The 1069880-nt window shown below is 40.7% G+C and overlaps 11 protein-coding genes and 7 long non-coding RNA genes across 47 annotated transcripts; 10 read left to right on the top strand and 8 right to left on the bottom strand.

The window, feature by feature from the left end:
* The first annotated feature begins 14079 nt into the window (after positions 1-14079).
* Positions 14080-17823, top strand: LRRC30 (leucine rich repeat containing 30). Its single transcript, XM_082235327.1, has one exon. It carries the CDS (start codon positions 14525-14527, stop codon positions 15419-15421), a length of 897 nt encoding a protein of 298 aa, XP_082091453.1. The 5' UTR covers positions 14080-14524; the 3' UTR covers positions 15422-17823.
* A 30911-nt stretch (positions 17824-48734) lies between these two features.
* On the bottom strand, positions 48735-61515 carry LOC309539331. The gene is made up of 3 exons (XR_014222825.1): positions 60947-61515; positions 58874-58928; positions 48735-49902 (listed from the first exon to the last, which is right to left on the bottom strand). It is a non-coding gene; the product is annotated as an uncharacterized lncRNA (long non-coding RNA).
* A 63625-nt stretch (positions 61516-125140) lies between these two features.
* LOC309539330 lies at positions 125141-139228 on the bottom strand. Of its 3 annotated transcripts, XR_014222824.1 has the most exons (6): positions 137241-139228; positions 133964-134419; positions 131912-132090; positions 130331-130489; positions 128513-128650; positions 125141-127694 (listed from the first exon to the last, which is right to left on the bottom strand). It is a non-coding gene; the product is annotated as an uncharacterized lncRNA (long non-coding RNA). The 3 variants fall into 3 exon arrangements; XR_014222822.1 differs by having other exon boundaries at positions 130327-130489; positions 131912-134419; XR_014222823.1 differs by having other exon boundaries at positions 131912-134419.
* Positions 139229-154495: 15267 nt separating this feature from the next.
* PTPRM (protein tyrosine phosphatase receptor type M) lies at positions 154496-569568 on the top strand. 4 transcript variants are annotated; one of them, XM_082235318.1, is made up of 34 exons: positions 154496-154871; positions 269188-269310; positions 303756-304024; positions 313165-313243; positions 315306-315421; positions 332011-332185; positions 341921-342214; positions 386084-386392; positions 386778-386887; positions 390232-390433; positions 391671-391773; positions 415722-415995; positions 417051-417087; positions 426307-426381; positions 444498-444630; positions 451624-451653; positions 483078-483229; positions 485790-485864; positions 486356-486382; positions 494573-494760; positions 515684-515771; positions 521446-521522; positions 523947-523983; positions 536831-536928; positions 553964-554080; positions 554407-554561; positions 554942-555077; positions 556047-556196; positions 556419-556592; positions 558307-558438; positions 562846-562971; positions 563977-564140; positions 566821-566956; positions 568770-569568. In XM_082235318.1, the coding sequence occupies exons 1-34, from the start codon at positions 154799-154801 to the stop codon at positions 568821-568823; spliced, it is 4488 nt and encodes a 1495-aa protein (XP_082091444.1). In that variant the 5' UTR covers positions 154496-154798; the 3' UTR covers positions 568824-569568. The 4 variants fall into 4 exon arrangements, with proteins under 4 accessions (XP_082091444.1, XP_082091446.1, XP_082091445.1 ...); XM_082235320.1 differs by lacking the exon at positions 426307-426381 and having other exon boundaries at positions 154498-154871; XM_082235319.1 differs by lacking the exons at positions 451624-451653; positions 486356-486382 and having other exon boundaries at positions 154498-154871.
* Positions 273970-276223, bottom strand: LOC309539864. Its single transcript, XR_014223012.1, has 2 exons — positions 274870-276223; positions 273970-274325 (listed from the first exon to the last, which is right to left on the bottom strand). It is a non-coding gene; the product is annotated as an uncharacterized lncRNA (long non-coding RNA).
* On the bottom strand, positions 355615-358777 carry LOC309539332. The gene is made up of 3 exons (XR_014222826.1): positions 358595-358777; positions 356434-357489; positions 355615-356100 (listed from the first exon to the last, which is right to left on the bottom strand). It is a non-coding gene; the product is annotated as an uncharacterized lncRNA (long non-coding RNA).
* On the bottom strand, positions 556485-604583 carry LOC309539328. The gene is made up of 3 exons (XR_014222820.1): positions 604433-604583; positions 570687-570852; positions 556485-556619 (listed from the first exon to the last, which is right to left on the bottom strand). It is a non-coding gene; the product is annotated as an uncharacterized lncRNA (long non-coding RNA).
* A 3812-nt stretch (positions 604584-608395) lies between these two features.
* On the bottom strand, positions 608396-813522 carry LOC309539329. The gene is made up of 2 exons (XR_014222821.1): positions 810764-813522; positions 608396-609784 (listed from the first exon to the last, which is right to left on the bottom strand). It is a non-coding gene; the product is annotated as an uncharacterized lncRNA (long non-coding RNA).
* Positions 612551-629241, top strand: RAB12 (RAB12, member RAS oncogene family). Its single transcript, XM_082235329.1, has 6 exons — positions 612551-612950; positions 616971-617031; positions 625372-625510; positions 626451-626540; positions 627031-627135; positions 627798-629241. The coding sequence occupies exons 1-6, from the start codon at positions 612710-612712 to the stop codon at positions 627909-627911; spliced, it is 750 nt and encodes a 249-aa protein (XP_082091455.1). The 5' UTR covers positions 612551-612709; the 3' UTR covers positions 627912-629241.
* Positions 650100-746947, top strand: MTCL1 (microtubule crosslinking factor 1). Of its 9 annotated transcripts, XM_082235316.1 has the most exons (17): positions 650100-650796; positions 661221-661445; positions 664272-664430; positions 703372-703431; positions 705513-705590; positions 708720-710045; positions 710984-711139; positions 722444-722566; positions 724008-724238; positions 725591-725773; positions 729896-730063; positions 731626-731874; positions 734077-734367; positions 735608-735639; positions 736188-737742; positions 741215-741272; positions 745764-745870. In XM_082235316.1, the coding sequence occupies exons 2-16, from the start codon at positions 661248-661250 to the stop codon at positions 741251-741253; spliced, it is 4848 nt and encodes a 1615-aa protein (XP_082091442.1). In that variant the 5' UTR covers positions 650100-650796; positions 661221-661247; the 3' UTR covers positions 741254-741272; positions 745764-745870. The 9 variants fall into 9 exon arrangements, with proteins under 9 accessions (XP_082091442.1, XP_082091436.1, XP_082091435.1 ...); XM_082235310.1 differs by lacking the exon at positions 741215-741272 and having other exon boundaries at positions 705516-705590; positions 745764-746947; XM_082235309.1 differs by lacking the exon at positions 741215-741272 and having other exon boundaries at positions 745764-746947.
* Positions 794112-810362, top strand: NDUFV2 (NADH:ubiquinone oxidoreductase core subunit V2). Its single transcript, XM_082235328.1, has 8 exons — positions 794112-794309; positions 798339-798404; positions 800932-800994; positions 801076-801192; positions 803682-803850; positions 807509-807618; positions 808962-809038; positions 810123-810362. The coding sequence occupies exons 1-8, from the start codon at positions 794127-794129 to the stop codon at positions 810214-810216; spliced, it is 879 nt and encodes a 292-aa protein (XP_082091454.1). The 5' UTR covers positions 794112-794126; the 3' UTR covers positions 810217-810362.
* Positions 813523-813642: 120 nt separating the features above from the next.
* ANKRD12 (ankyrin repeat domain 12) lies at positions 813643-861510 on the top strand. Of its 4 annotated transcripts, XM_082235306.1 has the most exons (15): positions 813643-813857; positions 829605-829699; positions 831583-831758; positions 832630-832766; positions 837752-837899; positions 840488-840556; positions 842957-843103; positions 843794-843994; positions 845037-845179; positions 848737-848884; positions 849855-854455; positions 856130-856228; positions 857323-857466; positions 858841-858936; positions 860070-861510. In XM_082235306.1, exons 4-15 carry the CDS (start codon positions 832680-832682, stop codon positions 860253-860255), a joined length of 6069 nt encoding a protein of 2022 aa, XP_082091432.1. In that variant the 5' UTR covers positions 813643-813857; positions 829605-829699; positions 831583-831758; positions 832630-832679; the 3' UTR covers positions 860256-861510. The 4 variants fall into 4 exon arrangements, with proteins under 4 accessions (XP_082091432.1, XP_082091433.1, XP_082091434.1 ...); XM_082235305.1 differs by lacking the exon at positions 831583-831758 and having other exon boundaries at positions 813644-813857; XM_082235307.1 differs by lacking the exons at positions 829605-829699; positions 831583-831758.
* A 4901-nt stretch (positions 861511-866411) lies between these two features.
* On the top strand, positions 866412-900637 carry RALBP1 (ralA binding protein 1). Of its 2 annotated transcripts, XM_082234913.1 has the most exons (10): positions 866412-866691; positions 872494-872790; positions 877638-878096; positions 880765-881114; positions 884565-884726; positions 885315-885446; positions 892027-892134; positions 894756-894877; positions 895687-895807; positions 897857-900637. In XM_082234913.1, the coding sequence occupies exons 2-10, from the start codon at positions 872547-872549 to the stop codon at positions 898145-898147; spliced, it is 1989 nt and encodes a 662-aa protein (XP_082091039.1). In that variant the 5' UTR covers positions 866412-866691; positions 872494-872546; the 3' UTR covers positions 898148-900637. The 2 variants fall into 2 exon arrangements, with proteins under 2 accessions (XP_082091039.1, XP_082091040.1); XM_082234914.1 differs by lacking the exons at positions 866412-866691; positions 872494-872790 and adding an exon at positions 875940-876109.
* A 1854-nt stretch (positions 900638-902491) lies between these two features.
* PPP4R1 (protein phosphatase 4 regulatory subunit 1) lies at positions 902492-938850 on the bottom strand. 10 transcript variants are annotated; one of them, XM_082234903.1, is made up of 21 exons: positions 938757-938850; positions 935806-935858; positions 933132-933176; positions 925905-926040; positions 924976-925082; positions 924145-924287; positions 922907-923053; positions 921475-921582; positions 919302-919367; positions 918650-918808; positions 917378-917508; positions 916299-916810; positions 910945-911120; positions 910683-910781; positions 909666-909851; positions 907506-907667; positions 906755-906855; positions 905758-905878; positions 905529-905663; positions 904924-905065; positions 902492-903591 (listed from the first exon to the last, which is right to left on the bottom strand). In XM_082234903.1, exons 2-21 carry the CDS (start codon positions 935813-935815, stop codon positions 903428-903430), a joined length of 2850 nt encoding a protein of 949 aa, XP_082091029.1. In that variant the 5' UTR covers positions 935816-935858; positions 938757-938850; the 3' UTR covers positions 902492-903427. The 10 variants fall into 10 exon arrangements, with proteins under 10 accessions (XP_082091029.1, XP_082091033.1, XP_082091038.1 ...); XM_082234907.1 differs by having other exon boundaries at positions 925905-925989; positions 938757-938841; XM_082234912.1 differs by lacking the exons at positions 935806-935858; positions 938757-938850 and adding an exon at positions 934871-935040 and having other exon boundaries at positions 925905-925989.
* Positions 938851-948514: 9664 nt separating this feature from the next.
* Positions 948515-986754, top strand: RAB31 (RAB31, member RAS oncogene family). Of its 2 annotated transcripts, none has more exons than XM_082234929.1 (7): positions 948515-948663; positions 961675-961754; positions 963947-964028; positions 971509-971580; positions 975855-975961; positions 977348-977457; positions 984660-986754. In XM_082234929.1, exons 1-7 carry the CDS (start codon positions 948643-948645, stop codon positions 984755-984757), a joined length of 570 nt encoding a protein of 189 aa, XP_082091055.1. In that variant the 5' UTR covers positions 948515-948642; the 3' UTR covers positions 984758-986754. The 2 variants fall into 2 exon arrangements, with proteins under 2 accessions (XP_082091055.1, XP_082091054.1); XM_082234928.1 differs by lacking the exon at positions 948515-948663 and adding an exon at positions 948672-948907.
* An 8851-nt stretch (positions 986755-995605) lies between these two features.
* On the top strand, positions 995606-1025837 carry VAPA (VAMP associated protein A). 3 transcript variants are annotated; one of them, XM_082234922.1, is made up of 7 exons: positions 995606-996190; positions 1013225-1013377; positions 1014682-1014785; positions 1016079-1016159; positions 1018708-1018947; positions 1021245-1021421; positions 1024215-1025837. In XM_082234922.1, the coding sequence occupies exons 1-7, from the start codon at positions 996115-996117 to the stop codon at positions 1024368-1024370; spliced, it is 987 nt and encodes a 328-aa protein (XP_082091048.1). In that variant the 5' UTR covers positions 995606-996114; the 3' UTR covers positions 1024371-1025837. The 3 variants fall into 3 exon arrangements, with proteins under 3 accessions (XP_082091048.1, XP_082091050.1, XP_082091049.1); XM_082234923.1 differs by lacking the exon at positions 995606-996190 and adding an exon at positions 1011379-1011401; XM_082234924.1 differs by lacking the exon at positions 1018708-1018947 and having other exon boundaries at positions 995638-996190.
* Positions 1025838-1029232: 3395 nt separating this feature from the next.
* Positions 1029233-1035249, top strand: LOC309539113. The gene is made up of 2 exons (XR_014222699.1): positions 1029233-1035061; positions 1035129-1035249. It is a non-coding gene; the product is annotated as an uncharacterized lncRNA (long non-coding RNA).
* On the bottom strand, positions 1030768-1068136 carry APCDD1 (APC down-regulated 1). Its single transcript, XM_082234918.1, has 5 exons — positions 1067272-1068136; positions 1059355-1059538; positions 1056416-1056947; positions 1040846-1041167; positions 1030768-1036635 (listed from the first exon to the last, which is right to left on the bottom strand). The coding sequence occupies exons 1-5, from the start codon at positions 1067327-1067329 to the stop codon at positions 1036184-1036186; spliced, it is 1548 nt and encodes a 515-aa protein (XP_082091044.1). The 5' UTR covers positions 1067330-1068136; the 3' UTR covers positions 1030768-1036183.
* Positions 1068137-1069880: the final 1744 nt, after the last annotated feature.

Raw genomic sequence — 1069880 nt, 5'->3', positions numbered from 1 at the left:
ATGCTCTATCCTATCCATGTGAAATGCCCACCCCGGGACATCCTGTGTTACAAAGGAGAAGTGGCTTTTGGTGTTGGAATGACGCTTTGCACAGCCTTAAATCAGGATAAAGCCAGTGAATACATGGGGCGGGAGACAGAGAAGCATCAACATAAAATGTTCATTTAATTCCACTGCGTATCCGAAGCCATAACAGAAAAGTTGCTCTCTCTCACCTTGGAGCTTGATTTGAGCTGCAATTCAGAACCAGAACTTGTTTTCACGTTTGGAAGGATATCCACGACTTTTGAAAAGTGCACTTTTAGGAGTGCTCCCCAACGTTTGCAGTTGCATATCTGACATTAGGGGGCAGAGCTCTGTAGTTCAGCTGGTGGAGTTCTGATGTAGGCTGATGGGCACCAGCACCTCCTTATAAATTAAGCAGCAGGGGCCAAATTTAGGGGCAGGCAGGGGCCAAGTCTGAGGTGCCTGGCTTGGGATCAGGGAGCCTGCCACTCAAATCTCACATATCTAGTGCCAACATTTTATCTTCACATTTAAAGCTGACAACACCTTTTTAAAAAACCTCATTGCCTATGCAATACCTAGTATCATGAGTGATGGTGATCCAGATACATGTATGCAAATATGTTGCCTTCTACAACAAAGTTAAGCCATGCATCATAGTTGTGAAATGGGCTACAACTGTGATAATAAAGAAAATATTCTAAATATATTAAACCAACAGAATGAATGTGATAGATGCTCCTTGCCTAGGATGCTGTTTGATGTAGGGGCAAATCACGGCCACTCCACCCATCGTCGCATGTCCTGATGATGGGCACCCTTAAATTGCCTCTTAAGATTTAGAATGCTTTTCTATGAAAAATTTGAGTTAGGTAGACAGGAAGTAGGTAGTTTACCTGAATACTCATTGAACTTAAAACTAATGTTCCATGTAGATCTTTAGCATGAGATACAGTGGTACCTTGGGTTACATATGCTTCAGGTTACATATGCTTTAGGTTACAGACTCAGCTAACCCAGAAATAGTACCTCAGGTTAAGAACTTTGCTTCAGGATGAGAACAGAAATCGTGTGGCGGCAGCGGGAGGCCCCATTAGCTAAAGTGGTGCTTCAGGTTAAGAACAGTTTCAAGTTAAGAACGGACCTCTAGAACGAATTAAGTACTTAACCCGAAGTACCACTGTAACTATAAAAAGTTGAATCTGAACAGAAACTCAGTGGTTGAAAAAAATCCAATCTAAAACAATAGATGAACCAAGACGAAGCTGCAGAATATGCATTTATAACATGGTTCACGTGTACATGGAAACTGACAGCAAACCACATAAATGTTTCTCCATTTTGTATCGTATTATTAGACAGAGATAGGGAGCAGTGACGAGGTATTGCAAACTGTCCTCTTCCCTCTAAGATAGCTTATTGCTCTCAGATGCAATACTAGATGATGATTCGTTATCACTACAGAAGTACCATTCAAATAGCAGAACATTTAATGGTTTCTGGACATTTAATGGAATCTTATTTTGCATAAGGTGCCAAAATACCTTGCACTGACCCGACTTGTGGTTAAGATGGAAGCTGGTTTTCTGACTGTGTCCCCATTATATTGGGGGTGCTTCAGAATTCTGTCCAAAATGTATTAGGTTGCGATTCTGTTAAAGCATCTGTGACAATAAAATTATAGATTTCTACGTACTTTCTGGTTATGAGTTGAAAGGCATTGTGAATCTAATCTGAAATAATTCTAGAGTTTGCTTTAAGATAATTCCATCACTAAATTTGCCTTAGTGTTTGATGACCTGGTATCTTGCTATCTTGATGAGTAAGAAAAGAGAACGCAGATGTATTCAGTATCAACTGAAGGCTGGGTAAGGGGGATTTAGTAATTTATAAAGATTGTGTTTCTGTGTAAACAAGAGCTGTTGATTAGAGTCATGTTACTAAGAATGAGAAACGTGGAATCAGAACCTAATTAGGAGTCTCAAGAGATAAATTCTCTTGCTGACTTTTATCATCAGTCTCTGCACTGAGACACGTAAAAAAAAAAACTTTTCAGGTGTGCTTGAGTTGCTATCACTGACTCAACATTTTTGCTGTTCATTTACCATGACAATATTCTTCTATCTTTCATCTCCTGCCTAGCGGCTTTGAGTGTGCTTCTATTTAAGTCTTAATTTTAAATGCAGCAGTACCACCCCAACCTCATGTGGAATAGATCAGCCTCATATAACCAATATGTGTATCTCTAATGCATGAGAGGGTTAAGACCATAGAGTAAACTGTCCTGCCAGGTTTAGCTATTTCACACACCCTAACCTTTGGGAGGAAGGGATACTAAGCTATTTGTTATCTCTCATTCCACAGTGTGAATCCTAGCTGTAAGGAGATCTAAGCTGGATGCTCCAAGTTCAGACCATGTGGCTTTAGCAAGCCATCTTTGTGTTTCTATACTAATAATTTAGAAACATTTACCATTTTGCAGCTAAGTTATACTGCCAATCTTTTCTTTCTGCTGTATGGAAAAGCACATGAATCTGACCTTTGAAGAATTTGCAAATAAATCATTTTTAAGTTACCAAACGTGTGGTCTCTTTCTAGTGCTATTTTTCTAGAAAAAGAAGTGCTGGGACTCACAATGAACACCTCCCTTGTTCTCTTATAATGGCAATGGTGCCCACCTGAGAGGTGCCAAAATTGAGGTCCAGTGGGGGGGGGAGCCCTGTTTCTTTCTATGCTAAAGGAAGTAGGGGAGTTTGGAAGCAATTTAGAAGGGGATATTTCAAAGGTCTAACAGTCCATGTTTCCATGTTTTACTTTGCTACTAGTTTCAATGGCTATCAGCCACCACTGCCAACCAGTCGACAGCATAGTATTCTCTAGAATCATAGAATCATAGAATCATAGAGTTGGAAGAGACCACAAGGGCCATCGAGTCCAACCCCCTGCCAAGCAGGAAACCCCAAGGCAGAGGTAAGAAATCTGTGGGCCTCTGGGTGTTGTTGAACTTCAGCTCCAGCCAGCATGGACAACAGTCAGGAATGATAGGAGCCGTAGTTCAATAATATCTGAAGGACCACAGGTCTCCTATCATTAGCATGAAATAAACCAACACATATAGTGTCACGTTTCACTTGTTTAAAGTGATCTGAGACCCAAGGGTCCAGGGGGAATCAAAATTACTGAAAACACTGGGAGGTGATGTCAAAGTCTCTCTCTCTTTCTCTCTCTCTCTCTCTCTCTCTCTCACACACACACACACACACACACGCAAAAGCTCTGTGATGGTTCTCTGTTGATTGACCTTGCATGTGAAGAAGCTCAGGCCTGAAGTGATACAGGACCACTCCAAAGCCAGTGTTGGCCCAGCTCCTGACAGTTAATACCAAAGTGGTCCTTCTGTGAACTCTTTTAGCTGATTAATTCACAAAGAGAACACAACAGGACTTTCTAAATCATTCTCCTTACCAGTGGAACTCATTGTCCAAAATACAGCAAGGTAAACTATTCTTTTCAGTAAATTACTGACAGGTTATTTTGGTTTAAAAACATTCATTACTGTTTTATGTTATATAAAAACTGATATTTTATTAGGTTTGTATGATTTTACTGATTAATATGTATTAAAGTATAACAAGCCATTTAGCACTATCATTTGATTATTGCCTCTCTTTGCATAACCAGCAAAAAAGTGGCTTAATTTCCCTTGCAGATTAAACCGAAATGTTGCTTTTTCTTTAAAATCATTAAAACCAGTTCTATAAAACGCAGTATCTTTATTTTTGTTCTCAAAGTTATTACTTCTACTGAAAGTGTCAGTGTTAGAAAGTTATTTAAAAGCTAGGCATAGAAGATCCCCCCCCCCCCGTACCTTGTTCCATTTAATTGCGGGCTTGCAACAGTTGTATCATATTTCAAACAGGCTCTTGTGAATAAAGTATATTCTTTGAAATTGTTGCTTTATTCAATATTTATTTACTGTGAAAAAATGTATAGTGAAGGGCCAATGCCATTTGGGTGCAGGGTCTATACAGCTCCCATTTTGGCAGTTGCTCAGGAGGTAACAAAATGAAATGAAAATCCTTACCTATTCAAGGTGAAGGCAGGAACCCTCATCCTCACCCATCATTTGACTTCATGATATTATCACACGGTGTGAGTCTCTTGATTCTCTTTGACCTCTCAATGGCACTTGATACCACCAACCGCAGCATTCTTCTGGGACACCTGGCAGAACAGATCCTGGTGGCACTGTACTGAACTGGATCCTATCCTGAGGGGTAGCATCCAGAAGGTGGGTCTGGAGGACTATTTGGATTGTGGTTCACAGGATTCCATTCTATCTCCTATACTGCATTAACATGAAGACATTTGGAGACTGGGCTGTGAAGTCATCAGTACATTGATGAGACCCAGCTGTTTCTCATTTGCATCTGATCCTAGGGAGGCAGTGGAAACACTGCTAGCTATGAAAGTCTGGATGGAATAGCTGAAGCAATCCAGACAAGACAGAAGTACTGTTAGCAGGGGGGCCACCAGAGGGAGGACAATGCTTCTTGCCTTTAGTCTTATTTGGCTTTGTGATGTCAAATCACCAGGAAACTCCTCCTCTCTGGAGAATGATTGCAGGGCCAAAGGACAGGTTAGGGAAACTGTTGATGCACCACCCATTCTGCTGACTAACAACTTCTCTGATAGTGATAGTGGTCCTGGGCAACTTCAACATCCATGCTGAGGATGTCTCAGGCCATAAGATTTCATGGCAAACATGGGACTATCTCAAATGGTCCTCAGTCCAACACCTGCTCAATTTGGCCTTTGCTCCAAATGGGAAGAGGAGTGGTCTGAAAGTAGAAGGGGTAGATACTGCCCCATTGTCATGGTCAGACCAATTTGTGGTGATGTTTGGTCTAGCTTTTCCCACCTCAGAGGTGGGGACCTGTTCAGATGGTCTGCCCTTGGAGGCTGATGGAATTTAATGGATTCCTGATGGCTCAGGAGGACTTCCCAGTGGAGAGAGCAAGTGCTCCCGTTGAAGCTTTTGTCTTACAGCAGAACAGTGAAGTGAGGACAGCAATTGGCACAATCATTTCTAAAGGTTCTCTCTAATGCAGGCATCCCCAACCTTCGGCTCTCCAGATGTTTTGGACTACAATTCCCATCATCCCTGACCACTGGTCCTGTTAGCTAGGGATCATGGGAGTTGTAGGCCAAAACATCTGGAGGCCGCAGGTTGGGGGTGCCTGCTCTAGTGCTATAGAGATTGCATTCCTCCCTGGATTTCAAGTTTGATGAAGCAGACTGTGTGGATTTTTAATGGCTATATAGTAATAATTAATCTGTTAGTTTGTCAGGTATTCAACAAAAAGACAAACATAACAGTATTTGGCAAAGGGTAGATATTTTTTATTCACTGTTCAACCACAATTTAGCATTATATTCATACCTTTTCAGTGCAACTTGTTGACCTCTTGTGGGGTTTGCACTGTATTCCAGTTATAGTTAAAATAACTTTTTCTTTTCCCTTCCTCTACACCCGCGGTTCCCAGTTAGCTAAGTACTGCAGACCCCTTGTTTTTCAAGCCAAGGCAAAAACTTTTGAAAATGTTGATATCTCTTAGGTAGTTTTTGTTACATGAATGGTGCCACAGATCCACTGGGGTTCTCAAACCACAAGTTGGAAACCATTGCTCTACACGATCGTCTCTCAATTCTTTTGGAAGCTTGTTTAAATAATCTTCCTCACGAAATGCTTTGGACTTTTTCTTCTGAATGAAGTGTAGATATCCACTAGATGGCACTGTTTGATTGCACTGTTAAAGCAGCATGTCTCTCAGAGAGATTATATAAACAATTACAATTTGTAGCAAAATATATGGCAGAGGAAAAATTACAGCAACAAATCTACCATGCTCTCAACATTAAATCATCAGGAACATAATATGGCCTATGGCCAATATGGAAATAAAACTGAACCGAACCATTTCTCAAGTAGTGGAAATCATCAGGAACATAATAATGACATACCTGTCGGTAAAATGTTGTCCACAAAATGTGAGAAATATCCAGCTTACTATGAAATATTTCCCCTGCAAAATATGTGTGTGTATACAATATAGAGATTGGCAATTTTCATACTTATAGTACACGGGTGGAAATTGGTACCATGTATGCTGAATAAAGTTGAGTGTGGGTTTTTTACAAGATTTATACCTCAGTAGTGACAGGAAGTGGCCTTGCAGTTATGTGTTCTTTATGATGCTGAAGTTGCTTCCTGGGTCCCAAACCCTTATTTAACAATGAGCTGTGTGAATAGCCTAAATCATTTACTTGACTCAACACCAAAAAATATGAATTATAATACCCCACATCGTGCACCTCCATCAATGGGAAACCCTCCCCTTTGAGGTCTACCATTATTCTCTTGGGGTGGGGGGTGTTGTTTTATGCAAAGCACATTAATGCAAAAGAACCTCAGTCCACAATTATGGAAAACTAAGCACTGGCTCACCCTCAAATGATGCGTGTATGCCAGCAGGGGAATGTCCCCTATGACATGCCATATACAGTGGTGCCCCGCAAGACGAATGCCTCGCAAGACGGAAAACTCGCTAGACGAAAGGGTTTTGCGTTTTTAAGCTGCTTCGCAAGACGAATTTCCCTATGGGCTTGCTTCGCAAGACGAAAAACGAAAACGTCTTGCAAGTTTGTTTCCTTTTTCTTAACACCGTTAATACAGTTGCGACTTGACTTCGAGGAGCAACTCATAGAACGCAGTGTACATAGTAGCCTTTTTTGAGGTTTTTAAAGACTTGGTGATTTTTGAAGCTTTTCCAAACTTCTTTTGCAGCCATTTGGTAAGTTAAGCGTTTAAAACTTTTTTGGGGGGGGTTTGGATTTTGGGTTGGGGTGTTTGGAATTCAAGGACTTGGTGTTGGGAAGGGGTTTGCAAGAATCTGGAAGCTTGTGTTTTTTTTCTGCATTTTTATGATTTTCTGTGACCATTGGGCCACTCTGCTGTTTTTTTAAAAAAAAATTCTGGATTTGAATTTCTGTGTGCTGGGTGGCTGGGGGAACAGTTGGGGAGGGGTTTGCAAGAATCTGGAAGCTTGTGGTTTTTTTCTGCATTTTTATGATTTTCTGTGACCATTGGGCCACTCTGCTGTTTTTTTAAAAAAATTCTGGGTTTGAATTTTGAAATGCTCTTTACAGTATGTGTGACTTTAAAGAGCACTTAATAAACTCTTGTTGTACCAAATTTGGCTTTGTTTGGACTTTTTTTGACCATAGGAACGCATTAATTGTTTTTCAATGCATTCCTATGGGAAACCGTGCTTCGCAAGACGAAAAATTCGCTAGACGAAAAAATTCACGGAACGAATTAATTTCGTCTTGCGAGGCACCACTGTAATTGAATCCAGCCCACTGATATCTTCCTAAACAAGGCACTGTCAACTTTAGCAACTTCACAAGAAACTTCACAATTTCACATGTTAAATGAAATGTTTATTTAGTTTGTCTTGGGGGCATATATGGTTTGACTGGTTCATTTTCCAATTAGTCATCCTAATTATCACCTTTTTCCTTCTCAAATCGATGTTCATCGTCCTCTGAACTTAAGTCCTGGTTACTACAGTTGGGCAGTTTGTACATGAGCCCGTTTTTCATGCACACACATTCTGAAAGCTCACACTTGCAGGATAGTAGACTGAGCACGGTCCCAGGTCCCAGGTCCCTGACAGGCCCTTCATCAAGGGTACAGCTAGGTGTTCAATTGCAGCTCTGACTTCCAACTTCCAGCACCTCCCATTAGGCCTTGGTGTTTTTGAGTCCTGCCCTAAACACCTTTTCCATATTGCAGCCTGATAGTTTGCACATTGGGCATGTTTCACCAAACAATCCCTGCAATCTCTACCTTTCAAGTACAGGTGGTACCTTAGATCACTGACATTAACTCCAGAAAGTTTCAGAGTATAAAGACAACATGCATCTATCTCTAGTTTTTTCCATTATGTCAGCTTACAGATTCCACTCTTCCTCCAACTCATAAAATGTTTTCCAAAATTTTGCAGGGCATTTGACTATTTTTTAACAACAATAATAACAATAACAATAACTTTTTATTTATACCTCGCCCATCTGGTTGGGTTTCCCCAGCCACTCTGGGCGGCTCACAACAGAATATTAAAAACACGATAAAACACCAAACATTAAAAACTTCCCTTCAGATGTCTTTTAAAAGTCAGTTGTTTGTTTCCTTGACACCTGACGGGAGGGCATTCCACAGGGTGGGCACCAAAACAGAGAAGGCCCTCTGTCTGGTTCCCTGTAACCTCGCTTCTCGCAGGGAGGGAACTGCCAGAAGGCTGTCAGAGCTGGGCCTTTACTGGCAAATGCACTTGCATGATCCTATCCAGTGTGTGCATACTTCCTAATCAAAGCCCTACATACATCTCTGCCAAGCCTTGAGGGGGCCACCAGGGGGCGCATTGGAAGATGGCCGACAATAACATCTCTCCGACCCACACGAGGTAAATAAGAGGCTGATATGGGAGTATGCAGCCTCCCTTCGTTGCCCCAAGGGAATGGGGAATGCTGCCTTGCCTGCTGTGTCCATAATTCATCCCCAGATTTGAAAGAATGGGGTGAGGGCACTAGGTACAAAGCCCTCGGGTGGGTCCGGCTCTCCTGGACGCTGTCTCTGATCACGCACTGGTTTGCATCAGCTCGAAATATATAATTGGAAATGAAGCAAATGCACATATTTCAAGTGAAGAATGGGAGTGAAGACTGCTAACTGAAGTGACCTCTGTGAAACGAGAGCAACGGGTTGGACTTAACGAAATTCAACATGAAGAAAATACACCAGGTTCAGTATGCCGGAGCGGGACTGGATGGGGGGGAAACCTTTTTTTTCTTTTCTTCTATGTGATTAATCAATAAACCCTCCTCAAAAAGAACTGTGGCATAACCGACCTAAGCAGGATGATTAAAAACTGTGTGGAAATGATTTACTACCAAAAGTTTGGCTTGTGAGATTGAGAAAAAGAACAAGGGCTTTTGATGGCGCAGCAACAAAAAGGGAGTCGCCATTTTGACAGGTCCTGTCGAAAGATTCATGATCGGGAGGAGGAAGCTTTGTTTTCATACTGGATTCCTGGTAGAACCTCCTCGAGGACTGAGAAAGAGGGACCGAACTGTGAAAAGCTAAGGAGTAGACAGCAAGAATATTTTTCTTTATGGATGCGATGGAATACTGCTGCTGTCTGAAATATGACTCTTGGATGAACGGAAAAAACCACACAGGAATATAAATTTGTTTGAACCCGCTTATGGAGACTATCAGAGGCACAAAGACAAAGAGAAAGGAAAAATATATGAAAACAACTAGAAGAGATGTGGAAAACAGCAAGAAAGGACTGGACAGAATTGTGAACATCATTTGGACAGATTTGTGGACTTTTAAAGCAGCAGCAACAAGAGGATTGGATCCCTTTTGGAACTTGAAATATGGGTACCCCCAACAAAAATTTAAAATTAGGCTCGGTATTTATGTGATTTGATTTGATTTGATTTGATTGGTCTGTTAATAAAAATTATTTTTTTAAAAAAAATACATCTCTGCCAAACCTTGAGGTGATTTTCCCAATGTCAGAGTGCTGCAAGTCGTACCACCTCATTTCAGGAACAATTGTGCCACAATTCTGTCACAAAATTCCAGGCACATAACCAATACATATGTTTCAGCAACGCAGAGCTCTATTCAGTAGCAAGGGATGCATGCAGACATAGCCCTGCATTCCCCTTCTTCATGCATGCACCAGGGAGAAGGCACCTCCTTGCTGCTGTCTTTTTTATTTACAGATTTCCCATTGACTGTCGTGAAGAGCACCTTCTCCCTCAGCTTCTCTCTATAATCTTTTTTCTGCCACTCATCATTTAGGAATGTGATCAGACTGGTATTGATGTTGCTTTCAGACAGAAATTTCTTCCACGGTCTTACAATTTGTGCATTGGTGATACTCTGTAGGCTATGTGCAGCCTCTTCACCTCTAAATGATCTTTCACAGGTTTTGATTGACACTGCCTGGTAAGTGTCAAACACAGCGCCCTTTTACTGTTGCTCTCTTCCCTGATTGCCACTGAAGAAAACTGTTTATGCAACCTCTCCAAAGTCAGCTTTCACCTTCTGCACTAGAGTTGCCTGGTTCATCCTCTTCCTCTGTGGCATTCCTCTTCAGTGAGTAAGCTTTAATAATAATAATAATTTTATAATTTGTACCCTGCCCTTCTGACTGCGATGCCTCAGCCACTCTGGGTGGCTTTGTCTGTCTTTCTATGTAATCCTTCTTCTGTTGACAAACATCATAGCATTGGATCCAAAGGATGAGAGAGGATATCAGCCATCTGCAGATCATAGGCTTGTGCTATCAAAACAATGCTCCCAAATATTAAGACCAGGCAGACCCCCTCATTCAACTTCCCTCCTTGCTGAAATTCCAGTGCATGGCAAAGACATTTTTATTTCAACATTTTTAAGTGTTCTTAGGAAATTATGGTTAATTTGAACTGATTTTCTGCTTTAAGCCTATGGTACACTGCTTAAACACTGTGGCATTAAACAGTATTTCGAAGCTTTAACTTTTGCTTCACTTAATTAAATTTTTGTCCTGTCCTTCCTCCCAAAGAAGCTACAAACAACAAAGTAGTAAAACAATACAATTTAAATTTTATATAGATATATCATTTTAAAAATAATTAGAAACATCTTAAAACATTTTAAAACAGTCCCAGAACCTCACAGATAATAATTCCAAGACTGTCAAACAGTACCTTTTGGCCATCAAATGCCTAGGTGCATAGGAATGTTTTAAATTCCCCCTAAATCTTAATATTGGGGGGGGAGGGAAGGAGGGAGACCAGGGAAGGCATTCCACAACATTCCACCAATGGGGCCTTCCCTGTCAATCATCAGGTCCACGATGCTTGATATTGGTGGGAAGCATTTTGGTACTTCAAGTACTTTGCTCCTGGACTAGGGTTGCCATATTTTTGAAATATACTCAGAGTCGCAAAGTGATTTCATGCTCTTTATTCAGCTCATAGTGGTGAGGAGGAATGAATAAAAGTCCCCTCACAGTATCTGCTTTATATACACTATTTACACAATGGGCTGCACATGATTGGCTAATTCCAGAATTCTACTGTAAGCCAATCAGGTTGTGGATTCACTTCTATCTGGAGCATGATTGGGTGGTTCCTGCCAACCAATCATACTGCTGCATTGTTCTAGGACCAATCAGACTGCTGCATTCTGAATCCTATTGTTCTAGGACTAATCAGACTGCTGCAATTTGGATCCTATTCAACTCAGTACATAACAATTTTGAAAAGTGAAAATCCAGACACAAAAGTTGTTGAGGGTTGTGTTGGTGTTTTTTAAGGAAAACAACACTGCCCATGTGGGTTATCACATGCCAGAAATTTCCCATAGATTTTTGCGATTTCCACCTGGACACTGCTTCCGACTGCAGTATTCCGGCTATATCCGAGAAATTCCAGATGTATGGCAACCCTACACTTAGTTCCATTAGGCTGCTCCAACTCACTAACCAAGCAGCCACATTCTGCACTAGCTGTAGTTTCTGGGTTGTCTAAAAAGGTAGCCCCATATAGAGTGTTTTGCAACAGTCCAGAGCATGGACAACTGAGGTCAGGCTATCACAGTCCACAAACAGCCACAGTTGTAGTTAACACAAATCAGGGCTGTGACCCAAATCTGCCCAAACTGAATCAGAAGAATTTGGCAGGATCCAGACTAAATCAACCCAGGTTGGCTCAGCCCAAGCAGAGTGATCTGGATACAGCCCCTCTTTCTTCCTTTGTTCTCCCCTCCTGAATTACTGTTTAATTAGTAAGGGCCCCTTTAGTGGGTGGAACTCTCCATCCTTGAACAAAATTTCCTTCAGTTCATGGTACAAAAAGTACAACATTGTGCTGCTGGATGGGGTTTCTTATTTTGTATAAGACAGTGGAATAAATGCAGAGAACAGACATAATGAATGCAAAAAGCTGTCTGAACTGCTCATTAAAATATGGTTTCAGATAATCTGTTCAAACTGGAAGGTGCAATATTTGAAACCATGTTTTTCCCACTTGCTGGGCTCCATTCTGCTACAGTTTCTTGTTCTTTTTAATCTACATCTTGGGATCATTCTCAATGAAAAACAGTACGGACAAGAGAAGTAAAGATTTTCTGCCCTTTTCAAATTTTTGCTCTTTTTATTTTTACTTTCTTTTCTAATTACTAGGCTCCTATCTCTCTATGGCTTATCGCCCAGTTCTTCCATTGGCAACTTCTGATCAAAAGAGACTTTTGCTTTATAACTCGGCTCTTCAGAATAGGGCCTGCACTTTTTCCTACCTGACAGAACTGGGCACTAATTAAAGAGAGAGGGAGATAACCAAGGAGAGTGCAACATTATATGACATGATAGACAAACCCTAAAGTGGTGCCTTTAGGAAGTCCGCTATCAGTATTTTTCTTTTTTCCAGAACCAGGGATGCAGACAAACCAGCAAGCTACAGTGACTGGTGGAGGATGAATGCCTTGAAAAATAAGACTTGTTGAGAACTTGTCATATTTTGCTACAGTGGATCACTGGGATTCTCTCATCAATGTGTTATCTTTAGCTGGAGCTACTCAATAGTTTAAATATTAAAGGATGAATTGTCAGTATTCTCTATTCAAGACAAAGCCATAATGGACTAAGTGGGACATGGTTTAATAAAGTCTGCCTGCAGTTTGTTTGTTTTAAATGATATATTGATATTCCAGAGTTTCTTTAACTTCTGCCTGTGAAATTTGTAGAGCAGTCATGAATCTGGGATTAACCCTACGAAGCAGCTTTGGTTACATTACTTCCATGCCTGTTCTTTTCATTCGTTATTTCAATGAACTTGAGACGTAATTGGCTGAATCCACATCCTTTCTGGTCAAATTGATTTGCTCCTTTTTCAAGTTTTTTTGTTTTATGAGGAACAAACATCAAGTCTAGGGTGCTTTCAGTTTAAGAAACATGCAATTGTTTTAAACTTAATACCAGCCAGAATTAGATTGTATTTGCTCAATTAATTTTCAACTTCTCTTTCATTTTCTCTGCCCTCAGGACATCATGGTCCAAAGGAAAGGGATGGGAAGGGAACTGGAAGTCAGAAGTTGGTACTGAATTGTAGTGTGACTCCAGGCAAACTGTTCAGAATGGCTTTGTCTTCCAACCATATAGAAAGAGTTATCACTTGTATACTTATGTGCCTGTATACAATACTTGCCTGTATAAAAGGGTGATTTTGTTTTGTTAAGTGAAAATCTGTTGATAATATATTCTTTTCGCAGAGCATTAGGCTGTGTTTCCTTTTTGGAATAGGAGTTCCAGCTGCATAGCAAAATGTGATTTATCTCTCCATGGTAGTTGCCCGTGGTCAAACACTATCTGAAATAAGCAGGTGCATTCCTGCTTATTTTAATCAAATCGGTCAACTTGATTGTCCTCATTCAGATCTGTACGATCCTTTCAAAGTTAAGCACTTTTATTCCCAAAGGAAGTAATTGCGGGGTTTAACTGTGCTGACTTTTAGAAATTGTTACCAGTGCAATCTTATTCATGTCTATTCAGAAACAAGGTCCATTGAGTGCAGTGAAGCTTATTCCCAGGTAAGTGGGTGTAGGATTGTAGACAGAAAAAAATCCATTTGCAATATCATGAACCCACAAAATCTTGGGAATAAAGATGAAATTTGGGGCACCATACCAGTATACAGTTCTTTCTTGCCATTTTCATGGGGAAGCAGAAGCACACATGTCCTTGAATTCACCTCCGAAAATGGCATCCTGGATTATTTTTGAATTTGAATAAAATTGAATCCGAAAATAAAATTTATGTGTGGAATTCCCTCTTTTTAAAAAATTGCAGCTGCAGATATTAAAGTTATTACGAAAGTTGTTCCTCAGCTGAATAAACAGTACTGAGAGAGGGGAGGGGATCATCCTCTCTCCATGTTTTTTATAGTTACTCTTCCTAATTGTCCTGCTGCTACCTCATGCTCCAGATATCCAAGAAAGCTGACATGGTAAAGTTATATACAGCACTGCAGTGACCTCTTTGCAATGAGGATGCGTATCTCTCCAATAAAGCCCCAGACAAAATGACAGTGACAGCTGCCTCGTGGCATTCAGCTTGAATGGAACAGGTTTGCTCAGAAGTGTCAGTCGCCAGCGTGTCATGACAGCAGATAGCACCAAGGAAAACATCTTTAAGCCCCATCCTGGAAAAGTGAAACTTCTTTCAGCAGCTGCAGAGGCTGTTTAGCAGGAAAGGTGCTCTTCAAAGTCTTTGCACTTCTTCTTGGGTGGATCTTCTTTTATGAACCTCCTGAAAGCTGAAACCTTTTGCCAGGTGTTAGTTGCAGAAGCCCATAAAACAAAACCTCCCTCAGCAGAATCAGCAAAGCTGGAGGTTTTATGGGTGGAAGGAACTCCAAGAACCAAGAGAAGAAAAGCACGATGCTGTTGAAGAGGAGTCAGAAGTTACCTCTGTGGGAAGACGCTCTCCTCTCTGGGAAAGACCCAAGAGCACTCCTGAAGCGTGGACTGCAGTATGTCAGCTTGAGCCTCATCATGAAAGGGATGACAAGGACGCCTGACTTTTTGTGGGGATTGCCACAGGTCCAGAAACTGAACCTCTCCCACAACCAGCTGGTGGTCCTTCCTCCTGCTTTGGCGAAACTTGACAGGCTGGTGGTGCTGAACCTGTGTGGGAATCGCATGAGATCTCTGCCGAAAGAGATTGGTCTACTCAGGAACCTGAAGGTTTTATTTGTCAACATGAATTGCTTGACAGAAGTACCGGCCGAACTCGGACACTGCAAGAAGCTAGAAGTGTTGAGCCTCTCTCACAACTGCATCTCCCATCTCCCTTCGAGCATCACAGACCTGATAAACCTGCGAAAGCTGAACCTCAGCAACAATCGGTTCATTTACATTCCCCTAAGTGTTTTTGCGTTGCGGAATTTAGATTTTCTACATGTAGGCTGCAATAAGCTTGAAAACATTGGAGACAGTATCCAATTTCTAGTCAACCTGCAGATCTTGATTGCTGATTATAACAAGATTCGCAGCTTGCCAAGGTCTATCTGCTCAGTCACTGCTCTTGAACTGCTAAATGTTGATTACAATTCCATTCAAATGCTTCCAGATGAACTCTATTTGCTGCGCCGATTGCCAAAAATTGCTTGGAATCCAATGGATAAGGGGCTACACATTGTGCACAACCCTTTGTCCAAGCCACTGCCACAGATTATAGATGGAGGACTGAATGCGCTCTACAGTTATCTCAAAGATAAAAACGAGCTCCCATAAATGTGCACTTTGCTTGGGATAGACCTGGTGGCCATGTCTCAACTGAGTTCTTTAATATTTCTGATCAGTAGCTTTTACTGCACTCATCAAGAGTTGGAGTACGGTTGCAATATTTTTTCCCCCCGAGCAAGTACATTGACTTTATGTTGACTGTGCAATGGATGTATTTTCCAAATAGTATGTATCCTTGCAGTGCTGAGGTATCCTTTAGGGTGGCAGGGGGTGAGGAGGAACCCCAGGGATTGACATATTTCTCTTTATTTCGCTGTAATCAGATTAATACAGAGCCAACAGCAGTTTCAGGCTTTTCCCACCTGTCAGATTTCAATAACATTAATATAAAGCATATTGATGTGGTGTGGTGTGATGTGATGTGATGGTCTTGTGAAGTTCAGTGGCACTTTAAACTCCTGTTTAGTGTCTTGTACCAAGGGAGGGGGGGATGCTACAGAAATCTGAACCACAAGAAGCTGATCTGATTCCTTAGGAAAAAAGCTTGATCTGGTTACAAAGCAATGTGTTTTTGTTCCGTGACCTATACCGCGTTATCTGTTACTACATTCTGGCTGTGGTTCAGTCCAATTAATTTTCCAGTGTGTTTGATCCCAGACAAGCAAGTTGCTACCTAAAAAGATATTGTAGAAAGAGGTGGTGAATAAATCTTGCAGCAATTGAGAAAAATGTCCAGAATGGAAACGACTAGTACCTCAAAATCTTGAAGCAGGGATTAGGTAACGTACATCGCAACAAGTACTTGATGGAATGTATAGTTGCTTGTGATGTGAGAAGTGGGGGCATGGCCAGAGCCACACCCCTTGTCAATGGGGCTTGTGCATGAGAACCGCCCAGTTTTCTGCCCAGGTGTATAGAAATGGTGAGCCAAATAGCTATTTTTTATGAGGAGAAACCTTCTAAGGCTTGAAGTCATTACTTGCCTCCTTTTCTAAAATTTTGGCCTGGGCACATATCATATGATGCCTGTCTGAGGTGGTTCTACCTAGTGTCCCTGTGGAAATGTATTTCATGAATGTTTTCTAAAGAAGCAATAGGTTACCTGCCTTTCTCATAAATCCAAAATGCAGGGCTATCCCTTCACCTATTGTATGGGCTAGGTCCCTAAATGCTAGAAATAATGGAAAAGGAAAAATCTGGCAATTGACCAGAACTTATCTATCTGGGACAGTTGTGAATGTGAATACAAGCTTTGGGTAACTTTTAAGTTTATGACAGCCATTTAAAAAAGAAAACCTTCACTTCAGAAGCAGGAATTTGTATCTGTGAAATGCACTTTTAAAAACGATGTTGTCAGCAGCTTCTGCAGTTTCGGTGCACAAGATGTAATGATGCAGAACAGGGTATATTGCCTGAGAATGTTGTGCTAATGGAATACCTCAAAAGTGAGCAGGCTGCCCAGATTGTAGAGGATGTAAACTTGATTTGCATCTCACTTTGGAGCTATTTGTGAAGGGAAATTCAGGAGTCCTAAATATACTTCTTCAGCAGTTTCTAGCTCCCTGGATGCAATTAAGGAGAAAGAGAAGGCATATGAGACTGAGGAATAGTCTATGCAAAAAAAGAAAGAAAAAAGTGTCATGTAATTAATCAACTCAGGTTGCAACCCCTTTGCACACTTACTGGGGAATAAGCTGTATTGTACTCAGTGATACTCACATCATACATAGGATTGAATTGTCAATGCCTGATTAATGTAATATACAATACAAAAATCCACTGGGTATTTTGTTATATATTTGGGGCACAATGCCACCAAATTCAGCACTTTGTAAATCCTATTGATTTCAAAGTCAAATATTTCATCACTGTCTCATTGAAATCAGTGGGGCTTAAAATAGTTTATCTTTGATTGGGTGCCCTTAATAGCTCCTTTACATCTCTTCTTACAAAACATATATATAGGGATGTATTTGGGTTTTTATGGCTCTGTATCCTGAAATAAACATAGAGTGAGCTAGTACATTTAATATATAGCAAAGGGGAAACACACAGAGAGACCTAAAGGCTGATGGACTGAGAAATGGATTGAGAAAACTCTTGAGTGTTTTGACAGAGTTTCCTGGTAGCAGTTATGTCAGTGCAACAAATGACAGTGAAGGTGGTGAGTCCTATGGCAAACAAGCCCTATGGGGCACAACTGAAAGAACTGGATACGTTTAGCATGAAAGAGAGAAGCGTAAGGGGAAGCATGAAGAGCAATGCCACATGGAAGAAAGCAAAGACGTGAGTTCTGCTGCCTGAAAGAGACATAGCCAACTTAATGGGCTTATGTTGGGATAGAAGATTTTGGCTAAAGAGAAACATATTGAGAGTAAGAGCAATTCTACAATGGAACCAATTCTCTCTCTGTGTGTGTCTCTCTTTCTCTCTCTCTCTCATTTCACTATCCAGGCCTTTTAATCAGTGGCGTAGCGTGGGTTGTCAGCAAGGCAAGTAATTTGCGCCCCCTAACCCTAACCCCCAGATGTTGCGCCTGGTGCAGCCGGGGCCCCCTGCACCCCCCACGCTACGCCACTGCTTTTAAATCTACTAGTTTCATTTATCTGTATGCTAATGTATGTCCTGCTGCTTATTATTAACGCTGGTTTTATTATGTAAATATGGCTTTTCAATATTTTCATGTAAGATCAGGAGTCTGGCTGAAAAGTGGGGTCACAGCAAGAACATTTTTAAGACTCACATGAGCGTACACTATTTATACATACAAATGGGTTCTAATTTTAAGGATGATAATTGTACTTAAAATATCCATCTCAAATGTCTGAATGTTGGCTCTTGTATGCCATTGTTGACAGTTATATGTTAAGGGTTGTTGTTTTTTACCAAGTAATCCAATCCGTGTCTACTCAGAAGCAAATGCCACTGAGTTCAGAAGGGGCTTGCTCCCAGGTAAGGGAGTTTAGGATTGCATCATTTGTACATTTGATGCTGTCACATTAATCACTGGGCCGGGGAGATATCTGTTTATCAGCTAATAAGGATTAGGCAATAGAAGTTAGTTATGATATGATTTGGCTGTGATATCTCCCCATTGTAATTTGTATGGCAGCTTAAGAGAAATTGGCACTGCAGGAATGTTTAGGGTTCTGTTTCACAAGATGAAAAACAGCAGATGGTACAAGGAAAAGATCCCCAGACAGTAGCTAATCTATTTGAAAAAATCAAAATAGTGAGATGTGTGGATAAAGAAGGGAAGAGGATATAAAGCGGAACACCAGTATTTTGAAAGTGATGATGGTGCAGAATAACAATAATATTTCCCTTGTCCTAATAAAACAGTTTAACTGGATGAAGCACTAAAATATAAACAATCTTCCTGTAAAAGGGGGGCATCCCATAATTATAGCTGCAATACTATACAGAATTACCTGGGAGTGCTCCCTACTGAACACAGCGAGACTTACATCTGTGTAATTATGCATGGGACTGTACTTACTGTTAACAGCAAACCAAATAACTGGAACTGCACATTTGCACGTTCCAGCGCATTCGTAATGAGGCAAATTATCCCTTCACATTAGCATTGAACCCTGCTTCATTTTGTCCACCACCATCCCAACCTCCCGGCAGAGCCAAACTGCATGTTTGCATTGGTCTGGGGCAATACCAGCTTGAGAGCATTCCCAGGAAACAGGACAGAACTGGCCATACATAGGGTTGTGTTTCACTGCAAGGAAGTGATGGGGAACATTTGGCCCTCCACATGTTGTGGGATTCAATTCTCATCAGCACCACCCTGCATGACCAATGGTCAGGAATGATGAAAGATGTAGTACCACAACAACATCTGGAGACCCATGGGTTCTCTTTGCCTAGTTTAAGAAAAGAACTAAAGCAGAACTGGGGAACTGGCACCCTCCTCCCCTGATGTTACTGGACTACAACCCCCATCATCCCTGATCATTGGACATGCTGGCTGATGGGAGTCAGAACCCAACAATAGCTGGAGGGCCAAGGGTTTTCCAACCTGGTTTAATGCCTAAATTTAATTTTAAAAAAAAATCTTCTTATGTTTCTTATTTTTTAGTTCCTCAACCTAATTTTTAAACTAGACATACTATGCATGTTTCACATAGAAAACTACTGAGATTTTGGTATAAATAGTTGTTGGGGGGTTTGAAAGAAGGGCATAAAAATCTCCTGGTATTCATATCAAAATTTCAGTAGTTTCGCAAATGAAATGCGCCTTGTATTTCTAGTTAAAAACACAGATAGTTCCTCATCCTCAGTTTCAAAAATTATAACTGCTACAGGAACATGCAAAACAATGTAGGATAGTGTGCGATACTCTTTGGTTTATGCATATGAACTGCAGTTCTGCTCAATTAATTTTTAATTCCCTTATTTCATTGGGATTTAAGCAACATAACTGCAATCACGATTGCAGCCTTTATAACAGAAGCCTTTTGGCATGCAAACCCACATTGTATTTCCAAATCTTTTGCTTTAACTACTGTCTACGATGCTGAAATCCCCTTTCATGATGAATCCTCTTTTACCCAGGAACAGTAAGCCCAACGTGTTGAATCAATATTTACTCTTCTAATAAGAGAAGAATTAAAAGGAAGAAAGAATGACTGGCAAGCATTTACATGATACTCAGGTAGGCACATTTCATGGGGGGGGGGAGGAACAAGCCTTTTACTGCATCATAATTCTGTATTCCCCATAGCTTGGGAAATGTTGTTTATTATTGTGCTAAAATAATTGTGGAAAATTATATTTGTTCTCCTTAAGGCTATAAACACAGTCTATTAATGCAAATATGCATGATTAGCACGTAAATAATAAAGGAGAAAAGATCATAAATATATACATTTTTCTAAATATGAAGTGCTTCCAGTAATAGAATGAACCCTGGTGTCACAGTGGAAATCTAAGAGCCTCTTCTTTCTAATAGTGTGAAATTTCCATTTATAGCTGTGATAGGGTATGAGATGTTAAGCCCATCCCAGGCACAAGATTAAATGTTCTCAGTGCTGGTTGGAATAGAATGCATGAAAGTGAGATACATTTACCTGCAAGCTCTCTTATGGATGCAAATACATGTTTATTAGTTGGTTCTAAGGAATGACTCTAGGCAGCAAGTGTATTTTAAACCCCAAGAGCAGAGTGATTAGCAAGAAAAGTCAGAATAGAAAAAATGTGCTTTAACGCATCTTATGGGTCGAGTATGCAAGATACACATATAAGTAAAACCATATGGCTGATTTTCCTGTTTTGACTCTGGTGCTGAGTTTTTAAACTCCAAACTCAGGAGGGAAGACAATGCCCAGACAATGGATTTAAACTCTTGTCTCAAATGTATTAAGGATGAACAAAGGAAATTCAAAACAGGGAAAGGCTCAGTGAAAGAACTATTATCACAGGCTCTATGAACTTGTCCAGGTAGATTTGCCACTCAGTTTAATGTGGTGATTAATACTTAGACTAAGTTCACATTAGGGACACAGGTGGCGCTGTGGGTTAAACCACAGAGCCCAGGACTTGCCGATCAGAAGGTCACGGTTTGAATCCCCGTGATGGGGTGAGCTCCCGTTGCTCAGTCCCTGCTCCTGCCAACCTAGCAGTTCGAAAGCATGCCAGTGCAAGTAGATAAATAGGTACCGCTGCGGCAGGAAGGTAAATGGCATTTCCATGCACTGCTCTGGTTCGCCAGAAGCTGCTTAGTCATGCTGGCCACATGACCCGGAAGCTGTACGCCGGCTCCCTTGGCCAATAAAGCGAGATGAGCGCTGCAACCCAGAGTCGTCACGACTGGACCTAATGGTCAGGGGTCTCTTTACCTAAGTTCACATTAGCAGCTTCAAATGCTGCAAGGCAACTTCCCCCCACTGTGTTTCCAAGTCGCTTTCTTTCGCTGATGCTAACCTGAAAGTGGGGACCAGGGTGTCTTCGCCAGGCTATTTATTTCCCTACGAAAGCTCCGATTCAATTTTGTGCAAGGACATTAATCTGCATGTAGCAAAAGCTTCGCGCACCTCAAGGAATTAAGACCTTTCCTGAGTTGGAATGTTCCCCAAAGCCTGGATAATAGGTTGTCAAGTGTGGTGTGAGCCAGTGTGGTGTAGTGGTTAAGAGCGGTAGTCTTGTAATCTGCTGAACCGGGTTCGCGTCTCTGCACCTCCACATGCAGCTGCTGGGTGACCTTGGGCCAGTCACACTTCTTTGAAGTCTCTCCGCCTCACTCACCTCACAGAGTGTTCGTTGTGGGGGAGGAAGGGAAAGGAGAATGTTAGCCACTTTGAGACTCCTTAGGGTAGTGATAAAGTGGGATATCAAATCCAAGCTCTTCTTCTTCTTCAAGGTCAACTAACTTAGTGTTCATGGGAGCCATCTGCTTTCAACAATCCCCTTTTGCTATGCTTTATGATGTGACCTCAGTGGGCTGCATGATGATGGCATTCACATTACAGATAGTCTTCTTAGTGTTGTATTTTTGTATACTCAAACCGTCTCCAGAGACCCCACACATACTGTTTATAGAAAGTCCTGAAATTGTTCGCAAGTAAACAGACTCCCATTCTGAGAGCAGGCTGATATACAGACCTATAAATAGTGTTAGATCATCCCCGATCAAGTGAAAGCATATATAGAAAAATAATCCCTTCACAAATGCAAATTAATTCAGTTTTGATTAAAGTCCTTGTGACCACTAACTACTCATCAGTGCATACCATCTCTGTCCATCTTGAGACGCACCCATAATCCTTTCCCCTTTTGGGAAATAAAAACGTTAGGAATTTATTTTAATACAGCATTAATTCTGTTCAAAAAGAAATGAATCCACAACAGGCTTCAAAAATATTGGAGTCAATTCATTAAAGACCTTCTCTCTGTACCATGTGTGTGTGTGTTTGTGTGCGTGTATTAATCTTTGAGTTTGTTGAAAAGGCTGTGCTGCTGTTTGTAATGCCTTTTCTCATAAATGTAATTGAATATACTAATATAATCTCTTACTGCCATTAAAGGTATGGTAAACCCTACATCTGGGTTAACACTCAACTGTTTAGAGTGCTCAATTCTAATGCAATTGATTGCCTTGCAGATATTGACAATTTTTCTGAATGGGCTTGTATCTTGCTTTTCCAGAAGCACAAAATTAGATCTAGTCAATTATCCCCAGTTATCACACAACTAATTTAGGCCTCTTTTGATCTATCTGAAAGATCTGGCTTAAACAAACACATATTGGCAGGCAATCTGGAGTTTATCTGATATACTTCCCCCACCCTCCAACGCCGCCACCAATACCTGATGCACATTTTAAGTTTTAAAATGTACACCAGGCTGGCTTCGGAAAGGAAACACATGCTTGAAGATGTCTCCCCCCCCCTTTTTTTTTAAAAAAAGTCAAGCTTTATCTATATTTAGCACCAATATTTCTTCCATGTGCTATTTCATCAGCAACCTGTTCTCTCTTCTAGACCCAAAAGTGTCCACATTCACGGAACATAATAGCAACGGGTCATTAGGTCAAGGATAAAGAATGTTGTATTGATAAAGCCCGACGAGAGACAACAGAGTTGAAAATAGAAATTTCTGGATGCCTGCCTCATTGTAACTGACAGAATGGATAAGAGTGCTTTCAAACATACCACAGATACAGTGAAATAACAAAACTCTGCAGTCATCTGTAGGGTTTTTTGTGTGCTTTTCTGCCTTGCATTTCACTTGTTCACAAAATGTTTCTTGGCACTCTGGGCCAGCTAAGCAGTTTTTGTGTTCACATCTGTCAATCACGCATCCACAAAGGAGGTTATAGTGAGCATGCAGGCGGGCTAGTAGGCCAAGACTGGCAACTGAATCCTGTTGTGCTGAATGATTGTAGTCATATTTCTTTAAATATGGAAAAGAATTCAACCCCAGACAAAGAAAGATCATATAGTGCAGGCTTTCTTTCTCAGAAGGCAGATCCTGCTTAACACACAGAGTACAAACTCTTCCACAATCAGTCTACATCCCACAGGTAGAAACAAGGGGTCCCATCCTAAAAGTGTGCTGTTCAACTGATGGTTTGGTAAAATAATCCAAATGGAGGCAAGCCACACAGACAGACTAAAAACAATAAATAGTTGATAGTTAATCCAGTGCAGGGAAACATTCCTTTCCAGTCCTATAACAAAAGCTCTGCATGTAAAGCAAAATCCATCTATCAAACCTTCCTAGGAGATTATTTTCTAGACCCTCTAGAACTTGTTGCTTGACTCCAACTCCCAACAGTCCCAGACCGGATCTAGACACATTAAAAAAAGTGATTCAGTTAAACATAAAGGGAAATCCTGTTGGCCAAAGACGGGACTCCACAGCACCATCTGGTGTCACAGAGTTATAACTCATATAAAGCACTTTTTCTTTACTAATGTAGTCGTCTCCAGTCAGTAATGATAACAGCCATAGTTCCACAATATTTGGATGTCCAAACATGAGCTGCCCCGCTCTCAAATAAGTCCACCAATGTCAACATCTGAGGCAGTCATTGGTGCCTTAGAAGAGGAGGAGGAGGAGGAGGAGGAGGAGGAAGCAGGAGGAGGGTGTACTGGAGCAGGAAACCACCAAAACAGTCAAGGACTCAGCTATACAGCTGCAAATAAAACGTTTTGAATGTGTTGTAAAGTGCAATATACAATTGTGACACTAGGCGGCGACTGTGAGCCATAGCAAATTCAAAACGGTTTTTATTTTCACACATTTTTAACATGTGTGTGGATTCCACCCCAGTCAAATTAACGCCACATCAATTGTCCACTGACAAAACATTCTCAGATAAACATCCACGTTCTCATCCTCACACGTTGTAATAGAAGCAGGATATAGGATAAAAACTCAGAACAATTTTTTAGTTGAGTCTCCTGTTCACACAATAGCAAAAATAAAATAACCACATCTCAAAAACAGGAATTTTGTGTGTGAAATATTCAGGAACTTAAGTGTTATTATATTTTACAGATGGAGAAGTAGAGAACAGGAGAAAAACTGATCCTTATCTCAGGATGCACATCTCTAGGGCTAGTATTCAAAATCACATCCTTAATACCTTTACCTAAATTGTTTTTGAAACCACTGAGGTTGTTTAGTACACCCACTGTTTAACAGTGATTATTCCAGGCTTTTACACTTTAAGGATGCCGTGACTCCTCCAGTTTTGAGACTGAAAGTAAATGCAGTTGTCTCCCAAAATTGGAATTTGGAATGAACTTGGAAACTTTAGTGAATTTGAAGGGGAAAGAATGGATTCTGGGATAGGCATTATGATTCATCCTCTACTCCCCTGAAACCTTTGTAGAAGATTTACACTCCTTGTGATGTACGATCTCAATTTGTAAATGACCTCATACTATTAGATTATTCTATCCACAGCTTTCTGTAACACAAATACAACTGTTTTACTCTGCTCTTTTTGGTTTTAAAAAAATGGGGTGCTGGTACTCCATACTGGTTAGTACTGTCACACAAAACCCCTTTTGTTTTCCTCATTCTGATATCTTTGTAGAGTGTAATAGCTTCTGTGATTGTTCCCTGCAGAAAGATGGACAAAATGTTCAGTGTAATGATTCTTTCAAGACTGATTAGAACTGCTACATCCTCTAAGATCCATGGCCTGAAAGTAAAAGAGAAAACCACAGACAAAATGACAATTTTCACATACAAGGAAGCAATCCTAGGCAAACCATGTATTCAAAAATTATGGAAAATAAGTATCCAAAATAGTTCTTGAATAAATTAATAAACTATATTAAAATTAATAAACTATGTTACAGCAGAAATATGCTAATATTTATTTATTTATTAGATTTATACACACATCTTCCTCCAGAGTAGTCCAGGGCAGTGAATATATCAATACTAATACAGTCGTACCTTGGAAGCTGAATGGAATCCATTCTGGAAGTCCGCTCAACTTCCAAAACATTTGAAAAGCAAATAATGGCTTCTGATTGGCTGCAGGAAGCTCCTTCAGCCAATCGGAATCTGCGGAAGCCCTGTCGGACGTTCGGCTTCCAAAAATAGTTTGCAAATCGGAACAGTCACATCGGAATGAGAATCAAAACGTTCGGGCACTAAGCTGTTCGAAAACCAAGGCACGACTGTACAATTAAACCTTCTAAAGAAAAACGCAATTTAAAACAACCTTCTAAAAAGCAGTTTAAAACTCCTACCATGTGAAGTCAAATAAACAATACATGCAGTAATTCTTCCAGTAATGTGATATGGAATGCATTTCCATGTGTTGGTCCTAGTGAGGTATCCAAATGGCTCAGCACATGACAAAGAGTTACTTGCCTCTCCTTTCCATATGTTACAATAAATCAAAAATGGAAGTTTTCTGGCTGGGGCTGATGGGAGTTGTAGTCCAAAACGTCTGGAGGACAGTAGCTTGCTAAAGGCAAGAGAAGTAATGTGGAGAATTAATGAGAAATACATGTGTCGATTACTGCACATGGCAAGCATGCACATGGAGTTTTCATTCTGCATACATCAGGGCTAGGGAACGTTTCTCAGCCTGAGGGGCACTTTCCCTCATGGACCATCTTCCAGGGGCCACTGGTGTGTAGGGGCAGGGGCAAAACTTGGGGAAGCAATTGTGTGGATTATGCCATGGAGAGCATCCCAAGGTCCACAGAGAGAGGCCTGCAAGGCCACATTTGCCCTTGGACATGAGTTTCCCCACCTCTGATTTGGACGCACTAGGGAAATATAACCAATCATAAGGACTTAAGAGACCCCATTAAACTGAAAATGCAACTCAGCAGATTACCTGCATGAAGATGTGCAAGCAGGAAATGTTACAGTGGAAAGATCCTCTGGCAAGAGTCAACAGGAAACTCATAGAATCATAGAGTTGGAAGAGACCACAAGGGCCATCGAGTCCAACCCCCTGCCAAGCAGGAAACACCATCAGAGCACTCCTGACATATGGTTGTCAAGCCTCTGCTTAAAGACCTCCAAAGAAGGAGACTCCACCACACTCCTTGGCAGCAAATTCCACTGTCAAACAGCTCTTACTGTCAGGAAGTTCTTCCTAATGTTTAGGTGGAATCTTCTTTCTTGTAGTTTGGATCCATTGCTCCGTGTCCGCTTCTCTGGAGCAGCAGAAAACAACCTTTCTCCCTCCTCTATATGACATCCTTTTATATATTTGAACATGGCTATCATATCACCCCTTAACCTCCTCTTCTCCAGGCTAAACATGCCCAGCTCCCTTAGCCGTTCCTCATAAGGCATCATTTCCAGGCCTTTGACCATTTTGGTTGCCCTCCTCTGGACACGTTCCAGTTTGTCAGTGTCCTTCTTGAACTGTGGTGCCCAGAACTGGACACAGTACTCCAGGTGAGGTCTGACCAGAGCAGAATACAGTGGCACTATTACTTCCCTTGATCTAGATGCTATACTCCTATTGATGCAGCCCAGAATTGCATTGGCTTTTTTAGCTGCCGCGTCACACTGTTGGCTCATGTCAAGTTTGTGGTCAACCAAGACTCCTAGATCCTTTTCACATGTACTGCTCTCAAGCCAGGTGTCACCCATCTCAATCAGGCAAGACAGAACTGCTCCTGCTTTGGGAAGGAGACAGATTCTGGTACAATGGTTCAACTTGGTTTTGGTGGGGCCGTTCCTTCCCTATCAGTCTCAGGTTCATTGGTCCCTGATCACCCATATCAGGCTGAGATAGGAACCTGGTCCAGTTCCTCAGGCAGCTTCCAATTCAGTGTCCTGGCCACTACTGAACTCTGAGTCGTGAGACTATTATAGTTTCTCACACTTTTCTTCCTCCACAGGTATCATTCCAAAATACTCTCATTGGGGTAAACAACAGGACTATCCATCAGAACTGCAGGAAGGCTGTGCAAGCCTTTGTTGTTCTTACATGGCTTTTATTTTTACTTCCCCGGTGGTATCTGTCACTTCACTGCTAGCGCCACCCAATTTAACAAATAGTATATTTAGGGATTCCTGGAAAGTGTATAATCTCTCTTCTCATATGTCATTAGCTCAGCACATAACTTCTGGGCATTATGTGCACACAGTGCTTTTGATGAAGTCTCTCGCTGATTAAATACAGCATATCTTGGATGTCCATTTCACATTTCCACAGTGCACTTTCATATCTTCGCAGGAATGAAAAGCTACATGCGGGGAAAGCATTCAGCAAAGCCTGCAGCCTGAATGGACTTTCATAACCGCAGGATCACAGTAGGCCATTTTATCATCATTTCTGTGTGATGGCTCTAAAAGAAAAATACTAGATTCACATTCCCAAACTTTGATAGAAGCAAGCTGTTATCTCCGCTTTAAACACCTCCTTCAATACCTAGAGCCCCTTCTGGTCTTTCTGCACACCACCACTGATCCCATAATCTTCAAGTTACATGTGCACCCCCCTGTCACTGCTCAGGATGGTGTCAGGAAGCAAAACAAAGGGGAAAGTGGCTGATAAAGGTGATCCTGCTGGGATGTAGCTGCTCATCAAACACACTTTCAATTTGTCTTACTTTGGCTGGCCAAATGTGCTTGGACTGGTGAATGCCAACTATGAAACTTGCTAGCATTAGGCGATATCAAGACATTCCTGATGACAGATGCCAACAGCTGATGCACCCGAACCAGCTTCAATCATAGACTGATGAGAGCTTTAGAAAGGGAAATCAGTACTTGCCTACATGTTGGGTTGTTTCAATTACATGTGAGACTGACAAGGCTACAATTTGTTTGTGACAATCCATTTGACAGCCACACATGTGCAGACCACCTGATGGCTCTTCAGCTAGCTGCAACTAACCAATTTTCAACAGGATGTGTGTTAGTCATTTCACCTTGTATCGGTCCCGTACTGTTATATTGCTTCTAGAAAAATCAAACACACAGGGATGACTCCAAAGCTTCAGAAATAAACTTGCACAGTTTGAAGATCTCAGGTCTCTTCCCGCCAAGGCCTTCCAAAGTTTAAGCCCATCTTGTAAAGGTTTCTGCCGTTCTCCTGACCTTCCAGATGTACTCTTCCCCTCTCCCATCCAAACTAACCTAGAAGCTACTACAGAGAGAAGCCAACAACATTGTCTGATCTCCACTGAACCGTTTGAGCTTCCACAGCAATGCCCTGAATGGAAAAAAAATCAATGGAAGGTGGACCTTGACCTCATAGTAGGGTCATCAGTATCTATGGAAACTACCGGTACATTTCCTTTTGTTCTTTTTGCCTTGAATGTTGCTTTTCATGTGCATGATGTCTCAGGTGCAAGGATTCACCAGAAGCCAACATGCTGTCCTGCAGTGAGCCCTCCTTGCAGCAGGTAAGTTTTCACTTAGAATAGAATAGAATAGAATTTATTATTTATACCCCGCCCATCTGGTTGGGTTTTCCCCAGCCACTCTGGGCGGCTTCCAACAGTGTATTAAAATACAGTGGTCTGTTAAACATTAAAAGCTTCCCTTAAGAGAGCTGCCTTCAGATGTCTTCTAAAAGTCTGGTAGTTGTTCTTCTCTTTGACATGTGGTGAGAGGGTGTTCCACAGGGCGGGTGCCACTACCGAGAAGGCCCTCTGCTTGGTTCCCTGTAACTTGGCTTCTCGCAGTGAGGGAACCGCCAGAAGGCCCTCAGCGTTGGACCTCAGTGTCTGGGCTGGATGATGGGGGTGGAGACGCTCCTTCAGGTATATTGGACCAAGGCCGTTTAGGGCTTATTGTGCTGCTATCATAGTTGCTGTAACTATTTATAATAATCATTGTTGTCCTTCATTGGATACACACCACCACTGTTGTCATCAAAAATGTGTGTGAATTCAAGGGCTGAAATTATGCACTCACTGTCTCCCCACAGTGGATACTTGGCCCACTATTTCCCCATACGAGCAATAAATTATATGGTTGTCCTCCTGACTTTCAATAAGAAATATTTGTCCTGATAGTGGTACCAAGATTCCACAGCCAGCACTGAAATTTTCTCAAAATAATTTTGAATAAGGACAAAACATAGGCTGAGATATGTTTCCTCCACCGAATTTACACACTGCAAAGCAAATGGGAGGGGAGTTTTTTAAAAAAGATTTTCCTTGTATCCTTGCAAACATCTTTCTTATCTTTCTTCTCCTTCTTAACCAATAACTTCAGTAGCATTTGTTCAGAAGAAAGCTTACATGGTGGTAGGATGCAGCCTTCTGAAAAGACAGCAGAGGTTTGTTTGATTTTTTCCCCTCCACAAAAATATCACAAAGGTCCCAAGATACAAGATATATGAACAAAGCTTCCCGTTGCTGATTTGGAAGGCTTGAAACATAATAATCTCCCATGCATGTTAAATAATTAATGATGCATCCAGATCTTACAGCTCCTTCAATCTAAAGTAATCTTGCAAAGTACCAGTGAGCCCAAAAAACAGAGAGGGAATTGCAACCTGAGCAAGAGAACAGAAGTCAAAGGAATTCCGTATTTATTTTTGTTATCTATTAGATACACATATTAGAGTTTCAAAGGCACTGCGTGTTCACTATATAGGGGATTGTGGTTAAAAAGGCCTTTCAAAACATGACATGACATGCTTTATGAATTATGCCAAGTCACAATGGGAAAGGCAGGGGAGTGAGAACAGATCTACATTACTCACATTCACCAGTGGCTTCATGAGGCCATTGTAGGACGGAGTGAAGAGGGGGAGGAGAAAGGTATGGATTCTCTACAGGGTGCAAAGCATGCCATAAAACCTGGGGGCGGGGAATGTGATTTAGTTCACATTTAAAAACAAACTTAAAACTAATTCTCATTTTCTGAAGAAGAAAAAAGATGAAACACAAAGCATCCCTCGAAATTCATCAAATTCTGTGTATGTTGTGGTGAAGGGACTCAGCTATACAGCTGCAAATCAAATGTTTTAAGTGTGTTTTAAGTGCAATATACAATGTGCAACTAGGTGGTGATGGTGAGCCTTATGGAAAATTCAATGTATTTTTTAAATGCTTTTAAAAAAAAATTCAGAACAGTTTTAATATGTGTGTAGATTCCACCCATTCTCCAGCCAAGTAAAATGCATATACTAGGACAAAGTCTGCAGATAAATGCACAGATTGCTGAAAAATAACCTACCTAATGCACTATACTTGAGGCAATTGGTTTGCAAAAATGTGTACATTAGCAGAAATTCACACAAAAATGTAATGAATTTTCATGTTTTTATTATTCATCTTTTAAAAACAATAAATAACAAATAAATAAGAAACTGGTGTGGAGAATTGAATTCAATATTGGGAAAGTGAGAGAAACCAAAACTGGCAGATTCACACATACACAAGTGTAACACAAACACAGTCTTGTTTATCCTCAGCTTCACACCATTAGAAGTGTTGTTGAAACGTTGAAAGCGAAATTCTTAATGTTGTCTCAGTATGATAACATAGCATTAAGAATTTCTCTTTCACCTTTTCAGTAACACTTCTAAGTTTCCTGTTTTCATGGAATCACTGGGTGGAAGTCAACATTACACTCTTGAAATTGTTCCATCTGTGCAAGTGTTTCAACTTGTCCCCTGTTCTGGGAGATCTCCAAACATCCCCCCAGACCCAATTTCAGGGGGCATGGGAGGAGAAAGCCCCATTGCATAAGATAAGGTAAAGTACCCCTGGGTGGTTAAGTCCAGTCAAAGGCGACTATGGGGTTGCGGTGCTCATCTCGCTTTCAGGCCGAGAGAGCCGGCGTTTGTCCACAGACATATTTCTGGGTCATGTGGCCAGCATAACTAAACTGCTTCTGGCACAACTGAACACCATGATGGAAACCAAAGTGCACAGAAACGCCATTTACCTTCCCATCGCAGCGGTACCTATTTATTTCTACTTGCACTGGCATGCTTTCAAACTGCCAGGCTGGCAGGAGCTGGGACAGAGCAATAGGAGCTCACCCCGTCAGGGGGATTTGAACTGCCTACCTTCTGATTGGCAAGCCCAGGAGGCTCAGTGGTTTAGACTGCAGCACCACCCACAACAAGTCCTTGCACAGGGCTTCCACTGACAGGTTAAGTGAATCCTGCCCCTTGGGGGCATCCAGTCCAACTTCCCCACATCTTTTGATGCATGGCAAAATCCTAAGTCAGAGAATCTTCCACAGTAAGAAACCACATCATTTCCCCTGCCAGGAGAATTAGCACAGTGTAGTAGTTAACACGTTAGACTAGGACCGGGGAAAACTGGGATCAAATCCACACCCATTATTCATTTAAGTAATTTTATGCCATCTTTCAATCCTATTCCCAAGGAATAAAGCCATGAAACACGAAGCTCATTGAATGATCTTGGAGCAGGCACTGTTTCTCAACTTTAGCCCATCTCACAGGGTTGTTGTGAAAGTAATGTGTGAGAGAACCATTCATTCTCCTCTGGCCACTTTGGAGGACGGGTGAGATAAAAATGCAATAAATAAAACATAGTTCTTGGGCATTCACCAATAACATATCTATCTATAATATTTATATACTTCTTTTGTAAAAACTGACCCCAATTATCTGTGAGTAAGCCCAGCTGAAATCATGGCTAGGATTACAGCTTAAATGCCTAACTAAAATAGCTTAAAAATAAAAACACAATAACAAAAGTGCTATTGTCCCATTAGCCTTCTCTTCTTGGATAGCTCAGTTGGTTAAAGCATGTTGGTAGTCATGCCAAGGTTGCAGGTTTGATCCCCATATGGGACAGCTGCATATTCCTGCATTGCAGGAGTTTGGACTCAATGATCCTCAGACTTTCTTCCAACTCTATGAGTAGTCAGATCCAGATTTGCAAGAGTTAGTCTGAATCTTCTGATTGCTCGTGCACTACAAAAAAAGGTATTGCAACCAGTTCAGTGTGATGGTGGAGGCATTATAAGTTATACAGTGGTACCTCGGGTTACATACCCTTCAGGTTACATACGTTTCAGGTTACACACTCCGCTAACTCAGAAATAGTGCTTCAGGTTAAGAACTTTGCTTCAGGATGAGAACAGAAATCGTGATCCGGCAGCGTGGCAGCAGCAGGAGGTCCCATTAGCTAAAGTGGTGCTTCAGGTTAAAAACAGTTTCAGGTTAAGAATGGACCTCCGGAACGAATTAAGTACTTAACCTGAGGTACCATTGTAGTTTTGTTTGTAGAGGTGTGAGTTCCATATAGTCTTAAGACTGTGTTTCTGTATGTGAACGTTTTGCTACGATCTGGCCAAAAAAACCCCAACCAATTGAAATGGGCAGCAGATGGCGGTGTTGTTCAGGAGACAAGCGCCAGGCTTCTTGTCTCCACTTCTGAGGAGCTGTCATTTTTTTCTCCCCATGGCAAAATTCTCCAATCAGGTTTGTTTTTCTTTTTTTGCTGTTCTGCTCTAATCTGGGATTGTGTGTGCTGTTTATGTTTGTGCATCTGTATAAGGAACACTGCAGAACTGGTGGGTGGTGACAGACATCAGAGTATCAACTCAAAGTACTTGCTTTATGCTGGGCTGAAGGAAAAGCCAAGTGTATTTGCATAATAAGGTAGTCCCTTTGGTTCACACGCATGCCCAGTTTAACGAGCTTGTAACATCTGAGGAACATTTTCTCTGGATTTTCCTAACAGTCTGGGGAAGTTGGGAATGCTTACTGCCATCACCAAATTCTATTTGACATTTATCTGTTTTCGTAAACATATTCCTTCAATATTTTTCTATTTGTATCTTTGCCCATGGTGTCTTGATATTTATTGAGTTGGTTTTGCAGCAGAAAGCACAGAGTTGCTCTTCTGAGATGTGTTGAATTTTCACAGATTCGTAGAGTTGGAAGGGACCCTCAGAGTCATCTAGTCCAGCCCCCTGCAATGCAGAAATCTTTTGCCCCACCTGGGGCTTGAACCCACAACCCTGAGATTAAGAGTCTCAATTACTAATCCAGTTACTAATCCATAAGAAACTTGTTGTATTATCCCATAACTCCTAAGTTTACTCAGGAGTCTTTGGAGATGGCTTTTTGAAAGTCCTAGTTTGCAGTGTCTACTGGAACCCTTCCTTCTGGGTCTCAGTGTCACCCCAAGAAGGGCTTACATTTGGAGGTCACTGCCAGAAGTGCCATCTTCTGAAGAACAGTGAAGGGGCCCAACATGATGCCCTGGTGTCACGCACATGAAGTCCTGACGTCCCTTTGCACCCGGCTCCGCGTTCATCCTCAACAATGAGGGGAAGCCCCCTCAAAAAAAGATTGAGGGGGCCCAAAGAGTCCCCTGGAGCCAACACCTATGGTCACTGCACTTGAAAAGACAGGCCTGAGAATCCCCTTTGACACTGCCCTAATATGAAGATGGATCTATCTGCTTCTCCTGCTCCACAGCCACACAGAAATATGTGACTGTAGAATCAACTATGGATCCTTCAAGGATTTCAGGCAGCTCCCTGAGCAGGTGTAGACACTGGAAGGGCAGGTCCTTCCAGTCTTCTGAAGCTTTTAGATGACCTTGGTCCTTTGCTAAGACAACATATTCCACTGCTCAGCCACAAGAGCTACCCAAGGGTCTGACCTGTCTCGCCTTCATCTCTCCTCGCCCTGCCCAGAAGAAGCTCTGGTAAGCGCCACTAGCCCCCAGCAGAACAAAATACTTGGTCACCGTTTTGAATCCTCCACAATGAAGAAGAAGAAGAAGAGTTTGGATTTGATATCCCGCCTTTCACTCCCTTTAAGGAGTCTCAAAGCGGCTAACAATCTCCTTTCCCTGCCTCCCCCACAACAAACACTCTGTGAGGTGAGTGGGGCTGAGAGACTTCACAGAAGTGTGACTGGCCCAAGGTCACCCAGCAGCTGCAGGTGGAGGAGCGGAGACGCGAACCCGGTTACCCAGATTACGTGACTACCGCTCTTAACCACTGCACCACACTGGCTCTCAATGACTGGATCTTGCATCATTATCGGGCATTGGGAATGGCCAGCCACCACAAAACCTTGTGGAGAATCTTCACAAAGTGGCCTTTTTCTGGAGGGAAGAAAACAGTCTTCTGAGAAATTTCAGCTCACCTTTGGTATTGAGTGTTAGCTTCAAGACACCTAAGCTATTGCAGATGAAGGGGGCTTTTTTACATATACATAAAAACAGTAACGACAACAAAAACTGATTTCTGGCCACTCATGGCTCCAGTTTCCTAGTTAAGAAAACAATGTGTGGTTAGGGTGGAGCTGAACATTTCCAACAAAATGATCGTGTTGGGCTCAGAAATGTGCACATGTTTTGTGAAACATTCTAGAAGAATAATGACGGGCTGATAATTATCAGTTAAATTAAGCTGACATTTGTACTGGATTCTAGATATGCATAAATTAGATACAATTATTCCACCGAGGTGATTCATTTGAATAAAAACCTTACAAGCAGCTTGGCCCAGCCTTGGTGGATGGTCTTGCGGAAGTCACAATATTTCTTGCTCATAACATGTGAATAATCCTTGCCCACCTCCAGGGAGAAATGAAAATGAATGGGCTAAGGAAACGTGACTGTATCATATTCACTAAGAGTTTGCTGTTCAGTTTGTGGATGCAGTGAACACGGGCAGCTTGGCTCACTGGAAGCACAGTGTAAGAGCAGGTGGAGGAGTCTATCCATTTATGTTTTCTCTGCTTAAGAGGGCCCTGCAATGTTCTGGCAGTGTTAGAGATGGAGAAAACTTCCCTTCCTGACCCCACATGCACCCAAGGGTTTAGTGGAGAAAGGGACTAGGACCTGTGAGACCAGGGTTCTCGTTGAGCCAATCACTGCCTCTCAGCCTATTCTACCTCACAGAGTTGTCGTAGGGATGAAATGAAAAGGGCACAGCTTCTTGAATACAATACAACCAGTCAGTCAGTGGGCAATGCGGCACAGAGGTGAATGTACTATGAAACTAATGAAACTAAAGCTTCATAACCCCCAATCCCAGAGGGTCCCCAGAAGTGACTTTAGTGCACATTGCTTTAAAAAAATTGGGTCTAGTAGACTCAGTGCTTTTTTTTTCCTGGGGCAACACAGGGGTACACATACCCCTAATCATTTTGTGAATCTTTGTACTTTTGTCCATTCACTGCATTTATTTTTCCTGATTTGAACTATAAAATGGAGGTTTTCTTGAGTCAAAGTGACGGTACCCCTAAACATTTTTTTAGAAAAAAAAAAGCACTGAGTAAACCCAATTTTTAGTCATTCAACTCAAATTGATTTACAGTGGAACCTTGGTTCTGGAACTTAATCCGTTCGACTCCCAAAACTGTTCGAAAACCAAGGCACGTCTTCCAATTGGCTGCAGGAGCTTCCTGCAATCAATCGGAAGCCACAAAAAGCGTTCGCAAACCGGAACACTTACTTCTGGGTTTTTGGTGTTTGGGAGCCGATTTGTTCAGGAGCCAAGCCTTTCAGGAACCAAGGCACCACTGTCTTTTTGTTCAATATAATTCAGCAATCCCAACGTTTGAAAGTCACAGGCATTGTAAAGGTGTGTTGTGGAACAACCCCAATGAAAAAAGATAACTGTGGGTATCCAGACCTTGTTGCTGGTTGCGAAGGACCCCCATGACAGTTCAAGCTTCAGGTCCCACAAAATGTAGGTCTGATGCTGCATTAGCTATAGAGGAAAGAAGAGGGCAGCCTTCCAAATAAGAACCTGCTCAGTTATTTGTCCCCCCTTCACTTTCCCCCTCCCCAGCCAACCCCAACCTGCCTACATCCTCTGCTCTTGCTTGACCCTTTTGCTGCCCCACAGTGCTTTCCCTCTTGTGTAGGGATACACTGGAGCTTTCTCCTGAATGGTCCTTTCCAGCCTGGAGACACAGTGGGAATAGGCAGGAGAAGGAATGATACAGCATAAAACACCCCATAGGGGATACGTTGCTACTGCTAGAGCGAGCAATAAATCTGAACATTAAAATCAAGCATTCTTTTACCATGTTCCCTGCATCAAGGCAGCTGGAAAACATATGCTAATGGAAAATATATATTGTCTGCTAATCTAATACTCACAAAATTAGCACATCAATCATGAAAATTAGACAATAAAGTCTTACTCTCCCCCCCGCAAAAAAAAAATCCTGCAAAAATATATTGCAAAAATAATTAAGAGATAATGTCATTTGGATAGAGCTTCATCATAAGACAATGAGCTCCATTTGCAAGATTAAAAAAATGACAAATCACAGGCATTTATCAAAAACTATCAAGTCAAAGGCATGTTTTTTCAAAGCAAGAGGCACATATTCGTTGACAACATTTCATTACAATGACACTATTTCTATTAAAGTGTGTGATTGATGGATGCTCAGGGCAATTGAGTGACAATTTGTTCATCTTTTCTCCTTTTTTAAAGCACTGGATTCTGATTAGCTTTAGGAACAAAGCTTCTCTCTGAGCCAATAAATATGAATAAAAATAGATTTTGGTTTTTAAAAAAGGAAACTGTGGATACATGTTAATAAAATGGCCATCAGCTTATATTAAGCAATTAAATGTGACACAACATGATCTGACCAGTTCATCTCCGACTCTCATTTTTTCAAGAATGGTCACTGGATAGTAGCCAACAGCTGAATTGCTTCCAAACTCTTAAAAAGAGATTGGCAGCTTTTGATTACAGGGATGTGTTCCAGATTATTTTTTAAAGACAGCTTGGCTATCTCTTTTGGCAGGAAATGTGGCAATTTCCACAACTCGCAAGTTGTTGTTTTGATAAATCCTTAGCATTTGGCTGGATTAGGTTGCCCATTCTCCATCACCAGCGACCTGAATGCCTGCAAAAATAAAATATGTTAGTTCTGGAGAATTTGCATTGAGTTGGGAGACAATGAGCTTTCAGTTCAGTGTCCTAGTGTGGTACTCAGCCCATCTCACAGTGCCATCCAATACATATACTCAAAGGTAAATTGCACTGCATTCAACGTGGATGGTTTGAGCTGTCATCCAATCTCAGATACAACAAAAATCACACCAACTGTTTTGGGGAGTGCTTTTGGTACCCCAGTGAAATTTGGGGGGGGGGTGATTTTGGACCTCAGAAATTGTGTGCCTTTGCTGTCAGATGAAGTGTGTTTGTCAAAATCAAAATGCCCAGAACCAGTCAACACTTACTCAGAGGAGGTAGAATGATTCTGTGCAGTAAATCATCACTCCTGTCGCTGCATATCAAGTAAACACAATTTCTTTTCCTTTAATAAGCTATGGTTTTTATTCTCTGTTACCAGCAATCAATACTATTGATGAAAATGTTATGAAAATATTGTAATTTGCAGGTGACACAAAACTGAGGGGTAGCTAAGGCTGCAGAAGACAGAATCAAAATTCCAAATGACCTTAACAGATTGGAGAACTGGGCAGAAGCTAACAAAATGAATTTCAGTAGGAACAAATTTAAGGGTCTGCACCTAGGCAGGAAGAACCAGATGCACAAATATAGGATGGGGGACACGTGGCTTACTAGCAGTACGTGTGAAAAGGATCTAGAGGTCTTGGTGGACCACAAGTTTAACATGAGTAAACAGTGTGATGCAGCAGCAAAAAAAAAGTGCATGCTATTCTAGGCCACATCCACAGAAGTATAGTGTCCAGATCAAGGGAAGTAATTGTACCACTCTGTTCTGCCTTGGCCAGACCACACTTGGAATATTGTGTCCAGATCTGGGCACCACAATTTAAGAAGGATGTTGACAAGCTGGAACGTGTGTAGAGGAGGGCAATGAGGATGACCAAAGGGTCTAGAAGCCAAGCCTTATGAGAAACGGTTGAAGGAGCTGGGTATGTTTAGCCTGGAAAAGAGGGGATTGAGAGGCAATATGATGGCCATCTTCAAATATCTAAAGGGCTGTCACATGAAAGATAGAGCAAGCTTGTTTCCTCTTGCCCTGGAAGGTAGGACTCGAACCAGTGGCTTCAAGAAAGGCAATTCTGACTAAACATATAGAAAAATGTTCTGGCAGTAAGAGCTATTCAACAGTGATACAGTCTCCCTCCAGAGGTTGTGGACTCTCCTTCCTTGGAGACTTTTAAGCAGAGGCTGAATGGCTACCTGTATAGATGCTTTAGTTGAGATTCTTTCATTGCAGGGGGTTGGACTAGATGACCCTTGAGTACCTTCTGAATCTAGGATTCTATGGTTTTATGATTCTAGGGCTGCACCTTCACTCTACTCACCAACCCACTAGCCATTCTCCCCATATTAATCCTCTAGAGCTCCCCCTTTCTACTCCCTGCAGCTACCAAGCTTGGTTTTCACTTTCCCAACCCCATTTCTGAAGCCACTTCTCTCATCTATTCTGAATCCCTGCTTTGCACCCCATTTTCACCTTCACAACCATGTCTATGCTTCCCACTCCTTTTGTGCAATTCCCCCTTGCACACCCCCCCATGGTAACTTCCTGCATCTCCCTCATCTCATACACTGCAACTACTTTCATGCCTTTCATGGCCCTGCTTTCATTTTCACATCCAGTCCCATGCCTTGTACTCCCTCCTTCCTTGCAATCCCCTTTGCACTCCCATTTTCTGTGTCTTCAAGACAGGGGTCCTCAAACTTTTTAAACAAAGGGCCAGTTCACTGTCCCTCAGATACTGTTGGGGGCCAGACTAGAGTTTGAAAAAAATATGAACGAATTCCTATGCACACTGCACATGTTTTATTTGTGGTGCACAAAAAACAGGAAAAACAATACAATATTTAAAATGAAAAATGATTTTAATCAACATAAACTTATAAGTATTTCAATGGGAAGTATGGGCATGCTTTTGGCTAATGAGATGGACAATATCTGGTTCCTTATTTGTCACTGCTAGCCGTAGCAAGTGATGCAAGCAGCTTTTGGCTCATTCCATCTGCTCATTACAAGAACTCAGTCATGAAGAAACAGGTTTACTTTTCCACCTCCTCCCTCCCACTCCTTTTTCCTTTAGTGCTGTGTCTTCCCCTTTGTAAGTCTGAGAAGGCGGTTTCTTCACTGACATCTGCAAGCTGCAATGTGACAACACCCCCAACACACAGCACAACTTTTGTGTTTGTGTCGCCTATCAGCAGGATAAAAAACAACCACTTTTTGACTTTGCGGGTTAAAATTAAACTGAAAGTGAATTGGGTAGGCCCCACCTCTGCTTGTTTTCTGCAAAAAGCTAAAACAGCCCATACTGAGCCCTTCCCAAAAACGACATCCACCAGCTAGACCTGCCTAGCTAGAACCCAACATCTAACCAGCAAACAAAGCCTCCCTTCAGCATTCTGGCCCTTACCCCATGGAAGCCGAACCAGTGACCCTCAGGCAGCTCCTGGACTCCATCTCCCATCAGCCCCTGCTACCAGTTCGCAGTGGTGGGGGCTGATGGGAGATGTAGTCCATGAGCGTGCAGGGCGTCGAGTGGAGTGGATGCCTCACTACCTTCCACAAGTGCTGCCTCAGGAAGATTTGGGGTATCACATGGCAGGACAGAGTCTCAAATGTGCTGTCCCAAGCCCACATTCCCAGCATATTCACAGCTCTCAGTGACATATGTTGGCTTGGCCATGTCCACAGAATAGGAGGTGGCAGGATCCCCAAGGGGATGTGTTGTTCTACAGGGACCTGGTTCAGGTACCAGGTCCGTCGGCAGAGCAACTGTGTGTTACAAAGATGTCTGCAGACATGGCATGAAGGCTGGCAACGTCAACCTGGGAATCCCTTGCAGACAACTGAAGTGCCTGGAGACAGACAGGTCACACATCCATAGCAGTGACCAAAGGAAGAACAATGGCTGGGAGGAGCGCAGAGAGAAGAAATGCCATGATGTATCTGCAGCAGCACAACCAGACGCCTTCATCTGCCTCAATTGCAACAAAACATGTCTTTCCCATATTAGTCTCTACAGGTAAAGTAGTGCTGCAACCTTCCAAGAGTTTGACTTCACACACACACACCCCCAAGGCACACTCCTCCATTGTCTCCCAAGACAGATGAATGCCAACAACAGCTCAGCAGAGACTGGGGTTGCTTATAGCTGTATCGAGGATTAAGAGGCAATATGCTAGCTATCTTCGAATATCTGAAGGGCATAACAGATGCACCAGATGATAGGACCCAAAATAATGTGTTCAATAAATAATGCAAGAAAGAGGGTGTAAAGATGTGGTAAAGGTAAAGGTAAAGGGACCCCTGACCATTAGGTCCAGTCGTGGCTGACTCTGGGGTTGCGGCGCTCATCTCGCTTTATTGGCCAAGGGAGCCAGTGTACAGCTTCCGGGTCATGTGACCAACATGACTAAGCCGCTTCTGACGAACCAGAGCAGTGCACGGAAATGCCGTTTACCTTCCCGCCGGAGCAGTACCTATTGATCTACTTGCACTTTGACGTGTTTTTGAACTGCTAGGTTGGCAGGAGCAGGGACCAAGCAACGGGAGCTCACCCCATCACGGGGATTCGAACCGCTGACCTTCTGATCGGCTAGTCCTAGGCTCTGATTTAACCCACAGCGCCACCCGCATCCCAAAGATGTGGTAGGAACATATTAAAAACTTGCCAGGTCCAGTGTGAAGCAGCTCACAGCCTTCAACATTGCCCCTCCCCACCCACCTTACCTAAACTGTAGCAGACTTACCAGGCATGTCGCGTTTCCTTTGATTCCTGATGCTTGCTTGCTTGCTTATTTGTTTATTTATTTATTTTCCTGGGGTTTTTGTTTGCATGTTGATCTCTTGAATGATTAGAACTCAAATGCTCCTGACACGCCACAGTGGAGGGCAATAAGAGGAGTGGATACAATAAAACAAAGCAAAACATTCATCTTTCTTTTTTTTTTTTTAAGGCGGCTAAGTTTCACCTCCGTTATCTGATTCATCCACTGAGAAAATATGTGTGATCAAAATATTGTTTAAAAATATCAGAACCTGTTGTCCTTTCTGCAATATAAATACAAACACCCGCGTTCCGTGTTAAATCTGCCACACATTTTGCAAAAAGTTTGGTTTCACAATCTGACTAGATAGAAATGCTAGCGCTCCCTTTCAGTGAGGATTTTTAAAGAAACAAAATTACAATGGCTTGTTCTCTCCATGTTCAAAAAGCCATTGATGGGGAGAAAAAAATAGCACATAATGCAGGCTTGGAAGACAAATAAATATTTTTTTCCATGACTATTGTTTAGTCAGGAATTTACTTATAAGCCCAGCTCAAGCTACTTATGATTATCTTAGCTAATTTAATGCTTTCCAGAAGGATTGATGCATGCTCATTCTATAGTTGTATCCAACTAAATCACTGCATGTGCAGAATGCATGTGAGCACAAATTATTTTAAAGGAAAATACAAACTCTTCAGTTTGTGGGGTGCTTTTTATCAGCCTAAGAGACACACAGTAACAACTTGTTCCTTCCATATTAATTTAAACAAATGGAAGGGTCATTAGTTTTGAAAGTCAAAAGCACTAAAGGGCTCAAAGGATTTCCTGTATAAAAACAAACTGAAGTCCTTTCCTAATCACATTGCCATACATGCTTATTGCCTAATCATGCAGCCAAATTACACCATGCACACCTGCAGCTAAATGCCAAGAGTAGACTAACATTGCCCAATGAGAACCAAACCCCAATGGTTGATGTTCAAGTATAGACTTTGACAAGCTTTCCTCATTTGCTGGAAACCAAAGAATGGGAAAGTATTGTTGTGCTCAAGTCATGTTTGTGGGTTTCCCACCAGCATCTCTGGTTGGTGACGCTGAAAAGAGTTGATGTCTTTAAGACCACAATTCTGCCTGATTCCCCATTCATCAATCAAAGACTATAATCCTAAACAAATTGACAGGGGAGTAAGCCTCATTGAGCATAATAGGAGTTATTTCCAATTAAACATCTATAGCTGTGCACAGCTAGAAACAACTGAGTATCCTCCCTTCCCAACACAGCCTTTATATGTTAAATATTTCCTTACTACTTTTTCCCACATAGCACATACTAATCAGCCTCACAAATTCACAGTATGTCATTATTACATGTTTACTACAATCCACTCATATTTGAAGCTTTATCAAGACTATTTTGTGCTGTTTATTTGCCCGGCATGAATTCTTGAGTACACAGAAAGCCCACACTTTGTGAATAAATATAGCGCATTGTAGCCTAGATACAGGTAGCGTGAGAGTGTAAGTACATAATAATGATATGCTGCAAACATATAGAATCTATAATTTGCACTTGCTTCTTTGCTAAAGGCCAAGTAAAGCCAGGAGATTTTATAAAGTTTGTGGGAAACAACACAAACTGCAAATAAGCCATTTCAATACATAACAATTTGAGCAATTAGCTAAGCATATGAGACAACTCGCTTAGTACTTTGTAACAGCACAATCATAAGCATGTTTACGCAAATGGAGTCCCACTGAGTTCTATGACACACACCCGCAAATAGCTGGTTTTGTTTTATCACTTGTTGTTTGCTACCCAGGTCTCCCAGGGCATGAGATGAATTCAATAAATTAATAAAATAAGTAAGTGTTCATAGGATTGCACCTTGACAGAGACAACAGAGAAGCAGTTCTGTTTCATTTTAATAGGTGCTTATTTAAAATCTAAAGTGCTCGCTTCACATAAATCATGACTTCTGTGCTTATGTGAAATCCTCCTTCCTGTATCTGCTTATAGAAAAGAAATAAAAATTATTAACATCCAACTATTAATATCCAATGGTCTTGGAAAAGCTGTGACTGGTGTTTGAGAAGCCAATTGATGCTTCCTGTTACAAATGTGCTTAGTCAGAGGATCTGCAAATTATCCTGTCACTCAACGGGCGCAGTTACATTTTCAACTAGTTTGAGACAAGTGTACCCTATCAGGTCTAAACAGGACTCTTCTCAAATACAATGCCAGGGTGCCAAATCACCTGGCCTCCAAGTTGCTACAGCATGCGCTGCATTGCCCTGTTCATTTTCCCTCCTCACCCTCACTCATGCCCAATGCCCCCAGGCACCCCCCCCTCCCACAGCATAGTGTTCCCCTGTGGGGAGGGGGTGGGGAGTGTATCCCTCAATGGTTTCAGACACTTCCTGGCCCCCACTGTAGCCACCATGGCCCCCTTTTGCCTGCATCATCTCCCCTGAGAGGCTCACAGCACTAATAAGTGTCTATATATCACAGTACTTAAAAGTTCCTTTGGTTCAGTGCCATGGCAAAAGAGGGGAGGGAGCTCCCAGACTCACAGCCTTTGACCTTCACTTCTGCCACTACCAAGTGTGTTGACCACTTGAAAAGTGCCAGCTGCTAATTCAAGGGTCAGCAAACTTTTTCAGCAGGGGGTTGGTCCACTGTCCCTCAGACCTTGTGGGGGGCTGGACTATATTGGGGAGAGAATGAACGAATCCCTATGCCCCACAAATAACCCAGAGAGGCATTTTAAATAAAAGGACACATTCTACTCTGATTGCCAGACCATCCACAGGCCAGATTCAGAAGGTGATTGGGCTGGATCCGACCCCAAGCCTTAGTTTGCCTACCCATGTGCTAATCTTTAGCTGCTTCAGAGACCCACACATGTCTCTGTCACCACCTCCACCACATTCTTCAGGCACTGAAGGAGGAGGATGCCATTTTCTGCCTTTGGCTGCTTTGGCTGCTCTTCCATGACTCCTTTTCCTGACCAAATCTATCCTCCACTGAGGTCATAATGGAGCACAGTTGGCTTATATAGCCAGGAAACAGACCAGAGCCACTCCCCCCAGCTCACTTGCAATTGGCTACAATCATGGGCAAACCCTAACATAAGGTTACCAGATTTTTTTCAATGAATCCGGGGGCACTTTTCAACTTCCTACTAAATAGATGGATTTTGTCAGGGGACTGATTTGTAAATCCGGGGACTGTCCCCGGGAAATAGGGATGTCTGGCAATCTTACCCTAACAGCCTAGTGCAGCTGGTGGAGGTAAACATGTTATCCTCCGGCCTGCTCCTTCACAGCCACGCTGGAGCACAACCTCCACCTCCCTCCAGCAGCCGGTAAGTAGTCTTTACAAATATGTTTAATCAGAGCATGTGCAAATTATGCTGTCGCTCAAAGGGCACAGTTACATTTTCAACTGGATCATTAGAATTCAGGAGGGGGTGTGTGTGTGCTGAACTTACAGTGCATTGCTGTATGTGCCTACTCAAAAGTAAACCTCACTAAGCTCCACTACCAAGGGGAGGGGGCAGGGTGGCAGCTTTAAATCAAGTAAATAAATAAAAATACTTAACTAAATGAGGTTCTCCTCCCCTCTCCAACATGAAGCCTGCCCCCGCTAATATAATTCCTGGCTACACCCATGCTAAACTCAGCAGGGCTTGCACCCAGATAAGGAAGTATAAGATTCCCTCTTAAGCTATATAACGACCCCATAATGAGACTCAGTGCATTCAACCAACCACGAATTGTAAATATTTATGAAAGTGTGCCCTTGCCTCTTGAATCCTAGAAGAACCTCTTATATTTTTCAATAAGCAATGTGACTAGTGCATCACTGCTTAGAAACGGAGGGCTCATTCTATTCAAAGAGGTTGGGCTTGCATGTATAGAACAAGGACACAGGCTCATTGTAGAAACTACCAATAGATATCAGTGGCGGTTTCTTCTCCCCCTTTTTTGTTTTGTTAACAAAAAATCAACCTATCTAGATGTTTTTTTAATTACAAAGAAACAGCTGCATTAACATTATAATATATAAGACAATCCATCTGAGTTAAGGTGAAAGCACAGTGTTAATTTTTAGTTCTAATTAGAATCTGGAAGCACATTTTCTACAATGCAAGGCATATGGTTTAACCTACACAAGCTATGCTAATTGTGTATTACAGTAATTATGCCTTTCTTTTAAGTATCTGTACACAAAGTATTGCTAAATTTAGTTCTCTGTCACATGCATTGAATAAGTTTTATAAAGGCTTGGGGTGGGAGGAATGGACGAAAGAGTTATCAGTGCATATTTATTCCATGTTGCCTTTTTAACAGAGATTTTGCAGTTCAGAGTAAAATACTCATCAATATAGGCAAATCCTATATATGAATAGTGAACTCATTATACAAGCACATATCTTAATGTTGCCCAAACAGCTCAATTCACATACAGAAGGGCAGAGACAGCAGGAATGGGGGAACCCAGAGACTTGAAGAAGTAGGGGGGTGTAAGCCACAGAATGCTGAGGAGTAGGGGATGGAGACAAGTTGGGGGGGGGTGGAATGGCTTTTCCTGAAAAAAGGCATGGCTGGTGTAAGTTCTGACACACGTCAGCATAAAGCCTTTACCATAGTTCTGCTGATTAGGAACAGGAAATCCAGATCGCATAAGCATAAAGTTCCATACAGATTCAGATCAAAGGCTTTGCTCATGAAAGGCAGGCCAGCTGAAACAGACCTTCACTTGCTGGTTGGAACCCTGAACAGGAGCCCTGTTTGTGACAGTTCCCTTTTATTGTTAGCTGCCTTGAGCGTGCTAACAGAAATGCTGATTCTAAATAAAATCAATAAATCTGCACATTGGATAATTGTGAACTATCAGAATTATTTAATCTTCATCGGATGACCCTTGGGGTCCCTTCCAACTCTACAATTCTATGATTCTGTGATCACCACCATCTAGATGATTTTATCTAGAGGCAATCTCCATAAACCCACATAATTGTTTATAGTGTGTAAACAGTTTTGTTTCCGTTATGCAATCCTTCCCTTGAAACGCCACAGTACAATACTGCTGGATGTGATGCCCTGGTGCTGTGGCTTGAGGGTGTTTTTGTGTGTTTCTGCCAAATATATTTGCAGTCAGAATCAAGTAAATGAAAAAGCTAAGCCTTGTGAGCTTTCCCTCTCTGATTTTGACTGCAAGTGAAATTGATCAATTATGAGGATGTGTGCTGAAGCATAGATTTGGGTGATTGCATAGCCGAAAAAGGCCTCCTTATCGGTAAAGAAACTGACAATTCCTGATGGCTGCTGGGTGCTGGTATATTTTGGTATAGGACCACTGCACTGCACCTAAATGATGTATCTCACTACAAAGATGTGACTTTTAGAAGCATCACTGTGACAAATGGGTTCTATATGATTGGATCACCTTATACACATTAACCCATTTGGAGCACAAAAATGTAGTTTCTCTCAATCCGGAATCATTCATGCTCATCTTCAACATGCTGCTTTCAATCTAGATTGATTCTAGATCCTGCTGCCCACAAGGGTGAGTATGATTGCTTGATAGGCATTTGAAAAACCTCCCCTTGACTAGGTTATGCACGCCATTTCCTCCCTGCACATGTCCCAGATGAATGAAGAAGCAAGTGGTGATTTCAATTATAGTTTACACCAGGGTTTCCCAAACTTGGGTTCCCAGCTGTTATTGGACTACAACTCCCATCTTCCCTAGCTAGCAGGACCAGTGGCCAGGGATGATGGGAACTGTAGTCCAAAAACAGCTTGAAACCTAAGTTTGGGAAACCTTGGTTTCCACCTACCCACAATGTAACTGGGCAGGTGTGGATACTCTCTCTCTCTCTCTCTCTCTCTCTCTCTCTCTCTCTCTCATCACTGTGACTTCCTACCTCTGAATCTGTTTTATCGTGCACACACTGTGGGGAAATGCAGAATCAATCTGCAATGAGCTGTTATTTTCACAATGAAAGCTCTCTTCAAGGGCAGAAAATATGCCACCGATCTAGATTGTGTGTGGATTATGTAGAAAAAACAAATAACCCAGTTCCATTGATTCCAGAATAAAATGACATGTGTACACAGCCCTGTATCTAACCTCCCAATATTCCATGGAGAGAGACAAATGCAAAATGAAACAAAAGGAGATATATAGCTATCCGATATCAACAGTGAGACCCCTTTTTCAGAGATCAAATAGGCTATCAACAATTTAGCAACTATTGTCAATCTTCAAAACCCCAATAAAATTCTTGATTCAAGTTGAATCCATACTGTATATTTCTGAGATCAGGCTACAATCCAACTTTCAAATATTATAATAAACTCCCATCAATTTAAGAACACAGCGGAATCTCAGGGTTTTTTTTGGGAAATGGAATCAATATGCTATTTCCCTTTCTCACATCTGAACGTAATATTGATAAACAGCACATAAAAAATGATGCTTCGCTCACCCAATGTGAAGGGCGCCAGTGCTATCAATAAAACCATACCTTGAAAAAAATCCTTACTTTAGGTTGTTTCCAATGTGTGCTCCACTAGTACAAGATCCTTCCACCTAATATCCCCTCACTGCAGCCTCAAAATGTTTTTGACAGATCTCTCCAGCTCTCTAGAAAGGCTTTGAGAGGAGGGGGTAGAAGGAGCAGCAAGCAGGAGGGGAGGGGAGGAAGAAATCTGGAACACAAACTGCCTTCTGCTTATCCAATGTTGGACATAATCCTACAAGAGGTAACGAGAACAAGATGTGAAAAGTGAAATTATGAACAAGATAACTCATGATAATTTTACCCACTAGTGGTCTTTGTAGGACTTAATTTATAACAATATCTACATTTGGAGAACCTTTGGGTGTAAACATTCCCCTTCATTAATTCTGAAGGGAGAACTTTAGTGTAGCTTAATAAGTTTCTTAAAAACACAGATTGTGAAATAAGTATATGGCTTTCTTGCTCCTTCACAACAAATCTGGCCGGCATCTACAAATCCCACAATATAGCAGAAGAAAACTTCAGGGTCAAATGTAAACTGATTCTTTTCATGATATTTTCCAGTTTTGTCTCTTCCCCCTGCCCCTCTTAATTTACCAGCGGGTCTTCCCAGTGTATGTTGCACTGTAAGCAGCATAATTCGCTCCATTTTTACATTAAACCATTTTCAACTCAATTTGCTTTCGTATTATACCTCAAGCCTCTGAATTTCTGGCTAGGGAAAGATTCCACATTCTCTCTATTTTTAATATTCTTCCATGTTATTATTTCCAGCTTTTATGTGTATAATCATACGCAGAAATGGACTTGCTTTTTATAAGAGAAAAAAAAGCTCTGTGATTTTGCATAATTTCCTCCCATTGCCTTTAACTTTTGTCTTTTCTCTCACAAAGGATAAGGATTTGAAAGGCAGACAGTATCCTTGGCTGATGCCTTTTAGTTGGCATTTTGTTTTCAGTAGCTTTCTTTCTTCCAAACATTTTACATTCGCTGCTTGCAGCATCTCTATCCTCCACTCTTCACAGAGGCTCTTCATGATATCTCTGGAGGGTTTTGTCCAATTTTTCAGGGAAAGAATTGAAGGGTCTATCATTAGCAACACTATACACATTTCTTTGCTGAACACTCAGAGGAAAAGCTATGCAGGTTCTAAAGGGCTCAATACCCAGAGCCAGACTTCTGATATACCAGTAGACAACTGGAAGACTAGTCAGTATGAACTACATTCGGGGAGGGGGGAATCTATTTTATTAAAAAAATATGGTCAGCAAAATGGAAAAGGGCTCTTCTTTTTCAAAGTGCAGCAATATAGTCAAGCTGATATAAACAATCACTTTGATAACACCACCCCAAAGTAAACTGCTCAGCCAGAATTGCTGACCCTCCTCACACAGAAATGCTTTTTGTAGGTTTACTTTCTATTCCAGAATTCATGGATATCACAGTTTACTTGCCCTTCATCCGTTTAGTGAAAACCACTTTTGTATTCTTAAAGCTCCCAATCAATCATTTAACTAAGGATGAGTTCTGAGCATGTACCTGCTATCTCCAGCACCCAATATGCCATTTTCTCTCTGGCCCCTTTAGTCAACAAGGAGGAGCATAAACCTTCAATTTCATTTATCCAAAAATCCAGTCAACATGTTCAGATCCATGCTCAGTATCCATAACAACAAAGGAAGAAGTCATGAGTATATTCATAGCCATACAGCCCAAACCAGAATGGATGAGCATGACAATATCTACAAAGTATAGTGCGAAGTGGCCAAAGGTGATGCTTACATTCCCTGCCAAAACATGCATAGTTGTACCTGTAGCTCAGGATAAGACTTCACGCATCTGATTCAGTGGACCGTAGTCCATGAGCGTTTTTGCAATAATCCAGCTTTGAATTTGTGGGGTGCAAGACACCCTAAATTCCTGGGTCCAATAAAAGTTAGAATTAATCAAGGTTTGAGAAGTTAGACTGTGCCAAACACCCAATCTCTGGATTCAGCTTATGTTAAAAATACAAGCCAGGCCAGTCTAGTAAAGCTCGTGGAGTGTAGGTTATTAGGGGAACAAAGCCTGAGAATAGCCAAGTCATTAATTTAACAAAGGATAGGCAGATGGGCCCTCAGGAGATTCAATGCCAGGCAGCCAAATGGGTGAAGCCCTTCCCTGAGCCTTGGTTTCTAGTTAGTAAGCCAAAAGGCCAGAAGGGTGGGGCTTTTCAGGATGTCGACTTGAGGGAAATCCTTTAAGTCTGTTAGCAGTGACAGGCAGGAGGCAGGGTCACATTACAAAATGGACTGACTGCTTGGAGACAGCAGAAAGGAGTCAAGAGAATTACTGGTTTTTGTTTTTGATCCAATGCTGCCACACCTATGGGAGAAGCAAGAGATCCTCCACAGTACGCTCAGGTCATATATGTGTGTAAATAAACCCTATATCATGAAGGCTCCACAGGCTCCACTGTGCCTCATTCCCCCCCCCCTTTATTATAAATATCAATACATTACAAAAACTATATACACTTGACATTACATTACATACATCACATACAAAACATACATCACCTTCATCACCACTTCCACCTACCTACCAACAAAGACACTGACATACTGTGTTTATTGAGTTCCAACCAGTCTCATTGTGTAATTTTGTCAATATTTAATCTATGCGCATTTCATATTCCTTATTATGCTTATGCTTTATGATAATTACTTCCTTTTTCTCGTCTAACTTTTCTCTTTCTCTCGTCTAACTTCTCTATTTATTAGATTTATTTATACTTCTGTCAGAAGATTTGTGTTTTCTATATAGGTTTTGAGATCATTAAATATTGACCAATCCTTGTCAACTCTTTGTGTGGTGTTTCCTCTTAATCTCCCAGATAATTTTGCGAGCTGTGAGTATTCAATCATTTTTTTTAACCAGTCAGTTTTCATGGGAATATTGTTACTTTTCCAATTTTTGGCTATTAGCAACTGTGCTGCAGTGGTCGCAAACATAAATATAGATTGGGCAGTTTTTGTAATTTCTCAGGTTTTTTTGTTGCATGAAAGTTTAAACATTTTTAAAATTTCATTATAAATAACCTCCCAGAATTCTCTAATTTTCTTGCACTCCCACCACATGTGGATAAACATGCCTATTCCTTCTTTACACCTCCAACAAGTTTTCGTGTTCTTCTTATATATCTTTGCCAATTTGACCAGGGTTAAATACCACCTATATTGCATTTTTAGTACGTTTTCTCTTAAGTTATAACATAGAGTTAATCTAATATCTTTTTTCCATAATCGTTTCCAATCACTCATAAGTATGTTATGCCCAGTGTCCTGTGCCCAGCGAATCATAACTGCTTTGACCTCCTCTTCTTTCAGTTCCCAATCGAGAAGGAGGTCGTACATGTTGGATATAAATTTCCCTTTTGCAATTATTAATTTCTCTTCCAGTTTTGATACTTCTTTAGAAAATCCTTTTTGTCTACCCTTACCCAAACATTCATTAATTTGAAAATATTGGAACCAATCCACTGTGCCTCATTTCCAAAGGAAACACAAACCCTGGATAAGCACAGCTGGAACTCCTGAAATCTCATGTTGTGGAGATTTTGATGGCGTTTAACGATACATCTGTTAGTCTTTAAGGTGCCACAAGATTATTGATGTTTTTGTTGCAAGAGCAAAACATGACTATGCCCCACCCCCACCCACCCCCGGTGATTTTAAGAAGAATGTGCATCAGTTTGAGAGAATATCTCTCTCATAGTAGAAATAATGAAAGTTTGACACGTGTTTACAAGCCACACAGAAAATAAGGACAGCACAGTAAAAGAAAAATGTCCAGAGGAGAATCTGTTGTTGCAGCTGCTGAGAGCAGGTGTCACCGTTCTCTTTAGCTTAAATGTGGAGCTGTGGTAAATTGAAAGGAAAATCAGATCAGGGTAAGCCAAGTCAAGCGGCCAGATTTATTATGTCTCCTTAAATGCGCAGTTTCCTTTTTCTCCTTGGTTCCTACTTACAAATAACACAGGGAGCCTTGCACTGCCTGCTCAATCTGTTGTAGAACAAGTACACTGATATCCTACATATGCTATCAGCAAAGGATGGGCATTTACATTCCTGGTCTTTGGAAAAGTACTGCTTTTTCAGAATAGTCAAACTCCATATCAAAAGCATATAGGAAAATCAGAATTTTTCTACAGATGGGATGCTATTTGCATGCCATTACAGATGCCTCCATTTGGGTGGCGGTGATGTGAGTTCAGCAACTGTCCTCATCTTAACAACTTAAGACAGAAAAATCAGCAAAAGCCATTAGACAGTCAGAAAATGCTGCTAATCAGAAAAGCAACCCATCAGTGGAACAAACTGCCTTGGGAGTTTCATCCTTTCTTACATGGTTTCAAGAAAACTAGCATCCATCAGGCATGCCCTAGATGTGGCCAGTGCTATCCTTAGATATTTTCACCTCTGAAACAAACCTTCCTTCCTTCCTTCCTTCTTTCTTTCTTTCTTTCTTTCTTTCTCTCTCTCTCTCTCTCTCTCTCTCTCTCTCTCTCTCTCCCTTTTAAAGAGCAAACTGAGCTGGAGGTTGCGAAATGGTATCACTATGATCTGCCTCCCAAGGCTTCACATCACTTCAGTTCTTGGTAAAGCCACTTCTGATGATAGGATATTAGACTGCAAAATCTACCGTCAAGTTCTTGGTATTAGGGGCCTCATGAGCATTCACATAGCTTCTGCTTGAATGCTCATGAACAGGATCAAGATGAGTAGCTACTGATTCCCCTTCCCCAAGGTCCTGAGGTGTGGGAAGAGGCAGCAAAGGATCTTTTAGGCCTTGCAGTTGCTTTTTCCCAATGTCAATTGGGGCTACCAAAAAAATATTGACTACACACATCCCATTTCCACCAGGAAATTTCCCACCAGGGATTCTGGGAGAAGGGAGATGGAATGGTGATAGAGGTCTCAAACTGAACATTCGCAAAAAAGCCTCAACCTTTGTGAACATTTGATTGAGATGCTCAGAAAGGCAGAATCCTTTCAGGGCAAGTGGTGAGATGAGGCCCTTCTGGGATGAAGTTCTGGCATAGTGCAGAATTCCTAGAACCTTTGGCAGAAAAAGAAGGTTACTGTGAATTCTATAGAGTAGGCAAAATATCCAAACATGAATTAACAGGCTGCAAGGTAAGAAGGAGCTTGCTGGGGGCAGAGCACATGGAAACACTATACTAACCAATATGGAGCTCTTACCAGAGTGCTTGCACCACCCTTCCTCTTGCCTCACCCCTCTCCCTCCCAATAAACAGCAGCTAGCTAGCATAGTGATTCTGCCACACCTGGTAAGCCACTTCTGATTACATCTCTTCCTCCTTTTGACCCCATCCTGATATGCCCTGCTTTGCTATAGCACAATGCTGCACACAATGTTCTCCCCTGCCCTGGAAGCTTCAGCACACATGGAGGCCTTTCTCCCAGCATCTCTCTGACCTGAGGAAGTTGTGTGGCCACTGGAAGAGTCCAGAGCAGGGCCAAACTTGGCCTTCCAGCTATTTTGGGACTACAGTTCCCACCATCCCTGACTACTAGTCCTGTTAGCTAGGGATGATGGGAGTTGTAGTCCCAAAACTGCTAGAGGGCCAAGTTTGGCCATGCCTGGTCTAGAGCTACTGAAATAGGCATAGTCCCTTTGACCAGAGTAGCTTCTCCTGGGGCAGGGAAGCAGAGCTAACCGCTTGGCTTGAGCTACAGCCCTGTTTAAGGTTCAGTCTGGTGTTATTTGTTGTTGAATTTGTTCCTCTTGAAGCTCTCTGTTCTATGCCAACTCTTTGTATACTAGAATTATCACCTGCAGCAGAACAAAAAGCCAGCAAAATACAATGGAGCAGTCCAATGATTTCCCCTCAGTGAAATTTTGCTCAGACTAAGGCTGTTAACTCAGTTCCAGAATGCTCCTGCAGCTGGTGTTTGAAGCTGTTTACACAGGACATTAGCCACAATCCATATCTATCCTGTAGTTCCTTGAGAAACACTGCTGTTTCACGTGTTTTCCCTCAAATAAGCTTCCATCCAATCTGAAAACATAAGCCACATTCACTCTGCAGTGAAGTTGAGGTATGTACATTTGAGACACTGTTGCACATGTGCAGATGACAGCTTCATGAAGAAGAGTTTGGGGCAAGGATTACAGGCACGGGGAAGCCAAACAGGTAATGTGCGTCAGGTGAAGGGATCTCCCCAATGTATTCAGTAATATGTAAATGCAGCTTGAAATGCATTGAAAACATCTCTGTGTTTTGAGCCATTAATGTGTACATAGCCTATGGAACTTAAACTGTGGGAATCATAACAAGATACAGAATATGCTTAGTCTCCTTTAGTCTCCTAACTTCAGAGCTCAGGAGAATGCCCTGAATCCCTTTCAGCTCCCTGTAACAAATTTCCTCTGTGTAGCTCAGCCTTCAACAGCCTGGCACCCTCCAAATAGGCTGAACAAAAACTTCCGTCAGCCCCAGCTGAAACAACTAAGTTGGGTAGAGCTGATGGGAGCTATAGTCCAGAACACATGAATGGTACAAGGTTAACAAAAGCTGGCACAGACTTACGTGAATGGAGCCTAGCCAAGAATGTTCCATTATCCCATGATTATTGTTGTTTGATTTCCAATGTGCCTCTTGGGGAATATGCAAGGTTGCCAGAACAGAGCCTGAAGAGATTATCTACTTCCTTATATGTCCCAAAGCAACACACAGTATAAGGATGCAGGAATGAGCTGACAACCCTGGAAGAAATGAGTCCCCCATCAACATGGAACTACCTTGACCTTTTCAGCATCCAAATGCAATAATCATGAGCAGGAATGTAGGGACTCTGTTGATGTTTGAGGTTCTATTACTTTAGCGCTTTGTGAGTAGAGTATATTTCTTTGTGTTGTTTTCTGGTTGGGGAAGGTTAGCTTGTAACCAAACAATTACATCTTTATAGCATCTCCAGTCTGCTTCCTTTTGTGTGCTCTGGGTCTGCGCTGGAGTCATGAGAATCTTATAAAATCTTTCCTTAGCCCCATTAACTTGTGAAAGAGCTACGCTGTGAAACATAATTTGTTACTTTATGAACATTAAGCTGTTCCAGAAACAGATGGAGTCTGGTTCTCTGGGAGAAAAAATAGTGTTGTGATGCTCAACACAATTCTGCTAGGAAGGAAGAAAAACCTTCTGTTTCAGAGCGTTTGCTGTTTAAGCCCCCCTGGTGCATTTCAAGATGCCCCACTGATTGTGCTAATCCCTTTTCCAGAAATACCGCTTCTCGGGCTGCCTGCTCCCCAAGTAAGCATAGTCCTTGGAAAAATTATGAAGAGAATCATTCTTCTGTGTCATGAAGCTGGCAACCTGCACTGGAGAATGGCACAGAAGCAGCTCCTTCCCCCTCCCTTCCCTTCCTACCTCAGCTACAATGTTTTCTCTTTACAAATGCAAAGGGCAACCGAGTCTCTCAGGAACCACATTGAGCCAAGCAGGAAATCCTGCTGTAGCTGCACTTATAAGGAACTACCTTTGGCTCCCCCGTTTAACATGCCCCCAAGAGGCCTTCGAAATATATTTAGGCATTGGTCACACACAAGACACACAGACACACACGGTCAACATAAAAGGATGAGCTGGGGACAGGATTGGTGCATTCCAGTGGTTAGAGCAGGACTTTGGGACAGAATAAGCAAGGGCTCACCCAGATGCAACAGACCTGGTTTGCCACAGTTTGAATGAAGTGAAGCAAGACATCTGAAGAGCCCTCCCAGTGACACCAGGATCTAAAAAGACCCACCCACACCACTTCTTAGAAAGTGTAAATGTATTTTATTATAATTTCCAAATTGGCCCCTTGCCAGTATTTTGATCTCAAATTATTGGAACTTGCTTTTCCAGTGGCAGTATACCAGAGTTTATCAGATGCAGGTAACAAAAAGCAGAGGAAAATCAAAATCTTTATGCAATGCAGAGGGCTGCCCTTCCAACTCTAAAATTCTATTATCCTAATGGACTGTTTGAAAGTTTGCTACAACAACTGCTGAAAAGAGAACGATTGACTAGCTGGACCAAGGCAATTCCTGTCTTTCCTTAATAACAATGTTATTGAAATTTTTAAAGAAAACATCATATGAGTCTTTTGTTCTTGCTCTCCTTTGTAGTTTCAGTCTTTCTGGTTGCAATGAAGCTTCTACACAACAACAAAATCGCTGTGTCTTATCAACACAAGCATTGCAGTGATTACTTTAACAGGATGATGGACAGTGTGTGATGTTTCCGATTATGCTGCATTTTTTTTAAAAAAAGAAAAGTGTGTGAGAGAGAAAAACACAGGAATATTTCAGCCTTATTATGTGCATATAAGCAGCTGAACAAAATAGCTTGCTTGCATGAAAGTCAAACTGTGGCACCATCCGCTCCTTCCTTAGGCAAGCTATTAAAAGGTGAGATGATAGAACAAAACAACAGCTGCAACTGTAATGTCTGCACTGCTGATAGTTCCGTTGGTGTCTGTGCACTATAGTGATAGACACATTAGAAATTCTTAGTAGGGAAGGTATTTCACTTGTCTGACAATATTATTTATTCAGCAAGCAATGAGCGCTTAGTAGTGCCAGGCATACACCTCTACAGAAAGAAAGAAAAAAACCTGTCCCTGAACGAAGTCCAAATTCTACAATCAGAATAAATTATGCAAAATGGCAATTACTTGCTTATTTTGCATAATTTATACTGCTTTCAAAGTTCATTTTTAAAAGAGTTTAGTGCATATTGGCAAAAACTAACAGGAGAAAAGGGTATGGAGGTTCTGGAGACCTGGACTTCAAGAGTAGTGATGGAGGAAGAGTGAGCTAAATAATGCACCACAGGGGGTATCATTTAGAGAAAGCCCCATGTTTTGGACCAGGGATGGAGAACTGATGGTCTAAGGTCCAATTTTGTCCCATCAGTTGTCCAATTTGGTCCATGAGGCCATTTCCCTCACCATGCCCACCTGCTTAAAAAAGAAGCATGAACTGCTTTAAACAACTAAAATGGGTGAACAGGGGCTGCCTCAAAGCCTTTTGCAAAAGCACTCTTTGATACAGCCTCCTCCCTTCACATTTAAATACAAGGAAGCAGTTGCTTCAAACAGTACTTTTGCAGTTCGAAAGCATTTGCAAGTCTCCCTGTGCTTCACTTTTAAATCTCCAAGATTGTCTGATAATGATGTCATGGCTACAAGGATCTGGCTCATGGAGCGAAAAAGATTCCCCACCCGTGTTTTAGACCATGTGGTTTTTTCTCTCTCACACACACACACCTGTAAGCCAAATCCTATGTCCTGCTGTTTTCAGTGGAACTGAGTCTCAGATAAGTGTACATAGGACTGCAGCCTACATGTGTACAGTGGTACCTCGGGTTACATACGCTTCAGGTTACAGACTCCACTAACCCAGAAATAGTGCTTCAGGTTAAGAACTTTGCTTCAGGATGAGAACAGAAATCATGCTCCGGCAGCGCGGCAGCAGCAGGAGGCCCCATTAGCTAAAGTGGTGCTTCAGGTTAAGAACAGTTTCAGGTTAAGTACAGACCTCCGGAACGAATTAAGTACTTAACTCAAGGTACCACTGTAGTTCTAAGGCAGTATACAGTGTAAACACGTCAAACGCTCTTTAAATGTACTGCTCTTTAATATTTGCTCTTGAAAATCTCCAAGAGCAGGCCTTGAACGACACTGCAAATCTTCCCCTGCTTCCTCCCCACCCAAGGAAACTTGAAATTCTACCCCTGCTGGAACAATAAACAATGAATTCTCCCCAATTGTTACAAAACAAACACAGCTATGTATAGTGCAGCATTTAATACAAAGCAGAAAAAGAGCGCATTTCCACTTGTGCGCTCTTTTGCATTCATGGAATTTGCCTGTCTATTTGAATCCATTGCACAGCCCACACTTGATAGAACTCTATGTGAATACTCCTATGCTCGCATCAGATTTTTTGTTGAGCGAGAGCTGAGGGGGTGGCAAGAGCAGCACTTTGAATGCTTTAATACAATGTTTGGAGGTGCCCCACTTTTCTTCCCAAACAAAAGCAGATAACCGCTTGGCAGCAGCGGAGAACCTGCCGACCTCCAGATGTTGCTGGACTCCAACTTCCACTAGCTCCAGCTAATGTCCAGGAATGATGGGAGCTGAAGTTCAACAAAATCTGCAGGATCACTGGTTTTCCCATTCCTGTCAAAGGGATTGGCACCCTTGCAAAAGCTTAACAAATATGCAACCATATGTATTAAGGATTTGATTCACAATGACTAGAAATGTCAGTGCAAGGAACCTTAGGAGCCCTCCAAACTGCTGCTAGTCATAGCTGGATTCCATAGAGACTTCTTATGGTATGCCTTAATCTAGACATCAGTGGAGTCTTGTTCAGTTTTTTCAGGCTGGTCCCTATAGTCATCAGAATGATGAGAAGATTATTGTGGTGGAAACTAGACACATGTGAAAGTGCTCCTTAAAAAACATTTTGAAAAATATATTGAATCTGCCATAAGCTCATCCTCGCCATCTAGTGTCCCATTTGTATAATGATTTTAAAATGCACTTAAAATGTTATATTTTTAGCTGTATAGCTGAGTCCACAGAGGGTCACAAGAGGAACAAGGGTAGACATTGTGGAACACAGGAAGCTGCTGTATATACAAGGCCAGAGAGGGTTGGATCTAGGGCTTTTCCCCAGCTGGAAGTCACCAGAACTCAGTTTCAGCACCTCTCAGGTGGGCACCATTGCCAGTATAAGAGAACAAGGGTGAGTTCCAGCACCTCTTTTTCTAGAAAAATAGCACTGGTTGTATCTAAGTCATTGCTGGAATGGAATTACCAGTAATTGCCTTTTCTCAGAGAACTGTAAGGATTGCAGCTGAGGATCTATGACAGAGTTTTCACCACACTGCAGTTCCCCATAACTATTATAGGGAAGCCAGGATGACTGGATGCAATAAAATGGATATAAGTTTGCAGTGCATATAAGCCTTTCCTGAATTAGACTGCCTGCCCTTCACAAAATAAACTTGGGGAAACCATCTTTCAGAAGATATATTGGGTCCCCTGTCTGTGTAAACTAGCACAGCCACCTGCAATTCCTGCTGGAGGATTATCCTTTTTTCAGATGGTGCCAGCTTTATAGAACATAGAACATAATGAGGGTGTCTTCTTTTGCTACAAGGCTAGTTCACAGAACTGCACAGAGTTCCCTACTACAGCTCCAAAGTGTGTTATTTTTAAGATTTTGATCCAGCTGAGCTCTTTATATTAAAAAAAGAGAAGTTATTATCACTCACCACTGGCCTTTTGCATCCTACGTGCATGCTGTCTCCACTGGAGTGTCACATCTTCCTGAAAACGATCGTGAAAGACCAATTATATGCAAATAAATCTGTGCCTTTAAAAATACTATTAACACACAGCACTGGCCCTTTTCATCCTACCTACACTCTGCCTCCACTGAACTGACACATTTTCCTGAAAGCTGAATTTGAATGTGGCATATTCACCACTGCTAGAGCATATGCTGCCTTTCAGCTGGTTAGGTCTTGGATTGGCAGAGCTTTAAGATAAGCATTCCAAATATTTCTTCAAGAATCCTCATCCAGGCAGATAAATATGTGCCTGATAAGCTTAAAGTCATGGTCTTTATAGCTAGAACAGTCCATATTTTTCTATAAAGTAAATGCAGGAACCCAAAGCAAATTGTAACATGAGCATTCCAGTAGCATCATTGTAGGGAATGATTAGAAGCACAATCTTAAAACGTTTTAAAAGTCCTGGTCCCAATGGAAGAAAAAACAAACCGAAAAATACCAAAGGTGAAATTCAGTATTCTGTTGCAGCTTGCCAGATGGAATAATTCCTCCTGCCCTCCTGCCCTGTTCTATTCTAGGGGTTCTATATATGTTTAATAGATTATTGTATTGTAATATTCTGTTGGAAGCCACCCAGAGTGGCTGGGGAAACCCAGCCAGATGGGCGGGGTATAAATAATAATAAATTATTATTATTATTATTATTATTATTATTATTATTATTATTATTATTATTCTCTTGACACACACCCCAAATCAATTTTGTGGATGCAGGGGGCACGGGGGGTGGGGGAGAGAAAGGGGGAGAGCTCCACCACACAAGCAGAAGTCCTTACATAGGGCTTCGACTGATGGAGTGAGTTAGTTGAATCCTGTCCCAAATGATTTTTGAGGGACATTATCAGTAACCCTGAAGCGGCTCAAGTATAAAGAATGAAACCTCAAAATGGCACTGAACCTCAGATAATGAACACTGTCCAGAGTTAGGCACCGTTTGTTTGAGGAAGCTCAATATGGGGAAATTGAAGCATCACCACAGATATTTTACAATCCTAAAGGTTAGAAATGGCACTAATTCACTAAAGACTTAGAACATGATCAGCTTCTCACATTAAGCATTAGCATTAGATTCAGCTAGGGCATTTCACAATGAAAAGAGTCAGCATTCCACTCACCTTTGCAAAATAAAGCCTTTTAGCTGAACATCATTTGCTATTAATAACTCGCTCATAACCATGGCTTTGTGGTGTAGGAATTGCTAAAAAGATTATGCTGTCAAACTAGTCAACATATTCAGCTAATATTTAAGAGTGCTTGACGGGGAAACAAACTACTGCCTGAACATTGGTTGCATATTATCTCCAGACATGGGCATCATTTGTCAGTAGATCTCACTGTCAGTAGCTTAACAGAGGGGGTATTTGTCCAATTGCTCAGTTTTGCCAAGCACACCAAGCCAGCCACAGTTTATGCTACTGGTGGTGCCATTCTTTGCATTTTTTCTTCTGAAGCTGTTTTGGCCCCCCCGATGTAGACATTGTCGTTCTCTAGGAATTACAGTATATAGTTGTCATGTATCTGGGTTAATCACCTAGTGCTAGTTCTGGGAAGCAGGGAATTGGTTCAGGTTCCAGAAGGAAATGGCATGGATCTTGGCCTCTGCTTTGATTGCCTCATTGCCTGAGGATTTGCTCATAAATGAGACTTTCCATTCCCTTTTCCACACAGAGGTGATTAGGTATTTTTACCATCAATAGTTAGTGAGTCAGAATGAGAGTTTTACAGATTGCTCCCTTGTTTGTTTCTTGCTTAGTCTGCAGTCCATTATGACCATTTTTATCAGATTAATAACTGTCCATTTTCACTCTTAAAATTCCCCGTCCCTTTCCTAAAATTAAGATTCCATGCCACTTTTCTACTTAGGTACTTCTTATGTTTGTTCACCTTCTTCCTATATAGGATTCTACCACACATACACACACACTTTCTTATGGCTTCACCTCTTTTTTTATAAACAGCTGTCTAGTATTTGTGGATTCATTCTTTTCTCACCTCCATGCCCTTTTCTTTTCCAGTCAGCAGCTACATTCTTCTTCATTCCTAATCACCCAGGCACCCCTCTTTTGGCACATCTCCATTCTTTCCCGCTTTCGTTCTTTCTCCCTACCTGCCACCCAGACTGCTTTCAGTGACCAGGTGTCAAGATGGCTAGAGAAGAGAAGAGCTTTTGACTGATGGGGCTCTGTAGTGATTATAGAGTGGAGCTCTGGACCTTGACTTGCACAGAAAGCTGTTTCGTTGTCTTGCTTATGCGTGTTTGTAGCAGTGGTTGTTGCTGTCATCCATTTTCCTTTTCTGCACACAGTTCCATTTGGGTGAAACAATTTATCATTTCTGTTTCTATGACATTTTCCTCCCTCCTTTACTTGTGGCCTGGTCTTCAGGGCATTCTGTAATCTTCTTGTGAGGAGTCTCTCTTGCTGAAGACTCATCTACAGGTTCCAGTCAGCAGCCTTTTCCTGGGTTTCAGAGACAGGACATGACGAGTTTTATTTAGCACAGAAGCACCTCTCTCGGCAGAGTTTGCAAGCATAATCTCAGGATATATGAGTACGAGGAAAAGTCATGTAGTTCATCCCTCCATCTGACAAGACAAATAAAGGCTTCTTATGTATTTTTAATACTTTTAAAACCACACAGATATGAAATTGACCTCTTAGCTTCCTTTCCAAAATGATAATAGTAATAATGGTCGTGATGAATTATTCAAACAGATATACTTACGAAACTCTAAGTCACCACATTTATTAGCAATATATTAATATACAAGGGAAGAAAATTGAGTAGACACATCAATTTAAACTAAGCCGCTTAATCTATTTGGGATCTGCAGCTTGAGTCTTTGGGTGCTTCCTACAAAAGCGGAAGTGTGTATTTCCATTGTTCCTTTCCCATCTATGGATATAATCTTGCAGGTGTATGAAGGTAAGGATAGGAGCATCTGGCAGCTCCTATCCACAGCCCACACAGATTGTAAAGAAATTCAAGCTTCATTTGCCTCCAGTTGATTGCTTGTACTCCCCACACTGCTATCATAGTAGATGTTACTGCCAGTGCTACTGTCATATGCTTTGAAATGGTTAGAACTGAGGAGCTGCTCAGTTTTTAGTAAGTGGGTCTTGCCCAAAGCAGAATCAACCTCAGCTGTGGTGCAGACTGAAGGGCCTGGACTTGGGCATAGCAGCCGCTAGAAGATACTGTGATCCCCTCCGGACTACCATTTTATTCTGGGTATGTTCTGCAAGATGTTCTTGGCACAATTAGTGGCAGCTTTATTCTGCTTTAGGATTTCTTCTGTGGTGCTTCCCCAATGCTATCACATTACTGGTGCCCAGAAGGGCTATAGGCAGCAAACCTGGGACAAAAATAAGTCATAATGTCTGTAGCAAATGCAACAACTGATTTAGGTGCAGCTGAATGACATGCAATCATGCACAAGGTGCTGAACGCAGAAGTGGCCCCCAATAGCCATGTCATGAAAAGGGGCGGAATGGGTCTGGGCAGGGCAGAGCAGAGCAGGGGTGGAGCGGGCTTAAGCGTGATCTGGGACAGAACCCCCTGCCCAAAATGATGACTGCCTGTATAACAGTTTACAGGATTTCAGCAGGGAATTGTGGAATTTAAACTGATTGGAATGAAGCAGTGTGACTACACCTAAACATTTGCAAGCACAAAAAATAACAAAAGTAGGAAGTCATTTTGCTGCCCCAATACCATTGTTAAAACCAGGAACAGGGGGCGGTTAAACGATTCCTCCAAAATCCCACCACCCCACCACAGCCTCTAACTAAGGCCAGGACAATGACCATTGACACAGGCACCATACGCACACAACAGCAAAGAAGCTCAGAAAAGAAAACCGTAGCAATAAGTGGATACCATGTATTGCACTGTTTCCCCTGACTATCCAATATAGAATCAAATAATCGCCAAAATTCAATGGTTTGACCCATTTCCTTAGTTCCAATGGCTAATGTCTCCTCTGGAAGAGGGGGATCCAGGGCTTCCTCTGCCTCCATAATCCCTGATGCATAGAGTCAGGAACACCTCACTGCTCCCCAGGGAGAGGGGAAAGGTTAAGAATGGACCAGACAGCTATCCCTTGATAGAGTTTGCTGAAGCCAGGTATTCACAAAGCCCAGAGGGCAAGGATAGGTGTAAATAGTTTTATTGTTCTCTTGGTGGTGGGTACTTAGAAGGTGTCAGGGAATAGAATCTGATAACAGGGATGAATGATGGACTGATGTTACTGTGCAAGATTCCCTCCTTCTTAGTGACACGTTGGTGATGTATCAATGATGTATCTGGAAATGCATTATGGGAAGGTGGGAAGGTCTTAAAAGTCCATGCAACCCCATGCTTGGGGTTCCTATTCTTCGTGTGTTTGAACCTTGTTGCAACAAATAAAGATCAGGTCTACTGACCGCTGTATGCTTCTTTAACTTGGCTGGAGATTCCTTCTTTTGCTGACCAGGAGAGACCTGCGGGGAGTGGCACCCCGACAAGCTGGGCAGCAGAGTAAACCTTCACCCAGAATTTTTCCATAACACCATCCTGAGTGCAAATTATCATTAGCCACAAACTGTATCTATCCTACATCTATCCTGCCATTCCTTATGAAATTGCAAGTTTAGATATGCTTCTCCCCAAACCAGTTTCAGTTTGAATTCATAAAAAAGAACAACTTAGCTGAGTTTTGATCTGGCAATGTGTACATAGCCTCACTCCCTCCAAAGTGTGTTTAGAAGTGCAGCTCAGCACACCAGACAAAGTGTGGGAGAAGATACAATGAAAGCCATGATACACAGCAGTGAATTGATTTGACCAAGGCTGCATAGAGTAGGTCAGGACCCAGTGTTAGTACCCGGGAACAAAGTGTCCTGACTGCTATCTTGTTTATTAGACCACACTGCTCTCCTTGGGGGAGAAACTTTATTACAACTACTAAACAGTTGTCAGCCTTTAGGGGACAAATGGAATACCACTGACCAAATAAAAATAAACTTTTTTTTTAACGTCAAAGGAATCAGTTAAAATGAACAGAGCTTTGTGTCCTGCAGCCTAGGATGCATTGTACACAGCAGTTAGAGGAGGATGAAAGTGTCCTGTAAATGGAGGCTGGTGAAATGTAAGTGAAAGATGAGATTGGCAAACTCTGGAGACAAGAGCTCCAGCCATTTGTATCCTCCCAAAGCTAAAACGGGGGAAATGACAGAGTCTGGAATAAAGAGAAATCATAACTGCTTTTAACTGGGCCATTTCTTCTCCTTGTCAGGATTATTGACTCCATTATTGTCAAACTGAAAATGTGTTTCATCCCTTTGGTTGGAAGTCTCTCCCCCCCCCACTCTAATTCACAGAGGGGGTCAGGAAAACCTAGTGTCATTTTTAAAGCGAATTGGTTTCTTACTTCAAGTACTCATAATATCCTCTGATATATAGTGTACATAAACAATTTAAAATTTGTGGCGGCGTTTTCCTGTAATGGGAAACAAGACCTTAATTTAAGATCTATCCGGAAACATTATTACATCCACAGGATATCACAGTGCTTGTAAAATTATCAAGATGCAGTAAAAGTTTCATTTCAGCTACAATCTCAGCCCTCTCTGCTGTATATAATTGCCAGAGAAGCAAAACTTGGCATTACAATAACACCATCATAATGATGGATGGCCTGCATTAATTGGCATTAAAGTGTATTTATGTTGAAGTGACTGAAGTTTAAAACTTTAATTGATTAGCAGCACTCGGGTGATGTTAGCTAGTGAATCCTATCAGCAACAACCTGACATATAAGCTTATCTTTACTGTCAGCAGTGAAGCCATATAAAAAGGGTAACTTGCAATGTAATGCATTCAGGGTACAAAAGTGACCTTAGATTTATGACACAGAGAACTGCAAAGCAATCTGCCCTACTAGCTTCATGGCCTGAATTACAGATTTTCCATTTAGCTGGACAACATGAATCTGCTTTTACAATTATGCCCGCAATTACAGCATCCCTGAATGTGCATTGCATCATAATGCCGTTGTTTACTCTGTCATGTGCCCTTTTGTTAGCAGCAACAGCATCTTGGCTAGCCCTAAGCAAGCTGCAGCTAGACTGTCTCATTATTTCTTAGGTAGCTGAGCTGAAGTTGCACATTGCTGACATTCCTGAAGGAAGTTAGCTAAGTTGTTCTTGTGGCAGTGGAGAAGAAAAGAGACATTCTGACCTTGATTCCATGCACACTTACTTGAGAGTTGTTGTTGGTTAGTCATTTAGTCATGTCCGACTTTTCGTGACCCCATGGACCAGAGCACACCAGGCACTTCTGCCTTCCACTGCCTCCCGCAGTTTGGTCAAACTCATGTTAGTAGCTTCGAGAACACTGTCCAACCATCTCATCCTCTGTCATCCCCGTCTCCTTGTGCCCTCCATCTTTCCCAACGTCAGGGTCTTTTCCAGGGAGTCTTCTCTTCTCATGAGGTGGCCAAAGTATTGGAGCCTCAGCTTCAGGATCTGTCCTTCCAGTGAGCACTCAGGGCTGATTTCCTTCAGAATGGATAGGTTTGATCTTCTTGCAGTCCATGGGACTCTCAAGAGTCTCCTCCAGCACCATAATTGAGAGAAGTCTCCACTAAAGCCTGTGGGCCTTACCTCCAGGGGATAATGCAAAAGATACTGAGGATGACTGTGACAAAGTGAACACTACTACTTCTGAAACAGATTTATTACAATGTCTGGGATTGGGGGATGTGTTCTGCACAATTTGTGAACAGGAGTACAAGTATCATTTTTGCCTTAGGGATACCAGTGCAGGAGTAGCTGCATGTACTGACTTCTCAATTCATGTCTTCTAGGGCTGAAAACATTCACCATACAATACAGGGATCCCCCCCTGCCCCCCGGATGCTGCTTCTCACTTGATTTCTCTCCATGTAATAGTTGGAGCTGTGCCTCCTCACAATATGGTGTGCTGCCAAGCAGGCTCAAATGTGGAGGAAAAGTAAGAAGCAGGGCTGATGGGGACTAACCCAGGGCTCAGCCCAGCCAGCATTTTACTGTGTGTGCAGTTTTCTCTCTCTCCGATGCCTGAGCAATGTGCTTACTAAGGAATGGACCTTTTATTCTGTGTTCCTTCAGAAAAGCCTCAAAAGAACAAGCAAAGCAAAAAGACACCATTCAAACAGAGAACCGGAAGATTGGAAGTATACTTTTTTATCCTGGCACTCCTCCAGTGAAAATCCACAGCCTGCTCTGGTCCCATTCCAGTATCTTTGAGCCATATAGGTCAATCCTTTACCCATATAGTAATGCAGATAGAAATCTATAACTGGAAGGAGATGTTATAAAAAATAAACAAACCCAAAAGCCACGCCTGGGTCAGGCCAGAGGTCCAGTGTGCTGTTTCCTGCAGTAGCCTGTCAGAAACTTCTGGGAAGCCCTCAGATATGGAAGGCAATAAATAGCCCTCTCCTGCTATGACCCCACAGCAATTGGAATTCAGAGCCATCCTGTCTCTGAATTTGGGTGGTTCCATAAAATCATCATGATGCTTCCCCATACAGCCCTGCAAAGATGTTGGTAACATAGCGGAATGGTCCCTTTTAACTTTCCCCCTCTCCTTGCTTGGCCTGGCTTGTGTTGTAAGGGAGGGCTTACTATGGAGGATGTGTTGCAGTGATGGTCCAAGACCTTCACTTGGGGCCTGGGACACAGAAGAAAATGGGATCTCTCCATTCTCCACCCCTGGAAATTGTGTGTGGTACCCTTGAGTTAGTTTTAAAGGAATACTTTATTTCAAATCAGTAGGCAGAGCAAATATACGCCACACTACTACATCGCCTGCTTCCCCTTTCCATAGGGTCAAATACATGGACACTCTCCAAAAAAGAAATCCCTGAGGCCATAGTTTGCTATTTGCCTTTAGTACGGTATACCCTAAAGGTTAGTAACACAAACACACCACTTTTTTTCCACACAGCAATTATCAGACCAAAAAAAAGGTTAAACAAATCTTATACTACCATTGTACACTACCACTGTGATACTGTTCATCCTTACATAATTTGCAGCTGGTAATTTGCCTGAAGAAATACCTAATGGCAGTTGATAATAATCACAGCATTGTCAATAATGATGGCCATTGTATTTGTGGTGTGGGTGGTACAAGTTAAGGTAATGAGAAGTCTGGTCTGCCGTGTGCAGTATTTACTTGTGGAAATGAATAAGGAGGAGCTGTAGACTGAGTGGAAATATCAAATTCACTCACACACACACACACACACACACACACACACACACTTTTTCAAAAACCTGTCTAGGATTTTGAGGGTTGTGGGTGAAATGTTGCCAGGAACATTACAATGTTAAGAATTATATTACAGACAAATGTGGGATATAGGCTGTGTATACTGTTGTGGAGGATGGGTTTGATTTTTTTAAAAATCAGTCCTTCTGTCAGACTGGGAATATACCCTCACTCATCCAGTTTAGGATATTCCATCATTCTTCAGCAGAGCTTCTTTTCTTTCAGCAAAGTAAGTGGTTCACGTATATGTCAAAAAAAGCTTTAATAATAAAGAAAATGGTAACACAATAGCATACTGTCTGAGAGAAACTAAAACAACATCATGAGACGAGAAAGAGGCAAGAATGGCAGTTGGTCTCTGTAACTGAACTGAACTGAACACGCGAAGGGAGGGGCCGATTCCAGAGCACAACACACAAGCTCCGCCCACCAGATGCCAGACATTCTACTAATCAAATCAGGCCCCAGTGTTTTTCTTACATATACACTAGGCCTTTAAAGCACATTTGAAGGACATTCTTTTCCTCAAAGTATTCTGGGCACCGTGGCTCATCCTTCACAGTGTTAATGGCTAATCAAGCTATGACTTCACATTGCAGTTAGTTGCCATAAAGCAAGCCATGGTTAGTCTGCTGAGCTGGGTTTGGATATTCAAACAAACCACACTTAGCCCTGGTGATTTCTTTCTTGGTAGCTAGCAGGTTTGCAAGGACACAGTAAGCCATGGTTTGGTTTAGTGTAGTATGCCTTTGGCTAGCAAACAACAAAACCCAATGCTATCTGCAAACCAGGGCAATATCTATTTGTTTCCCTGATACCATTATATTTGACTGCCAGCAGCTGGAATAATTGTTACTTTCTTCCATCCATGCTTGTTATTACTCTTTTTAAAGGACTATTAATTTGCTGCAGTATATTGTAATGTACTATAACATTTAGAGATGGCAGTTTGATGTGCAATAATATTATTTTGCACAATTAATTCCTGCTTTTCCTCTCTATGAATCCATTCAAAGAGAGTATCAGTTATGCTGTGCTATTTTCAAATTACTTTGTCTTGTATGGTTCGTGCCAGTTGGATACCTTTCTCTATGACACTAGCATCACCCAGTAAATCTTAAAATGTCTTTTCTAATGCTGAAAGAGAGCAATATGCACAAGAGTGCTTTCGGAAGTGCCTTAGAAAATGAAATCCGTCACAAACTGCAGAGAAAGTGTGCTGCCCACCCCCCTCTGAAAAGTATGATCCATATCAGTTTAGAATGCAATCCGTTACATGTTTACCTAAGCCCCACTGAGTTTGGTAGAGCTTACCCTCGGGTGATTGAGTATAGTGCGTGTCTAGTCAGGGACTGAGTTCAATAGGAGTTACTCTCAGATAAATGGGTATCAGATTGCAGTGTTACCCTGCAGTCCTACTGAAATAAGCATCTGTTAAATTCTCTTTCCCTGAAATCAGGACTAACTAAAGATACTTACTGTAACTGGGGCAGAGATTTGTCACGAACGTTTATATATAATGTAAAAAACTTTACTCCAGATTAATCACATAGATTTCACTGTTCATAAAGATGGTACCCCAAAAAGGCTGTTTCAGACATGATGTTTTTGCTACATGCATATAATTTCTCTACTTGAAAAATGTGCCCATACAGCATTAGTTTCTGTTTTGTTATGAGTGCACCAGTCAGGAAAATCTGCAGCAGTCTAGCAGGTTCCCAGTGTTCTCTCATTCATTTTACTTACTTTACAATGTATTCACTGCACACACACACACACACACACACACACACACACTGTGTTAACTGAGAATTTGATTAGATGAAACGTCGCCCAACATCACAAAGATCTTCAGGAGAACAAATTACTACTCTAGATGTTTATTTGCAATTCAAAACACAACTTATGTACTACAGGGTGCATCTATTGACTTTAGAGCAAATGAGTGGTGCATTACCACCTTAATATATTGCTGGTGTTCTCATTTTATTACTGCTGATGTGCCAATTTTTAGATTAAAAAAAGAACATTGCTTGAGATTTGTCTGTCTTGTGAAGTAGCAAAGCTTTCACTTTTATTACATACTAACAGCCTCATGCCCAGCATTGCTCAGGAATTCTAAGAACCAAAAAAATCTGCACCATTTTGAAATCAGTAGTACAACTTTGAAAGATCCAGTCCACAATCATGATTCAGATTAGTTTCCAAACATTGATGAAAATCTGTTCCTTGATCTCAAGCAAAATTAGGTAAAAATCAGTGCAGCTTTGATAAGTTCATTGATTAAATGGAAAGATTATTGAAGTGGCATCCAATTGTATCCAAACATAGACGAAAACCTGCTCCTTGGCCTTAGGAAACCTCATGTAAAATTTGGTTTTGATATCTTATGAGGTGTTCATAAGCATAGCAGACAAACTCCTTTTCAAAATATATAGCAGATATGAAACACCACAGCAAGATTCTCATGAGTAGACCCTACACTTAATGAATTTAGTTTTGTACATATCCTGTAGACCCTGATGAGGGGAGGAGAGAAATCAGCACAGATCATGGATGTCACCCAGTGGTTTGGTTCCTGGAATGAACGAGCAGCAATTAAGAAGGTTTCCATACCAACAGCATGAGAAAGATAAAGTGCCTTTCTTCTGACCATGTAAGAGTTATACATTCCCAGATTAAGGAACAAAACACACTGTATTCGAGTCAGTTTGACCAATGTGCTCAGCTGATGTAAGCGCATACAAAATGCATGGAAATGGCAAACTGTTGGGATCAGTTAAGTGAGCCTTTGTATTAGACATTTCAAGCTGAAAGGCTATATAGCATACAGAAGACCCATCATGTATATGCCTAGCTAAACATCTTGGAAGTACGGCAATCTGCATCACACCAATATTGAAGACAAAACACCCTCATTTTAGTGGTTGAAGATTGTACCTGTGATGGCCATTTGCTCCAGACCAGGTTTTACCACTTGGCAAATATTGACATGGCCAGTTCAGACTCTTAGCCCTACACTAGAAATTTAGGACGTTCTGCCCCCTCCCGCCTCTAAAGGAGGAGCCATATTGTAGAGGGATTTGCATCACTCTCCCTCATCTGTACTAATGCCGTGGTTCTAGTACCATGTGTGAACTAGCAGCGAGTGGCCAAACTTCCGTGTGACCTCCAGTCATCAAGATGAGCTGAATCAGCAAGGCTGTGTGGTGATTTTGAAACTTACCACTTGTGTGACATTCCCGTTACTTGCTTAATTAATTTTTAGCTTTACAATCAAAGTTAAGACAACTGCCTAGCCTGAAGAGATTTGCTTAAATATTATCTCCTTCAGTCCTCATCAGAAACAGAAAATAAGAGTGAGCACAAAGCAGCCCTTCCCCTGAACATTTCCCAGCTATTCAACAGGGGAAACAGTTACTAGACTGAGTCCTATTTCACTGCTTATTGGGGAAAGAGACAATAATGTTTTCCAAATTGTTCCAATAACATAGCAGTGAATTCCACAGAAAAACCCTATAAGGCTGAGAAGTACCTCAGTGGCACATTAAAAGCCTCAGAGCTAATTGTGGTCTTTATATCCTCACATTTTTCAACACGCTCCTTGCATGCGCTCCTTTTGAGGTTGGGTAGAATTCTTGTCCCTCCATTCCCCACTCTGTCAGTTCATCTTTGTCCTCTCATCTTAAATTTCCCTTGTTCCATTCCTTTTATCACTGCATCCTTTCCCGCTGCCACCTTTCAGAATGCTCTTCCATTTCGTACATCCCCTTTTGTCACTCTAGCTGTCACTTTTGAAAAAGCTGGCTTCATCCGGTCCCTTGGGTCAGGCTTTGCACAGAAAAGACCCAGTACTTCAGGAAGGTGACCTCACTTCACTTGCAATGGCTTACTGGGAAACTTCAACAAAATCAGAACAGAGCTGATTCACTTATTTATCTGGCCCCACCCCAAGGGTCTCGGCAATAATACAGCGTTGAAGTGTTTACGAAGGGAGCTGTCCTCAAGCAGATAAAGAAATTTAATAGCTCATTAAACTGTATCTTTTATTCAGAGTGTAAAATGAGACCGGGTGAGAGCGGATAGGGGTGTGTGTGTGTGTGTGTGTGTGTGTGTGTGTGTGTAGATATAGAAATGACAGAGACAGTTTAAGGCAGTCTCTACCAACCTGATTCCCTTCAGATGTTTTAGCATTCAGCTTCCATCGGCCCCAGCCAGCTTTGCTGAAGTCTAAAATATCTGGAGGGGCACCAGATTGGTTAAGGTATGATTCACAAACTCTCTTAAGGCCATGCCACACATTACCTGGCAAATCTGCCTTTGCCACCCAGCAGGAAATTGTAGCCAATCCTGTTTTCCTAAAAGGTATACCTATATTTGCATTTTTAAAAATGCACTCATAAAAAGAACTAACACATATACCTTGAAAAGCATGTGGCATGACTTGACTTGTAAAAGAGGATGCAGCATAAGAAAATCCAGTCACAGAAAGCAACTAATCCATTCTGTGCTCAAATATCCCATTGTGATCTCGTGCTTTATCTGCACCAGCTCTTGTAATTACTATCTCTTTTCTTTTCTGGTGATTCCAGGGGCTAGAATCTGAGGTTGTGCATTGTCTATGTAAATCAGTAATCACTGAGCCATCAGTGCTGTACAATGTGATGCAATACAAAATGCATCACACACACACAGCCAGTTCTATAAAATGAGGGACAAAAGATTTCAGATGGGTAGAATGTCCCTTTCCTTCGCTACACTCCCCACAGACCATAAGCTATTATGTGTCATAATAAAAAGCATGAGCAGAATAAGTTTTTTTAAAGGAGTCTGTTTCCGGGCAAAAATACATGCAACACCTAGCCTTTGTGTTCTGGCAGGTTGGTCCCAGCTAATTCTAAGCTTTTTGTAAGAGACTAGTATCTATCTATTCAGAAAGATGGTTCACACATAGCACTAAGTCAGACTATGACTTAGCATGAAGGCGCATCTCTACAAGCTCCAGGAGAGGAGTTCACAATTACTTTACTTTTCTCCTCCCCCAGTCCTACTGCTGTAAGCTAAACCATGGTGTGTCATCCAAACCCAGTCGTGAAACCTGGTTACAGTTCTGATTTGTCTGAACCAGGACAAACCATGAGCCCTAATTCAGGCAATATGCTAAGCCAAACCATAACTTAACTCACAGCAGCAGCACAGCAGAAGGATGACTATAGGAAGAATGCAGTAGTTGTAACTTCTCAGCAGGCAGTGGCGTAGCGTGGGGGGTGCCAGGGGGGCCGGCCGCACCGGGCGCAACATGGGCGGGGGGCGCGCTCGCACTAGCAGCTCTCTGCTCCTACTAAAATCCACGGGTTAGGGAGCCCGCGCTCGCTCGGCTTGGCGAGGAGGTCGTGGAAGGAGGAGAGCGAAGCCTTCTGCCGCGGGCAAAAAAAGGAGAGGAAGCCGGGCGGGCGGGCTGGCTGGCTGGCGGGGGTCTGGCTGCGCCTGCTGCTGCCTTGCCGCTGCTGCCGGGCTTTGACAGCTTGGCAAAGCGGAGGGAGAGGAGCTTTATGGTAATTGCGGCTCTCTCTCCACTGGCCGCCTGGGTAGTGAGCCGAGCCGAGCAGGGAGTGTGGCGAGGGGGCGGGAAGAGACTTTTCCACCTCGCCTGGTCAAAAAGGAGAGCGGAGTCTCCTCAGGGCGCCCTCAGGCAGGGCAGGGCAAGGCAAGCAGAGCGAGGAGGAGAGAGAGAGGAAAGGGGGGAGCAGCCAGGAAACGCTGCGGAGAGAAAGCGAAAAGCCTTGGAGAAAGGGGGGAAAGGAAAGAAAAGAGGCAGCTCCAGGAGAGCGCGGGGGAAAGAGAAGCCTCGCTGCTGCTGCTGCTTGGGAGAGTAAATTACTGTACTTGCCTTGCCCCGGGTTAGGGGGCGCAAATTACTTGCCTTGCCCCGGGTGCTGATAACCCACGCTATGCCGCTGTCAGCAGGGACCTTCATTTCATGCATTCGTGCTAATCCGTTGTTTGGCTCAGTGTTATGTGAGAGGCTCAGTACAGTTGTGGCAGACTGAGAAGCACAGGAGCGTTTCATGAAGGCTCACAAAGCCAGGTCCCACATGGAGGGTCCAAAAATATGGGTAGCTAGCTACTCATTCATATATACACATGCATCCATACTCTTCCCAAAAAGCAGTAGTGCATAGGATATTGTTACAAAAGTTGGGTGCCACCCTCACTCTCTGCCAAGTGGTAGTGAGATTCCACCATGGGGTAGCTTTAAGAAATATGGTTTATTCACCTTTTTGCATCTCCAGTCTGCATGGATGGAGTTCTTACAGCATGGTCATTTCTAGAGGGGCTTGTCCCTCACAGCACTGGAGTGGAAGACATCTCTCCCAGCCAGCCTTCAGCCAACTTGCCAAAGACGGATCCCAGTCTTTGTACATTTCCCTTTCTTCTCAACACACCTTGCTGTAAAGACATGTCTGCAGCAATTCCATATGGAAACTGCAGAACGTGGAATAAGCAGCAGTATAGTATGCTAACAGTGGACAGTCTGCTGTCAGCATCATGGGGAAAAGTGCAGTGTTGTGTCTTTTTTCATAGGCTATATAAAGGGATATATAAAGTATTTTAATTCAGAGAAGTGAAAATATGATATATTTGACGGCTTGCTCCCCCATCCCCATATGCGTACATATGAGAACAATAGGGAGCGCACGTGATAAGCCTCTACTAGCCCCCTTCTTAATCCAGTCATCCTGACAATTCTCAAGTGAATCTGTTGATTAGCTATGTTAGGACATCTGCAGTAGGTAGGAACAATAGAAGGAAGCTGGGGGTTTGGCTACCCCATTTACAATTAGCAATTGTAATGCTCTTAGCAGTGTCCCCCTGAAAGCACATGAATATTCACGCTGAGGCATTGCATTATGTTTCACTGGATTCTGTAACCATAGCTGCTCACACAGGAGTCAAGCACACACTTATCAGGAAGTCAGAATAACTGTTCCAAGTGGTTTGTGGTGATTATTGCGAGGAAAGCTGTTATTTGCAATAAGAAGAGGGAATGTACATCCCTCCCAAACTGTTCATGCAGGCACCCGCAGTTCCCTACTGGCACCGCTTGCATCCGCCCTTCACAATGGAACATGCTTAAAGCTTACTGAAAGAGAAATTTCCTATGAAAGCATTGGCTCTGGTGATATGAGGTACTTTGACATGTCACAAAATTGGCCTTTTTAGTGCTCTCTTTAAACACTGAGCCGCTCTGAGCAGATTTCAAGACATCTGGAATGTTTCCTCCTTGACAAGCACGAAACAGTTGAACCCAGACAGTTATTTTTCTCTCCTCCGTCCCTCCCCATGTTTACCAAGGAGGCTATAAGTGCACATGCTGTGCCAGTTTGGTGAAAAATGCTTTGCAGTCTAAATGTATGCTTTGTATATAAATGCCAGATGCATGAATCTAGACTACAGTGACTAATACTGAATCATTTCAGTTCCATCTGCATCGGCAAATTGGTGGCACCCACAGCCATGTTTCATTGCTCATTTTCTTTTACCTCTGTTATAACATGTGACAGAAGAAATGCTCAATATACTTCTGGAAACCATCACTGGTACCACTAGGTGTGGGGGAGAAATTGAATCAGTTCACAGTTAAAGGCAAATCAACCTGCTTTACATTTTCTGAAACAATATACAAACCAAAACACAGCCATCCTTTGACATTTACTCTTCTCCTAATTTTACAATGCAGTTCTTCAGCCACAAAATGTGTAGAAAAAATATATATTAATGAAAATAGTATACAATAATATATTCTGTGAGGCAAAGTGACATCGAAAAATGTGTACATTAGGGGAAATTCATACTAAAATGCTGATTAATTTTTAAAAATTTTAAACTTTTTTTTTTTAATGCAAAATGATATGGAAATGTAATCTGACCTTAAGAGTGGAAAAATTAGAAACTGAGAGAAACCAAAATGGACAGCTTTGCTCATGTACCACACAGCTTACCAGGTGATAACAGAAAGTCAAGTTGGCTCACAGGCAGCTACCAATGGCAGCATTTGATACAAGGCAGCAAAGAGTACTGACGGAATCTGTTCCTCAAGTTCTCACTTTGTCTTCAATTGACTGTTACTGGAATGATGCTGTTTACTGTGAGATAGCCCAGTGTTGAAAACACAGCCAGAGGTACTGCTGAGGACCAGAGATGTCTGCTAGAAGAAGTCCTAATAATGCTCTAATACGTTGAAATAATAACCGGCTATTGATGGCTATTACCCATGTTGGTTATGCTCAACCTCCACTGTCAGTGGTACCTCGGGTTACAAACACTTCGGGTTACAAACTCCGCTAACCCAGAAGTAGTACCTCAGGTTGCAAACCTTGCCCCAGGATGAGAACGGAAATCGCGCAGCGGCAGCAGGAGGCCCCATTAGCGAAAGCGCGCCTCAGGTTAAGAATGGACCTCCGGAACAAATTAAGTTCTTAAGGCGAGGTACCACTGTATTCCTCTGAATACCAGTCGCTAGGCATCACAAGTTAGGGGAATGCTGTTGCACTCAAGTCTTATACTTGGGGGTTTCCAGTAAGCATCTGGTCAGCCACTGTGAGAAGAGGAAGTTGGATTAGATGAGACTTTGGCCTAATACAGCACACATTAATGGACTTGAGTCTGAACAATGTGTATACCTCTCCATTTCCATAGTGGTCTTCTTCTAGACCAGACCCATCTCTGTTTTCCCCACTCCTATTCCCATCACAGTCAATTCCTCCCACGAACATTTACTTGGAACATAGGTCACATTGCATTCAGTGGCACTAAGTGTGCCTAATACATGTGCATAGGATGACCACACCACACAATATTCCCTTTGAAACAAAGAAACAATATGCCTTTCCACATTCAGTCTGACTTTCCAAATGATGTCTTTTCAGTTGTCCAAACCTTTCATCTGTGCATATTAATTTCATATCTAAGTGTTCCACTTGGGAGTCGTGTTTCTCCTCTCTCCTTTTGTAGTAGGATATTTCTTAAACTCAGAGACAATACGGGTACCTTAAGGAAGGGTTCCTGCTTTCATTAGCATGCATTCTTTCTCGCAAAATCCCTCTGTTTGGCTCCATGAATGCTTCATTATCCCAAACAATACTGTAGTAATGGATTTCCTTTGCCATTTGTATGAGGGAAATCCATCTGAAAGTATTAGATTAAATCTTGACTTCAATTTCTAGACTTAAAAAGGCAAGCGCCCTTTAAAAATAGCAGCAGAAACTGCTTCATTGTTTTCATTGTTGATTATGAATATTTCACCTAAAAGGTTAACTAGGTACCAAAAAACACAACATAGGTTAATATTTTCAGAAGATTCATACAATTTGTTGTATTGAAACCTATGGCAGGTCAACTTTAATAAGTCATCTTTAGAATGTGTTGTCTTCATTTAAACACCTACAGAGAATTAATAATGCAATCTTAAATAGGTTTACTCAGATGGAAGGCTCGCTGTGTTTTGATGGGGCTTACTAGGTTATAGAATGTAGACCGAATGGGTTAAAGGAGAAAAAGGCCATTTATTTTTCCTAGTAATGAAACTGCAGGAAAGAACTTGCTCCTCAGCATTTTCAAATCAATCAGAAATTGGTGGCTATTTAACTTCAAAATATTCACCACTATAACACTTCTGTATTTTTGTCTTGCTGTTTGTTCAGTATTTACATTTACTTCCACAATCACCAAACACAACTGTTATACGCCTTCTATATTTTGGGTTGTGATTGTAGGTCCAGATCTGAAATCAGAAAATAGATCTGGGTGGTGGTGGGGGGGCATAGTTGTAGAAACAGTGAAAATAGCTTGCATTGAAGCAGCTTGGGGGCGTGCAGACCAAAATTGGACCGTTTTCATGGTTACAAAAGAAGAATAGGAAGAATTGATTCTTGCAGTTTCTTTAAGAATAATTGGAAATATTAGGATTGCAGTCATATGGGCAGAGACTGGCATGTGTTCATTTATTTACTGAGCCACTGCACTTTAGGAACTTTTACAAATAGCATCATAATCCCAAATTCACTTGCAGTAGCTGCTAAAGCTCTGCAGAGAAACCTCCTACTGTTGTATTGTAACAGTTCTCAGGGGGACCTTCCACCCAGCTGCACACACAGCCCTGACACAAGGACAAGGTTGCTGGGGTTGGGACCTGTTCTTAGCTGAACAGTATGGCCTCCAAGGGACATTTGCAGCAGGATAGATAGGCAGACCTGCTCAGTTGCATATGGTCTGAAGGCACACGAGGCCACCACCTTGCTGAAGTTAAGCAGGTCTGGATCTGATCAGCATGTGGGTGGGTGACTGCCTGGAACCCATATGTACGTTATCTTGGGTTCTTTGATGGAATAAAGTTGGCATATAAAAAAACAGAGAGATGCTCTCCAATACACACAAATTTGGTGCTGAACCCATTTGTTTATTTATTAATTAATCCAGTCGTGGTCAAAGACTGGTTTTTATGTATTTATTGTCAACCACAGGTTTTAAACACAGGTATGTGAATTATACCTACTCATTTCCAGTAAAACTATTAGAAGGGGGGACATGCATAAGCATGAGTCAAGCATCTTACTATGATACGGGTGTTAGCTTCCCCTCTAGATGTTTTCAGAAGCATAAAAAGCAGACATGCAACTCACTTGCTACATCTCCATTGGATGTAAGACCTTCCCCCACCACAAAGGAGGATTTGCTTAATAACTTACCAGGTGCAATAGTAGCTTGAACTTAGCAGACAGGAAATTCTTATTTAGACAAAAGCTGGCACACATCCCAGAGGGAAGGAAAGGGAAAAGGAAAAGGATGGTCATCCTGTCTGCACACATTTCCCCAGAAAGAAAAGGCAAAGGCAGGAAAGATGTTTTTCCAAGATAGTGTATTGTATTAAACAATAAACCTAACAGTTGCAGGCTACGTCATACATACATGAATATATTCTTCCCTAGTCTACAGTAATGCGTAAACTTGCTTTGGTGTGTGTTTTTATGTGCTGTTCAGTATTTAGCCACATAATTCTTACATACTTTCTCAGTCTGGAGTGTTGTTTTTACAGGTATTAGATGGAATTCCATCTACGCAAGCGTATCAACTTGCCAGAGAGGACAGTCCCTCCCCTCCCCCATCTGATGTTCTGGGGTTGTTGTTTTTTCAGCCCATGCAGAGACAAAGGTGGAAATGAAGGAGAAAGGGGGAGAAAGGGAAAAGCCCCATTGTGCGGGGCTTCCGCTGACAGGGTTCATTAGGCGAATCCTGCCCAGAATCTTTAAAAGTTTTGTAAACTAGCAAAAACAATAAGACATTAAGCTCCACCAATGACCACATGCAAAAGAATAAAATAGATTAAAGCGCTGACACAAAGTTAAACCCACCCTCTACACAGTAGCATCAGCCAGTGTTTTGAAATAGGCGTGTTGTACTCTTTCCTGAATATGAAGAAATCAGGAGTCTACTTGATAAGAAAAGGAATCCGGGAGCTTTCCAGATGAACTTTTGTGCATGTAAGCATGATAAATTTGTAGTTGGTACTCAGTTGTTATGGAAAATTCAGACATCTTCCAGTAAGGAAGTGCTCCTGCTGCCAAGAAATAACATTTTCTAAGAACCTGAAATGCAATAGTTTAAAAACAAATGCCACTGGATCATTCGCCTGCATTTTTTCCTTCATTTGTCCATTTTGAAAGACCACCCAGCTTAGATAAACAACAATACACCAATGTTAGTCTGTTGCAGCAAAAATAATATAGTTTGAGGGCAGTCTAAAGGACTAAAGGTGCTTCCAGACTGTTGCTATTTTTGTTTGGGATTCAATCACATACTAGAAAATTCAGGTTGATCCTAGAATTAGGCTGGATTCATAAAGTACCTGTTGCTTAGTCATATGAATGCACTGAGGCAGTTTGCAAAATTATCCCATGTATCAGGGAACTGAGAAATGTGAACCAAAAACTGCTTGGAATCTAAACTAGCAAGTCATGGAGGATTGTGTGTCCAGGCCCATACCAGAAGATGGAGAAGCAACACCAGTCCCCTAAATTAGGAAGCGTTTAAAGACATTTCTTCTAATTCATTTTATCCCAAATCAGAAAGAGGGATGAAGTGAAAAGTGACATCTAAATTAAGTTGTTTTAGATCCTGCCATAAAGATCTGCAGAGCAGATAAATTTTTGCAAAATAGGGAGACAGCTGTGCCTTCTGTTCAATGTAGGGTGTAATGTCTGTTTGCATACAGTGTTTTCATAGAGACCCTTTTCAATGGTGGAAGTGTGGTGACTACTGGAGCAGAAATATCATCAAAAAGCATCACCCTGAGAAATGAACTCGATTTTGGCGAATGAGCAAAATAGGAATTGCCATGCCCTCGAGCAAATTATTTCCCTATATTGTGCCTCTTTGACCAGTGGCCTGTGGGGTTTTATCACAGCGCTTGCAAGAATAAGCGAGGGACCGTGAAAGGCTTTGATCTGTTTGCTCTTGTGTTTGAGCTGACACCATTTTCGAGGGAGAGTATGCAAAAGGAAAGACCATGTTGCTCTAGCCTGCTCCAACACTTCGCTGAGCCAGGATCAATTGCTACGGGCTTTGTACTTTGACGAGAAGTCATGGCTTTGGTTTGGTTTTGTGTGTATACCCAGGGCAAAATACCAGCATACGGAATTAGTGGATGTAGAAAACACAAAGAAGAATTCAACAGCCTCAAAACGTAAACGTCTGCAAAACAGCAAGTCCTTAAATAACCAGAGCTATACAGCTGCTGTTATCTCTTACCTAAGCAGTAAGAAGATGAAGACGTGTCTTCAGGAGTTTTGTAATATTATTGTAAGAAAGTTCTTGATTTACAAATTTTGGACTGAAAACAAGGCAATATGGAAAAGCTAATTTCAGCCATGACCTTCCAATGCAGAATTGATGCAAATCAACAGTGTACTTAAGTCTGTGTTCATAAACATGCTTTTTAAAAGTAAAGCCCTGTTGAAGTCAACAAATCCTTGTTTGGGGTAGATTATATCTTTCAGATGGACTATAAGACTACACTCTGGCAGATGGGCTAGATCCTGAGCTCCCACACCACCCACAAACTGCATTGACAGCTGGGTAGAGCCACGAACCTATCAATACCTGATGTACCACAATGTCAGGTGACCCAACTTCAAATGAAAGGATCAGCAGCACCTTCCAAGTGAACTCTCAATTCTTTCCTTTCTTCCTTTGTCATTTATCTGCTTGAGTTTGTACCAGTGATCCAGATGAGCAGAACAAGACCATCCATGGAAAGAACATCAGTAGCAACCAGGCAGAATGTGCAGAGTAGCTAGTGACCAGATATTCCTGCTTCTGTTATCCTTGACCACTGATAGAACCATTTGGGGCATTAGAAGGACAAGGAAGGTAAATCCACTTCCAGCTGCATTTCCTAACCACCTGTTTGCAAGCAGCGCCTAGTGGAACTGAACAACTAAGATTGACACTAAGGAGCTCAATAGGGAGGTATTAAGCAAGCACTGGCATAGAGTGGACTTGAGATACTTAATCCTATCAATTCTTGAATCTCTTGGTTTTCTGTTCTTGTCCCTCTTCTTGAGCTGCCTAATACCAAGTCAGACCCACTGGTCTATATAGATTAATATTGTCTACACTGGTTGGCAGCACATCTCCAGGGTCTCTTCCAGCCATACCTGGAGATGCCAGGGATTGAACCTGGGACCTTCTGCATTAAAGGCAGATTCTCCATCATGGTGCTACAGCCCTTCCCAATGGTCTGCTTGGTTATTGTTTCCTCCTCGTCCCAGATAGGTCCTGCCTCCCAGAAAAACCCCTTGGCCTTCTGGCAGCCAAATGAATGCTCACTTGACTTCCTGCTGTGTCCACTGCTGCCTTTACTCTTTAGGCCCGTGGCAAAGAGGGGACACTGGAAGCTAAGGCAGGGGTCCCAGGTGAGACACTCATGACATGAGGTACTTCAGGCTGCCTTAAGACCATTGCAGATTCTTTCAGGTCCTCAGTTGCACTGGTGTTCTCCACATGCTTCCATGCCTTTTCCTCAGAGGAGATCTCCCTGGTGTCTGGGTAGAGTGGGGTCCTAATACCACATATTCCTTGAAAGCAGTATGGGACCAAGGTGGGGGCAATGTTTGGTTCCTATTTTAGGCATCCATGTGTCTAGGAGTGGTCTGAGTTTTAGTAGTTAGGTTTTCCAAACTTAATCCTGTTGTCCCTCTCCAGGGCAATCATTGCATAAATGCAGTCTCAGACACAGCAGTTCTGCCTCTTTTAGCCCAGCCTTCCTGAACCAGATACCCTCCAGATGTTTTAAGTTACAACTCCTATCATGTTGACTAGACCAGATGGGAGCTGTAGTTCAAAACATCTGGAGCAGACTGGAAAGGCTGCTTTAGCCTATGCATATAGTTCCTACATTTATGCATATTCTGATGCGTTTTCTTATATCTCCTGATCAATTTAAAATATATTCTACTACTTCTTGAGTTTTCAGTTTTAGTATTCATGGTTATTAATCTGAAAATTGCATTCTATTAGCATTCTAATATAATTTAAAAATGAAAATTTGGCTAGCACTTTCACCCAGAAATTGCTGGTTAAAATATTCTGGGATGGAAAAACAAAAGAAATGCAAATCAAATTCCACTTCAAATAAATACTCACAGCAAAAAAATTGCTTTTTTATGTGTTTGCTCCGTGGCATCCAGTTCTGTTCTTTTATCCTGGCATGATGTTTGCCACGATGACCAGAATTTTAAGTGACTGATGGGGGGGGGGAGTTATTGGAAATGTATAACCCTTTGACAGATTAAAAGCCAGTATCATATTGCTTATCAAGTACTGTTTCATTTCCCTTACACATACAGAACAAGAATGTCCCTTATTTTGCTTTTAGGAACTCTCTCCTACTTATTAAGGAGTTTTACAGATATAGAAACACTTGGAAAGTTCCTTTTTGTATTTGTTTTTCACATGTACCCAAAGCATACAAACAAGGATTAATATTTGTTGACACTCTACATTTGCATGTATGATTCTGCTCTGAATCTACATATTTTGAGCTTCTTAATCTGTTCTCTGTGGACACCATTCTCAAATTGTTTTTATCACCACCCACATGGCATCAAAAGCTCTCCAACGGTATCATCATATTCCTCCTTTCAGCTTTCAGATACGTATTGTCCTCAACAGCCACAAGAGAAATATCCATTACAAAGCCTGAACTGAATCCAATTTGATATGGGTCTAGAAAATCTAGTATCCCTATCTTGAGATTTCTGATGGGTTCTCATAGGATGCATCCAAATGCAACACCCACATCATAGATTAAAAGCACATGTCTCCATCCCAGTGGTAGACAACTTCAGAATTTGCATATTTAAATCAGAGGTGTAGTAGCAATAATATTACCATAAGCTTAAACCAAATCTAAAAACTGCTGGAAAAACCCCCAAAATAAAAATATACATTGTATTTTTAGAGAAAATGAATGAGATGTTGAAAATCCCAAAAATAAAATAGTCTTTATAGACAAAATGAATGGCATGCAATCATAAAACATCCCTGCTTCAGGAAGCTACGGTAGTTCGAAGTGTTTTGTGGTTGCAGGAACATCTTCAAAAAGAACAAAAGCAGGCACATAATTCACTGATAGCCTAAACCTTCTGACCTGTTTCGTTTAAAATGTACAGTACTCAGAAAATGAAAGGAGAACAACATGTTTTGAACACATAACCCAGGAAATCTGTGACTGGATCTTCCATTGTCTGTTTTCCAAAGCCTAAAAGCAAGCCAGGGTGGTAAGATAGGCAATTAGAACAGAGTATCACAGGGAACGAGAGGTGAGACCAGACTTCCAGCATCACATGCAGTTTTGGGCTCAGCCATGGAACAATACAAGATCCAGAACATAGCAAGAGACTACAGACAGACTTCGCACACTAAGTGAAGCATTCTGGCCAAGGTTAGGCACCTTGAAGACCCATTAAGCTCAGGGGGAGAGTTAAGCATGTGATTAACTTAGGCTCATTTCTGTCCATCATTTACAAAAACAAATAACTGTGTGCAATGCATTTTGCACTATAATCAACCACAACAAACTCTAGGATGACTTGGCTACAGTTTATAGCTCTGAACATTATTGGAGAATTGGCAAATAAATAAATGATAAAGAAGAACTTTGTGTTCAAAAATCAGGATCCCTGATTTATTTTTATGCAGGCATGCATCTGAACTTGAGTACTAAGCCTGTCCACCAATAAGATTTAACAGAAGGTTATGGGAGGGGGAACACCTTCTTTAAACCTGAACGAACTTTTTAAAAAGCCTGTGACATATGGCATATAATGCAATTACAGTACGCCCCCATAAATCCCCCGCCTACCTAACAGAAAAGCTCCAAATGACCTTCTAATATCCACTCCAGAATAGGAAAAGAGGGTACATTTTATGTTTTACCATTTGGAGAAGGGCTGAACAGGTCTATTAGTAGATCTAGCATTTTACTTTGGGTAGCACTGAGTATACTGGCTATACAGTTTGAAATCTTATAGCCAATGCTAGCAGCAATCAGTATGTATAAGTTCATTTCAAGACCTTTAGCAAAATCAGCAGAGCTTTCCAAGAAATAATTAATGGTGCAAAGAGGCATCTCCCACAAACTGCACTGCCAAACCCAGAGAGTATTTCAGGTAGAAAGTTGCATCAAGGAACAGGGAACATTGTCACTATGGCAACCCACACTTTCCAGGACACTCTGAAATAATAAAGCAAGGGTTGCCAACTTGGTGCCTCTGGACACTATGATGCCATGAAGGCTTTCACTAGTGCCCCAGTCCAAAAATACGGTTTCAAAGCTTTGCTAACAGAACTTGTTCCAAAACAGACTTACAACGATAATGATACATCCAAATAGTTGCATAAAATCATGCGTTTGTCCAACCACAGGTTCAGCATTTTTAAAATATGAAATTACTTCAAACAGAACTGAAATCAAAATTCTCCCTTCATACAGACTCCATTACAGCCTGAGGTTGTGTTCTCTCCAGGAGAGACTTCATCAGCACACCACTTGTCTTCAGTGGCTTAAGAGCAAAGGCACCTCTCTCAAAACGGAGATTTGCAACTGAATAACCCTCCCATGTGATCTAAGTTAAACACCACATCAGAGGGCAGAGCAGAGATGCATTCACAGTTAATTATCAACCTATTAGGTACTCAGAGAGCCTCACTTAGCTTCAGTGGAATTTTCCAATGTTCACTTTAGCAGTACACACACAGAGCCATTTTCCATTTCAATGTACAATTAAACAATTCTACTTAACAAGGTGCCACAGACACTGAACCTTTATTTTTATTTTTGAAAGTCTCCAGCCTTCCTAGAAAGAATGTTATGGGCCCAAATCTATAGGAACCTTCTCATCTATTTCTGTGAAATGAGAGTGAGTTGGTAGTAGGCAGCAACAGTAGTTGTGTGTGTGTGTGTGTAATCAATATTGTGTGATCCCATGGTAAGCATAAAGTTGTCTGGAGTGGCTGTCTTTCAAATTTTGCATTAATCTGCACACACTCCATTATCAGCAATCTTGTGTCACACTCTGAAAAGTTTAAAATGTGCCCACTGGTCCAAAAGTTGGGGGCCCTTTTTAGCCTGAGAACGACATTCCGTTTGGGGCAGCCTTGCAGGGGTCACATGACTGCAGTGCTGGATGGAATAACAAATGTAATTTTTATTTTTGCACATTAGGGTCATTTCTATACACACACACCTCTCTACCTTCCATCCAGGCAAGCAAAAGGGATCAAGGGTCAGGTAGATATTTAAGGCAGGCACAAACATTCAAGGTGGGTGCAAAGCAGGGCTGTAGAGGGCCATGACCAGGGGGGAGGGGGTGTTTGAGGAGGAATGTGGTGTGGGAAAAGGTTTGCAGGACTACAATTCCCCCTTCCCACCACCCACTAGGTTCATTACCCCTAGTCTAAAAGAGGGGCATAAGTGCCAAAGGAGCAGGACCACATTCAGAAGAGAGAATGCCATTTATGCCTGCCATTTTCAATAACAGGTTCTGGCACAGCTGAAATGTTGCAACTCACTCCTTATATAAAGGCAGCAATTAAGTTCAGGGTTAATTACAAATTATACTGAAGTTTACTTAACGTTTGACTTGCATTTCTACTCAGTACAAGTATTGGGGGAGGGGAATCCATTTGAATTTTCTCCCTTCCTGAAAATATTTCCCAAGTAAGAGCCTTAATCTGGAACTGTTAGGTCCCCCAGTTGAGACTTATTAATGAACCAACCCTAGTATCCTTCTTTATTATAACGACATAGTTTTATGCTCACTTTTGCTTTCTATTTACATGTGGAGAACTACACTCTGAGAGAACTGCTAGTTTTCCTGTAATTAAGATGGATGGTCTAAGGTTTTATTTGATCAGCTTAGTTCAGAAAGTGACTGAAATTCTACACATTATGGAAATCCTGAGATCAATCAGATAAGCAAATTTCAGTATCCCCGAGTGTTATAAAGAACAAGGTTATTTCACTTCATGTTAAAAATGCACACACTAGTTCTGCCTGCAAAATACCATTGTAATTTCATTTTCATTACCACCCAGCAAAGTTTCTCGGGGCAGAATTAGTTTCCATGCTGAGTTGAGCAAAGTTTTCATAGCATTGAAGGTCCCTTTCATACATTCACCATGTCATGTAGGAGCCACTGCTCCATGTTTGTATTCAGGGGTGCTAACTTGAATGGAATATGGCAGGGCCAGGTAAGCCCCACCCCACATAATCGACCACATACACATCAGTTGAATGGCAATGCCCATAAATTTGGGCAGCGTCCCCCTCAAATATTTTAAAGGTAAAGGTAAAGGTACCCCTGCCCGTACGGGCCAGTCTTGCCAGACTCTAGGGTTGTGCGCTCATCTCACTCTATAGGCCGGGAGCCAGCGCTGTCCGCAGACACTTCCGGGTCACGTGGCCAGCATGACAAGCTGCATCTGGTGAGCCAGCGCAGCACACGGAACACCGTTTACCTTCCCGCTGGTAAGCAGTCCCTATTTATCTACTTGCACCCGGGGGTGCTTTCGAACTGCTAGGTTGGCAGGCGCTGGGACTGAACGACGGGAGCGCACCCCACCGTGGGAATTCGAACCGCCAACCATACGATCGGCAAGCCCTAGGCGCTAAGGTTTTACCCACAGCGCCACCCGCGTCCCCCCACAGCGCCACCCACGTCAAATATTTTAGGGGGAGGCTAAAGGGACCTTGGCCTCCCAGAACTGGCTTCTATGTTTGTATTGGATGTGGCCAAGGTGTAAGAATGCATGGGTACTACAGCCACATGAAGGGCCGGGAAAAAGAGATGTATGAGACTTACTGTGCGTTTATATTAGAAAATGTTTTACAGTTATCGCAGGCCCAATTCAGCCAAAGCCAATAACTTTTAAGTGTCCCTGATTTCAACATGAGAGTTCAGTATGTGCTTAAAAGTTGAAATTGAACTGAAATCAGTAGAAGTTAAAAGTGCATAATTTTGGCTGGATCAATAAAGTTGACTGAGCAACAGCATTAAATAGTGGATATAGTCAGGACATCTACAGTGTCCTTGCAAAGACGCTCAAGAATCGTATGGAATTCTCAGGAAGGTTTCCAATTTATATTTGTTTGATTTAATAACAGGAAAACTTCTTAAACCCCTACAGTGTTATTTACGCATTAAAAAAAACATTCAGCAAAGAAATGTTTATCCTTGTAAGAGATCAGTACTGTAAGTTACAGTATATCTACATGACAAACTAGTTTCAAAACTACTTAATTACAATGGCTTCCAGGGAACAACAGTTCTGTAAGAGAATTAAGAGTTTGCTAATTTCCCAGCATCAGGCCTTGGGGAGATCACCGAGGGAGAACTTGGTATCAAAGGGGGTTCACAACTATAACAAATATACTCCTAACTTGCAACTTAGTGTTCTCCACTGTTTTGGATGCAATAGCTTAAATATAAACGGTGGCATAGCAACTGATTAGCTACTTTTGCCAAGCAGCCTTGTCACTTGTTTATCATATACTGTAATGCCTTTGCCATGCACACTTTTAAAAAAACAACTCTAGTTGCAAATTATTCTTTATTACTTCCATGGTTACACTTTATGGATGCATGCTGGCATCCCTATAATAAAATGTCAAAGGAGAAAGCAGCGTATTAGTCTAGATTTAACATTATTGGAAGAAATATTCCCCCCTAAAGAGAAACATAGTTGTTTACTTAGAAGCAATTAAACTAATTTCATAGCTAAGTGAAAAATAATTATATTCAACTGCCTTAAAGTTTTGCCAGGAGTTAGCTCTGTTGATATTTGATTACAAAAAATACCAATATGTTTTTGAGAGGTTCAAGGTTTGACTGTCATGGGGGATTCATCTAGCAATACAGTGAGGCCAGAATGCTTCATAAGGAAATTCAGAGCCAGGACGACATGGGAAATCTTTGCTGGTAACCATCTTGGCTTGAATGACCATACAGTACAAGTCTGAGAGTTGTCACTTGTACATGTGTTGAGATGAGTAAGTGCAGTATTGTACAATATGATATGATAGCCATGTTCAAATATATAAAAGGATGTCATATAGAGGAGGGAGAAAGGTTGTTTTCTGCTGCTCCAGAGAAGCGGACACGGAGCAATGGATCCAAACTACAAGAAAGAAGATTCCACCTAAACATTAGGAAGAACTTCCTGGCAGTAAGAGCTGTTTGACAGTGGAATTTGCTGCCAAGGAGTGTGGTGGAGTCTCCTTCTTTGGAGGTCTTTAAGCAGAGGCTTGACAACCATATGTCAGGAGTGCTCTGATGGTGTTTCCTGCTTGGCAGGGGGTTGGACTCGATGGCCCTTGTGGTCTCTTCCAACTCTATGATTCTATGACCAAGGAGGAGTGTGAGTGCATGGAGTGTAAATTGTAGGCAAGCACAATTTCTGACATTGTACTTAGGTGCACATAGCTTATATTAGAAACCAAGCTTTTAGTGTCGTAGCTCCAGCTTTCTGGAATCAATTAGCAGCCAAAATTAGACTGGTGTTAATGGCATGGTGTTGAGGTGCCTACTTAATACATATTTGTTTAAGAAGCCTTTCTCTGAAGTAGATCCCAGTCATTTATGTTATACGATTTGTATACAGTATCTGTATAAATAGTTTTCTTGTTTTGAGAACTTGTATTTTATTTTGTTTGATTTTGTTCACCACCTAGAATCAAAGAACCATAGAGTTGGATGAAACCCCAAGGGTCATCTAGTCCACCCCCCTGCAATGCAGGAATCTCATATACAGCATCCATGACAGATGGCCATCCAACCTCTGCTAAAAACTACTCCAAGGAAGGAGAGTCCACCATCATCTGAGGGAAACCATTCCACTGTCAAACAGTTCTCACTGTTAGAAAGTTCCTCCTGATGTTTAGTCAGAATCTTCTTTCTTGTAACTTAAAACCATTGGTTCAGGCCCTACCCTCCAGAGTAGGAGAAAAGAAGCTAGCTCCGTCTTCCGTGTGACCAGCCGTTGAGATGGTTATCATATCTCCTCTCAGTCTCCTCTTATCCCAAGGATTATTGCTGATCCCAAGCAATAACACATCAGTCAAGGCAGCCATTGTCAACATGGTGTCCTGCAGAACTTTTGGACTACAACTCCCATCAGCCCCAGCCATTTGGATTTAAAATGACTTGGATGGTTGCAGCCTCCCTATGTTGTCGTCTCTATCATTGAAGTGTAGATTTGGGCAACAATCTATGTTATAGTTTTGTTTTGGTCTTACTTGAACTCTGCAAAGGGCAGTGTAGTGCTCAGCAAGGGTTCTTAGCCACAACAGATGGAGCAGCAGTATGTGTTTAAAAGTTTGGTTTCCTTCTTGGGTCTGTTCTTGTAAACCTGCCTTGCAAACCTCAATGGATCTGAGAGTGTTCCTTGTATGCCCTTCACAGCACCAAAGAAAAATGTGTTTAACTAGGCTTCATTGTCCCCCCCGTAATAATATTCCTGTTGCTTGGTAACAATTCCCGAGATCCCCACAAGTCCTGTCAATGGCACTGCATTCACACTCTGCCCAAAGCCTTGCTCTGGTTTCCTTAAATTAAATTTCCATTTGTCATCATCTGCTGCTATTATCCTCCCCCACCCCCAATTTGTTTCTGCTTATGGAATCCAATTTTGCAAATGAGCTGATACATTTCATGCAACTAACCAGCTGCGTAAAATGAACACCTCTTTTCAAATGCACATTCTGGTTGTTGATGCTGGTTGTTGTTTTAAATGTATTTGTAGGAGATGAGAGAGAGAGAGAGAGAGAGAGAGAGAGAGAGAGAGAGAGATTATAAATAGATATAGATATAGATATAGATATAGATATAGATATAGATATAGGTATCTATAGACACACACACGCATTCATGCATGCATGCAGGTGCTGTGTTCCTGCAATTTGACAAACATGCTATTAACTTATCTTTAAGTACTTCTGGTTGACCTAAAATGTTTCCTTTCTTTTTCTCCATTGACAGATCAGCTAATCACCGCCTTCCCTTCTAATTGGAAGTCCTTTTGTAGTTATCTGACTTCCATTTTGGAAGTTTCATTTCCAGTTCTACTCCTCCTAAATTTACTAGGAGAAATAGAGGCAGAGTGTGCTCCTGTTTACAGAGATTCAGCCTCAACTGCACAGCATTTGGGAAATGCACAATAATTTCTAAATCACAGGTACCACTGTAATCATTCCCCAAATCAGAGATTTTTCTATCTCCTACTGAGAAGCAAAGTAAAAAAATGCTTAACAGAAATAGCATGTCAGTTTTTCACATAGTATGTGGTGCTTAATTTTTGATCTGAACATGTTTTACTTCTTGTTTAAACTGTTGTGCATTTTTTTGCCAATGTAAACATTTCCTAGAAAGGCAGAATAAAAGAAATATAATAATAACTAATAAGAGACTCAAAAATATCTCCGAAGAAAGAGAGGTAAGAAGAGTAAACTTGGGTTAATCTCCTATAGATGAAAGCGGTGAGTTTCTCCCCAAATAATATATTGGCTTCAGATGAGTTTTCTTTAGGATTCTAGCAAAAGAGAAGTAAAGAATTTTTTTCACACTGCACACCTGTGTGAGTACAAGAATTCTCTCTCTCTCTCTCTCTCTCTCACACACACACACACACACACACACACACACACATACACAAATATAGATGGCATTTGCATTTTTTAAAGCCTACACCTTAAATGCAAAGTAAATTTGTAATGTATTTATTTCCACATTTAAACCCCACTTTTCATCAAATAAATCATTGCAAAGCTTTTTAAAAAACTTCAGAACCCATTAAATAAAACAATGCATATTAATAAAAAATAAGATAAAACATAAAAAACCCAAAATAATACAGCATAAAAAGTTACTAGTTTAGTTCCAATAGAGCACTGGTCTTCAACTGGTGGGTTGGGACCCACTAATGAGTTATAGCCTGATCCAAGGTGGGTCGCAACATGAGCACTACCACTATGCAAGTATATGGTAACAGACAGATATGGGTCCCCAAATGCATGCTGGGGTTAAAAGTGGGCACTGCATCTTAAAAGGTTAAGGATACCTGGAATAGACTATTTACCGTATTTACTCAAATGGAATGCACACCTTTTTGGGCCAAATTAGGTCACGAAAATTAGGGCGTGCATTAGATTTGATGGCGCATTTACATTTTCCAGCAAATACTTTTTGGGTTTCAAGGTTTTCTTTGGACAGGAGATTCAGTCAGTCAGTCAGTCAATGCACACACATATTTGCATCTCAAAGTCATACAGTCCTTCCAAGGCAAGCTGTAGCATGTGCTTTCTGGATCATGGACCAGTCCTAACCCTCAGGCACAGACCTAATCCTCATCTTCCAAATACTACATTTTGCTTAGGGTTGCAAGCTTTGACCCTCTCATTTCATGCAGCTGTCCAGCAGCAACTTATTTTTATGTTCATGAAAGATTTAAAGGGAAGGTGGTTGGTTTTAAAAGGTGACTAGCCTTATGGTTTTTATTCCTCTCCAAGGGAATTGCTAAATAGCTGATTATAGCTTTGTGCCAACCTCAAATAAACCAAGCTACTGTGTTTGCCCTGCTTAACCTTTTACGTATTCCTGATTCATCACAATGTAAGGAAATATGTCGCTGGCCTGCCATTTCCTGAGCATATCAGACTTCTGACCTTGCAGTTGTTGCAAGTCAATCACAGTGTCACATCTTACTGCACTGCATCGTGTTATAAATAAAGGTAACTTGTTTGCCACCTGTCAACAAACTGCCAGTCCCGTTCTCCGTCTTGCACAAGGAAAGCTGTCCTGGAATCTATAGACTTAATTCAGACCACTGAAACCCTCAGTTCACTCCATAACCTCCAGTGCATCAAAGTGAGACTTCCTCACAGCTATTTTGAAATGTAAGCATAAAATGTGAGCTACAACAAGGGATGCATTTGAGCTGATATAACTCCACTAATCATCATGTAATCCTGCCCAGAGCCAGAGTTTGATGCACAGGTGTATCAAGTCAGTAGTATTCTTTCTTGGTTTTCTCCCATATTAACCATTCCATCAGGATCCTGTGGAATTGTTGAAACCATGTGAGCCACACAACAAACGTGTTGGCTAGCCAATGCTGCAGAATGGTTTTCACCATTTCTAACATTCCAGCTTTCCAACATTCAATTGCACCACAAGGCACATCTTTTGCTGGCCTTCAGCGGCTTGGCTTCCATTCCTCCACTAAGCTGCTCCAAATCAAACACGATTGAAGAAAGAGCATCTGAAGAAGCAATTGCTAGGGAGGTTGTTGCCACACACACCCCGAGCAGGACCTTGTTTTGTTTATGCCGGGTGATAGACCTCAGATTAATTATTATTCAGGAGCCGAGAATCTTGATTTATATCACTAATAAGTATGTACTTTGTGCTGCTGCCAGTGCAAGCTGCTTGAAATGCAGGATGGAGAAGCGGTGAACTGATATCCATGCACCGCAGATCATGGTAAGCTCCAAAGGCGATACAATGCTATAGAAACAAAAATGTACCATATATCATGGATCCAAGAGGCAAACCTTGCCACATGACACAGTCACAAATTATCAGCAAGTGCCACCCATTCAGCACTTGCCTCATCTGAAAAAGATGTTCCCTCCTTGGAAAAGTGGGCATTTTGTTATGACTCTTGCATACAAATTAATATACTCATGAAAAGACTCTGTTTCTGGGAATCAAATCTACTCCTTTGACATAGCTGCAGCCTGGTGAGGCTGCTAAAGCAGCAGGGTGTTTGAAAAGCAGAGCTCCAAACAAACTCTCGCCCTCCAAAGGAATGCACGGTCCGAATTTCATCAGAGGCATTTATCCGTTTGCCATGCTGCAAACTAGGAGTGGCTATTAAGCAAAGGGCACCAAAATAGGCAACAAAACACACTAAAAGCTCTGCTTTAACAGAAGGGCTTCCTGTTTCCAAGAGGAACAGTGCTGGCTTTGCTTTTTTTTCCTTCCCCCTCAGAGCCCCTCTTGGTCAGCAAAATAAACGAAGAGTGAAAGAGGATTCCTGTCCTTGAGAAAAGTTTGTTTTCCTAACGCAGCACACTGGGCAACATTTGAGATGCCGGCTGCTGTGTCATTTCTCTAAAACAAAATCCTGGATACATTGTGGTAAGGTTGGAGGTATATGGAGATCTTGCAAACCACTTCCCTCATATCTGGAAATGCTATCCAGATGACTCCCAGAAAAGTGGCCCTCTCCCCACTGCTACTATGAGGACAAAAACATCACCACTTGATGAACTGAGCAGCCAAAGGAATGTGCTGAGTGGTGGTGGCAGACTGCCTGCTTGCGAAACATGTGACATTTTGGGGGAAGGGGGGGCAAGATGCCCCATGGGCAGCACTGGTGGTCTTCTTGGAAACATATTTTTTTTATTTGTGAAGTTCTTTCTATGACTATCCTTTGCTTTATTTTCTTTCTTTTTTCAATTACACATTTCCTTTAAAAAAAAATACAATATCAGATTTCATAAATATATTTTATACTTCCTGGTATCATTCATCCTGGTATCTTACGAACATTTGCTTTTGTAATTTGCAAATTATTATCCAAGTGTATACAAAGAATATGAACTGGATTTTTTTTCTGTCGCATCTTATTTCATTAACTAAATTGTGTTTGTGTGTCAACGACATGGAGTATGCCCCCGCCCTTGTTTTGTAGCTAGCATTCCAAAAAAGAAAGAGAAAAACTTCACTTAGTATAAGAAAGGGAAGTCCTGGCTTTTTAACTCAGCGTCCTGTTGTGGACACCTGATGCAATCAAGCCTTGGGATGGACGATTTGATTTTAGCTATCTCTTTGGCTTCTCCATTTGTCGCTTTGCCCAAATATCCAGCAGACTTGATCAGCTCAGCTTTCACCCTCCATTCAAAGCTGATTACCTCTTTAGAATCATCGCAAGCTTCGGCTCTGAACTTGATGCTTCCCTTGGAAGGCAGCTTATTAGTTTCTTGGAGGCCTTCGTCTGTGCAGCTATTACTTTGCTTGACTTAATGAACAAGAGCCATCTGGACTCATGCTTGGCCGTGTTTGCACCTGTGCCTGCATCTGCCCTGTCTGGCCACATCAGGTGGATGCGCACTTGTAAGACACATCTCAGCATTAAAGAAAAGGCCAAAGAGGCAAGAGACTCTCTCGTTGCAACAGGAACCGTACCAGATGGCTCATGAAGTAATCAGGGATGAAACAACAGAACTGAGACTTCACGGGGTGTTGTTTGTAAGTGATCATTAGACCACACTCCTCAAAGTTACACTCCTCTGTCTTTCTCAATTAGAAAAATCAATGCACATTTAAACAGTGCTTCTTATCCACTGCCCAGGCGACAGATCCCAAACCTGGCAAAAGGACAACTTATAAGTGCAGCATAGTTTAAATGCATGCCCAAGGGTACCTTCTGAGTGGCGAACTAACCCAGCTGTATGATAACATTCAAATTTGTATGCTGTTTCAACAACATAATCACTATAGGGCCATGTAGTTGGAGTGTACACAATTGGTCATCTAGTAAAGGTAAAGGTAAAGGTACCCCTGCCCGAACGGGCCAGTCTTGACAGACTCTGGGGTTTGTGCGCCCATCTCACTCAAGAGGCCGGGGGCCAGCGCTGTCCGGAGACACTTCTGGGTCACGTGGCCAGCGTGACAAAGCTGCATCTGGCGAGCCAGCGCAGCACACGGAACGCCGTTTACCTTCCCGCTGGTAAGCGGTACCTATTTATCTACTTGCGCCCGGGGGTGCTTTCGAACTGCTAGGTTGGCAGGCGCTGGGACCGAGCAGCGGGAGCGCACCCCGCCGCGGGGATTCGAACCGCCGACCTTTCGATCGGCAAGCCCTAGGCGCTGAGGCTTTTACCCACAGCACCACCCGCGTCCCTAGTATAATCATCTAGTATAATCTACTAAATATGTTGGTATCTGTCTGTCTCTGGAAACAATGGAAGAGTGCCCCTTTGGGGGTAAAGTTAAACCAGTGGAGAGTTACAGTGCCTGCTGTGGCTGTGGAGACCGGGGTGGGAGAGACATGTTTTATTGCAGGTGGGGCAGACGAAGGCGTCCGGTTTAGCTGCTACATGTATACCATGGTGTTTCTTCTCTCTGCGTTCCTCCCAGTGATCCTTCATTCTCTGGTCACTGCTGTGGATACTATCTTCAGGCACTGTGATCATACAACGGGGTTAATGGGGCCAGTCTTCGTGCCATATTTGCAGACATCTTGGTAATGCAGAGTTGGTCTGCCAACAGGCCTAGTGCCTGAAGCCAGCTCCCTGTAGAGCACATCCTTGGGGATCTTGCCATCTTCCCATTCTGTGTGCATGATGAAGCCAGCACTGACATTGCTGAGAAAAAAGTGTGAACATGGTGGGACTAACTAATAGCATACTCTAAATCTGAAAATTAGGAGAAAGAAAGACCACTCTGAGCTTCAAGGTATGTCCACAGAGTTAAAACATTTTTACAGTAGTCCTGATGTAGAGGGCTAATTAGGAATAGAATACAAGGTAGACTGAAATATATTTGAGGTGATATTTCAAAATGAATTCATTCATTCACAAAATAAATAAGAAAAAACAAAAACAACCCAATAATCCCTCTCCCACAATCACATTGATAATGCTGATGATGATGATGATGATGATGATGGGAAATTTAAATGGTGGTGCCTGGTGCTGGTCAGAACAGTCTTCATCCAGGACCAGAGGCAGCCTCCAATGTGCTAGCAGAGGATGTTGTATGCTGTTGCTGGGCCTGCAATTAATAAAAACAAAATAGTTTTAAAAACAACCAATAGAAGGACAAAATCACAACAGCCAAAAGTTTTTATCAGCGGACCTAATTTAGTCCTAAAACTTTCTTTAAAAGGTAGGCTTTAGCCACCCCCAAACATTAGCAGCAAGGTAAACATGTGGGTCTCTTTGGGGAGGTTAGAGGGTCCACAGCCAAGGCACTACAAATGAAAAGAGTCCGTCTCTTTCCCCCACTCTCTGCAGTTCGGACAACAGGGGAACAATCAGCAGGATGTCAGTTGTTGAAAGAGATGTCCATGCAGATTTGTATGGAAATAGTATTCTGGTCTCAGACAATTTGGGATCTGAGTTCAAGATAGGAGAGTAAGTTCTTCAGTAGCAGTCTGATATTCCCTCTCCACATACCCACATACTCCTATGGTCTCTCTGACAAAGTAGAGGAAGAAAAAACAATCACAGCTGAAAAAGTTATCCAGTGAATATAACATTGGATTAACTAATTGACACCCTGCAGACACACACATTCCAAAACAGAGGCGGAGGATACATGCATACATTTTTCTTTGTTGTTTTGATTAAGGTATATTTTTTTTCCTTATTACTATTAAAACAAGAGATTCTTGTGCTTATCTACAAAAACTGCCTTAATGTGTACAGCTTTTTAGAGGGACAGACAGAAGGTTTCCACTGAAATACTTCAGGAGCTGGAAGTAAAATAAATGTTAACAAAAAGAAGATAAACAAAATTTCATGCATATCAGTGAAACCAGCGTGGGAACTGCAATCTACTTGGAGAAAATATAAGATATAAACTGTAATGAGCTCATTACATTTCCCCCATCTCTCCATTGCCTTACAGTTTAGAACCAATAATAGTTTAAATCACCAATGTACCTATTCTGCCTCAAGATCAGATTTTCCAGTCCTATCAAGGAAATTTAGATTGGCTAAATCCCCTGAAAGCAGTGAATTAGCATTACTTTTATATGATAGGTGAGGAACCACATAAATGAAGTCACTCCTTCTGCCAAGATTTGCTCTTTTATTGTTAACCCATGAAACTAGTTATGTGTGCAAAGGGGACAGTGAGGCTTCAACAAAATCATTGACTATGAATCACTTATTACTCTGGTTGATATCTCTGGAATGTGTTATATGTTGGGCTGCCATTGGTCCAGTACAAATTACAGCTTCTAGACCAATGCTTGGACCCAGTTATAAGTACCCTATAAGGATTTTGGCTTGTGCAATGGAATGGTCCCCTAAACCTCTGGAGCAGATTTGGGGAGGGTGTGAAGTGAGCACAGAAAGAGGAGAGGGAGGAGTTCCAATGTGGAATGGACATATTTGGAACTAGTTGGATATTGTCCATGACATACAGACAGGGAGGTTTAACTCTTTCCCAGTCCCTGCCTGCAACCTGCTCTTTGCTCTGGGAAGGAAGCTGCTACTGTTGGCACTTTAGTTTGCTCATTAGCTCACATGTGAATAAATCATACAGAATAGGAATCTTAATCAGAGCTGAAATCTTTTGTTGTTGTTGTTTAGTCGTTTAGTCATGTCCGACTCTTCGTAACCCCATGGACCAGAGCACGCCAGGCACTCCTGTCTTCCACTGCCTCCCACAGTTTGGTCACACTCATGCTGGTAGCTTCGAGAACACTGTCCAGCCATCTCGCCCTCTGTCGTCCCCTTCTCCTTGTGCCCTCCATCTTTCCCAACATCAGGGTCTTTTCCAGGGAGTCTTCTCTTCTCATGAGGTGGCCAAAGTATTGGAGTCTCAGCTTCAGGATCTGTCCTTCCAGTGAGCACTGGTGGCTCATTTCCTTAAGAATGGATAGGTTTGATCTTCTTGCGGTCCATGGGACTCTCAGGAGTCTCCTCCAGCACCATAATTCAAAAGCATCAATACTTCGGCGATCAACCTTCTTTATGGTTCAGCTCTCATGGAAGTGAGAGCTGAAATCTTGAATTATATTAATAACATTATTTAATATTCCCCTTCAACAGAACAGTAGTATTCTCATTTCACTCTAAGATGCTCAGAACTATGTTGTGTTGCTTTCTTTTTCTTTTTCTTTTTCTTTTAAAAACCAACTTAGTCAGAAAGGAACCACCGGTCCTGCTTTGCACAGTAAGCAGTCACAAAGAAATGGCCTTGAAACGCATCCAAAACCTGAAGGCATACAATTTATTGTTCCTGCTGGAACCAAGAATAAGTTGACTTTGTGTCCTCATTTATAAACTATGCCTGTCAATAAACAACACTGTACCTGTGATAAAACTATTACAAGCTCGGCGAGGTTGGCCAACTGTTCTCAACCAAACACAAAAGTTCAATAAATATGCTTAACTAGACATCTGCCTATCGCCTTGGAGGGAAGAAAGGGGTCAGCAAAAGCAGCTCAGTTAGAGTGGATGGCTTGGATCTCTGCCCTTTCTGCAAGAAGAAACACTGCAATATCGTGGCCTTCCAGGACAAACCTTCCTCCAAGTAAGAAGAACCCTGCTGGATCAAACGAAGTGTTTGCCAGAGGCAGGGAAGCTTTTTCAGCCTAAGGAATACATTCACACATCACCAGCCATGGGGGGGGGGGCAAATGCCAGCATAGACAATGCTGAACTAGACAGTCAGATTCAGTATAAGGCATCAGCCTAGGTCCCTGTAACATCCGTATTTCAGAAACGCAGAAGAATAACAAGGCAATATTAACAAGACACATGACAAATGGAATAAAGTTAAAACCATTATTTTTTAAAAAAACAACTTAATGTAAGTAGATTAAAATACTTGGCAATCAGGTCTCTAGAGGATCTCTGAAAGTTGAATAAGATATGGGACAGAAAGTCCCCAATAATATCAGGTGCATAAAGAATTCATAAGAAAATGTAAAACAATTATCCTGTTTGTGCTTTGCAAAAATCATAACTGAAAGAGAATGGAAGAAAAAGTAGAGATGGATGAACTCTGGGCAATAGAAGCAGAATGCCTGTCACCAAAGGCACAAAGCACATAAATGAAACCTGCTCTATAAAATGCAACAAGTAGATATCCCCAAGCTAATAAAAAGGGGGGGAAGAAAAACCATGGAACAGGACAGTTAGCAAATCAGTTCTCAAATTTCACTGCATATAAGGAAATGTAAATGTAAATATAATATCTGGAAAAAGAAACCACCATTTGAGAACAAGAAATAAAAAGAGCAAATACTCACATCGCTCACAAGGATCTTCATATGTCTTACTCTGATATACCGGTTAAACAGCACATTATGATTATGATTATGACTGGTTAATTAAAATTGTAAATTGCACTTCATCTGCAGATCTAAGGGCAGTTTACAGCATAAATATAAAAGTCAAAAACACAAAATGCATAATAAGAACAAGAACAAGAACAAGACAAAACAATAGCCCCCTCCCTTCCAACTCTACAATTCTATGATTCCTGTGCACATCGAAATATTAGGTGGGAACTTCCGTTTCTCCCAGATGAAACTGAATGTAAGAGCAGGGCCCTAGATTTCAGTCATGCTCTGTCCACCAAATAACCACCTAATGCTTCCACTGTAAATATCAGTGCTGTTAGCATAAGCCTTACACAGCAAAATAGAATGGTTCTGGCTGGAAATTGTGGCTTATCATTGGAGATGACTGAGGTAACTATACAGGGCCTGAGCTGCCATTACTCCAAGTGATATATCATATAGAAGAGATGCATTGAATTAAAAACATGATTTTCAGGTCTTGAAAGACACCTTCTGAAATCAGTCAAAACTGAGGATCAAGGCAGGACGAATTATATGCTTCTGGTGTTTTGCGATGCATTTCTAGGGGAAGGATTCAACTGGGAAAGGAAGAACGGGAATCTGTGTTTGCATTCTTACAATATGCAGCAAGGCCCAGAGGTTTTAGAGGAAACACATTTCTATTTCTCAAACAATAGTGGAAGGCATATTATTATTCTCCCACATTAGTCCTCCAGCAACCCAACAGTTCTGTGAATACATTTGCCACATAGTGAACACACTGGGATACAACGTCAACATTTAATAGCCTAAGTGGGCCACATCAATATTTGTGCATGCTCCTTCCCTTAAGCATCCATATAGAGCAGGGTTGGGGGATCTGTGGACCTCCATCAGCCCCAAACACCATGACCAATGATCAAGGGTGATGGGAGTTGTAGCCCTGAAGTTACAGGTTTGCCCACCCTGATGTAGGGCCTTTGAATGACATGAAATTTGATCACTCGGTTTTTAGAGTGAATTCATCTACCCTGCAGGATTTTTAATATGACGTTAAAGTGGGTTCTTTTTAAGTAAATACTGTTTTGGGGTACAACAGAGAAGCACACATTCTTCAGATGTAATGGAATCATGGTGCCACAGAGTAGCATGCATGCCATTTATTCTCTTTAAAACAACCTCATTACTACACGGGTGGTGCAGCTTGGAAGAGTCAGATCTCTACAGCTGCACAGAGAAGCCATGCATGAGCTAAAGATAATGGTAGGGTTTGGTGCAAAGCAAGGAGACTTCAGTGCTCTTCTCATTCTAACCTATTTGTCTATCATCTAATGCAGATGAACAACAGATAACATTTAACTGTTTCTTCACTGCCTGAAATCTAAGCACTTTCTGCTTTTAAAAAAACATACTTCTCTTTAAAACTAATTTTTCTGGTTTTAAAAGCAACAAATCTATAGCAAAAAAAACCAAAAACCCCACCCCTATATTGTTCATTCCACATACATACTTCACTTTCACCTGTTTGAGATATTTTTATGCACTGACTTTGTGTCCCATACTCTAAAGCCACCATGTGTGGATCTATCACATAATTATATTGGGATTTAAAAGATAGGAAAGAAAAATATTATTTTAGAAGTGTGTGGGGGGGAATCACATAGTTCAGGTTACACAAAGATGTAAACATTCAATTAATCAGGCTTCAAACTGAAAATGACTTCTAAAAAGAAAAGACGCCAACAGAGGCTGAATACCTGCCATGCTTTAATAGCCTCTCTTTCCCCCACCCCCAAAAACTCTGGAGACTGTAGTTTGTTGAGGGTGCAGGGAATTGTAGTTCCATGAGGGCAAACTACAGTTTCCAAGATTCTTTGGCAGAAGCCGTGCAGTTCGAATGTATGGTGTGTATGCAAGCCAGAGTCACTGTAATCTCTAATGACCAGGATCCTAACCAATTATTTAACTGAAAGGACCTTCAAAATATCTGCACTTAAAAGGGTGTGAAGGCTTAAAAGGTTTAGCTATAAATAAGCAAAAAAGAAAAGGCCTTTTATTTGGTTAATGTTCTCAGCTAGCCTCTTTTTTTCAAACAGAACCTGAAGGGGCTGAGTTTCCTTTTGTTCCTCTTTGCCATTCAGGAATTGTAATCCAGGGGTCAGCAACCTTTTTCAGCCATGGGCTGGTCCACCGTCCCTCAGACCCAGGGCCGGATTTAGATGAAGAGAAGCCCTAGGCTACTCCACTTGTGAGGCCCCTCCCCACCCCCACCCTCACAACTAGAAGAAAATGAAAGAGTGTTATAAATGAAATTGAGTGAAGCCAAGGATGATGACGGGTATTTAAAAGTCTGCAATTCACAAATTCCCCTCTATTATTATTGCTAAATACTGTTGTGATTTTTAAAAATGCATAAAATTAACACTGAAAAACTTTTGCAATAACTGAACTTTGTAAACCTTTGCAGGCCTGGGCCGGGATTGACAAGGCATCTGACCCTCACCTGAATCTCATAGCTGTCCTGATGAGTGCTTTGGTCTGCCCACCAGATACCAGACACTCTACTATTCAAATTAGACCCCAGTGTTTTTGTTACAATCCCCTTCTCAATTAAGTAATCAATTTTAATCTAGAATTTAAATTCTCAAAACTTTCTTATTTGTTAATTTGAACAAGTAAACTATTGCTCTCTCTTCATTACAAACAGGATTTCTCCCTACAACACACTTGAGCAAACGTGCTCCTCTTCCTTTCACATATATTTTGTTGGCATCTATAACTGTAGTTGCCTCTGATTAGTTATCATTGAACTCTTGGGGAAAATAATTAGCATCACACGTCATGTGCATGGAAGTTGCCAAACCAATTAACCAACCAGAAGGATTACTGTTAATAGTACCAGTTCTACTATAACTTGATATTGCTGGATAGTTCTGATGAACTGCAAAAGCATTTTTAGTTTGCTTTCTGTTGCCACCCTGGAACTTTTCTTTATTAGTGCCACTTTGTTTTGTACGATTCCTTGCAAATGAAGGCAAACAACTTTTCTGCTTGTATATGTTGATAATATAATTTTGGTTACTGAGGAAAAACAAGATTGTACAAAACAAGATTGGGTGCAGGCCTGGCCAGAACATAGGCATCCTGACTGTGACAAAGGTGACCTATGTGCTTGCTTGCTTGCTTGCTTGCTTGCTTGATTTACAGCTGTTGGGAACTTCAAGGTCCCTGCTCTCCCTTCTTATGGTCTTTGTACTGGACCTGGAGACTCCAATAGAGAGCATTCCATGTCAAGAAGGAGGGCAAGTGGGCACCCTATCAAATGACAGGGCAGGAGCTACAAGGAGCAAGGCCTTTTCACTGGTGGTGCCCATTGTATGCCTCACTCTTCCCAGACCTCCTCTCTTTTGGCCTGTATTTTGGAGTTTTATAATTTAGGAAGACTTTGGAATAACTGGTTGACAAGTCTTATCAGTCGCTGATGTATGAGCAGATTTTATTTGCTGCTGTTCTGGGCTTCTGGTGCACCAGGGTTTACACCAGTGTAATAGAGTTGGCCAGGGTGCCAGAAGGATACAATTTATGAGCTTTCTCTATTATCTGCACAGCAGGGGGTGTTCAGTTAACAGTGCAAAGGCTGAGCTGAAGCATTCCCTGCTGGTTACCTGCTTTCAGCAACAGGGGTTGCTGTTTGGTAGTACCCAATTGGTTAGCTGTCAGATTCTAGAGCTCCCTATTGGTGGCTCTTAGGTAATTCACAAAACACAGAATCAATTCATAAAACACAGTGTTCATTCATAAAGCAGTAACATAAATCTCCATTGCTATATATTGGGTGTATATTTCAGCGGTTGAACGTACAGGTTTACGGCCATGCTGTAGTGTAGTGCTTATGCAACTGTGAATAAAAGGTTGCTGGACTCATTGTCTCGGGGTTTGTAGGGGGGGGAGGTGATAAAACTGATTTCCAATAAGTGCCCCCCTTTATTTCCATAACAAGTCTTTGAGTCTGTACTCTGAATAGGGACACCAGGGACCTAGAAGGTGCGGGGCTTGTCAGTCCAACCCCTCCACAGTCTCATCAGGGCTGACTTTAGGGCAATTGGAGCAATTGGGCCAAATTGGGTCCCACGGGCTGCTCCTAAGGGTCTCCCTGCACAAGGGCAATCTAGATGGATTTTATTTATATCTATAAGATTTTGCAGACTTTGGCTGTGACCTGGGGCCCTACAAAAGAAAAATTTAAGTTGTGCCCCACTGCTTCAAATTGGGCCCCACTGGCTAGCCCTGAGTCTCATAGTTGCTGGGCCTGAGAAGCCCCACCCTTGCATGAAGTCTTGGGTTTACAATTTTTGGGAGAGGGGAGGCTGCAGCACTGGGGAGCGGGCAGGATGGCAAGGCCCCCTAGATTTAGAGGCCTGAGTTGCCCTGCCCTTGCATGAAGTCTTGGGTTTGCAATTTTGGGAGAGGGAAGACTGCCCACTGGGGAGCGGGTGGCCTGGCGAGGCCCCCTAAATTTAGAGACTCTAGGCTTCTGCCTACTTAGCCTATATATAAATCTGGCACTGCTCAGACCATGTGGTGGGCCGGACTATTTTTTTTTTTTTGGGGGGGGGGATGAACGAATTCCTATGTCCCACAAATAACCCAGAGATGCATTTTAAATAAAAGCACACATTCTACTCGTGTAAAAATGTGCAAATTCCCGGACCATCCACGAGCCAGATTTAGAAGGCGATTGGGCTGCATCCAGCCCCGAGGCCTTGGGTTGCCTTCTGTAGTCTGTCTTTAGCATTACAGACAGATTTACTGCCATCAAAGGAGACATTAGGGTATATAGGGCACAAGAGTCCTCAGGCTCCAAGAGCCCCACCAAACCCATCAATCTTTTTTAAATTATCACATGCAATAATCTTGTTGTGCACAACAGTTATACAGTAATTTCGGTTTGTTTTTATTCATTTTTCTCTGGCAGAAACATGCCTAGTTTGAGGGTTAATTCACCCTTCTATCTAATAGGATTACTTGATAACTATTCCAATAGACCGTGTGTGTGTGTGTGTGTGTGTGTGTGTGTGTGTGTAAGGACAAAGGAAAAAGGGGGGGAAATACAAGAGGTGTTCTCAATTGAAATGCTTCACAAATATATTAGCATACCTGAGACCTATAAACACCTCCAGAGATCCCTTAGCACTACAGTACAGGTTATCTTCCACTAGAAAGGCTTAATAGCAAGTTCACTGCCAATATTTACTTACTACTGTTCCTCAAAAAGATTGTTCCCCTAGGAGCATCTGCAAGTGTGCATTCAACAGAAGTGCCTAGTGGTTTATTTCACCAGGGGATTGTTTCTGCAAATAAATATTTGCTTAGTTTAGGCAGACACCCCAAATATAAGCAGCCATGCAAAAAGGTGTTATTTTCTTGGTGTAACTACCACTTAAAGATAAAATGCCTCTGGAGAGGCCTCAATTATGTTTTCTCCTTGTAAAGGTAACCTTCTAATTAACTAGATGTCCTATAAAGGATGATGCAGGGTGCCATCAGGCTGTGTTGCGCATCAATAACATGCCCATTTCAATTGAAAACATCTGTTATTCTAAAAAAGCAAAGGGGGGAAAACACCACTACTATGGTTGCCAGAATGATAAGTGCTTGCCTTTAGCCAATATCCCTAAAAATAACAAAAGTGTAACAATCACATAGTGGTGGAAACAAAAAGAAACAAAGCAACAGGGACTGCCTTACTTCATTTCCTTTCCAGATGCCCAGTGAATAAAGCTATACAAAAAGACTTCCTATGTGTGATGTTCTAATCTAACAATGGCAGATACCGGCGAGAAAATGTTAAGCCATTCTATGAAAGGTTGGAATATATATTCAGCTGTAAACAACTGTTCCATTTGTAGCTCAATGTGCTCGGCATAACAGCCTAAGCAAAACTCCACGAAAGCCTGTCATGAATCGTCCTTCAGACTTGGGAGAAGAATTGTGTTGTTACCACTGAGAAAAGAATGAAAATCAAACCACGATCAGCAAATTTCACCATTTTACGTTTCTTCTCAAAGGCCCTATAAATGTTGCCATAGTCATGTGTGAGCTGCTTTTCTATGAGTGTTTCCTAGGTGGCTGAGATAGTGTTTAAAAAAAGCTATTGAATTAGGCTGATCAGGTAGATCCAGACCATGAACTGAGCCCTCCACCAGAGGGGTTTCCAACTCCATGGGAGCAGCCAAAATGAAGTAGCTCAGTCATGGCTGGATACTCTCAGTGTCAGGGTAATGGAAAGCAGATGAATTATCCAACGGAACAAGTTGGAAGGAAGCTGACGTTATTAGAGGGCCATTAGAAAAAGCAGATGCATTCTAACAATGACAAATCTGCACAATGCAGCACATTTGACAATTTTAGGATCTTTGGAGCTTACACAGTAGCTTTCTGGTTTCACAAGGGAATCATACAATTGCAACCATTCTGATACCATCACAAGATGACAGGCATGTTACACACTCTTCATAATATTATTAACCTGCTGCATTTCCCAGTGCTTTTGAGCAGGGAACATTTTAAGATACATTTAAACCACATCAAAACCTATGGAGGTATCTCAACAGAAGACAAATCTGTTGGCTACTCTAGGTTTTGCTCTTCATTAGGATGTTTCTTCTCATTATGTGATGTCAAAACTATCTAGGGCTTTAGGCAGGTGCTTGTTAGAATGAGCCAAAATAAAACTGGCATCCATGACAGCGCAACCCACCAGGAAATTCTCTTGTTCAGCCCCCTCTGAGTTGAACAGTTGCTCTACAATAGGATCATAGTTTCTGTTTGTGAGTCAGCAAAGAGCCTTTATTAGTCCATGGCATACAAGGAAAATAGTTTTTAAAACTATGGCAATAACTGTAGCACTCTTGGTAAGTTTTTTTTTTTTAAGTGGAGAGGAATTATATGGATGTGTGAAGAAATTATGTACCAATTACATTGTGATGTGCAATTACATTTGACAAAGCAGCACCCATTTCAGTATACAGCCTTCTTACTATACCGAAGTTGGTTTGTCGTGTGGCCTAGAACAGTCTTTGCCAAACTGGTGCCTTCCATATGTTATGGAGCGCAACTCACATCAGTCTCAGCCAGAACAACTGCAGCTACCTCCATGTCACCACTACAGGGCTGTTTTTAAGTGAACATTCAACATGGTGGTACAAGTCTACACTGGGTTAACCAGGACAGCAAAAAGGTGACTATGTAGGAAGATCAAATGCTGTGAATCTTTGCTTGTGGATATTTTTTAATGAAGACTGGCTTTGGTATAAGTAAGACATAGAAGAATGTAGATTTTTACTTACATGTTTTTGCAGTGTTTTTGTACCACGGTTAGCAATATGTTGTGTTGGTGGACATAAAACTGAAACTATTAAATTGCTATCAGAATAAAATCAGGATTAAACATTGATGCCAAGTATTCCTTTGGGTTTATGAGATTAGATTTAGGTATCAATTCACCTGCCTAAGAACTTCTCAGGTAATGAAAGTCACCAGAATTTTATGTTCATAATTTCTTCCTGATTGTGTTGCTATATTAGCTGGCAGTGATTTGATGGGCCTTCTGGTGCCTTTTCCACTGTCTCCTTTGAAGGGGATTTGTCTAGAACAACTTAATGCCATAGGAGTATTTCATTTGTACCTCTCTCCCAGTGTCTGTGGAAGAAATTCAATGTAGCTCTGAGGTAATTGTTCCACCTGTACAGTCGTACCTTGGTGGACGGATGCCTTAGCAATAAAACATTTTGGCTCCCGAACACCACAAACCCGAAAGTGAGTGTTCCAGTTTTGCAAACGTTCTTTTGGAAGCGGGACTTCTGCAGCTTCCAGTTGGCTGCAGGAAGTTCCTGCACCTTGGAAGTCGAACGTTTTGGAAGTCGAACGGACTTCCGGAATGGATTCTTTTTGGCTTCCAAGGTACAACTGTACAAGTATTTCAGCTTGCCAAGCAGAGCAACCCCCTTTCTCCTCTCTGGGGTAAGAAGGGGGAAAGCCCCATTGCAGTAGTAGAAGTCCATTTGAGGGCTTCTGCTAGTGGGACACGGTAGTTGAACCCAGACCTACAGTATGACCAGATAATTTTAAAGTGCGGCTTTAGAGAAGGACCAAGGCCCAGTGATGGACCACATCCTTTGTGGGCAGAAGGCCCCAGGTACAATACCTAGCATCTCCAAATAGAGCTAGGAAAAGTCTGAAAGTCTGAAAAGACTAGTAAAAGTTCCTGCCAGTTACTGTAGTCAAATCTGAGCTTGATGTACCAATGGTCTGACTCCGTATAAAATAGTCTTCTATTTTCTTAGAATAATAAATATAGCTTTTTGCACTCCCGGTGCAGCACTAAAATGCACAGCTGAGAATGTTTTTTATCAGTGTGGGAAGCAAGTCATGCACACTGGAGAGCCAACATTGATCTCTCCCACTGCTGTGGACTGGTAAGGGACTAGCACAGGCAGTATTCTGTGGGTGTTTTAATCACTAAATAATTGCATGCAAATATCCAAATAAGAGCCATCAGGACATTGCTGGAGGACTCCTGTCATCGAAATGCTTATCCGATATCCCAATCAACTTAATTCAAGTAGCCTCAGAGGAATTCAACCACATGAAGATGATAGCAATCTCACTTATACAACCTCCAATTATGATTTTCTATATTTCATCAGACTGAATATATGGGGCCACTCAACCTGTTGAAATCTATTTTATTATATTTTCCCAGATGATACTTCTAACCATTTTTCAAGGCATTCATTGCATTTTCAGAATAAAACATTTTAGTTATGAAAAAAACAATTATAATAAGGCTCTTTAGAGGTACTCCTCATTCAGCTAACACTAGACAATATATTCAAGGCCATTCTCTTTTACAGAGTGAGAAAAGGCTGTTAACGGTGTACTCAGTTTTGTGTCCGTATACAACTTTGGTGTCTTGTTCTTTTTTTTTTTTCAAATTCTTTTTATTTTTATTCCATACAGACCAAACACACACAGAAAATCAACGAAAAAACACACACATATACAGAAAAAAACAAAAACAAGAGGTCTCAATAACAGCAAAAAAAAACACACAAAATTCTTATTTTCATAGTTTTTTTCGTAACATATTTCTTTCTTTTGGGACTTCCTTCAGCCTGGCCGCAGATCATACGAAGTAAATATATAAAGTCACACGTTTCATCCCTTATATTGTCATTATGTCCAATTTTTGTTCTCTATTTTCCTTATACAATAACCTTAGTCTATCACAGTACATCTCTAAAGCCTCTTAACGTTATTTGTCCATCACTGATGTTTTCCAGATAGTTTACATATTTTCCCCAGTCCCTGAAGAACATTTGATCTTTTATGTATCTGATCTTTCCCGTTAATTTATCTAACTCTGCATATTCTGTTAGTTTACATCTCCACTCCTCTACTGTTGGAGTTTCTTCCTGTTTCCATCTTTGAGCTATTAAGGTCCTTGCTGCCGTAGCCGCATAGTATACCATTTTGCAATCCTCCTTTCTTATCTCTCGTTGTAATATCCCTAATAGGAAAGTTTCTGATTTTTTTTATAAACGTGTACTTCAAAATCTTTTTCAGTTCTGTATATACCTTTTCCCAGAACTGTTTTACTTTTCCACACTCCCACCACATATGGTAGAAGGTGCCCTCTGCGTCTTTACATCTCCAACACTTATTGTTCACTTTGTACATTTTTGAAAGTTTTACAGGTGTCAAATGCCACCTGTAAAACATCTTCATAACGTTTTCTTTTAACGCCGTACACGCTGTGAAATTCAATCCATCTCTCCATAATCTTTCCCAGTCCTCATATTGTATACTGTGGCCTACGTCTTTTTCCCAACGAATCATCACTGATTTCACCTCCTCGTCTCCCAGATTCCAGTCTAGTAGCATCCTATACACTTTAGATATGTTTTTCTCCTTGTTGTTTATTATTTCCGTCTGGAATTTTGAGTCTTTGTCTACATACCCTCTTTCTTTAATGTCTCTACTAAGCATCTGGTTAATCTGTTGGTGACTAAACCAATCGTACACATATTCTCTAATCATCTCGTAGGGTTTAATTCTCCATTTCCCGTCCACTTTAGTTACTAGTTGGTTGTATGTTGCCCAGTTACTTTCCATGTTGATGGTTTTCCTATTTATTATTTCGAGTGGTGCCAACCAGTGAGGTGTTTTTGGTTCCAATATATTTTTGTATTTTTCCCACACTTCTATTATCGGTCCTCTGAAAATGTGGTTGCTAAATCCCCTGTGTGCTTTCATTTTATTTTTCCACAGGTAGGCATGCCAGCCGAAGTGGTTATCAAAACCCTCCAAATCAAGTAGCTCCGAGTTTTCTAATTTGACCCAGTCTTTTAGCCAACTTAAGCATGTCGCCTCATAATATAACCTAAGGTCTGGCAGTGCAAATCCCCCCCTTTCTTTTATATCTGTGAGTAATTTAAATTTGATTCTGGGTTTTTTGCCCTGCCATATGAACCTCGAAACTACCCTCTGCCATTCTTTTAGAGTCTTACTCCCTTTTATTATAGGTATAGACTGAAACAAAAACATCAATCTTGGTAAAACGTTCATCTTTATCATGTTTATTCTTCCCCATAATGATAGTTTTAATCGTCCCCATTTCTCTAAGTCTTTCCTTATTTCCCTCCATACTGGTTCATAATTATTTTTATAAAGGTCCATATTTTTAGAAGTTATCCAGATGCCGAGATATTTAACTTTCTTTACCGTCCCTATCTGCCATTGCTGTTGGATTAATTCTATTGTCCTTGGGTCCACATTCTTATATATCATTTTTGTTTTTGTCCTGTTTAATTTGAATCCAGCCACCTTTCCAAATAATTCTATTTCTTTCATTATCTCTCCTATTGATGTTAATGGGTCTTCCGTCATCACCACTAAGTCATCGGCAAAAGCCTTGGTTTTGTATATGTTTTGGCCTAAAGTCACACCTTTTATATTTCCATTTTTCCTTATAGAGTTTAGGAGGGTTTCTAGCACTGTTATGAATAGTAACGGAGAGAGTGGGCATCCTTGCCTTGTACCCTTCCTTATCTTAATCTCTTCCGTTACTGTGCCATTTACAATCAGCTTGGCCTTCTGATCCGTATATATTGCTTTCACCCCGTTATAAAAATCACTGCCTACTCCCATGTGCTCCAGGTTTGTTAACATAAAGTTCCATATCACATTATCGAACGCCTTTTCGGCGTCGATGAACATCATTGCAACATCTTTGTTGAACCTAATAGATAGAAATTCTAACATATCCACAATGTGTCTTATATTATCTCTCATCTGCCGACCTGGCAGAAATCCCGCCTGGTCCTTGTGAATAACATCTACCAGTACATCTTTTAACCTTCTTGCCAGGATACCTGCATATATTTTGTAGTCTACATTCAACAATGAAATTGGTCTATAATTTCTGACTTGAGTTAGGTCCGAATCTTGTTTAGGTAGGAATGTGATAAACGCCTCTTTCCAGGTTTCCGGGATTTCCCCTTTCTTTAAAGTTGTATTCATTGTTTTTTTCAGGGGTTCCACCAAGACTGATTTCATTTCCTTATAGTAACCGACCGTAAGCCCGTCGGGACCTGGGGCTTTTCCCCTCTTTAAATTCTTAATTATCTCCTCTATTTCCTTATTTTCAATAGGTCTATTCAGTCTTTGTTTTTCTTCCAATGAAATTTTTTGTCCTCCTTTGTCTTTCAAAAACCTCTCTATCTTTCTTTGTCCTACATTTTCTTGATCATTATATAAATTACTATAAAAACTTATAAACTCTCTCCTTATTCCTTTAGGGTCAGTTCTTTCTTCACCCTCTACTATTATTTTATTAACTATCCCTTGTTCTTTCTTTTTTTTAATTTGCCAGGCAAGCCATTTGCCTGGTTTATTAGCATGTTCAAAGTTTCTTTGTTTTAGTCTTTTTATGTTCCATTCCACCTCCCTATTTATTATTGTGGCAAACTGAGTTTGAAGAATCTTTATTCTTTCCTTTGTTTCTGAACAATTGGGATTCTGTACTAATTTTCGTTCGTTTATCATTATTTGTCTTAAAATTTCCTCTTTGTTTTTTTCTCTGTTTCTATTTTTAATTGCATTTTGTTGAATAAAAAGTCCTCTTATGACCGCCTTGCTGGCATCCCAAACTATATTTTCTCTCGTTCCTTTACCGCAATTATCCTTAAAGTATTCCGTCAGTTTTTCCTTTGCCATTTCCACCACCTTTTGATCATCCAGCAAGTAATCTTTTAATCGCCATCTGAAAGATCTTTTCTCATAACTATCCACTTCCATCTCTAGTGGGTTATGATCTGAGATTACTTTTGGCTTTATCTCAATATATTTGATTCTTGGACATAGTTCTTTAGAAATCCAGATCTGATCCAGTCGAGAGAAGGATTGGTTGGGTTCTGAATGAAAGGTAAATTGCTTTTCTAGCGGGTGTCTCAAGCGCCAGATATCTACTAAACCGCAGTTTTCCACCATAGAAAAGAAAGATTTTGGCAACTTCCCTTCTTTATTTGCTCTATCTCTAAGTCTGTCCATCTCAAGTGAGACCACTGCGTTCATATCTCCCATTAATATTATTTTTTGATCGGCGTATTCCATTAGTTTTTCTTCTAGTTTCTTAAAGAATTCAGTTTTGCTGCCATTCGGCGCGTATATCCCCACTAACAGTATTTTTTCCCCCTGCCAATTGATGTTAACCGCTATCATCCTCCCCTCCTCATCCTTAAACATTGTTTTAGCTTCTATCTTATTACTGATATACAGTACCACACCTCTTTTTTTACCTTTGTCCAGGGCTTCGTACTCATTTCCCAACCGTTTATTAATTATCACTTTTCTATGCTTTCTGGCCACATGCGTCTCCTGGAGGCAGATAACATCCAGGTTTCTCCTTTTCAAGCATTGTTCAATTTTATTTCTCTTTCTTTTGTCATTCATCCCGTTAACATTCCAATTCCAGATTTTTAACCCCATAGCCCGTGTATTATCCTTTTGTTATTTTTTTGAAATTTTCTTATCTATTGTATATTTTCTAAATCCTCTGTTTCCTCTTCTTCTTCCTCTTCTTCCTCCGACCCCCTCTCCCCCCCTCCCCCTCCTCCAACATTCTTAGCTCTCCTGGTGAGGCTCTCTCCTCTCTTCCTATCTCTAGGGCTTCCGCTTTAAGTTCCTTATATTTCCTAAGGAATTTCCCGGTTTCTTCAGAATTTATCAGCTTGTGTTTTTTTCCTCTATATGTGAATGATATCCCTTCCGGGAATTCCCACCTAAACTCAACTCTATTTTTCCTCAATGTTTGCACCAAAGATTTATAAGCATCTCTCTTTTTAAGCAGTCTTATTGGAACATCTTTAAAAATAATTATATAGTTTCCATCTATATTTAGTCTTTTTTCTCTATTCCTTTGGAGGATCCTGTCCCTCATTACTTTGTTTTCGAATGTAATCAGACAGTCGCCCGGGAATTTCTTTGCTTTTATTGCATTAACACGCATTCTAAATGCGTTTACTATACTATTGGCCATTTCTTCCACAGGCAGACCCATCCATTCTGCTAACTCCTTCGTCAATTTTTCTTTAATATTCTCGTTCTGTATCTCTGGGACTGCCCTCAGCCTCAGGTTTACCTCCCTCTGCCTCAGTTCGTTCATTGCTATAATGTCTTTTATCTCTTCCTGTGTCTTACATATTTCCATCACATCTGATTTGATCTTTTCTTTATCTCTTCTAACCTCTCTTATTTCTATCTTTGTCCTTTTCAAACCTTCTTCTGTAAGCTGCGCTCTCCTAAATATTTCTTTTATTTGGCCCTTAATTTCATTCACAGTTTCCTCCATTTTTTTATCTAATTTCCCAATTCTGTTGTCCACCGATTCTAACTTATGTTCGACATTTACTTGACTTTGTTTGATCTCTGCAAACATCTTCAGAATGTCTGTCTTAAAGTCTGTATCCTGTTTAGAGCCTTTCCTCTCTCCTGGTGTACCCCCATTCGTTCCCTTCTTTCCTGTATGAGACATCTTGTATTTTATGTAGTCCCTTTCCCCGCCGTCCCTTTCCGCCCACACTTCCTTCTCTATCCCTCCCGCGTTTTCCTTGCTTCCTTTCCTTATTATAGTTTGTCTCTCACCCCGTGTTTGCCTTCTCTAAATTCGGATCAGTATCAGTAAGTTATAACCGTAAACTATAGACTCTTATATATCACTCCAAAACAATAATAAAGCTAAATAAATAACAAATAATAACAATAAGGCTAAATCCTAACAAGTTCTCACAGTCCAGTCGTGGTCATATTTATCGGTCAATGTCTATTTATGATACCAGAAATAGATCCTTTGGGTGTATGATGTTCCCAGCAGCAGGCTGCAGTTTCCAGAAGCCGATGCGACTTCTCTAATTCACCTGTTGCTTAGTCCAGAGATCGCTTAAATTTCGGGGAGGTTTAACAAAAAAGAAAGGAGAGGGGTCAGGTGGTAAAGGGTACGAACGCAGCGGGTATCTAGTAAAGGAGGAGGGGGAGCGCCGGAGGGAGGAAGGAGGGAGGTTTAAACACCACTCATATTCTCCATTTTGTCCTCCAAATTAACCCCCACTTCTGCCCAAAGTCTGCATTGACTCTTACCGAATCTTTAAATTGTCCTCAAAGTTCACGTTTCAAACTCCTGTTCCCATATGCAGTTCCCGATAAAGTATATAATCTTCTGTAGAGCGCCTACACATAATATCTTTGTTTCCCTTTTCCTCCGCACAGACGCTGCGCTCCTGTTTCAAATGGCGGCGAGGCTTCTCTTACCACTTTTCTCTCTCACCCAGTCTCACTTGTAAGAAAAAAAAGAAACCTCGCTTCCTTGCAGCCTCCTGTTCGCCAAAAATCAGAGACCTCCGCTCTCCCTCTTGCCTAGACCCTTCCGGTTTCTTCCCTTTCTCCTCAGGGGTTCTTTTCTTCCCCTTCTCCCTTCGTAACCGCGTTATTTTCTCGAGGGGGGGAAACCGAAAGGGAACAGTTTTACCGCCCGGGCAAGTCACTCACTTTTCTTTGTACTGCATTCCTGCCGTGTCTTAGTTGATTTCGGCCTCCCGCTGAACTCCATTCGTCTTCTTTGTTACTCCGGAATTTCTTTGTTTACCCTCTTAGCCACAAAGTTACAAATATCGGAGTTCTTATTTTTTGCAAACAAGCCGCTTCTCCTGCAAGCGCAGGGCTTCGCTATCTGAAGGTAAGAAAATGGCTCCCCTAGACCCGTTGAATCTTCCGCTACTCTCGTCGCCTCTCTCGGGGTTACCTGGTAGCCGGTTTGATCCTTTTTTCGGTCATGCTGGGAACTAGACTCTTTGAACACCCTTCCAAAGAGTTTGGGGGGTCTCCGCGCCCTGGAGTCGCCCCTATCCTTCAGAATAGCTCGGGCTTCACCTCGCGGTGCAAGCCCTTGCTTGCGCTGGGATCGCGGCTCGCCGGAAGATTGGTGTCTTGTTCTTGTTCAGATATGATGTTTTTTTCCTGATCCTCTTAAAGATGTGTACAGCAAAGGTGAAACTTTCCCCATTCAATTTCTGACCTCAAGGCTTTTCCCACAATGAGAGCTACAAACCTCTGAGACTTTGATGATCCAACTAGCAGGTTTTAATCCATGTTCAACTTGTAAAAAAAGATATTCCGAATCCGGACAGCTGTGGTTATGGAAGCATTCTGAACTTGGTCATTATCCTTTTCGGTTTCAGAGAAAAATAGTTCCAATTGCTACAGCTATGGGGCACCATATTTCAATGAGTTGGATAAAACATGGTTAGCCTTTTCCTTCAGAAACCTGGGTTTGGATAAATAGTGAGTTGGGGTAGGGGGTAGTTGGGAATCTGGAAACATAAAACTGTAAAGCAAAACCATAGCCAGTTGTCCTTACTGTGTGGGGTGACCATATTTCCAGGTGTGGCTTCAAACATATGAATGGATTTGTTCAAAACCAAGATACATTTCTATACTCTCTCTGACCAACCTCAAAACGACTATGTGTATGTCATTGTCTGTTAGTCGTTATAGATAGATAACTAGAATAATAATTGCTTTGCCCTGAAGTATTCACAGTCGTGGGAACTAAAGGGTTATTTTGCTTTATTTTTCAGCCATATCACTCAGTCATAAAGCTAAAAGCAACCTTGAAAAATCCACCTGAGTGAATCTTGTGATGTCAGGGTGAGTCAGATGGGTCGAGCACTACTCCTTTGGGGAAAAACAGCTGCCATTGAACGGGAATTGCCTTATTCTAAAAAGCAGCTCTTCAAAGGGAAATTTCCACATATTCAAAAGCCTGCTTCCTGAAAAACTATTAGGTGGGCCAGAGCATTGGTTCTACATAGGGTGCTGCACCCACTGGCCTGACCTTGCCTACAGGTATGCTATACCCAACGGGTTCATGGCATTACAATTTGTAATACAGCAACTATGGCTGCCATCCTAACTCCTGGCCAGGATCAGGAAGGCTGTATGGATCAGTAGTAACTGCTGCTGCTCCAAAGCTCTGCCATTGGGTCTTCCAGGACAGAAGGAGAGGAATAAAGCTATTGATCAGAGAGGCTCAAATATCACTCTTTGCTGGGAGCTTAGGTTCCAGTGGCCTGGGTCCACCCCAAAACACCTTCTTTCTGGGATGTTCTGCCGGCTACAGCCTATGCTTTTCATGGTCAAGCCTATGCAATGGCAGCTCCCAGTGGCACAGCCTAGCAGAGCAGAGTGGACTTAAAATTCTGCTGTATCCTACCTATCACCAGCATGGCAAATTGGGAATGAGGACCGCTCTGCTTCTTGTTCCACACTTACACAGCTTAAGACATTCACATGAGCCCTACAGACAACATCAACATGCACTTCGTCACCCCTCATGTGTTGGGGACTGAACATCTGCAGCAGGGAGCCTCTTCAGCTTGGCTGGCTTCCCATTTCACTTACAACTCTGAACCTCCATGGTTCTAAATCACAAGGGGATCCTAGACAAGCTGAACAAGCCACAATCATCACCAGGGGCGAGGGAAAAAATGCCTGCACTTTGCCATTAATGCAATGTTTTGGTATTCTGCTGCATTTTCACAGGGCTGACCTCTGACACTGGAAGCAGATCTTTGGCAAGTGCACTAATTCAGTATGTTGATCTGGTGGTCATCCTTCTCCTCTTTGTGGTAGAAGCTCTCACCTCTTCTGAAAATGTTTCAGGCAATTCCTCAAGAACATCCTGAGAGCTGGGGGGGGGGGTACCACTTCTTTTAAAATACAGCATTGTCCTGGGTGGCAAGATTGCCAGGGCCACCAATTGTAGTCTGGGCAGAGGTATAAAAGAGCAATTTATTGTATCGAAATTATGCAGTTCCATTCCAGGAATTTCACTCCCCCTCCAACATTTGTCTGTGGTCCAAAAAACAAACCAAACAAAAAACAAAAAAACCACCAACCCCAAGACTGAAATGAACAAACCCCAGGACTGAAACTGTAACTTCAAGGCAGCTTTTTTATTTTTCTTTCCCACCTTTCAACCAGCATTGCTGTCTGTGTCACCGTGATGCCTCCTGAGCCGCTCTTCCTCCTTTTGGCTCCAGCCGTTCTTTTGTCCACCATCTGAAAATGGTTCCCTTTAGTTTCCAGCTGTACTCATTCCAAATGCTTTTTGTAAAATGTACCAATCTGGCCTTTAGCCAGCAGGATAGCATTTACCTCTGTCCCTAACCTAAGCTAGGAAAGTTTTTAACAATGGGAAAAGAGCTGTTTCTTCTCAAGCAAGCTGACAGAACATCATCTTACAACATATTTTTATTATTTTTATTTTTAGAGAAAGGAAGTATTTTCTTTCAAGGCTACCTGTCCAATTACAAGACTCGCTGAAAACTGAACGAACTGGGAGAACAGGAAAGACATAAGGGTATCCTCAGCTTCTGTGGGGGGTGTTTTTGGAAAATGCACAATTCTTGAATTTTCCAGCCTTTTATTACCTGCTTGATTTCCTTTCATTAAATATACATATAATCTGCTGAAAGATAAAAGGCAGCTTTATTTTGCATCTTCTGCAGCAGCCTCTTTCAGCCCTTTTATGTTTTGGTTTTGTTCTGGGAACAGAGCATAATGGCAGCTGCTCATACTTCAATAAAAGACACTCCATGCAGCATTCACTTGTAAACATGTTAGCGCTCCCTACGTGGGCATAAGGGGCTGTTCAGAGTTCTCACACACCTGCAGAAGGCTGCTGCATCCGACTACAAAGATCTGCAGGCCCAGAAGAGGACTGCCTCTTGCAAATGGCACAGATACAGTTCTTGCTTCTGAACATCAAAAGCTCAAAGCCCCACTCGAACAAAACACTATGGATTGGAAAACTGTATTCCACTCAGGGGTGATCTACATCATAAAAATCAGATGAAAACAGGTGCGGCAGGGACTGGGAAATCAAAATATGTGTGGCTGTTTTATTCTATTCTATTTATTTTATTGCCATATTTAAGCTCTACTCAATAACAATGGTCTCTGGGCAACTTACAGTATTAATCAAATGCTAAAAGTTTCACCCATTGCTAGTGCCACTGGGAAGAGACCCATTGGAATTAATGAATATGACTAACTTAGGTCCATTAATTTCTATGAGTCTACTCTGAGTAGATCTCTGAGCAACCAACCAATAAAACAGGAGATTTAAACAGTAAATACCCAGCTAGATGGGCAGGATATAAATAATAAATTATTATTATTATTATTATTATTATTATTGATTAAAAGTTTCAAGGTGTTTTTAAAAGACCTAAGAAAATAAAAGCACCTTTCGCTGGCATTCCACAACCAGGGTGTCACCACTGAAAAGGCCCAGCCACCTGCCCCACCTCATTTGACAGGGGGACCCAGTGAGGGGCCTCAGAAGTTAATATTGTCAAAGTCTAAATAGGCACATAGAGGAGAAGGCTATCTTTCAGGTACTATGGTCCTGGGCTGTTAAAGGCTGAAACCAGCATTTTGAATTGGGCACAGTAATGGAGTGGAAGCTAGTACAGAGAACGAAGCAGTGGCATAATATTTTCAAATTGTTCAGTACTGGGACTCAGCTACTTAATTTAATTAATGACCACATGTTGTGTTTTTAAAAAGTAAATGCCAATGGCAGCCTTTTTGCTAATGCTAATTACCCTGTAAGGCGGGTGGGGAGTTAGCACTGGAGATTGCAGCTGGGGAAAGAAGGCTCAAACCTACTCGCCCTGGGTACTGTCACACACCAGGTATTTTATTTAAAAAACATACAATGCGGCTGCTAATCACCTGTAGTCAACCCCCAGTGAACAATTTAACAACCCTTCCTGAATCAACAGACGTTTCCTGACCATTTTCAAAGGCAGTTTCATGCACAACGTATTATTCCCAGAGGATGGCTAGCTGCTGCCTGGACGTCTCTGACCAGGTAGGGTTGCAATTGGTGTGTCAGACTAAGCTGATAAAAGGCACTCAAAGCCACAAAGGCCACCTGAGCTTCTGTTGTCTTCACAGGAAAATATCTATGCTTTTAAACGTATTGTGTATAGATATACAAAAAAACGTATTGTGTAGATATATAGAAACGTATTGTGTAGATATATAAACGTACTGTGTGGATTTATATTGCTAAACTTAAAAGTGGAAAACAAAGACAACCAGAAAAGCAACAGCAATTTTTTCAGCTTCTCCTCCTTAAAATAATGTTTTCAACCCTAAACAATTTCCTTAGTGCCCACAAGCGTCTGTTTTACTTATCACTTGTCCTGAGTAATAATCTGAACTTTGCTTGCATACTGCACTGGTCCATCAGAGACCGAAGTTAGTTTAAAAGAAACTTGAGAGCACTGGATAAGATCTGTTTCATCACAAGATCAGTGGTCCTTGAAAGGAGAAGGCTGCTTGCTGTCTCTTATGGGTGGCCTTCATAAAAACTCTTGGCACGTAGAAACCTAGCACATTGGGCTTTTCTCCCTGATGTGTCAATTTTCTGCATACAGGTGAAAGGGTTTTATTTGATGTTCAATTTATTCATAGTGAATCTCAGGCACAGTCTAGAAATTGAGACCTCTCCCTAGAGATGATCAAAGGGGTTTATTGCATTAAAGGATAAAATGCTATATCACTTGTCAGTACATTCTCATGATGTGCAACAGAGTCTCCTCAAGCTTTCAGCATAAGAAAGACTAAAGAACTTTGGCCTTGCTGTGACTTTAATAGGGGGAGTGGGGAAGGGATAGCTAGGCTTATGGAGTTGAGCTTGGAAAATGTTCACAGAAACTTCACAGAAGGAAGAGGAGGGATATGGCACAGTTCAGCCCCAGGATAGCATTGTATGAGCAGCCAACCACATCTCAGAAATCTGAGGAAAGATTGGGAAGGAAACGGAAATGAATCAACAAATTTCCCATCATGGTGAGAGAGGAGGGTGACAGAACTAACTCAGAACTTTGTTGGAAAGGTCTTGTAATGTCCCAGACAAGACTTTATGCTTCTCCTTCTGGGAGAAAACAAGGAATTCCATTCATGCTCAGGGCATTTATATATTGTCACTGCCCATTGTGAAGCTTTAGAATAATTTAAAATTTAGTGTTCTAGGATCCTTTAAATTTCTTTCCAGTTCTAATGATGAATATCCAGTTGGGGGCACTATTATCCCCTCACAGCATGCATATGCATACACACACACACACACACACACACACACACACACACACACTTATATAGAGCAAGGGAGGGGGAGAGTAATGTGAACACAGCAATGTGATTTTCCTTCTCTAGTCGTTGTATTTGGCTGTCTCTTACTTTCTCATTTAAACAAACAAACACACACACACACACACACACAAAATATTCAAACCTTTTAGAACAACAAACGGCCACTTTCCAAACTGTATAGCAGGCACATTTTGAGAGTGTCCACATTGAAGGCATATCTGCCAAGAGAAGTATGGGGATCCTTTCCAGGGCTCAGCTAAACTGTATGCAGCTAAATGTTGAACAATATTTGCCTTTCTCATAGAGCTACGCGTGATTTATTTTAGCTGCACTGAGAAGAAAACAACAAAGCTGATAACGGGTCTGGAATTCGTTACATCAAAGAATAGCCTCAGAGAACTGGGTATGTGCAACATGATAGCAGATAGGGCAAATAATACAAGCATTCAAATACCTAAAAAGCTGAGATTTTACCAGAACTGCTGAGGGCTACTTCTCACATTACATATGGATGGTGTGGACATGCCTTCACAAGTTATTTCTGTGTTTTCAATGTCCAGTAGGGATAGTTGATTAAGATTACTGTCTCCAGGGAGCAGCAGTAGGGAATAGTTCTACTAAGGAGCCTGCCTTCCTTCACACACGGCAGTTTAAGACACTGGCTGTTTTGCTAAAGTGTTTTTGTGTCATCAGACACAATGTAGGAAACATCCCAGAGGCAACAGCAAAAAGTACAGTGCTCATACTGGAAACAAACAGATTTAGGATTCGTATTTTTAAAACCATCTTTAAGAATTATTTTGGGGCAACAATGCTAGTTGCCTAAAGAAGCTATAAATCTCCTTTATAGGAAGTTTTGTTATTTTGTTTTGTTTTTAGAAAACTGGGAAAAGACCTGAGAAGAAGAATAGTTCAGGTCTACAGAATCTTGTCTATGTGATGAGATGGAATAGCTAATTCTTGTACTTGTCCGACTCTATGGGATGGCTCCAGTTCCATCTTTCTGTGAATGGAATCCAACAGGTGCCTCTCTGTAACGGAAGAGGAAGAGAGAACATTTCTGGCAAATCTTGCTTCTCTCTGTTGGCAGGGGGAATGCACTCCCTGAAATCTGCTCTAGAAAGGATTGGCGGATATCCAGAACAGCAGGTCTATAGCAGAAAGTGGGGTTGACAACGAGCCCCAGCTCTCCTTTTCCACTGGTAAATTCATCCTCTTAGCCAAAATCTCTTCAGTAAAGAGACGGCCACAATTATATTCAACTCCATGATTCTATTGTTCTTGAAGATAAAAAAACAGAGATTTTCCCTTTTGTTATACTGTAGTTGGCCAAATAATATTTAATGTGAAGAATAAATGTTTTGAAGTACTCCTTTTTCAGGTGGGTTATGTCTGATAGTTGAAGTTATCTCTATAAAACTCAACCCTTCTCTTCCAGTTGTGAGCTGGATAAAACATTGAACTATAAGATGCACGAGAGGCAGGAAAATAAAAGCGTTGATGAGGAGGGAAATACAGTTGGAACACAATTATAGGAAAAGGAGGGAAAGGTGAAGAATAAGTGGCTGCTAAAGAAGGGGCAAAAGGAAAGCAAAAGCCCTTAGGGCAACTAGAAATCCAATTATGTAGAAGTAGAAAGCGGAGAGGTATATTTCTCAGGCAATAGCTTGGTTCTGTAGCCTTGTGTATGGCCTTACAGTGACCTAGTTGTAATTATAGGTCTCCTTAGGGAGATAAATTGCTGTTTGATCATCAGACACTTGTGCTAGCATGAGGGCCATTCACATGAGGGGAGTTTGCACTGGTGCAGCATTACAAAGACAGGGAGGATTGAAAGCATAATAAGCAAAGGGTCGAGCATAGGATAGACAATACGTAAGTAATAACAGCAGATTATGTGCATTGCAGTGCAAATTCTTTCTGCCTAAAACAAGCAAAACACACATGGGAGAGATATGAAATGCTGCCTGCGGACAAGTACAAGAAAAAGCAAAGAGGTTTATTATTTTATTTTATTTTAATGATCTTGTTACAAACCCGGTTGTAAAACCAGGAGCTGCAGCTGACATGAGGTCGACCTACCTGGAAGGAAAGCTCAGTGTGAGAGCATCTGCTTTGCATGCAAATGGTCCCAAGTTCCATCCCTGAAGCCTCCAGGAAGAGCTGTGAACGTGTAGACAACATTTAGCTAGATGGACCAATGGTCTGACTCAGTACAGAGTAGCTTCTGTATATTGTGACACCAGCCAGGTTGACCAGCTTTGCTCATTTTGGTTGCTGGCTTGCACTGAAGCTAGAGAAGCAAATAAGGTTTCTCAGTTGGCATAGTGCCCATAAAAGTTTTTCCCCACCTGAGAACATTGTGATATTCGGTGACTGGCAGGTGGGAGGCCTCACCCATCTACCATAGTTTAAGGACCCAAATAATCAAGACTGACATGACTTGAGAGGTGACCACCATCTCCAATAACTTGCACTAAAAAGGTAAATTAGAAACTATTTTAAATAAAGGTTTCTATAATTATATAATATGCCTATTTAAAATAGTTGTTTCTCACTCTTACTTGCTGCCCACAGTCTCTTACTAAGGGGACCAACAAGTCCCACCTGCTTGATTTCAGCCATGCTGAAACTAGTTTTGATATACATGCTAGCAATAGTAATGGCTGAGTCACTTGGGATTTATCAGTCTCAGACAAATCATATCGCCTTACTTTAATACTTGGTTTAAAAAGACAGCAGCCACAAGACTTTGCGCACCTAGATTTTCCATACGTTTTAGGCAAATCTGCACATAAATGGATTACTATGTAACCACCTTTAAAAATATGAATCAAGTAATAAAATAAAATACGCTTCTGCTGTTATGGCAATTAGATGTTGCTTGGACCTAAGACTGCTAAGGAAATTCTCAAAGAAAGAAATATCAGAAGTCTTTTTTGGGGTCAGTACATTTTTACAATGTATTCTTAGCTATTGTTTCTTCACATATTGCTTATGAGCCGGTCCAGAAACATTACGGAAAAGATTACGTTTTCTTTCACCCATGTAATGTTATTCTTTCTTCTCTTTTGTTTTGCTACAAGGGATTTCCATACACACATAAGAAAAGAAGGTCAGTTTCTTGATACTATGAGTAAAGTATTAATCATAATTAATCATTAGTCATAAATGCATTAGTCATAATAACCATAACCTATCATAACAAAATGTAAAAAGGAAAGTCAAAAGCATGACTAAGATAATATACATTTAAATTATGGATTGCATCCAGCATCAGATTGCACCTATTGAATTTATTGGACATGTCTTCCAGGAAGATCAAGTATTTTTAAAAGACTGGAATAAATTATTAATTTACTTAAAAGACCACTGTAAACAGTTACAATAATTGGCAGGGGTGTTATGACACTTATAATGTGGGATTAAGTATGGTAACTATAGATATTTAACAGATGGATAAAGGAAAAGATGCAGAAAACGTTATCTTGAATATGGAAACCATGGAGGGAGGGAAGAAGGTCCGAAGGTTCAATAGAACCTTTTATTTTAATGTTTGAAATGGTTAAAGTTAAAATGTATAAAATCTTGTAAAACCAATAAAAAAATTACAACAACAACAACAACAACAAAGTATTGAACATGTCAGGCCCATTGATTTTAATGGGACTACTTTGAGTAGAACTTAGTTGGCTTGCTATAACCCTATCCTTTTAACTCTCCAAGGTAAATAGAATGACGGAGAAACTGAGTCGTCAAGCGAAGAGAATTGAAGTGACCACTGATCAAATTGTTCCTAGAAAAACATATGGCCAAGCTGCATCCTGTGCCTTATCAGTTCAGTAATGAACGAACAAGCCCCATTTCTGTATAATAACATCATTTTGTTCTCTTCTCTCTCTTGCCCTCATCACGTTGTTGTGTTTGACCATGTAGATAATGGGTGACTCAAGATGACAAAGGACTCTTTCATCATCCCTGACCATTGGCCATGCTGGCTGGGGCTGATGGGAGTTGGAGAACACCAGGAGTGCTATGGCTCCCCATCCCTGATACATATTATATGCCACATCTTCAAAGACCACACCTTGCTGGAGAAAGGTTTGATCTATTCATACTTTATGGTTAACTGTGGTGTTTAGATAGCACATTAAAAAATTGAACATATTAAAATAAAACCAAGTTGTTGTTGTTTTTTATAATCGGTCCCTGACTCTGTTTACCCTGTATATTAAAATATATTGTAACTAGGGTTGAAAGAGAAATTCAATTCAGTTCTCACTGAAAGGCAAACCCAACTAATTCACACTTTTCAAAACAACACGTGAACTGGAACATGAAATGTGAACAGCTGAAGGCTGGAATAATGAGCAACGGAGAGAAACAAAAGCTGACGGATTTGTCCATCCCTATCCATGGTGTTTTGAAAGCTGTGAAGATGATTCATATGCAGAAGCCAGTTCAGCACATGGACCATCTTTCGTATATCAAAGTGAAAATGTAAATGCGGTGACTGATCCACAAAAGGAGAGAGGAAGTCTGCATACCCTTCTGGAAAAGCTGGCCTCACTAAAATCAGTAACACTTGCTAGTCAGTGTGTTCAGGGCTTACACACAGGTCACGGTGAACAGGTATGAAGTAGGAGATGTTTTAAAGTGAAAATGTTGCAGCTAAGAAGAAGGTTCCATTCTGTATTCTTTACTTAATGTCTGTCTGTCCGTCCAGAGAGAGAGAGAGAGAGAGAGAGAGAGAGACTTGTTTTTCTTCTGACACAGTTTAGTATCATTCTAAAAGTTCTGAAAATTTGCTAGGGGGAGAAAAGTGGAAACTGCGAGTTCAGAGCTAATTTCCAACCTACTGCTCCAAACCATCTTCATCCCTTACATTCTAACTCACAGGTCTGCTGCAGTCATATCAAGTCAGATCTTAGGCCCTGAGGCTTGGGATACAAGTCTATGCATACTGATACTTGGGCATAAGTCACACTAAACTCAAGTGAGACTTATGGAGCAATCCTAAAAGGGGTTCGGGAGGTTAAGAGCAGTAGATCCTCTGCCACATCCAAAACCATGTCTGCTTGTGCCTGTTGGGGTACAAGGTGAGGCGATGGTGCTCTGATTTTGCCATGCCAGCTCTAAGATCACTTGGCTGAGGAGCCTCTTGGGGGAATCTTTGGGATTTAATGCTCCTGAAATTCCATTTCAGGGCTTGCTGCAGCCCTTTTCCTCAAGCAATTCTCCTTTCTATTGAACAGAGACCCACAGAGAAAACATTGTGTGCCATCCTACACCCAACCCTTGTCTTGGCAGCCCAAACCATTGGGGACAGAGTGTGGCTTCGTACAGAGCCCCCGGTCATTTCACGGACTATTGGCCTGTACACCACTACTTTATTCTTCCGCTGCCACCAATTTTGTGGGGGGGGGGACCCAGAGTTCCCCAGTGAAGTATTGAGTCTCAGTCCGGTAGAGTTAACAAGGAAGATTAAAGTTTATTTCAAAAATATATTTGAAGCGCTGTCAGTCTATTCCCTCTTAGTCTTGTCCCTGCCTCTAACTCACTCTGACTCCTCTATCTTCCCCGCCTCCCCACCAAAAGAACCAACTGAACTAACTGTTAAAACCTCTGGGCTGAGCCTCAAAATCAGGTAGGCTCTGCCTCCGGGCTTTCTTATTGGTCAGCCTATTAACCCTTTCTCTCCCCCAGTACAAACGTATCCCCAAAGAATGGGCAAATGCCACACAGGACTGCACTCTTATTTCATTCATATATGTATGTGTATACATATATATATGATTTCACTAGACAATTAAGAAATGCACCCCATGGATGTTGGGTCCTTTGTTTTCAGCTGTCAAATTACCACTTCCAATGGCAATGTAACTCTTAGGTCCATGAAGAGAAATCAAACAACCAAAACTCTAAAGCAGTCACATGAAAATATAATCCATGTGCTAACTACTGATCCTAGCAAACATCCACCCAAAGGTTAGCAGGCACAACCACCTTATAAGCACTTCATTAAATTATGACAAAAAATCATAAAGCTTAAAAATAAATGCCTGTTTATTTAGCACTCCTGTTTGTTTATTTAAAACTCAATGAAGTGTGGATAAAAACAAACCAAAGTTAAAAAGAATGTGCAAGAAATTATTTATAGGTTTTAAGTAATTATGTTTTATGTATTACGAATGCCACTTTAAAATTAGCTGAATTTGTAGCATTTCAGGAAACCCACTAACACAATTCAAAAACCTGACCACATTATAACCCTTTATAACTAAATAATTCCAATATTTATGATAGAATATACTACCTATGGGAAAAATACATACATGGAGCTTCTCCTGGTTAAAACGTATGAAATTAATTTGCAAACAGCCTTAGTCCTGCTTATTGCTTCAAAGCTTGTTCCAGTACCATTCCCAGGTGGATTGTGCCCTAAAGCACTCAGTAAACTCTATGAGCACTAAATGTGAATAACAGCACTAGGAGGTCCAAAATTGCATAGAAGTGTTTGGGGGGGGCATTATGGCATGGGGTTTCCTCAGGATGAAGGGGCTACTCAGGAGGAGAAGTAAGTCAAAGATGATTCAGCCTCATAGTCTAAATCATGGGATGAGCAACTTCTGCTGAGCTTCTCTGACTAGCTCTGGCCCTAGTACTGGGTGCTAGTGATAGGTAGAATGGCATCTTTGAAAGGGAGTTACCAAACCTGGGGCAACCAGATCCAATGGAGGACAAGAACCAGGGTCTACTGGTGTATTCACCCTTTTGAACCTCTGTGTGACAAGCTACATCTGCCCAAATTGTCCCTTTTTGTATCTGGTCCAGTAGTGACTGGCGTCCCTTGGGACTGGTAGGGTGGAAGGTATGGAGCAAGGGCAAGTAAGAGCCAGAGTCAGTGACAAACAGAGGCTACCAATTCTTTTTTTGCCCCAATCCTCTTCCCTGCTGAGTTCCACAAGGAGCACCACTAAGACCGAGGAAGAGGCATAGGAGCCAACTCATTGGGGCCCCCGATATAATATTTGAGGGGGCCGGGCACCCTCAGGTTGATGGGCATTACCATTCAAATGGTGTGTGCATGCCTTGTCATGTGACTGATTATGCAGGGCAGGGCTTACCTGCCCCCTCCCCCCGCCAAAATTTTATTCAAGTCAGCACCCCTGGGAGGAGGAAACTGACAGACAGGGTCACCCACTAAAAAGGCTGTAAGAAAGAAAGTAGCTGGGGTCTGGCTCAGGGTAGACTGAGGTTGGGCAGTGTCCCTTTCACTCTAATGCACCAGCCACCACTGATCTTGTGACTCTACTAAACTGAATTTGAGAGGGGGGTAGGGAGAGAAGGAGGGAGGCAGGCTGTATTACCAAATTATCTGCTTGATCCTAACAGTGGGAATCAGGGCTTTGGGGGCACTTCTGAGGATTGTCTCCCTATTCATTGGTGATGATAGATGATGCTGATTATATAGTTAACAAAGTCATCCAAATTGGGTTGTCCATAGCGGATAAACAGTCAAAAAGTGGCATTTTCCTATGTTGTTTGTTTTCTTTGCCAATTGCTCACACACACACACCCATTGGTTCCAATAGGATGGAAAACGAGAGCTCCAGTTTCAGGGTAATGGTAATACTCTCCTCCCATTCCTGGGGCATGTCCAGGAAACAAGAGGCCCTTGGGTCCAAGTAGATCCGAAGCATCAACCAATCCAACCATTACACAACATTGGAAGAGCTCCTTTGGGGTCTTATTGCCATTGCAGTATCTATGGCAGTGGAAATTTCTGATGTCATCCTGAGGCAGTATATGAGGGTAGACCTCCCTTTCCACCAATGGAGAGAGGAAGCCAATTGTATCCTATGGTCCCTGGGACAATGTCCCTTAGAGTTGCACCTTCAAATGATTGCAATGCTTCATTTGTTCTAGCTGTAACCCCCTCTTTGTATATTTCAGCTAGCAGAGCCACCGCTTTAGATTTCGGAGGATCCCTGAATGCTCTTACACGTGCCTCCTATTGCAGTGTGAAAAGTAATAAGTAAATTAATAAATATTAATTAGAGAATAACACAGTGAAATTAAAACAACAACAAGACGTTAATATTTAAAAACCTAGAGTCTGAGTACATAAATTGCAGACTGGAAAAATATTTAAAATTGCCAGCCAACAACATTAAATCTCTAGGCATCGGGAAACTGGATTCTTGGGATTTAATAAATCCTGGAAGAACATGGGCGTAATGTTTAAGAAACACTAACAAAGCAAAAGCATGGTAAGAAAACAATGTAAACACCCCTGCTTTAGATTATATATTATATATTATATAAAATAATACAGTGGTACCTCAGGTTAAGTACTTAATTCGTTCCAGAGGTCCGTTCTTAACCTGAAAATGTTTTTAAACTGAAGCACCACTTTAGCTAATGGGGCCTCCTGCTGCTGCCGCGCTGCAGGAGCACAATTTCTGTTCTCATCCTGAAGCAAAGTTCTTAACCTGAGGTAATATTTCTGGGTTAGCGGAGTCTTTAACCTGAAGCGTATGTAACCTGAAGGGTATGTAACACGAGGTACCACTGTATATATTTTATCATATATTATATAAAATAAAATATATAATATAAAGTCATATACTCAGAGTAGGCCCTATGATGAACATTGGATCTAGTCCAAGATATAGATATGATTTTTTAATTAACACTGTGCAAAGGGTTTTAACTTTAAAATTAATTCATGCTATAGAAACTTTGCTTAGGATTCCTTTATTATTTTCTTGAGTATCAGATATTTTCATGATGAAGGCATTTATTTGAGTTAGAAATAAGAGGTAATACCTTAATTCCAGCTAGAAAACAATCATTGCCATTGCTTTTGAACTGCAAGCAAAGAGCTGTGAAAAGATGCTGCAGAGCTGAAAACTTCATTTGCAGCGCAAATGATAAAAGCAGCCTGTGATGCTCTTATTTAGCAAGCTGTCATTCAAAGATAAAAGACAGAGAAATGGTTCTAGTGAGTTATGAGTGCTTTCTAACTGCTCAATAAACAGACAATTCTGGCAACTGGACACGACTTTAATTGGACTATCTTGTGCATCATTGCTGACTCAGTTTCAGAGGATGTCAAGTTTCAATTACAGGTGGAAGGAACCATCGGTCAAATAGCCCATCTGATTTTCAATCTCATTTCATACAATGCCAGCAGAGTGGAGATGCAGAGGGCACCAGAACAACTTTGTTTAGATGGTAACAATTTATTTCTAAAGGCCAAATGATGGCAAAGTAAAATTGAGGGGTTTTAGACTATCACCAGATAGCTAACATAAACAACGGAAATAGATGGAGCAATTACTCCAAGAAAATTAATCTAAAAATAGCAAAGCAATTGAAAAACCCCAAATAAGCATTCCACAAACCATTCCAGTTTTGTATCTCACATTCTTGGGTGAATTTCACCTCAATTTAGCATGAGCTCTCTTGACTAATAGATTCACACAGCCCTTAAGGGAACGCATTTAAAGCAAATCGCCACTGCTCTATAATTTATCACATGTAGCCAGTGGACTCAGTTCTTAATTACTCTCACTACTATTTGTTGCTTGCATAGCAGAAGTTAAGTTTATGCCTTCCTCTCCCTATATTCCCTTTTCATTAGTCTCTTTTCATCTAGTAATCAGGGTTTGTTCCTTGTTTGTGAAAATGCAAGAGCTGTTACTTGAGGACCTTTTGGCAGAGAAATCTCTATAATTCTTGGCACAAAGGAAGTACCATCTTGCTCAATTTAGAATCAGTAAACAATAGTTGCTACCAATTTGGATGGGAAGATCTTGTTGCACTCTCCATATATAATCAAGCTTGATTTTAAATGCCTTGCTTCTGTTTTCTTCTTTTTGTCAGTATCTGGCCTGTCTCCTTTCCCATCTCTCAGGCCAATCAAGCTACTTGTGATCTGAATCCCTCCTAAAACCCTTTCCTTCCATAAAAACCAAAACTCCCTTTTCTCAAGTTCTATCCTACCAATTTAGCTTTGCTGCATCTATGTTACTCACAGCCTGACCAAGCATTCTACTTCTACATACAGGTCTTATGGCCATCTTGACTTCCTTGGTCTGTGAGCTGCCACCATTGGCACCAACTATAAGGGGCCCTGGGTGCCAGGGTACCTACAATTTTTTGGGTGGGCACCCACACCATGAGGCCTCTGGTGTGACTTCCAGTGCTCTGTGAGGCCCAAAAGTCGCATTGGAGGCCTTTGGACATTATTTCTGGGGCTCCTAGGTACTGCCATCCATGCACATGATGTCATAACGTCATGTTATGTTGTAAGCGCTGCTGGGTACCCATAATCTGGGGCCCAGTTCAGCACCCCTGGCTACCACCCATGATGTGGACCCACCCATGAAAAGGGCCTGAGGAGTGCCCTTCTTGCCACCACCTGCCACTACCTCTGCTGTGATGAGTGCACCCTGGCCATGCCCCCACCTCCGTCTCCATTTCAGAGGTGAGGGTGGGGTGTGTCCTCAGCAGAGGGTACAGCACTGGGGATATTGTTTGCCACAAGCAGCAAAATCTCCTGGACTGGTCCTGCACAGCTCTTGCTGCCATTGCCACAACACTCTAGGGAAGCTCTTGTGTTACCTAAACAATCACACCTACACAAGGATCTGGGAGGAAAGATGGGAACAGGGTTGAGAAGGTGGAGCCACTTCTGATCCCTTGCATCTCATCCTTAGGACAACTGGAACAGTCCCTTTGTCTAGCACTGGTGCAATACTGGACCGTCAAATCGGTGTGTTCTGTGGTTCTTTTCCCCACCTGTCCAAAGTAACATACTGCTTTAGTTGATGCAAGGCAAGTCTCTGCCTGTACCACCCCAACAGCGAAAGGTCACCTGGGGCCAGAATGCACAGTTGAAGTTTCCCTGAAGCGATCTAAGTGCACCAGAGCATACTTTGTGTATATTGATGGCTCATTTATTTTTATTCAGCTTATATTTAATAAATCTGGAACAAGTTCTTGCTCTCTGATGCACTGGCAAAACTCCACGGAAATAAATTGGGATGCCCTGGGCACACAGCTCATTATAGACCACTGTTTGCTAAAAAGCAGGCTTTAAATAGGACTGACAAGCTCTCGTGGTATTCCAGAGCAGATGCAGCTAAGTGCAAATGGTTCCAAAGCCAAAGCCAAATGCTGCTATTGCCACTTCAGGAAAGGTTCTATCTGGGCCAGTTAAGCAGAAGCGCATTCGGCTTTTTCGGTAATTTGGTAACTGAGATACATACAGAGAAATCACATTGTTCTTACATTTGAATATAGATGAACAAGTTTATGTATCAGAATGGAAAGCATCAATTTATTCATACAGACAATTAATTTAGTAATTGGATGACTGACACTATGGAACCCACTCAGTGTTGAGTGATGGCATGACAGACAGTTATTGATGCAGAAGAGGTTTAAGATAATTTTTACCAAATAATAAATGACTTTTCTGTGTCAGTTTGGGCAAATCTGTCTAAATACCTGAAAATATGTGGGGGGTTTTGGAACCCTGGGAGGAAAAAGTTGGTTGAAATGGTACAATTTTGAATGAAGAAACACTGAGCAGGGAAAGAGTTACATGCCACATCTCTCATCTCAAAACAGATTTTTCATTTTTAAAGTAATGGTAATGCTCAACATGTATTTGCTCCTAACATATAATTATGCCCCAACTTTGAATCAGACCATTGTTCCCTCTAAACCAGGGTTGTAGGAGGTCTAATAAACCGAAGAATAATCTACATAAAATGGAGGTGCTGTTGGTTTGTCTGATGCGGGAGGCAGCATTCTGGAGAGGGTTTTTCACTGGACAGCTTTACAGTTGGAGGAGAAGTTCGATCTGGCTCCATATCTTGATGCCCAAGGGCATGAAGGATCGTTTTGCCAGCTGAGGAGGATGAACCAACTGTGGCTCTTCCAGGGCAGAGACAACTTGGTCACAAATTAGCATGCAATAGGGGATTCATGAATCCGTAGGTTTACGTTTCTCTCAAATCGTTAGCCACATTTCCACATTAGTTTATGATTTCCAAAAAATAATAATTCTGCCCTGCCCCCGCCCCCCCCCAATTAAACAGATCAATAGATCTGTCTTGGTTTTGACTTGCAAAGATGCTTCCTACTGCCTTGCTAGCAGAGATCCTTTTAACCAAAGGAACCATGGATTGAAGATAGCATGAGCTCTCTATTAACCTATAGCTGCTTGATGGTGTGCTGCTTTTCATACTGTGCCTTATCCCTTTGCATCTGGGAGTTTTACAGCAGGAGGGCTTCTTCCCAGGGGCCTCTCCAAAATGAACAAGATCTGGAATCGGTTTCAGCTTTTTAAATTCCACTCACTACCAAGACATTTTCAGCAAAGTGCATCTGACCTATTAGAGAGGATAATGGTTATAAAATATCACACAATGTACAAACCTATTATCAAATCACGACTATACGAAACCATGTTTTGTGCACAAACTACACACGACAGAGTGGTATTTGACTGAGAGTCACTCAGCTTAATGGGTTGTTTCTCTGTGGTTTCATATCAAGGAAAGGCTTTGATGGCAAATGCTGTTTTCTTACATAAATGGAAGCCAGTGGGTTAGAGGTAGGGTTTTTTAAAAAAATCAATGCAGAAGCAGAATAAAAGCTTATTTGTCCGTGACTATATGACCCATCAATTTAATGATAAATATATCTGTATTATGGGAAATACAATTGCTATTTAAGAGATTTATATTCCCATCTTTAGACAAGTTTAATTGATTTTCTCTTTTGTTGTACACCAGATGGAAGAGGGAAATAGGGGTAGCCTTGTGAATGTTTTTTTTTGGGGGGGGGGTAGGGACCAGTAAATTAATGAGCCAGAATTGTACACTGAAGAAATTCAAATCTGCAAAGAATTAAGGAATACTGATATAATGATCACCATATGTATATGCTCAGAATGGAGAGTAGGCGTGTCACTGTTCATTAAATTACAACTTCTCTCCAAGGCATATTGTGAGCCTCAATCAGTGCTATTTTTCTAGAAAAAGTGGTGCTGCAACTCACCACGAACATCCCTTTGTTCTCTTATAACAACAATGGTGCCCACCTGAGACGTTCCGGAACTCAGTCCTAGCAAGTTCTTGCTGAAAAAAAGTCCTGGTCTCGATCATCATGTAAGTAAGTGGAGGAAAGAGAACAACTGCTGCCAAGGCATCAGCAGCCACTGCTACAGTCTCCCTGCTGCCCCTACAGCAATTCCTAGGTTAGTGATTGTGTGAGTGAGTGAGAGTAAGGGAGATGGGGTGAAACTGTTCTCGGCTAGAGATCCCCACTACCAGGATTAAAATGGCTTTGCCCTTTTTCAAATGCAACGAGTACTGAGATGGCCAAGTCTAATGGCAGCCCTCAGAGCTGGTTTACATACATGTTGTTAGTTCTTCATTCCTTACTTTGTAATACAAAGCTCAGAAGCACACAGTGCTCTTCTTTAAGATGAGGTAGACATCATAGCCCTCAGACTTGTTCTCAGCACAAAGGGCTTTCTTCCAGCCAGAACTTGCTGGACCTCAGTTCTGGCACCTCTCGGGTGGGCGCCATTGCCATTCTAAGAGAACTAGGGAGGTGTTCATGGTGAGTTCCAGCACCTCTTTTTCTAGAAAAATAGCACTGTCAGCACATAATTTAATCCAAGCCGGAGCATAAGTCTTTCCCCCAATTTTCTTGTCTGAATATATGATTTGCATTAAAAATGGATTAGAAATGGGAACATGTTAACAGGAGATCAAACCTCTGGATACTGCGACTGTTCAGCAGTAGATCAGGAACTGATCACATGTCTGCTGAGATGGCAGGTACAAATCCCTTAACAACCCCAATTTGAACAGTTTCAAAATGAAATTAAGACCTACTCTACCACTCTGTTAAAGTTTCCCTTTCCTTTGGTCTCATAGCACCTTCTGTGTTTCATGCAGTTTTTCTTTGATTCTTGTATAACTTTCAACGTACCACAGTTGTTTCAAAAAAGATAAATTATGTGATCTCCATTCTACAAACGGAACTGCAACATGCAACTCAGGCTACAGAGCTTCAGACTTGTTGACCGTTTAGGGAAAAATGTGCATACCTTACCTGAGGCTTTTTACCTGCTTTCATCATCTCTTTCTGCTTGCCAAGCTCCTTTTCATCCCTTCCTCTTGATCCTTTTCCTTTCTCTCTCATCCTTGTTTGTTTCTGTAGCATTTTACTTCCACCCCCATTCCATTTTACCTTTGATGCTATTTCTTTCCAGTCATTGATCTTTATGTATCACCTATTCATAGTCTTCTCCATTTCAGATCTCCAAGCATTTCAGATCCCCAAGCATTCACTTCAACAACATGGGACAGAACTGTTGAATTCTCTTAGCAGTCTCTTAATACAATCAAATCACACTGAACCAAACACAGAGTTAAATGAACACAGGAGTAAGAGCAGAACAATGTTTTTCATTAAGACGTACATTTTAACATAGAATTGTATCCTTCATATATAATATATTTAGGAAGCTTTGTAAAATCTTTCTATTTGTGCTGGATTCTGGAGACAAATGATAAACCATTTAAATTGTCTAATAACTGTGTTTTAATATCTGCAATTGTAATGGAATATCTTAGATTGTTTTATTTTTATATCTAGTACTCACCCTTAAGATAGACAGGGAAAACATTTTAATCATTGTTTTCTCTGAACTTTAAAAGAAATGCGCAAAGCATGGGAAATAAACAAGATGAGCTTGAGCTCTTGGTACAGCAAACTAAATATGACATAATAGGCATCACTGAAACCTGGTGGGATAAGTCCCACGATTGGAATGTAATAATGGGGGGATACAATCTATTTCAGAGAAACAGACCAGACAAGAAAGGAGGAGGAGTGGCGTTATATGTCAGGGATGTGTATACCTGTGAAGAGATCCAAGATTTAGAACCTCAAAGCCAAAGTGAGAGCATTTGGGTCAAAATTAAGGGAGAGAAGAATAACAGAGACCTCATTGTGGGAGTTTACTATAGATCCCCAAGCCAAACGGAGGACATAGATGATGCCTTCCTGGAACAGATGGCCAAGCATGCAAAAGGAAGGGAGATAGTAGTAATGGGGGACTTCAATTACCCGGATATTTGTTGGGTGTCAAACTCAGCCAAGAGCATAAGGTCAAACAGATTCCTCACTGGCCTTGCAGACAACTTCATTGTCCAGAAAGTGGGAGAAGCAACAAGAGGAACAGCCATTTTCGATCTGGTCCTAACCAATGTTGATGACCTGGTTAGTGGGGTGGAAGTGGAATGATCATTAGGCGCGAGTGATCATGCTCTTCTGAAGTTTACTATACAGCGGAAAGGAGCAGCCAATCATACTAGGACTCAATTTCTTGACTTTAAGAAAGCCGACTTCATAAAACTTAGGGAAGTGCTGGGTGAGATCCCATGGACAGTAATACTAAAAGGAAAGGGAGTTCATGATGGCTGGGAGTTTGTTAAGAGGGAGATAGTAAAAGCACAATGTCAGGCAATACCAATGAGACGGAAACATGGAAGGTGCCTAAAGAAGCCAGGGTGGCTATCTAAAGAACTTTTAACTGAGTTAAGATTAAAAAAGGATGTGTACAAAAAATGGAAAGGGGGGGAAACCACCAAAGAGGAATTCAAACAAATAGCCAGCACATGTAGACACAAAGTCAGAAAAGCTAAAGCACAGAATGAACTCAGGCTTGCTAGAGAGGTTAAAAGCAACAAAAAAAGGCTTTTATGGGTATGTTCGTAGCAAAAGGAAGAACAAAGAAACAGTGGGGTCACTCAGAGGAGAAGATGGTGAAATGCAAACAGTGGACACAGAAAGGGCTGAACTCCTCAATGCCTTCTTTGCCTCAGTCTTCTCCGATAAGGAAAACAATGCCCAACCTGAAGAATTTGGAGCAAATGATTCAGCAAAGGAAACACAGCCCAGAATAACTAAGGAGATAGTACAAGAATACTTGGCTAGTTTAAATGTATTCAAGTCTCCAGGGCCAGATGAACTGCATCCAAGTGTATTAAAAGAACTGGCAGATGTGCTCTCAGAACCACTGGCAGTCATCTTTGAGAATTCCTGGAGAACAGGCAAAGTCCCGGCAGACTGGAGGAGGGCAAATGTTGTCCCTATTTTCAAAAAGGGGGAAAGAGAGGACCCAAATAATTACCGCCCAGTCAGTCTGACATCAATACCAGGGAAGATTCTGGAGCAGATCATTAAGCAAACAGTCTGTAAGCACCTAGAAAGGAATGCTGTGATCACCAATAGTCAGCATGGATTTCTGAAAAATAAGTCATGTCAGACTAACCTGATCTCGTTTTTTGACAGAATTACAAGCCTGGTAGATGAAGGCAACACAGTGGATGTAGCCTACCTTGATTTCAGCAAGGCATTTGACAAGGTGCCCCATGATATTCTTGTAAAGAAGCTGGTAAAATGTGGTCTTGACTATGCTACCACTCAGTGGATTTGTAACTGGCTGACTGACCGCACCCAAAGGGTGCTCATCAATGGTTCCTCTTCATCCTGGAGAAGAGTGACTAGTGGGGTGCCACAGGGTTCTGTCTTGGGCCCGGTCTTATTCAACATCTTTATCAACGACTTGGATGATGGACTCAAGGGCATCCTGATCAAATTTGCAGATGACACCAAACTGGGAGGGGGGGCTAACACCCCAGAGGACAGGATCACACTTCAAAACGACCTTGACAGATTAGAGAACTGGGCCAAAACAAACAAGATGAATTTTAACAGGGAGAAATGTAAAGTATTGCACTTGGGCAAAAAAAATGAGAGGCACAAATACAAGATGGGTGACACCTGGCTTGAGAGCAGTACATGTGAAAAGGATCTAGGAGTCTTGGTTGACCACAAACTTGACATGAGCCAACAGTGTGACGCAGCAGCTAAAAAAGCCAATGCAATTCTGGGCTGCATCAATAGGAGTATAGCATCTAGATCAAGGGAAGTAATAGTGCCACTGTATTCTGCTCTGGTCAGACCTCACCTGGAGTACTGTGTCCAGTTCTGGGCACCACAATTCAAGAAGGACACTGACAAACTGGAACGTGTCCAGAGGAGGGCAACCAAAATGGTCAAAGGCCTGGAAACGATGCCTTATGAGGAACGGCTAAGGGAGCTGGGCATGTTTAGCCTGGAGAAGAGGAGGTTAAGGGGTGATAAGATAGCCATGTTCAAATATATAAAAGGATGTCACATAGAGGAGGGAGAAAGGTTGTTTTCTGCTGCTCCAGAGAAGCGGACACGGAGCAATGGATCCAAACTACAAGAAAGAAGATTCCACCTAAACATTAGGAAGAACTTCCTGACAGTAAGAGCTGTTCGACAGTGGAATTTGCTGCCAAGGAGTGTGGTGGAGTCTCCTTCTTTGGAGGTCTTTAAGCAGAGGCTTGACAACCATATGTCACGAGTGCTCTGATGGTGTTTCCTGCTTGGCAGGGGGTTGGACTCGGTGGCCCTTGTGGTCTCTTCCAACTCTATGATTCTATGAAATGTGTTAGGTAACTGAATTTGGGATACTATATTATTTTCTTTGCTTCAAAGAATGTACCACTAGCAATACCTGATTCTGTATAGAAATTGGAAAGCAGGTGACAGAATCAGATTCCTACTTCTTGGACACAAAACCCCCCGCCAACTTTTCTTTCTCGGGCTCCCAAATCATAGAACTTAATCCACCCATTAGTGAACCAGTTTCAGTCCCAGTCAGATACTCACCACAGCTTGCAAGTACAGTGGTACCTTGGGTTAAGTACTTAATTCGTTCCGGAGGTCCGTACTTAACCTGAAACTGTTCTTAACCTGAAGCACCACTTTAGCTAATGGGGTCTCCTGCTGCCGCCGCACCCCAAGAGCACGATTTCTGTTTTCATCCTGAAGTAAAGTTCTTAACCTGAAGCACTATTTCTGGGTTAGCGGAGTCTGTAACCTGAAGCGTATGTAACTTGAAGTGTATGTAACCTGAAGCGTATGTAACCCGAGGTATCACTGTACCTAGTATCAGACAGACTTCAGTAAGACAATGTGATGGTGACTATGCCTATGTGATACCACTAGGTGGTTTAACATAAGAAGAGCACTTCTGGGTGAAGCCAAGGACCTATCAAGTCTAGCATCTTTCCCCCCACGATGGCCAACCAGATGCCTATGGGAAGACCACAAGCAAAACATGAGTGCAAGCACTCTCTCACTCATGTTCCCCAACTACTGCTATTTAGAGACATGTTGAATAAAATATATTTTATATTATGAGTCTTCTATTTAGCTCAGGAAAGAGAAGACTATGTGCAAGAAGCTCTGAGCTAGTTTACACTTGGCCTTTTTTGTGAGCTAGAGACCAACTATGAATAAACTAACTTTCAAGGCTGCTCAGAGATGCAGAGTGCACAATATTCTGAGCCAGCAAAACTAGCAGAGGTCTGCAAATGCAATGCCAACAGGTGAGCACGTGGTTAGCTACACATTTACTTTTCACTTTATATATACTGTACTGTATGTCATTTAAAATGCATGGAATCCCCATATGTTCTGTTCACATTGTTCTAGAACAAGACCTTAGATAGCTCAGAGGGCTATGTGTACATATCCATCAACTTGTGGCCAGAATATATGGGTCATAAGCACTTGGTAAAACATTGGTGGTTACAATGAGTCTGTCTTACAAATTATATTGTTTGGGGACCAGAATACAGGTAGTCGTATTAACAACAGGGCTAGCTTAATGGCAGTTCAGGGCAAGATCAGACACAATACACACCAAGCTAAATTGAATAAATTTTTCACTTCCAGAGTCAGGTTATAGGTAGAGAGTCCATCTGTAGAAGACATGTGATTTGGAGTTAGGCAGAAGGTGCAATGCTATTTGTGCTGCTGACGTATTTAGAAGTTAGATCAGAGAGTTTAGAGGTAGAATATGCAGAAAGTATCTGGAATACATGACCGCATGCACAATGCTCTGTTTCAGTAGACAAAATGTTCTTGAGTGACTGTAACATTTATAAGGAGAGCTTATGTGTTCTGCTCATTAGTGTAGTTCCCTAGCATGGATAAGAGGGGATGAAACCACAATAGCCTGAAACAATTAATTCATCAACCATGATGTCATAAAATCTTGGCCAAATACAACCAAATTTCAGGTTTGAGACCTCCAAATTGAATACTATGTTGAGAGCAGGAGAGGCCAGGTTGTACTGTGATGCCCTGACGACTTGTAGAATAGGGAATAGTTTTAGCAGAACACACTGTTTTGTGGGAATGGCCAAGATACTTATAAAGTCACATACATTCTGGGGGACTGAAAAGAAAATGGCTTCTCATCAAACCCCTCACACTTGTCAGTTTTGTAAGAGGATGTGATTAACTTGTTAAACTACTAATGGCGGGATACTGTAAATTAATTTCATTGGTAATGGCTTATGGCTGTGAAAGATTTAATATCATATATTGGTCACACAAACTTTATTGCCTTGGAGGTCTCCTCCTTGTCCACCTTAGATGTCTTTTCATCAAAAAGAGTAAGACAAATAATAAAATATTATAACCAATTTTTTGGTGAGCGTTCCTGAGATCAACTTCACCTGTTTGGATACAATTGGATTCCATTTTGAATCAAGATGGCTGACTGAACCTTTCAAAAGTGAGATAAGCCCTTCTCGCTCTGGATGGCTGCCTGTAAGTTTTCGCAGCAGCAGAGAGATGAAGGAGCAGGATTCAGGTGATAGTAGAGGGTTGGATTCAACTGCAGAGGATGAGGAATTAGCTGCACCTGAGTCTCCAAGAAGTAGGAGGTGGAGCAAGTGATTAGAACAAAGGAGGACCAGCAGGAAGTGGGGGCGGGCTTGGAGTATATCTGACCTTGGAAGGGGCTGGAAGCCAGTCGCGTCAACTGACTCTGGCAGTGAGGAATGAGTTGTGGGAAGCTCGGATTGCTGAAAGCCTGTTGTGGATAAATAAACCCCAATTAGTCAAACTGCCAGCGTGTCGTGTCTTGTGTGAGAGAAGTGCTAAACCTGACACCCTGTGATGATTTTTAAGGCATACTCATATTTCTAAATGCTTTTGGTACATTTTAAACTTGCTGGCTATGGATTTATTTTTATTTGCCTTTGCTCTGTCTTTCACAGTATAAATATATATTTATAGCAATAAACAGGTAGCACATCATTCTACTGGCATCTTAAAACAGTTGGGAGGCAAAACATATTCAGTGATGGCTGCAAATAAAATTATAATCTGCATATATGCCACAAGACCAGTGGCCCTGATCACATCTCTCTACATCTTTATTCCTGATAATGCTGCTGTGATGCTGTCTTGCCAAGGAACATAAAGAATTCACAAAAGCAAATGCCACCTGCAAAGCTCAAAAACAATAAATCAGACTCAGATCCTACTGTTCAGCCATCTCTAGCAAGAGGTTTTTGAGTATGAATTTCAAAATTGGATAGGACAAAAGTGTGTGCGATGCTGCAAGGGAATATTTGGAAGATACTCTCAATCACAGTAGCTGCCAAATTGTACTTCTCCCTGTTGCCCACATCTGTTGCTCTTTTTCCCTTTCATGTTTATTCTGTGCTTCTCTATCCTCAGTTCATTCATCTAGCCACAATTGCTTCTGTCCACCACTGTTTCTATCACTTGCTATTCTCCCCTTTGTTTTGGCTTCAGTCTGTACACCTACTTTGTTTTCCTTCTGTCTTTCACCTGTTCACTTGTCTTTGATAAACTAGATCCCTTTATCTCGGCCCTGACATAATTAACTGCAATCGGGGGGGGGGGGGGAATATTTCTAAAAAACAAACAGGAAGATGGAGAATTCCTAAGTGCACACTGTTCAAAGAGGACACAGGAGATAGAATGGAGAGGTGTTTTCAATTCTTGTTTTTCTCAGAGATTCATGTTAAACCACAGTTGTCCTATTATGAACTGAGTTTTCAAGGAAGCTGAAATTTTAAAACCCTGCAATATCTACTAGGAAAAGAGTTAAAGGAATATTCATGTACAAGAGTAATATTTGATAGGAACTTGCTTGCTGTGCCTTGTATTGTACTTTTAACTGTGTTTTCAATGCATTATCTTATTGCTAGCTGCCCTGGGCTCCCTTGAGAGGAAAGGTGGGATATAAGCAATAATAAATGCTGCATACATTTATTTACATGGGATTTTTAGAAGTTGATTTGGACATTACTTGAGGCTTTCTGTATATCGAGCTTCACCTTTCATTAAAAAAAGATGACAATACATTAACAGTGGCTTTAGAGCAGCATTACATAGGCTTCATTGTCTTCAGTGCGGCTTACTCTCAGGGAATTGTGTTTAGGAGTGTAATTTCTTTTTTCATAATATATTTTTAAAGTTTTTTTATGATACAGTAACATAAAAGAAACTAATCTAAAAAAAAACCGGGGAAAACGGAATCCTCTCTCAAAGGTCACTCTTTTTTATATAATTTTATTTTTATTTTTCTCATTTTACAAAAAGTATCACAAAAATAAATTCACACAGTCAATTTGAAGCATCAAATCATCAGCTCCCTTCCCCACTTTCTGCAGTTACTTATGTTATATCTTTCACCTCTGCATATCCATTTTGTATCTATTTACTATTTAACCTTTATATTCTGTTTAGGTTACTCCCACTGCACATTTTTATGTCAATCCTGCTAATTATTTAAATTGTTTATAATAATTCTTCAAATAGTCAATAAAATTTCCCCATTCTGTATTAAAACACCTCTCTTCTTGATTTCTTAATCTTCCGGTAAGTTTTGCCATTTCTGCATACTCCAACAGTTTTTGTTGCCAGTCTTCCTTGGTTGCAACTGTTTATTCTTTCCATCTCTGGGTATATACTGTATCATTTACGCAGCTGCAGTAGCATACATGAATAGCTTCCTTTGTTCTCTAGGGTACATTTACACCAACAGAACTTTTATAGTTCTGCTAATCCCAGAATGGGGCCATAGGCATATAAGAATTTTGCTGCAACAACTGTGATTTGCAATAAAATGTTGCAAATATACCTGTTCAGGTTTCAGCCAGCCAGCCAGGATTCCCCTCCACCTGGTTGTCTCTTTCCACCCTCTCAATGGTCACCATTTCATGACTTCTGAGCATTCTATCCTCATTTGTCTATTTGTTGGGAAACCCCTCAGGTTTCCTTTGTATCTTTGCAAAAGTTGAGGTTCCCCCAAATCTACCGATGTCTCCCTCCAGTGCATGGGATTTGCTCCATCAATGTGGCAAAAATGCAATACAACTATGAGTGTCAACTCATCTCCTGTGTTGTCAAAACAGCTTTGACAAACCAATGTCAGATTTTATGTCCCTTTATCTGTATCTTACAAAGTATTTTACTGCATCCAAATACAGTAGTTTTCAACTGAGAATACACTTCATTCCTTATCCTCTCATGTGTAAATATGCTTTTTGCCTGATCAAGGCTATAAGCTCCTTTTAAATAAGCTCCCATTATTTTCAGTGGAGTGACTTGCTGTTGGGCAATATTGTGTCCCTTCAATGGACATTTGCTGTTGGTACAAAAAGCAATCAAGAGGAAAATGACAGCCCAAAGTAGGAAACTTTCATGCCTCCCCCTTATCTTTATAAAGTGTAGACTAGGCAGACCTTCAATCAAAAGTACTGTGGATGAATCCATACCACCTCCACCTCGTAGCTATAAAAAGCAGTAAATACGTAAAAGAAGATAAGCAATCTGACAAATATCAGATGATGGCTCATTCCATTCCAGAAAACTCCCACTCACTATGACCATTTTATTTACCACATATGGAAAAAAAATCTGCTATTATAAAACAATATGGGAAGCAAAATAACTTGTACAAAATAAGATTGCTTTAGCCTAATAACTGCAAACAGCTGTCCACTTCTAATGTTATGACTAGGGTGGAATGGATAATCAATACGACACAAAGGTCAGAGACTACAGTGGAACTAGTCTGCTAACTCTTGTGGAGGTTTGGGTTAGCGATTGCTCCATTTTCTTTTGACTGGATGGTACTGAATAAGCAGACAAAAAATGTTCCTTCCCTCTGCTATTCCAACACTACTTTTTAAAAACCCAGAGGATTGCTTCGAATTCCTGAAAAGCCCAGTATTGTCGCTTGGAATGCCAACTATTGTGTTGTGCTGACAGTACAAATGCAACATCTCAGGAATTGTGAGGGTCAAGAGAAATAAAATAAACACACACCTTATTTTTCAGAGGTTTGGAATGAATGAAAAGCAGAAAGGGGTGTGTGTGCTTTGGGAGAAAACAGGTCTCAAATATAAGAAGGCATCACCAGCTTCTGTTAGCATAACCCAGCTTTTGTCAGGCTGGTGACCTGCAGAAGTCTTGGACTACGACTTTGGAACTGTAGCTCAAAACATCGGAAAGGCACCAGGGTGGTGCTGTCTGGAACAGCCATGTAAAAGCCTTAAAGTGAACACTGTAAAAGTGATTTCATGCACTTTGGTTGGTTAATATATTTTCAGTAATAGGGCACATTTTAGATTCTTTACCTTGCTTGCCAGATCATGAGGCAGTCTTTTTTGGGAGGCAAAATCGAACAATCATGGCTGCTTAAGTGGTCCTATCCCTCTCATACTTGACATTTCAGGACTCAACTGGTGCTTTGGAAACTTTGCACTGGGAAACATAATTTTAACTTTGGATTCACCCCTGACACCATCGTCTGTTTTTTGCTTTGCCCAGTTTCCTTCCCAGCACATTCTTCTTTGGCAGGAGATACCAAAGAGACTGGCCACAACTGTAGCATGTGTGCCTTTAAGGTAACCCAGAGGAAGGTGTGAAGGGGAGAAAGAAATGGTTTTTGCATTTAAAGGTGAACATACCTAGTTTGTACTTTCCAAAACACAGAAATGTGGATAACGGAACTTATGTAGGACTTGAAAAAATGAGAAACCGAGACAAGCTAAAGTTGGCCAATTTGTCCATCCCTACCTAGGACCCTGATTTTGCATTATCATCTCTAAACTGCATCACCCAAACCTTACAATTCTGCACTATATAGTTGAGATGCAATCTTGCCAGTATATAATCTGATTGTGTGTACCACTAGGTTTCCTCCCATTTCTAGAAAAATTCAGAACAGCCTGTAGAATAAATAAATAAATAAAGAGGAAGGGTTCCAACAGTGATTTCTGTTTCACTTGCTCAAAATAATTATTGGAATTATTTTGGTAATCAAGCCCATCCTCACTCATCTCAATAATAAACATGGGTTTAATCAGGATCAAGAGACTTCTGTCTTTACTGGTGTCAGGGTTACTTCCAGATCCTAGCTCACAGAGGATCACGCTAGCCAGCGATCGTTAAATAAAAGTCTTTATTGAGTTACAGTCTCCAAAACTCCAGAGTTGTTTCTCTTAGGGCTGATTGGTAAAGAAATAAAGAAAATAGACCAAACTTTTTTCCAATATGCCCTGGCTGCGGCGAGGATCCAAATAGCACAAAAATGGAAAACCTCTGATTTACCTACGGTGGGAGAGTGGCAATTGAAGTTATATCAATATATTGAACTAGCGAGATTAACACAAAAAATAAGACAAAATAACGCAAGCAAGTATAAAGACGAATGGAATAAGTTTTTAATTTATTTTGAAAATACCCAGGGAATAAATAATTTATCAGTAGACGATAGTTAGAATCATCGATGTATAATTGTTTTATTAGTGCTGCAGAAGTAATATAAGATCTGGTAACTCCAAGACCGAGTTGGACGGAAGCTCTGTTATTTGTAATTTCGTTTTTTTGTCTTTTGTCTCTTTTCTTTGTTTCTTGTTTTTCTTTTTTGTGTTTTTCTGTTATTCTTTGACTTCTTGACGGATTTTTTGGTATGAATATATTTGTAATGTAAATTATGTATTTTTAACTAATAAAATTCTAAAAAATTAAAAAAAAAAAACAAATTATGATCTATGAACTCTTTGAGTTCCTGCAGTTCGTCTTCAGACATGGAATACAGCTTCCCTTTGGGCAGCGCCGCCCCCGGCAGCAGGTCAATTTTGCAGTCATATGGTCTGTGGGGGGGTAGCTTGTCTGCCTCCTTCTCGCAGAAAACCTCCAAAAATTCTGCGTACTTGTGGGGAATCGCTTGCAGCGTGCCTAGCAGCAGCTGTGACTCCTCTTGCTCCCCTTCCTGCTGGGGCATGATGCAGTGTTCAGCACAAAAGGAAGAGCCGAAGGTCAGCTGCCTCTGGTACCAAGCCAGCGTCGGGCTGTGCTTGTCCAGCCAACTCATGCCCAATACAATAGGCGTGTCCGAGAGTTGAGTGACGTTGAAGCTGATGATTTCCCTGTGATTTCCAAGCCGCAGCACCATAGGTGGCGTCTGCTTCACCACTTGCCCCCCTAACAGCTCCCTGCCATCCACCGTGACAACCTGCAGGGGCAGCGTGGCAGGCAGCAACTGTATAGCGTGCCGGTCGACAAAGTCCTGCCCTATGAAGTCTGCATTGCTTCCCGAGTCGACGGTGATTGGCACGTCCATGGTGATTCCATTGGGTAGCTGGAGCGATGCGGTGAGCCTCACTACTGGCTTGGGCGGGAGGGGGTCCATGGGCGGTAAAATCTCTGGGGACTGCTTCACTGACACGTCTGGCTGGGCCCCAGTGCCTCTTCCTCCAGCCAGACATCGTCGTTTCCCTGCTGTGGTTCTCCGTGCTGCGTTGCTGCAGTCACCATTGCTGAGGCTGCAGTGTGCTTGTGGAGCCTCCGGGGACACTCTTTCGCCATATGCCCTGGATCCTCGCAGATATAACACTTCCTGTTCCCTCTAGGAGGCTTCGCTTTCACTGCTGCCGGTGCTAGGGCTCTGGCTGCTGACTGAGCCCTTGCACTCCCAACCTCCATCGGTTCCACCCCTCCCCCTGTTGGAGGCGTGGATTGCGCACGCGCTGCTTCTCTGGGAAGGAAGGAGGAGCCCCTGGCTGGTTCGCGCCCGCTGCGCCCTTCGTCCCTGCTCCACGGACGTTCTTCCAGCCGCACCCCCACCGCCAGCGCCCTCTGAACGATCTCCTGCGTGGTCCGGGGTCTCTCCCCCCTCGCAATCTCATCTTTAACCGAGTTGTGCAAGCCCTCCCAAAAAAGGTCTCTGACAGGAGCCGAATCTCTGTCCCATTCCAGGGCACTGACCAAAGCGAAAAAGCGGGCATGATACTGCCTTACGCTGGCCCTCCCTTGCCTTAGTCCATGCACCTCCTTTCGGGCAAGATCCACGTCAATGCTTGATAAAAAACAGCCATCCATCGCTTTAATAAAGGCGTCCGCATTTTGGAGCGCAGGATCCTTATCTCTCCACAAATTGCGCAGCCATGCTTTTGCGTTTCCATGCAAATGGGACATGATGAACCCCACTTTCTCTTGTTCATCTCTAAAGTCTTTGTGCAGTAGTTGCAGTGCACACATTACGTCTGCTCTAAAGTTGGGGTACTGTTGCAAATTCCCATCGAAGTGCGAGACTAGACCGCCTGTGCGTCTCCCCAACCCAATCCCCTCTGATTTGGGTGTCTGTTGCCCTTGCTTCGTAAGCACGTCCAACCTGACCTGGAGATCCCTGTAGGCGGCAGCTGCTTCCTCCTCTCTCTTCCTGGACGCCAGCGCCTCGGCATTCAGTCGTGAAACTGCTTCTCTGAGTTCCGTTATTTGCTGTTCGGCCGTCATATTGTCTGCCGTTCGTGAGCTCTCTTGTAGGCACCCACTTTCCCTCCTCTCCGCGAGGCCGTGGATGCCCACAATTTGATGAGACGGAGCTTACTGTCAGGGTTACTTCCAGATCCTAGCTCACAGAGGATCACGCTAGCCAGCGATCGTTAAATAAAAGTCTTTATTGAGTTACAGTCTCCATTCTCGAGCTGCTGCGTGCAACCCTACGTCTTATGCTTAGATCGGCGAAGCTCCGTCTGAGTCTCCGCCCCTTGCGCACCAACTTAATATCCTAGCCCTGCTCCACCTTTTCCGCCTGACAGTTCTCCTCTGGGTCCCTCTGCCCCCCTGGGTCTCTTCCTTCCGGGATTCTTCTGACGCTGACCCCCCTGACTCTCCTGTCTCCTTGCGCCGGGCTTTAGGACCTGGCTCCCTTTCCGGGCTGCCTACTGCGCCACCTTCCTGTGCATTTGAACTTGGCGCGCGCGCCCAACCTTCCACTTTGCGTCTAACCGTCACTTCGCTCCCCGATGAAGGTGTGGCCGCTCCTGACTCGTGCCCTCCCTCCTGTTGCGAGCTGCCAGCGCTTGCTCCCTGGCGCTCTTCCTCTTTCCTACTCTCTGGCGGTGACGTTGGTCCCGATCTCCAACTGCTCCCCTCTGAGTCCCCTCTGGCTCTTTCTTCCTGGGGTGTCCCCCTAGTCTCCCCCCTTGCCCTGGCCACTGGTGCTCCTTTTTGTGAATCTTCTGATTCACTGGAAAGACTCGGAGATCTCGGGTCGTCGTCATCACTCATCCTTTCTTCTGCCTCCTCCCCCTCGCTCTCTGTTTCCTCCCTTGCCCTCGCCTCTGCTCCTGAACCCCTGACAACTGGTATTCAAAAGTTTGACCTAAAGTGGCTGTATTTATTAAGCCAAATACTACCTTAAGTACACAAATGCTGCAGAAGATAGCATGTAAAGCATGTGGCTCAGTTACTGAACTGTGTCCCTTCTCCCAAATCTGGTGCAGTTGTTCATTCTTTAATGATTGTGCCACAGCTCTACTCTTCTCCCTGTAAGAAGCGAGGAGATGACCCAAAATCTTTAGGAAATGAGTTTCCACCTTATATTAGTTCCAGTGGGACTATGATCTAGATTCACAGAGCAACGTTAATCTAAAATAAAAGGCTATGAAATAACACACGGGTTAGTCTTCCAATACCTGAAAAAGCTTGTGATTTTTATTTTCACCATAATATAAATCCCATCTCAACTCTCAGCCTAGATTACTATCTTTACAGGAAGAGAGACATCAAATGTGGGATAACAACAGAGTTTTATAAGGTTTGTTCTCGCACAAGAGATACAGTAACTATAGCTGTAGAGGAAAGTACCATTATTTCCTTAAAAACAGCAACTTTTGGAGATTTGAGCACAAGTACACTACAATATAAGAACACACAATATGACTACATACAGCATTGCACTTGGACAGCCAAGCTGAAGGACAGCACCCTCTGGCATTTGCCAGTGGCCAAGGACCACTGGGAGGCTGCTCTCCCCGTTTCCCTGAAAGAACAACATGGTAAGCTGGAGATCCAAACTTGGCCTGGTAGCAAGTGGACAAACAGAGCAAATTTAGAGCAGATGTTATCTGATGATAGGGTCTCACTTGTGTCATCAACTGTGCTGCTGCATTCTGAACAATGTTCAGATCAAGCAAAAAGGACATTGCAGTAGTCCATTATTGAAGTCACCAATGCCTGGACTATGGTAGTCAAACTCTCCTGGTTCAGCAACAGCCATAGTTGTTGCACCAGCTGCAGCTGGTAAATGGTGCTTCTAGAAAACACTGTGGATACCTGGATACCTCCAGTGAAAGAGCTGCATCCAGAAGCATCTTCAAACCACATACCTCCTTCCTTCAAGGGGAGTGCAACCCAATCCAGGCTAGGCAACTGATTACGGTAATTTCTTTGACATGGGAACAACTCAACTTTCACCCTCCCTCATGCATTTATTGCACCACTGCATCCAGACACCAGTCCAGGATCCACACGACCTGTCCTAACTCAGATGTTATGGAGAAATACAGCATACTGATGGCACCTTGTCTCCAAACTCCTAATGTCCACATCCAGTGGCTTCAAGGAGATATTAAATAGCATAGTAGGTGACAGAATAGTGCCCTGCAGCACCCCATAGCATAACCTTCAGGGGGTCAAAAAGCACTCTTCCACTACTACGCTCTTGACTCAATCCTGTAGGTAGGACCAGAACCACCGTAAAACAGTGTCCCAATTCCCATTCCACGCAGCTGGTTCAGGGGATGAGCCACAAAGAGATGCAGTACTTCTATTACCTTAAGGAGGGGTTTTGACCCAGGACCAGTTTCCTTAAGTCCGATATATACAGTGACAGGACAGGGAAAAAGCTTCCTCTCTACTGCTAAAGCCTTTCTCCCTGCAGTGAATCAGAGACATAACAAAATTATACCAGAATACCAATAGGAAAGCCTGAAGGCAGTCCTCTCTTTGATATTTCTAATGCTGCAGATGATTGTGTAAAGATCTTTCCATTCCAAGCACAGAGACACCATGGCGTAGGTTGCTTTAGGAGATGTGAATTAGTAAAAGTCCCCGCAGTATTCCTTTTACACCATCACAACATGACAGTTGTGTACCTATCCTCTTTCAGACCGTGGCTACTTTGCGGGTGAGGTTTCATTGCATATTGACAAACGCAGATTGTGAAATTAAACTGGATTTAGCACTCTTGCACATCAAACCTGCTCCTCCCTTCATGGACTTTTGGGTGTGAGGGAAGTGATGGGGAAATGCACAGGAAACTGTGTGATAACAATTTATTGATGTGATATCATATAACCTGCCTGCAAATGAATTGGAATGAATGTTCAACAAACAATACTTTGTATAACCTCCCTGCAAACTTTTTGCAAACAAATAAGGGTTCATGTTCAATAAACATGTTGACTGGAAGCAATCTTGCTTGCATATATGCTCTTTTGATTGGATGTTGTGTTTGGCATAGTAATCTTTTGAACTGCTTGGCTTTTGGGCCTTACTTTATAAACCCTCTGATGCACCACGGCACTTCCTCTCTTTGTGCTCCTTCCCAGCGATCATTCCTCCTCTGGTCACTGCTATGGATGCATGGCCTGATTGTCTGTCTCCAGGCACTGTGATCATATGCATCTCTGTGACATGGAATTGGTCTGCCATCAAACTGAGTGGTTTACTCCTAGGTAAATGGTTATAGCCTTAATGTTTGCAATGGTGTGCACAAATGCAATCTATGGCAATGGTGTAAGGTTCATGTGATTGATTCCTCATAGGTAGAATAGATCTCAAATTCTTTCTCAGAAATAATTCAGGTATACTGTCTCAATACTTGATGTTTCCTCTTTTGTCCTAACTCCATTCACTTCCCTGTATTTTCAACATTTGGAAGTTTGACTGTGAGTGAAAACTTTGGCAACCCAACTGCATTTCACTGGTTACTGCATAGAAATATGTAGAATAGTTTACACTGGTTTATATTTAACATTGGATTGGCTCCAGGTTCAGTCATGATGACTAACTTGGGTTCCATTGATTTCAACCACCTACTCAAGCATGACTAAGTCTGGATCCAACCCACTAGGCTTGAAGATTGCCGTATATGTATAGCGAAGGGCTCAGGAATCAGTTGCTGGATTCCCATCAGCCCTAGCCAGCATAGTCCATGCTCAGGGATGGGTGTTGTAGTTAAAGATCTGGAAGGCCCCAGGTTGGGGTAGTCTGAAGTAATTTAAAATTTGAAACTTGATGGTCTTACAAGGGTCTCTCTCTTTAGATGGAAATGTATATGGTTTCACTTATTTCCCAGTGTTGTAAGCCAACTCTCATACTACTAATCTGCTGAGTGGGCTTTGCCCCAAAGCCCTGCCCTGAGCACGCCATTTTGGAACACAAAGTAAATTAATGTTCTAGAAACAATTCCTCTTGTTGCTAACAGCTTGATTCTCCTGTGCTATTGTATTTTCTGCCTGTTATTTTTCCATTTCCTCTTTTGCTGCATTTTTTTAGTGCCTCGGAGTTGCAGAGGGCCAAAGCACTATGGGGGAGCTCAGCTGTCAGAGAGAGTGGGTGGGGGAGGTGGAGGGAATGATTTTCCAGTGCGAGTGAACTGCATAGCACGAAAGGCTGGATTTATTACCACACACGGAACCTGTCTATTGCCTTTAAGCTTGTTCATTTTTATTTATGATTGAGCTGCACCATTCATTTTCCGATGGGGGGTTTCGCCAAGAGAGCAAGTTCTCTAACTTCTCTCGTGGACGCCGCAGCTGAGGCTCTGGCGTGTTGCACTAAATGAGAAAGTTAATGAGAGGCTTTTGTGTCCCGTGTGAGATTTGAGTTTCACAAACACACCCTTTTCTCCTCTAGCTAAAACAGCTTCCTGCCAGGAACACAAATCCTGAGCAGACTCCTCAGCAAACAAAGCAGCTGTGGGGAAGAGGAAATGCACTCATGCTTTCCTCTCGGGGCACCTAAAAGAATGACAAAAAATGAGACAGAGAGAGACGAAATGAGGAGTGAGGAATGGGCACCAGAAACCACAAACACTGTCCGCCTCCAAACTTTGTGGGGGGAATCATCTTCCCCAATGTATGCATACATAGCTAACTGTCGTGATAAAGTCATTTTCCTACTTGCAAACTGAGCTGTTTCTAATTGGTTTGGGGTCCCCTCTGAAAACAGATGGAAAAAGAACAGGCAACATAAATTTGTTGCACTAACGTTATGTAAGTGTTTTAAAAGTTCAGGCCCAACAGTCCCATGTCTTCAAACCTATGGGTTCAGAATAAGGGTGAAGCTACTCAAATTAAGTGATGATGCTTTTATTCTGAAGGGATAGTGGTTAGTGTTGGACTCTGGCTTCAATGTGTTCCCACCACAGGATTTTGAATCTGTGTACACATGATGTTACCCACGATGCAGAGCTAATCTGTACTACCTTGGGAAATACTGCTGTTCAATGTGTTTTTCCCTCAACTAGCTTCAGCCAGAAAGGAAAATTTAAGCTGCATTACATTTGAGACAGCTATTGCACATGTGTGGATGATAGTGCATATGCAGATGAAAGCTTAATGAACTGGAGTTCAAGGGCATTACAGGTGCGGGGAAACCAAACAGACAATGTGCGTTGGATGCAGACATCTCTGCCCGTATTAAGGGTGTCATATTTCAAAATGTGAAAATTTCAAAAAGTGAGTTGTTGTTTTTTAAAAAAAAATCTCCAAAACAGATATTTAAGCCGCTTTTCCAAAATTCCGCCCATACGGGACAAGGATAACTGTGACTTTAGAGATGAATGGGAAGCCTTTACCAAGTATTTGAAGATACAACAAAGCGAACTGGACTCCTTGGCTGGTTTTGAATAAACATTCACAAACTTTTTATTGATAATAATCAGCTAAATAGTTTGAGGATCTATACAACGGTGTAACATGCAGAAAACAGCATTTTTGGAGAAATCAAAGACTGGAACTGAGGGAAGTCGGGGGGTGGGGGGAGGGAGGGAAAATAGAGGGGATAAGGATGATATGTTTCTGGATAATATGTTTTGTTTTAATTTTGAATAAAAAGTTATTTAAAAAAACAAAAACAAAAAATCTGCCCAGACAAATCCCAGCTATGTCTGACTTATGGCAGCCCTAAACGGTGTACAGCAGTGTATAGCAATGTGCAAATGTAACTTGAAACGCAGCAGGGTGCAACAACCTTCTTGCTAATGGGTACATAGCCTAAGACCTGAGGTTCAGATCTTCAGTCAGCCATGAAGCTCACTGGGTGACCCTGAGCCAATCACTATCCCTCAGCCTAACATACCTACCTGAATTGTTGGGAGGATAAAAAGGGTGAAATGTCTCTGAATGCTCCCCCATTTTTCCTTCTGGAAAGCTGTACCTGTCATACACCATCTTTTTTTCTGGAAAAGGAAGGCTTCTCTGGGTGCGTGTGCAGCCATTAGCATCCCTCTGCTAATCCTTGTGGGCTGTTTGTTATTGTATTGATGCTTGTCTGCTGTTTTCCCCCCATTCAAAATAAAATAACCAAGTTAAGCAGACTTGTGCTTAATGTAATGTGTAGTTTGATCAGAACAGATAAGCAATGGGTCATTCATACTGATAAAAAAGTCTGAAGAAGTTAAAAAGTCTGGACCTGGTGTTGACTAAGCTGATCTTTGTTTGCTGTGGTCCACAGGGCAAGGTTAGTTCAAATGTTATATGGTCTCTGTCACTGGAATTGTGAAAGAAAAGGCCACTTTTAGAAGCCTATTTGCAACCTTCTCCTTAGGTGAGGGAGAGGACAATCTTCCCAGGTGGTTCCTTCTGCGTATTTGCTGAAAGCCTGTGTGTGACAAGGTGGAGGGTGAATAACCCTAAAATAGTTACAGGAACATGTTCTTAAGCAGAATAAGAAATATCTGGTGGGAAGGCAAAAGGTAGCAATTTGCAGGGATCAGAAGGAACACCTCCCTTTTCTTTCCCACCTCCAATTATTTTTCTGCAGAGGTAGAGAAGGCACAGCAGGCTGACTGCATCATTTCCTTGGGAAGGGATGCCAAAAGATGTAGGGAAATGGAAGGAGCAGAGGGGAAAGGGGTGTAGGAAACATACCGTATTTTTAAAAACTGGGGGAAATGCTCCATACTATACACGGATGACATTTCTTTCCGTTTTTAAACTAGGGCTTCATGGAGAGAGATCTGGAAGAGCATGCTTGAAAACATGTGCAGAGTTCACCTCCCTCAACGTAACTTGTCTCCCCTCATAATTGTAATCAGAAAGCCAATCTTAAGAGCAAGGCGTTACTCTCAAGAATGCCCCTGAACTTGAACAGACAAAATATAAGCCCTTACTGCTAATAACTTTTAGACTTTAGTTCTTCCAAAGAAATTAACTAGTTGTCCACAAATGTCCAACTGTGCTTGCTGCCTTGTCGTTTTCTACTTTTCTCTGCCATTTTGGTAAATCCGCTTGCAGACAATACGGGAATGTGTGCTAAACTTTGCACTGTATTCCACCATAATTCCAGAAACGGCTTTAAATTGTGTGAAAGCTCAAGTGTGCAGTAATGTGGAAATCAACAGTCTGAAAATGGGATAAACTGCTATGCGAATGCAGCTGCAGATGATCTGCCTTATTCCTTTTCAGATTTTAAGCGTCTGAAAGGCGTAACAATAAACAAAAAAGGGTCTGCAAATAGCCTTCGCCTGGAATTCTTTCCCAGCGATCTCCGACGCGTGCGGAGGTTGGCTGCGGTCATCCGAGCCAGGGAAAAGCACGCTCTGCACACGTCCCGGGCCAGCCGCGCGCCCGGCCGAAGTTGCAGCGCTAAGTTGCGCCCTGCAAGAGAAAGCCAGAGCGGCCCGGATTGGCTCCAAAGAATTAACGTGGCGCGCAGCTGCAACACTCACCTGGGGGGGAAGCCTCAAAACGACTTACTGCTTAGCAATGGGGCAGCGAAATAAATAACAAATTGAATGGCGGGACAAACTAGTGCAAGCTCAGAATTTCTGTGCGGAGAAGAGCGCACTGCCCGAGTTCCAGCAACAAACTTCCCCCGCGTTTCTTTCGTGCGCGTAGGACTTCTTCTCCCCCGAGCTGCTGCTTTGTTTATTTGTCACAGTTTTGGTTCCTCCGTTTCCGTCCGGCGCTATTCCGCTCTTCTCATGGAGCGAGCCTACCTTCGTGCGGGCATTTCAAAAAGAAGACTTTCGGGTCCGCAGCAGCAGCAGCAACAGCCACTTAGCGCGCCTGTCCCGTTAGCTTCTCCCTCCCACAAGAGCAAACGCGGCGGCGGCGGCGAGGTCCTCGGAGCGAGCGAGCGCGCGAGCAGCCAGCCAGCCAGCCAGCCTGCCTGGCGGGGGTGCCGCTTTTGGCGCCACTCGCCCTCTAGCGGGAGAAAGGCGGCCTCGTCGGCGGCTGGGCGTGACTTGGCTGCTGGCTGGCTCTCGGCTGCCTGCTCAGCGCCTGCCTGCCTGCCTGCCTGGCTGCCGGGGGGAGCGCGAGTCAGTGCGGGGACTGGAGCGAGGAGAGAGTTCCTCGCGAAGACGGCGCGGCGCTCGCGGCTGGGCGGCTGCGGGGCTGGAGCGGCGGCGCAACAGGGAGCGCGCGGGCTGGCGGGAGTTTCCCGGGGGCCGGGAGGGCGCTGCTGACGGGGACGCGACGCTGCTGCTGCTGCTGCTGCTTTTCGGAGCCCCCTCTCAGGCCGGCGGACCCCGCGAGGAAAGGGCCACGGAGGGCGCCCGCGCCAGCCTCCCCAACCCCCCAGGACCGGGGAGGGCCGGAGGGGGGTCTTTCTCGAGACGGAGGAAATATGGGGAAAGTTGAAACTTGCCTCCTGACTTTGGCTGGACTTTTGCTGGCAGCGGCAGCCGAGACGTTCACAGGTAACGCAAACCCCGCGGAGTCCCCTTCAGAATCATCAGAATGAACTCTGGGCGACTGCGGGGCTCCTTCGGGAGCTTTGTGTGAGGAAAGGTGAAGCGGGACGGGCTGCCTTGGGGAATGGGGAGGTATTCCCCCCCCCCCTTGGCGGGTGTGAGCCTTGGAGCTGCTGAGTGGATTTGAGGAGGAAGGAGAGAGAGAGAGAGAGAGAGAGAGACGCTTGGAAGGGAGAAGGGGAAGTTCCAGGCGCCGAGGGAGGGATCCCGTTAGTTTGGCTGCCGGGTGCAAAAGTGCAAGACGCGGAGCGAGGCGGCTGCGGAGTCTGGCACAACTCGACGAGCTCCCTCCCTCGAAAGGGAGGCGGGAATTCGGAATTCTTAAAAAAAAAAAACACCATTACATTTTAAATATATATATGTGTGTGTGTGTGGAGGGCCGTTGCTTTAAATCCAACCCCCCAACAACTTTCTGCAAGTTGGCTGCTCCCGGCCAGCAGTTGCAAATGTCCGGGCTTCTCTCCCTTCCCAGGCAGGGACGCTCCGTCTAGGCGAGGCGGGCGGGCGGGCGGGCTGCTGGCTGCTTTCTGAGCCGAGCTCGTGGCGGGGGCGCTGGAGCCCACGGTCTCTCGTGCTGGGTGGCGAGAGAAGTTGGGCAAGAGAAAGCTGCCCACAATACCTTGCGCGGACCCCTCTCTCCAGTCCGACTAGCCACCCAGTTGGTGTAGCGCAAGTCCTCGCTGGGCTACTGTGGGGCGGAGGCGACCTTTGTGCCTTGAGTGCTGTGTGACTGACAGCCCCTTTGGTATGGCGCCCAGGTGTGGCAGGGGGACGCAGGGGTCCCGAGCTTTTAAGAGGAGTTGTTGTGAAGAAGTCTTTTCCAGTGCTGGTCAAGTTGTGTCAAGCTTTGGGCGAAGCAGTGCCCTGTGCTGTGATTCCTTCATTTCTCCCCACTTTGTAGCAGTGAAGTGGTAATCAAGGCGTAACTTTTTAATTCTACCTGGCAGGCATTTACTGCCTCAGCATCCTCACTGCTTGGGCTCTCCTCCTCTGGATACCCTCCAGTGTGCGTAACATGCTTTAATGGTACGTGTGAGGCATACAACCCTCTAATTTTGGTCTGTAGTTGGATTACGAAACAGTTAGTTCCACATAGTTGGATGGGATGAGTAACTTGGGCTCATTTTGTTTGTTTTTCATATGAACTCTAGAAACCTATGACAGAAATTGAAGACATCTGGGTTCCATGTTCTTCTACGTGCTTTGATCAGGAGGAGAAGTAGGACTCTGGTTGTTGCCTTGGCTGCAGGGTACTGGGTGTTTCGTCCATTAAGTAGTGCTTGTGTACAGCAGCCTTGTGTAACCTACGTTTTGGATTTTAAGAAATCCGCTCTTCATGGCTTCTGTAAACACATTCTGGTTTAAAGGAATGTTCCAGGGACGCTGTGTGTATAAAAGCAGCCTGTGTTTTCTCAAAAGTTCCTTTCTGCATTTCTAGATAAGTCAGAAGGTTCATTGCGAGAGAGGCGTTCCAGAGGTTTCCCCTGGTATGAAATATAATTCTGAAGAAAAACTCCCCCCCCGTCCCTTCTCTGGTTTCAATGAGGCTATTTGTAGCTGAGCTGTGAATCATGAAACTTTACTCGCTGTTAGCTCTCACTTTATTGGGATAAAGCCACACCTCAGCTTAACTGCATAATTTGCAGCACAACTTGTCAAAATATTGGAAGAAATGAGCATTTTATGTGGTGCTACATGCGCAGAAGTGTGTGCTTGCCTTGCTTAGAAACAATACTATCTCAACACCAATTCTGTAATACTTGATTCTTCTATTAGCCTACCAAAGTTATCACTGGATTGCAAAAAAGAAAAACCAGTTTCCTGTTCCAGTCAATAAGCTTCAGACCAGTTTTCATGTATAAGTATTGGAAAGTTGTATGCCAAAAAGCCTGTTGTGCCTGTGTGGGTAAATATCTATATGTATGACGGTAGGTACTACAGACAGCACTATTATTTGGAGCATAGAGTATGGGCAACTGCAGAAATTACTGAAAGATGTCAAGAAAACAGATGAGCTTTTCTTCTTATTTTTTAATGCAGTACACCAGAGATGGAGAACCTATAGCCTTCTAGACACTCCTGGGCTACCATCCTAACCATTGTCCATGCTGACTAGGGCTAATGGGATTCCCTATAACACCTGGTGGGCCACAGGTTTCCCTGTCCTTGCTATATACTGAATCTGCATGTATCAAAAGTTTTTCAGTGTTACGTTCGGCCAGTCCCCACTGGAGAGTCTTTCTTAGGAAGTAATCATTAGGAAATCAGCAAGAGCAAAAGTTACAGTAAATATTTATATTGCTGTTGGTTTGCTGTTGTTTTCAAGACATTGTTGGGATGAGAAGTTAACTGTTAACAAAAAGCATTGAGTTTTTCTGTGACATTCTTACAAGTTTTAAATTATAAATATACACTTTAGATGTACAAATTCCCCAAAGATAATAAACAGTAATGATAGTTTATAGTTGAAAAAGCAATTGTTTCTTGGATTGTATCAAAAATGTTGTGATTCTTGTCTAAGATGCCATTTTGTTAAAACTAATGATTGTTCTGAGGCTTGTGTCCTCATCCTAAGCATATACTGTAAAAGTAAATCCCTTTACTTCAGTAGGACTTCAACACTAGTCCCTACACACTTGATTGGCAGCAAGCTCTATTGAACACAGTTCAGCTTACTTCTGAATAAACTTGCATAGGAACGGACTGTAAGTGTGCCTGGGATCTCTACATAGTTAATAGGTTTTGCCTGTATATTTAATTTCAGCACATTTAATCCTTTCAACTGAAATATGGTTGTAGACAACGTTTAAATAATATACAGAATGCTACTTTTTTATCAGCATTGATTTGTCAGTGCCAGGCAAAACAAACGACTTTTGAAAATGCTTTTGTTCAAATAGAAATAGGATACAAGAGATGTCAGTAACAGCATAATCTTAAATTTTATGTTTTGTATACAGTGAAAAGTCTGTTCATATGAGTTCATATCAACTGCAATGGAAGATCAATAGAGGTGTAATGGAATTTGAAAAATATGCATTTTTATAACCGCCTTATTTTTTTGAATGAGTTACATATTCAAAAAGCCTGCAGAAAGTTGGTGCTTTTTGTTTACAGTATAACATAATATTGTTAACCTGTACAGCTATTTCTTGTATAAAGTGGTGGCAGAAAACTTGTATACCAGCTAATGCCTCAAGCCTAAAACCAAGTATTCACAATGGTTAGGATTTCAACCTAATATTTTAACTTTGGATTTTCATGAAGCTTTGTTGTGTTTGCTGGCACAGCACCTGAACTTTGAATGCCTATATCTGCTGTCATTAATGTATTTATGGGCTTCTTGTAACATATAGCATTATGTAAAGGAAAGGATGTAATATAAAAAGTATTGGGAAAACTATTAACTTTTACACCCCACCTGTACAACTTCATTTTCTTACAATGTGTATTCATTTGAGAGTGATGGGGGGGGGACGGGGGACAAGAAAGTGACCAAGACTGCAAAGAAATCGCTCCTTTATAAAATACCATATTTTAAATGCTATATTAGAATTCAAAAGTTAGTTCTAGTGCCAGTATTAAATATATTGGGAGCGTCCTTACATAGATGCAGTCAAAGCAAAACTGTGTCTATTAATCAGTTTTTCATTAAAGTACATACATTCTTAACTGGTTCATAATTGGTTAATTCAGTGCGGTGTTGTGTACAAACATTCTGAAGTCTATATTGCAGTCCTGTGTTTTTAAACACAATAGTGTGACACAAAGACCTTATTGTGGGTGCAAAATTGCAAACGAGAGAAATAAAGGCTGGTTTGCAAGTCTTATGGTTACTTTCTAGGCATGGGAATATAACTGGAATTTTGCCGTATAAACCCAAACTTTAGTGTGTCATTCTCACTACAGTGCACTGGGGTGGTGAACGTTTTGATAGAGCTTCTTACATGACCACACAAACAGCACGTGCACAGCCCAAACATGGAGCATACGGATTGTGACTTTGCACATGAGACTTCAGGCATGTAGATCTCTATACAAATGTATGTCCACATGCTGCATGGACATCAGGCGCTGCAAGGGAGGGTGGGACTGGTATGCTGAGAGAATTGGGCCAACTAATGTGTCTCCAATCCCCATTCTGCACAGAGAATAACTGTCTGCATAAGAGCTATTCATTCACATATGCCACTTGATTTCTGTGCATTTGGCTAATAATGTACGTTCGATGTCTCACAGCTGGATGTGTAAACTTCAACACATGAAAGTTCTGGTTAGTGGTTGCAGGGGGATGAGCATCACTGTGTGTGTGCTTACCTCTGTTTGTTTTGTGTATCTGGTGAAATTCCTTGAATTTATGTGGGTAGGTCTCAATCCCAAAGATCACTCTGCACATAAAGGCACATGTGTATATGCATGCCCTTCCAATGGATAGTTTGACTGAGCCAGCCACGTATTAGACAGGCGAGATGAGCCTACATTTAGATTCCGCCTACTCCCATCCCTAATGGACGGTGGAGGATGTCAGAACTGATCACACCAGACATCGGATCACCCTGGTTTTAATCCAGCTACAGGAACTGCTCGCACTGCCCCAGTGATACCGGGGACCCAGTGCTGGGAACTGCACACACAGCACTCTTTATGTTTTCTTTATACTGTTTCTTGTCTGTCTCTTTTCTTATATGATGATTTTCGTGCTGAAACCATCTCTGACTTGTCTTGTGTTACTTATTAAAAAATTAAAGTTTTCTGTTCAGTCACTGATTAAAATGGCACTGTTATTATGATAATATAGAGGAGAAAAGTATACCCTACAGCATATTACAAGGATGTAATTACGCTGAAGAAACTCGTATAATGCATCTTTGGTCTCACGTTTAGTTATCAGACTCTTCCAGAAAAATTACAGTGTATATGTATTTTTTTTTAAAAAAAAGAAAAGAAGTGTTTAATGCAGATGTAATCTGTTGGATTGACAATTGTAGAGGCTGGATTTGCAGTATAGTCATAAAATGCTTTTCTTTTCCTTTAAAAACAAAAAACCTAAAAATCGCAACCCCTCCACCCCACCAGAGTTATGTAGCAATGGCTGAGGGGAGGATCATTTAGTGTCTGATTTCTCTGTGTTCTTCAGCTGAGAAAATGTTCCAGTCATTTGTGATGTGTGTGCAGCTGACTTTCCCATTGGGAGTGAAGTGAGGTAAATTAACAAACTAGCCAAACTAGGCTGACCTTCTAGAAAAGCCATCTCTGCAATTCTATTCAAAAGCTGTTGCATTCAGTGGCAGCCTTGACACAGATCCAGTGTGTTTTGGATTTAAACGATGCAGCAGGACAATTCATTAGTTTCATACTAAGAATTTTCTACAAATACTGTTCTGTAGGTTTTGTAGTTGTTTGGTAATTAGGATACATTGCAGCCATTTTAAAAAACACCTATGCCCCAGGATTCAAAGTACCGTACAGATAGTTTCCCCCACACCTATGGTAACTTTGAACTTCAATTTCTCAAATAACAGCCCAATGCTGTGCTGCAAACTACTTTATGTAGTAGCTGATGGATGCGTTCTAAAGTGGTAATGGAGTTTCCTGTTCAAAATATTTAAAAAGTTACAATCCCACATAAGATGTGGTATGCACAAGTTCTTGGGCAAGCATAAAGTTGTCCTCTGAATTCTGACTCTATTTTATTTTAAGTTAATAGCACTTAATGATGACATTATTTGTTTTGGTGAACAAATGAGTGTGCAAAATAAATTCTTCTAGCAATTCAGTTTTCCCAGTGTGTTCAATTTTATTCATTGTTAGTTTGGAGAACCTGTTCTGGCAAAGTTTACTAGGTAAACAAGCAAATAAACATATAAACACCACCACATTTTAATTCTTGGTGGTGTGTGTTACCTATACATTTTGTTTTCAGCTCTCTCACTTGGGCTTTTGTTAGTGTTCTGGTTTTTATTTTAAAGGCATGAAGTCATTCAGCTACCGAGTTTTGTTTGCTGTGATCTACTGCTGATCACTAGGTGTAGCTGCATCTCTAAATCCACGTTCATAAGCCATGATTGTATGCTGAACTTGGCACATTCTGAGATTGAGGCACAAAGAAGTACGGTATTTAAGGCATTTGGAGTGATTTGAAAGTTTGATCTAACGTAAGTTAGGTACCTTTTTGAAGGAAAGTAAACTCCTGAAAGATCAGGATCCATCCAAGTCTGTGTAATAATACATTTGCTTGCTGTTTATATTTTTAGTCCTTTACTTTGCTAGTGGCTTTAACAGGGAAATGAACTTACAGAAACAATTGTACACATTTGCTGAAGAAGTACTGTAAAATTACACTGTGTGCATGTTTTAGTATGTTTGTTCAAACAAACATGAAACTATCATATTGAATATAACTTTGGCAAAATGTACTTTGCTTAAAATCACTCTCTATGAGGGTAAAGCTACTGAAATTTGGATTACAATTGTCTTGGGATCATCTGTGGGTGAAATATTAAGTCTAGTACTCTCATGAACTAGATGTGCTTTGACTCACATTTCTTCAGCACAATGAGAAGTTTCATTTTCCAAGGAAAAAAAGAATTTAAGAATTCCTCTGGGTACAAACAGTTCTTTGGTACACCTAAAATACATTTTTAGAACTTAGCTGCAATAGCGTTTACTTTTAAATTTGCTAGGAATTGAATTTTTTGGTTGTTGCACTGTGTTCTGAAACTTGTAGATTTTGTATGTGTCGGAGAATGTAGCAGCAATTTGGGACTAAGGGAGAATTCGGAATGTGGTGAAAGGACAGAGTAGCTAGCCAAAGGGGATTGAACAGAAACTACCCAAAGTCATTATAATCACAATAACATTTTGCCAATTAAGCAATGATGTTGTAGACTGAGTCCTGTCCAGTGGTGTTAACAAGGAATTCCAAAGAGTGATGGTGAGTGGGATTTTAAGGGCTTGTAGGAATTGCCTTTTATAGGATGGAATTGAGATGATCTTAGTAACCTTAGAATAGAAACAACGTCTTATTTGTTTTCAATAAATTAGAAAGGGAGCAAGAAATGCTTCTTAATGCAGTATATTCATAGATGATCATGGTGTGTCTTTAATCTGAAAAAGGACTAAATACAGTTATGGAGGATAGGCCGAATGAGCTGCTAGCCATGATGGAAATGCAACCTGTTGTCTGACAACATACCCTTCCATACTAGATGCTAAGTAAAGCAGGGGATGGATGTAAGAGTTTTCACAACTGTATTTAGCTAGCTACCCAGAATAGTTATCTAGATAGCAATTGACCTGACACAGAGTTTCTATGTTTTCCCCCCTGAACATCTTTATGTGGTCCTAGTTGAAGAAAGTAGTTAAGGTGGGCCTTAGCACTGCTGAGGTGGTACTGTGACTTTTTGATGCTTGCGGCTGTAGCCTTGTGTGCACTCTGCTAAGATTCAGACATATGGCTGAATACAGAAATAATATAAAAAGAGCTCATATAATTGAGAATGTGGTGTTCTGTTTTTACATGAACAACTATGCCTAGCATATCAGCAAATCATAACACCAATATGCCATACCCACCCTTCTCACCTGCCTGGTTTCTTCTTCCACTACTCAGAAACAAAGGGTCACACAGCTGGATGTCTGAGGTGGGAGGAGCTTGCTCTGCTAATGAAATCATTTAAAAGTGGATATACATCCTAGATCTGGTATTTCCAATAGCCTATCCCTCCAATGACATCCATATAAACTCTCTTCAGTGCCCATAAAGGCTGTAGAATTCCCCCGTCCCACTGTTCCCATTGCTCTTTGCTAAGAGTTGTGTTACACCTCCTCCAAGATGTAAGGAAATCCCCTATTTGCAGCATTTTTGGGGTAGTGTCATAATTCTTTTTGAAAATTCCAGATGTGCCCATGAGCTGGAAAAAAATGGTGATCTCAACACTAGACACTGTAGTTAACTGTGGTAACGACTGGAAGAAAATACTGGAGCTGGTGAAAGCAGCCATAGGTTGGTATTGAGTTCACTTGCAACTGTAAACTATGGTTTAACAAACTTACTACATACAGAACAAACATAATTTTATTTGTATGCACCCTTCCCACAGTTCAAACCATGCTCAAGGCTGCTTACAACATGAAAAAAATACATAACTACAACATAACAAAATAGTCATAAAGCATAAACGTTTAAAAATACACAACCAAACCAAACCAAACAATTTGCACATAAATCACAAGTTCTAAAATAAAGATACAAAGAACAATAGCAACAACAGTCCCAACAAAAAACTCCACAAAGAAAGAGTCTGTTCAGCAGTCTAATCTTTTGTAGCTGGAGTCAGTCTGGGCTCTGCCTTTCCAGGCCTTACAGAACTCTGGCCACTCCACTCCATGCTTATAGTCTGGTAATCTTGCATGGTTTTTTATTTTTATTTTAAACTAAATTTATATACCACTTGATTGTAAATAGAACCTCTAAGCTGTTTACAGAAAGTCTGATTTGGCAGAAATCTATAACACATTGTAGATTCTTGTATATACATTGAGTGTCATTTAAAATGCTCAGCCCAAACTGTTGTGCACTGCTGTAATGTGACTGGGATTAAATGTAATTTACTATGACAATGCATGCGCACTTCTAATAAAGCTGTTAAATACTCATTCCCTGCTTGTTGTCAGGTTCTGTATAGCTCCACAGGAGGCTTTTATTTCCTTAATGGTTTAACTTATGAGTGCTGCTCTACTGTATCCCCAGTCTGCATGTATTGTCATATTTTTACCATTTGCTGCCTTGTTAATGAGTTGTTATATGGTCAGGGCCCCTGTTTTCTTCAGTTTTGCACCACTGTGCAGAAGGAACAGGTAGGAGACAAGAGAAACCTGCTCTGCATCTGATGGCATCTGCCATTTTAGTAGATACTGTTAAAAGAAAAATAAAAGCATTGTGATGATAATAATTTATTAACAACTCTTAAAAGGCTTTTCTAGTGGCCCTTGTTAGCCTTAGTCTGTCTCCCATCATACCTGTCATATCCTGGACAATGTAGAAGCAGTGCTGAGGTAGATTTAATAGGATGAGCTGCTTTTAGAGTATGCTCTGTGCATATATAGAGGGAAAGAGCATGTATTAATAACAGCTAACTTCTACCTTGTTTCCAAAACTGACACTACAATCTGAATTTTTAAGAAATAGACTGTTAGAAATCTTACTGAGAATGCTGGTTTACAGGTGGGCAAGAATTGATTGGTTGTGTTTGCACATAACACTGTGTCATGATTTGTTTTAACAGTGGTTTGCTCAACAAATCATGAGTCACTGCGTAGATGAGCAAACAAACCATGGCCTGTTTCTACAAAGCTTGACTTGTTTTCCAGCTGCTCTTGCTTTGTGCGTTTGTAGCCTTAGTGTTACGTGCAAATCAGATCACTGACAACTGCTAAATTGAGGTGAAATTTAAACAAAAAACCATCAGTCCCCCTTTTCTAAACCTGCTCCAGTATGGTGGCAATCAGCTGGCTATTTTTGGAGCTAACTTAAAATGGTGACAATTGCTCTTGGTTCTTTCTCTCCCTGTTACATCCTTCTGATGCAGCTGGGGTCAAAATGACTCCAAAAACCGAATTAGTTATGTATTTTTCAACATGATCTCTGCAAATAGCAATGATAGGAAAAAGAAGCTTTGTTGGGTCATGAAGAAGATTCTAACTGGATTAAAAACTGATATTTGCGAAGGGATTTTGGAAGCTTGTGCGATATTATTGACCATTGAATCTGTTTGCAGTGATTTTAAGAAAAGTGAGAGAATTTGCCTATTATGAAACTAGTGGGGGAGAGTCATTTTCTCAAGAATATGTTCTGTCTGTTTGGAAAGGTTTTCCTTGTTTTATAATTGTGTGGTGTAATGGTTAGAGTGTTGGAGTCTGACCTAGGAGACCATGGTTTGGATCCCCACACAGTCATAAAGCTTATTGGGTGACCTTGGGCAATCACCATCTCTTGGCCTAACCTAACTCACAGGGTTGCTGTGTGGATTAATTGTGGAAGAGGAGAACCACATAAACCACCTTGAGCTCCATGGAAGATAAAGATGGTCTATAAATGTACAGTGGTACCTCTGGTTACAAACGCTTCGGGTTACGCACTCTGCTAACCCGGAAGTAGCTGCTGCTGGTTGCAAACTTTGCCCTGAGATGCGAACGGAAATAGTGTGCAGAGGGAGGCCCCATTAGCGAAAGCACGTCTCAGGATAAGAACAGTTTCAGCTTAAGAATGGACCTACGGAATGAATTAAGTTCGTAACCAGAGGTACCACTGTAATAAAATAAAGAATTTTTTAAAAAATAATGATATATGATATTGTATAATGCACCCTGGGACCTTATGGTGAAAGGTGGTTAAGAAATAAACAATAAATTGAAATAACAGGTTAATGGACATCAAGGGTACGTTTGTTTGTTTGTTTGTTTGTTTGTTTTAAAGCAGTTTTTTGCAGGGTCACTTTGATCCTTGGGTCCTGATGTGCACAGATTTTCAATTTTCAATTTTTTGTATGATCAGATAGGGCAGAAATTGATTCCAAAAGTTGTAAGGATATACCATACTTTTCGTGCATAAGACGAGGATTTTCTATGTTAAAGTAGTGTTGGAAAATTGGGCTCGTCTTATACATGAATAGTGCATTGTGGGGACGGGGGATTGGTTACTGCTGGGAGCTGTAGATTGCTGGGAGCGGGTGATTGTTGGCTGCAGCAAGGGCTTTTTTTATTGGCTGTTGCATCGGCAATTGGGCGAGTGATAGGTGGCTGCTGGCGGCGCACGGTCAGATGTTTGGTGGCTTTTGCGTTGCGTGCGATAGGAAGTGTTGTTCAGGTGGGTGAGTGATTTTTGGCAATCCCCCCCCTCAAAAAAAGCTCAAGAACTCTGGGCAATATCACCCATTTTCTTATTTTTGAATCCCCCAAAATAGGGGGCGTCTTATACACGGGGGGCGTCTTATACATGGAAAAATATGGTAACTGATATGCCATGAAGTGCCATATGAAAATTATAACTTTATCATAGTTGTAGAATACTTAACCTACAGAGTTATAGAAAACATGGTGTTGTAGAAGTTTTATTAATTTGGGATATATTTGACCCCAGTGTTTAACCAGGGGTTAAAGCAGAATAATCTTGAAGCGGCGACATCCTTACTCCATTTAATTTCCATGCCCTGCAGAATGTCCTAGAAGGCAATATATTCCAGGATTACTTAAACAAGGTCCATGCAGTAGTAATGTTTAAAGTGCTAACCTGAGCCCGGAAAATCTTACGTGCATCAAATGGGTAGAATTTGGAGCTTTAAAGCAGCATAGGTTTCTTTGTTTAGCTAAACGTGTTTCTTTGCTTAAAGCAAGCTTTCCCTCCTAAAATGAAAAATGTTTTGGTGTCACAAAGAACTGTTTTTTTAAAAAAATAAAAGGCATGGAACTCCATGTGGGCAGTGCACTCACTGGCCCCATTCTGGCTACAATCCTGTAAATATGAACAGGTATCACCTAGCACTTTTCAGATTATTTTTGATTGGCCTAAAATGGATGTGGTCACAGTGTGAATTTGACAGCAACAGCAGGCAGCAGACATGGGAGGATACGAATAGCTGTTATGCAAGACCACAATATATATTTTTCAGCTGAAAGATTGCTACCCATAATATTATCTTGATATTGTATCTGTAAGGGAAATAAATTTACCTAGATTACGTTTTGCTTTGCTCAGTGATAAACAACAGTGTGTTTATATTAAGATGAGCCCAAGATGCAGATGGAAATAATTTAAGAGCAGAGTTTTAAGCATTAGAAACCCGTTCAGCCAGTGTTAGAAACTGAGATATGAAAGCTAGGAGCTAAATGGCACCTTAAACCTAGGTTATGGGCGCAACAACGGAATGTCTAGGTACACTTTTAAAATAACAAGAATACAAAGCTGAAAATGAATGAACTGCAACTAAAATATTATGTTCATTTTTCATATGGTCTAGTTCTTCCCCTGCCCACCCCCCTAATATTCTTAAGAGGGTCTCTTCTCCAGTCTTCAGAGGGTAGCTGAAAGTGGGGAGCCAGAAAAAGTTCCTCCTTTCCTTCCACTCTGCAGTTTTAATCTGAAATCTTAGGCGCAGTACTGAGTCCAGAGCTCAGAAACTGCTCACGCTAATGAAATTCCTTGTCGCAAAATGCGCCTAGAACACTGCTTTCAGCTTTAAATGGAATTATAAGTCAAAAATGCCATTCAATTCTCATGGCAGTATTTTACATTTTAGTATTGCTGTGTGGCATTGGAGTTGAAGCTGTAGAACGTTTAGAATACGGTATTTGTGTTGCCTAAGAACTACAAAAATAACATTGAAAACCAGATGGTTATGAAAGGAGAAAGGGTTCTGTATTTGTAGTTTCTGAGTCTGAAGAAATTATATTTAATCATAGCTTGCTTCAAGAAAGCAGCAAGCCTCTTCTCTTTTTTTAAAGAATATTTGCTTGCCTTCTGTACATGGAAAGTAAGTATAGAACCAATATTAAAACAATGACTAAGCCACACTGAGGAAAATTGAGTGATTTTTTTAAAAAAGCAGTCAGCTGTCATGTCATGACAATTATGCCAGACAAACAGGGTTTCTTTAATTTGTTTTTAGGAAGAGAAATGCAGTTGATGAGGTGGATTCTAGTAAGACTTTTGATCTAGTCGTGACATCTTCCCAGGAGAGTTTGAAGGCAAGAAGAAAGTACCACAGCATGAGTAGATAATGGCTTGAAAACCTTTGCATGATAGCTGGTGGTAACTATTGGATCAGTGTCAACTCTGAGGCCTGATTCATACAGTACCTGAATCACAGCCCACATTGGTCTGTAACATAAGAAGTGGAGAACTCAAGTAGGAAAGGGGGTGTATCATGTGGTGCATCAGCACAGGGTTAAACTGCCGCTGCTTGTGTTCACCCTCCTGTTTATAGGTTCAACAATTTGAAAGTGAATGAATGAATGAAAGTTAAATGCAGTACAAAACTAGGGAGCAAAATAGAAATTTCTAAAAATAATGTTTTTGGAGGGGCCTTGGGGTTGATACTGGGGCTGGCATGGTTAGACATCTGCTAGGGCCTGCAACCCAGCAGGGCCCCCATTCCCAGTCCTTCCACCCTGCTGCTCTGTTCCCCCATGCTGCTCCTTGCTGCCACTAGCTGCCGTCCCCTCTGAATCTGAGCAAGGAGACAGAGAAATAGCTACAGCTCAGATTGCCACCTTCTTAGGTAAAGGTAAAGGGACCCCTGACCATTAGGTCCAGTTGTGGCTGACCTCGCTTTATTGGCCAAGGGAGCCGGTGTACAGCTTCTGGGTCATGTGGCCAGCATGACTAAGCCGCTTCTGGCGAACCAGAGTAGCACATGGAAACGCCGTTTACTTTCCCGCTGGAGTGATACCTATTTATCTACTTGCACTTTGATGTGTTTTCGAACTGCTAGGTTGGCAGGAGCAGGGACCAAGCAACAGGAGCTCACCCTATCTCGGGGATTTGAACCGCCAATCTTCTGATCTGCAAGCCCTAGGCTCTGTGGTTTAACCCACTATTCTATAATAGCACTTTTCAAAGGCAGCGAAACTTAGAGCTTGCTGCAGTATTCCAAATGTGATGTAGCTGAGGCATGTCAGTGCAGAACGCAACCTTCCTGCCCCTCAGGACACTGCCTGGATCTCCTCACGGAAGTGGCTGGCTGGGATCCCTTCCCGAAACCTAAGTGCAGACGGGGTTCAAAAGTGGAGGGCGAGAGAATGGGCTGTGGTGACAACAGCGAGGAGGAGTTGGAGGAGTTAGATGCACTCAGGGAGGTGACCCACACTCAGTACCTTGCCCAAACGTGGATGTGGCACTGGCGAGAATACTTGAAGAGGCTATACTCGGTCTCAGGAGATTGAACTAAATGATGCTCTACATCCCAGTAAGCTCCCAGGACAGTTTGTTGCAGATACATATTCTGGGTCTTAATGCGATTTATAACATTTTAATAACACCAGGCTCTGGCTGGCAGGCTGTGGAGTGTGCATTTGAAGAAGTGCTGAGGGATGGTCGGTGGAGGAGCGCTGAAGAGTGTGTGTGTAGAGGTGCTGTGCCCTTACTGCTTGGAATCAAGAAGCCAGCAGCAGCGTGTCAGAAGGTGAAGCACCAGGCGATTTTCTGACACAGACAGGCTCCTCACCGGCTCAGCCTCCTTGTCGCTCAAAGCAGCTGCGTCGCAGCACACCAGAGAGAGCAGTAGAGAGGAGAATGCAAGCCGTGCATCCGGCTCCAGGCAGCAGTGGGCTGGATGCACCGTGAACAGGTCACAGAAGGATCAGGATCCGAGTGCAGAGGAAGCAGCTGGCAAAGAGGAGAGAGGAACTGGTGGGCCTGCTGCTGTTTAAACACGGCAAACCACGCCACCTGCCCACCAGATTGTCTGGCGGGGTGGCATGACACGGGCCCAGGACTCCCTTGATGCAGGGGGCAATAACACACCCCCTGCAAGCGTGACAGAAGATGGGTGGTGGCAGAGCAAGGCCAGGCTGGGCAGAAGATGGTTGGTGGCAGAGCAAGGCCTGGAGCTGGCTGCCTCAGCGGTAGCGCCTCACTCACTCACCCCGAACACGAGCAGTGCACAGCTGTTCCCGGATGCCAAATCTTGGTCCCAGACTCCCACTGATGGGCAGGCGCCCTGGTGGGGGCACCACTAAGCCTAATGGATAAGACAGCCCTGAACAACACCTTCAGATTGCAGCTAGTGAAAAATCTAAAACTCTGCTGGAAACTGAATGCCTGTCATTAGTAATTGTTAAAGTAGTGATTTGGTGCGCGTGTGCACGCGCGCGCACACACACACACACACACACACACACCACAGTTTATCATATTTAACAACATTTTGATTTAATTCAGTGCCGTTAGACTATGTGTTGGTATTTTACCTTAGCACTTAAAAAAATAAATAAGGCATATTACAATTTTATTTGAAAGTTATGTTAGCACAATATGTATGTTGGACATTGCTTTTTATTAGATGGCCATGAGAGCTGCCAGTTTCTATACAGTAAGCATTAGGTTTTCTCATCATTTTATGGAAAATCAAGTAACGCCAGAATGGTGTGTCAGGCTCTTCTGTATAATAAATGATATTCATATACATTACATGCAGCAATATGTAATAGCTTTCAATCTTTCACTTCATAAGAAGTCATTCTTAATCCCCATGTTAGCTAGAGTTTCTCTGGAATTGTTTCTTTGGAGTGCTAATGGGTTGGTTAATTTGTGAGCTACATTACTAATTGTATTAAGAGTCTAAACCTTATTAAGTCTTTGTGGTGAATTAAACTTCAGGGCTTTGGAAAACTGCATGGGGACTGGAGAAACGATGATGGGGGAGTGTTTTTGTGCTCTAATGCAGCAGCTAAAAGGGAGACTGCTAAAAGGACACTTCAGCAAGGGGCTAGTTTTTAACTTTAGAAGCACAGTGTTCTGCTCTTACGAAAGTGAGTACATTCTGTACATCTTGCTAACTTGCTGTAAATCCTTTGTGGCTAGAGGTAATTTTAAACTATACGGAATAGGGGGAAAGGGTATTTAAGTGAATCTAACATCTTAAAAGTATTTCTCCATAATGAAGAGTTACAGTGGCACCTTTTTACTCAGCAGTTCCTGATCTTTGTGTATTCATAGCAATTTGCGGCTGCCACCTTCAAAGTAAAAATCGAGTTTTAACTGTTGTTTTTCCTGCAGAGCTGCCACAGCCCTAAGCAGCAGTCTGAATTATTTTCTTAACTTGAGCACTAGTCACAGATCTATTCACCTAACAGCCTTACCCCGCAACAGAGAGAATGGTTGCTTTTTGCAGATGTTTTTCTGATGAACCGAATTTTGAAATGGCTTAAATACTTAGAGCTTGCTCCATCAGCACTGGTCCATCAGTGATCTCCAGTTTGATGTAGGCATATGTGGCCAAAAAGATGAGTTCATGGTGAATCCCTTCACAGGACATGGAGCTAGTTCATAAACTTTCTGAGCCATCATTCCAACTCCTATAGTAGAGGCAGTGCCGGATTTACGTATAAGCTAAACAAGCTGTAGCTTAGAGTCCCACTCTCTTGGGGCCCCCCAAAAAAATTAAAGGAAAAGAAACACTGTACATTTCCAAAATTTTAAGTTAGAGCTTAATCACTGGTCAACAACAAATTTGTTGTTTGCGTTTTTTCAGATGATACGCTGAATCCAAAAATCACATTGGTTTTGCTCAATCAGGTCAGGTTTTTGAGCTATGGCCACATGTGGTTTTTTTACGTTTTTGTTCACATGTATGCTTGTGTGGAGCATTTTAGAAGACGTTGGTGGGGGTAAAATGCCATGTCGAATAATTGTTTTGACTGGAAATGATTGTTTTAATGACAAGAAGTATTCAGGTCCGATAGTTCTGGGTGATTATGTCGAAAAGGGATCAGTTTGAAGTCATAAAACCTCGAAATCTTCCATAAATTGGTGCGGCAAAGCATAAAGTTGGGGGATCAAAACTAAGTTAATGGGGCAGCCGCCCCACGAAGTGTATAGGAAACTCCATGTTGAACTGTTGGCATCCAGATTGCAGGGAAAAAAACTCCTCTCTGACAGTGCTCGCATCAGCTTCTTCCGCAACAGGCATCAAAGAGTACCTCCGTTTTTTCTCAGAAGAGAAAAACTTGGTGCATTGTGCAGATATTGCACAGCTTCTGCTCAAGCTTGGAGTGCCACAGTACGAACCCAAAGATTGGAGACTGTTCATTGGCAGCAGCAAGCGATCACTGAAATGTGTTCTGCTACCCAACGGCAACCAGTTTGCCTCTATGCCCCTGGCTCACTCGAGTACACTGAAGGAGAACTATGAAGTGGTGAAGTATGTGCTGAAGAAAATTGGTTATGATCAGCATAAGTGGTTTATTTGTGTTGACCTGAAGATGGTGAACTTTTTGTTGGGACAACAGTCTGGCTTCACCAAGTACCCATGTTTTCTGTGCATGTGGGATAGTAGGGACCGTACTCAGCATTACACAAAGAAGGACTGGCCTGTGCGGGAGGAATTGGTGCCTTGCAGAGAAAGGAACATCGTCAACGACCCTCCGGTGGACAGAGACAGAATACTCTTCCCACCGCTGCACATCAAGCTCAGCTTAATCAAGCAGTTCACCAAGGCTCTGGACAAGGATGGTGACTGCTTCACTTACTTGTGCCAGGCTTTTCCAGGATTGACCATGGAGAAGTTGAAAGCTGGCATCTTTGACGGTCCTCAGATCCGTCAGCTCATCAGAGATCCAGAGTTCAGAAACTCAATGAACAAAGTGGAACTGGAAGCGTGGAAGGCATTTGTTCTGGTAGTGAAGAACTTTCTTAGCAACAATAAGGCCAGAAACTACGCAGAAGTTGTCAACAACATGCTGACATATGGACCGGTTTCCTGAGAACCTGGGTTCAATGAGTGATGAGCAGGGGCAGAGATTCCATCAGGACATGAAAGAGATGGAGACCAGGTATCAGGGTCACTGGGACGCAGTCATGATGCCTGACTACTGTTGGACTCTGAAGAGAGACCTCCCTGCCGCTGAGCATTCCAGGAGTTCCAAGAAACAGAAGTTCAAGCCCTGAAGTTTGAAAAATGGTGAAGCAACATGCAATTTACTTGTACTTACCTTTATCAATGCCCACCATTCAATTTACAGTAATCAATGTTTCTATCAGGTAATCAATATATGTTGTTGGAAAAACATTTTTTTTCTCTTAAAAACATATTTAGGATGATATGTGTTGACAAAAATCAGCTGATAATGCCACAAAAATGTAATCGATTTTGTCACAAGATCTGATTTTTTTTCGAATCAACATAGCACAAAAACCTGACCTGATGGAGAGAAACGGATGCTATTTCCTGATTCAGCAGTGCAAAAATACCCTAAATCAGTTGTAGAAATCTTGACAACATTCAAAAAGTAAACAATTGTTGCCCAGTGTTATTTCACTATTAATATACTTCTTCTTAATTGTATTTCAGTTCAACAATTACTTTGATAAAATACATATTTTGTTATGTGCATATGGCTTTAGATACCTGTTAGGTCCACAAATTACCATATAGCATATATTGAACACAAAAAACAGCAACAATTTGTTGTTGACAAAGGACAGCTGGACATATAAAGGGCCCCATTACCTTCAGTAGCTTAGGGCCTCATCAAACCTAAATCATGCCCTGGATAGAGGAGTGGGATTGCACCCCTACAATCCAACGTAGTGATACAGTGGTACCTCGGATTACATACGCTTCAGGTTACATACGCTTCAGGTTACAGACTCCACTAACCCAGAAATATTACCTCGGGTTAAGAAGTTTGCTTCAGGATGAGAACAGAAATTGTGCAGCGGCGACGCAGTGGCAGCAGGAGGCCCCATTAGCTAAAGTGGTGCTTCAGGTTAAGAACTGTTTCAGGTTAAGAAGGGACCTCCAGAACAAATTAAGTACTTAACCCGAGGTACCACTGTAGTTTAATTATTGTTGGCATCCATCTGTTTCGGGAGACAGTGGGAGAGTTGGGGAGTTACAGTTCCTGCTGTCTGTAGAGACCAATACAAACTGGAAATATTTTCCCTACAGAATGTTATTAGTATTTTTAAAAAATTATTTAGATTAGAAATTTACAAATTTACATACAATCATCAAGCAACCAAAACAAAAAGAGAATTCCATAAATTCCCATGGACTTCCCTCCTCCCCATTATGGGTCCTTATGTTAACTTTTTCTTCTTCTCCTGCATCTTCTCTGTTAATCCAATTCTATTAGATCTCCATTACAAAATGTTATTAGTATTGATGCTGTTTAGGGTTGAAACAAAATTATTCCGCTAAAACGGATATGGTGTTGTGAAGTTTTGAGGCATCTTGTGTAGAAACCAGTTTTTAAAATCACTTCACTAGACAGTAGTAGTAGTTGACATAATTGCCACTTAACAAAGTTACTAGCATTGATAGGCAAACTTATTTTCTGTGTTATTCAGTTCTCAAGAGACACACATTAGGGAATGCTGTTTGACCACAGTTCGCTAACAGCTTTGATATTTTAGATGCTTACAATGGCAAAACACTGATTGATTGATGTATCTGTTGCACCCACAATTACTACACAACATGGGAAAAAGCTTAAAAGGCTGCTTATCACTGTTGGGTGGTTCTGAGTGGGTTCAACTTGACAGCTTCCAAATGGCGGTGCAGTACAAAGCCACTCTCATCTCTAGTCAGACTATCCTGTAGTGGAGCAGCAGGACATGTGGGTTATACCTGCCATGAGGTAGTCCAACTCTTGACTTATGGAATCTGAGATATTCCTGAATGCTGTGGGGAATTTTCTGATCAATAGAGTTGGCAATACTGTTGTCTCACTTTGGAATGGCAAGATGTGGTGCACCATCAACATGATTGCTTCTGAGTCCCCTTTCTAGTACTGTAGAGCTTGGGCTGCTAAGAGAAACCATTACTTAAGGCAACAAAACACATGTTAGAGCACATAATCATGCCTACTGCATGGCACTGAGCGTGGGAAAGAAGTACGGTAATTCTTCTTTGCTATTATGCTTGCATCCTCAAGCAGCCATTGAGCAGAGCTGTTCCAAGTTGTTTCCTAACACCTGTCCCAGTGATTTTCCAAGGCCTGCTGTGATAAGTTTTCCAGGCATGTTGTAGGTGAAATCTCTATTTTTTGTGCTGACTTGAATATCATGTTTGTGACAGACATGAGTATGCCATTTAATACACCATATGGGCTGATTTTGTATGATCAATATCAGTTGTTGAGGCCTGAGGACATGGACAGGTTCCTTGCAACTATTTGACTGACCACTTGTTCTTTTTCTACTGTTGCCCATTGTGGCCAGTTCATACTAGCCAAGTGGGGGAGTTGGCTGTGAGGTCCAGAGTGTGTTGCTGTGTCATTATGCAAAAGAGTGGTGCCTGCTCCCCTTAAAAAGGACCCACTTTTTGAGAAAGCTGCTTGAAAGAGTAGTTGTTGCCCAGATGCTTTCGAAGGAAAAAGATTATTTAGGCCAGTTTCAGTCTTGGTTCAGCCCTGGGTATGGAACAAAATTGGCCTGGGTTGCCTTGGTGGATACACTTTGTCAGGAGGACTGCTCTGCTATTCCTGCCTGAACGCAGAGCAGATTTTGATACCATCAACCATGGTATCTTAATAATAATAATTTATTATTTATACCCCACACATCTGGCTGGGTTTCCCCAACCACTCTGGGCTGCTCTGGGTGATTTCCAACAAAGATTAAAAATACATCAAAATGTCACACATTAAAAACTTTCCTGGACTCACTTTGTAAATTGGGAATGGGAAGCACTGTTTTGCTCTGGTTCCACTTCTATTTGGAAAACTGAGTGGGTAGCATTAGGTGATGGTCTTTCAGCCCCTTGGAAGTTATGCTTTAGGTTCCTATAAGGTACCATCTTGCCCCAATACTATTTATATGAAGCCTTTAGGAGTGGTCATGAGGGGGAAAGCGCTATGTATACGCTCCAATTTACTCTGCATCTGGTGTGTCCTCATTGCTGGTTTGGGAATCAGCACACAGACATTGCTCTTAGTTTGAGTGTTTGAATTAGGATCCTGTATCTATCCTGTTGTATCTTATGAAATACTGTGTATTGATGTTTGTCTCCCCCCCCCTTTGATATGAATTGAGAAAAAGAGCAACCTAGCTGTGTTTTAAGCTAGTAATGTGTGTATAGCCTTGGAGACTTAGCAGATAAGAGCCTGTTTCTTTGTCAAGCATTTATCATTACTTTCCTCCAATCCAGGAAAAAAAATGCCTGCTACCCTTTTGCATTTCGGCCTGTACGTAGAAGCAGAAGCAGAGCCAGTAAAAAGAAAGAACCTCCAGTTACTCATAGTTCAACTGGTAAAGCATGAGACTCTTAATTTCAGGATTGTAGGCTTGAACCCTACGTTGGGCAAAAGATTCCTGCGTTATAGGCAGTTGGACTAGATCAGGCTTCCTCAACCTCAGCCCTCCAGATGTTTTTGGCGTACAACTCCCATGATCCCTAGCAGCAGGACCAGTGGTCAGGGATGATGGGAATTGTAGTCTCAAACATCTGGAGGGCTGAGGTTGAGGAAGCCTAGATGACCCTCATTATACCTGCCAACTCTACAATTTCACAATTCTGTGATCACAGCTGAAGCTACTGAATTCTTCACAAAGTTTAATTGGACAATGTCTTATGAACACAAACATTTCAGGGAATTTAAATAACTCAACAAGTTAAAAGTTCTGCATTAATATACCATACGGTGGTCCATCAAAAGTAGGTAATCTTATCTTCTCAGTTTTGCTTTTAAAGACTGCAAATGTATGTTGGAAGGCCCCCAGAGGAAATTGTTTCAAAGCGCATTGATGGTGCTCCCTCAATGGATCAGTTCAATGCATTTTTTAAAATAGTGATTGGACATTGAAGAGCAATGTACAGTGGAACCTTGGTTCTCGGAAAGCCTTGGTTTTCTAACATTTCAGAAGGTGAATGGACTTCCGGAATGGATTACATTCAAGAACCAAGGTACCACTGCACTAGGCATTAGATCATATTCTACAATGTGTCCTGGAAAAGTGACTTTTCCCTGTTTTCTTGAACAAACATGTTAATCATTATTTATTGCTAAGACAAACTTGATTTATTAAATTTTTATTAAAGATATCTTAATGAAGATGGTGATAGTTGAGTGGTGCTTATGTGCTTTTCCACTGTCTGCATTCAGATAATTTTTTGGCATTGTTTTGATTCTGTGATTGGTTAAAAACTGCTATTCTAACATTGTCACACTGGACAACTTTCTCATTTGGAGGGAACAGTCTAACCTCTTTGTGGAGTATACGAAATGCCATTTCATTTTGTAAGTGGTCATTTGCAAGAGTGCATTATGTGCGTGTGCACGTATACACATGTTTGTACACACATGCCCTGGTGCCAAGGCTACATACCTCTCCTTACATTCTGGTAGTGCAATATGTTTCCATTATTTTTTTTTAAAAATGTTCCTGTTTCTGTATATAAATTCACCAGGTGAGCTGAGCTATACCTGGCATGGTTGTAAGTATTTGGAAAAGCTTTACCTAATTGCCTAACATTGTGTGTGTCAGACTCTAACCGTTACGGAACAGGGACAGTAAAAATAGTAGTAATCTTATACCTCATGTCATTGATAGAAATTGGCCAGTTAGCACTGGTGTATCAGTTGTCTGTACAATTGAGTTCCTGATTGCAGAAGGGAGAGGAGGAAAAGTGTTCTATTTCTTATTGGAAGACTCTTTAAAGACTGCCAGTTTAGTTCTATATGCAGATCTTCCCAAAATAACTTTTAAACTATAAAGTTACTTTATGTCATCCACAGTTAGCAACTAAGGTAAAGTGTGGGCAGAGGGACCAATGATGAAATGACTCTGCTTAGCTTTGTTTTCTCTTTCCTACTTCACTTTCATAAGGAAGTATTTTTCTGTTCCATGTTGAATATTTTGATCTTTTTTATAATAAGGTGGAAGAAGAGAAAGTCAGGGTTGAAGTCAAGATTGATTTTCCCCAATGGCCTGTAAAGATGTGTTTTCTGCACAAAAGCAATGAGTGCAATTTAAACATTACTGTTCTGGAGAGCAGGCACTTAGGTTGTTATTCTTTCACATCTTTCCATAACAAAATATAAAACTAGTACAATCACTGGGCCCAGAGATAGAACATTTGAGTTATCCTTACAGTTACCCTATGCTCTGTTACTTTGTTCACTAAGTACTCCCGTCCCAATTATCTAAGGAAAAAAACGATAAAGGTAGCATAATAAACACCTGCATTCTAGCTGAGCTAGTGCTGTAAATATTTCTCACTTCCTATCCGTATTGGAAGTGAAACTGTTGCAGATTATTACACTGTGGAACGGAAAAAAATGTTCCAGAAAATGTGTACATCTAAAACACTGTAAAACCAATAAGCTTTTTCAGGTAACAGCATTTTGGTCAACTTTCATGGCTACAATGAGGCGTTCTAAGGATGGGGAGCATAGCTCTGCAGTTTATTCCAAGAAGATGAAGCTTCTGTCAAACTTAAAAATTGCTTCAGTTCATGGTTCTCATTCAAACACTCCTAGCTTCTAAGAGAAAGCACTTAGTGATGTGAATACTTATGGGTAGCTATAAAAGCTCTGTCCTGTTTGGATCTGGTAAATTGCAAGAAAAGAAACACAAAACCAAAAGCTCTGTTTAGGGCTTTCACTTGCAGTTAATAAAACATGAATACCTTAAATAGGGCAAGCATGGTATCCCTGGTACTTTAATAAATTTGCTATCTTGCTAATTGTCCATATTGCCTTTCTTTCCATATTGCAGTCATAGGGTGGTGATTGTTTTGTAAAATAATTACAATAATTCTAGAGATGTATGGTACTGAGTAAGTGAAAGGAGAACTTTTGGTGCAGCTGACAAGTGTATAAAATTGACTACTTAGTGACTAATTACCAGTACAGTGATTTTGTTGCTGTCTTTTTTTTACCCCCTAATTGGCTGCATATTAATAAATTCTATTCATTTCTGGGGTGCAGCAAAGTTTAATCATTTCATAGACAAGCATAATAAAAATATCTAAAGAATTTACATAATAAACAATTATTGCTTCCAGGGGTTTTGTTCTTAAGATAATAAAATGTTAAAAAGCAAGCCACTTGAGTAGAAAGTAATTGCACTGACAAGCACCACACAGCCAGCATTCACAATAAAGTAAACCTTCCTTCAATGTCAACCTGATTTGCAACGCACATAAATGCTTCCTCGCATTATGGAAATGTGCTTTTTCTATCAACAGAAAAGAATAAAACTCCAGGCATCTAATTAATCTTGTCTGACATTTGATTTCATACCCAGGTTAAAGGCAAGAGGCAGGTGGGTCTATTTTTTCCCCTCCGTGTGTATGACCACAGGCAAATCTCTCCATTAATGTCAAACTGCATCTGTGTGTCTTGGTGTTGTTGCCACATGTCAGTCATTAATGCATTAGTGTTACTTGTATTCAATTCATATGCATCGGTTTTCCTGTCTAGAGGGCTCAGTAGAGAGGGGAGTGCAAGCAAGCCGCAGTTATACATCACAAGCATTTCACCTTGACCCTTTTCCGTAAAATAAGAGATGCTTTCTCCTGAATAAAATGAGGGATTAGAAGTGTTAATTTTCAAGAAAGGAAACTTCTCCAGTGAGCTTCACACCAGGTTCAGAAGTTGTGTTTTTGAAGAGTTCTGGATTGCAAAGATGTTGTATCAGCAAGAGGTAGCTCTAGGTGGAGCCTTTTTTATATATCTAGCTACTAGTGCTCTTTGACCGCCACCTCTTCTTGAAGTGCTCACTCTGCTTACTTTTCTGAGTGCTCAGTCATATACTTCGCTGCTTGATTTAGTTGGATGATGGTGCTTTCCCACAGAGAACTATGCCAAAAGCGGCTCACAATAACGTATCAAAATACATAGCCGTTGAAAAAACCCAATTTGTTACAAAACATACTGTTAAATTAAAATCGGACACAATTCTATAAACCTAGAATAAACAGTAATGCAGTGAAGGTGCAATCTAGACTGAATACCAGTATGAACAAAATCAAAATGAACAGGTAAAATGCTGGTAATGTTGGTACGGTGACTTGCCTGGTTTTATGGGATCAGTCTCAGCTGCTGTGGCATAATTAAGTGGACAGTAGGCTTGCAGGAATATAACCAACCACATTTCCATGTAACACTCCAAGAAGTTCTTGCCTCTCCCATAGCTGCAGCCCTAGATCCAAACATAAATCTGCTACGGCTCTCTGATCCTGTGCTGCAGCTTGCAGCGTTTTACAGACTGCAACTTTTCTCTTCTAGGTCACATTCCAGCCCACTTCAATCCTAAACTGCAATCTTCATTGTATTCCCAAACTAACTCTGAGCTCAGGGAAAGGCTCTATATGCCATTTGGCACACAGTCTTTGTTTTGCTGATGGCCCATTTCCTTGTCTTTGTTCTCTGTTAATGGCTCATCTCTCAGGTGATCTCCTGAACACGGGAAGCTGGTTTGGCTAAATCCAGTGTCTGGCAGTCAGTTTTAACACTCCAAGCATTACTTAAATTCTATCAGAGCCAGCAATTTAGGGAAACCTGGCACCCAAAACCCTGGCACCCACACCTCATAACAATATATTTGTTAGAAAGTATAAGCCTCATTCTACCCATACGATAAAGTCAACCACTTATTGTAAAATAAAATTGGGATATCTTCCCACCTTCAATGCTCTAGTTGTATCTTTATTGAAGAATAAATCTGCAGAGGGAAGAAAAACAAGCATAAAAGCAAAAAGACCAAAAAGTGCATATTGCTGGAGGCAACTAGTGGCTGGGCATGGAAGCAATGCACTCTTTCTGATTTATTTTTCATTGTATAGCAACAGAAGGCAAAGTATAGTTATTCATTGTTTCAAGAGTTTTGCTCTGTAGGGGAGATAATAAAAGAACGTGTAGGCCTAGAGAGATTTGGGCAGAAAAACAAATATTTTATTTCCCCTTTTTCCTTTTGAGGCTCTTGCAAGACATTGGATGCAATTTGAATCGCAGCATTCTCAGCGTTTCTTTTGGTAATTTCATTAATTACTTTACTTTTTACTCCAGCTGGGTTTTTCTCACATGGATAGGTAGAAAAGCCAAACCTGCCTGTCTCACCAGACCATATTGTTTTTGGAGTCCCACTGGGATAGGCCTGAGTAGACTTGATGAGAATCCAGGGATACCAATTTCTTCTATTTCAGTGTTTGCGTCTCCTGAATGTTTTCCCTTTCTTTGGTTCTTCACACATTATTAGTCCTCTCAGTAGGTTCTGTAGTTTCAAACTTTTGCTTTTTTCCCCCCATGGAAGTAATGGTATGGATTGTGTAATCACAGTTAACATTCTGACAACGTTCAGAATTAGTCTGGATAAAAACACCAGTGAGCTGGCGAGTGGGATTATGAGCAAGACCAGAGACTCCCTGCAAGCATTCTGTGCTTCTTGTATCATGCGAGAAGGATTTATGAGCTGAGTGTGGGGAGAATCTGCAAGGAGGCGGTGGTGGAGACTTACTGGGGCAGCATGGAGACGAACCCCTGGAGGAATGTGACACAAAAAAGCAGGACTGTCAGGAGCCATGCTGTGTCTACAAAACAATTCCATACATCTCAAACACTGATACTCAGCCAGAGGTGCAAGTACAATGGTTGCAGACCTCAGAACACACCAAGGTGGCAGTGGAAGGTACAGTGCACAGAGTGATTCCTGCCACTCTCCAGAAAAGGAAGAGATGTGTGGTGGCAGCAGGTGACTCCTACAGAGGGGGTCAGGGGAAGTAGTTTGCGGAGGAAAGACTCATGATATAAGCTGTCTGTACACAAATGCACAAAGCATGGTAAACAAGCAAGAATAACTTGAGCTCTTAATACAGGATGGCAAATATGACCTAATAGGCAATACTGAAACATGGTGGGATGAGACTTGTGATTGGAATATAGAAGCTGAGAGGAAAACCTTTTCAAAGGAATAGATTAAACAAGAAGGGAGGAGGAGTAGCATTATATGTAAGGGATATATACACTTGTGAAGAGATCTACAACTTGCAGTATGGAAGGCAAGTTGAAAATATATGTGTAAAAATTGTAGGTGAGGGAAACGAGTGACCTTACAGTGGGTGTCTGCTATAGACATTCAGGCCAAACTGAGAACTTGGATAATGCCTTCCTAGAGCACATTATCAAACATTCAGAAAGGAGAGCTATAGTAGTCATGGGAGACTGCAACTACCCCATGATCTGTTGGAACTCTGCCAAGAATATAAAGCCCAACAAATTCCCAAATTGCCTCACCGACAGTTTCATTTTCCAGAAGGTAGAAGAAGCAACGGGGGGGGGGGTTCATCTCTCTTGGACCTGGTCCTCACCAACAAGGAGGAAGTGATCAATGAAGTGAAAGTACTGATAACTATTAAACACCAGCAAAGGAAACTGAGTGTAGTTCGACATGCACTCTGGACTTCAAGAAGGCTGATTTTAAAAAAGATTAAGGATGAAGTCCCATGGTCAGAAATAGTACTACTCTGTTCAGGCTTGGTCAGACCACACTTGGAGTACTGTGCCCAGTTCTGGGCACCTCAATTTAAGTAGGATATTGACAAGCTGGAATGTGTGCAGAGGAGTGCACTTTCCAAGGGTCTGTAAAACAAGCCATATGAGTTGTTTTCGGTTGAGGGAGTTGGGTATGTTTAGCCTGGTAAAGAGGAGACTGAGAAGAGATATGATAGCCATCTTCAACTATCTTAAGAGCATGGAGGAAGGAGCAGGCTTGGTTTTCCTGCTCCAGAGGCAAGATTCAAACCAGTGGATTCAAGTTACAAGAAATGGGATTCTGACTGAACGTTAGGAAGAAATTTCTGACAGTTAGAGCTGTTTGACAGTGGACTCTCCTTTCTTGGAAGTTTTTAAGCAGAGGTTGGCTGCCCATCTGTCATACATGATCTAGTTGAGATTCCCGCATTGCTGGAGGTTCGACTAGATGACTATCGGGATCCATTCCAACTCTACAATTCTGTGATTTTATGATTCTGTGTTTTAGTGACTGAAAAAACTTTACCATTATTTCAGATTTCTTTGGAATATTGTTATCATCTTTTTAAAAAACGTGGAGTTGTGCTTAGAACCTATTTATTCAGTTGTTAGAGTCAACAAATACATTTAATAGTGCAGAATTTGGTGGTGGACTGGAAAAGTATGACTTTGGCTTTATTGAACTCCCTGTGTGTTGGCGTTGTGATTCATTCAAGGTCAGGAATATAGCACTGACTGTTATGCCGAATGTGCACACATATTTCTGTTTTGTGATATGGTTATTGTGCAACTCCTATATCACAAACCAATCTATGATATATTGCTTGCTCACAGTGTTTGGAACAAGATGGAATGTGAACTTTGGGCACGGAAAGGGAGGCAGAATTCACACATTCGGTCTCTTACTTCAGAGTTGAGTGAAGGTCCTATAACCTTCTGAAGAACAAAGAATCCAATTAGCTAGACAATAATTGTAACTGACTTCTACTGACCCTGCGTTTCTAACTTGTAACTATGTATTAGATAATATCAGATCATTTAATTGGCAAGTGTTCTAGCTCCTTCTCCAGGCACGGCAGCAGAGGCTCTTAACAGGAGAGTTCAGAAAAAGACCTTCACTAAAGCAGATTGCAATGCAGGTGCAGCAGCAGACAAAAGCTAACTCAGTCCCAGAACTCCTGGAAGGAGCAAGGCCAGGATTCCAAAGTCGAAGATCGTGACACAAAACTCAATGCTGCATGAGAACAGCAAATTTCCCCCAACCAATTCTCATGCCCACCCAGCAAGCTTTATAGCCAAGGTGTGCACTAATAATAATAATAATAATAATAATAATAATAATAATAATAATACTTTTTTATTTTTACTCCGCCCTTCTGGCTGGGCTTCCCCAGACACTCCGGGTGGCTTCCAACAAAGATAAAAAATACATTAAAATGTCACACATTAAAAACTTCCCTGAGCAGGGCTGCCTTCAGATACTTCTAAATGTCAGGTATCTCTTTGACATCTGATGGGAGGGCGTTCCACAGGGCAGGCGCCACTATCGAGAAGGCCCTCTGCCTAGTTCCCTGTAGCTTAGCTTCTTGCAGTGAGGGAACTGCCAGAAGGCGCTCTGCGCTGGACCTCAGCGTCTAGGCAGAGCAATGGAGGTGGAGATGCTCCTTCAGGTATACCTTACTCAAGAGAATTAGTCTCACGAGAATGTCTAACCTTCAGGCGTGCACTCTGTTGAGCCAGGTGCAGTTGTGCTTGTTCCAGCCAGTGGAGGCGTCTCCTGGCCCTGGGAGATAATACGGAGCATGCCTCCTTCTCTGCATCCTGTTCGGATACTCCAGGCTCTAAGCTTTCCCCAGTTTCCCAAAGTGCTCCCTTCCCCCACACGGAGGGAAGCAGCAGCCAGGGCTCCTGTTTCAGCATCCCTGTCCGACAGAGAAGGGTTTTCGGCGGACAGGCTTTGCCCTGCTGCCTAAGCTTCCCCTCCCCATTCTTCCCCACTTGCCTCTTCATCTTCCTGCAGAGTTTGGCATGCCAGGTTTGTACCCAAAGGCACTGTGTGACTCAGGACAGCATGTGCCCGATTATCTTTATTTGAAGAATTTTGAAAATGGTACAGATTGTCTCATCTGAACCCACCATCCGTTCCCTGCAACATTTGTGACTTGCTGCATGGCATGGGTGCATTGAGTCAACCCTACGCATCATGTTGTTACTGCATGTATATCAGTTGCTACTGTTGTTGCCAATTACATTGTAGTAAGCGTTGCTGTTTTAAAGTAGGCCAGCTTCAATCGTGGTCATTGATGAAGAAATGATACTGCTTTAGATCTGCCTGTGGAAAATATAGGATGGTACTCCACCCATCTCTTCTCTTGAAGCATTGGGTTTAGAAGTTTTGTGCGAAGGTGCTCTGTGTAGGAAACCAGCTTTCTGCTTCCAAAGATTGACTCTTGATGCATCGAAGGTATTGAAAGACTGAGCAGGCTAGTATGTTGAAAACATGTTTATAGAGGCTTATCCACATGATCAGTATATGTGTGCTAGCCATATATTGCTAATACAAATACTTATGCAAATATTATGTGATACTGCATTAGAAATGCAGAATATAAATGCCTTAAATAAAGTGTAATAAAAATAAAATGCAGTGTCCACTTTAGAACCACCAGCTTTGTTTGGAAAGGCAAATTATATGGGCAAATTATATACAGTGGTACCTCGGGTTAAGTGCTTACTGGTAATTCGTTCCGGAAGTCAGTTCTTAAGATGAAACTGTTCTTAACCTGAAGCACCACTTTAGCTAAAGGGGCCTCCTGCTGCTGTTGTGCCGCCGGAGCAAAATTTCTGTTCTCATCCTGAAGCAAAGTTCTTAACCCGAGGTACTATTTCTGGGTTAGCGGAGTCTGTAACCTGAAGCGTATGTAACCTGAAGCGTATGTAACCCGAAGCACCACTGTAATGGTATGTAACAGTGGACTGCCTCTTCACCCCCCAAAAAAATATTTGTGGGGGATTATTGGTTTTTCATTGGGATCATGGGTGGGTGGGGAAATAAATACTGCATCCCCACTTGTTGCATTCCTGACCATTATCCTCCCTGCTGCAATAGGTGTGGGGACAAGAACTGATATAAAGACAGTGTTTTTTGGAAAGGAAAGGAGAATTGATTCCTAGACAGCAGAAACAGGTAATAGAAAATAGAAAAGGAAATAGCTGGAAAATCTATGTAGACTAGCAACACAGTAGCTCGTCTACACTTGGGGAAATTGTGCAGTTATTCCACTGTGTTTTGATAGTTTGATTTCTGAGCTTCAGAAAAAAGGAAGAAACTGAACAGGGGAAACATGAAAGTGTGTGTGTGTGTGTGTGTGTGTGTGGGTTGTTCATGACATTGAAAATGCGAGTGAGCAAAATGTGACTATTCCACAGTAAATGCCCAGTGTGGAAGTAGCTCTGCTCCACTTGCTACACACAGGGAGAGTTATATTGAGTGCTTTGTTACAGCTGAATATATTTACAGGTTTGAAGTCATAACACTTGAAATAATTTGGGCATGTTCATTTATGTTTGTATTGTGTTAAGTGGTGTGCAGTACCTTTGTGGAAGTTTCAACCTTTGTCTTATGTCTTTAAAATGCTTCCAAATTAGGCAAATATGGATTTTCTCTCCTTTTTTCAACATGACTGCTGAGGTTCTAATTGAGCATGAAATTAACATGGATTTGTTTATTAGCCTAGAAAGTTTTATTCACGTTATCAGTAAAGACAACCCAGCTCTGGGGATATTGTTTGTTAGTCTGAGCCCACTTGGTTTTGTTTTTCTAGGTCGTCTGTAAACAATTATTTTTGAAGAACTTGGTGGCAAGAGGGATCTGAGGCTTCATTTCAGGAAAAAGACAGTACTCTGGCATTCCTTTGTTATGTTAGTACATTTAGCTGTGTATGTAAGTCAAATAGTTGCTTTTTGGTTTTTTTAAACAAAGCTTTCTCAGAGCCAAGCTTGCTTTTAACAACTTTAGGCTAGACTGTGCAAAAATGTGTCTTTTTTCAGGTGGGTTTTGTGTGTTTGTGTCCCCTGGATTTTTTCTTTTTCTTTTTTAAGAAGCCTGCTGAAGTGTGCTTTCTTGCTCTCTGAAAATTTATGCCTAGAAACAGTTTTGCAATAGACCATTCCACACTGCAGTTTTTGAATGGAACCTTTGTTCTTTTTAGACTGCAGCTATTTATAGCATTACGGGTCTGTTTAGTACAAGGATGGGATCATTTTTGGTGCCAACAGTCATATCTGAAATCGTATCATGAGGCAGAGTCTGTAAATAACTTTGCTGTTTCAGTTGCATGTAATTAAAATGCTATATAATTTAAGTACATATGTCTGCATTTAAGCTCGCATGCATATGAGAAAACTATTGACTAATAAGAATGGGGCTAAATTGTCTATATTCAGATCTTCCATATTAAGTGAGTTGTACCTCGTATTCTTGCATTTGTTATGACATATGAGTTATTTAGATACAATTCTGCATTTTGAAGAACGTTATGGGGGGGAAATGGCAGGAGCAAATACATTTGTCCAAACAGAAAAGCCTTTGTGGCTCTAAGTATGAAACACTAGTTTCTCAAAACTTTCCTCTGGTGTCCAGTCCTAGGAAGATAACACATGGCTGTCTCCACCTTTTATCACTAGTTGGATAAGAGTGTGGCATAGCATATTATGGAACTCTTCGGTACTCATAAACATGGTCACTGGGGAAAAAGTGAAGTACAGTGGAACCTCGACTTACATACACCTCGTCTTGCAGAGGTTCCAGGTTGTGTCCGCAAAAAACCCAGAAGTAAACACCGGGTTTGCCACGATTTGCGCATGTGTGGAAGCAGCTTCTGCCATCTGCGCATGCGCAGAAGTGGTTGCTGCCATCTGCGCATTCGCACAAGACGCCTCTTCTAGTGTCCTGTTTCGACCAGCGGACGGACCTCCTGAATGGATTAAGCAGAGGTTCCATTGTATATTGACATTAGAAGGAGTGATGGGAACCAAATCCTTGCACTACTTCTACTGTTTATTTTAACAGATTAGGGTTGTGTTATTGTGCATATCTATTTTCTGAAGCTGCCTATCTTTGAGGCCCACACAATGCAAGCAGCAGTTAATGTAGCAAAATGGTTACAGCTTTTGGCTGCAGATGGGTGGTTTCGTATATGAAATGTTATTTCATGTTAAAAAGCAAAAACCCAGCAGCAACAATCTTCCTGTACAGTCAGTTGGAGGAAACAAATTACAACCTTTTTCCTGGACACCCAGTTATTTATATGCAGGGAGACTTTTTTGAGGGGAAGAGCATATGAATCACAAATGCATTTACCATGTGATTTGCTTTTGTACTATAATAGGTAGTTTCCTTGCCGTGCTAGGCTGCCCAAAGTCATAGAGTTCTCTGGGCAGAAAAGCAGACAGATGGACTTGATAGAAGATGGGGGCCCTATGTGCCCTTTGCCCTTGAAGTGAACAGAACAACCCATCCAACCCTGTTTATTGTTCATGGAGAGTAGGCAGAGAGAGGCACTCTGACAAAGCAAACTTGAATACCTGTGGGCAGCCAGTCACGAAGCAGAAGTTTGAAATGACAAGGCATATGGGTGTGGGAGATGAAAATAAACGGGGTGAGCTGCATTATGAAGAAGTGAAAACACATGGCTCACCTCTCATCTTTCCACAGCATTGCAGACTCATAAGAAGAGAGAGAGAGAGAGAGCGAGCAAGGCTATATAACACGCTGCAGACATTAAAGTCTATATTGTAGAGAATCCTTGAGATGCAAAATTGCAAGGGGGAACAAGGTTTTCCATTGCATATGGTACATATACACTACTTTGTATGCAGTCACACTTAAATGTAATATAAACAGAAACTGTCCAGTGAAGCCAGAAAATCTAATGAAATCACATGTGTGATGAAGGGTAGTCTAGAAATTCAGATAAATAAAAGGAAAAAATAATGTGTGCCGTTGGGGTAAAGGTTGTTGTGCATTCACTACGATCAACTCTGGATTGACATATTGGAAGCCATCTCACGCCTTCTGGATGTTAAGCCATGACCTCTCTCAAATGAAAGAGCTGTGAGATGCTGTGAGTACGCAGCTTCATTCTGTAACCCATTTCCTATTTGCCTTCACATCACTTAGCTTGCATCTCTCGATCATTACAACAGATGAACCTTAAAACCTCTCTTCTGTTGAGTCATTTTTCACAGCCAAGCCAGAACCTAAAAAGCCATGCTTAGGGCTAGGTGGGATGACAAGACCTAATGGAGTGAAAGCTTTTTAAAAGTGGGATGGGGATATCTAGAGTTCATCCCGTCAGGGCTCAGTTTTTAGATATATAGTCACGTATGATACCAAGTCCTTGTTAATGATCTGCACAACCTTTAAAAACAACTCCCATTTTTACACAGTATTTTAAAACCAGCAGTAAAACAAATGGGAAAAGATGCAGCCATTAGAAGATGATTTAGAGCCTCCTCCTTTTGACCCTCAAAGATTTGAAGGTGTAATTCGTTAGCAAAAACCCATGTTGAGAATGTTTAGATGTACTTAAATCTATCAGTCTATCCTGGCTGATAAAAGCAAGCCAGGAAGGGCTGAGCGATGAGGTCTGTGGGGGTGGTGAATGCTTCCCTCTGTGAGGGAGCCTTTTCAGACCCGCTGAAAGAGGCGGTCATTAAACCGCTTCTTAAAAAAACATCTTTAGACCCAGCCAATATGGCCAACTATCGCCCAGTCTCAAGTCTTCCATTCTTGGGCAAGGTGATTGAGTGGGTGGTTGCTGAACAACTCCAAGCACGCCTGGAGGATGCGGACCATTTGGATCCTTTCCAATCGGGATTCAGGCCTCACCATGGGACTGAAACTGCCTTGGTCGCACTGGTTGATGATCTCCGGCGGGCTAGGGACAAAGGTGAGAGCTGTTTCCTAGTTCTGCTGGATCTCTCAGCGGCCTTTGACACCATTGACCATAATATCTTTCTGGACCATCTAGAGGGGCTGGGAGCTGGGGGCACTGTTATACAGTGGTTCCGCTCCTTTCTTCTGGGCTGTGTCCAGAAAGTGGTGTTGGGGGATGAGTGTTCAGACCCCTGGGCTCTCACTTGTGGGGTGCCTCAGGGTTCCGTCCTCTCCCCCATGCTTTTTAATATCTATATGAAGCCGCTGGGAGAGATCATCAGGGGATTTGGGCTGGGTGTTCATCAGTATGCAGATGACACCCAGCTCTACCTCTCTTTCAAATCAGAACCAGTGAAGGCGGTGAAGGTCCTGTGTGAGTGTCTGGAGGCGGTTGGAGGATAGATGGTGGCTAACATATTGAGGTTGAATTCTGACAAGACAGAAGTACTGTTTTGGGGGGACAGCGGGTGGGTGGGGGTAGGGGACTCCCTGGTCCTGAATGGGATAACTGTGCCCCTGAAGGACCAGGTGCACAGCCTGGGAGTCATTTTGGACTCACAGCTGTCCATGGAGGCGCAGGTTAATTCTGTGGCCAGGGCGGCTGTCTACCAGCTCCACCTGGTACGCAGACTGTCTCGCCAGAGTGGTGCATGCTCTGGTTATCTCCCGCTTGGACTACCACAGTGCGCTCTATGTGGGGCTACCTTTGAAGGTGACCCAGAAACTGCAATTAATCCAGAATGTGGCAGCTAGACTGGTGACTGGGAGTGGCCGCTGGGACCACATAACACCGGTCCTGAGAGATCTGCATTGGCTCCCAGTACGTTTCCAAGCACAATTCAAAGTGTTGGTGCTGACCTTTAAAGCCCTAAATGGACTTGGCCCAGTATACCTGAAGGAGCGTCTCCACCCCCATCATTCAGCCGGGACACTGAGTTCCAGCTTCGAGGGCCTTCTGGCAGTTTCCTCCCTGAAATAAATGAGGTTACAGGGAACCAGGCAAAGGGCTTTCTCGGTAGTGGTGCCCACTCTATGGAACGCCCTCCCATCAGAAGTCAAGGAAATAAACAACTATCTGATTTTTAGAAGACAGCTGAAGGCAGCCCTGTTTAGGGAAGTTTTTAATGTCTGAGGTTTTATTGTGCTTTTAATTCTGTTGGGAGCAGCTCAGAGTGCTTGGGAAACCCAGCCAGATGGGCAGGGTATAAATAATAAATTATTATTATTAGTATTAGTATTAGTATTATTTATCATTACCCTCCCATGCTGAGGAACCTCTCTGGGGGTTGGGGGGATCCTGGCAGTGAGTGATTTGATTATTTGGAATAGGAATAGTTGGGTGTTGTACAATATATACCGTAGTCTTCAGTTCCTGGAAGCAAAATATAGGTGATGGGCTCCAGTTGAACTAGGGTGGTACCAGACAGCTAGCTTGGGGAAAGTGGACAGGGAAACATTTTCACCATCTCTCATGACACTAGAACATGTGGACATCCACTGAAGCCGAATGTTAGAAGTTTCATGCCCATTAAAAGAAAGTACTTCTTCATACAGTGCAAAGTTATGGGAAATCCCTCCCAGGTAAGGCAGTGATGGCCACCAACTTAGATGGCTGTGAAAGAGGATTAGGCAAATTCATGAAGGATAAGGCCATCACTGGCTACTAGCCTCATGGTCAGAGGCAGAAAGCTTCTAAATAGCAGTTTCTGGAAACGACAGGGGAGGAAAGTTCTCTTGTGTTTGAGTCCTTGTGGTTTACCAATGGGGGCATCTGGTTGGCCACAGTGAGAACAGGATGCTGGAGACTAGGTGGGATCTTGACCAGATCCAGCAGGCTCTTCTTAGGGTAATCTGGTTGGTGTGACATGGTAAACCAAACTATGGCTTGCTGTGACCAAGTGACCATGTGAGCTCTTGGACAGGTGCTCACAGCTGCTTTGCTCCCCTCTGGTTCAAGCTGCAGCCCATGGTTAATGATGAAGGACCTTAACTGTGAGTCCCAGTTTGCAGAAGTAGTTGTTGTTGTTTATCAACAGCTCCCAATGCTTAAGTGGCTTATCGTGCCTTAGATGGCTATTTGTTGCATGAAGTTAAAATGCAAAGGCAGTCTTGGAATGCAGAGTTAGCAGTCTGGTTTTCTGAATGGTGGCCTCATTTGTTGGACCAGACTGATTCTTCATTGCCCTTTCATTGGGCGATCACAATGAGATAAAGCCGGATACCAGATAATAGTGCAACTTGCAGCAGTGTGGGGAAGCCAGAAGCTAGATCCCTCTCAAGGTTACCTCTAAGCCTGTGACTTTTATTACCTTCAGCAGATAGATTTCTCTCTCTCTCTCCAAGAGTCAGGATTAGCATAATCTGGACAGGTAAAAGGGATATTTTGCTAGCTGCTGTATTAGAAAGGTTACCTATGCAGTATCACTGCAGAAGTATTCTTCAATACAAAAGTTAATGCTACTCTGTTATAGATTGCTGCAAGAGTGAGAAAAATCTTAATTCCTTTAGCTTCCTCTATTACAGAAATGATGACAATAAAATACAATCCAGAATAATTTCCAATCTCTTGTGAAATTTCTAATATGTTTGTACAAAATATAGTAGCTTTACCATGCAACCCCGTGGTCCTTGTTAAGCTTTTTTCATCCGCAGTGGCAGTCACTCTGAAATACAGAAGTGATTGCATTAAATCCTTTGTTGGCAATTTAGTGTGGGATTGAGTATTGAAATGCAGCAAAGCAAATAATGAAGGCATATGTTTACCTATAATTCTTTTTACCTTGGGAGAAGAATTAAATAGGAACAGTTTGGTCGTTGTCACATTCTTAACAGTTGCTTTCAAGCATGAAACAGTCCCCCGGCTCTCAGAGGATTTACTTAGCAGTTTGAATGGAGAGGTCTTTACTGCTAATGGAACTGAGATGGCAGGCTTAAGCAATGGGGTGCTTTATAGCCTCTTTAGCCACTTGAGAAGATGTAACATCAAATAGCTGAAATCGTCCCAGTCTCCAATGGTGTGCGGGAAGTTGCAGAGAGATTGGTGAATAAATAATTTAGAGTTGTAAGAATGTCTGCATGCCAGAGTGTTGCATGTATCTAAAAGCTTGATTTCACAGAAGATTTAATACCAGGAGACATTCTGCAGTTTTTGCTTGTTGTACCCCTGGGAGCATTTACTTGTGACTTGGGTTAGGGGTAGGGAAACTCACTCTGTACTTACTGATGGGTCTTTGTAAACAACAACAACAACAAACACCGTATAATTGACAGTTCTAACATCCTGAGGGAGTTCTCGTTTATTGATACAGATACCATGTTGCTGAATTTGTTGCTATACAAAAGGAGAAATAGTCAATGTACAGCACATATTAACAAATATTTTTCACATATGTGTTTTAGTAAACCAATCTTATAAGTCCTTAAATTTAAAAAATTGATGCTGTTCTATGTGAAGTATACTTGGTTTTGCTGCCAAGAATAAATTTTTAGATGCTTTAAACGTTGCATTTCTTGTTTTCAGAACTTTCATTGCCTGTTTACTGTATAGGATATATCTGATCATTGGAATTATTAATTCTTCAGACATTTACCCCTTGGCATTCTGTTATAAAGGTCGTTGAGACTTGACTTTCTTCTGTGTCACTGCTACTTTTACTTCTATTATAAAACAATCCTATATTCACATCACACTGATACAGGAGATAAGGTGCCATTATGCTGGTGGAAGAGCCACTGCATCCAATGTGTGCCTGAGAAGGAAGGGGGGAAATATAAAACCATAAAATGTCATAAATTGTGTAAAAATGGCAGACAATTCTACAATTCTCAGAACTTGAACTGACATTGCTAACTCCACACAGCAGTTCTCTAACTGTGCAGATACAACAGCAGCTACAACACATGGCCACAGGGAGTTTGCCTTCTCCCTGCTCCCAGTCTCATTACCTAGTCATAGCATCAGGAGCCACAGGGACTGCAATGAGACTTGTTTGGCCACAATGATGGAGTGTGAGAGGATGAGAGTGCCAAATTTTAGCATCTCACAGGGTACCGCTGAAATTTGAGAGCCCAAAGTCTGCCACTGCTGCAATAGCCATAGCTGTGTTGAACAGCCCATGCTTTAAATGCAGGGTGTCCCAGGTTTGATATCAAGGGCACAGCCAACACTTGGAAAGATGGAGAGGGATGCTATACATAAAAACACCTGAAAAAATAAGTAGGATTGCTGCATGGACTAACAGCCTGGCCCCTTTGTGGGCCAACCAGCCCTTTTGGCTTTCCTCCATGTTTGGCATCCGATGTGACACAACCACTCCCTTTGCTATTTTACCTGATTGGCTAGCTATGCCAGGTGGCATCCCAGCAGAACTTATTGGTTCTCTCTTCTTCTTCCCCCACCCCCCGCTTGAAAGAAAGAAAGGGAGGAAAGAAAGGGAGTTCCCAGAATTTGAACTGACATTGGAAACTTCACACAGCACTTCTTTTCCTGCAGCTTGTTGCTTAGCAGTCTGCCATGGAGATTGCATGAGTCTGCATGCAGGAAGTAGACTAAGAAAACCATAGAGGAACAATTAGGAATATGCCTTTCATATGTGATTTTCGCCTTACATACTGACTTCAGAACTTAACCTCAATCCCCCATGCAAGATGCCATTTCACTGTACTAACAATATTGAGCAAGAAGCACCATGGTGCTAAAAGGTTAGCACATTCCTTTCAAATTAAATTGCCAGAGCTATGAATTTGAGACTTTCTTCACTACAATATCAAGATTTAAGAAAATAAATCCTCTTTGCCCTGTAGAACCTTGGCTGTGAAACTGAAATCTCATTGCCATCTGTGCTTCTTTTAAATAAATAAATAAATAAATAAACCCCTCTATGTTTATTTGTAATGTTTAGGCCTATGTTGTGTAACTTTCAAAATGCTGTGTGGCATTGATTTTTAAATTGTGATCTGTGGTTCCTCAGTGGCCTGTTGTGCAACTTTGTATAATAGGATTTATAAATATATATAAATAATGGAGAATTCCTACAAACAAGATCATCTGGCGTTTGAAATGCTGTATAGGTAACAATGTTAGCTAAAACCTCCCCTTAAGGTTTTAAAAATACCATAACAAGTATGCAGGTTTTTGGAACTTTTATTCTGTTTTTAATTTATAAAAGGTAAGGTGCTGATCAGGTGTAGTGGGGAACAATTTGGTTCCATTGATCTAGAAGCTCTGACACTGGAGCATAGAAGCTGGCTGTGGTTCTGATCAGGGAAAGGCACTCTGTATGTGTGGAGAAGTGTTACTCTGCCTTCATGAAGAAAGGATGTCCTAAAAATGCATAGTAAGAAGCTTGCAGGTTCTGGGTTTGGTTTCTGAAAAAGTAGAGTGGAAAAAGATAAAGCTTACCTTTTAAAGTGTCTAAAAAGCTTTGACCCTTTTATTAGCTTTTAGCTCTATTCCTGTGCTTGGTTTCCTTTTTTTAGTGACCCTTTTAGTGGCATCTCACTATGGTAAGATAAGCACGTTTATTTAGGTCAGCAGATCCAGTTGCACGATTTTAAAAGACAAGCTACTATAATTTCTCCTCTGGGATTCCCCTTGCCAAACTTCATAACGTAGTATAGCATTTAAAGATTCCTCTCTTTTTCTTATCCACAGAATATGATATTTGCTGCCCATCTCCAGGATGTTGCACACCTGTGGGCACCATGTTTTGTGAAGCAGCACCTACTGTACAAATTTGGGTAACTTCTGCACTCCTACAGGACGTTGCAGCTTTATTTTTATTTTTAGAAATATTTATAATCCACCCTAGCCCCCAAAGATCCCGTGGCATGAATACACAATCTAAACCAAAATTAAACAATAAAATTGGAAAAAACATGAAGCAAAATGTAAGCACCAGTTACCATCAGACAGAACTATAAATACCTCATAGACCCCATCCCTTCCCAGAAGCCTGGGCAAAGATGTGTGTCCTTAGCTGCTGCCCAAATGCCAATGTCTTAAAATCCAGACAAGTTTGTTTGGGGGGGTGGGGGTGGGGGAATCTAGTGTTAACATGAAAAATGTGTTTTTTTTGACAATGGTTTTTTTTTTAATGAAATCAGTAAATAAGACCAATAAATTATATTCCTAAAACAAGTACAAAATGCAAGCTTGTTATGGAGAAAAGGTGTTCTTTCAGATATTTGTGGCCTAGATCACTTAGGGGCTTAAATTAGAGCCAGTGTTATGCAAATGAGGCACGCCCATAATTACTTGCAAACTTGGTATGCACATTTCAGCTGCACAGTCAATAGCTATGTGGGAGCCCCAAGCCGGAGCCACATATCCTTATAGTTAAAGCATGATTGCTCCTAGTTGTGTGACTCTTGGCCCAGTGACTCCAATAACATTCCATATGCTGTGTTGTCTCAGGCTAGAAACAGTAATTGAACATAGTTTATCTGTTTTGTAGATATTCAGAATTCACCTTTGCAATCTGCAGCACACTTGACTGGTTGTGAAGGGGTAGAAATTTGAGAATCTTGGTGGAAATGGAAAGAAATTAAGTGGTGCTCTTACATGATGTGGCATTGCCCTGTTCTGCATTTAGAATTTACGGTATTTATTTAACAGAATTTATATATCATCAAAACCTCTAAGCAGTATACATAAAATATACATTAGAATTACCAATAAAATCTGATGTTAAAAACAAGTTAAATCAATTTTCTTCTATGATGTTACAATAGTGCAAGGATTGTGGTATAGCAGCAATTGATGGTGTGTGGCTATGCCACACTAATACGCTACTGTAGAATTGTTTGGTGTGTTCTAAGGAATGAGTTATTTAAATAGTTAAAGGCTCCTTTGAGTTCAAAGTACTCACTCACAGAGGCGGCTACGAACTACTACTCTGCATGATTTACTGGTCCAGCATTGCATCCTTCAAACCAGCCTCTTTGCCTGCATTGTGTGTGATTAGATAATTCAGTCCTTCCCAAAACAGAGATGCAATAGAATTACTTGCCCTCTGGGGCGGCTTCTCCTTGTTTCTCTGCATGAGACATTGCTCTGAACTTGCTTCCTTTCAATCAGAAGGAAGAAACATAAGAAGTTGGCTCCACTGGAGTTGGTAATTGTTATTTGTATGTATTCTTAAAACACACACACACACACACACACACACACACACTTTAAATGACATATGGAGGGTGACCAACTTAAATTTTAAAAAGCGTGTTGTTAAAATTTTGGAAAATATTGGCAAAATGATTATATATTTTAATATATAAAGGTAAGGGCACACTTGTTTAATTGCATAATGAGTTTTCAGTTGGCACCCTTTGGGTCCTTTCCAACTCTAAGATTTTCAGTAAAAAGGCAAAATACCTGGCAAATTGAGAAAAGCCTTTTTAAAATCAAGCATATAAAGCTAATAATGAAATTCTATCTGGCTTTCTGTGCACAGTGTTCTATTCAGGAATTGGCATCGCTGAGTAGTTTTCAGTGGGCTGAGCCCTCACAGAGGCAGTGACTGCTGACCTTGCTGCCAACCTGCTTCAGCTACCTGGACCTAGTAGCCCTCTCAGTGTTGGAGCTCAGGAGCTGTGGCTGGCACCTGCCGTTTTACTTCACCCCCACAATGTGTTGAGGGCAATATGTAGCACTGCTGGATCGAGAATGCAGCATATTTACAATTTAATCTCCAACACCAAGTATATTTCTAATTATTGTTTTCCTAAAACAAATACATTTATATTTTTAAATTTGAGAATGTTCAAGATGTACCAGATACTATAATTTTGTGTGTTACGTAAGGTATTCATACTAGGTTTCCCAATAAAGTTCATTTTTGGTAAGAAAATTAGAATTGCATAAGTTTAATTTCATTTTTTTCTGGAAAAATACATACCATACTCTTGAAAGCTTCCAGGAGTTCAAATTTATCTATACAGTGGATGCTTGGGTTGCAAACGTGATTCATGTGGGATGCACGTTCACAACCCATGTCTGCGCACGCGCGGGTTGCGATTCGGTGCTTCTGCACATGCGCAAAGCGCGATTTAGTGCTTTTGTGCATGTGTGACTGCTGAAACCCGGAAGTAACCCGTTCTGGTACCTCTGGGTTTCGGCGGTCCACAACCCAAGAAAATGCAACCTGAAGCGGCTGTAACCCGAGGTATGACTGTAATTTTAAATAATTATGCTGGTGGTCATGGTGGTTTGCTTCAGTTCATAGCTCTAATACTTTGTACAATTTCATTGTTACACAAGAAGTTTCAGCTCATAAATAATGAAGTAACTATATGACAGCTGAGGACTGTGCTTGAAGCTAATGAGATTATATCATTCATATTGTTGTAGAGTGGATCAGATTCTGTTAATGTGAAATTAATGATGTTGTTCTGAATTTGCACTGACACAGTTGGACCAGCAAGAGGAATCAGAGTGTGATGTGAGGCATAATGGACAAGTTGGAGCCCATTTTCCTTTTTTAATTGAATTTCAAAGGTCAGCAAATATCACACATAATTAAGGTTGGATTATCTTGGATATTATTTTTGTTATAATCTTGAAGAAGATAGAACAGATTCCCAACTGGCTTTTTTTTATAGATAAGGTTTTAATTCAAGCCAGATATTAAATACAAAGCTTGCTTTGCAGTAACATGTCCCTTAGTTCTCTGCGGTATTGAAAAAAGAACACCTATGCAATGTCACATCATGATTTTTGTGAAAACGTGCTGTAAAATTTAGTAATCATAGGCAAATACTTCTACCTTTTCAAAAGTTAAATATTTACGAAGGTATATATTTACCATTGTTCTACAGAAGTTGTTGTGTTGATATGTTTGCCAGCAGCTGACTTACTCCATGAAACGGTAACCAATATTAAGTTGTTGAGGAATTTATCAGCAATGGAGTTTTATCAACAATAGAATGTTCAAAAACAGTTGAGTTTTGTGGTGGAAGTATAAAGTCTGTTTTGTAAAAATACACCTCACATATACCTTGGAATAGGATAAGCTGTGTGGGCAGGGATGGAGGCTGAAAGGGTTGAAAGCCGGATGGTGTATTCAACTAGTGTTGTTGGCATCCGTCTGTCTTGAGACACAGTGGAGTGCACCTCTGTGAATGAAGCCAAGCCATGGCATCAGCAGTTTTGAAGTGACCTTCCTGGGGTGCAACCCTGGGCACTGTGTATTGAGATCCTGGGCTGCCTAGCTGACAAGCCTTGCTGATGTGTTCCAAAGTAAAGGCAAGCAATACATTTGGCACCAGCTTGGCTGCAGGAGTTGCTGGAAGGAGGCATACAAGGCACCACCCAACCATCTTAGGGCCTCCACTTCGGATTTGTGCAGGCTTTCCTCCCTGAAGACATCCCACAAGGCAGCGGAGGTTTAGGATCAGAGTTTTCTTTCTCCTAGATGGGCCACCTTTCCAGGTTAACGAGCCCCATCAGCCCCTCACTTCCCTCTACAGCACATGCAGCAATAGCCTTCTTAACTGTTGGACACCCTATTGGTCTTGTCTGCTCAATCTGCTGGAGCCTGTCTTCACATACAAGGGAAGTCCCTAACTTCCTGAGGGTGTGAGACCCATCGGCTACCCTCACCTGGTTTAGCCAGCAGGTTGAAGCTGTTCCTGGGGTGTGACTGCTGTGGCATGCTGACAGTTTCTAGGAGCCACAGGTGAGAGCTGAGTGCAGGGTTAGGACCAAAGGTGGCCAAATTACCCCAGAAGAAGCATGACATATCCCCCACCAGAGGCATTACTCGTCCCCTAATACCCCATACACCCATAACTCATAATAGACCAATTGAAATTAATGAACATGACTAAGTTCCATTAATTTCAATAGGTCTATTTTTAGTAAAAGGTAATTAAATCTCTGTTCTGTGGGCTGTTGTGGTAGGGTAGCTGTAGATTGGAACGGGTTCTGTGTGAAGAGAAGACATCTGTTATTGTCTGGGGTGGTAGTGAAACGATTTTTAATATCAATACTTTTTGGAAACGTTTAGGTGCTATTTTTGTGGTAGCTTAAAATTCAGCATTTTGGAACAACATATATAGAGCTTATAAATCTCCCTGTATATTAGTAATTTGGTTTTGGTTTTATGGAAATGAAATTTGCATACCTAGTTAAAAATAAATTATCTGTAATCAAGTATGTAAAACATTTTTTCTCTGATAGAGCTGTATTTGATATGAAATCAACCAGGCTTAAATTTAGTGTAATTGCATGTAATGTTCCTTGTTCATGAATGTACCAGATTTACAGAAATGAATTTGCAAAAATAATATATGTCCCACAATGCCAAAAAAATAATAATGAAATCCAAAGGCATATCTTTTCACTGGGGTCCCCATAACCAGCAACCTTTCCATTGATGCTGAGCTGGACAAGCAAGGCAGCTATGGCAATAATTTGCCTCTTCAAAAGGTATGAGATAATGTGATGCTAATGACCAATACCAAGGTTAAGGTGCACATGCTGGTGTTCAGCATGCTACTTTATGGTGGTGGGACATGGACAACTTACACCCATCAGGAGCGATGCCTCCATACCTGAACATGCACGGCGTCAGGAAGATTTTGGGCATTACATGGCTGGACAGAGTCTAAAACAAAAATATGCTCTCCTACGCCCACATTTCCAGCATATTTGCAGTCCTTTCTCAGAGATGTCTACACTGGCTTGGTCATGTCTACAGAGTGGCAGGTTCCCCAGTGACATGCTGTACAGGGAGCTGGCTTCAGGCACCAGGTCCATTGGCAAACCAATGCCTGCAAATGAAGGCTGGCAACATCAACCCTGCTGTGTGGGAATCCTTTCTGTACAGCCACAGCACCTGGAAACAATCAGGCAGGTCATCTATCTATAGCAGTGACCAAAGGAAGAATGACCCGCAGAAAGAAGCAACATTATGGTACACCCGCATCAGCAGAACTGGATGCCTTAATCTGCCTCAGCTGCAACAAAACATGTCTCTCCCTTATCAGTCTCTACAACCACAGCAGGCACTGTAATTCTCCCATGGTTTGACCTCGCCCCAGAAGGCGCACTATTTCATTGTCTCCCAAGGGAGACAGATGCCACCCTCCTTTCCCTATACCTAGAAGAATGATAATTTGTTTAGGAGTTGTTGTTAGAACTGATTGTGGCCACTGTATGTCTGTTTGTCCACCCATCTATCTAAATTCTTGTATTAGATTTAACACTGATTGTAGAGTATTGCCAAGCAGATAAAAAGTACGAAGGCCTCTTAGATCCTTAACTGATTTATTATGACATTTTATCCCCAGACTGCCTTTTCCTGCAGCCCTAATACCATTGCTGATAATGACATGCTTTAGTGTGATAGAGCTTGGGCTAATCCTGAGGTTTAAACAAATGATTCTCTATTATCTCTGTTCTTCGAATGTGCTACATCAGAAATCTGCTGGATTAATGTAACATAGCTACTGCTAATTGCTGACACAGAAATATTTAAGCCATTGAAGCAATCACAGGAATGCAAAAAAGGAGATGTTTTCATAGCTTTCCAGCGCACTCTGTTAATCAGTCATGGTAATTCTGAGAATAAACAGTGCATGTCTGCTGTAAAGAATCTTTTAAATTGTTTTTATTGCTTGGTGCCAAATGAAGTCGGCTTTTCACACCTTTAACTGTTTGTTTTCATGTTAATAGACGTATTAAGGAATTTAGTCACTGATGCTTAAAGTGTGTTAAATGCTTAACTTTTTTATTCAGATATAAAATTAATATAGTAGGAGCACAAATATAATGGAACACATAGTGAGAGAATACTAAAAGTGATCTGGATTGTACAGACTGATTTTTAAAGGGCTAATAGCTGGATTCCCTAGCTAGGCAGAACCCACTACCCCTCGAAACTAGTTCTAAGAAGGCAGGCAGGTGGAGCATTGCCATTCACCCTAATGGACAGGCCTCCACTTTCTGAAGGGAAGCATGTATGCAGGACAGGTGCTGCAGAAACAACAAGAAGAAAAAAGAATGATTGAGGGGAAATGCAATAACTTCTCATTCAATTCAGTCATACAACAGTTCTAGTTGAGAAAAGTAAGAGAATAGCAGGAGTGGTCAGTAGGCATCCTCTGGCCTGAGGTGTGTGATTCTTGTCTTCCTTTGTTGCCAAACAGTTAACAGGTTCAAAGAGAGGAGACTTGAGAATATTACTAAGAACCTGCGGTCTGGTAGTCAGTGGCACATTCTCATCTTTCCTTCCCCTACGGAAAATGAGGGACGGAGTAGACTAAGACTGAAGTGCCAGGGAGAGGAGGCTGGAACCTTTGAACAAGGATAAGAAGGGAACAAGGCAAAAAAGGAAAACAGTAGGCTTCAGTACACACCAATGCAGAACTCGAAGAAGAAGAAGAAGAAGAAGAAGAAGAAGAAGAAGAAGAAGAAGAAGAAGAAGAAGCAGCAGTCCCCTTCTTCCCAAAGGGATACATGCTCATCCCAGATAGTTATCATATTATTATAAACAAGAATTAGTGATTGGGAATAGTTTGTGATTTCTTTTTTGTATGTAAAGGAATGGTTAGTTTTAAAGTTACATTAAATTAAAATTCTTTCATCAAATTGTTGGTAATTATACCTTGACTTAGAAAATAAATAAATTATTTTTAAAGGAGAAAACAATATGAGTGCATCTTTATTCTTGAGGAATATCCCAAAGCTACCTCCAGAGTCCTGTACTTGTACTGTAGGGACGCAGTGGTGCTGTGGTCTGAGCCTCTTGGGCTTGCCGATCAGAAGGTTGGCAGATCGAATCCCCTCAACGGGGTGAGCTCCTGTTTCTCTGTCCCAGCTTCTGCCATCCTAGCAGTTTGAAAGCATGCCAGTGGAAGTAGATAAATAGGTACCGCTGCGGCGGGAAGGTAAACGCCGTTTCCATGTGCTCTGGCACTTGTCACGGTCCATGCACCAGAAGCGGTTTAGTCATGCTGGCCACATGACCCAGAAAGCTGTCTGTGGACAAACGCTGGCTCCCTTGGCCTGAACAGCAAGATGAGCGCTACACCCCATAGTCACCTTTGACTGTCCGGGGGTCCTTTACCTTTTTACCTTTACTTGTACTGTGAACACAACTGACTTTAGCAGTGATTTCCCCCCCTGCCCCATATTGTACAGCTTACACAAATGCAAACTATTTAAATGCAATAAACAAGGAGTGTAATATGTTTAAAAGTTTACTAGCATTTTGGTGTCAAAAGTGTATTCAGATGATTTAAACTTTTAAAATGTTATTGCAGTGACACTTAATGAATAACAACAGCAGCAAGATAAATGGAGGGAAAGCAGTACAATGCTGATGCTTTATGGAGCAGCCACAGCTACACTTATTCCTTCATCTATTTTCAGGTGAAGCTGCTTAATTTGACAAACCTTTTGAAGTCTGCACCACAGGATGTATTTGGAATTGGATTACTAATCCAATCATGGCAGGAATTAAAGTTGATGTATCTCATAAGTAGTTTTATTCTTTGCCATGCAGCCTTCCTAAGAAAAACGGGTTTTATGATACCACAAATATTGCTCAGAGAGAAAAGCAGCAGGCATCCTATGTCTAGTCCACTTTCCCTTGTCTAAATGGAATTAGTTCGCCTTAAACTATGAATGACTCTTTGTAAGCTGCTGGTCTGAAGGTAGGGAGAACATTTGTTTTATGAGAAACACTGTCTGCATGCCTTGCCCCTGCTCTACGATGACTCAGTATTGTTTATTCTCGAGCCATAAATAGCTTGTTAGTATCTGTCATAACTCCAGGGTCAGACTCCCCTTCTTCGGGCAATGAAGCCATAGAGTAGGAGAGGAGATGGCCAGCCCTAGAAGAGATTAACCAGTTCGAAATACTGCAAAAAGATGCTTGGTACCAGTACATCTCTGGCTTAATGATGTTGTGTTGCTTTCTTCTTACTTGAAGAACTCCAGCCCAGTCCTATAGCCCAGTCCTACCCTCTCGTGTCTCTCCCTATCTTAGGCTTCAATTCAAGGGTCACCAAAAAAAGGCCTCATGGACTTCATGCTGCCCACAGTGTTGGACCACCCTGCTCTAAGGAAATCTGGAGCTAGCTACTGAAGCAGAGCTGCAGTTCTTACATTACATTTAGCCTGAGGATGACTGCTGCTGAAGCAACATTTGTGCCTGGCTCTAATGAATTCTTCAGCCCGAGCACTGCATGGGGTTGTCTCTACTGAGGTGAAGGGTCACAACAGAAGAGTATTCATTATCTGTTACTAGTGGCACATTTTATCTCTACTTCCATTTTTTATTTTATATACAGTATTAACAACCTTCATTAGAAGCATACCACCCTTCATCCATGGATCACAGGGCGGTTTGCAGTGTAAGAACACAAAAATACATCATAACAAACAAAACGTGGTTTCTCCCTTCCTCCTCCCATGCCACCAAACTGGGTGGGGAGGGTCTGTAGAACCCCCAGAACTGCTCACAGGAGAGAGTCCTTTTCCGCCCAGCAAGCTGGAGTGATTTGGAAAAGTGGAAGCAATGTTCCACGCATAATTCCATTCATAATTACTATTTGTGTCTGTACTAGGCTTCTGCTTCCGCTGACCTCACTGGTAGTGTTTCTCTGTGTGTGTCCAATCCTTTATTTAAATGCTCTGTGTTGGAATTCTAATAGCCAAATGCATACTCTTCATGTTTATTAACTGAATGGTGTACATAGGCAATTTATTTACTACTAGAGCTCACCAAATTATAATGAAAATAATACTATAAGGATGTGTTACCTGTTCCAAGAGCAATAAAAATGAGCCAGCATTTTATTAAAGTTACTTTGTGATTTGAAAGTTTGTCAAAGTAAAGCAGATGCATTACAATAAAGAAAGAAATATCTGCCAAGTTAGCTCATCCTTAGATTCAAAAAAGTGAGGAAATGTATGCAGAAACAGAGCCCCATATGTTGTTTTTCTGATATGCTGAATCCTTTGTTGTCATACTCTTTATTGAGAGCACCTATCCTAAATGTGCAGCTGTTTAGATTTAATTCCCACCCCACCCTCATATATTCTGCTTTGTCTTCTGCAGTCTCCATCTGCTTTAACAAATCTCACTTAGCTCTAATTTTTAAAACATGGTGATTACAAGATTAGGTTATATTATCTGTAGATAACGAAGTTATTTATGAAGCTTTTGTTATTAAGAATAATGGGATACAATTCCCTCTGCACCATTTCTGCACTATTGCAGTTTAGAAAGCAGCTCTAAATCTGCCAAATCTGTGTCTCAGTTTAGTACTTCTATTTGGAGTTAATATAATCACATACCTGTTGTTATGTGATTTGGAAATATTTAGGACCTGTCCACAATTTCCTGCTCCTAATGTCTAGAACGCCAACAAACTATGCGGTGTTTCCATAAACTCTTGCACCTAAGTAATGTAGATCAAATGCCTGCCTTTAGAACATTTAATACAAGAATGCTCATTACTATATTAAAAGTATTCTGGAATTCCCTGAATAGTGGCTGGGCAAATGCTAAGATAGAGAAGAGAAGACTAATGCTATGTAATGGAGTTTACAAGTCTGCTGTACAAAGTCTATACAGTAGTTCTTAAGAACTGGGGTACGCACATAGTTGCTAGGAAACATGGATTACCTAATTGTTTGCATGGGCAACTGTATACGCAGATAGCTTTATAGGAGGATGCTTCTACACAAAATGTGATTATCCCAAATACTTGAGACTTGTGCTTAAATGCCATTGTCGGAGAAGAACATACTTGAGCACAGTGCCCCCATCATTTCCCCTCCACATGGAGGGTAGAGCTGTGGTTGGAGAACTGGACAGGGATATGGGAGGCATGCAAGGACATGCCATTCCTTGCAATGTTCTCTTAAACTTCCTGTATATGCGCCTATGCACTCAATTGCGTAAGTAGTTACAATGAAAGAGAACAGGATAACTTTGTTGGATATAGCCCACTTTAATTGGCTATTTTATCAGAGAAGATCGCAATCTGTTGCAGGAGTGATTCTGGTGGGCCTACACAGAAGTCTAACTTTTAATGTCTAAGTTTGCTGTAATTAGTTCCTTAACATAGACAAACTCCCAACTTAAGATAAAATCCTAAATTAGGAAGCTGTAAGAAACAGATATGACTTTATCTGAAATGCACTTTAAAAAACCAAATTGACCAGACTCTGTTGAGGTAATACTACTTAATTAAAAAATAGTACATGAAGTTGAATGGTTTTAAGTCTTGTTTGTGTGGTTTATTTATTATGTTCAGAAACATACATACACATGGGGGGGAGAGACTCATTTTCCCATTTTCTTTTTGGTAACTCCTACATCTGAGACATCATTCATTTAGAAGATTAATTCATATGTAGCTTTCCCTTTGCAAGCTCAATAATGACGCCTGCTTTAATAGAGTCCAAATTTCCTTCGCACATCATGAATGTCCATGCTTCCAATGCTAAAGGCTTCTCTGCGTTCCCATCTCTCTTTCAGTCTTTCTGGTCTGTGTCTCTATTTCCTCTCCTACATACGTCACTCTTTTCTCTACTTCTCCTGACCAATTTTGTCAGCAAAATCTCACACAACTTTTACTTACAGTAGTTGTTCAGTAAAAGACTAGCAAGCCCTGGGTTAGAAATTTTGGTAGATTTCAGTTCACAGGAAACTATCTATCTATCTATCTATCATCAATCTATCTATATGTCTATCTGTCTTCTTCTTCTTCTTTGGCAATCACTCGTAGCCGAGTAAGATTGTCTTCCATAAACACGGTTTTAACAATGAGTCCGTAAGTGACTGTGGAGGCCAATTCTGGATCCACACGTCCTTCCACAGTTTCTCCCTTGTGTCCTGAATTCGAGTGTCTTCAAAGCCCATGACACCTTTGGTAAAGGCTGTTCTCCAACTGGAGCGCTCGCAGGCCAGTGTTTCCCAGTTGTCAGTGTTTATACTACATTTTTTAAAGATTTGCCTTGAGACAGTCTTTAAGCCTCTTTTGTTGACCACCAGCATTACACTTTCCATTTTTAAGTTTGGAATAGAGTAGTTGCTTTGGAAAATGAGTATCCGGCATCCGCACAACATGACCAGCCCAACAAAGTTGATGTTGAAGAATCATTGCTTCAACATTGGTGATCTTTGCTTCTTCCAGTACACTAATATTAGTTCGCCTGTCTTCCCAAGTGATGTGTAAAATTTTTCAGAGACACCGTTGATGGAATCTTTTGAGGAGTTAGAGATGGCTTATAAGCGGTCCATGTTTCACAAGCATATAGTAAGGTTGGTATACAATAGCATTGTAAACAAGCATTTTGGTTTCCTTGCGAATGTCCTGCAGCCAGAAATAGCATTTTCCAGACACAGTTTTACTAGGCTGTCTACTGCTGGGCAGGCAAGTAGCATTTCAAGATGAAAATAACTAGCCATGAACAATGTATTGCATAACAAGATCGGAACTAATTAAGAGCCTTCTGAAACCAACATTTTTAACTTGTTAGAAGTACAGAAGTACCAATAAAAAATCCCAAATGATTGGCTAAGAAGCAGTAACTTTATGATGTAAAAAGTCTACCTATATGGTGGCTTATTCTGAACTTATCATAGACCATCATTTTTCTGAGGATTAATTTGACTTCAATATGTTCATAGATAAACTAGAACTGCTCAGTATTTATCGCATGGGGCCTTCTAAAGAGAACTCTCAGATTGCTGCCATCAGCTTTTAGATGACAATTTAATTTGAAAATAAGTAGTTTAGAATTGCATTACAGTTCAGGTGTGACGTGCTTCTTTGTCCCAGCTAATGAAAATAACTGTTTTTCATTTGGGAAAAGCTACTTAAGAATCTGAGAGTAGTGTTTTCGTTGAACTGAAGTATTCCTCTTTGTTAAATCTGAAATCTTTCACATTAAATGCTGTAAGCATGCAATGTAGAAATAAATAAGTGAACATCTTAAAAGTATTCCATTTAGAAGGTGCTATTGAAAAATGTTCCGTCTTTTTTGTTCACCTTTTGTAAATGAAATTATTGCAGTCTTGTAGGATCTAAGCGTCCATGTTATCTTTAGCAGGCGGGATGTGGTAAATCAAGCTCTTAGCATTGCAAGAGATATACTGTTATGGAGGAGTGAGGGTGAATCAAAATTACTTTTACATTCGGGATGCCATTTCTGCATGCAGTAATAACCCATTATATGAGGGAACAATTTTATGATGTGCACAGAGAAAAAAGAACTATCTATAAAGCTATCAGCCTAAAAAAAATCTCTGTATCTCTGATGGATGGTGAATCAATAATCTCCTGTCATATACAAAGTGGTCCATAAAGGAGTTCCATCTCAGTAGGGTAAATTGTGATTATCTCTCCTATGATAAAAATGTGTGATATGTCTCCAGGGCTCAACAACTCCCCCCCTCCGCACCCCCCCCCCCCGCGTTTTGTTTCAGATGGTAGCATCTGGAATCAGCAGAGAAAGAATAATGGCCAGTAATAAATTTTCATGTTCAGGTCTTTCATAATAAGGCAGGGTAACAAAAGGTCAGAAAGATATTATACATTGTGGATCTTGTTGCTTTCGCACATGGCTCTTTCCTTCCTTTAATAGGAAGAGTTCATGCTGCAGAGGATGTTTTTTCTTTTTTTCTTTTGTTGCATCTTTAGTTTTATTGACCACAAACTAGAAGCTCAATCAAGAACTAGCTTTATTCTGCAAATTTATGCCTTGGGAAATAAAACATTATTATATGTGGAAAGACCAAAGAGTGTATGTATTCTCCATGATGGAACTGAGTCTATGAGCTGACTTGATGGCCATATCAACCTATTTTTTGTGCTTTTTAATTTTCCTCATCCCTGTCACCCCTTCCTTTGTGTAACATCTCACCCAGTGAAAAGTTCTGGGGAACTTAAAAGATTGCCCCACTTTTGTGACATTTTGGCTGGAAGTTGTGGATGTGGGTTATATATATATATATATATATATATATAGAGAGAGAGAGAGAGAGAGAGAGAGAGAGGTTTTTTTAAAAACCAGAAACAAAAAACCAAATCAGATATATTAAAAAAACCATGAGGACAGGAATGTTTCAGCCCGCATTAAGCACATTAAATTGCATTGATTCCAGTCTAACCTAACTTTGGACAAAACATATTTAGTAATAATATGAAATAAAACCTTTTCTAGTGAGTGGAGAACATTAGGAAAATGGTTGAATTAGAGCTATTAACAGGTTGAGAATTAAATATGTGCGTTACACAATTCTTCTGTCTCCTACACCCTTTCCCTCATTGTCAGTGTTAATTGTTAATTGTTTCAAACAATAGACATTTTAGGGATAAATTGTACATGTGAATGTATAAATAGAACATGGGGATATACCAAACTTGATTGCTTTCTTATAGCTGAGATTTCCTTGGGTCAATTTAAGTTTTATGAGGCAGCCGGTGTAAATATTTGTGTGAGAGAGAGATGGAGAAAGAGAGTATAAGCAAGTTCAATGCCCATTGCTAGATCCTACTTACTCTCCCATAACAAGTAGGTTTCTTCATGAGCTAAACATTTTCCCCAGGAAAAGTTGAAACAGTTTCCCACAGATTATTCACTGTGGATCTGAATCACGGGTATAATAAATTATTTATTCAAAATATGTTTTCTATTTGTTGTTCAGCTGGAAGATGCAGTGGCAGAGTAAGTATAGTTAGTGTTTCTTCATGTCCCTCCTCCCTCGTTTTGGTTTCTTTAAAATTAAATCAAAAGGACTAGGTATGGTAATATGTTATTAATTTCTTCATAATTAGATGTACATGAAGATTGCATTTAATTTTTGCATTGGATTTCTCTGTTCACAGTAACTCAACAGAAACCAATGATTTGTTCCAATGATTTAAAGTAGACAGCACCTATATTTGATTGGAGTGATTCCTTTTATACATATTTTATACATATAGTTGTTCGTAAAGACAAAATAGGTTGCTTAGGCAAACTTATTCTCAAATGAATAGGGTTATGCCATATGCATTAATCTTTGTGTTGTTGGGATGTAGTGCTTTATTTTCATATGTATACCGCTGGAGAAATTCTGGATGCCACATTTTTCCTCATAATTTTTATTGTCCCATAAGCAGTACCATATTTTTTCTCTTCCGAACACTCACTGTCACTTTATCTAATCTCAAAGGTCCTTGAAAGCAAAACTGATCGTTTATATAGCCATCCCTAATATCATAACAGAATGAGGCAAAGAAGAATTTTCATTTCTGTTTTCTTCTACATCCATCTTTCATTTAGAGACATTGTGAAAATGTCATTTTCACCTGCAGCATGCCTGAAAGAAGTGTTAATGAGATTACTAAAAGTAGACCTTTATGTTGTGGGATGCAAATTGGTTTGACACTATAATACAGATTGATACGATTAAATGATTGCATTAACGTAAGAAAAATAAGTGAACAAATTTTTTCCTTGACTTTTTTCAGGCTCATTTTCTCTGTCCATGCACAAATATTTAAATAGTGGCACCGGAAGTTTCATTAGAAGACATCTGACTCAAACATAATTGTAATCTCCAGCCTCCTTTATCTCCCATGTAATTAAGAGGGAAGGTTCATTTTCCTAGATAGCATGCAAAAAGATGGTTTGTTTTGTGTGATGACCTTATGGAAGTAAATTGACTTGCTTAGTGACTATATAATATTTAATGTGATAGATGGTGCCAAAATCCACTTGTGCCAACAGGACATTTAATATTCTGGACTCAGTCCCATAGTGCAAGTTCATGAGCTGTAATAACAAACTGGAGGGCTGTTGCTTCCTGGCTGCTTTCTTCTTCTTCTAAGCATCTTGTTATTAGGTATGAGTTCCTATGTCCAGAGTATTTGGGCTTGTATTTTACAGAATTTATGTAACCTGTTGCAGATCTTGTTTATCTGTCAGTATTTACTGTCAGTATGTACTTTTAAAGCAAAATAGGAAAGCCACTGATTTTTAACCCGATGTGCAACATGTTTTGTAGTACTATTGTGCCAATAGTGTTTGAATTAAAAACAGTGTATTAATATATTGGACTTAATTGCATTTGTACTCTTCAGCTTGGGTGAGGACATTCAGGAATAACCGTATCAATAGCCCTAGTACTCCTAGTTCCAGGCATCGACCAAGGCCTTGTATAAACTGCTGGCCAAGTCTGCAGGAGAATATTCTAGGAACATCAGGACACCCTCTGGATTCATATGTTTATAGAACTGACCACCAAAATAGGTCTTCTCCCCCTACAGAAGGTAGAAAGAACATAATGCCCAAACCTTCTCAGAGATCCTTGCAACAGACATGTTAAAGAGCTGAAATAAGCAGGAGCACCCATTATGGCAACTAAGCCCTACCTTGCAGACTCTTGAGATACACATAACTTATTGAGGAGATAGCCAAAGACACTTCAGACTCCAAAAGAAGAGAGCAGGAAGAACTTGCTAAAGACACAGTCACTAAGAGAAGAGCAGGAGGTTTTAAGGCTTGAGCCGGTGAAAGCATGAGCAGAACATATGACTTACAGGGTGAAGGGAGTAGAACAGTGAGTATCAAACTTTGAAGACTGCATTCACAGCAGAGATACCATTCTGCAGCAGCATCAGAGAGAACTGGCCTTCTTACATTCAAAAATCACTGATATGAAAAGGTGAAGCAATTTGTCCTTGGTGGGCATTCCAGAGCATGTAGAAGGACACAGCACAGCAAAGTTTTATTTATTTATTTATTTATTTATTTATTTATTTATTTATTTAAATTTAATTTAATTTATATACCACCCTATACCCAGAGGTCTCAGGGTGGTTCACAGAACAAAATCAAAATATAAAACCACAATATATATAATCAAAATAAAAACAACAACCCAATAACATCCCCCCTCAAAAGAACCACATTTTAAAAGGGCATCGGATTTGTAGCTTACTTACTCAAGAACCTACTTTGTCTACCAGAAAGAAACATTATTTGACAATGTGTTGGCTTTTACATTTTGTAAAAAAAAATCAAATGAGCTAAGCTTAGGCCTTTGTTTTTTTTTTAAAAATGTGCTGATTATTATGTTTGTAAAAAGCATACTATGACAAAAATAATTTATGCAGCTCCTGGCCCAATCGGTTTACAATCTGAGAGCTAAAGTAGTAAATCTTGTGATGACTCTGTCATGGAATTTGAAATAATTCATGTCTACATCTCAATGTACTAGTTTTTTATCTGTCATAAATTCCATCACAAAAACATGTAGAAATGCACAAAAATGCACCTATAGCAAGATGAGTTGATTGATACTGAGTTCCTAATGTTTGGGCATACATCTTTTCCAGTGCACTTAGCTGTATTTCCAGCAGCAATATTTTGGCTTCTTATAAACAGACATTCTTGGGCTATATAAAATACACACCTGGTTAGCACTGTCCTGGCTTTGACTTCAATACATTGCTAAAGAGAATGGAAATGATAGAAAAAACTGGTTATCATGTTTCATTGTCTCTTTTCCTTCCTTTAATTATGTCAGTCAGGGGTTGTTGTTTTTTGTCTTGAGCGTTAATCGACTTTTCCCAGAATGACTGCAAAATGCCAGAGGCATTGGTACTGCCATGTACTTAGGTTTTCCGATTCTCTTCACCCTCTTTCTAACCCATGGGCTGTTAGCTATTTGGTTGAGCCATTTCCAGTCAGTCGTTGACTTCTCACCATTAATTGGATGACAAAAAGCAGGGCAAACTTTGCAACTTGCCTTCCTTGCACCCTTTTCTTTGATTTCTCCCTCTGCCATCCTTCCTGCTTCTTCTTAATCATTTATAGTTCGTGTTTTGAGGGCTATAAGTCGCATCGGATTTCAGTTTGTGAAGCTCACATTGACAGGAGGCAGATTGCAATGAAGACCATAAACTGACAGTTTAGGGCAAGCACGCTATTGGCCTCAGGCAATTGAGGATGTAGCCCGCTCCATCCTTCTGACTTAGGACATTTGTCCCTCTTGAGGTCTCATGTCCTTTCTGGTGATAGATTGAGAAAGACAAGCAGCACATGGGTAGGCAAACACCTCACCCAGGCACTTGGTGCCATTTAACAGTTTCCTTTTGCTTTTGACATTTCCCTTTCCCTTTTTCACCTCGCTCATCACTAGCTGTTTCTGTCTAACGCCCACTACACAGAACTAATATAAAATGACAGAATACATATATGAGCTGTATTACTCACTTTTGATTCTGTACGGGCTAGCTGAATTACACTGCACCTGTGAAAGAGCCAATTACAATTAATTATCGGCCTCCTGCTGTCATCAATCAGGATGAAAAGGCTAATTTGGGGGGGGGGGTAGGAAACCAAATGTATGTATGGGTGTTCCACTTTTAACCTGCCTAGGTTTTCTGTTTTTGCTCTTCACACCAGTGACAATTTGGCCAGTCTGCTCACAGCATAATATTTCAGTTCTCATTCTCTCATTTGCTATCTGTAATTACTGGATTTTTATCCAGCACAAATTAGAAAATGGGACCTTAATGGCTAGATCAAAAACTGCAACATAAAACATACTGCTTTGCAACCCAAACTATGATTTTAATGACTACTAAATTGCAGTGCTCTGTTATACATAAAAAAACCAAAACATTTTCTGTGGGGTCTTTATAGATTGGAATTTATTTCAACAACCGGGAAGCAGTTATACGTTGTTTTTTTCATACAGTTTTGTAAGAAGTGTGTGTATATGTGTCTGAATAGCATACCATTTTGCTTTTGACTGGCTTGACTGCCACCATATGGTACCTGTGAAGAGAAGGGAGTTTGTGTAGGCATCAGTGAGTATCTCTGGGTAGCGCTGGTGGTGGTAGAGACCGGATAGTCCTAACAAAGTAATTCTCTAGTTGCTGATACCTAGTGTATAGTGTTGTTGTCGTTTAGTCGTGACCGACTCTTTGTGGCCCCATGGACCAGAGCACGCCAGTGTATAGTAGGCAGGGCTTTTTTCCAGCCAGATATCTCTGAAACTGAGTCCTGGCACCTCTCAGGTGGGCACTATTGCTGTTCTAAGAGAATGAGGGAGGTGTTCCTGGTGAGTTCCAGCATCTCCTTTTCTAGAAAAAGTAGGTATAATTCATTAGCATCTGTGCTGCCTGTCACCTGGCCCCACACGTTTCTGCTGCTACTGCTTCTCTAGCAAAGCACAAAACCACACCATTCCCTTTCAAGATATCCCTAGTATCCTAGGTACACAGCCTACGCTTCTACACATAAGTTTCCTTCAAAACATAGAGTACTGCATGCAAGTTGCAACAATCCTGGCAAACAACTCCCACCAGGCTTTCCCTTAAAGATCCTGTTGCCTGCTCAACTTAACTCTTCCCATTAGCTAAATGGCACCTCCCATGTTTAAAAGCCAAGTCGTTCTAAATAGCAGTAGCTGGGGACAAATCAGTAGCAGAGTACTCTTGTCCACAGGGCCTCCATGAGAGATCTTTTGGAGCTGGCTGAGTTCCTCTGAGATGTTGCATAAGGGTCCCTAGCCTTCTGGAGCTGGCACACTGAGTGGGCATTTCCCAACAATCAAGGCAGAGAGTTTAAAAACTCCTTTTTGTGCTGGGAATGCTCAAGCAGAACAGCCTGGGGCATGCCCTTAAGTGCCAAACACGACCTTAACTTTGTGGGGCCTCTGCTTGAAGGAACTCATGCTGTTGCTTGAGGTGATGTAACAATGCAGGGAACCCCCATTCGTGTGTGCTACAAAAGCAGCTCTTCTCCCCAACATATCACTCTTCACATAAGGTGGTGCGCAGTAGTTTCCCTGCAAGCCAACTAAAATACACTCCCATCCTTGCAGGGACAGCTGCCCCATCCTTCCTCAGCCTGTACTCGCCACTGGTGCTCATGGTTCAGGTGAAGGTGGGATTTGTGTCCTGCTGGGCACATGTTGGAAGATGTGGGACAGCTTCTTAAAGTGATCAGTTTCTGGCAGCACCCCATCTTGCATGCCTGAGCTCCAGGTAGGCATATAAAGGAGGAGGAGACATACAGGGCTAGTCTAACATGACGGAAGAATCTTTCATTGGGTACCAAATTACCTCAGCCGGAGTATCCCTGTATGCTTATAAAGTAACCTTTTTCTTTGGAAGGAAATTAAAATACAGATTCTATTTACGGCGGGGGAAGAGGAATAGGGAATTCAGGCTGTCTCTTTAGTAAGAGCATGTAATAAACCATTTCTTTGCACATAGGGTTTTATATAGACATATGGTATCAAATGGCAGAAAATTGAAATTGTCAGGGTTTTTTTTTTTACTTGAACTGATGCTTTCTATTATCTATTTGAGCTAACATAAAATCCTTTCCAAAGCACTTTTTTGTTAGCTTGCTCAAAGTCTTTTCAGTTTCTTGCCGTGCATTATATTCTAGCTGCTGCTGAAAAAGGGTATTGCATTTACCAGAATTCAACTTTAAATGTCTTAAAAATTTAATCACTGAAAAGATCAATACAGACAGTAGTTAGCCAATAACTCCCAGAGCTTAAGGGAAGTTTTGAGCTATAGTACTTTAATGAATTATTGAATGCTACTTGGGAGAGAGAGGGCACTTAAAATATACTAAAAATATTTGGCCTTTCTTTTCAAGCTTCCATTAATGGAATGAGACACTTGGGGGGGGGGATTGGTAACCACTTACACTGGTGTTATCCAGTTAAAGCCAGTGAGCCTACACTTGTGACAGTGGCTGCTTGAATCCTCATCTTTCTGTAAAGCTACTTTAGGCCAGAAGCAAAAAAGTCATTTTATGCAAAAGTCACTAATCAGCTGTAATATGCCCCAAAATGGTTTGGAATGAGAGTAATAAATGCATGGATTGTTCAGGGTTACATAAACTGCACGCCACTTAATACATTATTCATTTTAGCCCAAAGGTATAATTATTCAGTGAAGTGAGAACCTAAGAAATTAGTTCCTTATTAATGTCTGTATGAGTAGTTCATTTTATTTATTTTAGTAAAATATTTTTATTTTAAAATCTCTAGAGCCAGTTTGTGCACAACACATCTATAATTTACATGTGTTTCTTTCTTGCTTTATTATTAAAATTAAATGGTTTCGTATTTAAAATCAGGTATTTTAAAACTGTCATCGTATGTATATAAATGCTAATGGTTTATATGTATACAAAAGCTTTTTTTACAGTTTATGCATGTGTATGTGTGTGTTTGTGTATGGGTCTTTTAAAGATGTTTGAACTTAATGTTAGCAGTTATATTCATGTTAACAAGTGGTATCCATAAAATGCAAGAAATATACCTGACCTGGAAGAAGAATTAGATACCAAAGAAATTCAGAATTTGGGAAAAGGAAGAAAACTTGTAGCGGGGTAAGAGGGCACAAATAAAGCAAGTTGCTCCCAGAAATTGGTATATGTAAAGTTTGTTAGGTAAGGGCCATTGCCCTTCAGGCAGGAGGTCCCTGGTTCAATCCCTGGCTCTCCAGGAAGGGCTGGGAGAGGCCCCCGACTGAACCCCTGAAGAACCACTACCAGTCAGTACAGTGGTACCTTGGGTTAAGCACTTACTGTAATTAGTTCTGGAGGTCCGTTCTTAACCTGAAAATGTTCTTAACCTGAAGCACCACTTTAGCTAATGGGGCCTCCTGCTGCCGCTGCGCCGCCGCTGCGTGATTTCTGTTCTCATCCTGAAGCAAAGTTCTTAACCCGAGGTACTTTTTCTGGGTTAGCGGAGTCTGTAACCTGAAGTGTATGTAACCTGAGGTACCACTGTATAGATGATAAGGAGGTAGGTCGATCAGCAGCCTGACTCAGTATGAGGCAGCTTCCATTGTTCCGGCGGTTATATAGTGTTATAACATTAGGCCAACTCAATAAATCATAATTGAACATACTGAGGGATATTTTCTTCATAAGGTCAAAATGGTTGGTGTTTGAAAAATGCTTCATGTTTAACCTGTTTCTCTGCCACTTTCTGAAAGTGAGTCAATTTTGCATCGTTAAGACATTCCCATAATTTCTTTTTTTTTATAAATGGCATTGAGGGCAGAGCCTACCCCTTCTAGCATGCAGCCACCTTCGCCTTGGCAACAGAAAACACTTGTAGAATTATTTCTTTATGTAAAGTACCTGTTGCAAAGTCTGTAACGACCCCCAGCAGAGCTGTTCTGGGACTTCGTGCTAATTGCCGGGCACTAATTGTGCTCAGAATGCTAAGATACTTGTTACCATGCTTGCTCAAGGACATGTCTTTATACACCTTTAAAACCTACGTTTCTGTTTTCATGGACTAAGCCCTTCCAAAACGTGAAGGACTAGGAGAGATTTGCCTTAGTACCAGTGGATTCAACACCAGGCAGTGATCTAGCAAGCCAAGGATGTTGCATTCAGATTAGTCTCTGATGTTTCATATGCAAAATGGATGTACGTGAATTCTGTAATTTACTCCCACCCTCTAAATGGGCGCAGAACGAGGTGGAGAGGGGATGGGGAAGAGCAATAAGCGGGTGGGGAGGTTGGGGAGGCTGTGGCAAGAATTATCCACATTATCATAGGGAAAATTGATGTGCGATGATTATGTTTGTTTTGTTTTGTTTTTAGCTTTCAAAAAGCTATCTTAGTTATTGGTACTTGCCAGCTCCTGACGTAGTGAATTCTGTGTAAGGTATTTTGGTTGCATAAAGAAGTTAGTTCGGTTGCACATGGCCTCCATATGGCACTGGTCTTTTACTTGTGACCCTAGGCCCTTATTTACCTATTGCTTGTTGTCAGGGAACTGCCATCAGAGGGAAGAGGAGAGGTAAGACGCTCCAGTGATGCAGGGGAGGGAACTAGCAAGGAGAGAGAGAGAGAGAGCTTCCACGGGGGAAGGAAATCCAGGGGACACCAGGGAGAAAGGGGAAGCTGAGAGTACGGCGGAGGGGAGGCTCCGAGACTCTTCCAGTGAAATCAGCGGAGAGAGCACAGGACCTCCGCTTGGCACGCCCACGCTGCGCAGAAGGCTTCCACGCAGAGAATCTAGGAGGAGACTTGGAGTCAAGCAACTTTTATGTTGGAAGAAATTTAGGTCACGCCCACTGACGAATTCTGCCAGTGACTAAGACAGTCGCGTTTCAAGGGCTGTCAAACCAAGGAAAGTTTTAGCTATACGACTAGCTTGGAGCAGTTTGCAGTTTACGCACAAGCAACCCCAATTCCCATTACACTTGTATTTATATGTTTGCTTGTATTTTAATGTTTGAATTCTAAATTTAGCTTCAAACTTCAGTGCCTTGATTGGTGGATTCAGACGCAGAAAAAGGAATGGCTGATAAAAAGAACAGCAAGACCTCAATAAGGCTTGGAAGTGGGCATTGCAAGCAGGCAAGAGGCAACCATGTTGTGTTCCATATCCTCTCACTCTATGAAAGTTTACATGTCATACAAAATCCAGCAGACATGTATGGAAAAATCCATGACTCTGCATCCTCAGCAGTGAGGAAGTATGCCTTGCATATTTTTTGCGCCATCATCGTTCAGTCATTGCATTGCATTAAGGAGAAACCTTAAAAAATAAAATGGAACTGATTTGACCACAAAGTGGGTAATTGAGAAAGATGAAAAACACACAATTTTTAAAAAGCAACCAGATCAATACCAAAACACTGTTGAAGTGTAATGTGTTATAAAGAAGTTCATCCAGAAAGCTTAACATTTATACCATCCCAGGTTTTTCTCAGTTGTCAGCTTCTTTTCCTTTTCCTTTCAGATTACTAGTGGTCACATGAGCACCAGCTAAATGTCTAATAAATCTCCAGGCAAAGCTAGGTTGACTTGTGTGGAACTGACTTTAAAAATATTTGATGGAACATTGCTTCAGTCTCTGAATACTTGTCAGATTAGATTTATTACAGCGGCTCTGATTACAGAGATGTGCACTTTGGTCCATAGGGATCCTTCTGTGTCTTTGGTTATAGAGTCCTCACTATTGTTATGTCACCGTTGATCAATTATTCACTTTTGACACTCTTAGTCCAGCATAATGTTGTTTGATTCATACACCTTAGCAACTTTGTGTGTGGATGTTTCTGCTTTGTATACATGTTCACTAAGAGGAATGGAAATCTTCCTGAATAAAAGATAAAATAGAAGTAGAGAATATTCTTTAATCTGTTAAGAATAACAAATGGTTAAAAGTGGTAACCAGAACTATCTATTTTAGTTATGGTTTTATTTTATTTTAATTTTGTTCTGTTCCATTTCTGGATTAACCTGCAAGTGGTTTTTTAACCCCATCAAAGCACACATTTGAATGAGTATTTTAAATGATAGATTTAAATTTGTACTTTACTTGTGTAGTTTATTTGAAAACAAATATTTTAAATCATAGGTGTGCATTTTGATATATTTCAATTACCCAAACTGCTCTGCAGCATTCAGAGAAGTGGAAAATTAAATTGATTGGAAAGTTCCAGTTCATACATTAGTAAGTACAGAAAGTTGCAAACATCATATTTTTCAAGTATCCCTAATAAGGACTTGTGAGTTCCTTACATAATTTTATTTATTAAAAAGTAAACAGATCAAACTATTTTCAGTCTGTGTTAGTGTCAAAGCTGGAGTCAAACGTAGCTCAGCAATCAAAGCAAAACACGGTGTCAGTGAAGTAAACTCTTTATTTAAGAAACCAAAACAGTGCAGGCCTAGTGATCCCAGCAGCCCTTCCCAGAAGGTCTTGCTCCAACAAGGAAGTTGCAAGGACTGAAGGTCCTTCCCACAACTTCCTAAGGTTCCTCATTTCCAGGGTCTTTCTCAAGCTGTGGCAAACTGCCTGCAAACACCCACGCACCCTGCTCTGCCCTCTCCAATTCTCTGCATGTTCTAGGAGACCAGAGGGGAGGGCAGCTGGTCACAGCAGAAGGGGGAGACTCCCTGGCTTCTTCAGTAGCCCTCCTCTTCCCCCTGGCCCCACTCCCCTCCAGTCTCCGCTTCTGCATTGGAGTCTGAACTGCCCTCTACCACAGCCTCTTCCTCCTCACTAAACTCGGTGGCCTCTTCAGCTTCCGAAACCTCCTCTTCCCACCACCAGCCCCCTGGATCTGAGCCTTCTTCTCTTGCTGGGTTCCCCAGCTGGTGTCTTCCACCACTCATCTGTATCCAACCAGACCATGACAGTTAGGTTTGCATGTGTTGATAAAACTGGCATTTTAAAATCAAACTGCAATCATCCCATTTCTGTATCAATCTGCAAATTTTAAAAGTATTTGAAATTTTGCATTACTTTTGCTTGTTTTAAACCTAAATGTACATTTTTATATGCAAAATTTGAATAATGTGAAAAAGGCATGAAGACTGTGTCAGGCCAGTTCCCTTAAAATATGGAATTGACCAGAGCTTCCCAGGCAGCTGTGCAGAGCTCTCAATGTCTAGCAAAACTCATCTCCATAGTTTCTCTGCCTGCCCTCTCTTAAAGCGCTGTGCCTCATGAGTGTCACCATCAAGTATATGCACCTTTCTCCATTAAAGAAAAGAGAACTTTTATCAATGGAAAGTGAAAAATTAATTTAGTGGAAAATGTAATATATGTTTGAAGTGTGTGTGTGTGTGTGTGTGTGTGTGTAACAACAGACATAAAAACCTTTCTTTTTCTTTTCATTTCTTTTTCTAACTTGGGCGCATAATAACATGTTGTAGTTTTGGTTTTCTGAAATAGTGAAGCAACATGATGACTGAATTAATAATCTTTTGAATGTGATATATTTTTTATTGGCTGTGACTTTTCACAGAAGTCCTGGCTCTGTTTTATGCCATAAACATTGTGCTGGTTAGTAGAAATTTTGGGAAATGTATGTCCTCTACAATATGGTTACCCATCCTTAAGTATCCTTGAAAAATAAATGTTTGGTAAGCAGAATTACAGAGCTGAGGCAAAATGTGTTTTTTCCTGGCATGAAGCCCTGATTGTCTGTACACACAGATGGTTAAGTGTTTAAAAAGCTTCATTCAGCCTTGGCACAGGGTGAGAGGATGGAAGATTATCTGAAATAGAGTGCATTTTAGCTCATAACTTTTTTCCTGGGGTGTATTGGTTTTTTGTCTTTGGATGTTTCCCCTTTTGTGAACTTCCCATAAAACAAAATATAGTGTCAGGAAGGAGGTTGTTTGTTTAGATGCCATATGTTTCTCTTGAACTTGGTGCCACTTCTGAATTGACTGTGGTCTAATGGAAAGCAAGGAAATCACTCCTCACAAACAGTAAAAAAATGTTCAGAATAAAGGATATGTAAGAGAAGTAGACTGATTCCCTCAGAGTGACTTCTTTAAATATGCTTTATACTGAGTCTGACCATTGGTCCTTCTAGCTGGCATTGTCTTCACTGACTAGCAGAGAGTTTCCAGGGTTTCTCAGATGGCTCTGTCCAAGCTCTGTCTGGAGATGTTAGGGACCTTCTGAATGCAAAGCATGTGTACTCCCAGTGGGCTGTAATCTTTCCCCTTTTGTTGTTTTCAATTTGATTATCTCTGGCTATTAGGGTTATTGAGGAAGGTCTATTCTTATCCTAGACAAATAAATAATGCCACTGTACAGAATCACACTTGCTTTCTTGCAGCAACAAAAAGTCTTCTTGATCTGGTGCTGCAGCAGACCATACACTGATGTGTTAGAACTGGAAAAATGGCTCTGCTGCAAGAACAGCAACCATAGACCAGTATTTTTTTAGACCAGAGTGGAGCTGTAGTACTTTGTGTTTGACCCTGAGTGCTGTTCTGACAACAGACAAATGCTCTAGCATGTGGCTTTCTGCCCATACCTAGGACACTACACTACAGTTTAAGCCATTTAAAATACATCAGTGCACCTTCACTGCCTTTTTCAATGATATTTTCCCCTGTGCTTTTAGGTTTCACAACTCGGGTCAGAGAATAGCAGAACATTTTAGTGTCAGTGATCTGTGCAGTTTTATATGGCTTTCTAAATTGCATCCCTGTAAAACTGCTCATTTCCTCCACAAAAGTAGGCTGCTTTAGGTCTGAGAGGTTAGTCAAAGAGCATATCTGCTAATTTTCTTACATTTTCCCCCCTGGGAGGGACAGGGAGGGAAGAGACTTTTCCTTCCAATTCCTTGTCAGTCTCATCTTTGTTGGAAAGCTTAAAACCATTTCCAGTTGTGGCACTTAGAACTGCACCTTCTGAGCGTTCTTGATGATTGAAATGCATATTGACTCACTTTTTTGTCTTTATTAGAAAAAACATTGATTCCCTTTCTAGATAATTTAGAATGTACTTGCAATGGAAAATGTATATGTGTAACTAGAAATAGTTTTGGAACAATTAGAGTTCAATTTGACATGCCTTTGTGGTTTACAGTTTCCATTTTATGTGAGCCTTTCAGAGATTCTCCTTATAAATTCCTAATAACAATAATAACCAAGCACAAATAGCCATACTCTTTGTAGATGGCATCTCTCCCTAGACAGGAATATCATCAGCAGGTAGGACAGAATTGGGGGTTGGGGATCTTCACTTGTAACTATATATATTGTATCTCCTCCTTCCAAGCCTCATTGTGTTTGGAAATTTAGAAAAGAAAGGAAAGGCAGAGCTGGGATTCAAACAAAATAATGGCAGTAGTTTTCTTTAAGCACAATAAGTGGCATTTTTGCTGATAGATGAAGTGCTACGCTTTTGTTCTTTAAAAACCAGTCAGTTTATCAAACTTTTTTTCTGAAGTATCTGGAAGATGAATTGGGACTTCAAACATATATGTAGCCAACCTTCCTATTGAAATCTATTGAAATATATTACCGTGACAAGTTTGGGGCATGAAACATTGCTTAATAAGATAGATACTGCGTTGTGCAGAATACGTCACGGCAATGTCATTTGGAGCTGACAGTAGCACAGGCAAAGAAGAGTCTGTCCATGAGAGCAAAATAACTCTTCTTTACTTACACCTATAAAAGTGTGCTCTTTGACAGAGGTATCCATGTGCTTTTAGGTGTAGTTCAGACAAAAGGCTACATAGAGCATATACAAATACTGGTGTTTTTCACAAGTTGTATAAGTTAAATGTTCAGATACAGAGTGTTCTTCCATCTTCATCAGTTTCAAGAGTTGCATAATGTCAGGGGATGATTAGCTGCTTGTGCTTAAAATTGTGCCCCTTCAGAGTTTGTGCGGCCCCACAAACCTCTGTGTGTGACAGAGCTCCTCAGACATGTCTGCTCTAGTCACTAGTAGAGTCTGACAGTGGCTGCCTGCGGAAGCGCTTCCAGCAAAGAAGTTCCTTAACGGAAACGCGTCTCCTGGACTCACGACGTGGCAGCTTCCGGCGAAGCATGGGTCTCCCTGCAGTTGCTTCTGACACCTCCCCGCTATTTTCGCTGGATGTGTCTCTCACCCCTTTCTCTCCCCTGCTGTTTCCTGCCTGGGCTGCTGCGTCTCTCTCAACATTACTGAGATCCTCCTCCAGAGACCCCTCGCTCCCCCTCCTTGTCCCTGCCTTGGCTGCTGACTCTCTCCCAGTCTCTGGGAGCCCTACCAACTCCCTTTCCTCTGATGTCAGTTCCCTGACATCCACCTCCCCTCCAGGGCCCCCTTCTTCCCCGCCCCTACTCTCTCCTCTGGGCGGTGAGGAGCTGAAACCCCGAAAAGAATCCTCTTCATCTTCAGACGTCTCGAACATTTCCCTCCATCGGTCTTCGTTCCGACTCGCTGAATCCTCCTCCACCTCGGAATCAGAGAACCCCTCCAACTCTTCTTTTTCGTCGGTAGTGGCGAAGTATTCCCTCCGGAACCTCGCCACTGGCTGGGGTTTACGAGGGAATCTCTGATGAAAAGTTTCAATCAAAACCTCGTCATCTACATCCTCTGCCCTGACCCAGGTGTTTTCCGACTCCGGCTCCCCTTCCCACATTACCAAATACTCTACTTGCTCTCCCTTCCACCTGGAATCGAGAATCTCCGCTACATGGTAGCTGTGTTCTTTTTCCTCCATAGCTGGTCCCCTATTGACCCTCCCCTCTCTGTCCCCTTTATACGGTGACAGCAACGACCTGTGGAACACTGGGTGCAACTTCATGTGGTTCGGTAACCGGAGTCTGAAAGCCACTGGGTTGACCTGTTGCGTAACTTCAAATGGGCCCAACCTTTTGGGTCTTAACTTCTTACAACCTCCTTTGAATGGTAACCCTTGGGTGGACAGCCACACCTGGTCCCCCACCCTAATGCTTTCCCCTTCCCTTCTGGTTTTGTCTGCCTGCCTCTTATATTCCTCCTTCGCCCTGTTTAAATTAAGTTGGAGCTGGCGATGGATCGCTTCCATTTCTTCAACGAACTGTTCTGCGGCTGGAACGCTCCAGTTCTCCCCTTCCCCCCCTGGGAAGGCTCGGGGATGACACCCGTGATTAGCCAAAAAGGGGCTCATCCCCGTGGACACGTTCTCTGCATTGTTGTAGGCAAATTCTGCCAACGCCAGCCTCTCCACCCAATCATTCTCTCTGTCATTCACATAACACCTCAAATATTGCTGGAGGACACCATTAGCTCTTTCCGCCTGCCCGTTGGTTTCTGGATGACGGGCAGTTGAGAAATTCACCTCTACATGCAATAAGCTCATGAGCTTCCTCCAGAACCTGGAAGTAAATTGTTTCCCTCGGTCAGAAACCACCCTCAAGGGGGCGCCATGCAGCCTAAACACATTTTCCACAAACAATTTAGCGGTTTCTTCCGCTGTGACCGCATGTGAGCAGGCTATAAAGTGGGCCATCTTGGTTAACAGGTCTACCACAACCATGATGGCTGTTTTCCCTTTGGACCTGGGCAGATCAGTCATGAAATCTTTTGCCACTGCCTCCCATGGCCTTTCCGGCGTGGGTAGTGGTTCTAATAAACCTGCCGGTGCCCGCCTCTCCCCCTTGGCTCGTTGGCATTGGTCACACCCTCTCACATACTCCCGCACATCTTCCCTGACCTTGGGCCACCAGAATTCCCTGGTAACCAGCCACATGGTTTTGTGTTGCCCAAAATGCCCTGCTGTGGGGCTATCGTGCAGTTGCTTGAGTACCTTTTCCCTCAATTCCCCTTCAGGTATGTATAACGCTCCCTTGTAGTACAACGCCCCGTTTCTCTCCTCAAAACCCCCGGGTTTGTCTCCCTCCCTCCTGAGACCCCTGAGTTTGTCCTGGGCGTATTCATCCTGCACCGTTCCCTCTACCAGTTCCCTTTGCCCCACCAATGCCGCCCCACACACCCAGCGGTCCTCTGGAATGACATGGGTCTCTTCGGGTGCACCCTCTCCCTCCAAATATTCAGGTTTGCGTGAGAGAGCGTCCGCCCTAACGTTCTCTGGGCCTGGTACGTAACAAATCTCAAAGTTAAATTTGGAGAACTCCTGGGCCCATCTCAACTGCCGTTGGTTGAGCACTCGCGCAGTTCTCCAATACTCTAGATTCTTATGGTCCGTGCACACTTGCACCTTCTGTTGTGCACCAATTAGCAGGTGCCTCCATCTCCGGAAGGCCTCATGAATCGCAAGAAGTTCCCGGTCGTACACCGTGTAGTTCCTCTCAGATTTGTTCAGCTTTCGCGAAAAGAAGGCACACGGTCACCACTCTGACCCCTCCTTCCCCGGCTGCAGAAGAAGCACCGCCCCTATGGCTCTGTCAGAAGCGTCTGTTTCGACCCTCAGCTTTTTTTGTAAATCCACATGTAGAAGTTGTTCATCAGAGGCGAAGGCCCTTTTCAGTTCCTCAAACGCTCGCTCCGCCTCCCCCGTCCAAACAAACTTCTTTTTACTGCTGAGACAGTCCGTGATGGGCGCCGTCAGGTGGGCGAAGTTTCGGATGAACTTACGATAAAAGTTTCCAAACCCTAGGAACCTCTGCACATCCTTCTTGGTCTTGGGTGTTTTCCATTCCAGCACCGCTTGAACCTTGCCGGGGTCCATGGCCAACCCCTTGTCTGACAAGCGGTACCCCAGGAATTCCACCTCCTTGGTATGAAACTGACACTTCTCCAGTTTCACCCACAGCCTGTTGGCTTGCAGCCTGCTCAACACTTCTCTGACGTCTCTCACATGTTGCTCCTCATTCTCTGAATACACCAACACGTCATCTAAGAAGGCCACGCAATTCTTGTAGAGCAAAGGCCCCAGTACGTGGTTCATGAAGGCTTGAAAACACGCGGAGCCTGTTTGTAATCCAAAAGGCATAACGAGGTATTCAAATGCCCCCAAAGGGGTGAACATGGTGGTCTTCCATTCATCCCCTTTCCTTATACGTATCAGGTTGTACGCCCCCCTTAGGTCCAGCTTTGTAAAAATCTTTCCTTTCCGCACCCTGGTCAAAATATCATCAATCCTGGGCATAGGAAAAGCCGCCGGCTCTGTCACTGCATTTAACCGCCGAAAGTCACATACCAGTCTCGGCTTGTCCGTGTTTTTTTTATCCACAAAAAACACTGGGCTACCCCCCGCTGCCTTGGACTCTCTGATGAAGCCTCTCTTCAGGTTCTTGTCAATGAACGCTCGCAACTCCTGCATTTCCCTGTCTGACATGGCATACAACTTGCCTACAGGAAGCTGTGCTCCAGGGAGTAAATTGATCTGGCAATCAAAGGGCCTATGCGGGGGTAGTTGGTCAGCTTCCTTCTCGCTGAACACGTCGCTGAGATCAGCATACTGTGGTGGCACCTTCCCCTTCCCCATTACTTCAGTCCCTGCCAGGGTGGCTTGGGCCCCTGCTGACCCCTTTTCCCCCCTGCAGTGTTCTAAGCAATGTGCTGAACCGAAGGAAACCACTCTTTGATGCCAGCCCACCAGCGGATCATGTAAGGCTAGCCAGCTCATTCCCAAAATAATGGGAGCGCCTCCCAAGGTGGCCACATTAAACGCTATCAGTTCTGTGTGCCTTGCCACCCTCATTATCATTGGGACGGTCTGCAAGCTAACTCCTCCTCCCAACAGTTCCCTGCCATCGATCGTGGTCACCTGCAGGGGGTTGCTTAAAGGGATCGTCTGTATCTGGTGTTCAGCAGCAAACTCCTTGCTCATAAAATTGCAGGAGCTGCCTGAGTCCAACAGCGCCTTTATTTTTAGGGGGTGTCCATTTTGCAGCTCTAGCGACACTTCAATCACTAGAGCAGGTCGAGGAGCTTCTGGCACGGGCACTTTCACTGCTCTTTGGCCTGGCTGCAGTGCCCTGACGGTGGCAACCAGGCGTTGGCTTTTACCTGCTCCGTTTCTCCCTGCTCTCCCCCCTCAACTGCTCCCACCATCCCTTGCCATTCCTTCCTCTGGGGGCAGACTCTGGCAAAGTGGCCTGGCTGTTGGCAGAGATAGCATTTCCGGGCTCCCTTTCCCTCCTTCTTCGCCCCCTCACTGGGCTTTGAAACTGCGCGCGCGCGGGCTGTTCCGATTTCCATCGGCTCTGCCGGCGGGAAAGCTGGCTCAGGAATGTCTGGAATGCGTAACTCCTTCCAACGTTCCCCTCTCCCTTCCCGCCTCTCCAAAGCTCTTGCCTCCTGGCGCGCTCCAATGGTCAGCGCAGATTTGGTCAGCTGATCCATAGACACCGCCCTGGGGCTCCTGGACAGCTCGTCTTTCACAGCCGAAGAAAGACCTTCTTCAAATAGCATCTGAATGGGTGCTGCCGATAAATCCCACCCCAATCTGTGAATCAGCATGGTAAATTCAGTCCAGTACTCACGGACAGATCTGCTTCCCTGCTTGCAAGCCATTAGCTGTCTGCGCACCACCCCTTCCTCAATATCGCTGGAAAACATGATATCCATTGCACGAAAGAATTTCATAGTGTCCTTTAGGATATCGTTGTGCGTTGCCATCAGGGGTCGAACCCAGTCCCGCGCCCCCTTCTCAAGATGCCCAATTACGAAAGCAACTCGCGATTCCTCATCAGGGAACTCATCAAACTGCACATTCAGGGCATATTGCATCTCGGTCCTAAAGGCATGGTAATCCTTGGGGTCCCCCCCAAACTTCTGCACCAATCCTGGTACCTTTCTGGGGAACTGAGTGGTTCTCCCCTTTTTGTCAGCATCCTGAGCCCTTCTCTCCTCGAGCCTCGCCGTCTGCAGCGCAAGTTGGACCTCCAGAGCTTGATACCTTTCTTCCAAGCTTGGACCAGCTCCAACCCCTGCCTCTCCGGTTCCGGCTGGGTTGCTCATGATGCTTTCTCCTGCACAGGCAGCGTACAAAGACTGTCAGACTGCTGTCAGGGGATGATTAGCTGCTTGTGCTTAAAATTGTGCCCCTTCAGAGTTTGTGCGGCCCCACAAACCTCTGTGTGTGACAGAGCTCCTCAGACATGTCTGCTCTAGTCACTAGTAGAGTCTGACAGTGGCTGCCTGCGGAAGCGCTTCCAGCAAAGAAGTTCCTTAACGGAAACGCGTCTCCTGGACTCACGACGTGGCAGCTTCCGGCGAAGCATGGGTCTCCCTGCAGTTGCTTCTGACACCTCCCCGCTATTTTCGCTGGATGTGTCTCTCACCCCTTTCTCTCCCCTGCTGTTTCCTGCCTGGGCTGCTGCGTCTCTCTCAGCATTACTGAGATCCTCCTCCAGAGACCCCTCGCTCCCCCTCCTTGTCCCTGCCTTGGCTGCTGACTCTCTCCCAGTCTCTGGGAGCCCTACCAACTCCCTTTCCTCTGATGTCAGTTCCCTGACACATAACCTTGCTTCTTTCCCCCAAATGTTTTCTTTCTGCACTTAGATGTGGGTGGGAAGCAGATTATTAATAAGGTTAACTACCCCTTTCCTCACTGCTATTCCATATTTCACTGCCCCTTCCCAAAACAGTTTTCACCTAGAAAAAAGTGGAATTAATGTGCAATAATATCCTGTTGCAGCAATTTCTTTGCAATTTTTGAACTAGGAATGGGGTTTTTTATTTCTAAATTTTACAGGACACAGCATGAAGACTGAGTGAATCTGATGGTGGCTTGTTATATGAGATCAACAGTAAACAAAAACAAAGCCCCAGAGCAAAACTCTTTTTTGTCATGTTCAGTGAAAAATTACACTTCCCATACTATGGCTGGCATCCTGGCGCAGGGATAAATATGCACGTATAAGATCATTTCTCTCCCCCCCCCCCCGTGACCTCATGCTAACTTCATTACTAAAACAGGCAGAGTACACATGTTAATTGGGGTGGGGGAAGGCACAGTGAATGAATCTTGTAGAGAATCATGCAGGTTGGAATGCCCTGAAAGGAGAATGTAATTATATCCTTTTCCTAATTAAACAGTGTGGCATAATTGATTGTTATAGTGAAACTGTTCCTCAGACTTGCATATAACAGCAAATTTATTCATTCAAAAGTTCAATAGGAGAGTGGCATTTAAACTTTAACCAATTCAACGATTCATCCATGAAATTGTAAGGGAGGGTGTGCTGGTGTCTATCAACTTAAACTAAAATAAAACTACCCAATGGGTTGGAAACTTCAAATTAGAAAAGCTGAAAAGATGCATATGTGTACTTTTTTCTGGACTCTCGGGGCTATTCAATTATACTGTGAATTACTATTTCAGATTACTAAAGGACATTTATAAGTCCCAGATGTACGATTAGCTGTCCCTGTTGATATTGGCTTTGCAGAAGCTAGTGATAATTCAAGAGGGACTGTCGGAGAAACTATGCATACAACTCCTGATTGATGAATAGCATTTTTTCACTAATCAGCTGACCAAGACAGTTAAAATTTATCTCAATTCAGACTTTAAATATATGTAGTCAGTGTGTCCTCTCAGTGCTGCTGTGCAAGTTTGGGGGAAAGTTAGTTAAACATTAAAATGAACTTATAGTGAGCAAACTACAGGTCTTTTGTAGGAAACTAACATCATACTAGAATTGGTATATTACATGTTTTAGTCAATACTGTATATTTATAGAGTGATTCCAAAGATTACACTATCTTTTGTCTGTCAACCTTTTTATGCTCTCTCTTGCACACCAGTCTGTTCAGCTTGAAACACAATCACCTTGGCAATTATAAATCTGTGTAAAGTTCTTGTTCTTAACAGTTGAAACAAAACATACAAGAACATAAGAAAAGCCCTGCTTGGCCAAGCCCATCTAGTTGAGCAGCCTGTGGTCTACAGATGCCTGTGAGATGCTCCCAAGCAAGGTCCTTGTGCATGGGCGTAGCCAGGATTTTTGTTCATACAAAACTTCAGATTTGTATTGATTTTGATTGATTTAGGGAGGCATCTGCCCCCCAGCTATGTACATGCCCATGTGTAACGGTACTCTCACCAGTTGTGATACTTAGTACTTGATATTTGGAGACTTCTTGTCTCCAACAGTTGAGGTAAGGCAATAGCAATCGTGGCTAGTAGCCAGAGAAAGCCGTAGACCCTGTTAGTTTTTTTCTGATCCTAATTTAAAGCTATCCAAGTTAGTAACCATCACTGTATATAGTTGAAGTGAATTCCAACTCTACACTGTGGGAAGTTCTTCCTTTTGTCTGCTCTGAATCTTCCAACATTCATCTTAATCGGAATGTGCTGGGTTCTAGTGTTGGATGGGAAATAACCTTATCCCTGCCCACTTTCTCCACAACCTGCATAAACTCAAACCATGTACATAAAAGCTCTTCATATGTGAAGTCAGGATACGACTGTACATTTGAGATTTTAATACATTTTCTCTTGAAATCTGATATCTACTTCAAAATCCAGCAATCATGATGTGTGGATTTGCACACTTTCTAGTGGATTGGGAAGTGTCTTCCATAAAACAATGAAAGGATTATTCCTTATCCCTTTGACAGATGCACTTAAAATGTTTTTATTAAGCCACCTAAGTATAATCCAGTAATAACAACAGCAATATTAGAATCACACTATGGTTTCTTTTCTGATTCAGGAAACAGTGAGTAAAAGGATGCAGAAGCAAGAGTTCACTTGCAGAAATTAGAATGCAGTTGATGACAACATTTTTCTTGTGTGACATGGCCCGTAATGTGCCAGGGCAGCACCGTTATTGTTTTCTTCATAGTAGGATGGTTCAGTATGTGGTAGTATGGAGATGCTGCCTTAATACCATTTAATAGTCAGATGTCGGCAGTGGGATGCCTTTGCCATCTGTGTAGCCAATGGGCAGTCAGTCCTTGCTTCAAGTGTATGCCTTATGTCACCACACTGCCCCTTGCATGTGATGAGTTGGGGGAGGAGACGGCTCCCTATCTAAGGGGGGGGATGGTTGGCTAAATAGAGATTTGTCACCTTCTGTGGCAGTTAGTTGTGGGATGGGAACACGCTTAGACACCTTTCATGCTAAGGGGTGGGACCAAAGGTTGGCCTTTGGGCCTACAGGCCCAGGAGCCGGATAAGGACCACCTCTGAAGCTGACTAGCCTCACCTGCTGGGACTTTAGGGCCCTGGGGAGTGGTGATGCTGAGAAAACCTGCCTACTCTCCTTCAGGGCGAGGCCTGGGATAAGGGGTAGGTACTTCTGCCATATCTCCCCCCCCCAATTTCTGCAGGCAGGGTGGTTTTCCCTATTAGCTGCTGGATTGACCTACAGGAATTTTCCTCTGCAGGTAATCATATGGTTTGTTGTGCAGTGGTACCTCGGGATGCGAACGGGATCCGTTCCGGAGCCCCATTGGCATCCCGAAGCGAACGTAACCTTTGTCCGCGGGTCACATTTTGGTGCCTCTGCGCATGCGCGTGATGACATTTTGATGGTCTGCATATGCACGTGCGGCGAAACCCGGAAGTAATGTGCTCCGTTACTTCTGGGTCACCGCAGAGCGCAACCCGAATTTGCCTAACCCGAAGCGTATTCATCCCAAGGTATGACTGTGTTTAAGCTTCATAAAGTGGCCCTTACGTAACTCAACTTACTGTTTCTGACTCCTTATTTGGCCAATGAGTTCTATTTACAAAAAAGGAGATTCCAACTAAACATCAGGAAAAACTTTCTGGCAATAAGGGCTATTCGACAGACGCCCATGAGTAGTGAGGTACTCTCCTTCCTTGGAGGTTTTTAAGCAGAGGTTGGATGGCCATCTGTCATGTATGATCTACTTGGGATTCCTGCATTGCAGGGGGCTGGACTAGATGACTCTCTGGCTCCCTTCCAATTCTTCTGTGATTCCAACAATTGTATGATTCATTGGATCACAATGGCAGGATCTGAACTGTCCAGATTCACAGTCCCTTTCAAAATACCCACAGATATGTTTTCTTTAGTCCTATGCTTAGGGCAGAATGCTAACCTACAAAAGGAATAGATGCATGTTTTGTAAAACAAAATACATCTACTGTGACTAGGACATGTTCCTCACTTTAACTTGCACATTTTATCATTCTCTTTTGGGTAAATTAAGATGATGGGTGTCCGCTCTTATTGGGAGCTCACCTCTGACTGCTAAAATGCCACCTGGGGCTGTAGCAGGGAGGGTGGAGGAGTGGCAGCAGAACTGGGTTGGGCTGGTGAGGATCTCTTCTGAGCAGTACAGTAATCCATTGCAGTACAGTAACCCACCAGGTTTAATTTCAAAGGAAAATATTTCCCCTCGGTGTATAAAATTATAGTAAAACTTGCTTATGTTTAACTCTTCCCAATTTACTTTCTAATGGGGATGGGGGGGGGGGGGAGAGAGAAGCAGCTACGTTTATGAAGCCTTACATAAGCTAGATGGCAAGGGGGGGTGGTGGAAATGGAAACTGAATGCAGATAAGTAGTGTGTTGGAATGATGGGATTGCATTCCAGTCCTCAACCAGTGCAGCTGGAGCTGGATTGAGTATATGTTGGTAAAACCTGATATGCAATAAGCAAAACGGGTTCTTTGGAGGAGAACTTTTCTAGACTGGTCTACGCCTATGCACATTTGCTTGTGCATCAAAGCAAAGCACAAAAATGGAAAGGAAGTTGGAATGCAACAGGCAATATGTATTGCATTTACATATGTGTAAAAAAGCTGACTGATACAGTATTCCTCATTCTGCAAAACTGCTGTATATGTGTGCGGAGGACAAAGAACACTAGCAAAGTCTGAAAAGTTAGAGCTGTGACTAGTAATCATGGACCATACTAGATGAACCAGTAGTCTGACTTGGTATAACGTAAGCTTTCTTTGTTCTTGTGCAGGAATATCTGAGCTTCACTTTCTGTGAATGTCTGAGGATTGTGAGAAAGCAAAAGCAGAAATAAATAGACAGGTTTTTCATATTGCTTTGTTGTACCCAACAAAGCCAGTCCGTTAATGCAATGATTTCTGCATGTGCAATAGGATTTCAACTCCTCTCCCAGTGCCCCTAAATCTGTTGGTAGAAGACAGAGAGGAACTCCTGTTACACAAGCAGAAGTCCTTGAGCTAATGGGATGACTTCATAACTCTTTTTTCTGCTTCTCAGCTGGACTGAAATAAACAATTTCAGTAATAAGGAAGCCTTAGTTTTTATACAATCAGGGACTTTAAAAAAAAAATACTAACATTTAAAGCTTGCTTGACCTTGGTGTCTGGACTAAGAGAGGCCTGATATGAGTGTCTTGAAAAACAGCATGACCATTTCTGAGTATATATAAAATAACCATTTTTCTATTATCATGAAACATGATAGTATTTATTTTTAAATGAACAGCATGCTTCTAACACATATTTTTAGAACTGCTGGTGTATTGGTAAGTTATCATGGTGTAATAGCATTGTATCCAAAGCTGCTTTTCTTCATAAACCCTTATATTTAATCCCTCGACCCAGCAAGCAGCATGCTGCCCAGGGAATTAACTTCAGATTGAAGATAAAGAAGGGTCTGAAGTTAATGACTTCTTGAAAAGCCACTGGGAGATTCAATACAATTGCAATAGGATCCTGATGAAGAAAAATACAGTATTCACAAAACAGATAATGAAGAATCCTTTGTATTGTTTGCACCTAGACAGAACCATAGTTTTGGCAAATATGACCAGAACTGAGGCTACCATGACAAATTCTGAAATCAATCTGTTAACGGTTTCATTGGGAGTAATATAAAGTTTCCCTCTCTGAAAGGCATAATGCAGTTTAAAATAAATATAGGATAATTGTAAGACATTTGTTTTCAATGTCTGTTTCACAGAAAAGAAGCAAAACTTTGCTGCAGATATTACAGGGATAATATAATCAAAATATGATACCAGTTTTATAGTCTTTTGTGCCCAGCTATTAAAAACACATTGCTAAATTTCTAAGAACATTAGTTCGGATACTTACTTAATTTACTATTAAACTTGCCTTTGCTTCTAATAATGGATTTGGTGGCTGTAAATGTGCCAGAAAATAGAAATTATAAATCATGGAAGAATTTGATGCTATCTTAATTGCTTTTAAAAGCAGTGATGAGGTTCTGCCTAGAATAATTTTATTTCAGCTTGATTGAAGTGGTAATGTAGAATGGCATTTGCATCTGTTAGCAATAAAGATGTTCATGAATTGCTTGGAAGAACGTGTGCGCGCGCACACACACACACACACACACACACACACACACACACTGCACTATTGTTCATTTGCCCTGACTAAATTTGTTTATTAGCTGCTGGATACCAAATTACAGAATCCTTTCACATTGTTTCAGTTATGTATCTAGGAATTTATGAAGCTGCTTTTAACTCTAGGAGTTTCTACAGACCCTGTAAAAAAGTTGACAGCTGAGTTGTTGCTGCTTACTGTGATAGAGAAGTGCAAGGTGGCAGGGAGGTCAGCACTGTGCAAACACATCAGTGGAGCCAATCTGGTGCTCCTACTGGTGCATTTGCACCGGGCTGGTTTTCTCTCCCCTTTCTGATAAGCAACAGAGATAGCTGTCAGGAGCACAAGTGAGCCAACTCATCACACTGTCTGCTATTGACCGTGAACATTTAGAAAACTCACTTTGGTGGCAATATATTACTAGGCACCAGTAAGATCTTGTGGGTAGAATGCTAGACTATATCTGGCCTGTTAAACCTGCTCTAGTGACCTGCCAACCCCTGTTTTAAGGCTGTTGCCACTGGGTGAGAAAAGCATTAAGAGTTAAGTGGGGACAGTATCATGGGGCAGGGCAGGGTAGAGAGCAGTCAGCATTGCCCCAGTGTGTGTGGTGTGCATACATGTATGTATGTGTAGATGAAGTGAGGAGTGGTTTGATACACAATTATGACTGCACTGACCATTGGTATGCAGCCCCTGGATGGTTGGCTAATGGTAAATGTGGCCCTCAGACAAAAGGTGAGCTTTCCTAGCCCTGGTTTAAACAAAGCCAACAGCTGTGGCCCAAGAATTGTTATGGCCCATTTGTGCAGGCAACAGGAAGAGGTGGAGGGAAAGAAATACAGTGAGGAGGATATGTTATGCTGGTAATCCTCGTACCTTAGCATTGAAAACACTGCCCTAAACTTTGGGTCACTATTGGCTGGCATAGGTTTGCTGTCCTCTCCCCTCTCCAGATTTGATGATTCCAAATCTGTCTGTCTCCTTCAGTTGACACTGAAGAGAGCTATTACTGTGTGGCCAGCTGGTGATATGCAGCAGCTCACTTCATAGATTGGCGAATTTTCGCACCACTGTTGGAAATGGCTCAAAATAATGGTTTGTATGAACACTGCTAGCAGAACCCAAATCACACTGTATGATATTACTCACTAACATTAATATGCAAATAGGCACATAGTTTTTTTCCAGAGCAAAAGACCATACACTACCCTCTTCTTTACATGATTCTTGTGAAATTCCACTGCAGTGTCTTTGGTGCACTTATTGCATTGGAGACTAAAGATTATTTTTGAAAATAACCGGAGACTACAATTCTTCCTAGAAATACTTTGCTTCTTGTCTCTTGGTGTTAGTTAATCCAGGTAGTATGTGAGCACTAGTCTTGCTAAAGCTGCTTATTTGTGTTAGCATAGTAGTATTATTGTTATAAATAGTTAGCTAGCAAAGCATTTGGGAATGCAATAAGTTTTAAAAGCACTCTGTAAAATCAAATTTTAATTCTGAATATGTGCATGAAGCTCTGAAGTACAATAAAACGCTTATGTAAATACTCTAAAATATTAAAGCAATACAGTTGCCAATATAATAGCCTAGACACAAAGCAAGAAAAGGCACTTGGATCATCCATTCTGATCCCTTTATAATGACACAGTAATCGTAATTTGTATGTACATTCAATCAATCGTATCTAGCAGTACAAGAACTTGACCCTTAATGTAAATGTCATGTTTAACCTAGCAAAAATGTCTACATAATAGCTCCTGCCTGTCTTCTCGGTGGAATTAATAAAGTTAATAGTATTGTAATATCAGTAATGTAAAATATATTCAGTTCGCTCTGATGAAAAATGCTTCTCGTATCAGTGCACACTTAAAATGGCCTTATTAGGAATTTATTTCTAAAGCCACAAAATTGCATACTTTAATCAACACATCTTGATCTCTTCTAATGATTGATCCACTATAATGGAGGTGGATAAGTGGAACAGTTTATTAGAACTACAGAATAAGTGATTTATAGCATACATTTTCAATCTCAGTCAATATACAAGAGCTGGAGTAAGCATTACACCAGGGAACAGTTTAATGGCAAAATCCTCTTATCTCAGGAACTAAGCAGTAAAAAATAGTTATTATTGTCTGGATACTTCTAGCTTAGCTTTGTAATTAAGCATCCCAAGTAGAATCTCCTCCTTTATGTGTAATTTTGCTATAAAATGTGAAGGATGCTAGAGAATACAACTTGTACAAAAACAATCCCCCCCCGCCCCCACCTTTTAAAACCTTTAAGACCTTTTTTCTATACTAAAAATATAGCAGTTAGTATATGGTCAAGCATAATCAAATATTTATACGGCAAAACCCCTGACAGGAATAAGGCATAGTCATGAGAAGTTCTCTTTAAACTTGTATGAGGCCCTAATTTATTTGTATGAGCTATATACAAGGATGTTATTTTGTAATCAGCTAATTATTAAATGCTGCCCACATACAAGCAGGAAATTAGTCTTTGGCTATATTTTGGATTTCAGCAGAAAATATAAATGGTCTCAGAGAAAAATATAACCTCTCATACAATAATATCATGAAGTTTTATATATTCTCTAGACCACCACCCCTGGGTATGTAGAAGTACAGCTGGTGACCGTTTGCATGCATTTGATTGGTGTGTGACACAACTCCTGTTTTCTGTCCCAGAAAACAGAAGTTTTCTGCGGCTTACACGCACTCCGCTGTTGTGTACAATGACCCAAAACTGCAATTCTGGCAAATGGGAAGTTTCCTGTATATAAATTTGTAAGATGAAAGAAGACTACATTCACCACCCCAACCCTACAATCTGGGTTTTAGAACTTCCAGGACCCTGTAGAAATGTTGAGGCCATAGAAATAAGAGAATCCTACAGTAACTTGCCTAATTGTCTTCAGAGCAGAACTTCTGACTTCACATAGAATGCAATATTGGTCACCCCAGAATGGACGTAAGAGCTGCCAATAAATATAATGGGGAAATTAAGGATTTGGGCGTAGCTGAGCAGCAGTGTGTCCCTCCCCTTTACCCAACAAAAGCAGAGAGGCATTAATGCATTAATCTAGGTTAAATTCAATTTTATAGCTCTGAGCTTTAGGCTGAAAGGCATTATGAACATGCATGCAGATGGTGGTAATTTATGAAATTTTTTCCTAACGCCTCCTTCTAAATCAACTTCCTCCCCTGCACAAAAAAGCATGACTATTACTCAGCATTACTTACAGTATTGTGTGGGATGGGAATCCAGAGGAACAGCACAGAATCAGAGCATAATAAAGTTAGCAAAATTTGTTGATTGGGCCAATCTGTCATGTTTTCAGAAGTTTATTCCGTAGGTGTGTGTTGCAAATGTGGAAAGAACGATGACAGACCCAGTATCTAGGCCTGAATAGATGTATGTAAATGGTCTGGTCTGCATGAACATTAATAACTGATTGGGATAAATAGGTATAAAGATCTGGGTTCTGTTCATTCTGTGTGTGTGGGGGGGGTCCCCTTCTCCTTCCCACGGCATCTCATTGCACTTGCTGAAAAGCCATCCTTGAAATGGAGGGGTACTCCTAAATAGCATGCAGTTCAGCACAGAGGTTTAAAATTGCGAGGAGGGCATGCAACTGGCAGAAATCAAATACCTCTCTGCTGTGGTAAGTAAAAATGTTCTTTACTTCAGCTAGTGACTTTTGGAATCTAGGCCTGGTTTTTTGTTGCTGAAGTACAGCAAATCAAGGGGAAATTCTGGCTTTAAAAGGGCAGAAAAAGATTGTTCCAAGGATTCTCTTATCACAGAAACTAGATGAGCTATTTTTTTCTTACTCTTTCCATGAGATGTCACATTAGGAGTAGGGCATGTCAGTGTGAACAGCACAATGATGTGCCTTTATCCTAAGCCCAAGCACAAAGGTCTCTTTGAGACCAGTGCAGCTGACATAGTTTGGATGCAGACGCTTAGACTGATTTAGATTATGCCAGTGATCGTTTCCTCTTCACATTCCACAGAGATGAAACCACTAGATGCACCTCAAAATGAGTTCTCTGGAACCATGTACCAACCTCAGCGTTGTTTTATTATGTGTTTATGGACTTACTGTTATGTATAGCAACATTACTCATACCAAAGTTACCTGTTCTATCTTAAAAATGAAAAAGGACAATTTATTTTTTTTAATCACAAACAACTGAATGTGTGATACTTCCTGTTATGGATTATGTATAGAAAGCTTGGATTCCAAGCTAAATGAAATTCTAAAATTATGAAGTACTTTAAATTAAACCTGATAACCCCTTTTCAAAACGTTCTTGATTCCCCCCCGCCCCGGCTTGTCTTTTATGTTTCTACGGAGGGACATGCTAAAGTAGTTACAGACATTGAGAATTCAAAGAAGTATGGGTTCTGACAGGATTAGCACCAGAGTTGAGTGAAACACTGGGACACAGTCGTAATATAGTTAATCCCAAAGCAAAGTCAAATGCAGGTAAAGGGATATACTAAAAAATCTACCCAAAGTGACATGGGGGTGACTACAGTGAGTGACCAGGTTGATGGGTGGCTGCCTGGAAGGAAAGGTATCATACTGAGAAAGGTGCAGATAGGCAGGGAGATACCAAGTAGCCTAGCAAGCATCACTGGAACATGATAAGGAACCCACATAAGCAAGTCAGAAGGTCAACTATACCTAGACTAGTCTTCTCCAATCTGGGTCACCAGATGTTGGACTACAACTTCCACCATTCCTTATCATGGACCCTGATGGCTGTGAGCGTATTGGGGGTTAGTGTCCCACACCATCTGTGGATCCCAGGTTTGGGAATGCTGCTGGCTTAGGAAAATGCTCATCTGGAATGACTTTTGGTCAGGTGAGGTGAAGAGAACCAATGGGCTGTCTAGTGAGTAGATGCATGTAAGGAAGTGGGTGGACATTACTGCCTTTTCTTCCCTCCCTTAACTTTATTTGGCCCACCACAAATTGTACCAATGCAGAGACTTGGAGATGATCAGTTCAAGGCACAGCTGCTCCTGACATGCACTCATTCCTGCATCTTTCCAGAAGGAGAGAAAATATTTTCTTCCAGCCAACATTTATCCAGGGGCGGAAGAAACTGTGTTCTTGGATTGCAAGAATATAAATTCAGTTATATTTCTGCAGTAATTTTAGAAGCACCACAACAGGAGAATTGTTTTGTATACCTTGCTTGTGATCTGACCTTGTTTATATCTGAGGGAGAAACCTTATTTGTGATCCATTGGCAAGGTAAGATCATGGAGTACAGCGGTTTTTAGCAGTAGCCTGTAATTCATGGTACGTCTAACACTTGTCACACCCTATCCTTGCTGGTGTTCCGTAAATGTTACCTAGGCAAGCATTCAGTTGACAGGTGCTAAATTCTGATATTGCTCTAGAAACTTAAGAAACTTGTGATTCTTTAGTATGTTTTGTTTTATTGCACATTATTATAGTCAGGTTTTTATTGTGAACTGTTCGGAGTTTTAAAAAAATCTGGCAGCGTAGACATTTTAAATAAAACAATTATGTATGAAATTTGTCTTATCTTGCAAAAATAAATTAATTTGCTAACAATTAGAAGCTTTTTTCAGATATTAGAAAGAAAGTGAAAACAAAATTGGGTTCTGTTTTTAAGGATTTACGGTTCTTGAGATGTACCAGTAAATGACAGAAATAAGCATATCAAAATTCTTGTTTTGGAAATTTACCAGAGTGCTTTATAAAATATTATCCTTTACTGATAATTTATGGAATTGAGAATGAACTTGGATAATTAATTAGACACCTAGCTTTAAGAGTCACTACAGATATCATAACTGATGCATTTACAATGCTTCTTTTTCATTTTTGATATTTATGTTACTGCCATGACAAACGTTGTGCTTGACTGTTAAATGATGGAAATGGGGATGAAATATGACCATTAGCCAAAGGCGGTTGGTTGGCCACTGACATTTTCTAGTAAATGTCAGAATTTATGATATTAATTGTTAGTATTCAAAAAGTTAAGAATTAATGGTAAACTAATCACTGAGGTTATGACATTAGCCATAACAGACACAGCTTCTTCTTTTTTTTAAGAGAGAGAGAGAGTGTTATTGCTATTCTTGCCTTGATGGTGTAAAATTAAACAAATATAATTGGATATTTTATATTCCATGCAAATGTTTGTTTCTTGTTCATGTAGACTTAAAATCATTAGTAAATATCATTTATGCATTAGAGACCTGGCCACCTTTAAATATTTTTTCCCTTTTAGGAAACCAGTAGGCAGTAGTGTGTGGGGGTTTTTGGGCTCATCAAATGCAAGAGAACAAATACACAATATCACTGTAATATTTTTCCTCAAAGAATATTTCATTTCCATATTTATCTTATTTATGCAAATTATGCCATTGCTGTATTTTCATTTTAGCATATTTCTATTCAGTGCCCATCGATGTATCTGTCTCAATGCTGCAACGCTCATGTTTGCAGATGATCCACAGAAATATAAACAAGACATTTGTAGCAGCAGTATTTCATTACTAAAGCTGAGAGATGTCAAACGTAATTACTGAGACTAACATCTGGAGCGCTTTATTGAAGAGGAAACTGCCAGGATTGTTAGCATACACAAAGCAACATTATTCATATGAGTGAGGCTTTATAACTGCTGCCAAGTTAGGTGAGTAGTATAAGCAGAAAGCATAAAATCCAACAGAGTCGGTTTATGAGTATACCTCCTACAATGATCTTTATGTCTATATAGCAGAACTCCATGCAATAGTTTCAGAGAATTCTGAAGCAATGAACATCATTCATCTGTAGAGGTCTATGGTGAAAAGGATACAGGTGCATTTGAGTTTGCATTTTCACAACCTCCCTGAAGATCTGTTACTTTTACCTTTGGTGAACCTTAGTATATCAAAGATGACGTTTTTGTACTTTCTGTTCCTGTATTAGCACCTGATGCTCTCTATAGGTAAAGCCTAATGAAAAGCTTAACATGAATTTTTCCTTTCTTATTGACATCTGCCCATTACCACACATCTTTTCTGTGCTAGTGTCCTTGAGTAAGAATGATTCTTGCTAATGAGTTTTCAGTTGCCAACAAATAATTGGCATTGTTTACAAAGTATTCCCAGTCTTTTAGACAGCCATGTAACCAACATTTCAGTAGTTCCTCACTTGTCGTGGAAAAAGATAATACAATAATCAATGCCATTGGAAATCAGTGACCAGATGTTTTGTTGTTGGTCCAAAGCAACAAAAACAAGAATTTGACCTAAAATGGCAAACGAGGTGCACCTGCTACAAAATTTTGGTTGCAGTCCTATGCTCTCTCATTAGAAACTAAATGGGACTCACTTTTCCTTCGGATTGCAGAGAAAAAAATTAATGAACATGTTTTTGCAGCCCAGATCGTGATTGCAGAAACCATAGAATGGTAGCATAAACAATGCTAATGGCAGGGTCAAAAGTAGTTACCCTTCCCAGTAACATTCCTTATTTCCATGGGTAGAGTGTTCCATATGGCAGGTGCCACTATTTGTTTTAAGAACCAAATGCTCGTTGCTGTATCTTCACCAAAAGAGGAAGTAATGCTTCACTGGTATTTTAAATATACTGTTTCCCAGAATGGAACTTGGGAATAGATGCACCAGAGTCTTCTGGTAGCCCTTACACTGAAGAATGTTGGGGACATGGATTCCAAACACAAAGAATTTTAGGTCAGATTGTGGAGCAATTTACAAACACTACCAGTCAGAAAGAGATACAGGAATGTGTCTAAACATTCATTTTGTGCTTAATTTATTTGTGTACACGTTAAATCATTTCATGAATATGAATAATCGATCTGACTCCAGTTGGAAAAAGGAATAAAGTTAATTACTTTCCAATGGCAAAATATTTCTTCAGGTTATTTCTCTCTCCCCCCCCCCCAACAGTGTATTAGCTAAGGCAAGAAATAATGAAGGCGAACTCCTTGTCCACTGCAGGCTTCTGATTAAAAGCCACAGTACAAAATTTATAAAGGACTTCAGTAGGTAAATGAAGTGGCACTCTTGAGAGGAGAATTACCTGTGTTCTTTCCAATGTCAGTTAAGCAGTGTTTAACCTCAGCAAGGTCTTGATACTCGCCTGTCAATCATTGAGTCATTCTGTATCTCAAGGATATAGATTAAAATGAAAGCAAAGTTGCACTGAGATAGTACCAGTGTGCATAGCAAGTCTGGATAAATAAAAAAACCTACCTTGTAACTAATGTTGAGAAAAAATAGCTGTATAATTTAAAACATCCTGTTTATCCTCCCAAAGCTCTCGCTTTTAACCTATTATCCTAATCTATCTGCTTAAAATAAATGCTGCTAAGTACACACATTAGTGGTGTGGAGAACTTAACATCCATAATCACATGAGTGTGTTAATGGGAGTTGCCTCTTGCTGTTATGGAGAGGCAAAGCACTCACTTTTCTTCTTGGGGGCTGGGCAAGGAACTGTATACATGAATGCCTAGGAAAATAATATTTATTTCTCTTTGTTGTGTTCTGTTCCCATCATTGTGCAGTATCACAAAGCATACATGCACAAAATCAATAACATAGAAATTTCCCTGAAAGGAAAATGTCAGGGCAGGACAACTATATTTTCCTTTTTTTTGAACCCCACCCCACCCTGCAATCCTTGCTGGTAATTGACATTCTTTGGGGAATGTGGAGAGTAGGCTTTGCTAATGCAAGTGGGGAATGAGATTGGGGAAAGGGCTGGAATTCTGCAAACATGACAGGAGGTGCAGTTGGTGTTCTGTTCCAGACTGCAGCCCATAGGGGTGTCAAGGCTAAGCATGGCAAGAGTCCAGAACGAGTTTCAGGTGGTCAGGACCACAGACAGCTCACTGTGAATTCTTTTTCACACTGTCAAGCAAGCTGGAAAGAAGGCAAGACCTAGCAGCAAGCAGAGTGCTTCAGCTGGCCTTGCAGCCAGATGGATATCTGATCCATCTACCTGTTTGAGGTTAAAGGTGCTATGTCCTATTCTGAATCTACCTGTTTGAGGTTAAAGGTGCTATGTCCTATTCTGAATCACCCTGCTGCGGTTGGGCTTGGAAAGCCTCTTGCTAATCATGGGTCTGGCATGATAGTGGAGGCAGCCCTTGCTAAGTTGCAAGTACTTAAGGTGGATGGGATGAGAGGAGCAGGGCAATCTCAGGCAAAAAGAATAGTGGAAGCTCTAAAGCTACCCTTCTAGGAAAGTATATCAACAAGGTGGTTGCTTGGGAGGCTTCTCTGCCCTCTAGAGCGAGCATAGGCAAAGTCGGCCCTCCAGATGTTTTGGAACTACAACTCCCATCATCCCTAAATAACAGGACCAGTGGTCAGGGATGATGGGCGTTGTAGTCCCAAAACATCTGGAGGGCCCACTTTGCCTGTGCCTGCTCTAGAGGCTATGGGGTAGGGTGGGCAGAGGAGAAGGAAGGTGTTTGGAGCTCTGAGCCATAAGAAGGTTGATTAACTGATTGGAATACAGTGCTACCCCTGGATACGCACACCTCTGGTCATGTATACTCTGGGTTACGCACATGGCAAACCCAGAAGTATTTTTTCGGGTTTTGCCGTGCGTGCATGCGCAGAACAGCCACCTCCGGTTGCGAATTCCTAGGGATTTGACCGGAGCTCCAGATCTCGTGCGCAACCAGAGGTACCACTGTACTACTGGATAGTTTAAGCCAATCATGCAGATTTATTCTGGAATTTTCTGCTGTGCAGCAGCAGGTTTGTGATGATGCCTAGATATTATTATTAATTTATTAGAATGCAGTGATAACCATACTGATGTAAATGTGGCTATTCAACAGACATTGGTGTGCAGTGCAGGACTGATGAATGTCACCAGTGCGTTGAGAGCTGAAATGCAAAAAGTTTGTGATATCTTTTATAATTATAATTTTGCATTCAGAGAACTTTAGTTAGAAGGGGTTAAGATGCATGTCTGATTAACATGAACAGAAGTGTTTCGCAAACAATTATTTCAGTAAAATAGAAATGCTTTAGTTTGAGCCTAAGATTTGCTGTTCCCGCACACAAGTTCTTAAGAAAGGTGTAGAAAAACATCTACATTCACATGGTGAAATCTGGTATTGCTCTCAAGATGTTGTTATTACTGTAGTGTTCCCGGGTTTCTAGGCTGCTATGCCAGTGTAAGTGCTTGCGACTGGCGTACCAGACTGAATTCTGTAGCTCTGAAGAACAAGTCCTTAAAGATACTGATTCAGTTCTGACATAAACCAAACATTTCACCATCTATTTCTAGGATCTTTAAAATGTGCATAATGGTTGGGTTCCAAAGAAGCAAAGGCGTGTACCTAGGCCTAAAGCAGGAGTGAGGAACGTCAGGCATGGGGCCAAATGCGGCCCTTCATTCCTTTCTGTCTGGCTCTTGGGAAGAGTCCCAGGCCCCACCTCAATCCTCATGCCCTGCTTTGTACCTACCTGGAATGCTTTTGTGTAGCTAGAATGTGTCCCTCAACTGCACTATGTCTTGTTTTCCTGGATGGTGGATGAAGAGGTGTAGATGTAAAAAACTCTGACTTTTGCAGGGAGAGAATGTAGCATTCTGTGCAGAGGTTTTTTAAAAACTTTTTTACTTTTTTACTTTTTTTCCATAACTAGAAGCACCTGGAAGGTTTCCCATAAAGGAATGTGGTACTTGGGCAGAAAACGGTCCTATACCCTTGGACTTTGCTGGTTTTTGCTTCCAGTTTTGCCTTTTGCACTGATTGAGACCATGGGTGGTGCTGTATATGTCCAGAATGTCATTTCACATCCGTCCGACAGTTATTTAAATTATGGCCATTGCATTTGTATTTATTTATTTTGGTTTAAGACCAAAAGTAAACCTTTATATTTATTCAGTAAATCCATTGCAAAATACATCCTGTCATAAAGCAATTCAACCACATGCAATTTAATTACACTCATATAGAAAGCAACACAAATTGGGATTTGACTCCTGATTTATGAACGGCTGCTTTCAGTAAAAATAGAAATTAAACTTCAAGCCAGTGTTTTAAAGCAGTTTGTTAAGGTGACAATTTGAAACCTAGAAATATTGAACTACCAATGTTATCCTGAACTCCAGACTTTATATACAGTGATGTGTGATGATGGATATGGATTTTTTAGTTATCTGGATTTTTGAGATATGGACAACTTTCAGATTTAAAAAAAAATACTATGAATAGTTTTGATCAAACTATTTGATCAGGGTTTTTTTTTTTTACAAAGTTGTAGGAAAAAGGGGGAATCTTTAGTAGAACACTAAAGCAAGATAAAAACATTCTAAATGGTGAATCAATCAATGCTCCTGTTGTTCTACAAGCTAAAGAAAAGAAACCTTAGTAAAATAAGAAAACCTCAGAACCGTGGGAATTAACTGTTTGTAAATGAGTGGGAGCATAATCATCTGTCTCACACCAAATTTATCTCTGAATTTTATACAGATTTTAAGGCATGAGTGGGCTTATGAAGCTTTTGTAGAATATCAAACACATAGTTAATTGGGCTTTATGGTACAGTTTAATTTTATATAATTGCCTAGCAAAACCATCCAGTAGTTCAGGTTGTTGATGCTCATGTTGTAACGTTTGCAGGAACAACAAATGTACATTAGTTTTAAGAATGCAAAAAGATACCACCCATTGCTTTGAAAGGAGAGACTTATAAAAAAATGTAATCCAACCTAGAATAAAAGGGCCCTCCTTATTTCTTAAAGTTTCAAACAGAATTAAAACAAAAACCCAAACCCTTTAATAACCCTCTTGTAATCCTTTAATCCTGTAAGCCTTTATCTAGGGTTTGTGTATATTACCAGACTTGCTTTGATTACAGTCATCAAAGAATGGGATTTTGATGTCTAAGAGTACACATGGGGCTTTAAGGACCTTAATTTATCTATTTCACTTGGCTTGGAATCTTGTAACCAGTAAATAACATTTTTGAAAAGTATCATGGAGTATGCGGAAAATTGTGAAGAGGGAGTATCGTTACGTAGAAACAATCTAGGTGTGACACCACATTAAAAGTTCAAGATCTTGTGTGGTTGGAGAATGCCAAGATACTTTGGGCAGCATAAGGAGAAGGACTTAGATGTGCCACAATATATTTGTGGCTTGTTAGCATTTATTATGAGAGTACTGTGTGCGTTGGGATGACTCTTAGACTTGTGCACTCTCATTTGTACTGGAGGCTCATGATCTTAAAGTGGATTAGCCTTCCCTCATCTCTGAACTTTTACTTTCTTTTTGGGTTTTTATAACATCATTACTGAAGTTGGCGCAGGGCTGTGTCTTTTAGGCCCTCCATATGTTACTGCAGGGCCACTTAACTGAGGCATTTCTTCTGTCCCACCACGTAACATTTCGAAGCTCGAAAGCATGTAGTTGGGACCAACTGTAGAGCTCCTACCTTTTTATTGTCACAGTCCTTCCTGTCCTCCGAACTAGACCCACAGGACCTAGCTCCTGGGGGCCGAGGTCCCTTTGCCCCCGCCCCCGAAACAAAATATTTCAGGGGGTCATCCGCCCCAAAGTTGATGGACATTGCCATTCAAATGGTGTGCATGTGCTACATCTTGTGATTGCTTATACAGGGCGGGGCTTACCTGTCCCCCAATATGCTACTCAAGTTGGCAGCCCAGTTGGATTCATGCAACATGATTGTAGGATTCCACTGCAATAATGTATGAAGGGCTCCTACTGTTTGTTGTAGTCAGATGTTTGATCCATTTGCCTTCTAGGAAAAAGTTTATTTAACTATTTTTTGTTCTTAGCTGCTATCGCTGACAAAACAAGGGTGTGTGCCTCAGATGTTTGTTGGTGTTGTGAGATCTCTTAGGGCACATTGGAACTAATCACTTGCTGTTTCTATGTGGGTGGAAGTAGCCAGGCAAATAAATTTAGTGTTCAATGCTTGCTGCTCTTTTCCAAATATGCACACGTACTTCTGGGCTGCTACCCAGGAGCTTAGGCCTTCAGTAAGGCTCAAAAGGCATGAGCACAAAGATTTGTACTAGTTGCCAAACACTGTATTTTTGTGAGGCTGGAAGGCAAAAATGTAGCCTTGCCCATGAAATCTGGATATTAGAGTTGCTTGCCCTGGCAGCAAATGAAAGAATGCCGCATAAAAAGAGAGATAAATTAGGAAAGTTTAAAACCATCTGGTAGCCATTTTTAGACTGCTTTTCTCAGTCAAATTGGACCTGCTTCTTACTGCCTAGCTACTCCCTGCCAATTTTCCTTCTTGTATTTTCCTTCTCTTGTGTATGTTTCCTATCTCCTTTATGCCTATGTAGATGGATGGATGTAAAGGCTTTTTTGGCACTTTTTTTTTTTACACATAACTTTCTTTATGAGTAGTCATTATTTGAACTTAGCAATGAGTGAATGTGCGCCTGTGAAAGGTTTGTTTTTAAAAAGGACTTTAACATTTAAAGGCATTAATTGATTAAAGCATTTCATTTGTGATCATTATTTTTTGGGAGGAGGATAAACTTTTTAAATATTCCTGGAACTCCTGAAGCAGTGAACACTCCATAGAAACATCACCCTTCATTGTTTGAGTATATATATATATATTCGTTGCTCATTCCTGAAATGGTTTTACTAATGAATGATATGGAAACCCAGAAATGCTTTATATCTGATGGTCCAGACAAAAGACAAAAGTTTGTGTAATGTAGTCCTCATTCCACAACGTATCACGAATTCTTAAGGCATCGTAGTTGCAAGAGTGTGCCACCATTCACAAATTTATCAAATAACTGAATACTGCTATGAATCTATGGACCCATCTCGGAAAAGGCAGCTCACTGTGTATCTACATGATTCGTTAGTATATCCTTTTATCTTGTGTTAATACAGTATATTGCTATTTTTTATAGTATCCTGCCACCATTTAAGGTACTACAATCAAGTTACCCACTGTACACTCGAAGTATTCACAAGTAGCTTTTCAGTTTGTTTCATTTAGATATTATTTTTATTTTTAAGTATTCAGTCCGCAAAATACTATAATAACCTGTTAAATTACATGGCAGGGAGAACTTATGGCTACATTGTGGTAACTTTGGTCTGGAATCAATGAACATGTAAACCTAACTAAAAGTTTGTTTTTCAGCATTTTAGAGAATAGATGGTCTGGGAAAGTTTGTCACCTGGACTAGGGAATTGCTCTTTGATCACCTGTTAATGTCCATATTTTTACCTTCTGAGTCTTAATCCATTAGCAGAAAGGGAATGCAAGGTTGTTGGAGATATATGGGGTTAGAAAGAAAAGAAACGGATTGATTCTGCAAGTTGTGACCTGTCTCTCTTGTAAAGTGGAGATTGCTGTGGAATAAGTTGTACCTTCACTCCCATAGCATGCTAAGAAAAGGAAATATATCCTTAGTTTCCAGTGTGGCATGCAGTCCTTTGTGTGTTTTCTTCTTCTTTCGTTATTACCTAGAGGTCTTCACATTGCTCCCTTGTCAAAGATCTGCAAAAGCATGTTAGCATCATATTTATGAACTTTCAAAATAAGCTCTCTCTTTTTTTTTTACAAACACTAACAGTAAAATTAATATTTGCTTTTAAAACAGATAACCCTTAAATCGAACCTTTTACAGGTACAGCATTGGAGAAAGCATGGCTTCCTAGGTTGTGAAATTTCTTAGTACCTGCTACACATGTTTAGCATGATTGACAGGTAGTAAAACACTTGTTAAAAGCCTTCAGCTTCCCCAATTCTTTCTATTAAACGACCTTTTCCTGAAAGACTGAAAGCTATAATCAAGTTCCCTCTGTGTAATTCACTGGTGATTACTGATCTAAGGAAATAACGTACATCGGTAAAAGGCTTTTATATTTATGGCTTAAGATGTGCTTCCATAATTTGAAATGAAACTCTTGCCCTGCTCTTAGCTATTAAAACCGTTTAACCTGTAAGTTAATGCATGGGAAGTACATTGAGTATTGAAACAAGTGTATAATATTCAAAATGGGATTAAATTAATGATGTTACCATAAAGAAAGAGAAAAACATCAATTGAGTAAAAAATGCTGGTTGTCTGACTAACTTAATTGCTTTTTAAAAACAGTCTATACTTTATTGTAGGTATGTTAGTATCTCAACCCTAAACACAATACTTGAAAGTCTTATCTTTTTCATTCATATACAATCGGCAGTGAAGCCATGCAATATAAGGCCATGTTAAATTTAATTTAATACTTAAATTTAAGTATTCCTTAATCATATGCAATACTTGTACCAATATGGTGAGTGGGTAGTAGATTTATGTGGCATTCAGTCAGATTTTGCAGAAAGCCAGCCCTTACTACTTCCATGCAGGAGCAATTACAGCCATGCAAAAGTAACCTTAGAGCTGATTTATACCAGAGCAGCATGGTTGCTGCCCTCATGTGTCTTCCCCTCATTTTGCTCTAAATCTGTTGCACATGTAGAACAGGCTAATTGTGTGGAATGTAACCATGTCAACAATGCCAGCATCATAGGATTTAGGCTGGGTATCAGCATGCTAACTTCCTACATGACTTGCTTATTAATGTGAGTGCTGAATTTAGAGCTGAGCTGAAAATTCATCTTCTGCAGTATGGTTTGCAGGCCACAAATGTGACATTTTCACTTATTTCTGGGAGGGGGATTCCACAAGTTTCCAGCAGTGGGAGCCTTACCATGACAAGCAACTATGGTGCCCCCCTTTCCTCCCTTTCCATTGCTGCAGGCAGCAGCTTCGGCAGGCTAACAGGTTATATTTCCATAATCTCTAACTTCAGAAGTTTCAACATTCTGACACAGCTTCATTTGAGGGACATTGTTGGAGGAGATGATGGCCCACATTAGCTGAGAGATAAGCCCCAGTCTCCCACCTATGCAAAATTTTAATTTTTCCTTCGCCAATGGATTGATTTCTTTCAGTCTCAACTAACGTGTCCATTGGTGCAAAGATTTCTGCTTGTACAATAGGATACAGGGTAAGAAAGATGGGAAAGTCCTGCTGCCCAAGTGGAAATCCTTGTACTGACAAGGCGGTTCTTGACTAAGATGTTAATGGCCAGATGAGTCTATCAGCAGTTTGGCTGCACATTCTAAACCAGATGGAGCTTCCAAACCAGACCCAAGGGCAGCCTTGTGGTAAGGTAAGCTATGCATGGACTGCAATAGTCAGACTGTCCTTGTCTTTGTAGCTGGCAATGTAGAAGAAGCTGGTCAAAGGCATTCCAGCCACAGATGTATCCAGGAGTACCCCCAAGCTATGCACTTGCTGCTTCAGAGGGAGTGCAGTTCCGTCCAGAAGAGGTAGCATGCTACTTCCCCAAACATGGGAACCAAGCCACCTAAAGAACTTCCTCCGTCCCAGGATTCAAACACAGTTTACTGGCCCTCACTCAGTTTATTACTGCCTTCAGACACTGATCTGGAGCTGTCACATCCTCTCCTGAATCAGATGCTATGGAGAAGTAGAGCACGTACTGGTGACATCTTGCTCCAGAACTTCTAATGACTGCCTTCGATGGCTTCATATAGATATTAAATCACACTGGGGAGGGCATAGAGCTGTATAGCTGAAGTGTCAGGGTGCTGAGGAACACTCACCCAGAGCTACTTTTTGGACATTACCTTGAAGTTATCAATGGAGCCACTGTCATACAGTGCTTCTGATACCCGTCCTGCTTAGTCAGTCCAGGAGGGTACCACAGTCAGTCGTATCAAAGGCTTCATACTCCCACTGTCCCTCTCGCAATAATTGTCATCCATCAGAGCAGACTCAGCTCTGAAACTAGGTCTGAACCCAGATTGTAGTGGATCTATATAAGCATTATTCTCATCTACCTGCAGTATGGAAAGAAGATACAGGGAAGTTATGTTGCTCTCATAATGTATTGTAAGACATGGACCACTGAAAAGTTTATGGCTATTTGAGCAACTGCTTGATACTTAGTATGAGAAATATCTATCCCTTTTTCTTGTTTGTTTTTATTCATTTGCATTATAGTGCAAAAGGGAATTAATTCAACTTGAAATATATTTTATTTCTCTCTATTTGTGTAAGCAAATGTACCCATAACCATACACCCAAGAGTGAAATAATTAAAACACATTCATTTCAGTGAAAGCTTTAAACATATACTCAACACTCTCATTGAAACATAGGACTTAAAATCACTTAACTTGGCGTGATTACACTCAGATGATAAAAATGTACTAGAATACTAATGAGAATTAATACTTCTTCAATCTGCTTAAAAACATTTTTAGTAGCAAACTTTTTCTTATTTGGGAATATTTTGCTGTAAAAAAAGAGAGGGAATCAGTAATTAAAACTCTTGCAGGGACAGAAATGAAAGTCTATCTCTACAGGTCAATTAAAAGATTTATTCATCACTAATCCATGCTTATGAGGAAACAATAAGATGGGCATCTCAGTAGACTGCTGCTAGTCTCCTTTGTTCCCTCAGTAATTAAGGCAGAAAACAACTTTGGCACTTCAGAAAGCACAACTGAAAAATGGTCAGAAAGGCCAAAATGGTTGCTTTCACAGCCCTTTCCAAAGTAATAGAAATTTATCCTTGCTGTTGTCCCCATTTCATGCTCTTGATTTGAGTGTGGAATTGAGAAATCCAAAAGATACACCCAGAAGAGTTACTGTTTAACAAGATATATTTATTTCCTTCCATTCAGCCCGAATATGTAGATAACTTTGGAACACATTCCCCCTGCTTAGTGGACTGCTGAGTGAACAGAAGATCCTACTTATTGCAGATATTTAGCTAAAACAAGGCACTGTCTTTCAAAACAGATTTGTGGTTAAGGATTGATGTGAGCAGGAAACAACAACAGATTGCCAGGCTTCATTCTGGAAGTTGTTATTTGGCTAAAAAGAAAATCCCATTAATATTTGAAAGCAGGCATTTTAAGATACCTACAAAATACATTTGACAAATATATCTATGCACTAAGTATTTGTGGCTTTTGCCTTTGATTAATATTTTAATAAATTTGCTTTTATTTGATTAGCCATAAATTATAATAAAAGTTCAGAATATAGCAGAAATGACAAAATTGTGATCAGAAGATATCAAAAATATTGTTTGCGGACTAAAAAAAATAAACATTATAATCTTCTCCTTGTTATTAGCAAGTACCGTATTTTTCCCGTGTATAAGACGATCCCAAGTATAAGACGAGCCTTATTTTTTTCAACCCACAATTTTGAAAGCAAAACCCTAAAATAGAAGTGAAAATCCGGATGATTGGCAGTGGTGACGGAAGGTTTCCAGCATGAGGTGCATGCAGTGCCGGTGGTGCGGAAGCAGGCTCAGTGGTTGGGGCACCACATGCCCCCCCCCCTTGGCGGCTGTGGGGAAGCGAGGGCAGGAGGCTCCCGAGCAGGACGCTGGGGCAGAGGATGGGGAAGGGAGCACCCAGTCTGCTGGGCCATGTCATCAAGCAAACCAAGCTGAGGAAGGTGGGGAGCGGGCCAGGGGCAGGGTGGGGGGTTGAGGGGTAGGGGGGGAAAGAAAGAAGGGTGAGGAGAGGTAGCCAAGGTGATGGCGGCTGCAGAAGGCAAGCCATTTGCCAGCGCACAGCCGGCAGAGAGAGGAGAAGGAGGGGACGGCGGCTGGAGGGACTGCCTCAGCCTGTCCAATCCCCAAATCCCAGACATTTGTTTAAATATTAACCCCGCCCCAGATGCCCATGTTCCATGTATAAAACGACCCCCCCATTTTTTTTACTAATTTTTTAAAGCAAGAAACCTTGCGTTATAAATGGAAAAATACGGTGATGTGATTTTTAAAAATTAAGGCTAATGAGAACAATTCTATTGTAACCAAGAAAGAAACACGTGCCTATATCTTCAGAGATAGGAGAATGGAATACATAATAAGGAAAGTTCTCAACTACATCTTCCTCCCACTAGCAGAGGTTGAAAGTTAATGCCATGAAGAAGGTGACACGTGTTGCATGCTAAGTATTACATATACCTTTTTCATGGAAAAATGAGAAAATTCATTTAACTTTAATTATGATACACCCTGAGGCCATCATATAATTAGGTATTTTTTAAAAAAAAATCTCAGAACTCTGTTCTTGAATTATTTTGTTGTTGTCCTGCCTCCACATTAATATTCCAAAAATAAAGCAATGTTCGTGTATAATTTGATTTTGTGATCTTACTGTGGTTTAGCATTAATGTACAGGAGCCGCAGGCCCATGTGCCTCCCCCCTTCTTCTTTTCCAACATTTCCTCAAGGAGGAGATTGCAAGCTTTTACTTCGGGGGGTCCCCCCATTCCAATTGTATTCTGCAACATGTTCTTGACACAATACCCCCTCCCCGAATATATGTGGTATGAAGAGTTGCAGGATTTCAGCAGGAAGTTACAGGATATGGCCTGAGAGGAAATAAAGCTGTAAGACCCCCACAAAATCTTTTCCAGGTACAAATAATATAGATGAACCTGACAATGTCATAAGCAGTAGTAACAATAAATGTACAATAAAAAGAAAAGTGTAAAGTGAGAGAACATTTTGCTGGATGGATCATTTTAATATTTTTGCAAAATTAAAAATGTATAAATATATGACCTCTAAATGTGAAAAATAATAATAAAAATTAAGTTTCTTTGGCTGTGGTCAAACCAGGAGGAAGAACAAGCAAGTTGTAAGGTTGCTTACATGGAAAAAATGGTGAAACGATATTGTGTGATAGAGAGAAGGCTCAACACCTGCTTTGCCTCTGTCTTCACCCAAAATGATAGTGATGAGATTTATAACATGCTTATTCACTTGCACAATTGTAAATGATGTGAGATATGCATATTTTGTCCATGTATATCAGCAACCAGTATACGGTATACATACACTGTGCAAACTATACCTGTTTGTTTATTGGCTACTGCTGGGACATTATTTATTATCTATTAAATTTCAATAGCACCCTCCATCTGAAGATCAAAGAGCAGTTTACAATATAAAAATGTACAACATAATAACCAACAAAAATAATAAACTGCCACCAAGTATTTTATTTTTATTACATGACAACATTTGCTTTCACATATCATGAAGCTGAGGTTTGATAAACTGAAGGGGTTTATTGGGTGTAATACATAAGTTTTGTAATCATGGGGCAGAAAGGTTACCGGAGAAGCCGGTGATTGCTTAATTTACCGTGAATTTTCTCAGAGCAACTGTAGCAAGTGTTCTTGATATCCTAGTGTATGAATGCTGAAATTTTGATGTTATAAAAATGGCCCAAGGGAAATGTTTATGATGCTGAAGTACAATAACAATGAAAGGAAGTAGCTTCTCTTTTTTCTGTAGCTTTCTTTTTTTTCAATAATAAAAAAATGAAGCAAGCTAAGGCTTTTAAGTAATCTACGGGCAGCATACCATCAATTTTAGTACTGTAGTTTGCAACCTCACTTGAATTGTTATTAAAATTAATGGAAATAATTTTAGGGAGATGGATGCTATGAAAAAGCAGGCAGTGAGCATTTTAATGCTTGTTACTGACAGTGCTGTGTATTGACTGGGCAGGAACCAGCAGCCTAACTGCTGAGTGATAAAATGAATGGACACAACAACTGTCTGGGATTTAAATGGCCACAGCTTTATTGATTCCAGATGTAGAAAGCTTTGGCATAAGCATTGAGTGTGTATCCCTCTCAGCCTCCCTGTTGGGGGAAACTGAGGCATGACAGGGTCTATCCAGGTGTAGATCCATTGCAAATCGCAGGTTTACGTGGATGACCCCCAAACGCTGAGGGAAGCTCTATGGCCCGCTAGCCATACACAGTTGGTTCTTTGTATAGAGACTTCCCTCCAGACCCCTTTTATGGGGTACCCTGTTAATGCCGCCACAGGGAATGGTGTGGGTGGGTGGGTCAGCACTTCAGCACACCCCAATTAGATGAAAGACTATAGGATTCCGCCCAAGGCCTGAACTGCCAAAGTTGTGACTAGTGCTATGGGGAAGAGGAAACCTGCAGAGCAGGGAAATTTCCTTCCTGGCCCTGAATATGGCAACTGTCAAAAGACAACAGCAAAGCCCAGCTAGCTGAAAAGAAATGGTTAGAGCAGTAATCAACTATTGATGGGGTGATGCTCACGGCCGACTGAACGCTGTGCTGAGTGCTTGGCTCTGCTAAGTTGATGGCTGTCCCTTGCCCCCTCTCCAGGGCCACTGTGGATTGGCTCATTTGAAGGACAGGTTTGGCGGGAACCTGTGAGCCTCTGCGGTGGCCGGAGGGGACAGGGAAACATTCTAAAATGGCTCTGCGTTTTCAGGCATGAGGAGGCACCACATCGTGCTGTAAGCGCAGCTCACCGGCAAGACGGTAAGCGGCCATTGTAGGGATTTCAGAGGCACAGAATTATTCAGTGCCCTCCGTGTTACTTCCTAACATTATCTTCTCATACTTTATTTTGGGTTGCATCTCTACAATTTACTTGTTGAATTACTAATTGATATATTTTTAGTGATTTAGTGGGAAGCTGGGTGAGAATAAGTAAGCTAACGCAGTCCCAAGTATATCACAGCTATAGGCCTTGTTATGTCCCTGGAATCCTGCATTGAAATATTTGAGCATGCCATAAGCAGTTTGGAATAGTGCTTTTCAACTTCAGCTATAGTAATGCTAGTTCCACACAGTATAATTACTATGTCATCTTAGAATAACTTGCCCGTTTTGATGCTGTAGAATCTGACAGACATAATTTTGAGGCACATAATTTTAATTCACAGGTATTTATAATGGTACACAGTGTGCTCTCATTTTCTGAATGTAAATGCTCCTTTCGGAAAGGAAGTATGTGAAACAAGAGGAATTTATTTTGAATGGTGTTTTAAAGGGACCGATTCAGAGCCAACTGTGCATATCAGATGTTGTTACTTTAGATCAATTTTTTTTTTAATTGTGCCCAGAAGAGTCTACTTTGTGAGCAGAAGCAAAATACTTTATTTTACGATTAGGCCTATTAGGCCTACTTAAGCATATGATACTTTGTAACAAAGTATTGGGCTATATATATTTGAAAGAAAATGTTATAAATAGCAGGGCATACATGTTACATTTTTTAAAAAAACAATTCAGAAATCCTGAACTGAAGCACAAAAATGCTACATATTTTGGTTTTAAAAAATCTACTTTTGTGCTATGTTAATCATTGCATTTCAGTAGATGTTTGTGAGGTTTTATACCTTGCTTTCTGAAAACCTTTTAAAAAAAATGTTTGACTGTGCCTTTTTGAACTGCCTGATCAACACTTAGAATGCTAAATGTCACTCATGGAATTGCATGGGCTATCCTGAGAATTATAGTGCAGGGTTCTTGCGAACTGAAAAGGAGACACATTTTATTATTATTATTATTATTATTATTATTATTATTATTATTATTATTATTTAAGCAGCTTCAAAATACCTTTAAATAAAAATAAATAATGTGGTTTGTACAGTTGCAGTGGCCTGTAAATATGGACAAGTCTCCCTGATACCCCTTCAAGAAAAAATACATATTCAAGTTCTAGACCTCTCTATACACTTCACAAAATAAAAGTGCAGCAGATAACCCATATTCTCTCCAGTAAAGAAAAGAAAATTAATTGGTCATATACTCATTCCATGTTTAATACCAGCAACTACATCTAAAATTCATTTTAGAAATGCAATTAAGAATGACCTTTAAAAAGTCTCAATTCTTCATACCAAAGCAGGTATGAATAGCAAGAAGGAAGGGGAAAGAGTAATTTCAAAGATCACTTTCCTCATTCCACCACTCAGTTCATTACTGAATGTTCCTCCTTTGGTTTATAGCCTGCAGCTCGCTAATCTGCTTGCTTGCATACAAGGCCCCCCTGGCCTTGTGCCATAATAGAAAACAGATGCTATGTCCAGACTCATCCGCCGAGGGTGCTTCCATGCATGGACCTATTTTGCCCTAGAAGAGCTGTGGGTGGTGAAATTTGGGCAGTGAAGAAGGGCAATAGCTAAAAGTAGTTGACACTCAGAGTGGTTCAAGGGTGAATGCTTCTTGTTTTATTTGATTTACACCCACTGTCAGTCTTCTGCATTCTGTGATACTGGTCTGTAAAAGGGTCCCATTTATCTTGCTAGTAAGGATGCCTGCGGAATCCATTGAGTCCAAATTCTGGAGTGAAACATCCAAATTGATGTGCGGAACCCTGCCTTATCAAAATTCCTCACCACATGGCATGCATGGAGGGTGGAGCCATTGTGTGCATTCTTACACCACCTTGCTTGTGGCTGAGCTTGCTGGCCTTAAGCATTTGGCTGTCAAGACTTCAGGCTTGTCAAGACTTCAGGCTTTCCTGGGTTGCCTACCTCTTTCACCGTGTCAGCCACAGACCTAATTGACAGACTCACACAGTCTGCCTGACTTCTGGTTCTTTAGTTCATTTCCCTTCATCCTCTGAAGCTGAAGAGAAAACAATAGAGATTAAAGAAATCCAGGATTCTCTCTTTCCTGTCATTGGTTAACAGAGGTACCGTCAGTCATGAAACAAAAGACAGAGATGCCCATAGAAAACAATAGATAAATCCAGGATTTCTTCTGTAGTGTGTGAGCTACTCTTGTTTCTTATATCTGTAGGCTCAGCTGTGAACAACATTCCATAGGATCTGGAAGATCATGGTTCTCCTACATACTTTTTCATACCTAGGACATTCCTGAGTATGTAGGAGCCACTACTTTCTTTTAGAAAACTCCATTTCTCTTTCAAACTGGGCAGCATTCAAGATTGCTATGACAGGGGATGATGACGACACATGTTTATAGGGAGACTTCTTTTTAATTCAGCAGAATCAGTGATGATGAAATCTATAGACCAACTGCATGTTGAAGTATTTTGAGCCAGCACTGCTGCAAATTTGCTGAGATAGTTGCTCTGTATTCACATGCCAGTTGCTCCTCACATCATCAAGGGACTGACTCTGTAATGTTTTGGCCTTCCCCTTATTTATCATCATTGCTGACTGTCACATTGTTCTGGGAGAGATAGATTATGAACAACTGTGGATGGGATACTTTTAATTAAAGTAAGGGGGGAACTTCATTGAAATTCTGTAATGTACATAAGTCATCTGTCATAATTTAACAAATGAAAAAGACTAAGAGAAGGTACCATCAATCAAGACTATTTAACTACACTCTAGAGTGAATTAAATTGTATTTAAGAACTTTTATCAGAATAGCAATAAAGACTAGTACAAAGCACACCATGTTTTGTTAATCTGCTTCCTGATTTCTGCTTAGTAATCATTTTTTTGGGTCAGAACAGAGTATATAAAAGTTGAGGGTGTCTTTTTTTTTTTTGGTGGAGAGGGAGTGTTTGCTCAGTTTAATGAAACTTTATGTATACAAAAAAAGTTTTGCCTTGGACTAGGAAAAACATTTTTTTATTATGTTTAGCCCTCTCCCCTTTAACTTCAAGAAAAGCAGCTTTAATATTTGTTTTAAAAAATGCTTCAGTCATATGACTCTTACTTTCCATTTTGGAATTTTGAGCCCAGTCTTTAGGCAGGTGGTATCAAACAAAGAGCTAATGGGAATTGCTTTAAGGCTCATTTTCATCTGGCTTCTTATCTACAAAGTGGGAAAGAAGTTCGCTGCTGGTCTTGTCCAAGTGGACACAGCAGTTGCACTTTGTTCTGTTAACTGGCATCAGGGGTAGGCCATCACATTTTGTTGCCTGAGGCTAAAGAAGAAGGTGCTGTTCCCGCTCCCTACGACGAAGCCTTGCTTGCTGGGGTCGTGCAGCAGAGGATTCCAGTGATACCTTGTGAGAGTTTTGCAAGATCTCACGAGATCTTGCCAGAAGCCACCGCCATGCAACTCTGGTAAGCAAGGCTTTGGGGTAGGGGGGCAGTGGTGGCAGCAGGGAAGGGTGCTCACAGGGGCACCACCCTGCAGGATTCTGCCACCAGCGGTGGCTGCTTCAGTCTGCCTCATGGGCAGGGGTACTTGATATACACTATGTCAGAGGTGTACAAACATTTAATGTGCATGTTTTAAATTATTTAAAACACCGATCAGACCGTTGTGTGTGGGGAGATTCCCTGCTAGAGCGACTAGCTTTTGGAATGTAGTTTTTGCAGGATCACAGCACAGAAATAAAGGGTTAGCACCCTTGCCATGCTCAGCAGTCTTGATCCTGCTTGTTGCCCTATTGATGATATTTTAAAACGTGCATATTAAATGCTCACACACATATTTTGTCTTCAGCATTTCATTTCTTAAAGCTCCATATGTTAAGGGTGCTGAAAGAATTCACCTTTACATAAATCAGCTCTTTAGTTCTTCTCAGGAAGGAAAAAAAAGATGTGAAGCACAAAGTAAAATTGTTTTTGATTATCAGAGATGATGCTTAGAAATGAACTACAGAAAACAAACTACAGTGGACCCTTCAGATGCGAACTTAATTCATTCCGGGGGTCCGTTCACACCCTGAAAATAACATAAATGTTGTTGTTGTTTAGTCGTCTAGTCATGTTTAACTCTTTGTGACCCCATGGACCAGAGCACGCCAGGCACTCCTGTCTTCCACTGCCTCCCGCAGTTTCGTCAAACTCATGTTCGTAGCTTCGAGAACACTGTCCAACCATCTCATTCTCTGTCGTCCCCTTCTCCTTGTGCTCTCCATCTTTCCCAACATCAGGGTCTTTTCCAGGGAGTCTTCTCTTCTCATGAGGTGGCCAAAGTATTGGAGTCTCAGCTTCACGATCTGTCCTTCCAGTGAGCACTCAGGGCTGATAGTAAATAGAGGCATGCTTTTGCCCATGTGCAAGCGATGAAACCCGTAAGTATACCCTTCCGTTTGCTGTGGCTGTAACCCGAAGATTCTGTATCCAGAGGGATATGTAAGTAGAGGTACAACTGTAGATTTTAAAACAGAGATTTGGACATTTGAGTTTGACATGGCTACCAACTAGATGAGATGACACTTTTGGATGCAAATAAATCATGTGATAAAGTGGCTACTGGGAGTTTTGGGTGATTTCAGTTATGTTGATCAGTCTGGTGTGCAGCAGAAGCACAGATTTCTGAAGGTTTTTCTGCTACAGACAAAATACTCTACCAACAGCTGTTACTAAAAGGATCTAAGTTGAATAATGAATTCTATTGTTAGCACTGGGTCATTCATGAGCAGATTGGAAACAAACTATGGTAGCCTTGAGCAGTGGAAGGAAGTTGACTTTTATGCTTAGAAACAGAAACTTTTCAAGCAAAAAAAAGTATTGAGAAAACAAACGCTTAAAACTGTTTTCAGCAAAATGGGTAAAGAAAGTATAGGAGTAAATATATGTAGTCAACACACCATTGATTTTATTTCATTCAGTATATGAATTTCTGCCCCAAATTGAGGGGGGGGGTTTTGGCAGAGGTTAGAAGAGATCATGACAGAAAAGATATGTAATATGTGTCTTATTACCCAAGGCACTGGAGTGCGTATAGCACTTCACAAAATAGACACAGTAGCTACCAGTAAAAATACACAAGGATTAAGATAACATTCTGCAAATTAGGAATACTTGCTGTATCCCTGTACAGTAGATTCAACCGTCACCATTGCAATGTGTTTTCTGTATTAGCTTGGTGAATTGCTCCCTATGACTGCAATCCTGTTTTTGGTTAATCTGTGTGAATTCTAACTGAATCACTTTGACAACCTTTTAAAGCCTATGATAGTAGAACACAGAACTTGGTCATGGAGGCCAAAGTAACCACTGGTTAAAGGTGCATTACTAAAAGTACTGGTGCTGGTGTATATTTTAAAGAAATGGTTGGTAATTACTGCAGAAATGTTTCTTTTTGTCTAACTGCAATCCTTTCAGGCCAAGAAAACTTAATACTGCTTTTGTTCTTTACTTAATACAAGGAAAGTGTTTTAAATACACAGGATTTCTACTGCTGCTTTAAATGCTATTATTTAAGAGCGTGCACTTGCAGCTGCAAAACTCATCAAGTAAATTGAAAGGATTACCCATGAAATCAGCTTCAAACTTTTTATTTTTATTTTCTCACAACCAATATGAAGGTAATGCACTTGGAATTATAATGATATTGAGATTGACTGTTTAAATCCTTTCTAAAGTTCAAAGCATAAAGCAGACTGCATGCACTTCCAAGCCACAGTAGGGCTTCTAAGCAGGATCTTGTGATAAAAAAAAAAAAGAGTGAAATCAGGTTTGACTAAAATCGTCCACCATTCCCATATGGCTTTAACAGGAAGTTTTCAGGCTCAAAAAGACAACGGTTTGGGGAAGCAGCAGACCTCATTTTCAAATTGTCTGAGATTGCTTTGCGGATCTTGTCTTCTGGGGAACATGAAGACAAGATGCTCATTAAAAATGAGCTGCACCAGGGAGCTCGACTGAGCTTCAAGTGCACTTAATAATTTTTTGCTTGAGTATAAAGGGAGACGATACCTCTTTTAAAAGCTGAAGTGCAGATGAAGAGAAATACAGCTGGATTCCTTATGGAAAGGTATAGATTACAGAATGCAATACCTTGCTTTGTTTTGTTTATATGGGATGTGGAGTGAGGAATGCTCAATTCTTTCTGCCTTCTGGGAACTCATGACCAGGACTTGTAAACAGGGGCGTTAGCGAGGGCATTTTGAGGGGGCGTCCCAGAGTGCTGTTTCATGGTGTATGTAGGACCAAGAGATATGGGCGGCAAGGGAGCTGTTGCAGACCTGCAGTACCTGTGCCATGTTTATCTTACTGCCTGAGAACATGCAAAACTACAACTGCAGCAAGTGCAAGTTGGTTGCCTTTCTGGCAGTGAAAGTACAGCAACTTGAGTTCCACCAATCCACACTTTGAGCTACTGGGCAAGATGAGGATTTTTTCAACAGAGCAGAGTGGACTGTCCTGGAACAGGGATGAAGGTAGTGTGCTCCTAGAGAGGAGGATTGCCCATTGCAGGAGGCGAACAGCTGGAGGAATGTGATGCACAGGAACCATGTCAGGAACCATGCTGTGTTACTGGATTGCATGCCCTCATATTGGGTACCAATTCTGGGCCAGAAGAGCAAGGACAGCAGTTGCAGATTTCACAATACAACAAGGTGACTCTGGAAGGGATGGTGTACAGAACGATTCCTGCTGCTCCAGAGGGAGAAGAGATGTGTGGTGATGGTAGGGACAGAGACAGCAAGGTGTGAAAGTAACAACATGTCCTGGGAAGTGTGCTGACTTCCAGGTGCAACGATTCAAGATGTGACAAAGAATTTGTGAAGTCTTATAAAGCTCGCTGACCACAATCCCTTCCTTATAGATAGAAATGATAACGCTGAACACAGCTTTCAACATATAGCAAGGGACTATGAAGCTGCACATGTTGAAGGTTGTGTCCTAATAAGAAGGGGGGGGGGGATAAATCACTCGCTGTGTAGGTGATGTTGTCAGGAAATATTTGGCTTCTTGGACTAGTCTCCGCTTCCTTGAGGAAGGGCTTTTGGCAAGAGATGGCAGGAATGTGTTTGCTAAGAGTTTGCTAAGATCATGAATCTGATCAGGAGAGCTTTAAACTATATATTGAGGTGGAAATAGACAATATTACAGATGACAGGGAGCACCTGGTATTCTGGATACTAGCTTCATTGATGCACAGGAAACTGAGGTGGTGCTCCAGAAACCTGCTAAAGGGTGGGGGAACTACAAAAAGGAAGCAGCAGGAGGGAATGACTTGTGGTTTCAGTTGTCTCTATGCTATATACAGAGTATGAGGAACAAGCAAGAAGAATATGAGCTCTTAATACAGGATGGCAAATATGGCCTAATAGGCATTACTGAAACATGGTGGAATGAGACTCATGACTGGAATGTAGCAATTGAGGGTGTAACCTGTTCAAAAGGAATAGACCAGATCGGAAGGGAGGAGGAGTAGCATTATCTGTAAAGGATGTGCACACTTGTGAAGAGATCCATGAGCTGGAAAATGAAAGACAGATTGAGTGTATATGGGTAAAAATTGTAGGCAAGGGAAACAACAGTGACCTTACAGTGGGTGGTCTGCTATAGTCTTCCAGGCCGGACTCAAGACTTGGATGATATCTTCTTAGAACAGATTACCAAACATTCCAAAAGGAAAGATCTAGTAATCACAGGAGACTTCAGCTACCTTGATATCTGTTGGAACTAAAACTCTGCCATGAATGTAAGGGCCAACAAATTCATCAATTTTTTCACACACATTTTCATCTCCCAGAAGATGGGTGAAGAAACAAGGGGGTCCTCACCAACAGGGCGGAACTGATTGACAAAGTGGAAATACTGGGAACCTTGAGAGGAAACGATCATGTTCTCTTGGGTTTCATTATACTCAGATAAGGGAAAGCATGCAATCGTACACACACTCTACTTGAATGCTGATTTCAAGAAGCTGGAGGAACTACTGGGTGAGAGTCATGGTCAGAAATACTCAAAAAGACAAAGTCTTCCATGATACTCTTGCCGACAAGCTGGTAAAATGAGGGCTAGACAGATGGATTTGTAGCTGGTTGACCAACAGAACCCAAAGACTAATAGTTCCTTAACATACTGGGGAAATGGGACAAGTGAGATGCCACAGGGTTCTGTCGGGCCTGTGTAAATCATAGAATAGAATCATAGAATCATAGAGTTGGAAGAGACCACAAGGGCCATCGAGTCCAACCCCCTGCCAAGCAGGAAACACCATCAGAGCACTCCTGACATATGGTTGTCAAGCCTCTGCTTAAAGACCTCCAAAGTAGGAGACTCCACCACACTCCTTGGCAGCAAATTCCACTGTCGAACAGCTCTTACTGTCAGGAAGTTCTTCCTAATGTTTAGGTGGAATCTTCTTTCTTGTAGTTTGGATCCATTACTCCGTGTCCGCTTCTCTGGAGCAGCAGAAAACAACCTTTCTTCCTCCTCTATGTGACATCCTTTTATATATTTGAACATGGCTATCATATCACCCCTTAACCTCCTCTTCTCCAGGCTAAACATGCCCAGCTCCCTTAGCCGTTCCTCATATAAGGCATTGTTTCCAGGCCTTTGACCATTTTGGTTGCCCTCCTCTGGACACATTCCAGTTTGTCAGTGTCCTTCTTGAATTGTGGTGCCCAGAACTGGACACAGTACTCCAGGTGTGGTCTGACCAGAGCAGCAGTGGCACTATTACTTCCCTTGATCTAGATGCTATACTCCGATTGATGCAGCCCAGAATTGCATTGGCTTTTTTAGCTGCCGCGTCACACTGTTGGCTCATGTCAAGTTTGTGGTCAACCAAGACTCCTAGATCCTTTTCACATGTACTGCTCTCAAGCCAGGTGTCCCCCATCTTGTATTTGTGCCTCTCATTTTTTTTGCCCAAGTGCAATACTTTACATTTCTCCCTGTTAAAATTCATCTTGTTTGTTTTTGCCCAGTTCTCTAATTTGTCAAGGTCGTTTTGAAGTGTGATCCTGTCCTCTGGGGTGTTAGCCACCCCTCCCAGTTTGGTGTCATCTGCAAATTTGATCAGGATGCCCTTGAGTCCATCATCCAAGTCGTTGATAAAGATGTTGAATAAGACCGGGCCCAAGACAGAACCCTGTGGCACCCCACTAGTCACTCTTGGATGAAGGTATTGAGGGTCTAGAAGTCAAGCCTTATGAGGAACAATTGAGGTAGTAGGGTAGAGATATGATAGCCATTTTAAATACCTAAAGGTCTGCCTCATGGAAGATGGGGCAAGCTTTACATTACCCTCATGCTATGGAGGGTGGAACCTGAACCAATGCCTTCAAGTTACAAGAAAGGAGATTCTGACTAAATATCAGGAAAAACTTCCTGATGTTAAGAGCTTTTTGACAATGGAATGAACTTCCTTGGGAGGTGGTGGACTCGTCTTCCTTGGAGGTTTTTAAGCAGAGGTTGGATGCGTATCTATTATGGATAGTTGAGATTCCTATACAGTGGTCTCTCTGGTTATGAACGCTTCAGGTTACAAGCTCTGCTAACCCGGAAGTAGCTGCTCCTGGTTGCGAACTTTGTCCCAGGATGCCAACGGAAATTGTGTGCCGGAGGTACGCGCGCAGCCGGAGGCCCCATTAGCAAAAGCATACCTCAGGATAAGAACGGTTTCAGCTTAAGAATGGACCTCCAGAACGAATTAAGTTCATAACCAGAGGTACCACTGTATTGCAGGGAGTTGGCCTAGATGAACCTCATGGTCCCTTCCAACTCTACATATCTATCATTGTGTGATTCTCTATGGATTTTATACTGAATATGAAATATAGCTTCATATTGATAGCTTGAAAAGTACTTGCTGCTTTTAAGTGTTAGAATTCAGAGGGAATATATGAATGAGGCAAAATCATTCTTATAAGTTGGTCCACAGATGTTCATGCAACCCAAAAATATAGGAAAATTTTGTAGACTTAGTTTTTTGGACCTGCAAAATAAGTAAAATTTAAATTTTCACTTTAAATATCTAAGACAGATAATGATATTAAATCCCAATTTATAGAATAGCTAGGGAATATGAGATAATGAACTCTTTTAATAGATGACTCTTTAAAAATTTTCTTTATATCATCTTTTGGGAGCTGCTTGCATTAACTGGTAATTTTACTCAGTTTTGTAATGAATAGTTAAACATGGACATTTTAACCTACAATGCTCAGATGGAAACTATTTTAATAGCTTTATATTCCCTAGCAAACATAGGGATTGGGAATAATACATTGCTTATTGCAAATGTATGTATCTCATCTAAGTCCTGTTCAAGGATGTGAAATCATGCTTTTTCAATAAAGCTAGGGGAAAGATTAAGACAATCAGGCAGTATGAATGTATAATAATTCACATGCACATTGCTCAGTTTGGCTATAATAGTTTAGCATGAGAAAAGAGTTGTGTGCGCCTTGGCTCACATGCTCATCCACCCTATGTCAATGGAATGGTATTCGTTTTATTTATCTAAATAAACCTTACATAAGGGTCTCAGATGGATCTGTGTTACAACACCTGATAATAGCATTAGTAGAAGTATAAAGAATTGTTTGTGTGTGTTTTATTATGTATGTTTAGTGTTGTGTTGTCTGTTGGTGTGTGTGTGTGTGTGTGGAGAGACTACTCCAATGCCTTGGCTTTGATGTAATAATGTGCACTGTTTTGGCAGCAGTCCAGATTTTTGGTAATTTGGGGCAATTCCAAAGCATATGTTAGATCATTCTGTCATCTATGTATTAGATCCGAATCTTGCAAATGATAGAGTTTACTTTAAAGTTTTCCAGCTGGTGTTTTAGAGGTGTAGCTCAACTTCTTAATTGAAGCATGTACCTGAGCTTATTAATATTTTACATAGCTTTCATTCTTTTGGACGGAAAAAAAAATTGGCTCCACATAGACTGCTTTGATATTCATTTCCTTTATAGTAATGCAGTTTCCTCTCTATTTCTACTTTGGGTGTCAAATCTGGCAGAAGTGTGAGGCTTTGATCACAGTTCCTTTCTTTTACAAACTGGAACCATTCAATATGAGTATGTTCTTTGTCTGCATGTATTCTTGATGCGCTCTGTTATGTTCTTTATTATGCTCAATTATGCCTTTATTTTGTTTTTGTTTTCTGTGTTTTATATATAATGGTATGTTGTTTGGAGATTAGTTTGTTTGACATGGATGTGACACTTAAAATCCTTCAATAGTACTAGTTTGAATGCTGCGCCTCTTCCTCCAATCATAATTGTGAAAAGTTATGTGAAAAGTTAAGGGCTTTTATGCCTCACTGTAAACTTAATACAGTATAAGAAACTTTATTATATCCCAGCTCTTTCAAACCACTTGAGCCATCATTCAATCAATAAGGAGCATGAATCCATTATATCAGACATGTGCTTAAGATATTGCACTGGCATACTTCAATGTGCTGCTATACTGCTTACATGCCTGACTAACATAGGTGTGGCCAGTAGTATTGCTCCTTCCCGTATTTTCAGCACCTGGTGAGGATCAGGGGTGATGGACGTGTAAGAAGCACCTGTTCGGTTGACCTTACATACCCACAAAGAAAACTCATGAGAAATGGAATGGTGGTTACATTTATTAAAATAGAACAACTTGAATGCCCCCATGTGAGAAACAGTTGGAATAGAGTATTTTCCATTATATCCACATTTACAATCCAACCTATTTCTCAAAATCCTTCCTTAGTCCTACTATCTTTAGATATAGGCTTGGGCTCCACCTTGCACCACAGAGACTTCTTACTGACTGCAGTACGATTGATGAAAGCTCAACAATGGAAGAACCAGTCTAAAATGCCCCTGAACATCTGGGATACAGCAGTGTCTGAGTGTCTCACTGGACACAGGAGGGTGATTAAAGGCATAACATCTTTTTAAAAAAGTTATGTTTCCATCTTTAAAAATGGCATGACACACCTGCTCTCTCTCTCTCAACCCGAGCAATTTTGCACCTGATTTCAGTTGATTTCCTTGTTTACCAGTGTTCAGTTTTATCACAACCCTTAATTAAATGTAGCATATAGGAGTGGCATAAGGAAGTGGGAGAACAAAAGGAAGCGTGAATAGACTGGTTGCTGCTGTTCTCCAATGCACTATCCTTTGCTTAATTTACTGTTACCCTATCTGAATTAGGTAGTCATATATTGTTGTATTATGTTGGGGTATAATGTTTCCGCTTGTAGCTATAACTCCCTTGTATGGAGGCTTCCACAGGACGTAACAGAACTGTGCTCTTGCCCTTGTGCACACAGTGTGTGCACATCAAAGCCTGCATAGTTAGCACCAGGTTGTTACAGATAGTCAATGAAATATTTCCTAGATATGGCAACCATAGGATTTTTCCGGAGTTCATTCTTGATATATTTTCTGTGGTTTAGCACAAGGGATATCATTTCACTGATCCATCCATTAAAAATACATATTTTTAGTTTTATGGAACTAGCTTTTCTTTCATATTCTAAAATTCCCAGACACAAAATAATAGCAAACTATAAGCTGTTGAGGAGATTTCCTTGATTTCAAAATTTATCTCATTCTTCCTATCTGAGACAAATTATATTTTGTTGGCGAGGTGAAATATTGAGTAAGAACCATGAGTTCTTTAATGAGCTTACTATTACAGTGTGATTTTTAATTGAGGTGGGTACAGTCAAGAGTGTTCAAGAAAGATGCAGTGTCCAGGACTGCTAATTTCCCTTGAAAATAAACAAGACTCTTCCTTACAACACAATTTATAACTGTGTGAAAATGACCTATCTGTCTTCCACCGGGGCATATGCAATATGTTTGTGAGGTTTATTATAAAGGAAAACAGATGGTGGTGTTTAAGTGAAGAAGAAAGTGTTTGGATGAATGTTGAAAAAATTAATGATTAATGTTTGCTTCCCAGATGAGTCATTTCTCATATCTCACATTAAGAGTATTAATGTGTGAGTATAGTTCAACTAGCCATTCCTGTTCCTTTTCTTAGCCATAGCTCTTAGTAGTATTTTATTCCCATTTCATTATTTTTTAGCATAAAGCAGTATATAGCAGTGAAACCACCAACCTTTTTTGGCCAGTTGGCATACTTGCAAACTGGGGAAACTGTTGTGCATCACAAACATGCATACACCACACACACCCCTTGACATGTATGCACACACTATCTACCTCCACCAGGACTTAGGCTTGGGGAAAGTGTTTTGTTTTTTTAAGCATGACAAGTGGGGATAGCCTTCCTGAAGAGTGCAGTATACCAGTTAAACCAAACACTAGCATGGTTGGGAAACCTTTTCTGATCACATCAACATAATTTGTGAAAATGTTATTCTTATAATTTATTAATTAACACTTGCTGGCATTGTGAACCAGTTATTGTGAACCAAAGAATTTTTGAGCCCAAGTTCTAGATTAAATTTATAGAATAACAAGATAGAAACTGAAGACAAAACCAGTTATTGGGAGTTGCGTAAGGGTAGGGTGACTTTATATGCTAGCAAGTCATTGGATGTTCCATCTACATTTAAATAGAAAAAGAAAGTGTGATTCATTGTAGAAAATGTGTAAACTAATATTGCCTCAGGGTTACATAAACCAATTGTTGAACTTGCTTGAGTATTTGAACTAGCATGTGTACTGTATTTCAACTCATGGCTATAAGTGGAGTATTATAGTGCATTGGTACCATACTAAAAGCAGCAAATAAACTCAACATTGAGTGAGAACTTAGTTTCTGTTGTTGATTATAGGTCCTTCTGACAAAGGACATGATTGTAGTGCATAGACGGCAGACATTGACACATTTGTGTCAAGCACATCTCCATCATAATAAGAAAATAATCCTTTTCTGCCAGATCCCAAGTTCCCTCCTGTCCCCATTCCCTCACTGTGGATGTGTGGCTCATACAGTGACTATCTGCATTCTGGAGATTGCAGGGATTTAACACTCATTTTGGAAACAAGTTTATGCTGGGTTCATTGGGGGGAACTTGTTCTATTGTGATGTTCAAGGTAGTAACAGATTTGCAAGCAGGGAATTTAAATGAAAATGCAGGAGTCAAAGAATGCATTCAAGTTATTTTATTTCTTTTCTTTTTAACAGGTGGCTGTTCATTTGATGAACCTTTTGCATCATGTGGATATAGTCAGTCTGATGATGATGACCTTAACTGGGATCAAGTGAACACACTGGTAAAGCCCTCATCAGATCCATGGTTGCCAACAGGTAGTTTTCAGTTAAAATTATTTCTTTTATATATTGTATGTTTTATTACTTGCAGTATCTCTTTATACTATTGCTTATGAAACATGTGGGGCACATCAAATATGACAAAGATAGGGAGATAAAGCACTGGTGGTGATATTTCGTTACCACATCCTGTCAGCAAAAGAATTTCCACTTGTGCTCCTTTCCCTGCCTGTGTCTTTTGTACCCTCTCCAAATCCAGAAGATTAGGAGAACCCTTGAACCTTTAGATGGTGTACAAGGAAGAACATTCCATTGTGCAAGCCTAAAGTATTGAGCTGATGGAAGGTTCACTTAGTGCTACATTGAATTCTACCCCAAGTCTTCTCTTTAAAGATAACTTTCTAAAGATCGGGCAGAGTACTTTACATTCACATTGGCAGATAAAACTGCTAGGGTGTGAAGGCCACTTCTGTCAGCATACTGGTTGTTCTGGCCCATGGGTTAACCATGATATAGGGCAGGGTTGCCTACCCCAGCTACTTCCCTGTTTGCTTACCTTTTCATATCTTAATGTGGTTGTGAATTCTAAATATTGTCTGATATTTTATGGCAGCTACCTACTAGTGTCACCTTCTGGTTTTGATGTTGCAACCAAACCTTAGCTTGTGAGCCCTTGAAGTCTCTTGTTAAGGTTACAAAAGGATATCCATTTTGCTACTAATGGGATGTTTTCAGGCACCCTGCAAAACAAATAGCTTTCTCTTCAGTCCAAAATAGAAATGTTTTCTTTCCCTTAACTCTTTAAGATTTGTAAAAGTTGAAAAGATACAATTACAACAGGTTGATGTCTAGATACTTATTTATGTGTAGGCAAAGCAGAGTGGAATAGATAAGAATGCAGACACAATTCTCTTTCAAAATCACATAAGGTTTGTTGGAGTGAGTAGGTGGTCTTAATTGCACATATCTGACAAATACTTCGTAAAACAAGACAATGAGTAAGAACATCAAATAGCATTTAGAAGTGGTTGAAAGAAGAGCACATTATATCTTTCAGTTGTCAGAACTATCATCTTATTCCTTGCTGCTCACAAAAATATATAAAGAAGTACCACAGTTCAAATTAGGTGTGAGATCCTTTGAAAAAATAATTATTTGAACTGAAGCAGTTCAAAGGCTGTCTGGTTCAGCTTGGGGTCCAAATTTTGATTCAGAAAAATGAAAACTAAAAAATGCTATCTTTTTTTTCCCAACAGAAATGAATGAAATTTCCCTCTGAGTGGACAAAGTTTTCCAAATCAGAGACAAACTTGTTCAGGGTTTTTGTTTTGGACACATTTAAAATTTTATCCTCCCTTCCCCCAAAAGAGCCATCTATAACTTTATTATTTCTTAGGCAGAAACTTCAGCCTTGTGTTCTACTCAGTTGGCATCAGAATTCACAGGAAGTAAATGCTGAGTGGATAGGAGCAGTGACACAAAGATAAAATAACTTGAATATCCAGCTTTTCCCAAGCAAACACCGCTTGTATAGAGCAAGTAGAGAGGAGAGAATAGAACAGACAAGAAGAAGGTGATTACTTTAGCATCACTTCCCCAAAAGTGTGTGATTGGAGACCCCTGATAAAATAAATATTTCTCATTAAAAGCTAGACCTGACCTATACAAAAGAGATTTCCTCCACACCTCTCCTCACTGTGGTTATATAGCAATCTTAGAAGGAGATGTTTCAGTTTTTGCAGACAAATCGCAGCATCTTTTTAATTAAAAAAATCCAACTCTTTTATGGTTTGAGGTGCTTTGATGGTCCCTGCTTTGGTTCATGGTGCTTTGGGCATCCTGCCTTGATTCAAACAGGCCCATAATCTGTCTTAAGCTGTCCTGCTTTGGTTCTGGATCAATCCAAATGTTTTGCATACTCCTAGCTCAAACACAACATACTTGCTTTGATTGACATCCCTTTTCCAGAAATAGAAGTGACTGTATTATAGTGGCTAAGAGATGGCAAATTTAACCAAGTTGTATCATTAACATTTCACCTCTTGGAGACTCTACTTTGGAGAAGAGCTCCAAAACAATGATGATAAGGCTTCGGGCAGCTGTGCAGTCCCCAAACTAGGCTACAGGACACAACTTAGAGAAACTCCTGACCCGTAGCAACAAACAAGTTTTGCAATATCTGGACCTGTCTGGCCAAGTTTGAAGAAGCATAGAAGTAGATCCCTCCTGGATCAGATAATATTTTATTTTAAACTATATTACCAGAGTTGGCAACTGGTCAACCAGATCTGTGCTGTTTTGCCCTCAACCTCAACAACTGATATTCAGATGAATCCTGTCTTTCAATCTTCAGTTTCTATTTAGCTAACCCAATTAAAACTGATGGATATACTCCTGAAACCGTGTTAAAAATTATGCAACTAACATTTATATCTAATGTCCTCATTCCAGCTAAATGTACCTCCCCTCCAAAAACAAAGACCCCACACAGCAATAACAAAAGCAAAAAGTAAATTAAAAAGATGCTTTGTCTCAGCAAAATTAATTCCAAACACATGAACCTTTGTAATGGACAGTGTGGCACATACTAAGTGACAAAGGTATCAATTGAAAACCAGGTAAATTAATTTAGCAAATGGATAAATGATTTAATTCGCAGCATTCTGTGTGAAGAATCTATATTGTCATATAGAGATGCTTGAGGAATGCATTCTTTGCCAATTCCCGTATGCACTGTATTGGTCTGTACTTTTGGAATCATGTGCAAATCAAAGCTTAGCTATTTGACGTATGTTGCACCATTCTGAATTCTGCAGCACTTTTTAATTTTATTTACAATTTAGTTACAAGTTAGTTTCCTTGCAGTTCAGTAACAACTCTTAGTTCCCCCTCCCACGTGTATTTAACTGCCTCTCTACTTTCCAACATTATTAGTTATTCACAGTTCTTACAATGATGTTATCAGCTGTGGCCTTTCTGAAGCACACTGAAACCATATTTTCCTTCTGTAGGATATGAGGCATCAGTTACGGGACGTGTACTTATTTCGTAAAATACTTTACAATTTTTTTATAATCTTATGATCAGCATACTGGGTACTCTGAATGCAGGATAGGTTGCATTGGAACACTGGACAGGACTTGATAAGAATTACTAATGATCAGGAAGTGGGGTTGGGATAAGTCTGCATTACTTGTCATGAAAAAGGACTAAGTATTGAAAATAGTACATAATGATTATTTTCCTGGTGAACCCTTTTGTGTGAATGGACTTCCCCAAACTTCCTCACTTTGTGTTATAGCAATTAGATTGAAAGTTTCTTAGATTTTCCAGGTCCAGTTCCCTCAGCTGCCGCTTTCTTTTGCTTCCAACTTGAAGCTAAAGTCACCGTGAGAAGCAAAATATGGAAGAGCTGCGAATTTCAAAAATCAAAATGTGTTTTTACTCTTTGGTTTAAAAAAAGGTTGATTATAATTCTGTATATGTTCTAAATTTTGTGAAGGCAGAATAAATTAGAAATTGCTGTCACTGAAGGGACAGATAGAATTTAATTTCCCCCCTGTGCCAAGCATCACATTTATGTCAGAGAAGGTAGCTAATGTTCCAATCTGCAGAAGAAGGTCGTGGCCTTGTGAGAATAATAATGCTTCCATCCTAGCCCTCAAGGATCTGTGGCCCACCCCTCTGCAAGCTGCATGACTGAAGGATAACAAGGCAAGAAGCTGTGTAGGTACAGCAACCCAAAATTAATGAAGTATCCCAGGACAGTGGAATGACAGAAGAGCTGCCTTTTTGCCCCTTAAAGGCACCAGAAAGCATAGCAGGGAAGAGAAGACTGGAATGCAGGCACCATTCTTGAATGGGAAAAAACCCCCTGAAGTTTCATGTTGCTCATCAACATGCCCTGTCAATATATTGCAGAAAAACAAATGTATTATGCTAATAATATATGCAAACTAAGATTCACTAGCAGCCTCCAGAGAGGCTCCAGTTGATGAAATGTGTGCATCCTTTGAAATTGACTGGTCTCAGGTACTTGCAGAAACACTCATCAAATTATATCTCTGCATACGTGGGGGTTGTGAATTCTCAAGTATCAAAGGGTTTTGCTAGAAGACTGTAGTGGTATCTGGTTTGCTCTATTTGCAGAGCATCTGGGGTTACTGCACTGAACTATCGAACCTGATGGTACAAGTAAAATTATAGAATTCCTTCAGTTTGTTTCTGACAGCTCATCTATGTAGAGATAATTGTTTTCCTAACTTTAGCTTCCTTGATAATTCAAGAAAAAAATAGGCAAATATGATTTTGACAGTATTAGATTCGTCATGCAAGAAACAGCCATTATTACTTTAAAGCTTGCTCACAATTTTGTGACAACTGGGTTGCGTAAGTTGAGGGCTCGTTGTATTTTAGTAAATGATCTGTCAAATCCCCAAAAGGTGTTTAGTCTTTTATTCAGATGGCTAAGTAATATTAAAACATACCATCTTGTTTGCTGATAATATGATGGAACAGCTGAAGACAAGCTTTAAGAAAGTTCAGTTATTAATATTTATGGCTGTATGAATGCTCATCCAAGAAAATGCAGACTAATAATTGGGTGTAACTGCAAGAGGTTTTAAAAACTTCTGCTGAGCCACAGCATTTTTTAAGCAAGCTGTTTGGACTCCCCCCAATGAATAAATGAAGTGATTCAATTATTTAAAAGTTTACTCAAAAGCTAGTGTACATAGTGATGGTTAAGAGAATGAGCTGAGAGCCATGTAGTCCCCCGTTTCACCTCATCTCACCCACAAACTTAGTTTTGCTCTTCTCCATCATCCCATTCTGCTGCACTGCTCCAAGTTCTCAGTAGTTGCTTGTTATTTCCATCTCTGACCTTGTTCCGCTCTCCTGCCCTCCTCAGTTCATGCAGTTGGCTGGCTTATCACACCAGCAATATCCCAGGAGATTGGAGCTGTTGCTTATGCTTTCGGATGCTTTAGCGGGTAGAGTGTGTACAGCACTGGATATATCAGATGTGTGTTCTTTACAGTGCTTGGAAATTTCTGTTTAAAAAGGAGGTAGTTTGATTCAAGTTTATCAAAATGAACTTTTTAGTTTATAAAAAAAAATCAACTTTGGCATTTCCCCCTAGCATTCAGAATGTGGGGTGTCCCAAAATAAGTTATACGTTACACACAAGTTATCAGATGATCTTCTCCCCGCCGCCTCTTGCTTCAAAAGCGATCTTCTCCCCGCCGCCCCTTGCTTCAAAAGAGGTCCGGGGACAGCGGGGAAGACGCGCTGCGCTTCCCCGCTATCCCCTGAGCTTGCAGGGCAAGCTTTGTTTTGCGAAGCAAGCCCATAGGGAAATGTGTCTTGCGAAGCGGCTAAGAAAACGAAAAACTCCTTCGTCTAGCGAGTTTTTCGTCTTCCGAGGCATTCGTCTTGCGGGGTACCACTGTAAATGTTTTGCAGTGGTCTTAACTAAATGCAACCAGTACCGCTGTAGAGAGAGTTTTGCCCCTCTTCTGCTGTTAACCCTTGTCTATAACGAGGATGTTATGCAAGGCATTTTAGTTGTAGCATAATAATTTAAAGTATAATTACCATTTTTTCTTTTGTTTGATGCATTCCTTTGTGTGGCATTACAAAAGTGTAGATGTTCTCAAAGGCATTAAAAAATCTCATTGTTGCTTGTAAGATATCTAAGTGAAAGCATCTTGATGTAATTTTATTGGAGACATACACAAAGCAATTCATTAGTGTGAAGTATTATACTACATTTAACAGCTTTGATCAGAAGTCTTTGAATGTTGCATAATGGGTGTAAAGTTGGGGCTAGCATAGTTGAAATTTAACTGCAAGCTTATTTTAATATGTCCTTGGCCACAATTCACATTTAATATATATTGCAAAGGCATTATCCAACCACCACTGATTCACTTGGACTGCTGTAGATGCTGGGAAAATGGTGATCACTGCCTGCAGTGTGGTGACCACCTGGAAGCTGCCATCACTGGGTTGGCATGGAGAGACTTTCTGCAGTTTCTAACATGGGGAACACTTCCATGTGTTTATGTTAAAACATATTTAAAGCAGCTTTCATATGTTAAATCCGCCATAAGGAGCTCTACTATGCAAAGGAGATTTGGGGCAGTTTCCTCATGGGGCTTCTAATTTTTCAGTTGGCTCTTATTAGTTAAAATATTCATATCTCACCCTTCTAGTGTAAAACTCAGGGGAGTCTTTAACACATATAACATTAACTGCAAAACAAAAACAAAAAAACCCTGGGTCAGCAGTTGAAGATGCATAAAAACATTGCCGCCTTCAAAAAATAAAAGCTGTCTGGTATTAAAAGTTTTTCAATAATGTGTGAAAAATAGTGAAGGAAGGGGTCAGCCACACTTCATAGGGAAAGCTGTTTCATAATCTGAGCCCTTAAATCAAGCTGTTGATTAAAATGCTAGAAAACTATTATTAGGTTTTGCTACCCCACCCCACTGCTTTTACTGGTAGACCTTGAAAACCCATTTCTGCATGCATTACTAACATAGTCTCCAAGTGAATGCAACAAAATGTAATATGGCCATCATAATGTGGATTGAACACATGATTATTGCCTGTAGTTTGCATGAAAATGCAATAGAATATGTGGTGGCTGTGAGTGATAGCGGGGATTTAGATACCAAGACATCCCAAGCCTTGCAGCCTGTCTGGATAGCGGGGAAGAACTTGCCATTGGGATGCTGACTTGACTTCAGCACGTTTACACTATTGCTGGTGAATAAATAATAAATCATTATCAATAGAGTTATTTGGTGTATTGTTGCTTCTTCTCAAAATCTTAGCAGTATTTTGTGTGTGCGCGTGTGTGCACATGCTAAATTGAGGGGGAGGAGAGTAAGCTGTTGCTTCCAAGAGGTTATTTTATTTTTAAAAGAATGCGGTCCATATTTATATCTGTATGTCCTAAGCTGTGCCAATGGAAGGAGTTATTTTATTTTATATTATTTATAGAGAGAACTGAAAAACAAACTACCAATTTTTTTAGTCTGTATATTTGCTGGGAGTGGGCGAGTGGTGGTCTAAGTATTATTGAAACTAAAATGCAGCATATGTCCAATATTAATTACATTTTTTAAAAAAAATTGAAGGTATTTTTTCAAATGTGTAGTCACATATGGTGTGATCAACATGGCACATTTTTAGGTATGAATTATTTATCTTTCTGCAGGGAGACTCTAACTTTCAAAGTGCACATTTGAATTAAAAATAGGTTTTTTTTATTGCCATAGGGTAGCATTAGACTATACTCAAAGTACACCTATTGAAAGGATTATTATTATTATTATTATTATTATTATTATTATTATTATTAATACCCTGCCCACCTGGCTGGGTTTCCCCAGCCACTCTGGGTGGCTTCCAACCGAATATTAATATATACAGCGTCAGACATTAAAAACTTCCCTAAACAGGGCCACCTTACTGCCTTGATATCTGCTGGGAGGGCGTTCCACAGGGCAGGTGCCACTACCGAGAAGGCCCTCAAACTTAGTCATGTTCATTAACTTAAATGGGTTCACTTAGAGCAAAACTTAGCTGAACACTACCCATAGTTGTTTTCTGCACATTTTATGTGCTGGTTAATAATAGTGTACGTAAGAAACAGCTTTCCGATAGTCGTACACTTTTTATGTACCACTTCTACAAGTAGGCAGATTGACATTTATGATAATGATTATATATGTCTCTCTGCTCCTTGTTTTTTGAACTTGGGGCTTATCCAGATTTCCGCTTGTCCCGCCACTTTACCCTGGGAAACCCAATCTTTACCGCTGAATTGGAGCAAACATCAGTTGAACCCCAGATTGTGGGTGATGTCATGTTGCTGGCAAGCTGCTCGGCTTCCGCCCACCACTGCCGGCTGCCTTGCCTCTGTTGGCTCTCTGGCACTGCGGCAGCAACTGGGCTGAACCCTTGTGAAGATTGTGCCCATGTTGCTCTGTGCGACGTCACACACATGACTCATTGGGTCGCCCGGCTGAGCACCCACAGTGTGTGCCCAAATGCACTTATGCGCGCACACACACACACACACACACACACACACACACAGATGGCACTTCCAACCACCCCACTCTTTGCTTTTGGAAGTCTTATTTATAAGAAGCTTCTGTAGGTGAGGAACACCAGGGTAGAAGTGTTTCTAGAACCAAGGTGAAGCTCTCAAGCTGTTATTTTTGCTGTTGGATGTCATTCACGTAATCTTGTTTATAGTACTGAAATTTTGTTTTTGTATGCTTTTATATTTGCTGTTGTGCTGTTGTTTTATTATGTTGTTATGAAATTGTTTTTGTAGTGTTTGATTTTGAAATAGATTCCTGTTTTCTTTGTTGTAAGCTGCTTTAAGCATATTTTTTTGTGTATGGAAAAGTGGCATACAAATAAAATTATGAATGAAATGGAATTATGAACAAGCTGGTAAGGAACAAAGCAAGCAAATCAGAAGACAATAGAAGATGAAGTTGCAAAAGTACAGGCAAACATTGGCTGTTTAGAGTCTTCAGCATTGAGTTTTTGACGAAGTATCAGTATCTTTCTAGTTTCATTTTGAGATCTTGCATTGTTCTGGCAGTATTTCATGGAATCTTCATATCAAAGTGAATTATATTAAATAATACACATATTAATAATATTTAAAGGTTCTGTGCGACCCACAATATATATTTAAATTACACAGGCATGTAATAATTCTCTGGAGTTCATATTATTGGGCATGTTATTCAAATAAGTTTTATAAATTCCTTCCAGGCTATATCCAGTGATATGTATATTTCTTTCCCTGAGGTTGTTTGATACCCAGTGGTGCCTTGATGTTCTTGCATTGCAGAACAAATAGTTATTATTTATTTTCCTGTAATTCTGTCTTTAAATGAAAGAGCCATGAGGGTGTATATCTTTCTTGCTGAGTTGTTATAGATGTACTTGCACTAATGGAAAATTGCTAATGTATTACAGTATTGTACATTAATATGAAACACTTACTGCTTGTTTTCTTTTTTATATATAAAAAATAGCTTCATCTTTCATAAATATGTCTAGATAAAATAAATGGAGGTAATTTCTGGTTAGAAAAACATTTGTTGGCTGTAGCGTCTGAATAAAGCAAGATGCAAGTTTTCCTCCTCCCGCTTCCGTTTCCATATGAGTATATGGATCACCAATAAGGATTTGACTCTTTGAAAAGATGGAGCAACTGACTGGTTTAGTGCTTTTAAGTACCGTATTTTTTGCACCATAACACTCACTTTTTTCCTCCTAGAAAGTAAGGGGAAATGTCTGTGCGTGTTATGGAGCGAATGCCTATGGGTGGCGGGGGGATCTGCTGCAGTCGTGAGCAGAGGATCCATGGTTCCCCTTCCTTTCCTCCTCCGTGGCTTGCTTTGAAACAGCAAAGCGGGAGAAGAGCCGCTGAGTGGGGAGGAGAGAGGGACAGAGAGCCTGCTTGCTTTAAAGGAGGAAAGCAGGAGAGGAGAGGAGAGGAGCCTTCTCCTCTTATACCCCTCTTCTGCATTATTAACAGCATCCTTCTCCACCCACCCCATGCGTGTTCCTTGTCCCTTGAGTGCTTTTCCTTCCCTCCCCACTTAAAATGTGGTTACAAGGCATGGATCCACATGGATCCTCAGGATTTTTGCATTGGGCTACCCCAAACTCACCGTCAGATCACATGTCTGTGGCCACAGCATGAACCACAAAAATCATACATCCACTGTTTCGTTTAGAATATTTTTTTCTTGTTTTCCTCCTCTAAAAACTATGTGCGTGTTATGGTCGGGTGCGTGTTATAGAGCGAAAAATACGGTATGTTGGCATTGGTAACTTTTATATGACTTCCAAGATCCTTTGTGATTGTTGACAACAGACTTCATGGAACTGTGGATTTCACGGGGCTTGAGTTTCACTTCCTTTATACCAGTGCTCTCATTAGTGTGCTATAAGCGTCTCTAGCACTGTGTGTGTGTGTGCGTTTGTGTGTGAGGGACAGAGGGTGGGACTCAAGGTACAGTGCTCTCAAGTGCTTTACTGCTGACTTCTGGCTGTTTGCTGTTCCAAACTGATAAAACAATTATTTTTCTGATTGTTGAGGCCCATTTCAAATGTGTAGGCAAAAATAAGCACTGTAAAAATAAGAACTAACCTTCGTTCTCAATCTCAAATTATCTATTGATGTTTTAAATAAATAAATAAATAAATGGCCATCCTATCCAGAATATTTCCACAGTTGTCTCTTCTTGTAGTCAAATAACTTACTCAGAGTAGACCCACTAAAGTTAATAGACCTAAGTTAGTCATGGCCATTAATTTTAATGGGTCTACAATGGATAGCAGTTGACTACAATCCCATGTTTACAATATCTGCTAAGGTCAACATGGTAGTAAATACAGTTGTACCTTGGGTTAAGTACTTAATTCGTTCCGGAGGTCTGTACTTAACCTGAAACTGTTCTTAACCTGAAGCACCACTTTAGCTAATGCGGCCCCCTGCTGCTGCCACGCCGCTGGAGCACGATTTCTGTACTCATCCTGAAGCAAAGTTCTTAACCTGAAGCACTATTTCTGGGTTAGCGGAGTCTGTAACCTGAAGCGTATGTAACCTGAGGTACCACTGTACGGAAAACTCACAAATATAACCTAGACAAAATAAAAGTAAGGCTAAATAAAATGTGACAGATACCAGTGGAAGAGTCACCCCATAAAGAATCTCCAGTAAAGGTATACTTAATCCTTTCTTGAGAAATATAAAGTATCTCACTCCTTTTACTAGATTACTCTTGCTGAGAATTGTGATCATTATTATTATTATTGTGGTGATGATGATGATGATGATTAAAGTTTGAGTTTGCTTGCTAGCAGCTGCACAAACAATGAATACTTAAACAGTATTAACTTTGAAGCAATGTTTAAAACACACAACAGAAACCTGTCAGAATTTGAAATATGCATGATTGCGCAAAGTCAGAAAAACAGCTCCTCCTCTAGAATTTAAGTATTCCAAGCAAAGTTGGCTAGCCTTGTCTCTGAAGGAAACAATCAAATACAAGAAGTACTAAGGCTTATTTATCCAGAGAAACTGAGTATAACAAAAGTGCAACAGATCAGTCTATTTATCACTTGAACAGAGATAAATGGAAAGCTGTAAACAATGATAATGAGTAGTGAAAAGATTAATCTTTTAATTTTCTCTCTTCCCTCTATGAGCTCCTCTACTCAGCATTCCTTCTAATTTTGAGAAGCTGACCACATAGTCCACAAATCAGTTAAGATACAATGCTGAGATTCAAGCAAGCTGATTCCCTTGGAAATTAATGAGAATAATAGACTATCTTAAAAGCTAAGCACTGTAGCTTAGCAGGTGTATAAATCAGAATATTTGCTTCTAAATAAAGGAAGATGTGCCAGGAGGTATGATATTATTTTAAAAGCTAGTAGTTCCTAAGTTCCAACATGCTCCTAATAAAAATCAGGACCCGAGCTTTGCACTTCCTTCCCAAAGCCCAGTAAGCTTCTGCCTGGCTTAGGTAAGGAGGTGTGATGCTCTTAACAGGGTGTGAAAGCCCTTCTGCCTCCTTCCCAAAGCCCTGTAAGTGCTTGCTGGCTTTGGGAAGGAGGCAGAAGGGCTCCAGGATCCTGTCAGAGCCTCATACCTTCTTCCCAAAGGCTAGAAAATGCTCCTTTACAATGCTTCTGCCGCTACAGGAGCTGCTTCTACAGACCCCATCCACAGGCGGCGTGAAATTGGGGCAGCCCAGGATGAAGGCAGAGTCTGGGGCACCTTCAAAGAAAACATGCTTGTCCCACTTAAATTGGGGCACTTAGAACGTGTGGTAGTCCTGTCCTTTTACCTTGACGCTTTCACAATACAGTGGTACCTTGGTTCTCAAATTTAATCAGTTCCAGGAGTCTGTTTGACTCCCGGAACGGTTCGAAAACCAAGGTGTGGCTTCCGAAAGCGGCAATCAGAAGCCGCGGAAGCTGCGTCGGACATTCAGGCTCCAAAGAACGTTTGCAAACCGGAACACACACTCCTGGGTTTGCGACATTCAGTAGCCAATTTATTCAACAACTAAGCCATTCAACTACCAAGGTACCACTGTATCTTTTAAATGTAAAGAGTATGAGACGACGCAGTATTTGAAGAGCGGAATTGTGTAGTGCTGTATCATTATAATGCATCTATATTAGTTATTTTTACAATTTTATTGGCAACTGTAATATGTATGCTATTCTTTATTGAAAAAATATTGTCATAATATCTCTCTGTCATAAAAAACTGTTCCCACACTGACATCTCTCAGAATGTATTAGCCCTACTTCCTGTATCAGAGCCTGGTTAAGGAAGAAGGGATTAAGGGGATGGACTGCAGGGGTGAGAGCTTTCTTAGTATTGGTGTTCGGTGGTTTTCACCCACGTGACCACTCTCACACCTAGCTTTAGATGTAAGTAGGACAGTTGTGCACTTACAATACAAGTCTATCACCATCACATAGGTTGTGCCTTTAATAACATACTGACCTTAATTATGGACTTCTGTTATTGGGCATCAACTAGGTTTCAGTGATAATGACTGTTATGTATCATGCATCTTGTATTGTCATTGTTCATTCTACAAGGAGTTCAGTGTTGTCTAGTTCATTATGGGGAGAAGGAACCTGTCATCTGAATGACATCAATTTCCCTTTTTCTCTAGCCCTTTTAACATGCTACTCATATTCTCAGCAATCATGGATACAACAGGAAGCAAGACTGCACCTACAGTGTTCCATTTCCCACTGGCCTTGCCCCATTGCTATTCACACGTTAAGCACCAAGTCTGCAAATGGGTGTCTCTTTGTAAGCAGCTTAAGCAGATGTTTATTTGCAGATGCCCATGTGGGGTACATAAACAGCAGTGGGATAGGATCAGTTGAGGGCACCATTTTCAGTGCCAGCAGCACAGCCATGTATGCTCCCCATAGTATCTTATGATTACCCTACATGTGAGTGATGCATGAAAAGAGTGTTTGAATTCAAAGGAAAGTTTCTTTCCTTAGTGACAACTGTATGCATCTCTGTATTAAATAACTTTTTGAAGATGAATAACTTTAAAATAACTTTTTTAAGCAGGGCAGAGTGTGCAAATGAACTAAGGGTTTCTTCAAAACTTCTTTTTGTAAAAGATCTGAAAAACAATAGTTAGAGATGACATGAAACATCACCACAGGTATAAATTTCTGCCTAGCAGCTGTGAGTCAGTCATGGCAATTATAGAATCATGGATCTGGAAGAGGCCAAAAGGCCTTCAAATTGAAGCCATACACACCACAGCCATGCCGCACAATCTAGACCATTTTGTATCATAGTCAGAATGCAAGTGTGCTGTCAAAGATGACTGCAGAGTAAACAGCAGTGCGTCTTGACAATGCATTTTGTCCCCTCAATTGAAAGCTTGAATTTGTACTGTAGATTATTGTGGGCAGTCAGTTTCTTGCCTCTGATGTTTTATTGTGTTTTGATAGTGTCTGTTTTAATATTGTGTTAACGTTTGGAATTTTTATGTATACCATTGTGGAATCCATATTTGTGTGAAGGTATGATTTACAAAATTTTAAAATAATAAAATTATGGGGACAAGAAAGAGAGTTCTGCAGAAGTTATGGAACCTTGCAGTGAGCCCAAACTCTACAAGGCAGTGATTGGTCCCTGGCAAGAGGGACATCAAATTCTTCTGGATACAAATCACCACCATAATGTTCTCTGGCATCAAGAAGAATTTTCCTTAAGGTTCTCCTTTGGATCACCCTTCCTTCTGGTTCCAAAGTAACCAGTTGAAAACAGACTACAGTGGTGCCTCGCAAGACGAAAATAATCCGTTCCGCGAGTCTCTTCGTCTAGCGGTTTTTTCATCTTGCGAAGCAACCCTATTAGCGGCTTAGCAGATTAGCGCTATTAGCGGTTTAGTGGATTAGCGCCTATTAAAGGCTTAGCGGATTAGCGGCTAAAAAGCTATTAGCGGCTTAGCGGATTAGAAAAAAGGGGGGAGCGGGAAAAAATCGGAACACTCGCAAGACGTTTTCGTCTTGCGAAGCAAGCCCATAGGGAAATTTGTCTTGCGAAGCAGCTCAAAAACGGAAAACCCTTTCGTCTAGCGGGTTTTCCGTCTTGCGAGGCATTCGTCTTGCGGGGCACGACTGTTTTTGAATTTAATCAATAATTAACAAACATATAAAACACTGACACCTCAATAACAAGAATGATCCTTTCCCTATTCCAAGACACAGATTCCATTCTAAGCAGCAGACTAGGATGTCCAAATGTGCAGTCGTCTCATAAGGTTGTTGTAACTCCCAGACACATAACAGGTGATGGTAGTATTACTCTGCAGAAAACAAAGGGTTGTACTCAACATAGCTTTAAGAATAATGTTCTATTGTTGCAAGGATTTCTCCTTGAGCAGCAGAACGTTCTGCTCCTTCCCTTTCCCATGTCCTCTAAATCTGTTCTGGCATTTCCCTCCACTCTCCAAGACAGATTTTTTTTTTGGGAGGGAGGTGGTCTCATTGTGCTAGCGCAAATATGTAGTGGAATACCACCCCAAGTATCTAATCATGATAATAGGACTTTTCTTTTAGATGCCGAACCACTAAAACCACTTTAGAGGGTTTTTAAAGGGGTTAAACAAATGAATGGAGGAGCTTTGGATGGCTGTCTCCTTTCTACAGTCTTAGCATAGGGAAATTTTCCTACCTAACCAACTCTGAATTTACCAAATTAATGAGGGTTGTGTGAGACAGTGAGGTCTTCTTCACTTTGACTCTGAGAAGATGGTCCTTCTTTAGTTAGAAAAAAATTTCCAGTTCCTTTTCTTCAAAGCAGCTCATTTAAAAACCACAGATATCTCATAAAAGCACTTCCATCTCCTGCTTAGACAAGAAAGTTTCTGAAGAGGTAGGCTATGTGACATCCTAAGGAGTGCCTTCAAGGAAGTTCTTTGCTATTACCTGCCTCCTACTGGTCAGACAGAATTGCCTTCCAGTTTGGAGTGACACCTGAGAAACCGACTTTTATATTTGCTCATTGCTAATGCATACAGGAGTAGATCCAGATGAAGAGTTGATTGGCAGAATGAAAAGGAGACTCTGCTATAAAATTGAATTGTGTCAGCAACTTGTTTTGCTTCCTATTTTTCCCATCCAAAAAGAAAGTACGTAAGAAGGAGGAATTGTTAACAGCTTTCTTCTCATCTGAAATTTAATTACTATGTATGAGCAAAATAATTCCATAGAAGTATTAAACAATATTAATATAAGGTTGCCTATCATTGACATTTTCCAGCCATTGCTTTTTCTGTTTCTGGGTATGATCTCTGAGAATTTTATTACTAAAATATATTGCAAAGTGACAGAGAATTAGCAAAAGATGAGGTGATGCCGTACATTTAAAAGACTAATCCAGTATTCATTGTCTCTGATCTGTGTTAAAATTAATGATATTAGATAATCCACCAATTGAACAGATAATGAAGTGAAAGTAATAAGGACTTAATAAAACTGTTTTTCTTTTATTAAATTACCTTACTTTTTGAGCTTATTGAAGTTTATATTTAGCATTCTGATAAAACTCAGATGAAGAGCATTGGGGAGAGGGGTGGATGGAGATTACTATGTTTTTCCTGATTTTCACAGATATCTGAACTACTATTGCAGTTTAATCTTGTTTTATTTAGACTATTTCTAGACTACTTAATATAAAATATATGTCTAAGTGGTATACAGAAACTAAAGCAACAACAGACAACTTAAACGGCATTTTTTAAAACAAAAATGCTACATTAACACAAAATTTCTAATGTATATATGTAAAGCAATATGAATCCCTTCTCCTTCTGACGCACCTCCCCTCCCCTCACCCACCATTGCTCTTTTTCCCCACTTTTTTTACTGGTGTTGCCACCCTTCAGGAGTCCTGCTTGCTTGACTGACTTTCTTTTATATACAGAACACTTTAGTATAAACTATTTAACTTCTACCCTGAGGTCCTAATGATACTTTCCTGCATCTGTTTGCAAAAAAAATTCCTTTTTTCTTCAGCAGTTCTATCTAGGGAAAGGAGGAAAGAAATGACCAGAGGCCACAGCAATTCACTCAAAAATCCAAATGGTCCCACTGGCCTAAAAGGATTGGTGATCCTTGATCTGTAGCCTCTCCAACTGGGACATGATCTCAGATTGTAATAACAGGGAGTTTGTTAGTTTTCACTGACTCTACTTGAGCCTTGTGTGATCCTCCTCCTCTGGTTTTGTCACAGGAAGTTGGTGGGGCACAACAAGAACCCCTGCTCCCAGGCGCAAACCTTTGTCAGGCTGAGGAACAACAGGAGCCAATAGGGGTTGTGTGGGTGATACTTATGGCTATATCTGGCATCTATGATGTGAGACTGTGCTCTTTGAGTGATTGGGCTGAAACCACAGTATAGCACTGAGCAGATGGTCATACTGACAAGATTAAGTGATAATTACGTCCTCCCCTGCACAGTGAGACTTAGATATACTTTCAGATCTGATTATGCTGACTAATCAATGAGATGTGCACAGTGTAGGCAGCCCAACTCTACATGCATATTTCTGAATAAGGGCATTTATTAGTGGCAGAGTGAAAATGGAAGAGAGGAATCCCACATTTCCCAAACTTACCAAAGTGTTTGTGGGAGAAGGTAGCTTAGATAGTTTCCAGGAAATAGCTCAGTAGGGCCTCATGCCTTTAACGATGTTGTTCATGCTCACAGTGTACTAATGCTACTAATGCTGGGAATCGTGGGAAATGTTCCCCATTGTCTCTAGATATTATAGTACGTTAAAGACACATGCACAGCAGTATCTGGAGACACTATGAACTCCTTTTCCATGGTTTCAGGCATCTGTGTGTCCTGCTGTGCAGATGTGGCAACATTCAGAGGAAAAAGGAAAGCCTACTGAATGTCCTCCATGCTGCCTCTCCACTTTGTTAAGTTAGGAAGGGTGGCATTTGCCATAAGCAGGCCTCAAGCAGGCCTCTAGGTGCCATCACTCCCAGGGAGGCCTAGATATCTCACCAGAATGGAACGATACAGTTGTTTAAAAGGGTTAAATTCAGGTGCCTGGTGGAAGTCCTTATTTTATTTTATTTTCAATTTATTCTTAAATCTGTATACCACCCTTCATCCGCACATGTTAGGGCAGGTGACAACATAGAGATGCCATATAAAAACCACAAAATGTGTAATAAAAACAAGAAGGGGGGGGGGACCCAAATCAATAAGTCCCTTACCCTACTCCCTCCCACAAAAACATTTGAAAGGGGTATGCGATGTTAATCAGCCAAAGGCCAGATCAAAGAGGAACGTTTTCACCTGTCGCCTCAAGGTATATAATGAAAGCACCAGCCAAACCTTCCTGGGAAGATCATTCCACTAACAGGCAACCACTGCAGAAAAGGCCCATTCTTGCATTGCCACCCTCTGGACCCTCTTGTTTGGGAGACACACGAAGAATATCCAATATGAACTGTAAGAGGGTGATGGATTGGTTCCGCTCATCCATAATCTCTAGGGATAAATTGATTTTTTTAAATGAGCACATTCCCATTTTAATGTGTTTTACATAGCATTTCCACATAACCCTGTTACATGGGAAAATGATTTTAATTTTTTAATTTGAACTTGTACAGTGGTACCTTGGCTTACATACGCTTCATGTTACACACTCTTCAGGTTACAGACTCCGCTAACCCAAGAAATATTGCCTTGGGTTAAGAACTTTGCTTCAGGATAAGAACAGAAATCGTGCTGTGGCTAAAGTGGTGCTTCAGGTTAAGAACAGTTTCAGGTTAAGAACAGACCTTTAGAATGAATTAAGTTCTTAACCCGAGGTACCACTGTACTTTAATATTTTAAAACATTTCCTGGAATAGCTACAGAGAGGAATCTGTGTAAAACAAAACAATTAAATCAATTGGCACATTTCAGAGTAGGAATGCGGGGGTTGGGGTGTGAAGAACTTGCTATACATATAGCCTTGTATAATGGTGCTTTTAGAAATATGGGACTTATTTGCAGTTAACTACAGGAGGAAAATCAAACAAGAGATTATTAAAGGTGGTGGACTAGTTACACAGTGAACATTTTTTATGTTCTTCATTGCTTTTCAGTGCTGTAATTGATTTTGTTAGCTTTATTCATTTTGGGATCAGGGGTGGCGGATAAAATGCTTCATAAACAGTTTGTGCTCACGATATGCCATTTTTGACATGTTGCCTACAGAGTATTGTCAAATGTTCAAAGATAGCAGAACATCTCATTCTAAATTTTCTCCATGTGAAAGTGGTTGTAGGGATCAGCTCCAGTGGCATTAATCCCCCATTTTGTGTGGGATGCAGCAGATGCATCTATGCTGCCCTTGTATACTACATTCCTGCTAGCAGAGATATTGCACCCTACTCATCAAGAGTGCTACTTGCTGAGTACAAGGATTTGTGGATTGGGTGGGGTGTATTTTGTGTATTTCCTCATCTGTAGAGTATGCTAATCATTAAGTATGCTTGTCCTGTACAGTATTTTATTAAGCATCAGCATATTCAGTATGAGACCAGTCTTCCTGTATATTTGTTATTCAGCATGTTCTTTCACACACACACACACACACACACACACACACACACACACACGTACGTGAGACAAGTGGTAAGCTCTGCAGTGAAAATGAGATCTTCTCTGGCAGTCATTTACCTGCAGTGAGCAGTTTCCAGAAGCAACTTAACAGTATGAGTATATACATTTGTTATACAAGAGAATTCCCACAGAACAGGTCAAAAGTTGCTGCATCAAGGATGAGGTAGTTAGCTTTATAGAATTCCTTTCTCTTAATGTTAAAATCCGATTTCCCTCATTCAGATTTATGCACTGTGCCTGTGATCAACATTTCAGACTATTTTAAACAGATTTTTCCCACTGCAAGAAACCACACGTTTAGAAAAGATGTGTAGTTTCATGCATATTGTTCTTAAGGCAGCAATCCTAAATGAAATTTCCTAGGAGCATTAATTTAATTTAGGGTTGCCACATTTCAAACAGTGATTTTTTAATGGGGGGGGCGAAGTTGTTGAGCAAAAAATTGACATTTTTGAGCTACTTTTAGGGAAAGTCGGCAAAAACAACACTGACGATATCAGGGGATGATTAGCTGCTTGTGCTTAAAATAGTGCCCCTTCAGAGTTTGTGCGGCCCCACAAACCTCTGTGTGTGACAGAACTCCTCAGACATGTCTGCTCTAGTCACTTGTAGAGTCCGACAGTGGCTGTCTGCGGAAGCGCTTCCAGCAAAGAAGTTCCTTAACGGAAACGCGTCTCCTGGACTCACGACGTGACAGCTTCCGGCGAAGCATAGGTCTCCCTGCAGTTGCTTCTGACACCTCCCCGCTATTTTCGCTCGAAGTGTCTCTCACCCCTTTCTCTCCCCTGCTGCTTCCTGCCTGGGCTGCAGCGTCTCTCTCAGCATTACTGAGATCCTCCTCCAGAGACCCCGCGCTCCCCCTGCTGGTCCCTGCTTTGGCTGTTGACTCTCTCCCAGTCTCTGGGAGCCCTACCACTTCCCTTTCCTCCGATGTCAGTTCCCTGACATCCACCTCCCCTCCAGGGCCCCCCTCTCCCCCGCCCCTACTCTCTCCTCTGGGCGGTGAGGAGCTGAAACCCCTAAAAGAATCCTCTTCATCTTCAGACGTCTCGAACATTTCCCTCCATCGGTCTTCGTTCCGACTCGCTGAATCCTCCTCCACCTCGGAATCAGCGAACCCCTCCAACTCTTCTTCTTCGTCGGTGGTGGCGAAGTATTCCCTCCGGAACCTCACCACTGGCTGGGGTTTTCGAGGGAATCTCTGATGAAAAGTTTCAATCAAAACCTCGTCATCTACATCCTCTGCCCTGACCCAGGTGTTTTCCGACTCCGGCTCCCCTTCCCACATTACCAAATACTCTACTTGCTCTCCCCTCCACCTGGAATCGAGAATCTCCGCTACATGGTAGCTGTGTTCTTTTTCCTCCATAGCTGGTCCCCTATTGACCCTCCCCTCTCTGTCCCCTATATACGGTGACAGCAATGATCTGTGGAACACTGGGTGCAACTTCATGTGGTTCGGTAACCGGAGTCTGAAAGCCACTGGGTTGACCTGTTGCGTGACTTCAAATGGGCCCAGTCTTTTGGGTCTTAACTTCTTACAACCTCCTTTAAATGGTAACCCTTGGGTGGACAACCACACCTGGTCCCCCACCCTAATGCTTTCTCCTTCCCTTCTGGTTTTGTCTGCCTGCCTCTTATATTCCTCCTTCGCCCTGTTTAAATTAAGTTGGAGCTGGCGATGGATCGCTTCCATTTCTTCAACGAACTGTTCTGCGGCTGGAACGCTCCAGTTCTCCCCCTCCCCCCCTGGGAAGGCTCGGGGATGACACCCGTGATTGGCCAAAAAAGGGCTCATTCCCGTGGACACGTTCTCTGCATTGTTATAGGCAAATTCTGCCAACGCCAGCTTCTCCACCCAATCATTCTCTCTGTCATTCACATAACACCTCAAATATTGCTGGAGGACACCATTAGCTCTTTCCGCCTGCCCGTTGGTTTCTGGATGGCGGGCAGTGGAAAAATTCACCTCTACATGCAATAAGCTCATGAGCTTCCTCCAGAACCTGGAAGTAAATTGTTTCCCTCGGTCCGAAACCACCCTCAAGGGGGCACCATGCAATCTAAACACATTTTCCACAAACAATTTAGCGGTTTCTTCTGCTGTGACCGCATGTGAGCAGGCTATAAAGTGGGCCATCTTGGTTAACAGGTCTACCACAACCATAATGGCTGTCTTCCCTTTGGACCTGGGCAGATCAGTCATAAAATCTATTGCCACTGCCTCCCATGGTCTTTCCGGCGTGGGTAGTGGTTCTAATAAACCTGCCGGTGCCCGCCTCTCCCCCTTGGCTCGTTGACATCGGTCACACCCTCTCACATACTCCCGCACATCTTCCCTGACCTTGGGCCACCAGAATTCCCTGGTAACCAGCCACATGGTTTTGTGTTGCCCAAAATGCCCTGCTGTGGGGCTATCGTGCAGTTGCTTGAGTACCTTTTCCCTCAATTCCCCTTCAGGTATGTATAACGCTCCCTTGTAGTACAACGCCCCGTTTCTCTCCTCAAAACCGCCGGGTTTGTCTCCCTCCCTCCTGAGACCCCTGAGTTTGTCCTGGGCATATTCATCCTGCACCGTTCCCTCTACCAGTTCTCTTTGCCCCACCAATGCCGCCCCACACACCCAGCGGTCCTCGGGAATGACATGGGTCTCTTCGGGTGCACCCTCTCCCTCCAAATATTCAGGTTTGCGTGAGAGAGCGTCCGCCCTAACGTTCTCCGGGCCTGGTACGTAACAAATCTCAAAGTTAAATTTGGAGAACTCCTGGGCCCATCTCAACTGCCGTTGGTTGAGCACTCGCGCAGTTCTCCAATACTCTAGATTCTTATGGTCCGTGCGCACTTGCACCTTCTGTTGTGCACCAATTAGTAGGTGCCTCCATCTCCGGAAGGCCTCATAAATCGCAAGAAGTTCCCGGTCGTACACCGTGTAGTTTCTCTCAGATTTGTTCAGCTTTCGCGAAAAGAAGGCACACGGTCGCCACTCGGACCCCTCCTTCCCCGGCTGCAGAAGAAGCACCGCCCCTATAGCTCTGTCAGAAGCGTCTGTTTCGACCCTCAGCTTTTTTTGTAAATCCACATGTAGAAGTTGTTCGTCAGAGGCGAAGGCCCTTTTCAGTTCCTCAAACGCTCGCTCCGCCTCCCCCGTCCAAACAAACTTCTTTTTGCTGCTGAGACAGTCCGTGATGGGCGCCGTCAGGTGGGCGAAGTTTCGGATGAACTTACGATAAAAGTTTCCAAACCCTAGGAACCTCTGCACATCCTTCTTAGTCTTGGGGGTTTTCCATTCCAGCACCGCTTGAACCTTGCCGGGGTCCATGGCCAACCCCTTGTCTGACAAGCGGTACCCCAGGAATTCCACCTCCTTGGTATGAAACTGACACTTCTCCAGTTTCACCCACAGTCTGTTGGCTTGCAGCCTGCTCAACACTTCTCTGACGTCTCTCACATGTTGCTCCTCATTCTCCGAATACACCAACACGTCATCTAAGAAGGCCACGCAATTCTTGTAGAGCAAAGGCCCCAGTACATGGTTCATAAAGGCTTGAAAACACGCGGAGCCTGCTTGTAATCCAAAAGGCATAACGAGGTATTCAAATGCCCCCAAAGGGGTGAACATGGTGGTCTTCCATTCATCCCCTTTCCTTATACGTATCAGGTTGTACGCCCCCCTTAGGTCCAGCTTTGTAAAAATCTTTCCTTTTCGCACCCTGGTCAAAATATCATCAATCCTGGGCATAGGAAAAGCCGCCGGCTCTGTCACTGCATTTAGGGCCCGAAAGTCACATACCAGCCTCGGCTTGTCCGTGTTTTTTTTATCCACAAAAAACACTGGGCTACCCCCCGCTGCCTTGGACTCCCTGATGAAGCCTCTCTTCAGGTTCTTGTCAATGAACGCTCGCAACTCCTGCATCTCCCTGTCTGACATGGCATACAACCTGCCTACAGGAAGCTGTGCTCCAGGGAGTAAATTGATCTGGCAATCAAAGGGCCTATGCGGGGGTAGTTGGTCAGCTTCCTTCTCGCTGAACACGTCGCTGAGATCAGCATACTGTGGTGGCACCTTCCCCTTCTCCATCACTTCCGTCCCTGCTAGGGTGGCTTGGGCCCCTGCTGACCCCCTTTCCCCCCTGCAGTGTTCTAAGCAATGTGCGGAACCGAAGGAAACCACTCTTTGATGCCAGCCCACCAGCGGATCATGTAGGGCTAGCCAGCTCATTCCCAAAATAATGGGAGCGCCTCCCAAGGTGGCCACATTAAACGCTATCAGTTCTGTGTGCCTTGCCACCCTCATTATCATTGGGATGGTCTGCAAGCTGACGCCTCCTCCCAACAGTTCCCTGCCATCGATCGTGGTCACCTGCAGGGGGTTGCTTAAGGGTATGGTCTGTATCTGGTGTTCAGCAGCAAACTCCTTGCTCATGAAATTGCAGGAGCTGCCTGAGTCCAACAGCGCCTTTATTTTTAGGGGGTGTCCATTTTGCAACTCTAGCGACACTTCAATCACTAGAGCAGGTCGAGGAGCTTCTGGCACTGGCACTTGGGGAAGGGGCACTTTCACTGCTCTTTGGCCTGGCTGCAGTGCCCTGCTGGCAACCAGGCGTTGGCTTTTACCTGCTCCGTTTCTCCCTGCTCTTCCCCCTCAACAGTTCCCACCATCCCTTGCCATTCCTTCCTCTGGGGGCAGACTCTGGCAAAGTGGCCTGGCTGTTGGCAGAGATAGCATTTCCCGGCTCCCTTTCCCTCCTTCTTCGCCCCCTCACTGGGCTTTGAAACTGCGCGCGCGCGGGCTGTTCCGATTTCCATCGGCTCTGCCGGCGGGAAAGCTGGCTCAGGAATGTCTGGAATGCGTAACTCCTTCCAACGTTCCCCTCTCCCTTCCCGCCTCTCCAAGGCTCTTGCCTCCTGGCGCGCTCCAATGGTCAGCGCAGATTTGGTCAGCTGATCCATAGACACCGCCCTGGGGCTCCTGGCCAGCTCGTCTTTCACAGCTGAAGAAAGACCTTCTTCAAATAGCATCTGAATGGGTGCTGCCGATAAATCCCACCCCAATCTGTGAATCAGCATGGTAAATTCAGTCCAGTACTCACGGACAGATCTGCTTCCCTGCTTGCAAGCCATTAGCTGTCTGCGCACCACCCCTTCCTCAATATCGCTGGAAAACATGATATCCATTGCACGAAAGAATTTCATAGTGTCCTTCAGGATATCGTTGTGCGTTGCCATCAGGGGTCGAACCCAGTCTCGCGCCCCCTTCTCAAGATGCCCAATTACGAAAGCAACTCGCGATTCCTCATCCGGGAACTCATCAAACTGCACATTCAGGGCATATTGCATTTCAGTCCTAAAGGCATGGTAATCCTTGGGGTCCCCCCCAAACTTCTGCACTAATCCTGGTACCTTTCTGGGGAACTGAGTGGTTCTCCCCTTCTTGTCTGCATCTTGAGCCCTCCTCTCCTCGAGCCTCGCCGTCTGCAGCGCAAGTTGGACCTCCAATGCTCGGTATCTGTCTTCCAAGCTTGGACCAGCTCCACCCCCTGCGGCTCCGGCTCCTGCTGGGTCGCTCATGATGCTTTCTCCTGCACAGGCAGCATACAGAGACTGTCGGACTGCTATCAGGGGATGATTAGCTGCTTGTGCTTAAAATAGTGCCCCTTCAGAGTTTGTGCGGCCCCACAAACCTCTGTGTGTGACAGAACTCCTCAGACATGTCTGCTCTAGTCACTTGTAGAGTCCGACAGTGGCTGTCTGCGGAAGCGCTTCCAGCAAAGAAGTTCCTTAACGGAAACGCGTCTCCTGGACTCACGACGTGACAGCTTCCGGCGAAGCATAGGTCTCCCTGCAGTTGCTTCTGACACCTCCCCGCTATTTTCGCTCGAAGTGTCTCTCACCCCTTTCTCTCCCCTGCTGCTTCCTGCCTGGGCTGCAGCGTCTCTCTCAGCATTACTGAGATCCTCCTCCAGAGACCCCGCGCTCCCCCTGCTGGTCCCTGCTTTGGCTGTTGACTCTCTCCCAGTCTCTGGGAGCCCTACCACTTCCCTTTCCTCCGATGTCAGTTCCCTGACAGACGACATGGGTTGTCATACGTCCAGATTTTGCTGATTTCTAGATGTATGGCAGCCCTATTTAATTTGACCTACATGGGATTGTGTTGCTTATAACTAGTAGTAATATTTCAAGTCATTTGATTTTTTGTTATAATAGCAAAAGAAACTCCATCTGGTAATAAATAGTACTGCATTATTTATTTATTATGTGTGAACGTAAGCCTGCCCTCTGAAAAGGGGCTGGTGGAGTCAAAAGTAGGACTATTAGCCCATCTAGCCCTGTCTTGCCCACATTGACTGTCAGTGGCTGTCAGTGGTTTCTTCCAGAAAGGAATCTTTCCTCCTCATGCCTAGAGATGCCAAGAATAGAACTTGGAATATTCTGCATGCGAAGTATGTACTCTGCTACTGTGCTATGACCCTTCCCATCACGCTAAGATAGTGCAACAATATTACATGTATTTATCAACACACATTATCTGATGACATTATGGAGCTGGAGCTTCAGTATAGCCTGTTTGTGTTTCTTTGTTTGTTTTTACAAATAACTTTTAACCTTGGATTAATTCTGTAGGTTTTGACACAGTCTTTTCCCCTTTCAAATATTTAAGACAGTTGTTTTCCCACCAGCCAAAATTACATGTTTTGTACAAATGAAACAACATATACTTTACCATCTTCTTGCACAGCCTCTAGATGTGGGGATAGTGTGGATCCTGGCCAGTAAAATGCTTATTTTATGTCTAACAAATTAAGGAATAATGACTTTTTTAAAGGGGTCTTGTGGCACATTAGCAGTTACATATATTTTTATGTTACCTGAGGTTTGATAGGCTAGAGCAGAGGTGGCAAATTCATGGCGTATAGGCTGGATCTGATTTGCCATACCATTTTGTTGATTGCTTGCCAGTCCTCTGTGGCCCAGTTTACGCACCCTCCTCCAGAACATTGAAATCAAGGTGGGGATTCAAAAGGCTGTCTTCTCAGTCCAACACCTTCTCTGCTATTGTGCTAGAGAGAGGTTGGGATATAGGGTTTATCAGGGGTCAGCAACCTTTTTTAGCAGGGGGCTGGTCCACTGTCCCTAAGACCTTGTGGGTGTACAGACTATTTTTTTGGGGGGGATGAACGAATTCCTATGCCCCACAAATAACCCAGAGATGCATTTTAAATAAAAGCACACATCCTGCGTGTGTAAAAACAGCAGGCAGGCCCCACAAATAACCCAGAGATGCATTGTAAATAACACATTCTACTCATGTAAAAACACACTGATTCCCAGACCCTCCTCTGGCCGGATTGAGAAGGCAGTTGGGCCGCATCCGGCCCCCGGGCCTTAGGTTGCATACCCCTGGTTTGAATGATAGCCTCTTACATTTTCTCTATCTGCTTTGCTCTCTTCCCAGCTAAATGGTCAGTAAGTGTGTGATGTATATGTTGGGTGTGGGACCCTTTTCCCTATTGGAATACAGCTAGGCTGCAACTCTGGCTCTATCCTCTCATTGGCTGGATCTCAGAGAGCTGCATCATACAGAATCGGTTCTATGGCTTGCAGATGTTCCTGTGAAATGTTTGTCTAGAGTTTAACTGTGCTTGTAGGCACCAAATCTCAGGGAAAAGAGAAGAGATATGGCAAGTCATTTTACATTATATAAATGTATAATGGACTTTACAGATTGTGTTTTGCTGTTCCAAGTTTCTGCTTCCAAAGCAAACAGCCTGCTGTTTAGAACAGTTCCTTCAGTGCAAGTTTGATAGTACAGTATTTGCATTGTTGGAGGATTTTTTGCATGAGTGCGTGCAATCAAATTTCTGCAAAACAATTAAATGAAGCCAAATGGGGCATGTACCATAACATGAAAGATGTGAGCTTGACCTCTCTTCACTCAGAATTTTTGTGTTATTCTGGCTTTCCCATTAGTAGATGGATGTAGTCACATGTGTTCTGGAAATAGTAGCACAAGACTTTTTTTTTAAAAAAAAAAAAAACTTCTTCACCAGCACTTGTATATACTGTAATTTATGTTAGTTAGGAAAAACAAAGAACAATGCAACCTCACCTTTGCTTAGTGCAAAGCAGTGTTCTCCAAGTTGTACTACAGTAATTTAAATTCGCCGAACATGAAGGCAAAAGTCAGGATATTGTTTCAACTGCCACATTTTCTACATATATAATAATAATTTTCCAGCCAATATGGATCTGTTACAAAGCTACACTTTATAATGTGCCCTGCTCCCCTAGGACTTATTAATGGATCTAACAGATTTGCCTGTTGCAAAACTTTCCACTGCAAATGCTTGCATTTTTAATATTATCCACTGACGAAGCTGAACTTGAAACTGGGCCTACTAGGGTGTAGCAATTTGCATTTTTTACAGATGTGGTCAGAGGGCCAAAGTTTCTGACGTGAAGCAGGTGTTAATAATGAGTACAAAGGACGTATTTTCATTTATAATTATAGCAGCCTTTCTCAAGCTTGGTTCTCCCGATGTTGTTGGACTGCAACTTCCATCATCCCTGACCACTGGTCCTTGTGGTTAGGGAGGTTCGGAGTTGTAGTCCATCAACACATGGGGACCAAGGTTGAGAAAGGCTGGTCTATAGTGAAAACTTATTAACAAGTACCTTGAACTCCTGACTGAAATTCATTGAAACAGGGACAGATGCCTTTGGCAGTGTGCCACAGGGGAGGTCTAATGCTATCCATCAGCTTTTCATCAGCCATTACGTAGAGAAATTGACAGTTTAAACTACTATTTAATATTCAATTCCAGGGTGTTGTATATATTTAATGATGTATTGGACTACCAGTTGTCAACTATAATGACCGGCTGGATCCCGGTCAGGAACTAGGAGGCTGCTGAATAAGAGAATGTGAAGATGTTTTCAGAATTAGCTGGCTTTTTCTCGTTTTTTTTCTTCTGTTTTACCTTCTTGCAGTTTAATGTCTGTTCTACGAAATATTTTTAACTTACGCATTCTTCCACTCAATTCACATGTGACAGCATATATGCATGGCACCAGGAAATACAGTTAATGTACGTTACCTGCATATTATCATATTTTTATTTCCTGGGGTGGGAGAATTAGTCTGGAAATCTGTATGTTTTGTGCTTTAATTTAAAACACGCACACGAGGCAGTGAGGTTGGGGATTCACAGATGGACCAGCAGAGCCAGTGCCTCACTCCTGCTGGTGCATCCATGAAGCCCTGTCTTGCTCCTGCCTTGCCTCATCCCCATCCAGGTAAGCTGCAGTAATGTCAGTATCAAAGTTTGGCTCTACCACACCAATTTCCCCTGGCATTTTCATGTTTCTACCACACCATGTTTACATGTTTACATGACATACAAGCAGTGCATGTTCCAAGAATGTGTGTGTGTGTGTGTGTGTGTGTGTCACAGACAGAGAGAGAGAAATGTAAGTTTACAAAAACACACTGCAGTGCATTCATGCACTTTTCATTAAAAATCCTTTTGAATGAAATGGTATGACATGAGAAGCAGCTGAAATTTGCTTTGGCAGATGAGTTCTTCCTCTAAATCTCACACAGCTTAATGATATTCATTGTGTGTGTTTGTGTAGGTATGTATGTATTTAAAATATTTATGTCCTGTCTTGTAAAAGCAATCTTCCTAAGACTTTTTAAAAAGGCTGCTGGCACAGTATTCTTTCTGTCTACAGCGCAACTTTAAGACCAGTTTGTGTACTGTTGTGAGCAGTTAGTTTGTGGTGGCTGGTGTTCATTGGGACTATTAGGCCAGAAAGTAGTATAACCAACAGTAGATGGATCTGAAGCCAGAGCCAACGAGGAGATATTTAGAGATGTGACATTACTGGACATGCTGGTTTTGATTGTTGTTGTTGTTGTTGTTCTGGCAGCCCAATCCTGTATATTGTTACAGAAGTTGGGTGCCTCCCCCTCTTTCTGCCAAGCGGTGGCAAGAGTCCATGGAGTTCCAGACACTCACTCAGGGTCTGTTAGTCCTTTGGAGAACTTAGACATGGCAGAGACCGTAGCAGCTTTAAGAAATGTGGTCTATTCACCTATTTACACCTTCAGTCTGTATGGAGGGAGTCCAGATCTTATAACGTGGTCATTTCAAGAGGAGCTTGCCCCCACAGCAGTGCAGCCAGTCTTCAGCCAGCCTACTGAAGACAGATACCCATCTTTTCTTCTTTCTTCTTCTTCCCAACAACCCTTGATCTAGACTCTTCTCCTGTCACCTCACACCCAGTTACACTGGCAACCTACCAACCCCACACCACCCTGTCTCTGTTCACACCTCAGGGCAAGGGAGGAAGACAGTTCTTTTGTATTGCCAGTGGCCCTGTATTGTTTCCTAATGGCCCTAGCTTGGCCAGTTTGTTTTCTATCTGATAACTCAGGAAATTCCTCTACAGCTTGTATTTCTCTCACCACATCCCAAATAATCAAAATCCTACCATTTATTATTTCTAGGATTTAGGGTCCCCCCCCCCAATCTTTAACAGTATATTTAGTCAGATGTGAGTTCCAATAAGTTGAGTGGCATTTAGTTCCAAAGATGTATGCATATGATTTCAATATTTATTTTGTACAAGCTCTGTTTCGATTTTTGATTTTAAAGTCCCTACTTTTTTAAAGTTAATTTGTACCACATATCCAAGAACAAACAGTACCCTGTTTTCACTTCCATAAACTTGTGTAAACTTTATAAACTGTAAACACCACAAGTTACTGAGTACACATTTAGATAATGCAAATATTTGATCATCACAGTGAGTTGCTACTGATGCCCTCATTGGGGATTTCATGGCCTTTCCGAGAAAACAGCCATTTGTATAAACAGGGGTTATTTGGATGTAATTAAAGCCCTTGTTTAAACTGTTTCTTCAGAAAGCTCCTAAAGTTACAAGACAAATAATGAATATAGCACCTAAGTCAATAACCAATTTAAAAGTTGAGATTAGAATAGTAAGTTGCATAATTTATATTTTCAAAAAGATATGTTAACTAGTATTGTTACATACTGCTAAATGTCAAAGTTAATTTGATCAAGTTTAATATTTCATCTGTGCAAAAGGGGCCCAATTCACACTACTATCGGTTCACAGTGTCCACATGGAGACTGGTTCATAGATGAATCAACAGTGTGTGCAGCTTCTCAGCGCATGAATCCAGCACCAACCATGTGGATTTCACAATGTGAACTCTCAAAAATGGGTGCATCTGTATGATGCGGGTTTTGTGGAAATTTTTTCTTTGCACTTTGGGATGATTTGCACTAGGAAACTTTCAGTTTGGGTTTGAAAATTTTCTAGAGAGTGGTCTAATTTACCATTTTTATTTTACTTGTATTTATTAAACAAAGCTGAACACATCAAAAACTTACATCTCATTTTAAAATGTCCTCATCCCTTATCACATTTCTCCTGTCTATGTTGAAGGAAGACTAGTAAAACTAGGTTAGTTATGAATGTATGTTACAAGCATAAGGGAGTCTTTCATACTGCCATACGTTCAGATAGAAAATTTGACATGTGCAGTATTGTAATGTGATTTTCACTTATCTTAATTAGCTTCCAGAGCACCTGAAATTATGCAGAGGAGCACTTACAGAACACATATTATCTTAGCTTAGAAAACTACACTGAAGAAATAAAAAGATTATAACATTTGATAATGTGTAGTCCCTTGGGAACATTTTTAATAGAAATGGTGTAACTTCCCTCTGTTCAGTTCGGAAACAGTTTGGTATTTACAAGCTTTCTCACTGAGTGTTCTGAAAAAGCTAGATGGTTTCCCAAGAGTGCTGTCCAGACATGTAATCTTGGTGCATGTGCACAGATGGTGTTATGCACATGTGCATTATTGTGTCTCTCCGCCCCCCAAACCCCATTGTAGTTTGGTTACATCCTTCTGCACCCACTCCACAGCACAGCCGTGACAAAGACGTGGTTGGAAATTGTCTCCCCCAAACCATTAAAACTAACATGCTCCACAACTAGATGGATATTTTAATTGCAAGAAACAATCAGGATAATTGCCTAGACAGAGAAGGTACTAACCAGAGAAAATGATGCTTGGTTAGGTAGTCTGATCCACATATCCCAGCCATCAATGAGAATTCTCTCATTGGTGGAATTCAAGATGTAAGGGCTAAATAATGATTTTTTAAAAATGTCTTATTGACATCTGAACATGATAAAAAGACAGAAGATGGTATCCAATTGTGCCTGTCTACTAGTGGAACAGACTTATTGAGTAACATGATATTTCCTTTCTCTTTTCTCCCCTGCAATGCTCTGCCTGTACACTAAATCTGAGTTGAAGGGTTGGGGGACTCTCTGGAGCAGATTTTTTGGGGAGGGGGCTAGGGGGAAGGAGGGAAAGGGGAAATCTGCTCCCATAATGTTGGATAACTTCTAGAGTTCTTAGTTTTTTAAGCCAACCCTTCTCCTGTTGGCAGTCAGGGATACTATCTTCTGAGTTTCTGGGACATGAAATTACTTTGACCCTGTATTCTTGGTTTTCAAATCCCTTTAGTCTTTCTGCTCTGCAGCGTTTTTCTCGTTCAACATCTTCAACATCCAGCTTTACTTGTATTATTAGTTTCATCAGTTTCTTTCTCCTTCAAACTCTTTCTCAGTATAGTACTTGTTTGATAAAGCTTTCACCGAAGCTTTCTAATTTGCATTTACCTGTAGATTGCTGCTTGACAAGCACATCTGTTTCCACTACACACACCAGGACCTATTCCTAACTTATTTGTGTTTTTAGATCTTAAGGTGTCTGGGAAGGATCTATGTAGGCTTTCATTTCTCTCCACTGTAGCACACTAGTGGTTTATCATTTATCATAGCTGGGGTAGAACACATGCATTGCAAGCAGAAGGGACCAGGTCCCTCTCCAGCTTCTCCAGGTAGGGCTGAGAGAGACTCCACCCTGAAACCCTGGGAGCCACTGCCTGCCAGTGCAGACAGTTCTGAGCTAGATGGGCCAGTGGTCTGACTTGATGGTTTAAGGCAGCTTCCTAATCATAGCAACTTGCCAATAGATCTGCACAAATGATAATAGATAGAAAAGTCAAAATATTGTGTTGTACCATGTCTGTTACAGTAGACTAGATATGTAGTAAAAATGAGATAATGTAGGCATATCTAATGGTGTAGGGCTTTAGTGGGTTGATGTTGATCCAGTGGTCATTTTCCAAGTTGGTGATTTATTAGCTTGGTTTCTGAAGTAGAGCCATTTCAAGGCTGACTGCCTTGTGTATTGTGTATTGTGTATGTGTTGTATATTGGAACAAGCACACGGGGAAGTGTTTGTTCTCCAGCAGTTATGTTGCTTGTGCTCTGTTGTCTGCAGTGCATCTCGCATGTGGTTATTGCTGTTTAAGAATTATTTTTTATGTGCAGAGAAGCATTGATATTTTGATTTTGAAACCTTGTTAAAAAGACATTAGATATGGTTGTACTTTGGTCAAAGCGGATGATATCACCAAAATAATTTAGATTCATAAATTGTTAAAAGACAGATTTCCTTAAAATTCAGTAAGTTGTTTTCTCATGACTTAGACTCCTTGTCTATTTTCTAACTCAGCAGCTAAAACAATTCATCTAAATGACATACTGTAACTTAATTTAGTTCCCATTAAAGATTCACTTTTCTTATAAAACGCAAATCACATCACTTCTCTAAATGGAGCCCAAAGGATTTCTTCTGTTTACTCTGAAGTTCCTTAATACTTGCTTTTTCTCTTTAAACGAGAAAGTCTCAAAGGTCTTTTGCAAGCTGGATTTGACAGTTAATGTCTTGCCTTATTCCTCTGATTATTATCCATACATTCCAGGTCATACAATATTTACTCATTAAGTCAAGCTTTTGAAAGCTGATGGCTGCACATGTATTCACATTATGACCTTTTATTCAGCGCATAAAGAGTTACTTCACATGATTTTTTAAAAATAATTCTTACTATTGGAAAATAATAATATATTTTTTCAGTTTAAATCTTGGCAAGATGCTAGGGGTAGTTAGATTAGAACTGATGTAAACACATTCATTTATATGCTTGAAAGTAGACGTTTATGTGTTAAGTGTGGCCAAACTGGGATGTATTTTTTATATATATTTAGCAATTGCTAGATCTTTTTTAAAAAAATGTTTTTTTTTAAATCATTGAAAGCTGCAAGGTATTGTGGTCTATTGAGATAGTGCTACTACAAATCTTCACCACACTCTTCCTAGAGAAATACACTTCAGGAAGATGCCATTGGTTGCTTTAGGATGTAATGGTAGGCCATGATTTAGCAATACATGATCCAAGCTTCTTCCTGGGCTTGTGGGATCTCACCTTCCCTCCTGCATGGGTGAGAGGAGTGTGGAAACTTTTTCACTTTGCTTTCTCTTAAGCATGTCATTCTGTACAGGCCAAAGGTTGTGGTTTAACACTAACAGAATGAGTCTTGCTCATTGATTCTCATTGATATTTCCAATTGAACTTTGAATAATTTCACTCTTTCCTGATAAGCCTTTCCTCAATGTACTCATCCTTCACTGCTATTTTTAATCAAACTAACCCAAAACCTTATCTATTTTTTTTATCTCCCTCTTACAGCCACTGACCTAAATTTTGTCCCTCTTCCATTTTTGTACTACTTTCTTCAAATAATTTAAACTCCTTTGAAAAGATTTTCTGTATTGATAAAATACAGTGGTTTGAAGGTGGCTTGCTCTGCAACTAGACCTAGTTAATGCTAAGTCATGATCCTAGTTTAGATGAAACAAGAAGCTTGTAAAGGAAAACAAATGTCATCCTCCTGGCTGTGCAGAAGGAGGAGGCTGGAACTCAATGAAGTACCAGTTTCCATATGGGATTTTGATGTGATGTTGAAACTTATACAAGTTCTCTTCCAAGTCCGAGAACCCCAGAGGGCTCAAATGCTTTCCAGATTTAAATAAGATTCACATTCCATCTACCTAGTCCCAAGCCTTTCCTTATAGCACACCTATTTGTCAAAGGCAACCAGGATTGTGGAAGGCTCACAAGTCTTTCATAATCCCAGGCTACCTCTCACAGATCCATGTAAAATCCAAGCAGGGTGGATGGGAGGAAGACCACTCATGACATGAAACTCTGTGGAGCTACATTTAGTTGTGAAGAGACTTTACCATCAAAACTCAGGATTTGAGGATTGGGAGGGGAGGGGGGGTGTAGCTGTATTTCCTAGTGCAGCACTGTTGCTCCAGTAGATTTGATAGAGGAGATTTAAAATGACTGCAAAGACAAGAATAGAGGGGGCAAAGCCCACCCACTGCTGGGGCCCTAAAGGTGCTGTGTGATGGATGATTTCACCCACTTTTGCCCTTGTATTGAGCACACTAAATGCCAGTTGCAAAAGGCAGCTGTGCTTGACTTTGGCTTTCTTCTGGGCACACTAAGCTTTTGAAACCTCCACATGAATTTGGATCGGTACAGGAATGAACCTATCCATTTTTTAATTGTTAACTGCCTCTTTTCAAGCTAATCTGATCTAATTTGAACCTGGCGTATTTCTAGATTTTGAGACCATTGTAAAAAAGCTATTAAACAATTGCAAAACATTGTTAGTAATGTCTTCTTTTTAGTTGCACAAAAATGCATTTCTTGGAGGAAAGGAAATTGTTCAACAAGTGACTGGTTTTATTTTTATTTTTTGTTTCCTTCAGGATCTTTCATGTTGGTGAACACCACCGAGAAGTTTGGACAAAGAGCCCATCTTTTGCTACCACACCTGAAAGAAAATGACACTCATTGCATCGATTTCAATTTTTATGTTTCCAGCAAGAGTGGATCCAATCCTGGCATATTAAATGTTTATGTGAAAGTCAACAACGGTCAGCTTGGTAGCCCAGTGTGGAATATGTCCGGAGGTCCTACAGGAACCTGGAACAGGGTAGAATTGGCAATTAGCACCTTTTGGCCAAATTTCTATCAGGTACTGCTTGTTTGTTCTTTTCTTACATATATGAAACAGACTAAAATATTTCATGTGAATCACTGCTGAATAAGGCATTCTAACCTTATTTAACAGGTGTGCACTTGGTTCAATTTTGACATCAGTCAATGTGTTTGTCTGTTTGTTTGTTTGTTTGTTTGTCTGTTTGTCTGTTTGTTTGTTTGTTTGTTTGTTTGTTTCTTAGTTTGATAGGCATTCATGCACTGTCGTATGATCAAGTTCTTGGGATGGCTTACAGTAAGAATAAAAATAAATCACAAATGCATACAATAAAACAGACCAATGGTAAAACATGTAAAAGCAGCATCTTTTCGAGTTTTCCCTTTGAAAACAATCCCTGGCAGGCTAATTGATTATGTATTTATAGCAGCCTTGGAAACAAGTTATTTCAGGATGTAGACAAGAGCATTTACATTTTAAACTCTTGTATAATGAATCGTTAATACTTTCCAACAACCCAGGTAGGTAAAAGAAAGTGATGAAGAGACATTTCCTCATCTTTCCAAGAAGACAAGACTCACCAGGTGGGAATTCCATCCTGTCAAGCTTGGTGTGTGACAGGAGAACTTGGTGCCCCAGGAAGGTTGTCTTCATCTGAAATGTGTTGCTCATTCTACTTTTTCTATAGGATTATCATTATTGATAAGTATATATTTTAGTAGCATTTTGAGGCTGAGTGATGACAGCATTACATTTTTATGCATATAGTAAGATTCCCTTGTGAAACTTATGGTCCTTTGGGAGGAAGGGTAAGATTTAATAAACAAATGAAAATAATTTAAACAAAATGTGATATACAAATAAAAATAAATAAATATATGAGCTGTTGATTGGTATACTAAAATTATCCCATTATCATGAATTCTAAAGAAATAATTTTAGTGTCTGGGTGTTTGCTTCACCCTGGAACATATAGGCAAATAACTCCCACTAGTATTTATTTAATAGAAGTGATACTGTTCAGTATAAAGTCACACTTCTGAAGACATTCTGCTTCTATACTTAGAATATCTGCTAATTCTTAGTGTGCATGGCCTTTTGAGCATAATTATTGTTTGATTTCAGGATATTTGTTGTAGCTAATACAGTTCATATGGGACGCGGGTGGCGCTGTGGGTAAAACCTCAGTGCCTAGGACTTGCCAATCGCATGGTCGGCGGTTCGAATCCTCGCGGCAGGGTGAGCTCCCGTCTTTCGGTCCCAGCTCCTGCCAACCTAGCAGTTCAAAAGCACCCTAAAGTGCAAGTAGATAAATAGGTACCGCTTTATAGCAGGAAGGTAAACGGTGTTCCGTGTGCTGCGCTGGCTCGCCAGAGCAGCTTTGTCACGCTGGCCACGTGACCCGGAAGTGTCTGCGGACAGCGCTGGCTCCCGGCCTCTAGAGTGAGATGAGCGCACAACCCTAGAGTCTGTCAAGACTGGCCCGTACGGGCAGGGGTACCTTTACCTTTACCTTAACACAGTTCATTTAAATGTAAAATTTCAAATTCATCTAGCCTTTTGGATTTAATTCCATAACTGATGCTTGCTCTTTTTATTTATTTCTTAGCAGTAATACTTGTTCTAATTGCTCCATCCTGAAGAATGCTTATTAGTTAGAGCTCCATCACTAAACTAAACTAAGTTGTCCATAAGTAGCTGGTGTGTGTATAATGGTAGGGGGGCTATTTTAGACTCATCTGGGTCTGTAGCATGCACATTTTTAAGGCTTTTTATTGCTAGACTCACCTTGTCTATAATTATATCTTGTTCTATATAATTTCTATCCTCTCCATGGTTGTTTTTTTTTAAAGTATCTGGGAGGGTTGCTTCTGCAGAATAAGATACTTGTCACTTGCTGCCACCCTCACTGCAGAATAGTTGTTACCATGTCAAAGAATTATTTTATGGTGTAGAACAAGTTTGCAGTTAAAAAATAACCTTCCGGTAGGATGACTTATGCAGCTCCACAGGTTGTTAGTACCCCTACTGTGTTCAGTCTGCTCAATATCTTGTATTCTTAGGTCCATATACCCACGTGCAAGCAGTAAACTGCATGCCTTCTCTTCTTAAATCATTGCTTCCACGTTTACGTGGTGCAAAAACAGGCTGCTGAAAAGCAAACACATAAATAAACCCTCTCCTTTATAATCTGAAAATCCAAGCCCAAAATGAAATAAAAGGGGGCTTTTCATGTGCTTGCGCCTGTTTGTTTCAGATTGCTGTTTTACAGTGTTTAAATGCTAATGAATGGTGGTCACAAATCCATTTTGTATTTCAGAGCAGTTGAATGAAAAGGGGACTATAGCAGATCCGCTGTTACCTAGATTCATTTTAGTTTAGTAGATTCCATGTAGTGCAATCCCAAGCATGTGTACAGGACTTGCAAATAAGTCCCATTGAGCTTAGTGTGACTTACTCCCTAGGAAGTGTGCTTAGAATTGCACTCTGAGTCTCATTTAGTGCTAGACAGTTTTAACCTTTCCAAGCCTGACAGCTTTTTCTGTAAATGAGGTACTTTGGGACCTAGATCCTCCACAGGTTTTCATATCTAAGCTCATCTCTTCATTAGCTGCATAAATGTACCATGTATTCGCCTAGTTTCATATTAGCAAATGTTGTGCAAACCTTAGCCTATCTATATCTACCATGTTCCTTTACATGCTGTAGCAGGGCATTAAACACAACTAAAATGCCACAACTAACACACCAAACATTTATTTTTGTAACCTCTGGATTACGGTGCTTTCATTTTTTATGTTCCCTGGGCATAATGTATACTGCCTGGAATGGAGAAAAGGCTGAGAGGGAGCTATAACTGGTTCATGACTTCAGAATAACAGCAGCCCCTTATATATGTGTACACGGCCAACAGTAAACAGACCCTTTACTCAAGCCATATCAATGAGATTCAGTCACCGCTGCTAAAAATACTAACAGATTCTGAGAACGAAAATAGAGCACAGTATTGGTTCCAACTGGGAACTGATTTACTGTGAGGCAGTAGAAGCCCTTGTGAAATAAATGGGCTCAGGATCGTGGGCCTTGAAAAATAACCCCGTACAAACAACTTCATTACTGTATGAGCCCAATTTTCAATCTTGCTCACTTTAAATCATTTTCATGTAGGTGCTCTAGTTGACATTAACCTCATAAATTCTTCTTTATGAGCCTAAGTGTGAATTTGAAAGTGGCATGCATGCAAAAATGTAGTCACATGGAAGTGCTACATGGAGACAAGGGGACGCAAGAAAAACGATCCAGAGCAGCAGTGAACTTTTCTTTTGTTTGATGGGATTATTTCCTTTTTCTGTTCACATAATTGCATTAAATAACCACATTGGTATCAGTAAATTCTTTTCTCTTTTTAAAATAAGTTTTGTGAATTAGAGTTTATGATTAGGTATAATTCACCTTTGGACTGCAGGAATTGTAATTGCTTAGCAAAAACAAAGGCAGGAGTTTACTAAGTGAGGTCATGTATTGAAAGTAAATCTATTTATTCCCTTTGTTCTATGGAGCTGACAAGTTATCTCTGCCAGCACATTTTCAGCAGTAAGCATTTAGGGTGGCAAGCCAGCCCCCCTTCTTTGTTCTCATAGAGAAGGGGGAAGTGGCAGGAATGAAAAGCTAATTTTGCTCTTCACTGAAGCAGGGAGGATCAGGGACAGTGCAATGTTAAACTGCTTCCCTATTTCCTGTTTGGCAGGCATCTGAGGGATAGTCTGATGTAAAACATCTCTCAGGCAGACATCCAACACAGCTTTCCATGAGCAAATGAAATTTGTGTTTTTAACCAGTTGTTTTCTGACTGATAAGGCAGCAAAACAATTTCCAAGAAATCAAACAACTCTCGTGTTTGCTACAGCTTTATTTTATTTTGACTAATTCGCTTCATATGTTGCATTCAAGATGTTGTGTCAACTGTGATGAAATGCAAACTTGACAGCTTGGAGTTAACTTTTTTTTTTAACCTGGCAGCTAGACACGAAGAAAATGCTAGACAGTATTTTTTCACAAAACATCACACATTTATAGGATCTGTTACCTTTCTTTTCTCTCAAATAAAGTATCCATACACATGCACACGCGCGCACACACACACACACACACACACACACACACATCTTGTATATAAAGGACCTGATTTTAGTGTAGCACCATTAAAAATATGGAAGAAATGTTCAGTCACTCAATCCAGCAACGACCAATTGCCGTGCCTCCATCGCCACAAACTGGAAGTGGCCAGAAGAGGGGTTAGGGTGTACCTTTGAGCGTGGGGGAACACCCCCCAAACGCAAAATGTTTGTTGCCTGCATATCCATTTATATCAGAGCCTGTGTAGTATGGAGCGTAAACCCTTAGACTTAGCAGATATAGATTCAAACTTCTGCCAACCAGGCTAAAGATATGATATGTCCTCTAGCATGCATAACTATTTCTTTTGGCCCACTGCTGCTTCTGGTGAAAAGGGTTTCATCGATCTTTGGACTACAAAAACCTGCTGACTGTGAGAAGTGTGTACACAACAGAGACCTTTACTCATCTATTACAATGACTTCAGCTGTCTGAAAAAGATACTGTTTCTTGCTATGTGCCCACATGAAGTTATGTTTCCATCACTATTAAGCATGTTCCTTTCTCTTTTCTAAGCGGAGTGTTGCAAACCATGTATAGGATCAGTTATACTTAAATCATTCTTGGCCCTTTTATTAATAATGGTCTGGATTCAAGTAACCTATTCCACCAGCAGAAGCCAGTACATGGACTCCCTTTATTGCAGCAGTCTTCCCCTGGGAGACCTTCCAGAACAGTGTGCGGAGGGAGGAGAAATACGCTGAATTTCACAAAATGGAAAATTATTCGAGAGGGGTTTTGTTCTTAATTTTATTATGTATTTTGTGTTTTTATCTTGTGAATCTTGTGAGTGAAGAGCAGTATACAAATTTAACAAATAATAATAAATACTAATAATAATCTGCAGAACATGACAGTTTCTGCAGTTATATTTAAGGGCTGTTGTTTTTTAAATGACACAAAATTGGTTCATGTAGCTTATGTAAGACAGAAACAGGATTAAAGATGATCTTAACAGAGGTGAATGTAAAGTTCTGCATTTGGGTAGGAAATATAAGATGCATAAATGTAGTAGCAGGTGAAACCTGACTTGACGGCAGTTCATACGCTTAGCAGATCACAAGCTGAAAAATGAGTCAGCTGTACAATGTGGTGGTTCTCACGTTGGGACGTTCCTTTATCTATCTTTGTCACTAGAGGGCCAAGTGACGTCTTTGGCTGGGAGGGTCTTCTACTAGCTTCAGCTGGTATGCCAGAAGTGATCATTCCTTGCCAGCCTCTCTTATCACACCATTGTGGCAGGCCCACACCACTGGCCCATGGCCTGCCACTGGTCTAATTAATACCAGAGATCCTTAAACTCCTGCCTATCATTGTTTCGCCTAGCTGGTGAAGTACAAGCCAGTAAACCTATGTTGTGTAAAGGTCTGTCCCTTCCGCTGCCTTCCTGGTCCAGCTTCTAATTCTCCTGATTTCAGATCTCTGCCCAGATTCTCATTCCCTTTACAGAGTTTGGCCGGTAGGTCTGCATCTCTGCCGCCCAACTTTACTAGCCCTGCCCATGCCAGCAGCTGCACATCTCTTTGCACATGCTTCTTCCAGGCTCTGAAGACTTCCAATCCACCACACCTGCTGCCTCTCCTTTCTTTTGCTCTCTGCCTGTTGGTGAGCCTTAGGACCCACTTCTGCTACCCTGAACGTGGTTCTTTTATCCTTATGTGGGTCACCTTACTTAATGTTGCCCCTTTAACACGGACTTTTGCAAACGTTTCATGTTGGTGACACACTTTTTAGACATTCATCATTTCGCAACACAGTAATTCAGTTTTACAAGCAAACCAGAGGTTAAACTAACCCCTTTCCAACCCCGGGAGGAGTGCGGGGAGCGTTCGCATGACACCACTTACACACTGCAGCTGACACACTAATACGTCGCAACACATGGTTTGGAAAGCTCTGCTTTAACACTTGGCTTCCCAGCAGTCTCTCTTCCTTCCTGGGCTAATCAACGGTTTCTGTGCTGCTGCTGTTGCTGCTGCTCCGTCTCCACACATGATAAAAACAACTTTCATGAGCTATGTTATTTCCTGCAGAAATGAACTACTGTCCTCAATCTGGATATTTAGTACAATAGTAAAGTAGTACAATATACAATGGTACAGTATTTTTATCTTACAGTTATTCCAGAGTTAAATGAAATAATAGATGTGAAGGCATTTATAGTCTTTATTTACTTTGTTTGAAACTTGAGTGTTTTCTTTTCTTTCTTTTTTAAAAAAAGGAAACTTGTTTGTTATTAATAGCTTATATACTTCAGCAGCAATAATAGGATACCCAAATGCATGCATGCATAATAAAATTTCCCTCTCTTTCCAGATACACTGACCACCCAAATATAAAACCCCATAGTGAGTCCGTAATCAAAAGCAATAATTGTGTTTCAGTTTCAGAGAAGAAAGCAGATTTAACTTATCAGACTTCAACATGCATCGTCTATGCTTATGAAAGCTTTCATATTTATGTCGCTGAAACATACTTTTCTGCCTAACCAACTTTGGATTATTTAAAGCTAGGCCTGCCAAAATTTGGAATGGTTTACTTTGATCCTTAGTTCTTAATTCAGCTGACAAGAATAGTCCATTTATTTTTGTGGCCTATTTATAAGCATTGAAAGAACTAGGAGCAATGGATATCGAGGAAGATTGGCTGGGACAAAACAGCTTAATACCTCCATCTTGCCCTAAATGCAAGATTGCTATTAAGTTCCTCTTTTTTAAAAATAAAATAAAAATGTTACCTGTTTAAACAGCAACAAATTATTTATTTATTTACTGCTTAATTCCAAAATGGGCTTCTCTAAGTAGATTACAAAGTTTCTAAAAAGTTGCATAAACATTAACATATAAGCATCCAGATTGTTTTTAAAAATGCAATAAAACAAACCCATAAAACAATGCAGCAGTTTTACCATAGTTGGGAAAATCAATAAAATACAAATGAATCTTTCTCATAGAAGATATAATTTGATTAAAATGTCTAACTTTTAATGTTTCTTTTTGGTTGTGCCTTTTTTTTGTTGTGTATGATGAAGAAAATATAATAAAAAGTATCCTATGAAAAAACAAATCATGAGGAAATGTTCTGTGACATAGAACAGGGCCTTGGGTCGGGGAAGTCCCTTGCTACTATTCTGGATAAGAAGAATCTCAACAATTAAAACTAGGAATATTTTACTTCCACTGCTTTTGATAGGTCTACTCCAAGTAGGACTTAGCTACAACCTAGTACCGTGTTTACTTTACCCTTAGACCAGAGCTTTCCAAACTGTGTGTTGCGACACGTTATTGTGTCGGCTGCAGTGTGTAGATCTGTCATGTGAACGCTCCCCGCAGTCCTCCCGGTGCTGGAAAGGGGTTAGTTTAACCTCCGGTTTGCTAGTAAAACTGAATTACTGTGTTGCGAAATGATGCATGTCTAAAAAATGTGTCACCAACATGAAAAGTTTGGAAAGCTCTGCCTTTGACCCTAAAACTTGCCTCTAGGTTAGCTTACATGTTAGATACAGATGTGGAAATACTAGTCAGTTTACTAACAGCTTCAATGTACCATCTGGAATGATTACCATTATCCATCCAGTGGCGGACATTCATTTTTGGGACCCTAAAGCTTGAACTGTTATGCGGGCCCCTTCACAACCAGCAACATGGTCTGGGTAACCACTGTTATATTCATCAATGGGGTTGTTCCATGACGTATCACCAAACCTTTACAACACCTGTGCTACTGACTCTCAAACTTTGGAATTGTAGAAATATATACAACAACAACAAAATCACTTTGAGTTGTATGATTCATATTGGGTCTACTACACCCCAGAAATTTTAAGCAATGTGGACTAAAGTTGCTTCTGGGGCCCCTCCAGGATTAGGGGCCCTGAACGTGAGCTTCATTAGTTTCATAAGATCTGCCTCTGTATCCATCATGTTTTGGAATGAAAGCAGAAAACAAATGAAGGACATTTTCTCTCGATATCCAGAACATGGGAAGCCCCCTTCTGAATATATTTTTTTTAAATTTGGAATGTTTAATTGGCTGTATTGTTTGTATTATGATTTGGTATGATTGGAATCAATTTGTCATTAATTGGAAGGTTTTTAATTGAAAAAGAATAAAATTTACTTTTTTTAAAAAGAGAAAGCTATAATGACAATATGCAGCTATATAGTACATTTGCATTATTGTAATTTTTTGGGAAACTTTGTTGTTCATTATGTTGCACAAGCTATCATGCAATTGGTTTTGTACTGAACTTTTACTTAACAAAAGTAATATAAACTTTTCTCCCTAGCCTGTAAAAATATGGGTTTGCAATTTGTGGTTTATCTGCAGAGACCATAATCACAAACCTGGGTTTGGACATCATGCTAGGTCAAACCACGCAGCAGCATGCAAAAAAGACTGGGGGAGAGGAGCAAAACTGCTGCAAGCTCTTTTCTGAGACCTCACATGCTCATGCAACCCTCCTAAGCCATAGTTTGGCTTTGCATGAGAGGCAAGCCAGGCCACTGTATTATCTAGGAAGAAATAATTAAATCATACAACTGTAAGCCCTCCAGATCTGGCTGGGTCCAAATATGAATGCAGAAAATAAAAAAATGCTAGAAAAACATTGAATTTTTCTGGCATTTAGTGCATTATATTTAACCCTGAAGCATTGCCTATGCATAACTTTTAAAAAGCACCGTTCTTATTTTGGTTGAGTTGGTACATTTGCTATTTGCATTTTATTGACCTATTTTCTTAAAGCTGAAATAGTGAGCTCTTGTACTGAATTGTATATTGATAGAGTTAATGTATGAGTAAATCAGCTGCAAATAGCCATTGAGTTAGTCGTAAATGGTTCACTTGATTCACCATTGAATCCGGTATTTTAAGCCTTTTGCAAATTCTTAGCACTGGTTTTTAAAAATAAAATAGTTGTGTTGCTTTAATAGAAAATATTCATGTTCCTGCAAAGTTACTTCCACTGACAAAACTGATAACACAACCTTTTCATATTACAGGTATTTTTTGAAGTCGTAACTTCAGGGCACCAAGGATATCTAGCCATTGATGATGTGAAGGTTTTAGGGCATCCATGCAGTAAGTGACTGAGCATTATAATTTGAAATTATTATGAGATACCGTTGAAAGGTATGCATCACTTCTGTTCCCAAAGTGTGCTCCTTGATAAAGGTCCTTTCCATCTCTGGGGAAGCTCAGAAATCTTGAGACTGAAGCCCTGATCGGCCATTGGAAGAAGCCATTATTTGCTGTGTGTGACAGTTGCCCCACACTCTCTAAAGCAGGAATCCCCAAACTCAGCCCTCCAGCTGTTTTGGGACTACAACTCCCATCATCCCTAGCTAACAGGACCAGTGGTCAGGGATGATGGGAATTGTAGTCCCAAAACAGCTGGAGGGCCGAGTTGGGGGATGCCTGCTTTAGAGACTCGAAGCAGTTATTGAGTATAAAAAAAGAAAAATTAAATACAGCCCTCAGAACGTTTCATAAAATTTGGAGGAGTGTAGATTTCATAGTGGGACCACATTCTGATCACCAGCTCAGTTTGGCAGCTGTAAATCAGGAGGAGGAGGAGGAGAGGAGGAGGAGGAAGAGGAGGAGGAGGAGTTTGGATTTGATATCCCACTTTATCACTACCTGAAGGAGTCTCAAAGCGGCTAACATTCTCCTTTCCCTTCCTCCCCCACAACAAATATTCTGTGAGGTGAGTGGGGCTGAGAGACTTCAAAGAAGTGTGACTAGCCCAAGGTCACCCAGCAGCTGCATGTGGAGGAGCGGAGACGCAAACCCGGTTCACCAGATTACGAGTCTACCGCTCTTAACCACTACACCAGGAGAGCTCATTCTTGAATGTGGATCCCCAAATTCTTCAATGGTCTGTAGCTGGAGCAGCACCCTGTCCTTGCTACACAGGAAGCATGCAATGTATAGCCTTGCGTGTCAGTTGCAAACCCATTGTAAAACATTTGTATGAAATTACCGGTATTAGCTACCTGATACAGTTTTCCTAATTAAAATTAAAACAGGTCTTTTTTCTTTTGTCACAGCATGGTTGATGCTAATCTTTAGCATATCCTTTTCTTTGGTGCCTTTACTCTTGTTGCCATTGTTTCAAGATTTGTAGCATTTTAATATGCTACTGAATGACATTTTGTGGAACGACTGGATTGTATCAAACTCTGCCGTTCCACTTGTGCAACAGACTTCTGCTGGTACAATGGAAGTTCTGCTTCTCCCCCATTTCACATCCTCAACATTTGCTCCAGAGGGTTGTGAGATGTGGAAGTGGGGTGGCAAGGTGGAAGGTGGAAGGAGGAAGGGGAAGTTGCATTGCATAAGTGGAACCACACTTACGCCAGTGTTAGGTGCAGCCCACTGCCATTTAATTACATGCAAAGCAAAAATACAAGTAAAAGTAAATGGAAAAGTTAGTTACTGATAGATTATCACACGTGATTGTGACCATGCACATAGGTGTTAGGCAAACGGTTGATGTCCACAGTCTAATGTAGAGCTAAATGAATTTAAGCCAATGTACACCTTAGTCTTTGGTAGATTGTGCCATGTATAACAGAAGCTAGAGCTATGAGGAAGTCCAGAACAAGTTTGGACCTGGTGTGCCTTTATGCAACCTTAATTTCTGATGACTTGCTTTACATCAGCTTCTTGCATATAGGATTGCTCCCTAAAACAGTATATCATGCAATTGCTCTAAAACACATTTCCTATATACCTATAAAACACCTGGCTTAAAAATAGTTTTCTTGACAACTTTGTACAGTTCTTGTCTAGTAGCTAGTATAAATATCTGCTGAGGTTTTGTTCAAAATATCAATTAAATTTCAGTCTAACCTTTATAAACATCGAAACGTTTTATCAAAGGCTTAGTAACCTAATATAATTTCCTCAGTAGGAACAATAAGCTAGCACCTTTATATTTTGTCATATCCTGGATTCTTGTAAGAAAGTAATATTAGAAATGTAAAACAGCCTTATTATATTAGGCACAATTAGAGTCAGATATTTTAGTACACATTTTGGGACGCTTAAGGAAATATTTAAAATGGCTGTCAAACAGATGAATTAATTAGAAAAATACAATGCTAATAGCATGTTTCCCTCCTCTCTTTATTCTCAACAGCCAGCACACCCCATTTCCTGCGTGTCCAGAGTGTAGAAGTCAATGCTGGCCAGTTTGCTACTTTCCAATGCACTGCCAATGGCAAGACCATTCCAGGAAATAGGCTTTGGCTACAGGTGAGCATTTCCCTCTTTTGTTTTCTGCAGTACAATGGCATGTGTAACATACATCATATTTAAGATACGTTCAAAACAACATGTTTAAAATACACTGATGCTGGCATCGAAAGAAAGATCATATACACTTGGGAGAAAGCTTCATGGGTAGTGAGAACGGCTGCAGTGTTAAGAAGTGAAACCTAAGCTCCAAATGTGGTTCTCTTGCTCATGTGCATGCCTATGAATAAAAAGAACAGAAAAAACTATTATTGTTAATAACGAACCTTGAATGTTCACTTGCAGCATTGCTAATTGATCTTTTCAACATGTTATGTTTGGGGCTGCCTTTGAAAAGTGTTTGGAAGTTTTAGCTGGTCTGGAATGCTGACTGGGGCCGGTCACAGGGAACATGTTCCTCCATTGATCCAGCAACTGCACTGGTTACCAGTCCCTTTCCAGGCACAATTCAAGGTGCGGACAGTGACCTATAAAGCCCTATATGGCTTGAGCCCAGGCTGCTTGCAACGTAATACCTTCCTATATGAACATGCCCAGGTACAATGATCCTCAGGTGAGCACCTTCCCTCTGCCCCATCAATATCAGAAACACAGTTGAGGGTGTCCACAGAGAGAGCCTTTTCTGCGGCAAGCAGGCCTTTGGAAACAAAGGTACAGGCAATGCAGAGCACGGGATGCTATAAATGAAAACGGTAATTTAATTGCTAGTTCTAAATGTGTTTTGGTGTATTTCAACTATTATTTTTAACCATATCGTTTTTATTACTTTGGGGCTTACTGTGTGAGTAAGAGATGTGAGCAGCTAACACTCCCACCCAATGCCCTTACCAGGTTGCAGACACATTGCTCATCTGGAGGTTGGAGAATACTGATGGTGTTGAGCTTAGATGGCTGTCGTTTGTCTCATTTGTCGCAGTGCAAATGCATGGTGGGCTTGGATGGTGCAGCCCCATTGTATTGTGGTGTGTGTGTGTGTGTGTGTGTGTTTGTGACTGAGGAACAAAAAGTGGAAGTACAAAGCTAGAAGGAAGTTGTAAAGAGAATATCACATTGTAATGTATACTCTTGTCCATTGGTATTAATACTATATTGTACTCCCCTTCCCGAAATTACTGGAGAAGTCAATATCTCAGTGAAATGCTTAAAAAGCAATGTGGAAATTCACTGTTAGTGGAGGAAAGTTCTCATAGCAAATTACTTTCCTCACTTTGTTGTGAAACATATGTTGTTTTTGGAGTTTGGACAAATTTGTCCCTTCCTCTTTTCACTTGCATTTGGAAAAATGCACCTGATCCTTAAGGATGTAGTGCAGTTCATCCACAATAAAGCATAGCAATGGTGCTACGTATTTATTCCCTGACCCTCTAAAGAATAGATGGGGAACCTGTGGTATCTGTGCCTGTACAAATCCCATCATCCCTGACCATCAGCCATGGAAACCAACAACATGTGGAGGACCACAGGTTTGCCATCTCTCCTACTCCTTTTTCAGATTTTAAAGTAATTTCCCATGATAGAGGTCTGCCATAATGGATAACAATCTGACTTTGCCTCCATCCAGAAACATAACATTAACTCATACGGAAATGCCTAAAGAGGAGACCAGCTTATTTAATTTTAGAAATTCATAGTGCTTAGATCACCCAGTGGTTGGGAAAGGAAGGGGGGGGGCAAACCAAGAATAGCTACATGGTAAGTCATCCTAGGTAATGACTTTAATCTGCTCCTGTACCTTTTCAGATGAACAATGAATCATGAGATTTGATTATAGCACATCAGGTAATGTGAAGACAAATTGTCACTAACTGCATCCATTTAACCTTAGGTTAAAGTCAAATGAAGGAAATCATGAGCATAATGCAGCTGAATGCAATATCTGTTCTTTTTCTCTTATTGTCACCATCGTTTAAGTTTAAAAGGTCATTGGCTAGATAGTATGCACCAGGAATGAAACATTCTAATTAGCAGAAGCTTCAGTGTAGGTATAATACAAAAATAAATTCAGTGATACCCCAGAAGTGATGTTTACAAATAACAGATGCTGCCCATCTGTTTTTGTTTATTGCATTTGTGGGCAGCATAGGTTGTATCCATTTCAGTATTAAGTTTAAATTGGAAAACTAAACAGATATGATTCTAATGCAGGCTGCCTTAGAATTTATATATCCTGTAATATAGTTCACACACATTAATGAGAGAGAGAGCATTTAGCAAATCACCCAAGTACAATCACCATCTTTTTTAAAATGTAAGAACTGCCACTACAGTGGCATCTAACAAAACCATCACATTATGCAAGGATTTCTGCCTGCTCTCTGTGCAAACTATTCCAAAATGTTGGGAGAAAACCCAGAAATGATTTGTGCAGGAAGAGAAAGTCCCGTTGTTCAGGCAGAAGACTTTGCACTAGTAGGAGTTTTTCACTGGATACAACCTGCTGGGCTTTACTGGATGTTTCATGGGGAACCTTATAATAGAGTGCTGAAACAATTCAGTTGTACTGCCCCCAAGAATGTAGACCCATAACACTTTCCATCTCATATTTATTTTTCTGCTGGTTTTCAATCCCCATACACTGTGTTTGCCGATTTCCAGTGCTTCATATATGCTAGAGTTCAGTTAGGATAGTATTATGGATCATGTGAAATGATACTAAAGAAGATTGCCTCAGAGAATGTGTCAAATTATTTATGCTGTATGACCATAGACTGCTCAGTCCCAAGATTGAGGAGCATAACTGGGCAAAAGCTTCAACTTCAGCATTTTTTCTTTCTCCCTTGGTTTCTTATTTATTTATTTAGAATTTAGAAAATGGTCAGTCCGGTTTTATAGTAATCCCTCGTGTTATCTCAGGATTTGGTTCCAAGCGTTACGTGTTTATGCAAAAATTGTGTATAGTCAAACGCTTTGAGCTGTCCCATAGGTGGTGAGTGAGGGGGAGACAGAGAGCATCCCCAGCACTCCCAGAGTTGGTGTGTGTTGAGGAGCCTTGTCCATAAAGTCAGGCCAGGAGTTTAAAAGCTCTTTTTGCCTTTTGTCCACTTAAGTGGTGCAGAGAGAATTTTTAAGCTCTGGACCTTGCTTCCTAGACAAGGCCAGCTTACCATACCACCTCTGGAAAGCAAGGGATGTTTGTGTGAGATCTCATGAGAGCACCCTAAAGCCTCCCAGAACCGCCGCGATGAGCAGAGTATTGCCCAGCAAGGAAGGTGGAGAGTTTCAAAGCTCTTTTCAAACTGGTTAACCCCAAGTGTACCCAGCACAAAATGAGTTTCTAAGCTCTCTGCCTTGCTTACAACTTGACCCTCACAATTTAAGCCAGCCCACCTTCAACTGCCTATGGTTGAAATCATGAAAGTCAAATGCATGTAAGATGAGGGAAATTCAAAAACAAACAAATCTGACTTTGCTCCTTTTTCAGTGGGCAATCCTATTGGCTGTGAGGCCTGGAAGACCTGCTCCCTGCCTCGCAGGCCTTTTCCTACCTGGCCTGGGAGGGTGGGGCCATTACTGACTCCAGCTACAAAAGCCGAGACTGCTGTATACAGAATTTTGGACTGGGGTATTGTTCAGAGGTTTTTGTTGGGAAGGGATTGCTGTTACTCTTGTTGCTGTTATTTTTTTTTTGTGTGTGTGATTTTTAAAATATGTTGTAAGTCACCTTGAGCATGGTTTGAACTTTGAAAGCCCAGCATACAAATAAAATGGATGATTGATTGAAGTCAGGAATAGGCAAACTTGGCCCTCCAGATGTTTTGGGACTACAGCTCCCATCATCCCTAGCTAACAGGACCAGTGTCAGGGATGATGGGAATTGTAGTCTCAAAACATCTGGAGGGCCGAGTTTGCCTATGCCTGATTGAAGTGATTGAAGATCCCCTGGGCATCTTAAGATACAGCAGATCTCGGTCTGAACTGGGAGATTCCCAGCTCACCCAGACTCTGTCAATGTTTAGTCCCCAACTCTGGCTCAGCCAACATGTTCATCATGGCTCAACTGAGGCTCACTTAGCTGAGCAGAAACTGACGGAGCCAAGTCCAGCATAAGTACTTCAAAATGGAGCATTCCAGGAGTGGAAACAGAGAGGGGGGAGACTTTGACTGGATACGTAGTCAATTCAGCTCAGTCATGTGACCTGGCAACCAAATAGTGTTGATACACTATTTAAAAGTCTTGTTTTCCCTATGCCAGGCTTAGGCAGAGTATGATCAGCAATTGCTGAATGGGTTTTGGATCGGGAGTAACTTCATGCTGGTTTACTTACACAGCCTTCCTTTACCACTAGCATTTTGTGTATAGGATTGCTTTCTTAGCCAAGCAATCCTTGTACAAGGAGGACTTTTTGTTCATTAGATCTGATAATGAAGGGAACAATTAATTTGTACTGTGTGCACTTTTACTTCATGGATTTACATACTAAAGAGTTCAACACTCCAATATTGCTAGGTAGGTGAGTTGTTGTTGTTGTTTTTTTATTATTATTATTATTATTATTATTATTACAATACTATTTAAAGTTAGTGTTGCCACTTTTACTATGTCTGCTGATAAAAGTTACTGAACCATCTTTCCATGGCTGGTCAGCCTGTCTGAGCTTTTCTTTCTTGCTACTACTTTGAAACTCTCTAGTGGCCTGGTGGCTTTACTATTTATTTCATATTGCAGCCTCCACTTGCTTTAATACACTGCTGTTTATTTAGTGTACGTGACCATGAGAAGTGAAAAGGCTCCACTTAGTAAAGAAATGAAGAGCAAAATCAGTTATAAAAGAATGTGACGATTAGTGAACACCATTAATCTGGCATCATATTCATGCTTAAAAATTTACACAGAAAAAAGAAGGCTGTCAAAAACACAAACGTGTTTTGTTACTGCAGAGGTTGCATAACATAAAGCAAGATTAATGATTAAAAGAACTGCATGGACTACATATCTGAAGGAAGTGAATAAGAAATAAGTGTTTTAATAGTTTTGCATTTTCATGCATTTCACATTCATAATAAAAACTCTATGGCAATTTTCCCAAGTATTTAAAGGGTTTATATCATTATAGCACATTTTACTTCTGTGTTTTAATCTTGCACTGAAGTAATTCATTTATCTTGCATTATATTAACATGTAAATGAGATATCCAGACCAATAGCAAACTTCGTCTACCATGTGGACAACTGTGAATGTTATTTGGAGAATTGGACTTCCTAGCTTTAAGTTTCTATCAATGTGTAAATCCTGAATGTAGGTTTTCCAACACTCCCAATATGTTGGAGCCCAAAGTGAGCAGAGGCTGTTTTACTGAGAATGTATAAAATATTACAAGCAGAAGATTAGCTGGAAAGCAGTTCCAAAACCTAATACAGCCCAGTTATCAGAAGAAACTTCACACCTCAGCCTGATTAAGCCAACCCTCAGAGAAATTGAAATACAAGCAACCAAATTTCACACAAATATCCTTAAAACTTGGAAAAGCACCCTATCAATTATTTAACTGATTGATAAAATGAAAGTCTGCACTACCCCCTTTTAGAAGTTAATGGCTTAACAATAATATGATATTCAACTGCAGCCTTATACTCAGTTTCCTGGGATCAAGCTCCAACTGAACTTAATGGGGCTTACTTTTGAGTAGTTATGTACAGTATAGAACTGTGCTGTAAGTTAGTGAAGCTACACTTTAGATAGACCCCCCAAAGAACTACATATCAGTCAGTGAGTGATATCCCATGTTTCCTTTCTGCTGATGGAAGGCATCCATCAACAGAGCAGGAGAGAGAGGCAATTTTGGGAAATTCACTCCCCTTTCACTCCCACAAAATCTCCCTAGAGCATAACCTAATCCTACAGAGCAGATTTTGGGGGGATGCAGAGGGAGAGGGAATTGCTGAAAATTGTGCCACCTTCCTTATTTCTTATCCATATTTCTCTTATTTAGCCTCCTTTGAAACTAGCTACTTGTCCTTTAATGCATCAATCATTTCCCATCCTCTCTTTATCTCCTTTTCAGTAATTTTTACCATGTTGGTAATTTCATGCAGACTTATTCAAACCTCATTCATGGTTTTGACTTTGGAACAGATGGCCAAGCATGCAAAAGGAAGGGAGATAGTAGTAATGGGGGACTTCAATTACCCGGATATTTGTTGGACGTCAAACTCAACCAAGAGCATAAGGTCAAACAGATTCCTCACTGGCCTTGCAGACAACTTCATTGTCCAGAAAGTGGGAGAAGCAACAAGAGGAACAGCCATTTTAGATCTGGTCCTAACCAATGTTGATGACCTGGTTAGTGGGGTAGATGTGGAAGGATCATTAGGTGCGAGTGATCATGCTCTTCTGAAGTTTACTATACAGCGGAAAGGAGCAGCCAAGCATACTAGGACTCAATTTCTTGACTTTAAGAAAGCCGACTTCATAAAACTTAGGGAAGTGCTGGGTGAGATCCCATGGACAGCAATACTTAAAGGAAAGGGAGTTCATGATGGCTGGGAGTTTGTTAAGAGGGAGATAGTAAAAGCACAACGACAGGCAATACCAATGAGACGGAAACATGGAAGGTGCCTAAAGAAGCCAGGGTGGCTATCTAAAGAACTTTTAACTGAATTAAGATTAAAAAAGGATGTGTACAAAAAATGGAAAAGGGGGGAAACCACCAAAGAGGAATTCAAACAAATAGCCAGCACGTGTAGACACAAAGTCAGAAAAGCTAAAGCACAGAATGAACTCAGGCTTGCTAGAGAGGTTAAAAGCAACAAAAAAGGCTTTTATGGGTATGTTCGTAGCAAAAGGAAGAACAAAGAAACTGTGGGGTCACTCAGAGGAGAAGATGGTGAAATGCAAACAGGGGACACAGAAAGGGCTGAACTACTCAATGCCTTCTTTGCCTCAGTCTTCTCCGATAAAGAAAACAATGCCCGACCTGAAGAATTTGGAGCAAATGATTCAGCAAAGGAAACACAGCCCAGAATAACTAAGGAGATAGTACAAGAATATTTGGCTAGTTTAGATGTATTCAAGTCTCCAGGGCCAGATGAACTGCATCCAAGAGTATTAAAAGAACTGGCAGATGTGATCTCAGAACCACTGGCAGTCATCTTTGAGAATTCCTGGAGAACAGGCAAAGTCCCGGCAGACTGGAGGAGGGCAAATGTTGTCCCTATTTTCAAAAAGGGGAAAAGAGAGGACCCAAATAATTACCGCCCAGTCAGTCTGACATCAATACCAGGGAAGATTCTGGAGCAGATCATTAAGCAAACAGTCTGTGAGCACCTAGAAAGGAATGCTGTGATCACCAATAGTCAGCATGGATTTCTGAAAAATAAGTCATGTCAGACTAACCTGATCTCGTTTTTTGACAGAATTACAAGCCTGGTAGATGAAGGGAACGCAGTGGATGTAGCCTACCTTGATTTCAGCAAGGCATTTGACAAGGTGCCCCATGATATTCTTGTAAAGAAGCTGGTAAAATGCGGTCTTGACTATGCTACCACTCAGTGGATTTGTAACTGGCTGACTGACCGAACCCAAAGGGTGCTCAGCAATGGTTCCTCTTCATCCTGGAGAAGAGTGACTAGTGGGGTGCCACAGGGTTCTGTCTTGGGCCCGGTCTTATTCAACATCTTTATCAACGACTTGGATGATGGACTCAAGGGCATCCTGATCAAATTTGCAGATGACACCAAACTGGGAGGGGTGGCTAACACCCCAGAGGACAGGATCACACTTCAAAACGACCTTGACAGATTAGAGAACTGGGCAAAAACAAACAAGATGAATTTTAACAGGGAGAAATGTAAAGTATTGCACTTGGGCAAAAAAAATGAGAGGCACAAATACAAGATGGGTGACACCTGGCTTGAGAGCAGTACATGTGAAAAGGATCTAGGAGTCTTGGTTGACCACAAACTTGACATGAGCCAACAGTGTGACGCGGCAGCTAAAAAAGCCAATGCAATTCTGGGCTGCATCAATAGGAGTATAGCATCTAGATCAAGGGAAGTAATAGTGCCACTGTATTCTGCTCTGGTCAGACCACACCTGGAGTACTGTGTCCAGTTCTGGGCACCACAATTCAAGAGGGACACTGACAAACTGGAGCGTGTCCAGAGGAGGGCAACCAAAATGGTCAAAGGCCTGGAAACGATGCCTTATGAGGAACGGCTAAGGGAGCTGGGCATGTTTAGCCTGCAGAAGAGGAGGTTAAGGGGTGATATGATAGCCATGTTCAAATATATAAAAGGATGTCACATAGAGGAGGGAGAAAGGTTGTTTTCTGCTGCTCCAGAGAAGCGGACACGGAGCAATGGATCCAAACTACAAGAAAGAAGATTCCACCTAAACATTAGGAAGAACTTCCTGACAGTAAGAGCTGTTCGACAGTGGAATTTGCTGCCAAGGAGTGTGGTGGAGTCTCCTACTTTGGAGGTCTTTAAGCAGAGGCTAGACAACCATATGTCAGGAGTGCTCTGATGGTGTTTCCTGCTTGGCAGGGGGTTGGACTCGATGGCCCTTGTGGTCTCTTCCAACTCTATGATTCTATGATTCTATGATTCTATGATATAGGTGCTGTTGGAGTCAACAGACAGTGTTGGTCAAGGGCATATCTGATCTCTATAATGAGATACAATTTAGAAATGTAATTAGTGCTTCACAAGTTATAAAATGCCATATAAGATATTACAGATATCACTAAAAGACAGTGATGCAATTTCTAGTTCTGTTGAAATGAAGTTTTGAGTTGCTTTTAAAAATAAAACTTTACCAAAGTGAAGCAGAACTACCACATCAAGGAAGAACTACATAGATGGTAATGCTTCCAATGCCTTCTGTTCTTTTTATTCTTCTTTTGCCAGGAATATTATTTTACTTTTTGTCAGTAGGAATTGTTGGAGACTCAAGGGGACCGTGTTTCAATTGTTCTGTAGAATACTTCAAATTATTCTGTAATGAACAAAGTATTTCATGGAAAAGGCATTTCTCTCTTAACTTTCCAAGTGACCCCCCCCCCTTTGGAGCTGTATTACAGCATTTTCTGAAAAGGTGCTTATCCTTTTCTTGCCACTTTAATAGACAGGCAAAATAAAGTAGTTTTTGGAATCAAAATTGAGAAAATCTTCCAATACATCTGTTGTTTATCTGCTGTTAAAGGTTCATTGGCTAAACCAAACCTCTTTTGTGGATAAACAGATTTAAAAGCAGAATATTTTGTCAGCATCCAAAACATTTAACAAAACAAGCTGTGTTTTGTGATAAAAGGAACAGGTTGTTGTTAGCAAATCATTCAGAAAAGCAGGTGCATCATAGTTCAAAAGATGATGCTCCATAATGAGTAGTCATTTGGGGTATTCCTATACCATTTTTTCCTGATTAAGGGCAGTGTCCAACAAAGTACTTCTGTTAGTGCAGGGATTTTCATTTGCACAACATAATTTCCCCTTCCTCTTCATGAATGCCACTGTTCACCTCAAATCTGCTCTGGGGGGTTGGAGGGCAATACAGAACTGATAAAGAGAGATGAAGTTATATTGCGCCATAGGTTTAAAAAATGGGTACATGAACTATCAGCTCTGTAGCTATTCTGATTTTTTAAGCCCAATATGTCCACATATGTTTTGAATTCGATGGGAGAGAGCTTTAGCTGTGATTTCTGAATTGCAGGGGGTCCAACTGGATTACTCTTTCGGTCCCTTCTGAGTCTCCGATTTCCCAAACATACAGAATGTACATTACATGGGAAGGACACAGAGAGCTACATAAGTACTATATAATTAATGTGGTAATATCACACTTTTGTGTAAGTTTTGTTCAAAGGGTTGGATGCAACTGTGCCCAAGTTGTATACCTGCCGAAATCTTCGAAGTGGGTGGAATTGAACTTACACAACTTCACAAGCTCATTGAAAATATCTGGGAAAGAGAAGAAATCCCAGAAGACTTTATGGATGCCAAAATTATCGATCTCTTTAAAAAAGGTGACAGAACTTATTGTGGAAACTATCGAGGCATCTCTCTATTAGCTGCGACCGGCAAAATTCCTGCAAGGATCAGTCTTAGCAAACAGTCTCGTAACAATATCCGAGGTGACCGTTCCTGAATGCCAAAATGGTTTTCAGCCTTCTAGGGGGACAGTGGACATGATTTTCACCACTCGACAGCTTCAAGAAAAATGCAGAGAGCAAAACCAACCCCTGTATATGGCGTTTATTGACCTGACTAAGGCTTTCAACACTGTAAATCGTAATGCCCTGTGGACTGTCCTTCTGAAAATTGCCTACCCAGATAACATCATTCGGTTCCTCCATGATAATATGACAGCAACAATCGCAGATAACAATGGCTCTCAAAGTGAAGCATTCACAGTGGGATCAGGCGTTAAACAGGGTTGTGTTATTGCCCCAACTCTATTCATTATTTTCATTGCCATGATCCTACACTTTGTTGAAGGGAAACTCCCCACTGGAGTAGAAATCATATATCTAACAGATGGAAAGCTCTTCAATCTGAGCAGGCTGAAAGCAAAGAGTAAGGTTACTGTAACTTCCACCATAGAGCCTACGTTCTACGTTCCACCATACAGCACTACGTTGCTGATGACAACGTAGTGTGCGCACGCTCAGAGCATGACCTCCAAACCATCCTAAATATCTTTGCAGAAGCTTACGAAAAACTTGGCCTATCACTCAACATCCAAAAAACCAAAGTGCTGTACCAACAACTACAAAATAACCCCTCTGCAGCACCACAAATCCAACTCGTTGGTGTAACATTGGGAAATGTCTATCACTTCTACTGCCTAGGCAGTTATCTTTCCACAAGGGCCAACATTGATGCCGAAATTCAGCATCGCCTAAGCTCTGCGAGTGCCACTTTCTCCCAACTGAAGTGCAGACATTCACAGGGAAACCAAAATGCTTGTTTACAAAGCTATTGTACTACCAACTATACTATATGCTTGTGAAACATGAAACGCTTATAAACGCCATCTCTAACTCCTCAAAAGATTCCATCAACGGTGTCTCTGAAAAATTTCACACATAATAATAATAATAATAATAATAATAATAATAATAATAATAATAAATTTTATTTCACTTGGGAAGACAGGCGAACTAATATCAGTGTACTGGAAGAAGCAAAGATCACCAGTGTTGAAGCTATGATTCTTCAACATCAACTTTGTTGGACTGGTCATGTTGTGCGGATGCCTGATGGTCGTCTTCCAAAGCAACTACTCTATTCCGAATTTAAAAATGGAAAGCGTAATGCTGGTGGTCAACAAAAGAGGTTTAAAGACTGTCTCAAGGCAAATCTAAAAAAAAGTTGTATAAACACTGACAACTGGGAAACACTGGCCTGTCAGCACTCTAGTTGGAGAACAGCCTTTACCAAAGGTGTCATAGGCTTTGAAGACACTCAAACTCAGGATGCAAGGGGAAAATGTGCTAAGAGGAAGGCACGCTTGGCAAATCCACATCGTGATCAACTCCCACCCAGAAACCAATGTCCCCACTGTGGAAGGACGTGTGGATCCAGAATTGGCCTCCGCAGTCACACTTACGGACTCATTTTTAAAACCGTGTTTAGGAAGAAATCTTACTTGGCTGCGAGTGATTGCCAAAGAGAGAAGAGCTCAAGTTGTATTTATTGACTGCAAATTAAAGCGCCCACATTCAGTGTGATCTGTTTCTTAAATGGGTATTGAAATTGCATCGGATTAAACACATGTCTGATCTAAGAAATAAGCAGTGTAGATATTACATGCTGTGCAGTTTTATATCCTGTATCCCAAATAACCTACATAAACCTGCACTGCGCTGCACAGCTAGTAACTTGGTGAAGTTGTTCTTGGTGGGCAGGATGTAATCTGCAGACTGTGTTGCCTACATGTGCAGTTAGTTTTCAGATATTTCATGAAGCAGCACAGCGACTATTGAAATAAAGAAAATGGTAAGAAAGTGTTTAAGTATAATAAAATCATTAGTCCAAACTTTTATTTTCAAAGGCGGTCAAAGAATTAATAAAACAGTTATGCAACAACTTATCTTAGAACTGGAGAAGAATCCCTTGTGACAAATTAGGCTTAAAATAGAAGAAATTGAGAACTGGAGCTAATGCGGAATGCAATCAACATCCCATTTAAATCAGTGGGAAAACTCCCATTGGATTTAATAGCTTTGAATTGCACTCTTGCGCTAATTGGATAAGCAGCTAGAAAAAATATGTAATAAATCAGTAACTAGGATTCACTACAATAGGGGTATTTCCAAAGGTACTTAATTTGGTGTAATTTATGATCTAATAATCCACAATGACGACAGCTGCAAGCTGCAGTTATGCAGATTAAGGGCAGAAATGCAAAATAGGTTTAAGAGAGTCACTCTGCCTATTTTCACCAAACACAGAGAACTGGAAAGAAGCCTGAATAACAACATTCTACAAATGCTTCTGAGTATGTCCATTCATAACAAACTAGTATTGTTTTGATATTGCACCATTGAACTAAAATTATTCCAGTTGGGACAAAGTAACTTTAGAAATATTTTTTTACAAAGGTAGCCTTTTTGGTTAGTGGAAATGCTAATATATGTGTATATAATAAGCATACACACACACACACACACCATATTAATCTCAAATCTAAGGGCGAGAATTGTCTTGGTTATAAAAAGTAACTCTGGGAAGTAATCATAAAAATCGAATCATGAATTCTGTAAAGCAATTAGGTGAGGATATTAACACCACTGGATATACTATTGTTGATTTAGATTGTGCGTGAATTTCAAACAAAGTTACTGCTTGCAGTTCTTGAATAATTAGTGATCTCTATGGTATGGATGCAATACCCTTACTAGTAATATTATAAATGTTTGCTCAGATGACCAACTCAAGCTCTTTAGAGGCCAAACCCGCAACACTACAACAATCTGGTGCAGGTTGTTCTGAGTTCACCACCAGCCTGTCATTGCTAGCTACTCATTTGCCAGACAAATTTAGAAAGGGAAAACCAGCAGGAAGGGCTGTCTGTTGACGCTTCATTTTCAAGGCCAGGTTGCTCCTGAATAAGTGGCAAGAGCTGTAGATACATGCAAACTGTACTTCCTTGCAGCCCAATTAATTGAACCAAAATGCTTTGAAATTACAGTAGTGTTCCATTCTTAGCTGGAAAATATATTCCTTAGTAGGCTTAGATGCATCCAGGTAATATGGAAATGGTCCACAAGACTTATACCATTGCTTGCCAGATAGTCCTCACAGCTGTTGATTCTTATCTACACACACCCTTGTTCAGGAAGGAGAACCATGGAGGGCTAGTGGGGAGCTCATCCAGGTGTACCAGCATTCCAGATTTTCTCAAAGAACTCTCAGTAAAAAGCTCAGAAGATAATGAACAGATCAAGAGGAAAGCTAAGTAGAGTTCACTCATCACTAATCTAAATGTAGTGGAGCTGTTTAAATCACACCGGGGAATAAAACGAATGCTCCAAGGATACTGTTTAATATATATTGATAAAAAGGAAATATTATTTTCCCTTCAGTGAGTTTGAGATAACCTTCAGCTGTGGGTGATTACTTTTTTGGTGGCCACCTTTCCTAATGTACCTCTATGGTACCAACATGATTTATCAGGCACAGTAAATCACATGGACTGACTTTTCTTCTTTCATGCTTCTGTGAGCACTAAAATTATTACTAGTGTTTCTCCATTTAAGTTAGCATATTACAGGAGCATATCAGTTAAAACTGTGGTGTAAAGAGTTCTCGCTACCCCTGTTCTCTTCACACTCCAGCAGCTGTGACAATTGCATTCAAGGCCAGGGTGCATATGGTTGAGGTGCTAGCTGCAATTACTGAGAAGTAAACTGAAAATCATGTTAAGAATATCATTTTTGCAAGACTGTAGATACCAGCTGTGCATTCTCAGGTGTCTGTGGAAATGTATATATGAGAATGCATCTTGTATGTTATGAGTATAGAAGCAACTATATATTTCTATAACATATATGTGTGCGTTCTCAAATATACAAACAAGATGCACAACATCCTAAAATAACAGGAATTTGAAGTAATGTTAAGCTCTGGAAAACTCTTTAAGTAAAGGCATTGAAAGTACATGTATAATGTACTTACAGTAGAATTTAAAGTGTAGTACTATAGTTGTGTGTGTTCCAAACGCACACACACATTGAATTCCACACAATAGAATTGTAGTCTCCGAATCGTTTTTTTCATGACTGTAGGTTCGTGCTTTACAAAAAGAAATGGATGCAAATTTCAAAAGTTGGCTTTGCGGTTTGCCCACCACACATCACAGTACAAGATCTTTTTGATTGATTGATTGATTGATTGATTGATTGATTGATGTTGTTGTTGAAAATTGTCTTGTGCAAGCACATTTTAAGCATGCATCCCATTTTTTAAAGAACTTATTCCTTTTCTGGTTGCCAGTGATAACTATCCAGTGCTACCCCCATTTATTGTGAAAAGGGACACATAAGCTGAATTTATATGCTATGCAGTGCATGTTGCTTTAATGGTGTGTGTGTGTGTGTGTGTGTGTGTGTGTGTGTGTGTGTGTGTGTTGCAGACCTTGGACTTCCTATGGTGTGGCTTTTTGTTATAATCAGATCCGCAGGCATTTCCACTTCTAAAGGTACATATTAAAGTATTCACAGTGACCCTTTCAAAATCACTTCCATTCACTGATCAACAAGCTGAACGATAATTTGCTATATATAAAACGCACAAAATGTTATTTTAAAAAATCTACATTGAAGTCATGCCAATTTCACTGCATCAATTTTGCCTGGGCAAAATGGAACCTGAGTTCCATTCAACGGCTGCATATGTGTCTTTAACATAGCTAATGAAGATGAGTCTTCAAAGTCCCTGTCATCCATGATCTTCTGCTATGAAATATGAAGTCCATTGTGTTCTAAATATGAGTGGACTGTCAATATGTGATCATTGTTCTGTTTTTCTTCCTCCTTTTTCTAAATATTCTTTATGTTTTACTGTTGACAACTCAAGTAAAGCAGGTCCTCTGGATTTTAGAAATGCTGGTCTGACTGGAGCAAACATCAGAAACACTCATTTGTTGGTGGTCAGTTCTGTCGGATAGCGCTGCTGGTGCTGTCGTGTAGAAATATGAATATATGAGTTCACATAAATGTTGGGACATTCTGCTCTTTGGATCGTGGTCATATGCTGCAGTTGTCAGGATTCATCTATGTAACTTGGTTGTACAAAAATGTTTTTTCTTCCTCTGACTGTAGGGTTTATAGCTTACGGCCTCAACCAGGAGAGCATTCCACAGGTGTTGTGGGGTGGGGGGTAGGGCTATAACTGAAAATATCCTCTCCAGTGTTGCCACCCTCCGAACCTCTCCTAGCTTTGTAAGGTTGCATGCGTTAAAAGCAGAAATTGCAACTAGAAATGTATAGGCAGCGAGTGCCATTGTGCTAATACTGGCGAGAAAAAAGTAAAAACACAAATAAACATATAACAAAATATTCAGCTCTGATAGCTCCCAGGTAATCATTGGCATGATTACAACCTTTTTAGTCTTGAACTTTGCAAACTATGTCTTTTAAAGTTATTTTACTCCTGTTTATTCCAACCGTTTCTTAAATAAGGGCATGCCATAAAACCGCTTGTAAAAGTTAAATGACTTCATTATTGCTGTACTTATTAAAGAAATTAAAATCTGTTATTTACTGTTTAATATCCAGATACTTTGGCATAATGCTCTGTTTAACCTTGACTTTTGCCTCATGAATTATGTACAAGAGTCAGTTTAATGTTGACATTATTTGGAGCTTTCGAAAAACCTATAAATAGAATTTTAAGGTTACTTTCAACAAGTTGACATCTGAACACCGTAATTAACAAACTGAGTTCAGTCATTTCCTTAATAGGTTCTATGTTTTGCTTTCTGGCATAGGAATCAGGGCTTGCTCTTTCCACTTCATAAAGGCAGGCAGGTTAGATTTCATGCAAAGTTTTTGTAATTTCATTTCTGTTTGAGGACAAAAGTAGAAATACTGAAAAGTATTTAAAGTCACATAATTCCAAATATATTGAAGCCAAGAATATACTTACGCTATGGGAAGGATTTATAGACATTCATATTTGATTGGGGTACACCTGGCGTGCCACACCTAGATTTTGAAACTGTGCATGGTTTATGCTCCTACCACCAAATAGGTCCATTCGGTGCTATTTTTTCTAGAAAAAGAGGTTCTGGAACTCACAATGAACGCCTCCTATGCTCTTATAACGGCAATGGTGCCCACCTGAGACATGCCGAAACTGTGTTCTGTCGAGTTCTGGCTGGGGAGAAAAGCTCTGGTTCCATTATATGGTTTGCGTGTTTTGAAAGAATGCATGAAATGTTCACATCAAGAGTTGCATTCTGATCTGCAAACAAGTTTGGGTTGGTCTGTTTCTCAAGGTGTGGAGCAAATGAATTCCTCCTCCATCCCTACTGCCAAATGAGTTTCACTGGGGTAGAAAAGTATTGGAGAAATTAAATCTCTTTACAATAGTCGCCTCCCCCCCCCAATCAAAAGTAAACTTTTAATTTGTTTTTCACTAGGGATTGCTTGTACGGGATGCACCTCTGAAGGATATGAAAGTTTTTAATGATCGGCGATTCGTAGCTTCGTTCAGTGTGGTAAATGCTACCAAACGAGATGCAGGCAATTACCGCTGCATGATTCGCACAGAAGGAGGAGTTGGAGTATCAAATTATGCAGAACTGATCGTTAAAGGTATTTCAGAATGGATGCGTGCATGAGAAGAGTACTGTCTTAGGTTATAACAGAGCTCCTGTAAATAACACGTACTGCTCCTATAATAATGAAGAGGTGTAGTCAGTGTCACATTCTTCTTTTAAATGGAGGCTAGAGAAACTCAGATATATCCCCTTACACAGTCCTTCCTAGGACAATCTCCAGAGTCTGTTGATCATTTTATTGGAAGGCTCTAATTTTTTAAATTACTAAGCAAGTTGCAAAATGTCTAAATATTGCAACTTCCCTAAGACACTTTATGATTGCTTTTTCTTTTTAACCTCCTCTTTTAACAATCTTATGTATTTTACATTTTGCAACTTTTTATTTGTGGCCAATGGACCATAAAATTATATTCAACTAACAATGATTTTGTTCCTTAATCTCAACAAGAAGCGAGCCCCTCTGTTCCACTAAAACTACAGAACAAGTCTTACATATTATATTAATCATTATATGCATTATTATATACATAATACTGTGTGCCTATTAGATGCATATATAGTCTAGGTTTCCTAAAGTGAGCAGTACATAAACAAATACATATAACTGTGCACATGACTATATAAAATATACTTGATATACTTATAAAATTATGCTGCAAAATGAGGTCTGACCTTTCTTTTTTACACATATTGGGGGGGTGTATAGTTAGTATAATTCCACACATAATTAGGCTTTTAAAAAAATAAGATACAAGCAGAAAGGGAATAGTGCTATGCAAAAAGTTCTTCAATGAACATTTCTGGCACATTTGTAGGGGTGGAGGGGACAGGTTGAAGGAGGGGAAAGGTGGTATGGAGAAAGTTGTGATGCCTTTTGTGACACTTTTATGGATGGTGCATCTACACAACTATTTTTTGTTGTTCTGATGCACAATACCAGTCAGAAGCTTCTCTTTCTTAAATCCCCACCTCAACTTTTATTTTTATTTAAAGGAGGCAGTCCTTGAGGTATTTTGGTCAAGAGCTTTTCAAAGGATTTATAGGCCAAAACCAGCACTTCGAATTGGCCCTGGAAAGTAATTGGCAGCCAGTGTAGTCAGTCTCAAACCTTCTTGCTCCAGTGAGCGACCAGTCCACTGAATTCTGCACCAGCTGAAGTTTCTGAACTATCTTCAGAGACAGCCCCGTGTATAATGTGTTACATTATTCTAACCAGATTACCAGAGCATAGACAACAGAAGTTAGGCTATCCCTGTCCAGATAGGGGCACAGTTGGGTCTCAAGCAAAAACTGGTGTAAAGCACTCTCTGCCATTCAGGCCACCTGAACAAAGGTGCATACCCACTCCTTCAGACGCAGCATAACCTCAAGCGCAAGCAACTTCCCATCCTTCCAGTCTGGGGAACCACTCACTAACAGTACCTGAGTCTTAACTGGATTCAGCTTCAGTTTATTTCCTCTCATTGAGTCCATTGCCTTCCTTCTTCCTTGCATAGTTCTCCTGCCACTTTCCCATGGTGGTAATGGTCTTCTGTCCAGTACCATCCCATCCCATAGTGCATCTGAGACATTTAGGACTGATGCCTTGTCCCATTAAGAAATTTTTCAGCCTGCCCCTCAAGTGTGCAGAAAGTTCTGAAATGGAGCTGTGAAGGTGATCATCCTTAAAATAAACAAACAATGGAAAGGTTACTCTGCTGATATGAATTCAATTTTCTATATGTTCTTTGGTAGTGAATTTCACTCTCAGTGATTTTCTTGTGAAAATGACTAAAACTTGGATTTTATATATAGTGGAACCCGGTTTTCGAGTGTCTCGGAAACAGAATGATTCAGAACCTGAACGCCGAAAACCCAGAAGTGAATGCTTCCGTTTTCGAACGCACTTTGGAAGCTGAACAGCTTCTGAGGCGCACTTCTCCATTTTCTCAATGGAATTGAGCCTTGGTTGTCGAACATTTCCGGAGTCGAACAGTCTTCCGGAATGGATTACATTCAACAACTGAGGTGCAACTGTATTGCTAAAATGGAAGTTTTTCGATTAAAATTCTTAAGAACATCTCATTCAGAAGCAGATATATAGTACACAGGGGTGGGGGCAATAATGAGGGGGGAAAGGAAGTGATCTACAGGCATGCTATATATTGATGAAAAATGAGGACAAATAAAGAGTCCTCAGATTCAGTTTTCTTAAAAACTTGTATCAATATACTACCATTGACCTTGAACCTTCCATGTGTGAATTTATTTATCATATCCTTATAATATTTGGTCTTATCCACCTCTCAGCACATTTACACTGTGTACAGTGAATAATTGCTTACCCTTAGGGTGTAATCCCATTAGCTACTTGTAGTGTGATGAAGTAATTATGGTAATTCCTTTTGCTTGTGCCGTAGCTTTTATGAGACCTCATGCGGGCCATTCCTTGTGACCTAAAAAGCCCATTTTAAACAGTGTACTGACCTTGGAACAGATTATATTTAAATAACAACATTATGATATACTTAAGCTCATTTGCATTGTTACTGATAGGCAATTACACATTCCTTTTTTTAAAGTGTGTTTTACAGAAAATTGCATCCCACCTTCCAATAATATATGTGTTTTAAATATATATTTATCAGGGAGTTAAAAGTACGTGGACATTTGCAGCTTTCTTTTTTTAGGCTTGATAAAATGGTTTAGTGCTTATTTTGAAACATTGTTTCATGTATTTTGAACTTCACATATTTTGGACATCTTCACATAACAAAAATTTTCCTACATGGAATTACTGCATAAGCAAAACTATGTACACTGTGGGCCTTTTGAAATATGGTTTTGTGTTATGTGCAACAGACAGCACATATGCTCCATATGGTCTCATATGCTCCAACTACCTTTTCTTGCATGGTTGCGACATGCTTTCCTCTGCCTGAACTCCAGGGAAACTCAGGTTAGTTTTGAATTACTATTTATTGAAATAAGACAATATCAAATAGTGGTTTATGATCCTGGCTTGTTCTCAAACCATTTAAATTTTAAGCTAACCAGAGTCTCTGAACGTTGGGTATAATGGGAAGTTCTGGTTAGTTTAAAACCAGAAGCACTCACTAATTTTCTATCTGTAGCTTCACTGGGGAGGCAAGGAAATGGGGAACATATGGAAATTCTTTCATTTATCAAAGAAAATCTCCATTCTCAAAACCTACTCATGACAATAGATCTCCAGGAAGGAAAAGATCAGCTGAGAGGTTCAGATCCTCATCAAATCCAAGAAAGTGGATCTCATGTTTATGGCACAGGTACTAGATGTATGAATCTCAGTGGCACATATAACTCTGTGAGCAAAGCACCACACCTATCCTCTCCAACGCTCTACTACCGCTCCAGAAAGACATCACATCGAGCAGACAACTGCATGTTAAAGTCCCCCACCACTTTTACTGAGCCTTGAGATGATGGACATTGTGATCCACCATCTACATAGGGGCTCTCCTTTTCATGTTCTGCCGACAACAACGATCACCCTGGATGCCAGTCTCACGGGGTGAGAAGTTCACTGCAGAGATCTAAGCATCCAAGGCCTATGGTCTCCAACAGAAGCATCAATGAGCATCAGTTGGTTAGAGCTTCAAGCAGCTTGTTTTGCCCTACAACACTTTGCTCCTCGTCTCCAACTCATCAGTGTCCAAATATGTACATATTCCACCACAGTGAAATCCAACATTCACAGACAAGGAGGCACCTGATCTTTGGAGTTTTGTGCAGTAGTATCTCTTTTCCTCAGCTGAGCATAATAAAACTTCTAGTCACTTATTGCTGAGCTCATCTCTAGTCTCCTGAACACACAAGCAGACAGGCTGAGCCACAGGAAAAGCTACCAAGAGGAATGGCAACTGCATCCTGCAGTTTTCCAACAGCTCCTGTCAAAGTTCAGATCCTATGGTTCTTTACCAGATTCCAGTCAGCATCAGTGGAGACCTTATATGTTCTCCCCTTGTTCTCCCTTGGCCACCAGATTTTCTCTACACCCTCCCTTCACTTTCTATCATTCCAAGGGTGGTCCTCCAGAAGATCAGGGAAGAGAAAGTGAGAGTCCTTATCACACCATTCTGGCCTTGCAGCCCTTGGTTCCTTCAAATAAGCCACCTGGCACTTACCTCCCAACCACTTTTGAAATGATTGCTTAAAGGGCTAACTTTAACATGCTCCTTGACCAGCCACAGATTCCCATCCTGAGACCTCCACAGAAACCTCCCTTTGAACCGCTGAAAGAGATCTTCCTCAAACTACTGTCCTTCAAAGTTACAAAGTGGCCATCATTTCATCTTGCAGAATTTTGGAACTCAGCACTCTGTCCACAGCCAAGCACCTCTACCTCTGCACCTTTCACATAGATAGGCTGTCTTCTGTACTGACCTAGCCTTCCTGCTTCCTAAAGTTACTTCTAGCTTCTATTTGGAGCAAGAATTTGTTCTTCCCTCCTTTTTTCCAAATTCAGTACACCCACGAAAAAAGGTTTGGCATTCCCTGCATGTTTTCAGAGCCCTAAAAGTCTGCATTGCTCAAACCAAAGAGCTCAGAAGGACAGAATCCTTCTTTGTGTCCTTCCACCCCTTTTTCTTGGGGAAGAAGGTAACTTCTGCCATTTTAGCCAGTTGGATAAAAGCTTTCATTGCTCTTTTCCTATGAAACTCAAAGGCTCCCTGTGCTTTCTCACATCACTGCTCGCTTCACTCATTCTGCAGCCACCTCTGCCGCATTCGCCACTTATGCTCCTCTACTAGAAAAATGAAGGGTGGCCACCACTATCACATAGATGCCTTCGCTTCAGTGGAACCCACCTTTGATCGGAGGCTCCTACAAAGGTCCTCTTTCCATAACACTGCAGCATCTCTGCCGCCCAAGATTGGGATAGCTCTGGTATGTCCTAATCTGCTGACCTTTCATTGCAGGAATGGGGAAAAGTACAACAGTACCTGCCTGTATCGTAGTTTTCCATTCCTGCAACTCCTGCTCTTTACTGAGCTTAGGGAATTCGCAAATTGAATCCTGGGACCCCATTGTCCCAAAACATTGTTGCCTGCCTTCAACCTGTGGGTAGAGCCAAGACCCAATCTGCTGACCTTTCATTGGGAATGGAAAACTACAATTCGGGTAGTTTCTTAAAACAATTTGCGCTTCTTAAAAAACAACAACACACACTTTAAAAAAACCAAACTAATTTTTTCTCGTGTTACATAAAATAAATCAGATATTGCAAATAAGATAAACTAAAAAGAGCTGAACAGAATGGTATTTGGGAACGTAAATTAGTATTTTATGTGCACACCCATCTTTTAACGAACTTTTCTAATAGTGGTCAGCTGCAGCATAGATTAGATTTAGAAGAACAGAATGAGCCTGTCTGAGAAGATATCAGATTATTACAGAGTTCAAAGTACTTACTGAGTTCATACAAGGTAAACCTAGGTGTCAGACTGGCTAGGAGGAGTTTTGTTTGGTTTTTAAGACAGGGCACGGAAGGGCAGCCATCTGTGCTGTCCATAGCTTATATTTTTTCAGGTTGTCAAATGGAAGGTTTAGCACCTTGAATAGCACTGAATGTGCCAAGGGTGAGTGTAACGGCGATTGGTCTTAAATGTGAGGGCAAAATCATTTGGAAAACTGTGGCAAGATTTAAGAAAATATACTGTAGACAATATCAATGTCTCACATCGAATATAACTGATCCGTAGAAAGGTCTTTATGATCTGAAAATAGAGACAGTGTATGTAGTTTCGTAACCAAATAAAATCTTTAATAAAAACATTCTTTTAAACACACACACACACACACACACACACACACACGTATCATTGCAGTATAAACCGTTTTGAAGTTGAATGCTTAAAACTGTAGTCTTTGTATTGTCTTTGTCCTTTTTAGTGACTGTGTTTATGCGTACAAAGCTTCAAGCATGCACATTTCTTGATTTACAGTTTTATGCGGTTCAACAAACAATTTATTGTGAGTGGAAGACTATGGCATATCCTCTCTCATAATAACAGGCACATAATATGATAGACTTCTTAGCCATAATTGTTATAATGTGGAATGGAGAAGAAATGCATTTTTGGATGGGAAATGAACTTGTGCGTTCTGACCCAACTCTTGGATTTCTGCACATTTACTGTTCATCAGTGCCGTTGTCTGTGTGTTTAGACAGCCTTTCTCTGGAAGTGTAGGCTGGGTGGGGAGCTAACTATTACTCTTCCACTCTTGTCTCTCTCCCGACCTGCCAGCAATTCTTTATAGACCTTTTGAATTGTACAAATCTATTTGTTGCTTTTATTATGGTCACAACACTTTCATCCGTGGCAGTTGCTGATATCTTGACTTTCTTCAAAATACACAATGAGGATAAACTATTATGCATTCTCTTTTCAGTAGTTTTGGGCACCTCAAAAACTGCATTGACATACAGATGTGTTTCAGTGAGCATGTTCTAAACACTTGTTATGTCTGACTTCCCATAGTCCTTGATGAAAATGTTCCCTGTGTACTAATGAGGAATATGCCTGCCTTTAAAAAATCATTACAAAGCAACCTTTGTAAATTCAAAACATCAGTGGATGACAGGGATTCTAGGAAAAAGGTGGGGGAAAGCAAACTACTTAAGACTTTAATCTAGCTGGTGGCTGGGCCCAGTCTCTGTTCCCGTTCTTATAGCGTAGGGTAATGCACATATGTGATGTCCTTGCTATTAGGTGTCGAGCTAGCAGCTCTGGATAGTGTCAGACTCAGGGGCGGAGGAAGGGGGTGCGGAGGGGGTAGTCCGCCCCGAGTGTCACCACTGAGGAGGGATGACAAAATGGCAGGTGGCACTCACCATGGGGCCTGCAGCATGCCCGAGCCACACATCTCTCTTGGGAGTGATGCGGTAGTTTGGACACCTGCAGGCTCTGCGCTGCCCCAAACGGTCCACCCACCGCCTCTCCCTCAGCTGAAGGGCAGCTGAGTGGGAGGAGGCAGGCAGACTCCTCAGAGGCCCCACATAGCGTCCTGCCCCGGCTTGCCCCACCCCACAGGCAGCTGGCGCCGCCCCTGGCCATAGGGCACGCGCACCACCCCAGGTGCCCGATCAGCTTGCTCCGCCGCTGGTCAGACTGTCCTCTTGCTTCTATACTAATCTGTATACATGGGAACACAAAGTTGTAATGGAAGAAGTGAAAAAGCTCCCAATTGCTGCTGTTCCTGTTGCAGGTTGTCCTACTCTTAGTTTTCTTTGTTTTTTGCCCCCCCCCCCCTTATTTGAAAGTAAGGTTAGGGCTGCTTCTTGTGATCTCTATCTGTTATGTGGAGACCTTTTGGCACATTCTCTATTCAGGGAATCATTCCTGAAGCAGTCTTGCCAGCATATTGTTGTGAAATGGAGACAAACCACTTGTCAGAGATAGAACTGTTTGGTGAACTAGCACGTGTGAATAGCTCACCTTATGATTTCAAGTAGTCTTCACATTATAGCTATTTCTGAGTAGCTGCTGTTATACAACCTAAGAATTAAGTTCAGGCATGCATATTCATTGCTTGATCTGCAACATTAAGTGGTAGCTTCTATGGGAAACGTCAACCACAGGCTCACAACCAAAGCCATCACTTCAAACACAGTACATTTCAGTGGTAACACTTTCATGTCTTCTAGTCCAAACCAGTTGTAAGTCACTGATGATTCATTTATCATTGTCTCCATTTCACAACAATATGCTGGCAAGACTGCTTCAGGAATGATTCCCTGAATATTATTGAAGTCCAGCTTTAAACTAGACCAGTTCTAGAACAGAACAAGAAATTGAATGTAGGTTGTTGGAACAATATATCTCTTTTGAGCGCAGGGGATCAGAAAATACCCTTAGGGCTGAAAAACCATTAAAATAAAGTCTGTTTCTAATACTTGTAACACCAAAAATGAATTAGTGTAACCTCTGTAGCCTCAATCCTGAGCTTGAATTTCAAATGGCAGTTCAACAGTCCTTACCAGCACTTGAAATTTGAACGTAATTAACTGTTGTTTCAGCATGGCTACATAAATGCCTCAGGATGTTCTATCAAAGTTCCATTTCATGTTTTGGTTGAAGAAACAGACTAATGATTTAAAATGAAGTTAAATCATTTTTAGTTAAGCCACAGCTTTCTAAATTGCACAGATTCTGCATAAAGATGTAGCTTATGAACAATGGTGTAACTGTGTCTTTGCAGTTACCGGTATGTGAATTGTTAAGTTTTGGAATGGTTGAGCTACTTATAGCGGCATTTATTGTCACTGGTAGTATAATAAAACATTATTTAGTGATTCAAAGATGTTTTCTTAATGCAGCAATCTATACTGAGCAAGAATAATTAATAAGAACTTTTGTAGGCATTTTGAATTGCTGCCAGACTTGTCATTTTTATCTCATCGGAGTCAGTGACAATAGCTCATTAATGCAGGGATATGTAATGTCTCCTCTTGTAGCTGTACATTTTCTGTGTCATTTTCACCATGACATTTAATGTCTAAGTGCCATCATTTAACAATATTTCTAGGCTTAGGCACGTATGGGAAATAGTACTGGTTATAGCTTCTGACTAGTCGACTAGGGCCTCTGTTTTCAAATATTTTTAGGGTATAACACATCTGACCAAGCCAACGTAACATGATATCATGTAATATCTCCTATTGTTTTAAATTTTTATACTAATAGTTTGGCCACTATATTAAGTGAACTATTAGCACATGAGTATGTAGAGATACTGGTCAAATTCACTGGGCTCCAGGTCAGGAAATGACTAGAGATTCAGGAGACCACTCCCCTAGATTATTACACCCCAAACAAAAGGGGAAATGATGATGAGAAACAGCCTCTCACTCCCAAATCGCATTAAAACAAATAGGATTGCATAAAGTCAAAGCCCAGTGAAGTAACTTTCAGGAAAATGTCATGCACCTGCTTGTATAGTCAATGTGGTGTAGTAGTCAGTGTGTTTGACCGGGACCTAGGAGACTAGGCTTCGTATTCCACCCTGGGCTCCACTTGATGCCAGACTAATCTACCTCCTGGAGAGGAAGAGGTGGTGTTTGCTACCTTGAGCTCCTTAGAGAAAATGTCGGATAGAAATGTAGTAATAAACACCTCTAGATACAGTATGGAGCCAACTGCAGTTGTTTCCTGAGTAAAACCTTATCATGCATCCTGAAAATTAAATAAATATGGATATTTGTTTTTAGAGGGAAGTTTTGTTGTTTAGTCGTGTCCGACTCTTCGTGACCCCATGGACCAGAGCACGCCAGGCACTCCTGTCTTCCACTGCCTCCCGCAGCTTGGTCAAACTCATGCTGGTAGCTTCGAGAACACTGTCCAACCATCTCGTCCTCTGTCATCCCCTTCTCCTTGTGCCCTCCATCTTTCCCAACATCAGGGTCTTTTCCAGGGAGTCTTCTCTTCTCATGAGGTGGCCAAAGTATTGGCGCCTCAGCTTCAGGATCTGTCCTTCCAGTGAGCACTCAGGGCTGATTTTCTTAAGAATGGATAGGTTTGATCTTCCGGCAGTCCATGGGACTCTCAAGAGTCTCCTCCAGCACCATAATTCAAAAGCTATAACTATATAAAAGTTTGCCATCCTGGGCTAATTTGTGGGGAAGGATACGATATAAACTGAATCAATAAATAATGGCAATGAGAACATTTATATGTGTTGTTAATTTTATTTACTTGATGAGGGGTGGTTGTTTTTTAATACACAGTTGTGATTTATGTTATTTCAGAGCCACCTGTTCCCATTGCACCACCTCAACTGTCATCAGTTGGAGCGACATATTTATGGATACAGTTGAATGCTAATTCTATCAATGGAGATGGACCTATTATTGTGAGAGAAGTAGAATATCGCACTTCAAGTGGAAGCTGGTATGATATACAACCAGTGGATTCCACAAGCTATAAAATTGGACACCTGGATCCTGACACAGAATATGAAATTAGTGTGTTACTCACTAGACCAGGTGAAGGAGGGACTGGATCTCCTGGACCAGCTCTTAAAACAAGAACAAAATGTGCTGGTGAGTAAACCTTTATATAGCTGCAATTCTAGTTCCCAGTGCATTTCTATCATGTTTTTTAAAATCCTGGATGACTTTTGCTTTGAAGCCAAATTAGTACTAGCAGTTAGTAATCCTGAAAGTTACCTATGGCAAGCATGATCACGCTAAAGATAAGCACTTGTAATTCCCATTGATTTCAGTTAGAGTTAAGTATGTGTTTAATACTTAAATCAATTACAAGTTAAAGAGCTAAACTGCTAGGTTGTGTTTTATTTTCTATTTGTTCATTCCTTACAACTTTGGGCCTCAATATCGTGCAGATGGATTTGTTAAGTGTCTCTCCATGGAATGAAATAACAGCAAATAATAGGCATTAATTGTTTTTTGTAAAGCTGTGAAAGGGCTCTCTCCTTGTACATAATCATAATTCCAACATCTACTAACCGGAGGAGCATGAGGGTACACAAGGGGTGTGACTACAGCCATGGAAGTTGTCTAAATTTAATCAGAACTCACCATTAGCATGAAGAAAGGGAAAACTACACTCACCCTCTAATTACAGTGACATGACATGTTACCAAAGGTGCAGACACTTAGGTACAAATTCTTAAAAACACTGAATCAAACATCAGCTATAAGTGATAAATATGGAAAGGCCTTGGGCTGGATCCAAACTTAGTTAGATTTAGGTCACACTAAAATCATTGGGATGAATTAAGTTATGCCTAATCTGTTCCATTGATTTTAACTGAACCTATGTTCAGCTAACAGCATAGGTCTAACCCATAGACTCTTCCATTGTAAATCATTGGTGTTAGCCTTTCTACCTATAAAAAGATACAAATGAGAGTTCTAGTAAAATCATCCTGGGTGAGAGAAGTAGAATTGTTAGCATTACATAAAACTTGGTATTATAGCACACCTAATAGATAAGCAGCACACTAAAGATTGTAAAACTTACTGTTCTTCCCTCTTAGTTTCAATTCCTTTTTGAGAATGAAAGATAGTAAGTTATTATTTCATATCTGGGGGCTCAACCCCATAACCCTGAAATTATGAGTCTCATGCTCTACCAACTGAGCTATTGTTTACTTTCTGTTAAAAAAACTTGAGTATGCTTAGATGCGTATGACCACAAAAACTATTTGTATGGTCTCGCTTAGATTCCTGCTCCAAAATTTCTTCTCTATTGTCAAAGAGCAGAGGGAGAATGCTCAGGAGATACCCTAGTCTTCGCTCTGTTGTCTCACATAACTCCACCTATGCTTAAGAGTGTTTTACAGAGTAAGCATGCTGACTCAGAAGTACAATTGAATTCAGTGGGGCTTATTCCCCATTGGTAAGTGGGTATAGGAGTGTAGCCTTAGGGTGCAGCCCTATGTGTTGTATGGGTTTAAACCTCATTCAACACAATAGGACTTGTTCCTGAGTAAACATGTATAAGAATATACTTTTCAAATGGTTAAAAAGTTGCATAGGTTGCTAATAATAAATCAGTGAAACTACTTAGCGGTGAAGCTATGCTTTCTCAAATATGCACCATAGAATTGACAGAATGGGTAGTCCTTTAAGAGATGAATCATTGTGCCTTTTAAATTGTGGTGATAATTGTATGCTACAAGCTTGTTCCCTTGGGGAAGAGCAGACCACTTTGAGACTCAAAGCACTGAAAGAAGTTGCGTTTTTTTAATTTTAATAGTTCCCTGAAATGCTTTTTTCTTTCTTTCTTTTTTGGCCAGGCACAATGAGATTCAAGTAAGTTAGAACATTCTAGCACTGATAAATAAATGTACCTATAATTACAATGCAAAGAAAATAAAGAGAATGTTCTCCAAAAGTAGCTGTAAAATTCTCAGGGAGCTGTTTACATATTGTTCATGAAAATGCTTTATGCTGTGGTATGAAAAAGTGTATTGGGAAGGGAAGCATGTTGCAGGCTAAATGAATAAGTTTCCATTTCAAATTATACTTCCATAACTTGCATGTTCTTGCTGAAATATTCAAATTCAGATATATACAGCTATGAACATTTTCAGATCTATGCTATGCATATTTGCTCAAAAGTAAGTCCCGCTGTGTTCAGTGGGACTTATTCCCACAAAAGTAGCCAAGGACTTCCATCTCTGATTGTGAAATATGCTGAGTTTCTAGAAGACATGTACAGGTCTTGTTGTAGCAACTGCAGGTCTTAGGCAATCTCCCTTGCCCATGCAAATCTATTGCCAGCCAAGCGTTGTTTGCATTCTCCCTGATCCCTGCCTGTCACAGACTTTGTGTGAATGTGGGTCCAAACACAGATTGGCTTAGAAAGGAGCTGAGGCTGTCTAGAAAAGCTCACTGACAAGTAGGTGCATATGGCCAAACCTTTTCCTCTTTTATCTGAGTAGCAGGCAAGCACTGGTGCACCGGATGTTGCTTTATAAACTCATCCAGGTATTCAGAATTATACTTCAGAAATTGTAGAAGCTTTACTGTATGCACATACCTACATAGCAGGTATGCTGGATCGCAGCTACAGTTTTACCTTTGAGGAAGATTCTAGTATGGCCTATCCCTGAAACTGACTGTATTAGCTGTTTGAGGTGGAAGAGAATATGGTTTCAGGCATTGTTTAGTGTTTTCTGCTTGTATCTTGTCAGACCAGTATTGTCGATGGTGACTGGCAGATGCTTTTCAGCATTTCCCATTGAGCAAGGTTTCCCAAACTTGGGTCTCCAACTGTTTTTGGACTACAGTTCCCATCACCCTTGAGCACGAATCCTGGTAGCTAGGGATGATGGGAGTTGTAGTCCGATAAGAGCTGGAGACCTAAGTTTGAGAAACTCAGCCATGGAGGAAACAGAACTGGGAATAATTTGGGAGTGGCATTCCATACTCTTGTGCTAAAAAAGGTAAAGGGACCCTTGACCGTTAGGTCCGGCCGTGGACGACTCTGGGGTTGCGGCGCTCATCTCACTTTACTGGCCGAGGGAGCCAACGTACAGCTTCCAGGTCATGCGGCCAGCATGACTAAGCTGCTTCTGGTGAACCAGAGCAGCGCACGGAAATGCCGTTTACCTTCCCGCCAGAGCAGTGCCTATTTATATACTTTGCACTTTGACGTGCTTTCGAACTGCTAGCTTGGCAGGAGCAGGGACCAAGCAATGGGAGCTCACCCTGTCGTGGGGATTTGAACCACCAACTTTCTGATCGGCAAGCCCTAGGCTCTGTGGTTTAAACCACAGCGCCACCTGTGTCTTGTGCTACTCCTGTTCATTTCCATGAAACTTTCATAAGAAAACTCCCAGTAGATTATTCCATTTCTTAAATACCAACCCAAAAGTACCAGTCCCCCCTACAACCCCCCCCCCAGAGAGAGAGAGAGAGAGGAAGTTATAAATTCATTTATTAATTACTATTTTAAATATATTGTAATATTAGTATGCTAGCCTTTTCTTAACTTTAGAATAGAATAATATATTGAAAGTAAGTGAGGCTTGTTAATGTTTTTATACTGATTTCTGCAGAGTGATAAAACAGATTAGTTCCATTGTTCTTTATTTTGACATTTATAAGTGCTGCAGTGTTTTTTAAATCAACCTTTATAAAAGTTCTGATGTGCTTCAAAATGATTTGCTCAAAATTATATGTACATTAAAAGAATAAAACTTTCTTACAATCAGGATAATTTCAGAATGGAAAATGTGTAGCTAAAATGCGCTAATAAAAAGGACAGCTAATTGGGGTATTAGGAAGACACTTCCATTCTTAACACAGAATTGGAAACTGTGAAAATTCTGCACGCCTGAAGCTCGCTGACCTAGAATAATTTAATGTAATTTACTGATGTCTTATCCTGTAGCCATTTAATTTGCAGAAAAATGTCTCTAAAGTAGGAAGTATATTAATTTCATGTTGACTTATCAGCCTTATTTGAAATATTCTGTCCTAATCAGCCTTCCCCTCTTTTAGCACTTATTTTACAGGTAGTAATGTTTATATTCTTTTGCTTCGACTTCCCTACTTATGTGAGCAGTTATAAATAATTGAATTTGTAGATGCGCTTGAAGAATGTAACATACTTAGAATTGCTTCTGCCATTTTTACATAATTGCTGTTTGTGACCAGATAATGGGCCACCACAAGAGGGGTGGTGTATATGGATAAATGCTCCTGCAAACATAAGCTTCTCATCCAAAATAATGTTTATATGAAGCAGAAAATACATTTTTGATGCAAAATAAATTAATTGAATTATAGTGCATAATTGCATCAGTGTCACTACTGGTGTTATAACTAATTCTATTAGGAGAACTTAGAAGCAAATGTAACTTACTGATAGGATTCCTAAACAGGAAATAACTCTCTCTCTGCATAATGTTTTGGCAGAATCCAAAGTATACCTCTAGACACAAATAACAATAAATAGCTGTAACCTGCAAATCCTAGACATAAATATGTTGAACTTACTGGGTAGTAAAATATTGGGTTCTATCCGATCTCTCTGTTCATAGCAGCAATTCTAATAAACTGTCCTTCTCCTGCAGGCCTTTTCAGAGCTCCCAATGGGTTCCCCAATCCTTTGATTTAGATTAGGGGGTGCAAGAGGATGCAGAGGCAAGGGTGATTCAGTGAAAATCTCCTTGTTCATAGAAGCCCCCACTGGATTGAAGAGCCTTCTGATACAACCCCTTTAGAGTAATGACAAGCAGTAATAACAGAATCTTAACTGCAAGAAAGAGGATTATCCCACAATCACCAAATGCTCAATAGCGTTAAACTCTACTTTCTAAAGTGTTGGTTCACTGAGTATGTCTGCGAGCACTTGTTCAGATTAATCACAGTTCCACCTGGTTTGGATATAAAAAAGAGAAGTACAGTAGAGTTCCATTAGCATGCCAATAAAAGCTAAATAGATCCTAATCATCTTGGGAGACAAAGTAGACCCTTGTATCAGGGATAATAGCATTTCTAATAGAAACCAGTGTGTGCGAAATTATTATTATTCTGCATAAATCTCTTTATTTTAGACAAATTCTAGGTAATCTAAATGGGGATGTGTCTCTGTCACTTCTGGTAAAGGATAGTGGTGCTTGCGGTACCTTTGTAGTCAGCCATTATTTGTGCTGGCCATTGAGCCTCTGTTACATGTGAAAGACTTGAGCGAGGTGTCAGTTTCTCACTTTGCATGGCTTTGGGGGAGACACAGAAGTGGCGGGAATCCCTCTCCAAAGCATAGAACAGGGTTTGCCAACATTGGGGGACACGTTTGCAATCTGGAGAAGCTGGACACCGCACATATACAGCACAGCCAAGCACACACCATAGTCTATACTGTTAGTTACAATATAATGTTTTTTTCAAGCCTAATTTCCCTTGGGGAGAGACCCTCTGGGTTCCACGGAAGGCCTCTGAGGATACATGTGCACCTGTGAGCATCACATTGGTGATCACTGGCCTAGTGCAGGGTGAATAAAGAACTCTGTACTTTCACTGACTTGTAGACGACTCAGGGGTTATTCTCTCACTGTTCAATAAGCATTGGAGGACAGATAGAATCAGACTGCAAAGTGAGAGACCAACATCCACAATTTATCCATGGTCTTGATTTTTCATATTATGTGTATTCTTCACAAATGCTGTTACCAGGCAAAAAAATAACAGCATAAATAATAATTTGAAGGCACTGATGAGGTGTTTCAGGATGGTTTTTTTAAAAACCTGTAAGCTTTAGTCTCTTTTTCGGTCTCCTTAACTTGAACAAATTTGGCAAGAGACTTTTAACAGGTATCCATCTAGCTTCATTGAAAATACATTAATACAAATGCTAGGTATTCAAGATCATACAGATATTTTCCCCCCTTCTTACATTCCCAAGCGGGTTGACAGTTGTGACAGAATTGAGAAAACAGGGAATCCACTGCAGAGTTGACATTCTCATCAAGGACTTATCCAGGGAAGAAATGATTCTATATCCAGTTAATGTGATATATTGACTCAGCGTACATTAATTTGCCATAAATCCAGGCAAAAGCAATCTCATTTAAAGAAGGGCACTGACTCATTTAGGGTTTCATAAAAATATCAAAACAGACGAAGATGTATTTGGGAAGACAAATTCAGGGGGGAAAGAATGTTACCACAGTTTAGGCTATTTGAGAATAACCACTGAAAGTTGTTATTTTGGGGGTGGGCAGAGGAGGCTCCATAAAAACCAGTGATAGGTACCTTTGGTACCTTGGCAGATAGGCAGTATATAAATGGGGGGGGGGGGAATACATGCTTATGTTCTGAATTTCATCATGCTGTTTTGTGGGTAATCTCTCCCCCCACATTCTTCTCCACCTGTCATCTGGTTTAAGCTACAGGCAGACACATACCATATTTTTCCGTGTACAAGACTAGGGTTTTCCCCTTAAAAATGTCAAAAATTAGGGGGCGTCTCATACTCTGGGCCATCTCCCCCCCATTTTCTTAAGTCTGAGTCCCCCAAAATAGGGGGTGTCTTACACATGGGGGCATCTTATAGATGGAAAAATACGGTAATTTAATTAATGAATTTTGCACAGAAGTTTAATTAAAATTTGTGCTCGTGGACATCAGTGACCTGTAAGGGACAAAAAAAAAACACAAAGTGAAAGCTGGCATAGTGTTTATATACACAGCAATCTGAATGAAGTCTGGAACAAAAAAATGGATGAATGGTAGAATGCTAACTCATCGGTGCTGCTCCACAAAAGAGGTAATTAAGAGTTTTAAATATGAGGGTGGGGGATTCCGATTGGGGGTGGGGGATTTCAATAGTACCACTAGAATTATTGAGGGGTCTTTGGGTATCTGTGTTCGGGGTTTTCCGCAGCCATTGTACCCTGAGTTTGCTGGCTTTTTGTGCCATTTTTTTTAAACCTGTCAGTACTTGTTCACAGAATTATACTAGCTACTCAAAGATCATGTAGTGAACAGGGTGACAAAACAGGGCAACATAGTAAGTCTAGTCTGGTTACATCATAAGATCATTGATAGCGAATGAAGCCCTTTCATTGCCCTCATTCTGAGGAGGGAGAAAACATATTTCTATTGCACAGGCATCTAGGCTGTTATTTCTTTACTTGTTTCCCTGGCAGTTCCATTATCCACCTGCATTGCATAACAAGACTTTCACCACCATCTACTTGCATATATTTGTATATCATTTAAAAATAGTTTTGAATATAAGATATTTGTTTATTTCAATTTATGAATCATTTCCCATAAAGTATCTTGAAACAATTTCACAATAAAACACCAGCAAGTAAAATAATAACACAGTGACATACATAAAAAACAGTATCTGAAGATTCAAGTTTCTGTTCTTTTTCTTTGGTACAGCAACTCAATATCTTGTGGCAGGACATCTTGGGGATTAAAAAATAGCTGTCTATTTTGATAATAACACACTGTTTTCAAACTCATGTGAAAGACTGAGGCTTAACTGTTTTTTAAGATTGAAAAATTCTGGATAGTTTACTTGTATTCTCTGTAGAACCCCAAACAGAATTTCACTGATGTTATTGTTACATGAGAGGATATTGATGTACCTCCAGAGTGTACAATACATCATTATATAACTGGCAATACTTGTTTTAAAGCAGTTCACAAGCAGGATATAAAGACACCACATCCATGGTTTGGAATGACATGATAGAAACTAGTCTGCTGTGGAATAATGCTTGTCACAAACCCATCGGACAAAATTCAGGACATTGTATTTCTCCCTCAGGTGCCATGAAGCCCAAGTCAATAGTTTGTTAAGCTTTAAAAGTTTGCTTTTCTTTGATGGAACCACATTGATGATCTGCCTTTGCTTAAAACTTGCTTTTTGGTTGAAAATGAAGCTTTAAAAATAGCCCAAGGGATTCACTCCCTTTTGAGCAACAAACACAAAATGGCTGCTTGAATGTGGTGTATTAGGATTTCATTGCCTCCGCTGTGCAGGCTTATAAAGGTACTGTAACCAAACTGTACTGACATATATATCCCGTATAACTTTAAATGACTAGCAGTTTTCCTTACAGCAGTGCAAATATAGTCACATTCTCTGTGTGTGCATGCACACCCATGCAATTACATGTATGTGCATGCACACACACATTTAAAACATAATAATAAAATAAATAGTCCAGTTTCACATTGAGCCTACATTTTCAAACCACTCTTTTTATAAAACCATCTATAGCAACTAACTTAAAGGGCATGAGTCCCAGGAGTCTCTTAACTTTTAGAGCCTGTTAACAGAGAACGCTGTGTGTTAACCCTAAATGCATATAAACAAGAGGGGGGAAAGTCACTTTAGATGAACTCTAAAATTTCAATGCAAGTATAATACAAGCTCTGTGAGATGATAATGCATTGCGGTTACTAATGCTGCCAAGAGCACCTTTATAACCTTGCAGGAAAATGCAGTATTTTGGTACTCTGCTGGAATATTTTTGCAGCAACATCTAGTACTCTGAGTTGACTTCAAGGTTTTCTAAAGGAAATGTGTCCTTTATGGCCCCTTTGAAGAATTACTTACAGAGCAATCCTAACTCTGACAGGGGAGCAATGGGACAGAGCAAAGCGGTGGAGCTTTTGTAACTTTGTACCCCAGTGTGGCCCTGATATCATTGAGAAGACCAGGGAAGGTAGTGACCGTTCCAGAGCCACCATTGCAGCCAAAACCCTGCTGCTCACACTGGCCAGAGTGGAAGGCGGAAAGATGGTTCAATCAGTATTTTTCACAGGCATAGCAGAGAAGCCAGAAGTGTTCCTATCTCCAGGAGTTGGCCCGATATCAGATTCAGCGGATCCTTAGGTGCCCTGTTTTAGGGCCCACTGCTGGTGGCAGCATGGCCTCTGCTCTGCTTTCCATAACAGCAGTCATGGCATCTGCATGAATGAGAATGTCGCTTTACTCTACCCTTGGTAATGGGAACCAGGGATAAAGACTGTGGCTTTATCCCCGTAATCCCACTTCCTAGGGAGTAGCCTAGCTGAACACTCTGGATCTTCTTAAAGGGTAAGCATGCATATGATTGGGTTGTTTTGCTGCAAGTGGAACAGATCTGTAAAATACACAAGCACTGCTTGCAGTCATCTATTATTTGAATATCCAGTGAGAGTGACAGGATGCAAAAAGTTTTTGACTGCATAATGAGATTCCAGTTTTGCTGCTCTTTTAACAGCCAGTATCAGATCGTCCTCCTACATACAATGGAAATTGCAGAGTATTTGGTATTTACAATAGGAAGTCTGTAGTTCAGCCTCATTCAATATAAAATAGATGTGTAAGAAATCAGTAAACAGGTGCTGACACACTGTAAGGAAATTAAGACCTGACAAAGTCAGGTGAGGATGTGTCAGATTGTTAAATTTAAACGGCTGAAAAGACTGAACTTTTAGTGAGTAGAGGCTGTTTATGGAAGACAGAGCAAAAAACAAAATCCCTCTCTCTTTCTCTCTCTGTGTTTCTCTCTGGATTTTAGTCACTTGCCACACAATATTTTTTCAACATTTTTGCAGATTTCAGGTCTTGATATATTCTTCCATTTTAGTCAGATGAGATCCATTGAAATTAATGAACAGGATAACTTAGATTAATTAATTTCAATAGGGCTACTCTTGGTAATACTTAGTTGGATTATTTCCAGAATTATTCGTTACGTAATTTTTTATAGAATTGTAGAGTTGGAAGGGACAAGGGTCATTTAGTTCAACCCCCTGCAATGCAGTAATATTTTTGCCCAATGTGGGGCTCAAACCCACGACCCTGATATTAAGAGTCTCGTGCTCCACTGACTGAATGATCCCAGTGGTATGTTGCATCTTGCTGCATTTTCAGCAGAAGTACATTATGATAGAATGATTCATGCCAAGACTTCAAGCTGTATCAGAGCTGTCTTGGAGCATTTGGATTCGGTTAATATACATACTGTTTTCAGGTAGTTCTTGTTGTGACATCATTATCCCTAGAACTCAAGTGGAAGATATGAGTGTTTGGTGTTTGTATTGTAACAGCATTAAATTTTAGTCCTGGATTTTCTACTTACAAACAAATAACTAGTTAAGTACCTTGTGTCTCAGATTTTTCTTTTATTCCCTCGACCTGATAATTATTCTTCTCTGTTCCTTTGTTTTGCAGAATTGCTCTAGTTAGCATTTACAGTGGCTACATTTGCTGCCTTCTTAGTCATGACAGTATAGTTAACACTTTATGGACTTCAGAACAGTTAAACATTTCAAGCAGCCATGTTGGTCCTTTAGGTGGTGGTAGAGAATCCAAATAACTGTAATGGCCTTCATTTTAGGACCCACTAAAAATCACAAAGGAATGAGCAAACTTCAAAGCAGCCCTTCAGCACAAAAGTTTTTACCCATTTTTGTGTATTTCTCCTAATACATGAATTTTGTATGTAATTTTGCCTAGTGTACACATTTTTGCAAGCAATTTCCCCATATGAATTTTTATACATTATTTTCACTAATCATTCCATTTATGTGGACAGTTTTGCCTAACATCCATGTTCTTTTATATAATTTGGGTTGCAGAATTGCATTGCAAAGTTTAGAGAGGTGTGAATTTCAAAGACTAGTTTCATTTTGGTTTGCCTATTGGTTCAGGAAGTGCAAATTAAGTAGGTTTGCATTAAAATACGAACAGAACAATTTTTTTCCTATCCCTGCGTATGGATACATACGGCTATAGCTATCCACTGTTAAATGCAGTGTAGAACTCTGCATTAAAGTTGAAGAACAGCTATTTGCAGACAGATTCCTTGTTTTCAGCTTTTCCATCTAGACTAAATTGGGAAATGTTTTTATACTGATACTAGTCTGTATATATTGCCTAAGTATATTTTTGCCCTAGGTAAACATAAAGTTTTCTCTGATATTATTCACCCTTTATGTGGCATTGCAGTAATGTAATACCATGAATCCAGAGAAAAATTGTCAATTACAGATATTCACTCCCATGCTCTGGTAGCCAACCAGTGACTGAGAGAAAAAAGCTTTGCTCATCTATGTCCTTCGCATTTCATTTCCAAGAGTGGAGTTTCATCTGTAGAACTCATTCTGATAAGCTCACTGAACTGCAGAAATTGTCTCCTCTCAGTAAATCCGCATTTACACATGTTGTTTAGTGCATCCACCACTGACTAAATCATAGTATGAAAAGGGCATAAAATTTGTACACGACAGCCTACAGAGTGTGTATAGTTCCTGACCCCAATCACTGCCTTAGCAAAATGGCCTACCCCTGATAGATAGGGATGTTGTAGTCATAATGAAAAATTGTTGCTCAGAGGCTTTCTAGCTATTTCCTCACCGCCTCCCCCATTTCATTGTGTGCCTTGGGGGAAGGAGATTAAATACATTTCTCAAACCATTGGATAGGGTGTGTTAAATGAAGTTGTTTTGTTGCTTGCATTACTCTCAGGGTTTGTAAACATGGAAATATAACAAAAAATAAAGGTCTCCCATGTATAGGGTTACTTTTTGAAAAATGTCACCTTCTTTGATCCCAGAGGTAATTAGTATTTCCATTTTAAAAATGGACAGATTATAATATTTGACCCTTTGTATACATAAATGATCCACATAGCTCTGCTGCAATCCATACACTATTTATTCCTATTAAATTCATGTTAACATCACATTATTTAATATGAAACAAATCAATAAACAAAACTAATGTAAATCTGTATATCTAACATCTGCTTGCATTACTTGTTTGAGAAACCTGGATAGCTTTCTTAACTTGTGATGGACTCTGTGTTTATGCCCAAGAACCACTTGTGGTATCTGTAGCCCTGTTCATATGTGAAGAGAGTCCATGCTATGGCTGGGGATAGGGCTATGCTGCTAACCATGCCTTTGGTACATTGCTGACAGCTTGGATCTGCTCCTGATATCTGCATGTTGAGCAGATGTTGAAAGGGGTTTGTGTTTTGCCTCTTTTTAACACTGGGTTGAATTGGGTGTTATTCTCCCCTGGATCGTTGGCCCTGGGGGTATTTGGGAGCAAAGTGTGCCTTTGGGAGCAAAGTTCTGCCTTCCGTGCCACCAGGCAACATGTGTAAAAATCCAGTGCATGTATGCAGTTAATATCCCATATGAAATACACATTTGAATGTGCACTGACATCAGAGCTGGGACAGTCGTCCCAAGTGGGGTGGCAGGCTGGAGGAACTCTTGTTCTCCATGATGCATGGGTGAGTTATCTGGATAAGATGCAGATCTACCAATAAGCGCAAGTGTGTTGTGAGGCTGAGACACTAGGTTGAATCAAGACTTTGCCTCCCCTGAAAGAAAGGGCTCTTTTAGCCTATGTAAAGCATCTGATTCAGCTGAGGAATTCTGGTGGTGGGATGGTAGAAGAGAATTTTTGTTGTTGATTTCCCCCTACTTCTTATGTTCTCGAAACTTCTGCTCTCAATAGTTGGGGAACCCTCCGAAATAGCCTGGGAGATGGCATGAAGATTGCAGTGGGAGAAGGAAATGGGCAAAACTTCCTTCTCACTTAATCCCCTAAGTGAAATTCCACTCTGAACATACTAATAACAGCAGTAGGAAACCCTGGATACTACCCCCTACACTTGGGAAAATACTCTTGGTTGAGACTGGTTCAGCTGCTTCCAGGAAAACAAAAACATGTTTGTTTCCCTTGAAATCCATCTAGGTGCAGTAACAAAGATAAAGCTTAACATTCTTTTCCCCAGGCTAGAATTTATAACGTGTTTCTTTTAATCTTGGCTACCAAAGTAGGTATCGTTCAAGAAAATTTTATCTCCTTATTGGAAAAGGAGAAGGCAATATTCTTGGCATTCAGCATCGTCCTAGTTTTATTCTACTTGGCACCCAGCAAGAATGATTAGTTCAGGATACCAGCACATATGAGCTTGATTAACCAAAGAATTCAGATACTGCCTGGCAAAAATGTGTGTCTGTTGTTAATACATCTAATTTTTCTACTTGGCTGCCCTCCCTGAAGGTTTCTTGTAACCTTGGATTTTATTTAAACCTCTAAAAAGTGTTCAAGCTTCAAAGAGCATCATGTCAGCTGACAAATACAAATTAGAGAACTTTTAGTTACTTATGGCACAGCCCTTCCTAATACACCCATCTGAAATGAGTTGAAGACATTTTGTATTAATTATTTGCTTGCAGCTCCCCCCATACCAAGTAAAACAGCAGTTGACATGCCTTTTCATTGTATGAGAAGAGCTCAGTTTGATAACAAAAATATTACATTCAGTAAATGCAGTAAGTGTGAAGTATTTTTCCATTCATGTTCTTGTCAAAAGAAAACTGCCCTGAGATATTTCCTAATAGAGAAGAAACTTTTATTTATACTTTTAGTTTATTTTTGTTGCAAAAGATTTTACATACCTCAAAGAACCTCTAAAGTGGAGGTTCGTTTCTATGCCCTAGCCTCGGGATCAGAGTTTGTTGCAGATTTAGTTGCAGATCAGCATTTGGTTTTCTCAGCTGCTGTAAGCAATCTGAGTGTGCAGTGCCAATATCCAGTGCCTCTGATGTGGTTGCTGGAACTTCTTGCATACTGGACTCAGAAGGCTGCTAAACAATTTTCTGGGGATTTCAAGCTTTGAGCCCATTCGTCTGCCACATCCTTCCACTTCTGTAAAAAACTGAGTTATGGTTGCCAGGACTTCGCCATCTGGCTTCCCCAATTTTCCCACCTTGGTGGTCATTTTTGAGTTCTTGTTAGGGAGAGTGTAGATAACTTCCTGACCAGAAAAAGGGCATTGAAATGTGTGGTAAATGGTTGCTCATGGTGCAGGAGAGACTTACAAAATTTTTGGTGATCCGATAAGGTCTGCGAAGGCTAATAGGGTAAACAATGCCGTGAGGTCAGAGCAATCAGATCAAGCCTCCATTTGGATCCACTTATGTCACTTCCTTGCAAGAAGATCAAACCTATCCATTCTGAAGGAAATCAGCCCTGAGTGCTCACTGGAAGGACAGATCGTGAAGTTGAGGCTCCAATACTTTGGCCACCTCATGAGAAGAGAAGACTCCCTGGAAAAGACCCTGATGTTGGGAAAGATGGAGGGCACAAGGAGAAGGGGACGACAGAGGACAAGATGGTTGGACAGTGTTCTCGAAGCTACCAGCATGAGTTTGACCAAGCTGCGGGAGGCAGTGGAAGACAGGAGTGCCTGGCGTGCTCTGGTCCATGGGGTCAAGAAGAGTCGGACACGACTAAATGACTAAACAACAACATGTCACTTCCTGCACTCAACTCCAAAACTCCGGATAACTTCACTCAGTGATTTCATGTGATTTTTAAAAAGGATGTGTTAAAAGCATCCTCAGAATGAAGGGGCATTGGCACCACTGACTTATCTGATGGAAGTGCTTCTGGAGCAGGCTCTGCCTGCCCTTCCCCTTTTATTTCAGAGTCCTCTCCCTCATTCCCTGAAGAAAGGGAATATTACTCCATGACACATGGGCATATTTCGCAGAAACTGAAACTACCCACAGACATTGCATTACAACCCACTTTATCGTTCAGACGTAATTTCAGCAGTGTGAGGGAACTCGTGATTGCAAAGTAGAAGCACTAAAAGTACCGTACTAAGCTTCTTCCTAGTTTATCCTATGGATTTTGAGTAGCCTTTTCATATCCACAATATATTTTTTTTTGGGGGGGGGGGAGTTATTGCACACTTCAAATGATAACTAATTATGTGCTATTAGCATTTGTTTTGTTTAAACAATGTCCTGTACATTGTTTTGTTTAAACAGTGACCTGATTTCTGTCACCAGATTTGTAATGGAATTTATAGCCTTTTTCTTTTTAAAACCATTTGTCAGAGATAGTTCCTCTGAAAGGTATGTGTTGTTTGTGTAGCTATGTTGCTTTCAGTTCTGTTTATAAGCCTCTCTGAGGAACCAGTGTTGCATTTTAAACCAGCCAAGTGAGTCGACTGGATTTACCAGTGTACGTGTGTGGAAGGTTTGAAGAGATTCCTTGCATTTATCCCCTCTTAACCTGTGATAGATTTGATATATTCTCAATTGCCATTCAAAAAATAACTAGTATTTAATTGCAGGTGCTGGTAATTGCCGAGAATACTAAAGTTTCTATTGATGTTGTTTGGTTTCCAATGCATGAATGAAGAATCACAATTGCCTTTCCAGTATGATAGCATCAGGAGATTTTAGCAGGTAGCAGTTAGGAAATGTTATGTTGTTCTGTTTCTCTCTGCTTTGTCACAAAGCACTAAACCTCTCTCCCTTCAGGCAAAAGCAGCATCTGTTCTTCTGGCCTACTTATGAAGAAGAAATGAAACTTTTATTGACATCACATCCTTATTTTTAAAGGTGGTTCAGAAAATAACCCCACAATGGATTGCTGGGTTTTCAAATGAAATCCCTCTCAGTAGTAGTGGCAAACTACTGTTGGGAACTTAAAAAAAAAAGTAAGGAAAATGCTTTTTCTCCTGCTCTACACTGAATCTCTGAAGTGGAAAATAAAGTTTCACCATGTCCCAGGGGGAGGTAGGCCGCTGCCTGAAAACCAATATAAAATTTGCTCCATAACAGGACATTGATTAAGGGCTGTTACTTTATATACTCATACCCAGTTCAGGAACAGGTCTAAAGAGGGTCTAATATCACAATGTCTGGAAGATTAAAATAATACATTCACATATGCTTCCAAGTTTGGGTGTGTAGCTTTTCATGCAGTAAGGAGAATGATAGAGGAAGAATGTGCAAACTCAAGGCCTTCTCTTAGTCTTTACTGGGGAGAATCCGGGGGGGGGGGGGGAATGTAACATCTGAGTATGCCCTAAAAAATGCCAGGAACCTTCCCAATATGTAAATAATACTGGTGGGGGAAAATATAATACATAAGTGGTGCAAATAGTCACATTTTCCTCCATCTGGATGAAAATATACAATTTTATAATGTTTACAAATGGTAGCAGGGTAGGATTTTTAGGGGCAGATGGGTCCATCAACCCCGGAAGGTAGCACATGTGGAAGAAGGAAAACTCTGATCCAAAACCTCCACTGTCTTGCAGCTATACTCATTTGTGAGAAAGGTTTCAGGAGTAAATCCCTAGGAAAAATCAGTACGCACTGCCTTGTGGGACATCTTCAGGAGAAGAAAAGGCTTAGGAGTATACCGTACAGAAATCTGTAGACGCTTAGATGGCATCTTGTATGCCTCCTTCCAGCAGCTCCTGCAACCAAGCTGGTGCTAAACACATTGTTCTGCTTTCCTTTGGACCACATCTGTGAGGATGAGATGTCTTGTTATTTGGTCGGTCCAGGACCTCCATACATGCTGCCCGGGCTTGCTTCTGGGGACATGACGTTAGTGCAGTTCACATAGCAAAAACAATATGGGAGGCAGCAGTTATAAGTTACCAGGCTCTGTAGCCACAGCAGGCGCTGTGATTCTCCAGAAGTTTGACTTTACCCCCCAAAGGCACACTCTCTTGAGACAGACGGATGTCCACAACAAGAATTTTAGACACATTGAAAATCTCAAGTGTTATAATCACTTCCCAGAGGAAACTGTCACAAGGCATGTTTCCATTGTTGCACTCACCATTGTCAAGCAAATGTGGATTACAGATGTAAAATACCAAGACGTTCTGAAAGAATTTGAAGGAAGGGGGACCCTCTTTCCTGTTCATTTTCAGGAATAGAAATAGCTGTTTAAATTTCAGAAAATTGTGTGCTTGTTTAAAAATAAGAAATACTTGGTCTTGCTTGTTGTGGTAGTTAGGGTCTTCTGTAGGTAGAAGGAGGATGCCACATTTGCCAGCAAATCAAGTTAACTTCTCCATTAAGTAGAAAGCCATTGCATGTATAGTCAGAGACATTCTCCATTCTCCATAATTGGCTTAAGTAAGAAAAGTAAGAATCACAAAAGTAAGTATGAAGCAGATTCATGTAATAAAAATCCACTCAAATATTAGCAATACAGTGGTGCCCCGCAAGACGAACGCCTCGCAAGACGGAAAACCCGCTAGACGAAAGGGTTTTCCGTTTTGGAGGCGCTTCGCAAAACGAATTTCCCTATGGGCTTCCTTCGCAAGACGAAAGCCCATAGGGAAATATCCGGGACAGCGGGAAAGCGCAGCGCGTCTTCCCCACTGTCCTTGGACCTCCTCCGAAGGCTGGCGGTGGGGCAGAAAGCCCTTCTCCCCGCGCCAGCCTTCGGAAGGCTCCTCCGAAGTCTGGCAGTGGGGCGGAAAGCCCTTCTCCCCGCGCCAGCCTTCGGAAGGCTCCTCCGAAGGCTGGCGGTGGGGAGAAAAGCCCTTCTCCCCGAGCCAGCCTTTGGAAGGCTCCTCCGAAGGCTGGCGGTGGGGAGAAAAGCCCTTCTCCCCGCGCCAGCCTTCGGAAGGCTGCTCCGAAGGCTGGCGGTGGGGCGGAAAGCCCTTCTCCCCGCGCCAGCCTTCGGAAGGCTGCTCCGAAGGCTGGCGGTGGGGCGAAAAGCCCTTCTCCCCGCGCCAGCCTTCGGAAGGCTGCTCCGAATGCTGGCGGTGGGGCGGAAAGCCCTTCTCCCCGCGCCAGCCTTCGGAAGGCTGCTCCGAAGGCTGGCGGTGGGGCGAAAAGCCCCTCTCCCCGCGCCAGCCTTCGGATGGCTGTCCTGAAGACTTGCGGTGGGAGGAGGGTTTTCCTTCCCACCGCCAACATTCAGAATGCTGTTCTGAATGTTGGCGGTGGGGAGGAAAAACCCTCCTCCCACCGCAAGCCCCGGGAACAGAGGAGAAGCGCTGCGCCCCTTCCCCTCTGTTCCCGTACCTGTCCTGAAGGCTTGCGGTGGGGAGAAAAGCCCTTCTCCGCACCGCCAACCTGGCAAGCGGTTTCCATAGGAACGCATTAATTGATTTTCAATGCATTCCTATGGGAAACCGTGCTTCGCAAGACGAAAAACTCGCAAGAAGAAAAAACTTGCGGAACGAATTAATTTTGTCTTGCGAAGCACCACTGTATACCTAACATTGTGTATAGTGGCGATATACAACATGTTTCAACAGGTTTTAGTCTTGCAGCACTGCAGGCAGAATCAGTATGTACACAGGATGTCTGTTTGAGGCTCTGTAAAGCAGACATTACTTGTGGTTTCCTTTGCCTTATTTGTAATTAACATTCACTTGTTGAATCGCAGGACTGCCCTAACTAGGGCAGGTCCCCAGGTTGCACATGCTGGCTTGCCCTGCCCCTGATATCCTTACATTCAGTGCACATGTCTGTAGTAAGGAAACCTTTGGCCATGCAGCTAAGGCATCCATGCCGTTTGGAACCTTGGGACATACTGCTGCCTAGACTAACAAGTCTGATAGTGGGGAACCATTTTTTTCCCTGGCAAATTTGTGTCCAGGCAGAATTAGGCCCTGAACATCCTCATTTTACATATTAATACGGTTAATTGCAAAAGTAAGTTACATTTTTAAAAGATCTGGAGAAACATGAAGCATTAGCCCATAAGCCACTCATTTCTTGAGTGTTTTCTCTTGTAGCACTCTGAGTAAGCTGTTTAAACACCTCGTTTGTATTTCTATGCAGTATTCAGCTACTGAAAAAAGCTGCAGCTCATGAAATGTGCTTTATTTATAACTGTCAGTCATGCACTGGAAACAATGTGAATTTGTTCCGCTTTAATTTTTATCAAAGCTAATTAAATTCTAATAAGTTTATGTCAGAATCTGGCATTCTGAAAACAAGAATGACATTCCTTTCTTACCCTTATACCAATTATATATATGTCATTGTAGTGTAGTAGGAAAAGAAAGTGATAATGAATCCTCAGTTAAGGAATGAAATGCCTTTTTGGCCTTAAACTAATGAATGTCCTTGTCATTTTGACATGTGAGTTATTAGAGTCTCACATTCTCTTGGGATCTTTTATCTTCACATAGTTAGCATTGATTGATTGATTGATTGATTGATTGATTGATTGATTTCTAGTCTGCCCTTTATTATATGATCACAGGGCAGGTTGTAATACAATAAAACAGTAAAACAATGCTGCAATAAAATCAGTTCAACAGAATTTGCCGTTGAAAATACTGCATCTTAAAACACTGATAGAGCAACAAAATTCCTAATAAACTAAAAGAACCCAGGTGAGTTTTCACCTGGTACCCAAATGACATAAGTGTTGATTATTCCAGTCATGCTTCTAAAGTGAGGTCCCCCCAAATTATAATTAATAGAATTAGAATATCTCAGTTTCCTCCTCCCTTCCAATCCCTTTTGTGTTGTGTCTTTTAGACTGCAAGCCTAAGGAAACTTGTTTTTTTTACTGATCTGTGAGGCAGTCTGGGATCTGGCCAAAAGGTGTGTGGGGAAATTAATTTACCGTCATTACTGGCATGCTGTAATCTATTATACAACATACAGTATGCATAGGCTTGCCATACGTCAGGAGGATTCCTGACACGTCCTGGTTTCAGGTATAAAAATGGCATCGGGGGGGGGGGGGATTTTGCCGAATCAGCAAAATGTCAGGGGAAACCCGGGTGTATGGCAACATGATGGAAAAAGCAGCGGAAACAGTTCAAAAAGATTAAAATCACTATTTTGGGGAGGAGTTTTCCTGAAAAAAGCACAACAATTTTTCTTTTTCTTTTTGCGCTCTTTCTTCAGAAAACTCAGTACAATTAACACGGGATTCAGAGTGATTCTACTACTAAGATCTCAAACTCTTAACTGGTGTTACCCATTTGCTTCATTTGAGATTACAAACAAACTAAGGTTTACAAACACTGACGTCTAAATTCACATTCACACAAAAAGGCATATTGAATTTAATGAAACTTATTGCTGGGTAAATGTGCAGAAAACTTAAGTTAAAGCTAAGTTGAATATTCCCATCTGCTTCCGTAGGCTCTTTTGTCTCCTATGAAAGTAGGGGAGATTTTTAGGTTAGGCAAATTCCAGCAATTCTGAGGGATGCGATCTTACATGGAAAGACAATATTGTTGTTTTTTTAAATCACACACAGACAGACACGCCCTTTGCCACAACATCAAGCAGTGATTTGTCTGCTTCAGTATAATCATATACAGTGGTATCTCGGGTTACATACGCTTCAGGTTACACACTCCACTAAGCCAGAAATAGTGCTTCAGGTTAAGAACTTTGCTTCAAGATAAGAACAGAAATCAGGCTCCAGCGGCGCGGCGGCAGCAGGAGGCCCCATTAGCTAAAGTGGTGCTTCAGGTTAAGAACAGTTTCAGGTTAAGTATGGACCTCCGGAATGAATTAAGTACTTAACCCGAGGTACCACTGTAATTGAAAGGGTTTACGAGGGGCATCTAGTCTACCCCCCAGCAATGCAGGAATCTTTTGCCCAACATGGGGCTCAAACCCACAATCCTGAGATTAAGAGTCTCATGCTCTGCCAACTGAGATGTCCCAGCTCTGTAGTCCAGAGACATTCCTGGGAAAGCAGCCCCCGCCATGTACACAATGCTACATTATGATGTAATGCTGTTTCCATGGAGATTCTGAGGGCGGGGGATCACTGCCCCCATTGGCCAAGTTCTTTGAAGGAAAGTGTTTTTAAGTAAGAACAACAATGACAAAAACAACAACAATTCTAGTGAATTGTTCAAGATGTTCATACTAGCAACTGTGGAGCAGATTACTATACACTTAATATAGCTATGGCAGTAGTGTTTGGTATCAATTTTCAATAGAAAAAGCAACCCGTCATCAAACCCATAATCTCTTAATTTTGTTTACTAAGTTTGGATTTTTAATCCAATTTTTAAAGTGTCCAGTTTGTGGAAGGAAAATTTTCACATCATTGAATTCCTATAATTTACAAAGTGTGTCTCTTGCTTTAGTTTATGCTGACAATGACAAACCTACTGTTATGTACTGAGTTGAATAGGATCCAAACTGCAGCAGTCTGATTGGTCCTAGAACAATAGGATCCAAATTGCAGCAGTCTGATTGGTCCTAGAACAATAGGATCCAAATTGCAGCAGTCTGATTGGTCCTAGAACAATAGGGTTCAGAATGCAGCAGTCTGATTGGTCCTAGAACAATGCAGCAGTATGATTGGTTGGCAGGAACCACCCAATCATGCTCCAGATATAAGTGAATCCACAACCTGATTGGCTTACAGTAGAATTCCAGAATTAGCCAATCATGTGCAGCCCATTGTGTAAATAATGTATATAAAGCAGATACTTTGAGGGGACTTTCATTCATTCCTCCTCACCACTATGAACTGAATAAAGAGCATGTAATCACTTTGCGACTCTGAGTATATTTCACCTACTTTACCTATCTTCAAGTTTCTTCTATGTCTCCAATTATTTTGCATGATAATGCAATCTCAGTGGCCTTTTGAGCTGGACCTTTTGTTAGGAACATTACAATAGGTTATGTTTACCCTACCACCTATATTCAAACCAAATGAGATCTCACAATCTGTTTCAAAGAGAAGAAATGAATGAGATGAATTTTAACAGGGAGAAATGTAAAGTATTGCACTTGGGCAAAAAAAATGAGAGGCACAAATACAAGATGGGTGACACCTGGCTTGAGAGCAGTACATGTGAAAAGGATCTAGGAGTCTTGGTTGACCACAAACTTGACATGAGCCAACAGTGTGACACGGCAGCTAAAAAAGCCAATGCAATTCTGGGCTGCATCAATAGGAGTATAGCATCTAGATCAAGGGAAGTAATAGTGCCACTGTATTCTGCTCTGGTCAGACCACACCTGGAGTACTGTGTCCAGTTCTGGGCACCACAATTCAAGAAGGACACTGACAAACTGGAACTTGTCCAGAGGAGGGCAACCAAAATGGTCAAAGGCCTGGAAACGATGCCTTATGAGGAACGGCTAAGGGAGCTGGGCATGTTTAGCCTGGAGAAGAGGAGGTTAAGGGGTGATATGATAGCCATGTTCAAATATATAAAAGGATGTCACATAGAGGAGGGAGAAAGGTTGTTTTCTGCTGCTCCAGAGAAGCGGACACGGAGCAATGGATCCAAACTACAAGAAAGAAGATTCCACCTAAACATTAGGAAGAACTTCCTGACAGTAAGAGCTGTTCGACAGTGGAATTTGCTGCCAAGGAGTGTGGTGGAGTCTCCTACTTTGGAGGTCTTTAAGCAGAGGCTTGACAACCATATGTCAGGAGTGCTCTGATGGTGTTTCCTGCTTGGCAGGGGGTTGGACTCGATGGCCCTTGTGGTCTCTTCCAACTCTATGATTCTATGATTCTATGATTCTATGAAAATGGAAAATACAGCATTCTTTTCTATATTGAGGACTACAGTATTAAAAACAGTAGAGAAACGAAGAACTTTGAAATAAACTCATTTGAAGACTGAATCTTTCTAAAATATTTATCTATTCTCCCATTAATTTGCTGTGCATTTTACTCTTTACATTCTGAAGTCACTGGCCTCATGGACATTGGACACTTGATGTCCCTCATTTTACTTAGCATAGTGATGGGGCTTCCTAGGGAAAGTTGCCAGTGAGGGGGAGAGGGAGAGATTTCCTCCAAAATAGCCTTAGAACGACATTATGTTACTATGCAGTATCATTTAGTGAGGAATTCTGGGGAAGAAATAATCATCACCCGCCACCAACACTTCCCTGCTATAACTTTTTTGTTACCCTCTTTCAAATGGAGTGGCAAACATACCCACAATCAATAAGCTGCTCTGGGGATTCTCCTGAACCCCCAGGTCAGTTTTGCCAGGTGCGGAGGGGCGAGTGGAGAAGAGCCAAGCTGTGGAAGTCCTTGCACAGTACTTCCATTGGAAGAGCTGGTTAGGTGAATCCTGCCCTATAAGTAAAAATAGCTGTGCTATTTTTTCACATGAAATTATGCTTTTGACTGAATTAATGTCACTGTAGGATGTTCCACTCATATCTTGTTAGCTGAAAGATAATTTTAAAAAGCATGGGTCTTTACTAATGCACACAGTGCTTTTTGAAGAATATTTGGATTCTGCTGGGCAAATTTACAGAATTTTTCTCCTTGTGAGAGCTAAGTAATCATATGTTTAAAAAAGAATGGGGCGTTATAATCTTGTATCACAGTAGAAATCATCAGTATGAAAAATTAAGCAGGCTTAATGTACATTAAGTGCAAGCCAGCAAGTGAAAATATGTGTAAAAATATAAAATTAATGTATAAAATATAATGAAAGCATTCTTATACAGTATTTGAATTTTTAAAGCCACTCATCTTTTTCTTCTTCTATCAGTACAAGATGAACAGTGTGCAAAAAGTGTAAAGTACTTTAAAATGCAGTTGTTGGTATAGCTTTTTAATTTGGTTATTTTATTTAAAGAATGCATGTAGGGAAAATGTAGAAATGTGCTTTCTCCTTTCAACACGTTGAGAGGATTGAATCATTCTTTGTGTGAGAGAGAAAAGCTTTGTGTTGTGAATTTTCTGAGTTCAGTCTCTGTGTTTTCAACCTGTTCATTCTTCTCGTCTTCCACACTCCCTGACATCTCCCCAATGGCTCTTTTTCCTTTGTGGTTTTTATTGTTTCCTTTGTAAGGTTTTGAATGGAGTTGTATATTATAAATGTGTGAAGTCACTTAGGAAAATAGGAAGCTTCTTTATACTGAGTTGGTCTGTTGATCCACCTAGCTCAGTATTGTCTCTAGGGTTTCAGTGAGGGGATATTCCTGACCCTACCTGGAAATTCCAGGGGTGGAGCCCTGGGACCTTCTGCATGCAAATCTGAACCATTGAGGCACAATTGTTCCTTAAATTTGGAGTGGAGGATGTTGCAAGTGGGATACAAATTCAGTAGTGCTTGTGCTATTTAGCCACTTCAATTCCCACCTCCTTTTCTTAATATCAACATAATGTAATTAAAATGCTGCCAAAGGTGCTTTAGAAAATGCAGTAAAATGACGCGAACTTCTTCATTGCAGGTTTTTAAGCAGAGGCTGGATGGCCATCTGTCATGGATGCTCTAACTGAGATTAAACAGGAACAGTGAAGATTTAGCTATACTATCTCTAGATGTGGAAAAAGCTTTTGATAAGGTCCACAAACAATACATGGAAAAAGTACTACAAAAATTTGGTTTTTCCATTAGGCTTTATAAAATGGATAAACATATTATATTGCTCCCCTACATCTAGAGTTAAGACAAACGGCATAATGTCTGTACCTTTCATATTATCCAGAGGTCTACTTTCGCCTTTCCTTTTTGATGTCTTTTTGGAACCTTTGGCGTGTACTTTTAGATAGCGTAAGGAAATATTTGCTGTAATTCATAACTCACTTGAATACAAATTGGTAATGTTTGCAGATGATATTCTTCTGTTTATCATGAAACCTCACAGTACTGTTCCAATATTAATGCAAAATATAGGTGTTTTTGGCAATATCTCTGGATATACTATAAACTGGCCCAAGATGGAGTTGATGTTAATAGGAAATAACTTTTTGGTTCAATCGTTTAAACAATACCAATTTCGTATTTGCATAGACAACATAAATATCTAGGCATATTAATACCACAAGACTTATCTAAATTTGCGTCATTAAACATCAACAAAATACATCATGAGGTATCAATGGATATCGACAGATGTGAGTCATTGAACCTGACCCTGTGGGGAAAAGTCAGTGCTCTTAAAATGAACATAATACCTAGACTAGTTTATATCTTAAGAGATATAATTCACATACCGAGCAAATAATTTCACAAAATTAAATCTTTGTTTAGAAGATGCCTTTGGGGCTCTTCAGTTTCAAGAATATCTATGCAAAAAATGTGGGGTGCCTCAGGGTTCTGTCCTCTCCCCCATGCTTTTCAACATCTACATGCAGCCACTGGGAGAGATCATCAGGGAGTTTGGGCTGGGTGTTCATCAATATGCGGATGATACCCAGCTCTACCTCTCTTTCAAATCAGAACCAGTGAAGGCGGTGAAGGTCTTGTGTGAGTGTCTGGAGGCGGTTGGAGGATAGATGGCGGCTAACAGATTGAGGTTGAATCCTGACAAGACAGAAGTACTGTTTTGGGGGGACAGGAGGCGGGCAGGTGTGGAGGACTCCCTGGTCCTGAATGGGGTAACTGTGCACCTGAAGGATCAGGTGTTTGATGCATTACTGTATTTTAATATTTTGTTGGAAACTGCCCAGAGTGGCTGGGGAAGCCCAGCCAGATGGGTGGGATATAAATAAATTATTATTATTATTATTATTATTATTATTATTATTATACAAATGAAGGAGGATTTGGGATCCCAGAATTGTATCACTAAGCATATTTACTGTCAGGTATACAATTCTGGGGAGACACAACTGAAAACAACTGTCCAAATTGGGCTACTTTGGAGTATTCCTATATAGCACATTTAGAAATATGGGCGGCACTTGGATCTAAATACATTAATACTCAAGATGCTATTGAAACAATAACATCAGTTTGAACAATATGGCACCACATGTCCCCAAAATTATAAATTTGACCTTTTCTCCCACTACAAAATGACTTTTTGGGGAAACTGATCTTTAAAAATCTGAAAAGAAATGGTCGTATGGAAGAGGTGGGTAAATGTGGGTGTATAAACGTTAGACCAGCTGATAAACGAGGATGAATTGTATACCTATTCTGTCTTAAGAAACAAATGGTGCAATAGATTAAGTTGTGGTGAAGTACAATAATAACTTTGTAAAGTAAAAAAGAAAGAAAGAACTCCCTTGAAATGTGGTGGACTCTCCTTCCTTGGAGTTTTTTAAACAGAGGCTGGATGGCCATCTCATGGATGCTTCAGTTGAGATTCCTGCATTGCAGGGGGTTGGACTAGATGACCCTTGGGTTACTTTCCAGCTCTGCAATTGTACAGTTCTATGATTTTGCATTTCTATAGCTAATTTCTGTACTTAGATTTATTGATGTGACAGGAGGGTGCCTCAGATTCTAAAATTGCAAGGTTTGTGCCACAGATTTATATCACATCACTTACAATTTCCTTGTTTGTTTCTGTGAGTTTATTTCATTTGAAATAGATTCATTTCAGATTGAATTTGTAGCAGAAGTCTTGCGATGTCTTGAAAGCAGCTTGAACGAAGATAACAATTATTTGTTGATTTAAAAGCATTTTAATAGATGACAATTTTTTCTGTCTCTTGAGTATTGTAAATTTTTGAACTTGGGTGTGCTTATTTTTCCATACCCCCAAATACATCTATTTAACCAAAAATACCTAACGCTTCTCCTCTAGAGGCTGGGAGGAACACTTCCAGTTAGAACTCTTCTCATCATAACAATTAGTTTGAAATGTTGCATCCAGATCTTAAGAATAGCATTCCTATTAAGATTATAGCTGTCTTTAGGTTATAACCTGGTGAATTGGTTGTAATACAAGTGGTCCAACTACTCATCTTTTAACATCAGGAACAATGGATTAATTAGTGTTTCTGCTTTAGTTTGGTGAAGTTAGAAAGCTTCCCATTGTTTATTCAGCAGCTTCTTTTGTACCTTAAGAAGTGACACATTAATTCTTTCACACACTATAAGCAGACACTATGAGGCATAACACAATGCTTTTGCCCATACATCTTCTGACATCCATTCTGTTTTCTAAAGGGTTGATCCTATATTTGCTAATATAATTCCTCTTTTATATCCTTAGGTTGTAGCCCTGCATGCTAAGTAATAATGTGACTTAATTAGGTGTGTGCTGCTTCATATATTCAACACACATCTTATCTGGCTGCCCAAACTAATTTACAACAGCAACAATAAAAATATAGATAAAACAAACAACATGGGGGGGGGACTACAAACTTCAGGCGAAAGCCACCTTTAAAATAAAAGAAGAGAGGGATGAGAGGAGTTTGTAGGGAAACTTAGGGGGCTCAAACAGGCAGTAAAGAAGAAGAAGTGGAAAGAAAGGTGAAATGGAGGGAATTGTGGTAGTGGTCTGAGGTGAGGGATGTTATGGGTGTGGAAGGTCAGTTGTGAAAGGCTGAAGAAGCATGGAAGAAAGGGTATTTGTTAACCTAATGTGTAGGAAAATGTGGATTCTTTTGGAGAAATGAATCCTAGTATACCAAAATTACAGATGTATAACTAGAAGAAACAGCGCACAAACACACATGAGTGATTCAGTATTGCATGGAGTGGTATAGTAACTAACCAATTACTGTGGCTGAGCAGTGCGTTTTGTTCCCCTCCCTCCTGGCTGTGTATCTAAGAGAAAAATATAGAATATTTTCAGTCTGCATGCTGCTTCTATTGATAGAGAGCCTTGAGAGTATTTTCAGATGTTCTTTCTTGATTCTTTGTTAACTGGGTGAATAGAGAAAGCTCAAATGAGATGTTAGGAATACCTTTCCAGAATGGGGGTTGTGGTAGGCTGCCCTAGGCTAGAATAAAATATTTTATGTATGTCTACTAGTACATTCTTTGTTGAAGCCTGTGTGAAATTTTAACACTTCTTACCGTTCACACCTTCTAAATGCATATACAGAGCCAATTAGCCACTTGCTACTTTTGCATTGAATATCAGGTGTAAACTATGTCAGTGTAATTCACTACTTCAAGTTCATAGTCTGCTAGGGAACTTTTCTTGTCAGCCTACCCACAGAGAAGGCATTAGGCCCTGGAGTAATGAATGAGAGACTGATATGGGTTTTGACCGAGACCACAACTTTATTTGGTTACAGAGCAATATGCTTCACAAGGCATAGGGCAGGATGCTTCCACTGAGCAACCCACATGCTGGCTGATGTCCTGGGCCCACCAGAGTTTCTGGGCCCACCTGAAAGTGAGGTTTGGCCTGAGGTTTGATGGTCCCACCATGTTGTGAACTAATGAAGGAATGAGAGTTGTTGATGCCTGACAGCTGCTGAGCTAGGCTTTGGCAGATAGCAGCCCACCAAGATCCCATAAAGGGATTCCCCAAGGGTATGCAAAATGCCCCAAACTCAACTTGATCCCACTGTGAGTTTTGCTGGATGCTTAAAAATAGTTATGACAAACATGCAAATGCAAAACTGAGATGTAAAAGTATTGCTGTGAGAAAGGCAGAAAACCCCACAGATCCTTTAGTCATTTAGCCTATGTGTAAAATTCCTTCTTAGCCCTAGGAGCAAAGCAGATCAAAGAGTTTGACGTGTCTGGTCAGCTCTGCTGCTAGGACCCACCTCCCAGAGAGCCAGCCAAAGCTTTCCATTGGCTTCCTTGGAGGCAGATTTGCCCCCTTCTTATGCATGGCTGGCAAAGTACCATGGCAGTAAGGATGCCTGGCTGAAAGTGACAAAGGCCCCTGTTACATTTCCCTTGCCCATATCACACCACAAATCAAGGAGACTGGTAAGTTAGCTGCCTGAGGCTTCTGACCATCACAGTTACACAGGTAATGTAGCTTGCCTGAAAATATTATAAAGAACTGCATTTCAGAGCAAATGGATTAAAAGCCAAGCCCTACACATTTTATCAAGGAATGTGCAGGGTCATTTGTTTCCTGGTAGATTTTCTTCTAGGAGTTGAATTCTACAAGATATAGCTCTTGGACAATAATAAACAGCACAAGTGCAGTTCATCTCATTAGCCCATTCAGATGCATTATCGTCTTCCAAAGCAACTACTCTATTCCGAACTTAAAAATGGTAAGCGTAATGTTGGTGGTCAACAAAAGAGGTTCAAAGACTTTCTCAGGGTAAATCTAAAAAAATGTATTATAAACATTGACAACTGGGAAACACTGGCCTGCGAGTGCTCCAATTGGAGAACAGCCTTTACCAAAGGTGTCATGGACTTTGAAGATGCTCAAACTCAGGACGAAAGGGAGAAACACGCTAAGAGAAAGGCACGCTTGGCAAAGCCTCACCATGATCAACTCCCGCCCGGAAACCTATATCCCCACTGTCGAAGGATGTGTGGATCCAGAATTGGCCTCCACAGTAACTTATGGACTCACTTTTAAAACTGTGTTTATGGAAGACAACCTTACTCAGCTACGAGTGATCACCAAAGAAGAAGACTACATGCATCAGCTACAGCAAGACTCAAGCTTGTTCACTTGTTCCCCATTCCCGTCTTTTCTTCTTCCTTCCCTTTCATGCCATGATTTCTCAAAGAATTTATGGATGCAGTAAACCATAGTTTGTCACTGTGTCAGAAACCAGGCTCCCATCTGGGGAGGGTTTCTTTTTTGGGATGTGCTTTTTCTGATTTGGATGAAAAACAGCCTAGTGTACCTGTATGTGTGCCCACCCCATTTCTAATCTCTACTACATTTTACTGTGAGAGTAAGGTAAAGGTAAATGACCCCTGGACAGTTAGGTCCAGTCAAAGGAGACTATGGGGTGCGGCGCTCATCTCATTTCCAGACCAAGGGAGCTGGCATTTGTCCACAGACAGCTTTCCAGGTCATGTGGCCAGCATGACTAAACCGCTTCTGGTGCAACAGAACACCATGATGGAAACCAGAGCACACGGAAACGCCCTTTACCTTCCCACCATATTTATCTACTTGCACTGGCATGCTTTCGAACTGCTATGCTGGCAGAAACTGGGACAGAGCAACGGTTTAGACCACGGTGGCTCCCATGTCCCCTTTGAGAGTAATAACTGTTAGATTTCCTGTTCCATGATTGCAGTCATAGGATTGTTGTCTATCACAGGATGGTGTATGTTTTGACTCCACAGAGCGGGAAGGGACAGAGGCAGGATGTTTGTGTTGCTGTGTTCCGTGAAGTGGGACTATTGTCCTTTGTTCTTTCTCTTTGCTGTCTGATGCTAGAGAGAGAGGGAGCCATGTTGCAGTGCTCTGTGTATATTTATATGTAAATAAAGTAGATTAGCCAAAATCCTGAGTTGCTGCGGCTTGTTACGCAAACTGTGAACACTCTGCGGATCCCTAAGTGTGCCAATGTCTGTTGGCATCGGTTGCTGTGATGTTCAGACTGAAGAAAGCCTTTGAAGCTCCTGAACGAATGACCAGGAGGGAGAGAGGATGCCAGTCGGGCGTGTGTCTCTACCAGGGTCCTACTCGAGTGTAGGATGAGCTCCTGACAATAACATCTTGTGTGGGGAGATAATTGTGCATTGTAATCAAACCCTTATACCCAGGGAACACTCTTTCCCCCAGATCTACAGGAAAGGTTCTTTACATGTGCATAAAATGTGGTAATGTGTCCAATGACATCTGCTGTTGTGTCATACCACACCCAGTGGTATGAATGAAATCTGGCATGACAAGACAGTATATCAATCAAAAAGCCTCAGTTCCACAACACAGCAGGCAATGCAGTGTAAAAGGAATATTAGAAACTGGGAGAGAAAGGCTAGCATTATAACCAAGAAAGCTACCACAATAATCTCTTTGTCTGAATGCACCTTTAGTTCCATGATGGAAGAAAAGCAGGATGCATATGTAGTAAATAAATGAATGCTGTGTAGTGTTGTGTGGCAGATTTGTGGATTAGATGGGAACACCCAAATACTGTACATGTTGTATGACGGATCCAAGTACGTAGATGTACAACAAAGAAATTTCTAATTGATTCACGTAAACAAATTTACTTGGTTTAAACACCTTATAATGTTGGTTCCAAAAATGTTAAGAATTATGACAAGAGCAATTAATGTTGATAAAAATATCCTATAAATATTTTGTTTAAGTTTCATAGCCTGCTATTAATGAAACATGATTATGAATATCATAAGCACATTTCTGATTAAGTGCAGCTGAATGAAATGGTTTTTGCCCCTAGTAATCATAATTTGTTTAAAAATTATGTTTCGCTAGCAGCCAAGTTTTAAAACCTATATGATCATAAAGCAGGATTTGGTTGTCCATAAACATTGAGTCTTGGTTGTATAAATATTATACTAATAAGCAGAATTTAGAATCATATAGTAATATTGCACTGGGTTTAGTACACATTCAGTGTACTATTACTATATTCATTTTAATCGCCTGGGAGAAAAATAAGCACTCTTCTTAATATAAGACCATAAAACCTTCCTATAAAATAATGTTAGAAATGCAAAAGGAGTACCTTCTCTAGTTTTCTACTAAAATACTGTCCTTGAAACTAAATAAATTGTATCACAATGAAATGATTATATACTTTATAGAAGTAATTTTAGTTTTCTTTATATATGTTCAAACCGGGGGGTGCATAACATCAGGCTGGAATGAACTTCTAAACTATAGTGGGGTTTTTAAAGTGAGATATAAATGTGAAATTACTGGACTTACAGATCACATATAGTCCAGATTGATGAGGCACCCAAAGAACATACAGGATCTTTACTGCAGCTTAATTAGGCAATTTATTTTCAGAGGCATCTGAATTAGGGTAGGAGGTTGACAGTAACTAGTTTGTCCCTTCTAGTCCTCTGAATCTGTGGTACTGTGTCTCCCTCTTGAGTACATGCATCCAATCACATTCATTCTTGATGGACATGTTGTGGGGAAAGTACATGATACATGGGGTACCACAGGTTGAATGTTCTCCCGTGTCACAAAAAATCATTGCTTGTAGAAAGGAAGCATGTCAGGGAGAATATAGGTGCTAATTCGTCTCCTAACGTTATAGTGTGGGAAGGTTATATGAAGAGGTATGACCTTCCCCAGCTGTGTTCTGAAAGGACTTTCGTGATAGTATGGGGGGATCTGTAGGGGTGTGGGCCAGGGTAAAATAAATTAGCAAACACGATTCAGACTTTTCATATTCACATTTGTGAGATATTGGTGTGATGGCCTACCATACAGCTCAGCAGACAAGAAGGGAAAATCCACTCTAGTTTCTGTTTACCTTCTTAGACTGCTGTAGTGAGCTAACCTTTCAGAACAATTAAATTGTGTAATCTTTTGGTACCTCAACCAGTTGAAAGAGTTTAGCATCATATATCAGTACTCATTGGCTAAGCTGTATCATTAAATAAGGTAATGACAGTGGCTCCGCAGTATTACCAGGCACTGGCTTTTAATATTGGTCCATCAGCTCTTCTGCTTTCATCTTTAAAAGGAAACAGAGGCTGAGACCAAGTCCATAACTGGTACTGAAATTAGGGCTTTGGAGATAAAAGCTGCATACACACGGCATAGCACAGCACAACACAACACATACACCCTCCCCAAGAATACACGGAACTGTAGTATTTTAAGGGGTCCTGGGAACTGCATGCATGCTGGCAAAATGGGAAATCATTGGCCTAGAAGAGATTTTCAGATTTGTTCTTCCTCATTCAATTTTTTTAAAAAAATAGATATTTAAAGGCAATAAAATGATAACTGCTCAGAAAGGAAATCAGCATATCCTACTACAGTGGTGCCCCGCAAGACGAATGCCTCGCAAGACGGAAAACCCGCTAGACGAAAGGGTTTTCCGTTTTTGAGTTGCTTCGCAAGACAATTTTCCCTATGGGCTTGCTTTGCAAGACGAAAACGTCTTGCGAGTGTTCCGATTTTTTTTTTTGCTCCCCCCCCCTTTTTCTAAGCCGCTAATAGCCGCTAAACCGCTAATAGTGCTAATCCGCTAAGCTGCTAATAGGGTTGCTTCGCAAGACGGAAAAACCGCTAGACGAAGAGACTCGCTGAACGGATTAATTTCGTCTTGCGAGGCACCACTGTACCTTGTAATACCCAAACATCTTAACATTCAAGGTTTCTTTTATCAAGCTAATCCAGGGAATCCTATCCATTTATTATCATTTTTTGTCATTTTGGAGTTATGTTCTCTAAATTAATTCCACGCTACAGCTCTTTAAGGTTGATTGCACATGTTGGATTAAGAGGAATTTTAAGTACCATATTCTTCGTTGTTGAGTAGCATTAATTGGTGACATTTCTTCCAACATAGATTCATGCTACCATGCAGTCTTCTCTCTTGAATTCAAACAAATCAGTGGAGTGACAATCCCTTCTAGTTTTCGGGAGGGGGGGGGCAAGTATTGCTGCAATCCTAATGCTGCTTTGCCTCTTTTCCTTTTGTCTGCTCTCCGCCTTTGTGCTCTCCTTGGTTAGAATGATGCCTCTGCTGTAGTTGCATGCCTTAGACCAGCACACTTCTAGCTATGTTCTGCAGGGAACTTAACTACACTGTGAAGACATAAGAGAATATCTAGCTGGGTAAACTCTCTAATTGTGCTATTCCTAATCTGTGCAGAAGGATAATTACTAGAAGCTTGTGTTTCTTATATATTTGCATTTTCATCACTGCACCTGGAATGCACTTGGGGTGAACTGACACTGACATAAGTGTGAAATGAAAAATACATGCCTGCACTCCCATATTTTCCCCCCATTTACCAGTTCGATTCATGCTCCTTTCAAGCCCAAGGAAGAAAATAGTAAGAACACATGCTTGTCTGTCTTTGGAACTCTCTAGAATTAGCCTGTCAAGTAATGTATAACTAATGTGTGGTTGTAAAAACTATCACCAGCATTTTCCTTGCTACTGGCTGATGGCTAAGTAGATTTGGGAATGAAAAGGGGTTATTATAAAGTGAGTACTGAATAGCTAGGTATGTCATGTTAAACAAGCAACAAAAATGTCTCACAAATTTGGAATATAATTTTGTTTATATTCATAAGTTTATTTTTTAAAAAAATATATACATATTTTCCATTATGGAGAAATAGGCAAGCAATCTAAGTAGTTTGAGAGCAACACTGAATAATAAATTCGTTCCTATTACAAATATTTTAAAATTTAAATACTGCATGTCACCCTCTAAAATACAGCTATAAAATGTCAGTGTATATGGTTCAGATTTAAGCTATATTGTTGTCCGGATAATTTTGATTGATGGAAAACAAAAGAAGGAAAAGTGTTTAGGTTTATGAAGGGAATTATTGACAGATTCAGTAAACAGTATCAACAGCACAATCCTAACCATGTCTCGTAACCATCCTAACAGGATGTGAAGACATGCAACAGGCTTGTGCACAGAAAAATATAAGAAGATGGTTCCACATTGTATTTTTTAAAAAATGTGGCTTAAGTATACAATTTATGAGGCTATGCTTTTTGGTGTTAGTCTTGAATGCTCACTCAAAAGCTTTATGTTTGCTCAAGAGTAATAGAGATGTTCATCAAGCTGACGTTTCAAACTTGGTTATAGATTTCCAGGAAAAACAACAAAGAGTTGTGGCACTCTAATAACAAACAAGTTTATTATGGCATTAGTTTTTGTGGATCTCAAATGTGCAGGGAGTCTCCATGGGTACAGGAGCCTCCTTGATGCAGATAATTCCCCTTCAACTCAGGCATTATGAAACAGTAGCCCAACTACCCTCTTTTATGTGTTTACTTTGCATGCAGTACAAAATGCCTGAAGAGGGCTACTGTCGTGGAACAAACATCATATTGTAATGCTCTGACCTATTTTCCCATGCAGGAATCAATATTCATGAAACTTTATTACTTTGTGCAGATGGCCAGCTAAATAACATTGCTTCCTCCGCCTCTCCCCATCACTACAGACTAGGAAGGGGCAAATGAAATGGAAGTTGTTGCTCACAATACATGAGAAAGGTTGAGAAGCAGAGCCTACCCTCTATTCTACCAATTTGTGCCCGAACCCACCCTCCCCCCCCCAAAAAAATTGATGAATTCCAGCCTCTTGATTGCCCCCTGTGATTGTGGCAATTAATTGAAGGAACCATTTCGCAACATTTCTAATACTATAGAAGTTTGCTGGTGAAGTACAGTAATGTTGAACTTTGGTGTATTGTGAATGTGCAAGTTATCACATCAGTACAGTGGTACCTTGGGTTACATACGCTTCAGGTTACAGACGCTTCAGGTTACAGACTCCGCTAACCCAGAAATAGTACTTCGGGTTAAGAACTTTGCTTCAGGATGAGAACAGAAATCATGCTCCGGCGGCGCGGCAGTAGCAGGAAGTCCCATTAGCTAAAATGGTGCTTCAGGTTAAGAACAGTTTCAGGTTAAGAATGGACCTCCGGAACGAATTAAGTACTTAACCCGAGGTACCACTGTACTGGCCTTCTGAAACACTGATTAGGTGTTTATTTATTTATTTATTTATTTATTATTTATTTATTTATTTATTTATTTATTTATTTATTTAAAAACCCAGTAACAAGGGGCTCTCCAGGATCTTGTAACATGATTAACTGATCAGGATTTATTTATTATTATTATTATTTTTTGCTCAGATGACAGTCCTACCTCTTTGCTTTCAAGCTTATTTGCTCCCATACATTCCAGTTTTGGAGAGCACGGCTTCCATTTGTTTGTTTAAAGGGAGACCAGGTAGTCTAGCAAAAGTGCTAGTTCTGCCATTTGGCCAAATGGGTTATTGCGCAAGCTGTATGAATGCAGCTGGTGCTTTCGAGTGCACTGAATGAATATACTCAAGCTCCGAAAAACCCTCTGGCTACAATCCAATGCAATGTTAAGCGTGCTTCAGCATATCGATTTCAAAGGGCTTACACATGCTTAATGGTTGTGTTAGATTGTTGCCTCTGTGTGGAAGCATGCTAAGATTTAAATCTCTTGCTCTGAGAAAATGGCAATATTCAACGTCTGGATCTGAACTCCAAATAATGCTTTCTCAGACATGATCAGATTTTATGTCAATCTGAGTGCACATCTCCACAAATAGCCTCTTCAGTTTTGCTGTTTCGTATGTCTTGCATGCACCTACTTTGCTTCTGAAAGCTGTCAGAATGTTGAAACCAAACATTTTTCAAAAGCCAGGCAACTAACCTGTTCCTGGGAGCATTGGGAAGGTGCTCTGAAGAAAGGAAAAACGGTGTGGCCGAGAATACTGGAGCAGCCCTTTACAGGAATGTAAAAGAAAGAAAATGGAAATCTTGTCTCTTTAGACTAAGTTCTGCTTACATTTGTGCTGTTAGGGAAGCATGTTAGCATGACAAGAATATGCAACAGCCCACCTCCTAGCTGCTTAGTGAAGTGTAGTGATATGTTATGTCGGACAGATGTGTCCTGCTGACATCTGACTTTTACTTGAACGGTGAAGCTAAAGGTTCCTTTGTAATGTACAGTGAAAGAACACAAATAACAATTGCTACTTGTACTGCAAAAACATTTTTGTTTAATGCACCATAGGGGCTCAGTCTTGCTAGAATATTTTGCATTGCATCCCGTATCTTATATCAGAATCTCAAAGGAGTTGTCATGCTGCAGATGTAAAGCATAGTCTAAACTTTTATCAACCTACTAATGAGTATCAGGTGCCACACAAGGGTCGATTTGTTTTAAAATGGGATGAAATGTAGGTTGTGTTAGGTTATCCAAATGAATGACCCTCTCTTGTTTGTTTAATTCCCTCCAATTTTTATATTAAAACACCCTTTAACAACAAAAAAGTTCCAAATACATGTTTAAATAATGTTTTACTGTTTTAATGTAAAGCAGTATGAATTCATATGAATTCTGAACAGGTAACAGTTAAAAATACAAGTCCATTTAATTGAGCAGTGGCTGCAGAATGTCCACTATGTTAATCTTTAACATCTCTGCATGATATGAATTACATCTACTAGTTATCCACTATCTACAACTCCCCCACCATTAAAGACCCAGTTTGGGGTGGAAATGGATTGTGAGCTTTAAAGCCTTGTTTTGTATGCCTAGTTGATCAAACTTGAGACGCACAATTCAGCGATCTTTTATTTGCAAAAGGACAATCCACGGATACCAGGATAAAGATCCAGATCAAAAATGTAGGTTCAAAGCTTTAATTGCTATCCATATATTAGAATAGGGGTATTATCTCTCTACTCAATAATAATCCTGGAAATGGGAGAATAGAAATTGGAGTGAATGAATTATCCTGCCTTCTTCTGCTCCGGAGGGTAGGACTGGAACCAATGGCTTCAAGCTACAATAAAGGAGATTCTGACTAAGTATCAGGAAGAACTTTCTGATAGTAAGAGTTGTTTGACAATGGGACAAACTCCCTCGGAAGGTGGTGGACTCTCCTTCCTTGGAGGTTTTTAAGCAGAGGTTGGATGGTCATCTTTCATGGATGCTTGAGCTGAGATTCCTGCATTACAGGAGGTTGGACTAGATGATCCTTGGGATCTCTTCCAACTCTACAGTTCTGTTTCAGCTTTTGATTGACACTTCTTTAGGTTAAATCATAATGTCCATATCCAAAGTTTCAGCCTACTATTCCTCAGTTTGCAGGACCGGCACTATTACCTAAGAGGAAAAAGAAAGTAATTTAATATAGTTGAAGAACCTGCAAAGCCCTACAAAAGCCCTTTTCCAATAGCACTGCATTGGGACGATCATTACTTTGTCTTCCTTTAGTGATTAGTTCCTTTGTGACAGCAGCTGTCAACTCACCAATATAGACCCTCATTTTAGTTCTGTTTGTGTGTCTAGCAGCCAACACTAAGCAAAAGCATGAAGACTGCCATTCTGAAGAAACCTGGAAGCAAATAATCAATAATGACTCCCTATTTAGAAAGGCCATTCCATGTACATTCTCACCATTTGGTAGAAATTTTGCTACTAGCTGAGCTTTAGATCTTTAGTTCTTTATGTTGTTCAGGGCTGGAATTAACTAGTTTGGTTGGGAAAAGTTCACTGAACTAGTGGAAAAATCTCTGAACCAGGTGATCTGAAGATGGATTAAGTTAATTTTGCTGTAGAACTTAAAATGATTTCTAGTTCATCCTCACATTCCTTCCCTACCACCACAGCAGAAGGCTCAGACTCTTAGCTTTATTTTTTAAAAATAGTCAATCATGCATTTGTAAAGAAAGTTAGAAAGCAAAAAGTGGCAGCAACCTTCTAAGTCAGATGCATAGATGTTCTGTTGCTAAGGATGTGTTCTTACTTAATAACTATTGCTAAAGAATAAGAAGGAAGGTATTCCTTTTATCTTCCCTGCTGAACAGATTTCCTCTCTTCCAAGAGAAACAGCTTGTAGCAAGGTATAGGAATAAAGTACAGGTATAGGAATAAAGTGAATGATGCCTTGCCCCTTTAATAGCTGCATGGCAGGCAGAAATTAAGCATGGTAAACCTTTTCTGGTATGGAGATGCAATTATGGAGCATGTAATCTGTTTATCAGATACCTTATAATTTGTGTGTAACTCCTGATTTTTTATTTTTACCCTAACTTTACCAAAGCAATTCTTAACTTTCTGACTATTGGAAAAAATGTGGAAGATTAACTGAGAGAGCAAACTTTAAGTGGAACTGATTTTTGTTCTATGTGTATATAACCCTGCTGTTCATAAGGATGGCTGCTTTCTGAATCAAACAGCCACGTTTGTGTACCTCCAGCAGCAACTGTGCTGATGAAGAGTAGGGACTAACATGAAGGTGAGGTCCCCTGAGCACATATTGCCCAAGGCAACCTTCCCTTGCAATGCTCTGTATCCAACAGCATAAGAACTGTATAATAAAATAAAAAAACAACCCTTCAGATGTCAAGGAGATAAAGAACTACATAACTTTTAGAAGACATCTGAAGGCAGCCCTGTATTGGGAAGTTTTTAATGTTTGATGTTTTATTATGTTTCAATATATGCTGTGAGGCGCCCAGAGTGGCTGGGGAAACACAGCCAGATGGGTGGGGTATAAAATTATTATTATTATTATTATTATTATTATTATTATTATTATTATTATTATTCTGTTTCAAAATGCATCTGCAACCTTTGATGAACAAGGCATCTGGAAGTGGGGGAGAATCCCTTGCAGCATGCGCATTGCTCCCATCTCAAGTTTTTTATTATCAGTGACAGGATCCTAAAATTACACCTAAACGTCTCTCACAGGTTCTGAAATTGAGTTTCTGAAAAAGCAAGGCAGCTGTAATAGGAGGTAAAGTATGAAGTTCCAGAGAAATTAGCTGTGAATTGAACCTGCAATGGAAATTGATCCTATCAGTCAGTTTTAGCTCTATATTCTCTGAAAAACACTGGTGAATGTCGAAGACACCGGGATTACTGATTAAATGGGATGCTCGAGTGCCAGGGGCTGGAACTGGGTGCCCCTAAGGTCGTGAGCCGCAACTGTCAGACTTCACTTCACTGCTTGATACCTAGCGTGAACTGGCAGAAAGAGAGCAGTGTGAAAAATGCTGCAGGTACTATCAGGGGAATCGCAAAGAAGTATCACACTAAGCTTGAGGCATGAGAGACGTTGCTCTCTTTAGAGAAGTAATCCTGCCCTCTTACCATGAACCACTGGGCGCAGATTGGCCATATGATTCATACCGTTCAGGGCCAATTATAGTAAGTCGGCGTGCTGCAGTCCAGTGACTGTCATGCAGTTGCAAAATGGTAAGGGTCTTATCTTTATAATCCCAACCCCCAACCGCCCTTCCCCCGGAATTATACCAAGTGAGGAGAAAATAAATGTGGTGTTTCTGAAAACATAATTAATTACCCTATTACCAAAGCCTGTGAGATTTATGTGTAGCATACAAAATGGTTGCTGTGGCATGTAAACTGCTTTTGGCAGGACTGGTCCCCCCCCCCCAAGCCTAATGAATGTGGTCTGCATTGTGATTAGCACTGCTAAATTGCACTTTCCTTGTTACTAAGCTGATAAATCATTAAAGCTTGATTATTTTGAGGCATTGGCCCACTGCATGCAGAGAATAATTAGCATTACCTGATGCAAACAAATATTGCATTAGGGTTTCTGCTTTGCAAAGTTTTGCTGTAGTCTTTGTGGTTCTATCAGAAACATCGAACAGTTGGGCTTAACTATGACGCTATACTGTGGAAACAGCTTATTTCTCAGGAGATCTCTAGCTTATTCCCTGCCACACAGACACACACTTCTTTTAAAATTAGAAATTGCTCATAAATGACTTTTTGGTGTTTCTTGAAAATTTCATTGTCTCATTGGGACATTTTTTTATTAAGAGCTGGGTGTAGTATTGTGGTTCAGAGACTTATCTTCAAATCAGGTAATCCCTAGTTCTGACATCACCTCTGTCTCGCTAGGTGATTTTAGGCAATTCACTAGTCTGTCTTTGGCAAAGTACTTTATCCCAGTCCCTACATTCCTGCAATATGGGATAACAAAGTTGTTGTAAGAATTAAAATTAAATAATGCATGTGAAAGTGCTTTGAGCACGTGAAAGCACACCACAGATGTTAAGTGTTATCCATATTACTTTGATTCCAATGATATGGTTGGAAGGCTCACAATACAGAAACCTTGCTAAAACTAAGCAAGTCTGAGTCTGGAAAGTACTTGAATAGTAGACTGTGCGGGGCAGGAATCATTCGTCTGGACTAGAAGAAGAAGAAGAAGAGTTTGGATTTGATATCCCGCCTTTCACTCCCCTTCAGGAGTCTCAAAGCGGCTAACATTCTCCTTTCCCTTCCTCCCCCACAACAAACACTCTGTGAGGCGAGTGGGGCTGAGAGACTTCACAGAAGTGTGACTGGCCCAAGGTCACCCAGCAGCTGCATGTGGAGGAGCGGAGACACGAACTCGGTTTCCCAGATTACGTGGCTACCGCTCTTAACCACTACACCACACTGGCTCTCGACTAAAGACTATTTATGCAACCCCATATAAATCAGTGACAAACTAAGGATTTGAACCACATATTTCAGTTACAAAATGGAAGAATACGCCTTTAGTGAATTCCATCTTTTTTTAAAAAAATGTCACCTTCTGTGGATTAAGGATATTGCTAGGGTTCATTAGTTAACCAATGGAAACAACTTCTTTTTTAGCCGAACAAAACTAAGCAATTCTATGGCAGCAAATAAAAATATGAAGCACGAATGAAAGTGGGAGGTGTTTGGCTTGGTACTGCAAGCTCATGTGAGCTCAAGATGTTTAATATGCATGCAGATTATTCTTACCTGTATGGATTTTATTCATTTCAATGGAAGAAACAGAATTGTTTTGAACACATAAATCTATTGAAAGTAATGGGGTAAGCCATGTACAAAAGATTTGCTAGTGTATCTCTGAGTGTGCATGGATATCTGGATTGGTGCAAATTTATATGTTAGGTTATCCTGGGGGAGGTTATGAGACATCCATAAGAAGTGCTGGGACTATGGGGATGTTCAGGTAACAATAAGAGGGGAAAGCAGTTCATTTTCTTTGGCTTAGTGCTTAGAGCAGCAAGGCAAGTCCTTACAACTCCTCACCCTTTTCCAGCCTCCCAGAACAAAGAGCCTGCACCTACTTCAATAAACAACTCCTTCACATACATCTCCATTAGACACCACAGGCAGGTTGGCAGTGCTAATCTCATATCTCTAGCATCTAATGCCAGCCCATGCAGCATCATTCTCTTCCTCGGTCTACTGGTAACCACAGAGAACGAGCATCCAAGAAAGAGCCCCTTCTCCACATTTCACTGTGTGTCTGACCTATGTCCCTTGCCCATCTCTTTGCCCACGGTCTACACAACATGACTGTCTTCAGGCACGCTTCAAACACCACAGGGACACTACCATTCTCTCATAGGGCATGAGCTACTGTAGAAATTCTTCTGCACTTAGAATGAATCAGAACTAGTGCTCAGAACCAGTATTTTCATGAAATCTTGTTTTTAGGCTTGGTAGGTGAGTAAAGGGGATCAGAGTCAGGCAGAAGAATAGAGGTGATAGGGATAAGATGAAGATGGAGGTACTCTCATGTATGAGTCTGCTCTTCCATGGATTTTCTGCCATCAAGTACTAAGTGCTAGGATTTCTGTAAACATCTGCAAAACCGATGGCTTGCTTGCAATGGATAAGTGAGAGCCAGAATGGACAGCAGAAGTTTAAAAGGGCCTGTTGTCAAAAAGTTTGATGTAATTAGAACAGTGAGACTCTTAATGAAAGCATGAACCATGGGTTTGAAGGCTTTATAGTTTGTGATTTTAGTGCCTTTTCCTGCAAACTTAAGATAAAATGCAAAATATCTTTGAACAATGTTGCAAGCTTGCAGGGAATTATTAGAAGCCAGAAGTGATGGAATCTTGTGGCAAGTGTTTAGAACATTCTTGGTTAAGACATGTTGATTAATAAACATGAGCCGGCAGATGCATATTAATCTGTTTATGTATAAGAGATTTCTAGCTCATTAAAACTCTTCTTGGCATTTCAACAAGCGAAGCAGTAGATAAAACTACTCATTGTCTTTTATCTTGTTGAGGACTCTCATATGAAATAAAAATCAGATTACAGCTAAATTTGTATAATAGCTATACTGATGACAGACTTCTTTTACCAGATATGTAAGGAACCCATAATATAATATGATGGAAGTTTTTTCTCGAGTTTCCAATTGTGATCCCTTATTGCTTTGGACAGTATAGATAGAAACAATCTTTTGCATTTCATGGCATTAGTTTGGGGTCAGGTCTCTAGGCACATAACCGGGAATGGAAGGATCCATCAGTTTTGTTTTGTTCTGGTTCTCATTTTTCCAATCTCAAATTCCGCTCATAACATTTCTGCAGCAATTTGCAAAAAAAAAGTTTTTTCAAAATAAATCTCCCTGAAAATTCATCAGTATTTTACTGTGAATTTCTCCCAATAACTACATCTTTGTGTGCAGCTTTGACTAATGTGCATGCTTTTGCAAGCAGTTGACCCTAATATACATGTTATTATTTTTTCATGTTATTTTCACAAATATATTGACTTTTTTTATGTACACTTCCCTGTTATGTATGCATTTTTGTTAACATTGGTTGCAGAGCTGCATCAGAAAATTCAGATGAGTGTGATTTTCAAAGGATGTTGATTTGGTTCTCATATTGTTTAGGAAAGACATGTTGAAATATGAATGATTCACCTTTAAATGTGAACTGTATTTTTTAAAAAATGCATCCCTAGTTATACAGCTGTTCTCACCACAAACTATGACTTTGTTATAGTAAAGCTAAACAGCTTTTGTTGCTGTCTGTCTGCTGTTGGATTTGAGCCTGCAGAAAAATGTTAAGGTGTCTTGTTAAGGACATCTGGCTTGCCAGTAGTACATATGAAAAGGATCTAGGGGGCTTGGTAGACCACAAGCTTTATATAAGTCAACAGTGGGATGCAGCACCAAAGAAAGCTAATTCTATTTTAAGGTGGATCAACAGAAGTATAGTGTCCCAATCAAGGGAAATCATCGTCCTGCTCTGTTCTACCTTGGTCAGACCACACCTGGAGTACTGTGTCTAGTTCTGGGCACTGCAATGTAAGGATATTGACAAGCTGGAGGGTGTGCAGAGTAGGGCAACCAAAATTATCAAGGGTCTAGAAACCAAGCCTCATGAGATATGGTTGAGGGAGTTGGGGATGTTTAGCCTGGAAAAGAGGAGATATATGATAGCCATTTTCAAATATCTAAAGGCCTATCACATGGAAGATGCAGCAAACTAGTTTTCTCCTGCCATTGAGGGTAGTTACTGAACCAGTTGCTTCATGTTACAAGAAAGGAGTTCACCAGGAAGAACTTTCTGACAGTAAGGGCTGCTTAACAGTGGAAGGGGCTCTGGAAGGTGCCTGAGTCTCCTTCCTTGGGATTTTTTTAAAGCAGAGGCTGGATGGCCACTTGTCATAGCTGCTTTAGCTGAGATTCCTGCATTGCAGGGGGTTGGTCATGGGCTCCTTTCCAACTCTACAATTCTATTATTGGTACACTGTTTTCTTTGCATTCATAAAAGGAGCTATTTCAAGTCTGTTAAGACATTTTGTAACACATGTTGATGGAGGACTGGGACTAAACTCCTTCTTCCTACAAACTGCCAGTATCATTAACACTGACAGTGTCAGTCATCTGTCCAGCCACTATTCATATACAGGTGCAAGCTAGCATCCAAGCACAGACTCTGTAGATCAGAACCTATGTTCTTTTCTCCTTCCCTATACTACTTAAAAATATCTTAACAGTATTTATTTTCACTACCATACATCAGATACAAGCACTTGTATGAAAATGCATGTCTTAATTTTTACAGATCCTATGCGTGGTCCAAGAAAACTAGAAGTTGTCGATATCAAATCCCGGCAAATCACCATCACCTGGGAGCCGTTTGGCTACAATGTCACTCGTTGCCATAGGTACAATATCACCGTCCATTACCGCTACCAAGCTAGTGGACAAGAACAAGTCAGAGAAGAAGTGAGCTGGGACACAGACAATTCGCACCCTCAGCATACCATTACTAATCTGTCCCCATATACTAATGTCAGTGTCAAACTGGTTCTTATGAATCCTGAAGGACGAAAAGAAAGCCAAGAAATTGTGGTACAAACGGATGAAGACGGTGAGTTTTTAATGGTTTGCTGAATTCATTAATATGCATAGACATGATTTTAGGGGTGCTTATGCAGTCCAGCAAAAACCATATAAGACATATGCATAACTGCATAAAAGTGTGTTGAGGATTTGTTGGATAAAGGAAGCATAAAGATGAAGGATACTGAGGACTGACATGATTGTCAGGGACAAATGAGTGAAATGTAGTTTGCAGCGAACACATATTTTATGGGTTGGATCTAGCATGGCCAGTGTATAAGCCATTACTATTTAAAAACCTGAATGCAGCATTTACAGTGTGGAGCTCATGTTCTTATAGCGATAGAATCTCAATGCAGCATTCTAATTCACAGTACATATTCCTAAACATCCTCTTTTTTTTAATGCATTAGTTCCAAGTCCTGTACCACTTGAATCTATCCAGGGAAGTATGTTTGAGGAGAAAATCTTCCTTCAGTGGAGGGAGCCAGTGCAAACCTATGGTGTGATCACCCTATATGAGGTATGTAAAACCACTTGCCCTGCATTCTTGGTGTAATCTAGTTCCGCATCCAGTTCTCACAGTGGCTGAACAGTTGCCTGTGGCAAACCAGCAAGCAGGATTTGAACACAAGAGCACTCTCCCCACCCCATGATTTCCAGCAACTGGTACTCAGAAGTATTACTGCCTCCAGCTGTCGGGGCGGAGCATAGCCATTGTGGCCAATAGCCAGTGATAGTCTACACCTCCATGAATTTGTCTAATTCTGTTTCAAAGCTATCCCATTTGGTAGCCATTGCTGCCTCCTGTGGGAACATCTTCCATAGTGGTTCTCCCAAGTGTTGCGTGAAGTACTGTCCTAAATCTTCCATCTTGTAAGAGAAAGAGGGGGTCAGTACCTTTCATAACTGATGGTCGAAATAAATTTGCAGTGTTATACTGCTTATGTATCACATGTCTTTCCTTCCTTCCCACCCCCAGTGTCCCCACGCCCCACAATTCCCTCATGTAAAAATTTTTGGCTAGTATAAGACAGCACTCTGTTATTAGTAAATCACTGCATTTTTAAAGCCTGTAATATCCAGTCTAGTTATGTAGATTAGTATTTGAGTGCTACTAAAAGTATCTACTAGGCTATAACTCAGGAGTAAAAACAGGAGTGAGAATGTAATACTGAATACTGCTGAATTTCTGCAAACCTTTTGTAATAAGAACAAGCAGGTCCCATTAAATGAAACACACTAGCTTTTAAAAACGCAATTTCAACAAAATTATATGTTGTTAGTTTTACATACAAATCCCAGCATTCCATGCTATAGGGAACCTGGCCCTAAATATATTTCAAAAATATTAACAAAGGAATTCATTTATTATGCTGTTGGACCATAATCACTGTCAAACATCTCACCTGACTAAACTACCCTTATATTTATTCTTTCCTTTCATTTTCAGAAAGCATTATTGAAATGCTTGGCCCCAAGACATAAAAGAAAAGTAAAATATCTAATTTGGTATTATTAAGCTTTTAGTGCTGTCTTGCTGTTGAAATAGTTGTGAAAGGATAATTTATTATGAAAAGATATGTATTATGGAAACTAACTAGTTTAACTAATTGCAGTTTCATAAGTAATCAGAAGATGATTGGTCTTGTCATTTGTTTTTTATATTTGGCCACGTAAGGCCTTTCAAAGAACTGAAAGGAGGTGTCTTCCTCTCCCATCATCCCCTTCTTTGTGGTGTTTTTGGTGTTTATGTGTAGTCTGATACAAAATGATGAATGTGTTTGGACCTGGGCTACAAACCAGCCCACGCTTCAGACAATGATTATCTGTGCCATCTTTTCCCCGCACGTCTTATCATAGTCTCAAAACTACTCTGTATTTTCTTTTTCAGAGGCTTGGTTTATATTCTTTCTATAGGGTTGTAGCTTTTATGTTCTCCGGAACTCTTTATCAAGGTAGATTGTAAACAGTGGGGAAAGACAAAAAAAGGTGGCGTTAAAGCCACTCGTGCTTGCATTTGGTAAGAATTTTCAGTAAACATGAGACTCTTAATCTCAGAGTTGTGGATTCGAGCCCCACACTGGGTGAAAGACTTATGCATTGCAAGGGATCAGGCTAAATTATCCTTGTGGTCCCTTCTAACTCTGCAAGTCTGTGATTCTGTGAGACAATGGAGTGCAGGAGGAAGCAGCAGCAGGAGGTGCCATTAGCTAAAGTGGTGCTTCAGGTTAAGAACAGTTTCAGGTTAAGAACGGACCTCCAGAACTAATTAAGTTCTTAACCCGAGGTACCACTGTAATCACATCCATCTGAATACCTGAGTGTTGGTACTAAAAACAAGTTGATTACTGTACTTAACACAACAGGTATAGGTTCTGAAGTGAAATATTTCACCATAAGACTATGTTGACCCTTCCCATATAAAAGCCCTTGTGCATGATGGCACAGAGAAGCACATTGACTTACGTTGCATGTTCCTGGCATGTAGTTGTCCCACCAAGGCATCAGTGAACCAGCCCCATAAACATGTGGAGGTTTCCACCATAGAAGGGAAATAAGGAGGAGAGAAACAGAAACATAGGTGAACTAGGGCCACATTTATTGATTTAGTGGCTCTGAAGTGGTGGCAACAATTCAGGAAGCTAACTGTAACACAGCAACTGTGGGTTAAAAATCCTATTGATGAGTGCCACTATTGCTCAGTCCACAGGAATCCACATTGTTTCAAGCATGAAACTCATTTGTGTGGCATCCAAAAACATTGTGTATTGTCTTTTAAAACCTATACTCTATTCTGAATTAAATTTCCACTTTGCTAGTAACCTTTTATAATCTCAGAGGTCAAAACTGAGAGCTTCTGTAAATTAAGAGCTTACACAGGGTCAGTGCTGAGTTGAAGTTAATTTAACCTGTAATTGACCTATGCAGAATTGGTTTCAGTAGTGCTTGTGTGATTCAAGTTGCAATACCATGTGTTCTGATCTTTAAAACTGCAGTATTAAAGACCTACCATGCTGTGTTGTGAGGATGATATTTACTTCAAAGCACTTGGGATATTAAATACTCTGGGATACTTAGTTCCAATTTAATGGGACTTAGTCATAGGTAAAGTGTGGTTTGGATTGCAGCCTAAAAGTGTCACAGAAGAGAGCAAAAGCAAGCCACATACGACTAAGAACGCCATCCAGATATTGCATTGTAATCATTTTTTAAAAATAAATGTTGAAAGACATGAGATTTCTTCAAATGGGGAGAAAATGTGGTCATTAGTACTCTACGGTTTTAGAAGAACGTCCTAGAATTGTCCTACTCTTCAGAGTTCCAAGTAAAGCTCTTTCCATGTGGTTTCTGTTATAATAATTATTGTCATCGTTATCATAATAGCAACATTGTGTCCTTTATAGAGAATTTGCTTGAATTTCACCTTATTACAAGCAGAGAATACTTTTCAGCAGAAGCAGAAATTTGGGGCAGGCTACTAAAAAACGTGGCTATAACTCTTGTCGTTTTAAGTCAATGTTTATTTGTATTTTTTGTGCAAGACCAACATTAATGCACTTCCTCCTAAAAGAATTACAACATGAAAACCAATGAATTAAAGGTATTAGCTTAAGTCTGAATCATAGCCGTTATAGTTGTCATCTAGGTGCCTCTAAGTCCCTGTATCTATAAAAGTGATAACTCATAACAGTTTCGTCTGAGCCTGTGTTCCTTCATTGGATTCCGGATTTGAAGCATATAAGGGAGTAAGATAACTTATCATAAAATGTCTGACAGTGCACACATCAGAAGGGTTTATTGGATAAAAATGCAATCTTTGTACAACTGCTGAAGATATTTTATAACTTTGTTTTTCTTTTGTAGATCACCTACAAGGCTGTCAGCTCCTTTGACCCAGAAATAGATTTATCCAACCAAAGTGGACGTGTTTTAAAGCATGGGAATGAAACACACTACTTATTTTTTGGGTTGTATCCTGGGACTACTTACTCGTTCACTATAAGAGCCAGTACAGCCAAAGGCTTTGGGCTTCCTGTTACAAGTCAGTTCACCACAAAGATCTCAGGTATTAGTTAAAGCCAAACAACATTTCTGATTTGAACTAGATGACCATTACATTAATTTACATATAATTTTGCAGCAGTTATATAGTATGGGTGCAGTGTAAAATACCTGTCTTTTCTGAACAATTTAAATGTTGTGTTTATAATTTCTTGAAGATTCATAAAAACCTCTGTTAAAAAAATGGCATTTAAACATTTTCTGTTAAAAAGCCTATATATATATATATATATATCCCTCAATCCGCAAACCTATTTGGGGATATATTGCTTTTATGCACCTTAAGAAGGTTAAACTTGGGACATTTGTAAAGCAACCCTGCAATGTAATCCACCACTGTTTGGTGTAGTTCACTCTTCTACCCCTGTCACTGAAAGGGCTAGTAGCTGCAAGTCAGAGATGGGTCAGTTCAGATTCCCATCTTTCATATCTTTCAGATTTACCAAACAATAGTCACGTCTTCTTTGTCTTTCTTCTTAGACCTCCTTACAGGCCAAACCAAACACTCATTAGCATCTAGAAGTCTCATGCTCTACTGATTAGTAAGTTCAAATGTGGTTGCTTTTACATGATGGCCTAGTGTAGTGCAGCAGATATACTAGTTCAAGGTTTCCCAAACATGGGTCTCCAGCTAGCTGACCACTGGTCCTCCTGCTAGCTAGGGATGATGGGAGTTGTAGTCCAAGAGCAGTTGGAGACCCAAGTTTGGGAGACCCTGCACTAGTTGGTTATGGCATGTCAGATCCAGGTTCTAATTGCAACTTAGCCACAAGCTAACTGGGTGATCTTGGTTACTTATGTCTTCATTCATTATCTAGTTATGGTGATGCAGTAAGGATGATAAAAATCTGGTGGGAAAGGCTGTTAATAAGACAATGGTAATAATTGAATACCATATTTAGTTTATTTTGTTGCGTAGCAGACCAACGCAGTAATCCATGATATAAAACTTGCTGCAGTTCACGAGACTAATATTACACACGAACTTACGCTTTGAGTGTTCAGTCAGCAGAAAAATGCCCTAATAAAGGTACATTATGTACCAGTTTATAGCTTAACTTATTATTGATGGGCTACCCTATTAACTAAAAGCATAGCAATTATTTTATCATAGTTTGTGCACACAAGGACTGCTCTAAAATAGTATCTGCCCTTGAGAAGGTTTTTTGAAACAAGATTTTAAAGATCATAGAAAAGCTACACATTAAAGAAGTCTGCTTCCTCTGTTCTTGTTTTTCTAGCACCGTCTATGCCACCTTATGAACTGGAAACACCTTTAAATCAAACAGACAGTACTGTAACTGTTACACTGAAGCCTGCACAGAGCAGAGGCGCTCCAGTCAGGTATGATGGTATTGGGGAATCTTTACAAAATTAAAATTAAATCTATTAATTTATTGACAGTGTTTTCTGGTGACTTTTTTTCTAAGTCAGCAATCTGTGTTTAAATCCATATTTGTGTTATCTCTAATTCAATTAAATAAAGAACAAGAAAGAAAGTCCTTTGATATGGAGTGTTTAGGAATTGTGTAGAGGATTTCAAAGCTTAGTCTTTGAAAATAAGGAACAAAGCTGCAACGTTGTTGTGTGGGTGGCTTCTTCTATAAGGTAATTGCTTACTGCAGTGTTATGAGTTCAAGGGTACATCATTATTTTTATCCTCTACTACTATGTTTTCAATAAGAACTCCTGTGGGCTTAATCATCATTATTTCAGGTAATCAGCTGAGACAATTTAGGAGATTTAAAAACTAAAATCTGTCATCATCAAGACAGAAAGGAAAAATATATATACTTGTAACAAAACAAAACAAAAATCTTGCTAGTCCAGAATTTACAGCTACTTCGCTTGGGAACTAATGTAGCATGGTGACTAAGAGGCTGAGCTATGAATCAGTATATTCTTGTTCTCACCTTTGTGACAAATTCACTATGTTCTTGGGTAAGCCAGCCTCTCGTCAAAATGGGGATAATAATATCAACTTGTATTATAGGCTTTGTGTAAGGGTTACAGCAAAATAAATACATCAAGCATTTTGCAAAGTCAAAATAATGATTAAGTTTCTCTATAACAGTGTCTATATACGAGCAGAACAGACTTCCATTTGCACAACAAGTGTTCCTCTCGTCCTTCCACTCACACACTCCCAGTGTGCCCTCAATCCAAAGGGGAGGTTGTAGTGAGCAGAAATTTATTTATTTATTTATTTATTTATTTATTTATACTAGTAGTAATTAAGCAGTTTCCAACTTGCTTTTCATTATCAAGTAGAAGATCCATGTAAATACCTACAGAAAAGGAAATAAAATAGTTGTCATTTGCCATAGCCAATACATGTGCCAATTATGTGTACTCAAGCTCTATATATGCTCATTTGTCTTTTTGACGTCAAGTAAAATTACCAGATGGTATTCAGGACGCCACACAGCTAAAGTTCACATTGCCATAGTAAGGAGAAGGAAACATCAATCCAAAATCACTGCCCAGCTGTATTGTGTTTCTTCTTTGCTAATTAGCAATTTATGTTTGGAGCTGTGGGCTAACTTGCTTCAGCTGACCTCCTTCCCACGTTCAGGGTGTTGAAAATGAAATAAGAAGCTGTGGGTTCAGTTCCAGGTGAAGAGTCATGGAGACTAACTAGTTCTGAGAAACATTTTGTTCCCAATTAGGTGCTATGTAAGTATGTGATTTTAATTCTCATACTCATCATGGACTTGTGAAATATAGTGTTTATTTGCATCTGGTTTGTCCTGCATTTATTTTCCTCGACAAAATGCAGCTGCAGAGGTCCAGATTCATTTAACTGGTCCTGCACAACAGGGCCTTTCCCCCTTGTCCTCTCCCCACTTGCCCTTGCCCAAATTTGGTGAGAGATGTTGGAACAGGCATAGGCAAACTCAGCCCTCCAGATGTTTTGGGACTACAACTCACATCATGCCTAGCTAACAGGACCAGTGGTCAGGGATGATGGGAGTTGTAGTCCCAAAGCATCTGGTGGGCCGAGTTTGCCTATGGCTGGGTTGGAAGAACCCCAGAAAAGTGCCTAGGGGGAGGAGAGTGGAGGTGGTTCCATCAGGCAAGCAAAACAGCTTGTGCTGATGGAGCAGTCTCCTTAGCGCTATGTTAAATATTTCCCAGGGCTGCAAATTAAAGCGGAAGGCCTGCACAGGTTCTCCTCAAAATGATATTTTTTTTCTATAAAGAAATAGCTGCCCAGCTTTTTTGTGACACGTGGTTACATGGAAATTAGGTGAAAGACTGGCACATAGGCAAGACCAATGGATACAAGTTACAAGAAAGGAGATTCTGACTAAACATTAGGAAGAACTTTCCCACAGTAAGAACTGTTTGATGGTGGAATGGACTCCTTCAGGAGGTTGTGGACTCTCCTTTATTGGAGGTTTTTAACCAGAGGCAATCTGTCGTGGATGCTTTAGTTGAGATTCCTACATTGCAGGGGGTTGGACTGGATGACTATCAGGGTCCCTTCCAACTCAACAATTTTATGATTCCAAGACATGATTTCTTATCCTCAGGATCAAAAGTAAAAACATTTTTTTGTTATACTGTATATTGTTGTGAAATGTTTGCAACACACTTCATTCTCAGCACAAGTCTCATTGAAATGAACAGAAAGGAGACAAGAACACCATATTTGTGTTTGTTCAAAGTAAGAGGAGTACCCAATAGATGTTTTCCTTAATCTGTATTCAGGGTAGAAAAATGTAGCTGTACTTTATTTATGCACTTCACTAAGTGCAATGGCTGTCTATTGATTCTGCTGTAACCACCCAGCATGGTTAATGCAGATTCTTGGAACTGCGCTAAACTTTTCAGTGTAAATGATTGTTGTCGTTTTATTGATCAACACATCAGCTCTGTCACATAAAAATCTTTAATTCTTCTGATGGATAGAGGGAGAAAGGGAGAGAGAGAGTAAGCACAAATTCTAGCACATTACTGCCAAAGATTGCTTGTTTTACAGCTTTGCCACCTTTCCTCTTTACACTTGGGGCAAATATAGAATAAGAATCTGGCTTTCTATTTTAACCTTGTTTGGATCCAGTCCATTACAATTAGACTTGCAACTTATTCAAGAAATTATTGCTAGGAAGCATGACTTGTTTAAATGAAGTCAAATTTATATAAATCTTATGGAATCATTTGTTATCAGTTAATGAAAAGTGAACATAAATCCAGAAAACCAAACTGTCCATTAGATTTTGGAAGCATAGCTTCATTGATTATTGCAATATTTATTAACAGAGATACAATATAGCCAAATAGCATGAAGTTATGAGACTGTAAAATCTATAATTTTGGGTAATTAGTTTTAGAAAGTGAATGGAATTAGACTCCTTTAATTTGATAATGCATTCATACATATTACTAAATTAAAGTTCGGCTTTTGTTTTTAGAATAATTTCAAAATATAGGCTTTCCTCCCTTTTTGAAACATCTAAACTTATCTGGACCCTTTGTTCTCCTTTTCAGGAGTATATATTTTATCCTAAATTATTACTGCCAATTCATTGTTTCGGTCATTGACAATACTTACCCAACTCATACAGAATGCAAATACATCTTGAAACAAAGGTTGAAAGGTTTCTTTGGAAATAATTATTCCAGAAAGGAAAGTTTTTTTAGTAGTATAATTCTAGAACCATAATATTTGACCCGTACTCTGTTGTTGGATACTGGTACTTGAATTTCGGTCAGATATCTAGTTTTTAGGTAGCCCTTCAGATCAACAATTCCATAAAACTGTAGCATAATTGAAACTTTTTAGAGCAACCAAGAACCAGGTTGTGCTCTGCACTTGCAGTGCCTCCTCTTGTTGCTGCACTCACAGCACTGAAGTGACCTTTCTAGGGCACAAGTCTGGGCAGTCTGTATGGAGCTCCTGGGCTGCCCAGAGGACAAGCCCCCCCCCCCCATCTCAGCCTCACTGATGTGGTCCAAGGGAAAATGGAACAATGCATTTGGCACTAGCTGGGCTGCAGGAGTTGCTGGAAAGAGGCATACAAGATGCCATTCAACCTTCATAGGGACTCCAGATTTGTGTGGGGTTTACTCCTTACCTTTTCTTTTCCTTAAGAAAGTGCCTCCTGTATCGTTCCATAAATCTGGGTTCAAGGGTATGTGTCTGTTTCTAGTTTACCTCCCTTTCTCCCTGCCTTCACCAGATTCATCACAGCAACTGAGCATTACAGGGTGCCTGTTGTTTTGTAATATATCCTTACATTGGCAGTGCACATGACTCATATGATCTGCACCCACTGCAGCTTTACTCAGCTGTAACTAATACACAGTGGACTTGTACAGTCGGCTCTCTTCTGTAGACTTTAATATGAAGCTTAACTGAACAGCAGGATATCATCCTCAGATTGATATGGCAGTTCTGTAGGCATTTGCATGATTTTGGAAACTGTGTCACGTCCGTATCAAATTATCCTGTTCCATAGCCTTCTTGATTTAAGAGACAAAAGTTGTAGTTTAGTGTTCCTATCTCTTTCCATGCCAGGATTGCACTTTTAGACAGTGCAGGCATATCTGTCAACTTCAGTGCTATTGCTCAATACTGAGTAATTGCCAGTTTGTGCAGGCTCACTGCTCAGGCGTGAGGGGAAAGACTTACTGAGTGATAACTGTCACACGTAGATGTAAATAATAGTAGTGAGATCTAGATTATAGCAGGCACTGTGTACTGAAGGAGGTGGGCAACTTCCAGTTTCTAACACATATCTACTATTTCCCCTGATAAACAGTTTCAGGCAGTGCCTATCCAAGTGGTAAAACTGTTCCTGGGTAGTAATACTGTAGGCTGTATATTACTGAATGCCCCTTGCCCAAATCACCAAATCCATATACATAGAAAGTGAGGGAAGGCATGTAGGACCTTTCTTCCTGACATCATATTTATTATATACAATGAGTCTTTTAATAGTGAGGAGCATTTAGCTGTGAGATTCCCACCAACTACAGTGAGAAGTGACGCAGTCCTGTTAAACAGTGATACTATGTGTTGAGCTGTTTGAATAGTAATAATAATTATTATTAACATAACATGGTGAGCCTCTGGATGTTCATCAGCATTTCATTCCAAAGTGGAAGCACTGGGCTGGATTCAAGTACATAGTTCGACTAGTATGAGTTCTGCTAGCATAATGGAGCTTCCCTCACTCTTTTCCCCATGTGCCCCTCTCATAAGCTCTGGGAGGTTGGGAGAACCATCAGAACAGCATGTTGGGTAGGAGAAGAGTGATGCTTCCATCTAGCCAGCAGAAATGCTTGTGCAGACAGAACAATTGTAATAGCACAGTGTTGAATCCCACACATTGATAGTGTGTTCTAAAGCAGGGGTAGCCAATGTGGTGCCTTCCAGATGTTTTGAACTAAAATTCCTATCAGCCCCAGCCAGCATGACCAATGGTCAAGGATGGTGGGAACTGTAGTCCACAACATCTGGAGAGTAGCAAGCGGGCTATGCCTAAATCTTTAAACATTAACTTGGAATATTCTTATATGAGACTGCAGTAAACATAACAATATGTGTCTTTTAAAAATGTGTAGAGTTTTCTTAATACTTTTGTAGTTATGGTCACAGAATGGCACTAAAGTTATCCATATACTTTTGAATTAAACCCATGACCTGTTTGTGCCTATGCATGGTAATAATTGTTACCTTATTTGGAAATAATGTTATATTTTTTAAAAAATCATAGCACCACAAGGCTGGAGTTCTGGCAATATATATATATATATATATATATGCAGGTTTTGGTGTCTTCGGGTGTCTTCCCGTGTAAGAGTCGGGGTGTCTGTGCGACGTTTCGACGAGGTCTCACTCGTCATCTTCAGGCTGGTGCTTTCGGCTTCTTGTTACTGGAACAGAGCAGAGTCTGGTGTTTGAGTTCCTATAAATACTGTTGAGGGGTGTGGTGTATAGCCTCCAACGTTCTGGGCAGAGAGGAAGTTCCTAGATTAGTGTGCCTTTTCTTCTTTTGTTCCTTAATTACTTGAGGGATATCTTGGGTGATTTCATGAGTGATATTCTGAATACCACTGGGTGGGTCATTAAGTGTAGATTAGTTGCTAAAGCTTTCGTGTCTTGACCTCTTGAGCTTGTGAAGAGTTTCGGGTGTCTTCCCGTGTAAGAGTCGGGGTGTCTGTGCGACGTTTCGACGAGGTCTCACTCGTCATCTTCAGGCTGGTGCTTTCGGCTTCTTGTTACTGGAACAGAGCAGAATCTGGTGTTTGAGTTCCTATAAATACTGTTGAGGGGTGTGGTGTATAGCCTCCAACGTTCTGGGCAGAGAGGAAGTTCCTAGATTAGTGTGCCTTTTCTTCTTTTGTTCCTTAATTACTTGAGGGATCTCTTGAGTGATTTCATGAGTGATATTCTGAATACCACTGGGTGGGTCATTAAGTGTAGATTAGTTGCTAAAGCTTTTGTGTCTTGACCTCTTGAGCTTGTGAAGAGTTTTTCTGAGAAGATGGCTGTGCTGCATTTAGTTGTGCTCTGGCTTGGCTTCGTGTATAGGGGCGAGCTGTGGTTTTGTGCCTTGTGCCAGCCAGATCTGTGTAGGGATTGCAGGGGGGTGCAGCATCCGGAGGTGCCACTATAGTTTGGCTACTGGATGGAGTCTGTAATATGTCTGTGGAGAGGGTCTGGGTTTGGGTCTGGTGTGGTTGATTGGTGACGGCGTTCTGTGTGCCTCTGGTTCTGGTGTCGGTTTTTGTGGGGAGGGCTAATTTCCAGATGTCTGGCAGGCGGGACGTGTCGTCACGCTTGTTCATGTTGTGAGGGTGTTTCTCTATCTCGATGGCTTCCATGATTATTCTCTTGTGGTGATGTTCCATGTTAAAGAGCAATTTGGAATCTGCAAAATTAATTTCGTGTCCTGTTTCTTTCATGTGTTGGAAAAGAGAGGAAGTTTTTTCTTCTTTTTTGACGGCATTCTTGTGTTCTGCGATACGTGCATTTATTCGTCTGTTTGTTTGTCCAATGTACGTGGCTGGGCAGACTTTGCAGGGTATTTCATAGACCCCTTGGTTTTCCAGCTGGATTTTGTCTTTTGGGTTTCTGAGGATATTGGCTATTTTTTGGTTGGTGCAGAAGGCTGTTTTGATATTGTGTTTATGGAGGATTTTGCTGATTTTGTCTGTAGTGCCCTTGATATAAGGAAGGAGGGCCATGCCATTGTTTTCTTCTGTGTCTTGGTTTTTGGGGGGTGTTTCTTTTTGGATTAGCTTCGTAACCCTGTTTTTCTGGTATCCATTGGCGATTAACACATTTGAGAGATTCTGTAACTCAGTTGTCAAGTGGTCTTTGTCAGCCAGGCGTTTGGTTCTGGAGATGAGAGTCTTGGCTACGGAGTTTATTTGTGCAGGGTGGTGGTGTGATTGTGCATGTAAGTAGCGGTTGGTGTGTGTTTTTTTCCGGTAGATAGTGTGTCCTAGGGAGCCATCAGGTTTTTTGTAGATTAGGACGTCAAGAAAGGGGAGTTGGTTGTTGTCTTCTATTTCCATAGTGAATTGTATTTTGGGGTGTAGGCTGTTGAGATGTGTGAGGAAGCTATCTAGTTTTTCTTTCTTTCCCGTGTGTTGACGACACCTTTGTAATTTGGCCACAAAATCCAGCTGGAAAACAATTAATTTTGCAGATTCCAAATTGCTCTTTAACATGGAACATCACCACAAGAGAATAATCATGGAAGCCATCGAGATAGAGAAACACCCTCACAACATGAACAAGCGTGACGACACGTCCCGCCTGCCAGACATCTGGAAATTAGCCCTCCCCACAAAAACCGACACCAGAACCAGAGGCACACAGAACGCCGTCACCAATCAACCACACCAGACCCAAACCCAGACCCTCTCCACAGACATATTACAGACTCCATCCAGTAGCCAAACTATAGTGGCACCTCCGGATGCTGCACCCCCCTGCAATCCCTACACAGATCTGGCTGGCACAAGGCACAAAACCACAGCTCGCCCCTATACACGAAGCCAAGCCAGAGCACAACTAAATGCAGCACAGCCATCTTCTCAGAAAAACTCTTCACAAGCTCAAGAGGTCAAGACACAAAAGCTTTAGCAACTAATCTACACTTAATGACCCACCCAGTGGTATTCAGAATATCACTCATGAAATCACTCAAGAGATCCCTCAAGTAATTAAGGAACAAAAGAAGAAAAGGCACACTAATCTAGGAACTTCCTCTCTGCCCAGAACGTTGGAGGCTATACACCACACCCCTCAACAGTATTTATAGGAACTCAAACACCAGATTCTGCTCTGTTCCAGTAACAAGAAGCCGAAAGCACCAGCCTGAAGATGACGAGTGAGACCTCGTCGAAACGTCGCACAGACACCCCGACTCTTACACGGGAAGACACCCGAAGACACCAAAACCTATACATATATATATATATATATATATATATATATATATATATATATATATAATACATTTGCATGTTTGTCATTATTTTTGACAGACATTATTTAGGGTTCTGTAAAGTTATCGCCTTGCAAGGTAAACTACAGGGTCATCTGCTATTATTGTCAGTAAACTGTTTCTGAATTATAGCTTTACAACGTATACAATAACCCAAACCATGGTTCAGCAAGTATGTGATATAGAAGTGATGGAGCTTTATTGATGCCCATAATTTTCCCGCTTTTATGGCAAACAAGAATTCTTATTTATGGCCAAACAGTCAATTCCAGTTACACTGAAGGAACAGTGCAGTAATTGCCTCTATTGTAAAATATTGTAATTCATTTTTGTTATGTAATAGAACTTGTCCTTGAATTTCAAAGTAACTGGAATTAACTTTTTTTTAGGGGGGGGATGCAGATTAAGTATGATATGTGTATCACAATGACTTGTTGGGAAAGTTACATGACTATTCCTGTGCACATTTTCTCACACTATTCATGGAAAACAACATGAAAAGTTTTTGGTAGCTTGCTCTCAAATCCTATAACAAGAAACTTATTAAAATAAGTGGCAATTAGAATACAGTGGTACCTCTGGTTACGTACTTAATTCATTCCGGAGGTTCGTTCTTAACCTGAAACTGTTCTTAACCTGAGGTGCCACTTTAGCTAATGGGGCCTCCTGCTGCTGCCGCGCCGCTGGCGTGCAATTTCTGTTCTCATCCTGAGGTAAAGTTCTTAACCTGAGGTAGTACTTCTGGGTTAGCAGAGTTTGTAATCCAAAGTGTTTGTAACCTGCAGCGTTTGTAACCCGAGGTACCACTGTATCCGAATTGGTACTAGGAGAAAAACGTCCCCAAACAGACTTTAGAGCAGGGATGGGGAACTGTTGACCAATGGCTGGATGCAGCTCCTGGTCTCCTTTCCTCAGCTCACCTCAACTCATGAGGTAGTAACACAAATAATTTGTTCAAACAGAAGCTTCCCTCCTGGACCCACATTGCCTCCCAGGGGGCAATTTTCATGCAGGCAGGTGCAGAGGTCAACGTTGATCATAAAGCACTTAAGGTTAGATGAAGATTCCCACTTGTTTGAGCAGGAATGTTTTTCTAAGCAGCATTTCTTTGTTTCTGTAAGTCAGCAAAGCTTAGCGTAAGACCAGTTTTCCTTCTCTAATGATACTGTCTTGGCTTCAAAAGGATTGGCAATTGGATAAAAATATGATAACCCCTCTGCTGCCGCCAGTGGGTGCCATCATCTTTTGTTCATTTGTGGCACATTTGTCCATTTGTGCTATGGACATGCTAGATTAAAGAACAAAAATCTGGCAAATATCCTTTTTGTGATTAGCTTATAATTTTAATAAGATTTATCACCACAAATGCATATGCCTTTTACTCCTGCACATAAAAATGCATAACCTAGGTATGATTCCTTACCCACCTACCCTCCCAACCCTTTGCTTACTTGCATGAAGAAGGTTAGAAGTTCACAGGGTTATTTGCTCATCTGAATATAATTTAATTCAGTAAATGAGTATGTACAATGATTGTACTGGTGATTTTGTAGGTAGATTTTTGCGAATCTAAACCTTGAAAATTTCACTGATATCAAGCTTCACTACTCATGCACAGGAAACATGAAGGAATTATGTTTCAGAGCACAGCTATACATTGTATAACACTGATATCCATGAAACGAATACACCCATAAAAGTGGAGATGAATCTTATATCAGTGGTATAGAATGTCAGAAAGTCCTAAGTTGAATCTCTGGCATGAGTGGGGACTTAGAAAGAATGATTATTCATTCTGAGTTAGACAACTGGATGGAGCAGTGGTATGATTCAGCACGTGGAAGCTTCCAATGTATTGTATTCAGTTTAGTGTCCCAGCACTGGCAGAAAGCTCTTTGATCCTGTGGAAGAGGTAAAGGTAAAGGACCCCTGACAGTTTAAGTCCAGTCACAAATGACTCTGGGGTTGCGGTGCTCATCTTGCTTTACTGCCCAAGCGAGCCGGCGTTTGTCCGCAGACAGTTTTTCCGGGTCATGTGGCCAGCATGACTAAGCCGCTTCTGGCGAAACCAGAGCAGCGCACAGAAACGCTGTTTACCTTCCCACCACAGTGGTACCTATTTATCTACTTGCACTTTGATGTGCTTTCGAACTGCTAGGTTGGCAGGAGGTGGAACTGAGCAACGGGAGCTCACCCCTTTTTCGGGGAGTCGAACTGCCAACCTTCCGCTCAGCAAGCCCTAGGCTCAGTGGTTTAGACCACAGTGCCACCCGCGTCCTGCCTGTGGAAGAGGGACCGAGGTAATTTTGAATTATAATAATTTGCCTTACACTGAATCAAGCCATAGGGTTTATCTAGCTCAGTAGTGCTTGGACTGACCAGCAGCAGCTCTCCATGGCCTTAGTTCTAGTTCTGCCTGCAGAGGCCACTGGAACCTTCTGCTTACTCTGCGCCACTGTGCTACATGGGTTGGTAGACTCTTCAGAACAAGGTGAGGGGGAATTGCTGAAAGTCACCTTGATCCATGTTGCACTGACCGAAGCCTCTGCTACATCAAAAAGCCTTAATGGAGGGACACAAATTGGATACAACCTTTTGTCCTCAAGATTAGATTTTCTTAGGCTCACTATACATGTCATTGAATCACTGAAAAAAGACGGAACAGTGTTTTCCCACATAGAACGCTAGGAAAGTCTTCAATTTAATGACATTTACCATGAAAAAAGACATGGTGTCTTATGGCATTCTAAAGACTAATTTAATGAGTTTCTGCTTGCAGAAGCTTACTTCTTAAGGCTGCCTCAAGACTCTTTTTTTTATGTCAGCAGCCTCAAACAAGTAATCCTCTGGAATATTTGCCATTAAAACCATCCTCTCTGTAATGCCCTTCACTTCATCTGGAAAAGAAATCACTGATATTTCCAATGAGGTTTGTAATTGTAAAATATTGCTAAGCGAAAGCTAATCTTCTCAACAAGATTATGTATGAGGAAATATTTCAGTCATTTCCTATGCTGTAAGTGGCAAATCTGTAGCAGAAAACATCTGTAAAGCAAAGATCTTAGAAACAGAAGGAAGTATAGATTCTCATGGCTAACTAAGCATCTCCATACAATATTATCTGTTACTTCAGCCAGTGATGAGATATCAGCTGTTTCTCTTGGATTGCATCCTCTTAAGATTTGGTATAGTCCACAGTTCATCCCAGAAAAGGTTTTACATTTAGGACTCCACTTCTGGGTTTTGTTGCTGGGGAGTAGCTTCCTTGCTATAAAGAAACTTTCCAGTCCTGCAATGTCATTTGCAATTTCTGGAACAGCCAGCTGTTTTGGACTAAAACTCACATCACTCACAACCAACATGGCTAACAGTCAGGAATAGGGATGAAGAACAAATTTGATTAAGTTCACATTTAAAGCTTACAAATTCATACCTTCCGATTCAATAAGCAAACTGAAACAGTTCTTCAGACAAGAAATGTGTACAAAATTGCATGTTACAGTAAAGTGTGCATAAACATGCATATATTTGTGAAAGGAACACACAAACAAATGTGCATTATAATAGAACTGTTTTGCTATACTGGATACAGAAATGTATACATTAGGACAAAATTGTACTAAAATGCAGATTTTTTGGTAAGAACTTTTTAAAAACAAAAATGAACCACAAACTGATGTGGAAATGTGGCAATATTAACTTAAGATTGGAAATATGAGAAACCGAAGAAAATCAAAATTGATAGATTGACCCTATTCAGGGACAGTGGGAGCTGTAGACCAAAGCAATTGAATGGCACCAGACTGGGGAAGGGTGGTCTAGACAGATATCATACTAGAAATAATGGGTTGTGTCCAACAAAGTTGTCTCATTTGTACAACAGAATGTTACCCTCTTCTCTCCCATTCACCAGTGAGGGGAGAGAGAAGTCATTGCGCAAACTGGTCAGCTTGGTTGGATACCACTCACTGCCCCCAGAAACCTAGATACCTGAAACAATAAAGTACTACAAGGATTCCCAGAGTCTGGTCCACCAGCGGTCCACTAGCTTCATTCAGGTGGCCCACAGATTGTCCTTGACTATGGAATTCAGATTGTAACAATATAAGAAATAAAAGAAGTTATAAAAATACATTTAAAAGTCATCTGCAACAGGCAGAAAAATCATTCATGGTCCACCAAGACCATGGTCCACAATATCCAAGTGGTTTGGGGGGGGGGAATGGCTTAGGGAATTTGGTTAAAAGAGTTGCTCTGCCCATACACCTACACTACCATTTCAGAGAGTCATCCGTGCCTGTGGATGTACTTGCCAAGCAGGATGCCAGCTTGCCATTTCAAGGTCTGAATTCCTCCCATCAAACCCATTGAATGTATTTGGGAAAGACATATAGATGCAGAAATGCAAAACCAGATTTCATGTCACTTGTGAAAATTATTCTGTCTCAGCATCGCCACTATATTGTTGGGTTATTTCTTCTTCTTTTTTTCATTCTTTTCTTTTCTTTTTTTTTTTTTTTTTGGTTAGAAGAGTGTTGTTTCTCCAGAGTTCAGGGTTACCCCACAAACAAATGGTCTTGGCAACCAGAACATTTGAGATTTCAACAATAAGCATAGTTCTTTGTTCTTTTTCTATTTATACCTTAAGCAATTTTCTGTGTTCTTTTAAAAGGGAGAATTAACCCAAGACATAAAGTAGATTTAAAATCTTTGAAATTATCGTTGCATTGTTGCAAGTGTCAGAAATGTAAATTTGTGCAAAAAAGGTTTTATTTATATGTTCCAAATAAATTGCCGGTGTGTTATAACTTTTTACTGAAACCTGCATTATTGTTTGAAAGAACTCTTAAGCTTCAAGAATTCAAATTTCCTGGAACTAAAAAAACAACAACACCAATCTTTTTCAACATAGTTACACATTACAGATTGCAGCCCTGGACAAGATAATAGCTCTTTAACTTTAACAGAGAGTGTATGAGACAACTGTTTTGTTTGAAATCAGTGGTTTGTTCAGAGCAAAATAGCTCGCAAGCCACAGTAATTCCATCGAAGTTCGTTAAGTTTTGATTCAGACAGATATGACATTGAGCAAGACTTTTCAAATGTTGGGAAACAGCTACACATCTGTATTCAGTGTGTGAAATTGAACATGTGACCTTTTCAAATAACCGCTGTAATAGCTGTGCCTGCTTTCTGTGTAACATTCAAGTTAGGAACTTGCACTTCTGTCTTACAGGAGATGCATGCGCACCCTTAAAATGAAAATATAGGGTGAAGCAAGCATACATTGTAGAAATCCTATGTAATTTGTAAGCTTGTATCTGACCTTTGTTTCAGCAAGACACCCAGCCTATTTACTTGGCTAAGGGGCAAAAGTACATACAGTATGACTATGATTTCTTGGCCTTGTTTCACCAATACTGTACTCAACATCCTAAAGCAAGTTAACTGAATTTCTCAGAAAGTACTAAACCATATACAACCAAGTATTGTGACTAGGATCTGCAGTTTTGATTAAAAAGATAGGATCCCCTTGATGCCACGCTACGTCTTCTGCTAGGAGAGCAGAGATAACCTTGTCATTTGGGGCTCAGCTATTGCCTTTTGCTCTGGATCCTCTTAAGCTTCATAATTCAGCGTTAGAACCAATATTTTTATGTTACGTTTATTCAGTTGACTACGCTTCTGCACTGTCTGCTTGTTCTGATCAAAAATCAGTTAATAATCTTAGCTTTTTGGTTTATTAATTTGGTGTGTGCTGATCTGCAGAGATTGTTTTTTGACAATTCTTTATTTCACCCCATGTTAATGCTGTTCACAGGAATTCTATGTACACAAAAGCTTTTGATTTAGCAGAAGCTCCTGCGTATTTTTGCGACTTCCTAACCAAAACACTGTGCATTTCACATGCTATTCCACCCTAAACCTCTGGAGTAAATTATCAAGGGGTTGTCAGGGAAGGCAACAAACGTGGAAAAATTATTTGTGTTAAGGCCTTTCTTCAATTTGAAGGGTACCTTGTGTTCTTAGCCAGGCTGTGAAAGCATGTGCTAACCGTATGGGGAGTTGAGTGAGCATAGATTGCAAGTTGGCAATAAGAGTCTTGCTGTTCAGTAGCAGAAGTAAGTGTTGACTCTTCAAGTTTCTAACATACAAATTTCAGTTTGACTTATCTAATGAGCTTCTGGGGTACTCACTATAGCAGGGGTGGCTAACCCTTTTCCTGCTCAGGGGCCACATTTAGGTTGGCCAACCATTCCAAGACCATATGCCAGTGTGCCTGTGCAACTGGTTGTGACCAAACTGGTTGTGTGCATTCATGCACGCCCACTGGTACACAAAGATACACACCACAAGTATAGCACACAAAAACCCACACTGACAGACACACATGAATGCACTTAGCTTACGCTTACATTTATTTATTTCTAAATTAATTCTTACTCACACTTCATTGTTACAAAGAAAATACAACACAGAAGTAGATAATTCACAATGCCAACAACCAATAAAACAGTAAGACATAGTAAACTTTGGCATAATAAGTTTTCCTCCCAGCCCAGTGCTGTCATGGGGAGGAAGTTATGGACTGCCAAACCACTTGAGATAGCCATAGATTTGCCCCTGTACACATGCATCTCACCATGGAGCTGATGTGCAAGTTTGCACTTCTCAGGTTGCATTGGAAGCACTGAAAGTGCAATAATAACTTCAGATACCATATAATGTAGAAAGAAGGGGAAATTGGAAGTGAAAGTATTTAAGAACTGCTGGTCAACAGTTTCTGAGGTCAATAATTTTTGTGAATGGCTGAAGAACCCAGTCATTGCTAGTTTCACATCTCCTAAACAAAACATATCTGATATTTGGGAAAGTGCATTGTCAGCTGACCTCATAATTTTGGTACATGCTTGTGCTGTGGTTTTAATAATTGCACTGAATGAAAAATGGAGTTCACATATAGTGTATTAAATGTGGGTTGATTTTAATCATGGGCCAGGAGCCTCTGATCTGTGGGACTAATTAGGCTCACACGACTGCTTGGACCAAGCCGTGCCCACCAACCCCACACCTGACATCAGAAAAATAAGTAACTCTCTCTTGAAAGGAGTTTGCAGGCACTGGCAATCACCTGAGTGTTGGTGCTTGCAAACCATCATGGGCAAAGGAAACTACACATCATGTGTAGCCATACCCACATGTCAAAGTTGACCTACAGGGGGTCAATTTCCTACTTTGATTTAAATCAAGGCAATTTGAATTATGATTTAAAGCAGCAAGAAGAAAAGGCTGATTTGAACAACTGGTTTTAATAAAGGTTTATACTTTGGTTACCACATATTTTTTTTCAGATACTTCCTAAACAGTGTTATCTGACCACTAAAGCATGTTGATCTGCAATTAAATAAAATACTGTTTTACAGTTTATTTCTGCAGCCAGGTCTTGCAGCTCCTTGTTGCACTGAATTCATTTTGCACATTTCCATTTTTCGCCTATAGGGATCTTTAAAAATATTCTCTTATAGGCACATCTTGCAGCCAACACCTATCTGAGGTTAAATACAGAAACATGGGGACTCTGCAGTGGACAATTTTGTCCTTTCTTCTTCTTTCTTGCTTTGCTGTTTTCCTCTGCCCTCACTCAGCACTACTCTCACAAAAACAAAGTAGCAAACAGAAATTAAATGCCCATGTCTGAAAGGCAGAAATAAGAACTAATAGTTATTGGACAGATTATTTTATCAGGTGACAATGAAATTCCAGCGTTTGGTAGCTATACTTATTCATATTGGAGAAATGATCAGATTGGTTCTTCATTTATATGAAAAATCTGCCTTTAACTCAAACTATCTAGTAGAGGCACTGATTCAGTTCAGAGGCTTAACTGTAGGGCTGACATACTAATACCCATGTTGTTTAGTATTAACATAGTAGTTATTCAAGAGAAACTTAATTAAATCCCTGTGTTTTAAATTTATTGATTTTTATCCATGCTGAATATATTTATTTTGGTTAAAAGGTGGGGTGTGCAGAAAAGAACTTTGAATTCCGTGGCTGATGTAAAGATTAATAGCAGGTGGCCTTTTAGGAAACTTTCAGATTGATTCTAATGTTCCAGTTGTTACGTCCATAATGAACAGATTTTTCCCACTCTGCCCTTTGTGCGCAATATGGGGCTGTAATTGAGTTCATACTTTTCACCCAACCTTTCAGCTGTAATTAATATTTTATTATATCAGATTTTATCACTAAATAGGCTAGCAGCAAGATATTGTGCCACACGGAGGAGTTTTTTTAAGGCACTAGTGACTTGCTCATGCCAAGCCACTTTTTGTAATGACTTATGGTTGAGAGAACACAAAGCACATTTACGGTACCCAGCTAATATTCCAAAGCAATTTATGACTGATCTTATCTAGATCACAGCCAGAGCAAGAAAAATTAATGTTACAGAAACTGAATATTCATCACTGAAATCTAGCATATGTGGCACATTGCAAAAATATATATGCTGTTTTCTCATTATTGCTTTTTATGAACAAAGTCTGGTTAGGTCAGGTGACTTTTCTGTAATAGGGTATCCAAGCTTTTCAAAGTGACATGAACCGTGAACACTTATCTAGTATGACAAATTTTAATGCAAACAATTACTGCTTCGCATACATTCAGGTTTGAACTTAATGCATTTGTTTAACTAAAATGCTTGTTGGTTCTGTTCGTCTATAGTCTAGTTTTCATGACGTAAAATAATCTAGAATATAAACTTTAAAGAATATTGACACAGGCGGAAAGTACTGATTTCATTGGGCATCATCCAGTGGTGTCTGCTTGCATGTGCATTGGAAATCTGCTTGTTTAACATACATGCAGTTTCTCTTCTGCCCCCTCCCAGCCCTCCCTATGTGTCCCCAAAATCTGCTCCAGGGGGTCCCCCAAATCTTCCAAAGCAGATTTGGGATGTGAACATGCCTAGAGGGCTGCAGCAGAAAGGAGAGATAAGAGAAGCACCAGTGTATGAGCAGATGCCCACTTGCAATATATTGGATCTCACCCACTGGCCTAAATTTAGTGACAATTGATTTCCTTAATAATCAACCCATTGTAACTCAGTTCAGACATAACTGACAGGTTCAAAAGTCAGAGAAGAGGAACTAATTCCATTTTTTCACCCTACACTGAATAAGTGATTGATACAGAAATGAAAATGTTACCGTTTCTGTTTCCCTTTAAATAGACAAAAAGTTTTAAAGTACTAATATTTATAATTTCCACAGCAATCCTGAGTAGCATGACACAAATCGCAACTGTCAGGTCTATTGCAGCATGCCTTGGCAGATTTTGACTAGTTAACGGAAGCCAAGGGTTTCTATGCTAGGACATTGGCCCATAATATGTTCAGAAGGGTGCTGCAGCACGCTTTGAAAGGCAGAACTGTTATATTTTCCTAGGCTGGGCAAATGAATTATTGCCACATTATTTGACATTATAATGTAGGTACTGGATTGTGCCACTGAAAATCATTTTTTCTTGTATTTTGCTAAAACCTAGCATTCAGAAGAGATGTGCAGTGGCAAATATATGCAGCTTTTGAAGCTCCCCAGGCTCTTCTGCAATCAAGATATCATATAAATAAACAAGCATTTTCCCTCCCTGGAGAAGTGAATAATTGGTCTCCCTCTCATAGAAACGCCCTTCTGGCAGCGTGCGGGGGGAAATACCTCCACCTTCCAGTGATGATCCACTCTCCTTTATAGGAGAACCATAGGGATTTCCTGTCTGTATGCATAGGAATGCTAAGGAAAGGCTTTGCTTGGATCTCTTTTTGGCAGAAAATCCCCTTTGTAAATAGTGACTTTTAAATCTTTGAAAATATTCATGTGAAACAGTTGGGCAGTCACAAAGAAGCTTAAGGGTTGCATGTAAAAAGTAGATGCCATCCCTGCACTCTCCCTCCCTCTGGACTAGGACTCTGAAAATAAATCTTATCCTAGCTACTTGAGAGTTTGTATTGGGCATTTATCTCTAGAGGCTGAAATTAAGCCATCTTTTATTTCCTCCTCCTGAAAGGCTACATGGGCATTTCTCCTTAGCTTTATTTGTGGAGTCGGTCTTTCCGTAGTCAACTAGAGGGGGAAATATTTTGGCCTCCTCGTCTCTGCTTGCCCTGTTTCAGAGATTTATAGTGCCCAGAGTTTGAATAAAGAGCATCAGCTTAATTCCAGTTGCTGCTGAATATATTACAATGCAGCTAAGAAAAAGAGCTGCAACGGATAGTACTTGCAGCATATAAGCTTTTGAAGAGTGCAAATCCTAGTTTGCAGATATACTTATTGCTGGCAACTTGTAGTAAAAAAAAATCTGTGTTTTGAAGCCCTCGGGTAATGATTATTATGGAGTCTTCCCAATTCTCTACAACTAAAATGTAATACCTAGTTTTTGGAATGTAAGTATTCCAATAAATGGCTTCAGGATGCACAAAGACAAAATGTCTTCAAGTCACAACAGCAGTCGAAACAACGCAGGCCCCCTCCACACAGGTTTTTGACAGTGTGTGTATTCAGCCACAACCACATACACTTTCAATGTATGTTTTTAACAGTTATGTTCTGCTCCTCTTCCTGCTTCAGAAATGTTCTATTCTGCCACATTATTGACTATGCACTGTCCTCCTTTGACTCCGCCCTATCCTTTGTTTGCCTTCCTCTTCATCTGATTTTATTTTTTCATCAGGGGAAGTTAGTTCCCCACTTGTGGTCTTTAGATTGAGTCATGGTGCCATATCGCCCTGCCTGGTATTCAGCAAGATTGAGCCGCAATTTGCAGAGCATTCAAAAGGAGCACAGAATCACACACTGCCCTCTCTGGTAAAAAGAGGTATTATCTAGAGTTTGTGGGGACTTTTCACCTTGTCCCGTTCCAATTCCCACTCCCAACCCCACATGTGTTGGAAAGCAGTGCTTGGAATCCTGCATTGGAGTGTTTTCTCTCCCCCAACCCTATTACCTGTCAATGCTCCTGGTTGCAACAGGTATTCACGCCATTACTGTCCATTGCTGCCTGGAAGGTGGTTCTGCTGTGATGCTATGCCTGCTCCTGGTCCCATATAATGACTCCCAGAGAAACCTGGAGAGGGAGAAAAGTGAGACAGACAGACTCTGCCCCATCTTTTCCAAACCAACAAATTGCTACTTCTAGTCCAAGTGAGTTGATAAAATGGATTAACAAGGCCAGGCTTGAATAAGCAGAAGTCTCACAAGGGAAGACAGAGAGAAACTTGCCATAGGCAGCCTTTCTCTGGCTTTTAAGGTTGCCATACTTACCGGGGGGCGGGGGGAATCAAGAGACTGTTGGGATGAAAGCTGCATTACCGGACTTAACTAAAAAAAAGTTGACACTAAAAAGATAAACAGCACAATCCATCAGGAAATTGTCCTTCTCAAGCCTCACTGAAGTCATAGCAGTGCAAGACCTTACGTTGCAGTCTTCTCATTAAGGTCACCTGGACTTTCGCAGGAGAATGCCCCACTGGATTGTGCCCAAAGAATCCTATAGTACCTTAAATGTCTGATCAGTCTATTGTGGCAAGAGCTTTTATAAATAAAAGCCTACTTCATTAGAATTGTGAGCTAGAAGGAAGATTTTTTTTAAAAGCAAAGGAACGCAATGAGACCTAAGGACAGCACAAATGCAAACGAGACTTCGTTATTTATGTTGCATGAGACATGGCAGGTGATCTGTGTTTGTTGCAAACCAAATGTGATTTTGCAAAAGCATTTGTTTCGTTGATCTGTTATTTGGGCACATTCTACCTTAGTGTGGGCTTTATTTCACATTTTAGTTAAAATGCAAAAGGTTAGGCTAATAGGCACAATGTAACTTTAGACAATGGGAAGATATGGTTAACACACTGCAGGAAAATTGAGATCTGGATCGGTGATGGGCTTTATCAAGCTTAAACCTAAAGATTTCTTTCTGGCTGGTGCTATATTATTATATATTACCAGGAAGCATTTCCAGCAGTGAGATTTACAGAAGGGTTTTAGATTATGACTGTAATTCAAAGGATCTTATAAATGTCATTAGCAAGATGATCTCATTTATTCACATTTAAAACATATAACTCATAAAATGCTGTCAGGTTATAGTTGACCCAGGTACTTACAACGTGTTAATTTACATCAAGAAGAGAGTCGTGTGTGGAAATGGGGCAGTAGACAGGATTTAGCCATTTTTCATTACCACTTGGACTTTGATAAAGGGGAACAGAAAAGAGCTTTGTGACCTTTTGGTGCTTAAATTATTAAAGAGAAAATAGGTTTGAGGTCTGGTTGCTCACAAATCTAATTTGTCTTTTAGAGTAAAGATTAAAAGATATTTGGGGTTTGAAATTGCTCTAGTCAACTAGGTTCTTTCTTTAATGTGTCAAAGGAAGAATTCAAGCATTTAGAATGAGGTGTATATGGGGTATTGTGTGTAGAATAACTAGTATGAGCTGTTCAGGATAAAACGCCCTGAAAGCCAATTGTATTTCAATAATTTGAAAGACGCATTATGAATGGATTTTACCTGTGTAATTAAGATCAGCTTTCAGACAGGTTAATAAAATAACTGGACTTGTTATTAGAGCTTGTTGGAGTAAGAATTGTGCATTTGATTTTATTCTCTTGGTTGCTAGATTGGCAACTGTGGATTTTATCCAAAAGCAGTTAGTAGCAAGTAATTTGTTGGAGGTCAGTACAGTTGCCTATATTTTGCAATGGAGACAAATAGCAACTATATCGGAGCAAAGCTATTTTACCCTGGGCTAAATGTGGAAATGTGTAATAGGCAGAGATTAACAGGACAATTCTATACTCCCATTTACACTGGTGAACTCTTACGTTGTCACGATGCTGATACAGTCATACCTCGGGTTGAAGTTGCTTCAGGTTGAGCGTTTTCAGGTTGCACTCCGCGGTGACCCAGAAGTAACAGAACACATTACTTCCAGGTTTTGCCGCATGCGCAGACGCTCAAAATGACGTCATGCGCAGAAGCGGTGAATTGCGGCACGCGCAGACGCAGGTTGCGTTCACTTCAGGATGCGAACGGGGCTCCGGAACGGATCCCATTTGTATCCAGAGGTACTTAACAGTATAACATATACGTATAACATATACATATACAGCATAATATATAACCCTAACTTCTAACAAAGAAGTTATGTTGTTTAACATCTTTATAAACGGCTTGAATTGAGGAGTGATCATCGAATTCGCAGATAACGCCAAACTGGGATGGGTAGCCAATGCTGCAGAAGACAGAATCGGAATTCAGTATGGCCTTAACTAACCTTTGTTAGTTTGGGCCCAAACTAACAAAATAAATTTCAATAGGGACAAATATAAGGTTCTACCCTTGGCCAGGAAGAACCAGCTCCAAAAATATAAGATGGGGGACAACTGGACAACTAGGGGGGCTTGGTAGACCACAAGCAGCAGCAAAAAAAAAGCTAATGCTATTCCAAGGTGGATCAACAGAAGTATAGTGTCCCAATAAAGGGAAGTCATAGTCCCGTTCTATTCTGCCTTGGTCATACCACACCTGGAGTAGTACTCTGGACACCACAATTTAAGAAGAGTATTGACAAGCTGGAATGTGTGAAAAGGAGGTTGACTGAGATGATCAAGGATCTAGAAACAAAGTATTTAGTTTTAGGCTGCATAAAAATAGACCTCTGCACAAATATGTGAACATTTAGCAAATGTGAGCACTATTTCAGATCTTCAGTGCTCTCCCGTGATTGCAGAAATCGATTTGCAGCAGGAAAGCAGATTGGTTTTCATTTATTGCTGAAATGTTCATGATTTCAGTTCTTCAAATGCACTGTGAGCAGAACATGCGAGAGTTGTTTTTTCTCATTCCAGATTTAACATCTGGTATATTGTTAACAGTTGAACAAAGTGCTTACAAGCTACAGTGCAGGAGTTCCTTTTCATGTTACCAATTGATAACCTTGAGCTGTTTATTTTGGCTTCCAGAAAGTATGCTGTGTTTCTAGATAACTAACAAGTTGCAGTCAAACTTTTTAAAAAGGACCATGTTGATTAAAATATTAAAGGGTCCATAAACAATCATAAGCTTAGTTATTAATTGATCAGATCAGGTATGCTTATTTTTATCTAGTCATCAAACCATCACAAAACCAAAGTTTAACATAATATCAATTTAGGAAAAAATAACTGAAACCCAAATATACAGCTTAAACATAAAAATCCCACTTTGCTGCAACACCAAGAAAGAATTAGACAAATAATTATGGGTGGACAGGGTGAATAAATGATTATATATTTGTTCCCAGCCCAAGAACTGAGGAAAATGTCTCCCTCTTTGCTACGTGAACATTTATAATTAAAGTCCAACTTGCAACATAGACCCACTGTCCTAAGGGCACCCACAATGCCACCAGACCTTATGCTATGGGTGATGACTCGAGTACCCTTACTCCCATAATTCCTCAGGATGACTGAGAATTAAATTATTATCTTTTCCTTACTTACCTTCTGTAATGAGTATGAGTTACTCGTGCATAAACTGGTGCCTTTCTTGGCTAATTTGCCTTGTTAAAACTTTCTGACTGCACAGCCCCTTCTCATGGTGGCTGCCTCAGTCACTGGCAGAATCCGTCAGTGGGCGTTTCTTAAATCTTTTCCAACATAAAAGTTGTTTGACACCCAGTCTCCTCCTACTCTCTCTGCGCGGAAGTCTTCTGCGCAGGGTGGGCGTGGGTAGCGGAGGACCCGTGCTCTCCCCGCTGGTGTCCGGTGAAGAGTCCTGGAGCCCTCTCGCCGATTCCCCCATCAGCCCCTCTATATCCCTGGTGTTGCGCTGATTTGCTTCCCCATCTGCGGAGCTGCCTCTCTCCCTGCTGGGCCCTTCTCCAGCATCATTTGAGAGCCTTCCCTCCGCCTCTAGCTCCGATGTCAGTTCCCTGACACCTTCATAATACAAATCAACAAAAACTGTGTTAAACTGTGAAGTAGGGGAAAATAGGGAGTCCCAAGTGTCAGTCATGGATCCACCCAAATTATTATTCAGTGCCATAAAAGGCAGCTAGCTAAAGCCCATACTAAAAAGGGAGGGGGGGTGCTGCAAAGGCAAATGGGGGGGGAATAGAGGAGGCGGAACAGCCTTAAATACCAGGCTAATCTGATCCCTCTCAATGGTCATCCCAAGTCTCTTTCCCCTAGGAAAGGGTAGGGCAAACTTGACCCCATAAAGAACGGGAGCACAATTCCCTGGCAGTTCACAACATGCACATTTTGAAACAGTTACTAACAAGTAAGTCTCTTAGACCAGCTCACTACTGCAGTATTCCTCTTATTTATTATTTTCCTGTGAATTTGACCGTCATACCATTTCATTCAAGCAAGACAAATGGCGTAAAGTAGAGTATTTATAGCCTCGTACCTACTCTCTGTTCACAAAAATATGTGTAGCACCTTTTGTTACCAATGAAACTTATATTTCTTACCTGGGAGTACTCAAAGGACATATTTCTAACCAGTTTATCTATGAAATGCTTTAACAACTTTATGGTGTATACCATTTCCTTCTGTGTATTTAAAAAGGAAGAGACATGTACTTTATAGATGCAGTTCTTGAATGATAACTTTATTTCACTCTGTTCCTTGCTTTCAAACATAACATATTTTATCGTAAATACTGGGTTATGTGATTCAAAATTACATTTTGCATACTCTAAATTAACCCAGCATTATTTTTTTGTCTTTTCTTTCTCCTCTTCCACCCTCTCCTCCTTTTCATTTTTCATTTTTTTAGTGTCTACCAAATAGTGGTTGAGGAAGAGCGTCCTCGCAGAACCAAGAAAACAACTGAAATCCTGAAATGCTATCCAGTACCAATCCACTTCCAGAATGCTTCACTTTTGAACTCTCAGTATTATTTTGCAGCCGAGTTCCCGGCCAACAGTATTCAGTCTTCTCAGACTTTTACAATTGGTGACAACAAAACCTACAGTGGCTTCTGGAACACTCCTCTTCTCCCTCATAAAAGCTATAGTATTTATTTTCAAGCTGCCAGCAGAGCCAATGGGGTAAGTTTTAGGACGTTGGTTTGAAGCAATATTCATGTGTGAATAGACCACAGGTTGTCTAATTTTGGTGCCAAATAGACAATGGAAAAAAGAAATTGAATGTTTTTCTTTGCATAGTTCTGTATTGGCCAGGCCAGTCATTCTTGGGAGGGAAATGGAGCCAGTGGGAGGAAGCACATATTTCTGTCAATGGTTAAGAGCCTAGGCAATCATTCCTTACAAAATTACTGTCATTCTGTCCTCTTTTCGATCATGCTGCTCCTATTAAATGATTTTCGCTTTTATACTTGGCTTATTCTGCTGCATTATATTAGCTTGCATTGGCTTGTGCGCCCATTTTCAGTCTTGATTGCCCTGACTTAAGACACAAGCCTTCTCTCTCTCTCTCTCTCTCTCTCTCTCTCTCTCTCTCTTAAAGAGTTTAAAAGAAATAAGTTGATGGAGCCAAAGTGAAAAGTGCATAAAAGGTCCAGCCTTTGCAGGTCGCTTTTAATCCAGCTTCTACATTCTAGAATTGTTTTCCATTTCAGGACAGACCTACCCCGAGCCCTTCAACTCTTGATAAGCTTTGGCTGTCTCCCCTGACAGCAGGGAAATGTTTTCTGCCAAATAACATAATGGCCCCTCTTTTACAGTGCACTGACAGTGCAGAAATGTGAAACACCATTGATTTTTGTTTGCTTTCTTACATTGTCTAGCATGTTGCTTGGAACTGTGTAGCTGACTGTAAAGAAAAGAAAATATCCCAAGGTCAATGTGTTGTAAAAGGAGGGGTGTGTGGAAAGTACACATATCATGTCTAATAACATCTCATTCATCTTCTAGGTTAATATTAAGTGAAGTATTGATGTTACATACCCAAGTGCATTTTCCTTTGGTTGTCCATAGCAGGGAAATACATTGACTAGTGTAGGAGGCTATTAAGCTTGAAACCAAACATGTAAAAGTTGGTCCTGATTTTAGATCTTGGCAGTATTTTAAGCAGAAGCAATGTATTATATTCTTGCTGTGGATGTAAACTAGCAAATGACCTTTTCTTTCTTTATCTGGCATAGGAAACAAAAATTGACTGCGTCAGAGTGGCCACAAAAGGTATGCTTCCATTGTGTCTTCTTAGCCTTAAATCTGTCAAATTGTGTATCATAATATACATGGCTAAATACACATATCCAATTCTGCCATTTTAACAATATTTTTAAGTATTATTTATTTAAGTATAAGAGTAAGACAATGAATGGCTGAGTTTGTTTAATTTAAAAAGGTGGTGAAAGCCTAATTTCCACTCATATTTCAATTGTCCAGCAAAAGTTTAAAAATAATTAGGAGTTTTCACATTTTTTGGTGCAGAGTAGCTATGCCTATTGGTGCTCCTAAACATTGATATAGTAGGTTGAGAAAACAATAATTATTTGTCATTCCTGTTGCTCACTCTAGGATTGCAAGAGGTTTGCTTCAGCTTCCTCTCTCAATAAGGCAGTCAGTGGTTGAAGCACAAAATTTATGGTGGTCTGATGACCTCCATTTGTGACTGTGATATAATTGTTGGGCTGTTGTAATGAATTGTATATTAGGATTGTTCGAAAGTTTCATATGCGAAATGTGATAGTCCATCTGCTTACATGGGTGGGGTGTTGGGAACACATTACACTTGTGCTCCCCTGCAGTGACTTCCTGTATTTTTCCAAGTATGATTCAAGGTGAATTGTTTAAAAGAGGAAGTTCTACTTTTGAAGCCTTTCATGGCTTGAGCCTTAGGTACCTAAGAAATGACTTCCTTTCATGTCCTCCAATGCAGTTTCCAAGCTCAGTTTCTTTCATCTGCATTCCCAGTATGACTAAGAAGTGTACAGGCACAGAGACATTATTTGTCATTGCACCCTATTTTGAAATTCCAGTAATCTTGAGTTTCAACAGAGGTCAAACCTGATCACATTCAGGAGTTTCATGATTCAGGAAGCTAATCCAAGTCTTCATCCCCTGATTTTGTGGGGCTGAATTGTGAAATGAAATACTGTTTTTAAAAAATAATTTCTTAAGTGAAGAAGAACTACCCACCATTAGTGTGGATTAGTTTCTTAAAAGAAGCTGGAAATATTTGACACAAAGCTTGATTACCACATCAATAAGAAACATAAAGTTGGATCTAGACCTACCATTCCTTAAATGGAAGCTTTCCTTCCATTTGCAGAAGGGAGTTGCATCCACAGAGATTCCTGCTTTACCAACTGGATGTTCCCACTGGTGGAAGCAGACAATCCCCACAACCACCTACAGCACCCAGCAAGCTCCAAACATAGGGGCCTACAGAGAACAAAGAGGCAAAAATTGTCTCCTTGTGTTCTGCGCATAGGAGTGTCCATGAGAGTTCCATTCTGTGCAAATTGTTGCAACCAATTATTTTAAGCAAACTTTGTAAATGAAGTCTTATGTTCAAAGATACTATAGTCTTATCAACCTCTTCATGCAAAGAGTATTCTCTTATCAGCATGATTATATTGCTTCACCTCATTTTTAAAAGAATAATATAGGTAACTATTTATTATTGGATGTTCTGCATGATGAATAAACATCCAATAGTCTACATACTGCTAGTTGTTTACTATAAAGCGTTACATCACCTCTACATCTTACCAGTTATGTTTCTTCAATCAGTATATCATTCCTGGCCAAGCAGAATTTTGTCTAACTATTGTTCTGGCACTTTAAAAATTAAAATAAAGAGGAAGAATCTTGTCCAATTTATTATATAAGGCTACACTGGTTTAATAACATCACATGGCAATCTGTGGTTTAAATATTTAAAGATTATTCTGCCATTTATTTCACTTATTTGATTGGATTAATTTTTTTACTTATTACATTTGGAAAAAAGATCATATTTTCTGCAATGAGGTAGCTACCATAGCAACAGATGACATCAAACTAGCCTCTTAGGAGAAAGGAAAGAAGGAAATTCAGCTTTTTATTTAAATTTGCAAGTTCATTTTATGTTGTGAAAGCATATTTGCCCACACTTCATAAAATCTCTGGGAAAACCATAGTATTATCAGAGACACCCACCCTGTGAGTTACTAGAAATAAGTGCTCTAAGCTGCATGTCAGGATTAAAAAGCTGCAAAACTTTCTAGGGAATCTTCTACAAATGATTATTACTAACACTGATACCTTTATGAATATATCCAGTAGATATATCAATTTAACTAACTGCTAAATATCTAGATCAGGCATAGGCAAACTCGGCCCTCCAGATGTTTTGACACTACAATTCCCATCACCCCTGACCACTGGTTAATTGGATTAAAAAGGCCACAACTTTATTGATTTTCAGATGTAGGCAAACCTTGGCCTAGGCATTGGGCATGTATCCCTCTCAGCCCCCTGACGGTAAACTGAGGGATGACAGGGCCTGGCTGGGTGGAAGGGTCCATCCCAAAACACATGTTTACACAAATGGGCCAACCCAAATGCTAGGTCAGCAGATAGACTGCCCAAGGCCTAAACCACCAAAGTCATGACTAGTGCTACAGGGAAGGTGAAACCTTGCAATTGGAAAATTCCTTCCTAGCAAAGAACTGCAGTGGGGTTTTTTTTTTAAAAAAAAAAACATAGCAAAGCCCTCTAAACTGGAAAGTAAAGGGTTAGAAGATAAACAGAAAGACAACAGCAGTGCTAAAGGGTGGGCAGGGTGGGGCCGACAGCCCCGTCAGCCCTATTATATGCTTGGGGTGCGGACCTGAGTGGAGCCTGCAAAGCCCAGGCCACCATGGATAGGCTTAGTTCAAATGGGGTTGACAGTGCCCACAATGCTCCACAGTGGCCAGGGATGAAATCCCAATGGTTGGGGCCACGTGGCGAGGCTCTAGGGGCAATGGAGGTGCCACAGCAGGCCACAACCACCACTTACCATGGAAGAGGGGTAAGCAGCCATTAGCTTAGATTGGCATATTAGATTAAGCTAAACTTTCACAGTATTTCTGCCTATCAAAAAAAGAGGCAGAAACATTGACATGACAAGTCATGACAAGTAGTGGAATGTACACGTTAAAAGCATGGAACGTTACATAGCTTACAGTGGAAGAGCAATATGTGGGCAGCAACTAAATATCCCAGGGAGACGCACAGACTTAAAATGGTGTCAGAGACCTGCTTTGGGTGCCCCAAAGGTAAGAAGCATTGAAATACAAGTTGAGTTGTATCTCAGATTATCAAATATTTGCATATTTGTAAAAACAGAACAAAAAAAAAACCCCACCAAGTCTAGTTGCTCTCATATCAACAAAGAGACAAGTGGAGGTTTCTAGATTAGTAAATAGGGATTCAGTGTGTAGTAAGGCAGGTAGCAAGTGATGCCAAATGTGAAAACAGCAGCTTGTCTGGAAGCTGCTCTGACGGACAGATGGAATATAGCAGAACCCACCTTTCAGGTGTTCCTAAGGAGGCAGTTATAAGTGGTACTGCATTCTCCACACCTCCCAGTTGCAGTGTTGTAATTGATGGTTGTGCCTACTAAGCAGCCCAGGTTTGAATCTCATTTTGTCTAATGAAAGCATCTCCATCTCTTGTTGAAAGTGAGCATTTGTCAATCTTAATTAGTGAGCTGTATTGTTATATCATAGGTTGAATTTGAGAAAGTCAGAAATAAAAGTATTGGAATCAGGAGACAATTCACCAGTTGAGCTTTCTACACACAAACTCTGGTATTAGCTTTCTTTGCTTTCTGGTTAGCAGCTGACTCCCGAGTTGAGAGAGGTGTTTATTATGTAGAGCAGCACAAGGACAATGATGACAATTAAAGTGAGTCAACAATTGGAAAGTGTTTATTTGAATGTGCAAATAATTTAATGTTTATAACCACTAATTTCAGTGCCAGTGCCCATTTCTGTATCTCTTCATAGTTTCCTACTGAGGCAGTCAATCATGCAACAAAAGGGTAGACAAATGGACAGGAAAAAATCCCACTCATTAAATATATTATGAGGGATAGATACCTTTGCAACCACCAGAAATACAGTTGCTGTGTGAGCTAGAGTGTATCTGAAGACGTACACCTCTGTAAACCTCTACTTTGTAACTTGCATAGTCTGAACAACCTGACCCCTAAATTGTTATGGGTATGCTGAGCAGCATCTCAGGCACAAGCAGCACTCGGGACATGCAAGATTTTTCCAAGCATCAAAAGGAAGTGTGTAGGCTTAAACTGGAGATGAGCAGGTGGAAACGTCAGACATGCCCTCTGCCCTCTCATCTTCCCATGTTGATCAGGAAGGTCTAAAGGGCACTTGGAAAGTGTTGATCACCTTTCCTACCTGGGCAGTTATATTTCCACAAGAGCCAACATCAGTGACGAAATCCAAGCATCTACTGAGCTCTGCAAGTGCAGCTTTCTCTCGATTGAAGCTCAGAGTGTTTGAGGATGGGGACATTCACAGGAAAACCAAAATGCTTGTTTACAAAGCTATTGTACTACCAACTTTACTATACGCTTGTGAAACATGAACTACTTATAAATGCCATCTCCAACTCCTTGAAAGATTCTATCAGTTGTGTCTCTGAAAAATTTTACACGTCACTTGGGAAGGCAGGTGAACTAATGCCAGTGTACTGGAAGAAGCAAAGATCACCAGTGTTGAAGCAATGATTCTTCAACATCAACTTTGTTGGACTGGTCATGTTGTTCGGATGTATTGATTATCGTCTTCCAAAGTAACTACTCTATTCCCAGAATCTCTCAAGACAATTTTTAAAAAAATGTAACATAAGCACTGATAACTGGGAAACACTGGCCTGCAAGCGCTCCAACTGGAGACCAGCCTTTACCAAAGGTGTCATGGGCGTAAAGGAGAAACATGCTGCAAACCCTCACCGTGATCAACTCCCGCCTGGAAACCTTATGTTCCCACTGTGGAAGGGCGTATGGATCTAGAATTGGCCTCCACAGTCATTTACAGACTCACTGTTAAGACCGTGTTCATGGAAGACAATCTTACTCGACTATGAGTAATCGCCAAAGAAGAAAGGGCAGTTAATGAAAGGCATCCAATGAGACCTTTCCAGCCTTGCTGTGAGAGAAATGCAGTGAGGCAGCAAGCAGGTTTGAGAGTTTGGAAAGGCATGTTACAAAGTGATATTGCCAGGAATACAATAGTGTCAAAGGTGTGTGGAATTGGGCTCCAAAGAAACCAACCTGTTTTCCAATTTTATTTTATTTTATTGGAGATTAGCTTCGTTTGCTGAGCACAGCTGAGGGGCATTTGTGTTTTCCAGTCAGTAGTTTTCATACTTACTTATCAATGTTCAAACACAAAGGTGATGTCTAAGCTATTGTGCCAGGAAAGCATGCATCCATGGGAGTGTTTGTGGATAGGGAAGGTGAAGGTGAAGGTGCATTTGACAAGAAACACACACACACACACACACTCTTAGAAAGAATAAACTGTTATAGGGAAGAGGAAGGGGATTAGTTTTCCATCCATGTCATTGGGTCCTCCCTGCAGAAAGTGAATGGTGAAATGCATTTTGACAGGAAAGACTTCCTGACTAGAATTGCTTGGAATATTACTTTTCTTCCCCACTGCAGATTTTATACCCCTTTCATAAAATAAACTACTCAGTTCTCTCTCTCTCTCTCTCTCTCTCTCTCTCTCTCTCTCTCTCTCTCCTCCCTGTGGGTGTGCAATGGTTTCCTACAGCAAAAACTAAAATTTCATACTTCAGACCCACATTTCATATACTGTGAGGCTTGCACAAAAAATAAAAAGAAATGGCAGTATGCTGTTGAGTATGAAGCTAACATATTCTTCAGCGCTGTCCTATTTTGTATAGAAGTACTTTCTGAGAACATGCTGTATCACAATATAACTAGACACAGGGGCGTAGGAAGGGGGTGCGGTCCTCCCCGGGTGTCATCCCTGAGGGGGTGTCAAAATGGCACACCGTGGTGGTGGCACTTACCGCGGGGCCTGGCCTGCAGCGTGCCCAAACCACACGTCTCTGCTGTTTCGGGCAGCATGGGGCTTGTGTCCGCCAGGTGGACTTGGTGGGCAGCTCGCCGCGCCGCCGCCCTGGGTGGATCGCCACTGCACCCTCCCCTGGGCGGATCACTGCAGCGCCCCCGTGCACGGATTGCCCCGCCTCCATGGGCAGATCACCCTGCCCCCACCCACCACTCCGGGTGCTGGAGCAGCTAGCTACGCCCCTGATTAGACATATAACTGACAGATTGGAGCCATGTGTGGCCTTAGGTCAGCATTTTGTTTCCTTTTTCCTTTTGGTGTGCATAAACATCCATACTGTATAATAGACAGAACAATCCTAAGTATAAGAAGCCAGCAGCCCTTAAAGTGCTTTAACTTTAACTGGCGTAAATTGTCTCATTCCAAACTCTGTCTGGGAGCAAGGGCTTCTCCTGGCTAAGCTAGCCTGATCTTGGCAGAGGGAAAGCAAGCATTTAAAATAAGAGTTGGGCGTACACCATCCTTTTTACTATTGTAAGCGCCACTGGGTTGTCATATCACATGACCAAGCTGAGCCGAGTTTGGCTCTAGCATAAGTCTCCATTCCTGGCCCCATCCCTGCCACTCCTGCTGTATGCCCACTTTTGGAGGCTTACTCCACCATAAGATCGTGGTTCTGTCAGCTGAACAGTGTGTCTCTTTCTGAGCCCGGATGTTGGGCTTATGCTGGTGTAGTCTGGCTGTGCTGGGAACTCTATCACTAAGCCAGAGTTCTACCAGATCCTCTTTCCCTCGTCCATGTGGATGTCCAGTTACTGCCCTCTCAGACATCATAACATTGTGGTCAAGCAGGAGGCAGATGGATGCCAACAGCAACAACCAAACTTTGCAAACTACTACTGATCTTGACTCTTAGGTCTGTATCTCCATCATAGACACCATCATTCTGAACCAATATAATGCTAGTTAAATACCAAATAAAATATTCATGGAAATAGTAGTCAGGTTTCTTTTTGGGGTTAGTGGTGGAGAAACCTGTCGGAAATGTCCAAATGTTCAATTTCTAAAGTTATGAGATATTTTTCTATCCAGCTCCCACAAATTATACTACTTCAGCCTATGTCTACGTTTTCTACAATTCTCTTTTTCAGCTCACAGGTGACTATTGTTTTAATCTTGGAAAGTATCAGTTGTAGAAGAAAAGGGTTATTATTCTATTTATATCTTGTAGCAACAGTACTGTAACAGTTACTAACAACATAGTGCTTCAGAGTTGCATGGAGATATTTCAAAATATTATGCAGCAGCAGTTTTGAGCTTAATTGTCTGCAGATGGTGGATAATCTCCTTTCCTCACTCATTGCCACATATCTAACTGCAACCAGGCTGTTCTGTGTAATTTACAAGCTTTCATATGATTCTTTCACACAATTTTCAGTGGGTTTTTTCTTTTCTCCACTTCCCAGATGTTATATGCTGGAACTGACCTTTTAAAAGTTGTTTTATTTCCCCACCTTACCGTAACGTATATAACAAGGTTAATAATTTAGTGGCAATTATTTGTAGAATGGGGAGGGGAGAAATGTTAAACAAATAAGACCGTGTTCATAATAATTTTAAAATATTTTCTCCATTCTTGTGTTCATGAAAGGAGACATGCTTACTATGATCTCATGCAATAAACATTAATCAATATGTAGTCAAATTTAAGGAGCACATGTAACCTGTGGGAGAAGTCGTAACAAGATTCAATTGGAGCTTCATATTTTGGGATGGTTCTAACAGTGACTCTTGTGAGTCACTCCTGTATCTGAAGATGCTAATAAGAAGTATCTTATTAGCATGAATAATGTGCAGATGACCCTTAAATCAAAACATTTAGCGTCTTTTTAAACTTTTATTTTTATTGGTTTTTTTCATGTATAGAAATTACAGCCACAAATGAAACTTCAGTAAAAATCATACACATTGTGATTTAAACAGAAAAAAACACAATTAAAATATGAAGAGATTAAAAGCTAAAATGCTCACAAGATACAATGCAAATTTAAGGAAATGGCGGGGAAATTCAAGTATTTCATTGCTGACTGTAAAACACCCATTTTATTTTAATATGTTCAGTAAATGGACCCAAGTTTGCACATCAGGGTTTGTTAACTCTTTTGTAATCTAATTGGAAAGGTTAATTTCTTCTAACCAAGATGACACCCTAGAAAGAGCAGGGATTTCCACTGTTTATCTATCTCCATCCATCCAGGCAGTAAAGGTATGTTATTTCCCCCATCAGGCTTTCAGTACTAATGCACTAGTCAGCTAGCCCCACCCCAGAGGCTGGTGTACATGTTGGCTACACATCCCAGTGTTGTGATATCCAGCTAGGTTATACTTAGAGCAGGTCCATTGTAATGAATGAACTTAGCTCTGTGTTGAGTGACTAATGCTGGATATCACCCCAAATCAACAGATTTTTCAGAAATTTATTTGTGGGATAAGTAACATTGAACATGGGTTGAAGACAAGATAAGTCGAAGCTGGTGCAGTCACTAGTGGTTTTTTGTTTGTTTGTTCATTTGTTTATTTGAACCAAATGTTGTGTAAAACTCAGGAAGCATCACAGAATATTTAAGGACTGGTTCACATTGCTAAATTCCTCCATGTAGTTGTGAATATCGGGGTGGACTGTGATCCCCTCATAAGTCTCTGTGTGATTTGTAATATATTAGCAAGCATTTGATTTCTGATTGTTCAACAATAACAATAAAGTGCCCCCTCCCTATATATAAGGCTGCTAACCTAAAGAAAGGTTGGGGTAACAAAAATCGAATTTCATGTGGAAGAACTGTGAACTCAAAGTCAGTTCTGGTGCTTAAAACAAATTCCTGTGTTCAGCAGGTGCTCCGAGTTCTGTAATTCTGTCTTTTTTCACCTCCTTCCAGTTGATAGATCTTGGGCTTCAAGTAAAGCACAAAGTAGAGTCTGATCCTGAAGTCTGACATACTCTGGTGAATGTAGAACTGAATGGAGAAATTTTAGTCAAGACCAAACATTGCTGGTGGTTAGCCTGTAGCCATCCCTGGTGGTTCTGCTTTTTCCAGCAGCCATCCTAATATAAATGGCTGCCAGCTCACCTGCACACAGTTAAGTTCACATTAACTTTTATTCAGATTTGTAAACAATCACATGAAGGAATTTATCAATGTAAGTCACTCCTAACCATTTTTTTCCCTCCCTTTCTTTCTTTAAATTTCTAAGGAATTGAAACAATAACATCTGAACAAGTTGTTTCTTGCTAGCTTAGCTTCAGTCTGGCTTTTTTTTCCCTCATGCATGCTGACCTGGAAATCTTCCTTTGCCTTAGCTGCGATAATCGTGACTCAGCTTACAACACCATACATTCGCATCGCCCCTGCTGCAGGCGACGACCAACTAACAGGTCAGACACTCAAGTATAGACAAGTCATCTTACCCATTTCCATCTCGCTTTTCGGGCTTGTTTTCCTCCACATTCTCATCATTCTTTGCTTGTAGCTGGTTTACCACAATGTAGACCTTTTTGAGGTTCAGCTCTACATTTGTTTAGCAATTTGCTGGATACCAAATGTTTGGCACCTATATCCAAGTGTGCCAAACAAATTCGCTGCATGTTTCATTTGTGTGTTTGAGCACTGGGATCATCCCTTTTGAGCCTAATGTCACAAATACTTTGTCTGTCCTAACATTCCAGCAGCTAACATATTGTTCAGGATTCAATTATATACACAAAGTATTCAGATGTATAATTTTTTTTTCTGAATTTTTGTAACAAGATACATGAGTAGTAAACAAACATCTACTTTATGAATTCTAGGATCAGGCAACATTTTCTCACATGAAAAGTTTTTTTTTAAAATTCCACTAACAGCCTGAATGTAGTTAATGTACTATTAAACATACATAGAATTAAATAAATATTTATTTACATCCAGATTCTAAAAAGAAAATGGTACTGTTCAATCTACATATTTTAAACTTATATAAATTAATTTTACTGGAAGTTTCTCTTGTTGAGAATTTAGCAAAAAAAATTAAAAAATTAAAACTTGTCTCTAAGGGACTAGAGATGGATAACCTGTGGCTTTCCAAGTTTTGTTTGACTATAGCTAACATCACACTGGCAAGGGTTGATGGGAGTTTGATTTCAACATCTATTGCACCACATATTCCTACCCCTATTGTATTCAACAAGCATTCACAGATGTTTGTGAGAATTGCAAGGTGCTGCATTCTCAGGGATAAAAAGTTTGTTCAATAGGGATGTAATGTTCCTATTCCCTTATTTATGTGGAGTGTTCTACCCCATGGTGACCGATATTCATGGAATCCATGTATCCACAGTTTCCAAATACAGTGGTGCCCCGCAAGACGAATGCCTCGCAATACAAAAAACTCGCTAGACGAAAGTTTTTTCCGTTCACGATTTGCCTCGCAAGACGAATTTCCCCTATGGGCTTGCTTCGCAAGACGAAAACGTCTTGCAACTTTTTTTCTTTGACTAAAAACAAAGACATGTTTTGTTTATAAAGTTAATTTATTTTCCCTTGAATTTTTGAACTGCTCTTTACAGTATGTGTGACTTTAAAGAGCAGTTAATAAACTGTTGTTGTACCAAATTTGGCTTTGTTTGGACTTTTTTTGACCATAGGAACGCATTAATTGATTTTCAATGCATTCCTATGGGATTTCGTGCTTCGCAAGACGAAAAATTCGCTAGACGACAAAAATTGCGGAACGAATTAATTTCATCTTGCGGGGCACCACTGTAACTTGTGCATGAGCATCCATACATTCTTCTTTCTGAAAAAGCTGGTGGTGCTTCTTAGTGCTTTCTTGGGTAACAAATTGCACATCCAACTGCCAGTCTTGGAAAGTTTGATGATAATTAAACATCATCTAGTTCCTACAGAAATGTTGCAAAGAATTGTCAAACTGACAACATTTTCTCCCCATCTCTGCAACAAGTCCCAATGAGTCCATTCATTGAAGAAGTGAAGTTCGTAAGGAATTTGGGGCCCCTTATCAGTTTATATCTACTGTGAACAGGCTTTTCCAGTTTAACAAGCCCATTTGCAGCAGGGACTAGATAGGGCATATCTTTGCTTAGATTTAAAAAGTTGTGCAAAAGCTGCAAAGCCTCTTCACCACAGCAGTGAAACAGATAATGGGTTTAAAACTCCATGTCAGTATTTCATCTATGGTTAAAATGTTTCTCTAGACTTGGTGCCAGGCATGGGAAGAAGCTTGTCGTTTTCAGCACAGCTTGTTGCAGCCTTTGTACAAAATGTTTGCTAGGTTATGCATGTCCAGCTACATCTAATTCCCCCCCCCCACTCTGAGAAGCTTTAACAAGAGTTTATGTATCCAGTTGTCAATATTTCCCTCCTTGATGGAATTGAACATGGGGGTGATTGAAGATATGTAAGGCCAATGGGATACATATCCTCACCTGCAGAACTACATTATTCACAACAGAAATAAAACATGGTAGATTACCACAACATTTCTAGTTGAACCACAATATCTCCAGTTCTTTGGAATATAAAATATGCTGCACTGCAAGACAGGAGCTAGACCTGTCCCTTCATTATACTTAACACCTCCAAAAGTGTCAGTATTACATAAAGTGAATCTCAATATTTATATTAAGAACAGCAGAGAAATGTATTCATTTGCTTGGTATGTGGAGATATTCACTTGTTGGCTTGTAAAACGTGGTTTTCGTTGTGGTATTTTTGTGCTAAAGAAGTAATAAAATGCTGGGTTGGATAAGACGCCCGTTGATTCTTACACCCTTTATGCATCACATATTTTGGATCAAATAAAACATGGTATCCCCCTGATTCAAAGCAAAAAATAAAATGGTACTATCCTTGGGGTGTTCCATTGCCAGGTGGAAAGTCCAACCTGCCCTACCACAGTGCTTCTGCAAACCATGCGCATTCCCCATAAAATGCTCTGTCTGCAAGTAGCATGCGAGGCTACTCTTCCTTTCAGCAAATCTTTTCCCCTCTTGTATTTTAAAATAGTGAATTTTCTGCTTGAAGAGGCAGACAGTAGTTGCTAAGCACCTTTAGTGAAACATGATCTAAATTAGTACCACACGGTTTGTTGCTGAGGCAGCTCTCCAGCTCTGTCAGCTAAACAGATGAATGGTTAGCTGAAACTAGCAGAATTGATTAACAAATGCATATATAATATCTCTGAGAATGAATCCAAAATCCACATGCTTTTGCAGTAACAGCTTTACATTTTTCTTGTAAGTGACAGCAGACTTGAAACCACTAACTCACAAGTGATGTGTAATATTTGCCTGGACTTTCCTTGTGTTAACAATGTATGCTTTAGTTAGGCAACATCACCCATTAGCCAGCTAAACCAAAGAGCTGAAGTATATAGTACTGTTGACATCTGTAGAATCTACTCATCTGTTGTATCATGAGAATCACTTTTGTCATTGCTACTCAAGATAGTTTGGGGATGATCTACCCTACATGGTGATAAATGATTATATTTCCTGCCTGCTTTTATTTCTTGTATATTCATTCCATGTATAACAGTGATGACCAAACTTGGCCCTCCAGCTGTTTTGGGACTACAACTCCCATCATCCCTAGCTAACAGGACCAGTGGTCAGGGATGATGGGAATTGTAGTCCCAAAACAGCTGGAGGGCCAAGTTTGGCCATCACTGATGTATAATAATCAGAGCCTATGTTCCAGTTGTGGCTATTTTTTCATCATGTTCTTGTTTTTCTTATTTATATCTGGATCCAACAATTTAAATTCTTCTGGGCACTTTTCTCTCAGAGCACCTCCATATCTCACATTTGATCATGTTGGCCTTCTGTATACTAATACTTCTGACAACAGTAAACACATAAAGTCAGAATGACAACTGTCTACTCTTTTATATGTTCATATGTTGGGGAGCCACAGCCTAATCAGAATTCTTAAGAGCATACACACTGGTGTTTAATCATGTGTTGTTCACACTTAGCAGATACTCTTAGAAAACACAACCGCTATGTAAAGTGCAGAGCTCTTCTCAATTGTAGTATCTCAGCCAAGTTAGACAAAGACTGCTGACTGACAGCCCTCATCAGTTGCAAGGCTTCTCTTTGTCACCAACCTTATTGCCAGTATATCGGCTTCGATTAGAGCTCCAGCATTTGTTACACTGATAGTTCAAAGATTCTGTTTCTCCCCATTCTGCGGAGCAGAATGTAAAGTGAATGGAAAATGCTCTCCTTTCTGCAACACCAGCTGAATGCATTTTAATAGGCTCCAGTGTCACTTGTGATTTATGGCCCCTTTTTGTTCTTTTATGTGTTATATTTGTCATTTTTTCTGTGGCAGTTTCATCTATAAAACAGTATTGTTACAAGAAAATGTTAAGAGGATATACGTAGAATTGCCACAGGAGCTGCTCCTTTTAAGCACCCCCCTTCCCCTCTGACCCCATCTGCAGGAGCTTCTCCCACCTGCTTTATTTTTGCAGCAAAAACATGGGGTCACATAGGCAGTATTCTCTCTGAATGGGAATACATACACTTTAAGCATGTCTGTCAATGTGCAGCAGAAATAAATAGCTACATTAAGTGAATAATTTAGGATAATAGGAACAGAGCATCTTCTCCTGATGGTGACAGACTCCATAAATACTAAAAGACAGCAAAAGGAACAAACCTGTTCCAATTGTATGCAAATAGTGAAGTGATAAGGAATCTTTTCAGTGGTATATTTAGACTGCTCTATCAGTATTTTGAAAAAGGAGCTAGATATTTAATCACAATTACAATAAGAACCAGTGGTCAAGAGTTCCAAAACTGAATTCCGTCCTTTTTGATTGTTGTTCTGATTACTGATGCAGCACGAGCTGCAATTACAGAGCTGTTGCCAAGATGGTTGCTGCTTGTTCCATGTCACTGTTAATTATTTCTACGTGTTGCTTTGTTGTTATCATATTTTTAGACTGTACATTGCCTTTTTACTGAAGTGTGTCTTTTTAATAACTGTTGGTAGTTGATCTATTTTGAATTAATAGAGAGGATGAAAACCTAAAGTTGATTCTATCTTTGGAAGATTACTGGCGCTCAAGTAAAGGCCACATTGTAAGCAAAAAAAATCAAACCCACTTTGTAACCTGAGGAAAAAATTATACAACTGTGCTAATTGTCTCTGTGTGCACCTCAACACTGTTTTAGAAGCTTCAGAAGAGATTATTATTATAAGTGTAGAAATTCTATTTATGGTTCAGACCTTCAGGTATCACCTTACAATCATTGTAAAACAAAGTGAATCTGAGTTTTCTTCAAGAAATAAAATGCAATATATGTATACTGTGGGCTGTTTAACTATGAATGTCACTCATTAAGACAAGATTCCAAAAACTGGTTTTTGAACAGTGGTTCATCCATCATTCACAGAACTGAAACGGACAGTTTTACTCCATTTGATTCTCACCACTGTCATGCTCTGTGAACTAACTTTTGCTGCAAGAAAACTGCTTTTCTGAATGCACCCTACATTTTTGCTAGTTCGATGTTAGCTATGATGTCTGTGTGGAAGTCAAAAGCATACTAGCATAAGTTTCTTGGCTGTCTGTTTTCCTTCCTGCCTAATGATTGGGAACTGTTCTATGCAAATGGTAATCTAGTGCAACAAATTCCAGTGCACAGCCAGTTTCCATGGGCTTATGAAAGCTGGTTGTGTTCCTTTGCTTTGAGACACAGGAAATGACTATTCATTCAAGTATTTCCAGCTCAAAACTGATTTCAAATTACATATGAAAATCTGATCAAACCATTTCGGTATAATTGCCCATAAGATCTATGCTTTTAAAAAGTTGAACTATTTTAATTCAGGAAAGTAATTCAGAGATAGCTTAAGCCAATGAATATCTAGAGCACACTTCATTAGATGCATGAAATGTTGTCCTGAGTTACTGGTTTTAATATGCACACATACAAACACAAACATCCCAGTGTGGGAGGGAGGATTGTAATCAGTAGAACTAAAAGGCCATGACATTTCTGTGCAAAGTTAAAATGTATACAAGATAAGAACAGTGAGCATTCACAGCAACCATAATTAGTGATAATACAATCATCCTAGCTTTTTATGCTAATTTAACACCTGTAGTGGGGACATGAAAAAACCTTGGTTCCAATTAAGTTTTAAATAAATACAATTACACATAGCTAAACTCTAGTTTGGCACTTTGATGCTGGAATTTCCTCATTTGAAATTCTTTGGCTGAAGAATGATGACCCTTTGGTCAGCAGCAGTATGTCATAAGAGACTGAAATGTTCTCCCTTTAGTTTCTGAATGTCCAGTTATTTCATTCTGTAGAGAGTAGAGACTGACATTGTCTGTTCTATGTAGACAGAAGCTAGACATAGTTGGCAGGTAATGGCATATATCATGTCAGAGGAGGCTATTGTGTCATATAATATCATTGTATGAGTAGATATGGGGAAAGAGTTAGGGTCTGGGTTTGTAGCATTACTTTGTTCCACCTCAGACAATGATTCAAAATTGAAATAAAACTGTGCCACAAATGCCATTTTAGCTCATTATTATGGATAAGTTTTTTAAAAGTTAATTGAGGAAATGTGAGTTTCCATGGGCACAGCAGTGCAGTTTCTATCAAATGTGAAAAGTTTGTGCCATCTGTGTGGTATAGGCTGGCACTCAGTCTCATTTTAAAAATGTCAGCTTCATTAGCAATTGCAAACACAAGAATAAAAATATGAGCTAATGTCTCAAAAAATGCATGGCCTGAAATTAATTTTAGAAACAATGATATATCTGATACTAATTTCAAAAGCCAATGGTATTTAAGTTACTAAAATAACTTAAGAAAAATATTTTTTTGTATATAGAAAATAAAACCATTACTTTACATCTCTCCCTTCATAGAGAACATACACATATAAACAAGACATGAAACAAAATTTGAATTTCTGGTCTTTGTGGTGCTGGACAAGGAGGTTGTCAAGTCAAAATTTCAAAATGCTTAGGTAGATATAAATGAGAGGTCCTATTGTACTCTATGGAGCAAGACTGTTTTGAAATGGAGGAATGCAATGAGGGTTTGTCTGTCCTTTTAAACAAGAGAGATACAGCTTTAACAACAACAGATGCATAGCCCTTTAATAACAGAGGGTATTGCCTTCCACAGTAACTTGACAACTGATGTGTGTGTTAAGCAGTGTGTGTGTGTGTGCAACATACACAATTTAAAGCTGGACTGAAAAAGCTATACTTTTTCTGTGAATGTGTATTACTGTTGTCTTGTATTGCCAAGACAAAATGCATCCAGAGAGAGGTGTGGCTCCTCCTTTTCATTTTCCCCATACTACTTTGCTACTAAAGGATGTGAAACTTGACCCACTGCCTCCTCGGTTAGGGCCGGTACCCTCAGCTAGGCATCAGTGTCCTGGGCCCAATGGAGACATCTTGGCAGCACTGATTAGAGAGGGAGGAGAAATGGGACAAAAGTGCAGAATTGGATCCTAAGGAGGGGTCCAGCTCTTTGGGAAGCACTGATGAGATGCTGGGGAGCAGCCAAGTGGGTTGTCAGAGTAGAAGCATTGACATTGGATACCCCAACCGCCACAATAGAACCATCTGACTTGCCTAAGGTGCCGCCTCCTGCCAATGAAGTGAGGCTAGAACAGACAGTGAGCTGGCCATGTCAACTCTGCCTCCATTGCCAAGGACATGGCATCAACTATGTCAGCACGTGCAGACTCGTCCTACTCGTAGGAGTACCTCCTTGCTTGTTCAGTCCTCAGGCTCAGGAAAACGACAGTGCAAATGACTATTCCTGCCCTGCTCTTCAGAAGAAGAGCCCGGGGGCATGTCAGGTGTTGTGACAAGGCCTTAACTTATGACTAGCCATGTAACATAGAGCTCTGCTTCTCAACCACGTAGACTGTAACTTGATCTGTGTTTGGGTGCTGTAGTGAATTCTGGAATAAAGCCTTCAATAATAATAACGAGTTGAGAGTCCAAGTACTGAGTTCATGAGTCAAGTCAGGGTCAGGACAGCAGAGGATTTTCAAGGGGCTTTTTAATACTCCTTGAAAATCCCCTGACAGCAAAAATCAGACCTTGTGAACATTTGGTGCAGCACTATTGACTTGATGTTGGCCTTGGCCTGATTCATATCTTTTCCAAGTATCCTGTCCTGCCTTTTGACTCATCTGAGCCCTCTGCTCAGACTTCATTACTTTGTTTCCAACTTCATCTAATCCCAGCCACCCTCTCCTAGGAATGCCCTTTGACAGCAGTATTTATCTGGTGACTGACAGGCCTTTGGCCTCTGCCACAAGATCCTGGCTGTATCTAGCATGGGGGGATGGAATCAAGAAAGACATTCTAAAACAAAGCTTCAGTATCTTTAGTAACCCATGCCTCTCTGGGATAAACTGGAATTCTTTCTGAACTTACTGCTTGGGGGAAGGCGGTGGGGTGCATAGCAACCCAGCATTAGCAAGGAGACACACAGAAAAGCATTAACTAAGACGCACCAGTATTTTTCAAATAAAACTGCAGCAAACATGGGGCATTATTCTTTTGCTCAGGGAAACAGATTTTTAAGAGAAATTTCCTGTTCTTTTTAAATGATCTTTATTAATTTTCCAAATAAAAGTTATACAAAATTCTGTAAAATGCAGAGTTTGATGACAGTATACATAGTCCATATACAATTATAGATTGGTTTTATTATATGCCTGTTTGGGTTTGACAACAGACACTTTGACATTTTCAGCAATAGGGCGAATTTTTACATTCTTTTTAAACATTTAGCAGAAGTCACTATAATGTAATAGGGTATTGGTCTTGGATTGAAAACACCCAGTTTCAAATTGCTGTTTACCCCTGAAACTCACTGAGTGACTTTGGGTCAGTTATTCAGCCTTCATACATCAATTTTGCTATGATAAAAAAAATAGAACAGGAAAACTGTGTGTGATTAGTGTGTCAGCTCAGAACCAAAAGGTAGCAGTAAAGATAGCATCTCGACATATTTCTAACTCTGGTCTTATTTCATACATTTAAAAAAAATCATCTGAGTTTGTAAACACTTTGAATATTACTCTGTTAATGCCAGTGCACATAGTCCATTCATCCAATATTCCAGACTATGACTGAGTGTGGGTTACACCAGCCCTGCAAAGCACCACAGTGTTGCTGTAACCATTTTGTTGAAGGGAGGGAGAAGGAAATGAATGACAACCTTGCAGTGTAGTCCAGCATTTGGACTAGGGAAATGCAGTGGGGAGGGAATGCAGTGATGTTGGTTGTAGCTCCAGTACAGTTAGGTGCTGGAGAAGGTGAAGAGAGCCAGGGAAAGAGCAGCTCCCTCCCTGGCTTCTGGAACACTGCTATGTCAGCTTCCCAGATTCCCACCTATTCCCACAAGGCACAAGGGAACTTGACGAAGTAATTTTCCCAGGGCACCTGAATCCTTAGCGTGGACATGAGGTGCCCTGGAAACAGCATGTCCCAAAGCTCCTTCTGTTCAAAATGTGGAAAACAAGCTGAGGATTCAGACTGAAAACCAGTGTGGCATAGAGGTTCCAGTATCAGGCTTAGGACCAGGGAGAATAGAGTTGAAATCCCAATTCAGCCAATTCACTGGATTGCTTGCTCTCAGTCTAATCCACCTCACAGGTTGATGTGAGGATAAAATGGGAGGAAAGTACACAACTCTGAACTCCTTGGAGAAAGGGTGGGATAAAAATACAACAAAGACATAAATAAAATAAGTATCCAGGCATCTTGGGAAAACGACATTTTCTAGAGGTATACTTCTTCATATTTCAATATGAACAAGAGAAGAACACTCAGGAGACATGTTACTGTTTGATATTGTGAGTATTCATTATGACGTAGCCAAGTTCATACTCTAAACCAGCTAGATTTGGTGGCATCACTAATCGTAATTGTAACCACATAAGTGGAAAGCCAACACACTTTTAAAGCAACAATGACTGAAATTCAAGCCATATCCATTTTTTTAAAAAAGGAATAATAAAACCAGCACAAAGCATTATATTAAGCAGATCAAGAATGAATGGTAGTTACTTTTTGGTGGGTATGCAGATGTGCTGTTTCATCATCTTTATGCTTCTGTAAGTTGTTTATTTTGTTGGCATCCAGATCAACCAAACTAAAAAATCAGAACTGTCAGAATCCTTAATCTGATTTACAGTTTGTTAACAGCTTCCATAATACTACTCTGCTCTTGCCAGGGGTTTTTTCTCTCCAAGATTTTAAGGTGGTGTTGGCATAGGGCTCATTCTGGCTACTGCTCTCCTGGGCCATCTGGCTGTGAGTAATGCGTGCTGATCCAGTTCAGTGGGTGCTCTTGCATCTTGCCCTTTCAAGGGCTTGAGGTGAACTCAGATGCATTTGGCTCTCACAATCTCTATAGTAGGTTTAGAGACTGTTTTTGCTTCCAATGACTAGATGTGGAGGAGTTTGGAGTTTGGATTTAATATCCCGCCTTTCACTCCCCTTCAGGAGTCTCAAAGCGGCTAACATTCTCCTTCCCCTTCCTCCCCCACAACAAACACTCTGTGAGGTGAGTGGGGCTGAGAGACTTCAGAGAAGTGTGACTGGCCCAAGGTCACCCAGCAGCTGCATGTGGAGGAGCGGGGACGCGAACCTGGTTCCCCAGATTACAAGACAGGGATAGAATACTCCCCCCCTCACACAATCACACATCCTTTCTCTCACACCCACAGATGTACACCCACTCATAGGTATATGCATAGACACACAGTCTTCCAGTTTCTTTCTTTCGTTCTCAAACACAGACACAAACTTCTCCCTCTCTCTACCCCAGGCACATACTGTGACCTATCCCCGCTTCCCAGCTGCATGAGGATCACTTTGCCACATGCTTTCCTGCATTCCTAATTAGGGACATGAAAAGTCTTTGCTTTCCATTCTGCCCTATGTTTGTTGTATGCATCGCTATTTCTGTTCCACTGCAGTTTGTCTTCCACCAAAAATGTTATTCATCTCATTGTGCACAATGGCAAAATTACATAACTTAATGTGATTACTTAGGGAATTTATGTAATTAATTACACTGTTTTTACATAATCCCACTTCATTTCAGTGCAAAGGAAACTCAACACAAATGGGGGAGAAGTATTGACTAACGTATCTTTGCAAACTGAAAGGAACAACAGCAAATACTGGTTGTATTTGCTGGGTTGATTTTCATTCCAGACATGGGATGAATAAGTGAACATTGACATTTTCTGCTTCCGTTGCCACTTTTTTTCTTTTTCCTTTTCTTTTACAATTCTCTAACATTCTTACTCCTGAAAGCTAAAATTGTTATTCCTGCACTGCTGTTAGCACAGAGATTGCAATATTTGTTATATCAGGTGCGTAGGAGGGCAGGTTAAACCTGCACTTATCAGAAATCCTGAAGCAGCTAAACTGGCTGGTCACACGCTGATTAGCAGTGCAGGAAAAGCTTGTATTTTCCCCAATGCCCATCTGATGGCTGATTAGCTGGACAGTGGGGGAAAGTGGACACGGTTTTGTTGGCCACACTGAGAGCAGCTGCAGGCTCATGTGGCCCACAAGCCTTGAGTTGCCAACATGTCCTCTGTAGGGTCCATTCTGTTCTCTCTCTGAGTAACCTTGAAAGCTCCCACTCTTTCCTTGTGTTCCAAGTTGTGAAATACTCCCCTGCCTGGTGCCATTAATGAATGCAACCTCTTTAGGATTTAGGACCTCTCAGCACCCGCTGACTGTGAATACAGATTAGCCCCTTGAACTGATGCCTTGATTGAACTCTTCAGCATTTGACCCAGTTTCTGCATCAAACACACCTCAGCTGCAAGGGCAGAGGATCATACTCTGCTGAGAAATGGAATCATGCCAAGTCTTTAAGGCAGAACTGAATGTCTTCCCTGTCTCTTTTCCCATCCTCTCGCATTGTGGCAAATTCCTTGAATTAGATCATCAAAGGCAGAAGCGCACCACTATTTGACAATTTTAGTCCTGTCCTATTTTGCATGATTCCATGTTCCTAATCACAATGCAGCTGTCAAATAGGGGGTATAACATTTCATTTCCCTGACCTTATCTGCAATATGAGTTAAGGGTGGGTGCTGAAAAGTGATATTACTTGGATCCTGCTGCCTGCATAATAATTTGATTGCCGGCCTCTTAAGAGTATGAGTTTTTTGAGCCTGTGATCATTTACTTTGCTCTCAGGAGGAACAGATGGATATTTACCAGTTTCTATATTACAAAGGTCAAGAGTTAGTGCTAAAAAAAGAAATGGAGAAAAGAAAAACCATCATGGGCCAGTTCATAACAGGAAAAGTAGATTCCATCAGTAACTCAGCTCTGCTGTGACTTTTTTCTTGGGTGTTTTAAAACTTTGACATTATATTATTTGATCAGAAGAACATCTGTTTAAAAAGCATCCAAATGACGCATTGAGCAAATGCATATAAAGCCAACAACAGTGAAGAAATTGCCCCAGCTTCTGGTCAGACTTAAACGAGAAATTGAAGTGAAACCAGCATGTTCTGATAAAGGAAAGGATTATTGAACTAAGTGGCACCATGGAGGCGGGGGGAATTAGCAGCTTCTATGTCTCTACACAACAGACCTGATTTTACTTTTATACATGTTTTTTCACACTTATGCGAAGGTTACAATGAAAAATGTATAATTAAATCTAATTAACTAAACTGCAATCCCCTTAAATTTAATGTAGCTTATTCCCAGATAAGTGGGGTTAGGATTGGAACCGTAGTTATTTGCTTTCAAAAGAAGTAATATGAAGTAATTTTTCCTAGCTCATACAAGTTATCATTTGCGCTACAATTCAGCCCATAGCTATATACACTGAAGCTGTATTTGTTTCAGTGGGTTTACTGATTACTGGATTGTAAACAAAACTGCATGATCCTATGAACTGCTTTGTAGGTACAGCTGATTATATTGTAGGTGCAGCAGCTCATGAGATCAGGTAGGCTTGAAGCCACAGTTGATTGCTAATTATTTTACCAGGATTAGCTTCATTGGTGGCACTTAAATTGTAGATGCTTGCCGACCTGTCCTTGCTGAGGCATAAATATAAAGGAACATGGGGGATGTGCAAATCCCCACAATGCTGATGGCCTTCTGTATTCAACTTGGTCATTGGAGGCCTAGATGGCCTGATAGAAGGAGTGCCTTCTGTCAGCTTTGGCTGGTATTATAGCTGCCAGTGTTCCTGGACAGGGATAGCTTGGCCACAGTAGTCCAGGTACTGGCAACTTCAATACTATTACTGCTCCCTAGGTAGGGATTCTCTTGTGCTTGATCTAGAAACTGCAGCTAGTGCAGAATGATGCAGCATGATCGCTGACAGGAGTGAAACCTTGTCAATGTATTATACACTTCCAAAAGATCTACAATGGCTGCCAATTTGTCACCAGCCCACATTCTATTCAATATGTTGCTATTATCCACTTAGGGCCACTGTTTTGAAGGATCACCTTACCCTATACGGACACCCCCTCTATGCCCACTCAATTACTTCAGTCTGTAGAAAAGGCCCTTTTATAAGTGCCATATGCTGTTCATTCTGCACTTGCGAGGAATCGATATTTTAGTATGGCATTGCCTGTGCTTTGGAGCTGCCTGTCTATCAATATCAAAAAGGTCTCTTTGTTTTACTGTTTTTGATGCCTGCAAAAGCCATTTTTGTTTAGATAAGCCTCCCCAGACATGTAAATTTAATAGGTGGAAGTGCTCTTCAACTCTGTTTGGTCCCCCCCCCTTATATTTTGGTAATTTTATTATGTCTACTTTTAAGTCCATTGGTTTCATCAGTATTTTCTTACTCATATTTCATTCTATTGAATGTACACCCCTTAGAAGTTTTCATTTTTATTCTTTTTATTAAGTGGTATATAAACCTTGTTAAATAAATAAAATAAGATCCAGAGAGGGTTTCCTAAGGAGTGGATACATGTGTGCTTTTACCTGACTGGAAGGTATCCTTTATCCTCTTTGCTTACCTGCATGGAGGACAGAGAAGGGTGTGAGCGCCTACCAAAACTAGCCCATTGCGCAAAGTCAGAATTGGCACTCATTGCTCTGTTCAGTTTTATATCTTGCTCCACCTGCCGCTGGCTTGTGGTGGCCCCTGGAAAGTTGTGCAGAATTGAATGTGGCCTTCGGGTTGAAAAAGATCCCTCACTCCTGATATAGAGGAACTGTACCAAAACTGGCATCAAGGTCAGGGTGAACAGAAGTGACTTTATTCCAAAATGCCTGGCAAATTAGTCTCAGCCGAGTCCCCGTGTAGGATGTTGTTTTAATATCCACTGAAGAAATTTTTAGTTTAAATAGGCATTCCCTCAAGTGTGATCCAGCCATTGTATGGAATATTAATTGTACATCTGTAGAAATAGTGAGTTGTGGGGTTTTTTAAGAGTTTGCATTTCAAAAAATAAATATCATTTTATCTTGTTGTGCATCACTTTGATGGCCTCAGCCTGTAAATCGGTTTATAAATGTGTAAAACAAATAAATAAAGTAATAAACATGCAGAAAAGGTCTGTTGAGAGTAATTTGATGTAGTGATGCTGGAGGAGTAAACATGTGTTACTGCCTTCAGTGTGGTATTAATGTGCTTTTGCTTGGGTTCAGAGATAGCCACTTCAACACTTGCACTATCTATGTTTTAGTTGTCTCTTTGTTTGTTTCATGGCCCCTAACTCCCTGGTAATCCAGAAAGCCAGCCAAACTCTACAATGTGGGAGATGATGCTTGCGAGTGATAGGCTTGTACCAGTTCAAAGATTTCTGATTGCATAACTAGATTTCCCCTGCTCTCCTTTCTCACACCTGCCCCCTAAATATGTCCTGGGAGTTCTCCAATTCTCCAGAGCAGAGTTTGGGAGGGTGTGGGAGTTGGATACAATCCATTGTGAATACTTCCTCACTCGATATTAGATGGAATCAGATTAATATGAAGGAAGATAGAAGGATGCAGCTGCCAAAACGTGGAAAGTTATGTAGGTTGCTGTGGGAAAACAATTGCAGGTGGGCTAAGTTAGGCTAGATCAACTCCTCCCAGTTCACCCTCCCAGGTTTGAGTTATGCATGCCAGGTTGACCCCTTCTTCCACCTTTAAATGGTTTGTGACATAGATGTTATTATAAGGGGAAGAACCACCCCACTTGCCCTGTCTTGCTCATTTTGGCCACACATTCCCTCTACCATTGTGATGTTTTCTGTTGGGCCATAGCAAAGTCCCAAAGTATGGCCATAGCTAACTGGGGAAAGTACATTATCAAGTTGGCTTTTGTGATATAAAATAGGAGGGATGTGTCCCTTCCACAGTAATTTTAAACATGAAGGCAAAAAGTGCTTGTATGTGTTGAAAGTAGCAATACCCATTTGAAAACATTTTGTGTATGTGAATCACAAAGTTAGTCACTTGGGTCCAGTAATAAAATCTAACCTGCAGATCATCACTTCTTCATGCTCAATGTATATTTTAAAAAAACTTGCTATATCAGCACCTTCCTTGCTCTTCTCAAGCATTGACATGGCAAGCAAGGTTAGGAAGAATTGTGAGGTGTGTCATATCAGGCAAAGCATAAATGGTATGACAAATGTCACCCATCAGTGACACTTACTCCTAATTAGTGCTAGTGAGAGACCAAAGAAGTGCTTTCTCCAGTTTGGATATTATGGGTCATCTTTGGGGATGATATATGATGCAGGGATTTGCACCAATGTAGAGAGATCATATATACTGTGTCTAGAGACGGCCCTGGTTGCCCTAACAGATGATCTCCGCAGGCAGCTGGATTGAGGCGGGTCGGAGCTGCTGATTCTTCTAGACCTGTCAGCAGCCTTCGACATGGTCAATCATGAACTCCTGGACCACCGCCTTGCCGACGTGGGGATCCAGGGCACAGTCCTTCAATGGCTGCGCTCGTTTCTCTCTGGTCAGGGACAGAGGGTGGCGCTTGGGGGGGAATTGTCATCGCTCCACTCCTTGGTGTGTGGAGTGCCCCTGGATGCGATACTCTCCCCGGTGCTTTTTAACATCTTTATGCGCCCCCTCGCCCAGCTTGTCCAGAGTTTTGGGCTGGGCTGCCATTAGTATGCTGATGACACCCAACTCTATCTGTTGATGGATGGCCATCCTGACTCGGCCCCAGACACACTGATCAGATGCTTCGAAGCTGTGGCTAGATGGTTACGCTGGATGGTTACTTGGGAGCCGGTTGAAGTTAAATCCTTCGAAGACAGAGGTCCTCTGGCTGGGACGGGACGATATGGGATTGAGGGGACAACTCCCATCTCTTGCGAGGGTGCAATTAGTGCCAACACCGTCCGTTAAGAGTTTGGGTGTAATCTTCGATACCTCCCTCTCCATGGAGGCACAGATTGCAGCTATAACAAAGGCGGCATTTTTTCATCTCCGCCAAGCTAAGCAGTTGGCTCCTTACCTCTCTCGCCCTGACCTAGCCACTGTGATCCATGCGACGGTCACCTCCAGACTGGATTATTGTAACTCGCTCTACGTGGGGCTGCCCTTGAGACTGACCCAAAAACTCCAGCGGGTGAGACTCCTTACAGGGTCCTCGCTGTGGGGTCACATTCACGCAGTGCTATACCAGCTGCACTGGCTCCCGGTGGAATACAGGATCAGGTTTAAGGTGCTGGTTTTAACCTTCAAAGCCCTATGCAGCCTAGGACCCTCGTACCTACGGGACCGCCTCTCTTGGTATGCCCCACAGAGGAACTTATGGTCTTCAAATAAAAACATCTTGAAGGTCCCAGGCCACAGAGAGGTTAGGCTGGCCTCAACTAGAGCCAGGGCTTTTTCGGCTGCGGCTCCAACCTGGTGGAACGCTTTGTCACAAGAGACAAGGGCCCTGCAGGACTTGACATCTTTCCGCAGGGCCTGCAAGACAGAGCTGTTCCACCAGGCCTTTGGTCAGGGCGCAGCCTGACTCCCTCCTTTGGCAATCTTTACAGAACTTTAGTAACTTTTGATTTTAATTAATTTTTATAATGTTTTTATAATGTTGCACTATTTTAGTGTTGTTAGCCGCCCTGAGCCCGGCTTCGGCTGGGGAGGGCGGGATATAAATATTATTATTATTATTATTATTATTATTATTATTATTAGGATGATCAAGTAGTGACCGGCTCGTTAATAGCCACTAAAATAGATATAGAAAGATATGTTCACCTAATGTGGCAACCACTTTGTAAAAAATCAGCTATAAACTTTGACAGTAGGGGTTTTGGAAATCTGACCCTTGTTTGTCTCAGTGAGAATTTGAGTACCCTTGAAAATTTGGCATCATTTGATACTGAGCAATGAAAAACCCTCCCTGAGTTGATTATTCATTACCATGGTTTCTAGGCAAATAAAAAAAAAAGTTAGAACTTAATCAGAGCTTTCAAAGACCTTGATGAAAACAGGAGTGTGCTGGTCCCCAAACGTTAAAAGTTTAATTACATTTTACTTGTTCCCCGCCCATACCCATGTCAGTCCAAAGGAACTTTAATGAGGGAGCTTATAAATCAGACTTGTTTCCAGGATTGTCTGTCTACCTTGTGAAGGTGACATGGTGCTTCGAATGATGAATACTGTCATATTTTGATTAAAAAGTCAGAAGTCCTTTAAGGGGGTCAGCATGGTGAATTGAATAATGCATCCTTAACAGTTTTCATGCTAAAATTATTTACCGTAGAAAATGGATGTTTCATGAGACATGGATTCTGATGTTCCGTCACATTATACAGTAAACAGAACAAACATTACTCTTTTTTTTTTTTTTTTTTTGTAAAGAAGCGGCTATAAAAGCTGAAGACCGTGGCTGCTGTAAGGCACTGGTTATCTCATTTAAACAGATATTTAATGTGGGTGCCAGTGGTGTGATCATCAGCTGCTTCCATTTTGTGAATAAATTGCTTAGAAGGAGTCTTTTGCCTACCAGATGTGACCTAGATTTAGATTTCCAAAGGCAAAAAAAAGTCTATTGTGTAAAAACAAAACAGTTGCTGGTAAAATGCATGGTAAATGAGCTTATCTCACATTTCCAGGTGTTTAAGCTAATATGTTAAAGAATTACTGCTTCATTTATGAAAAATAATTGCAGAAAATGTTTCAGCAAATCAAATTTGGATAGGGGATTATGATAGTTATTGTGTTTGTTAGCAAGTTTTTAAATAGCAAGGCCAACAGGGAGGGTAACACAGATAACAAAAATATAGAAAATTGGTGTGTGAGAACAGGGTACAGTGTGGGTATAGCATCAGAATTTGGTTTAGGGTTATGAACAATTGGATTTGTCTCAGCGCATATGAATATATTATAAGAAATCAATGATTTGGTGTCTGCCAGCTTTGATGACGATTAAGATGATGTCAAATATTACGAGAAAAAACCATGTGATGTCTTAATTATTTTCTCCTCTCTTTTAAAAATGTGTTTTTGTAGGTGCAGCAACTAGGAAACCAGACCCTGAACCAGAGAATCAAACAGACCACACCGTTAAAATTGCTGGAGTAATCGCAGGAATCTTGCTGTTCGTTATTATATTTCTTGGGGTTGTGTTGGTTATGAAGAAAAGGTGAGTAGTTAATAAATCTTTCTGTGTCTGCATATTTGTGTTGAAGCATCTCCTGCAGCAGTTCTCAGTAAAACAGATTCAAAGTTTCTGGCTACTTTTATGGACAGTTTGAAAAGATATGCTGCTTATTCTCCCTAAAGCCTTGCTAGTGTTGAATGAATTGTGATATCTGACTCTTTCCTCCTGCAGCAGCATTCTTAGTAAATTAATGTTAGCGCCTTTTTATTAAAGCACCCTGCAGTTGGGGATTCTTGCACTGTATACTGTACAATCAGCCCAAATGGCATAAGGATAATGTTTATGTGTAGCCCCACTCAATCTAAGAGCTAAGGCGAAAATTAGAGAGAGAGAGAGAATATATATGTCCAACAGACACTGTTTGGAACCAATATATAGCATTGTATCCAAAGAACTGTGAAAAGAAGGTAAATTGGAAAAGTGCTGAAGGGTTTGTGCCAGACCATAATAGTAGTTGTCATGCTTCTGCTTTTGCAAGGTGCTGTGTAAACAGTTACACAAGCCGAACAATATTTTTGGAGTTAATTTGGCTTTTCTGACACAGTGTTTTAGTGAAAAGAATAGCCCTGCACCAAAAGACAACTCCGTCCATGATCAAAACGACACTTCTGGATCCAAGCCGGACAGAATTGTAAGAGTGGAATTTTGAAGAGTGCAGTTTGAAGTATTTGCCCACAATTTGCTGTGTATATTTTCCTCAGTGAAAACAAGTGAAATGATTACAGTGGTACCTCAGGTTAAGTACTTAATTCGTTCCGGAGGTCCATTCTTTTTTTTTTTTTTCAAATTCTTTTTATTATTTATTCCATAAAGAAAATAAAGACTGACATACACATAGATAAAACAAAACATAATAAAGAAGAGAAAAGAAAGAAAAGCTTATCTACGGAGGTCCATTCTTAACCTGAAACTGTTCTTAACCTGAAGCACCACTTTAGCTAATGGGGCCTCCTGCTGCCGCTGCGCCGCCGGAGCACGATTTCTGTTCTCATCCTGAAGCAAAGTTCTTAACCCGAGGTACTATTTCTGGGTTAGCGGAGTCTGTAACCTGAAGCATATGTAACCTGAAGCATATGTAACCCGAGGTACCACTGTATATTGTTATAATGCTGAAGTTAACCTAGGGTAGGTTCAGCCGCTGCATTTAAGTGAGTGAAAGGCAGATGGCCCTGTTCTGAGCAAACATTACAAGCTTGTGGAAGTTTTGATTGTACTCAAAAATTATAATGTCCTGCAAAATCTACCTGACATCAAGGTAATACATTTGGGAGTGGAAGCGAGGGAATAGTTTTCACCGTGGGACTAGTAAGAGCATATTGCAAACTATAGTAGAAGATTGGGCCAATATTATTCATTCTTTACTTTGAATTTGCTTAGGTTCATTTGTCAATGAAGCTCTGAGTTGATAGAATATGATTGGTATGAAAAATATCTGAATGTTTGTACTTAGAATGCCTGATCCTTTGCAGTTGTAGGCTTCTTGTGTGCAGTGCACACCACTGCAATTTCTCCAGGCCTCAAGTTCCTTAAATGAACTCAGATATACTTGCGAAAGACCTTACAGAGTTCCAGGTATGAAACAATCTATCAATAGAGCTAGGTTTGAAAAACACAAGTACATTTAAGTCACCTGCATATTAAAATGGTTCCTATGGCATGACTGTGAACCAGATGGAATTCAGTGTCATAAGGTAACAGAGGAAACTTGTGAAGAAAGCAGCTAGAAGAGCAAAAGAACCTCTGTGAAAAGCAGATGCAAAATCTGAGTTTGTTGTTTGTTGTTGTTGTTGTTGTTGTTATTATTATTATTATTATTATTATTATTATTATTATTCTGAAGATTACAGGGTGGTTCGCAACATAAAAATACAAAATGAGAACACAAAATACATAATAAAACAAAAACAAACCAATAACCTCCCTCCCACAAACACATTTAAGAGGCCATAGGTCTGGTGATAGACAACATTTCCACCCAGCACCTAAAGATATGTAATGAAGGCACCAGGCAACCCTCCCTCGTTTAGTGTCAGAAAGAAATATACAGTACTGCATTCATAAAAAGATGTAGAAATTATTTTTGGCATGTTGTAGCCTTAAAATCTATATAAAGAAATAAATGTATCAACGATGAACTAGCATTATGGATTGAGCTGGGCCAAATTTTATTATTCTAAAGAAAAGTTGTGGTTAAGATTCTTCATTTTCCACAGGCAGCACATGGGGCCTTTTTATGCACTATTAGCTGTCACTGACTGACTGGACACCAACGAATGGGGATGAAGACTCAGAGCTCAGGGATTGCTGGTGGGATGATAATGAGTGGTAAGAGGGAGAAGAAGGTGTTGGATGTTGAAGAGGTAACAGTGTTTAGTGAGCAGGGAGAGTCTGTAGCAGAAAGAAGTCCAGAAACAGAAGCAGGAGACAAAGGGAGGTCAAGAGGCAGAGATGAGTCAGTCTGTTGAAGAAGCTAGGGGGTTTCCCCCTCCTGCTGTGTCAAGCTCCCCTCCCCCCTGGTCTCCCAGGACCGGAGGAGGTTTGAACAGGGAGGAGCAGAGGGTATAGTGATGTAGTCTCAGATTGCTTAGGAAGGAACCAGGGGAGGAATAGATTTAGGCACTGTGGGAAGGTGGGGACCTCCAACCTCCATAATTGCCTCATAGGAGCAAGGCCTACCATGAAGAGTTGCTGTGCTCATTAGGCTGGCACTTTTGAATATGAAGCTTAAAACAAGATATAATTTTCTTTCAAATTTGAAGCACTGGAATAACATCTTTTGTATATTTAAACATGTACAGTGGTACCTCTGGTTATGAACTTAATTTGTTCCGGAGGTCCATTCTTAACCTGAGGTACCACTTTAGCTAATTGGGACTCCCGCTGCCACCGCACCACCGATGCACGATTTCTGTTCTTAACCCGAGGTACCAACCTTCCAGGTTAGCGGAGTCTGTAACCAAAAGTGTTCGTAACCCAAGGTGTTTGTAACCCGAGGTACCACTGTATACTTCTTATTAGAACATCTGGAGCAGGCCACCATGAACTGCTTTGTTTTTATTAGTCCTTCTGTAAAGAAGCCATGCTTAGCAGATCATTTACAACATTGGACATTTAAAAAAATTATTATTTTTTCAAATGAGAACCACAAAAGTACAACTCTTTCCTTGCCATTTTGCTTTCTAGAGCATGCGCTTAAAATAGTTAAGCAGTGTAACTGAGCGTGCCAAGTAGAGATTTCGGCTCATTTATTTCTTTTTTTAAAAAAATAAATCTCATGCTGCAACGCAATAAGGTTTTGAAAGTTCGACGTTTCCAAACCAGTTTGTGATAGTTCAGAATTCCTCTTGGGAGTACAGAATATCCTAGGCCCCAAAAGAGCAATGTGAATTGTGACCTAAATATGACTAGATTAAATACAAGTAAGGGTCAACACCTATATGATACCAGCATCTTCGCTAAGTACAGTGGTACTTCGGGTTATGTAACCCTCTGGATATGTAATCTTCGGGTTGTGAATGTGGCAAACTCAGAAGTGTATACTTCCGGGTTTCGCCATGCACATGTGCAGAAGCGATCTGTGCGTAGCACGCATGCGCAGAAGGGCGCCTCCAGTTACGGATTTTTCAGGATACGGCCAGGCCTCCGGAACGGATCCTGTCCGTAACCGGAGGTACCACTGTAATTTGGTATGTTTGTCAGCCTTGCTGTTGTGAATCTTTCATTAACCACATGCAAAACAGTATTTTTCAGTCTGTTATACTGTAGAATTGTTCAGCAGTAATTGTAAAGGATTATAAGATATAAAACCTCATGATTTTATTATAAAGATTCAGTACAGTAGACCCACAGCTTATGCACGGTCAACTTGTGCGCATTTAGCTTTATGTGCTGGACAAAATAATAATAAATAAATAAAAGGAGGCAGAAAAGGGACAAGCGTGCAGAGAAAAAGATTTCGGCAGTCTCACCCACTGGCAGAGCATAAGCTAATGGCAACTGGGACACACCCCTGAGGGGGGCAGGGCCTGTCGCGATCGAGTGCTTCAGGTGCTGCAGCCTCTCTCCACTCCTGGGTCAGGCTTGACCCAGGAGTGGAGCTGTGGCTGGTGGTGCCCGGCTGCCATGTTGTCTCTGTAGCTCCCTCGCACTCAGGAGTCAGTCTCCAGTGAGGGATTCCTGTTGTAGGGGCCCCTGGTTGTGCCCCCTCAAAACAAAAACACCGGGCCACGGTCCCCCAGCCCCGCTCCCCAAGCTATGCCATCTGCCATTGCACCCAATGTGTTTTGTCTATATGTGATTTTGGCTTTATGCCCCATCCCTAGAATGTAACATCAGTGTAACTACTGTATAAATATATCTGGAGCCGTTTCCTCTTCATTTTTCTTCCGTAACATCAAAGAGTGATGGGATCCATTTGTTGAAATTAAAGCACCTGATTTCAACTATATTTTTTTAAAAATATGCTATCATTTATCTCAATAAATTCTTAGCAGAATTTTGCATCCAGACAATATTGCACTGATTAATTATATTTATTGTTGTTTCTGAAATTGCTGTACAAAATTTAGAAGCACGGTTGCATTTATACCAATTATGTTATAATGCTGTCATTACAGCTTATGTTAAAAAATAGGGATTGTTTTGTCATGGGACTCAAAATGAGGAAATGTTACAATATTTATTCACCAGAACAACCATACCCTCTTGTTCTATCCTTGTAGGTAGGCAGAATTATTTCCATAGGACTTACTCCTTGTTCAAGTTTTGCTGGGTTTTGCTGCAAGAGCACCTATAACAGCAGCTTTCCTACCAAAACAGCACATTGCATTCTCCTTTTAAACAGAATTAGAACAGGTGTACATTGAGCAAATATACCACATGTGATTAAATATTAAGCACTTCACTTCTTTAAACAATACGGTTAGCATCAGAAAAATAAGAATAGAAAACTAGCAAACATTTCTACAGGCAAAGAAGATGAGAGAGAAAACTTGATGAAAGCCTCATTTTCAAAGGGATGCCTGAAGCATGTAGCTAGAGGCAAGTTAACATTAGCTGTAGTCCTTTGTAAGACCTATTTATGGAAAGGGATGTAGGGCTCTTTTGTTTTTGTTTTTACCATAACAAGCAAGCAAACAAAAACTATGCTGCAGAAATTATCATACTTACAGTACTTATTTGTATTTTTGTACCTTGCCGCTATTTGACCCTTAATTTAGCAAGTTTTCCTAATTATTTTGCTGCTTTATAAAATGCTGTTTCTCCTTTTTTTTGCACTACTGTATAAAAGAGGTCATCAGTAGAGCAGAAATACAGAGACAGTTGTACTGCTTTATAGCATATGACTATGTTTTCTTGGCTCAGAATATAGACATTAGTTGGATAGGCTGTTTGGTCCATAATGTAAAGAATCTCTTCACTTTGTTCGGGGGGTGGGGAGGACAGAACTGTGGCAAATTAACGGGTGCAGAAGCACCAATTTGTATATATATGTACCGTATTTTTTGCACCATAACACTAACTTTTTTCCTCCTAGAAAGTAAGGGGAAATGTCTGTGCGTGTTATGGAGGGAATGCCTACGGGTGGCATGCCTACGGATTTTCCTCCTCTAAAAACTACGTGCGTGTTATAGACGGGTGCGTGTTATAGAGCGAAAAATATGGTACTTCGCTTCCCCTTTACTCTCATAGTCAGTGGTCAGAGGTGATGGGAGTTGTGGTCTCTAACAACATCTAGGAACGCAAGGTTGAGAAAGGCTGCTCTAGACCAAGGATAGCCAACCTAGTGCCCTCCAGATATTATTGGACTTCAGTTCCCATCAGCCTCAGCCAACACAGCCAATAATAATATATGATGGTAGGTATAATCCAACACCACCTGGAGGCTACCATGTAGGTTACCCCTACTTCAGACAGAACTGCACTGGGTTTTTAGCAGGCCCAACATCCTTGGAAAACTCCAGGACTCCGTGAATGCTCTTAGGCCTTGGCCTGCTCACCTCTCAGCCTTGCCTAGAGCAGTAGTGGAGGGTTGCAAGCCTTTTGTCAGTATTTTCCCCCACAGTGCCATGAAGCCAACCTTTGTCATAGCACTGTAAGCAACTAAAATGGTGGGCAGCTTGTCGTTATTGCCAGAGGCCACGGAGCTGTTGTCACCACCATTAGTAACCCTACCAATAAGGGCAACAGTGCCAGAGAGGTCGCACCCATGGACACCTAAAGCAAGAATAAAACCGTAATTGTAAAGTAAGCATATTCATATAAGGCAAGAATGTTTTGGAAAAACATTTGGGGGGGGGAGTTGAAAGACTTTGTTTGTTTTTCATTAATTATACATTTGCATGCAAAACTTATATTTTTATATTGCATTCCCAACTAGATTGTGGGGGTAAACAGCCAGCCCACGGTGCCATGCTCCTAAGATTTATTGGCATATCTGAGCAAGTGGAGCTGTGTATAGTGTTGCAGCATAGTTGACTTACAAAGAAAGAAAATTTAAGAAGGGTACTCAGTATCAAATAACCCACAGTACGCTGGCAAAACAAAAAACTTTTGAAATTTTACTGTTTCTAATTTCCTTAGTGATGTTTTAGAGGTGGCATGCTGTCCTTCCTAAAGGAAATATTATGATGTGAAACGAAAGCATGGTTAATGAATTAACATGTGTGTGTGTGTGTTATGTATTATATATGTGTAGGAGACGTTTCCTTGTTAGTCATGGCTATTAGATGTGTGGTAAAGTGTGTTTAAAAAAATCTCAGTGAGGAATTGCTGAAGCTTTTGTAAAGATTGGATATGTCACCTGTCTGTTCCAAATGTGCTGCATGATATTTCTGAGATGCATTCTTGCTACCTTTTCATTTGTTTCTCCAGTTCTAGTCTCATCTTGATTTTTTCATACATTAATATTTGGCTTTTCTTTCCTTCCATTTCATCTTTTCCTCCACTGCCTAAATCCTTCCACCATCATGGCAGAAGAAGCTATCACTCCTACACTTATTACCTGTAAGTAACTTACTTGTGCATCATCAGAGACATGCTTTCTGCCATGTTGTTCCCTGTGCATGAATAGTGAATACTAATGATTCAAACTTCCTTTGTGAAACTTGAAACACTTTTCTGCCTCGCTTGAAACCAAACATCTTCATGTCATTGTATTCAAATCCACGTTTCCTTTAGGTTTCCTTTGCCACGTACTGTGTGTTAAAAGTGTTGTAATTTTTTTTCCTCATCAAAAATATTAGGAAAACACAAGCACCATTATTAGGATTTCAGAAAACAAAGCCAAGTTTAGGGTACCTTTAAATAAAATACTTGGATCCAGATCTTATGCATGTTTACTTAGAAATAAGCCCAACTGAGTTCAAAGGGCTTATTCCCAAGTAAGTGGGCATAGAGTTGTTGTTTTTAATTTTTTGTCCTTGTTGAAAATCTAGTGATGTATGTACATGTGCAGCCATTTACCATACATCCATTGCTGTATACATTTTAATCCAATTCATAAATAAAATGCTGCTTAAATGTTGCATATTCTGTAACACATAGTTGTGCTGTGTTGATCCCAGAGAATGAGACGTACATAGTAGGTAAGAGGGTATTTTCTATTTGAAATCAAAAGGGCGTGTTCACAAGGTTATGTTTACTTGTTCACTGTTATTTTTAAAGAGGACCAAATTTTAAATAGAGCAGGAGTGTTTGTACGGCATTGTCTGTCGGGATGACCTGCCTGTTCATTTCTTTCTGAAGAAAATCTATAGGCAAGTACATAGTGCATGAACCATAACTGTATAGTAAGCATTTATGGTAGTTAATTTGTAGATAATCCTCCTTGGGAGGAGGGTTGTTGCCTTTATGGAGCACATAGAAGAATACCAGTGAAATCTGACAAACCACTTTTGGAAATGGAGTGATGATCTCAATGGACCTTTAGCAGAGCTCTCCTGGCATTCTCACAGTGGCATAGCCCTGCACAAGGTTTCCTACTCCTGCTCCTGTACAGCAAGAGTGAAATGTATGAATCAAACATGGAGGAGGCATGAGATATTAATAAATAACTGCAACAATTTACCTTAAAATACACAACTTCCTTTTAAAACATTTTTAAAATACTGAATTTATCAAAGCGTGAACATCTGTGTGGTTGTACCATCTTATCTGAAATCCATTCCTGGATGAAGCATTCCCAGCCTAAGAGTTGATTATTATTATTATTATTATTATTATTATTATTATTATTATTATAGCTCAGGGCAGTTCACATACTAAAAGATTAATTGGTGAAAGACCTATAGTAATAACCAGTGTTATTTTTCTAGAAAAAGAGGTACCAGAACTCGAACACCTCCTTTGTTAGAACGGCAATGGTGCCCACTTGAGAGGTGCCTGAACTGAGTTCCAGGGAGTACCAGGTGAAAAAAAGCCCTGGTAATAACTAATGACATTTGAGTTCTGTGCATGGTTTAGTGTGGGCATTGGGGAGAACTGGGATCTTTAACAGCTGTCTAGCAAGCAGAAATTAAACAGGTTGAACCTTTTCAAATATGAAAATACAAACAGTGTGTTCACATTTTATGCCAATTTGAGTCTTCTTTTGTGAACGCAACAGAGGGCCCAGTCCACTGAAATTGCTGTTGGCACCCCTGGGGACAATTCCAGTATGTGAAATAAATGACCCAGTAAAGTTAATTTCTGGAATGTAGGGGGTTGGACTAGATGACCCTTGGGATCCCTTCCAACTCTACGATTCTATGAAATGAAAATCAGCCTCAATTGCAGGCTTTTACGCTCTTGGCCCAAATCTCTTTGAATAATAGAACAAAGATAGTTGCACTCCTGTGGCGCAGAAACAGTTGGGATGTTAAGAAATTATTTGTATATAGCACATTCCCAGAGAAAAATAAAGGGTGCAGTAGAAAAGCTTGTGGGGAAGGATTTTATATTCTGCTAAGCTTTTAAATGGCTATAAAAAAGAGCTAGCAGACTGCTCCTTGAATGCAGTGCATGAAAGGAAGTATTGGATTACCTTGGGCACTGACAGCATGTGGGGAAAAGACAGAAAACGTCTCGTGGAGGCTTCGATGGCGGGTGTCATTCTATTTTATTCCATGATTCCTGAACATCTGAAGTATCATTGTGACTGCGCCCACCTCATTACGGTTTGCACACTCTTTGTGTACAGAAATGTTGCTTAAGGCTAAGTTACACTGCATGGCGAAGCCACAACTTGGTAGGTAATTTATGTTGCTTAGGGACTGTAGTTTCATAACAAATTAAGCTGTTAGTTTTCAGGGTGATTTAATGAAATATTGAACCAAGTGCCAAGGGCAGAACCATGAGGAATGAGGTGAACGTACACAAATCAGTGCACAGTTTTGTTTTGTTTTAAAAAGGCAAAAGGTGGAGAAAAGTAACTCAAATGTCTTTTTATTCCTGTGTTTTAGTTCTTGCTAGCTTAGAAAAGTTAAAACAAAATGCTTCTGTCTCTGGAGTGAAATGTGTTCATTTAGCCTGCTAGCATTAGCATTCCTGTGTAATTATATTTTTATTTGAACTCTGAATCTCTTATCCTTTGAATACCTTTTAAACCCTACAGAATATGCTCTGGACGAAATGCCTTCATTGACCCTATTGGTGGGTGTTATGACTAGATTAATGATAATCTGCCCCAAGGTACCATCTGTCAGCCCTCTTTTGTATTTCCACTAGGTAAATTGTCTCAGCCTGCCCATTCTTTCCCCCTCTCCAACTCTTCAAAGAATTTCTTTCCTGCCGTAATGCCACAGGAGATAGAGATAGATAATATTTATTGCGGCCATAGGCCCATACAGGTAAAAACAATCTCCGGCTTCTGGAGAAAATCAGAATCTTGGACTTAGCATGGTTGATGGTTAATTGGTTGAGTTGGCAATACGTGGCAAAGATCTTCAGAGCTCTGGTTAGTCCAACACGTGTATAAGATAGAATTACCGCGTCGTCCGCATATAAAAGGAGTGGGCAGCGGTAATCCGCTAGTCTAGGCGCGTGTGTACTTGGAGATGAGTTAACTAGGGGTGCTCGCATGTCGCTGATGAAAAGGTTGAATAGGCAGGGAGCCAATATACATCCTTGGCGCACTCCCTTGTTTATTGGTATTGAATTTGTGAGGTCGCCCGCAGGAGTAAGTCTCACTCTGGCAAGGGTACCTTCGTGGAGCTGACTTATAAGCCATAAGAGTCTTCTATCAATGCCCCCACAGGAGAGAAGACAGCCCTATCTCATGATTAAGCAACATCTGGTTGGGGTAGCTGTGTACAAAAGATACCAAACTTTCCTTGGGTGATTGCCACTGAGTAGTGAGGGGAAATGTAGGTTAAGGAGTAGACATGGCCATTTCTTCACTTTGGTTTATTGTTTTGTTTTTCAGCATCATGATTGCAATAATATATTGTCAAGGTGGGATGAACAACTGTTAGGTACTAAGGAGTCAAAGAGACATTGGGGGGATGAAATCTCAACTACTTTATTATTTTAAAATTCACTAACACATACATACATATTCCTGGGTTTGAAGGTAACAGCACTGATCCAAAACAAACAAGCTGGACCAGATCTGTGTTATATAGATGGTGTCCCAAATTGTTCCACAGGTAATAGTGCTGAACTATACAGTGTGGAGCTGCTGTTTCATTCCTTGGAGGAAGATTTCGTCTCTGAAAAAATGTGCATTGTATCTATGACATGACAGCACTTAAGAAGGAGATGAAAAGGGAGGGCAGGGCATGATTTTTAATGATAGGGCTGACTAGAATAAAGTCGTTCCGTGTGGCCTCCACCCACTAAATGTGCTCTGGAGAGTTGAGGGGACACCCAGTACAAGTTTAGGGGGTACATGAGAAGGGGGATAACTCCCCTTGTGTGAGCAGAACTCCCCAAGCACATATCCCACTTAGCACTACGTTGAATTCCACACATTATATCATTACTAGGCAGTGATTAACATTGCATAATGAAATAGTGAGGATTGTCAGTCTATTGAAATTAAAATTTGCTGCCCAAAATTAGGCGACATTGCAAACACGTTTTATCCTATGAGTCTCTTCCCTCGGCTTATGAGTCTAACCCAGGAAGTCTGGAAGCTAGGGATGTAAGTGGACAGGCTAAGAAGACAAGGCTAGATAGGACTTAGGGAACATGTGGCTGCTGACAAGTGCCCACAACTTATATTAGTTAATTAGGTTGTGCCAGGATTTTTTGGGGTAGGGGGATGTTTCATTTACCTTTTTTGCTGCTGTATGTCCTGATTACCTCAAAATTAGGGGGCGATATTCCTCCCCTTCACCTCTGCTCGGTGGGCAAACACTTTTGCCTATGTTTGCATCTGCTTCTGAAATTGCTTTTGCAGGGATTTAAAGAACCACCATGCTCTCCCCTTTTGAGTCCTGTATTTCGTAGGCATTTATACAGCTTGTGTTTGGCAATTGATGTTACACCTTAACAGTCTACTGAAATAATGTTTTCACAGTGTTTGAATCTAGGTGTATATGGAAGACTGGTAATGTGCCTATGGATTTCTTTTTTATTTTATTATTGCATGTTAACTTGGAGCTTTGCCTTCTCTGTTTCTCTCTCACTAGAAGCCATTAAACACAGATACTTGCTGAATGTGCCTACTGCATGAAAGCTTTAATTAAATCTACAAGCTGAGCCTTAAAAAGAACAAGAATCAAATTAATTGTAACCAGGGCTGTGCATTTGTTTCAGTGACAGGCCTTTGCGCTTTGGAGAAAGTGCAATCTGTGTACCCTTATCTGAATTAGTAATTTCAATATCACTTTTCATTAGCATGGTAGGTCATTGCCGTGTGTCTTCTGTCTAACACTGTTTGCCTCACAAATAGAGTCTGTTCCAACCACTTTGCCATAGGATTCCATAGCTGTAAACCCATGAAGTGGAATAAACTCTTTTTCAGCTTTCTGCACCATTGGTTTTTGTGAGTTCTTCTCCAGACTGAGCTTCCTAATTAGGCGACAGCATAATTAAGGCAAATGCAGGATATGCAAATATGGCAACTGGATTTATAGCAGATTAGGGTTATTATGCTGGGCTAGAGATAAATTAATTTATAAGCATCATTATTATTGACTTTTCAATGACCTAAAGGCAAAAATCTATATAATGTAAGATTAGATTGTAGGCTTAAAAATATAGTCAAAAGAAAGCAAGTATTGAACCAGGCCTGCTTCCACAGGTCTTTTAAAAATGAAAGCACCTGTAGACATTATCATGCAAGTATTCAGCAATTGTTTAAATCAGTGTCAGGTGCTATTTATCTACTGCTTCTCTATCTGTTCCTCTGCGTAACATAAATCAAGATGCACATTCTGAAATCACACTTTCAAGGGAAAGGCCATTTTAAATCTGATAAGGTGCCTAGACTGCAGGGAAACTCATTTATTTAATAACAATGTGCATGTTAAAGTCTGCTCCAAGTTTGGAGGCATGCCCTAAGGATAGGAGGTCCTATCCTGCACAGGTAAATATAAAATTGCTTTCTCTTCTCCCACAAATTGCCGCCACAGAGAGTCTGATCAGGCCCCTGGCCTGGAGGATTGAGGACTTTAACGAACAGGACCATTTTTACCATGTGAATTGTAGGCTCTATTTTGATTGCACGGGAGCAATGGGTTTAAAAAAACCTACATCCCATAGTCCCAATCCATATCAAAGGTCAACATAGGCAGGGTTTTGTTTTGTTGAGGGTCGGGGGAGGAAGGGAGTGAGCCCTCCACTCAAGGGTAGAACAATGCAGTTAAGGGCATCTGGTATTTAGTCCTTAGGGTCCCAAATATTTGTATTTTACTATTTTTCACTCGTTATTTATTGCTTATTTGTTATAATGTGTCCTTCTGTTTGGATATACTTCATGCCAGGTTGCAATAGATTTTCTTCATCTGAAATATTAAACAAATTCAATTAGATTGAACCATAAATTTGATTTCCTTCAACTGAAGGGGCAGAATTTTCATATTTACCAGAGCTGGTGTATCATAGTGGTTAGAGTGTTAGACCAGAACTTGGGACACCAGGGTTCAAACCGCCACTCAATCATTAAACTCTTTTCTAGGCTTTGGGCCAGTCACTATCTCTTAGATTGACCCACCTCACAAAGTGGTTGTGAGGATGAAATAAGGGGGGGAGCACGTATACCACCTTGAGCTCCTTGAAAGAACATACATCAAATAAATAAAATACCTGTTTTGCTTATTATTTGTAGCCAATATATTTTAAAGAATGCATAGCAAACAACACAGTAGAAGGGAAATGAAGGGAAGCTATTAAGTATCCAGTTTTGTGGTGGCCACCCTGAAATACTACAGTATGCCTATTTTCTAGGTTTGAATATGTGGCCTGCAGTGATAAATATGCTTACTAGGCAGTAATCCACCCCCAGCCAGAAGACAGTAAGCCTTAAATAAACATGAATAGTATCGCACTGTTTGTGACTCATTGAAATACATTTTAGTTATCTGCCATAATAATAACATAGTAGTTGCCTATCTAGCTGTACTGGATATTCATTTTAGTGTGGGATTAATGTAAAATTGGAAATGTCATTTAATGTAATTGGTTACATTAGTCGAAGCATTATTTACGGAAGGTTTTGTTATTGTTAGGGTCATGCCATCAGGCAATCAAGCAAATGAGATCAAACTAGTGAACCTTAGGAAAATAAATTAACCTCAACAATAAATAAAAGGTTAGTATCCACTGCAAGCACTCCCAAACTAGCTAATCTTGATTAATTGTATATTTCACTTTAGGCTATAGATCCTCTTTAAAATGCTATTCAGATTATTAATGCATGATGCCATTACATTAATGTAGACTAAAAGTAATGCTTCTTATTTTCGCTTATTAAAGAAAAGTAGTTATCTAATTGGCTTATCAGCATCAAATTAGCTTGCTATTTATATTTATTTATTCTCACCCTTTCTCCAAGGAGTTCAGGGTTCTATGCACAAAAGTTACCAATTTTATCTTTACAATAACCTTGGGTGGCCATTTGGCCATAGAACTCCTCAACCCATAGCTTTGTTAAGAGGTTTATATGTTATTTGGTGTATTTTGTACTTTCTGTGAGTTGCCACGTTTCTAGCATACTTGAAGGTTAGAATCCAATGTGTGTTTCTTATACTATCATTCATTGCAATGTATGCTCCTACTTTTCCATTTTAAGAGTGCAACTACTGTGACCTCAGAAGCCAGTATCCACACATAGCAGGTGCTGTGTTTTATGTTCTAGGGCACAGCATGATATAACTGTAAAAGTAAAGCACATTACTTGTCATGGTGGTTGAAGTAACATTTTTACAGCATGACGGCCTGACAGCTTCTTGTTGTATCTAATTAACTAGAAATGCCTGTATAATTTTAGCAGCACGGTCTTTCCCCCCCCCCTCTCTCCCCACCCCTCCACTTTCCATTCTGGGACCACCGTGCAGGTGGCAACTACAAGAATTTTCAATTCTTTAATTCCCTTTGAGTGTTGGGGGTTTTTTTGTGTGTGTTGTTTTTTTAAGCATGGCAGCTTTTCATCTTGTAAACTAAAAATAAATGATTTGCCAGGATCAGATTGAAATTAAGGGTTGATTCATAAATGTTAAAAAAAAGTAATTATGTACATTTTCATTAATTATTGCATGGGTACTTTTGCATGCAAGAACAAACTGCTGAGTACTTCAGTTTTTTATGCATATATGAAGGCATCTGATTGAACAAAGCTGAGATATTTTCTTACTAGATGATAGACACAGGATGTAACTAACATTTTGATTAACTTGTGGGGCGGGGAGAGAGAGAGAGAGAGAATGAACACCGTTAAAGCTAAAGTATTTACAAAACTTCATTGTAGCAGCCATGTTCCTGTGAAACCGAACTGGTTTATACAGTCTGTTCATCATTTGATGGCTGAAATATAATGTGAATATATGCATGTGGGAATGGACCATTACAGAATTTCATATTACTCTTCAGTTTAGACATTCAGCTGCCAATCATCATTAGGTTCACTGAATTAAATCTAGAGTTACGCTTCCATGTGAGTAAAGACTCCTTCCATTTACGGAAGAGACTGAGATATAATGATTTTAAACTCCTGTTTGTCAGGGGAATAAGAAACTGTCAACAGGAAAGCAAGAAAAACAAACAAAATGGAATAAATTAGATGCCATTTTCACACCCCAGTGTAACGCCTCACTTAGCACTCTGTCTATTAAATAAGAGGCACAGCACGGACTAGGATGCTTTCAATCTGTTGAGTAATAACTGATCATGGCAAAAACTGCTGGACAAAAGCCTAGAAATAAACTAACTACTTTATGAATAGGAAATTCTTGGCTTGTCTGTGGTAGCAATTATTTATTTGTTGTGACTGTAGCAAGAGAATGATTTATAGCCTACTCAGGCTCTAAATATCACACACAGGAAGAAACATAACTACTGGCTAAAAGGTCCAACACATTCTGTCCACTTAGTTAAAATGCAGCACTGTTTGGATGACATTTTTGTGATAATGTGAAGGGGGAAATCTGTTTAGAATAACCGCAGTTATGTTCTGCTGATTGTTGTTGTTGTTTTAAATGGTATCAGGCTGGCTTGAATTGTTCTTTACTCACTAGCAGCATTTTGAGCAATCAGAATATCCCTTTAACTTTAAAGAATTTGTTTAAAATACTGATTTATATGGGGGAGGGACAATCATCTCCATCCAGATTTTCAACCAGATCCATGTACTGTTAATTTCACTAATGCTGAAACATGAAATGGTGTTCCCACACTATCCACTGAGCCCCTACCCAACTCCTTCAAGGTAATTAAAAGGAAATGTACAGTTTTCCTTCTGTCACAACAAAACATATTTATGGTGAGCTCATTACATTGATGCAGTCACCAGATTCCCTTCACTCAACATTTTATGCTTAATATCGGAAAGGAAGTTATATTATTTTTACATGTTTGAACATCTGTTTGTAACCACATTATTGTTTGAACTTACGTTAAACAACACCAGTTATGATGATCATAATAGTACACTAAGAAAGGTTTGCTGTGTTGGAAAAATTGAACTTGGATTTTGAACTCTGTAAAGGTGTTCATTGCTGGTGCAAACTGTGTGATAGCGTTGCACATAGGTATTACAGGGAGAGCTTTTCTTCTTTCACAAGTGTATGTTAAGGATTTGCAGAAGGCATGCAGCAGTTTTGTGAAAGCCCATCACTGTGGCAGATATGAATAGCCTAGCAAATACCTGTTTTAATCCACTGCACATGTCTGGAGAAAGCAGTTGGGTTGTGCCGCACAGGGGAGAGTGTAGTGGTGTTCAAGAAGAGAATATACTAGATACCAAAAGAAGTAAACAGACCAAAATTTGTATGGGATACAACTTGACAGAAGCAAGCCAGGTCCTATTTCTGATAGTCCATGCATTATCAACACTATTGGTCCAACCTAGACTGCTGGAACATGCTTAGAAGAAGAGGTGCCAGCTTCTGAAGGAGAAGGGGGGGTGGGCCAACATCACGTGGTGCATGACGTCAGGACATCAGAGGAGCTGGGGATGGAGCCTAGCACAGCATGGCTTCAATGGCCACAGCTGCTCCTCCTGCCACTGCCACCAACCAGGGGCTGTTTTGCCACTTCTTCCTCTCCACGGCAGGAGGAGGAAGAGAAGGAGCTGGTAACTGAAGCCCCACTACACTTGGTTCTGTGCTTAGCCCCTCCTCTGATGCCTTTGGACATTGGGGGGCCTGCCTCCCCCCAAAAAATTGGGTGTGGGAAGTGTTTGGCCCCCGCTTGGAAGGTGAGAGCTGACTACAGTGGTACCTGGGTTAAGAACTTAATTCGTTCTGTAGGTCTGTTCTTAACCTGAAGCATCACATTAGTTAATGGGGCCTCCTGCTGCCGCCGCACCGCTGGAGCACGATTTCTGTTCTCATCCTGAAGCAAAGTTCTTAACCCGAGGTAATATTTCTGGGTTAGCGGAGTCTGTAACCTGAAGCGTATGTAACCTGAAGTGTATGTAACCCGAGGTACCACTGTATAGCTGTCAAGAGCTAACACTGTTCCCACGACTCTTCTCACCAATTGTTCATGCCAATACACTGTAGAAAATATCATAGAAGCTGATATTTTGATCAAATGCAGGCTATTTCTTTAGGTAAATACCATAAAAATGCCTAATGGTGAAAGGACTGAACAGAAATTTAGATTTCCTAACTCAGCAAAATGGACAGTGGGTGGAATCCAATTTCCTTTTGTTCCAATGGAAGAGAAAGGAAGGTGATATTTGCCAATTCCCCCTCCTCCCTGCAACCCCCTGTGTCCCAAAAGGTTGGTTACGGGGTTTTGGAAGACTCTCCAGATCAGTGTATAAGGTTATGCAGGGGACTTAACATAGGAAGAAGCAGCCGGCAAAATCACCTGCCCTCTTCTCTCCCATTTGCAGAGGCTTCCAATGGATCAAAAGCTCTTCAACAAGCACAAAGATACAGTTGGAATCATCCCTCCCTCTTGGACAGTATACTGCCATTGAAGTAGTAAAAGGTTCAATAGTAACAACAGTGTGATGCTGTTAGGAATTGGGCACTTTTATATCCTTTCTCCTAAAGAACAGTGTGTAAGGCAAAAGGTAGCATATTATCTTGTGGGCCACAGCACAGCAGGCTGGTGATGGCTGACTGTGTGTGTGTGAATTAGCAGTGTGAATACAGTAAGGAAAGACATGACACCAGCCTGGGATCAAAATCAGCCATAACTTTATTGATTGCAGATGTAGATCAGATTTGACTTAGACATTGCTGACTGATATTTCCATCAGGGTCGGTCCTAGTGAGAGGATATCCTCCATTGATGCAGATCTATTGGGGAAATCCCATCAGGATGCCATTCAAGGATGTTCCGTGGCCCAACAGCCCCTGTCTGGACTTCCAGAGAGAACCCTACCCTTGGACCCCTTTAGTGGGTTACACAGAATTTATCCTGGAATTTTGTGGGTGGGACACTCCCTCCGAAAATTTTTGATTAAGGACTTTTATGCCCTGCAGTCAGAGCAGACTGAAGACTAGCCCAGCCAGTTCCGAAGACAGGCTGTTACCACTCTTCAGGGCCTCTGAGTGACCCATTTGTATTTAAAATCACTGACGGGCAATCCCACTAGTCCCTTTGACTGGTCGAGGACAGTGCTGGCCTAACCTGACCATGCAGGGTTGCCTCCTCCTGGCCCCCCTCCATCAATTGTGCCAGACCACAACTGCCGCCACCATCAGAGTGGTATCCATAAGCAGTATTCGCTCTCACAGAAGGTGGTCTGTTTAAAAATGTAGCCTGCATTTATTTTCTTTTTAAAAGAACAATATTTTTTAACTTTAACAAAAGCTTGTTTCTTAGAAACACAGTGCAGATTTTGTTATCTGTCAGAGGATTTCCAAAGTCAAATAAATATTAAGATACCAGTAAGTTGGCACACGCACACACACACACACACACACACACAGCGCCCAATTTAAAGGTTATGTTTGAGGACAATACAAGCTGAAATCCTAAGAGAAAAATTTACCAATATGTTCCAACTGCTTTGGGATATTCTGAGGATACAAATAAGCTATTAAAAATTCTTTACTGGCCACTTAGTCTGGTTTATGATACCTTTGTTTTGTCATAGCTGCACAAAGCAGCTGGAACAGACTTGGTGAATCAGGTCCTAAGAATGTAATAGAGGATAATTCAGGGTTAAGGACTCCATAAACAAGCCTATTTTTCCCTAAGAAGCTTCAACAGAAGGCTCCCTCTGCTCCTTGTAAGCACAAAAGTGGTTTGCAATACAAATGCATAGAACAAAGTGCATTGCTCTAGCAGACTCTCATTTGAAGGTCAAACAACAACATATTGCAGTAGTTGAGCATGTGGTCTGTAAGAATAGCTATTGTCAGTCACATGACACAACTTTAAGTTTCACCATGTATGGTTCACTTTCCCCAGTTATTATTTATTTTTACAAAATGCCCCCACAGAAGTTGTAGATGGCAATGTTTAGGTCCATTGCAACTATAGAGCAGATGTGAGAACCTTTGGCATGCCAGATGTTGCTGGACTACAACTCCCATCACTTCTCACCATGGTCAGTAGAGGATTTACAGGATCATGTTGACTTGTTTGTAAATTATCCAGAGTATATATATATTTGTCCTCTTGAATAACAGAAAGCTGGTCCAAGCATCAAACTTCACTTGACTCCCACAACATCTTCAAAGCAACAACCCTAAATGTACATTTGGAATTTGCAGAATGCAATGCAAGTCATTGTGTGTGGGCACAGGAAAGGTTGAGGCTACTCATTCCTCTCTGGTAGTTCTTTTTGGGGGGGGGTTAAAATCAAAATCACCCTTCCCCAGTTACTTTTCCCCATTGTGCCCCTGGAGTGGGACTTCTACATACAACAAATGTACATTTACTTTGCAAAAAAGAAGAAGACGGGAATGGTCTTTGTGTGGCTAGGTGTCACATATAGTTTTCTCCATAGGTCAGTATTCTCTGTCTCAAAATGCCAAAAAGGTGTTTTGAGATTATCATACAAGTCAATATGTTGCAACAATCCCCTATTGTTTGCTCTAGAGGGTAGGACCTGAACCAATGGATTCAATTTACAAGAAAGGAGATTCCAGCTACACATCACAAAGAACTTTCTGACAGTAAGAGCTGTTCAAGAATGGAAGGAACTACCTTGGAAGGTTCTGGACTCTCCTGCATTAGATATGTTTAAGCAGTTTGGATGGCCACCTGTCAGGGATTCTATAGCTGTGATTCCTGCATTGCAGGGGGTTGAACTAGATGACGCCCCCCATCCCTTCCGATGATTCTGTGAAATATACCTCCATAATTTTTCTAACCCTTTTAAATTATTTTATGCTAGTGACTGTTACACTATTGTGCAACAATGGCTTTCACGGATCAGGCTTGTATTATGTGAACAACTACTTCTTTTTGTTTATCTTCCAACTGCTTATCAGTTTAAATGGGCGAGCCTTTGTTCCTGTGTTTTGAAACTATGAGAATATTTTTACATGTTATAATATATTCTACACAAATTAATGATTTTATGAACATCTTGTATTTTGTTTTTTAAACCCACAAGTTCTAACTATTTGTAATCAGCCCCAGCATAATTCTGGCCATTTTATATTTCATTTTTCTCCTGTTATTTCTAAGTAGATAGAGAACACAACAGATCAGTATAATCCACGTGTTGCATTGAGATAGAGTTGGCACCTGGATGCTTCAACCTACACAGTACCCTTCAGTATTGTTAAATGCAATGCATTAGAAATAACATTCATTATACCTGGGCATGATTCATTCTTTTCCAGCGTAACTGTTTATGTATTTTATTCCCAGTGATAAAAGGCTGTCGCGAAAATTTGTAGCAAGAGGTTTTTCACTCACTGACTGCTGAAGTTAAAAGTATCTTCAGTTCTCTTATAATCCTCCTCCCTGGAACACAAGCATTTACTAAGTAAATGGAGGTGGGAAAACTGATTATTTCAGCTGCCACTGCTAGTTTTCTTGAAAGACTGAAAAACTGCACAAATCCAGTCAATCTGTGGTGGGTGCTTGTAGATAGTGAGTTTATATTTTGTGTCTTTGCTGGCTATTATTTATCCTAGGCTGTTTTGTTGCTTACCTCTTCTGTTGTAATACTTTTCTCTGCTTAGTACAGTGTGTGTGTGTGTGTGTGTGTGTGAGAGAGAGAGAGAGAGAGAGAGAGAGAGAGAGGAATTACTATTATTAGTGACTACCTCTTACTGTTCTTCTCAGAGCTCCATCAATAGCCATCTACCCAAATGTGACATTTTTTATTGGTGCTTGTTCATGACACTTTGGGATGTATTTCATCCTTTTCTTTGTGTGCGCCGAGAAGCATAGTGGGGAGAATTGAATCTTGACATTTTGGAGTGAAATTGTCATGTTTTCTTTTTGAAATCCCTGTAGTTATTTAGTGAAATACTGCAGTGGATAGGGGTTTTTTTTCCCCTCCTGTTGATATATAAATAGAAGGAAGATTAGTTTTGAAAGCACAATGGATTCTTAGAAAGTTCTTTTTTTTTAGTAGACTATACCTTGATGTCTGTAATAGCTTTGAAGGAGTAAAAAATCTAGAAATGAAAGGAAATGGTCTGCAGCCTACTAGCTGTATCACTGAAAGGTGCTATAATGAGAAAGAAATGAAAAGTATTGTGATAAGGAAGGTCATTTTTCTATAATTCATTTCACTTAAATCTTGATAAAAACTCCATTTGAACTTGATTGAAGGTGGTGATGAGACTGAGAAGTATGTGTCTAGGAGACATACTTGGCCTATATCTTGATTTATAATTGCAGCAAAACCAAAACACTACATTAAGAACTGTGGGATGGAAAAAGAATGATAAGGAATACATCGTGAATGTACCATGGATTCCGTACAGCAGAACTATAAAAGAATGAAAACATTATAGGAGCCTACATGTAGATCATTAGAGAAGCACTTGGGGATAGTTGGCCCATAAGACAAATGGACAGCAAGCCACCAAAAGCAGCCAGTTCCTCCCCCTTTAATCCCAGAGCTTGACCACTTTCCCATTCCTATTCTCCCATTTTATAATCACTCTGCCTGTCTTCCTGAGTGGATCCTGCATGACCTATTCCTGCATTCATAAGTTTCCAGAATGGGAGAGAGAAAAAACAACTCCCCCCCCCCCCATGGAAAAATAGTGTCCAGGCAGGGCAACAAGAAGCACCAGTTCTTCCCAATACCTGTCTTTCCTTGAGCTTGGCAATACCTAGCAAATCAGGACACAGTTACTTACTGCAATTTGCATAAGATGTTTCGTTCTAGAGCAACACACACAATCCATACATTGCAAGCTCTGACTCAGTCTAAGGCAGCTTTCTATATTCCTATGCATTTCATTGGCTATTTATATGTTTGTGAAACACTGGTGTTCCATCTTTCTTGATCTCGCCAGGCAGTTTATGACAACATAAGGGCTTCTCTGTTTTATTAAAACGTTGGTTCTGGTAGCTGTTGCAAAAAATCTACCTCCCAACACTTGTCTATGACATAGATATAAGGAGCTCTGAGCCCAATCCCTTCCTCTATGGTGCACACACCCCAACTTTTAGGAGTAGTCTCTGAAGTATGAAAGACTTGGAAACTCAAAATGCTGTAGTTATCTAACTTAAATTATACTATTTCAATGTATTTAAAAGTTCCACTCCGACTCTTCTACTGCAGACATGTTCTCAGCACATTTCTTTTGTAATCAAAAGCTCTTCAAAAAATAGTGTGGTTTTGTTTTTTTAAAATGCCTGATAAAAAGTATGTCAGGTGGCACCAGTGAGTTGGGGCTTCACATTTCACCACTATTCAAAATGGCATGCCTCCAAAAATGTATGCTAACAAAACTTCAGATAGTATTATAATTAATCTTTAACCTCATTGCAATGGGAACAATGGCAGCAGATCATCTGGCTGCAGTATTTGGTCAGAATATGGCAGAAAAGAGCCTACTTGGGTTTTGTTTCAGGAGATTTGAAACGGACATGAAAAACTGACAGAATTAAAATGCAGCTGATACTTACAATAACAACCCTATGGACTCATCTGCCATTGCAGGGCATGTTTATACTATAACATAGTAAGTTAAATTTAGCACAGAGATTATACATCCTTTTCTTAGGTGTAGTGCAGCAGGGGTGGGGAAATGAAACGAGCTTAAAACATCAAAGCAGGCTTCTGTTCATACAGTTCTTACTTTCAAGTATCGAAAACTTCATGGTTTCCTTTCTTCATGAGTAAAAAGCTGAGTCTGCATTACATGGATTTGTACCTGCTGATACAGCAGGTTCAAAGTACTATAATGAACAAGTATGTTACCTTGTTTGAATGTGACGGTGGCAGAGCATCACTTTCCCTCATTGCGATAGGCCCAAATGCATTGATATGTAAGTAAATCACAACAAATAGTGCAGCACGAGCAAAATAATTCGTTGAGTCGTTTCAATTAGAGTTTATAGTTTTTAGAAAGATTCTCCTGTTTGTGACCTGCGCCTATGCGTCTCTGTACAATTTGCAAGCCTTAACTTCTATTTGTTAATGATCTGTTTTCCACTCGACACTTCCGTGTAGCAGTGTTAAATGAGTGCCAAGGGGCTAAGTTTCCAGTTTAGGGATGAATAATCTCAGGTAACAAAAAGATCCAAAGTACAATTAAAATAAATAAATACAGTTTGATTTTGAGAGGCTTGAACAGGCAAACGTGCATTGGAAATGTCCCCATCTAAAAGTTCAACTGCAGGACAGCAAGAGCAGCCGATTTGTATTCAGCCTCTGTGCAATTTAATAGGCCTTGTCGGGGTGCTCTGTGCAAGCTCCATTTACTTGAACGGAAATGGTGCAGTATTCTGCAGTGCCTGGTGGAGTTTCCCTAGTTATCTGCAATGTCATAAAATTACAATTCAAAAGGCTTTCACTAGGAGAGGTATAGTTAAAAGTCAAATGCTAGATATATTGACTGTCACATTCCTGCCTATCATGCTTCCATTACGCTTCCTCCATTAGCCATACGATGCAAAATGTCAACACACAGCAGCACTTATTATGCAGGTATTTCAGAACAAATTGACACATCCAAAATAAATGTTGCAGCTTTCAGTTCAGAACCATTCTGCTGAAATGTTTACCCATAGTTAACGTTCCTACATTATTGCCTATCTTTTCATCTCTGCCTGTAATGTCTGCACGTGTAAATGAATTTCATTTTAGGTGCATAATGGTTTCAGAGTGCAGCATCTCTTTGTTGGGGTTTTTCCATGTTCAGGAAACTGTTTTACTTGGAGAATAAGGTTTATGAAAAATCAAAACAAGTTTTGGAAGTTTTCACAAAATGATTGCAGTATATCATGGTAAGGAAGCAACCTTTATCTGATGGCATTTAATTCACAATAGAATGTGCAAGTAAGGTTCTATTAGTGATATATTTGGAAGTCTTAAGAAATCAAATACTAGATTGCTTTAAGACTATGCTGAAACATTGCATTCTGTGTGGTTAAAAAAGCAGGTATGTAAAGAAGAAAATCAACAAAATTATGATGAAATAATTATTTTTAAGAAGGGAGATATTAAGAAAAACCTCCTTTACGTACCTGCTTTGTCCAGGTGAAAGTCCACTTAATGAACTTGTTTTATGTTATTTCTATGGCATTGTTGCTACTCAATATTTTCTCCTCTTTATGCTTTCATGAGTCATTAGCTACCTAATTACAGTGGTACCTTGGGTTACAAACACTTCGGGTTACAAACACTTCGGGTTACAGAGTCCGCTAACCTGGAAGTAGTACCTCGGGTTAAGAACTTTGCCCCAGAATGAGAAAAGAAATCACCTGGCAGTGAGCAGCGGCAGGAGGCCCCATTAGCTAAAGTGGTACCTCAGCTTAAGAACAGTTTCAGGTTAAGAATGGACCTCTGGAATGAATTAAGTTCGTAACCAGAGATACCATTGTACATTCCAAGTAGGTGAATAAAAGGGGGAAGTAATGAACATGGTTCAGGATTACTTTTAAAGAGAAATATTTTATATCATTTACAGAAGTGGACTAAAACCTTGTATCTAGATATGATGACAGACTTGCAATGAGATATCAACAGATATACAGCTGTTTTGCCACCACAAGACTGCTAAAGAAAAAGTCAGCTACACAAAACCCAAAAAGCATGGCAGTGATCATTGTATGAGCAGTAAGCTTGATAGGTTTCTGCCACATGATTATCTCCACCAATCCACTTAAGAATAGAAACTGTTGGTGTGATTTTTATAAGATTTTCTTAAACATAGCCAAGCTGTAGCTGAATTAGACCTAAGGGCCATGCTCAGGAAAATTCCCTTAGCTGGCTGAAAAAGGACACAATCTCCCTTTATAAATTAATATGCCAAGACCACTACACTGACAGCCATAGAAGGGTTCATTTGAGAGGCTGATTGGTTTGCCCAAGCCTTTGGAATTCCCCAAAACATAAATTTGTTGCATATAACTCTTCAGTTGCATACAACTCTGATGCTGGGCTGATTCCTTAAGATCGCCTAATAGCAGAAATGTTTACAATCAATTTTGAGAAGGTTGTTAGTTTGTTTTTAATCTTTGGTTCCATTTCAGTTTTTTTTTTGTGTGTGGTTATGTTGACTGCTTGGGTTGTGCTTAATGATTGTATAAAACTTGGTAACTTTAAACAGAACTGTACAGGTACTTACTTTCATTTGGTATGTATTTTTGTTTTCTACAAGTAATAATAATTTTTTAAAATCCCAGTAAGTCAGAACTATGCAAGTCACCAAATGTTGCATTTTGGGGTGTTACTTATAACCCCTGGTTTGAGTATCAATAACTCAGTTTTGGAGACATGACAAACATGGGGTTTGCTTTGTAAACGGTAGCAAAATAATTGCAAAACTTTGGCACTGGTTTGGAGTAAATTAGACCAGTGTTTTTCAACCACTGTTCCGCGGCACACTAGTGTGCCGCGAGATGTTACCTGGTGTGCCGCGAGATGTTGCCTGGAGGGAGGCGGGCGAGTCGGGCGGCGAGAGGCGGGGCGGCGGCGGCGAGGAGAGGCCGCCCAGCGCGGGGCTCTCGTCATCTGCCTGCCTGGCTGCCTTCGAGCTCGGCGGGCAGCGCCTCCGTCCGCAACGCCCACCTCGCGGCTCTCATTCCCTGCCCCTGCCAAAGCTCACCCAGCCAAGCCGCGCTCTCCTTCCTGCCTCGCTTTGTTGCCTCCTCCCCCCCCCCACCCCCAAAGCTTGGAGGTTCCCCGGCAAGGGGGAGGAAAAAAAATGAAACTTACACTTTCGTGCGTCCCTCCCAGCGTGACGCTGCACGCTGACGTCACGGGGCTGTAATGGTGGTGTGCCTCGAGATTTTTTTCATCAAACAAGTGTGCCTTTGCCCAAAAAAGGTTGGGAAACACTGAATTAGACAATGTGGGAATTTGAGTGCTGTTAACTACAGTGGCATTAACTTTGAAGCCTGGTTTGATGTATTTATTTGCTGTGTTTTGGGGGGCACTGTGAAACATGGGGTTTTCGCTGCAAAATGCTGCAAAACTTTGGCAACCGTTTGGAGTGAATCAGGTGGTTTTGAGTTTCATTTTAATACCTATGATCCCAGTGTGAGCATCATTTACTCAGTTTGGGGGCACCACAAAATGTGGAGTTTTCACTGAAAACCTATGCAAAACGATTGCAAAACTTTGGCACCAGTTTTGAGTGAATAGGACACTGTTGGATTTCTGTGTATGAACTGCGAACTCTGGTTTGCTGTATCAGTTACTCAGTGTGAGAGTGCTGCAAAACATGGGGTTCATGCTGCAAAATGCCTGAAAAGCTTTGGAACTGGCTTGGAGGGAATAACAAATTTCGGGGTCGTAGTTAATGAAACTGTCCACTGCATATATTTGAGCACACACCCCTTCCTTTTAATAATATTTATAGGGTGTGTCGTGTCCCCCCCAATTTGGAGCTGGTAGAATGAGTCGAGATCTATTACAAAATGAGCCAGTTCATCTTTCATAAGTTTAGCCCGCTGTGATCACTGGGGAGAGTGTTCTTCCTTTGGGAATTGAATGTAAAACAACTGAAACAGATTGAAGTTGGCAGTGACTAATGAAGTCTTGTGCAGGAGTCAGGAGAGTCAGTAGCTTCTCACTAGCATAGATTGAGAAGAGAGAGACACAGCAGCCTCTTTGTCAAGTCTGTGTTCTTTGTGGGTGTGTCTCAAGATTGACTGAGGAAAAGGTTTGAAAATATTTCCAACTCTTTCCCTCCTGCTGCTTAATATTCTCATTCTCTCTCTCTCTCTCTCTCTCTCTCTCTCCCCCTCTCTCTCTCTCTCTCTCTCTCTCTCACACACACACACACACTTCTTACAGAGCAGATAATTTCAGGCTTCCGTGTTTAATGAGCCAGTACAGTTGCCTAGAGGTGTTCTACATAATAATAATTTTAATCAGTCGCACAAAATTTATGAAGCTGGAATTCTAGCCCAAATTACCATAAATTAGAGCTGTAGTCCATTTGTTTTCCTGAGAGGCGCCTAGACTTCCCCAATCTGTCTATATGGCCTCATTGTCACTTAACCTTGCAAGAAAAACCATCATTGGTATAAATAATATGGACCAACTTGGAAGCTGGAATCATTTTTCAATTGGAGGCAAGCATTTTGGATATGGATTTTTGTTGTCATTTTGCACTGAGTTACTATATTGATTTATCTGTCGTGTGGCTGGAGCTTGGGTTCAGGATTGATACATGCCACCCACAATCTCTACAGCAGTGTTAGATTCCAGGCAAGCTTTACACAGGTGTCTGGACAAAGAGGCACAGCGGAGATTGTGGTGGCTTTATGATATATGGTTTATTTGCACATATCTACAACCTGAGACTACAGTAGTACCTCGGGTTACAGACGCTTCAGGTTACATACGCTTCAGGTTACAGACTCCACTAACCCAGAAACAGTACCTCGGGTTAAGAACTTTGCTTCAGGATGAGAACAGAAATCGTCTAGCGGCAGCAGCAGGAGGCCCCATTAACTAAAGTGGTACCTCATGTTAAGAACAGTTTCAGGTTAAGAACAGACCTCCAGAACAAATTAAGTTCTTAACCCGAGGTACCACTGTACAATGGAGGGGCTCTCAGGATTACTCTCTAACTGCACTCCAGGTACAATTCAAAGTGCTGGGTTGATTGGGTTTTTTAATAATTTTTTAAAAAGATTTTCATGGTTCACCAAAAAATGTGAATTGTCTTTTCACAAGTCATATAGTCCTTTTTTACATTTGATGTGCTACATTGTACAGAAAAAGCTGTTAGATTTGACCTATAAAGCCTTAAAAATTGGGTTAAGACCACAATACCTCAAGGACCGCCCCTCCCCATATGAACCAAACTGGACCCTGTGATCATCATCTGAGGCCCTTTTTCATCTGCTTCCTCAGTGAAAGGTCTGGAGGCTGGCAACACAAGAACAGGTGTTCTCTACAGTGGCTCCCCACTTGTGGAATGCTCTCCCCAGGGAGGCTCACCTGGCGCCTTTGTTCCATATCTTTAGGTGCTAAGCAAAACATGCCTCTGTTCCCAGGCCTTTGGCTAATTAAACAAACTATGACCTTATAAACTGTAGAGGGGTATTGCTTGGTGATTTTTGTTGTTGTTGTATTATTTTTGCATTTTTATGTTGTAAATCGTCTTGTAATCCTTGGGTAAAGGGTGGTGTAGAAATTAATAATAATAATAATAATAATAATAATAATAATAATAGTGCAAAGAGAATAAATGCCGTGGTGCATCTTTAACAGCAAAACCAGACGCCTTCATCTGGCCCAGCAGCAATAAAACATGTTTCTCCCATATTGGTCTCTACAGCCACAGGAGGCACTCCAGCAGTTTGGCTTTACCCCCAGTGGCACTCACTTCCATCTCTCAAGACAGATGGATGCCAACAACAACTTAATAATAAATAACACCCCAACATATATTTTCCCCCATGCTGTTATCAGGGCAGCCTCAGAGACCAGCGCAGAGCAGCACATAACTAAACATGTCTCTATGTCCTGAGCTTCGCAGCAGCTCTCCCCAGCTCTTTTGCTCACTCACACAGCCATTCTCCCTAGTTCCCCTTGTTGCTTCTTTGCCATCTTAGATGCAGCTTCTTGCAACCCAGCTCTTAAATTGTTCATCTGGTCTTTATCCACAAAGGGACACCATATATACTCGAGTATAAGCCAACCCAAATATAAGCCAAGGCACCTAATTTTACCACAAAAAACTGGGAAAACATATTGACTCGAGTATAAGCCTAGGGTAGGAAATGCCAACAGTGGCAAAGGCGCCATTGACAACAGCCTCTGCCGCTGCAAGGGCAGGCACAGGAGCCGCGCTTGGCAGAGTGGTGGCAGCAAACAGTAAGAAGAAGAAGAAGAGTTTGGATTTGATATCCCGCCTTTCACTCCCCTTCAGGAGTCTCAAAGCGGCTAACATTCTCCTTTCCCTTCCTCCCCCACAACAAACACTCTGTGAGGTGAGTGGGGCTGAGAGACTTCAAAGAAGTGTGACTGGCCCAAGGTCAGCCAACAGCTGCATGTGGAGGAGCAGAGACGCAAACCCGGTTCCCCAGATTACGAGACTACCACTCTTAACCACTACACCACACTGGCTCTCTGAGTGGGACCCTCACTCGAGTATAAGCCGAGGGGGGCTTTTTCAGCATTAAAAATGTGCTGAAAAACTCGGCTTATACACGAGTATATATGGTACTTAACCAGTTCCGCCACCTCCTCCAAACTCATAACATATGTTAGCCCAATGCCCGGGTGGCCTTGGAATGGAAAAGTCAGTCCTGGATGTGAATCAAGCTAACACCAAACCATAGGATAATGGAGAGAATATGCAGTTTGCCTAGCAGGCCCTTGAGGTTGGGTATGGGAAAGCTTATTATTTCTATTGGGCGTTGTTTTATTTTTATTTGGGGTGTGTGTGTTTTAAATTGTTTTAAAATGTTATGTGTTAATTTGGACTTTGTATAATAATCTCCCCCCCCCCCCCGAGTATTCATAGTGAATTTTAGTAATATGTTACTATGACAAAGTCATTACTGACACTATATAATTGTTGTGGTATTTAGTAGATTTATTCAATGAACAGCACTCATTACTACACAATGTGGTATTAGCACATGCATTCCATGCAGATGCTCCAGGCACAATCACTAGCATCTCCAGATACAGTTTCGAAAGACTAGGTGGACCAGTGGACTGGCTTTATAGAAAGTAGCTTTCTATGTTCCTAATGCCCTTGACTTAAATGTATGTGTGTGCTTGCTGGAATTCTAAGTGAACAGCGGCCATCATACTCTATTGTAAAATACCCTCAGTCTATTCTTTATTTTCTTATCAAAGTCACAGTAATATAGAACAAAATATAGAAATGTTGCCTTAGCAGTTACTCCTGAGCTCTTTGTAAATTGTACCCATTTAGCAGCTAAAACATTTTAATGTAATATCCCTCCATAATTTATAGTCTTGCATAGGATAGTTAAAGAGTTAAAATAACCAAACCATGCTCTCCCTCTAATTTAACTATTAGTCTGTGCAAGAGTGCTAAGATTTGTGTTTTCCAACTCATTAAACTGACAGCAGAAATTAGTTTGTGGTATTAAAATCTAAAAAGTTAAATTACAGCTACACGTGTCATTTACGTAATGGCGCATATAGAAGATGCTTGATTTTAATGTTTGCTATAATGAAGAATTTAAATTACAATGTTTGTCAAATCTCTAATCTTTGTTTCAGAGTGGAATATTAATTACGCTCTTAACTATGAGAAGTAAATAAAACGAGCATCCACTGACTGCCTAGGGGTAAATTGCAGATTACTGACAACGTGACATGATGTGCTAAATGTCAGTTTTGTCAAACAAATTTAGAGGAACAGTTAAACTATTAGCTTCCTGTTGTTAGAAGGGCTTTTTTTGTGGAGAATGGCTGCTCCAAGCAGCAGGGCCACTGTACCATATGGAACACTAACGAAGCTAAATTGAAAAAGTGAGATGAATGAGCAGATAACAGTACAGACACACTCAATTAGTTTATAACCATCTATTAACTTCTGTCGGTGGCATTGAATAAACAATAGATTAACAGTTACACATTTTGGGTTTGTAATGCCAATTGGAAGGCAAGGTTGGTGTACATGAAACTATATGCACATGAGGGATTCCTCAGGATTTTTCAAAATACGGCTGCTGCATAGGTGCTGTTTAAAATTATCTCTGTCTTGGCTATTCTACGTGATCATATATTAAGCCTGTGGCTACTTTCAGTTTTATCACTGTTTTCTTGCTGGCATCGTATGTTTTGAGCATTGTGTGGCTGTTATATAGGGGGAGGAACACCTGACTGACTGACTGAGTCAGTCAGTGAACGGAAGGAGGAATTAGGCAAATGTCCTGCATGCTAGTCCTTGGTGAGTGTGGGCCCTCTGTCACTGTGGTTTGTGTTATTCCTTAATGCCAGGCCAGTGCTTGGTAGCACTGAAGGCTTCTCTGTTGGACGAAGTGCGACACAGCCCTCCGAAGTTTCTAAGGCCCTCCCCCCAAAAAAAATAGCCCAGTCTTTCTCCTGTCATCCACAATCATTATTAATACATTTCCACTGACTCAGAGGCTTCATAGATGCTTCTGCTCAACTCCTCCTCTAAACAAATAAGTATCATTACCAGCACATAGTGTTGTGTTAGATTAAGTTGTCCCAACTGTATCTCCCAGGCATAGGAGTCAACTCCTAGGAGCCAAGGTCTTTTCACCTCCCCCATAAAATATTTGAGGAGGATGAACCCCCCCCCCCAAGTTGATGGGCACTGTAATTCAAATGGTGTGTGTGCATTGTGATCGATTATGCAGGGTGGGGCTTACCTGCCCCCCTCAACATCTCTCAGAAAAGGGCTCCCTGCACTTTTGGCTTGAAGACATACCAAGTTGAATAGACCCCTGTCGCTCCTTGAATGGATGTACGCACCTGCTTCAGCCAAGTTGAAGCCATAAGAGAGCAAGAACTATTAATATGTCAAAGAGAATCACGTCAACAACACAGCCCTATATTACACTGCTGTTTATAGGGAAGGCATTTCAGTATGAGCCGTCATATTGGACGGTGCTGCACATATTCTCATGGAAGGACACAATCATCTTGTGAAGGTTAGGTGGGCATTCTATCTTCTTGAGCAGTGTGAAGAGTCCTTTTAACTGACAAGATCAAAAGCCTTTGTCAGGTTTTTGTAGGTGAGGTTCAAGGGACATCTCTTCTCTCGGCATTTCTACTGCAGCTGGTGCAGTGAGAAAATCATGTTGACTGTTGATCTCTGAGCTCAAAAGCCACATTATGACTCTAGATAGACCCAGTCAGCAAGTGACACTACTCTGTAGAGAACTACACAGGAGAAGGTTTTCCCCAATGTACTCAGCAGGGAGATCCCACAATCATTGTTACAGTCATGGCGGTCACCTTTGTTCTTGGAGAAGGTCACAATGCTGGAGTCATGCATGTCTTGTGGCACGAATCCCTGTTCCAAACACCACAAGAGGAGGCCACGGAGGTGTGTCGTGAGGGGGAAATGGATCTGGCTTCCAACACTTCTGTCGGGATTCCATCTTTGCCACATGCCTGAGTGTTGATGGTGTTCTTCAGCTCATTAAGGGAGAGAGGGAGGGACATCCAGCTCTTCCAAGACAGGCAGGGTCTGTTGATGACTGTGTCAGAGACCATCTTTTTCTGCAAATACAGAAATAATATGACTGGAAAGATTTCATTTAGATAAATAAATGGGATACACATTTCCATGTTTATTTTCTGCATGTTTTATCTTACCTGACTGCTAAGGCTCTAATTTATGTAACTGATCCCCCCCCCCCCAATAAAATACAAACTTGCTCTTATTATACCAAATGTTGCCATATGGAATCAGGTTGAACTTGTTATTTAATAGGTCATAATGAAATAAAAGTGTCAGTATGCATGCATGTATGCACATGGTGTGCACCCTAAATTGGCAACATATAAAGTATTTTGACTTGGTCTAAGTGCTTTGTGTACTAGCCCAACCACAAAGTCTGGGCAGCATAGAATTTTCCCTTCAAGACTTCCCTATGAGTTTTGGTGCACTTGTTTAGAATTATTGCATTACGGACAATTTACTGCACGATTTTGGGATAGTGATTTATGCTGGATGGTTTAAAATATATAGCCACCTATGATTACGCTTGTAAGCCCAAGGATGTGACTTCCCATTCTTAATCGGTTGAGAAAACTATAAAGTAATTCTAAAAGGAGAAGCAGCCACCAAATCCTTTTCTTTACATATAATAACACGGCAGTTTTTAACATGATGGCATTTGTCATTTCAGAGACCAGAAAGCTAGAAGTTTTCCTTTTGCAGTTATAGAAAGGTTTAATTACTGCTTCTACAACAGAGTTTTACTATGTGGAAAGTACATTCAGATACCCAGCATAAGTCTAAGCACAAACTTTATCTCTTATTGAGGCATTGTGTGAATGACACAGCATTGACTGTCCTTTGTCTGGAAAAGGGAAACATTTGTAGTTAGAATTTTCATAGAAACCAACCAATTTTCATAGAGACAAGAAGAAAGGCGACATGTGTTTGAAATTATTCAGGATATGTATATTAGCATAAAATCAAAGGGTTGAATTGTGGTTACAAAGCATGGTGGCATCTAGAGGTATCAATATAACCTCTAGCTCCGAAGTGCTATCACAGAGTCATATCATATGGGTCCTTGAGTTACCTACTATATGGATCAAAGGTGGCCTTTTCACAGATGTAGCTTTGGTGTATCACAGGACATCTCTGAATATATTTGCATTAGTTTTAAAAAGGCCTCCTACTTAGCTTCATAAAAGCAACAGAAGATGGATGCCTACAGCGCATACCTCTCTTAATATGTTTCAAGCTCTGCATACAATTGACAGCATGACTGAATAAGAAGGTGGACTCTTTAATCATTAGTCTCTTTCCCCCCTAAAATGGTAATTAGTCTCAAGATGAGAATTTCAGAATCTGTCATAAAGGAGAGCCAGTGAAAACCTTTCATGCCTACGTTGTCTGCTGCTATATATCACACAGCTACCCCCTGAACAGGCCTCAGTGGTATCTGTTTATTTCCTCTTTACTGTGCTTCTTTGATATTGTAAGAAAAAACGAGGGTGAAGAAGGCAAACTTTCCAAATATCAGACTTCATTTTTAAAGCAACAGGACAAATACGAACTTTTTTTTTACTAATGGGAAAATGTAATTCTACTTTATATGCAATTGAAATGTTATATTTTTCTACTGCCTTGATATATGAAAGACAACTCAAGCAGAACACCTCATGACACAGACATTTATTTCACATTGGAATGTTACGTTATATATGGAACAAATAAATGTGACTGAGTCACATAAACAACATAAACAATACTAACACTTGAACTGGTAGATCAAGTGTGGGCCTTTGTATTTGCAGGGATTTATTTCTTCTGTATTTCTTGTCATTTATAAAGACTGATTTTCTGCGCCCATCTTTTCAAAGCAGTATACAACTAATCAAAAACAAAAGTATATGTTAACAATTAAAGCAACCCAGACTGGCATACTTGAACTACCGTATTTTTTGCTCTATAAGACTCACTTTTTCCCTCCTAAAAAATAAGGGAAAATGTGTGTGCGTTTTATGGAGCGAATGCAGGCTGCGTAGCTATCCCAGAAGCCAGAACAGCAAGAGGGATTGCTGCTTTCACTGCGCAGCAATCCCTCTTGCTGCTCTGGCTTCTGAGATTGTGGTCTGGTGCATCTTATAGAGCGAAAAATACGGTATGTCTGTATTTTCTGTACTTTCTGCTGTTCATAGTATACAACACTAATAAATTGCTTGAATTTTATCCTGCTGTGTCTTTTTCTTTTGAATATTTGGCTATGCCCACTAAGGTTGGCATGCTCATTATGACATAACAGATAATGTATTCATATAAAAGTAGATCTGAGTGTTATTCAATGAAGTATTGCAAGGCTATATTGCCTACCCTAAATAATTTCAGGTAAAACTGGTGACAGCAAACTTAAAAACAGTCATGGCATCCCTCGAACTTATAGAGACTTTTATAGCACGTTAAGTCAGGCAAAAATAAATACCCTAATTTTCCCCAAGAGTCAAAAGCAAACAATGGCTTTTGACCAATTGTGAAAAATTACACCCGTCAAAATTAATACTAGTTGCTCAACTTGCATGTTTTCAGTGGTGTTCATATTCCAACAGAGTGAGTGGAAATGTGGGGGTGAGGTGGAATGATAGAATCAAATATAGTCAGAAATAATAGCCGATAGGAGCTGTTCATATATTTGTCCTATAGTTCTGCTAAGAGTTTTCAATGCTTTTTTCCTCAAATTCTTTTTCCTGGCTCAGGGTTGTTTTTGAACAGAATGTCAGTCATTGTAACTTCGGGGTGGTCTTTTAAAATGGCCAGCCTCGACTAGCATATAGCTGTTAAATTCATTTTTACCTGTGACCTGAGCCAAGAGTTGACATCCTTGTTATATATGGTTTTCTGATTTTATTCTTTTTAAAATTTCTATTTCAATATTTTGTAGAATAGCTAAAATAGCTTCTAGGTGGTGGATAGGTGACTTCAGCCATTTTGTACTTTTTGTACTTGAACAGAAATTGAATTCAATACAGGAACATTTTGAAAGAGAATATGACAAATACCTGAACAAAGAGAAACAAAATAAGTACTCATTATTTTGGATTGTGTGATTTTATGACAAATTTAAGCATCATTTTAAAAAACTTTCCTTTTTAATCATATAATAATTGGATACCATATTTCTTGCAAATCATATAGTGACCCTAAAATCTTTCTCATTTTTAGATACTCTTGATTCTAGCAATATAACAAAGTTTTCTTGATCTCTGTCAATCACCCATCTAGAAATGACTGACATCTTTTGAGAATTGTAGTTGGCAGTTCAAAACACGCTATATGGAGCTTTGAAAAGAACCTGGAGATATTGGTGAACTGGAAACATGTTTCTTTAGATTGGTTTTTCAGTTTGCTAATCATATGTAGGAGGACTAAAGTGGTTTTCAGACCTTCATTGAATGTGTGGAGACAGGAATTGGGATCATTCGTCCTATCCCTGCTTTTGATCTCTAGATGTTCATTGGAAGTTCTGAATAGAGCCTACATGTGTACCACTGTGCACCCATGGGATCTCTCCATGTAATCAGGAACCCTGCAAAGGTACCAGTTGTTCCATCTGTGCAAGCACCCCAGCTTGCCTGACAGAACAATACTCCTTCTTCCACATGCTGTTTTAGGGGTTTTCCTCCCCCCCAATTCCAGGGGGCATCGGGGAAGAGAGGGAAGAATGCCCCGTTGTGCAAGCAGGAGTCATTGGACATGGACTTTTACTAATATGGCTGGTTAGGTGCATCCCACCCATAATTTGTTGGAGTAACTAGAAATGAGAAGGGGTTAATTTCCCTCAGGAGTTTGAATCTCCCCATGGGTGAGCTAATTGCAGGTACAAGGTTAGCCAAGCCATTTGCTATGGTAACAGCCCAGAGTCCTGATTGTATCTGTGATTAATGCATATCAGCACAGTAGTGTCAATCTGTTAATCAGTCTGTTGGTGTTACTTGTCCAGTGTTATGTTTTGAATTGCTGGAGTTTATTTGGAGCAATGGAAATACCTTGTACTTGAATGTATCTGTATATCTATATCTATATCTGCCAAAGCCTATAAGCTGTATATATCTATGTCTAGAACTGTTTTACTGAGCCTTATCTTTTGCAACAGTAAATTATTAAGCTGCTTCCATGTGGTGACTGGTACTGGGAACAACTTCCACTGCGTGGATATCTCACCTGAGATTCCCAAGATAATTAATATATTGCACCTCAACATAGATTTATGTTGCCAGAGTGACTGACAAGAGTAGTAAGAAATGAAGAAGTGCAACTGAAAGTAGTAATACTAATATAGATAAAACAATAAAATAACAACAGCCAATTTAAATGCGTGCTAAAAATCATACTGCTCATACTGCTCTTAGTTAAAGATTGCTTAGGACTTAAAAATGTGGGAAAACAAAATGTTTTTATCTGGTCCCGAAATGATAGTAAGGCATTCCAAAGATGAGGAGTCACCAAAGAAACTGCTATCTCTCCAGTCACTGCCTGCCATACTTAGGGGGGAGTACCATTTCCTTGTGGTACATACAATTCCCCTCCAGAGCTGCTGAACTCTATCTCTGTTTATTCGGGACTGAGTTTCAATATTTTGACCCTCTTCCAGTCCGTTATTGCTTCCATACCCCAGATCAGGAGTTATGTATCACCTTAATTTCAAAAGCAGACAGATCTAGGTGACACCCAACTCCTTATTCTATGATGACTTTATTCAGCCGCTTTATATGAATCCTGAACAACAGGGGGGGGGAATATATATTTTTTGCTTACCTTGTAGAAGTAAGCAAGTAGTGTTTTTCTTTTAACCAATTTTATCACAAAAGTTCAGACCATTCCATTGCTTAAAAATCTTGTTTTAACAAAATGCTGCTGCAAATTCTTGTTTAAATATGTTGCCTGATAAGAGTGTTGATATATAGTTTAATGTCACTGTGCAGTGATATTTTTTCAATTTCATATGAAATTGAACATTATAAGCTTGTTGCATGATCTCACTCTCACCAATATCCTATTTTCCCTATAATACTTATAGTTTAACCGGCTTAATAGTTCTGTCTGTCACTATCTATAAACTGATTGGAATGTTCATTATTTCACAGAAAATATAAACCTGCACTAACTCTGGAAATTTTGTGTGAAGGGTGGCAGTAATAGCAGACACACATATAGCTCTCACTCCCTCCTCTATAATTTGCCAGTCTCATGATAAAACAAAACATTGTATTTCCTGTCTCTGCCTACAGCAGCCACTGGAGTAAAGCAGGGCTAGGGCAATGTATAACATTGTACAGTAAGGACATGGATAAGTTACAGTAGACTTTTAGAGCAGGGGAGGCAACTAGATGCACACTTGTCATAGGCTGAGTAGAGCCCTCTCTGCCCCACTTCCTCAGGTGCAAATGCAGGTAGCATCAGAGACCACCGCAGGGAAGAGAAGGTCCATGCATATTTACAAGATCCAGTGATAGTTACCATGTTGAATGGCTTAAAAAGACGGTGATAAAAAGTCATTGATAATAAGCCTAACAATGTGTGCCCATGTATAGGCATTTGTGAGTGGAGGTGACAGAAGCCTTCAGGGGAATCCACTGTGTTAGCTGTGAAAAAGTTGTGGGCACCCATATGTTGCTAGACTACAACTGAAATCTTCCCTGACCATTTGCTGTGCTGGCTGGGGTTGATGGGAGACATAGTCCAACAGCGTCTGAAGGGTGCAGGTTCCCAATCCCTGCTCTCTGTTCAGGCTCTGTGCCCATGATGGATTGGATTAAGCCTAAAAACCTCTATTTCACTTACCCCACCCCACCCCATCCATACAACAAGTGCAACTATTTTATAGTGTTTTGATGAATCTGGTTATATTTACGCTTTACTGCTTTTCTCTTTAGCGAGTATTTATTTTAACATAATTGAAGATTGTGTTTTTTACCGTTGACTTAAATGTGTGGGGGGTTTTGTCAGTAAAAGTTGTATTTCCAAATGGACAGCTGGTATAAAAAGATAAATTCTGTGCTTGCTTACTGTGGCATCATCTTTCTTCCCTAATGTTCATTCCTTAAGGAAATTGGCTAAAAAGCGGAAAGAGACATTGAGCAGCACACGGCAGGAAATGACAGTGATGGTGAACTCAATGGATAAAAGCTACACTGAACAAGGCACCAACTGTGATGAGGCTTTCTCTTTCATGGACACACACAATCTAAATGGGAGATGTAAGTTTAAAATGCACTGGGATGCAGCAATCACTTTTTATTTTTGTCGGGCAGGGGAGGGAGGGAGGGAGGGAGGTGTAAATGGTTCTTAATATACTTGTTAGTCAGTTCCATGGGCAGATTATTGACTCATAGAAAATCCATAGGCCCCAGAATGTCTCACTGTTCATTATATCACAGCAAGCATTCTGGTGAGAAAGAATAGTTGTTATAAAATAAAGATAAGTTTGCATTTTTGTCTTTGACAAAAAAGCACACATCAATGTAGCAGGTGTTGGATTCTATTTCCTTTTTTATTTTTACAATGCTGAAGGCTTTATTGCTTTCATACCAGCTGCATGTCCCCATGTCAGTTTAGCCACTTTCTAAAAATGTCATAATGCGTTTGGAGGGCAGCCATTTAGTCAGTCATAAACATCAATTAATGTTACAATTGACATATTTCAGGCTTCCTGGGGTAAGAGAATTAATGAAATTAATAATTGTTTTGGACTCATACCTAGAGTAATTCTTAAAGACAGTAAAAAGAAGAAGAAGCTCAAATCTCATATATTGCCATTATTGGCCAATAAAATAGTTCCACTTTTCTCCTCAAGATAGAACAGTGAATATAGGAAACTGCCTATAGCAGGTCAGGCTTTTTGTCCATCTAGCCTAGGATTGTCTACACTGATAGATTGCAGTCCTCCAAGGCCTCAAGCAGAGGTTCTTCTCAACCTTGCTAGTTGACTTCCTTTTAACAGGAGATGCCAGAGATTGAACATGGGATTTCCTGCATACAAAGTATATGCTGACCACTGTCAGAACAGTGCACAGGCCGTAAACCAAGGGTAGCTGGTATGGCACTTTCCAGCTGTTTTTGGCTACATTTCCCATCAGCCTCAACAATGATCAGAGATGGTGAGAGCTGCAGTCTACAACATCTGGAGGGCACTATGTGTCGGCATCCTTCGGGGGTCAAGAAGCCAGCTGGCTAGTCCCCAGCTGGATCATGCCCTTCCAGCTGTGACAACCCCTTGACATCCAGCTTGACATAAATCAGCGACTCAGACTTCAAAGCCTGAGCACACTATATCAGCAGAGCAAACTGCACAAACAGAAGAGGCGTGAGGCTTGTGGAAACATACTAACAAGCTACGGATTTATTAAGCATAAATCAGGACAAAAAAAATGTCTCTCATTGCCGTCTCCTCAGAGAGAGAGAGAGTCAAAAGCAAAAGCTATACACAATGGAAGTTCCAGCAAACTCTGCTGGAATGTAAACAGTCATGTGACATGTAACAATCTCACATGTCTGCAACTTAAGGTGGAAAATCCCAACATGGCTATCCAGGAAATGGACAAATATTCATTTTCTACCACAAGAAAGAAAGATGCTCCATGAATTAACATGGAGCATCAATAAAGAATACATTATTGTGGTCTAGCTTCATGTTTCCATGAAAGCATTAGGCTTGTGTCCAGCATTAAAATGCTGTTGGTCAGAAATTCCATCCAAATGCTATTTCTGAAGAATGAATCCCGGATATGTCCAGGAAATTCTGGCAGCCCTAATTTATATCAGGATGGGCAAGTCTGTTGATTTCAGTTTCTCTTAGTTTCTCAGTTTTCCAATCTTAAATGCAGGTCCCCATTTCCACATTAGTTTGTGGTTAAAAAAAAAAAATTCAGAACGTACATCAGTATTGTGGTGTGAATTTATCCTAATATACATTTTCTTGTATGCCATTTTGCCTAATATACACAGTTTTGAAAAGCTTTTCCCTATATAGTTATATTTCCAAATAAAATGCATTTTTATATGCAATATTTGCTAATATATACATTTTTGTGCACACTTTGTTCCATTATAAGCATTTTTATTCACATTACTTGACTAGAAAACTGCATTGCAAAATTCATAGAAGTGTCACTTTCAAAGGATGGCTGTGTTTCAATTTACATATTGTTTCAGAAAGTACAAATTAGGTAGATGCACCTTTAAATATGAACTGAATTAAATTTTTCTCCCATCTCCACTCAGAAGTCGCATTGAGTTGAATGAGGCTTACTTCCAAGTAAATGGATGTAGAATTCCGTCCTAAATTAGAAATGCTTTTAAGCTAAAGAATCTTCCAAAATTGCCTATAGAAGCTCTGAAGCTGCTATAGTATGGCTCCTGCCTACATTTCCTGATCATCTCAGGAATCCAATGGAAGGAATACATAGTACATCTTCATATCCCAACAGCTTTGCTCTTCAGAAAATTCAAGCAAATCTGGTGTGAGAAGGGGCTGTAGTTTAGGCTCCCCGCCCCCCTCAGTAACTTAAGATTTTCAGTCTTATTGAGAAAAGATGATGATGTTAAAGGTAACAGCACAAAGGGCCCCAATAAAACATAAAAGAAATTAATGGAGTCTAGTGCCATTTTTCATGGATATTTTTCTCCACCAAATCAGTTTTACCAGATTTGAATGACCTAATCAGTTACTGCTATGTTCATCATATAAGGGTGATTTTGTAAATGCGGTGTGGCTTACTAATGCTTTTGTTTTCCTGAATACTGTGCTTCTCTTTCCAGCTGTATCCTCACCATCTTCATTTACAATGAAAACAAACACACTGAGTACAACAGTTCCTAATTCTTACTACCCAGGTAACCATTTCTGTGCTTGTTTTATTTCAATAATCATAATCTCCTAGGAAATAGAGGGTCTTTCCCCATGCAAGCACACTTGCACACATCTTGAAAGGGATCAATAGAGGGCTCAATAGATCCCTCTTTTCTCACCGCACCCCAAGGCCACCTCTGACCCCTACACAGAATAAAAAGCTGGGACATGCCTCTCTTACATCATCCAGCCATTACTCTCCTTCAGGAACCTGGTTGGTTACTGATTTTAGCCTGCTCAAAAGACCCACCCACTCAGGAATGGATCATGCCCCAGACTTAACAGTGAAATTATTCTTGAGGTTGTGCTGTTAATTAAAACAAAACAAACGCAAAAAGCACTAAATAGCTTTGCATGTTATAACAACTTGCTTATTTGTGGCTTTCTAGCAGAAAATTTGGGAACATTTATAGGTCATTTACTTCTCTTTCTCTTTTTGCCTTTTCTGCATTGACCTGCTTATGATGTATGACAGATCCATTTGTGCCAACTGCAATTTTAGGTGAGAACATTTCCCTTTATCAACATCTGTTGAAGATTAAAAAAAAAAGTTCCAAACTAGGCTACAAAACATTGTCTTATGCTGCTGAAGAATATGCAAGCTGTTCTGCATTTTTAATTCAAGTGCCAGTTAACATACTGGATTCTTATTGTCATCAGAAAATTCAGTAAAAGGGAGGGGGGAATTAAAGGGGATGGGGGGGAGTGCGTTTTTAAGCAATGAATTAGCATATCACCAAAGAGTGTAAATATCATGGCAATTAAAGGTTTGTCATTATTTTAGTATCATCTGAAAAATAAAGTATGGTTTAAGAAAAAGATGGTCATCTCTCTGCTGCCTATAGCACAGACAGGACTTTCATTTTCTTTTCAACATGCCTCCGAAAGACTTGAAATGTTATTGTGACCATCAAAATGGCAGAACATTAAAATAATGTTTATGAAGTGCCAAATCCTACAAGGCATAAAATAAGATACCAGCACTATAGAAGGAAAGGCACTTAGACCTTTCTGTCAGGAAGCTAAAAACAACCATTAAAAAGTGAAGGGAAATGGATTTACCATGCTGAGATAACAAATATAGATGAAAAATCATCGTATCTGGAATATATAACAACAAAGCTGAGCTATGCTTTTAACTACTACCACTGTACTAACCTTAACCTAACCCAATTTACACACAGCTTTCTTAAAAACAATCAAACAAAAATGCAAATTTAATAAGGCTGCAATCATGTACACACTTACCTTCAAGTAAGTCCTGCTGAACTCAGTAGGGCTTGCTTTTGAGTAGACATGTATAATAGGATTGTGCTATAATGCGCTGTGGCAAGAGTTTCATACCAATATTTCAGTTCTTCTTTTCACACTGACTTTGCAATGATTTTTTAACTCTTTCTACATCCACACCCATGCACCTTCTTTCTCTCGTAAGTTCTTACTAGTGTGCAGCATTGCCATGTGAAGTCTGGTGTGAATTCCTCAATCTGAATTTTCTGAACTGAACTGCACATGGGCTGCAATGCAGAAAGCACCTTCAGATCATCACTAGAACATGTGTGCACCTAAAATAATTCTAGCGGACTTTAAAAAATAGTTTTCAAGGGGAACATGCCATGTTGCATCATAAGCTGTTTTTGAAAATACTAAGATTCAAAAGTGATTTGTTGTGTGATGGGAGAAAGGAGAGTTGCTCTCAGAAAAACAAAGTTAAAAAAGCCCTTTTAGGCCAGTTACCTGTTTTATGGCCGTGGTGTTAAATTCTCAAGAGTTAATTTGTGCCCTATCCCTCAGGGAAAAAAATAATGCAAGAGAATAATTACCACAGAAATATAATTAGCAAAGTTCATTTTATCTGACATACAAAGAAAACAATATCTGATAAATCAGAGGAAATGACACTGCAGCCACCATAATAATGTAATAACATCCATGCAAATGAAATTTGCAGTGATTTTTAACAGCCTGAGAGCATTGCACATCTCTTAGCTCTGACGTATGACAGTCTCAGTGGACAAAAAGGAAATCATTGCTATTAAATTTTGTAGATTTCTAATATGCTTTACTGTTTGATATATTTAAGTACATTCCTGTACAGTAAAGTTTTGAAATGTTATTTGCTTAATATAAGAAAAACAATTAAGAATATAACCTTAGCAATTAAGGGTTGCTTTTCTTTTTAACAAAGATGCAAATTTAGAGGCATTTTTCCTCATTGAATCAGGAACCGTGAAATTTTCTAGTAACCTTAAAAATCGCTATTTATGAACTTCCCTGTAGAAAAATTGTTTCATTTTTAATTGGTATATTGTATACCAAAAAAGTTCTTTTTGTTGCCAGTGACCCATACCCTTGCCATTTTTTAACACTTGTGTCAATTTGCTGTCTAACACACACTTTAATGTCTTAAAATAATGACTATGATTTAAAAACAACATCTGAAGCAGCTCTTTGATATGGGCATTGATTGTAATCCATGGCTCTCATGCACATGGGGCTCATACTGGATATTTTCAGACCTAACCATGGTTTGGTGTTACGAGAATGCGGAGGCACAAGTTAGGGGTTCATGTAGCCTTCTCCCCTCTGCTCAATTAGCAACTTTGAATCCTTGCTTATCTTCTCAACAAAGCAGTTTGTTGTTTTCTCCAAACAGGCCACATATGGTTTGCATATCTTCTTTGTGATCTCTGGAAAGTCCCACAATTGGATGAATGGATTTGCATGGAACCTTTTAGTGCTCTTTAACCAAAGAGGAGGTGCTACAGTTAAGAGAAGCATACACCTTCCCCTTCAGTCCTCTGCTGACTGCTACTGTAGCAGCAGCTTTCAGAACTTGCTCCATGAGTTTGTTCTCTCATTGGTGGAGCATCTATTTTTGTGTATAGTGTTTATGTGTATAATCTTACACACATAATAATGCATATAATACACAATAATTGTTAGCAGAACCATGGGAGAAACATGGTTTAGCACATAGCTGTCAATGTTTCCCTTTTTAAAAGGGAAATTCCCTTATTCTGAATAGGATTCCTCGCAAGAAAAGGGAAAAGTTGACAGGGTTTAGCATCATGACTGACCAGCCCTAATGTGAACTTTATGTGCATGCAGGACTGTGGATTACAACAAACCCATTGCCCATCCGCGTAGCCAATTTGACACAAGGTGTGTGAAGCCTACTGAAATTCCTCCAACATTAGGACATTACAGTTCATTCTGTGAATTTGCCACATTGTGGTGAATTTGGAAGCCACTGTAGATATAGTTTAGCAGTGTTATCTTGAAAACCAAATTGAGTTCATGGTGATGTATGCGTACAACCAGCTTGTCACAAACGAAAGGAAATGGATTTAAGAACAAGTTGGATGTGTCCAGCAGCTCTCTTTCATTGAAAGATTTGTGTGAAGCAACTCTCAGACAGAGCCCTGTGAATTCCTTCCAGTTACATTAGCAAGAAACAGAAAAGCCCCACATGCATGTGCAGAAATAGCTTGCTTAATTATAGCTTTTATACTGCAAAGTGAATAGAGTTCTGTATATCAGCAGAGCACTGCTTGCCAAACATTTAGGAACCACAACCCCCACACTGTTATCCACTCCTGATCAAAGAGTAAATATCACTTAAGGAGCAAGCCTAAGAATGGGAAGCCAGCATAATTTATGCTGACTTAAGTGAAACCCAAGTAAAATACACAGATCCTAACTCCATTCAGGAGTTATTGCTGGCTGAGCTGGCCTAAACCTGGCAGAGGGGAAATAAGCCTCCAATATAGTTTGACTTACACCACCCTCTTTGCCAGTGTATGTCCCACCAGGTTGTCAGGTTACGTGATGGAGCTGAACAGAGTTAGGATCCAACGTGAGTCTCATCCCATCCCTTCCACTCGCCCCATTCCCTCAGAATACCCATTTTTCAAGGCTTATGCCAGTGAAAGTTCTATCAGTCTGAGGGAGTTACACCAGCGTATCTCCTGCAGAGCATAACTCTGGTTAGATGCTTAAGCCAGCTGAGCTCAACAGAGCCAGGAACCTGCTCGATGAGCTGAAGGTTCGCCACATCCCAAATTATTCATTGTGGTGTATGTAGGATTAGGATTGTGCCCTTTCTCCCTGATTTACTGTCTGAAAATCTGAACTAGCATTACAAATTCTGTTTTATCTTTTCTCCACTTCCTGGATACATTTAGACTTCTGCCTGTAGTAGCAGTCCTTCCACACTACATACATTTTTGTCTAAAACAGAAAGTGACAGCCAAGTTGGGTCCATCTGAACAAATCAAAATGTTTATTCATGACCTACCAGGGAGCTGGATTTTTCATGTTCATTAAATTATGACATGCGGAGTAACTTTCATATTAAAAAGCTCTTTGTGATCCTACAACGGGCATAGTCTAACCAAAGTAAATCACTGATAAGTCCAGTTAATTCTAAAGGACTTGGTTGCATCATGTTCCATGTATTTTTATACAGCAGTGAGTTTTGGCAAATATATTTGACACAGACCAGATCAGAGAAGCCACATTTCCTTACAATTAATGTAACACGAGATATAACACGAGATGTAATTCAAATGGAAATGAAATGTAAAATAACATTAGAATAACTACCCATTAAAAAATACTATGCCTTGGAAATGGAAAACAATAAGTAGGGCTTATAATATCTCCTATGTATAACTACTTTATTCTGAAACTCTCAGTATTTAAGGGCTTGGGGAGCAATTCATAAACCACGATTACTTGTTGAAATGTTACAAAACATTTTTAGACCAGAAAGCCTTCAGCTATGTTACATATTTTGGCAACCCAGTTTTAAGGTGTACCACAGCAAATCCTGTTTCTAACGAAAAACAATAACCTGAAAGTCTAGTACACTTAGTAAAAGCAGACTGGATAAAAAAAGTCATCATTTCAAAGACCCTTGTAAAATTATTTACTTATGAAAATAATAATACTAATGCTAAAAAAATGGATAGGCAGCTAGCAGAAATAACTTCACTATACTCTGGTTCCATTTGACACAAAAACATATGAACACGTAGCATGTCTGCAAAGTTGCACTTAACCTGGTTTTGCATCAAAGGACTTGATCCTGACCTTTATCTAACAATAATAATAAAAGCTAAAGTTACAAAAAAAACCCATGACTTTTCTGCATAAATTTATTTTAAAATATCATAAATCAACTTCCAACTCTTTCTTTTTATTTATTTACTTACTTTGTCGTTTTGTGTCTTAGCCACCTTGTAGTAATCAGGTGCCATTTCAACAACAACATACTGTAACAACACTTGTATATATCACCTTTCATGCCATGCATTCCAAGGTGCTTTGCATTACAGTTTTGAGGAACTAAGAGGAACAATGCTTTTCTGTATTGGTATAAAAATATTAAGGCAGGCCCAGAGTAAGGGGAAAATGGTTACGTTCATGTAAATAAATTGTTGCATATATTATTTTCTGTTAGGCTTTGAGACCTTTGCTAAGTTTTCAGAGTAAGATTAGACTACTTTTATGTGCCTCACTATAAGATTCAAATAACTGGGCCAAAGTAATTTCAATTCAGTAATTTTTGTGTTGCTTCCTTTATATGGATTATGAGGTGTTAGAGTCTTATCTGCTTCAGGTACAAAGCCCACTGTGTTATAAAGGGCTGGAACTGATTGAGAAGTTTGGGAACTACAGCTCTCATGAGGTGCTGTAGTATGTCTGAATGAGATTTTCGATGAACATGAACTCTTTTCTGTTCATGGAAGGAAAGTTAGGCTCCAAGTCAATATCTACAGAATATGATTAGTGAAGCTATCTGTTGCCACATATAAAATAAGAACTATGATAATCATACCATCCCAACTAATCCTTGTATATGCTGTTTCCCCTAGTAAAATTAACATTAATTATTTTTAATGTAACTCCTACATGGGGTCTGGTGAGTGTACAAAAGTTTGCACACTGAGGGGCTCTTTTACACAAGGGAAGAGTGTGACAAGGCAGTAAGTGTGAGCATTTCCTATCATAGGCAAAAACTAGAAGACCTGCAGTGAAAATTCAAGGGCAGTGTCAAACACTATAAAACAGTAGGAAAGGAGAGTGGTTTTCAGCAGCTGAGCATTGGATTGGAAAGATGCTTAAAGTTTCCTTTGCCCGTTGCTTTCCCTCTGCAACACCACCCCAATCCACTTTTGTACACATGCTGCAGCAAGCATGCACCTGGAAGCCCTCAGAGAAGGAAGGGGAAGAAATATCTACCCATGCGCAGAGCTGTAGGTACATATCACATCCCCCACAAAGCTTTTTATCAAGATTGATAGTCTACCATCATTGTAGAGTGTTCTGTCTAAATAATGACACTAAGAACTAGCTACATTGTTATATTCGCACCATGAAAAGCCATCAAGCTGTGACAGTTGCGAATTCTGAACGAGAAGGAAAAGCTGAAGGTGCTTATCTATTTATAAAAGCATTTATAGACCACCCTCTCATAGGATAGCGGTTTTCCACAATATGTATACAGTAAAATATAAAAACAGAATAAATGTATCATTAAGATTACTGTTGAGCCAAAAAAATTGTAAGTGGCTACATAGGCCTCTTGGCATAAAGCCTTGAAGAGATGCCTGAAAGTAAAAAGTGAGGGTGCCTGTCGGATCTCTGCTGGAAGAGCGTTCTGCAGCATGAGACGGCAACTCTACATGCCCAACTTTTTAAACGTAGGCAACAACTAGCAGGGCTCCTCCAGAAGATCTCCCTTATAGGGACAGGCAGTCCTTAAGGTATCCTGGACCCATGTTGTTCAGGGTTTTGTGTATGAAGACAAGAAGCTTGAACACTAGCATATGTCCATTCACACTAGAAGAGCCAAAGATGCTGCTAACATCAGTAGCTATTCTCACTAAGCTAATCCCCTCTTGCTCCTCAACTGCTAGGCAAGATTAATTGAGTGAGTTAACTGGAGATCAGAGCCTGTGGGCCAGCTTGGTTCTGTTCTTGTCATCAATATAACTGGAGAGAGGCTTTTGCAGTCTGGTCAGAAACTTGCTATATGAGTAAATTAATGCTTAGGGTAGAATCCAATATCATTGTTTCATAGGCCATATCTCAAACCATGCATATAATGTTAAGATTATAGTGATGTAATTCTGGCACTGCAGCCTTATAATCTGTACAAATATTTTAAAATGAAGATTAGGATGAGTACATGTTTAACCACAAGCAGGGAAATCCCTGTCATTTTATAGTGAACCACAGAAAGATGCTGTTAAATTCCAGCAGTAGGATGTCACATGAAGGTGTATTTATAAGGACACTTACAGAGCTAATCTGTTTATGTCTTACTTAGAAGTAAGTCCCATAGAGTTCAGTGGGCCTTACTCCCAGTTAAGTAGATACAGGATTGCAGCCTAAGCACACACAACATTTATAGGCAATATATTGAGATTTGCCCTATAAAAACTGTGGTGTCAATTAGCCCCATTGGAGCCACATGATGTAATGGGCTGTCATTTTAATACTTGAATAGGGACATGCCAGCTGAAATATGCCTGCTTTTTTGTGAGAAACTCTCTAGCTTAGTAAGATGATAGGCTTGTTTAAATAACAGCTTTGTGGCAGATACAAACATATTTTGAAAATTGTTGCTTAGAGGGGGGGAGCTATGATGAGACATGGTTTTCAGTTTTAGGTTTCCCCCACCCTCTTCTTTTTGTTACATAGGAACTTAAAAGTGGCACCCCAACCTAGTAAAGTGGGGTGGGGGAGAGATAATTATATTGGCTATTCTACACTACCCTTTATATTTAGTTGCTTTGCTAGGAAACCAAGCTGAAGACACTTAATTACAAACATTAAAATACCTGTAATTATTACTGCAGTACTGTTGCTTATGGCCTGTTTCCTTTTTCTTCTCCTCCTCCTCTTTTTCTCCTGATAAGTGCCAATAAATGGTAAGTTGCCCATTTGCCCCATTGAAGAGGTGTGGAGGGGGTGGGTGATTGTTTGCTTCATACCAGTATTGACCAACCTAGTTGGGGTTATGTTGTGTGTTGGCTTGCATGTCAGTTGACATATAACATTTCATGCCTTATGTGATGGCCCATGATATATTGCTTATTTGAAACTGCAGCATGCTAAATTCAGTCAAAGCATTAACCCAAATCAAACTTACTCCTTGCATTTATCCTTGTGTATTTTCTTTCCTAGTGTTGTATCCAATCTACATTTCCATTTTTCTCCTGGCTTAATAACCCATATCATTTTATGCATTAAAAATTTTGCTTTCACTAACATGTCCTGAATCACTGTGAAAGAGAAAATAAAAAGTTTACTAATCCAGAAAACACTCAAGTCCTTTTTTATATTACTGGGACTTGATGAAGTTTCAGCCTGAAACTTCTGCACCATTTACAACTAAACACCTAAAGAATTTATTAGTACAGCGAAATAAACAAACATACAGTATGGACTATACAGTGCTTTTCATTGTAAACCAATAGAGCCGCCTCTTTCCAATATCTCTTGATAACTCCCCAAGTAAATTACTCAGTTGAGTTTATTTTCATTATGGTTTAGCCCACCAAATAGTGATGATAGAAAATTCTGTTGGTGTCAGACGCCATCTCATAAAGGCAATGTATCATATACTTCTGTGGAAAACTGGAAATAGCTGGTATATTATTCAGTGTTCTTTTCCTAGATGAAACTCACACAATGGGCAGTGACACAAGCAGCTTGGTCCAGTCACACACCTACAAGAAGCGAGACCCTGTGGATGTGCCGTACCAAACAGGACAACTCCATCCAGCCATCCGTGTCGCCGATTTGCTGCAGCACATTACGCAGATGAAATGTGCAGAAGGCTATGGATTCAAGGAGGAATATGAAGTGAGTAAGCTTTAAGCTACACATGGTGCTCTGTGGTGTTTCCCCTATCACAACCATGTGTGTGTGTGTGTACTGCGAGAAGAACAGTTTCCTTGCAAAGCAGCAATGATGCAGAAACGGGGGGGGGGGGGAGAGACGCTGTTTAAAAATATAAGAGTTGTGCTAGATGAAATCAAAGGCCAGTGTAGTTTAGCATCTCGTTTCCCACAGTGGCCAACCTGATTGTAGGGTGATAATTCTCTCCTGCTTCTGTTTCCCAGCAAATAGTAGCCACTGATAATCTTATCCTCCATGAATTTGTATAATCCCCTTTTAAAGCCTTTGAGTAAGTTGCTGGCTTGCCATCACATCTTATGGTAGTGAAATCCATAGTTTTATTATGTGCAGTCTGAATAAATACTTCCTTTTGTCTGTTCTGAATCTATCTACCACGAACCAAATATTTCTTTCTTGGTAAACTTCTGCATCAGTGTATATGTGAAGTTAGGGTACATGTTTTTGCCCCAATGTGTTACAATTACTTACATTAACCACATTTAACTTTTTATTGCCCATTCACCTAGTCTGGCAGTCTTTGACATTCGTTTTGAAGCTCATTGCAATCCTTTGTTCTAACCACCTCAAACAATTAGTTGTCATCAGCAAAGCCGATCACCTCACTGCTTATTCCTAAGGCTAATTCATCAGTTTTGAAAACTCTTTATTCCTTTTCTCTCCATTACCTTCTTTAATCACTTTAGCCATGTTGCAGTCCTCTTGGATTTGGTGGTAACTGTCCTGATCTGGACTATACATTCTAGCTGAGTTAGATCTGTTTCAATTTTCAATAACTCCCAAATGTTCTAGGAAGTTGACTGTTCTTTCAACTTCCTTTTTACCAAGCCCCTAATTTTTTTTTATAAGTTCATCCTTTGAAGTCAAATAATGTTGTCCTTCCTTAGGAATTGTTCATATGCATTAAATTTGATAACATTGTGGTCACTGTTTCCAATGAATTCAACAAAATTTACATCTTGTTCTAGGTTCTGACTACCATTTAGAATTCAGTTTAATGTTATCTCCCCTTTTGAATTTGATAGTGCTGCAGTGCATGTTTCTTGTCATAAAACGTCTTCCATCAGGTCTTTGGAATCACTTAGGATTATACATGGCTGATTCCATGATCTACTGTTCTAGGGCACACTAATTCAGAATATCTGGAAAATTTTGCCTCTGTGTTATAGTTAGTGCGTATGCCATGTGCCAACCCCTCCTCTGTCTATCCTAGCTGCTGGGCTTATGTTTTCGGTCAGACTAGGAGGAGATGCCAGTTTATCAACATCCTTTCATCCAGTTGAAGCTTATAAGCAGGGAGGTTTCTAGGAGAAATATTACACTACATTTGCCCTCCCATTGCACAAAACTTTTTGATAGTTTGTCTTCATTTGGGCAGCACATTATTTTTTTCTTCATAAGAAAATACTTAAAAGCAACTTTATTTTCTGAAAACAGTGTGATCCATGCAGAAAAGCTGGGGTGGTTGGTTTGTTTTTGTTTTTGGTTTTTGTTTTTGTTTTGTAGTGGTTGATGCAGCCATTTACAGGGCCTAGCTGGCATTGTTGTTCTACACAAATCTGCTGTGACATGACACATCCAAATTGCACCACCAACCTGCACTCTCTTCAAGTGTTCTTATTTCATATTCTGCAGCACCAGCTGCGTCACTCAATTGTAGTCATCGCTACAGGTTATTTCTGTTGTATAGAGTATAAATAATGACCAAAACCAAAATAAGTATGGAATATTGAATGAAAATAGGGGATGTTAGCAAGCCGTATTGATACATCTGGAAATGCATGTACTACTTATTTTCTTGCTTCTCTGTTTACAATAATGATTGAGATAACGATTATGGTAAGGTTTAGAAAGAAAACTATTTGATGGCATCCAGGGACTTTTTAAAAACAGCCAGACACTTTCATAGACACAAACTTCATTAGATACTGAGTTGGAAATGGGGAAAATAAGGCAGGTAAGCGAGTAAAAAACCTGGCCAAGAGAAAGAATCCTCAAGTTCTTAAATAAATGATAATAGTATAAATAGACTTTTTATAGTGTGCATTGTCTCTCCTGAGCACCCATTAAAAATGAACTCTCTCTCATTTCATGTGATGATGATTTTGTAAAATTGCATTAGACAAATCCATATGGATGTGGCACTACCCATATGCAAATTGGGATCTAAAGGGAATCTGCACCAATCACTGCAATTCAAGGTTGGTTTTTTATATAAAAGAAATATTCCAAGCAGGTTACAAAATTAACAAAATGAGATAAATCCTATTTTGTCTTGTTAGGTTCCTATTTACTTATAATATTTTTTTATGTGGCGATGATAACAACCTTGTTTCTTACCCACATGCCCATCTAATTGTTTATAGCAATATTTACTCTGTGGTTTTGACATGCGGCTTGTAAACTTTATTGAGAAATCTTTTTTTTTTTTAGTTGAAAAGTAGTTTACAAATTAAGTAAATAAATTAAGTAATAATAACATTAACTCCTGTGCTCATAGGTAAATCCCATGAAGGACAATAAATATTTATTACGCATGAGAATAAATTTATTGTAAGCATATGTTAACCCTCAAGTGTGTGCAAGGTGACTCTTGCTACAGTCATAAAGATATCTTCCAACAATTTGGTTTGCAACAAACTTTTTGCAGACAGGAACTGGAAATTCCTATCAGCCTACCCATGGCTTAATAACACCTTAATAATGGCTAAATAAAATTTGGGTGACCATGATCATGTACAAACTCACTCAAAATATGTCCTTTGCAAGAAATCCAGTACCTAAACAGAAACCCATGGCATCCTAGTTTCCCTATACTGTATCTCATTTGTGGAGTCTCTCCCAGAATATAAATGCACTCCTGCCAGATGCAGTCATGAGTTAAGGCATCCCCCTTTTCTGGTCCTGTACATGATTTCTCATTTGGATCACCAATTCAACGCTCCTTACCATTCTTGTCCTTTTTTGGGTTCATAGGTTTTGAAAAAAAAGGAAGGTATTTTTTCGGTGCAGCCAATCATTATTATATAAAACAATGTAGTTAGTTTTTCCTTTCTCCTATTATTATAGTTATTTATTGCATATCATGCTTTCATATATTTAATGTATTAATATTTGTGGTTGAAGTTTAATAAAAGGCATGTTTAAGAAAACAAACAGGGATAGTTTTCAAGAATCAGTTAATGAGTCAAAACATGCACACACACTCACACACTCATTAGCTATTTACTCTAAAGTAGGGAACAATCCTTTCAGTGGGATGAATTTCTTGTAGAAATTCCACTTTTGTGTTTTCCAATTTGCATGTAAACGGATAATTACTGAGCAGTTATATCCTCTATTAATAAGAGTACATTTGTGCAGTTTTGCACATTAAAGAATTCTGCAACAAACTCAATTCAGTATCTTTTGAGATCCATCATAGCACTCAGATCTACAGCCATCTGTTCACTGGTTCTCTTCTACAATGAACAAGACGGCTGTTCCTAAATAAACAATATTCCCATATCTCCCATTCTCTTTCATTGCCTTAAACTCTCGCATTCTTAATGACTATCCCCATTCACTAGTGTTGTGGGAGGGGAATGTTAACTGCCATAAAATTATGATTTGGAGACATCAGAAAATGCCTCCAGCGTTTTTGTATTGAACAAATGGCATCATGTTGGTCTACTTTGTGACTGAAGTTTGGGTGGGCATGGGGCTGTATTCTGCTGAGTCCAGACATGCATTTTAACTTTGGTTATTATCTTTACATCTTCAGGCTAGGTTGATTAGGATGAAGTTTGTCAATATGTCCCTGAAGTGTTTGGGAACTTCTATTATCATTTTATGTAGTGGGTGAAGTTAGGAAGCATGTCTTGTCTATACCGTAATATGGTTTGCTGCTTCACTTTGTAATTTTGGTGACATCAATTATGCTTCCCCAATCAGAATGTGCAAATCACCAATATTCCACCCTGTTTGTTGACCAAATAATTTTGTCCTTTGTTTCATGTCACATGAAAAAGTTGGAATTCAGCAGCCTCTTTTTTCTCCTTGCACAGTAAATTATATGCTGGGGTTGTTGTTGTTTTTTTTTTTTTGCATTGTTCATTACATTTACAATTAGATTTTGTTCATTACCCTTACAGTTAAGTATGTAAGAAATCACATTGCAGCAGTACCTATTTCATGTTCTTCCTGCACAAATAAATACAGTGGTACCTCTGGTTAAGTACTTAAATCGTTCCGGAGGTCCATACTTAACCTGAAACTGTTCTTAACCTGAAACACCACTTTAGCTAATGGGGCTTCCTGCTGCCGCCGTGCCGCCGGAGCCCGATTTCTGTTCTTATCCTGAAGCAAAGTTCTTAACCTGAAGCATTATTTCTGGCTTAGTGGAGTGTGTAACCTGAAGCGTATGTAACCTAAAGCGTATGTAACCCGAGGTACCACTGTATGTGAGAAGGTAAATAATTCAGGTAAACATGTGGACAGAAAATAGTGGGTTCCGTGAAGAGAGTGTTAGTAGTGAGATTAAAGAAGAAATGAGTAAGGTGTATTTGCAAACCTAGGGATTCTCACTGGAACTTTGAATTTTCTGTTTACTATTGAAAGAGAAAGCTTCCTTGCGTCTCATCCTTGCACCTTTGTCTGTCAGTTGCCTAAACCATGTGTATGTTATTTTAGTAATAACAAGGGAAACCACATCGGGAATGGAACTACATGTGATTTATTTTTCAGTTTCACCCCTTGTTTCTGAATCAATTTGTGGTAGGGTCTGGTAAACTTTGAGACTGTGGATTAGGGATTTGACCTGGGTTTGATGGCCACACCAGTTGGAGATCCGCTTTTATGCATGGAAGAAAATTGACAGCACTGAAACCTGGTTCACTTCCCCAATGTGCTGCACAGTGGCATGAAGTAGGCAGTGGGGAACAGACAAGACTGAACCTGTGTCCCTTTCCTTGGATGCCACCACAGTCAATGATGTTGTTGGCTCTCATGTTGAGCATTACTTGAGTTGCCGTTAATATTTTGTTTAACAGCCTCTGTGGCTGTATCTTCGTTTGTACTTCTGCCCCCTCTTTTTTCCTTGCCAGTGTCTTCCTTGTCCTCTACAATTTCTTTCCCCACTGTAGCTGAAATGGGAGGTAACTTCTTAAAGAACATTAGCAGTGGAAGGAAGTCATGTTACTCTTTTTTAAAAAAAAGAAATGGCAGTTGAAATTATAAATGTAGATAGTGAAAGAATGCAGACAGCAGCACACCTTAGTAGGTAACTTTGTCAAAAGTTAGAAGGCTTCCCTCAGGCTCTAATCATGGCAATCATGCAACCTTATAATACAAGATGCAGTGATTAATGCACAAAAAGAACCAATCACAAAACAGTAAATTGCTTCAGGAGTTGCTTCTAATACCTGGACATTAATGGAACATCTCCCCAAAGGACTTTATCCCTTTTGTTGAAAAGGCTTACCAAGACCACACAGTGACCTGCCTCATCAGAAAAACAATGGAAAGAAAGATACTTCACTGTGGCTGGTGCTGCAGCGGGACCCATGTATTTATGTTTGTTCCACTGAACTTGAAGATGGTTCTTCCAGAATGGAAACTACTTCTCAGTTCAGGAGCAAACTCACAAACATCTGGTCTGTAGAGCTCACCAAGTCAGGAACAGAACTTTTAAAAAAAAGTATTAAAATTCCACTGCAGAGTTTAAAGGCTAAAATAATAGTCACGTAATAAATGAATAGGCATTTTTAAGCACAGCTCCCTTTAGCAAGAGATGAGATAATCCTTCCTTGCCCCTCATCCACATATCCTGCCTTGAGTCTGAGTCTTATTTTCATACCCTTGTCTTACCACTAAGTCTCTGAACCATGTACTTGTTGTTCTGCTATTTGTTAATAGGCAAATCCCCCTCAGAAACATAACCTCATATCTAACAGCGCTAATACAGATTAGAACAGATATTCTATATTTTGCTTCATCATGCTCTCCAGACAAGTAGCCCTCTCTCTTATACATTTTGTGTGTCCCTAATCTCACCCAACTTTTGCTCACAATATTTTGAACAATAATGCTTAGTGTGTGAACTCTTCCCCTTCCTGGTTGTCTTAGTCTTAGCCAAGACAAGTCTTTAGAACTATGCCTAATTTAGGAACCCTCCTTTAGCTCCTCCCCTTCTGCCTCTCCATAATAGTAACTAACAGTGCAATCCTCACCATGAATTCAGTGTAATTTACTCCCAACAGCTGAAGACCCATGTTTGGGAAACGCAGTACACATAATACCATTAGGGAAGGGGAAAATGGGAAGGATCACACTATACATCACTGTATTGTCCAACATAACATTTATGGAAAAACAAAAGCAACACACACTATATATAAATAATAACAAAAAATTTAACGAATACAGTTATATTTTGTTTGGCTGCATGCAAGTCTCTATCACCATTTTAAACAAAAACACTAGTTATTATGATTCAAACAAACATTAATATTTTGGTTTAAAAGTTAGCAAAGTGAATCAACCTTAATAGTCACTGATTTTTGCAATTTGAATTATATTGTTTTCCCATGTTTGTGTGTTATGTTGCTAATTAGTTCCTTCACGGACATCCCAAAAAAATTAATTCTCTATTTAATGGTTTCACCTGTCAATAAAAGAAAATGAAAAGCAAAATATTAGCACTGGTATTTAACATAGTCAAGTGGAATCTGTAGATACCACTTAGTTATGCAGCTATGGGAGTCTATTATTCACCAAATAGGTAGCCTGCTCCTGTTCTCAAATCACATGCATGCCCCATTACCCCAGTATGATAACTCAAAAAAGTTACATTGTGTTTGCAACTACTGAGATAATCAACAGGCTTACTGTATTAACCAAAGGCCATAAAACAATAATTACATAATACAAGGCATCAAGTGTTTAAAGAAAGGGCATCAGAGTTCATAAGTGTCATCTGTTATCTCATACCCAGCTTAACTTCCGTTATGCCTCCAGATCACCATCACAACTTGTTAAAATAATGCCCATCTCTCTTTCTTATCTTTCTTGCAGCCAGAGCATAAAGTGCCACTTTATGTATAAAAAAATCTGTTAGCGTCCCTCAAAAGAAAGCCATGGCCTGCTTCTAGGAATTAGCAAAGGTTTCAGGAATCGATCTCTTGTATCCCTATACAAAGGGAGGATTAGCAAGTAATGTATGATATTTTCCACCTGTGGTTGGCTACATATGCAGAGTCTGTCATCATATGGAACCCTATTGTAATGGCCACCCAAGGCCGCCATGGGCATCACTTGGAATCTGAGCTCCATGAAGTGTTTGCAAACCGAGCCTGATCTAGGACTTTCTTGTAATACCCGGGCCCAGGAGCGGAGGAAAGGTGCGGTGGAGGCAGGCCACCCTGGGTGTCTCCACTGAGGGGGGTGACAAAATGCCGGGTGGCACTCACCACAGGGCCAAGCCATGTGTCTCTCCACTGAGTGGGAGGAGGCAGACAGACTCCTCAGCAGCCCCACAGAGCGTCCTGCCCTTGCTCACCCTGCCCTGCCCTATGGGCGGCCGGCCCCACCCCCTGGGTGCACGGCACACACGCCACCCCCAGGCGCCCCATTGGCTTGTTCCACCACTGCCCAGGCCTCCAGGTCATCCTAATGCAAGAACTCATTTGCAGAGAAGGTTTGCTTGAGGGCAACAATGGTACCTTGAGGCAGGGGACATGACTCGAGTAATTTTCAAGGAAAAAATCTTATCCTAGACTCCTGTTTAGAGCAACTTAAGAGTACAGTGGTACCTCGGGTTAAGCACTATTTCTGGGTTAGCGGAGTCTTTAACCTGAAGCATATGTAACCTGAAGCGTATGTAACCTGAGGTACCACTGTACAGAAGATATCTTTACTGAGGCAGAGTACTAATGTCACAGCAGCCACAACTTTCAGGCTAGGTAAAGGAAAGGCAGTCTTAGCTGGGCTAGATAGAAGCAGCAGCCCAAGTTGAGGGAGTCCAAGATCAGGACAAGGATGACAGAAGCAATGAGGTCATTCCAGTGGGTCAGCACACCGACCTCCCAAGCTTTTAAATGTAAAGGCTGGCTTACTCACAAACCCCCTGGGCCTTGTGAGAGTGTTGTGAGAATTGTGATCATGCAGACCTGCATTGTGTTGGGGATAATGTGTCTGTTCCAATTGATGAAAACGTTGCTGGGTCCTGGGTGAACAGGCTCCCCTTCCCTGCCCAAAAAATAACTTCAAACACTGGTTCCTGCACCCTGAACAATTGATTAAGGCCCTCCCCAGATTCCATTGGTGCTCTTCTGTCCCCGTGAGATGGGAAGGGAGTGAGGAGCCCTGCTTCCCCATCCAGAACAGCCATTTACTGGAAGATAGAAGTACCTGCCTCTTCTGACCTCTGTTCTTCAGTCTCAGAGCCATTTCCTCTTCCTCTCCCCCCTCCTCCTCTTCACCTGTCACTCCATGCCCAAGTCTGGCAGGACTCATAAAGCTACATAAAAGCATTGGACTGCAAGGCTTGTTTCCAGTGCAGTTCCCAGCAGCACAAGGATTTATGATTGCATAGCAGGACTCCCATCCTCTGTACTCTTGTTTCCTCCCCAAATCTGCTCAGCAGGAAGTACAGGAACACATTTTTGCGGTGGGGAGGAAAGTTCCTTTTCAGAAATGTACATCATTGTGCTGACGGGATACATAACTTAGCACTGCATTGTTTACAAGTCATAGTTATATTTGGGTGCATTTTGGTTGAACTTGTCAACACAGACCAGGAAGAGCAATTTTACTAGGATAGCAGTCATGTAGTCATCAGGTTAGATCTCTATCTAGCATGTTATTCATAGTAAAAAATAAAAAGGTAAAGGACACCCTGGACAGTTAAGTCCAGTCAAAGGTGACTGAGAGATCACTCCGTCACAGGGATTCAAACCACTGACCTTCTGATTGGCAAGCCCAAGAGGCTCAGTGGTTTAGACCACAGTGCTCTGGTTTCCATCACGCTGTCCTGTTGCACCAGAAGTGGTTTAGTCATGCTGACCACATGACCCAGAAAGCCGCCTGTGGACAAACGCCGGCTCCCTCAGCCTGAAAACAACCCCATAGTCACCTTTGACTGGACTTAACCATCCAGGGGTCTTTTACCTTTTTTTATTCGTAGTAATACTATGGATACTATTTTATTATGGATGCTATTTTATTATGTTCATCAAGATTCTGAGGTACGTCTGTATGCTGCATGGGTCTTTGGACAATTTGTCTTATTGTATGGAAACAAAGAGCTTTGTTTGAAGACAGTGTGCTTTCAATTATATATGAGAGATAAATTCAATACAGAATTGATATGATGAAGTAACAGGCAACCTGCAAAGCAATGGCTGCTGGCCTGATATATGTGTTATTGAAATATGGCACTGAATTTTTGATCATATATAATAATAGTTTCTTCATATGTTACATTTCTTTTAAATGGCTGTCTTTTTAGCTCTATTTTAAAAATAAGCGGATTCTATTAATGCACACAGAAATCAACATCTTTCATTCATATGGATAGTGTGCATTAATTTTATTGGATGCAAAAGCAATATAACTTCTTTTATATTTTATTATAAGACCATTAAACATCCATTTATTTACTTGTAAATTATGCAAATGATTTTACTTGCAATTACAATGTTCACTATTAATTATAAATGCACCCTTTACATATTGCATGAATTGTATTTGTTTATCTTTAGATAATTAGATATTTCAGTCTATTGCTTTTTTATAACTAAAATATTATTCTTGGCTAAATAATACATTTTGAATCACATTAAGCTATTTTAGCCATGAAATCCGTCTAATTTAACTTTAGTTTATCTGTTGTATTTTTAAAGCATGCCCATATAAATTTATGATGCATTTGTCTTAGGAGATCAGAAGTCTTGGTGAAACATTTATCAGTGACAAAGAACAGGTTTTGTAAGCATGTCTTCCTCTTAAGCAATTTTAAAATTTAGTATTCATCTGACTTCACACACACACTTTTTTTGTAGACTCTGTTTTCCCATTAAAAAAGACTGGCTTATTTATGGATGAATTTAAATCCCAACTAGAAAGACATCTTAGTTTGATTAAAGCTGTTGCTGTTTAGAAAGTCAAGATTATAGCACGGTATGATTCACAAATCTATTAACATACTGGATATGTGTGAAAATACATTGAGGAGCACAGGAAATTGGGGTTGGAGAAAGCGCCCTGATCAATTTACTTTATGGAACCCCATAGCCGATGGAAGTGGGACATATTTTGTCAGCTGACACAGGCAGGACCAAAGATATTTGGGAAGTAGGTCCGACTTCCTCAGTTTTTCTCTCCTGCCTAACACAGCAGTATGTTACTCAGCTGCTATCACTGACCTAAGCTACATTTATTGGCTTATTGGAAGAAAAGGACTTAAAGGGCCTATTCACATCAGCATTTACATATGTAGTTAGGTTTGCCAGCTTTTAGGGTGGGAGGAGCACCTATTCCCTTAAGGCGGCAAGACAAGTAGGATGTTGACATGCACAGTAGCCCTGTCAAAAAGAAAAATGGCAACTCTGTGTATTGGTTCCTAGCCTATGGCAAATGAGCAGATGTTTCTACCACCAGACACAAAATTCTTCCTTTGGTGCATGGCTGCAAAAAAGGAGTTTTGTGCAGTGCCTTGACAAAAGTTGAATCGTGAACCTGGCAGCAGCTACATGTGTCTGGCTAGTAGCTTGCTGGGAAGCAACAGCCACAGGATTCTACAGCATTTATTACATGCCCACATGGTCTTATGAATGCAACTTAAATATGAGTACATGCAAGTACCCCTCACTTTCATGGGTCACAGGGCAGCATCTTAGTATGCTAATAACTATGCAGCATTGTTAGCAGATAATTGCTGTGTACATTATTTCAAGCAATCTCTAATGGATTTAATGAGAAACAGATGTCAGGCATTTCATTTCAATGCCTTACAAAGGAAATATTTCTAGGAACTCAATTTTAAAATGTTCGTTTTATGGGCGCTTGCAGAAAATAAAGACTTCAGCTAAAGTTTTGTTCTTTTTTTAAAAAAAAGAAAATATTCTGTAACTTGAATTTAAGTCCCTGGTTCTTTAAAAGGGTATGTTACATAAATCTACAATGTGGAGAAAACATAATATTCTCCAGAGAAGCAGTATGTTCATATTTTTTAAGTATACGCAACATTTAAAACGGAGTGTATTAGAAATACTGAAGAATTGCATTCTCATTCTAAGTGAATGGGGGCAGGAGACACTTTTGGATGACTCCTGCAGATCTCATGAGGGAGTTACTTGGTGTCTTGGCTATGATGCTTGCACATGTCTTGCTATTCCCTCTGCAGGCATCCTGTAAGTGAGCTTTCTGCAGATGCACCACTGAGCTCTCATGTGTTGGCAGCTCAGTTGTTGGGGAATTGTATTCTGAAAAAAAGCAGGTCGAAATGCTAAATGTATGTAAACCTCTTAGCTACTTGGACCTTTGCCTCCTGCTGGGGAAAAAATGTATGCTAACTGAATTAAAAGGGACGCAGGTGACGCTGTGGTCTAAACCACTGAGCCTTGGGCTTGCCAATCAGAAGGTCGGTGGTTCGAATCCCTGTGATGGAGTGAGCTCCCGTTGCTCGGTCCCTGCTCCTGCCAACCTAGTAGTTCGAAAGCACGTCAAATTGAAAGTAGATAAATAGGTACCGCTCTGGCGGGAAGGTAAACTGCATTTCTGTGCACTGCTCTGGTTTCACCAGAAGCGGCTTAGTCATGCTGGCCACATGACCCGAAAAAACTGTCTGTGGACAAACACCAGCTCCCTCGGCCTGTAAAGTGAGATAAGCGCTGCAACCCCAGAGTTGTCCGCAGCTGGACCTAACTGTCAGGGGTCCTTTACCTTTACCTTTTAATTGAATTAAGACAGTTTTTTATTATTATTGCATTAGATATTTGCTCTTTGTGGTTATTTTTATCAGTATAGAGTGTGTAAAATTGTGTGTGGGTGTGAGAGAGAGAGATGAAACCCCAATTTTATTAGACCAGTATAAGATTAGCATTTGTTAGCCTTGGATATTCAAACAACTTTGAAAGCATTAAAGTATAATTGATTAAACAGGCAGCAATTTATAATTCATACTGTACTTGAAGAGAGTCTGTTTTAGCTTGGTATGCCTTATTATGCTGAAGTAGTGAATATTCCTGAAGTAGTTCTGGCAGTCTAGTATGCTGTCTCCCCTCCCCACCCCCGCAACCTGTTTATTATTTTGGTCAAGTGATGGGAGCGATTCCTTCCACATGCAGCTGAAAGCAATATTCCTCATGGGAGCATTTAATCCTCTCTTTTTTTCTTTTTTTGTTTTGTTAATTAGGAACAAAGTTAAACATGTTGAAATCCAAATTAACAAATTTGTTATTAACACATTCAAAAAATTAATAAGTATAAATATTCCAAGGTTCTTTCACACACGTAAACCCCCTCCACCTTTGCAGATTTCACTGATGTCATTAGCAGAACTGGGGGGGGGGCGTGGGGGGCGGGGAGAGTAGTAGTCCCTGAGTAGCCACATTCATACAAAGGTTGTAATAGGCAGGGAAGCTACCAATAGGACTAGCCAAAATTATTTCACAATTCTGGATCATTCATTGGTGGAAAACAAAATAAGGAAAATATCAGAATAGGCCTTTGATAGAAAAGAAAACATATACAGTGGTACCTTGGGTTAAGTACTTAATTCGTTCCGGAGGTCCGTACTTAACCTGAAACTGTTCTTAAGCTGAAGCACCACTTTTGCTAATGGGGCCTCCTGCTGCTGCCGCTCCGCCGGAGCCCGATTTCTGTTCTCATCCTGAAGCAAAGTTCTTAACCTGAAGCACTATTTCTGGGTTAGCGGAGTCTGTAACCTGAAGCTTATGTAACCTGAAGCGTATGTAACCTGAGGTACCACTGTATAAATGTGCTTTAAAATCATTTGAAATTAACCATATTGTTTATATGAGTACTGATTTTGTTTTCTAGTTAGACTTTTTGTTGTTGTTGTTGTTAAAGCTGTCATTTGTGTTCTCCACTCTGCTGTTGACCTAATTATAAAGTAATGATAACAACAATCTAATGCCAAATCAGTATTATGGAAGTGACACTTGGATGGATAGAATGTTGGATTAAGCCAATATGTTTTCCTTCTTAATGCTTCAAACTGGCTCTGGCTCTCTAGAGTCAGCAGCTGTGTTTGTGTGTCAGCTAAATATGCTTCATTCCTCAATATATCCAAAGGTATATTCAGACAAAGAATTAAAACGAATTATTTACTCTTACCTTGGATTCATAAATATACTAGTTACAGAACTGTCATTTGACAGTTCTTCACAGAAATCCTTCCAATCCCCTTCACCATATGGACAATACCTTGTCAGGTGATTGGTCCACTTAGCTCAGTATTGTCTACAGGATGGGGAATAATTCTAGAAAGGTGAGATCAGAGTGATCCCCTCCCTCCATGGATTGGAGCACCAATAACCCCTGAAGTAAACCCCAAAGCCCAGGCTGCCTGAGGCATCTGAATGAATCTGGTAGTCCTGGCATGTGACCAGCAGGGCCTGCCAGAGAGAGACCCCATTGTATGCCTGCAAAAAGCTTAATCTGACCCTCAGATCCTCTTTCATTGCCTGCATAAGCCCACCCCCACATAAATGGAGAAGGCAGACAACCAATTTGCAAAGGTGCATTGCACCTGAACCTTTTTTACCTTTCCTTGAGCCATCTGATTTTCTGTTATCCCATTTACCCTTTTCTGTCTCTGGGGGGCAACATGGGGAACATAGTCTTCATTCAAAATATGTTCCCTGACTTACTTCAATAGGTGAATGCCAGAAGGATCCTCAGAATCCATGTACAGTACTGTAATTTGATTCCGAAGAGTCCTTGCTACCCCTTTTCTGCTTTATGTGCTTGGGCACTCTGGCGCCACTCTGGCAACCATTACCTGTCCAGGGATGCCTTACTGCCGCTATCTGAAGCCCTTGACTCACCTGAGCACTCCCTACTGTTCCCCACTGTCTGACAGTGGGCAGAGGCATGGATATAAATTGATGTTTGCATAATAGGCTAGTTTCTACACACCCTCACCCACTGATCACTATACAGCATTATCAGAGTTTAAGTACACATTCCAGCCAATAAAAACACTCAGGGAGGGTGCTTATCCCTCAGTTTCCCTACCTCCACTCCAGGCAGAGAATTTACACAACTTGGGAAACATTTTTTGGCATAATAACCAAATTACTTAAGTACTATATCAGGATACAAGATTAATCTCAGCACATCTGATTGCATGTGTTTTAACCTGCAGGGGAGAGAGAAGAAGTAGTAATTTTTTCCCAAACTTTATCCTTGAGTATGTAAAATACGTTATTCTTTCTTATTCATACACAAATAAGAATAACGTATTTTACATACTCAAAGGCATGATCATACACTTATATTGTTAAGCTTACCAATATTATACGAACCAGGTAGGACAGACAGCAAAATGGCCTGCCTTTATAGAAGTGGAGGTTGTTCATCCAATATTGGAACAAAATGCAAGGAAACAATTCAACCATATGATGTACTAGGAATAATATGAGAGTAATCTTTTTTTCTAAGAACATAAGAAGAGTCTGCTGGATCAGGCCAATGGCCCAATCCAGACCAGGGACTCCGCTACACAGCTGCAAACGAAACATTCTAAATGTGTTGTAAAGTACAGTATACAAATGTGACACTAGATGGCGACAGTGAGCTATGCCAAATTAAATGTATTTTTCAAAACGTTTTTTAAAAACTCATTTACACAGTGTTGTTTATATGTGTGTAGATTCCACCCAGCATCCTGTTCCCACGGTTGCTGAATATTTGCCTGTGGGAAACGACTTATTTTCCCCCTTTTTTTTCACCCCCTGCTTCTAGCTGTTTCTAATGTTTACTTACTAGGTTAATTAACTGATTCTGTTCTACCTGGATGTATTTTGTTTTCAAAATGATATCAATGAGCAATGGCAACAGCTATGATAACAGAAACCATTACATAGTTAACCATTCTATGGAAAATTCAGAATACAGTGGTACCTCGGGTTAAGTACTTAATTTGTTCCGGAGGTCCGTTCTTAACCTGAAACTGTTCTTAACCTGAAGCACCACTTTAGCTAATGGGGCCTCCTGCTGCTGCCGCATCGCGGGAGCAAGATTTCAGTTCTCATCCTGAAGCAAAGTTCTTAACCCAAGGTAATATTTCTGGGTTAACGGAGTCTGTAACCTGAAGCATATGTAACCTGAAGCATATGTAACCCGAGGTACCACTGTATCATAACAATTTCTTTTTGAACGTATTTCTAACACCCTTGGTTTGCCCAGTAATATGGAGGGACAGATTTATTCAGCAAGGCACTGGACATAAATTGGCTTGTGGACCAGTTACCATGCACAGCAAGTTTTAAATAATCCCCACAAGGTGGCAGTCTCATTCATATGGACATAGATATAAATATTTTTTCCAGTTTTGACCCATTATAAAAGATTTTGAAAAACTGCTGGGATATGGGAAACGGCCTGGAAAAAGTAGATTACACAAATTAGCACATCAAACAGAAAATGTTGTTACATCTTAGGAAGTGTAAGTAACTTATTGGGGAGAAAGTATAGGAGCACTCCTAAATCTTAACAGAGTGAAACATTAAGAGGACAAATGGCTAAACCTTGAAAATCTCAAATTAGAAATAAAGCATAAAGTAGTGATAGCGTTGATTTACTGTTACGACAAACTATCAAGGGAACTGGTGTTGGATTCTTCATCATGTACAATCTTTCAGCTCGGGCCAGACTTAGTAGAAATGAAGTGCTTCCGCCAAATATGATATAATAGGTTAGATCTACAGTAAAGTTGTACCAGAAAGAAATTTAGTTGAGTATCAGATCAGGAGGTCAAATAAAGATCAGACACTATGTCTCTCTCCTTCTAAACACCTTTGAGTTCTCCTAAGCCTGCTGATCCCTCTTTCTTTCGCAGTTTTTCAGCTGCATAAGCAAAGGCACTCACCACTTGATTATCAGGAAAGGGGTAACTTGTCATGAACCATGTCATAGAGAATACTCTTGAGACCAAGCCCCCCCCCCCGGTGGCTATGAAAGATTGAACTAGTCAGTTTTATTTGAGAAAAATTGAATTGGCTTGGTAAAATAAAAGCCATTTTATTGTTCAGGATTACATCCTTTTCATACGATTAGAACTGCATTTTGATAGCCGGGTGAAAAGTAGCACTTTTGGGAGAGCAGGAGGAGAACTATTTCGGGGGCAGGGGATGGGGACTTAGTTGTGAAAATGTTCACTATTCTTCCATTCTTTTTATGGCCACAATTTTTCCTATCTTTTGCTGTTTCGGTGCCATTTTTTTCTTTCTAATTGCTCTAATTCCTGGAGTAATAACCTGGAAAATTCCATCCATTTGAGAATTGTGTGATAAATGGCATGTAACAATGCCGCAAAGCCAACAAGTTTTGGCTATGGTACCACTGAGAACAAGCAAAGCCAGCTCAGAGTGAGGACAATGTTTCCTGAATAGTAAACACATTCATGTCTCTGAAAAATTGCCAAAAAGGAGGGTATGCTCACAAAAAGAACAATAATACTTTTGGCTAAAAAACATAACAATCCAGGTTTTTTTCTAATATATATATATTTTAAAAAACATTAACAATATCGATCATACTTCTTAATTGTCAACATGCTGTTTGTTATATGTCTTGGAATTAAAAAAAACTTGTAGTTTAATGCTTTCAGCGGTGTTCAAACGACAGTGCATAACTGGGCGGCATAAAGAATTGGCTTCTTCATTATTTTGTATAACTTTGCTTTCATGAAGATGGCAGTGGCTTTGTCTAAAACAGGCATAGGCAAACGCGGCCCTCCAGATGTTTTGGGACAACAACTCCCATCATCCCTAGCTAACAGGGCCAGTGGTCAGGGATGATGGGAGTTGTAGTCCCAAAACATCTGGAGGGCCGAGTTTGCCTATGCCTGGTCTAAAACCTTGCCTGCACAGATACCATTTTTGTTTGATACTTGTGCAACTGTTGTGCACAATGGGCATGTCTTCAGGGCTTTTTTTCAGCTGGAACTTGCCAAAGCATCCTTAAAATGATGGTTTGCATGGGAAACTATGCTTAGGGTGCCTGACAGTTTTAATATAGAGAACTTAGGATCTGTACAGCTTCAGATTCTATAATGGTAGTTTAAGGCTTTATCTGTAGTTTCTTAATTTAAGATGTTAGTAGTGAAACTGTCTGAAAAAGAGAGAGAGAGAAAGAGAGTCAAAAGCCGAAACATTTCTAAGGGCCCATTTTTTTTACATTCAGCAGAGTCCAGTTCTCAGGTTATACCATTTTAAGCTGCAGGAAAACATGTTTGAATAATACTTTCTCATGGAGAAAACTGAAATCAGCTCTCAGGTATACTAGTTTTCTATTTTCAGTGAATAATTTTATGGAGTAGTATTTATCCTGGAATCCCCCACCTGCAGTTTCACATGGTACAGTCTGAGAATAGCTTTACCCCTTGATTCTGCCAAATGTATAAGCTAGCCATGAATTATGATGCGACAAGTTCTGGTATTCCATTTTATTATTGTGGACTCACTTTCATTGTGTATTATGGAGTAGAATTGTAAAAGACAAGCAAAACTCTAAAACTTGTATCCATACTGCATGGCAAACCTACAGCACATGATGTATAACTCTGGCATCGGTACCCTTCTGGGTAATAATATATCTATTTATGGGAATAGGGAGTTCTCATTTTAAATATCTTGTTGCCATTTTGTACTTGCAGTCTCCTGAGTTGTCCAATTGGGACATGTAATTATATCTTTCAGAAATTGATGAAGGAAGGTTGATCTAGAGAAGGTTTTAGAATCACAAGGCATGTGTTTTGCTTAGGAAAAATATATGCTTGTTTGTGAAATGTTCAATTTCCTTATACACAGTATTCAGAAATAGTTCTGAAAATGCAAAGTAGTTGATATTCATGGAGTGGTTTCATTTTATTGTATTATAGACGTTCTACTATTATGAGTGTTTCCATGGTTCACTGACTTGCTGCAGAATATATGAGATATAGTCAGAAACAACACTTTAATTACATACTATAAAGAATGAAATTGGGGTTTATTTGTGAAAATGCCACATACATTTCAGCGAAAGCATTTGTTCAACCCTCCTGAAACCATTTTTATTGCAGGAAGTGGGGAGGGGGACTGCAGCTTGAGAACAAATGTAAATTTTAGATACACACACACACACCTTGTACATTAATTATATCATAAATGTGTATATTGAACCTAGGGAATTCTTTGAATAAGAGGAGAATTATAAAAACTTATCTGCTCACTCTAGAGGTTCATTGTTTTAGAGATAAATCTGAAAGACAATTTACTTTGTTACAGTTAACTATAGTGCCAAGGAGTGTGTTGCTACAGTTGAATTTGAGTTGTTGTTCTTCGTACATTCTTCATATTAATACAGAATAAGCCTCATATAGAAATCTTCCCTTTTGTAAGACCCGGCATTAGAATTTAAAAGGAGAAGAGGCTGCTAGATGTCTCTAAAATTTAAATTGGTTTTTGTGAAAATTATTCTTAAAGTACTTATAGTTAAATAGAGAAGGATGTTCTTTCTATTCAAATTTTTAACTTTATCTTATAAGGGTTTTAAGTCCTGTTCATAAGTTTTATTAGGGGAGACTGAGCATTTATATTGGTGGATGGCAGGTCAGGGAGAGAGAGAGAGAGGCAGAGAAATGGAAGCTGTTTCCTACAGCACTCACAGGCCTAAAGATACCACTTATGCATTCAGAATCAGACAATTGCTGTTGTATTTACTAGAGAAAATATTATTCACAATGAAGGATTATTATTTCTGAGGAGAGTGAGTATACATAGGAAGGTGCAGGTTCATGACCGCTGTCCTTGGTGCTTTTGGCATCCATTCTGAAACAGCCTTCATACCAACAAATTGTACACATGGGAACACTGTATGCCCCCAGTTCTATGTACAGAGCCTACGCCCAGACATACAGGCTCTTTCATAAGTTATGCTGAGCACAGGTAGGGCAGGTAATGGGGCCAAGCAGGCACAAACCATTTCTGCCACACACAAATCCCTATGGCAACGGAACTCTAACCAGGGATGTCAGATAATTCCATCAGAAAGGGAAACGAGAGTGGGAATTGCTGCCATTCTCATTTTCGTCGGAGGTCAGGAATGGAAATCATGCAAGCAAAGACAAGTAGTATCTTCTGCCTTTGTTGTTTGTTTTTTTAGCCCACAAACATCATGTAAATATTTACAGTGTTTTCTGGATTGTTTTAGTTGTCCCTTTTCCATTGAGATGCACTGAAATCAATTACATCATTATTTACATTAGATCTGGCCATATAGCAGATAGGAGACAAGCAATGTGGGTTGTAGTGAAAGCCAAGCTGTAGCGGAAGAGAAACGCCTCTGCTTGGGACAAATACAGCCTGGGATGGAAATCTATCTGCCTACTTTCATCCCTAGTTGACCAGTGAATGTGCACTCCTAACCCAAATGAATTAATTCTTAAATAAACCTGATTAAATAATACAGTGCTATGGTTAAGCAAATATTGAACCAGGTTATCTGCATGATGAAAACATTTTCCCCTTCCTGGAAATTCAATAATCTTATGAGGTATTGTAAATAATGATTTTAACAAAACAAATGTGGACATGAATTGCATGCAAAGAGGTATTGCCTAAGGAAAAGCCATTTAGCCAAGTGCCATTAGCTATAAAAGTCTTTTCTTCAGTGGAAAGCCTTTATAACTAAATCGCGTCTTATTGGGTCCCCCTTATTTAGGCTGCATAATGGAGTTCTGTCCTTTTAAAGAGAAATCCAGTCATGACAAGTTGTCCCAACCTTAATGATCCAGTGAACAATATGGAATAAATGAATGATGCTCCTTTCTCATGGACTGCATACACACCATACATAAAAACATATCTAAAGCACATGACTCCCCACCCCATCTTAGCAACTATAGTTTGTTTGTTTGTTTGTTTGTTTATTCTTTCCCTCATTCCTTCCTTCCTTCCCATCTGGCTGGGTTTCCCCAGCCACTCTGGGCGGCTTCCAACAAAAGATTAAAATACAGTAATTCATCAAATATTAAAAACTTACCCCCCACAAAGCTACAATTCCTAACACCCATAACAAACTACATTTCAAGGATTCTTGGGGGGAAGCCATGCACTTTAAATGTGTGTATACAGACCTTTAAATCTGAAGAAGCCACACGTGTGTCCGGGGTATTGAAAGAGTATTTCATACCTTCAGTTGACTGTGTATTCTGAAAGTTTAAACACCATATTGAGCCTCACTGATCCATGATAATCAGAGCAGGATAAACTTTTGACTCTTGCTGTAATGGAAATGACCTCTAAAAGTTTCAGGATGATTCTTAAAAACCTTTCACTTCTTTTTTGCTGTCATTATTCTGAATGTCCGGCTCATCCTATCTCTGCTAATACTCGACTGTACTATGCTTCAGCCTTATCTTCTAAATCTATTGATCCTTCGTTTATTTTAAAAAGAACAATGTTTTCATAACTGCTCATGAAATTACTTATAAGTAACAAGCAAAGGAACAAACAATAACTACAGTTCAGTCTTTACGTGTTTTGCACGTTGCTGTGGTATTTTCTCCTTGTGTCTTTCTGTGTTATCTTCAGTGTTTGTTCTACTACATATTCTTTCGCTTAGTGTTGTTTTTGCTTCCCCTGTTTCTTTTTAACAGAGTTTCTTTGAAGGACAGTCTGCACCTTGGGACTCAGCTAAAAAAGATGAGAACCGAATGAAGAATAGATATGGGAATATCATTGCATGTAAGTGTTGACAAGTGTAGTTGTACCTCTGTGTAAATTTCCTTTTAGCAACTTGACAACGCTGCCCACCTCTATATGTTTGATTTGTGTTGACTTCGTTTATTGTATTTCTTTGCCGCTTTTCATTCAAATGAATCCCAAAGCGGCTTACAAATAATAAATAACCAGAACATAATAGAACATCACAAATGCAGCATAAACTATACAAAGTAATTAACAAATCAATAAAACAATTACCATCTATTTGTGTGGAGTAAAAAACTGAGCTCCAGCCACCATAATTAAAGAATATGGGAGAAGTAAGTACTTTAATAGCTTAAAGACTTCAGAACAGAATTGGCGAGAGATCCAGTGTGGAATAGTGATTAGTGTTGGACTGCAGGAAAGGATTTTACCTTGTATCTTAGCCATGGCACCCAGGCTGGTGACCTTGAGCTCCTCAGAGGAAGGATAGAACCAAGCTATATTTAATAATGATATATTTTATTCTCTAGGGTCTAGGATCCTCCTACAGTAGCACAATGGGAAAAAAGGAAATTGAAATATGGTCCCCTGTCCTGAAAACATTACAGTTGAAATATGAGACAGGTTGTTACAGTACTACATTACTGATTATTGATGTGGAATCAGTACTGTTGATAAGTACACATATAATAACTTGTCTCATATTTCAGCTGTGATGTTTTTATACGTAATGCTTCAACCATAATGTTTCCATACAGAAGTGGGGAGCGCAATGCTGTGAAAGCGAAACACACCTAGCTCCCATTTAAGTGTTAGTGGTACACTTGATTTCCATTTATTTCAGTGGGACTTTGAGAACCAAAGTAGACATGTGCGGCAGATGTGTGTCTATTAAGCACATGAAATGAAGGAGGGGAGGGTCTACACATGTCTTCTTTAAAAAAAGCATATGGGGAGGAGGGGAAAATCAACCCCTCCCTTATCTATAACACTGTGCTCTGTAGGTTTGAAGCAAACTTCTCAGTGCCCAGCTCATGTCTCATACTGGAGGCAGCTAAGGAGAAACTACTTAAATAGAGTACAGCAACACAAGGCAGGAGAGGAGGTTGGGTTTTAGTTCCCACCCTTGAACTCATAAGCAGACCATCTCATTCCTATTTGTATGTGAAACTGCCTGCACATTTAGTTTGGCTCTCAGAAATGCCTAACATTTGCTGGATTGTGTCCACTGTGGCTGAAGGTTTGTGTAAATATCAAGTAAGCAATGATGGTATTGTTTTTGTTTAAAATATATTGTCTACAAACTGCTACATCTACAGCCCAATGCCAGTTACACTAGCTTCAGACACATGTTGCTTAAAATATGCTCCTTTAGTCAGTAAAACTAAAGACGTCCAAAGAGAGTTGAGCATCACATTTTATGTAATTAAAATAGTCTGTGACCCCATTTCCTCATGTGGCTTACAGCCATTCATGACACTTTCCCCACAAGTATTACAGAACTTTCTTCTAGGTAAGTGTGTGTAGGATTGCAGTCTTCATTTCCTACTGGATCAGAGTTTTAATTAATCACACAGATAGGTAAATGATGACACTAAATAATAAGCATTCGCCCTTTTGAAGACGGCCTCTAGCGAAGGTTCATGTTCACTATGAGGAAAGCATTTAATGGCTTTGCCATCCTCTTATCTGAAGGTCTCTTGACTTAAAAGTAGAACCATTAAAGAATAAGGGTTATACAAGTGTGGAACGTTTGCTAAAATAGGGTAATGGATTTTGACAAATACGCATTAGCTGACACTGGGTACATTTACAGGAGGGCATATTATGTAGTGAATAGAAGAAGGGTATGTTGAATGAGGCATTTGCTTGCAAGGAAGAGACACTTCTGAGAAGGTGTAAAGAAAGAATTCTTACCAAGGAAGCTTTCAAAACTGCCCTTTTTCTTGGCACCATTATTGTAGTGCAAAGAGCAGGCATGTGACATCCATCCCTCTTACCATGTCTGTGCCTTAGTTTAAAGAATAGCTGAACAAATTGAATGCAAAGAAGCAGCTCAGCCAACGTTCCAGAGCAGTTGGATTTGTTTCCTATTAATTAAAGTGGCTCATATTATCATTCGAATATCTATTTTAAAAAAATAAAAGCAATATTGGAAGTGGCCAAATGCCTAAAGCAGACACTACAATTGCTAACTGCATCATATCCCCAGAGACCTTCAGCATGGACTCCCTTCAGGTACCTCCCCTGAAGCTGCAGAAGTTTGTCTCTTAGCAAAATATTTCCTAGCTTCCCACCAGTGTAACGGCTGGAGAAAGATTTGGAACAATTTAGGTACATTAAGCTTGTTTTATCGACCATCCTCTTACATAAAACCAAAGTGATAGGCGCTTTCACAAACTTGTAACAATATCCAGCATTCTAATAACTATACGCTGCAACTTGTTACTGTCAAAATGGCTTTGGTATAGCGATACAGAGGTAAAATATTTTAATATCAGCAGCATCACATCCTTTTATCACTACGCATATTCAGTAATGGAATCTAAATCCACTGTAAAGCACCATAAAACAGCTCTTTACTTCCTGCCCTCCTAAAGGGTGCAGTAAATATGCACCATCCATTTCCCCATAAGGATTGGAAAATAAGAAGCTTTTGTACCATCAGGTTCGGGCTCTTTGAGTCCTCTGCTATAGTTATTCAAAAATACAGACTCGCATAGTAAAGAAAATATGAATTTCCACAAGATGCCTGTTACAATCTAGTTTCCTCTAGAAAGTAACCACTACCGTAATGCATTCAAAGTCGTATGTGCTTGCTCTAGCAAAAAGGCATTTACATATTCCTGTTTGTCTGACAGAGCTAGTACAGCTAACAAAGAGTCAACATATTTCTGCAGGATTGTTTAGTAGACAACTAAGGCAGTACAGTGGTACCTCGGGATGCGAACAGGATGCTTTCCGGAGCCCCGTTCGCATTCTGAATGGAACGTAAGATACAACGACATGTCTGCGCATGCGCGGGTCGCATTTTGCCGCTTCCGCGCATGCACGTGACGCCATTTTGAGCGCACGCGCGAGCGGCAAAGCCTGGAAGTAACACGCTCTGTTACTTGCGGGTTGCTGCGGAGCGCAACCCAAAAGCACTCAACCTGAAGCACATTCAACCCGAGTTATGACTGTATTCCAAAGAGTTGTGCACATGTCGTGAGTTTTTCCAGAAGAACCTACTTACAGAGGGGCATACAAGAGGGCAAACTGTTTAGTCTTGAAATAAACTTCCCATGACACAATCCTCCTTTCATTCCAATTGAACATAAGTTAAACATGCCTTGTGAATTTGGCCATGAGAGCACAAACACCATTTTAAGGAATAGCATTTAATCACAATCTGAGAGCGACATGGACTTTTTTTAAAACACAACCAAAACCAGGTGGAATTCCATAATTTTATCTTTCTGCTTTCCAAGGTATCATATTACTGATGTGCTTGAGGGTTTTGCAGAATGCATTAAGGGAAATAATCTTTCCTGTAAGACGTACTCTTCCAATTTCCACAGTTAATCAGTCATTTAAAAGTAGTATCATGAGTATTTGTAATGCATCCAGAGAGACACCCGTGGAAACAGACATACAGAATATATTCCAGAGATGCTGCCCTGATGTTGATTTGTTGGTTTGTTTAGGTAGTTTATGTCTTGCATTTTCAACAGAGGTTGAAGCTAAGAGGGGTGGGGAAGCAAAACAACAACAACAATGCAATGATTCAGAACGGGTAGCCAGGGTGGTGCTGTCTTGATGTTTCACACTACAGTTCCCATCAGTTCCAGCCAGTATGTCCAATTTTCAGGCATGATGGAGTTGTTGTCCAGAAAATTGGAAGTGCAACATGTTGGGTATTCCTGTTTTAAAACAACACTATATTTCTTCTTACTTTAACAAGTTACTATTTGTTCAGAAAGTGGTGACAAGTGAAGAGGAAAAAGTAGAGTAAAGGTTGCTTGTTTATTCATTCTCCAACTCCAGAGAGAATGAATCTAGTTACTCTAAGTAGCCTCCCTAACTGCAGAGTAAAACCGCTGATTTTCAGAGTACAGGTAGCTCACTTTCCCCCCAGAGTTTCTTAATACTTACCTTCTTTGTATAATCTTTCTGGCCTGGTAAACCTGTGAGTAATTGATTTTTATTTTTTATTATTTAAATTTGAATTGTATTTTGAATCTAAATTATAATTGTAATGTGAAAGTATAGTAATATTCAGCTGGTGGGTGATCAGTAAGTTTCCCTATCTAAATTACAACTGCACACCTAATCACATTGACACTTCCAGGTAATTTATTTCTGTGATAATACAGAAACCCCTTTCATATTCCTACAGAGAGCGATTTTATTCCATGGCCCATAAACCTACAGTGATCTGAAGTACGTTTTCAGGTCAACTCCAATACCATGACACGTATAATAGTGGAAAATTTACTGTGGTGGATATCAAATTAAAGTGAGTTGCACTGAATTAATGGAAGGTAGAAATGTTGCTAGGTGCATGTAAGTGTCGCTGTGCACGTGCTCTGTCATTCTCCACCAGCATTCAGAGTAGATTCTGACCTGATTGCCATCATGCCGGAAGTCAATTGAAAGGTTTCTGTATCATGGGTAGTTTCATGGAAAGTCTCCACATGGTACAGGTGATCAGAGGCGCCAGTTTGTTGAGAGCAGTTTGGTGCGGGGTGGTGGTGTATCACACATGTGATGTCAGGACATTGGGAGGAGCTGACGGAGGACCTAAACATGGCGGCAGCACAGCTTCCCCCTCCTCCTCTTACCACTGCCACCAGCGGCGGACTGCTTTGAGCCTCTTTTCTCTCCATGGCAGGTTGGAGGCGGAGAAGGAGCTGGCCGCTGATGGCCTCCTCGACTCCCTAATTTTTAGGACATTGGGGAGCCCACCCCCTCCCCAAAAATATTGGAGGTGTGGCCCAAAGAGCTCAGCCCCCATGAGTGCTATTTTATGCTGAAGCCTTCAAGCAGCCTTTCACATGGAAACTGGAATGTAACATTGTGACTGTGTATTAACATCTTGACTGAAACATCTCAGTAACACGAACAACCACAAACCGAGCAATACACATTATTCCATGGTGTTACCTGTTTCCTTTTGCATCCTAACTATTCATTCTTCTGCTTGGAACGCAGAGGACAGCCTCCACGGAGATAACATAAGGAGTTGAGTTCTAATTCAGAAGGCTTTCAAATGTCTTTGCACTTGGCAACCGATCCAGGAAGAAAATGTTGTGGTCCACAAACAGCAAGCCTATGACTGATTTGCATCACACAAAGACTAAGAATTGGGAAGAAATGGTTTGTAATAAGGAGTGCATGAAAGTCGTGCCAACTCAAAATCATCACTAATATTGCATTTCAGTCTGAACTTTGTTTACGAAAACACTGTTAGGGGAGGAACACTGAAAACCATAAAGATTTTTGGATGGAAGTTTATTTCAGGTTTTATTCTACCCCTGAGGACGGGGCCAACTGACTTGTTTTCTTTTTATGTTTTTTTAAAGTAATCATAGCATTGTGAGGGGACAATGTATCTTGTCATCTTGTGTTCCTTCTATTATCCATGTGACTATTTGATGTTGACTGTTATTTGATGAGTATTGAGTAGAATACAAATTCCTTAATGCATGTGTTATGTGTTCTATTTCAGATGATCATTCTCGAGTTAGGCTGCAGCCCATTGAAGGGGACTTAAACTCTGACTACATCAATGGAAATTATATCGATGTATGTATACTCATCTAGACAAGAAATTTAACAGTATTATTTTAAGGAAAGACTTTCATTTGATATTTCAAATGATGTTGCATGCAATCAGGATGCCAGCTGTTAAATTCTGTGAGAAACCAATCTGGAGACCCCCTCTTGTATGCTAGAGTTGAGATTAAAACGACCAAAGATTGCTAATAAGAAAATAAAATCAGACATTTCCTAAAATTGCCATGTATTGGAGTGGAGACTTGCCAGTAATTTTATCTGGCTACTTTTCCTCCTGAAATTTATGGGGGACCAAAGACATGTTATTTTCATTTTCTGTCAACAACTTGGCATGATTCAATTTTTAAAGGGGGGCTGTTTGCATATTAATGTGACAAAACTCTATAATTCCTAATGCAGTGGCTTGCAATCTCTTGTCATCTCGGCACTTTTAAGCAGCCTTCAAAGTATAGACTGCATCTGTTAACCAGGACTTCTAATGCAAGCAAGACAGTTCATTAAATATGTATGCTGTTTAATTATTGAAGACTGCTTCTTTGTTCATTCTGCATCATGTTAACTTAATGTTTTACATTAGAATAAATTCTTTAAGAGACAGCATTTGGGGGGCATAGAAAGAATGAAATCAAAAGTAGAGCTGGAAATCAAGGAAGAGTCAATGCCATTTTAAGTACTAAGTCTGCAAAGAAAATCAGTAATTTTCATGTTCACACATAACATTAATGTTTAGTAACTCAGAACAACCTAGTCATCTTAATTGATATCAACATTGCTTTTATCTTCATTAGTGACACCTTGTGACAAAGCTGCCAATACCTTATATGCACAATTTCCCAATTACTATGACAAAAGTGAATTTAGATCATTTCTTTCTCAGTTAATTAAAACTAGTTTATTTGTTTGTTTGTTTATTGCATTTTTTTACCCTGCAAGAATTTCAACAAGCAAATTGCACATCTTATTTGGCAGTCTCAGCGTTAAGGAGTGTGTGTTTTGCCATGCTGTAAACTAAATGCTTCTAAATAGTGGTTAATTTAGCTTTAAATCGAAACTTAAGATCCCCCAGAATAGCACACACGGGGAGCAGAGGGGAGATCATTCCACCTGGCAAGCAAAAATGCTTCAACTGATGGAAGAATCCTAATGCACAGGACTGAATTCTTCTTGTTGTTTTCAAGTTAGAGCTGAGCAAACCATTCTTAGTCCAACAAAATGGAATTTTCCCCCAGTCACAAACAACTATTAAAGCACATTCAAAACACTTTTCCCCTCAAAGAATTGTGGACACTATAGCTAACTCCTCATAGAGTTCAATTCCCAGCAACCCTTAACAAACTACAGTGCCCATAATTCTTTGAGGAGGTGGGAATGTGCTTTAAAGGTATAGATGTCTAAAGATGGAAAAGATTTAGCATTAACTTTATTAATACTGATAAGAAGTTTCTACTGTTAACAGCTTGGTATGCAGTTTTGCCTGTAATGTTTCTCTTTTGGATTCATTTTTAATTTTTAAGTACACCAAAACTGCAAATCCTATTAGTTTCAGTGGCAATTGTACATAAATTTTGTGCTTCATTAGAAGTGTGTATGTAAAGGCAATGTAAACGTAATAATCCTTGATGGGCAAGTGTAATACAATCCTTATAGAATTGTACGTAACAGTTACTTTTCTTGCTCTTGCCATTTAAATTTCATGGATGAGCCGCAGCTCAGTGGTAAAGCATATTATCGATAATAAGGAGCAGTTAGGCCAGTGGTCTGACTTGATAAAAAACAGCTTCCTATGTTCCTACTTTAAGGAATGGCCAATCGTTTAGAGCTTAGGCCTAATTCTTGCATTACCCAGGCCCAACAGTAGCCACAGAAGAAGTTCCATAGTTCTTTGTGGTTCCGTAGTAATAACCAGATGAGAAGCACTGATTTCAACATTATTTCTCCCTTTACTGCTGCTCAGTTAGCAGAACTGGGCTGGCAAGTAACCATGTGATGATTGGATGTGCCAAACAGTATCTGGGTGATGTAGAATCAGATTACAGGAAAGCAGTTTTTCAGTGGATAATATGCTGCCCTGATAACTTAAACATTTGACCTTAGCTGCTGTGCCTTGCAATGCTGCAGGAATTTTGAGAAGTGAAAGGGTTTTAAACAAATGCTGCTGCTACCTGCAGGTGTCACTAGGTTAGACCAATTCCTTGGAAAAGAACAGGAGCCTCTAGAATACAGCAGCTGTAACTCCTTACCTAATCACACACAGCTTTAAAAGCCTCCTGTCAGCTATAGCTGCTACACCTGTCAGCTTTTCTCATATTCATAAGGTGAAACCTTTGCCCTTAGTAGGTTTCTTTCTGTGTATTTATGTTTATGTTTTTTGCCTTGTTCCTGTGACAGATTGCGCAAGATTCACACAAAACGCTTTTTAAAAATTTATTTCAGGGTTATCACAGGCCAAACCACTATATTGCTACGCAAGGTAAGTTGATCTCACATTTATAAGTTTACATTTATATGTATACATGTGTATTGCTCTTTTATGTGGGAAATGCACTTGTGAAGGTTTTCACTTTCGCTTATGTTGTAATAAACAACTAATACTATAGTCAGTGCACCTGATTTCTTCAGATTAGCTCTCTGATCCCAAAACACCCCCCAATTTATGACAGAAGTGAAGAATCTTGAAAGAATCCGTGATGAACAGTACTGTATATATTTAATTAGGCTTTAGGCTCATTAAAAATGGCTGTACAACTTCCTGGTTCTAATACTCCTGTACCCAAATCTGGCACAGTATACAGAGCAGCTTCACTCGGCTTCGTATGCTAAGACAACAGGTGTTTTAAATTTTATTCTTCAAAGAGAAGAACTTTTATCCTTGTATCTATGATTGGGAATTAGCCTTTTTTTTAAGTTGTGTACTCTGATGAGCATATACAATATATTATTTGTGGCTACTGTTATACTATACTAAACAAAATGATAATTCTACTCGGAACATGAACTAGATGTACTGGTGCACTAGGACTATTGTTGAATTTTCAGGATCTAAACACTAAAATAAACTAACTAATTAAAGTAACCTAGAAAACATCACTTGCATGTTTCCCCCCTCATGGAAGTAATATTTGGTGTAGATTGGGGAACTTCAGGTCTGGGGCATGAATGAAGTTCTGCAGGCCTCTCGGGGTTCTCCCTAGACCATATCCCTCACCAGCCCTGCTGTGCACTCTCCTCGAGTGATTTTGCTTGGCTGGAATATCTCCTTGATTTGTAGTAATGGCTCTTTCTTGCCTGAATTGAGGATAAAGAGATGCGAGGACTATAGGAAATTCTGGCTGGCAGGTAGTCCACTGTCAGAGGCAGCCAGCCCATGAGACAGGGAAGCATCTGCCTCAGGCAGCAGAAGTGCAAGAGGCGGTGCTCCTGGGAAGGGAGGTGTTCCAGTGTGCAGCGTTGGCGCTCATCTTCTCCACCCCCAGACAGAGAAGCTGAGCAAGCGTCACTGCTTTGAGGAGTGCCTCGGCTCCCACTGAGTTTGACGGCAGCCGGGGTGTGCCAGCTTTGGAAGTGGGGCACAGCAGGAGGCAGCAATTCCTGTTCCGCCTCAGGTGGTGAAATGGGATGGGCTGGCCCTGCCCACTGTACAAAAGTAGGAGTTGCAGCTATTACTCCGCAGACGTTTGCTTCTGTTCTCACCCACTTTTGCCAAATCCCAGCACCAGCTTGCGCATCTATGTATTTTGCCATGAAGCGGGGGGGGGGGGACACCTTGGTGTAATTTTTTCCTCTACCTTGAGAAAACTGATTCCTAACATGTTGGGAAATTCTCACCTTTTTTTACTGATATTTTGGATATGGTTGCTATTTTAATGTTTCCTTATACTTCGTTCAATGTGCAAAACCAACAGCTTGGCTCTATAGAACAACTTTCTTCTACCTACCACAGAAAAATGAAGGAAGGACTATGGCTTTGTTTTGGTTTCTAAAATTTAGATGCTCATGTTGCCCCTTACAAAACAGCTCTATACTGCCACCTAGTGACAATTTATTCCACTACAGGGTATTTAAAGTGATAGCCAACTGTGTTACAGATAGGTAGCCGTGTTGGTCTGCCATAGTCAAAATAAAAAAATTCCTTCCAGTAGCACCTTAAAGACCAACTAAGTTAGTTCTTGGTATGAGCTTTCGTGTGCATGCACACTTCTTCAGATACCAATTGTATGTGTGAGAGTGAGTGAGTGATTGAGAGAGAGATGGTTCATGTTTAAACAAGGTTCTGCACTTTAATGAAGAGAACCGGTAACAGATGAATGAATGAATTGTAGTCTCCCATTTTGAGCCATATTTGCAATGCATTATGCACTCCACCTGTGTGGCTTAGGGATGAGGTATAACTGGCCTGATAGAGGCCCGTTAGAGATGCCTGAATTGGAGAAAGATAAGAACATGAATGTCACCGTCTTGCCTTTTCCTCCATTATCTCCAGACATAAACTGGTGACTGAGGAAATTAGCTGACTCTTACTCCTATTTGGGGAGGAAACCAAAGGGTTCCAGCCAACTAAATTTTACTCAGAGTAGACCCACTGAAATGAATGCACCCCAGTTAGTCATGCCCATCAATTTCAAGGAGTCTACTTTGAGTTGGACTAGCAGTGGCTGCAACCCATACCTTTACTGAAAGCGAGAACATTTGACTAAAACATCTGAACAGACATTTTGGATATGTCCATTAAAATATTTCACCATCATTCTTTCAGTAACCTTTCTGATCCAACCCATTCCCATTTTCATGCATGGTATTCCTTTGTACTATGCTCTTCAGGAAAAGGAAATCATTTGAGAAATTAGTTCAAATCCCTACAGAGCTGAGATTGCTATTTAATTGTCCTAGTGCTCTTCTTAAGCTCCATTCAACATATCAAGTGTTAATGAGCAAATATAATTGGATGCCACTAAATAGTGGCAAACATAATCGGTTTGCAATCGGCTACCAATCTGGCTTTTCAACAAAGCTGGAGGGTTGCCTAATCACTTGTGTTTTAGGTTTTTTTACTGTTTTGGAATCTTCCAAATGAACAAGATTTAGCTTTACAGGGTTTTGCTTAGCAATGAGCTTACCTTTTGTGTCTTTCAAATCAGGTTGATTAGGAAACTGGTGTAAGGAGGACAAAAACTGTTTTACCTATTGTTGTATCAAGGGACCATTAAGCTATGTTTTAAGTGCAACATATTCTAAACCTGCAATTTGGGTTAGAAAATGAGCATCTACGGTACTTTTCTTCTTTACAGTAGCTATAATAGGCTGAAATTGCCACTAATGAAGACTTCAGGTGATCTACAGTAATTGACAGAGACAGTCACAATAAGCACCTGGGTCATACTTGTAATAAGAAAACTATTGTCTTGATGTAATGGATCATGCATAAAGAACAGGCAGGCACAATTTTAAAAGGACTATTTGACATTTTCCAATTGAGAATATTTATTTAAAATCCCATTTCAGCTAAAAGGTGGGCTGGTAGCAGTGTTTGATTCCACAGTGTAGGTCATCTTCCTCAAACTGATCCCCCCCACCCAATATTTAGGTCTACACTGCCATCAGCCCCAGCCAGTATGGCCATGCTGAATGGGCCTGAAGGAGAGTTACAGTCCAAAACATCGGTAGAGTAGCAGGCTGGGGGGAATTGATGTAGACAGCGGAAGTAGACAGCTCAGTCGGTAAACCACAAGACTCAGGGTTGTGGGTTCAAGCCCCACATTGGGTGAAATATTCCTGCATAGATGATCCGCATGGTATCTTCCAACTCTACAATTCTACGATTCTATGAATGTTTCCATGCTTTTATCAGATAATTGTTGAAAAATTAAACAACATGCATAAATGCATGTTCTCTGAACTGGTCACTTGCTTACTACTAAGAAAAACTAAAACCTTTAAAGTGGCTTCATTTTTTAAACAAAAATTAAAAATGCAAGTGCTAATTAGATAGAAAATATCTGCAGAGTAAAAAGTAACTGGAGAACAAAGAGCCATATGGCAAACCCCAGTATGTTCACAGAAGATTGAAATCGTTGAAATGTCCAGCAGAAATGTGTACATTCCACAGAAAAACTCAATTTGGTTGTGCATACTCATAAGTTGATTCCTGCGGTGCTTATCATATAACAAATTTGCCTGCATATCATACTTACCTGACATAAACAGTGTAACCAGTAAAAGTAATATTACAATTAGACATACAATTAAACACAGGAGCAGTAATTATATTTGATGTGCTTAAGGCTCAAGTTATTAAGGTATGGTTTAAATATATTAGGCCTAATAAAATATTTTAATTACTAATTCTAAATCAGCACCTGCAAACAGGCATTCTTATACCTTCAGTTTGCCTCTAGCTGTAAAACAAACCATTTACTTTCTCACTTATATTGTGAATATAATTTTCTTTCTCAATGCAACAAACTTATCATGCTTCAACCATGGGAAAATGCTTTCGTGTCAGCCTTATAAGCCCTAAAGATAAGCATTTATAACGCAAGTGTTTACACAGCTTTGACTGTGGTAGCATAAATAGCAAAATCGCAAAATACCAAGCAATCAGAATACAAATGGCACATAGTGCATTTCCTGGCCCAGTTCAGATTCCCAGCTCTAACATTTACAACCTTATACAGAATACATTCACTGTTCCCAAACAAGCCTATCCTGGCCTCAGTATCATCTCCAAATGCCCTCCTCAGAGTGCCCTTTCCATAGGAAGTGTGGAGGGTGGAAGCAATAGAAGGGGCCTTTTGGTGGTGGCACCTGTCGGTGGGATACATTCCCCAGGGAAGCTTGCCTGGCACCTTCTGCGTTAAGTGAAGACATTCATTCATTTCACCTCCAGTCTTTTTAGTAAATGTTCTCCTTATTCTCCTGGAACAAAATATCTATGGAAAAGAAAATCCTGTTTTCTGTACAATCCTTTCTTCCTTGTTAATTAGATTCTACTTATGCTATGAAAATCACTGCTAGTACCTAGTGTTGTAAGTGGTGCCCAGATCTTTCCTTCGTCACAGTGGTAGAAGCTTATTGACTCTTTTTAAAAAAGTATCTGCCTTTCCTTCCATGTTCAATTGCTATTTAGATCAAGGCTTTGTAGAGATTACCTCTGCAGTTCCTAAATCTCATTTGAGCCCAAGTGTTTTCATTTAGTGCTTTTGGTGCAGATACATTTATCTAAGCAACACAATTAAAATGGTTCACTTCATTTACTTGGCACTGCAGCTGTATTGTAAAGCACAATTGATTAAAAAAATTATAGAAGTGTACAGTTCTTTTTGTGACTTGATTTCTGCTTGGATGAGGTGAAGACTGGAATCAGAGCTCCTTGCTAAACGAGAAGAATGCAGTGTCATTTAAATATTGTTTGGTTGGAATTTTCCTGATATTGGTTGGAAATAATTCTTGCTAAGCCAATAAGGATGTGTGGTTTTATTGTGCACTACCTAGTTTATACCCTTAAATATGACAGAATATTTGCTATTCCATGACTTTGGGACGTCATCAGTAAACAGTAGAAGTCAGGCTGATGTGAAGTATCAAGTGGATCAAAGCCCTTAAGAATTAAAGGAAAAGTTGTTGTTCATGTACAATTTCATTTTTCTTTTATGATATGTGGCACATCTCAAACCTGAAGAATTATGATTATTTTGGTTAACTTAATAGTATGTTGTTGTTTTTCATTTATTACTGCTCTAGTGTGCACAAAATTATCTTATAGGTTATCTTGTTTGGCAGCTGAAACTCATTCAAGATTAGTACAAGGCAAAGCTGTAATACAGATCAAGCAGTAGGAGCACTTAGACGCCTCTTTACACCAACCATTCCAGAGTCACTTCATTTTGCAGGACAGAATATGTAAAAATATGTAAGAAAAGTACAAAGTGACCAGTTCAGATGTGGATGGAACATGACAAGAGTAGGTGGAACTAAGAGTAAGGAACTGTTGTTACAAACTCAAATGGTTCCACAGATTTGGTGGATGTTATTCAACAGAATATATGGGCTTTTTTATAAAAGATTTTTTTGCCATTTAGTTTCATTAAGAAATCACTTTAGAACTTTATTTTATGAAGCAGCTATTTTTTTATTTTATGTATCTCAGTTACTAAATTGAGAATTTAAAATCCCAAATACTCTGAAAGAAAAATAATGTATACACAGTTCTTATGGGTAATTAGCCAATCAGATCACTGGGCTGGCAGAAAATTAGTAATCCTGTAATTTTGCATTTAAATTGAGCCACATGCTGTGGGAACTCTCCTTAGAGATTAGTCTATTAACAGTTGTGGTGCTCCATAAGGTTACATTAAGGAGAACAGCATTCCTAAACTTTTAATTAAATTACTCAGATTCTGTTATTTTGGTTACTGTCTCAACTATGTTTGTGTTCTAACAAAGTCAAATGACATTTGAAATTTGGCTGCTCCTTTGTTTTCTTTGCATTGGATTGATGCAAAGCTTTATGTTGGTATCATAAGCTTTCTTAACTTTTGACAGTGCTGTTATCATCTCAGAACAAAGTATTGTACCAATGATTATTATTCCCTACCAAAGTCAGTGGTCACATCCACATCATATATTAAAATCATATTAGGTGGTTTTCAACTAAGTTTTTCTCAGAGTGGATCCTTTAAATTATTAGACCTAATTTAGAAACGGCATGGTGCAACTGCAGCAGTACAACTGGGTGCCTTTATCTGGCCCATCAGCAACACAACTTGTCTCTCCCGCTTTGGTCTCTACAGCCGCAACAGGTTCTGCAAGCATGCAACAGCTTGACTTCACTCCCAAAGGCACACTCCTCCATTGTCTCCCAGAAAAGATGGGTGCCAACAATTTAGTAATGTTCATTAATTTCAGTGCCTGGGAACTAGAGTTTACCCCTCCCAGGGAGCTAAAGTTCCGAGCACCCTTAACAAACTACAGTTTCCATGATTCTTTGAGGGAAGCTATGTGCTTTGAATGGATGGTGTGGATGTGACTGTTTCAGTTTCCGCTTGTAGGGGCCATCTACACATCTGTTTGTCCCGTGATCTCAAGTCATGAATCTGAGAGCGGTTTTGTTTGTTTTTTGTCCTGCCACTTTCCCTGGGAAAACCCAGTCTACTGCTTAATCAGAACAAATGTCAATCCGCAGAAACCTCTCAAGGACTTCCTGCCATCTAACTCTGGATTGTTCTTCCATATCTCAAGCTCTCTACTATCACTTTTTTCCTTCAGATTTTTCTGTTCTTTCTCATACCTACAGGATACATTTTTCTCCTGGTCCATTTCTCCAATACATTTCTATCTCCCATCTCTTTTGTATGGACAGAAAGATTGAGAGCTACAAACAAAAGTGTCTGTGTGTGTGTGTGTGTGTGTGTGTGTGTGTGAGAGAGAGAGAGAGAGAGAGAGAGAGAGAGAATTTATTTCCCCGAGATGTTGCCAGTGTTCTCCTTGAGCATTCCAGAGACCAACTGGAAACATGTAAAGATACTTATCTAGATGAACTTTAGAAGAGAAAAGTCACAGGAAACCTTTTCTCCAGAAAAATTAGCTCTTGAATTGCAACTAACAAGGGTTACATTATGGGGGAATTTAAGCCAAAGCCCAACTCTGCATACTCTTAACACTCTAGTAAAACCTGGTAGAAAAAAAATGACTATTTGCAAGGGAAATCAAAATTAGGGAGGTAATTGTGCTGATTGGTTTAGGGAAATTATTAGCTTTGTAAAATACTAAAGCTTGACTTCTTTTGAGATATTGTAATGTTTATTTTAATCAGCTACTACAGCAATTAATCAGTTAAATGTAACAAGGTAAATTTCCTGAAAATGTATTAAGTCGACAGCTCTAACTATTACAAAGTATGGCATTAAATTCACTTAATAATTACTGGGGATTGTGCAGTTTGAATAAATACTTACCCATTTCTTACTAGCTTCTCCTTGTTTTTAGTAGTGTCGCAGTAGCAAAAGAGACTATTTTATATCATTTCCTCATGGTAGAGAGTATTTATAGCAGCCATTATATTATATTGCTAGTAGATTATGTCATTGGATTCATAGCAAGAAAATGCTGAACTTTCCCGTAAGGGGAATGAGAATAAGCTGAACCACACCAAGTCCTTCTGCAAAGCAGGTTCTGTTTATTTTTGAGGTGGTTACTTGCACAGACTCCTGGTACATGCGCCTTGAAATTAATCAGGGCTGCACAGCAGCAGTTCTTAGTGGACTGTGCTCTGTGTCAACCTCTGTAAACTTGGCTCCTATAGTGATTACAGTGTCGCTTCCTACCCCAAATCTCTGAAATCGAATTGTTCAGCTCCAGATGACAATAAATCCTGTGCCCCTACCTGCCCTTTAATGCTTTTCAATTCTGTGTGGAGACATGACAGAGTAATAATTTATTCAGATGTCAGAAAATAATTTGAAAAGTGTCAAGTAGAAAAGAAAAATAGGATAGAAGAGAATTACTTTCAAAGACATGCAGCTAGCCTCTTTCCCTCCCATGAATGTCCTGAGTCCAGAATAATTTTGGTGGCTCTCTGGCATATAAGAAAGCAGGTAAAATGGATAGATAACAAATTCTCTATTAAATTCCTACTCCCTGGGGTTATTTTAATTACCATTGTCTTGCTATAGCAGGTAGAACAGAAGCAGGGACACAGCTGACATTCCAAAGGAGAGCATTTCTCTCATCACTCATTCCTAGAGGATTGTGGTACAAACCTAACATCTGCAAGGCTAAAAAAGTGATTTTGGGGGTGTGGGGAAGATGATGGATTATCTTGGAGGAAAGGTTTGATCCAGTTCCTTCCAGAACAATTGGGATTCCTAGTCTTATAAAATTATTTTTCATCTTTTACATTCTTCTACCACCATGCTAATGGTAGGATCTATTTCCTGGCATGATCTATGATTTGCATACCCCAAACAAATACATCTACACAGAAGGTACTATTCACTAAAGATTAATACTACTATCCAGTACCCAGTCATGCAGGTTTAGTTCCTACTGATTTTAAAAGGGACATAGCATGCATAACTTATATATAACAACCCAAGATTACAGAATACTATAAAATGCACAGGAAACATATCTGCAAATGAGCTGTTTAGGTGGTGGTGCATGTCTTTTTGCCATTGTCTACATCACTACAGAATTATTTTACCCCATTTCTACTACTCTAGTGCAGGCATCCCCAACCTTCGGCCTTCCAGATGTTTTGGACTACAATTCCCATCATCCCTGACCACTGGTCCTGTTAGCTAGGGATCATGGGAGTTGTAGGCCAAAACATCTGGACGGCCGCAGACTGGGGGTGCCTGCTCTAGTGTTTACTACTTCATTAGATATAATGTGGTAATATGGGCTCAGCTGTTTGGGATGGGGAAGTGGCATTGGGTTCCATGAAGGCCTTTCTCCTCTCTGGATAGCCCTCAGCCATGCACACATTGCCCATTAAGCAGGATTGGAGATTCATAAAGACCTGCCATCCCCTTTAACTTTCCCTGAGTCCCTTCCTGCTCTTTGGGCTTAGAGCCCCTGACTGCGTCCACATGAAGTCATGCTCACACACTGCAGGACAAAGTCTCCTGTTTTTAAGAAGCATCATCAGCCTGGGTAGTGATGGTGGGTGGATCCCTCTTCTCCCAGTTCTCCTTGGGGTGGCTCAGAATGTGTCAAAGAACTCCCCCACCCCAGTAATCAGATATTCAAAGTGGTTTCAAGTCGTTCTGGACCCTTTCCAAGCCTCTTGTGAGTCGCCCCCATAACCCACAACTCCTCAAGCCTCCAGGCCACTATCATACCTGGAATATACATCTGATTGGCCACTGTGAGAACAGGATGCTGGGCTAGATGAGCCATTGGCCTCATTCAGTAGGTTCTTCTTACATTTTAAAGAAGCTGTCAGGAGCTGTTTTCAGGATCTGAGGTGTCATAAATATGTGAATGATGCCCAGCTCTACCTCTCTGTTCCATCTGAATCAGGACAATCGGTTAAGCCAGAGGTTTTCAAGCTCCCTTGACCAATTACATTATTTCTGTGGCACCCCATGTGGCTCAGGAGCCCAGTTATGCCACCCCTTGCCTGCAGAGCTGGCAGCCTCTTGCCCTTTTTCGAACACATTCCCTTGCATAGTGTTCCCTCAGCCTCCACTCCTCTCCCCTCTCCTTGTGAGTCCTTCGGGCAGCTGCTGCTGCTGCTGCAATAAACAACTGTGCAAGTCTTTGGAAGGCAGAGGCATGAGAGGGCATAAGGAGAGGAAGGGAAGGAAAGAGAGGCAGAGGCCAGTGTTGCCCACGCTACCCTTGACTCTCATTCAAGGCACCCCAGGGTGCCATGGAACACTGGTTGAAAACCACTGGGTTAAGGTGTTAGACCAGTACCTAGAGGTGATGATGGACTGAAATGGACCAATAAATTGAAGCTGAATCCTAAAAACACAGGCATGTTTGGCGTCCCAAGTTCTTGAGTCTGGGAGGTGGGGAGACAGCCTGTCATAGATGGTGTTGCATCCCTCTGGAAGAAGCAGGTCCTCCTGAGTTCAGCCTTATCACTGGAGGCTAGTAGTGTATTTTTCCAGCTCTGGCTGGTTCACCAGCTACAGCCTCTTTTGAACAGAAACAACTTGGCCACAGTACTCAATGCTCCAGGTTGGATTATTGCAATGTGCTCTACGTGGGGCTGCCCTTGAATATGATTTGTAAACATCAGCTGGTCCAAAATGCAGCAGCCAGATTACTGGCTGGAGTTCACTTCAGAACTCATATAACCCCTGTTTCAAAACAGTTTGTCTGCTTGCGACATCATGTCTAGGCCCAGTTCAAGCTGCTCATACTAGTGTTGAAAATCCTAAGCAACTTGGGCCCCAAATATCTGAAAGACCACTTCCTTCCCTGCAGACCCTCCTGGGTGTTACAATCAGTGGAGGGGGCTCTCTTGGTAGTTCCACATTCCTCCTAGGTTCAGGGGTTGGTGAGCTGGGAAAGGATATTCCTTGTAGCAGCCCAAAAGTTGAGGAATTCCCTCCCCACAGAGGTACATTTGGCAGCTTCATGGAACAGCTTACATTGTATGCTGAACATACACCTCTTTACCCTGACAATTGAGGTGTATGTTTTAGGCGCAATCTAGTTGTGATTGTAATTTCTTTTAAATTTTTAGTGCTGTATTTATATTTCTGCAACACAACCTGGGCGCTTCTGGTGAGCGACTGATAGTGGTAGTAGTAAAAAATACAGATAGATGGTTCTGCTCAAGTGCTAAACATAAGATTCTGTTTTGACTGCAGAGGGCTGTAAGCAACTACTCTGCAGCCACAGTTAAAGCAGATATTTGAGATTGGACAGCTTCCCCTTATAAATAATAACTCCATACAACGCACCTGCTCTGAGCCCTGCAGGCCAATGATATTGATCTTGCAAGAATGATTGCCTAATTTTAATTGCCTTTGTCATTTTTGCGTAGGACACTCACACAAAACAAGGCTGGAGATGCAAGATGAAAACATTAAAGCTAAATGTTTTCAAATGTCAATGAAAAATACATTTTAACAGATTACTGTTGGATATGTGGGTGTGGGTTTCTTCAGTTTAATAGTATCCTTTAATGGGTTTCTCCTGAGATAAGTGGGCACACGAGCTTTCAGGTGCAATTAGTGATGTGGTATGTCATTTGCAGCTATTGTTTTAGAAAAAACATTCTTATTTCAAGGGTGATTACTGTTGCCCTTTTTTTATCAGCTGTCTGCAACTCTGATGTTAAAATTTTAAAGGTATTGCAATGTTTCAAGCAAGTCCTCAAATGAATAGACTAGTAAAATTCTAAATAAGTAACTAAAAAGTGTTGTGAAGAGGATTAGTAATTGGTTGTTTGTAGATGCAAGATTTTAGTAATTGATGGTGTTTTATATCTGCTTATTATCTCTGTCTTCAATAGACGCTCAGACAAAGTGACATAGCAGGGTAAAAAAAAAATGACAGGAGCAAAAGTGTTAGAAGAAGGAATACCTGGGTAGGACCACACCCTCCCCAAAGGCCCAGTCAATGCTTGGGATTCATTGTGGATCCAGCTTTTAGCCTGGATTCCCATAGAGCACTCCAGAAACAACAGACATAGGCTATTCTAGAGCCTAGGCAGATACTTTAGGGGTGGGGGTGGCCCCGGTCTTCCCCCTCCCTCCGGCTCATTTCTTTCGTTATGTTCTAAAATTAAGATAGTTATCAGGCCTGGCATTTAAACAATGTTCTCTCCTGCTGTCAAAGGGGGGAAAACTGTCTCAAAAAACCTGCCTCATTTCAGAAGGAGCGATTTGAGAATTAGACTAATTAGAGCAATAGTGCAAACTAAGAAAAATGTTTAAACTGAGAAAGGCCAATATCGTCCACTGAAACATTACTCATGTCAAAAGCATAAAAAGCAGCAGCAGAGCTCTCCTGGTGGTGTGCTACTATTTATTTATTTCAACAATTTATACATACTGTACTTCCTAAGTCTCTAAGGAGGGCTCGCCAGGACAGGGGTGGGGTGGGGCAGGCCTGGGTTGGCCGCAGCCCCTCCTGGCAAGCAGCAGAAGCGCCCCACTACCGCTGATGCTGCCCTGACTGCTCTATTATTATTTTTCAAACTCTCAGCCCTAGTAGTTACAGTGAGTATCTTCATCTAGCGTTTTTTTCGTCTTGCGGATTAGCGCTATTAGCGGTTTAGCGGCTATTAAAGGCTTAGCGGCTTAGCTGCTAAAAGGCTATTAAAGGCTTAGCGGCTTAGAAAAGGGGGGGGAGCGGAAAAAATCTCGAGACTCGCAAGACTTTTTCGTCTTGCGAAGCAAGCCCATAGGGAAATTCGTCCTGCGAAGCGCATTGAAAAACAGAAAACCCTTTTGTCTAGCGGGTTTTCCGTCTTGCGAGGCATTCGTCTTGCGGGGCACCACTGTAGTTAACAGTGCATTCTTAAACATTCCTATTAGAAATAAACATATTGATTACAGTGACACTTTCCCTCAGGTATGTTTGTGTATAGGATTGCAACCTCCTGTTAAAAAACAACAGCACCAACTTTCTTTCAAGAGGGGGGGGGACACTTAATTGCAAATTAGTTTGAAAGAAACTGAAACCTCCATTGAGCCTTTAACAAGCTAAATTAATGAGCCTACAGAAGATCTCTGCCTCACCTCTTAACGCACTTGAGAGCTGTCAAGTTTTTAATATTGCCTATAACATTATCAGTGTGTATTCCTCCAATCCTGTTATGTGCTGAGAATAACCTGTGGATTGATTTGTCCTTTCAGGACCAATGCAAGAGACAATATATGACTTCTGGAGAATGGTCTGGCATGAAAATACAGCAAGCATAGTCATGGTGACAAATCTCGTGGAAGTGGGAAGGGTAAGAAAGTTTGGAAAATTGTCTATATTTATGCATGGTGTGGGGATTTCTCTGTTTTGAATTTAACAACCTTGCTGCTAACTTTTCTACTTGAGTTGTGAGTTGGCCACTCCAGTCTCAAACACAATGGACTTTTGTGTTTTAGAGCAGGTGTTGGCAATGTGCGGCCCATGGGCCAAATGCGGCCCACAAAGACCGTTTTACCGGCCCATAAGCCACCCCTGAACCAAGCCGCCTGCTCGGCAAGTCCCCCGTGAGCTGCGCTAAACCAGCGCAGCATAGGGATTTGCTGAGTAACGCCAGAAATTGTTTCTGTGCATGCGCAGATACTGGAAATCACGTCTGTGCATGTCCAGACGCCAGAAATCCCTTCTGCGCATGCACAGTTTTCGGCATCTGGGCATGCGCAGAAGCAATTTCCGGTGACGCGGACAGGCACAGATGCAATTTCTGGCATCGCGCTGTGCCAGTCCAGCCCACGGACAATCTCCGTGGGAGTGATCCAGCCCATGGCCGGTAAACCTTGCCAACCCCTGTTTTAGAGCAAGCATGGTGAAGTGGCTCAGGTTGCTAGGTTCAGATTCCTCTATTCAAATCCTCACCCAGGGCCAAACTACATGTGATGGGAGATCTGTGGCTGGATCTCCAGATACCTCTCCCCCCCCCCATAAAAAGAGGTGGAGCAGGTTTTGAATCGGGGGATAATTCACCCCTGTCCCCCTGCTTCTGACACTTTCCATCACATGCTGAAGATGCACCTCTTTACCCATGGTCTTTGACACCTGAGAGAGAGAGATTCAGAAAAAATATACTTTCAAAAATTATATACTGTACTGTCTTTTAGGACAAAATAGTAGCCATTTGGCGAACTTCGCATACTTGTCGTAAAAATAGAAGTGTGTGCATGCGCGTGAATACACACACACACACACACACAGCTCCTCGGGAAGGATGGGATAGAAACATAATAAACAAAACAAAACCTCAACAATCTATTTCTCCAGGAAATTTTCTTACTTATATTAGCCAACCACAGATTTCCTCAGAAATTTGGATGGCTGCAGAAAATTGCACCCAGGTTTCCTTCAACTTCTAAAACACACAGACAAAATACAAGGGAAACCTCCCTAATACACTTCAGATATAAGAGAATTTATTTCTACTCCCATGATTCCAAAGGTACTTCAGTGTGTTTCACTGAATGAGGATAGGCCATTTTGGGACTTTCTGCCTAGTAATTAATTTTTGCAGGGTATAACTACTTTCTGCAGTGACCAGATTGCCTGGCCTTTCCTCAGTGAAGCTGTGCTTTTTGTTTCCATAGAAATAATGAGAAGCAAACCAAATTTCTAAGTTCCCAAGGAATAAGTATCTTAGGTCATGTACACTTTTATTTTCAAAAGATAGTAACAGAAGTTTGCTTTTCATTTTAAATGGTCAACAAGAGTTGTTGGGTTTCTTATTTATTTTACTGTATCATTAGCATTGATGCAGGTCAGGGTGTTTAAAACAGCCTAGGGAGTACACTGTTCAATTTCCTAGTGAAAATATCAAACTTCATCAACTATGTTGTCAACACCTCCAGGAACAGTGCATTTATTAGCTGCTGAAAAAAATGGGAAATTGTAGATATACTTCGGTGTAGCTAAAGCAGTTATGATGCATGTTTTTAATTTCCTGCCAAAACAGTAGTTTATAATTTCCCCCCTGAAAAATAGACATGTGGACTATAAATGATCAATTAATTTTTCAGTAATATGAGTAAATGTGTCATTTCCAGCTTCCTTTATTGTAAATTCAATTTTCATTCTGTGTTTAGAAAGGGGATTTTTGTTCATGGTTTATTGTGAGTTTAAATCCTAGTGCCTAGACATCTAAAGTGCCTGAGCCTGATCACAAATCAGGGAACAGGACCACTTTTGGATGAGAAAGCAGCACGATTTGTGAGTATAATTAGGTGCTGTTATGAGAGCACAAAGATGCAACCAGTTGGACTGGCTTAAAAGGTCAGATTGAGGCCATTTAGGACCCAAAGGAGTTTGAGACTTGGTGGATCAATAAATCACCTCTGTCACTTGCATTCAAGCTGAAGCAAAAAGTTACAACTAATTTATTGATATGAAACTTTCCAGTATATTGTTGTGAGCAGAGAGTTTGACTTGATGGCCTGCAATATTCCTTCTAAGTTCATGATTCTCTGACTGTAAAACTGGAATCTGGACAAGAGGATGGCAAGCTTCGTGGTGCTGGTATACAGTTCCGTGGGGGTGGGTTATATTTTCTAATGTTCTTGGTGTATCATTGCTGCAACGTCTGAATTTTTAAAAAGTGTTATTAAAATTTAAGTTGGCCTAAGAAGACATAGGGTGATGGGTGAAGTTATCCTTATTTCCACCACACCACCCCTGTAGAGAGAGGACACCTATTGCAAAGTAGTTTTCTGGTTTCTTCTCTAAGTACCTAATTCATGGTTCACCATATCACTGCAGAACTCGTTTTATTATTTATATATCCTCATTACTCCCTACCATTCAAGTTAACCACATGACATCAGTCTATTTCTTTAAATGAGGACTACTGTATTTTTCCTAGTCCTGAACAAAATGGATTTATCAATCGCTTGACAGCTTAAATACTTAACTCTTCCTTCCCTGTATCTCGTGATATAAATTAGCATTAGCCCTGTTCTACATTTAATTTCCAAAGGGTTCCAGTTTTTCCTATCTTTGACCAAGGAATGTTCTTGCAGGTAACATAAGTTGAAAAATCATCTTAACCACAACTTCCCCAAATCTCTTACTATCACTGACTCATGGGGTATCTGTATTCCCTTGCAATCTCCAGAATCATTGCAGAGCTTCTAAGAGAGATCTGTGTTTGCCAGATGGTTTGCCATAGGATCTGCTCAACCCAGGCCCATCATCGGCAGGTCCCACCAGAGCCGACACTTGGGCTGCACATCAGTAGCTCTGCTGCAGCCACTAGCACCCCACTCCACCTTGCACTGAAGGGCTCACTCACCTGGGAGCTTATACAGCAACTAGACCATTACAGCACTGCCAATGGGTAAGCCTGTAATGAGGAGGCTGGTAGTTGCAGGAACATTGCCATCAGGGCGCAGCAGGTGCTGGAGGCGCCCACAAAGGGCAGCTTGCTCAGGTTCTGCCAAAATCTAGAGCTGCACCAGTTGTTGTTGTTGTTGTTGTTTAGTCGTTTAGTCGTGTCCGACTCTTCGTGACCCCATGGACGAGAGCACGCCAGGCACTTCTGTCTTCCACTGCCTCCCGCAGTTTAGTCAAACTCATGCTGGTAGCTTCGAGAACACTATCCAACCATCTCGTCCTCTGTCGTCCCCTTCTCCTTGTGCCCTCCATCTTTCCCAACATCAGGGTCTTTTCCAGGGAGTCTTCTCTTCTCATGAGGTGGCCAAAGTATTGGAGTCTCAAGCTTCAGGATCTGTCCTTCCAGTGAGCACTCAGCGCTGATTTCCTTCAGAATGGAGAGGTTGGATCTTCTTGCAGTCCATGGGACTCTCAAGAGTCTCCTCCAGCACCATAATTCAAAAGCATCAATTCTTTGGTGATCAGCCTTCTTTATGGTCCAGCTTTCACTTCCATACATCACTACTGGGAAAACCATAGCTTTTACTATACGGACCTTTGTTGGCAAGGTGATGTCTCTACTTTTTAAGACACTGTCTAGGTTTGCCATCGCCTTCCTCCCAAGAAGCAGGCGTCTTTTAATTTCATGGCTGCTGTCACCATCTGCAGTGATCATGGAGCCCAAGAAAGTAAAATCTCTCGCTGCCTCCATTTCTTCCCGTTCTATTTGCCAGGAGGTGATGGGACCAGTGGCCATGATCTTCGTTTTTTTGATGTTGAGCTTCAGACCATGTTTTGCGCTCTCCTCTTTCACCCTCATTAAAAGGTTCTTTAATTCCTCCTCACTTTCTGACATCAAGGTTGTGTCATCTGCATATCTGAGGTTGTTGATATTTCTTCCGGCAATCTTAATTCCGGCTAGGGATTCATCCAGCTCAGCCTTTCACATGATGAATTCTGCATATAAGTTAAATAAGCAGGGAGACATTATACAGCCTTGTCGTACTCCTTTCCCAATGTTGAACCAATCAGTTGTTCCATATCCAGTTCTAACTGTAGCTTTTTGTCCCACATAGAGATTTCTCAGGAGGCAGATGAGGTGATCAGGCACTCCCATTTCTTTAAGAACTTGCCATAGTTTGCTGTGGTCGACACGGTCAAAGGCTTTTGCATAGTCAATGAAGCAGAAGTAGATGTCTTTCTGGAACTCTCTAGCTTTCTCCATAATCCAGCGCATATTCGCAATTTGGTCTCTGGTTCCTCTGCCCTTTCGAAATCCAGCTTGCACTTCTGGGAGTTCTCGGTCCACATACTGCTTAAGCCTGTCTTGTAGAATTTTAAGCATAACCTTGCTAGCGTGTGAAATGAGTGCAATTGTGCGGTAGTTGGAGCATTCTTTGGCACTGCCCTTCTTTGGGATTGGGATGTAGACTGATCTTCTCCAATCCTCTGACCACTGCTGAGTTTTCCAAACTTGCTGGCATATTGAGTGTAGCACCTTAACAGCATCAGCTTTTAAAATTTTAAATAGTTCAGCTAGAATACCATCACTTCTACTGGCCTTGTTATTTGCAGTGCTTTCTAAGGCCGGTTTGACTTCACTCTCCAGGATGTCTGGTTCAAGGTCAGCAACCACACTACCTGGGGTGTACGAGACATCCATACCTTTCTGGTATAATTGAGCTGCACCAGGGTACTCCTTAATAACTGCAAAACATTCACATTTTCTGACTCGGTCTAAACTTTCCAATGCAGTGAACAAAAGAAACTTGTAGATAGATCCTGCAACCAGGATAAACTGTTTGTAGATCCAATGCCATATAACGTAAACCAATGCAATCTCTCATATTTTGCATTAAACATAGCCATCTTGCTCAGCGAGTGTGAATAATGGCCAGCCTGTTCCCAAACCTATAGACCTTACTCACCCATAGCTCTTAGAAGAGGCACCCATCATGTGGGCAGGGATAGCCTGAACCCTCTTTCTTCCCTAGAAAACATTCCCGATTCCCAGGGAACACACAATGCCAGTGGCACCTCAGTTCACACATGCGCCTTTTATGTAAGCTTCCGGTAAGATCCAGCTTAGGATAGCAGTATCTTTCAGCAAATTTGGGGGAATAATGTGTTTTCCAGTGCATTGTGTGAAAATATTCTTGAAGCTGTTGTATAAACTGTTGTGTTTATACAACAGTAAGTTTCACTGTACAGAGTGGATCTTAACACCAAATAAGGGCTCATCCAGAAATTGCCTTGATTCAGTGGCAAAATGCGTGTTTTCCTGGCGGAAAGCACCAGGACAAACAACAACAGCAGCACTCAGACATGGAGCTTTAAAACCTGAACCTAGAAAAGCGGCACAAAAGGAAGCCTTCTTTAAAGAGCGTCCTTCAAAAATACTCATTAATAGTTAGAACACAGAAGTCTGGCAATTAATCTTCACTAGGACTATGGCCTCCAAGGGGGTACAAACTCTGTTTCCTGCCCATCACTGCTGAGTCACTTAGGGCTGTGTTATGCTTCCATTAGTAATAACTTTAGCTGGTTCACTGTCCTTGAGGATTTTTCTGGCAGTGGCAAGGGGGCGGCAGCGTTGTTTTCACTCCACTATCATGTTTAGACAATAGGTTAGATTCCTGTAGAGCCAGCACTGTGACTTTTTGTGGCTTTCAAGTTTTTTATTTATTTACCCGTGCTGTTGTAACTGCTCACCGCTGCTTTTGTTATTTGACTTACAGATTTCTTGGGAGACCACCTGCCCATTTTTTACATCCAAAAGCAAGGGGGGTGGGGTGGGGGGAAATAGCTCAACTTTTTTTTTTTCCAGGAGAGAAGAATACCTATTTAACATGTTTGCCACATAACTTGTGTTTGTCCTTCATGAATTAATCATGGAGGGGGCGTATGTGTGTTTGTTTACCTGGACTGGATAGTCATTAAATTTGTGCTCGGATATAGCTTTTGCCCTGGAGCTCTATGCATCAGGATGGTTTTAATTGCAGGCAGAGGAGCCACTGGGAGGCTTTCTCTCACACAGGCACCTGCTGCAGATGATTCAGCCCTTCCATTCGCCTCTAGCAGGGCCTGCATACATCTGCCAATACCTGTCATTATCTGAGGCAGGCTTGTCAAAACCCTGCATCCTTTAAGCTCTCCTGAATTCCAGCAAGGGACCCTCGTCGGTTTTCCTGGCACTTGTAGACCGCAGTGCACCTGGTATTTAAATGGCAGCAAAATGTGTTTTGATTGTTTTCCTCCTTTAATGAATCTACCTGAGGGACATTTAGCTCTTTATCTGGTAGCATGTAACTGAGTAGCTCACATTTACACTGTTTCTGTGGAGAGACCAAAAACAAGCAAACAAACAAACAATGCCCTCCTCTCCCTCCCCCCAAAACCCCTTGCATTCTTGTGCTATTATACTGATCCATCTGCCATAGGTTCTGTAACAAAATCTGCAGAGGTCCCCCAGGAGTGTTTTGCTCTGGTAATCTACACTAATGATTTCCGAACATATTTAGCCAGCTTTATGAAGACCTCATTAGAATGTGACTGAATTCTCCCCAAAAATGCAAATAATGCCTCATTAGAATTTAGAGCAAGCCATTATGGAGTTGCCATAAAAAATATTCTTTGAAAAATGATGTGGTGCAAGGGCTGGTTTCCACAGACCTTCCACACCAGCAGTGCACCACCCTACATATACAGAACAACATTATGGAACCTCTCCCGTGATTAGAGAATCATGTTGGATCAGAAGTGGCTTTATCTAAGTCTTTCAGAAAAGACCTATCAGCAGGCATCAAAAGGTCTGGCAAGCTGAGAGACACAAGGCAAAGATTCAGTGCCAAGTCAATGGAGGGAACTGGTGCCAGATCAGCCCCACATCCATTGCACCAGTAGACCATCACCCCCTTTTCCATAACCATGGCTTCTGGATCAGGCTTGATCATTGCTCATGCTGCCCCACTGCCTTTGGCTTGCCTCATTGCACCCTAAACTAAACAGACCCCAGTTTGACAATGGCTTTAAAAATATTTCCACTGACCCTAGCTTACATCTATGTGGATGACCGTTGTTGTTGTTGTTTAGTCGTGTCCGACTCTTCGTGACCCCATGGACCGGAGCACGCCAGGCACTCCTGTCTTCCAGGACTCCTGGATGACAATAGGTGCAGTCTATACTGTTTCCACATGCTTGTGTAGGAATGATGCCAGAAATATTATTTAACTGTCCTGGAGCGTGATGGTCATGCATTTATTGATTTGTACTATCTTGGCCCACCGGACATAGTTATTAGCTGCACATTATCAGTCGAGTTCAATAATTATTGAGCACCACTATCTCTGGATCAGGGTCAGTGCATTTAATGATAAAAGCTAGCAATTTTATCCTTGTCCTGGGTTGCAGCAACATACGCAGTGAATATAAATTGCCAAGAGTCCAAAGAAATAAGATGAATGTGCATGTTGTGGATCAAGTGCAGAGCGGGGGATTTTTGCATCTCTGGGTTGTTGTGTTTCTACAGCAGTCCCACTGCCAAAGTGGCAAGCCACTATTAAGCAGCAGTCCTGTGCACACTTACCTGGATGTGAGCTCCATTAGCTATAATGAGACTTAGGTCTAAGTAAACATGCATGAGAATGTGCTGTTTAAGGTGAGTGATGGCTTTGCTTCTCAGCAGCTAGAACTGCTGTTGTAATAAACAAAGTTTAGGCTGTGTTCACAGTTTTCCCCCATGCATACATCACTTCCTTATATGCTAACTGAAGCCACTGCCATCGATGAACAATAAAACACTTAAGCAGTCATTTATTTCTGCACAAAAAACGGGGAGAAATAACCATCCATGTTACAGTTAAAGTCATTTATCTTACTTTAAATCAAATGTAAACAATTGTAGTTTTCCAGTAAAGATGAAGGCAGATCTGATAGATAACCTTTTTTTATTAAAAAAAAGTTGCTTCATAAAATTCAGCAGCTTAAAATCTTTAATCTGACATCAGTAAATAAGATCATGTGTCTTACCAATCAAACCAGATTTCTGCTTTCTAAATGTACAACCAGAAATTACAAGTTGGCTTTATTCCATCATGCATAGCAGGAGCAAAATCCTTAGGGGGAACAATTGGCTGTTATTCTCCAGGAAGCTAGGCAGACTCTTCTATAATCGTTTAATAAAGATGTCCCCACATCAACAGTGCTTGCCTCACTGAGCAGGGCAGCATAAAACATGTGCAGAACATTGCCCTTTGTAACACCAAGAGAAGGTCTGATTGGTTTTCCATTTATCTTGCATGCTGTTTTCTACTAGAGAATGATGCTCTAGATCCTAGAATGTATAAAATCAATAGCGATTCATATCTTAAGCCTTTCTAAACCAATTAAGGGTATCCAGTTAGAAAAGTGCAAATAACTGTTCTTGACGAAAATACACAAATGTGTGAGGAGGTTTAGATATTAAGAAAGGAGCAGAATTCACAAGCTAGTGTCCTTCGACAAGGTGATGTCAGGCTGTCTTGTACACTGCTGCCACAGTATGTAGATTATACATTTTGGTAGTCTAATTTACTTAAATTTTAACTAAAGGAAAGTCCTGAAAGTGTTAGGGCCAAGCTCTTTGCAGCCGACCTGCAGGATTTTTTTATGAATGCAAAATGCATCAGCTAAAATAGATTGGTAATTAACAAGATCAGAGCAAGCATGAAGAGGAAATCTCTCTCTCTCTCTCTCTCTCTCTCTCTCTCACACACACACACACACACACACACACACACACACAGAGAGATTCCTGAAACTGGTCTCTGCTTTGAGACACCCATTGACACCTCTTATTTGTTAGCAGAAGAATCAGTGTTCCTGAGAAAAGGCACCCAAACAGGTCTTTGTGACTGTGCTTGCTAATTACTATTGTCTTTGGTATCCTAGTCTCCCACCATAATTACAGCCCTACACTTGGGAAGCTTAATGTCACAGCTGAAGAAGAAACCGTCAGTTGTGCTTAACACTGGAAGTAATGCAGAGAGACACTGAACCGCTGTGTCACATGTGTCTGGCAGCAGAATAGTGTCAGTGTCAACATGACTTGGAAATTTTCTGGGTAGCATGGCTTGTCCTGTGCATCAGTACTGTGAATTTTTTCTCTTTAACCAGTTTGTACATAGTCTAGCTACTATGCCCTAATGCAGGGCTGAAGAACAGGGTCCAGCTGACAGGCTGCATCCTGAGCTCACACACAGGCCACCTGGACCACCCATTTGTCAATCACGTGATGTCACCACAGCATCAGGTGATGTAACTTCATATGGTGTGGTTTGTTTGGATACCGCTTTTTGGACCATAGGCCCCCAGAAGCAGCGAGCAACATTAACACATACATATAATCAACCCAAACAATATAAAGCAAAAACTTTAATATTAAGCTATCAACTATGCAATTGGAGTGCTCTCCCAATTCTTTCCTTTATTCCTTGGCAAGTGATGCTTGGATTCAAGCCACTCTGCAAAGAAAGAGGAGGAAGAATTGGGGATTTAGCATCAAATGCAAGTCTCACTTCCAGGAGGGATTAACTTGACCCAGGAGCCCCCAGCAGAGCTTTCATCTGGTGCCAAATTTAAGGACACCAAATGCAAACTTCACTTGCAGAGAAACAACTGGGAACAGCCTTTAATGCTTCTGGTTGTTCCTTTGCAAGTGTGACATCAAGTGTTGGAGGAGGGCAGCATGTGCCAAATTAGGATCCCTGCTGAGATCCTAGCAGAGGATGAAAAGACGGTCCTGATACATATTCAGGGAATACTGAGCTCAGGGTTGTCAGCTGTATAGTGTGCAGTACACTATTTTGCACGACTCAGCTGCTTTTCACTATATACCAGCATACCAGACAGTTCGGAGAACTAAGATTAACTATCTAGCACATAGTACTGTGACTGTAAATCACTTCTGCTGCAGATCAAATGGCATTCCCCTTTACTTGCACAAAATGCTTCAGTATTCAGCAATGCTTAACTCAATACAAGAAAACAACAACAACAACATGATGGAATTTGGCAGTCCTATACTCAGTGAGAAATGAAAGTTCAAACATCTGCTAATTAGTTTAAATTCTGTCACATGTTGGTTTCAACACACTTTAAGTAGAGAGGTGAAGTGCCAGTGGTAAAGAAATAATTTGTGATGTTATCTCCTCATTGTAGCAAGCTATGCAATTCTTTGAAAAATGGATAAGGATCCTGCACATTTTCTATGTCAGTCAAGATAATTGTATTTGGGTAAGGCCAAACAATTTTATAGCATTTATATTATTTTCTAGTGTATTACTCTTATCTCCTTATGAGATGGCAGAAGAATCTGTGCAGGCAGGAAAACAACAAAAGAAGCCAGAAAGATTATTATTTTTTGCCTGAATATGCTTTTAGAAATAATTATTGATTTAAAATATTAATAGCTCAGCTTTCAACAGTATCAATATCAGGGTGCCATACAACATACACTTTTCCTCATGTCATGTGCACCTGCCCATACCTCACGTCATCTGATGCCAGGTCTGGGGCAGGTAAAGCCACAGCTGACTAGGCTATCAGGCTAGCCCAGGTAGTCTCTGGGGCTTAGTTGGAGGACCCTAACCTGACAATCCTGGCTGACTTGAAGTAGCCACATGAAGGCTGATGCTGGGCAGCTCAAGACCATGACCTCCATGACCACCATGGGTCTCTCTCAGGTGGTCATCAGTCCAACACACCAGGGAGGGCACACCTTTGATGTGATGATCTTTGCTCCAAGTGTTATGACAGATGAACTGAAGACATGGGGAGTGCAGTGCACGGCCTTGTCATGGTTAGACCATTGTTTGGTTAAGTTTGGACTGACAAAATTCTCAGAACTTTGTAATATAGTTCGGCAACCAAAAATGCATCCATAATTACATTATAAGCAAAAATGCTTATGAAATGTATTTATTGGTGCAGATGATTTTAAAAAATGAACCACATTAGGGGAAATTATGTGTAAAATGTATCATTAAGGAAAACTGCATGTTAGAATTCAAATTTAGACAAGATACAGAGGACATAGTAAGCAGAGGTGGTTCCACGAAGGGTGGGAAAGAGTTGCAGAAAGGCAAAAAACTGTTAATTAAAAATGATGAAGATGAAAGGACAAGACTGATGGCCTGTAGTACCTGAGAATTTATGAAATCCCTTCGTATTGAAACTTTTTTTTAAGTATACTTTTTTTAAAATTGCTATGACTTTTCAATGAAGAAGAGTGTCCCTTTGTGCAACAAATATGTTTGGAACTTACAGATCCCTATCCATGCCCCCCCCCCCAGCTACAATTCCCAGTTCCTTGGGAAATAGGTCTCACTGTGAACCTCTTAAGAATTGTAGCTCTGTGAGTGGGATTAGGGTCTACGCTTAAACTATAGTTCCCATGATTCTTTGGAGGAAGCTATGGTTATTTAAAGTGGTATGATGCTGTTTTAAATGCAAAGTGCAGATGGGGCCTTGTTCTGTTTAAGATCAGCTGTCACAATATGTTGTTGTGTTAGGCTGGGGAAACTATCACGTTTGGGATGCAGGGATTGCTGCTTGAGCATCACAAGTTGTGGATTATGCTGTCAGTCAGACAATCCCGGATATTGAGGCAGTGCAACAATTTCATGTGGCAGCACCAAGCCGTCAGCAGTCACCATCTGCTGAGTACATTATAGCATCATGTCACATACCATGTAAAGACACTTCAGCCATCATGCATTGGATGCAGTTCTAGAAACATGATATACACAGCTAATCTGATAATATAAATGAAAGGCATGATGGCAAGATGGACGTGCCCAACTTTCTTTGTACAACCAGCTATTGTAGCCATATCAGACCAGCCAGTAGCTGTGTGCGTGTGACTGAAGTGCCTGTTAGATATTTAATCCTGCCTCCAAGAAATGCCATATAAGACTGCATGCCTGTTTCATCATCCACGGTACAAGTTGAATTCTAAAGTAAAATTAGCATGTGTAGAAGTGTCCATCCAGTGACCTCATATGAGCTATCAATATCAACTCTACTAGAGATAACCAGTAAGTAATTTAAAATTCCCTGTGCAGCTAGAAGATTAATTTGGCTGCCAGTTCACATATTAGTATCACTTTCAGCTATAAAGAACTGTGAATTGCTGTACTTACTCATGACTGCTAACTACTTCAAGGTACCGCTGAATTGACTTTTACAACATATGGGTGTGTGCTTGGAAATACTCATCATTTCTTAAAGGTGCATGAAATGCAGTGAATGAAAAGTAGTTTATACATCTGATTCAGACAGAAAGAAGATGTGCGTGCAGGGCAGGGAAGCCTTCCAGAAGTGATGCTAAAGTTTATCCATTGTTCTTTATAAAGCAGATGAGCCTTTTCTTTTTCCTAACTTCTATTTCAGGCCTCTTAATGGCTCCCGAGAATACTGTAGGAGTAACATGGAAGCAGTGCTAAAACTGCTGGAATGCCAAATAATAATCAGGCTTAAACTCTTAATCCATCCTCATAGATTTTGTCTCTAAACCTGTTCAAAACTATCTGGTTCATCTACCTGCAGTGTCAGTATAACACTTTCTCTGAAAAGGAAACTCCTCTGCTTTATAAAGCAGCTGCTCACCTTTAGGGGTTCCTTTTCAGCCAACCATGCTCAATGCACAGCCATCAGAGTGTGGGGCTAGCAAGTGGGGAACTTATTTCTAAACTAGCTCCAGATCTGAATCTTTTAGTGTGCGTAAAGGTTAAGGTAAAGGACCCCTGACAGTTAAGTCCAGTCGCAAACAACTCTGGGGTTGCGGTGCTCATCTCGCTTTACTAGCCGAGGGAGCCGGCGTTGGTCTGCAGACAGTTTTTCCAGGTCATGTGGCCAGCATGACTAAGCTGCTTCTGGTGAAACCAGAGCAGCGCACTGAAACGCTGTTTACCTTCCCGCTGGAGCGGTACCTATTTATCTACTTGCATTTTGACGTGCTTTCAAACTGCTAGGTTGGCAGGAGCTGGGACCAAACAACGGGAGCTCACCCCGTTGCGGGGATTCGAACCACTGACCTGCCGATCGGCAAGCCCAAAGGCTCAGTGGTTTACACCACAGCGCCACCCACGTCCCTTCAAAAATATGTGCGTTAGGCAGCATTAATAACAAAATGCTCTATACATATTAATGTGGAACTCTACATAGCTTAGACTACCTGTAAATGTAAATTGGTACTGACATCAAGTTGTTTTCCATCACTTTGGGTTAGTACAGTGAAAACAATGTTTACTGACATTTACTTATCAAAATCTAGATTTGTGAAGAGTGTGCATAAAATTTGCATTGTAAACCAAACTAAGTTATGGGTATAAAATGAATACAAGGCATGGTGTATCTTTATAATGTTTCCCAAACAAGAGGAGCATTTTGATAAACTTGGTAGGTTTGGATGCAAGAGTCCCAACTTCAACGCTATGAAGTTTGCTGAATCGAGCATGTCTTGGTTTCTCTGCAGAACCTAGGTTTGTTTACTGATGACATGTGTTTTACAAAAACAGTAGCTAATGAAACCCAGGATCTGATCATTTTAAAGTGAAAACTCTCTTGGGAGTGTCTCCTCCCCAGGGTCCAGTCTTCTCAAACTTTTGTATCATATAAGCAAAAGTTTCCTTTCAAATCTGCTGGCTACCAATTTGACAAGTTTTGTGTCTCTGCCATATTTAATTCATTATAGTTACCTAAGAATGCTTATTAAGAATGTTAATAACCCTTAGAATAATGTGTTTCATTGACAAATTTAAAGTCTGCTATCTCTCAAATGAATTTCCCATTGACATTTGTAACTGACTTATTTAACAATTGACTTCAGCTGTTAGGTAAACCTTGCAAACTGAGTTATGCACTGCAATCCTAATTACCTCTGTGTTCCATGGGGCTAGCTCCTAAGCACATTTAGAATTATAGGCTGGAGTGGCTTTCAGAAATTAGGCTCCATGTCTTCAAAGCAGAAGTGCCAGCTTACAAGGGTGATGGGGCAATGTCCCAATTTCCCATTGCCAAGCATGTGATGTATCAGTAGGTCACTGGGCCAAGAAGCAGACTCTGTCCTTATCCAGTGGCAAAGTCTGGGCTCTCAGATTTCAACAGCACCCTGTGCAACACTAAAATTTGGCGTTTCCCCCACCTCCAGCTTCATCTTCAGCATTATTGTGGCGCCTCCTGCAGGACTCTGCCCAGTGCTGCTGAACTGGTCGTGCTACCTTAAAACTGCTTCTGCCTTATCTCAATGGTATCCCTTCTATGGAGAAAAGGAAAGCATAGGTGCACTTGGAGACACTGTTGTCATGAGTACAAAACTGCCCTTCATCCCTGATGTGGGATGGCCCGGCCTTGGCTGACAGGGATCTGAGAGTGGGCTCCAATGTGCTTCTGCATGCAGACTGTACAGAAAAATACTCTGTGCTCCTTGAAATACGTTTTGCATTTCAGAAGTACATTAGCTTGATGTAACAAAAGTAGCCAGTAAGTTTTCTCTTAAAACCAAGTGCCGTACCCTTTAAGAAAGGAGAGGTTGTTCCCTCCTGCCTTTCTCCTACCTGTCTTCTGCTGGACAGACACTAGATATCCTGGGGATACAAACTTGCAAATCCAACAATATGCAGCCAGAAGCACATGGTGTCTGTACACATCCTAAGTCTGCAGATGGGTTGGAGAAATTGCTTTTTAAGAAGGAACATATTAGTAAGCCAGAGTGTCTAGACTATGCTGTTGTATGTTTCTTTTCTAAGCCAAGCAATTCAGTCCAATCTATTTTTTAAATTGTTTATCCGGCCAAACTGAGCACTGTGGAACATCGGCAAGTGCCCATCTCAAAAGGAATTGTGCTAAAGTTAGAAACCTGATTTAGGTCCCATGCTGCAGCTGTTTCCTTCTTCGCATGTGCCTTGGACACGTTGGTGTGGATCAGATTCTACCTATGGAAGAAACAAAAACAGCAGGCAGAGAAAGGAAATGAGGGTCAGAGAGTGGGCTTTGATAGTTTGCGCCAGACTGGGGATCTTGGGAAGTTCTGTTTCTTCTGAACAATGCGGAGAAAAACACATTTTCCATGGGGGGGAAATTGCTGTTACAAATAGCTGCCTGACAATGGAGACAAGCATTGTGAACCTTTTAAGTCAGGGATTTAAACAATGCTATTGGCCTGTATTATCAAGCAGAACAGACAGACAGACAAACAATGAGCTTTCAAATGTGTTTCTTGTGGTTTCTATTTCCCTGACTGCAGGGCTTTGTGTGTGTGTATTTTCCAGAGAGAGTTTTAGGAATTGTTACAGAACTGGCAGCAAAATGCCAGACAGAGATAAAATGAACTGCATGGTATGCTTATTTTGCATCAGTACTTTGCATCTGGTGCTCAGATGTATTTTTTTCCTCAGTTGGAAGCGATATAAAGAATCCTGCCATATATACACAAAACTTTGCACATTGCTTTGGATGCTTCTACAGAGTTCTACATTACAGGTTCTGTCCTGTGTGTCCTGCCACAGGGCCTATGGTTGGGATTCCACTTGTCTCAAGAGAGCCATGTTCCCACAACAACAAACATGAGAGCACAGAGACAGTTGTGCGGAGCAAAGGAACTATATACAATTTCCATATCACCAAACCCTTCATCACCACAACACAAGGCATGTGCGTAGCACATGGAGGGAGCACTGAATTCTCTTCAGTGCTGCCTCATGCGCAGGAAAAAGGAAGGGCTGGAGCTCAGTGAGGCTCTTCCAGGCACCAGTGGCCCCATTCACAATGGGGGGGGGGCTATAATATTTTAGAAGGAAACACAGAACTTTTAAATTTATATCTGTATGGTTTTTAGTTTTAAAAAAAGCATTTACAAATAAACATACATTTCTATGAGTGTATTGTGTATATAAGTGTGTACACACATGTTTAATTTATTTAATTTATTTTTATTTAAAAGCATTTGTGTACCACCCAATATTACAGAAATCTTTTAAGCAGTGCACAGTCTAAACACAAATGTCACTAAAACAAAAACATAACCCAAAACTAGTTTTTAAAAAGCAATATAAAAACAAATAACAGCAAATAAAACAAACTCAGAAGATTCAGACATGGAAAACAGGGTCCAATCATACAACTCTGGGAAATCCTGTACAAAATGTTAAGTGTGCACAAGAAGGAAATGTTAAGTGTATCTTGCCCCGGTTTTGCATATGTGTTCCTTGGCTAGGGATCGGCTGTGTGAAGTAACCTGCCAAGTTTTCTGCCAGGGGCCTAATGAGTTATTCAGTCTCACTGGGCATCAGGTTCAGGTCCACAAATAGAATCTTTTTGCCATTCAAATCTCATTACTGCATATGTCAGATTTTACACATTCTGTGTTATGTTTTACACATACATGGTTACCACCACCCCTGCTTTTCTGTTAGGTTTTCAGAGCAGTTAATATCTCAAAAAATAAAATAAACCTTTCTTCCACTAAAAAGGAATCATGTCACAGTGTGCTTTTTCATAAAGGAATGAGACACTTTAGAGACAAATAACCAACTTCAGGAGGCTGTGAATGTTTAAATGCAGCTTTGTTGCTTTTCCCTCTGGATACTCCCTCAACAGGGAGAAAAACAGGAAATGAGTGGTTATTTTAACTGAGCTGTTCATGGCATAAATACTAACGTGATTCATACAATTTCCCCAACTTGCGCTGAATGCTATTTCCACCTTTAACTCACAGAACTATTCTATGAAAAAGAAGATTGTGTTCTTTAAAACTAATGATCCATTTCTTTTGTGTAGGCAGCATGGCTGTTTTACGGGCAGTTCAATTGTACATCACTGCAAAAGTGTTAAGGAATGCTTCAAATTGAAATATATATAAACCTTGATTTTTAATTTTTTATTATTATTTCTAAAAGGTCAAGTGCTGTAAATACTGGCCGGATGACACAGAGATATATAAAGACATTAAAGTTACTCTAATAGAAACAGAGCTCCTGGCAGAATATGTTATTCGAACATTTGCCGTGGAAAAGGTTAGTGTTTAAAGATATAGTTTCTCATATGTTTCTAATCATGTCTGTGTAAAGTTGCAACATCTTTAAAGTCAACCCTTTTTCCAAACTACTTTGTGGGTAATACTCTACTGCCCCCTAATGGTGAGGTCAGGTTCCCCCCCCCCCATTTAAACAGAAACATGTTCCTCTCCAGTGGCTTATGAAATAGAAGTGGGGGCAGGACTTTAAATAGCTATTGTGTTTTAAGAAGTGCCACATTAAGGAATTTCTGCTTTTGTTTTCTTTTAAAATGCTTTCTGCAACATTCCCGTTTCTTCTCTTTTTATTCAACGATGGATGGCCAGAGAGGTGCCCATGAAATCCGAGAAATCAGGCAGTTCCACTTCACAGGTTGGCCAGATCACGGTGTACCTTACCATGCTACAGGACTTCTAGGATTTGTCCGGCAAGTCAAGTCCAAAAGCCCACCAAATGCAGGCCCGCTGGTTGTACACTGCAGGTTAGTGCAATGAAAAGGCCTTCTGGCATGCCTAGTTGAGAAGGTCACCGTCTAATTTTATCCCTTTAAATTAAACACGCACTGGGCTGAGCTGTTTGTAGTCAATGTTAATTTGAATGCCATTTTTTTTTTTTCAACCACTGCTGATCGACAGACAGCAGTCTGTAGACAGGTTACAATGATCTATAGCATCTTTAATAAGAAATTGTTACCCTCAAATGTGAAAGATGTCAGCTACATTGCTGAAAACCCTAATGATATATTTAAGGCACATTCAAATGATGTTCATTACGTATGCCACTCAAGAATCTGTTTTCAAATTCAATGGCAAGCACTTTCTGAACTTTTAACTTGTACTAATTGTGCTTTTGTATTTACAGCGCCGGTGCTGGCAGAACTGGGTGTTTCATTGTGATTGACATTATGCTAGATATGGCAGAAAGGGAAGGTGTTGTAGATATATACAACTGCGTCAGAGAGCTTCGGTCTCGAAGAGTTAACATGGTGCAAACTGAGGTATTCCCATCACCCTTTCCTGCCCCAGTCTCTCTCCTTGTGCATAAGAAAAATGCATTTCATTTTACCAGAAGTTAGAATTCAAATCCATTTAGGTGATGTGCCCTGTTGCTGCTTCCTGGCATTATTTAGCATCAGCTTCTTGTGTCCGATAGAGATGGAGCCATGCAAAAGGCTTATAATATGCATTAGAGTGACACAGTAAAAGTGGAAAGAGAGGTCACAGAGTGAGAAATGAAGCAGGGAGGATGAGACCACAATGGGTGGCAATAGGGGTTGTTGGCAAGGTGAGGCTGGGGTGGATCAGGAAATATTTTGCAGTACATGTGACACCTAAGGAGAGACTTCAGCAAGCAGAGGAAACTCATTTACTCAGTACTGTAGGGAGTTTTTTATTAAGTAACTGTGGCTGGCCAGTTCCTTATTGGAAGCATAAATGCAGTACATGCTGTTGTTTCCCAGCAGCTGGAGCTCAAGAGACATGCTGCCTCTGATCCTGGAAAGTAATGTGCCACAATCAAGGCTAGTACTCACTGACAGCATTCTTCTATGAGATTCTCTAATCCCTTTTAAAAGCCATCTCAGTTGGTGGCCATCAACACCATCATGAGTTCCATAGTATAGCTCTGCCCTATATGAAGAAGTGCATTTCCTGCTGCAGCTGTCAGCTCACTGATGGTGGTGGGTTGAAAGCATGTACACTTCTGCAAGGAGGAGAGAACAAAAATGGGACTAAGGGGAAACTGAATGCAGTCCAGAGTCGTAAGGTAGAATAACACCTGCCCTTCATATTTAGTGAATTTCAGTAAATATGTAACACAGTAGTATTGTACTATAATAACGGATACTATAGTTGGTTTTCCAACAGCATGTGCAAAAGCTGAAAACCACATTTAGTTCTTCATTTTTTCATTGGGGAAAAAACTATCATTTATGTGGGTACTATCACCTATCTCTTTACTTCTACAGGAACAGTATGTATTCATACATGATGCAATATTGGAAGCTTGTCTGTGTGGGGATACCTCTGTTCCAGCCTCTCAAGTTAGATCTGTATATTATGAAATGAACAAACTGGACCCTCAGACCAATTCAAGCCAGATCAAAGAAGAATTTAGGGTAAGCCACGGGCCATGGATACATTTTTAAAAGCACAACAGGACAATGGCCTTTGTATTGTAAGGTTTATTTGTTTGTTTTAAAGTGTGAGACCAGAATCATTCATTATTCTCTGAAGCACAGACTCTCTTTTAAAATGAAAGATACCCATAATCCTGTTCTGAAGGCACATTCATTGCCAATCAGCTCTTCCTCTCATAATTGTTTTGTTGTTGTTTGTAGACCCTTAACATGGTGACTCCAACTCTGCGCGTGGAGGACTGCAGCATAGCACTTTTACCACGGAATCACGAGAAGAATCGGTGCATGGATGTGCTTCCTCCAGACAGATGCCTACCTTTCCTCATCACGATAGATGGGGAAAGCAGTAACTACATCAATGCTGCACTGATGGATGTAAGCGCCTCTCCTGATCTTAATAGTCTGGAAAATACAGAAAAGCAAATTCAGCAAAAGGGGGCTCAATTTTTTGCTCCTGAAAAATGACTCCCCTCCAAAAGTCTTTAAACTTTTGGATATATTTGATATTCTAGATTTGTTTTATCAAATCTATATGTATCAATATTGTTTTAGGTCTGAAAGCTTTATTAAGAGAACTAGAAAATGGGGAGGGGGAATATTGACAAAGGAAATGGCCTAGATGTCTTATCTAGTACTTGAATATTAATTATAATAACACCTAAGAGGGAAAAGAGCTATTCAGAATGTCAAAAACAGTACAATCCTGTGCATGTCTACTCAGATGTTTGTCATTAACATACCACAATAGGATTTACTCCCAGGTAATTGTGTAAACAATGCGGTCTAAGTCAACCAAACAGCATAATGAAAAGTTTGCAGCAGTGTTTTAGTTTTCTTTCCTTCTAAATTTCATAGCAATTAACGAAGGAAAATAATAGTTGCCAGTTGGTATAGGTAGAATGCAAGCCATTACGTCAGTCACTCTGTTCGTTTCTGAATGAGTGAACATTTCCTAAACATGATTCTTTCTCCCTCCTCCGCTCCCCCCATTCCAGTTAAATGCAGCCATGGAAGTTTTAATAGCACTAATAGGGTATCAGTACAAGGATACTTAAACATGTTTTACACTCTCTAGAGATTTGTAGAGTATCGCTGACATTTTAGAGCAACAGTAATTAAGGCTGTCACACATGCCAAGAAAGCAGACTTTGGAGAAGAATGAAGACATTTAAAATAACCTTCCATAAAAGCAATCCTTTAAAGAGTAATAAAAGTAGTATGCATTTATATAATGTTCTCTGAGGATTAACCTGATTGTAATAAAGGTGTGCAGAAAGATTGTGCATAGGTAGGGTTGTTTCATTGACATCCATTGATGGTTGCCATCATCACATATCTAATGCAGCCGCATGATTGGTGGGAGGCAATAAAGGTGTCAGAGATGCTATGGGAGTGGCTGGTGGCGTTAGTAGATTTGCTCTTGTTTCTGCAGGTGTTGAACTTCTGGCTTTGCAGCTAGTTGAGCATGGGCTTGCAACTATCTTGTTCCTGTATTAGCCCTAACATAATAGTGGCCATCTTAACTGGACCATAGGATTGCCACAAAATATATAGTTAATCTATTCATTGTTTCTAACATACAGTATGAGCAGACCAGAGGTTCTGGCTAGGTTCCATTCCTCCCACACTACACCACTGCTCTACCCACCTTTTCCCCCTTCTATTGGTAGTATTCATTTAATGTGCAGATTTCAAGAGTGATAGGTACTGCTGGTTCAATGATAATATTACTATAGCACTAGTGTATATTGAGGCTCCATTTGTGTAGGTGGGACCTCGAAACAAGCCATGTTCCTGTCCAGCGGTAATAAAATTGCTCCATTGAATATTCCAGATCCATTCAACAACTGCTGCCCCTTCCATGAAGTCTAGCAAGTCATCAGATTTCACCAGTAAAGTTTGGCTAATAAACACGTCTGTACATGTCCTCTGTTTCTCTCTCCCATGCTGTTCTGAAGCTGTTCAATACCGCTGTCATCTATTAATGCCCTTAGACTTGAGTGCCCTTTGTTGCAGCTGATACTTTCTTATTAAAGCTTTAATCCTGACAGTTTTGCTCGGTGGAATTATCTTTTCTATTGTTTTACAGAGCTATAAGCAGCCTTCAGCTTTTATCGTTACCCAGCATCCTTTACCAAACACCGTCAAAGATTTCTGGAGACTGGTTCTAGACTACCACTGCACATCAATAGTTATGCTCAATGATGTAGATCCAGCACAAGTAAGTCACAGAAATGCGCTGAATGAAACATCATCATAACTAGCACCTTCTCACTGTATTCTATCATTTGTAAAGATCCTTTCTGTGAAAAACTTGATGCTCAAACCTAGCTCCTCTAGTCCCCATAATTTTAACTGATATTGCATATTTTTCAAGCCAAGACTCCTTCAGGCAATGTGTTGTAGAAAATTGTTGTTGGAACTGTAGCTCGGACTGTTACTCATTACTCATTCCCATTCTGACCATTAACAAAATGCCAGTCGACTGGTTTTAGTTGCAGTTCCTTTTATGCAGCTGTTCCATTTGCAGTGCTGGGAAGGAACACTGGAAACAATTCATTTGTTTAGTGCAGTAATTGTCAATAGACCAGTTATACATAAGCCCCAAAGTTGTAACTTTTAGTTAACTTATTTTACATGTTTAATCATGTTTTATTTATTACATTTGTATCCTGCTTTTTGTCCAAGGAACCTTGTGTGTGTTCTGCATAGAAATTAGTCCACGCTATTCTATCAACAACCCTGTGAAGTAGATTAGAAAGAAAAATAGTGACTGGCATAAGGTCTGAGCTTTTATTGTTGAGAGGGAAATTTGAAGTTTGGCCTGACTCAGACATTATCCATCGTACTACGCATATGAGCTCAACTTCTATTCCTTGGGGGTTGAAGTGCAACTTGCTGCAACTGATATTATCTTTCTGAAGAAAATGAGCATTGATCAGAGTCAAACCTTTTCTTTTTTAATTGGATAAGGCTTTATATGTGTATCTCCATAGGAACATCCCCCCCCCCCGCCCCCCGTGGAATATAATGCATCAATCTGAGAATAATGCACTATATTGTAGGGCATGCCATTTTAGGGGATCTTCAACGAGGGGTCTTAAAAATATGTTTTGAGGTGTGAGGAATTTAAATCTATTATTTTTGTGGTTGGACAACATTTAGCTTGCTAAGTCTACATTTGATTCAAAAGCACATAAATTTTAATTACTTAAAATGTCAAATAATACTATAAAAAGGTTTCTCTGCATAAAACATATCCTACTAAGTATACAACAATACCTTGTAATCATAAAACAACATTAGAAAGTAATGACATCAGTTAAACAGTTCTTAATCATGTTTCTCATGTGTATACACCCTGCCTGCTGCCTCTATGACTTGTTTCACACACCTCTCTCTAGGCTGAGTATGACAGGGCCACTGTAGAACTTGTATGGGCTTGTCAATTACCTTGTAAACTTACTACAGCGGAAGTAAACATGCCAAAAGATGTTCATATACCCCATCAGACTAGTCTATCATCTCAAACAGGGATGAAACACTGGGGTTGATAGAAGGTGTCAGAAAGATATCCCAGTGCCCCATCATTTTTACCCCTCAAATTAGTAATCTTTTGGACACCAGCTCTCCACTCCTCACTGTCATCTAGCACAAGAGTGTCTGGATTATCATTTCTCTGAATGCATACCATGCTGAGCTCTGGATGCTTGCAAAACAGCATCCACCGCAGCCTTCCTTTGGTAGCAAAATGGTAGCTGCCTATCTTGGCATTAGACTCAAACAGTGGATGCAAAATGCAAAATTCCTAACCACTGTTCCTATACAATTTCATGCCCATAGTATGTACTTATTAATTAAATGTTTTAACTAAGCAGTGTTTGGAGTGGATTCATCATGAACAGTTTTAATAGTTACAGGAAAGTATTTGTATTAGCATTAGAATAATTTTGTTATCATTTTTTGAAAATCATCACTAATGCAAGTCAGTTTTTACAAACTTAAACCCCAGCCACACTCACCTATCTCAAGGGAAATATATGAAATGCAAAATCCTTGTTTTTGTGCGTGGGTAGGTTGTTTTTCAGAGTGAAAGAGGAAAGGCTCCAGGGACCTAGACTTTTAGCTGCCACTAAAATGCACATTTGAATATCTGCTCCCTGATTTGAATATACAAGAGCACTAAGCTATTTTAGCTTCCCATTGGTCTTAGCTGCCTTTTAAAACCACTGGGGCATGCTTGGTCTCAGGTACTACATCTGCTCTGGTACTTTCACCAGTGTCAGTTACAAGATTTTAATTAACAGATTCAACTCAGTATTCAAAGGGTAAAAGGGATGTGGAAAGGGAAAGAGCAATCATAAGGTTCATGTACACTTTTAATTTTAAATAACTCCTTTATCCCTATATTGCATCAGTCACACAGACTATTCATTAGATTGGCTACCAAAACATAGTAAAAACATTTTGTTCATACACTTAAAGCCAAATCATTCATTTGTATTATGTTCGAAAAGTCCTAATATGAACACAGTCCTCATGCTAGCAGGAAAAATTTCCTTTTGTGCTCACTTCACTATTGTTCCCAAGTCTTGCCCAGGAGAATTCCTGGGTAAGTACATCCCTTGGAAACCCTCCATATTTTTTTCTTTTCCCACTGTGTCAGGTGTGTCTGTTTCTATTAAAAAATCCATAGCTCACTTATAAATTGATTTCTGGGAATATTGGAAGGTGAAGGATTAAACAGCCCTGTAAGACTGTTCAACCTACACAACGTTATCTAACACGTAAATCAACCAGAATACAGCTCTGTAATGTCTGTGAGCCCCTCTGGCTACTATTTCCCATACTTAAACTTTCTGGGACAAATTTTCAAAGGAGAAACAAGACATTCACAAATATAAAAATCAGCAAAACTTCCAGGCAGCTCTGGTATTATCCAGTAGTGGTGAACTGAAAGCAAAATGTTGCCTCTGGGAATTTAGTAAACGGATAGGGTTCGGTTTCCAGCTATGAACTGTTTATCATACCCTGGGGATAGAGACTGGGATTCTGGTGGTGTGTGCACCTCAAATAATGCCCAACACGTTGAGGTGTTTGACAGCACCCTTGCATGCTGTCACAGGCTATTGCTAAACTGATGTTTAATGTCAGAAATCTGTCACTCCAAATGCCGAAAAGGTTTAAGAATTTAGCAGCAAGCAATACTAGGGCAAAATTGTATAAAAGAAGATGAGTATAGTTGGAGTAAACCAAACCCATTTCAAAATCTGGTTCTGACCTAAGGTTCTACATTGTGCTCAAATATCTCCAGGGACAGCATCTCCAATATGACTATCCTAGATAGAATGCTCTCCTCAGAGAAATCCATCTGTGTACTTCCCTGGATGCTTCTCAGAAACAGGTGGAAGTTTTTTGTTCTGTCAGACATTTAGGAATTAGCCTGAGAGCTTATTGCAGCTGGTGCTCATTTTTAAATTATTGATTTTATACAGTTATAATTAGATTTATTTTATCGTTTCATTGAAAGGGGTCCAGAAATGCTGTAAATAAATAAACAGAAATAAAAGTCTAGTAAAAGGGTTGTACATCAATTATATACCCACTGATTTCCATGGAACCTATATATATGTAACTCTGAACAAGACAGTACTATGTGAGAATTAGAATCGTTCCTGTGTGGTTCGGCAAAAGTTTTGTTAACATTGTTAATGAACAAAAAATATATTAAGGCTTAAAATGCTGACTTTTTGTTGGAAGCCTGCAAAATAAGTTGCGATCCATAGCTCCAGTGGGGGTCCAGGACACATATGAAGCTCTATACAAGCATAGGTAGTGGCATACTGTTGCATGCCACGCCATCTGACAAGCAGTGAGAGTTGTGCACTTACCCAGGGCTCAGTTTTCTTGGAAGAAAGGTCAGCAGAGATCCTAGTGTCTTTTAAGATACATGGTTTTATTTAGGATGGAAGGGCTCACAGCATTGACACCTCTTCATTAGTCAAAGCTCTGGCTCCCCTGTCGCCAGCATCTCCTTACAGCTCACTCAGACTGCAACTCTCTAGCCTACACCCCACCCCCACTGCCCCTTTGAATGTTTGTCACTTAGATGCAGCTATTGCAACCCAGTTCATCCCTTTGAAATGGCACTGAAGTGGCCATCTGGTCTTCATCTTCAAAGAAACTTGCCTGACCCCTTCCCCAAATAATATATGCATTTATATTTATATGCATTTACTGTATTTGAACACTACACTAGTTTTTACATTTTAGTACATGTTACCTGGCCAGAAAACTGTGTGGCAAATTTTGGAGAATTGTGAGGGAAGGCTGTCCTTTGGTTTGTGTATTATTTCAGAAAGGGCAGATTAGGTATGTTCACCTTCAGATTTGAACTAAATCAAGCTTCTCCCTCATCTCTACTCTTTAATGCTTGGAAGTGATTTAGCATTTGGAGCATTCCCCAGCACCGAGAGGGACAGGGCACCCGTTCTTCTATGGAGCGCTTTGGGCACATTGTCCCACCTGTTCACATGTGAAAGCCAATGGATTAAGCTATAGGGCGACATGCCGAAACATATTTTGTAGTTAATATATCTATGTGTTTATTGATCTTTTTGTTCTACAGTTGTGTCCACAGTATTGGCCTGAAAATGGAGTTCATCGACATGGTCCTATTCAGGTGGAGTTTGTTTCTGCTGATTTAGAAGAAGACATTATCAGCCGGATATTCCGAATTTATAATGCAGCAAGAGTAAGGACCTTATTCAGTTATATGTTTCTTGGAAGATGGTAAAAAAAATCTAATTCACATGTGGATTTATAACAAATAATAATAATTATGGTTCCTAGCTTTATTAAGTTCCTTTGTATTGCACCTGATGTTAAATTGAAACAAAACTTTTTACATGTAAAACTGTATGCTCAGAATGCAATGCTCAGAAAAGGCCTACTTAGCTAAACAATAATCATCTACTACCTCCTACTTAACAAAATATTGTAGAAGTCTACTCAGCTTTTTTTTCAGAGTTTTCTTTTAAAATTATTGTGCTTAGTAATGAGAGGGACAAAATTGACAAGCCTTTTTATATGGTGATATATGTAGATAAGTTTCCAAAAATTAAGGGGGCATATTAGAACTTGAGGTTTTGAATATTTCCACACCCTAGGGTTGCAAGATACAGCTTAAAAGGCAAGGGTCTTGAAACCTCTATTGGATATTTTTCAAATCCAAAGTGCCAATTGGATTGTCAAGAATGAGAAAACATTTCCTTCCCTTTCTTATAAATTAGTAGAAAGATTTCATTCACATATAAAATAAAATGTGTCTTTGGAGAGAGATGCTAATGAAGTGATGTTATTCTGAATATGTGGGTCTTTATTTGGCTTATTAACAATCAGTCATCACGAAAGTTCATTCTGAAAATTTGAAAATGATGAGCATATAAAAAGGGCAGCCATAATTGGAGCTATATTGCAAATTTCACTTTGCCTAGCTGGTGATTGCTATAATATTGGCTCTTGCAGCTGTACCATTGTTCCACTCTAGTATATTTGTATATTCAGCAGTTTAGAAAATCATCTTAATATATCTCTGAGATTCAGAGTCATAACTCCCAAATGAGAATTCCTGTAGCAAATAACAAGTAGTAATCTGCTTTAATAATCACTGTTGATGAGAGCATGTAACAAATATATTATTTGGATGTAGAATAAATAATGCTGTCTTTTTATTCTTCTACTGGTTGGGTCCCCACAGCCCCAGGACGGCTATCGAATGGTGCAGCAATTTCAGTTCCTAGGATGGCCCATGTATAGAGACACGCCTGTATCCAAACGTTCTTTTCTGAAACTCATACGTCAGGTAGACAAATGGCAGGAAGAATACAATGGAGGTGAAGGCCGTACAGTCGTCCATTGCTTGTAAGTGAATATTAGCCACTAGCTTAGATGGCTTTAAGAGGGGAAAAAGACAAACATTAGGCTTGGTTTTGGCACAGAAACTGCTTGGGTTATGCTGTATGATGACAGAGGAAATGTTAATTCTCCTTGACTTCTTCAGTGACTTTCAATACCAGCGACCATGGTATCCTTCTGGAGTGGCTTGTCCAAGCTCAGAGTGGGTTTCACCACTTTGTGGTGGTTCCAGTCCTACTTGGATGGTCATTTCCAGCGGGTGATGTTTGGAGAATGTTCATCAGCCCTGTGGAGCCTTCAGTGTGGGTTCCTCAGGGTTGATCTTATCCCCCATGATGTTGAACACCTACATAAAACGTCTTGGAGTACATTGCCAGCAATATGTTGATGACTCCTCCTTTCCATTTGCAGGTGTGGTAGTGGATGTAATGGACTAGATAAGAGAGTTCCAGTACTTCTTTTCTAGAAAAATAGCAATAGTTTTTATGCTTTATATTTTGATGCTTTTATATTGTACACCCTGTGATCTTTGAATGAAGGGCAGTATAGAAATTGAATTATTATTATAATAACAACAACAGTATACATTATTCCAAGGGTGTTCATACCATGATTTGTATAATGATATGATACTGTATTTCAGTCTCTTATTTTGCCTTTATTCATCAAGCTTATCCACCACACCTCAAGATATCCCTCTTGCTCTACTACAGCTTTTTAAAAAATCTCCTCATCCCTTACTTATTCTTCCAATATTCACTTTCATCTCTGCCCCACTCCCCTTCCTAAGAACTGTAAGGTGTCATTGTTGGGGGGGTTAAACTGCTTGCTATGGTTCCCCCCAAAATTATCACTTGCCCCCTGATCATGGTGTCTAGTTTTCCCACCTGTTGAATAGAAATTATAATTCCTAATCTTGTGAGGTTTCGCTTATTAATGGTTTGAGATCCATATCTGGGAGGTCCTTTTAAAATGCAAATTGATATCATCTCAATTATTCGTGATATTAAATGGCTGAACCACATCTCCTGCACACACGCATATACATCACTTCCAGGCAGCACAGAAAGTGGGGGAAACCATCGAACATAATCCTTTTAAATGACTTAATTTTAATTAAAATGCTCAAAGAATGGCACAATATCATCCAGTATTTGGCAGCAGGGAACATTCTTTTCATCCTGCCTGGATGTGACAGATGTGCCATATTGTCACTTCCTTTGAAAATCAACCATTTGTGAGTTCTAGCTTTAAAAAGCTGGAAGCTAACTAGTCTGCACTCTGGTAATTATTAAGGTTTATTATTTTCAATGAAGTGGAATCTAAAGATGCTGATTAGAATAGTTGTGGAAATAATAGAGTTTCCAGAAGGAGAGAGATTATCTATGGTTATTTTTAATTTTCAGAAGAAAGTTTTATTAAATGCTATATCTAATCATGCATCTGAACACAGAAGCCTCACATTTTTGTTTTCTCATCTTATTAGACAGATACAATACTCTCAATCTGTTAAAACATGTCTTAAGAACTAGGATCCAGACCATGAGTTTGTTTCCACTACCCCAAGCATAGATTCCTGGTTAGTATGGGCCATGGGTAGTGGATATTCTAATGGAAAGCCTTAATTGTGGTTCAGGCCAGTAGAGGGAATTTTGGAAGTTAAAGAATTAAGGGTCCAGAAGAGGAAGCATGGAGTTCTGCAGACCGCTTCTGATCCCCCAACCATGGTTGGGAGTATTGAATGTGAATTGGCCCCTGAATTGGATCATGATTTAATTCACTTCCAAAAGTAAAGTTGTTTTCTCTGCAGCCACTCTTCCTGCTTATTTCCACAAGACAAAAATAAGAAGTTTGGGAATCTCTCATACCTTCAGTAGTGTGTAGGTTTGTTTGTGGGTTTTTAGAACATCGAGCAATTAGAAATTGCATCAAAATGAGCATAGTTCAGCTAAATGAATCTAGACATAATCTGATACTGATCAGTTGTGTTAGTACAAAACATTAGAACATAGGAAACTGCTTTATCCCAGGTCAAAATATTTGTCCATTTAGCCCATTGCTTTTTCTCTTGACTGCCAGAGGCTCTCTGGAGGCAATGAGTTAAAACGTAATCAGATAAAGTGGAATTAAAGAGGTTTTATATCTACAAGAAATAAGACCAACAGGTGGGCTTCACTTTTATGTATTTTATTGTACTGGAAGAGTTAATGATTTTTTTAAAAAAAATCTATTTGAATTTCATTTTTATAAATAATTGTAAGTTTGTTCTTCAGTTGTTAAAAAACTGGAGGACATATAACCATTTAGATACCTTCCAAGACATGTGTGAACTTTGCGTGTCCACATGTAGATATGGTATGGCCAGAGATTGCTTCAATAACAAGACTGTCACAAATCCCCAACACCCACCTTGTGAAATAGGCTGGTGTTGTTTAGAAGGAACAGTCAAGAAAGTAAGAAACATATAGTTTCAGCGCTACACCAAAAAAGCCCCTACCTGAAATCAGGCTATGGGACTTAAATGCAGTAGATGCTCTATGAACCCTCAAATATTATCACAATCCAGGTGGATTGGCACATCAACATATGTCATACTGGGTTTTTGGGGGGAGGGGAGACCCACGTGTACTATTAAGGGGAAATAACACAAAGCTACAAAATAATCAAGTCATTGCTTTTCTTGCAGAAATGGAGGTGGCCGCAGTGGGACATTTTGTGCAATCAGTATTGTTTGTGAAATGCTGCGACACCAGAGGGCTGTTGATGTTTTCCATGCTGTGAAGACCTTGAGGAATAATAAGCCTAACATGGTGGACCTTCTGGTATGAGCTTTTAAACTGCTCTACTAAGTAGGGGGGGAAATTCCTATTATCATAAGGCACAGTGACATTTTTGAGATTTTAACTGAGAGCAGTTCATAAAAGCAAGCCTGTTGTTTTCTAAAGGGGATAATGAAATCACTTGGCTTGTAAAAGTATTTTACACTGCTTTCCTCCCAAGGAGACTTGTTCAGTGTATGCTGGGGGTTTTTTGTGAAAACTTTCAACTTTCAACAGAACATCCTTATTAATTTCCCTTTCTGGCAGTGCAATCCACATGGAGAACAGCCTTTGTGTGGCAGAAATAATAGTCATGTAAAATGAAATGCCAGATTTTCAAATTATATATTTTATAAATAGCTTAATCTCCTAATATTTATCAAGACTGTGAATTTCAGTTTGACATTCAGAGTATTGCATTTAATTATGGCTCTTCTATCTTGCAGAAGGATTAAAAGAGTTCAGAAACAAAGGGCCAAGAGCAATTATTTCCTTGTAGAGTGTTTTATGGAACTTCTTATATGTAGAATTGCTGAAATGCCAGCTGTTGTTCTATAAAAACTATATAGGACATCGCAAAGCATCAGGGTATTATGGTCTACTTTGTTCATCAGTAGTGTAAGGAAGGTTGCATCCTGCTAAAAGGGCATTTGGATAGCTAAAGAAGTACTTGGTCATTGTGATTTCAGCGTTTGGAAGAAGGGTAAAATAAATATGAACCAAAGAGCTCAGAGAAACATATATGGCTGTTTCCTTCCCCTCTGTTCTATCACTTTTCTGTAACAGAAATTTCCAAGTGTTCTTCTTATTTATTTGCCTATGTGAATAATCTTATTGCCAATGCAATAGGGTTTTAAAACTGATGAACATTAACCATGTATAAATCTGCACAGAAATTTGTATTATTATGTAATTATAACTACCGTCTTTTTCGCTCTATAGGACGCACTTTTCCCCCTCCAAAAATGAAGGGGAAATGTGTGTGCGTCCTATGGAGCGAATACAGGGGGGAGGCAGGCAGGAAAAGCCCCCAAAAGCTCCTCACACACAAGCTCCACGCGGCTCTTGCGGGCTTTTCCTCAGGAGGGAGAAGGGACTGACATGGCCAGTCAGTCCTTTCTCCCTCCTCGTAGAAAAGCCCACAGGAGCTGCGCGCTCCTTAAAGGGTGCGCGGCTCCTGTGGGCTTTTGCGGGAGGTGGGGGTATTGCCATAACCGCGCGCAGGCAGCCTCTCCCAGCAGAAGCCAAGACAGCGAGGGGGATGCGTCCCACTCACTGTCTTGGCTTCTTTGCTCTTTGGGGCTGGGGGGGGGGACCCGGGCTTCCCCGGAAGCCCCGAGAAGCTTGCGGAGCAGCAGGAAGGCTGCGTGCCTTTCCGCTGCTCCCCGACCTGCTCTTTGGGGCTGGCAGTGGGCTTCCCCCCGCCAGCCCCAAAGAGCAGGTCGAAAGGAACCCGGAGCGCAACGGGAACTCCCACAGCGCTCCGGAGGCTTCGGGTTGCCTTCACCGACCCCTCTCGCTCTCCAGGCTTCCAAGGTAGCTGCCTGAAGGTGACTGAAGGCACCTTGTTTAAGAGGGGGAGAATAAGGGGGGGAAATTCTCCCCCTCTCTGCGCAGCGACTCCTGCCGCTTCGCTGAAGGGGCGCTGGGCAGAGAGGGGGAGATTTTTTTTTTCTTGTTCCCCCTCTAAAACAAGGTGTGTCTATGGTCAGGTGCATCCTGTAGAGCGAAAAATACGGTAATTGAAAAAGAAAACTTGTATCCTTCATTTAGTCCTTGCTGCAATTGACATTGTTTTCATGTTTTGATTTTCCAGGATCAATATAAATTCTGCTATGAAGTGGCTTTGGAGTACTTGAATTCTGGCTGATGGTGCAAATAGTGCTGGGAGGAATCAAAACCTTTCACCACCACAATCAAAGCAAGTTGCTTCATGATATCTGTGTGTATGAGATGAGGACTTCTCAGTGTTATGCTTATATTGCTTTGTACTGGCTCTTTTTAAGAGCCCAAGAGCGTCTTTCCAAAAAAAAATAATGCTTGCACTGCCCATTTTCCACAGTATGGCCGTTGTTTGAGACACCTACAAATCCCACAGTAACACAAAAAATGCACTTCAGTGATTGGAAACCACTATCATATAAATCCATCAACTTGATATACCAGTCTAGTCACCTGGTAAATTAAAGAGCACAATTCTATTCTAATGAAGAAATTTGTACTTTTCTGTTGTACTTTTTTGTTGGCAGTGATCCTCTGTTGTTGTCAGAGACTATAGTGTACATTTTTGTTCTGTGGAGAATGCCGTCTAGCATTTTGATAATGTATTTTAGTTACATTTGTATCCTATTTGCTCCTAATAAAACAAAGCATTTGTAGCTTCAACCTAACTAATAGCTACACAAACAAACCACATTAACTTTGCTGAATTGTATTTTCTGTCCAACTTGTATTGTTTCAGAAAGGAGAGACTTGACAGACTTTCCATTAAGAAAATGGAAAAAATACAGGATGATCAGATTAATATATCCAAAGCTTTTCCCCATTTGTTTATATTGTAAATATTTTTTGATTTCATCAAATTATTTATTCATTAAAAAGAAATCTTTTGTGAAGCACAGTGAGTGACAATCATTTTTATTAAACCCTGAAAATGCTTAATGTATTATACTGTAAACATTTGTTTACCCTGTCTGGCTTCTCAGCTTAATAAATAATTACATATACAATACAAATCTCATATAATAAATAGACAGCTATGGCATGGAACTGCCTTCAGCTTAACTTAGTACAAGGCTTTCAAATGATTACATTACTGTGGCAGAGTTGGACATTCTGATTCCTGAGAGGTCATAGCTCAGCATTTGAACATGTATACATTTCCTTTGTACATAACATTCCAAAAACCAATCCTTACTATCTTCAGTCAAATAATATTTTCCCTGGGTAAGAAACCTGCCAAATTACAGACAAATAGGTCCAATGACTTTTGCGCTAGTTATCTGTAACTAAGCCGCCTGTCAAGGAATGAGGTGGGGATATAAATAAATATATTACGATATTATAATCTTCATTTAATTTGAGGGTGGTGTAAGAGAAGAACTAAAAGCGATTAACTTTCTTGGTAAAATCATTCCTTCTAATTACAAGCTTTCCCTATGGCATTTGCTTTCCCTTCCCCTGTCACCCTTCCCTGGTGGTTTCCTTAAAGACATTTAGTTTTGCTTTTGTCATACATATCTGGATCACCAAACACCATGAACCGAATTGCTTCAAGAGCCATTGCTTTGACTTGTATCACCTTGTATAAACCCCACTTCACCTCTGACAAGCCCAAAATCCAATACTGATACAAACCCATAGTATGTGATGTTAGGTGTTAAACATGCTCCTGATGGGCTGCCCCTCTGAACAGAAGTTTCCAGACCATCTTCAAGACCACCCCCAACACTGAGTGCATTTACAGTGGTTCAGTCAGAAACCACAAGGGCTTTGGTCCTTGTGGCAATATTATATCTGTCCAGGAGCAGCGAGAGCTGGCAAATCAGCTGGAGCTGCAAAAAGGGTGCTGGGAACTGTAGCTGTGGTAAAGGTAAAGAATCTGGGATTCTTTAGGTGAAGCCATCTGCTTCAAATGTATGATGTGTACAAAGCTTGAATCTGTGCAGAGTGTTTCTCACCTCACTATATGTCTTTGTGGTCCTAATTGGAGAGAAAGAAAATGACCTTTTACCTGGTCCCAATGTGAGCGGCAGTTGCAGCCTGTTGCATCGGGCCCCAAGCCCCCGGAAGCAACACATGACTAGGCGGCTGGTAGTTGGGAAATCCCTGGGCAGGCCACGTGGTACGACAGGAGTCCCCGCCAGCTCCCAATTTGAATTCTGGTCAATCAGGTTACACTAAGGGAGAGAAAAGACGTATATTAAAGTGAAAGTGAATCCTTGTTTGTTCTTACAAAAATCATGTAACCATTATTGTTAAAATATGTTATCCTGCACTATATCTAATGTTAAAAATATTTTATGGAGCATAGTGAAATTTTCTACTAAATGCTTTGAGTCATTTTGACATTACACTCTCATGACTAACTGGGAAGGTAATTGCAGTGTAGCTGTTGGTGATAAATGAGAAGGATAAACCCTCTACCATAATAAGAACCAGCTTTCAAAAATATTGCAGCCACAAAGTTAAGTTTTCAAAGACAGAAAAGGTACAGATAAGTACCTTAACTTTTTCCATTAATAACTTTTTCCAAGTTCTATCCCTGCAGGACACTTTCTTGACTAATTGCACTCATATTGGAGCAACCCTTGTTCTAATGCACACATTTTCCTGGTTATTAAAAAATTATTTTACAAGGAAGGGCCCCAGACTCAACATCTTGCTTCAGGAAGCTAACAATAGCTTCTTGTAGTTCTTCTCTAACAGAAGAAAATGTACCTGGAAATGGAAATAATCCTAGGTAACATATCTGGATAAAAGCATCCTGAAGCTGAGGCCTCATACAGATAGCAATTTTTCATTAAAGTTCTAACACCGACTTTAAAGAAGAAGTGTTAACATCAGTCAAGAGTGGCAACCAACAGGGCAGAGAAGACTGAAAAAGTAACCAAAAAGTTGCTTCACTAGACACTGGTGTGTAACTGATTTTCTATTTCACTAGATCTGCTTTTCAAAATGCCAGTCATTGCTATGTTTTCATTCATTGGCTAAAAACACTGAAAGCTGGAAGCAGACTCTCACAAAACAAATAAGCTGAACAGTACCTGCACATTTGAACTTGTACTTCAGATTTTACAGAAGCAGTCACAGGTTCCAGCTCGTGTGTGGTGGGAATGAGGACAGATTATACACATTTGTGGGTTGAAAATAGGCCACAGCTATATTTGGACATACAACTGGCAAGCATGGTTGGGCATGGCAGTAGGGCAGGGATCTAGTCTGCTCCACTTAAAATGTACATTGCTGGAATATACTGTTCATTATCTGTATGGCTTCTGCTCACACTTTCTTCAAAATGTAACACAAATTAAACTGGTTATTTTATTACATCTCTTAGCAGTTCTGATTTGTAAAAGTATGGCGGTCAATATATATAGATTCTAACTGGGTGTGAAATACTTCACGATGCAAGGCAGGTAGAAGCTTCCCACCTGAGAAAAAGAAGTGAATCTGATACAGGCCCTTGAAGGCTTAATTATCAGATTTCTGACTCTGTGTCCTTTAGTCCTTGCAGGTTTTGTATCAAATGCCTGCAAGGTACCTGCCAAATTAGACTTAAAAAGAGCTGACCTTTGCTGGCAAAACAGCTTAACTTGTCTTAATTTGTATCAGAAGCACACACTTGAAGCCAGTGCTATTTGTATTGTTCCTCCTGTACTTGGGAACTAAGGAAGAAACGGTGTGCTTCCAACCAAGAAATGCTATTCCACAAACTGATTTTTTTGATTGCAATTTTCTGTGCATGCAATAGGCAAGTTAGCTTTCACATGTCCCATCATGGAAATGGTGGCTATTCTGCAGTTTACCAGCCATCCGAATGGGTGGAGGAAGATGGAATGTATCCATATTGTGCTTGTTTTGCTCTGTTTGTATCCTTCCACTCCATCACTCCATCCCTTGCCCTCTACTACCTTTTTTCCATATCGGGCATGCACACAGGTATGTTTGTACCTGTGCATGCATAAGAGCTCAAGAGCGAATGCTACCAGTTTGTTACACAATGGGCAAAATGACAAAGTCACATGACCCCCACCTTTCTATGAGTCCCATATATAATAATAGGCCAGTGAATACTCGCAGCAGCATTCAACAACCGCTACAGCCTCCAAACCATCTTCAAGGAAAGCTAATGTAGGGCACATTACAGTAATTTAGCCATGAAGTTACAATGGATCACTGTGGCAGGGTTATCCCAATCCAGGAACGGCTATAGCTGGCAAAACAACCCTAGCTGGAGACAGGTACTCTTAACCACTGCAGCCATTTGGGTTTCCCATGACCAACCTGGATCCAAAACTATGTGTCTGCTCCTTCAAGGGGAGTGCAAATCTGTCCAGAACAGGTTCTTCCTCCATTTCCCAAATACATGAACCACCAACCAAGAGTGCCTCTGTCTTTTTAGGAATCATTCTCATTTTGTTAGCCCTCCCCTCATAAAGGTCATTACTGCTTCCAGACACTGGTCTACCATCTGCACTGCTGCACCTGATTCAGATGCAATGGAGACAGAAAGAACTGTGTGTCATCAGCATACATGGTACCTTACTCAAATCGGATGACCTTACCTTGAAGCTTCATATAGCTGTTGAAAGAGTACATGGAATGAACCCCTGCAGTATAATAGCCACAGGCCAAGCAAGTAGCGTAGGAGAGCTGAAAAAAATCACACCTGACAACCAATGCACTTCTAAAAGGCCAGGGACACAGTTTCCCACAGTCCTCTTGGGGCTAGGGTGCCTCGTTTACCAGAAGTAAGGTAAAGGTAAAGGACCCCTGGACAGTTAAGTCCAGTCAGAGGCGACTATGGAGTGCGGCGCTCATCTTGCTTCAGGCCGAGGGAGCCGGTGTTTGTCCACAGACAGCTTTCTAGGTCATGTGGCCAGCATGACTAAACCGCTTCTGGCACAACAGTGATGAAACAGCAGTCAAACATGGGTCAGTCAGTCCTAAGAGATAGGCGAGTGCTGTTCTGAAGGGACGGGCGATGTTATTTTACCAGAAGTAATGTATTTAGCATTAACTCTGGAAGTGTATATTCAATTCTGACCAAACAAAGCCTCCTGGTGTATATTTTGCTCTAAGAGCTTGCCAGATGTGAAATATATTGGGATTATTTTCAGCTCTCCTACCCCACTAAGCAGAAATCCCCCAATGCTGCTTTTGGGAAGTGATCCTGTACATAACACCATGTTTCCACCTTCCACAGAAGGATGTCATGTTTGATAGCAAACAGAACCAGCAGAGTTGCACTTCCCTTGCCTCTCTCTCTCTCTCTCTCTCTCTCTCTCTCTCTCTCTCAGAGGTGGCCTGTCTCGTTTTGCCACCTGAGGCGAAATGGGAAGTTGCTGTCTCCCATGGCCATTGCCACCCATACCTGCCAAAGCCAGGGTCACACAGTTTACCAGGTCTCATGGCTGCAGCATCAGCTTCCAGGTTCTTGTGGCAGCCCCCCCCCCCCCATGGGAGAAGCAGTAGCAGCTTTTGCATTCTAGCGCAATCTCACCAGAACTCAGAAGGCAACATGGCAGCTGCTCCTACTTACTTCCCTGGGACCAGGGTAGGGCAGGAGGCATTTGCAGTGGCACCAGAGAAACAGCTGCTTGCAAGAACCCAGAAGCCACTATCACTTCTGTGGTGAGGGGCCTCCACCTCCGGAACCTGCTTCTCACTTCTCTGGTGAAGGGGGACCAAGAGGCACCTTTGGAACTCTGGCCCCACAATGGGTGCCTCCCACCCACCCCACACCACCAGAGGAGGGTCAGCAGCAGTGGCGAAAGCTCTTGAGATCTCCCTGAAACCCCAACATCGCCAGGCCTGTGGTGATGATGCCAGTAGGGTGGCATGGTGACAGGCAGGCATCACAGTGGGATCTGCCAACTCTGGATCCTGGCAGGATCCCACCACCTGGGGCAAGTGCCTCGATTTGTCTAATGGTAAGTCCAGCTCTGCTCCTGACACTTGGTTAACCAGGATGACCAAGGCAGTTTCACTGTCAGATCCAGGCTTGAAGACAGGTTAAATGCATCTTTAAAACTCATTACCTCCAAACACCCTCAAAGTTGACCAGCCACTACCTTATTCAGAAATGGGATATTATCAGTTATTTCCCCACTTTTCTATTTAGAATTTATTCTTATTCCAGGCTAGGCAATGCTTCCATTGCTTGACTTTAAAATACAGAACACCTATTTTCCATTTTAAAATAGCATTTGTCTATCTTCATTGCAAGCCTGACTTCCCACGCTGCCCTTTCGTTAACATTAACCAACCTATATGACTGCTTAATATCTTGTGATGAACTGGACAGTGTGTCAACACTGGTACAACGACAGTACTCCACATTCCAAATTAATCTGCTAACACTTCATCTAAAGCCCTATGTTGTAATTTTATCAAACCTTTCACTTAGCCGTAGACCAAGCTATGCTATTAAATGCTCTTCATAACCAACCAGCCTGAATAATTTTGCAACGAAATTCTCATGTTCGTCACCGTAAAACCTATTAAGGTTACCTCTGTGGTTACCTCTCAGGAACAGCCAGGATCTTCTTGTTGTAAATTGCAAGTTTTGACATTATCAGTAGAATTACTAAAGAGACAAATTAAACTCAGCTGCTCATTCTTGCAGGACTGTGTCAAGTCAACTGCTTACTCAAAACAGCCAGAAACAATAAAGGGAAAACTGATTTTGCTTGTTTGGACTAAAGCTCTGAAAAGTTGGCCATTTACATTGGGTCTTCGCTTTTGCTCAGTTGGTGATAGCTCCAAGGTTGCAGATTCAATCCCCTTATCGGACAGCTGCATATTCCTGTACTGCAGGGGGTTGGACCTCCTCAGGGTCCCTTCGAACTCTACAATTCTATGATTTCCATGAAGCAAAATATATGAAATGACTTCTCTATTGGGCCAATTTCCCCTCTGTTTCTTCTACTGCATATTTCATTGGTAATTTCTTTTATTGACTCCACATATACAAGGTCATGCAATTCTGCTTCTCATTCATTAATTTAATTCAGAATCAATTATTAGGATCAGAATTCACCCATAAACATGGATCAAAAAGAAATGTGGAACTTAACACTGCTCATATGAGAAAACGATTTAAGGGTGCTAACTAATCTGCGATAACTCCAACAGCAGAATTGGAAAGGGCATGAAATAGCTGAGTTTGAACTTTTTTTTTTAAGAGGCAGTAGCTTCCCGTCCCCTTAACAGGTGTTCATTAGAAATGCTGAGATGTAAGAAATTTAAAAATCACAGTAGGCTCGATATAGCGGCTGCGACGTAAAGAGATCTAAGAAAGTGAAACTGCAGAAAGAAAATCTTTTGTAACATAGTCCAAAACTGAGTTGAAGGGAAGTCAACTATTGTTGTGTTATTTAGTTATTGCATGCTTAATTTGTTGGTGTTTTTTGTTATGCAATGTTTTTCTTTTCTTTTTTGTTTTTTTGTTTTTTTTGTTTTTTTGTTTTGTCTTTTTTGTTTTATTAGTGTTTGGTGTTGTATAGTGAACTGAAACTAATAAAAAGAATTCAAAAAAAAAGAAGAAATGCTGAGATGATTGTGTGATCAGCTAATGCTGCTGTAAGCAGACACTTGTAATTACTTCACATACGTTAAGCTTCAGTTGAACTGCCACAAAGTTCTTGTTCTTCTTCGCCGTTTACAGTTCCCACATACATATTCACTTGTGTCTGCCTCCAAACAAAGGATAACACTAAATGCTATGTGATGAACTCAACTCAAGTCCACAAAAGCTTGTGTCATTGTACATTTGTTAGTCTTTAAGGCTCTGTGGAACATTTCTAACTGGTGTAAACTGGTTGTGCGTGTATGCACTATTGTGGCAGCACCAATGGAGCCTATCTCCAGTGCCTATGGAAGACTTTTTTATTCCAGCAGAAACTGAAGTCTGGTTTTATAGTTTTAACTGATCTTTATCTTTTTCTCTCTTTTTTTTGCATTGTATTTCTTGTACACCACTTAGAAATTATAGTATTTAAGTGGCTTATAAATTGTTTAAATAGAATTTAATTTCTCTATGTTCAGTGCAAGCCATTTGCCAAGGCTTCCCCCATTGTAAATGGGAATCTAGCATTTCCACACAAATCAACACACTTATTCAAAAAACTATATTGCTTAACAGAATAAATAAAATAATCTTAAGTGAGTTACATAAAACCTAAAAATACAATGTTCAATTAAAAAATGTAAAAATGAGGTAAAAATAAAGTGCATCTGTATATCACCAATACAGTGTACATTTTTTTAAAAAAAAAATGTTAACAGTCAGCGACTGGGGAAGCTTGGGTAAACAAAGACTTTATAAGGGGCATTGAATGGCTTTGGAAGTATAAACATCATTGAAAGATGCCCACATTTGCGGCAATGCTTTTGAACCAAAGTAGTGAGTTCTTATTTCCAGCCTCGCTGTAGACCAAACTAAAATGGCCCTGGACTTGCACAGCTGGACTTCCTGTTCAGCAAGGTAAGGGTGGAATTGTGGGCAAGGAGCTGGTGCTGCATAAGCTCACCCAGCAAACGTGTAAGAGAGGGGCTGAAAAGCTCCCCTGCTTGCTATGACATTTGGGGGATTTATTAACAGCATCCCTGCTTGTTATGAAATGCAACTCCCGTCATTTTATTTTACTTGCTATCAAGAGGTTGAGGGGACGAGGAGAATAACTCAAACGACAAGCAACTATTTTGTGCTTATTCAGTCTTCTTCTGATAGAGCTTTAAAAGTCGGTTCCCAGGGGTAGTTCTGTGACAAAGACCAGTTTTGGCACTGAATGAGAAAAGAAGCTAAAATTGCTTTGCAATATAACTGGAAGTAGAATTGCAACTATAAAATCTGTGCTCAACAGGCAGAAAACATGTTTATGACCCTGTTTTCAGGGCTGATATCCTACCCATATATACAAATTTATATACACTTGCGGAATGCAATTTAGTAACTGAGGAAGGGCTGTTTGTAGCTGTTCTGCTGATTTTGTAATTACTATGCGGTATGCAGTGTCAATATACTGACAAGAAGGGCACTCAAATTACAAATCACGCTGTCCTAAGGTGGTATGCCTAAATATATGCTAAACTATACTCTGCAGATGTATGGAGATTAAGAGATTCTACTCAGTGATGACAAACGGGCATAAAATCATGCTCTGGTTCCAGAAGAGAAGTGAAGGCTAGCTTACTGGTGGAACAGGAATAGCCGAACTCTGCACTCACAGTCACATTTTGGGTTTTTAAAAAATCCAGTCAGTCATAAGATTTCCTTTCCTGAGGTTAACAGAGTTCGAGAACTCAGACTGGTTCATAGGACCTTCTGAGTCCTGAGGCAAAATTGGTAGTGTTTTACCACCAATGCCTCCTACTCCTCTTGTGTAACAGGATCTCCACCTATTCATCCCTCAAAAAACCATGAAAGGAAGCCACCTGCAGGCAGCTCCCCACTTGTGTGTGATCTACTTATCTCAATGGTCTTGCTGCTGAAGCAGAACATTGGAAAGTCTGAGGTTATTTTTTATTTGATAGGCAATCAGGACAGATACCAACTCTTTACTATTCCGCCTGTAAAACTAAAATAGTAAAAATAAAAATAAAATACCACTCTCTGCTTTCCACAGTGTCTCACCTTGAGTGGGTCCAGGACTAAGGTAACTGTTCTTGGGAATCAATTTTTGTTGCAATTAAACAGAAATAGGTTTAATGCATTAATAATACGTACAGTAATCATGCTATATCGTTTGAAGACTTGAAGCTGTTCTAATTTGTGGAGGTAGGGAGCCCAGAGAAATATGGCCCTTTATAAGTTAGGCTGAGAGCTGGTGACTGACCCAAGTTAGAAAGTGAGCAAAAACAGTAAGTAGTGAGTTTAAAATATGAAACTGAACGTGTTCAAAGTATTTTCTTTCTGTTGATTAAGGTTGCAAAATTGCTTTTGTTTGTGTTTTGCTGAGAGTGGTGAAACTGTGGACCTCCGGGGTGGCGCCATCGGTAATGGCGGACTCCCTCTGATCCGGAGGGACTGGCTCTACGGAAATCGGAAAGCGAAGTGGGGACCCTTTAAAAAATCACAGGCGGGTGAAGCCTGTGACCGTGGGACTCGGCGGGCACCTTTCGCGCCCCCCCTAATTTGTAAAGGAACCCAATTACGGGCTCCGGAGCGAAGCGGGGCAAGCGGCGCAGTGCTGAGAGTCAACTGCTTCTTCCGTGGAGTGAAGCCGCACAGCCATTACCGGAGAGCGCTACCTTTTTCCTGTGACAATCTGGCTACAAAAACAACTACCCGTGAATAGGTTAAATTTGGACAATTGGACTCTAAACAATGACCCGTGAATAGAACGGAAAATTGGACTAAGAAATTCCTTTAATTTGACACTGAAGCGGGAAGGTCTAAACAGGAAGTCAGCCTTCCGCTTTTTGTAGAAAGATTAAAGCAAAGACATGGCAAGCTAGAGTTTAGTAAATCGTTTGTAAAGGATCAACTTTCATCATCTAAAATTACTGAACCCCCTTTGGAAGCAGGAGAAGAGGGGGGATTTTTTTTCTGGACTGTTTAAACCTGCAGAAGAGTGTGTAAAGAAAAGCAATTTTCCACCGTCTTGAACCTGGGAGCGGGGTGTCAGGACAGACGTTTTCGGAGTTCATTGACTATAGATAAACGTTTTTGGCAGACAGTTAAAAGAAGATAAACATAGTGATTCCATTGTTCTCCTTCACAGTTAAAAGGAATAAAATATTGACAAAATATCTGAAAAAGGAAACTTTGTTGTTAGATCTGCTTTAAAAAAGAGAGAGAGAGAGATGGATACAAATAGAAGTTCTTCCCCTAGAGGGAGCTTGTGAAATTGTTATTAAATCTGAACTGGGGAGCTTTGCAGCTGCAATAGATTAAGATCGTGGGATCAGACTTTGACCTTGCACAACAATGTACTCGGAGGCTCTGGTGCGTGCTTTCTGCAAGACAAGTGCTTTATTGGAACAGTTACATGAGAAGACGGATTTGATGACTGTTGCGATCAGAAATTTTGGACAGGTAGTGGGTATCTATATAGAACCCACTCAGGAATCAATTCAGGAGTGTGCTCTGACAGATCAGATGAGGGAGGAGGCTGTGGCTGGACCCTGGGAGGCAGAGATGGAGGTAACTGTGGCCCAGCAGGAACATGAGTTGTTGGATCTGACGAATGAACCTGGAAAAAGCCAGATTTGGAGAGATAGAGTCTTGCTTGGCTTGGAGATGGGGGGCTGGATAGACCCCCCTATGCAGGGATGTTTTGACTTTTCAAGTCTGGCGTTGGGCCGGGAGGAGTTTGGAGTTGTGGGGGTCCTCAACTTTGGAGGGACCTTGAAACATGCTTTTAAATACCACATGGAGTTCAGTTTGGACTATGGAAAGGGGGCTGATCTGTCGAGAAGGGACAAAAATATTGTCAAGCTGGAGTCTCCACGAGTGAAAGGAGCAGAAGACAAAGTAAAGTACAGGTATAAATATGAAGATCTGCGGAAGGGACATGGAAGAGACTTAAGGGCCTCGGACATAAGGTTACCAGGTTAATGAACTAGATGGATAGGATAGAAAGGACTGACAAAACCCGAGACCAGGAGGAAGAGATGTTGGATGAAGATTGGAAGAAAGTTTTTAAAAATTCTATTTAGGAATGTTTTCTAAAATTAATGAGTATTAGAAAAATGTTTGAACGAAATTATTTGGCTTTAGCAGAAATGCTAAAAAGAACCATGTAAGAATATGCTATGGTTATGAGAAATTGGTATAAATAAGATTTAAGTTTTAAGTTTTAGGGTTTTTTATGGTAAGATAAGGTTAAAATAGATTAAGGCAATTTAATGACAGAATATTATGAAAAATGGAAAGGATTTGCTGTGACAATCAATAACTAGAATACAAAAAAGGGAGGTGTGAGGAGGTCGATGAAATAAGGTAATGACAGTTAAGGATTTGGGAATATTGGATCTGTTTTTAAATCTTTGTGGTTTATTTTTGCTTTCTGATTTTGATTTGCTATGTGTTTTGTTTTTGCTTTTGACTTTTATCGATTTGTATTGTTTAATTGTTATTTGCTTTTTTCTTGTTTTTTTTCTTTGTTTTTTTGAAATTTTTTCAATTTTTTCAAATTTTTTTCAATTTTTGAATTTTTTTTAAAATTCTCAATAAACACCATTTTAAAAAAGAGAGAGAGAGAGAGTGGTGAAACTGAGTTTCAGAGTACAATAGCGTATGCTACAATAACTGTGCTAGTCTTTAAGATACCATAACATATATTTTTGGGTACCTTATTTCATACATTCCTTTTGAGGGGAAGGCGTCCTCCTCTGGGAAATGCACCAGCACCACCAGTACCGCCTTAAGCTGGCCTTGGCCATTCATACAGTTTGTGCCTCATTTTTAATTCCATCGTCTTCTTAAAGGGAAATAGCCCCAGTTCGGTTGCTCTCTGCATGGGCTTCCCTTAGCTTTTCCTTTATGAAAAATCCTCTATCCTGATATTCCGCTATACCCATTTGTATTAAACTAGCCTTCTTACCTCATGCTTTGTGTCACTAGGAGAAACTAGCAATCCCGAAAGCCGCCTTTGTCTTTACACATGTGCCCTCTGATATCATTGACCTAGCTCAGCCTTCCTTAACTTGGTGCACTCCAGATGTTTTGGGCTACAATGGCTTTAATGGAAATTGTAGTCCAAACCTTCTGGAAGGCACCCAGTTGGGGAAGGCTTGCTTAGCTACTGCAGCTTTAAAGAAGACCTTGATATATTTTAAGGTTTCCCCTTGCTGGATCTCAGAGGTGCCTGTGCATACAGAACAGAACTGGCAACATCTGTTCCACACATGCTAGCTGCATTAAAGAGATTTAGAGATCTATCAAGCTAAAAGTTCAGATTTTGTAATTTTAATAGCAGTTAGGACTTTATTCTCATCTTGTCCCTCTGTCTGAACAGATTTTGGCAAAGTGGGAATGCCCATAGGGGAGGTAGAAGCTAAACTTATATCCAGATTTTTGCATCAAATTTCCTCCTTTCCCATTGCATTAGTTGTGAAGACATTTGTAAATGGAATCTCATCAGCTAAAAGAGCAAACATCTTGACTGCAGACACTTCATGTTTCCTTAGAGACTATGCCTGTCCACAAGTTTCTACATGTGTGTCAGAGCTTCTTCCTACATATTTAGAGTAGAACTAGATCACTGGTGAGTGTGGGACAACAATACTTGCCACAAAACTGCTGCTTACCGCAAGGTGGCAGGGAGGCGGGTGTTGTGCAAATGCACCAGCGGGCATGCCAGTTTGGCTCTGCCAGTATGTTTGCACCCCTCCCCTCTACCCTCTGGTAAGCAGCAGCAACACACCTACATTAGTAAAAAAAACTGCGCCAGATGGTGCCAGAGAGCTAGAATTGTTTAAAACGGGATTTCTCATTGGGATTTTTTTTCTTTTGTTAAAACGATTTAATTTCCAACTTATTTATAGTGCTTTTCTCCTGTGTTTAGATCCACCACAATCAACAAGGCAAATAGTAGGTGGATTCTGTGTGTGTTGCAATTTTCAACACTTGTTTGTTATTGGAACTGTAGGGTGTGTGGGTGGGTGTAGATTTGAGAAAAGTATGAAAGCTGTGCATTCCTGATTTTTACCATATTTTTCACTCTATAGGATGCACTTTTCCCCCTCCAAAAATGAAGGGGAAATGTGTGTGCGTCCTATGGGGCGAATGCAGGCTTTCGCTGAAGCCTGGAGAGCGAGAGGGGTCGGTGTGCACTGACCCCTCTCGCTCTCCAGGCTTCAGGCAGCTAGCCGCAAGCCTTCGGAATCCAGCGGGAGTTCCTGCTCTCGTTGCGCACCCCGGGCTTCAGGCAGCTTGATAGCAGCAAGTTCCGGGAGTGAAGGTGAGGTTGCGCACAATCTCGCCGCCGCTCCCAGACCCGTTCTGGGGGCTGGGGTCGGGGAAGCTCAGGCTTCCCCCGCCCCAGCCCCGCGGCTAAAAACGAAGCCAAGACAGCCAGCGGGATGGATCCCACTCGCTGTCGTGGCTTCTTTGTTCTTTGGGGCTGGGGGGGGAAATTTTTTTTTTCTTTATTCCCCCCCCCCTAAAAACTAGGTGTGCCCTATGGTCTGGTGCGCCCTATGGAGCGAAAAATACAGTATTTGAAAGGGTTTTTTAAATGGTATGGGTGTTTGGTTGGCTGACTGGCTATTGTGAGAACAGGATGCTGCACTAAACAGGCCTTTGGCCTGATCCAGCAGGCCCTACTACTACTACTACTACTGTTGTTGTTGTTGTTATTAAATGGATTATTTATACAAATAACACTTGATGTAGAATCACCTTATTAAATACAAATAGAGGTTCCTTGGTGATGAGACAGGTGCACTCTGTGCATGCTCATGCCATTTATTTCTGAGGATTATCCTTTGTAATCAGGTCTGTGAGAGGATGCTGTGATTTGTGAGGTGGAGCTGATGGTTCGAATACTTAAACCCCTTCAGCTGCATCACACTTCAATTGGGTAGACTATTTTCCTTCTCAGCAAAACTGCCAAAAGTCTCCTCGTCTTTATACATTGAAAAGACAAACATAGCAGGGGATCTGGAGACTTAACTTTAAAATCCTCCTCTATCACTTGCTAGTTGTGTGGTGTTGGGTACGTTACTCAAAGACGCAGCCAACTAGCCATAACTTACACAAGAAATGAAACAACTATGAAGTAGCACTTTATAAGCTAGCAAACATATTATTCCATAAGCTTTCATGGAATACCAAGAATGGTGCATCTGATGAGGTTTGCTTTGGCGCCCAAAAGGCTTATGCCATAATAAATTTGTTAAAGGTGATAGGACTGTTCCTTCTGTTGTTTTTCTAAAATTGCAGTACAATCTGCTTTACATGGTTCTTGTGAGGATTAAAAAAACCCTACAAAATGCTTCAGCAAACTTAAAATGATGTTATAAAAAGTAGGGTGGTGCAGAGGATGGTTTGGATGAGAATTCAATGTGCAGAAGCTAAATGTAGTACAGGATCGTGGATTGTGAGCTTCCTGCACTCCCCACCCAGGCAAGCATGCTGCAACAGACAGCCAAACATGGGATGTGCCATGGGCTTACATGCCAAGTCCAATGTTTGTAGGTGTGGATATCCCAGCTGTGCCCCATATTCTTATTTCTTTGCTGTTTGGGGTTACGCTTTTCCATTATTCCAAACCTGCCCCCCCCCCCTCCTGGCAGTAGGTAGGCTGGAGAGAGGCTGTTTATTTTGTTTATTCCTTATTTATTACGTTTATATCCATTCCACCTTTCCTTCAAGGTGCCACTCAAGGGCCTGTGATCCTCATAGCAAGCATACGAAGTAGGTTAGGCTGAGAGACAGTGACTGGTCCTGGATCCCACAGTGAATTTCCTTGGTCTCTAGGTCCTAGCCCAATATTGCTCTACGTTTTTCCACATTCTGGAAAAAAAGACATTGAAGTGAATAGTCTGTAGAAGGGGGATAATTCTCCCCCCCCCACACACAGGTCTGGAAATTTATGGGGGCCCATGTTCTTGGTCCTGTGTTGCACCTTTAAGACTAACCAATTCAGGTTGCAATCTTGCACATATTTATGAGGGAGCAATCCCCATGGAAATCAGTGGGGTTTACCACTGAATAATATAGTCCATTTGGTATGAACCCATACTAGAAATTTTGACAGCAGGGACTCCTTCTGAACCAAGAAAAGACACTTAAGTTCTAAGTATTAGAATGCAGTGTTTAAGTATCTACTACAATGGTACCTCGGTTTAGAACATCTCTGTTGACGAACATTTCGGTTTTCGAACGCCGTAAACACAGAAGTAAATGCTTCAGTTTTCAAACTTGCCTTGGAAGTCCAATATGCCACGCGACTTCTGTACAGTGATACCTCGGGTTACATACACTTCAGGTTACAGACTCCGCTAACCCAGAAATAGTACCTCGGGTTAAGAAATTTGCTTCAGGATGAGAACAGAAATCATGCTCCGGCGGCGCAGCAGCAGTGGGAGGCCCCATTAGCTAAAGTGGTGCTTCAGGTTAAGAACAATTTCAGGTTAAGAACGGACCTCCGGAACAAATTAAGTACATAACCAGAGGTACCACTGTAATGAGTTTTCTGTATTGAGTTTTCTATTTTAAGGCTTCCGTACTGAGTTGTCAGTTTTCGAACATTTTGAAACTTGAACGGTATTCCGGAACGGATTATGTTTGAAAACCAAGGTACCACTGTATTTATTTATAAAGGAGGAGAGAACCAGAACACAACTTTTCTCTGAGCAAAGAAGCAACTGTAACTTCAGCAGGGTCATCTTCTGAACTAAAGAAATACACTTTTCAGTTTACTTAAGTGCTAACAATTTATAAAATTGCAATGCTTAAGTTTCCAAAATAGCTTTGCAGGGGAGGAAGACAGTGCTGGATTACCCAATAGGCCCCACACCTTTTAGGGGGCCTGTGACAAAGGATCAGAATAATATTGATTAGGTTTATTAAAATTGTTGGTTAGTAAAATAAAAAACGTATTAGGAGATAATCTGATGGGCCTCCACAGGGTTTAATCCAGCACTGGAGGAAGTTGGTGAGAAAACTAGAGCAACACAGCCACACCCCTGTGATGGCTAATTTGCTGCAACCCCATGACCCCCTAGTAGCCCTAGTGGACAATCTGGTCTAGTAGGCTCCAGCTGGGAATAGTGTTTAGGGCAAAGGTTAATTCACTCATGTATGAATATAGAATGTGTTTGCAACTGTCATGAATTAAAAAAAGATTCTAGAGACCCAAATACAATGATGTACAGACTTCCTGACTCAAAAACAGCACATACTTCAGCTGTGGTAAACCACAGTATAGACAGGCCCTAAACACAGGGGGACGATTACAGGAAAGAACCTGAAATACATCTTATTCTAATGACAAGTGGGGAAGCATGGCTAGGAGTGCAAAGTTTTGCACTGTATTTCCTCATGGCTTTCATGCCCTTCAGTTCAGCTGTGGTATAATCATCTTTGCTGCAAGAATGCCATCTCCATGAATATATTCACATATAAAAGTTTTCCTGGATAAGGCTTCCTATATAACTTCTGTGACATGTTAGATTCACAAACACCTTACATTCATAATCTGAACCAGCTTTCGTTAAAACACACAACATACACCCACAATTATGGTTCCTGTTAGCATAAATATGAAGCTAAAAGTAAAATTGGAGAAAGGGAATATCTCAGATATAATCTCTACAGCCCTCTAGCAAATCTCCTCCACAGATCAGTGCCCTGGGAGAGAATGGGTTGGTTGGAGTGCAGAGTTTATATTGCAGAAGGGATCAGCCCCAAAATCTGCTGTTAGGCTGAGTCCTGGAACATGTGCAGCAATAATTAGAATAGCACCAAAACATGTGTAAAGTGCCTTTTTTGTATTGCCAATAAAGACTTTCTTCCTGCAAGAGAGGGGAGTGGTTGTGGTCGGGATCCGGACTCCGCCTCAAGCAGGGGGCGTTAGAAAGGATTTAAAACCTAAAGTGTGCTGGTAATTCAATAAAGGGCAATGCCAAAGGCAGTCTTGTAAGCACCCGCACGAGTGTGAGAGATGTGCAGGGGCTCACCCAGCCACAGCGTGTTACAAAGGGAAGCGGCCCTTTTGGGGAGGTCGGGGCTTCCACCACTCTAGTTCCAGACGAGCCCCCGCAGCAGGGAACCATCGATAAAGTCCTTCTGGGTCTAGCATTTTCTCCAATTCAGCTTTCTCCTCTCCTCAACCTCTTGTCTATCCATCCGGACGGAAGTGCAGCATCCTATCTTTGGAAGGGTTTCTCAGAGGGTTTCAGAATCCCAGTAGTTGGCTCCTTAACCGCGAAGGACTCTCTTAATCAGAAGTCAGTAAGGGAAAGGACGCTCGCCTCGCCCCATGGGTAGCTAGCCCCACCCCTGGATGCACACCATGTGTGCCACTCTGGGTGCCAGAGCAGCTAGCTCCGCCTCTGGAGTCACACTATGGCATACAGCTAATTGGGATGAACCCAACAGGGCCGCCACTTAGCCCCTGCTTGGTCTCCAGGACAGAGGCACCCCTTCCCAGACCCACCCCCCTTTTGAGATTATTAGGCAACCAAATGTATCATTCCATAACACCTCAGACAGGAATTATTTTTTCCTGGGGAACCTGCCTTTTTCTCCCAGATCAACTACAAGAGCAAGACCACAGCTTTAACAAAACGACAGCCCAAACAGGAAGACACATGGGAGCAATGGTACTGCTTTGAAGTGTTCCAGATCCAATTCCTGTTCTCCCAATGAGCAGGGCAGCTGTGGGCAAAATTGCAAAGAAGTACAATAATGATTTAGTCCTTAGTCCTAGAATCTAGTAAGCCTTTAAGCCTAACAGTCGGAATCGCATAATTTCAATGCTTTAACCATATTAGGGAACATGTATAGTTAGTAAACAAATTGCTAGTTTTGTGAGAAATAACACTTCACTGAAGTGGATAACGCTTTGGCCAAGAGCTCACCTTTGGCAATCTTCTGGTACATGTTGCATATGTAGCAGTTCTTTCTAGCTAGAGTGAAACTGAAACCTGACATTTACAGTATCAGATAGAATTGTTCTGGAATGTCCTGGCTGTGTCTGTAGTACAACAGTTTTGGAAATCTGTAGAAGAGCATCCCACCAATCTCTTGTCATACTAACAATCTTGTTATCAACTAACAATCAAAAGTGCTAAAATTTTAGCTACATTGGCAACAGGATGTTGGCTAGAAGCAACTGGTTTTCTGAAGCTAAAAATTACAATTTTGTTCTAGGAGTTACTTGATCACAATATAGAACTATTTGCTTATTCCTTATGAGTTTTACACATTATGAAAATGTATACTCAAGCAGATATTTTTATAATCACTGTACTATACTATGATACAGTGCATAATGAACATCCACATTCAGTTAGTCTGTGTGCCATCCCCCTTCAGATTCAGCACAGAGAGCACCAAGTGACTCAGGAACAAATCAGAAGTTTAAAAGTCATGATACAAAATGAGTCTTGGGGCCTGTGTGCATACCTAACCTTAAAAAATAAAATAAAATAAAATAACAAACAAACAAACAAACCGCACCACAGGGTAAGACTCCCAAAATCGGTTAAGACAGACCTTGATATCTGGATCACGTTTCTGGAACGCTACAGTGGAGTCTCCTTATGGCAGTAAATCCTCAACCTGTCCTCAGATTTCCAGGTTCACTTCAGTTTATTCTTTTGGGGACGCTGGTGTGCTCAACAACGGCCAGCAGAGTAGCAAGGCGAGGCTATCACGCGGGATCTCACTTTTCTGGAGTTTTTTCCCCTTAGTTGTGGCTGTTCACATTTGGACTGAGGAGTTCCAGAACCGCCGGGCGTGCTTCTGAACTGATAACCAGGCGGTGGTCAACATAGTGGCTAAGCAGTCATCGCGTTCCGAGAGGGTGTCGCGCCTACTCCGATCATTCGTCCTCCGGTGTCTTGCTTCCAAGCATAGCTCCCAGGGCTCAGCCACTGCCAGAACCCGTTCCGGAGCACCTGTGGAACCTTGGAGACGTGAAGTGATTAAGGGAGTATTAGCATCTGTCGCACCCTCTACGCTTAGATCATATAAGAAGGTCTGGTGTGATTTCATGGGGTTCAGGTCCAAAGTATCCTCCCTTTCCACTAATGTTACACCCTCCACAGAAAACGTTCTGCAATACTTAACCCACCTTCATTGCCTAGGTTGAGCCTCGAAAACTTTGAGGATACACATAGCCGCTATCACATTCTTTAGTAGACCCATGTTTTTCCACCGATTCGTGCTGTGACTTCATGGTCCGCAGGGCAATTGAAGGTTGGAGTTGACTGCAGCCTCCAAGTAACAAAGGCCGCAAGCCTATTTCTTACGAGCTGCTGTCCCAAATCCGTATGAAACTTAGGTCAATTTGCTGGTCCAAGTTCGAGGCCCGGGTGTTCTCTGCGGCATACGTTATAGCCTCCTTTAGGCTGGGCCCCCAAACTTTAAAGATACACGTAGCCGCCATCAGCTTCTTTTGTAAAGCCATGTTTTCCTCCGACCCGTGCAGTGACTTCCTAATCCGCAGAGCTATTGAAGGTTGGGGTGAGCTGCAACCCGCTAGAGCCGAGGGCCATAAGCCAATTTCTTACAGGCTGCTCTCTCAAATACGCATAAAGCTTAAGTCGATCTGTTGGACCGAGTTTGAGGACCACTTCTTTTCCGCAGCATATGCTAAGCCAACTTCTGACGGGCTGCTCTCTCAGATATGCACAAAGCTTAGGTCAATCTGCTGGACTAAGTTTGAGGCCCGCCTTTTTTCCGCTGCATATGCGATCACCTTTTTTGGCGCCTTGAGGGTCAGTGAAGTAGTAGCCGAGGTTAACGCAACTGGGTCAACGCGCGGCCTCCTCACGGAGGACGTGCAGTTGTCCGAAGCTAGCATGACGGTGCGGATACGTCAATCCAAAACGGATCAGGCAGGTAGGGGTTCCCTCGTAAAACTTACAGCTTCAGCGCAGCGGGGCCCATGCCTGGTCAAGGACACTAGATGGTACCTTTACCTCAGACTGCCCGGTCTTGGCCCGCTCCTGGTTCACGAGGATAGGTCACCTTTGTTGAGACACCAATTCACAAGGGTATGCCGCAAAGCTATTGATGCCTATGGTTTATCTTTCCAGGATTATGCTGCACACTCATTCAGGATTGGCGCCACCACAACCGTGGCGCGCTTGGGTCTGCCGGCGGATAGGATTAAAGAAATGGGCCGGTGGAAATATGATGCTTATAAAGGTTACATTCGCTAGTATGCGCTCCGCTGCATTACCTCTACTTACCCGTCTTTCTCTTTCCTTTATTCTCAGCTGTTCTCAGAAAAAGTGTTTGGATTTGCGGCCACAGTATAGTCCATTGGGCCCGTGTCAGCTAGCTGCGGCCTCACCCCTAATCTTGGGTTGCCACCTGGAGTGCAAGTTTCCTGGTTTTCAAGATGAGGCATGTGTTGGGAAGAGCTTGTGCCATTGCTGAGAGAGAAAGTCGCCATGTTTGGCCCTCCCGACATCCTTATCCTTCAATTAGGGGGAAATGACCTTGTTAACAGAAGAAGTGCAGACTTTTCATGGAACATAAAAAGAGATTTGGATGAGATTGCTGCCTTGTGTCCCAGAACAACGGTGTTCTGGTCCTGCTTCCTGAAGAGAATTGTTTGGCGTGGTGCGCAGAACTGTATGGCCATTGAAAAATCCAGGAAACTCTTAAATTGTGCAATAGCCCGTTGGGTGCACTTTATGAATAGCCGAGTCATTTCTCACGACCATATCCAGATTGGCGATCAGGCCTTGTACCGGAATGATGGGGTTCATCTTTCAGAACAAGGGAATGACATTTGGTTAAATAGCATCAGCAGCATCATCAGGGATTGGTTACGGCTGTGAGGGTATTGGCGGTGAGCCTTTTGGGTGTGTTGAAGGGCTAGGTGTGGCCATCGCCTGCGCCTTCAATTTTGGGTATTCCGTTAAAGGAATCCGGCGGTCGTGTATTCTGTCCGATGCCTGCGTGGCGGGAGGCCATGGCACGACCCTCGGTGACATCAGGGGAGAGCTTATAGTTGGATTAGCATCAACAGGCTCCACTTACTGGTGAATAAACCCCCCTGTTTTAGACTCACCCCTCTCTGAGGGGGTGGAGTCAGCTGACGTAATCCAAAGACTAAGCCAATACCTTTTCACTTGCTGTAATCAATAAAGTTGTGGCCTTTTCTTGCCCATTAACCTTATATCACGTGTCCTTGTGTTTTCATTCCACTACGCGGGGATCGGGTCCTCGAACCACAACTGCAGCCTGCCCCACAGGTTTAGGATTAAAGAGCAGGAGCTGAAAGACATATGACACTATCCTTGGGGGATGGTGAAATTTGGGTGCTGACTTGCCACATGCGTCATGGCCGCATGACGCATCATATGATGCCGCCCAGCATGTGCCAGGTGGGGGCAGGACATGCAGAGGGCGATCTTCACGCTTACTCATCCCCCACCTGGCTCCTGGCCTGCCAGGCAGAGGCTGGGGCTGGGGCATGTGGAGGGTGCCTGGCAGCAGCAGGTAATAATAACCCCCTCAATATTGGGTGGGTACAGCCCCTCCCCCAAAATATGGGAGGCTGGAGCCCCTGCATCCCTATACCTGGCACCCCTGGTAGAATTATTACATAATAATGGAGTGTCAACACAAGGGGGCTTGTGAAGAAGGCGCAGCAGAGACTGTATTTTTTGAGAATACTAAGGAAAAACCATCTTCCGCAGAAACTGCTCCTTGCCTTCTATCACTGTGCCATTGAGAGCGTGCTCACTTATGGCTTATGTGTGTGGTACGGAAGCTGTACTACCCAGGACAGGATGGGGTTGTGCAGGGTTGTTAAGGTAGCAGAGAGCATTGTTGGCTGCCCACTCTCCACCTTAGAGCAGATTTATGCCACAAGGTGCCATAGGAAGGCACATAGTCAAAGATCCATCGCATCCTGGTCACTGTCTCTTCGAGCTCTTGCCGTCGGGACGGAGATACAGGACGATGATGACAAGAACGAGTCGTCTTAAGAACAGCTTCTTCTCCAGAGTGATCTCGGCCCTGAATAGGAAGCCCGGACTTTGAAAGTCATCTAATCTCCCTTGCTCTAGTGATCATCTTCCCCTTGTAGCCAGGCTTTCCCTGAATTGGCAGTCGGAGGCCTATAGACATGCGACCCAGATGGTAACCAACGTATCTCTCCAAGTAAGAGGAATCAAATGGTCGGAGACCCAGGCTCAAAGGTATCAGGAATTCTTTCAAAAAGAAATCCTCGGGCCCCATCCCTACATAGGCTGTGCCTCAGACGAGCATAGCATAGTGTTGAAACGCTTCCACCATCATACGACTGATCTTACATCCTTCTTCAGGTTACCACCCAAAATATTAAATCGAAACGAATATACTTACGGTGCCCCCTGGTATAACTCTCAGTGCAAACAAGCAAGACAGCGCCTTCGTGCTATATATAATGTATATAAGACCTCCGATGCATCTACTCTGCCAGCTAGTTATGCACAAGCCAAGCAAGTTTACAAACGCACGCAGAAAATTGCCAAACGTGAGTGGCAACATAATCGCTGGCAGGCCTTGATTACTGCTTCAAAATCACATAGATCCAGGGAATTCTGGTCTCTGATTAACAGAAGAGTGAGGAAATACCCAAGGGCAGTCATCCCTGCACCAACATGGGAATTGTTCCTGAAGAAATGTTTCACACAGGCAGATGCTCCCTCCGACCATCTGATGCATCTGTTTTCCCACCTACCTATTTGGCCTCCCACCGATCCTGACGAAATAGCCAAGCTAATAGCCCAGTTGAAATCGGGCAAAGCCCCAGGGCCCGACCTGATCCCTGCTGAAGCCATCAAACTACACCCAAAATGGTGGGCTGGCATCCTGGCCAAAACCTTCGACGCAATCAACGCTTCTGGTCTCATCCCCGAAATATGGAAGGAGGCCATTATAGTACCAATTCACAAAAAAGGTTCTCCAATGGAGCCGGAAAATTACCGTAACATCAGCCTCCTTTCGATCATAGGGAAAATTTATGCCAGCTTTTTGTTGACGAAACTATTGCGATGGGTAGATGAGACTAACCAGATTGGCCACGAACAAGCAGGGTTCAGAATTAAACGCTCTACAACTGATCATGCGATAGTTCTTTACCATCTGGCACGGAAGTACTCCTCCCCTCCCCGGGGCTACCTGTGTGCTGCCTTCTTAGATCTTAAGGCAGCCTTTGACAGCGTTCCTAGAAATATCCTTTGGGAGAAACTTGCGAAACAGGGCATCAATAGAAGACTCTTATGGCTTATAAGTCAGCTCCACGAAGGTACCTTTGCCAGAGTGAGACTTACTCCTGCGGGCGACCTTACAAATTCAATACCAATAAACAAGGGAGTGCGCCAAGGATGTATATTGGCTCCCTGCCTATTCAATCTATTCATCAGTGACATGCGAGCACCCCTAGTCAACGCATCACCAAGTACACACGCACCTAGACTAGCGGATTACCGCTGTCCACTCCTTTTATATGCGGACGACGCGGTAATTCTATCTTATACACGTGTTGGACTAACCAGAGCTCTGAAGATCTTTGCCACGTATTGTCAACTCAACCAATTAACCATCAACCATGCTAAATCTAAGATTCTTATTTTCGCCAGAAGTCGGAGATTATACGAATGGAAGCTTGGTGGAGCAAAAATAGAGCAAGTCCTAAAATTTCAATACCTAGGAGTTATTTTTCAATACAATTTGGGGTGGAAAGCACAAATTCAACACCTCCTTAACAAGGCCAAAACTCTGTCATATGCGCTCCTCCGATTTTTCTTTTCGGATGGAGCTTTGCATGTTCCCTCGGCCCTAAAGGTGTTCAAGGCAAAAGTGGTTCCCGTGCTTACTTATGCTGCCCCGCTCTGGGCCGTGATGACAGACCTTGCTCCACTTGAGACTCTGCAAAACCAATTCCTACGTCGGCTCCTAATGCTCCCCCTGTGCGTAAGCAACGCAGCCATGCGACTAGAATTGAAGATCGCATCCTTAGAAACTTGCCTGTGGAAGCAAGTCTTCAATTATTGGTTATCATTGTGGCATAGATTACCAGACCATTACCTTGTCCAATGCTTATGGCGAGATGAATTCTCCAGCCTTTGGACTAGTAGAATTCATGCCAAACTCCTGAGCTATGGAATCTCTCCCTTAGATTCCCTAAAACTAGATCTAATCACTGCTCAAAGACTGATCCGCCAAAGACTGGATGACATCGATTTACAGCGAAATTATATGCTGGGGGGAGGTGTTTGTTCGCCCCAGAACATTGGTATCACTTTAACTTACTGCGTTCCATCATACCTCTCCTCCCTTTCGACTGTTGCCCATAGGCTGGCCTTCACCAAAGCGAGGTTTAACGTTTTTCCCTCCAATGTCCTGAGACATAGATTCTCAAAGGGCCAAGCCTCCGCCATGTGCGAATGTGATAAGGAGATGCCGGAGTCGCTTCAGCACATTATGTTCACTTGCCCCTTATTCAAGGTGCCACGGGCAAATTTGTTGGGATCAATCATACAGAAACTAGAGGGTACCCCACCTAAATTCCACCTTGCCCAAATCTTGCAGGATAAGGATACCCACACGACCCTGAAAGTGGCTAGGTTCCTGGTCGCTGTCCTTACCCAAAAGCGTTGCCAAGGAGCACCACAAGCTAATTAAGGCGTAGTATGCCATTCCATCTTATAGTATTTTATTGTTATAGTAGTGTTTTAGCGGCTGTTTTTTCCCACATGCACAAGCTGTTATTTATGTCTTGTTTTTATCTGTATGGGCCTACGGCCGTAATAAATTATTATTATTATTACTAATCTCCCTTGCTGTATTATACTGTATTGTTTAATTAGTGTTTTTATGGAGCAGTCAAGTAATTTCGTTGTCCCCGAAGGGGGCAATGATAATAAAGATATTATCTTATCTATCTATCTATCTTAATTTCAAGCACCACCCCAAGCATTCCTGGTATCTACTTTGAGCCCCAACTTAAGTGCCATAACAGAAGACTGTCCCATAAGCCAGCAAATGAAAGGATCTTCCACCCGCCCAACACCTTCTCCTCTCTGTCTATAGACAACTGTCCTACTCCGTTGCCATCGCCTTTATCCCCCCTCCCACCAGGCAAGGGGGATTCACTCTGAAATTTGGGGGACAAGCAATATGTTAGACTGCACTTCTATCATGCCATCTCCCTCCTTTCACTCAAGTCTAGTAAACCCCTCTCCCCAAATGCTGTCCTTTGCCTTCTGGTGTCACACACCCCTTCCAGTTCCCTAGAAATGGGAGTGAGGAAAGACAGATCCTTGGTGCCCCATTTTCCACCCAAATAAGTTTTGCAAGCTCCTCGTCCTCAGAAAGAAAAAAAATGTTGGCAGATTGATCAAGAAAGTCAAGACTGACTCCGCTCAGTAACAGTGAGTGGAAGAACAAAGACCTCATCTCCTCCTCGTCTACCTGCCCACTTTAAGCTCCTGACAATAATTAGAGGCTTGACAGGTGACAACAAAAGCTATCAAAGAAGACAGAAGTGAGAATGAAACCCCCAACTGAATAGGCATAGATCAAACATTATTGTGATGCTATAATCCAGTCAGCCAGTGGAGGGCATGTTCAGTCTCCACAGTTGCTGGGCAAAGTTTTAAGAACTGTATGTTTTCCTGAAAATGGTAAGAACTTCATTTAGCATTCTTGTTCTTTTAGGTATTATGTACCTGAACATAAATATGGGACCATTACTGAAATCTGAGGGGCAAAATCCCCATTGGGCACTAACTGCATCTGGCAAGAGCCACTCTAAAAGTCAGTTTACAATGGCTTGAAAAATTTGACCTGAATGCAACCTAGGTGGCCATGGCACAGAGTCATGCTCAGCCCAGTGGGAGGCAGTATGCTGTGGAGAGTGCTCTTGCAATCATGTCCTATGTGTGGGCTTGGCCACTAAGAATGCCCAAGCTGCATTTTAAGACAGTAATGTGTACACAGCCTTAGTGAATGAAAACTACCTGCCACCTGGATAGAGCTCTAGGAAAGATTCTCTTATGTAGATGAAGCTTAAATTATCCTGTGGTGCTTATGAAAATGGTTCTCTCTTTAAAGTCCAAACACCTTTCTTTGCCAAGCAAATTGTGCAATAATATAATATAATAGTGTGCAAGCTTTTGAGTCCGTGCTATTTTGGCCCTAATATGGACTTTGGGATTTTTCTTATTAGGGTTACCTTTGCTAATGATCATTTGGAAGCTGTCTTGGGAGGGGTTTGAGATGTAAGTAGCATATAACCACTTTGGATGGGTGGGTGGATGCATGGATGGAGCTGAAAAAACTGTTGGCTTTGGCATTCCTAGTATAGTAATAATAATAAGCTAACTTTTCCTCCAAGAGATTTGGACTGCATTCACCTCCCCCAGCCACCATAAGTAGCTCCCAAAAGGAACTGGCAGAGTTCTTTGGGCTCATTCCATCTCCCACAAATAGCTAAGGAAAGCGCACACACGCACAGAGAGAATGAATGAATGAATGAATGGACTAGAGCTCTCCCCTCCCCCTCAGTGTCATAGGAAAGTTCATCTGCTGAAGAGATTTTCTTTGTATTACTAAAAAGAAAAAGGGGGTATCATTAATCTCTGCAGTCAGAGGAAATTAGCCTCATCCTGTGCCAAGGTTCTGCTTGTCACGTGCAGCAGCCTCATCTTACACAATGATCTATAAACACCTCAAAAATGAGTATCAAAAGGTCCAAGGCCTACCAAATATGAAATTGCTTCAGCAGCCACAAGAATATAAATGACACTTTTCAAATCTGCAAATGGTTGTAACCCACCAGAGAAAATCAGGTTTCTTAGAACGATGTTTTAAAAAACTATACAAGAAAAGGCTTGACTAACTTTAAAGTTTGATACAAGGAAATTCTCTCTCTCCCTATTCACCAGCTTGTCCAATGAATTTGTTCAAACTGCTTCACCATCCTGCACCAAGACAGAATATTCCTAACATTTAAAGCCAGAGAAAGACGTTTCATAAACCCTTGCATAATACAGATTATAGAATTTAATTCCTTCACCAGATAAGTAACATAATGGTTGAGTACTTTGAGGGCATTTTTTCATATTCTCACCCCAAGCTGACTGGAGCAAAAGCAGAAACTGTGAGTGAGTGTGTGTTGGTATTCAATTTTGTAGTTATTTGATACATAAAAATATCCAAGCAAGTTACATTTAAAAGCATAAAGCATGGCATATAGCAAAAAAAAAAAAAAAAAAAAAAAAACCAACCCCAATGAATTACAGACAAATTCCAATAAAACAGCAGCAAAAATTTCAGCAGCAAACAATTAATAGACACCAAAACCATACTAATCCATCAAATGCCTGGGAAAAGAGGTAAGTCTTACCTGCCACCAAAAGTATGTTAATGATAGCATCAAGTGGCCCTCACCAATGAGAACATTCCAGAATCAGGAAGCCACAACTGAAAGATTCCTAGCTGCATGGTGAATCTCATGCACAGTCTTATTCACTAACAGGTGTGCTGTATATAGTCTCTCTAACAGGTGTGCTTTCATCTACAATCTATCTGAAGCTCAAAGCTGTCAGGTGAGGGCTATGCAGTGGGCTACACAAGCTCACCTCTTCACTGCTGCATGCAGATTTGTCTTAGGGGAACTGGGCCTAGGCTTACTTGCTAAATTAATAGAAATGTGAGGCAGAATGACTTCTGCACCCATTTAATCTCCTACTTCCAAGAAGCAAGAACTAAAGTGCCACTCTCTGCTTCTGGGGCTTCAGGCCAAAGAAACCAAATTATAGAATAGCAATGCAAGAAAACACACCAAAATGAATAGGTAATTGTTATATTAATTAAAATAGCAACAAACTCTGCCTCTATCTGCCACCATTTTGTGACTGACTTTACCCTGCACTACCATTTTGTGACTGGTGAGCCTCAGTAATTTTCAGTTGTCTTTTCTGGGCCCTAGAGGTATAAAGTTTGTATACATTGTATAAGACTGTAACCTCTGATTCCCACACAGCTGTGAAGCTCACTAGGTAGTCTCATTCTCCCGATCATTCCCGATCATTCAAATAAATTGTGTGAAGATACAACATACAATACCTTTGTTCCTTTTCAAGTTAAGCAGCACATTGTAAGATACTTTAACAGTTAACCTGCTGATGACCACAGATGTGTTGTAATGCAAAATCAAGATTTATTCCAGTGGCAGCTGGAAGTCTCCTCACCAAAGTTGTGCAATGGATGTTTCCCCTTTGCCTCCTCCTCTTATTGTGCCCTCTAACACATACCACATTTAACACATTTATTCCAATTAACAACCTTTCTGTGTTGATAGTCTACAAAATGGTTCTCTGCCCAAGACAAATTGATATTAATCTTCAAGATTAAATTTTGTGGCTAGATATATTGAAAACAAAGATCAATTTCATCGACTCTGTTCTCTTTATCCACTAATTTAACAATCTGGTTTGTGTTCTATAATTTGCTGTGTGTGTGCATTTTAATCAACCGGAGAGGCTAATTCTTCATGGTTATATTATGCTCTAAACATTTTTTGCTTCACATCTCTTCCATTTGCTGAGCAGAAATTAAAGTCAGAACGACCAGTGTGTTTAGATTGAAGAAGCAAAAATATGTTTTTTCAGGAAAACATATGTTAGTAAAGTGAATTCCCTGGAAGACTGCACTTTTACACTTTTTGTTAACTGTTGACCAAAAGGGGGGAAGGGATTTAACACTTCAGTAGCTTCTCTAACAGCAGTACAGAATTAACTGAATAAAGTATACTTCTGAACATCTAAAACTTGATCCATCTACCACAGGGTGGGAGTCGAGAACTGTGGCTAGATTATAGGTCACACCATGCCTGATAACTGACCTTGCTGGCTGGGGTTCAACAATAGGCAATATAGAAGGGGGAATATGCTTGTTTTCTCCTGCTCTGGAGGGTAGGACTCGAACCAATGGCTTCAGGTTACAAGAAAGGAGATTCTGACTAAACCTTCAGAAAAACTTTCTGACAGTAAGAGCTGTTCGGCAGTGGAACAGACTCCCACAAGAGGTGGTGGACTCTCCTTCCTTGGAGGTTTTTAAGCAGAGGTTGGATGGCCATCTGTCATGGATGCTTTAGCTGATATTCCTGCATTGCAGGGGGTGGACTAGATGACCCTTGGGTCCCTTCCAACTTTAAGATTCTAGGATTCTATAGACTATTCACCTATAGCTCAAGTTATTGGGTTTTACAGTCACCTGTACTTTGCTGTTACTGAACTTCCTCCCCCAACCCCTGATACAAGTATGGGTTGTATCCAATATTAGTCCTGCTCAGAGTAGAGCCATTGAAATTAAAGGACATGGCTAACTTAGGTTAATTAATTCCAGTATGTCAACTCTGAGTAAAACTTAGTTGGAAACCATGCTGTATCCTCAACAGGACTGTTCACTGGCTAATGTAGGGGGTGAGCAGTGGGGCCCTCCAGATGCTTTTTGACAATTTCCACCAACCCCATCAGGGGCAGCATCTCCCCATTTTTGCGGTGATGCCACCAGAAGCCCCAATGTTCAAAAGTGGCAGAAGAGGCCAAGCCCAGAGCCAAGCACAGCGTGGCTTTAATGGCCAGCTCCTCTTCCTCCTCCTGCCATGGCCACCAGCCAGGGGTTGCTTCCCTGCTCCTTCCCTTCCACAGCAACAGGAGGAGGAGCCACAGTAATTGAATCCATGTTGCCACCGTGCTCGGCTCCACACACACACACACACCCAGCTTCTCCTGAGGAAGCCAAACGCAGCGTGGCTTCAGTAACCAGCTCCTCCTCCTCCTGCCACAGACGGGAATGAGCAGGGAAGCAGTCCCCCAGCCAGCGGTGGCAGAGGCAGCAGCAGAAGCCGTGGCCATTGAAGCCGCGCTGCCATCACATTCAGCTCCACCCCCAGCTCCTCCAGTGTTGTGACATCACATGTACAATGTTGAGCCCCCTTCTCTTTCGGAAGCTAGCGCCTCTGAGCTCCATCTACCATGGCAAAACGTCAGGGATGATGGGAAATGTAGTTCAGCAATATCTGGAGAGCCACAAGCTCTCTATCCCTGAACAAAGGATTCAGCCCAGTCTTAAAAGTGACTGTTACTGGCCTGGAAAAATTGCTCCAATGTGGAATCTTCATTCCCCACCTCCAAATTTGGAAAGGGCTGGAAATTATCCAGCTGCCATTAGTACTACTAGCTAAAGCATTTACTGCAGGCTCTTCAGATGGGTGCCATGTGATTTCATTTCAGAGAAACAAAGAATCTCTCAGAGCAGTTAGAATAGGGTGCTGATTTATATTTATTTGAGAAGCAAAATCTGAAGCCTCTTTTAAAAGGGGATAAAATTTCATTGTTGATGAGTGACAGATCCTGCCATAAGAGGTTTAGCACTTTTATTCATTCTCAAGGAACGTATTTGTCCTTGCTGCAATGCTTAACAATTCCAAAGAACCGTGATGTCTTAAAATATGCTTTTATTGAAACAGAAGGAACGTGTTAATAGAAGCCTTGACAGAATGTGAAATATTATCTGTGCAAATAACTTCTTTTCAGGGTCATTGTCTAGCTGCCATTTTCAAAGAGAAATAGTAACAGTGGCTGATCTGATACCTGCAGATGTTACAAATTACAATTAATCTCTCTCAAAAGAGAAAGAGAGAGAGGGGGGAAATAGAAAGAAAGCTGTGCTAACAAGGTTTGACAATAAGGTCACAGAGTTGGAATTGTGTGGGTGCTATCCTGATTTCAGACAGTCTGTTCAACCCTGTGCAAAAAGCATGTAAACTCCCTTCACTGGCTCTCAGAATGGAGGTATTAACTCCCTTCAGCCCTGCAGTCTACTGGTGATAAGGAAAGTCAGTTGTTATAACCAGAATGGACTTAATTTGAACTAGGGATCAGCTCTGGAACTTATAGTTAATGCCAGGAACATACTGCATGGTAAGAAGGAAGAGAGTACATCTGTGCTTTCAAAAAAAAATACACATTTTTCATACTGAGTTGGGGAAACACAATTAGTAGGATTTTATTATAAAAATCTAAATGTTGGCAATGATACTTACTTCATTTTGCTTTCTACAATAGCTTGTATATGTTGATGATAAGCTAAAGAAAAATTATGCATGATAAAGTAGCTCCAAACTCCATTCAGGAGCAGGCTCCTGCCAGGTGAGCTGGCTTAAGCTTGGCAGAGGGAAAGCAAGCATTTAAAATAGAATTTGACTTACACCACCCTTCTCCCTGGCATAATTTCTGCTGGGTCGCCAGGCCACAAGCTGAACGGAATTACAATCTTGCCCAGTCCTGCCTCCATCACTCCCCCAGAACACACTTTTTTCAAGGTTTACACCAGTGTACGTTCCTCCAGTGTCAGAGCAGCCTGCATAGCCCCAGCTGAGCTGGGATGAGGGTTTTACACAGGCATATCTATGGCTAAGGAGGGTTGGGAATGTATTCCAGTATAGCCCAGCAGTGGCGTAGCGTGGGTTATCAGCACCCGGGGCAAGGCAAGTAATTTGCGCCCCCTAACCCGTGGATTTGCGCCCCCTAACCCTAACCCCCAGATGTTGCGGCCAGTGCGGCCGGCCCCCCCTGCACCCCCCACGCTACGTCACTGTAGCCCAGCTGATCCAGGAACCTGCCAGTTGAGTTGGAGGTCTGTCATAACCTAGCTTGCTCATCCCAACAGATCTAGGTTTAGCATTGTGCTCTTAGTCAGGAACAACCTAAATTGATTTCATTGGAACTTTTTTATGAGCAGATATGTATAGCAGGATCATGCGAAAGGCTGGGCTGGATGAGTCCCTAGCCGGAATTAAGATTGCCGGAAGAAATATCAACAACCTCAGATATGCAGATGACACAACATTGATGGCAGAAAGTGAGGAGGAATTAAAGAACCTTTTAATGAGGGTGAAAGAGGAGAGCGCAAAATATGGTCTGGAGCTCAACATCAAAAAAATGAAGATCATGGCCACTGGTCCCATCACCTCCTGGCAAATAGAAGGGGAAGAAATGGAGGCAGTGAGAGATTTTACTTTCTTGGGCTCCATGATCACTGCAGATGGTGACAGCAGCCACGAAATTAAAAGACGCCTGCTTCTTGGGAGGAAGGCGATGGCAAACCTAGACAGTGTCTTAAAAAGTAGAGACATCACCTTGCCAACAAAGATCCGTATAGTAAAAGCTATGGTTTTCCCAGTAGTGATGTATGGAAGTGAAAGCTGGACCATAAAGAAGGCTGATCACCAAAGAATTGATGTTTTTGAATTATGGTGCTGGAGGAGACTCTTGAGAGTGCCATGGACTGCAAGAAGATCAAACCTCTCCATTCTGAAGGAAATCAGCCCTGAGTGCTCACTGGAAGGACAGATCCTGAAGCTGAGACTCCAATACTTTGGCCACCTCATGAGAAGAGAAGACTCCCTGGAAAAGACCCTGATGTTGGGAAAGATGGAGGGCACAAGGAGAAGGGGCCGACAGAGGACGAGATGGTTGGATAGTGTTCTCGAAGCTACCAGCATGAGTTTGACTAAACTGCGGGAGGCAGTGGAAGACAGAAGTGCCTGGTGTGCTCTGGTCCATGGGGTCATGAAGAGTCGGACACGACTAAACGACTAAACAACAACAACATGTATAGCAGGAATGGGAAGTCTCTGGTCCACAGGCCAGTCTTGGCCCAAAAGGAGGTCCCATTTGAGCCACAATACTGTTTTTCCTACCTGCCAATCCTCTGGTCTCACTCTGAAGGCCTGATAGAGAGCAGAGACTGAATCCCATAAAGAGCAGGATTAAAGTCTATTCATCAGCTGATGAGCAGGGACTTCAATGTCGCTGGATGCTACTTCAAAGCGCAGTACAGTGGTACCTTGGGTTACATACGCTTCAGGTTAACCAGAAATAGTGTTTCAGGTTAAGAACTTTGCTTCAGGATGAGAACAAAAATCGTGCTTCGGCGGCATGGCAGCAGCAGGAGGCCCCATTAGCTTAAGTGGTGCTTCAGGTTAAGAACAGTTTCAGGTTAAGTACGGACCTCTGGAAAGAATTAAGTACTTAACCCGAGGTACCACTGTATAGAGCTGTTTGAAAGCTCTTTTGCAAACAGCCCCGCACTACTCTATAAAACTTTGGTTTTTAGAGTTTTCAAGAGCAATACAGGGCTGTTTGCAAAAGGGCTTCAAACAGCTCAGCACTGTGGTTTGCACTGGTTTGACATTCCAACATGCTGACCCTCTGGTGGCATATTGACACCAAGTGATTGACAAATGGGCAGCACCACCCACCAGTCAAATTTGGCCCACCAGAGGTGGAGAAATAAGAATCTGTCCCGCTGGCCAACAAAGGTTCTCCACCCCTGATGTATACGATTGCAGTGCCTGTTAATAATTTTATTTGTCTCAGGGCCTAGGTTTGCAGCTATCCACAAATCTCTTGTGCATGGAAACATGATATATAAATGAGTTTGTGTGTGCATATGTGGGCTTGGAAAAACTGCATACAGAAAATTAATACCAGCAAACAAGCTATGCAAAAATAAATTGGAGCTACCAGTCACTTCTCTCTGAAATATTTAGTAAATCCTCATTTCACTACCATACAGTATGTTTCCATGAAGTGTTTGAGAGAAATATTAAAGCTGCCATTGGTAATGATTACATTTTTGTATCATCAGATCTCACAACAAACCTCCTCTGGCTTGTTCCCAAACAACTGTAGAATTTGTATTTGTTAGTATATTTGTGGTTAGAGAGCCATCTTGTGGTGTAATCATACTGATGAAGAAAGTTGACATTAAGTATAAAACTACTGGGGGTTGAGGGGAAAGTACACATGCCACAGCCATCCAAAATATATATATATAGATGGCAAGTTCCAGTGTTATTCAACTCCCAACTGGACTTACACATGCTGAAATAATTGCTGGAGTTGAATATGATGGCAATCCCCCAACATCATATAACTCAATATGGCCAAAATAAACCTACAAAATGAAAAGGGCTTGGGCATCCAGGTTCTCCCTTTCCCACCACATTCATAACTGTAGTCATACCTATATTTATAGTCACATTTATCTGAGTTTCTTATCTTAATAAGGAAACATTTAATCTATTAATAATCATTCCTGATCCAGACTCATGGGAATCTAAGTTTTTTTTATAATTAGAAAGCGTTCACTCAAATAATGTTACTGAATGTATCTAAGAAATGTTGTATGATTTCCAACTAATAAATCCTTTCTTTTTCCCACTTTCTTTTCTTTCCCCCTACAGTGGTACCTCGGGTTGAGAACTTAATTCGTTCTGGAGGTTCGTTCTTAACCTGAAACTTTTCTTAACCTGAAGCACCACTTTAGCTAATGGGGCCTCCCGCTGCCGCCGCACCGCCAGAGCCCGATTTCTGTTCTCATCCTGAAGCAAAGTTCTTAACCCGAGGTACTATTTCTGGGTTAGCGGAGTCTGTAACCTGAAGCGTATGTAACCTGAAGCATATGTAACCCGAGGTATCACTGTATTTTATATTTTCTTTTCTTGTTGATAATTAAATAGCTATAATATTATATTGATCAGAAATGCTTCTCACTTTTCCCCTCAGAAACTTACCAGTAACCTGGTGGTACAAAGCAAGTCATATATTATATTTAACAAACAATTTTATGCTAATTTATTATAAAATTATTAAATGCACAAACTTATCTGGCAACTTAAAATAGTACAATATCTTTAAATGAGCATAGCCTTTTTCAACTTGTTGCTGTCACTTTAAATACCAACAGCTTATATTAATCTATTAATGATAGAGTAGGACAGCTTTAAGGAAGCTATTAAAATTCTTTAGCCAAATTGCCCCCTTATTCTCTCCACCCCAGTTAAGCCTCTCCAACAGAGGACTCTGCTGGAAACCTCTTTGTCCAACCCTGTTGAAGTGCAGATTTGTCTTGCTGTACTACACCAAAGACCAAGCTTCTTCTCATTTCTTCCCTCAGCACTGCAGACAGTTTCTCCCTTTGTCCTTTCAGCCTAATACAAGTGATTCAGCTCTACCCAGCAAGTATTTGGCCTCCAAGCCCCTCCACCTTACCTGTCAGGTCTTCTTCCTTCCTCTTCCCCCATCCTCTTCCTCTACTGTCATCTTTGGGCTGGCTCCCTGAACCTCAAGCACCAACTATTCCAACAAATCCTCTGCAGAGCTTTATATACCTTTCTTTTGGCCCCTCTAGTTCAGCCCCAGCCAATCACACTGTCTAACTGAAAATTCTAAACCTGCACCCACCAATCAAAATGCGCCTACCTTTTGATCTATACTGAGAATTCTAACACCAACCCCTCCTCATAACTGTCAGTTAAGGCCCCAAGCGATATTTGAAATAAGTTTCCAACAGAAAACTTTCCACGCCAAATATAGTGGAACGTACAATACAATACAAGTGTCAAAATACATTACACAATACCTATTACAACTTATTTCTTCACATACTTCTTTAAGATAGCCGGTACATTAGTTGAAAATATTGTACTTTTACCACAGTTAATTAAGGCTTTTCTTCATCCGTTTCTCTGGCATGGTTGGGTGTTGGTGGAAGCTAATGCTGGTAAGACTGATAGAGAAAAGCACCTGTGCATTAGTCTCTAAAACTCTTGCAGATCTTCATATCCCAGCTTTTTGTCCAAGGCTTTATGAGCCGAGCAAACCTGCTGCTCTACACCTCGAACCCGAGTACCCCCCCATTGCTTTCCCAGTCTCAGCCACAGTGCCTCGAATATTGAGTGATGTGAGGAGAAACATAGATTTTCACTCTTCTTCCCCTTTGGCTGTGCATGGTGGGGATTGGGAAGGTTGCCAGGGTTGCTGGGTGTGAGGTGACAGGAAAAGAGAGGTTTTGAGCAAGGGGTCTGGGAAAAAGAAGCAGGAAGAGGGCTGGGAGTCCATCTTAGGCAGGCTGGCTGCACAACTGTGAGGTACAAGCCCCTCTTGAAGTGACCATGCTGTAACATCTGGACTCCATGCAGACTGAATGTGTAAATAGGTGAATAAACCATATTTCTTAAAGCTACAACAGTATCTGCTGTGTCTCAATTCTCCAAAGGAACACAGACGCTGGGTGAGTGCCTGGAACCCTATGGACTCTTGCCACCACTTGGCTGAGAGGGGGAGGCACTCAACTTTTGCAACAATATTAATACTTCAGAATTATGCATAGCTCTGTAATATTTCCAGTCAACACAAGGCCCTGTGAACATTGCTCCCATTGTGTGGGAACTGCTTGTCTGTGAGTGGCTCTGTGCAGCTGGTTAACATATAAATGACCCAACTTGGTGGCTGTGAGAATAGGAAAGTCCCATACAATTAGTCTGCCCACCCAAAAGACTGGATCGTTTTAACATTGCTGCAGAATTGCTACTACTGCTTATTGCTACTAAGGACTATAATAATCCCAAAATTTAATTTTGTGGGATATTCACATTTTGCATTAATGGTTACCCAGTTTAGATCATCCTGAAGGAAAAAAACAACTGCTGGTGTCTGTAACATTTGAGCGCTGTAATGACATCAAATCAGTCTGCATCTACCAAATGAATCCATCCGCAAAGTACAATATGTGCCTGTGCCCTATATTAAAGAGAGAACCTGCAATTTGTTTTACTTGATGTAGATTAAGTGTTGCTAATAAATGTACTAAAAATTGCTAGAACAGCTTTCAGTTGAACAAGGACTAGGCATCCTTGAAGTAATGTAGTACGAGCAGTGAATTTCTGCATGAGAGGCATACAATTATGGCACACAAGGCCAATGTTCATGAATTAATGAAGCTTGGGCAACTTGGTGGAAAACTGAAATTTGAATAGAAGTATAAAATAGAAGCGACCATGTTTAGCAGAGCCAATTAACTAGTCCATAGAGAAATTTGATACATTGAATAGGATTGGTTGCCTTTTAACACACTACAGTGAGGGTTGCTAGCTACATGTATAACAATTTTCTCTTTCATCTAAATTAGCTTTAAGCACCATTAACCAACCATGTTATTTCTAGTTTCTTGGAAACCAATAAACAAAAATAAGAAGGATTAGAAGGAACTACACTCAATATAAACCAATAGCTAAAACTGTTTATTTAAAAAAAATACAATAGTAACTCACCCTAAGAACAATTTTACGCAGTTTGAATTCAGCATAGTAATTGCACTGCAAGCTTTATAGACTAGTAAATTTCATCAGAGTACAGTACAAAGTGGGTTCTGCCCAGCTGAAATCAGTAGCAACAAGCACAACATTTATGCTGTTTTCTGTAACAGGTGTCTGACATTTGGGCTCCCTATCCTGCTATTAAACTGCCTGCCATGAGTAGATGAAATTTCAGTCAACAGGTGGTGTTGAGGTACAGATAAGAATGTCATTCCAGATTTCTCTGAATGTGGAAAATATGTATGATGCACCTCAACACATAACTTGGAAATGTGATTATTTCAGAGTTGGCAGGAGGGACAATCATGGTTTCATGTGTTACGTTCTCCTTCCAAGGAGAAATGGCAGCTGTGCCAGTGATACTGGGAAGAGCAATCTGCAGAATGTTGTGCTACATCTTAATATCTTAATGCATTAGCCTACTATGGTGATACTCTTCCATCTCCAGCATTAATAATAAATCTTGACCGTTAGACCCACCCACTCAGTCCGCCGAAGCCTGTCTTCACATGCAAGGGAAGTCCCTAACTCACCGAGAGTTTGAGACCCATTGGCTACCCTCACCTGGTTTAGTCAGTCAGGCATTTCCCATGGTTTGCCCACTGTAGCATGCTGACAGCTTCTAGGAGGCACAGGTAAGAGCTGATGTTAAAGGTGATTACTAATAACAACAATAACAATAAAACAGAGTTGCATCAAACTGAAACGCAATAAGCCCAGCAAGAGACAAAAACAGAAAACTTTGCTTTACAAAAGTGAAGTTGACAATACAACTCATAATAAAGGTCATTCCTTCCTCCTGTATTATTGTCATTTTCCAAGAAAGTAAAGCATTGCTTCCATGTTCCTCACAGTCAAATACTCTTTTTGGCATTTTCAGGAGCTGGATAGGTCTTAAGGGACAGGAAAAGTTTTGTTTTTACTTGTAGATTGTCAAAAGTTCCAGTTAACTGGTACAACTAAATCTGGAAAAGTGTATTACTGATGTACATGTGTATCAATTATGTACACAATTCTTTAGAAAAGAAAATATGGTACATTACATTTGAAAACTTTGTTTGACATTGATAGCCTTAAGGCTGCAATGCAGTTACCTGGTGATGAAGCCCCAGTGACCACAGTGGGGTTTATGTCTGAATAAACTTGAATATAATTGCACTGCACAGCACAAATGAATGGCAAATGTAAAGCCTGATTCAAGGCTCTTTGAGGAAAACTGGTTTTAAATCAGTCTTGAAAAACTAGATGCATAAGCCATTAATATCAGCACATTGTACAATTTGGGGTGTTTTTACATTTTATTTATAATTTGAATATATTTTATGTTTTGTACAGTATGGTTGCATCTTGTACACAATAAAATTGTGTGATTTCAACCTTAACAACTCTGCACCTTGCTTGGAAGGTAAGGATGGTTGTGCAGGGGCAGTTTCAAGGGGGTAGTTCAGGTATGTGCATTTTTGTAAAAGATGCCATGTGTGATCTGAGCTGGGGCAATTAAGTGTAGAAGGGCCCAGAATACATTGTTTCCAATAATCCTCAGATTTCTCAACTTCCTGTAAAACTGTGTGAAGGGTGAAGTTGTTAAGACTACTGATATTATAATTTGAACAACTTTATCCTTGCCACAGTTTTCACCTCACAGATTTTACATTGGACAGCAGCTATACTCCCTCTAGTGGCCAACTATTTCTTGATGTTTTCCACAGGGCAAAAAAACCCAGTCATGTTGCATTGTTAGCCTTTGCACATAGAATTGTGAACGTTTGTAATTCTCTCACACACGTATACATCCTGGACATGCATGCTTAATAACATAAGCAAGGTCTAGCGAGAATAGATCCAATCAAGACTCAGCTAGTCTGGCATTTTTATTTTTGCAAGAATTCCAGCGAGCAGTAGGCACTGGACACCCTAACAGAAATGGGTTGGAGATCCACAGCAATCAACTTTCTGCCTCCTCTTGTTTTACAGGGCAGGCTCTGAGTAGAGAAGAGAAAAACAAAGTTATTGAAAATGACATTTGCCTTCCACTACCTTGCTCTCCTTCAGTCATCTTGCTAATTACCCAGGAAAGATTCTGAATATAAATCCTTTTGAGTGACAGAGAGGTAAAATATTTTAACTGCAATATCCCCTCCTGTTGTTGTACTGGATGCAGGCCATCTGATAAGTAAGCTAGGAATGCTGCAGCAAGCAGTTTTGTTGATATAAAAGCTATTTCCATAGAAGTTCCACAGAGGCTCCGAAATAATTTATTTTGGGGATGTTAACTCAGCAACAAGAAGGTAATTTTCTAAGGACAGATGGATATGGAAGCAAGCAAATGAAGAGTGAGGTCCATATGCTCTTTGACTACACTACACTGATGAAACATAATGTACTTTTTTCAGAGGATATAAACTCAAATTTATGATGGGTATAGTTAATATTATCACACTATTTATATTGTTCCCTCAGATGCTTGATTTATAACTGTCTGGGAGAATTTAAAAGAGATGGCTTCTATTGCAGAAAAATAGAGGAGCTCTACTCCGCTGTCATTTTTGAATCCTGTTTATTGGCTTGGCATTTGAAAAGTTCAAATGTTTTTGTTCTTTTCGCTTATAGCTGCAGACATGCTGTCAGCTTTTGTCCCCAGGTCCTCAACTGCTGTCAAATACTGACTTAATTTGTCATGAAAACAGCAGCATTCATATTTTATAACCTGTTGACATATTGATTGTTTCTCCAGAAAAATAATTACAAATATAATCTGAACTATCTGTCTTGCAGGTTAATTCTGTGGCCTTCCATGTGAAATTCCATGGAAGAGCAAAGGAGAAGCTGGGGGGTGGCGGGTGGGGGTAAAGGCTGGAAGCACAGGTGAAAACTGACACACAAAAATTGTCCAGCCTGCTCTTGAACATTTCACAGCAGCTTCAATGGGAGAAAACATGAGGTGTATAAATTACCCAATTGGAATTAAATTTTCACCATCAACTAATGTCTGCATAGCAAACTGCCCTTAAAGGGAATGTTACAGTGGCATTAAGCCAATGTGGAGGGGAGGCATAGATTACAACCAGCCCTTACTTTAATTGTCGTATCTTCTACCTTTTAATTTCTCCCATCTAAGCAATATTTATGAAAAGGCAGATAAATCAACCTAAAACCACAGAGCCTAGGGCTTGCCGATGAGAAGGTTGGCGGTTTGAATCCCCGTGATGGGGTGAGCTCCTGTTGCTCGGTCCCTGCTCCTGCCAACCTAGTAGTTCGAAAGCACATCAAAGTGCAAGTAGATAAATAGGTACCGCTCCGGCGGGAAGGTAAACGGTGTTTCTGTGCGCTACTCTGGTTCACCTGAAGCGGCTTAGTCATGCTGGCCACATGACCCGGAAGCTGTATGCCAGCTCCCTCGGCCAATAAAGCGAGATGAGCGCCGCAACCCCAGAGTCGGTCACGACTGGACCTAATGGTCAGGGGTCCCTTTACCTTTGCCTAAATTACCTTTACCTAAATGGAGAAATATATACCGTAAGATATCTTAATGTATCTTCTTCTTCTTCCCCCACCCATTTGACTAGGTTGCCCCAGCCACTCTGGGTGGCTTCCGACAAGATCAGAAGGTGAGTGCCTGCATGATTATATACAAAACATGGCCACTAAGAAATAAGATGGAAATATTGACAGAATGCTGAGATTTAGAAAATGTTTTTTTAAAAAAAAATATGGGAGGAGGAAATGATAATAATTGCATAACAGTCCACTGAGGTATGAGCATGTTTAGCAGCCCTGGAAGTGGGGAAGGCACTTGCTACTTAACACAATGGTTCCTAACTTTGTTTTGGGTCACAGACCCTGTTGAGAATTTGATGAAAACCACGGAGCCCCTCCCCAGACAACTGCACATAAAGACATACAAGATTTTGCAGACAACTCATTTAGTTGCATTGAAATTTATCTATTTTCTGCCTGGTTACAGACCCCTTGAAGCCTATCCATGGACCCATAAGGGTTAAGAACCTCTGCTCTAACAACTTATAGCATAGATGGGGAACTTCCAGCCTGAAGTCCTGATTGTGTCCTGGAAGGGGCATGACTAGCTGGCAGGAGCACTTAAGAGGAGCACATCTGGTAGGCAGTAAGGATACATAGCAAGGTTTGGTTGCAGGTCCCACTTATTCCAATATTAGCTTAAGGCTGCAATTCCATGCAGTTCCTGGGAATATGACTTGCTTCTGAGTAAACATATTGTTACACGCCACAAGCAGTGCAAAATTCCAGGGGTTCCAGGTGCTTACCTAGCGTTGTATTTTCATTGAGAAGATCGAGGCACCGTGGAAGCTAGTGTAATATGCTTTATTAACATACAGTCATTCCTTGGGATGAATACGCTTCAGGTTAAGCATTTTCGGGTTGTGCTCCGCAGCGACCTGGAAGTAACGGAGCATGTTACTTCCGGGTTTCACCGCTCGCGCAAGCGCACTCAAAATGACGCCACGTGCAAAATGACATCACATGCATGTGCGGAAGTGGCGAAACGCAACCCGTGCATGCACAGTTGTGTATTACGTTAGCTTCAGGATGCGAATGGGGCTCCAGAACGGATCCGTTCTCATCCAGAGGTACCACTGTATATTAATACCTGGAGGTCTGCAATGGAAGGGTGCAGAACATTATGTCCCTCTCATGGCTTCAACAAGCTTGGGTCCACAACAGCAGGCAGCCATGGCTCTGGGTCTCTTAGTGCAGCCCCCTCCAGCCAGCAGCCAAGATGGTCCTGCCCCACTGCCCAGCAGCTCATGGAGGTCTGCCCTTTTTTCTCTCCTTCCTTCTTCACACCACACCACAAGCCTCCTGTAAAACAATACTTTGTTCCTGTCACCTCACACGAAGTCACCTGAGCAACTTTTGTTTTGCAGACCTGAGCACCTTGTTTCGTAATGGCCTACATTCAACCAGCCCAGCCAAGCTAGTTTGCACAGGTTAAACCTAGGGATTTCCTATGGCGCATTTCGGGAGAACTGCTACAGCCTGCATTTTCCCCTTCAGTGTTATTAGCTAGAGTTTGACATTCATTGATTTATTGGGTTTGGTGGGGTCTCTCTCTCCCTCCCCTCACTTCATAACAATATATGGGCCCACACTGCATAGGTTATAGCGGATCTTAGGCGTGATCACGGGTCACCCAAGGCATTTTGGCTCCTGAGGCAAAATGCCACGCTGCTGCCCCTGTGATGTGGGTGGTATCAGGTGGGGTGCCCGTGGGGGGCCACTCCAGTGGGGCTCTGCCACTTGAGGCTGCTGCCTCTCTGTGTGTGTGCCTAATGGGTGGGTTGGCCCTGGCTGTGCCTCTTAATGCAGCCCCAGCCCAAGCTCAAGTTGCCCAAGCTCAAGTTGCTCAAGTACAGGTAAGGGGATGCTTGAAAAGAAGGGAAGGTTATTTATTAGGGTTGCCACTCTTCTTTCTTAAGACTAAAAAAAACTTTTCATGGGTGAAAAAGACATCACCGATTAATATATATACACTCAATTAACCTGATCTCTTGCATACGCGCAGCATGAGAGCAGGTGCCATGATAGCAATCTCCCTTCTTTCCCACACAATGCGAAACGCCTGGTGTGAGAGGCCGGGGATGCTTTCTCTAAAAAGGGGAGTGACCGCCTTAGTTGTCGTTCTTCTTGTTTTTGACAGGGCTCAGAAAAGATGTCCGAAAGGTTAGGAATTCAACAGGCGAAAACTGTGTCCTCGCTGTATCCCTGCGATAGCTGCTGCTGCGCCCATTAAACTTCATCCCGTGACGCCGCTGCGGGTGCAGCTCCTCCTTGCTGCGGCCTCGCGCGATGAAGGAGGCGCTCGGTCGGGGAGAGCGCGCCAGCCTCAGGGCCCGGCGGCGGCGGCGGCAAAGGTCTTCCTCCTCCGACGCCGGTGGCCTTTCCCCCTCAAGGTGACCGCGCCAAGTCCTCCCGCGCCGCAGAGGGCGCTGCCTCCCTCCGTGTGACTCGGGGCGTCTCTGGCTCGCAGCTTCTCGCTCGTCATCCGGGTGGCCGCGGCACAGACCGACTGGAGCCCCGCTTCTCCTCCTCCGGCCGGGACAAGACGTAGCGGGCGAGGGCAGCCGGGCCTTGGGCCGGGCCCTGACTGAAGCAGCGGGCGGTGGGCAGCGGGGCTCGCGAGCCGCATGAGTGGATGGAGCCGGGCTCTGGGCTGCAGCGGCGGGGGCCGGGGCTCGGCGGCGGAGGCGGGCTGGGCTCGGCCGGCGGCTCCCCTGCGCTCTCGGGGCCTCAGGGCCGCCGCAGGAAGCAGCCGCCGCGCCCGGCCGACTTCAAGCTGCAGGTGATCATCATCGGCTCGCGGGGCGTCGGCAAGACCAGCCTGATGGAGCGCTTCACGGACGACACTTTCTGCGAGGCCTGCAAGTCCACCGTAGGTACGGTGAGGCCCGTCGGCGGGGCTGGGGGGGGGCGAGGGCGAGGAGAAGGGGACTTCCAGGGGGAAGCGGGGGCGTCGTGGGGAGGGTGGAGTGGGGCGTTACAAATCTTATTTTGAAAATTAGGGTTGCTTTCTAAGCCTGGGGCTTGGGTTCCTTAACCCACCCCATTTCCTCACCCCGTTGGTTGTGAAGACGCCTCTTAAAACACCTGGGCCCCATCCATAACTTTGCGGTCCGTGTGAAATCCGTGTTTCCTTCGAAACTGCAAGCAGCCCCGTAGTAAGGTTGGGCTGGGAAATACAATGCTGCTATTGTTTGTTCAGGTGAAGCTCTCTCTCTCTGTTATCCTTTAGGGATGAAATGCTCTCTCCTTTCCTCTCAGGGCGGGGAGTGAATAGTCTTTTCCTGCCCTTTACTGGGATGACAAAGATAAACTTGTATTATTAAAACTACCTCCAGTTAGATTTGCCTGAGAAGGGGTACACTAATTTAGTGTACCTGTGTGTAGAGACTCAGGCACTGGGCACATTCTACTTGCGTTGTCGGAGTAAAGAGCCAGTTATCTTGCTAGAATGCTAAAGTGATGAGGGAGGAAAAAGTATCCCATCATCAGATTAATTTATTGCTAGTGGCTTCTCAGTTTGGGGAGTGCTTAATTATTAGAAAAGGTTTATCTGTTTTCACTCATGACATTGCTGTTTTGTTGATCTGATGTTAGAGTCTTTGTTTAGTACCCAGGATCTGCCCCTGACCCAGGGTGACAGGGGAGACACTTCCATTTGTGATGAAAGTAACTCTGATTATACAGTGTTACCTCATCTCTCTAACACCTTCTTAGTGGTGGTAAACAAAAGCTAAATATATGACAGTAATAGCAAGACAGTCTCCTTCAGTGGTAACTGCATTGCTATTAGTTCACAAACAATCCTTCAGTTAGTTAGCTCAACTACCTTTTATGGAAACTCTTGATAGTTATTATTTCACAGAATTGGCCCCAGTGTGAACACACCTATAAACTAGTGCAGTGTTTCCCAAAGTGTAGTATCCCCGGGGGCAGCAGTCAGGGATGATAGGAATGGTAGTCCCAACAAACATCTAGGAACCCAAGGCTGAGAGAGGCTGCTGTACACAGTACTGAGCTAGATAGAGAAATGGCCTAACCTTGTATAAGGCAGCTTCCTGGTCTACACTAACAAGCAGTGACTCTCCAGGGTTTCGGACAACAGACATTCCTAGCACTATCTGGATATATCGGGGATTAAACTTGGGACCTCCTGTGTGAAAAGCAAATGTTTTACTATTGAACTTGAGCTGTTCTCCTTGTGGAACATAAAATATCTAATATGCTATAGCTGGACATCTAACAGTTACAAAGGAACAACTTAAAAGTAGTTTCTTGGCTGTTAAGATGGCTGGTACAATCTTTATTAAATCATCTGCAAGGCTACTTAAATCCACCTGCATCCTTTATTAAGATTTATTGACCTACAGTGCTACAATCTTACAGCAGTTAAATCTCCTTGATTAGTGAGGCTATTCATTGTGTGAATGCTAATAGCAGGGAAGGGAACCTATGTCCCTAACTTTTGCTGGACTCCAGCTCCTATCAGTCCCAGCCAGCATAGCCAGCAAGAGCTTCAGGGCCACAAGTTCCCCAGCCCTGGTTTATAGGGTTGTCCAGTGCCTTGAGTTCTAAAGAACCCCTGGTATTCTACTAAACTTATGACATTAATTGGTATTCTCCTTATCATTGTGGTGTAATGTTTTAATAGGGATAAGCAGAGCTTTAAGTTCATTTTCCAGCTCCTGCATGTTCTGTGCATATTACATTAAAGTTAACGTATGGCACTCTGGTTCTAAAATTCCTTTATGGGAGTTTTCTCTGTTCATGTTGTCAACCAAAGGAATATCTCTGTTTAATATAGGATTTGTTTGTAATTTAAACAACATTTAATTGCAATAAGATGTTGTAATTACTGTTTACTTACTATTCAGTTCTATGTATATTTACTCCTTAGTAAGCCCTATTAGGTTCAATGGGAGTAATTTCTAGGTGAATACAGGATTGTAGTCTTGGTTACATATAATAGTAACTTACTAGCCACAACATGTGTGCTAATTTTAGAAACTGGAAGCAAGGATTGCAGAAGTCACTGCATGGTGACTGATAATCACAGAACAGGACATGGGACTTCTGGTTTGGGCTGTTAACCCAATTGTTTCTTAAAGCAAAAATGTGTAAGATATCCCCCAGAATCTGGAGTACAGCAATCACTCATTTCCCCTGTGCTCCTTGCTGGTATAAACCATGTTTCTGTAAATTTCTTATCGGATACACGTACATGGGTGTGTATTGTGGGATAAACCAGTGTAGGTGTTCTCCAAAGCAGCCATAACATGTAGAGAATTTAGAAAACATTTATAATGATTTTACAGAAACTCTGAAAGTACAACATATACTTAAAAACAGGGATAACTACCACTATATCTTAATTTTACGACATTTCTGAGTCACCTTACCACAACACTGAAAATGGCTTATAGACAAAAATTACACTTGTTCTGCTGGCTTTTTTCCATTTCCATTTCAATCAACTAAAAATAGCAAGTGGCTCACAAAAAAGCTAGCCAAACATTTATCTGAAACAAAAATAACTTATAAAGAAGAGCGCCTCCTAACATCTTCAGGTGAAGCATTCCCTCTTCCTTGAAGTTCTGGGTGAGGTCAAAGACTATGCAGCAATTTTAATAACTAAGAAATTAGCTGTTTACCAAGTCAGAACCCAGGGCCACACTGACTCTTGACAATTATTTCTGATAAGGGTTCATGTTCAAAATCTAGGTTGTATAGAAAAGAAACATACAATTGTTTCTGAATAAGCAGGCAACCAATTCTTTAAGGCACCTTGCTTTAAGTGTATTATATACATATTGCACCATGGAAAGGACTGAACAGCCTTTATTCAAAATGGAGCCATCTGTGAGATTTAATAAAATGAAAAATGAACTAATGGGTAGAGCTAAGTTTAGTAGATGAGTGTTCGTTTGGTAATGAGAGAGATCAGCTGTCAAGCTGTAAACAGCTGAAATAGGATCGGAAGAGTCAAAACAAGTAGGCGTTTTTGATGTCATTTTAAGATTGAAACTTTACTTCTGACTCTGGACTATAAGCTTTTGCTCTGTGTTATATTTGAGATTGTGGGTGTGTTTGAGTTGTGAAAAATATAAGAGAGAAAGTTAAAAAGTTAGAGGATTTGAAATATTTCTCTTTTCTCTCTCCTTTCCCTACCACTTCCCAATTGACTAGCTTGGGACATAAAATTTAATGAACCCCCCCCCCAAATGATATCAGTTTTAAATAACCTAATTTTCAAATGTAATTTCTAAAATAAAAATGTTATGCAGAAGTAAATTTATTGTTTATTTATTAAATTTCTATACCACCCTTTATCTGAGGGTCACATGGTGGTTTACAGTATAAAAACGGAAAGTCATTGTGCTACGTGCAATGAAATGTGTATAATGGAAGCTAATATACCTATATACATACTTCACCAATGTCAGTGGCGTAGCAACCCCCTCCCGACGACCGGGGCGGAACTTTTTTAAATATTCCTTTAAGTAGAGGTTGGACAAGTTTAACTTCTCTAGCTATATCCCCACACTCGGTAACAAGGCTGAAGCAAACAGAACTATTAAGATGCAATAACTGATGGGGATCCTTTTTTAAAAAAATAGAACTTCTGGTGGTTCCTAGAAAATAATTGAATAATTAAAAAAAAACAACCCAACCTTTCCCCTTGTTGAAAATATTTTTGGTGGTAGCATACTAGATAAGTTCATGTGGAGTGCTTATAAGAAATATCTGTTCATTGTCTCCCCCTTGCCTCTTTAAGTGGTACAAGTCCACCTTCTTATGTTACTTAAATATGAACAGGTACTAAATTAAACTAAATCATACCTGTGTTGCTTTTACTGCTTATTCCTCCTTTTTTGTTTACTGTATTTTATTTATAGGTGTTGATTTTAAAATCAAAACAGTAGAGCTAAGAGGAAAGAAAATTAGATTACAAATCTGGTAAGTAAAAATAACAACCAAAACCAGCAGAATGTTTTAAAGTTTTGTGTTCTAGCATGGTTTTAATATGCTTGTCTAATATGATTAACTGTTATAAGACGACTTAGCTTTAATATACCTACTGCTCCTTTCCCTTTCCCTCACACAGCTATAGCAATAGCTATCAAATTCATAAGGTAATCTTTTTGGGGTGGAATCAAGTGATGTACCCTACAACTTTTATTTAAGCATCTTAATGTTGTTGTTCAGTTGATAAGGCTCCCAGAGCAGCTTATATAAGGTCAATGAGAAGAAGACAGTCTATTTTAATATTTTCAGTATGCATTTCCAACAAGAATCACCAGTGCGTTTTTGGCTGTTTCATTAAATAATTTCCTATACTTTTTATTAGCTTCACATACACCAATTTTTGTCTATCGGCATGTCAAATCATTATACAATCTTAAAACTGGCATGTTACTTTAAAAGTGCTTAGGGCTGGGGAAGTCCATGGTATTTGGAGATCGTGGTGCTTAAATACTTGATCCAGACATCACCAAAATTGAAATGAGGAAAATTAGGCTTTCTCTAAAGACCATTAGTGATACTAATGAAAAATATATTTATGAAAACAGGGTTATATATTGCTTTAAGATCCAATGAATGAGGGATAATTGTTCAGATGTAGTTTCTGTGCTGTTCATTCATGCTATAAAAGTATACATAGTAGGGTGCTGCAAATTGCTGTTGTGATAAAATAAACCACCTATGCTTAACAGTCCTAATCCTGTAAGATAGCTAATGGCTTTATCCTAGTGTATTAATAATACTTCATGCATTAAAGATAACTTACTAGATTTGCTAATAACTTGTAGTAGAAAAACTAGACTGTGGCTGTTCAGATGGCAACACTGATCTAATCTGATAGTATTTAACTCTTGCATAGATGCAGTAAATTCAGTTTACTAACTCCTCTTGGCAGGTCACCATCAGCTCTGTTTGTCGCACCATGTGTTTGTCTTGCTTCCATCTGAGTTATTTGCTGTTGCATCTTTCGTATCATCTGTTACCTAATACTTGAAAGTTACTGGCATGACTTCATTCCTCATCTGTGTCCCCATCTGGAATCCTATGGCCACAGAATGGTATTTGAGCCAGCATGATGTTTAGCCAGGGCCTACTGAAGCCAATACGAGGTAATGTAGTATTTCAATGTGCCAATATCTTTGGGTGTGAAAATAATCATTACTGCAACCTTCTTAGATTCAGTGTTTTTTTAAAAAAAAATTAAAATCCTGAAAAGACATCTGAAATTCTGCCCTAAGTAAAATAAGATCATCCTATTTATTTCAATGAGTGTTCTTCACATGTAACTATATACTTAGATGCCTAACAGGACCCAGTTGTTCTGACATTGATTATTCTCCATAAATTGAGATTAATTTAAAAAAAAAACTGTCAAAAGGATGTTACTTAACAGATTATGACTCCATGGAGATTGTGATGCATCAAAGATTTCCTACATTTTAAGTAAGCAAAAATATTTATTAAAGATGTTATTCCTACCAAGGAGTACTTTGTGCACTCTTATGCACACAGAGCTTTTGCACACTATATTTGTTGAAGAAAGCAAATGAACACAGGTTGAACGTCTGTGCAATGGTCTGCTGCATCCAGTGGAATGAATGGGGAAACTCTTAGAATCAGAGTGTTTCACACCTATATAAATATATTGAATTGGTTATTTGTAAGATTTTTTGAGTCAAGATAAATCTAGAGTTCAATTCCTGATGAAAGGTTAAAGGAGTTGGGCATGTTTAGCCCAAAGAAGAGATTGCTGAGAAGTGACATGTTAGCCTTCTTCAAATATTTGAAGAGCTGTTACATAGATGATGGAGAAGAATTATTTTCTGTTGCTCCAGGGGGAGGACCCTAGGACTTGAACCAGTTAGTTCAGATTAGGAGAAATGGATTTTTTTTCAAATATTAGGAAGTACTTGCTGACAATACAAACAGTTTGACAGTGAAACAGGCTGCCTTGGAAGATAGCAAACTCTGCTTTCTTAGACTTTTTCAACAGAGGCTAAATACCCACATTTCTGGGGTGCTATGGTAGTGAATTTCCTGCCTCAGTAGGGGAATGACTTTTCAAATCCCTTTCAGATGTAAAATTCCTATAAATTACATTATTGACAATTAAAATGTTGCTTTATTGGCTACTATACAAATGTAGCATAACGTTTATTCATTTTACTCTAATTTTAATTTTTGTTTGATCTCAGCATCTTTCATCAACAAACATTTGCCACTATAATAATCTCATTGTCTTCATCGCCCCCCCCAAACCCCAGGGAGTCATTGACCTATTTTAAATTAGTTGTTAGCATTTCCTAGCTTTTCTACGAACTTAAATCAGCTGATGGGATCATGCAGAAGCTTTAAAAGAATCCATGCTGCCATGCTTATGTTCTCGTTGCTATAAAAACAAACGTGGCACTTCTACATCTTGAATATTTCTCAAATTGTTTCAGTTTTGATTAACTAATTGAACACTACTTGAAAAAATGAACTTGTATTTTTCTCTTCAGCATTTGGGAAATTCACAAATGTTGAATATAAGGTCCACTTCAAAGATGACCTTTCCCCATGCCATTGGAACTTATATAGGAAATGTTGTGGAAAGTATATGTAGTATGAATTGTTGTGTGCAAGTTTGCTTTTGTGCATGCATTATCCATGTAGGAAAATAATCCATTTGAAGTGGCCCTGTGTCTATAGCTGGATGTCAAAAGTTTGGTGTTTCCTTTCCTGTTTCCCTTTGTCATAAAATACTGATGCCACAAAGTCTAGAGTTAAAGTGTGTGTTCAAGTGTTTTCATTTACATTTTAAGCATGCCCACATATTTTTAAAGCTTTTTGTGAGATAGTCATTTCCCATGTCATTCCTTCAGGGTATATCTAGGAGTTAGATGTTCTTTGCTAAGTGTACATCAAGACAATGTGTCATTTACATTGGGAATGGTAGTGTTGGCATGCATGTTTCCCATGTTGACATCCTACATTCATGTTTTTCCTTCAATTTGAAGTGCTCAAGTGGAGTTCAGTGATTATTCCTTTTTGTACATGCAAATTGTGAAATATATATGAAAGTTTTAAGTGAAAAAATATTTCCAAAGATAAGTCTAAAATAAGAGTGGTTGCCCTCTGAAAAGGTGCTCTTGAAGTTGCACAATCCTCCAGAACAGGGCTCAGTGTATACAAAGAATGAATAATCTCCATACTTAGGAACTGAACTTAAGGGTTGGTTTGCTTTGTCACCTTGTTAGAAGATTGGGTCTTGAGGAGGAGAAGACTTAGTAGCATATAACAGCCTCCTTCTTCCCATGTTCCTTATTGTGATGCGGACTAGGAAAGTGTTACCGTGCAATTTTTAGACTCGCTGTGTTTGCAAGTCGAAGTGATACTTGGCATACAATACAAGCAAAGTGTCCATGAAACTTTACTGGTAGCCCAATGACCACACTAGACAAAACAGTAAACATGTGAATGCATTTAACAAGTCTATTTTTAAACTTGGGGTTGTGGGTTCAAGCACCATGTTGGGCAAAGATTCCTGCATTGCCAGGAATCTATTATTCTGCTGACAGGGTTCATTAGGTGAATCCTGCCCACAGTGTTGCTGAGCTTTGGCTGTAAGGAGATATATTTGGCACAAGGGGGGAAGCCTTCAGCACTTTGAACCCCTCTTAGGATGTGGAGAATAAATCAATTGTTATAGGCATGTCATGCCCATCTTGAAAGTTTTCTGAAGCTGCAGTAGCAAAATTATTTCCCAGATATGCTGAGAAGAAGGAACCAAGGAAAGGCAGTGTTAAGTGTGGAAGCTGTACCAACCCTGGCTTATGTCATTCCATCACTCTGGCCCCACTTGGCCTTTCTATTTTATTTTTTTATGTTACGTCCAGGTATAAGAGCCCACCTATATATTATCTATCACCTGTAGGATCCCTGCCACAGAAATCTAAGATACAGAAACTGTGATATTAAGTGGTGTATAAACTATTAAAACAAATTCATTAAAAAATAGCCTGCTTTCCTTATCCCTTTTAGAACCAAATAATTCCTTTGGTCATATTTTACATACCTCTATACACGCATGCACACACACACACACACACAGAGAGCTGGATTTAGGCATGGGATGAACAGACCAACAGACATATTTAAAGAGCAAACATATATATACTAATTTACTTTTTAATAATATAATAGGATTATTTGCCACTTTAATATAAAATAGAGCTTTTATGTGCTTTGAAGTGCTTATTAACTTGCCTTAATTATCTTACTTAATCTAAATAAATATGCAGTTGCCTTTAATGTTCACCTAAAGTCTTCCCTCTGGTCAAGAGTCTCTTTACCCCCCCCCCCAAGATACCTTACAGGCTTAACTGAGGACTTTATCCAGGGCCAGGGCCTTGCTACTTTTAGGCAGCCTCCTACGAATGGACAATGTGGCTTCAGCTACTCTGGAGGAGTGATGCCGGAGTATGTCTCTTTCTTTTCCCTAAGACCTTCTCAGCTTTAGCCTTCAGCTCTGTGTCTTGGTTTCTTCTTAAATGGCCATGTGATGCCATAAGGATCTCCCAAGTTTCAGCACAGCTCTGGCTGCTTCCTCTGGCAGGGCAGATATTGCTCAGCACCATCCTCTCTTCATACTTGCTTTCAATCTCTTCTGAGTCTCTTCCTCAGTCCCTCTCAAAACGGTGCTGTGCTTGCCCTTCCATTCTGTTCTGTCCTGTCAGAAACTGCTAATCAGTTACAAGTCTCTGCATCTCGTTGAACCAGTGTGTTCAATTGGAATATCTTCTAAATGACCTACCACAGCTTGACTTTCTAAATTTTAATGACCCTTATAAAAGCTGAGTTCTGCTAGTTGTCATAACAGAAAACCTCACAAGACACATCATCACCTCTTTAGTACCAGCCTAGCTATTTCTTGGCAGGCTGCCATCTGAGATTCACGCCCCCCCAATCTCCTGAGCTCCAGTTAGAAGTTGCCAGCTTTTTCTCCTCATTCTGTTTGCTTACAAACTGAACAGTTTTTTAACAGAACATTCTTATATTTAAAATTCTCCACACTATGTTAATTTCTTCTCACTGTACCTCTGAGCCCTTTGTACTCAAAGCTACATCACATTGACCCTCTCCATATCAGTTCATTCCAGTCATTCTCTGGTTCTGAGTGTGACAGAAATGGAAATGTTGTTGCATGAAAAAAATGAAGAACTGTCTGTTAAATATAAGCTTTTGCTAAGAAAGAATAGTATTTGCTTTTTGCCTAGTGCACTTTTTTCAGTTTGTGACCATCAGGTACTCTTAGAACTTCAAAGAACCAGAAAACATACTTAAGAATGCAGAAAGGAAACTTGTCACACGTAGGGCTGAAGATTGAATATGCACTTATCCCAAGTGCATTTTGAAAAGTGCCTTACAGTGCATTTTTTTCTGAGGTTAGCAAGATTGGGTCTGTAAATCATTTAGATTATACTTTACATATGAGAAACCATGTACTCCATACAGTTGTGTGTTTACCTGTAACATTGCAAGCACTGATTTTAAAGTTGCTCAGACAGAGAGAGACAATGCTATGGTGTCTATTAGTGTTTTTAATTTAATGCATAGAGAGCAAATACAACATTGTTCTGTTATTACTGACAAACTTGAAAAAAGATGCAAGGTTTCTTTCTTTTAAATGAAGATCTGGCATAACTGCATTTGTTTAAATAAAGAACTTTAGGAGCAACTTTAATTCTTTCCTCTTAGTGTCAGTGACTAGGATTGCACGTCATGTTAAACCAAACCATGCTTAGTGTGAATGTGTGCCATCTGCCAGAGAGGAGATCCCAGCTGCTTTGCTCCTTCCTGATTGTTTTGCTTTTGTACTGAGCCAGTTTGGCTTAGCATGTGATCCAAATCCAGGCTCATGGTTTGGCTCTCTCAGACAAGCTCCCAGCCATAAACCATAGGACAAATCTTGGTTACAGCCTGGGGTTAGTCTGGAGAGATCCTAGCAATAAGTCTGGATTCGGACAACATGCTAAGCTAATCTATGCAGCAGAACAACTGGGGATCTCTTCTCTAGGAACCTGTTCATTTATGTTAAACCATGGTTTGTCTTCGTGTGACATACAAACCAGACCAATGCCGCTGCGGTAGACTTATCATTAATTTGTACATTGTAGCATTGCAGGCAGAAGGGCTATGGAGTCTTTTTCAGCTAGCTGCTTCTGACAAACTTAAAATTGTGTGGTGAACAGAAAGGCAGTTATTATTTCTTTCTCTGCATATTGTTGATAATCAAATTTTTCTGTTCCCTAGGCAGTCTGTTGTACTACTTTTATATAAATAAACTTTTAGAAGCTCATCCCTAATAATAATAATGAAAACATTTCAAAAATTTTGAGCAGTGTTTGAATTATAAACCCATGAACCCAGTGAGACTTAATTGTGAAAAAATGTTTGGGATTGAGGTACAGTGGAACAGAAACATTTATTAGAATCATAGAATCTTAGAGTTGGAAGGGAGACAAGGGTCATCTGGTCCAACCCCCTGCAATGCAGAAATCTCAGCTAAAGAGGTGGCCATCCAACCTCTGCTTAAATACTTCCAAGGAAGGAGAGTCCACCACCTCATGTGGGAGTCCGTTCCACTGTTGAACCGCTCTTACTGTTAGAAAGTTTTTCCCCAAATGTTTAGTCAGCATCTTCTTTCTTGTAACTTGAAGCCATTGACTCAAGTCCTACTTTCAAGAGCAGGAGAAAACAAGCATGCTCCCTCTTCCATGTGGCAGCTCTTAAGATATTTGAAGATGGCTATCATATCTCCTCTCAATCTCCTCTTCTCCAGGCTAAACATACCCAGCTCCTTCAAGCGATCCTCATAGCTTAGTTTCCAGACTCTTTGCTGCCTTCCTCTGCAGATGTTCTAGCTTGTCAACAACCTTCTTAAATTCAATGCATCTTTCTTCTTAATCATTGGTCTTATGAGCAAATGCAGCTGGTATGGTTGCTTCACTACCTTACACTGCCAAATGAAGGGATGTGGAAGTGATGTCACACTGGCTAATTTGCCCAGCTGGGAGAACCCTTTCTTTCTCCCCTCTCAGATGAGACAACTTGCCCCCACCATCAGAACTAAGAGAGTTTTACTCATCTTATGTTCCTGTAATGTTTAATATCTTTTAACACAGCAATGTGTTTTATAAATAATGATTTAGGATCACATACTGTTGAAATTACTATGTTGTATGTGACTTGTCTGGCAGGCTCACAGTAAGTGTGGCTGTAGGATGTTGGGGTCTTGTCTTGGAAACTTAGTTTTGCCATACAGTGGTACCTCGGGTTAAGTACTTAATTCGTTCCGGAAGTCCGTTCTTAACATGAAACTGTTCTTAACCCGAAGCACCACTTTAACTAATGGGGCCTCCTGCTGCCGCCACGCCACCAGAGCACGATTTCTGTTCTCATCCTGAAGCAATGTTCTTAACCCAAGGTACTATTTATGGGTTAGTGGAGTCTGTAACCTGAAACATATGTAACCTGAAGTGTATGTAACCCAAGGTACCACTGTATATTTATGAGCAGTCTTGACAGACATCATGGATATATCCATGTGCATTGGGTTTAGTTTTTAAGACAAACAGTAAATGGCAGTAAATGACTTGATCCTGTCCCAGTGATCATTACATTGTCCACATTCATGCATCATAGTAAACCATAGTTAATGGCTTACCACGAACACACAGGTAGCTCCCACTTTGCTCCTTCTCTAACACAAGTAGGAACAACAAAACAGAATCTATGGCTTAGCTTTCTGTCCAACATACGGATTGTGGTTTGTTGCACTCCATACAAGCCATGATGTTTAGCCAAGGTTTGTTCTTGTCTTATCTATCACAGTTTGTTTGAGCAAAGCAAGCCATGATCCTCTGTTTGGGGAATCATTAAGTATGGTTTACTTTGACATGTGAACAGAGCCATTGCATGCATGAATTATTTCACCCTTACAGTTGAATATACTTGCTAAAACTGTATGTGGTAAAAGTGGAAGCCCTGATAACTCTTTGCATGTTTCATTTGGAGTTCTTTAATCCTACCAAGAGCTATTTTTCTTCCTTGTGAGTTCATCTACTTTTCTTAGACAAAACCTCATAAAACTGGTGGTGGTTCTTATTTGTTTGGTGGAGTAAGATATAGATTCAGTATATGGACTTCCTTATTTGCAATGTCGGAGTTTGTAATTGCAGTTTGTGAAGTTATAAAATTGTTGTACCAATATTTGCTCCTACTGCTTCTCAGGGACACAGCAGGTCAGGAAAGATTCAACAGCATTACCTCAGCTTATTACAGAAGTGCCAAGGGTATTATATTGGTGTATGATATCACGAAGAAGGAGACATTTGATGATTTGCCAAAATGGATGAAAATGATTGACAAGGTAAGCTTCAATCTCTCAAAATAAGCAGTAGTGGTTTTGAAACTTACAGTAATAAAGTCAAATTGCATGGTGGCAGTACACTCCAAAGAATTCATTATTGTAGATCTATGGCCACTTTTCTAAACTCATGAGTGTTGGTTAATTGCAGTGTGGAGGCAGCTTTGTGGTCTCTTATTCATTGCGTCACCACATAGCTCATCAAGCCACCTCTGTGTTTCTGTGTGCTTTAGAGCTCTAGACCTAAACACCAACTGGTAGCACAAAACTGAAAATGTTAGCAGTGGGTGTGAGAGAGGGGGTGGCTTCTTGAACAAGGGTTACCACTAAATCAGCAGCTGTCTTTTCTGCCTAATAATATATGAGAATTGAAACAAAAATGTTTGCCTCAACTGTGCATTTGCCGTATAGGGTACTATATACACCTTTATGACCTGGCCTTTTGACACTTGAGGTTTATATTTTTAGCACCCACCCTATTGTTGTGACTAAATTGTTGTCAACTGTGTTTTATTTTATTTTAAATTGCTGTGACTGACCCTGAGACTTTATGGTGAATCCTGCCAAATTTTTGAGTTGAAATTGCTGTATTCAGATACTAGAAACAATGTAAACCATTATGGTCACAGTGCAACATAAGGATTATATTCATTTCTATCATTATTCAGCAGTAATTCAGTGTTTGTTACAGGAGGTTGCACAGTCCAACAGTTCTCAAATAATCAAGAAGTTACTAAATTGTACTGGTAGAGTAAAGCCTAAGCTAAGGGGGAAATGATCAAGACTGCCTTAACAAGTAGCTTAACAGCCTAGAACTGTTATGAATGTATTGACTGAAGAACTTCATTTTGACCAATGTGAAATTTAAAATCAAAAGGCCTAAGCTAGTGGAAACATGCCATTTTATGCTTTGGTGTTTCTTCTTTCCACCCCCACCCCCCAGTATGCCTCAGAAGATGCTGAGCTACTACTGGTTGGAAATAAGTTAGACTGTGAAGTGGACAGAGAGATCAGTCGGCAACAGGGAGAAAAAGTAGGTGAAGGTGAAACAAAATTAACACACATTGATGAAAATAGAAAATTGCTTCTGTGGAAGTGTGAACGGTGCAGAACCTTAACATTACATACATTTTGATCTTAATTTTAATGTTGGGTAACTTCATGCCTTGGAACTGTTTTACTATAATCTTAATTCATTTTCTTTAAAAGTTCAGAAGCACCACCCCCTCTCCTGACTTTTTGGGGATTACAGTGAGGAGGAAAGCATGGGAAAAATGCCTTCTGTTAACTTCTTTTTCTTTAAACTGGTTTATCTTCCTATTTATCATAAGATCCAAGTCAGAATATTTAAATTAATTCTCAAACTTATTTTGCATTTGTTCGTTGTTGTTTAATTTCATCCTAATGTACTAGTAAATAAACTGGATCATTTAAATTATTATGGAACTAAATATACTTTTGATCAAATGAAATTTCCTTGAGCCAGACTAAAAATGTCATGATTTCTTAATTTTTCCCATCAGTTTGCACAGCAGATAACTGGGATGCGGTTTTGTGAAGCTAGTGCCAAGGATAATTTTAATGTGGATGAAATATTTCTGAAGCTGGTTGATGACATTCTAAAAAAGGTAAAATGCTTCCATACTGTAAGTTAATGGGACTTAAAATGTTGACTGTTTAAAGTACTGTGTTAATGTTTCTTTGAATAAATTATGTTTCTAGAGTGCACCTTTTGGGCTATTTGCCACAACCAGTTTTTCAGCAGAGTACTTTGCATTTCTTTCATACGTATGATACTTAATACTCCTTTAAATGGGAATTGGTATCAGTGTAACAGCTCCAGTAATTCTTCTTGCTTCAATGAGGGAATGAGGTTGTATAGTTTGATTTTAGCTTGGTGGGCTGTTTTGTTTCGTTGCTGTGAAGCCAGGAGTAAAAGACAGAATTTCATGCTACTGACCAATAAGCTCACCAAAATGTAGCAGGCACAATCCAGATAAAATCTGATGCTTTTAAGTTCCATCAGTAATGATAGTTTGTTAATAGGAAAAGTTGATACTTGATTTAGCAGAGCTATATGTGTTAAAAATGAATGATGGAGCTTTATGGGTATTATTTGCCCTATTAAAGTAATTAACGATGAATATTATGCCAGGATCTGAATTTAGGTCACGTAATTCAGATTAGGTGGCAATGCTTATATTTCTAGGCTATACCATTGGACTGTGTTAGACTCTATAACATTCTGTGCAGGACATTGCTTACAACAGGATTTTTTCCCCATTTTAAGATGCCTTTGGATATTATAAGAAACGAATTGTCCAACAGTATCCTGTCCCTACAACCAGAGCCAGAAATTCCACCAGAACTGCCGCCTCCAAGACCTCATGTCCGTTGTTGCTGACCGGCTGCTTCATCCAGTGTTCAAATGATAAGTGGGAGGAGGGAAAGGTGGGGGGGGCAGGAAGCACCTGTCTGACTCTGCACTTACAATCATGTGGCAGTTCCTTGTTGCACTTTGATTCAGAGTCAGAGCTATACACTAATTTGTAAATATGCAAGCCTGGGTAGGATTCAGCTGTAGCTGGTTAAGTATTGCCCTTCCCACAAGTGGTTTTTCACTCCTCTTTCCCAGTGCTATAAATATTGTACATTTGGCTGGGAAACGCAGCACTCCCAAACCTAGGATGTAAGAAATTAAATCCATACTTCACTTATTCTGAACATAAATGTTGTAATGGTCCCTTGATATAAACAGAATCTCTCCTAGTATATGGTGCTTCGCTAGCTTTTTCTAAGATAATTTTTAAATTTTTGACTTTCTAAAGCATTCTTAAAAGGCAGTGTTTCCCACTTACAAATTCAAAATAAAAGTGTTTACTGTAGCATTTTAAAATGACTGACAGCACAATCCTGTATATGATTGCTCAGAAGTGAGACCCACTGTGTTTAAGAGGGCTCACTCCCAGGTAAGTATGCCTAGGATTGTAGCCAGAGAATGAAATTTGCCAAGTAGTGGTGCTATACACAAACCATTCATTTCAATGGGGCTTGTATATGTGGTTCTATGCAAGCATCATTGAAATGAATGGATCGTATAGCAGCAGGATTCAGTGCATTGAGCCCCGAACACACAATTGACATTTCTGGCAATTCTTTATTATTTATTATTTTTAATGCTAGGTCATTTTTGTGTTTGTATGTGTGTGCACGCGGAGGCACTATATTCTGTGCAGTTTATAAAGAATGAATTGCCAACTTGCACAGTTAGTTTCCTCAAATATAAATTAGCTAGCAATCGGGTTCTGTAAGATACAAAAAACAGAGATATATTTGAAACCTAAAATAGATATATATATAAGGCATTGCTGCTGTCCTAGACACATTCTTTTTTAAAATCATTTTTAGGACAAGACATTTCCTGTCTCATATATATGTATTTGTCTGAACAAATTGGGGAGACATCTTTGTTACAATATACTCTTTTCTAATAAGTGAGCTTATTCCCATCAAATATGCTGTACTAAAGGATTTTTTTTAGTCTGAATCAGTTTGTGAACCATATCTTTCTGGTATATCTTTTATTAAAACTGCACTGTATAGTTTAGCTGTGGTAAACCAGTAGCTACATATTGGAATAACTTGATGTGTCCTAAATGTTGTTGTGGTATTGAAAAGCATTGTCGTTCTAAACTAATGATGTGCCAATAAAATTTTGTATTTATGAATGACAATGGAACTGCATCTCTTATTAGAATGCCAAAAATCAAATGTTGGCCAAAAAGGACCATTTTAGGAGAAATTTTTTTAAGTGACTTTCTAGTTTATAAAAACAGGACTGGATGTGTTGACTTTTAGCTTAATCCTAAGCATGTTTATTAGAAAGCAAAAGTTGCTTCCAGTAAATGATTAGGACTGTAGCCCCAGTCAAACGTGCATCCTACATTGCCAGTAAGACTTGCTTATTGAAAGTGTCTCAGCAGGCTGTAGCAAAACTAGTGATGACTCATGGAACATAAAATAAGAGTTACTGGCTCTCAAACTCCAAATTGCCTCCTCTTTATTTTTCAGTGCCTAAGCCTCTGTTCTACAGTGGTGCCCCGCAAGACGAATGCCTCGCAAGACGAAAGGGTTTTCCGTTTTTTGATGTGCTTCGCAAGACGAATTTCCCTATGGGCTTGCTTCGCAAGACGAAAACGTCTTGCGAGTCTTGCGATTTTTTTCGCTCCCCCCCTTTTTCTAAGCCGCTAAGCCGCTAATAGCCTTTTAGCTGCTAAGCCTTTAATAGCCGCTAATAGCGCTAAGCCGCTAATAGGGTTGCTTCGCAAGATGAAGAGACTTGCGGAACGGATTATTTTCGTCTTGCGAGGCACCACTGTATATACTAAGCAATTAGTCTGACCAGCAGTGTGTTCCACTGGCTTTCCTGGCATTTTGACCTCAGGTTTCAGGGAGGAACTAAGAATGTTAAATAATTGGTTGCAGTTAAATATATGATATTTCTACTGATCTTGGTATACCTCTTTGGATCATTTTAGTTTCAACTAATAAAAGATGCACAATTGAAATGTATACTTATTTCTGCTACCACAACGTGCCTATACAAATGTCATTCTTCTCAGACAAAATATCATAGAGTACTGACTAGGCGAAGTTTGCCATTTTTGTAGCACTGTAGGGCTTGTAATAATGCTGTGGGCAATAACAGTGGAAAGGAACCTATTGGACAGTAAGTTTAAACTTGACAAATATTTAGGTGATTTTCCTGTATTTAAAAGTCTGTTTTTTGCTTTCAGTTCTTGAATAAAAATGTAAGAAAACAAGTGTAGATAAATGCTTATATCTTATCAGGAACTTGTACATCCAAGCAAGGAGTTTGTTGATCTATTATTATTGGTTTTAGGTTACTTGAAATGACTTTGAAAGAACTTGAGGGGGGGATGACCTGATTTCCACTGAAGTTACATTTTCTCCTACTTATGTCAGTTTGTGTCTTCTGTCATAGTCATTATAAAAAGTGACTTATGTCCAAGCCTGATCACACAGCCCTTTGTTTATACATAGAAATTTCCCTATAGCTATAGATACTCAATGAATATTGCCATTTTCTCCAGTTTATGTTAATTTCCTGTCCTAAAGAGGAAAGGGATATCACCTCCCAAGTGACATAATAATACTAATAATGCATGTCTGCTTAGGAATAAGCCTAACTGAGTTTGATTGGATTTTCTCCTAGATAAGTACATATAAGATTGCAACTTATAGGACCTATATTTACAATAGCTGAAACAAAATCTTCAAAAACCAACCATAGCGATTCCAGTATGAAGAGAAATGCTTTCTTTCACAGTCATTCTTGCCCAGAATTAGACATAGTGTTACACTAGATTACTGTATACCAAAATGCATCTATTCCACATTCCAGAAACACTAGGAACACAAGATACTTACTAAGTAGTGGGCTATACAACTCCAAATAGAACTTTCTTTTATCCAAGTTGCATCCTACTAATATAATTGTTTGTATAGCAGTTTTTGTAAAAGCAGCCCAATCTTAAGTGTTCCTTGTCTAGCAAATTTCATTTGTGGTAGCTGAGTGCTTTCCCTTCCTTAACTAGGTGTTAATTGTACCTTGGAATAACCTAATTTGGCAGGAGAACTTCAATGTGGAAGGGATTGGCCACTGGGTTTGGTAGGGCACACATAATTATTACCTAATGTTATGTCTGAGGGAATTTAGGTGTGCCACCTACAGAAAGGAGGTGGAGCCTGCCATTTCAAGAGATTTATGTGATTGCTAGTAACTGGTCATGTGGGACAGTTATTATCAATAACAAACATAAAAATAGTTCCAGCACTTCAATTTCTTTTCTAAATTATTACCTATCTTTTCGCAAAATACATTGCTGTGAAATGCTTCAAAGTTTGTGTAAGATCTCCCAATGCTGCTACAGCTTAGTTTTGGCTGCTTCTCACAATATTGAACACACATGGAGGGAGGTAGCTTAATTTGTATACTAAGTTTGCTATTTCATTTCCAATACTTTTTGAGAATGCTAAAAATTAACCATGTATTGTGGCCTGCTGGATGTATGCAAACATTCTTGTTTCTGCAGTTCCAGGAAACGAAAGAGGCTTATCATACCTCTACATGGCTAAGTTCGGCATAGCGGGTACTCAGATGTGAGTCACTTGCAAAAAAACTCACGGTGTCTGGACATCTGACAAAAGAATGGCTATTCTCTGCTGGATTTTTTGTCACTTTGAAACCTGATATTTCTTAAATCAAAGCTGTAATCGTGAAATACGTAAAAGTGCTGAAAAGTTGGTAGTAGGTTATTAGATTCAGTTGCTATATATCATGATAAGGTTTTAGGAAAAGCCTTGGATATAATGTGCAGTAACAGGCAAGTGCCATTAGGTGTCACTGGTGTACTTCATATAAATATATATTCATCAGAAGTGAAATACAAGCTTTCCTAAACACATTTTGGCTTCTCCACAAGGGAGAGATGTTGGTTCAGAACACAGGCACATAAACACATACATTAAACTTTGTGGAAATATGCAATATATAGTATCTTCAATAAGAAAACAATACATAACAATATAGAATACCTTTTTAAAACCCTAAACCAGGGCAAAATAGCAAAGTTAAGTGTATGAAGCCAAGGTCAAAGTGAAGTGTTGTCTTCAGCTTGCCTGTCTTCCGTCACCCATGGTGAAAGCTGTACTTCTTTGAAGATGGAATGTCACTGGACTGGGAGGTAAGTAAGCAAAGTATAGCAGGATACTGGGACAGTTGCTCACTATGTCAGGAAACCTGTCCTTGGAGCCTGCCTGGAACAGACCAGACATGCCTCCCCTAAGCTATGCCTCCAGAGGTGCAATGATTTTCAAATATGTTCAGGCTTCGTCATTGATGGAGTTTCCAAAAGGCAAATTTCTACAAGGGCGTGGGGGAAGAGAAGTTATTTACATACAGGGAGCTGATTGGCCTTAAGAGGTTGTGAACAGAAGGGTGAACTTGAAGATATGTAGGACTCAAAACTGTTTAGGGTGTTATAGGTTGAAATTGGTGTTGTGGATTTTGCCTCAAAGGCACTGGAGGATATGATGCAGACACTGGAGTACTTGATTAATGTGTTCTTGGTGAAAAGCCATTATCAGTAGAGGACAATATTTGCCAACCATTCTGTGCCTGGAAGAAGCTCCAGAAGACACCACATTGCAGACATGATGGCTTCAGCAGCACTGGATTTAGTTCCCCCTCACAGAGCACTAAGCTGAGGGGGTGCAAAATTAAGAAGATCCATTCGGCACGCCAAATTTTGGCCTTGCTCAAGGCGCCGTATGATGAAAGATTACCAATGTCTGCCCCTGATACTACTACAACATGGTCCTTCATTTAAAAAAAAAAAGTGGGAGGAAGGGACTTGTCTATTTGGTACTTACTGTGGCAGCATCCTACTAATATAAACCAGAGACAGGAACTGGCAAAGGCCCAGCTTCAAGTAAAAGAAAGGAAAAAACCCTCAGAGAAGTCCTGAAATAGCAGAACAGGAAGCACTTTAGAAATTGCGATCGATAACTCTGACTGGAAAGCTCACTCTAACGATGAACCCACACCATTTGAGCTGGTTTGCTATATTTTAGCGTGGTCAACCATCTCTGAAATGGACTGCTATTTTTGGAAGATAAAAGTAGATAACATTTCAAGCATATTTGATTAGGAAAATCCTCTAAGAGCAGCATGTCCTCTGCTTCAGCTTCATGGTTGTCATAAAAATATTAATGCTGTGGTTTGTACATATGCACAGTTTAGCAGGTTGTGGCAAATTCTTTCCTAAGTTAAAAAAACCTATTCTTGGTGAAATATAAAGACATCCTGATCCATGACACACAGAACAAGAAAGAAAAGTCTAATAAAAGTAAGAAACTTGTAAAGCAGCAGAGAAATTACCTAAGTTTGTGTCAGCTTTGCAAGACTAAACAATTCTTTGTAAAAACAATCTATCACCAAATTTAACAAAGAGGGGAAATTCCTACTACTGCATTTGTCGGTGTGCAACTATAGGCATATATACTTGTGACCTTCAAGGGAGGAAACGATTCACTAGTTCCTATTGTTATCAGTTAGGGTTTAATGGGCATTAATTGCTTAAAAAAACGCTTTGCAGTTGAGTTCCATGCATGCTTATTTAAAAGTAAGCCCTGTTCAATGGGGCTAAGTAAGTGTGCCTAGGATTGCAGCCTGATTTATTTACTTATAAATATATTTATATACCAACTCATATAAAATATTAAGGCAGTGTACAACAGCACCTGGGATAGCTTATAATAATATAATATAATAATATAATATAATGGGATAGAGCATAAGACTCTTAATCTCTGGGTTCTGCTTTGAGCCCTATGTTGGGCAAAAGATTCCTGCATTGCAGGGAGTTGCACTAGATGACCCTTGAGGTCCCTTCCAACTCTTCTGTGAATCTATAGATTAAAACATGAAACACCATAGAAAGAATGCAAAATAATAATTAAAAGGACTATCTAGTCAAGGAAGTTTAAATAGCTACATAGGCCTCTCAGCATAAAAAAGTCTTCAATAGATAAAAATAGATAAAATGCTTGCAGAATCTGCTGGAAGAATATTTTAGCTGAAGCCACTTAGACCTCTGCAACACAGGTACAACTAATGTGTCCTCTTCATGATGTCAATGATTGAGCTAGGATATAAGGACTCAGGCAGTTAAGGTGTCCTGGGCCCAATTTTCTCTGGGCCTTGTATATTAATAAGAGAACCTTGAACCTATTCTGGATGCATATGGGCAGCCAGTGAAGATGTTTTAACAGAGGTATTACATACTGTCAGTCATTGGCCCCCAATCAGCAGTCCAGCTGCTGCAGACGCTGAACTGCAGTAATCCAGTCTCAAGGTTACCAATGCATTGATTACAGTGGCTAGGTTATTCTGATTCAGATACAGCTACAATACTTGCTTCCTTCAGAGAGAGTACAACTCCATCCAAAACAGGCACCAGTCTTATCTTCCAAACCAAGGAACTATCTACTCACAAAGCCTGTCTTCTCACATCTATTAAACAGTGCAAACATTTTAAAGCGAGAGATGATGGGTTTCACATTTGCTTTGAAGTTACGTTCTCAGGGCAGGCCCATAATAGTTTGCGGTTTGTGGTGAAGGACAAGACAGCAACCGCTCCCTTTCCATATACAGAAGTCAACCAGAGAGACAGTCAAATCTTACTTTAACACTGGTGAGAGGAATGTGTCCTCCATCACACCCGATGGCAGCAGGTTAGTTCAAAGGACAAAGAGCAGGTTGCACGACACACTAAGCTCTGTTCTCCAAACCCTTCTTACTGTTCCTGCTCTTCCAGAGCCAGAAGAGCCAACACTGTACATTGTATGTTTTAGAATTCATTCCATTTAATCCCAGATGTTTGATATCTGGTTAAGGCACTCTATACATTGTCAAGGATATTTTTTTCTTATATTCTAGATCTGAACCCTATCAATGAAAACAGGTTCTCAGTCCATTATCCAACCATCATTTTATTTGTATGCCACCTTTCCAAAGTTAAAACCATGCTCAATGTGGCTTCCAACATATTAAAAAACTTCACGACTACAGGCATAACAAAAGTACTCATAAATACTAAACAAAATGTCAAAAAGTACACAACCAAACTGAACAATTTCCACATAAATATTAAGGTCCAAAATAATTTTAAAAAAAAAACAACCTCCACTCTCAACAAAAACCACTAGAAAATACCCTAGCCCAATAATCTGTTCAGCAGCCTCAGTTTTTGTAGCTGGAGTCAGTCTCCCAGTCTCCCAAACCAGGTGGGAAATGTCCTGCAAGGCTGGGAGCAGGTTTTCCAGGACTCACAGCCAAGAAGGTCTCTGATAAGGTTCTGGGCTCTGATAACCTTTGTGGCAAATTGACTGTGTAGAACTTCACATTTGTTATGTAGAATAATGAAACAGAGAGACACCAGCCTCTTCTTGCTATTGTTTGGTCCCTTTAGCTCAGTATTGTCAGCAACTCTGCAGGATTTCCTAAGTGCTTGACCACTCATAATAGCATTGCTCTGCACATCCTCTGTACTATATCTGGCAAAATATTAAAATGAAAACATCTCTGTTTTGAAAATGTAGCAATTTAAACAGATTTGTGACAACATAAGCAATCATTACATACCACACCTTCAGTCATTGCATGTCACATTCTACAGCAGGATGCACTTACAAATGTAGTCCTACAGGCAAGTTGCATTGATATACATGTATTAGTTCCCTGCTAGCATGAATTTTGTGAGTGAGAAGAGCCTCACTCAGCTCTTGTGTAACAGAAAGGCATAAGTTCCAGTCAACAGCTCTAGTTTCTTCATGCAGTGTGACTCACAAAGACAGAGCACTGAATTATCTGGTGGAACTGATTATGTAGGACACTTTGTCTATTGTGTGCTATACAGGAAAGTAGGGGAAGCTCCATATTATAGAATCTAAAGCTGTTTAAAGACGAAGAGGAGGAGGGGGGTTTCTGAAAGGAGAAACTCAAGCTTAATGCTCACTTTTTAATGGTCTCTCACAAAATCACTGCTCACAAGCAGAAGGTGGAAAACGAATAACAAAAAATTCAGCCAGCAGAGGCACATTTAGATGGTTATTCCTTTAGCTGTTTCATGTTTGCTGTTTTAGGCACAATTTGAGCCCCTCTATCATGTACATTTTCTGCAAGTGCCAAATGCAAATTTGTAATGATATTTGCATCATTTCTCAAGATAACATTCTCCCTGCTGCCCACTTCTCTTACTAGATTTAACCAGACATCAGGGCAGGGGTGGGGGCATCCTTCCAACAATTATTTCATATTGCCAACATTCAGATCCAGGCTGAGAACCTGACCACAATCTTATGCCTTTAACTGTGCGTCCCAGGTCTGACAGCTGGGGCCTAATGCGGCAAGTGATTTGAGCCTGTGCATTTCTATGTCACCAACTGTCTATGCCTAGCATGCTGCATAGCATATGTAAGTAAATATTTGATGTGCTCCTCCACTCCCCTTCCCTATTTATTACTGCATGCCCATATTAAGAGCAGAGCTGGAAGACACAGCTGTAGTTAACCACAATGGTTTCATTAAATAAGGAAGGGGGGATGCCTGAGAAATCTGTTGATTTATTTTAAAAAAACTTTCCTGACTTGCTTGTTTCCACTAAGCAATGCTTTGACATAATTTTATATATCAACATATTATGTTATCATCAGTATATAATAGTGCTACAGTTTTACACAAACACAGTTGAACATCATGTCTCCAAATAACTTTCAAAGTATGTTTCTCAAACACATTAGCTGGTGTTTTCTTTATGAATTTTAAATAAATCCATTTGCATCATATGGAATAATGGATTTGACTGTATATATATATATTTGATTTAAAAAAAACACAGGACACATTATAATTTGAATAAAACGTGTGAACAATCTTAATTTAAAAGACTGTGTAGGGAAATGTTTAATGTTTTATTATGTTTTTTGTATATGCTGGAAGCCGCCCAGAGTGGCTGGGGCAAACCAGTCAGATGGGCGGGGTACAAATAATAAAATTATTATTATCAGTGCTTTTTTTCTGGGGGGACGCAGGGGTATGCATACCACTAAACATTTTGTGAATCTTTTTACTTTTGTCCATCTATTTATTTTTCCCAATTTGAACTATAAAATGGTGATTTTCTTGAGTCAAAATGAGAGTACCCCTAAACATTCTTTTTAGAAAAAAGCACTGATTATTATTATTTAACTGAGCCATTACCATGTGTATATGCATATTACGCAAAGAACAATGTTGTTCCATCTGTGAACAAAACAAGGAACAGTCAGGTAAGTTTATCTCCCCAAAAGGATTATTAGTCAAGTTTATACAAGACTGGAGTTCTGGCTGCTCCAAAACTGAACTGAACAGAAGTTAGGCTTCCTCAACTAAAGATACAGTACCAACACATAGCAAGCAAACCCACTGCAATAAATTATTTTCAGGGGGCAAACAAAGGAGTCCAAATTTGTTCCCTTAGGGATACTATGCTGGAGTGAGTCACTTATGGCCAATTCTTTTTTAAAAAAAAAAATATTTATCTTATGGCCAATTCTAAAGGAGCCAAGATTCACAGAAGCTGTGTGTGAGAAAAGACCATATACATTTCTGATTATTTTTTAGAATATTTTCTTGCAGGGCTTGTATATTACAGATATAGTTGTGGTGTCTGCACACGTCTGTAAATTGTGTTAAATTTCATAATAGTAATTTTTAAAATAGATATCTGAGAAATATTGTTCTCTCAAGGAAGATCTGAAGTGGGATACACTTCACATCTCAGCAAAACCAGGAAGAAATGTTTTCTGTGAGCAAGTGGCAGGTGGCAAGGAAAGGTGTTGCTACCAATTAGTAACTGTGCTAAAAATGAATAATTAAAGAGAGAAGCGGCTAACACCCTTTCATCTTTTTTTCTTTTTTCACATCATTGGGAATAACATCCCACCTACCTCATAATTTGCATGTGTAAGCTGGAGAAAATTTTCCAACTTAACCTTAAAATAAGTTTGAATAAATAGGTAGGTGTTATCAGTTGATCAGTGGCCAGACTATAGGCTGTTATTCGCTTTCCCATAATTATATGTTCATTTAAAGTTTACCACCATCTAGTAACTACAATTTCTTATGGGTTTCAATCCAGTCATCCACTGCCTGTGAGACTCATTTAACGCTCCTGAGAGACTAATTTAAGACTGCATGTATTTAGTTTTTACCAGAAGAGTAGAAGAAACACATTTTCTACAAGCTCCTAAAGGTTCTGCTCCTAAACATTTTCCTAAAGATCTGCAATAAATGAATAGGGATACTTTTGTTCTTGACTTAACGCTTGTAGTTTGTTTGGGGGGAACCAGCTATGAACACTGGTTTGTCTGCAACAAAATGCCAGCCTCTGGTTTATTTTCTACCCACTGCAATGAGGTCAGGAGGGAGAGCAGAATCTGGAATCTCCTCAAGGTTTTCCCTCTCCTGTGGCATTCCAGACATATGTTTACCTCACAAATGAATCTTAGCTACTGAAGAATACATTTCAGCTGCTGAAGAAATGCTACAGATCACCTGGAAATACAAACTGCTAAATTAAAGGAGATTCGGCCACATTAATAACTACGGTATATCATTAGAAAAGGTTCTACAGGAGCGGCTGCTTCCACCCCAAAGCTTCACGACAAGAGCAATGAAACCAGCTAAGCTGGTCACCATTATACAAATATTGAAGACATGAGAACTACAGTTTGTTGATGGCACAGGTGGTGCCTGAGGTAAAAAGGAGCATTGAAGTTGAACTTTTTAGAAAGCAAATTTACTATATAGTTTGTGATGGGGGGGCTGCTCTTTGAACTACACAAACGTCAAAGGAGATTTGCACATTAAGAAACAAAAGGCAAGGCAGTTTCTAAAAGCAGAATGGAACAACAAAGCACAATTAAAATCCTCTCAGCTTCAGGCTGACCCTGCCATTAGACAAAGTGACACAGATGCTTCAGGTGTCAGGTGCTGGTAGTGGAGAATGGTGACAAGGTGTGTGCCATGCATAGCTTGCCTTCTGTGCCCTTAAGATAGCTTGCTGCCCTCAGATGTCTGTCCTGTCACCAGTATTAAAGTCTGATTCAGCTGCCAGTCCAGCTGGCCTTTGTTTGTGGAATTGGAAGGGGCCACCAAACTAGTCCTTTGCCTCAGACAGAAAATTGCTTCAGGCCAGCTTTGAAAACATCCTACAGAAGTGCTAGATGTGGAATTAAAGGCTGGAATTATGTCAACCCATAATGTATACCTCACCACACGGCATGTTCACTCTGCATATCTTGGCACCTTCTTGTGAATCCTCAGCTGCCAGAAACATCACAGCTTCTGTCTTCTGTTAAGCAATAAGCATCTTTATGTCTTTCTTTTAAAAAGTCATTTATAAAAGCACCTTTTAATGCACGTATTAAACTTTTTAACATGCAAAAACACAAAAGCACCATCTCTTTAATGTACCTCAATGTAACAATAGCAATCCTAGTTTAATGCTAGAGAGACACAAAACTACAACAACCCACCAAGTGACTAGTGCTGATGTGACAATGGCCGCTTGCTGTTCTTGGCAAGTGGCCAAAGTTTATCCTACTAATACTACATATCAGTTGTAATCTTAACGTGAAAACTAGCTTCTAAGTATGTGCTGATATAATGGTCTCTCTCTATAAATTTCTAAATTGTCTCCAGTCCTGTCTCATCACAACTACCAACCCTTCCACTCAAGTCTGTGTTTCACAACACCTTTACACATTAACAGTGTGCCACATCTGGCGATGATGGCTACGCAGTTATGACATTGCTGATCCACAGTGCTGTGTAATTGTGACATATTGGGTTAGCTTAGCATACCAAGGCCATGTCAACAGTTATGGTGTTACATGGGTAACCAGTGTTGTATTATATCCTTATTTACAGGTACAAGGCTGTGCCACATGTGAAACTTTCACCCCACGTGGAGACCACAGCAATCACCGCATTGCATCAAACAGTCAAATGCAAGGTTACTAGCAGAAACCATATCCTCCTGAAAGGAGGTAGGAAAAGAGTAGATGCCTGGAGCAAAGCCTGAATCCAAAAAAACTCTGAAACTAGCTCTGTAAGCACCACAGGGTGGGGACTTTAGGCTTGTCTTCCTGACAAAGGAGCCTCATGTACATGCAGTGTGAACTGATTTCAAAATCATGGGAAGTTTCAAAAGTAGCTTGTTATATGGGCTTATATGTCCTATGTAGGAGAAAGTGTCATTGCGCAAGCATAAATCCTTGTATTTAAAGGATAGTTAGTTACCATAACACTAAATTGAATACAAGCCATGGGAAGGGATCTGTTGTTAAAAGAAAAGGGGAATTTAGGGCAATTTAGTTTCCAGCCCAGGACAATAAACCTTCACTGCTACTGAAGTGACCCAACAGCATTTGGCCAGAACTGCTTAATCTGAAGAATCTGCAGTGGTGAGCAGACCTCTGTACGCGATAGAGAATATTTGGATACTGGGGGGCTGTTTTTTCCTTTAAAGCAGCAAAACCAATTTCATTAAAACTCAAGAGCTTTTTCCTAGGAAAACAGAACATTGGCCAGAGTCCCTCTCTTGAACAGGCACCCAGTGACAGATGAGATGTTACACATCTGGTACAATATGATGCTAGCATGAATACAGTGCCATGGGGGGGGAATGTTTTTAACATCTCTATTAATTACTTAACACACTCTCTTCTTGCTTCCAAAGCTATCGGTTGATCACAATATGTCTCCGTTGGTTTGTCAACGGCAATCTGTTATAAATGGAAGTGTTTCATTTCAGATATGTTATTTGCAAATAAATATATGAAGTCATTGCTCTCAGGCAAAACATGCTGAATAAGAATTGTATATGTATAAAGGCTGAAAGTATCTTCCCAGTAGCTCTGTGAGGAGAATAGGGAAACAGGGGTTGCCAGACATCACTCAGCACCTGTAGCCAAGTACAGTTCCCCAGGATTCTTTAGGGAAAGCCATGGCCCATGACTGTTTCAAATGTTAATATACTGCTTTAAAAGCATGGTTCAGGGGGGCCTTATTTAATATTGTTGTTAGTTCTATATCTATCAATTTACTTTGAGATCTCTGGGCATAAGGTGATTCATAAAGTAATCAGCAGCAGCCAAATGTTTTAAAAATTAGGGTTATGTGTACACAGGCTGCCAAATGTGCCAGCACCCATAGATGACAAGGTTGTCTAAATTCATTCTCTGGAATGTATGCCTCGTTTTAAATTTTAATCAATATATGTAAAATTATTCTGTGTAATGCATGTTTGTCTTTTATTCATGCAAAGTATTGTATCCTCTTTGATACCAAATTGCTAAGCTTTAATTTCTTAATTAATTTAGTTAAAGCAAGGTAATCAAGAAGTTCAAAACCTTCAGTCAACCGGCAGCAACCTGAAGTCACGTATAGTAGCAACTTAACAAAGGAATATAGTTAGCTTGCTTTCTTCAAAGTGAAAAAAGTGAAAAAAGTAGGTACTAGCTGCTTTGTAGGTCACAGAAATCGTGTGGCGGTGGTAGTGGGTTGCCCTCTGATTAAATTACAGTTATGGTTGTTTACATTTTAGCCATTCCTAGGGGCTTTAGTCAAGGACCATTAAACAGAGCTTCAATTGCATTAAAATTTATATGAATGCATAATAACACAGCCTGTGACCCTGAGAGTATACCCAGCCAATTCTTCTGAGAGAAGAGTAGCTAAAATCATCCCTATGTATGACATTTAAATTAGACATATATCAAAGCTGGACTTGGGAGCTTTTATGTAAGCTGATGTAAATAATATTGTACATAAGATGTAAAAATCATGTAAAATCTATTTCTGATATATCATCATCAGTACAATTGCTTCTTCGAATATCTATTGTTATATTTCATACTGATGTTATGTTTGTATAAGATTGGTAGAAACTGAGATATTGAGCAGGATAAGACATGTCTTGAGTATCACTGTTACTGTCAGGTTCTATGTCTGGAAGTCATAACAAACTCCAAATATAACCAAGTAGCAGACATGTCATGAACTAACCAGGAAGATTTCTATTAAAAAACTGTAATGTTTCCATATATCCGATTTAATTCTCTAATTACAATTTTCTTATAGGCTGATTTATACATTTGACTCTTCTCTTTTTTTACTTAAGTCAAGGCAGAAGTAGATCAGGATAAAACAACTGGAGTTATAGGTGAATTGCTTTAGATGTTGTTACTTCTGGACAGTGTAGGTGGTAGCCAACTAAACAGTTCTGCAAACACTTTTGTCCGTGCAAGAAAACTTCCTTTCCTCAGCACAAAGGGTTTTGCCAACCTTATGCTCAGTGCTTTGGGAAGTGCCAAACACAGGGCTGGCAAAGCACTTCTTTCTCACCTGCCCATCAGCTGACTGCAAGATCAGTAAACCTCCAAAATGGCAAACCAACCCATATTTTCTCTAAAGCATCCACAGAAGAATCCTGCAGTAAAAAACAATTTTAATGTTCAATGCACACAGAAACCAGAAACGGACCTAATTCCCACTATGCTCGCAGTAGTCACAATTTTTCATAATTAGGGATGCCACATTACTAGTTGTGTTTTTTATCTTGTGTTTTAATGTTGTGAACTGCCCTGAGATCTACGGAATAAAGGGTGGTATAGAAATTTAATAAATAATATATATATACAGTATGTACCACTGAAGGAAAAAATGATGTAGTTACTCCCCCTGTTCTTTCCCTGGTTCCAACTTTGACCTCATTGCAAGAGTCTTTTGGGCAATATAAGATCCCTGTTTGTGCCAATTCCTTCCCTGCTTGCTTATAAAGATAGAATTACAACATCCTTTCAGTTTTAATGACTGACCTGGAAGTAACATTCCCTCACTATTTCTCCTGTGTCCAGCATCCACTGTCATCAGTCTGGGATCATATCCAGAAGACTTTTATGGTGTATTGGTTGGTTCCCTACTGAAAAAATGATATTTTCTAACTGCTGCAAGCTTCTTCCTTTTTTTCATCTCACTGGGAAGATGGTAAAATTGTGAAATGCTTCCTTTGAGAGCCATGGTTTGGCGGGAGCCATGGTAACCATTAATAGCTACAGACTGTGGACCAGTATACTAAGAGTGCAGGACAGAAAGTAATGCATGCTCTTTTAGGTATCTACTGGACATTCAAGTTCCTTTAAAATGTAATAGTCTCATAAGATCTTTTCCTCAGTGGTGAACAGAAAGCAAAAATGGAACTGAGCTGGGATGGGGGGGGGGGGCTTAGGAAGCCTTCTGAATGGTATTGTAACAGCTGAGACTGTCACTAAGCAACCTCCCCCCTGCCTTAGATGTTCCACAAACAAATAAATGCAAAGTGTTGTTTTGGGGATTTGATTAAGCGGTTCCTGCAAAGCACTGCAGAGACCCATTTTATTGCATACAAAATAACACCAACCTTTGTTTTGCAGAATGGTTTAGCACTTACAGGCTTTATAGAATAACACATGCACATAATCATGCACCAGCAGAACAATGCAGATGCTACCAAGTCTAACAATCATAATGAATTCATTAGCATCCCCTTCACAAGCCTTTTCCCTCTGGTCGAAACCCTTGCTCAGCCCAATGGCTCGTCTTGAATGAGTCATTCTTTCTCAGCCTAACTCTGGTTACACTCTTTGTTTGTTAGATATGATGTACCACATCCTAAAGCTTTGGAAGAGGGCAGGAGCAGGAGAAAGCTACTAATTACCCCTGGTGCATTAAAAAAGCACAATCCTTGCTGAAAACAAACCCTATCTTACTTATCTGAGAAAGTGAGAGAGAGAGGTGCATCTTAGCCCAACCTACCCCCACAGGGTTGTTGTGAGGGTGAAAGAACTATGGGTGAAAGAACCATGCATTCACCCAGAGCACCTTGGAGGAAAAGGTGTAGTAAGTGCATACTAGAGATGTTCAGGACATTTTGGTGCCTGAAGCAGAAAGTACAAATAGAATTGATGGTGGCAAAACTATAGTAATAAAAAATATGACTGACTTTAGTTCCTGAAGGTAGATTTCAGAAGATGGTTGTGAAGGGGCAGCTCCTCTTCACAATGAGATCCTCACATGAATCCACCTTGTTCCCCATGTTGTTTAACACTGACCCGTGGAGAGGTCAGTTGGAGAATCGGGGTTTTGTGTTACCAATATGCAGATGATACTCAACTCTCTTTCTCGCTTTCATTTCACTACAGGGAAGCTGTTGAGGTCCTGAGTATCCATCAATGATTGGGTGTTGGCTAACATGCTGAAGTTCGTAGACAAACAGGTGGTGGCTGGAGCAAGGCATGCTTTTGGAAAGCTAAGGCTGGTGAACCAGCTGCACCATTTCCTAAAGAAGAAAGACCTTGCTAACATGCAATGGAGTCCTGAAACCTGCTTCGTATGGGGCTGACTCTGAAAAGTATCTTGGAATTTCTGTTAGTTCAGAATGCAACAGGTAGGCTTAGAGCAAAAGCCTGACCTTGGCTGCACACTACTGAATCACCTTTGCTGGTTCCTGATATATTTCCAGGCCCAATTCAAAGTATTGGCACTATATTATAAAGCCCTAAATGGTTTGGGACCAGGGTACCTGAAGGATCATCTACTTCTGTATGAACTGGCTGGTGCACTGTAGTCATTAGAGAGAGCTTGTTTTCTGTCCTGTTCCCAGCAGGTGGCAGTGGTAGGTGAGCACTCAAGAGGGGGCCTTCTTAGTGGTGGCACGGGCAACTGGGTGTTGAAACATCTTGTCCCAGGAAATCTGACCCTCTTCTTCTTTGTTAGGAAGGTAAAAAACTGTTTCAACAGTTTTAATTACATAATTGTGTTGCTGTCTGTACTGCTTATTCAGAGCCCACCCTATTTATCTGACTGCACTTTATTTTAACCATTTCTAATTCTGAATTAAATTGTTGTATCCCTCCCTAGCAGGGGCGGACCTTGGTAATATGCCACCCTGTGTGAGGCCAACATTTAACACCCTCCCCCCAGCCCTTGTGGTGCCAGCTTAAGCTGGGCAAACCAGGTGCTGGGCTTGGAGAGTGAGGCTCTGGCAGAGTCCTAGAGCTCTCATGCCTCCTTCCTGAAGCTGGGCAAGCACTTACTGGGCTTGGAGAAGGCACCCTCCTCAGCTGCATGCCCAGTGCCCCTGCACTGTTTGTGCTGCCCTAAATCCATTTTTGCACCCTAAGACTTGCTTGGTGAAGGGTAGGCAAATGCCTCTGGCCCCAGTGTGGGTGGCATACATTTCATCACAAGTAAACCATATAATACAAATATTAAATGGGAGGGATATTCTGATCTCATCTTCCACCACCAAAGTCTTGTGCAAAATGGTCTGACCTGGAATCAAAATGTATATAATGAGGAAGCCAGGTGCGATGAGGGTGGGAGAGGGTTTCATCATCTGTGAATGCCCTCTCATGCACCGCCACCCCACAAACTTTGCAGGAAACTGGACCTGCCAATAGGCCTGCCCTGGATATGCCAGCCTGGCAGGTCTATATGGGAGGAAGTTCGGGGCCCAAGTTGTTTAGGGCACTTTATGTCAATCTGGGCACCTTCAGTTGGACTCAGAAGCAAACAGGTATCCCTGTGTAGGTCTTTAAGAACTAATGTAATATGTGGCCCAGACAGTAGTGTCCACCAGCATTTTGCACCATTGCAGCTTCTGAACCATCTTCAGCACATAACAATCTTCCCACATACAGTACATAACAATAGTTCAATCCTGACACAACAGGCTCCTACAGGTTCAAATAAGCGGGTCCAAAAAAGAAAAAAAATACACAGGAAAGGGGAATGAAACAAATGAGTCTTTAAAGTCTCCTCCAAAGCCTGATATGTAGCCACTGACCACAGCTATACTGGAATAGAGTCCCAGTGCTATTGTGATTCACTTTATTGTGATTATTAGCTGTCCTAGAGATCTCATTCCTGGGATAGACAGGGGAATAGATATTTTGAATGTTTGCAATCTGTACCCCAAAATCTGCTGCTGGAGACATTCTACCACACCCTGCCTATAGTAGGGTCCTGCCAATTTACCTAGGCTATAATATCCTGCTAGTGTGCTACAAAATCAAACAGAAACACATTTGTACTACTTATTCTAACAGGCAAAGCATCTTACATTTATCTATTTATCTATTTATCTATTTATCTATCTATCTATCTATCTATCTATCTATCTATCTATCTATCTATTTTCTTTCTTTCTTTCTTTCTTTCTTTCTTTCTTTCTTTCTTTCTTTCTTTTCAAATAACCACACCACACACTTACTTCACTACAGTGGTACCTCGGGTTACAGACACTTCAGGTTACAGACTCCGCTAACCCAAAAATAGTACCTCAGGTTAAGAACTTTACTTCAGGATGAGAACAGAAATTGTGCGGTGGCACGACAGCAGCAGCAGGAGGCCCCATTAGCTAAAGTGGTACCTCGGGTTAAGAATGGACATCCAGAACAAATTAAGTTCTTAACCCGAGGTACCACTGTATTTGCAAACTGCCAAGCCACAACACTCCTTCCAAAGGTAGGAACAAGGCTGGTGAAATTATTTGTGTACCAATATAAGACCCAGTGCAAACATATCTTATGACATTTGAGTGACACTAGCATTTTGGCTATTGACCTCAGTAAGGTGTTATCCAATGATAAGCCCACTCTGTATTGTGTGAGATTATCAGATTCTCCCACATTTCAACGATGGTGATGGGGATCATCTTTCATGAGACCACCTTGATTTTGTAATAATAGAGGTTTTTTTATCTCCCAGCTTAATCAGGTGCTATTAAGACTCTCATCTTCTGTTTTTCCTATTTCTACACATTGCATAAATTACTGCGGCAGTTCTAGAAATATTGATCATGATTAAGTGCCATTGAATAGTTGTTGTTGCTGTTGGCATCCGCCTGCCTCAAGGGACAATAGAGTGTGCCTCTGGGGGTGAAGGATTAGAGATGAGAATCATTGTCACTTAAGAACTGTGACCACCATGGCACTTGTCTAAAGGCCCACAACTGAACTATATTGCTTGAAGTGTATTGTTCTTCATTTTTACCTTATTTCCTATGCTTTCACTCTTTATTTACTTGCAAGAAGCTTTTCTACCATAATAAACAACATTCAGCATGATTCTGCCCTCCTCCCCGAACTTTTTGAATTTTTCATTGGCTGGCCTAGTTTTAATTAAAAGATCTCTTGCTTGAACTACCCTTCTGAATTCCTGATAAGAGTGGTAGAAGAATACTCTCAATGACTAACAGAATATTTTCAATGCTCACTTAATGTAACCTTTTTTTAAAAAAAATTAAAATGGTGGGTGGTATTCAATTAAGTTTCACTGATAATAGGTCTATTGAAATTAACCATAGATATGCTCATTCATTTCAATGGGTTTACAGTGGGTAAAATGTAGTTGAATACCACCCCATGGTTTGTATCCAATGCGAGTCCTATTCAGAGTAGACCCATTGAAATTAACCAACATATCTAACATTGGCCCATTAATATAAATGGGTCTACTTTGAGTAAAGCTTAGTTGTAATCCTTTGTTTCTTTCATTTTCATATAGTTATCCTGAACACTCTGGTGCATCATGGAACTCTGTATGTTGAGAAGGTCCCATGGAAATGAATGGGGAAGTTGTCTACTTACCTAGCTCAGATCACAGTGATAGGATTCCAAAATGGTCTTTTCCCCCTTCCTTTTGGGGTTAGGCATATTTTTGGAGCAGGGTGGATTTTTAAAAAAATGATTTGATTATCTTGTATTGTGTTCTGCTTTTAACCATTCTATTTCTCATAATTTAATGGTTCTAAAAATGATGATGAATAGGCCCAAACCTATTTGACTTGCAGTTCTAGACCAGTGTTTCCCAAACGTTTTTGGGCAACGGCACACCTGTGTACTGAAAAAAAATCTCGCGGCACACCACCATTAAAGCCCCGCCCCGTGACGTCAGCGCGCAGCGTCACGCCGGGAGGGACGCACAAAAGTGAAAGTTTTTTCCCTCCCCCTTGCCGGGGAACCTCCAAGCTTTGGGCAGGCAGGCAGGCAGAGCTGGGAAGGGGGTTTCCAGGGGACACGGCAGCTCCTCGAAAGGCTTCTCTCAGCTGCGCTCAATCCTCCTCGGAGAGGATTTCCCCTCCGGTCCCATGCCTTCGTTTGGGGCATCGCTCCGGCTGCTCCCTCTCCCGCCGCGCAGGAGCGATGCCTCTCTCTGGCTCTCCCTCCGCGCAGGTTGAGGGAGGGAGGGAGGGGCGCGTGTGACCCGTCTCTGCTGGGAGACCAAACCCAGCGAGGCAGAGTCGCGCGGAGGCGCCCAGGCAGCGCTGCCGGCTGCGAGGAGGAGCGCCAGGCAGCAGCAGGAGGCGCGGCCTCTCCTCGCCGCCGCCGCCCCGCCTCTCGCCGCCCGACTCGCCCGCCTCCCTCCAGGCATCTCGCGGCACACGAGGCAACGTCTCACGGCACACTCGTGTGCCGCGGAACACCGGTTGGGAAACACTGTTCTAGACATTCCAGCTCACCGAAACAGCTTTATCAAGTTTAAGTGCAAAGGATATCAGTTTGGGGATTGCAGTCAACACCAGTCTACTGGAGATTTTCTTAGTGCTCATCCTCTGGACAAGAGTTGCTTATCTTTCGGGCAATAAAACTGACGAGAACCTGCTGTTCTGATGCCAGCCTGTGCTACAGGCAAGCAGAGGTAGCAGAGCAGATTTACTGCTATTGCTGCTGCGGCTGCAGCCCCAGTACCAAAGGGCTTGTTTTTGCCAAGGAATAAACATTAGGAAAGTGTATAGGTTGCAACAATACACCCCAATGGCTACAGAATTAAGTTTCCATCATCTCTTGCCCCCCTCCTCCGCGCAATCCAGGTTTATCATAGGCTGAAACTGGCCGAGGAGCCTCAATAAATACGCATGCAGAAAGAGAGAGCTCTAGGAAAAAGTGGCTCGCGCTGAGAGCAGCTTGGCTGGGTGACAGAAGGGGAGGATCATGCGCACAGAGGGGCAGCGTCAGTACGGGAGACAGCAGCGTTTGCAGTTTTCTCTATTTCAGGAGCTAAGGCGAGGAGCAAAGAGCTGGCTCGGGGAGACCGGGAGGTGCAGTGGCGACGAAAGCGAGGGACGGCGAGGAGAGGGTGGCTCGGGAATGATGAATGAATGACGGTCTCGGTTTGCGAAGCTGGCGAAGCGGAGAAGGAATCCGGAAAACACTTGTCTGCGTCGGACATAATGAAAAAGGAGTCGATGTTGCAGGCTGCAACGTTACCGTGAGCTGCATCGAGCGGATTGGAAAGAGCTGGGGGGGGGGGGAGGAAGATTGCCACCGATTGTGCTTTGTGTGTGTTTGTGTTTTCTGACCGAGGGGTGGAGGAGAGCAGCCCGTCTCGCTGAATCAGACCGAGGAAAAAGTGTGAGCTTTGTGGTGGGCGAGGTGGAAGCAGGAGTGATGAGAGAGCAAAGGCGAAAACTAGAGGAAGGCGCTGTTGCTGCGGGGCTCTGCCGGGAGGACTGTCGCCTCCGCCACTCACACTCCTGCGCTCGGCAAGGGCTCGAGGAGCCGCAAGTGTCCGCCCCTCCCCGGCGTCTTCTCGGGCAGCCGGGACCATGGAGACTTTGAACGGCACCAGCCTCGGCGAGGCTCTGAAGCCGCCGCCGTCGCCGCAGAGCCCGCACCACTCCTTCGCCGAGAAGAAGAGGCTCCACCGAGCGCCTTCCCCGGCCAGACCTTTCCTCAAGGACCTCCACGCCCGGGCAGCTTCCGCCAAGCCCCCGCCGGTGCCCCCCAAATCCCCCAGCCTCTCCGGCAAGCCGCAGTCCCCGCAGGTGGGAGCCCGCCCGCACTCGCCGGGGCTGCTGGCCACGCAGAGCCGCCTCTCCCGGAGGAGCTGCGCCCAGGGCGCCAAGGCGGCGGCGGCTTGCCTCGCTGCCGGCGCGCCTGGCAAGGCGGGCAGCGCCAAATCCGCCCTCTCCAGCAAGAAGGCAGCCCGGGCCCAGGACCAGGCGGGCGCCAAGGCCGGCGGGAGGCAGCCCGGGGGCGACCCCAGCAAAGGCAGGAAGGGCAAGCGATGCGCCTCCTTGGCCCCGCCGGGCTCCCTGGTCCCGGCCGCTGGGCTGGGCAGCGGACCCGGCGCCAGGATCAGCCACACGGACAGCAGCTCCGACCTGTCCGACTGCCCGTCCGAGCCGCTCTCCGACGAGCAGAGGCTGGCTCAGGCCGCCAGCAGCGACGCGGAGTCCGGCACCGGCTCCAGCGACCGGGAACGCGAGCAGCCGCAGCCAGCGCCCTCTGCTCTGCCCCCGGGGCCAGGCGTCGCCCCTCAGCCTGCCTCGCCTTCTTCGGACGCCGCCAGCAAAGGGCCGTCAGCAGCGCCACCTGCCTCCCCGGCTCCCTCGGGAGCCGCCAACGTGGAGCAGCCGCCGGGCGACGAGGCGAACTGGGGGAGAGCCCCGGAGAAAGCGGCGCCCGCCAAAAGCGCGCCGCCTGCGGGGAGCCTGAGGCTGGGCGGCAAAGCCCCGCTAGTGGTGCTTCCCTCCTGCGAGAGGCAGCTGGTGGTCGACGAGGAGGAGCTGCTGAGGGAGATCGAAGAGCTGCGCTCCGAGAACGATTACCTCAAGGTAAAGGGCGGGAAGAGGGGGGAGGAGGGAGGGGCAGCCGGCGGGTCAGGGAGGCGGGGAGGCGCCGAGGAAAGGCAGCGCTTGGCTGACCTGGGGGCAACTTCGCAAAAGTAGCAGACACTCCAGACACCGACTGGGGTGGGGGGTGGGGTCGTCCATCTGGAACAAGGGCAGTTTCTTGGCAATGAGGGAGGGGACTGGACGGCTGGGAAGTTCCCTTCCCAGTTTGAGCTACTATAGGCTGTAATAATAGTGGTGTGCTGGTCTAGAGGTAGTAGTTTCTAGCGAGGAGGAGAGATATGGATGCCCTCTTTCACCCCATCTTCTCCAGAGCAAACGGGGTTCAACTTGGTGGTTCCTGAAGTTCCTATAAAAGACATACAAACGCCATGTCTCATGGCTGCAGAAATATGCGCTCGTTTTGTGTCCTGCAGTTGAAGCACAGTAATGTCAAACTTCTTTACGTTCGGAGGGGTGGCGGTGTATAAGTCCCCTGCAGCAAAAACAACCCAAAGAGTCTTGTGACCCCTTAAAGTTAGCCTTTGAAGCGAGACTCTATGTTGGTTCTTCTTTCCATTTAGGCATGTGGCCTCTTCAGAATGGTGCTGCTGTGCTGGGTTCCAGATTAGAACCTTGCAGCTCCCTCGAAGGGGGCTGGACATTCCTTCTTCTATCAGGGCACTTTAATTCCACAAGAGAGACACCAGTTCTGCAGAGACGTTTCCAAAAATGTTTGTGTGGCTGGAAGGGAGTGTGGCTCTTGGAGAAGGAGGATGCCAGTGTTTTCACCTCCAGGATGTGTATGAGAGAAGCAGTTATTTATGCTTGGATGTTGTGCGAGATGTTTGTGAATTAGATACTACAGTGGTACCTCGGGTTAAGTACTTAATTCGTTCCGGAGGTCCGTTCCCAACCTGAAACTGTTCTTAACCTGAAGCACCACTTTAGCTAATGGGGCCTCCTGCTGCTGCCGTGCCGCCGGAGAACGATTTCTGTTCTTGTCCTGAAGCAAAGTTCTTAACCTGAAGCACTATTTCTGGGTTAGCAGAGTCTGTAACCTGAAGTATATGTAACCTGAAGCGTATGTAACCCGAGGTACCACAGTACTGACATCAATTTCCTTTCCAAATTCCTTTCAGCTCCTCTTTATAGTAGTTGGATGCTGCCCACTTTAAAGTAGTGTAGGACTTTGGATTTAAATCTTTGGGAAAGTATGGTACTCATGAAGCAGGTTTGTGTGTAGTATGTGATATTCCGTAGGGAAAAAATCATTTTAGTAGGAAAGTTTCTGAGAAGAATCTTATGAAGTTTGTTCCTATGCATGTTTATCTGGAAGGAAATCCAAATAGGTTCAGTGGCACTTACTTCCAAGGAAGTTTGTCTATGACTGTAGCCTCATTCAGCCTGCTGAAGCACAATCACAATCCATAAGGAAGAATAGATGTTTTATTCTTGGAATCTGTGAACAATTGTTTCTCACTTTTATATTTTACTTTGTTTACAAGCCACTATATGTTGCATTCTGTTAGATTTCAGTTATGTAAATAAATTGCAAATCATACAATTGTTTTTCAACTTACATTTGGCATGGTGGTTTTCCAAAAACTGTAATGCAACTTGGAAAGTTGACGTAAGTGGAACTTGCTTCCAATTTAAAATGAGGACTGAGTTGCCTTTGAGCTTCATAGTTTTTGTTTTTATTGTTAAAATATTCTTAAAGACATAAGACAGCATAGTAGAAGCATGTAGATATTTGATCTTCCACTAGTAGTTTGATGATCTAACGCAGTAACATATGTAATTTTTTCTCTGTGGAAGTCTGACTGGCAAGCTGGTTGGTTAAAATGCTAGTGTTCTAAAAGCTGGTTATGGCTTAGAGCAGGGGTAGGCAAAGAAAGGCCTGGGGCCAGATCCAGCCCAATCGCTTTTTAAATGCAGTTTTTACATGAGTAGAATGTGTCCTTTTATTTAAAATGCATTTCTGGGTTATTTGTGGGGCGTAGGAATTCGTTCATATTTTTTTTCCAAAATATAGTCCAGCCCCCCACAAGGTCTGAAAAAGTTTGCTGACCCCTGGCTTACAGTATTCTAATCTCTCTAATAACTGATATATAAAATACCTGCTTTCAATAACATCCCCCCCATAACAAAATGAAATGGTAAAAAATAGAACGAAGATAGAAGTTAAATAGTTGTTTTGATATTCAGTATATATAAGTATAGTTTGTTTGTGAGAGAAATGACAGGTGAGACATCACACATGGAGAGCTCTCTGAATGCAGGGTTGTCAACATTTTTTATGGTAGGTGTTTAACAGCTGTGGCAGGGGGCGAAATTACCAGAGGCTTTTCCTGCCATGGAAATTGATAGGCAGTCTTTCTGTGCTAGATTTCTGTCTGCTGGGCAGCTGATAAAGACACAGGGGGTTTTAGTAGAAAGGAACTGCCCATCCTGTCTGCATAATCAGTTGCAGTGTGCCTCAACTGTCTTCTTCTTCTTCTTTGGTGATCACTCACTCGTTGCCGAGTAAGATTGTCTTCCATAAACACAGTTTTAACATGAGTCTGTAAGTGACTGTGGAGGCCAATTCTGGATCCACATGTTCTTCCACAGGGGGGACATTGGTTTCCGGGCGGGAGTTGATCACGATGTGGATTTGCCAAGCATGCCTTCCTCTTAGCACGTTTCTCCCTTGCGTCCTGAGTTCGAGTGTCTTCAAAGCCCATGACACCTTTGGTAAAGGCTGTTCTTCAACTGGAGCGCTTGCAGGCCAGTGTTTCCCAGTTGTCAGTGTTTATACTACATTTTTTTTAGATTTGCCTCGAGACAGTCTTTAAACCTCTTTTGTTGACCACTAGCATTACGCTTTTCATTTTTAAGTTCAGAATAGAGTACGGTAGTTGCTTTGGAAGACAATCACCAGGCATCCGCACAACATGACCAGTCCAACGAAGTTGATGTTGAAGAATCATTGCTTCAACACTACAACTTAGCTGCAAGTCTTCTCAATGCCAGCAGTATGATATCACATGCACACAAAATAGGGTGGGGAAAATGCAGCAGTTTATTGACATTCTCTCACATTTACATTTTTAAAAAAAGATTAAATGTGTGCTCTAGAACAGGAGCAAGGAAAGGCAAATGTTCCCAAGAATTTTGAAAAACTTGTACAGGTATATGTGTACTTATACAGGTATATGTATATATGCAACTTCATAGCAGATTTGCCAGCTAAAAGAAGAAGAAGCTAGATGAGTTAAATTGGATTGTGGGGGAGCCTACAGAGATCTTTAAAAAATAAAAATAAAAATCAGAAGTACTGTGTGTTTTAAAACAGATCACAAAATAGTGTGGGTACGTGGAACGGCAGTTTGTATCAGAAGCATATCCACCAGAACACAAAGATCATCCCACAGGTGCCAGAATTGCACAAGAAACAAATATACCACCTGGCGAGGGGGGGGGGGAGATAGCATTTCCCCAGCTCCAAAATATAATGGTTTCTTTGTTAGGGGAAATGTGATATCCCTGTAAGGGAAGTTCAATAGTCAGCCTTGCTGTGTGCACTGTATAGGAAACAAAAGTGTATTTAATGCACAAAACTGATTGTGGGGAGAGTCCCTTGGAGACATGTGGGAATAACTTTGTCAGGGGAGGGGATGAGAGAACATGAAGTGTGGGGTTTTAAATCAAAAGGCTTGTGTGAGCCTTGACCACACTTCCTCCCCCCTTGCTCTGTTCTTTAGCATGGCCTTAAAGAAGAAATCAGGCACTTTTGCTCCCATCGTTACCTGACTACAACTTGTATTTTTCAAAGAAACCTGGAATGTTCAAGAGACCAGGGGTAGCCAACATGGCTGCCTGCAGGAGTTGTTGGGAATTGTAGTCCATTAACATCTGCAGGGCACCATGTTGTCTATGCCTGCTGTGGGCTGTAATACAGACCCCATCCACACTATGCATTTAAAGTGATACCATACCACAGTAAGCAGCCATGCCCCCTCCCAGTATTCTGAGTTTGAGTACCACTTAGTGACTCGGTGCAGTGCACAAAATGGAATGGTTTTGTAGGGGGTTGGATGGTTTCAAAGTAGGAAAGGGAAGTAGGATGGTTAGGCCAGGCTCTATTTGTCTAAAAAGAAGTGGGTGGCATTTCACCCATCCTCACTTTTCCTTTGGGAAAAAGTATAGCCAGACCCATCTATTTTAGCCAACTGTATGGTCTATGCTATGGTATGTAGGTTTTTGTTTAATTTAGCCTTTGTAAGGGTGAAAATATAGCAGGGGAGAGCAAGCTTCTTTTCATCACCAAGTTTGAACGGAAAAAAAACCAAAGCACCCCACTTCCTTTATCAGTTAAAATGAGATCTCTCCCTTCCCTAATTTGGGGTTCAAAGAATTTGTTATCTTATTCATGTATTTGTTCCATAACAAATCCTGTTAGTAAGTGACTAAGCTGAGATCTGCCAGAATGAGTGAAGATGTGGCAGATCTCTCCAGGTCCGCCATCAAGTTCCCAGCTCAGCCAGGCTCTCTAGGTCCTCAACCCTCACTCAGCCAGAGATCCATGGGCATAACTTCCTCATCCTGGCTCAGCAAGGACTATAATGAGACCAGTGGAGCTTACCCTGGCATGAACCTTAACAAGTAGGGAAGAGTGGCAGGACTGGGCAGGGGGATCCTAACTCCATTTAGCTTGGTCACATGACCTGGCAACCCAGCAGAAAACATGGTGGCAAAAAAGGGTGGAATAAGTCAAACTCAATTTTAAAGGCTTATTTTCCAGGCTTAGGCTGACAGCAGCCACACTCCTGAACAGAGTTTGGATCTGGCGTACTTTATGCCAGCTTCCCATATTTAGGATTGTTCCCTTAACACATTAAGCAGGCCCCTAGGATAAAGAACAGCCATCCTAAAAAATGTTTTTATAAAGATGCTGCTTAAAATTATTTCTCTTATGTTAAGTCTTCCCATCCATAAATAGAAGTCACTGTTCAAAATGCTGCTGCATGAATTTTTATGTGCTGGAACTTCTACAAGGGTTTGTATTTACAATATGATCTTTTGGCACACTACTGAAGCTACATTCAGAAAGATCTATAAATAAAAGAAACTGAGATGATTGAGTAACCACAAATACTGTACCATTTGTCTTCCCTTCTTGTGAATATAGTATTTGGGGTTTAGATTAACAAATGCTTCAGTTTGTAGCCTTTTATTTACAGAGACTATGCGAATTTTGCCTGGAGAGGGAATATGTTAGAACTGGACCTAAAAGAGTGGATTAAATGTAGGTAAAGATTAAGCTGAAAAAGGGAGTTGTTATTTATAGAAGCAACATGGTATAGTAGTGCTGGGCATCAGTCTGGCAGTTGTTTTATAAGGTTGGATTAGTTTACTGCAGGCCTAGACAGGGTAGGGTAGCCTTCTCAGCCCCATTTGCATTTAAAGTAAGGGGTTTGATTTGTAATGTAACACATACAAATGGATGAGAGATGAACGTTTCTGCATAGGAGAATAGGAAGCTGCTATGAAGACCATTGGTTCATGGGGCTCAATATTGTCTACTCTGGCTGGCAATGGCTTTCCAGGGTTTCAGCCAAGGAACATTCCCAGACCTACCTGGGCATACCAAAGATTGAACCCGGGACCTGCTGTATGCAAGGCAGATGCTGTACCACTGAGCTACAGTCCTTTCCCTAAGCTGTGGTCCTTCATTTTGCATCAGTGCATTCCATCACTTTGAAAAACTTTCCTGCCAAGTGAAATAAGGTGGTGGTGGGGGGGCAAAGAGTTCAGCTCCCCTCAGCCTCATATTCTGTATTGAAATTAGACACTGCCCCTCCAATCAAGAACAGTTAGGACATGGAAAAAGTCCAGTTCATGCTTGTGAAGAACAGCATTGGCTGCACCTGACACATCTAGTTGGACCATTATTCCTCTGGTCCAAAATGACACAGTAGCTGTCTCCTTCAACTCTTAAGTCACTTTCCCCAAGACTTTATTTATGCAGCAGAAGTTTTAGGCATATCATATGAATGGTATCCAAGGCTTCCTAACATCCTGTAAAGCAGGGTGGGAAACCTCTGGCCCATGGATGTGACGCAGTCTCTGGGGCCTGACTGTTTAGACTGTGCTCCCTCTTGTGCCGCTCCCTCTTCCACCCACTATGACTAGCTGCTCTGCATGTTGGCAAGGAAGAGAGGCAGCTGGGGAGGAAGAATTGCATGAATGGACATGCATTTGAATGGGTGGGTATGTGTGGGTGAGAAGGGGAGAGAGAGTGGGGTGGCTCTGGCCCCACCCACTTTTGGTTTTGGCCCCATAACACTGCTTGCACATGGTCCCTGACAGATTGAGTAGGGGAGGTTTCTCACCTCTGCTATAAAGAATATGAAATTTCCCATGAAATCACCAAATATCATATAAAAATGTCAAATACATTTTATTAAATTTATTTGTTGAATTTATATACCTTTTTGGCAAAGTGTAGATAAGATCCTGAGTGATAGCCAACTAAGTTAGAGTAGATGCATTCATTTCAATGGGTTTATTGATGAATGTGGCTAACGGTGGATATTACCTGGTGTATACTGTACTGTAGAGTCTTTTTTTGTTTTTTCCACAGTAAGAATACCTAGAATTGATGGTGATTATTTAAAAACATATATATCAAAGGCTATGCCTTACTTCTTTGGGAAGGGTTTGGCATTCTCTTGCATCTTAAATGTATTAGTCATGAGGAAAAGGAGATAAATCTAACCTTAGGCATCAGAATAACATCGACAATCTGCAAATGCTGGGGCAGTCAGCTGCTAGAGTGAGAATTCAGCCTGGTAAACAATGGCTGTGGGTCTATCTTCATAGCCACAGCTGTGGCTCTGCTGAAACATGGCATTGTCCAGAGGAAGCAGAGTGAATATATATACCCCCAACTGTTTAAAACTGGGAGCAATTTGAAAACACATTGACACTCTTAAGTGTGTTTTTTTTATTGGCTTTACATGCATGACCTTTCAGAGGGTTTCATTGTACAAAAACAATATTACCAAAAAGCCTGAAGATCCGTAATAAATAAATATGCTTCTAACCATAAACGTTGTAACTGGTACAAATGGTGACATGAGCATGAGAATATTGATGTGTATAGTTATTTTGGATTCCCCCCCCCCCCGAGATTAAAAACATTAGAGTAATTTAAAGAATGGAGAGATTAGTATTCAAAAGTTTCCTAGGGCAAATGTATAGTACTAAGTCTTCTTTAAAAAGAGAAGAAAAGAAATATATAAGCTCTGGCTGAAGCTGCCACTGGTTCAAACCCTTTGAAGCCACTTAAGTAGCAGAAATGAATAGCATCTTCTGCATCACAGCAGCGCCCTTCTTTCTTTTTTTACAACAGTCACTCTCATGAATTTTTATAAGCTTTGCATTTTTCAAAAGCAGACACAATCTCAACACACTTTCCCCACCGCATGTTTATCTTCACCATAGTGTAGATTTACATGTTGGTTTTTCTGTTTACGTTGACATAAGTGTGGTGAATCTTGTTAATAATAAGGTCACTGCAAAACAAAAGAGCATAAATAACTGTGTGTGCGGTACTGCAACAGTAGTGTGTGTGTTAGGCATGACAGATCTTCTAGTTTTTTTCGATTTTAAGCTTCCATCTGGTTTGACTGTTATTAAATAGTAAGGATACTTTGCCTCACTCTTTCTGCCCTTCCCACAATATCTTTGAGCAGACCTTGGTTCAGTGGGTTTATCAAGGAAACACAGCAAAGAATTTGCCAAGCATTGCTGCTCAGCAGTTTCCATTCAGTTCAATAGGGCTTGAAGGGCAGCCCAGCCCCAGCCTGATTAAATAGAATGGCAGCTGTGCACTCACATTATGGTCAGGTTGATTGTCGCAAAGTACTAAGCATTTAGATGGCAGTCCTATTCTCAGTTAGGCTTCAGAGGGACTGGGGCTGCCATCCCTAAGCACCAGGGACTAAGCCTCACTAAGCTTGTTGGGCTTTATTACTGAGTAACAGGCATAGGGTTGTGTTGCACTCTGTGTTTGCCAAGTGGATTCAGGATCGCAGACATAATGTGGATCTTATTTACTATCCTGAAGGGGGGTCTTTTGATGATCTTGATGTCATAGACACCACGCTCTGTGAAGAATGCTTGTGAGTGGAAAATGACTGTTAACGACATTTCCAAACATAGATCCCCAAGTTTGACACCTACTGTAATAACATAAATAAAAGTGACCTAATTTCACTTTCTGTTTATTTGCACTGATGCTGAGCAACCATATGCACCCACTGCCAAAGCTAATTATTCCTCCTGTATTTAAGGGTTTACACCAGACCTTATTTGAGTTACTATGGGAGTCTATAAATTTGCAGCCACTCGAAGGATAGGTGTTTAAATATTACTGAGAGTGTTTCAGCATTCACCAAGCACAACTTTCTTGATTATCGCATTAAAAGTACTGTGCTAATGGAAAGGACAGTTCCCTGCCCCCTTCTGTTTCAGTGGTTTTTTTAAAAGTGGATTTGTTGTGCCAGAGTTCTTTAGTCCACTTGTGCAAACCCAGTGCTTCCCCCCCAAAAATATATATGTTTAGGGGTACTCTCATTTTGATTCAAGAAAATTACTGTTTTATAGTTCAAATTGAGAAAAATAAATACAGTAAATGGACAAAAGTACAAAGATTCGCAAAATGCTTAGCGGTATGCGTACCCCTGAGCACCCCCAGGAAAAAGCACTGTGAAAAAAACTATGTGTGTGTATAGCATGCACACACACACACAATGCTATCCTGCAGGGGCGCCAACTTAGGCCACAGATTATGGGTCCCTAATTGCACCCGTGATGTAACAGTGTCATGACATCATGACATAACATTACATCAACGCACTGCAGCGGCATTTCTGAGGTCTTGCGGCACCTTGGAGATCACGTATGAGGTCTCGCGAGACCTCCGACATAACTTCCGGTTGGTACCAGAAGTTGCATCCTGATGTTTCCTCGGGGGTTGCGTCTGGCTTCTGATGCGACTTCCGGTACAAACCAGAAGTCATGTAAGAACCTGTGCTGTGGGGTGCCCAGGCCTCCAGGGCCCCCTATAGTTGGCACCTATGCTATCCTTAAAGAATTATAGGTGTAGACGTGTACTTGAAAAATATCCAGTAGGCAGAACTGCTTGGTTTTGCTCCTCTTTAAAGAGGCCAATAAACTGCAAATTGAAGGTATCTAAATCTTTGCTGGAAGCCTTTATGTGAGAACTAATATTATTGCTGCTTTCCATCATCCGTTTTCTTTTTAAACACAGAGCTAGGTTAATAATAGAATAGTTGGTGTCCCAGGAGTCATCCTCCAGCAAGTTTATGGCCTGTCCACTGAGCCTTAAGACCTGCTTATAAAGGTTTTAGCTTGAGAGATTCAGGTATATACAGATTAGATTAATAGGAATGAGTTTTTTTAAAAAAGGATATTCTTTTCTAGAAGAAATGTACTGTATTGCAAACTTTAGCAAAAAAAAAAAAATTTCTTAGAAAGCATAGTATTTTAGTTTCAAATTTGGAAGCTTGTATGTGTGTTTGTGTAAGGCAGTGATGGCCAAACCTGGCCCTCCAGTTGTTTTGGGACTACAACTCCCAGAATCCCTAGCTAACAGGACCAGTGGTCAGGGATGGTGGGAGTTGTAGTCCCAAAACAGCTGGAGGGCCAAGTTTGGCCATCACTGGTGTAAGGAAACATGAAAAGTTAAAGGAACCTCTGACCATTAGGTCCAGTCGTGGCCGACTCTGGGGTTGCGGTGCTCATCTCGCTTTATTGGCCGAGGGAGCCGGCGTACAGCTTCCGGGTCATGTGGCCAGCATGACTAAGCCGCTTCTGGCAAACCAGAGCAGCACACGGAAATGCCGTTTACTTTCCCGCTGGAGCGGTACCTATTTATCTACTTGCACTTTGATGTGCTTTTGAAGTGCTAGGTTGGCAGGAGCAGGGACTGAGCGACAGGAGCTCACCCCGTCGCGGGGATTCGAACCGCCGACCTTCTGATCGGCAAGTCCTAGGCTCTGTGGTTTAACCCACAGTGCCACCCGCATCCCGTAAGGAAACATAGCAGCACAATAAACAAGGAGTTTCAACTTCATATGAACTGATTTTACAGCTTTGATATAGAACTTTTGCTGTTCCTATTATTTCTGAAGAGGTAAGTTACAACTGGTATTAGTTTGCAAGATCAACATGAGCTTGATGTTGCTTGTAAGATCATTTCAACAGGATTCTCCTTGTCTGTTGCACAGCAAATAGGCACTGTGCAGCAGTTGTGAGTGCTGGGTTACTCCTATCATATCTTGATGTGTGTCTTGATGGGGAGGGAGCAGAATCACTTTTTTGATATCTGATAGTGTTTTGGGTCATGGCAGGATGAGCTCGATGAACTGCGTGCTGAAATGGAAGAGATGCGTGACAGCTACCTTGAAGAAGATGTTTACCAACTTCAGGAACTTCGGCGAGAGCTGGACCGTGCAAACAAGAACTGTCGCATTTTGCAGTATCGTCTCAGGAAAGCAGAACAGAAAAGCTTGAAAGTTGCACAGACGGGTCAAGTGGATGGGGAGTTAGTTAGAAGCTTAGAGCAAGATCTAAAGGTGAGTGAAGGCTTTATGCATAAAGACATCCAAGTTAGTCATGGAGCTCTGCACATGCTATCTGCTATAGGCAAGTCAGAGTCCCATGTGCAATTGGCTGCTACATTGCCTTCAATAAAATCCTTGATAAGTAATTGGTAAAAGCCTGTCACATTTCACAGCTGTGTCTGAGTATTTGGTGGGGGGAATGGTTTCTGTGAAAGCAATCTGGCACAGGCAGATCTAAAGACTAATGAAAGTTTTTGCTGGTCATATAATAATAATAATAATAATAAATAATTTATTATTTATACCTCGCCCATCTGCAGTGGCGTAGCGTGGGGGGTGCCAGGGGTGCCGGACGCACCGGGCGCAACTTCTGGGGGGGGGGCGCTCGCTGCCTCCGGAGTCGCTGAAGAGCCTCGGGCGCAGGCTGTAGCGGAGCCGCATGTCTCGCAGCGCCCGGCTGAAGGCGCCCGGCAGGCAGCGGCTCTCAGTGCTTGCCGTGGAGGACGTGCCAGGCAGCCCCTCCTCACAGCCCCGCCTCCGCCGGTGCTGCTGCAGCTGCTGGGCCGTTGCATTTTCCTCGCCTCTCTGCCCCCCTCCTCCTCCGGGCAAGCGGCGTCGTTTGGGCAGCAGCGCCAGCGGCAACTCGCAGGTTAGGGGGTAGGGGGGCGCAAATTACGTGCCTTGCCCCGGGTTAGGGGGCGCAAATTACTTGCATTGCCCCGGGTGCTGACAACTCACGCTACACCGCTGCCCATCTGACTGAGTTTCCCCAGCCACTCTGGGCAGCTCCCAGTCAAGTGTTAAAAACAGTACAGTGTTAAATATTAAAAACTTCCCTGAACAGGGCTGCCTTAAGATGTCTTTTAAAGATAGGATTGCTGCTTATTTCCTTCACATCTGAAGGGAGGGTGTTCCACAAGGTGGGCGCCACTACCGAGAAGGCCCTCTGTCTGGTTCCCTGTAACCTCACTTCTCGCAATGAGGGTACCGCCAGAAGGCCCTCGGTGCTGGATCTCAGTGTCCGGGCTGAATGATGGGGATGGAGACGCTCCTTCAGGTATAGAGGACCGAGGCCGTTTAGGGCTTTAAAGGTCAGCACCAACACTTTGAATTGTGCTCAGAAACGTACTGGGAGCCAATACAGATCTCTCAGAACCGGTGTTATGTGGTCTCGGCGGCTGCTTTCAGTCACCAGTCTAGCTGCCGCATTCTGGATTAATTGCAGTTTCCGGGTCACCTTCAAAGGTAGCCCCACGTAGAGCCTGTTGCAGTAGTCCAAGCGGGAGATAACTAGAGCATGCACAACTCTGGCGAGACAGTCCGCTGGCAGGTAGGGTCTTAGCCTGCGTACCAGGTGGAGCTGGTAGACAGCTGCCCTGGTCACAGAATTAACCTGTGCCTCCATGGACAGCTGTGGGTCCAAAATGACTCCCAGGCTGCGCACCTGGTCCTTCAGGGGCACAGTTACCCCATTCAGGACCAGGGAATCCCCCACACCCACCCGCCCCCTGTCCCCCAAAAACAGTACTTCTGTGTTGTCAGGATTCAACCTCAATCTGTTAGCCGCCATCCATCCTCCAACCTCCTATGTGAAACATAGCAGACCTTGTCCTGAAGAACTATCTGTCTCACTTCTCAGGAACCCCACTGTCAGGCAGTAAGGACCAAGGCATTTCAGAGTGCACATAGGAGAATCACGCTTGCTATAAGAAGACATACAGGAATCAGCTAGGGCGCATCCATAGGAGGGTGACTGGGATGGTGAGGGATTTTGGAAATCAAGCCCCATGTTGAATGGTTGAAAGCGCTGGGTATGTTCAGCTGGAGAAGAGAACATTAAGGGGGAGAAAGAACTGTAAAATATCTGAAGGGAAGCCTCTCAGAAGATGGAACAGACATGTCCTCTGATCCAAAGGGCAGGACTATAACTAACAGGTGGAAATTGTTAGAAAGCAGATTTTGGCTAAAATGTCAGGATAAACTTCCTGATGGTAATAGTTGTATGACAGTGGAACAGAGACTGCCTTGGGAGGTGTTGGGTTCTTCTTCACAAGAGGTATTTAAGTAGAGGCCACCTGTCAGTTACAAAATTTCTATGTTAAGCAGGAAATTGGACTAGATGACATTCAACTCTGTATTCCTCCCAACTCTAAATTATATGCTTTGAATATTCCCTGCATTTGGAAACCTAGCATTTTATGAGGAGGTGTAGGCTATGAAACCCTCCCAATGAAAAACTAACTTTTCACCTGAAAGGAGCCTTGGCTGTTCAGGAGCAATCAAACAGGCTTCACTCACATTCTGAAGTAGGGGACTGATTTAAGATGTATACACAATAGATGCATCCAAACTGAGCCATGTTTCCCACTGCCTAAACTGAAAATTCCCCAATTCTCCAAATTGTGCTAATCATGTGTGCAACTTGGTTTTCAGAAGACTTTCTGTCTTCAGTATGTACACTTGATCTGTAAAAAAGAGATTTATATACATATAAAAGGGGGGGAGATAGAGTTTTAGGTATGCTTAATCTAATTAATGAAATGATTTGTTATTTAATGCTATAATACACTAAAATTGTATGCTAGTATTATAACATAGACTTAGTTAATGATAAAAAAGGTAAAGGACCCCTGACAGTTAAGTCCAGTCGTGGACAACTCTGGGGTTGCGGTGCTCATTTCGCTTTACTAGCCGAGGGAGCTGGTGTCAGGAAAGCTTTTACACCTTAAGTTATTATGCATTTATATTTTCAATTTTGTTAATGGAAAATGTTTTTAAGACTGCTACTGCTGTTGCTACTACAAGATATGTTTGTATACTGTACTCTTTTTTGAATAGGTAGCCAAAGATGTATCCGTTAGGCTGCACCATGAACTGGAGAATGTGGAAGAGAAACGAGTTAAAGCAGAGGATGAGAATGAAATCCTTCGTCAACAAATCATTGAGATGGAAATATCGAAACAGGCACTGCAAAATGAGCTGGATAGATTGAAAGAGGTAAGTAGCAACTGATGAGAGATAACTAATGAGAGGCTTGCTAGTAAAAGAAGTCTGAAATGCATTTGAAACAAAACTCACTGATAATATAATTCCAGCCAACAAAATACCTGTCACTTTATACCTGTGAGTGACAGCATCCCCCAACTTGGTTTTTTGCTTTGTCCAATAGCCTCTATATTCTAGAAATCCATTGTTTCTGACTCAGAGATCCTCTGGTGCATCAGAGGGCTACATGCTTCTTGGCTTCATGTGAGATCTTATTTCTCCCAACCACCAAGCAGATTATTGGTGCCGTTAGTGCGTTGTGTGAATGGGTTGTCCTTACTATGTAGGAATTTGTTTCTATAATGCTTGCTTTTCTCACATTTGAAAGTTATTCGTCATATTTAATGTTCCTGTGGGAGGACTGAATACATCTGGAGGATTTAAATCAGAGATGTTAATTGAGACATGTATAGCTAAGCTTCTGTTTAATACCTCACTGAAATCTGAGGTGGGGTGGGGGATGCTGCCAAGCAGTAGAGAACTGGCTTTATGTACAAGTAAGAGTTTGTATTAGAAAATTATTTACATTGTACATCCAGCCATAGAGTACTTGTTCTTTTATTTGGTATCTAAATAACTATTATAATTAAATTAAATTGTACAAAGGGATGATTGCATGACTGGATGAAAGAAAATGAAATCCAAGCACAATTTCTTGTCATTACATGGTCTTGTACGGTGTAGCATCCTTCCTCTTGTGCCAGCACAGATCGTTTTGGCAAATACAGTCTTGGGTTGTTTTAAAACCAGATTGTCATGGGACATTTAGACACACTCAAAAACTAGCTGTGACTTATTTATTTTAATCTTTCAAACAATACTTAAGAGAAGTAGCATGTTCAGGTCTTCTATTCTATAAATTGGGCAAAACATACTTAATTTCTTTGTGCATTATGGTTAAACAAAAGCTGGGTTTTGCTGAAGCTCTTTATCAATAGACCTGAATATGCTTACTTAGTTTATTTGAAAAAAAATCCTGCCTCTAAACTTTAACTTCCAGGGAATGTACAACATAATGAAAACCTATATAATAAGCCAAATAAACAAACCAAAAACAGGAGAGTCAGCAGTTAAAAACAGTCAACACAATAAAGCTTTTTAAAAGACATAAGAACAGCAGAACAAATATTTATAACACCAGTAAAAATACACTTAAAATTTTCTATAAACAGCACTGAACTCAGCTGACATTCATTAAAAATGATTATGGACAGAGGGAGCCCCTTAATAATTCAGGCACCACAACTGAAAAGGCCCTGTATCATGAAAAGGCCCGGTCTTATTCAACATCTTTATCAACGACTTGGATGATGGACTCAAGGGCATCCTGATCAAATTTGCAGATGACACCAAACTGGGAGGGGTGGCTAACACCCCAGAGGACAGGATCACACTTCAAAACGACCTTGACAGATTAGAGAACTGGGCAAAAATAAACAAGATGAATTTTAACAGGGAGAAATGTAAAGTATTGCACTTGGGCAAAAAAAATGAGAGGCACAAATACAAGATGGGTGACACCTGGCTTGAGAGCAGTACATGTGAAAAGGATCTAGGAGTCTTGGTTGACCACAAACTTGACATGAGCCAACAGTGTGACGCGGCAGCTAAAAAAGCCAATGCAATTCTGGGCTGCATCAATAGGAGTATAGCATCTAGATCAAGGGAAGTAATAGTGCCACTGTATTCTGCTCTGGTCAGACCACACCTGGAGTACTGTGTCCAGTTCTGGGCACCACAATTCAAGAAGGACACTGACAAACTGGAACGTGTCCAGAGGAGGGCAACCAAAATGGTCAAAGGCCTGGAAACGATGCCTTATGAGGAACGGCTAAGGGAGCTGGGCATGTTTAGCCTGGAGAAGAGGAGGTTAAGGGGTGATATGATAGCCATGTTCAAATATATAAAAGGATGTCACATAGAGGAGGGAGAAAGGTTGTTTTCTGCTGCTCCGGAGAAGCGGACACGGAGCAATGGATCCAAACTACAAGAAAGAAGATTCCACCTAAACATTAGGAAGAACTTCCTGACAGTAAGAGCTGTTCGACAGTGGAATTTGCTGCCAAGGAGTGTGGTGGAGTCTCCTACTTTGGAGGTCTTTAAGCAGAGGCTTGACAACCATATGTCAGGAGTGCTCTGATGGTGTTTCCTGCTTGGCAGGGGGTTGGACTCGATGGCCCTTGTGGTCTCTTCCAACTCTATGATTCTATGATTCTATGATTCTATGATTCTATGATTCTATGTCACCTCCTATGTCACATTCAAAGGTGGGGATATTCTTAACAAGGCATCTGATGAAGATCTTGATAAAGGGCAGGTTCAGATGAAATCCATATTGATAGCTCAGCTGGCAGAGCATGAGACTCTTGATCTCAGGTTCATGGGTTCAAGCCCCACATTGGGCAAAAGATTCCTGCATTGCAGGGGGTTGGACTAGATGAACCTTGTGGTCTCTTCCAACTCCAAAATTCTATGATTCTATGTCTTTGTCAACTGTTTGCCTACTGTACCATAGCAAGATATTTATTATTAACCACACTTTGTGCAGCTTGTATGACAGAAAAAACAAGAAGAATTGTTGTATTCACTTAGTAATAAAATGTAAAAAAAGTAAAAAGCAAGATATGTGAGTCTGTAAAATGAAGCACTTATATAAAACCAGGGAATGGAGGAACTGAAATATAGTACTTACATATTTGATTTCCAAAGGCATTTGTCAAAGAAGGTGAGTGACACAGTACAGAAACCAGTGTTATTCAGTCTTTATTTTAGTTGTTATATTGGCATGGCACATTGGTGCCTGCTGTGACACTGAAGGATGCTCACAAAAGGTAAAAATCACATTTACATTATTACCTAGTAACTAATACAATGAAGAGAAAGCTCAGGTGAAGATGAGAGCCTTCGTCTGGCAACTCATAAAATAATAAAGTACGTGTTGGGCACATCTACCAAGGGAAGGAGTTTCACAGTTGGAGTCCAACTGCTGAGGTAGCCCTGATAGATCACTACTTATCCTCGGAAGGTGGTGAAACGTAAGGACAGGCTTCCCATAATTAGCTCAGCTGCTGGGCTGGTTTGTATGGGAAGAAATCAGTATTCCAAATACATTTACTCTGGACTGTTTGGGGCTTTAAATGTTAAAAAAAAAAAGTGAGTTGAATTATGTCCATGGTTAAACTGGAAAACAGTGAAGCTTTCTTAATTCAATATGTTCATTGTGACATGACTGGCTGTACTTCTACTTACCGTATTTTTCGCTCTATAACACGCACCTGACCATAACACGCACATCATTTTTAGAGGAGGAAAACAAGGGAAAAAACATTCTGAATGAAACAGTGGATGTATCATTTTTGTGCTTCATGCTGTGGCCACAGACATGTGATCTGATGGTGAATTTGGGCTGACCCAATGCAAAGATCCTGAGGATCCATGTGGATCCATGCTTTGTAGCCACGTTTTTGCACCATTGCAGCCCCAGACAACAGTGGGTGCGTGATTTGGGGGGGCAGGCTGTAGCCATGGACATGCTATGTTCTCTGGTGGTGAATTTGGGGGTGACCCAATGCAAAGATCCTGAGGATCCATGTGGATCCATGCTTTTTAACCACATTTTTGCACCATTGCAGCCCCAGGCAACAGTGGGTGCATGATTTTTGGGGGGCAGGCTGTAGCCATGGACATGCTATGTGCTCTGATGGTGAATTTGGGGGGGTGACCCAATGCAAAGATCCATGTGGATCCATGCTATGTAACCACGTTTTTGCACCATTGCAGCCCCAGACAACAGTGGGTGCATGATTTGGGGGGGGCAGGCTGTAGCCATGGACATGCTATGTTCTCTGGTGGTGAATTTGGGGGTGACCCAATGCAAAGATCCATGTGGATCCATGCTTTTTAACCACATTTTTGCACCATTGCAGCCCCAGGCAACAGTGGGTGCATGATTTTGGGGGGGGGCAGGCTGTAGCCATGGACATGCTATGTGCTCTGATGGTGAATTTGGGGTGACCCAGTGCAAAAATCCTGAGGATCCATGTGGATCCATGCTTTTTAACCACATTTTAAGTGGGGAGGGAAGGAAAAACACAGAAGGGCTAAGAATGCAGGAGTGGGGTATAACGGGAGAGAGAAAAGGAAGGCAAAAGTTTCCCCCACGCACCCACCCAAGCCAGCCAGCGCTCTCTCTCTCTCTCTCTCTCTCTCTCTCTCTCTCTTTCTCTTTCTCTCTCTCCCACCTGCATGTTTTCAGCAGCACCGGAGCACAGAGAGGAAGGAACGGAGCACAGAGAGGAAGGAACGACACTCTGCTTTCCCCTCTTCTTTCCTGGAGGGGAGGGGCTTTCCCTGCTCTTTGTTCCGTTTGAGCAAACACAGTAAGGAAACAGAGAGGGTGGGCAGTAAGACCCTGAGGCAGAATGCAGGAATGCACCCACTTCCTCTTTTCAGGTTTCCCTTTCAGGTTTCCCAGCTCCCTGAAGCGCGGTTTGATTTTTGCCCGATTTTTCGGCTCCAGGGACCACACATTCGCTGCATAACACGCACAGACATTTCCCCTTCCTTTTTAGGAGAAAAAATCTGCGTGTTATAGAGCGAAAAATACGGTAGTTTCCAGATGGTAGTCTTGGAGTTGGATCCAGAAAACTGTCCAAGCACAATCTGTCGGTTTCCGACAGCACAATGACTTATTGACATGGAGAAATCTCTGTGGGGAGTGATGTGCAGTGAGCTGTAGAGCCGCTAGGTTTAAATACACTAAACAAGGAATTTGTATCTTATGTTTCTTGAGAATTCTTATATACCACTTTATGGTCCTGAGAGGTTCTCCAATTGGCTTACAAAATATTTTCATAATAAAAATCACTTTTAATTACATATGGCAGGCATGTCCAGCCAGTAGATCGTGATCTACTGGTAGATCCCCAGCTGATCCTAGTCGATCGCGGGACCCTTGCCTGATTGTGGGATTAAATGAAGTTTAACAAATAAAAACTGAAGACCTCTGGGCCATCCTGCCCCCCCAAAAGCTAAACAACTCTGGCCAATCCACTCACCCCACACACGCTCCTCCTCCCTCCAATGACAATGGGTATATCACTGCCAGTTTTTTTTATACTGGGAGTAGATCGCAGTCTCTTGGGAGTTGGACGTGCCTGACATATGGTATCAGGAACAGAATTAACGTTGTGAACCTATTGTGCAGAGTCTATTTACGTGGCATTTCCAGCCCTCATTCTTGTTCTATAGTAATTAGCAATCCATTGCCACATGCTGAAGCAGAAAGTAGCCACATGAATCTGTTCCTGTGCATAGTACTGTAAACTTGTGGATAAGAAAAATGACTGTACAGTGGTACCTCGGGTTAAGTATTTAATTCGTTCTGGAGGTCCGTTCTTAACCTGAAACTGTTCTTAACCTGAAGCACCACTTTAGCTAATGGGGCCTCCCGCGCCACCAGAGCACGATTTCTGTTCTCATCCTGAAGCAAAGTTCTTAACCCGAGGTAATATTTCTGGGTTAGTGGAGTCTGTAACCTGAAGCGTATGTAACCCAAGGTACCACTGTACTTCTTCCCACCATTGGGTTGTTGTTGGAATTATTGAGAGAGGGATTGTAAAACTTTGACTAAATTTGTTCTTTCTTTCAAAGTCACGTGTTCTGCAGAACATATAATGTAGAATGTGTGATTACATACAATAATGGCCTAGTTAACCCAGTGCCCAACACATCCACAATTGTAAGGGGAGAGCAGCAAATGAAAGTAGTCCTGAACCATCACTTGGCATTAGCCAACCTACTTCTCTCAGGTTTTAGAGAGGCTGGGCTTTTCACCCTCATTTTTGCAGCCAGTTCCTGACCTTCGGGCACAGATAATCTGAAAATCAGATAAACTGTTTCCGGATAATCGGGAACTCACTGTAATTGAAAGATGCTATTTCCCTCCAGGATTATTTCAGAGATGCAGAGCTGTGAAATAACCATGTTAGGCATGCAGGGATGAAAGCTAATATTTTGTAGCCTTAGAGGGATCAGAGAAAGATTCCTTTCAAGGACTATTCAGTAATGTTTTTATAATAATAATTAAGAAACCCTTCAACTTTTGCTGTATATAGTATATGCAGAGGTGCTCTTGATAGATTTGCCCCAATACTTCTTTTATAATAAAAAGGTGATTCATTCCTCTCAAAGTTACTATGTGTTTAGTCACTGATACACATCAGTATTGTAATAAAAATCAATAATGTACATTTTTGATGAAAACAGTTTAGAAGTTTTTATGATTAAACAGTATACAAAGTTTATTAAGTAAAGAAAAAATGCATACCTACAGCAATCCTGTGATAGGTAGGGTTGCGTCAACAAGAAGGGTTGTCCTTCTGCCTTCGGAAAAGGGAGGTGAGTTGTTTCCTCCCCCCCAAAAAAATATTTTTATTTGATTTACATAATTTTACAAAGGAAGGAAAAGAAAATACAGTGTAACAACAAATAGCACACCACAGTTATCCCCGCTCCCTCTCCTGCAGTTTTAACAAGTCAGTTGGAGATACTTACACTTTGTTGGTTTTTGTTTTATTTGTTTTGTTCTGAACTACCCCTTCTTTCATTTGTGCCAGTGTAGATTTGGACCCTTCAATGTGCATCCTGCTATCGGATATCAATAAACCTTGCACAGGATTCAACAATTCCTTTTCAGTATGCAGTGGAATTAGTTGACTGTGTAGTATACCTGAAGGAGCGTCTCCGCCCCCACTGAGGTCCAGCGCCGAGGGCCTTCTGGCGGTTCCCTCATTACGAGAAGCGAAGCTACAGGGAACCAGGCAGAAGGCCTTTTCGGTGGTGGCGCCCGCCCTGTGGAATCCCTCCCATTGGATGTCAAGGTGATGGATAACTACCTGACATTCAGAAGACATCTTAAGGCGGCCCTATTCAGGGAAGCTTTTAATGTATGATATTTTAGTGTTTTTTGGTTTCTGTGGAAGCCGCCCAGAGTGGCTGGGGAAACCCAGCCAGATGGGCGGGGTACAAATAATAAATTATTATTATTATTATTATTATAGTAAGGGAAGGAAGAAGAAGGGGTCCTTCCAAAGTTTATTCCACTAACACTACAAGGTGATCTGAGGTCTTCTCTATTTCCAGGCTCTCTAGCTCTTTTTGGGTGTGCTCTGCACACAAGCTTCTCTGAATTCCATCTCTGAACTTTGCTTCAAACAACTCTCCTCTTGGTGCATTTTTACCCATGCAGATAATCTCAATTCTGGAATATTGCTTCTGGCTATTTCTCAGTTGCTGCCTGCATGGTTGAATATTGTTGGCACACCAGAGCTCACCAACAGATGAATGCATTCTATTCTGTGACCAGAAGGTTTATGAGAACACAAATTGGCAAGCAAGATGTCAAGTAACTGTTTGCTGATGAGAATTTGCTGATCAGAATTACTCGACATTTTGCAATTCGTTCATTTTTCTAAAAAAAATATTGTGCAGTATATACTACATGAGCCGCATTGTGCTCTTATAACAGGACTCTCCTCTCCTCTCCCTGTGTGCTCCCAAAGCCTGCTCCAGAGGGTCCATCAACCAGCATGGCAAGTGGTCTGGAATGGAATAACAACAACAACAATTTATTTATACCCTGCCCATCTGGCTGGGTTTCCCCAGCCACTCTGGGTGGCTTCCCACAGAATATTAAAATACAGTAGTCTATTAAACATTAAAAGCTTCCCTAAGCAGGGCTGCCTTCAGATGTCTTCTAAAAGTCTGGTAGTTGTTTTTCTCTTTGACATCTGGTGGGAGAGCGTTCCACAGGGTGGGTGCCACTACCAAGAAGGCCCTCTGCCTGGTTCCCTGTAACTTGGCTTCTCACAGCGAGGGAACTGCCAGAAGGCTCTTGGCGCTGGATCTCAGTGTCCGGGCAGAACGATGGGGGTGGAGATGCTCCTTCAGGTATACTGGACCAAGGCCGTTTAGGGCTTTAAAGGTCAGCACCAACACTTTGAATTGTGCCCAGAAACGTACTGGGAACCAATGTAGGTCTGTTATGTGGTCTCGGCGGCTGCTTTCAGTCACCAGTCTAGCTGCCGCATTCTGGATTAGTTGCAGTTTCCGGGTCACCTTCAAAGGTAGCCCCACGTAGAGCGCATTGCAGTAGTCCAAGTGAGAGATAACTAGAGCATGCACCACTCTGGCGAGACAGTCCGCGGGCAGATAGGGTCTCAGCCTGCGTACCAGATGGAGCTGGTAAACAGCTGCACTGGACACAGAATTGACCTGCGCTTCCATGGACAGCTGTGAGTCCAAAATGACTCCAAGGCTTTCGCACCTGGTCCTTCAGGGGCACAGTTACCCCATTCAGGACCAGGGAGTCCTCCACACCTGCCCGCCTCCTGTCCCCCCAAAACAGTACTTCTGTCTTGTCAGGATTCAACCTTAATCTGTTAGCCACCATCCATCCTCCAACCACCTCCAGAAACTCACACAGGACCTTAACCGCCTTCACTTGTTCTGATTTGAAAGAGAGGTAGAGCTGGGTATCATCCGCATACTGATGAACACCCAGCCCAAACCCCCTGATGATCTCTCCCAGCGGCTGCATGTAGATGTTAAAAAGCATGGATAGATGATGTAGCCCAAAACATCTGGAAAGCACCAGGTTAGAGAAGGCAGCTGTTCATTCTGGGAGTAACTGATCTCCAAAATTCAACTTATGGCTGAGAGCCATTTTAATTATTGCAAGGAAAATCCTACTGCGTGGTTCCAAATGAGCATAGCTAGGACAGAACATAGCTAGGACATGGTACCTTTTACTTCCATCAGCATATTCCCCCTCACAGTTTACATGAAATTGTACAACTTCCCACTTCAGGCACTTGACTTTCCACTCTTTAATCAGTCAGTTACACCCCTTCTGAGAGGAGGAGTATCAATCAGCAAAATTTTGCTACTAATCTGGATGGTGTATCTAAATAGAGCATATTGAATGGTAGTAAGTACAACCAAGACACACCATGCATGCTCAAGTGTGGGTGGGAATGTTGCTATAGAAGATACAGATCAGCTTTGGTTTGATTTACAAGAAGGAGGCATGGTATTGGGGTACTGTAAAGACCCAGGTTGGTTTTAGGGTACTGTTGGAGTTCTGGTCTGTTCTTTCATGCTCCGTGCGTTCATTTGTGAAATTAAAATAAAAAGGCACCAGAAATCTCCAGTGATAGTTCATTCAAAAGATAATAAAACTGTATAGCACTGCCTATGAATTTCTCACTGATATGGGAAGATGGAATATGCAAAAGATAAATCCTATAAAAGAGAAGACTCCAGCAGAGAGAAAATAATCTGTAAACTGGGTTTTACTTTCTGGGGAGTCTATGAATGCCTTTGTTGCGATTCCCTATGCTCTAAATATCAACCCCATAAGGATAATAATAATAATTTATTATTTATTATTTATACCCCGCCCATCTGGCTTGGTTTCCCCAGCCACTCTGGGCTGCTTCCAACAAAACACTAAAATACAGTAATTTATTAAACATTAAAAGCTTCCCTAAACAGGGCTGCCTTCAGATGTCTTCTAAAAGTTTGGTAGTTATTTTTCTCTTTGACATCTGGTGGGAGGGCATTCCACAGGGCGGGTGCCACTACCGAGAAGGCCCTCTGCCTGGTTCCCTGTAACTTGGCTTCTCGCAGCGAGGGAACCGCCAGAAGGCCCTCGGCGCTGGACCTCAGTGTCCGGGCAGAACGATATATCCATTGTATAGTTTAGCTCCTCATCTATGCTCAGGGATTCTGGATTTGGATCTAACAGTTGCAAGTTAAACCTGATAATGTTGGAGGCAGAATATTGGTCACAATAATCCATTCTTCAAATACTGCTGGCCAATGAAAAGTGGAAGTGGGCTATTCCTACTCGGCATTCCACAAAAGCATTGAAAATATCTGGAGCTTGTTTCTGTTTCCTCAGTAAAGCTGCTATATTTTTTTGCAGCTGCCTAGGGTGTGTGTTGGTGTATTCTTTGTCTGGCCTGGAAACTTTGAGCCAGCAAAGAGAAAAAGGCAAACAGTGCAATGGCAGAGTTCAAGCTGCTTTGGAAAGGGTAGCCCTGTTGAAAGAGACAAAGCATGGGGAGGATTAGGAATTGGGTAGCAGCTGCAGAATGATTTGACATGAATGTTATAAAACAGTTTAGCAAGAAATGAATTAGATTGTGTAACTAGTAAGAAAGGAGGATTTATTTTATGTGCAACAGCCGTATTGAGCAGCTGATGATCCCACTTTTGTGGGGGAGGGGATATGAAAGTGTAAGGGTCAGCAGGAGAGCGGCATAAAAATCTATGTGGTTAGAAACAGTTGTAAATGCTTTTATGTATTATCAATTTAGAAGTGAAATATGATGAACACAAGCAGTGAAGTTTAATCTAAATTGAGCAGCTCACCACTCCACTTCATCTCACCATTAATGCACACACACAGTAAATAACTTTCCATCATGGAACATTGTTGACTTTTCTCCGGGTCATATTAACCAAAAGAAAGAGGTGTGAACAGTCTTGAGGAATCGGAGGCTACAGTAGAAACTCTTGTTTTCACCTCTTTCCAGCTGCAGCACTAAGCCCTGTGTGAGGTTTTTCCTTTTAGAACAGCAGTGCTTCAGACAGAAGGAGTGTTGTTCCCATAGAACAAACCTCTTTACTAATCAGTTTAATGAAGATGGATGTTGCCTGTGTGCAACATGGTACCACCACTTGTTGCTTTTGTAAGCTGTCATTCTAAACAAATACAGCTGCCCTGTCTTCTATACGACATGACTTTTATCTTGCGACACAAACTTAGTTTTAATATTTTTAATAATATGTCTTTGAAAATTATTTCTGAGTGTTGAAGTATATATATCACATTTTTATGTTGCTTTGCTTCAGCTTGCCAGATTAAACGCTCCCCTTTTCCCTCTATGTATGTTGTTCTAGGGTTCTCCTGAACCTCCCCTAAGCCAATTTGAGGGGCAGTGGGGGGAGAATAAGGAAGTCTCATTGCACTAGCAGAAGCCCTTACATGGGCTTCTGTTATTAGGACTAATTAGCTGAAACCAGCCCTGGGAACCTGAAGACCACACGGACATTTCAAACTGAAGATCCAAAGGGGGGGACGGGACGGAGGACCCAGAGGCAACAGTTCAGGAATCTGCTTTACAATGTTTTTAGCAGAGCATTTTTTGTTAAAGGCTTGTTCTCACAGTTAGTGAACTTTAGCAAGTGAGGGGGCGATTGCCTTTATTTCACATTTCTATACAGTTGCATCCCTGAAGCATCTGGAAAAGATTTTTCATGGGAAAATGATTTTGATTTGAGTCAAAGGTGGTGAGAACTGCTACCTCTCCAATAATTTTAAAAATATTATTATCAACTGTATAAGCCTGATTCTGCTTTCGCATTTTTCAAATGCAGCAGAATATTGTTTCCCTCTTCTTGTTACTTGAATGAAAAGCAGTAGGTCAGCACAAAGCCTTAAAAGTATGTACCAGCTATTACCTGCTTTTCTGTTACTGAAATAATAACATGAGGGGGAGAGTGTATGTTTTTATAAACATAAAAGTGTGTCTGCTGGAGCCCTTTATTTGGGGGGGGAGGCACAGTTGGCAACAAATACTTGGCATTCTTAACTGCCGGAGTCTCTTAAGCATTTTCTACTCCCACATTATATGTTTGGATGCCAGATTTATAAAGAAATGAATACTTTATAATGGAATGGATAAAGGTGCTCATATCAAACTTCTTAGGGGGTTTTCCATACCAGATGGTTGAAAGCAAATGCAAAGTCATTCTTTTAGCCCCTATATTGATATTTGTTCTGGTACAAATCTAGAGTTCCCATGAGTGGAGCTCCACTCATGGAATGCTTCCATATGAGGAAAGGTTGGAGCCAATCTTCACTAAACCCTCTGTCATCCTGCAGCCTCTTGAAAAGCTGTTCCATTATGGGACTCTCTAGAACGTTGTGGGAGGTGGTATTGGGGGCTACAGTGAATCAGTGGACATTGGCTGTCCCCGCCCCCCTTTTCCAGTAAGAGCCTGCCCTGCATATCCGTCCTTTCCACCAATGGAAAGAGTAGGGACGGGGGAGAAATTTGATTCAGTTGTCACTTACAGGCAATAACTACTTGGATTTGCTTTCAGACATTCTCCTTTTTGTATCACATGTGAAACTTGTAAGTCAGTCTTGGAAAACCATTCGTGTATCTTGCTAGAAATGCTAAGAGTTTAAAGGCATAATGTCTGTGGTTCTAAACAGTATAAGCCCGATAGATTTCCTTTTATTTTAATGAAATGGAAATTATGTGTCAATATTACATAATGAATGATAAACACGAAGCTTAATTCAATTAGATGTGTGCATAAAAAAGTCATTTTGTTACTCCATTCATTTTCATTAATTGCTTCATTGTTCACTTGTTAGAACTGCATTTGTACCATTTGTTATTGTCACTTCCATTCATTTTCATTTCACTTTTAAATGAAGGAACCAGATGCTTTTTCTACTGGTTGTAACTTTGGTGCATGTCTGTAAGGTAGCCTTTAGTACAAAGGATTTGCATGGTGGATGAGCAAGCAAGGGACACGATTGAGAGGGGTGGCTGAGAGGACATTAATAGATGTCAGCCAAGCATAAAGGAACCCACAAAAGTTCTAATCTGCAGAGGGGGATGAAAACATCACAGGCAACTGCTTGAAAGCAGAAAAATCTAGCAAGGCTGTTATTTTCTCTCTCCTCCTTTCCTCAAACATTTTTCTATTTTAGCTATAACTCCATGTCTGCAGTCTCAGGAGTACTTCTGCAGTGAGAAGCCTGTAGTTCTGAATGTGGCTTGACCGTGTTCTCCATTTCCTGTCCATGTCTTATGTCTCGAAGATGTGAAGAGTTTTCTTGTGACTCCTTGTCACATTGCTAATAACAGTTCTAATAACATTATCTTGTCCTTATTCAGGAAATGAAAAAGGATGCTTTTTGTTTACTTCCAATCTTCTGAGAAAATAGTCGCTTGTGCATGACTGCCATAACTTATCTGTAAACCCTTACATAGGAAATACACTTGGGTCTGTATGTCATGGCTGATAAGAGCAAAGACCTCTTAGCAATATGTGGACTTACTGGAGGTTCCAGGAAGTATCCCTGGAAGCTGCAAATTTACGAAAATCAGTAAAAACAGCACTGCCAACGTGGCTTGCCATAAGTCCGGATTCTGCTTATTTCCACCCAGACACTGCTTTCGACCATAGTATTCTGGGTATGTCCTGGAAATTCCACATATGGCAACCCTAAACTAAGCACATGCTGTTCAAAAAGCAACCCAGAATTGAAAAAGTAAGGCAATTTCTCAAAATAATAGCAGCTCTACTTTTCCTCCCTGCTTCCATTGGATTGTAATTTCCACATTGCAAATGTTTTGGAAGTGATCTAAGCCCTTATGACTCAGACTTTAAAGTCAGTATCTAAGTGCTCAAGTTTAGGAGGGAGTTTGCCTACAGACAAACATTATCTCATTGTGCATATTGTAATATACTGACATCCTCATCTGAAAAATATGAGGTGTGGACTGGTTATCCAATATGGTGTTTTTTATATTCCTAAACTTCATGAAGTTCTCCCTGCTACTTATTGTTTAGTGTTGGGCGTTTTACATAGCACAGAAGTGAGACAGTCGCTGCTGTTGAAAAGCCTTTGCAATAGAAGACAGACAAGACAAAGGTGAAGAGAGGTAGATAATAACTTGCAACACAGATGAAGCGGAGGTCAGGAAAGCCTCAGTAGAACAGCTGAGACATGTGGGCATTTATAAATGGGGGAGCTGGCATACCAGTTCCAAACAAAGTGTGATAACCAGTGTTTCCCTGGTTTATATTGTGGATCAGCATGCCTTCTGTTGGCTAGCTCAGGCTTCCTCAATCTCGGCCCTCCTGATGTTTTTGGCCTACACTTCCCATGATTCCTAGCTAGCAGGACCAGTGGTCAGGGATGATGGGAATTGTAATCTCAAAACATCTGGAGGGCTGAGTTTGAGGGAGCCTAGACTAGTGTGTTAGATTTGGACATGATCCAGATTTAAATCTCCACTCAGTCATGAACTTCACCAGCTGCATTTCAGGGGTGTTTTGTTGCTAAACTACAGCTTTGAGGCCATTGGAAGGGAGAGCAGGTTAAGGCTTTAGATCTGAGGTAGAGCACATGCTTCACTTTGTGTGCAAAAGGCCCTGTCCAATCCCTGGGATCTCCAGGTAGGGCTGGGGAAGATTCCTGTATGAAACACTAGCGAGATACTGCCAGTCTGTGCTTGATACTGAGCTTGATAGAACAATGGTCTGACTTATTATAAGGCAGCTTCTTATATTCAAATATACCACTGTTTGTTTTGTTCAGCCAAAAAGAAAAATCAAATTAAAAAGTTGTCCTCCTCTTCCTGAAAAAGTAGGGATATGTTTTAAAGATAGACTCCTCAATATCATTTTAATTCAGTTTTCTTCAACAAGAACCTTGGAGATGCTTTGGACTAAAAATTTCATCGGCCTCAGTCAGCATTGCCAGTGGTCAGGGATGATGGCAGTTGTGGTCCAAAACATCTGGAGGTAGACCAGGTGGGGAAAGTGTCTTTAATGAAGTTAGAACCATTTTTATTTTGTATACAAAGGATTCATGGAGTTGTTCATTCCCTTTGAGGGTAATTCTATGCAGGTCACATGGTAATTTTTCTATATGTTATATGCACATGTCAAAAAGCAATTCCAGGATTGGTTTCATGTAGCTTTCCCAGAGACAATGCTTTGAACACTGTCAGTTATAATGCTTTTACAGCTTTACCATAAGGGTTGAGGACCCTTTTCAGACTGGCAAACAAATATCTTCATCTTCACAAGCTTTCATGAGCCACGTTTGACAGGTGGATAAGGTCACCCACCTGTCAGTCACCTGACATCATAATGACATTGGTTGACAAGAGTGGCTTTGAAGTGCTTTTCTGAGGAAGTCAAATTAAAATATGAAAATACTGAAAAAATTATTAATTTAAAAATATTGTGGTTAGCTTTTCTGGTAAAAGTATCTAGCAAAAACCAGCCAGGTAAATAGGTAAATGTATTTGAAGTATTAAAAAATTATGAAGAAAGACATAATACAAAAAGGAGGAAGTATAATAAGGCAGCTGGGTTACCAACCATTTGTGGCTTTGAGAGAAAATATTTTTTTCTAATCTTGGTGTTGCGTAGGAGAAATGTGATTTTTATTTACAAATTAGTGTACATAAAACTGTACTCATGCAGAGCCTCACACATTCATCTTTGTTTGTAGGCTCAGCCTGCCTGTCCCATGTCACCCCTTAAAGCACTGAACCTGCAATAGGCTCACTAAAATAAGAGTTCCATGGCTTCCTTGGCAGTATTCCAACGTTAATGACTTGAAAAGTGTCATCATGGGAAAGTTTGTAACCTTATGGCTTATTTTTCACTTTGCAAAATCGTGGGAAATAACCTAAAAAAGACATCTACAGACTCCATTCCTTTGAGTGGGGCCAGCTCAGAACTGCCATTAAAATGTCCTTGTGTTAATGCTCATTCTCATCAGATTCGTTGGGAGCTGCATTTGTGGCCCTAGCATGGCCATGGCTGGACTGGCCTCTCTTCTTCAGCCTTTGGTGCAGTGGGAGGGTGCACATCTGTCTCCTCTTACCACACCAACAGCCAGAAGACTCACTTGCAGGGCTCACCAGCCAATGACTGGTGAGCTGAAGTGTCTGGCTAGGGAGCTGTCAAGCAGTGAAAATCCCCATAGAAGGGGAAAATCCCCCTAAAAGGTCAAAAACCATTTTGGGATTCAGGAAGGATATCCTCGGATATAGTTAGGAGACGGGTTGCTAAGATCCTTGCAAGAATTTTGCCAGCCGCAGCTAATAAAGAGATCTCTTAATAATTTCCACAGTCCGTTCTGTCACCTTTTCAAAAAAAATATTGATGATTTTAGCATCCTTGAAGTCTGCTGGGATCTCCTCTCTCTCTCAATTTTTTTTAATGAGCTTGTAAGTTCAATTCCGCCCTCTTTGAAGACTTCGGCAGGTAACCCATCAGGTCTGCTGGCTTTGTTGTCTTTGGTTTGGTTAATAGCTGTACACAACTCTCCTAGATTTGGAGATCCTGCAAACTTATCTCTAATTTGTTTTTGTGGGATTTGTGACAGCAGCTATGGGGAAGCTGCGGTTAAGGAGATGCTGGTAATGTTCTTTCCAGCGCAATGCAATACAGTAGTTTCCTTATTTTTTAAAAGAAACTATATCATAGTTTACTGGCCCATAGACCCATAGAAGGTCTTTGTGGCTTTAAAGAAGCTGGATTTAAAGAGTGTTGGATCTCTTGAGCTTTTTTTTATCCACCAGGTGTTCTTTAGTTCTCTGGTTCTTCCTTGAACCTCAGCCTTAGCATTGACATAAGTTTTTTTCTTAGTGGCGCAGTTTCTATCTTTTTGCCAGATCTGAAAGGCCTTCCTTTTCTTGTTGATAATGCGTTCAATCTTACTGCCGACGTGTCTAAATTTTTTGAATTAAAAATTGAATTAATATTCAGTGGCCGCTAGCCATGATGGCTGTGTGTAGCCTCCAGATTCAGAGACTGCATACCTCCAAGTGCCAAATGCTGCGGGAACAACAGCAGGAAAGGCCTGTTTCCGTGTCCTGTTTGTGGGCGTCATGGAGGCATCCAGTTGACTACTGTGGGGATTGGGATGCTGTACTTTTGGTTCTTGCAGAAAGGAAGCACTGCTTGAACCACTTGTTCCTTACTCCAAACTACCATGGCATTCTATGGGGGGTGGAAAGGAAGTGGTCTCTCCTACAGAGAACAACTGTAGCTTATTGTCAGCCCACAAGCAGGCCTAATTCTACATTTGCAGATTTGTGTATGTGGGCAATGTGCCATTCTTTTGACATTTTTTAAAAATGAGCACGATCCATTTTCTGTTACTGATTTCATACAGGAGACGTCTTATTGCAGACATGATAAAACTGATGGGTCAATAGAAGCACTATTTCAGTGGTCATTATGTATACACATAATAAATATAGTGTGATCCCTGTTTTCTATGTATGACAGTACATACATGAAATTGTATGTCGAAACTGTTATTTCTCTCTCTGCTTTTAGCACGCACATTAAGAATGTGATAAGGTAACCTATTCCTCAATAATTGCTTTCTCCTCAGGAAGCATATTCTTAAGACACTGTTTTCTGCTTTAGGCAAATGAAATTGAGTTTGAGATACAAAATCCATGAATTCAATTAACACACAATGTTGCAGTTCCCTGTCACACACAATTTCCTTTTTTTAGCATACTGTAATTATAAAAAGGAGAAATTGACACATTCTTTCAATGATTTAGGCTACAATCCGGTACTCAGTTACCTCAGTATGAGCTTCACAGAATAAGACATTTACAGAACTGCAGTATTCTTTTTTTAATATATATACATAAAATTCGATTAAGATTACAGATGAGTTCCTCAAAATGTGAGCTTATCTTCTTTTGGGTTATTCTGTCAAGTGCCTCTGTGTAAAAATGTTGACTTGTGTCACACAATCAGACACAAAATCCTAGAACTTTACAATATGAAGACATCACTTAACAATATATTGCAGATGTAATGATAGTTGAGAAAATTGGCTCTCTCTTTTCTATAAGTGTCGCCAAGCTTCACAATTCCTTGGCTCAAAACTCATGATGCTAAAGTATTGAAAAGCATCTGTGAAACCAACCACTTTCTATGCCATTTGGCGGACTTTTATCATATACACAAAGAAGACTGAAAGACAAGCGTTCACTGGTGAATCAGCAAATATGGGTATCGTGATGCCACACTGTAAAGGTGGTGTCTCCCCTTCGCATTAACACCCCAGCACAGTCAGCTCAGTATTTACAGTCTTTATTACATATGTACAAGAAACAGGTACAGTTCAGGATTACGCGTCCGAACCCGTTGAGTCAGATTTGGGGAGTGGCTTCCTTTGATTCCCACGCATCCCTGAGCCCTTCCTCCTCCTGGCTAATCTCTGTCCTCTCTTCCGCTTCCTCTGTCTCTGGGCGGTTGAAGGGCTCCACAGCATCCCTTCTCCGCCTCTTCTATCACTTGCTCCTCCGAATTCTCCCTGACACACACAGAAGACTTTTTTTTTTACTAGTTGCTGTATTCATTATATATTGTATAGTCTATACAGCAATTCTGGTCTTGTTTAGATGGCAATACGTTAAAGGCAAATACAGTGGTACCTTGGGTTAAGTACTTAATTCATTCCGGAGGTCCGTACTTAACCTGAAACTGTTCTTAACCTGAAGCACCACTTTAGTTAATGGGGCCTCCTGCTGTTGCTGCGCCGCCGGAGTTTGATTTCTGTTCTCATCCTGAAGCAAAGTTCTTAACCTGAAGCACTATTTCTGGGTTAGCGGAGTCTGTAATCTGAAGTGTATGTAACCCGAGGTACCACTGTAGAACTATATTAATATTTATTAACATGTTATAAGGTGGGGAGGGAGGTATACCTTATGGCATGTTTGCTTCTTCTTTTTCTTTTTAGCTTCATATAAATAAAAACTGATGAGGTGAACAACACTCCCCACAAGTCCTCCTAAAAAACCAACAACCCTCCAATCACACATCCAGCTAGCTGTGTGGACAGTAAGGATGGAGCCAACATATTATCTGCACTGACTCTACGCTCAAATATTCAGGGGGTTTTTAGTCTTAGAACCAGCATGGTACCCTGTTTATTAACTGGCACATATTTTTCCTGTAATACTTTCATTTTTTAATTTCCCCATTTTCGCTCTTCTAAATAAGATATCTGTGAAAAACTGTGACAATTTTTAGACATTGCTTTTATAAATCCACACACTGCCACCACTTGTATTTTGATGTTGTGTGAGAATACAGTCAGTTAAACAACAGGATGTAGGCTTGAAGTAGAAAATGTTACTGAATAGAAGACAGAGAGATGGTGATTAGATCAAGCCTGCAGTAATTATGTCCTGCCAAACTGAATATAAGTATGCTAGAGAACTTTGAAAAAGAATCCTATTTCACTGAAAACAAAAGTGTCAAGAAAATGTACTGTTGGAGAGGCATGGTATGGCGTAATCTGTGAACACATGGCGTAAATTAAACAAAAGCATCAGGAATAAAAGCATCAGGGCCTAGAATTTCCTCTATACTACTCCCCCCCCCAGGTCACAACTTACCCACAACTAAGTTCCACGTTATATTTGTGCTTTCACACGGCTTAAAAGCCACTTATGGAACTAGAGTGGAATGTCGTGCAACTTTAGTGCACATTTCCATGAGCAAATCCCCTCCAAATCCATTTGCAAATATGGAAATGAATGCTAAACCTGTACAGTGATACCCCAGGTTACAAACACCTCGGATTACAAATGCTTCGGGTTAGAAACACCACTAACCCAGAAGTAGTACCTCGGGTTACAGACTTTGCCCCAGGATGTGAACAGGAATCGCGAGCCAGTAGCAGCAGGAGGCCCCATTAGCGAAAGCACGCCTCAGGTTAAGAATGGTTTCAGGTTAAGAACAGACCTCCAGAACGAATTAAGTTCGTAACCTGAGGTACCATTGCACTCTGTTCCACTATAGTTTCACTGTACGGTATTCAGGGAATGGCTTTCACATCAATACAATGCTAAAATTAACAGGGAAACATGAAAATGGAATACACTGCTGTGTTGCCTGTAGCCCTAGTCTCAGCATCAACCCTAATCTTAGCATGTAGATAAGAGTTTGGGGGCCTGGCTACAGCTCTGGGGCTCAGCAATCAGAAGCTTTTAGGTAGAACCAGAAGACACAATCCTGAACATTCTATAGACAATCTCATTTTATTTTGTATTATTGTGTGAAATGGACCAAGGAACTGAGGCTATATAACTGTGATGGGTGCAATGTCTAGAAAAATCCTAGACCTGCGCTACAGTGCCACAAACAAAAATAGGCTTTATCACTAGATTCTATCTTATCTTCTAGAATACATTCCCTTAATAGGATTGAACTGCCAAGTCCCAACAGAGATTATTATCTCTAGAGCAATGACCTAGTGCAGTTAGAGTTGCTGCATGATAATATTTTGTCATGTTTGGAAAAGATAGTTCCCCTTTCTTATCATTTTGTTGTGTTATACTTATTTTTAGCTTGGAGGTTTATTCCATTTGAAACTATTTATCAGGGAGTGAATTGCATTAAGCTTCTTCAGTAGTTTCATTGCTAGTTATTAAAAAAAGAAAAGAAATATACATTTAGGCAAGTGGCTTACTTTTACTGCAGCAACTTTTACCCATCCATGATATCTCTAATTTGCACCACTTGTCCAATTTTTTGTTTCATTATAATTATCAATGAATCAAAGTCAACAAAGTCTTTAACATTAGATAATTTGCATATAGATTATTTTATGTTCCTTAACTCAAGCCTGCGCTTCCTTAGGTGGTAAGTGTTGCTTTTAATTTCTTATTTTTTAAAAGTAGTCACTTTCCTCAGATCATCTTCATGAAATGCCCATTTAGCACAAAGTCTAATCTGCCCCAATTTTTTTTCATCTGAAATAACTACTATCTCTAGTTCCATATTGAGTCGAATCCATCTGATATTCTTCCACTGCTGCAGCCATCCATAAGCAGAACAGGCACTGAGATGCCTTTTCGTGTTCCCCCTGCAGCTCCACTCTTCCTACTTTGTTCTTAAAGTATATCCCACTAAGGAGGGAATGTGTGGGAAATTCTGGAAGGAAAAATCACCATGGAGTCCTGTTCCATCCTGGAGAAGAGTGACTAGTGGGGTGCCACAGGGTTCTGTCTTGGGCCCGGTCTTATTCAACATCTTTATCAACGACTTGGATGATGGACTCAAGGGCATCCTGATCAAATTTGCAGATGACACCAAACTGGGAGGGGTGGCTAACACCCCAGAGGACAGGATCACACTTCAAAACGACCTTGACAGATTAGAGAACTGGGCAAAAATAAACAAGATGAATTTTAACAGGGAGAAATGTAAAGTATTGCACTTGGGCAAAAAAAATGAGAGGCACAAATACAAGATGGGTGACACCTGGCTTGAGAGCAGTACATGTGAAAAGGATCTAGGAGTCTTGGTTGACCACAAACTTGACATGAGCCAACAGTGTGACGCGGCAGCTAAAAAAGCCAATGCAATTCTGGGCTGCATCAATAGGAGTATAGCATCTAGATCAAGGGAAGTAATAGTACCACTGTATTCTGCTCTGGTCAGACCACACCTGGAGTACTGTGTCCAGTTCTGGGCACCACAATTCAAGAAGGACACTGACAAACTGGAACGTGTCCAGAGGAGGGCAACCAAAATGGTCAAAGGCCTGGAAACGATGCCTTATGAGGAACGGCTAAGGGAGCTGGGCATGTTTAGCTTGGAGAAGAGGAGGTTAAGGGGTGATATGATAGCCATGTTCAAATATATAAAAGGATGTCACATAGAGGAGGGAGAAAGGTTGTTTTCTGCTGCTCCGGAGAAGCGGACACGGAGCAATGGATCCAAACTACAAGAAAGAAGATTCCACCTAAACATTAGGAAGAACTTCCTGACAGTAAGAGCTGTTCGACAGTGGAATTTGCTGCCAAGGAGTGTGGTGGAGTCTCCTACTTTGGAGGTCTTTAAGCAGAGGCTTGACAACCATATGTCAGGAGTGCTCTGATGGTGTTTCCTGCTTGGCAGGGGGTTGGACTCGATGGCCCTTGTGGTCTCTTCCAACTCTATGATTCTATGATTCTATGATTCCATTGGATTGATAGAAGGCTCTGGTGAATCAGAGTCTTCTGTCAGTGAAGGCACACTAATTGGATACAACCCAATCACTCCTGCAGAAAGTATGGGCATGCACAGGGAATCTCACATTCACAGAATGCTGAACTAGATGGACCTTCCATTCAAGAAAATATCAGTCATTCACTCATGTGGAAAAAAACAAAGAGCGGGAGCCAAACCTCTTCTAGTATTCGATGCTGGCAACACATTCTAGGAATGGGGAAGGCTCAGCCCTCAAATTGTTACTTTCACAGATATAAACAAATGTTGATTTCTCTGATCAAACAATTAGAGTAACAATTTTGGTCATGGTGAAATATTCTTTCTGTTACTGGGCAGTCCAGCATCAATATAAGGTGGAGGACACTGATTCGCCAGAAGTGCATGTGAAAAAGATCCAGGGGTATTAGTAGACTGCAAGCTTAATATGAGTCAACAGTGTGATGCAGCAGCAAAAAACCCCAATGCTATTCTAGACTGCAGCAACTGAAGTATAGTGTCCCAATCAAGGGAAGTCAAAGTCCTGCTCTATTCTGCCATAGTCAGACCACACCTGGAGTACTGTGTCCAGTTCTGGGCACCACAATTTAGGAGAGATATTGACAAGTTGGAATGTATGCAGATTAGGGTGACCAAGATGATAAAGGGTTTGGAAACCAAGTATGATAAATGGTTGGGGGAATTGGGTATGTTTATCCTGGGTAAGAGGAGACTGAGAGGAGATATTATTGCCATTTTCAACTCTCTAAAGGGCTGTGACATGGAAGATGGAGAAAGCTTGTTTTCTCCTGTTCTGGAGGTTAGACCTGAACCAATGGATTCAAGTTACAAGAAAGAGGATTCTGACAAACATCAGAAAGAACTTTCTAACAGAGCTGTTCAACAGTGGATCAGACTCCCACGAGAGGTTGTAGAGTCTCCTTCCTTGGAGGTTTTTAATCAGATGATGGATGGCCATCTGTCATGTATTATTTAGTTGAGTGCCCTGCGTTGCAGGGGTGGGACTCCAATTGTGTGATTCTACTTTTAAGGGTCTCGTGGTGTCCTCAGAAAATTTTGAAATGCTATATTGACTATTATCTGTTGCCTGTCCCACACTCACCTCATTGTAGGTGTAAATTGCAGGTATTAAATGTGGTAGTAAATAATATTAGTAAGGTTTCCAGATGTTCTAGCAATAGATCCTTTTTGAAAACAAGAAGTCCACTTTCTTCCACCCTCTGCTCATGATGTTATGGTGAACCTTCAGAGTGGCATTCTCTTGGGTGCAAGGAATTGTCTAGTTCGCTTAGTAGCCAATATATGAGTGTACAAGCATCCTTGTATCCACAAGCATCATTTTGAACCTGAGAGACCTAACTGAACTGAGTGTACTAACTGAAATCTTACTGGTGTCTTTCAGAGTGGTTTTTTATTTCCTATCTTTCATAGAAATGTCATTCTTAATAGTCCAAGAAATGCACAGGCATTATTTGCAGTCACAGTACTTATTGGTTCATAGTAATTGTGGTTGACTAAGGTTCCATTTAATACCCCCCCCCAGCTTTTAAGAATATAAATATTGAATTCCAGTTGGTGAGGTCATCTGCTATACCTTCATCATTTCTTAATCCATTTCTATTTTTACAATCCCATCAGTACATTTTTATTTCTCTCTCCAGTATCACTAATGAAAATATGGCATTAAATAGGATCCAAGGTTGTTCCTTAAGGAACTTGTTCCATTTACTGCTTTCCAACATCTTGAGATAATATATTAATATATTGTGGCTTTTTACATAGTAGTTCTGTATAGTCAAAGGGCGGGGGACCAAAGTCATTCTGAGCTATTAACTATTAGATTCAATTTTAAAAACCGCATCCTATGTTGTCAAATATGGATTTATGTAATTACAGGAAATAAAGTAGCAGCCTGAATGCTAACTGAATAATTTTCAGGCAGCTGCAGTTATAGCTGTGCTATCTACAATATATTACATAGAACATTTAATCTTCAGGTCACTTTGCATTCATTTGCTATTCACCCATGTCCTTAAAGTATTAGATAGAAAGTCTGTTGTGATGTCCATTTTATAGGTCAGGCCAAGATTATGTGCTTTCATCAGTGCCGTACAAGAGATCATTAGCTTATTTCAGATACTGTAGTTGTTTTCAGGTAGGGCGTTTGTGAATGATATTGGAGGCTCAATAAGGGGAATGAATACACATGTGTGTACAGTATAACAAAAATGGCAACCAAGGAAGAAGATTTGAACTCTCTGTTACCACTATTATACTGATCATTTGTAGGTGCTGGAGTCTTAATATGTTAGTTGCCAGCTCTCTGGCTGATAAATTTGTTGCTATGAATGTAACCAGAGGCTGAATAATGTTAACATGACAGCTGGGGATGCAGGATAATTGACTGGGACCAAACATCAGCAGTAGCAGGTGCAGAGTTTATTCTAAGTTCCCCCCCCCCCAACTGCTCAAGCCCCCAAACTTTTAGTAAGCCAAAGAAAGAGAAAGGAAAGGAGGGGAGAGGAGGGGGGATAATAGATAAAGAGGGAAACAAGAGGCCAGGGAGGTTAGGAAAATAAGAAATAAAAAGACAAAGAACAAGAAAAATGGAGGTGCCTTGGGGAAAAAAACTGGAATAAGAGAATGCTTTCCCCATATTATCTGGGGATGAGATTATCTGCCTTTCCTAATTTGAAGTTTGGGTACTGAGACTCCCATCTGATTATAACAACTAATTATAATTGTAGTGATTGGTATTTGCTCTATGTGGAAAAAATTGTTATTGTCCCTGAAAAATATATCGTTTCTGTTTACTGTTATGGTACACTAGGGGTTAATGAAAGCTCTTCACAAAACGGATGCTCAAAAACTGCATATTTTAGTTTGTATATTATTCACCATTTTACCTGGAGTAATGCAAAGAAATAGAGGAAAACAACAGAATGGGAAAAACCAGAGATCTGTTCAAGAAAATTGGAGATAAGAAAGGAACATTTTGTACAAAGATTGCCATAATTAAGGACAAAAGTGGAAAGGACCTAACAGAAGCAGAAGACATCAAGAAGAGGTGGCAAGAATACACAGAGGAATTATACCAGAAAGATATGGAGGTCTCGTACACCCCAGATAGTGTGGTTGCTGTCCTTGAGCCAGACATCCTGGAGAGTGAAGTCAAATGGGCCTTAGAAAGCACTGCTAATAACAAGGCTAGTGGAAGTGATGATATTCCAGCTGAACTATTTAAAATTTTAAAAGATGATGCTGTTAAGGTGCTATATTCAATATGCCAGCAAGTTTGGAAAACTCAGCAGTGGCCAGAGGATTGGAGAAGATCAGTCTACATCCCAATCCCAAAGAAGGGCAATGCCAAAGAATGCTCCAACTACCGTACAATTACGCTAATTTCACATGCTATCAAGGTTATACTTAAAATTCTACAAGGCAGGCTTAAGCGGTATGTGGATCGAGAACTCCCAGAAGTGAAAGCTGGATTTAGAAGGGGTAGAGGAACCAGAGACCAAATTGCAAACATGCGCTGGATTATGGAGAAAGCTAGAGAGTTCCAGAAGAACATCTACTTCTGCTTCACATTGCTGGAAGAAATATCAACAACCTCAGATATGCAGATGACACAACATTGATGGCAGAAAGTGAGGAGGAATTAAAGAACCTTTTAACGAGGGTGAAAGAGGAGAGCGCAAAATATGGTCTGAAGGCCTTCTGGGAAATGATCTATAATGAGCTAAAAAAGGTATTTAAGTATACCTTCCCCAAGAAACCAGAGGCCCTCCTCTTGGGCATAGTTGGCCAGAAGGTGTTAAAGAAGGACAGAACTTTTTTTATGTATGCAACAACAGCAGCAAGCATACTCATCGCAAAATATTGGAAGACACAAGATTTGCCCACACTGGAAGAATGGCAGACGCAACTGATGGACTATATGGAGTTGGCTGAGATGACTGGCAGAATCCGAGACTTGGGAGAAGAGATAATGGAAGAGGATTGGAAAAAATTTAAGGACTATTTACAAAAACAGTACAAACTCTATGAATGCTGGGGGGAAAAAATTGCACGATTGAAAACAATATGGTGCCAGCAATTTAGTTGAAGATATAGGAGATTAAGTGATGTTTAAGGAAAAGTTAAAATCTGAAGTAATATTATGTTTAAATTAAGTTGATAAGTATTTGGCAAAAATTATTTGAAGTTTAGAGACATAATATTTGAGAAGTACAAAATAAGAACTGAAATAAGGTAATAAATTGCTGTTTTTAACTTTATCACTGAGAACGCAGGGAAGGGAGATGTGAGGAAGTCCAGTTAGTTACGAAAAAAGGTGTTATGAACAGTTATGGTTTTCTTTATTCTATGTTTATGTTTATGTTTACTTATGGTTTTCTTTGTTTGTTACTTTTTGGTGAAGGTATTGTATATGTTTGGTGTGTTTTTTTTTTTTGTTTGAAACTTGCAATAAAAATATTATATAAAAAAAAACAAAATATGGTCTGAAGCTCAACATCAAAAAAACTAAGATCATGGCCACTGCGCCCATCACCTCCTGGCAAATAGAAGGGGAAGTAATGGAGGCAGTGAGAGATTTTACTTTCTTGGGCTCCATGATCATTGCAGATGGTGACAGCAGTCACAGAATTAAAAGACGCCTGCTTCTTGGGAGAAAAGCAATGAGAAACCTAGACAGTATCTGGACCTTGCCGACAAAGGTCCATATAGTTAAAGCTATGGTTTTCCCAGTAGTGATGTATGGAAGTGAGAGCTGGACCATAAAGAAGGCTGATCACCGAAGAATTGATGCTTTTGAATTATGGTGCTGGAGGAGACTCTTGAGAGTCCCATGGACTGCAAGAAGATCGAACGTATCCATTCTTAAGGAAATCAGCCCTGAGTGTTCACTGGAAGGACAGGTCCTTAAGCTGAGGCTCCAATACTTTGGCCACCTCATGAGAAGAGAAGATTCCCTGGAAAAGACCCTGATGTTGGGAAAGATGGAGGGCACAAGGAGAAGGGGACAACAGAGGACGAGATGGTTGGACAGTGTTCTTGAAGCTACCAGCATGAGTTTGACCAAACTGCGGGAGGCAGTGGAAGACAGGAGTGGCTGGCGTGCTCTGGTCCATGGTGTCATGAAGAGTAGGACACGACTAAACGACTAAACAACAACAACAACAACAGGTTTCAGGGTATGAAACATAATGACCTTATTCCAGTTTGTCTGGAGACCTTGTGCCTATTGACCTAATTCAGTATGTAAATGCTTCTAAGCCTGAGGGTAAACCTCCTATGTGGCTATTAGTGCCACACTGGCGACCCTTGTCCTAATGTATGAATACTTTGGTTTGCAGTTTTTATTTTCTTTATTAGGGATTTGGCTGCAAGGCACCTGGAACTGCATTTTCTGGCTTGTGTACAGTAACTTTGCTGAACATGCAATGTGTTTGAGGCTGCTCAGCAGTTTTAGAACTCTTTTCATCATAAATATACAGGAGTAAGGAACTGTAGAGCAAACCCAGCATGGCATATCTCTTTTCTTTATGAGTTAGTGGCTGCTGCATTAGATCATATTGGGCTTCCATCAATTTTCTGGTGCCATGAATATTTTGGGAAACAGAGGTTGTCCTAACTGGGATAGATGCAATGTGTAGGCTCTTTGTATCATATCAATAGGACTAGGAAATGTCAGTTGTTTGGGATTTTTAAGAAAAAAATGACAAAGAGAACCAAATACACTTTTTTGGAGGGGGCACCCATCTGTCTTGAGAAACAATGGGGTGCACCTCTGGGGGTGAAGTCAAACCCCTTCACTAGCATCACCAGAGTGACCTCCTTGGGGAACAAGCCTGAGCAGTGTGTGTGTGTGTGTGTGTGTGTGTGTGTGTGTAGGTCCTGGGCTGCCCAGATGGCAATACCCCCCTCTCAGTCTTGCTGATGTGGTCCAAAGGAAAGCAGAGCAATACATTTGGCTGCAGGAGTTGCTGGAAGGAGGCATACAAGGCAGCATCCAACCGTCTCAGGAACTCCACTCTGGATTTCTGTAGGGTTTACTCCTTAGCCTTTTCTTCTCCTGAAGATATCTCTCAAGGCAGAAGTGATTTAGGATCAGAGTTTTCCTTCTCCTAGATAGACTACCTTCCCAGCCTGACAAGCCCCAACTGCCCCTCACTTCCCTCTACAGCACGTACAGAAACCACCTTCTTGTCTGTAGGACCCACTATTGGCCTCATTGGGCTCAATCCACCAGAGTCTGCAGGGGATGTCCCTAACTCACTGAGAGCTTGAGACCCATTAGCTACCCTCACCTGGTTTAGCCGGCCAGTTGAAGCTGTTCCTGGGTGTGGCTGCAGTTGCATACTGACAACTTCTAGGAACCACAGGGGAGAGTCAAGTGCAGGGCAGGGACCAAAAGTGAACAAACTAAACCAGAAGGAGCATGACATGTCCCCCACCAGAGGTACTACCCATCCCCTAACACCCCATACACCGCAAGTACAGACCATAAAGAAATAATGCTTCAAGCCTGAAAGTTGCCAGAAATCCTAGCAATATCAGCATGTGCTATAAGCATAAGAACCCAGCTAGCAGAATGTACTCACATTTTTAACCTGCAGCAACTTTTCATTAATTTCATAACAGTACAAAAATATAAATAAATTTACTGCAGATAAACGTACTGCAGTAAAACTGAGTACACAAAACTGCACGTGTGCAGGCAAAATATATTTCCAGAAAAGAGGTTGGCTGATCCCTGTACCCCTCTTTTTAAATGTAGAAATAATCAATAGTTCACAAAACAATTGGCTTTCAATAGAAAGAATTACCTAGCACAGCACAAAAGAAATATAATGACAAATGCATTCCAGTTTATTGTTTCAGTACAGTTTAAAGAAAATGCTGCATGGTGATTTGTTGCCTTGCTGGGCAGTGTATTGTTTCCTGATATGTAGTGTGTCATGAATAGTGATTTATATTCAGCATTAACTCCTCCCCATTGCTTATAAAAGAAAAGTACAGAAATTTTAGTGGTATTATTTATGCTCTGGGGTTGCTTAGAGCCCTTTTAAGATGTTTGTTATGTAGCTTCCTCCACCAGAGGTACAGAGGGTGGCAACAAGAGAAGAGACCTTTTCTGTGGTGGCTCCCTGCTTGTGGAATGCTAAGGGACATACCGTTAGGTACCAAGCAAAAATATTCTCCTTCTGCAAGACACATATATTTAAAAAGCTTCTCAAGTAGCTGGCTGCCGACTGCTCCATGTGGCTGGCAGGCAGCAAAACAAAACAAACAGCAACAAATAGGTTTATCCAAGAATTAGAAAATAAGATAGAAGCAGGAAAGGTGCACTAAAAAGAAGGTAGAAATAGCTCTTTAGGATGCTAGGGATTCTTGTAGCCAGGGTCCAACAGCTTATGTCTCAGTCACCCATTTAGTTCACCCATTGGCTAAAAACATTGGCAGCCAGGCTGACTCATTTCACAGAAATTGCTTGGGTACCTGCGTGTTTTGCTTCATATCTTTTTCTTAAGATGGCTAGCATATTGGAGGGCTATTTATGTGCTCCTCTGCTTTCCTTTGACCCACTGTTTTTAGAAAAAAAATGTCAGGAGATCCTGTCACAAATATCCCATGCCTCGCCTAATTTGGTTCTCAGGGCAACTCCTAGAGTGCTTTCATACTTGAGGGTAGAATAGTTTTTGTGCATCTCTTCCACTATTTATGTTAATGGCTCATGGAAGGTTAAAGCATAAGAGAATGTGGAGCAGAGGCATTTGTGATGCAAATGACCATTCTTGTCAACACTTGTTTTGCATTTGCATCACAAAGCAAACTGAAGCAAGAGCCGCTTGTCTCTCTGCACTGTCTGTGGACACAAGCTCCAGAGTGGAGGAAGCAACAGCAAGATCTGTAACTGGGGTTTCCTCCCTCATCACTTAGTGCAGACTAGACATAGCATGTGATCACTTCTGGTTGTTGTTGTTTTTAACCAAAAGCAGCTTGGGGAGGCTGTGAGTTTAAGTGGAAGGGGGGGGGGTGTGGGTGTGTGTACACACACATACACACACACAAAATGTTTTGTCATCTTGAGTTTCAGACAGTCTTTTCCAGCCTTGCCTGGAGTGCTGGGGAGTGAACCCGGGCCTTTTTGCATGCAAAGAATGCACTCTCTGACACTAAGCTTTTCCCACCCCTGAGCCTGTCTTTCTTTTGCTAGAATTTCCATGGACAATCTATGTGTTTTAAAGTGTTTAAGAACATAAGAGCCTTTCTAGGTCAAGACCAAGGGCCACCAAGTCTAGGGTTCTTTGCAAGTATCACTTGCACACTTCGTCTGCTGGAAATTGATCAAACGTCTGTCAGTGGATCACCGTCCACCTTCTGTCAATTTCTGTGACAAGTGGAAGTAAAGCATCGGCATGATGGCTAGTAGCTGTTAACCCTATTTTCAAGCCATCCACATTGGATGTCATCACTGCCTCCTGTGATAGCGAGTTCTATAGTTTAACTCTGCACGGTGTGAAGAAGTGTTTTCTTTTATCTGTCCTGAACCTTCCAACTTTAAGCTTATTTAGATGTCCGTGTGTTCTAGTGCTCTGAGAGAGGGAGAAAACCTTTTGTGTCTATCCCCATGCATAAGTTTGTACTATTTTATCATATCGCTTCTTAGTCACCTCTTCTCTAAACTGAAAAGTCCCAAATGCTGCAACCTTTCTTCACTCCACCCCCTTGTTCATTTTCGTTGCCCTTTTCTGAACTTTTCCTAACTATCCAATATCCCTTTTCAGGTGAGGTAACCAGCACTGTGCACAATATTCCAAATGTGGTTGCATCAAATATTTGGATAACAGCATTATGATATTGACAAATGTACACTGTCCTCTGGGGTTGACTTATTGGGGTTACTGTATTTTTTCGCTCCATAAGACGCACCTGACCATAAGACGCACCTAGTTTTTAGAGGAGGAAAGGGGGAAAGCCCCATTTGGGGGGGGGGTCAGCTCACAGTTGTGCAGCTCCTTTTGCAAAGGGGAAAAGCCCATTCTTTTGAGGATCAGCTTAAAGTTGTTGAGCTTACTTTGCAAAGGGGAAAAAATCCTGTTTTTATGGGATTCAACTCGCAGTTCTGCAGCTTCTTTAGGAAAGGAAAGGGAGCCGTTTCTACAGTTTCCAGACAGATAATCTAATCAGCCAGTCACATGTTGTTGGGGAAACAAACAGCCTCCGTCTGCAGAACATTCAACAATGGAGGCCTGGGCAAGAGGGCGGGGCCAGAAAGGGAGCCAGCAATCAATCACACATTCGTTCCATAAGACGCACAGACATTTCCCCTTACTTTTTAGGAGGAGAAAAGTGTGTCTTATGGAGCAAAAAATACAGTATTTCTTAAAGTACGGGCTGACTCCAGTGGTATGTTCTGCTATCGGACCCTTGACTATTTCTGTTGCTTTCCTAGCAGTGATCATGTTAACATATGGATTTATAAACTTGGCTGTAATCTATCTGTGTTGGAGTATGCTGGGAAAAGAGAGATGGGAAAATGCAATTGTTAGACCTGCACAAATTTGTACACTTAAAACCATGGGCTCGTTTTTTAGAAGCAAGTTTGGAAGGAAGTAATGAAAGTTGGATTGCCTGAAGCAGTTAAAAGATGGACTGGCAAAGCACTCAAGAATATAATAAAATATTAAAATATAATGGTGCCAAGGAAAGATGACTACATGTCTTTTCCACCTCTAATCTAATTCATATGTAGACTTACTTAAAGTGCACTCTACGTCTGGTGTCTTTTTGGCCTGACCAGGCATTCCTAGGTAAAAAAATTCCAGTTCATGCTTTGCCTCTGGAAGACTGAAAATTTGCGTCATTATTTTTAACATAACTAGACTGTTGTTGTTTTTTGTTTTGCATATTGCTTTACTTTATTGTCTTACATATTTTTATCTTGAACCCCACCCTGGAATTGATTTTAATGTAAAACAGGTAATAAGTCACATAAATAAATAAAGCCTGCAATCTTAGGTGCACTTACCTAAGTATAAGCCATTGTGGCACATTGAGACCTGCTTCTGATGCCTAGACTTTTCTTTTTCACCATTGTAGGAAATTTACTGAGCATTCCTATATGGAGCTGGGAAACATCTGAAACCAGGCTGCTTGCATTCGTAGAGCTGAAACCTGTGGGCAGGTTTCCTTTGCCTTCTTTTGTCCAGTACTAGCTCCCTCTAAGGGGAGCAAAGCAAGAATGGATCGAATGGCCTGCTCCAGTAATGGCCCCTTTTGGAACACTATTCTGTTTACTGTTGGTGAGAAGACTGCAGGTGGTAACTTCTCCAATTCCCATGCCTTCAGAGGGTGCAGCAGGGCCCTCCAGTAGCAGAGCTCCTCTCTCCCACCGGGAGAACGCATCAGAGCCTGGTGGAGAGACGCCCCTGGCTAATCATAATCCTATCCAGCAGCTCTCCTTAGGGGACAAAGCTTGCACTGTTGAATTCTTTAACTGCTTGTTATTTTGCCACTTCTGACTGCAACTGAGTAACGTTATAGCTTCTCTTATTGACAATTAAAGAAGTGATCACACATTTCAGTGCTGTTTACTTGTGGCCAAAGGTATCAAATTGCTGGTACATGTTACTGTGTGATTTGTTGGTATTATTGTTTTATTTTCTATTATGTTTTCAATTAAATTAATACATAGGAACAGTTTTATATCTGCTTTACAGAATATTTCTATAACTCAACACATTTCTTTACATTGTTGTTCCATTTTTGTAAAAGAAAATGGACTATGGGATGCACCTCAGATAACACCCAATAGATCTTACATTATTAGGTTGATCAATATTCTTTTTTGTTTCAGTAAGATTTACTCAGAGTAAACCCACTGATATGAATGAACATTACTAAGTTAAGTTCATTAATTTCAATAAGTCTACTCTGAGTAAAACATAATTGAAGACTGCCCACCAGTATTCAAAACCCCTTTTCTGAGATTTATTAATAATGCCATTGTAAGAAAGTTGTGACTGTTTATATTCTGATCATTTGTATTATGAGATTTGGGCAGAATGAGGAATAGGAGAGAGAGAGAATGGGAAAGACAGCAGAAGCACTATTGCAGTAAACAGTGCTTTACAACTGTAAGCAGATAGATGGGCAAGAGTAGATTATAAAGGTTATCTGGGGCATGTCCAGTGCAGAGGGGATTGTGTTGCTGCCTGTTTAATCTCTCAGCTCCTTAGAATTTTACCTAATACTTCATAGAAAGTAGAGGTCCTTTTGATCCTGGAGCTTGAACTCAGAAAGTCATATTGAATATCATATGAACAATTTGAAAATTACATCAAGAGTATCATTTTTTAAAGAAAAGTTTTTCGAATCTACTAACTCTGAACTTGGAAGAGACTGCAAATTACATCATTAGAGGAATAGGCAAAGATTTTTGGCATAGCACATTAGCATCTAGAATATCCTATTACAAGAAACTTTTAGAGGGTACTACACCTAAAAGGATTTATGAAAGTGATGGTACAATATGTTCACTTCTGAAATAAAAACAGCTGCCACTCTGAATTTCTTGGAGAAATATTAAATAAACAATACTGCCTGTTTTTTTCTGAATTTTATTTTTATAACAAATTTGCATAATTGATTATAGTCCACATTACAGAATGAGGAGATCAAAATAAACAGTGGGTAAGTGCAAATAAATAGATCAGAGCAATTGGGAATACTAATAATTACAGCCTATTTTACAAGATTATTAAGAAGAGGGATGAAAAGTTGGATTTGCAAGGTCCTGTGCAGTATATACGGTAAATCACAATGCTAGCCATTGCTCCTTTCGCATTAATACATCCTGTGGTCAGACTGGTTGATGTGAACTTACTTTTCATATGTAAGGATTCTACATGTAAAAAGCCTTAACCATTATCAGTTTTTGCCTGGCACTTGTCTATTGTAAGCATGAGTATACAGGGTCTGGATTTCAGGCTGCTTTGTTTTCCCCTGCAATGAGCTTTCTGTGGGCAGACTATAAAGGATCTGTTGAAGGTCACCGGCTCCAACGATTGTCCTTTATGTAATGGTAGCTCTGCTGAGGGAGATATCAGAGTGGTGGGGGAGGAAAGGAAGTAGGCAACAGCAATGGCATTTGCATTAACTTGATAGTGCAACATACACCTCATCTTGGAATCAGGCAATTCTTTGAAAGCCACTTAAAGTTCCATAATAGCCCATGGGTTTTGATTTCCTCTTTTGATGTGTGAACTTGAAGCAAAGCCACGAAACAGGAAGAACTACAGCAAGTATGCCTGTAAAGTTGGAACTGAAAGAACAGACGCTCTATAGAGAATTCACATTTTTGCATCTGCTTCATTTAAGAGAGGAGCAGCACTCAGTATGACACACTTCCCATTGCACATCAATATGAGATCATGATTTTAACCGAACTGGATGGAGGAGGAAGGAAAATACCATGTCAGTAATTTTGTTTCCTTCACACATTAAAGAGGTATAAAATGTGGTTTGCAATGTAATACAGGATATGTAATAAAATGGAATATACCTCATACCATTTGCCAAATTAACGTTTTCTGTGATGATTTGAAGAGAGTCAGATGTTACAGAAATTTCACTGAATGAAATAGAGAGGTATCCAGACTGGAGATGTTCACAGACTGACTGTGCACAGTGGACTGAATCTCCATTGAAGACTCAGTCTTCAGTGGATGGTTGTTTTCCATCAGAGGAAGACTCCTTTGTCTTTCTAACTACCAGTGAGTTGAGGGAAGGAGGCCTACCCATTTGCTGGCTGGCATAGAGCCACTTCTTTGTTACCTAAATAGCCCAGGCCTCTCTGCTTCACCAGCCTGGGAGCTGACATAGGAAGGAGCACCCCTCACACTTTTCCTTAGCTGGTACCAGTGGTGCAGCTGTGAATGTGCTTATGGCTGCACTACTCTACCAAGTGTTAACAATCCCTAAATTGGGATGCACTTGGTCCCTTTGTTACCATCACATTGTGTTGGCCTTGCTGCTAGCACATGATGACAATGGGCTTTGTGATAAATGAAAAATATGATGTGGCAGTCCATCTTTTTGATATGCATACGGTTGAAGTTTAACATTTTATTGTTAGATAAGGGAAAAGATTCTTATATATGAGGATTTAACTGTAGGAAGTTTTTAAATTAGGTACCAGGTGCTTGATCTGGAAACTCCCACGAAATTCCCACCACTTTTACTTAGCCCATGGAGATTTTGGCCACCCTCTGGACTTACGATGCAATTAGAACAAACGAGGTTATGAGGCTACTTTTTCAGTGTGGCTTAACAATCAATCCATCTTCCCGGGGATTCTTGGAAATTATAGCTCTCCAAGGGCAATAGGATTTGTCTAAAAAACTACAGTTCCCAGGATTCTTTGGGGGATTATACCACTGTTAAAGTGGCATAATAGTGTTTAAAATATATAATGCAGATGTAGCCCCATACTTCCTGTTATTACTGGGTATTGGGAACTAGATTTCAGAGAAGTCATGTTACTAAATTGGCTGCTAAAAATATTTTCCTAAGGCCTAAATGAGAACGCTAGCATGTATGAAGATTGTATTTAGCATTAGCCAAAACTGTTGACTATAAATGTAGCCTAAGGTATTGATTATATATTTAGCAAAGTTATTAATTACAGTGTACTGTATTAAAGTCTAACAATGTGTAGAGCAATGTAATCATTTAAGAGCCTAGCTGCAGAGTAGTATATAAAATAGATGAAGGACTACAAAAAAAATTGCTGTTAAAATAAGGCCTATAGCAGCTACTCTTCCCTTACCAGTGTGCTTAAAGGTCTTGGATGTGATTCTGGATTGTGCTTCATATTGCATTAAGCAGTTTATTTTCTGGGTAAAATATATTTGTGAGTCTTTTATGTATGGAAGCTGAGAAATAAGTAATGGTCATCCTAGTATAAATCCCATTTGCGACCTACTCTGAATTTTCTAGCACAATATTGCAAAACGTATTATGTTTCTAAATAGTATGGTGTTCAAAAAACACTTCTTCTCTTGGACATGGTTTGCAACATACAGCAATAACAAATCACAGTAATCTTAAAAGCAGATTAACATTTTGAACATGCAAAGAATAAAAATAAATTGTAGAGTATTTTGAGCATATGCTGCTGTATATGAGTGAACTGTAAATAGCTATGATGGTCAGAACACAGGGGAAATGGGATTAATTGTAATCCCACAGCATTTGAGCAGCTAAAATCATCCAATAGCTGGGGGGGGGGGATGTCAATTGATCATTTTAAAACTAATTCGAATATATTTTTGCTTTAGAAAAAGCAGACAGACAGGAAGAAAACTGCAACAATCTTATTTACAGCTAATGGCCAGACATTACAGATGTTTCTACTAATCTTTGCATATTTGAGTAAGAATATATTTACAAAAACAAGCCTATTTGCAGTGCAATCTTATGCCCACCTACTCAAAAGTAATTCCCATTAAGTTCAATGAAATTTATTCCCAGGTAATTGGGAATGCCGCCATAGTTCAATATATTGACCTGGTGTGAACAACATGGTAAGCCAATTTATGGCTTTCTGGCACTGCAAAAATGTGCAGGCTCCTGGAGACGATCTCACAAACACTTCGTTCCTCCCTGGTCCTTTTTGTTGCCATGCTCCACTGAGCAAAGGTTTAGTTTAGCTTACCATCCATATGTGGACTCCTTGTTAAGCTGTCTTCTCACTAACCATGAGTTTGGCTTCTCGTGTTGTGTGAACCAAGCAAATGTCACAATTCCTGAATTCTTTAGTGGACCTGTATGATGCTTTTATTTACATACACAAACAAACACACACTATGTTTAGGGTTATTGCAAAATCCGTGCAACATACCGTATTTTTCGCCCCATAAGACGCACTTTTCCCCCTCCAAAAATGAAGGGGAAATCTGGGTGCGTCGTATGGGGCGAATGCAGGCTTTCGCTGAAGCCTGGAGAGCGAGAGGCATCAGTGCGCACCGACCCCTCTCGCTCTCCAGGCTTCAGGAAGCTATCCGCAAGCCTTGCAAGCCCGGTGGGAGTATCCGCGGGCTCACAAGGCTTGCGGGCAGCAGCCTGCAGCCCCCGCGAGTGTCCGCAAGCCTTGCGCGCCCGGCAGGAGGTCCCACCGGGTGCGCGAGGCTTGGGGCGGCAGCCTGTCGCCCAAAGTACGGGGAGCCCTCCGGAGGGCTCCCCCTGCTTCGGGCGAGTGTCTGCAAGCCTCGTGCGCCCTGCAGGAGGTCCCACCGGGTGCGCGAGGCTTGGGGCAGCAGCCTGTCGCCCGAAGCACGGGGAGCCCTCCGGAGGGCTCCCCCTGCTTCGGGCGAGTGTCTGCAAGCCTCGCGCACCCGGCAGGAGGTCCCACCGGGTGCGCGAGGCTTGGGGCGGCAGCCTGTCGCCCGAAGCACGGGGAGCCCTCCGGAGGGCTCCCCCTGCTTCGGGCGAGTGTCTGCAAGCCTCGCGCGCCCGGCAGGAGGTCCCACCGGGTGCGTGAGGCTTGGGGCGGCAGCCTGTCGCCCGAAGTACGGGGAGCCCTCCGGAGGGCTCCCCCTGCTTCGGGCGAGTGTCTGCAAGCCTCGCGCGCCCGGCAGGAGGTCTCTCCGGGTGCGCGAGGCCTGGGGCGGCAGCCTGTCGCCCGAAGCACGGGGAGCCCTCCGGAGGGCTTCCCCTGCTTCGGGCAGGTGAGCGCAAGGCTTGGGGCGGCAGCCAGGGCTGGGAAATTATTATTTTTAATTCATTTCCCCCCCCCCCAAAATGAGGTGCGTCCTGTGGGCCGGTGCGCCTTATAGGACGAAAAATACGGTATCAGTTAGACTCATTCAGAAGCATGTGGGCTTCTGTCCGTCACCTCCCCTCTCAACTCAAATCATGCTTATTATTACCACATTCACAATGTACTTATTTAAGCAAAAACACAGTGTTATATCCAATTAATTCCTACACATAGATGATCCATTGAAATTAATGGAACTTATTTAATCATATTTATTAATTTAATTTGATGCTACTCTGAGAAGCGTTGGCTACGGGTCTTAAATTACAACAGAGGTCACCAATTGTTTTGGACCAGAGGGCAAAATTTTGAATTTTGAGAAAGTGCTGTGGGCACAAGTGAACAAAATAGCTACCATTGGAGGCAGAGCTGTTGTATTCTGCTCATTATGAGTTTGAATTGAAAGCATAACACAAAATTAGAGTCATAGTCATTCTTGTTTCCCTATCCCGTGGGACAATGCTTGCCATGCGACATTAGCTACCTCAATCTGGTCCTGACTGGGGAGCTCAAACAGTTGATTTCTCCTACATGCACACCTATAACAACAGGGAGCATTATGCAGTACCAGGAAAAATGTACAAAATGGCTACACCACACTCACTTTTTTGCATACAAGATACAGAGCACAGACACACATGCATCTCTCCCTCTCTTTCATAGACCACACATTCATACATTCCCCCCTTAAACACAACACATGTCCATCTCTCCCTCTCATATATATGGGTGTCTGCAATTAAAAAAATTGTGTGTGTGTGTGTGTGTGTGTGTGTGAGAGAGAGAGAGAGAGAGAGAGAGAGAGAGAAATGTTGAAAGGTTGTAGCAGACTAGCAGGGAAAGCTCCTGCTAGTGCAACTGTTTAGCTGAATCCGACACCAACTTTTTTTTTTAAATGAAAGCTGAGTATCTGGGGGTTGGGGTTTACTCCAGGGGCAGCACAGAAGGCTTCACAGGTGCCATGGTGCCCGCATGTGCTGGGTTGGCAATCCCTGGCACAATGTTTAAACTCCTTGTTAATGTCAAAGGCTTGTGAGGGAGAAAAAGAGAGAAAAAGCTTTTCAGGTTTCAGGGGTTGAAATAAAATGTCATGACTGTACTAGAGAACTTAATGCTGATCCACTGCATTGATTCACTTTGATGACCTCTCCCTAAAACTCTGTGTTATTAATTAGGTCTCAATTGTGTGTTTCTTAGAGCTCCCTGAAGAGAAGAGGCAGCAGGGATATTCACAAAGAAAAGAAGGCATTTGCTCAGGTACCTGTTTCCAACCAAGTATATGTTTTATAAAGTCCACATGAAGATTGACCGAGCAAATTGATGCTGTTCCTCTGTGTGCCCAGGCGCAGTGAGCCTGCTACCCCTAAAGCGTGGAGGATGAGAAGCAAAATAGCCACAGTACAACAATCTGGCATCAAACAAGCCACAACTTTTATTGATTACAGGTGTACGTAGGCTTAGGCTTTGGCACTGAGTACACTGAATCATCCAATACATCTGCTGGCTGGTTACAATTTGGGGTATGATCAAATAGGAACAATCCCTCAGGATTGCCACCCTAGGAAGTGCTATGGCCCTCAGCCCCCATCCGGGCATTTGGACAGAAAGACCTCCCTAGGATCCATTCAGTGTGACACCCTGTTAGCTTAGAGTAGGGAGAGGCTAAGACTTCTGACTCCCCCCTCCCCCCGCTTGATTAAGGATCCCCCACAATGCTTTATCTGCCAAAAGGTGTGACGGTTGCTATGAGGTAATCAAAAAACCCAGACGGGTCCAGTTTGCCTGGAGGAAAAATCCCTCACCTTGCATAGCAAAGTGTTCCCGCGGACCCACCTGAAACTCTGCCGAAAAAGGGAGAGAGGGTGGGAGATCATTATTCAATTGAGCTGCGCGCAGAAAAAGAGACAAACCTATTTTATGTCCAAGGAATGGACCTGAGTGAAGACCCCCCCCCCCGCCAGGGAGACCCCAGTTGGGTCTGCCCCCCTCCCAAGGACATGCAGCCAAGGACATGGCCAGATTCACAGGCAGGCTAAATTTAAATCCCACGATTAGTGGGAAAGGATGGGAGTTCTCCTGCCATTTGTTAAGGAGCCAGAGAAGAGGTGTCATGCCATGCTACAACTGACACCTCACAGGGGAAAGGTAAGCAGGATTTACAATTTTTTGAAATGCTAAAGTTGTCAGAACCTCCTTAAAATCAACTTACAATTCATAATTGCTTGTAGTTTTTATATAATACACACCTTTGATTCCCACCCCACCCCCACTTCTATCATCTCTCTAGACAAAAGCTGAAACTTTTCTTGTGGAAAATAAAGCACCTTGTCTCAAAGTATTTGGAGCAAAGAGAGCTCAGGGACATTCACTAAATTTATCCTTGGTGCCAAGGTTTTTGTGCTAATGAGCATCTTGGCACTTCACACATTGAAACAACACATAGTGTGTTATTCTCTCAGAGTTTGAGGCATTGTTTTTTCATGAGAGCTGAACAGCATGTGATAGCAAGATACCCGTTTCTTTCCACCGGATTAAAATAGAAAAGTTAAAGCCATCCACTTGCCTCGCTTGCATTCAATTTTTATTAAATTCCTAAAGTGTGGATTTCCTCAGTACTCTTGGTTTAGAATTCTACTCCTATCCTGTAAAGAAACCCCACCCCACCCCACCCCCCAGTTTTTATACAATTAGTTGTTATATAGATTGGGCACATGCATTAGATTTCCAATCAGTGGTTGTGTTTCAACTATCAAATCTCAAATTAATAGTCTCTGTATGCACAAGTTTCATGCACCTGTATGATTAATCTGACTGTTGCCAATGGAAGCTGAAGACAACGACAGGCAGATAAAGATGCTGTGAGTCTCCATGTTACCGCTCACTGCAGACTGTATCTGGACTATATTTTCCACCTACATTTGCCCTTTTCCAAATACAATAAAGTTACTTTCAAACAACTGAGAGCCAGCCATACAACAGAGCTGTTAAGCAAACAGAGGCCAGAAAACCAATTTAATATTCCTAGATGAATAAAGATGTCTTAACTTGGAGCCTCAAAGCTTGTGGTGTCAATGAAGTTTTCTTTCCTCCTTGAAAGATTGACAACATGTTCCCCATTATATGATCAGCTGAGGGAAAGTGGCATTTCTGTTCCTTCTATAAATACATATACTTGTCTGGATCTTAGTTCCTAAGTGTTTGTTGTCACTTACATTAAGGTACTCAATTTTTTTGGATCAAATATTAGGTTTAAAAAATCCAATGATGTGAAAACAAAGAGAGTGCTAGCTATACTTCTCTGCATTTAGTTTTATTGAAAAAAAAAAGTTTCTGTTCAGCAGAGCTGCAGAATGGAGCTTCTTGGAAAGTGCCAGGCAGCAGTCAGGACACAAAGAAAACTGTTTCTTCAGCGCAAGGTAGGATTATTGGCACCTGCCCAATTTCCTGGGCACCAGCTATGCTGCCATCTCATCCAGCTTACAGCCCAGTAAGTGCATAGCCATATTCTGCCTGGCAAAGACCATTGAGGAGGTGACAGGAGTTGGAAGATTTGATTTTCATCCCTTTCTCTTCAGGTCTACCTACTGGTCAAAGATACAGAGATATATATATATACTTATATACATTTTGCAGTATGAGCAAGCCCTCAATTTCATCACAGCTTCTGCGCTGCAATCCTAATTTGTTCATGTTCCTCTTTCTGCCCCCCCCCTTCATTTTTGCATCTGGTGTACATTGCAAGCTCTTTGGCAGCTAATGTATCTGTATGTAGAACTCTCTTCAAAATGCAGAGTACACATTGTGTAAAATTAGCTGACATGCCTATACCCTGTATGTGCCCAGATTCTGTGAAGAAGACCTCATCAACATACAGAGGTTGGATGAGGAGGTGGTAATGGGCATGTTATGACCTTCTCGTGGATGCACTGACTGAATTTTGCATGAACAGTTCTAGAGTTGGGGCCAATATAAGGGGCAAAACAATGCAAACACACCTTATGCCTGGGGGATGGGGTTGGATTAGGTAGATGTCGCCAACACCACCAGCTCAACCAGCCTGCCACTGTTCATCCTTCTGCAGACCAAATGGAGCTGGGTGAGCAGTATTCCTTCTGGTGGTATTCCCACCAGCAGGGGCCAATGAAACTCCAAAGCAGGGCATTCTGATGGCAAGGAAGGGATGGTGTTGATCACAGATAAGACAATAGAACAGCTTTTCCTAGTTTATGGCACTTATAGCTAGATGGGGGTGATGGGAGTTGTAGTTCAAAACATCTGTAGGTCATCAAGTTGGAGAAGGCTGCTGTAGATGATTTCTAAGAGAAACTGGATCCCACAACCAGTGGAAGTTCATATCTGATAAACGAGACTGTCTAATAGATCAGAGCAGCTAATCTGTCACTTTAAGATTGGTTCACATTACAGATTTATCTGGTAACAAATGAGCTAACTTCAATTTCTAATGTAGCCAATGCATGGAACTTTTATTTGCATATTCTGTGCTATAATCCTGTTATTTTCCTGCTGCTTGGCATTTAATAGCTCTGCCTTGCTACCAGAGATGGTCCTTAATTAGCATGCCGTTTGGTAATGAGCATATGCTTACTTAATATTTCTTTATGTATTTCTCACAATATTTAAGGCTCTGTGCATGAAAAAAAGGAAAATGGAAAATGCTAAATTAACCTTACCCAGATTTAACATAAGATGTCAACAAACAATCCTAATCGTTCTAATTGAAATAAGATATATGTTGTCGAACATTTTGATTTTGTTAACTGATGTTGCCATATGTTTTTCTCTCTGCAAACATGCATACATAACACACACACACTTATTTACATCTATCATAATTTGTTACTTTTGCACTAATTGGGATATACCATTTGAGAAGTTTTAGTTAAGGAAGTTAACCTCAGACTGCAATTCTGTACACACTTACCTAGAAGTCAGTCTCACTGAACTTAACGAGGCTTACTTTTTAATAGACATGTATGTGTAGGTTTATACTATTAAGGTACAATAATTTTTAACATGCATAGGGAATCTAAGTCTAAGTTCTTTGGAGATCAATCGTGGCTGAGTAAGATTGTCTTCCATGAATATGGTCTTAACAGTGTGTCCGTAAGTGACTATGGAGGCCAATTCTGGATCCACATGTCCTTCCACAGTTGGAACATAGGTTTCTGGGCAGGAGTTGATCACTATGAGTCTAAGGGCCTTTCATATGTCTGCCTTAAATTACTATATGCTTATAGAAATCTTGAACTCCCTCTGCCAATACACTCTTTAATGGAGCAGACATCACTAGGAGATGCATGGGAGCTACATTGCTCCCATAAATGTAATGTACAAACAGGGACTTTATTACTGAAGGTGGAAGTAAATGTCAGCTCTGCCCATGGACACCATTTTTTCCACATGTGTGTGACATCTCTCATTTTATTTTATTAGTTTTGATCAAACAGAAGCTGCAATCTTACATGTCACTGCAGACCTTCTAAAGCAGGTGTGGGGAACCTCTGGCATGTGGGACATACTGGGATTTGCTATAAGATACTTTATACTGGATTTTGTAGCAGCTGATTTTCAGTTATAAGTGGCAATAATACTGGACTCCTATAAAATCAAGGGATGCGGGTGGCACTGTGGGTTAAACCACAGAGCCTAGGGCTTGCTGATCAGAAGGTCGGCGGTTTGAATCCCCGCAACGGGGTGAGCTCCCGTTGCTCGGTCCCTGCTCCTGCCAACCTAGCTGTTCGAAAGCATGTCAAAGTGCAAGTAGATAAATAGGTACTGTTCTGGCAGGAAGGTAAACAGCGTTTCCATGCACTGCTCTGGTTCACCAGAAGTGGCTTAGTCATGCTAGCCACATGACCTGGAAGCTGTACGCCAGCTCCCTCGGCCAATAAAACGAGATGAGCGCCACAACCCCAAAGTCGTCCATGACTGGACCTAATGGCCAGGGGTCCTTTTACCTTTTACCTATAAAATCAACAAAACTTCTATACTTATTAAGTATCACACAGTGCTGCGATGATTTATTGAACCATTTCCTACACTGGAAGATAGCCATGTACACTTCAGTGTGCATGACGGATTAAAGCCTCACATAGTGAGGGTTATGCAGCTCACAGAAAAAGTGTGTACAGAATTACACTGCTGCTTGCAAACTTTGGGCCTTCTTTGGGGTGGCATGCATAATTTTTTGTGGAAGGGCTTCTAAACTTAGAAACTAATAATTTGTTCATTTTGTAGTAGCTGAAAACATGTGCAATCTTTGAAACATTTGTATTTGTAGCTGTTATTTTTCTGAGAATCTATAAGGTGGCAATTTTTCCACATTTAACCAGCTGTGCGTTCATTGAATGTGTGTGTGTGTGTGAGAGAGAGAGAGAGAGAGAGAGAGAGAGAGAGAGAGAGAAGGATGTTGAGCTACAACTCACATCTTCCCTATACCTGCTTTATGGAGCTACAGCCATTGTGTTTGTATTTTAAACAATTTCCTCTTTATCTCTTCATTTTTGGGATATTTTTCTTGGCAGGAAGACAGCGCTGATTTAAAGTGCCAGCTTCAGTTTGCCAAAGAAGAAACAGCATTGATGCGTAAGAAGATGGCCAAACTAGGCAGGGAGAAAGATGAATTGGAACAAGAACTTCAAAAGTACAAGTCTATCTATGGAGATGTAGAAAGTCCACTCCCTATTGGGGAAGCTGGAGGACCACCCAGCACAAGAGAAGCTGAACTGAAGCTTCGTCTGAAACTAGTAGAAGAGGAAGCTAACATTCTGGGGAGAAAATTAGTGGAGCTGGAGGTAGAAAACAGAGGTATTAAGGCTGAGATGGAGGATATGAGATGCCAGTATGAGAGAGCATGTTTAAGCCAGGACCATGTTTCAAGCATTCCTACCTCACCTTATGGTGACTCTCTGGAGTCAGCAGCAGAGCTTCGCCGTCATTTGCAGTTTGTAGAAGAAGAGGCAGAACTGCTGAGGAGATCGATCTCTGAAATTGAAGATCATAATAAGCAGTTAACAAATGAATTAAATAAATTCAAATTTGAGCCTGGACAAGAGTCTGGCTGGCTTGATGAAAATGCTTCCAAGTGCAGTGGATCCTTACAAGAAGAGTTAAAATCTGCTCGAATTCAAATCAATGAACTGAGTGGGAAAGTGATGAAACTCCAGTATGAGAATCGTGTATTGATATCCAATGTACAGCGCTATGATCTTGCCTCACATCTAGGCCTGAGGACTTCAAGCCCTAGGGACAGTGATGCTGAGAGTGATGCAGGGAAGAAAGAGTGTGACAACGAAGAGGGCCATCTACCTCAACCAAAGAGAGAGGGACCCATTGGGGGTGAAAGTGACTCAGAAGATGTATATGAAAAGACATCGGGTTTTGGGAGTGGGAAGCCATCAGAAGTTAGTGATCTTTGTTCCACTGAACTAACAAGGGCCAAAGAGGATACAGAGTCTTTGATCAGCATCAGGCGTGAGGCTGAAAGGCTTGAAAGAGCTGTTGACCGTCTCATCATTGACACGGATAGTTTAATATATGAATCAAAAGTGCACATAACCAGCAGTACTTCCTCTGAGCAAGGTCTGGAAAAAGATGAAGGAAAACCGGAGGGTAAGAATGAGCCGGAACTTTTGGATAATATTAATTCAAGAATGAAAAATTTCCAGAAAGAACTGCAAACTTTCCTAGAGAAGGTTGACAGTATTGGGGAAGGCCTCAAAGACCAAATGGAAGACCTTTCCCCTCTCCCTCACCTTACAGAATCCTCTAGTTTTCTCTCCACAATGACATCTTTATCCCGAGACTCACCCATTGGTAACCAGGGAAGGGAGCTAATTTCAGATTTTCAGGTAGGTGGACTTCTTGTTTGTCACCTCACTTTTTTTTTAATTCTTTCCTGCTGCACTGGTGCTATTTTTACACATGGCTGCTTTGTTATGATTTTGAAGTATAAATGATAAAACTTTTTTTTAGGTTTTTATCTTCTACTTTGCTACAGAGGCTGTTCCTCATGGCAAAAAAAGCTAACAGAAGCTAAAGGCATCTGAATCTTTTCATTTCCTCCGTCCTTGATCTGCTATATTCATGGCCGTTTTGTTCTGATGTCAAACTTTTTTAAAAAGTTACTGAGAGGCACCATCACAAAACATTTTCTTTTCATACGCCATTAGCAGCTTTGCTAATGAATGTGTAAATTACCTTTCCCCCTCCTATTATTCTGATTCCTTAAATGAAATGTGTTCTCAAAAGGTCTTGCTAAACATAAAAATCCAAAATAAAATAAGATATTCTTGCAAAGCCTGCTTGCAGCTCTCTCACATAACCGAGGGGTGAGCAAAGAAGCACTGTAGCCAGCGAAGGACTGCCTTTCGTAACCCGTTTCCCCTGGGCTCATGTCTATACTGCCACAGCTGCCACACTGGATATGGCTTTTCTGCACAGCACAAGTAAGGATGGAAGAGCCTTGTATCCCCATATCCTCCATAACTTGTATGCTTGCTGTTGGTTTGACTCATGCATCCTCATTGCATGCGCCTCATAACCAGTGTGCATTCTTTCCCCTCTCTTTCTCTTTTTTGCTTTTCAGATATTTCAGCCCATTATTTTGCTCATCCTCATTTTAGTTCTGTTCTCTTCACTTTCTTATGCCACTGCATTTAAGTTGGTTTTTCTGTTCATGCTTTTCTTTGTCTTGTAGTTTTTTCAGTCGTCTACCTTACCCATTTTTGTTTCTTTTATTTCCTTCTGTCCTTTTTTGTGTTATCAACCCCACCCATGCACCTAACAGTCCAAACTGAGGGATCAGATGGAGTGGCAGCGCAGCCAAGACCATGGAGACGAAAGAGAGAGTCATCATCAACGAGGCACCACCGAACCACACTGCAGAGCTGATGGAGAATTTAAACTCTACAGGCCAGGAAACAAGGGTTGTTTCAGTCTAGAGGTTAGCACAGCCTATTAAAAAGCTCTTGCTGCCCTCAAAGGGACCAATAAGTGTTTGTCGCAGAAGCTAAGGCAAAGTGGTGGGAAATAATTCATATGGGCTATTATGACTTGAACTTGAGCTAAAGCCAACCACAACAACCCACAATGTTCGCTTAAAACCTCTGCACTCTTAGACTTCTGTGATCCTAATGGCCACCCCTGATATACCTGTAACTGACCTGGAAAGAAACAGATAGCCAGAATGCCATGTGTGAAATGTGGGTGGTTGTTGTGTTGCTCACCTTGATGGCTTTGAAAAATCATTGGAAGTTAAATTATATACCTCAACACTATATCAAGCAATAGTCACTACAAGGTTGCAGTGTAGTATGTTCCTTGTATTTCTCACCAACAAAACTTTCAGAAAGCCCATGTAATTTTTTTCATGCTTGATAGCATATAAATAGTTGTGATTTTATGGACATGCTCCAAAATCCCCCACACAGAAGGGCTTCCTTTTTTTTTTCTTCTGTGAAGAACATCTCTCTAAACGTATAGAACTATTTCTTGTTGTATACATCAACCACTTTCATTCTCTAGAACAACAATCAGCTTGCATACATAAGCATCATAAGTATGATGACTTGTATATTTATCCATAGATGATACATTGTGAGCTGTCACTGCTAATGGTTGCAAAACATTAGTTTCCATCATAGTCCATCTGGCTGTGTTCTGGAACCAGCCAAATTTGAATTCTTAATCGTGGGTATGTACAGATGTTGAGTGGTGATCTCTGTAGAATAGCAGTCACTAGATTTTGTTTAGATGTATGACTTTCATCCTGGATTGAGTTGACAGGAAACTGTTCCCAGTCCTTACTGGCTGAAAAGCAGTGATGCCACTAACCCAATTCTCTTCACCTTCTTCCGAAAGCAGTTTTAAAGTGTTTTAAACCTTTTAAAGAGGGTATGAATGTATATTTGATTCCTTAAATTTACATGCAGCATTTTAAAATTACAAAAGGCTGATTGCATGGAGGAAGTAGCAAGATAAGACAATTAAATCAGCATTTGATTCACAGTCCAGCAAGTCTGTCAGATGCATTGCCTAGATTGGAAGGTGGGGAGGAAGATTTGAAATGTAGAGGAGAGAAGAATGCAGCAAGCCTCAATTTGCATGTATGTTTGTGCACAACATGTATTAACTTTTGTTGTGGTTCAGCCAGGCACAGAATGAATAGGCATAATCAGAATTAGGGAAATGAAAGAGGGCAATGAGAAATAAGCAGAGTTTGGAAGCATGTTGGTATTACGCTAAATAGTTTGTTCTAATGGCCTGTGTTGAACAGACATATTATTTTACAGTCTGTTTAGGGCCCAGACTTGCCAGCTCTGTACCAGATTCCTTCTTTAATGGATGAGCAAACATGCAGATGGGCATAGAGACATTAGATATTATAAATAAATTTGGTCAGTGTATTAAAAAAAAATATTATCCCAGAGAATACGAATATGAAGTAAATGTTAGCCATTTATTTCAGACATGTATATGACACAATATTGCAATATGACATAAGATTTCTTGTTACAGGGTAGTCCTTTACAGGTAATAAAACCTGTACTTTAATCCATGGATCAAAAGTGTACAAAACACACCTGTTTGCCTGAGATAAGAGTTTTGGGGGGGTTTTGCAATCAGTTCTATGTTTTGTCAAACTAAGGCCACGTCAACAACTGATCAAACTTTATACTGTACTATAATAAGCTGACATTAAATTTATATACAATGGCACAAAGTTTAGAGATCCCAGGAAGAGCATTAATTTGCCATTTTTTTGCCATTATAAAACAGGGAAACCACGGTTATTTGCATGTGGTGAAATTATTTTTGAGTGTTGATTTTAGATTTTGTGTTAACATAGTTTGGTTCATAACTATGGGCAATAAGCTATGAGGGCATTAACACTTGACGAAGCCCATTGTTTATTCAGTCAGAAGGGAAAGCACTGGAGTTTTACTAGCCATATAAAGTGTTTTTAAAGCATGGAATGGTGATTATCATTTGTGACTGTGGGAAAAATAGTCCACTTGCATTTGACAAGAATAAAAGACTTGGATTAACAGAAGACTCTGAAAAAGAGTGGCTTCAAGATGTTAAAGTTTAACTAATCTGCATTAAGTGCTCCTTCAGAACTTTCCCTGAATGGTGGATCAGTTATTCCAATCTGCATTTGTGACTATGAGAACAGACCCATGTGTTTATTTATTCTAGATTCATTAATCCTACCTCTTCTCCTTCATTGGCAGGGATATAGAAGATATCCCAGTTCACAGTAATTTACCAATCTGTTGATACAAAATATATTTTAACTGAGCAAAATTATATACATTGAAGATAGAAAATGGGAAGTAAACTGTTAAAGAATGATGTTGAAGATAGCACTATTTTGTTATCTTCCCCAAGTAGATGTGCCATTGATTCTCTCCCAGGTCAAAATGGCAAAAGGGAACTTTTTAGCTGCTTTGCTCTGAATAAATGTCTTTGCATTGGCCACTTAGGAAATCTGTAGATTTTTCATCTTGTTGGATAGGGCATATAAATAACGGATAGGGGGACGTGAACCTCAGTTTGGTTTAAACTTGCTTTTTGAGTATAATTAAATTATTGATTTGATGCTATTTTTTCTTGCTATTGATGATACATATTTCTTTTTGCAAATAAAATAAAAATAGATGGAAGATAAAAAATTTAAAAAGAAGCCCCCCCCCCAAAAAAAAATTTCTAGGTCTGTTTTCCCACTGCAGATTATTTTATACATAGTGTTGTGGTAGATTAATTGTTAGATGACAGACAATGTAAGCCTGTTGTCTTTAATTTGGAACCACCCTCTAGTCTTAAGTTACTTTAAATTGCTGCCATTATTTGTGCTGCACCAGTAGTTATTAGCATACAGTATTATTAGTAGGTAAACTCTTGGGTTAAGTATATGCTTTGAAAGAAACTTGTCTTTAAAAAAAAAAGTCTTAAGAGCAGACTTCTTATTTTCTTCATTAAAGCTAGTCATTCAACTAGTTCAGCACTGGGGAGGAGACAGACGCCTACTGAAACATTTCAACTCATTATTCACAGATAGAATAGAGCCCTGCTATTGTGCGAGAGAGAACTATATTTCTAAATCTTTAATATGAACAAACTATTGGCTCCAAGGAACTGTAAGCAGAAGGGAAATAGCTAGTAGCACTGACTACAAAACCTTGGGCAAGTGCTGGAGTAGGAGTTCTTCTTTATTGAATTTATATACACTGTGCTGTATGATGTGGATTCTGTAATAGTTCTCATGTTTCTCCTTGCAGAAGATTACATTTGGGTTTCATTTACAACACTCTAGTGCAGGAGTAGGGCTCAGCTGGCAGGCCAGGTCCCAACTCCCCACCCCCAGAGTGGCTCACAGGCCACTTTGACAGGTCAGTGAGTCTACCCACCTGTCAGTTACCTGATGTCAAAGGTCAAGTGTTTCCCTAGGAAACATGTTTGTTGCCCATGTGGCTTGATTTCAAGCTATACAGGCAAAGGAGGCATTTCTAGCAAGTGCTGATAAGCTAGTTGCCAATCACAGCAATCCCCACTTTGGCCAGGGAACTCCATAGTCCTGTCAACTCCAGCAGGGCTTTATGCCAGCTGATTGGCACTAACAGCAATCCTTGCTCCCAAACAACAATTGGGAGTGTACTTTAAGGTTCCAGATACCAAATATGAACACAGGAACCACTTTTGGATCCATAGCCAGTCATCCCACTTCATAAATTGTCCTTTCACTGCCTTGCTTTTTCCTCTTTCTTTGTGTCTTTTGAATTGTGAACCTGCTGTCTCAGAAAATACTTTACTTTGTGGGACAGAACTAAGTATTATTATAACATTGTTCATTAATGTGGAGCAAGCATGTTGCTTGTTCCACAAGCCCTAAGATGTTTGGAATTCCTAAACAAGCCCTCTGCCATTCTGCATGACAAATTACTTTTGAAACTGAAGGGAGTGTCACATAAACAGTTTTGTGAAATGGCAACAAGAAGAAAAATAGCACAGAACAAAAGAACAGGGCTACTTGGTTCTGTTTGTGTGCCTTGGGATGGTATTTTCTCAAACAGAAATTTCCTCACACGGCACAGGAAGCAAATTGGGCAGGTTGTGGCTTTTAGCTTTAGAAAAAGGGACCAGAGAAGTCAGAGTTAAGCAGCCTTTTCACTCATGTCCATCTTTTGCTTAGATAGAGCCTGTCCCAGGTGGCTTTGGGATTCTAAAAATAAAAAATAAAACTGCAGAGAAGAATATCACAAATCTCCTCATGGCATGCAGTTTGAGCCTTAGTTTTCTAAAATAAGAAATGGAGTAAAAGTTTTGCTCTACTGTTGAGTGAGTACCTACAGATTTTGAACAGAAATCCTCCTGTTCAAAACTATAATACTTTAATTTAGTATCCTGTTTCTTCTTATGGTCTTGCCAATAAATATCTGATGGAATTGTGACCAAGGGGAATATCTTGCTTTTCATGGTTCCACCTTTCATCATTATACAGGTGCTTTCAATTTCTGTCTCTCAAGTGCAGCTTAGACAGGGCAAGGATAAATTTTGTTGAAGCTTAATGGTTGGCCTTCACACATTAGATTCAATTCAGCCCGGTGGGCTGACACAGCATGTAGCATGTTGTGAACCAAGCATAAGAAAAGTATAGTGAAATGAGAAACTCCTTTCCCTTGCCCTACCTTAGTGGTAGCAAAGAAAAGCACAAATGCCTTTTATCTAAATATGAAACAGTAAAGACATTTAGTCAAAATGGATGAATATATTGTTTTGTTATTTAATATGCTTGTATTGTAAGTAACAGTCTAGAACACAAGTATCTGTAAATCAGAGTTGTTGTTTTGTTAACTTTCATTTTGTATCTGCAGGGAATTCTCTGTATAAAAGATCACATTGGACTGAGTTGAAACCTAAAAATTTTGAATTTCCCTCTTTTATGGTTTCAACTTTCATAGAATGTATTATATGAATATATGCTTTATTTCCAATAGCATATTTCATTAGACATTCCATAGCCTTTTCATTGTTGCACAACCATCAGCTAATCTGTGTAGACATTCCCTTCTTGTGTTAGATTGTGTGTATGTATTTGCATGTTTTCACCAATTAAATGGTTGCATGTGGATCTTGTAAATTCACTTTCAAGATAAGCTTGAAACATTTATGCAATCATTAGTAAAAACCCTAACAGCAAGAACAAATACTTTACATATGTGCCAGAGTGTGCATGAAGCTGACAAAATAATAGTCTTGGAATGCCCATTATAAAACCATTTTTGATACTCAAACTCTAAACACATTCAGAAAATGGTGCATAATATTGTTCAACATCCCCGGTCATCATTTTGGCAAAAGTTTCAGGTATAGACTTGCTTGGCACCAAATTACCTTTTATCATATTATTATATTTCATAAACTGGAATGTTCTAAATTAGAGTTAGAATCTGGACTTTATTTTTAACTAAATGAAATATAGTTTATGTATAATACTTGGATTTATGAAGTAATATTGAATGGTAAGATAAATTTGTATCAATTTTAGATGTAATTACTCTTAAGTATGTTCGGCCCTGTTTTCATATTGTGTTTTTTTATTTTAAAAGGATGTGTGAAAATTTAAACTCAGATATGTATTTTGTGCATTTCTGAAGATACTTTATCTTAAAATGCGCATTTTAATTCATTTTGATACTTTTTTAAGGCTAAAACTATATCACGTTAATATAAAATAAGAGCATGGTATGCAGTACAATGTCAGTGAAAGCATAATATGTTTACTTATTTATATTTGCAAACAGGGATTGGAACTGCTCATCTGTTTTTCTTTCCCCCAATACTTTCTTAGCTTTTCTTTTTTATTATTTGGTGCATGTTTGAAATTGAATCAATGAAATACAATTTTCAAAATAGTTGCACATGGGCTAAAAACGGATGCCATCCCCCCAAACCCTAAATGGCAACACTCTTCATCATTATTTGAATGTACATTAATTTGTGAGTCCAAGTGACCTTCCACCAGTTTCTTGTGTGTCTCTCTCTTGATTTTATGTATATCTCTTTTGATTTTCACTGTGCATCAAACTTGCAAAATTCTATAGCTTTTGGAGAGTAAGAAACATACCAAAGTTTTCTTGTTATTCTATAATCAGAAAGCATTGGGAAAAGACTTTTCAGCAGTGAAAACATGGAAACCAATCCCTCTTCCTAGTTAACTGCCCTAGTTAAAGGACTGTCTTAAGATTGTTATGGATTTAGGAGTGGGAGGACTTTTTTTTTTAGTAAGCAAGCTTTGAAATTGAACAACAAATGTAAAAAGAAATATTTGTAAATTAATGTTGAGTTTTCTAAAACGAATCTATAGAGTTCAGTGCATTAGAACCTAATCTAGGAACTACAAATGCAACAGCATTCCCATTTGGCTGATTGGGACGAGAATAGAAACTTCTTGCTGTGCTGATATGTTGTTAGGTGGATTGAGAGCAGGGAGTAGTGTAGTGTGGCCAGACTCAGGTCAGGTTTTTCCTATTTTCTTATCCCCCTACTCCCTGCTCATATCTTCCCAATAATGGATTGGTGCTGTGGATGTGGTAGGAGATGTAAAAATATTGATTCCAGTAAAAGTAACAGCCATTTCCCTGGATTGGGATGCCTGTGAGTTGTGTTGTTCTGCATTTGCATTATGTTCAACAGTGCTGTGGTAGACTCTGCTATCCAATAGTCTGCATTGTATGAGTTTATTTTTCTGGGGCTGTGACTCTCCCCACCCCCCTTTTCCCTCTGATGTAACCAGGTCATAATGATGAATGTCGCCTCACCTGCATTAAATATATAATTACTCAAAAGAAAGAAAGGGAATAATAGGGATGAATAGAGTTATAAGAATGTATCGTTGCTTCAGCAATTCAGCTTTCATGACAAATCAGGAAACATACCTTATATTTGTGTGAAATTCCTGGGATCCCTTAGAAGACTCCTCTGATGGTTAGAGGGTCAATCACTCAGCTGTTATGTTAAGTCTGGAGTCAAGTGGCTTAGAAAGTCTTCACCTGCCAGTGAAAGGACAACAAGGAGAGGGAGCAAGTCTAAATTATCCAAGAAGGGAGCTCCAAAGTCTGAGAGCAGCCACTCAGAAGGCCCTCTCCCATTTATGTGAATACATCCACACAATACAATATGGGGTGAGATATACTAACCTTAGTATCCACCCAGGCCAGAACACAGATAATTAAAATGTAAACATATATTTAACTGGGAAACATAATATCTGGAACAAGTAATATTAATAGTGCTAATAGCCTAAACTAACATACCGTTACAGTTATCCTAGGTCTCTATACTTTCATTTTTCTTTTTTTTCTTTTCTTTTTTTAATGCAGAATCATAACAAAAATTACAAACATTGAATCCAAAATAATACTATACAAACAAAAAAGAACAGAATACAGTGGTGCCCCACAAGACGAATGCCTCGCAAGACGGAAAACTCGCTAGACAAAAGAGTTTTCCGTTTTGGAGGTGCTTCGCAAAACAAATCTCCTATGGGCTTGCTTCGCAAGACGAAAATGTCTTGCAAGTTCCTGCGGGTTTTTTTCCCTTCCCCCCCTTTCTCTAAGCCGCTAAGACGCTTATCAGCTGATCCGATAAGCCGCTAAAAGCCGCTAATAACGCTAATCCGCTAATCCGTCAATGGGCTTGCTTCGCAAGACGAAAAAACCGCTAGACGAAGAGAATCACAGAACGGATTCTTTTCGTCTTGCGAGGCACCACTGTATACAAAAAAAAAGCAGAAAAGAAAAAGCAAAAAAAAGCAAATGAAACAAAACTAAACTAAAGAAAAACGAAAAAGCACACATCTACAGAAAAAACCATATCATTACGTACATATACACATATTGACTTCCTTCCTTTGTTCTAAGACCTCAAAAATTTACTCTTACTATATTGTTGTGTCTGGTTAGATTACATCCATCTTTGTACTTTTTTTTTTTACACCATTTTTTTTCCTTTAACCCTGCAAAGCATCATTCATTACATACCAACATACTTACTCCAGAACAATGTTTTTTCATATACTCTTTAGCACAACCCCATTCTTTTAATAATTTCTGGTCCGATTGTCCCCTTATGAATGCTGTGAATCTTGCCAGATTTATGTATTCACAAAATTTAATTTGCCAATCTTTCACTGATGGAATTTTTCTCCCTTTCCAGTTTTTTGCTATAAGCATCCTGGCAGCTGTTGTTGCATAAAGGAATACTTTCCTTTGATTGTCGGGGATATCATTTGTAATTAAACCTAAAAGGAATGCCTCCGGTTTTTTTACTGAAAGATATTTTAAACATCTTTTTGAGTTCTTCATAAATTTCCTTCTAGAATTGTTCGATAGGTCGGCATTCCCACCACATGTGAAACATTGTTCCTATTTCTTTTTTACATCTCCAACATGTATTCGATTTTAATTTGTAAATTTTAGCCAGTTTTGCCGGAGTTAAGTACCATTGGTACACCATTTTCATAAATTTTTTTCTTATTGTATAACATGCCGTGAATTTAATATCATATTTCCATAATTTCTCCCATTGGTCCAGCAGAATTACATATCCTATATCACATGCCCATTTGATCATAACTTCTTTTACTTCTTCATCCTTTAATTCCCATTCTAATAATAAATTATACATTTTGGATATATTCTTTTTTGAGTTTTGTAATAATACTTTTTGTAATTTTGATTCTTCTTTTTCAAATTCTATTACGTTATCCTGATTTGTGCAATTTGCTGATATTGTAACCATGTAGTACAGTATTGGGTGACATCTTCATATGGTCTCAGTTTTAATTGGCCCTGTTCTTCCTTTAGGAGCTGCTGGTATGTCACCATTCTTCCTATAGTATTTTTCTTTTTTAAAAGAATTATACTTTCATTTTTATTGCCATCTCATTCCCTCTCCTCTCTGTCCCTACAGAACTATCCCAACTCTTCATCTGCCATTCTCAGCCATCATTTCCCACCTCACACCTACTGTGACTCACACTCTCTTCCAGTCCAACTTTCTCTAAATGAAACTCCACCCATGGAAGTATAGATTCTATTCATGTTGTGTATACAATACACTGTAAACACCACAAATATTAGACTCACTGATGCCGAGACTTGCCAGTAGAAATATTGTTTCCTCCAGTTATTGTTGCTAATAAATAATAATGTGTTATATCTTTATTTAGAAGATTTTAAAATCTTCTAAATTTTTTATAGTGAAACTGCCTTTTACTACAAAGTTATAGGGCAGGTTACTACAACAGAAAATGCAATTATAAAACAAATAAAATCATTACAATTATAAAATACGCAAAAACCATTCCAAATGAGCAGAACAATATAAATTCAGCAAAATACTTTAATTAATTAATTAACTAATTAACTAGCTCTTCATTGTTTATTTATTAGACTGGGAGACTGGTATGCATGTTTCCCCTTCTGCTTAAAGGGCGCTTGAGGATCAGGCTCTCTAGAAATCTTTAGAGACGGGAATTACTAATTAAAAGATTTTAGTCATGTACTTTGTGTCTATTAAAGCTGTATTCAAGGAAGCTAACAACACTTCATTTAAAATGCAATAAACTTATGCATAAGCAGTTCACAGATTAGCCTCATTACTTGAAACTTTTACATTTTGCTGACATGGAACTCTCATGATAGGAGTCATTTGCATAGGGAAGCACAGTTCACCTTATGTTATCTCCATCATAGTCATAACATGTTGCCCTAACATAGCTTTATGTACTTCAGTTACTTTTGGTGAGCAGTGTTCATGTGTTGTGAGTATAGCATGCTCCTTTATTCATGTAGATTAACTTGTGCTTTCTATATTTTTGATACATCCTTTGGAAGCAAGACATTGTTTTCAGTGGAGCTTGCCTCCATGTAAGCAAGCTGGAGATAGGCAATACTTTTAAAGAGATTTAAAAGTAGTTTCACTTCTCACAGTTGTGCATACATGTTTGTCCTCATCACCTGGGTTGTTGTTTTTTTGGTGGGGGGATATAAAACCTGTAGACCAAAGCCAATGTAGAATGAGCGTACACACCACTAGCAGACATCCTACTTTCAAACCATATTCAGCTATCTCAAAAATACAATAATCTAGTTTTAACATGAGTTTAATAGAACTCTGATATTTGTTTTTTTGAATATTTCTCCAATCTCAAGTCATTGTGCCCCACAGGATTCCACTGGCACAGTGAAACTTCATTTTCCTTTCCTTCCCCCCTCAAAATCTGCTGCAGAGGGTCCCCCGCCGTCCAAAGCCAATTTTGAGGGCATGCAATGGAGAGGAGAGGAGGCAGAAGTTCTGTTGCATGCACAGAAGTCCTTTGCAGCAGTAGAGCTGCCCTGGATATGGCCCACTAGTATCATCTGATTATTATTATTTTTACAAGTTGGCTGTATGTAGCTTTTTCCCCTTTGGTATTTTCCAAAATCAGAATACAACAATCAGTCTGCCCAAGCAACACAGAAATGCAGGAAAACAAGAAATGTGGAGGGGGTTGCATTTTCTGTATCTCCTCCTGCCCAATTATTGACACATCTGAAGCAGCCAAGGATCCAGGCTGAGAACAGATTTTGCCCAAGGCTGCCAGGATCCTTTAAATATATACTTGATTTAACATTTTAAATTTAATTATACTTTTACCTTTGTTGCTCGAACGTGATGTTGGGCTGTGATTGATGACACATAGAAATTTGGCTATTTGAAATTCTGCAAATTAAAATCTAGATGTAGGGATAACCTTGTTTTTTTATCAATTGGACATTTTACTATCAAATAAAATAGAGCCCCTAAGAACATAAGTAACTTTTTGTTGACCTCCATAACCTTCAAGTGACACACAGACTAGTAGATACCTAGTCTCTGATCCAGATACAGTTTTTCACAACATGTACACAGTCTGAGATGTGCATGTTATTCTCAACAGTGCAAATGAGAAAAGGCCTGAAAGCCCTCTGTCTTAATGTGTATCCTAATATGGACCCAGGGCACAGGTCTACATGTGCAGTTCCTGATCCAGCAATGGAATCTGTGTGCAGATTTTTCATTCATTTGGAATTAGATCTCACTGAATATGAACACAATGCATATTTGAAGTGTCTTTTCACTGTGTAGTTGTGTGTCTCAGTGATGTCTGTCCTGTAGTTCTGTCACACCTGTTAGAACCTTACTCCTTTGTCCTGCTGATCAGCTCAGGAACTGCCATGTTTTACCTGTACAGAATATATCGATTCAGGAGCTTCAGGCTCAACTTGAGCAAGAGGTGAAACTTCGCCAAGAGGAGCAAGAAACATTTACAGAAAAGATAATTCAGGTAAATGCATAATGCGGTTGTTGGAAGAGACCTTTGTCTGTTTTTCTGACTATCAGAAACTCCTTAGTTTGTGGTAAGAATTTAGAAGTTGCTTAAATGTGTTTCAGTACTGTTTCATAGATAGTTTTGTTGTGGATTGGCAGACTTGTGGAAATACAATTAAGAGAAAATTAATTGGTGTTAACAGGAACTATAATTCTGGCTTTCAGTCATATTGCCAAGATGATAAATCTCAATGTTACAAGGATATTTCTAGATCCATAGATATCGTATGCTGTAAGGTTCTGCAGTTTTCCTACTCTCTATAGCCCAATTCTACCTCTTGAAAATGTTGTAAAACTCACATAGCCCAGGAATCTAATGAAAGGAATGGCCTCTGAAAACAGTATTATTGTTTTTTGTAGGGTATGTTCTAGAACTATTTTTGTGCATTAAATTTATCTGGTTCGTTATTGGGTCTAAATCAATTGACATGGAGATTTGGCCTCTGTTACATTTCCCCCCCCCCCTTGCTTACAGCCAACTAAAATGTACATGATTATTTCAATCAATATATGTTAAAAGTAAATCTTTCAGGATCAGAAGTCAGGATAGGACTTAAATAACTTTTTTTTCCAAACAGAAACTTACCACAAAGTAGTTTTCTTTTGTTCTTTTCATTGTTTCATTGGTAATATTTGGCAGAGATAAAACAGATGTGAAAGTGGTAGACGTGACTACGCGCGTGGCAAGTATGCTTTCCTACTGAAGCATAAATATTCTAAAACTATGGCAACTCTGAGATTGTGGACTGTTTTATTTCTTTATTTGTTGGTTAAATAGCCTGGGTCTTCCCAGGCTATTTATTTGGATATATGCAGATAGCATACAATAGTAGCCATATTCTCCCTCAATAGGATTTCTTCTGCTTCCAGTGATGATTCCCTTATTGTTTTAGCATCATTGGTCCTGGAAGGCAAGTAGCTCTCTCTCCTTAAGTCAGAGAAAGTAATATTTCAGAAAGGAGAAAGGGAGAGGAAGGAGCTATAATTATTGAGGTTCTGGGTGTCTTATAATGACTAGTCAAAAATAAATTTAGCAAAGGCAATTCACATACAGCAATAGCAGGGTCAGCGTCATATGGTGAGCATATTGAAAGGATGCAATGAAGAGAACATAGAGCATAAAAATGTTTATGCTGCACAAGTCTGATGCAGCTTGTTAAAGTAAATGAGCTGTGTATTTCCTCAGTAGATTATTCACATACGCTTAATTAAATTAAGGCTACAGCCTGTGTTCTTCAGGTTCCTCAAAAATCAGATCTGCTGCCAAACACAGTTAGCTGATGATAATTAGAATGAGCAACCTTGGTTTATCTTGCCCAGATTTTAAAAACACACACAAGAATGAACCCTCAAGGGCGATATCCTGTTGATGTTGTGCATGGTTGTTCTGTTCAAAGCTGGAAGAGGACCATCTGCAGAGCCTACGGAGGAAAGACTTGGAGGTGCAAAGCTTAACTTTGCAGAACAAATTGGAAGAGAAGACCTGGAGTCAGGAGAAAAACCTGATGCACCAAGAACTCAGGCATTTCAAGCAGAACACCTTTCTCCTCTATGCCAAACTGAAAGGGTTGCTGAAACAGTGGCGACAAGGCAAGAAATTGGAGGAGCAAGGAGAGGATTTTCTTAAGGTAAGTGTCCCGTGTCATTTAATGGAGTGAAACTACAAGGAAAAGTGATGTGGATAGTTCTGCTAGGAACAAAATAGATTTTAAGAGATAACCTTGCTTCAAGTTCAGGTGTCAGAGCATCCTGAACTGTAGTATTGGGATCAGTGTCACATTGATTATAGAGCAGAAAAATGCTGAAGTGGAATCTGAAGCTACCTGTCTCTGGTATTTTTTTTGAAAGAGATTTGCAGTGTGGGCCTAGCTGTACAGCTATTCTCAATTACCTGTTACTTATCTCCACATCAATCCTGTCTGACACAAATCTGTGAAGCAAATCAATAGCCTTATAGGCCATTCTTCCTCACCCAACACCCAGGGTCCCAAGAACCTGGCACTGAACTGAAAAGATTTACAATAATCAGTCTATTAATAGTTTCAGATCAGTTTGGAGGTCATAGCAATATTGTGCATTTTAGGTAAAACGTGCTCTGAATAATGAAAATACGCTTTGTTTGAAAACTAACAGAAGAGCCCTAAAACAGCATTTTGTGAGGAAGTAGAAGTGGTTGTCATTCATTCTGTTTTCCACCCTCAACATATTTGGCTCTATCATGAGTGAACTGTTTTCTTATGCAGCTCCTAAATAATGCATTATAGAAAATAGGAAGGAAGAGAAAAGCATATTGCTCTTTGAGACTACTCTACTAAACCACCTCAGAAGGGGGAAATTACCTTTTCAATCCAAATCATTCAGTCTCGCACGTAGCTAACATGTTTATCATGTCTACTATGCTTGTTCACATTTGTTGGCTTTGTACTAAACTAGATATCTACATTACTAAAAGTGAGAAGAATATGTTACCTTTTGAATGAGACAAGGGTTTGAGCTGTGGAATTTTACATTTTTTAAGCTTCCATATATGCTATAAAATTTCCATCACTATTGTAGTGGCCATATCACTAATAATGATTATTTATAATGCCTATTGTATGCATATTGGCCATAATGGAGTTAGTCTGCACTTAATATTACCATGCCAAAGCAAAATCTCTTCAAGGTTTTAGACACTGTTTAATATTATTAAAATTAAACAAATGGCATGTTTAAAATAGGTAATGATCTGCTTCCTAGAATCTGAAATATACATTTGCCATTGCACATTTACAGCTTGAACCAAAGCTATGTGTGCACAAAGCCTTCTTCCCATCCCAACTTTATCTTCTAAGGAATGAATAATTCCTTATGGAATAAAGTCATGGAAGGGAATGAGGAAACCCTGCACATGCAGTGTAACACATGCTTGTTCGGAACTTCTGGATCCAAACATTCAGACAGCAGTGTTATCTTTGATTTTATTCACTTGCTATTTTAGTTGGAACACCTTGAGTCCCTGCCAGAATTCAGTTTTCAGCCTGAACAAAAGCATGATGAACGGGACGAAGAGGAAGAGGAGGAAGTGTTTGGACTGGCAGACTACTCCCAACATTCCACCGTGGAGATAATGGACCATGGACCACCACTGCAGACTGCAGAATTGTTGCAGCATCAAAAGCAGGTACCAAGGCAGGTGCTTACTGTGTCTGATACTTACTTTCCTTGGATTGTATTCAACATTAACCATACTCAGTGTAGACCCACTCAGGTTAATGGACACTGCTCACTTAGGTTCATTAATTTCAATGGGTTTGCTCTGAGTAGAACTTGGTTGGTTATAATCCCTCATGTTCTGCAATATGTAAAACTCATTTAATCACAGCATGCCAGTGATCCTAATTACATAGTGATGTTAATGTGTTTCACTTATTATGTTTATATTAATCAGGATAAAAAGGAATGATATGATTGCTGGTGCCTTTCTGACTGATACTTTAAATGAAATATTCCATTTCCTATCATGGCTTATTGCTCAGAAACATATATATTTGTCTGATGATTTGCAATATCTACAGGCTCACCACCTAAGCATCATAGCAATGTACCATCTAACCATTGGGGGGGCTTTTTATTTCATATAAATAATTAAAGAAGGAGACATATGCTTTAATTTATTTAATGAAAGATAGATATGGTGCAAGAAAACCCTTTTACTGCAATGGGTGCTTTTAAAACAAGCTACTTCATGTTAATATCTTCTCCCCCACCCCAAGTGGATTGAGAGGTTTACCTATTTTGAGCTTGACCTAGATTCATAGGCAGCATTTGGGCCTCAGGAAATACCAATAGATACATTAAATCAGCAGTCTGGTTTCCAAAATAGCAGCAGTGACTTGGGGTGCAATGCAGAGCCTTTAAAAACCATTGGCTGTTTATCCAGTGCTCTTTGATAGAAAGTCTTTGAAAAGGCTCTATTTCAGGACGAATATACGAGTCAGAATTATGTATTTAGAGGGGAAGTAACTCCCTGTTGAATAAGATATTCCAAAAGCAGTAAAAAAAAATACTATCAATACAATGACACTAATACAATTCAATAAAGCACTCAAATAAAAACAAACAATCAAATAACTATTTTAAACAGCAGTGACAAGCAGCAATTACAGCACTGATATATTTAGCAACCAAATGCTAATTTGGAAAAAAGTTAAAAATAAAAAGATCATACTTTCAGAGCTAGTGGATTTCTTGTGGGAGATGGTCTGCAATTTTGTGGCTGTAATGAAAAAGGCCTTCTCAGGCATCCTAATGAGTAGTCACCATTCCCCATTCTCGGACTGCTTTAGGTGTAACATCATTTTTAGAAAAATTGGCGGCTGTTGCTATATTTACTCAGAATGCACTGCATTAAACCACAGAGCCTAGGACTTGCCAATCAGAAGGTCGGCAGTTTGAATCCCCGCGTTGGAGTGAGCTCCCGTTGCTCGGTCCCTGCTCCTGCCAACCTAGCAGTTCGAAAGCACGTCAAAGTGCAAGTAGATAAATAGGTACTGCTCTGGCGGGAAGGTAAACGGCGTTTCCGTGCGCTGCTCTGGTTCGCCAGAAGCGGCTTAGTCATGCTGGCCACATGACCGGAAGCTGTACACCAGCTCCCTCGGCCAATAAAGCGAGATGAGTGCAGGAACCTCAGAGTCGGCCACAACTGGACCTAATGGTCAGGGGTCCTTTAACAATTTTTAATTATGGAAATAAAATTGGGCAATACTTCCCTGACTCATTGTCTCTAGAACCTCTGCCTATAGAAAGGATGTCCTTACAGTAGTAATCCAGCGACTATTAAGACACAGAATAGCATTCCTGAACAAATGGACTACAGTATATGATATTTCTGTGAAAGTAGGTCAAAAACAAGAAAGGACGTAACTGCCACTCTAGGGTAGCCCATGTGTTGTTTTTTATAGGCTGTCTGACACTTTCAACATCTGCAGAAGCTTCTCTTCTTCTGGCCCACAAAGGGCATTTTCTTTAGAATCAATTTGAGAGAAGGGAGGGATGGGGGAGCAACAGTGGTTGCCCAGACACATTAAGTTTTGACTCATCAGGACTTTAAATAAGCCATATCATTTGACCTCAGGAAGAACCTACCACCACCCCTATTGGTCCAAATTAATAAGCAGAAGAAACATCAAGCTATATAGTCCTGCACAGTGCAGGGTAGTCCTGGCTTCCATGTGAACTTTTGCTTTTTATTCATTCACATACCGCTACAGTGCTGAATGTTTCATTGTGAATGGAAAGGATAAACAACAAAAGTAGAAAAACGTAAACATGGATGCTAGGTAAAGGTAAAGGGACCCCTGTCCATTAGGTCCAGTCGTGGCTGATTCTGGGGTTGTGGCGCTCATCTCGCTTTACTGGCCAAGGGAGCCAGCGTACAGCTTCCGGGTCATGTGGCCAGCATGACTAAGCCGCTTCTGGTGAACCAGAGCAGCGCACGGAAATGCTGTTTACCTTCCCGCCGGAGCGGTACCTATTTATCTACTTGCAATTTGACGTGCTTTTGAACTGCTAGGTTGGCAGGAGCAGGGACTGAGCAATGGGAGCTCACCCCGTCGCGGGGATTCGAACCGCCGACCTTCTGATCAGCAAGTCCTAGGCTCTGTGGTTTAACCCACAGTGCCACCCATGTCCATGGGTGCTAGCCTTGGTATATTTTCATTCTGCCTATCTTGTAGGGCGTCACCGCAGTGAAAAGCACCAGGGCACATATCCTTGTTTTTCCTCAGAGTTGTCCTTACCTTCAGAGGAATGTATTCTTGCAGTGACTACTGGATAGCTCAGTTGTTTAGAGCACGGTGTTGATAAATACAAGCTTCAATCCCCACATGGGACAGCAGCATATTCCTGCATTGCAGCGGGTTGGGCCAAATAATCCTCAGGATCCCTTCTAACTCTACAATTCTATCATTCTGTGACTCTGCAGAGGCAAGATCTAGCAACATCCCTGCTTCATTAGAGAAGTGAAACAAAGGTCCTATTTGACTTTTGAACAAGGAACCTAGATTTTCGAGCACACTGAGAATTGCCTCTCAGTCATCATAGTACTGTTACACACAATGATGGACTCTATTTCATGGCTTTTCATAGAAATGTACTTTCTTCCGTAACATTTTTTCACAGGCATAGGAGTTAAGCAGCATCCTTTTATGCTTTATTTTCATCTCTCTTCTGAGCTATGGTGCAGGCTTCCTTTAATCCAGGGGTCAGCAACCTGTTTGAACCAGCAGGCATATTTTGACAGTAAGAGCTGTTCGACAGTGGAATTTGCTGCCAAGGAGTGTGGTGGAGTCTCCTTCTTTGGAGGTCTTTAAGCAGAGGCTTGACAACCATATGTCAGGAGTGCTCTGATGGTGTTTCCTGCTTGGCAGGGGGTTGGACTCGATGGCCCTTGTGGTCTCTTCCAACTCTATGATTCTATGATTCTATGATTCTATGATTCTATGAATTTTGAGAGAGTGCCGTGGGCCTCAGTCACAAAATGACTGTCGTGGAGACTTGCCATAACACAACATGACTGCCATGGCGGGCAGTGGTGGCGACATAATACAAAATTAGAGGCTTTAGAGTCATTGCTGCTCCCCCGGCCCCAGATAACCTCAAGTCAGCTACATCTTGCAGGTCCTGATGGTGGTGATCACAGTATTGATTTTACACACACACACACTTCATATAAACATTTCTCCCCATGAACACACTCTCTCTATCCAAGTACGCCTCTCCTTCTCACACTGACATGGGCATCTACAGGATTTGGGGGGTGGTCAGTGAGGGGCAAATGAAAACACTTAAACAGTACAGCAGGGTAATTTCTCATTTTAGGTGCTGGATTTGCAATCACTGGGTTAGGCATTCCAGAGAAGATGAGATGAAAAGGTTTTGAAAACATAGTAATAAGGGTGTGGGTTCCCACTCTGGATGTACCAGGCACCAATACACTTTGGATGCAGCCAAGTTTGATATTATGGACATCTTTGACTTGGTATCTTAAAGTTGTGGGCTGAATCATTTTGTTTATTTTATAAACCAGGAAATTGCACTATAGACAAGCCAGGCTTCTGAGGCTTTTTTCCTCCTATTTCTTTGGTAGGAAGCTAGCATTCGGGGTCTTTTTCATGCAGCTAATCACCTTGACAAGAACGTAGAAAACAAGAACAACAAAAACCCAACCACCCCTTATTTATCCCGAGATGTTTGAAAATACAGTTTAATGTATTAAAATTACAAATAGCTTTTGCTTCTGCAGGCACGAGAAAACCGCAGGCTTCTACATGCCCTAAAAATACTGTTGGATGACTTCCGATCTGAGCTCCGGGATGATGAACGAGAACGTCATGGCTTCCAGCAGCAGTATGCCACTGACAAAGCTGCTTGGGAAGTGGAATGGACTAAACTGAAGTGTCAGCTGGAGCAGGTACAGTCCCCATTGGTGAAGGGCAGTAGCTCAGCAGCACAGGATCTGCTCTGCATGCAGAAGGCCTTAGGTCCAATATTTGGCATTTCCAGGTAGAGCAGGGAAAGGCCATATTTTCAAATCCTGCTGCCGGTGGGTATAGACCACTGAGCTAGATGGACCAGCTGTCCAACAAAAATAAGGTAGCTGCAAATATGTCTGAAACAACAGCTTTGAATGAACCACCAGCTCTTATTATTGTTTAATCAAATTGTAGGATGGATTCAGGTGCACTTACTCAAATAACTAGTGCCTCATTCTCTAGATGGTTTCCCTGATGTGATGCTGTTTGGAATAGCTATTTAATGGGAGAAGACAGTATTAACATTTTGCTTTTATTTAATCTTATTAAATTGTAGAATCTTATTAAGTCCTAGAAATTGTGGTTTTGTGTCTCGCTGTTGTAAGTGGTTTTGATTTTTAATTTAATGTAAAAAAAATATGTTTGAGTAATTTATTAATTGTGCTTTATTGCATTTATTCAGTAAAGTATTGCAAATTAGAGCAGATGGTTTGTGGCAGGCATGTTCTAAGCCATAACAAATGTATTATTTGATGCTATTATTTTACATCAGGCACAGGTGGTGAGAGCAAAAATGACAAGAGCCCTAAAAAAAAATCATTTGGTAGCATTACCTAATTTCAGTGAGGATAAAAGTCAGAAAGCTACTGGATGTAATGAATGATAAATTAAGTGGGGGGGGGGCATGAATAGCAATCTTGCAGCTTAGGTAGAAATGCAGTTGTGTCTGCAACTGGTGATTGCCAGTGAATGGGGATTCTTCATTCTTTCCCTGCACAAGTTCTTCACCATAGACACCAAGAATAGGGAGACTATGTAAGATCTCCATCAAGCTATTCATGACACATGCCTAGAACAGCAGACAGAGATGACTGCTTCACAGCTTTGTTGCATAGATACAGACAGATCACTTCTTTGAAACTGCTCCAGAGTCATGGTATTGGTTCAATTGGAAGATATTTTAGCTGAATGTAATCCTAATTATTGATAATGAACAAGGAAGCTCCCAGGATGTGTTTATAGGGCTGGGAAGAGCTGCATAACATTCTGTGATTTCAATATGACATCTTTGCAAGGAACAGGGCATTGGATACAGAAATAGGAGAACACCCACACCCCCTTCACAGGCTTACTCTGATTCATAATACAGCTACCCTCCAGCTCAGATAATGGCTTGAACTGCAAGAAAAGCTGTGGATTGTAATACTTGCCTTAGATTGAAGACAAATATAATGAGTTGCTGAGGTTGTATTCAGAGCCAAAGAATTACAAATTTTGGTGACATGTCTAATTGGATTTGCAGCCTTAATCTAGCAATTAGGCAAGTTAGGAGTCCTTGTATGACTATTATACTATAGCTGCCTCTTTTAGAGCAAAGCTGTGCTTCAGAATGTTAAGGCATGTTTGTAAGAATCCCCTTGTCAACTGGGTAGCAAAGCCCAACCTTTACATCTGCCATCAAAAGAGATGTTGACACTAACAACCTTTGTTTCATTTATAGCTGGAAGGGAAGAGCGAAAAAGCACAGAGTGAGACTGGTCTTGAAGCAAAAGCAGCTTTCAAGAGAGAGAGGGAGGAGCACAAGAAGCTGCTGGCTGACAGTCACCGATTAGTTATGGACTTGCAGTGGCAAATCCAGCACAGTGAGAAGAACTGGAATAAAGAAAAGGTAGAGCTTCTGGAGCAGCTCAGCAAGGACCGGCAGGAGTGGGAGAGGCAAAAGAAGGAACTGCTGAGAAGGCTAGAGCAGGTAATTCAGATGTCAGGTCATGATGGAATGTGTCTGCACAACTATATTGCAAAAATTAAAAAGGAACTATACAGCTTCTTTATATAAAAAACAAAAAACTGTACAAACAGGGTGAACACTCTGTTTCATTGTTTCTCATAACAGATAATTACAGAAGCCCAAGGGACCTAAGGAAGAATGCTTCCAAAACTAATTTTAGAAGCCTCACTAGTGTATAGAAAATTAGTTAAAGGTTAAAGGCTATTTCCTGTCATTTCACTTCTCCCACAAAGGCAGAGTCACTCTGACCTTTACAATGCAAAGCTTTCTTCTTCTCAGAACACAAAATTATATTCCTTTTCCTTCTTAAAAAATCAAGATCTGCACATTGTAGTCCACTTCTCATTTTTCATTTTGTGGTTTCCTCTCACAAGAATGATTTCCTAGTGTGAGTAGTTGTGATGTGTGAGCCATAACCCTCTAACCAATCGCAAGGCTGTCTCTGAAAACTCTACGTCTCATTGAACCTTACTTATAGTCCAAATGAAATATGCTACCTCAGGTTGATCTTTTGGATACTACTGAATCATATAAAAGCTGAATTCTATTGTCAGCTGTTATAACAGAAAACCTCACAAGACAGATAGTCACCTCTTTAGTAACCGTATCAGCGTAGCTGTTTCATGACAGGCTACCAACTGGGGGGGAAACCCTGTACATTGTATCTCCCAGCTTCAGTAAAGCAAACTTTCATTTCACTGAGGAAGGGGAAATGACTATTCACAAACCAAATAATTTATAAACAGAATAACGTTTTTGCGTTTAAATTCATTTTCATAATGTTAATTCCTAGGCAGCAGCACTCCTCTTTAACCTAGGAAACTTTCAGAAATTTGTACATCTTTGGATCAATATAGCTTCTTAGCAGTTAGCTAGATGGTACTTTCTGTGGAAGCAATTAACTTATCTCTGGTATTTTGCATGGCACTCTGTATGTTTGGAGACATCACGACGATATATACATAAAACAAGAAGGCAAATAATCTGAAGCATTTAAAAACAGAAATAGAGGATTGTGGCATAATCAATATGTATTCACCATAATCACTGACCATTTTTCTTTCTGTTTACTTTAACCATAATGTAGGAAAGCAAAACATCCCCAGATTTATGAAGCATGAAATAGATCATTTGGGATAATTGTGGAAATAGAAGCATGCTGACCTACATTTCTCAAGGCTTCCAAATATTCTCTTTCAAGCTCACTGCTACAGTGTTATCTCTTGAGACACAACATCAAGCCTAATTTTGTACTGATGGTGACTGCACGCTTTTAGGTTTTCAGATTAATTATTTCACAGCTTTTTTTTTTTTTTTGCTGTTTAATTATGAAGAGGAACCTTTTGCTGTTCTAGTATATTTATGTACACACAGACAGTTCATTGCCAAATCCTTGAACATGTGCATATATTGAAGACTAGTGATAGACTTCAAATGTGATTCAGCATATGCCACCCCTGCAAGTCTTCCTGTGTCTGTGTTGACCACAGATTCACCCCATGCACAGCAGACAGGGGAAGTTCACAATTTTAAGTGCTGATAGCAGGGTCTACCAGGTGGAAAGATGCTAAAATCCCACTTAATGTGGTGCCTGTGTCCCCAACAGCTTTCTACTCTTCCCAGCATGAACAAAATAATTATGCCTGACACCTATAATCCACACAGGCACTGCACTAGTCGTTGCACTGATCTGTGTTAGTCCAAATAAAAATATTAGGGTTGAGAACAGATGGTACAGACAAGTTGGAACCTTCTCTGATATTTCCTTCCCCTCCTAAGTATAGCACTAAAGCAGCTGGAGGATACTTCCATTTGAATGCAGCCTAACAGGGCAATCCTGTGCATGTTTACATGAAAGTAAATCCCGTTTTGTCCTATTAAATGTATTTAGGATTGAAACCTAAGGCATTGAACAAGAAGCTTCCATGTAAGCGTGCTCTTGCCATCAGAAACACAAACTAGGAACTACCTTTTCCTGAAACATCTGAGTTGAAACGATTTTATGGAAATAATCAATCTTTCTACCTTTTTATTTGAAAACATCAATATGATATTTAAGTTTCATATATATCTATATCTAAAGTGGGATAAGATGAAATAAGCAGACAACTACTGTGAAAGCTACTCTGTATTCAGTTGATGTATGATTAATTTCTTTCTCAGCTTCAGAAAGCAAATCCACAAAGAGGAGACAACATTCTTTGTGACTCAAAAGAAACTAGCCTTCATTCATTTTCAAATCAAGTGCCTCACCCAATGGGGTCAAGATCCTACTCTGATTCAGACACCATGCCATTTGAAGATCGATCACTGTCGAAACTGAAGGAAAGTGACAGGTGCACTGCCACAGAAAACCTCTTTCTGGAAACACTGTCCCTTGATTCTCCGGATGATTCTGATGAACGGCAGCCTCAGAAACTGGAACGAGAAAGGTTCTTAACTTGTGCAAATGAGGTGCGTCCATTGCTCTTTGTATTGTCAGCTGAATTGTAATCCCACATCCCTGCTATTTTGTCAAAGGGTGCTTTCCACTGCTGTTTATATAGGGCCTTCTGGTGAATCAGTTCATTCTGGGAGTTGACTGTATGATTTAGCCAGATGCATATTGGATCTTTCTTGCAGTGACTCTATTCAAACATTATGCTGCATATAGCCAGGGCCAACACACCCATGAGGCAAGTTGAGGTGACTACCTCAGGCAGCAGGATCTACCGGGGCAGCTGATGCTGATGTTGATCTTTCTCCCCCCCCCCACCCGCCTTGTTTCTGATGTATCTCTTCCCTCACCTGCTTCTTCCCTGGCACCATTTTGAGGTCCACCTCAGGTGCCAGAATGTCTTAGGCCAGCCCTACATATATTGTGATATAGATGCCACAATCTCACATCCCTACAATGGATAAGGAGAGGTTTGGTGGGGGACTGTGTTCCCTGATCTAGGCTATTAAAATTAGAATTGGTTATGGAGAACTTCCATTTTTGCCATTGTTTATCATTTGTGTCTTCTTAATAGGGCTCTAAACGGTTATCTTTTTAAATTGTAGAACAAGCTCTTTCCATAAAATAGAAGTTTTTAAAAGCTGGGCTTTTTAAAACCTCCCCCTAGTCATAAAAATTATGACTAGGGGGAGGGTGTTCCTACACTGCATGTTGTGAGGGATTGTTATGGTATTCCCCATATGATTAACGTAATGGTCTGCCTACACATTTAACAGCAATGGTATAATGATGCTAATTATCGATATCTAGTAAATTTATAATGAAATAATGTCAAAAAGTAGATTTTATCTGATCTCAGCACTGCAAGGTCACTAATATCAAAGAGACCAGCACAGAAAAGCAGCTTCAGACATGCAAATATAATATGAGATATGTACTAGTTGTCTTTATAATTATTAGAACTAAAAAAAAGTTGTGCTCTATTGAGAGATAATTAATCTGTGTGTCTGGTCTTAGCAATGTGAGGGTTATTTGTTTATACTAGTCAGTTCAACTGGGAATACTTTACACAGATGCATATAAAGAAAAAAATCCTTCTTAATTATCCAAGTATTGGAAGCATGGAGGGGGTCAGATATGCCTTCAAAGGGTTTTCAAGAATTTGATATATTGAATAAAGTTAATGCAAATACAGCCCACAGGCGCCCAATATAGGCATATATGCAGGCTCAAAATTAACAGTTTTTTTGCTTTCAGGAAGAAGAAATGCACAAGGGAAATCTTCAAAGGTGAGTTAAAGTGGGGTGAAACATAGCACAAAATGAATTACATGAATTATATTAACACACTTACCCTAAATTGGCTTCAAGATCTTAAAACTAGATACCAGAGGTTCAGTTCTAGAATTTTACTGTGAATAAAACTCCCCACTATTCTGTAACATAATATTATGGAGAGCTGTCACACATGTGATTTCCTCCCTTAATGATGACTTCTTATTTTTTGAATCCCTTTGTTAATATATTGCATGCCATTTAGTTTCTTCCTCAGTTTACCCATCAATAGCCGTGGTTAAGTGTAGGACAAAACAGCACAGAGATTCAAATATAAAGTGAAAACAAAGCAGATTGCATTTTCTTTAAAATAGTGATATTGGCAGGTGGTGACGCTTATGTGTATGGTTACTTAAACTAGACGGTTAACTTCACTTTGTTAAAGTTGCTTTAAATAAGAACGTTTACACTATATGGTTACTACTACCCTAAATGATACAACAAATTCAATACAGACTTCCTGTCAATTTTGTTAATTTGACGCTATGTGCTTCCTTCTTCAGGGCAATGTCTGTCTCCTCTATGTCAGAGTTCAAGCGTTTGATGGACATTTCTCCTTTTCTTCCTGAAAAGACTCTGCCTTCTTCCAGCAGCAAGGAGGAGATAACACCTCCTCTGTCTCCTGATGATCTGAAATACATTGAGGAATTCAACAAAACTTGGGATTACAACACTACCAGAAAAAATGGTGGAGCTGTTGAAAGACCTGGAGATACTTGGGCAGAGAGGACAGAGATTGGGAAGGCAATCAATAATTCAGTTCCAGATCCATTCCAACCACCTTCATGGTACCTCACCACCAGTGTTACTATGACAACTAATACCATGACCAGCCCTGAGCACTGCCAGAAACAACCACTGAGGAGTCATGTTGTTGCAGAAAAAATGGGAGTTAAGGTCTTTCATAGTCCACCAGTTGTTCGCAGGTTTGAAACCTCAGTGGTAGCTAGCAATGAAGGGAAAAGCCAGTCAGAACCAGACTTTTTGTTCCCTATGACCAAAGTTAAGGGAAATGGGGGCGAGACAAAAGGTGCTTCTTCAGAAGTGTTTGGGCGATGGTCTTCTGACCTCTCCAAACACCACAACGATTTCCTGGAGAGTGGTATTCATCCTATTGAACGTCCTATTTGCACTACTTTGGGTTTTGCGTCGTCCTTGCACAGCCTGGAGATGTCCAAAAACATGAGTGATGACATGAAAGAGGTCGCTTATTCTGTCAGAAATGCAATACGTTCAAATTCGACAGAGCTTCAGTTCAAAGACACAGCTTGTCAGACTAATGGGTTGAGAACTATGGGCACACAGACCACTCAAACTATCAGTGTGGGCTTACAGACAGAAACTTTGCGTAGTATCACAAGCAGTCCACACAGGTGTCTGACACCAAAAGGGGGTACTACACCTGTCTCATCACCATCAAGAAGCTTAAGGAGCAGGCAGGTGGCACCTGCTATTGAAAAGGTCCAGGCCAAATTTGAACGCACATGTTGTTCTCCCAAATATGGCTCCCCAAAATTACAGAAGAAAGCCTTTTCCAAATCAGATCAGCCAAATAACAGGACATTACCAAGCACACCTCAGAAAGGGTTCAGTGAATCTGCTTGGGCCAGATCAACCACCACAAGGGAGAGTCCAGTTCATACTACTATCAATGATGGCCTCTCCAGTTTATTCAATATCATTGACCATACCCCTGTGGTTCATGACACCCTCCAAAAATGCTCCAGGTCCAGCAGCCGATCAAGGTCAGCAGAACCCAGGTCAGAACTGGGTCCTATGCAAGACATGTGCACAAGTATCCGTGGTAGGTCACCCAGTCCCCTCCGTTTTGGCACAGAGCTACAAAAGGATGAAGGAGCTGAAACGACAAGTATCAGGCAGGACTTATCAGCTCCTCCGGGATATACTCTTACAGAAAATGCTGCCAGAATTCTCAACAAGAAACTTATGGAGCATGCCTTAAAGGAGGAGAAAAGGCTAGCTTCATACAGCCCTCCCAGTCTTAGCAATGAGAACAGCACAGGAGAAATAAACAAAGTTGAACCAGGGTCCATTGAGGTAATGAGTTTTATCCTTGTATAGTAAACCTTTTTAGATGATGAATGTTATTTGTGAATGTTGATTAAAATATAAATGTGCAAACATTTTTAAGCAAAAGGGAATTGACTGTATAATGTATGCTTCTTTGAGACTGCATTTTGGAAGAACTTTAATGCAACACTTTTCTATGCTTCACACACATTTGTGGGGGGAACATGGCATTTGTATATAATAGAGATATAAGTAGCAATGGGTCTTTAAATGAATGCACCATGATGATGGATCAAGCCATAAGATGATCATATCGAGGAGTGTTTCATTGTAATATATTTGAAAGATAACACAGCAGTTTTCATATGCGGTATAATTTAAAATATTAATTAACTTGTATTTCATACAGTAACACCATGACAATTTTTAATGGATGTCAGTACAATTTTAAGCAAGTTTATTTATCAAAAGTAAGTTCTGCTGAATGCAGTAGAACATAGAAAGTTTGTTTTAGGAACTGGAGATTTCATATACACAAAAGGCACTATTTGCCACACTCGAGTATCCATGCACAATTGCTTTGAAACTAGCCAGTTTTGTGATCCAAAGCCTCCTGAGACAAATAGGTTTTCAGAGTCTTTCTGAAAGTCTGGAAGGTGGAGGTCAGCTAGTGATGAATTCCAGACACAGCTTTGGAAGCTACTGACTACAACAAGTTTGCCCACAAATTTACTTTTGGGATGGAGGAAACTTTCAGCAGGGCCTCTTTCTTTGGTCTTAGAAGATTTACGGAAGGATACACTGTCCATAATGCATCCCAGCAAATATCTTCCTACTACATCTTTGAACCCCTGGGTATTCTATAATCTTCATAAGTATCCTGCAACATTGCTGTATTGCTCCTTGAGCTGCTCCAGATGTTAATATTTTTCTGGATAGTTCACCTGTGCCATCATGTTTGAAAACTATGTGAGGGTTGCGCCTTGGGTTACATGTATTTGAAAGCAGAGCAGCACAATAGATGTGATTTTCACCCAAGGTTGAATGGTTTTTCTCCTATGTGAAAATTATGTATAAAGATGATTATGAAAGGTTTATTGATGATCAAGTATGGTCTTATGAATAGAAGTTGTCTTGGGTCAAGGTTTAAATTCCAGTTCAGCAATGAATTCACTTAGGGGCATGTCATGGTAACTCTTGTTATTCTTGAATAAGTGCAGTATTTGCATTTGCAATCCTGTACCTACCTACTTGGGAGTAAGCTCCACTGAACTCTAAGTAGACATGTATAGAATTGCACTACAATTTCCCAAAATAGTAACTGAAGTTAACCTTAAATATACACATTTTATAATCTCTTAACATAAAGTAATAATTAAGAAGTGTTACATAAAGGCAAACATGTTGTGTGGGCAACTTTTATAACCAAATGTCACATACAGGGGAAAAGAAATATTGCCATTGTGTGGTGTGTTACTACAGTGGTGCCCCGCAAGACGAATGCCTCGCAAGACAAAAAACTCGCTAGACGAAAGGTTTTTTCATTCGCGATTTGCCTCGCAAGACGAATTCCCCTATGGGCTTGCTTCGCAAGACGAAAACATCTTGCGACTTTGTTAAACCGTTTAAACCGTGCTTCGCAAGAAGAAAAATTCGTTAGACGGCAAAAATTGCGGAACGAATTAATTTCGTCTTGCGGGGCACCACTGTACTCTTGTTATATCATCTTTTCACAATGGCAGTTACTTCACAAGAACTGACTTCCGTTGCTTGGATGTTGTTTGAACTCACTTCCATAGTTCCACAAAAAGATACAAGTCTCGTTGAGGGTGCTTCCAGACAGGTCTTAATTTTGTAAATGTGTTGTAAACAATTATTATTTTTTTTAACTTACTGGATTTTCCTCAAAAACGGTAAATCCAAATTAATTTGGGGAGTGAGGATACTGGCTGGCATTTTTATGGCGGTGACATTGTGGGGACGCTGCAAAAATGTATGCAGGAAGAGAACCACTCCCACAGCAAATGCTTTTCTAGAAGCACCCTGAGTAATGCTCCACAAATATGTGGGATGGTGAACTTTGAAAGGCCGAAGTCCAAAGGATGAGCGTTTAAAATGTGATAGCCCGATGAAAAGTTTATGGAATAATCACTTAGAGCAAGTCAGTTTAGGAAGTTACTTGCTAATGGCTTCTATTCAGATTACCAAATGCATTTTTGCTCGTTTGGTGGCTGGGCTGAACTTAAAATGGCATGCCATGCGAAGTAAAGCATCCTGTCAGTATTGCTCCTTTCTTGATTCTGGCAGTGGGAGTGCCTTACGTATCTGTTCCAAATTAGCCAATCTGCTCATACTGAAAGAATAATTTATTTCTGCTGTGCAGGAATAATGCATCACTGATTTTTGAATACCTGCATGGAATGCCAGTTAGAAGCTTGTTGCTATTTCATTTGTGCTTCTTACAATTGTTTTCTTCAAATTTTCCATTTAGGATGCCTTCTGTGATACATGCTAAAATATAGAATATTTGTGTGCATTCACATGCATATGTGTATTATGTATACACATGTTAAATACACACTGGTGGTTTTTTTCATATATGTATATATATATATTGCTCTGTCCCAGGGCAATATGATAAGTTTTGTATCCTCAAAATGCTGTTTTCGAAATGCCCTCTACATCTGCCCTGACCCTACCTCTGCCAAACGTCTATCTGATTAGGAAGTCATGGCATCTATATACAAGAAACTTCTTCAGGTCACAATAAAAACAAAATGTCTGGTTTTTCCTTGAGCTGCCAAGAACTTTGCATACATTCGCCATAGTTCTGTTATTCAAGAAGCTGGGAAAGAGAAGAGCTCCTGAAGAAAGTCCAGCAGACCACATTATTTGGCAAGAGAGCTACTGTAGCTGCTGTGCTGTGTCATGCTTCATATTCTGTTCCTAATTGCGTGGCCCTCACTGCATACTGCCCTCTCTGCTGACAACCGTTTCCAGCGCTAGAACAGATGGCATCAGAATGCTTTCTCTTTTTTTGCTTCTGCTTTTTCTCCCCTTCCTTAAAGGCAAAGACAAAACAGCAAATTCATATCCACTAGATGTGATTTGTCACCCAGTCTTTCCGATTCTTGCTATATGAACCCATTCCTTGCCTTTAAAAAAAATAGACAGAAACTTTCTAATTTCAAAACTTATTCGGACTTTGGAATACATTTGGAACAAGTGGAATACATGCTTACCAATCAGATATAGTCTTTAATGCCATACCCTCATGTAAAGACAATGCTAAAAATTGGGGGTGTCTCCCATTTGCTTTCTCAGTGTGATGTTAGCAGTTTACTTGCATCTTTCACATAGCCTCTCCAGTTATGGCTGTGGCATAATAAATGTTAGCAGTGAAATACGGAGAGCTCTTCAATGCTGACTACATTTCTCTGGTTTAAATATTCTTTCCAACCTACTTCCTCTTTTTTCCCCTCTGTCTGTCTATGTCCAGAACCAAACTGTCTTACTAACTGCCCCCTGGGGACCCTAACCCTGCCTGCCTCACTGCTGTAAGTCCTTTCTACCTTTGTTTCCAAAATTCTTTACTTAAAACAACAACTTTTACTTGGTGTAGAAGTATAAACCGAAGAAACAGCAGCATTCCCTGTCACTGGCATGAGCTGACAGTGGATTCCAAATAGAGAATGAAGCTTTCGAGTCATATAGCTCTGTCCTCTAAAACATTTCCCACCAAATATTATTCATTAGTCACTGTCATGAACACTCTCAAACCAGCATGTTTCCTCTTCAACCAGGTCCATTCCATAGAACTAAGTTGAACCAAATTAGTTTTAACGCAGCTTTGCTAGCTATAGGATTCTGCCCACAGTGCAGTTTGGAAGGTATTTTTACTTGTTGTTCTTTCGTTCTCCACCATTTATTGCACCTGTTAATATAATTCTTCAGTTTCCAGATAAATAGGGCAGAGGCAGCTGCCTTGTTAGGGTCATGCTTTAGATGCAGCAACATGCTCCATTGCTTGTGCTGTGGCAGCTGAAGACCAATCCACAGGACAAGGTCAGTAAAAGCCCCACAGAAGGCTGGGAGTAAAATGGAAAGAATCTCTACATACCTAGTTTCGAGACTAATGTTGCGTTCAGACTTTCATAAATACAGAATTTGCCATTGCAGCATGATAGCGTTGTCATTGCAAAAGTTTTCATTGCATGGTGAGTCATTCCTTTTCTCTCAGATGGAAAGGAAATGGGAAGAAAGCTTCGCAAGGTGAGATGGTTGCCTCACTGAACGAGTCTGTCCTACAGATGTATTTGAACATACCATATTTTTTGCTCTATAAGACTCACTTTTCCCTCCTAAAAAGTAAGGGGAAATGTGTGTGCGTCTTATGGAGCGAATGCAGGCTGCACAGCTATCCCAGAAGCCAGAACAGCAAGAGGGATTGCTGCTTTCACTGTGTAGTGATCCCTCTTGCTGTTCTGGCTTCTGAGATTCAGAATATTTTTTTCTTGTGTTCCTCCTCCAAAAACTAGGTGCGTCTTGTGGTCTGGTGCGTCTTATAGAGCGAAAAATACGGTACATAGTTTGAGAGGCAGGGCTCCTGGGAGTGCACATTCATTACATGTTCAAGACATGCAAACTTCTGTGCAGGCACAAACACATGAAAAACCATTCTCTGTGTTTGCAGCAAAAGTTGGCTGTGCACAGCACTGATTGGCTGGAAGTGATGATGGCATGAGTTTTCCCCCTCACAGCTTTTCATCTGTTTTAAAATGGGTCCTGCTTTAAGAAAAAGAAAAAAGAGACACAAATTGAGTATCGGCACAATCCTATGCATTTTTATATCTCACTGAGTTCATCATCTCATTAACTTCAGTGGGAGTTTTACCCTAGTAAAGACGTTTAGCATTGCGACCTAAATAATCATGCAACACTTCAAAATAACAAAGCATATAGGAAGAGCAAGATAGATTACTGGGTCAGTTCAAGCCACTTGCTATTATGCCTGCCAAAGGCATAGCAACTGTGGGGAAAAGGTGGGCTTCCCCTGTGGGATGAAATGTGTTGTGAAAGAAGCAAATGGAAACGGGACAAATGTTGAAATGTTGTTGCTTGCGTAAATTGCATTGCTTTGACCAAGCAACAACAGAAAGTCTGGTTTTATTCAAACCACAGCTTAGCTTTGCACAGCAACAAAACAGCTAGAGAGGAGCCAAGCAGTTGTGATCTCCACTCTGAGGGTCTGCCCATTTGCTTGTTCACACTGAGGCATATTTGCATTTAGGATTATGTGTGAACCAGGCCAGTGCTGTCCATTACTAGTAAGTGGTTGCACTGAAGCATCTTACTTATCCCGTCTCATATTATAGACACTCTAAGCAGTAGACTTAAACATAACCATGTATGGCAAAACAAAACCTGCCAGTCCTTTATTCACTGAAAGCAGCTATAAATGGTGTGTTCTACATATTGGAGTTCAGAAATAAATGTGGGCCTAATTCTGCCTTTCTCTTAAAGCTGCAATAGAAAGTTGTCTGAAATAGGAGTAACATCATTGAAATAAATTAATAAATGTGGCCATGTATTTAGCAAGAATAAGTCAGAGTAACCAAAATTCAGCTGAGCTGCGCATATAATTACATCTAGAAAAACATAGTCTCAGTCCATCTTTTCTTATGGTAGACGCTGGGCATGGTTTTAGTATTGTACCATATTTTAACAAGATGGAGACTTATAATTTCTTTCCAATTGGCATGAATGTATTCTTCACCTTATTACTGGATGTTTCTTGATAGCTTTCCAGTACAAAAGCTCTATTACTGATTTAAAATGCTAGGAATTCTCAATTTAATGGGATCTTGAAGGGTAACATTTTGTCTCTAGCGCTGGAGCTAAAGAGATTCGGCACTTGCTAGGGGCCCGATACATACAGAATATGTATCCAATGTATACCACCTCTTTATTCAGTTTCAAGGCACCCTCCCCCATAAAGTGTTGTGGTCCTTTCCTTCCATAGGGAAAGGGCTTTTTCAAGGGTAGCTTGAAGACAGTAACACGAGTGCAACCTCTCTTCATTCCATGACATTGTGTTTTGTGCATCCTGTTTCAGTCTGTTTCTGTCTCTTCTGCCCTTGCTTTTCTGAAGCAACCATCCTGTACACAATTACCTGAGAGTAAGTCCCCCCTGAATTCTGTGGGACTTACTTCTGAGTTACATGACTAGGGATTGTGGAGCAAAATACTTAACTGTCAATGTCTGCTTTATATCATGTTACCAGGCTCAGCATCCTCCTGTCTTTTACTGCCTTTGTTCCATTTCTATAGCATGGTGTGGTAAATCTCTCACTCCATTTAACATGTGTCTTTGGCTCTTATTCAGTAACTTATTCCATAACTCTTACTATGTGGTATGTAACTTCCAGCTTTGTATATTGCCAGGGTACATTTTGATTTGGATTTTTGTATAGCTTACATATCACTCTCTCACCTGTTTAGTGATTTACACCCTCATTGTGGACCTTTTTCTTCTATGTGTTGATAATCTTAGCACTTTTTGTTTTTAGATTCTTAAAGGTACACAGTGGAAACCTGATTATGTGCTTTGGCAAGTTTACACCTCTGTACAAATTGTACGCAAAATTCTCCAATCTGTAGGAAAGTCTGTAATTACTAGCTGCCATCATCAGTCCTAAAATATAAATAAACTGTCAGTGTGAAACATCACAGTTAAAGCTGTGTACTCCAAATGCAACCAGGCCTTGCATTAAGTTTACTTTTCCGGTCTTTAACTTTTCTCCTTCAGTAGTCCTGGGTTGCAGATTGATTTGGGCTGTGGCCAAGGCTGACAAGGCCTTGAAGCATCCTGAAGTAGCACCTCATGTGACTGATTTCTAAAAGTGGCACTCTTTCCTTCTACTTGGATTGATCGATCTCTTTGTGCAATTACAAAAGGGGGAGGGGTGCTCCAATTAAGAACTGTGGAGCCAGAGGTTGGGGGATGATTTTCATTTTTTTACTTCAAGTAAATAGATATCAGTGACCGGTGTTAGCTGGAGCTGCTTGTCTGTTTTACTATTTTCAGTTCAGTTATAAAGGTCAGTTTTAAGTCAGTAATATTGTTTAGCAATTGCCTACCATTGCTTTTTGGTCCAAATTATTTTTAAATCCAAGTACACTGAGAGGAAATCATGCTTTCTATTCTGAGAGTTCTTCAGTTGATGATTATATCATAATTTCATAGAGAATATTACTTGAACAAACCTGACCAATTGTCCTCTCACTAGCAAATGTAACATCCAGCGTCACTGAAAACGTATTAAATATACTTGGGGGCACGTCACACGATGGAACTGCCTCACATCAAGTATTTTAGTTATGCCTACAGCCAGTGTTTATAATTATGAACATATTTAAACAGTAGACTTCTTCTGAATGTGAACATTTTGAGCCAGACTGCATGTGACAGCAAGAGAATTTTGTGTAGAATCAGGTCCAAATCTCTCTAGCTCATTGGGAAGGTGCAATTTGAATAGCAGCATGAGTAGACAAGATGAGGTGTTAGAAATCTCCCCTATTCAACCAGTCTTCTTCCTGGGTGCACTTTGTTGTTGTTAAGTAACCTTTGAGGTGACTCCAATATCAGAAGCAAACCTCACTGGGATAAAACTGGTATTAAAAATGGGGTGGGTTGGAAATTTGTCTCTCCCCCCCTCCCTCCAGCCTTGTATTATAGGAGACTGGCAGGACTCTGTTTGGGCCTCCTCTAGTTGCCATCTCAGTTATTTTCTTCCAAAATTCTAGTCAGTGAATGTTGGTCAGAGACATCAGTTCACTTAAACTGCTTGCCTCATCCTTTCATATTTTGCTTCATTGGTTACAGGCAAAAGTCAAGAATTTAAGAGCTGTGTACAAAAAAAATGTGTTTTTTTGCTGCTTTGGTTTCCTTGCCAAATTACATATGCTTAGATTTTGGATTTAGCTTTCTTTCATTGTGTGATATATAAATTGGTAATTTTGTTCCTCTCCATTTTTTCACAAAAAAGGAACTACCTTGTTCCGCACTTGCTCCATCCTTAGAATCCTGCTTCTCCCGACCAGAGAGACCAGCGAATCGACGCCCACCTTCCCGATGGGCCTCACATTCCCCTACTGCCTCACTATCTCAGTTAACTGGGGAGGAATATGGAAGCATGGAACTGCCGTTGGAGAACCCAAACCAGTGATGCAAGCCTGCATGAATTATCACAGAATAATTCACTGTCTTTTGCATAGTAGCACCATTACCATGGCCAGTCTCTGTCAGTGAGGAGAGCTCAAGTTGCAGAGGTTAAAGAATGTTCTAGAATGCAGCTGCTTTGTGTACCTGAGAAACAGATGTTTCTAGAATGAAACAGTTAATGTGCCTGTAATAACTTATTTTTTTCATAGCTCAGAAAACTATTTTTGCCTCCATCTTTTCTACACACAGTATATTAGGATCTAAAAGATATGCAGATAAAGATAAGGTTTTAAATAAAACATGAATTATGTTTCAAGGGAAACTGAATGTGTTCTCTCTTTCCCGCTCTCTGACTACTGACTGCCTTCTGTTATATTAGCACCGTTAAGGTTTGGGTTTTGTTCTGGTTCTCTTTTTTTGTTTTTAAAATTAGAATTTTAAGTTAATTATGTTGGTTATCAGTTTGAAAAAGAAAATTCATAGAGGTGCTTTAGCATGTCTGAAGCAGTAACTTTTAAGTAGTGAAAAAGCCATTGAACTAGTTGACTAGAGTTGTCTTAAATAAACTAGAGGGGAATGCAGGGAATATGGAATGAAATGTTTAGAAAAGGGCGGGGGGAACCTCAGACAGTCTTAATGAAGTGAGCTGTACGATACACACACAAAAGATTTGCATGTCATTAGGTTCCTAGCACTTTAGTGCATGTACACACTGCTACTGTACTCTCACTGTCACATCCGTGTCTCAATTTCTTTCCCTGTTATATTGTTGTGAATTTATCTGTACTGTACTTTTAATGTTGGTATTCTTGCATTGATTGTACAAAAAAAGATTTTTAAATAATTGTTCAAACAGTTCAACTGACTATGTACAGTGTTTATTGAAAACTTCCCTTGTTTGAGGGAAAGCACTGAGAACTCTGGGCATACTAAATTGTAACTGGCCTTGTTTTAAGAGTCTGTTTGAGACCATGTGGTGTGGAAATAAATTCCTCAGTATTTACAAAACGCTGGTGTTTGTTTGAAGCTTGATATTCCTAAACCTGTTTCCCATCTATTACATGAATGCTAGCAAACATCCTTAACAAGATAGAAAAAACTGAATATGAACAAATGGACATGTACATCCCCCTCCCCCCAAAAAGCTGAACTTGTAGAGTATGAAGAACTATGTTGGGAGTGTTCTTTGCTGTTTGCAAAAGAAAGAAAAAATCTAGTTCACTAGGGTGGCAGTTTCTTTTTTTATGTTTCCTTTGATATTTAGTGTTTGATCATGAGCATATGCTGATACCATCTATCAAAACAGACAAAATTTAAAAGCCAGACTTAAAAGCCAGATTTAACACATTCTTGTATCATACCAGGTAAGAATTAGCAGACGTTTGCTTTTCTTACAAGTATCTTTGCTCTGAAAGCATTTATGGGCAGTTAGGACAACGCAAGGATGACTAGTGCTGTGTGATCTTGAGCCATTTTTCAACTGTGCCTCCTATTGCATTCCCAGAGGCCACATCAGAACTTCTGAGCACTTAAAAGAGGCCTCCTGAGTATTTGCCCTTCAGTGCCTCTTGGCACCCTAGTCAAGTATTCCACATTTTTTAATTGTTAGGGACAACATAAAGAGGAAGACAATAGGGGCTGAAAGAGAAAGGGGAAATGTGGTGTATAGAGGCTACATTGCAAGGAAACACAAGGAGACTGTAGATCATTTTTAGTGCTAAGTTGGTGCAGAAGCTAAGAGAGGTGCCCTAACTTACAGTTTCTGTGTCTTTTTTGTGAATAGGCACACAGATAATTCTTTAATTGTGATACCAACGTTTCTTTTGATTTTTTGAGCTCAAGGGATGATGCTGTATACTATGTTCCCAATCAGCAATACAGTAGTATCTCAATGTGTACTGGAAAACTTTGTTAATCTTACAGCCAGAGATGTCTCAGATGGTTTGATAAGTGAGAAAGGATCGATTCCATTAGATATTTCCAGTCTTTTCAAACCCAAATCTCAAAAGAAACGGGTTGACTCAGCTGATGAATTTCAGTAGTAATTTGATAATTCTAACTCAGATGAGAATTATGAAATAAGCACCTTGGATAATGCAGTCTTTTTGATAGATATTGTTATCTGCTGGAGGTTTTGATACAATTGAGGTGTATACATTTTGTTAAATAAATAGTCAATCAGATTAAAGAGGAAGAACTAGTTGCAGTGGTGTAATCACTCCTCTGCAATTAACTCCAATGCATTGGGCCAGGAGATGTAATTTCATTTCTTTATTTCCTCAGGTTAAAAAAAGATGAAGCTGACATCCCAGAAACATAAGCTCTCTTTTTCCTATATAGAAAGATACAAATGGGAAAACAGATTATAAGGAGTGCAGCCTAGGGCTTCTTTGAATATTCATAATCAATCTTCCTTAAGAGAGAGAAAGAGAGAAAACGAGAGAAAGAGTCACACATAACTAGGCACACATAACTAGTTAATGACTCCCAGAAGCGATGTTTGCTCTCTGAAATCAGTGCACACAGCCAAGCCATCGGATTAGTCCTTAGCCATCCTGAAATAGTAAGGTGTGTCAGGATAAGCAGCTTGCCATGGGTTGTCAAGTAAACTGCTTACATAACTGCAGGAATGACTGATACAAGAGGCCAGCTGAACCCAAGGAGCCAGAAAAGAAAAGAAGAGAGGGAGCCAAATGCATAAGGAAAGCGCTTCAAAAGATCTGAAACCCACATTAATGTAACGCTATGTTCCCCGCGGTCAAATCCTTGAGCACAACAGTATCAAATATGTCGCCCAAGATCTTTAAAAGCATGTGGGCTTTCACGTTTTAATTATGCCAGCGTTATTTTTCTGTTTCAACAAATATATTTTCTTTGTTAATATGATTGATATGTTCTGCAACATTGATATGTTCTGCAAAAGATTTAAGGTAACTTCTGTCTCAGCTTTATGAAAGCTTGATGTCCACTGGGTGCAATTGTGCTGGCGAATTACAAACTGAAGGACTGAGCAGAAGCTTAGATAGAAACAAATAAATAGACTGGTGTAGGTTTTCAGTATGATACTTCCCTTTGCTTTTTTGTTATATCATTTCTCACCTCCAATAAGTTTTATTTTTATTTTCTCTTTACAAACCTGATGTAGATAATAGTTAGATGTTGTTGTGGCTGTGTGTGATGTGTATGAAGATTGAGCATTTTCACATACAACTGAAGTTTTGCAGATAATAATCATTTTGGGCTGCTCTCCAACTGGAAATCTCTTGTACAGGCTATGATCTCCCAACAAACCCTAAATAACTCTCCTTTTGATAGTTCATTCAGAAGTCATTAATACTGATTTATGCCTGGTTACTACACTGCTAACAACAGTGAGACAAGTGTATTGCACAAAAATGGAGAAATAAAGATCCTACCATAACTGGCTGGTTATGGGAAACTTGCCAAACTATCTTAATGAGAAAGCTTACCTATGAAAGCAATGAAATACATAATAAGAAAACAAATTCATTGAGAGGTGGGCCTTGTTTTTACAGTTCTGGAATGAATGTGTAAATAATGTTATTTTTCATTTTAATTTATTCATGGTACTATAGAGTTTCTGTTGTCACTCCACCCTCTTCATATGTCAGCTTCTTGTCTTTTTTGTTTTTGTTTCATTTGTTTACTTTTTCTGCATGAGAAGCAAGGTTGCCTGGATATAATGGTTTTTGTTTCATGTTGTTATAATATATTATATTATTATTATTATTATTATTATTATTATTATTATTATTATTAAAAAAAGTGGTATGATACTGCTTTAAATGTATAGTGCAGTGTGATTCAAAATGCCAAGAGCTGGCAGGCCTTTCTTTGATCACAGCTGCTGAAGAAAATGCAGTTGTGACCTCAGATATCATTGCCAACTTGCCACATGTACAGCCTGATTTTCTGAATTCTTGGTGTGAAGAACTGACCCACCAGCTGTTGCCATCTCAAAGGTCAAAGTTATTAGCTTGTAATAGAAAAAAATAATGTGACATTATTCCTGAATTATTAAGCTTAAGGCCAAGGAAGCAAAAACGCACATTATTTATTCACATAGACTGCAGCTTTCCACTATGGCATGTCAGCATTAATCACCCAGGCACTTATGTAGCTTATCTTTTAAGCAGCAAATAATTAGAGCTTCTTTCATAGGCTGAACTAAATAATTTAGTAGAATCATTTCTTCTAATCAGAAAAGTCTTGAGAAAAGGGCAGCAAGGAAAATGATGAGCAGGTTCCCTAAGCAGCAGCCTAAGGAATTAAAAAGACTGTTCACTATAATAGTGTGGTAGGAAGATACGTGTTACATAGCTCTGATTTTTAACACTTTTCATTTCCCACAAAAGAGAGGAGATCCTGATATAAAAGTAGGTAATACCAAGGAAACTCCTTTAACTCCAAACCTTATGGGAGCTATTTTAAATGTTGCCTAAATTCATTTTGACCTAGCCGTGATAGTAAATTAAGTTGTTAAACATCTGCTGTCATTACAGTGAGATCCTTTTGTAAAAGCTTACAAAATGTCAACTGCGCACACATCTGCCAATGTCCTGTGACATCTTTTTAACATTGATATTCATTACCTCAGGCTTCCAATGAGTTTATTACCTCATAGAAGTGACAGAGAATTCTAGCAGAGAAGGTTATTAGACTTAGTGCATATAGAAATGCTGGTGGTGTGATTACAACCTAGAAGCAGGTATTTTAATGGAGAGTAATGCATTAGGCACATAAATTTCTTTGGCAACTGCTGAGTGAGAAGTACCCCTTAGGCAGCTCTGAGGCAGCCAACCTAGTCTCATATTCTTCCATTCCAATATTACAATGGATCTTTAAGAAGATTTTCCAACATGATATAAATTCTAACTACTAAAACAGGGATGGGGAAACCTGTGGTCTTCCGAATGTTGCCAGCAAGACCAATGGTCAGGGATGGTGGCACCACAGCAAGATCTCAGGTTTCCCATCCTTGGAAGACAGCAGAAGCTGAAATATATGCAGCAAAAAGGGGGAGAGCTATGTGTGTCACTTAAAATTGGGACTTCAACTTTACTGTTCGGCCTGTCTTTACTGTTTATGATTCCCATGCGTAGTTTCTGAGGTAAACAAAATAATTGTTCTGGAATGAGATGAAAGGCAGTAAGTAGATCAAGGTCACCTGGTAAGTTTCATGAGTGAATGGGGATTTGTTCTGTGGTCTTCCAGACCCCAGTACAACCCTATAATCATATACTAGACTCTGTGCTTTTAGAAAAAAGGTACCGGTACTGTATACCCTTGAATACCTACAACAGAAGGTATTGAAATGGGGCAAAAAAACAGCTAAAATATTAAATAAACCTTGAGATGTAATAGATCCTTTGAACACCTTAACATTAAAAGAGGTCATACAACCAAATAAAGCTATCACTTTACAATTACAAGAGAATCAAACTAATAAATTATAAAGATTGCATAACCTAAATTTGTGAGATGGAGAAATAAGAGAAACTGGAAAACAACATCTGGAAATATACTTTCAACATAACATTACTTCAGAAGAAGAGTGGCCAACTATACGGGATGCAGCTAAAGCATGTATGAGAGGGGTCCTCATACTGAATACAATCAAACAACAAAGAAAATCTAAACAGAAAAATAAAGCTCTTACTGTATATTGGATATCATAAGGAAAGGACATAAACTAACCCATAATCCAGAAATTCTGAATCTCTAACATCATTACATCAACAAATACAAAGAGGAACTAGAGAAATATACAAATAGTATGAAACAAAATGGTATGGATATGACAATAAATAAACCTTCTAGATTTCTACTTGCTTTTTTGAAGGATAAACAAGTGAGAACTTTGAAACTGGTAAAAGGTATTTGCAATAAAAGCTTCTCAGCTCAGGAAAGCCCAAGAGTCCTGTCTTGTGCCCTGAGTCTTCCACCCTTTCCTGCCATTTTGATATATCTGTGATGTGCATTATAATGTTCCCATAATAGGTTTTTGAGAGCTGTCTGTTTTTTGTTTGTTTGGTTTTGGCTATAACCTGTATTTGGTTGACCAATGAAATCTGATGATGATGATGACGACGACGATGACAACAACAACAACAACAATGATACTGATAATAAAGCAGTTAAAGATAAAATAGCCACAAGTTCAAAGGATATTATACGTTACTTTCAACAATTCTACCAGGAGCTATACTACTCGTGAACAGCTTTCCCCTCCCCACTTCACCAGAGAAGCATCATAGATTTCTGTTTCATTATGCCTCTGGTTTGAGTCGTTGCCAATCATAATTCATCATGATTATTATTCCATTTTTTGTGTAAAAAATCAGAATTGAACGTCTTCCACACCGTCCTTTGTATGCTGACATATGGTGATCACAGTGTGAAAGAAAGTGGAGCCGGGGGTGGGGGCTGCTATTCGTCTTTCATGTCTGGTGTTGCAACAAGGAGGTCTTCAAAGCAATTCCTGGAAATTGGTTCCTTCAGTATCTCTGATGCCTTAGGAAAATATGTTAATATAGCAGCAGAACCATAGATAGAATCTAAGCTTTGATGCCTTTTAACAAGCTATGCCCTGTGATTGCAGTCACTCTTTATGCAGTGTTTCTTCTGCTGACAAAAAATTCTTAAACAATAATAATACAGGGATGCAGTAATATAATTTGGGAAATTAGTAAGCCATTCGGGCTAGAATGGATTAGTGAGACGGAGTCTACTACTATATATTGGTAACATTACAGAACCCAGCTGGGTTTGGGTGAATAGTGGAAGATGGAGGTGTTCATGGAAACTGTGTCATGGCTTTGAATACTTCATTTTAATTATCTATCACAATGGGGTGACTGACGAAGTGGACTTTGTCCCACTTGTTCAATAAATGGGTTCGTCTTGTTATGTTAGAAGCAGATGCTCTCCTATTCCTCCTATACCAGTTCAGATACCCAGGACTTAGGACAGGTTTCTTTACATTGCAAAACTTACTACAAGAATTGGCTTTATATGCAGTCTTGTTCAGTTGTTGCAGAGAGCTGACATTCTGAGGATAGCTCAAAGTAATTGTGCCTATATGGCAGTTTCATCCAGAGACCAGCAAAAAAAGATATTGAAGAGTGACAAAAAAATTCATAAACTTTCCTTTTCCCCCTTGAGTAACTTCCTCCTGTGCTCCTGTTATATGTAGAGGTCTGTCAGGGACTGGGCAGAGAAGGAATGGTGGAGACCTCCTCCCCATCCTGACCCTTCCAGGGAGGAGGAAGAGGAAGACAGTATAGATTTACAACAGGAGTTTGTGGGAGGTCACAGCTCAGAGGCAGATGAGGGGGAAAGCTGGGAAATAATGGGACAGGAGGAGGCAGCGGAGTGACAGCTGACTGAAATGGTGCCATTGGAATGCATTCCAGTCCCTCCATCTCCCAGAACCCGGTGAGCCTTGAAAGTAGGAGAGCAAAGAGCTCAAAAACAGAGGGCACGTAGCAGCACCTGTAGAAGTGATGAATGAGGATGTGGGAGGGAGGGAGGGTGGAGATTCCACTCAAGACAACACCATTATCCAAGAGACTGGGTTCTATAGCGTCTCTCTGTAAATATTGAATAAAAAAGGACGGTAAGAAACCTTTCCTTGTCTTTATGCTTTCCTGGGCAACCAGCCAGGAGCCGCTGACAACATCCTGACCAGGTCCAACATAACACTGATTTGAGAAGAGGGAGTTTGAAGGATATGAATGCATGACCTTGCTTATATCATGTGTAACATGCAAGCCATAAGAATCAAGTCTCATTGAACTCAGTGGGGCTGAATGCCGAGTAGACTTATGTAGGAGCACATTGTGAAGTTCGCAAAAGATGCTAACAAAAAGCACTAATTCCCTATTGAGCATATGAGAAATAAGATTTTTAAATGACATTTAAGACCTTATCAATTAAATATATTCTAAGAAATAAAATAATGATTGGTTGCTCTCTCATCACCACTAGCATTGTCTCAAATAAAAATATTTTTGAAACTACACACACACACAGAGAGAGAGAGAGAGAGAGAGAGAGAGAGAGAGAGAGAGAACTGTATTGATAATTAATTACACTTTATCTTTCAACCCATTGAACATTCTGCTTGAATACCTGGAAGGTGCAGTACAGCTTGAACATTACAAATTGATTTGAAACCTTTTGGTAGGTACCAGAATACTAATAACAAATAAATGTGGTGATCTTAAACCTCCTGCATTGAAGGAGTTCAATTGAACTTTAGTGGGAGTTGGTTGGCATTGCCAAACTGATTGAAAATATGCATTCAAAAGATTCTACACAATTAACAGAAATGTTTCAAAAATGATAGTTGATAGTTATTGGCTTTCCCATGAATATAAGATATAATTTAGACAATAACTATTGTAATTTTTTTCCTTTGTTATGAATTTTGGGTGTAAAGTCTATGAATACATACTTGGGAGTAAGCCTCATTGAACAAAGTAGGACATACATAGGAATGCATAGGATCGTGCTATTTTTGTATCAGATCACACACACACACATCCTGAAAGAGGAAGAAGAGGAATGAACCATTATCAATATGTAAAAAAACACCTCTTGGCCAGACTTTCTTTTAGGAACCCAATATGGAATTGACAGATTGTCCATCTTTAGAGGAGGTAGGTTAATAGGATCCTGCATCTGTTGCACTGGCCAGACTCCAAACATTCTCCTTTTCCTGCTATCATATCATAGTCAAGGTTAAAGAGATAATAAATAAGTAAGAAAAGATGGTTTTTAGGATTACTTCAAAACAGAATAACCATCACCACTTACCATTTGAGTGATATTACTGTGTGGTTGCTATAAGCCAATGCTTTTCTTTCTGGTGAACGAAGAATTGTAAGAAAACTTGAGGCAGAGAGGAGACACATAAGTGCTCTGAAGCTGCCTTAGGAAGAACATTTTAGAGGCACTGACATGTTTCAAAGATAATGTGAAAAAGGACTACTGAATTTTTGCTCAGTGCATTTACCCTAGTCAGTAAACTGTGTGGAGAACAAACCCAGCAGAATTTTTGTCACTTTCTAAACCAGGTTTTAACACAACTGGTCCTATTTCAGAAACTCTACCTACATAATGAGCAAAGCAGACAGGGACCTTTTTTGCAGTGGCACCCAACATCTGGAGCACCCTCCCCATTCAATCCTAGAAGTGTCAACTATGATGCGTTTTAGATATCATTTATTTACGTATTTATGTATGTATTTATTTATTTATTTAAACATTTATAATCTGCTCTTTCATAAAATATAACAAGGTGGCTTACAACATATTAAATACAATATAATCAATCTATAAATATGTATAAAAACATAATTAAAAACATCAGTAAGTCATCAGTAAATATTTGGTGGTTTGAAGAAAAAAACATATTATGATGGCCTGTCAAAGCCGGCCTTTTTAAAGATTGCACTGTTCTGGATTTTTATTCATAATATGTGTTTCTTTACTTTCTAAACCACTTAGAGATTGTTATTTTTATATTCAGTGGTCAACTCTAAATCGCCTGATGGACCTCACTCTGTAGATCCTTATAGATGTTGACTAGCACGCGGAGAGGAATGGAATCCTGAAATATGCTATGGATCATGGAGTCAAGCAGAAGTCCTCTAATGCCATCCTTCTGAACTGGCCTTGTAGGTAGGAGCAGAATCACTGCAATATTGTACCTTCCCCCTCCCCCAACCCATTCTCAACTGACAGAACGGGTAAAATAACATGCTGGTGGTATCAAAAGTTGCTGTCTCCCAGAGGAGTGCATAAAGCAATGTGACTAAGTCTGTTTCGGTACCAACTTGGAGCCTGAAATGGGCCTCCGCCATGAATGCCTGAAGCTGACCAGGCATCACTCCCTTGAGTACCTTGCCCCAAATGGGAAGTTTTGCAGCTGGCCCATAGTTATCATGTAGCAGTGGGTCCAGAGAAGGCTTTTTAAAGAGGGGCTACCAATTAATCTCTTTCAAGATGGTGACACAATGACTCATTAACTACCTCTAGGATCCAACCTGCCAATCTTCCACTGCCTTTCACCTGCAAACATTTAAACTGATTCCATGACCAAACAGTGCTCTGAACACCATCTAACAAGAAGGACGAAATGTAAAATTTTAAAATAAAGAAATAAATACATATAATATTAGAACTAGAGTCTGGCTCATCCACCTGTCCACACCATATCTCCGTCAGACACATGGCCCCTTCCCAGTTAATACCTCTTCAAAAGTAGGAATGGTTCTGCTATCACCCAGGTCTACTATTCAGTCAAAGTAGGGAAGTACATAACTAGTGATGGGGAAGAAAAGGTCTCTATTCTGATTTCTGATCAGTCAAGAGAGATACAAAATCTTGAAGAAAGGCTGGTTCCCTGAGCTCATGCTTCCGTAGGGAGTCTTACCTCATATGCTCGGATGTCAAGATTTGCTTTCGGCAAATAATGTAATTTAATTATCTTAGGAGACAGCACTGTGCATTCCCATAGCCAGCAAGAATGGAAGATTTACCATCACACACAAAAAACCCCACTGTTGTTTCCTGGTAGGAAATATTGTTTGATGTAATTTAAATTTAGATTTCCTTTCTTTCTCTTTTCAAACTTACATGAAGAGGTTAGCAAGTGTGTATGATGTATGTATTAATAATCCATTTTAAACTGTACTCCAAAGGCATCGCTATAAATGCATCTCTGGCACATTAGGAAGTGTTCTAGCAAATTATCTATCGGTAATAAATAATGCAGAATGCATTTTGCTGGCAGGGTAAGCACATCCATTAAGTTTGAGCTCTCATATGCACACTTCTGTGGCAGCAGAAAGCACTGTATTGATTCTTCTCCCCCTGCTCAGGTAGTAACATGGATGCGATGAGTCACGTTGCTCACTTACTGAGAAAGAGAATTTGCTGATGTGATCATTGCTCTCCATAGAGAGTGTAAAGTAATGGAAAAATCACAGGGTATGTGGCATAGTTATCAGTGAAGAAAGCTAAAGGATATTCTTCTCTTATTTGCACTGCCAATTCAGGAATGAAGCCCACTTGCTTACAATTCCAACTTGCTCATGTATCATTTATTTATCAAAGCCATCCATTTCAGTTCCTTGTTCTCTTCCCACCTCAAGCACAGAGTCAAGCTGGGTGGTGAGTTTAAATCTTTTGGTTCACATACACAGAGATGCCAAAGTTGTGAGGGAAGAATCCATTTGTTAGAGCTTTTAAAAATATGCTATAAAAGGATTTTCTTTGCTCTGTTTTTCAATCACCCAGAAGCCTTCTATTCCATTTATTATTTATTGGCACAAGATATTCCTGCCAATATTTCTCCTATGCTGTGCTCAAGGTTACTATGGTTTGGGCAATATAATCTGAACTGATTTACACACCATATCCTGAAATGACAGCTGCTTCTGCTTTAAAACTCGCACAGGATCTAACTGCTATATTTTATATTTCTTTACTTCTGACAAAGAAAGGACCAGATAGAGGTACTATAATAACTGAACTAATCTTCTTCAAACGGACAAGCATGTATATCCTTCTGTGAAAATCTGTGCTATTTCTCAGCTGAAATGTGCCCAAAACACTGGTTTACAATTTCAGACAAACCTTCCATTTCCCTTATCATAATTTTAGATAACTCTTCTTTCCACAGTAGAATTTGGAGCCCATGTCAAAACCAGTCACATTTAGTGTATAGCCTTTGCTGAATCCATTCCATTTTTGTACAGTGGTACCTCAGGTTACATATGCTTCAGGTTACATACGTATCAGGTTACAGACTCCGCTAACCCAGTACATTGTGTAAAGAACTTTGCTTCAGGATGAGAACAGAAATCGTGCTCCGGTGGCGCAGCAGCAGCAGGAGGCCCAATTAGCTAAAGTGGTGCTTCAGGTTAAGAACAGTTTCAGGTTAAGAACAGACCTCCGGAACGAATTAAGTACTTAACCTGAGGTACCACTGTATGCTTATTTAATGTACATTTTCTAAACAGTCATACACCATGCTCATAACTTTTTTCTTGGGTGGGGTAATGTTTGGGACATGTATAGAAACCGATAGCACTGGAGTGCACGATAATATCTTGATAAATGGTTATCACAATAAGCACTACATTGGAATGCCAATTTCATGCGAAAACCACATCAACTAACCTAGGCATGAAGATAAAGAATTATCGATTTCAAATTGTTAGTCCTGTTTAATCCATTTCTCTGCATTTCTCTTATTTCTAGCAGCTCAAGTCATGGAAGAGGTGTGATGCCTGAAACTAATGCATTGAATGAATTAGATTCTCAGTCTCCTCCAGTCTGTCAACTGACAATTTGTTGGCAATGAAGGAATAAGACATGAACCTGTGCTAAATGTTTTGAATCAGCATTGAAAGCTTCTCAACCCAGTGCTTCTTTTATCAGTAGCTGTGTGATGGCTGTCACTTCCTCTAGGTGACTGCTACACAGGTTCAAAGGCTTGCAGTAAAATCCAAACCCTGCTTTCCCAACCATTCAGCAGGCAGAACAGGGATTCTCATGTCAGTGGAGTAACTCTCTCAGCAGTCTACAGGCAGCGGCTGGCAGTGCTAAGCAGAGAGACACCTCCCCCCACTTTAACCCCCTGCCAGTCCAGCACAAAGGGTAGGGGGTTGGGTTGCAGTGCCCCTCAGCAATATGGGAAGTGCTGGCATTGGTGCATGACATTAAAGCTTCTGGCTTCATATTCCAAAACAATTTTAACACTAATACATTGAACAATTACTACACTTTAGGTCTGTGACTTGACAGAGAGCCTTCTTATCAAGATCACCTTAGTTATGGAAGAGCCACCAAGACCCAGGGTCCACCTGGCATCAGCTGTAAACCTGCCTTTTCCTTCTGGCTTTTGAATTTTAAGAGACTAGCTTGTGCAGCAATACTAACAGACAGTGGATGTTTAGTCTAAGGTATTGAATTTAACTGTTAAAACTATTGTTGTCTTTTAATGCTTATTGTTTCATGTGCTTTATTGCAGAAACCTGCAGTAGGGTTCAATGGTGAAGGGCCAGAGGGCTATTTAAATAAATAAATAAATAAATAAATAAATAAATAAATAAATAAATGTTGAAGATGGAGCTTGAAAAACAAATAAATGTCTCCCAGGCTTGGTTGCCTTGTACGGCTGGGCATGGATTTGCAGAACTATGTTCTTGGGTGACATACACCAGCTCTCAGGCAGTAAGATCCTCTTACATTTTAAAAAAAATGACCAGTACATCTTGGTACGATTAAAAAAAAGATCTGACTGCAATCCTCTGGTATGACAGTTATGATTAGGCTAATGTTAAAGTAGAAGCCACCCCAGAGATGTGCTCCACATCACTTGGCTATCATCTCATCTTAGGTTTCAGACAGACAAAGGAAATTATACTTGGCATGAGGTTCTCACTGAAAGAAAAGGCTTATAGCACAAAGTGGTGGTAGAGAAATGATGTATAAGTGTATATCACTTTTACAAGTAGCCCAGACTGGTATGTTTGCTTGTTCTCTCACAGCCAATGTGACATTCTGTACCTGGCACAGAAGACTGAACTGATTGGTAGCCATTATTATCAGTGTGCAGTGTTTAGTTTTAAGCCACAGTGATGCTTCAGTATCTTTCAATGCCTGGGCCTGCATAATGTCAGATGAATCTATTTTACTAGCCCATGTAGAAAATGTTCAGACAGCGATGCCTGCAAAGGGATGGCAAAGACCATGAGCAAAAAATTAGTCCATGTTATATTAGACCTTAATACATTTTGATTAAAATCTGGGGGAAACAAATGGGACACTGTGGAATATTATAGGAGAGTGGCTGCTGTCAGTCACCACCCTTGGATTTATGAGCAAGATAAGAAAATGAAGCTTTCTTCCAGAGCAACTTGCATCCTGCCACTTTCCCCTCAGAAATTACCTCAGAATTGCCTCGGAATCCATGGAATTTGTGGACACTTACCATTTTCACCATTGGGTTAGATAAGCATGAGTTATTTAACATTATGGTTTGTTGGTAAATGTGTTTCAACATAAGCATCATTGATTGATTGATTTTGAAGACATTTGGGGGTCTTCCCCTTGTCTTATGACTCTATATTTCTGTTCAGTGTTCATTCATCACAACACTGGCCTCACTCATCAGCTCAAAAAACTGAAAGGTCACAGTTCACAAAGCAATTGCTTCAAATGATGCCTGTACATTCTGCTTCATAACTTAGAATCACCGAGTCATAGAACTGAGGAGTTGGGAGGCAGCATGAGGGTTGTTTTACAAGGGATAGAAGAGTCCTGATCTCTCTTTTTTAAAGCAAAAGCTCATAGCCTGAGCTTCCAGCTGACTCTGAGGCCCATTATAGCTGCACCCCCTGCATCTCTCCCCTTTGATGGCCCTGAGCAATTACTTGAAGCTAGCCTTCCCCAGCTTGATACACTCCAGATGTTTTGGATCACAATTCTCATCAGCCCCTGCTGACATGGCCAAGTGGACAAAGTGGAGATCATCCCCAGCCTGGACCAATTGGAAGATGAAATTCCTGGTGTGGAAGCATAGAAGCTGGTGTGTCCACATGAGACTGTAGGTTGCATTGCTGATAAGAAAGTTGTGTACAAATAAGTGTTTGTGTAAAGCTGAGCAACTCTGTGCTGCTGTAGGACAAGGAATATGTGAGCAGGAAGAGAAGGACACTTAAGCTGTAGGAGGATCTGTAAGGCATAGGCCTTGGCAGCTCCTTAGTTGCTAAAGATGACCTTGAACCTACCAGACCACATTTCCCCTGCTAAAGATAAAGTACATTACCATGATTATATTACTGCTGTTTCATTGCACTCCTTTTCATTGTATGAGTGCTACCAGATCTTATTTGCCATTCCTTATCCAGTTAAACCTACTTTAGGCATTCTGATTTATTCAAATCCCTTTGGTATGCAGCACTTTATCAAAATCCCATATTGAGAAATGAAAATGTATATGTCGTGCATGAAACACCCTCATATATGAATGTGTTGTTTTAAAATGCAGAAGTAAGCATGTGTGTTCCAGAGAAAGGAGCTGCACTTAGATTTGAAACATGAAAATTCAACTCCAGCCTGATATTTCATCCCATTATTATATTAACAATGGCAAATGTTGAAAGGGGTTTTTTTAAAGGGTTTTTCTGCATGGCCGGTCATGAATTGTGCCTTGATACAATACAACTGAACTGATATCCCCTCAGCGGGATATCCCTACTTGGAAGAGAAGAGAGTAGCTATGCTTTTAAATACAAGTAATGTTTGCAATGTTTGTTGGGCAGGGCCAGCCCAAGACATTTTGGCACCTGAGGCAAACCACAAAACTGTGCCTCTCCCATCAGCGAAGAAGGGGTGAGTGAAGATCTCTATCAGGAACAAGGGGGGGAGGGATAAAGATATACACTGATATCAAGGGGAGAAAAGGATTGACATTGGGAACAAGGGGGAGTGTCAAATCAACCTTTCCCAATGGTTGAACTGGAAATCAAAGGCCGTCATGGGGGTGGGGAAGGGGCCTGCTCGGAATCACGCCAGGTGGGTGCAGAGACCAGGAGACTCCAGAGGGCAGCCCCTGCCATTTCTTCCCTAAGGGTGGAAAGAAACCAGCAGTGTTTGCTGTGTTTGCTCCTATGAACTGTAGAGGCAGCATTGGGTGATGCATTTCTTGTAGGCCAGATCTGCTGCCTATGTGGATCTTGCTGCCTGAGGCGGTTGCCTTACCTTGCCTCATAGGTGGGCCAGCCCTGCTGTTGGGGGACACTTTGAGGGGAGGTGTTTAGTCGCTGAGTACTTCATGAACATCCACATGACAGTTTAATGTGGATCACATATAATCTGAGAAAAGTGGGGAAATCCAATAGAAAATTGCATGTTGCTTGACTATGGATGCACTGAAGCACATTATGCCTTCACATTTCTATGCCCAGCTCTTTATGCATGTGGTGAGCTTAGGGAGGGTTGCATTATGTCACCACCCACCGTTTCCCTTTGCCCCTTGCCTGAGCACAACCTCTTCATTTTGTTCCCATCAGTCCAAAGGATGCAGCATGCCTCTTTCCACCAGTTGTCCCAGAAAGAGCATTCGTGGTACACATATATGCTTTTAAACAGAGTTGTTCGCAACATTTCTGTTATGTACTGAAGTTCTCACCATGGGCCAGCAGGGTGATACTGTAGATAGTTTTCACTCAGGCCCACATATGCAAATAAGGGATTGAAAGTGACATTCAGTGATTGGATAGTTACAGAAAATGGTTACTGTTGCATTCTAGTGGAGCTCTATATAAGCAGGCTGGCTGAACCCTTCAGTTCAATTCTGTTCTGGCCTGTGAATAAACAAGAGCTGTTTGAAGAATCGCTGTGTCGTCTGATATGTTCACCCACAACTTAACAGTTTCCTTTGCACAAATCTGCTATATTAAAAATAAATAATGAATTTGCCCCATCAGGATATAAACAGGAAGTGGCAGAGCCTGGGAAGGAAAGGCAGGAGTGTAGATAGAAATGGTATTTGCTATCTCGCCTCATGCTGCCTTGGCCAGGAAACAGACAGTTTGTTTTCTTCTTATTTTTAATACAGCTGTTCTGCAAAAACTGGATCCTTCACAATAAAATTAACCACCACCCCATTTGCCCATTTTATGTTCTGTTGTTTTCAGAGAAATGGAAGTGGGTGAGCAAAGCAGCAGAGATCATTTAATCTGTGATGAGGTCCCTGGAAAGAGGGCAGCATCAGACCGTAACTTTAATAGCTGATCCTTGTCACTTTTGCTTGGAAGTAGCTCCCAATAAGTTGCATGGGGCTTACTCTGAGGTAGATAAGGTCAGCGCTGGAATACAGCCTTGCAGTCCAATTGCATGAGGTTTACTCCAGACTAGGTGCAGGCAGCATTGTTGTACAGCCTCCCAGCCCAGATGTAAATCCTACTGAATTATGAGAGACTCCTCCCGATAAGTAGCTAACCCAATATGAATAAAGGGTGCACAATGGATCTCACATATTATTATTATTATTTTGGTTACTTGATAAATCCATCTTAGCTATAAGATGGAGAATTGGAAATATTCTCCACTTTCTGCTGGCAGAAACATTTTTTTAAAAAGAAAAGAAACGTAATAGTCTCTTGCAGAATAGTTTTACTGTTCATTTATTGATCATCTCAGATAATCATAAAGAATGATGGTTGTGTCACCACCAGTAAAACAATCACATATCCTACCTGTTCTCTAGAATAGTCTTTTTAGTATGGTGAAGGGTGCTGTCACCTAGTTTGGCCAATAGCACTCAGAAGAGCAACATGAGGTTTTCTTATAAACCAAGCCATGAGACCAATGGCATAAAGAATGATCTAAAAATTGGCAGGCATAAGGCAATCCCAGCAAAATCTTTATGAAGCTAGCCAACTAGGACTTTCCCTCTTAATGATGATTGATCATTGTCAACTTGCTAAACTGGTCTTATGCATATCTGTAATCTATTTGAATTGTCCTTAATATTTGAATCCTTTCTCATTAGATTCCCCCCCCCCCATGAAATCCTGGAAAATCTACTTTGCTTCTTGTTTTTTAAACTTAGAATCCTGGACCTTTCATCAAGGAAATGTTCTTTTTGGGATCAGCTGCTGTGACCTTAGCATTCAGCTGAACATTAATCAGTCTCAGGATAATGTTATATTACATAAGTAATTGCAAATAATGCAGTTGCTAAACATGGAAAATAAAATCCACCCTGCATCTGTTCTGTAACACTTTTTTTTTACAACGCTTTACTCTTTAAAAAAAGGGAGGGAATGTCTGGTTTAAACTAATCTGTAGAAAGGATCTTGAGAACATAATGTACACACTAGTTCTTCCAACTTGCCTCTTGCTTATATTGCTGTTTATAATTGATTCTGTGTGTTCTCCAGCAAGCAGATCATATGCCATAAATTTCAATTCTCTTTAAAAGGTGTCTCTTTATTAGGGAGATCCTGGAAATCAGATTCTCATCCCATTAAATCTGTGCTTCTCAGAATGTCAATTGGCTTTTACTAGAACTGGCACTGAGCATCTTTAGAAAATCTAGATACAGCAGGATGTGTCAATAATATCATAGCAATGCAAATATACAACTCTGTAAGTGAAATAATGCCCTTTAATGGTATTTGTATTCTCTCTCACAACTCAAACTTGGGCTCCTTCCATTTTAATGTATTGCCAAAATCTAAAATTGTATTCAAAGCAAATAAACTGCAAGAGCTGATAAGAAAGACTGTGCAATACACATGCAGTGTATTCTGTAAAGTACGCCTATCCCTGAAGGGAAAATATATAGTTTTCAGGAATATATACATTCTTTTCTGAAATAATTGATTGCTCTTTTTCTAATTAACTTGTTTTGAGTTTTGCAAAGAGGGTATTAAAAAGCTATGCAGCTCTTCAAGATACGGGACTTTTTGCAAAATATAATTGGCAAATCTAATTCATCATCTCCCAGACACTATTTTATCCCAGCAATCTGATGCCTATTTAATGCATCTGTCCATGTTTATTCTTAAGTACCATCTGCCTGCACTGCCCTGTCCGTCCCACACATGTTTTGAGCTACTGCACCTCAAAGTGACAAGCAGTCAAGCTAATTTCAAAGACATAGGAGTATAATAGCCAGATGGACATCCTCGAAAGAATCAGGATCTTTGGTATAAAAGAAGGGAGTGTTTGCAGGAAGAATCACCATAACAACAGCAAGTCCCATTCCAATTTAGTTCCATTGTGGCACAAATGATTATGGTACCTTTTGCATTTTCCACGCACATATCCAGGACAATGGACAGTCTAGCAGATGCCACCTTATTGTTCCTTTCTAAAAGGGCAGTAGATGATAGGATTAATAACTTGTATTATATATTAAAAGGAGCATCAACCAATGTAACAAATGGACCTATTGTTGCTGTTTGCATCTTAGTTTTATCATTTATTCTGTTTGTTTGTGGCCAACTTTTGCTATATTAAGATAATTGTGCTAAAGAAGCCTGTTAAAGGTCTGGTGAAAACAAAATGCAGGGGTGATTTTAAATTAAACTAGGATGTATTTAGAAAACATGCTTGTCTACTTTGGGACCACTGAGGTTTCCTGTTCCACCTCTAAATATGCACTGGAGACCTAGGGGTAACTGAGAACAACTGACCACAACACATCAGGGATTTGTTTAATGTGGAAACAAGCTCAGCAAACTCTGTTTCTACTTTGCTGCTCCATCCTTTGTCAGTTGATTCATGTTCCAGTTTCAAAAAGGGCTCACTGCTCTCTTTTGTTTGTAGAGTAAATCTTGATTAGAGCATATGTTTATATATGCTTTTGTGGGCCATTAAAATATGCCCTGCAACTTGAGCTAATTTTGTTTACATTAAAATGAAGTGCTTCTGCTGAATTATACACAATTTGGATGTATGTTGGTAATGTTTGGTCTTGTCTCCTTCAACATTTGATGGGGGCATGGTGTTTCCTCCAACATACTCATCCAGTTGGCCTTTGTTAATTAAACAGCCATCAAAAGATTAACATTACAAACCATGCTGCCTTACTAAAGTGAGTAATATTTGCTGGTGTCAATGATAACACCAGTGGATTGGCAGTAAGCCATTTAAAGCCATATGTATACTTTCAGCTTTGTTGCATAAGGTTGATAAAAGGAGTAAGTGGGATAGTTACTCTGCTTCTCCGTTTTTAACAAAACAGTAGAAAGAACCAGTGGCATCTGAAGCAATATGCTGCATTGTGATGTGCTGCTTTTCATTGTTCCAGCCAGCCATAAGAGCCAAATCCTTGGGGCCAAGGTCCCTTCAACCCCCCCCCAACAAAATATTTGAGGGGACCAAGTCCCCCCCGAAGTTGATGGGCATTGCCATTCAAATGGTGTATGTGTGCTGTGTCATGTGGTCAACCTGCCTCCCCCCATATTTTATTCAAGTTGGCACCCCTGTAGCTAGCCATGCCTTCTCCCTGGGCTTTGGCTACTTAAACAATCTATGACTTTTTAATTTGAGGAGGTATTGTTTTAGTTTATTACTATATTATGCATCTTAGTGCTTTTATATGGTAAGTAGCCCTGTGACCCTCGGATGAATGGCTGTATAGAAATTTGCCGTAATTAATTTTTAGGTGTCCTTCTGTAAACATTGTGGGCTCCCCAAGCATGATAATACCTCCCTCTTGCGTGCACTGGCGGAGGAAGAGGAGTGCACTGCCCCTGGCAGCGTGATCCCGGTAGGGGGCCATCGCAGCTGCCTCCCACCCACGCTGGGTGCCACACCCCTGAGGGTGGCACACCACACCCTCAGGAAGCACGCCATGCCCCCAGGACATGGGCGGTATGCCACGCCCCCAGGATACGCACCACCCCTGCCCCCACTTGCTCTCCACCTCCCAGTGCCAGAGCATGTAGCTCCGCCACTGCTTCCGTGTGGGGTATGTGTGCACTTTTGATGACATAAGCAACAGTACCCACAGCCCAAACAGTAGAAACAGAGGGAATGGTACAGTAAACAGTGTTAAGCCATGCCACTGTCCTCTTGGGATTAATCAGAGCCAGTCTACCTGTTGTCCCCTTGGTGGGAGAGGCCCCTGTGGTGGCTCTTATCACTCCAGCTGATCACATGGAGCTTTTCTTAATCTAGTATTAGATCTCTTCCAAAAATATCTATGTTGTTGGCATAGACATTTTCTGTGTACAGTGGTACCTCAGGTTAAGTACTTAATTTGTTCCGGAGGTCCGTACTTAACCTGAAACTGTTCTTAACCTGAAGCACCACTTTAGCTAATGGGGCCTCCTGCTGCTGCCGCGCCGCCGGAGCACGATTTCTGTTCTCATCCTGAAGCAAAGTTCTTTACCCGAGGGAATATTTCTGGGTTAGCGGAGTCTGTAACCTGAAGCATATGTAACCTGAAGCGTATGTAACCCAAGGTACCAGTGTAATCCAGAAGATTCACATGGGCACCACAATAAGGAGAAATGGCATGTAGAAACTGCCGATCACAATAACACAATAATATTAACTATCCCTCAATATACAGAATCTTATTACAGATCTATATGAAATAAATTTACGGTATGTGTTTCTGCGTTTGCTGTCTTTCTCTCTCAGGACCTGGATGTTCAGTGCTTTAAAACTAATATAATCTCACTAAAGTTCATTCTGTCCTCTTTGAGAAAGTTTCCATCCTGGAGATATTGCTACCCCATATCCCACAAAAACCACAGCAGTTATTGGTTTTTTTAAAAGTTGGAAAGTCCATCCTTTCCAACTAAACTCCATCACTTTGAAAGAGCTTTGTAACTCCCATCTCTTGAATGTAATTAACAGAGTGGCAGTTAGTGCTTGAGGGTTTTGTTTATTAACACTTAACAGATCAGCGGGTGCGGTCTGGCCTGCAATCTGCAACTTCATTTTCCTGTATGCTCTAGTTCATGGGTAGGCAAACTAAGGCCTGGGGGCTGGATTCAGCCCAATCGCCTTATAAATCTGGCCCAAGGATGGTCCAGGAATTAGTGTGCTTTTACATGAATAGAATGTGTCCTTTCATTTAAAATGCATCTCTGGGTTATTTGTGGGGCCTTCCTGGTGTTTCTACATGAGTAGAAGGTGTGCTTTTATTTAAAATGCATCTCTGGGTTATTTGTGGGGCATAGGAATTCGTTCATTTCCCCCCAAAAAATATAGTCTGGCCCCCCACAAGGTCCCCACAAGGTCTGAGGGACAGTGGACCAGTCCCCTGCTGAAAAAGTTTGCTGACCCCCTGCTAGTTTCTCTTTCATACAATTGAATCCATTTTAGAATTGTTTCATTCTACGTTATCTGCTTTGTACTTTAAAAGAAACAATGTACCTATCCTTGTTCAGAACTTAGATGTCTGTGTATTTGGTACACCATTTCCTGCTTCATTTTAGTACAATATAATACATGACAAAACTATATAATATATATCGTTCTGCTGTGATTGTTCTGCTGTTTTTTGTTTCAGTCTGTAATTTTCACATTGTTTGCTTACATAGAGCACAGGTTATATCAAACCACATACCGTATTTTTTGCACCATAACACTCACTTTATCCTCCTAGAAAGTAAGGGGAAATGTCTGTGCGTGTTATGGAGTGAATGCCTGCGGGTGGCGGGGGGGATATGCTGCAGTCGTGAGCAGAGGATCCATGGTTCCCCTTCCTTCCCTCCTCCGTGGTTACAAAGCATGGATCCACATGGATCCTCAAGATTTTTGCATTGGGCTACTCCAAACTCACTGTCAGATCACATGTCTGTGGCCAAAGCATGAACCACAAAAATCATATATCCACTATTTAGTTTAGAATATTTTTTTCTTGTTTTCCTCCTCTAAAAACTACGTGCGTGTTATGGTCTGGTGCGTGTTATAGAGCGAAAAATACGGTACCGTATACCCCTCTTCTCCCAAACTTTCATGTGTTGAATATGAAGATCCTCAGGGAGATTCTTGAAATGGGGAGAATCTTTCCCACAATATGTAACTCTGCATAGTTAAGATTCCTGATCTAAGGAGGGATTTTAACTATGTTTAGATGAACATGGTTAGACCCTCCCTGGAGACCTTTGTGCTCAAGCAAGTACTTTAGAAGCAGTTGGATAAACATTGAACTTGCATTAGTGATCTAATTGACTATGGCTACAACCCTATGTACACTTATTTTAGAGTAAGCTCCACTGAACACAGTGGGACATTCTTACAAGAAAACATGCACAGAGCTGTAGGATTAAAAGATCCCACCTTAGAACCTGTTCCAGCACCAATATGACCAGTGCCAGATTTACGTATAAGCTAAACAAGCTATAGCTTAGGGCCCCACTCTCTTGGGGGCCTCCAAAATATAAGATAAAAAAACAAATGAAATAAAACCTACATACAGCAACAGTGTTTTGTGTTGTGTAGGCTCCTGTGATGTAAGTAACGGGCCTGCTAGCCTGCTCCCTAAAATATCATTGGTTTGCTCATTTCCATATATAGTGTGCCTACATTCTGCATGTGCAAATAGCTTTAGATACCTATTAGGTCCATAAATTACCATATAGCATGTATTCAACACAAAAAACAGCAACAATTTGTTGTTGACAAAGGACACCAGGACATATAAAGGGCCCCATTACCTTCAATAGCTTAGGGCTTCATTAAACCTAAATCTGGCCCTGAATACAACCCAATGAAGTAGGACTCTGGGAAGCAGCAGATTTAATTCTTTTTTTGGTTGGCCTGCGTGTCATAAATAGAAGGGAAGATGGTAAACTCAATATCAATAGCAGCATGGTGGAAGAAATGAGCCTCATATTCAGTTCAAAAGTTTTCTCCTGCCAGAGGCCGGCTTCTTTCAAGTAAGTAATTAGGTATATGCCTGTTTATGCTGGTAAGTTAAGGTCTTGAGAAAGTAGGATACTCCCTCCCAACTGATCTATCATTTTCTCAAATAAATTTCTAGAACTATTGTTTGAGGCATTTTGCTTCTGAATGCATCTAGGGGACTTATGCACTGAGCCAATATATTTCACTGCCTGCTGCTTAATTTCATTCTATTTTGAGACTGAGTCAGCATCATTAATCCAGTATCCTGGGAGGGTTTTCTTTAGTTCCAGTAGCATTTTCTTCACATTAATCTCTGCTGCATTCACGTAAACACATTTGGCAAAGTACAGCCCTGGAATATTTCCAGTGAGTCAAACCTAGTGATCCCAGGGAGATATTCAGCTGTCTGAGTCATTGGCTTCCTATTAGCCAGTTACCACTGTTTACCCATATTTTATCCTATTATAACTGGTCTGTGCCTTGCCTCATTCATCACGGATATATTTTTGCAGGTCTCTTTTGTGAAGCACAGGTTGGAGATGGGGAGTTGGGAACTGTGTCATTTTCAGTCTGAAAATGCTGTTTAATTTGATGTGCTTCAATGATTTAAAAATCTTTCCTTTTTTCTCATTTCATGAAATATCCATGGTTTTTATTGAAAAGATATGTTGTGGTTGCTGTCATCCCAGATCTGCAGTGAACCATGCTGGTTATCTAACAGCTACTGAGTGAGTCAAATAATTCATATTCTAGCAACAACGTTATTTACTCGCTCTTTCTAAGAAAGCAGCACTTGTTTTCTTGTGGCCATCTCTCATTCTGGCTGTGTGGTGACTATGGCAATGTAACTGCTGTGACTGGTAAGAGTGTGTGTGTGCACGCGCGCATGTGTGCATGCACACCTGCATGTACACCCGTGTTCAAAATGGGGTGAAATACAATCTCACTTCTTTTCAACAGATGTCATAAAAGTCTGGTTTAATTTGAAATGAATCCATCCTATTTCCTTTTTATTCCCACTTGGGGTATTTGTATATACATAAGTGCTTACTCAGAAGTAGTGATGGATAAATCTGTCAATTTTGATTTATCTTCGCTTTTCATTTTTCTAGTCTAAAGTGCACTTTGCCCACTTTCCACATTAGTCTGTAGGGGAAAACACTGAAAGTCCACAAGGAAAGTCATGTGCATTTTTGCACACATTTCCCCTAATAAATGCATTTTAAAACAACATTCCCAAAGATATGCATTTTTGCAAATAATGTCCCTAATATAAGGCATTTTGCACATTATTTTCATGAATATATGCATTTTTGTGTGCATTTTCCTGTAATATACATATTTTTATATGCATTTTTAAACTGGAGAAATGCATTGCAAAATTCAGATAAGTACATCTTTTGAATGATGGCTGCATTTTAAGTCATGTATTGGTTCAAGAGATGCAAATTAGGGCAAACAAAAGAAAACCAAACAGACATGAGGTAAAACTTAATAATTAGGAGTCTCAGGCAGGATTTCTTCAAATAAACAATAACAATTTTATTTAACAAGGAAGTTTATGACACGAGTGGATAAAATTTAGGATACTTCAGTTTACAATGTTATTTCACTTCAAGGTTTTCTCAGTTATTTCACACTTAATACCTGGGTTCTTAACAAGGTGGTACTGTCAGTTACACACCCCTTTGACAACCCTACTCCAAGTAATAGGCCCAAGATTTCACTGGTTTGGGAGTCTTCTCTTACTAGAAGAATCTCTCACCTCCTGGCTGGAACAAGACCTAAGTAGACTGTCTCTTTACAGCTTTTACTTCTCCTGTCTCAGCCTCCCAGTTAATTCTGGCCTAATTACTCTTATAGGACACCATATACCGCCCTTCACACTAAGCTCAGAGACTCCTTTCTCTAGCTTGTGGTAATTTCCTCAGAGTGGATGCTTCTACCCAGAGCCAACTCTCATTCCCTCTCTTCCTACCTATCCTCCCAAACTCACTGTCTCTCCCAAACTCACTGTGTGGATGAGGCCTACATTTATGTTCTGTCAATATCACAAGCTCCATCCCCATCTCCAGTGCTTCTATTCCATCATGTCCCCACACATAACAAAACACATGACCTCCCTTCCCAAACCATAAGGGGCTTTCTGGCTGACTACTGTTTCCTTTTTCCTAAGCCAGGGATAGGGGAGAAATTCTATTTGAATTGCGTTTAAAGACAAATTCACCTAATTCTCACTTTTCTAAACAGTATGTTAAGCAAAACACACCTATCCTTTGAAATTCATACTTCTCTGAATTTTGCAGTGCAGTTTTACAGTCTAGTAATGTGCTGAGGTAAAGTTTGCATATAAATGCTTCAAAATGCACATATTAGTGAAAATAACATACAAAAATGCATTGGCACTACCCTGTCTTTAAAGGCTGGTGAAGGAAGAGAAGTCTGCTCTGGCAAAGGTTTTGTACTGAAGCATTTCCTTCAGGCAAGGGGCATCTCTCATCAGCCTGAATTACATATCCATGATTAATACCTCCAGTGAGTTCGAAAGATCATTCTGAGCTGTCCGCCTCTGTTCATCCAGAATTCAGTTGATTGCTTCCTGTCATCATTGCCTCTATGGAGATGACACAGATACTTTCCAGGCATTTTGAAAGACGGTCTGTAAGTTTCCGGGCAAGCAGAAATGTAGAAACAAGTTCAAATAGGAAAATATACCATTTCCATGATGTGTAGTTTCAGCAGACTTAGTTGCAAGATGTGTCTTCAGGTATAAGATCAGCCAATACCTCTTGCTGTTGTTCCCACATTCTTATGTGAATCCTTTTAATAGGTTTTCGTAAAACCAAACTAACATGGTAGTTTCTCATTAGGAAGAAATAGTGCCATCTGGTGGTAATGAAACTTGCAATATTATAGAATGCAGAAGCAAATTAACAGTGTTACCAGGGGAGATCCGGGATTACCATTCCTTGTTCACACACATTTTCAAGGGTAAACACATGGTGTTGTTATCAAATCATTGACTCACTATGTTTTCCCTACATTTATTCTGTGTCCTTTGTAGACTCCAGAAAGTCTGACTTTAAAAAAAGAAAAAATCTCCACAAGAGAGTACCACATTTCTGACTTTTCAAAGAATTATAGTTCAGTGTGTGATTTACCAGGAAGGTGACCCAATCACCACCTTGCATTTGGTTTTAAAGAAAACATTTAATATTGAGGTCTGACACAACACTGACATTTAGCTATACAGTGGTACCTCGGGTTACATACGCTTCAGGTTACATACGCTTCAGGTTACACACTCCACTAACCCAGAAATAGTGCTTCAAGTTAAGAACTTTGCTTCAGGATGAGAACAGAAATTGTGCTCCGGCGGTGCGGCAGCAGCAGGAGGCCCCATTAGCTAAAGTGGTGCTTCCGGTTAAGAACAGTTTCAGGTTAAGAACAGACCTCCCGAACGAATTAAGTACTTAACCTGAGGTACCACTGTATCAACCTGTTGTTTCATTTGGCCGGAATGAGCATCATTGTTAATAGCATCCCCTACAAAACAGCAACACCACAGCAGCTATGAAATACTGAAATCATGACAAAAGTAATAATAATAATAATAATAATAATAATAATAATAATACTTTTGTTTGAACTGCAACAATTTGTGAGGTAATTTCCCTCAATTATCATGTGGAGATCTTGAGAGAACAGGTCCTCTGAACCAGGTTGTTGAAATCTGGATGTGCCTTCAGCATACAGCAATTTGCGGAAATAGGTGGTTTTAGTTTAGTATTGTGGCACTGCCAGAAATCAAATGGACATGTTGCGCTCAGATGTGGAGCAAACTGAGATAGGTTGTGATAATAGAGGTCATCCACCAAAATGTCACCTCAGAAATGACAAACCACCCACAAAAAATTAAATAAATGCGCTAAAGAGGCCCCACCCTAGTGGTGACTATGGGTGTATAATGTGTTGTTTTTACTTATTTAGTATTCTGCTGTAAGGGGAAATCCAGATTAAATATAAAAAGAGAAGAAAGATGGTCCGACATTTTGATGAAAACTATGTTACGTGGATGCTACAAAAAAATGGCTTGCATGAGCAGTCCAATAAACTCCCATCTGGAAGCACCCAGAAATAACAAGCTAGAAAAGGAAAACTTTGGTTAGTCAAGGCTGCATCTGTGGATTTGTACCTACCTGCTTCTGGTCCAGGCAGCAATGGCTCCACAGCAGGAGAACAAAAAGAAGCAGCATGATGACTGGGAGAGAGAGGCATAGCAGGCAAGGAAAACAAGAGGTGGGTCTTCTGTGTTCGGTTCCCAGAGCAGCTATTTACTAGGCTGCTATAGCTCAAGCCATGCACTCATCAATTGTCCTTTACCATGCCACAGTCTTGAAGCTCTTTGTCATCAACATCCACATCAAAGCAATATTTAAGTAGTATTTTAAAAACACACACACAAAAATCTGTTACTGGTGTGTACTCCAACATCTGTTTTCTCTTACTTAATTATAACTTTAAATGTCTGTCAGGAGAAAGAGCTCCAGTCCTGGCCCATTGGGGGATGGGACATTAATTGGAGCATTTGGCAGAAGAAAAATTGCTCTTAATGGTGAGCAGATGAGCTCTTTCTCTGTCTCTCAAACCTTCAACTTCATATTTTCTAACCCTGAACTTCTTTATTCTAAAGGCGAGAGTCCTTTACACAACTTGCTTGTCATTGCAGGTAACTAACATTACTAATAACTACTAGTAGATGAGGGTTTTTGTAATTCTAAATAAGCCAGATATTTTGTTTTCTGCCTTTCCTTCCTTCAAGTGGAATACTGTAGAGCAGGCATTGCCAATATGGTGCTCACAGGCACATATGTACCTGAAGAGACTTTTCCTGGCACCTGCAACTGCTCCCCCCCCAAAAAAAAATAGGCTTCATTGTTATTGATATATATATATATATATATATATACATGGAACATCACCACAAGAGAATAATCATGGAAGCCATCGAGATAGAGAAACACCCTCACAACATGAACAAGCGTGACGACACGTCCCGCCTGCCAGACATCTGGAAATTAGCCCTCCCCACAAAAACCGACACCAGAACCAGAGGCACACAGAACGCCGTCACCAATCAACCACACCAGACCCAAACCCAGACCCTCTCCACAGACATATTACAGACTCCATCCAGTAGCCAAACTATAGTGGCACCTCCGGATGCTGCACCCCCCTGCAATCCCTACACAGATCTGGCTGGCACAAGGCACAAAACCATAGCTCGCCCCTATACACGAAGCCAAGCCAGAGCACAACTAAATGCAGCACAGCCATCTTCTCAGAAAAACTCTTCACAAGCTCAAGAGGTCAAGACACGAAAGCTTTAGCAACTAATCTACACTTAATGACCCACCCAGTGATATTCAGAATATCACTCATGAAATCACCCAAGATATCCCTCAAGTAATTAAGGAACAAAAGAAGAAAAGGCACACTAATCTAGGAACTTCCTCTCTGCCCAGAACGTTGGAGGCTATACACCACACCCCTCAACAGTATTTATAGGAACTCAAACACCAAACTCTGCTCTGTTCCAGTAACAAGAAGCCGAAAGCACCAGCCTGAAGATGACGAGTGAGACCTCGTCGAAACGTCGCACAGACACCCCGACTCTTACACGGGAAGACACCCGAAGACACCAAAACCTGCATTCCTGTACCCGTGAAAATCTACGAAAGCAAATATATATATATATATATATATATGCTTTCGTAGATTTTCACGGGTACAGGAATGCAGGTTTTGGTGTCTTCGGGTGTCTTCCCGTGTAAGAGTCGGGGTGTCTGTGCGACGTTTCGACGAGGTCTCACTCGTCATCTTCAGGCTGGTGCTTTCGGCTTCTTGTTACTGGAACAGAGCAGAGTCTGGTGTTTGAGTTCCTATAAATACTGTTGAGGGGTGTGGTGTATAGCCTCCAACGTTCTGGGCAGAGAGGAAGTGTGCCTTTTCTTCTTTTGTTCCTTAATTACTTAATTAGTTGAGGGATATCTTGGGTGATTTCATGAGTGATATTCTGAATACCACTGGGTGGGTCATTAAGTGTAGATTAGTTGCTAAAGCTTTCGTGTCTTGACCTCTTGAGCTTGTGAAGAGTTTTTCTGAGAAGATGGCTGTGCTGCATTTAGTTGTGCTCTGGCTTGGCTTCGTGTATATATATATCCAAATTATATGTCTGACAGACATATGTGAGTGAACCAAGGTACTGTATGAAGGTGACAACGGAACCAAACTGGTATTATGTTAAAAAGTAAATGGCATCACTGAGAACATATCTGCAAGTTTATGCACTAGTTTTTGCACCTGTCTTAGAGTTGTAGCTGCTTTTATCTACTTCCTGTCTTTTACCTCACTACTACAGAGACAAACCAACATTATGGTCCAGAGGCTCCTATGACAACTGTCTTCACAGACCAATCACTGAGCAAAAACAAAAAATGGTAAGTATTTTCCAATGACACTGTGACCTCGATGAAAGCTTTTCACCAGACAGACACACAAAGGAACTATTTTAGCCCAATGAAGTTCAAATGGCTCTTTGCCAGCTGGCAATAAATCACCTTTGTAGGAGTTAATCCATCTGAATTAATACAGGATGTTAATAGCTGCTTCCTTGGCACAGAAGGTCAACATTTGATCTCCCTGGTTATAGGTTAGTGCTGTTACGAGGTCAGGAGATTCACACCTTTTCTTACCAGCAGTGGTAAAGTCTGCATGGAGCAGAATGCCTGACCAACTCCTCTTTATGTGAGGAGCTGTTTGTGTGCAGTCGTCCCAATGTTTCAATCAGTGAAAAATGGGATTTTCTCTTATTATAAATCCTTCATTTTTTTCCCACAAATAAAAATATGATAATTTTATTTAGCAATGAGTGTACAGGTGTGGCATTGTTGTTGTGGAATAGCCAAATGTTGCAGGAATTTCTATTTTACTAGCTCCTGTGATAACCTCCTTCTCCCAGTTAATATGTGTGTTGTTATTGGAATGTTGTGTCATTGAAACATGTTGGCTAGTGCCCATGTCACCCCTTATTTGTGACATTTTGTTTTTTCCTTTAAAAAACACATTTTTAATCTTTTGATTTAGTGGCTGTGCACTTCATACTGTAACATTCCAGTGCACAAGTGCTCACATACTCTCAGATAGACATATGATAGGCAGACATGCACTGTCTAGGCTTTAGTTACAGATAGGTAGCCGTGTTGGTCTGCCATAGTCAAGATCAAAAAATTCCTTCCAGTGGCACCTTAAAGACCAACTGAGTTAGTTCTTGGTATGAGCTTTCGTGTGCATGCACACTTCTTCAGATACACACTTCAGTGTATCAAGAGGGTGCCCTTCCCCTATCTCCCCACTTTTAGCAAGACAGCCTGCCAATTGGTTACATGGGAAGAGGATATGGTGCTAATTGTGGTGGATTGGAATAGTGCCAGAAGAGGTCTAGAAATAAGCAGGAGAGATATTTCACCTGAAGCTCACTCTCTTCCACCACTGCTATATATTGGGATTCACTTGCACTTGACTCTTGTAGATCATTGCTTGGTCCACAGTCTGAAACTGGATTGTGGAATGGTGAATTTGGTAACTTGTAAAACACAGGGCAGGGTGGGTGATGTGCTTGAAAGGTATGGTGTGTACACAGTCTGTATCTTTAATAGAGCTTTTCCATCTTCTGAAGGATAAGAGGAAGGAATCTTTTATGGTAGAATTTCCATGCATCATTTTCCAAAAACATGTCACATCAGCGGAAGAGTCACCCTGCTAGTGTACTCCTTTAAGTCAGGCACAGAATCAACAAGGAGGTGTTTTCTTGAAGAGAGCAGCGTATTGTGGTGTGTGCTGTTAGGCATATCAAGAACGTCAGTGACAGGCCCTACATCATGCCAAGCAGGCAAAGCAAAAAAAATCAAAATATGCATTTGTTTAAATGTGCCTCTTTTTAGCTTTACAGCTGCCACAGAACAGAGGGAGAAATTATATCTCTTTCACAGGCTATCACTTTAAACTGACGGAAAAGATGTAGTTATGATTTAAAGGCTCACGGCAAAGCAAAATATCAGAGCAGTGCCCCAAATCTGACAAGCTGTGAAAAACGGGAGGACTGACTGAAAATATGTACCACTATGCTGTGTTCTTGTCTTCTTGTTATGATATCCTTGCGCACCTTAGTGCCCTGGATTAGTCTTGTGCAGAGAGTGAAGAGGAATTAAAAGGATGAAGATATATACAAGCAAGATAGAATCACATATGAGGACAGCAGTATGAACTGTGCATCTGAATACAGGAGATTAGACTTTCTGTAGGAGAGAAAAATATGGGGAGAATAATAGCTCTCTTTATTCTTCAAACTCTGGTCTCTGGAAAGCAGAGGCAATGTTTGTCCTCCCCAAAGCCCAGCCCCACATTAAAGAGGAAGGTGGGGGGCTGGGGGGACCTGCTCCAGCCCATGGGTTCACCCTCTCTATATGATAGGCAGATCTGAAGTTATTGTTACCATTCACCATATTTACTTCTTGCCTCCCTCCTTTTCTAAGTCAGTACTGATGAAAACTCAAGCCTGCCGAGTCCTTGAGCATTAAGAGGCTTCATGTCTAATGGTCCAGAGAAAACCATCCAAGTGCTGACAATCGAATTGGAAATGTCGCTACCTGCCATAATAGCCAGCTTTGAAGGGATCTGAACTGCTGTGCCAGCAGTTTAGACAAGATAATTGGCAGTCATCCTAATCTTGGAGATAACCTTTCAGCGGAGCAGAGGAAAGACCCATAAGTACTTGTTTTAAACAGTGTCTTTTAAACTCACAGATCTCCTTGGTATACTGTGTCAGTTTATTCATTTAAAACCTGGGGAGAAAGTGATGCTTCCTAAAGAATCTGTTGGACATGGCTATCTCCTAGCAATCTAGAGAGCCAAAGGAAGTAGGCAAGTGCAAGAGAACCTGGGAAATACTGTAATTAGAAAAGCATGCATTATGTATTAATTAATTAATTATATACCGCTTCATTGACAAAATGGCTTCTTACACGTTTACAAGTAAGAACCAATTACAACAAATTTAAACACACTTAATTAAAATACACAGTAAAACCGTTTCATCAAAACATTGCAATAAGCACCCACAATTGAAATGTGCAATAAAATAGGCCCATTAAAACAGCACAGCAATTAAGACAGTTTAAAAAGCATGATTAAAACAGAAGGTCCAGGTCAGGAGATCAGAGGAATGCTTGTCTGAACAGCTGTGCTTCAAGAGCCAGTGGAATGCCAATGCTGATGGAGCCTCTCCTATTTCAGCAAGGAGGGCATTCCACAACACGGGCTCCACTAGTGGAAAAAGCTGCCTCTATACACCACAAGTTGGAAATCACCAGGCCATGGCAAAACTATCCAGATTCCATTCATGTCCTTATTGCCTAGTGGAGGGAAGTCTTTCAGATCAGCTGGTTCAGAGTTTATGGTTTGGATGTAAGTAGCAGGACTTTAAAACTGATTCAGTGGTTAGGAGGCAGCCAGCGCAGATCCCTTCACACTGGCATAATATGTGCCCAATGAGAAGCACCACTCACCATTGGGGCTGCAGCAATCTGCATCTGTTGCAGCTTCCCCTCCAAACTAGCCATGAGGGAAGCCTCACATAGAGCACATTACAATTTTCCAGACATGAGGTTACCAGTTCATGAATCAAAGTGGCCAAGTGATTCCTGCCCAGAAAAGGGGGCAGATGATGCCCCAGCCAAATCTGGTAATAGGTACTCTTCACCATGGAGGCCATTTTGGACAAAGATGATTCCTTTAACACCCCTAAACTGTGTACCTGTTTTTTCAGTGGAAGTGTAAGTATGTCTACAACAGGCAAAGTCCACCATTCTAAGATTTCGGAGCCACTCACCCATATTCTCTTTGTCTTAGCAGGATTCAGCCCACCACTCTATCCAGACACTGATTCAGCTTGTGCACAGCTTTACCTGACTCAAATTTAGTGGAGAAATAGAACTGGGTGCCCCAGCCCTCCTGATGACTGAGCCAACATCTTCATGTGGGTGCTAAACAGCACTGGCAACAAAATAGTGCCTTGTAACACACTTCAACTAAGTTGTCAAATTCCTGAGATCCCAGGGAGTCTTTTTTCCCCAGGAGCAGGTACACTGTCTCCTTCAAGTTGGTGCAGACCACTCCCTCATGCAAGGATGCATTAGTTACCCAGTCAGCCCATTCCCTGTGTGACTCGCATGAACAAGCCAGAATGAGCAGGGGTTGAGAGGACAAGTTGTGGAACACACAGCCCCCCCAAAAAAAGAGCTGAACTTGCAGTCCAGAAGCTTTGATTAAAGGTGCAGGTCTCTTGAAGATCCTCAACAGATCTCTGCTATTGGTCCACAATACATTGCAGTCCACCAGACACAATGTGCTTTAAACCGTTTTTAAAATGGCCACATGAAAAACATGAGATGACAGCACAGGATGGCTATTCCAGACAAAAGAGCTAATATGGGAGCAGCTAGCAGCACTAGGTCTCAAAAGAGTCAAGGTCCATATCTATAAACTGGAAACTGTAGATGTTCTATATCAGACCTTCATTCTAAGCCTTTTCCCTTGACTTTTGCTACACCATTTGGTATTTTATACTTGGAACTTGCTCATGCCACAGCTTCTGATTTTAAAACCGGTCATTAAAAAAGGAATTTTAAAAATGTGTGCAATTATATATTTGACATTTTTAGATGAGGCAGTATTTCCAGTGTTCTCAAGTAGCTAAATTCATTTTCAGGAGCTGGAATTATCCCCTTATGAATGCCTAGTAGGAACTATTGCATTTTAAGTAGTGGGCCCTATTTCTGGAAATGTATTTCATACATACATTTCAAGAGGATGAAATGGCTTCATCCAGAGATGTATCTGGGGTTGTTGAAACCAGCCCCTGCCAGGGACACAAAAATCACCCGTCAGAATATGGAGTGTATGACGTGTATGTCTGTGGCAATGCACCACTGCTGTCGTGGTGAGATCAAACACATGAGAAACTTCCTATCCTTCTCGCACCATGGCACAAAGGTATAAAGTGATTTTTTCCTGGGTGGGTGCCAATACAGCTCCTTGCCAAGGGCACAAAGGGGCCCTAGGTATGTCTCTGACCTCATCACAGTAGAACAATTTAAATAAAATCAAGAACTTGCAGGTTTGGTTATTTCCACGAAAAAGCTAGCAAACACTTGGATGGAAATAGGACTATTTGGCAACTTGGGAAGAAATGTATTCATTTATTATGTATGGAAACATTTATATACCGTCTTTTGAACCACATAAGTTTCATAGTTATGCTTATAAGGTATAAGGCAGGATGTTAATAGGACAGCTTTTCTGTTTGCTGGCATATTCACTTTTCACACAGTTCTAGAGCAAAGGGGAATGCTTCTATTGCTGTTTCATAAAAGGAAGGGAAAAGAAAAGATTTTTCAGCATCACATTTGCTTTTCTCAATATTAACATACGTCTTATTATCGGGGGCAGGTTTCAGACTGCAGTACCATAAACTCTTCACTGCAGCATATTAAGGCAGTGCTTGATTTAATTGGCTATTCAGCAGGCAACATGCTTTTTCACTCCTGCATCAAACTGCAGCAGGTGTGTTTCCCATCTCCTGGGCTACATGTAGAAAATACTGTAAATATGAATGCAAAATTGCTGGCAAAATTCAAAAGATTAATACACTCCCTGAAAAGAGAATGCATATGATAAACAAGTAGGTGGGTTCTTGAAAATGTTTTAGAACATCTAATGGGCAATCTTATGCATATCTATTCAGATGTATGTTCAGTGAGTAGTATTCAGTTATGTTTTGCCCAGAGCAGACCCAATTAAAATAACTGGCCTCACTTAGTTATGGCCATTTATTTCTATGGATCTACTCTGAGTAAAATGTAGCTGAATACCATGCAAATGAGTCTTCTGCCAGGTAAGTCTTGCAGTACAAGCCTAATCATGTCTACTCAGAAGTAAGGCCTACTGAATTCAGCGTGGCTTAATTGCAGCTCAGTGAGGTTACCTGAGAGTAAGTCTGGTTACATTGTGCTATTTCAGCAAATAAATGAACTGCCAAGTATTTGGGTCATATGAGAAATATGAGAACATTGATGAAAAACGTAGCTGCTTTGAATATTGATGTTTCTTTTTAAAGTTCATTTTAATTATTTTCATTTCCGACAATAAAGGAACAAACAAACAAATATTTTGTTGGAAGCCACCCAGAGTGGCTGGGAAAGCCCAGCCAGATCGGCAGGGTATAAATAAATTATTATTATTATTATTATTATTATTATTATTATTATTATTATTGTTGTTGTTGTTGTTGTTGTTATTATTATTATTATTATTATTATTTATTATAAATTATTATAAACAGAAAGACTACACATATAAATATTTAGAGGAAAATAAAACAGGCAAGTGGCCTAGCAAGCAGTGGCTCTCTAGAGAGGGACAACAGCAGGAGAGGGCTATTGCTTGTGGGTTTCCCATAGACAGCTGGTGCTTGTAGCTGATAATACTATAGAAAATCATCCTTCTGTGAAGGATGAATCAGCTCTTTAGTAACTAATTCAATGATAATTTGTGGTATTCAGCCTAGCTTTCATAGAATGTTTAAGCAGTATCATTTTCTGATATGATTTCAAAAGATTGTATAGCTTGCTATTGGAAGATTTCTAGCATCGTGCAGACATCTCTATGTAAATATTTAAAAGTCTTCCTCCAATTATACACATTCTATTCTCCCACAATGCAATAGATGTAAACAGGGACAGAATCTGGCTCAATGGCATTGGCTAATGCAACAAAATATGTCATCATCTATGAATGATGGATCTGACAAAGAGAAATTATTTGGTTGTTGTTTTTTCAACATTCCTAGTGAAACAGATTAAAGTGCAACTGTAGATTGAAACCACTCATCACATTAAATGTCTACAGGGAAGAAAGGGAAATATGCCTCCTCCAAGTGATTTCTCTTTGATCTTGAAAGCAGATCTATGAAGTGAAAGAGGAGGCTTCATTTGGGTGTTTAGTCAGCATTATTTTTCATCAAGCCTTATAGACAAAAGGAAAACTTTCTGCATTATTGTTGCAGTTAAGTCATTTCAGAGGTGCTATACCAATAACTTGCTCCTCAGTTGCCACCATGTGACGACTTTGCTTCAGATAAAAAGTATCTCCTACCTCACCTGTCCAACGTCCCCAAACCATGCAATTGCACCAGCATTGCAGTGGCAATACACCTATGTTGTGGGCAGATGATAGCAAATGACGCAGCTACTTGGCTGAAACTACGCAGGTGCATGTCTGGTCAGTGCTAGTCTCTGTTGTTGTTTTTTAATATGCTGATGTCATCATGTTTCTTTGGGAAGCTTTACTACTATTTTTAATACAATCAATTATAAACAGTATGAATAAGAAGAATGAGTAAATATTTGGAAAGGTAAGCAGTACAAGATAGCCACCAGCAACCTGTTTTCTCTCTTTGGCAATCTCAAATAAACAGGACTTTGTCTTAAGCAAAACATCAGATTAAATGAAAACAACATTTCTTGAAAGGATAATGTCAGGGACTGGACATAGAAGGAACGGCGGAGACCACCTACTTCCAGGGAAGAGGAAGATAGTATAGATTTACAGCAGTGGTTTGCGGGAGGTCATAGCTCAGAGGCAGATGAGGGGCAAAGTTGGGAAATAATGGGAGAGGAGGAGGAGGAGGAGGCAGATCCAGAGCAGCTGGCTGACATGTTATCACTAGAAAGCATTCCAGAACCCACCCCCCTTCTCCCATAACCCAGCAAGCATTGAAAGTAGGAGAGCAAAGGGCTCAGAGACAAATGGCTCTAAACAGCCACTGTAAGGTAGATTGTGCTGTTGACAAATGAGGAGAGAAGGGGGGTGGAGATTACTCGGAGCAACACCATTACTCTAAGAAGCTGCATTTCCAAGTCTCTCTCTGTGAATATTGTTCTCAGAGCTGCCTGTTGTGCATCCTTAACACTGTTGGCAGCATGTTAATAATGAACAATAGTGAGTTTAAAGTGCCTCTTTTCTACTTCAAAAGCACTCATTTAGGGGGGTGGGTTTCAGATTCCAACATATCAGCAAGCAAGACACAGATGATGTTGGAATATTTCCAAGCTCATCTAGTGCTTATTAATAAGGAATGAATTCAGAATTCATTCAGGCTATAAACAGAGTTTCTATCAATCTTCCCATGGTCAAAACAAAGGAAATGGAAAGTAAGAATTTCCTCACTTGAGATCAGTGAAGTTGGTGCCACTAATGCACCTTCTAGGCAGAAATGGCTTATTTAAAATAGATGCACTTCATGGATAGAGAATAGCATAATGGTACACAGGGGATCCTTGCAATAACATAAGAATTATCTGTTTGCCATATTATGAATATATTAGATACGTACCTATACAAGTTCTTCTTATACCAGGTGAGAAATTCAATACTGTATAGCAGTGGTGGCCAAACTCGGCCCTCCAGATGTTTTGGAACTACAATTCCCATCATCCCTGACCACTGGTTCTGGTAGCTAGGGATGATGGGAGTTGTAGTCCCAAAACATCTGGAGGGCCGAGTTTGGCCACCACTGCTGTAAAGGAACAGAGTTGATTTTTGGAACTGCAAAAAGGTTCCGTGAGCCAGGAAAGAATAACAAGGCAGCTGGTTATATTCTTCCTTTTTCCTTTTCCTTTTCCTTTTCCTTTTCCCTTTTTTTTTTTTTTTTTTTTTTTGCAGAATAAGCTTTCCCTTATCTTATTATGCTGGTGTACTGAATGCTGTCCTTCATTTGAGATGTTCATTTGAATGTTTGCCACCAATGAGTGCAACATCAAGTTGTCACTTGCATGTGTGAAGCACAGTCACAGATAAGCCCCTGCCAGAGCCTTCCTATCACCTGACATAATTTCAAACACAATAGCTTTCCACAGAGCACATCCCAATACAACATGAGCAATACCAAGGTATTTGATTTAAATATGTTTTGCTCCTTTATTTATTTGTTTATTTTTTAAATTTCTGTTCCGTCTAATAGGGCTTTGCATAGCCCCCAAAGTGGCTCACAACATAATTTAATAATGCATACAAAATAACACCGAACTCAAATTAAAATCTAAATTTCAACTTGAAATCTTCTAATTGGAGGACAACATTAACATATTTTACATGCCAGGCTGACCTGCCATTGGGCAGCAGCCTCAGGCAGTAAATGCTAACAGAATGGGCTCATAAGGATCTGTCCTGATCTCACACAGACAGAAGGAATGATGAATTCATGCACAACATATGCCTGTATTGCCTGAAACTAGTGGCTGAAGTTTCTTCCCAACATTAGGCAATCATCTACTCTTTTCCTCCACATCATTACTACCCTTTGGTTCTCTCTTGCCTGGTAGAACCAACGTGTCTCTCTCTCTCTCTCTCTGTGTGTGTGTGTGTGTGTGTGTGTGTGTGTGTTCTCTCTCTCTCTCTCTCTCTCTCTCTCTCCTAGGAGTGGATTGGACAAGCTGTTTCCCCCATGGCCCTTTTCCCCCAACTTGCAGAACTGAAAGGCCTGTTTTTTCTTACAGAAAGGTGTTAGCTGGTTGGTGCAAGTATACTTGAAGCCTGAGTGAACCTCTTATGCAGAAACCCTTTCAAAGGCTCACAGGCACTTTTACAGGTATGTGTGAAATTGCATTTCTGTGCAGGTTTTTTTTTTTTGTTGTTTTGTTTATTTAACCTGGAGACAATTGCAGCTCACATGATATATGTTCTAAGCATACATTTTCCCTCCTTGTTGTCCTGGTGCTTGGGGAAAGTAATAGAAGCCACAACTTGGGTAACATGAGGCAGTGTGAAAACTCCAGGATTGGAAAGCATTTTTAGTGAGAATGGAGGGAAGAGGACAAGGAGATGGGGTCCTGTCTGAGACATCCTGAAGATGAAGACCAACTCTGTATACTTAGAATGTTGTGAATCATGGGCGTTTTCCTTAGTCTAATCCTTTTGACTGTGTGTGTTCCTTCTTTAAAAAGTGATTACCTATAACCTTGCAATATATACTTTGGTCACATACTAGCTTGGGAAACAGAAGCAAAATAAATAGAACATTTACCCCTTTTAAGTGGACTTTAACTATGGATTTCTAATGCTGCCATAGCAACAAGATTTGGATTGTTTGAATTTGAAAAGCCACCGCAGTAAAACAAAAACAAAACAAAACACTGTTGAGGAAGAAAACAATTGCACTGTTAATTTAAGAGCCTAAACAGAGTATTTCTGAAATGTGAGTGCAGCTGAGATTTTTCTATGAATGCCCTCTCTCTAGCTACAGCACTATTCACAGCAGTGTGATTTAAAAACTGACCTTGGTGCAACCTACTTTTTCCTTTATGTTTATACAGTTCAGATTGGTAAGCATATTGTTTTTAACCTGCAAACTGCCAATTTATTCTTTACAAGTAGTTTTTATTAGGTGCGAAGTTGGAGAACTATTTAATGCTGACAAACTTCGTTACATACCAGGCAAAAACATTTCTCTTGCGTCAGGCATTCAGCTGATTAACTTTCTATGTCTTTTTACATGTGCTTGTAGGATAGGCGGTTATTGAGGAGTTGTTGTTGTTGTTGTTTAGCATGTATGTACTGTACTGTATTCTCATTTGTATTTTTCTGTTGTGAACTTCTCTGGGATCCTCAGATAAAGGGTGGTATACAAACAACAACAACAATTGTGTAGGTAGTACAAGAGTTTAGTCTCCACATTGGTTGTGCAGTGTGACCAAGTCCCAATCTAATCTAAGCATGTACTGTATCTTGGAATCTGCATGAATAGCGAAGTAGGTCCCTCTATCACACTGTCCCTGATTTTTTAGATGTGAAGTTCATTAGCAGGAGTTCTTCCTTCACTTCTCTTTACTCCACTGGAGTCAGCAGATGAAGTTCAGATGCAGTCTTGTCACATTTCATTTCACTTTGGTCCACCTCACGTTCTTTCCCCTCCTCCTCTTTCTCTTCTAGAACGGCAGCATGCTTAGGATTTGGGGTTTTCTTAATTCTGAGTTGGCATTTGGCAAACACCGGCATTTGAATTTAACCTCCATCTCAAAGACTTGGCAAAAAGCGGGAGAAAAATCAACACTAAAAAAAACCTAGAGAACATTGGAAGCTGTCTTATACCATTGTATATGGGCAGTGCCTTTTGTCTAGAAAAAAAGGTGCCAGAACTCACCATGAAGTACAATTCTTGGCTGACTGGCACACTGTGGGCTGGGTTCAGTGTGGGGTGGATGCCCATTGAGTGCTTGGAGCTGCGCTAACTGCTGCCGGGAAATGTGGCCTTCCACCTGTGTGCCAACCATGAGGTCTTTGAGGAATCCAGAGTTTTCTTGGTGCTGCCCACCAAGCATCTTCCGCCAGCCTCTGAGCTGACCGAATGGCGGAAGGTGCAGCAGCAGCAGCCCGGCAGCTCCCGGCAGCTTCCGGCAGCTGTGTCACCACAGGACAAGGAGGAAGCGCTGCCACTGGGACTGGCAGTGCCAAGGGACACACTGCCATGGACGTGGGAGAAAAGGTGCACCCCACCCCCACATGCTCACTTTAGAAGCAAGGATTTGGGGGTGAGTGCCAGTACTGTGATCCAGTGAGTACCACCAGAAAAAAAGCACTGGATATGGGTACACTAAACAATTAGGGAACGTAGGATGCTGACTTATACCAGGTTGAATTTCTCCATCTAGACCAGTACTCTCTAATTTGACAGTGGCAGCCTCTCTCTGGGGTCACAGGCAGAGGTTTTCCACATAACCTGCTACTTGAACCTTTTAACTGGAAATGCCAGGGGGGCTCATCCTGTGATGTCTGTGTCATGTGCTCTCCCCCTGAGCCAACATCCCTACCCAGCAATCTGTAAGTCACGCACATAAAACCTCAACAAAATCAAATGGGGACAGAGGAGGATTTCTTGACAATTACAAAGAGTACGAACGCCTTTGAACCATTCAGGAAAAAATAAGATGTGTATTTATGCAAATGTAGCAGACAGGCTCTTCATTTGTACTGCTCAGCTTTGCATATGCTCCAGTGCCTAATGAATCTCCCTAGCCATGTGTGCAAGTGAACTTACCAATTAAATTAAAAATTATCATGTCTCAGCTGAATGGTTAACCCCTGATCTAATTAATTTTGCTAGTGGACCGGTGTTTCAGCAGATTGTGCACCTGGAATCCGTCTGCAATCCCTTGGCGTTGCTAATCATCCCTGTTTCTATTGTTTCCCTGCCTCGTGCCACATAAAAAAGCAGCTATATGAAACGCAGGCTTTCTGTAGGTCACCAATCCAGATTTGGAACATTATGAATAAAGGCTCACCATTCTACTGCCCTCCATGATAGTTTAACACCGAATTAATACCACACATTCAACCCTGAGCAGAGAATTGTTTGTTCCTTTGTTGCAAAAAGAAGGCACTGCTCTAGAGATGGAGAGGCAGTAGCACTGGTCTTTACCCAGAGCTAAAGGGTGAGGAAGGGGGCAAAAGATGGATCTTGAGGCATGGCTGCACATAGCTAGCCACTGCAGTTGCTGAGACAGTTATTTCCATGTGATGCCTTGGAATGAGGCAAATGAATGAACCTATGAACTACCTTGAAAAATGAAAATTGTGCAAATCCATGTGGTGCATCTGGAGTTGCTCTGGAAGACTTGAGGAATGCACACCCTAGATGGATGCCACACATGTATGTAGCATCTGTGTAGAAAAAAGAACCGCTAACTACATTTAGCAAATGGAAGTAGGTAGTTTAGTGCATTACTGTCCCATGGACTGCAAGAAGATCAAACCTCTCCATTCTGAAGGAAATCAGCCCTGAGTGCTCACTGGAAGGACAGATCCTGAAGCTGAGGCTCCAATACTTTGGCCACCTCATGAGAAGAGAAGACTCCCTGGAAAAGACCCTGATGTTGGGAAAGATGGAGGGCACAAGGAGAAGGGGACGACAGAGGACGAGATGGTTGGACAGTGGTCTCAAAGCTACCAACATGAGTCTGACCAAACTGTGGGAGGCAGTGGAAGACAGGAGTGCCTGGCGTGCTCTGGTCCATGGGGTCACGAAGAGTCGGACACGACTAAACGACAAAACAAGTCCTATAAAAGGAGATCCAGGCTGCTATCCTCATACACACTTAGGAGTAAGTTCTGACTGAACTCAGTAGGATGTATTCCTGAGAACATGTATATAGGACTGCTCCGCCAATCACTTTAAAAAGTTTTGAAGTAAACCAACGCAAATTTACAAGCACAGATTTAGGGCACAGCCCACAAGCCTGCACATTCATATTTATTGATGCACTTAACAGCAGTTGTGATTCCCCATCACCAAGAGATGTGTTTGCCTAGTACATGTTTCAAGAAAATATTGCTTTCATATTAGGCAAATTTCATAAACCCTCTTCTGACTCCAGGGAAGGTTGAAGGGTAAAGATTATACAGTACGTAGGTTTATTTAGCAAGTGGCTGCAACACTGCCACCTACTGGTACTGACTAGGATGCAGTGGAACATGAACAGAGTTCTGAAGAATGGTGATGTAATGTGTGAGATGCCTGCCTTTTTTACTGTGTGTATACACTGCACACAGCCATGTGTGCCCCTGGTATAGATGATATATAGCACAATCCTATGCACCCAGGTGCTGCTATATAATCCTTTACTGAAAAACAGTTTGTAAGGCAAGTGTTCATATAACAATCTGAACAGTTATTGTGGGGAAAACTTCCAGTGTATTCCTGACTCAGAACATGGTCACCCCAACTGTTGTTGTTTTTCAAAAAACCCTAAACATTATCCTAATGCTACTTTGCAATATATTTACCCGAAGTTAAATATATATATAGAAAAGATGACAAATAACATAAAAATTATGTTGTGTTGTGTGAAAGACAGTGTGTGTGTGTGTGTGTGTGTGTGTGTGTTTGTAACACAATTTCCATCTCTACTGGAAAAATTCCACTGCATTAGCTTGAAATAATAAAATGATCGACATCATTACACTACATAATAAACAAACCAACCAAAGAAGCATGAGAAACAAGTCAAGCCAGGTTGTGCAGCACAAAGAATGGATGAAGTAGTAGGAGGGGGATTTGGAAGTAAATTTTGTGGTGAAGGCAATAAGCAGTGAAGGGCAAGATGAACTCAAGTCAAAAGAAGACGGTGAATCAGCAGAGTCTGCAGGTTCAGTTTTCATTTCTTCAACATTATCCATGATGATTGCAGTCTCTTTCCCAGCAGCAACTGCCTTTCTAGGAAGAACATAACCAGATGGGAAGGCAAGGGTTCCAGTTCAGAAGTGCTGGGGGAAATCATGACTCATTGACTGTTTTGCTTTCCTCCACTGTTTTCATAGAGAAACTTACAGGGCTCTATTAGTTTATTGAGCATCATTTAGTATTTATTGAGCCTTTAGTGGCATATTCCTGAATCATAGACAATAAACCATCTTGCAGTTCAAACATTTAATTTAGAATTGTCATGTCTAAAATTTTCCTTTCCATTTTCTTACTCCCATCTTGAAAATGGTTCAGAAGCTTCAGTTTCAGATTAGGACACCAATTCTGTTACAACTACACTGGCTGGCTGCATGCTTCTGGACCCAATTCAAAGTGCTGGTTTTGACCTATAAAGATCTCAGGGCAGTTCACAACACAAAAATACAAAATAAGAATACAAAATACACAATAAACAACAACCCACAAACCCACAAACCAATACCCACCCTTCACAAACACATTTAGAAAGCCATAGAATGTTAATCAATCAAAGGCCTGATTATAGAAAAATGTTTTTGCCTAGCACTTAAAGATACGTAATGAAGGCACCAGGCAAACTTCCCAGGGGGGAGCATTCCACAACTGGGGAGTCACTGCAAAAAAGGCCCATTCTTGCGCTACCCCCCTCCAGGGGAAGGCACACAAAGAAGGGTCTCATCATGATCACCTTGTCCTGGTTGGTTCATATTATTTTCAAGCAATATATGAAGTTAACAGAAATAAAGTGTATACCTCCTTTTTGTACTCAGAAATGCCAGTGTTATGCCTTAATGAAAGATTCAAAAGACATAACCTAGTATCACATGGGTTTTAAACCTGATGATAAAACTTGTTCACTTGGGATGAAGCATACTGGTCATCTACTTTCAAAAATATTTAGTTGCATGGCTATTTTAACTTGGGAGAGATGTTGGAACAAAATGTTTAAAAATGGAATATGATTGCTTCTTAATAATAACAAATATAAAATAGACATACAGTAGTTGGGTGTTAATGTTCAGCTTAACAGGATTCTTCTTCCCAACTTACGCCAAATTCTAAAATGGTTTAAAACAGATTTTTTGCAACATACAACATATACCAGTAGGTAAAGGGCTTAACAATACACAGCTAGAATGAACTTTAACTGATAATGAAAGCGTGCACACATCAAAAATAAGCTTGCTAAATCCCTCCTGCTAGGCTGTCATGTCCGCCTTGTAAGCATTTAAAGGTCAATGAACATTGGGAAGATCCATACAATCATTTGAAATGTCTTCACTCTGCTTCTTATAGCTATTCCAGATGAACAATGTTGGCCTTTATAAGTGCAACCTGTGTTTTCTTCCAGTACATCTTAAAGAACTCGACACTCCTTTGTGATATACAGGCTTTTCTTGTAGCCCTGGTGATGACTTGTGCAGGGAGATGGAAAAGAAAATTGCACCCATTTGATACTATTATTAGAAATTTGAGCAGTGTTTAATACTGTTGGTCACAGGCATAGGTAAAAGCAACTGTGGATCCATTTTGCTCATACCTGGCAAGATAGTGAAAAGATATTTCGCGTGTCTTTAAGAAGTCACTCAAAATGTCCTCCACTATCTTGCCAGGTATTGGATCTTCCCTATGGATGTCAATGAGTTCATTGGCATATTAGTAGGGAAAAGAATGCTTTGCATTTAGCATGTTAAAAATAGATGAAAGCCTCTTAAAGAGCACCTTTGAGAAGTTCTTAATAACAGTGACTCTATAGTCTTTTTGAATGTAGAAAGGCGTTCCCTGTGCCTGCCCCTAAAATATAATCCTTTCCCCCTTAGACAGTACCAAAATATTTGCACTGAGCCTCTTCTGTAATGGGACATCACTTGGCATCTAGGTGTTACACTATTAGGGGACGATTTTTATTAAACATTTGTGCATTTTATCTCTCCCTAATTTGTGATTGCCATCTAGTTTTTAGGACACTACCCTCCATGGACTGCGCACACAAATTTAAACAAACATCTGAATATGTGATTAAAATCTATACAAATATATGATTGAGTATTTGAATCTTTGATGCTCAAGGGTTTATTGTCAGAATTCTATGCACAGGACTGTATGGAGAATTAATTGAGCTTCATGTATGCTGTAAGAGAGTAAGAGAAATCTTTTATATATCCAGGAGGTGGCAGCAAGTAACAGCACTATTTTGGATGTTTTCCGGACCTAGAACAAAGCACTCCTCCTCCATCAGAAAATAGAAAACCATTTTAATCTTCTATTAGAAGATACATGATGCTGCTGGAATTTTTCTTATCTATTCATGAAGGGACAGTGGGAAACTCAGTTTTAGTTAATTCCCACAAAAAAGCTGATCTAGTTGATCAGTTACTTGGGTCACAGAGGAGCTTTGCTTGTTATTCTTGTAAGTAGATCTACAACCTGTGTTTCACACCTCTTTATGCCTTTGCCTCTGTCAAAAACCGGAGGTACCACTGTACTGTTTTGGGGGGACAGGAGGCGGACAGATGTGGAGGATTCCCTGGTCCTGAATGGGGTAACTGAAGGACCAGGTACGCAGCCTGGGAGTCATTCTGGACTCACAGCTGTCCATGGAGGTGCAGGTCATTTCTGTGTCCAGGACAGCTGCTTATCAGCTCCATCTGGTACACAGGGTGAGACCCTACCTGCCCGCGGACTGTCTCGCCAGATTGGTGCATGCTCTAGTTATCTCTCGCTTGGACTACTGCAATGAGCTCTATGTGAGGCTACCTTTGAAGGTGATCCGGAAACTACAACCAATCCAGAATGCGGCAGATAGACTGGTGACTGGAAGCGGCCACCGAGACCATATAACACCGGTCTTGAAAGACCTACACTGGCTCCCAGTACGTTTCCGAGCACAATTCAAAGTGTTGGTGCTGACCTTTAAAGCCCTAAATGGCCTCAGTCCAGTATACCTGAAGGAGCGTCTCCTCCCCCATCGCTCTGCCTGGACACTGAGGTTCAACGCCGAGGGCCTTCTGGCGGCTCCCTTGCTGCAAGAAGCCAAGTTACAGGGAACCAGGCAGAGGGCCTTTTTGGTAGTGGCACCCGCCCTGTGGAACGCCCTCCCACCAGATGTCAAAGAGAAAAACAACTACCAGACTTTTAGAAGACATCTGAAGGCAGCCTTGTTTAGGGAAGCTTTTAATGTTTAATAGGTTATTGTATTTTAATATTCTGTTGGAAGCCGCCCAGAGTGGCTGGGGAAACCCAGCCAGATGGGTGGGGTATAAATAATAAGTTGTTGTTGTTGTTATCTAAATTCTGGTCTCAGTAGGCTACACTTTTTCTAAATTAAAAAGTAGAAGCATATATCCATGCCAGTAACTGTCAAAGTACACCCTGCTGGTGCCAGCTGATTGACAAGGCCCCTGTAACTGCTGTAAAGTTTTTTGGAATTCATGTGGTTTTCAGAGGAAACAGAGAAAAAACAGGATGAATAGCAACGGATTTAAATTCCAGAGACGGGATATGTATACAAGCAGCTTTTAACAGTAACAACTGATAATGGTGATAAGCACCACATTTTGTACATGGCATATGATGAGATGGTTCTTCGCTACAAGTAACAGCCACCCACAGCCAGATGCTGCATAGTAGCGCCCATTAAAAAATGGTGGTGCCAGAGCATGGTGTGGGAATTATGGAATAGGGACAGGAGATAAACTGCATGTTGGATGACCAGATGAAAAGAAAGACAGAACTCCTGTTCATTACCACACCCTAAGTATGTGACCAAGCTCCCAACAGCTCTAGGTGAGACCTAGAACTGAGTCAACCTTATCTTGGAGAGGGCAGAGATACAATGACTTTTTCAGCAATATAGTACAGTACATCCTCTTTTTAATGGGCACTACTTTGAAGGCAAGCCATTATTAATTTTAGGACTGGCCCACCCATGAAGCAAGGTGAGGCGACCGCCTCAGGTGGCAGGATCAGATCCACAGGAGCAGCAGATCTGTCCTCCAAGGAATGCATCACCTGCTTTCTGCTGCTGCCACAGTGACACCAACAGCTGTGATGCGCTCCTTGGAGGCACAGCATACAATATATACAGTAAAATAAAATAAAACAGAATAAAATCTGACATGACGACATCTATCATGAAAACTAAGAACCATCGGGTTCGAAAGACCTGGACAAATAAATATATTTACACCTGTGGTCTAAATATAGCTAGTTTTGAAGTTTGGCACATTCTGGCTTAAAAAACACATGTTTTTCCATTAGCATTCCATAACGCGATCGGGCTGCCTTTCGAAACCCATCGCCTAACTATTTTCCTCCTCCTCCTCTTCTGGGCGCGCGTCCACAATCTCCGGCAGGCGGCGAGGTCGCGCGCGCATGCGCAGATCAGCCTGCGGCTCGCACTGCGACTGCGTGCGCGGCGCCGAGCGCGTAGCAGCAGCAGCGTCTCCTCGAGAAGGAGAAGTTTTCCATTTGTCTGCCGGCAGCGGCGGCGAGGAGCCGCGGCTGAGCGCCGCCATGTTGCTGTCCGCTCCTTTTCGGTCCGCCTTCGCGCGTTCGGTAAGGAGGGCCGGCGGGGTTGAGGGAAACGCTGCTTCGTCCAGCGCGCTGGTCGGGCGTCCCCGGCAGTGTCGGTGGAGGGCAGTAGCGGCCAAGGGCATGGAGGCGGCCCTCGCCTTCCTCGGGGGGAAGGGGAAAGGGAGGAGCTTGATTCGGTTCCTGCCCCGCTCCCGACGAGCCTAGCAGCCTCTGCGGCGGAGAAGCGGAGATGGCGGGAGGGGTGGACAAGGGCTGGGCGAAGGGTTTGGTCGGGAGCGGGGTTGCTTTACGGTCCATGCTTTGCTGGGAATAAGCCTTATAAAAGAAAAATAAACCATACGAGGAGAGGGAATGGGCTGCGGACCGGGGGGAGGCAGGTAGATGGGAAAGGACAAATGCCGCCGTCGTCTTCTTCACCTGAATGCCACCCTCTTTTTTGGGGAATGGCTGTTCTTCAGCAGGAGCGACCGTAAGGGTTGCGTTACACATTTTTCGCGTGCAACGGTGAAGTTAGGTATTGGGAACGTTCAAACCACTGCAAGTGACAGCGTTAGACCAAACTCCTAATCCTGTCAAATCTTGATAAAGTTGTGGATAGAGAATTGGAAGCGCAGGTTGGGTGAGCATATGAGCTCTTTTATCTGTGGGGTCCTAGGAAGCACTTTAAATCGATTCCGGCTTTAGATAGATTCCGTGGCAGGCCCCATTTAAACATGTAGGTCTGTATCTGTCATGCCTGTTTCATCACCGGCACTACCCTCCTTGTTGTCTGTTTACTTGCCCAGACCTTGTGCTCCGCTTCTTTATCGTTGCTGCTTTTCCCCTCTGACCACAGACAAAGGCTGCCCAACAGACCAGCAACACAATCCCTGGGTGAGCCCAATGATGGCAGGAGTCCTGTGTTATACCTAAGAGATAGCTAGTGAATAGGAAGCATGGTGACTGGAATTGGTATTCCATAGCAGGGGCTACTGCTGAGATGAACAGCATAAAATCTAAGATAACTTGGACTGTTGTGTCACTTTGGTTTTTAAGTACCGTAAATACATGTTTTTGACAGGTGGGTGGTGAAAGAAGAGGACAATGTGTATTTCTTAGCATGGAAAAGGAGTTCCCTAATTGCAGGCAAAAAGGGATCGGAAACAGTTATAGAAATTACCACAAGAGCATTAAGACAGTTGCAAGATTGATGAATTTCTAGTGCATTTTGAATATATTTTTTATTAAAGGAACAGTCTCATTCATTTTTAAAGAGTTACTTTAAATAGTAGAATTTGCATATAACTTTATTGAGCTGTTTTCATGAAGCATATTAATAGTTGTATGTGCATACAAATTTCTGTATATAAATGAATAATATAGGTCAGTCAGTAGAGCAGGAAACTCTTAATCCCAGGGTTGTGAGTTTGAGCCCCACATTCGGCGAAAGATTCCTGCATTGCAGGTTGGACACTAGATGATCCCCATGGCCCCTTCCAACACTACAATTCTAGGATTCTACTTTAATAAGAAAACATTCCATTTAATTTAAAATTAAAATTTGTTTTTGGCACCAGTCACATAAGAATCCTGATGTATCAGATCAAAGTTCAGCATCCTTTTCCCCACAATGGACAGCCAAAGGGCAATGGAAAGCAGGACACCAAGGCAATAGCCCTCGCTAACAAGTGGTATTCAGAGGCATATTGTCTCTGAACTTGGCATATAGCTATCATAACTAGTAGCCATTGATAGTCTTATCTCAGTCATTTGTCTAATTGCCTTTTAAAGTAATTAAATTGGAGTTAACGTGTCACTACATCATGTGGTAGTGAATACCATAGTTTGAACTATGTGCTGTTTGAATAATTAATTTCTAAAAACAGTAGCTTTTAGATGAGCAACAGATTCTGGTGCCCCTGCAGGAAAAAAAATTGATTGCCTAACTATTTGTTTCTAAACACTTGTGGTTTTTTACCACAACTAAAGTTTGTGGGAGGCAGGGTTGGAATACGGATGTGGCTATTTTTAGTCCATGTTTATTATCCCTTCTCTAAAGTTAGGCAGCAGTTTCGGAAAGTGTTCTGAAGTTCTCTCACAGTGATGCACCATGCTGTTCAAATGCATACAACTGCTGTTCCTTCTCTTTTGTAAACTTGAAAAGGTATATCAACACACACCTGAATTCTTGCAGCAGTGTGCTACCAGACTATTTCTCAAGACAACCACTAGGAGAGAGTATATAGTGGCAAATAGGTATTCCAAGATAAATTCAGGTTCATTTTTGTTGCTTAGCCAGAAGCCTGTAGATAGCTTCTCGTTAAGTTCTATGTTTTGGCAATAGCTATACAGTAATGGGCATTGATAATTTGTTTGTTCATATTGGTTATTGTACGCTTGCTTCATGGTAAAATTGCCTCTTGCCCAAGACCTGCTCAAGCATATACTGTACTTCTTTTCCCGTTTCCTTCTCTATGACCTCTTAGCACATTGATTTGCTATGTTTTCCTACTACTGCACTTTATTTGGGTACTATTTATAGCAATTTCAGTGATTCAAGTAATGTGCCTTCTTTAGTGCTGCAGCACACTTTGGTAGTCTTCTATGATGCAGACCACTTAGTTGTTAGATAAGCATGCTGTTAGATCAAAATTACTGGAGGATTCCAATCAAGCATATTGGTGTGAGACAGTGGATTGATATACAGTGGTGCCCCGCAAGACGAATGCCTCGCAAGACAAAAAACTCGCTAGACGAAAGGGTTTTGCGTTTTTTGAGCTGCTTCGCAAGACGAATTTCCCTATGGGCTTGCTTTGCAAGACGAAAACGTCTTGCAAGTTTGTTTCCTTTTTCTTAACACCGCTAATACAGTTGCGACTTGACTTCGAGGAGCAACTCATAGAACGCGGTGTGGTACCCTTTTTTGAGGTTTTTGAAGACTTTGGTGATTTTTTAAGCTTTTCCAAAACTTCTTTTGCAGCTATTTGGTAAGTTAAACTTTTAAAACTTTTTTGGGGGGTTTTGGATTTTGGGTTGGGGTGTTTGGAATTCAAGGACTTGGTGTTGGGGAGGGGTTTGCAAGAATCTGGAAGCTTGTGTGTTTTTTTCTGCATTTTTATGATTTTCTGTGACCATTGGGCCACTCTGCTGTTTTTTTTAAAAAAAATCTGGATTTGAATTTCTGTGTGGTGGGTGGCTGGGGGAACAGTTGAGGAGGGGTTTGCAAGAATCTGGAAGCTTGTGTGGTTTTTTCTGCACTTTTATGATTTTCTGTGACCATTGGGCCACTCTGCTGTTTCTAAAAAAAAATTCTGGATTTGAATTTTTGTGTGGTGGGTGGCTGGGGGAACAGTTGAGGAGGGGGTTCTTCAGCAAGAAGCAAAGAGTGGAAGAGGAACCTTCTTCGAGTTGTCCCCCAGAGTCTTAGAAAATGTACTGTACACTTTGTTGATTTTTAAATGTTTTTCTGTCATGTTTAAAAAACTTAATTTATTGTTCCTTCAATTTTTGAAATGCTCTTTACAGTATGTGTGACTTTAAAGAGCACTTAATAAACTCTTGTTGTACCAAATTTGGCTTTGTTTGGACTTTTTTTGACCATAGGAACGCATTAATTAAATTTCAATGCATTCCTATGGGATTTCGTGCTTCGCAAGACGAAAAATTCACTAGACGAAAAAACTCGTGGAACGAATTAATTTCGTCTTGCGAGGCACCACTGTAATGGCTGAGGGTGATAAAGCTTTGAAAACTGATGCACAAGCAAACTTTACTGTGGTTTTGTAGTTCCTGTGGAAAACAAGTATTTGAGGCGGTTCTCATAGGATGGTCACAGGCAGGCTAAAATCATGCCCATTATCATATTTTGCTCTGAGCTTCCAGTTGGTAGCGCCATCATGAATTATATAAGTTGTTTAGGAGCAGAAGGGATGGGCAGACACAAAACTTTTTTCAGGTGGGTTAAATATTGGTTTCTCTGGTATTCCCTGCTTTTTTTTAAAATGCAGTACTCTATATGTAAGATGTAACTTTAAAACAGGTGCTTTACCTTCTATAAAATGTGCTTTGTAGGTGGCACAGATTCGCTCTCTTCATGCAACAGCTGTACGGAATGGTGGTGGTGGAGCTTTGTTTGTGGTAAGCAATTTGTATGTACAACTAAAGCAGATGTAACTGAAAATTGAGAAGTGTGGTTTTTATTGTCTTTTTTATCACTTGTCCTCCCCAGTAATATCACAATCCATTTTTCTCAGCAAATGTAAGACTACATTGATAATATCTCTCCTTTTTATATTAATGAAGATGAGATTTTATGGAGAGAGAATGTATTTGAGTAACTCCATATGAGTTCAAAAGCTTTAATTATTTCTATTTATTTGGGTGTTGGAATAATGCATCTGTTCTGCAGTAATGGTGGTACTGTTAACCTGGAAGTTAACCTGTTTCAGCAGGAAGTTTTTGTGGGTCATAATTGTAACTTTGATACCGTTGTTGCTTTATAGATTGTACAAACTGGTCTTCTATTTGGCTTTATTTCAAAGACTTGTATCTACATTTTCACTTAACTGTACAGTAGAACCTCTGCTTAAAACCGCCTCCACTCGCAGACATTCTGAGTTGCGACCGTGGTAAACCTGGAAATAACCAGTGGGTTTGCTGCCGTTTCCGCATGCGCAGGGGCTATTGCCATTCGCAGACGCAAAGGAGTGGCAATCGCCATTAGGACATGCGCAGAAGCGGGTGATCGCTGCCCGCGCCTGTGCACAACAGCACCTCTCCCAATGACCCGTTTCACCATAAGGATGGGCCTCCGGAATGGATAGTGGTCGTGAGTAGAAGTTCTACTGTAACTGGAACCTGTAAATAGACAGGCAAGAGAAATTTGGCATGAAGGCAGCAAAAGAGTTATCACAACATTAACCCCACTCGGTAGGGTATGATGAAATGTCAGTAAGGCTTGATAAATTTTGCCCATGTTGTGTGACTTTACAACACTTCTGATGTTAAGTCCTGCTGTCTAGCTTAATGGTGGAGCACATGCCTTGTATGCAAAAATGTCCCAGGTTCAACCCCCTTGACATTTACAGGTAGGATCAGGAAAGACTCCTTGCTGAAACCTTTCAGAGCTACCGCCACTCAGCATAGACAATACTGAGACAGTTTGACTGAATAAAAGGCATCTTCCCCTAATATAGATGACCTGCTGATATAAAGACAAAATGTGCAGTGGGGAAAACTACACAATAGGGGGCCATGGGTCTAAATGTGCCTATACATACATATATATATATATATGCTCAGAAAAATAACATGAACCATTCTTTATGATACATGACTCCTCTATGTGTACCTATATTGCAATACATAATTATACCCTCTGTAGCTCTTTTGTATTCTCAAGCAGAAATTATTGCTTTTAACTTTTATCAGGCACTTAAGCTACTTGAACGTATTTAGTGCTTTTTTTCTTTACTTGAGATGTAATTATTATTTATGTATATAATGCCATCAATATGCATAACACTTTACAGAGCACAAAAGTATTGGTCCCTGTCTCTGAGGAGTTTAACTAAACTTCTGTACAGGGAAAACAAAGACGATGGGGAGGGAAAAGAAGGCAGCAGTAAACACACAGAATGGTGAAGCTGGGGGGGCAAACGTCATGGGCAGGGATATATTGGATATAGTGGAGAGATGAGAAGGGGAAAGACATTTGAAGGTAAGAGCAAGGTGTATGTTCTGAATGTGGGAACTAAGTAAAAACCAGTGAGGGGATTTAGGGAGGAGTGTCTCACAATCAGAGCAGCAGCAAAAGTGAACAATTTTGGCAGGAGAGTGCTGGAAAAGAAATGAGAAGGCAAAATTGAGAAGACCAGCAAGGAGAAGATTGCGCTATTCTATATGAGAGATGATTAGGGTATGAACCAGAGTCTTTGCCAAGGGGACAAAGAAGAAGGGCTGTGGAGGGAGTTGAGTAGGAAAGAAAAAGGCAACATTACAGGAATAAGCGGCATGCTCTAGGAGTTCAAAGATGGAAGGTGGTAGGTAGTTGGAGAGTGGATCAAGGGATGTTTTTTCAAGAAAAGGTGCACTGTAGCAGTTTCAACCTGCCTGTACTTCATACTATGTTTCATGCTAGGAGATATTCTGGCTGTCCCGTTTGGTATTAACTTGGCTTGGGGACTATGAAATACTAAAGTGATAGTTAAATTTTGACTAATCAGCTGACTGTTGTACAATCCCTACAGTTTGCATTGCGTTTTTATTTTTGCAATCCTTAAAGCAAATACACCAATGTTGATAGTAGTGGAATTTACCTATAATACTTATACAGGGTTGAAGCTCTAATTCCCTAAAGTGTTAGTCTTTTTAAAAAGCTTTTTTCATATTGTGTTGAGTCTATGATTAAACTGCAGGGAACAATATTTTATTTCAGTCTGTTTGAAATAGGCTGACCAGATGTATAGGAGAAAGCAGCTCCTGTATCTGTTGAATACAAGAATTATTTTTTTGCAGATTCATCTTTTCATACTTGCACAAGAAGCTGTGTTTGTACAAAATACCATCTTCTACATAACTATTAAGGTAGAATAGTCTAGTTTTTGCTGCATCTGACATATGTGTTCTAAATATGTGTAATTGTTTCATTATTTTGTTTGTACAGCACAGAGATACTCCTGAAAACAACCCAAATACTCAATTTGATTTCACACCTGAAAACTATAAGGTATGTCATGATACTTGATAGGCTGTATCTTTACAGAAAACTGATTTTTTTTGCTATTGTAATGCTTATTTTCTTTAACAGCGAATAGAGGCAATAGTAAGCAACTATCCAGAGGGACACAAATCTGGAGCAGTGATGTCAGTCCTGGATCTAGCCCAAAGACAGCATGGATGGCTACCTATATCAGCGATGAATAAGGTACTTCATTATTTCAGGAGGCAAACCCTCCACGGTTAAGATATTTTCAAACACATTCTTAGATACAATGATCAACAAAAAGATATGGCAGAGTTTGAGAAGCTTATATTGAAGTTCATCAATTATTGTTAAATTATGATGCAGAGGAACAGGTCAAGGAATACATTCTCAAGCGGGCTCAGAATATTGGTGAAAATGTTCTGATGAAAGTATAGGAAAAACTTCGGCTATTGGTTTGTAAGTTTTTGTTCAATATGGGAACAAGCAAGAACCGTTTTACAGTCATACCTCGGGATAAATACGCTTCAGGTTGAGCGCCTTCGGGTTGCGCTCCACGGCAACCCAGAAGTAATAGGAGCGTGTTACTTCCAGGTTTCACTGCTCACACATGCGCAGACGGTCAAAATGACATCATGTGCGGAAGCGGCAAAACGCGACCTGCACATGCGCAGACACGCTGTCACGTCTTACGTTCTGTTCGGGACGCGAACGGGGCTCCGGAACGGATCCCGTTCGCATCCCGAGGTACCACTGTATATGCATGGCCCCAGTGGTATATTACTCTTGCGAAACGACATAAAATAGTAATTACGTAGACACCTTCTGCTAATACCAAAAAGAGGAGGGTAGTTTTATCATCTTAGGTGGAAATGCGACTGGGCAAAAAAATGTTTGAGAATGATTAAAGACCAAAAGAATAGGTTTCTGGTATACAGAGTTCTGCTACACGTTGTTGTCGTTGAATTACTTGGATGTGTCAGTAAAACATGACATTTGGAAATGGGTGCTTATTAGCTGCATCCAGAATCCTATACGAAGGGAACTGGAGCTCCATCAACATCCAGTCCATCACAGAGTGGTATAACAAATGTTGGGGAATATATTCTGGTAGCTAAGCTATCGTATTTACAGTGAGGGGGGGAAGTATTTGATCCCCTGCTAAATTTGCCCGTTTGCCCTCTGACGAAGAAAGGACCAGTCCATAATTTTAGTGGTAGGTTTATTGTAGCTGTGAAAGACAGAATAACAACAGGAAAACCCCAGAAACCCAGAAGACAAGAGTCAGAGATTGATGTGTAGATTAAGAGAACAGAATATCAGACAGGCCAACTTTTGGCTTATATAGCTTGCCTATATTCAATATTTCACTAAGGCAGATTTTTTGTGGATATTAGTTAAGGGTTTAAAAATGTTTTGAGTGTGAGACCTGAGTTTTGAGTTTACAGTTGTTTGAGCATGAGAATTGATCTGTTTAATCATTTGCTTATGTGATTATTGGTCTTGAGTTAAGGAATATTGTACATGATTTCTTAAGGCCCTTTGGAATGTCCCTGTTGTTTATTTGATCAGTTGTATGTATGTATGTTTATTTGTTTGTATGTAATCATTATTGTGTATTTTTGCATTTGAATAATGGATAATGCTGTTTATAATAGTTGGTTAGTCTTTTACAAAATGTAAAGCACATTATGTGAAAGAAGCTATACCAGTGTAAGTAGTAGTAGTAGTTATTAAAAGCTTTACTGTCTATACTATGGATTTTTAATACAGTGGTGCCCCGCAAGACGAATGCCTCGCAAGACGGAAAACTCGCTAGAGGAAAGAGTTTTCCGTTTTGGAGGTGCTTCGCAAAACGAATTTCCTATGGGCTTGCTTCGCAAGACGACAATGTCTTGCGAGTTCCTGCTGGTTTTTTCCCTCCCCCCCCCTTTTTCTAAGCCGCTAAGCCGCTTATCAGCTGATCCGATCAGCAGATAAGCCGCAAATCCGATAACCCGTCAATGGGCTTGCTTCGCAAGACGAAAAAACCGCTAGACGAAGAGAATCACAGAACGGATTCTTTTCGTCTTGCGAGGCACCACTGTAAAGTTGTGTCATGAAGAAATCTTCTAAAAGACTTCTGTATCTGAATAAAAGTGCACTGACTGTTCCTATCCGACTACGTTGCTGATGTACTATATGCAGGTCAAGGGTAGTGCACTCATAGGTATACTAAAAGACAGAATAGGACAACAGGGATGTTGTTTTTTTGGTGCTGCTTTGAATTATGTGGTAGAACATTTTCTAGTCTGTAAATAGTTTTGATAGTCTGTAAAATGGTTTTGAATAGTCTCAAATCTAGCACTGTAAAATATTTATTGATAATTTCTACCAGTGTGTTCATGGGATTAAATCATGCATCATTCGTACCCCAAAGGCTCTCCTAGCTGGGGCTGATGGTAACTGTAGTCCGGGTCATGGACTATATTAACAATAACACCTTGTTAATAATTATTAACAATAAACCTTGTAAAGAATCAATCTTGGAAGAACAAATGCTTGAAAAAAATGCACATTTACTATCACATTTTGTGGGGGGAAATTGTTGGTTAAGAAATACAAGGATTCATATCATCGCTGGCATTATAATTGCTTTTCAAAATGTTGGTGTTAGTTGAAACTGCTCATTTTATGTCCTGGAAAAATAAAACAGTCTTTTATTGTTACAGGTTGCTGAGATTCTAGACATACCTCCCATGAGAGTTTATGAAGTAGCAACCTTTTATACAATGTATAATCGTAAACCCGTTGGGAAATACCATATTCAGATCTGCACCACTACGCCTTGCATGCTGTGTGACTCGGATAGCATATTAGAAGCCATTCAGAAGAAGCTTGGTAGGATATATAGCTTACTTCTCTTATGTGGGGTTCTTCATTTACATTGTACTACCTTTTACAGAGGATTTGGTAAGGCTCCAGAACATTTTTAATGTACAGTCATTTTCTCTGCTACTACACCTTTTTCTTCCTGGAAATGAAAGTAAAGAAAGTGTTTGGAATCAATCTAAAATGTGAAAACCTCATCACTTCAAATAACAGTGTTTTAAACTGATACTGAACACACTTTAAATGAGAGCATAGGAGCAGGCCTGCTTAACAGCAGTGATAATTATCTGCATAACCGTAGGCCCACATTAAAAGTAGAAATTGTATGCCCTTCTCTTTTTTTAAAAAAATAATATTTATTGAAAGTTTAAGAATTAAAGAAAGAAGTAAAAAAGAAAAAGTAAACAATACAAATTACAGTACATATATAAAAAAGAAAAAAAAAGTTACACAAAAACAAAAGCAAAAACAATTAAAAGCATATCCAACATTTCCATATCTTTATCTTTCATTAACTTGTTTCATCGACCTCCTCACACCTCCCTTTTTGTGTTATAGTTATTATTTCAGCAAATCCTTTCCAACTTTCACTATTTTCTGTCATTTAATTATCTTAATTTTTATTAATTAATTAATTTTTATAATGAATGATTTTAGAATGTTGTTTATGTTGTACTTTTGTACTGTTTTATTGTTGTTAGCCGCCCTGAGCCCGGCTTCGGCTGGGGAGGGCGGGATATAAATAAAATTTATTATTATTAATTTATTATTAATTTATTTTAACCTTATCTTACCATTAAAACCCTAAAACTTATTTATACTTAACTCCTTATAACATTTCTACTAAAGACATATAATTTCATTCCAACATTTTTCTAAATAATTTTTTTTTTAGACTTTTTTTCCAATCTTCTTCCACCGTCTCTTCTCCCTGGTCTCGGATTCTGTCAGCCCTTTCTATCAATTCCATATAGTCCATCAACCTGGTGACCTTCTGTCCGAGGCTCTTAACTCTCTTCCATGTCCCTTCTGCAGATCTTCATATTTATACATGCACTTTACTTTGTCTTCTGCTGATCTTATTCTTAATTTCCTTCCTTTGGCACTGAGGAGTAGATCTTGGGAAAACTCCAACCTAACAATGTCTTTATTCCTTCTCGACAGGTCAGCCCATTCTCCATAGTCAGAACTAAAGTCCAAAAGATATTTCAGAGCATGTTTCAGAGTCCCTCCAAAGCTAAAGGCCCCCACAACTCTAATCTCCCCTGACCCAAATCCAGATCCCAAAGGCCAGAACATCCCTGCATAAGGGGATCTATCCAACTTTCCTTCTCCAATCCAAACGGGGCTCCATCCCACCAAATCTGGCATTCTCTAGATTCGGTCGTAAAAGACAACAGCTTATGTTCATCAAATTGCCTCTGTAAGGCTGGGGGCTCTGTCCACTTGAGTTACTTGAGGTTCAACAACAACTTTCTCCTTCGTCTTCTCCACAGCTTGCCATGTCAAAACAGATTCCTGAATCAATTCCTGAGTAGTTTCTGTATAGGTATTCAGTTTTTGTCCCAAATCAGTCATTTTTTGTCCCAAATTGTCAATTTTAGTAATCATCACCTCCATCTTCTTATGAAGCTGTTCCAATAAAGCACTTGTCTTGCAAAATGCAATAACTAAGGCTTCTTCTGTCAACATTCTTGTCCAAGGTCAATTTCTGATTCTCACGGTCTTTAATCTCTGCAGCTGGAAAATTCCCCAGCTCCACTCCTGCAACAGTTTCAAAAGCTCCCTCTAGAGGAAACAATTTCTATTTGTATCCATCTTTTTAAACGCAGATCCAGCAACAAAGTTGGTTTCGATTTTCAGTTACTTTTTTGCTCCTTTTTAAGTGCAAAAGGAAACAATGGAAACAATATATTTCTCTTTTTTAACTATCTGTCAACATACGTTTTATTCACAGTCAATGAACTTTCCCAAAACGTCAATCTTACTGGCAGCCCGTTCCCAGGATCAAAACGGTGGTAATTTATCTTTCTTCACTCTCTCTCCTGCAGGCTTAAATGATCTAAAATTTCCCCCCTCTTCTCCTGCTTCCAAGGGGGGTTTAGTAATTTTAACCGATGGAGATTTAATCCTTTACAAAAGACTTTCCAGACTTTAGCTTGCATCGTCTTTGCTTTAATCTATTTACAAAAGAGGAAGGCGGACTTCCTGTTTAAAACCTTCCCGTTTCGATGCCAAATTAAGATGTTTAGAGATCCAATTTTCCGTTCTACTTATGGGTAGTTGTTTAGAGTCCAATTGTCCACAGGAAAAAGTCAGCGCTCTCCGGCAACAGCAATGCGGCTTCACTCCGTGAAAGAAGCAGTTGATTCGAAGCACCGTGCTGCTCACCCCACGTTGCTCCGGATCCCCGAAACCGGGTTTCCCCGCGAGTAGGGGAGGTGCAAAAGGTGCCAGCCGAATCCCACGTCCACAGGCTTCTCCCGCCTGTGGTTTTTAATGGGTCTCTGCCTCGCTGTGGCAGTCCAGACCCTAATTTCCACGGAGTGGATTCCTCCCGATCAGAGGAAATCGGCCATTGCCGGGGGCGCTAACCCGGAAGTCCCCATATGCCCTTCTCTTCTGGGGACTTCGGTCTGTTCTGAATAACAGGTTATACAGTATATACAACTTGAAGCTTCAGGAAATGCTGAAAAAAGGAGGTAAACATAAAAATTAAGGGAGCCTAATGTTTTCAACATCCCCTCTCCTAATTTGCTTTAAAATGGCTGTGGCTATTTTAATGCTATAGTTTCTATAGCTTGGATCTTTGTCCAGGTCTGACCAGACATCATCTCTCACTCTACCACACCTTGGTCAGTAACCTTTTGCATGTTATGAGACAAGTACAACCTTTATGGATCTGTTCAACAACAGAGAGAAACATTAAGTTTTCACATCCTGACACTTCACTAAATATATTACAGTGGTGGGGGTGTAGCTGTCATCCTGGCAGGATGCCACTGCCACACAGGCATTCATATAATGCAGCCAACTGCTTTCAGTTTTATAAGGTCTAAAACAGCTATAATTTTAAATATTAGTCCTTATTCAACAGCGCATGCACTATAAAACTAGATTCTCCAGCCTGCTCTAACAGCCAGATCTTTATAGTCTTGCAAGTTTGAATGCAACCCCTGCTGCTAGATCAGGCTGGGAATCACAGAGAGCACCTGTTTGCACACGATTCCCAACTCAACTAAACAGACACAATCTATGCATTTTGTCCTTGTTTATATTTAAGGAAATCACTATGAAAATTTACTGTTTGAGATTACAGACATACATACATCATTTTATTTGTATTCCTCCTTTCCATAGTTCAAACCATGCTCAAGGTGGCTTACAACATGAAAAAATACATAATTACAAACAACAAAAGTGGTCATAAACAATAAACATACAACAAAATTAAACAATTTCCACATAAATCCTAATAAGATCTAAAACAAAGATATTTTTTTAAATATAAATAACAGCAACAACCTCCCCCTAAACAATACCCCAGCCCAAGAGTGTTCAGCAGCCTCAGCTTTTGTAGCTGGAGTCAGTCAGGGCCCCGGTCTCCCAGGGCAAGTGGGAAAAGGCCTGCAAGGTTCTAATGCTTTGTTTTTGCTTATGTCCCTAGGTATAAAAGTTGGAGAAACAACACCTGATAAACTCTTCACTCTGATTGAAGTGGAATGTTTGGGGGCTTGCGTAAATGCACCAATGGTACAAATAAATGATAACTATTATGTAAGTACAAGTGGGTCCCTCCATCAACATGTTGCAGTGTATCCATGGGGTGCATTTGTTTTCTGATCCTGTGGCTTTAGGGGAGATGAATACACAAACACTAGCATCAAAAAAGTAGTCTCTTCCTTGACTTGACTACAACCTTAATATAAAGTGCAGCTGGTCTGCATGCAAGTTAACAGAACACAAACCTTCCTCTCTGCAAGGTGGTCTGAAGTAGCAGTTCATGCAGAGTGGCCTTTTCTTCCTCCTGAGAAGTATGGAGAATTTTTGACTGGTAATATGAATCGACTTCAGCTCCACCTCTGACCTGCAATATTAATAGTTGTATATGGCAGAGCTGTCATAAGCTTCTCTATCTCTCTCTCTCAGCACAGCCCCCAGCCTGCAACAACCCTGCAGGGTTGTTGTAAAATCTTTTATCAGCTCAATCTGCAATGAGAGAAATTGGTATCACTGCAGATTTGCACATGCTATTTGCTTCATCCCAATCCTCAAACCTGCACTAGGGTGTAATATCTCTGAACAATGCTGAAGTGTAATAACCACTTGAGCTTGATTTGCGGCATACAGCATGACTTTATTGCAAGGTTGTCATAAGCCCCTCTCTCTTAGCCGCAACTTATTCTGTCCTGTACTACTGGGACACTTAAGTAGGTTTGCTTTGGAATTTGCACGGCAAAATAGCCCCCAAAATTGTAACAAAATATTTGCATTAAAATAACTAGCGAGCACCTGTTCTGATATCCTGGAAGAGGACAGTGCTAGCAGGTTAACTCATTTCACTCCCCCTTCCTCCCCCAAACACACACTTTTGAGATACTGAGTGTGCTCAGTCCTCAATGAGCTGTTAGAAGAGGGGTTGTCCTTTACCACCCCTTTAAAGTGTACTTCTGCAGTACCTCTTGGTGCTTACCATCTGAGTTTACTATTCAGAGTAACCAAATATAACCCAATGTAATCAAACTATGTTTATCCAGTTTAACTTATCCTGTTTTTTCTTTATTTTAATAGTACTAAAAGTTGTTTCCTCACATAAATAATTAAGTTTATTGTTCATTTTTTTAATTGGAAATGAGCTAGATTTGAACCAGTTTGTATTCTGTGTTTGCTGTGTGACAGTAGCGTATTGCTGTGAGCATTTGTTCCAATAACCATATTGACAAATTGTAGGATCTACTAGACAGCAGGAAACCTGCCCCACTTAAAAGCTATAATTATGCCTACATTTTTTCAAGAGTTAATAGAATTACCACAGACTGATACTTTTAGTCCCAAAAAAATGCTATCATACTTTTTTAAATGTCCAGAAATGTTTACATTTTCCTTATTTCACATTTCAGGAAGATCTGACAACAAAAGACATAGAAGACATAATTGATGAACTAAAAGCTGGAAAAGTTCCAAAACCTGGACCAAGGTATTTTATTCATTTGTACCATATAATAAATACTAAGGAAAATTGGGAACAGTAACATTGTATGTAATTAGTATTACATATTCTTTCCACAGCAAGTTGCAAACATATCTATAGATATGGGAAACCAAATATAAACCTTTATTCCAATGATGCTTCAAGTTTATACACTTTAAGGGTCTGTGTCCTAGTTGCCAAAACATTTAATTGAAATAGCTGAATTCACAGCAGTATTGAATCTTGACCAAACTTCAGAGATGGGATTGCTTCTAAATTTAATTGTGTGTTTATTCAAGTGTTTATTTGACAGGCTTACATCTTCACTTCTTTACAGTCAGGAGGCTCAAGCTAGTTTTACACTGCATAGATTTCAGATCAAGTGCCTTCAGTGGCTATACAGCACTCTAAATAAATCAGATTCACTGATTTGTGGCAATCATTTTGCAAGTTATGGTCAAATTGTGATGCTCTCAGACACGAAATTATTTTTATTTTTGAGAAACAGTATTTGTCACATCACTTTCTTTTGTTATTTGATTGTATGCTTGCTACAGAGGAAGAATGTTATGCTAGTGAGGTACAGTGCTAGACTAAGACCAGAGAGAACCAGATTCAAATCTCTGCTCAGCCATGTCGCTCACAGGAAGACTGGGCTGGTCCCATATATGCTTAACCTATTTCAGTGGGTTGCTGTGAGAATATGGGGGTCCTCAGAAAAACGGCAAGATAAAAATGTAATAAACACACAGTAATTTAACAACTGACAGTTTTTTCCTAACATTCAGCTTGTAAAATTCAACCTATGTCTTTGGTTTACAAGACACAGCCTGATCCTATACTCAGATGTAAGCCCAAGTTACTTCAGTGGAGCTATAAAGTTGAGCATGCAAGAACTACAATTGTGCTTAGAAAGTAGCATGCATACATTGGCTTTTGAACTTGTTTTTAAACTTGCGACTAGGTTCATGTTTTCACAAATATCCAGAACTAAAGAGGTTTGAAGAAAATGAGTCTACTTCTGTTTACCCTTGAAGATGAGTAGTGCAATGGAAGTAATGCATAAGTTAATTGCTCTCTCTTTTTGCAGGAGTGGGCGCTTCTCTTGTGAGCCAGCTGGTGGTCTCACTTCTCTGACAGAACCACCCAAGGGACCTGGTTTTGGAGTTCGGCCAGACCTTTAAGACTATTGTTCTAGCTGTAAGGAACTACTTCAGAAAATAAAATCTGAACTGCATACAGATGAAAACATGAGTTCAGTTGCTTACAGTCTGGTATAATAATTTTACTTTAGTATAGTTACTCACCTGAGATTAAAATTCAAGTTTTATTATTGTTAATATTTATTAATTCTGTTATAGGCAAATGGAAAATGCAAGAATCACCCCCAAACCAGGGCTATTCTAACCCAAATAACACAACATTTTATATCAATTTTACATAAATTTGAAATTAAGAACAAAATAAAGTCTCTTTAAAAAGCTTTTATTTAATATAGATATTTTTAGGTACATAAATTATATAAATCTAACAAGCAGTCAAAAAAAATTGAGTAGAAAGGGGGGTGGGAAAAATATATTAACAGAGACCAAACTGCTGTGCAAGTGGAATATATACATAGCTAACCTGTGGCCCTCCAGGTATTGTTGAACTTCTACCCTCATCAGCCATAGCCAGCAAAAGCCAGTTTCAGGGATAATACGAGTTGTAACCCAGCAGCATCCACACAACCTAGCAGTTCGAAAGGACGTCAAGTGCAAGTAGATAAATAGGTACTGCTCCGGCGGGAAGGTAAACGGCGTTTCTGTGCGCTGCTCTGGTTCACGAGAAGTGGCTTAGTCATACTAGCCACATGACCCGGAAGCTGTCTATGGACAAATGCCGGCTCCGTCGGCCTACAGAGCGAGGTGAGCGCGCAACCCGAGTCGTCTGCAACTGGACCTTACAGTCAGGGGTACGTTTACCTATACTTCAGAACAGTGAGTTTTGAGTTATCAGGCTGTCAACGGGGGATGTTTAATGTAAGAAACCAGAACTCAGATAGGGTAATATACTGCGTAATCTGAAGCAGATTTTAATGTACGCTCCTCAAAGTAAAATATTTTGAAATGACTACATTACCATTCCGCCTTTCCTCTCCAAACTTCATTCATGAAGTTCACTTACATGTAGTGGGGGGAAAAACAAAAAAAGTAAGTTTTAACTTTAAATGTGTATGTTATGCAGCTAAACCTACTTAAATTACTAGATACACAGTGTACTCTTGAACTAGAATTGCAATCTACGGAGAGAAGTTAGGAGATTATCTTTAGATTCATGATTGCTTCTGCACAATCCTCCCAAAATTTATTTTTAAAGCATCTAAAAGCTGGTCTTGTGAGGTTAGACAGATGTTTCTATTCCTTACAGCAACTGTATTTAATCATGTTTTAGCAGTGGCTGTCACTAACTTGATGGGGGAAAGTCCAGGACTTAAAACTCTGATACGTATTTGGCATGCGTGGATGGAAAAGCTATAACCAGTTAATTGCCTTTCCAACAAAGTATCACCTTTAATAAACTTTTAATTTAGAACTTTAATATGTTTTAATTTCTGATTTTCACAAATCAAATGGAAATTGTAAATTGCACCTACTATGAACTGCAGAATGTCAATCCCAGAATTTTACGCATCTGGACATGTGCCTTATTGTTGATGCCTTTTATAGGTTTATGCAGTATTAAAGGTCTGTGAAACCGGGCCTGTGCTTATGACAACATCTGTATGTTTGGGAACAGTAGTCTTCTAGTATCCTGATGACAATACACAGTATCCAGTTTTTTTTTATAAAACTTCTTATGGCAAATATCTTAGCCTGGTTCAAAATGAACTTGAATATATGAATGTTAAACCAAAGCATAGAGACTCAAAAAACTAAATCCAATTATTATGGTCAATTAACCACACCCACTCTTTGTAAATATTGCAAAATTTATTTTTTAAAATAATAAGGATATAAGACTTGCATCAGACTAAAGCCCCATGTAGTCCAGCTCTGTGTTCACATATTGTTGAACAGATGTTCACGAAGCCTACAAACATAACCTGAGTGCTACAGCTTTCTCCTCACCTGCAAGTCCCAGCAAATGCCTATTAAAAGGCATGCAGCCTTTTGGCAGTGGAGGTAGTACATAGCTATTGAACCTAGTCCTTGATAGCTTCATCACCCATGAATTTATCCAGATCTGTTAACTCCCATCAGGGTGCGGAGCTAAAGCTAACAAACCCCAGTGTGAGTCTACTACATAGAACACAAAGTCTAGTACTATGTGTGACAGCTTTTGATGGTTAATCATATAACCTTACATCATTATAATAAGCCTTGAGCTACAAACTCTTATGAAAAGCCACTTTCTAAAGAAATAAAACTCATTCGTCCAGCTGCTTGGCAGAAGTTCTGAGGAGAAGACATCTTGACGAGATCAGGCTCTTGTCACACGAGTTTCTAGGTGTCTTGTCTGCGTGTAGGACGTGAAGGGGACTACTCCAGAACGCTATTTATCATATTTAAAGTTAATCTAGTATTTTATCAAGTTTGTGCCTCAAATGGGTATAATTGTACCACTAGTTCACGTTTCCAGCTATTTTTCCTAGTCAGAACCAGTGACGTGAATAGTACTACAAGTACTACGCGCTACCCTGCTATGCTAAGCTAAGCTAATACCAACTATCCACTCTCAACCGGTTTTCGTTTCCAACGCGGAGCTCCCTCGTCATATCGCTTACTGAGACCACACACCACAAAAAACGGTCACAGCGGCTGCACGCTCTGCAGTGGTGGGGAGGCTAATTCAATTCTCGTGCAACGTGAACCGGTGCTCTTTGCAGAAGCCCTTGTTCCCCACGCGTTAGCCCCGTGAGACTGTAGTCCTCACAGGGGAGCAAAGCCCTACGTCCTGCTGTCCCCCCCCCCAACCTCCGCGCTTTTATTAGGATGCGGTTGAGCCACACACACACACACACCAGCCGCGCATGCGTGTTCGATGTTTATGAAAACTCACTGCGCCACCGCCGCCGGAAAGCCCTTCCCTGGGGAAGGGAGTGACCTGTAGGAGTGGCTCCGGGGCGAAGATGCCTCCATTCGCATTCGGCCCAAGCGAGGAAGCCTAGCCCGCGCGTTCTTTCTCTTACCCGTAGCCTGCCTCTTCGGACAACCGCCGCTGGTATTTCCAGAAATTTCCAGCAGCGCCACCCGAGAAGGAAAAACTAGACGACGGGTGCGCATGCGCACCAGGCACTCGCTTTCTGTCTCCGCCCTCTAACCGTGTCAGGGCCCGTTATTCCTTTTATTTTCTCCCTTACATCTGCGTGGTACACTAGGGAGGAAGTAGCATTTCTTATGTGGAATGCCGAGGAATTCTGACAAGAGGGTGATTATGACGTTGGCTCTTACTCTCGTGCCCTCTAAATCCCCCCCCCTTTCTCTTTAACGCTCACGGCGGCGGCGCGTGCCTACCCGTTTCTGGTGCCCTTCTGCAGGTCACGTGATCGGCGCTCCAGCCAATCCGCGTGGAAAGTCACAAACCGACATTCTGACGGGCTTGAAAAGCGGAGGGGGTGGGGGGAGAGCGAGCGAGAGGGGCAAGGGAAAGGGGAGCGACTGAGCTGAGGGGAGGGGGCGAGAGGAGAGAAGGGGTGTCGTCAAAACCTGACTCTTGCCGTGGCTTTCGGAGCGGGGTTGAGACTCCAGGCGCCGCTGACCGGCAGGGGGTGGCTGCGGAATTCGGATCTTCTTTAAAGGACGGCGCTTCTTGTAAAGAGCCGCCTCCCTTCCGCTGAGAGAAGGTAAGGAGAGGAAACCACCAGTATCTCCACCGCAGACTCCGCGGGGAGGGGGGGAGGCGGGGAGGGAAGGAGCAACGGCAGTTACGCGGGTGACACCCCCTTTGTAGGACACCCCCACCTTGTAGGTCACCCCCTTTACAGGTGAGGGTGGCAAGGAGACACTAAAGAAGAAAACAACTGCTCTAGAAACGGCTTGGCGCCGCTCTGAAATCCCCCCTCTTCCTTTCCTGGTGTCATATGTACGTGCGTGTCTGTCAAAACTCCCTCCTTTCTGCAAATGGGGCTCTCTTTATGCAGCCTATTCTGTGGCGGAGGTGAGTGTATAGAATATATATGTGCCCCTTTCAGTGGGTGTGGGTGGGTGGGTGTGCGCGCAGGCGCGCGCACGAGCGCGAGGCAGCCCACCCTAGCCGTAGCACCCCCTGAACCTCCCCTGTGAGGCGGGAGGGAGCCGCGGTTCGTATAGAAGTGAGGTGGGCTTCTTTTTTGCTGCTGCCTGTTCCTGCCCGGCTTCCTTTGGGTGTACATTTAAAAAGCAGAGAGAGAGCGAGAACACTCCCCCTTTCTTGCGCTGCCTTTCCTCGTAATGGAGGTACTGCAACCTCTTTGCCTACATGGAACACGCACGAGCCCTTTCTGAGGAGATCTCCTGACACACCTTCCTTCGGTGCGTCGTCGTGCCTTCCTTCCTCCCTCGCCGCTCCCCCCCCCCCGACCCGCTTCTAATACTGTGCACGAGGACTGTCAGCCCGAAGAAGGGGCTCTTTCCGTCCGGCAGCCCTTTGGCTCCCTCGATCCCAGCCTGTCACTGTTGTTGCTGCAGCTGGAGCCATGGCTGCCGCTGCTGTCACTGCTTCTCCCTCCTTGTGGGGCTGTTTCTCTGATACGTGGTTTCTCTCGTATTCCCCGCCCCTCGCTGAGTCTTATATTTTTGTGAGTGAAGGCAGGATAATCGCGTTCAGTAATAATAATAATGCTGATAGGACTGAGTTCTTTTGGTCTGCAGCATTGTCAGCCCTTTCTAAAGGGAAGAGGCAGTGGTGAGCTTGTGTGTGTGTGTGTGTGTGTGTGTTAGCGCGCGCCAGCCTTTGCGTGTGTTTCGACAGGCTGCTAGGGGGAGAGAAAGCAACAACGAACGTGCAGTAAGTAATTTCTTTTTCAAAAAAATGGTGCTTCTGGAGCGTAAAGGAAATGCTATTGCCAGTATCATTCTGGTGGCTCATGTTTAAAATTAGTAGAGCAGATGACAGATCTTTTTTTAAAAAAAGGTTAGGCTAGTGCAACACGTGTGTAATTCGCTGGGATCATTGAACTTTATGCTTTAAGTTTAGGATACAGCCTCCTGTGCTGAAGATTTTTAGTGCTGTGTCTTTGTTAACTTTTGACACTGTTATTCCTGCTTCAGTGTTTGAAAGTGAAGCGCATAAAAGCCACAGTAGTATTAGTAAGCGTATACAGTATTGTATTGAGAGCTTGAAGAGTTTGACTTGGGTGCTGTGTGGCCTTGGACAATCTCTTACCCTGGTAGGTACAGTACAGTACTAGGGATGAGTGTCTGGTCCAGCTTCTTCCTGTCCACATGCTACTTTATACCACACATACAATTATTACTGGATGCCACATGCAGAAAATAGGTGTAGGTGTGTGCAGCAAATGTTTCATAATTTAAACGGCAATTTAGTATTTTTTAAAAAAGCATAGGCCTCATGCAAGTGAACCAGGATAAATGCTACAAGGGGAGAGCTACCCTCGGTAGCCTCCCATGTTTCCTAGCTTTCCAAGCTTGGACAATATTTTTTTCTGTAGTCAAATGCAGCAAGCAGGTAGTTCCTGAGCATGAAGCAAAATACACTCACTTCTCTGGGGGACAGAGAAGGGGGGTTCCTTGTATGTAGATCTATGTCACTTAGAACCACCAATTATGGTAACCTCTGGTGATCATAAAGGAGGCAGAGCTGCCCAGATATAAAGTCTTGGCTCAAAGTCTATTTAAAAATATACAGACCATTACTTTCTTCACCTTCTGGTCACCATTCTGAACTCATCATTGAAAACATTATAAATGTTAGTTGCGTCCATAGTTAGAATTTACTTAAATTTCCCCGCGTGTTTTACTAGCCTTATTGAATCTAGCTATAGAAAATATTCAAATTCCTTCTCAAGACACCTTGTTTCTATCTGACCCAGCTTTCTTAACCTTTCTAACATGTTTGCCTGTCCTGTGATGTGCTGTGCTCTTGCTGTTATTTGAACCTGTTCAAATAAGCCTTCCCCTGAATGACTGACCAAAGTTGAATATAGTTCAAAATTATGGCTCCCTGACACCATATAATGTGGCATTAATGCTCTGCAGTTCTTCCTAAAAACAAAGACCTACACGTGTAATATGCCCAGTCATTTAATGTCCTTTGTTTATGGATGCACTGTATCTGTTGCTCATCTGAAGCCTTGTTCACTTATTGACTTTTTTCTTTGAACCTTTTGAGAATTTCATATTCTGGATGATTGAAGAAACCTTTAGAGGCTAGCATGTGAAAAGTAGAAATTTAAGTTCTAGAATTGGCTTCCAATTAAAATTAGACAAGTGTTTCATTTTCTTGCTTTTAGCCAGCTACTGAAAATGTCTATTTAATAGGGCATTCCCCCCAAAGTGTGACTCAGCCATTTTATAATGTATACTGAATTTGTGCAATTTGATGTTTTTAAGATTTGTTTTTACATTGCTGTGTGTACTATATGTTCTTTTTTATGCCTTTATTGTAGAGTGCTTAAGAAACATTTGTTGGGAAGTGGTTTATAAATTCTTAAAGTAAGCAAATAAAAAAATAAGTCTGAGGAGAATTATACTGTGACACAAACTTTTTTTGTATTTTTAAAAAATAACTTGGCCATTTAAAAAAATCATTATCTTGAATAGTCGTAACATTTAAATATTATTTGTGTAATTTTATATTCAGTTAAAGGCATGTGTTTGTGTGTGTGTGTGTGTGTGTGAGAGAGAGAGAGAGAGAGAGAGAGAGAGAGAGAGATGGAAATGATTGCACGCCCACTTTTTCCAGTTCCATTGTTTTGGTGCCTAATGATTTTCTGGATCAGTCAAAAGACTGGACCAGTTTTTGGAATGAACTTCTATATCTGGATCTAGAAATTCCATTATCTTGGAATTCTGTATATCTACACCAGCTTCCTAGTGATTACCTCATCCCCAGTGTGATATAAATCATCAAGAAAAAGTCAATCTTTCATTTAAATAAAATCCCCCCTTTGTAAATTTAGATATTTTCTCCATGCCTGTAACTCGCTGCTGTGATAATCAGATCTCAGACATTCTAGGGGTATAATCTGGAACTTCTGACGAAGCAATTCATGTGCACTGTGTAAAGAAAATATTTAGATCCCTGTGTGGTTCTCTCTTTATGCCTACAAGGATATTATGCAAGATTGCTCACTTTTTCAGGATGGACAAAAAACTTATTGTTAAAAATGATACTGCTAAATTTATTTATTTATTTAAGTTATTTATATACTGCTTAATCATTAATATTTCTAAGTGGTGTACATAAAAATAAATTATGTATACATTTAACATATTTTGGTTGGTGTTAGATACCATCTGTAAAACATCTTTATCAAATTTACTTTTATTGCCTCACAAATAAAAGCTTCCATACCAGGCGCAAGTCTAGCCCCACATTGAACACGTTGCAGTAGTCTAGTCTTAAGCTTGCCAATGCATGAATCACTACAGCCAGGCTATCCTTGTCCAATAATGGCCATAGTTGGTGTACCAGCTGCAGCTGGTGAAAGGCACTCATAACAGCCAGTGCTGCCTGAGCCCTGAGTGACAAAGATGGATCTAGGAGAACTCCCAGACTGTGCACCCATTTTTCCAGACAGAGTTACTCCATCCAGGGCAGGCAAATGACCATTCTCCCAGACACTGAAACCACCCACCCACTGTGCTTCCTATAATTTTCTTTAACCTGAATATATGACTCTTTTAAAAAATGGAGTTAATTTTATTTGTTTTATTTCACAGCCTTTTTATATTGCTAAACCTTTAAGTGGTTTACAGAAATAAACAAAACTATCAACAAATGACAGTTTTAAAACGGTTATTTAGAAACATTAAAATAATAATAATAATAATAATAATAATAATAATAATAATTTATACCCAGCCAAGACCGGGCTCAGGGTGGCTAACAACCGATATAAAAACAAATTGATTGAAATACAACTTAAAAAACAAGATTAAAATACAGCATTAAAACATTAAAATGCAGCCTCATTTCAATGGAAACAAAAATCAAAACCTTTTTTTGGGGGGGATGAAAACGTCAAGTCTTCACCAAGGCTAACTATCCAGACTGGTCCTACATGGGTCAGAAAAAAGCCAGGGAAGTCCCTAAATAGGAGTTCCATCACAGGAGGAGAAAGGAAAAAAGAAAGAGGGGAAGGGAATCAAATTGATTCCAAGCCAAAGGCCAGGCAGAAGAAAAATAATTGAACAAAACTATTAAAACACATATCAGCTTTCTATATGTCTGGATAGGTTTGCCTAAACTAAGCAGGCGCCAAAAAGAAGTACAAGTAAACGGGGAGATCCAGAATGTATATTCCGCCACCCTAAAATATTGATTTCTTACAAGTGTAGAATGAGTGTTATGTAACTGTCAGTTCCACAGATCAAAGTGGTTGAGTGGCTATACAGTGGTACCTCAGGTTAAGTACTTAATTTGTTCCGGAAGTCCGTTCTTAACCTGAAACTGTTCTTAACCTGAAGCTCCACTTTAGCTAATGGGGCCTCCCGCTGCTGCCACGCCGCCGGAGCACAATTTCTGTTCTCATCCTGAAGCAAAGTTCTTAATCTGAAACACTATTTCTGCGTTAGCGGACTCTGTAACCTGAAGCGTATGTAACCTGAAGCGTATGTAACCCGAGGTACCACTGTATATAGGGTAAGGCGCTTTCACAAGTAAACTGGTCTCAAGCTGTTAACAGCTTTAATTACTAATAGTAACACTTTGAACTTGACCAGCTGACAAATCAGCAGACTTCAGAAAAGAAGTTCCCATCAACAACCTTGCTGCAGCATTCTGAACACTAATTGCAGTTTCCAAATCATGCACAAGGGGAACTTTATGTAGAGTGTGTTACAGTACAGTAATCCAGTCTTGAAGTCACTAGTGCCTGAACTACCATGGTCAAGCTCTCCCTGCTCAGAAATGGATGTTACTAGCCACAAGCAGCTGGAGTAGGAGAGGACAGTGGGTGAAGAAAGAGCTGCGAGTGGAGGAGGGCCCTTTTCCTATTTGGGAAACTCAGCAAACCTGCTGCACCTGGGTGTGGAGAGTGCAGTTGAATGGGACACAGCTGTGGGCAGCTTGAGGAAGTACAATCCACCTTGGGCCTGCCCTTAAAATGCAAGTCTAGAGATGATGTCTAGAGTGATGTCCACTGTTTCCAGGATCTTGTCTCACTGTGAGACTTTTGTAGGTGAGCTGAGAGTTTGTTGGACCTTGGGTGAGAACCCAGAGGCTGGGAGGGAGGGTGTACCAGAAGGAAAATGAATATATTTGTATTAATGTAACTTTTTATATGTAACTGTATTTCTGTAGTATTTTGTTAAAGTTATCTGTAGTTGCTTCATTTTTTTTTGTACACTGTTTAGAGATATTTTTAATATATTAAGCGGCATAGAAACCAATCATTCAAGTTCTTGCCACTAAGGCAAGATCCTTTGTTTACAAAACTGGGTCCAGTAGCATCCACAGACTGCATTCCCGCTCCTTCAGGAAGAGCAGAACTCCATCTAGCGCAGGCAATTTACCAAATTCTTAGACACAGGAACAACTCATCCATGGTGCTTTCATCTTACTAGGATTCATGTTCAGCTCATTTTTCTTCATCCCACTACTGTGTCCAGGCACTAAAACAAATGGCCTCTCCTGATTCAGATTGTATGGAGAAAGAGAGGCAAGTGTTATCGGTGTACTAATGATACCATGCCCCCCAAATCCTAATGACATTCATCAGGGTGACCTGATGGTAATCTGTCAGGTTGAAGGTTGCATTCAAATATAAGTAAAGAAGCATATCTTTTTCTAAGTCAAAAATTATGTCAACTTGCCAGGGTCTGACAAGTTGACATAGGCACTAGAATTCAGCTTCTGGAGGTAGAGAATTATCCACAAGTAGCATACAGAATGACAGTCACTGTGTCAGTACAGTATAAGTCCCATTTCTTTGTTCATAATATACTGTACTTCAGCTCTACATGTATAATGAGCAAAGGCAGTTATTAAATAAGCAAAATACCATTTCATCCTCTAAAATGAGAAAAATATTTTAAATTATATGTACTTTCTATTTTGGTTTAAATTAACATGTTGCTAAGACTTAAAAAGAGACAATGAATGGAAAATATTTCAATTAAAAAAACCCAATAGTAAATAAAGAGCAGCATAAAGAGCAGCAATTAAAACTGTTCCAGCACAGGTTAAAATGTAAAGGCACTACAGTGTGAATGCTTTTACAGTCTGGATAACGGTGACAGATGCAGATTATGAAGGTGGTATAAAAATTTGGTACTCAGTTCCAGAGTAAGCTTTATAACGCTATAAAGATTGCCCTAACTTTGGTGGGGTGAGGGAAGAAGTGGCGCAAAACAATTTAATGCACTGGAATGAAAAACTTACTGAGAATCAGATGTATGAAGTATTTGGCCTGATTTTGGGATTGGTGGTGGGAACTATGTAACTAAGCTTTTGCAAGTGTTTAATAAACAGCGACCAAAATCAGGTAATTTTGCACTAAACTGTTTTCCCTTGTTTAGTATTCAGAGAGACAACACTTATGTTACCACCCATATTTGCTGCATGAACAATCTGTTGTAAAACATTCTGGCATTTTTCAGTGTGGCAGTATTGATATGCATCTGCCAAAAATATTATTAAATATAACTAAAATCCTAAATTAATAGTATATAGAAACAAGTGTTACAATAAAAGCAAGCTTTTTTTATTTCCAAATAATTTAAAATCATGTTTTAAAATCATTTTATAATCTAAAATGCATGAACAAATTTTAAAGCATTTGTTTTAAACCCAAGAAGCATAAGCACAACTATATAATTTTGCGACCATGTTTAGGGTAAAATAAAAATATCAGTCAAATAATGGTTAATAATAATATAATTTATTATTTATACCCCACCCATCTGGCTGGGTTTCACTAGCCACTCTGGGTGGCTCCCAACTGAATAGTTCCCATTAAGGAAGGCGAGAATGAATATAAAGAAAATATGAATGCTGACTTACAATTTTAAAAAATCTGCACCTTTCCTCATCAGTGTTTCATACTAATGTGACCTCTCAGGCTATTAGCTGACCAGTTAGCTGCTGTATGTTGTACAGTTCAATCTTTAAGCATGTTAACTTTAAAAAAGGAGCACTTTGTTCAATAGGGACTACTCCCAAGGAAGTATGTGTAAGATTGCAACTCAAAATTCACATTACTGTTTTCTGACTCAGTTTACCATAAGGACATCAACTATCTCGGGCCTTAAAGTTGGAAGGGGAGGATTTGTTGATAGTATAGCTGCTGGATGCTCCCTGACTGGTGTTGATCTATGACAGGGCCTTTTGGTTAGTGGGCTCCCATTTACAGACTGTTCTTCCTGATTAGGTGTATCTTTCCCCTTATTATTAATGTTTAGGTGGAATTTAAGGCCATTTCTGTTTACTCAGGCATTTGGTTGTTGACAGATTGTTTCTGGCAACTTTGAAATTATTAAGTATGAGGGTGTTAGAGTTGTTTTTAACATTTTTGTATTGTTTTATTGGTTGTTTCCCATGGCTCCTTTTTCTCCAATGTGAAATATGACAAGTATGCATAGGAAAAGGTACTGTAACAGGAGGGCTTGGGAGGAATGATTAGGGGAAGGAGCAAAGAAGCACTACTAACTGGATGTACTTCATCAAGCTCTGTCCACTGGTGTGGACAGCAAGCAGCAGAATAGTAATGAATATAATGACTTAAAAATGAGGATGTGCAGGTACTTATGTGCCAATCACACACAGAGAAGAATGAAGCTTGGAAATGCTATTGTTGCTCAAATGCAGTCTGTGGTATGATTGATAACCACTTTGTTTGATTACACTATTTGTGGCCTTTAATGGACAACCAGAAGCTTGCCATGGTTGCCCATTAGTCCATGTTAGTTAATGCAGTGTGCTATGAGTGAAAAATGTTCAGAAAATAGAACTGGTACAGAATATGGGGACTGAATTATTAATCAGGACTTGTCATGTGGAACGTCATAACAATATTGATAAACCTTCACTTTAAAATTTGTTTCATGTTTCTGGATGCAAATCATTATGTTATTTTTGACCCATAAAGCCCTTACCAACATATGCAAGGGTATCTGAAGGAATAAAAGTTGCTCTCTGTTGTATAAATCTGCTCATGCATCTGATGTCCTGCTCTGGATGTCCTTTGAAGTTAGGCTGCTTCTCTGTTCATCGGTTGCTGGCAATCCCAGGGACAGTGGAGTATGGTAAATTTTTTCATAGGGGAACAGTTGGGGCCAGAGGTGCCAGTTTGCAAGGTTGATAAAGTGCACATGACATCAAGACATCCAAACATTTCACATGTGAGCATTGCACTTCTCTCTCTAAGCTGGGCAGAAGTCTCTTGCACTTTGGGATGGAGGCCAGGCCTCCGACAGGATGATGGAGCCCTCCTGCCTCCTTCCCAAAGCCCAAAATTGTGGGAGGGCTCTTGGACCCATTGGAGCATTGTTCCTCCTCCCCTAAGCCAGGCAGACGCTTCCTGGGCTTTGGGAAGGAGGCACCAGGAGAACATTTAGGGGATGCACACCACTGCCCAGAAGGGGAGGGTTCTCTTGTGCTTGGTACCTGCTTTCAGGTTTCCCACATGCATCTGATTGACCACTGTGAGAACATGATGCCGGACTAGAGATGGGCCATGGGCCTGACCCAGCAAGCTCCTCTTATGTTTGTTATGGAGCCCAGATTAGACATAGATCTAGTGTCTCTTCTATTATCTTCTGGACACCAGTTGAAAATGTTTCTATTACTAAACTTTTAGCAGTATTTAATTTCAGTCTTCTGTTGCTGTTGGTTTTCAATTTAATTTTAGATGTAATTTTTAAAAACTGTTAATTGTTTTATTCTGTTTGTAATGTTTAATTTTGTTTGTAAGTTGCCTTAGAAACTAAGTGGAGAAAGGTGAGAGATAAAATTCTTAACTTTTCACATTGTACTCTTTAGTATATTAAAATTTAAAAGTATAACTAGTATTAGAGATGGAGCTACAAACTGCTGCATCCTAAATTATTTAAATTAGATCTTTCACCTTGTTTAAGAAATATTAGCTAATCATCAGATGTGGTAATCAATTAATACACATAAACTTACATGTAAAAGTTCATTTTCAATGGAATAGTATAATTTGTTTCTTTTAGATAGCGTGCCTATATATTGCTAAATGCACCAGTTTATGAGAAAAGCTTTTTGAGAGTAAAGGGAATATATCTCTGCTAAAATGGTGTCTGCCATCTGCAGTTTTTATACATATTTAACATTGATCAAAATGTGTTGCATAGTTAATCAGGCATATCATTTAGTTGATTATAAATATCTTTAACTGATTAAAAGTTTCACTGTACATTTGGAAAACTTTCTATCAGCTGGTGTTTAAAATACTTCATGGCTGTAGCTATGGTGTATAACTTGTAGGACTGACAGGGTACAGATCTCAACTATACATGACAAATGTATCAAATTGATGAGGAACTCTCATTTATCTCCCATAAATTCCTTAAAGTGGTTATACTACCACTTGTCTTGGGGGTATGCAGTGGGATTCCTCTTTAACCCTTCCCCCTGCTGCCTCCAATCTGCTCCTGAGTGTTCCCCACTCCAGTATAAAAGATTTTTGGGGAAGGAGGGGAGAGGAAGTCCCATTTTCACAAGTGGAAACCAGTTGTGCAAATTGAACACCACAATTAAATATTACCCTTGAAGTGGATATGTAATACAAAGAGACGCCTCTATGTAAACCTAACTCTTACAAAGGGATTTTCAATAGTGCTTAGTATCTTGCCATTTTATGTGGATTTAAAGAAGAAAATTGAACTGAGTGATCTTAAATTCATTATCAATTTGCTATCAGTTTGCTACAGCATGGCTCTGTCTCATGTTCCCCTGCCTCAAGTTTGTGGTGAGGGCTAGATCAAACACACTGAGTTCATGTGCAAGGTACCTTCAGTGCTGGAAAAAAACCATGATTCCCCACCTAGGAAACTTAAAGATGTGTATAATATAATAAACTAGATACTTTGAAAGGCAATTCTTTCCCAATTTCTGTAAACCAGACTAGATGCCATGGGTATTTATTACCAGTTTCTGGTAACCAGAGGAGAATAGTGTTCTTGTACTTGGATTCCGCTTGCAGACTTCCTAGAGATATCTGGTTAGGCACTGTAAGAACAGGATGTTAGACTAGAAGGGCCATTGGCCTGATCCAGCAGGCTCTTCTTATGTTCTTAATGTGCCTCTTTAGATATTTTAAGGAATGCATTCATTGTTCAGTCATTCTCTTCCCCCTACCCTGGCCTGATAAAATGATCTTGTACTAAGATAATATTTGTGCCTATATCTGTATGAAACCCCTTGTTGCTAAGTGATGCAAAATTTTGTATCATCATGTAGTCATCATGGGTTGTCTAGTTCTGAGCCCCAGAGCAGTGTCTGGGAAAGAGTGGCCTGCAAGGATTCAGAAGTTGATCATCCCTGTCTTACACAGGGCAGCAGGAGGAGTATATTGAAGCACCCATGCTGTTGTTTCCCCCCAAGCAACAGGATAGCATTGGAGCACTAAACCCAAAGTGGCAAGAATGATTGCAGTAGCATAGGCAAGGTGCTATAGACAGAAACCTCACACTTTTAGGCAAATTAGTGTGTTTTGCTTTTTTTCTTCTGGTTCTTAGAACCATACTGCCACAGATGGTGAATTCTTACTATATGTGCTAAATGATTCTGAACATGGTTTTTGGAAAAGTCTGTAAATCAAAAGTTGGAAAATGGGTGGCAGACTTACAGCAATGATACTGCTTTGTGTGTAATCACAATTTTAACAATAGCACCCTTCATTTTTGTCATAATTTCCGTATGAGAAATCCTAAAAAATACTTTATTATTAATTTCATTTTTATACTGCTTTATATTTTTAATTTAAAAATATCGTAGCGGTTTACAACCTATATTAAAACGTCAAATAAAACAATCCAGAATATAACATTACTGAAGAAAGTCAAGTATGCATTCAAAGCAACATAATTAACAATCGCATGCTAGCAAATTCAGATCACCTACTTTAAATTAATTTGGAGCTCTTGTGCAGCAAACTCACTTCCCCAAAATATTGGACTTTTTTATATAAGGAAAATGATGGGATTCAATTGCTGGAATAGCCAGGCCACCCTGGTAATTGTGAATTTTTGTCAAAAGGTGACCAGGTGTGCAGTGTTGACTACATTAAAAAAAACAACCCACTTATTTATAGACAGGATAAAACATGCCTTTAATCCTTACTAAGTGTAATAAGAACTAAGGAATTCCCAGTTACTGCCTGAACTCTTGATCTCTTCAAAATGTGGGTGTATGCTGTTCAACATTGTCCTGCTCATCAAATATGAATTAGACACCAATAAAATGATCTATGAATGCTTTAATATACTTGTTCTTAGCATCCCAATCAGTATCTCTTATCAGCACATATTAAAGGCAATTATAGCAATTTCAGAAGCCTACATTTCAGGCTTTATTTTGTTTCACTTTTCCTGTCCTGTGCCATCTGATCTGATGTGCTCATCTGAAAATTAATCATTAGAATAACCATCCAATTCTTCCTCAGCTATATGTTCACCATTCTCTAGACTTAATACCCAGTTTCAACACTGTTGGAGTTTGAACATGTTTGTGCATGTGAGCCTATTTGCCAAGCAAGCATGTCTGGGCAGTTCAGATGACTTGATGCAATTGTACACTTGTAGGGAAAGCATGGCTTTGGGTGTTGGCAGACCATCCAGTATAAGGTATATGGGTATATTATTTCAGGTGGCCCAAAGCTTATTTTTGGGTGCACACTCCCAGTTCCTTGTTCATTTCCATGTACATTGAATATTACTAGCCAAGTGTGGCACCCAAATGAAGCATTGGATCAGATGTGATGCTATAGTGTTTCATACAGGATGCTCTTCCTTGAGGTAAGGGTGTATGTTTTAAGGTTGTCGGAAGCTTAGTTTGGGTACATAAACACACAATTTCTTTTTCATATGTGCATACATTGGGTATAACCACTAAGGGGGCCCTGGGTTAGATATATATATAAGTCATTGTTGCTCACAAAACTACATGATTGCTGCAGCTCTACCACGTATATTCCATCTCTTGGGTGGCATAGCTGTGCGGGGGGATTGGCCGGGTTTTTTGCCCCAGGTGAAGCCTCCAGAGGGGTGCCATTGAGGCTCCCAGGCTGTGTGTATGTGTATGCAAATGCGTGTGCAGGGGGTGCCAAACTGGGTAAAATAAAGCCTAGTTTCTCTGCTGCAGCATGTATGGTAAGAATTTCAGTCCTGGTTCATGGACTATATAGAAAACTTGGCATAACTGCAACTGCAGTTTAATCACTGTCTCCTCTTCCTCCTGTAGATGGCAGCAAGGAATCAGTTTCTTTTGATAGCAGTAACTAAACCTTTCCAACTGTGACCCCTTCAGAATGTCAGTTTCTTTCTTCTACTATCTCCCTCCCCTAATCCCTGGGTCTGGTTGGCCCAGCTGTCCAATCATGTAGTGACCGTTCATCTTCCTCTGTTTTGGTGGAGCCATTTTAATTACCTATATCACATCAGTTTTCCACTTTTGTTGTGCTGGGTTCCCCTATGTGGCGCTTGCATTCAGCTGTAATTCTTCTGCAATTGTAAGCAGCAGAATGGGCCATTAATTAAATGAGAAATAGTACCCAAAGGTGCTTCAAATCTTCACAGTCTTGTCCAGATGAGGCAGAGCCATGGGTGATACCCACTGGGGCAAATTAAGAATCTCAGCACCCAAGAAACTAAATTTTGTTTGGAAATACTTATTTTAAATGCATCAGCAGACCACCAGTGAATACATTTTAGCTCATGAAAGTTATTAGCATGGAAAGTCTAGGGCTTGCTGGACCAAGGTAGCTGCTTAATTTGAGAGTTCCTTATTCTAGTAGCTCAAATTACCCAATATGAAGCATAAAAAGTGATAAAACACAGCTAAAAATAGAAGGAAGCTTTGAAAGATGTCTCAAGGTTCTGACTGCTAAAGAAAAATATGGTTTAAAATGCTTCAAAGCGATACCTCTCGGTGGGGCTTCAGGATGCTCAGCAAATCTGCATGTAAGTGAAACTGACATGGCAGAAGGAAGGAAAGTGACAGCTCATGAAGGCGATAGATTTGAAGCCAAGCTACAGCAAATATTAGATAAGCATACATGGTGAATGAAGAGTGCATTGGCTGGGAGTAAGGCCCACTGAACTCAGTGCTGCTTTCTTCTGAGTAGACACTTAGTTATTTACTAGCTGCAAATCAGCAGCACCAGACGACCTCGTATAATTCAATTAATAGCAGAAAGATATACACCATTGCAAAATTCGTAAGAAACCCATAACAATTGTATTTTTGGGTGCCTAGAGGCCTTTGATTATCTAGAGTTACGTTTTAATGTTCTGGCTGGTGCTGCAGTTCATACAAGCACTCCAGACTAGTGTTTCTCATGTAAAGTGGTGAGCTAGCATTTCCCCTGCGATGTGTTAGGAACTGGTACCATATTCCCTGAAGCATGCCATCCAACCTAGGCTGATGACTCAGGGACTGGCCCCAGTCTACTTTGAGTAGCAATGCTGTACGCCCTGTACTGGCTCTTTGTTGTGAAGTATGAGTTAATGTGTTCAATTACAGAACATTCAGCATATATGGGCAGGTGTTGGAAAAGGTGTATTAATTGTCATTGCACTTAAGCAAATCATACCTGAGTGTTTGATGTGCTAGAATGATGGGGTTATTAATTACTACATTGCAATAAAGAATGCTATGTGAATTATAGGTATATGCTAGAATGTTAAGTGTAAGATAATACAAGTGCTTTTAGAAAAATTGAACCTGAGAAAGTGTTTATAGATATTTAACTTGAACATAGTTCTCTAGCATGCCTACTTAAAAAAAAAAAAGCTTTATCCCAAGCCAAATCTTCCTGTCTCAATAGAATTCTGACTAGAACCACATCACAGACATAAAGTTTTCAGTTATTGCAAAATTGTAATTGGGTTCACAGAATCATTGCAATTATCTGCCTGCTCTCCAGCCTTCACTGTAGGCAGCTTGAAATTATTATTGACTCTCTTCTGCTGAAGTTGCAGTGGTGTGCATCTGTAGAGAGTGAATATAAGAACTCAGGGTTATATCCAGTGATGTTGCTTTGTCCACACAAGGACTTTCATGTGTGCAGCGGACATTCCCCTCCCTCTCCCCACCCGCTAAATCTGTTCTGGGGTTTTGCCAATCCAGTCCTTTCTAAATATTTAGAATACAACCTCCATAAACCCCATCTAATATAGCCAAAAGTCAGAGATGGTAGGAGTTGTCCAAACACTTGGAGGATACCAAGCTGGAGTTGACTGGATTAGTAGATGATACCTGTGGTGACTTGCTAGTCCCTGAGCTCAGTATCAAGCCATAAAATAAGACAATACACATTGTGCTATATGATGACCACTGAACATGTTATTTGCATAATTATTTACCTAAACAAGCTGCTTTTCATAAAGCAATCATAAATTCATTTTCAATACATGTTTCCTTTAAAGTTAAAATTGAATTATAAAGCACATTATTTTAAGCTTTTTCCTGTTTGTGTCTTGCTGCAGATAAAATAATGGGTTTGTTCTTTCATTGCCATGTGTTGAGTATGTTGGCATCCTGTGCATTAATAATTTGGGCTCATTCTCTATGTACCGTTGATGAGGCGGGTGGGTGCAAGAATGCAGTGAGAATGTTGGTATTGCTGTTATTTCTTGATTGTACTGCTGTTACTTTGGTTTTTTCTCTTCTGTTGTGAGTTCATAGGATTCCAGCCAAGTTATGCTGATGTAATCCTACTGTAACTGGTATCAAGGACCGTAGCATAATGGAACCAGGCTGCATGATATGCATACTCAGAGATTCTGCGTGGTTTATTGGCTGGTTCACAAATGCATATTCCTTATCTAATTACTGCAGCAAGCAGTGGTGACTATATGTATGAATGAGCCATCACAAATCAAAGAGTATGAATAGAAGTTTCATATTATCTCACATCATTGCTCCACAGTTTTTTTCAATGCTGTGTTTTATACATTCATATGCAAGTCATCGGGCATTGAATATGTAACATATGAAAAATGTTAATTGAAAAATAACATGGCACTAACATTATCATTGCTGCTTTCTGAGTAGAACCACACTGAGAGTGTGTGTTAAGCAATATTTTATTTTCAACTACACAGTAATATAGCTAGAAGTATTTAGGAAATAAAGTTAAGATTTATTAAAGCATTTGTTTACCATATTTGTATTTTGAGAAAATGGTTGGCTACAATTCTTAATTATCTTATTTACTTTAGTAATTGTAATAATTTCTATTTAGATCTGCTTTGGATATTTCATACTAGCTACAATAAGCTGACCTCAAGTTTGAATAGTACTGGCAGTCTGGAACTAACAACTGTGATTCCACTTTAGGTAATCTCCTTTTGTTTGTTACCTCACTTGTCACAGCTTGATTTTTTTGTTGAAAATGGAAATCCATGACTTCTTATTGTGAACCTTTTACTTTCTGAAATTAAAAAAGAATGTTTGTGCAGATTGAAGCAACATTTCAGGATTTGGAGGTACAATCCATCAGATCAGATACAATATTTCATTTCTAATCCCACAATTAAGTAAAAGCCTCTTAGAATTTGGTGCCATTTAAAAAACTAGTGGTAAAAGCTAAGGATGTCTACAGAAGCTTAGTCTCCAAAATTTACATTTTAATTGAAAGTTCTACAGGTGCTAATTTGGGGCTCAAAAATTGTGGGAGCAAACCTTAAAAGGAGAAATGGAAGGTCACTGCTGGAATGCAACTTGGCAGGGAACCCTTTTAGATCAATTTCAGTGTATATGACAGAATACTCTATAAAACTGTTGCTTGGATGTATGGTCCTAAACTTTGGTTAAACTGATGTATATAATGCACAGTCTGTTACAAGAGGTTTGTAAACAAAGGGAAACCCCCAAAGTGGATTTCATTACCGTTTCATCCCCCCTTCATATTGCTGTATTTTTCTAACAAAATATTTAGTTTTTCACAATTATGTAATATTTTGTCAACAATAATAGTTGACAAGAGTAAATATGCTATAGAAAATAGGGTTTGGGGAAGATGAGTTTACAACCATGAGGACAAGACAACTTTTCTTGGCCTATATACAGAATTGTTAACCATGCACTGTGTAGTGGCTGTAGCAAGCCCAATACAGTGGTGCCTCGCAAGACAAAATTAATCCGTTCCGCGAGTCTCGTCGTCTAGCGGTTTTTCGTCTTGTGAAGCAACCCTATTAGCGGATTAGCGCTATTAGCGGTTTAGCGGCTATTAAAGGCTTAGCAGCTATTAAAGGCTTAGCGGATTAGCGGCTAAAAGGCTATTAGCGGCTTAGTGGCTTAGAAAAAGGGGGGAAGCGGGGAAAAATCGGAACACTCGCAACACGTTTTCGTCTTGCAAAGCAAGCCCATAGGGAAAATCGTCTTGCGAAGCAGCTCAAAAACGGAAAACCCTTTCGTCTAGTGGGTTTTCCGTCTTGCGGGGCACCACTGTATTATCATTTGCTTCATCCAGTAGATTGCAGAAATGCTAGGCTTACTGCATACATAGGCCTTTCTATGTGGTTGTAGTTATCTATGCATTTGGTTCTCCAGAAGCTGTAGCAATCTGGGGATAATGGCTAAGATCCTAACTTACCTCCTTTGAACTGGGCAGAGTTCGTGGAGCAGGCCTTTCCTGCCTCCTCCTTTGTTCTGCAGCTCCCTGAAAATCTACTTCTGGGTTTTCTGGAACCATACAGAATGGATTGGGATATGGTGTGGAGGCTGTAGAATGGAGAGGTGGTCGAAATGCCCCCTCCCAATTTGAATGGAGGAGCCACTTTAGATTCAAGCCAATGTGAATAGAAATACTTATCTTGATGAAAGTATATATGAGTTTTCTAAATTTGTTGTCAGTCACTGATTTTCTTCCTATCAGTGAATACTTCTTCTTCATGACAGTATCTAATCAAATGAACTGGAACATCACAATTCTAAGTGTGCTATGGTATCCTTCTGGAGTGGCTGTCTGAGTTAGGGTTGGGTGGCACCGCTTTGCGGTGGTTCCGGTCCTACTTGGATGGATGTTTCCAAAGGCTGATGCTTCCAGAGTTCTTCAGCCCTGTGGAGCCCTCAGTGTGGGTTTCCTCAGGCTTTGATTTTATCCCCTATGCTGTTTAACATCTACATGAAATTGCTGACTGGGGTAATCTGGAGTTTTGGAGTACGTTGTCAGCAATATGCTGATGACACACAGCTCTACTTCTCCTTTACATCTGCAGGTGTGGCAGTGGATGTGCTGGACCCTTGTCTTGCCTCGGTAATGGACTGGATGAGAGCCAACAAACTGAAGCTCAATCCAGATAAGACTGAGGCACTGTTAGTGGGCGGTTCTCTAGACCAGATGGATGGGAGGTTGCCTGCTCTTGATGGGGTTACACTCCCTCTGAAGGAGCAGGTACGTAGCTTGGGGGTACTTCTGGATCTTTTGCTGTCGCTTGAGGCTCAGGTGTCCTCAGTGGCATGGAGTGCCTTCCATCAGCTTTGGCTGGTGGCCCAGCTGCACCTTTATCTGGATAGGGATAGCCTAACTACTTTTGTCTATGCTCTGGTAACCTCTAGGTTAGATTACTGCAACACATTATACATAGGACTGCCCCTGAAGACAGTTCAGAAACATCAGCTGGTGCAGAATTTGGCAGCCAAGTTGCTCACCAGCGCAAGATGATTTGAAAATATTACATTGATTCTGTCCTGGCTGCCAATTAGTTTCCGGGCCCAATTCAAAGTACTGGTTTTGACCTGCAAAGCCTTAACAGCTCAATACCTCAAGGACTGCCTCTCCCCATATAAACCAACCCAGACTCTGTGATCATCATGTGAGGCCTTTCTTTGTGTGCCTCCTCCACAAGAGGTCTGGAGGGTGGCAATATGAGAATGGGCCTTTTTTGCATTGTCTCCCCGTTTGTGAAATGCTCTCCGCAGGGAGGTTTGCCCGGCACCTTCATTATACACCTTTAGGAGCCAGGTCAACCAGGCCTTTGGCTGAGTATCATCATATATTCTTTTTAATGTGTTTGTGGGAGGGGGTGGTTGCTGGTTTGTTTGTTTTGTTCTTGTTTTTATCTTGTATTTTTATGCTGTAAATCTCCTTGAGATCTGTAGATGAACGGCAGTATACAAATTTAATAAATAAATATATTTGTGAAACCCTGAAACTGATGACTCTAGATACACTGAAATGTTACCCAATACTTGTAGATTACTTCAAGTATGCTGATATTTATTTTTTCTTTCTTTCCCCATCTTTCTTGTCTTTTCCCTGGCAGATGCATAATGAGCACTCTGATGCAAGATAAAGTCAGTGAACAACTATAAAATGCCCAGATTTGGGTCAGCAAAGGCAGTTCAGATTCAAAATTCTGACAGCGATAGCACCATGGTGGAGAAACCAACTGGAAGAAAGGTATAAAAAGAAACTTGATTAAGAAGATTACATTGCAGCTAGGCAAATCCATGAAAGCAAAGAACATGTATGAGTCAGAAGAGATAGCATTATGTGCAACTAAACAAAGTTGTAGGAGGTACTTGCTAAAATAACTCTGCCTGTGGTGTAATGAGCTAAAACCCACCATAATCTCCTCTTTCACTGTGTGCCCTGAAACTTTTTCATGCATTTTTTCATAGCTGATGACATTTAAGGTGTTTTAAAGTTGATAAAACACAAACTTATCCCTCTGATTTTTAAAGAAACATTCACAACATTAATTTTAAAGTATTTGTGAGGTGTTATGTTGTGAACTTTTGATATTTTCTTTTGAGTAGAATTCAGTATGTATCATATTAAGATTACTATGAAAAGACTGTTGCCTACCTAATAGTATTCCAAAATTAATTCCTTCTTTCAATAGGGCTTAAAGTAGGCCTGTTAGCTGTTCTGATCATTTTATCTGACTTAATCCAACCTTTCCCAACCTGGTGACATCCAGGTATTGGAGAACTCCAGCTGTGCTCCATTTCATCTAGCATGGTGAATGGCCAGGTATGATGAGAGTTGTAGTCAGTCACTATCTGGAGGGCACCAAGTTTGGAAAGCCTGGTTTAATCATTGCATTTAATCAATAAATTTTATTTTAAGTTTAAATAAATATGTATATTACCAAAATACCAATATGAGAAGTGTTAAAAAAGCTGAAGGAAGTGCGGTAACTTAGAATTTTAGAATCTATGGCTCAGCTAATTATAGTTGTCATTAAGGTTGCTTCCACACTGGTGGGAAGAGGGAATTGCTGGTGTTTTCTCTCTCAATTTTTTAGAGTCCATACAACTTCATTACCAAATTAATGCATTCTATGTTGTCATCCCATGTTATTTCAAACCTGATTTCTGGTAAACATTTGATAATAATTGGACATTGTGAACATGTGCTATTTAGGTTTTTAGGGCTATTGTGCAATTACTTGAAAGCTTCCCGTTCACAAATTTAGCCTATTTTGTTGCTTCCGGCTTAGATTAGCAGTGGGGATGGGGTTGGGGAACAGATTATTGTCTCGCATCTGTTCCCTGTTCTCTCTCCAGGGAGAATGAAATTAATTGCTTCCTTCAATTATTTGTTCCTCCTCTTATTGCAAAGCACATTCACAATAAAAAATAATGGGAATTCAAGCACAGCCCACCCATAGTGCAGAGCTTTGTCTTGCCAGGAGTCAATTTATTGGTCCTTAATTGGCACAGCACTGAGTCCAGGCTCTGGTCCTGGGCTTGCAAGGCCTCTCCCAATTCAAATGTTACAGAAAAACAGAGATGGGTATAATCAGTGTCCTGATGGCACCTCATCCAAGTACCCCTAATGACTGCTCCCAACAGATTCATATAGGTGCTAAGTGATGGTACCATAGGCGCCGACTCCATGGGGCTTGAGGGGGCTTGAGCCCCCTCAAAAAAATTTTTTGGGGGGCTCAGCCCCCCCAATAATCTCGGGCGCCCTTGCCGCCGTCCCCCGCCTCCTCCCCACCTGCTCCCTCCCCAGCCAGCCAGCCAGCCGCGCGCCCTAGCTGGAGAGCCCCGGCCGTCCCCCGCGAGAACAGGGGAATCCCCGGGGGCGGGGGCTTCTGCCTCTAGCCCCAGGTTTCCCGCATATCAGCTGTTCCGGAGCTGATTAATAGGCAGCAGCACGCTCTCCCCTATTCGCTCACGAGGGGGCGGCGCCACTTTATTTGCATATTCATGAGCTTATTTGCATATTCATGAGCTTATTTACATTTCACGAGCTTTCCCGGCCCCCCCAATATTTTTTATAAGTCCGCGTCCCTGGATGGTACCCTGCAGCACCAGGCAGCACAAAATGCTGCTCTCTGAAACCAACCAAAAACAGTGCCCCCAGTTTCCATCCCACAGAGCTAGTTCAGGAGGATACAATGATCAAGGCCATATACTTAGGGATTTTTCATATCCTTAAAAATCAAAAAGATGGCAGCGCCCATTATTGAAAAATGTTTCTCTAGCAAGGGGAAAAAAATGTGTTTATACTTTCTAGTAACAACTGCTGAGAAAAATATTTATGCTTTAATACACCAAAGCTGTTGGAAACATGAGAGGAGTGCTGTGAATCTGTGTAGCTGTCTTTTTGTGTCTTTGACTTGTGTTTGAGTAAGCTGGTTTTGATCCCTTTTTTGAGAAAACAGTGATGCCACCTTGTACATTCCACTCCTTTGATAGATATTCTTGAGAATAGGATAGAAATGACCTTGAGAGGTCATCAAATCAACTTGTAAAAATATAGAGCAGCACTATATCAACTGCATATTTGAGTTCTTTTAGCAGTGCCAGCCCAGAATGATGGCAATAGTAGTTACATCAAGCTTCTTGGGGGAATTTTTTATTTGACACAGGCAACTTGTTGCCTTGCTAAGCCAAAATGTGGGCAGTAACTAGCCAGGATGGTATAACGGCCCTTTAATTTCCAGTTCACAATCCTAACAGCTAGGGCACAAAATGGTTCCTCCATCATCCATGTACTTTTAAAGTTAGTTTTATATATCCAGAGCTACTACAGTCCGTATATCCTTGGGGCTCTGGTCTTTGATTGTAGCATCCTTTACAGCTATAATCTTAGCTGTCTTGTAGAATGAGATCAACAGCAGTCACATAGCATTGCCTAATGCTGTTGCAACTCCTGCTGTGACCTCCAGGCCTATGTCTCCAATGAGCTGCAGAGAAATATTGATAATTAACAGTTTAAGTATCAGCTTTGTAATTTGCCTTTAACTGAATGAAATGGATAGTTTCATAATTGGTGGTATTCAAGATATTTAAAAGAAAATAAGTTATGAATTATTACAGTGGATTGTTGTATTGCTCTGAAAATATGGTGGAAATTTAAGATAGCAAGATTGTGGCAAGTAAAATATATTCCATGTATTGCTGCCTGGCTATTAGTGACGATTCATGAAAAAGCAGTTTGTCTAACAGACATAATCATAATCATAGCTATATTGAGTGTAACTTAGTGTAATCTGCTTGCCTACATTTGCTCAGTATTATTAGATGAGCAAACAACTTTAGTTTGAAAAATATAACTTAAATTCTGAATGAACAAGCCATGGGAAATGATTGGTTTGTTTGCTCTTTTGAAAATCCATTAAAAATATTAACTGCTCTGTTTAAGATGCTAAGTCGGATTGAAATTTAGAATTGTACTTACTACATATATTTTATGTGAGCATTTTAAAGGATTTTGATTTCATTAATTAATATTGTCTGCTTCATAGCAGTAATTTTCATGACATAAGAAAGCTAAGTTTTTTTAAAAAAAAACTTACAGTAAATGCTGTTTCACATCTGCTCTGTTTTCTACCTACTAGTGCCTCAATATTCAGCATAGTAAACATTTTAATAGATGGGGGCTGGCCAACTTTTTTCAACATGGAGAAATTGGATTATCCCCTAGAGCTGGACTCTGTGGATGGGGAAGAAATTGGATGTCATTCACATTTTAATGCTAATCTACCTAATTTGCATTTATGGAAACAATCTGTGAACCAAAACAATAGCTATGCTTTGATATTCACATAGCTCCAAATTTTATGATACAGTTCTTCAACCAAAAAAGGAGTTCAGAAATTGCAGAAATTGCTTGTTTATATTATGAGAACTGCATACTAAAATGTTGGATTTTCACTTAAAACAAAAAAATCAAACCGATGTAGAAATGTGGCAAACGGAACATAATAATGGAAAATATGGGAAACCAATGGCAACAGATTTGACTATCCCTAGTAGATCCAGTCCATCCATAATGGATGTGCATCACCAGGGTAATGAAGATTATATTCTATTACTAAAGGGAACACCTGCCAAATTGGAAGCACTTCTGTGTCTGACAGGTGCTGCACATGAAGTGACATGTGAAGCCTGCCAGGTGGGCAGCAACACCTGGCATGCTGTTAAACAGAACTTAACTCCAGCAAAAAGTGAGGCCTGGGTGCCCCAGAGTTCTGTGATAATGCAGAGACTTCTCAAACTGTCTCACTTTTCACAGGAGCTCCCTCAGTTGGAAGTGATGCCACTAGCACTGTTAAGCACCATGCCAGGTGCCAACTTTTAGGTCAGTTATTTCCACCCTCAAACAGAGTGCAGTGGGAAATACAGAAAAAGAGGCAGGGGTGGAGTCAGAAAAGCTAGTGGCAGCCAGATTACGTAACTTAAGCCATCCCTGAAATAGATTATTGTGTCAAGTATGTTTGTCTACTGTTTGCCCAATCCACCCTTTATTGAGAAAAGGACTGAGTCTGAGAAAAGAATAAGAGCTAAGCATTTATCCAACCTGCTGTTGTATTTTTTTCAGTGTATATTTAGAAAACTAATGTTGTCTTCTTGGGTAGATACACTTGTAATTTATATTGTTAAGAAAGCAAACTTTATACAGTCAACTGGCTACAATTATAGTTGTAGGAACTGAATCACAAACGTCTATCAAATTGTACTTCTGAGTTCAGTGAAATATTTTTACACATGTGTTGACTGCATTAGCTGTTTTGTTCCTAGTGTTTTTCTGTGACATAACAAGGCATTTAGCTTTCAGCTTCACTAGTCTTTATTCTGTCTCAATTTTTCACAATAACAGTTTTACTCTCCTTTTTAAACTTTATTTTGTTTTTTGTTTATACTTTTTATTTATTTTTAACATGCTTTATTTTCTTTATTACTTATGACAGAAAGCATAAGATGATGCAAGATTCTTTAGCATTCCATTACTATTCTGTTCTGTATTTGCTGTAGTAAATCTGTAGTAAAGTCTAATAATCCTAGATTGTTGTAATCTGAGGAACAGATTAGGGGTGTAATTCTTCTATTGGTTATCTGGTTTTTCATAGAATGTGTTTATTTTTATAAAAATACACTGTTAATAGTTTTATGTAAACATTGTACTTGTAACTCTGTTTATATCAGAGCAAGGACAAGATTGCCTCCTACACCAAAACTGCCAAAGTGGATAGGAGTGATGTGGGAAAGGAGATGAAAGAAAAGTCTTCCATGAAACGTAAACTTCAGTTTAATGTTAGTCCATCCAGAAATGAAGATCGAAATTCAGACACAGGTAGTGCCAGTTTTATTTTTTCCTCTTGAAAAAAATTGCTATAATAAACCTTCACAAAAGATTAAAAAGTAATAGTAAAGTGCTTGCTTATATCCCACTTGTCAATCATTAATCTAGCTGCACAGTTTTTCTTATCTTTTTTCCTAGTGCACCTATTAAATGAGCAGTCTGCCCGTTAATATATGTTGATGTTCCTGGAAAAACCAGGCCTGGCCTGATTATTCAAATCTTACTGCTTTCAGTTTCACTTACCATAATGTGGTCTACTTGGGATGGTGCATAAGACAGTTTAGAAGCTTCAGTTCATTCAGAATAGATAAGAACATAAAATGAGTCCTGCTGAATCAGACGAAAGGCCCATCTAGTCCAGCATTTTGTTCTCACAGTGGCCAATCAGAGGTCTGTGAAAATCGCACAAGCAGGGCCAGAGTGCAACAGCACTCTTCCCCATTTGTGCTTCCCAGAAACATACTCAAAGGCATACTGTGGAAATAGAATGTAGCTATCATGGCAAATAGCCATTGTTAGCTTCTTTCTTCTATTAATTTAACTACAGTAATCCTTTTTTTAAGTCATCCAACATTGGTGGCCATCACTGCATCTTATGGGAATGAATTCCATAATTTAATCATACATTGTGTGAAGAAGAGTGTTTTTTGTGTGTGTTGTGAATCTTTTGACATTCAGCCTCACTGGATGGCCCCAGATTCTAGTATTATGAGAGAGGGTGGAAAACAGTTTCCTATCAACTTTCTCCACACCATGCATAATATTATTCATCTCTATTATGCCCCCCTTACTCCCCTTTTGGCTTGCCCTTTTGTAAACCTTTTGCACCTCTACAATATCCATTTTGATGTGAGGTGACCAGAACTGTCTCCTTAACCATCTTAACCAAACCTGAATCTAAACTAAAACTAAACTAAAATATCAGCTTGCTCTTGGAATGAGATCTGCAAAATGTTTGGGACTTCCCCGTTTTAGTTATAGCAATGTATTTCACTAATGATTTTAGATATTAATACAGATAACTGTATATGCTCTGTTAGCTGGTATAAACTTTATCATAGAATGGTAGAGTTGGATGAGACCCCAAGGGTCATCTAGTCCAACCCCCTACAATGCAGGAATCTCAGATACAGCATCCATGACAGATGGCCATCCAACCTCTGCTTAAAAAACTCCAATGGAGAGTCAACCACATTTTGAGGGAGTCCGTTCCACTGTCGAACGGCTCTTACTGTCAGAAAGTTCTTCCTAATGTTTAAACCTGGTGTTTATTAGATTTGGTTCTTTTATACTTCCAAAAGTAGTAATTAAGTCTTAGGTTTGGCATGATTTGCTATTTGTTAAACACATGCTTTTGAAGTGCCTTATGAATTGTTGGAAGCTTTGGATTGTGTCCAGTGTAGGACCGCATGAATGCTCTGTCAATGCAAGGATTTCTGCATGTGCAACAGAACTCCCACCCTTCCCCTGTGTGCCCTCTAAACCTGTTCTAAGGGTTTTCTCAATATCTGGAGCAGATTTGGGAAGAGTGAGGGAGGAGAGAGGGGGAGGTCTCATTACAGAAATGGAAACCTTTGAACTGACAGGATAATGCCCTCTGTTTGCATTGCAATGCCAGCAGAGCTTTATACCACAGCCAATTAAAGTTTTCTACCTCATAATTTATGCCCTGGAATATTTTGGAGAAGAGTTGCTCTTCCTCAGCATGCTGCTTTCAATCTAGATTGATTTCTTGATAAAATTTTTGGAAAACCCTCTCCTTGATTACCTTATCCACACCTTTTCCTCCCTAAACATGCCCCATATAAATGAAAAAAAGGAAGTGGTTATTGTGATATTTGTATGTGCCCAGCCACAATGTGCAGATGTAGAAACACTTCCAGTTGCCAGAACTGTCTACATTTGTTTTCATCTGTTTTATTATTTATACACTAGCGACAGGGTAATGCAGAATCAATTCACAATGAGCTTTTATTTTCTGAATGAAACCAGTTTCTCAAGAAGCACTTTTCAGGGGCCAAAAATATGCAATAGATCTAGATTCTGTATGGACTACACAGAAAAAAACAAATAGTCTCCGTTGCTTTTATAGAATAAAATGTTGTGCATACACAGCCTGAGGTCTACCTCCTCTGAGACCTGGGACGGGCAAACTTTAATAGTTCCATCCATCTCTGGATTATATTCCACAATAACAAAAAATATTCTGTTGAAACATGCTGTAAAGCATATGCTCTGGAATTCTTAAAATGTTGTGAATCTCAGACTCCTCTTACATAGTTGTTTCATTCTGATGTTTGTCCATCATGTACTGAAGAACTTCTATGGTGAAGTACAGTATGTTCTCTACAAGTGTTCTGCAATATTTCCCTGTAAAATCACAATTGGTTACTGCTTTAGACTGTTTAGCAATGGTGTGAATTCTTAACTTTCTAGGCATTTATTTAACAGCACTGTAAAGCTAGCATAAGGATTCTGTAGGAATAACAAAAAAGTGGCATGTCCATATATCTATATTGTATGCCACACTTCCTTGCTCTCCTCCACCCCTTTTCTCCCATGTCTTCTTCACTCTGTAGATTCAGATCCAGGACATACAAATGAAAACTGGGGGGAGAGATTAATATCTACTTACAGGACATATTCAGGTAAATGCATTATCAGGTATACTTAAAATAGCTGCACTTTTCCCTATTCACATATTTACAGTAGTTTTCATTAGTTGTTTTTTGTGCCTATAAATCTCCTTGCAAATACTTTATGTGTTAATATAGGCTTAGCTTGTGTTACTTTTCAGTGGAGAATCTAAAATGACCATCAAACTTAAGCATGTACAGGAATATTATTTCCTGTTAATAAAATCCCTTCACATCTGTGTTGGAAGATGGCAGCTACCATGTGGTAACCACAGTAACGTCTTTAGGAAGAAAATGTTTCATGCTGAATAATTATTATATTAAATGACAAATGGAAAAAGTAATGCACAACAAGTAAATGTGTGTCTGTCTGTGTGTGTGTGTGTGTGTGTGTGTGTGAATGAGAATGTGAATGAATGATATCCAGCCAAGTCATATCCAGAGTAGACCCTTAAGTAAATTGATTTTATTATGCCTACTCTAAGTATGACTTAGTTGATTGTCACCCTAAGATAGTTTTCAAAATATTTGCAATTATTTATAGATATATTTTTAGTTGTTATAACAGATGATATAGGTATTTAGAATCCATTGTAAACTGAGAATTAAATCTGTGTGGCAAATGTTTTTCCTATAAAACAATGTTGTTTTATAGGAAAAACATTTTTGTTTCCTATAAAACAATCAACAAATCATGCCAAACAAGTATGAACAAGTATAATCAAATACTTTGTCTGAAATATGTAGACATTTTGAAATGGGAGAGTATGTTAATATGCAGCATTTATACTTCTGTCATTCTAACAAATCTTACCTCAGAAGTAAAAATAAAGTAGGGGTTCCATTTTTTGATCACTGAATTCTAAATTCTATTCATATATCAAGACACCCCCACAGTAAGAGTACAGGGATGTCTGCTAGTATGAGATTTTTTTATCTGAATATCCTATGGCCCAATCCACGTGTCTTTGCTAGTACTCAGAGGAAACAAACCCATGATCCCTTTCTTAAACCCCAATCGTTAATCCAGTAAGAAAACTTTGCTACAGATTATAGTTTGGAAGTGAAACAAACCATGGTCCCTGGTTCACATATGACACCAAGCCAAGGATTGTGGTTTGTTTTCCCTATGTGTTAGCAGAGAGAAGATATGGTTTACTGTGGTTGTGAATTGAGGTTACTGTAAGTATATGCTTATTCAGTATTAGGAACATAAAGGTGAGTTTTAGACTGCATGTGTTTTCTAAAGTATTCTGTTTGATTTTAGGTTTATATCACTTTCTTTAAGGAGCTTAGGGTTAAACTATATGTAACAATGGCTGACTCGACACAAGTAATGTAAAATACTTATAAAGTGCTATTTTATTGCATGGGGAATGGAGGAGATAGCCCTTTACTGCTGTCTTTTCTGAAAACAATTCTCCCCAGCTGTTTCTTTCCTGATCCAGTTACTTCTAGTTTCGGAGGCTTACCTGAAGAAAAAGCTAGGGGGGAACGATTTTAAGAAAGAAGCACATACTTGAAAGCAGTTCTGCAACTTCCATGCACCATGTGCACTTTAGATTGCCTTATCCCAACTATGGTTGCCTTAAGATAAGATTGCCTTACCTGTGGACAAACGCCGCCTGAAAGCAAGATGGGTGCGGCATCCCCATAGTCTCCTTTAAACTGGACTTTACCATTCAAGGGATCTTCCCCCTTTTATTTTACCTATCCCAACTTGTACGAGTTGAGTGTTGACTTAAGTCTGACATAGAGGTCATGCCAAAATCATATCTAGTTTGTTTGTTAGAGTGGCCTCACAACAGTTCTGTGAAGTATTGGCTCAGTTCTCATGTTAACACTAAGCCAAACACAGTGTGTAGATACTCATAGTAAAAGTCATGACTCCCTCCTCTCCCAGTCCTACTGCTGACATGCTATCTGAAGCTAAACAAAGGCTTGGCTTAGTATCATGTCCAAACTTAGTGTTGTGGTTTATCCTACTCTAGACAAATCACAAATTGTAGCCAAGATTTGTTCAATGTGTGCTGTTAGCTGTGATATTTTTTCCCCTACCGTGAGTACCTATACACCTACATGATCACATTTAGCCAGTTTGGCTTAGCATTAACATGCATATTGGGTCATTGGCTTGTCCAGTGCCACACAGAGAACTTAATTGCTCAACCCAACTCCTCCACAAAGCCAACCTTAGCCACTACCTCACACTGACTCAACTTAGGTAACCTAAATATTTTCAAGAGAAGATTTGCTAATATATTCTTTCCATTTGCAGATGAAAGCAATTTAGTAACTTCAGAGGGAGTGTGTAAAATGATATACTTCTCCAGTCTGTATATCTGTGCTTTCTCTTGAATGTGCTATAATTGGCAGTATTTTGTTCTTACTGAGATCTACTGATATTTCCAGAGAAAGAAGTCCCAGAGAAGAAGAAAATGAAAAAGGAAACTGGAAATAAGAAAGCAGCACCTGTTAGTATTCTGTTTGGTTACCCACTATCAGAACGCAAGCAGATGGCCCTTCTTATGCAGATGACTGCCAGAGACAACAGTCCAGGTACTACCAAGCAGTCACTTCCTCTGTGTGTATAGATACAGATGCAGGGGCCCTGTATCAGGACCATGGGGAAAGGGGGTCTAACATTTTCCTCCTCTGCCACAGGCTCTGTGAAAAATCCACCCCCAAGTTGCCATTGGCCCCAGGGGGGAAACCAATTAGAGCTTTTCTTCCAGGACTTAATAGCAGCTTGGTGTGGGAGGAGGAGTTTATTGGCTCAGTGGCATAGGGGAAAGTAGGCATACATTACATAATTCCCTGGATACAGTATACATGTATAGCCCGATTGACATGGCTTCAGGTCCTGTTACGGCTGCAAGATAATAAGGAGATGGTGGGAACGACCCTTTTGTGATGCAAGTGTTGTATCAAAGACCAAAACCTCCAGGTTTCATGAAGCTATTGCAACATATCATGGCCTAGGGAACCACCTAGTCCAGAGTTTTTGTTAACTGGGAAATTAATCAGTTTGCTAGCTGTCTTTTGGAGCTGATGCTGGGATCCAGTTAGTCCTTTCTTCAATGGATTTTCCCTCACCATTTGAATAGATTATTAACAGATGACATGACACACACAGCCTGCCACCCACAAGAAAAAAAATGAGATTGTAAGAGGACTTCAGTCAAGCAAATTTTATTCACTATGGCAGAAATTTTTAAAGTATTTTTTGTCTTGAATTTTAATTTGTAGATCCCAGTCTAAATCATCCTCTGCAGACAACACCAACACAAAAGAAAACACCAAGCTCTTCATCACGACAAAAAGACAAAGTTAACAAAAGAAATGAACGAGGGGAAACCCCCTTACATACTGCAGCCATTAGAGGCGACATTAAACAAGTTAAAGAGTTAATCAGTCAAGGTGCAAATGTGAATGTAAAGGATTTTGCAGGTAAGTTTGACGAGTAATCAGTTTATATAAGACTCTCTGGTCTCTCTTACAATTAGGATATATGAAATAATGACTCTTGAATAACTTGCTGTTTGTTATTGGTCTATAGAACAAACAGCCTGTACTGAGGAGTTGAAGGTTTTGGCATTACTGTTTTATGTTCAGTGACAGGCACATGCTTCTTTACATGGTAATCGGTGTGGCATGCAAATTTTAATATTCCCTTTGAAGAGCAGCATGTATAATTTCAAAGTGTGAAATGTTTACTCTAGTGTGAGATTTGAGGATTTTTTTCTATAGCTTCTGGACACCTTCTTTACAAATTTGCTTGTGAGTTTTCCTGCTTCATGATGGTAAACTATATTTTTTTTTAGTGTGCTGGTACTTCAGAAGATAGGTTTGTCAATGTCAGTTTGCCACAATAGCTAAAAATGGCACTTCTACTTTCAAAGGAAGTGGCTAAATTAACATGTAATAAGACAGACTTTCTGGCTTATTATGGTTTACTGTAAATGAGCAGTGTGTTAGCAGACAATTCCTGATCGCTCAGCTTTGCTTTTACCCTGGTGCAAGCAGGATAACTGAACCTGGAATCCTTGGCTTCCCCTTATGTCCAAACAAGGAATTGTGGTTTGTTGCACCTTCACAAAAAAGATCAGCAAACGAATAACAAGGCACAACTGAAGATTGGCTTCTTAGAAGGTGACAAAGCCAAATCCCTGATTGGGATTTCAAGGGAAACCAAGACTTTCCTAGTTTATTCTGCTCACTTGAGGAGAAGAAAAAATCCAGTGACTGGAGCTAGTACATGTCAACTCCAATATTTCACAAAACTGAAAACATTGCTGTTTGAATTTTAATTAACCTAACAAACCACATAGCAAAACACTACATTTTAAATGGTTGTACCTGCAGGAATAAAAGAATGACTTCCTATTAAAATTTTAAAAGTGTGTATCGGTCTTTGCAAAACAAATCAAACTGCATTATCTTTGAATTATACACACATACATCCTTCATATTTGGACTTCTTTTGTAATAGGTTGGACACCTCTCCATGAAGCTTGCAATGCTGGCTATTATGATGTTGCTAAGGTCTTAATAGCAGCAGGGGCAGATGTGAATACTCAAGGACTAGATGATGATACTCCACTTCATGATTCTGCAAGTAGCGGACATAGAAAAGTATGTACCATTCATGCAGTAAATGAGCAATCCCCATATAGATACAGTGGTCCAAACTAACTAAACAAAATCTGCAGAGGACACTAACTTGGGGGACTTCCAGCACACCAGTGGAACTGCCCCTGCATTCTATACTGGTTCAGCCTAGGAGCAAAAGGAAAAAGGGAGACCTCAAAACATTCAAAAACAGCAGGAAAAACACGTAGTGCCCCAGTGACCCTAGAAAGATCCTCAAACAAGTTATGCTGGCAACAACACCAGTATGCCAGAAATGTGCTGAGGGAGCCAATGAACTCACAATAATGTGGGCACACCCTGAGCACATATCTTTGCATCACAGCACAATGTGTACAGCACCAGACAGAAATCAGACACATCATGGTGCATTTGTCTCTTCGCTGCCCCCAAATTTAGCACCAGTTTATAGATTCCAGTAGCACCAGTGCTACAGGGGGAGTCCTAACTGGCTGAAATGGGTTATGTTCAAGGGAAGGAGAGTAGAGCATCTGTTTTGCATGCAGAATGTCCCAGGTTCAGTGTCCAGCGTCTCCAGATGGAACTGGGAATGCTCCCTGTCTGAAGCCTTTGATAGTCACTGCCAGGCTAGTGTAGATAATACTCATCCTGACCATAAGAAAGGTAGGGAACACCCAAGCCAATTGGGAAGAGTGCTGCATGGACCCAGAGCCTGGCTCCTGCATGGGTGAGCCAACCAGCTCACCACACCCCCTGCAACTCATATGATCAATCTACCCTCTTCCTCATTTAGCATCCCAGCAGCCCTCATTACCCCGCTCTCCATTCTCCAACTGAGTGCTTCATTCATCCTGGTGTCAGCAGTTATCCCTGTGCCTGACAAACAAGGGAACCTGAGTGAAAAGAGAGAAAGGGGGCCTCTGCTTGACAGCAACTGCTTGACAACATGGTAGCAGTTGAAGTGTTTCCTGTGGCATTAACTTTTTGTTAGGAGCACCTGTAGCATCACTGTCTATCATGAAGCTTGCCCAGGTGCAGAAGCCTGCCTGGAACTGGTAGATTATCAATCCCTGTAGAGGAATAGCAGGGAGCATTCTTAGGTGGTGGGCCTCCTTCATGGTTTCCATAGAACAGAGTGTGGGGTGGATCCTGTACCTGTAGAGGAGCAAGCAGCAGAAAATTGGGGAGTGGGGACATAGAGGCAGTGGGTAGCTGCTGGAAAGCATAGACCCTGAACCTGGTTGCATAATAGGTGTTTGTAAGTGACAGAGAAGAGTAAATGATGCCACTTGAGTGTTCTGCCAGCGTAAATGCCTCAGCAGGAGTGGGGGAGACTGCATGTACTTGCCCTTTGGGGGGTTTCACTAGAACTCTGTTTGCAAGGGATGTTATGCTTATGAATGTTTGGCCAGTAATGGCAATGTTTGGGGCAGAGTGCCTGGCCTTCATCAACAGAGAGCTCATCTGTAGTGTGGTGGTTAAGAGCAGTGGACTCATAATCTGGTGAACCAGGTTCGATTCCCTGCTCCTCCACATGCAGCTGCTGGGTGACCTTGGGCTAGTCACACTTCTTTGAAGTCTCTCCGCCTCACTCACCTCACAGAGTGTTTGTTGTGGGGGAGGAAGGGAAAGGAGATTGTTGGCTGCTTTGAGACTCCTTAGGGTAGTGATGAAGCAGGATATCAAATCCAAACTCTTCTTGATCATCATCTGCATGTGGGAGGGACGAGTGCTTTCTCTGTGTGTGGAAGACACTGCTTCCTGCTGTTGAGGAGGGAGGTGTAAGAGGTACTAAAGCAAAACAATTCAGACAAGAAATGCTATTCACATATAACAAAGTGGGAGGAAGACATGGGTGACAGTTATAACAGTTACACTTCATAGCATGCCTGCCATTTCTGGATGGGCTGCTTTGTCCTGGCAGACCCAGTTGTTGGAGTAGAGTATTGGGTGTTTTATATCTGGAATCTGAAGCACTTGTAATGTGCAGTGTGCATAGTTTGCATAGTGGTAACACATCTCTAAAGTTCATATTGGTGTTCTGGAGACAAGCAGTTTGGTATGATGTTCTCTCTTTCTTCCAGTAGTGGTGATCTATGGCATAGTGGGTTATGCTGCCCTCTTGTGCCCCAAACCGAGAAACACAGGCTGTTGACAGTTACTCTCCTCCTCCTCTTGACCAGCCAATCTCCTGTCTATGCTATGATGCTCTGCTTTCATATCTGGAGGCAGTCATACTTCTGAGTACCAGTTGCTGGGAACCACAGAAGGGGAGAGTTCTCTTGTGCTCAGATCCTGCATGAGGGTTTCCCACAGGCAGCTGGCCAGCCACTGTGAGAACAGGATGGTAGACTAGATGGGCCATTGGCCTAATCCAGCAGGATCTACTTACATTTTATATAGAGAGACTTAAAGAAGACTTATGTGTGAGCTCTGAGATACTGCCCCATATCATGCACTCTGTTTCAGTTGTAGCCACTCTCTGTGGGTGTTATATATTGGCAGTGGTGTACAGTTATTGGGTTCTGAAGTACAATGTTCTGCCATGGTGAGATTGGCAGGGGCAGTCATTGATAAAAGGGTGGCTTAAACAACACACACAACTCCTCAGTGAGACAGCAATTTTTTGCACCAGGTCTAGGGCTGGTATAAAGTTCCAGTATCAACATGAACATGGCAGCAGTCTGGAGGACTACAGAACAATGTGTAAATATGCCCAAGTTATTTAGCCTGCCATTTTTTACCAGCCTGTGACGACAGTTGTAGTCTGCATTTCCATGCTGGTCACAAGAGATGGGGAAATTCCCATCTCTATGGCCATCATGAAAATTCAGGATACCAGCTTCTCAGCAGGCAAGCTTTTTATTTTTTAAGTATCTAACAAAGAAGAGATATTGCTGAGGGATGGGTTTCCCTGCACTGAAAAGCAGAAACAAAGCAGACTGGCAGAGGAAGAATGTTGAAATCCATCCCTTCTCCACCAGCCCATTAACTTTTCTCCATAGAATTCCTGGTGATCTATGGCTACCAAGCAGATAGTTAGGTACAGGGATGGTAAGGAACATGGTGTAAATGTCCTCTACCCTTGATCCACCTCTGTCCTGTTCATGACTCCATCCTGTTCTGGCCATTCCATCAGCATATCTTTGTTGGCAGAGCTGTTCATTCAGCATATTTGGGTATTCTGCCAGCAGCACTGGCATGCCAGTGTCATATCTTGATTTCTGCCAAATACTATGGCCTCTCAGTCAACAGAACTTAAGGAAAAGATTGCTTTGTAAAATATGTTACAAGAGTTTAATCTCCTGTGTTGCTTAATTTTTTTATCTTTGGCACCAATCCACAGATTTAGAGCAGTCAAAATAAATCAGCGTACTGTTCTGGAGTGTGTTATGTGTGGATTTCAGCACTGCTGTCCTACCCTGATTCACTTACTGGTATATAATGTCATCCATGTATATAGCATTTTACAGAGTGAGATGCTTTTAAAAAACAGGCGTCTGTTTACAATCTAATCACCTCCCAAGGCCTGTTTTTAATGTTAATTAATGTCTAATAAACTTAAATACCTAATGTTTCAGATTGTGAAATTGCTGCTGCGACATGGCGGAAATCCATTTCAGGCTAATAAACAAGGAGAAAGGCCTGTTGATGTAGCAGATACAGAAGAACTAGGGCGGTTACTGAAAAGAGAAGTTCCTATTTCTGATGATGACGATGGTTGTTCAGGTCAGAAAAAACCCTTTTAATTGTACTTTTACAGTTATACATACGTGTGTATAGATAATACACAGACTTTCATATTGGTGTGCATATACAGAAAACAGGATCCTTGCAGATAAGTACAGTTATACCTCTCAGTGACCTCCCACTGAGTTTTACGGAACAAAGTAATTTGCAGAGACATGGTTCTGTGAAATTATCTCCTACAACTTTGTCCTCAGCTTAGTTTTGATGAATCATTTTGCTGATTGATCCTCACATTGGACTAAATGGGGCTTACATCTGATTAGATATGCACAGGATTACACTGTTCATCTCTTATGGGCCCCCCATAACAATAGCTGGGCATGTTTTCGAATAAAGCATATTTATTCCTTCCCTGCACACTTCCAATTAACATTTGGATGTCCTTCACATGGGCCAGGTAGACACAAACTAAAAACTTGCCAAGCCTTTTGGGATTTAACCAGCAAGTTTTTTTGTAGTTTTCCAGGTTTTAAAAATAGAGTTTCATAGAAGACTATATATATATATATATATATATATATATATATATATATCTCAAGCCTAATTATATATATATTTAATAAGCATGTTTCAATCGCTGCTCTTTGGAAAAGTTATTTTACATATCAAATAAAATGAGCTATTGTAGAGGTGATCTGTCCACTCTGTAAAAGTGTGTGATTTCCTATATATATTTCAACTGCTATCTACACAGCTTGACAAGAAACCCCAAGAGACAACAGCAACACCTAAACACCCACCCCAAAGCCTTTACTTGTAATGAACTTTTTTGCACTTCTTCACACAGTATGTAGTTAAACTGTGGGATCCAGTGCCAGAAAACATTTAAAAGATGGTTAAAAAGAGATAAAACACATGTAACATACACGTCATTTTAAAAGTAATATTCACTGTCATGAATAGTAAATAAATAAATATATTTGTTGACTCTTTTCATTTTCTTTTCTAGATCTTGAAGAGACACCGTCTGTAAATCCTTCCAGTATAGATGGGACTATGGATTCTGAGACAGAGAAAGAATCTCTAGACAGCAAGCACATTCCCAATAAGGCATCATTTTCATCTGCTCTTGATGAATATGAGTTTAAAGATGATGAAGAAGATGAAGTTAAGAAAATGATTGATGAGAGACATATACCTAGGAAAGATCTGAGAAAAGAGGATGAATCTGAAATAGAACAGAGTAACCTATTTCTTAAACAGGAAAAGGTAACATTTCCAAAATCATTTAAAAATAAGAAACAGAAGCCTTCCAGAGTCTTATATTCAAGTTCCGAAAGTTCAGATGAAGACATTCTTCAGGACAAAAAGATAATCTCTTCTCCGTGTTCTGTCACAGAAACTTCAAATTCTGATGCAAAGATTAAAAAAGAATATGCTTTTAGTGAATATAAACAGAAAGGAAAAGTTAAAAGAAAACTAAAAAATCAAAGCAAAAATAAAGAGAACCAACAATTAAAACTTGAAAAAGAGAATTCCAGAGCGCTAAACCTGGGTGCTTCTGTATTAGAATCTTTAGACAAAAGCAGAGAAGAAGAGAATTTTCGAAAATCTTTTAACTCAAAAGAGGATTCTTCTTTGCCCTTACTCCATATTACTGCAGGCAGATCCCCTAAGCACCCATGTGGATTAATTGAAAAGCAGTCAACTCCACTTAAACAAGAAAATGTTAAAACATGTTTATCTCCAGGAGGGTCTGACGTAACATCACAATCTGAATTAGTGCAGTATGATCATAATACAGACTCTGAGTTTGTACTGGAAAGCTCCAGTGGCAAATCCAACAAGCACAAAGACAAAAGTAAACATCAGAAAGAATTTATTTCTGAATTTGGTGAAAAATCCACTCCTAAACTTAAGGAGGAACAACACAATAGCTCATCCTTTGAAATTTCTGAATGTACCTTGAAAAAAGTTGATAAGGAGGGGAAAGCACTTAAGAAGCATAAACTGAAACATAAAGAAAAGGATAAGCACAAAAAGGAGCAGGATGGAGAAAAGGAAAAGAACAAGCATCGAGAGAGTTCTAAGGAGGCCCAAAGGAATATTGAGTTTGATAGAGAGTTTTGGAAAGAGAACTTTTTTAAAAGTGATGAAGCAGAGGATATATCAAATTTGGACCATGAATCTCAAACCTCTGAGAGAAAATCTAAGCTGGAAAAAGTTCTGATGAAAGAAGACAAATATGTGAAAGAGAAAAACTTTCAAAAAGATAGAAATTTTAGAGAGGAAAAGGAGAGAGAAAAAAATAAAAAAGAAAATGACAAGGAGGAAAAAGCAAAAGATACAAAGGAAGAAAAAGACATGTTCATTGATAAAGAAACAGAATTGTTTTGTTTAGGTGGTAGGGATTTAGCTACTAATGTATCTTTGGTAGAGAAAGAAACAGACTTTGAGAAACAGGAAAAACCCACAAAGGAACATAGAGAAAAGCTGGAGAAGCGGAATTCTGCTACTGAAAAAGTAGAAAGAAAACATTTAGACAGAGAGAAAAAAATAAAATGTGAACATAAGTCAGAAAAAGAAAGATCAGACCCCATTGAAAATGCAGAAAAGACAAAAGAAAAAGAAAAATCATATTTTCAGCAAACAGAAAAATCTCATAAAGAAAATGACAAATTAAAAAGCATAAATACTATTAAAAAGCTTGATGACAGAGAAAAAATCAAAGAAAAGCTTGATAAAAAGTATGACAAAGAAAAAATTGATAGATACTTGTCAGAATGCAAAGAAAAGCCTGGAATTGAGAGAAAATCCAAGGTTTCTGAAAAGGAAGCTGACTATTCAAAAATTGAAAAGGGTAAAAAAGAAAAGGAAGCTGAGAAAAAAGAAAAACCGAGAGATCGGGATAGTTCAACAGTTGCAACTATAAAGCATGTTCCAGAAGAGAAGAAATGTAGCATTGAAAAAACCTTGTCCTTGAAAGAGAAACCAAAAGATGAATTACTGAAAACTCCAGATGGAAGAGAGAAAGATAAAAAAGATAAAGATATAGATAGATATAAAGAGCGTGACAAACATAAAGATAAAATACAGCCAAACAGCGTACTTAAGCTAAAACCTGAAACTGAAAAGCTTAAGTCAAAACCAGCATCAGCACCTAAAGACAGTCGGCCTAAAGAAAAGAGATTATTGAATGATGATTTGATGCAGACAAGCTTTGAAAGAATGCTTAGTCTTAAAGATCTGGAAATTGAACAATGGCATAGAAAACACAAAGAAAAAATAAAACAGAAAGAAAAAGAAAGATTGAAGAATCGATCCTGTTCAGAACTTAACAAAATAAAAGATAAGGACAAAACAAAACATCCGCTTACTGAATCAAAAACTAAAGAGCTGATTCGTTCAAAAAGCTCTGAGTTGTCAGATACTTGTGTGAAGGATAAGCAGCTGAAAGATGCTACAAGTAGTAGATCGCAGTCTGTTGACATAAAGAATTTAGCAGCTGGTGGGAAACTGTCACTGCTACAGGACAACAGCTTAAGTAGATCTCCCAGATCAGAAAGTGAAAAGACAGGACTAACATCCAGATCAGTGTCCATGCTTTCAGTGGCTAGTTCGGAGGATTCTTGCCATACAACAGTGACTCCTCCAAGACCAATAACTGAATATGATTCAGACTTCATGCTTGAAGGATCTGATTCTCAAATGTCTTTTTCACATTCACCATTTTTACCTAGTGCCAAATCACCTGCTCATCATGAGACTGATAGTTTATCAGAGTTGCCGGAGCGCAATAAAGCACCTTTTCCAAACAGGTTTCCACCAGCTTATGTGAGATCAGCATCTGTTGAGGATGTTAAACTTATTATAAACGAGTGCAGGCCGGTTGTAGAAGTTCGAAGGTGTAGTATGCCATCTGTTGTTTGTGAAAATGCAAAGCAGCCCCGAGTGTCAGAAGAAAATAATCACAGTGCGTTGCTTTCAGTTCAGAGTCATAGTTGCCCTTCTCCTAAACATGAATCACTATGCTGTAATTTGCTGGAGAAGGATTCCCAAAATGGTATGTCAAGCATGCATTCCAGTTCTGCATCATCTCCAACTAGATCTGCTAGCAACAAGCATATTACATCAGATGCAGTTAAAAATGCTACTCTGACAAACCCATCAGGAGAAAGTCATACACCTTTGGAGCAGTGCAGCCAGAATACGACTCCATCAAGTAAACCATGGGATGTACCTTTGGATAGATTTAACTCATTGAGCAGTGAGTGCATCTGTTCAAATTTTCCTGGCTTTGAGCAAGATGCAGCAACTGTCCCAGCCATACACAATTCTGAAAATAAAATCTTGAAAGAACAGAAAAATTCTGAACCTTTTTTTCATCATGCTGAAAACATAACAAATTTTACATCACCGGAATCTGCAGCTGTTTTCTCTCTCCAGTCTTCTTGTTCGTCTCGGATTCAGCCAATCACAGATGCAGTCTATATGTCAAAGCGTTCTATACCAGATATTAGCAGCCAAGAGTCTCTGGTTGTTAAACACCAACAAAGTGCCATTCAAGCTACCAATTCAATCTTAGATGTAGATACAAACAGTAAAAAGAAGATAGAAAAAACTTTCTTTCCATCAAACAATAAAAAGTCAGATGTGCTAATCACTGTGTATCCTGAAAGCTTCACTAAAGACATTTCACAACATTTTGAAAAGGATTTTATTGCAAATGATCCTCGTTTACACCCTAATGCAAGTTCTGTAGTCAGTAAGCTCATTTATAAGACATCACAAGTGGATGAGCTAAATAGCAGCATGATTGATATTCAGATTGCAGGTGAAAAAGACCATTCTGATTACCTGTATTCATCCCATATGACAAGTAATAAAAATGAAATAGATCTACAGGATCTAAATGGCAGAGCGCTGAAAGGAATTGCTAATGAATATAACAGAAAACTTTTTAATATAGACAGCATGGAAAACAGTTCAATGGAAGAAAACTTGCAACAGTGCCTTTCACCTTGTTTGGAAAGCCATTCACAATTAACTGGACATGAAGTGCATAAGTACAGTGCGAGTGTTAAGTCAGAATTGGAAGAAGCAATAGAAGACCATAAAGGAGAACAGTATGAAGTTCCTCAAAGAATCACAAGGAACAGAGCAAATATGCTTGCTAATCAAAGTAAGCAAAATCTTACTGGTTGTCCTCAGATATCAGAAAGAGATTCTGAATCATCTTCCTCTATAAAAGGAAGGATAAGACTGACTGAGGAAGATGATGCTCAGGCGCATCATCCTCGTAAAAGAAAGCTGTCACGCGTTCCTCAGCCTGTGCAAGTGAATCCCTCATTAATGCAAGCTAAAGAAAAAATTCACCAGTCTCTGGCAGCTATTGTAGACTCTCTCAAACTAGAAGAGATCCAGCCATACAGTTCGGAGAGAGCAAATCCATACTTTGAATATTTGCACATAAGAAAGAAAATAGAAGAAAAGCGTAAATTACTGTGTAGTGTTATTCCTCAAGCGCCTCAGTATTACGATGAATATGTGACCTTCAATGGATCATACCTCTTAGATGGCAACCCTTTGAGCAAGATATGCATTCCAACTGTAAGTAACTGGGTATTTAAGTTTTAATAGAGTGAATTATATACTCTCAGCAATCTTTTAAACTGTTCAGTTCATTCCAGTGTAAGCTAATGGAACCAGATTCCTATTCTGCATAGTAGGAGCATGCTGCAACCATGTTACTTTTTGCTTGATAGTTCTGCATGCTCCTTGCCACCCCCTGTCCCCATCCCATAACTGTCAGAGGCTTAGTGCTGTCCAGCTGGCCATAGATAAGACTCCGGGCTCCCAGCCAGTTCCAAACAATTGATTTATTTGACAAAGTTCAAACGTACATCTCCAGCGTTTCCATTAGCCTCCTTCCCCTTGTGCGCAGTTGCTCCCTCTAATCTTACTTCCTCCTTTTCCGCACCCAGCATGCAAGACTGCGAAAACTCCTCCCCTTACTTCCTCTGTGTACAGCATGACTTGTCCCAGGCTCATCCTCCTCCCCCTCTACGTCAGACTGACTGTCAGACGACAAGCTGCTGATAATCACTTTAGGCTCTCTATAACTGCTGGTTTCTGTCCTTTCATCTTTTCCCATTTGCCTCTCCCTGACAATAATATATTTTACTTTCTACATAAACTAAATGAGAAAGGGGATGTTTTTGTGTAAGGAGAATAGCTATGCTGCTGTTTTCTACTTTCTTATTAAATGTAAAACAAATATGTATTTTTGATGCAACCAGCTGATGCCAAAAGGGCCAAGAAAATACTCATGAGTAGCATAGTTTGCTTTCCACATTTTTTACAAGATAACTTTACATTGCCCTTTTGGCTCCAGTGATTATGCAACTGAAAAGTTGCTAGGAGGACTTGTTAGCCAGATTTTTGGAGAAGACAGATAATGCTGTCAAAAGGTGAAGGAGTTTGGAAGCTTCCACTTCTGTTTAAACATTACACCTGAACCTTAAACTGCAGATTAACTGTTATTATGAACTACGGTTTACTCAAGTAAGCGAGCTTCTTAAACTACAATTTGAAATTGGCTTTGTTTTTGTAAACAGTTGTTAAAACTAACTGCAGTTTGTCTGGTTCAGAAGTCAATCTGAAACAGAAACAAGCTTTCAAATTCCTTGCAAGCTGTGCCAGGGAAAAATAGACAAGGCTCACACAGACTTGTCCTATGCCATGGTTTAGCGTTACATATGAATGCAGTCCATTGACTTGCATCTGCTTGATGTGCTGCTTTCATATATATAAAGATTCTTCAAACAATGCTCATGTTAACACAGTAAACTTCATAATAATAATAATAATAATAATAATAATAATAATAATTTATTTATACCCCACCCATCTGGCTGGGTTTCCCCAGCCACTCTGGGTGGCTTCCAAAAGAATATTAAAATACTATGATACATCAAACATTAAAAGCTTCCCTAAACAGGGCTGCCTTCAGATGTCTTCTAAAAGTCTGGTAGTTGTTGTTCTCTTTGACATCTGGTGGGAGGGCGTTCCACAGGGAGGGCGCCACTACCGAGAAGGCCCTCTGCCTGGTTCCTTGTAACTTGGCTATATTCATATATTTAATTCCCTATTTGTGATACAAATATGTGCATTCGGTGACATTTTAAGCAACATAATTTTTTCCTCCAGTTGACTATGTTATGGCTGTTGCTTATGTATACAGTATTGTATATAAATGATAATGCATGAACAATTTTTTCACAGATCACACCACCTCCTTCACTGTCAGATCCACTTAAAGAACTGTTTAGACAACAAGAAGTTGTAAGGATGAAACTTCGTTTGCAGCACAGTATTGAGAGGGTAAGTGCCATAAAATCTTGGCTGATAGTGTTTATTTATTCATTTATTTTCACCCAGTAGACTGATGACTGTATAAAGATGGGCAAGTCTTTTAAAAGTTTTATCATTTTAAAGAGAAAGGATTAGAATGAAGAAAAACTGTTACATGTTAAGATTTAAGCACAATATGTACCGTACTTTTCGCTCCATTGGACGTAGTTTTCCCCCTCCAAAAACTGAGTGGAAATGTGTGTGCGTCCTATGGAGCGAATGCAGGCTTGTGCCATAGCCGCACGCAACCCCTCCGGCAGGGAGAGGCTGCACGGGGCTATGGCTTCTTTAGCCCTGCGCAGCTTCTCCCGGCAGGGAGAGATTGCGCGGGGCTAAAGAGGAAGCCAAAGCAGCCAGCGGGATCCATCTCGCTCGCTGCCTTGGCTTGTTCCATAGCCGCGCGCAGCCCCTCTGGCAGGGAGAGGCTGCACGGGGTTATGGCTTCTTTAGCTCCACGCAGCCTCTCCCGGCAGGGAGGGATTGCGCGGGGCTAAAGAGGAAGCCAAAACAGCCAGCGCGATCCATCCCGCTCGCTGCCTTGGCTTGTGCCATAGCCGCGCACAACCCCTCCGGCAGGGAGAGGTTGTGCGCAGCCTGTACGCTGCTCTTTGGGGCTGGGGGGGGATTTTTTTTATTGATTTCCCCATCTAAAAACTAGGTGCGCCCTATGGTCCGGTGCACCCTATGGTGCGAAAAATACGGTAGATTGTTAAGAAGTTGTTAAAAAATTGCATCTCCAATCAGAACCTATATATACCTGGGAATTCCTTTAAAGAAAATGAGAGTTTACACTGTGCTCAGAAATTCATATAAGAAGCCATTCTTACCGGGAAGTTTTGAAAGTTCTACTTAGATTTCTAAGCCAAGTCTCATAGTATTTTCTGTATGAAATCTCTGTAAATGTGCATGTTTATTGGTATGAATTAATAGAGAGAATTAATAGAAATATTACATTTCAAAAATCTTGAAAGTGTACTTCAGAAAAAGGAAAAACAATGATCAAATAGTATTTTAATGAAATTTTGTGTTTTAAAACTCTGATTATTATTTTTTTGTTTAACTAGGAAAAGCTTATTGTTTCCAATGAGCAAGAAGTATTGCGTGTCCATTATCGAGCAGCAAGAACTTTAGCTAATCAGACTTTACCATTCAGTGCATGCACAGTACTGCTGGATGCTGAAGTGTATAATGTGCCTATGGACAGCCAGGTAAATTTTTAAAAAGACTGCTTTTAAGGTTTGGTTTGGAAATAAACCCATAGCTGAAGTTCCTTTTTCAAACTAAGTCTAATAAAGTTAACATGAAAACAAGTTTTACCATATTGGCCCGAATATAAGCTTCACTTTCCCCCAATTTCAGACCCTGAAAGGTTAAAGTGCGGCTTATATTCGTGACTTTTTACCATATGCTGCTGAAAGTGGCTGGGAAGCACACGCACTCCCTAGCTGCTTGATGGCGGGAGTGGGGGGAGTGGCACGCCTGCCTCCCAGCTGGTTGGCGGGGGGAGCATGCGCAGGTCATCCAGCTAGGGAGCACATGCACCGCCAAAAAGCTGGGAGGCAGGCGCAACCCCAACCCCCAGCTAGGGAGTGCACGCACCACCAACCAGCTGGTAGGTGGGCACCCAGCTCCCCAAGCCGGTGCCGGCGCTCGGCTCTTGAGTGCGCTGTGTTCCCGCCTCCTGGCATTACCGCCCTGAACGGGGGCGGCCAGCACCGGCTTGGGGAGCGGGGCGCCGAGTGTCAGCACCGGCTTGGTGGCCACACCTGCAAATAAGCCTTGAATTTTAAGGGTGTGGTTTATATGTGGGTGCAGCATATATTCGGGCCAATATGGTATTTAAATTTAATTCTAATTTTAAAAGTTGCTGATTCAGACAGCATACTGCTAGAGTTCTTTAAGAATTCACATATGAAATTGTTCATTGAATTGTCTAAACTTCTAGCAACTTGTTCCTAAAATTATCTTCCTTGCTGGACATTTGGAAGGTACCCATTGTAAAACCAATTTGTTAAAAAGGAATCTGTTGAGGAGAAATTACTCTATTTGGCTAATCTCAGTCCTAGTTAAATTAGTGGGAAACATTAGGCTAGAATTCTTATATAGAAGAACTGGATGCTGAAGACAAATTTGCATGGTCTGCAGAGAAGAAAGTTTTTCACTTTTAACTTTTTAAAAATATTGAAAGAGTTTGTGTAAAGTCTTGTATAAACAGAATTAATCTGGCTCATGGGAGAATCACTTTTTTCACTCTCCACACTAGGTCAGAAACAGCCTGACTGGAAGAGGCCTTCTGCTAGTGCAGAAACGGCAAACCTGTGGACCTCCAGGTGTAGCTAACTCCCATCAACCTCAGCCAGTATGTCCAATGGTCAGAGATGGTGGGAGTTGTAGTTCCAACATCTGGTGGGCCACAGGTTCCCCATCTCTGCACCTAATGGAGACAAGGTCACATTTGGATCCAAACTACTATTTTTCATCACTCTTAACATTTTAAAAATATGGGTCTACTATTTTTAGCATTGGAATAAATTACTATATAATTAACATTGTCTATAATTTCTAATACATTTGATTTCCAGACCGATGACAGCAAAGCATCAGTTAGAGATCGATTTAATGCACGACAGTTTATGTCATGGTTACAGGACGTGGATGATAAATTCGACAAATTAAAGGTATGTGCTTTTATTGGACATTTTCCAAAAAAGATCTTTCAGTAGAAAGCTGCAATAAACCATCTAGCACATGGTCTCCTTCACATTCTTTGTGTCATAGCAAATTCAGGAGAAAATAGATAATACATGTCTTAATTCATTAAGTTGCTCACATGTATGGAATAGAACAACACCTGAGTTCCTACCTCCATGGGTTTCTCAGGTCAGGGAATTTGCAGGGATCACAAACGTGTCAATTTTATTTGTGGAACTGCCTTAATATTGCACTGAATGAGGAAGCCAATACTCAGTGAGTAGACTTCATGTATATCAAGGTGTCAGGAGGATATTCTTAGTGTATCCTGTGTATCCATTCAAAAGGGTGGGGTGGGGAACAAAATATGGAGAAGCCCTGAAGTGCACATGGAAGCATTTCCATTCACATTAAGAATTCTTTTGAAATCATGCCATTGGCATCTATGGAATATATGGTGTATGTCTAGAGGGCTTGGACCCAGAATTAAGTGCATGTAACAAGGTTGGCAGTAGCTGACTTCCCCACCCGACCTCCTCTCCACAGCAGTTGTCCAAAAATACCTAGAAATCTTTCAGGGGACTCTGCTAAATGGGATGGGCTGTGACACAGAGAGATGAGGGTAAAGGGACGATACCTGAAAATTAGGTGGGGATACTTTTCATGAGCAGATGTCCTGTTCATGGAAGTTGCCTTTTTAATTACACATGCTTAGTACTGGATCTAATTCAGAGTGAACTGCATATGTACAGAGTTGAGAAAAGAAAATGGTGCAGAATGAATATCTTTTTCTAAAGACCCCCCTTAAAGCAGGAATAGCCAGCATTTTAAAGCTTTAGGTAAAAGGAGCTGACGCTTTAGCATCTAATTGCTCTAGGGTTGATTTATTAAAAGTGCTAGCATTGTTTTATGGAATATTTAATTGCCTCTAGAATTACAAAAAATAAAAACCCTATTAAAAACATGAATAGGCTCACAAGTATAAGATCAAATCGTCTCAGGAGTTTGATTGGCCTGTGGACTGTCAAATTGGCTGTCCCTGTCTTGGAGAATTCAGTATGTGGTTCACATTAAGGTGTACTTGGAATAATTGACTATTCATCTGTTTATTTTGAAATAGACATGTCTCTTGATGAGGCAACAACATGAAGCAGCAGCTTTAAACGCTGTTCAGAGACTGGAATGGCAGCTTAAACTACAAGAACTTGATCCTGCAACTTATAAATCCATCAGCATTTATGAAATTCAGGAATTCTATGTTCCTCTTGTGGATGTTAATGATGACTTTGAATTGACGCCTATATGACTGCTAGCATCTTTGCTGTCTGTTACAGCTTAACGTTGTGAAATATATATGTAATTCGTTTAAAAATATAGCACTAATGTGGAATACAGCCTTTTTCAATCTTCCATATATAACATCAAAATGCTTCACAAAATCTCATTCAATGTTGTAAATGTGCATACCATTTATTACAAATGGTATTTATTTTAGATCCTAGGTCCAAAAAGCATCTTCCCAACAGAGCTATTTATGTACAAAAAAAAAAAAATCTTTCACTGAAGTTTTAACAGCGCTGGCAGCTGTTACAAAAAAATCTGCTGAAAAGCACTTGCTATTTTATGTTCACTTTAATGATTTTTATTAAACTTAAACTCCTACAAAAAACAAAACATCAAGCTGTGGGAAATATTACACGCTTGTGGGAATGTGGGGAGTGAGGGTCTATTCATCTTATATAATTTATACGTTAACTGTACAGTTTCTTTTTGGAAAAGATGTAATATTGTTTTCATTTTTTAAAATAACTTATTTTATACATATTGCGCAATTGTAAATAATCTTGTATTTAACGTTCAACCCTGTATAAAAATAGATATTTTAATTGTAAAACTGTTTTGTCTAATGTTTTATTGGACCAAAGTTGTTGTTTCTTATGTGTAGTGTATAGGCAATTTTCTTTTAAAAGGCATGTATTTGATTTAGCTACTTGTTCCATCACCATAACTGTTAAGATTTGAGACTGAGTGGTATTGCATGCTAGCTCAGTTCAGGTTTTTTCCTACTGTGTGGTACCTAAATGATTGCAACATACGGTGCCAATCCACCAAGCACTGCTTCTGTACAGCATCCATTCATTCAGAGGAATTTGCATGAGTGTCCCTTTCAGTGTGGTTGCAGCAGTGCTTAATGGATTACACTTTGACTTCCTAGAGCCATTTGTCTTTTGCTATGCTGCTGTAATGCCATGCCTATGACTTACTATGAAGAGTATTATGTTTAAAATCTTAAAAGATTATAAATCTGCTCTTACATTGTGGTCTCAAAACAAGTCTTTTAGTGTCCTGCTTCTCCCTTACAAATGCCTCTCAATGAAAAATTGTACATTGTCTATTTTAATATTTACCTATTAAAGCATATGTAAATAGTTGTAAATATAATGTTTAATAAATTCTATTGGTCATGCTAACAGATGGTTGAATCCTTGTGATGGTGAAATTTTCATTCTTGAAGTTTTATACACTTTGACAAAAATAAATCTTTGAAAGTTCCATGATAAGATTGTAGTTTTATATTCTGACCAATTCTCCATTTTTTGTGAAAAACTGACTAATAATATAATGTTCTTATTGTACTATTAGAATGACTGCCATTATGATTGGGTATACGTTATGTGGAGGGAGGGATTCTGGATGTGCCTAGGGAGACGTGGATCCAAATCCTCAGTCACTATGTCTCAGCTTAAGCCTATCTGAGCTCCTGGGGGGAACTCTGTTAAGTTGTCCCAGAAGAGTATTACTATTATTTTTTGTTAAATCATTTTAATTAATTTTCCAGTAAAAAAATCCAATTATCATATCAAATTATAATCCAATTAAAATAAAAAACTAAAATAAAAAGACCAAATTATCATCCAAATTATAATTATTAATTTTTCGGGACTTCCCATAGCGTGGACCTTAAAGCACATCTCCAAATCTCAATCCTGCTTCTCCTAGTTTCCATATTTTCCACATCTCTATTTTAACGCTTTAACCCAGAAGAGTATTAAAATACATTGCCCTCTGTGTCCTATCCCTGTTGGTGATGGTCAGACCACTCCACTATAAGGGAGTTTGCTCATGCTAAATTTATCAAAAAGTTTAGTGTTTTATTTTCCCTAGTGTGAATGAATAACAAACACAAAATTAACCTTCCTTTGTAAGGTTAACAAGAACATTGAGAAACCCTAGTGCCTTTGGGTGGGAGGAGGTGAAGAGGGGCAATTTTTGCTGTCCCTGATATGTCTCCCAAATTGGAGGCTCTTTGCCATCTACTCAAGGGAAGCTCATGAAAACTGAGTCCATCCCTGTCTGCATAGACTCTTTCATCTACAGAAATGTGTCCCTTAGTCATGCCAAAAGTGTGACTAATGTTTCAAGAGTGTGACACAGAGAATGTTGGAAATCGTTAGATAGATGGATTAAGAACATAAAAAGAGCCTTGTTGAACTAGATTGAGATCCATCTCACACAGCATCCTGTTTTCAAGTATGGCCAACCAGATCCCTCTGCGAAGCCTGCCTTGTTCTTTGTCTCTGGCACTGTCTATTCCAAAGATAGAATAACTCCAAACAAGGACTTCAATTTGGCTGCTATGCTGATTGCTGTTGATAGCTATGTGATGAACTACTATTTCTTGCTATTTTTGTTTTAAACTATTTAATCAAAGTACTTTCTAAGCAGTCTAAAAATTGTAGATGGAGCATAACTAAACTAATGTGGTCACTGTGCATTTTTGCTGCATGTAGAGGGGATCTGGTTGTAGCATCCAAGTGTATAAACATGTCAAAATTCATGTATATGGAATATTCACACAGGAAGTGTGTGATGCTTGTATTAATTCAGACACAGGATGCTTGTATTAATTCAGAAGCTAACCCAGCAGAATAGGCACACAGATTCTTCATTTTCCTATTGCTGATTAAAATGGGATAAGCACAGAAGCAGCAAAGTGGCACAAAGTTTCCCAGTGGGTTTTTGTGTTTTGGCACATTGTTTGCTCCCAGAGAAATGGTGTTTGGAGTATACACGCCACAGGCAGAACACTAAGCTGGAATTTCGCTAGGAACTTCTGTTTCCCATGGACAGTATTCAACTATCATGTCCTATCAACACAAGAATTCCTGCTTCCACAACAGGACTTTCCATCTTCTCCCCACACTTTCCCTGAACCTTCCCTATATCTGTTCCATAGAGTTGGGGGGGCTCCTAGAACAAATTGGGAGTGAAATGAAGGTAGGAGAGGGAGAAAACATTCTGTGGCACAAGCAGAAATCCTTGCACTTAAAGGCTGTTCACATAGTACTACATTGGACACAACTCTACATGTTTATTCACCATGCAGATGTTCTTGATGTTCAGGTTTGAAAAGGATGTTGTTGCTGTTTAGAGAGTATGATGGGCCAATAATTGCACACTGCTAGCTCTCTGGTTAAGCACCATATAATATTCTATATAGTTCCTTGGGACATCGCTCTAAAGTAAGGAATGTAAACAGTTCCCTGGGGCATCCAACATCAAATTTCAAGAGGCACCATCATGCACATTCTTGTGTGTGTATGTATATATATACCAGTATATATATATATATATATATATATATATATATATATATATATATGCGCGCGCCCCTGTATGCAGGAAATGGATGCCTTTTCCCTCCCTTTCCCTCATAGCTTGGGAGGGAAGGAGTTTAGTGCAGTTGTGCCACCATGCTTAAAATGCACATGTGGAGCTTGGAATCCACAAGAAAATAATAGACACTGCCCCGCCTCTCCTCTTCAGTCACACAAGCAAGTAAAGCAGCATTTGATAAGAAGAGGTTGGGTGGACAAGGCTTTAGTAGCAGCTGGTGAAAGCTATAGTAGAAGCTGCCCAGTCTCAATAATGGAGAAAACCTAGCCAGCAGACGATAAGGATACTGCTACAAAGGACTGTGTGGCAAACTTGTTCAAAGCTAGCAAACCAGGTATTCTTTTTCTTTTTATCTCTCCCCTTAGACACCTGTGTGTTTAATACCTTTATGGCAGGCAGAATTCAGCAGCTTCACTTGCTGAATTTTTGCCTCCCATGTTAAAAGAAAGGCCTAGCGCCCACTTATTTATCATTGTACAAATTACTCACTGGTGTTAGATGCACTGAGCTCTAATAGAGACAATTATTTTACATCTAGGGAGCAAATATTGTCGGCCTGTTCCCATTTACTTTTATTTTGTCTTTAGGATATGGTTTTATTTACACATATATGCAACCTGAGCATTGGATGGGAGGGGGTTGGTCTCTTCCCATTTACATATATGAAACTTCTCTGTACATACGCTGCATTGTGTATGTGTAAATAATAGGAATGTGAATTGGATTATCACCATTTCTTGTCATGATTCAACAAATGAAGCTTTCACTTATTTTCATGTTGGAAGAAACATCTACAGAATTTTACAGCTGCTATATACATAGGAAATATACTGTGGTGGGGGGGAATGGTGGTAACCTCATCTTCATTTCAAGTTGTGTTCTAGGGTTCCTTTTCCTTCATACTTCTGACACTTTCTTACCTGTCCCAGATGGGATTAAATAATCTACCCACCTCCCAGGGCACATTTATTTTCATGCACCCTCAGTATGACTCATGGGATGCTCTTCCTCTCATTTGCAGAGGGAAGAATTCCCCCCCCCCCTTATTTTCCTTTTGTAGGCTTTCTTAAATAGAAAGCCAAAATGTTTTTTCCCAGTGAATCTGTTTGGCCCACTAGGACTTCAATCCTGTGAACATTTGGGAGTAAGCCCCACTGAAAATGAGGAAATACTACAAAGGTTGATTGCCTCTTAACATGCTTTAACCAGCCACAAATGAAGTAAGATAATGTGTGAGAAAGCATTGGTTTTGCTCCCTCTTTAAAAGTATGGTTATGGATAAAATGGGACTTCTTGGAGTTTAATAGTGTTGCAGGGGCTAATCACCTGGGTCTTAGTCTTGCAGTTGGCACTTCATGCTGTGCCATATTATCTCTAAAAATCCACACACTTGATGTCGCTTAATGTTACAGGCTACTTATTGACCATGTTTTAACCACTCTCTTGTAGAAAACCCATGAGAAGGCGGCAAATTTCTGTTCCACTCATCCATTATATGCTTATGAGTGAAGTGGGAATTTTAGTCCATGCTAACACTGATGGATAATCCCCATTAATAGCTTTTATGTTAGATAAAAGTTATGTGGTAAACAATTTCTACCTGTAATTTGTAAATTTAATTTGTAATTAATTAATTGTAAATATTGAGGCAGAAATTAAATGACTTTCATATAATCGGATTAACAAAGGTGAGTCCTGAATAAGGATTGCATCTCAATGGTAATTTTGGAACCACTATCCTATACAGAAAGGATTGAAATACTTATGTCTATGAATGAATCATGACCAAATCCATTAAATGGCAGGTCTCTTCAACTTTCATACCCTTTCTTTCAACCTTTATTCTCTTCATTAATTTATAAAACTGGCTGGGAGCTGTACTGTAAAACAGGAGACTGGTTGAATGTTGTATGAGCTTACTAATTATAAGAAACAGGGAGGGAGGCTGTTCCTGAAATAACTAGATCCAGATTACAGTGTAGCTGAAAGGGACAGAGATCTCACCATACTGAATTACATAAGAAACCTATGTAGCTTAACATGTTCTTGTCCATTTGCTAAGATTGGAAATGAGAGCTGTGTTATTGTGTACCTGTTGGCCAAAGAGACTACTGTTTTTTCTGTGCACAATTACTTAGGAATAAGGCACATTGACAGAACTGGAAATTACTTTTGAGCAAGCATGAATAGGACTGCACTGCACATAAACTTCTTATTGTGGACCAGCCTATTATTTACATTCATGCCCAGATGGATCCTGAGAAGTTATTTCTCCTTGAAATGCTAATAAATGCCCAAATGAGTTGTGAGCTATAGTCTATCTTAGACATATTACATTTTTTCACTTACTTTGTTCATCTCTACCCTGCTTGTCCTAGTTCTTTTGTTTAAAGTGAATTCTGGAATACTTTACATTTGGAATCTCTAGTTACTGGTGCCCATTGAAATTTGAAGGGTGAAAGGGAGACCAAGAATAGGTAGAGCCAAATCCAGTGACAGGCAGAGCAAATTCTAATTTTGTTAAAGCGAATTATACCACAGAGGAACGGACACCACTTGGGCGTAGTTAATTCGGACGCCTATGCAATGCGCATGCGTGCTCCTGGCTCAAACCATCCCTTCGCTTCCACCTCCCCTCATAAGACTACATCTCCCAAAATGCATCAAACAAAAAAAAGGGCAGGCGGGACTTTCTACCCGTTATGTAAAAATAGGGAGAACAAGTGCGCAGGCGCAGGCTCCCTTCTCCGCTCCTCTTGGGTAGCTCGCTCCCTCAGCTACTACGACAGCCCCTCCCTGTGTGTCATGCGCGTGCGCTGCCTAATTCCGGCCTCTGCCCTCGATAGCCAAAGGGCTGCAAGAAACAGGCCGGAGAAGCGGGGGGAGGAGAAGAGAAGGGCGCTCGCGCATGCGCCTCCAACCTGCCTCCTTCTGTTCCCTATACCCGACCTTGTAAGCGGGCGGCGAGGGGATGGGGCGCGGAGCGGGGCCCGGATGAGGCCGAAGAGGAGCCAAGCTCAGCACAGCCGTCCTGCCAGCGACGGGCTCCCCACCCACCCGCTCAGGTCAGTGCTGGGGCCATGCTCATGCGCGTGAGGGCTCCCCACCCGACCCGGGTTCTCCCTCACATCAGCTCCGTTGCCTCCGAGAAGGGGGTAAGGGAGGGAAATGTGGCCGAGCCTGTGGGAGAAGGGCATTAACTGAAGCGCTCTCTGCGGCGCGCATGCGCTAGTATCCCTGTGCAGCGCCCCCTAGCGCTTGGGGGCGCCTTGTGACTGAGGCCCGGTTGGTTCGCAGGCTGCCACTCCCTTCTTCTCCTCAGGATTGCTGAATGGGGTGTTGGCATATTGGCACACCCTGCGGGTGGGATGAAAACGATGCAAGCAACGTCGACATTATCAGCCGCTTTGAGGTGTTTTTTTGGGGGGGAGGGGTTGCACTCAAGCGGTGTATAAATTTTATGAAATAAATAAATACTCTGCAACAAGTGGTTCAGGTTGCAATCCTATGCACGCTTAACATGTTATAAAGGCCCTTTGCATGTAGTGGGGTTAACCTCTGAGTAAATGTGTGTTGTCCGAGTATCTTCCACTCACCATCATTCCCCCCCACCCACTTTTGCTTGCTTAATGCTCCCGGTGACTACTTATGTGGACTCTCTTAATGCATAAACATGCCCCTTTGAGACTATGGCAGGATGGTTAAAAGATAACTAGTTAATGATGTTAAACTGCAACCAGCCAGCCCCCATTCACAAGCATCCTGTTTGTAGGATCAAATAAACTTATGAAATGGGAACACAGTGGTAACTATTGTGATTCAGGATGCATTTATGTAATGGTTTTTCTTTTTGGGGAGTAACTGTTGCAGTCTTCCATGTACCCTTTCTTAGTTACTTAGATGTGCAAAAATAAACAGGGATTTAATTTTTTTTTAAAAAAAGGATTACAGAAGCTCATATACCGTATTTTTCGCCCCATAGGACGCACTTTTTCCCCTCCAAAAATGAAGGGGAAATCTGGGTGCATCCTGTGGAGCGACTGCAGGCTTTCGCTGAAGCTTGGAGAGCGAGAGGGTCGGTGCGCACCGACCCCTCTCACTCTCCAGGCTTCGGGAAGACATCCGCAGCCTAGGCAGCCCTGTGGGAGTTCCCGCAGGGCTGTCTAGGCTACGTATAGCAGCCTGCTTCCCGGAGCGCTGGGCGCGCTGAAAGCAGAGCGTCTGGCGCTTCGGGAACACGTCCACAGCCTAGGCAGCCCTGTGGGAGTTCCCGCAGGGCTCCCCAGGCTGCAGATAGCAGCCTGCCGCCCGGTGCGCGGGGCGCCCTGAAGCAGAGCGCCCCTCGTGCCAGGCAGACATCCGCAGCGTGGGGAGCAACCTGCCGCCCGGCGCGCCCTGAAGCAGAGCGCCCCTCACGCCGGACAGACATCGGCCAGCCCCACAAGCCCGGGGGACAGCGGGGAGGCGCAACGCCGCCATCCCGCTGTTCCCCGACTTGGTTTTGGGGGAGAAATAAAGGAAAACATTTTTCCTTTATTTCCCCCCCCCCCAAAAAAAAACTAGGTGCGTCCTATGGTATGAAGCGTCCTATGGGACGAAAAATACGGTATGTGTCAGCAGCCAAACAGAAATCAAACAGAATTGGGGATAAAAAGCATCCCGTGGCACCCCACGGTGCAACTGCCAAAGAGGAAAACCTAATCCCCTAATGCTATTTACTAAATCCAGCCACTTAGGTATGAGCAGAATCGCTTCAACACAGTGCCACCAACTCACAACACAGAAGTGGCCATAGTCAAAGGTATCAAAAGCTGCTGAGGGACCAAGCAAGAGCAACAAGGTCTGTCCTGCTTCTGAAGGACATCATGTATCAGGACATCCAAAGATGATTTTGTTCCCAAACAAGGCTCAAACCCAGACTGAAATGGGTCAATATCATCAGCTTCCTCTAAGAGTGTCTGCCAGCCCCCTCTCAATCACCTTACCCCCAAAAGGGGATATTTGTGATAGGGTGGTAGTTGTCAAACACCTCAAGATCCAAGGAAGGCTTCCTTAGGAGCCCTACTGCCTCCTTTGTGTATGTTTATAACATACTTTAGTTTCTGTATTTAATGAAAACCATAACATACCAGGATTAGTTGAAGAAACAAATACTGTGATATATTTTAAAAGATTTCTAGATTTGTGTCTATGCTCGTAATTGTATTGGTCACACAGAATGCTTGTTATTAGCAACAGAGCAAATACTAAAGATACCAGTGCACCTTGTAAAAGAAAAAAAGTTTAAAAATACCTCTCTCTGAAATCCTGGAGAGCTACTGTCAGACAGGACTGTCCTCATTCAGGCACAGTTGGTCTGGCTTTGGAAAAGGCAGCTGCTTATATCCTTCAGCACCACAAATAACTCTCTCTAAGAAAGGTTTCTTTTTGTATGTGTCCTGTTGGGTGCATTTGTTAACACAAGGAATTGTTTTAGCCACACAGAATGATTTTTGTATAGGTGGCTACAGTTTCCCTAAAGGTTTTGGAAGTGCTGGTTATATATTTACCCGAGCTACATGGTTGCAGCTGCTCCATGGCTGGATCTTCCACAGCTCTGGTAATGTTTGAGTAACAGAGGAAGATCAGTGCAGCAGCAGGAGTGTTTAAATCAAGCTGTGTATATGTAAATACAGCTTGCATAGTGCAAGTAACCCCATCCTGAAGATTGTTAAAGCACACTAAAGCAATTTCAAGTTTGCCTTCTTGGTTCACAGTGAAAGATTTTCTTCCTCCAATCGGTGACTGATTTGGAAGTCCCATGTTCTGTTCTTTTTGTAACCCATATCTACATTGCTTGCGCTGTGCTAGTATACCGACCACTGAGAGCAAAACAGATTTCATGCCCTGACTTTCAAGGAAAAGAGATGGGGAAGTATCATTTTTAAAATTTTCTTGTGATCAGAGAACCTTTGCTAAGCATCAGGCAAAAACTACCATTCTTCCCACCTCCTCTCTTTCCTTTAGGAAAGGTTGGCAGGAAGCTTCTCTGGCTGCTTCTCCATAATAGAGCTCATCTGATGAGCTTTTGTGACCATAATTTTTGGCTTTGCAGGCAAGGCCAGCCAAAAAATATGGACCTCTGCACAGATGTCACAAAGTAAAATGCTTCCTCAAGGCTGTGGAAAGCAGTGTTCTCCCCATTCATATTTTTGGGTGTAACCCAGCCCATTTTAGCCACAATTCAGTTTTAGATCCCACTGACTTCAGTGGGAGATACGTATGTGCTTAGTTCTCTCTCTGAATTTAATTGAATTGTTCATCCAGATAAGATTTTTTTCTTTTTTATTGAGGCAAACATTCTGCCAGATTTGAGCATGTGTGGACACATGATATTAGCTGTGGCTCAGCAAATGAGGAATCTGGAATAAGAAAATGTTTCCCAGAACATTTCAACACCAGAGAGAGCGGAACTGTTCAGTGTTTGTTATTTGTTGTACCATGACTTTGAAATGAACTTATGATAAAGGTTATACTGTGTCTGAATGTTTGCTAATAAACTGCTTAAAAAAGCAAATTGTGTATGGACTTGAAGAGTTGCAGCTGTGCTGTTAACAAAATAGGAACCTGACATGGGTCAAATCAGGTTTGTTTATGATACATAGATTCTTTGTATTCCTTCCCTTTGACCCACTTACAGTTAAAGGCACCTTATGGACACTTTTCTAGCTTTTAGTCATTCAAGGTCAGTGGGGCTACTCAGGGCAAAGTGGTTTAAGTTTTGACTCATGAAGCTCAATTCAGTGCATATTTAGTGAGGGCTAAGTCTGTTCAGTTATGCTAGGATTGCAGGCTCAGCTGAGAAAACTTCAATTCTGAAATGCAAGGCTATGTTTTCAGAATGAGTTATCTTCTGATTAGGTAGCAGTAGCTGTTTGATTCAGGGCCAAAACTGCATGGGAGACATGGCATCTATGGTGGGAGCTCCCATTTTTATTTTTCATTTTGAAGTAATTTTAAGGGGATTCAATTTTTGTTGGAACAGTTGTGTGGAAGGAGAGAGAGATAAACTCCATGGCTTCATACTCCTTATCTAAATCTCCAAGGTGTTGCTTCACTGGTGGTTTGGCACTTGCTCTTGGCTGTGCAACTTAATTGGAGGACCTTCGTAAGACTTTCATAAGCAATAGTAGGCAAGAGAGTGATTCACATGGGAGTTACGAGTTGTCCTGATAATTTTTATTCTATGATTCTGGTTTTGAAATAACAACATGTTCTACCAGTGTATAGTCTACACGTGATAAACCTTAGTGCTGAGAGAGAACAGAGTGTTCTTTACATAAATGCAAGTCAGTCTGACAGCAAGGATAGCTAAGGCAAAACAAGGCTTATAGTTTTGCCCTAAGACAATCCCCAGGTTCTGTGATGGAAATAAACAATGTGCATGCAGGAAATTGGCATAGACATACTTTAAACTAGTGTACTCTTATACTTCTTGTTTTAGGTTTACCTCCTGTTCCAAGATATAGAATTCTTCTCTCAGAACTGACATAAAAGGGGAGAGATTATGAGCTGAGAGGAGTGCAGGGCAAGAACTGGGGTCCAGCGGGAAAAGGATGTATGAAGAGTAGGTGGGGTGGGGGGGTCTTCAAATTGCTAAGATTTATTGAGATTGAAAGGTACCTCTGGATATTGAAGGGTTCCCACTTCTGCATTGAATTTGGAACTTCAGGTCCCTTTGTTTAAAGTTCTGACTTTAGAAATCCTATAATACTTCACTGCTTGCAAAAAAAAAAGTGCACTTGCAAGGCTGAGATGACTGATGAATTTTCTGTCTGATGTACATCATTCCAACATCACATTAACCATGCTGTGCTGGGATAACATTGTATTGCATTGTTTGTATTGCTTTCTTTAAAGTACTTGTACTCTGCCCTTCCAGGCTTGTGGAAGGCAGCACACAATTAAAAAAAACAACAACATAACAGGGCTAACAGGATAGAGTAGTCAAACTTAAAAATAGCCCAGTTTGCTTCAGGTCGAAAGTGGATGTCAGATTTCTCCATCTGATCCATAGTCCCTTTGCTGTAATAGACTTCTACAGGAAAGTCCATTACTGATTGAAGTTTCTACTTGGATGACATAGAAGATATAATTTGGAATGGAAAAACCCTAGGTTGCAGACGTCGTTTTCCAAAATAGCCATTGTCATTCTCCTCCTCCTATCTCATGAACCATGGCATCTACATCCATAAAATTATGCCAAACTGTAAGCTTTAAAATGTTTCCACAATAGCTTCTGCTCTGTTATTTAACATATACAATGCCAGTAATAACCAAAATATGTAGAAGAGAATCAGAAACTTTGGAGTGTACACTTCAAAATAAGCTTTGGGCCACCACAGATTATATGCCTCCTCTTCTAGTAGAAAGTTCCCACTGAGGTAGCATTGCATTGCATTTCTCTCTGTATCTGTTTGGGGACAAGTTGTAACCAACATAGTGCCACATACCAATCATATCCAAAATAAACAAAATACTGGACTGAACTTGACTTGATACAATCGCGTAGAAGACACAGTCCTGGATGTATGAATATATGATTTGTGATGAGCCAGAATGTGGAGTGTAAAGGAAGTTACACTTAACAAATTCTGAAAATTGAAATTGTACTTCATGGTTGCAGTTGAATTTCAGATTTTTAAACTTGAACCTCAATGTATGTGATATCATGAGTAGTCCTGTTTATATCATGTGATGAATTCTTGAGTGAAATTGAGTGTAATACATATTGAGTGTAATACATGTAAAGCTGTATTGAAAGCAGTTTCTTTCACTATAATAGTATTTTGCAGCGACAAAAATACTATGTGTTCTTTTTATTGCAGGCATAATGGATAGGTAACAGGATATTGTTCTGCTGTGGTGCCAGAGAGTAAGAATGACGGAGTGCTTCCTGCCTCCCACCAGCAGCCCCAGTGAGCACCGCAGAGTAGAGCATGGCGGGAGTCTTGCTCGGACCCCGAGCTCTGAAGAAATCAGCCCAACAAAATTCCCTGGCTTATATCGAACTGGCGAGCCATCACCACCTCACGACAGCCTGCATGAGCCTCCAGATATTGTGTCTGATGATGAGAAAGAACATGGGAAGAAGAAAGGAAAATTTAAAAAGAAGGAGAAAAGAAGTAGGTAGTCCTCCTCCTCTTCCAGTCTGTGTGCTACTAGTGTGCTTTTTAGTATTTACAGTTTGCTTTTCATGACTCAATACTTGTGTGCATGTGTTTTAATGTACAACACGATCCCATCTTGTGCACAGTTAACGAGTGTGATTTCAGTCTTGCGCAGTTGAAAGCAGGCCAGTTGAAATTGTGCAAATTAATTGCACACTTAAAAGCTCCTTTTGCGCTGGGGTTTCCCAGTGCGGAAAGAGCTTTTAAGCTCTCCATCTTGCTTACCAGGCAAGTCCTGCTCTGGGATGCTCTTGCAAGATCTTGTGGGAATGTGGATGCCCCCACGAGATCTCGCAAGAGCATCCCAGAGACCACAAGCTGAGCATGACTTGCTCGCTAAGCAAGGCAAAGAGCTCAAAAGCTCTCTGCCTTCCTTGGGTATAAGGTCCATTTGGCACATTGGCTCAAGAAGGTAAGTATGGTCACACAGTGACAGTTTCAAGGGGTTGGGCTGAGTATATGCGCCATCTCCAGAGCGTAACCTTGTGCAAGATGTGATTATACGGAACCCCTTTATATAATTTATTCATTTAGTTATCAATGTGTGTGGCACCACAAGTGTAAATGTATTTCATAAGTGTTACAGTTTTTGTATGTAAATGTTTTCTAAGGAATAAGGTGCTATAAAATCTGTGCTAATTCTAATCAAATGTTTTGGTATGTGATGCCTTCGTATCCATCAGAGTCTTGAGATTATTTGTAAATCTGCTAAGGCTTTCATGACGTCTAAATGAGGACTATAAAAATATTTCCAAATTGCAGCAGTGACATCATGGCTATGGATCAACTATCATACCTCATCATTAACTGAGGTATGAACAAGCCTCATGGAACCACCTCAGTCCTTCCTTATGATCTAGGAAATAAGACTGGAATTCTCAGTTAACTTATAGTTTCCTGATAGGATTGTACTGGGAAACTATGGTTAACAAATTCCAAACAAACCAGGATATTAAACCAACTTTAAACAATGCCTTAGTATTCCTTGCTTGTTTGTAAGCATTAAGTGTAGTTTCCTGGTTTGGAAACAATGGGAAACCCTTGTTAATTGAAACTTGTTGACTTACTTGCCTGTTCATGCAAAGGGAGGAGCGAAACAGCTCTCTGCAAGTGTACGATACTCATTCATTTCTTGGCTTCTTAAGCTAAAGAAATTACAGTCTAAAGCTAATGCCGTCACTTTAAAACAGGTGGGGAACCATTTTCAGCCCAGGGGCTGGATCAGAAATTGGGCCACCCCTCCATGGGCCTCTTTTTAAGGTGGTTGGGGTAGATCAGCTTATTGGTTCTAAAAGCCCCCTTGAAATTGTTCATTTACAGGTGCAGTTTGGTATGAAACCTTACTTTCAAATGGACATTTTTCCTTGGCATTTGCAGGTGCAAGCAATTAAATATTTCAAGGGGGAGATAGCAGCAATGCCTTTTCCCAGCCCTGTGCATACTATGGCCACTACTACCATCCAACCTGTGTTTAATGTGTAGATAACTAAAGGCTAATGAATCAATCTTCTGTTAATTTAAAAATGTTGACATTAATTGCTCCCTTTGGTTTCCGTTGTGACAGATTCATTTATTGTCGAGCTATCTGAAAATAAATTTATTGCAAAAAATGGCATTAGCAGTAAAATTTCCAAAGACAACTAAGCCTTGTCAAAAAGTTCTGAAATTGCTTCTCTAATTGTATTGGGAGTTATGGCTTTTGGCATTTTTATCCACATCCACTGTTTCAGTGCTAATTCTACTACATCTGTTCTCCTTCTACAAGTACCATAGCTGTCAAAATGGCTGCTTGATAATACATTTTTTTAGGGATTGCTAGTTCTCCATTTTTTGTATTTTGAAGTATCTTTGATTGCAAGTTACATTTTATCTTGGTGCCTTGATCTGTGGTGAACATTCTGTTCTGTACTGTGATGCTGTTATATTTTTGTGTATACAGAGGTATTAGTAGGCATTCAGAAAAACTCAAGATGCTTAGCTTCAAATTATGGGTCTAATATTTCAATAGCTGTTTATTTATTAAATATTTTAAACAAATATGAGAGCCCAGAATTTCAGACTTCAAGTGTGTGTTTTTCCTTCTTTTAAAAGTGGCAGCATTGTTTGTCTGCTGGTTTTTGAAGTAATGTGAAGAATTAGAGTTTCTTAGAGCAGAAGGCTATGAATGTTTGCTTGGAAATAAATCCCACCATGTTCAGTGGCGCTTAATCCAAAGTAAGTGTGCATCCCTAGGTCATTTTGGATTTGATTTTTAGTGCAGGACTGCAACTGTTGGGTCAAGGCTTGGTTACTCTCGGTCCTAGGGCGTAGCAGAAGGCAAGAGATAAAGAAAACCAATTTGTATAAAGGATTTGGGACATACAGTTGAGCTAAAGGAATGGGTTAAATAGAGATGTGATATAGTGGAATACTTGCTGGAAACAAGGGCCATTGGTCCAATCAGGGATCTTTTAATCTGGGGATGTTGGGTCAGGTCTTTACTGTACTGAGGCATTTCCCAAATCCCATCTTTAGTGAGACAATGGTAGGGTCTTCTCATAACAGAAGTTAAAAGTCAGAATTTGGGGTTTGTTAAAACATTTTTTTAAAAAAAAAACCAAAGGCCGGAAAAACATGATTTTCTTCTTCATTGAGCATGTTTTTAAAAGGCTGTACCATGGTGGTCTATTTATGGACCATATATTTTAGTTCCAAGTTGGTCTACATCTGTGGATACAGAGCTCTTACCCCCACTTTGGTGGCCTGACATTCATGCTGGAATATCACTTCAGCGCTCTAGCACAGTGGGTCTGCGTAACTCACCCAGGGCACCATCCACATAAAAACTACCATAAATATATCAAAATTTTCAAAAGTAGGGTTCACGGTTTGGCTTTTGAAAAAAACAGTGGGTCCACAGTACTTAGCTAATTGGGAACCAATGCTCTAGCAGGTTCTCCATCAAATTTAGTTCAGGGTGTTTTTTTTAGCCATTTCCTCCTCTGTCTTAGCATATGTGCTGCAATAAGTGATGGGTGTGTTTTAGATATTTATTTTCTTGTTCTTCCCTTCAGGGTAGGCAGGGCTAGTTGCAGAAGAGGTGTAGCTTATTGGACTCCTGTGCATTTATTTCAGAGGCAGCAAAGTAAAGCACCTGATAATTTGCAGCAAAAGCTTTGTTTGTCTTATGGCTGTGGAATTGAACTCTCTTGTGCAGTTTACATAATCCAAATGGGCACATGTAGTTAGAGATTTGTCAGGATGATTGGGACGACTTTGCCCATGGAACTGAAAAGTAAGTTATTTCTTTTTAGAGGTTGTACATTAATTTTTTACGTTGTAGAATATCTGGTTTGCCTAGAATATCTGGTCTAGCCTTTTTATTCCAAGCAGTTAACTTAGTGGTTTTTGCAATGCAATCCACTTCTCATTGAAGTCAGTAGCAAAGCTCTCACTCATTTTAATGCAGCAGGATTGTATTATTTGTATTTTTTGCAGGTTGATTTTCAGATGTGCTTGTAAAGATGTTGAACTGATGCCATGACAGTGTGTTATATTCACTGCAAAAATACATATATTTTGACATTCTAATTTTAATAATGATTCTTATAATTAATATTTATGATGAAAATAACAAATGTGCAAGTTCAAGAAGTTCTAACTAATTTTCTATACTTTTTGAAAGTATGAACAACTGTGTTATAATGCTTCTTAAATAACAAATGAAAGTTCAAAAATTATTTCCATTTATTAATGGAAAATGTGTGCTGTTTGAATATTGTTTCTGATTGCAATGGTTATTAAATAATTTTATTAACTTCACTTTCATACAACTCTTCTTCCAAGAACCCAGGGCAGGACAGTGTACATGCCCCACCTACACACAGACACACACTAATCCTTATAATAACTTTGTTGAGGTAGGTTAGGCTAAGATATGGTTACCAGCCAAATGGCACCCATTAAATTTCCAAAGCTTAGCATGGATTTGAATCTGAGTCTTCCTGCTCATATTCTGCTTCTTATCCGTGAGACCCTCCTGGTGGCAATAGAGACTAGCAATAGCTCTTCTACTCATCTTCTACAAACTCTTTTGCCACAATAATGAGCTTTATATATGCACTCATTCATAAATTATCACACATCCCTGTTTGCCTGTTGGCCATCTAAGAAAATGGTAACCAAACTGGAAAATTCATGCAACAGGATGCAAGTGTCTACCCAAGAAAAATCACATAGGCCTGAATCATATACAAACTTCAAGATTCTCTGCACATTCTGTTTTTTTACAAGTCTACAGCAGATCCTGGAATATTGCTAAAGGTTTAAGATAAGCAGATATGTGCCTTTCATATCACTTTACAGCATCAGTTCTGTATTGATTTTGATGTTACATTTTATTTTAGGAGGAAACGATGAAAAACATTAAGGTGCCAGTACTAAGTTTACTTACCAGGGAATAACTCCACTGAACACAATGGGATATTCAAGCCTTGGCTTAGGCTTGCATTGCAAGTTGGAGTTAAACTTCAAACTGTACATTTTTGCATATTTTTGTCAGCAGGTAATCATGTGATTCTGCTTGTGTATCTCTCCTGAAAAATGTGTATGAAGCTTTCATACCAGAGTAATATTTTTTAAAATTCATATACATTCTTCAGGGGAAGAAAATACATCAGAATTGTATCCAAGTCCTGCATAATTCTGCAAATCTGTGTACGTAGCACATTATTGCTGAGCATTTTTCTGCCTTTTGGCTTTTCTAGGTAGATTATGCATTTGATATTTTCCCTCCTTCATGTCTTCCTTTTTCTCTTTAACAGCGGAAGGCTATGCAGCCTTCCAGGAAGACAGCTCTGGGGATGAAGCTGAAAGCCCCTCCAAGTTAAAGCGCTCCAAAGGGATCCACGTTTTCAAGAAGCCAAGTTTCTCCAAAAAGAAGGAAAAAGATTTTAAGATAAAAGAAAAACCCAAAGATGAAAAACATAAAGAGGACAAGCACAAGGAGGAGAAACATAAAGAGAAAAAATCTAAAGACTTGACAGCAGCGGATGTTGTGAAACAATGGAAAGAGAAGAAGAAGAAGAAGAAACCAGCTCAAGAGGCAGAGATACCGCAGGTGGATATTCCCAGGCCTCGCCCTGTGTTTGGTATCCCTTTGGCAGATGCAGCAGAAAGGACAATGTTGTATGATGGCATCCGCCTGCCAGCAGTTTTCCGGGAATGTATAGATTACGTAGAGAAATATGGCATGAAATGCGAAGGCATCTACAGAGTTTCAGGTATAGTGGCCCAAATGAAGGTAGCTTTCCTCTTCTTTGCCTCCTGTCTTTTGACCCAAAGGGCATGGTGGGGCTCTCCACCTTCACATTGCCCAAAACTTCGTGTGACTTTGTAAATGCCTGCAGCTTCCTAAAACCAAATGTGTTTAGCTGCTGTTGAATTTAGGCTAGCTCTAAATTTAAGGCTGGAAGGATTGCTGATAAGCAGGTATAATTGAAAAATGATTTATCCTGCTTATACATATTAAAGTTCAAGAGGTTAAAGACACAATTCTATATACACCTGCCATTTGTGTTCAATGTTGCTTGCTGCTGGGTATATGTTCTTTTTTTTTATCTAGTTCATAAAATTTATAAATTGCTTGATTGTGGGTGGTTTTTTTAACAAGTTACATATATTACCACAGCAATTAAGACTGCAAATTTTATGCCCAGTTTCCTAGAAGTAAGCCCTTTGAATTTGACTGGATTTCCTTTTCAATGAACATATAAGATGATGCCGTAAGTTAGCAAATCTAGTCTTTTGCATTTGAGGGCACAGTGTCTTATCAGATCCATTAAAATCATTCATCCCTAGAGTGGCACTGATTTCCAAGCGGTTTCCTCAGCCATCTGCCACAACCTGCTTGCTGAGTAGAGCAATTGAAAAACAACAACAACATGGTTCAGTCTTTGTGATAGAAAGAGAAAATTGGCACATGGCACTTCCCAACTGCATTCCTCACAACGCTTGCTCTGGAGTAGTGACTTCAGTATGTATAATGGTATATAGTGGTGTAAGTAGCTTGAGGACTGTGAGAATATAACCTAATCGAGAGGTTAAGAACCTTGCTGTAGTTTGCTATATATCTTTAATTATTTTGTATAAAAGATTCAGTGCTAGCAAATAAAATAGTGATTTGTCAAGTGGCATATGGTAGGGAGAGAACATATTCTTCAGCTGTTTTTCCCTCCTACACTTTCATTTTGACTTTCTTCCAAATGGAATTTATACACAAAGTCCTCATTAGCTGGTATCTTGAAAAAACAGGGGAAATGTTGCAATAGCAGTTGAGGATTTAGCTTGGATTTGAAGAAAACACCCCGGTGGTAATGCCAAGATAATTAGCAGCCACAGTAGTTGTGTAACCCTTGATCCACATAAAAGTAACAATGGTTCGAGTCATTTATTTAATTATACAGCTGTATTTTGAATTGTGAATGCCACCTGTGAGAGGCATCATGCCCGTGATCGAAATGCAATGCACGAGCTGTTTTGACAGGAAATGAAATGCAAATTCCAAGGCAGAATTTAAAGACAAAACTGCACAGGAAGTAAATATTTTGAAGAGATGTTTAGTGCAAACATTGCACATTGGTGATACATAAATATGAAAGCATAGCTACACTTTTATTGACACTATGTCACTATTTCTTGCAGAAATATAATTTTCTGATCTTTGGGGTTCATAGGTTTATATCCTTTACTATGCCAGGCCATGCTACAGTATGATCATGACAGTGTAAAGTGTCCTTCTCTGGGTAGTAGATATGGATACTGCTTGGAATTTAAGCTTGAAAGGGAATTTGTGCAACCATTGGAAAGTGTTCGGGCAAGTCTGAACAATGCAGAGAAGTAAAGTACTCTGATTATTTATTTATTTTTTACTAACCTGCTAGTTTCTAAGCTGGCCATGGAGGAGGGAAAGCCCCTTCTCTTAGCAAACTGGTGGTGTGGATGGGTGTTTAAGCCTTCTGCATTTCTGTGCCTTTCCTTCCTCTATGACTAGCATGGAAACCAAACACGCAGGCAGAGGACAGCAGAGCAGTTTGTCTCTCCTCCACCAGTTTGCTCATTCACCAGCGTAGAATTCCATGCATTTGCCTGCATGGAATTTGGGTGGCCTGTGATGACCAGGTGTGGTCTTAGAAATAAGGATTATAAGTGGATAGTGTACAACACATCAGAACATGGGTGTGGTATTTTATTATTAAACAAATTAAAGGGATGGTCGGAATTCCAAAATCAAAAAGTCACCATCCAACCACTATCTCTGCTTTTTCTCCTCTACCTGCTTTTGCTGTAAATTGGAGACCCTGGATGCACCCACAAAATACACAAAACTATGGTTTAACACCCAAGGATGAGCCTGAGTGACTTGTCAGGCTTGCATGCATCGTTCTCTTCCGTCGTGGTCTTGAGGTGCATTTTGACAGAGTTTAGTTTCACAGAATCCTGGATCGTTACTACATTTGAAACATGGATTCTAATTTAAAACAAACTGGCAAGTTTCATAACAAGCTGGTGTCAGACTGTGGGCTTGTTCTGGCTCATCCATGCAGTGCTAAACCATGCAGATGCAGCCTAGTGCTCCTTCCCTCCCTCCTCCATTGCACACACCCTTAGCTGCAGTCAGCATGCTGTAGTGTTATTTCTTGAGTTAAGAGCCCAGGGTGGTATTCAACAAAGTTTTCCTGAGAGCAGACCTATTGAAATTAATGAACGCAACTAATGTAGGTCCATTCATTTCAATGGGTCTGCTCTGAATAAAACTTACTTGAGACCTTTCCCCAGTGCTTTGTGACTTTGCAAAATGAACATAGTGCTTTACATGTGTGATTGCTCTATTTTTGTTTGTTTTTGGAATTATTTTGTGAAATCATTCAAATTTTTTAATATTTTTTTAAGGAATTAAATCAAAAGTGGATGAGCTAAAAGCAGCATACGACCGAGAAGAATCCCCCAACCTGGAGGAGTATGAGCCTAACACTGTAGCCAGCTTGTTGAAGCAGTATCTGCGTGAACTCCCTGAGAACTTGCTTACCAAAGAGCTCATGCCTCGCTTTGAAGATGCTTGTGGGAAGAGCCTGGAGGTTGAGAAATTGCAGGAGTGCCAGCGTCTCCTGAAAGAACTCCCCGAGTGTAACTATCTCCTAATTTCTTGGCTGATTGTGCACATGGACCATGTAATTGCAAAGGAACTAGAAACAAAAATGAATATACAGAACATTTCCATAGTACTCAGCCCAACTGTTCAGGTATGCATAATAGGCTCTCTCTTTCCCTACTTCTCTCTCTCTCTCTAAATATATATATCAGTGGTTTTCAGACTTATTTCTCTGGGCTAGTTTCAGAATAATAATTTGCTCTTGCCACACTGAATTTTTAATTGATAAGAAATACATTGGGACACAAAAAGCAGCAGTGCTTCATTTTGAAAAGATCTATCCATATTCTGCAAATAAATATATATATATTCTGGTGCTATACTATACTACACTGGAATGTTTAGGTGTTTATTTGATTGTCCTTGAATCTTCCCGCCACACTTGCTATCCTTTCCTGCCACACCAACGCAGCATGCCACACTCTTTGAGAACCACTGCGCTCTCTATATCCCTGCCTACATCCATATGTTGCTGAAGGTAAGCAGAGTTGGAATCTGCGTAGGACAAATGTAGAAGCTGTTTTGACTCTTCAGAGGAAGAGGGGATGTAAATGTAATTAATTGTGCACCAAGCTATCATTTATAGTTGGTTGGGACCAACAAATCAAACTTAATGACCTTTTGGTAGTACCCAGTCACCCTCTTACATAATCCAGACCAATCTGCAACTATCAGAGAGCAGGTGTACAGTAAAATGGTAACTGCAGAGCCCATCGTTCCAGATCGTGTTCAGGCAAGGGAGCCACGTTAGACACTCCTAAACTGGGACTGTCTTAGTTCTCTTTGTGCCCTCCTCCCCAGCCTCCCAAGGTCTAGAACAGAATGGATCTTTGTTTTGGTTGAGGGTTTATTTGACATACCCTAAAGTTATACATAATTTACCATTCTTCCTGCAATGTTTTAATGGCTCTCTATTCATTACTTCTGTTCTCTCAATTAGCATTGCAGGGAAAGAAAATTATGCAAACGAAACCCAGCTTTACCAAGCAGCAGCAACTTTTGAGATTTTGAAGCTTAAAACAGCCATCCTTTCTTTGATATATTTAGTAATGTCTTTACAATCTTGGATATTTTTGAAATCAGAGGCCACTGTCTTTGGCATCCCAAATGGTTGGCATTTTTAACCTTTGGCCATGCAGGCATGAGAAAGGGTTGCAGAAAATATACTTTCTAGGTATTAAGTCCCATTGAACAAAGTGAACTAACTTTTGAGTACACAAGGGCTACACTGTTAGTCATATGTTAATTTACATATATCAGTATAAAAGCACTAGAACCTGGACTTTTGCTAGGTACTGAGGGCTTAACCACCTGCTACCTTCGCATCTCCAAATTTAGATCACATATGTTGATCTCCTTCCAGAATGAGTAATTACAGTAATCTCATTTTAATTTTATTACTGAATAATGATGCTGTCAAACCAGTTGTTCAAGTGCTAAACAAGATATTCCGGTTGAAACTCCTTTTGTGCAATGTATCAACTAAAGTCAAGACAAAAATCAAATCATTTGATAGTGTTATACTTTTTGTTGTTTAAATTTATTCCATTATATCTTTGAATTTCAATTATTCCCAGTTGAGAATTGAAGTCTAGGTAATATTTGTTTTTTCCATATCACTGCCATTTTTATGTAATCCAATGAGAGAGTGAAGCCTTTTGAGCATGTGGATTAGGCAATGTTCTTTGATGTCTTTGCTTTGCTCCATCTCCCTTCTTAGCAGCCAACATAAAATGAATGCAACATGGTATTACCCTGTCATATCTTGTTATATATGTAGGATTAAGTTCAGTTAAAGTCATATATTTCTAGACTCCAGATTTTTTATGGAAACTAATGTGACAGCTAGATTCCAAAACAAATCAGTTTTCAAGGCCATGAACAGTAGTATCTCTTCTCAATGTATACTTCCTTGTGTTTTTTAAAATGACTGACAAGTGATAAAAAATACTTTATGCTTTGAATATTCTTATTATAGGTAGGGAGTTAAAAAGGCACTTTTAAAAATGTTGCAGGTATACAAAGTACTACAAAGTACTAAGACTTCATAGAGAGGATATAAATCAATGTTTTAACCCAGCTGGAGATTCTGAAATTGACAGTATAAATTTTTAGCAAATATTTTGCTTACTAAGAGTTCTGACATTTTTGGGATCGCAAGACATAAAGTTAACACTTTCTCTGGGATCCATTTCCTAGTGCTTAGACGTAACAAAGAAGGCTAACAGTACAGTGTCTTTATTAAAAAAAACCCTGCTCTTGCCTAGTCAATTTTAGGAAGTTTGTAGGAACAGACTGGATGGATGTCTCTGGTTTTCTGTTATGTAAGAGCATCAAACTGGGGCATTAGGATTAGGCGGTCAGAAGTGCACGTTTGACACGTCACCTTCATAATCCATTTATATTAACATGTTGAATAATAGTATTGCTGTTATTTTACACTTCCAAAGCTCCTAAGATTTTCTAAGCCTATATGTGTATTAAAGATAAGGCAGACACAACATCTCATATACATCTCATAAAAGGAATGGGAAAGGGAGAAGTAAGCAAGCATTGGAGCAGCTGTTCCTTCTCTGATCAATGAATTAATCTTCTGTTTGCCATGGTGTTCTTCCTGGGAGCAGGGGTGCAGCCTCCCGTTGGTAGAGTCCAGAGTCTTCTTCCCTTTTGTTTTGTAGTACTAGAGCAACTGGTGTTACAATGCAGTTGGTATTGCCTAAATAAGAGAAGTCCAATGGTGCCGTTTTATCGTAAAGCCAAATCATTGTGAAAAGAACAAAGGAAAGATTGTCAGAAAGGTTTTTGCAACTTCCCTTTGTGGATTCTTCTACTGTTCTACAACTACCTGTCATTTAGTCCATCCTTGGCCTCTTCTCAGAACCCCTCTCATATCAGGCTAGTGGAGATGAACTCAAATATTGATTTCAATCATGTTGCACTGGAAGAAAATGTACTGCTATTGCAGAGCAGAACACTCCACATTACTCTTAAAGGCAGGTCAAGCCAAAAGTTCAAAGTAAAAAGTAAAACAAAATAAAATTGTAAGATCATTTACTCAGCCTTTCCTGGATGAAAATTTCTCTTTGCCTGAAGGTGGCAAATGGTCAGACCCCAACGTTTAAACAAAAAACACATTTACTAGATTCCTTTGGAGCCTTTACAGTTATGGAGTTAACAGTAGCAACAGCCTGGAGTTGTTATTAAAGCCAATTTGGAACTTAATTCTTATTTGCTGATGGTTACAATTGACATAAATGAGTAACTTGTTTAGGATCAAAGAGTCGACCATTACATTTCCGTCCAGATAGTTGTGTGATTTTTTTTTAGGGGAAACAACACAGTTTTAACATGATTACATTAGATTTTAACATGATTACATTTCAACAGCTAATTATTTTTAAACATGATCTCTGCATCTTTAGCCTGTTCAGGAAGTTACAGGAACGAATATCTTGTTTAGCATCTATGCTGTGGATGTTTGCAGACCAAATGATTAGAGAGGAAGGTCAAAAGTAGTAATTTGACTGTTACGTCTTTTCAGATCAGCAACCGTGTCTTGTATGTGTTTTTCACACATGTTCAAGAGTTCTTTGGAAATGTGATTCTGAAACGGGTGACAAAGCCTCTACGCTGGTCTAACATGGCAACAATGCCAGCATTGCCTGAAACACAGGAAAGCATCAAAGAAGAAATTAGAAGACAGGTTGGTGCACTTGTACTTTTCTTGGCTCTTTCAGTTGAATTATTATATTGAAACAGGGCAAATTTCATACTGACCAGACAAATAATCATACAGGAGAAATTATCTTCATTTTATAAGAAATACGTTTGGGTTTTAACATAGGATGTGATACATCTCAACTACAGAGTTGCTTCTCCTACTTCTTTAATAAAAGAGGTGGTGAAGAAGGCTCCAGAATTTTTTGACTGGAAAGTAAGAACTAAAAATGAAGGAGCCTCAAGCTTCCCCTCCCGTTGTAGACAATTGTGTGTTGGGGGGCAGGGGAATAACAGGGCAGGTTTACACCAGCTATCAGCAGCTACTACTCACAATGGCTATGTTCTGCCTCCACTATGCTTCTGAATGCTATTCTGGGACTCACAAGTGGGTAGACTACTATTGCATTCAGATCTTGGTTTTGGGCTTCCCATAGACATCTGGTTTGCCATTGTGATATCAGGATGCTGGATGGGCTGCTGGCCTGATCCAACAGGCTCTTCTTATGTGCTTAAAAAAAAATTAAGCTTAGAAAGTGAATAATATTGCTGAATATGGTGTGTGTTTTACTAGGAATTCCTGTTGAATTGTTTACACCGAGACCTACAGGCGGGGATCAAAGATTTATCCAAAGAGGAGAGATTATGGGAGGTGCAAAGAATTTTGACTGCTCTCAAAAGGAAGCTAAGAGAAGCTAAAAGACAAGTGAGTTTCTTTGTATGTAACCCACGCGAATTGGACAGGAAGAGTACTCTCATAATTTCTAAGCTGCCTCATATGTTTTTTTGCTTTGGTGATAGAAATAGTAGCTAACATTGTCTTAATCAAAATACCATGCTATCCCTGAGAGGGGAGACAGAGCTGTTCTTCCTTTCTGCTATGGAGGCTTTTAACTAGTCTAGTGCGGGATTGTTTATAGTTCATAGTTCTGATGGATCAAAGTGTCTCACAGCATATTACTTCTTTTCCCCATCCTTAAATAAGAGGCTCCCTTTGACCATTGCCGTCCAGCATAGTTGTCCTTACTTAACACAGCATCAGAGGCAGGGATTCACGTTCCTTAAAACACTGGGCACTGCTGCACATCAACAGTGGTTGAATCCCAGGATCTCATTATTGGGATCCTTGGTAGCCTATCCTGTAATAATGAATGGCCTGGTATCTGATAATGATAAAATTGTGTGTATTCCTGATATGTCACTTCTAAAGCGTGCTGAGTTTCTGTTGCAAGGCATGGAATAGAAATGTTGCACTAGATGACTGCTCTTCTCTTGGGACGCTTACAGTTTCTGTCTCTCAGTTTCACAGTTTGGTGTTTGAGCTCCTGACAAGGTTACTGTCAGGGGATGATTAGCTGCTTGTGCTTAAAATTGTGCCCCCTCAGAGTTTGTGCGGCTCCACAAACCTCTGTGTGTGACAGAGCTCCTCAGACATGTCTGCTCTAGTCACTAGTAGAGTCTGACAGTGGCTGCCTGCGGAAACGTTTCCAGCAAAGAAGCTCCTTAACGGAAACGCGTCTCCTGGACTCACGACGTGGCAGCTTCCGGCAAAGAATGGGTCTCCCTACAGTTGCTTCTGACACCTCCCCGCTATTTTCGCTGGACGTGTCTCTCACCCCTTTCTCTCCCCTGCTGTTTCCTGCCTGGGCTGCTGCGTCTCTCTCAGCATTACTGAGATCCTCCTCCAGAGACCCCTCGCTCCCCCTGCTGGTCCCTGCTTTGGCTGCTGACTCTCTCCCAGTCTCTGGGAGCCCTACCAACTCCCTTTCCTCTGATGTCAGTTCCCTGACATCCACCTCCCCTCCAGGGCCCCCTTCCCCCCCGCCCCTACTCTCTCCTCTGGGCGGTGAGGAGCTGAAACCCCGAAAAGAATCCTCTTCATCTTCAGACGTCTCGAACATTTCCCTCCATCGGTTTTCGTTCCGGCTCGCTGAATCCTCCTCCGCCTCGGAATCAGAGAACCCCTCCAACTCTTCTTCTTCGTCGGTGGTGGCGAAGTATTCCCTCCGGAACCTCGCCACTGGCTGAGGTTTACGAGGGAATCTCTGATGAAAAGTTTCTATCAAAACCTCGTCATCTACATCCTCTGCCATGACCCAGGTGTTTTCCGACTCCGGCTCCCCTTCCCACATTACCAAATACTCTACTTGATCTCCCTTCCACCTGGAATCGAGAATCTCTGCTACATGGTAGCTGTGTTCTTTTTCCTCCATAGCTGGTCCCCTATTGACCCCCCCTTCTCTGTCCCCTTTATACGGTGACAGCAACGACCTGTGGAACACTGGGTGCAGCTTCATGTGGTTCGGTAACCGGAGTCTGAAAGCCACTGGGTTGACCTGCTGCGTGACTTCAAATGGGCCCAGCCTTTTGGGTCTTAACTTCTTACAACCCCCTTTGAATGGTAACCCTTGGGTGGACAGCCACACCTGGTCCCCCACCCTAATGCTTTCCCCTTCCCTTCTGGTTTTGTCTGCCTGCCTCTTATATTCCTCCTTCGCCCTGTTTAAATTAAGTTGGAGCTGGCGATGGATCGCTTCCATTTCTTCAACGAACTGTTCTGCAGCTGGAACGCTCCAGTTCTCCCCTTCCCCCCCTGGGAAGGCTCGGGGATGACACCCGTGATTAGCCAAAAAGGGGCTCATCCCCGTGGACACGTTCTCTGCATTGTTGTAGGCAAATTCTGCCAACGCCAGCTTCTCCACCCAATCATTCTCTCTGTCATTCACATAACACCTCAAATATTGCTGGAGGACACCATTAGCTCTTTCCGCCTGCCCGTTGGTTTCTGGATGACGGGCAGTTGAGAAATTCACCTCTACATGCAATAAGCTCATGAGCTTCCTCCAGAACCTGGAAGTAAATTGTTTCCCTCGGTCAGAAACCACCCTCAAGGGGGCGCCATGCAGCCTAAACACATTTTCCACAAACAATTTAGCGGTTTCTTCCGCTGTGACCGCATGTGAGCAGGCTATAAAGTGGGCCATCTTGGTTAACAGGTCTACCACAACCATGATGGCTGTTTTCCCTCTGGACCTTGGCAGATCAGTCATGAAATCTATTGCCACTGCCTCCCATGGCCTTTCCGGCGTGGGTAGTGGTTCTAATAAACCTGCCGGTGCCCGCCTCTCCCCCTTGGCTCGTTGGCATTGGTCACACCCTCTCACATACTCCCGCACATCTTCCCTGACCTTGGGCCACCAGAATTCCCTGGTAACCAGCCACATGGTTTTGTGTTGCCCAAAATGCCCTGCTGTGGGGCTATCGTGCAGTTGCTTGAGTACCTTTTCCCTCAATTCCCCTTCAGGTATATATAACGCTCCCTTGTAGTACAACGCCCCGTTTCTCTCCTCAAAACCCCCGGGTTTGTCTCCCTCCCTCCTGAGACCCCTGAGTTTGCCCTGGGCGTATTCATCCTGCACCGTTCCCTCTACCAGTTCCCTTTGCCCCACCAATGCCGCCCCACACACCCAGCGGTCCTCGGGAATGACATGGGTTTCTTCGGGTGCACCCTCCCCCTCCAAATATTCAGGTTTGCGTGAGAGAGCGTCCGCCCTAACGTTCTCTGGGCCTGGCACGTAACAAATCTCAAAGTTAAATTTGGAGAACTCCTGGGCCCATCTCAACTGCCGTTGGTTGAGCACTCGCGCAGTTCTCCAATACTCTAGATTCTTATGGTCCGTGCACACTTGCACCTTATGTTGTGCACCAATTAGCAGGTGCCTCCATCTCCGGAAAGCCTCATGAATCGCAAGAAGTTCCCGGTCGTACACCGTGTAGTTCCTCTCGGATTTGTTCAGCTTTCGCGAAAAGAAGGCACACGGTCGCCACTCTGACTCCTCCTTCCCCGGCTGCAGAAGAAGCACCGCCCCTATGGCTCTGTCAGAAGCGTCTGTTTCGACCCTCAGCTTTTTTTGTAAATCCACATGCAGAAGTTGTTCATCAGAGGCGAAGGCCCTTTTCAGTTCCTCAAACGCTCGCTCCGCCTCCCCCGTCCAAACAAACTTCTTTTTACTGCTGAGACAGTCCGTGATGGGCGCCGTCAGGTGGGCGAAGTTTCGGATGAACTTACGATAAAAGTTTCCAAACCCTAGGAACCTCTGCACATCCTTCTTGGTTTTGGGTGTTTTCCATTCCAGCACTGCTTGAACCTTGCCGGGGTCCATGGCCAACCCCTTGTCTGACAAGCGGTACCCCAGGAATTCCACCTCCTTGGTATGAAACTGACACTTCTCCAGTTTCACCCACAGCCTGTTGGCTTGCAGCCTGCTCAACACTTCTCTGACGTCTCTCACATGTTGCTCCTCATTCTCCGAATACACCAACACGTCATCTAAGAAGGCCACGCAATTCTTGTAGAGCAAAGGCCCCAGTACGTGGTTCATAAAGGCTTGAAAACACGCGGAGCCTGCTTGTAATCCAAAAGGCATAACGAGGTATTCAAATGCCCCCAAAGGGGTGAACATGGTGGTCTTCCATTCATCCCCTTTCCTTATACGTATCAGGTTGTACGCCCCCCTTAGGTCCAGCTTTGTAAAAATCTTTCCTTTCCGCACCCTGGTCAAAATATCATCAATCCTGGGCATAGGAAAAGCCGCCGGCTCTGTCACTGCATTTAACTGCCGGAAATCACATACAAGTCTCGGCTTGTCCGTGTGCTTTTTATCCACAAAAAACACTGGGCTACCCCCCGCTGCCTTGGACTCTCTGATGAAGCCTCTCTTCAGGTTCTTGTCAATGAACTCTCGCAACTGCTGCATTTCCCTGTCTGACATGGCATACAACTTGCCTACAGGAAGCTGTGCTCCAGGGAGTAAATTGATCTGGCAATCAAAGGGCCTATGCGGGGGTAGTTGGTCAGCTTCCTTCTCGCTGAACACGTCGCTGAGATCAGCATACTGTGGTGGCACCTTCCCCTTCTCCATTACTTCAGTCCCTGCCAGGGTGGCTTGGGCCCCTGCTGACCCCTTTTCCCCCCTGCAGTGTTCTAAGCAATGTGCTGAACCGAAGGAAACCACTCTTTGATGCCAGCCCACCAGCGGATCATGTAGGGCTAGCCAGCTCATTCCCAAAATAATGGGAGCGCCTCCCAAGGTGGCCACATTAAACGCTATCAGTTCTGTGTGCCTTGCCACCCTCATTATCATTGGGACGGTCTGCAAGCTGACTCCTCCTCCCAACAGTTCCCTGCCATCGATCGTGGTCACCTGCAGGGGGTTGCTTAAAGGGATAGTCTGTATCTGGTGTTCAGCAGCAAACTCCTTGCTCATAAAATTGCAGGAGCTGCCTGAGTCCAACAGCGCCTTTATTTTTAGGGGGTGTCCATTTTGCAGCTCTAGCGACACTTCAATCACTAGAGCAGGTCGAGGAGCTTCTGGCACGGGCACTTTCACTGCTCTTTGGCCTGGCTGCAGTGCCCTGACGGTGGCAACCAGGCGTTGGCTTTTACATGCTCCGTTTCTCCCTGCTCTCCCCCCTCAACAGCTCCCACCATCCCTTGCCATTCCTTCCTCTGGGGGCAGACTCTGGCAAAGTGGCCTGGCTGTTGGCAGAGATAGCATTTCCGGGCTCCTTTTCCCTCCTTCTTAGCCCCCTCACTGGGCTTTGAAACTGCGCGCGCGCGGGCTGTTCCGATTTCCATCGGCTCTGCCGGCGGGAAAGCTGGCTCAGGAATGTCTGGAATGCGGAACTCCTTCCAACGTTCCCCTCTCCCTTCCCGCCTCTCCAAGGCTCTTGCCTCCTGGCGCGCTCCAATGGTCAGCGCAGATTTGGTCAGCTGATCCATAGACACCGCCCTGGGGCTCCGGGACAGCTCGTCTTTCACAGCCGAAGAAAGACCTTCTTCAAATAGCATCTGAATGGGTGCCGCCGATAAATCCCACCCCAATCTGTGAATCAGCATGGTAAATTCAGTCCAGTACTCACGGACAGATCTGCTTCCCTGCTTGCAAGCCATTAGCTGTCTGCGCACCACCCCTTCCTCAATATCGCTGGAAAACATGATATCCATTGCACGAAAGAACTTCATAGTGTCCTTTAGGATATCATTGTGCGTTGCCATCAGGGGTCGAACCCAGTCTCGCGCCCCCTTCTCAAGATGCCCAATTACGAAAGCAACTCGCGATTCCTCATCAGGGAACTCATCAAACTGCACATTAAGGGCATATTGCATCTCTGTCCTAAAGGCATGGTAATCCTTGGGGTCCCCCCCAAACTTCTGCACCAATCCTGGTACCTTTCTGGGGAACTGAGTGGTTCTCCCCTTTTTGTCTGCATCCTGAGCCCTTCTCTCCTCGAGCCTCGCCGTCTGCAGCGCAAGTTGGACCTCCAGAGCTTGATACCTTTCTTCCAAGCTTGGACCAGCTCCAACCCCTGCCTCTCCGGTTCCGGCTGGGTTGCTCATGATGCTTTCTCCTGCACAGGCAGCGTACAGACACTGTCAGACTGCTGTCAGGGGATGATTAGCTGCTTGTGCTTAAAATTGTGCCCCCTCAGAGTTTGTGCGGCTCCACAAACCTCTGTGTGTGACAGAGCTCCTCAGACATGTCTGCTCTAGTCACTAGTAGAGTCTGACAGTGGCTGCCTGCGGAAACGTTTCCAGCAAAGAAGCTCCTTAACGGAAACGCGTCTCCTGGACTCACGACGTGGCAGCTTCCGGCGAAGAATGGGTCTCCCTACAGTTGCTTCTGACACCTCCCCGCTATTTTCGCTGGACGTGTCTCTCACCCCTTTCTCTCCCCTGCTGTTTCCTGCCTGGGCTGCTGCGTCTCTCTCAGCATTACTGAGATCCTCCTCCAGAGACCCCTCGCTCCCCCTGCTGGTCCCTGCTTTGGCTGCTGACTCTCTCCCAGTCTCTGGGAGCCCTACCAACTCCCTTTCCTCTGATGTCAGTTCCCTGACAGTTACCTTTCAGACTTTTCTTGTAATTGCCTTGGGCTTTATTGGCCAATGCCTTTTGTGTGGTTAATCACGATATCTTCAGGTATGTGAAAATGTCTGCTTGCCGCAGTGCATAAATCAACTGATCTGTCTGCTGGGGGAACCCACAGTCTGCTTGTTCACAGAGAATCAAAAGCAGCTGCACAGATTTAACCGCCATCTGTCCTAGAAGGGAAAGCAAGTGATTAACCTGACCCACTAATGCTACTTTAGGAAGTTTGAAAACTTCAGATATTTTCTCAGTATAATAACAGCACAAAAACCTCTGTGAGCTCCTGTTTAGATACAATTTCATTTAACCATATGGCTATGTTTGGCAGTGGCCATTAATCAAGATTTTTTCAATGCAGGAGTGTGAAACAAAGATTGCACGAGAGATTGCCAGCCTTTCAAAGGAGGATGTTTCCAAAGAGGAAATGAATGAGAATGAAGAAGTTATTAATATTCTGCTCGCTCAGGTAGTTTCTGATGTTGAATGCACTATTTTTTATTTTTCTTCCTCCTCTTCTTCCCCTTTTCACTATTCATTAAGGTAACATTTAACTGTTGCCAAACTGACTTGGAGAGAAACAGACATTCATATTGAAAGAATTCTTTGATACTTTAAGAATTCTTTCTTACTTTAACGAAACTTTAATTTATACAGTGAGGGGGGAAAGTATTTGATCCTCTGCTAAATTTGCCCGTTTGCCCTCTGATGAAGAAATGACCAGTCCATAATTTTAATGGTAGGTTTATTGTAACTGTGAGAGACAGAATAACAACAGGAAAACCCCCAGAAACCCTGAAGACAAAAGTCAGCTACTCGAACCTCCAGCTCCCTCCACAGATTTTCAATGGGATTAAGGTCTGGAGACTGGCTAGGCCACTCCAGGACCTTCATGTGCTGCTTCTTGAACTACTCCTTTCTTGCCTTGGCCGTGTGTTTTGGGTCATTGTCATGCTGGAATACCCACCCTCGACCCATTTTCAATGCCCTAGCTGAGGGAAGGAGGTGCTCACCCAAGATTTGACAATACATGGTCCCGTCCATCATCCCTTCAATGCGGTGAAGGTGTCCTGTCCCTTTACCAGAAAAACACCCCCAAAGCATAATATGTCCCCCTCCATGTTTGATGGTGGGGATGGTGTTCTTGGAGTCGTAGGCAGCATTCCTCCTCCTCCAAACACAGCGAGTTGAGTTGATGCCAAAGAACTCGGTTTTGGTTTCATCTGACCACAACACTGTCACCCAGTTCTCCTCCGGGTCATTCAGATGTGCATTGGCAAACTGCAGACGGGCCTGCACATGTGCTGTCTTAAGCAAGGGGACCTTGCGGTCTCTGCAAAACCTCAGTCCTTCATGGCATAGTGTGTTACCAACTGTTTTCATGGTGACTATGGTCCCAGCTGCCCTGAGATCATTGACAAATCCCCCTCCATGTAGTTCTGGACTGCTTCATCACCATTCTCATGATGATTGCAACTTCACGAGATGAAATCTTGCATGAAGCCCCAGACCAAGGGAGGTTGACAGTTATTTTGTGTTTCTTCCATTTGCGAATTATCACCTTCTCACCAAGCTGCTTGGCAATGGTCTTGTATCCCAGTCCAGCCTTGTGCAAGTCTACAATCTTGTCCCTGACATCCTTGGACAGCTCTTTGGTCTTGGTAGCTACTTTGGAATCTGCTGGATTGATTGCTTCTATCAACAGGTGTCTTTTGTACAGGTACTGTAACGAGCTGGGATTACAGGTAAGACCTCTCCCTTACAGCAGGTGCATCTAATTTCAGCTCGTTACATACAGTGAAGATACCAGGTAGCCTGACATCTGGCTGGTTGATAGGAGATCAAATACTTATTTCACTCATTATAATGCACATCAATCTCTGACTTTTGTCTTCTTGGTTTCTGGGGATTTTCCTGTTGTTATTCTGTCTCTCACAGCTACAATAAACTTACCATTAAAATTATGGACTGGTCATTTCTTTGTCGGAGGGCAAATGGGCAAATTTAGCAGGGGATCAAATACTCTCCCCCCCCCCCTCACTGTAGGTGCATTCTAATTAATCTTATTGAGCATCTGAAAGGTGGGGCAGGGATGGCTAGAAAGATGTCATGCTTAGTTCCAGATGCTCATTTTGTTTGTGGTGACCTTGATGAGCACCTGATGAGGCTGGTGTAACTGCTTGCTCATCCCAAAATGGACCCTTCTTAGCTCAGACCCCTGGGATCCTCACTATTTGGGAGTGGAGGGGGAAGACAGTGATTTCAACCACTGGCTTCTGAGTTAACAAAGTTGTTACAGAAATGTTGTTAATTCAAGATAACAGGATGCCCTTTCAGTAGTTGCTGTATGGGTTAATTTAATGAATTGCTGCCTTCCAGCAGCCCCTGCAATTTCTGGCACTACACTGGCCATCCCTACTAATGCTGCTTGTTCCTCAGCTACCTGTAGGAATCCCATGTCCATTCTTTACCATCCTTGGTTTTTTTAAAATTTCTGGTCATGCACACCAAAACAGTCCCTTAGGTGCCCAAGTAACACCCACCTGCCCATTTATTCTTCCTATGTCCCAATCCTATCTTCATTAAAAGAGAAAATTGTGGTCCAGGGCAAGGTTATCAAAATACTGTAACTATGGTAAGTCAAGCTTCAATCATGCGGTACAGCCCAAACTCCACCAGGCCGTCCCACATTTGCTTATTCAGGATTTCTGTGGGATGTAGTGCTTCAGTTTTCCACTGGAGCTGAGAGCATTCAAGTGGTTAGGAATCAGGAGAGTAAGTAGAGCTTCCTAAATGGTGGTTTTGTACACTAAAGAACAAACAGTATATTGAACTTCCTCCCATAAAGTTGTGCAGTTGGTGAGATAAATGCCTTGGTCTGGAAAATTATATGGGGAGATGTCTTGGCACGGCGAGTTTTATGCTTTCTTTCCCAGTCAGCATCCTAACCATCTCTTCCCTTTTCCACTCCCTGCCCAGCAGCTTTAGAAGCTATAGTTCATGTGTTTAGTCAAGAAAGGAAGGGTAGCAATTGCAGTGTAATATCCCTGATCCATAAACCAAAGGCTTAAGTAATCTAATCTTTTGCAGGAGAACGAGATTTTGACAGAACAAGAAGAGCTGCTGGCAATGGAGCAGTTTTTGCGCAGGCAAATTGCCACCGAAAAAGAGGAAATAGATCGCCTCCAAGCAGAAATAGCAGAAATTCAAAGGTAACAACCTCTCTGGAATCAAGCTTTCTGAATTCTAAAATAATATTTTTAAATCAATATGCTCGTACTGGAGTGTGATGGAAGGATAATTATATTGCACCCTTTGGCTATTTTTGACTACATCATCCTAACACTACACTTTGGCTTGAATCTTAGTAAAATCCAGTAAACTTAACAGGCTGTTGAATTTTAGCATATTAGCAGAAGTGGTTCTATGTTTTAGTGGTTCTGTAAGTAGCTTCTTGAAAAGTGTTCTAAGCGTAATATTTGAAAGTATATGTTTAGTCACACTTCTCCATATACAGTATAAAAGTAAAGGTAGCCCCGCCCGTAGGGCCAGTCTTGACAGACTCTAGGGTGTGCGCTCATCTCACTCTAGAGGCCAGGGGCCAGCGCTGTCTGGAGACACTTCCGGGTCACATGGCCAGTGTGACATCGCTGCTCTGGCGAGCCTGCACCAGCGCAGCACATGGAACGCCGTTTACCTTCCCGCTATAAAGCGGTACCTATTTATCTACTTGCACTTTAAGGGTGCTTTCGAACTGCTAGGTGGGCAGGAGCTGGGACCGAACAACAGGAGCTCACCCCGCCGTGACCATACGATCGAACCGCCGACCATACGATCGGCAAGTCCTAGGCACTGTGGTTTTACCTACAGCGCCACCCATGTCCCTCAGTATACCATGCAGTAAACATGTATTTGTGCTCCAGTTCATGTCCATTATGTGGCAATTGATTAATGCTGTATAGCAATCTAGGCAAACCGAGAAGTATGCTTAAAAAACCCCAAATGTGCTCATCTACTTTAGTCGGCAGCATGGTCGAAGCGAAACCGAAGAATATTCTTCTGAAAGTGAGAGTGAGAGCGAAGATGAGGAAGAGCTACAAATAATCTTGGAAGACTTGCAGAGGCAGAATGAAGAACTGGAGGTGAGACTGCACTACTGCAAAATATTTATTCATTGAACTTTTTGTAGAGCTGAGAGGTTTAATCAGGAGAAGGATCAGAATATTTATGGCAGGTCTGTGTATGTCATCTGGAAACACAGCCTCTGATACGCCTCATTCTGTCACCTAATGAATCACAACCTGTTTTTGGCAGGCATGAGGTTGTTTTCATTGAAAATGTCTTGAATATATGTAGTTCTGCTACAGTGCTGGCAATTTTCAGGGGGGTGGGCAGATATAGTGGTTAACTCCTTTTTACTAGTTTCCATTGCTTTAGCTTGGGAAATAGAAAAACAAGATTGGAGCTACATAGACAGTATGTTCTTAGGACTAGTGATACATTTCAACTGAATTGCTGCCTTCCTGGTTTGACAAGAATAGAATAGACATTTTCAAATACTGGGTGTGTCTTCAGATCTAAAAACACTCTTAATTGCTTTATTATATTTTACAATAACTTGACTATCTTATGTAACTTAATAAATATTAAAATTATAATTAAAAATGTGGAAGGGTGGACACTTAAAAGATTAAATTATATTGTGCTATTGCCACATTTATATTGCAAATTATAACTCTTGCCCTTCCTAGTGTTGCTTTTGTAATCTTTAATACACCTTCCCTGCTGGTCTTCCCAGCACTGGCAAGGAAATTGCACAAGTTACATAATCTCCATTACTAATGGAAACGATTGTATTATATGCATTTATTTTAGTTACTTTATATAGTAACAATAATACATAGATATGTGAAATCACAAAAACTACATAAAACACGTGAGAGAGACTGTTGCCAAAGAATCACTGAATGAACTGGAAATACAAAATTCTTCTCTGAAGCTAAATCTTAGATGGGAATTTTTTCGAGTTGCTGATGAGGTCTCTGGATTATATCTTGCTTTGTTACTACCTCAAAACCAATGCAGAAATTAGGAATTTTTCAAGCTTGGGAGCTGCAAATAATCCTCTGGCTTCCTATGCATTTCTTCCATAGCATGCTTCCTTGTGGAAAATTTGAATGCTAACAAATTAATTAAACAATTAACTTAGTTGAACAATACAAAATTACAAATATGAATCAACTACCTGATGTAAAGCATCCAAAATAACTTAACCTGCAGAATTTCATAAATAGGGTTTTTGCTCCCTACATGTTACAATATAAAAGGTCTTAATGTTATTAACTACTGACGTTTTAAAATAAAAACGATTTAGAGTACTCCGAGTGCTTCATACCTTGCTACATACAGTCATACCTTGGTTTTCAAATGGCTTGGCTCCTAAACAAATCGGCTCCCAAATTGTGAGTGTTCTGGTTTGTGAACGTTTTTCAGAAGCCAAACATCTGACACAGCTTCCGCTTGGTTTTCAAACAGTTTCAGGAGTCGAATGGACTCCTGGAACGGATTAAGTTCGAGAACCAAGGTTCCACCGTATTATCTCTGTAATCCATTCAGCAACCTCTAAGGTAGGTCACTGTTGCCTCCATATTGCAGGTGGAAGAGTGAGGCTAAGAGACAGTGACTCAGCTAAGTCAACCCTGCACTAACTATCCTGAGAGTAAGTCCCACTGAACCTGGGATTTCACTTCTAGTACAATCTGAACTAGGGATTTGCACCTCACATTCAAAGCCACCATGTTACCGTCATTTTTGTAATACTTGTGGGCACACAGAAGTTCAGAGTAAAGTGAAAATGCAAACTGTATAAACAAATGTAATTTCCCAGTGAATGCTAGGGAGGAAAGACCCACAATTTTAAACTTGTGATTACTGCAAGAACCTTCTCTAGTGGAGAGGGAGTTAGCATCTTGTGTCGCTGTTTATTCTCCTGTGGTTATAAATACCCAGTTCCTCCTGGGCTGGATTTTCCACGCGCCTCATTTCTAACCCTTCTCCCATGAACATACTTGTGCCCCTTCCAAGGAAAAGTTACATTGTGTGATGCTCTATTAACGATTCATTAGCCGCATAAGTAGCTGTTTGTAGCTGAAGTGACCCTCCCCCCTCCCTCCCTCTTGTGCTGGATAAAGATTAAGAACAACCATCTGAACCAAGCGATTCATGAAGAGCGAGAGGCCATCATTGAATTGCGAGTGCAGCTCCGGCTCTTGCAGATGCAGCGAGCAAAATCGGAGCAGCAGGTGCAGGAAGAAGAGGAGCTTGAGAAACGGGCAGGCGCATCCCAGCAGCAGCCCCAGCCGCAGCCCCAGCCACCAAGAGAGACTGTCCCGGAGACAAAAGCAGCGAAAGAGCAGCCAAAGGCAATCAAGGAGCCAGTGAAGCCATCGCCAAGCAAGGAGCGAAAGGAAACGCCAATTTAATTGGATTCCTAAGGTATTCAGGAGACCACCTGGGGCAAAGCCAGGACTGTGCAACTTACTGTAAATCTGAGGCATGTATATTCTGTAAATAGGTTGTCTTTTACACCCTGGAGACATTTTGTCTCCTCCCTACCTGTGGCTTCTGCCTATCAGGCTCAGGTTATTTGGAAGGACAAAGCAATTTGAGATGGGGAAGAGGGTGCAGCACAGCTGTTACTTTGCGATGTCAGATACTGGCATCAGGTGACAATAAATGACTTGCTGGGAAGTTTTATTTTCAAACAGTTGGGTCTGGAGAAGTCTTGGAAATTCTCTCATGTGTTTTCTTCCTAAGGGCTACTTCATGCGTTTCATTTCACTACACTTAGTGTAGGGGGAAAGCCTACATACCCAGCCTTGTAATTGGCCACTCTTCCTGGTAGCCATAGGCAGTAGAATTTCCCGCCAGTTGTATAGGCTGGTGGGAGAGGGTTGGATTGCTCTGTTCCTTTTTCACCATACCACTTGACAGAAGGCCTTTTTCTTAGTATTGACTCTAGAGAAGGGATCTTCCTTTCCTCTGCAGCCAACTTGAAAATGTAAGCAACTAGCCTCGTAGCCTGGATTTTTTTAAAAACTAGCCTGTTAATAAGTTGTATGGGCTTACTTAAAAGGCTGCACATGTCTATGCATGTGTCATGTGCAGATCATGCTCGTTTCTATTTTACTGTACACACACACACACACACACGTTGGGAAGCCACAGTTGACAGCAACAAAATAGATAAATGCAACTATCATTCATAATAGTGTTCACATTTTTTCCACTGTGCTGGTGAAAGATAAATGTGTGAAGTGGCTCTTGGGTCAGAATCAGTTCCAACCCATAACCATACATTTACTTGCTTTGTGAATTTCTTTGCTCTCCATTGTAATTTCTATCTTTTTACTCACTCTTGCTTGTGCTTTTGGTACAGATTATGAGCAGTGGAGCTTTACAAAGTAGATTTGTCCTGAGTGGATGGAAGGTCTCCAAGGGCAAAACATTAGTGTTATTCAGCATGTTCTCATTCTCGTTTGACATTTTTAAAGCTGTATGGAACTATACGTAAAGCTGTGATGCAAAGATTGATGAGCACAGCCCCATAAATGAAAGTTACCCACAAAGATCTGTTAAACCTTGGCAATGCACTTAAGTATAGGACTAATTAACTAGGAAATGTATGTTCCTTCCAGGTGAGAATACAAGCACCGTATAAGTAAATAGTAAACACCTCGTAATGCAGACTCTGTTCATATCTTTTTAAAGTTTATTCATATGTTTGTGGATAATGCTTTGATAATTTAACAGGGACCCACACATTTTCACTTAATAGCCAACCCCCAATTGGTGGTTGCTAAACTTGGAAAGGGGCTGGAGTTTATTTTTGATGTACTGTTCTTCTGAGATGTAGAGTACTTTCAAGTACAGTGCAACACAAAGAACTCTGACCTCCTCCTGGAGCTAGAAAGGTGGTGGGAAATCACCTGTGCCATTGTACTGTGCCCCTGAGAAGCATGGGAATTTCTCCAGGATTGTCACAGAAGTTGCACTGTGCTTCTGGTGCATGTGGAATGCCTAGGAGACAGCATGACACAGAGAAGCAACTGCCCCCTTCTAAGGATTGAGGCTAGGAAGGGAATGGTTGATCCTCCTTGAGAGTCATGCAGTGATTTTGGGGCACCCTAAGCTACTCTGAAGTATAGTGTGACTACTGAGACAAATCCTTAACTCCAAGCTCAGGAGGCGGACTGTGGCTCATCATTCTTTCCAAAGGACAATGGGACATGGTGAGCATATTTGTGAACTTCTGAGTAATTAAAGCTGTTGGACAATGTGGCTTACTTAATCAGGTAATATACACCTCTCTTTGTAGACAAGTTCAAGCTATTCAGATGTCCTCCAACAATTCCTGATGGAGAGCTGCTTCCTTTTGCTTGATCATTTTCTGTTGCCAGCAACAAATTGTTTTGGTAACGTTTGTATTTCAGCAGCACCCATTTTTAAAAGCCCAGTTTAATTGAATTGGTCATCTCAGTAATGTAGAACAGATTCCACAGGGTGCTTTATAGCTTATTTACCGTAGTTTCTAGTCTGCATTATTTATTTTGTTTGGTGTGGTTTTCTTTGCCTATTGCACTGCTTATGAATCATTGGCCGTGATTTTATTTTGTACAAATAACGCTTTGATATATGTTACAGAGAACAGATTTTTTTAAACCTTGAAGAAAAGAATTTATGGGGACTGGTCAGATGACGGTTGTGTGTGCATAAAGCATTTTCCTTTGCCTGTTACATACATTTTATATTTTCTGGCAGTATTTAAACTTTTTTTGGTTTAAATTCTCACTAATTTCTATTAAATTGTCAAACCTTTATATAATCAATGTTCATCAAGCAAATATCTTGCTGCTGGTTAACTTCTATTTTGTCAATACCATGTTAATCAAGTAAATAAATTCTACAGCCATATGCATGTGGTTTTATTTAACTACAGGAAACAACAAATAACTTGGACAGGTTCAATACCTACCATCTCCAGAAAGAGCTGGGAATGTCCCATCTGAAAGCCTGGAGTGGTGTTACCAAGTAGCGTAGACAGTACTGAGCTCAACAGTTCAGTGATCTGATTCCATGCAAGGCAGCTTCTAGGTCGATATCCACTGCAAGCTGTAACTATCTCAAGCACTTGTTGCTGTCCAAATGTGACTTGTACAGGCACATGTAAGGCTTCTGGGGAAATGGGGAAGTGTTGTGTAATAGAGACTCTGCAACTGGGAACACCCACAGACAGCATTTGCAGTCTCTTGAGATAGGAACAAATTCAATAAGGCTTGCTTTTGAATAGATGTGCATACATTTGCACCGTTAATTTGCAGTCTGCATTGTTGCTGCTTCATGATAGCAAAAGTAAATATTAAGCAGCTGTCTGTGTGGTAACACAGTACAAAAAAATCTGGCAAGTTTGACATGTTATGATCAAAACGAGTATGTTTTTCCACTAGACGGCAGGTGATGGGAAAGAACAAGCTGAAAGAAAAAGATTAGTCAACCACATGAATATGAAGAACTGGTTGAATTAATCACTGTACATTTATTCTAACACTTATGAAAGCAAATGCAGGTTTAAACATTTTTTTTAAAGGCTGCATGAACTTAGAATTGGGTATGCTTTTTTTCCAGATTGTGGTGCTTTCTAATAGACAATATGGGGTGCACCAAGTGGTCAGATGCTGCAACATTGTTAAGTTAAGCAGCTATAGACCCTTGGATGAGAAATCACTAAAACTTCAAGTAAAAAGCAAGGCATGAATACAACCATTTTTTAAAAAAAGCCCAATATGTAGCTCAAGGAATAAAGGAGCCTATAGTTCTAAAAAGGATAAAAAGAGCACTTCAATACAGAAACATACCAGCCATTAGACACACTGAAAAAACAATACAAAAACAACTCAACGGAAGGTGGTAGGGGCAATGGCACTCTGTTGTGTATTGTTTTGCAACAATAACAAACCAGCATCATGGCTCACTGTGGACATTCTCAAGGAGACTGCATGAGATTCAGGACGCTGTCTGAACTGGAACACCCCATGCCACATGGTTACAACCCAGCCTTCCTACTCCATCAGAGCATTAGTGTGCCATACTACTTCCAGGCAGCCTAGTTTTCTAATACTGATTATCAGGCCAGGATCTGGCCATGAATACTTTGTCTCTACAGATTTATGAAGTATGTTTTAGTTCAAACAAGTTCAACACATTTCTTTGAAAGCTCAGCTTCTCAGAGCTTCCAAATAACTAACACCATGGTCTTATCTGAACATCACAAGTTGAGGTAGGAGCGTATGCATATAAATTCATGTATACATAGACAGACACATATATATGTGAAATAACCAATATCACTAAACATAGTAAATCGTAGTAGGGAGCTGCTACTACTACTATATGAAAAGAAATAAGGCAGAGCCAGCATTCGTTATGCATTTCTAATCTCATAATTTTAACAGCCACTTTGCACATCGATAACTAGCCACCATGAACATGTGCAGCATTTGTCAGCCCCCCCCCCCATTATGACTCTTGAACCAAGCTTTCAGTCTGGGGACATACATACACAATACCAGTTACACACATTTCTTCAGAGTAGGACATCCACCTGTCCTTGGGTAACCACACACACACACACACACACACGCCATGAGAAGTTAAACACAATTTTAGACCCACATGCCACCATCAGAACAGGAAAAGGAGAGACTTGATAAAAGCATTCCCTATTTGCAAGCTTTTATACAGTATTAAGAGAAGGAGATTTCATTCACTCTTATTAATAAATTTTCTTTTTATTTGGACAAGGAGAGAACATTTTATCACAACAGTTTGAAATAGCATGATTAAAGACTGCAGCCCTCCCAAGAGTGGTCACAGATATGTACAGTATATGAAGAGCCGATCATGATCTAGTTAAAAATACCTGATGTGAAGTACATGTGCTAACAGGTTTCCTTCAGGTCATGACCAGCATGAAAAACACATTAGGACACAGGTACTCAGTGGAGTTTTCTGCTAATGAGTACAGCAATATGCTGTGTTTAAAGGTTTACAATCAAATTTTTGTTAGTGTTAGCACTGAGCCCTTAAGGGGAGAAAACAAACACCAAATCTCTACTTTTCCCTCTTTTACACACATCAAAACTATTCACACTTAAGGAAGTGCCCAGCTGCATACAAATTAAGTCTTTTCAAGGATAAAAACTTTTAATAGCTAATACTGGAGGTGTCTCTTGCTTCTTGGTACAAATCTGCCTTTATAGGGTATGAGAATTTCAGCTATCAGTTCCTAAGAGGGGGAAAGCTTGTTACATTAACTCCTCAGGAGAAAACAAATGCCGGTCTCTGGAAATCACATCCCTTCTACACTGAAAATGCTCAGCCAATTCAAGTTTCACATATTCAGGAAGACAGAAGATTTAAGGCTCTGGTGGCAAATACAATCCTCTGAGCAAAGTTGTTCTATAGTCAAGATTCAACAGGTAATGTTTATTTTTATTTTTCCTTGACTCTTAAAATCCTTGGTCTCAGGTTTAGATAACATCCAACTGAAGTTAAAAGTCTGGCAAGAAATTCCTTCCTCCATGGGAAAAAAAGAGGTTTCAGTCATCCATTTTAGGAGCACTTGAGGATTGCCCTGCGATTTTGTAATGTTTTTGGTTTGTTTGTTTTTTAATTAAAATTATAGCAACATTCAGGGACTACTTTTAGTAAGTTGAAGAGGCTGTGCTCATGGCATCATCTGCAATTTTGGTACTGGCAGGGTGGATGCTTGCAAAGTATTTTACATCATTATCATTATCCATTTGGAGGGCCACAATTGTCTGCTCCACTGCTTCTTGGTGAGCACTGACACATGTTAAAAAATATTCTGTATGGAGAAAAAGCAAGAGAATCTTTTTTTATAAAGGAAAAGGTAGCATCATAAAAGATATGCTTCTTATAAAACCCCAAATTAGGATGCAAAGTCAATGCTTATTTTTTTGCTGCCAGTACAGAACATTTATACAAAATGCATACAAAGACTAACATTTTAAATCATTTATATATATTATAATTTAGCATAAACAAACAAACAAACAAACAAAGGACCATGCTTATCATGACTGGGTTGTAGAAAGTATACAGCACAGGCTCCCACATTCTTCTGGCTCAATTTTAAGGTGCTAGTTATAATCAACATTCACTGAGAAGTCATCTGTGCTGCGTAAGGTTGAGCAGGGAAAATTCACTGATCCTTAAAGCACTGTACTGGATGCCTGTGGCCTACTGGGTACAGCTTAGGACCTAAGTACTTAAAGGAATGCCTCTCCTTTACCTACTGACCTATGTTTTGAGATCAGGAGGGGAGACCCTGCTCTTGATCCCACCCTGGGGAATGGCAGTTATCCCCTGTGCTGCTAACGACATACTTCTCCCAAGCTTAAATACCCTGGACCTGACAGTGTTACTAATGCGTTTGTTGTCTTGTGCTGTTGTTTTGGTTTTGCAGTTTTTATACATTTTAACGTGCATAAATGGCTGCAAAGGTGTAGAATACAAGCAGAATAAATAATACCACTACCACCTCTTTACGTTTTTCAGCCATGTCTCAAGTGAAAACTCCTGCCAATTGGATTCCTGATTCCTTTATGGGTAGCTGGCCTGGCCTGCCCCAGCAACTTTTCTGGTCCTCTAGGATTGCATCAGTTTTGGTGTCAGTGGCAAAAAGGAAGGGGGGAATAGAGACTATGCTGAAGTGAACAAAGCCCAGCACCCTGATAGGAATGCAAATCATGCAAAGAGGCGGCCATAACCCCGTTCTCAGCTGTTATAGACCCTGAAGTACTGGCCAAGGCTGAATGCAACTCTTAGGCCAAAAAAGTTAGCTACTCCTGCTCTAGAAGATGCACAGAATCTTAAAAGAGTTTTTCCATGTGAGGAGGAACCTTTCTTGGAGGCTTCCTGTGTTAGAATTTTCATTTCTGCTTCCAGTCTGGTACCTAGGAAATTCCCACAGCCTCCCAGATGTTAACTTTTTTTCATCCCTTGTTGCAAGTATTTCAAACATCAGGAACCAGTCCAGAACAAAAGATGTGCTTGAGGAAAAAACAATGGCATGAGAGTACATTTACTAGCTAATACTACACTATAAGGATGCACACAGGAAATGTGTGATTTCTACAGAGCAGGAAATGCAGCAAGAGTACTTGAGTCCACAAACCTTTCTCTAGAAGCGTTTGCCTTAATGTTTTTGCAAGTAGGACTCGAACGTTTGGAACTCTATCTGAGGCCAAGAGCAGTAAATGGGGTAATAGATGCTCAGCAAACTGATCCATTGGCAGGCAGTCATCTTCTATGATAGTCTGAAAAGAAGATAAAGTAACTGTTTTAGACTTCCCCAAAAAGCAGGAGCAAAGCCTCTAAAATAGCAATAAAATATATTCTATAGGGTCATTTTGAAGATCTCTTCTTTTTGCTTTCTTGGATTTGGGATTGCTCCCCACCCATCCCCCTTCTCAACTGATACACACAGCTAGCCATCCACATGGAAAGCTTCAAGGAGACATATTTTTGGATAACACACATTAAATTAGGACAAGAGAATGATAACCATCATTAGGCTCAACCTCCAAAAGCTATTTATCTTTTTGTAAGGAGAGGAGTTCACAAATACTATCCAGTTAGCTACTCTTACTAACTTCCTATTGTACCCATGATCAAACTCTGGAATCCAGAAATAATTCAGTGTTGAAAATGGAAAAACTTGTAACTTTGTAGCAGTGGCTTACATGTCAAGAAAATAAGAATAATTCATGAATCTCTTACCTGGCAAATAAAGGCGAACGTTTGCCTGCCAGACCACTTTTGGCACCTGCAGAACGTTTCAACCAGTTCATTCATGAGATCGACCACAAATGTTGGCGGTGGAGCACTATACAGCTTCTTTACCATTTCACTAACCTAGAAAATATACAAAGAACTCAGTACATGGATTACCTGCTAAAATGGTTACTAAGTCAAATTCCATTTTTAACGTTTACATTATAGTTCATACCAATTTGAAGGAAATCCAACGAACAGAGGAAACCTTGTCTGCACAAAGACTGAGAGCAATAGGTCGCAGGTAATCGTATATGTCTCTGGCACTATACAGATCTAGAAGCAAGATCAGCTGCCTACAAAAATAAAATAAACAAAGGACTTAAAACTGCTAACCAATCATGAAAATGAAGCTATGTGCTGCAAGCAAAGGTGAATATTCCAGGAAGAAGAAGAAGAAGAAGAAGAAGAAGAAGAAGAAGAAGAAGAAGAAGGGGGGGGGGGTCTTAAAGCGGCTAACAATCTCCCTTCCCCTCCTCCCCTACAACACACACTCTGTGAGCTGAGTGAGGCTGAGACACTTCAGAGAGAAGTGTGACTGGCCCAAGGTCACCCAGCAGCTGCATGTGGAGGAGCGGGGAATCGAACGCAGTTCACCAGATTACTAGTCCCCTGCTCTTAACCACTACACCACACTGGCTCTACACACCACACTGGCATAGAAGAGCAGAGACGTGGGTTCCAGCCGGATTGAGTAGTCTCTCTGAAAAAAAGCTACAGTGCAGGAGGAACTCCCTGTATCTTACCACCTGCTCTAATGGCCACCAATTGCTGCTGGAGTGTTCATTCATTATAAGGCACCTCATGGGGATGAAATGGAGCATGCCCTTGTGCTGCTGATGGTGTGGAGAGGTTTGGTTCTGCTCTTTCTTAGATCTAAAAGATCCACACACTACAATTCCAAGCATGCTTATTCAGCAATAAATTCCAATGAGTTAAATTTTCTTGGGACTAAGTCCCACTGAACACAAAAAAACTTACTTTTTACTTAAGCATACATAGACCCTAAGTTTCAGCCTCTCATCTGGCAAGTGGAATAAAAAACAAGCAGCTAGTGGGTCTTTCCACCTTCTCAGAACCTAACTGTGCCCAAACAGAAGTGGTATTGTAATTCTATATTAATAATAATCAGGTCTAGCATTTAGACAGCATAGTTTACTACTAAAACTTACTCAGCAAGTTCTGCTCGGAAACGCCAGTTCCTGCTGTTATCGGTGACCAAGAATTCCTGAAGCTGGTAAAGATATTCCCGCCTTTTATCAGGGTGAAGAAGCTGGAAAATAAAGATGAATGTTTTCAGAACCATACAAATTATAGTTGATTGTACAGTGGTGCCCCGCAAGACGAACGCCTCGCAAGACGGAAAACCCGCTAGACGAAAGGGTTTTCCGTTTTGGAGGCGCTTCGCAAAACGAATTGCCCTATGGGGTTGCTTCGCAAGCCGAAAAAAATCTTGCGCGTCCCCGCGGTTTTTTTTCACTCCCCCCCTTTTCCTAAGCCGCCTATCAGCTGTTCCGCTGAAAAACCCGCTTAACAGCTGATCACGGAAAGCCGCTAGACCGCTGTAGCGCTAATCAATGGGCTTGCTTCGCAAGACGAAAAAATCGCTAGACGACGAGAATCGCGGAACGGATTCTTTTCGTCTTGCGAGGCACCACTGTAGTTTATCAAATTATAGTTGAATATAGTCTATCAAAAAATGAGGCTATTCCAGAATTTCTATGAAATATCCTGGAACAAGACAGTAATGCAATATACAATGTGAATGATGACAGAAATTAAACACATCTTCAGTTTCATCACATGATATCCAAGTTTTACTAAATACTAAAAGTTTATAAATTTAATTATCTGTCACCACAGAAGTATGCATACAGGGAGGAGGAAAAAGGATTATTTTGTATGCATAAAAGGAGGATGTACCTTCAGAAAATCATGCAGATGCTTAAGCACACCAATTCTGACTTCATCAAGGTCCTTTAAGAAGCCATTGAAGACTGGAACCAGATCACCAGCAGTAAGCTGGTCTCCAAGAATGACTGCAAGTTCATGTATAGAGAATGCCAACGTTCTTCGAACTTTCCACTAAAACAATGCACAAGGCCAACTTGTTAGCAAATCATACAACTTATTCAATGTTAGGGTTAGATTTGTTGCACAGCCAAGAGTACAGCAACCGAAAGCAAGTTAGTTCAGCAGATTATTTTACAACAGCAACCAGAAAAAGCTGATAAAATAAAAATATTATTTTTCACTCACTCCACCCTGTCTTGAAACTGAACAGAAGTAATTAAAACAATCTACACATTCACAGCTTGGTTTGAAGGCTGGAACTAGACAAAAAGGAAATGTGGTTGCTTCCATGCATCTCTTCTTTCCTCCAGTGAAGTCTAGTAACATAAAACCCATGTTGGACATCATGGTGCAGTGGAAAGTCTACCCCGGCCTAACAAAATTTTCAATGCAATTAAATTACATTATGCATTTTTATTTATTGGATATTACTGGAAACAAAGGAGATGTGGGGCTGTTTTCAGCAAAAAGCCAAGCATCTCTCAAATCTGATTCCTCTACCATGTTGCAATTAATCAGTTAACTTACAATCAGTTAACATATTAATGCAGTTACTATTTACTGCTGAGAAAGGGGCTGGAGGGGAACTTTTTATTTGAGTGATAATATATAGAGATTTATATACCACCTAATCAAAAAACCACAGCTTTAAGCAGTTTATACAAAATAGAAATTGTTTGGATCAGCTTTCCTAAACAAAAAAGATGTTAAGCATGTTCTCATTCCATTCAATCCCTTATTATAACTTTTTGGGGGCAACAGGAGAAAACAAAAGATGTCCTAACTTCCTCCACCTGTTCCCCAGAGGACCTTTTGTGTTCCTGCAAACCCAGCAGAGGAGGAACCTTTTCAAAATTCTAACACCACAGCCAAAGGATCAGGCATCCCTTGCATAGGTGTCTGAAGTACAATCCTAGGCTCTCTTCACCACTGTGAAACAACACACGATTGTGCTCATAATTCTATTTTACTGATTTGTCCGGAATTTTAGACATAATAAGATTAATCCCATACAGCTGGTAAACTCTGGCCTTGTATGAATGCTATCGCAAACTCTTGGGATAAATGTTGGCACAGAGCAAAGTTCTTTTCTAATCCTTCCTTTGAATTATTTTTTGAGTTTAGCAGATTCATTGCCCTGAATTCAAAAAGGAAGAATGCTGGGGGGGGGCGGGTTCAGAAATTATATTAGAGCAAGCTGTTCCTACAGCAAATCTATTAGTTGATCAGTGTAAATGGAAAAAAGAAATCCAACAGGTTATTTATGGTTTACAGAGCAATCTTACAGCAAGATCTGTCGGAATGAGTAGGTTAGGATTCAGTAGATCTCTGGCTAAACTGGGAGGTTCCCAGTACAGCCAGGCTACACTGCTTAACTCCCATCTTCACCTCAGCCAGAGATCTACCAGATTATATTCCCCATTCTAGCCCAAATGGAGCCCAATTGGCTGAGCCAAGCCTAGTAGATCTTAAACCAGCATAAGCCCTGGAAAAGGGGTGTGACAGGGGCAGGATCCTAAGCCTGTTCATCTTGGTCATGTAATCTGGCAGTAAATTAAGCCAGTAAACAGGATGGTGTAATTCAAATACTATTTTAAAGGCTTACTTTCCCTTTGTCAGCCTTAATCTGGCTCAGCCAGCAACAGCCTTGCTGCTGAATGGAGTTTGGATCTGGAGTAATTTTATGCCATCTTAATTTACACTGGTTTCCTTTACACTAGCCTACTATGTATAGGATTCCTCCCCTAGAAAGAAAAATATGATAAAGACATGTGCAAATTCTCCTTCCAGGACACAAGTAGTTACCACCCCTTCCCCTCAGATATCCCTATTCTCAGGAAAAACATCAAGAATGCTATAGTAATGAGAAGCGGCCCAACATTTCTGCTTTCCCATTAAATCAAGAACCTTAGACTCATTTCTGGAAGACTAGAGAAGCCAAAGCATACAATTTCAAATTGCACATAGTATCTAAGTACTTTCAGGTCTTATAAAGAGCTATAACATTACCTGCATGTCAGAGGCTAACGTCTCATAAGTATCTTTCAGACAGTGCCAGTTCTGTCTCCCTAAGGTAAGTGCCACACCTGGAAGGCTGTAGGCACAGTGCTTTGCAATCTCTGTATCAACAGTCTGAGCTCGAGAGGGATCAGTCATGGATAAATACTGGTCCAGCAAGGCCTGAGGTACAATGTCCTAAAACGCAAAGCATATGAATTTAAGCATATGTTCTGAGAAAACTACGTCACCATAAAAAATAATTAATTAAAAATGTTAAGACTGCAGGGAAAGAGAATGAAAAAGAAAATTCAAGTACTATTTCTTAGGTTACATTATTCTTCTAATAACCAACTTATTACAAGTATAAATGGGAACTTTTTAAGGAGCGAAGTTGCTCACCTTTCAACAGAGCTGATGGAGGGGCCTTGCAGTCCCATCTCCCTCCCTCTCCTGCAGTCCAATAGGACAGCTGCTGATGACAGTTGAGGGAGAAGCCACAAAATGAGGATGGGAGTCATGTGCAGCCCCCATGGGTGGAAGGTTGCCACATGCGCCCTAGGTCTTGAGAGTACAGAGTACAAGGGAAGCAGTAACTCAGGGCAACAGGATTAGCTACCACTTTGCTGACTATATGGGCTGTGATGTTTCTGTTTTGCCTACAGGTGTCTGAAGCCATTAAGGCAAAAGGGAAACAGAAAAGCTTGTGCATAGTACAAGCCATCTCTCACACACTCACTAGTCCAGTGTGCAGTTACTGTAATAGAAATTCTTGCCGACTGCATGTACAGGTCAGATTTGCAACTGATGATGCTCTCAAGGGGACAACAGTAGTCTGAGTGAGGAGGCTCAGGTTTCAATTTTAAATATCAAAGTTCAGAATTCTTTAAAAAAGACGGAGAAAGTTGCAGTGAACAATTTAAGCAAAGTAAAAATTATACTTACGGGTGTCGGATCATATATTACATGTAAAATGACTTTTAAGTTGCAGTTTCTCTCATGTACAAGGATAAAACTCTTTAAAAATACCTGAATTTTAGATTTTTTTTCTTCTTCAGGGCTGAAACTACTATTAGTGCTAAAGTCGGAATCATTATGAATATAACGCAGAGCAGATTCTACAATGTCCTGTGGTGGAAAGTTAAAAACAACAACTTACAATGCAGGCATACTCTGCAGCACTATCCAATGCATATTTACTCAAAAGTAAATCCAAAGCATATGAAAATGAAGTTACTTGTTTTCTGACATTAAGCTCAAGTGATAAAATTCACAGCAGCCAAATATTTACCTCAGCAGTATCATTGATTAAAGGCACTGGGTCATCCTGAATGGATGTAAAGCTCAGGTGATCTTTGATGCTCAGCTCATTCTGAGAATCCACTGACTTGCCAATGCCTGCTGTCGTTTCCTCCTGAGGGTCCAGGCTTGAGGCTCGAAGGGCAGCAGAGAGCACCTCCACTTGTGCTGTGCATGTAAGGGAGGGGGCAAGCAGGTCAAAAACTTGTTCTACAACCATTACACAAACGTTTCAGTGGTGTAGTAGTACTTCCCCCACACCCTGCTTCATATTCCATTAACACAGCAGTTGAGAACCTCCACTGATGGAAGCAGAGCCTTTACAGAAATGCCCTGTGGCTATGGAATGATCTTGCTGCTAAGGTGTAAAGTCTTTAAATGGTTTCAGAAGGAATTACAACACACTTCTGGTTAAGCATGGAATAAATCTGTTAGGTAAACTTTGGGAATATGCAGACTCTGGTTTTATGCTGCATTTTTATTGCTTTTAGTATTTTACCCTGATGATGGCATGTTATCTGCTTTGTAAGCTGCTCCGAGCTTATGAAAAAACATCCATCAATGCTCTAAATCAGGGGTCAGCAAGGTTTATCTTGCCTGCGCCGGATTGGTCCCATGGAGAGCCCTCCGTGGGCCAGAGGGCCCGTAATTTCTGGCGTCTGCGCATGCGCAATTTCCGGAGCTGCAGAAGTGAGTCCCGGAGCTGCGCCGGTTTAGCACAAAATGCGAGTGGGCAGCTCGGTTTGGGGACAGCTCGTGGGCCGGTCAAACGACCTTCACGGGCCGCTTCTGGCCCATGGGCCTTAGGTTGCTGACCCCAGTTTTAAATGAAAGCTGTACGACAGTGCAAGATGCAGTTCCACTAGGATTTCCAAGCATGCATACTCAAAGATAATAGTAAATAGGTGAACAGGCAGTACACATTTGGAGGCTACCAAGGAAGCCCTTTACTTCTTTCTGCAGAGCCAATGAAATTAATGAACCTGACTTAGTTAGGTCCTTTAAATAGGCTCACTCTGACCCCTTGCATCAGCATTTTTCATTTGCTTTCTAAAGTCTTGCATATTTTGATAGTAACAATGTAGGGTTATATATAGTATTATCTACTCACAGCTAATTCAAAGACCTGAATGTTCATGATATGCAAATTCTGCAAATTTATACATCCAGAGTATTTAAAGTAGTTATGGAGATTTATCTCATTACATATTTTCTTCTGTTCTTGTAACTGCACAAGTTGACCACCATAGACTATAGGCCTCAGCAGTGGCCAACAGACAAAGTTGACTGCATGGTTCTCCTCCTGCTACACAGTCAGCTGTATTAGTGGTTGTTATATTCAGCAAAGAGCTGAAAGAAGCAATTCATCCTGGGGAAGCCATTGTTTCTGGCCATTTGCCATTTGAAACAGGGGTCACTGTGTTAGTTATGTTCTGCCTAGGTTTTTAGGCTTTTCAAAAGACTCGGGGGGGGGGGGCAGAATCTTCTTTTGAAGAAACCAAACAAAGCTTCAGTGTTAAATATGCAACTATAAGAACCGAGACACTGGGAACTAACTGGTGATTGAATTAGGATTTGCTAGGCACAACTAAGCAAGGCTTGGTGACATGAAATGCATGTAGCCATATAATGAATAATAAAACATCCATATAATAATAGTAATGATAACATACACTGAATGCTTAACTATTTCTCTATTCACTACTTTATTCATTCTTGTGACATCCTTAAAGTGATGCCAATTTTATTATCTCCAATTTGAGGGGAATGGGGAAGGAAAGGAGAGATAGAGAAACTTGCCAAAGGCTGTCTAGTGTCACAGTGGGCAGAAGTTAGATCTAGATCTACTTGTACATGCCTAGCAGTAGATTGGCATGGGCTTCTGATTCCCAATTGCATGTGAATAATAGCAACAAATTGATACCTCTCCCTGCCACCCTAAATTATACTGTTGAAATGTAGAAAGTTTGGGGTAACCCAAATTAGAGTTTTGTGTGAAAGATTGTGAGCTCCATTCAGGATTCCTAGGCCCCAAATTATTTTATTTGCCTGCCTCTTGCACTAGGCAGCTTTGAGTAGATCTTGGGGTTTAGTAAAAAATACAGTATATTTTGCAAGCCTTAAGTCTGTCTACCCTGGTGTAGTGAACTCACAGTTGAGGTGATATTTGATTTTAAGACAGTTTGGAAAGCTGCCTCTCAGGTATGATTCTGATTAAGGGACTAATGCTTTTGCAAAGGATTTTAAAAGATGACTGGTAATACTGTGTGATGCGTAGATGAGAGAGTTGTGAGGTAGGGTTCAATTATTTAAAGGAACTAGATACTGCAATTTCAGGACCATTTTTTAGGTCCTGAAAGTGAAAGAATTTATTGTGAAACTTTAAGGAAATAAATGTCATTCAGGTATAGAATAATTTGGGGGCACCACTACTAATTGGTACTGTCTTTTATCCTTGTCTGACTCTGCAACTTCATGTGAATCATACCTCGGTTAGCATCAATACCAAAACACATTGCTTTTGGCTCCTTTCCCATTCAGTTGAAACTTCCCCAACTCCCCCGGTTCAAATCAAAATGTATCTCTCTCACACTACCTAAAACCTGGTGCCTACCAAACCATTACACGAGACATGTCATGCTGTTCTTTCTAATGCAACATGTGCATTATATGACATTGGCTGTGACAACCCATGTGATTTTTATGAACATTTATTATGTAATCACATCCAATGTAGTACTGTGGCATTAAAAAACCAACATGTTAGCCACTACAGGGAATAAGATTAAAGATTAGAAGCACGGGGAACACGACAGATGACTGTAAGGGCAAAGGAAGAAAAGCAGCAGAGACATTTATGGCTTTAAAGCAATGTAAATGTGTACAAGTAACTGAGAATGCGATGGAAAGCACTTTCATCTACTTATTAAAACAAGCATAAAATGAGGTAGGTAGTTAGAGCTCAGACCTAGTTCAAACTGACCTTAATAGATTGGAGAACTGGGTCCAAATGAACAAAATGAATTTTAATAGGGACAAATGTAAGGTTTTATACTTAGGCAGGAAGAGCCAGCTGCATAAATGGGGGAAACCTGGCTTACCAGTAGTACCTTGTGAAAAGGATTTAGGGGTCTTAGTAGACCCTAACTTAACATGAGTAAACAGCAAAAAAAGCTTATGCATCAACAGAAGTCTAGTGTCCTGATCAAGGGAAGCCATAGTACCGCTCTATTTTGCCTTGGTCAGATCACATTAGGTTATCTGGGGAAATTTCAGGGCAATGATCTGTTTAGACGAATTCAGGGTTTCCTAAACGTGGGTCTCCAGCTGTTTCTGGACAACAATTCCCATCATCCCTGACAACTGGTCCTATCCTACCAGCTAGGGATGATGGGAGTTGTAGACCAAAGCAGTTGGAGACTCAAGTTTGGGAAGCCCTGATTTAATTTATACTACCTCTCATTTCCTTCATTTAGTAAATTCTATTTATTATTTTAGTTGTGTGTGTAGTTGCTAAAATACAATGCTTGCACAGCAATACAACATCCTCCTGTTTTTTTATCATCTGCAGCTTCTGTTTCCTGAAGTGCTCTTTCTTACTTCCTTTCTACTTCACAACACAGTAAGTTGCTATGTGATTACTTCACGAAGGAGCATAATTTTAAAATGCTTCCTGTGGTGCATTCGCATAGGGAACATTTCTAGTACTGAATCCCATCTTTCAGAAAGTCCTCTAATAGATACAATACTTAAGAAGCTACTCAGTAGTACTCATGTTGGCAAGCTGCCTGCAAGTGAAAATTCATTTAAGCAAATCTGCTGTAAAATACAAGGGTGGGAAGCTTCCTAATAAAGTGTATTTTGAGATTCTGTATTCAAACCCAAGCCAACTGAGTTGAGACTATAATAAGCTGTCCAGAGTCACTATTTGGTATCTGACATCATTAATGGATCAAGTAGTTCATTTTCTAGCCCATTTTCTGCAATTAACCATTTATGGATTAAATTAGTAAATTAGCACAATGACCAATGGGAGTAATTCAAGATTCAAGAGACACACTTGGAAGGGCTAAGTAGTAATAATGAAATGGACAAACTGGTTTTTGTTTTGGATGTAAGAGGCAGCTGACCTGTTTCTTCCATAGTTCATAAAGAGGTGTACTGCAACCAACACCCCCAATATGGTGATGGATCCTACTACCAGAACTTTTATCTTTCATATGAACATAAGAAGAGCCCTGCTGGAAAAGGCCTAGCTAATCCTGCATTCTGTTCTCACAGTGGCCAACCAGATGCCTATGAAAAGTCAACAAACTGGACACATGAGCACCCTTCCACTCATGATTCTCAGCAACTTGTACAGAGGTTTCCAGAACTGATGCTGAATTACATTACACTAGCTGTCTCAGACCCAGCACTGCTTGGGAATTCTAAGAAACAAAAAAGTGAGTACCATTTTGAAATTGGTGTTTAAAATTTGCACAGTTTTGAAAGGTTCAGTACGCCATCTTGATTCAAAATGGTGTCCAATTATATCAATAGACAAAAACCTGCTCCTTGATCTCAGGAACCATCATGCAAGCTTTCTTAAGAGGTGTCCAAATTCAGAGAGATGAGCTAAAGAGACCATCTTCCAAAATACATAGTAGATTCAGCAGCACCTACGAACATTCAGTAACTTTACAGAAAAAATTGCCAAGAAGAGGGTTTGTAAACCAGTCCTAAGGGCAATTGTATTCAGGTGGAGACACAGATTTATGCAAATTATTATGAATTACAACCACATAAAGAGCTTCACATGCCACACCATATTTAAAAGTGAAGTGGAACAGGGATCAAGAGGCATGTTCCATGACATTTCTGATAGCAAAATATTAAATGAAATGCAAAATGTTTGTAGCCCCTGAAGGTTCCTGGAAATTAATCTACATAGGGATGGTAGAGACTTTGGGCTTGCAGCTTCACTTCTAATGTACTGCAATATGTTGATATAGTTGGGATTTGATAACCCAAATCACTTTTTAACGGGCAGCTTAACATTTAAACCAGGGAGTAAAATGGCCAGGGAAAACTAGCCCAACTAACTTGTAACAATTTATCCACTCTGTAATTTAGATCTTTGTTTGAAATCAAGAAAAGGAAATGGAAGGACAGAAGGGGGGGGGGAGTAGTTGTGCAAAACAGAGACCTGATTTTCTTGATAAGTAAGCATAGCGTATTTGCATAAATCAAGGCTATTTACCTACAGGATTCTAAGATTCATTTCAGTTTCAATCAATTAGCCTTAATCTTTCTTTTCTAGGCATCTAATTCACACCTCACCTGGAACTAGGAATGTATTAATACCTTTAACATCTGGATCATCTATATGAGGCTCCAAATTTTCTATCATTTCTTCCAACTCCTTCCTTGTAGCCATGGTAACGTTTGAAGAAGCTGATGCAACAACTTCCTGCTCTCCTTCCTGAGTTTCTGAATCAAGTGTTTCTGCAGTTTCTTGAAGTTCTAAATCAATATCTATCTTGGGAAGTGGAGTCCTCCAGAAATTGAATGAGTTATATAGCTCCTGATCAGAAAGGGGTTTTTCCTGGGAACTCGGTGCAGGTGCTGGCAATACTGCTATACTACAGCAATCAAAACTTTGTTCGTTCTTATTTGCTGCTTCTTGACATGATTCTGAAGACGAAGTGCAATGAAACATTGTCTCAGGCAGGGAATGAACCAACATGGAGTTACTCTCTTCCTTGTCATTTTCAAGGGTCTCTGCAAAATCACTCTCATCAGCATCTAAAGGCAACTCTGTCTGGCTTTGTACATCATGTGTTGGGATATCTTCTGTAGCTACAATTCTTTCATTGCTGGACAAAGAAAATAAATGTGTGTGTTATCTACCATAGTGGTTATAAAGACATAATTGGCTACAACATGGGTGGTCAATCTGCAATATGGAGGTCACAAAGGGAAAAATGGAGGGTGCTAGGATGCTGGGACAAACAAGCAAACACGAAATTAAAGACACGTGTTACACCAAAGCACAAGGAGCTGTATGTGCATTGTAGTGCAAAATAAACTGGCCTCAACTTCTGGCATAGTTAGTCACCGCTGGTCTACATAAGGACACTTGTGCCTTTCTTAATTGCTCACAAACAGGCAGCATCAAAATTAAGGTACTTCAAAAAAAAAATGAACATTTGGCACATATATTCTGTATCCACAATTTTTTCATTGCTAGACCCAGAAAATGTGTATGTCTAATAATCAGAATGGTTGGGTTGTTTAAAAGAAATATTTTTTTTAAACCCATCCTACCTCAGAACATGAGACATGAAATTTCCTTCATAATGGTAGAACATACAATCAAAGTATCAGTAAAAAAAAATGCTAAGAGCCAATGAATTTAAATGAAATTAATAACCAGTCCATACCTATGTTCCTCTGCAAGGTTCCGATCCTCAGTGTTTTTACATTCTTCTTCTTTAAAAAATTGACCACTGCTGGATGGATTAGCGAACGTTGATATAAAAGGCCCCAGGGATTGAAAGGCAGCTTGGCGGACCTAGAGTAATGGATTCCAGAGAGTTCCTTTAAATATAGCTGCTTGTAATGAGTGCTCCAGCTGTCAGTAGTGGAAACATCATAAGTTCCCCAAGGTATGCTGCAAGGAAATCTTGCATCTTGAAACAAGGCCAACAAGTGGGACATGGGAATGCATTATGCTAGCTGCCTCAAGAATATTACATTACAACCGGGTACATACTTGAGTGTCACACCACTGTCTGAATATGCATATTAAAGTACGTATCTGTCTGCAGGAGAATATTTAAAAACTCTAGAGCAAGGGTGGGGAACCTGCAAACCCTGCAGATGTTGTCAGACTCCAGCTTCCAAAAAACCTCACTCAATATGACCAATGGTCAGGGATGATGTTCTTGGACTACAGCTCCTGTCTGGAGGACCACAGGTTAGCTACCCCTTATTCTAATCCAGAGAAATCTTGCATTAGTCACATATATTTCACCACAATTTTACTATAAATTCCTACATTACATTTCCATCCATATTCAGAACTTATAGAAGTACACATCTCTTTAACAGAAGAAATCACAATTTGTCAAAGCAGATATTAGAATGGGTGAGCAGGAAATCCAAAAATATTTTCAAATACATATTTTTAAAGCCGGAGAAGGAACCAAGTAACAAATACAAACCAGATTGTAAAGTGTTTAATAGATATATATACATTTTCACATCCTGTTTCCTGCCCAATTGTTTATCCCTTTGTCAAACCATCTTAAGAACCTCTGTACACTTTCACTGTACATGGTTATATTTACTTTCATAATAAAAGGTTTCATTTGGGGGCATATACTATTACTTTTGGTTCTGGCAAATAACAGCACTGTTCCTTATGCTTTTTCAAAATAGTAAAATATGTTGTGGCATCTAACAAATAAGTAATACGACAGAAGTATCTGGACATAGAGTTGCCTTAAAATGCTAGCCCTAATAGTTATTGAAAACATAATCAACGTCTACAAAACACTACAAAGGATGGAGCTTCTATATCTTGCATAATACATTACCCCTCTTCCACATCAACAGTATTATCAATACTTTAAACATTAATTAAACTCTCTCAAAATAATTGTCAAGTATCTTGCAAGAGGAGAAGGGGAACTTAACAACTGAAAACTTACCCATCGTGAAGGGTCACTGATAAGGTTAATAAAAAGTGTTGATAATTTTGTTCGCCGGACCTCCTGTGATGTGGCACATGAAACAGCCATAAAACATTCAGCACAAGCCTTCCGCACACCCCAAACATTATCAGAACAAAGCTGAAAAAATCTAGGAAGCTGAAAAAATACAAAGCATAACACAAATTTTGTATGAATAATTTAAATGCAGTTTTGACTTTTTATCTTGAAATAATTTCTCATAAACTTGTAAAATGTTATAGTGGAAAATTATTAAGTGTCCTATGGACAAGATTAAGACAAGGGTGCATTCATTTTTTTGCTTCCTATGTTTGGAATTGCTTTACTATATTGCTTCCTTTTGGCATTAAAAAACCATCCCATCGTCTCACAAAGAGCTTAAGCTACTCCAGTAAGCTACTCCACTCAGCAGCATTCTACACAACTTGTAGCTTTTGGAACAGCCCTACACAGAATTCATGTGTAACTGTGGCCAGGATATCTAGGTCCAGGAATGGCCGTAGCTGATGCACTAAAGTTGGTGAAAGGCATTAATGAAATCTAGCATAAATCAGTGTACTTTGGTTCCAGTGATTTTAATAGGAAGAATTATAACTAGCTGCAGCTTATCGAAACCTATTCCAGAATTTACCAGCATTTCTTCAGTGGCTTGCTGTCCAACTACACTACAGATGTCACCAAAGTTGGCTGCACAAACCTGAAAAAACAATACGTTTATTATAATATGGCACCGAGCAGACAAAAACTATTCAAAAAAGCAAGACTGCGGTTCTCAAACTACTCCATGTAATGCTTTGCAATCAACTGTAAATCTATTGCACTGGGCCACAGGTTTACTACTCACTGCAGTTCTAATCTTGAAAGTTAGCTAATTTTAAAATAGGAGATACAACTTGATATGTACAAGAAGTCTTGTTTCCCTAAAAGTTGCAGGAACAAACTGGTAAAGAGCAGAATTGGTTTAAGTATTAAGTAGGATAAAATATACATTTTTTTTAAAAGGTTCTGGAAACTTATGAGCCAGTGTGGGCGATCAGAAGTGTCTTCTTTCCTAAGTTGTTGAGTTTACCCAACTCCCTCTGGTTCATCCCCTTACTACAGAGCTGATGCTGAATGAGGTGAACATTCAATGCAATTATGTTTTCCTTTGGGGAGAATGAGGGTGGATCTCATTTCACATTTAGCTGTTAACCAATCACCAGATTTTGAGTCAAGAAAGAATTTCCCCCTAAAGTTCAGACTTTACTTGCATCCACACCGTACATTTAAAGGACCCTTCTTTCCACCTTAGGAGTAATGGCTTCTCCTAAAGTATCCTGGGAAATGTAGTTTGTTAAGGGTCTCTGCACCTTTCACAAAATATGGTTTCCATTACTCTCTGGGAAAAGCCATGACTCTTAAAGTGGTGGAAGAGTACTTTAAATGTTTGGTGTGGGTATGATGCCAATAACACATTTGGAGAAATTTGCCCTTCCCATAGTGCAGCAATGGCTCATTTGTTTGTTAACTGCTCTTGTCTTGCACTGATGTACCTCAGTACTATGGACTTTGTTCTGCTTTGGCCAACAAACTGTGTTGTATTGGTCATCTGTCATGGATGCTTTAGTCATGTCATCTGTCATGGATGCTTTAGTTGAGATTCCTGCATAGCAGGGAGTTTGGACTAGATGACCCTTGGGCTCCCTTCCAACTCTACAATTTTATGATTTGAAGAGGAAATATTGATGTATGTAAGATCTTGCCTTAAAGTAGCTGGGCTGATCTTTATGTTCTTCCTGATCCTTCCCAGCTTTATGATACTAGCATTTTAATTTCGGGATTCCATAATTTTTGCAGAATAAAGTGAGGATAGGATAGGAGTCAAATGTTATCATTCTAATGCTTTAATTTTTACAACTGTTTGACTGGACAATATTCAAAGTATGTGCTCTGGCGAGTCAAATGCCAAACCCTAGAGAGTATCAGCAACAGCTGACGTTTACTTGCTTCTTCATTTGCAGTGATGTCCTGAAAATCCTTCATTTCTGCCCTGCCTTGCTGTGAATGGAGCCAGTGAATCCCGCCCTTCCTCCAAGAAATGCAAGATGGCATACAAGGAGTTATCACATTTTTAGCCTCTTAGCTACCATCAGTGATGGTTAGCTACTGAGATAATGATTCACTCAAAATTACCCACTGAGCTATCTGGCAGAGGAGGGACTTAAAAGTCATGTCTCCAGAGTCCCAAGTCATATTTTTTAGATGCCACACTGACAACTTAAGACAATGGTTGTTTATGGCCATAATCGTTACCTATAGTTTCCTCATTCATTCCAATAAACATGAAAGGCCTGCATATACAGTGGTGCCTCGCAAGACGAAAAGAATCCGTTCTGTGATTCTCTTCGTCTAGCGGTTTTTTCGTCTTGCGAAGCAAGCCCATTGACGGATTAGCGGATTAGCGCTATTAGCGGCTTATCGGATCAGCTGATAAGCGTCTTAGCGGCTTAGAAAAAGGGGGGGAGGGGAAAAAACCCGCAGGAACTCGCAAGACATTTTCGTCTTGCGAAGCAAGCCCATAGGAGATTCGTTTTGCGAAGCACCTCCAAAACGGAAAACTCTTTCATCTAGCGAGTTTTCCGTCTTGCGAGGCATTCGTCTTGCGGGGCACCACTGTACAAAGCTGCCAAGAGATCAGTGCATTCACAAAGGAGGTTTTGATTCCTACGTGGAATAAATGCTTTCCATTTCCAAAAAAAGCATGGCTAAAATTCTGGCAAGGTAAAGAAGGGAAATAAGAGATTTACAAAGGAAAAAGGTCATACCTTACGAACATGAAACATTCTGCAGTCACAGCACATCTCACAAAACCTGGGAAGAATGAGCCTCTCTGTAATGTCCTTTCCTACCATAGAGGCCATTTTGCACATTATCTAATTACAAGAAAAACATTGGTTATGCATCTGGTATCACTGCATTCCTAGATATGCAAAAATTCCTACTTGTAATCCAATAGCATTTTTATGAAAATGTGTATTACAAAATGCTTAATTAGTATTTTCTCTTGCATCCTCTCTGTATATTGAAACAAAATGCTCTTGCCAATTAAAATTAACAGAAGGCAGATACATTGAAAAAATGTTTCTCTTGGTCTCAGCTAGGGGTTGCCTACCTTTTTGGACTAGTAGTAGTATTTTGAATTTTAGGAAAGCACCATGGGCACCAGTCAAAAAATGGCTGGTGGTGCTGGTGGTGGCATGACACAACATAAGAGCACACTCATTGCTGCTTCATGCTCCACCCCTTATGAGTAATGTGAGAAGTCAGCTATGACCTTTTAATCCTGATTGTGGAAATCATACAATGTTGATCCCCCCCCCAATTCCTACCAGGGAAAAATCTAGAAAATGGTCACACCACACTCACTATGTCTTGCATAACACATGCACATGTTCACCACACACATACAGACCAGACACATATGCATCTGCCTGCCCAAGTGCATCTCTCTCTCTCTCTCTCTCTCACAGACCTACCTGCAACTCCCCTCCCTACTCACACACACCAACCATACATACACTGGTACCTGAGACTCCTTTGGGAGGAAGGATGTGATAGAATTTTAATAAATGCAACACTCTTTCTCTCACACAGATCACACATATCTCCCCCCACTCTTTCTCAGACACAGACCACATCTCTTTCACTGACCAAGTATGTGTCAAAGAAAGTGCCTGCTACTAGCTTTCAATGGCTGTTGAGCTACAGCCAACTGAATGAATGAGGTGAACCCTTTCACTCCTTTTCTCCCTCCACCAGACATTGACAAAGAAAGAAATCATGAGTGAAATAATTTTCCTTGTTTGCAAGGCCCAATAAGACAGAACAAAGGCAATTAATTTTTTCCCCTAATTATTTTCTAATTTGAGTTCTTGGTCCACATTAAGTTCAGTGGATGCAATCCTGTATAGTTTGGATGCTTTATTCCATGGAAGTTAACCAGGAGTTTAACAACTTGTGAGCAGGACTGAAGCATCACCATTCTTCCATTTCCTCTGTTCTTGGTCCAAAAAAAATGTTTTATGATCTCTGAAACATGCTTATCGCTATAACTACACCATTATCTTAGTCTGCAAAGCACCATTTTACATCTCATTCATGACAAAGGATACTCTATGGGAAAGCAAGCATGTTTGCTGCTTAGTAAATCCAGATAATTAATTAATATAGACAATGCAAAGTCATCCTCCAACTTACTGCCACAGCCTCTGTCTTCACATCATCATTGCTGTCTGGAGCCGTCAGCTCTACAAGAACTGGGCATACTTTGGCCTCCACATCATATCGTTCAATAAGTTCTTGCTCTAAAAGAACAAGTAATGCTGCCTGGCTTGTTTTTCTCACCTATGTTTAAAAAGAAGAGAGGAAGGGACTTGAATTATGTTTCCACCTGTGCCACAAAGCTTTAGAACAAACATTTTATAAGACAGCAAGAACTAACTCCTGTGAATCGCTTTCAGGCTCCACTCTATATTTACCTAGGAATGTCCCACTGAACTCAATGGGCCTTATTTCTGAATAGGATCTACACAGGATTATGTTGTCTGGGATATTGCCATACACTGTTAGTATTTATTTCCATGAATTCTTTAACATATGGAATGATACCATTGTAAATCTTTAATGTGATAATATTTATACTACTGCTACTATGTAACACTGGTCAAGTACCACTGCGAAAGGCACTAAAGAGAGCACAGAAGTAAACAGGTTATTCATACAGACTAGCCTTTCCCGGCATGATGCCCTCCAGATGTTTTGAACTATAAGGACATCGGTTTGTGGAAGACTAATATAAATTGTTTAATTTAATTACTGAGTCTGTGACACAAATTTATTTCAAAACTCTTTAATCTAATTTTAGTTGTTGGGACATTCTCTGATCCAAATAATTGTGAAATTTTAAAACCACGAAACTGCCTTGTTTTTCCCTCCCTTGCAGTGAATGTTCAGGTGTCAGCCCCCATGGGAAGGGACCTGTCATGTTGCTACTTCAAAGTCCCATACATACTGATGCTGTTAGGTAAACAATTTATTTGGATCAGCATTAACATGGTACTATTAAACGCAGATCCAGCTTACCGAACACAATGCATTCTCAGGAAACTGTTCATCAGAAGAGCATTTGCATAACAAGCTGGCAATTTCCATTATTTCCTACGGGAACATTTCTAATCCATTATCTCCCCCCACCCTAAAATGGCTGCCGCCAACCAGCAAAACATAAACAAGTACGGATGTGGACAAATTGTGGCTATTCAGATATCTGAATCAGCTGTGCGTGTAGTAAGGTTTGGGTATAATTGTTTATGTTCAGGTAAGTGAATTTTTGGATAACAAGTGGGAGGATCACAGGATCTGCGTATAGTTTATTTCAAACATGTAAAATCTGTACACAACTGTGTAATTATTCAATAACTTCAATGAATTCTCACCTGGTTGTTCTGGTCTGCAAGATATCTCACCACAATAGGCAATAAATATTTTGAAAAAGCGTAAGGGATTGAAGGCCTGTTTTCTTGACAAAACATAGCTATATGAGGCACCTGTTCCATCAATTCAGCTCGTACTGTTGGCTCTATTGATAAAAATGTCAAGATGAACCAGTAAATCATATGTTATCGATCTCCTGATCGAAAGTCAAATACCTACTATAATGCAGTACTAATAAACTATCTCTAATTGGTCATAAAGGAATCGTTTTGGATTCAAATTTATTGCTTCATGAATTAAAAGTTCAAGAGAGTCACTAATCCTTCTTGTTTTGCAAGTAGTATTAATTGTGGAATTCAACTGATGTCCCTGTGCTCACCAAAGTCCTTTTAATCCAGAGGATGCATCTGCTAAGTGGAATAGGAAGGGTGGCAATTTTTGCCAATTTCCCCATCCCACTGCACTTCCCTACCACTTTCTGCCTTTAATCTGCCTTTAATACCTTATGCCAGTCTCCATTTTTCTCTCATTTTATGGTCTCCTTGTTTTCCTGAAAAGCCTCCTTGCTATTAGGAGCCATTTTGAAATAGGTATTATTTTGATCCTTTTCTAAATATTCTTTACAGTGCTGCCAGCAATAACATGAATTTGGTTTTATAATCATGATTCTTCAGCAGCTGCAAAGCAACAATTGCTTTTTTGAATGAATTACTGAGGATACCAATAGCATGGAATAAAGAAAGAAATATAATCTAGTTTATCCACTGTTCACATTAACCACCCCAGCATTTAATCTACTTCATTACCTCATTAAGATAGCTCATACTACACACCTGAATCATCAGCTAGCCTGCTGACTCTTTCCAGTACAGCAATACAATCTCTCTCATCATCACTCACTTCTTTCAAAGTGTCCAACAAACTTCGAGCCACCATTTGCCTAGAACATGAGAGAATAAAATTGCAATATTGTGGAATATAAGTTTATAGCTTTTACATGTCAAGAAATAATTTATCTATCCCACCTTAATATAACACATTTGCATCCAAGAGAACTCAAGATAGTATATATGGGTTACCCTATTTTGCCCACAACAACCCTTAGTGTGTGTGTCTTGCCCAAAGTTTCATTGCTGTGTGGCAACGGGAACCCAGCTTTCCTGGTCCAAGTTTCTGTCTTCTACACCAATTACGGCCCGCTGCCCACAGGATAAAAAACTGTTCAGAACAGAAGACTTAACATTAAAAAATCAAAACAAACCATTTTGAACTATTACCCAGAAAAGAATACTAAAATTAAACCACTGTATAAGAATACCGAGTACAAAAAGAGGAAAATATTTCCTTAGAACTCAACAAAAACTAAGGTGAATTTTACAACATTGTATATTCCGATATCAGATGGCAGACAGATCCTTGTAAACAAAGACATGTTACATTAAATGTAAATATGAGGAGGCCACCATCTTTAATCATGTGTACAGCTGTTATTCTTACATTTGGAAATGAACTGTAGTCTCTTCAAACATTACTGTGTTATAGTGTGAATACAATACAAATCTTAAATACATATCTTCTTACAAAGTAATGTACCAAATAGCTCTTGATGAGGACAGATAATCCATTAAATGAAAAAGGTGGACAGGTGTGTGAATTTAATTCATAGAATTTCCTTGTAAAAAGAGATTAAGTTTTGTCCTGCACACAAAACATTTTAAGATAGCTCCTTATAAAACAGATTATTTAGGCTAAAATACCATACCTGTTAAAAATATTCTCGCTTGCAGCGTACTTGTCCAATCTTCCCAGAGGAGTCAACATTTCATCTTGTGAGACAAAGTCCAGGGCTGAAGGTATAATAATCACATCAGACTCTGAGCTGTAGTCATCCACACCAACTATCAGAGACATCAGAAACATTCCTTATAATCACAAATCTATATTTTAAAACAGATGCCTAATGCTGAGAAGAAGCTAGGCTATGCAGCAGTCTGCTTTCAACACAGATTAGTCTTAAAACTTTGTGTGCCTTTACCATTCTTCCCTTTCAAAGCATGCTTTTTGTATAATTCAGCCATTCTTCTTGAACTGTATTTTTGTACAAAATTGTTCTCCAATTTCCTTCAGTCTCAAATATTTTGTAAACCACACACCATCTGCAGCTGACTGCTTTTTCTACTAGTCCTTCAGTAAAGTAACTGTTTTCTAAAACCTCTCCTGTCATACCAGATAAAGATCTCTAGTAGCCAAATTTGTATACATAAATGAATATGAACCTCAAAATTGATGAAGACTCAAGAAACTAGTTAGGAAGTGCAATTTCATTAAAACCAAAATCAGGACTTAAAACCACTGTTAAGGTTAAGTATAGTTTAAATATAAGCATTCAGCATGCTGGTGCACAGGGATAAAAATTTTGCTTCTCCTCTGCTCCTACTGTGCTGCCCTAGTTTTGCTTAGCATTACATAGAAACCATGGGCAGTAAAGCCAAGAACAAACTTAGGTTATAATTAATTGCTTGGAGGGAAGCAAACCACAAGTCTAGGTTCAGGCATAATGCTGAATCAAATCCAAGGCTTCGCTCCTGGAAGCAGCAGAGCGAAGTACCTGTGATTGTGGCATCTAGTGCAATTATCTAGACGCTGCTGGGCTGTACTTTGTATTTCTTCAAATTTGTTAGTTAGTTTTAAGTTCAGGATGGGGTGAGGGAAGAAGTCAGCCTATATCCATGTTGTCTTCCAACCTATTGCAACACTATTCATGTCAGCAGCAATCTGATCAAGTTTAATTACCAACACTTACATATTGTCAAAGCAACAGACATAAAAATCTTGTGAGTACTAGTTATCTCCAAAAAAACATGGATGATCCCCACTTGTTCAAGGATCGGTCATCTATGGAATCCACTGCTGTCATTCTAACTACTCTCTCAATTTACCATTTTCCTTTCGCTGGCTGGCTGGCTTATTAACAGTCTTTTTATAAGAGTAATGTTTTTAATAAGTCAAATGGAGCACTTTCCATTGTTCTACCCTTTTGGAGTACAGTGGGAAGAGGAACTGGCCATTCCCCATCTATTTTCATACAGATGAATATTCCAGTTGTCTCATGCTTTCTTCTTTTACACTTATTCTACAGCATAGATGATAACGGTCTCTTGTTACCTATGGTATACACATAACAATAGGACCCTTGATGCATGATTAGGGCTCTCTGGCACTATCACAAATTGCTAACAGTCTCCCAAGTCCCTGCCCATGAATCAACTGCTCCAAGTACAGTCATACCTCGGGATAAATATGCTTCAGGATAAGTATTTTCGGGTTGCACTCCGCGGCAACCCGGAAGTAACAGAGCGCGTTACTTCCAGGTTTCGCCGCTCGCGCAGACGGTCAAAATGACGTCACACGTATGCACGGCAAAACATGACCCGCGCATGCGCAGACGCGACTTACATTCTATTCAGGATGCGAATGGAGCTCCGGAACGGATCCCCTTCGCATCCCGAGGTACCACTGTATTTACAATATCCTTGACAAATCCTCCTTGTAGCAAACAGGAGCACACATATTAAAGCAATTGATGTAAATTTTCAGCTGCTATATTTTTCCTACAGAAAATTAAGCCACTACCATCATTATACATGGATATAATATCAGAAACTGTCCAGCATTGCAATTAGCTTCTCACATGACTACTCTTTGAAAGTGCTTGCACATGTGCACCATAACACTACATTTCCCAAATTAAATATGCTATTTAGGCATGTTAAAATTGGCACAGTATATTAGCAGTTTTGAGTGTCTTTACATGATTTTCTAAACATTTAAGCAATGTAGGGATTGTTTGCTATTGAGTTGTCAGGTTTTAAAATATTTACATTTACTGTATCCCAATAAAAATATTTTTCAAGTAAAGTTGTGAAATTGTTTGACTATTACATTTAAACTAGAAAGTCTGTTTCATTTATTTATTTTTTCATGTAGGAATATTTCAGATAAATGGCTTTGGCTAAAAGAAAAAAATATATTTATTTATTTATTTATATAAAACAAAATTATGAAATCAAAAGGTGTCTGAGCTGTACCTCCGTATATTACATAAGAATAATCCTACTGGATCAGGCCAAAGATCTATCTAGTCTAGCATTCTATTATCATAGTGGTCAACCAGATGCCATGGGGGAGTCTGCAAGTAGGACCAGAGAAGGACCAACTGTGCTCTTCCCCACTCTCACTTCTCAACAACTGGTATTAAGAGACATGATGTAGCACAGCTGTATACTGTATCATTACTATTCACCTAAAACTGAATTGAAACCATCTCATTTGACAAAAGTTTTCAGCAATGAAAGTTTCATTGTTGCAGGGGTAGCTGAAAATATAATGCTAAAGCAAGCAATCAGTACTTTGGTATGTGTTTTTAAGTCAGCTTCTTAATGTTAATGGACACACCTCTCTACATTATTATTACTATTTCCAAATTTAAGTTCTGCATGGGCTACCTTGAGTTTTTCACATCTGAATATTGTCAAATAAGTGAAACAACATACAGTAGTTAACAGAATTCACAGTTTGAATGTGGAAGGTGTCAAACCATGTGCAACTCAAGCATACAAAGCAGCTGCAGTAGTTCAGCATTTTCCCCCCAATGTGGCCTTTAATGCTTAATTAATTGCTAGTTTCCAGGCTGTCAATCGCTAACGTCTGGGATTTGAAAGACATAGCATTTGATTTTCATTCCTGTTACATTAGTTTTTTCTAACAGGTTTCCCAGGTAATATACACAGATTATGTTAGCCTAACCATCAATTTTCATTTCAATGAAGTTCTCATTATCTGTACAAATCTACCCATGTTCTCATATCTGAATCAATTAAGTTTAGGAACCTGAATAATTGTAATTTTCCATTATGGTAAGAAAAATTACCATACAGTGGTACCTCGGGTTACATACACTTCAGGTTACATACACTTCAGGTTACAGACTCTGCTAATCCAGAAATAGTGCTTCGGGTTAAGAACTTTGCTTCAGGATAAAAACAGAAATTGTGCTTCGGCAGCGCAGCGGCAGCAGGAGGCCCCATTAGCTAAAGTGGTGCTTCAGGTTAAGAACAGTTTCAGGTTAAGAACAAACCTCCGGAACGAATTAAGTACTTAACCAGAGGTATCACTGTATGTCCATTCATCCAAAACACCACTGTTTATTAGTTTAATAAAATGTACTAAGACGATGCATAAATATTTCCCTTTATAAGCAACACCTGCAGGAGACGAACATTTCTACTACTTCATATAACTTTTAATAGATGCCAATATTCGGGGGGGGGGGTGGAATGTTTATGGAACACCACCATGATCTCAGTGTAAACACAAGATCTGGTTGTATCATGGAGATGGGAAGCATGTGACCCTCCAGATGTTGTTTGACTTCAGTGTTCATCAGCTTCAGCTAGCATGGCCAACTATCAAGGACGAATGGAGGTGAAGTCCAGCATCATCTGGAGAGCTACAGGTTCCTATCCCCTCTGCTCTAACATGAACGAAACATAGGAAACCGTTTAAAATTGTACAATATTGTAAACATAAAAAATAACCCCAAAAAAGAATTAACTTAAATAGGAAGCAAAAAGCCTAGATAAATGCACTGAATTCAAATAAATCTTAAAACTCAAAAACCTACTGCCTAACAATGTACAACAGTTTTGGGATTTTTTTAAAGGATACAGCAATCAATGTTTGCCCACAAAAGGTAGGAAAATTTGCACACTGTTACCAAATACCATTCCATTTTGTAAGCATAATTTTGAACTCTTCCATTTAAACATATTTCAACAGTGTAGTCATCCCTTATGGAATCTCCTATGCTACTAACCACACAACATTGCTTTCCTAATGTCTATTGAAAGTACCTCCTTTTCTGATCTTTGGCACTTGTCTGCCTGTAGTTTATAGGCAATTCAGTTACATGTCTATATTCAGAAATGACATTTATTATACAAACAAAACTCATGTTCACTGTGGAATGTGGACAACCATCAATTTTATTCTCCTATGTAAATGAAATTCACAAACCTATCCAAGACGAAAATACTGTTTTTCCATCTATACTCAGATGGTTTCAAAAGAACAAGAAATCTTTCTACTATTCTCCTAGTTACTACTAGTCAAAGTGACCATGCTAAACAGCAATGCGTTGTATTCATCTAAGTCACCCTGTTAGTGCAAGGGCTTCTGCTAAATAGAACTTCCCTCCCTTGCATCTCCAGAGCCCCCCCCCCCAATCTGTTCCAGAGGGTATGGAGAACTCTCAGAATAGATTTAGAGGCACACAGGGGGAGGGGAAGTTTCTCTGCACAAGTGGAAGTCCTTGCACCATCAGATTTTACTGTGTATGTATGCCTTTCTACCTCTCATCACACAATGAAGTCACAATTTTTCTTTTGCTATGCTCTACACACAAAAGCTTAAAATTAGCAATTGAAGTTGTCCACCTAGAAGCACAGACAGTTTTTAAAAAAGAAAGATGTCTTCAAGCTAAGAAGGTACACCAGAGGCAACCCTGAAACACTACCATTAGTTAGACACAAATGCTACTGGGGGCATTTCAGCAGCTTATGGCCTTTTTTGTCAAGGATTTGTGGATTACCATAACTGACTGTATATGTATTTGTCACTAAAATAACAGAGAACAAAAATAAAATATGCAGTCACCAGTCTCGCCTTAGAAATCAGCTTATTAAAAGGAATCAGATTTGCTGGCATCAGTGTCTCAGTTCTGGGCTGCTTAAGGTCCCATCTCAATCCGAAAAGGCATGAGTACAAATCAGGTCTTTTGATGACCCATTTCCCTCTATGAAGAGCCAAGACAGCTGCAATGCTACAAGAACATACAGCGTACAAAGTTGAGGATGAAGCATGTGAGAAGAAGAAATAAAGTGTTCTCAGTTGAAGAACTTTGGCACCAAGCAGACCTCTACAGGAAATGATGCTAATACAGAAAAGGAGGCTAATGCAGAATTCAAACACTGAACTCATTGATAGGTGCTCCACTGAGATAAAACCTTCACACTAAGACCCTAATAATCAAGAACTCAAAAGCATGACAACTCATATGGCAAGCATCACTTACTATGGACAATAAAAAGGAGACAACGTAATGAATATTAATTTGTATACAGCTGCACTGTGGTGAATACTACAACACTACTTACAGCAGCAATTGACTTCACTTTCATCTAATGCCACCCTCTAATATCGCCTTGGAAGAGAAATTATGTTTTACTAAGTGCTCCTATCCAAGAGTTAACCATCAAAATGTATACCAAAGAATCTGCCTCCAAGAAAGAGATGGTAAGTAAAAGTAGCAGAAATTAGAAAGGACACTTTATTATTCAATCTTCTTACATTCTTATTCTGGAGCATGTATTTTTAACATGGACACATCTTCTAAACTCTCTTCTATACTTATATTTTATTTAATTCAGGTACTTCATTATTATTTTCCACAGTACATTCTCCATTATTTAGTTCACACAATATTCTATACCAGCCTTCTCCAGCCTGGTGCCCTCCACATATTTTGGCTACAACATCCAAGGGAGTTGTAGTCCAAAACATCTGGAAAGCACCAAGGTGGAGAAGGCTGTTCTACACTATCGCTGATGCCTGCACTGGTCACCTATCACGAATTTACTGCTGTAAAAGAATTAAGTGTATATTCATATACATTACTAAAATATTTTGAGTTACCCAGGTTTATCTTCTGTTCAGAACATAAATGCACATTACTCTGTGCGTGTGTATGCTATTGATTCAAAAAGGTGGTAGCATCAGTTCTCTAAAGTCTGATATGTACACAATACATTTTAAAAGATTAAAAACTAAAGAAAGCAAGTCAAAATCTAATTAGAAGACCTGAACCTCATACAACAGACCAGCAAACCAGCCACAAATTAATTCAGAAGAATATGCATCATTCTATTTATCTAACATACAAAGTCAAGGTCACTGTCGTATCAAACTTTACCAATCTTGGGTTTTGCTTTCTTGACCCTTTAAGGATCACAATGCATTTTTTAATCTCATTAGCTGTCCAAAATTCAACATAAATGCTAACTTTTAAATATCAATGTATTAAATTTTAGTATTATAAAAATTTTGACATTTAAAATGTAAAATTAATTTTTACAATTTAAATATTCAATGGATATATCAAACCTGAACACACCTTGATTTTAAAAAGCACACAAGCATAATTCCTATATGAGAACATTCAATGAGTTCTGATGGCATTTCATAAGGTGTTATTAAGGGAAGACAAATTCTATTAGTACTGTATCTCAATATTAAGACACTGTTAAGCTTCAAGTACAACGTGACCTAAATCTCATTCATCAGAATAGCAGCAGTAATGCTATAATCACAACCAACCCATCCAACTCACAACTTTCCCCATTTTCCCTTCGTGGTCTCCAGAAAATAAAACAAACTAACAACAACAACAACAAAATCAAGACAGGCACAAACACGAGCAAGTTTGCAAGCCATACACATAAATGCCTGTATGGGGGGAAACGGGCAAGGACAGCTGAGCATGGCTGCTTCCTCCCACAATGCAACTTGGGCCTCCTCCACGCTTTCAAAACCATTTATTCGCGGAAGCAAAAGCAAACTAGAGCTTGACACACACGCGCAATCCATCCCTCTCCCTCCCCGTTCCCGGTTGTATTTTATGAATATATCCATATATATATATATATATAGATAAGGAACAAACCCTCGTTAGACGGGAACAGGCTCCCTCTCCCCATTTCATTCCAGACCCAGGATCCCCTGAGTTTCCGGGTGCGAGTGAAGTGGGACCGCCCCGACCCAGCCCCCACACCCAAGACGGACTTGGGAAGAAGGGACGGCCCGGGCAGCGCCGCCGAGCGCGCTGGGGAAGAGGGAAAGAGGAGAAGAAGCTGTTGCAGCTGGGGCTACTCACATCCGTCTATCTCCTCCTGCAGGTCCTCCTGGAGCAGCGACAGATCTAGACGGGGGAGTGGGGGGGGGGAGGCGGAGAGAGACAAGACAAAGTGAACTCCAGCCGAGGGGGTTCCTCCCCACCCCAGACCGACTCCCCTTTGTAAAACACCCGTAATGCACACCCCACGAGAGCGCCTCGCGGTTCTTTACCACGCTATTAAAAACACACACACACACCCCTGCCCTAAGCGCCCCCTCCTCACACTCACGGGGCCGAGAGAAAGGAGGGGGACGCCTACATCTGGCAACAAATCCCACAAGCCCTTCTTGCCACACAAGGTCGTTAATTTCTCAGATAAATCCCCTCGCAAGCTCCTGCCATAGTTTCCCCAACACACAGAGAGAGAAGTAGGTAGGCAGGCAGGAGGCAACCCCCCCACCCCCCAAATCGATGAGGTGAGGTGGAGGGGGACTCGCTAAAGGGCGCTTTCCCTTTGCTTTCTCCTTGAAGGGGGGGGGTCCGGACTGAGGTGTTTCTTTCGCGCCCGGACGGAGTTTCTGGGAGTGGGAGGGGGGGTTGGGGAGGGAGGGAGGTGCTACCTACCCGCCATGTTTCTGCAAACCTCCCCGCCCGATTTGCAGGGGCTACATTTAGCCCGCCGTGGCAGCCGCAGGAGGCGAGGGCTGAGGGAAGGGGGCTCGGTTGGGGTGGCGGTTGCGGCCTTTGGGCCCAGGCGGCGTTTCCGGGCGTCCCCGGGAGAGTCTCACACAGAGCGATCAGTCCGGAGAGGGAGGGGTCTGAGCCGGACACACACACAGAGAGAGAGAAACGGCTGCCCCCGCCTCCGCCAGGGAGGGAAAAAGAGAGAGAGCTGCCTGACATGCGAGGCAAGACCTGCCGCGCTTTTGCCCTCTTTTTCCACCGGCTGACTCACTCCAGCCTCAAAAGCCGCCTCCGTCGGGCGCAGCCAGGTGGGGCCGCTCGGCAGGTCTGGCCCAGCCGGAACCGGTGAGGCAGAGTGAACTACTTGGGACACTTCGGGAAAACGCCCCGGTGTCTGTGAGCGCCCTCTTTCTCTCTGTCCACTCGCCTAGCAGTGCTTTCCCTTGACCCTGACCCTGCACTGCCTTCCCCACATGGCATGGCCGTTCCCAAAGTTGGTTTAAGAGGGCACGGCAGTTTCCGTTCTCCGCGCCCTGCTAGGCACTGGCACGGCTGCAGGGCACGGCGACTACTCGGGGCAACTCAGACCTACGTAACTTGGCTGTGACGCTGTTCTCTCCCCCCACATCTAGGTTTGGCTCTGGTTTTCTACTACTGCACTTGTTTCCTTGCCACTTGGCTCCGGTTTTCGTTTCCCCTCTCTGGGCTCGGCCATTGCATTCTTCCCGCCCCTCCTTCAGCGCTGCTGCCCCAGGACACTTCGCTGCCCGAGGCGAAGAAGATTACGCTCCATCTCCCTTCCTATTCTGTGTACATAAGCCACCTAGACCAGCTGCTGACTCTTCTTTCAACAGCAGTGATGGGACAAGGGGGCGATACCCACACCTGAGGGCAGTTAGGCTGGTTTAGGGAGCACAGGGGCAGCCAGTGTGGGATTAACAGCTCTGTCCTCTAGCACCTGGCTGCACTTCACCTGCTACCTGAAGCAGCGGCCCCTAGCTCTGCCTCTCATTCTCTTTCCTTTGCTTGATATCACTGCCACCCATCCCTGGCTGTATTTTTCTGTTCTGTAACCTTGCTCCTCTTAAACTTACTTAGGAATACTGCTGCTGCTTTTCATCCCTTTTTATTGCCTTCCTATAGAGAATGAAGCGGAACACACTATTTTAATGGAGGCCGAACACTGGTTTAGAGGATGCCAAATGGAGCTCTGAGATATGACACACTGCAATAAGTAGATTGAATCATTGTGATGTCATTCTATAAAGAACCACCTTCCTCAGGTGATAATTCCAGGGTTGGTGTCACAATGTAACCTATACCGTATTTGTAGGCACACATGCTTTGTTTTGTGGCCATTTGTATACAGTATATGGATTCAAAAATTAAAATGTTCTCTGCAAAAGCATTTGGGACAGCTATCCGAAACTGGGCTTTTGGGTCATTGCCTACTTTCATTAAAATAAGTCTTGGACTGATTTAATAAGAGCCAGGCAACCCTAATAAGAAATCAGCATTTAGCTGCTTATATAACTGTACTGAGGTTTAATGAAAATCTAATATTTTGACAGAAAGGTAGTTGGCATAGCACAGTAGATAAGGCTGCTGTTCTAGACACACTTAATGTCTCATTTAATTCTATAGGGCTTCTGGGTAGGTATGCACAGGATTGCCTTGAAAGGGTATAAACCATGTTTATATCCAAATCAGTTAAAATTTCTGCTTGTTTAATATACTAAATATAGTATAATATTTCCCTTGAGGCTAGTAATAGTGTCCCCTTGCCACTAGACTCCCTTTCATTTGTCAATAAAACACAAAATAAAAAATATGTTTAATTGCAGAACCACAAGGTTCGATAGGTGCTCAGTCTTTCCTGCAGTCATTATGAAGATCATAATTCTACAATATCAGCTGTACTAGTTAAGGTTCTCTAGTACAAAGAAATAGGAATACAACTGTCACAGTGATTTCAGTAGCTGATACCTATACTTATCATACCACTGGGTTTTCTACATTATAAGCTTACCATGGGCCATTTGCAGTGTTGATTGAGGTGACTGGTGATCTGCAATTCCTTTCCTGGAGAAAAGGGAGAAGCCAGAAATTAGATTAAGCATCACTAAATAGTGTACTTGCACTATCCTTACTGCACCATTTTGTAGTCTGAACAGTGTAAACACCAACTTTACAAAACCATATGGTAATCAACAGAACTCCCAAGAGATCTCTGTAACAGACAAACATGTACACTGACAAACCTCTTCTTCTTTCTGCCTGCTGTTAAGAGAAGGCCCCAAGATCAGTTCCCATCAGTTCCAGTTAAAGGATCTCTTGATGGCAAGGATGGCAAAATATATCTGCCTGAAGCTTCAGGGAACTGCTTTCTGTCATAGTAGACAGCATGGGATGCCTCCTATATTACTCTTTGTTTTTCCGTTGCGGTAGCTTTGGCCATTCGGCTTTTTACTTGGCATAAAATGTAAGAATCTTGCAAAACCCAAAATTTAATTTTGTGCCTCCTATGGGTTGTGGTTTTTGTTTCTGCTTGATAACTTCTATAGGAGATTTCTTGGTAAACTTCACACCGTTTTCCTTAATATTAAATAAGTAAACCTAAGATCTGCTTACAATTCTGAGCGATTAAGAGTCAAACATTGAGATATAATGATGACATAGCCCTTGCACCACCTCAGTACCATGCAAGCAGTAGTGCGATGTAGCATAATTTATGAAAAATATTTATATACTGTTATATCATAAAAAGTCAAATAAGTTTTTAATAATAAATAAGGAAAAAACATTTAAAATTTCAATATTAGAGACAATCAACTAGCTATTATGGAAATAAATTATCTGAATGGCCTGCATAGGCCTGGCACATAATATTGTGACTTGTTGGCCTTTGTAGCTGCAGTAATTTCTGATCTCAGGCATTTGTGGTTGAACTAGAAGGAATGTCATGTATAGGTTGAGCCCATATAAAATGCTGATAATAAGCAGCATTTTTCTATCTCGATGCTATATTGTTGTTGATGGAGAATGCTGGAGAAAAATGGATGATTACGTAGCTGCCAAAGATTCAGTAGTTATGAGTTTAGTAGAGTTCATGTTTCTGTTCATATGCAAAACAGTGTACAAGCTTGATGTGTTAAGGAATGAAGCACTGTGGCATATTAAATTTTCTGTCAAATGTGATTAGCAGCTGTATGGATTAACTTTAACCATTACATGTATAGTCAAGCATACAGTGCAGTAGCACAGGCTGTTAATAAAGATTTCAAAGATAGCACCAACTTTATGACATTCAAATCATTCTCTTGTGACCAATGACAGTGTTTTCTATAAACATTTTACTGGACAAATTTCTGCTGTCCTAAATCAATGGAGATATGATTTAGCACACATATATGACTTATTTTTTTAGTTTTCTTTACTAAATGTAGCTCATATTAGCTTCTTCACATGTTGTATAAATGCTGTATCTCTTTTTCCAAATGTAATTGAACTGACATATGTTAGAAAAATAAATAAATGCACTCAGGCCGCACGGTTCTGTGCATGCTTACCTGGGAGAAAGTCCCATCAAATTCAGTAGAGTTGACTTCTGAGTAGACACATGCAGCATTGCAGTAACTGTGTGGTTTTATTTTATGTTCATACAAAATCAAAGTTACTTTGATTGGAATGTTTATAAAGGTTCTAAACAAATAACTACTTGGCAGCATACATTTCCCTTACGTTACATTTTCAGGGGAGGGACTGAGGTATTGAAAACATGGTTGCAGGACAATCCAAACACTAGCTGGGCAGCAGTGCAATGTGAGAGAACAATAGAGCAACAGTTGCATCTCTAGCCTTATTGCTCACACAGGGTGGAAGGCAGAGGGCAGGGAAATAACAATCGGCCCCAGTGCCATCAAGTGGGCTGGCTCAGCAGATCCAGAACACCTGGTTTTCAGACTGGGTGTGTGTGTGCTGTTGCCAGAGGCAGGTGGGGTGCAGACCATTAGGAGCATCACAACTATTACGTAGAATGGAAGGCAAGAGAGTGCTTAATTTTGATGTTGCACAGGGCACCACGGACATCTTGAGACCCCAAGGTCTGCCACTGCTGTTACAGAACAGGGACCTTTGTATTTTAGCCAAGTAATACTAGTGTCACTCCATGGGCAGAAAGCCAGCAGGGCTGGATGGAGAGACACCGCTGCTCAATCTGTCCCCCCAACCCTGCACCCATTGTTGGGGGTATGGATTGCAGCTTGATTTTAGCATGACTGAAGAACTCTGCAAATAAAGAGATATGTGCTTCCTAGGGAAAGTAACCTGAAAGTTTTATTGTGTTAATAATAGTAATGCATTTCTATGAGACAGGAGATGAAAATTTAATTGAAAAGTATCAATCCTACATCAATGTTTTGAGATTAATTTTTAAAAGCTTTCAACTATATGTCTAATGGCAACGCCTATCTCTTTTTTCATAGATACTACTATTTATAATTTTTTTTAATGCCTTTTCATAAATTATAACATCTTCAATGGGACAGAAATAATTTTGGGAATTGCATTGTAGAATCTGATTTTTCCCCCAAAAGGGGAAATAGATTTTTATTGTACAATTTTCAGTCGACGTACTATGCAATTGGTTGGACAGTATGTGTGTGTATCAAGCAATTTTAAAAAATGAAACATCTGAAATGAGTGAGTTTGAAAATATGCTGCTCACAACCCAACACAGTTAAGCATGCTTAAGCCCATTTATTGCAATATATTTTATTCAGCTTAACTTTGTGTTGAACTTGAACCATTATTTTTGAAGGCATAAGCATGATCAGAACTCAGATGAAAGACTTGCATTTTAGGATATTTATTTCAAGCATGTTAAGGCATGTCGGCCATTTGAGGGCTCTATACACTTGGAATGGAAAAAAGGGGAACGGAGAGTAAAGAATGACTGTTGAAAATAAAAAGAAGTCCTACCTTTCATAGCTCTGTTTACTTGAAGGTTAAGGAAAGTAGCATGGAGTAGAGTAGGAGGACAAAGATAAATGATTGGCTGCTATATATGCCTCTGTACAAGGAAATGTCACAATCTCACCATGACAATGAGCTGTTCCTTGGGTACCAATAAGAAAAGCAGAATGAATTACTAAAAACAAAGGCTCTAGTCACTCACAATAGATATACCTAGGATCCCTCTCTCACTTAACACACATTATATATTACCCTGAGGCAAATATTGATTTCCCACACACTAATAGTTGCAGTAATGCCCCCTGATGAGTGTACCTGTAAGAGGTACTGTTAAAACATTAGGTACACTGTACACCTGAACCTAAAGCACTAATTGTTTGGGATGGCCCCGACCCTGGCTAAATGGGCTTTAGTGGTATGTCCAAGCCAGGGGCGCCGACTTATAAAAAATATTGGGGGAGTCCATGAATAATAAATAATGAATAATAAATGAAAGCTCATGAATAATAAATAAGCTCATGAATATGCAAATAAAGTGGCGCCGCCTCCTCGTGAGCGAATAGGGGAGAGCGTGCTGCGCCTATTAATCAGCTCCGAAGGAAATTGGGTGGAGCTTTTGCTCGGGAGGGAGGGCAGGAGGCATGCAGCCCGACCCTGTGCATTTTGGGCTGGGGGAGGGGCGGCGATGGCGCTCTGCTGGAGGGGCGCCCGAGATTATTGGGGGGGCAGAGCCCCCCCAAACGAATTTTTGAGGGGGCTCGGGCCCCCTCAGGCCCCATGGAGTCGGCGCCTATGGTCCAAGCAACATAAATGTAACAGCTCATGCTAGCCATCAATTGCTGAATTATTTTACAGGGATTACCAGCTACCTTTAGCAGAATTTCAGGTTGAGCTACTGCACCAAATCCTAAATGGCTATTGCTGTCCATTTGTCTTCATTCTCTTTTTCTAGACCAACTAATTATTCAGCTATATTAATTGATTTTTAAAGTGGTTGATTGATTTAAAAAGGTCCTCCTGCATATGTAGCAGCAGTGTTTCTTAAATGTAGCCTTTTAAAATACATTTACTAAAAATTTGGATAGGAAATGGAATGGAATGCCTTTTTAAAGATCGCAATCATAACTCTTATGTTCCCTTAATCAGGCGAAAAGCTTAATTTCAGCTCTTTCCAAACTCTGGCTGTAAATTACACTTAGATGATCTTATTTTCCAAAATATTCTCAATTTTTTAATTCACCATGTAGCCAGCTGTTTTAGCTATCTCTAATACTGTGTGTCTCAGCAAGCAAGAAAAGAATGTGCCCCTATTTATGGGAGGCTTTTGATACAAAACATGTACAATGACTAATCAGTAAACATGCAGTGTATAGTTGCTAAATGTATGCGTTCATGCAGTTGAATTGTTGTTTGCATAAGTTCTATGTAGAGAGAAAAAACTAGTTTGACAGTTTTGTTTTACCTTCTTCACCACTTTACCAAGTGGTAGGAAGCTGCAGTGAAGCTTTTGTGGGTTGGCTATGTTGTGAGGAAAATACCCACCCAGTGTCCGCTGTCAGTAGAGTCCCATTTTACTCAATAGCACCAACAAGGGAGGCAAAACAGACACCAGGATTGATCAGTCAAAGCATAATTTTATTTCTCATTCAAGTACATAAAGGTGCAGCATCTAGCAACCTGGAAAGCTATTAAAACTAAAAAGGCTGGACCCTAATGTTAATCAGGGGAGATCTTTATACCTATACAATAGTGCAATGGGGCAATTAGCCTTGCAAGCAGGGAGGCAGATGTGTGGAATTCCTCATCAATCCCCAATGCCAAATGCTCTTTTTTCAAGGGCAAATAGATAAAAGACCACTCATCTAAATAAAAGCTGTTATACTGCCTTCTTGAGCTCATATATTTCCCATTGGTCTGATAGGCAGAGCATGTGCCAATTGCTCCTTCTTGTTGTCATAAGCTTGAGTTCCGTGCATGATTACCTCAAAATGGAGTCTCTTTTTTTCCTTACAAAAGGTGTCTTGTGAGGACAGATGATAAAGATTTGCCAAGTTTCAGGTCTGTCAAAATGTCCCATACAAAGTTGGAATTGGTGAAATGCTGCAGCAACAACAAAAAGGTTCACAGACAATCTACATACACTGCAGGTAGTGAATTCTCTAATTATATATATATATATATATATATATATATATATATATATATATATATATATATGTATGTATTGATTTTCCTAGCATTTGCCACCCCTGGCTGTTCTGCAAATGTGGTTATATAATCAGTGGGCCCTGCATATTTATATAATGAGAATCATCATTACGATCAAGGAGGAGTTGCTCAGGCTCCAAAACACTGGAGAGGATGCTCAGGAGCAACTCTTTCATCTTGCAATTCCATATTGAGATCAGGGCTTCATCAGGATCACCAGTTTTCTCCACTGGAAAACACATAGAGCATTGAGGAACGCATTTTCTATTAGTCTCCAAGACTGGGCTATATAAACTGGCCCACTGCTGTTAGATGAGGGAAGTGTCATTGTTGTCACACATAAGTTAGATAAAGCTTTCCGACTGCTTGCCTGGAGAAGATTCTTACCATGGGCAACCTATAAAGAAATTGTTTATATTGCTGCTTTATCCAGCCACTGTGGGAGTTTCTGACAGTTTTATCCATAATAGTCTGGTTCCCAACTGATGTTGCAGTGCAACAAATCCATGCACAAGAACATGTATAAATCAAGAAACTTGAGTAATTCAGCCCTTCTATCACCTGTACAAAATGTATCCAGCTTGAATTGATCTAACATTACATTCCGACATTACATCCAAAATTATTTTTACCAAGATTTTAGTGGGTATTTAATAGTCCCATATTTTTCTAACTTCATTAAAAAGTATATTTGAGGAAGGAAATGTGTGTGTCTCTTTGAATTAAACTCCTTGTTTGAAACAAGAGGGGGAAAATCACCCCATTTCCATGACTGATGAAACTGCACAAAATTAATTGCAAGACAGTGATCCAGGAAAGACTAAAGTATTTTGCTTCATCTAATGTTAGTGACATTCAGTACATAAAAAGTGTGTTCCCGTGGTTGATAAATTATTTAGCAATCACTAGCCTTTTAATTCCTCTGAGAAATTTTAATGATAGCAGATGGTGATGCCAGGAGGTACTGCATAGAATACTTAGGCTGAAAGAGCAAACTAAGAGTCCATTTCACATGTTGCACTGGGGCAATATTTTGCAAACATGGAGATTTCTCTATCTCTGCATCAGTGAGACTGAAATATTATCATTACTTGTGGATATTTCTGTGGTCATTTTGCAGTGTTCATTTTGCTCATGAAACTGCTGCTGATACCAGCTTGCATGCTTACAGTCTGTGATAATACTCTGCTATAATATAATCTGGAAATAAAATGTATTTTAGAATAGAAGTTGTATATTAGACACACAATAAAAGGCATATACTGAAGCACATAGTCTGTTAAATTCTGTAACATAATGCGTAGTACTGGATTATGTTGTGAGTCTGCAGTATTAAACCTCTGGTGTTCTTCCTGAACTCTGATCTATATGCTATACTTCTGATTTATACTCAGAACTACATTTCATAGAATTGCACTGTGAATATGGAACTTTGATGGATAACCTCTGGTTATTGTATTTTTTGTTGTTGTGGGGGACAACATATGGCAGACAACAATGCTCAAATGTAATTAATAGTATGATTTTATTGACCAAGGAAGAAGTTTGGTTTACTTAAGTACATTAAAAATTGTTTGAAATATTGCTCTTAGATAATGATTATTGAAATATTTATCATCCATTTGCTTCTGCAGAATGCACTTATGAAGCACTTCTACAAACTGAGCATTTTAAAGCCAGTTTGAATCTGAATTTCTAGTTGGCAAGCGGTACTCATCATGCTCATGCCGATTTGGCAGTATATGAACTGGCTGTCTATAAAAGAAACTTGTTATCTCTCTTTGGCATTGGGCACAATACAAGTCTGTTTACATGACAATAAGTCTTTGGAGTTAATTTAATTCCCTTTTCATACTTTGCAATGTAAAGTAAAGGGACTGAAAGGAAGACTTGTGACTGCTTTTCCCCCCAGCTGTCTCCTGTGCAAGAAATAAGACTGTTGATGCACAACTGTTGAAGCCACATTAAAATACTCTCCTGACAAAATGATTTTAAGAGATTTCTGGTGCTGTTGAGTTAAATCATCAGTATTTCAATAAAACACACCCAAAAAAACACTGGTATTAGTATACCGTATTTTTCGCTCTATAAGATGCACCAGACTAGACGCACCTAGTTTTTGGAGGAGGAAAACAAGAAAAAAAATATTCTGAATCTCAGAAGCCAGAACAGCAAGAGGGATCGCTGCGCAATGAAAGCAGCAATCCCTCTTGCTGTTCTGGCTTCTGGGATAGCTGCGCAGCCTGCATTCGCTCCATAAGACGCACACACATTTCCCCTTACTTTTTAGGAGGGAAAAGTGAGTCTTATAGAGCAAAAAATACGGTAATCTACATAGCATAACACTTGCTGTTAAATTTTGATACAAACACATAAAGGTATTCTTCCATTTCTCTTCATAGCTGTCAACATCTCCCTTTTTTAAAGGGAAATTCCCTTATTCCGAATAGGATTCCTCGTAAGAAAAGGGAAAAATTGACAGCTATGTCATCTTTCACTGTAAAGAAAGTCTACTTCATACCCCAAATATTATTTTTATTTATTTATTTTACAAATCTCTACTTGATTTGATCTTCAAAAGAAAACAAAGTGACTAATGAGTAAAATCAGCAATTAAGGCAAATTAAACTACAGATGTATTGGAAAGCTACAGTGCCCAAACCAATCATCCCATCCAATTTACACAGTTATTTCGTTACAATACTATTCTGACCCTTCAGCAACTTACTGTTACAAATCTGGGGTAACAGAGTATGGGGCTACAAGGGCATCCATAACTGCTAGAATTAGTGAATATTATAAATTAATAAATGATAGACTTCAGATAATATTTGGAATATTGAAGGATAGATGTTAGAATAGGGGAAAATACAGGTGAAGCTTCTTTTCCAGGCCAGGGGCTCACCTGGAATAGAAGTCATTAAGAATGGCAAAAGCTCCTAGAAGCAAGTCATTAACCCATCAGTTGAAACCATCAACTAGGCAGAAGGTTCTGACAAGGTGCCTTGAAGGCCAGAACCATCCTGGCAGGCTGGGACAGAGTCATGGAGATGGTATGCAGGATGCCTTGAACTCCAATGCTGCATTGCTGTAGAGAAAAATATCCTCTTTAGATGTAATGCTCTGAACACTCTTGAAAGTAGACCCAGGTGTAAATATGTGTGCAATGAACCATATTTCTTGAAGAGCGCCTGGAACACCTGGGATCTCGTGCAGCCAATCTCCAACTGGTGGAAATTGGGGTGTTGTTTAACACAACAGTAAGATTAGACTTAAGTCAGAAGCCAAGCTCAAACATGCTTGCACTTGAACTGTATGTAGAGCCAACTGATGGATGGAGATTTTTATGTGCAGGGGCATTGCTAGGTACTTAAAAGACTTGAGGGAAAGGAACATCAAGGAAATTTGTCTTTGGGCAGATTAAGATGATGGGTGGCTGGGATCTCATTTACGCTGCAACCAGCCACCCTGTTAGCATAGTTTTGGGTTTTTTTAAGGCAACGGGGAGAAGACAGGACAGGAGATTGGGGGCCCAATGCAAATTACTGAGTGCTTAGGTCCCATGGTCCACAGCCTAACCAACAACCTGTTTATATGTAATGCTTTTAAATATGCCATCCCTTGTATGCATTCTGAGGTGGTACAGTCATTTAGTAATTATACTTAGCAACAGTTGCACAGCTAATGGGATTAGTTAAAAGAAGCAGATCAGATGAAAGAGCAGAGTAATTTTAATGGAAGTCAGCACAAGAATAGACATGGGTCATTCTGCACAACTGGTTTTTGTTAAATGAATTAATGAGAACATAAGACTGGCCGGCTGGATTAAGCCAATGTCCCATCTAGTCCAAAATCTTGTTATCACAGTGGCCAACCAGAGGCCTCTGGGAAGTCCAGAAGCAGGACCTGAACGCACAAAATTAATTTGTTACCTTTCTTCATACCACTCATAACTTTGGTTTGTTTAGTCCAGTATTGTGCACTGTAACTGGAGTGTCTCAGACTCCTGCTTTCAGACCACTGCTACCACAGGTCTTTTGGGCTGAAGGTGCAATGGATTGAATAGGGACCTTCTACACGCATGCAAGGCATGCACTCTACCACTAAGCAGAGATTTCTCCATTCTTATTCTTTTTTAGTTTCTCTTAATTTATTTATAGAAGGGGGGAAAATCACAACATCACAAAAGGAAAACAACAACACAAAAGTTGCTGATCAACCAAGCTGCTACAAAAGGGGGAGGGAGAGAAGGCAAGTATCATCAGAGTTGTTTTTCTGCAGTTTTAAACATACTAAAATATGACAAATTCCCCAGAAATGTTTCCCTGACCACAGCTCTTTGAATGCAGACAAACAATTATGGTGGTTCCTGGAATAGAATGGGTCAGAGGCAGCTTGAAGGACACGTCTGTAACTTTTTCTTTGTGTGAGTTAGATAAACAGAGAAGATTGTCCTTATATTTCCTCCTTACCTTGTTTGACCTTGACTTTCGTGATAATCACATTTGTTTAACAGATTGAATCTTGCACAAAATATTTGTAGTGTGCTTTATGAGTGCTTTAGTTCTTAAAACATTTCAGCCTATTTAAAACTGGTTAGTAAACTTAATTACTTTTAAATGAATGAGACTACAGTTCACAAACTAGCTATTTTAGGGTAATAATTAAATAAGTTGAAAAGTACTCAGGAACAAGTTCTGGGTCATGACTGTATGGGAAGATTTATTGTTTTGTGTCAGGTATTTATAAGAAAGTACAATGAGATCTGGTGCAGTGTTGTGCTGGCATATATATTTGCTTTTTCTATACCTTACTGCAACCCATGCTGGCTTACTATAGGCTACTTTTATGTGTATTGTATCTGTTGGGGCTTGATAGGAGTGGAGGTGTGTGAGTTGTGAGGATGAGATGTGCAACTTAATTGAGCCTGAATCCCTGCCTAATATAATCGTGAACATTTTGCTGAGTCAATAATACATCTTGTGACAATACTTTCTTGACACAGGCCCTAGAAGTTCAAGTTAGAAACTCTACTCCTGATTGGCACAGCTCATGGAGATGGCCTTGGACAAAAACAAAGTGCCAACCATTTTATATTTCTACTATAGTGAGATGTAAGTAGTGTTAGAGGCCACCCCTATCCCTGCTGAGCCATGCATGGGATTCCCTCAACTGGGGTCTCTGCCCCTTTGGAGAATTGAAGGCACATTGGAGGCTGTCGTAGTTTTAAGATTTATGATTCATATATTTATACCTGCATGTAGATGGAGGGTGTACAGATCTTACAGAACAGGCATCTCAAGAGGAGCCTATTCCCCGCAGCAGTGGAGCCCGAGGCATTTCTCCCAGCCTGCCTTCAGCCAGCCTGCCCAAGATGGATCTGGCCTTTTCCTCAGATATCCCAAAGCTTATTCTCAGTTATGCCAATGGCCCCAAACTCTTCCTGTGACATCACGTCCAGTTACCCTGACAACTTTCCAAATCACATGTCAGCGTAGGGGAAAAGGACAGTTCTCTTGCATTGCCAATGGCTCTCAATGGCCCTGTATTGTTTGGTGTAGCAGTTCAGAGCAGTAGTGTTGTAATCTGGTGAACCGGGTTTGCTTCCCCACTCTTCCACATGCAGCTTCTGGGTGACCTTGGGCTAGTCACACTTCTTTGAGGTCTGTCAGCCTCACTCACCTCACAGTGTTTATTGTGGGGGAGGAAGGGAAAGGAGAATCTTAGCTCCTTAGGGTAGTAATAAAGTGGGATATCAAATTCAAACTCTTCTTCTTAAAGGCCCAGCTTGGCCAGGTCAGTTTGCATAGGCTAGCCCAGAAATTCCTCTGCAGCGGATATTTCTCCTTTCATATCCCAATTAGTTAAAATATTACCATTTATTAATTTCTAGGCTTTGGGTCCTCCCCCACAAATCTATAACAACTTTCACTGATTATCAGCCTTAAGTCTGTGGACACTGAGGGGGGGGTGTAAGACGTTGATCTACAGATTTACCCATCTCCATATATTTTTCTTTCCTGTCCACTTCCTTAATACATGCAGATAAATGTTAGTTTCTCCCTTTCAACAAGAAACCCTTTAGACTAACTAAACTATTTTTTTATTATTATATTTGCCTTGGCAGGAAAAGGAACCACATCACTGGAGAAATTTATGTCTCCACTGAAATTTATTGTTGTGGCCTTTTAGGTCATTGCATGCATATTATGGGGTGTTTATTTGTTCTGTTCATCCCATTTGCAGCCTGTTTGCTTTATCGCACGGGACTCAGCGGATCCCATTGAAATCCATGATATAAAGCAGTGTCTTTACCATTTTGGCTTTACTTTAAGCCAATTCACTTCTGTGACAGAAAGTTACAGGCTATGTCAATCAATGCATTTTATTGCAAGGAGTCCTCACTTGGGCTGGCAAGTTTTTTTCTAGAATGAAATTCTGGACAACATAATCATAATTTTACAGTGGTAAAATACTAGGGCTGACACTTTGCCCATCTAAAGCCTTCCTCGCCCTCCAGGCTACTACACTCTAAAATTACTATGTGATATATACAGTACTAATAGATGCCTACCTGAATATGGACTGAAAAACAACAACTGTATTTAGGCTGAATTTCTGTCTGTAGACACTTTTTATTGCGCATTCATCTTGATTTGTTTGCACACAGTGTGTGTATGAATTATAGGATGCATGTTGTTTATTAATCTGTTTGTGTAGAAGTTATATTATGACAAGTCACAATGCATTTTTATGTCACTTTTCTTACTGCAAAGTCTATTTTGTTTTTGTTTTCTTAAGTGAGTTTGTTGTGTAAGAGCCAAATCCATTTTAATTGCACAACCTGGATTTGCTATATGTGATTAAATCCCACAGGCAAAATAGCAAGTCTGAAAGCGCTCTGTGATTCTGGAAAGATCTGGTATGCATAGAATTTTTTCCCATAATCATTGCTCATTCCTTTGAGGCAGGGCTAGGTTTCTAATGACATCTCTAGGGGTGGTAGACTATATTATGCAAATAAGTACTTGTACACATCAAAGAATCCAGTTTCCCTTTTTAGTTTACCAGTGCAGAAATTGATTATTATTATTATCATTCCTGGCTAAGGCGCAGATTATAATATTATGTCAGTTAATCAGTAGGGCTTGACAGGTCTTGCTCAGTTAGAGTGTCCTGACTAACTAAGATATTATTTTCAGTTTCTTCTGTGAATAAATCCTGTTATATCATGAGTGATATATCAATGACATTTCTGGTTACACTTTTTTTTGGGAGCGAAGCTTTTAAAAACAGATTATTACTTTTCAAGTTTGTTATGCCACGTACGACTGAGTGGAATTCTGATAAATGAGTATTTATTGAATGTGTCAAGTCCTTTTAGTTGTACTTTTTGGGAATTAAGATTTTATTTTTTTATTTTTTTATTTGAAACGTTTTCCCCAAAAGATTATGTTCACCTCCTCCTCCTCCTCCCCCCCTTCCTTTGGAGCATTGCCTCTTGCTGTTCCTTTTGGATATCGAACAATTTCCCCAGAAGAATGTGCGAGGAGAAAAATGGGCGGGAACTCCAGATTGCTATTGTGAGCCGCAGAAGAGTTTGTCTCTTTAACTTGCCTGTCTGGAAATGCAGCAGCAGCAACAGCAGCACAGACCCAAGAATGGAAACCGCGTCTCCTGAAATATGCTGAAGCGCAGATATTTTGTACGTGTTGGGTTTGGGTGAGGAAAGCACCAAAAAGACGCGAGGAGGAGCTGGAGCCTCCGGGGCTGCGCCCATGTGACCGGTGGCGGCTGAGGGCTGGGGCTGCCCAGAAATAGCCGCAGCTGCTTTCCTTGCTCGGTGCAAGTGGGTAGCGCGAGGGAGATTGGCTCCTCCGAAGGATGCGAAGCCGCCTAGCCCCAAGCAGATGATGGCGATACGAGAGCTGAAAGTGTGTCTGCTTGGAGTGAGTAGCGACCAAGAGGCGGGGTGGGCTGGGGTGTGGGCTGAAGGAGGAGAGATGGCGGGGAGGAGGCGCTGGCTTCTCAAGCCGTGTCGTGGGGGTAAAACAACAACGCGCAAACTGAGGAACGAGAGCGAGGAGGATGCCTGCCCCGAGGCACCTTGGAAAGTTTCGTGGTCTTTGCAGAAGAGCTTCCTTTGTCTTCCCTTCGGCCCCCACTTGGCCAGATGTTCATTTGCTCTGCAAAGGCTTGTTTGGCTCTCGCTTCCTCGAGTTGCTTTCTGGGAAGTTTGGCAGTTGGGCTAGATAGGGATGTTAGGCAGACATCCCCTCACCCTCCGCCATCGCGCCTGGGATCTTTCCCTGCTTAATCCATTCCTGCTCTACCTCACTTCGTTCCACCAGGTGGAAATGGAGTCTTATACCTTCTGGGAGATATAGTTCTCACTGAGATGGCGAGCCTGTGTATGCAGATAGAAAATGATCGTCCTAGAATCCTTTCCCCTGACGTCCAGTTTTCTAACTGGAGAGCTTTACTCTCCCCCTCATACCAGCCCCCACCTGCAGTGGTCCAGGCCCAGATTCACCATCTCCATACGAATTAGTCCATTGTTTCTTTTGGGGTGGGGGAAAGGTGGCTTAAAAACAAATACTGGTGCTTCTCATATGCTGAACTACAGAAGGATTTTGCCCATCCCTCCTCCCTCTCTTAAACTTTCTTCCACAAGCTAAAATATGTTTTATCCAAACATGGTCTTTTGTGGTTTATCTTTAGCAAGTAACGTTTCGTGCTGGAGAGAGGAAAGGGATTGCTACATACTTCAACTGATTTTGGCAGTAGTTGGACAGTAAACGGCCCGCATGCAAAGCAGTTAAACATCAGACACAGCTCAGCTAAAATTTTGTCTTTCTGCGCCTGACTGTGTCCTTAGAAGAGTTTGCATCAGTTGTGCTAAGTTCCTCTCAGCTGAAACTTGGCGGGCAAACACAGACCGGTTTCCAGGGAGTTGTTTCTCTTTTTGCTTTCAGTGTTCTTGACAAACCTTTTGTTGGAATGACACACTGTTTTGCACAGCCATGTTTGGCTTATACTAACTACATAGACTTGCCTCCCTTTTATTTGGGCAAAACAAATAAACCTAGTATTAGTTTTAAGAGAATGGCATTGTGTGTACAACAAATAAGGAAGAAGAAAGTTTAAAAATCAGCAATATTTGCCAAAAAAGTAAAGAGCCACTTAGAATGGATTAAATAAAAAACTACTCCAGTGTGTGGAGATATGATCTGAAGGCACATAGGACTATTACTTTGCTGAAGCTAACCTGGGCTGGGTCTGGTCAGTTCTGGGATGAAAGAACACCTGGGAGCCACCTTACATATGCCACATTGTGTTCCATGATGGAAGAAAAGTGGGATATAAATGTAAATTAATACGTGCCAAACAATGCCAGCTACATAGCCCATTGCATAGATTATTTAGGTCAAAACTCTTGGAGATAAACTGTTGACATTACCAGCACGAAGGCTTGTTCTCTTGCAGACGTACATGAGAGTAAGCGCCACAGAACTTATTTTACAGAAAGCTGGCCTATGATTGTCCTATGGATCCACAGTAGGGTGTGCAAATCACTCGGGGGAGTCTTTATTTTGCTGTGCTGTATATTATGCCTAGGTTTTGGCCTAGAATCCTTCTCCTGCTTTAAACCTTGAGTACAATGGCCACCCACGCAGGATATAATCACCCATGCTGCAGCAGAATGGGTGGCAGCTATAGTGCAGAGGTGCTTTTCTACTAGGACGTTACTTAGTTCAATCAACATGTTCTTGTCCTTCTTTCTAAAACCTTTAAAAAAGTATTTTCTGTGTATCACCCTATTTCACTGATTTCGCTGGAATGATGGAAAAGATGTATGTGACCTAATGAACTACCGGTAATTGCAGAAGTTTCATTCTGCTTAACTTATTTCCATTTGCTATCCAAACCAGCTGTGTTACAGCATCTAAAGAAAAAGAGAAGTACTTATATTTGCAGCTTCTTTGCCTTTCCTTTTGTCATAAGTAACATAAATTAAACTGCAATATACAGACTTTTTATAAATGTTAAACAAAACTATTAAAAACTGCATATACCTCAGTTTTAGTAATAAAAACTTTTAAAAGTTTGTTGTGAGCATTTTCCGCTGTGTATTCCTAGGGAAGTTAAAGTGCAACATACCTTTATGATCTGTACATGCTTCTGTACATTTAATAGCTCATATAAAGTTTTGCATGGTTTATCTTATGGTATATGACCTTTCATTTTTTTAGGTTAGCTCTCTCCAGCATGATTACTGAACTTTTATTCTAGAAAATGTGGCATGGTTTTTTTCTTGAGTAAGCAAAACACGTAGCCAATTAAATTACAGTCCTATACCCACCTATTTGGGAATAAGTAACGTTGAATTCAGTTGTACCTTTCAGTAGAGTAGACATGTATAGGATTGTGCTGTTAGCCTCTCTTAATTCAATAGGGCCTAACTCACACGAGTGCATGGGATTGTACCTTTAGAGTCAGTATTTTGAAAAGCTCATTGTCTTGTGAAATCTGTGAATGCTAAAGTTAGATTTACAAGAGGCCTTTTAAATAAGATTCTGTGGATGTACTGCATGTACTAGGCTTGCACAACTCTCCAGCTTGTAAACAAATGTCAGAGAGAAACACAGGAAAAAAAAGAGGACATGAAGAGTTTCAGTTACACCAGCCAAGACTACTAGTCATTGGGAGGAGGCTTTGTGACCTTAAATCTTACAAAAGCATCAGCTTTGATCGTGATTTACTTACATCACCTTTCATAAAGGCTTGATGGTCAGTTTTTCCAAGAGTGCAATATCCTTCCTGTAGCAGAGCAAGCTGCCCTGTGTCAGATACAGATTATTAGAACAAGGCAGGTCAGTGCTTATAACAGTAAAATTTCATTTATATTTTTATAAGTGTTGCTGTATAAATAACAATATCTTCACTGTTCAGACCTTCTTCCCCTTTGACTGCAAAATGTGATCAAAGATGCATAAGGCTTTATAAAATCTGGGCAACCATACTTACCATGCTGAAGTCTGTGGCTTGGACTGTGTTCATGGAATTTCCCAGACATATCCGGACATATCCAAAATGCTGCAGTCAGTAGTCAGCGGAAATAGGCAAAATGTCCAGGAAAATCCAGGTGTATGGCAGCCCATATTGACAGTGTCATTTTTTCCAAATTCCCATAAAAATAGCACAAAAATTAGTTTTTTGGGGGGAGGGTTGCCCCCAAACGCTCAAAAGCTTTGGGCAAACCTAAAAAAGCTCATAAACTTTGGCCAAAAAAGGCTTCTGTCTCACATTTTCACTGCTTCAAATATGGGAACCCTATTAGAAGACCTGTTTCCATTAACATGTTTATTTAGTAGCATGTTACTGAAAAGGTGTAGTTTATGTATGCACTTAAATGTGTTATGTGGAAATGCATATACTGTACACCAAAAAACATGGACCTTGAGAGGGAATTGAAGGAATCCAATCTGACTGTATTCTGTTTTGGGTGGAGTACAGTACATATGGATTTAGATGAGGAGAGGAGCAAATGCAAGTGATGATATAATTTGAGATAAAGTCTAATTAGTGGCCCTCTAACCCACTTGCAAAAGAGGACACAGATTTGAATAAAATTTGCATATGCTTTGTGTCATGCAAATTGTGTCCTTCCTAGAAGAGGGCACGTGTTGCAGTGAGATCTGGAGACTGACCTCTTGGTTGTGGGTGGGTCCATTGGATTGCCACAACACCCGATTGGTAGGTCCCTCAATGCTGGGTTTCAATCTGGCCAATTGGGCTGCAGTCTAAACGGATCGAGGGATATATATAAAGCCATGCACATGACCCAGAGCTTCCTCTTTTGGCTTGTGCATCAGAACACCCGCCCACCTCTCCCTATTTTTAGGGCCTTTTGCGATTGACCTTGCTAGGCCGTCGTGTGTCGTCTGTCTTTGGGACAGGTACGGCAGGAATTTTCCCACTTGGCTGATTGGCTATTGTCATTTGGGTTTCGCCTGCCGCGCAGCAATGCGTCACAACTTGTAAGGTTGTGCATAGGCACTGGTTCATATGATAGGGATGGGAGAACGGTCCGCCATCCCTATGTGAAGAGTATTCTGTTAAAGGAATCCAGGGACTCAACTTGGTTTGGCCAGCCCCCGAAAAGGGGTTGAGCCCGTGCCTGAGTCCAGGGGAGCATCTGGGGAGTGAATAGATTCTGCTCCCAGGCTTTTCACCTTCCTCAGGTTGGCTGACCTATGATAGAGCTCTGGGTCAGCGCTACCTACAAGGGTGTAGTGAGCTAGTCAAACCAGAGCCTTTGCAACCACTCACTTTTCTGTAATGAATAAAGTTGTGGCCTAAATTCTGCCAAAAACCAAAACTAAAATTTGAGTCAAATGTGTCTTTATTTAGGAGGGAGGTCTCTGGGGCTGAACATGCAAATTTGTGTCCTCTTCTGAAGATGTAGAGGGTCTAAAAATAATTTAATGGCCATACACACAAAGTATTTGACAGAAAGTATGTGAGCAGCTGAAGCTTTCCCCATAATTATATTTCTGTATTAGAAAAAAGCTTAACTTGTAGTTCTACCTTCCACAGCTCTGTTAAAGGCACAAGAAGTGTGCTTTCTCCTAAGGCCAACTGTATACCAAGGCCTGGGATGTAGTCCTGTACCCACTTTCCTGCGAGTAACCACTATGAAGCACAAAGTGACAAACTTCTGAGTAGACATGTGTACCATTGTACTGCATAATAATGTAATAGTGAATTCTTAATGAGTGTTTAGCCTTTGACTCTTCTTCAGCAGCAGACATGACTCTGCAAAGTTTTCATAACTTGCCTTGGCCGTTGCAGGGGGGATGCTTTAACATACAGTGGTACCTCAGGTTAAGAACTTAATTCGTTCCGGAGGTCCGTTCTTAACCTGAAACTGTTCTTAACCTGAAGCACCACTTTAGCTAATGGGGCCTCCCACTGCTGCTGCACCGCAGCCACACAATTTCTGTTCTCATCCTGAAGCAAAGTTCTTAACTCGAGGTACTATTTCTGGGTTAGTGGAGTCTGTAACCTGAAGCGTCTGTAACCCGAGATACCACTGTACTTACTGTGTAATCATATTTGCAAAAAACAACTTCTAGAAAGTACCTAACCACAGTTGTTGGGGGGGGGGATAAAGGCAAACTGCAGAGATTCCGAGGACTAGAAAATGAGAAAGAAGCAGGAAAAGTACACTAAAGGGAAAAGGAAAGCAGCAGCTCTTCTGGGATCCCATGAATCCCTTTTGCTTGGTGTCCTCACAACTTACTTGTCAGCCACAGCTCCCAATTCACTCATTGGCTAAAATCACTGAAAGGTGGGGGCATCCTGGTTGCCTCATTTCACCGAAATCACTTAGAAGGGTACTTGCGCAAAAAGAACATAGCCACAAGCAGAATGTGTGGTTTGGTTTTGTTTTTTTAAAGGCATAAATTGTAGGTACGATAGAAATTTGTTACAAGCCTTTTTTTTTTTAAACTCTTCAGCAAAAGAACAGGATGTTGTGGTGTCATTGGGAGTCCGTGGCTGACCTTAGTTTTTAATTTGTACTAACTACCAAAGTTAGATTTTTTTTCATTTGCAGAAGTCAAATATACAACTGTGCTTGTGTAATATATTTGTAACCTTGGGCATTCTTTCTTACAAGAACATTTGCAACACAAGTAGAACCTTTAAAATATATATCATGTAAACAGATTGTATAGGCATATAATAGACAATTCCTGCCTCTTATCTGTGTGGGATTAAGCAGGCAAGAGAAAATGTAAAGAATTTGATAACACCTAGGTTATAATTAAAATATGTATTAAACAGCCTGTACTGTCTCATCTCCTAAGTTCATGAGAATGTTGTCATATGCAAGTGTAACCCATATTACAACTTCCTGATAATAGGCTTATTTAGGTTGGAATTTTTTAAAATGGGTTGGTTCAGTCAGTCTGCACTGGCAAGTGATGGCGGGGGAGGGCTGTATGCCAGGCCAAAAGAGTGTGAAATAGTGAGTTACTCAGCATTAACAAGAACCACTACAAGAGAGGGGGAATTCGTGTCCATGAACATACTTTGGATTTCTTTTCAGTTCAGTAGGCCTGTGTACAGGATAACCTCTGGGTGGTAATGAATTTGTAATAAAGAAAAATCTGCTGTATTTGTAGTAACATGCTTTAGTCATGTTACAATGGCAAATTTTTAAAATTATAGCATATTTTCTGATATAAAGTTTGGGACTTTGGAGCAACTTCATGGTCTTTTGTCATCCATTGCAAAGGGTCTTCAGATTCATTAGATACAGTGGTGCCTCGCAAGACGAAATTAATTCGTTCCGCAAGTTTTTTCTTCTTGTGAGTTTTTCGTCTTGGGAAGCACGGTTTCCCATAGGAATGCACTGAAAATCAATCAATGCGTTCCTATGGAAACCGCCTTCAGACCAGGTCCGGGGACAGTCTGTCCCCCAACCTCTTCTGAAGGCTGGGGGGGGGGACAAGGGCTTTTCTTCCCACCGCCAGCCTTCAGAAGGCTGTTCTGAAGGCTGGCGGTGGGGAGAAAAGCCCTTCTCCCCACCTCCCGCCCCACAAGCTCCGGGGACAGGAGCGCTTTGCTGCCGACCGCCAGCATTTTAAAAGCCCCCGCTGTCCTGGGGCGATTTTAAAATGCTGGCGGGCGGCAGCGAAGCCTCCGCTGTCCCGGGGCGATTTTAAAATGCTGGCGGGCAGCAGCGAAGGCTTCACTGCTGCCCGCCAGCATTTTAAGATCGCCCGGGACAGCGGAGAAGTCTCCGCTGTCCCGGGAAGGCAGGCGGGGGGGGGAGCAAAGACTTTTGCCCCCCGCCGGCCTTCAGAAGAGGTCCAGGACCTCTTCTGAAGGCTGGCGGTGGGCGAAAGTCTTTGTTCCCGACCGCCAGCATTTTAAAAGAGGTCCCCGGAGATTTCCCTATGGGCTTTCTTCTTGCGAAGCAAGCCCATAGGGAAATTTGTCTTGCGGAACGACTCAAAAACGGAAAACTCTTTTGTCTTGCGAGTTTTTCGTTTTGCGAGGCGTTCGTCTTGTGAGGCACCACTGTAAATCCACTGAACTCTTTGTATGTCACAGGATTGCCATCTTTCCCTCAGGCTTGTGAGTTTCTGCCCACAGACATGTGACGTCACACACACATGCCTGCATGTAGTGAATGTGATGTCACACACACTGTGCAAGCATCTGCATGTGACGTCGCACATCCGCATTACATTGGCCAACGGCGGCCACTCCTCTTCCTCCTTCTCTCCACAGCCAGCGAGGCATGCTTTTCTGCAGCGAGGGACTGAGAATCGGTGGCAGAGAGACTCTTCAGAGTTGATTATTGTTTCGAAATAGACAATAAAATTAATGGGTGGAATTAAACATTGCACTATTAGAATAGTTCTGTCAGCACAAACGTCTGCTTGCCCAACAGAGTACGATAACCTGCCCCCTCCCCACTCACTGTGTGCTTTTCTTAGGGTTTTCCTGACTCCCAGAGCTGATTTAGTGGGGAGCAGGGGAGAGGATGGAAGCCCCAGTTGCAATAGTGGGATTTGTGCTGGCTTCTGCTAGCACAAATGTTTCATTGAATCTGGTTGAATTAGTTAGTTGAATCTAGCGCAATGAAGTCTGTTAATGAATAGCTTCAACCAGATTCGGTTATGGAGGTACATATATTGCTTTCAGCTCCAAATGTAGGGATTTGGGGAAGGGGGAAGTGTTATGGGTGCCAGAGAGAGGTGGTGTCTTTATTCAAGTAATATCGTTGTTGTGGGGAGGATTACCGTATTTTTTGCACCATAACACTCACTTTTTTCCTCCTAGAAAGTAAGGGGAAATGTCTGTGCGTGTTATGGAGGAAATGCCTACGGGTGGCATGCCTACGGATTTTCCTCCTCTAAAAACTACGTGCGTGTTATGGTCAGGTGCGTGTTATAGAGCGAAAAATACGGTACTTAGAAACACTTTCACTTGCATCGTTGTGGAAGCAAAGAACTGGAAATCATGCTGGAACTCCTGATATACACTTGCTGCCCCTAAAGACATAGGCTGTTCTTATTTTCCAGATGAGACATTAAGACATGGATAATCTATAGTTTTGCACTTTTCTCTATGGGCAACAGTTTAAAAACCAAGGCTTGCTTTTCACTATGTATATTTTGCCAACTGTTTGTATTTTCATTATCTTCACTTGGTTGATTATGGACTACACAGGCTGTGGGTTGACCACATCACCCTCAAGTCATATGTGGAGTCCCGTGGGAAGCGTGAAAAAGATTCAACATTTAGCACAAGAAATAAAACCAAGTTGTTTTGAACGGAACGGAACTGGACTGGATTTTCTTTTCAATATGAGCCACCTTGGAATAGCCCTTGAATGAAAAAAAAAGATTCCAAAAACTGTAGCCAGAATCTTCAGAACACTCCCAAAAGTATTATACAACTTGTATTCATTGACAGTCAGGTTCAAATACTCTCCAAGCAGCAGAGCAGATCTTTGAAATGTGGTTTTAGAAACATGACTGCACTAGTAAGACATGGAAAAAGTTGCAAAGCTGTCACTGTCTGATCAGCCGGGGAAACAGCAGTAAGGGAGGAAAACTTCCTCTTGTACTGAATTTCAGGAAATAATTTCTCCCAGGCATTTTCCTCTACCTCAGAAGTTGCTCCCTAAATTTACAAATAATTGATCATATTTATCCACATTTACCCATCTGCACACAGATAGTAACTATGTTCGCCACATCCCACAGCCATCTCTTTCTCTGACCACTTTTAGGGCTGATTGGTAAGATTCTGTGTGGTTGGTGGAGGTGTTAGGGTTGCCATATTTTGAAGAGCAAAAAAGTGGATGCTATGACAGCTATTCAAAGCAAATAAATGCAATTTGTCTCAGATTTTACCCCTTAAAAAGAGGGTGTGTCCTGGGAAAATAGGACACATGGCAACCCTAGCAAGCGGGATAGGATAAAGTGAGGTAATCCTCCATAGGATATGTTTAAAATCAAAATCTTAAGTTCAGCCAACTTTGTGTGGGGAAAATTATTTTTTCCACATTTAAACAAATAATAAAAATAACAGGCAAAAATATGATTTAAGTATTTCATTTATAAATTGCTTCCTATAAAGCATCTTGAAGCAATTTTACATCTCAAAGTCCTGAATAAAGGATATCCCCAATAAAAATTACTACAATAATATCATAGTAGTTATAGTTTGTGCAAATGGAAATTTAACATATAAGATAATATGCCAAGTTGTAACACAGCTTTGCTCTTTAGTAGCATCTGGTTGAAGTTATGGAATTGGAAATCTGACAGTGTATTTAATAAACACCCCTGAAACTTAAAATACCATGCTTGCTTACTACTGTTTTGTCTGTCTATGTTGCCAATCTTTATGTAAATAAGAAACAGAATGCTTACAAAATCTTTAAATCACACAAGCAATTTTAATATTGCATAACAGTAAGAAAATGCCGTTTTTTTCCATGCAGTCGTTTAAAACTGACTTTCGTGTTTGCTTTACTATAAATAGATATATTTTTATAGCTTCCTTTCCATCAGGCTAGCCAGAGAGTTGCAGTGGTTGAATATAGGCCTTTAGACCAGCAGTTCTCAAACCATTTCCCCCACAGACCACTTGAAAAGCGCTGGGGATCTTGACAGATCATGGTAAACTTGCATTGGTTTTACTTCTCCATCATTATCAAAACCAATGTCACATTATGAAAATATAGATCCCATACTAGGGTCTTTTAAGCTTGTTTGATAATTTGGCCTGATCAACACAGCCTCAGTCTCCATTGTTGTCAGAAGAAAAACATGCAAAGTGCAGGGCTGAGTGTACAGTGGTACCTCGGGTTACGTACGCTTCAGGTTACGTACACTTCAGGTTACAGACTCCGCTAACCCAGAAATAGTGCTTCAGGTTAAGAACTTTGCTTCAGGATGAGAACAGAAATGGTGCTCCGGCGGTGCAGCAGCAGCGGGAGGCCCCATTAGCTAAAGTGGTGCTTCAGGTTAAGAACAGTTTCAGGTTAAGAACGGACCTCCAGAACGAAGTAAGTAGGTACTTAACCTGAGGTACCACTGTACAGATATTCTTGGCACCTTGCAATTTTACCACAGATCGCTTGAATGGATTTCGTGGGACAACATTACTCCACAGACCACAGTTTAAGAACTCCTACTTTAAACTATATAGTGTAAAGGGACACATTATTATATGTTTTATTTTGTACTGAAATAGAGATAGATGTTGGATGGCGTGAGCACTTTAAGAGTAGGGTTACAGGCTTTATGCTGCAGCCTTAGGTAGGGTGTATGTATGTGTGAAAATATGGCAGTTCACTACTGTACTGAAGGCTACTTACCTATATGCATATTAACGTGATGTTGCTCTTAAATGAAAAGGATTTAGGTACTTATTAGCGTTGTTTAATAACTCACGTGTGTTATCTGAACATATGGTGTAACAAATGCTGGCTAGGTCTTCCTCTTGTGGCAAGATGAGAGACTGCACTGAGGGAGCACGGTTCATTCATGTGCATGGAAACCGTGGCAGTGTCAAAAAAGCATACACAAATCATGTTTTCCACGGCTTTACAGCTCAAATTACTCTTACATTTTCCATCTTTTCCTTACTTGGATATATATGTGTGTGTTTTTATTAGACCTACTTCTTAGTAATGTTTTTTAGGATTAGGATATTAAACATTTTACCTCCTTGCAGTAAGAAAATGCTTACACAAACCAAGCCACGTGCAAGTGAAACAAGCCTATTTTGGTAAGGGGACTATTAGAGGAAAGATTAACCTATATTATGATTTCTAATGCAAATTGTGCTTTCCCTCTAGCAATTTCTCTGTTTTAAATTTATTTTATTATATTGATCTGGCCACCCAGTAACGTAAGTTCTTGTTTAAAATGTATCCCCCCCCCCAATTTTTTTTTATTGGTTTTCACATTTATCACATAAAAAAGAAACAAGAAAAAAGAAAAACATTACATAACACAAAAACAAAGAAAAGACATAAAAAAGAATTATTACTTCCAATTCCTAATTTCAATACATTGATATCTGACTTCCTCAAATCCCCTCTAATTGAATTTTGTTATATCACCTGTTTAGCAGTTCTCCAAATTCATATTTCTAATAGTATTTAACTTCTTTCATTTACTAACCTTTTCTCCTTTATTAATATTCTAATCCTTAATATTTATTAACAACGTATTCTTATTCTACCCCTAAGCCTATTTATTACTTCCAAGAAACTTCTCTTTATCTTATATTACAATATTTAGCTAAATATTCTTTAAGTTTCTTTCTTGTTTAAAATGTATTGTCCTCCTTCCCCCGTCCCCATAAGTGAGGAGTGGTGTCCCCATTCAAGCATGTAATTAGCAGGGAATGAGCAAAAGTCACCTGCTCCAGCCCCAGCTGTCCATTGAGACCCACAAATCAGTCTGTGCAGTTCACAGTGTGCTACTGTAGCAAGACAGTGAGTACAAAATGAGCGGAAAATCATACTGAAAGCAGAACATCTTTTAAGAAACGGGGGGCCAGGATTTTGAATAAATAAAAACACCAGGAGCAAGCAAGTCACGACATATGCATATGGAGTGGGGGCTACGGCTGCTGCAGTGGGGAGGGGGGGAGCCGAGAAACCACTTGGCTTTAGGCAGTATTGTTTCCTGACTTCTGATATGATGATTAGTGGTAGGTTCCCCCCCCCCCGCCTTGCTCACACTATTCTCAAGGGAACTTCAGAGGCTGAGGAGGACCAGGAGACATAGATGAATTCATAAAGAGTTAACTATCAGGCATGTTTCTTCCTTGGCTGAGGAGGGCCAGGACACCAGCCACACCCTTCCCCACCAGGCTTCACACCCTCCTTGAATATTTTTATCTTACTTGAGGTGGGTGAGGAAAAGGAAGTTAAAATGAATCATTAAGCTTCCCCAACTCAAAAAAAGCACGCATTAGAACATAGCTGCAGAAGTCTTATCACAGAAACAGTGGGTCAAATTAATTAAGGGCAAATTCCATAGACTTTATCGCAGTTCATTCCAATAGGGTCAATGAACAATAGACTATGAGAACATTAAATCAGCTTATACATGGTAGGTATTTGCAAGACCAGGGTCTTTTAATTTGTAAGCTGCTAAACTACCATGATATTTACCAAGATGTGTATGAACCGGAGGTGGTTTGGGGTTGTTTGGAAGAAATTAGATTTTAAAAGCTGAACAGGAAACCATTTAACCACAGAAGGGGAAATGCAGTTTGTTTTCAAACATTCACTTCAAATCAGGAATAACAATGGTATTGCCTGAAGTTGCCTACAAATAATTTCTAATCTTAAAAAAACACTTCACAATCCTGGAATTGCAACATCTCAAATGAAATCAGTAGGCGAGTTAAATTTTCCGTAATCGCAATATTGCCATTCTGCCACAGTTACTGACTAGAATCCGCCTGAATGGTTTTAGATCACAGCTGCCTCAGGACTTTATTGATTTCTACACTGCAGTATAAGTGGCATGTACTGAGGAAAAACTTATTATGGACCATTAGGTGGTTAAGTAAACATTCCTCAGACTAGACACTTGTTCTTTTTAGCCCACACCTTATTTCAATGTAATGTTGAATTGATTCTTCCTTTCTTAATTTTCAGGATACTGGAGTTGGCAAATCTAGTATAGTTTGTCGATTTGTTCAGGATCATTTTGACCACAATATTAGCCCCACTATTGGGTAAGTACTATACATACATACATACATACATACATATGTAATATGTTACTACAGTTTCAGTTTAGTAAATAAACAGAATTGATATAATCCATTTATATTTCAAGTTTATGGGAAAGCTCACTACTCAACACAATAGTGGTTTTGTTCATTCTTTCAAAGTGTTGTATAATGTAGAGAGCTATTAATTGAGTAAGCCTATTAACTTTCTCTTTAGGTAATGCCAGTTCCACACTATTAACCATTATGTACCTTGAACGGTTATTATTTGTTATGCAACTAGGTGGGGGGTTTTTTAGTCTAGCTTCTAGAGGATGGATTTATGGGGTTTTTAATTATTTTATATTGAGTTTTGATGTATAAACATTAATTAGCAGTCAATTAGATCTCAGTATTAATATATGGTTTCTAGCTTCTCTCAAACCTCTATTTTATTACAATTACTTTACTGAATAGATGTATATTTTTGTCTCTTTATTTTGTTATTTACTGCTCATTTGTGTTGGAACATAGCCATTGTCAGTAAATGCTTTGGCAGAACTTAGTATAAGTCAAGCTACAGTTCTGGGAACATGTGAAATAACCAGTGCATCTGTGTGCATAAAGACTGCATTTCCTTGTATCATCAGGAGGGATATATGGTAGTCTTCCTCCCCATTCTATCCTCACAACAGTCCTGTGAGATACAGTAGATTAGGCTGAAAGTGAGTAACTGGCCAGAGGGCACCCTGTGAGCTTCATGACTGAGTGGGGATTTGAACCCTGGTCTGGCACTCTTAACAACTGTGACACATTGGCTCTCTTTTATATAGCTGTGGTTTTCAGGCAGGCTTTGGCCCAGCAACTATTTTATTAAATAAAGTAATAAGAGCTCTTGGAATATAACTGATTTGTGGAAAGCCTATGGCTCTGAGCCATTTGGGTAGATGTAAAAACTCCCCAAAAACTTTTTTGAAAAAAATTAGTGCTTAAGGCCCGTATAAGTGATTGCTGTTTTTGACCTCTCTCACAACATGGTATTAAATAGCTCTTTTATTTAGGTTTGTATATTAAGCTTTGGTTTAAATAGCATCTACATGAGGAACATCGGAACCCAAATTATGATATTTAAAATTTACTTGCTGACAGTTCCTAGGCGTGTATCTGCTTCCAAAGATTTTATAATTCATCACATCGCCTTGGCTTTTAACAAGACAGGATAGCACAGTGTAAGTGCATGGCATGTAATTCATCTTCATTAATTTTTCCAAAACTTCAAAGATTACCAACTATGCAATATATGATTTGAATTTAATGCATGCATGTTTATGTCTAGAGACAAATCTGCCAACTTGTGCTAAAAAGAAAACTTTGGAGGCTTAAAGAACGATTTTATCCTCGTGTCATGCCTGCCAGGAATTATTCTATCATTGCCCAAGTCCCTCTGTGCCAACATAGCATAGTGCTATGCTGGCAGAAAAAAATCACATTGGTATAGTAATACCCCTTGCACTACTCAGATGAGCAGCAGCATAAGAGATGTTGTTGTTGTTTCATCATGTCCAACTCTTCGTGACCCCGTGGACCAGATCACGCCAGGCACTCCTGTCTTCCACTGCCTCCCGCAGTTTGGTCAAACTCATGTTAGTAGCTTCGAGAACACTGTCCAACCATCTCGTCTGTCGTCCCCTTCTCCTTGTGCCCTCAATCTTTCCCATCATCAGGGTCTTTTCGAGGGAGTCTTCTCTTCTCATGAGGTGGCCAAAGTTGGAGCCTCAGCTTCAGGATCTGTGTTCCAGTGAGCACTCAGGGCTGATTTCCTTAAGAATGGATAGGTCCATGGGACTCTCAAGAGTCTCCTCCAGCACCATAATTCAAAGAGATACAAGATACTTAACTGTAAATAATTTGCCAACTTTTACTGGAACAATACAATTTTTTCTCATTGAACTGGAAAGTCATATGTTCATAATTTCATTTATTCAGAGAAAAAGCTACATGGATATAGTTCGAACTAGCAACATTCATATAGCAACTTCTGTAAATCTTTGACTGAACATCACTGGTACTTTTATTATCTAGCGGCAGTGTTTTTCATCTGTAGTATATGTACATACCTGCCCAGGTATTAACAGTGGCCAGGTATTAAGAAATAATTTGTTGTTAATATAAGAAGCTTATATCTTATTGTACTGCTTTTTCTTACAACCTTTTAGTGCTTCTTTCATGACTAAAACTGTGCCTTGTGGGAATGAACTTCATAAATTTCTGATCTGGGATACAGCAGGGCAAGAACGCGTGAGTATGATTCCAGTATCTTTTAACTGAAGGCATTTACATGCTGTGCCTCTTTATTTTCACTAAAATATTGGGAAGTAGATATAATTGAGAATTACAATGTCAGTGAGGAGTGGAGCACACACAAAAGAGTTAAGGTGCTATGGAGGCAGGGTCAATAATTTTTTTAAAATGTGATTGGCTGACTGGAAGTGGGGGTAACCTCCTTGCAACTTCCAGTTGTTAACAGGAAAGGCCTGTAAGGGCCAGGACCACAGTAACTGCAACGAACAAGAGACCAAAAAAGCAGCAGTTTCATGGACCATTTACCTGTTTGTGCTTGTTGTTTTTCTATCCAGTTAGTCAGGACCCTTATGAGAAGCACAAGGCAGTATTATCTGAAAAGAAAGCTTTTTCTTTTTAAATAATTTTACTGGGAGGATTATGAGGAACCCAGAGTGGTGAATTGACTTAGCTCAAGGGTGGCCTACAAAGGTTAGCCTACCTTCAGCCACCTGAATTATTTTTCTGGTTGTTTACTGACAACTCACACGTTGCTGTCAGTGACATCTGGTTAGACTAGCCATCAAAGAATTTGTGCTTAGTTTTTGCAAGACGTCCTGGACCCAGGGGCTACCGTACCCCTGCAAGTCATGGTGAAACTCAGGAGACAGCTTATCTTTACCTAGGTCTAATAATTATTAGCACCTCACTCTTACTTCCTACTTCCATCACCCTCATTTCCCCAAATCTCTCTTTCTCTAAATAGCTTTTCCTCCTGGTGTGTTTAGGCCTTCACTGCATTTTTCCTGGTTTTCCTACATTCAATCCATAAAAGGCAATCAGCTTGCCTAATAGTTTAGGTTTATGGTCCAGACAATATATGTTTTTCTATGTTGTTACACCTGACTGTCTTGTTACTTTTATTTGTGTACTAACACTTAAAGTTGCAAAGCCGTTTACTCTTGTCTGCCATTTTGTGTTAATAAGACTTTAATTGCAGTAAATTGTGTTGGTTCTTGCTCATTCCCATAAGAGGACATTACTGCATTTCTAAAGTAATTGTGTCCCTTGCAATATTCTGTGGCGTGTGGTTGTCTCCAGTAAAGATTACTGAAGTGATTATTTCTTGAACATGCATGTAAGATACATTTCCATGTGTATAGACCAGGGGTCAGCAAACTTTTTCAGCAGGTGGCCGGTCCACTGCCCCTCGGACCTTGTGGGGGGCCGGACTATATTTTGGAGGGGAAAAATGATGTAAGAGCACCACTAGCAGGTGGCTAGTTACCTGTGTCTTGCGAGCAGCAGGGGCTAGCAGTGGTGGCGGCGGAGGGACGATGAGCGGTGCGCCAAAGGGCTCTGGAGAGGGGCTGCTTAAAATGGCAGCCGCTTAAGTGCTGCTGCTACTGGAAAACACTGTTTAGCCCCATCCTCTGACTTCATCAAGCATTGATCTTATATTATCATCATTATTATAATAATAATCTTATTGCTTACTCCATAAAATGTGGTGACTTACAAATGTAAATATCACTGCACCCTAAGGGTTAAGGTCTGCGTAGCTCATTTTCTTTTTCAAAAAATGAGACCTGATATTCACTGGATCCTGATGGAGGACATTCCTTTGATAGGGATGACACCTCCTACTGGTGGTGATAGGCAGGGTCCTGTCTTTTCCCACCTTTCCAGGGGGAGGAGCCAGTCTTCTCTTCCCAGACTGACCCTGTCTGGTTGGTATAGATTGGGTCCACCAGCGCTCTATAGAGATTTGTCTTCTTTTCTTCACAGATTTCTTCAGGGGTGTTTTTGTCATTCCCCAACTTAAATCACAGATAAAGAAAGAAAAATGATTTTTATAAGAGCTGAACACCATTCAGTTTTTGTATATTTTGCTGTATAGCAGGGGCAGCCAAGGTGGTGCTGGCCACATAATCTGTTGCAGTTCACAACATCTGGATGGCAACATGTTGGCTACTCCTGACGTAGGGCTTCACCTAAAAAATGTATTACGGTACTCCTTGATACTGATAACTAAATGTTCCTGTGGGGAGAAACAAGTAAATACAGAACTTACTTAGGCCAATATATTACTATTATTGTGATTAAGCTACTCAGTTGAACTAAATCAGTAAATACACTGAGGATCACGCTGACATTACTTTAGTCTTTATTTTAGTTTTTATGTTTTATAAACTTTTTTCCTTTGGAGATGTAAAGGAAGTTGAATGGATAAATCAAATAGTATTGAAGAGACTGGTGTATATTGTCAAGTATTCATTCTCTCTCTCTTACTTATTTTAATAAAACCTATTTCCAAGTAAGTGTTTCATAAGTTTAACCATTTGCTTTTTTACTCAGAAGTAACTCCCACTGAATTCAGTGGAACTTATAGGACTACAAAGTTGTAGTTCCTAAGTTTCTCTGGAACTAAAGTTCCTATCTGTTACTGTTTTATAGAAAGAATGTATTTAATCTGTTGTTTTTTTTTTAGTGTGGATTAATATTTTCCACACAGTTTTCACCAGCTGGGAATGTTAGCTATTTCCTACCCCCCCCCCCCGCACCTCTCTTATGAACCAAGCAGCTTTTCTTTCATGATAATGTGCTTGACATTTTTAGTTTTTTGAAAACAGACTTTAAATTCATAAACCAATTCTTCTCCATGCTGCTATTACGTTTCTAACCTCTAGCTTTCCCAACATAGAGCTGTGGATTCAAGTGTGCCTTTCTGTACATGGAAGGTGTCTGTTGCTGACACTAGGAGTGCTTTACATCTCCTGCTAGAGCGTTGTGAGATAAAATGGAACTAAGTCTTCAGTCCTAGGTGCAACTCCCACTGAATCTCTGTGGATTTACTTCTGAGTAGACGTGTGGAATTGTGCTGCAGATTCCAAATATGTTCTTCAATTTGCACAAGTAAAAGCGTAAAAATTGCTAAAAGGTGGTTTGTGAAATACTGCTTGCAGCTATTTTCCTTTTGCTCATGGCTTTTTGGATCTGCATAGTCCATGCCTTATAAAAAAATTCTAGTATTGCCCACAGGAGGGGTCTCTAGACAAAAAGTTGCACAAGTAATTCTTTGATGTCTCTTTAGAGTAGAATAATTGTAGTTCATATTTTGAAGTTCATCCACACAAACTCGAGCACAACAAATGTATTATATACCCAGACTATTGTAACCCTTTGTTTATTTGTAATTTTGTCCCTTTCTATCTTGGAATAAATCTTTGTGCACTTTTCCTACTACATGTCTCTTGTTTTTCTTGGATGCTTGATAAACACTGAATCTGCATGATTACATCCATAGACCTCTATTAATTCTTAAGAGGGTCTCTTCTCCAGAGAGTAGTTGGAAGTGGGGAGGCAGAAAAAGGTTCACCTTTCCTTCCATGCTGCAGTTTTAATCTGAAATCTTAGGCACAGTACTGCACCCAGAGCTCAGAAACTGCTCGCACTAATGAAATTCCCTGTCGCAAAATTCACCTGGAACAATGGGAGTTTCAAACACTGACAGAAATACTTTCAAGGCTTATTCATAGAGGTCTGTTCTTGAAATGTGACTGGTAAGTAGTGGAAAGTAAAGTGCTTTTAAATAATTCACTGTTCCTTTAAGAGCAATCATCCTCTTGAAAGCTATGGTAAAACTTGTATTGATTTGTTCTTCCCTCTGATGCACAAATCCAGTAGTAGAGTCCTTGTGAGAAAAAAATCATAGACAACCAATGAACATCCCTGCTGCATAGGCAAGTTCTGCTTTGTGCAGTATGTAGGTTGATGGAAATGTATGAAATGGTCACTGTGCCTGGGCCCATCTGCAGCTATGGGTTTGTTGGTTCCTAACAACTGAAGCTTGTTCATTTTGGTATATTAATTCATTACTGCTTTCAGGATCCATTTCTTTTTAATCACACTTCGTAAAACAGATTATCTTACTTCCCTGGGACCCACATAAATCCAACATCTTTTCTATCCATTTTATGCATCTTTGCAGGTTCTCATACTCAACTCAACCTACACAACTCACTAGTGTTTAAGGTACCCCAGGACTATTTATGGAGCAAGTTTGTTTATTTCATATATACTACTTGATTGTAAAAAAACCCCCCCAAAGCTGTTTACAAAAGGGATAAAACAATAATATCAGTAGAAGAAACAATGAAAACATTCAAAAAATCAAAACCAATAATAAACTAAAAGCATATCAGTTGAGTAGTATGAGAGTTAGCTGCAATAACAAAAGTAGGCACAGCTCCTTCCTCCAGCTTGGAAGACATTGCTACACCCTTCATTTACCTGATACTCTCTGCTTTGTGGGAGGGAGGGCACAATAAGATGAAGGGAAAAGTTGGCATTCAAGCCAAGCCAGCCTCCCATGCCTGTTTGAATAGTTGTGTGATAGAGACAACTGGATTCTAAGTATATGAAGTATGATTGGTCTCTTCTCTTGCTATCTTTTTGTCAGTTACTAAATACTGTTTTATTTTGGCCGGCCTTTGTTGTACGTGGCAGATCCTGTTTTTATGATTGGCTTTAGCTACTGATCCTGTCTCCTTGGCTAATTGTTTGTTTAATTTCTTTTTATATCTATCCAGACATTTATATTCCGCTATTCCGCTGTAAAAGCTCCAGTCGGCTTACAACATGTAAAATTATAATTTAATAAAAACAACACTATAAAACAATCAAAGCTAGCTGCTTTTCACATGAGCAACTGTAGGGATGTAAGGCTTATGGAATGGTAAGAGATTTGGACAAGTAATCTCTGGTTTTCTACTTCTCAAATAAAAAGGGATGGCAAAGCAATCAAAGATGATCAAAATGCATAATAGGGAACAAATAAAACTTTGGGGTGACTCGGAGGAGGTAACCTTTACTATGCCAGCAGCAGCTGCAGCCGTTTTAAAAAATGCTTTCTAAAAGTGTACAAAAGAAACAAGCAGTCCAAGTCATTTGAAAAGCATTCTGCAACAAAAAGCCCTACCAGTTCAGACTACAGACTGTGGAAAAGTTTACGACATTAGAGGATTTAATCCAGCTATAGGAGCACAGTGCTGGAAGTGTATATTTTTGCTATCATATTTTATACCCAGATGGAACAAGATGCAGACCAGTTTTTCTTAGGCTGCCCATTTTGTAAAGACGATGATCTTCCCTGGAGAATAAACTTAACTATTTATGAGACAACATTAATTTTAAAGTAGTTTGAGGAGCCGATGTCACACTTCTTTCAGAGGAGACCTGTAACAGTCCCCTATCTGAACCTGCATAAGGCAGAAACCATTTCACATAGACCAGAGGCTTTCCTCCACTCCATTGAATGTTGTGCCACACAAACAAGCTACAAAGAGGAGCAGTTTGTGTTCACTGTGCTTTTCAGGACTGGCTAACCTGTTTCACCTCAGATACTCAGCTCCTATTAGACCCAGCCAGTATTGCCAATACAATGGACATTGTAGTCCAACAACAGCTGGAAAGCCACAGGTTAATCACCCTGGTGAATGCCTTGCTACGTTATACCTGGATTATCGCCTCAGTCATGGAGTAGTAGCCAGAATGGCACTACTGACAACATGGGAGAAACTGAAGGAAAGTTTCAAGACTGGTCTAGTAAAAAGAGATCCTATGCACACTTCACCACTGGCATCCAGAAATGCCTTATTTAATTCCAAATGGCTAATCATGGAGATCAAGAACTTTGAGAAACCTTATACTATATTGGATCAGCATTCCATTACTTCGGAGATGACTAGAAAGAACTTTGCTGACCATGAACAAATGGGTGAATTGGAAGACTTATTCCAGACCTTATGGTCTAACCAGATGGTTTGAGCAAATCTTACCCTGTAACTACTGCAGAAGAAATAGATCAGCACAACAGAAGGAACTTTAATCACTGCCCAGTAGACCTTGTGAAAGGCTAGCAGCTGACCTTTGTCAACTGAGAGACTGATATTATTTGGATGTCATGGGCCATTTCAGTGGCCTGTACTTGATATTACCTGCTGCATCATCATTGTTGCACAACTAAAGAATTAATATTTTTGGTTGCTTTGGGATATACCTGAGTGAAACCAATGCTATTCTAGTCTTGTTTGAGAGAAACAGAATTTTTGACCCGGTTTCAACTAGTGTATCCTCAGAGTTTGTAATAGGCCTGTAATAAGACTTGTCCTGGGCACAGGGCAGTATTATGGATTTCCAGTACCTATATGCTACTGGACTAAGGGTTTCGGAGAAAAGTAATACACAGTTTTCTTGGATTTAAAAAAGAAGAGGAACGTTTTTATTCAGTCTTCCATATTCTTTTATAATTGTAAAGCCAACAGAGCAAAAATCTGAATTCTTTTTTTCATAGGGTGTATAGTTCTTCAAAGGCATGCTGTGAAAACAGCCATGCTTTTGAAAAGCACATGCCTTAATACATGTTTTTCATTATCCACAGGGTGCCAGATATTACTGTGTTAATAAAACAGCCATTGTGAGGAAATACAGTATTTTTTTTTTCTTTCAAAAGAGAGTTTCTAATGAGAAGTCACATGAAATCATATGCATTCCCGCTGGATTAAATCTCAGATGCCTAGCATTCCAGAAAATTAGCTACATTTCTTTTGCAAACTTGAAACTAATCACCCAAAGTTGGAAGACTTAATTTTAATGTTTGCTCAGACATAATAGTAAGAAAAGGAATGAAGAAACAAAGCTCCAAATATCCTTCCTGCCCCATTCCAGTTCCTTGCCTACCTGAGCCCATGATGTTGGAATGGAATTCTTTAGCTTGCTCCAAACAGCTTGAAAATTAATTCTGTGTCTGCTAGAGCTTCAGGGCAAGAATCCAGTTGCCCCTTCTACTGCTGCTGTTCTAGGTATCTGCTAATGGGAGAGGAAGGAAGACAATCTGGAGGGGACAAAATGTTTTATGAAGAGGAGGCCACACAGACAGGATGTAAAACAAGTCCTTCAATATAAAGCAGCTCACTCTGCAAGCCAGAGAGTCAGTACACTTCCCCCTTCCCATCCCAGTCTCATAGTCCTGAAGATACCAGGAGCAGGCTCTGCTGCAGGTTAATAGACAGCAGTCATGCACTGGAGAAGATGGTGTGCCACCTAGCCACTCATTTGACTGATTTATGCTGGTTCTTGTCAGGATCCAGACATGAATGCTCTTCCCTAGCTTCTGGAACAAGTCACTGGCTTATTGTGTCTTGCCACTTGAGCAAACTGGAGTTGACCTGGTACAGAATGTTCCTTTAGTTTTTTTAACTATTTCACAGAACTTTGGTTGGCCTGTACCAGAGTATGTGCATTCATTATTCTAGCTTAGTAGATTTAAAACACTGTATTTTTATGTGATTTTAATAACAACACATTAATGCAACAGTGAGTCACAAGGCATACTGATTAAAGAAGCTAGAGCAATCATAGTGTCTTTTGTTGACTTACAAAAATGCAAGAACTTTAACTACTTTTTTCTTCTGTTTCTGTGTTCATTTTTTAATAGTTCCATTCGTTGGCACCAATGTATTACCGTGGGTCAGCAGCAGCTGTTATAGTATATGATATCACCAAGCAGGTAAGCTTTCAAATCTCAGTTGTTCCATCAGGGATGGACATTGGTTCTTCAGATTTCAGTGGTGTGAGGCACCCCCCGCCCACATTACATTCTGCTCAATTCACTACCTCATAGTTGTGATACCCTGTGACACCTCCTGGGCTCAGCGCCCAGTGTGGCGGAACTGGTTGCGGTGCCCTAAACCCGCCTCTGGTTCCATCACTGGTATGTAGGTTACTCAGCAATTCACTTTCAAGTGGTCATAGTGTGAGTGTTCCCTGTGCCTTCTGCTAATATTATACTGTGTTCGCTTAGTCTTGCAAGTTGGTAGTATTTTCCTTAGTTCATTGATGGCCAAACTTGGCCCTCCAGCTGTTTTGGCACTACAACTCCCATCATGCCTAGCTAACAGAACCAGGCATGATGGGAATTGTAGTCCCAAAACAGCTGGAGGGCCAGGTTTGGCCATCACTGCCTTAGTTAGTCAATGTGTTCCTGCATTCTGGATATGACATCCAGATGTTTTCAACTACAGTTTCCATCAGCCTCAGCCAGCATTGCCAGTGGTCGGGAATGGTACTTGTGTGCCCAGGCTCTACAGCCCTCCAACATCCCAAATTTATAATTAAGAACCAAACAAGACACAATACTTCTGGGTGAAATAAGGCCACAACTTTATAGATTACAGATGTAAGAGGTTTGACATAGGTATTGGGTATAACTACCAGCCCATGTGCTGGCAGTATTACCAAAGGGGTCAGCCCCGAGGCAGAGAGGACCTATGACTTACATCAAATAGGATTGTCTCCATGGGATCGCCATCTTAAGGGGTGCTGTTGCCATTGCCCCTGCCTGAGCGTCTAGACAGAACCAGAACTCTTTACCAGGATACCCACTTTTCTTGGAGGGGCAGGCCAAGGCCTACAACCTTCCCTCCAACCAAGACTAAGGCCAACCCAATGTCAAACCACCACAGTTGTGACAATTGCTATGAGGTAGGCATAACCTTCAGACTGAGCCAATTTGTTTGAAGGAAAATCCCCACCCAACCTTGAATACGGCAACCAACGATGTCCATAGCAAGGTAAAGTAGATAAACAACAGTAGACTAAAACAAGGGAAGGGTGGGCGTGAGATCCGACAAGGAACTGTGTATGGATCAGGTGGCGGGACTCTTTAAATAGTCAGAGGCAGACCCAAGTGAAGCCTGCTGGCTCAGTTGAGCCCGCCCTCTGGAGAAAGCCTGTCTCTTGGCCTGCTAGCCATTGGCCAATTTGGCTGGCAAGCCTCCCAGCTGGTGAGGAAGACCATTTTGGCTCCCCAACCCCACCCCGGTCAGAAAACCTCCATGAAGAGGCTGCCACATTGTATTGTGTAGGGGGAAGTGGTGGCCGGTCCACAACACCTCCACACCCATAAGTAAGGTAAGCAGACATGTAGCTCTAAACAGCTGGAGGGCATCAGGCTAGAGAAGGCTGGTGTATTCAGTGGGGCTTACTCCTCACACTAAGCAACCATGACATTCCCATACCTGCATTGGTATAGGAAAATTAGTACCTAAAAATATGGCATATTTTCTAAAAATACAGAAATATATACATTTTATTTTGTGCAATTTGTATTTGCTCGGATATTTTTAAACTGTTCCAAAACAGTTCAGCTAAGTAAATGAAGTAATAACAAAATTGGCTCCATATTTATAGCTGAAATTAAAATTACGTAACAACAAGTCTTTGGTTTTTGACAGATTACTGAAATTGGGAAGTCAGTGTGGTCAGGACGTTCTCTGCTACAACATCCAAATGGAAAGCTGCACATTTTCAAGGCCAAATTATGTATTTGTATTTTAGTAAGAAGCCCATCTGCTAGTGCTGTGTAACAGGAAAGGCATTAATGAGTGAATATAATAGCTTGCCTACAGTTTACATATTTAGCAAATTGAATTACATGTTTGATTTTAGCTCAGAAGTGTTGGCACAATTAATTGGTATATTAGCAAAATTATTTATCAAGGGCTAACCCCCTCTGCGTAGTGGTAGTGAACTTGAATGAAGTGTTGGGGAGCTATGGAGGAAAGATAATGCACTCAATGCAAATAACAAATCCCATTAATTTCATACTAAATGGATATTTACCTTTAAACTAAACAACAGTGATTACAAAGCCCATAATCTAGTATGGTGCCTTAGGGGTGCATAAATTGACTTGCCAGACAAATCCCAAGCTCTCTTGTCTTGCTGTTCTCCTACTTTCTCACTCTGAAGAGTAAGTAACATCTAATCCAGGTGGTACAATGATTTTCAGTAACAGTGTCTTCATTCATATATATATATATATATAGAGAGAGAGAGAGAGAGAGTTTTCTTGGTTCACAAAGGTCTGCACAATGTCTCTTTTTTCAAGTTACATTTTCCATAGGTCAGTTTCATTTGTTGAGACATTAGGGTTACATTAGGAAGAAAGAACGGGGGAAGAGGTGGAGGGGGCCATGGTGGGTGGGGGTGGGGTGGGGAGGCGATATTTCTGTTTTGCTTAATGTATGTGTGGGGGTTTTTCTCAGTGTCATTTGTGCAGCTTCTCTTTGCTATTCTCTTGTGTTCTTTGGTGAGAGAAATTGTGGTTGGCCTAGGGTGCAGTTGCTTGTGTTTGATTGGCTGTATTGAACTTTGTTTTCGTTTGTGAGTGGGGTCAGTGGGAATTTTTAAATCAGATTAGCCATATTGATTCATATGCTGTTGCTGGATTCTTGTCATTGCCTTGTTGGGCTGTGTATGTGATGAAGGGTATCGTCTTCTATTTGTCCCCGTGTCAGTTTCAGTTTATCTGTTATTTTTTCTAGTAGGGCTGTTTCCCATACTATTTGGTACCATTGGTCCATGCTCACTCTTGACAGGTCTCTCTAGTGTCTTGCTATGATGTTTCTGGTTGCTAAGAGTAGATGAGTTACGAGTTCTTTGTGATATGAATGGGCATTATTGTCTTGGAATATGTTTAGGTGTCTTCCTATATTGACTCTATTGGCTTTTTCATCCTTGGAAAGGGTGGAACATGACACCAGAGATATTGCATTCAAATAAATGGTATGGTAGATAATTGATTTCTCTCCATGGGGGAAGAGTCATGCATACCCAGATCCTTTATCAGGTTGTTTAAAAGGCCAAGAACTTTATGTGTCCACTAAAATACGTAACCCTCAATTTCACATGGTTTTGAGTCATTTTGACGCAGACTGGTTTTGCATCTTCGCAAGCTCCCAAAGGCCTCCTGGGCAAACAGAATTAGTCATAGAGCTGTAGACTATGATCAAAATATGTTTGAAAATTAAAATGAATAGTTTTACAAAGAAGGATTAAATGGTATTAATAGCAAGGAATTCTCAGGAGAAAAAAATGAAAACCATGCTATTGCCAAAGAAGCAAGTATTTGTGTGCAGCACAGAAATATAAGAGCACCCAATTATTTTTTTTAATTTTTAATTAAAGTTTAAATTATTGTATATTTAATTTTAAATATCCTATATTTGCTTGTTAATGTATTCATATTTGGCCTGATGTGGGTTATATTTTATTTTGCATGTGGAATTAGGAGGTAGAAAGACTGTACAGTGGTACCTTGGGTTAAGAACTTAATTCGTTCCCGAGGTCCGTTCTTAACCTGAAACTGTTCTTAACCTGAAGCACCACTTTAACTAATGGGGCCTCCCACTGCTGCTGCGCTACCGCCACATGATTTCTGTTCTCATCCTGAAGCAAAGTTCTTCACTGGAGGTACTATTTCTGGGTTAGCGGAGTCTGAAACCTGAAGCATCTGTAACCTAAAGCATCTGTAACCCGAAGTACCAATGTATTTCATAAATAGTTCCCCCTCAGACAACACTTGGTACTTAAGTATCAAATATACCAATGCCACAACAGTTCTGAATTATGCAATCCCAGTTCTTTAAAATTCACCAAAGCAGAGACTTGATTTCCCCCCCTGCATTCAGTTTCCATGTGTCTTTAAAGGGAGATTACTGAATTAACCATGCTTGTGTCCTTTATAACTGCTGCCACAAATAGGTACTTCTGTAATTAGGTGTGAGCAGATTGTTTGAGAAGCCACAATTGGACATGCTGTTCTGTCAAAAGCTGGTTTAGTTAGATATAGGTTAACATCAAATGCAAGTTAAAGTTTATATTTGTTAAGGGCACTGATAATATCTTATCTAGTACTTTGGTATCCTTATGTCATTACAGGGTTCAGTATATTGATGCATTTAGCAACTTCCTGTTAATAGGCTCTTGTATTTAATTTAGGATTCATTTCATACACTGAAAAAATGGGTAAAAGAACTAAAAGAACATGGTCCTGAAAACATTGTAATGGCCATCGCTGGAAACAAATGTGATCTTTCTGATATTAGGTAAAGTACTGACCTTTTGTCTTCAAATTGCTTGTTCTTGCCTCTCCCCCCCCCCCCCAATATCCCTGTGATATTGAGTGGCATATATGCTTGATTGCACTGGCACAAAGTCATATCAAGCCAATAAACAACATATCTGGATTTCTGTTTTCCTTTTATCAGCCTTTTGGTCATAGATCCTAAGTGTTTGATATCAGACGGTTTTTCTCAGTATCATAGAGAAATTCCTCTTCACAGTTTATTCACTTGATGAAAATACCATTTTGTTAAGGCTGATATAAATAGTGCAAGTTTATTGGATTGGTTTAAAATTAATTGGAAAGTTTATTGGAATGGTTTAAAACAGCTCTGCTTTTCAATAAACATCGTTGTCCTCTTAAATACAGTGGCACCTTGAGATAAGAACTTAATTCATTCTGGAGGTCCGTTCTTAACCTGAAACCGTTCTTAACCTGAGGTACCAATTTAGCTAATGGGGCCTTGCGCTGCCGCTGCACAATTTCTGTTCTTATCCTGAAGCAAAGTTCTTAACCCGAGGTACTATTTCTGTGTTAGTGAAGTCTGTAACCTGAAGCGTCTGTAACCTGAGGTACCACTGTACGACGGGACGGGTAGGGCCCAGTGCCCCTGCCCCTATTGGCCTTGTGGACAAGGCCTACCCCAAATGGTGGGTCTGGCAATGCCAGAGGAGGCTGTGCCTGAGTGACAATCCCTTCCCCTGGCCCACAGGGAGATGGTGGATGCCATCCCCAGAACCAGCCGTGGCTGTGCTTTCCAGACATGGGTCTAAGCACTTTTGTCTTTGCCCCACCATTCCCTTGGAAAACTTGCTCTAAATGGGAGGGAATGGGGAATGGATCAATTCAGAGAAAACCCAATTGATGTTTGCTCCAATTCAGCTGTAAAGATGTGGTTTGCCAAGAGGAGGGGGAGAGGTAGGGCAAGCAAAAGTGTGGATGAACCCCAAGTGTCCTGTGGAAGCTATGCCCATCCCTGTAAATTAGGGGTGGGGAACCTTCTTAGAACCATGGACCAGATCTGACAGGTAGGTGGGACTGCCCATCTGTCATTATGTTATCACATAATTGCCAAGTGGGTTACCCCACCCATCTGTCAAAATCCCTTAAGCAGCTGAGTTGGGCAAGTGCAAGGGAGCTCTCTTTGCCTCATGCTGCTCCTTTAAACTCCTGAAGTCAGAGGCTTAAAGGAGGAATGTGGGGAAGCTTGCAACGAGCAGCACACGGAGAGGAGAAGTGTTTTCTATTGAGTAGAAACTGTTTTCCTTTCCTAGAGTAATGCAGGTTATGATAAGGAACACTTTAACTCGAGCAGCTACTTCCTATGTTTTTGGATTCACAGCAGTTTAATTTCATTTTTTAATTTTAGGGAGGTACCTATGAAAGATGCCAAAGAATATGGAGAGTCCATAGGAGCAATTGTTGTTGAAACGAGCGCCAAGCATGCAATTAACATTGAAGAACTCTTTCAAGGAATCAGTAAGTAAAGTCAGAATATTTGTGTGTGTAAAAAAACAACTTCAAGTTGCTTAGTATTTTAATTTTTTTTTTACATATAGAATATTTTATTGATTTGTAATAAAATAACCAATCATTTTCAACAAAACCTATATAACGTTACATACTTATATCATTAACATATAAAAATAAAAGTTGAGTGGGGACACTGTCAAATAACTGAATCATTCAATGCATTGTCAATACTTCAGCTATCCATGACATAGGCTATCCATAAGTAAGCATGAGTAGCTGGAGGCCTTGTGAAAAACATTGCATTTCTCATTTCTATTTTTATGGAATAACAATAAAGGTGTTAGCAGCTGTTTAGAAATAAAAATCATTTCAGAGAATATAGGTTTAGATAACTTTTGGAAAAAATGAATGCATGTCTTCTTCTTTGGCAATCACTCGTAGCCGAGTAAGATTGTCTTCCATAAACACGGTTTTAACAGTGAGCCCGTAAGTGACTGTGGATGCCAGTTCTGGATCCACAGTGGGGACATTGGTTTCTGGACGGGAGTTGTTTCTCCCGTTCGTCCTGAGTTCTTCAAAGCCCATGACACCTTTGGTAAAGGCTGTTCTCCAGTTGGAGTGCTTGCAGGTCAGTGTTTCCCAGTTGTCAGTGTTTATACTACCGTATTTTTCGCTCTATAGCACGCAGATTTTTTCTCCTAAAAAGGAAGGGGAAATGTCTGTGCGTGTTATGGAGCGAATGTGTGGTCCCTGGAGCCGAAAAATGAGGCAAAAATCAAACCGCGCTTCAGGGAGAAGGGAAGCCTGAAGAGAGGAAGTGGCAGCTTTCCTGCATTCTGCCTCAGGGTCTTACTGCCCGCCCTCTCTGTTTCGTTACTGTGTTTGCTCAAACGGAACAAAGAGCAGGGGAAGCCCCTCCCCTCCAGGCAAGTAGAGGGGAAAGCAGAGCGTCCGTCCTTCTATCCTCTCCCTGCTCCGGAGGAACAATGTTTGTGAAGGGAAGAGAGATTACAGGTTCGGCTTAAAATTCTGATTTGACTTCCTGCTTTTTGTTTTTGGAGACACACAGCATTCAAATATGCTTTCTTCCATTTAAAGAGGGAGAGAGAGAGAGAGAGAGAGAGCACACGCTGGCTGGCTTGTGTGGGTGGGTGGGGGAAAACTTTTGCCTTCCTTTCCTCACGTTATAGCCCTCTCCTGCATTCTTAGCCTTCTGTGTTTTTCCTTCCCTCCCCACTTAAAATGTGGTTACAAAGCATGGATCCACATGGATCCTCAGGATCTTTGCATTGGGTCACCCCAAATTCACCATCAGAGCACACAGCATGTCCATGGCTACAGCCTGCCCCCCCAAAAAAAATCACGCACCCACTGTTGCCTGGGGCTGCAATGGTGCAAAAACGTGGTTACAAAGCATGGATCCACATGGATCCTCAGGATCTTTGCATTGGGTCAGCCAAAATTCCCCATCAGAGCACATAGCATGTCCATGGCTACAGCCTGCCCCCCCCAAAAAAAATCACGCACCCACTGTTGCCTGGGGCTGCAATGGTGCAAAAACGTGGTTACAAAGCATGGATCCACAGGGATTCTCAGGATTTTTGCATTGGGTCACCCCAAATTCACCATCAGATCACATGTCTGTGGCCACAGCATGAAGCACAAAAATGATACGTCCACTGTTTCATTCAGAATATTTTTTCCCTTGTTTTCCTCCTCTAAAAACGATGTGCGTGTTATGGTCAGGTGCGTGTTATAGAGCGAAAAATACGGTACTTTTTTAAAAAAACATTTGCCATGAGAGAGTCTTTAAACCTCTTTTGGTGACCACCAGCATTATGCCTTCCATTTTTAAGTTAAGAACTTATGAGTTAACTTTAACTTTGAACTTATGAGTGGATGTACAATACTCATAACAGGAGCATCATATACATTTACCATCGACATTAGTAACATCTGAAATATTTTTGAAAGTATTTGCCTGATTAAAACTATACCTGCATAGTCAAGAGAATATATATTATAGCCCTATATTTCCTTAGTATTAGTATGACGTTCCAGATAAAGACCTAAGGGACTTGTGAAGGATTTGCAGCTGCTGCTGTTTTATGTCTAACTGTGCCACCACTAACTAAATAAATCCACCAATATTACATTATTTTTAGTCTGCTGCTGAGAAGAGATAATTCAATATGTGTGAGGAGCCTTATGGCTGTAATCCTTAATGACACTGATATAGCAACCAAAAATAGCTGCCTACATTTTTCTTCGGCTGAAGTATATGCTACTTATTTATTATTATATTTGATACATTTATATCTCCTATTTCCTTCAAGGACCTTCACAGTAATCCTAGGAGATAGGACAGGCTGAGAAAGAGTTGCTTGGCCAAGGCCACCCAGTGAGTTTAATGCTGAGCAGGGATTTGAAGCTGGATTCCCCATCTACTCTTAATCCATTGCAACATGCTAGCTGTTTCTTAGGAAGTTATATTTATTTTAATTTATCATAAACATTTGTATAGTTGCTGTGGTGATTGCTCCATTTTGCATAGACTAGCTTGGCCTGTCTTAACACAGCAGGCTCTGGCAGGTAGAACTTGATAGCCAGCTAGCATGATTTCCCAGGCATAAGCAACCCCTCACACAAGCGGGTATGACATTGATTTTTCTAATTCTCATCCTCCTTTATCTCCTTTTTCCTATTCATTTATACTTTGGAAGAAGGACAAAAAGGAGCTTATTCTTCTGGAAGCTTCGGCCAGTTTAGGACATAAGCTCTAGCAGGTTAGATACAAGCAGTGGTGTGACTGAGCAACTCAGGGCTAGCTATTGTTAATTGAATTTATATTGTGCCCTTCCACCAAAGAAACCCGGGATGGTTATATTAAGGGGATGAAGCCTTCCTCTCCACTTCCATAACACATAGTTTCACCTCTTTACCTGTAGCTATTTGCTGTCCTTGTGCTCTCATGTGGTGCACCACTACTCTCACTATGGCACATTGTTTCCTGGTACATGGGTGTTTCCTTCTCAAAGGAGAGCAGTTGTAAGGCTAGCCTTTTTTTACCCTTCTACTCAGGTTTTAGAAAGGTAAATCTACTCAAAATTTTGAGTAGGGTTTTTGAGGGCTGAGTCACACGAATACTCTGCCACTAACATAAATGTTAGAAGCCTGATCTTTGCTATTGAAAACACCTCTGACATCCAGGAGACTTATACTGACTGGCAAAGAATGTGAAAAGGGATATGGCTAGTCTCCTAGGGAGCACTAGGATACGTGGCAGGTGCCGATGTCTGAAATTGGACAAGTCTGACAAGAAGACACTATCAATCAATATATGTCAGTGGGTATAGCTCATTCAGAAGCTGACTTAGAATAGAGCCATCTTATCTTCTCTAAAGAGTGGCTGCTGACTTGCATAGTAAAATATAATTTCATCTGCTTGTCTATTACAACTCTCTGTGATTCATTAAATTTGGCCTGATTATAGGAATTGCAGTCTTAAGACTGCAGCATTGCTGTACAGTATTCCCCTCCCTGCAACAGCTACCCATTGGGAAAGCTTCCCATAAAAGACATTTCAATATAGTTTCAAATAGAATTCCTTAAGGGGAAGGTGGATTTTGTTTGGATTTTATCCTAAAGTAATTCTGGCACTGATTAGAGCAGCTGCTTCGCATAACTTCCATTATGTGCCCACCTCCTCTGCCCAGATTATGAAGAATTCCTTTAGAAGTTTGTGACAATATGCTGCATGTTCATGCTTCCATAGCAAACAAAGGGTGACATATAAAAAGTGGACTTCACAAACAATAGAAGTTTAAACAAAGAGAAGCAAAACTGAAAAGATGCCATAATTTAGCACTATGTGACTATCAAAGCTCTCAGATTTGTAAGAGCAATAATATATGAAAATAACATATAAGCCCGCTCTCCGCCCCCCGCCCGCCCCCCCCGGAACAAGAGGCTACCACAGCTAATTTCATCTATGATTTCAGTGCAATATAGTACATTTGATCTGTCAGCTTGAAGTGTACTTTATTATGGAAAGATTAGACCTGAACTTCACTTATGATAAACTCAGCCCCAAATCTCCTTGATAGTGCAGAACATTACCTATTTGAGTGGTTTTTGAAGATGAGTGGTTTGGAGCAAGCAGCCTGTGTAACTTGTGTTTGGGTAGTAAATAAGCCTCTCCAAATCTTTAATCATTAAGCAGCCTAAATACTTAAGTAAAGTAGCGTAAATCTAATAAATCATAAGAATGCAGACCCATACTTGTCAATAACTACATTTATTTCATTTCATGGGTTCATAGTATGCTGATGCATCAACAAAAAGGGAGTGAATACAAATTAGCTAATTTAGTTAGAATACTTATATCTACTTTATAGCATAAGTAAATGCTGCAGTTCTATATACTTTTGCCTAGTATATAGCCCTATCAAACTCAATAAATCTTACTACTAAGTAGATATGTATAGGATTGCTAAATTACATAAATTATATAATTGCTAAATTATACAGTATGCCTAAAGCTATTGTCTATGTTAACAGCATGCTTCTTTGAAACCAACCAAATGTACCACAAAATAGGAACCAAAGTTGAACAAATCCTTGCTGTACAATAAATGGTACATTAGAATAATTTATGTAATTCAGCTACTGCCAAAGGAACTTATTTCTAAGCGGGAAAGAGCCTCCCATTATCAAAATCTCTGTTAGTGACTTACAGTGCAATCCTAACCATGCCTACTCAGAAGTAAGTCTAATTGAATTTGATGAACATTGAACAGTGCAACTGACAAAATCCCAGTTTATGGGATGTGACCTTTGGAAAGCTGCCCAGCAGGGAATGCTGCCCTCTGGTTGAAAAATGCTCCCCACCCTGTGCTACAAATTGCAGCTGGGAACCTGTACATGCAAAACATGCACATTGATATTGAGCTGTGGCCCTTCTTAATTTAGGCCACTTAAATTATCAGCGTCTAGGATAGGTGCTGATTTAAAAGCCTTGGCTGGCATATGCAGTTAATGCATGCAGTTCTCTTTAATTTAATTGGAACTCAGAGTGTATAACAAGGACTATAATGCAGATCTACTGCTAGAGCTAAGCAGGTCTAGTATTGTAAGATGCTTGGATGAAAGAACGCCTATGAACCATATGCTAACTTGCTCAGAGCAATTCAGAAGTGTGGCATGTACGTAAAATAAAATTGCCTGGCCGTCAAAGATTATGGTTCAAGTCTAAATATACGAGCATTCAGAGATAATTGCCCCAGGGTTGCATTGTTAATTATGACCATGACATTCTGTATAACATACCACAGTATTGCCTCCCACTGAAAGACCAAGAAAAAGTGGGGGTGCAAGGAGACATCTGAAGGCAGCCCTGTTTAGGGAAATTTTTAATGAGTGATGTTTAAAAATACATTAAAATCTTTGTTGGAAGCCACCCAGAGTGGCTGGGGAAACCCATTCAGATGGGTGGGGTATAAATAAATTATTATTATTATTATTATTATTATTAAGCACAATATTAGAGATTGTTTAAGATCTTTTCTGCTTACATAGAACCACAGAATTGTAGAGTTGGAAGAGATCCCAAGGACCATCCATTCCAACCTCCTGCAGTGCAGGAATCTGAACTAAAGCATACATGACAGATGGCTGTCCAACCTCTGTTTAAAAGCCTCCAAAGAAGGAGAGTCCATCACCTCCTGAGGGAGACAGTTCCACTCTTACTGTCAGAAAGTTCTTCCTGATTAGTCAGATTCTACTTTCTTGTAACGTCCATTATTTTGGGTCCTAGACTCCAGAGAAGGAGAAAATAAGATTCCATCTTCCACATGACAGCCCTTTAGATATTTGAAGATGGCTATCATAGCTCCTCTCAGAGTCTCATCTTTTCCAGGCTAAATATACCAAACTCAACCATTCCTTATAAAGCTTGGCTTCTAGACCCTTGATAATTTTGGTCCCCCTCCTCTGCACGTGGAGCTGGTCCTTCCTGTGCAAGGGTAGAATCTTACATTTGTCTATATTGAAGTTTATTTTGTTAGTTTTGACCCAGTTCTCCAATTGTTAACGTCATATTGAATCCTGATTCTGTCTTCTGCAGCATGGGCTACCCCTCCCAGTTTGGTGTCATCTGCAAATTTGATGGGTATTTTACATGATACAGACGTTCCAAAGGGTGCCTTAACTTGAAATTGCCATATGTTTCAGAGAATGAGTGAATTGGCAACTGCCTTAGCTTTTCTATTAAACCATTAAAAAAATCCTAGAACATGAAGCAAAAAATCTGGCAATATATTGTTACTTAGATTATTGATCCTGAGTTCTTTAGAAATCCACAAGTAATATTCAATCATATTTTTGTGTAAAAACATTCTGTCCATGATGGAGAACCTCTCATCCTTGGTCCTAATTAGGCCCACCAGGCCTCCCTGTTTTGTCTAAGCCACACCTACAGTATCTGCCCCAAATGTGATATTGTATGCTGTCAGCAGGTAAAGACTAAGTTGTCCCGAAAAAGGGGTTGCTATGCACCACCAGTCATCTGAGTGGGAGTATTGCAAAACACTTTGCATAGCACCTTGAGTGGCTCTTTGCAAGCACTGATAATCAGCTGTTTGTTGTTGCTTGCAGAGGGCCATGTGCAGGGCTTTGAAGCCCCGATGAACAACTAATTGTAGGGACTTCAAAGCAGCAATTCTGTTTGTGCCCTTACTATTAGCTGATTATCTCGGCTTCAAAGCGCCGTGGAATTTCCTGTTCACAGATCCCTTGTGTTGAATGCAATTTGGTCCTAAAAGAACATACAGTGGTGCCTCGCAAGACGAAAAGAATCCGTTCCGCGATTCTTGTCGTCTAGCGGTTTTTTCGTCTTGCGAAGCAAGCCCATTGATTAGCGCTACAGCGGTCTAGCGGCTTTCCGTGATCAGCTGTTAAGCGGGTTTTTCAGCGGAACAGCTGATAGGCGGCTTAGGAAAAGGAGGGGAGCGAAAAAAACCCGCGGGGACGCGCAAGATTTTTTCGTCTTGCGAAGCAACCCCATAGGGAAATTCGTTTTGCGAAGCGCCTCCAAAACGGAAAACCCTTTCGTCTAGCGGGTTTTCCGTCTTGCGAGGCGTTCGTCTTGCGGGGCACCACTGTACCAGGCTTTGAACACTTGCATGTGTTTTGTTTTTCAACATGTCTAGGTCGACAGATTCCACCCTTGGAAACTCATGAAAATGGCAACAGTGGGACGATAAAACTTGGAAAGCAGACTGCACAAACAACTAAGCGGTGTTGTTAAACCAACTCAACCTGGTTTGCATTACTTGAAAAAAAGAAAAGAAATCATTTGCTTATTTATTGAGCTACAGACTTCAGAAACTCAATGACAGAACATCTTGTCTAAAAGCAATAATATCAGTGCTTTCATTGGAATTGTAGGAGAAAGGTCTTGGATCTGCACAATTAAAGTGGACAATTCATTTTAGCAATAAACTGTTTAAAATATTGACTCAGATTATTGGAATAATCTGTTTAAACCAATGGGTATTTTAAATAAGCCTTTTGTTGATAAGAGCAAATGTTACGTTTTCAGTACAATATTCTGATTTGACCTTTATGAAAAAAACATACTATGGTATTTTAACTAAGTGAAGGATATGTACTTCTTAATCTTTTTTTCTAACCAGATTTGGCTTCTGTGACTTTGTTTCTAAAGCAATAACTTAAAAGGGTGCCAATTACGTAGCTATCTTTGAACAATAAATAGATAAAAATAATAGTAATTTTTTAAAAATAATAAAATTCTGGTAATTTTTAGCTTAAAGCTGTAGTTTCTTCTATACTTGAAAGGTAAAAGCAGTAATTGCAAACTCGACACTTTTAAGTACATTAGGAAGTCTTAAAGGAGTCGAGAGCGGGTGTAGCACTGTAAACTCAAAATGTTTGCATTTAACATCCAATTACCATAGTAAAAATGATTAGCAGAAGCTGTTCCAGAAGCCAAAAATGAATAGGATAACACACCTTCCACTCCAGATACTTGAATTCATTTAAAGCCCATCTGGTGGCAATGCAGTACTATGAAGATCTATCAGTAGTTGTGTCTTTCCCTGCTCCATAGTTTGATACAATGAACTAAATTCTTCTTCTGTCTCCTTCAGTTTCAATTACTGGACTGAAGGTAGACAAGACAGCAGCAAACCCAGCTCTGTTCACATCTGCCCTTTTTCACAAAGTATAAATCAGCTTTTAAAGGACTTCACCTTACAAATACTGAACTGGCATTTGATGCCAATGATATGTCTGGAAATAAGCAGATGGAAGTAGCCAAATTATGTGGCATCAATAACAACCACTGGACTCCAGTCCATAAAAACAGTGGTAAGAACAGTAGTGCATATTTTATGTGTGTGTTGCCATATTCATTTCAGTCTTGCCACTGTCTTTGTTTCAAGTTGTTGAAAGTGGTGGGGTAAGTAGCACTGACGTAAATAATGTTGATCTGTGAGAAGAAAGCAACCTAAATACATTAGCAAAATCTGTGCATGGCCTTGTTGATCACAATCATGGGAAATGTGGCATGGCTACATCACAACCTAAGCCTCAAAAGCCAGTGTTTTGCTGTTTGAAAAAAGAAGTGTGCAGTTGATTGTCTTTAAATATCTATAGGTTTTGCAACATGCACCCTTTGTGGTTGATTGAGAAAGGGTAGTTGCATTATTCTAGCATTTACCTTGAAGCTGTTGAAGGCTGAAGAATATCTTTCTGTGCAGTGAATTGATATAGATTGTACCACAACAGCTTATAAATGCAGTTTGGTTGCAAATACAGCATCAGGAGAGGTTATTTTCATGCCCTCAGACACTGTATATAGAGATAACGCACAATACTGATTCAATGTTTGGGCAAGTTTATTGAATTGATACATTGCTATTAAGTTGCTTGTTCATATTTTATGTACTGAAGTCACAAAGAAAATGCTTCCATGTGGGCATGGGAGGAGCCAGTCAATTTTGCAATCCACGAGAAGCCCATTGAGCTGCATGATATGCTACTCCAGAGTACTTCTTGCTTTTTGGTGATGTTTTGGGGCTTCTACAGAAATGGGGGAACTGAAAATCCCCAGCTTATAAGTAGAAGTAATATTTTTCTTCTCTGCTCACATACATAGGTATTCTTACCTGAATAGGTTGTGAACCACATTACCAGTGGCTAAAGGAAGCCCCTTTTGGGAGCTAAAACTGCCAAATGACAAAATCATAAAGTTCTGGGTAATGTGCCTTTTCCTATGATAAACCAGAATGACCTTTTGTGTGTGCAAAGTTAGCTATATAATCCCCATTCCCACCCCCACCCCCGCAGTTGGAATAGTTTCTGCCACCTCAGTTCTGCTTCTGCTTGCAAGATGACGGAAGAGATCAGTTGTGAAAACAGTAGCATTTTCCATAGGGGAACAGTATTTCAGAAACAAAAAATGAACATGAAATTGCTTAGATCTCATACTGTAAAAATGTTAAATCAATTCTACAAGCAATAGAATGGGTCCATACATGATACTGCAAGTGGAGACAAAGCAAAACCCATCACTAATACAGTGCAGACCGTGAATGACTTCACATTTAATTACTTTTAAAATTTAATATGGTATACAATGGTGACAGTTTAAATGAAATTATGTCTTCCAGTTTTGCATGAAATATTATAAAAGATGGAGTAGGGGGGGAAATGCTACAAAGCATTCGAGATATGATTCCAAATTATTACAAGCTGCTTTACCTGTCTTCTATTAATGTATATGGCTGTTCAGTTTGAAAGCATCCCAGCGCAAGCAGATAAATAGGTACCGCTGTGGTGGGAAGGTAAATGGCATTTTTGTGCGCTCTGGCTTCCATCACAGTGTTCCATTGAGCCAGAAGTCATTTAGTCATGCTGGCCACATGACCTAGAAAGCTGTCTGTGGACACACGCCAGCTCCCTAGGCCTGAATGCAAGAAGAGTGCCACACCCTTCTGTCCAGGGTTCCTTTACCTTTAAGTCGCTTTACGTGTCTTCTATTAATGTATATGGCATATACATGGCATAATGTATATATTTATAATAAGAGAGCAGAATATTGTTGATTGGGAGAAGCAAGTATAACCCATCATAAGTTATAGAGTAGGTGCATTTATGTGTTTTATGGATAAACTGTATTATTGCAAAACTGTTTTTTCATGCCAACTGAACTGAAACTCCATTACTTTATAGAACTATAGAAATGTGTGTGTGTCAGCGCATAGTTCACCATTATTTGTTTCATAGTAGTCTAACTTTCAGAGCCCAGCAAAAATGCTATACTCAGAAGCGATATACTCCAGAATAGCTATATAGTAGCCCAAACCAGAGGCACAGCTTAAATAAGAGGAATTAGGTGGTTTTGCATGAGCATTCTCTACTTAGGCCCTGGAAGCTGATACACAAAACCCTCATGTCTCATGACCTGGTCTCAAGTATATCATTTCTGTGGAATGAAATTGCTTTATTATCTCCTGTAGACCTATTTGATAAAATGTGAGCTTCAGAGTATAGTAACAGTCTGTAGAGCAGAGAAAATAGGTTATGTATTTAACAAATTCAGTGGCGTAGGAAAGTGTAAAGAACTGGAGACACTGACAAGGTCTTCCAAGATTAAGCAGGTATATGGAAGCATAAAACCAGTCTCAACAGGCTTTTGTTAGGTTTGATCATTTGGACAAAATGTAAAATGTCATTTGTTTCAGAATGAAAGGTCAAAATCACAAATGAGAGAAAAGTAGGGCATCACTTGTACTGCTATACAGGATGTGGCTTTAGCTGTGCACAGGAGTAACTTTTACCTTTTCACAACTAATATCTGTTCCTATTCTGAAAAGTGGTTCTATGCTCAAGTCCATTAAAATAAAAGGGATTTATATACCAAGCAGAATGCAGAACTTCAGCCACATTTTCAGTTTTCTGTAGTGTTTATTCTGTGGAAATTACATTCAAGTATATTCAACACTGCAACTTTTGATAAGCTGCTGTTTGAAAAGGTTTCCCTCTCCCATTTCCCCTTCATAAGATAGCATGCAGCTTGCACAATGACTGGTATTTAGATTCTCGCCTTTGGATTTGAAATAGACCATTGTAATCAATATTATGCTAGGTCCCAATTTAACAGGAGCTACCACTCTTAGTTGGCATGGTGATTATACCAGGTATAGGAGTAGAGCTGGTGTTACATTGGGAGTGGCATGGTTTCCCCCACCCCCACATTTTGAACTTCGGGCTTTGCAGTCCTGTTGTTTCTATGGTTACTGGTGATTAGAAGGCATTTCCAAATATATCTGGCCTACAGCAAGGCCATAGAGTCACAGAACATCTGACAAAAAATGACTTGATCCCATGACTAATGTGATGGTGATTTTGGTGTCATGATGATATTGTCAATGATGTTGGGAAGGAATATGCCGCTGAACTGCAGGTAAGAACCTCTAGGATGTAGGATGGTGGTGGAATAGGACTGCTAATGTTGACACAATGCAGGCTGCAGTAGGGCACATTACACGACTGCTGGTTAAAAGAGATACTGGCTATTGCTTCCTACTCTTGCTCAAAAGCAATGCAAAATCTCCAGCACATGCCACACTGTTAATGTTATACAGATGTGGACCAGAGCTTTGGCTAAGTGCTTGGCTGGGTCAGAGAGCAACGCTGGAAAATATTTGTATCTGTAGGTAACATCATCTGATTACAGTACAAAATGCCCGTCTTGACCAGCTAGCCCGACATGTGTCTCTGGAATACTTTAACTAGAACAAGTGCTAACATAGCTATAGCATAATCTGCAAATCCAGTATATCATGAGTTTCCAGCTCAAGAGAGTCATTCTTTAGTTGGAATGAATACAAGTTTCTGGAATCACATGAATGAACTGTTTTTGAAGGAAAAGAAAACCATGAATTGTCTATTTATATGTTGACTTTGTGTTTGTTTGCTTCATAATCCCTCCGATATTAAGATTTGGACTTAATGGTTTGAACTCATACATATGACTTCTTAAAGCAATTGCATCAACACCTCCAGACAGATATGGGGGCAGCAGCATATTGTTAATGTAGCTATGATTTATATCTGTACCTTATTAGCAGATGTAAGCCAAGAACAGTTGTATAGATAACATATTCCATATAACATTTGTGTATAGCGGTACTCATTTGATCGCTTTTTAAAAGTCTCCTTATGACAAGAGCATTGTGCAGAAAATGCCAATATGTATATTAACATATGTATCATTCTATATATATTGGTAGCTATTTCTACTGGATAATTCTGGTTTGCATTTCTAGTGTATACAGTCAGAAACATACTTATTTTTTAAAAGGTCCCATTAAACTCAGTAGGACTTACTTCATTCCTGCATCCCTCATGCCATCTGGAGCAAGAGAGCTATGTTAGCTGACCAAGAAGTTGGCAAATTTTATTTACCTCTTAGTGAAAACAGTTGCTTGGCTTGGTGGAACAACTTTGGCTGATCCTGGTTGATGGTGTTCTGGAAAAGTTCATCTCAATGGCACAGGGGCCTATATTCCACTGCCTCAGAAAGACATCATGAATGGAGAACGAATTAGGCACTGAAGATGTGGCATGCATCCCAAAAGCCCAAATCGCTCCACTAGGATTATTTTAGAGATGACAGGAGCTGCCCCATTTCCAGCAAATGGAATGTGAGGGGAGGTGAATTGGGCTCTTATGATGCACTTCCCTGAGTCCAGTCTCCATTTTCTCCCAGGATCTTTGATTGATATCTGCCAGTCTAAAGTGTTAAAATAGCATAATAGTGCACATGTATCTGTTGACCGATGGCAGCAAGCTGCAGAACAAGAAACGAATCTTCAAATGGCAACAGATTTATCTAGTGTGCTTGAATATAATACAAGTGAATAATATTTTATATAGTTGATTCCATCCACACAATTGTGATTGTGCTTCTGTGCTCATGGCACTATTTCTGTGTAGACATGCTTTTTCTTATTCAATCTTATTTGTTTAAACCCAGAAAAGCAATCAATTCCAGTGTAATGCTTTGTACTCAGTACTATCACTCTGTGTTGTTTATGCAAGGGCTTTCAATGGGCTGGACCCATTGGTGGTTATGTATGAGATGTTATAATCTTTTAATATTGTTGTGTCTATATTGTAATTGTATGATCAGAAACAAGATTTGTGTCTAAAACAATCATATTTTATTTAATCAATAATGAATGATACTAATAAATATTCTTAATTTTTGCACCTTTTTGCCTTTGTTAGATGACAAAAATAAAAGAGAACGATGATCAGAACAGAAAGCACTTATATTTCCTGATGGACATTCTTTTCTCTATAGAAAAGCATTTACAAGCCTATGCAAAAGTTTGGTTCTTCCACCATTTTGCATAAAATCAATTGAAAACTTTTGTAAGCAGTCTGTAAGTAATCTGACAATATAACTTTAAGAATTAACTATGCAAATCATTTTTGTGACCATTCCTTGTACACCTTTTAAATAAAACAGCTGCACATCCAATACAATTTGTGAGATATGAAGCTGCAGTCTTATGTAGACTTATTTGAGAATAAGTCTCATTGTACTCAGTGGGATTTACTTTCTAATAAATGTAAGCAGGTGCCATATTTAAGATGCTTCTGGCTTATCACACATCCTTGAAACTATTTTTTTTCTGGAGGCTTTAACTTATATTGAGCTCTGGTATTGGGTGGGAGTTATAAAATCACAAATACACATGGAAAGACATTGCTGTAGTTTATTACATTTTTTAAGAACGTTTCTATACTACCTGCCAACAAGGTCTTGAGGTGTTGAACGCGAAAAAAAGAAAAACAAGTACATCGTAAAATGCAGCTGCAATCAGGCAGAAATTTAAAAGCCAGCTAGAACCAGAATTATGCATCAGCAAAAGCTTGGTCGAATAACTACACTTTAAGGAGGTGCAGAGATACCATCATGGATGGTGCTTGCCCAAGTTTAGAAGATGTGGGTCTGCAAAAAAGAGTGCCGATACAGAAAAGGCTTACCCTCAGTGGCTGCCAGTCAAATCTCCAGTAGTTGTAGCACCCCCAGGAGGTCCTTATCAGATGAATGAAAGGCTCACATCATGCAGCAGGGAAGATGAGGCCTTGTATGGGTCCTGGGTCTCAAGTTGTTTATGGCATCACCACCACCACCACCACTTAACTGCCCTTCACCATACACTCCCTGGATGGGCTACAACATCACAACACAATATCAATACCAGTTTACAACAACGTAAGTCACAGAAATAAGGTGGGCCTCTCCCCTGGGTTGCCACCTCTAAACTTCTGAAGGTGCAGGAGCTACCAAGAGCGCTCCCTCCACTGTTCTTGGTACCCAATAACAGTTGAAGAATGCAGAATCTTCAAATCTGAATAATAACTCCCAACCCAGCTGCAAGGCAGGAATGGATCTGAGATACTTTAATTATTGATTAAAATGCCTCAATAAGTAGAAATAATACAAGAAAGATAGAAGAAAGAAAGATACTATGGTAGGTTCGTGGCTGCATATAGAAAGAAAAAACAAAATTATTTACATGCATTAAATATCAAATGTTTAACAGTCCGTCTTACAACTGAATTATTAATGCTAAAACTGAATGACCAACAATGGGAGTGTTGTAGTGTTCAGGGCTTTTTGGTCTGGTAGGAAGTATAAGGGAAGCTTGATAGATGTAAAAGATAAGGACAGATAATTTTATATCATATTGAACCAATGCTTTCATCCATAAAAGCAGTGTCCACCCTTTTGGGGCTGGTACACAGATATGTTTTTCCTGAATGAGTTGGCTTGTGCTATTATATAGTTTGAAACAGATATGTAATAACAGTAGTTTGATCTCAGATCACTTAGTAGACACAAGCTTGTAAAAGAGACTACCGTAAATATGATTGCAAAATACTATGGCGAGACATCATGTGTGGATCTCTCTCCTATGGAGTGACAGAAACAGAACTGCCCATTGAAAAGTTAACCACTTTGCTATCAATGCAAGATCACTGCCAGATAAGGTAGTGCAGAATAACTTATTTTTGTTTCTTTATATTAAAAGGTACAATTTTCTTTCTCAGTTCTAAAGGTCTTAGAGGTGTGTGTGTGTGTGTGTGTGTGTGTGTGTGTGTGTAAACAGATATTTCATACTTCAAAAAATAAATACCAAAGCGAAGTGGAGCTTCATCAAGGAGTGTCACTTTAAATACACCTGTGATTTCTCAAAGACCTGTTACAACTCCTGGTAATATATCTGATAAAATACTGTATGTACTTCAAACCTCCACTTGCTCATTCAAGTCTGTTAAAGCACTTAGGTTACCTACCAGAGTTGTGAAATAGATTCCCTGAAATTAAGCAGCAAGCTCAGCTTCAAGAGCTTTTTCTTCCTTATTCACATATCAGCTCAGTCACTCTATGTATGTAATTATGGGTAGGCTTGATGTAGTTGCATGGTGCCCACTGCATGTAAAAACTAGACTGTTCCAAAGATAAACCACTTACCTGCCATTTATATTTTCAAGTTAGCTCTACATCTATTACTATGCATCAATGAATTATGACTTTGGGGTGTGTTGAGGGAAGGGAAGCAGCACAAATCATTGAGCACTTTCAGGAAAGAACACCAGTGCAGATTGCAGAAGATGAGAAAATGGATGTACTGAGTCAAGGCTCTGAGAGGGGTCCTGTAGCTTTAAGAATTCCATAATATGGCAGGTTTTGCCTAATACTGTTGTCCTCATTACAATATTAGTACTGAAATGAAAAAGTGCTGCAATTGGCAGAAAGTTTCATGTTATGCAGCTCTTAAAGGTACCAGTGTCTGGACATGGCAACCCAAAGGATTTAACCATGGCAAGATGCATAAAGCAGCAGAAACAGTTACTCGTAAGCTTTGTCTACTATTAAAGCTTAATATTACTTTATCATGATTCTATGATTACAAGTCACACAATATCTGGAGGAGTAGGAAAAGGTTCTCCCTCTCTTTCTCCCTCTCACACACAAAATGCAGAGACACGTACATTGTATCGGTTGCAAGCTCCAATCTAGCAAGTTCTCATTAGTATCACCCATACCGTGGCCCTATGAATAATTCAACAGGAGGCTGTCAAAGATTCCGTCTATAAAACTATACAAGCTGACTGAAAAGGAATAAATGTTTTATAAATCACCTCAGATAAAAATGCAAGAATAGTACTTCATGATATGGAACTAGTTGCATGTAATTACATAAGATATTTGCAATAAACTGAATGCTGACTAAAAGTAAGAACAGAAGTAGGTTAATTACATTAAAAATTCAGTATTATTTTAAAAATTTGTATCCTCCCAATTTTTGGATTATGAAAACAATGAAAGTTATACTGACATTTCAGGAAAAAAAACCCTAACAAAAGTCCTATTACTGTTATTTTTTAACTCAGGGGAGCTATGTTGGAGATTTGGGCTGCAAGCCAATGCCTTACCTTCAAATCAATAAAGTAAGAGCCCTGCTGGATTCCTCCCCCGTTCTTGATAAATATCCATCAGGGCAACCAAATCTCACTCAATCCCACTGCAAGGCCTTTTCTGCATCCCTTATTGCCTGTTTGCACTTTAAAGGCAAATTTGTGTTCCTTTTTGCTCTGTTTCCCCCCCTGAAGAAAACACCCTTGCCTCTGGTAGCTGCCTTGTGTTTGCACTTAACCACACCAGCATTCTCTATGATTTGGTGATATGTTTCCTGTTCTGCTGTATACATTCTAGTGGAGCTTTCCACTGAGCACTACAGCAAGACTTTCTTTTAAGTAAACAAGCATAGGACTGTGGTTAACATGTCATGCATCCTGAGCAAGACTCATAATTCCTGTACCTAAACAAATATTGGCACAATTGTCTTTTGAGTTCAGATGCTTGTAACTGAACAATTTCTAATCAGTTACTACATTTTAATGGCTGTCCTAAGATCTGTTCTTTTCTCTCTTCTTTTCCAGGGTTCCCTGTACAATTGGGTACGTCAACATCTATATTTTGTTCTCATTGTGACAACATATATTCATTTTAAATGTGATACATTGATTGTAATTCTACTATGTCTGCAATGGGTGTGCCAATGCTTTTATTATTCCTCATACAGTATATTTTTATTACCACTGCAGTTTAATTCTGATGTGCTCCCCACCATATATTCCAAGTGATAGCTGCTTATCAATAAAAATATGTGGAATTGCTTGGAATTTTATATATTTTCAGATAATTCTGTTATCAGTATTTCCACACCCACACCCTTGTGCCAATCTCAATTAGAGGGTCAAGGTCTCAAGGTGCAAAAAACACTTTGCCAAGGGAAACTGGGCAAAGATAGTGAGCAGGCTTATTCTGCTAAACAGATTGTGCGATCTTTGCAAATTTATAGCCAGCCCAGCAATATTTACGGTGGTAAAAATAACAAAGCAAGCGTTATTGAAAGAACTCAAGTGAAAAATTAATAAATCCAGTTTTCCTTTCTTTCTGATCCTCAGCGCAAAACATGTTATCTGTTTCGAATTTAACATTAAGCATTTAACCCGGCCACTCCTGCCACACGGGGGCAATTAAATGTCCCCAGCACTCAATGTACAGAGGGAACAGAGACCCGGACGGGATACCTTTCTAACCCAAGTCAACTCCGTTTCTCCTGTTTGGCGACTACAACTCCCAGCATGCAACGTCCAGAGAACTAGAGAGCGATGCATGCTGGGAACCAACAGTTCCCAGGCCGCCTCCTTTTCCGCTGTTGGAGACTCCCGATGCTTTAACCCTTTGGTGTCATTTTCCTCCTTCCGGTTTGCCCCGAGTACCACACTGTATCCCCCCACCCACCTCCTCCGGAGGGGAGAATTCCTTTTTGACTGCCAAAAACCCAAACTTGTGGCGCCTTCAGGGCGCGCGTGACAGCTCTCCCGCCCATCCCGGCCCACGTGAGAGGAGGAGGAGGAGGAGGAGGCCCGCGTCTAGCGACCAGACCTGTCAACCGACCAGGGGGCGGGGGGGGGGAAAGAGGGACGAGCAGGCGGAGACTCGAAGCGGCGTTGGTGTTATGTGTCTTCGCGCGTGGCCGTGCGTGCGTGCGCGCGCGCGCACGCACGCACGGGCCTGCCTGCCTTTCTCCCCATAGGCTGACGTGCGGGTGCCAGAGCTTGAGGCGGCCGCTGCCCTCGCGCCCGTGCCGTCGTCGAACGCAGTGCGCTGGGCAGCCGCGCGGGGGGTTCCTCACAGAGCGAGCCAAGTCCTTAACGGGAGAAGAAGGGGGGAAGGAAAGCGGGCAAGAAGAAAGCTGAGGCGGCGGCGGAGAGAGAGAGAGTTTGTGTGTGAGAGAGAGAGAGAGAGGAGGAAGGAAGGCGGCGCGCGCGCCTCTCTGTCCGCGCGCGCCTCTAGAGGGAGCAAGGAGGAGGAGGAGGCGGCGGGCGCTGCTGCTGCTACGACTGCTACTCCTCGGTCGGCGTCCCTTCCCTTCTCTCCTTCCTCCCTCCCTCCCTCCCCGACCGGAGTGTCCTCCCTTTACCTACCTACCCACCCACCCTCTCCGCCTCCTCCTCCTCCCGGACTGAGCGAGCGAGGGAGCAGCGATGGCGGCCGCCGGGGCTCTCTCCAAGCACGAACAGATCCTGGTCCTCGATCCGCCCACCGACCTCAAATTCAAAGGTACGAGAGAGCGGGCGGAGGAGCAGGAATCCTCCCCAATGGGTGGGGGGAGGGCGGCGGCGATACCCAAAAGGGTGGACGGGGAAAGGCAACTCTTTCCTCCCCCGCCCGGCGCCTGTTTAGCGGTGGGGCGGAGAGATGTGGAGAGCGGAGCGGGCGGCAAGAAGGCCTGGCCCAGCCGCCCTCCTTCCAGGGAGATTCGGGTGGGAGGTTTGAATCGGGAGGGACGGGACGAGGCGTCGCCGTCGCCATCTTGCTCTCTCCTCCTGTCTTCTCCCGCCCCGGTTCGCCGTCAGTGTGCGGTGCTGAGGCGGGAGCCCCTCTAACCTCCCCCGCTTCCCCGACCTCCTCGCGTCACCCTGAGCAGCGGGCTTGGCCGGCCCCAGTTACGGCTCCATCCGCCGGCGGAGGGCGAGAGAGGGAAGCTGGCCTGGCGAGTCTGCGGAGCCGGCCTTAGGCGCTGCCAGCTCCTCCGCCCCTCCCCGGGCTCCTCTTCCGCAGCGCAGCCTCGACCAGGCCCTGCTTGGGCCAAATCGGCTCTTGGCCGGCCACCAGCTCGCCGCTGTCAGAGGAGTGCGGGGACGGCTTTCGCGCCACCCGTGTTTCCACGAGAGGCTCAAGATGCGGCTGGGCAGCCCTTGTATAAGATGGGGGAGGGGGAAACTCTGCACGTTTCCTACATTTCCAGGCGGCGCCTTCCCTTCCCCCGATTTCGTTGCCACCTCGATTCTTCCATTCTGATATACCTGTAGTCGAGTGGTGGTATCTTGCACCAACGCCCTCTGACGTGTCATGTAAGGAGCTCGGTAATGGGCGTTTTCCATAGCAACGATACTCTTGATATTGGACACCTTGGGTTTAGTGAACGACACGTTTTTGTTGTTGTTGTTGGCAGAAATAAAAGCTTCCCCTCCCCCCGCCCCGCAGGTGTGTTTCCTGAGACCGTGCATCGAATATAAGAATCGTGTACAAAGTACAGGATAAGTTTCTGTGCTTTGAGTATTTGTTGCTTCGGTATTCGGTGTGTTCTTATTTGCAGAATGTTTCTAATGCAATATATACAGAATGTTAATTTTTTTTTAGTTATCCCTCAATATAGCAGTGATATAGATGGTGATGAAATTGTAATGCCATTCGGAAAAGAGCCAAGATTCTTGGAGGGTAATTGCCAAAACACAGTAAACATACTCTGTTAGTCGTAAAATTATACTCTGTCTCTGATTAGCACTAGGTTGAATGGATGGCTTTAGAAACATCACAAGCTAGGTCTCAGTTGTCTGCTTATAAGAGGAATTAATATTACTTAAGTTACTGAGTTAGGTATAGGGAGGACTATAGTAATACTATAACCTACCTTGAGCTAGATTGTAACTCTAACTGAAAAATATATCATTTTGAGCAAGTTTGAAAGGTTGATTAATGGGAGTTTAGGGGAGCAAGCAGTTCAAATGACATATTAGTGTTAGCTTTTTGGATACTTGGGGTGATAAAGTAATCTTGTTGCTCAAAGAAGGAAGTTGTGAATTCAGGTAGCATTTTATAATTTAATTATTTTCTTTTATTTTTTATATTTTAAATAGCATTTCAGAATCTTCAAGCTCCGTTGCAACTTGACAGTCATAAATCAGTTTTAGTTTAAAACCTCAAGCTAAACTCATTGCTTGGGAATCTCACTATTTTTTTGTGAAATTTACAGATAATGTGTTCAGGAGGAAGATATGAAAATGTAAAAATTTAGACTTAATTGATAAAAGTTACTCATTATGAGGTTTTATGTGGTGAAGGTGGGATGAAGGGTAAGATAGAATGTTGTGGAAACATCTGTGGAATTCTTATAGACTCTGGCCATTGAAAGTTTGTGTGACATACAGCATGAGCTGATGTGTGTTTACTCAGAAGTAATTCCCAGTAAGCTTTATTAGATTTACTCCCAGGTAAGTATACATGGGTCTGCAGCAGGCCTTCAGCTTTGGTTCTTGCATTACCTAGGGAAGTCATCTAGTTGAATCAGTTAAGGTTTACTTCAGAGGAATTTTTGAAGCATCTACCTGTTGGGTGGCATGCTACTTTTTAAATCAGTTTTTTTTAAAAAAATTCCTGATACCATGTTTGCATTTTTAGAATAATCTGTAGCATAAAACCAGATAGTGGTTTCATTATAGCACCTGAACACAACTCAAAAGCAACTTAAAAGAAGAACATTTGTTTCTTTGTATAAAGCCCAGTCAATGGCATTTTCAGCTTAAAAAACAACTTGGATGTCAAAGCTGAAGGTGTACAGTCCTTAGCTAGGTAGAATACATAGATGCACCTTACCCTTGGTATGTTGGACTATCCTAAGTCTGTTTATTCAAAAGTAAGTTGTCCTGAATTCAAGTTAGTGTGTTTAGTACTGTTGCCTCAGTTAAATTTAAATCTGAAATAAATATACTTGTAAGTATACTTGTTTACTCTGATAAAACTTCTAAGCAAGTTTGCTTAGAGTAGTAACCACAATGTGGTAATGTACAGTGCATGTAAACCAAGTGTAGGCCTATTGAGTCTTGCCCTTGAGTCTCACTGGCATATATAGACATTTGTATAAGTAAATATACAAATATTTACAAACGCCAGCTCACTTGGCCTGAAAGTGAGATGAGCACCGCAACCCATAGTTGCCTTTGACTGGATTTAACCATCCAGGGATCCTTTACCTTATAAGTAAAATGGTTGTCATTGCCAAATGTATTGAAACAATTAAGTAATGGGATTTCAGTTTGTTTCAGAATACAGAAGGATCTGGACACATTCTCATCCAGAGCTCTGATAAACTGGATTTCTGCCACAATCTTAAAACAGGTTTCCCTAGCAAATAAAGGCTTAGGACAGAATATATGGAGTGCTGTGCCAGTGCAATATCACAAATATGACCTTATTCTGATATTGCAGGCAGACAATTCAGTGCAAATATTTCAGATCAGGATGTAAGTGCTACAGGAATCAGCATAATTTCTGTAGTTATGATAACCTGACTTTTAGACATACTGCAGCTTGTAAAAAATTGTTTAAAGTTAGAGCAAGAATTGTGATAATACAAAATAATTTAAAGTTTATGACACAGTTCCAATGATGTTTTGACATTGCTGACAATGCATTGGCATTAACATATTTAGAATAAGGGTAGTAGTTACACTGTATCCATATTTAAACCCCAGAAAAGCTTATACTATTAACACTTTTTAAAAATTGTAATATTATGCTGAAACCGGCTAGAACTCTTTACATCATAATTCAAAATAAAAGATTTTGCTGCAGTTCACCATTTGAGTAGTACAAACAAATGGGTCACTTTCATTGCCTTTCTTTGTTGCTGATAATGCAAGTGTGCTTAAGTGGTAAACAAGACAAAAGTATTTCAAATATAAGTTCAAAATTTCTATTTTACGTTCTTAAAAGTTACAGTTGAGCAGTCAGTGCCAGGCTGCTTTCTCTGGTCAGGATACATTGATTTCGAGTTAATAGCTTATTGTAAAATTTATTTTAAAATGTTTTCTTTGTAAAAAAAAATATATTTCTTAATAAAAAGTCTCTTAAATCCAGTAATGATAAAACATTCTTAATAACAATGGATGATGTTTAGTGCATAACTGCATGTGGTTAAGTTAAAATTGAAATAGATGGGCCTCAATCATGAATAGCGATGTTAAATCCCTCTGATATCCGATTTAAATTTTATCATATAGTAGGGCTGAAAGAGATGTCTGCCTTGGAAAGGAATTGCCAGCTGAAATACTTGGCTAGGTGGCCAATAGCTTGACCCAATAGAAGACACCTTATTGTAACTATGTGCTATATCCTTAAGGGTGAGATCCATTGTAGCTTGAATGGGTGTCCACTCATGTAACGGGGCTTCCCCTTCCGGGGGACCCCTTGAAACAAATTTGGGGGGCAGATGGAGGTTCGAGAAGAGCAGTGTTAGAAATTAGTCAGTTGTGTTTTGCTACTGGCCTGAGTCCAGTTGTGACCACATGCAGCTCTCCATCTGGCTGGCTTCTCCAGCTTTCTTAAGCTGGTAAGCAGAAGAGCTTGTTTACTGCATTTATATCCCACCTTTTTCTCCAAGGAGTACATGGTTCATTCCCTCCCTCCCTCCTCCCTCCCTACCTCAACGACCCTGTGACCCTGTAAGAGGCGGTGACAGGCCCAAGGTCACCCAGTGAGCTTCATGACTGAGTGGAGATTTGAACCCTGGCCTTCCAGGTCCTAGTCTAATACTTTAACCACTACATGACACTGGCTTCCTAGATTACTTCAGCTGTGGGGCAGCTATATAAATTAAGTAGGTAAATAAACAAACAAACAGGGGAAAGCAAAATGTCACTTACGGAAGAATCTGAAATATTTTCCTTGAAATTTGCATTTGTTTTATTCAGGATTGTTTTATTTGATGTTTTAATGTGTTGTAAATACATTATATCTTTAAAATATAAAGCAGTATAGAAATGAAATGAAAAATCATCATAATAAAAATAAATTTCAGTGTTAAAAAATGGTGTCTAGACATTCCGTTGTGGTGACCACAACCTTGGCTTAAGGTGCCATTTGGCGATTAGCTTATATATCGTGAGTTTCTCACACTGGAAAAGAGAAACCAGAAGTTCCATTACACAAGCAGGTTAAATAATTGTATTTCACCCAGTGGATTTAAGTTGCCACACATAACTATTCTCTGTTGGTTACAAGTTTACACTAGCCATTGTTAACACTGCCCATATTAAAGAACAACATTTCATGCTTTCAAGTACAGGTAGTTTAGTTACTGATGGAATTTCACCATGGTGAAGTCATGATGACATATTTTGTAATATTGTATTGGTGCATCAAAAGGTTTAAGCATTTTTGGAAATCTCTGCAAATAGAGCACAGAGGCTGTAGAATACTTTAGGCTTAACTATAAACTGCAGAATGTTGGAGACTTGGTGGATAATTGTTAAAACTGGTCCGATAACAGAAGTATAGTTCACCATTGCATAGCTGCTGGTATTGCAAAGGATATACACTTACTGCAAATTGAGACGCTTGCACTTAAGAGTAAAAATAGCTCACCATTAAACCCATCCCTCTGCCTTTAAGATCAGTTGCCAAAATTGGTCATTGGTATGTCTTTCATGTAGGCAGGGTTGGAACATTTTAAATATGTATCTGTCATATGTCGGTATGTCTTTTTTAACTTAGTTTATGTTTTTCTCAAACTTAAGACACTGAAGGAAAATAAGTGAGAATTTTCATGATCTGGCTAATGTAATAGCTGTTTCTTGCATCACAGTTTCATATACACACATCTTTCATTTAATTTTTAAGATACCTGTTAGGGGCAAATTGGTATTTGGCTTCTGCATGTCTAATGTGGAGTATTAAAATAGATCTGCATACATGTAATATGAAACAGCCCTCATATTGATTAGACATTTGCATTGCTGTTTCAGAAGTCCATTAAGAGATAGTAAACTGGTTTACTGGGTGCAAAAACTTCTGTGTTGGTACATTTTAATTATTTGCAACATCAAATTGTGGGGGGGTGCTGTGATGAATGGCACCTACCTTATTCTAAGGTGGAAATATACTGCAAAATATATTAGGTCAGAAATAGAATTATAGGACTGAAAACAGTGATGAGAGTTTTTAGAAAAAAATCCAATGCAAGTTAGTTTGCATATGGAAATTTGCACTAGAAGTTTTTTTTTTATGTGCTAGAGAATGGTCTAATTTAGCATCTTTATTTTACTTGTATTTAGTAAGCAATGCTAAAAACATTGAAACTGCCAAGTTCGCCTAATATATTTTCCATTTATATCTGTGTATTGTTGTTAATTAAGTTATGAAGTGGAAAAATAAAGCGCTGGAAAATGTTCTGTCCCACATCACTGGCCAAAACAAACTTGGTTTCATTCATTCTAAGTCCAAACACTTTTTAGTTCTGCAGTCTTAATGCATGTTTACCTTGACATAAATTCTACTCAGTTCTTAAAGTTGCAGTTGGGCAGGTGGGTATTGATTTCACCTTTAATTTCGCAGGTTGCCTTCTTGCATAACAAAGCTACTGATATTTAGGCTGTAATACTATGCACTCTTAATAGGAAACAAGTCCCATTGAAATTGCTGAGACTTTTCAATAAAGATGCATGGCATTTCATTGTTGAGTCTAATTTCTGTAATTACTGTTTTAGTAATCTAAGATGATTATCTAATATTTCCAGAAATTATTGCTTAAATCTTACCAGTATTTCACATAAAATGCACTGGATTATATCAGACAGAATCATATTGCCCATGGAAGAACCCTTCTGCTCATGGAATGATCATAGCACTAAAACAATTTCATAACAAATTTATGGCTTCCTGTATAGCAGTTGGAAGTCTTTATTTATATTTTATCTTTGCAAATCAATATAGAAAACAACAGTATAGGCAATATAGTTAATAACACTGCTAGAAAGTTCTAGGGAGGTTGTAGTATGAAGTATGGTTACAGAAGTATAAAACTGGGAATAAAAATTCTGTGTGTTATAGCTCCGTGGCCACCTGTGCAGCAGTGGTTGAATACAAAGCCAGTTAAAGCAAATTGTTTGGGCTACTTAAAGCTGGGGAGCAGAGGAGTTTGTTAGAAATGTCTTTAGTAGATTTGAGTCAGTTGAGCATGATATCACTCCAGTATTGTGTGTAACTTCTAACCAGAAAGTAGTAAATGTCTAGAATAGTTAAGGAATGGTAGGTGGGAATTAATGCTCTTAATTTTTGTATAATGGTTGCTCATATTTGTCCACCAGACTGCAGTTTAATAAATGCAATGTCATTAGGATTTCTACTGGATGAAATTCTTTTGGATCAACTATATAGGGTCATGTATGTCATGTATTGATAATTAAGGAGCTGTAATGAACAACACTGTGGGTTAAACCACAGAGCCTAGGACTTGCCGATCAGAAGGTCGGTGGTTCGAATCCCCGCAACAGGGTGAGCTCCCGTGGCTCGGTCCCAGCTCCTGCCAACCTAGCAGTTCGAAAGCAGGAAGGTAAACAGCGTTTCCATGCGCTGCTCTGGTTTGCCAGAAGCGGCTTAGTCATGCTGGCCACATGACCCGGAAGCTGTACGCCGGCTCCCTCGGCCAATAAAGCGAGATGAGCGCCGCAACCCCAGAGTCGGTCACGACTGGACCTAATGGTCAGGGGTCCCTTTACCTTTAATGAACAACTAGATCATATTGTGAAATGTTAGTCAATCTAGGCTAATAAAAGGATTCATGATGCTGGTATGATGTGGTACTTCATTCCAGAATAATTTGTCTAATGCGGTTCAGCACATCATACCATTATATTGTTGCACAAAAGCCTTGATAATATTAATGAATGCAGCATAAAAATCTCCATAGGACAGAGACAAGAGCCCAACCTCTCTCAGACCAAAGGTAGCCTTTCATGAGGGGAATTCTGTGTATCTAGAAGCAGCATACCATATTTTAACTATACAACAGCAAAGAAAAATGTGCTCATCAGTAATTTCTCCTGATGAAGGAATAATTTTGACTTAAAGTGCATGGGGTTCTTTTTCTGTCAGTCAACTTATTGCAGTATCCATTTGCTGGCTTTTTGTGCTGTGTTTGCTTTGGAACCTTCATTTTTGTTGGTCTGCTAAAATGATAAGCTGGTTGTTGAAGTAAGTCCTGACATATTTGTTGCAAACATTAGGTGTATAATGGGTTTGATCTTGGCTGGGTGTGTATTAACTGGGGCTTACATAATATTATTTGCTTAGTTCATCATATCCTAAGAGTATCAGTATGTTGCATTTCCTGTAGTTCCTTATCTCAGTTGGTATACTGCTCTAAATTATTAATGTGATTTTTAGTGTGCTGAAAATGAAAACAAGGTAAGTTGACTTTAAAGGAATGTTGTAGATTCCTTTAAAAAAATCATTTTAATTTTAAAGAGTCTGTTAACAGTGCGATTAAATAACTTCATGTAGGAGAAAACATTTTATTTTCCCTGTTTATTACCTCTTCTTATCTTTTCTTTGCTTACAAAGTGATTTAAAGCTGGAGAAGTAGTAGTAGTATTATTTGAAAGTATGACTTTTAAATATATGAGTTACTGTTCTATGTAACATGCAAACTAACAACAAAAATAAATTTAGTTATCCAATTTCTATTTGTATGAGGTAATACGTTGGCAGATTATTATTATGTATAATGCATGTGATTCTTTACTAAGTAATATAATCAAGATAAATCCTGAAGAAACTTAAATTTGGGTACTTACCGAGGGATGGGAGACAAACAAAAGAGTTAAGCCAGATGCTTCATGGAATAGGTGATCGTTAATGAGGAACTTGAAGGAAAATGGTGCCACCACTTGGGTGTTCTGGGCTTAAATGGGGCAGCAAGGGAGAGCAAGTGGGATCGTTCTTAGATGAGGTGGCCAACATGGGCCCTTCCAGATGTTAAGATCAGCATTCGAAACTACCATCTTTCTAGGCACATTTAGTGACAGGGAATTTCATAAAAGCAAGCAGTTTCTGAGCTCTGGGTACAGTACTGCTCCTAAGATTTCAGATTAAAACTGGCACTGCGGGTCTGGGAAGAGAAATTCCTCCCCACTAGACTTCCAATAGATCTAGGGGTCATCTTATGGAAAAATATGGCAAGTCACTCAAGGTGGGTGTCTCTGCTAGGATGAGAACAGAAATTGTGCCGTGGCGGCAGCGGGAGGACCCATTAGCTAAAGTGGTACTTCAGGTTAAGAACAGTTTCAGGTTAAGAACGGACCTCCAGAACAAATTACAGTGGTACCTCAGTTTAAGTACTTAATTCGTTCCGGAGGTCCGTTCTTAACCTGAAACTGTTCTTAACCAGAAGCATCACTTTAGCTAATGGGGCCTGCTGCTGCTGCTGCGCCGCCACTGCACAATTTCTGTTCTCATCCTGAAGCAAAGTTCTTAACCCGAGGTACTATTTCTGGGTTAGCGGAGTCTGTAACCTGAAGCGTATGTAACCTGAGGTACCACTGTAAGTTCTTATCTCGAGGTACCACTGTATTAGGGAGGCGGGCAGGGGAAGCATGGCTTTGTTTTTTGCAGTCTTCAGATGAGGACTAGCAGCAGTTCATTCACTTACAGCTTTGTATTCTTGTTATTAAAAAGTGTGCCTAGACATTCCGTTGTTGCGCCTATAACCTAGGTTTAAGGTGCCATTTAGCTCCTAGCTTTCATATTTTAGTTTCTAACGTTGGTTAAGATTACAGCTCAACCATTCCTGCCCATTGGCAATGCTGGTTAAGGCTATTGGAAGCTGTAGTCAAACAGCATTTGGAGGGCACTATGTTGGTTACCCCTGCTCTAAGAGTATAAGACCTTTGGACAGGCTGAGGATGATAGTAGTTGAATGACTAAAGGTCATGGACAATGGAGGTATTTATGGAGGAAATGATATCACATGAAGGAAGGAAGAGCTGCATGATTTTGACAGGATAGTTCTGGACAGAGGTGAGAGGATCTAAGTGTTCAAAGGGGAAGGCCAGAGAAAAGATTTTCTTGTCAGGAACAAATAACAGTGTTCCTCTGGATATTCTCACTGGGGTATAAGGACTCAGGTGGCCTTTAAGGTATCCGGGACCCTAGTTGTTGAGGGCTTTGTATGAACCTTGAACCTGCCCAGTAGCATTTGGGCAGCCAGTGCAGATGCTTTAGCAGAGATGTCACATACAGTCAGCCCTCCTCACACAAGCAGTAGACCCACTGTATTATACACTAGCTGGATCTTTTTGGACCAGGCCGAAGGGCAGCCCCACATGGAGCTCCACACAGAATATCTCTAGTTATAAAGGTAAAGGTAAAGGTACCCCTGCCCGAACGGGCCAGTCTTGACAGACTCTGGGGTTTGTGCGCCCATCTCACATCTATTGGCCGGGGGCCAGCGCTGTCCGGGGACACTTCCGGGTCACGTGGCCAGCGTGACAACGCTGCTCTGGCGAGCCAGAGCCGCACACGGAACGCCGTTTACCTTCCCGCTGGTAAGCGGTACCTATTTATCTACTTGCCCCCGGGGGTGCTTTCGAACTGCTAGGTGGGCAGGCGCTGGGACCGAGCAGCGGGAGCGCACCCCGCCGCGGGGATTCGAACCACCGACCTTTCGATCGGCAAGCCCTAGGCGTTGAGGCTTTAGCCCACAGCGCCACCCGCGTCCCTATCTCTAGTTATAGGTAAGGCAAAAATTGCTTGGGTTGTTCTGAATGCCAAATCACTTTATTAGGATTTATCTAAAGAAGAAAATGTTTACATGCTATTCCTTATACTCTTGTGCAAGTACTAGCGGAAGGTTACTTGCAGCCCAGTACTAAGGTATATCAGGGTTTGCATTGCAGTTTGAGAAGCATGTTGAATAAGTAGTGCATGAACTACTTTTCATGGGTCATAAAGTCTTTGAAAGAGCATGTGCCAAATCTTGGGCTGGAGCTTGCACAAGTAGAATAACTTTTTTGGATCGGGAATCACTTTTCTAATGCAGTGCTCTCCCAGTAGGTCAGAAACAACCAATTTCTGGTAGCAGAAAGGCACATTTGATCCAAGCTAATATCATAAAATTTAGAAGCCATTTAAAATGGTGTAATATGCAGCCCCTGTTGGTAATGGAATATATTCTGTGCTATTTTGTTACATTTAATGGAGAAATATGCGTAACATTTATACTAGCATAGCGAACATCATTGGCACACGTTGCATTTATATCCTCATAAACAGCTGCTGGCACTCCTGGTTTGGCACTGTAGTGTACAACCGGAAACATAGACAGTATGATTGAAAAGTTCAGTTACCTAGAAGACATTTGTGCCAAGAACAGGAAACAGGCTGTACAGCTGACATAGTTTGCTTTGCCATGGGTGGGTGAACTGGGGTGGTTTAAGGAAGCCCTTGGTATGAGAATCTTACATGTTGTAAAGCACTGTGGCCATTAAATATGGGGTTGGGAGAATTGAGTTGCAACCCAATTTGCACATGTTTACTTAGAAGTAAGGTTCACTCAGACTTACTCTGATTGCAGTCTCAGGGTGGAATCCTATACATACGTACCTGAGGTATTTACTTCTGAATATACATGCATAGTCTTGTGCTGTTAGTCTCAAATAATCATGTAGTTTGGGAAGTCAATGAGGTGGTTTTTTTGTTTGTTTTGTTTTTGTTTAAGAAAACATCAATCCCTCATTCATTTTTTATTGATTTAAGTTATATCCTGCCTTTCTTTTGGGACAGGATCCAAGGCGGCTCAGAGCTTGAATTTCAACAAACGCAACTAGAAACACAGTATCAGTATAAATACTAACAATTAAATAAGTAACCCTATTAAAAACAACACTAAAACCAATTAGAGGGGACTTCCGGGTTGGTGCCTCTGGCAATGGCGGAGTTCCTCTGATCGGGAGGAACTTGCCCCGTGGGAATTTGGGTCTGTACCGCCGCGGCGAAGGCGGAGACCCGTAAAAATCACAGGCGGGAGAAGCCTGTGAACATGGGATTCGGCGGGCACCTTTTGCGCCTCCCCTACTCGCGGGGAAACCCGGTTTCGGGGATCCGGAGCGACGTGGGGTGAGTGGCGCGGTGCTTCGAATCGTCTGCTTCTTCCATGGAGCGAAGCCGCATAGCTGTTGCTGGAGAGCATTGACTTTTTCCTGTGGACAATTTGACTCCAAAGTAATTACCCGTGAGTAGAGCTGAGACGGGAGAATCGGATTTTAAAAGTTTAATTTTGCATCGAAACGGGGAGGTTCAAAACAGGAAGTCCGCCTTCCCTACTTGTAAACAGACTGAGGCAAGGAGGCTGTAGGGTGAAGTCTTGGAAAGCCTTTTGTAAAAGCCTAAATTTCCATCGGTAAAGAGCACAAAACCCCCCTTGGAGGCAGGAGAAGAGGGGGGGGGGAGTTGTGGACTGAGTATGCCTGCAGGAGAGAGTGAAAGGAGTTAAAATAAAGCTGCTCTGACCCTGGAAACGGGCTGCCAGTAGGATTGACGTTTTGGAATGTTCATTGACAGCATTTAGAACGTTCCTTGACAGCTAGCAAAGGAAGAGAAATACATTGTTTCTATTGTCTCCGGCTGCTTCTAAAAAGGAGTAAAAAGTATCTGAAATCTGAAATTAACTTTGATTAACTTTGGATTGTATGAGTTGTGCTTAAAGGGGACATTGTTTCCCTCTAGTGGAAATCTCTGAAATTGGTTACTTTATAAGAGCTGGGCTAGGGGGACTTCCAGCTGCAAGATAAGAACTGTGAGACTCTGAGATTGACCTTGAATTTCTCAAGTGTTATGGTAAATGGAAAGGAAAAAAACAGGTGAAATGTCGACAGAAGAGGCCTTAGTGGTCGCTTTAGTGAAAATAAACGATTCGTTGGAACAGCTTCACAGGAAAATAGACAATCTGGGACAAAAGGTGAACACTAACACAGAAACCATTCAGAGATCGATACAGGAATTTACGTCGACACGGCCAACTGCGGATGAAGTCAGGGAGAAAATCCTTGCTGCTGAATGTAAAATAATACAACTGGAGTGTGAAAGAGCCCCATCCATTCAAAGGCAATTTGATGTGACATCTGTTATGATGGAACTTAAAGGAAAACAGAAGAATTTGAGGACCAGAGCCCTACCTGAATTGGGAAAGGAAAGCCTGACAGAGCTTCAGGAGGAGACTGGACTAACATCGGTTGAGAAAGAGAGTTTTTTGGGGGCCAGTATGACCGCCAAAAATGTGAATTTATTTAAGGGTAACAGTGAAGGACGTTGGATTGAAGAGAAGGGGGATTGGGAAATATGGACAAATCTGAAGTTGCTATTGTTGGGCCGAGTTGTTGTGGTGGGGATGAGGGTTGCTGGGATGCCGGGGATGTTGCTTTCGTTTCAAACAGTGCAAGTTTTGGATGGGATAGATTGTATCAGGAGGTGGCAGAGGGATGTTTTTGGAGTTGTTTGGCAGGGCAGGAAGCCTCGAGTAAAACTTAAGATATTGATGGATGCTAAAGAAGGAGGTGGACCTGCCCTGCCAGACCCTTAAACTTTGTTGTGAATCATCTGCTCTTTGCTGGCTGAGAGAATGGTTGTCTCCTGGAAGTACAGAAGTGTTGGATAATGGCAGATGAAGTTGATGGACTAGATAGAATTGGTGGAAAAGACTGGCAAGATCCGAGACCAGGGAGAAGAGTCGGTGGAAGAAGACTGGGAAAAGTTTAAAGATTATTTATAGAAATATTGTAAAATTAATGAATGTTAGAAGAACGTTGGAATGAAGTTATATGGCTTCAGTAGAAATGTTATAAGGAATTAAGTATAAATAGATTAATAGAGTATTAAAGGAAAATAAGGTTAAAATGTGTTAAGATAATTATAGGATAGAAAACAGGGGAAGATGGATAGGAATTGGAATTAAGTATAAATAGATTAATTGAGCTTTAAAGGGAAAAATATGGTTAGAATGTGTTAAGACAATTATAGGATAGAAAACAGAGGAAGATGGAAAGGAATTGCTGAAACAATTAACAGAAGTGGAATACAAAAAGGGAGGTGTGAGGTCGAGGAAATAAGGGAAAGAAAGATAAGATGTTGAAATTGAAATTTTAAATGGTTTTTGTTTTGTTCTGTTTTGTCTTGTTTTTTTCTTTTATTATGTTTGTTTGTTTGTTATGTATTGTATGTTTTTTTTTTTTTTTGGCTTTTTTGTAGTGTTGTGCTTAATTTGTTGGAAACTTAATAAATATTATTTTAAAAAAATAAAACCAATTAAAAGCACAGAAGAAAGAAAAGAATGTACAAAATCCATATATTGCTTCAATTTAAAGCTGATGAATGAATGAATGGTAATACATAAATGTAAAGTCAATAAGCAGAGATTAGGGCTGCATAAGAATACCTGTTGCCTAGCTCTGCTTAAAAGGTAGCTAAAATTTCAGATCTCAGTCTCAGTACTAAGTGCAATGTGACATATTCATTTCTTTATGAGAAAATGTTAAGAGGAAAATTTTAGTGCTGTCATCCTTAACTCTGGCAATATGTAGCACGATACCAGGAGGACCCGTCTTTAATTTTAAAAGTGTAGCACACTGAATGCATTTTCTAGCCAGTCTGGTGAAGGCTAGTTTCTCTACAGTAAGTCAAACATAGCCCAACAAGTAGTGCTCTAAAAAGCATTCATTCACCAAGGCCTTTGGTGGTAATGAGATTTTGTTGAAGTAATTCAGAAATAAGTCCGTTGACCAGTTTCTGGCTATGTTGAAGCTAAAATCTTTTATTTTTAAAAGACTCCTAATTATTTAGCTGCATGCATAATTTTCTTCAGTTTCATAATGTTTATATTATTAACAATGGCCAGCTAACAATAATTCTTTGTTCTTTACCCTGTGATAGAAATTTAGAAAATGACTTTGAAAATAACTGTGCATCAAGGAAAAATCTGTCAGTTTTAGTTAAGTTCTTTTTTGTTCTACAGTTAATAACAGTCAAATTCTGTTTTTGGAGCAGAGCCTTTTCAGCATGTGATTTGCTTTTATTCACTTCTGGAAGTTCAGTGCTAATCCTGTTAATTGAATGGTTCCTAGATGAATAACATTAGAAAGGGATTGTATGTAAACCCATCTTGGCTAGTGGTGTTAACAATCATTTTTGGTTGTATAGTCAGATGTGGCTTCTTTTAGTCAGGTGGCACCTGTAAGACCTGTGTTTTATTTATATACCATATTGACCCGAATATAAGCCGCACCTTTAAAATTCAAGGGGGGGAAAAGACAATACCCAAATATAAGTTGCTCCCTTAAAATTCTGCAGGCACTCACACTGTTTAATTTCTCCATAGAAGTAATATCTTTCACTGTCATTTAAGAGCTAAACAGCTTTTATAAAGCTTTCTGTGCTAAGAATTTCTCTTGCATAAGTTGACATATGTTCAGGAATACACTGATACTATTAATTCGATACCATGTTGACAGTCTAGCATGTATGTGTTATAAACATGAGCTGTTTTCTACTTTTCGTGTTTTGTTTACAGGAGAATAATGGTTGCATGTAGCATAATAAGATGCCACCTGATCTGACAGTTGTTCTCCATCATAATTGTTTTGCTACATCAGACTTGGGTTCAGTGTAGTCCAGCGCTCTGTCACCAACAGCAGCCAGTAAGGTGATCCTGGAAAACACACAGGTAGTGATAGAAGAGAGGGCCTATTTGTCCCTAGAATTAGGTAATCAGATAGATGTTGTCTCTGAGTATGGAGGATCTAGTTTTTTTTATTTGCTTTAAGTTGAAGAGGATTTAGAGAGCTCTTGGCATAAAATGGTTAAAGTCAAATGATAATTTCTTTCCAAATGGGCTGCACAGGAGAAATTCCAACACACTTGTGCAAGGGTAACATGATCTCCCATGTTGAAAGATCCATTTTTTGCTTTTATGGTTAAACCTATTGCCAGGTCATTCATTTTTAAAATTTCCTGGCCAGTGCATTTATATGTTGAATAAATATCTCATTTTATTGGTCCTGGACCAGTTGTTAATTTCACCGTACTACCCAAGAACCTAAGAGCTCAGAGAGAGGAAATACTTTTCTTCATTCCTTGCACATCATGATTTTACAAGCTTTATTATGTTCCATCTTGGCTTCCATTTTCGGAACTAAAATATTCTAATTTCTTCCACCTTTCCCTGTATGCAAGATGCTTGGCTTATTTTGGTAATTAGCTACTCAGTGATCGTCCAGCTGCAGGGAGTATTCAAATGCACGTGCACCATAGATCTATGTAATGACATAATAACAAAAATGTATAGTTCTGTTTTCAGCTAATAGGATACCCACCAAATGATGGGAATTTTTGTAGCAATATGGTCATAGCAGGGCACATCTTTTTACAGCTGATTTTTCTCCATTGTTTCTTTTCTTGGCCACTGTTCCCTTCTTTTTGTCCTTTGAGACCTCTGCCTCTATCTGCTGCCTCATTGGCATGCTTGCCTCTGGCTGTTTACGTGCCTTCTCTTTTTCATTCTTTTTCAGCTGTGGCTTATCCTTGTGGCTATTAGTGAGATGCCAGCCTCAAAAAAATAAAATAAGAATAAAATCATTCAAATGGATGGATCCTTGCTGGTTTTTATTGACAGTCATGAAAATAGGTTGGCGTAGTGCAGGGTGCTGAGCCATGGGCCAGATGAGGCCCACCAATCTCTGTAAATTGGTTTACAGGCTTCTTCCTCCACATTGGAGTTCTGAGCTAGAAGTAGATGAACCTCACAGCCCAGTGTTGCAGTGGGGGGAAATTATGCTGTCTTTTCAGAGACGATTCTCGGCAGTTCAGAAGTAGGTCTCTGAAGAACAGAAACCGCTACCATTCTGGTATGTGTGTGTGATGCATGTTCCTTTTCCAGTCTTTCTCTTCCATGAGGTTGTTTTCCAGAATAAATGTTGCAGATTCCCTAAACAATATTTTTCCTTCCCTATCAGCTTGGACATCATATTCCTGTGATAGTAGAGTAGTTTAGGCAAAGGCAGGAGAGGTTTTGGACAGTATTGCACAGAGGATCCTTTTTCTAATTATTCCCAATTTTTATTTGGGTGTTTTCACTGCCATAGCACCAATGGCTACGTGAATGAAAGGCTGCTCTTACAACTTATTTTCCGCTCTTCCCTCTGAAAGGGTATCTCCAGAGGGTTTGGATAGTATGGGCTGTGTCGTGGGGACTATAGGAAGAGAAGGGAATTGTCAAAAACCAGACAGAGAAACATTGCCTGAGCAGAGCAGAGCACAAAAAGAGTATTAATTGAGGCAGGGACTTGCTGGCAGGCTTTTCTAAACTGCAAGATATTGGGAGAAAGGATGGAAGACAATAATAACTTGCTGGTCACCACTGACTACCTCTTAAACATGGTCTGTGGATATGTCTTGATTTGGACCATTGGTTTGCTTGTGATGCCTGTTTTTGGAGATCACATCTAACAAATAGACTAATTACTAAACATAAACCTTTAACAATTTCAGGTCCCTTCACAGATGTAGTCACTACAAATCTTAAATTACGAAATCCATCGGACAGAAAAGTATGTTTTAAAGTGAAGACTACAGCACCTCGTCGATACTGTGTGAGGCCAAACAGTGGAATTATTGACCCAGGTTCTTCTGTAACTGTATCAGGTAAAAATGTTTGGCTGTTTTTCTTTCTTTTATTAGCAGTGGGAACCTTTTTCCTCTCCAAGGGCCACATTCCTTCAGATTTTAATTTTATCCTGACTTCTTTTTAAGAGGTGATTTAATTACTGTTTGATTTTATATCAGTGTTTATATTTGATGTTAGCTGCCCTGAGCCTGGTCTTGGCCAGGGAGGGCAGGATACAAATAAAAGTTGTTGTTGTTGTTGTTGTTGTTGTTGTTAATGTAAGTTGTCTGGGTCCACATATGAGCAGTGAGCGGGGCAAATTCCAAAATGGACAGGGCCAAAGCATGCATACACTGACTCCAGTCACCCATCCACACTAATACATAAAGTTTTCTTGACTTCCATTTTGCATACTAAGAAAGGAGCTCCCTTTTTCATCATGCATCATGGAAACCCAGCAAAATGCCCATGCAGAGAACAATCTCTTACTCCACGAACAGCTTTGCAGCAGGGCTCCTTGACTGTATGTGTGCCTGCCTGTCTTCCATTAAGCACCCCTGTCTCTTGGTCAGCATCCCTCTGTCTCCTGTGAGAGTGACAGAGGCAGACACACATATGAAAAAGAGCACTAAGCTAGATCATCTATTGATCATCTATAAATGATCAAAGTGCCATCCGTGGTAGGCTTCCCAAGCTCCCATGCATGACTTCCTCCAGTCTCTCTCCCATCCTTACCTTCTCTCTGATGATGAGACTGGAAGAAGTCAACTCTCTCAACTCTCTTCTCTTTTAGAGCTTGGATCCAAGGAGTGTATCTTTGGATCCAAATTATATATGCAAAATATTAGGGCCAGAAGAATTCTCTGCAAACTCTCTTTCTCTGGTGATCATATCATTCCTGTTTGAAGGAGTGTGGCAGATCTCTTCTGTCCTCCTCTGCTAACATTCAAGGTCCTGGGCATCTCTTACCCAATATTTGTATACATCACAGTGGTAATGGGTGGCCCTTTAATAAATTCTTCCCACCATTTTCAGATGTTTCAAACTTCTGTCTGCTTTAACTTAATTACATACTTACATCAAATTTGGAAGCTCAGGTTGTTATGTGGAAATAGAAATCCTGATTTTGCAAGTGAACTTGTTTTCATAATATTGGGGCATAACAGATAACTATAAAAGGCAAATTTGCAATAAATAATAGAACTTGATTCTTGCAAGAGATCTTGTTTATTATCTGTTCCAAATGACTGCACAGTTCTTTCATGCTGAGTTTAAAATTTTGAAATTCACAGGAAAAGTAGGTAGCATGCCTCTAGTAATTCATATTTTGTCTATTATACAGTGATGTTACAGCCTTTTGATTATGATCCAAATGAGAAGAGTAAACATAAGTTTATGGTACAGACAATCTTTGCTCCCTCAAACATTACAGATATGGAAGCAGTGGTAAGTAAATATATTTCAGTATTGTAAACTAACAAGATGAATTCTTACTTTTTGCCTTTTGCCATATTTTATCCAGTAGGGTTCTTGTATTATGTTCAACATACCGGTATATTTTGAGTGTCCAACTTCTCCTCCTCTGTTGCTTTGCTGGCACAAGCTGGAAGAAAGAATACTGTTGCGAGAGACCTCAAAATGTACATTCCACTTAGGAACTAAGCCTTGAGCTGCTTTCTTCATCTTCAGGGGAAAAAGTGTATTTGCCATCAGTCGTTGTTACACCAATACTTACTTGGAACTAGTTGCATAAACTAGCCATTTTAATGCATTAGACATTAATGTTGGTCACACTTTTTTAAAAAAGTGTGCTTAATGTTACCACTTCTATTTTGAAGAAAAAATGGCCTGCTTCTTTTCTGACAAAATTTCAGTAGAATATAACATGGTTGTACAGTACTAAGCGCAGGAAGTAGTATCTACAAGGATTATCTTTGTTTTCTGCCTTTAAATTTCATAAATGCTGTTGCAAAGTGGTGCACGTCTTTCCTTGTTACTGGTAATTTATTGGATTGCTGTTTCACTTCCCCTGATAAGATCTATAATCTGAAGAGTCTTGTGTTTATCAATTTTGTGGCAAATACAACTTCAGAGTTTCTAATTTTAGAAAGTAGGGGGAATCTCTTCTTTCAGGGAATATGCCAATCAAATTTCCTTCCTGATAGCCTGATCCAAACAAAAAATAAAATAAAATATTTCCCCCCCCCCACTATCTTTGAACATGACATGTTTTAGTCCCCCCCCCATTTGATATCCACCAAAGCACTGAAGATTAGGCTGAGAGATAGTATCGTTTCTTTGTTTATTAAGCAGAGAGGTGCACAAGCCCCATACCTGTGTATGTTATATTTTCTGTTACATCTAAACTGGAAGCCTATGCTTGCCAGAAATGGAACAAACCATGGTTTCAGATCCTGGTAACCATAGCCTCCCAATTTGGGGAGTGTAGTGGGATATAGTGGGAGTGTAGTGGGATATAGTGGGAATGTATGGCTAATTAAACCAGGAAAACTTATAGTGGTATACCCCAGTGTGCTCAGACACAAGACTTGTACATATTTTTGCTTAATATCTTCCCAGACTTGGTTTGCCTAAGAGCTTCATGTCTAAGTAATTATTTAAACCATGATTTCCCACTTCTAAGCCTATTCAGTCTTAAAATACTGTGTATTTGGCAAAGTTTGCATATTATGACTTACTAAAAAGCAGCTAAAATTTAATTTATTTTCATTGTCCTAGTGGAAGGATGCAAAGTCTGATGACTTAATGGACTCCAAATTGAGATGTGTATTTGAAATGCCTAATGAAAATGATAAGCTGGTAAGTAAATAAACAAAAATGAAACAACTTCAAGTAGTGATTTTATAACAACATATCTTAAGCTAAGAATGTGCTTTGTAGTTGTTTTGTATCTGAACAGCTTATGTAATTGTATTAAATAAATTAAAATATGGGGCAGTGTAACCAGTGATTCAGTAGCACACAAAAAGCTTTGTATTTTTACATTTCTTTTTAGCATACAGTATAAGTGCACTATTTTCTGTAACCTCCCTATCAGTCTCTTCTTCATCAGTGTGTGCCATATGAAATTGTGCATGCATATCCCTAGCTCATTTTGTCAAAGTGAAAGCTGCCTTGGTTCCACCTCTTGAAAACTGTGTTGCTTACACAGTGAGTGCAAGCTAGTCAGTTGGGAAGATGGGGTGTGTTTCAAAGAGGTGCAATGACCTTGTCACTGGGAACTGAGCAACAAAACTTCAAGACTCCCATGTATGATCACATAAAAATCTTTGAAGAAGGGTAGCAGTTCGAAAGATAAAGCAGTATGGTAATATATTCTAAGAGCTCTATGTTTTTATGACACAATGAGCTATGGGCAATCCTACAATACTCTCCTGTTAAGGAGGATGAAACAAGTTGGAAGCATGAGTGAAAGGGGTTATTAGCATAGGAACTTCTATATTTTTTATTTCAGTGCTGTAGCTAAAAGCTACAAGTGTGAGATCTGAGAAAAGGAAGCTGACAGTATGCATCCAATTCCTTCTTTGCCAATTTAGGCTGCACCATTTTACCTGGTACCTGGTGTTAAGTTGCACATGCTGTATAGGTACGTAGGAAATTGTCCTGGGCAGCAGAACATGGTTGTCATACTATTTGTAAGGATGTGCTTTTTGTTGATTCTTGCATGAAGATGCACCATTGCTCACTGTTGACCCAAGACATTTGCTGCCTAAAATAGAGCTCCAGTGCCCTCTCCCGTTCAGGGGCAACAGTTTTCAAAACGCTTGCTTGCAGCATTCAGACAGCAATTCCTGCCCTTACTGCCTGCCATCTCATAGTGTTTCCTAAAGCAGGGCTAGCCTTGCCACTGGTGTAACTGTAGTCAGGGTATCTAGAAATTGATATGGCCAAGATCATGCTATGAAGCACAGAACTCTTAGATTTAATGAAAAAGCTGCTAAATCCTAACGCCTTGAGATCTGTAATGTTCTTAAAACTGTCTTCTAATTTTCGTTATTGAGAGACTTAAATGGGCCATTGTTTTGCAAAATATTTAAAAACTTCAGATAGCCACAGTAATGGCATGATGATAACCTTGGTACAACTTAAGAATTCCTGCCTGTGATTCTTAAATCCTTGTTCTTTTGCCTCTACAAATCTGTTGCCCTCCAATATCCTTTATGCTTTCCTCTTCTCCCCCTGCCCTGCATCAATAGCCCAAGCTATTGCCACTTAGTTATTGCGGTCATTGTCACAAAGGTAAATAAATGTATGGCCTTGAATTCCATTTGCAATATTTTGAACAGTGTACCTAAGGAAGAGGTTGCTGTGGGAAAGTTGAGGGCCAGCTCTCACATGATTATACATGGTTGGGTTGTGGGGAAAAGTGAAACCTATATCCAGACAAGGATGTAGGAACTTTTAAATCTAGTTAGTTGGGGTAATTTACCAGTCCATAATTGATAGAGACAGGGAAGACCATGCTTTAATCTCTAGGGTTGGGGTAGAAAGTTATATACTATATCATCCACCTTAAGAAGAAAGACAATTTAAAGCTTTTCAGAAGTATTATTCACTTTGTCCACCATGCACTGATGTTTGATATTTGCTAGCTTAGTTTTCCATTTATTAAACCAGAAGATTATTTGCAGATTTTTTTGTATTTCAAGCATGTTTCCTTGATACAATTAGTTATGTAGCACTGCTATTTTTTATAGAAAGTGCTGCTTTACAGAAAATAGGAGACAGGAAACAGTGAACTTAACTGAGCTGGAGGATACACTATAATCCAGCCAGAAATCTGTTCGCTATGGTTTTGCCGTTGAAGTTCTGCTGTCAAGCTGCTTTTAAAATTTCTTGTCAGCAGTTGGAAGTGCTGTGGAAACCCCAACAAAAGTAGCCTTAGCTTCTATATGTGGTTCTGTATATAGTTTACAGTATACAGTGGAACCTTGGTTCCCGAACAGCATAGTTTCCGAACAAATCGGCTCCCAAATGCCGCAAACCTGGAAGTTAAGTGTTCTGGTTTGTGAACATTTTTCAGAAGCTGAACGTCTGATGCAGCTTCCGCTTGACTGCAGGAAGCTCCTGCAGCCAATCGGAAGCTGTGCCTTGATTTTCGAATGGGCTCCCAGAATAGATTAAGTTTGAGAACCAAGGTACCACTGTATTGTGTATAGCACAATCATATACATATTTAGCCAGAAGTAAGTCCTGCTGTTTTCAGTGAGGCTTACTCTCTACTAAGTGATTAGATTAGCACCCTTAGTCAATAAAATCAATAAAAGAAGCTAGCTTTTTTGCCTATTCCTGTCTTGTAAGCTGTTACTTGACTGCTTGTGCATAACATTTATGTTTTTCTAAGTAGCAGAGAGGGGTTGCAGAGCCTAATCCTTTAGCCGTTGGTTTAGTCACTCCCCTAAGTCTTGCAATGAGAGATCTGCTGAGTGCTGAGGGCATGTCTCAGCTTCCACCTCAGACTTTATCTTCATCAGGATCCGTACACATAACTCCATCCAACAGCAAGAATCTTCAGATACCTGCAAGTTATAGCCAGAAGATTGACATGATGGAGCAAGGCAGTGAGGTCAAACACAAGATGAATCAGGTTTGTTTTAGGGAGCTGAAAGCACTCAAACTCTTCTAGTGCCTCAGTGGTTAATTGAATTTATTGTAGTTAGCTAAGAAAATATCAATAGGCTTAAATTGGAAGAGAGCATTATTTGAGAAAGACCTCGACTATGAAAATGGGTAAAATAGCATTACTTTTGTAGTGTATCCTGCTCTCAAATTTTGCTTTATTAATTTTTGTTGCTAGGATTGAGATATATGGCAAGGGGAAGAAGTGAAAGGCCTCAGATGGAAGGGACCAAAAAGGGTTAGTAAGGCAGTTGAAACAGTCTTAGGGCAGGAGCCTAAATTCTCCTTGGCAACTGGAAACAAATCTTTGGATTTGTTCTGATATTACACCAAGCCATGGTTTGGTTCTGAGAACTGCCTCAAAAGAGCCCATTCACTCCATCCTCCCCTTGTACATGTGGTTATTTTCTGGTTTTCACAAATCATAGTTTGTCACTATTTCTGAACCAGGAAACCATGGTTTGCACTTTTCCTGCAAAAAAGGAATGTCCATAGGGTAGAATTATTTGCTGTAGCTGAAAGAAATGTGTCAATAATATTTGACAGAGATAACAGTTGATATTAAGGGGGTTATTAGTTTACAAAATATACTTATCTGAAATGTTACAGTTATTTTAATTCCAAACCTTGTACTGGCCTAGGTACTATGCATTATAAATGTTTCCTATTAAAACTCTTTTAAAAAATGATAATTTTAGGAAGCCAAATTTTGTGCTTGATTCAACCTTGTATGTGTCAAATGCATACAGCATACACAATGACGTCTTACTGTACTTTGCAAGTCTGTGTCTATTGCCATATCATTTATTCAAGCCTATACTGTTTGTATTATAATCAAATACAGTAAAAATGTTTCCTAAATATTTGAAGTTTCTTGAGTCATATTGCAGATTGGACACTGTGCTTAGTGACTGCCACATGAAATACATAGTTTTTCAGTTCTTGATGTCCTAACTTCTTTCTCTGCCATGCTCTAATTTATTCCTCTCCATTATATCAACTAATCGTAAGGCAGCATTACCTTTTGCAGTGATGTTAATGCTAATCCTGGTTAGCTCAAAATCACAGTTGGCAAACACATTAAGAAAGGGGAGCATAAGGAGTGTGCAAGCCCAGGGACATTCCTAATCTCCCAACCATGATTGGGTCATCAGGAACATTGTGTGGACCCGATTACTCTCTCTCTTACACCCAGGGCTAAGATGTTTATTTCTGTTGAGTTTTTCTCATCTTAGAATCAGGTGGGTACAAATTGTTTCTCTATTTTTAATCCACTTGAATTTTTTTTTAAAAAAATTGATGTTGGAAAATTTTGTAAAGGGTTCACCCTATCTAGGGTTTTCCTAAGATATGCCAGTGGACAACAGCTTTAAGTGAAAAATTAGGCCTTTATTAATACAAATGTATGTAGAGTCAGCAAATCAGGCTGGCTGAACTTTGATCCTCTCGGGCATTATCTTTTATACACGTTCAGCTACACAGGCAATTACCATTTCAGACAATTACAGCAGTTACAGAATCACACTTACAGCACACTGTCATTATTCTTAAACCACTTGGAGGTCCTTTGGCTTTTCTGACTAGCCCACCCCAACTTTCTCATGTGCATACACATGGCCACAGGGTGTGTGCCTGTGTATCCCCCCCCCCACTTTTTGGTTATTATGTTACTTATTTTCTGTTTTTATACTGTAAACTGTCCTGTGATCTTTGGATAAGGGGCAGTATGTGAATTTTATAAATAATAACCATCTTTCTTCATTGTCTTCTGATTAATTGCTCTTTGTATTAGATGTCTGCCAATGTCTGCTTTCAGGTATCTCTGCTGGGTCTCTTCTTGACCCAGGATTTAGTGTAATAACTATACTATACATCTCCTAGTGTTTTGTTCATACCTCATCTGTTTACATTTTGTTCCTTTCACTTGTGCTAGGAACTGTAAGAGAACACAGGCTTGTGTATACTTCTATTTTAAAACAATTTGTTCTTTGGGAAAGATTTAGTAAAGCTCATATGCAGATTTCAGACTGCAAAGCTCTAAGTGAGGAAAATGAATTCAGAGATGAAATAAAATGGGGAAATGGTCCTGCAACATATCTTTATCAATCATCTTTAACAATGGTTATTCTCTGGTTGTTTTTTCAGCTTTGTCATCTTTGTAACTAACTTGGTATCCCCCCCCCCATGGTACTAAAACTAAAAAACGCTTAATTCTAGCTTTGATTAAAGAAAATCCTGTTCTGAAACCATGTTTAATATTTGCAGAATGACATAGATGCAAGCAAATCTGCTCCAATACTGAATACAGCTAAGCAGGATGGTCCAATGCCAAAACCACACAGTGTTTCGCTTAATGACACCGAAACAAGGAAGCTAGTGGAAGAATGCAAAAGACTTCAGGCGGATGTGGTGAAACTATCAGAGGAAAACAGACATCTGAGAGTAAGTTCATAAGAGCAGATTCATGAAAGTTGTTTTTAAAAAACCACCCTGTTTAAACGGAAGTATTTATCATAGTACCCTTATTATACATCCCATATCATTTTCTTCCAAGAACAAAGAATTGTTAAGCAATAGGCAACATCACAGTAGCAGACATGATGGGATTTCACAGGGCTCTCCTCCTCACCCACCTCACACCTGAGCAGATTTTGGAGAAGCGTAAGGAACTGTGGAGGGGAGGAAAGGATGTCACCCACAGGATTTAGCAAACCTACAGCAAATTTCCCGGTCAGAGTATGTTTAATTCTTCAGATTTTTAATGTCAGAGATAAAGTTTAATTTTTTAATAACACACAGTAAAATAATTTGACGCTGGCTTCAACTTAAGCGACTTTTCTTAACTGATAGTCCTGTTAGCACCAAGCCTGCTCTGTTCATGTGCCTGTTGTTAAGCACTACCTCCAAACCAGAATATCAAACCAGAATCTGACTAATCAGATTTGTTGATGAAAATAAAATTATTCTTAAAACTTAGTTCACATTTTAAACTAGGATTTAGACTCTAAGATCCTGCCTAGGTCACCTAGATGCCTGTGGGAAACCGACAAGCAGGACTCAAGGACAAGATCACTCTCCCCTCCTGTAGTTTCTAGCTTCTTATTCAAAAACATACTGCTTCCAACTGCTGAGGCAGCATATAGCTGTCTTAGCTAGCAGCCATTGATAACCCCATGAATTTGTTCAATCTTCTTTTAAAGCCACCCAAGTTTGTGACTATCACTGGCATTCCATCGTGTGGGAGCAAGTTCCATAGTTTAACTGTGCTATGTGAAAAAGTACTTTCTTTTCTATGAAAGTTTTTTCTTTTATATGTGAGTTTACTGTGAGGTTCCCTTGGTTTGAATCCAAGAGATGTCATCCTGTAATTGTCATCAAGAGTATGTCCTGTATTCTAGTGTCTGTGAAAACTACACACTTTGCAGAGATGAGGTAGCTGGAGGGTATAAAATAGGAGTGCAGGATCACCCACTTTTAAATCATGAAGATTTATGACTACAAACAAAAGAACATAACACTTACTCTGCGTCTCATGGACCAACACTGACTTGAATCCAATTTGCAGTATTCCATGTGCATGTAGAAAATTTCTCACTCCCCCTTCCCAAAAGAGCCACTCCCACCCCAAGGTACTGTAGAGGGTCCAAGTATGATACCTGAAAGTGTATGATTTCTGTCCAAGAGTTGCAGTTCTGCAGCTGGAATCACCAACCTCATATACCATGTGCAAGTAGAAGTTCTTTCTGCTCATGCACAAAGCTCTGGGATTCCAAACAGTCTTCTTTGCCTAGTAACTATTAGCTTTGCTCCTAGAAAGTTTTAGTTTATTTACAGCCTGATATATGAAATTTTAATCAGAAGTAAGTCCAAATTCAGTAGTGCTTAATTTCTAGATAAACATATGTAGTAGTGCAGCTGTTAGCCTTCAAGTAAGTGATCTTGATTATTATGCTTGCATGTGTACAGAGAGCCAAACAGCCAAACAGAAACCTGTCCCTTATAATTATGCACAGTGTAAAATCTATGTGGTATGCATGATTTAAAATTTGTCTGCAGCCTTGTCTCACTCTTTTAGTCCTTGTTTCTCATTATGTCCTTGCCCATGACATCAGTTCTCTTGGCTTTTATCACAGTTGACTGAAGGTCCCTTCCTCTGTTACATGACTATTTTTCCTTGCTGCGCCTTATGCATCACTTCCAACATGGCCTATAAAATATCTGCCCACGTTCTTTCTTCCCTACCCTTGGCATTCTCTGCCTGTCCCTGTAGCTTCCCCCACCCACTGCCCATCTTAAATGGGAAGCCCCTTGGGGTCAGGGACCTATCTGATTTATTCTATTCTGCAAAGTACCATGTACTGATGGCACAATACAAGCACATAGGAATAATAATTAGTTGTGAACATGTATTTTATTTGTTATAAAGTATTTGAGTGTATTCTTATTATTCCTAAAGGGGATCAGTTTTCAGTTACTTAAATTGATCCTTTTTTCTTGGTAATTTTAAAATCTCCTTGATTTAAAACCAACCCACCCTTGAAATAATACTATAACAGCCTGACTAATAATCATAGTCAGTGGCTTCCACTGACAGAAAGGGTTTGGCCTCTCCCGAGAATCAGGGGACTGTCCTAAATGAAGTCAGTTGTTGAACAGGGGGTTGAGGGTAAAGGAGAGATAGGATTTGCCCCAGTTTTCAGCTTTTACACTTCCTTGCATCCAAGGTAGTGTAAGCTTTCCCTTGGTGTTTTTTGTTTGTTTGTTTGTTTGTTTGTTTGTTTTTGCTTGTCTTTACGTTTCATTTCTGAGCATTACACAAAGCCATGCAAATCTTGTGTTCACTGAAAATCTAGAAGGTGCAGTGTTATGCTGTTTGATTAATTTGCAATTCTGAGCTAATAGTGGTGTTCTGGGATAAATTGCCATTATCAGTGGAACAGTTTAAATAGTTGGGTCTTTTGTTTCCCCAGTTTTGTAAGCAGGCTATTATTGATGGTCAATAACAGTAGAAGGATTACTATATTTTGCTGTTGTTGCTAATTTATACACAACATGCTACGTTTTATTTTGTGCTACATTTTGACATCTTTTAAAGTCAGATACTGTGCACACACACAAATAAATTTGTATCTCATCTTAACCTGTCTTAAGTTTTAAAATGTTTTGGTTAAATTCAGATCTGTAACAATCTCTTTGATGATTTTTGATTGATTATTTCCCCCCATGTGTTTTCAGGATGAAGGTTTGAGGCTGAGAAAGGTGGCACACTTGGATAAACCTGGAACATCAGGCTTGGCTCTCCGAGATAATGTCTCCAATCCTCTTCCCTCACTTCTTGTTGTAATTGCAGCCATTTTCATTGGATTCTTTTTAGGGAAATTCATCTTGTAGAGAGGGGAAAAAGAGAGAGAAGCATGCAGAATGCAGCTTCCTTTTTTTTCTTGGCCAGAAAAAAATGTATTTACCTACCACTTCATTGGTAGTATGGCCCCAAGTGACCATTATTGTGTACAGCATCATACAGGCTTTGCCTCTAATGATCTTGCACGGTTAGACAACACAATAAAAAGACAAACTGGCCGGCTGCTGGACAAATTGTATATTAATTCATCAATAGCAGGTGTCAGTTGCACATTCAGTCCTTTATGAAAAGTCATACATAAATAAAGAATTGTTCTTTCTTTCTGTGGTTTTAATAAGAGTTCAAAAATTGTTCAGAGTCTTGTAAATGTTATTTTAATAATCCTTTAAAAAAATTATCTGTTGCTCTTGCCTCTTGGAAAATGATTATTAGAATGTTAATCCCACTTGTTCAGGAATATGATGAGGCATTCTGCGGGGAAATGATTCCTCTTAGTGTGTAAATTTTATCCTTTACCTTACTTTGCTAATATCATGGCAGAATTTCTTACCCCTTGTGAGGCAGTTGTTAAAGTTTTCATCCTTACAGCCCTGTCCCATGGTATTTAACATACAAAAAAATAAAACTGTTAACATACTTTATGCTGGGTAGCTTGTTTCTGTGAATTCCACTTTGAGAAAAGTTTTCCTTCAAGTTTTACACATAACCTTGTCACAGATGAATGTTCAGTTCACTAGCTGTGGCTTGAACTGGTGCCAGTGAAGCTTTGGAAGAAACATAGCTGTTTCCATACTATTTAACAGCGGCAGAAAAGGTTTCTGGCTTTTTAAGCAAAATGAAAGGTTAGAATTAGTTCTGTTTTGGGACATGGGACTAATTACAAGAGGCAGGTATTTTAAACTTGTCTTTTAAAATAGTGGTGGACTTTGCAGGTATCAAATAGGTATATTTCTGTTGATTCATTGATGCTCCCTTATCTGGAGTCCCCAGTAGTCCTTTAATGATCAATAATTTTGCATTCAGGCTGACTAGTCCAGATGTTTTCTGGAAATACATTCTGTGTGACCTTTCCAAATAATTTTTCCTTAAGTACCTTAGGTTGATTCCAGCTGAGCAATCTTTTATCATTTAGTTTTATGAAAGGAAAATAAAGTTTTGTCCAGCAAATATGTCTTGGCACACTTGCCCATTAGCTATGCATACCTTCTATGTTCTAGAAAGTTTATTTTGTTGGGTCTGAACTGCTTCTCCTCACTTAACCTCGTGGCTTGTTTCATTTCTGATCTCTATGTCATTAAGTAGATAATTTTGAAAGCACAATACTTAGCTATTTTTAACTGTTAGCCACCATAGGGAGTTATTTCAGAACTGACATTCTTGAAAGGCTTATTCCTGTAGGCAGAATTTTGTATATTCTTGGATATGGATGCAGCTAACTGTTCGATCTTATGTAGCTGAGAAATGTTCTAGCAAAAATATACATATTGGTTGCCTTTCATTTCTAGTGCTTTTTTATTGGAAAATATACATCATGTACTGTCACTGCTGTCTCTGGCAAACTTTTATAACATGCAATTTGCAAAGAAGAAGATGAACAAACCATTGCATGATGTTTCACTTTAAAAGCATGCAAATACAAACATTTCCTTTTTATGTGTTCTGGTATCTGCATTCAAGTCTTCTCTGACCATGGTGACTGGAAAAAGTATGCTCAAGTCTAATTCTCATTTCATCAGTTCTGAAACCATAAGACTCTCCATACTGTGGTGTATAAATGGTACGTCAGAAGAAATCATTTATTCCTTAAAGGAACTTGACCATTGGAAGATTACAGGGGGAGGGGGGGGGCTAATGTACAGGCTGTAACTTCTGGATGCATTTGGATATTTCTATATGGAAGGAGAAAATTTAAAAGTTACGTTTGCTGTTAAAGGAGTGTACACAAAGGTTTGTAGTAATAGCTACACATTTTAGGGTTAGAGATTAGAGAATAATTCATCAAAGACAAACTGAACTTAGAAGCTTGATATTGAGAAGTATCCTGATGTCAGAAAATAATGACGATCCAGAGACTGCCATCTGATTATCATAAATATTGAATAAGTGATAAATTAAGTAGTGAGAGCCTGTTGGGCCATGTAGTTGGATTATATGTTTTAAAGAGAACTATTATTGAACAAGTCAAGGTGCATTTGGGCGTCATGTCCAGTATACGTAAAGTGCGGTGCTCCTTAAATGGATGCCCTTCTGGTTTCTAATAATCCTTTCATAATTGTATATAAAATGTAATGCTAAACTATTTTTTTGCTCTCAGGAGTGATTTTGGATGATATCAACTGTATTCAGTGAAATTATGTAACACGGATTAAATTGTCTGTTTCTGAAATGGTTAGAACTTTGCCTGCTTGCTTGTGTACATAAATGTGAGGAAAATCTGTCCCTGTTACTAATAAGCGTCAGAAAACTGTGTGTGTGAGAACCTTCTGTCCCCTTAACATTAGATTTCATGTATGTTGTGAATTACTTGATCCTGCAGCCTGGATAGTCATAAGCCTTTGTAACATGTCTTAGTGTACATTACAGCCGAAAACAAATTATGATAGAAAACATTGTGTATTTTAAATTATATAGACAGCCTAAAAGAAGCAGATGAATGAACAGAGAATAAACTATGTATTCGTTCTTTTGCTCAGTAAGTATAAAGTGGCAGAGAAGCATTGTTGAAGCTCTGTTTAATCAGTTTAAAAAGGAAGCCTCTGATAACATAATATTAAATGAAGTTCTGAGGTGTACATCCCTATGCACATATCTTTGTTGTCTACATGTAGACTGATATACTACCGCAGCCCAATACTTTAAGTGGGTGCTATTAGTTTAATTGTAAAAAATGAATTATTTTGAAAATTTGTAAAGGTGTTGAAGTCTTTCCAACTAAGCCTTAAGATTGGTGGTATTGTGCAGAATAGGATTATGATAAAACTTCGTAGTTGCTGCTTTGGACTATTAATACATGGTCTGAAGAATCAGGCCAACTCTTTAAAATCTGTTAGCATGTTCAGCAAATACATCTAGTTTGGAGAAATGTTTTTATATTTGTGCATGGAGAAATCATTGCACATTTTCTTTTGGTGTTATTTATTTTGTTTCTAAGCATGCTGGGAGAAGGCTGGAAGTTTCAAGTAATTTTTGAATGGGTGGTTGAGGATGTGCACGCATACTGTTCCTACAGCGTTGCCTGTAGGGTGAATTACTGACCTTTAAAGCCCTAAACGGCCTCAGCCCAGTATACCTGAAGGAGCGTCTCCACCCCCATTGCTCAGCCTGGACACTGAGGTCCAGTGCCGAGGGCCTTCTGGCGGTTCCCTTGCTGCAAGAAGCCAAGTTACAGGGAACCAGGCAGAGGGCCTTCTTGGTAGTAGCACCCACCCTGTGGAACGCCCTCCCATCAGATGTCAAGGAAATAAACAACTATCTGACTTTTTGAAGACATCTGAAGGCAGCTCTGTTTAGGGAAGTTTTTAATGTTTGAAGTTTTATTTTGTTGGAAGCTGCCCAGAGTGGCTGAGGAAACCCAGCCAGATGGGCGGGCTATAAATAATAAATTATTATTATAAAGAGACCCTGGTTGTATTAGCAATTTCTCAGGTGGTTATCAAATGATATCTTGCTGCAAAAATTCTGGGCTGGTACCTAATATTGTAAGTGTGTAAGATGAATAGGTGGTGTCTTTTAAGAACGTTTGTTTTCTAATAGTTTTATTTCTTACACAAGAAAGGCTTTGATGGAAGTTGCCGTCCATCATAGTGTATAGATTGCCCCCCTCCCAAAGGAGAAAAACCTGTTCACTATATTTTAGTTTATGGTTATCACAAAATGTTTTCAGACAATTGAGTTAATATCCCCAAATCAGTGAAACTTTATAGAAGGGACATAATGATTACAAATTCAACATGCTCACATAAAAGTATTTGTACTGGTAAACATTCTCATAAAATATTTTGCCTTTAGGGTTATATTAGCATAAACTCTGAACTTGAAATCTTAGCGATGGGGAGAAAATGGACGTTAGTGGTTGATTTTTGTCTTAAGCATCAAACTGGGACACTGAACAGTTTGCTTACCTGAGATATGGATGTCTACTTGTTCATAAACAATGGACAAAATTTCTTTGTACTTGGTGGAATTCAGATGCATCAAGTATTGTTACATATATCAGGTGTCTTGGGTAGTATGAAATATTCATGGTGGATTTGGTTCTGTAGACTGAATCCAGGTAGTTATTAATGAGAATTTTAATATTTTGTCACAGCTGCTACAGTTGGGGGGACAAAGGAGGGGGAAGGGGAGAGGTTAGGATAACCAGGTTAATAGGCACAAATGCCTTGATAGATATTTTGGATTTTCAGTTTGGGATGAGAACTGAGTTGGGATTTTGTCTCTTGCACTTCTACCACCTTAATAGTCTGCTTTGCTGCCACCTGCTGTTCGTTGGGCCTGGAAATTGAAATCTTGCCATAAGGACAAATAATGTAAACTGAAGAATGCTTACTTTCTGTTTATATTCATTTGCATATTTTTAAACTTTCAATTTGTAAACTAAAATATACAGTGGTGCCTCGCAAGATGAAATTAATCCATTCCGCGAGTCTCTTCGTCTTGCAGTTTTTTCATCTTGCGAAGCACGGCTATTAGCGGCTTAGCGGCTATTAACGGCTTAGCGGCTTTAAGAAAAAGGAAACAAACTCGCAAGAACTCGCAAGATGTTTCGTCTTGCAAAGCAAGCCCATAGGGAAATTCGTCTTGCGGAACGACTCAAAAAGCGGAAAACTCTTTCGTCTTGCGCGTTTTTCGTCTTGCGAGGCATTCGTCTTGCGAGGTACCACCGTACTTTGGATCCCATCATGGCCCTATATATTCTTAGGCCCTTTGTTCATAATAGTTTTGATTTTTACTGCAGCGTATCGCAGTAGGTTGTTTGAAGTTGACCCATGAAATTTCTGTGGGAGGAAATTGTTATACTTCAAATAAAAGTGGTCTTCAATAGCCAGCATAATGTGGTTATCCCAGATTCAGCTCCTTTTGCCTGCTGTTTGCTAGTTGCCCAGGAATGCTATCTGCTGGGTACTTCAGCACTGCAAATTGTGTGCACGCATTCCCTTGACCACACAATCTTGAGACTAAGCATTTTCTTAAAGTATGGGCTCATATTATTTTGAGCTTTATCTCTTCTAAGTGTTGTAACGCACCTTGAACATAGGGAAAACGACAGGAAAGGTACTGTATTGAAATTTAAGGCTTCGACTTAGAAAATTGTACAAGATAATGCAGAAGCTGAGTGGTAGAGCCACGAATATGCCAACACTACATTCCACTGAAAAGTGCTTTTTATATTTTATATTTGATCTGACAGCTGCTGAAATTGGCTCTTCTTTCTACTGTACTCTCTTAGGATCACTGGATTAAATGAAATGAACTAATATAGGCAGTTCTGCATGGTATCGAGGCCCTGTTGGAGGGATCCTTATCAACTATAGTTCTTTTCATAATATAAGAGTTCAGCTTCATTAATTGGATTATATGATAAATTTGGCTGTGTGAATTACCCAACCCGAAGCAGTGAAATTATCAATAAAATTATCAACTGCTTTTTGACTTGGCGTTCCATCACCATAATTAAGTTCTGAATATAACAAACTTTCTACTCTGTAATGGAAAAAAAGTACTTTATTTAAGCATTCTGCTGGTTTGCAGACCATTTGTCTGAAAGTTCAGGGCACCATCAACATGCTGTCCTTGACATTAAGCTCCAAACCTTTCAAGTGTTGGTAGCAAAGTGGCTTATGAATAGCATTTATGGGAGTCAACGGAGCAATTATGAAACTGTATTCTGGCTTTCAAGACTTGTTGATACACTGAAGAGCTGAATTACATTTTAATGCTAGGCAATTGAATTACTTTAACTTTTTATTGTGTGTTCTGTTTTGGTTTAAATCACTGAAAGTGTTGGCTTTGAAAGTAGTTTCAGTGCAGATGAGAAGACGTCAGAATGTCTGTGTTAGTCATCTACACTGCCAAGAACTGTTTTGGGTTCCCTTAATTGAAAGTTGGAAAGCAGAAAGTGCTGTTGATTAGCTATTCTTTCCGAGACCTGGAAATTTTCCTAATTGCTGAAGTTTGTATATATGTATGCCAGCTTGAAAGAGTTGATAGAAGTTACTTTAATTCTCTTTTACACTGTACCAGAATGGCTAGTTTAAAAAGTTAATACTGCTTGACTAGGATGTAGATTACATGAAACGTTAAAGTATTTTCCACATTTTCAGATGTAATTTAATTGTTCATAGCATTCTCATCTTAACCCACTTTGTGTTGCGTTGCATTCCTGAATTAAAGGTTTTTATGAGAAAGAGAACATGTACAAAGGTAAACAATAGATGTACTTTTATTATGAGGTTTTGAAAAGAACACGAGAATACCTAATTCACTTGATTTCTGCAAAATGTGATCCCCCACAGCAGCAGAGTTTTCTATTTGCAATCAGTTTTAAACAGAACATCTCAGAACTAGCTAGCTTATAACAATGTTTGAGAGACTTAATATTGAAATAGTAGTTCCCTAGTCTCATAAAACCTGTTTGACTTTTTCATTGAACAGGGTTTCATACCCCATCCCCAAAAATAACAATTCTCCATTTGTGTTTGCGGGCGAAGAGCTCTTAACTTTTGAAGTCTTCTTCAGAGTTGAGACAATAAGTTACCACTAGGTGGCAATGTTTTATTATACATCATGTTTATTGCAGGCCTTTAAGCAACCTCCAATCTGAATTAATTTTTGTGAGCGGTTTTGGATTCTTAATAGGGACTTGTGCTTGTCTCCCACATCCCAACTATTTTAGGCAAATGCATACTATATTTGCATTTCTAAAATTTGCTTCTATTATCTGCCCTGATGACTTGGGAAGGGTTAACTTATAAATGCAAATGAATGTGTAAGCATTAAGTAATGGGTCAGTATGTTCATTACTTGATTAAACCACTGGACAGTTTAGGGGTTTGCGCAGTAGTTGCTGAATGGTGTAAATGCAAGAAACCTTTTTCTCTGTGTGCCTACAACTTGCTGCACTGTGTGACCCATAACTAAGATTTTCAGAAGCCAAGTGGAATACTTGTGATTACTGATGTTGAAGGGAAGCTTTTTAAAATTATTGGGCTCCATTTAGTTAGGGATGAAAGCTTATATGGCAGGATTGTGTTGTTGTTTTTAATGCCAAGGGAAATTAAAGATCAGTTTGGAGATTTTTTTGGGGGGAAAATCTCTCAGAAAAAGAAAAGCGCTTGAATGCTTACCCCCCCAGCTATATGAGCATGCCCTGTTTATCATATGGTGTATGAACCATTTAATTCAGATTAAATTGCTACTTGCTATCAAACAAGATTTATATTTAACTTTATATGGCCTGATATACAGCTGTAGATAATAGTTGTTCAATATAAAATATAAACTTTGTGCACATGCACACAGCAAGAGTTTATAGTTAAAATTCTTCAGCTTGGTGGATACAACTATTGAATACAGAAAAACTACTGAGAAGACTTCCAAGAATTTTGGTTTCATTTACTCTTTATTTAATCAACATTTTCAACAAGTACTGAAACTTCCCTGGCACTTTAAACTAGAGAAGAAAACTGGGAAGAAAAAATAGTTTTTTAATGTTACAAAAATAAAATATCTTTTTTTTAAAAAAGCACCCTTGGTTTTATGCAAATATACAACCATCTTAAAATCTCAAACCTGCCCCCAGCTCTACTCTGTTCCAACTTCCCAATCCAACATGCCTTCAAACCTGGACGGTGCCTTCCTAGAGCACTTCACCAAACTATTGAAAAGAAGTGGGAGACTTCCAGCTATTTCAGTATCTGTTGGAACTAAAACTCTGCCAATAATGTAACATCCAACATTCCCTCACTTCCCAGAAAGTGGAAGCAGCAGCAAGGGGACCTGGTACTAACCAACAGGGAGGAACTGATCAACGAAGTGAAAGTACAGGGAACCTTGGGAGGAACTGATCATGTCCTCAAAGGCAAGAGAAAACCGAGTGTAGTCCGACATGCATTCTGGACTTTAAGATGTCCGATTTCAAAAATCTTAAGGAACTACTGTGGTCAGAAATACTCAGAAAAGAAGGGAGCCCAGTATGTGATTCTTAAAGGTGAAATATTGAAGGCACAAATGCAGACAATTTGCAACAAGAAAAGTGGGAGGCACCTAAACGAGTGTAGCTGCATAAGGAGCTTGCAGATGAGCTGAGATATAAGAAGGGAATGTATAAGAAATGGAAGGAAGGAGAAATCAGGAAGGAAGAGTATACAGTTGCAGGGAGAAGGTCAGGCAGGCCAAAGCTCAGAATGAACTCAGGCTTGCAAGAGAGGTTTAAAATAATACTAAGTTTCTTTGGTTTTGTTTGAAGCAAGAGGAAGAACAAGCAAGTAGTAGCTCTCTTGCGTGGAGAAGATGGAGAAATGCTATTGGGTGACAGAAGGCGGAACTGATCAACACCTATTTTCCTCTGCCTTCACCCAAAAGGAAAGCAGTGCCTAACCTGATGAAAGCATAACAAACAATGCAAGGAGGGAGCTGCAGCTCAATATAGTAAACCAGGTGGTAAGGAATTCAAATCTCCAGGGCCTGATGAGCTGCACCCAAGAGTAGCAAAGGAGCTTGCACATTTTATATCAGAGCCTGTGTCTATAATCTTTGAGAATTCTTGGAGAACAGATGAAGTCTTTGTAGAAGGCAGAAGTATTTCATCTGTTCTCCAGGCAGGCAAATGTCCCCATCTTCAAAAGGGTGGGGAGAAGAGCCAGGTTACTATTGACCAGTCAGCTTAACATTTTACCAGGAAATGCCCTAGAACAGATAATTAAAAGATGCTTTGATTACCAAGACCCAGCATGTGTATCTCAAAAGCAAGTCATGCCAGAAGAGTCCTTTTTTAAAAAAATAGTTGCAAGCATGGTAGATCAGGGGAATGCTGTGGACATAGTGTATCTTGATTTCAGTAAGGCTTTTGACAAAGTCCCTCATATTGCAGAGAAGCTGGCAAAATGTGGGTTGGAAGAGCTAACTGTTAGGTGTATTTGCAAGCTGGTTGACTGCCCAAACCAAAAGAATACTCACTAATGGTTTCTTGTCATCCTGGAAAAGACGTGACAAATGGAATGCCACAGGGTTCTGTCCTGGGCCTTTCAACATCTTTATAAATGACTTGGATGAAAGTATTCAGGGGCATCAGAATCGGGATTCAAGATGACCTTAACAGATTGGAAAACGGCCAAAACTTGACAAAATGGATTTCAGTAAGGACAATTGTAAGGTTCTACACTTAGGCATGAACAACTGCACAATTATAAGGTGGGGGACATCTGGTTTGTCAGTAGTACATGTGGAAAGGATCCCCCAAGCTTAACATGACTCAACAGTACTATGCAGGAGCAAACCAAGGGAAGTAAGTCCCGCTCTATTCTGCCTTGGTCAGGCCACACCTGGAGTATTGTGCCCAGTTCTGAGGGCCACAATTTAAGGAGGAGTTTGGAGGTTTTAAAGTAGAAGTTGGGCAGCCATATGCCATGTATGATTTAGTTGATATTACTGAACTAGATGACCCTTGGGGTCCCTTCGAATTCTACAATTCTGAGATTCTATTATTCTAAGTAGCAGGGAGGGCTGATGGACAGGTGAAGCTTTGTAGCAGATTCCCAATTCAGGAATCATAATCTACCCTGTAGCAGAACAGTCAAAGAATCTGCAGCCCAGAGCCAAATATACGCAGAGGTTTCTCACATCTAATTATGACAGATGTGGAAATACAGGTGTTGCACATGGTGCTTTTCACTGTCATTGTCAAAAGTCCAAGATCTCTATCTGAATTGTATCTTTGCTCACTTCAGCATAAATGAGTTCCCCTTTCACTTCTGCAGATGATAAAAAACAAGCGGAGAAAGCAAGCCCATGGCAGCAGCTTCCAGTGGATGTTTATACATTAGAAGCGTAATTCTGCTGGTAAAAATGGTCCCTTTTCCGAGATTTTGTAGACTCAGTTGCATCCCTCACTTTCTGTTTGTTGTGCCTTACCACAGGTTGTATATAGTTGTATCCCTTTGTTGATAGAAGACTGATCTTATGGAGGCTTCTATGTACAGAAGGGAGAAAAGTTTCTTTATGCCACCTTCCCTCTGCAGCTTCTTATCGCTCCTTTCCTTCTTATCATGCGTTCCAATTTGTAAGTTTGGACTTTATCACAGAACACTTCCTATTATACCAAGGGACCCAACACCGTGGCTTGGTTTACCCATTGCTATTTTTCACCAGTGGATTTGAAACTTGTCCCCCTTGTACATGTCAGTAAATTATATGTGAATACACATGCATGAAAGAGAAGAGATAATTTGTTCTCCAAACTGCTGGTTTTAAATATGATGATATTTAGGGAGAGTATCTTTTGATTCTGTGTTTCCTGGCCTTGTCATTGTGGCATTATGTAAAGAGGCTACTGAGAATTTAAAGCAGGGGTGGGGAATCTGTCCCTCCAGATGTAGCTGGACTAAACTCCCATCATCAATGGCCATGCTGGCTGGGATTCTGTCCAATAATGTGAAAGCGATAGGTTTCCCTGTCCCTGATTTAAAGCAATGGAATTTACATGACCACCTGTCCCATTCTTGTTTCCTGCTTGGCAGGGGTTTGGACTCGATGGCCCTTGTGGTCTATTCCAACTCTATGATTCTCAGTGAAAAAAGGAATCATTTAATATTCAGTTTGTCTACTTCACTAATAAAAGGAAACAGACTTGGCTAGCATCCTGTTCCTAGTTAAACTCCATTTTTTGCCACAACTTATTATGAATTCTTTTTTAAAAAGTCTTGCAGAAATAAATATATAAAGATAAAGACTAAGCCTTGCTTACTTTATTGAATTGCCCAGTCTAATAAAATGAATGTCAAGTGCACTGCATTTGGCAAACGGTCCACTATCCTGAATTTCTTATGAAGATATGGTGTAATTCACCTTGGTTTCTATATTTGAGAGATCTTGTTGCTTTCTTCCCTTTGTCTTTGCCTTTTCAAAGTTGGTGGAAAGTGGTTGGTGGACCCCTGAAATTGCTTTGAACTGTGGTAAGTTGGACAACTTATTAAAGAACATTGGTGCCATATGTCACTCTAAATCTCTGATTATTCTTAAATTCACCACCTATATATACAATTATTTAAATTATCTGTGCAGGTTTAATTTGAGATTTTCCATTCAGCATTCTTGATCCTAAAGATCATTTAATATTTTATGTAAACTCTATAAAAGTGTATTTAAGATACATCCTTAGTTGGACTTTTCATATATACATATATACACTGCAACATAAGAACAATGCAGTTTATCAGTATTGACACAATACGATAAAAGCATAATTCTAGACAATCAAATTCAAAGATGAAACTGATTTGGGGAGTAGGAGCAACTGCAACAGCACAGTTGGTAGATGAAAAGTTGTGTAAGATAGTTCAGCCCAATAAGTTTTTCTTCCAAAGAACAAACTGAAGACAGGGTGAAGGGTGAAGAACTGCAGTTTTAAAGTGCAATTACTGTTGTGCAGTCATGTCAGGCCATGGATCAGATTGGATGAAGTTCAAAGCAGAAGCAAACTGGTACTATTCATGATTCAAGGAGGATAAAAGGAACAACAGTTCTTCAGGCATCAAGAAAATGTCCTTTTTTTGTCTGTTTTTTGTCTCCCCATGTAGCCTAAGTCCTACACTTGCCCTGATAGGAGTCATTTGAAAATGCAATTCTAGCTGTAAATGCCCAACGTTGGCACAGTACTAACAGCCAGCATCATAGCCAAAACAAAAGCACAGGGATTTTTTGCTGGTGCTCCACTGCTGTACCATCCCAGTTTGTTTTCTTCTAAAGGTTCATCTACTCTTGGTGCCGATGAAGTACATTGAATTAAGGGCATTTGGTATGAGGTGGCTCTCTTTTCTGGTCTGTCTGGACTGGATCCATCACTAGGTCTCTGGCCATTATACAACAAGTATCTCCCTCTGGCATCCTGCTCCATTTTGAAGATCTCGTACTCTGTATGCGGCAGGCGAATTCCCAAAGCAATGCAGCCGTTGGTGTGAGTAACATCTTGTTGCACCCCAACTTGCCAGGATCCTTCTGCCCCACACTCATCTCCACTGAAGACATTCAGTAGAGAGGCAGTAGCTATGTCCATGGGTGTAACCTTCATATGATTCACTGCAAAAAAACAAAGAAGGGACTGTTAATTGTGCCTTGAGGTAATAGGATTTTGTCAACAGCCAGATTTCTGTTTCAGGAAGAGCTTGATTCTCTTCTGTAGAAGTTTCTAAACCTGTTGACCTTGAAAGACACAGCATTTGCTTCTGAACTGAGCCTTTATAAATGTGAAGAGTAACTCGAAGTGTATGGGAAGAAAGAAAAAAGTGGTTTGAAACCAAAACCAGTAAGAGTTGCAAGTGAAGTCATAAGAAGCGCCCTGCTCATTAGTTCCTGGGCCCTTCTAGTTCAGCAGTGCCCAGCCAGATATGTTAAGAAAAGTCCAAGCAACAGCCATTCCCGCTGTTTGCCCACAGCAACTGCTTTTTCACAGGTAAGCTTCCTGTAAACCATTTGGCTATCATAACTAATCACTATTAACAGATCTATCCTCTGTTGAGTGTGTCTCAATCCCCTTTTAAATTTATCTAAGCTAGTGGCTCTTAGAACAATGTCCACAAATTAGTGAGTTGAATAAATGGTTGGCTTATTGTGGGAATTTCTTGTAGCAGTGCTCTCTGTTTTGACTAAATGAAAATAATGAAGTCAATTTTAAGGGTGAGCAAAATGTAAATCAGATACAGTTGTACCTCAGAAGTTGAACAGAATCCGTTCCGGAAGTCTGTTTGACTTTCAAAATGTTCAGAAACCAAGGTGCGGCTTCTGAACGGCTGCAGGAAGCTCCTGCAGCCAATCGGAACCCGCGTCGGGACGTTCGGGTTCCAAAGAACGTCCACAAACCTGAACATGCACTTCCGGGTTTGTGACATTCGGGAGCCAAAACGTTAGACTCGCAAGGCGTTTGACTTTTGAGGTACGACTGTACAGAGATTTAATGACACTGCTGAATTCTCAGTGTGGTAACAATGCTCAATAATTTGAGCGGTACCAGAAAACAAGCTCTCAAGGTAGCCATTTTGTTTTTGCAAATCACCCATTTTATCTTTATGGTCACTTTGTATGCCTGTACGTTGCTGTTCATTTCTCCTCTCTTCCTATTGAATCAGGGATAATGTAGTGAATGTGGTAACATCATGGAAAACAAAGCTGATCTGAGAGTGAGAACAGGGCTTCCTGAACTGCTGAGATAGGTGACATCAGCCAAGAGAACCATGCTCCCTGCCCCACAATGAGCAAACACTTTTTTGCTCACTCCCTGAGTAACAAAATTGTCTAGTGTGGTGGTGGTTTACTTTCTGTTGACTTGCAAAAAGTGTCATTTCTTGTAGCTCAGCCTTGACAGTGTTCAAAGGAATTAGTCCTTGGGCATGACCTAGATTTAATATGCTACTCTAGCTTATGATATAAACAGGTTGCATCACCTCCTCTCCTATAGTAACCATTGGTCTGTATGGTATATGTATTCCTCCTTGGCACGCTTCACTTCTCATTCTCACTGGACTATCACATGACTGCTTTACAGCTATTGTACAATGTTAAGAAAAGGTTTAAATTTCCTTAAAATATGAAATCATGCAACTGCTGTGTAACATGTATGTGCGTGGAAAAGCTACAAGGAAGACGGCAAACTGCCAATCTTGATTGATTCACTGACCCTTGGTCATGAACAAATATTTCAGCAAGGCACGGACATATCCTCATTTTTTCTTGTTTTAATGAGCATGACCAATGCAAGCATTTAATTTTATTAGCAGTGTTTACATCTCTTTGACATTCATTTCAATGGAGGACTTGAATCAAAGCTTATGCATTCACATGTTTATAAGCAAGAGAGTTCTGAGCTAAAATGGAGTTCCTGCACCCGTAAGCAGCCTCTGGATTGGAGGGTTGTCTATTATTGCCCTAACTTCCTTGTGCACATGCTAGACAAAATAGCATCAAAGGTGAGGACATGCTGCAATCTTTGATTTAGGAACAATAACAATTACTTTATACATTTACTCGTTAGATTAGATCATGTGATTACTTAGAGTGGTTCTGATCTAAATATAACATAAAACTACATTTAACATTCTTTAAAATAAAAAAGCACGCTTAATTCTGATACTTATTTTACAGGGAAAACAGCCACAGGGTGCTGATCCAGTACTTTGCTCTCAATCCAAGCTTTAAACATACATTCATAGAAATTTGTTTCCATACACATATACGCCCAGATATCCAGTTGCTCAATAAAGCTTCATTAAAGTAAGCACAAAAATTAATACACTTTTTAAAATAAGGTGCAAATTTATTTGAAATTAATTATAAATAATTTTTCCAGTTTGATGCTCTTGATTTCTTTTTAAGCCTCTAAATGTCATCAAACATTTTAATACGCCTATTTTTCAAAGTGTAAAACTCAAATGTATTTATATAATGAGCTGGAGACAATAAATTTGGTCAGTTACTTGTTCAATCTTCACAAACATTTTTAGCTTCTGTGTAGTGGGCATGCTAAGCAAATGAACTAACATTGGTTCACATAATTAAGTCTTCAAGGAGGGGGGAAAGCAAGTTCCACCCAAAAAGAAAAGAAAAAAAGACTGATGTCTAGATAGGAAAGGCAAGAGATTAAACAGTTTCTATTTCACAACCCTGCTGCCCCAGGCAAGCCTACAAATAAAACTAAGTTGGTTTTCATGAGAGGACGCTATAAAACTGCACTCAAATTTCATTTAAAAATTGTTCTGTAGCCAGGATATAAAGCTATGTCTTTTAACATATACTTGCTCAGAAAGCTAATGAAGTAACCAGTTCCAAATGGAAACCAAAAACCTCAGAAAATGTCAGCTCCATTACCATCATATATTATCCACACTTTTAAAGCTTCATGTGTGCAACATCTTGAGGAATGGATAATCTATAAACTTCAGAGCTTTAAAAAAACAACCTTGATTTATATCAGCCAAGTTCTCCTAATCCTGAAAAGACTGACTAGATTTAATTTAAAAGTAATTTAAACAATTTTGTTTTGAGTTCCAGCTGAACTGAAAGGGCCTCAAAAAAGGGAATTCCAAACAAACTTAAGTTGGTCCAGTTTCAAGTTTGGGTGGCATATTTTAATAAATTTATATGAACAATTCAACAAATCCTAACAAAAATCCAGGCCCCCTTGCATGTCATTTCAACACAGAAGCAGCCCTATTTAGATTTGTTATGTTTGACTTCATCGGTTAGCTTTTATGGTCTATGCTTAAGACTGGAATGCCCACCAATTGATCACAAACCCAGGAATGCCTTTATAAAAGTGATGGGCAAGGTCTCCAAGTCTGTCATGGATGTTAGGAGTGAAGGCTTTTTGTTCCTCAGCTCTGCAGGAGTTTGGTGTGTTCTCTCACCATTTCGGAAAAAGAACTTGCAGCTTTACTCTTTAGGCACAACCACATTTCATTTTATAGTTGCCATGTGTCTTTTCCGTTTGATTCTTTTAAGAACTGTTTGTAGCTCGGCTATCCCTGGGGTTCTATATAAAAGCCAAGGAGAACTGCTTGCTCTCTTTAAGGTGACTGATACACGTTTTATATTTATTTAACACAGTTGGCTGTGATTACAACACTTTCGAATTTAATTCCATTGTTTCATAACAGGTATCTTAACTTGATTTTTTGGTAATTAGTTCAAGTCTGTCTTGCACTACTTCCAAGCTTTAAGTACTTGCCCTTTATTTGACAGTATTTGACCTTGCTGCATTGCAGCAAGTTTCTTTCTTTCTTTAGAAGGAAGGAAGATCTTTATTTTCAGTTGCAACAGAGCTTCCACCCCTGCAAGGAGGTGAGGACCCAGAACAAAGATGTGTAACAGCTTTTAAAGGCTTTAGAAATTGCCCAACCCCTCTTCCAAAGACCACCCAAAAGCATCATACAAGCGTCACAGAAAGAGGTGGTCTATTACAGAAATCTGAGAGTCTGGCTGCTGTCTGTCAAAATACCCAATAATGCTTGCTGATTCCCCTTCCCTGGCCAGTCTGGGCCATTCAACTTAGTGTGGCAGCAGAAGGCAGGAATCATGAGAACTACAGGAATACAGTCCTACTTGAAGGCAGCAGGAAGCTTAAATAAAATGTTGCATGGATACAAGAAACTGAGCTGGTCTACTGTGAGATGGATATCCAAGAACATGTGGGGCAATTTAGTATGATATTAATCCCTCCACATATGTGTTTTGCTACATGCTATAAAAGTTCTGCTGTACTTTGGAAAGAGCTTTGGTTCAAAACAAATGATCTTACCTTTAAACACGAATTCTGTTCCGCCCATCACTCTGGATGAATGTACTCCCCGGCTGTAACGACCCTTGGCATAGATGGTGAAAGTGGGGTGCTTGCAGATTGGGTCAGAATAATGATAGTAATGACCTTCCCAGGTATTGTTGTTGTCATGGAAGATGAAGTGCCTGGTGAGAAAGAGCACTTCAGGACGCACTTCGCAGCGCTGGCTCGCCCATTCCCCATGTAATCCAATAGTCAAATCAGCCTTCGGAGGTAAAATTGGTGGGTGGTGTTCATCTGACCGATAGATGATCCTGCATGCTATACATGAATGGTCATGGTTCTGAAACAAAACCAACAGAAACCTTGTAAAACTGATAGAAACTTTGTAAGACACATAGTTGCTAGCAAATCAAATTTCCTTAAAGGTTCAGTAATCATTTAGAGTGCCTAAGAGATGGGTGGGCTGTCAGACGCGTATTTTTCAAACTGGAAACTTTCAAAATCAAGGAAATGGGCAAGGTACAAATAAATAAAAATAATCATTTTGTAATATGAAATGGAAGGGGAAGCTCCCCCCCCCCACTTAATTGCACTGGGCATATTCAAACACTTGACCATATTTACATCACTTCAGGATGTTTTATGGGAAGCAATTTGTAAATAAATAAATAAATAAATAAATAATTTGGTGCATTCCACCCTACAGATAGTAGTACTTCAGAGTAGGTGAAAGTGAAACACTTTTTTCCTTATGTGTCAACAGCAAGAGTTACCACCTTCCCTTGACTGATCATGGCCACAGAATTTAAAGTTCCCCCTTTTTGTTATATTGGGCTCTTTCATGCCATTTCATAAATTAACACATTTTTTTAGCTTCTGCTTTTATGCATGCTAACATTTGTAGAATTCTAAAATTCGGATTCCGTTCGCATCCAGAGGTACCACTGTAGTGCTAAAAAGTCCCCAGTCTAGAAGCTCCTAGAGGCATGTTCTCTTACTGGTTCTATAGCATGCGGGAAAACAATAATGGCAGAATTTCTGTGTGTGCCACTTACACGGCATAAAAGTTTAACAGGCAGATTCTTTTACGGAACCAAAATTTGGCAAACAACCTTAGCCATTGTAATAGCCCTTGGGATGCAAGTGTGACCTTATGCCACTGATGAGGAGTCTGTGATCCTCCAGAGGCTGTTGGGCTCCAACTTTCATCAGCCCCCACAACAGGTTCTGCATCCCTGACTTGTGCTGTAATATTTACTTCCAAGGTTTGCTAAGGCAACCAAGGCAGACTCTGGGGCTTCTGTGCTGTGCAAAATGGAAGTATTTTTCTTCTCGTTGCAGGTTCTACACAGTTGCAACCACATTTGATACATGGCCAGATTTGTAATGTATTTCCATACCTCTTTTCACCTTTTGCACTAATAATGCTTTTCAGTATAACCATATTCATTTATTCCAGTGAATGATTTAGTATCCTACAGCGTTCTTGGAAAAACAAACAGTATAATACGTCGTGCCATTTCTATTTGAACACACACTTGTTCTTTTGTGACCCAAGCCTTGCTGTTCAGTCCCAGGCAAGCAGCTGCCTATTTCAGTATACCTTTGATTTTTTTATTTTTTGAGTCTTTAGAAGAGCTCTGGGTATTTTAACAGGAAGCAGTTGCCATGTGTTGTCTCCACCTCCCAGATACCAAATGTTAATTGCGAAATGAACAAAAGGGGGAAATGCAAGACTGAGTAGTTGAGAATGTGGATCATTATGCACAGTATCTGCATAATATTTATATTTTTAGAAGAATAAATAATTTTCTTAAAAGGGAATAGAAGAATTTGAAGTACCGAAGTGTGCCTAAAACTGTATCTTAGCACAAAGCATTTAAACGACACTATTGATTAAAATCTTGTACATTCCAGCCCTTCGTGGGGATCTCCACTGTGGCTCTGCAACAATGAAAACATTGAAGACTAAACAAAAAAACACAAAAAACGATTACAAGAAGCCCCTGTGTAACTCCAGTCAGTTTTAGTTTTCTTGTTCTTTCCTGAGTTAATGCATGCTGCATCCTCTATCAAGCACTGTAATCCAGACTGCAGGTTAATCCTGGTAGATGGAAAAGCTTCGTTTTATTGGAGGGAGTTAAGGCCATTCTAGTTCCAATCACTCTATGGGAATGGGCTTGCCTCCAGAATATGTGGTTTAAGAAGGCTTATAGAGGGTTAGAAATACAGCATAACCAATCTAAGCAGTTGCTTGAAGTGGCAAGATTTGTGAAGTTTGGCTGAAGTACCACATGACCCAAGAGTTGTACCTCAGCATTCTCTGTAGTGGAATTTCAGATAAGTGGAGTTGTTAAGAGTAGCAAAAAATCATAGGCAAGCCATACATGGTAAAGGTAAAGGGACCCCTGACCATTAGGTCCAGTCGTGACCGACTCTGCGGTTGCGGCACTCATCTCGCTTTATTGGCCGAGGGAGCCGGCGTACAGCTTCCGGGTCATGTGGCCAGCATGACTAAGCTGCTTCTGGTGAACTAGAGAAGCGCACGGAAATGCTGTTTACCTTCCCACCAGAGCAGTACCTATTTATCTACTTGCACTTTGATGTGCTTTCGAACTGCTAGGTTGGCAGGAGCAGGGACCAAGCAACAGGAGCTCACCCCGTCGTGGGGATTCGAACCACCGACCTTCCGATCAGCAAGTCCTAGGCTCTGTGGTTTAACCCACAGCGCCACCATACATGGTAGCCATATATTAATAATGGTTCCTATACTCAGAATGGACACTGTGCACATTTGTTTCGTGTTGTATTGCATATGGATTTTCTATGGTAATTTCTGTGTATAAAAAAAAGTGAAACAGCCCTACCTCCAGAATAAACACAGGAAATAAGACTACTGTATAAGACATGCATCCTTCCACCAAGGAAAAATGACACCACTCCTCAAGAGGTATTTGTCCTAGATATAGTGCCCTTTTAAGTTTGTAGTCCAGTCAATATAGCTTGTGGCAGTAAGAGCCAGTGCCAGTGTGTTCCATATCCTGAGTTTTAAGGTGAATATAATTGGCTTGCTTCAGGCAAGGAGAGATGGAATCCCGGAATGCATGAGACAATTTGCCTTGCTATAAAGTCCTATTAAGCAAAATAGACATGCAATATATTTCCTTGGATGAAAGCCAACAAACTATCTTGAATGTCTTGGAATACTCTACATTACTTTCCAGTCACTGAACCTCATATTTATTAATCACTTTCATGTTCTCATCCCACAGATGCAAATAATAAAATTCTTCATGCTACACTCACTTCAGGTGACTGATCTTCTTTTCTTTGTGTTTAATCAACCCCAAAGCTCAAACATTCTTTTTCCTTGTATGCATTTCAATGAAATACCATGTTAACTCCCAGAATCTCCTGCCCAAATTCAATATAACTTAATATAAAAAATACAAAAAATGTATGAGGTGTACAGATTTTAAAGTGACATATTAATCCGTAGGTGAAAACAAGCATTAAAAAACTGAAAATGAGTGGAAATAGAGAACCGTTTGGGAAAAACGTTCCTCTCTCTTGCTTATATGTTGCATGTACCTTTGATGCCTCCTTTATCTGGAGCTGCAATGTGCTAAATGTATCCTTTCCCAAATGATAAAAGCAGTAAGATGAAACAATTGAGCTTTTCATAATGGGAGCAAAAGGAAAGCAAATGATTGTTCTTATCCTGGCCTTGAAGCCTTCCTTATCCTACTCCTTCCTCTTTTAGTGATGCCACAGAGAAAAAGAAATCAGCCCACAAATGGTATGCAGAACGATTGCATTTTTGGGTGATATCTCACTTGGCGCCTGGGAACCAATACTTCTAGCTTTCATTTTAGCATGCTTTGGATGTATTATATAAACACCACACACATTTCTGTTCTCTTCCTTAACTTATCTGAGACCATTCTTTTTCCCCTGGTTAATGCATCGTAACTTTTTAATACGAACTTTGTAAGTTTAAAGTAAAAATTATTTCAGGATTTCTCTTCCTGGTGCCTCTTTTTCTTTTCAGCCTGGCACAATTCAAACTAAAATGTCCAGATTCTCATCAGGTGTAAATAACCTTCGATCCAAAAACTTTAAAGGAACTGTGTTGATTTATACCAGATGATGTTTGTAGACCAAGAACTGTTTTAAAAGTTGAGAGTATTGGAAAGAGTTAAGAACAACCAGTTTTAGCCTATTAGACATGTCGACTAAGAGAACTGTTTCATTCAGCTGACTTTGGTTAGCCTTAAAAGATGTACTTAGCAGCAAGCCATTAAGCCCATAAAATTGTTGAGTTACAGGCACAGCCAACTAATGGCAGAGAAGGGCATGTTAGGTCAGGATTATTATACTCAGTATTTTAAAGGCTCTTGAATCGGTGTCTAGGTCTTCTGGGTAAGATTTCCCATGATGAGCCCAAGGGAAAACTCTTGAGGTGTTTGATTCCAAAATGGATCTGAAAATAACTTAAAACAAATGGAAAAGTCTGGGATTTTTTGCCCTCTGTTGCTGTGGAGCTTATGCCATGTAAAAATACTTTCATAGATATTTAGCACAATTTCCCACTAGTGTTCCACAACTCTGCTATCTCAGTCCCAAGAGAACACATTACTGAATGGCTAGCATCTCTCCCCCACAAAGTGATAAGTAGCAGGCTTTCCATGACCTCATAGATGAGGCTAACACGGATAAGGCAACTCACGGGGGGGACGGGGACCTGAAAAATGCAATTATAACTCAAGCTTACAAATGGTCCACAGAGTTTATTAAGACTGCAAAACAATGACAAAAGGAATGATACTGGAAAGTCATTTATTTATTTTTTAAGCACTCAAGAGTTCAGGTATCTAGACTAGGAAGAAATCAACTACATCTCACTTTATGACCCTTTGGAACCATTCTGTACCAATAAATGTAAAATGCCGAAGCCATCTGGCTTGTCTGCTTCCATACAATTTTAGAACTCTTTGAAGGCAAAACATAGCTCATTTTCCTTTGAATTTAAACATTAGCATTTTTGTGAAATATGAGAAATGAGGCAAACAGTGTCTTTCTCAGATGCATGCCTACATCTGTCACCTATTCTACCGAAGCAATACTAATTTGCAATGACAAATTATATTTTGGAAAAGAGTTTTGCAAATTCTTAGAAGATGCAGGGGATAGAATGTGAAGGAAAGGCCATCACAACCCCACCTCCCCACATTTTAATATCAAAGTGATTGACTGATAAGTTCTCTTCAGACAATGCTTATCCAAGCTGCTGAAGAGGCTGTAATTAGTTGAGGGGTATGTGGAACACAATACCAAAGTAAGTGTATCTTTGCCAAGCTAACAAATGTGAAGTCATACATACATACATACATACATACATACATACATACGTACATACGTACATACATACTGTTGAACAACACGAGTCTATTTTGCCCCCAAAACACAAAATTCAAAAACTGTAAGAGCCAATTTTTGAAAGCTACCTCATTTAATTAATTCATTTATTAATTCAATATAACAACTGATATTTATTCTGCTATTCAGCTGTTTTAGAATATGCACTGCCAACATAATGCTCAGGCAAATTTTATGAGAATCCCAGATGACTCTTGCTAAAATACTATAGACACTGCTCAGGCAAATGAAATGCCAGAAATACATGTCCAGAAAATTGAGAAAGGGAGCCCCATTAAAGAAACTGAAACTGTGCATGTGCTCCAGAAACATTCCAACAAGAAGCAGCTAACATATCCTCAAAGTAAAAAATAGACCATCATTTTGCTTAATTTTCAGACTATACTGGATTCAAACACTGAAACGTTGCACCTTATTGGCCACAAGCAAATGGGCAGGTTGAGGGGTTTATAGGGACATTCAGAAGTTCTATATATTGCTACCGCAGATGGAAGCAATATAAAACAAGAATTTGCACCAATGAGATACGGCATATATTGCAATGAAGCAGAGTAAGAGAGCTGCAGAAATGCCATTCAAAGTGGGATGCACTTTGTGTCCACACAATATACTCTCAATACAATCTCAAGCCACGCGATATACTCTCAGCGCTCTTCTATTCTGTGCCATATCAAATCACAGCAAGTGGCACAATGGTCACGGCACAAGGGGTCCCCCAAAATTAACAAGAAATGTTTCTATCATTAACCTACTTCACAGCACTGCTCAGAACTCATAGGCATGATGGCAACTTCATAAAAAGTGTACTCCTGCTATACCAAGTCCAGCAACTCCTTTCCGTCTGGTCAAAGGTACTCAGCAAGGGCTAACCATTGTGTTCCATTGTGAACCATACAGCAATTATTTGGTTTTGTTCTATGGCTTTAGTTGTATAATATTGTTATAGTTGTAGTTTTTGTAACACAGTTGTAGAAGTGTTTTCAAGTGTCCTATGTTTTCAATTATATTTGTGGTTTGATGGGGAAAGGAGGGATGTAATGTTTATGACCAATCCATTCCTTGATCGAGACCAGGATTTCAGAATGCTCTAAGCTAAGCATGAGACAGTCCACCTTAGGAAATGGGGCAAAGGGGATTCTGGAAGGAAGAACACCGGTCTGCATAACTGTAAGCAAGGAACTATAAAATAAACATGCCCTATCTAATTAGCATTGTCTGAGTCCAGATTCTTATTTCTAAGAGCCCAAGGCTCCTGAACACACATTTGCATCCCTGAGTATTTTGTGTGTGAGAGAGGGGGGGAAGGCATAATAAGACAGACAGAGTGAGAGAAACTGGGGAGGTGTTATGTGAAATTGTGTACTGTTCCTATATTTCTCTCTGGTCACTGTATAGAAACTGAAAACGCCACTTTCAGGAAATAGCATTAACATCAAAAATAGCTGCAATCCTCTCCCACTCTGATAAAGCCTGTATGTTACTCATGTTCTCAATGACTGCTTTGTGCAGTTGAAAGACTTTCATAAATGATCCAAACCTTGTACTTGGTCTTTAAATATTTTTTTTAAGGAGCAGATCTAAATGCTATAAAAGTGCTAATTATAAAAGTGTCATTGCCTTCTAGGTCTTCTCTGAAATACTTGTGTCAACTGGACTTGACATTGTTTTCTGCTCATCTGTACCTCAAGTCTACAATTTTTTGCACTCTATGGATTTTTTTTTTTATGTGGTGCATTTCCTATCATTTGATTGTAATTTATTTTCCAATGGCTGAAGTCAGCTGCAAAGTTACAGGAGCAAGACATTCATTTTCTGGATGTTCTGACATATTTTAAGAAAGCAACTTGACATCCCATAGAAAATACTGACATGTGGATTGAGCCTGGATGTGGCAAGTTGCAAAATTGGAGCATTATTTCAAAAATAAAAATAAAACCACACTAAAATAATCTGAGAACATCCACTGGCAGTGGCTTTGAATGTGTTTGTGGGATATAACGCACATTCCTGTGGATAGAGGATTCATCAACTGTTTTTGGTGCTATCTGTGGCATCTTATATATCTAGACTGAATGCTTTCCTTTCATTCTCTGAAATCAGTTCTTAAGAGGCTGTTCTCCCTCACCTCTTTCTTAAGCCATTTATCGTACCTTGAATAGTTCAAGCAGGTTCTCTCTTCTTTAATCTTTTATTTTTAATCTTCTATTTCCATATGTTCCTTCCTTCCTTGGATCAAATTATCATTCTGATTTGTCAAATTGTGTAGGACACAAATTATTTGAACATAAATAATGAGCTGATGTTATAACCCAGAAATGATCTAGAATTCATGTTTCAAGCTCAGTCTATTTCACACTTCCTGGTCTTCGCTAGCTTCCATATCAGCTCTGCTTGAAATTCCTGGCCCAGACTGCAGACATTTCCAAGATCCTGGCACTGAGTTTCTGTTAAGTGCCAGGTACCAAAAAGGAAAGGGAAATATTTCTATTTAGTGTCTGCATATATGCATCAATATAGTACTTGCCATTTTTATTCATGAGTACATTTTACAAGTTTAAGGGAGTTGGTTTTTTAAAAAAAGTTCAGGCCAGTATTTAAAAAACATATTCTAATTCGCCTGTAAAAAGAATACATTCTCATAGTTTCAGCAAACATTTCTGAGAAAGGTTTATATTTATTTATTTATTACCCATCCACCCCAAACTTTTCCCCTGACAGGGACTCAAGGATGCTTAGAGATATTAAAAAAACACAAAAAACCCCCAGCTAAAAACAGGGAGGGGGATTAAAAACAAATAAAAATTGATAGAATTAAAACTATATACGTAAAGTATATTAAAACCATACAAATAATTACAATAAAAACAGCATGGCACCAGCCCTTTCATTTAAAGCAGCCGGTTCCCAAAAGCCTGCTGAAACAATAAAGTCTCCACCTGCTGGCAGGAGGACCACAATGAGGAAGCCAGCCTAACTTCTCTAGGGAGGCAATTCCAAAGTCTGGGAGCAACTACCGTACTGAGAAGGATAACAACTGCATCTTACCTACTCCTATGGTTCTGAAAGGGATTATTTAATTGATCACTTTTCCAAGTCAACCACTTAACTTGCTTTGAACTATTCTAAATGATCAGAAACAGAAGGAGCAATCAAGACTCCAGCCCTGCAGAACTTTATAAAGTGCTGGGTCATTGCTGCTCCTGCAGCTCCTGCCACACATGCAGGGTGCAAAGTGGGGGGCAGGCAGACTGCTGCAGCAGCAGCAACAACCTGGATCTGGAATGATTGGGCCTTTTCACTGACTGCCAACAGTAAGGATCCATTTCTTTCACTATCATTTGATGGGTAGAATTAGAGAGCTGATGTCACTGCAGGAGGTAGCTGGCCACAAGCTGCAACGTGTGTGTTGCAGAAGGGGAGAATTCAACACAGCAGCTCCATCTGTCATAATGTGTAATTCTACTTTCTTTTGTCATTTCTATCTGGATAAATTGATTTTGAAAACACTATTTCAGTATGCAAAAGCATAGTTCGTTCTCTCTCTCTCTCTCTCTCTCTCACACACACACACACACCCAAAAATGGTAAGACATAGCTGTTTCTCATATATCTAGGAGTTTCCTGGTCAACATGATCAAGTTTGTAATATCTACTCTGAATTATATTTGTCTAAATTAGTCTCCTTGATCCCTAAAAGTATGTGCCAGCTGTGAGTCACTGAATATTGTGCAGCATTCCCCAGTGTGTGTAAAATAATGCTTTGTAATTGTAACCATGGGCTATTGGAAATCTAGAAAAAGACAGACCACAGGCAGAACCTCTTCACAATTAAATTGTATTAAGAGTGCATATTCTTAATTACTGTCCTGTTACTGAATCACAAATAGCAAAGTATCCTGTTGTTGAATCACTCCAGGATCTATCTAATTTACCGTTATTTGTGTGGATTCCAACAAATAAGAAGCAAATAAGATATATGATTTGGTAAAGGCATAATTTGTTTGTTAATTGCTGTAGATTGTCATATTAAATAGCTTAACATTCATAAATATTAATAAGGTATATTGGTTCTGGTGACACAAGAGTAGAACATAATGAATGTGTCCTCAAATCAGTTGATTATATAAACATACCACTCTTTTTTGGCTCATTTTGTTTTTGCGTTTCTTTAACAGCTAGAATTAGTCTGGATCTCCCTAGAGACTTCTGAAGGGGCCTGAGTGCAGCAACCAGAAGGCGCTGCCCACTGATCTGTTTGTGGGGCGTTTCCACCCACCCCTGGCATGCCCAAAGTAAATAAATGACCTAGGCTGCAACTGCACGTGGCCTATGCGGCATACTCATTTACCCTACTGTACTCATATCTTTTCTTCACAAAACCACCTGATATTTGGAAATACTGTAAATGTTTTGCATGAGAGCAGGTGCGCTGTGGTTTAAACCACAGAGCATAGGACTAGCCAATCAGAAGGTCGGCGGTTCGAATCCCTGCGACGGAGTGAGCTCCCATTGCTCGGTCCCTGCTCCTGCCAACCTAGCAGTTCGAAAGCACTTCAAAGTGCAAGTAGATAACTAGGTGGGAAGGTAAACGGCGTTTCCGTGCGCTGCTCTGGTTCGCCAGAAGAGGCTTAGTCATGCTGGCCACATGGCCCGGAAGCTGTACGCCGGCTCCCTCGGCCAATAAAGCGAGATGAGCGCCGCAACCCCAGAGTCGGCCACAACTGGACCTAATGGTCAGAGCAGGGTCCCTTTACCTTTACTCATTTCTTTTCTTCACAAAACCACCTGATACTTGGAAATAAATGTTTTGCATGAGAGCAATCAAAATGCTGCACTGAACAGCTGCTATTACCCCACTAGGAAGTGCTGCTTTAACTAATGCAGCTACACTATTTAATAACAATAATAATAATAATAATTTATACCCCACCCATCTGGCTGGGTTTCCCCTGCCACACATGCATTTGGGATCATATTGTTGAAGGGTATGAAGTTTATATGAATTTATGAATAAAGATAGTATTTATATTTAACTGTGAATAAATGCTATTTACTTAAGGACCACAAAGAAGACATTTTAGCAGGGAAAGTCTACTATATTCTGTGTGCTTGAACAAACTTTTGAGTCTTTGGAAACGTGCTCAAATTAGCAGCTTGGCTTAGATCTGTCTGGTTTTCACTTTGGGTCTTTGATTTATCATCCTGCTGCTAAACTGCTGTAAAGAATTTGGAATAAGATCAATTCTGTTCAGCTTTAGCATTCCTAACATATCCAGGAATCATTTGCTTTTAATTACCACTCAGTTCAGCCATATTAGTAGCATAAATGTGGCTTCCACATCCAATTCTGCAGCTTTATCAACTTAAAAATCTTCAAGGTTCTCTTATTTTTCATAGATGCCTTAATTATTTTAGCTGTGTTTTTATATTTTAAAATAATAATAAAGAGGAAATGAAACAAGCCTTGCCAGACAGATTCTGTACAATACACCTGATTCACTTCAGAGGTGATTTCCTCACCCAGCACACTATGTGACCATAAAAGCCTTAAAAAAAACAAGTTGATTTAATGTTTCTGTTTATGCACGGTGTCCAGTTTCCAGAAGAGTCTGAGACTAGCGGTTTTGAACTCAATTAAGCATTTAAGCTCATTTTCAGCTGAGTCCCCATGGACTGACAATTAGAAAAGGAAAGAAGTTCAAAGGAGAAAGGTTATAACCTCATAGCTCTATATTTTGTGTGGTCTCAAAATGTATCCTATGCTTTCATCCTTCATATATTTAGGAAAGCCATTACGACCTGTAGCTAAGTTACACAAGGGGTCAAACTGCACATGATGTTCAGGTGCGTAAATGTTTCTTTGAGAGTTGTTGTTGCTTTACCCAACGCAGTTGTGAGAAGCTGTAAACTGATGTGGAAGTTTGCACTGGAGGACATCTCTTTCCAGAGTAGATATTTTTCCTTTCCAAATTGTTCTCTGCAAGCTCTTTGACACCCAAGAGGGGAATATACAAATGCAAATATCTTCTCATCCATGGCATCCCCCCAAAAAAAAACCCCACTTGGGGGCAAATTATTATTATTACAACAATTTAAAAATAAATTACAGTAACGTGACTAGGGTGGGTAATAAAAAGATGTCAGAGGCAGCAAAGACCAATGTCTTCAGCATAAAACATAAACTATACATTGAAGGTGTCAGACACACTTCTGTAGGGAGGAAATTATGTAATTTAGGGCCTGCCACAGAGAATGCCCTCTGCTGGGTCACCCCCATCGCCAAGTGAGGGTGGCCCACATCCACTGATCTGAACATCCAAAATGTTCTGTAGGAAATGAAGCAGTCTTTCAAATATTTAGAACCAACACCATTTAACATTCTAAATACTAATGTATTTAGGCCCCAAAACTAACTGGTGACTAATGCAGCTGTTTTAAACATATATGAGTTTAGACATGATATCGGTTCTAAACAGAACTCCAGCCAGCAATCTGGGTGCTACATAATGGACCAGCTGAAGCTGAAGAATATTAGACTGCTGTGGAAGTGATATGCTCCCCACTTGGTTTTGGGTTATATAAAGCTCCCCCCACAAAAAAACCCACAAGGGAAACCAAAGTATTATAGTCCCATAGTCATGTAGAAAGTATTATAGTCATGTCTGCATTAAAATCAGTATCTGCATCGGGCCCCTACTGGAAACAGAATGCTTGTCAAGATGGACCTGGTCTGACCAGCCAGGAGGTTCTTCTGCTTGTTTCTCATGAAAACATAGCCATTGTGACTTTGAATAGAAGAATACAAAATGTAAAACAGTATTTAAAAGTATTCTGTTGAAAAATAGATTGCATTTCTCTTGCTGACATTACTTCCTAACTGACAGAAGAAATCTATTTCACCACAGATACGTAAATATTTTGCATGTCCATTCAATGGTGCTTTATTAAGTAATTATGCGAAACTGGTTACAAGCACGGTCACTGCTGCAAAAAATAACTGAAAAATAAAGAAGAATTCTTAAGCTAGAATTGACCCAAAACTTTTCTTCTGGAACTAATTGATGACAGCTAAAGTCTCGAATGTGGTTCCAATTGCTATAGGCATTCCTTTGAGATGCCATCAGAAGAGATGTGCAGACAGCCCCACTGCAAAACTGCAGCACTCTGCTTCAATCCCTCTTTCCCTCTCTCCATTCCTCAGATTTACACATGATTTGCTAATGACTTGTTTCTCTCCTAATGCTCTAAACTATAACCCCTGCTCTTTTGTTGTGGCTATATCACCCCCATTCTATTTCCCAGCAATGCTTTCTTTGCCTACGTTCTCAGCAACATTTGCTTTCTTCAGTAGAAGTCTCCACTCCCATCATTCAGCGCCGAGGACCTTCTGGCAGTTCCCTCACTGCAAGGTTACAGGGAACAAAGCAGAGGGCCTTCTCGGTAGTGGTACCCACCCTGTGGAATGCCCTCCCATCAGATGTCAAGGAAATAAACAACTACTGTATCTGACTTTTAGAAGACATCTGAAGGCAAACCTGTTTAAAGGAAAAGGTAAAGGGACCCCTGACCATTAGGTCCAGTCGTGACCGACTCTGGGGTTGCAGCACTCATCTCACTTTATTGGCCGAGGGAGCCGACGTTTGTCCGCAGACAGCTTCCGGGTCATGTGGCCAGCATGACTAAGCCGCTTCTGGCGTACCAGAGCAGCACACGGAAACGCCGTTTACCTTCCCGCCGGAGCGGTACCTATTTATCTACTTGCACTTGGACGTGCTTTCAAACTGCTAGGTTGGCAGGAGCAGGGACCGAGCAATGGGAGCTCACCCCGTCGCGGGGATTCGAACCGCCGACCTTCTGATTGGCAAGTCCTAGGCTCTGTGGTTTAACCCATAGCGCCACCTGTGCCCCCCAACCCTGTTTAGGGAAGTTTTTAATGTTTGAAGTTTTATTGTGTTTTTTATATTCTGTTGGAAGCTACCAAGAGTGGCTGGCGAAACCCAGACAGATGGGCGGGGTATAAATAAATAAATTATTATTGTTATTGTTATTAACCTTTTGTTCTGGCTTCAATTTTCAAGAAATATCATGGCACATATCAAAACCGTTACTTCTAGAGGTACAGAGGTACCTCAGGCAACAAACAACAACAGGAAGACAAAAGGGAATGACTTATTCGAATTCAACTAGCAGAGAGGTGATGTATCTAAACCATGAAGTATGAAACGGTCATTTGCAAACTTGGACAGATAGAAATATTATCCAGAGTCTGTGTTTCTTGATTTTTATTCCCTCCAATCTTGATCAGGACATTGGAGGCTAGACCTTAGTGGCATGGTTCTCACTTCAGGAAAACTATCATATCCAATTCCAAAGACAATTCTTATGTCCTTCTGTTATACCCAGTTTCATCTTTATGACAAAAGGAAGTTCCAGGTGCTAGTGTTAGGCTTATCTCAGTGTGAACCATTATGCACTCAATGGCTGCAACCTCAAAAACCATGAAAAAAAGAGCTACTGCTCACTAGTTCATTTTATTATCTGGACCCAATGCATTCTGGCTTCCGGCCCACCTTGGCACCAAAACACCTTTAGTTGCCCTGGTTGCTGACCTTTATTGGGAAATAGGGGAATGTGACCCCGTTGCTTCTCCTTGATCGCTTGGAAGCTTCGAATACCACTGATCGTGGAAAAGCTCTATGGGTTGGGAGTTGAACGGTATGGTGGTTCCACGCTTAGCTGCAGGGTTATTCTGAGAGATATGCATTTGGGGGATTCCTACTCGGGCCCTTATCAATGTGGGGTCTCACAGGGTTCATGCTTTTTAACATATGAGGCTGATGGGTGAGGTCATTGAGGGAATTTGGGGCATGGTGTCATCCCTATGCAGATGATTCCCAGGTCTATTTCTCCTTACCATCTGAATCAGGTAAATATGGGCAGGTGTTTAACAGATGCCTGAAGGTTGTAATGGGGTGAATGAATCCCAGCAAGATGGACATTCTGTTGGTGGGTGATTGTGTCTAGGAATTGTGTTCTAGATAGGGTTGCACTCTCTCTGAAGGAAAGGTATGTAGCATAGGGATACCATTTTGTCATTTGAGGCTCAGGTAGCATGGAGTGCCTTTTTCCAGTTCCCCCTTGTTTGTAAGGTAGAACCATTCCCAGATTGGAATAAACTGGCCACAATAATCCATGCGCTGGTAACCTCGATTAGATTATTGTAATGCATTCCAGGTGGGGCTATCTTTAAAGATGGTCCACAAGCTGCCAGAGTTCTGAATGAAGCAGTTGACTGGATTTTAAATGAACAGGTAAATAATACACTATGAATTTGGTAGCATAAAATATGAAGAAAATAAATTAGTAAAAATCTTAGTGGATGTACACTGAATCTGCAAGTGCTCAAAAGCAATGAATTAGGTAAAGTTTTATTTGCTTCTTTTTATCAGGATTTTAATGAGCGTCTGTAGACCACACAACTGTGTTGTGACCTTAAGCTACTTTTACCTGACCTGCAGATATACAAGATTTCTAGTAAAACATAAAAGCAAAGCAAAATAGCCTCTGAGATGGTTGGCTGGTCGGCTGGAATAGTTTCCAGGCATTCAAGAAAAATTGAACATATTCTATTATTATCAGGAACATTTCAAAGTGCATGGAAGCTTGGAAGGGCACAGGCTAAGGAAAAAGATGGGAACTTTATTACTTAAGAATCTGTTTGCCACAACAATACTTAGAAACATATTGAAGTGTTAACAACAAGATACTATAGTTTGGTTAAAGGAGGAAGTACAGCTTAGAAAGACAAAAGACGTAATACAGGGGTTGGGAAGCTCTGGCCCTTGAGCCCTAGGCAAGCTAATGTAGCCATGCCCACCTGTCACTCACATGACATTGTATGATGTCAGGTGCAGGTCATGTAAAGCTGTGGCTCTCAAAAAAAATTGGGATGCAAGTCATAAAGAAGCAGCAGTAATAAGGGATGTGAGAGGGCATTGGGCAAAAGCTGTGAAGGAAATAAGACTCATGCTTGTGGCATATGAAGATCTTTGCATGAGAGTTTTTGGCTTAGGTATTTGGAGCATTTCCTGCAATAAAGGGATACTCTTTGCATGTGCCTTGGAACTGAAAACTGAAATGTTCACATACCTTAGCATTTTGAAGAGGGGGTTGGTAACTGGATGGACGATAATACATCCTCTGAGAATGATCAGTGTGTATGTCTCCAAGAAATAGCTCCTCGACCAGGTGATCTAAATTATGGTGAAGGTACTGTTTCTCTACACGGATTAGTTGAAGCTCATGCATAGCAAAATTCAGTGCTCTGGTGCATTCGTAGCCATTCTCTTCTCTCCATAAATCGTAGCTCACATTCTGCTCCCAGGCTTTATCTTCTGGTACAAATCCAGGGCATGTGCGGTTCACCAACTGACTTAGTCTCTCAGCCACTGCCTCACTATGGCAGATTATCTGTATGTTGTGCAGCTGGTAATCTGCTTCAGTCCCTCCTCGAATGATCCAGGATGCTTGGCGAAGGCGAATTTTGCCACGGATAACTAAGGTATAGATTGGGTTTGTGCATCGGTTACCTCTGTAGTAAAACTGATAGGCCTTGAATGTATTATTGTGGTAGAATCTGTAGGATCTAGTGATGAATTCTGGGCCCGCCCTTACTTCACAACTGTAACCAAATTGCAAATAAAAGCATAAGCTTAATGAGGTGTGAAATGAAGTATATCAAAATAGTCAATAAGAAGATGACAGCACTAATAACACATTTAATTAACACCACAATATTCGCAATAGTGAACCAAAATAGTAATTTTTCTCATCTTCCTTTATTTAACATTAAGTTTCTGGTTTCATTTTTTAAAAGACATTTTAAAAGGTGTATTAGTTCTATGCTGCATTTGATATTTTTATTTTCATTTTATTGCTGACTTCCTCTTTTCTCCACATTTAGTGTACCAAGTACTTAGAAGTGTAAAGGTAAAGGTAAAGTGACCCCTGACCATTAGGTCCAGTTGCGGACGACTTTGGGGTTGCAACGCTCATCTCACTTTACTGGCCGAGGGAGCCAGCATACAGTTTCCGGGTCATGTGGCCAGCATGACTAAGCCACTTCTGGAGAACCAGAGCAGCGCACGGAAATGCTGTTTACCTTCCCACCAGAGCGGTACCTATTTATCTACTTGCACTTTGATGTGCTTTCGAACTGCTAGGTTGGCAGGAGCAGGGACCGAGCAACAGCTCACCCCATCATGGGGATTCAAACCACCGACCTTCTGACTGGCAAGCCCTAGGCTCTGTGGTTTAGACCACAGTGCCACCTGCATCCCTACTTAGAATTGTAGGCAACTCTATTCCAAGTGCTGTCAAGGAAGACATAGATTTCCCCCTACAATACTATTATCTGTTCACTTTTGCCACCAGGCAGGCAGTGGTGGATCAAATGCTACTGCTGGCAGTGGCCGGAGTAAGGCCCTGAAATAGAGCATTATGGGTGTGAGGCAGTGAAGGGTTAGCCATGGAGCTCCTGAGTCCCAGGCTGTTCCAGGCCCCCCACATGCACCAGCCTGCAGCTGGCACAACAGAAAATAATGGAACTAGTCCCCCCGGCTGGCATGAGCTGGCAGTGCTTCAGATATGACAGCTGTTTTGATGCTCCTGGCCAGGGTTTAGAATTGCTTTGCCTATCATGCTTAGAGTAGACCCACTGAAATCAATGGCACTTAAGGTGACTTCAGTGACTCTACCCTAAGCGTGAACATGTCTGGATCCAACTTAACGTGTTTTTTTCCTTCTTCAGTTTTTCTTAAATATGTATATCTAACATGAATAAGCTTCTGTCAAAGCCTCTAGACCTGAAGATAAATATTCTCATAAGCTCAATAGCTTTTCAATGAGCCCCTTCCTGTATTATTTCTGTGTGACAATGCAGTTATGTTTCTTAAGAGATAGGCAACACTTTTAATATATTTCTACTTCCATGGTGATAAAATCAACAAGGAAAAGGAATGACCACACCTGCCTGGCTTCAGGCAAGCAAAGTAATAAACAGGCTTTAATGTGTTTATAAAATAAACCCAAACTAGAACATCTGAAATATTTGTGTAAGGCTTATAGTTGCTTTTAAAAAAAAGGTTTTTAAGCTGAGCTCTTCCCAAGTCTGCTTGCTTTCTGCAAGTACAACAGACCCCTCCTAAGTGATGGGAGCCCAACTTCTTCTCCCTGACTTTCCAGTGATATCTGTGGTGGATTTGAGTGAGGATTACTGCTTACTCAAACACTATTTTTATTAACTTCAGTGATGGCTTTGCCTGAATAAGGACTGCAGGACTGGGCTTGAAGGGAATCTTATATCCCAAGGAGCCTTCCTAAGAAAATAATTGCGAGTACACAGCTGTATATTTGCAAGCTGAGACTACAAAATAAATACCTCTGCCTAACTGAATGTTTGTGATCTCAGATAAGCACTTGTGCATGCTTGGGCTCGTCAGCTAAAGCTTCATAATTTCATTTTGTTAATGAACTTTGTTTTATACACATGTCACATGATACAGCAATAAAGGCAAGGATTTATTCACTCGCCCTTGCACGCGGTCTGAATAAGCAGATGACATATGAACATCCTATGAATAGGCTGGCAATTTTCAACAACACTGTGGTTTCCAAAGTAAGGAAGACTGAAACGCCTTACTGTTTAAAATACGGACAATAGCCACAAAATTCTGAAGGCTCACCTTTGTGGCCAGAAAAGCTTCTGTGTCCATAGGAGAAGTTTTCAGCTTTCCTCTCAATAGCAGACCCCCCCCCCCTGCTACAATATAAACTGCTTTAGAAGCATTTTTTAGTTTAGGGAGGCTGCTATATTGAAAGAGAAAGAAAAGACAAAAGCTCACTGTGTACATTAAACTAGCTGTGAGTTTAAGTGGATTATAGCCTACCAAAATATTAACAAAGCTGTACAGTATGGTGTCCTACTTTTCTATGTAGCTAAAGTACTTGCCTCCTGACATTAAGGTCTACCAAAGCATTTTAGCATGTTTTCTATATAGTATCATCATCGTGTTTGTCGGCAGTCTTACCCGGTGGAGACCCAGTGTCCCTCGATAGTAGGAGGCATTTGCACAGTAATTCGGGCTCCATTATGAAGATGTTTCAGCATGTGAGGACACTGTGACTCCTTGAAAGTTCTCCACGCGCTCTTCTCCAAGGATCGAGGGTGTGACCTGCTGTCTGGATGAAGAAGTGCAGAACCTTCTCCCAGCCCTGTGAGAAATCAGAGATGGCATAAGAAATAAATTCTGGTGAATTTGGAGAACTAAAACTGTTTGCATATAATGACTATAATAAATAGCTTTGCTTGCTAGTAATCTTCAGATGTGAAAGACTCCTTTCATGAATGGGTTTTGTACATTTGATGTATTTAGGGTAGAGTCCCACATTATGTTCCTGTGCATAAGCACTCAAGTAGGAGGATCAGTGTATTTTATTATATAAAAAAGACATGGAAATTGAAAGCATGTAGAATAGCTTCCTACTGACAGTGGAATATATACAGTACAACCATTTATCTAAGAGAAAACTTCATGCAAGCGAAAATGCTTTATTTGTTGCCACAGATACTTACTTTATTTTTTTAACAGTTGTATTTTTTTTTAAAAACAACAACAAACACACCCTAGGATTCCCAATAACAGCATTCTGTTTATCATTTCAGAAGGCGTCAAACTCCCCCTGCCCTTCCTCTTCAAACTTCTTTACTAAACAAAGTCCCCAACTGACCTCAATTGGCCATCAATTTACTGAAACAATCAGGTCCTACATCTTTCTATACCATTTCTTTAGTTTCAGAATTTGTTTCATGTTCTAAAATTGTTGGAAATCTGATTTAATATGCCAGATTTAATGTATACATATGATTTTTAATACATGAAAGAATCAGACAAAGACATGGTGTTTGCATATAGGTGAATTTCTGCATTAAATATACTGAGGCTGCAATCCTGAATGCACCCACTAGTGAATAAGCCTCACTGAACACACTGGTCATGTTCAGACACTGCACTAACCCGTAGCTTAGCATCAGTGAGCCATGGGTTCACGTGCTTCTTTGCTCTCCTGCACCACAAGGGAACCATATGCTGTTTTGTCCAAATTAGCATTAATAAACATTAACTACGATTTGTTCAAAACAATGTTAATGTTAACCAGCTTATCAGTTCAAAGCCAGGAGCAAATACTTCCTTACTTCTCCTTCCAGCTGTGTCAGAGAAGGATAGCAGTGAGCACATGAGCACAATGATTGCTGTGGCTTGTTTACATCACACTAAACTATAACATCTGCACTGGGCTCTAGACCTTACTTCTGAGTAACCATGCATAGGATGCCTCTGCAAGACTGTTAGTTAATATTTCCACCAGGGTGAATTAAGACTTGCTCCATTTGGTACAATGGCTCAATAAACTGAGTTCTTGTGAAACCTGTAAACATTAACTCCGTTATTACAATATAAATACAATTTATTTTGTGTAGCAAATGTTTCAAGTGAAACTTATCAGCTTTTGAAAATTTCCAGCAAATAAAACACAATTTATTTAAACGAGAAGCCTTTGTTTATCTAATCAATTCCCCTAAACAAATATATAGATATATATTGATGTGGGAAACAGCTAGATAAGCTCACCACTACCGATCCTAATACACTGCAAAAAAAAGAAAGAAAGAAAAGGATTACATTGGAGATTATTATTTCTAACACTAACAAGCAGATGTTTCTGTTAGTAGCTCTGCTTTAGTCACTCTGGACATCAAAAGGATTAAAGTCTTGAAAAATCGCCAAATTCATTAAGCAGGGAAGTCTAGGCCTCAGCAGAATACTGGCAGCACTGTAAAAGGTAATGATTATATATGCTTGTACAACCAGTGTCTATAGATCACATTGGGGTGCTGTAGCACACTGCTGCAAACTCAGTGTGACAGAGAAGATAATTAAGCTTGGGGCACAGTTTGCCATTTCCCCTAACAATGGGGTCTCCAGGAATCAGATGGCAGGATTTGTCCCTTTAACTGTGTCTCTGACTTTTCTGGGTCTTTCAGCAGGAGCCATTCACTTTTATGAAAGAAAGATGGCTCCCATTCAAGTCTGCACTTCTGGTTCTTGATGGTGGACTGGCAGCCAGGCACACAGCATGTACTTCATTGTTGGCAAAGATCAGATACAAATGCACATCCAGATGTGTGTGTTTTGCATGTGATTCCCCAAAGGTGCTGTAAATCACTGGGTCTTTTTATACTGGTGAGAACATACCCATTATTTGAAGCACTGCAAGCAATTTTTATTACCCATGAATCCATTGCCAATGATATGCAGCATCGTGATGTACTCAACTTTGGATTTGACCCAAGCTGGTCAACAGCATTCAGTACTGCATACACACATGCAATATTAATGTGAGAATTATATTTAGATCTACCTAGGCTACAAAAGTAATTGACAGAATTTATGGGGGGGGATTAATCAACTTTATTTATTAGATTTCTTACCTGTCCTTAACCAAAAGGCCCCAGGGCAAGTTATAATATAAAAATATAATATTAAAATCAGTTAAAACAATTTGCAATCAGAAGTAGATCTTAAAAATTCTTAGGTGTAAATGTTTGAGTAAAAATATCCTCCCAAGATTTAAACAGTGTGTATGGAAATATTTTAAATGAATGTATGTATCAAAACTTTTTCAAGACCTACACTCCCAGCACTTAATTAATGAGAACATACATTCTGAAAGAGGGGGTTAAATTTGTTTAGTTAATAAGGAGGCAGGTTTATAATAACCCAGGTAACATATTGCAAAGGAGAAATTAGAATATTTCATAACAGATAAATATGAAAAAGAAAATGAATTTTAACTCATCAAAGGGAATAGTTTTTGAGCCTGTAATTATGCCTTTTAATCTAATCTACCACAGCTTTCCATTTTCAAAATTAACAGATGGAAAGAAACAATATCAACCACGGTTCAAGTGGGATCCCTAGTTTAATAAATGCATGTGATAAATGTAGAACAGTATTGGTCCAAGTCCTAATTCTTAATATTGGCTACATTTTTCATCTATTGGGGAAAGGAGTGGAGTCCTGTTGCTAATTAAATCACATAGAGAACTTTTTGTGATAGAGCAACCTATAAATGCTGTAAACTAAATATTAAAAAAATCATAACAACAAAAATATAAATACTTCAGGGCGGGTATGTCTCTTCAAATAATTTGCGATATCTGAGGTGAAAAAATAACATTTTAAAACTGAATTAGCTAAATTGTTTTGAATCCACCTTTACTGCCCATCTTGTTAATCAGAGTTGCTGGAGCAGAATGATTTTAGCATCTGACATCTGAAACATTTGTGGCTTTTTGTATAAGCAGAGCAAACCACGATAATGGACAAGTTCCAGCTGCAAACCTCTTTTGACATTCAACAGGTTTTATTTTGATTAATGAACACAAGGAGGATTTTTAAAAAGGCTATTCCTGTGTTGTTGAGATACATTTATGAAGCAATATTAGCATGGATCTGAATGCTGAATTGCATTTTACTTTTATATTTCCATTTGATAAGCAACCAAACTTGACTTCAAAAAGGTGTGTTAGAATTTTATTGCCTATTTATGTAAACACATTTAATATACCTCTGGATTGCCATATGCTGTCCAGCTGGCTGAGATATAGCTATGTGATATTTTGGCAGCATTTCTTTTCAGTTATTGTTTGGCTAGCTGCTGATGAATGTTAAGGGGTGGTTAAGGGGTTAGTGTGGTTAAACTGAGTAAGAGTCAATACACAACAGTGTGGCCCAAAAGGCCAATTCCATTTCAGCTTGTTTTAACAGAAGCAATATATCAAATAGTGGAAAATAACATTAGCGTTATGCATCAGTGATATATTAAATCTGTCTGGGACATTCTATTCAGTTTTTGAGCACTGGTTTTCATGGATGCTGATGAATTGTAAAGGGGTGGGGAACCTGTGGCCTTCCAGATGTTACTAGACATCAAATCCCCCAAGCATGGTAAACAAACAGGTATGGTGGGAGATGTGATCCAGCAACACCTGGAGGGCTTCAGGTTCCCTACCCTGCCATCAAGGATTCAGAAGATAACAGAGGAAGAAATATGCAAAAGAAGTCATAAAAGGAAAGGACAATGAGGTACATGCTTAGAACTGAGATAAGACTATCTAGAAAGGTCTATCTAGGCCACTAACTTATTTTTAATAGCAGCCAGTTTAATGCTATCAAAAATCCCACATGCAGAGTAGAAGAGCAATAACTCTTCCTGGTGTTTTTGCTGGCAAGCAGCTGTTATTCAAAGACGATTTGCCTTTGGGCACAAATGTTCCAAGGTATCTAATGCCCATTGATAGACCTACCTTCCTTGAATTCATCTAATCGTCTTGAAAGCCATTTAAGCCAGTGGCCATCACTATACCCCATGGCAGTGAATTCCAAAAGTTAATTTATACATCATGTGAAGTACTTTCTCTTCACTATCCTGAATAAATTTTACTGGGTAGCCACGAGTTCTAGAATTAAACAGGAAAATTTAAAAAGTTGTGCTTGTGCTTGTTTAATTTATAGCCCATCTATCCAACAAAGTCTGTAGTAGTCGTAATGTCAAAAAACAAAAACAAAAAACACACAACCCCAGTATAAAGTATTATACAAATCTGCACCACAATCATAATTGTTGCTGAATCCTACAGATTCTTATTCATGAACAAGTTCCTGATAGGAACAGAACATTTTCATTAAGCATGTTTAGGAGTTAAGATGCACTGAAAAAAGCTACAAGTCCAAGTATTGAATCCAACTGTCTATTCATATGGTTTTCCACATCAGCTCTCCATCCCTGTGTTGTTAATCAGTGACTATGGCCTGAACAAGTTAATATTCTCTCCTCTCCTTTTTCTTTTTAATGTTCCCATCTGATGACACTATAGTGTGTGTGTGTGTGTGTGTGTGTGTGTGTGTGTGTGTATGCAGACAAGGCTCCCCATTTCAACTTCTCTTGGCAGCGGCTTGTTTGATCTGACTATTGGCCTTGATTTGTTTCACATTTCAGCCAAAGTTTAAAACAGCTGGGTAATTCCAAGCAGATGAGCCTGAGAGTCTAACCCTATAATTATACCTTCTCTCCTTACTTAGCCTCTAACTTCAAACCTTCCGTTTTGACTTCTAGACGCCCAGATCACAGAATTTTAAAGTGCACCTTGGTGTCCATGCAGGTCTGTCTCAACCAGACATATTTATACAGTCTATATATTTTGTAGTTTGAGTTGAAGGGGAAGAATAAAAAACCCTTTGATGAGCAAGTCTTCTGTCTATAAAAGCAAAAGATACACAGAATGCTCATGATCTTTATTATTTACTATGTGGCATTTATGTACTTTGCGTTGTCTGAATAAAGGGGAAGATGTAATTCCTGTGTTCCCAAAACTATAGCAATGACCATTTGGGATTTTAGACATCAATAGTGCATAAAATTAGGCATGTAACTTAGTAAGGTATCTAAATAATGCAGAGTTTGCTTTTCAGATATGCTTACTCTCCACAGCTGCCACTGATGATTGCTCAGCATGTTTGAAAATTCAGCAATGGAGTTCAGTGCTGGGGTCATATCTGCCTAAGTGTCACTTCATCTCCTACTGGATGGTTATCCAGCAGTGAAGAGTAAGTCTCCCAATAAACATTTTTGAAGTGTTCAAAGACCACTTAGAAGGAAATGCTACATACTTTATAGTAGCTCTGGACTAGGTATTAAAACTTGAATATTGTGTCAATGGAAGAACACGTTTTTCTAGGAAAGAGCATGGTTCCTACAAAAGGAAGTCTGGCCTCATCAGTGTTTTATAATTCATTGGATGTGGGGGCTGTCAACAAACATGGATCAGGGTAATCTGGAAGATATTATATAGTTGAGCTTTCAACAAAATCTTTACCAGAATCTCTTGAGTAAACTTAGAAGTCCTGGGATAAGAGGGGGGGGGGCTATCCTCTTACAGATCAGTAACTGGCTGAAGAACAAAAAGCAGAGGGTAGCAATAAATGAGCAATTTTCAAAATGGAGGGAACTAAGAAGTCCCCCTATGCCAAAGATCTATATTGGGGCTATTTCATTATGATCAGGGAGGAATATGCTTCAAGTTTTCTAAGTTTGCAAATGATGTCAAATTATTCAGATTGTGGAAATGCAAAGGCAGATTACTAAGGATTATTCAGAGAGCTCTCTACATATTGGATTAGGGCAGCAAAATGGCAAACAGGTTTCAACAGAATAAGTGTAGAGTGGTGCACGCTTAACTTCAACCCAACTATATATACCTTTATATGATTTGAAACATTGTGATTATGCAAGATATGATGTGGTTGTAGTAGATAGTTCAATGAAAGCATCAACAAATTCCACATCAGCGGAAGATAGGCAGAATTATTAGGAAAGGACAGAAAGCAAGACTGCCAGTGTCATAATAACCTTATATAATTGTATGATGTTGTTGCATTTAAAATCTATTATACAACTCTGGTCTTGTATATAATAAAAAATATACAGATTTACGCAGAAGTTTGCCAGGTGCATAAAAGGGTAAGCAAATGATCAAGGGTGTTGAGACACCTTCTGTATGAGGCGCTGGGGCTTTTCAGTTTAGATAACAAGGCAACTAAAAATGAGCATAAAAGAGTTTTAAGATAATGGACACTGTGAGGAAATCAGAAAGAGTTTTTTTCTTCTTCCTCTCACAATACTAGAACGCAGGGTCAGCTGATGAAATTAATTCACAGCAAATTCAGGACACACCAAGGAAAATACTTCCTCATAATAAACTTAAGGAACTCATTGCCATAAGATGTGATGGTGACCAGTTGGCTTACCCTCCCTTAATCTGTTTCATTCTCTTTTAAAGCAGGCTATGTCTATAAATGACTAAGGGGACCTTGCATGTTAAGAAATAACTCTTGAAAAGCAGTTGCTGGGCAGAGGTTATTGCTCTCTACCCTTCTTGTGGACTTTCCAGCTGACTACTGTTGGAAACAAGATGCTAGATGAGATGGTCCCTTGGTCTGAATCCACATGTGTCCAGAGTAGTGTAACTGAAGTCAATGAAATAAAGAGTTTGGGCCTGTGGCCTGAAACTCTTTCCATGTGATCAAGCATGCAGAATCCAAGTTATGCTCTAAACATTTTGCCCATGGATACAATTAAGAAAACAGAGACAGAGGATAAATCACGCCATATAGCCCCCAAATGGGACAAGCTAATAAAGATCAAATGTATCCTGTTCAAAGCTTTATAGGCAAAAACCTACTTTTTCACTACAGACGGCTTTTATATTGTGTCTTTCAGAACCCCCATCAAAAATCACCCAGCCGACCACAAGTAATATACAAGACATTTCTGCATGTGGAAGGGGCACTTTCTGACTCTAGAAAACACACCACACAAATTTTGCCTATTCAAACTAGTTAGCTTTTCTGGAGAAACGAGAGCTCTTGCTTCCAAGCACTGATGTTTGTGGCAACGTTTATATCTAAAACTAAAACAGGTAAAATACAGCTTTTCACTGCGGATAGCCCGTAGCTTAAAGTGACACGAGAAAGGGGAAACCATACATAAAGAATAATTATTATTATCCACAAGTGCAGCACTACCAACGTGTGAGGCTGCTCATTACTACGATAAAACATTCAGGTTGCCACTTCGAAGAAAGATCTGCCTAAATAACAATAATAACTAATAAATTTGTTATTTATATCCCACCCATCTGACTGGGTTTCCCCCAGCCACTCTGGGCAGCTTCCAGCAAAATATAAAAACAAAATAAAACGTCAAACGTCAAAACTTCCCAAGTTTTTAAAGTTGCCTAAGAGAGGGAAAGCAATAAACATTTCTCGCAGATATAACGACAGTATAACAGAAACATTGCAAATGCGTTTATCTGCAGTACTCACCATGCAAGAGCAGGGCTAGGAACAGGTATCTCACCAGGCTGCAGCAGAAGCAGGACATTTCCAGCTCTCCAGCGGCTTCCCCCGTCCAAGCCTCTCACTTTTCCTTCCGCCTCTTTCTTCCTTTTATCCTCCGGCGCTTTCTTCCTCTCCCTCAACACTTTCTTCTCCGGGAAGCTTTGTGCCTCCCTTGCAATGCCAATAATCCCCCAACCCCCGCCACACACGCACACAAAATCCTTGTGCGGGAAGAAGATGAAGGGCGGGCTGGGGAGCCTCTTCTGGGCACCCACCTGGCGGAATCAGAATCCCCGCTCTCTCCTCGGGGCCAGCGGCACGAGCAGGAGGAGGCAGCCAAGTCCCAGCTCCTCGCGCGGCGGCGGCGGCGGCGGCTTCTGCCCGAGGCTGAACTCCACGCGCTCCCCCTCCTGCGCTGAGGGCTTTCAATACTAGGCGGCGAGCCCCATGCCGGGCGCCCCGAAGGACTCTGGGCGCGCGCAGAGAGGCGTCTGGGGCTCCTTAGGCGCCTTCTCTGCCCTCTGTAACCTCTCTGGTCCTCGCTGTTTCCCTGCCGGCTTCTCCTCCGCGGCTTTTTCTCCTCCTCACTGAGCTGCTGCTGCTGCTGCTGCAGAAACTCCCCTTCATATTTCCCCTTCCAGCGGGCAGAGGAGGAGGAGGAGGAGGAGGGGTCGGGGAGGGGCGCTGCTCGCCTCCGGATCCCGAAATCGGACACCCTCGACTTGAAAGGAGACTACAAAGGGCTGGGAGATATGCGGAGGGGGAGGATTGCGCCGTTCCCGCCCAGGGCGCGGTCCCCGCCTCTGCCCTTCCCCTCAGTCATGGGTACCAAGCGAGTCAGATGGCCCGGGCTGAGGGGGGGAAATGTCGGGACTCATCAAAGAGCTTCGTTTATCAGGCGCCTCAGCAGAGGCGGCCCGGGCAGATCAAAGAGCGGGAAATCCCAAAGAGCGGCGGTTGTGTCAGTCGCTGTTGTCGGCTTCTTTTGGCAGGGAAGGAGCTGCTCCTAAGTGTGGAGAAGCCTGCCGTGCTCACGCACATCAGTCCCTGGGTTCTAGAGATTTCCCACTCGGGTTGCACAGATGATTTGTGGTTTAAGGGGCTATTCCTTAAAGGGCGGTGCATCCTTAAGGCCTCTTCACCCAAGGAAAACTCGTGTGTGTGTGTGTGTGTGTGTGTGTGTGCACATGTGTGCTCCCCTCATAATGATGCATGCAGTACCTACCACAGGTAACCACAACCAATTAAGGATTTATTTGGTTTTACTTGTATAATACAAGCAGTGTTCATTCCAGTGTTGACTCTGTAAGACAGCAGCTATCCCCACCTGCTACTTTGGATACACTTCAGAATACAAACTGTTGGTTATATCTGAAAATCTTTTTCTGGCAGCAAGGGCCGGCCTGCTCCTTAGGCAAGGACAGGGCAGCCCATGGGCGAGTAGAGGTTTTTTAAAAAAACTGACGGACCCCTGGATGGTTAAGTTCAGTCAAAGGTGATTATGGGGTTGCTGCACTCATCTCACTACAGGCTGAGGGAGTCAGTGTTTGTCCACAGGCAGCTTTCTGGGTCATGTGGCCAGCATGACTAAACCACTTCTGGCACAACTGAACACCGTGATGGAAGCCAGAGCGCATGGAATCACTGTTTACCTTCCAGTCACAGTGGTAACTATTTATCTACTTGCACTGGCGTTGTTTTCAAACTGCTAGGTTGGCAGAAGCTGGGACAGAGCAATCCCCGTTGAGGGGATTTGAACCGCCAACCTTCTGATCAGCAAGCCCAAGAGGGTCAGTGGTTTAGACCACAGTGCCACCCGCTTCCCTCAGTGCATCTCCACAAGATGAGGAATTTCTTGCAGTGGGCTGTGCTGGAACAGTGTTGGGGAAGGGTGGTGGAGCAAGAGGAGTAAGGACAGTAGTTGTAAACTAAACCTCAGAACACTCTGATTTGGCAGTGGATTGTACAGTGTACAGAACAATTTCTGCCACTCCCCAGAGGAGGAAGAGACATGTGTTTGTGGTAGGTGGCTCTCTACTGAGCGGAACAGAGGCAGCAGTGTGTGGAGGTAACAATATGAAAAGGTTTCTTCAGCAATGTTTGAACAAGAAGAGGACAAGCAAGTAGTAAGCCCTCTGTGTGGAGAAGACAGAAATGCTATTGAGTGACAGAAGGAGGAACTGCTCACCACCTACTTTGCCTCTGTCTTCACCCAAAAGGAAGCAGTGCCCAACCTGGTGATAGCAGAATAAGTGATGCAAGGTGGGAGCTGCAACCCAAGGTAGGAAAAGAGATAGTAAGGGAACACCTAGCTACTTTAAATTAATTCTAATCTCCAAAGCCTGCACCCAAGGAGCTTGCGGGTGTAATCTCAGAGCTTCTGACTATAATCTTAGAGAATTCATATATAGTGGTACCTCTGGTTACGTACTTAATTCGTTCCGGAGGTCCGTTCTTAACCTGAAACTATTCTTAACCTGAAGCACCACTTTAGCTAATGGGGCCTCCCTCTGCTGCTGCACCGCTGCCGCACGATTTCTGTTCTCATCCTGAAGCAAAGTTCTTAACTCAAGGTATTATTTCTGGGTTAGCGG

Source organism: Podarcis vaucheri (genome assembly GCF_965113315.1).
Source record: "Podarcis vaucheri genome assembly, chromosome: 8".
Lineage (NCBI taxonomy): Eukaryota > Metazoa > Chordata > Lepidosauria > Squamata > Lacertidae > Podarcis > Podarcis vaucheri.
The sequence above is the reverse complement of the archived record's forward strand: the minus strand, read 5'-3'. Positions and strand labels throughout refer to the sequence as shown.

Bases quoted from the DNA above. Each gene is read 5' to 3' on its own strand.
- LRRC30 (XM_082235327.1), top strand. From the start codon at position 14,525: ATGGGTGGAAGGAACTCCAAGAACCAAGAGAAGAAAAGCACGATGCTG.
- PTPRM (XM_082235318.1), top strand. From the start codon at position 154,799: ATGGGGAAAGTTGAAACTTGCCTCCTGACTTTGGCTGGACTTTTGCTG. The intron at 315,422-332,010 runs GTGAGCATTTCC...GTTTTTCACTAG, and splicing joins GAAATAGGCTTTGGCTACAG to GGATTGCTTGTACGGGATGC. The intron at 417,088-426,306 runs GTATGCTTCCAT...CCTTTGCCTTAG, and splicing joins CGTCAGAGTGGCCACAAAAG to CTGCGATAATCGTGACTCAG.
- RAB12 (XM_082235329.1), top strand. From the start codon at position 612,710: ATGGAGCCGGGCTCTGGGCTGCAGCGGCGGGGGCCGGGGCTCGGCGGC. The intron at 625,511-626,450 runs GTAAGCTTCAAT...CCCACCCCCCAG, and splicing joins GGATGAAAATGATTGACAAG to TATGCCTCAGAAGATGCTGA. The intron at 626,541-627,030 runs GTAGGTGAAGGT...TTTTCCCATCAG, and splicing joins GTCGGCAACAGGGAGAAAAA to TTTGCACAGCAGATAACTGG.
- MTCL1 (XM_082235309.1), top strand. From the start codon at position 661,248: ATGGAAGAGATGCGTGACAGCTACCTTGAAGAAGATGTTTACCAACTT. The intron at 705,591-708,719 runs GTAGGATTATTG...TTTTCTTGGCAG, and splicing joins AACTGTTTCTTCAGCGCAAG to GAAGACAGCGCTGATTTAAA. The intron at 710,046-710,983 runs GTAGGTGGACTT...TGCACCTAACAG, and splicing joins AGCTAATTTCAGATTTTCAG to TCCAAACTGAGGGATCAGAT.
- NDUFV2 (XM_082235328.1), top strand. From the start codon at position 794,127: ATGCGCAGATCAGCCTGCGGCTCGCACTGCGACTGCGTGCGCGGCGCC. The intron at 798,405-800,931 runs GTAAGCAATTTG...TTGTTTGTACAG, and splicing joins GTGGTGGAGCTTTGTTTGTG to CACAGAGATACTCCTGAAAA. The intron at 803,851-807,508 runs GTAGGATATATA...TTATGTCCCTAG, and splicing joins AGCCATTCAGAAGAAGCTTG to GTATAAAAGTTGGAGAAACA.
- ANKRD12 (XM_082235307.1), top strand. From the start codon at position 832,680: ATGCCCAGATTTGGGTCAGCAAAGGCAGTTCAGATTCAAAATTCTGAC. The intron at 840,557-842,956 runs GTAAATGCATTA...TGATATTTCCAG, and splicing joins TACTTACAGGACATATTCAG to AGAAAGAAGTCCCAGAGAAG. The intron at 857,467-858,840 runs GTAAATTTTTAA...TTTGATTTCCAG, and splicing joins ATGTGCCTATGGACAGCCAG to ACCGATGACAGCAAAGCATC.
- RALBP1 (XM_082234913.1), top strand. From the start codon at position 872,547: ATGACGGAGTGCTTCCTGCCTCCCACCAGCAGCCCCAGTGAGCACCGC. The intron at 884,727-885,314 runs GTTGGTGCACTT...GTGTTTTACTAG, and splicing joins AAGAAGAAATTAGAAGACAG to GAATTCCTGTTGAATTGTTT. The intron at 892,135-894,755 runs GTAGTTTCTGAT...AATCTTTTGCAG, and splicing joins TTAATATTCTGCTCGCTCAG to GAGAACGAGATTTTGACAGA.
- PPP4R1 (XM_082234903.1), bottom strand. The intron at 918,809-919,301 runs GTAAATTCTGGA...GTATTTTTTCAG, and splicing joins AAGCCACTGAAGAAATGCTG to CTTCCTAGATTTTTTCAGCT. The intron at 910,782-910,944 runs GTAAATATTTGG...TTTCCACCACAG, and splicing joins TAATCAATGATACTGCTGAG to GACATTGTAGAATCTGCTCT.
- RAB31 (XM_082234928.1), top strand. From the start codon at position 948,869: ATGATGGCGATACGAGAGCTGAAAGTGTGTCTGCTTGGA. The intron at 948,908-961,674 runs GTGAGTAGCGAC...CTTAATTTTCAG, and splicing joins TGAAAGTGTGTCTGCTTGGA to GATACTGGAGTTGGCAAATC. The intron at 977,458-984,659 runs GTAAGTAAAGTC...CAACATGTCTAG, and splicing joins AGAACTCTTTCAAGGAATCA to GTCGACAGATTCCACCCTTG.
- VAPA (XM_082234922.1), top strand. From the start codon at position 996,115: ATGGCGGCCGCCGGGGCTCTCTCCAAGCACGAACAGATCCTGGTCCTC. The intron at 1,013,378-1,014,681 runs GTAAAAATGTTT...TCTATTATACAG, and splicing joins TTCTTCTGTAACTGTATCAG to TGATGTTACAGCCTTTTGAT. The intron at 1,016,160-1,018,707 runs GTAAGTAAATAA...TTTTCTAAGTAG, and splicing joins CTAATGAAAATGATAAGCTG to CAGAGAGGGGTTGCAGAGCC.
- APCDD1 (XM_082234918.1), bottom strand. From the start codon at position 1,067,329: ATGTCCTGCTTCTGCTGCAGCCTGGTGAGATACCTGTTCCTAGCCCTG. The intron at 1,059,539-1,067,271 runs GTGAGTACTGCA...GATTTCTCACAG, and splicing joins CCTAGCCCTGCTCTTGCATG to GGCTGGGAGAAGGTTCTGCA. The intron at 1,041,168-1,056,415 runs GTATGTGAACAT...GTTTTGTTTCAG, and splicing joins CCCCTCTTCAAAATGCTAAG to AACCATGACCATTCATGTAT.